The 1115418-nt window shown below is 50.0% G+C and overlaps 50 protein-coding genes, 4 long non-coding RNA genes and 5 pseudogenes across 145 annotated transcripts in view; 37 read left to right on the top strand and 22 right to left on the bottom strand.

The window, feature by feature from the left end:
* HEMK1 (HemK methyltransferase 1, mitochondrial release factors N(5)-glutamine) overlaps positions 1-28999 on the bottom strand; it is a 32945-nt gene extending 3946 nt beyond the window's left edge. The window contains exons 1-13 of one of the 10 annotated variants that reach the window (XM_072941336.1): positions 28795-28999; positions 27424-27791; positions 27044-27135; positions 26636-26729; positions 22330-22464; positions 21944-22008; positions 21633-21682; positions 20569-20677; positions 19686-19781; positions 19406-19519; positions 17268-17358; positions 7634-7737; positions 1558-1691 (exon numbers count right to left, since the gene is read on the bottom strand). In XM_072941336.1, the coding sequence (XP_072797437.1) occupies positions 7720-7737; positions 17268-17358; positions 19406-19519; positions 19686-19781; positions 20569-20677; positions 21633-21682; positions 21944-22008; positions 22330-22464; positions 26636-26729; positions 27044-27135; positions 27424-27633 (1074 nt within the window). In that variant the 5' untranslated portion in view covers positions 27634-27791; positions 28795-28999 and the 3' untranslated portion in view covers positions 1558-1691; positions 7634-7719. Of the gene's footprint in view, positions 1-1553; positions 1692-7631; positions 7738-17267; positions 17359-18835; positions 19252-19405; positions 19520-19685; positions 19782-20568; positions 20678-21632; positions 21683-21943; positions 22009-22329; positions 22465-26635; positions 26730-27043; positions 27136-27423; positions 27792-28794 lie in introns of those variants that run through there. The other 9 variants (XM_072941339.1, XM_072941335.1, XM_072941337.1 and 6 more) reach the window with 9 other exon arrangements.
* C17H3orf18 (chromosome 17 C3orf18 homolog) lies at positions 28936-38974 on the top strand. 10 transcript variants are annotated; one of them, XM_031686501.2, is made up of 5 exons: positions 28936-29174; positions 32321-32575; positions 35474-35499; positions 36024-36171; positions 37358-38974. In XM_031686501.2, exons 1-5 carry the CDS (start codon positions 29001-29003, stop codon positions 37436-37438), a joined length of 684 nt encoding a protein of 227 aa, XP_031542361.1. In that variant the 5' UTR covers positions 28936-29000; the 3' UTR covers positions 37439-38974. The 10 variants fall into 10 exon arrangements, with proteins under 10 accessions (XP_031542361.1, XP_015091029.1, XP_072797446.1 ...); XM_015235543.3 differs by having other exon boundaries at positions 28981-29174; positions 32325-32575; XM_072941345.1 differs by having other exon boundaries at positions 29043-29243.
* A 45244-nt stretch (positions 38975-84218) lies between these two features.
* On the top strand, positions 84219-221195 carry CACNA2D2 (calcium voltage-gated channel auxiliary subunit alpha2delta 2). Of its 4 annotated transcripts, none has more exons than XM_072941334.1 (38): positions 84219-84433; positions 110392-110473; positions 151640-151756; positions 188791-188850; positions 196525-196569; positions 200130-200271; positions 203428-203559; positions 203746-203803; positions 204497-204547; positions 204676-204775; positions 204890-205048; positions 205288-205395; positions 205493-205571; positions 206155-206204; positions 206390-206479; positions 206689-206760; positions 206974-207048; positions 208278-208352; positions 208434-208505; positions 208590-208661; positions 208768-208829; positions 209685-209761; positions 213701-213761; positions 215841-215938; positions 216165-216255; positions 216356-216418; positions 216565-216668; positions 216973-217071; positions 217164-217252; positions 217444-217491; positions 217718-217789; positions 217894-218046; positions 218187-218239; positions 218359-218414; positions 218554-218680; positions 218789-218898; positions 218986-219068; positions 219187-221195. In XM_072941334.1, the coding sequence occupies exons 1-38, from the start codon at positions 84219-84221 to the stop codon at positions 219325-219327; spliced, it is 3441 nt and encodes a 1146-aa protein (XP_072797435.1). In that variant the 3' UTR covers positions 219328-221195. The 4 variants fall into 4 exon arrangements, with proteins under 4 accessions (XP_072797435.1, XP_072797434.1, XP_072797433.1 ...); XM_072941333.1 differs by having other exon boundaries at positions 217441-217491; XM_072941332.1 differs by having other exon boundaries at positions 218789-219068.
* On the top strand, positions 126696-127539 carry LOC140686570 (uncharacterized). The gene is made up of 2 exons (XR_012060396.1): positions 126696-127059; positions 127238-127539. It is a non-coding gene; the product is annotated as an uncharacterized lncRNA (long non-coding RNA).
* A 2344-nt stretch (positions 221196-223539) lies between the features above and the next one.
* Positions 223540-228280, top strand: TMEM115 (transmembrane protein 115). Its single transcript, XM_006196349.4, has 2 exons — positions 223540-224846; positions 227485-228280. Exons 1-2 carry the CDS (start codon positions 223996-223998, stop codon positions 227687-227689), a joined length of 1056 nt encoding a protein of 351 aa, XP_006196411.1. The 5' UTR covers positions 223540-223995; the 3' UTR covers positions 227690-228280.
* A 655-nt stretch (positions 228281-228935) lies between these two features.
* On the bottom strand, positions 228936-231826 carry CYB561D2 (cytochrome b561 family member D2). 2 transcript variants are annotated; one of them, XM_015235506.3, is made up of 4 exons: positions 231527-231826; positions 230977-231128; positions 230469-230506; positions 228936-229768 (listed from the first exon to the last, which is right to left on the bottom strand). In XM_015235506.3, coding segments are annotated over exons 1-4 (696 nt in total). In that variant the 5' UTR covers positions 231529-231826; the 3' UTR covers positions 228936-229264. The 2 variants fall into 2 exon arrangements, with proteins under 2 accessions (XP_015090992.1, XP_015090997.1); XM_015235511.3 differs by having other exon boundaries at positions 231551-231826.
* NPRL2 (NPR2 like, GATOR1 complex subunit) lies at positions 231810-235045 on the top strand. Of its 2 annotated transcripts, none has more exons than XM_015235496.3 (11): positions 231810-231941; positions 232450-232541; positions 232645-232813; positions 232968-233076; positions 233445-233581; positions 233673-233770; positions 233892-233928; positions 234047-234140; positions 234216-234333; positions 234599-234741; positions 234828-235045. In XM_015235496.3, the coding sequence occupies exons 1-11, from the start codon at positions 231864-231866 to the stop codon at positions 234893-234895; spliced, it is 1143 nt and encodes a 380-aa protein (XP_015090982.1). In that variant the 5' UTR covers positions 231810-231863; the 3' UTR covers positions 234896-235045. The 2 variants fall into 2 exon arrangements, with proteins under 2 accessions (XP_015090982.1, XP_015090981.1); XM_015235495.3 differs by having other exon boundaries at positions 234020-234140.
* A 950-nt stretch (positions 235046-235995) lies between these two features.
* On the top strand, positions 235996-240212 carry ZMYND10 (zinc finger MYND-type containing 10). The gene is made up of 12 exons (XM_006196345.4): positions 235996-236248; positions 236451-236559; positions 237463-237579; positions 237706-237759; positions 237880-238017; positions 238124-238212; positions 238303-238403; positions 238737-238909; positions 239164-239289; positions 239372-239493; positions 239612-239737; positions 239826-240212. Exons 1-12 carry the CDS (start codon positions 236157-236159, stop codon positions 239899-239901), a joined length of 1323 nt encoding a protein of 440 aa, XP_006196407.1. The 5' UTR covers positions 235996-236156; the 3' UTR covers positions 239902-240212.
* A 211-nt stretch (positions 240213-240423) lies between these two features.
* Positions 240424-249004, top strand: RASSF1 (Ras association domain family member 1). 3 transcript variants are annotated; one of them, XM_072941330.1, is made up of 6 exons: positions 240424-240778; positions 242445-242551; positions 246568-246672; positions 246871-247168; positions 247292-247407; positions 248003-249004. In XM_072941330.1, exons 1-6 carry the CDS (start codon positions 240529-240531, stop codon positions 248084-248086), a joined length of 960 nt encoding a protein of 319 aa, XP_072797431.1. In that variant the 5' UTR covers positions 240424-240528; the 3' UTR covers positions 248087-249004. The 3 variants fall into 3 exon arrangements, with proteins under 3 accessions (XP_072797431.1, XP_072797430.1, XP_006196404.1); XM_072941329.1 differs by having other exon boundaries at positions 240435-240778; positions 248064-249004; XM_006196342.4 differs by lacking the exons at positions 240424-240778; positions 242445-242551 and adding an exon at positions 242994-243289 and having other exon boundaries at positions 248064-249004.
* Positions 249005-249821: 817 nt separating this feature from the next.
* TUSC2 (tumor suppressor 2, mitochondrial calcium regulator) lies at positions 249822-252695 on the top strand. Its single transcript, XM_072941328.1, has 3 exons — positions 249822-250092; positions 251182-251302; positions 251473-252695. The coding sequence occupies exons 1-3, from the start codon at positions 249947-249949 to the stop codon at positions 251536-251538; spliced, it is 333 nt and encodes a 110-aa protein (XP_072797429.1). The 5' UTR covers positions 249822-249946; the 3' UTR covers positions 251539-252695.
* Positions 251533-259768, top strand: HYAL2 (hyaluronidase 2). 4 transcript variants are annotated; one of them, XM_072941327.1, is made up of 4 exons: positions 251533-251671; positions 257214-258046; positions 258562-258645; positions 259042-259768. In XM_072941327.1, exons 2-4 carry the CDS (start codon positions 257294-257296, stop codon positions 259450-259452), a joined length of 1248 nt encoding a protein of 415 aa, XP_072797428.1. In that variant the 5' UTR covers positions 251533-251671; positions 257214-257293; the 3' UTR covers positions 259453-259768. The 4 variants fall into 4 exon arrangements, with proteins under 4 accessions (XP_072797428.1, XP_072797427.1, XP_006196399.1 ...); XM_072941326.1 differs by having other exon boundaries at positions 257064-258046; XM_006196337.4 differs by lacking the exon at positions 251533-251671 and adding an exon at positions 254881-255016 and having other exon boundaries at positions 257064-258046.
* A 3571-nt stretch (positions 259769-263339) lies between these two features.
* HYAL1 (hyaluronidase 1) lies at positions 263340-265899 on the top strand. Of its 6 annotated transcripts, XM_072941321.1 has the most exons (5): positions 263340-263493; positions 263992-264253; positions 264671-264915; positions 265278-265367; positions 265550-265899. In XM_072941321.1, exons 1-5 carry the CDS (start codon positions 263473-263475, stop codon positions 265865-265867), a joined length of 936 nt encoding a protein of 311 aa, XP_072797422.1. In that variant the 5' UTR covers positions 263340-263472; the 3' UTR covers positions 265868-265899. The 6 variants fall into 6 exon arrangements, with proteins under 6 accessions (XP_072797422.1, XP_015090894.1, XP_072797420.1 ...); XM_015235408.3 differs by having other exon boundaries at positions 263992-264915; XM_072941319.1 differs by having other exon boundaries at positions 263992-264915; positions 265462-265600.
* A 1235-nt stretch (positions 265900-267134) lies between these two features.
* On the top strand, positions 267135-269776 carry NAA80 (N-alpha-acetyltransferase 80, NatH catalytic subunit). Its single transcript, XM_031686524.2, has 2 exons — positions 267135-267437; positions 268797-269776. Exons 1-2 carry the CDS (start codon positions 267135-267137, stop codon positions 269568-269570), a joined length of 1077 nt encoding a protein of 358 aa, XP_031542384.2. The 3' UTR covers positions 269571-269776.
* HYAL3 (hyaluronidase 3) lies at positions 267308-272429 on the top strand. 2 transcript variants are annotated; one of them, XM_072941323.1, is made up of 4 exons: positions 267308-267437; positions 270500-271410; positions 271625-271714; positions 271831-272429. In XM_072941323.1, the coding sequence occupies exons 2-4, from the start codon at positions 270517-270519 to the stop codon at positions 272104-272106; spliced, it is 1260 nt and encodes a 419-aa protein (XP_072797424.1). In that variant the 5' UTR covers positions 267308-267437; positions 270500-270516; the 3' UTR covers positions 272107-272429. The 2 variants fall into 2 exon arrangements, with proteins under 2 accessions (XP_072797424.1, XP_072797425.1); XM_072941324.1 differs by lacking the exon at positions 271625-271714.
* A 335-nt stretch (positions 272430-272764) lies between these two features.
* IFRD2 (interferon related developmental regulator 2) lies at positions 272765-285340 on the top strand. The gene is made up of 12 exons (XM_006196334.4): positions 272765-273150; positions 282435-282554; positions 282641-282725; positions 282830-282954; positions 283039-283196; positions 283354-283404; positions 283489-283667; positions 283749-283854; positions 284193-284327; positions 284414-284542; positions 284629-284724; positions 284848-285340. Exons 1-12 carry the CDS (start codon positions 273096-273098, stop codon positions 284926-284928), a joined length of 1320 nt encoding a protein of 439 aa, XP_006196396.1. The 5' UTR covers positions 272765-273095; the 3' UTR covers positions 284929-285340.
* A 435-nt stretch (positions 285341-285775) lies between these two features.
* LSMEM2 (leucine rich single-pass membrane protein 2) lies at positions 285776-298735 on the bottom strand. The gene is made up of 5 exons (XM_072941318.1): positions 298604-298735; positions 288474-288609; positions 286386-286573; positions 286100-286285; positions 285776-285974 (listed from the first exon to the last, which is right to left on the bottom strand). The coding sequence occupies exons 1-5, from the start codon at positions 298650-298652 to the stop codon at positions 285841-285843; spliced, it is 693 nt and encodes a 230-aa protein (XP_072797419.1). The 5' UTR covers positions 298653-298735; the 3' UTR covers positions 285776-285840.
* On the top strand, positions 286129-290343 carry LOC140686756 (uncharacterized). Its single transcript, XR_012060645.1, has 3 exons — positions 286129-286268; positions 287555-287609; positions 288820-290343. It is a non-coding gene; the product is annotated as an uncharacterized lncRNA (long non-coding RNA).
* SEMA3B (semaphorin 3B) lies at positions 298190-309322 on the bottom strand. 2 transcript variants are annotated; one of them, XM_072941316.1, is made up of 19 exons: positions 309228-309322; positions 307373-307487; positions 304918-305110; positions 304166-304323; positions 303948-304010; positions 303442-303561; positions 303268-303361; positions 302951-303070; positions 301894-302039; positions 301687-301798; positions 301514-301583; positions 301290-301434; positions 300742-300961; positions 300407-300498; positions 300289-300330; positions 299892-300049; positions 299731-299786; positions 299500-299639; positions 298190-299001 (listed from the first exon to the last, which is right to left on the bottom strand). In XM_072941316.1, exons 3-19 carry the CDS (start codon positions 305024-305026, stop codon positions 298600-298602), a joined length of 2247 nt encoding a protein of 748 aa, XP_072797417.1. In that variant the 5' UTR covers positions 305027-305110; positions 307373-307487; positions 309228-309322; the 3' UTR covers positions 298190-298599. The 2 variants fall into 2 exon arrangements, with proteins under 2 accessions (XP_072797417.1, XP_072797418.1); XM_072941317.1 differs by having other exon boundaries at positions 301290-301431.
* LOC140686757 (uncharacterized) lies at positions 299024-302936 on the top strand. Its single transcript, XR_012060646.1, has 4 exons — positions 299024-299139; positions 300422-300516; positions 301197-301256; positions 301901-302936. It is a non-coding gene; the product is annotated as an uncharacterized lncRNA (long non-coding RNA).
* A 4278-nt stretch (positions 309323-313600) lies between the features above and the next one.
* On the bottom strand, positions 313601-333329 carry GNAI2 (G protein subunit alpha i2). The gene is made up of 9 exons (XM_006196331.3): positions 332937-333329; positions 319244-319286; positions 318840-318981; positions 318507-318667; positions 316567-316695; positions 316048-316177; positions 315812-315965; positions 315223-315437; positions 313601-314591 (listed from the first exon to the last, which is right to left on the bottom strand). Exons 1-8 carry the CDS (start codon positions 333052-333054, stop codon positions 315247-315249), a joined length of 1068 nt encoding a protein of 355 aa, XP_006196393.1. The 5' UTR covers positions 333055-333329; the 3' UTR covers positions 313601-314591; positions 315223-315246.
* Positions 333330-343912: 10583 nt separating this feature from the next.
* On the bottom strand, positions 343913-356791 carry SLC38A3 (solute carrier family 38 member 3). The gene is made up of 15 exons (XM_006196330.4): positions 350085-356791; positions 349907-349988; positions 349651-349766; positions 349008-349081; positions 348832-348924; positions 348671-348752; positions 347536-347618; positions 347395-347453; positions 347071-347235; positions 346909-346988; positions 346539-346639; positions 346179-346303; positions 345938-346082; positions 344893-344996; positions 343913-344804 (listed from the first exon to the last, which is right to left on the bottom strand). Exons 1-15 carry the CDS (start codon positions 350183-350185, stop codon positions 344700-344702), a joined length of 1515 nt encoding a protein of 504 aa, XP_006196392.1. The 5' UTR covers positions 350186-356791; the 3' UTR covers positions 343913-344699.
* A 5502-nt stretch (positions 356792-362293) lies between these two features.
* On the bottom strand, positions 362294-367287 carry GNAT1 (G protein subunit alpha transducin 1). The gene is made up of 9 exons (XM_006196329.3): positions 367051-367287; positions 365733-365775; positions 365472-365613; positions 365223-365380; positions 365006-365134; positions 364646-364775; positions 364230-364383; positions 363927-364118; positions 362294-363563 (listed from the first exon to the last, which is right to left on the bottom strand). Exons 1-8 carry the CDS (start codon positions 367154-367156, stop codon positions 363928-363930), a joined length of 1053 nt encoding a protein of 350 aa, XP_006196391.1. The 5' UTR covers positions 367157-367287; the 3' UTR covers positions 362294-363563; position 363927.
* Positions 367288-369099: 1812 nt separating this feature from the next.
* On the bottom strand, positions 369100-397813 carry SEMA3F (semaphorin 3F). 5 transcript variants are annotated; one of them, XM_072941301.1, is made up of 19 exons: positions 397272-397812; positions 393162-393319; positions 379948-380108; positions 379787-379849; positions 379556-379675; positions 378752-378844; positions 377094-377187; positions 375647-375766; positions 375296-375435; positions 375056-375170; positions 374844-374913; positions 374534-374678; positions 373449-373671; positions 372746-372834; positions 372573-372614; positions 372230-372387; positions 371977-372044; positions 371592-371725; positions 369110-370897 (listed from the first exon to the last, which is right to left on the bottom strand). In XM_072941301.1, the coding sequence occupies exons 2-19, from the start codon at positions 393271-393273 to the stop codon at positions 370487-370489; spliced, it is 2358 nt and encodes a 785-aa protein (XP_072797402.1). In that variant the 5' UTR covers positions 393274-393319; positions 397272-397812; the 3' UTR covers positions 369110-370486. The 5 variants fall into 5 exon arrangements, with proteins under 5 accessions (XP_072797405.1, XP_072797404.1, XP_072797402.1 ...); XM_072941305.1 differs by having other exon boundaries at positions 370556-370806; positions 397272-397813; XM_072941304.1 differs by lacking the exon at positions 397272-397812 and having other exon boundaries at positions 369100-370897; positions 379948-380167; positions 393162-393282.
* Positions 397814-424620: 26807 nt separating this feature from the next.
* On the bottom strand, positions 424621-448415 carry RBM5 (RNA binding motif protein 5). Its single transcript, XM_006196326.4, has 25 exons — positions 448303-448415; positions 446887-446955; positions 444901-445066; positions 443909-444064; positions 440156-440225; positions 439597-439670; positions 437079-437162; positions 436194-436254; positions 435673-435738; positions 435033-435193; positions 433681-433778; positions 432978-433065; positions 432740-432817; positions 432588-432660; positions 431807-431892; positions 431336-431420; positions 431035-431126; positions 429213-429374; positions 428651-428800; positions 428499-428570; positions 427709-427888; positions 427327-427401; positions 426170-426267; positions 425962-426091; positions 424621-425267 (listed from the first exon to the last, which is right to left on the bottom strand). Exons 2-25 carry the CDS (start codon positions 446901-446903, stop codon positions 425142-425144), a joined length of 2448 nt encoding a protein of 815 aa, XP_006196388.1. The 5' UTR covers positions 446904-446955; positions 448303-448415; the 3' UTR covers positions 424621-425141.
* A 5196-nt stretch (positions 448416-453611) lies between these two features.
* RBM6 (RNA binding motif protein 6) lies at positions 453612-541684 on the bottom strand. Of its 9 annotated transcripts, none has more exons than XM_072941308.1 (22): positions 541338-541684; positions 540923-541140; positions 527555-527665; positions 522860-524138; positions 521520-521609; positions 520191-520260; positions 501122-501195; positions 473511-473585; positions 468743-468803; positions 466686-466961; positions 466101-466261; positions 465167-465264; positions 464451-464493; positions 464229-464310; positions 463907-463992; positions 463222-463368; positions 461470-461565; positions 460060-460320; positions 458069-458143; positions 457272-457369; positions 454616-454745; positions 453612-453857 (listed from the first exon to the last, which is right to left on the bottom strand). In XM_072941308.1, exons 3-22 carry the CDS (start codon positions 527596-527598, stop codon positions 453732-453734), a joined length of 3372 nt encoding a protein of 1123 aa, XP_072797409.1. In that variant the 5' UTR covers positions 527599-527665; positions 540923-541140; positions 541338-541684; the 3' UTR covers positions 453612-453731. The 9 variants fall into 9 exon arrangements, with proteins under 9 accessions (XP_072797409.1, XP_072797412.1, XP_072797411.1 ...); XM_072941311.1 differs by having other exon boundaries at positions 540961-541140; XM_072941310.1 differs by having other exon boundaries at positions 540994-541140.
* Positions 541685-546620: 4936 nt separating this feature from the next.
* On the top strand, positions 546621-557878 carry MON1A (MON1 homolog A, secretory trafficking associated). The gene is made up of 6 exons (XM_006196321.4): positions 546621-546880; positions 553202-553341; positions 554773-555258; positions 555861-556626; positions 557349-557496; positions 557594-557878. The coding sequence occupies exons 2-6, from the start codon at positions 553215-553217 to the stop codon at positions 557732-557734; spliced, it is 1668 nt and encodes a 555-aa protein (XP_006196383.1). The 5' UTR covers positions 546621-546880; positions 553202-553214; the 3' UTR covers positions 557735-557878.
* A 3950-nt stretch (positions 557879-561828) lies between these two features.
* MST1R (macrophage stimulating 1 receptor) lies at positions 561829-574662 on the top strand. 6 transcript variants are annotated; one of them, XM_006196319.4, is made up of 20 exons: positions 561829-563307; positions 566163-566351; positions 566426-566554; positions 566733-566903; positions 567217-567377; positions 567714-567879; positions 567992-568128; positions 568559-568720; positions 568816-568909; positions 569066-569275; positions 569377-569523; positions 569604-569766; positions 569918-570019; positions 570095-570301; positions 570656-570736; positions 570881-571062; positions 571156-571265; positions 571523-571688; positions 572092-572228; positions 574128-574662. In XM_006196319.4, the coding sequence occupies exons 1-20, from the start codon at positions 562075-562077 to the stop codon at positions 574381-574383; spliced, it is 4203 nt and encodes a 1400-aa protein (XP_006196381.2). In that variant the 5' UTR covers positions 561829-562074; the 3' UTR covers positions 574384-574662. The 6 variants fall into 6 exon arrangements, with proteins under 6 accessions (XP_006196381.2, XP_072797397.1, XP_072797398.1 ...); XM_072941296.1 differs by having other exon boundaries at positions 569063-569275; positions 569996-570019; XM_072941297.1 differs by having other exon boundaries at positions 569063-569275; positions 570992-571062.
* Positions 574663-579485: 4823 nt separating this feature from the next.
* On the top strand, positions 579486-585969 carry LOC102545588 (uncharacterized). 4 transcript variants are annotated; one of them, XM_072941298.1, is made up of 3 exons: positions 579486-579698; positions 580195-580265; positions 582499-585969. In XM_072941298.1, the coding sequence occupies exons 1-3, from the start codon at positions 579633-579635 to the stop codon at positions 585941-585943; spliced, it is 3582 nt and encodes a 1193-aa protein (XP_072797399.1). In that variant the 5' UTR covers positions 579486-579632; the 3' UTR covers positions 585944-585969. The 4 variants fall into 4 exon arrangements, with proteins under 4 accessions (XP_072797399.1, XP_072797401.1, XP_072797400.1 ...); XM_072941300.1 differs by lacking the exon at positions 580195-580265 and having other exon boundaries at positions 579487-579698; XM_072941299.1 differs by lacking the exons at positions 579486-579698; positions 580195-580265 and adding an exon at positions 581507-581808.
* Positions 585970-589236: 3267 nt separating this feature from the next.
* CAMKV (CaM kinase like vesicle associated) lies at positions 589237-600889 on the top strand. 4 transcript variants are annotated; one of them, XM_072941295.1, is made up of 12 exons: positions 589266-589434; positions 596477-596585; positions 596684-596815; positions 597003-597077; positions 597293-597431; positions 597575-597695; positions 597850-597925; positions 598024-598160; positions 598281-598359; positions 598597-598684; positions 598980-599091; positions 599212-600889. In XM_072941295.1, exons 2-12 carry the CDS (start codon positions 596491-596493, stop codon positions 599541-599543), a joined length of 1386 nt encoding a protein of 461 aa, XP_072797396.1. In that variant the 5' UTR covers positions 589266-589434; positions 596477-596490; the 3' UTR covers positions 599544-600889. The 4 variants fall into 4 exon arrangements, with proteins under 4 accessions (XP_072797393.1, XP_072797396.1, XP_072797395.1 ...); XM_072941294.1 differs by having other exon boundaries at positions 599185-600889; XM_072941292.1 differs by having other exon boundaries at positions 589237-589434; positions 598980-600889.
* On the bottom strand, positions 595606-602190 carry LOC140686755 (uncharacterized). The gene is made up of 2 exons (XR_012060644.1): positions 602080-602190; positions 595606-596165 (listed from the first exon to the last, which is right to left on the bottom strand). It is a non-coding gene; the product is annotated as an uncharacterized lncRNA (long non-coding RNA).
* Positions 602191-602331: 141 nt separating this feature from the next.
* TRAIP (TRAF interacting protein) lies at positions 602332-626398 on the top strand. 2 transcript variants are annotated; one of them, XM_072941291.1, is made up of 15 exons: positions 602332-602538; positions 607381-607438; positions 607967-608050; positions 610056-610095; positions 610695-610822; positions 612066-612157; positions 612659-612772; positions 613634-613721; positions 614333-614422; positions 614829-614917; positions 622957-623112; positions 624894-624942; positions 625221-625370; positions 625483-625533; positions 625751-626398. In XM_072941291.1, exons 1-15 carry the CDS (start codon positions 602441-602443, stop codon positions 625877-625879), a joined length of 1416 nt encoding a protein of 471 aa, XP_072797392.1. In that variant the 5' UTR covers positions 602332-602440; the 3' UTR covers positions 625880-626398. The 2 variants fall into 2 exon arrangements, with proteins under 2 accessions (XP_072797392.1, XP_006196589.1); XM_006196527.4 differs by having other exon boundaries at positions 612063-612157.
* Positions 603384-605321, bottom strand: LOC116283879 (small nuclear ribonucleoprotein G pseudogene; annotated as a pseudogene).
* Positions 626399-635952: 9554 nt separating the features above from the next.
* Positions 635953-644737, top strand: UBA7 (ubiquitin like modifier activating enzyme 7). Its single transcript, XM_006196316.4, has 24 exons — positions 635953-636168; positions 636252-636420; positions 636517-636651; positions 636761-636867; positions 637211-637301; positions 637405-637540; positions 637720-637817; positions 637911-638057; positions 638478-638660; positions 638814-638921; positions 639078-639158; positions 639236-639391; positions 639481-639646; positions 639726-639931; positions 640031-640113; positions 640181-640364; positions 640437-640511; positions 640763-640946; positions 641463-641545; positions 641825-641917; positions 642008-642199; positions 643787-643879; positions 643955-644055; positions 644523-644737. Exons 1-24 carry the CDS (start codon positions 636113-636115, stop codon positions 644650-644652), a joined length of 3057 nt encoding a protein of 1018 aa, XP_006196378.1. The 5' UTR covers positions 635953-636112; the 3' UTR covers positions 644653-644737.
* A 165-nt stretch (positions 644738-644902) lies between these two features.
* Positions 644903-646932, bottom strand: INKA1 (inka box actin regulator 1). The gene is made up of 2 exons (XM_006196315.4): positions 646606-646932; positions 644903-645744 (listed from the first exon to the last, which is right to left on the bottom strand). Exons 1-2 carry the CDS (start codon positions 646816-646818, stop codon positions 644944-644946), a joined length of 1014 nt encoding a protein of 337 aa, XP_006196377.2. The 5' UTR covers positions 646819-646932; the 3' UTR covers positions 644903-644943.
* A 2525-nt stretch (positions 646933-649457) lies between these two features.
* On the top strand, positions 649458-656600 carry CDHR4 (cadherin related family member 4). The gene is made up of 19 exons (XM_006196313.4): positions 649458-649506; positions 649864-650048; positions 650162-650324; positions 650403-650494; positions 650982-651092; positions 651717-651820; positions 651999-652135; positions 652387-652570; positions 652668-652821; positions 653078-653171; positions 653482-653685; positions 653764-653903; positions 654131-654281; positions 654375-654595; positions 654810-654952; positions 655448-655504; positions 655606-655693; positions 655913-655943; positions 656454-656600. Exons 1-19 carry the CDS (start codon positions 649458-649460, stop codon positions 656507-656509), a joined length of 2364 nt encoding a protein of 787 aa, XP_006196375.3. The 3' UTR covers positions 656510-656600.
* A 1837-nt stretch (positions 656601-658437) lies between these two features.
* Positions 658438-719787, top strand: IP6K1 (inositol hexakisphosphate kinase 1). 6 transcript variants are annotated; one of them, XM_072941289.1, is made up of 7 exons: positions 658438-658705; positions 659066-659329; positions 701890-702007; positions 711388-711598; positions 713232-713413; positions 715677-715852; positions 716393-719787. In XM_072941289.1, the coding sequence occupies exons 2-7, from the start codon at positions 659327-659329 to the stop codon at positions 716924-716926; spliced, it is 1224 nt and encodes a 407-aa protein (XP_072797390.1). In that variant the 5' UTR covers positions 658438-658705; positions 659066-659326; the 3' UTR covers positions 716927-719787. The 6 variants fall into 6 exon arrangements, with proteins under 6 accessions (XP_072797390.1, XP_031542417.1, XP_031542416.1 ...); XM_031686557.2 differs by having other exon boundaries at positions 701784-702007; XM_072941287.1 differs by having other exon boundaries at positions 658439-658705; positions 701890-702134.
* On the bottom strand, positions 685064-685532 carry LOC102537162 (large ribosomal subunit protein eL32-like; annotated as a pseudogene).
* Positions 704629-705581, top strand: LOC116283981 (aminoacyl tRNA synthase complex-interacting multifunctional protein 2-like; annotated as a pseudogene).
* Positions 719788-719932: 145 nt separating the features above from the next.
* GMPPB (GDP-mannose pyrophosphorylase B) lies at positions 719933-722583 on the top strand. Of its 2 annotated transcripts, none has more exons than XM_015235228.3 (9): positions 719933-720238; positions 720358-720491; positions 720616-720696; positions 720787-720835; positions 720972-721114; positions 721327-721485; positions 721569-721647; positions 721722-721849; positions 721933-722583. In XM_015235228.3, the coding sequence occupies exons 2-9, from the start codon at positions 720363-720365 to the stop codon at positions 722329-722331; spliced, it is 1167 nt and encodes a 388-aa protein (XP_015090714.1). In that variant the 5' UTR covers positions 719933-720238; positions 720358-720362; the 3' UTR covers positions 722332-722583. The 2 variants fall into 2 exon arrangements, with proteins under 2 accessions (XP_015090714.1, XP_072797391.1); XM_072941290.1 differs by having other exon boundaries at positions 719933-720491; positions 721933-722115; positions 722200-722583.
* RNF123 (ring finger protein 123) lies at positions 722553-752388 on the bottom strand. 5 transcript variants are annotated; one of them, XM_015235194.3, is made up of 39 exons: positions 752216-752388; positions 748479-748596; positions 748118-748202; positions 745387-745466; positions 745147-745241; positions 744677-744731; positions 744479-744564; positions 744093-744179; positions 743798-743865; positions 743478-743603; positions 743006-743120; positions 742817-742921; positions 742279-742410; positions 742038-742130; positions 741893-741966; positions 740989-741106; positions 740693-740792; positions 740416-740477; positions 740163-740234; positions 739819-739939; positions 739090-739191; positions 737794-737900; positions 737187-737385; positions 736684-736829; positions 736320-736403; positions 735473-735580; positions 730890-731067; positions 729964-730038; positions 729726-729813; positions 729542-729629; positions 729357-729441; positions 727885-728024; positions 727589-727777; positions 727424-727499; positions 727107-727191; positions 723432-723574; positions 723188-723282; positions 722977-723062; positions 722553-722894 (listed from the first exon to the last, which is right to left on the bottom strand). In XM_015235194.3, exons 2-39 carry the CDS (start codon positions 748558-748560, stop codon positions 722774-722776), a joined length of 3951 nt encoding a protein of 1316 aa, XP_015090680.1. In that variant the 5' UTR covers positions 748561-748596; positions 752216-752388; the 3' UTR covers positions 722553-722773. The 5 variants fall into 5 exon arrangements, with proteins under 5 accessions (XP_015090680.1, XP_072797384.1, XP_015090671.1 ...); XM_072941283.1 differs by lacking the exon at positions 752216-752388 and adding an exon at positions 751919-752035; XM_015235185.3 differs by lacking the exon at positions 752216-752388 and adding an exon at positions 750265-750365.
* On the top strand, positions 723568-726748 carry AMIGO3 (adhesion molecule with Ig like domain 3). The gene has a single exon (XM_006196513.4). It carries the CDS (start codon positions 724342-724344, stop codon positions 725866-725868), a length of 1527 nt encoding a protein of 508 aa, XP_006196575.1. The 5' UTR covers positions 723568-724341; the 3' UTR covers positions 725869-726748.
* Positions 750419-755860, top strand: MST1 (macrophage stimulating 1). 2 transcript variants are annotated; one of them, XM_072941285.1, is made up of 17 exons: positions 750419-751250; positions 751926-752073; positions 752154-752266; positions 752350-752464; positions 752547-752683; positions 753025-753143; positions 753324-753531; positions 753670-753800; positions 753887-753993; positions 754104-754240; positions 754332-754367; positions 754453-754573; positions 754725-754802; positions 754952-755098; positions 755174-755280; positions 755379-755518; positions 755626-755860. In XM_072941285.1, exons 1-17 carry the CDS (start codon positions 751199-751201, stop codon positions 755785-755787), a joined length of 2058 nt encoding a protein of 685 aa, XP_072797386.1. In that variant the 5' UTR covers positions 750419-751198; the 3' UTR covers positions 755788-755860. The 2 variants fall into 2 exon arrangements, with proteins under 2 accessions (XP_072797386.1, XP_072797387.1); XM_072941286.1 differs by lacking the exons at positions 750419-751250; positions 751926-752073; positions 752154-752266 and adding an exon at positions 752761-752881 and having other exon boundaries at positions 752356-752464.
* Positions 755861-756279: 419 nt separating this feature from the next.
* Positions 756280-765336, bottom strand: APEH (acylaminoacyl-peptide hydrolase). Of its 3 annotated transcripts, XM_006196307.4 has the most exons (22): positions 765188-765336; positions 764980-765112; positions 764353-764479; positions 763879-763972; positions 763707-763782; positions 763454-763617; positions 763142-763279; positions 762954-763045; positions 762830-762870; positions 762624-762745; positions 762032-762092; positions 760633-760730; positions 759940-759991; positions 759075-759163; positions 758484-758622; positions 757944-758027; positions 757779-757859; positions 757339-757427; positions 757039-757229; positions 756829-756931; positions 756638-756744; positions 756280-756546 (listed from the first exon to the last, which is right to left on the bottom strand). In XM_006196307.4, exons 1-22 carry the CDS (start codon positions 765197-765199, stop codon positions 756441-756443), a joined length of 2199 nt encoding a protein of 732 aa, XP_006196369.1. In that variant the 5' UTR covers positions 765200-765336; the 3' UTR covers positions 756280-756440. The 3 variants fall into 3 exon arrangements, with proteins under 3 accessions (XP_006196369.1, XP_072797381.1, XP_072797382.1); XM_072941280.1 differs by lacking the exons at positions 763454-763617; positions 763707-763782; XM_072941281.1 differs by lacking the exons at positions 764353-764479; positions 765188-765336 and having other exon boundaries at positions 764980-765116.
* Positions 765337-767364: 2028 nt separating this feature from the next.
* Positions 767365-850702, bottom strand: BSN (bassoon presynaptic cytomatrix protein). 2 transcript variants are annotated; one of them, XM_072941279.1, is made up of 12 exons: positions 850401-850702; positions 808302-808710; positions 795481-796365; positions 787684-788130; positions 780579-787238; positions 776272-778348; positions 775161-775960; positions 774929-775028; positions 774274-774405; positions 773960-774014; positions 773498-773590; positions 767365-772324 (listed from the first exon to the last, which is right to left on the bottom strand). In XM_072941279.1, exons 1-10 carry the CDS (start codon positions 850592-850594, stop codon positions 773974-773976), a joined length of 11745 nt encoding a protein of 3914 aa, XP_072797380.1. In that variant the 5' UTR covers positions 850595-850702; the 3' UTR covers positions 767365-772324; positions 773498-773590; positions 773960-773973. The 2 variants fall into 2 exon arrangements, with proteins under 2 accessions (XP_072797380.1, XP_072797379.1); XM_072941278.1 differs by having other exon boundaries at positions 767365-771081.
* An 11541-nt stretch (positions 850703-862243) lies between these two features.
* On the bottom strand, positions 862244-912456 carry DAG1 (dystroglycan 1). 12 transcript variants are annotated; one of them, XM_072941268.1, is made up of 5 exons: positions 912134-912456; positions 907078-907134; positions 884285-884466; positions 875621-876021; positions 862244-864886 (listed from the first exon to the last, which is right to left on the bottom strand). In XM_072941268.1, the coding sequence occupies exons 4-5, from the start codon at positions 875897-875899 to the stop codon at positions 862487-862489; spliced, it is 2679 nt and encodes an 892-aa protein (XP_072797369.1). In that variant the 5' UTR covers positions 875900-876021; positions 884285-884466; positions 907078-907134; positions 912134-912456; the 3' UTR covers positions 862244-862486. The 12 variants fall into 12 exon arrangements, with proteins under 12 accessions (XP_072797369.1, XP_072797370.1, XP_072797376.1 ...); XM_072941269.1 differs by having other exon boundaries at positions 907083-907134; XM_072941275.1 differs by having other exon boundaries at positions 912293-912455.
* A 17173-nt stretch (positions 912457-929629) lies between these two features.
* LOC107035224 (ubiquitin-conjugating enzyme E2 E3 pseudogene) lies at positions 929630-930320 on the bottom strand (annotated as a pseudogene).
* Positions 930321-931084: 764 nt separating this feature from the next.
* NICN1 (nicolin 1, tubulin polyglutamylase complex subunit) lies at positions 931085-935362 on the top strand. The gene is made up of 6 exons (XM_006196304.3): positions 931085-931313; positions 932479-932655; positions 932908-933021; positions 933488-933559; positions 933879-933983; positions 934058-935362. The coding sequence occupies exons 1-6, from the start codon at positions 931182-931184 to the stop codon at positions 934097-934099; spliced, it is 642 nt and encodes a 213-aa protein (XP_006196366.1). The 5' UTR covers positions 931085-931181; the 3' UTR covers positions 934100-935362.
* A 143-nt stretch (positions 935363-935505) lies between these two features.
* Positions 935506-940653, top strand: AMT (aminomethyltransferase). Its single transcript, XM_006196299.4, has 9 exons — positions 935506-935951; positions 936042-936209; positions 936748-936828; positions 937820-937951; positions 938313-938391; positions 938696-938841; positions 938926-939106; positions 939511-939666; positions 939772-940653. The coding sequence occupies exons 1-9, from the start codon at positions 935859-935861 to the stop codon at positions 939948-939950; spliced, it is 1215 nt and encodes a 404-aa protein (XP_006196361.1). The 5' UTR covers positions 935506-935858; the 3' UTR covers positions 939951-940653.
* Positions 940654-940929: 276 nt separating this feature from the next.
* On the bottom strand, positions 940930-944131 carry TCTA (T cell leukemia translocation altered). Its single transcript, XM_006196303.4, has 3 exons — positions 943758-944131; positions 943357-943411; positions 940930-942333 (listed from the first exon to the last, which is right to left on the bottom strand). Exons 1-3 carry the CDS (start codon positions 943978-943980, stop codon positions 942291-942293), a joined length of 321 nt encoding a protein of 106 aa, XP_006196365.1. The 5' UTR covers positions 943981-944131; the 3' UTR covers positions 940930-942290.
* A 113-nt stretch (positions 944132-944244) lies between these two features.
* On the top strand, positions 944245-988976 carry RHOA (ras homolog family member A). The gene is made up of 6 exons (XM_072941264.1): positions 944245-944585; positions 948303-948381; positions 981792-981949; positions 983193-983313; positions 986680-986810; positions 987703-988976. Exons 3-6 carry the CDS (start codon positions 981794-981796, stop codon positions 987874-987876), a joined length of 582 nt encoding a protein of 193 aa, XP_072797365.1. The 5' UTR covers positions 944245-944585; positions 948303-948381; positions 981792-981793; the 3' UTR covers positions 987877-988976.
* Positions 988977-990046: 1070 nt separating this feature from the next.
* GPX1 (glutathione peroxidase 1) lies at positions 990047-991252 on the top strand. Its single transcript, XM_006220228.3, has 2 exons — positions 990047-990409; positions 990689-991252. Exons 1-2 carry the CDS (start codon positions 990149-990151, stop codon positions 991046-991048), a joined length of 621 nt encoding a protein of 206 aa, XP_006220290.2. The 5' UTR covers positions 990047-990148; the 3' UTR covers positions 991049-991252.
* A 7827-nt stretch (positions 991253-999079) lies between these two features.
* On the top strand, positions 999080-1032909 carry USP4 (ubiquitin specific peptidase 4). Of its 2 annotated transcripts, XM_006196295.3 has the most exons (22): positions 999080-999329; positions 1001122-1001249; positions 1004585-1004715; positions 1005800-1005926; positions 1006548-1006693; positions 1006792-1006853; positions 1013501-1013641; positions 1014458-1014575; positions 1016423-1016596; positions 1018211-1018369; positions 1019398-1019622; positions 1020425-1020508; positions 1021105-1021199; positions 1023455-1023646; positions 1024277-1024365; positions 1026065-1026292; positions 1027589-1027659; positions 1027898-1028016; positions 1028313-1028462; positions 1029503-1029606; positions 1031831-1031919; positions 1032320-1032909. In XM_006196295.3, exons 1-22 carry the CDS (start codon positions 999229-999231, stop codon positions 1032476-1032478), a joined length of 2892 nt encoding a protein of 963 aa, XP_006196357.1. In that variant the 5' UTR covers positions 999080-999228; the 3' UTR covers positions 1032479-1032909. The 2 variants fall into 2 exon arrangements, with proteins under 2 accessions (XP_006196357.1, XP_006196358.1); XM_006196296.4 differs by lacking the exon at positions 1013501-1013641 and having other exon boundaries at positions 999171-999329.
* A 750-nt stretch (positions 1032910-1033659) lies between these two features.
* Positions 1033660-1047618, top strand: C17H3orf62 (chromosome 17 C3orf62 homolog). Its single transcript, XM_006196294.4, has 5 exons — positions 1033660-1034329; positions 1035069-1035160; positions 1036236-1038820; positions 1040379-1040538; positions 1046008-1047618. Exons 1-3 carry the CDS (start codon positions 1033833-1033835, stop codon positions 1036499-1036501), a joined length of 855 nt encoding a protein of 284 aa, XP_006196356.2. The 5' UTR covers positions 1033660-1033832; the 3' UTR covers positions 1036502-1038820; positions 1040379-1040538; positions 1046008-1047618.
* Positions 1043639-1077653, bottom strand: IHO1 (interactor of HORMAD1 1). Of its 2 annotated transcripts, none has more exons than XM_006196293.3 (9): positions 1077543-1077653; positions 1073662-1073737; positions 1062394-1062464; positions 1059647-1059821; positions 1058145-1058308; positions 1052502-1052550; positions 1052229-1052316; positions 1045987-1046093; positions 1043639-1045645 (listed from the first exon to the last, which is right to left on the bottom strand). In XM_006196293.3, exons 3-9 carry the CDS (start codon positions 1062447-1062449, stop codon positions 1044500-1044502), a joined length of 1785 nt encoding a protein of 594 aa, XP_006196355.1. In that variant the 5' UTR covers positions 1062450-1062464; positions 1073662-1073737; positions 1077543-1077653; the 3' UTR covers positions 1043639-1044499. The 2 variants fall into 2 exon arrangements, with proteins under 2 accessions (XP_006196355.1, XP_072797416.1); XM_072941315.1 differs by having other exon boundaries at positions 1052229-1052310.
* On the top strand, positions 1064217-1065400 carry LOC102532954 (phosphatidylcholine transfer protein pseudogene; annotated as a pseudogene).
* Positions 1077654-1081255: 3602 nt separating the features above from the next.
* Positions 1081256-1096404, top strand: CIMIP7 (ciliary microtubule inner protein 7). 6 transcript variants are annotated; one of them, XM_072940803.1, is made up of 5 exons: positions 1081256-1081370; positions 1083230-1083343; positions 1088779-1088835; positions 1089255-1089828; positions 1096200-1096386. In XM_072940803.1, exons 1-4 carry the CDS (start codon positions 1081344-1081346, stop codon positions 1089669-1089671), a joined length of 615 nt encoding a protein of 204 aa, XP_072796904.1. In that variant the 5' UTR covers positions 1081256-1081343; the 3' UTR covers positions 1089672-1089828; positions 1096200-1096386. The 6 variants fall into 6 exon arrangements, with proteins under 6 accessions (XP_072796904.1, XP_072796903.1, XP_072796899.1 ...); XM_072940802.1 differs by having other exon boundaries at positions 1081260-1081370; positions 1089252-1089828; positions 1096200-1096388; XM_072940798.1 differs by lacking the exon at positions 1081256-1081370 and adding an exon at positions 1082277-1082763 and having other exon boundaries at positions 1089252-1089828; positions 1096200-1096404.
* On the bottom strand, positions 1090473-1095336 carry KLHDC8B (kelch domain containing 8B). The gene is made up of 6 exons (XM_072941263.1): positions 1095178-1095336; positions 1093749-1094258; positions 1092551-1092715; positions 1091987-1092211; positions 1091788-1091889; positions 1090473-1091343 (listed from the first exon to the last, which is right to left on the bottom strand). Exons 2-6 carry the CDS (start codon positions 1094122-1094124, stop codon positions 1091147-1091149), a joined length of 1065 nt encoding a protein of 354 aa, XP_072797364.1. The 5' UTR covers positions 1094125-1094258; positions 1095178-1095336; the 3' UTR covers positions 1090473-1091146.
* A 914-nt stretch (positions 1096405-1097318) lies between the features above and the next one.
* On the top strand, positions 1097319-1101276 carry CCDC71 (coiled-coil domain containing 71). Its single transcript, XM_015235134.3, has 2 exons — positions 1097319-1097438; positions 1099389-1101276. The coding sequence occupies exon 2, from the start codon at positions 1099441-1099443 to the stop codon at positions 1100902-1100904; it is 1464 nt and encodes a 487-aa protein (XP_015090620.2). The 5' UTR covers positions 1097319-1097438; positions 1099389-1099440; the 3' UTR covers positions 1100905-1101276.
* A 98-nt stretch (positions 1101277-1101374) lies between these two features.
* On the top strand, positions 1101375-1108897 carry LOC140686662 (laminin subunit beta-2-like). Its single transcript, XM_072940869.1, is given in 15 exon segments — positions 1101375-1101396; positions 1102528-1102911; positions 1102995-1103064; positions 1103170-1103216; positions 1103219-1103361; positions 1103433-1103496; positions 1104890-1104910; positions 1104913-1105036; positions 1105038-1105083; positions 1105173-1105293; positions 1105374-1105562; positions 1105662-1105975; positions 1106735-1106880; positions 1107179-1107255; positions 1108719-1108897. Coding segments are annotated over 15 exon segments (1947 nt in total).
* Positions 1108898-1115418: the final 6521 nt, after the last annotated feature.

Below are 1115418 nucleotides of genomic sequence, written 5' to 3'. Positions count from 1 at the left end.
GAATGTGTCCTCCCCACCTTTGACTGCAGGGTGTGGGGCCCCCTCCCCAGCTTAGGCAGGCCACACAGCCAGTTGCCCAAGGGGTCATTCCAATGGACAATCTGGGGCAGCAGGCTGGGGCTCCCACTTCTGAGACTCAAGGTAGAGGAGATTCCTGAAGGTCTAGTCCTGGTGAGCACATCCCCCACATCCTGCTTTTACCCCCACCTTCCCTCAAGTGATGCACACAAGTGCATCATGTTCTGTGTACTTGGTTTTGGGGGGTTTCCCGCAAACTCACTGAACCTCAGAAGATTCCTCAGCTATGAAACAGTGACAGCACATCTCTCAGAGGGGACAGGGGGGCCCCAGGAGGGTTTATTTGAGGTGATACGGAGGAAAGTCTGAGATAGTTCAACCTGGCAGCACGGCAGCTGTCACTGTAACTATTTCTTGTCCATTGTTTTAATCCCCTTTGAGAGGTGGGCCAGGCAGGTGGGCCCCTGAGGGCCTCATGGGGCCTGCAGGGCAGCTGGCTGGAACTCTCCATAGCTATAAGCAGCCCCTCACCCCACCAGCTCTGATGCTGCCCTCTCTTCCAGCCCAGCCCTTCACCCTAAGGCGTCATATGCCAACCAAGGCCTTGGGTTCTAGTCCTTGTGAATAGACCTATTGTCTGGTCTCTGCATGGGCTGGGGTGGAGGCTAAGCCAGTCGAACTGTCTAGCAACTTCTCTTGTAGCTCCAGTAGAGACTAGGCCATCTGCTACCCTTGCCCACACCTGGAAGATGGGATTCCCTCAGGCCTGTTACTCTCCCAGCCCTCAGTGGTCTGTGCCCTCAGAGGTAAGTTATAAGTGAGGGAGGTAAGCTGGGTAGGTGCCTCTGGGTCTGTCCTATTTCAAAGCTGCAAGCCTGAGACCCAGAGAGGCAGAGTCACCCAGACACACAGAAAGGAAGCAGGCATATGGGGTTGGAACCCAGGGCTTTGAATCCCAGGCCAGGACTTGTCCCCCTCCACCCTAGAACTCTTGAACTTGAGTCGGCTGCCTTCTGGCAACTTGAATGGCCTGGTTCAAGGTCCCCCAGACTCCCTTTGTCCAGACCTGGACTCTTCACTGCCCTCTAGACATGCCTCCACTCTCCTCCCATCTTGGAGATAACCCTCACATTCAACTCCCTAGCCTGTTGATTTCCAAGTCCCTCTCCTTTGCCCCTCATCCCTCTCAAGCTATCCTTTTGCTGCTCCTGCTGGCTGCTTTGCCCAGATCTAGCCTTACCATTGGTCACTCACCTGACTGGACCATCCTGATGGCCTCCTCATCGGCCCCTTCAGCCCTACCACCGTCTTCAGAGTGAGGGGCTTGCAAACCCAATCTTGTCCAGCCTTCCCCACTTAGTGATATTCACAGGCTCCCCTCATACCTCGCCCATGTCTCACCCTAGGCTCCAAGATATGGCTTCTCAAACTGCCAAGCCATTCCATTCTGGTTTCCTCCAAACAGCCCTCCAACTCTATCATTCATCCTGGAATATCCTTCTTCCTCACTTCTGCCAGGACAAACTCTTACTCACCCTTCAAAACCAAACTCAAATGCTCTTTTTCTGAGAAGTCTTCCTTAACTTCTCCAGTACTTATTCATGCCTGTGTTAGGCACCCACTGCATCCTAGGGAATCTCCCTGGAATTTGAGTTTTCTCAGGTCTCTCCAGCCTGGGGAGGAGAAAACATACTTTCTATAATAGGTTCAAAACAGCCATTCTTTGGCTAAATTTCTCTATTTCCCTTTTTCTCCCTTTCTCTTTGTCTGTCTGTCTGTCTGTCTCTCTCTCTCACACACACACACACACACACACACACACAGCTTCCCATGAAAGTTCCCTGGGGATGTCTTTGAAGAGGCAAATCAGCCAAGTGGAAAGAACTCAGGCAGAGTTCAAATTTCAGCCCCTTCAAAATCACCCTGGGATCACAGGCGGATAACCTCTTGGAGCCTCAGTTTCCCCATCTGTCAAACAGAAATAGTGGTAGTGCCCATGCCACAGAGTGGTTGGAGAGTAGCCATGCCTGGCTTTGGGGAAATACGGAATGAGTAGAAGCTGATGTTCATCTCTAAGCAGGAGATGCAGCAGACCCAAAGAAGGAGGCTTTTTGTGTGGCCAAAGCTTTATGCTCAATGGAAAGACAGTTGCTTCCATGACCCAGGCCTGGCTGAAGCAGGCAAGGCCCAGAGCACAAGAAGTGGACTCTGAGGGCTGAGGGAACTTGAGACTTCCACAACTCCTCCAGGCAGTCCTCTAGGATTGTTCATTTGCACAGCCCCCACTAGGGAGACCTACAATCCAATGGTGTGGCTGGAGAGGGAGTGACTCGCCCCACACCCAGCACCAAGGAGCCAGACTGTGCCATTCTTGTCACCAGAGCTGGGCTCCTCCTCCATCAGGAGTGAGGATTTCACTCATAGTCTGGATTGAGCCAAACCTTTGTTCTAAAAGTGCCCCTAACCTCTCAGCCCTCTCCAAAGAAGCCCCTCTCTGCTCCCTACCGCCACCAGTCCTACTTTTGAGCAACAACAGTGTGTGTGTGTGTGTGTGTGTATGTACACACGCGCGTGTTGACCTTTCCACTTGGCCAACATTCCTTTGTTTTTCTCAGCTCCTTCGGGTAGAGTAGGAGGAGCTGTTAGGAGAGCAGGTTCTCAGGAAATCTTTTCTCCAAAGCCCATGAGACAAAGAGCGCAAGGAGACACTGGAAAACGAAGGCTTATCCAGAAGAAGACAGGTTCCCAGGGCAGAGGATTGTGGGTAAGAGACAAAGAGAAGTGTCCTAATAGAGAGCTCTTAACCTCAGTGTGAGTGCCTAAGGGGGCTGGCTCCTCGGCATCCTGCCCAGGTCAGTGTTGTCACCCTGGCATCTAGTGGGCAGGCTGAGCTGAGGCAGGCAAAGCTGGGTGACCCTGGGCAGATTGCTTTATCTCTCCGGGCCATATATGTCTCAAAGTAGACCAAAGTCCTGAGTTTGCTGTCAGTGTGATCAGCTCACGCTCTCTCTATGCCAGAGGAGTCCAGGCTGGGTTTCTATAGCCCTTTTTCTCTACTCAGAGCCAGCAGATGCCTGATCCGGGGCTGTGAGCTTTGGGGCAGTAGCACCCTCTCAGCACTGTGGTAATCTCCCCCTCCCCCACCGTCTCCTCTGGGTCTCAGTGACTGAACTAGGGAGTGCTAGGCTCCACGAGGATCCCTGGGCCTGGTAGAAGGCAGAGAAGGCGTGGCATGGGCACCCCCGCCCCCACCCTGGATGAGGTGTTTTCGCTAGAATCGCAGCAGCTGCGGCTAGAGGCCTCTTCCCAGGAAGTAAGAGCAGAGGCCTCTTCCAAGAACTCAGAGGAGGCCTGCAGGCAGGGGAGGGGGGAGTGGGGGAGTTAATTTTAAACCAAACAGCCTTCAACGCTCCTCAGGAACTGGTTGCTCAATGTGATCTGGCAGGTCCCAGGCGGGTCTGCGGGCCTGGTGCCAGCTCAGGCTGAGCCGGGTGTGTGGAGGACACGCCCCAGAGGGGGAGGCCCAGTGACCTTGAGGGAAGTTGGGCCCTGTCCTTGCCCACGAATCAGGGCCTGTCACCCCCAACCCCACCTACCCAACCCAACTTGCTGAGGGTGTGGGGTGAGATGATTTCCTCTGTCATAATCAGGCAGGGTGAAATTATAACAAGATTAATAATATAGGTGTCATGTCCTTCCAAGAACTGACTATCCCACTCCCCTTCCCTGCTCAGAACTTGCCACTCCTGTCCCCTGGCTTGTACCGCTGGAGGTTATCTGATGAAGGCCTGCTCTGGGGCCAAAGTAAGGCTCGTGTCATTTGCCTGCTAGATGGGACTTCGGGGTGGTGGTGGAGGGATGGAGGGTGGAATGGAGCAAGTTGGGCCCAAGTTCTGAGCCTAAAGGGTGAGTCTCCTGTGTGTGCAGGGAGGCTCTGAGCTGAACACACTGGGCCTACCCCCACCCCCATTGTTGGCAGGGAGTCAGAATGCCTTCACACACATTGACCTCCGCCTCCACCCTAGTGTGGCCACCCCCTCCAGACTGACAGCCTAAGCCCACCTCTCAGTGTCTGGACCCCAGAGGCCCCGCCCAGGGCACCCCTTCCCTCCCTTCCTCCACCAGCTGCCCAATAAGACCCAGCAGCCGGGGCGGGGTGAGGCCTGTGTTCCAGGAAAGGATCCTGGGCAAGAGCTGCCAGGAGCCTCAGTTCTTGGAATTGGCTCTGCAGAGCGAGGGGACGCTTCCTGGAACCTCTTGGCCACTCCAGGGAGAGGCTCAGAGACAGGGCTGTGACCTAGGTAAGGGAATGTGGTGCTGAGGCCTCAGCCGGGGTCCTTGCCCCCAGTAAGCCCTCTCTGATTGCGGGTGTCCCCTTAGACTCCCCTATCTTGACACTGAGTCTGGAGGGCCCTTCTAAGGGATCTGCCAGGACAGGCCCAGATCTGGTGCAGCCTCTTCAGTACCTAGCGTCCAGCCCAGGGACAGGCACAGTGTTGACAACCAGAAAGAGTAGGGAAAAAAGGGGAGTGTGTGCCTGGGGAGAAGGGCATTGTGCAGGCGTGGGGACACAGGTGAAAGCGGGATGTTAGGTGTGAGTGAGCAGCCAGGGGTATGAAGGGCTAAGGGGGAGAAGGGAGAGCAAAATGCCAGGCCCTGCTTGCTGAGTCCCTTGTTGGTGGACAGACAACTTCTGGTCAGGACTTCTGTCTCTCCTTCAGGCCAGTCCTTTCCTACAGGGCCTCTCCCTCAGATCCCTGTCCCACAGCTGAGGTACGGGGCCTGCTCCAGTGTCAGGCCACTTGGTGTGATCCTACCACCGGTGCACAGCTGTGCATCCTGAGCACACATCTGGCCCATTGGAGCCATAGTTACCCTATTTAGAGAATAAAAAGAAGCTGCAGGGCCCCCAGGAAGGCCATGAGGGTTGTGACCCTATTCTGAGACTGGGTTGGGGCCTAGTCACACTTCCAGGGAGCTGCCATAAGTATTCGTATCACAGGGTCCCAGGGTCAGCAGTGGCCTTGAAGTCTGGCTGAGGGGACCGGGGAGCATGTCAGGGCTGGCACAGAGAAGTAAGGTTCTCCCTTTCTGGTTGGGTGACCTTGGGGCAGACTTTTAACCACTCAGAACCTGTTTGCCTTCAGAAGAATGGAGAACCCTAACTGGCCAAGACTCTCCTCTCCCTTGCCTCTCCCCTCATGTCCTCAGGTCACTCCTTGGATCTGACTGATCACAGCCCCAGGCCTGCTACCCACCCATCCCCAACAAGTCACAGAGAAGGGCACCCCCAGCGCATCCCCTAGAGGCCAGGCCTGGGGTTGAGAAGGGCTGAGATTCAGTGCCTGGGCGGGGGCTGTGAGGTGGGGCTGTGACTGAGAGGTCCTTTGAGCCCTGCAGGAGGATGGTGGGGCAGCCTAGGGACCTAGTTCATTATCATAATTCTCTGGCAGGACCTGCAGCAGCAGGCGGTGGGAGCACTGCATTCTCCACCACTCAGAGGCCATGACATCTGCACCAAGGCCAGGCTGGCCTTGACTGGGAGGCTGCCATGGGAGGACTGAACCTGGAATCACCTGACCTGAGCGGGAAGAGCTGCTAGGTGGCACCTACTGGGTTTGCAGGGGACACTGGTGTCCTGCTACATATAGGTGGTTCCAGAGCCAGGCACCCTGCATAACTTGAGCCAGTCATGAATTCTTATCTTACAGAATCCTGGTGAGGAGTTAAATGTATAGATTTGATGAATTTTCTCCTTGGGGGCTCCTCCCTAGTCCCATCCCCCTCCTCCAACTCCCCCTTGGCCATGAGCCCATGTAGACATGAGTCCCAGAAGCACTCTCTCTCTGGCCCTTACTGCAGCAGGAAGAACTCTGGACACACCCGCTCCTTCCACAGGAGCACAGGCCCTGATGTTCACAGTGCTCTAGGCGAAAGGCAAATGGAGGCCCTCACTACAGAATCTAAATATTTAAAATCATAAAACAAGCCACAAACTGCTAATAAAATATGATCTATCCTCCTACTCAACAAATAAACTTTCATAACAATAAAAAATCTGTAAATCTGCAGTTTTTATATGTCTGAAATTCATATAAAATATCAGAAAGTCAGATATCAAATATGCTTGAGTTTAAGAGTTGTTACTCATGTCCAGGCGTCCAGTGATGTGAGTCAGAAGGTAAAGATGTGCCTAATTCAAAAGGTATTACATACTTTTTCTGTAACATTTACTGTTCTTGCTTTTATTCCAGGAAAAATATTATGTTTTCTAATCAAGATTTTCATAATTTCTATCTACTGCCAGTAGTGATTTAACAGGTTAAAATAAAATATTAAATTTCAAGGTCACAAAAATATGAACTAAATTAAATTTAAAATATTTTAAAACTGAAAGTATTTATAATATAGTCCAAAAAGTTGTTTTTAAAATAATCAAAATTAGTGAAAATTAAGTCAAAATACAAACTATTGAGTTATAATGAACTAATGTAAAAATCTAAATCAAAAAGATTTAAAACTAAAATTTTATTCAACTTTTTGAAATTTCTATTAAGTTTTAAGTATTTTTATAGAAATAAACCTTCCCAATTCACGTTCAGATCCTCTGTGAACTCTGAGGCTGGTTCAAAACCCCCTGCATTTCCCTGGGGCCTGAATGGTGTCACTGTGAGTGTTGGGTTTGTCTCGCACTGTGCCAGTGGTGAGTGTCACCTCACCAGTGATGGTGATACCCACGTGTTCTTTAGTCCACTTACTGTGAACTGATCATCTGTGTGCTTGTGATACATTCTACATAATAGGCTCCAGGCAGATTAGAGAAGTGACAGACCAGGTACAATTTCCAATAAATGGTAGTGGAACAATTGGGAAAAAATGAAGTGCAATGTCTACTTCACACAGGCAACCATGATAAATTCTATATGGACTAAATATTTAAACATGAAAAATGAAACCCTAAGAGTCCTTCAGAGCACCTCCCTGGGAGTCACAACAGTATTGATTCTGGGTAGGGAAACACCTTCCTTCGTGTGGCTCCCCTGCATTATTTGCAGGACAGGTCTGGAGAAATGAGAACCACATCAGAAATCCATTAATGCCCTTTAGTGTCATCTTCCCACTCTTGGAGGGTTTTCCCCAGAGGCAGGCTCTGGGACAAGGATCCAAACATAAATAGCTTATTTCGGAGGTGATGTCAAGAAGCACCAGTAGGGTATTGGGAGACAATGTTTCCTGGTTGTCTTCCACTTCTGTACACTTGCTGGTAGAGGCACTGACTGCCCTTGTTCCAAGTAACACTTTTAAGGGTGATTATAGTGAACAGCCTTAGAAGGTAGAGATACTGTCTCCCTCCAGGGAAAAAGGCAGATTTGTTTTATCCACCATTAATAAAGATAATAGCTCCCTCTGGGGCAAAGGTTGGGCAAGTTTGCTTACAGCCTGTTATAAAAGATTTGGGTTCCCTGAACTCAGGGTTCCTCTCTTGTCAATCTACTGCATTTGCAGGCATCATCTGGCCCTTATTGGGTCACTCTGTGGGAACTGGGGTTCCAGGAAGTGGTACAAGAAAATGCTGATCCTCTGTCTACTCTGTTACTGTAGAAAATAAACTGACCTTTGTTCCTAAAGCAGGAGTCTTGTGTCTTCTGCCAGCATCCTCAGCAGTATGACAACTTGTTAGCTTGCAGGTTGGGTGAAATCTCAGCACCTTCCCAGTTCCTGACACGGAGGAGAGGGGAAGTGAGACAGGGAAAGAAAGGAAGCCAAAGAAGGTTTCTTAGTAAGCGGGTTCCCTCTGTGGGCAACTGAGGTCAGTCCTCGGTTGAGAGATGGTGCAGAACACACCTTAGAGTTGTCCTACCCAAGAGATAAGGAAGCTGGGGTGCGTATCCACCAACTGCCACCCCTCGCTGGCTTAGGGCTACTCCAGGGGGTGAGCTCCCTGGCAATTTTGGTCACCTATCAAGCTGGCCTCTGAGGCAGACAAACCTCAAGCCAAGCATTGCAACTGCTGTGTGGGAACATGAGTGTGAAGGGATATACTCCATGTGAGCAGGGCCTTATCTGAATACTGCCCCTGCCCAGTGCCTGGCACAGTGCTGAGCAGATAGTGACCGAATGTATGGTGCAGGGCCCAAGGATAAGGGCCTGTTTACTTGCCTCTGTCCTCCACTAGGCCATGAGCTCCTTGTGGGCAGTGTTAGTGTCAATTTTTCCTTCATACTCCAGCACCAAGGGGAGGCCTGACAATCTTAGGCTCCCATTCAGGGGTGGAGGGGAGCGAGGGGATAGCCAGGCAGTGATGGGGCTCAGTCTCATAGGGCAAAGGCAGCCTCTCACCTGCTTCCTGAGACCAAGTGAAAGGCAAGAGCTCTGGAAAGGAGCAGAAAACTCTGTCTGGGGCCATTTAATATAAGAGCAGCACCCAACAAATCTGAGGGGTCTCTACTCTTTGTTCAAACCCTACCCTCCATCCTACCAAACAGTTCTAGCTCCCAGTTGAGGTGTACTCAGGGTGCAGGGGAATAAGCAAAACCTGGAATGGCAAACTCTGAAGGATCAATCTTGCCTAGAGTACAGTGCTCCAGGCCTCTGGACAGTCAGGGAAGAAGCAGAGTTGCAGGCAAAGGGTGAGGCCTGGCAGAGGCCCTGTTTCCTCTCCTGGTTCCCGGGCCCACCCCAGTGACTGGCAAAGTCAGAAGGGCGGAGCTGGCCTGGGTGTGGCTCCCAGTCTCTCAGCCCCAAAGAACCCTGTACCCTCAGCCTAGGGCTCTGGGGGTCAATTTTATGATGAATAGGTGGGTGAACAGTGGGTGGGAGTGAGGGGGTACAGAGGCTGAGGGAGGCTGGAGGCAGGGGAAATTTCCAAGGGGACCAGAGAAAGTGGAAGAAGAATTTCAGCAGAATTTGCAAGTCTGGATTTTATCTGAGGAATCAGACACAGAGAGACAGAGATTACTTGAGAGAAAGGGCATTCCAGGCAGCTAGGACAGAACAAGCAAAGATTTAATGTGTGAGAAATCCCCGGGCATAGTCAGTGAGGCTTGGGAGGACACTGTGGTTGGTCCCCAGGTGGGTTTGCTGGGAGAATCAACCCAGAGTTTGATGCAGTGTGGCCATCAAGGGGTGCCAAGCCCCAAATACCAGGCCAAAAAGGTCAAGGTCATGGACAGGTGCCCGAGTCTGGCTCATTCCCCTCCGGATCTTCCCCAACTTGCTGTGTGACCCTGGGCAATTCATAGGCCCTCTCGGCTTCAGTTTTCCATAAAATGGGAGTTCCCATGAGCTCCCATGACTCAGAGATAGTGGTTGGGCCTCTAAAACAGGGTGACACCCCATAAGAACGTGTCACCCCTTTTCCAAGCTTGGAAAGTAGCCTCAACCCTCAGCAACACAGGGACCCTCACAGATGCCACACACATACAGTCCTGAACTGGTTCCCAGAGCCTGGAGTTCCCCCATCCAAGGGAGGCCCTGTGTGGACACCTGTGACCATGGACATGGACCGAAGTACTCAAGTCCCACACCTGTCACCATGCACGTACCTATGGTCACCTGTGTAGAGGTGTGCAGGTTCTGTGATGTGCACGTGTGATGTGGCCTGGCCCTCATGGCTCCCCACTGCTGACCAGAGCAAGCCTAAGGACCCAACCACTCATTGGAGGCCTGTCAGGAGGAGCTGATGTCCAAGTCCATGACAGGTTCCCACCTGAACCACCTCATCTGTCTTACAGTTGATGCTAAATGCCTGGGAATGGGAGGGGGGACACGACAAATAAGGACCTCAGTCACCCCTTCTCCAAGCTTGGGAGGTAGTTTCAGCCTTAGCAACCCAGGGCCCCTCACAGATGATACTGGCAGGAAAAAAGGACCTGTCCCGGATGCTGTGTCCTCACATGACTCTGAATTCCACCCCACCCAGATGGCCTCAGAGGAGGGTGAGGTGCTAGGCTCTTGGCTGTGACTCAGCGGAAGGAAGACAGGAGTGGGGGGTGTGCTGGGGCCCTAGGGTTTTGCTTCTCATTTCTCTCTTTCTAAAGCATAGCAAGTTCCCAGAAATGAAGGTACAGAAACCCCAGACTCTCAGGGGCACTGGCTTCCCCAGTCCTCCCACCCCTAGAGGCACCACACAGGGTGAAGGGAAGCCCCTAGTCCTTGTACCCTGCTTGGGGCCTTCTTCCCACCCCAGAACCAGGGACTGAGTATCTGGAAGGTCCATGCTGTAGGTCGTGAACTCCAGAGACTTTTCAGGAGCATGCAGTCCAGATTCACTTGCTGGGACAAATGCTGGGTGAGAGGAGACACTGGAACCTTTAGGACCCGTAGGGATGGAGCAGTCAGGGTGGGCTTCCCAGGAGAGCCAGAGGCTAACCTCACCAAGAATCTGAGAGAGGGCATCCTCAGATGCCCCACATGAGTTCCTTCTCTCTCCCTTGCCCGCCTTTCCCTCTCTCCTTCCCTTCTCTTCCTTTCCCCCTCTTTCTTTTGTATTTTTAACTATTGAAAAAGCCCAATTTTAAAAAAAACCACACACAGACTCAAATGGGCACAACACCAAATTATGACCATTTAGAATCTGTCCTGTGTGTCCAGAGAACCAGATTTGGACTGAGCTTGGCATAAAGCTTCTCCTGCTGTCCCTGCGAATGAAGGAGACTGCAAGGTGGTCGGAAACACTGCTACTTTTGTAACCATTTATCTGTGAGAATCAGGGGTCACTTGGTCCTGTGCCACCAAAATCAAATACCGAAAGAAACTGGACTCTGAGGCTAACATAAGGTTCACTTCCACCCTAGCCCCCCGTTCAAACGACAGTACTCATCACTCTTCACCTTGATGGACTTAACACTAACAAAGTGCTGAGAATCTGAATTTATAAAATATATTTATGTTTAAGATGCTGTCTTTATCTTTTAAAAAAATATATTATTTGAGTTCCATGTGAAATTTAGTTTAACAGAACAAACTCCACAGCTCTAGGGGTCTGGGCAAGAGGGCTGGGCAGAATGTGCAAGAGGCAGGGTTTCCATGCAGGCAGGCAGTGGGGAGCTCTGGTCAGTTCTTGAGCTGTGGAATGCCTTCAAGAAGGGTTTTAGGCACATCCACACACTCCTCCCGGAACCACCCAGACCTGAGGACCTGTGCTTCCCATGATACAGGAGGCTTTATACCCGCTTACGCAGAGACAGGACTCACTTTTCTCACCCACCTGTCAGCTGGGAACCAGAGTCTGGGAGTCTGCCAGTCCCACCCCACATCCGGAGTACATCGGAACCTCCTTCCAGTAGCAGCCACTTTCACTGCCCTCCCCTCCCCAATGGGCCCCTCTTCTGTGGGGTGTGAAAGTCTGGCACCCGGGCAGCTGGGAGGGGGGAAAGCTCACTCCACATCTGGTGCTTTTTGTTTGACTCATCACTTTCCTCTTTGCCCTGGAAGGCCACGTCAGCCCTGGGGCCACCCCAGCTTGGCACTGGGGCCCCCCGGGGAATTGGAGCCCTGAGCTGCAGTTGGCCTCAGTTGGCCTGCTCACTCTCCTTCCAGCTGGGATGTCAGAGGACTGGGCTCAAATACTACCACAGCCACTTCCTGCTTTTGTGATGTTGGGCAGGTTAAGCCTCAGTCTTTTCATCTGTCTAGTGGGCCTAGGAAGGCGCCCAAGATATGCAGACAGGATTGATGACAAAGTATGTGTGGCACGTGGCACCATTACACATGGAGATGCCTGGTCACTGTGGTTGACAGCCCTCAGGCCTGGAAGGGTGGTCTTCTCAACTCCATCTAAAGTGCTGCCTCCAGGCTACATCCCCAAATGTTAACATCTGGATCTTCAGATACCCTGAAACTTAAATTAGGCCCCTGGTATCCAGAAATGCATTCAGAACTCATCCAAGGGCATTCACCACCATCACTGCCTTGCCCCTATACATCCCTGTTCACATGATTTCAGGCCTCCAGGCTTCTGCCTAGACTGCCCTCTCTGCCTGCTCTATCCCTGTCCTGTGCCTCATCTTCTTCAAGCCTGGTGTGATGGCAAAGGTCCAGGTCCTGGGTCATTCTGCTTGTGCCAGAATCCCAGTTCAGCCAGCACATGAGCAAGCTCCTTAGCCTTTTTCAGTTCGTTTCCTTGCCTGTAAGATGAGATGGTTCACAGACTCTGCCTTATGGGATATCTTGAGGGCGAATGAGATAATCCCAGAAGCACTTGGTTCAGGGTGCACCATTCAATCTTCATATTTTATAGGCTCTTCTGATTGATGTCATCTCCCCAGAGCCTGGCACACAGTAGGGATTGGAAGACTGAGGTCTGGGCCTATGTTGCACACAGCTCAGGAGAAGAGCCCATAGGCGTAAACACTGGGCTTCCAGAAAGCCCTCTGGGATCAGCCCTGGCAAGCCTTGCTCCTGCTCCGAGGATCCATAAGCCCAGGTGGACCACTGCATTGAGCCCTGAAGGGAGCAGCCCAGGATCTAGCTATGCTGGCCTCAGTGTCTCTGACAGTCAAATGGGCAGCAAAAGCAGCCTCAGCCTCCCTTCCAGTCCAGCTGTGTGACCTGCACCCTGCTGAGCCTTGGTTTCCTCATCATGAAGATGATTAAAAACCCAGTGTGTGAGGTAGCATGATTAAAACTAATAAATGCAAAGCAGCTGCTTGGGGCCCATCGCCCAGCAGGAGCTCAAGAAATGACGGCAAGGAGATGGAGGAGGAGGAAGGCCCAGGGAGCACTGGTCGGATACTTCGCTCAGCTGCAAGGTCCAAGGGCAAGCAAGGCCCAGGCAGCTCTAGCTTGGGTTTACTCTGCTTGCCCACACAGCTTGGCTTCACACTGACTTCCAGGAATGGCAAAGGGCTTTGGCTGCCTCTCCTGGCAGGCAGGACCACTCTTGGAAAGCAAGGCAGGGTCGGGGTCTGCAGCTGATGTAAGGCTGGAGGCTGGGAGCCAAAGAAGAGACTTGGGTTCAAGCCCCAGCCCAGGCCTGCTGAGCCTTATTAATATTCTCATCTACACACAGGGATCTTTGTGGGTGCCTCAAGCCCCAACAATCCGCTCCCTGGGCTCAGCAAGGTAGGAGATCTGATCTTTCCACTCCCCCAAACTCATGTCCCAGGAGAGGGCGACAGATTCAGTACAAGGGGCAATATGGTGGCATCCCCAGCTCTGAGAGGCAGAGTCTCTGGGAGAGACCCCAGCCTCTGGAAAGAGGCCACCAGGCCAGGCCTGCCTTCCCTGGGGCAGAGCTGGTCTGAGCCACCTCACCTTGAATCCTCAGCCATGGCCGGGGCCAAGTGGAGGCCAGCTCAGTCTAGGGCTCCCAGTGAGGCTGAGGTAAGCTCCCTTTGCCTCTCCTACTCTGTGAACTGTCAAACTGGCCTATCTTGACCATTTTCCTATAGGATGGTTGAGGGGAGTGTGTCTCGGAAGTGGAGTGGTCCCAGAATTTGAAGCTCTTACACATCTGATTCCTGATTACAAGGCCAAAGATGCCTAAAGGTCCTTTCAGCAGTGCATTACCAGTTCCCTCAGAGCAGGACCCGTTTACTTGGGGGAAATCCCACTTTCCTCACAACTACTACCAAGGCTTCAGATGGGACCCAGATCTGTCCACACACCCATTGGTGCAGTTGGGCTAATGGAGCTGACATCAGCCGTTTGGCCCTGAGGACTTTATGAGCCACAATTTGTGCATCCCAGAGCTACGTGAAGAGCCATATAAAACAGCCACACAAGCCACCCAATTAAATGACCAAGAGCCCTTGGAAGCAATGGGGGCTGAGGGCACTGCATCAGGAGTCAGGAGACAAGTGCTATATGATCTTGAGTTAGCCCCTTTCTTCTCTGTTTAAGAGAGAGGGAATCAGGGATTGGACATGTGTCTTGCTACAATTTACCCCTGCCAATACAAACAGGCCTTCTTGGCTTCATCCAAAGCATATCAGGGGACTTAAGCTGACCCTTGAACTCAGGTGTCCAGACTGTCCATCGCCCAGATTCTCAGTTCTCAGACCCAGCATGAGGCACGTCAGCCCATGTCTGGCCCCCCAGTAGCTCTCCATGTGGCTCCTGAGTTGGGGCTGTGGCTTCAGGAGCCCCAGACCTTGGCCAGGTGGGATGGTGCCTCCAGAGCCACTGAGTGTCCCTCATTCATCTGGAGTGAGGTCCTGGTCCAGGCGTGGACAGGCAGAGTCGAGGGTTCCAATTAGCCACTTCAGCTTTGGGGACCATGAGGCTGAGAATCCCAGGAATGACTAAATTCTATTCCAGCCACACAGCCCAGCCCACACCTATAGCAGGAGCTGGGCACTGCCTGGTGACTGGAAGGAGCCAAATCTCCAAGGCTTACATGGAGGGGGGAGTGTTGGCCAGAGCTGCTTTTCTGCTCCTAGTCAGGGGCTACTGCACTCATTTCACAGACATGGTACCTACTCACCCTCTGCTCATCCTTACATACTCAAGGCATGCTGGGCCAACCACATGACTCCAAGGAAGCCAGGAACAGGCTCAGATCCAGTCTCTGAGAGCATACATAGGTGGTCCTCATGCCAATGGATATGGGCCACGGAGGCCAGCTTTGCTATCTCTTCCCCAATCTCAGTCCCATTCTCCTCCCACTCCCAGTGCCCGGGCCAGACTCTCTGGGGCCCACCCTGGGCAGGTGGACAGGGGGCCTGGGCAGCTCAGGTCCCCAGATTGTAGAGGGTTCGCAACCCCCACCCCTGGCCACCTCACTGCTCAGAGGAAAAGCATTCAAGGCAGTCTATCATGCACCTCAAAAATTTTCAGTCTTTTCCCATTTCTAAATTTCAATTGCAAAGCTACTTCCATTTCTAGGTACTTGTTAGAGCAGCACTTCATTTTGGGTACCAAAATCTGTATTAGTTTCTAATTGCTGCTATAACAACCACAAATTCAGTGTTTTAAAACAACACAAATATATCATCTTACAGTTCTGGAAGTCAGAAATCCAAAATCAGTTTTACCAGGTTAAAATCAAGGTCTTGGCAAGATGGCATTCTTTCTTGAGGCTCTTGGGGAGAATCCATTTCCTCGCCTTTTCCCCTGTGATTACACTGAGTCCACCTGAATATTCCAGGATAATCATTCCATCTCAAGATCCTTAACTTAATCAAATCTGCAAAGTTCCTTTTGCCATGTAAGGTAACACACTCATAGGTTTGGGGGATTAAGATGTGGGTATCTTTGGGGCTATCATCCTGCCGACCACAGGAGGGGGAGGGTTGCTTTGACAGTCTCAATCCCTGCCCAGACGGCCTGTCCCAGAACCGAGGGGTCATGAGGCGGGGATCAGACTGCTGTTCTGGCCAACACTCTGGCTGGGCCCCAGAGCTCCAGGAAACCTGGCGCCCGCCCCTGCTCCCGCCAAGGACAGCCTGTACTCCTGGCGTGGCCACTGTGCAGAGATCAGGTGCACTTGAGCCCTCCTAGTGGCTATGGCTCAACCCAAACAGCTGCCTGGCTCGGGTGGGAGGCTAGGCCCTCAGAGCTTCCTCTCTCTGCTGCCCAGAATATGTGAGAGCTGCTGTCAGGTCAGATGTGAGCCACATGGGAAATTCCAGCTCCATTCTAGAAAATGCACATACTATAGGCTTACTGGTGGACATTCACTGAGCTTGCAGTATGCTAGATCCATATGGGACCCCAGAGATGAGACAGACACAGAAAGGTTCCAAACGCATGGGGTAGAATGTCACTGGTACCGGTAGAAGGGAGAACACAGAGGTCAGAGTGGGTGTTCCAGAGGAGACAGCATTTCTGTTGGGACTTGAAGAAAAGAATAATCTTGGACTGGAAGTGGTAGGCAAAGGCATTCCTGATGAACGAACTGCTGGGGCAAGGGGAAGGAGGGGTGTGTGGGGAATGGAGAGCTCTATAGGGAGGCTGGAGTCCAGAGCAGTGGAAAAAAGAATCCCAAAGTGAATAGGGAGGGTCATGCTGGCCCGAATAGGTTAAAGCAATTCTCAAAGCCAATCAGCAGTGGAACACTTTGTTCTGATGGACGCTTGCTCAGAGCACTGACAGGGCTTTGGGAGGGCTCCCCAGGGCCCTTCTCATAGCCATCCCACCTCTTCAGACCTGGACTCTGCAGGACACAGAGATCACACTCAGGTCATGGGGAGCTACCCAAGGGCTTAAGCGGGGGACTGACAGAAGTTAATGGCCCAGGGTCCAGGTGGAATAGGGGAGAGAAGAAAAGGCACATTTCAATAAAGGAGCTAGACAGGACCCATGGAGAGAGCCATGGCAGCTGGGAAAAGCATCCAACTGTGAGGCAAAGTCTCAGTTTCCTCTACTATCAGAAGAGGGGAGGGAATTGCTCTTCCAGAGTACAGTCATCAGGGACTCCTACCCCTTTGCCTGTGCTCAAAGGAGGCTGGGCAAGTAGCAGGCACATCCCTCAAGACCTCAGGTGCCTGCAGAACCTAGATTCCACCATCAGCCCCACGTCCTCCTGCTGTTCTGTCTCTAGGGCTCCACAACACATGCTAAAGGAGGCAGCTCATCTCTGGCGCTGGCACCAGGAGAACGGAGGAGATAGGGTGAGTGAGACTGGTTTTCCCTATGCTAGAGGCACTGGTTACTCTGGCTTGGACCTCAGGGCACTCAGGTCCTGGTGAGGAGGGAGAGGAGGGACTAAGGGGAGATCTGGCTGCCAAGCTACCAGCCCCTTAGTGGCTCCATTTCCAGAGGGCAGAGAGAAGTCAAGAGCCCAAGACTCAAACCCCTGCCTTTCCTCCTTTCCAGACTGCTGTGTCTGTCTGCCTTGTGTTGGTGCCAAGCACAAGAAAAGCATGAGAGTACAGAGCCCTCCCTGTGTCTGCCCTCCAAGGCAGGCAATGGAGGTACTCATAGTGCCCCATGAAAGGTGCAACCCATGGACTCCTGGCAATCATATTAAGATAAAGCGCTTGATACCATTTCTCAGATTTGGAAGCCAAGGCTGAGGGAGGTGAAGTCATCCACCCAAGGTCACATCTAGCGAGGGGCAGATGTCAGGATCTGCATCCAGGCTGGTGTGGCTCCAACACTGGAGCTCAATGTCCAAGTCCCAGTCAACCCATGGCTGCAGGCTTGAAGACCCACCCTGCCGGTCCACTTGGCCTGAACCTCTTCCCCAGGGGAGTCAAGCCCTATAGAAGGAAGGTGTCCCAAGGGTGGCTCCTGTTTCAGTGTCCCCAGCTGCCCCTATACTGTCACTTCCCATCATCACTCTCTTGGGCTGTGATACTCACATGCTTGCCAAGGTTCTTCCTCAGTAATGAGCCTGAGGCCAGGAGGGTTAGACCATCAGGGAAGCCATCACTGGTTGAGGAGTGGCCCAGGCTGTGGGACAAGAAGGTAAGAGACTGCTAGGTCAAGGCAACTGCCCTGAGATGCCGCTGAAGACAGCATCAATAGTCAAAGGGCACAGGTAGGAGGAGAGAAAGGGCAACACTGGTGAGGCAGGCAAAGGTCTGAGAGTATATGGGGGCTCAGAAAGCCAGGCATCTCGCCCTGCTGTGTCCCATCCCGTCCTTCCAGGTCCTTCTGGAGCAGCCATGAGGATAAGTCCCTGGCTCCTCCTCAAAGGAAGCTAGAGGCAGTTTAGGGTCCATGCAGCTAGGGCTGGGCAAGAAGCAGGATACTGGGGCCCTTGGGCTGCAGTGTGGCCTCTGCTAAGGCAAACGCAACCCCTAACCACAGCGGAGGAGTCGCTCAGGCCAGGTATAACTCCAGCAATACAGACCCCCCCAGGGCAGGGACCTAACTTTCCATCTCCATTGGACTTCCTCCCACTATGTGACCTCAGGCAGGCCATGTCTCCTCTTGTGGAGTCCATGCCTCGGGAGTGGGCACTCAGATACCAGCTACACCCTTCAACTGACTGACTGAGAGTAAAATGAGGCTGCTACCTTGCACTGACCTTGGAGCCAACCTCTCACAGGGAAGGGAGCTGCCAAGGTCCCACTGTAAAACACAGCCCTGGAAACCAGCATCCTGGCTCCATCAGAGGATGCTGCCCACTGGACCACACTGCCTCTGGCCACTGCACCACCAGGTCAGGCCCTTGAAAGTGACAGGTTGGAGGAATGGGAGAGGGGAATACAAAAGAATGCACCAGCCTGGTCCACTGTGTTTCTCAGGACCCACTCTGATGCAGGCTAACATCAGCACCTGCCAACCTGGAGGTCTCCTGCCACTGTGGACAGAAGGGCTGGGCCTTCAGGCCTCCTGGCAGCCACAAGTCTGTCAACCAGAGCTGGGGTGGAGGTCAACCTTGTGCTCACCACCTCAGCTTCTCACTCTCCCCAGCCCCAACCAGGGATAGATGGGATATCAGAAACCCCAAGGCTGACTTAGAAGGAACATTTTAGCTAAAAACTATGGGAATAAAAAGTAAAACAAGCCCTGCTCACCCCCTCCTGTTAAATGAATGTGGACACGTGACCCCAGAACTGTGCAGCAAGACCCCTCAGCCCCCTCCCCACCAGAAAGTAGGCAGCCACCCCCAAGCTCAAGCTCAGATGCAATTACTGTGCTGAGTCTAGACCCAGTCAAGGGAGTGTGCTTTAGTGCACCTGGGGCACTGGAAGGCTAAGCCAACCCCTGGGAGACAGGAGCTCAGTGCCAAGTGCCCTGGCATCTGAGGCCAGGAGGAGCACAAGTGACCTTCTCCACACTGCACCCCACACCCCCACCAGGTGGGGCCTGACAGCCAGGCCCGCTGGGGCAGAAGGAAGCTCTTACCCCAGCACTGCCTAGGGGCAAAGGGTCAGGGGACCCACAAACCACAATAACAAAACATTAGGTCACCACTTGCTGGTCTCTTGCTACTTTATTGGCTGTATCTCTCAACATCCCCAGAGCAACTCCACCCACAGAGACACTGAGCAACCTGCCTTTGCCACACTGATGTGATAGAACCAGATTGGGAACCTGGGTCTGCTCAGCTCCTAAGCTGGACTGTGGGTACCCTTGCTTTTGGCTGCCCCAGGAAGGACATCCCTGCCCTTGCTTCTACCCTCAAATCTCCTAGAAATGTAGAACATGGGGAATCACAGAGCCACAGGAAGTGCTGCAAGCATCTGAGGTTCTGGAAGGCACCACCCACCTCCCTTAAAGTAGCATTCCAGGTAGAAGTGTCAGCCAGCCACTCTGGGAGGCTGGGGCACTGGCCAGGCATCTGCAGGGCAACCACGCTGTGGCCTAGACCTCTGGATATGCAGGAACCGGGGCCTAAGGAGACAGAGACAAGGGGGCAGTCACTGTCTGGGCCCTGGGGAATGAGCTGGGTGTGGGAACCGCACACTTGCCCCACAGCCAGAGCTGGAATAGTCAGAGCAGAAGGACCAGTGTGGCTGTGGGAGCTGGGGGTGGGGTAGAGCCTCACCTCCCACAGAAATCCCGGCGCACAGTCACGAGATCGAGGAACAGGTCTGGCCGGCTCTGAAGCCAGCTGCCAACGAGCTCTGGGTGTCTTGGGTCCACTTCTAAGAAGATGCTTCTATATGGGGGAGAAATGGGTCAGCTCAACTGGGCAGTGCTGGACCTGCACTTCTGGGTTGCCTGAGCTGGGAGGAGTAGAGGTAGAATGATGGCCAGGGCAGGCCCAGTACATACTGGGAGGGAGAGGCTGCTGAGGTTAGACCCAGGAGACACCCCATCCATACCCAGAGTCCTTCAGGAGTCGAGGTGCCAGGGCCAGGATGTGGGAAATGATGTCCATGCCCTCCTCGCCACCATCCAGGGCTACTGGGTCTTCATAGCTGAAGGGGAAAACGGTGGGAGGTGAGGGCCTGGGATGGCTGTGGAGAAGCTGAGCAGGGCTTCCACAAAGAGGGCTCTATGGAACTCACGCTCTAGGCTGAAAGGAGAGTCTGAGGACCCAGAGGGGGAGCCCCCAAATGATGGCAGCTCCAATTCCCCTACCTCTTATAGGCAGCCTCCCACCAGGCAGTGCTGGGAGTGCTCAGTGATCCGTAAAGAATGACAACGTCCAGGGCATGAGGGCCTCCCCACAACAAAGATGTTCCTATTCTTGGCCTGGGGAGGCCTAGAGCTGGCCCTGACTACTCCTGAGAGCCAGCAAAGGGGAAGCCAGCCCCTGATTCTCAGCCTCTGAGAGCAGGATGGCTCAGTGCAAAGCCTGGAGTAGAGTCTTAGTCCCAGCTTTCCTGCTAAGCCCCCACACGAGTTTGAACAAGACCCTCTTGGCCTCAGTCTTCTGGAAAATGATGCACCCATCCGAGCACCTTCTAAGTACTGTACACCACGTCTGATATTTTAGTCATCACTGAGTCCTCTCCATGGCCCTGCAAAGCTCTACCACTCCCTTTTCAGAGGCAGGAAACTGAGGTGCGAGGGGTTCAGTGGTCTTAAGTGGGAAGGTAGAAGCTGAACCCAAATAGGTCCGTGGGTTCCAGAGTGAGCCTCTCTTTCAACACCATTGCCCCTTTCAGCCCCCTAATCTCCCTATCCCCCTGGTGTGGTCCTCCAGGACAGATCCATCCCACTAGACCTTCTCAGGCCTGGCCTCCCTGGTCTACCACACACCTGAGGATCTCAGGGGCCAGCTGCTCCATGTCCCGGTGGAAGACATAGGGAGGGTTGCTGACGATCAGGTCCACGGGGCCCCAGGGTAGAAGATGTGCCCAGCTGTCCTCTGTGGTCAAGGGGAACAAACAGCAGAGAATGGGAGGTAAAGGGTGGTAGCTCCAGGCACCACCATGTCCCTTGGGTAATCCCTCTTTCCAAGCCTATCGCTGAACCCGATAAACTAGACTTACAGATTACTGCCCAGGGTCCCCAGTCAGCAGCCTGGCTGGGAATGTGTATGCTGTGACATGGCGGTTCTCCCCCTGGAGCGTCCCTGCCCTCTCTTCTTCCTGTTAAAAATCTCCTCAATAAGCAAGACTCAACTCAAGTGCCACCTTGCGGCAGCCATCTCTGATTGCCTGCGCAAAGCAAGAGCCTCTGTCCTCTGCAGCCCCAGTGGCCTTGCCACTCCACCTCATAGCCAACACGGACTAAGTGTATGGAGGGCAGGCCTGGCCTCAATTGATTCCTGGTGACTTTGTCTACCGGTCCCATCCTGAGCCAAGTGCTATACCAGCTGTACACTCCATGGAGGGGGCACACGAACTCAAGGATCCTGTGGACAAGTGATGGGACCAGAACTGGTGCCAGGGCCCCCAAGGACACTCTGTAAAGGCAGAGCCCAAGTTGTGTTGTGCTGGGGCCTGACAGGGGCAGGGGGACACTCAAGTATCCTGGTCCCAAAGGCTTTCTCTTGAGCTTCTGCTTATCTCTTGACAACAAGCCCTAGGTACGGGGATATGGAAGGTAAGGAAGACACTGAGGCTGATCTCTTCATGGGTCAGGTCAGCCTAGGAGGCAATAGGGACTTGCCTGTCCTCAGCAAGGACTAGTCTGAGATACCCCACGTGTGTGTGTGTGTGTGTGTGTGTGTGTGTGTGTGTGTGTGTGCACGTGCGCATGCGTGTGAGAGAGCGAGGAAGGCTGGGGAAGCCCTCCCTCTACCACTGCAGAGTGCCTCATCCATCCAGCAGCACCTGTACCCAGGATCCCCACCCAGGGAAGATGGGTGAGGAAGGTACCTAAGGTCACATCGAGGGGGATGATCCGAATCCTGTCCTGCAACTGAAGCCTGGAGAGATAGGAAAGTAAAAGTGAGTATGGTGGGGTCGACTCCTACTCTTGACTAGAAGAATAAACCCTTCGTGGATCAGCAATATACCTGGTTCCCACTGTTCATTTGTAACCCTGTGGGACCCATGCCAGGCCACCCCAATTGCCTCCTCCTTCTTGGGTGTGGACAGTGCTGGGTTTGATACTTGCATAGGGGTTCAGATCAGGCCCCTAAGTCTGACTTCCCCCAGCCTGACCCTCTATCTCCAAGACCACCTACCTGTGAGCATTCTCATTGGCCAGGCAGATGGCAGCTTCTCCCTTGTCCACAGCAATGACTTGGCTCTGCCCCAAGAACAAAGGGTACATGGGAGGCAGGGTGCTTGGAGAAGCCAGGCCTTGGGACCAGAGCCCTCCTCCAATTCCCTACTAGAAGAGGAAGGAAATTATCAATAGCTTTTTCCTCTCTGTGGCCAGGGTTAGGCCAGATAGAAGGGGATGGGAGCTGGAATCTGTGACCTCTAAGAGCTCTGTCTTCCTCCTACTTCCAGTCATTCCCCCTCAAGGGCTTCTAGCAGAGATGGGTTGGGGAGACATCAGCAGGAAGGACAGTAAGTGCCAGTCACAGTCTACCCAGGGTGGGGGAGGGATGCACAGGGGGCTCACCTGGGGGAGCTTGCTCAGCAGGCTGAGGGAGATGGCTCCTGATCCACAGCCCACCTCCAGGATGAGGGGGCCACCTTGGGCTCTCACCACACGGGATCTTTGGGTCACCTCTTCCAGCACCCATTCAACCAGTTCCTACAAGGTAGAGAGATCTGGATCAGAGCTGGTGCTGACCTAGCCCCTGCAGGTCTTGGCACAGAGCCGAAGCATGGTTAGCCCCTTTGTGAATATAGAAGGGAGGTGGCTAAAGCCAGACTGAACTTCATGTCAGCTGAGGCCATAGGTGGGTCACTGTCTCTCCGTGCCTCCACTTCCCCATCTGTAAACTTGAGCACAGTTGTGGATAACCCACCTCACAGGGGATGGGGGTAGTTTAAACAGAACCACATTCATGAAGCATTGATTTCAGGCTTGATACATGGTAAGTGGTCAGTAAGCCCTCGCTAATCCCTTCAGAGATATCTTCTCGTTTTGTGCTCAAAGCAGTGCTAAGATGGTCCCTGGCCACCTCCTCTCCTGGCCCTGCTTCCAGAGCTTCCCCTATACTAATCTGTTAGATCCTCACAACCAGTCCATAAGGAAAGTAAGGCCCAGAGGTTAAGGCCCCGCCTGGAGCCTGGCCTGCAGCTCATGGTGGCCAAGAATCAGGGGTCATTGTGTCCCTAGCTTCCTCATAGCCTCCCCAGAGAAGCTCCTAGGCTGAAAGGATGGAGAATTCCCTCCATGGAGGGATGGGGAATGACACAGTCCCACCTGAGTCCTATATCTGAAGTGGGCTATGGTATACATAGGGCAGCGGGTAAGTGGGCGCACATGGAGGGAGGTGCCTAACTGCACCGTACCTGCCTTGGTGGCAGAGGGATACTTTCAGACGCTGTTTACAAACAACAGAGTTTCAAGTCTCACCTATCCATCTGCCACCTGCAGACTGTGCATGGAAGCCATTATAGGGTGGAGGTGAGGGTGGAGAGATGCTGCCCAATGGCCAAAATGTTTCTAAACAGCAATACAGTAGGGGCCCAAGTAGCCAGGCATGGAGCAGGGAAAGGGCAGTGTGGTCCCTTCTCAAAGGTGCCCCTTTGGATAGAGCAGGAGAGGTTCTGGGGAGGCTGGGGACTCCTGGGATTCCAGGCAGGGCTGACTCAGGGAATGATGGGAGGGGTCAGCAAGTAAGCGTTTCCCTCATCTGAAATAGGTCTACATTCTTCAGAAAGGCTTCCTCAACCCCCACCAGGGTCTTTCTTCACTATGTGCCTAACATCTAGGATGGGGTCTGCCTCTCCCGCCAGACTGAAGGCTCCATGATGGGAAGACTAGGGACCTAACCCATCACGGTGTGTCCCACATGAGCAGGGCTTGGCCCACAGAGGGGCCTCTAGGTTTGGCTACTTCTCAAGTGCTGGGCCAACTCTCACTCAGTTCAGTGGCCACGGGAAGCTACCCTCTGAGTCTCAGACCTCCAGGTCCCCTCAAGCTCTCAATGTCAACAGTTAGGGCCCAACAGAGCAGAGGGCTCTAGATCACTCAAACCCATTTTCCACATAAGCTCCTCAGTGCTAAGTCCCCAGAAGTATTTCATCCTTCCAGGCACGCCAACCAGGAGTAAAGCTCACCTGTCCCCAAAGGTAGCAAGTCCAAGGCAGGTAGAACTTGATCAGTGGGTCTAACCCTTCCTATTCCAAGCCCCTTCTGCACCAAACAGTCTGTCTCCAGTCAGAGAGGGCTTTCCATCACTCACTCCCACTGGCCCTATACCAGGCACTATGGAGACTTAGGATGCCAGCAGCGAGCTGGGCCCACAGCACTGGGACCGGCACAGAGTGAGCAGTCGAGGGCTGTGGCCGAGTGTCTGTGGTCTCAGTGGTGAGGTCACATACTGAGTGGCCAAATGGACAGCTGAGACTTGTCAGGAGCATGAGCTTCCCTTGGTTTCCTGGCCACAGACAGATCTACCCTGGCTGGAGAATGACCCCTCAGCCAACCACACTGGCCAGCCACCTCACAGAGACACCTCGATCTGAGAGGCACACATCATATATGTGAATGACTACCTGGGTAGGGTGTGAAGCTGAGACTGGGCTCCCACTGTCATCAGTGCCCTCTTGTCTCTCTCTGACATTCCAGACCATGAGGGGATCATCTTGGCTATGGGATCACCTGGGGGTGGGTAGGGGTGGAGATCACTCCCAGCAAGTTCAGAAACTCTCTTGCTTGCCTAGTAAAGAACCTCCTCAGCCTAAAGTAGGTAGGTTCCTTGGGGAGGCTGAAAGCCAGGCTGGTCACAGGCCCAAGGCACCACATCCAGGTGAACAAGAGAAGAGCACAGTGGGGTGGGGGCAGAGGGGCAGGTGGGAAGAAGGCAGAGAGCAGGCCGCTGTTGGCTCTGCCTGGAGCCACTGCCTCAACAGGACTCCACAGCCCTCAAGAAGTCAGCCCAAGGCCTCAGCAGGACATGAGTGCCATGAGCGCCTTCATTAGGATCACACTCCTGACGGGCAGCCCCAGGAAACTGGCATTGCCTCTCTCAAGCTAATCACAGATAGGGCACAGAGCCTCACCTCACCAAGCTGGGTGACAATGGCTCACACTGCCAAGCCAGGGACTGAGGCACCTTCCCACCCTCAGGGAAAATCCAACTCGTCAGGCCACATGCCACCTACAACTTTGCATTTTAGAATTTTGCACTCATCATCAGAAACCACCCTACAATGGATGGAGAGAATGCAGGCAACTTGGTCCTTCCCCTGCACTCATTCTCCCCACTCCCTGCCACAGGCCACGTCCTCTCAAGTTCCTGGTAAAGCACCCCCCCAATGCGGCTTCACACTGGGGCAAATCTGGCAAGTTCTGAGAAATGTCTGTACAGTGAGGCAAGGATCTAGCCTCCAACCGCAGCCTCCCTCCTCCCCTCAACCCCCTGCAGCAGAGCTGTTCTCCTGGCCCAGACCCACCCAGGAAAGCGGGGCCCCCACATGGGAGCCGGAAGTCCACACCCAACATTCAGTACCCTGAAACACATGGTTGGTGCCAGGTCAGCTCTGAGGGGACACAAAGGTCATCAGGGTAGCTTCCCTCCCATGCCCTGACTCTTGGCAGCCTCAGGAGAGACTGAGTGACCTCCTGGCCAGAGGTCATATGCTTGGGGGAGCCACGGGCTGACCTCCCAAAAACCTGCAGGTTGCAGGCCATATCCTGCTCTGGGTCTCTGCACTCATCCCAGCTCATCCAATCTGAGATGGGGCAGCCCCATGTGAGGTATGGGGCCCTGATCCAGAAGTCAGGATGTCCAAGTGCTGCCCCCATGCTCCCTGCCTTGGCAGCCCTGTGACTTCAGCAAGGTCTCAGACTCCCTACCGTCTCTGCCCTGACACTGGCAGTACAGTGAGGACTTGGCCTCCCAAACACATGATGTACAGGAGCAGGTGGGGTCAGAGGGTTTCTTGGCTGAGGAAGAGAGGCTCGGAAAGTGAGGAGGGGCTCTGGGTCCCTGGCTGGGGCAGGTGGATGAGGCCTGATCTTTCCCAGGAATGTGTGTGCCTTTCTAGAAACATCCCTTCTCAGAAACTGGTGCCCTCTGGCTTGCCCACCAGCCCCACCCACATATCCCTCTACCTGCTCTGCTCTCACTGGCTCCCAGCTCTGCCACCTCCAAGGTCAGGAAGAAGCCCAGAAAGGGCCACAGAAAGCATCTCTCCCAGGATCAGGGTGCCTCACCTAGAGATAGCATGCTGGGACCACACACTTTCCAATCCTAGTAATTTGAGAGACACAGGAGATTACTTGACTAGATAGTGGGTGTAAAAGGTAAAAAGATCCCAACAATTCCCTGGTTTGGAGGCCCAACCCTCTCATCATCTGGGCCCAGAGGGGGCAGTGACTACTCGAGGTCACAAAGCTGTATCAGCTTTCCAGATGTCCAGCTGGAGCCCTCTTCACTTTGTCCATGCCTCCTGAGGAAGAGGTGGGCACTTATTTCCCGGGGCTGGGTAGGCCAGGGGCCCACTGGACAGCTCCTGGGGAAATGACAAGAACAGGCTGAGCACTTGGTGGGCAGCACTAACTGGGGCACCCTGAGCCACTGCCAGCCTAGGGACTGGGACAGTAGCTTGAGATATGAGGACAGTCAAGGAGGCCAGCAGGAGACGTCTTTCCTCTTGGCCCCACCTACCCAGCCAGCCAGGAAGGGCACTGCCTCTAAAAGATAGCAGCCATGGGGCCCCAGCGCCCCCTGGAGGAAGTCTGGGACAAGACAGGTGCCTTAAACCCCCTTCATTCCCATCCTGCCCTGTCCTGGAGGCACACTAACCTCTGTTTCCGGCCGAGGGATGAATACTGGGGGCACCATCTTCAGACTGAGCCCCTGAAAGTCCCACTCACCAAGGATGTACTGCACAGGCATCCTGCAGAGGGGGCAGAAGGGTATCATCAATGCCAGAGCCTGGACCAACAGGACTATGTCTGGGTTGAGGGATACTGTGGCCAAAGGTATTGGGTAGAGTCATGTCTCCTGTGCCCAAGAACTCCTAGCCAAGGCCTTCCCTCCCTCCCTTCTTCCTATTTACTACCATGACCCCTCTCTTGTCACTCCCTCATCCCATCACCTCCTTAGTCCTTGGACTCTTTCTTCCTCCCTGACCATGGACTTGGTGGGGCCGAAGGGAGCTGGACCCTGCTCCCTACACAGAGCCCTCAAGTTTGGCTCATGGGTGCTCACCTTTGCAATCGGTAGCTACTCAGCTCCTGGATATACTGTAGCTGCCAAGGTGTCAGGGGCTGGGTCCAAAGTTCTGGCCTCAGGCTCTGAAACTGCCCCACAGAGAATGTGAGTGGCTGGCTCCCCTGATCCAGGTTTCTTTTGTGGACAATGCCAGTGGGTCCAACACTAGCCACCTTGGTCATCCCTGAACCCCTAGTGCCTGGCACACACTGTAAGTTTCTTGGATGAATGAATAAGTATCTGCCCAAGACACTCCTTCAGAAAAACCCCATCATCCTCAGCTCAGCACTGTCATTGGAGTGAAAAAGCCTAGATGTCTCTTCCCCAGGGTCCTCCCTCCTCCTACTTCCTGTCCTCTTGACAACACTGCACTTAACTGTTTTGGCTCCAAGGACATGAGCCACGATGTACTCACTGGATTCCCGGGCCTCAGGGATACCCCTTTTCTCAAAGACTGCTGTCCAGTGGTTGACCAGCTCTGTGACATTCAACAACCTAGCCAGAGGCAGATGAGGCCGCCATGAGGTGAAGGTGCAGCCCCAAATGCCTCCCCTCCACCCTAGGCCAGACAGGAGGGCCCTCAGCATTCTGTCCCAAGGATCCCTTGAGCACTCCTCAAGGTCCCCAAGTCCTTCTTGTGATGTCAGCTGCTGAGGATGGTGACTGGCCCCAGCTGGGTGTAGATGGAGAAGTCACAGGCTCTGGCTCCTCAACATGGCTCTGGTCCTCAGATGTGGCTGTCACCCTGGAATAGGGAAGGAGAACCGGGAGAGTAGCTGAGCCTTGTATGACTCACCCTTCTCTGACCTGTTGCCTGAGAAAGGGCATGCTCTTGCTCTGTTACCTCCTTGACTCCATTTTAGCCCCTCACCCATCTATTTCATTCTTCTCATCTTGGCCAGTGATGTTTTCTTCACATCTTTGGCTGAAGTGATCTGAACCCATAGCTCAGTCCCTATTAATAAATGGGCCAGTGTGGATCAGGGCCCAGGCTTGGGGGTTAGACAGATCTACTTAACCCAGCAGGTGTGACTTTGGGAAAGTCATTATTTCTGAGTTTCAGTTTCCTCATCCTTGAAATGGGGAAAATAACATCAGCTCCATGGCAAGCAGTGCATCAGTCAATGAATGTCAAGGACCTAGAAGCCAGCTCAACACAGAGGGACTCAATGTTGCACGCTCTTAACAATACTACCAAGGGGAGGAGACTGCCTTTGCTTGGGAGCTTTGCTTCGGACATTTTGCACGTACTGTCATTGATTTATATGCTGGAAATCCCCTCCCCCACCATTTAACCCGTAATTCTAAACATTAGCCAAAAATGCCACCTAAAAACTGACAATTTTTGTTAATTTTATATTTATCACAAATTTAACTGAAGATTTTAAATCAGTGGTCTCCTTTCCTTTCACAGAGACCAAGCTTGGTTCAAACTAGCCTTTACTGAACACCTGCTAGGTGGTGCCACATCTTCAGGGACAAGCAGAGAAGAAAAGGAGACTCCGAGAGGAAAGTAACTTGCCCAAGGTCACCAACTAGGAACTGTCCCAGGCAAGACCCAAGTCCTTCGCACTCCAGAGACGGCTCTGTCCACCAGAGTGCTGCCTCGAGAGGCCCGAAGTCAGGGGTGCAGTTTCCCTCAGTGTCGCACAGTATCGTTGACACAGGCGAGGTCGCCTCTCCCCAGGCCTATTTTTCCAATTGCACACGGGGAAAGGGGGGGTCTCGAGTGTGTTCCTCATACTTGCCTGAAGCGTTACCTCACTCGACTAAAGAGATTGCCGCGGGCTCGTTTCCCGGACGTGCGTGGGCCGCGATGAGCTCCTTCCGACGCCCCGCTTCCGGGATCGGCGCAGCTGAGCAAGGGCTCGGGCAGATCCCGTCACCCAGCTCCAGGGTTCCTAGAGCCGCTGCGTTCCACCTCGGAAGCCCCAACGGGCGGGTGAGGGAGGACATGAACGCCACGCCCACTATGCCTGCAGGCCCACGGGTGGGAAAGTGTGTGTTGTGTCTAGGGTTGCTCCCCGAGGGCTCTGAACGGACAGTCTTCCTGAAAGTCACAGCATGGATAGGGCTCCAGCCTGCGGTGGCTTCTCCGAGACGGCGTTCTGGGTACCCGGATGGGGAGGTGTGTAGCCAGCTCAAATCCAGGCGTATCAACAGCCGCGAGACCCAGCGGCGTGGCCTAACGTAGTCTGTATGTCGAGAGGGCCGCACTGGGGCGGGTCCCACGGTGGGGGGTGGGTACCAATTTGGGGGGAGGGACCCAGCGTCCAGGACTTGAGGTCCAGGTGGTTGGTGACTGGACATCAGGGTCGCTCTTGACCCTTCAGCTCCCGTTTAGGTTTGGAGCAGGGAGATCGAAACTGGAAGTAGTAGACCATGGTTTGAAGTCTGATTCGTCGGGAGACTTTGTCCAGGTGCAACTCTGTGAGCCTCAGTTGCTCCTTTAAAAGTCATGATAGTGTCCCGCGAAGTGTGGCCTGCTAATGCTACCCCTTTGCCCTCGAATCTATTAACTAAATCACTGTTAACTAAACTACTATTAAACATACAGTTTCCCGGGATCCGTCCCAGACTGGAGGGTCTGTATTTGTTAACAAGCTATTCGGGTGATCCCCATAAGCGTCTTTGAAAACCTGAGGATTATTAGAAGGTATCTGAAGGCTCCTCCCCAGAGATGATTACGCTTTGTATAGAGGGGTGTATGTAGGCTTGCCTGGGTCCAGGTGACCAATATATCACTCCAGTCATTATACCATCCCGCCCCCAACTTCTCTTAAGATGCTCCATTTCTGTCCCGGAGTGGGTGTCGTTTATTAAGAGCCCTTATACCAGAGCTAATCTAAGCTGGAAGCTGAGATCCATGGGGACAGAAGCATCTTGCTCTAGGTCACAAAGCTAGTGGTGGGTCGAGCCAGAGTTCGACGCAGGCTCAAAGACTTCCAGTCTAGTGTTCTCCCCAAACCTGCGTCCACCTGCATTTGGGGAGCGGGAGTCTATCCTGGAGGAGGTGGAGCTAGGGCTAGCAGGAGGCCGGAGTTCTGGCGCTTACGAAGGGCCTGGCCCCACATCATCCCCGGCGGGACTCCGGCATATGCCGTGAGGAGTGGGGGGTGGTCTCCAAGAACAGCCACCGGGCTCCGGCTCCTGTTGGGGGCAGAGCCAGATCCGAGCGGCAGGCAAGCGGGCCAATGCAGGGCGGTCTCTGGGCCTGACAGCCAATCCGGGGCCGGGGGCGCGGAGCGGCCAGGGAGGAGAGGAGCAGGAGCTTGGAAGACCCGCGAGGCTGCTGGCCTCGACCCCACCCCCACGGTGAGTCCCAGCCCTGCCAGTCCCGGGCCAGGCTGGCAGAGCAGGCGCTCTCGGCTTGCGGGCGGTGCGACGTCGCGGGCCCAGCCCAGGGAGGTCCACCCAGGGAGGGCGGACCTTGTGTCGGATCTGTCGCCTCCCACCCTGGGCCTGGGGAGTTCCCCCCATCCCGCCCTGGCATCCTGCGGGTCGCCACCACTCCTAGCGTCTTCGGCTGAGCTCGGCGCCCCAGAGAGGATTAAGTAAGTGCTGAGGTCACCACTTCTGTGCAAGAATGGAGGAATCAGAGTCGCGGAGGTGGGGATGGGGATTGGGGCAGGGAGGACTGATGAACCTGGTGGAGAATGGTTTGCCAGTTCTTGGGTTCTTGGAGGTCGTGGTTCCCACCCCTTTCTCCCTGGTTTCCTTCACTTGTCCTTTGGACTGTGAGGCAGTCCCCAGCAGTGATGAGCCCTTTCTCTCGTTTGAAGGGAGGAGTAAACAGAGCCCCAGAGCAAATGCTAAGGGTCTAGCCCAAGGTCACATCTGGGGTCAGTGACAGAGCCAAGAAAGAACCTGGGTTTCTTGACGTGCCCAGTGTAGCTGGAGGAAAAGGACAGAGAGGGACAACGAGCCTCTGCCATCACGTATCCCTGTGCCAGCCTTGCTCCTTCCTAAGAGGCCATCGTGGTTGTGTGCACACCTCACACACCCATGCACCTATACAGGGAGGCACCCCACGTATACCCATGAGCTGGCGCACCGAGATGTTCATGCAGCCACGAGCTGTGCATCCCTCCTCTCCCTAGGCCTGCCCTTCTGCAGTTTGGCTGGGACCTCTTCCCCGTTGCTTGCCTAGGGCCCTTTGGCCTGGGAAGGCCTAAGTCACACCCTGGACTGGGTGCATCTCCCACCCTCTGCTCCCAAGGGAGGAGGGAAGGGGAAGAGAAGGCATTTCAGAGTGGAAGTTCCATCTTTCCCTCTGAAGATATGCTCCCCTTGATTTTCTCCTAGTCCTTGACAGCCCCTAGCTCTAGGGGGTTCAGTTACCCCAAGAGCCTACAGAGAAGCCCTGCCAGAGGACCTGACCTTAGCCTCTCTCTCCTTCCTGTCTTCTGGTCTCACCACACCTGTCCCTGCCCCAACTCCAAGTACAGGCTGGACCACACAGCAGGCTGGGTTCAAGGGCTTCTGTGGCTCCCCTTTTGCAACTGGGTTGCCCAGGGGTAGAAGATCTAACATTTATTGGCTGCTTACTGTGGTCGAAGTTTGTGCTGAGCCAAGTCTTTTCTAGGGGCTGGTTCATTCTGACATTTCAGTGACTCTCTTACCTTTTCTGTGTGGGAGATGCTCTTAATATCTCCACCTTAGACTCAGGAAAACTGAGACACTGAGGGGTGGGAGTGACTTCTCTAGGGTCAGTTAAGTGGCTGAACTGGAGTTCAAAGACAGGCGTGTCTGACTCTTGGGCAAGTGTTTCCCACTAGGAAAGGAAAAAGCTGCAGAATTTTTTTCTCCAGACAGGAGGTGAGGGATGTGGGGTGCAGAGAGTGAGAGATGGGAACATGGGGAGTGGGGAGTGACTTTTTCTTTCAAACCTCTCCACTACCTTTCACATCTTCCAAGTGTGATCACTATGATCCTCTTACCCACAAAGAGGGGGCAGGGCTTCATTTCAGGTTCCTAGATCCACAGGGGACCCATGGATATAGAAAACACATGTCCTGATGTCCCCTGAATTTGCCCTTGCCCTCAAACTTCTGTTTCTCCTGTGTCTTAAGAACTTAGGGGACTTCACCTCACCACGGAGTCCCATCCTCAGCCTCATGTTTTTTATTCTTTTCTTTCCAGCACCCAGGGAGGCAGGGAGCTCCCTTTATCCAATGACGTGACCACCTACATGGGTAGTGGGGGCCACAGGCTGGGACACTCCTGATGTCAGAAGTGAGTGGGCAGGTTGACCGACCATAGGCTGTCTCTCAGCCAGGCCCTCTCAGTGTCAGCATGGACTCCAGGATCCCGTCTGCTAGGGGCTGGTTCAGCAGCCGCCCACCCACCTCTGAGCCTGACCTGGAGCCTGCCACAGATGGGCCAGCTTCTGAGACCACCACCCTCAGCCCAGAAGCCACCAGCTTTAATGACACCAGAATCCCTGATGTGACTGGTGGCACAGCCGGCGTGGGCACAATGCTTCTATCTTTTGGGATCATCACAGTGATTGGCCTGGCTGTGGCCATGGTGAGAGCTGGGGCAGGCTGGTTCTGGCCCAGATGGCCTTCAGTTGGCAGAGGGTGGTCAGTGTTTAGATTTTAGAGAGTCTAATCAGAACATAGTTGTCTGTTAGTGATAGTCCAATCTTCCCCTTCTGTGGGGATTTGCTTATTGGAGTCCAGAGACCAGAGAGGCTGCCTCCAATTGGAAGAACTGGAGAAGGTTCTGAGGGATATATATGGTGTTCTGAGCTGGGTCATGAAGGAGGGTGTTCCAGGTGGAGGCAGGGTCCTGATGGGCAAAAGTTTGGATGTAGGCAGAAGGTTCTGTGAGCAGCAAGCCAGACAGTGAGGCAAGTGAGTGTGGGGGTGGAATAAAAGTAGAGGCCAGAGGGCGATTGGGATAGATTGTGGTCTGTGGAGTCCAGATGGGAAGCTCCAGGCATGGCAGGCTGCTGGCAGTGTTCATTCATTCATTTACTTGGCAATTATTTACTAAGCACTTGCCCTGGGTGAAACCTCCGGGACCCCAGGGACTAGGGGGGCAAGGTCCTGCTCTGTGGTTCTTACAAGGAGTGGGAGATAGATAAAACCAGGGATGCCAAGGAAAGCCCATAGGGACTGGGTTGGGGAATTGCGGGGGGGTGCTTCCTAGGCTGAGTGGTCTGGGACAGCTGAGGGGACAACATTAAAGCTAATTTTTCACAGTGGAGGCCTGGCCCCAGTGTCATGAGAAGGACAGAGTTGGGCAGACTAGGACAGAGGTGAGCTGGGGTGAGGTCTGTGGATGTCCCTGAGAGTGGATGTGATGCTCCCAGATCTGGAATCTGCCTCTGAAGATATGGGCTCTTCCCTTAAGATGATACCTGGACATTCAGAATGTCACTGAGGGACCAGTGGAGATTGTGTAGGCTGAGACCAGGGAGGGTGGAAGTGCACCTGCGGTGCACTTGCATTCTGCCCGCTGCCCCTCACAGGCTCTGACGGCTGGCCTTAGGCTCAGGGGCATGTTTCTCTGATAAACAGGGCAATGGATGGTCCATCCATGGCCTGGCTGGAGCTGCTGATAAACCAGGGTCACCATATGGTGATCCCTGCAGGCTCCGGATCGCTGCCAGGGAATAACTGCTGGCCAGCAGGCAGAGCCGGGATGCAACACACGGAGTGAAGTGGGGGACTGGGTAGTCTCCTGGGGCAGGGACAAGGCACAGCACCAGTGTTTGGCACCCATGTGGTGGTTAAGCAGGCAGAGATACCCTAACCTCAGAAGCAAAGAAGGGTCTCAAATCTGCCCTTGTCACTCTTGGCCAAAGATTTTGTCCCAGGAACTTGGGAAGACTTCCTTACTCTTCATCCTGGAGGAACATTCGGAGGGCCACAATGGATGGCCTTATCACCAAAATCAGAGCAGCAGGGAGATTATGGGGCAAAGGCAGTGGAGGGTAGGCAACAGCCTTTGGGCACTGTAGGACAGGTCCAGAGACGTTCCTTGAGTACTACTTCCTCTCCCCTCATGCCAATCCTGAGCCACGAGGAGGAGTCACTCAAGGAGCCAGGAGGAGGAGTAAATCAGTGCCAAGCTTTATGCCTCACACATAGGTGGAACAGTCAGGGAGGGCTTCCTGGAGGAGGTGGGGCTGCAGCTGGACAGTGAGGGGTGGGGAAGATTTGAAAAGGAAGGCATGTGGGGTGGATGTTAGTAGTTGGGGCAGAGGGAGCAGCAAAGCTAAGGTGTGTAGACTGGATAAATGTTCTGGCCTCTCTTGAAGGTCCTTCTGCATCACTGGGCTGCAAGGCAGGGAGGAAAGGTTGGGGCACGGCTGAGAAGGGAGGGAGTACAGGGTGCTGGGCCTGCAGCCGCTGGTTCAGGGCAGGCAGGGGCTGGGCCAGAAACCTGGAGCTCCTGTTGCATCCCACCCGCAGGAGAGCAAGAGGCACGCCCACATGTGATGTCCTGGAGCGGGTGGGGAAACAGGAGGCACCTCGGTTTCTTTTACCTTTGGGGTCCCTCAGGTGTGAGCGGCAGGAGGAGCTGTGGGCCAGCCAGGAAACAAACCAGATTCAAGCTGTGAATGGGCCACAGAGTGGGGGTTTGGGACAGAGTCTAGGGACATAGCTTTTCCCCAGGCAGAGGTGGTCATGCTACTGGTAGTCAAAAACCACCAGTTTAGGGATGAGCATGGTGGCAGAGGTCCCTGGAGTCCCTGCTCATGTGGTCACCGTGATTAACCCCCTGCCTCCCTCCCCTTAGTGCTTTGTACCAGGATTTCCTGCTCCAGCCTGGAGCTCTTGGATCTTGGATGTTTTCTCAGGCTGCCTAGGCCTTATCTTCAAGTCTATACAATGGGGGCTTAGGACTTAGGGGCCTTTCTAGGTTCCTCCAGCATCAGGATTCTGAAGTTTGGTCTGGGCTGGTGTCCTGCCTCCTCGGCCCCTGTCCACTGAGGGCCATCAGACTCCCATGAAAATCCCAGGAACTGGGCCCACAGCCTTGCCTTGCAGAGCCTGGCCACTGCCTGGCCCCTGTTCTTTTTGGCCATACATGAGAAAGAAATTTGGGCCTGGGGACAGTTGAGAAGAGGGGGTGTGCTGAAGTCTCCCCTTACCCCAACTTCATCCCCGAGGAGTCCGAGGCACGCAGTGAGTGGCTGGAGCTGCAGTCAGTATTAGTGAGCCAGGCCTAACTGTGTGCTCTTCCCAGGCTGGAACGCTGCCCACATCTGAGTCCAGGCACTGTTGGCATCTAATAAACATCAAATGGAAGTGTGGATGTGGGGTTTATGTGTCTCTGGGATGGGGTCCCTGAGGACATGGGGACCTAGAGATGTCCCATTCATCAGCCTTAGCATGTCCCCAGTCCCGAGGGACTGCTGGGTTAACCAGGGCCTCCTTTCCTGGCCATTTGATGCTGCCTCTTCTCTTGCAGGTTTTGTACATCAGGAAGAAGAAGAGGTAACTCCCCAGGTGCCATCCAAGACTCCAATCCATGGGCAATGCTGGGCTGGACTCCAGGGGACGCGGGTGGGAAAGGAGAGTCCTCCCATCATGAGGGCCCCTCTGTTGTCAGGGAGTCAGTGCCCCTTCTGCCCACTTGGGGTTGGGAGTGATCTCTTTCCCTCGGGGAGGGCTGAGCCACCCTTGACCTGCTGCCCTGACTCCCCTTTCCCCACCCAAGCCCCTCAGGAGCTGTGGACCCCACAAGGCCGTGGCCTAGGCATCCCCACGGCCCCTACAAATGATAACTCTGTGGCCCATGGCCCCACCTGGTTCCGGGAGTGGGTAAATATCCCTCCCAGGCCACCCATCTGAGGGGTAGAACCAGTTCGATAGGGGCAAAAATGTCTTTCATTCAATCCCAAGGGAAATCTTCGGGTCCTAAATGTAGTGGTGTCAGCTGGTCAGCAGGCAGGGGCTGGGGGGCTGGGGGGAGGGGAAGGGCCTGCCCTGCCCCCAGCAGCCTCTGCCCCCACCCCTAGGCTGGAGAAGCTACGACACCAGCTCATGCCCATGTACAATTTCGACCCCACGGAGGAGCAAGATGAACTGGAGCAAGAGCTGCTGGAGCACGGGCGGGACGCTGCCTCCGTGCAGGCCGCTGCAGCTGTGCAGGTCGTGCAGGGCAAGGTGGGCACTGAGCAGGCTCCCCAACCCAGCCCGCAGGCTGTTCATGGCTCTTCTGCCCCCACCCTCCCTCCTTTCTCATGCAGTTTTCTAGCACCTGCCATGTTGTCAGGTGGCAGCTGTTGGGTATAGGGATTTAGCCAGGCTTGTTTAGAAACTGGTAGAATTGCTTTATGGCCACGACAGGCTGACTGCATAAGGCCAGACTGGGGCAGTTCTGGGATCCAGCGTGGCTCTGCCACTGATAGCCTAGTGATCTTCGAAGCCCCATTGGCTTCTTTGAGCCTCATTTTCTCATTTACAAATGAAAATCCTGATTCTTGCCCCTGGTACGCCCCCTCAAACTAGGGGGAAAGCAGGAGAGGACTGATGGGAGAGACTGTTGGGGGGCTTAGACCCTGGGTTCCTCTGCTTCCTGAGATCCCAGTCCTGAGTGTGTTGTGATTGGGGTCAGACTCTGGGGCAGTGGCACCTCTGAGTAGACTGGTGGGTTCCTAGTAACTGGCAGACCCCCGTCAGGTGGAGCCCCCAGACAGATTCACCTCCCACGTCCAAAGGGTCAGGTACCTGTGCTGTTATCTTGCCAGAGTCACTGAGCTGCCTGGCCACTTGCCACCAGTCCCTGAAGTCCCCAGGGGCCAGAGCACCATGAGGAGGCTTGGTCTCCCCCGACCCATGATGCCCTTTGCATCCTTCCTTGCCTTGACCCCACAGAGGCAGAATTGGGCTGGGAGTCCGGAGATCCCTTGGTTTTTCTACCAGTCCTGTGTCATCCAGATTAGGATACATTCCCTGCTTGGGATGGTCAGGAAATTGGGCTGAGAACCTTGGTCCACCCAGAACGTGGGCCTACTGACCATTTGACAGCTGTCTCCTGTGCACTTCCCTTGTGCCAGCCCCTGTGCTGGGGCTTTGGGGCTTGAGGTACAGAGGTGAGCCCCTCCATGGCCCTGGGCCCACAGGGTAAGTGCTGCAGCAGGCTGAGGCTGCTGCACAGGCTGGGGATGGCTGTCGGGGAGGAGTTACCTGAGCCAGATCCAATTTCATAGCTGAGCTTGTGAGAGGATGTTCCAGGCAAAAGGCATAGATTTCCAAGCGCTGGTCCATCCACCAGAAGGTGGAGGTGCCTGGGCCAGAGAGTGCATGGCCTTGGTCAAGGTCCCTGATGTCCCTGACTATCTCTCTGCAGACCACTCTCCCTTCTCAGGGCCTGATGCAGAGGCCCAGCCGGCTGGTGTTCACCGACGTAGCCAACGCCATCCATGCGTGAGTGGCCTGGACCTCTGATGAAGACACCTGCCACAGTGCCCACAGAGCTGCCTACTCCGAGATCATTAAGGCCTACTCTCAGGACCTGCCCTGCCAAGGCCACAGCTGTTTTGAGGCCCCACCTGCTAACTTTCCATGCTCCAAGAGAGGCCCCTGGCCAGGCTGGGCCTATGGCCACTGATGTCCTCTGATCTGAGGGGCCTGGCATGGAGAGCATCCCTCATGTCAGGGAGGTGAAGAGCCATTGCTGGCTGCCTTGTTCCCTTTCCAGACCCCTCACATCAGAGTCTGTTCCTCTAATGTGGAGGAAATGGAGGAGACATGGGTTGGGAATGGAAGGGAAAGAGAGTCGGGGGTTTCCCTTCTGTCAAGGCAAGACCCATCTTTGCAATCTGGAGCCTCCTCTTGGGTGGGGAGAGGCAACCAGCCAGGTCTTGGGGACGGTGTGGTGGCACCCTGGGAGAGGCTTAGGGATAGAGCTGAATGCCCAGCGGGCAAGGATGCCAGGAGGAGGGCTGCTCCTATGCAGGGTCCATCCATGTTACAGAGGGGCCATGAGGTCTTCCAGACACCCTTCCCTGGCAGCCAGCTACTGGCTGGGCCCAAGCTAGGATGGGAGCTGAGGGGGAGGGAGGTTGGGGAGCAGGTGTGGAGGGATGCCATGCCAGACCTGCTGGGAGGCTTCATAGATGTGTGCAGATGTGCCCACATGTGGATTTGCACCTGTCCCAGCACAGGGGCCAGGATGGAGACCTCTGCATAGCTCCACACTCCAAGCTGACCCCCACACCATGGTGTATAGAAGAGCACTAAGTAGGCCACCTTGTCTGCCTTCAGTGTTCAGGGACAGAAGGGAGAGGAAAGCAAAGGCGAGGGTCCACTGCCCACTGCGTCTCCTCACTGGGCTCTAAATGCCAGGTAACCTGCTTCTGAAATGGTTCCCTGTCTTGGTTATGTTGGTGATCTGGGGTTGAGGGGAGAGGCTATTGGTCTAAGGGCAGTGGCCGCAGGCTGCGGGCTAGCAGGGGGAATTCTGACTGCCTGAAACCTGGTGGGGATACAGACCTAGGAGACCTAGTCTGTCTTTTGAGCGCACAGCCCACCTACCCATTGTCCGCCCACCCCAGGCCCCTCAGGAATTCTACCATTCTGAGGCATCTGGACAAGGTACTAGGCCAAGCCAGACCCCAGGCACTGAGCACTTTTTCTCCGCTGGGCACGCATGCGCATGTGAGCATGCACAGCCGCACGCCCTCCAGGCCCAGCCTCGCCGCCCTCACTGTCCTCTGCTGGTTGGAGGGGACACGAGGGTGGCATGTACAAAACTTCTGTTGGGCAAATACCACGTGTCAGGATGTGAGGTCCGAGGAGGCCTGCGTGGGGAAGGTTCTGGATTGATTCCTCCTCTAGATGCTATAAATACGTTAGCACTTGAGCCAACTGGAGGGCTGCGGGTAATTTAGGATGCACAGAAGCTGTAATTTAACTCACAGCATCTCCATGTAAGAGCATTAAAGATGTAATTAAGATGTTTACACAAAAAGAGTGTGAGCTTGTGACACTCCGGGTGTGAAACCCCAGGAGGGGCAGGATGGGTGAGGGGCTGTGGGGGACCTAGGTGTGGCCGCTTGGATTCCAGCTATGAGGTGGCAGCCGAGTTGGCTTTCTTGTTCATTTGGGTGAAACGCCTCTGGTCCAGAGTTCAAGGCTGCTCTGGGGCCTCGTGCCTCAACTGTGGAATGGAGTCACATGCCTGCCATCCGCTTGGGTGGAGAGGCCGAGTGGACAGGACCTGTGGGACCAGAGGTGGGAGGGGGCTGGAGCCCCAAGGTGCAGGGGAGGTATGGTGCCTCAGGACCCATATGAGCTGGGTCTGAAACAATAGGGGAAAAATGGTCTTTCCCAGAGTACAAGGGTGCAGGGGGTGGGTGGGGTGTGAAGCCACCTGCAGGGTTCAAAAGGGTCTGGGGGAGAATGACACCAGGGTGACCAACTGTCCTAGTTTTCTCAGGGCCACACAATTTTAGCATTGAAAATCCCACAAACCAGGACCCTAAGTGACATGCAGACCCTCCGCTAGAGAGCTGAGCCTTCAGGCTAGTGTAAGTGAAAACAAGGAAGAGGTGAGCTCCCAGGGCTGGGCTGGAGGTGGGGGCTTCAGAACAGGGCCTTGGGTAAAGGGCGAGGGCGCCAAGCACCCCATGGGCCTCCCACACTGGGGTCAGACAGCTGGGTCTTTCCGTGACCAACCCCAGCCTTGGGGAGGGGTCCCCTTTCCTCAGCGCACTGGCAGGACTCCTGAGGGCAAGAGGAGAAGGGATGTATAGGCTTTGCACCCGCATCCTGTTGGAGAGCCCCTCAGCCAAAGAACGTGGAGCTGCAGAAGACGTGATGTCTGGGAGACCCTAAAAACGGTCTACAGAGTAAGGCTGGCACTGAGAACAGGGCCTGGGGCGGGGGCTCCAGGAGGACCCCTGTCCCCATTCTCTCCCACTGCCTGCCCCAGACCCCTTTCCTTTTCCTTGGCTAGGTGATGGACAAATGGTGGCTTTCTGTGGGTGACGGGAGCTGCCACCTCATCCCTTGTCCCCTCGCAGTCACCTCTTCCCTTCCACCCGCCTTCTGTTTTCTAGCTCTTTCCCAGTCCTGGAGGAAACCCAGACTTCCCGAAGGTTCCCAATTCTTCCACAGAGTATGAGATCAATAAACATCGGGGTAAGAGTTTCCAGGCGACATGTCCTCCCTGTGACCATGGGCCTGGTGGGTTGACCAGAACTCTCCTCACTGCCCTCAGCCAGGCAGAAGGGGTGAGATGGTGTTGCCTGCCTGCAGTTGCTGCTCCTGACTGTTACAAGAGGGCCCTTGGGAGCTGCCCCCCAGCCCCACACATCAGTACATGAAACCCCACCTCATGAGTAGCGACCAGGGCTTCAGGCAGAAGCCGCAGCGGTTTGCAGGGTGGTATCAGGGTGGACGTGGATGGGTGCCTTTGGAGGAGGCCATCTTGTTTAATCAAGTGAGGTGTCACCTTCAAGCCAAAGTGAATACAATAATCCCATTGCCTGACTGCAGGCAGATGCCAGGGACGCCTTCAGAATGTAAAGGAAAGTTCTTGTGGAGGTGAGCCCAGAAACTCCTGTGGAGTAGTCTGACCTTGCAATGGATTCTTTCCAGAAACATCACCGAGCCTCACTGGGGGCCCAGCACCAGCCCGGTCTCTGCGTCGCCATTTGAGATGGGAAGAGACAGTTGTCAAATAGGAAGAAGGGATGAGTGTGTGTGTGTGTTATGTGTGTACACACAGTCTGTACGTCCATATATTTGTATCTACATCTCTATGAAAAAGAAGGCAGGGAGAGGATCTGAGTGTGCCTGGGGGTGTTCAGATGCTGAGAGCAGACATCTCCACCCTATCCTGTCCAGCTGTCCCTGTAGCAGGCCTTAGCATGAGGACAGCAATACTGCCTGCCCCTACCAGGGTGGCTCAAGGTGCTCTAAGCCCCCAACTCCCTTTAACCTGACAGGAGGTCGGGCATGTCCTGAGACCCCGTATGCATAGGCATCTCAGGGGAAAGGGCCACAGATTCAGTCCAGCCTTCCTAGGCCAGGACTAGGACCTGGTCACCTCTGAGGCTCCATGGCAGCCTGGATTTCAGCCCCATATCCTCCAGGTGTGCCTGTGTGGGATGGTGTGGGAGGCCATGGCCTTGTCTGCACTGCTCTGTTCTCCTGATACATGGCCACTGGATGCTGGCACCTCCCACCTGGATCTGCCAACACCCCACAGATCACTCTCAAGGGGCACCCAGTTTCCCCAGTTCTCACATCACTGGTCCAGCTCCTGCCTTCCTGGATGGCAGCATGGATGGATATGCCCACCTGCTGGGGGCTTCCCCAGTGTTTCCAGTGACAGCCAGGCTGAGGCCCATCCAGTGCCCTCAGCTCCTCCTACCTGGCTGCCTCTGGGGTCTAGCCTGGGAGAATGTAGAGAGGGGACAATAGTAGATGTCCCAGCCCTTGTGGCTGACAGGCCTCCTGTCCTCTGGTCAAACAGGAGAAGAGGGGGTGTTTATTCCTGCCATTCCCGCCTGCCCAGCCCTAGTGTACTTCTGTTGGAGGCGTGGAGGCCTGGGTTTGGGGGGGGGTAGTCAGGTATACTTCCTGCGGTGCAGCAAGAGATAAAGGGGCACGGGTAATAACAATGCCAATACTAATAACATAATAATAATAATTATGCATGGTTTATTGAGCTCCTGCCACGTGCCAGATACAGTGGACCATCTCATGGAGAGAGGGCCAGGTCAGTCGATTGACGTGAACCCGACACAATCTCACTTAATTGCCAGTGCCCTTCTTGCAGGGTATCCGGTCACCCATCGTACAGAGGAAGAGATCCAGCACCCAGGGACTGGCTCTTCCTCTACACCGTTCGAGAAGGAATCTCAGACAATCCTAGAAATAGAAAGGTGCTGGGGCCTGATGGGGTACCCAGCAGGCTCTGCCCACTTGACTTTCCAGTCAGCCTTCCAGCCTCGGATGCCCTCCTGTGCTGCCACCTGCTGGCTTGTATAGGCACTGCAGATGCCTTCCTGCCCCATCCTCAGCCCAGTCGCCTGTCTGGTGGCCCTGAATTCTCCTCTGGCCCCATCCTCGGATCCCCCCTGCACTCAACCTCTCCCCCATGTGGTGTGGAGAGCAGCCCTCACACTGCAGGTCCTGACTTGGGGACTTATCTGGCTGGGCCAGGACTAGGCTGAGGTGAATGGGAGCCTAGGGTTTAAAATGTCAGAAGCCCTCACTCAGGTGCTGGTACTACACTTGCACCAACCTGAACATGAATGCCTCCTCAAATCTGTGCCCTGGGCGCCTCACTCACCTCATCCTAGCCCCAGCCCTGCTACTTAGGTCCAGGAGGCAGATATAGAACCACTGCCCCACCCCTGCTCCCATGCCAGCAGGCTGGAAGCCCCAGAAAGCCAAGTAATGGGAGTGTGGGCCCCTCCCTGGCAGAGATCGCCAAGACGCTCTTCACCCCGAGGAGGCTGAGAACAGATTATGAGCGACTTAAGGGACTTAGCAGCAGCTCAATAACAGGTCAATAAGGTGACACTCTGAAGCCCCTAATGGAGGAGGACAGAATTCCTGCCATAAATCCCTGCAGGTGGGTCAGCCCCAGAGTCTGTGTGTGAACCTGCCAGGACACTGGCAGGCAGAAGCAAAGCCCGTTTAACTCCTCCCAGGAACCCCATAGCCTGGGTACCACTTGTGCCCTCATATTATACGTGGGGGAACTGGGCACAAAGCACTAGGGTTACTTAGCATGCAGCAGGGCCTGGATTTGACCCCAGCTGAGCTAACCCCAGAGCTCACATCCAAGACTCCCAAAGAAGGAATGTTCTCTGAAGACAGAGCTGTCCCTTCCCTCACCACTCACTCATTCTCTTCAGTCCTTCCGAACTCCTCCAAACCAGGCCCCAGCTGGACTCTGGGGCTGAGGGGCACCCACAGGGGGCTGGCCTCGGAAGAGTCCCACCCAGCACGAGAGTCAAACAACAATGCTGTCAGCAACAATTCACCCCTCACTAGGAGGTGACAAGAGGCACAGGCAAGGTGACAGGGGAATTCAGAGGAAGAAACACCCCTTCTGAGTAGGGATAAGGCAAGGCTTTCATGGTGCTGGGCCTTGTGCTGGGTTTGGACACAAGTTGAGGGGGGACGTTTCAGGCTGGGCAGGGACAAGGTTTAGGGGATGATGGACTTCCTCACAGCCATGACACAAGTAATGGAGATCTCACCAGATGACCCCTACAAACATGGGGCGCCTACATTGCGCTGGGCCAACCCTATGTGCCATAAGCATTGTCTCTTACTGAGTACCCTTGTCTTCCACACTGGTGCTGGTGGGGAAGTGGGTCTATCAGACAGCTCTGCGAGGATCACCAGGCCAAGGGTGCTGCTGAATGACTCCTCCAGAAAGACCACACCCTTCTCCACTATGCCAAAGGGACCCAGGAGGCCTGTTTCCATCCCCAAGGATAACCTCCCCAAGCCTCAGTGGTGAGTGGACCAATTTCCCTTGCCAAGAGTATTCTGGAGCTCTTCCCAATGTGACCACCAGGTGGCGGTGCAGGCCTAGATCATGAGCTCGGCATGTGGGGCCAATACTGGGGCGCTCTGAGTGAAATTTGGCCCTGAGGCTTTTTTCAGCAGTCTGGGTGGCTGGTGCACTGAAGCTGTTTGCTTCCTCCCTGTCAGAAGCAGGCTGGACTGGGGCTGGGTCAAGAAGACTTCACATGTCTGTGTCTTGAGACTCCAGAACGGAGCCGGATACATAACAGGTGCTCAGGGCTATTCATTGAATGGAGGATTGATAAGTGGTCCTTCCCTCATGAGAATTAAATAAGACTTAATATATGAAAGCACGTGGAGTCTTCAATAAACGTATGTGCTTACTTGAACTTTTATTATGGAGGATGGGTCTTCCCAGAACAATCCCCAAAGATCTCCCCTATGCATATTTTGGAAGGTCTAGGCTGCGGGCCCTGACTTGGTATCTAGTCACTTCTCCCAGCAGGGGATAAAGGCTGAACCCAAGGATTCACCAGTCAACAGAGCAGCCCTTGTGGGCATTTGAAGACAGGAGGGGTCTGTGCCAAACACCGAGGGTTGTTCAGGGACTGCCTCTCCCCTCAGCTTCACCAGGCAGCTTCCATAGGGAGGGAAGGATGCCAACCTTCCTGTCCCCAGGAGACAGGGCAGGCCTGCTGTCAGGTTCAGCTGGCTGGATGATGGGCATTCCCTCTGGTGGTCATGAGCTAAGCTCACAATATCTGCAGATCACTCCCTCCTGGAACTTTCCCACTGCCACTTGTGCCTGCCCTGGGACTTCCGCTGTCAATGCCATCTTTACCTCAGATCTTAGCTCCTTTCAGTGCCTACAAGGGCATTGCATAGAAAAATGATAAAGGAGACTTGTCTCCCCTCCCCCACTGTGAAGACTTCTTTCCAGATGAGATCAATTAACTGTCCCACCTGTAGCCAGTTTTGAAGCTAGCTCTGTGGAATCCACGGCTGCTCGCTCTGGGCTGGGGATGGCAGGAACTGAAAGCAAGGAACAGGCAGCTCCCACAAAGTGGTAAGTGTCCACATGCAGCCTGACTGAGAAGCCAGCAGTGTGACTGACCGCACACCACCATCAAAACCGGGTGTGACTCATGGACAGTCAGCCTCCCCCTGTGGGTGCACATGCCATACACCCCAGAGACCTCTGCACAAAGACTCTGGGACAACTAGACTCAGCCAAATGCTCTTTGCTCCATGAACCAGCTGGTCTGAATCTCAACTAATCCGCTAGTGACTAGAGGTAAGGCCCTAAATTTCTTGACTCAGTTTCCTCCTCTGTAAAGTGTAAGACAGGCCCTCCCTCTTAGAGTCAGAGAGAAATAATAAAAAGAAAAAAACAGACACAATGCAATGGCAGAGTCAGACCTATTTTTGGAAACCTGCAGAGAGAGCTCCGGTTGTACTGGAGCCCACACTGCATGTAAGCTTTGGGGAACACCCGCAAAAAGAGGTTCCCATTCAGATGGAGCCCACTTTCTAACGCTCAGACTTGGTTACTTATCCCCATGGGTAGGAGCTGATTGGTGGGTTCTTATGCAAATGAGGGGTACTGTGAGGTAAGTTTTGATTGGTGGATATACTGAAAGTGAAAGGGGCATGTCTGAAAAGAGGGCCAGGGATGAACTTTCCCGCCAGTAGTCCTCACTCAGGTCGGGGGAGGTGGAAGTTATTATGCCGATAAATTATGCTAAAGGATAAATGCTGATGGGTGGGTTTTGCAGAAGGTGGAAGTTGATACTTGCAATTGGCTCCGCTTGTCCCGGCAGATGGGCGAATCAGAGGCTAGTTGTGTCTGTCTCCCACTACTTGATAGGATTAAGAGTTCGTATTTGTAGAGGGCCTAGAACAGTGCCTGACACACAGGAAACACTAGGTAATTATTTGCTAATTTAACACGCTGAAGATTCAAAGTGTGGCCCAGGGGCTACAGGGCCTTCACAGGAGTGGGAGACTCTGAATCACAGTAGACTCAGCCTTCGGGCAGCCCTGGGGCCACAGGGGCTGCCGGTGCACCTGGTTCAGGTCATATGTTCTGGCTCAGCCTCTGGTCTAAACCCTCCCTTGCGGCCCAAGTTCTAAAGTTACCTCTGCCCAGGAGCACATGTGGTCCCACCAAGCCTCCCACTACCAGGCAGGGGCAGGGCCATGGGGCAGTCCCCTGCTCCAAACCCAGCCTGATCTGGGGCCTCCTGAAAACACAGCCCAGCCTCTGGGATCCAGCCTGGGAGGGATAAGTGGGAACAGCTGGGGCAGGAGAGAAAGGTCAGGGCTTGAGCTCCGGGGACAGAGAGCCCTCTGATCTGACTCCACTTAGCCACCTGAATGGTCTTCCACTGGGGAAGGATGGGATCCCTCAGGTTCCTGACAATTCCTGAAAACCAGCAGATGGTAGAGGCTACTAGTCCCATTCCCCCTTTACAAGAACCCCAGCCTGGCTTAGGGCCCTGGAGCCTGGGAGTCCACAGGCCACAGAGGAGGGGCTGGTCCCTTGCCCTGTCTCATGCTCTGTCCAGCTCAGAGATGCCAGCTGCCTTCCCCATCCCCAGGCAAGAAACAGGGTCCTTCCTGCAACCTATAGCCCCCAAAGTCAGTTACCTCCCTTCCTCCAAGTCCTACTAGTGTGCCCATGCAGCCCTCCTGGCTGGCCATCTTTTCCCTGGGCTCCCAGCTATGCCCAACTCACCACTGCCCCAACAGCACCTCCATCCTCCACTCACAGGCCTGCAAGGCTTCTCCTGAACTCTGGAACCCCCTAGTTTGGCTTCCAAGCCCCTCAGTCTGCTGCCTCCATTCTGCCCAAGCCATCTGCTCAGACTGCAGCCAGTCTCCTGCCTCTGCCCTCTCGCCCCAGGCCTGGGCCAGGGTTATAGCCCCCTGCCCCTGGCTGGGCCTTGCCCGGGTGGGCAGCAGCCTCCTTCCCTGCTTTCCACCCAGCTCTCTGGCAATTACCCGAGTGATTAATTTGGTAATTAATCATGCTCTGGCTGCCCAGGTCGCTTTTCTTCTGCAGGCCTGGTCTGGAATATAGATCTGCTCGGCTTTACTTTTCCTGGGAGGGTGGGCTGAGTGCTGGAGACCGGAGGGATGGAATTCACTCTGAGTCCCATTGCCCACCCCAGGTCCCGCCAGGCACATGAGGCTGCTTGTAAAAGCAGTCAGGATGAGATTTAGCTGCATGAGGGATGCTGAGACTGAGTGCTGGGCACTGGAGGAGAACTATGGTCACGATGCTCAGTGAGCTCTTGGCCTCTTGAAGCCTCCAGACAGCCCGAGTCCCCCTGTCTGGTTGGAGGAACAGGGTAGCCTCCTGACAGATGCACCGTTTCAGACGGGCTTTCAGCAGCAGTGGGATTTGGTGGCTCAGGAGAAACTGAGTCTTGGTGCCTGGTGACTTTGGGCGGGTCCAACCCCGGTGGCCCTGACCCTGCTGTGGGCTCCAGTGGGGCTAGCCACCAGAGGTGTGGCCCTGCAGGTACAGCTACCAGATGCACCTCCAGGACGGGGTCCCTCCGGAGCTGGCTCTGTGGCATTGATTGAAATGCCCCCCTGCCAATTAGGGTTTTTTAAAGAAAGGTATAATGATCCCTAATTGGCACCCTCATTAGGTGCCAATTAAACACTTAAGGATTTCTTACAAGTTTAACGCATTAATAAGGCAGCTCATTACATGGTAACGAGATTTATTTCTCATATTTATTATATTGTTTCATCACTGCTGACAGCCGAGTTATTTTTACAAACATGGCTTCTTACTGATTGCTTGCAGTTCTGTTCCTACCTGGCCTCAAACAACATCCTTTCCTACCAGGGCTTTTCCTTGAGCCTTGGTCTCCAGTCCCCCACCAGGTCCTCCCTGGCCTCTTTTGGTCCAGCCTCCCAGGGGTGAGTCAAGCTGGCCACCTTCTTTCCAAAGTCTGGAAGGACCAGAGCTGGGCCCTGCAGCAGAACACAGACTCCGAAGGGTTTCAGAGACCAAGAGCCTTGGGGTACCTCTGTCCATTGCACCAAACTGCATTCCAGGAGCACAGGTGGGATGCAGGGAAGAGTGCTCCCTGCTTTCAGGGCAGGGGCACAGCAGCCAGGGGAGGACGAGGGGGTCCTTTGAGGCTGTCCCCTGGAAAAGGAGGAGGGCTGCAGGCAGAGGGAACCTTGCTGAGACCAGGGGGCTTGGAGAGGTTTGGAATTACAGCGAATGGGCAGCCGGCAGAAGCAGACCCTTAAAAGTCATGGTGGGGCTTTGCGGTCCATGGTAGGGATCTGGCTTCCATCCAGAGGGTGACAGGGAGCCATGCAGCATTTTGAGCAAGGAGGGATGTACCAGATCTCTGTTTAGAAACATCAAAAGGAGGATGGACAGGAAGGGAACAGGGAATAAACATGATGTCCCCCTCGTGCCTGCTAGATTCCCGGTGAGCTCCCCTTGGCCAGACACATCACCAAGAGGGCAAAGTGGATGCCACCAAGCAGCTCAACTTCGTAGGATGTGTGGGAGATGGGGGCTGAGCATTCTGAAGGGCACCAGCAGGGTTCCAGAACACTTATCCTTCTTTTAAAGAACATAAAGTTAACAGCCTAAACATACACCACATCTTGTTCATACATCACCTCATGTGGCACTGCCTCACCCTCCTCCGTTTTAATAGCTGCATAGTACTTACGGTGAGGATGCTCAGTATTCACTCAGCCAGGCTCCTCAGGGTAGGCTGCTTCCAATCGATTACTCTTAGAAACATCACACAGCGAATACATTGGGGAGGGATTTCACAGGCTTGTGAGTTTATCTGTAGGATAAATTCCTAGAAGTGGGCAGTGCTAGCCCAAAAGATCTATGTGCATTTTTAATTTTGATAGATATTGCCACGTTGCTTTCATGGAGGTCACACCATTTATCCTCTAAAAAGCAACTCACTACAAGTTTCCCCTGTGCTGACCAGAAATGTGCATCGACCTTTCACAACTTCGTCTGTTTAATCTGCATTTCTCTCAGAGAAATGAAGTTGAGCATCATTTCAGCAGTCAAGTCTTTTGGATTCCCTTTTGTGTAACTCTGTGTGCCTCTCCTCTGCCCATTTTCGGTGGGATTGTGGGTGTTTCCCTTCTAGGTTTATAGGGGCCCTTTACCCTTTACCTATATGAAATTAGTAGTTTTCCCCTCAGCTTGTTGTTTGTCTTTAAACTTTGATTTTTTTCCCCATATGGAAATGTTTGATTTTCATGTAGTTGAGTGTATCCAATTTTTTCTCTCATGGCTTTTCTATTTTTTTGTTATACTTATAAAAGGTCATATCAGATTAAAGCTGTACAAAAGCCCCTTGTTTTCTTCTAGAAATTTGTTCTTTATTCTTTAGTCCATCTGGCTTTGATCCAAGTGGAATTGGTGTTTGTTTTAAGGTATGAGGTATGGAACCAAGTTCATTTTTTCCCTCCAGATTATCATGCAGTGATTTCAACATCATCTATTCTTGGAGGTTACTCTTGGCTGAATGATTATTGAGACTTTAGGAAATGTACCACTGGGGAAATAGCATGGTCTGTGGTGGGTGGGGAGGGGCAAACTGTGTCAGGAGACCAGCCCTAGTAGGACAGGATGGCAGGGTAGGATGTACCAGGAGGTTGAGAAAAAAGAAGAAAAAGTCCATTTGATGGGATGTATTTGATTTTTTTTCCCCCTTGGACTCCAAGAAGTTCATTTTTGGTACCAAGTTTTAACTTTGCTTGCCACATCATAATTCCTTCAGTGGATTTGGTGACCTTGAAATAACCTTGATGCCAGCAGAATTGTGGGGAATTGAGGAGTAGCAGGAAGGGAAATCTCTTCCTTCCTGAGGACCCTCTGTTGAGGCCAATTGGCCGAGGCCTTTGGGTCCTAAACAAGCCCTTTCCCCCTCACCCAGCTCTGGAGAAGGGAGGAGAGTTACTACAACACCGGTGGGCACTGAGGAGAGCCTTATGGGACTCACTTCAGGTCCTGCAAAGAGAACCAGCTGCATTTGTGAGTGAGGCAAGGACAGGACAGGCAGGGCTCAGCTGGGCTGCACCCACCTCTCTGCTCCCCCTTCTCCCCACTACCCTCCCAGCTCCCACTCCTTCCCCTCTTCTCTGCCATTAAGATCCATTAGGCGTGGCCCTGGATGTCCTTCAGGCCCTAGGTCCTCCCTTAATACAGTGGAGGCCAAACAGGACATCTCTGATGCCAGATCTGCTTTGAAGGCATTCTGGAATGTTCTGATGGGCATATGTCTGAGAGCATTTTGGGAGGCTCTGATCCAAGGCAAATGAAGGCCCATATTCCCGGCCAGGATACTAGTGGAGGACTGGCGGGGGCCGGGGGTGGGGGGGATGCATATCTGACTCACCTGTGCCTCTGCCCCCAAATGTAAGGCATGCCCTTCCCTCACCTCCTTCTGGGAATTGCAATAGCAGGTGCTTTGCCTCTTTCAACCACCAGGTGGCAGCAGTGGAAGTCATATTCAGCCCCATTCCATCCTTTCTCTTTGGAGCTGTGAACTTGATCTCCAGAGACCCTAAGGTTATCTAGTGGTCTTGGACCTCCAAGGAGCTGAGGAAAGATGGAGCCACACTTTTCCAAGACACAGGACCCCCCTTCCATACGAGAGGAAGAAGGGGTTTGTGGCTCCTATCCCAGCACCTCCCCAGGGGGCTGTTGGGATAGTAGCTGGATGGAAGGAACAGAGATTGGGAGCTACTAGGATGATTCTCAGGAACTTGACTACCCAAGGCACCCACAGCCATGCCCCAGCCAGGCCCACTGATTCCTAGACAGTATCCAAGAAGACCCTTCCTAGGGGCTGAGGACGCTAGGCAGGTAGAGGGAGATAAGGTGGAGTAGGTGAGGAGAGGAGCCACAACTGCTGACTGAGGTTCCACAGCCCCAAGCTGGTCCCCCACTCAGGATTTGGCACCAGGGTGGCATTAAATGCTCTGGCATTGCCCCTTCGTGGGCTGAGGCTGAACTAGGCCCTGAAGTCAACCCCATACCCACCCCCGACAACAACCTGTGGAGTCCATCTCTTCCTTGCTACAGAGGGCAATGTCCTGGAGGGATCAGAGGTTCTTCCAGCATCTCGTCCCCAAACTCTGCATCCCTCGGCTGCACCAGGCTCCTTGTCATCCACTACAGCTCCAGGCACTTCTCATTTATCTCCATCATCTTGGGGGTGGAGGCACCAGATTTGGTGTCAACCTTCACATGCATCCTCTCTGGGCTCCAGAACCAGGGCCTAGCCCAGGCAGGGCTTGGGGAACCTGCTTTCTGGGTGTGTAGGGTCCTTGGGTTCCTGGCCATCTAGACTCTGTCTGACAACCTGGATCCAAAGCGTTAAGCCTTTATGTGGGACCCTCAGAGATGGGCAGCCCATTGCCCTGGCAACAGTCTTGTTACTGGTCCATGAACAGGTCCTGCCTTACACTGTCCTGAGTGGCCCTGGGGACCTGAGCACTCATGGACCAGTAAAGAAAGCAGCTAAGACCTTGGGTCCCAGGCAGGGCTTGGTGAGGTGCCTCCTCCTTTGGGCTCCCAACGCCTAGGGGAGACAGATGACAAACAAATGAACCAACAAACAAGGTATATTTAGGCTCTAAAGGAAACAAACCTGGAAACAAACCAGGACTGTATGTATATACATTGGCAGGGACAGCTTCAGATGGGCAATCAAGGAGAGGAGGGCACCGAAGCATCTGAATGTCAGGGGTTGCTGGCCACATGCACTTGGGTCGGGGTGTTCCAGGTGGAAAAGGAACAACAACAGGAAAAGTAAAGTTCTATAGGCTTCTTGGAGAAACAGCCAGGCGGCCAGTGTGGCAGGAGGAGAGTGACAAGGTCAAGGAGATTCCAGGCCAGAAGAGAGGGCCTGGCCTCCCTGGGTAGAGACGAGTTTCTAGCAGCCCAGAAAGGACACCAGGGCAGACATGGGAATGAATGAATGAATGAACAAAGAACAAATGAGGCCTGGAGCCAGCCTCTAGCAGCCAGCCCTCACCCTGAGGTATTCATGAGGAGGTTTTGGTCTCCTTGACAAAAGCACCCAGGAAAACCCACTTCCTGCCCAGGTTGGGGCTTGGCCCAGGGCAGGTGAGGGCTCACCAGGGCTTCAGCTTCCACACCTGTGACAGGGTGGGGCCAGCCCCTCTGTCCCCCAAACCCTCAGCCCCATGGAGGTGGTAGGTAGCCTTGGTAGGCTGTGGACAGCTGGGCTCCTGCTACCCAGGCAGATCCACTGCAGGAGCCCTCCCTGACTTCCTGGCCCAGCCCTGAGTCATCCGTCAAGCCCAAGGCTGCCTCACCCAGCCCTGACCCCCACCCAGGACAGGGACCATTTATCTCCATCACCTGCTCCCAGCAGCCAGGCTATCAGCCAACAGGGCCTATCTTCATCCCACGGCATTGACACTGAGCACCTTTCCTGACTCTTAGTCTCATCAGCTGGACTCCCCCAGAGAGGAGGTTGCCTCAGGCAGGTCCCTGCACAGTTCTACCTGGGCCTAGAAGCGGCACCCCTTCCCACCAAGCCCCTGGGAGACCCAACTTCAAACAGCTCAGGACAAATGCACCCGAGACATCTGTGAGTGCCCACAGTGCGCCCACGTGGGTCGGGTACTGGGCACAGCACTGCAAGCAAGGCCAGGGCCCCACCCCCACCCACGCAGAGCTGTGTTCCCCTGGCCAGGAGGGACTTGGGTTCCAGGCCCGGGCCCACAACCAGTGCAAATTCAGGGAGCCTCAGGCCTGGTCTCCTCTAGCTTGGGGTCCAGGAACCCAGGGGCCTCCATAAGGGGCCTGCCTCATCCTGCCTCAGAGGCTGAGGACAGAGGTGTCCTCAGAATCTACTGCTGAGAATGACAGTGTGCGGCGCAGGGCTCTTCCCTCACTTGGCAATGGGCGCAGCCTGGATGGTACGGGCATGTCTTCACCTGCCCCAGGTGAGAGGCCACAGGCACCAGGCAGAATATGGGGATCTGAGAGACCTGCGTGGCTGTGAGTGTGTGAGGACATTGCTGTGGACACATATGTGAAGGGTCGCCAGGGTCCACCAGGGTAGGGACAGTCCCTGCTGCCGCCATGGGCTGGCATACGCCTGCCAGGGTGTGAGGATGTCAGGGTGGCATGCAGAGGACGGGCCACAGCCATGACTTGTCATCTTTGATTGGGGGTGGGCCCTGAGCTCAGGGGATCTTCCATGCTGCCCTGCCTGGGGCCAGGGGCCTGGGCCTTTTTCATCACTCACAAAGGGCACAGGGGTCCCATGAAGTGGGATCACTCTTCTCTCTCCTCCCTTCTCATTAGGGCAGCTTCTCTTCTTCCCGAGTTTCCACCCACAGGCCCAGGACAGGCCCTTGGAGCCCCTAATCCCTGCGCTCCCATCAGTGGAGCGTGTCTTTCTCCCCAACCTTATCTGTCTCCTGCAGCCATCGCTGCCTCCCCTGCGGCCAGCCTCCCCCTCCCTCCAGCCTCTCTGCAGGTCAGGTTGGTGCGTCCTCCTCTCCTCCTCTTCCCTCCCTCCTCCTCTCTCCCTACACCTTCCTCCTCCTTCCCTCTCTCCTCCCCCGTTCCCCGCCTCCTTTCCCTCCTCCCTATCTTCCCCCAATCTCTTCCTCTCCCTCCTCCCTTCTCTTTTCTCCCTCCCCTTCCTTCTTCCTCTCCCTGCCACGCCCACCCTTAGGGAGAAAAAGGAGTTGAGGGGGCTGTGGACAGTGGCCATTGTACTCACTCTTCCAAGGTCAGTTTTCAAGGCCACTGGACAAAGACCCCTTTGGCCACTTCCCTCCCAAGGGGAAGAACAGCTAATGACACCCCACAAAGAGAAGCCCCTGGAGGCCGTTTGACAGTGGAGATAGAAGGGCCTAGTAAGGAGCCCATTACCAGATGCAAATATGAGCTGTGGCCTGGAAGGGTTCGCATCCCAGCCCCAGCAGGCTACATGCTCCCTGCAATCTGGAGTCCGAGCCTCGGGAAATCCTCAGGGGGAGGCTTTGTCCTCCTGAAAGAACACCGTGCACTGAATACCGCAGTCTGCGAGCTTGGGGCCAGCATGCAGCTTTCTTGGCCTCGGGCTTTCAGCCTTCCCTTCTGTATCAGAGGTGTAGGGTGTCAGCCAGCCTTGTTGATGACCTGACCCAGGGTCAGTTCTCACCTCAGCCACTTCTGTTGTGAGCTTACTCGCAAGTGAGTTGCTTAAACTCTCAAAGTCTCACTTTCTGCATCTGCAAAATGGGATCATGAGGCACCTCTGCTTCAGGGCCTGTGAGGACCTGAGGAACTGCCTGGCTTGTGGACTTCTCCCATAAAGGGCAAGACCAGAGTATCACAGCTGAGTGTGGCAAGATGAGCCTGGGCTAGTGGTGAGCAAAAAGGACACTCTGCCCCCCGCCCCGACTCCTGTCTGGTCCAGAGAAGAGATGCAACTGAGATTTATCCCTGAGCCTGCAAAACAGCCGAGGAACACTGGAGGAGATTAGGCAAGCTGGGTGTGACTGGGGAAGGGCACTCCCTGAGGACCTCGTTCTTTGTCCATGAGAGGAGCGGGATGCAAGATGTGCAGGCAGGGACAGGGTGACTAGGACAGTGACAAGGACCAGATGCAACAGTGATGTGAAAGCCTTGCACAGAATAGGTGCTCAGTGAGGCCTCATTTTCCTCTGAGTTCTGCCTCCTCCAGTGCTGAGCATCAGCTCAGGGCAAGTCAGAGCCCAGGTGCTGCCCAGGACAGGTTGAGAGAGGGCGAGGGACAGTGCACCCCAGCTCAGGCTTAGAGAGAAGGCGCCTGTAGAGGGATCTCAGAGTGTCTGTCCTGGGGGCTCCCCTAGAGTGATGGGCACCTCTACAGACACATAGACAGACTAATGGATGGAGATGGAGAGCCTCTCCTCCTCTGTCCTTGTGTCCAGGGACCACTTGAGGAGATCTGGCTGGAGTGGTCTGTTGAGGCTTGATCATGGTGGCCTTGAGTGCCAGGCTCAGGAGAGATGGTTATAACCACTGTTGGCTGCAGCACAGTAAGCTAGTGGGTGTGTGTGTGGGGGAGGCCACACGGCCAACCATGTGGGATGTGGGGACATGGCTGCGTGTGTTTATGCATGAGGAGACTCAGCAAGGTGTGTGTGTGTGTGTGTGTGTGTGTGTGTGTGCGTGCAGTCCTCTCCTGTTGCCCTGGCCTCTCCAGGAAGCGTACCTACACTGCTGTGCCCCCAGGTGGGCAGGCAGGTGTCCACCCAGGCACTGAGACATCCCAGCTGTCCACCTGCACACCACCTCAGCCATCTCTGCTAATGGGCCATGTGGACCATGAGCACATCAGGTCATTAAACAGCTGATCAGTTCAACTTAACTTCTTGGAGGAAAGCAGCTGTACTCGGCTGAGGGACAGCAGGGCTGCAGGAGATGGAGGCAGGGTGGGGAGGGGCTGGGGAGTTGGCAGGGCAGGGTGGGAGGGGTTGGCTGCCAGAGACAGCTGTGGAATGCACCCTGGGGACAAGAGAGAAGCTGAGGGAAGGGGAAAGGAACTATGACCGAGGTCACAGACCAGAGGGGCCAGGACAGGACTGGGTGGTGGCATAGAGAATGGAAAGCATGGAAAGGAGGCCCAAGGAGGGCAGGAGGACACACTTGTGTCCTCTCAGCTTCCCAGGGGTCCTCCCCTGGCGGGGCAGGGCCAGCCATCAGGACATAGACATACCACCCAGCTTCCAGGATGCTCCACGACCTACTCCATGGGCAATGCTGGTCCTAGGCTCTGCCCCAGGTGCCCGGGGGGTCTTTTTGACCTACCACATCTTGCACACAGAAGAACTGGCCCCATGTGTGAAAGCCCCTATCACTAGAAAGTCATTCATTCATTCATTCATTCATTCATTCATTCATTCATTCAGTGATATGCCCTGAGCACCCACTAAGCACCAGATTCCGGGTTTGGCAAGACAGATACTGGGAGGAGGGGTTGGTGGAGGGAGCAACGGAGATGATGTGAGTAGCAGAGCATAGGGCAACTTAACATGAACATACATGTGTGATCTTGGCCAAGTCCCTGCCTCAGTTTCCCCAACTGTAACATGAGGGGCTCCCCATCACTTATGTGCACTAAGCGGGATGCCATAGTGAAAAAGACAGTCTAGTTCCTGCCTCTGGGTTTACAGCCTAGAGGGGGCCAGAAAATAAGAGGGTCAGCCCTCAAGGAATTAATCAAGGAAAGGGGAGTTAAGACCCTGTTTATGCTCAGTAGAGGTGGGGCTGGCTCAGCTGTGCACTCCCAGTTGTCCCTGGGGAATCCCTGACTCCATCATTCTCTCTCCATGGTCTGGGGATAAACATATGCCCCCCCCCCATCTCTGGTTTGACACAGGCCTGGCCATTTAGCTTCCTTCATCTCTAGGACTATAGTGAATTTCTGGGATGGGCATGTGATCTATTTGTTGCTAGGGCTTCTGCTAGGGGCAGGTATGAGGTATATAGAGAGGGAACGACATGGGAGGGCCTGACTGGACATGAAGTTTACACTCAAGGAAGTACAAGATAGAGAGGCTGTGTTCTGGTAATAATGTTTGAGTACCTGTATCCAGCCATACCTGAATCTCATAATCTGGACTCTTCAGTTACTTGTGCCAATAAATTGTTTTGAGACTGGAGGAGCATGAGTCATAGTTTCTGCCTCCTAATTCATGACCTGAAGGGTGAGAGTACCCTCTATGCTTGGTCGGGTCAAGTAAGAGGAAAAAATTTTTCTCAGCAGAGAGAATAGCATGAGCAAAGGCCCTGGGGTTAAGAAAAGCTTGCCACGTGATCTGCCTGATGGGGTCTTTGGTGGCCTTGGCCTGAGCCATTTCCAGAGTGTAGAAGGGCTGCAGCCAGAGCTGGGGCAGGGGAGAAAAATGGGGATGGGAAGCGTGGCTGAGACTGTAGACATCTGGACTCGGAGGAGGGTATTGGAGAGGCTCAGCCAGCACCTTCTGGGCATCAGATCCATAGACTGTCTGCATCCTTCTCCATCCCCCACCTCTGATGGAACCGACGAGTCAGTCAGTAAGGGTTTACTGAGCCCTCTTCTCCACCTCCACTGCCGTGCCATTCGGGACGAGGGACAGGAGACATAAGATCAGTCAGGAGGGGCCAGGAAATGACACAGAGAGCACGTGGAGTCTCAGGGGAGTGACGGGGCTCAGGGGAGGCTCCAGGTCCATCCTAGACTGTGTGGCAAGAGCTGTCAAGGTGAAGGGGGGCCATTCCAACACAGGGGACCAAGAAGAGAGGAGGTGAGTGGTCAGCCTGAAGGCAGGACCCAAGAGACACTAGGAGGCAAAGCGGGGTCTAGACTTTCCTTAGAGACCTTGGTATCCTTCTCTCTTCTGTGAGATGAGGGTGGCCCTGGGGCTCCTAGGAGTGGGGTGGGAGACCCAAGCCTCCTGAATCAGAGCTCTCCCAGGTCCCACCCCAATCCATGAAGTGGCTAAAAATAAAAGCAACGATAATTTCCCTAAATGAAACCTCCACTTAAACACTTAAAAAGCAATAAAAACTCAATTTTCTTTCTCTCAATTATTTTACTTATTCCATTTTCCAAAAGGTTCACCCTGTTATGAAGATGTATTTTTCCCCATCAGCAGCGGCGTTCTCCGCCATTACTCAAACTGACTCAGCCTCCCTCTGCCAGGAGGGTCGCCTGGTCTCCGCGGCAACGGGCTGCTGTGGAGGACTGTGACTTCACCACCGCTGCCTTGTTGGTGGGGACACTGAGGGGGCAATATCTGTCCCCCACACAAGGCTTGTGCCTCGGTTTCCTGGCCTCCTTCTCGGCACCCCCAGCACTTTTGCTTGGCCTCCCTGCCTCCAAGAGTCCCCACCAGCCCATACCCTCTCCCTCCCGGCCCCTCCATTCAGGCTCCTCTGCAGTGCATAGAGGAAGATTGAGTCCCACGGCCCCCAGACAACACGAGGCCTGGTTCAGGGGAGCAGGCCGAGTGCTTCATCACAAAGTCCTGACACTGTAAAAATTAGGTTTCCGATGTCATTAGTGCTTTGTGATCAGCTCCATTTGTATCGTGCCCGCCCTGTTGCCTCATCTCTGCTAATTGTTTTCACTCACTCCTTCCATTTTTAAACTGCTGTCTTGTTGGCTTTTAATTTTTAATTATTGCTGCCTCCCCTTCTTTCCTAATTGGTCCAGGCCCCTACGGAGGCTCCCTGTGCTGTGGCTGCAGCTGGCTTCCTCCGAGTGGCCGAGGCTTGCCCACCACCTGCCCCAGTCGGCCCTGGGTAGTCACAGCCTTGCTCCAGAGGCCGGCTGCACAGCTGGCTCTTGGTGCAGAGAAGGCATTGTGATCCAAGTCCATCTTCCAGATGCACACTGGGCACCAGCTAACTGTGCAGGGCTGTGGGTGCAGTGATCCCTGGGGGATGTGAATGACCGGATCCACCTGAGAACTGCCTTTGTCCTGTTGTGGGACAGCAGCCTGTGGTTGGTGGGGATGCAACTACCTACCTCCTCTCCCACTTCCCAAACACTCACTACCCAACCCTGCTTTCCTCAGGGGCCTGCACCTCTGAGATTTACTGTAATAGGATGTCAGTCTCCTCCCTGACTGCCCAAAGGCCAGAGGTCACTCTCAGCCTCACCTCTGATCCACTGTCCACACAAGTACTTCTGCCTGGGCTGCCCTTCCTCCTCTTGGCTCTGCTGAATCCTGTTCAGTGCTCTCTCTCTCTGTCAGTTCATTGGTCTGTCCATTTGTTTATCCATCTGTCCATTGTCTTCCCATCTATCTGTGCCTCTCTCTATCTACCCATCTGTCTCCCTGTCTGCCTATTTGCCAGCCTGTCAGTGTCTCCTAGTCTGATTTTTTTGCCCCTCTGTCTGCCCAAGCCCCTCTTTGCATCTGCCCTAATCTAAGTCCTTCCCTGGGTGTCTGCCCACAAGGCTTCTGGTTTTCCCTTCTCTGTAAGGCACAACTCTGTAGAGGCCCCTCCCACATTTTGCTCGGTCACAGACAAGCCAGAGCCAAGTTCCTGGGGAGTTTCAAAACTGAATCTGACCTCCATTTCCCCCAGCCTATGTCACGTATGTTTCTGCCTCCAGGCCTTTGCTCCCAGCAGGTGTGCCTGCCAGATGTGCCCTCTCTTCCTCTTGACCCACTCAATGACTGTAGGCACCCCCTCAACCTAGACTTGGTAGGCCTGGGCCCTATTCTAGGTCTCCTTCTCTCTTGCTATGTGACTTGGGCAAGATCCTTCCTTTCTCTAAGCTCCCACTTTCTCATCTGTAAAATGGGAGCAAACCATAGTTTCTGCATGACCCCTCACAGGGCTACTGTGAGGCTCACAGGGGTTCTGGGTGAATGTGTAACCGTATACCCAGTGGGCAGGGAGGCCAGGGGCCCAGTTTTTCCCCACCCTTTGGGACTTTTCACCCAAACCCACATTTCCCATCTCTGAGCCCTCTGAGTTCTCCACCAATGGAGTCCTTACTGGGTTTCAGGAGCTGAGCTTCCTCATGCCATTTGATCCCCAGCACAACCTTATGAAGTAGGGACCACCAGCAGCTCCAGAGAGGGAAGAGATGAGCCCAAGATCCCACAGCTACTAAGGGCAGTGTAATTTGATCTCAGGGATGTAGCAGCTTGTCTTGGGGTGGGTCATTGGATGCTGGCAAGCCTGGTACTCCTAAAGGTTGGGATGGGCAGCCCCAGCCTTGGTCAGTAATATTAGCTCACCTTGGTGCTGGACCCATGTTCCAGATGGAGACAGTGAGGCCCAGAAAAGGAAGAAACTGACAAGGTCACATGTGAATCCTGGTCTAGCAGGCGCTCCGTCTGCCAGGCTCCCCTGCTCCCTGGTGGCAGGGAGATGGCCCCCCTACTGCAGGGGGAGGGCTGGCCTGGGGAATGTGTGGATCAGGCTGTACTCACAGGTGACTGAGGTCTTCTCATGCCCAGTTATCCCTCCTCCCTGCCCTGGTCTGTTTGCTTCTTCAGTGGTGTGAAGGGGAGGGCAGGGCTAGGATGGAAAGGAACCACATCACTTGTCTTGCTCAGCGTCCCCCATGCCAAGCGCCCAGCATAGGGCCTGGTTCAGAGCAGGTGCTCTGACACCTTTGGTGGCTGAATGCATGAAAGGAAGAAGGAATAAACGTCCCAGCCCCACTTAGCCCCAACTGAATGCAGCCCCAGGCACCAATGGGAGCTTCATCCAGAAGCACCTGGACTTCAAAGGAGGATCTGGAGGTGAGGCACTGCTGATGGAATTGCGGACGGAAAAGACTTGGGAGGCGACTGGAACCAATTGGCGTCCTGGTACCCCTGCTACCAGTCCTCGCAGCAGTCTCAGACGACTCAGACTCCTGGGCGGCTCTGTTGGCCTGACATGTGCCCCGACCCCGTCCCCGTGTCCCAGACGTCGGTATCTTGCGGGCAGCGGGCAGTGGTGCGGGGGCAGCCGGGGTCGCCGCAGAGGAGGGCAGTGCCACCTAGCCGGATGCACATGCGCGGAGCAGCCGCCTGGCCCTGTCGCCGCCGCCCGCGCCCCAAACGCGCGAGAAAAGCAAACAAAGACGTATTGGTTTCTGCTCTATTAGAGGCGCAGGAGGGGGGAAATCAATGTTTAGTAAATGGGAAAAGAGAAAATCGTTCAGCAAAGACAGTCTATTTCCAAGCCGGAGAGGGGTTCGTAAACAGCACAGGCCATTGCGGAGGAAGCACCGCGGGCCGTAAAACTCCCCCGAGCGAGCGAGCGGAGGAATGTTCGCTCAGCAGCGAGCGCCGCAGCTAACGCGGCGGCGCGGGGCGCCGACAGCGACGCCGGGCTGCTCACTCAGGCTGAGGGGGGGGGGGAAGGCGCGGCAGCAGCCTTGCAAAGCCACAGCCAGGTAGCTCACGTTCGCCACGCTGCTCCCCTTAATCCCTTGCATGCCCCCCACCCCCGGCGTGGGTTGCATCTGAGCCCCGTCCTCGGCCTGCGGAGACCTGCGTGGTGGGCCCTCGCTCACTGAGTCGCGCCTCGTGGCTCCAGACACCCTCACTGTCTAGGGCTTAGGCTGTTCCCAGGAGAGTTAGGGCTGGCTTCCTGGAGGAAGGGCATTTGAGCTGGGCTTTGAATCATGTGGAGAACTCCAGATTAGGAAGGGAAGGAATGATGATCTGGGGTGGGGAACTGCTTACGCAAAGGTCAGGGGTTATTTGGGAGGTAGCCACAGGCTCTAAAGAGATGGATGCAGGCAGGGATGGGGAACTTTTGTTTCAGAGGGGGTGTCTGAGAGACGGGGAGAGGCTGAGGATGGGAGAGAGGAATTGAGGTGGGGGCTGGCGTCCAGGTAGTTGAAGGGGCCTCATCTCACCCTCAGGTCAGGCTGCACTGGCTCCAAAAGATCCAGAGAAAAAGTAGAGAATCAGAGAGGGACTGTCTGAATCCTGTCTGAACAGATGGGAGGCTGAAATCAGAGTAGTTCCTGTTCCAGTAGTTCTGGCCCCTCCTGGTGAGCCAGACTGTTTGAACCACCTCTCTAGATGGCCAGGCCGCTGCCCTGCCTCTGTATCCCGCGGGGCCCCTGGGGGCTGGCCTTCTGTTATTCCAGAGAGCAGGGCGCGTGGGATGGAGCCTTTTGTACTGTCCATTCATCAAGGCCCGGTGGACCGCTCTGGGAAGTATTGAATTTTGGCTTAAGATGGATGGCACAACTGGAGTCTCCTTTACAAATTATATATATTGAATATAATGAATTATATTTTGTTTACCATTTGTGTGTGCGTGTGTGTGTGAGCATGTGCGAGTACCAGCTGGGGGTGTGGATTTAAGGGGCACACTCCTGTGGGTGGGCATGCATGTTTAGGAGTGTATGCATGGAGAGGAAGTGGTGGCTGGGGTGCAGGCAACTCTTGGAAGGAGTTTGATAGAGAAGAAAAAATCCTCGAGGGTGGGGCCAGGGAGGGTGAGCAGGGAAGGCAGCAGCTTTATTGTTGCTGTTTAATATTATATTGGTACAGGATTCTGTTCCCTGCACTAAGTTCCTTCCAGGTAAGTCTTTCAGCTTCATAAGATCATGTGAGGGTATGAGGTCAGATGTGTTATCATCCCCATTTGCCGAGGAAATGGAGGATCAGAGAGGTGAAGTGACTTGCCTGAAGTCATACAGCAATATCCTGAAGCTGGTACTCCAGAGCATGGCTGGGGCCTGAGGTGATTTTCCTGGTGGGGAGGTGGCTCTAAGAGAAAGCTGGGATGGAGAGGAGAGAGTGGAGGGCAGGGGATGAGGGATGTAGGGGGTGCCTCAGGAGTGCCTCAGGGCAGAGCACTGGGGTCTTGATGTCTCTAGTCAGGAAAAAAGGCTGGAGAGAGAATGTCCCCAGCTGAATGGCCCAACAGAGAGGCCTTTCTTCAAAGCTGAGGGGAAACTACCTGGACCCCTAACCCCTCCCGGGACTTTGCAGCGGCACCTCCCACCCTCTCACCCAGGATGTCTGCTTCCATTCCACTCCGCTGGGCCTCTGCTTTCCCATCTGTACATCAGGGTATGTGGACTGGGTTAGGGGAGTGGAGGACTTCTGAGCTTGCCTGAGCTCTGACCTTCTGGAACTCTGTGTTAGGCATATGCACAACTAAGTGGGCACATGTTTATGTGGGGGAGTGTGTGCATGCCCAAAGGGGAGCACAAGTGCACAATGGAGGTCCAAAGGAATCTGGGCTTGTGCTTGTGTGGGTCCCAGCCCATGGGGTGGGGGAGCATGTTCGCACATGGGAGGAGGCATCCCAAGGGTCTGTTGGGTCAGCTCAGTCCAGGATTAGAAGGGTGAGTGAGTGTGGGCATGAGTGACAAATCAGGTTAGGCCAGGACTGTACCTGGGTTCCAGGGTTGGGGTGGGGCAGGGATGGGGTCCAGGTGCAGGAAGAGGAAGTACAGGAGGCCCTTGGATCTCAAAATTTAAATTTCCACCCACCATAGCCCATTCCCATCCCTGCACCCGCTCTGGCCCCACTGTTCAGGGCAGGCACAAAGAAAACAATTTTGCTCCAGCTAAGGCCAGCAGGAGATGGAGACTATGATAAGGGAGCTTCAAGGTGAAGTCAGCCAGCACGGCCCCTGTCTGGCCTGGGGAGGGGGTGAATGGGGGAGGGGGTTAAAAGGACAGGACTCAAAGAGGCTCAGGGTGAGGGAGCCTGAGGAAGGAAGGATGAGGAGGAAGGCTGCCCTAGGGGCCAGTCTACAGGGACAGGAGGACAAGTTCAAGGACACCAGAGGTGGAGGGACTGGCTGAGGATGTAGACACTGAGAAGGGGGCTTTTAGTCTCAATCCCATTGGGGCCCTCAAGGAGTCACCTACCCCAACACCTCCTGAGTCCTGGAGTTTTCATCCAGTGTGGTCATCTAGCATAGCTAGACATCTAACTAGCAGGGTTGGGGAGCCCGAGTGGCAGGAAGAAGCCTGGACCAAGCTTTGCCCTTGAGTGCCAATGGCAAGTCAAACATGGCCAGCCTCAGGGCTACTGGGCAGAAAGGTGGATAGGGGGGTCTTGGCAGCAGAGGCTGCTCCCCTCCCCACTTCAGGAAGACAGGCATCTTTCATCCCAGATGCCTGGTGTCAGGGGGACACCTTCACCAGAGGAAGTGCTCCCAGGCAGGGGCCCACTTGCTGATGGGGAGCAGGTGCTAGATGCAGGCCATGCTAGGGCCGGTCCAGCCAGCCTGCTGCAGTGCCCCATCCTGCCACCCTTTGAGGTCAAGAAGGACTGTGCAGTGAACTAGGAAAGTGGGAGCAGCTAGATGGATGGGGCCAGGGGCTGTAGGTGAGGGAAAGGGGAGACGTTCAGGCAGGTGACCCTGATGATGAGGTGTCTCACCTCTGGGAACCACCCCCAACCTCTGGCAGGAGCCATGTCAGGCTTCATCCAGCTGCCCAGCCCTTGTTGTGCCCAGTTCTGTTCCTCATGGCAAGCACCCTACAGATTCTCTTGCTTTGACTCCCTTCAGAAGAACAAAGGAAGCCTGGCAGGGCTAGCTTGGACTCTCCCTCCTCCCAAGGCTATGATGAGTGACTGAAGGGCCCAAAGGCTGTTACTGGGAGTAGGTTGTCCTTTTAGTGCATTTTGTTCATTGAAGAAACAATTGAGTCCCCCAATCTGAAGTCCAAGAGCCTCTAGAAAAATAGCCTGTAGCCTCAGAACTGTCCTGGTTTCTTCATAGCGGTGGTCCCTGGAGGTCCAGGAAAACTGTGATGAGGGGTGGGGGGCACTTTTGCCACTCCTGCTCTTTTTAGCCAATACTTCCAGGGACTCCTGTCTATCCCCTTGGGCCTGACATCTCCCATGTTCTGAGTGTCCTCCCTGCCTTGGCCTTAAGGTGCTACAGGTCTGGGATCTGTATCAGGCCCCAGTAGGATGTCCTGCCTGCTGCAGAAGTGTCATTGTGGACATGGTCCATCTGCCAGACAGCCAGGGCCTCTGTCCATCCTTCACCCTATCTTTCTGTTGTTTCGGCCCTTACTGAGGCAGCCTTGGGAAATCTCCCTGTCTTTCTCAGTGGGAGAGGGGAGAAAGAGGGTGAGGGGGGACCTTATGGGTAGGGCACGCTAGGCTCTAATATGGGCCTCCCTGCAGTCCCCTGACCCAGGCAGAGAGGGAGGGGCCTGGGATTTTTCCCTAGGCTGGGAGGGCAGGTGGGGGAGTGGCCCTCTCACTGAGTAGATGGGCCTCGTGACCACAGAGAGCTCCTACATCCCGACCAGACCCCAGCCTGAGCCCAGCTGCCCCACTCAGCCTGTGAGTGAGTCCCTGGAGGTCCCTCCTGGTGAGTCACATGGGTCTTTTGTCTTCCCAGTGAATGTTTCACATCTTTCTCCTGTCTCCTCATGTTGTCCTGGATAGGCCAGGATCTCAGGACCAGCATATTTGTTGATCATCTGAATTTTGGTCTCCCACGCAACCTCCACCACACCCCAGGCTGCTCTCCAGTCCTAGGGACCATCTTCCCACACTCTCCTTCCTCTCAAAGTTTTAATTTAACCAAGCTATCCTTTCTTCTCTCTGAAGAATCAATATTTTCTCTGTCTTTTGACACTTATTTTATTTTATTTTTACATGCGGCCTCCCAAAGCCTGTAATTTATGGCTAATACCATGCAATCAAAGACAATGGCTGGGCGCCTCTGAGCAGGAGCAGGCAGGCTCCCTGCCAGGTGCCCCCAGTCCCCTCCCTCACCCCCACCCACTCACAGGGGTGTCCATGGCTGTGAGCCCTCTGGGTGCAAGAGCCACAGGGAGCCTGGGAGAGACATGAGCCATGATCCCAGCCATTATCTGGAGGGCACCAAGGATGGGTCCCCAGCTGGGGTGGGCCCTAGAGTAGCCCAGGAGTGTGGGGGCTTCTGTGAGAGGCTGGTCTGAGTGGAGGGCCAGGCTCCCTGCTGCTGGGCCCACCTCAGCTGCAGAGTGCCCCCCAACTGAGGTACCAGGGCAATGCTTCTCTCAGCTCGTACCTCCTTACTCCCCTCCCACCCCTCCTCTGCCTCTGCTGTGCTGTGCCCGCGTGGCTCCCGCACTATAATCTACAGCGCTGTTACTCTGTGTCAGTGATTTAAATCCTCTGATGGAGCTGGTGACAGCTTAAATGGCTGCCATCCCCTCCCCGTACCCGCCGGGCCCTGACGAGGCCCCACAGGGGGAAGGGGGGTTTGCTGAGGTGGGATTTAGATAGTATTTTCCAAGCTCCAGGGTGGCCAGCTACCCTTCCTTGCCCCTCTGGCGGGGAGGGAGCCAAGTGCACCCTCTCCTTCCCCTCACTGGTGATCAAGGAGGGAAGATAAAATCCTCCATAAATTCCTGGGAAATAGAGTGTCTGGAACACGCTCAATTCCACCTGCCTGCAGGTGAGAGGTGCAGTGGGGGAAGGGTGCCCAGCACCCAGCATTCCTTCTCTGTGGCCTGTGGTGCCTGTGACAATAGGGAGCAGGTCAGGCCTGGAACCCAACCCTGTGCAGCAGAGCCAGCCCCAACCTCACCAGTCACCTCCAATCATGCTGACGCTCAAACTCCAGCCCTGCTCCCAGGTTCTTCTTCTTAGCCTGGAGTCTTCCCCTCCATTAGAATATTTGACCCCCAGTTCCATCTCTCTTCAGCTAATGGGTAGGTGGACGCTATACATATGGGGAAAGTTGAGGCACATAGAGACAGAGCTAGCCAAGGCAACCCAGAAGTCGGTAGCAACACAAGTCCCTGCCCCAGCCCCTGCCTCATCCTGGGTTTCTTGGTGGGTATGGGGCTTCAGAGAGTGGAGCTGGCTCCCCTGCCTGGCTCCCTCCCTGGCAACAGGTCCAGAGCAGGGCACTGGAGTAAGGTAGGGACAGAGCTGAGAGGTAGGGTCCCTCAGCACTGAATCAAGAGAGCCTATGAAGGACCAGCATTGTCTGGTCCTCTGGCTCTGGGGTCCCATGTCCTCCAACAGAAAGCCCCAGAAAGAACGGCCAGTCTGGTCCACCAAGGTCCAAGGCTGGCTCAGGGCGGCCTCACATGGAGGGAGGGCACAAGGTCTTGGCTCTGCTGATGAATGTCAGGGACAGGACTTGGCCCTTCTGGGGCCCATGCCTGATGGGGGCGGACAAGACCCTGGTCGGGCACTGTGTGATGAGAGGGAGCAGCCCAGGAGCCAGGGGATCACTCCAAGGCCCCATTCAGATTTGCGGAAGGTCATTAAAGCAGAGGCCTGAAGGTAGGGTGAGTGGAATTCTCCAGAATTCCATGGGAGGGGATAGGTATTACCATCAGAGGGAATAACATGTGTGAAGTAGCCCCTGACAGAAGAGCCAGGACTTTGACGGTGGAGGGGCAGAGGGTGGCATGACAGTTCTGGATGAAGAGGGACAGATGAGATCTTGTGACCTCCCTTGTCCCATGTGTGGACACAGGCAGCTCTCCCTTTCTCCTGGAGCAGACACTGAGGCGCAGAAGGGTTAACTGACTTGTCCAAGGTCGACAGTTTGCACTGTGGTTGAGCTGTGACTTGAGCCCAAGTAGCTGCTACCCCTCAGGTCCCACCCCAGCCAGGACTTGGGCTGAGCTGGGCTTGTAGCTCACCAGCGTCCTAAACCCCTGCAAATCCCTCCTGGGAGTAGGAAGTGTCAGAGGAGTAATTAAATGATTGAGTGAACAGGACCAGCAATTGGAACAAGGCACTCGGCCACACCAGGTGTCCTTCCAAATGGCCACATGTTCTCAGCTGGGGGCTCCGAGGGCCTGAGCTGGTGGGAGGGATCTGTCTCCTTGCCAGAGGTGGGAGTCAGGCAGACTCTCAGCTCTTGTCATGCGAGCACCAGAAAGTGGCTCAGGGCTCAGTAGCCAAATTGTTCCCAAGTCCGAGGGAGCTAATAGTCTGGAAGGCAGACTCTGGACGACTGGACAGGCAAAGGATAGGGTTGCTGGGGTGGAGGCAGGGGCTGACATCTTAGGATTCTCTTTCACCCAGAACAGGCCCCTTGGAGAGAGCCAGGCTTAGGAGTGAGACAGTCCTGGGGTCTCTTCCTGCTTGCAGAACCCCCTTTGCCTGTCACCACTCGCAGATCCACAGCCCTGACTCAGCGGCTTAGCGCAGCTCCCTGCACCTCCCACCCCAACCACCTTAATGACTTTTTAATAAATTGAAAAATTGTTTCAATACCAAATGTGATCCCGGGACATTGTTCGTGACTGTATTGAGCTTAAGTCAAACGCTTTGCATCCCCAAATCCGACTGATTAATAATTACAAGGAGCAAGTCTGTCTTTACTGTAATGTGTTTAGGAAAACTGATGGATTTAATTTTTTTATCGGCCAAAGTAAGAAAATGTAATCTTTCTGAAAGTATCTAATACAACAATGCACCGTAATTAGTTTCTCTGGAAACAGGCATAATGGAATAGAATAATAAATCACTTCTCCTTTCGTCCCTTCCCTCTGATGGAGAGAGATTTCCCTTCAGTGGGGCTGGGAATAGGACAGGGAACAGAACCGGAGGGTTTGAACTGTGCAGCCCCAGTTCCTATCTGTTGAGTCAGCCGGCCATGGGCCTGTTCCACCCTCCAAGGGATGTGGAGTGCAGGTCCTCCTTTCCAAAGCCAGAAGTCAAGCATCTTTCAGGAGCTGGAACTCAGGTTCCAGAGCTGCAGTTGCTCCCCCTCCCCCAACCCCCACAGTCAGACCCATACCCACTGCCTTGGACACACCCCTGCCTGTGTATACTGGTTGAGTGCTTAAGATCCCAAGATGCGGGAGGTCGGCTAGGCAGGCAGAAAAGGGTTCTTACTTTGTGGCTGGTTACTACCATTTGTGGTTCATGGTTACTACCTTCCGTGATGTTTCCCTTTCCCCAAGCTCAGGCTGCTCAGTGAGAGACCCCAGAAGGAGGGGAGTGGGTGAGAGGGTGGGGCCAGTCAGTTCATTCAGTGCTGCCCCCTCCTCCAGCCTTGTGGGGACTGGCCTGCCTCCCACCTCCTTCAGACAGAGCTCAGTGCCCCTGCTTTGCCTGTTCTGGGTCCTGTCCCTACTGCTGGGCAGCCTTGCCTGGTAGCCTTCACAATCCTCATCCCCTGTACCTGCAACCTGGGCCAAAACTCCAGATGTGGACTGTCCTCATCAGAAGCTCCCCTAGACCCCAAGTGCCCCCTCCCTCAGCTGCTGCTCCTGCCCCAGGCTCGCAATCAGTAATGACAGGATAATTGTTTGTTTTATTGATCATGAACAGCCTTCTGTAGCCCAGTGATGGATGATGTGGGAAGAGCCACATTTGCCCTGGCACTGGCACGCAGCACCAGGAGAATCAGATGTGACCTCGCCTGGGTGCAGACTCTCCCTATCCCATCACTTCACACCACCCCCACCCAGCCCTGGCCCATGGGAGTAGAGCAAAATAAACACTAAGCTGGGAATCTAGAGTCCTGGGGCTGAAATCTGGAATTTCAGACCCGATATCCAGAGCCTCTAAGCAGCCCCCTCCCCTCAATCTCCCCTCCTGCATCTCAGCCCCTGGAGACAAGGCTGCAAGGGTAGAGAACTGGAGATCCAGTCTGTGACTAGGCACCCCAAATGGTGACTTACAAATGCCCACACAGACCAGGAGGCTCACAGCCCAGAACCAGCCAGACAGCTGGTCACCCAGAGCCACTGGGGGCCTCTCTGGCCACCTCATTTATCATTCTCCTCTGTCTTGGCCTTTCTGTTGAGTCTCCTACCCTTTCTGAGTCCTCACAAGACTCTACAGGCCGCTCTATGACTTAGCCTTTCCCATTGCAACCATTACCACACCTGTGGCCAGAGACACTCCCTGAAGCCCAGCTCAGACTCTCCTTCCCTTTCCACAAGGCTCCACTGGGAAAGGACAGGCTCCTAGGTCCTCTAGGGTCACTCAGCCTCAACCCCCTGGGGCATCCTTTCCTGGAGCAGAAATCCCAGCAGGATTTCAGAGGGACTGAGAAGGCCTTATCTCAACCCTCAAAGTCCTGCTGAGCCAGGGGAGAATGTGGGTGCATGGGGCTGGGAGGTGGAGGCAGGGAGAGAAGGAAATACAACAGCGAAAGCCACTGGGAAGTTGACAAATGTCCTTGTTCTGCCTGCTTCCAGGCTGAAGGTAGAATTGCCCCTTCCTGCCCTCAGTGGTCAAATGGGACTGCCATCTGGTTCTGACCAATAAGTGATGAGCAGAAGCAATATTTCCAAGCCAGAGCAGTTAATTGCTGATGTGAGACCTTTCAAGGCCCTCTCTCCCTCTGCCAGGACAGTTTTCCAGACTTTGACTGTTTAGTCAGCCTGGTCTCAATGTGAGGATGACATGGAGCAGAGCCTTGACTGCCCTATGAAGGACATGTAGCAACCAAAAGAAATAAACCTTTGTTATCTTAAGCCACTAAGATTTTACATTGTTGTTACAGCAGCCTAACTTAACCTATTCTGATTGATGTGGGGAGGAAGCTGATGGCTCTGTGAGCAGGTGGTACTAGGTGAGGGGAGGAGGGGTTGGCAGTGATGGTAGGCTATGTGCCAGGAAGCCAGATTCTCACTCTGGTTTAACCACCCTGGCCTTTCCCTCCTCTATGCCTTAGTCTCCCCACCAGTGAGGCACCCAAGTATCTTTTGGGACTGGGGAGAATGGAATGAGGAGACAGTGTGAAAGCGTCTTGAATCGGAAACAGTAAGCACGGGTGAGCATGGATGGAGATGGTGACGGTGAGTCCCTGGCTGGGTGATGATGCTACTGTGGGGGTGACAGTGATGGCTGACTGTAATGGTGATGGCAACACTGAGCTGCTGAAGGCAATGTTGGTAGTGGTGTTTGCGCTGGCCACGGAGATGCTGACGGCAATCAAGACCACTCCTGTCAGCTTAGCCCAGGCCCTGACTTCCACCAGGGCACCGACGCGGCAGTGATCACAGCAGACCCAGATGGAAGGTCTCAGACGTTGATTAATTACCTCCGCTGGGGCTGGCTAATTGTCCACTGATCTCTGCTCATCCAAGGCCCTGCCTGCCTGACCCGGGTGAGCCTTCCAGAGCAGTGCTGCACAGTGTCAGAGCAGAGGTTTCCCAGATATGCCAGCCCCAAAGGCCTCTTCATTTGCCTTAGCTGAGCACTCCCCAACTGGGTGCAACACAAGCTCCTCCTGGGAAGCTGGGTGCCAGGCTGGGCAGCTGTACAAAGCATCAGATGGTGTTTTCCTGACTCTTGTTGAGCACAATATGGAGTTGCCATGTGTCAGTGATATGTGCGGGTTGCAGGGCTTGTAGGGGAACTTAGGATCTTGGCTAACGGAATCTACTCTTGGACACTCCTTGCAGATGTCAAGGAACTCATCCTGGCTCCATCAGCAAACATCTGTGCCCCTTCCATGCAAGGCCTTGTACTTGCCACTGGGGGCACCACGGACTCAGTGATGATGCTGCCCTGGCTTGCCCACTGGAAGTCCCAGTCTGATGGAAAAGGCAGCTCTGGACCCAGACACACCGAGCGTGATGAATTTGACCCAGATATCTGTGCAAGGGCCAGGGCAGAGCAGCTCTCTGACTGTAAGGACCTCCAGCCCATGTCCTTTCTGGTACCACGGGGCAAGCTGAGGTCAGGAATGGGTAAGTCCCAGGTCACACAGGGACTTGGGGGTGAGCTGGGCCAGAGTCACTCTCCTGCCTCCGGCCAGGTCTCCTCACACCACACCCCAACTCTTCATTCTGAGCTCTATTTTTGCTGGAAGGCACAGATGAAGATTTAAAAAAAAAACTATTCCATTTTGTTTTTGCTGAATTGGCACTTCTGTCATCCCAATCTGAGGGGCTTGGCTTGTCTGCTACGAGGGGGGAAAATGCCTCCATTTAAAAGCAGAACTAAAAGGAAAACATCCACAGGCCCCATTTCACTGCAGCAGACATGATGAGCAAACCACGGTCGTTAACATGATAAAAGTCACTTTGTCTGGGTGTAAAATTCATTTTTCCCCATTTAGCACATGGTGCATTTGCATCGCACTGCAGTTGTTGGGCTTTGGTCTCCTCTCAAGGATGCCCCCAAATTGTTCCTATTCCCCAGGCAGGGACCCCAAGACCTGGGCCTGGTGAGGCCAGGGTCATGGTGCTGGGAGGAGCTCACCGTGCAGGTGTTCCCTTGGCCACAGGCTGCTCCTCCCAGGGACCTTGAGGGGGACATTAAGGCTCTACACTCTCAGGTCAGGTCTGGAGGAGATTTGGCAGGGATGGATGAGTGGAGCATTAGGGGACCCCAAGGATTCCCCTCTGGCCCAGTCCTTACCCTGGCTCCGGCACAGAGTGCCCACAGAAGGCTGCCCTGCCCAGCAGCTTGCCCCAGTGTCCTCGTCACCCTCCTCCGTCCCAGGAGTCCTGCCTTCAAAGGCAGGGCCTTACTGAGTTCCAGACTCTCAGAGAGGAGAGGGAGTTGCTTGTGGTCCCCTGAGCAACCAAGGCTGAGCTCATTCCATCCCAACACAGCAGGGCCGAGGGTTCAAATTCCATCATCACGGGTGCCAGAGCCCACAAGGGTCAAATGCCAGGGCTGAGACCAACAGCCTGGGTCCTGCCTCCTAGCCTGTTTTAGGAGATAGCCTTGGAACGTCCCCTCTTTTGGACTCAGTGTCCCCAGTCATGCAGTGACAGGTTCCATGGGCCAAACTCTGAGCTCCCTCCCAAGCCTAACCTTCCCTGAAGGGTGTTCAGATCTGAGCTACTGTTCAGCCAAAACCTTGAGGGGGACTTAGGACTATGGGCTGAGCAGACAGAGAGGGCAGAAAGGCAGAACCCTCTGTCCTTCTGACCAAGAGGACCCAGGGCCTCCCCACAGTGGCTGGGCTGGCTCCAGGAAACAGGTGGCATTGAGCTACTGCCCAAAGTGGCCCAGGTGAGGCTGGCGGCCACTGTGGGGACTATGGAGAAGATACACCCCAGAGCTTTGGGGGGATGTCTGAGAATCCCTTACTACAGAGTTTTGCCAATAGACATGGGAAGAGGGAGAAAGGACAGGACCCCCGTGACCCTGCCTACAGCTATAGGGCTTGGACTCTTACTAATAAAGCTGCCAGCTCTGGTGGGCAAGGAAATAGAGAGAAGACTCCTTCTGGAGGGAAGGAATGCAGCAGGCTGTGGGTGAGAGTGGAGGAAGCTCCAAAGAGGGGATGGCAATTGGCCCTAAGAAGGAGCAGTGGGGAACCCTTAGGTGAAATGCTTCCCTGGCCCTGGGGCAGGCTTGGGCAGAGTGGACTCAGAAAATGCACAGTAACTGTAACCAGGGTTGCTGGGTCTCCCTGCCCTGCCTCCTTAGTTAGAGAGAGAGAGGCTGGAAAGGCCTGAGCAGTGGACAGTAGTCCAGTCATAGCGGGGGACATGTCTAGGTCATGGGGCAACAGTGGGGGACTGCATGCCCTTTAGAGATGATGTCCCACGTAAGCTTTTCTGGGAAAGGCGGGACTCCAGCAAGGCCATGGTCCAGCCATAGGGGGACACCTAAGCTACCCCTCTCCTCCAGCCTGGAACAGGCGGCGCTGTGTCCTGCACCCCACGGCTTACATCCTGCTGCCAGAAGAGGGGTCTGTGACTGCCGGCCAGAGACAAGTTCTCAGGGACTCTGGGGTGCCTGGGGAGGAGAGAGAGGCCCCCCGCCTGGTGAGAGGGTGCGGGAGGCGCAGTGCGCATGGCGGGCGGGGCCCAGCAACAGCTGTTCACTTACTGAAGCTATTTTATAATATTGCCAGAGCTTTTAAAATAATCCCATTTCTGCAGAATATTCCCAGCTAATTGGAGCTGTCTCTTTCTTATTAAACAGAAAGGTTATAAAAATGTGTGTTGAGGGTTTAAGAGCAATACCTCTCAGCTGCTCTGATTGTTATGACAAGGATAACGTAAGGAAGCTGGTGCCTGGCAGGCTGGGCGGAGCGGGCTCTGGTGCTGGGCAGGGGTGGAGCAGGGGCCGCCGCCCAGGCAGGGCCAGGCTGGCTCTCCCCATGGCCCATGGCTCAGAACAGGCTTGAGGAATGGCAGCCTTCCCCAGAACAATTGCTCTCTAAACACTTAGGCTGCTGTGACAGGGCTGTCCATCACCCAGGCCTCTGACTGGGGCAATTCGCATAATTTACTGAGAGGCAGAGGAGAAGGGGGAAAGCGATTCCAATTAGCTGAGCTAGGAGGCAGATGAGTTTGCCCAGACCTCAGCGCTTCAGGAGGATGAATAAATAGCCCGTCTCCATGATGGAGGCAGCCCAGGAGCCCCTGTTTGGCAACTGAGGGTGAGGTTACTAAGAGATACCCATTCTGCAGATGGGAGCCTGAGGAACGCCCACGGCTATGAAAGGCCTTTCCCGAGGTCCTCCAAGGAGGTTTGAAATGAGTCCGGACTCTGTTTGGAGCTGAGGCCTTGTGCCCAGCTCCTGCCCCTCCTTATTCCCACCTCTGACATGGGGTGTGCACTTTAACTCTGTTCTGGAAGCCTCTGGAGCCCCCCCCCCCCACTCCCTGCCATCCCTCCATCAGAGTGGCTCCTCTTCAATCTGTTTTATGTGGAGGATTTGATCAAGTTTAGTTTAAAATGAATTCTTGTGGATTAACAAGGTAGTTGGAAATCAAATGTCGTGGAAAAGGCCCACAAGACTTTGATGGACCACCCCCACCCCTAACTTAGCGACTGCCCCTATCTGAACAATTCAATGGGCAAATCTGTTTAGTCCCTGGGATCCTTCCTGGAACCTCTCTAACAGAAGAGAAACTTCTAAACTGACCTGGGCCACCCACCTCCTGTCCCTTTCTGTCACATTGCCCCACAGGCCACCCCATTCTCCCTGTGCACCTCAGTAGCTGCAGGAAGACCTCTGCCCCTTGCCCCAACCTCACCGACCCATCACTCTGAAATGTGCTCCGGTCCCAGTCCTGCCCCTGGCTTGGCGTGTGCTGGGCTTGGCTCATCACCTCCACTGGGTGAAATGTGTAGGGGCGAGGGTAGCACTATTGCCCCACCTCCTTCCATGGACCTGGAGGACACCACAGGAGCAGCCCTTTCATGCGTGCTTACGACTAGTATCAAAGGGTCAAGCCCCTATTGGCTTCCCAGCAGCTCTGAGAGGAAGATGAGGGGGCTTATTGAGCCCATTTTACCTTCAAGGAGACTGAGGTGCAGTGACATTAGGTAATGAGCTCAAGGTCACCTGGGACGAGTGGATGTCTGCTGCCTCCCCAGCCATGAATCAGGCCAAAACACAGGGATGACTGTCCTTTCCACCCTGTGCTCATGGGACATTTCTCCTATGATTTGCAGCCACTGCCTGTATCCAGCCCCGCCACCTGCTTCCCGGCCTCCTGGCCTTCCTGCTCCAGTGCAATGGGCTCTTTCATCATGGAGAAGCTTCACTTCTCGAAACAGAGCAGACCTTAAATGCTTCACTGGCTTTCCCTGGAGCAGATCCTACCTTCACTCCTTTTACTGCTTCTCCCATGTTCCCTTCACCTGGAAAGTCCTCTCCTTTACCTCTAGAGAGCCTTCCTGTATTTTCGCAGCAGAAAGCAGTTCCCCCTCCTCACGCATCCCAAAGTGCAGATGTTCATCTCTGCTGGGCCCAGGGATCCATGGAGGGAACGGGGAAGGGCAAGGCAAGGGGCAGAGGACACTTACCTTACCTGTGGGATCTGAGATCTGCTCCCTGGCTATGTGGGGACAGATCCCCAAATGCTTCCTGCAAAGCTCTGCCTGGAGGTACCTCAGGTGGGGCAGGCAGAGCAGAGAGGTTCAGTCCAAGCAAGACAGAGGAGGCCTTTTAGATGTTGGTCAAACCCAAAGGTGGGCAGGAAGTGCTGATTTGCATGCCATGTGCGTAGTTTTGCGTATTGAGATAAGATGGACTTATTAATTTTTTTTTAAAGACTACAGTATGCCTCAACCCTGCAGGAGCTGGATTGGGAGTCAGATCCCATCTCTACTGCTTCCCAGCCAGATGGAACAATTCACTTGGAACCACTGGAGTCTCAGTTTCCCCGTCTGCTCAATGGGGCTAATGCTGTCTACTTTGAAGGTTACTATGAGAATCAGGCATCCTTCCAGCCCCGTGCGTGTTATGTAGTGGGGAAGGAAAGGCTGGAGGAGAGGGGGCAATGATGATGGGGGTTATGATTCTTATTCACTTTCTGGAGGAAACATCAAGAATTCTCTTCTGAAAATCACAAGAAAGCCACAATGACCTGGGTAAGTCTTTTTCCTTTGTACAGTGAATATAAGGGGAGGTAGGGAGTATTGGCACTCCAGTGGGAGTGAAGCCCTTGCAGTCTCTGTTTTCCAGGAAGCTACAGTAAAACTCTCAGTGAGGTCAAAGCAAATCTAGAGAGGGGGAGGTCAGCAGAGCCTGGGATGAGGAGATTCCAGACCTGTCCAGATTTCTATAAGAGCAGCTAACCCAAGGGTGGGGAATAGCTCAGTGGTAGAGAGCGTGCTTAGTGTGGTTCAAGCCCCAGCACCTCCATTAAAAAAAAAAAAAAAAACGGCTTTAAAGAACAGCTCGGCCAGGGTTCTAAGACCAGCCAGAATAGGAATAAGTTGCCCTGGAGTGTTCAGCAGAATTTCTACAGTACGTGTATGGGGTTGTGGTGGGGCACTGAGTGACGGGGGGTTAGGGGGAGCCCTCAGTCCAATCAGAGACATGTGGTTGGCAGAGAACAGTACAGGGCCCTAGGAGGAGGTTATGTGGAGTTATGAGGGCAGGATCCATCTCACTCCCAGGGATCTGACTGCAGGACTGGCAGGGGTCACATGGCAGGCCTGACCCCAGACCCTAGCATGATAGAGGTGATATATTAATACATAGTCATTTAGTCATTCTCAGCACTTGACATGCCCTATCCTCTGAGGGGCCAGACCATGCCTGGCATACCTACTATCCCTGGGGTCAAGCACCACCCCCCACCCCTGCCCCATGCCTGACTCATCGCCAGTGTTTCCTGTCCATGGCCTGCTCCCAGCCACCCGATGGCAGCTGGCTTGGATTTTCAGGCAAGACCTGAGTGGTTTGTTGCAAACTGCTGAGTCCGCATCCTCATCCTCCCCGAGGTCTCTCTGTCTCTCTCAGTGAGTCTCTCCATCCGCCTCTGCCTCTCCAAAGCTCCTCCTCACTCATTTAGAAATTAAGACCTCAGCAAGATGGTGCTCTGGAGCTGCCAGACTGGGCTCGAGGAGGCTGTGGCAATTGGAGTGGGAGAGGCCTTCCAGCTGGTAGGAACATAAGTAGGCAGAAGCCGCTTCACTCTCCTCCAGACCCTTACTGGCCTACCTGGGTGCAGCTTGTCAAGCACCCTCTTCTGCTTGCCTGGAGCCCAGCAAGGCTCTAGGACAGCCTTACTCTGCAGTCAGAGGGCTTGGCTCTGCCTTGGGAATTCCAAGACCTCCAGGGTCTGTCTCTAGGCCACTGATGGGGCCCTCTGCTGCCTACATTTGTCCTGGTAACTGCCTTGCTCTGCTGACCACAGTACTGGCCTCTATTAAGGAAAGGATAAACAAATACCCAAGATGGGACATAGGCCATCTCTGACCACAGGAGAGTGCCATGGATGGCCCCAAGCAAGGACTCAAGGGGCCTGGGTTCTGGCCTCAGAGGTGCCACTGTTCACTAGGTGACTTTGGGTCCACCCCAAGGCATCTCTGAGGCCCAATTTGCCATTTATGGAATAGAGCGAGGAGTCCACAGAGGTCCTGTTGTCCTTTGAAAGTGGCTTGATCATCTCCAGAACATCCAGGCTGTTTCTTACCTGCCTAGACCCTGGGATCAGTTGGGAAGGGACCTAGAATCCCTGCAAGCCATAGTCACTTGGGGCCCTTGTGTCCTGAACAACTTCCCTTTCCCCACCTGGGGTACAATTGTCCCAAACCAGTCTCTGCCTTGCTTGTCCCTCCAACTTCCAGCCCTGCACATTTCCTGCTACACCTCACAGGCTTCCATTAAGACCAGGTGCTCCTTTCATTTGCCTAACCTGGTGCTACTTCATGCTGGCAGAGGAGAGATTGTTTCCATACAGGTCGGGGAGACGAACAGCCCTGTCTGCTTTGGCCCATTGTGTGGCCTGAGGAGCGGGAGCTTCCAGCCTGCTGCCCATCTGTCTTGAGTGTCCCCAGCCTCCCTTGTACCCTCAGGCTGCAAAGTAGCCTCCAATCCAGCATGACCTTCCTCAGCAGATCCTCGTGGCTCACACATTCCCCCTTGGGTCAATGTCATAGAAGATTTCATAGGGGATGGTGGGTTGGGGGTTGGAAAATACCCTCCTCCTCCCAGGGCCTGGGTAGTTGCTGAATTGTAAGTGCATTTAGATTGTGTTTGAGGCTAATGGCCTGGCTTCAGGGACAACATTTCCAGGCTGAGAGGGTATCCTCCAGGATCTACATCTCCAGACCACTCCAACCAGTAAAGAAGGAGTCCATGCCTCCTTCCTCCCTGCTCCTTGCCAAATGTCACCCCAGGCCCCAGAACAGGCAGAGATATCCAAGGCCATAACCCAGGGCTGCAGTGGCGCTGTGATTCAGGGAAAGCCCCATATTCAGTGCTAATGGGAAAAGCTAGACAGGTTTCTGGCAGGAGGCCTCCCTTTTCCTCCCTGTCTAGTGTCCAAGGAACTCAGGGAGGGTCCTGAGTGCTGGCACAACCCCCTAGAAGGCAGGGGCCTTGTGAAATGGGGCAGGGCAGCTTCTGGGCTGTCTAGCCTCTCACCGCAGACTGCTCCTACTGGCCCTGCTGCCACCTCCCACAGCATCAACTTCTTTCAGTAATCGAAGAACACCTAGCCTCATCTGTCTTCAAGGCTCGGCAAAAAAGTGCTAACTGCCCCTCATAGGAACAGCGGCCATCAGTTAAATTAAGTGATGGTGGAGCCAGGTCCTGTCCTCCCCTCAACCACCTAGCAGAGGCTAATCCTCTAATGGGCAAAAGCCAAGAGATGCTTTTAAAAGAAGCAGAAGGTTTGAGGACTCTTCCCAGGGTGTTTCCCCAGCCCATGGCTTGAATGGGTACTTCCTGGGGTCTCGCCTTGATCTCTCCTGCCATTTCATGTCCATGTACTTAAGGTGCCTCTGGCTGTTGCGGAGGGGAAGGTGGATGGCGGGATGTGTAGACCTGCCCCCTCTCAGGAAACATCTCATGCTCTGCTCTCACATTGAGCAGAGATAACTCCATCAGGAGACATATCCCTGGCTTGCTGGTTTCATTCACCAAGTTGCCAAAACCCTCTGTGCCTTAATTTCCTCATCTGCAAAATGAGCAAGTTAGGGACAGTTTGTTTCCAGAATTACAGACAAATGGATCCCAGCAATGGGCAGGGATGGGAACGGACTGGGAAGCTCTTTCCCAGTCTTGGTGGGGGAGGCCAGCGCCTGTTCCTCTCCACTCTCTGAGGGCCTGGAGGGGTGGCTATCAGAGGAGGCAATTTGCCGTGGCCATTCCGCCGAGGTGCTGATGGGGCGTTAGGTGGTGATGGAGGGCCGCCTCCGTCAGAGCCTGACTTAGCCCAGCGCTGACACTCTTTACTTCCACCTGGAGGCAGAAAAACACGTCTCGTGGAGAGTTAGAGCCCCTGTCAGTGCTGGCCAGGGGCTCCGAGGAGACTTTTATTTATTTGGAAGCTGTTCAGACACCTAATGCTCTTTGGAGGGGAGAATTTCTCTCTTTTATTTGTCCTCATTTTCTCTTGCCGTGGTGGGATGGATGCCTCGGGGGAGGGGGCTAACTCAGCGTCTGGGCTCATGTACTGCATGTGGGACACAGGGGTGGTGCTGAAGGGCCTCCCACTCCACTGGGGCAGATGTTCAGGTCAGGGTCCTCCCAAGGGGGTTTCTGAGGACTCTGAAGTCTCCAGTGCCTGGGAGGGGCACAGAAGACAGAGTCTCAACCTCAATCTGGAGCCTGGGTCTCTTTGCTCACATAACCCTGGGACAAGCCCTTGCCCCTCCCTAGGCCTCAGTTTCCTCATCTGTCAAATGAGCAGGTGGACCAGAGCTCTCCGAAGAAAACTCCAGACTGTCCAGGACAGCTACTGGTGGGAATGGGGACCACCAAGACAAGGGCTCCTGGTCGGAGCAGTCCCTCCGGCTGGTCACTCATGCCTGAGCTGAGAGGACTCGAGCTTTGTAAGGGTAGTGAAGGCAGGAAGGTGAAGCTGTGCTTCCCTGTGCTCACACAACCAGTGGTCCTTCTCAGAGGATGATGCTACCCGGAGTCCTGGAATCCTGGATGCAGGGGTGAACAGGCTCTTGACATCCTGGCTCATGGTCACCTCTGAGCTGAGGCTTGCCCTATGCTGCCTGTGAAGCCACACCATTGTCTCCCTGCCTCTGTAGGGGGGCTCCCCCAGGGGCTGCATTCCCCCCTCCTACTGGTGACGAGGTGCAGCAAGGAAGAACCTGGGGCCTGGGCAGACAGCCTCCTCACTGTTCCCAGCACAGATTCAGCCTAGTCCTGCCTCAGGCATTTGCCCAGACCCTCTGCCAGGGACGCTCTTTCCCCTGCCTCTAGCCATTCATCCATCCTGCCCTCCCTGCTCTGCCATGCCAGTTTCAAGGCCTCTTCCTCCAGCAAGTGTTCCCTGACCACCTGGGCTGTGCAGCGCTGAGTGACCACGTTCTCTGTTTTGCCCACTTGGCGCAATTATGCCTGGTTTGAGGTATTCACTGTGTTTTTCTTGTGTATCATATTCCCCTGCTAAGTGGAGAGCTCGCAGGGGCCAAAGATCGAGCCTCTTATACCTGCCAGAACCTACCTGATTAACCATTGTCCTCCCTCTGTCAAATAATCCGGGTTCGGTGACCCTCATGGTTACAGAGGTCTAACCATGGAGCATCCACCGCAGTGCAAGAACTGGTTTTCTCCAGGAGCCCCATGCTGGGTTCTTGGCTTCTCTCATGTTGGAGGTGGGGATGGGGACAATAAGGCCCAGGATCTGGGGGCTCTGACTAGCCTCACCCTTGGTCATGGGAGACAGATCTGGGATGACAACCCAGGTCTCCAAACTCAAAGCTCCATGTCCTGATCTACATTGACCCCTGGGTGGCCTCGGGCAAGTCTCCTCCCCTCTCTGGGCCTCAGTTTCCCCCTCTCTCTAATAAGGGGGTTCTACAGGCTCCAACAGTCTACAACCTGGGGCTTGGTTCTAACTTTGGTGTGCAGGTGGTGATGGCGTGACTGCCTGAAAATGTTAAACTCCATTTATTACAGTAAATGGCACTAAACTGATTGTGGGTCAATTATTGTGCAGAGGAGCCTTGATGGCTTCTTGATATATTCAGAGATGGGGGTCCCTGTCTGCTTGCATCTGGAGGCCACGCTGCATCTGCACCATGCTCAGGCAGGGGCATTTATGGGGCCATCGCATCCCTGGCTGTCCCCAGGGTACTAGTGGATGAGCCGTAGGAGCCTGCAGGTGCAGCACTGGCAGCCAGCCCATGCCTGAATGTGTCCTTGCTGGAGACCCTTGGGAATCACTGAGTCCAGCCCAAAGAGGGCAGAGAATAGGCATGTCAGAGGAGGCTTGTTGAGGTGGGAATGGCCTCCTGTTATAGAAGGACACTTGCCAAGGCCAGAGCCAGCTTGAGGGACCCAAGTGGAGACAGAGCTGGGTCAATGGGGCCCAGGAGGACAGGTCCTACCCTCCCTAATATGCAAGATCCTGTTCATCTTGCAAGGCCAAGTTGGAATCCTTCCTCCTTTTCCAGGAAGCCTTCCCTGCATGCCAGCATGTAGGACCTGTCCTTCTCAAGGATACCTGAGTCTCTCTGTGGTTTCTCTTCATTAAGCTCTTGCTAAGTACCAAGTCCTGCCCTTAGGGTGTTACATGCTTTGGGTCTTCAGACTATCCTTGCTAGGTGGGTATCATGTCTCCCATTATATCACTGAAGAAAGAGAGGCTCAGAGAGACAAAATGACTTGCCTATACAACCTGTGATACCTGATGCCCAAGCTGACAACCCTTATGCCCAGGCCCAACCAGTCTTCCTAGGCATACCCCCAGGCTCCTGGAGATGCCACCCAAAAGTCCTTACGTCAACAATTCCTCTGCCTTCCCAATGGCCAGGCTCTGTGTGGGGCCCTGAGTGGGTGACAGGGGCAAGTGACATGGTTCCCAGCTTGGCAAGAGTCCAGGTTGCCAATGTTTTTCTGAACCGAAGACAGAGGCTGCTACGTGTGTGTGTGGCTGGTGGGGGGACAGGAGAGTGGGGACAGGGAGGGGGAAGCCTGTCTAGTTGAGGGGAGGTCCAGGAAGTCTTCCTGGCATAAGTGGTATTTATGGGTTCATAAATATTCTGGATTCAAGTGGTAGAGATGAGGGAGAGTGTTCCAAGTGGAAGGAACCGCAGGGGTAAAACCCTGAGAAAGCCAGTCCAGCCTACTGGCTTATGGAGCAGCAAAAGGGTGATGAGAGGAAGGCTGAAGTAGGGATCCTGCTGCCTCAGGGTGTCCCGGACACTCTTGATGGGCTTTCTCGTCCCTTAGGACTTGCTTGGCACATAGTAGATTTTCCATGAAGACCTCTTAGTCTCTACTGGCCTTCCCAGATGACTTCCCCTCAGCTTACATGTAGAACTGGCACCCACCAGGCCCCCTGCCGCTATCCACTGGCTGCAGCTTTACCTGCCCCTGCTGCCCTCCGTCTTCCAGCACAGGCATCTCTGGCCAGGTGGGTAGCCCCAGGCTTTGGCTGCTAAACCTGTCAATGCTCCTGCCCTAGAAGTCCCCCTCTTCCCCAGGAAGGCTTGATTTTTCCTCCCATGATTTTAACCTGTGGCTAGAGCCAGCCACCAGGGGACGGAGGATGTTGTGAGCCTCAGAAGTTGCAGTGTGTAAACTCTTACTACCCATTTATTCTTTATTACCTCCCCTCCTTATTTGTCTTCCTTTAATGGCCTGTCAACCAAAATCTCCCGCTTTTCCCTTGGCGCCAGCGGTCTCAATTAGGTGTACATCTGTAGCAGCTAGAACTGAAATGCCCAACTACCAACGTGAACTTGCTGCACCCAGGCTGGGGGCAGGTGCCTGATGGCCTGGGCATTCTTTGGACAGTACTTCCACCCTGGTGTCAAAGGGCAGGGAGGCTGCGCCTGACATTTCTCACTCTGCCCCTACAGAGTTGGCCTTGGGAAAGTTCCCACCTAACCTCAGAGGGCACCCAGGAGGGGTGATGCCCTTTGTGCTGGTCCCCTGGGGCCATGAGCAGAGACATTTATTCAGCAGAGAGATGGGGGAGGATACCACAGGCCAGCCCTTCTCTGGGCAACAGTGAGATAGAGATACTAGAAACAGCAGGGGGCTGGGAGGGGGCTAGTTAGGTTAGCTCAAGCTTGTTGACTCTTCTGTGCAGCATCCCCTCCCCCTTCTGTCCAACTGGAAGCACTGCCCTGCCCAGAGGCCGGGGTGTGAGCATCTGGCACAACCAGGCATCTGACTCAGAGAGGGCCCTGCTTGTCCCCCATAGAGCTGGCCTGGCTTGGCCTCCCAGAGTCCACCAGGCCCCTCCTGTTCACCAGGCCCCAGGCCTATCAGGGGTTTGGGACCCAGGGCCTGCCTTTTATAACGTGCTTGGGGCCTATGGCAAGCCGTGGTCTGGCCCCTGAAGACCCACTCAGGTCAGGGGAGGATAACACTCCAAAGCTGTTCCCCTTTGCTTGTAGGGGTAGGGCAAGGGTGGGACAGCCCAGACAGGACCGAGGAGCAAGTCAAGGGTGTCCTGAGCTCTATTTCCAATCCTTGACCTCTACCTTCCTTGGTCCAGGGGTTCCCATTCTTGCCTCTAAACTGCAAATTCTTTTTCAGGCTGACTTGTGCACAGGTGATGGGAAACTCACCTGGATATCATAAGGTGGGGGCTTTTTCTCAGGTGGTTACTGCCCCTCACTCCTCATGTGAGGCACAGACTCTGTGAGCAGTTACTGCTAATGGTGTTTTGCCCTGTGCCAGGCTGGCAGGGAGCATATTCCCATCCTATCTGTACCAGGGGCAGAAGAGGGTCCCAGGGTGACTTCAGGGGGAGTCACAGGGATGTTCTCCCCCAAACATGAGTGTTTCAATTTACCAAGCAATTCACTCCTATTCTCACTTCATCCTCGAAATGGGGGTGGGCACCCACACAAGCATTCATAAGGAAGGAGACTGAGGCTCTGAGAGGCCCAAAACCTGCAGTTAGAAATGACACCAGCCCAGCCTTCTTCCAGCGGCAGGGAAGAGCCAGGAACCTCCAGGACAGAAATAATTGGATTGTGCAGGGGTGAGTTTCCTGGCACTGGAGGAGTCTAAATAGAGGCTGTGCCAGCCTTGGGGGCTGGGGCTTGGGGCTGGTCTGCTCACAGTGGCTGCTTAGCCCAAGGAAGTGAAATGAGCAGTTTCAGAGGGCTGTGTCCTGCCATTCCCAGCCCCTCACAACCGTGCAGCTGGACCTGGTTACTACTCAGGGAGCCGGGAGACCCCGGCCCTTTCTCTCTGTCGGGAGCTGGGGACCCAAGCCTCCCCATAAAGGACTCTTGAAGGTAGCTGGAGCCCCAGGGAATGTGAGTTCAGCACCGCTGCCTTCTACTGCGATCTCTGCTGAAGCCTGTCATTCCACCATTAAACCTATGACTCCAGGCCTTAAGCCTGGTGAAGGTCGAGCCCCCAGAAGGGTCACACATGTGATTGTCCTGGGCCTCGGGGCCAGGGACCCTTCCCGCGGTGCGGCGGAGAGGCGCGTCGCGGTCTGAGGCGTGGGGTAAGGCGCACATTGGGAACTCTGACCGCGGCTGAGGTGCAGGACGCGCGCACCCGGGCTCGGCTCGACCACGCGGGCCAGCAGGGCAGGCTACGGGCGGCGCGCGGACGACGGGCGCGCAGGCACGGTCGGGCGCGTAGCCGCGGCGGGGGCGCGCGGGGGCGGGCCGGCCGGGGAAAGGGGTGGGGGAGGGCGGCGCCGGCAGGTTGGCGGCGGCCGCTATTTGAGCGCTGGTCCGGGACCGGGCGCTCAGAGCGCTTCGAGCTAGCGCGGCGGAGAGATCTCGGCGCGCAGCCCGCAGAGGCGCTGCGGTTCGGGCAGCCCCGGAGGCCACGCGCGAAGAAGGCAGAGGAGGAGGAGAGGCCGACTGCCACCCGCCCGCGCCCCCCCACCCGCCGCCGCCTCCCCCTCCGCCGCCGCCCCCCCCCTCCCCGCGGCGCCGCATCTTGAATGGAAACATGGCGGTGCCGGCTCGGACCTGCGGCGCCTCTCGGCCCGGCCCGGCTCGGACCGCGTTCCCCTGGCACGGCCGCGGCCCTCGACCTGGTCCCGGCGCCGGGCGCCCGGTGGCCCGGCCCCCGCGCCCGCTGTCGCTGCTACTGCCGCCGCTGCTGCTGCTACCGCTGCTCGCCGCCCCCGGCGCCTCTGCCTACAGCTTCCCTCAGCAGCACACGTAAGTGGCCTCTGCCGGCCGCGGGACCCTGGCCGAGCTCAGCGCCCCCCTCCGCCCCCCGCCCGCGCCGGTCCCTCTCAGAGCCCCGCGTCGGAGCGGCGGCGCTGGGTCTCGCTGCCCTCTGCGCCCGGGGGCAGCGGCCCCAAGCCCAGAGGGCGGGCAGCCGGGGTCCCGCAGCTTCTGGCTGCGTCGCGAAACTTCCCCGAGGTGCCCCTTCTCCCCCCACCCCCCAAACTGGGCAGAGCAAGATCTCCAAGCCTCCTGTTGGAGTGGGGGTCCGAGCTTGCCGGCTGATTCCCTTGCCACTGTCCAGATGAGAGGGGAACTTGGGGTTGGGTGAAGGGGCGGCTCCGCGTCTGCCCTGTAGTTCCTCCTGGGTAACAAGCTGGCGTTTTAGAGCTAGAGGTGGGGGGCACCTCCACACCTGTCTTCACTGTCCTTTTCCTTTGAGGGGGAGGGCTGGTTGCAGAGGATGCGAGCACCTTCCTGTTTGGCCAGTGCCACAGAGGGGGTCAGTGTCCCCTGTTCTTGCCCCGCCCCCACCACACCTGGAGGAAGGGTCCCCTGGAAAGCACAATTGGGAGGTGAAGGTGCCGGAGTGGGGGTGAATGGCAGAGAGGACCCCTGCCTGCCCCTGTTGCTGCTGATGCCAACAAGGGCATCTCCCGGCCCTGCCAGCTTCTGCTGGTTCTCTGTGGTCCTTCTGAGCTTTCTCTCCCTCCCCAAGAGCCCCAAAACTCAGGAATCCTCCTCCAATTGAGCTTGGCCAGATGTGTCTGGGGCTGGGAATAGGTATTCAGTGCCTGTGGCCTTTAGGACAGCAGCTGTTTCTATGGGCACCATGACCCAGCCTTATGTCAGTGCCCAGACATCCTTTGGCTTTGGGGCACCGTGACCACCTTGCTGTCTGTTATCTGTCTCCGGGTCTGAGGAGCCACCTGTCTTTATACTCCTGCACCAGTGGCCGTACTGGGGTTTTGGGAAATGAGTAGTTTGGCTGCTAGTGGTCAAGGGGAAGGGTCTGGCTTTTGGAAAGGGGAAAGGCTGGCTCTGCGTCATTAGACCAGTTACGCCCAAGGGTAGGAGCCCCTGGTTCTGCCTTAAAACCTGCCAACTCCAGCTTGTAGGTTCTCCCAGATGAGGGAAAAACAAACTCTCACTGCCTGAGTCTCTCTCCGTCTCATCATCTCTCGCCTCAAACAGCCTGGCTGTGCTCAGGCGGGTGATCAGTAGGCAAATTACAGGTGCCACACGGACGTGTCCTCTGTCAACCGTCTGGATTTTTCATGTGTCTATGTGGGGTGTGTGCAGGGAGAATAGAATCATATGGAAGTTTAGGGCTTGTGGGTGCATTATTGTCTTTCATTTGCTGTGATGAAAGTGGACTGAAGTCATGATGTTTTAAAAAGAGCAAAAGCATTATTTTGTTGTTGTTGTTCTTTTTTCCTCAAAGCCAAGAAACAGTCTTTTTCCCCCTAGCCATTTGGTAGCTCCTTGAGTGAAGGTTTCAGTAGATGTTTCTTTTCACCTCTTCCCACCTCACTCCTTCTCCTTGCAACCTGCAGTGGATCAGATGGCTGCTGGGCCTGCATTGTGCATTTGTGAGACCCTGACCAGAGTGGACACCTGTCCCTCTGTCCCCAGCCAGAAGACCTGCTGAGGCAGGTGTGATGGTAGCAGCACATTTTCAGCTGGACGCTCTTCTCTTGTCAATATAGTTGGAGCTAATTTGAGGATTTGGGACATGTCGTGCAATTTGTAATTAGGGAATGAGAGTGGGGGTGAGGTGAGGGCTGTGCAGCTCTGAGGGTCCAGGGGGAGGTGACTAATGGTGCGACGGCACGCAGGGCTGGCGGTGACAGCCAGCGCCCTTCAGCTGCCCTGGTCCTGCAGATACCAATGCCCACTGATCCTTGGAGAGAGGAAGGGGAGGGAATTGAGTGAGGGTCCCCCCCCCCCCCCCGGCATGGCCATGCCTAGTTCGAGTTGAGACTTTTGTTGAGCTGACATGAAAGGCTCAGGCTGCTGCCCTGGGGCTGCTCAGAGGCTGGTGGCCTTCTTAAATTCTCCTGGGTTAGCGTGGCCGGGCTAGGATGGGACTTTGATACAGGTGGCTTTCTGAACTGAGAACTGGGACCCTCAGCTCACAGTACTAGGGTGATGACCCCTCAATGGAGAGGGCCCTTGACAGGAAAGTCATTTCCTCATTAGCGTCTGGCAGTGTGACAAGGCCCAGCTTTGCAAGCTGCTGCTTTTTAAGCGAGTGTGGGTTTGGGGTCCGGTGGCTGTTATTTCTGTAATCGCTCTGGCAGCGTGGCTTTCTGCCCACCAGGCAAAGCAGACCAAGGCTGCTGCTGGATGGGGGAGGGCAGGGGAGTTACCACTGAAAGGACAGGGCTTTGGTTTAGGGGCTGGATCTCTCACCCCACCTGGGCCCAGATCTGGTCTTCAAACAAGAAGGAGGCCATGTGTGCGTCAGCACATGTGTGTGCATGCGTGTGTCAGGTGAGATGGGGGAAATGGGAGTCGGAGCACACATTCTCCTTCTTACCTGCTTCCTCCTGTTTCCTGTTTGCTGCTGGCTGAGGGGCAGCCGTCGCTGTTTTGCCTCTCCTTGTGTCTTTTCCTTTCCCAATCCTGTCCATCTTCTCCCTTGTCCCCTGCCTCCTCCTTCAGTCTCTCATCTTTTCTCCCACCTCCCCCCACTTCCTTGCCTATCCCTCTCATCTCTCTGTGCCCACTGTGCCCTGCTCACCTCTTTTTTCATCTCTATTGGACCTCTGTCCCCTGTTCGCTGGCATCCCTGGGTTTCTCTGTCCCCTGCTCCCCAGGGTCCTGGCTGAGCCGCCCAGCTGGCTGCATTCTCTTAGCTCCACTCTGCCCCAGTAACGGTACTGGCCAGCACCTCCCTTCCTCTGGGAGTGGGTGGGTGAGTAGGGAGCAGAAAGGAGCCTGAGCGGTCTGGGCCCCCCAGCAGATTAATGACAGCCAGAGTACATGCTCCTTTTCCTGAGTGCCCACGACAGGGCATGCGTCAGTCTAGCTACGGTTAATGGTGGGTGACGTGTTGTCTGTCTGGGCCTCTGAGCCCGCATCTTCACTATTAGAGGGAGGCAACATCACACATCTGGGTCCCCCATCTACCCAACAACCTGCCAGCAGCTTTTGCAGGAGGGAGGAGGGGTCGAGGCTTCACAGCCCTCTGCCACTGGCTGACATCCCTCCTAGTGTTGACGTCTGAAGAGGGGGACCCTTGACTGCTGTCCCTGCCAGGACACACCTTTATTGGTCCAACTCTGTCAGGCTAGGCCTTGAGAAGGGAGTATGACATTTGAAGACGAGCCCCCTCATAGTGTGCAGGTGAATCTCCCTCTGGATTCTCAGTCACACTAGTGTCTCCAAGGAGAGTCTGACTCACAGATGGAGTGAGCACTTCTGCCCTCAGTGCCTCCTTTTCCCCTCTGCTTGTGTAGGGTGGACCCTGCCAACTCCCAGGAGGAGGTAATCTGTGGACATGATGGGTGTCGGGTGTAGACCCTGCAGGCTCAAGCTTTGGTCTCCAGAGCTGACCCTCTCCATTGGAATGACCTTGCCTCTGTTTCCCCAACTAAGATAGTAGAAGCTGCTTTGGAGGCTGTTGGTGAGAATTAATGGAAGAGGGTGTTAGCCTCTGGTGGGCATGGAGGGTTCTGTGGGTGGGAACCATAGCAACTATTGATAACATTAACATCAGACCCTGATGCTACAGCCTGATGAGCCCCCACCCACCAATCTTTTCATACTGCTCCCATGGGCAGAGTGCCTTCCTATCTCTCTGCTCCACTTATGCAGTCCCCTCATCACTGCATGCTTTTCTCAGGAGGTTAGATCCTTCCTTCAGGGTCTCTTATCCACACCTTCTGGACTTCTCTGGGTTGTGCCACTAGCTCAGGCCATATCCATCCACATGGAGTACCAACTCTGTGAGGACAGGCACTGAGCCACCTCCCTCCTTCATTCCCTGCAGCCCAACTTGACTGTGGTGGGGGTTGTCACCAGGCTAATGGCCTCCCCTCACTGAGCTCAGGACAGGCCCCTTAACCACATTACTGCCTTAACCTCAGGATCTGTGGTCATGCCCATCCCACAGATGGGGAGACTGAGACTCAGAAATATGAAGGGACCTTCCCAAAGCCCCACAACTGCTAGGGGAAGGGCAGGGAGAGGACTAATCTGTCAGACACTTAGCTGTCCTGACAGGGGCTGGGCACATTTGGGCAGTGGGCCCTGGAAGTTGGAGGTGGGGACCCAAAACCTGGGTCTCTGAAAGAAAATGAAGAGGCCTAAGACATGTGAGTTACACCTAGGCTTCCAGCTATAACCTTTCCTACTCTGTCCCTCTGTCTTTTTTTCTGGGTCTCCCTAAGGGGGCCTTCCTTGGTCCGCGGCTGCCCTGCCAGCCCGGTGCTCCATGCTCATGGCCCCTGTTCCCACCTCCACCCTCTCTCACATGTACACAGGAGATCATGGAGCACCCAGCCCAGGATTTTCTCTTCTCTGAGGCTTCAAGTCCTGGGCCAGGCCTGCCTGGCATGGAGGCATGGGCAAAGAGGGACTTCATCTCGAGATTCTGAGGTGCCATGCCCCCTGCAGATTCCAGTATGATTCCAGAGAGAAAGGTCGTGGGATGGGGCTGGTTAATGGAAACCTGAGGTTGAGTCCTCTAGTCCTGCAGCAGTTGTTTCAGGCCTGAGGGGACTTCAGAGGACTCGGACCTTATAGATGCTTGGGTTGTCATGCTTTGTGGACAGGTGGGGCCTGGGTTGCTAGGGAACCAGGGTTCTTCTTTCTAGGAAACCATTCAATGGGCAGCTGGAGGTTTGGGTGTCAAAGAAGGCAGGCATGTGGCATGCACCCTGGAGGGTAGTGCTGTCTGTGGGTGGGGGGTGGGCTCTTTCCTTCCAGTTCCATCCTCGTGGGCGTCCAGATTTGAGATCTGCCTTGGAAACTAGTGACCTGTGTCTTTAAGTGAGGGCTCAGGGTCTCAGGCCTGGGGAGGGAGACCAGGGCTGAGGATGCTCTAAAGGTGAGGGTGGTGGGTTTTCCCACTGCTGGCTTCATCCCTCCAGCCAACTGGGGCGCTTCTCTTCGTGTCAGGTTGGTTTTTTTTTTTTTTTTTTGTGCCTACTGTCTAAACAAGAAGCTACAGAATCAATATTCGTATTCCCAGAGGGAGGTGTATGTGTGTTTTTTGGGGTTTTTTTCCTTTCCCTTTCTCTCTTGTCCTGTGTAACCCAAAGAGCCTCTTGAGCTGCCTGTGGCTAAGAGGGGGGAGTTGGTGGTGCAGGTGACCATGGGGATTGAGATGTCCCTGGGGGGCTTGCAAGGGGCTCAAGGATGCTGTCATTTAGGTCCACATAGTCTAACCCTGACCTTCTGCAGGCAGGACCTGGGGCAGTGTTCAGTCAAGCCCTGCCCTGCCACCGTGGGACACAGGCCATTGGTTTGGTATCCCCAGCCCTGGTCCTGCTCATGGACCACCTCACCTGGGCCCCCTCCTTCTGGGGCTAGTCCAGCCTGCTGGGCCCCTGACCACCACTGATGCTGGTGATTGAGTCTGTGGGGGATCTGGCCTTACAGAGCAGGAAACACTGTCTAGTTGGTATTACATGGGGGGAAATCTTCACATGGGAACCTGAGCATCCTCACCTTGGGTTGTCCTGGCCCTAGGGTCCTCTGTCAAAGGCAGTCCCAACCCAGTCCTCTCATGGTGGTGACTTTGGACAAGCCTCTCTTCCCCCTGGGCCTCAGTTTCCTCTCTAGTGTGGCCCTTCTGACTCTGACATTATAGTCCCCTAAGAAGACAGAACCACGGTCTTCCTGCTCCTCTCCACACTCTGCTTTAGCCGCAGGGGGAGGCCTGACCCCAGCCCAGCTGGGCCCCATCTCCCCCAGTGTGAGGAGTCTGCACCTCCGGTACTGGCCTCTGGCCGCACCTTGGGTGTCTCGAAGCTGCTTCTCAGACTGACCCACTTTGAGCTCTGATCAGCCTAATTGTTTAGCAGAGAGGGAGGGGCACAGGAAGACTTTCCTGCTGATTATTAACCATTTCTCCCTGCCTTGGAAATGACTCATTAAACAAAGGGGAAAGGAGTAGGTGAGAACGGAGAGAAGTCGTCCCTTCTGCTTCTTTTCCCTGTCCCCCTGGTTCCTACCTTGATGACTTCCTTCCCTGCTAGCCGAATCTTTCGGAATGAGTCCCTTCTTGACACATACTGAGACTCTGCCACACCTCTCACCAGCTGTGTGGCCTTGGGAACTTCCTTCGCCTCTCTGGGTCTTGGGACCTCATCTGTAAAACAGGGTTCCCGTGATGGTGCTGCCTCATTGGATTAGGGTGTGAAACGTCTTGAGATATGGGCCTAGCCCCAGGGAATGCATGACAAGGACACGTGGATCTTGAATGGATCTATGAGGGTTTTCATTCCAGCTGGGCCTGTACACTGCATGCCAGGCACTTGTCCCATCACCCATACCACCTACTGCCCAGCCAGGCCCTACAGGTACCTGAAACTTGATTGTGGTTTCTGGGTCTTCCTTCCTGTGCTTCACCCTTGGCCTGTATGCACATGTCAGCTTGTGTGTGGAAGTGTCCATATGTTTGTGCTCTTTCATGTGTTTGTGTACATGTGTTGGGTATGTTCATGAGTGCGTGCTTGTGTGAGTGTTCATTTGTATACAAAGACGTGTGCTTGTGTGGGTGTGTGTGAGTATGTATGCCCATGTATGCTTGCATGTTGTTTGCTGGTATATATGCAGGTTGTGTGTGCATGCATGCTCAGTACGTATACACAGGTGTTGCTGTCTGTGCATATGAATGCAAAAGTGGGTGTGTGCATATGTGTGCATGGGAATATTCTTGGTTTATCTCTGCACCCAGAATGCGCTCCCTGTGCCCACCTTCTGCACCTGCCTTTGAGGTTAATGCCAGGGCTCGTCTGGGCAAATGCTGGCAGTGGGAAATAAAGCCGTCTGGTTGTTAGGACCAGTGTTTTGCAAACTTTTATGTTAGGAACAGCCTGAGTTAAGGCTGAGCTGGGAAGTTTGATCATCTACCAACTGGCTTGATGACAGTCTGCAAAGGAAACACACAAAGGCTTAGTCCTTGTAATTTAAATTTTTGCAAATCGAATGGTATTTAGATGCACTGGAGGACTTGGGACCCAGAAAAGCTTGGTAAGTCCTTTGTGAAATGAAGCATCTTTGCAAACAACCCTTCCCATGTGGATAATCCCGGAAGGTGGCGGAGAGGTCGGGGCTTAGGCAGAGTTGAAACCCTTGCTGTGTGACCTTGGCCTGGCATTTTTCCCTCTTGGAGTGTTGCTTCTCACTTGCACACTGAAGGAAGGAGACTGACAAAATTTGAAGCACCTGCTGTAGGTTTGGGGTTCTTGCTCCTAGCAAGACATTTGTGCAGTCAGCTGCAGGCATGATTTGGGTACAAAAGCTTCGGCACGATGATGCCTGCATGTTCCTCTGGGACACCTCCAGCAAAGCTTTTCCTTTCAAGGATGAATTTTTGCCTACTGGGTCCTCATGAACAAGGCTGTCTCGGTGCCCTGTGCTGGGTGCTGGCCCTTGGGCTGTATGGGCCCTGATCTTATGGGTTCTGATGTCCGAGAGAACTGTAAGTCTTGCTTTCCTGGCATTCTCAGGACCGATGTGTTGTCAGTGCTGGGATGGCCAAGCATCCATGGCTTCTTGGGAGGGGGCTTCTGCAAACAGCAGAAGTGTCTGTGAAGGGCTTGGGTGCATAGAGGGCCAGTGAAAGTCCCTGTAGGGTCAGGAAGCCTGGGTGCGACCATCCCCTTGGGCAATAATGGGCCGTGCCTGGGTCCTTGATTTGGAAAGGACATATCCCAGTCATACAAGCCTCTGGGGACCCAGATACGTCCATCGTACAGACAGGGAAATTGATGTCTGAGTGGCAGAAAGGAGCCTTGGGGCCCCACATTTATGCCGGCTACACGTACTCTGCAGTTAGGGCCCAGTCTCCCCCAAGTGCTCAATACAGGCTGCTTGAAGGGTGCTCCCCATTCAACAGTCCTTGCTCTGTGATGTATAGCTGCTTCTCTGAAATAAAAACATTATTGACATGAGATGTGGAGCAATTTGAGGCCTCCTTTGGCAAACCCCGCAGAACAAGGTACCTGTGGTGCAGCACCCCCGCTCCTGGTGTTTTCCTGCGGCAGACCTCGATGCCCTTGTGCCGTTTTAGAGTCAGCGAGGCTTTCAGGGTGCCACTGGAAAGGACAGCTTTGTCTCCAGGTGGGCATGAATGGGCCCGAGTGTTCCTGAGATGAGAAGAGGCCCCTGCTCTGCTATGAGTTTCCAGCCTGACGTGGCATTTTATCCCTGATCATTTCCCTCCGCAGTCCATGTTCTCCTCCTGCTGGTGCCGCCTGAAATGCTGCATTTGAAGCCTTAAAGGTCAGGCCTGGTGCTGCCACCAGTTCTAACAAACAACAAAACAACCCACCTCAGCCCTGCCCCCAACTTCATTTATTAGAAAGGAGAAATGAGCTGGTGGAACAGGCCTCTGTGTTGAGGGCTCTCACAGGCGGACGTTCCTCCTTTCTCCCTGTGAGCTGAGGCTGGGGTGGGCGTGGTGAGAACCCAGAGTTTTTCCTGCCTTTCCTGGACCTGCCAGGCCTGCTGCAGTGTCTCCCATTGAGGGTTAGCTATGACCTTGCACCCCAGAAGCCTGCCATGGGCAGAGCCCCACTTCTCACCTAGTATTCAAGGGCCTGCCTGAGCTGATTCTGGTCTCTGGCCACTATCTCTGTGTGACTAGACTCCAGTCAGGCCAAGCCACTTGTAGGTCCTAGTAGGACCTCTGGCCTCTCCACCTTCTGGCTGTGTCTCTCTACCAGGCTTGCCTACTGAGCCTGAGTACTGGGCTAAGGAGCCTTCCAGACCAGTGCTTTCCTCTGGCTCCCTACCCTGTGTGGGCCTCTCCTACCACCCTATGCCTCCTCCCAAGCTCTATGCCCAGTTTTTAGGGGCCTTCTAGAAGAAGGCATTGATCTGAATGCTAACTCTCAAAATCTGAGTCAAAGAGTATACCTGAGTACAAGGAAAAGAGGTTGCTTCTGTGTATACCTTGGCAACCCTGGCCTGATGATTTTTTCATCATGCTAGACCGTCCAACAGGGAGCCCAGAGGTGGATATGTATAGGCTGTCATTGAGGACTAAGTCCTCACTTGCACATTGTCTGGCTGGCCTTACTTTTGGTGTGGTTGTCTGTGTTTGGTTGTCTTCCCTCATGGCAACAAGATGGCTGCCACAGCTCCAGGCATCACATATACCAGACATTAGGAATAAAAGAGGAGCTGTTTCCTTTGGGTTCCTCTTAAAGCTAGGAAGCCTCACCCAGAAACACCTAGTCAACTTCCCCCTGACACTTCATTGGCCAGCACTGGGTCATGTGTCCACTCTAAACCAATCACCAGCAGTCAAGAGGATGCACTGTGATTGGCTTGGGCTAATCAGGATTTACCCTTGAGCTAAGGATGGGGTCACCTTGGGGTTTGAGGTGGGAGAGATTCTTGCAGGCTTGGGTTTTGTTAGCAAGAAGACGGGGAGTGATGAAAATGGGGAGGAAGGATCTGCTTCAGGGTCAGACAAGAGGCCTGACAAGAGGAAGAGGGTGGGAGGGAAAGGACAGAGAGGAAACATTTGTAAAGAAAGTAATTTTAACCACATCATCAATCACTGCGAGCTGGGCCGTGGGTGCTGTATTTCACGATGCTATCCTATGAGATCAGTCCGTTTTTATTCCCATTTCATAGGCAAGAAAAATTGAGGTTCAGCAGGGCTAAGTGATGTTAAAATCACACAGCTAGTGAGTGGTTGAGGCAGGATTCACACCCCAGTGCTCGGGTATGAACCCTCAGCCCCTGCCTCACATAGCCCTTCTTCAGCCCACCTCCTCCAGGCGGCCTCCTGACCACAGGACCCTCAGGGTGCCCCACACTCCTGCGCTTTTCCATCACACCTGTCCGTCTGCCCTTCTTGTTCCAATTTCCTCCTACCCACCCTAGCCCTGGCCCCTGCCCAATTTACGGTGGGAATCTGGGCAAACCACCTGCCCTCCTCCTCCCAGCCTCAGTGTCTTCATCATTCCCAGGACCCTACAGAGTGATGAGTCCTTCTGTAGCTGATGATGCTTCCCTGCCACCCATCTGCATAGCTGTCATCTCTGTCCTGCCCTGTAAGCTGGTGCTATGGAGACCACGGCCACAGGGGCTGCTTCTTATGGGCACGGTGGTGGGCATAGGAGGGGATCCCTGCCCTCAGGACTGAGTACCCACCCAGGCAGCAGCCAGCTCCTTCCAGGGGGGCTTAACAAGCACATAGTATGCACTAAGTGTGGAGTAAGCAGGGGAGAGGTTGGGTGGGTTGCAAGGGCCTTGCCAGCCCCAAACAGGCCCTACCTATGGTCTGGCTGACCTCTGCCCGTCCCTTTGTGCCTGACTGGGAGTCATTGTTCCATGAAACCTCCCCTGACTTCCCCGTGTGGGTCAGGGGCTTCCTAGGCTGCCTGAAGGCTCCCCCATTACTGTCCTGCAGTAGACCTGCTGCCTCCCCTTTCGAGCTGTATAGGCATGGCCACCTGTACTTGGCTGGAGCTCCAGGCTAGCATACACCAAGTGCTTAAAAATGTTTGCCGAACAGAAACTCAGCGCAGGTGTCTACAGGCCAAGCTGATTATGTCTCTGGAAGCTGGAGCAGCTTTTACATGGTCTGGGATGGTCCCACATGGGCCTGGCTTTACTCGTGCCACAGGGCAAAGGCCACCCCACACACCCCCCTGTGGCTCTCTTACAATGTTGCCCCAGCCCAGGGGCTGCCTCCAAGGGCTACCTGAGAGAGAGAGGTGAAGGTGGGGTCCAGGGCCCCAGGGCACTGTTATTTAATTGGGTGGGCAGGGCCTGGGCATCAGCATTTTCCAGAGCCACCAGGTGAGGTAGAAAGCCAAGGCCATAGGGGATAGGAAGGTAAAACACAGGACCCCTCCTCCCACCCTGCTCTCCAGCAAGGAGAACTGAGGCTGCCAGGGAAGGAGGGTGCAGGCCAGCATACTGGTTCTGGGGAGTCTCCTGGCTGTGGTACCTGTTGGGGGCCAACTGGTCGTAGATGCCTGTGCATGTGGCCAGGGGCCAGTCTGCAGCCTATTCCATGGAGATCACCAGGGCCCCTCAACTGGCTGCCCTGCTCCTTCCTGACTGCCCCTCTACGTTGACCCATGGCTCCAAGGCCTGCCTACATTTCAGGACCCACCTCCTGATGGCCCCTTCCCCACCTGAGCCCCCTCCCTACATGTTGACTATGTGCCAGGGTTGCTCTGGAGGAGCTCATCGTCTTTGAGGGAGATCATCAGTGAGGAAGAAATGGAAGTGAGGCCGAACAAATAATAACCACACATGGCTGGTGCTCCAGGCAGCATCCAGGGGGTGATGGGACGCAGCCCCTGGTGGACGGGGGGAGGTGGGATGGAGCTCATACTCCAGATGGAGTTCTAACAGACTCTCTCAGGGTCTCCAGCCATTCCTAAGGCCCTGGGCCTCCTTGTTCAGGGCTGTGGAGGCCCCGGGGAGAACACCAGGACCCACCTTCCTCTGAGGGTAAGCCACTAATGGGAAGACAAGGACAAGGGCAGCAGTGGGGAGAGGGAGAGGCTTACACACACCAATCCAGCCCCCGTTCCCGAAGCTCTAGACAGGCCCCATCCATCCCTCTCTTGCTGATATGCTCCCTGGGGCCACTGCTCCCCTCACAGTGCCTCCTAGCACCAGGATGCCTTGGGCTGCCCACAGCCCATGACTGGGGCCCTGCCTGCCTGGTGCCCTGCAGTGTCAAGTTCCCTGGCACAGAGAGGCTGGGGAGGGGTGGCAGGGAACAATCCCAGAGGCCATTAAGCCGGGTGATTTACATGGTCCCCAAGCCAGTGCTGGGTGAAATACATTTCACAGGTGATTTCCAGACTGGTGGCGTATGGAGGAGGCTATTATTCTAAAATGGAGAAGGATGGGGATATCACGGGGCCGTCTACAGGGACCTGGAGCCATGGACTTTGTTAGCCTCACCGTGTCTGCCTGCTGCCAGCTAGAAAGCCTGGTCCAGGGGAGGGGGGTTAAGGAGGGGAGGAACTAGGGTCATAAAGAGAGCCCTATATGTAACCATGAGTCATTTTGTGCCTCGGTTTTCTAATCTTTAAAATGGGGTCATATCTCTTTATTTTGTGGTTGTAAGTTTAGAGCATTATTTTTTGAGCTCCTGCTGTGTGCCAGACGCCATATGCAGGAGATGATATTTTATGTCTGTGTCAAAAAATACCGAGAAAATGGTGAGTGCTTTGCACCGTGGGGCAGCAGCAGGAGGGTCTTACTACTGGAGCCCCCACCTAGCTGGGGCGAATAATAATCCCATCCTCAACCTCTAATGTTTATTGAGTTGAGGCTCAGTGCTGTCTGCCTCCCCTGGCACAAGTTACAAAGTCCACGGCAGCATGGGGATGCCCGGACTAGGAGGCTCTGTACCATGGCTCAGATGTGATGGGCACCAGTTAGTGTCTGTGGAGTGAGTGGAATGAATGGATTCAGTTTCCAAGAGCTAAGCAGCTCCCTTGTCCCCTGCTCAGAGAGCCCACCTTCCCTGGGAATGCCCAGATTCACGTAGCCCCGGGGCCTCTTCTCCCGACATGGAGAGGGTAAAGGCCATGTGTTGGTTAAGTGCCTCTCCCAACAAGGCAAGAAGTCGGTAACCTTGTGTTACATAAAATTTACGAAGTGGGTGACAGCCACTCTGAGCCTTGTTTTTCTCACCTGAACAGTGGGGAGAGGCAGCTCATCCTCTTGCCTTTCTCACAGACTGGCCTTGGGGATGTGTGAGTTGGTCTCGTAAACAGGTCAAATGCCAGGGCAAGGGTGGCCCAAGAGTCGGTGTAAGGGGGATGCAAAGGCCTGGAGTGGGCTCTCCTTGGGTTTCAAGCATGGCTGTGGGTCAGCCCATGGGTTTAACCATACAGGCTGTGCCCCCAAAAATTCTGGTACAGCCTGAGGCTTCCACTCAGTTCATCATCTTCTAGTCAGTGCCTCCCCGGCTGTGGGCACATTTGTTCTTTCCACAGACACTCACCACAGCCTGCTGTTCGTTCATCCTCTCCATGCTTTGTGGCAGGCACTGACTGGGGACAGGCAGACCACGGTGCAGGGAGGTGATATACACAGGGGACATGCTATGTTGGAAGGTGACAAATGCCATGGAGAAGAGACAGGATGAATTTAGGGGAGGGTGTAATGAAGGGGGTAGGTCAGAGTGGGGCCTCACCAAAACATCTGAGCAAAATCTGGAAGGAGAAGTGGGTGGGAACCAAGGGGTATCTGAGAGAAGAGTGTCCCAAGCAGAGGCACAGCCAGCACAAAGGCCCTGAGATGGGTTGTGGTTAGAGCAGGAGAAGGGGAGAGTGGAAGGAGAGGTAAGAGGGCCGTGGAGGCCAGGGTAGGCAGGGCCATTAAATTAGCATGACTTTGAGGTGGACACCACCGGAGAGGTGTGAACAGAGGAGCACCGGGGTGGTGTCCATGGTAGTGGTGAAATCTGCCAATGGTCTGGATGTAAGAAAGGGAAAGGGGTCCTAGGTCACCTCAGGAAGTTTGGCCTGAGCAGCTGGAAGGACAGAGTTGTCGCCAGGTGAGCTGTAGGAGGCTGCAGAAGAGTCAGTCCAAGAGACCGTCAGGTATTGGACATATTGAGTTTGAGATGCAGACAAGGGCATCCAAGTGGAGGTGCCTCAGAGCAGGATGTGAGCCTCTGGAGCTGAACTGTGCCTGCCCAGGCTGGGTGCCAAGGACTGAACAGAGAACCCTGCTCTTTGAACCCCTAGTTTAGCATCCACTGCCTGCACCCGCTCTCCTCATCTCCCCATTGTCGGGAGCTCACCACCCTTCACCATCCATCACATGGAGGTGCTCACCGTGTCCTTGAGGATGGAATGCTGCAGGCCTCAGTGTGAGAGCAGCCTGCTTTGGTCCCCGTGGTTGGTCTCTGGGTATTCACAGGGCATCACCGTGTGCAGAGCTCACTGCTGAGCCTTGCACGTGCTGTACCCTCTGTCTGGACTGCCCTCCAATTCTGCAGTTCCACCTTTACCTGGCCAGACCCCTTTACCTTGCTGTGCATCCTGCTCCCCCAAGGCTCGCTGGACTCCTCCTCCCTCTACTTATTGAGTCCAGATCAGATCGGATGTCTGCTCTGGTTGAATTCCAAGCTCCCAACGGCAGGTCCGCATCTGCCCTGCTCACTGCTGTGTCCCTTCTCAGTCCTAGCCTGGAATGTGGCTCAGTAGCTGTATAAATGAATGAATAGATGGATGGATGGATGGATGGATGGATGGGGAGTGAGGGAGATAGTAGGGAGTTTGTGGAAGGTTGGAAACACCTCAGGTGTGGTCTGAGATAAGCCCTGCCAGGTTTGGCCAACCTGCCTCTCACTGAGTCAGCCCTGAGGACAGCAGAGGCTCTTGACCTAGCTACCAACCTGGGGCTCCTCAGAAGGAGATGAGCCCACTGGGGTGGCACCTGAAGGCCCCTCCTCGCTGCAGCTTGAAGAGGGGATTTGCACTGCTAAAGGATTCACTACAGAGCATGGAGAGTAACCAGCCCACTGCATGTCAAGGCAGGTTGAGCACTTACATTCAATTTACATGCAGCTTGGCTCCCACTGAAGCCTGGCACTCACTAGTGAGAAGCAAATCCCAGAGGAAGTGGGCATCTCCCCATCCCTGGTCTGGGCCCCTTCGTGGGAAAGATTTGAGGGAGCTTGGGCTCTGCACTGCTGAGACAACATTCCTACAGCAGGATAGCTCTGGTGGGGTGTAAGGAAGGAGTTTCTGATCGCACCCGGCTTTGGCTAACTTGGGGAGACAGTGAGGGCCCTGATTTGAAGTGGACCCCTTCTCAAAGGTGGAAAAGGTCATAAATGAGGGGCGGCCCTTACTGCACCCTATTTCCTAAGTCTTGGCCATTGACGTCCACTTTGTGATTAAGAAGGCCTAACTGCCTAGGGGCCAGGGCTCTGGAATCACCTCTGCTGGGTTCAAATTCTGGTTGAGCACAGACTGGCTGTGAGGCCTTGGGTGTATTGCTTCAGTCCCTAGGCCTCAGTCTTTATCCATATTCAGTAGGCCTGAATCAGTCAGCACACAGCTGAGGGTGCCATATGACTCCAGGGGCTCAACCCCAGAGCACCCAGGCCACAGCAGGTGCTCTGCATCACTGATTCCTTCCCTTGGTGCTCTGCTACTTGCTGAAGTTGGAGACCCTTTCCCTGTCCTGTGCTCCAGCCTCTTTCCCACAACAGAGGGAAGTGGGCAGAGCAGACACCAGTCTGGTGATAGGAGGATGCTCAGCAAAATGTGTCCCCAAACATTTCCAGAAGACTCTTTGCCATCCTGCAAGCTAAGCTCTGCAGGGAGCTTGGTGATGGAACCAAACTGCAGCCCTAACCTAAGGCAAGGGTCAGTAAAATAGAAAGAGGACTGTGGGTTTGAGAAGGGATGGAGAGAAACCCAGGAAGACTTTCTGGTAGAGGTGACTTGGCCAGGTAGATGGGGGCCAAGGCTAGAGAACAAAGCTGGCACTGATGGGTTGAGTTCTTTTCTGATCTTTGCTCCAGCTCTCCTCTGCACTTGAGTGTCCTCTGGGGCCCTGCCAGCTTCCACAGAGGGGTCTCTACCCTAAAGAGGAACAAAGGACCCTGAAGGGGGTTTCTGTCCTCCTCAAGACAAGAGGTCGTATCGAAGATGCACACAGAGGATGATTATTTGTGGCTTAGCAAGGATTTGACTCATCCTGGGGGTGGGGAGGATGTCTAGAAGGGGAGATGGGAGTGTGTGAATCACTGAATCTGACTGGAGTGGTTGGTGACACGTGGACAGGGCCTCTTACCACCTCCAATCAGGCTTCAGCTACTGGTACAGGGCAAGAACAGGTAGCTGGAGCTCCTGGGTTCTTCCCTGACTCTCCTGGTGACCTCCACAGGTGCCTCAACTCTACTGTGCACCTCCTGAGGCCAGGCTTGGGCACGGCTCCCCCATCACAGCACTTAGCTGGGCACTCAGGGACTGTGTCAATATATCTACCTCTACTTCCCAAGAGCCAGCCTCACTGAACCTGTTTACCTGTTTGTTAAATGGGCCTGGGCAGGGGTGATGTTCATGTTATGCCTGACTACATGGGGAACATGGGAAGAGAAGAAGGCACTGCAGAGCCCAAAATGCCCTCGATCTATGTTAGTGACTGGGGCAGGTGGCTCTGGGCCTGTGGAGCAGACAGTGGATCCTGGGCAGAGTGACTATCCATACTCTGTATCCCTGGCCTGGACCCTTTGCTCTGCTCTGGGGAGGTCTTAGCTAATCCATGAGCTCCTCTTGCTCGTTACTCAGTCCTAGCTCTAGATTGCTGGGAAATTCACAGACAGTGACACATGGGTGTTGGTATCTGGAAGACCCATGGACCTTGGCCCCCAAGGGAGTGGAGATAGATGACTCTTAGCTGCCACTGCAGTTTGAAAATCACCAACTCCATCAGTCCACAGATAGGAAACCGAGGCACACAGAGGGGAGTGGATGAGTCTACACAAAGCCTGTGGACTCTGGCCCAGGGAACCAGAATCCCAGTGTGCAGGAGATGGCACAATGGGGCAGGGTGGGTGGAGGTGCTGGGCTGTCCGAGATGGGGGCAGGGTGACAGGGTTAGGGTGGAGAATAGCCCAGGTCTAGGCCATTCCTTCCCCACACTTTCTTCTTGCTTCCTGGAAGAAGTGACTGCTCCAGCACTTGGCCCTTCTGGAAGAGCCATGAATTATGCAGGGAAGCCACAGGCCTGGGCAGGCCCATCATAAATGAGCTTTAATAATTCATACGGAGAGGAGCTGGAGAAAGGAAGGGCCTCCTGGGCTGTCCCTGGGGCAGCCACTGCAGTTTCAGCCTCTCCACAGGCTACCACTGCACACCTCACCGGCCTGCTTCCGTGACTAGTGCATGCGGGCTGGGGCAGGATGGAGGGGAGGTTGGCCCCCTCTGGTGAGGTGTGTTTGCTCACCCAAAGGCCTGTTCCTCCAGGGTGGAGAGCAAGAGACTTCTCCCTCAAGGCTCACAGCCCAGGGCAGAAACGGACAGTGAACAAGGGAGAGGAAGTCTGACAGAATTCTAGTGAAAAGAATAGTCCCAGGAGGAGATGTGAGATCAGTTGTTGCTGGGGTTGAGGGTGTGCAACTCAAAATGGGAGGCAAGGTGGACTTCACCAAAAGAAGGGAGGGGGGGCCCTAAGGATGTCTGAGGAGAGACTGATCCGGGCAGAGGGAACAGCGTGTGCAAAGACCTGTGCACGGAGTGCAGGAGTGTGTTCCAGCCATAGTGAGCAGGCCAGCATGGCCTGAGGAGCAAGGTCAAAGAGATCATTGAGAGCATGGCCTCTAGGTGGGCTTTGCCTTTCCTCTAGGGCCGTGGAGCTGCAGCCTGGTGTTGACAGAGGTGGGACGCTCTTCCAAGGGGATGCTCTGGCTGAGTGTGGAGGTGAACAGCCCTGGGGAGGTGGGTGCAAGGGCAGGAGCTGAAGACCTATGAACTGGCGACTGCACTTGTCCTGGAGAGAGACATGGCCACCCAAGTCAGGCTAGGGGCCTGAGAGGTGGGGGGCAGTGGGCAGATTGTGTAGGTGGAGCCAACAGGACTTGCTGAAAAATTGGAAGTGGATGTGAGAGAAAGCAGGTTCCAGGTCACCCTGAGGCTCTGGTCATGAACTGGGGAGCTGCTATCAGCTGAGCCAAGGGTGGCAGGGGTGGTGAGAGAAGGGAGGAGGGGATCCAGAAGGAGGTCAGGGTCTGGGTTTTGGACTCATTGAGTTGGAGAGGCCCGTTAGATATCCAAGTGGACATGCCATGCAGCAGCTGGGCATTTAAGACTTGCATCTGAGGAGATGTGTATATCATCCTGACTGGTGATCATTAGCTGTGTGACCTTGGGCACATGGCTCAATTGCTCTATGCCTCAGTTTTCCCCTCTGAGAACTGGGGATGATGATCTGACTGCCATGAAGATAATTAAGGCCGTGCAGTGAGGGCTCTGACCTCACTGATGCAGGCCCTAGGCAGGAAGGCCTCTATCAGACTCCTTGGGAAACAAATCTCCACCTGGCCTGTGGAGACCTCAGGCCACCCTTTCTTGGGCAGAGAGGGAAACTGAGATCTGGAGAGATCAAACCACAGAGCTGGGTGTGGACCACAGAGCAGGGCAGGGGCTGGAGGAGAGATGGCCCCGGCGCCCCTCCCCACACAGACCATCACCCTGGACAAGTCCTCCAACCTGGTTCTGGGCCTCAGTCCTCACCTCTCCCGCAGACCAACATTTTCCTTCCTGCCGCACACCTCCTTCATCTCCCAGGCTTCTGGTGCCTTCTAGCCCCTCTCCGAGTTCTGCAGGGGTGGCTGGGGCAGAATTTGTTCCTATGGAAGCTAGACCAGTCCCCCTAGGAGCTTCTCCCTACTGCTGGAAAACCCCAGACCAGGCCTGGTGAGGAGGGTCCTGCTGCGGGGCTGCTCAGGAGCCCTGTGGCTGTGGTGTGACAACACAGGTTTATATCCACCTTAGCTGCTTTAGTTCACTTTCTAGATGATTTACCTGAGGCCCAGACAGGTGAAAGGATGTTACCAAGGTCACACAGCCAACAATGGCAGACACAGAAGTCAGACTCAGGTGGGACCTCCATGCTCTCCTCCTAACCTCTGCTGGGAAACCTCCTTCCCCTTCTCAGCCTGCATGTCCCTGGCTTACCTCATCCATGCTGTCTTCCCTGACTGCTGGTGCCCTGTGGGCCCTCAATCTTGCACTGATGGCAGGGAGGGGGGCAGAGTGCTGTGACCATTTGCTGTGTGAGCCTGGGACACTCTCTATCCCTCTGTGGGCCAAGCGGACTGCCCGGCTCTCTCAGCCCTGGTGATGCAACTCCCTGGTTCCAGGCCTTCTCCTCCCATCAGCTCCTCCCCTCCCTGCATCAGGCTATTAGGAGTAAATACTGGGCTGGACCTGGTGCCCTAATTAAAGCAGATGACTGTTCACTGTTAGTCTGAGAGGGGAGGCACAGGCTTGCTGCCTCCCAGCCAAGAGCCGACTGGAAGGGAAAGCTTTTTCCCCAACAAAGGAAAGGAAGGGACAGCCCCATAATTAATAACCTCATTAAGGAGCAGTATTTGGGCAGGGTCCCAAGATACACATAGTCGAGGCCGATGGATTTGGACTAATTTTAGCTTTGGCAGCACCAGCCCCTCCTCAGCTCCAGGGGATCTCCAAGGATCCCTTGTGATAAGTGAGTTACCTTCATCCCTGTGTGCATGGAATGGGCAGGCAAGGGTGGGGATGGTACTCCTGGGAGCATCGTGTTGCTCACACTAGGAGTCCCTTTAGCTGAATCACAAACCTGCTGAAGATGAGCCTGTCCCTCTGAGTCCTATATCTCAGTTTACCTGCTTGTGAAGTGGTGGATGGTTAACTGAGGAGCCTTGTCCACCATGAATCAGCTGAGCTAGCATGCTCCCATCTCCCCCCCCCCGCCTCAGTTTCCCCTCTGTGGTTTGTGCAGTGCAGGGCCAGTACTGACTGCTCTCCACACCTTCAGGCACTCCGATCTCAGTGGTCTGAAGAGGCTTAGCCCAGTTGGCCTCTCAGGAATGAATGACCTTGGCTAGACTTGCCCTCTGTTCTTGGGAGGCTGTGATCAAATCAAGGTCAGGGGCTCTGCCCTAGACTTTGAGCCCCAAAAGATATTGAGGCCCAAGTGTCTTCTATTCTGAGCAGACAAGCAGGAAGGATGCTCTGAGCATGGATGGTCCTTTCCTTCCCAAGGAGTCTCCCCTGTGTCAGGGTCTCTGAGGCAGTTCAGGGGATGCTGCAACCCTCCTAGAGGCCCCAGTCTAAGGAGGAGGCACAGCCATCCTATGCTTAATGAACTGCAGATCTGAGGAAGGGAATTGGACTGAGAGGAGAGCAGCCCTGCTGTCCAGATGGGTCTGCGTTTGCATGAGTGTGTGGGGCAGGCATCATTGCTAACATCACTTCCGTGGGGTGGTGGTTTCTACTTGCCTGTATTTGGAGTCCTGGGAGGTGGACAACTGATGAGCTTTATCTCCATTTTCCAGATGGGATGACTGAGGCCTAAGAGGACACATCTAGTCCAAGGTCTCAGAAGAGCCAGGGCTGGATCTGGGCACTCATAGAAATAGAGAGGGTCATGCACTAAGTGGTCAGGGATGACTCCTCGAGGAAGATGGCTCTGGAGATGCCATGATCCTGGGGTACAGCCCTGAGCTTCCTGTTGTTTGCAGCTGGGCTGTGGCTGAGAGGAGGGGCTGGCCGTATCCCAAACCCTGCTTCAGCAGGGGCCACAACTGCTCTCTGAGCCTATCCAGGCTGGAAAGGGGAGTGTCCCCTTTCCCCACCCACCAGTAATCTTCCCCTGGGACAGGGTGAGCCTAACACAGGCCCTCTAGACCAACTCCCTTGGGCTCTTTTCGTGTCTGCATCTCTCCGTCTGTCTCTCCCGTACCACTGCCCCTTCCTGCCCTATTTTTCTTTCCCCTTCAGAGGACTGCGAAGGCGCCAAGGTGGGAAGAGGCAGGCCAGCTGAAATATAATCAGAATAATTAAGTAATACTTTATTTTAAATCATTGCTCCCCCCAGAGCTGAGAGAATAATCGGCCAGTCTCATGAGGGAAACAGGAGACCATGGGCCCCCACCATCGCCAAGTTTGGTTCACAGTGCCCTTGGCAGCAGGTGGCCTCCATTGTGCCTGCACCCCTGCACCCTCACCTGCCCAAGCCTGGTCCTGTCCTGCTGTCCATTCCTCCCACCTCACCTGTCATTCCACCCTCAGCATCCCCCTCCACGATGGCTGCCCTGCTTCAGCTGAGGAGAGGGCTATGGACTGCTCTTAGGCCCCCAGTTGAAAGGGATTTATCCTGGCAGACTGCCTGGCGGAGGCAGCCTGTAGCAGGGCTTTGATGACATAAAACAAAAACAAAAAAAACAAAAACAAAAACAAAAACAAAAACAAAAACTAAAACAAAACCCCGCCTCCTTGGAAATGGTGAAAAGGCCTGCAGAGGTAGCTAGGGGTCCAGAGACCCTTGCCCATACTAGGCCTTGGCCTCTCCTAGGCCTTCCCCTCTCTGCTCTTGAACAAAGCCCTCCCTCTTCCTTCTTGCCCCTCTACAGGGTCCAGCCGCCCACACCTACCCGTGCCCTCTGAGGGTGAACCTGCAGTGTCACCTGTCTCTGGTTTTTTGATTTGTTTAATTATAGATGAGTTTTCTGCATAATTTATTCCAAAAGCCTGGATTATACTGTACAATTAAATCACATTCTGATCAACAACTTCATGTATAAAATTAACAACTGGCAACAGCTTAAACTATGCTGCTGCATCTGCACACAGGCTCCCCCGCCCCCCTGCTTCCCACTCTGCCCTCCCTCCCCTCCTCCTTTCTTGTCTTCCCTACGTCCTCCTCCTGGCCCTGCCCCTCCCCATCTGGGGGAGCCTGTGCAGCTGGCCTCAGTGCTGTGTAGTTTGACCTGGGGCCTCCCCAGCTTTCTAGCTGGGGTCTTGATGGTTCTGTGTACTAAAAGGGGTCCTCAGCCCCAGCTCCTCACCCCACACATGGATGATTTTGTTCCTCTGCTTGATGATGACACCTCCTCTTCCCTACTTACTCCTCTTGGTTCTGAAATGTGCCCTGGAGACTAAGGCCCAGAGTCCCACAGTGTCATCTTCTTCCTGCTGGGCTACCCTCGGACCTCCAGTCCTGGGACCCACACGTCTTTGCCCTTGCTCCTGGCCTCTCTCAGCCTGGGAAGCAGGAGGTTAAGGGAGCCATTAGGGAAACCCTTTCCACAGCACCCTCCCTCCGTGCCCTTTGCTCCCAAGCAGTCATTCACGGAGGATTTCCTGAGCACTGGGGGTAGGAGGGGGTGGGATGGGGGGGTGCCTGGATTAGGTGAGCTTCTAGCCTTCAGAGGACTGCCCAGTAATAATACTGCCCTCAAGGTTACTGTATGAATTTGGCTGTGAAAGCTTTTCAGCCAGTCGTTATATCATCCCTGTTTACAGACCAGGAAGCTAAGTTTCTGAGGGCCTAGAACTATCTGAGTTCACAAAACTGGCAGAGGTAGCCTCTCCCTGAGGCTTCCTGGAGGCTGCATTGTCCTGGGAGGGTGGGATCATGGAGCTGTTGGAGCCAGGGGGGCAGGTCTGGCTTCTATCTATAGTATGTGGCCCTGCATCCATCCTTGCCACGGGCCTCAGTTGTCTTGTTTGTGAAATGGGGTCAGTGCTGCACCCTGCTAGGTTCAGGCACATGGGAGGACATGGTGGTGTGAGGCTGTCCCCAGTCTCGTGCCCACGCCAGTCATGCCGGCTGCAGTCCCTGACTGCACGTGCCTCCTCCCAGACGCTTTCTCTCCTCACTGTCTTGCTAATTTGGCACTTAGAGACACTTGGAGATGAGCAGTGTCATCTCAATGAAGAGCATGGAAAATCACAGGGATGTGGGGAGCCAGCAGGTGGATCTGCCCTGTTGGGAGGGTGACCCCTGGGCCACACTGTTTGGCCAGGGAGGCAGTGGCAGAGCCAGGCACTTGGACCCAGGTTGATGGGCGCCCAGGCAGGATTTGGTCAGTTTGTCTTTGACCCAGTGAGGCCATGGATCCTGATGCATCTCTCAAAATCCCAAAGCCCCCATGCCCTCCTGTCGGAGTGAGTAGGACTGTGCCTGGCCAGTTCTGGCTTGGTGGGTGGTTTCTCTGGCTTTTGGGTATTAACACTGCAGGTGCATAGTTGACTCCTGGATTCCTCAGGCCCTTGTGTCACCCCTTGGAGCCAGTGCTTGGACACCAGCTGAACCCCGGAACCCACAAAGTCACGTCTCTGTGTTGATGAAATGAATGTTCTTTGGAACTCTTGGACACCTGTTGCCTTCCTAGTTGAGTCTGGTTTAGGTGAATAATCAGAATAACTTGTTTTCCCTGGAGTTGTGATAATGGGTAGTGCAGCTAGGGCCCGGGGTCTACCCAGACCCATGGTGCAAGACCAAGGCATAGAGCCACCCTTAGGCCCCAGCAGGGTGTGTGTTCTGATGTGTCATGGGTGGGCCAGTCCCTGCGGCCCATAGCAGAGTCTAGAGCTGCTCAGCCTGGGGTTGGAGTGGGGAGACTCTTTGCGTGTGTGTGCGTGTGTGTGTGCGCGCGCACGTGTGTGTGTGTGTGTGTGTGTGTGTGAGTGAGAGAGAGAGAGAGAGAGAGAGGAAGAGAGAGGAACAAAGAGAGGAACAGGGAGAGGGAGGGAGAGAAAGATAGGGAGAATGAATGTGTGTGTGTCTTTAGAAGAACTGGACTTTATCCTGAGCTTTGGCTCTTAAAAATTTTTTTTAGTGTTGAAATAGCCTTTTTTTGATGAAATGATGGTGATTATAATAATGTGTTGTCTGAGCAAAGTAAAAACTTGGCATCCATGTCTGTTTTCCCAATTAATTTTCCTTTACTCATCTGTGAAATCCTAAGACGGAAGAACCATAGATACACTAGAAAAGAGTCAATAGCCTGGGATCAAATCAGTGCTGTGCTGGTAAATGTTTACAGTTCACTCTCCAAGGGGAAAAACTGAGATTGGTAGCATTTGCCAATTTCTATGGTATAAATATTCCCATTTATGACCAATTTCAAACTCCTAAGGTGACGACACTGAATGCACAGTTGGAAAGAGATGCATGTGATTGGCTCTTGCTGACTCCAGCACACCCCTGGGACAAGTTCTATGTCACCACTTCCTGGGTGGGTGACCTTGGGCAGGTCACTTAAAGTTCGTGAGTCTCAGTCTCCTCATCTGTAAAATGGGAATGATAAGTGGTGATTTGCTTCTTTGTGAGAATTGATGTGAGAGAGCAGGTGACATGCTGGCACCACACCATATATGTAGTGGGAGCCCTTGTACCTGTTAGTCCCAGGAAAGATTATGATTGGCATTCTGTCCCCTAGACCAGTGAATAGCTGAGGTCACTGTCAGGGCCAGGGCAGAACTAATGGTTCCCTTGGAAGTTAACTGTTTGACCTCAGCCATTCACATGCCACCTGCCTAGCTGGACACAGGACTCTGGGGCCAAGCAGGCTCTCCAGTCTCGGCTGGGCTTTGCTTTCCCCCAGCTGGCGGTTGAGGTCTGATCACCCTTCCTAGCCTGGCCTCCACTGGGCTCAGGGTTAGCTTTTCCCCTGCAGTGGGAAGCAGAGGTGGGCATCCGGCTGTGCCTCAGCCAGCAACAAGCTGAAGCTAATACCTCTTTCTTTTGATGTTGATTTTTTTTTTCCATCATGGTCCTGACATTCAGCTTGGCAAATTGCAATTAGTGATCTGCCCGCCTCCTGATCTGAGTTCCCATGCCAACAGACGTACAATGGCAAGAGCCCAGCCCCCCAGCCACAGAGGTATGGGACAGGGGGCTGGACAGAGACCCAAGATCTTCTGACCCAGGGAGATATAAGAGTCTTGGCCCCAGGTGGCAGTAGGGGAGGTAGGAGAGCCAGCAGGCCCAGGGCAGGTGTTGGGACCAGACATGATCTCCCGGATCCCATGGCTCCTTGGTTTCCCTCAGAGACTAGGGGGCTGGCTTCACTTCACCTTTACTTGGCCTCATGGGGTTTGCTTGACCGGTAGGATATTTCAATCTTTGTGATAATTCTCCCATGAACACTCCCTGGAAAGGCCTCTTTCTGTGTCTGGTGGGAAGGAGAGGTTGAGATGCCTTTCAGACCCGATAGAAGAGATGCCTTGGTCACAGCAGAAAGTGCCTTTGGCAGTGTGGAGAGTGTCCTTCTGGCTGGCAGCCCCTGGCAAGGGGCAAGAACTGGTGTGATTTTGCTCACCTGATCTGGCACTGCCTAACAGGGTAGCCACAGGTTAGAACCCAGCCCAGGCCTCTCCCCAGACACCATCCCTGTTCATCGGTATGGGCTGAGAATACAAGGCCTCGTGACCAGCTGTCCATTCTGTCCACTCACAAAGATCCTTGTGCTGGACCCTCAACCTGCCAGTCCTCATGTGTACTTCTCAGACCCTACGAGGTGGCCTCCAATTATCCCTACTTGCTGGAGGATAGTGAGACCCAGGTGGGTTAAAATGAGCTCAGAGTGGCACCAGTGTAGAGGAGACCTGTTCAGGCTGGTGGCTCAGGTGAAGGACTCGTGGTTGCCAGGCCCCCAGAAAGGGGCAGGATGCTCTGAACTGGACCCATGGGTGGGTGGTTCACGTGGGTCCTCTAGTGATGAGCCTCAGATAAACATCTGTTTACCAGCGTGTTCATGTCCACTGCTCAGATGAGGCTTAGAGGGACCTGCCCCAAAACCATGACTCAGTTGTGGCAGCAGCGACTCATGTTCCCTCCCCTTGCCCAGGTCCCACCCAGCCCTGGGGACAGGAGACTCTGAGATCCAGGAGACACCAGGCTCACTCAAGTCGTCTCCTCCCCGATATCCTGAGTTTCCATGTTCAGAGCAGAAGCATCAAGGGCTGGCTCTTCATGGTGAAAAATAGTCTCCCTGCAGGCTTCTTGGAGCTGCTGGACTCCCTCAGTGCATTTTAACTATAATCCACTCTCTGCCCTGGCTGTCCGACAGTATGTGAGGAGAGCCTGGGCCACCGGGTCCAGACTTCAAAAGGAATCAGAGGCGCACTCTGGTTCCCAGCCTCTGCTTCTCCTCCAGTGAAAATTGGGTTCTGAAGGGGCAGCTGCTGTGGGTCACCCTTAGGGGGCCAGGACGGGACTGTTCCACTCCAAGCAGGTCTTCCTGACACCTCTCTACTCTTTGCACACAGGATGCAGCACTGGGCCCGGCGCCTGGAGCAGGAGATCGACGGGGTGATGCGGATCTTTGGGGGCGTCCAGCAGCTCCGTGAGGTAAGCCTGGGGCTGCTGGCTTTCCCTTCAGGGAACTTCTTCCAAGTGGGAAGGGAGGAAGGGCTTCAGAAATAAGGAGTGAGGAAGGCTTGGTGTGGTTGGAGACGGAGTGATGGGACACTATGGACCCATGGGGGCAGGTGGGGAAACAGCTAGAGAAACAGCAACTCCTTCGGGTCTTAGACTGCTCTTCCCCAGGTCACCGTGTTGAAGTGGTACCTACTCAGCTCTGATGGGAAGGTGTCAGGCTTTTCTGATTTTCAGGTGGCTGAGGTCTGTGTTTGAGGCAGCACCTAGGGTGAGAGTGCTGGCCCTGGAGGGTCTAGTGGTTGTAGTTGTGCATGGAAGCCAGAGGGACTGTCTGCACAATGAGCAGGGTGGCCACGCCGAGCAGCCCAGGAGAGCAGTGCTGCCCGCTCAAGGCGCGGCAGCCCGAGACAAGTTGAAAGCCTGTGCTTGCTTGGCGAGATGAGGGATCAAGGGGCGGGAGGGGTGATTGATTAGGCACAAGCAACCACATTTATCCTGGGAGATTATGTTAATGTTTGAAATAGTGATGTGAAGAGCAGGCCATCCGTCACCCCCAGAAGGCTGCAAAATGTGTCGCTGTCAGACCATGGACTCCTGAGCTGTTGCTCTCTCTGCAGAGACACAAAGGCTCAGAGAGCTGAGCTCGTAAGGATTGGGGTGGGGCTCCCAGATACCTGCTGGATTTTGAGAAGCTCTTGCTGAGGGGTTGGGCCAGGAAGTACGACCAGAACTAAGCATGGGATTAACGGGGGTCTCCTGCTCTTGGTTAGCCCGGAAACAGCAGAGTAGGCGGAGTTACCATTGGAGGATCAGCTAAGGGTCCAGGTCCCGGGTTCGGCAGTTAGGTATGCTGCTATTCTTGTCACTCTTCTTGGTCAGGGCCAGGTCAGCAGGGGTAATGTCTGTGGGGCAGCTGCAATGGGATGTTGTCGCCAGTCCTTTCCCTATGCTTAGCTTATAACAGGTACCCAGGAAGTGGGGATGGCAGTGAGTGTGTTGACACTGGCTGTGGATATAGGACGTCTGAGAGGCACAGGATGGGGCCAATCAGGGGTGACTAATGAGGTGGTAACATAGTGGGGAGAGGGAGTCTGGGTATGGAGGCCTGAGCCATCAACTTGCTGGGTGTCCTCCCCCTGGTGGCCCCACCTCTCTAAACCTCCTTTCCCTGGTTGCTGGGCTTGAATTGCAGTCACCCCCATCCTACTCTCTTCCTGTGAACTCTCAATGACTCAGCCGCACTCGGAGGCCAGCAGTGCTTTCCAGAGAAAGCTCTGCAGGAAAAGCTGTTCCGGAACAGAAGTCAATTTATGCTCAGGAATAGCACCCAGCACTAACTAGGTTCGAAGTGGGCACTGCCATGTGCAGCGTGTGGGTTAATGAAGAAATGAGAATTCCCTGGAATGTGTGTCCTGTGCCTTTGCAAGTTTCATATTAGGACATAAGAGGTACCCCCAAATAAGGAGTTAACCATGCACCTCCAGTGAAGAATCTTTCATGCTTTGAATCCTCAGCCAAAGGACATTATTTATTTTATAGTTATAGGCAACTCAGACACTGAAAGTTTGCCAGTGGGAAAATAATGTACACACTTCATGCCTGAGACTCAAGTGTATCTGAACCATTGAGCTTCCTGGATGGTGAGGACCAGAGATGGAATCCTGGCTTAGTGTACCCACTGTGTGCCCCTGGACAAGTCTTCAACCCTCTCTGGTCCTCATTCTTGGTCCATGGTGTGGCTGGGAGGTCTGGTTGGAGCACAAGGTGGTGAGAATGTCAGGGAACAGGCTAATACAGATACACCCCTTAGCTAGAAATCAAATTTGAATTTCTCTCATTGATCATTTTCATTCCTAGGATGTGTTGTTCTTTTCCTTTCTGATGAGAGTTGAGCAATTCCAGACACTTTGATCAATGAGCACATCTTTCCCCACCCCCACCTACCCAATGGTAACGAGAGTCACGCAGCCGGCTATGACAGAGCTGGGGCTTGGACCCAGGGCTCCTGACTCCTGTTCCAGGCCACTGCTCCTTCTCTACCTAGGCCTCCCTTCTTGGAAGGGTGGGCAGGATGAGCCTGGGGAAGAGGGGAGCCAAGCCATGCTTGGTGTGGCTGTGGCCAGGCAGAGAAGTGCTGACCTGGTGTTCCCGGCTCCTTCTGGCATCCCTCTGCCTATCGATGGCTGCCAGTTCTCCAGTGGCTCTCTGTCCTGCTCCAGTTTTTTTCTCACCTGCTTCCTCAGCCTCTTATTTCCCACTGACAGCTCTGGGGCTACTTCTTGGCACAGGACACTCTGGTGAGGTGGGCAGCAGAGGAGCAGGTGAAGAGTTCTAGAAAAATAAAAGGACAATCCTCTGGGAGCAGGAGGGAGCCAACCGGCCCTACTACCCTATAACCTCCTCACAACCCTGACTGAGCCACTATGGCTCTCCTTCAAATGTGTATGAGAGCTGGTGTGCCCAGCCCATGCCCGGCTCTGAGGGTCAGGAGGATGCTTGCAGCAGAGCCCTGACCCAGCTGTGATGCTCTGTGGACCCTGGCACCACCTCTGCCAAGCTGATGGCCTCAGCTCCCATAGGGGCTGCCTGTCCTCACGACTCCCTGAGCTGATTCTGACCTGCCCCCAAACACCCTGCTGCTGAGGTGGTCCTGGCATCCAGGGTCCCTTGGCTTTCTTCCCCTATATGGCTGCTCTCTCCACCAGCCCCAGTCCTAGAGGCAGCCTCACCCCCAGAAGCTGGGAGCCGCAAGAGCTGGCAGCTGTAAGAGTTGAGAAACTGCAGACAGTGGCATTTGGGAGCATTTTCCTTGCCTTGGCACTTTCCTCCTCCCAACCTCACAACCCCATGGGGGCATGGATGGGTGCAGACCGTGGCCCATTTACAGGTTGGAAACCATGGCACACCTTGTTGGGTGTGGGGGCTATCTGCAAAGACCCCATCACGTGTCCTCACATAGGCCATCCCAGGGCCAGCACATAGTAGAAGCTCCTGCTGTAGCCTAGTGCTCCTGAGTGGTGCCCTACTGGGTACCCCAGCCCTGCCTCCCCACCAGCCCTGGCCTACACCTGCCATGAACAGGCCACAGAAGTGTGGCCCCTACTGTAGACTGCCCGCTCCAGGAACCCTAGAGGCTGAGCAAGGTCTCCTGAGCACCTTCTCTGCCCTCCCCCATCAGCACCATATTGTCATCCTGGGGGAGGATAGCAGAGAGCATATGCCTGGGCTCTGATCTCATTTACATAATGAAGCTGATCAGGATGAATAATTCATCAGGTGCCAGGGGGTGCACGGGGGATGATGTGGAGACAGACTGTCTCCCCACTCTGAAGCCCAGGTCACTGATGGGTACAACCAGGGACCTATCCCCTTCTGAGTTAATGCCCAGGGTAGAAAGGGACAACTCTGGGGACCCTGTGGGCAAGCAAAGCAGGAGAGATTATAGTCAGACATGAAGAAGAACCAGTGATTCATCAGGTGCACAAGCCCTGGGATGGGTTCCTGAACTGGGTGAGACCTTCCTTGGAGGGTCTCTGCAGACGGAAGTGAGAAGACCTTCTGTCTGGGGTAGGGGTCGGGGGTAAGAGAAGGCTGCTGACTGGAGCTGGTATGGGAGCAGAGACCTGGGATGGCCATGTCTGGGGACCACAGGCCACCCTCTGGGAAGGCTCAATCCAAGTCTGGACCTATGGAAGCCTTTCTCAGTCCATGTCAACCCCTACACGTCTGCTCAGGGCAGAAATGGCTTGGAGCCCTGCCCACATTCCTGGCTGCCCCAGCCTCCATGACGGCCTTAGCCCAGCTGTAGGCTGCTAGTCATTGTGGGGAAACCAACATGTGGCTGACTGTCTCCACCTGCCGATCCCATCCTGGAGCCCTGAAATGCTAGCCCTGAGTGGTGGTGATGGTGGGGGTTGGTGAGAAATATCAAGGGGGAGGTTCAGGCCTGGTACAGCACCCTCCCTGGGCTGCTGAGCTGCATCCATAGAGAGCAAGACCCCAGGACTCAGATCCCTGACCCCAAGTCTCCTGCTCCCCTCCCCACTGCTGTGCTTCTCTGGACAGTCATGGTGATTCAGACCAATAGCGTCTGAGTGTCCCCACTTCTACTGGTAGCCAGAAATGGGACTTCTGAACTAGTGACGGTGCTGTCCCCACCCGTCTTATCTGCCCCTGGCCATCCCCATACCCCTCTAATCAGTGCTCCCTGGGAATATGTAATCAATATTTGTTGAGTGCCATATCTGGAGCTGGCTCCTGGCAAAGACAAAGTCTGGACACGTTGAGGACCCCTTTCCTAAGGGGCTTAGGGAGGCAGGGATAGGGTCCTTCTGCAGGTGTCCTTGAAACAGGCTTCTTCCTGTCCCCCCATCCCCCGCCGGCTGTACCGCCAATTCCTGAAACACAGGCACCCTCACACACTGGCTCAGGGGGTACTGGCTGAGGCGGTGTTTGGCCCCCATTTCGGGGGAGTTCCTCTCTGGGCCTCTCAAGTGGGATCAGCTTTCCAGGAGTGCCAAGGAAGCTCAGAAACCTAGAGGGGCCTCAGCAGAAGAGAATGAAGGAAACTGGGGTGGGGGGAGATGCTAGGGGACAGAGCAGCCCTGGGAGGGCCAGGAAAGGGGAGCTCAAGCAGTATGCCCCCCAAACCCTACATTTGGTCCTTCTATCCAGAGCACTGTGGTTCAGATGTGTCCTGAGAGGCAGGCCTGCAGCTTCTTGACCAATTGGACCCTCACTCACGTAGCACATGCATGGCTGTCCCAGCTTATGTGCTCAGTCAGTTGAGGGGTGGTGAGGGATCCCCACCCAGGCCCATAACACCCCCTCCCCAGGGCTCCCAGAAGCCTCAGAACCACTGCGCTTGCTCCTCGTGCAGCCCCACCCCTCCTCCAGCCACCTCCCACTGAGGCCCAGCGGCACCCTCCTCTCTGCTGGTGTAGATGATTGGGATGTGGGGTGCGTTGGGGTGGGGGTGGGGGGCGCGGGTGTGAAATATGCCGCTGGGTAGGGATTGCTGCCGCTTGCCTCCCTAAAAACCCACATATATTATTCTTTAATGGAAAGTTAATTGTCTTATTATTCCCTCCATATGGTCCTCTTGCTCGGCACCCAGCGGGGATGCAAGAGGCTGAGGGGGGGGGCTCTTGAGAGGACGTCTGAAACATGGTGAGGCTGCCACTTGAGCATAATTGGATATAGAGAGGCAGCTATGTGGGAGCCTGGCTGAAGCCCTGCCCGGACCCCCTCTTCGTCCCCCTAGCCCAGCCTGCTTCACTTTTTTGCTTACCAGATCCTGCCCTGGGGGCGGCCTCTTTTAGCACCACCTCCCCACTGTAAGGTCTGGGGATGCTCCCTCCTGAGCACTGTGTGGGGAGACATAGGGTTGGAGAGGGAGTGGTTGCTGCCCTTCTGGTTGGCCCCTCCCCATACACACCCCATTGTTGCCTGAAGGAGAAAATTCCATTTTTGAGAAGCTTTTCAAAGCCACTTCATCTGTGGCAGGAGCTCCTGGCTGACGGCCATCTGACTGGCTTGGATGTCCTGCACCCCTTCTACATGCCCCCCACAAGAGAGGGGGTGCAGGAAGGTCAGTGTCGGGGCAGGGCACACGGCACCCCATGACACCTGGCCCAGGGGCCCTGGCTCACGTTGGCCGTGTCTTCCATGGGCACCAGCCACCTGGAGCCTCCTCCACCCTGCTGGCTCCTCTGGGGCTGCTAAGCTGGGCCAGCACCATGCCCTTCCCAGCCCGTGCCCCTCCCAGACCTCTCCTTCCCCTGTTCCCCAGAGTATGAGGGTGTTAGGTCAGAACAGCCTCGCAGCAGTGTCAGGAAGGTCCCCAGAGGGGCATGTGTGGGTGGTCACATCTCTGGCCACTTCAGAACCCCTTGCTCCTGGCATCTCGCAGGGGAAGACCGGGTCAGGGAGCCCTGCTCGGAGGCTTCAGGGTTTCTGGACGGCCTCAGCAAGGAGTTGCTGCCCAGGTTCCTATGGAGGTCGTGGGTGTGGTGGGGAGGGGTCTGTGAGAGGGCATCTCTGAGGGGGATCAGCAGACCCACGCCCAGCAAAACAGGCACAGAGAGGGGCCACCAGCTCCCTCCTTGTGCCGAGAGGTCACCATGGGGCCGGATCTGAGGTCAGCTCCCAGAGGATAGAGAATGGCTCAGGGAAGGAGGGAAGAGCTGTGTCTTCTGAAGGTGGGACCTGCTTGAGGTCCCACAGCTGGGAAGTGGCAGAACTGGAATTTGAACCTGGAGCCTGTGGCGTGGACAGCACTGAATGGTGGGTGGCGGAGGGGACGGTGAAGTGGGAAGGAATGGCAGGGCTGGGCTTTCCCACAAGGCAGGGCCTAGCACATGCTTTCCTGCCTCTATGAGCCTTGGTTCCCCCATTTATGAAATGGGGACCCAAGTACCCCTGTCCTCAAGGGAAACGTGAGGATCTCAAGGGAGCAGGGGCAAAGACAGGTTGTAGACAGAGCCCTGCAAATGTGGGGGTGCCTTTGTGCCCCCTCCACTGTCAGTTGCCTGCTCTCTTGGGAGTTAGTTACAGTTTTAGGAAGTTCAGGTGCCCAAAGTGTCACCTTTGCTTGTTGAAGCCCAAGAGTGTGGAAATTGGTTTCCTCTCCCTGGCCATCTTAGTCCGTTTGGGCTGCTATAACAGAATACCACACATTGAGTGGCTTGTAAACAACATAAATTTCTCATGGTTCTAGAGGCTGGGAAGTTCAAGATCCAGGCATCAATAGATTTGGTGTCTGGGGAAGGCCCACTTCCTGATCCTTTGATAGCTGCCTTCTTGCTGTGTCCTCACATGGTGAAAGGGGCCAAGGATCTCTCTGTATAATAGCATTAATCCCACCTTATGACCTGATCACCTCCCCAGGGACCCACATCTGAATACTATCACCATGGGGATTAGGCTTCAACATGTGAATTCTGGGGGGACACAAACATTCAGTCTGTAGCAACTTCTGACCATGGCATTTTGGAGGTTTCCTTGCTGGGATAGGCCTAAAGGCCACCAGAGCTTGAAGAAACAGGGCCTATGGGCCAGGGAAGGGAGCCAGCAGCAGAGGCACCTCAGGGAGAAAGCCGGTGGAGGTGAGGCAAAGGACCCCTACACCCACAAGAGGCCTGTGAGTCTGTTTATCAAATCCATTAACTTGCCTCCCAGGCGCTGTGGGTTCAGAGAAGGACATGGGGCTTGTCTGGCCTTGAAGTAGGAGTGGTAGGAAGTCACCAAGCCCAGGGTTCTTGAGGGTGGCAGCTCTCAGGCTGAGAACTGTTTAAGAAAGAGACAGTCTCCGAGGCACGATCAGAACCTCAGCAGGCCGACTGCGCTGCTCTCTGGGGAGTTTAGGTTGAGAACTCCTAGCTTTGTTGCAGGCCCCTTCTGTGAGGCGGATGCCCCTCAGTCCTTCCATCTTGGGAATCCGGGATGTTTGTCAACTTTCCTAAGGCAAGACCACCCTCCCCCTATGTGGCAAGAATGTTCTGATAAACACCCTGGGTCTCCTCTGGGGTCCCCAGGGAGGCTGGCCTTCCAGCAGGACAGCTCGGGGTCAGCTCTGATGAGGACCCAGTGCTTGCAGACTGTTGAGGAGAGGCCAGAGTCTGCTCCCCTCTCCCCTGGCCTCTGCATCCATCTCTGGAGAGCATGCCCAGAGCCAGAGGCTCATCTGGATGATCGAGAGTGGGAAATGGGGGATGAAGATATAGGGCTGAATGGGTTTCCATGCTGGGCCCCCGGGAATGGCTGACCTGATCTGCATTCCTACCCCCTCCTCCTCCCCCGTCCATTGCTAGATCGGTGGCAGCCACAGGGACACTTGCCTGAGATTCGTGGAGCCCCAAGCATTTGGCAGAGGCAGAGAAGTAATTGGTTCTGACAAACCACAGCCGGCCCCAGGGGCAACATGAGCAACATTTACCACGACCGGGCAGGAGACGGAGGCTCAGCCTGGCCTCGCTCCACCTTCTCTGAGCATGGCTCGCCTCTCTTTGTGAGCAGAGATCTGATGTTTGGATAAGGTTACAGAGCCCCAAACTCTCTGTCTTTCCTTTACCTCTCTCTCAGTCCTGGGACCTAGTGGCTCTGCAGGGGAGCTGGCTGGCTCCTTGCGGGTGGGGTTGGAGGGAACAAGACAGGGGATGGATCCTGGGCAGACTCCTCAGGCCCCCTCCCCGTCCATTGCTGGGTTCCCATGAATCAGGGAACCAAGTGGCTAACCCTAGGGCTTTAGTGCCCTGGCCTCAGGATGCAGAGTCGGGAGCTGGGCCCCCACCTGAGAGGATGCGCAGGCTGTGCACACACACAGGGTGCATCTATACACACATGCCTGCAGTGTACAAACATGCATATATATGGTCCACAAGGTTGGCATGGAGTAGGTACTCAGCTAGTAACTCTTCAGTGGATGGACTAGCAAAGGGGCAGGCACCTGAGGACCGAGAAGAGAGAGATTGGGGCTCTGATCTGTCCCATAGGACTGTGGGAATCATCCAGCCCACATATGGGACCTGAGGCCCAGTGCATCAGAAAGGTAGAGCTTTGGTGCCAGATGCACCAGGAGAGGTGATCTGCCATGCTTGGCCCCACATGGAGGGTCCCTGATTGCTCTTTGTGAGGGAATGGAGGATGTGGGGGCTGTGGCAAAAGGCCCAGGAGAGCTGGCTACACAGTGTGCTGGCACCCAGATGTCAGACTGGGCCAAGGGAGGCCGGGATATTCCCAGTGACTTAGAGGCCTGGCCAAGGTGTGTGGCCAGAGCAGGAGGAGCGTGGAGCCTTTAGGCTTTCAGCCACCCATGTGTCCTCCCTGCCCCCACTAGACTTCCCAGCTTCTTCCTCCTACTCCTCTCCTCACTCACCCCTATCCCCTCCAGGCCACTCCCCAGTTTTAAACCAAACCCACAGCTCCCTCCCTCAGGAAGCCTTCCAGATTGGCGCTGAGGCCAGTGGTGTGCCCTGCTCCCCTCTCCCTTCTGCTTTTGCATCCTTTGGGTATGCACAGGAGGCAGGAGCTGCCAGGGACCTCTGGTGGGCCCAGTCTAATCTTCCCATCATATTGGATAGGGAGACAATGACTAGAAGGGCAGGGTCATGCCCGGGCCTCCAGGAGTCCACCTGAACAAGGGGAGTCAGACCTAAAAGGCAACTAGCCCCTGGTGATTATTGGTCCCATGACTTACTGGGAGACACCATCTCTGACCTGCAGAGGCTTGTGTGAGGTGGGATGTGGCTGATCATGTGCAGAAGAGAGACTCGAGAACCATGATGCTACACGTGGGAGCGTCTGTGTACATGTGGACGAGAGTATGTGAACCTGTGTGTGTGGATGTGCTGCCAGTGGGGGCATGAGCAGGTGAGCATTTGTGTGTCTGTGGAAGGGAGCGGTTACAATTGCACAAAATGCTGCATGTAGGAGTGTGACCAGGCACGCACATCAGTGTGTGTGAGAGCGTGTGATCCCACGTGCATTTGTGCTTTGTGGGATGTGTGACCAGGCAAATGTGTACATGCGTGTGTATGTGACTGAGTGCACAGTTCTACGTGCTCCGTGTGCAGGTGTGAGCAGGCACGCTCACAGCCCAGGGTGGGACTTTGAGGAGGCAGGTGCTGCGAGCTCTGTGTCACCCAGGCAGGCGAGAACTATTAAATGGATTAATTAGTGAAGCTGAGAAATCTCAGTTATGGGTGAGGAGCTCTCACACACACACACACACCCTGTCCCCATTCACAGTGCACATCCCCCCAAGTCACTCTGACACTGTGCTCAGCAGCTCTTCAGGGGGCTGAGGTGCCAGTTGGTTGTGGATCTGTGTCCGTACACCCCTGTCTGTGCCCTAGGGTGCTGGACCAAGCGACCCCCCATAGAGATCACAGGCCTTGCGCAGGCGGTCCTCAGTGTCCCTAGTCCAGTGCTCCCAGAGTCTGGGTGGTGAGGCCACCCTGACTTTGTGCCCATTTCACAGATGAGAGAGGTAGGGCCGGTAAGGAGCACTGGGCAGGAGCCTCATTTCCAGGTTCTGGGCCTCCTGTTGAGGGGGAGCAGCCCCTCCTGCCCTGGGCTGGTATCCACCCAAGTGCTGTCCTCCCGAGGTGGGGGGAACAGTGTGGGTGCCTGTGGGCTTAGAGCAAAGCTGGAGTTCACTGGGAGCCTCCTACAGCTCAGGACAGGCCACTCCCACTTACAACCCCCAGGTGCCTTGTCACCAGCCAGCTTCTTCCACATGCCCTGCGGGAAGGCCCTGGGGCCTGATCCCCCCACCCCAAAGCCTGCTGACCGCCTCCTCTCTCCTGTCCCTAGAAAGGGAGACCCCCATGCTCCCCAGCTCCTGCAGCCCCGTGTGTCTCCCCATTAGCATGATTGTAGCTGCCTCTGTTCTGAATCCTCCATTTGAGCACAGCTCCTGAGGCACCAGTGGGGTTTGTCAGACTTGGCCCTGAGGCCCAGAGTCTTGCTGGGCAGGGAGGCCTGCCACCTGCTCCTGCTGCCCCTTGCGGACCCTGGAGCCCTGCTGCTGCTTGCCCCGTTGTGCAGGAGACCCGGAAGCTGGGTCAAGCGGCAGTCAAGCCTCTTGATCAGATATTGACAGTGGAGCCTTCATTATTCTCCATCTACAGGCGTGGAATAAATTGGAATTATACTGTGAATTTATTCGTTTTAAAGAGGGACTTTCACACTGGGGAAAACTTTTTAAAAGAACATTTATATAGAAAGCAATTATGTGCCAGTAATTTTTATGTATTCTCCCCCTTCCATCGCTGCCTTTGTGTTTGAACGTGACCGCCTCCTGGGCAGCTGCAGCCTGGCTCCTCGGCCTCCGGGCTACAGCTTACCACCTCCTGGAACTCCTCCTCCTCTGGAAAGGCTCCGGATGCAGGGTCTGGGCCCAGTAAGGGTGTGGGCTCCAGGAGCCCGGCTGGGTGGATTCATGTTCAGAACTCTGGTGCTTTGCAAATTTCCTCCCTCCTGCATTTCTGTCTTGAGGTTGCTCTCATTCCAAGGCTGCCATGGCCCTTCCGGGCCCCTCTTGGCAGCAGCCAAGCACTTAAAGGCACCTGCTTCCTGGCAGCCTCAGGGCCCTATTCTGTGAGGGAGGAGGTGGTGGTGTGGGAGCAGGTATTTTCCCTCCCTAGGAGCCACTAACGGGCACCCTGCTTCCCCAGCCATTATTGCTCTCACACTCGATGCATTATGTAAATTGTCTCCGTTGCTAAGTGGTGGAAGAGCTGCTGAGGGGGAACGGAGGTCTGGAGCCTTCTGGGGGAAGGCAGGAGACTGGCCCTGAAAACTCACTGCTCCACGTCAAGGAGGGTCTGGCAGCCTCCCAGCTCAGACTAGGGCCCCAGGGGCTTGCACTCTCTCCCCCTCAGACCATAGCTTGGTGAGGGCGGTAGCTGCACACCACAGTAGACTAGGGGCTCCAAGGAGGGCATGTGGGCTCCCTCATTGGACAGGGCCATCAGATTAGGCCTTTTCCTACTACCTGAGACTGGCCCCCAGGGAAGGACACGTGCCTTCTGCTGCCCAAGGTGTCCTGCTTCTCACAACTGCATGAGTTTCAGCAACAGCATATTCACTCACACAGCCTCCTTAAAAACCCTTTGAAGAACTGGAAAGGTCGTGTCCATCTTTGGGGCTGGGTGACCTGCCCCCTAGGAACCCTGGGGCTCCTTCTGCAGTGAACACCTAGTGAATTTGGGATATAGAAGGGTGAATTTTGGAGCAGCACCGCAATCTGGGGCGCCAGCAAGGTCTCGGGTCCCCAGGGGTCTGAGATCTTGTTGAGGCAAGTAGGGGCATGAAGGTTCCTGGGTATGGACAAGGCCTGGGTGGCGGAGGGGCTCTCCCAGGGTACTCACTTGACTTTCTGCCTTCCCTTTTGAGACACAAGACCTGCCAGAGGATCCAGCCCACCCAGAGAGCCGAGCACTCTAGGATTCTCCTCTCGTCTGAGCCTGTACTTTGTATGAGGCTGGTCTGTGCAGGTCTCACACTTGTTCTCCCTCCCTGGGACTCAGGAGCCCCTGGGGCAGGATGTTTGTCCAGTGCAAGGAGGCCACTGAAAGGAGTCAAAGATTTGTGTGCTTCCCAGAAAATCTGGGATTCCAGGGAGGGTGTGAGTTTGGCAAAGACATCTGTAGCCCACTCCACCCATTTCTTGGGCAGTCCCTTTTTCCCCACTCCTCCCCAGGGGCAGCTGCCTGGGGCTCTGGGTGAGACAGGCCACCTGACCCTGGCACAAGCTTCAGCAGAGGTTGGTGCAAAGGGAGTGAGAGTTTCTATGGCTGCACAGACACTGTGGAAGGCGGAGCTTCTCCCTCTCATCTGGCACTGTCCCCCACTGCCCCCAGGATGGCTGGCATTATCTCTCAGACCCCTGTCAGTTGTCCCTCAACTTGCTTTTTGATTACCCCCAACTTTGCGGAAATGTAGGAGTGGGGGCGAGGGGTCACCAATACGAAATTGGTGTTTTGGTCTCAGAAACCTGGTCTATGTACTCAGCTGATTAGGGAATTGAAACCTCGAACATCTTCGTTTGTGATAAGAGTAAACAGAGGTGATGACAGTGATGTTGACAGCGTGTAATGTCAGCTGCTACCCTTTGGGGGTCCCTGTCTCCAGGCCAGAGGCTGGAGACAAAGCCCTGTCCCTGACTCCTCTACCTCCATTATTCTCCCCTCCCCTTCCCTCCCTCCCATCCTTCTCTCCCTCCATACCTCTTTTCTTCCTTTGTTTCTCGTCTTCTTACATTTCTGGATGGATTTTTTAAGTTAGGGTTTTGAAATCAGCATCGCACATATACATGGTGTAAAGTCATAGTTTTACCAGGCATGTTGTGTTAGGAGCACAGCAGCCCCCTCCTCTCTCCTTCCAACTCCCCAGAGGCTGTCACTTTCTAATCTCAGCTCCATATCTCTAAATGACATACTTATGTCACTGCTTCGTGATTGTTCAGTTCTAGGCATTATCCATGGATGTCCACTGTGTGGGTGGAGGACTTAGCTCTCCCCCTCCGCCCTGGCACAATCCTACCCCCTCCCTCCTGGTGTCATACTGTAACATGGCAGGTTAGGACTCAGTGTTGACATTGTCCCGATGGGGCAAATGCTATTCAGATCTGTAACTTATAGTACACACTTTGGCGTACAGTTTTTACATTTTTTTCCTGCAGGTAACAACTGTCTGGTATTTGTTGCTTAGCTTTCTGTGAACCTTTACTAATTCTGCCCAAACTCCCTGCCTTTCTATCTGACCTCCCCTCATACATGCGGATACATCTGGGGTTCTGTGTCCCAGCCGGGGGAAGTCTTGCCTGGAGCCTCCCAGCTTGTGCCTGTGAACACAGCCTGCAGCTCGGACATGTGCCTGGGATTTCCCTCACCTCTCTTCTGATTTGGAGTCCCTCTCTTCTCAATACTGTGGGCTTCTCTTCCTTGGCTTCTGATTTTCTCCCTCGTTGGGTGGAGAACATTTTCAATTGGCATCCTGAGAAGAGGTACATGGGAGCCATGCTTTTGTGGCTTTCATGTCTCAGAAAGCCTACCCTCTCCCCCAAACCCGGCAGAGACTTGGGGTTGGGGTGGAAGCCCAGAGTGGAAACCATTTGCCTAAGAATTTCTCTTACTCCATTCTCTTACACTCCATTCCTTCCAGCTTCCTGAGTTGTTGTGGAGAGGTCCAAGTCCAAGGTCATTTAGATTTCCAATCCATTGTACATGACCTGATTTTTATCTCTAGAAACTTGTACATTTTCTCCCTGTGCCCAGTGTTCAGAAATTCCACCCTGATATACCTTGGTGGGGTTTATTTTCATTCCTTACCATTCAGTGGACACTTTCAAACTAGATTCTTATGTCCAGTTCTGGGAAGTTTTCTTGAATGATTTCTTTGAGTCTTTCCTCCCTTTCCTTTTCTCTGTTCTCTTTCTAGAAACTTAAATTTGGATTCTTTTTTTTCTCCCTAATTTCTTACAGGTTTCCATCTCTGCATCTTTCATTCAGATTTCCCAATTTTATCTTCTAATCTTTCTGTAAAGTTTTACATTTTGTTACCAGATTTTTAATTCCCAGGATCTCTTTTTGGTCCTTTTTAAAAATAACATCTTGCTCTTGTTTCATTGTTGCCACTGATGTCTCTTAGCTCTCTGAGGATGATGTATTATAGTTTTTTAAAAAAATTTTTATCTTGAAATAATTTTAGATTTACAGAGAGGTCACCAAAATAGTACAGAAATCCCCTAACCCTTTAAAGTTTCTTTTAAATTTCCTTTAAAGTTATCATCTTGCATGACCATAGTACAAATACCAAAGAAGAAACTGACATTGGTACCTTACTACTAACCAAAGTGAAAACCATATTTGGATTTCACCTGTTTTTGCACTAGTGTCCTTTATCTATACCAGGATCCAATTCAGGATCCCATGTTACATTTAGTTGTCATGTGTCCTTAGTCTCCTCCAACCTGTGATAGTTTCTATATCTTTCCTTGTCTTTCATGACCTTGACACTGTTTGAAAAGTCCTGGTCTTACACAGTCAGCGTGGGGAAGAGCTTTGCTGATAAAGTTCTAACTTGGTTGACTACATGCCAGCTATTCCTTGGATGGCCTCTGACCCAACACCTTCTTTGCACTCAAATGGAGTCACCCAGGTGGTAGGTACCAGCAAGGAGGGTTACCTAGGGCTGCCATGACCAGGGCAGGGCATTACCGTGAATCTGGCTGGTGGCCGAGGGCACATCGTTTTGGGGCAGCTCCTAAAGACATCGCCTGTTCTGAGTGAGTCAGGGTCCTCTCCTCAGCTCAGCCCCAGGTCTCTGAGCAGCCCCAGGGTGGTGCCCTTTCCCTAATGTTTCCATCTGCCTGGGGTGCCCTCCTCAGTCCCCACTTCGACCCATTGAAATTGAGCTCCCTCTCCTGAGGCTGGGGGAACGGGGCCCTTGAGAGCCATCAGACCAAAAGAAACCCCTCACAAATCAGGTGACCTGGGTCTCAGTTTCCTCATCTGTAAAAGAGGGAGAGTTGTCTCTGCCTTCAGGGTCATGTTGAGATGAGAAAGGATACGAAGTAGCTGCAAGTGACAGAACCAAACCCCTGTATGTTGAGGCAGCAACAGAGGGACATGGAGCTGCAGGGGCAAGAGCTGGACTAGGGACCCAAGGCTGAAGGAGATCGGAGGCAAAGGACTAGATAGGGGCCGGGAGGGCAAAGGCTGGAGCAGGAGACAAGGACTAGACCTGAGGGTGCATCTGGACCAGAGAACCAGGGGGCCAAAGGATGGACTGGGAAGCTACGACAGAGGACTCCAAGGGCTGAGTGGGGATGGAGCCACATTCCTCACCCCTACAGATAGGCTGGGCAGTGCAGCCCAGAAGTGGGCCCACAGGCTATTTCTGAAAAGTTCAGAGCAAGGTTATGGAGTCATTTTTTGCAGGCAGCCACTGGTTACCAAGAAGGATATTTAATAGGAAAGGAAGCCTCAGTTCCAACATCCCTGCTGGCATTTGGGGAGATTGGGTGAGCTGGACCACCTGCCAAAGCCCAATTTATTGTTTCATGTCCTGACTTCATTCTGTGAAGGATGGGGGAAGGGTGCAGATGGCACTTCACACCCTGGGGAGACTGCAGCATTCTTGGGGAGGCCACGAAGAGTATTGTGATGGGCATGGACTGGATCAGAGACCGAGTCCTGGTCTTGGCTATTCCTCCTCTGACCTCTGCAGGGTGGTCTTGGGCACATGACTTCCCCTGCCTGTTTTTGAGTTTTCTCAAACCAGGTGGGGGGACAGGACACTGTCCATGCTTCTGCTTTGTGGCAGGCAGGCACAGAGGAAGGGAAAGTGGACAAAGGCTGAGAGACAGGATTGAGTGAGGAGGGGCAGAGAGTGTGGGGGGCAGGCCTGGGAGGGCATCAGGCTTCCTGACAGGTCCTTAGTCGCTCAGATTATCTTGGCCAATTTCTGGGGAGAAACGAGGCCCAGACAGGGCAGTGACAGGCCCTCAGACACACAGCAAGGTGGTGGTGAGCTGAGGCCAGAGCACAAGTATTCACCCCACCCTAGGCCAGTGGGTGAAAATGGTGAAATCACAATGTTGTTCTGGCCACAGCAGGCAAGACACATCTGTGTGACAGACCCACTCACCTTTGCCAGGGTTGGTCCCATCCCCTGAATGTGTGAGCCTCTCCCATTCTCCACCCTACCAACTTTGCCCCTTCTTGTCCTGGGTGGCTTTTGTTTTTGGGAGCCAAACATGGAGACTCGGCTTAAGTGCTAATTAAAAGCCACCAGCCTCCTTTCTGCAGAGGCTGAGCCCCCTCCATTAGCACATAGTCCAGGCTGGTGACAAAACCTGGGTCTGAGTCCTCCATCATGTCTAGCCTTGGGCAAATGATTCCACGTCACTGTGCCTCAGTTTCCTCAACTGTAAGTAGGGATAACACTCCTTGTCCTGCCTCCCTCCTGTGCTGTCACAAGCTTTAAAGGATACGGACGATGCTTATAACTCGATCAGGGCCCCAGACATGAGGAGTCCTGGATGATGGGTGAGAGATGCCTTCCTGGGCGGGGTCACAGGATGCTGCCCAGGGGTCAGTCAGAAGTTGATGGTGCTTGGCGCTGGGGACAGGCACGGATGGATGGGGGCAGAGTGTGGTGAGGATCAGCGGGGGGAGCATGCAGGCCTGAGTGTCTGTTTTGCTGATTGCTCCTTTTGCTTTCAAGGAGATTAAACTATTTTTAGTCTGCGCCACTGCTGGTGAGACGCCGGAGGAAGCCTTTCCATCGCCGAGATTTTCTGGAAGCTGCCAAGTGTGGTCTTCAACTCCATTCTGGGAGCCTTCCCAATCGGGCGGGAGGGGACGTCACTGTCTGGGGGCTATGGGGACAGGCTGGTGTGCTGTTGCTCCCCGAGGTCCTTGCTGCGCTGGCCTTCAGAGCTGCGCGATCCTGGACTGCGGAGAGCAGTAATCTGATGCGCCCGATGTTTGTAATGCTGTGTTTAAAAAAAGTAATTTATTTTCTAATTATTCCTTGTCTTGCATAACTGTGCATCGCCAAAGTGTCGCTATTTAAAATATTTATCTCTCCACGCCGCAGGAGCAGCTCTGGAGCGTGGAGGGGAAAGAAATAAAAGTCCGCGTGCTGGTCACAGGCATATTAGTTTGACTCGTCCTGGCAGCTTTGACGTCTCCCTGTAAATACATTTATTTTTCATTAGGATGTTTCTGAGCTTGTGGCCCCCAGAGAGCCAGAGTGATTATGCTGTTCATCTGTGAGAGATGCCATAGAGAGGTGCTCGTGGAATGAGCTCCACCAAATGCATCCAGCCTGTCTGTGCCAGGGCAAGGGTCTGGGCAGGTGTGGCCTGGAGTGTATGTGTGTGCAGAGGGGGTGCAGTGCTGGGCTGCGTGGCTCTGGTTGGACCACAGGGACTTTGATCATTTGGTTCGATGGAAAAACTGAGGCCCGGAGAGTCTCCTTTGGAATGGAATCAGCCTCACTGGCAAAGTGGGAGGCGCGCCTGTGGCCTGGTCTATCTAAGGGGCTGAAGCTTTTCTCTACAGCTCAGTAAGCTTTGAGATTGGAATCAGGGAAATCCTGGGTGTCTTCAGGGGTATGCACATCCCAGAGGCTTGAGAAGGGGGCATGTGGGTTCCAAGCATGCTGGATGGGAAACTGATTCTTTCTCCTTCTCTGCCTCTCCCTAGGTTGTGAGTTCAAGCCATATTACAGGGGCTATAGGCATCTGGGGGCTGGAACAGCACCCCTCCTTCAGCCACCCAATGGAGCAGGTACCCGACCTGGCTCCTCCCTCACTAGCAGGCTCTTTTCCAATCAAAAAAAAAATTTTTTTTTAGCTCACTGAGTGTAAGAGAGAGTTTTATGCTGAATTTTAAAATACCTTATTTTTTCCAGTCTCTAAACTACTAATCTCTCGGGCTGAGGGATTCTGGGACAAAGGCGAGGCCTCTGAGTGGAAATCTGTAAAATTAGCTTCGGCGGTATTAGTGTTTGCAGTTGGAGATTGAAAAATTGCTTTCCCAGGGTCTGATTGGAGGCTTGGCTCTCCTCAGGGAAGAAGCAAGAAGTCAGCACAGAGATGTCTGGGAGCGCGGACGGGGGCAGCTGAGGGACAAATGCTGGGAGGCAGTTGTGGGGTTCAGAAAAGCTGCTCCTAAGGAGGTCCACTCCCAGGGCCTTGTGAGCTGGATGCTCTGCAGAGTGTGTGCTGGGGTGAGTGTGTCCTCTGCCTGGGTCTCCCCCATCGTGCACAGCTTCTCCAGAGTTCTGAGTACACAGCAGGTACCAAGTAAATGCTGTGGAGCCCAGCTAGGTCCCTTCGCCTTCTCTTCCTGAGGCCTCCTGGTTCCCTCGACCCCCACCCCAGTGTTCCCACCCACGGAGGAGAGCTTCCGGAACCTGAATGAGGGGCCAGCTCTGGTGCCTGTGAGGGCGCCCGCCTGTGTGGCCCATCAGGCCTCTTGTGTGCTTGATTGCCTCTGATTGGCTGCAGCTGAATTCAGCAAAAGCTATTATTTGCCCTTGATGAGCCAATCAGATGGCCTCATTGGCCATTCAGAGCAGGCACCGGAACCTGGGGGGAGATGGGACACAGCAAGGCGGGGGCAGGGCAGAACAGATGCAGGACCCGAGCCTGGTCTGTGTCCACCACGACCTTCACACAAATCACACCTCTCTTCCCTGACTCATTCCCCCAAACCAGGGCTCCTTACCCCCCATTAGGCCTGCCTCCCAGCCTTTGCCATTGCTGTCACCCCTTCCTACACCTTTCCTTGTACATCTGCCTGCCCGAACCCCTCAAGACCTCCTCCATGGAGTCCGTTTCCCCGTCTCCAAGCCAAGCTCCCAAAGCCTGTTTGCTGCCCCTCTCTCACTCTGCCAGCAATTACCGAAGACATGAGGATGGTGGTCAAGAGGATTCAAACAGATTGGGGTTCAAACTCTTTCCCAGCTCTAGGACCTTGGATGAGCTACTTCCCCTCTAGAGCATTGGTTTCTTCACCTTTAAAAGGCCCTAATTATTATACCTCCCTGAAGAGGGTGGGACCTGAATGTAGGTGGGTTGGGATGCATGAAGGCAGCCCTGGGGGCCCTGGAGGTCCAGCAACCACCACAGCAGGGCTTTCTAGAGCCTCTGTAGGGCTGGTCCAGGGTTTGGCACTGGTGGAGGCAGACAACCTGTCTTAGGCCATGTTTGTGGGAAACAGGCTCTGAGATGCTAAAATCTGCACACCATAGGTTTACTTGAGGGGAGGGGCTGCTCTGAGAAACAACACTTGTGAGGGGGATGTGTGGAGCAGGCCTCGGCAGGGAGAGAAGCTGACCACAGTGCAGTTGAGTGGAGGTCTCAGCTGGCCCCATGGAGAGTTCTGGGGCTGGGATGGCTCTTTAGAGATGTCCTAGATTGAGGCCAGGGGTCCTGGCTTTTCTACCCTGGACTGCCCTGTCACTGGATGTGGGCTGCTGCTGGGGAAGTAACATGACCATGCATGAAATGTCTTCCTTTAGTCAAGGGAGAGTCCCAGATAGGTTCAGCGGCCGGCAGCAGCCGGCAGTTGGAGATGAGCGCTGATCCTGAAGGGGGGACCTTCAGCCCTTCTTGAGCCACTTGGACCCCTAGCTTCGTGTAGTAATTTTGTCCATGTGGGAGCTCAGCTGCTCTAGAATTATGGTTGGTCCCTTTGCCTGGGAAACTGGCAAGAGGAAGGACAGTAGGATGAGATATGGCCTCCAACACGGAGGCTGCAACTGGCACGCATCCTCTCCTTCCTCTACCACCCATCCTAGAGTCCCCTCACACTGACCTGGACTCTCATCCCTGGTGGGTCTGAGCCCCTGCCCACAATGCCCTTTTCTGGCCATGGCTTATGCACTTGTTCACCTTCATTAAAACTAGATAAGGGATTACCAAGAGAGGACCCCAGTGGGTCACGTGGCTGTCTGACTTTTTTTTTTCCTACCCCAGCAACTCCTGATAATGAGAATCAATTATTTTTCCATGACTGCTGCTCTCTTGGCCTGAGGAACCTGAAGTGACAGCCCAGTGGCTGAAACTTAGAGTCCAGTGGGACTCTGTGTCCCTTGTGAAAGCATCCCTTCTTTGGGAACCAGGACTTGTAGATTGACAAACCCTAAAATTGAGGGGATTGGAAGCCAAATTTCCCCAAGTAGGAGACTGGGAGTAACAGGGAGTAAAACCACTCCACTCCTACTTCTACCTCTTGTCCCCTGGACCTGTGTGTTCTTGCCTGTTAGGGGCTCAGCACTTGTATTGATCATAGATTTAAGGTGCATACTGTGTCCTAGGGGATGGCTCCCCGTTCTTACTGGATATCCTCTCCAACCCGGTGACTTTGCTTTGCTTCAAAATGACATTCCACACGGAAACCTGTACACAAATGTTCATAGCAACATTGTTTGAAATATTTTTTTGAAAGTAGAACAACCCAAATGTCTATCAACTGATGAATGAATAAACAAAATGTGGTATATCCATATGGTAGAGTATTATTCAGCAATATGAAGAAATGGAGTTCTGATACATGCTACAATATGGATGAACCTTGAGAACATTATGTTAAGTGAAAGAAGCCAGTCACCAAAGGACGCATATTGTATGATTCAATTTATATGAAATGTCTAGAATAGACAAATCCTAGAAACAGAAGGCAGACTAGTGATTAACAGGGACTTAAGGGAGGAAGGAATAAGGTACAAGATTTCTTTTGGGGATGATGAAAATGGTCTAAAATTAGAGTATTGATAGTTACACAACTTTGTGAATAGATTAGAAAAATACTGAATTGTATACTCCAAAAAGTATGTAAATGTTGTAGTATGTGAATTTTATCTCAGTAAAGCTCTTATTAAGGAAAAAGTTATTTATTCCAATACTCTGTCAGGCTGGTGGCTAGGTAAGTTATTGGATCAGAGGATCCTATGCTTACATGCCCATTGAAGCACTTCTTTTACTGTAAAGCAGGTTCCTTGCAGCAAGGAACCCAAGGGATCCCATCAGTGAATCAAATACATGGTAAGCGCTTGGAAAGTCAACACTCTGAACGTAGGAAAGGAAAACTGACCTGATATGATAACAGCATATGGTCCAATCCCGGTCAGGATGACTCACTGCCCCTTCTGAGGTTGCAGAGGGCCAGCGTAATCAACTTGCCACCAAATGGGGTGGTTGATCTCCTCAAGAAATAGTGCCACATTCGGGGCTCAGGCTTGGTCTCTGTTCCTGGCAGGCTGGGTATTCAGCAGCAGCAGTAGCTAGATCAGCCTTGGTCTTGGGCCCATGCATAGTTTCCTTCCCTGTCGTCAGGGCTACTCTGTTCATATGCCCATTGTACCAGCCCTGGAGTGGCTGATGGCAGTCCTGGCTGACTGATGGCAATCGGCTGAGTCATTTTGTCTAGTTATTTCCTGGTGGTGCTGATAAGCATTAACGTACACAGATCTTCATATTTCGTGCCCATGCCCATAGGTACATCCACACGCCTCTCTCTACCAGGTTTCCTTGTCACTGATCTTCTAGACTTTATTCATCCTGACAACCAACCAAGCCATTTGTCACTTCCCATGAGTCTGTATATGTTCTTACCTCAGGCCCCTTCTTTTTCCAAGCATAGTAGATGACCAGGTGTGCTGCCCAAAGCTTTGCTCTTCAGGAGGATTTCTCCTTAGCACTATCTTTCAGGGCCATCCCTGAGTGGGGTGTAATGTAGCTGTGTGTGTCTATTTTCAGCTCACATCAGCATATCACACTGACCCATCTGAGAATAAGCCCAGTCTTTTTCCTCCTCTATCAGCTGGTCATGAGGGACTCCCCACACATGCACTCCGTGCAGTCTTAGTTGAGAGAGGAGCATTCATGCAACAGCAGTGAACTCATGGAGTCTGGACCACCTGTTCGTGCAGCTTTCTTGTGTCCTCTGACCGGCTTATACTTGATCAAGGATGCATCCCTTCCTTCTGACAGTGGATCACTCTTGGGCTCACAAGACCTCAGGACCTCATGGATATGACAGAAGCCGGGTCATTTAATATGCCTTGGTCATTTAATCACGTGCCATGTGGGCCCCATGGCAACCCAGGAGCTTCTTTTTGAACAGTGCATCATTTTCTGTCAGACCCTAGGATTCTATTAGAACCTGCCATAAACTCCACACAGCATCTTTTCCCAAAACAGATAACCTCTGGTTCCATCAGGCCTGCTGTGTCATGTGGCCTGAGCTGCAGGGCCACTTTCACCTCAGCTTGAACCGGCTGCAGAGCCCTTTTTAGCTCTCGGCCCCCTCAGAACTGAGGTCTTTCCGTGTCACCTGGAGTATGAGATGCAGCACTTACTCTCTGGCTGGCCTTCAGAGGACACCCCCCACTGAATTTCTCTCTGATGTGTGTGGCCTTCTCACCAACATATTCCTTCTCACTTTGGTAAACAGTGAACATGGTCATGATGGGTTTTCTGGCCTTTTGTGGTAGAACCACCCTGGTATGTCCACTTGCCTGAGCCTTTGATCCTTTTCTCAACTTTGCTTTGAGGGTTCTGGCCTTTCTACTGCTCTTAGTGTGGGCCATTGCTTTTTCCAGGCTTCCAACATCTCCTGGGGTCCTTGCTGGGATGTTATATCCTATAGCATGGGAAAGTGCTCCCATTTCAATAACCTCTCCCGCATCCAACCTTGTTTTCTACCATCCTTGATCCAGCCACTCAGGATCCAGCCCTAACTGTTGGCTCAAAACCACAGTACCTTCAGGATATCCTTTATGCTCCCTTAGCAGGCCCAGCACTTCCTGGGGTTGGTGAGTCAGTTTTGTTGTGACCTGACCCTGATGGTTGGTCTGATGGGTAGAAAGGATAGGTGCACATCCTGAGGGGAGAGTGTTGTGTTGTAACATGGAGGGCTCCTCATCATCTTTAAGCAAGGGGGTGGGAGGGGGGCGGTCCTAGCCTTTAACATGGAGGAGCAGCCACTTCTGTAGGCACAGAGAGTTTAGGGCAGTCTGGGGTTCCGAATGCAGTGACCCAGATGCCCCCATCCCACAGCTCAGGGACCCATTCCTTCCCAATCAGGGTCCTGACTGTGGGTACTGGCTACTGACTTGGGTATACAAACCTGCTGGGACTGAGACAGTAACTCTCTCTGGATCTCTGCTGCTCTTCTAATTAAGTCCTGTGTCTGACCCTCAGCTTTTTCTGCCTCTGGCTGCAAGAGATGAGAGTCTTTTTATATCCTGCCAAGGGGGCTTCTGACTTTCACACTTCACCTTAAATTCGTGATTAATCACACGCAGCCCTTCATTGTCTCTCTCCAAAGCATCGATAGCCCTCAGCAACAGCCATCCTGTTCCATAGTCCTTATAATTACACTTCCCTGAAATTCTCAAAACCTGAAATATTGCACCCATCCACAGGTATCCCATTTCAGTTCACGATGGGTGAACATTTACTCAATTGCACCTCTATCACATGCCAGGATGGTCAGCACTCCACTGACCACTGTGCTGAGGCCCTCAGTACCAGCAGGACATTTCCCATGTCAGAGTCGGCTTTCTGGGACCATTCCCAGGACCATCTGTGGCAGGGTGAGTTCCCTGGAATCAGACTCTGCAGTGGAGGTTTGTGTGCAGGTGTTTATCGGGGGAGTATTCTCAGGGACCACACCCATGAGGGACAAAGGAAGTAGGATTGGGCAGCAGGAGAAGTTTGGCTGTGATGCCGTCATGGCAGAAGCCTCAGCCAATTCCACCGAGGCTGGCCTCACCTCTCAGAGCTGTCCCTAATTGAGACAGACCTTTGTAGTCTTCCACTCGACCTGCATGTCAAGCAGTGTGTGGGTGAGGCAGCTCCTGCTCAGGCCATAGCCTGGGCAGAAACTCAGCTGAGAGCAATCAGCAGGCAGGATCTTGGCATCTGGGGGAGTATGGGCCTCATCCTGATGGGGGAGTCTGGGTGGCACACCACAGCAGCCACGTTGTGGTGTCACACAACATGGATCCAGGTTCTGGTTATGCCTCTTGCCAGCTGAGACCTTGGACAAGTCCCAAGAGGTCTCTAAGCCCCGTGCTCCTCCTGTAAACGAGACATTGTCAGGCTCCCACCTCCTGGGGTTTCAGGGGTGGGAGTTGAGTGTGGCTCGGATCTGGGAGAGCACGAAGGCTGCATACATGGAGGGCAGGGCCAGGGCCAGTCACCATCCAGGTGGGCCTCTAACCTCTGGAGCCACTAGGCTCCCCATCCTCTCCCTTGACAAGGAAACCAAGGCCTTGGGCAACCCAGGTTTGAAGAAATGGGAAACATGGGCTAAGTCTTCACTGTCGATAAAACGTCATCAAGTTTGACCAGCTGCTGGCGATGAGTGAGATCAACCCAGCACTTGATCAAGGGGTCAGGGGTGAAAATAGTGTTTCCTCTGAAAGGGGAAGCAGAGGCTGTCTGCTCGGCCTATTCAGTGAGTCACTAAGTTAGTGGCACATGGAGGCAGCCTGGGTTCTGGGGGCTGGACTCCAGGATGACTGGTATTATCTGTTCAACAAAGTGGCCAGAGAGTGGGGGCCATCGGGCATCATCTAGTGAAAGAGATAAAAGAGGTGATGGGGGCTAGCATAGGCAGCATGGATGTTCATGGTGGGGGCACTAAGGGCCATTGGCGATGGACAAGAAGCCCTTACAGAGGCCATGGACCGGTCACTTCTGTTGAGGCCTCTGTATGCCAGGTGGTTCTGGGACCACCACAGATGACCGCTCACTTGCAAGGGTGCCATGCAAGTTGGGAGATGGCTGAGAGACAGTTCCCCTGTCCAGGGTTGGCCCAGGGTCAGAGACTCTAGGTCATGTTGTCCAAGAACACCTGTGATGTCAGCCGTGGGGCTGATGAGGTGGGGCCTGACTGAGGGCAGCCGCCTTGGGGGGTGTGGCTGTGGGCGAGGAGGAGGTGGCAAGCTGAGAGGAAGGGACCGCTCTCAGATGGGCATGCGCGTGGTGGGCATGCCTTTTAAAACGATCATCAGCCTTAGTGTTCCAACAGCCTCTTTCACTTTGTAAAAGCCTTTTCTTTCGAAAAATAAAAGAAGATTGGAGGCAAGTACAATATTTGGCTGTGGCGGCTGCTAATTTGGCACTGAATGTCACCTCCGCCTTTCTCTTCCCCGATGCCAAGTGCTCCTTCCCTGGCTCTGGGTGGGCGGGCAGGGTGATGGGGGTGCAGGGCGGGCTCCCTGAGCCTCTTAAGATGCGAGATTCATTTCCTTAAACACACATTGTCTCACTCCAATTTCACGTCCGAGCAGTTCTGGCGAGGAATTAGCAGCCCCTGGGAGAAAGCGGGCAGGTTCTGTTTACACGAGGTGGGGCCAGGCGGGGTGGGGGGGCAGGGTAGGTGCAGGGGTGGGTGCTTGAGGCTGTTTGGACAGGGAGCCCACAAAGGACCTGGGTCAGGGGCTGCCTTTCCTGGCCAGACAGCTCTCAAAGGGAGCCAGGACTATCATCTGTCAAAAATGTGCAGAAATCCTGCCACACTGGTAATGTCCTGAGTACTTGGCGGGTGTGGGGAACCTTCTAATGATCTGGGGGCAAATTGAGGATATTGGGCTCTCAGGTCAGAAAGGACGCTTAAGACTGTTTGGTCCAACCCCTCACCAAAGAGGACTGGCTGAGGCCTAGGAGTCCACTTCTGCTGAGCCCTCTATGATGGGGGCTCACTCACTAACTGGGGGCTGCCCTTCACTTTGAGTCAGGCCCTGGGACCCCTTCTCAACATGGCTCCTCACCTCTGCCCATGAGTCTCCTCCATGGCCCTTGCGAGCTTAGGAAGCTACAGTCCTGCAGTTGTGTGGGAGAAGCAGCCCCGCTCTGTGGGTGGCCCCCTGGTACCCAGCCTCAGGTATCTCCCCATCCTGGTCAGTCCTTAGGGCACAGGTTCCTACGCCTCAGGCCTCCCCACAGACCAGCCACTTCTCTCTTTAAAGCATTCAGGCCGTTGTGTGTGTGGTGGTGATGGTCTTGAGGAAGAGTTTGAGTAGGGTGTTGCTTCAACTCCCTCTTCAATGGCACCTTTCAGACAGCATGACAGCAGCCCATAGGGAATCAGAGAATTCAAGCTTTCCTGATTGGGCTTGTTTTGGGGTGTCCTCTAAAACTGGGGTTGCCCTTTTATGCCCTTTCTACCCCTACTCTGCCCATACCCACAGTCACCTGCAGCCCCCACCCCCCACCCCTGGGGAACCTTGGGCTGGACTGGGCACCTGAGAGATGCCAAGTCAGGGCGGAGCCTGAGGAGTACTGTGGGGGAAGTAGCCATCCCCCAGCTCTCCTGTGCGTGCGGCTGCTCATTCATCACGTCTTAGAGGGGAGATTCTCTAATTTGTCAGCCCATTAGCTGGGCACAAGTAGCATATGGACCTGGCTCCTGCTGCTCTCTTCCTGCCTACCTCGGACAGCGTCATTTGGGCTCATAGCATAGCTGAGGTCCAGGCTTGGATCATGGTGAGGGGAGCACCTTCTTGCCCCAAGGCTGAGTCCCTAGGTGAGGCAGCTGAGGGTTTAGGGCTCTCCACTTATCCAACAAATCTACATTTGGAGATATCAACAAAGCCTCTCTAAGCTGTGGGCTGAGGAGGGCCCTGCTTTTAGGAAACTGGGCTTTATTTTTAGTGTTCAGAGAAAGATAATTTTTTCTCAGCCACTGTCAGTAAGGAGATCAATTGTTTCTGTGGTGTTTCTGGATTCTCTTGTCTGTGGGTAGGGATGGGCAGGAAGGACTGCTTTGTCTACTGGTTCCGTCCTCGCCCCACATGCACAAGTGGGAAGGTGTGTCCTGGGGCTTTCTCTGCTGCAGCCCAGAGACATTGAGAGGCGTCCCTGTGTCTGTGGGGTCAGTGGCTGGAAGAAGGCACCAGCCCAGTCTGGCTGGCCTGAATCTGGATGTGTGACCAGTGCTGAGCTTTAGTCCCTCTGAGACAATGAGCACAGGGGCAGGGGACTGGGTCTATGCAAGGATGTCCCAGGTCTGTCACATGCTCATAGATGGTCCCTGAGCAGAGAGACACAGGAGACTCGGGGATGCACTCAGGGAAGGATGCACCCCACGTCATCCACAGTGAGCTTTCCCCCAACATGCACACGTGTGCCTGGACACGTGTTTGTGCATGCACTGCACACTCACAGCAACACTATCATCCTTCGCATGTGCAGGCTGATGAACACTTGTGTACACACACCCTGCCATACACTCACGTGATGTTTTCCAGCATACATGGACAGACACACACTCAGGCACATACGCTGGCTCCTGCATCACCTGGATTTATGGCAGGAGATAAATCTGCAGTTTAGCAACCCTAACCTGCTAGCTCTGTAAATTCAGAGAGCCTGATAGCCAGATCTTCACAGCATGTCTGCAGCCCAGCAAAACATGGAACCATATAGAGGGGTTTCCCAGCCAGTTTTGCAGGCCAGTCCTCTAGGGCAGAGTCTACCCAGGCCCAGCTGGAAAAGGGGCCTATGCTGGGGCTGCCTGTTTCAGGGAGGGACCTAGAGGCAGGGCATGACCTTAAGGCCTTGGCCTGAGGCATCTCCAAGTGCTCCTCAGAAGCCCTAGCATGAAGGGAGGAGACAGCAACTCAGAGGGGTCCAGGCCCGGGGGTGAGGGTGGAGGCTAGACTGTGTCTGTAGCCACACTGAGGACATGGCTGGTCTGGCATCTTAGCCTGGTTCTGCGGCTAAGAGAGGGGGCTCCCTGCTTAGACCCTTTTGGGGCACCAGAAAGACCTGAGCCGTGTCCCAGTGGTGGGGTGGGGACCATAGTTGAACTCTAGAGGGGCTCAGAGTTCCCAGGGCTCCATGGTGGCTGGGACAGGGGAGAGGCCTGGGGTGTGGAGTTCTGAGGAAGCAGGCAGGGAGGCTGCCCACCCCAGTGCACAGGCAAGAAAACCAGAGGGGCCAGGGTACGCGCAGAGACCCTCTGGAAACAATGGCTGACCAGGGCCAATCTAGGCCTCTTGCCCTGATCCTTCCCTGCAGGCCCCTGGAAAGGGGCCAACCAGAGCCCATCCCCAAGATCCTCTGCCATTGCCCCTGGTGGCCTGGGCTTATAGACCCTGCTTGTGGGGACCTCTCAGTGGGCCCCCTGTGAAGGGTCTCCCAGCAGGCCCAGTGGTGTGGGTGTGAGTGGGGGAGGAGGAACATAGCTTCCCAGTTCTCTTCTCCCTGCTAAGGAGGACATAGGGCCTCCTTACATAATTGGGGCAATTTGTTCCGCTCTTGTCCTCCTGGCATCATTGCCCTCATTGCCTCTTTGCACAGGGAGCCCTTGATGGAGCTGGACGCTCAGGCATCCCTCCCTCCTGCTGGAGGTTGCTGAGCAGAGGACACGAGAGCATCATCACCACTAAGACCTGAGATGCCTAGGCCTGGGCAAAGTGGGGAGCAGAGGGGACAAGGTCACACTGTGTGCAGGGACCCAGGCCTGCCCCCAGCCTGCCAGATGACCCTCTGGGTTCTCAGAGAGTTCACACCAGCAGACCATCCCCCAAGGTCCCGGTGAGGGGTAGGGGACAGAGCTGCCTCTGCCCTGCCACTGGACCCCCGCTCCCCGGCAGCTTTGTTCACAGGCCCCTGTGCCTAACCAGTCACTCACCTCCACCTTTGCTATTGTTCCTCTGCCAGGTGGGCCCTCTCTCTGCCCATCCATTCACAGCCCTCTTCTGGAAAGTCTTCTCTGACCTCCCTAGCACAGAGGAAATGCCAGTGACTGGATCCTGAGTCTTCCTGGCCCTGCCCTGTTGCTCACCCCTCCCTCTTGGACCTCAGTTTACCTATCTGTATCCTGAGGTCCTGGGCTTCAAGCCTTGCAAAGCTAGGATGGTTTTCTGCAGGTAGAAGCATCTCCTCAGGGCATGCCCACCCGCTGGGTCCAGTCCAGACCTGTGCGTGCCCTTTCCACAGTCCCACTGGGCGGACAGGCCTGGTGAATGACGGGTAGGCCTCAGGGCCCGATGGGTTCTCTGGGACCACTGGGCAGAGGGAGGATTCAGTGGACACCATCAGTTGACCTGAGTGGATGGTCCTGGGCAGATGGATTAGGGGCTTGTTCTGAAGGGGCTGTGCTTCCTGGGAGAATTTGCCCAAGTGCCTTTGAGAGATGGGCTCTCCAGGGACATTCAAACAGACTGAAGTTTGCAAACACCAGACTCAGCTGACCCCTACTGACTTTCATAGCTCTGGGGCCGCACAGCCCCACAGACATGACTGATGGGGAGTCAGAGAGGCTTCCCAGAGAAGGGGGCCTGGGGCAGGGCTGGGGCTGAGGCGAGTCACAGGATCCCACGGATGTAGACCAGATGCTAGGAGCTGGAGGTGGCAGTCTGGAACAGGATCTGTGTTCAAGTATGTTATTAGTCTGTGTGAAACCCAGCTTCACCAATTACCCTCTGCCTCAGTTGTCTTGTCTGTGAAATGGGGACAACAACTGGGCTTGTGAGGGTTTCACATTGTGGATGGTTCAAGTGGAAGCTCGTTTGGGCCCCACTGGTGTTGGCAGCTATTCCTGTGCAGTCATCACCCTCTCAGGCAGCCTCCAAAGCTGGGCAGTGAGGAGGGGGCCCACCTGGAGTGGGAGCCCAGGCGCAGCGTCTTTCTCCCCTGAGCGTAGCACACTTACTTTGAAGTTCATGGTTGTTCAGGCCAAGGGCCCTCACAGTGTTCGCCAGTGTGGCTGGGCCGTGGGTCCTGTTTGCATAGTTCATTTGCATGGCAAACACTGTGCACGGACACAGTGAAGATAAATGTTGACCCCAGTGGCCACTGAGGTTCTTGCCTTCATAGAGGAAGAACCTGGAGCTGAGATGTCACAGACTGTCCCTCTTTCCCCACAGTGAGATGAGGGGAGACTGAGGTGCAGAGAGGGGCCAGGACCTGCTCAGGAGCCCCCAGCTAGGAGTTGATGTGGAGACCACTGTTCTCCCAGCTCTAGGAATCCCTGTGCGGTGACCGCTCTGGATTTTTCGAGCTTTTCCATGAGGGCTCAGGAGAGCCTGTGAATGACAGGAGAGAGTGGGTCCCCTCTGGGTGTGTGTCCCCAGCATGTTACCTCAGTGCATGCATGTCCCTAATGTGTACCTGTCCTCAGTGTATCATCAGCATGTGCAGGATCCTGGTCCTGTTTGTTTGCTTATTTATGCCTCTGACTTATTCTTCAGAAGATTTAAGGACTTTTACAAGGATACATAAAATTCAAGAAGAGCCTATAAATTGGAAGTAGGAGAAAAATAAAAGAAAAACTAGGGGAAGGACTAAGACGGAGCTGGGAGGTGCTGACAGAGGACGTGAACAAGGCAACCCGGGTGTGGGTGTGCTCCCTTGTCCACCTGCTTGCTCACTCACCGTGGCAGGCTCCTGCGTGACTCTGATACCCACTGCCTGATTAGCCCCTGACATTGGGCATTAGTGATCAGAGGAGGGAGCCCAGCCCTCCTGGGGACACTGATGTAGAGGCCACTGTTGGTCAGGTGGTGCCCTTGCCCCCAGCAAGCCCCAGAGCCCTCCGTGCTGTTAGCACCCTCTCCAGTGCCGTGTCCAGCAGAAGGATTTAGGGTCACGACCTTTGGTAGCTCCAACCACCTGTGGCCAGAAAAGTTTCACTGCTTAAAACATTTCAGATGGCTGCAGACCACCTTTTGACGTGTGGATGGAAACTCACAGAGCCTCACCCAGGCCTGGGGCTGCTGGGCATCCAGTGACAGTGGACAGGTCCATCCAGGCTATGGCACTTTTTCTGTAAGCCCAAGTGGAAGGTATGGGCAGGATCTGCAAGCAGCTCCCTGGCACTGGGTGTGAATGTGCTGAGGTTGGTGTGTGTAAGCTGGTGTGTGAGTCAGGCACGTGTACCTGGAAATACAGTGAGCGCACGACGTGGAGAAGGACCCTGGGATGACTCGGCCCCTAAAGTGGCCCTTGATACCGTGGGAGGTGGCAGGCACTCCCTGGCTTACCTCCACCTCTCTTTATCCCCTGTACCTGACATGCCAAGGTCCTGTGTTTTCACAAGAGCAGCCCACCTGAGGGCCTCTCATTGTGACTGGTGCTGTCATTTGGTGACATCTTCAGTAGCAAGTCTCAGCAGCAAAGGGAAGACTTCCAGCCTGTGAGGCCTGGAAAGTCAGGCCCTGCAGGGCAGCGTGGGGCAGGGAAAGCTCTCAGGGCCTTGGGAGCAGACTTGGAAGGAGGCCCCATGAGAAGCTGGCAGCACCTTGCATTTGCCCTTTTGGCTTTGAGGAATGCCGCAGAAAGCCTGGCCGAGGCACATCAGAGCTGTATGGACACAGGGTGAAGGCTCGTGCCATGCCACAAGCTGGTAAAGAGCAAGGTAGGGATTCAGACCCATGGCTTTTTAGCCAATTCTCAGCATCGAGTGCAGGGGACTTGGGGGTGGGAGGGTCTCTCCTTTGGACAGATTCCAACCTGCCTGGCACTTCAGTTTCCTCATCTGTGAGATAAGAAGCCAACCAGCTATGGAGCCCCTCCTGGTGCCTTTGTCACAGCTCAGGGAGAGGGATGGATGAAAAAAAATCTGACAAACTCCTGCCCCAGGAAGCCTGCTTGGGAACTCTCAGGGAGAGGTCCACTCTGGCCACTCTGGAGTCCCTGAGAGCCCTACCTGGGTCCCTGAGAGGGCTGCCCACCCCAGGCCATCAGTGCTGGGATGGATGGAATGGAGGTGATGTGAGCAAAGGAAGCCTTTGCTCCCTGGCCGTCAGAACTGTGCCTCAGGCCCAGCCTCAAATCCATCTCATGAGGGTATTTATGGGGTAAATTTCTGCTAACTCTGGGCTGAGGAACAGACATCTTAGATGAGGTCTTGATAATGGCTGGCTTGTGAAATGAGGAGTCCTCCCTGGTCTGCCAAGGGTCTGCTGGTACCTCTGCCCACCCTGGCTCCCAGAGCCCTCACCCCAGCCTGCTGGAACTCTCACTCATAAGAGCGGGGAGACTGGGTCTTCCAGAGCTGAAGACAGAGACTCAGAGGTGAAGGGGCTGAAGAGGCCAGATACAGGCCAGTGCCCAGGCCCTGGTCTCTCTTGGGGCTGTTTTGTGGAGGAGAGGGCAGGGTCCATGTCCAAGATCACAGTGGGCCAGGGCTGCTCAAGGTTGTGACCCGGGTAAAGGGCAGACTGGGCTTGTCGGGGGTGGGGTTACTGAGGGACCCCGGGGCCTGGAACTGATGACTGGAGTCTGAGAAGCCTACCATCAAGGGCTCCTTCGCTCACTGCGTGTGGTTTCCAGCCAGTTTCTTCACCCACCAGAGCCTTGGTTTCTTCAGCTGTAAAATGGGGACAATAACTGCACCTGCCTTGTAAGACTGTTTTGACGGGTGACTCAGTGGGTTACGCACTGAGCCCCAGCTGGCCACACAGAAGGGAAGGCCCTGTCATCACCATCATCATCCTTCTCAGGTTGAGAGGCTGAGGAGTCTTGGGGGAAGGAAGGCGGGGCCTCCTGGGTGGAAGGCAGTGGGAGAGAGCTGAGCCAGAGTGGGAGGCAAGGGGGCCCAGACACAGGCACAAACAATCTGTTTCCCATAAACATGGGCACCCACACCAGCCGGCCGCCACTCGGCGACTTCTGTGAGTTAGGAAAGTGTGGGTATGTTTACTCGCACTCCCCCATGCCAGCTGGCGTGCTGGGCACAGCTTCCCTCCCAGCTGCCTCGACAGCCGGCGGCTCCCAGCTCAGGGAGGGGGAGCAAGCAGGAGCCCCCAGATCTTGCGTGTAGTTTGATTCACCTCGGGCTCAAACCCCCCAATCCTGATGCCATCCTGGACCAAATCAAGAAAACGGGGCCCTGAGAGTCTCTATGCAGTTGTCCACTTGGCCAGGCCGTGACACAGTTACCCTGCTCTCCAACATCACCTGAGTAGACAAAGGCCTGGAGGCTGGAACTGTCCAGGGACCCATGCCATGAGTGTGGTAAACAGCTATCCCTCTAGTGGAGTACAGGCCCCCATCCTTCCCTGTGATCCAGCTGCCTTCTGAGTAAGTGCTTCCCCCTGGGGTGTACACAGCACCCAGACACCTCAGCGTGCCCAGAACTGATGGGTGTACACTGCAGGTGAGGCTGGTTTCAGGGGTCCTGATGCCCTGTGGGCCCTGGAATGCTGGGGGCTCCACATCTCAGGTTCTCTGCTCCGTGAAAGCCTTGGCTGAGCTCAGCATGGCAGCTGCAGGAGGTACATGCATAATCCCCATGAGATCAGGGCAGTTCTTGGCTGGGGATGAGTCTTTTCGGCACTGCACCACACACCACCAGGCCTGGGTCAAGCATCTTAGACTTAAGGAGTGGTGGAAACTTGGAGGAAGGGGCTCTCAAAGGGGGCTTCTTGGGAAGGCACTAAGTGGCCCATGCTAGAGCTTTCACTTATGGCCTGGGAACTGGGTGGTGGGTGATGGAGTCCTGGCCCTGAAGCATTTGCTTTTGAAGTAAGCATGAGTGTGCCCCCTCCCCAGCCCCCATGGACTTTGCCACTGGGCACTGTCACCTCTGTGGTAGGGAGACCCCCCCACCCGTCAGATTCCTTTCTCTCATCCCACCTGTCCCCAGATGTCCCCTTGACCACCCAGGGAGCCAGAACCTAGGAAAGATAGAGTCACAGACTGCAAGTTTTATGGAGGCACACAGCCCTGAGAATGCTGTTATCTAAAGATGGCAGCCTACAGTGCAGCTACTGTGCAGGGTGACCATGGGTGAATCCTTGCTCAGCATCCCTGACAGGTGGCTTGCATACTTCCTGTGATGGGGAGCTCACTATCTATCCAGACAGTGCTCTCAGGGTTTAGGAACGTTGAGCGTGAGAAGGTTCCCCCAGTTTCCCCTGAGCTGGTATATGCTCCTCTCCCCACAGGCACCATCAGGAACCTCAGAGTTCTGCCCTTGGGCAGAGAAAAGACCTGTCACACTTGGAGCTGGGTAGAGGCCATACTCCTCCAGGGTGCTCTCACCTAAACTATACAAGCCTTAATGCAAGAGGCCTCATTCCAAGTCAGGTCTGAAATAAAGGGTGGATAATCAGGATTGCCACGGTTTTAAAGTCAGTATAGGAATTCACATCTGTTTCAGAGGAGCAAGCACTGGCCACACCCAGCAGTGGGCCAGGCATCAGCGCTCCCTTGTGGCAGGCCGTGCCTTGCCCTGGGGCCAGCGTGGGGCAGGCCTTGCAGAGGAGGGGGTTTGCATTGGGGCAAGTGCAGGGAGGTTGACACAGACTGGCCCTAGCTCAGTGGGGAGGATTTGGTTTATTGTTTTGTTTTGGGCTTTGTGTCTTTTGAAAAACAAGAGATTGAGCCTTTTTATGACATGGATTTTACAGCGTAACGAGGCAGCGTAATTTCCCATTCTCAGCAGCAAGTGCACTTTTTACACTAATTGCATAATTAGACATAATGTACTAATTGCGGTAATGGATGACAGTCAACTAAACTTTAACTTTAAAAACAGGGAGGCGTTGCTGGGGGTGGTGGCGGGGGCTTTGTGCCCCTGTGAGTTTTTCAAAGGGAATCTGCTGGTAAAAGCTCCTAACAGCTGCCTTTTAGGGGCGAAGGGGCCACCAAGCCACCAAGACTGGCTCACCTTATGATCTAAGCCACACCCCCCTCCTCCCCTGACAACTTCCCTACCCCACCCCCTAGCACCAGGGTATCTACCTCCCTTCCCATCAGAATCTGCCCCCTTACTTCCCTTCTGCCCCCCACAAGTCCTTGTGTTCCTACCACTGAGCAGCCCTTTCCCTCCTCCCTGCCCAGTGACACCTGCCGTTACTCCTGCCTCGTGTCCCTTATCCCCCAGTCACCCCAACATGTAGCAGACTCCCACCAGCCTTTCAGACGCTGCTCAGATAATCTCTCTCCTGAAAACCAAACTCAGTCTTTTCCTTCACCACCCCCACTACCCAAGCAGACCAGTCTCATTCCCAGATGTCTCCTGTCCACCTTTCCCCCACTGCCACCCCCTGCCGTTAGCAGTCTGAACAGGTGTCTGTCCCCTCTGGTGGTGAGTCCCACGAGGGCAGGGACAAGGTCTGGTCTGTCCCTGCTGCCCCAGGCTCAAGAGGCCCCAGCAAGAGCCTGTGGCATAAACGAGAGTACCCCAGTGGGGATGTGAGGACATGGCGGTGGAGGTGGGAGGAGATGGGGCCGTGAATGGGCCACCAACCCAGAACAACCACATCCTCACCTGTTCTTAGAAGCTAGGCCACAAGCCCTCCTCCCTGTTCCCACACTACCTTTGTGTCCTCCATCATAGCCCAATGCTGGACCACATTGTAATGGCCCAAGTAGGCATACAGTTGTGACCTCCTCTAAACAGAGGGGTTTATTCTGGGAAATCCCTACTTGATATAAAGGTTAGTTATTAATAATATGACAACCAGCATCATAATGTCCAAAGCCTGCTTGTGACATGACACCATATACAGCTGACTAACTATGGAGCCAACCCACTACAGGATGGTGGCAGCGTGGCACAGCCACGTGGGAACCTAATGTGGCAGCTGGTGATTGTCAGCAGCTGATGAAGCATGCAGCCGAGTGGCCCAGAACCCACTGCCTGTGTGCCGACTGTGTGCTGGGGGTGCTCCAGGGGCCCCTGGCCCTTGCCTTACTACAAGCCCCACACCAAGGCGAGCCAAGGAGGAGCCACAACCCCTGCCCCAGGGAGCTTTCTGCCACACACACAGTCTAGGGTCTGGTGTGTCCCCAGAGCAGCTAGCTGGATCAGGGTTTTTGTGAACTTACCAAGAGGTGGCCCCAAAGGAACTGGGCTGTGGGGCCCAAGGCTGGTTGGGTGTGGAGAGAGCCCAGGAAGTGCAGCCTATCTTGGATCTGTCCTGAGTGCTCTCATTGGAAGGGCCCCTAGGTACCTGGCTACTCCATCCATCTTTTGGTCAGGGTGATTAGCAGCTATGTCAGTGCCTTTGATTTTCCCCATGAAGGCAGGATACAGGGGCAGCAGCCTGGAAGGGGTGAGGGCAGGGGCCAGCTTTTCCCTGACTGGCTGGGATCCCTGAGGTAATCACTACCAGTCCCCCAACCCCCCACCTCCCTCCTGGCCAGGCTGAGTCCCTCAGTGACCATGAGCCCTGTATCCTCCCACCTAAGGCTCCCCTGTCTCTGGCACGAGTGTACCCCATTCCAGCAGCTGGTCTTTGTCTCCCACCCCAGATCCTGTGGCCTCTCCAGTGTTTGCCCATGTAGGCCGGCCTAGGGAGACACATCCCACCACATCCTACCATCTCTAGGGACCTGTTGACATATGGGCTGGGCAGTTAAAACGCCCCCAGCTGTGCCTTTCAATTCAAGGACAAGACACTGAGATGTGGCTAGAGGAGGCTGGAGAACAGCAAATCCCCCAGGAGGGTCATATGGGGTTCACTCCCCCAACCCTGACTGTGCCCTGCTCAGTGCCCTGGGCAGGGGGAAGGGGCTGGGATGCTAGAGTCCCCAGCTGAACTCCCTGCTGAGCCCAGGCCTTTGAGGAGACAGGCGCAGCAGGGCCCAGCTTGCATCAAATCTTTCTCATTCCATTTTCTTTCTGATTTAATTTTCCAGAGATTAGGGCCTGTTCACCTTCGCTGCAGAGAGGAGCTTTGCACGCGTGCCTGCTTTTACTCCCAGAGTTGGATGGTTGGTTAGTCGATCAGGCTGGTTCTGCTGGTCCTCCGCCTCCTCCCCTCCAGAGTGGTCCTCTTGCCTTCCACAGGCCTCAGGCTTTCAGCATCACCCTGGGCCCCCCAGGCCCTTTTCAGGTCCCCCAAGCCTCCTGCTGATCCCTGTGCTACGTTTACCTTGTGCTTCACCTTCAAGTTTGGAGATAAATGCAGGGAACAGAACTGCAGAGTATGACCTAAAGCAAACGCTTTGGATAAGACAGACTGGGTTCAAATCTGAGCTCCTCTGTGTAACTTAACCCCTCAGTGTCCCATCTAAGTGGGCCTGATCAGAATGGTCCTTCCTCGGGGGTTGTACATCAGCAAGGTCAAGTGTGTGAAGCACCTGCCCCAGAGTGGCCAGAGCCACTCGGCAAATAGGGCCATTCCTGCAGCCTCCGTGGTCCCTCTTTCCCCTTTCTCCCTCCTCTCCTTTGCCTTCCTTTTCCTCTTCTTTCCCCCTACCTTCCTCTCTGTGGGTAGGTTGGGTGCTGACTTGAGTCCAAGCCCCATTGCTCCAGGCTTTCTGGGACTTAGCAAAATGCCTCAACAGTCTGATGGGGGCCTGTCCTGGTCACTGGTCCTGGCGCCTCTTATGTCCTATGGTGGCTGTCTCTGTTCCTGGCGCCTCAAAGCTTATCCCCCTTCCAGTCAGGACTGTTTGGAGCTGTGGGGGATGAGGCTGGCTCCCTCTGCCCTTGCAAGCATCCAAGCTCCATCACGGCTGGCATGTAGCTGCAACAACCCGTAGACCAGCCAGCCCCCGTCTCTCTCCTCTGTCCAGCTGCCTTTGCAGAGGTGGGGGCCATGCAGTCTAGCTGCTGTGGGAGCTGTTGGGTTTTTCCAGTTAGCTCACTGGGCCAAGGACACCAGCAGGAGGGCAGTCCTGCTGTGGTTGTTGAGGCCCTGCACCCAGTGCGCCGGGGGCTTTCTGTTGCTTCAGAGCTGGCCCTAGGGACCAGGGCTAGAGGCTGGGGTCAAGGAGAGCCAGCGCTGGGTGTCCTCTGGAGCTCCCCTGAGCTCTTCTGGGCTTCCTGCCAGGACTGCAGGTGGAGTGCACCTCCCCAGACCACATCAATGGAGAGATGACCTATCCCCCAGGATGGGACCATCTGCTGGACTGTATCACTTGGGTCTCCCCGGGATGTAGGGTTCAGCTGAGAGTCCCACCCCAGGGGACAGGGATAACTGGAGCAGGTCCAGGGGAATGTTGAGAGAGTTAAGGCACTTGGGACAGAAGGCTGTTGCATCTCAAGTGTTCATTTGGGATTGGGGCAGGCTTGGCCTTAGCTCAACCAGTCCCTGCACTTTGGAATTCTGCCCTCATCTGCCCCAGAAACTCCTTCTAGCCCATTTCCCCACCCTCACGCTAGGGAGGATTTAGATAGGCAGGGAAAGGAGGAGGGGAAGCAGGCACATCATGAGCAAAGATGTGGCGGTGGGAATCAGCATCGGCTGGGGACCCAGAGGCCTGCATGCTTGTGCCCTATCAGTGAGTGGAGAGCCATTGAATGCTGGCACCAGGGCTCAGCAGAAGGACGGTGGGTCATGGTGGGTCTTTGGGTAGACTCAGGAAGAAACACAGCAGATGCAGCCCCAGACTCCAAGGAGGGGGTAGCACAACTGCAGGCAAAAGTGGAGGAGTCAGACCCAGGTCAGGCTGGTTCTGCTCTTGAACATGGAATTGGGCATATACATTGGCCCAGGGTCCAGTGCACACAGGCCTGATGCCTGGAGAGAGATGGAAGGGAGCCGGCTGTGGCCATACCATATCAGTGACATCCCTGTGTCCAGGCTCCCCTGTTATCACCTCCAGGGCTGAGGCCAAGGTGTCGGAGACACAGACAGGATGCTTGATGGAGAGGGTGTTATCCAAGGAGGCCTGGGAAGAGGGGTGGGGTACGTGATGGGCAGACCCTAGGGAGACCAAGGCTACCTGCCTAGGAATGGCTTTGGATCCTAAGGGTGCTGATCTAGCAGGGAGAGTGTGGAGGCAAGGAGGGGACTGTGATTCCTTCTGCAGAATCCTAAACAGTAGCAGTAGTGACAATAGTATAGGCACCTCGTGACATGAATCTTCCGATCCTTGGACAACCTGTGAGGTGAGGGCTGCCATTCTCTCATTTAATAGATTGAAAGCTAAGGTTCAGACATGGAGTGACTCTTAGCAGGGTCTCTGCTTCCAAGCTCTTGTATCACTTGTCAGGGTCCTGGGGTGTGACCCTGCCATCTGGAAACCCACTCCCTCTGCAGCCCCTGAGCCCTAATTGAGTCACCATCCCCAGTTGCAAGGGACATCCCAGAGAGGAGGGACTCCCAGGTTCCCTGAAGAGAGTTGTCAGGGGGCCACATAGTCCAGCCTCCACTATCCAGGCTGCCGCTGCTATGGACAGCCTTGATTGAAGTACCTGGGAATGACCTTGACAGGGGAGTCAGGCAGGTATGGGAACTTCATCCCCTCCCCTGAGAAGCCGGGCAGCTGCGCCCCCTGCTGGCACAAGGGGGGCAGGGTGCGCTCAGCAGAGATTTCAGCCAGTGTGGCTGAGACTGTGGCCTCAGCACAACCAGGGGTGATGGTCCAAGACTGGAGAAAAATGTGTTTTTAATGTCCTAAAACCTGAGAAGATGTCAGGAAGGACGGGGGACCCGGCTTGTCCACTCACAGTCGTGTGGCCTTGACCTATCCTCTCCTATTTCTGAACCTCAGTTTCCCCAACAGTGAGCACTGGGTTCTAGGCTCCCCACATGTCTCAGTGGCCCCCAGGCTCTGACCCCTTCCTGGCCTGTCTCCATCGCTGACTTCCATCTGGGGGCCTCTGTCCTGAGACACGCCCTCGGAGGCCCAGGGAACAGCCTGACCTGGTTCCCACCTGGGGCCTCCATCCTCCCTGGCCTTGCAGCCAGGCCTGCCACTCGCCCTCTAATCGCCGCTGCTCTGTGGGAAGGAGCGACTTCACCACAAATTATTTTGTTCTAAGAGAAGGACAAAAAGAAAAGAGAAGCCAGGAGGGGTAGGGGGCAGTGGGAGGAGGAGATTGCCTGAGCCAGCGTTGAGACTTGCTTTAACCCTTGGACTGCCAGGCGCTGAGTGGACAGCAGGCAAGGGCTCCAGAGGCACCCGGTCCCCCACCTCCTCCCCATGTCAGATGCCATGGCCTTTATCTCCCCACGTCTCACTGTCACTCTACTGACGTTATCTCTCCTGCCTGTCTGTCTCTCATCAGCAGCCTCTCCCACCTCCTTATCTCCTCCTCATCACCCCTCTTTGTGTCTTTCCACATCCCTCCACTTCTGCACAGCCTGATGGCAGTCTGGTGGCGGCAGCTCGCGGCACTCAGTTGTGGTGATCAGCCCGTGACCTCTGGTGAAGGAGCCAGCTTGCGGCAAAGACTTCCTGGGGTCACCTGGATACACACATGGACCCATTCAGGCTCAGGGACTCATGCAGGGATGTGCAGTGCATATGGACACACTCACACACACACTTATACTCATGCATGTGCACACACCCAAGACCCCAGCCATGAACAAAGTTGCCCACAGAAATCTGTTTCTACAGTTCACACACAGCCCCCAGGCTTCATCAAGCATCCTAACCCCACCCCACCCCAACATTCAGGCACGGGCACACAGATGGATGTGTGTTGAGCCATAACACACACACTCACACATGCAGATGTGGACTGTCAGATTTACACCCCCAGAGACGTGTGTGCACAAGCCCACCCCCAACCCACCAAGAGGGAGGGAGATTCATTCTCCCCATATGCCTCTTCCTCCCTCGTCCCTGCCCCCATATTCTGTGCCTGAATGACAGAGGAGCCCCTCGGGGCACCTGGAGCTCCCACAGTAGTTTTTGAAAATGCCCTGGGGCAGCGTCAGCAAAGGGGATGTGGATTCCTGAGCCTGTGTGGAGGGGTGGCTGTGTGTGTGATGCATGTGTGGGCGTGTAGGTTTATGTACACACGTGGGTGTGAGGGCATCTTCATGTTCGTATGTGATGTATTTGTGCTTGTTGGCTCCCTCTCCCCCAGCACCCTACCTCCCATCCAGCCCACCCTCCCCATTCTGCTGCTCTCACCACTCCGACCTGGTCAGGAGGGTGCTGCTTGTGACCCCTGGAGGAGGAAGCCTGAGTCCTGGAGAGGCAGTGACAACCTTGTCCCACCAAACACACACAACCCCATGCAAGCTGTGGAGCCTATGGCCAGGCCCTTCTTCCAAGTCTGTCTGAGCACTGAGCCCGACTGCCAGACCTTCCTGCTCCCTCTCAGTGGCCAAAGCCAGGGTCAGGTTGGGTGTGAGGACTTTTCTATGGTGAGCTGTGCTGAAAGGGTATCTGGGCACCATGACATGGGGATGTGGGACCCTCTGCCCTCACCCCAGGCTTCTGCTTCTTTCCAGGTCTACAAAGACAACAGGAATCTGTTCGAGGTGCAGGAGAATGAGCCTCAGAAGTTGGTGGAGAAGGTTGCGGGGGACATTGAGAGCCTGCTGGACAGGAAGGTGCAGGCCCTGAAGGTAGGTGCGGTCGTTTGGCTTGAGGGAGGACCAGGCAGAGCAGCCCTGCACTGTAAGGGCAACATCTGGACCCGCCATGAACACAACCCTCCAGGCCATCTGCATTCAGGCCGGGCCACTGCTAGCAGGCTGGGCCACGTGGACTGTGGGTCACTGTGGCAGGTGCAGGATGGTTTTATCTAGGTCAGCTGCAGGAGGGGTGACCTGGGGTCTGGGGCCCTGTGTGGATATGATGACAGGCCCCACTCCTCCCTTCTTTTGGGCCTGGGAACTTCCTGTTCCTCAGCTCTACCTATGAGTGTGCCCCAGGCGAGCACCTGGCCAGGAGAGCAACCTACTGATGCCGGGGAGGGAGGGCCTGAACGCCCCACAGAGAAAGACATGGCCATGTGATGCTCAGGGTTGGAGCTCCTGTTCTGCCCGTGACTTCTCTGCCTCCCTCTGGGCTTCGGTCTGTACTCTGCACTCAGAGAGGTGGTGCCTGTCGGCTCCAAGGCACTGCGGTCCTGTGAGGTGACAGAACCTGCTGGTGTGCCCTGATCAGTCTACAAAGCCAGCGGACCCTGGTACTCAACCTCCCCAGGGAGGGCAGGTGGGAAGGGGCTTCTGGAGCTGCAGGATGCCCTGGGCAGGTTGTGCAGTAAAAAAGGGAAGGAGTCCAAGCTGCCCCCATGTCAGAGGCATAACTGCTGCTGGCCCAGCCTGTATCAAAGAGACGAGTCCAATAAAAAGGAAAGAAGTGCTAATACACGCGACAACATGGATGAACTCAAAAACATTATACTAAGTGAAAGGAGCTCTTCATAAAAGACCACCTATTGTGTGATCCCATTTCTGTGAAATGTCCACAATAGGCAAATCCATAGAAACGGAAAGTACATTAGTGGTTGCCTAGGGCTGGAAGGGAAGGGATAGGGAGTGTCTGCTAATGGGTACAGGGTTTCTTTTTGGGGTGATGAAAATAGTCTAAAATTAGATTGTGGTGATGGTTGCCCAACTGTGAATATGCTGAAAAACCGCTGAATTGTATACTTTTATGTGGATGATTTTTATGATATGTGAGTTATATCACTATAAAGCTATTTTTTAATGAGTCAGCCACACAGGTCATGCCCAGGCTCAGGCCAGGGGCTGGCAGGGTCAAGTCAGAGCAGCCAGACACCCCCCGCAACCAAGTCCAGGCCCCTGCAAAGAACCAGGAGTCCCCTGCCTGCTCCTGTGTGACCTGGGATCATGAAATAGGGAGAGGTGGGCATCCTGAGACTACAGGAGGAAAGCCAAGCCTTCAGCTAAGATGGTCACCCCCAGGTCCATCAGGGTTCCCCCTGGCTGCGGGAAACATCTACTTGCCTCACACAGCCAGCAACTCATGTCCCACCACCTTGCCTTTCCTAGAACCGAACACCACCTGCAGGCCCACCCCTCCTTTCTCTGGTTCTCTATCTCTGTCTCTTTCTCTCCCGTTCATCCCAGACCCGCTCCTTGCCTCTATTTCCCTGCTTTGCTGCTTCCACTGCCCAGTTCACAAAGTGCAGGCCACCAGCCCTGAACTTGTGCTGAAACCATCTGATAGATTTGGGAAGGAGCACCCTTCATACCTTTAGACCTCCCGCTACCCTGGCTTTAGGACCAACTGCCTCAGCAGGGGTGCTAAGTGGTGGCAGTGACAAATGTCTGACCTGCCCTCCACATGTGGAGCCCAAGGCCCAGCCCCTGCCCATCCAGGGCTGGATTTGCTCCCCAAGCTCCTTTCCTGCCTCTTGGAGGAACAGGCAACCCTGACAACTTGAGGGGCAGAGGAGCCCAAGGCCTGGGGTCCTGATTCCAACCATCTCCCAACATCCCACATGTCGGACTTTGGCCTATAAGGCAGGCAGATGTCTGCCTCCTTTCCACTGCATCTGTAGCCCAGGTACACACGGCCTGGTACACAGTTGGCACTAAATACAAATGATTCTTAAGGGAAGAATGATGAGAAAAGGCACTCACTGATTGGGTACTCGGCATGTGCTGAGTCTGTCACACATCATTCTCACCACAGCCCCCTGAGGAATGGGGGCACTGAGATTCAGACCTGCTATGCATCAGGCCAGGATGTGGCAGACCCAGGATTTGAATCCAGGTCACTCTGACCCTAAGGAAGGCCCCTCACTGCCCACATTAGTCCAGAGGTGTGTGCGTAGCCCCGCCCTCTCCTAGCCAGTGAACTCCCTCTGCTGCAGCACCCCTGGCTCCAGGCCCACAGGATGCTCCTGTGCATATCCCCAGAGGAAGGAGAGGTCCGACCTTGTCCTGCCTTGGTCCTAATTGTTCCAGATGAGCTTTGGTCTTAGTTTCGTTTTAAATTTGCTTTTAATCGAGGTCTGGCCCTTTTCTCCTTTCCCGCATTTGTTTGCAGCCTGAGTGCATATGGAGGGAGGAATGTTGGGTGTCCGGACCCCCTCCACTCCATTGTCCCTCTCTCCCTGGACCCCATCCAGTAATCCAATGTAAATCCCCTCACTCTGGTCTGGAATTTTAATGTGGGGCTTGCAAGGCAGCAACCGAGCAATGTTGGACGGAAGTTCATTGTCTCATCTAATCAGGGACAATCAGATGTTTGTAACGAGTTTCTCGAAGCTGCACAGAGTGGTTTACAAGGCCAAGAGTCAGGCAGAGCAGGCCAGGTCAGGGACTTTGCAACACAGGCAACTAGCATCCCCAAGTCCAGGAAACCTGCTGGGACCTCAGCTTTGGAGACATGGAGGGGACCTTCTAGGAACTTCTGCTATCCAGGTGGATGGGTCCTCTGAGCCAGGGCTTGCTCTGTTAGGGTCTTGAGTCCCAGGAGGGGTAAGGAGGGATAGGGAGGCGCCTAACTTCTTATGGCACATTGGAGGCAGAGCTGGACCCAAATCAGGAATCTCCTGTCCTCCCAGCTGGGGCCTCTCCCAGAGCCCCTTTCTCAGAAAGGTCATCTCTTCATGGTTCCATTCCTCCCTCCATCTATGCATCAGCATCACTAAAGGCCTTCTGTGTGCCAGGCCAGTGCTGGGGGTGTGGCAGGGAAAAGCCCCATTCCTGTCCTCATGGAGCTCTCAGTCTCACCCCATCCCAGGCCTTAGTTTCTCCATCTGTAAAATAGGGAGAGGAGACTGGCCCTGCCCAGGACTTCTCGTTTCACAGCTCCAGGAGCCATCATTTATAGAGGTTACAGTGCAAACAATGTCCCTGAAGCCTGTGCCACCTTCAGCACCATGCCCGGCACCCCTGCTGTGTGGCTTCCAGGAGAGGCCATGGGAGGAGGAGGTAAGGAGTGACCCCAGTGCAGACATTCCAGCCTCTTGGGGACAAAGTCGGGGTGGTGTGGCTCAATGTGCTTGGTTCCTAAGGAATGAGAAGCCCAGGGCCAGAGCAGCCAGACCAGAGCAGATTCTTAAGGGACATCAGTGTGGCAGCTAGAAGCCTGCCTCAGGGACGCCCTTCACCTCCAACCTCAGATAAACCAGAGGCAGTGGCGAGGCTTGGCTGGAGATCCAGGAATTAGAGACGTCAGCCACTGAGCTCTGCCCTCCCCACTACTCCCGTGTTCCCCATGCTCCACCTCAGGTCCTCCTCAGTCCTGGGGCCAAGACTCTTCCAGATGCCACGCCTTTGTACCTTTGCCTTCAGACGGTGTTTTAACCCTATTGGTGCACTGGAGTCACCTGAGGAACTTTTAAATCATGATGTCCAGACCCCACCCAGACCAAGTACAGCAGATTCTATAGGGGTGGGGCTGGGCTTCAGTATTTTTCAGTGTTCCACAGATGATTCAGGGTAGTTTCAGAGCTCAGGATGAATCCCCTAAAATAGAAATAATTCCTTCCGACAATGACTGGCCTCTTTCTGAGTGCCTGCCAAGTGCCCAGCCTAAGGTGAGCCAGAACACTCCAGACCCCTTCAAACCTTCCCTACAAGTCAAAGGTTATTCCTCTTATCCACATTTTACATATGAGGAAACTGAGCCCCAGAGAGGTCACATCACTGGCCCCAGGTCCCACAGCAAAAACCTGGGGTCCAGATCCCAGAAACTGCCCCCCAATACTGCCCTCTTCTGTGCTACCACATGGTATTTGCTGTCCACAGTGGGCATGGCCAAGGGAAGAGATGGATCTGCTGTGACTAGGGCTTGCTCTGGGATGACCTAGTGAACTTGGGTAAGTCTTTACCCTATAGCATCTTCCCAGGCAATGGAGACAAGACACTGAGCACCTCTCCCAGCCCACCCTCATGACATCCAGGAGGTTAGGACAGTGGGTGCAGCTGTGGTCCTGGTTCTGGGGGCTCTACTGGGCAGCATTCCCACCATCAACGGCCTCTCTGGGGAGCGAGCATCATTTAAAGAGTAAAATTAAAAACCCTTTTGCACACAACCGCCCTGCTTTTGCCACTAATGGCCACTTAACCCAATTAAACTGATGCATTGTTGGCAGTGTGGCAGGGTCTATTCAGGAACTGGGCTCTGGGCTGGGTGTTCAAAGGAGCAGGAGGAATGAGCCAGGGAGGGAGCCAAGGGGCCAGGGGCTGTGGTTCTGCCTAGTTCTCACCTACCCTCTGCTTGCTTTCTCAGGCTTTATCTAATGCAGAGTTTCTCTGTGTTAGCATTATTGACACTTTGAGCAAGATAATTCTTTGTCATGGAGGCTCTGCTTTGTAGGATATTAAGCAGCATCCTTTCCCTCTACCTACAAGACACCAGTAGTACACCACTCCCCCAATTATAAAAACCAACAAACGTTTCCAAATAGTGCCAGATGTCCCCTGGGGGCAACAATCCCTTTGTTTGAGAACCACTGGTCTCATGGGACACCGAGATACAGCCATGGTGAATAGAAGCCCCACAAGCAGGGGAACACTGGGGACCTCGGAGAGGTGCAGATGGAATGGAGCAGCCCCAACAGGAGGAAGATCCTTTCAGTTCTAGGTGGGGTGATAGCAATCTCCAGGCTGCCTGGAAGAGTCACCAAGAATTTGGGGGATAAGTTTGTCATTGGAGCAGCTGGAGGCCAGTTTAGAACTGGGTCCACAATGCATTCATTGATGGAGGTTGGACTGGCTCTGGGAAGACAAGGCCATCACCTGGGAAGACAAGGGCATCAACTACTGCCAAGGACTGGCCCAGGAAAGGAGCCTTATGAACATTTGTAGAACAGATGCCAGGGCTGTGGTTCCAGGTTCTGGCTGGAAGTCAGCCTCTGGGGTCTGACTCCAGACCAGGGAAGCTCTAAAATGCACAGTAATGCTGGACAGGCAGGCAGGGAATTCTGTAGCATTGGCTGCCTCCGCCCACCCTTCTCTGGGCAATTAAAAGGTGTTTATGTGGAGCTGGCGGTGGCTTCTGCCTCCCCTCCATTATGAACATTAAGAGATCTTGACCCTTCCACTTTCCCGCTCTTGAAAGCAGGCACAGACACGTGGAGCCAATTAGGCGCGCGCGTGGGCGCCAAGGGCCCGAGCAGCCTTTTCTCCCTGATTGCAGCGTTTACAGCTGATTCTTCTCCCCTCACCCAGACAGCGCTGCTGCTTCCTGGCAAGGTGCCACTGCCACCCAGAGGAGCCAACTGTGGCCCCCAGGAGTAGGGGGAGCATTGAATTAGTGAATGGGCATCTGCTGAGTGCTGATGGTGTAGGAGCCCTTGGGCACCTCCACCTGAGAGCGATGACTCAGGAATGGAGTTCAGAGGGGGAGGTGGCCTGCCTGGGTACAGGAGAGACAGCGAACTGATGTCCACTTACCAAACACCTAAGGGTCCTGAGGGTCAGCGTGAGCCTTGAGCAAAGACACTCTCAGCAATGTGCGTGTGGGAAGGCCTCCCCTCCCTGCATCCCCGCCGGGTGGCTGAGTACCCAGAGATCCCTCAAAGGCCCCCAGGCTGAACTGGCAGGGCAGGGATCTGGCCTCCTTGGGAATGAAGAGGGAGACAGTGAGGGTGGGCGTGGCTGGGGAGTGGCCGAGAAATCCTGGTTTAGGGGTTTGGAGGGGGAGACATGTCATTCCCTCCTCCTCACACACCTGCCCCAGCTAGTGGGGATCAGATGAGGGCCTGGCTCAGCCTGTCAGGCCTCAAGAGGGGCCGGGCTGTGGGTTTGGGGCTGGGCTTTCCTGGTCCCTGGGATTGCCTCTGTGGAGCAGGGCCCTCTCCTGGCGCCTCCTCCAAGGTGCAGGGGCCTCGGGAGTCAGAAGAGCTGTGGTCATTCCTCACATCCACTAGCCAAAGGAAGGTTCTAGGGGCCTGGGGTGTGATTTCCCTGAGGCCCACGGAGCCTAGTGAATCAGCCTTACACCCGCTACCCTACCACTCAGTTCTGCCCTATGGCTGAAGGTCAGAGGGGAGAGCTGGCTGCATTATGTGTCAGGCTAGGAAGTTCAGCATCCTGCTTACCCCCAACAGTGCCCACCTCCTTTGGGACCCTTGGCTGAAGCATCCCAGACCCAGCTCTTGCCCCAGGAGTGGGTGTCTGAACCTCTCCTGCACAATGGCCCTCCAATCATGATGCCAGGTGCATCCCTTGGGAGCATCTTTCAGTCTCCCTGTTGTTCACTTGTTCACTCAGTCATTCAGCAAACCTCCACTGCCCCAACCTGGCCCTAGGTGTGGTGTCATTCTCCGCTCACTCTGGAGCAGAATTCCCATTTTACAGTTGAGGAAACAAAGGCTCAGAGATGATACCAGCCCAGCCAGTAGCCGACTTGAGACAGGGTCACAATTCTCCCTGATCCCCTGGCTCCTGAGCCTGTGTGCCCACTCCTCCCAGAGCTCCCTGGGGTTTGGGAAGAAGCAGAGCCATGCTGGTTGAGGCACAGAGGCAGCTCAGGGTTGGGAAGGGAAAAGGTGAGGGTCTGCCAGGCAGAGGGCAGAGTATATGCATGGGCCTAGGGGCAGAACCTCAACTGGGGACCCTGGGGAACAGCTGGCAGGCGGCTGGGTTGGAGAGGGCAACATTTGCAGGCTGGGTGCCATTGTCATGAGTTCCCGCTTTAATACACCTGCACCCTGCCCACCACAGGAGGGGAATCTAGGGCATGGGGGGTGGGTTTGGCCAAACAGAGAAAATGAACCCTGGGACCAAGGACAATTCACTGGGCTCCACTCCCCAGAGAAGACCTGCACTGAGGGAGGATCCTCTCTTGCTTCTGCCCCTCTCCCTGGGGGCGGTCCTAGCTGGCAGTTGGGGGCAGATGCTAGGAGGCTGAGTAGAAGGGCCTGCAGGTGCCATAGGGACAGACCAGTCTAATTCAGAATCAGAGAAGTGAGAAATTTAATTGAGTTTTAATAGCGTCTGGCCCTTTGTTCTGAAATCCTCGTGTACAAGGGCTGGGGGAGGGGAGGGTGCATCTAAGACAGGGCAAGCTAGTGGCCCAGCTGCTCCCTGCCCTCCAGGATCCCAGATTTCAAGGAGACAGACAATAAGCTACTGGGTCCCACTGTGCAGAACAGCTGATATGGGAGGGCAGGTCTTAGAAGACAGCCTGGTGGAGGTGGCATTTGAGCTAAGCCTTGGAAGGCGGGGGAAATTTCCAAAGGTGGAGAAAGGGAAGAAGGAAGGCACCGAGCTTTGGCCTAGCAGTGAGAGTGAGCAGAAGTGACTCCAGCTGAGTCTGGGAGGGGAGCCTGTGCATAACTGCTTCCACTGGAGGAAGAGTGGATGGAGAGGTGACAAAGGCAGGGGCAGGGCCTCCGCCTAAGTTCTGGGGTGGTAGCTGCATATCTACAAGCATGGCCCCTTCGCAGGGCAGGCAGCGCTGGGAGCAGCCAGTCACCTCTCTCAGCCCATTTTCTGTGGCTTAAAATACACAGCAAGCAGTGCCTCTGCTGTGGCAGTGCACTCCTGAGGGGGAAGTGAGCCGTGGGGGTGCAGGTGGGGAGGGCACAGTACTGTGGACTCATTCCCAGGATGGGGGACGCTAGGGTGGTGAGAAGGCCCCCAGGCCCCTCATGGGTCCATCAGCTGTCTTCTCTAAGCCCACACCTGAAGACTGGACCAGCCCTGGGTGCCATGGTGACCCCAGGCATGATGACCCTGGCTCGTCATGTCATGGGGTTCCAGGGGCCTCAGGTGTCCTTTGCTTCCTTTAGCCTTTCTTTACTGAGCACTGAGCACCTGCTGTATACAATGCACCATACTAGGTTATCAGGTACAGGGACAGTGGTACCTGGTACCTGTGGAGCCCCTCCCAGAATACTGTCTGCTCAAGGTGACAGTGATGTGACCCATGCCACAAAGTGTGGAGCCAGGGTGTTAAGCTCGTGGATATTGACCAGGCCTAGGGGGCCTTGAGGGGAAGAGAGGGTTACTGGAGACCCAGCCAGGCAGAGGAGGGTAAGGGAGGAAGAGGGTCCAAGGCAGAAGGCACAGCAAAATACGAAGGCCAGAGGTAGACTGCATGTGTGTCTACGTGTTCAGGCATCGGCCTGCACGTGGTGGTGAAGGGCCTCCCCGCTGGCCTGGCTCTGCGGGGCATGTGCGTAGATGCACCATGAAGCAGGGGCTTGAGGCAGAGACAGGAATGGGCTGTGCCCAGTGCTGCCACCATTCCTTGAAGTCTAGCTGAGACCTCAACCTGCAGAGGCCTGACCTTGCACTACCCTCAAAAGAACCTCTGGCCAACCTGCAAAGTCTTGACCTTGCACTACCCTCAAAAGAACCTCTGGCCAAGGGGTCCCCTCAGAAAGATGCAAGATAGCACATAAGCCATGGGACCAGCTCCAGAGCAAGAAGGTGGCCAAGAATTAGGGGCCTCACCCACTGCTGTGCTGCAGCCCCCACTCTGCACTTGAGCCCTTGACAACTCTCACATTCTCTGGGCCTCAGTTTTCCTACCTGTACAGTGGGAACAGCAAGCATAGCCTCACAGACCTGTCATCAGAGTTTATGCCCAGGCCTTGATAACACCAGTTCAGCAAGGGATGCTCATGGGGTTATGTGGGATGGGCCCTACAGACAGGTCTGACCTGTGCTCCACATGTGGGCCAACCCTAGGGTATAGGACCTCATGCCATCCCTCCCCTTTCTGGATGCCTCATCAAGGGCCCGTCCCCAGCTCCTGGCTCTGTGGGTCATACTGTACGGCTGATTGATACTTCCTGCTTCCTGGCATAGGCCTTGGGCCCTTGTTTGAGAGGCTGGTCACGGTTGCCAGGCCCTTTGTTCCAGCCTTCCTGTGTTTGCCCACTCTGTGCCTCGGCGAATGGGAGTTGCAGCATGTTTGCTGTGTCAACACCAGCTGGAGCCTAGCTATCAAAATAGCCAAGGGTGTGAGACCCCATCCGCCAGCTGCCTGGGTGCCTGGGGTCCAGCCCCTCCCTGGGCAGTTGGGGTCGGTGGGTCAATGGGCAGTTCCCATGCCCCACCCATTAACCCACGGGACTGCCAGGCCTCTGCTAGGCAGGTGTCTGGAAACAACAAGGGCAGCCTCAGATAGGGAACAGGACTCAAGAAGGGTCTGCACAGTCTCCCCTTGTCTCAGGAGGACTTCCTGGCAGAGTTGGCCTTAAAGCCTTTGAAAGCTAAGTTTGAGGCTTCCCCACCCCTCTGTGCATAATCCCTTTGACCTCGCTGGCCCCAGCGCCAGCCATCTCCTCCCCTGTGTTCCCAGTCATCAGATCCAGCAGCATCAGAGAGGTGGCCAGAGCTGTCAGGTAGGCAGACAGATGGATAGACAGGCAGCAAGATAGGGTGCAGGCAGGAGATAGAACTCAGGAGAGAACTAGAGGGACCTGAACCAGGCAAGCTGACATCCATGTGTAAGCTGTGCAGATGTGGGCAGGTGGCAGAGCCACAGCCCTGGGGAGGGCAGAGATGGGCAGCCTTTGGCTGGTGGCTAGTACTGAGTGGTGGCTGTCAGAGACAGACAGGGGAACAAAGGTCTGGAGAAGGAGAGCGACTTGCCCTGAGCCTGGAGAGTTCCTGGATCCCTGCCCTTCAACCAAGGCTGTTCCACCATTTGGGGGCCCAGTCAGTACTGGACCTTTAAATTCTATTTACTTCTGAGTGAGACCCCCACCCACTTCATCAGTAGGTTTTCCAGAAATAAGCCTTTGAAGGTGACTCACCCAGGAGACAGAGGCCCCCAGGGCATGGACCAGGCAGCTGGATCAAGAGGCAGAAGTGCCAGGTGAAGTCTCAACTGAAGTGCTAATACATCCACCACACGGCCTTTGCTGGTGATTTCCCTTCTGAGTCTCAATTTCCTTATCTATAAAATGAGGTGATAAGAGTCGACCCCACGGGATTGCCGAAAGGGAGAGGATCATCTGAGCTGAGGCTTGGCCTGCTCATAGACATATGCATGCCGTGGGGTTATCACTGTTACAAGGGGAGAGTTTGGGCCACAGGGAACATCTGCATCACTGGATTGCATTTTGGGATTTCGTGGAAAAATGTCCCAGTTACCTGGAAGCACAGAGAAGTAGTACTGAGGAAATGGGAGGCAATCCATGAATGTGAGCGTGTGTGTCCTCATACACATGCAAGTGCCTACTCCTTACCTGGAGGTCACAACTCCCACATGGCCCGAGACCAAGTTGTGGGACTGTGGCCTGAGTGAGGGGGCTAGTGCCCCAACTCCCCATGGCCCAGGCAGAAGCGCTGGCTCCATAATCTCCCAGTGATGACACAGACCTTTCCCCACCACCTGTGTTCATACCTAGGCCTCATTTTATCAAATATTCTTCTACTAATCTCATCTCCCTGGGTGATTGCCGTGTAATTAGCTCATTTCGCAAAATATTACATCTGTCATATTTTTGCCTCGCTTTTTCCTTCTCCTGGGAAAGGGCAGAAGTGGACAGGGTAGGGGAAGATTTCTGGGCATGGAGCCACCTCACAGGTCAGCTCTGGCCCACCCACTGCACAAAGGGCCCCCCGTATGCACCATATATACACGAGTCCCCTCGACACACATCCCAGACCCAGGGTCTGGTGAACAGGTGGTGAGTGGGCAGGATCTGAGAGTGTCAGAGCCCTTCCAGTGTCGAGGAGAAGGGATGGTGCAGGCCTGACCAGGCCCTGCCCCAGGAGTACCTGTGCACACCTGCTCAGACCAAGGGACTATTCAGGCCCAAGCTGGACTCAGACTAATGAGGTCCTCGTGGCTTTGTCCGTGGTGGACATGTGTATGGCAGGCAGGCTGGGGGTGAGTAGGCAGGGACGAGGGGGCAGGATGCCAGCTGGCCTCTGCTTGGTACATGTGACAGAGCATGAATGGACTGAGCCCCAGGTATGCAGCAAACACTTGGTTAATAAAAATCCCAATGATATTTTATTACCTGTCTATCCACTCCCATCCATTGGACAAGGTCCCACAGAGGGTGGGTTGCCCCAAGCCCCTACACCCTCCCACCCACCCACCCCAACCAGATCTGATCCAGCTGTGAGGTGGGGGCTTTTGGAACAGTGGACTGTGGACCGGGCACCTATAGAGCCCCTCAGTGGATCACATGTGGCCCAGGCCTTGGCCCTGACCCAGCAGGACAGCTCCAGCCAGGGGGCACCAGGCCTCATGGTGCCTGGGAGCAGAATAGCCACCCTCCCTGCTCCCAGAAGTGGGGCCAGGCAGAGGGGCTGCTGAGCCCCCTGCCCTACCTCCCCTACCCATTTCCCCAGATGGAAAACCAGAGACCGCTGAGGCCTCATCTGCACAGAGAGCTGTCAGTGGCTCAGAACCTGCTGCCACAGTGGACCCTGGGCGGCTGGAAGGATTGGGCTTAGGCCCTCAGCTGGCGTGGCCTACTTTCCCGCGTCCTCCCGCCACTGCTCCCACTGTATCCCCGCCTTCTCTTGCTTCACCTCCCTCGGGATGTGAATTCTCTTAAACTTTTAATTAAAAACATTCTCCTTTCTTCTTCCAAGGTTTGCTTCCCTGTGATTTTCCTCTTAGAAGGAGAGATGGAGGAAAGGGGGGTCACAGGGAATGAGTGGAGGTCAAGGCTTCCTGGATCTCCATGGGGAACCCAGGGGAACCAAGGGCCTGGCTCGGAGAAGGCTACTGGCCACTCCCTACCCTGTGTCACCCTCCCTGGCTTCCTGCCTCTGCCAAGGGAGGCATTTTTGAGGGCTCCAACCCTGGTTGCCACGGCCAGATTTGAGGAATGGTGCCAGCTCCCAGGGGCCCTGCATGCACTCCCACCATGTCCCACATAACTACTCAAGATGACTGCAGTTCATGCCCATTTTCACTGAGCAAGAGGTGCCCCTGCTTTCCTGTGAGAGTGCTGTTAGCTCCAGCCGCCTTGGAGTTACTCCTGAGCCCATTGGTCATAGGTTGGGGAAGTGTCCCATTGGGTGGTTCATCAGGTAAGATGCAGCCCCAGCTTGTGTCGTGCACTTCACGGTCACCAACTGGGTCACAGATGCTTCACATGTCAAATTCCCAGTTCATCTCAGGGGCACAAGGTCAGGTACTGGTTCATGAGGTCTCGGCCCTGGGGATGCTGGGGACAAAGATCTTTGACGTCAGAGAATCAGAACACCTCCTCCAATTATGGGGTTGGAGACAGGCTGGCCTGTGTCCCCCTCCCCAAGGCAGTGGCCCATTAGCCTGTCCCTGATTCTTGAGGGAGATGCCACCGTGTCTTCAAGTTCCTGTTTCAGAGTTGGAGCCGGCTAAATGTCCAAAAGTTCTTCCTTGTGTCAGACCACAGCCTAACGCCTTTCCTTGGTTCCACCTCTAGAGAACTTCGGCTTAGACTTCCTTGTCCCTAAGTCTTCCCTGGCCCAGGAGACAGGGACTGAGTCACCACATCTCCATGTCCCTGTCACCTCCCTACTCCTTTGCAAGCTAAGGACCTCCATCCTAGGACCTCCGGGCCCAGCTCAGGAAGCCTCCTGCAAACTCACAGGCTCATCCAAGCACATCCTCATGTTCCATCCTGAGATGCCTCCACCACAGATTGTACGTCTCCCATCCCTAAAGGTCAGGACCCCTCCTACCCCCCCCAGAGACTAAGGGACTCAAGACTCCAGCCAGACCCAAGCCTAGGTGAGGAGCCAGGACACCACTAGCAGGGCCTGTGCCTCCACAAGGACTCACCCTGCACCCTCTCACCTCATTCTCCCACTCTAGCCTGCAGCAGTGGTGGGGGATGCCACTGGCCCTTGTGAAGACATCAGGATGCCCCAGAGAAGGGGCTGTGATGGAGGCATTGGCCCTAAGGGGCTAGGACACTTGCCTCCTAGGCTGCCCTTAGCTCCCCTCCTGACACCCCCCTTGTGTCCTGCTTCACAGACCTGGAGGCCACCCTGACTGGCCCCAGGAACACTCAGGGAGACATCCCACGAATGTCGGTGGGGCCATGCAGTATTTGGAGAATTGGCTGGGAGGAGGGGTAGATAGGCCAGATAGGGACACAGCATTAACAAAGGCGGGAAGGGTTTCTGGGCAGGGACTGGTTGGAAGTAGGGGCAACATAGGGCCAAGAATGTAGAAGTGGCCATGAGCGGCCTCAAACACCAGGCACGGGGACTTATTTATTTATTTATTTTAATTGAAGTACAGTTGATTTACAATTTTGTGTTAATTTCTGGTGTACAGCATAGTGATTCAGTTATAAATATATATATTCCTTTTCATATTCTTTTTCATTATAAGTTATTACAAGATACTGAGTTTAGTTCCCTGTGCTATACAGTAGGACTTTGTTTATCTATTCTGCGTATAGTAGTTTGTATCTGCTAATCCCAAACTCCTAATTTATCCCTACCTCCTCTTTCCCCTTTGGCACCCGTAAGTTTGTTTCCTATATCTGTGAGTCTGTTTTTGTTTTGTAAATCAGTTCATTTGTGTCATTTTTTTTTAGATTTCACATATAAGTGATACCATATGATATTTGTCTTTCTCTGACTTACTTCACTTAGTATGATAATGTCTAGATGCATCCATGTTGCTGCAGATGGCATACTTCACTCTTTTTATGGCTGAGTAATATTCCTGTGTGTTTGTGTGTGTGTGTGTGTGTGTCACAACTTCTCAATCCAATCATCTGTCAATGGATATTTCCATGACTTGGCTATTGTAAACAGTGCTGCCATGAACATTGGGGTGCATGTATCTTTTTGAATTAGAGTTTCCTCTGGATATTTTCCCCAGAATGGGATTGCTGGATCATATGGTAAGTCTATTTTTAGTTTTTAAGGAATCTCCATACTGTTTTCCATAGTGGCTGCACCAAAGTGTATTCCCACCAATAGTGTAGGAGGGTTCCCTTTTCCCCACACTCTCTCCAGCATTTATCATTTGTGAACTTTTTAATGATAGCCATTCTGACTGGTGTGAGGTGATACCTCATTGTAGTTTTGATTTACATTTCTCTGATAATTAACTATATTGAGCATCTTTTCGTATTCCTGTTGGCCATCTGTATCTCTTCATTGGAGAAATGTCTGTTTCAGTCTTCTGCTAGGCACAGGGATTTAGACCGCAGACATTGGAAACCCTGGCAGCCTCTTGAGTAAGGCAGGGTTATTATTCATTTACAGCATATGCTGAGCACCTACTGTGTGCTGGTACCTATGTCATGGCCTAGCCCAGTGCCCACACCCCCTACAGATGCTCTGTGGCTCTGGGGATGGTAAGAGTGGGGGTATCCCTCATGAGGGTGGGAGAGGGCGATACAGCCTCTTCTGGCTAATAAGAGCAAAAGCACTATCCTGCCTCTCACAGCACTATCTCCTGCCTTGCTCCTCCAACGAGGAAATTACTGGGACCCAAAGTGATGCAGATAGGGATGGAGGGGCACAGGGCACTTCCTCCCACGGCAGCACATCTTGGTGCTCCCTGAACCCTGTCATGCCAGGCTCCATTTATCCATTTATTCCCCAATTACACATGTGTGCTAGGCCTTGTGCTGGTTGCTGGGGACTCTGTAGTGACAAAGGCAACCCTGATCCTGCCCTCTGGGACCTGTGGCCCAGATGGGAGGCAGAGGGTAGAGACAAGTAATGTGAGGATATGTAATGGGGAGGCCAGGAGCATGTGTCAGCACCCCGACTCCCATCCTCAAGTTTAAACCTGGAGGCAAAAACCTGGAGGCCCACCTCTCCCTGTTTCATGATCCCAGGTCACACAGGAGCAGGCAGGGGACCCCAGGGGGGCACCAGGGCCCAGCTCCTAGGGTAGGGGTCCTGGTTCTCTCCAGGGGCTGAGCGGAGCCTCTGAGCAGGTGGTGAGATGCACAGGGTGGGCACAGCCAGCAGTTCTGGGTATTCCTGGGTTGCTCAGCCCTAGGCCACCCTGAGCAGCTGCTAATGTCTGCAAGACAGCTCCAAGTGCCCTTTAGAGGTAACAGCAATGATGGAGGGACCTGCTCGAGACCAAAAACAAGTGAAGTGTGTGTCTGCTCATAGGGGGTTGTGTCTGGAAGGAACTGCCCCATGTACATGCCAGAGATGGTGCTGGATGGATATGCGGGCCCATATGTGTGGTTAAGGGGCAGGCCAGGACCCTCCATGGCAGAGCCTGCACACGTTGAGGGGGTGGGGAGTGAGATGTCTGTGGTGGGTGCTGCCAGAGTCTGAAAAGCTGGGGGTAGGAAGGGAGGGGAGAGGTCTGCCACCTCAAAGTCCTGCTTCACCAACATGGCCCATCTCATAGGCACTCATGTGGCCATGCTTCAGGCACCCACAAACGTGTGTGTATAAAACCATTTGTTCGTGTCCCATCTCGCAGTCTACAACCACAAGAACACACCCAAGGCCCAGGCCCCCACATGACTGCCTGCAGATAGAGATGCACGCACACACGCAGGTAATTCATGAATAAGTGTGCATCTCAGTCCATGCCTGAATGTGTCTGTCTCTCTGTGGACTGGGTAGACACACACGCATTTACACATTCCTGCCTGGAAAGCCCTTGGCTGTCCTGGTGCACAGCCCTATCACAGCCGTCTCATCCACCTCTCCAGTCCCAGCACCCCTGCAGCTGGAGGCGGGCAGGCCCGGGGTGAATATCTCTATTTCACAGACTGGGGAATTGAGGCAGAGAAAGGAAAAGGGACTTGCCCAAGACCACCCACCAGCTCCAGCTTGAACCCAAGTCTCCCAAGATCCCATCTAAGTCTGACGTGGCCCCACTGCATGTGCGGAGGTCTCCTCTACACTCCCCTGCAGTGCCCGCAGGGTCCATGACAGAGGGTTAGGGTTTGCAGAGCACCCCCGTTCCTGTCTGCCCTGCCCTCCCTGCGCCCCACGGTGGGGAACACTGAATCAGCAGGTGCATCCAGGGCCTCCTCACAGTGGAGCCTCTGAGCTCACAGTCATAACAGTTTGGGAAGGAGAAACCTTTCCCTGGGCTTCATGCACAAAAGCGGCCGGCCTGCAGGAGAAATTAAGGTCTCAGCCAGGCCTCTATTTCCCGCCCCAGTACTCTGTCTCCCCATCCTGTGCCTTCCTGGGACTCTCTCCTCTCCCATCTGTCCCTCTGGCCCTGCCTCCTGTCTTCCCCCTCCACTCTCCCCTCTACCCTCCAGGAGCATTTCTGGGTTTGTTTTAGCAGCTCCCTGGCATTCCTATCTGGGAAGCTCTCAGAGGTAGGCCGTGCCCTCAGCACCCCCTCCCGGCCCCCCAGACCCAGCCCTGGCCTGAGAGGGTACACAGGAAGAGTCAGGCCCCACTGTGACCTCAAGAGAACCTGGTCTAGGATGGCCAGCCTTGTCAACCAGCGTGGTGCCTACCCCACGATGACAGGGGCTGTGAGAGGCTAAGCAGGAAGAGGCCCAGCACACAGTGCAACTGAGCTGGGCAGTAAGAGGCAGGAAACAATTGTCCAGGCAGAGGGAATGTCATGTGCAAAAGCATGGAGGTGAGAGAGCATCTTGATAACCAGACATTGTCGAGCCCCTGTCATGCCTTTGCATGTCGGTGCAGCTAGACATTCATTCATTCTTCTGTTTATTCATCAAGTAGTTACCAAGAGCTTGGCACTAGGGCCACTGGGATGGAAAAAAAAAAAACAGCACTATCCCGGCCTCAGAAAAAGCACGGTCTACTGGGAAATTATAGGACAGAGCAGTGAAGTCCTTGATGAGGGCACACAGGCACAGGGGGAGCCAAGAAGAGGGGACCTGGTAGGGATACACAGGCACTGAAGGAGTCCTGAGGAGGGGTATGATGGAAGATGTATGGGCATCGTGGGACCCCAGGGAGGGGTCTAGTCAGGACTGGGGCTTATTTGTCAGCATTTTTTTTTCATTTATCGGTATTTGATACCCAGTCTTCAGAGGCCCTCTTGGCTGGGAAGGCCTTTGGCAGTTCTCGTCTATATCCTTCATTTTATAGACAGTGAATCAGAGGCCCTAGGCCCAGAACTCAAGTCTCCAGGGTTTCTTTTCAAGAGTGTTGTTTTGTTGGATACAGCAGAGGTTGTCCATAGCCAGACCCAACCCTGGACTCACACAGAACTCAGTCCTCTCTGTGTGGCACCTCCTGCAGCCCTGAGGTGGAACTGCAGGCTCAGGAGGCTGCTTTGAGGGCAGAGCCAGTGGGGCCTGTGTCCTTCTCAGGCTGGTAGGAACAAATGGGGACCTTGGGCATTTCATTGAGCCTCAGTTAGCCACCACAGAATGGCATTGTGGTTCCTGACCTGCCTCCTACACTGCTGGTGGTGAAGATGGGGAGAGCTGGCTCCCGTGACTGAAGCTCTCTGGGTCCTTTCTGCCTGGGACAGGGGTGACATAGGGCTGCCTGTCGGCACTGCAGCAGGGCTAATGGCTGGCTTCCCCTCCACCTCAGCGTTCTCAAGTCATCCATCACTTACAAATTCTCTTCATTTCTAAATAAAATGATTTGTTAATTTGAGTGAGTGATCGCCACTCGTCCGAGCCTCTTTGCAGGCCCCGGAACAGCTTGTGGGCTCCCGGAGCCCCACGCCGCCAGCCTGGCGCAGACTTGGAGGGGTTGTTTTCAATTTAAATGTGAATTGGATGAGAAGAAAAATGTTTCTCTTGGCAATTCCATAGGATCTCACTCTTCTGACAGATGTGGGAGTTTATTATCCCATCGGGCCAGCGTTTTGTCGAGCAGAATTGCTAATTATTTCGGAGGCCGGGCCACAGCGAGGTGGAGAGGGAGGTGGCGAGGTGGGGAGGGAGGTGGCGGGTGAGGCTTTGGGTGGCATCTGGCAACACTGGAATGCTAGGCCCAGCCTACCCTCTCCCCACTCCCCACTCCCCACTCCCCTCCTGAGATCTGCAGACATTTGTGGGCAGGGCCTGCCTGCCCTGTCCCTTGGTTTCTGCTTCATCGAGTTCCCTGGAGGAGGCAGCAGGGGTCTGTTCTTGCCAGCACTGCTTTGGCCTCACAGTGAGGACTCTGTAAGGTCACTTTGGGGGTCTGGGATTGCTTGTGTGTACTGGGCCCTGGGTGGTCGTTGGGGAAAGATTCCAGAGAGGCCGGTGCTCTTCTCACTGTGTGAAGCCAAAGTCGTTGATTGTAAGGACCCTACCTGGGCAGAGGCCATGCATATGCGGGCATGTGGCTGGGTATCTTCACAACAGTGGGCTCTGTGGTCGATGGGCTCTGTGGTCGTGTTGGGGTTTGGCTGTGCTTGTGGGTCGTGAGCCGCCTGGCATGACTGCATCTATCTACGAATGAGATGTCTGTGGCTGAGTTGCTCAGGCCTTTGAGGTATGGCTCGAATTCATTTCTGTCCCTGGTCCCTGCACAGCAAGGTGAGAGAGGCCTTGGAAGACAGATGGCCAGAGGGGACTAGACCTCAGGAGGGGTGGGCTAAGGCTGGCCAGGGTGCCATTCAGCCATTGTAGGGGAGCCCCAGATTTCACCGGGCTCAGTGGTGAGTGGACTGTGGAGGTGGATTTCCTGGTCTCTGGAGATGTGACTCTGGCACCCAGATCCCTGGCCTCCCAGTCCATCCAGCCCAGGGATCTTAACCTCACACCTGGGGCAACATGGAGCAGAGGAGCAGGGCCAGTTCCCCCTGACAGCCAGCAGGGGACCCAAGATTCCTATAGGACTGGGTCTGAAGGCCTCCTGACTCCACACAGCCCGTGTCTGACTCCAGTTCATCTCTGACACTGGGAGAAACAACTCCTCCTTTGAGAACCACCCCCCCTACCTCTGCCCTCTTCCTTACCCGCCGCTCCTTCCAGAGCCCCAAGACAAGAGGCTAGATGCCCTGACTGCCCCCAGGACCCAACACATTATTCTCCCCATCCTTGGATGCCCCACCCCTTCTCCCTCTTGGCCTCTGCCCCCATTCTCCACCCTTCCAGTTCCAGGCTAACTGAAGCTGAGTTCCCCAGGTTTAACACAAAGGTGGCAGCAGCAGCTAGGCAGGATTTTATAACCCTAATTAACACCGGATTCCCTGGTGTCCCAGCTCTAGAGGCTCTAGAATTGTGATGCAAACCAAGACCAGCAGAGCACAGGGCAGGGAGGGTCCACCCTGGTGCTAGGTCAGGAGAAACGGCCACAGCATCTGGGCCCCAGAAGATGGAATAGAGCCCTGTGGCCTCAGTCTCTCCCCATCCCACGTCCTGGACCCTGGCAGCCACTTAATGGCGGGGAGGGTGCACAGCCACCTCTAGACTGAGATCCTATGAGGCATCTCTGACCATGTGTCCCTGGGAACCAGGCCCTCTCTCTTCTCTGGATAAAACACCATGACATCCTTCCATTAAATAGGGCATGTTCAGAAGAGTAAATTGCTACTATTTTCTCCTTTTACTTCACTGTCATCAAAAATTGATCCCATATTGCATCCTTATTTCAAAGAATGAGCTAAAAAAATAAAATAAAAATTCCTACTCCTCAGAGTGGCAGCTGCATCAAGCTTCCCATTCCCCCCACCTCACCCTACACACCCTTCCCCAAAAAAAAGAAAAGAAGAGAAGAAGAACACGGCCATAGAAGGACCGCGCAACTACCACCCCTTCCAGGGCAGCTGAGTGTGGCGGGGCCGTGGCTTTGGGAGTGATGAGGGGCGGGCCCAGTCTGCGGGCAGAAGGGGATTTCTATCTGGTGAAATGTGGTAGAAAATGGGGTAATTGGGGGAGGTTAATTTGGATCTAAATGGAGCGATTCGTTATCTCAATAAGAAGCATCTCGTTTTCCAGGGAGATGACTGTGCCTGCCAGATGCTGGCCTGCCCGTTGGCAGGGCAGTGGCTCAGAGCAGGGCCCTGCTGCCCACCCTCAGCCAGTCTGGCCTCACAGAGACACTGACTCCCCAGCTTGGGGGATGGGGAAGGCAAAGACAGGTCCAGGAAGGGGAAACTGAAGCTGGGGAGAGTGTGGCACCCCACAGAGCACTGAGGCCTCCTAATCCCAAATGGTTTTCCTTCACATGAGTCAAGCTGCTTCCTGGAAAAGAAGAGAATGGTTGGGGTGGAGAGCACAATTTAATTTCATTTATTTCCCAATTCATTCGGCAAAGTACTGAGCAGCTCTTCACAAAAGCACAGGGTATAAAACATAGAATATGAATAATAAGGATGAGATAAAAGAGCCAAGGCAAGCAACCTCAAGACCAGGTGCTTTATCTGGTAGAGCCTCCAGGTTGACCCTGAGCCTCCCGGTAGCCAAAGGAAAAGGGAAACCCAGTGCTTTGTGTTCTAACCACAGGAGATGAGACTTTAGATCACCCCCCCACAGAAGCCAAGTCTTGCTTCACATGGAATGGTGTTTAGGGGACACTTCATGATGTGCCCCTCAGCTCCTCCCCCCTTTACTGGGGCCAGGGGCTGGCACTTGGGCTCCAGTCCCGAGCATGTCTCTCCTTCCCAGGCTTCAGGTCCTCATCTGTTCTTTGCCAGGGACCACAGGCAGGAGCTGCTGACAGTGCTGGGACCACTGATCACACACGTGTGGCCAGTACAGGCTTCAGTGCTGGAGGCCTGGGCTCAGCAGCTGAACAGACCTAGGTTCGGGTCCTGGTCCCTCCTCTTGCCAGCTCTTTGGCTGTGGAGTGCTCAGACACATTGTTATGAGACTCCTTCTTCTGAAAAATGAACCAGTAGCACCAGCCTCACCCACCATGGTTGTGTTGGTCACAAGTGGACTGTAGACCGTAAGTGATAACTGTAATTACGAAGACACTTGGCAGGTTTGGGACCTGGTTTGGGACTGCACAGGATTTCCTTGCTCTGAGTATATGCCTAGCCTGGTATTGGCTGTACTGTGACTGCAGGGTTGGGGGTGAACATGGAGACACGTGGAAGCCCGTCCCTCCACTGTGAACTCCACAAGAACAAGGCTGAGTCTCATTCATCCTGTGTCTCCGGCACCACCACAGGCCGTGAGCATATTTGTTGAAAGAAGAAAGAAGAGGGGCTCTGGGGTTCTCCTTTTCATTTATTCCATACTGTGGTGTTGAGGTAAGATAACACAAGGCAAAGTGATCACAGGTGGAGTGAGGAGTGGGAGGAAGGTAAACCAATGGACAAAGTGAGGGCACATTTGAGGAGTGGGCCACTAGGCGTGAATGAGCAGGTGGTAGCCAGAAGGGCCCGTTTGGCCAGGCATGCGTGGCAGGCGGTAGGGCCTGTGGGGCCCAGTGAGCTACCTCACACCCAGCCATGGCAGGAAGCAGTCCTGCCCACCCTATGCCTTAGGAGGTGAGTTCAGGACATGAAGATGAGACCCCATCTACCATGTGCAAATGGACCTGAACACATGTTTATGTACACGCATGAGTATACACACGTGTTCCCACGCACATGTGCACAGGTATTCACATACATGGGATTTCTTGTCTGCACTTGTGTTTGAGGACTCTCATGCATGAACTCATGTGTTAACATTCAAGTGCAAATACACATCCTCCTTCACTATTTCCAAGCCCTCCACCCCCAGGATTGCAAAGCTGTTGATCACAAAGTCAGATGGAAGAGGCCTTCTCTCCCATCCCTTACTAAAGCTGGAGAGTCCTGTGGTCCTCCTGCTTGGCAGACCTCTCTTAGCGGAGACCCAAGAGTCCCCAGTCACAGGAGTCCCACTTGCCCCCTTCTCCTGTGGGGGACTTCTAGGGGGCTGTGGAGGCAGGGGAACTGCATCAGGCTCCAAAGTACTGGGGAGGGAAAGCCCCCATGGCCAAGACCCAACCCCAGGGACGGGCCAGAGGCCTGGGCCAGGCAGAGCAGGGGGCTGGGAGTCAGGTGGTCTGGAGGCCTTGAACACCTTGGTGAGTAGAGGCTGGGCTGGTACTAGGGCACAAAGACCCTCCCTACCCCAGAGAGTGCCTGGCTCTGGGGATTCAGAAAGGGAAGCAGACCCAAGGGTGGTAAGCAAGTTCTACACTCAGCCTCACTGTTCACCGCCACCCTAGGGGAGTCCCCCCTCTTGCTGAGCTTTGGTGTTGCCACCTATGAAGTGGGATGAGGATGGTGCACGGAGGTTCTGCCCTGATGGCCATGGAAAGATGGCCCTGGGGCCAATCCAGCTGGCCCAGGACTCAGAGTCTGCTCCTCCAGGCCCTCAGCTCAGGCAGCAGTCTCAGATCTAGACAGAGCCAAGTACAGTTGCTCCCAAAGGGTCACTAGGTTCAACACTGATGAACACAGACCCACAGCAGTGCCCTAGCCCTAATGCCATGAGGGTCACAGGCTGTGCCTGGCAGCCGTGCCAGAGGCTGACCACAGGTAGAAGAGGGCCCTTGGGGGCCAGAGCTCACTGGGTGACCTTGGGCAGGACACACAACTCCCCACCTCCTTTGGGCACCCCTCCTGTTTCCTCTGGCCTCAGCCTATGCTCTGGGAAAGGGGCAAGAACACCAAGGCTACCCAGGATGACAAGTGTAAGGTCATGCAGTAAAGCTGAGGCTGAGCTCAGGCCCACCGGGGTCTCCTCCTGCCCCCTGAGTCATCACCCTGCCCCACAGCGTTCCCCCATCCCATGCTCTCTGATCCACAGCCAGCCTAAGGCCTGCTTCCTCCTCAGAGGGAGCTTGTGATGTCTCATGAGTCAGTCAGTGAGTGGGGAAGGGAAGTTTAGTTACACAGCCCCAGGGACAACCCCGCACCCTGCCCTCAGAGAACTGTGACTGCAGACAAACTGAGTAACCAGCTATGAGCCTCAATTTCCTCATCTGAAAAATGGGTTAGGAATGGGACCTGCTTTGTAGGGGCTGCTCTAGGATTCATGAACAGTGCTGGGGTGCAGTGAGCATGCAGTGGTGTGGCCTGTGACAACCAGTTCGTGTGACAAAAAGTCCTACAAATGCATTTCTGGGTGCAGGAATCCCTCATCAACTGTATATATTTCAGAAACACTTTTTACTCAAAGCCCCACCTAATCACCTGGCCATGGGTTTCTCCTCCCCCAGAAAACTCCTGATCCTTCCCTGACATCTTACTCTCTTCCTGGCCTTTCCTATTAAGCCCAAGTGCCACCGGATTCCATGTGGCCAGCACCTCAGCGTTCTTCTATTTTCTCATTGATGCAGTGATGGCAGATTGTGCCATTTTCCCATTTCACAGGGAGGAAAACTGAGGCCAGAGTGCTGAAATCACCTAGTCAGAATTGATCTGAGTCCACTGTGGGTCCATCACTAGAGGGTCCCTCCCATACAAAGTCTAACCCAAAGGGCTGAGATGGAATTCCCAGGGGCTTAGCCAGCTGGGATTCAGGGGTCCCTCTCCTGGGAGGTAGCATGGTAGAGAACAGACTCCCAGACCCTTGTCCCAGGGGAGAGGGGCTACAGCCTGAATGGAGGTTGGGGTGGCAGAAATGCCCCAAATAGGCAGGCACGTGCTGCACAGCCGCTGCCCCACCCTCCCCAGCTGGTGCCATGGCTCTGTGGCCGTTGCTAGGCATCTGTAAGGCCCAGGTGGGCCCTACCTGTCGTGGAGCAGCCGCACAGCATGGGGTGGGCACTGGGCCCAGGCAGGAGCAAGGCCGCCTCCGCCTGCCTGCCCTCCTCTCACTTGGCAGCAGCGAGCAGAAGCCATTAGTGCCTGGCAGCCCGTGTCCCACAGCTCTGACAAACGCCTTAAATGTTGTCGCCAAGGCTCCAGCTGTCCCTTCGGCCGCCTTTACTCCTCGTAATAACCAAGTGTCGAGGCTGATTGGAGCAGCGGGATGCAGCCAGTATTCAGAGCAGCTTTTACCCTGGATGTTTCCACCTGGCAGCCAGGCTGTGCCCACCCCACCCTACGCCTCCAGGCCTTTGTCTGCCTGTCACCTCTGCCCAGGCCCCCAGCATTGCCCCCAGACCAACCAGTACCCAGGTTTGTGTCCCAGGTTGTGCCCATGCTGCTGCCACCAAAGCTGGTGGGCAGGGATGGGATGGAGTCTCAGGCATCCACACCCAGCAGAGTGGGACGATCTGGCTCCAATTTCCACTCTTTTGGGTGACCTCTGAGAGGGAGCCCCCACTTCCTCTTGGTTCGACTTCATCTCTCAGCCTTGGTGTCCTTGTCGGTGAAATGGGAATAATGATTGGGCTTCATGAGGCTTAGAGGGAACGTGTGTGAAGCAAGGTGCAAATCACGGTGTCCTGTGGAAGAGGCTTGGCCACACTACAACCACAGACACTCTTGGATGGAAGGAGGCTCAGGAGAGCAAAGGCCTGCATCAGCTGATTTGGCCATGACTGCCCTCCTCTCCCCACAGAGAAGCCCACTTGTTCCCACCTCCATAGCTTTGTACTGCTGAGGCTTCCACTTGGAATCCCCTTCCTTCTCTCTGTCTGGCCTTGTCCTTCAAGTTTGGCCTGCTGTTCCCTCTTCCAGGAAGCCCTCCCAGCTTGATCTACCCACACTTCTCTCCCACAGGTTTTATGTGACCTTTTGAGTGGGTCCTAGATGCTCAACATTCTCCTCTTATTGTCTGCCTTCATCCTCACACAGCCTCGTGAGGTCAGGACCATTATAAACCCCATTTTAGAGACAAGGTAATCAAGGTTCAGAGAGGGGTGAGCATCAGTCATCCATGTCACACATGGGGCTTCTGGCTCTTCCCCATGGGGCACTGTGGCCACTGATCAGGGAAGTAAACTAAGTCCCACCTTCTGGAGTGGGTGAGCACCCCACCCAGCCCCTGGGCCATGAGGGCTTCCTTCCTGAGACACCCAGTTATAAGCACCAGTGTCCAAGCCAGATTTGATTGGTTGATTTATGAGGTCTCTGATCACTGAATCATTTGTTTACAGGTTCCCTAGCCTTCAGATGGTACAGGAGGGTGATGGACAGAGAAAGGTAAAGAGTGAGTAGTCTCTGCCCATTCATCAGACTTTCCTCAGGGATACAGAGGCGATGGGGCAGGTCGTGGCGTGGGCAGTGATGGTGGTGGTGATCACAAGGAGAAGTGATATGCTAGCGGAGCTGCCAGAGTGGCATGATGGCCATAGTAGTGACGTAGTGGTGGTGGAGGTGATGTTGATAGTGGCATTGATGGTGGATGGTTATATAATAGTGTTGGTGCTTGTGATGATGAGGGTGAAGGTAGCGATGGTGGAGCTGCTGGTGATGGTGGAGATGGTGATAGGAGTACCACTGGGGATAACAGTGCTAATAGTTATGGGCATAACTTTGGCAGTGATGATGGGAGTGGTGCTGGGGTGATGGGGATTATGGTAGCCATAGTGACAGAGGTAGCAGTCGTGGTGAGATGGAATGATATTGGCAGTGGTGATAGGGAATGTTGGTGGTAGTCACGGGAATGTTGAGAGTGGTTAAGTGGAGTTTGCTGGTGGTGATGGAGGTAATGGTACTGGTGGTGATGGCGTTGATAGGGTTGACAAGGCTTCCTGTGGTGTGTACCTCATGGGACAGTCTACCAGGCAGCCCCGTACCACATGTGGGCTGTGCCCTAGCAGGAGGCAGGATGCAGTGGGGCTTGCTTGATTCTCTTTTTCTTTTAACCTCCAGTGAGCACAGCCTTCTGGGTAATGAGATGCAAATTGCAAGAAAAGACAATGAGCCAGCCTGCGGCCGGTGGGGCAGCTTTTAGAGTCAGGCTGATTGCCTCCATGCCAATTTGCATGGCATTAGCTGTGCATGTCTCCTCCAACAGGCTCATACATTTCATCTGAGGTCACTTGGATGATTGCATTCAACAAAGGGTGGTGACCTGTGATCCAGAGCAGGGACAGGGACAAGGCCACTCTGACCCTGACCTGACCAGGGCTCCAGAGTATGGCACCAAGGAGTCTGGGCCTGTGTAAAAGTCCAGTGGTTGGGCTAACTTCATGGTCAGCCAAGGCTGACCATGGGTCTGATTTGGCCCACACCATGGTTCTATCTGGGCATGTATTGCGAAGATGACAAACAGGCCTTAGGCAAAAGCGAGGCCTGGCCCTTCCCTGGGATGCCTCAGTACAGGTGCAGGCTCTGCCCCTAACTGGCACCATTGCCTAGGCAGTCCCTCCCCCACTGTGCAGTAGGGCCCCCAGCTTCATTGTCTCCACATTGAAGGTGATGATCATCAAGCCAGGCCCTGCCTATGGTGTGCTCAGCCAGTTCTCCACATCAAGGTCACATGTTGCAACTCTCTGAGCAGGCCCATTCTGTCACTGTCACCACCACTTAAGGTTATGCCTGTGATTATTCCTAGAGTGAGACCCAGGGAACCTAGGCAGGGCGAGACCCAGGTGGATTCCCAAACCCAATCCTGTAGTCCACCTGCCCAGTTCTCCCACTCTGTCCAAGGTGCTGAAAGTATGGGCCCCACCTGCCCTGGGGTCCCTGCTGCAAGGTGAGTCAGGGGCCCCTTCCCTGCTGTCCTTGCTCTCTGGCTCCTGCAACTTCTCTGACTCAGTGCATCCCCATGCCCTCCCCCAGACAGATGACAGTTGGACCAGGGGCTCTTTCCCTTGGCCCTCCACATCCAACCCAGCCAGTGCCCCCTCAGGCACATCCCTGTGCCCCTCTGGGCCCGCCTCCCTCCTCACTGTCCCACTGCCTCTCCCCCTGAGGTTGGGCCTAATCAGAGCTAATCAGAAAATTATGAGCTGCCTGATTACTGATTAGATTCCTAATGTTAATAGAGTCGAGAAGGGCCCGCTCAGGCTGTGTTTTAGGAAAAAGTATAAAAATAACATCAAGGAAAGGGAGCATGGCGGCTGGGCAAGGGCTTGGGTTCACTTTGCTCACAGGTTGGGGCTCAGGCTCTGCTGTGCTAGCTGGAGCGTGGGGGTGGGGAACGACACTCAGGCTCAGCTTTAGGGTGGAAATACATTTCATAGCAGAGAGGCCTCCTAGCACCCCTAAATTCTGCCAGTGAAGTTGCTACCCCAGGCAGCTTTTCCTACAGAGGCCTCTGTCATGTTCTATGCTCAGGACAGTGGGTCTGAATTGCAGTGGAAGAACTTACTGATGGTATACCACATGTAAGCACGGCCTGGTCTGTACTACTTATGGGCCTACTTATGCCTAGCAAAGGCCAGGCACACAGTAGGTGCTTAATAATCATTTGTTGACAGTAAAGAGGGAACGTCACTTCAACACCTTCTCACTGGAATCTCTAGCCTTCTGTCCCTGAGCTGTGGCGGGGTGTAGAGGCATCTGAGAAGGCTTCCTGGAGGAGGGTATTGGAGCACATCAGGAGAAGGCACTGGTCTGAGGCCCAGGCAAGGGGTGCTGAATTCCCCAGGGATCCAACTCCTGGCTGACCTGGCCAGATGAGGGGTGCACGTCCACCTTCCTTGGCAGCCTCTTACTCTAGCAGGATCCCCATGACTTTTGCTTCCAAACCATCTCATCACTGACAGCAGCAACTGGGTGGGGCTGGTGGATGACATCTTCATGAGGTCCAGAGTGGGGCTGGGGTCCCAGAGAGAAGACATGAGCAGCTCACACCCCTCAGGCAACCTCTTGGCCCCCCTACATGGGGTGTCCAGTGTGGCCCATACTTAGATTCAGCCTCTCCCTGCCCTCACCTTTACCTCTGCATCATCTTGGATCCCTGTGTTCTGTCAGTGCTGCTTCTGGCCTGGTCTCTGCTGTCTCTGTCCCAGGGAAACCCAGGGCCTCCAAGCCAGTAGGTTCCTAAGGACACCTCCTGATCCAGCCCCCACCCAACTGACCATGGTGGAAGCCTGTGCCTAGCTCTGGGGCCACATAGACCCATGAATCAAGTCCCTTCCTTCAAGAGACCACATCTGGGAGGGAGATAGACAGAACAGAGACACCATAGGGAATTTTGGAAACCCACCTGACAAGGGCACTAGGCTTCCTGGAGGAGGTAGATGGGCACTGACTCCTAAAGGGTGAGGCGAAGCTGCCAGGGGAGGAGGCAGGAAGGTCGGTACAGGCTCAGGGCACAGGAAAAACAAGGGTAGGGAACCTAAGCATGGCAGAAGGGCAGAGTTCAAGGTCAGCATGGTGGGAGACATGAGATTGGCAGTGCCAGGCCACACAGGGCCCTGTAAAGGATGGCGACAGAAAAGAGAGGAGTGGTCAGGGCATCTAGGAAGCACTGGATCACTAGATGGGAAGCACAGGGGCCTGTGTGTGAAACCTGAAGGTGTGAGGGCCTGGGACAGATGAGCCCGTGCCAAGCAGCTTGGGTGGGTGTCTGAAGTTGGGGCAGGGGAGGGAGTGTTCTGGGGAGGTCTGGTCTGGAAGGGAGAAGAGGGAGGTCACAGGAATACGGGGCTTTGGAGGGGAGCAGCTTCTAAAGGGTGACCTTGGGGAAGTGACAGCCCAGCTTGGATGGGGTTGGTTGAGTAGGATACCCCAATGAGCTCTCAGTCCCTGCCTAGGGCTGGGCTGGGCTGAAGGCCAGGCCAGAGTGCTGGGGGACAGTGGACAAGGGTGATGCTGAGGAGGACAGTCCATTGGCATGATCTTCAGAGGGGGAGAGATCATGCCATGGTGAGAAGGCCCAAGAGAGAAACTGAGTTTGAGGGAAACAGTCAGGAGGCCCCTGGGATGAAGCTGAGGGAAGGGGCAACCCAGGACCTGGGGCTGAGTCTCCAGTTTCCAGAGTGAGTCCACGTCCTGCTCTCTGTCCATACCTTGTTCACATCCCCACAACCCTGGGAGGACCCGACTGGGATTCTAGTCCCCATTATACAGGTGAGAAACCGAGGTCCAGGGAGCTAAAATCAGTGCTTCCCAAAGTACGTGCTGAGCCAGTCACTAAGCCTTAGGAGCTCGGGCCTCCTACATGGCAGGGGCATTGTCACGCACAAGCACACAGACACCCACACGTGTGTCTCTAGAACATGGCCTGATGAGGGGAAAGGAGGTGTTCCACGGTACACTTAGATAAATGATGTGTTTCCCTGCTCCTCTAATCAGAGAGTGGCCAACAGCCCTGGGCCTGATACCCTCACATGATGCTATCTGCAAGTTTTTAAAGGATGAAAGAAACATTGATGAATTACACTGAGTCATCATCCAGAGAGAGGAAAACCAACAAAACTGACAAATTTATGAGAAATTCTACATGGCTCACGAGGGGCTGGTTCACCTGTGGAGATGTGCAGGTTTCACGCTGGGAGCTGAGAGGGTGCCAGCTAAGTTGGCAGGTTCTTACCCATGTGAGCCCCTGAGGGACCATGCTGGGCAGGGCAGTGCCTTGGAAGGAGCCCCAGCAGCCTCAGAGTCCACGTGGCCCAGCCCTCCACTCAGGCTCCTCAGAGCCAAGGTGCTTGCATATGGCTGGGTTCAGGGGCCACAGCCCAATTTGGACCTGACTCAGTGTGTTAGACTTACTGGCTTTGTTCTCATTAGGGAACCTCTCACAGGTGCCTGACAGGGGACCTAGGAGTAGCAGCAGAGACCTGGCAGGGCAGGTCCCCAAGAGCTGGGCCTGTCCTGCTGCCCTCAGCACGAGGTTGTGCAGGGCCACACTCATCCCCTCCTGAAGCAGCCAGAGTTGAAATCTCTGAGTGTGGACTTCATCTGCAGTTCAGGACAACTGCTCTGTCAATTCAAGCTGGCCCCTGCAAATGTTCTTCCCAGCCACCAGAGACCCTTTCCCCACCCCCCCGCCCTGTTCTTTGTATTGACCATGGTTCTCGCTGAAAGCTAAAACACGGAAGCCAGTGAAATTTATGTTGCCACCTGAGTGCCACTTCACCTCCTTTCCTTCCTGAGAAGGAATGTCTCAGCTCATGGCCTTCCTATTCCCGATGTGAAAATGTCTGCTTTGGGGTTACATACTAGTAATAGGACAGAGTGGAGGTTTTAAGTGTCCTCTCATGGCAAAATACAAGCTAGCGACCATCCTTGGGTGCTCAGAATGATCTGGGAAATCTTATCTGGTCTGAAATTCAAGCTTCTGGACACCAGTTTCCCCAACCCCATCTCCGTCTTCATCACAAGCCACCCCTCACTTCTTCAAATTTTTCCTGGGAAATTAAAACACAGGCTGCCCCTTGAAGGCAGGGCCAAGAGGCCACAGGAATCAATAATCAAGGCCAAGATGCCCACAGGGAGTGAGCAAGCCCAGGCCTGAGGGTGGAGAGACAGGCGCCCCCTTCTAGAGGGGAACAGCAACTGGAATGAGTTTTTCCCCGTTACATATATTCTGACCTTTTTGTTTTTTAAGGAAAAAATCCATTTTACTAATTTTTTTTTTTATCAACTCGTGGAGGATGCTTGTGGCTGGTGAGAGAAAAGGTCAGGGAGCCTGTCACTGCCAACAAACAGTGCAGGCTCATGTGGCTGCTCCCTCTCCACCAGGCGCCCTTTGCAGCTCGGAGTGTTGGTTTTTTCCCTGCAGTTTTGGTTGCTGGAATTTTGGTCTGGGTGTTATGTGTTTGTTTGTTTGTTTCTCATTGTTCCAATGGTTGTTTTATCTTTAAGCTGAGGCACAGTTAATACAGAAAACATGGGTCAGATGTGTTGTGGGACAGGAGCCGGGTGTGGATGGATGCAGGAAGGAGTGAAAGAAGGGAGGCAGGAGGGAAGGGCTGAGTGCCAGTCCCGTCCAGGAGGCACCGGTGTCAGCAGCACATTTGACAGGAGGGCAAACCCACAGGCCTCTGCATCACCTGCCATGCCTAAGTCATGGGTCCCATGAGCCCACTCTGCCTATGCTGGTGCACTTGTCTTCCCTGCTCAGAACCCAGCAAAATGGGGATCAGGACAGGACCCATCTGCAGAAGGTTATGGTGAGTGAGGTTGTGCCCATAAAGCTCTGAACAGTCAGAGTCATCGAGACACCCATCACTCACATAGCAGGCACTGTCTGCCCACCTGCACCTCCTGCAGACCACAAGCTGTGCAAGAACAGGGCCAAGTTGAGATTCTCCTGGTCCCTGAGTGTGGATGTACCTGCTTGAAGAAGGTGGTAGATAGACAGACAAATGTCCACTCACGCTGAGGTGGCAGGAAGAAAGGACCCACAGGGCCAGGACTCCCCACCTGTCTGCACATCTACCCCATTGTCAGCCCAGCGCCCTCCTTGCTAAGCTGCATCTTCCTTCATTATTATGCAGATATTTTAATTATGCAGATATGTTCTTAGACAGTTTTAAATATGTATATTATTTACTCATTAGACCATAACAGCTCTGGAAATTGGAAATCTGTATTTAGTATCTATCAGTACACAATACAGAGCTAATACAGGGCCTGCAGGTGGGGAGGGAAGCAGTGAGCAATGGCAGCAGTGCTGTGCTGGGCAGGGGCTCCTGGGTACCCAGGTGCTTACTCCCTCCCACGGCCTGGGCCCAGTGCCACCAAGATTGAGGGGTGAGTTCAGAACAGTATCTGAGAGTCCAGTTACTGATCCTCTCTCCTGGGGTAAAAGCAAAGGAACCACTCTGGGAAGCAGGTGGGGAGCATCTGAGTCCAACCAGCCAGGCCCCACCTGGCCAGACCTGGTTCTTCCCTGCATTACCGAACCAAACTTGGGTCCACTTTCCCACGTGCAGAAAGGCCAATCTACTGACACTGGCTTGTGGTAAAGAAAAGTGCTGCGTTTATTTCAGGGCACTAAGTAAGGAATTGGGGACAGCTAGTGCTCAAAAAGCCCAAACTCCCCGATGGGTTTCAACAAAGTATTTTTGAAGGCCGGCTGAGGGAGGGGTGTAGCAGGGTATGTGATCAGCTCGTGCACGGTTCTCCAGTTGACAGTGAGGACTACCAGCTAATGGTTATCTAGTTAACATCTTCCATTTGGTGGGGGTTTTAGCATCTGTAAAACAACTCAGAAAATGTGCATCAAATACTGTAATCTAGGTACTTCAGAGAGGAGTTACAGCAGAGGATATAGGGGAGGGGTCTGTCCCCAGAAGGCCCCATAGGGTTCTGCTTGTTTACACCTGGGATGGTCACCATCCAACAGAGATGGCAGACCTGGGTTTCCACCACTTCCTCACCTGGGGCCCCAGGGCAGTGGTTCTAATTTTCAGTCCCCTTACAGGAGGAGGAACAAAAGAATTCACCTCTCAGGGGTCTTGCTAAGGGTGGGATGGCGAGGGTGAGGAAGAGGTATAGTCTCCCATCTGTCGTTGGATTAACTGTGCCAGTCAGTGAAGCCCTGGCCCAGAGTAGTTCCAGGGGCAGTGTCTGGTATCATCCTGTCATCATTGCCTTCCTTGCAACCCTCTGCAGTGTTCTCAGGGCATATCCTTGGGGCTGCTGCCCCCAGCCTCCACCTCAGAGCCTCCATCACAGCTTCTGCCAGACTCAGCCTCCAGTGGCACAGATCTCAATTTCCTGTGCCCTGCGGGTTCAGGGCCTTTTATCCTAAGCTTCTCATATTCTCTTGGAAGAGAGAGTAGCTATACCTAATTAAGACTAAAATACTTGTACGGTCTTTCCCTCTGGGCTGCACAAAACAAATCCTGTTTGATGGGCAGTTGCTCCCCAGATCCTTTTGGGCTAGACCCCTTACTGTGGGGTGGGGCTCCAGGTGAGAGGTGTGAGGGCAGGAGCGGGCCCTCAGAGAGGATGGAGAAGCCTGAGAACTCCAGCCCCTCACCTCACCCCTCTCGGCATGCACTGGGGCCTTATCCTCCAGATGTTGGCCTCTGAGGGGGACCCACCATGGCCCGAGGTCCCCTATCTCAGGTCATGCTCTGTCTCAGCTCCATGGCAATTGAGAGGCTTTGAACTTAGTGAAATTCGAAGGTGCCTGTGAAGGGGACTGCTCCCCAGGGGAGCTTTGTCCACAGCCCAGTCCTCCTCTTTCTTGCTTTTTCCTGTAAGAACAGTTTCTGAAACTGAGGGAAATTGATTGTTAAGTGAAACTCTCTGATAATTGCCTCTGAAATGCCCACTGTTATCGTGATTGACTTGGCCATGAACAGCCCTGCTCAGCAGTCCCACCACTGTTCCCTTGGCCATGATGGAGACATCGCAGGCCAGACAAGCCATCATCAGCAACTTCGTAGCAGCATCACCTTCATAGGCAGCCCTCACCCTCCAGGATGTAATGAAGAGGCTCAGAGAGGTTAGACCACACACCTCAGGTCACACAGCTAGCTGAGCAGAGCCAGACTTAAGCCTTTACCCAGGTTCAGAGACACTCTGACCTTGATTTTGTAGCTGTTCATTGTGTACTACTATGTGTCAGGGGCCAGGTTACTATAAACTTGACAGCTGCCAGATATAGCCCCCACTAAGCTCAGAGCTCCAGGGAAAAACAAACAAAGCATAGGGTTCTCTGAGTTCCTTGATGAGGACAAGTAGGAGCTTGGCAGGGGTCAGGGAGTGGTCAGAAGAACGGGGGCAAAGCTAACACCTCAAGAATGAGGGAGTGAAACAGGCTAGAGGAGTCTGGGCGAGAGTGCACCAGGAAGGGGCAGAATGTGTGGGGCCTGGTAGCAGGAGGGCCCCTCGTATGTATTCCCAGTCCTTGCCCCTCTCACCCTCAGTCCCGAGGGGCTGAGTGCAACCACAGCCTGCCCCGTCCACCTCCCACTCAGCTGCCTCAGCCTTCCTCCTGCACCACCAGCCCCGTGTGTTTAGCAGTTTCCACACGTCCAGTGCCCAGGGATGGACTGATTGATCTGTAACACTGAAAAAATAATAATGGCTTGATCGTTACTGAGGATTAAAAGTAATCCTTTCGCTGCGGCTATTGCAACTCCATTATTCACGAGTCAGCGGGCTGACCCGGGCCTTTGGGCCCGTGGGACTCCATGAGTTCAAGGAGGCTGGGGGGTGGGGCCCTCTGTCCCTCACCTTGGCCGCTAGGCCAGGGAGCCTGAGGGGCCATCAGCCCCCATGTTCCTGAGGCCTGTGAATCCCAGGGTCAGAACTAAGCCCTGAGAGGGTGAAGGAGCTGGCATCACCCGGCCAGTGGGGAAGGTAGGGTCTGGAGAGGACTGCTTCTCAAGGCCATGGCCCAGTTTGGAGACTTCAACTAGTGTCCGTTTAGTGTTTGCAATCCAATCAACCCTGTGGTTTTCTGTGGCCAGGGGCCTGCTCTGGTTGTTCCCACATGTGCCCCAGCCTCAACCCCAACAAAGAGCAGTGGCCTTGGCAGAGCCCCATGTGGGCTCCAGGCCCACTCTGAGAAAGGTCTGGAGTCCTTGGGAAGCTGGTGGGCCACCGGGGGTGGGCAGTTACTGCCCAAGGCTCATCCTCGAGGTGCAGCCCTGGGGGCTGCCCTCTGGGCTCACACTCTCTCATCCAGGCCAGGTGCCTCGTGCATGGTCAGTGCTCAGTTAACAGGACTGGCATGACTTGTTAACCATGTGTCCCACAGTAACATCCTCTGAGGAGGGGCACTGCAGGCTTGTGATTCAGGGGCCTCATCCATCCCAGCTGTTGGGGTTGGGGTAGGGGTGTTTGTGGTTGAGGCTGAGAGGAGGCCCCAGGCTGGAAAGGGAGGGACAGGAGTTGGGTGCATAGGAGCCCCTGGGACCTTAAGAAAGCTTTGCCTTTTAAATGCAGAGCCATAATGAGCTGCCAAAGGGTTTAGGGGTTTGGGGAGGAGTGGGTAGCCGTGTGCTCAGATCCACATGTTGAAGGTGCCAGGTGCTGTGTGGAGAAAGATGATGAGGGGCCAGAGAGGATACAGGAGGCTGAGGGAGGACGGTCTGGGCTGGGATGACCAGTGGGTGATCTGAGTAACATCAGTGGTGGAATGTAGGGGGATGTAACAAGGTGGATGGTCTCATTTCAAGAAGGGTGTCATGAGCTCCAGTGTGCCTGGGGATAACCCCAGGTGTCCAGGAACTCAGGAGGGGCCAGGATTGGAGGCAAGACCTGGGAGGTGTCTGGGAGTAGAAAGGCCTGTGGCCCTAAAGCCCACCTAAGCAGGCACTGCAGTAACAGGTGGGCAGAGGACAGAACCTACAAGAAAGACAGATAGGGTAAGAGGAGAGGGAAGTGGAGGCCAGGGGGGACTCAACGTTGTGAAACGAGGGGGTTTGACTCTGAGACGGACTTTCCCACCCTGCCCCCAGGTCCCTCAGCCTCATATCCTCCCCAGGATTCAGTGCTCTTAGCCTGAGGAGGAGAGGGTGCCAGGCCCAGTGGGAGTGGGGCTGGCTCTGGATGGCCCCTCTAACTGCCAGGGGTGGCATCCTGCCCAGAAAGTGGAGACTGCAGCTCTCCTGGGAATCCCCAGGTCCCCCCCACCACCACACTGTTTCATGCTGGAAGGGAGGAAAAGCTGGTTTCCCACTTCCCCTGAGGGGCAGCTTCCAGGCTTTATTAGAACCTCCCTTCTGGGGCCCACAAGCCTTTAGGCCTGGGCTGATGGAGGGGAGCACTTCTGTTGACTACTAAGGGGCCAGGGCCTTCTGAGTAGGGCTGGAGGCCAGAAGACAGGACCCTACTGCTCCACCCACGGGGTCGAGGGGGGCAGGGTGTTGGGGACCAGAGCCCATCCCCCACCAAGAGCCACTCTCTCTCTCCCAGGCCTGGTGGGCCCTGTGGAGAATGCCTTCAGACCTTAGTCATGGGCTAGGCAAGGCAAATTCGGTGGTGAGGGCCCACGCCCAACCTAGAGTCACTCCATGAACTTAGGCAGGCTACTCACCACCTGCATGCCTGGGTATCCTCATCTAAGGAGGATGTGTCAGGCACATTGTGAACGGGGACAGGTACACATGATGTGTCTCTGGCCCAGGGGAGGGCTTAGATGCAGTAGGTGACCCATTCAGGGTGACAGTCATCATTATGATTAACAGGACATCACTGCACTCAGCTCTGTGGTAGGCCCTAAAGGGCCAGACTCAAGAGCCCCAAGATTTAGTAGAGGGACAGGATCCATGGAGATACAAAATAAGAATCTCTGGGCATCCAGGATTTAGGCCCAGAAAGTAGTCTGATTCTGATGCCTCCTCCAGGAAGTCTTCCCTGATGTCCCAAGTTCCCACAACACTGAGCTTCCCAGAAGCACCTCAATTATTCCTACCCTGGTTGTTCTGTCCAGTTATGAGTCTGTTTCCCTCTGTGAACTGAGAGACGATAGGGCTAACTCTGCCATATCTCTGCACATCAGCACAACCTGGTGCCAGGTGTGCCAGGTAACAAGGTGTGAACAGATACAGCTGTGCTCATGGGCAGAGTAGTTGACGGAAGAGACTGCAGGAACCAGCACCAAAGGACAGGCCAGGCTTGTGTGAACAGAAGGCTTGGCAAGCCCTGCTGGAAGGAAACTCAGGAAGCCAGGACAGGGACAGTGGTGCTGGGCTTAGGTGGGCAGAGGTCAGCTATGGGCACCTTCTGCTGGACCCTGAACAAGCTGGGGGCAAAGGTGCGTCAGCAAGGCACTCTCACTTCTGACAGTTCACCCTTGGCTGGAGAGGGCCTTCCTCTCGGCACTGGGCTGACACTGGTTTGTAGTGGATAGAGAGTGACAGTGGACTTGGTTCCAGAGCCTAAGTCCCAGTGCATCCTGGGGATCCCCCTGCCATCCTGTGGGCAGGAGGTGTGGCTGAGCTGAAGTCCAGGACATCCCATGGAGACGCCCCTCAGATCACTCTCTGCAGGCTTCACCTTGTCTGTGGGAACCTGCTGTGGGTAGGGAAAGGGCCCACACAGTGAGCTGGAGAATTTTTGGTGCCATGGAATCTCTGGGAGTCTGGCAGGATGTCCAGGGAGTCCCTGAGCCAGCCTGGCCCCAGGGAGCACTGGGGAGGGAGAAGGCTTTGGGCTGGGCATGGCCTTTCCTCAGCCTCTGACCTCCCTGTGCTCTGTCCCTCAGAGACTGGCCGATGCTGCAGAGAACTTCCAGAAAGCCCACCGCTGGCAGGACAACATCAAGGTAAGAATTGCCGTGCCCTCCTCAGCCCCTAGGACCTGCCCACCCCCGGCAATTGTGGATGTGAATGCAGGGGAGGAGGGAGGGGAGGCTGCCCAGACCCACTGGAAGTGTTTCAAAAGCTCCTTGGGGTGAAGCCAGCAACCATTTGAGGCTCCCCTTGGTGCTGGGATACAGGGTGCAGATATGAACCTCTCATTTTACCCCAGAGGAGCTGTGGAGTCCCATGAGCAGATAGGCCGCTCTGAAGTGATGTTTCCCAAACTTGGTGTCCCCTTGGTGGTTAAGGAGATGTCTAGACTCCTGGAGGACCCCTGGGGCAAAGAGGCCTCTTGACTCCAGTACTTTCCAGACTTTAATACACTGACTTGGAAGAGACGCTGGGAGAAGGGACCCTATCCCCTTCCCAGACTTCCCTGAGCAAGCAGCCTGTCTCTAGAAGGCCCCCAAGCTGGAATCGAGGAACAGGCTGTCACAGCCACAAAAACCTCTCCTACGACCAGTAGAGCTCAGAGGGAGCTCAGGTGCTGAGCAAGTGGAGGCTTGAGAAGCTGGGAGCAGGACTCTTCTTGAGGACGAAGGGCCCAGAATGCGAGGGAGAGAAGGAAAGCCTCACTGGCCCCCCCAGCCTCAAGCCCAAGTGGCTCACAAATTCAGGCAGCTGTGTTTGATTTGGGCCAGGGCTGGATACACCTGCACCCTTTCTGTCAGGGTCCCAGTAAAGCAGAAGAGAGGCTGAGGCAGGGTTCCTCCCAGACTCAGGGAACCCTCAATGCCAAGGATGATGGAACCGTCAGGGACCAGACCAGCTGGCAGGCCCCTGTGTCCACAGCTGCTCAGGCATGTGGGCCACACCTCCCGGTGGACTCTGTACTAAACACCGGGAGAGGAACCAAGAGCTGTCCCCTGGGACCCAGAGGACCAGTAAGGGGTGGCAGGGAGCCCCTTGACTCATTCCAGCTCTGAGCCACCTCTAGGAGGCAGGAGGGATTGTTATCCCTACTTAACTGATGAGAACCCTGAGGCACAGAGTGGTTGGACCTACCTGGGGTTAGCTGCTAGGAACAGATTCACAGCAGGGCTGTCAGTTACAAGAGGTTCATGCCTATGAAGCAAGCCCCCTAAACCTGTTTCTCCTCCCTGGTCCCCATGCTCCCAGGGCTCCCTGAGCCCACACCCCTGCACTGTTCCTTTGCTGCCCCATGGGTGCTGAGTGCTACCCTCAGGGAGCTCATGTGGGGTGGAGGTTAACAGATGATTTTTTTTAAACTGTGAATACATTAATGAGCCAGTGACTCCCTGGACCTATCTCCCCTCCCTAGGAGCCCAGGGCTGGCCTTTTTCTCCCTCTCCATCCCAGCACCACCACCATCACTGGGCCGAGTGCTTCCCCAGCCTCTTAGCAGAAACACTCATGGCAGCAGGCACTTGCCCTCACTGTCTACTCGGACCTGCCCCCACCTGCAAATAACCCCACCCGAAGACTCCCTGCAAGGCCCAGCCTGAGCCTGCACTCAGGGCCGCAGGATCTGGCTGTCCCTACCTCTCTTATCAACCTCACTTCTCCCTCCCCTCCTCTTGTGCTCCAGCCACTCTGAACACCTCACTCCAGGCCCATTCCTGGTCTCTCCACCCTGAATGCCCTCTGTTCCTCCTGGAGGCCCAGCTTGTCTTGTCCCTTCCCAGTGCAGCTACTTCCGCTCCCCAGACCATTAGCTCCTCCACTTTCTGGGCATCCAGAACCCTCCGCTCCTGCTCTGGCCCTTCTTTTGTTTCTGATGTATCTGCTTCCTCCCCTCCCCACCCACGGCAGGTGTGCAGAGTAGACACAGGAGAGGGAGCGAAAGAATCAGGGAATAAGGGAATGAAGAGACCCATCCTCAGCCTGGCTTTCTTTCCCTCCCAGTCCAGGCCCCAAACAGGAAGACCAAGAGGCTCCCTTGGCCCCAAACCTGTTTTCTCTTCCTGACTGCAGAAAACCCAAGATTTCCAAGAGTCTTTTTACTGGACCCCTGGCCCCTGACTCCTGATTTTCAGCTGCTCCCTAAGACAGGAACAGCTTATCCCAGGTCATAGTGGACACCGTGGGGGCCTGCCAGGAAGCAAGGCCCAGGTCTCAGGGGTGTCCAGGGAATGCTGAGATAGGTGCTGCTTGAGGGCCCGCTCCCTGCACACTGGGTCACAGTGCCTGTGCGACCTAGCAAGGGCTCACCCCTCTCTGGGCTTCAGTTTCCCCAATAGGCAAAGGACCAGCTGGTGTTGAGGCTGCCTGTCAGCCCAGGTGTGATGTGTGAAAGGGTCGGCACACACATCAGGCCACGTGAATGCAAGTTGGTGATGGTATGGGTGCATTTCTGGCCACACCAGCCCCTGGGCCCTGGGTACTCCTGTCCTGAGATGAGGCAGGAGAGGCCTCTGCTGGCCCCATCCCCCTGGCTTGACCCAAGAAGCCTCCAGCTATGGGTGTGACCACAGAGCCAGCTGGGCCCACCTCTCCCAGTCCATCAGTCTGCTTGTCTGTGTGGGCCACCAGTATCTTGGGCAGGATGGAGCTGTAGTCACCCCCTCCTTCTCAGCTGCAGGGTCAGGGCCCTTCTCTTCCCCAGAAGTGCTGAGCTGCCCACCTGCTGGGCTGAAAGGCATCAGTACTAATGGTGGGCTGCCAGGGAGAGCTCCAGGCAGGGACTGTCTATGCAGCGGGGATACAGGGACTTGAGGCTGTGAAAGGCACACCAGCCACCCTTGAAACCATGTCCTTCCCAGTGACCTTCAGGAGGGAACAGATAAGGAAGCATGTTCCTCCCCAGCACTCAGGAACATAAGCACGCCCAACCCGTGTGCTACAACCCCAGTGTCAAACTCAGGCCCTCCACACAAGCCAGGCCTTCTCCCAGGAATGCCCTTACCCACTTCAGAAGGGCAGCGCTGCCCTCTCCACTGAACTCCCTAGGGTACTTCTTTCTGGCTCCAACCATAGCACTGGCACCCCCCTGCCCACAGCATCTGCTTTTGGTTCCTCCATCACAGGTAGTTCCCAGTACAGGCTCCCCTAGACCAGTGTCCCAGTGCGCTCACCTGTCTGCCCCACTCACAGCTCCTCTAGGTCAGAAGCAGTTAGGCCTGACTCAGTGCTGCTCACCACCTGTCCATGTGCCCAGCTGGGTGCCCTGTGGACAGAGGGACCAGAGCCTCAGTCTTCTTACCTCTGAAATGCAGAGGATGGCACTCTGCAGTTCTGGGTGCAGAGGATACCCTGGGCCCACGGGGCCAGACTGGAATCCACTACATGATCAGTAGGGTGTGGTCCTCCCTGTGTCAACAGCACACAGTAGGTCTGCAGGCAGACCTCTGAGAAATGAACAGTGGTGCACGTACACACATACACACACACACACACACACACACACACACAGTCGTACCATCAACACCAGCCCAGGACTCAGGAACTTGGGGGGATCATGGAGTCTGCAGGGTCAGAGCTGAGACAGGAGAGCACAGGGGAAATGTCTGGATGTGGAGGCTCCCCCACTCCCTTCCCTACTCCCAGGTCATGACTCCACACTCCTGTCATGGCAGGGGCAGGGAACACCTAGCCACAGCCCTGGCCACAGCCCTTGGACACCACGGCCCTTGTTAGCAGGTAGCACCTCCCAGACAGGCAGCAGGTGCTCTGGTGCCCATAACACTTAGGGTAGATGAAGATAGTCTGCCTGCCGGACACTGTATCTGGTGCCAGCACCTCACTGTGCCATCATTATCTGCCGTCTAAGCTGCCACTAGGGAGGAGCTGGGCCAGGGCATGGGTCGGGGAGGCAGGAGAGGCCATTGGTCCCAGGGCCTCAACGCCAGGGCCTCAACGCCAGGGCCTCAACCAGGGCCTATAGGAGACAAAGCCCTGCCCTGAGAGTCTAATGGAAGAAGCATCCCTGCCCTGGGAGGACTGATGGGAGAGGTAGCTGTGCCTGGAAAACTAAAGGGAAGGCTGTGAAGGCTGGGCCAGGCCAAAGAGCCAGCTGGACAGGACAGGTGGCTCCTGGGCCTGAGGTCTGCCCCAGCCATCGGGCCTGCTGCCTGCCTCTCTGCCAAGCCGGCAACAGACGGCGCTCTCAGAAAACAATCCTCTTGGCTGAGCTCAGCTGGCAGTAAGCCAGGGCAGGAAGGCCAAGTGTCCTCACTGGTGCAGCCGGGTAGCTGGCCTGGGCCCTGCACGGGGGCCTAGTGAGCAAGCAGCAGTCAGGTCTGAGCAGGCCACAGCAGCCGCCTGCCGTGGCACCATAGATGCCAACCGCTGTCCCCCATACTCACCCCATGTTCACCTGCTCCCCACCTGCTGACGCCCCTTGTGCCCGAGCTCAGCTCCGGCTAAGGAAAGCGTGTGTATCATCTGTACAAGGGCCTTGTGGGACCCCCAGCCCCAACCCTCACATGTCATGTATGTACAGAAATCCACACAGGGATTAGGCATGCATATGAGTTTATAGGGAGTGACTCTCCCCACTCTCTGCCCAGTTCAAGCAACATGGCCCTAAAAATACCAAGTAATGGAGGAGGCGTCAGAAGTGTAGACCCTGGACATCAAGGACACACGTTTCACCCCAGTCAGAGGGTTTCTTTCACATCAGGCCCCTCCCGGGACTGGGGAGTTGCAAGCATAAGGGGCCCACTCTTGGGTCAGGTTGGCCTTAACCCCTGGAGAAGCCTCCCTCTCTGTCCCTTTAGCATCCTCAGAAGAGGCATCAGCATTCTGATTTCATAAGTGGAAAATGAAAACCCTGAGATGAGGTAAGAGGGAGGGTATGGCTCAAGTGGTAGAGCACATGGGTAGCATGCATGAGGGCTGGGGTTCAATCCCCAGTACCTCCTCCAAAAATAAATAAATAAATCTAATTACCTCCCCCCTCTAAAAAGAAAATTTAAAAATAATAATAATAATAAATAAATAAAAGAAGAAGCTTGTGAGATGAGGTAAAGCCTCATTGAGGCTGCAGGATTTAACAGGCACCCTTGCCCCATTGCCAAGATGGAGGGGACCCCCAGGAGTCCTCATGGGGTCACAGGGACTTATGAGGCTTCAGTCTCAGTTTTCACTCATTGCTCAGGATCCCAGGAGCTCATGTGTTCAGGTCAGGATTTGAGGCCAAGTCCCTTAGCCAAGGCCTCTGTGCATAATCGCTAGGTGATACTGCCTCCTCGTTGTATCCTAGAGGCCAGACACTAGCAGTGGACATGGGGCACCATGCAGGCCAAAGCGGATATGGAGGCCTTTCTAGGGACCCTCCTATCCACCCCTGAGGCCCCATCCTGCCGCACCCCCAGCTCCACATCACATCAAGCATAGTGACCACAGCTGGGTTTACAATGTATTTTCACACATGTGACCTTGCCTGCCACTGTCCCATGCTAAGGACGGGGCATAGGCTGGCCCTCTCAAGACTGGGGAGGCAGGGAGGAGGCCTGCTCACATGTATCCAAGCCCTGGGGGACAATGACTGCATACAGATTCTTGAGCTCCACCTGCAGTCCACAGGGATTAGAATCCTCCTGTGTGACATCTTCCCCCTGTGTCACCGATGCCACCAACATCCAGTCCTCTACTGAGACCATGAAACAGCAGGACAGAGAGACAATGGGAGCCATTGAACCAGCTGGAGGGATGGCCCAAGTGAATGCCAGGTGTCTTGCAAGGGACAGCCCCGGTCAGGCAGGACCCAGCCACAGCCTGTGCGGGTCACTCTGGAGGCCTAGACTGAGCGACCCCCACCCATGCCCTTTTCTGTCCTTGCAGAAGGTTTGCCTAAAAATTTGGTGAGTGAAGCCCCATGTTCTAATCTGCAGTCCTCCCACTGTGCCTGCCTGTTTTCATTATGGAGGGAAAGAGCATCAGAGCCGTGTTTATAACCCCCTTTTAGATAACAAATCACATTTTCTTTTCGCCAGCGAGTGTGTTGAATTGATATTTCTTCCCCTCGGTTTAATGGGTTTGTGTGTTCAGGAATGATCTTCATCAACCGAAACTCCTTATTGTGTTTGATGTAATGTCAGCTTTCATTACGCGCTTCGGTCAGAGCTGGGCCCAGGGAAAGGCCCAGCACCCCGGAGCCTGGGCCCTGGCCCCAGCTCTCAACCCTGGGCCCACCTGAGTACCAGTCTGTCTGGACTGGTGAGTGGGCAGGTGTGGGAGGGGTGGGAGATGAGTCGGGGAGGCAGGTTGGAGCCAGGGTGTGATGCCTTTTTAATCGCTGCCAGTGTCCCCATCTGTATAACGGGGTCACAGGGCTGTTGCAAGGTGCTAGAACGGCAGATGCCTCAGAGGACTGGAACTGTCACCTTGCCTTTGGTCTTTCATTCAGCAGGAGGTTGTGGTCTTACCCAGGCATGATGCCGGGCATGTAGTCAATGTTCTAGAATGCTTGGACTCTGCCTGCAGGTCCAGCCAGTGGCCTATACCCCCAGACCTCGGGTGGGAGACAACCCACAACAAGCCCCAGTACCAACCACCTCAAACCATGGCCTCAGACCCAGCACCTGGACCGTCACCAAGGTTAAGCCCCTCCCTGAAGCATGAGGAGCCTGAGCTCAGAGAGGGAACAGTGCAGCCTTGAGGTCACACAGCAAATGGCACCCAGTCAGGCCCAGGTAAGGGGTGGCCAAGGTGACTTCTGCCCAGCAAGGAGTAAGTGCTGGCTCTGTGCTTGCTGTTTTACAGCCACACCCTTGGGGGCACACTTATCACCCCCATTTTTAGACCACAAAGAAACAGGTGAATGACGGGCTGCCAGGGCCACGCTGCAGGGTTTTGCTGCACAAAACAGGGCCGAGGAGCACCAGCAGAGGGTGACTTGGACAGTGGCCCTATCTCATGTCCTGGCCCTACGGCCTGTCGAGGCAGGGGTGGGGTGGCCCCTCCTGAGTGGATGGCACCTGATGGCACCAGACTTACCTTCTGGCGGCCTCTGTCAGCTGTGCTCAGTTCTGATTAAAGATCATTAAACATGAAATTAGCCCATTTGTGTTTCGGGTCCCCGGGGTGGCTGGTGATTATGACATGCAGATGGCCGAGAACCCAGGCGGCGGGCAGGCGCGCGAGGCCAGGACAGGCGGCGCTAGCATAGGCAGGCGAGGGCCGGGAGGCAGGCGCGGGGGCCGGGCTTTGTTTTCTCCCGCTCCTGTTGTGTAAACCCCCTTGCATTTCACAACAAATCACAGATAATTAATAAGTACATGCCCGTAATGAGCAGGCTTTTTAATAGAAGAAATTGGAAGATGCGGTGTCGAGTCATTATTTCACTCTTTCCGAGACTCGGCTCTATTTTTCCATCTTCTCACTTCCCCATTGGTACTGCTTCAGCTGTACCAGGCTGGCTCTGACCCTTCCTCCCAACAGGACTGCAGTGCAGAGACCCTGGTCCTGGCTTCAGGGAGCCCAGGGGATCACAACCCAACCAGGGTACTACATCCCCCTGGAGCCTGTGAGGATCCCTGAGGATGGTCTGGCTAGGGTGGGGGTGGGGCATCCCCAGCCTGATTCATCCAGCCCTTCCTGGATGGCAGCTCTGGAAAGGGAGGGCGGAGTCTCTGCCCCAGAGCAATCTTGGGGGGCTGTTCCAGGCCTTGGAGCTGGGGGTCCTGGCTGCACCTCAGGAGACCATGAATGTTGAGGCCTCTCTCCCCCACCAGGAGGAAGACATCATATACTATGATGCCAAGGCTGATGCTGAGCTGGTAAGTGTCCCCACCTGCACTGGGGGAGGGGGAGCTGCCAGAGCCACACCCCATCTCTGGGACCTAATGGCCTCCGCTGTAAAATGAGTGTTAGGACCCAGCCCTCTTCAGCATTCTGAGTTCGGCCCTGCAGTTGTTGGTGGCACAGGTCCCCACCCTACACCTCCCACAACTCCCTAGAGGCCCTGACCCCTCCAGGGCTGTCTCTGTGGCACCGAGGGGCACAGCTTCACTGCACGGTTTAGGGTTGGCCCAGCCCATTCCTGGGCAGGGTGGTGAGGTGCTTGGACCTCCTCCCCACATCAGTTCAGGTGCCCACACTGGGAGGACAGAGGGATGCTGAGTGCTGCAAGAGTAGTGGAGAGAGGGAGCGCATGGGGAGGGCTTCCTGGAGGTAGGCAGGCAGGGCTGGGATGCAGGTGTGTCTCAGGTCAGTGTAGCTACCCTTCCCTGTGGTGTGGGGAAAGTGGCTTCAGTGTGCTGACCATCCCACAGCCTGGGCCCACAATTAGTGTTGGCCCTGAGCTAAGTCAGTCTCACCCCCGCTGTAGAGGCAGCCCAGTCCCTGTGCCCTCAAATGGAGGAGAGGGCTCTGGCTCATCAGGGGTCACCACCCCAGAAGTGGTAGTGCTGGGACCGGAGAACCCAGAGCTAACCCTGCTCTTCTGCCTCTACATCATTGACTAGCTCATGTCTGCTTGGGTGGCCCTGTGACATAGAGAGGTCCCTATTACCAGAGGACTCACATGAAAAATGTGTGACCATTTGGGTGGGAGGAGGCCTACAGAGGAGACAAGAGTGTCTGAGGGCATGTGGAATGGACAGTGTTTGGCGAAGCTGTAAAGTTCCAAGTTCATCTGCCAACTTTGAAGCAAAAGTAGTTGAACATGACTATCTCCTTTGTAAACAGAGGTGTCACAACTCAGTCTCTGGGGTCCCACCTGTGCTGGTTGGTGCAGGAGACACCAAATCGAGACTTCTACTCCCCAGCCTATCGACCTGGGGATTTCCTGGGGTGAACAGGAGGTATCCAGTGGCACCAGGAGGTGAGCAGACAGGAAGGGACACCTGCAGAGGGTCTGTGGCATCAGGCTGGCCTGGGTGAGCCTTTAGGAGGGCAGCCAGGCAGGAGACCCGAGGAGGAGGAGTGGAGGGGCTAAAGCAGGTGTGCTTCCCCCTTGGCTGAGCCTCCGTGGCTCCCAGAGAAGTTGCTAAAATTAAAGCTGGAATCTGAAATTCAAATGAAGAGCGAACCTTTAATTAGACCCTGAATCTAATTCCTTACCCCCCTCAGCAGCGGGCTGTAATTTTAGCAATCAGTGCATTAAATATAAACCAGGAGACTGCGGTTGCCCACCGTGCAAAGCCCCTGGGCTTGAGGGTGGCACTGAGGGGCTCCTCAGCCAGTCTTTTGCTTGGCCCCCTACCAGGACACCAAAATCCCTGCTCCCAGCAGCCCCCAACCACTGGCTCTAAATCTCTGATTCCCTGCCTCCAGCTGCTGGGAGACTAGGGACTGCCCGGGGAGGGAGATTCACCCCAGGTAGGGCTGGGCTAGGGTCAGTTAGGTCGAAAGCCCGACCCTCCCAGCTCTGGTATAAATATCAGCATGCGCACATTCACCAACTCTCCTGCTTGTTGTGTTGTTTTGTTTTTTTAATCTTTGCCAGAGGTACAGTTAGAGATCTTTCTAGACCATTTACTTTTAAATTACCAGCCAGAAGGTGGGGGTGGGGGGGGAAAGAAGGAAGGAAAAAGTTCGCCAGCTGATAGCTTATCAGAACAGAATCCAAATGTCACATTAGTTGGGAAAGTTGGGAGATTAAATTTTCCAGTGCCCTTCATCTGCCACTGACATTTCGGGGGCTTTCTTCTCCCTCATCTCCCCCTCCTCACAACAGAACGTGAGTGCCTCATGCCTCAGAGGCGGCCAGCTCCCCGCTCTCGTCTCCATGCTGGGTAGCTGCCATCCCTGGCTTTACAGAGCATCCAGAAGCTTCTGAAGGTCCTCCTAGGGTGTGCTGAGGTGGGCAGAGGGTGGCACACTGGGTGAGGGACAACGGAAAGGCAGCGGATGGCTTGGATTTGGTGTTCAAAAACCTACCCTTGAAGAGATGAAGAGTGTTTGCGGCAGGCCCTTTAGAGCCATGCCAACCCCAACACAGGCCAGCGGCCTCACCGCCCCCAATCCAGCCGGGGTGGGGAAAGCACAGCTGGCTGAATGGGGAGGCACGATCACCCTTTCCCCAGACGAGACACAGCCTGGGCGAACGCCTGTAGGCAGGAACATGATGGGTGTGCCCAGGACCCAGTGAGCAGTTGGCTCGGCTGTCACGACATCCACGAAGGAGAGGAAATGAGCTGAGCCTTGTGCTGAAAGTGGTCATGGGGTCGTTGAGGGGCAGTGAGGGAGTGTGAAGATGCTTCAGCTGTTGACATTCCCTCCTCTCAGGACATGAAGCCCCCCAGCTTTGCCCCTGCCCTGCCTTGGTCTCCGTCTCTCCTTGCCTCCCCATCTGGCTTTTCCCTGTCTTCCCATTCACTCTCTACCTCCATCTTCCCTCCCCCCTTGCACACCTGCACTCGTGCCTGCCCACCCCCTCTTGGCTGAGCATCAACTCTGTAGTCGCAGACCTACTCCTGCCAGCCTGTGGTAGTGGGCGGGGGCGCACAGCGCATGCCCAGCCTGCCCGGCCCGAGAGATGCCATAATTGGCACCTGTCAGACGGCTGCAGCTCATTTTAGAAAGTCAACGGGGGCCTTTATAGTCCTGCTGCTAGCAGGCGCCACAGACCCTCCCTCTGGAGGTTGCCTGGTCTCAATGCTGGCCCCTACTGGAGCCAAGCTCTCCCCAGGACTCACCCCGCCCCAGCTCAGCCTCTAGAGCCACCCGGCAGCAGGAGGTGATGCCCCTCCCCCAGACGGGGCTAGGGTCCTCTCCCTGGTGCCAGAGGAACCCTGTGCAAGAGATGGGTGGGGCCAAGTTGGGGGCATAGGTCTGTAGGCTCCTGGGAAGGGGTGTCGAGGCTGCCCTGTGATTACACAGGCATGTCCCTGTAAGCAGGTGTTCTCAATGGCTCCAAGATTTGTCTCTTTCACTGAGAATTGGTTTTCAAGGATGTGGGGAAGGGGGGAGCCGGGCATAGTTCAGTGGTAGAGTGCATGCCTAGCATGCACAAGGGTCTGGGTTCAATCCCCAGCACCTCCAGCAAAAAACAAGTCAATAAATAAACCTAACTCCCCCAACAAGGACGTGGGGAAGGGGTTGGTTTGCTTGCTGTTTTGGAATTTGGGTTTAGCAAATGTGAGGGTGGTGGGTGGTGTGGATAGGGCAGGTGGGAGTCACAGGCCTCCTGGGCAAGAGGTCTATACCCTGTGTCCCTGTGTCCCTCTGTCCCTGTGTCTTTCCATCTTTCTCTTTGTCTCTGACTGCAGTAGTCTCTGATTCTGAGATGCCCCTATCTCCTAGACCCTGGTTCCCCTGCCTGCAGTTCTGTCCAACCCCTCTCCACCATTTCCCAGCCCTGACACTGGCATAGTTGGGGGATCCCTTTCTGCAGGACGATCCTGAGAGTGAGGATGTCGAAAAGGGGTCCAAGGCCAGCATCCTAAGGCTGGACTTCATTGAGGACTCAAACTTCAAGAACAAGGTCAACTATTCCTATACGGCTGTGCAGATCCCCACGGACATCTACAAAGGCTGTGAGTCTACAGCGTGATCGGGAGCAGCCCTCCCCCACCCCCGACCATGAGGACAAGGCCCACTACCCAGGCATTGTCGGGTCCCGGATGCCCAGCCAGTGCCATCCACCTTCAGCCCCTACACCCAAGGTCACACATGCCCACCTCTCAGACTCGCTCACTCGCAGGCATCAGACCACTCTCAGGCCCAGCAAGCTACAAAACGCCAAACTTCTCATCCCTACACATGCATGGTCTCCTGCCCATGTGTACACATGTGCCCACACGAATGCTTGCACACAACTGTCCCCCCACATGCTGGGCCAAGTCTCCACCTGTCCCCAAAGCAGCTCTTCCTCACTCTCCCCATTCCCTGGCACCATATGGGAATGGTTGAGGAGCTACCACACCAGATGGACACAAGGTCGGGGGGGCAGGAAGCAACTCTTCCCTCACAGACATCAACCCTGTAACACCTCTCTCCTTGTCCTTGGTGGGCAGAGGGAGGTGAAGATGGGGGACAGGGGGATTGAGTAGAGGGTGGTTGAGATTCCAAGCTCCAGGGACAGGGCAGCTTTGCACATAGGGGAAACCAGTTCACTACAGCTAGAAGGATTTAAGTCAGGCATGAAGATGAACTTCCTGAAGAACTTGGAAAGTGTAGGGAGAGGAGGCCAAGAGTCAAACACTGAATAGGGAACTTCAGGAGAAAAATTTAAGGCCCTGAGGTCTCTTGGTTCCGACATAATTCTGTGGGCACCTATAGGGTAACCTCAGAATCCAAGGGGCCCGCTGGGTGGGGGTTCTTGGAGCAAAGGTTCCAGAGCTTCTGGGTGGTCTTCAGGATGCAGGGAATCCTCCAGGGTCCTCAGGGAGGCCTCCTCCACCCTTAGGGTCGTCCAGGCCTTCTGGGCAGCCTCAGGCAGGGGTGAGGGTGGATGCCCCCCACCACCCCTTCCAAAGGCCGCCCACAGGCCACCTGCCTGAGCCAGTCGAGGGGCACTATCACAGGCAAGCACACTAATTAAAACAGGAGCCACACCGCCCTCCCCAGTCACCCCTCGCTACCCACACAAATTACATTTTATATGTTTTTTATTTACTGTGTCACTTTTAATTAAATCTGTAATCGCCTGCCTGAGGGGGCATAGTCCCCGTTTCCCAGCTCAGCGTGATCTGAGAGTTTGGGCACGTGGTGTGGGTATGTGCGCATGGGACTGAGTAGCAGCCCCTTTCCAGGGGTGGGGGGGTCACAAGTATGTTCTGCAGGGAATGCGTGTGTGTGTATGTGGTCATGGATACCTGCAGGGCCAGCCTAGCCAGCTCTTGGCCCTTGACCTAGGCTAGGAACACCCCTCTGCCAGCAGCTAGAGGGGCTTCCAGGATGGTCTGTCTGTTCCAAGCCTGTCATTGTGCAGATGGGGAAACTGAGGTCCAGTTAAGCGTAGGACCTGCCAGGTGGACTCTCCCAGGGCAGACAGTACTGCGTGAAACATTTGAGAGCCTGACTTTGCTTTTTCCTTAAAGAGAAAAATAGAAATTGTACAACTCACTAAGCTTCTAAATTAGGAACAGGACCGTAACATACTGTTCAATAGGCACAGCCAATGCTAGAAATGTGTTTTGTTTCCACATTATGGTCAGTTAAGGGAAGCTGCAGGGACAGAGAGAAGGCAGTGAGAGCAAAAGGGGGAGGATTAGGCAGCAGACAAGACACCACAGAGGCCCGACACTCTGGAGGAAAAGGATCGGGGGAAGAATGCCCAGGAATGTGTTGGCGCCCCCTAGGCTGTGGGCCAAACATGAAGCATTTGTATCTTAAATCACAGTTCTTCATCTGCTCTGAAGATTTCAGTGTTTGGAGGTGCAGAGCCTTTGGAAGACATTCTCTGGTTCCTCTGGTTCTCACTGGAGGAGTGGACCTTTGATAGGGATCATTGGGAGGGAAGTAATGCCACCAGGGCTCCACTCGGCAAGAAAGGAGGGGGAAGAAATTAGAGGAAGAAGGAGCCCCTGGGGAGGAAGTGAAGTACAGAGGCCTGGCAGTAGTAGGTGTCCAACTCCTGCTGTTTTTCCTGTGTCCCACATGAGGGACAGGTACACTGTACATTCCAAAACATGTGCCACATGCACACATTGGGGAGTGTGCGAGGTTTACTGCTTAAGCCATCCCGAGTCTCTGCCTGGGTTGAGGGATCTGCAGGATGGAGTCCATCCATCTGAGAAAAGCCTTGCTCTCTGAGTGTGCGTGAGGGTGGGGCTCCCAAGGCATCACATATGTGCAGCCACAGAGGTTGGGGGAGAATGAGTGTGGGGGTAACTGGTGAGGGTTATGAAAGCAGGACCATTGGTGTCCTCCTGTAGGGGCAGGGTGGCGTGTAGGTATGAATGCATGTGCCCCTGGACCCATGGCAGCAGTCAAACTGCTGCGCAGTAGGTTTAGGGGTGAGGGGAATGACACATCTGGCTGGAAACACGGAGGTCAGATGCAGGTATATACCTGTTGTATACCTGCATACAGTATAAAAGTGCAGGCTGTTTGTGTGTTTGTGTGTTTGTGTGTGTGTGTGTGTGTGCGCAAGTGCACATGCCAGTGTTGGAGCAAGATTATGGCACAGCCCCTGCCCCTCCAAGAGCCCCCGCCCCCACCCCTGCCTGCTCCTGGCCCCAGTTGATTAATCATGGAGCTGAGTGGCTTCCAGCTTATCAGGTACCTTAATAGCTGAATAATTCCAACCCCATCATCGGGCCCTTAATTGCTTTCTTGTGGCTGTGGCCCGGAGTGCATGCTGAGTGGGTGAGCTCCCAGGGGACCAGCCGCTAGCTTCAGGCAGCGTGCTGGATGGGCATCCCAGCTCATAGCTCCCTGCCACCTGGGTGGCCCTTCTCCAGGGGCCACAGGCCACAGCTGCCCTGCCTGATCCCATGGAGCCTGGCTGAAGGGTAGGCTGAGCTGTCTCTTCAATGACTTGGGAGGGAGTAAGGATCAGGATGTCTTCCTGGAGCAGCTGGTGCAGCCCCAGCTGAGCCCTGGGAAGTGAGGGAGAGTCTGGGAGGCAGAGAGCAGGTGAGGCTTTTCTAGTGGGAGGCACATGCCTGGGAGGCACATGCCTGGGTGTCATTGGGATGAGGTTCAGCAGGGAAGCAGCCTACCCCACCCCCTGCTTCCCCTGCTAGCCACCGTCATCCTCAATGAGCTCAACTGGACAGAGGCTCTGGAGAACGTGTTCATCGAGAATCGCAGACAGGACCCCACGCTGCTGTGGCAGGTCTTCGGCAGCGCCACGGGAGTCACTCGCTACTATCCAGGTGGGCACCGGCCCATCTCCAGAGTCCACTCAGCACCCCACCCTCCTCCATCTCCCAGCCCACTCATTCTGTGGCGCATGGGGCAGGATGGTCACCGTGTCGGTGGTGGGTGCCCTGGCCACTGCTGCAATGCCTGCTACCAGGGCCGGGCCCTTCCCTGCCCCCTCACCTCCTTTCCTCCCACAGCCACCCCGTGGCGAGCCCCCAAGAAAATCGACCTGTACGATGTCCGAAGGAGACCCTGGTGAGCGAGCAAGGAGGGGCTGGGCAGGGACACCCCCTCAGCTCTCCCACCTCTCCCGTCTGCTCCCCTCCCTCCCTATATCTAGGCCTCTGAGCAGGGCGCAGCCAGCTCTATCCAATTTTCATTTCACACATCGTTGCCACTGGAAAATGGATCCCATCACCCAGGCAGGCCTCCCAGCTGCCTCTGCCCCCCATCCACAGCCTGGCACTCCATCCCCTCGGGACCAAGGGATTGGGCCACGGGGGTTTCCCCAGGGTAGATGTATCCTCTGTGGGGTTGGCCAGCCCCTGCCATACACATCTGAGCCCGGACACCCCTTCCCTCTGCTCTGCCTCTCCTGCAGTACCCGGTGGCTGCCTCCTCTGCCACCTGTTCAGTCCCATACACAGCTGGGACTCTGCCCTTGGGGTCTCAACCCAGGACAGGGGAAATGACAAGCCACTGAGGCCATGGAACATGTCTTCTGCCTACTCTCTTTGAGTTACCTGCTTAACCCTTCCTTGGGGTTGTTAATGTATTGGACCAGGTCACTCATGTCATGGGCAAGGACTATTTTATTAAACGTGGACCCTGTCTGGCCCATGCAAGGTATGCTCAATAGAAACGCATTGAATCAGTATGTGGGTGAAGGCAGGAAGGACCCACAGGGTCCCAGTGAGGCTGGCCCTAACTGAGGCTTCTCCTGGGCAGGTATATCCAGGGGGCCTCGTCACCCAAGGACATGGTCATCATCGTGGATGTGTGAGTGAGCAATGCTGGCCAGTGGGGTGGGGCCGGGGCTAGGGACGGAATCTGCTGCCCAGGAACATCATGGGGGAGCAGCTGAACACCTGAGGCCTACCTGCACCTTTATGACACACCCTTCCCAGGAGTGGCAGCGTAAGCGGCTTGACCCTGAAGCTGATGAAGACGTCCGTCTGTGAGATGTTGGACACACTTTCCGACGATGACTACGTGAACGTGGCCTCCGTGAGTGCCAAGGGTGGCAGGCGGGCAAGGAATGGGTCACCCCCTCCCGCCCCAGGTAACAGCTGCCTGCCCAGGCCAGCCTGAGGCCACTCACCACCTTCACTGTCCCCACAGTTCAATGAAAAGGCACAGCCAGTGTCATGCTTCACACACTTGGTACAGGCCAACGTGCGTAACAAGAAGGTGTTCAAGGAAGCTGTGCAGGGCATGGTGGCCAAGGGCACCACAGGCTACAAAGCCGGCTTTGAGTATGCCTTCGACCAGCTGCAGAATGTGAGCCCCCTGGGTAGGCGAGTGGGTGGCTGGGAACAAGCGAGGGCCCAGGCTCCGTGACACCAGGGAAGTCAAGACAGATGGCCTTGATAGCGCACCAACAGGCAGGTTGGGCAGAGCACCGTCTGCTGGGGGTGGAGGGGAGGGCCAGAGGGCCAGGCCCACCCAAGAAAAAGAGACCCAGCCCTAGACTAGGGAGAGGCCAAGAGCTGCCTGACTCCACACCTACTCCTGCCCAGTCCAACATCACTCGTGCCAACTGCAATAAGATGATCATGATGTTCACGGATGGTGGCGAGGACCGCGTGCAGGACGTCTTTGAGAAGTACAATTGGCCCAACCGGACGGTGAGGCTCAGCTCAGGTGGGGGCTGCCCTGACTCGGCCTGGTACAGGGGAGGGCTGTCCTCTGGCAGCAGCAGCAGTAACCTCAAGCCCCAAACAGGTGCGCGTGTTCACTTTCTCTGTGGGGCAGCACAACTACGATGTCACACCCCTGCAGTGGATGGCCTGCGCCAACAAAGGTACCTTGTCTGGGCATCACTGCCACAGGGCCTCCCTGCCATGACCTGCTGTCCATTGGGTTGGTTGTCCACCTGTCCTCCCATATGTCCAGCTTCCCAGCTGCTTGTTCATCCACTACCTGTCTGTCTTTCCATATATGTGACTGTCCATCTTTTATCTGGCTAACTTGTCCATCTGAGCATCTTTCTGCCCATCTGTCCAACTGTCCATTGTTCATCTGTCTCCCAGCTTGTCTGCTCCTGTGTCTGCTTGCTGATCAGTCTGTCTCTCCGTGCATTTGAGCCTAGCCCCCAGGTGGACTATGAATGTCACTGCCATCCTAGAATGAGGGACTTCAGGCCTCAGGCTTCTCCTTGCACCTCAGCTCTGCTTCCTTCCATTCCCACATTCATGGCCCCTTCCATTGCATTGGTCCCATTGATAGGGTAATGGCAGGAAGCACTAAAGGGACATGAGTTCAGGGGAAATTACACCAAAAAGAGGGAGCCTGAGGGACAAGTCAGGGCTGCAGATACACTACAGGGTACAGGGCCCCCTGTGCCATGGATCACAGGCCCACCTCTGTCTCCCCTCCCTTCATAGGTTATTATTTTGAGATCCCTTCCATCGGCGCCATCCGTATCAACACGCAGGTGAGACTGTGGGGGGGCTCCCTCCTCCCAGTCCCTTTTCCTTTCTTCTCAGGTAACACTGGGAACAATGGGCTGCGGTGGGGTGAGAGCGCCCCCTGGTGGCATGCTGACACATGGAGAAATGGAACAGGGAAGGTACAGTGGGAGAGGCTGACTCCTGACTCCCACCCCCGTCCCCTCCCCAGGAATATCTAGACGTATTGGGCAGGCCCATGGTGCTGGCGGGCAAGGAGGCCAAGCAGGTGCAGTGGACCAACGTGTATGAGGATGCGCTGGTAAGGCCTCTGGGCAAGGAAGGGATGGGGCTGGCGACCTTCCCCCAGGATGTGCCCACAGGGTGAAGTCCCATGAAGGCCCCCTTATGGGGATAAACCAAACAGAAGAGAAAGAGAGGTGACCTGTCCCTGTGCCCCTGCTCTGAACACTCAGGGTGGGGGCATGGCTGGCCACAGGAGTCTGACCCATCCCCCTCCTCTCCCTTCAGGGGCTGGGGTTGGTGGTGACAGGGACACTCCCTGTTTTCAACCTGACACAGGATGGCCCTGGGGAAAAGAAGGTAGGTTCCCCCACTTGGGAAGGGCTAGGCATGCCCGGGAGGTTTGGGCATGCCCGTAACAGGTCTGGGGTGGAGGATGGATTGGCAGGCCTGCAAACTGGACAGGGGCAGCTACTCGTGAGAGCAGCTTGAGGCCCTGGGCGTCGGGGGCTGGGCAGGGCTTCACCCCCCTGGAACTGAGCCCACTGCAGACCCCCATGCCTCTGCTTCCAGAACCAGCTGATCTTGGGCGTGATGGGCATCGATGTGGCTCTGAATGACATCAAGAGGCTGACTCCCAACTACACGGTGAGTGTCTACCTGCCCATCTGCCCTGCACTGCCCTCCCATGTGGACCCAAGGCAGACTCAGCAGAGACTAATGGGGAGTGCCACACCTCCGCGGAGTCCTCGGAGCTCAGGCAGTCAGGGAAGGCTTCCAGAGGAAGTGACCTTGGGTCTAGAGCTGGGATTGGCAAACTTTCTATAAAGGGCCAGACTATGAATATTTTAGGCTCTAAGAGCCCAAATACTCATACTCATATTCAGCTCTGCCGCTGTATTGAGAAAACAGCTACAGAGTAAACATAAATAAATGGGTATAGCTATATGTTCCAATACAATTTTATTTGTGGATACTGAAGTTTGAATTTCAGATAATTTTTAAATGTCATGAAATTGAATGCCTCTTTGTCAACCATTTGAAAATGTAAAAGTCATTCTTTGCTCACAGCAGTAGAGTAACATGCAGCGGGCCGGATGTGGCCCATGGGCCCCAGTTTGCCAACCCCTGGACTCTCACATAGGCAGAAGTGTCCTGGGTAGAAAGGAGGGGAAGGTGTACCTTGGAAACAGAGGGAACTCTCTTGACAAAGGCCTGAAAGTGGAAATCAGAATCATAAGCCAGGAAAGAGGCAAAATCAGTGTGGCTCACCCAGGGCCTATGGCAAAGGGAGCTTGGGATTTGGTTATGAAAGGATTGGGGGATGCGGCACGTGTGTCCGCACACTCAAACCTGAGCCACATGAAGGCCTGGTGTCGTTGGCCTCCATGTGCAGTGAGAAAACTGCTTCGAAGAGTTAAGGGGTGAGTCCAGGTCCTGCTCTTCTTTCTTTTCCACCTGGAAGGGATGACTCAGGGATTCCAAGGGTACAGTCTTCCCCCTGCACTCTACCAAGATGGGGACCAGGAGGAGGCAGTAGTGGAGAGGGCAATAGCAGCCCTGTGGGGCCAGTGAAGTGGAGAGGTCCCGCTGATGGACAGTACCGGAAGAACCAGGAGATGGGGCTGAGAAGGCCAAATCAAATCATGGTCCCACCGAGCTGGGCAGCGGGGGGCCAGGGCTGGTGCATGAAAGGAAGCAGCCTGCTGGGCTGGACTTGAGAGGTAGGCTTGGGGCCTTGTGGCATGGGGGTCCCTGGCCCAGGCAGGCAAACAGCACCCGCCAGCAGCATGGGAGGCAGGATGAGGAAGAGCTCTGGAATCCAGGGAATCCCTGCCCAGTCCTCCAGGCCCTAAGCCCCCAATCTATGCCCCCAGCTTGGAGCCAACGGCTATGTGTTTGCCATTGACCTAAACGGCTACGTGTTGCTGCACCCCAACCTCAAGCCCCAGGTGAGCCAGGTGGGCGGCCTGGAGGAGGGGGGTAAACTTTGTGAGATATGGACTCCTAACTTCCTGCCCTGCCTCCCCTAGACCACCAACTTCCGGGAGCCTGTGACTCTGGACTTCCTTGATGCAGAGCTGGAGGATGAGAACAAGGAGGAGGTAAGGAGAAGAGGCGGAGGAATGGGGTGCACCCAGAGCAGAGGAGGGCAGGGCACCCACCCCTCATGTTTCTGGCCCTTCCAGATCCGTCGGAGCATGATTGATGGCAACAAGGGCCACAAGCAGATCAGAACACTGGTCAAGTCCCTGGATGAGGTGAGAAGGTGGCAAAGGGGGACAGAAGGTCATAGTGGGCACCTTCCTACCCCCGATACCACCCCTGCCTGCTACCGCAAGTACCTGACCCAGCCTCTTCTCCCAGAGGTACATAGACGAGGTGATGCGGAACTATACCTGGGTGCCTATAAGGAGCACCAACTACAGGTGAGTGGGGCCAGGCTGGGCTGGCAAGGATGGGTAGAGTGGCCCCAGAGCCCAGTCTGAGCCTAGCTGTCCCTCCCTTCCCCACCCCCATCTGCCGGTTCTCAGCGGCTGTGACCATGATCCCAGTGGAACCCCAGCAGCCAGGTGCCCAGTCCCCAGAGGCCGTTCCTTAGCTGTTCCTAAACAAGCATCATCTTCTGGGAGCGCAGGACAGAGACATGACAGTGCATCTGATGTCTCCCCAAGCCCCACCACCCTCTCTACATCCCACCTTGGACTGTATATCTGGGCATCTGAATTCAGGATGTCAGCCTGAGCACAGTCACAGGCCTGCTCTCAACAGGCATCACAGCCCCGGAGTGGGTCCCCTTGCGGGTCACTGCAGGCTGTCTTCCATGTGCCCGGAGAGCTGGTCTCCTCACTGGGTTAGTGCCAGCCTTGCTTTTAGCTGGCTATCCCATGACCTGAGTCTCTGAGGACTGTGGGCCCCACTCTCATGGCAGCACCCACAGTTCCCAAAGCGTAGCTCACCAATAGTGTCCTGTCCCTTTGTGAGTTTGCTGCTGGGCAGGTGATGTGTTGGGGGAGGGCTGCAGGGGATGAGGGGCAGGGTGGAGATTTGCTTTGGAGCTGGGAGTTCTGAGGCCTCCAGGAGAATTTGGGGAGTGAAGGGTCCATGCCCTTAGGCCATGAATCTCCCATAGCTAACCTGGGAGAGGTGTCCCTGGTGGTCAGGGGAGGGGAGGCCACCACCTGGGCCTCTCTACCCAGCTCCAAGGCTGTGGGGAGGGAGTGCCAGTGTGGCCGGGTTCTCCCCAGCAGTGACCTGTGCTCCTCTCCTCCCCTCCTCCCCAGCCTAGGGCTAGTGCTCCCCCCCTACAGCACCTTCTACCTCCAAGCCAACCTCAGTGACCAGATCCTGCAGGTCAAGTGTAAGTGGCCCGGCCCCTGCCTGCGCCCTGCACCCCCCTGCCTCTGCCCCACATCCTGGCCGGCCCCAGGCAGCATAGCCAGCCGCTTGGGGCCAGGCGGCCCCTCCTGCCCAGTCTGCCCACCCCCCAGGCACCCGCAGGCTGGGGCACCAGCCATCGGAAAGTCTGTGGAACTCTGCATGCTCGCCTTTTCTCAGATTTGGTTCCAGACCATTCTCTCATGGTTTCTGTTGAGGTTTTTGGTTTTGGTTTCTCCTACTCCGTGTCTTTCCTCCTTAGCCTGCCTCCCCCGCACACCCCTGGGGGCTGCATTCTTGGAAGACACCTCCTCCTCTCATATCTCCTCCCTCTGCTCCCTGCTCAGCTCTCTCCCCCTGTGGGGCCACCCCCAGGGTCTCTCTCCCCACTGCCCCCTCTTCTGTCCCCGCTCACTTATCCTCCCTCATTTCCCTCCTCACCCCCTCTCTCACCTCACCTTCTGCCTCCATCACCTTCTGCCCCCTTTACTCTCCTTCTCTCCCACTCCCTCTTTCCTCCACCCGCACCTGCCCCGCACCCCGCTTTTCTCCCTCTGTCTCCCTTCCCTTCTGCTCACTCCCTCCATTTCTCTCTCATACATTCCCTCCCTCCCACTCCCCAGTCAGTCTCTCCCTCTCATCTCATGCCCGCCTCTCCCCCTCCCCTGCTCTGCTCCTTTCTTCTGCCTCCATCCTGGCCTCCCCGCCCCTCCCTGTCTCTCCATCTCTTGCCCTCCCTCCTTCTCTCCTCCCTCTCCCACTCCTCTGCCTGTGGCTCATCCCTGCATGTCCTGCTCACCCTGGGCCTCTCCTGAGAGGCCTCTGGAGCCTGTGGCCCCGCCTGCCCACCGCCCAAGGTCACTGGGAGGGAGGCTGGGGCTCCGGCCCCACCGGGCGCCCCCCCACCTGCCTGGCTGACCGGGGCTCATCTCCTTTGAGTTTTCTCGCTCTCTCTTTCTCTCTCATGTCGTTTTTTGCAAGAAGTTTCCTTTCAGTATGATGATGAGACACAATATTTTCATTCAAACAGCCATTGAATAAAATATTGTTTGTGCCCCTCCCCTTCCCCTCCCCCTTTTCGTTTGTTTTTGTGTTTGTGTTGTTTTTGTTTTCCTCGCTTTCTCTCTTGGTGGACTGTCCCAGTGCCAATCAGCAAACTGAAGGGCAAGTATATTCAGAACCAGTGCACCCTCCTCTCCCCACCCCAACCCCGCCCTCACGCCCCTGCTTGCCCCCCTCCCTGCCCAGGACCAGCCAAACCCCTGCTCTCCAGGGCTCCCCTTCAGCCTCCCCTGGGCTCCTCTATTTCTTGCCTTTCCTCTGATCCCTAAACCCCTGTTAGAGCCAGCAGCCCTTTCCCCTGGCTCTGCCTGCAGGGTGGTCTCCGGCGTGTTCTGAGAGCTCAGACCCTCTCCTCATCCTCCTTGCTCCCTCTGGGCAGGCCTCTGCCCCCTCCCCACCTTCTCTGTCCCTCCAAGACAACTCAACAGTGAGGACAGGGCTAGATGCTTCTCTACCACCTCCCACCCAGCAGGGCAGGGGGCCTGAGATGCAGGGGGTAGATCAGTCCTCAGAGGGGCTTATGTGAAGCTTCCTCTGGGATAGTTCTCCCTCCTCTGATCTCTCCAGTTTCTCTTCAGAAGCTGGCAGCCCTCCCAAGGGGAGACAGCAGGCTTTGGAAGCCCCAAACCCTGACCCTGGGGCAGAGGGACAAGATAGAGCAGCAGCAGCCAGGCCACTAGGGGAGCAAGGCAGACTGGACCATTCTGGGTGCTGGCCTAGGTGCTGAAGCCCCTGTCCCCTGCCGCCCCTGCTGCTCCTATAGAATTTGCTAAGGCTCATTGTCCCAGCCCTCCCCTGGGGTGCTGGCTGCTCCTAGGGAGAGTGGTCAGGTATAGGGGAGGTGTTCCTCTGGGAAATAAAGGCAGATTCGGGGACCCTGGCTGGGTATGGAAGGGAATCTGTTTGGATCCCAAGGGCCAGCAAAGGAGCCTGGAGGGAATCAGGCTGGCAGTGAAGAAAAAGGTTCTCACATTCAGAGTTACCCAAGCCAGAGACTTCTGGGAAAGGTAGGCAGTGAACTGGCAGACCCTGGCAAAGAACGGGGAACTGAGAGAGGACAGCACACAGGGTCTCTGCCTCTGGTGCACAGAGAGATGCCCCTCCCACAGAATGCCTGGACAGATGGGGCATGGAGAGCCATGAGGAGATGTCCTGTCCCCAGTCCCCATGGCCTAGAAGGAGGGGCTCCTCAAGAAGGACTAGGGGCTGTGTCCAGCCTAGTCCAGCAAAGGGGATACAGCTGCCCCGACTGGCCTGGGTGGAGGTGGAGGACATGCCCTACCCCCACTGGCTTGAGTTGTCTTTTCTCCCCCTCCCACATCCCTCCCAGTGACCCCAGAAATGCAGGGCCCTGGTAACAAATGCAATCATAGCATAGTCTCCCATCCTGCTCCCCCTACCTCCTTTTTTTTTTCCTCCTCCTCCTCCTCCTCTCCCAGCCCCAACCCTTCCCTGTCGGCTTGTGTCCAAACCCTGCCCCACAGTCCTATCAGAAAACAACAGTCCAACCAGTGACTGCCCAGCCCCTCCAGGGACCCAAAGTCCCCCTTCCCCAGAATCTTGCAGTGCATTGTGAGAGTATTTGGGAATAGGGAGACCCCTCTTCTGCAAAAATAAAGCCCTGGGTGACAAAGAGGTCGGAATCTGGGTGAAAGGATGGGAAGATGTATTGCCCAGAATGCGACAGACTGAGAGCAGAGGGACGCCTCCCAGATGCAGACCAGCAAGGTGGCCAGTCCACCTGGTCAGGGAGAGGCCACAGAGGAGCCCCAGTAGCCATATCCCCAGATTCACTCACAGATCCACACAGAGACACTCACACATGTGCACACATACTCACACATACTCATGGAAACATATACACACAAACATGCTCTCACATGCAGATACACATACATACGTGCTCACACACATGCACAGGCCCAAATGGTGGATCCCTCAACAGTACCCCATGCCTTCTCTGGAGCCCCCCAGCATTCTTCCCTGGCTGCTCTGAGCCCAAACAGGTCCTAGGAAGGGTAGAGACTCAGCCCTTCTTCCCCAGCTGCCCTCATGCCCCTGGCCCAGGAGGGCAGGTGTATAGGTTCAAGCAGCACTCCTGTGCCCTCCCATCTCCCTGACTCTCCCCCACAGTGTGGGAACATTCCCAGGCACCTCGATAATCTCCCCTCACCCAGCCTCCCACCCCAGGAAGGACCCATGGACCCCCACAATGCACTGCAGCCCACCCCCAGCTGCCCACACCGTCTCTGGTTGGACTGTCTGTGCCCGTGAGAAATCCCCCTCGGTTTGGCCATGTTGATGCCTGACATAGAACAAAAGCAAGACGTACCAAAATGCAAACAGCTGCAGCAAAGAAAGAGAGATAAAAATCCGCAGCCAAAAGCCAATTCCCTTCCTCAAAGTCTCTTTGGAGGCGAAGGAAGCTCAGCATGCGGTTTTTTCCATTACGGATGTGATAAGAGCGAGACTGGCGCCTCCCCCAGACCATGCATATATATAGCAGTGTGTGTATATATATGTGTGTGTGTGTGTCCGTGTATATGTGCTATACAGCTGTATGGGAGCATATACAGCCACGCCAAGGGACTCACTGCCGACAGAGGACCAGGCCCGGGCAACATATTGGCTATAACTGCCCTCCTCCTGCGATGCTGTAGTCTCCACAGGCCCTCCACCCCTCCCCGCCCGCCCCTTCTCTCTGGCTCGAACTTGAACGTTGGAAGTGGCGGGTTTCCTCTTTGCTGGTGTCTCCCTCCCTCAAGCCACCCTCTCCCCGTCCCTCCAGTCCCGTCAGCTCTGAGCCCCTGGCCTCCCGCCTCCCCAGCCCCCGCCGGATAACCCCCCGTTTCTGTTGCAGATTTTGAGTTCCTGCTCCCCAGCAGCTTTGAGTCTGAAGGACATGTTTTCATTGCTCCCAGGTAGCTTGCGTGTGGCCTTGCTGAGGTGTCCTCCCCAAACCCGACCTCCCTGGCCCCGCCTCCCGCACTGCTGCCTGGAGCTGTGTGTGTCTGTGTCCTGTGCAGTGTCGCCTGCCGTGCATCGCCTCATATGTGTGGCCGTGTGCATACCCAGGCCATGTAGCCACACCAGGCAGCAGTGGCCAGCTGCCCACAACTCCAACTCCCACCAGGCCTCTGATGGGAGGGTTCTGGACGCTCTGCTGACCTTCCCTGCCCTCCCAGGCCACCAGAAAGGAGACCTTTCTGCCCTGAGCTGGCTGTCCACAGCCCACCCCTCCCTGGGCAGCTGCTGCTCTGGCTTGTGGTGCCCTCCCCACCCCGCACCTGTCCTTGTCCTGTGTCAGTCAGTGTTTGTGTGGGTGTAGGGATCGAGCCAGCCAGAGCCCCTGTCAGCAGTGCCCCATCCAGGTGTGGTGGCTCACTGAGGATTGGGGGAAGGTACAGGGAAGAGGGGACAGGGGCTGGGAAGAGCTGCTCTTGCGAGTAAGGGATCAGGACCCAGCATAGACCTGGGCCTGGACCATCTTTGGCGTGCACACTCAGTGTGTACACACCACATCCTCACGTGCACACCCTCTGTCTGTTGGCCCACATCTGAGGAGGCCAGCAGGCTCCCGGGTGGTGAAGCCCTCCCTTCTGGCCTGGGCCTTGGATGAGGGCAGGTGGGTACAACTGACAGGGACCCATGGGCACCTCAGGCACCACACGGGGCTCTGGATTCTCCACATGTGCACGTGTGTGCATGAACCCACAAAGTTCTCTGTGACTCTCTGTAGACGTGTGTTTGTATTTGTGAGTCATTGTGTCCGTTTGTAAGAGTCTGAGTGTAAACGTAAGGTGGCTGTGTGCATTGATGACTGTGGGACTGTGTGAGGCCTGTGTGGTCCCTGCGGACCCTGAGGGAGCTCTGAGGGCAGGGACTGTGTTTGTTTTTGTCATCTCTAACTTTGGCACAAGAGAACTCAATAAATATGTGTTGGGTGAGTGTAAACGTACACACTGTGTGAGGAGGGGGCGGCAGGTGACCTGTATTTCAAGTGCAGCTGTGGGTTTGTCACTCGGGGTGTGTCAGGTGTGGCCTCTATACACAGAAGTGCAGGCTGTGTACAAAAAGGCCCTGGGGCCCAGGGAACAGGTAGGGGCTGAGATCTAGTCCTAGATGCCCTCGCTAAGCTGTGGGCCTGAGCACAGCCCAGGGAAAGAAAGCGTTTAAAAAAATTCCCAAGTTGCTGCCATACAGGCCAGCAGAGAGGTCTCTGGTGGCAGGGGCGTGAATGAGGGACTCAGCAGGAAGGATAGCTCCATCTACCAGAGGAGAAGGACTGCTCGCCAAGATTTCCTGGGGGAACAGAGCCTCAGGCAGGCCACCCCGCTCCCCGCAAACCCCATGTTCTCTGGACCCAGAGTCTGAGCCCAGCGAGGGCCTTGAGGAGGTGAGGGGTTTGGCCTGCCCACCTCTGGGAGAAGAGCACTCCAAGCAGAGGGAACAGCCAATCCGATGACCCACACGTTCCCACTGACTTCTTGACACCCTCTGCGGTATGATGGAAAAAACTTGAGGCTCAGGGAGCTTGAGTGAGTTGCCCAAAGGTACACAACCAGGAAGCAGCAGGATGAGGTCTTAGACTCAGGCTGACTAAGCTGGTGCTGCTACTCCACCCACTGTGCCCACAGAACGCTACAGCACACAGGTGGATAAGCCGGCCACGAGGCATTTCCTGGGGCCTCCCAGGTCCTCCGTCTGGCTCCAGCTACATAGAGGGTGAGGGGTGAGGGAGGTTGGGAGGCTCTGCAGAGCCATGCCCAGAAGGGAGGAACTACTTGGGTGGAGGAAGCAGACCTTCATTCTCCTGTCAGCTCTGCCCCTATTCAGACCTGGCAGACCACATGGTTGCTGCCGCCTGGAGGAATACACATGCCCTGCTCCCTGAGGCCTGGGCTTCTCAGCAAATGGCCGGACAGGCCTGTTGGGAAGCCTCAAACCTATTGCCTTGTCCAGCCCCCAAGCCCATTCTTCTTGCCCCTCCCCACCCCCAGAGAGTATTGCAAGGACCTGAATGCCTCAGACAACAACACCGAGTTCCTGAAAAACTTCATTGAGCTCATGGAGAAAGTGACTCCAGACTCCAAGCAGTGTGAGTGCCTGGTGGGGCAGCTGGGTCTGGGCAGTGCCCAGGCAGCAAGGGGGCAGCGCAGAGGAACCCAGAGACTGGGCAAGTGTGGAAATATGCAGGCCCAAGCCAAGGGCAGGTCCTGGGCCAGGTCATGGGGAAGACCCCTGTTGGAGCCTTGGGGGTAGCAGGGAGAGTAAGCAGGGATCCACAAGAAGATACTCTCTCCACCTCTACCCTCCCGTTCCAGGCAACAACTTCCTTCTCCACAACCTAATCTTGGACACGGGCATAACACAGCAGCTAGTGGAACGTGTGTGGCGGGACCAGGATCTCAACACGTAGGCACTACCCAGCCTATGGGGGCAGGATGCTGGGTTGGGCTCAGAGGCCCTGCCCTGCAGAAAGCAGGTCTGTGACCTCATCTCCCTGCTGCCCCAGGTACAGCCTTCTGGCCGTGTTCGCCGCCACCGATGGCGGCATCACTCGCGTATTCCCCAACAAGTAAGTGACCTGCCCCACTACCTGACATCCTGCCTCTGCTTGGGACCCTGCCTGTCCTGCTGCCCAGAGGCCTCCTTTCACCTACTGAGACCACTGCTCCCACAAGCCACCCCTTCCACCAAATTCTGCCTGTCTCGGGTGACCAGGGCAGCTGAGGACTGGACAGAGAACCCTGAGCCCTTTAATGCCAGCTTCTACCGCCGCAGCCTGGACAACCACGGCTATGTCTTCAAGCCCCCACACCAGGATGGTGAGTGTCCCCCACAGCACAGCAGGACAGTGCACATTGCACAGCAGCGTGTGGGAAGCTGAGGCTTCCCTGTCTGCTCAGCCAGGGCTAGGCTCTGCTCTGAAGGCCCCTCTCAAACACGAGGCTGGCTGAGACTGGGTCAGAGGAGAGAGGGCTAGGCTGTGCCAAACCCTATGTTGAGTGCTGGGTGCTCAGGCTGAGGTCAGCCTTGACCTAGGCTTCTGGGCCCACAGGGCCCTGTATAGAGTGTTCAGTGTGGCTGCCAGCCCCTACTCCTGACCACCCACCCTACCCCCACCCCCAGCCCTGTTAAGGCCACTGGAGCTGGAGAATGACACAGTGGGCATCCTCGTCAGCACAGCTGTGGAGCTCAGCCTGGGTGGACGCACACTGAGGCCAGCAGGTGAATACCCAGCATGGAGGTGGGGAAAGAGACAGTGGGCAGTGTGCTGCCCAGGTAGGCAGATATTGATGGCCCCTTGCTCTCCCCGATAGTGGTGGGCGTTAAGCTGGACCTAGAGGCCTGGGCTGAGAAGTTCAAGGTGCTAGCCAGCAACCGTACACATCAGGACCAGCCTCAGAAGGTATTTTGTCAGGGATGAGGCAGTAAGCCCAGAGTCCCCAGGAACTTCTACCAGTCCTCCCACTCAGAGTGGCTCTGGTGCCTATGGGGAGGCAGGGGCTGTTGCAGATGACCTGGGGACCCAGATGTATAATGGGTGAGGGGAGGGGAAAAACTGATAGCACCTTATGGTCCTTGTTCTGTGCCCAGCAGTGCGGCCCCAGCAGCCACTGTGAGATGGACTGCGATGTTAACAACGAGGTACGTGTTCCCTTAACCCTAGCTTACTCAACTCCTGGACACCTCCTGGCAACTCCTAGCCCATCCCTTGGCCAGTGGGTCTTAACATTCCACCCTGACTTTACAGCTTTACCAGAACTGAGGGGGACAGTACCCCCTCCACTCAACCACTGGATTACCAGGGTCTGGGGAGGAAGGTCTGGGCCTGAGCCCCTCTCCATCTTCCTCCCCCTTCCCCATCTCTCAGGACCTGCTCTGTGTCCTCATTGATGATGGGGGATTCCTGGTGCTGTCAAACCAGAACCATCAGTGGGACCAGGTGAGGGTCAGGAAGAAGGTGGAAGGAGGCGGTCTGGGTTTCTGAACCTTTTCAGGGAGTGCACTGCCAGCCCTGTGACTACCACTCCCTCCCGGCATCCCCAGGTGGGCAGGTTCTTCAGCGAGGTGGATGCCAACCTGATGCTGGCACTCTACAATAACTCCTTCTACACCCGCAAGGAGTCCTACGACTATCAGGCGGCCTGTGCCCCACAGCCCCCAGGCAACCTGGGTGCTGCACCCCGGGGCATCTTTGTGGTGAGCCCGGGCAATGCCTGGCCTGGAGATGGGGGGCTGGGAGACTTGCCCACAGATGACCCCACCATCTAATAGAAAAGCTGGTGGTAACCTGGGCCCAGGGGCAACAGTGGGAGCCCATGCCACTCTCTCCACTGCAGCCCACCATTGCAGACTTCCTTAACCTAGCCTGGTGGACCTCTGCTGCAGCTTGGTGAGTCTGAGAGGGAAATGGGAGAGGGAGGGTGCTACCTGACCAGGAGTGTTCGAGAGAAATGGAGCACGATACCGGCCTCTGCTGACCACTCCCACTCGGTGACCCGTGCCCTGCAGGTCCCTGTTCCAGCAGCTGCTCTATGGCCTCATCTATCACAGCTGGTTCCAGGCAGGTAGGTGGGGCTTTGGAGGCTCCTCCTCAAAGCTCCTCCCCAATCTAAGCAGAGACCGACCCCAGGGGGAGGGGGGGGCTCACGGCTGAGCAAGGCTCAGGGTGCAGAGGTGCGGCTGAGGCGCTCTGGGCCCTCGCAGAGCCCGCGGAGGCCGAGGGGAACCCCGAAGTGCGCGAGAGCAGCTGCGTCATGAAACAGACCCAGTACTACTTCGGTTCGGTGAATGCCTCCTACAACGCCATCATCGACTGCGGAAACTGCTCCAGGTGCGCGCGGAGCTGAGCGGCGGAGCAGGGCCGGGGCTGCGGCGGGGAGGGGCTGGGCGGAGGGGATGGGGCGAGCCTCAGCGCTCCGCCTTCCTGTGCTGCCTCCAGGCTCTTCCACGCGCAGAGACTGACCAACACTAACCTTCTCTTCGTGGTGGCCGAGAAGCCACTGTGCAGCCAGTGTGAGGCTGGCCGGCTGCTGCAGAAAGAGACTCACTGTATCCTGCCCGCGCCGCCGCCCGCGCCCCCTCCCGCCCCGCGTCCCCTCCTTGCCGCCGCCTCCTTGACTCCCCACCCATGCCCAGCGGACGGCCCGGAGCAATGTGAACTGGTGCAGAGACCGCGATACCGGAGAGGCCCGCACATCTGCTTCGACTACAACGCCACGGTGAGGAGGTTGCGGTGGCCTTGATATGCCGCTCCCCTCCCCCAGGGCTAGCGCGGCCCTGCGGCCCCCCTACCCGCCCCGCCCAGGCCGACCGGCTGCTCCTTGTCTCTTCCCGCAGGAAGATACCTCAGACTGCGGCCGCGGAGCCTCCTTCCCGCCGTCATTGGGCGTCCTGGTGTCCCTGCAGCTGCTGCTCCTCCTGGGCCTGCCTCCCCGGCCGCAGCCTCAAGTCCACGCCCACGCCTCTCGCCGCCTCTGAGTGCTCCCTCCCTGCCAGTCCCCTGCTCCCCCGCCCCACACTCCCCGCCTTAGAGCCTCACCCCCTCCCTCACTGAAGGACCTGAGCACGCCGGGCCCCCAAGAGTCTGCACCTGGTGGGCAGGGAGGTGGATTCCCAAAGGAGAGCGTTTCAAGTCTTTGGCCCCAAGCCACATCTAGCGCCTGAACTGTCAAAAGTGTCCCAAGACCCCTCATTCCCACTTGACTTACTCGCCTCTCCCCCCAGGACTGGGCCAGGGAAGACACAGTACTGGTGCCAAACCAGGCCTGCACTGCCCACCCTGCCCTGAGGCTCCGTTTGTGTGGGAGGCCTAGGTCTTGCCCCAGCTGAACTCCTCTAACCTGGTTCTTCTGCCCTACCCAGGACCAAATTTGGATTCCCTGGGAATCATGGAGGAAGTTGAGATGGGCAGTTTGAGGCCTGTGCATCCCAGCTTAAGTCCTAGCAGAAGAGAGGTTCTTGGGCAGCCCTCCTGCCTCTCTCACGCCTACAGCCACCTCTCCCTCACCAAGCCCTGCAGGTTGCAGGACAGTGACTGGCTCAGACACACCCCATACACATCTGGAGCCCTGAGGGCAGAAACTGGACTCACATTAAACATATCCAGGAGGACACACACAAACACAGACGTGCACAGACACACACAAACACACACATACCGTGGGGTGGGGTGGGAGTCGGGGCTCACAAAGCCTTACACAGGATGAAGGGTTGGTGGGAGGGTTGGCACATGCACACTCCATCTCCTGCTCACCATCCGCCTCTAATCTGACCTGCAGCCCAGCTGGTCCTCCGTCTCTAAAGCTGAATGTCAAACAGTGCCAAATGCTGGGGCAAGGGGTGAAGACCCCTCTGTCCCACCCTAGCCACCAGTGTCCCCTAAATGCCCCTCACTCCACCAGGTGCTCATTGTAACCATTTCTCACTAGTGTCAGGCCTTCAGTGGGACCACATGCCACTGCCTGCATCCCTCGGCAGAGGAACTCTCACCGGACATTGCCCCTTGCCTTAGCGGGGTGACTTGATCACTGCTAGCTGGGTCATCCCACCCCCAGTCTGGCCCACACTCAGGCCTGTGCCCACTTCCACACACACTCCCTTGCCAAACTGCTCCTCCCTGCTGAACACTTGCACACACGTAAACATATATACACACTCTGCACACACACAGGCTGGGCCTGGGCTCATCTTCATTCTGGTCATTTCCCCCAAAGGCATCCCAGCCTGGGGGCCAGTGGGGGACTGAGGGCAGGGGGATGTGGCCGTGGGGCTCAGATGGAGTTGGAGGAGGGGGGAGGGTGATGCATTAATTAATGGCTCCGTTAATTAATGTCACGTTGCTTGTTGCTTTCTCAGTGTGTGTGTATGGTCCATGCCTGCTGCTGGTGCCAGGGTGGGTGCCCAAGCTGTACACCCAGCCTGGATGCCAGCCATGTCTTGCGGGGGCGTGTGTGTGTAACTGTAGTGTAGTCAGGTGCTCAATGGAGAATACAAAAATAAAAAAGAATCAAACATATACAGAAAATATATATTTTAAGTTTAAAAAACAGAAAAGCAGACAAAACAATCCCCATCAGGTAGTTGTCCAACCCCCGGCTGGGTCTGATCCTTCTCATCACCCACCTGACCTGGCTGCCCCTTGCCTCGGGCTTGGGGGATCTGTTGGGGGCTGGGGGTCCATTTTCTCTTATCTGCCCTTTTTTTTTGGTTCTATTTTGTACAGCAAGTTGGACAAACAGCGACAAAAAAGTCAAGAACTTTGTAAAATATTGTGTGTGATTCCTTGTAAAATATTTTCAAATGGTTTATTACAGAAAATCAGTTATTAAATAATGTTCATATTTTCACTTCAAATGATTCCCATCCACTGTGTCTGCCCTGGAGTGAGGATTGGGTGGCCTGAAGACACGTGGCCATGACCTCAGAGCCCCACTCACCACTCAACTGGGAGTGAAGGCCGTAGGAATCCTCGTTCCTGGAGGGTGTAGGGAATGACGCTTCCCAGGCCTCCTAAGTGCCAGAACTTTGGTATCCTTTGTCTCATACTGTTCTCAAAAACCTCCAGGAAAAGTTTTCTTTAAAAAAAAAAAGTCTCCAGAGGCTCAAGGCCAAGACTGTGGAGGAGAGAAGATGGAGATGAGATGCTGGTTTATGCAAGCTTCTGGCCATAGGGTCAGACCACCTGGGCCTAGTGGGCAGGTCCTCCACTTTGGAGCACAGAGTGGGTACCTGACCTGAGTCCGTGACCTGGTGCTTGAGGGCCCAGTGCTGTCTGGTGGAGGGCAGGGTCTGGCGCATCCCCAAGTATGATGGCTGCTCCATCCCAGCCCAGGGAAGGCCTGGTACCCTCAGTGGCCACTGCACCTCACACTGGAACCCAACTTTGAGTCTCTTTCTGCAGATCCTCTCAGACTTCCTTCTGGCCAACCCTACACCTTTGTTCACTTTAACCCCAACTTTCTCAATATCAGCCCTATTCTGTGTGACCTTCCCAGTTCTTTTCAAAGGGAAAGACCAGGGCAGAGGTTTGCCAGTGCTGCTGACAGCCGCTCTCTTACAATACATATTCCAACTCTGTACTCACCTGGTGGGCAGCCAGCTGAGTCCTCACCACCACCTTAGAGTTGGATACTAGTTTATCCGATACCACAGATGAGCAAACTAAGGCTTAAGAGAAATTCTTTCTCCCAGTGAGGCAAGAAACCAGCAAAGGTTTCAGAGGGGAGGTGGCCTGTGGCGGGGGGGCCTTGGATGCTAAATAAATGGAAGAGGGCATTCCAGGCCTTAGCGAGGACACCCTTCCTCACTCCTCTTGTGGCAAGTTCTGGCCACAGAGCAAAGCCTAGCTAGCAACCCCTGAGACAGCTCCCATGCCCCACAACAGCCCCAGAGGTCCTGGGGTATAGTTGCGCTAAAAAATACAGAACATCCAGTCACATTTGGAATTTCAGATAATCAACAAATATTTTCAGTATATTGCCAACACTGCATTGGACATAACTATACTGAAAATTGGGGACCTGCCTACACTGACGAAAATTATTCATTGTTTATCTGAAATTCCAATTTAGCTGAGGGTCCTGTATTTTGATTTGCTAAATCTGGCAACCCTACCCTGGGGTGGCATCCAATGGGAACCTAGACCCCAAAGATAAAGGATAGCAATACCCTTTTTAACCAGGAAGGTTATGCACACATTGGCAGTTGGGCTCAAGTCAGTGGAAGGAAAGGATTTGGTACTTTATAAATGATCTTTGTCATATAACTATTTCAATTATATGCACATTTTAAAAAAGTAACTCAGTACACACACACACACAAATCAGTTTGCACAAGACACAAGCTGCCTTAAGTCACGTTTCAGTGAGGTAGGGGCCCACGGCCAGTCTGACCGAAGTTTGTAGAGAGACCTCTTTTCATCCAGGTCAGTTATTGTGGGGAGGAGCGTCACTGAGAGAGGCCCAGCCTTGCCCCTTTTGGGTGCTGGAGACCTGAGTTCTAATACAGGCTCCACCTCACTTGTAATAAGGGCAGCTTGGGCAACACACTGAGCACCCGGGGTGGACTGGTATTTTATACCCCAGGTACCTTGGATCCTCACAGTAGGTCCTGTCATCACCTCCATTTTATGGTCCATGAAACTGAGTCTAAACAAAGTCCAGGAACTTGGCCAATGTCACACAGCCGCCAAAAGGCAGAGCAAGAATTCCAACCTGAGTCAGGTCCCTTACACCCCATACAACCTGGGCCTGGCATACAACAGGCCGCGGAAGTTTCGGGAGTTCACACCCACTGGACCATCCAACATTCTATCCGCACACCCGTCCACAGGACACACCCACTCAGACATACAGGCACACACAGAGCCACTCTCCCCGGAAATTCAGCAAATGCTTTGCCTGCAATAGCGCTGCCGCTGGTACCCGCCGCTCCCCCGAGATTAGCTATGCTCGTTCACCCTCTCCCACCTCCGAAGAACGACGGAAACGGCCCTGAGAACTACAACTCCCAAGCACACCTTCCTCACACCACCAACAGGAAGGGCCCGGGCGCATAGCCTCCTGGGACTTGTTGTTCTACCCAGAACCCTGATTTCCGCCGGCCCCGAGTTGGGCTGGGGACTCCATGTCCCAGCATGCCGCGGAGCCGCAAGGCCGACGCTCAGAGGGCATCCTGAGGCCGCCTGGGACGCGCAGGCGCAGCGCCCCTGTTTGTCGGCGCCTGAGAAGGGAGGAGGTACTGCCGAAGCCGAGGCCGAGGCCGAGGCCGAGGCGGAGCTGACCAGACTTGACTCCGGCCCAGAACTAGGCTCCAGTACCCCGCGGACCGTAGGGTCTCAGAGTGGATGGAGGAGACCGAACCCTGAGATCACCGCCAGCACGGTCGCCGTGCCGCAGGGCCCACAGGGCAGGCAGGCAGGCGCGCTGAAGCTGCCCGGGGCCTTCCCCCAGGTCCCCGGCCCCGCGACCAGGCCCGGCTCTGCCCTTTGGGACCAGAGCCGACCCAACCGGAAAAGGAGCCTTCACCGGGGCCATAGGCCAGTGATTAGGCCAAGGCAGGGCCTCCCGTCGGGGCCGACTGGGACGAGGCCCCGGGGAGGCCCCTAGCCCACTAAACCCTTCCCTCAGGCCGACTCCCGCCGGGAAGATGCAGCGCGCCCTACCGGGCGCCCGCCAACACTTGGGGGCCATCCTGGCCAGCGCCAGCGTGGTGGTGAAGGCTCTGTGCGCGGTGGTACTATTCCTCTACCTACTGTCCTTCGCCGTGGACACGGGCTGCCTGGCGGTCACCCCAGGCTACCTCTTTCCGCCCAACTTCTGGATCTGGACCCTGGCCACCCATGGGCTGATGGAACAACATGTGTGGGATGTGGCCATCAGCCTGGCCACAGTGGTGGTGGCTGGACGTTTGCTGGAGCCCCTCTGGGGAGCCTTGGAGCTGCTCATCTTCTTCTCAGTGGTGAACGTGTCGGTGGGGCTGCTGGGGGCCTTTGCCTACCTCCTCACCTACATGGCTTCCTTCAACTTGGTCTACCTTTTCACTATCCGCATCCATGGCGCCCTGGGCTTCCTAGGTGGTGTCCTGGTGGCACTCAAACAAACCATGGGGGACTGTGTGGTCCTGCGAGTGCCCCAGGTACGTGTCAGTGTGGTTCCCATGCTCCTGTTGGGGCTGCTGCTGCTGCTGAGGCTGGCCACACTGCTCCAGAGCCCAGCACTAGCCTCTTACGGCTTTGGGCTGCTCTCCAGCTGGGTGTATCTTCGCTTCTACCAGCGCCATAGCCGAGGCCGAGGGGACATGGCCGACCACTTTGCTTTCGCCACCTTCTTCCCGGAGATTCTGCAGCCTGTGGTGGGGCTGCTGGCGAACTTGGTGCATGGCCTCCTGGTGAAGATAAAGATATGCCAGAAGACAGTGAAGCGCTATGATGTGGGTGCCCCATCCTCCATCACCATCAGCCTCCCAGGCACAGACCCTCAAGACGCAGAGCGGAGAAGGTACTGTGGAATCTTCCAAAACCTTGTCAAGCTAGGAGAGTATTTATTGATCAAGTCACATCCCATCTGTTGAATTGCTTGCTCTGTGTAGGCTGCTGGCCTACAGTCAGATATTGGGGCAGATTCAGAAAGAGAAAATCCAGTTTGTGGCCTTGAGGGGCTCAGCATTTAGGTGTCTGGCTGCAGGAGGTACTTTGCAAAATTAAAGAGTAAAAGTTCCTTTTCTCACCACTCAGTCCACTTAAGTTTCAAGAAATGAAAAGCTCCTGCTTTTTGGAGCTGTGTAAGGGGCTGTTGGAGAGCTAGGTACACATAACCTTGGCCTTGTCTCAGAATCTCAGAATCCTAGACCCTAGTCCTGTGGGAGCCAGAGACAACCCGCTGGTCCTTGCTTCCCTGTGAGGGAGGAACAGAGAAAGAGACCTAGAGTCCTTAAGAGTTGGTCGGGGCCACCCCAAATGCTGAACCATGCCCTCTTCCTAGGGCTTAATTCAGATTCTGTTGTTTCTCTACCACTTATTGAGAGCGAAGCTTAGGGTATTACTAGACCTACCCCCATCCTGCCCCCGACTTTGGCAGGCATTTGTCACCAAACCTAGGAGACAGTCACCTGACCCATTGAGGGAGCCTGCTGACCATACCAGGGAGTGGAGATAACCTTTCCATTATCTGTAAACCAAGCCATGTGTACCATGAGGAGTCCCAGCTGAATTATTCACTTGGCCAAGGCAAGACAGATCTTTTTTAATCCAGCTCTTTCTCTCTCATATCTCTGGACTCACCACAGTGGTCACAGCTCAGTTTCCAACATTATTCTTAAGTTTTTCGATGCAGTTACTTGAGTAGTGAAATCTAGAGCAGGATCTGTTCCTACTTTCTGCATTTGTCAAAGGCTTCTGTTTTTTCTCACTGTGAAATGGGTTCTTAACAAGCAGCTTTATGGATTCAGCTGGAGTTTTCCCTGTGTTTTACTCTCCACTGGGGCTGTGAAGTTGAGTGTGGGACACAACCCTTTCCTGAAGGAGTTTCCAGATAGGGAAGGGCCACAGGTAACTGTGGTCCAAGGTGGAACGTGTTGAAAAGTACACACAGCATGTAGCAGAGCATAACTCTAGGCCCTACAGTTTGTGTCTCTATGGCTAATGAATCCTAAAGACTGAGGTCTGTCTTAACCTTACATGGTGGGGAAGATGGGGCCAGGAGGCTGGGCCTGGTAGAAACTGAGCTGTCCTCAGAGCTGTTCAGGTGGGCCCAGACCACAGTGGTGGCCCCTCCTCGAGTGAGACATCTTGGTTAGTTAGAGTTGGCTGGACATTTGAAAAACCTCTGCACAGGCTAAAGAAAATGGACAGGTTCAGGCAGGCTGGGCTGGGGAGGGAGGGATGTTGGGAAGCTGGTTCTTGGTTTAGTTTTGATGTTTTTAGCTTACTTGGGGATGGGGGTTATTCCTCCAACCAGTTTGACATCTGGCTGCATGCCACTCCCTGACCCAAAGGGCTACCCTATGATGGTGGGAGGCAGGGTTTCCTACCTTGGACCCTTGTGAGGGAGTGATTAGCGTGCCACAACCTCTCCCTTGGCAGGCTTTAGACAGAATTGGCAAGGGAGTCTCCAGATTGGGAGCCTGAGTAGCAGCAGGGAAGAACTATCCTGTCTGTCCCAACTTGCCACGTGTCAGGGTCAAAGTGTGCTGGGGCTTTCTGTGCCTGTGTTATTGCCTCTTCTGGTACAGTGGAGATTTTAGTTCTCTGCTGGAACTTGGAAGGCTACACAGGTCCCCCATGCTGGTGGCAGAGGTTGAGGCATCAGCGGCCCACAGTGACCACTATTACAAGTGTTACCCGGCAGTATGAGCATTCCACCTCTTGGTAGGGCAGGGTCCCGAGTGCACATATATATCTTCTCGTGAACTTTCCCACTTCCCCCCAGAGTTGGGTCTCCAGGGGCTGCCCAGTGGAACCAGGAGGCTCTGGCCTGTGTTCTACCCATGTGGCTATTTCTCCATCTCTGCAAGGACTCAGGGTGTCCCTGCTCTAAAACAAGTCCTGGTGGCTTTGGGGATTCTTCGGGAAGGAGAGTATTTGAGTCAGTTAGGAGGGATAGGTTGATCCAGGTTGGCCCTGTTTCCCAGGCTGAGAGCCAGGGCAGGTGCTTGAGTTCCAACCTTCCCTACAGACCCTTGTTGGGAGGCTCCTTAACAAGGAGAGGCGGAGAAGTAACAGCTTTCTCCTTAGATGTGATGCCAGTGCCCAGCAGAAACTCACATGTCCAGGGACTTGCCCTTCCACCTGTCTGCCCTGGGACACCAGCTCTGCCTAGTCTTAGGCACCATCCTCAGAACCATTCCTAGGGCTGGCCTGAGGGCAGCCTGGCATACACCCAGCTGGCCTTCTCAGCCTGGAGGTGACCCAGCTATGGAGGGAAGAAGGCTCTACAGCCTTTGGGTCCTCATTCTGATAGGAGAGTGGGTCCTAATCCAATCCCTGAGGAACCCTGGGCCCTGCATGGGGAAGGGGAACATGTAGGATTCTGAGAGGGGAGTCCGAGTAGTAAGGCAAATCAGTTTCACAGGGGAAGAGTGCAGGACATGAGGCAAGTCCAGACCCTGAGTGACCTGTCATCTTTTCCCTGGCCCCAGGCAACTGGCTCTGAAGGCCCTCAATGAGCGGTTGAAGAGAGTGGAGGACCAGTCCGTCTGGCCCAGCATGGACGACGATGAAGAGGAAGCTGGGGCCAAGGTGGACAGCCCTCTGCCCTCAGACAAGGCCCCCGCACTCCCAGGGAAGGGGTCTGTCCCAGAATCCAGCTTGATCACCTTTGAGGCAGCTCCCCCGAAGCTATAACTCCTGACCACCTTGACTGTAGCATCTCCTCTCCCAAGCCCCCACTTGACACCCTCTCAGCTATTCCAGGGCACTGACTGCTCTGAGGAGAGGGAAGAAGGCCTGCTGGGGGTTGCCACAGCCTTCTGCTATTTCTCGCCAACACTACCCAGGACTCTTGCTACCTGGTTCCAGTTCCAGACAACCACTATGCCAGGCATGGGGCCTCTGAAGCATCAGCCAGCCCAGGCCACCTGAGGTAAGACTGCACCTCAGCAGGCAGCCCCAAGCAAATGGCTACAGGGACACTGGTGCCATGGCTCCTGGGCCAACCCTCACGCCTGATACTGGTTGCCGAGAGCCCCGAGCCAAGGCAAGGATTTGCCAAAAACGTTCTGGGGGTCCAGCCAGTGCAGGAGCCAGCACAGGGCTGCACATCCCTGCCCACCCCCAGAAAGACTATGTTCATGTCAGGATTTCTGATTCCCTCTGCTGTGGCCATGGCTGCTTCTGGGCCAGAACAGTCACAGTTCCCAGATATTTTCTACAGGACCACTTGAGTGGGCAGCCAAGCCCAGCCTCGCAGTATCAATAAAGCAGTTCTTTGAGGTATGGCTCCTGGGCTCTGTCAGACTGCCTTGTGCAGCCCCCTCATCATATGCCACTGCAAAGTTAGGCAGGGACTTTTTACTCTAGGTTCAAGGGCTTGGTCCCCAAGGCTCCTCCAGCTGGATTGAAAAAATCATTGCCCTCACTCTCCTTCCCCCAGCACACTCCCCTCCCCGCCACCACATATCCACTGTCAAGCAGCCTTCCCAGAGCTGCACCCTTACTTATTTTCTCTCTCCCTGCAGTACCCAGTCAGGGAGGCCCGGCCTGGAGGATCTGATGATTAAGAGCCTCTCTATCACAGGGAGTTGTTCTCATCCATGGCTCACCGCCAAGACAGAGTGCTCGGTGCTTGACACCTATGGAGGCAGCCCATCCCCAGCTCCCATCCTGTCATTGTCCAGATCTGACCACCACAGTCTGGAAACCAGCACAGCTGGGAGGCTGAAAGGACACACAGCTGCACCATTCACAGCTACAGCTATAGGACCTGCTAGGGCCCTGGGTGACATGGGATGCCCGGCAGCCAGATTCTGGGGCTAGTGTGCCAGGAAAGCTTTAGCCCCTCAGTGAACAGTCCCCATCTTGCCCAGCTGTCCACTTTTTCATGCTGATAGCATTCGCAAGAACTATTCCCAGCTCTGGGTTACTCCTCCCATCCAGTCTTTTCAGTCTTTTTTTTTTATTATTTTACTTTTTATCTCTTCTGTAATTTCTGGACATACCAGCACAAGTTGAGTTGCTGAGGGGGCAGTCTTGCAAGCCCAACTTCATCTAGACACATGATCCATAAACTTCTCTGGGATGGTAGAGAAAGAAAGAAAGGGGAGCACTCCAGCAGGAGGAGCAAGCACAAATGTCACACACAGGACTCCAGCTACCCCTGAGGTGTCCCATGACCAAGTCAGCTGAGAGAGTCCAGGAGGTCCCAGCCCCAGCTCCTAGACTGAGGGGCAAATCCAGGCTTCCCCTAGGCTGGGAAGAGGCTCAAGGCTGGATCCTTTTGCGGTACAGGTAGGCGTTGCTCACCTGGTTCATGATGACCAAGCTGGTGATGACAGGGCATAGCACAGCCAGGTACCAGACCCCACCGGTGACTGTGGCAGTGAACCAGAGTGAGCACATGCCCAATAAGAGGCTGGCACTACCCAGAAGGTAGCCCACCAGCCCAGAAGTGGCATGGTACAGCTTGAGCTTGGCCAGGGGCCATCGGGGCAGCAGTTTGGGGTAGAGCAGCCCCACCCCACCTGAGCACTGCAGCCCTGCCCACAGCACAGCTAGCAGCCCTGCCCGCCCGTGCCACGTGGCCAAGTGGGCTTTGCCAAGCTGTTCCTTGTGGAGGATGACAAGGCCCAGGCCCAGCAGTGCACACAACAGGGCCAGCAGCTGCAGTACCCAGTGGCAGCGAGCTCGGCCCTTCCGCGAGAGGGAGCGCAGCAGCGAACTCTCAGGAGAGAACACCAGCAGTGCCTCGGTCATCAGGAAAGAGAACTGGGGAGACAGGGATGGAACACTAAGTAAGACTGCTGCCCAGCAGAATGGGGAAGAGAGCTTGAGATACAATCTAAGCTGCCAGCGAGTCTGGGCAGATTCCCCTTCATTCTCTCCCCACTGATAAGAGTGTCTATTTGGTGAGACAAGAGTGGAGAACTCTATCTGGGACAGAATATCTGCCCTGAGTAACAAGCAAGAGGTACCACTCCACACTTCTTCCTAGGTGCTATTCTGAAATGTCATCTCTGCTGTGTTACTCAGCAAACACAAGGTTCGAGATGTGGCAGTTATAAATGATTCACAAGCTTTCTTTTCCTGTCATAGAGCTGGATACAGTTTCTTGGCAAGCGCTGGCCATACAGGTGCACTGTTTCAGGGAAAATTAGATGTGTCACTATAAATTAAGGTGAAAAGGAACACAGGTACACCCAAATGCATATTCTAAGCGTCCTGCCTGGAGGTGGGTGAAGCTTCATTTTGTGCTTAGATAAACCCATTTGCCCTGCATCTTGAATACTCTGGTTCAAGTCTGGGACATATACCATGGGCAGGAGTTGGAGCATGCAGCTCCTCCAGCCCCACATCCCGTCCCTCCAAACAGATACTAAGTGTTCATAAAGATTTAGAAGTCACCAAGACCACCACCCATAGCTATACTCCGTCCCACCAATAAGAGCAGGCCAGGCCCATTACTTACAGCCAGAGACATAAGCACCGGGTGCCAGGAGAAGAGACCTGGAATGAGAAGAGAAGGCTTTGAGGCTGAAGCAAGAAGAACCCAGCCACACCAATCGCCACAGGCTGAGGAAAATGAGCAGCCGATCACCCAAGGAGGTGCTGCCAAAATTCAAGTCCCCTCTTGCTGCAACAAGCTGACCCCAAGCATACCCTCTCTTCCTGGTCCCTCCCTAGATCAGAGGCTATGCTTTCCCACTCCTCTGGCAGTCCTCCCTCCTTCCCCCTGCACTTTCCAGGAGGCAGCCAAGTGGAGCACAAGACAAGAGCAGCCAGGTACTCTGTGGGACCTGGCCAAGCTGGCCCAGCTTCCACACTTACCTACTCCACCCCACTTACCCCTCCAGCATAGCATGTCCCTCTGCCAGCCAGGCCTTTCCCAGGAGTCAGACCCAAGGCTTCCTATTGCCCCTGCTCCCCAGAAGAAGTAGCACTTTCCTTCCCATAAGTCAACTATGAATTCTACTTACTGGAGCCAGGCCTGGCAAGTACAGCCACAAAGATGGTGAAGCCTAGGGCCACAAGGTGGGCAGCAGCCCCAGAGGCAGTGCGCAGAGCTCGGTATATGTGCGATTCAGTCTCCACAGAAAGAGCCATGGTCAGCCAGGCCGGTGGCTGTAGCCTGAAAGCATAGTAGAGTGAGCAAGGGCCTCTGGTGCCCACTGTCCACTCCTCTCACTGGAGCAAGAGTTGCAGGGCAGGAATGCCACTCTCTTCCAAGAAGTTAAGATATGAAGGAACAGTACTAAGCTAGGCACCAGGAATAGTTGAGACTGGTGGCCTGTCAGAGTGTACACGCTTCTGAATTGACACTGGTCACTGGCCCACCTTCCAGGTAGGATGCGCAAGGCCGTGTAATAGACTACAAATCCCAGCATGCACCACGCCGTCGCCGGGCGGGAGCGCTTGCTGGAAGGGTACGAAGCACCACGGGAATTGTAGTTCCCAGTTGCGTCGAAATTACAGCCTGAATCCCTTCGCGCACAGCCACCCCAAGTGCCTCTGGCACGCTGCCCTTACATGCTAGGGATTCGCCTGCCTCACCCGCAGGGCCGACCCGACGCGGTGATTTCTTCCGAGAAAGTGGGATTTTCGGGGCTCTGCCGCGGGCGCTACCGCTCCGTCGCGGAGCAGCTTAACTTCCGGGTCCGAGCGCCTACCCACCCGGGACTTCCTGGAACAGTCCCCCACAGCCACACGGCTGAGTCGCGGTGCGCAGGCGCTGTTGAGCGGACGGTGTGTTGGCTCTGTCAGTGCGCAGGCGTGCTTGACCCGGTGTCCCAGGCTTCAGGGCTGCTTCTGACAGGTGCTCCCAGACATAGAGGTGCCAGCCACGGTCCCGGGCCCCATTAACGCCATGGGCAGTGGCTGCCGCATCGAATGCATATTCTTCAGCGAGTTCCACCCCACGCTGGGACCCAAGATCACCTATCAGGTGCCATCCGGGCTCGCGGACTGGGAGGTAGAGGGACGCTCAGGGGAGTTCAGCCGACTGCCTGAAAGCGGTGGAACCCTGTGCCCTGTACTGCACGCAGGCACGCCACTCCTTAATTCGCGGAGAATAGTGAACCAAGAGGACCAGGTCCCAGGCTCCTGGTGTGGCGAGGCAAACAAACATGACATAGGCAGTGATTGTGGGAAATCGGGTTATGGGGGCCCAGGGGAGTTGCCAGGTCCTAGGAAAGATGGGACAGGGTGGTCGGTCCAGTAGTACCCCTGGATGCACAGGAATTTAGGTGAGGTAGGAGTGTGCCAGGTAGAGGGAACAGCATATGCAAAAGCCAGGAGGCGCATGTGTTTGGAAACACAAAAGAGTAGTAGCCTTGGGTGGATGGAAGAAAGGAGAAACCCTGGAGAAGAGGGCTTAGGCCTTGGGGATCACCCTGTGTAATCCACCAAGTCACAAGGTCCACTAAGGGACTTCTTGTCATTCCCTTCCCTAGGTCCCCGAGGACTTCATCTCAAGGGAGCTATTTGACACCGTCCAGGTGTACATCATCACCAAGCCAGAGCTGCAGAACAAGCTCATCACTGTGTAAGGCCCTAGCTGGGGGGTGGGGGAACTCCCAGGAGTGGTCAGACTCTGGGGTGGAAGGAGGCTGACTCTATTCCCACCCGTTCCCCCACCCACCATCCAGCACAGCCATGGAGAAGAAACTGATTGGCTGCCCCGTGTGCATCGAGCACAAGAAGTACAGCCGCAATGCCCTGCTCTTTAACCTAGGCTTCGTGTGTGATGCCCAGGCCAAGACCTGTGCCCTTGAGCCCATCGTCAAAAAGCTGGCAGGCTACCTGACCACACTGGAGGTCTGCAGTACAATGGGCTTGGGTGGATGGGCAGGCAGAGTTGGGGAAGGTGTTTGCATGTCTCCAAAGCCCTCCAGGCCTAGGAACCTGCCAGTGCAGGATGTCAGCCAAAGGTTCTGGGATGTACCCACCATGCTGTCCATGCTCCATCCAGCTAGAGAGCAGCTTCGTGTCCACGGAGGAGAGCAAGCAGAAGTTGGTGCCCATCATGACCATCTTGCTGGAGGAGCTAAATGCCTCAGGCCGGTGCACTCTGCCTATCGGTATGGCCCAGCCTGTGCAAGGACAGCAGAGGGGTTGAGGAGGGATGGGAAAGTGGCAGAGGAAGGTGAGCCCAGCCAAGGACAAGACTCACAAACAAACTGGTGGCCAGAAAATAGCCATGAGCTGGGCTGATAATGTCCAGGGTCCAGTGCATGGTGGGGCTGGGGAGGGGGAGGCCAGTAGAGCTCTCCAGCTCTACTCCTTGGGCATGTTCCTTCTTCTCTCTGGACCTAAGTCTCTTGCTCCGTAAAAGATTGGCCCTACCCAGAGCCACTTGCCTGCCTCAAGGGTTGCTGGGAGGACTGGATGGTAATTGAGGGCCTCTTGGAAGAGATGGCACTGAGAATATAGGTGGGGTCCCCTGCAGATGAGTCCAACACCATCCACTTGAAGGTGATTGAGCAGCGGCCTGACCCTCCTGTGGCCCAGGAGTATGATGTACCTGTCTTTACCAAGGACAAGGAGGATTTCTTCAACTCACAGTGGGACCTCACCACACAACAGGTGTGCTAGCCCTCTCTGGCTGTCAACCCCTGGAGCTGGCCACAGCCCTGCCTTCATTCCACCCCTACTTACCCTACTCCACCCTGCCCAGATCCTGCCCTACATTGATGGTTTCCGCCACGTCCAGAAGATCTCAGCCGAGGCAGACGTGGAGCTCAACCTGGTGCGCATTGCCATCCAGAACCTGCTGTGAGTGGGGCAACAGTCATGCTCAGGATAGGGTCGTTGCCAGCCAGGAAGAGCCAAGGGGCCTAGTGTGGGAGCTGGGAAGGCATGGGTCTTGCAAGCTGAGCACAGCTATCTCCCCCAGGTACTATGGCGTTGTGACACTGGTGTCCATCCTCCAGGTAGGTGAGTCTGGGGTCTGACTAAGTGGAGAATGGATCACGTGGCTGAGCCTAACTGAGGCTGTGTCAGACTTCCAAACCCCTCACTCAGGCCCCTGTGCCTCCTGCTACCCTCCAGTACTCCAATGTATACTGCCCGACACCCAAGGTCCAGGACCTGGTAGATGACAAGTCCCTGCAGGAGGCGTGTCTATCCTACGTGACCAAGCAAGGTACTGGTAGGCTCTGGGGGAGGCCATGTCAGGGAGGGCAGGGCCATCTGGAGAGCTGACCCCTGATGCCTACAGGGCACAAGAGGGCCAGTCTCCGGGATGTGTTCCAGCTGTACTGCAGCCTGAGCCCTGGCACTACTGTGAGAGATCTCATTGGCCGCCACCCCCAACAGCTGCAGCACGTTGATGAACGGTCAGAGGGGGATCCCCTGGGGCATGAGGGATTTGCCTGAGGGCAGGCATACTCTCTGTGTCTCTCCGGAGCCCTGGGTAAGAGAGAAAGCAAGAGATTCGCAGTGAACAGAATCACATGGCACTGCTACTCCAGGAAGGCTTCCTGGAGGTGACAGATTTAGAAGCCAGTCTGGTCACTGAGACAAAACTGGAGGGGAGACTGACCTGGCTAGGAGGAGGCCTAGCCAGGGCATCACCCCTCTCTCCCTCAACCCTCACCCCAGGAAGCTGATCCAGTTTGGGCTTATGAAGAACCTCATCCGACGACTACAGAAGTATCCTGTGCGGGTGTCTCGGGAGGAGCGGAGCCACCCTGCCAGGCTTTACACAGGCTGCCACAGCTACGATGAGATCTGCTGCAAGACAGGTAGAGGCAGGCAGAACAGGTGAGGTGTGGTCAGGGCAGGGTGGCCAAGCCAAGGCTGCTGACCTTACCTCCACCGCATCACCCAGGCATGAGCTACCAGGAGCTGGATGAACGGCTGGAAAATGACCCCAATATCATCATCTGCTGGAAGTGAGGCTGGTGAGGGCTGGCCCAGGCACACAGCTGTGACTGCTGTCTCCTGCTAAGCCCTGCCTGGTGCGTGAGGGCTAGACCAGCAAACTAGCCCATACTGCCTTAAGGTTGATGCACACTTCTGTAAATAAAGTCATCCATTTCAACCTACCTTTATTGAGTACTGCCTCTGAGCCAGCCACCGGAGAGAACCTTCGGGAATGGAATAGCCATAGTCCTGGCGTCCTGGGGCGCCATCTGGTGGGCAGGACCGACAATGGACAAGTAAAAGTGCCAGCTAATTACAAACTGAAAGAAACAATCAGGAAGCTGTGATGAAGAGTGAGTTGGGATGGCTGCTCTGGATTAGATGGGCAAGGAAGGCCTAGCTGAGCTGACTTAAACTGAACCCTGAAGGAGAAGGAGTATTCCAGGCAAAAGTAACAAGCGAAAAAGCCCTGAAGCAAAAGGCTCCTTGGGATGTATGTGGAAGCCAAGGGAGGCCCATGGGGCTGGAACTTAGGAGTCAAGTGGGAGTGGGGCAAGAAACAAAGTCCTGAGGTAGGAGAAGGTGCAAGAGCCTGATACTGCAGAGTTGCCGGTAAGCTGCTTTGGACACAGTATTTTGATTTTGAGGGCCAGAGGCAGCCAGATTCACCCTCATGCGAGGGAGTAATGTCTCACATACACCTTTAAAGACTTCTGCTACTCAGCAAAGTCAAGGCCACGGTAGTTACCTCATGAGAGGTAATGGCAGCCTGGAATAGGATGAAGAGAAGTTGTGAGCCCTGATCAGTATTTCGCGAGTGGAGCCAACAAGGTGGAGCTGGGTGCGAGGAGACCACGGAGAGGCGCATCAGTGTGGGCTGAGAGGGAGCAGCTGCAGGGAGAGTTGGTGGGGGTCGGACCGACTTGACGTCCGTCGGAGGAGGGAGCCTAGGCCACAAGAGTCTAGAATTAAGGGAGACCCGTGAGCCACAGCCGGTTGTGAGGGCGAAAGCCCCAGAAGTTCAGGGAGGGTTGCTACCTGCCGTCTGGCGGTTCTGGGCGCTGCGCCGGCGGCCGCCAGGGGCTGCCCAGGCAGCACTGCGCAGGCGCCGAGCTAACCGTTTCCATGGCGGCGAGGACCCACGCGCCCCAACCGCTCCACAACGGTCCGGTCCCGGATTTCGGCCCCGCGGGAGACAGTGGTCCGCAAGCGTGTCAGCGCCTCAATCTCAGCTCCAGCTACTTCCCGCAGTCAGCGGGACCCCGCCTTCTTGCTCTCTGTTCTTGGCGCCGACATGTGCGACCTGGAGCTGCTGCTGCCCGGGGAGGCTGACGTGTTGGTGCGGGGACTGCGCAGCTTCCAGCTGCGCGAGATGGGCTCCCAAGGGTGAGGCAGCTGGATCCAGGTCAGGCGTCCTTGAGTCGGGGAGTATGGGCCTGACACTTGGGGGGAAGGGCCCCCAGGTGTAGAGGTAACCTGAGTCACCTCTGACCCTCAGGATCGGGTTAGGCTTCAATAGGACCTAGTCCCCACCCCCACTCTTACCACACATGTGCTCTCACATGTGCTCACACCCTGTCTGGGGCAGGTGGAACCAGCAGCATGAGAATCTGGAGAAGCTGAATATGCAGGCCATTCTTGATGCCACAGCCAGCCAGGGCGAGCCCATCCAGGAGCTGCTGGTCACTCATGGGAAGGTATGCTGGAGACACAAGCAGGGTTCCCTCCTTCTCACCACTCCCCACCCCACCACTCTACCCCTCAGGTGCACCCTGGGTGCCTGCACTTCCCTCTGGTTGGTACATCTGCCCTCCCCAAAGGAGAAGGAAAAGTGTGTTACACATTTGATTTTGCACCTCTATCGGACAAGACCCTGGCACTCCAGGTGGGGTGCATGGCACGGGGTGATTAGGGACATAGTCGTGTATCATAGAACTGCCTAGGCTGCAGAGGGAGGGCCCAAGTTCTAAAGGCCATCCTGAATAGACTGCCAGGCTGGAGAAGGCTCCCACTGAAGTAGGGGTGGGACTTTGGCATGGAAGGAGGCAACCTTCCCAACATGAGACAGACGGAGTTAGAAACCAGGGATTAATTTGGCTGGAACATGAGTTAGGAAGTGGCACCAGTAGATGATCTGAGATATCACTTGACAAAAAGGTTCCTCTGCAAGGAAAAGATGGAGCCCCCTACTGGGAGGTGGGGTAGGAAAAGGGCACTGTGAAGGGCCCCAAATAAGAGTAAGGCCAAGGCACATAAGAGCCTTGGAAAGCCAGAGGACAGAGCAGGGCATGAGCAGGAGGGCTAGCCTGAGAGGGACAACTGAATGCAGGAAGAGAGGACAAGGATGTAGGTACAGAGGGAGCATGGCAGCCTGGGGACAAGGCAGGAGGGGCCAGTCACAGGAAGCATGAGGGATGCCCCCACAGAGATGTTGGGGGCAGCTGGAAATGAAAGCCTAAGGTGCAGGAGAGAGGTCAGGAAGGAACATATGTGACATGGGAGAGGCTAGGGACCCAGAGGAGATTGGGGAGTCAGGGATGGGAGGGTTGCCAAGCCAAGATTGGCCCACCTCATCCCTGTACTTCGCCCTCCCCTCAAAGATCCCGACACTGGTAGAGGAGCTGATTGCGGTGGAGATGTGGAAGCAGAAAGTGTTCCCTGTGCTGTGCAGGCTGGAGGACTTTAAGCCCCAGAACACATTTCCCATATACATGGTGGTGAGTTGCTCCATTGGTTCATAGCCCCGCCCACCCCTTCAGAGGGCCCGGGACAAGAGAGGGTAGCTGGTAGCCCCTATCCCTCTCCCAGCAGCCCAGAGCCCTGTCCTCCTCTTTATCTGACAGATACATCATGAGGCCTCCATCATCAACCTCTTGGAGACAGTATTCTTCCACAAGGTGAGGCACCAGCACTGTCCAATGGCTACAGCTCCAGGCCAGGGCCTGGCAACAAGGGAGGTTGCGTGTGTGTGGGAAGGGCATAAGAGACAGAATGTTTCGCCTCCACCTATACCCCAGGAAGTGTGTGAGTCAGCAGAAGACACCGTCTTGGACTTGGTGGACTACTGCCATCGTAAACTGACTCTGTTGGTGGCCCAGAGTGGCCATGGTGGCCCTTCTGAGGAGGAGGAATCCCAATACAGCACCCCTATGCAGGTGGGCTGAGGTTCCCTGGGGTTGGCAAGGGCTCCCCAAAGCCTGAGTGTGTTGGGTAGGAGTCGGGGTTCCACTTGAATACCTTGTGCCCCATGCCCCACCCCAGGAGCTGCAGAAGCAGGCAGAGCTGATGGAATTTGAGATTGCACTGAAAGCCCTCTCAGTGCTGCGCTACATCACAGACTGCATGGACAGGTGGGCAGCCCTGCCAGGACTGGGGCCTGCAGTGGAGGGCTGGGAGCCTGGGCCTGTAGCCTGTAGTCACCTCTCCATCCCCATCTGTAGCCTTTCCCTGAGCACCTTGAGCCGCATGCTCAGCACCCACAACCTGCCGTGTCTCCTGGTGGAACTGCTGGAGCACAGTCCCTGGAGTCGGCGGGAAAGAGGTAAGGTCCTCCTCCCCTGCCTAAGTCCCAGCTCACTTCTTCCAGGACATCCTCCTGGATTGATGGGGTGGACAGCTGGCACACAAGTAGACAAACTCTGCCCCCTAGTCCACAGAGAATATCAAGGTGCCCTCACCCAAAGTGGGCCTAGATCTGAACTGTGCAGAGGGCAAGGCCTCTCTGTCCACTGCTGAGGACTCACCCTGACCTGGAGCCAGCAGCACCCCAGCCTGAGCAAGTCCTGTGCCCAGGCAGTGGTCAGTCTGCTGGTCCACGCAGCTGACTCAGAGAGCATGCAACGCCTGCACCCAGTATGCTGATTCCTCTCCCCAGGCAAGCTGCAGCAATTTGAGGGTGGCCGTTGGCAGACAGTGGTCCCTTCAGAACAGCAAAAGCTGAGCAAATTGGATGGGCAGGTGTGGATTGCCCTGTACAATCTGCTGCTAAGTCCTGAGGCCCGGGCTCGCTACTGCCTCACAAGCTTCGCCAAGGGACAGTTACTCAAGGTAGGGAACCCCTCCCACGCCAGTCCCCACAGCCCCAGCACTGCCCCACCTCACCCCTGATGTTTATTTTTGCCCATCCCCCTCAGCCCCAGCCCTCTTTCCAGACACTGGGCCTCAGGTGACACTGCAGCTAGTGGGACATGGGCCCACAGGCACCCTCAGCCCAGCCCAGCCCAGCCCAGCCCAGGCCTTCTCTGTTCCTTGACCCTCTGGTCAGCACTGCTTCACACTGGCCTCCCCGGACACCCTTGCAGCTTCGGGCCTTCCTCACAGACACACTGCTTGACCAGCTGCCCAACCTGGCAGACCTGCAGGGTTTCCTGGCCCACCTGGCTCTGGTGGAAGCCCAGTCTCCTAAAAAGGACCTGGTGTTGGAACAGGTAGGTACTAGGAAGGTAGTTGCTCGGGACCAATGCCCACTTTGTCAGCTCCTCCCTGCCATTCTCCTCTTCTCTTCCCCAGATGCCAGAAATCTGGGAGCGGCTAGAGCGAGAGAACAGAGGCAAGTGGCAGGCTATTGCCAAGCATCAGCTGCGGCATGTATTCAGCCCCTCAGAGCAGGAACTGCGGCTGCAGGCACGAAGGTGAGGCCTGCTGAGCTGGCTGAAGGGGTGGAAAGGATGCAGAGGGCATGGATGTGGGCAGGGGTGTTTCTCCCTCCACCCACCAGGCCCAGCCAGGTCCTCCTGACCCTTTTCCCAGGTGGGCTGAGACCTACAGACTGGATGTACTAGAGGCTGTGGCTCCAGAGCGGCCCCGCTGTGCCTACTGCAGTGCAGAGGCCTCCAAGCGCTGCTCACGATGCCAGAATGAGTGGTATTGCTGCAGGTGAGGGTATCCTAGGACCTTGGACCGCTAAGTCCCACTTCCATACTCCTCACAAGCACTGCATCCTCACCAGCCCACTTGCCTGCAGGGAGTGCCAAGTCAAGCACTGGGAGAAGCATGGAAAGGCTTGTGTCCTGGCAGCCCAGGGTGACAGAGCCAAGTGACGGCTGCAGCTGCTGAGGGCCAACCACCCATGCTATACAACCTACTAGAGTGTGCCCTGAACCTCTGGATCTCAGCCTGGCCTCTGCAAGCGCCCCAGTCTCCCAGGTGGTGAACACAGCAGGCGGGTAGAGCTGCTGACCCATCTTCCCCAGCAAAGCACTCCCCGCTTCCTGCCCCACCCGGCGGGTAGGCTTAGGACGCAGCCTCAGCAAGCTAGGGCAGGCGGCCTGGACAGGGGGCGAGGGCCGAGGGCCGGATGTGGGGACCCTCTTCCTCTAGTACAGTAAAGTAAAGCTGGCTTCCAGAAACACGACTGTTTCCGCGTGGCCCTTTGCGGTCGTCGTCGTTGTCTTCGTCGTCAGGGGGAGGGGAGTTGCTGGCGGGATGAAGGGAGGATAGGAAATGGAGGGCGGGGACTCCGCGAGAGCAGCGCCTCGCCGCCCCACTCCGCCTGCGGGCCGACACAGCCCAGGCGCCCAGGTTTCCATTGCGCCGCTCCCCTCGGCTCTCTCCAGCCGCTCTGCCTGAGTCCGGGGGCGGCGCCGCATCGGGGACCGCCCCGCAGCCCCGCCCGCCCCGCGCTCGCTCGCGCCCAGAGCCGGCCCGAGACCCGGCCCGACCGGGCCATGTCCGCTGAACCTGAGCTCATTGAGCTGCGGGAACTGGCACCCGCGCGGTGCGCCACCCCGGGCCGTACCCGGCTGGAGCGTGCCAACGCGCTGCGCATCGCACCGGGCACAGCGCGCAACCCCGCAAGGCAGCTGGTCCCGGGCCGCGGCCACCGCTTCCAGCCTGCGGGGCCCGCCACGCACACGTGGTGCGACCTCTGTGGAGACTTCATCTGGGGCGTCGTGCGCAAGGGCCTGCAGTGCGCACGTGAGTAGCGGTCCCTTGCGCTGGCGAGAGCGAAACGGGTGGCCAAGGGGCAGCACCTTCGCTGTGGGCCAAGTTGCGACGGAGGGGGTTTGACAGGGACGGTCCCTGTGGACCAGGACAGTTATCTTTGCCCCATAGCAGAAGAGAGTTCGAGCAGATGGTTTATAAGCTTGTCAAGACCCCCCTGCGTTTGAGACATAGTTAGGCAGAGGCAGTTACCTGTGAATAACAAGGTGCTTAATTTCAAGTTTAAAGAGTGTGTTGGCCCTTCTTGAGAAAGTCTTTGTGCCACCCAGTCCCTGAGTTCGTATTCCCACACCTGCCCCTTCCCAAAGATTCACTCCCCAAGTCCCCCTCCAGAAACCCTGAGATGAAGGGAATTTACCCACCTATGGGAGAAGGCATGGAAAAGTTAGAACCTTGGGTGGGCCTACTGCAAGCAGTTTTGTTGCGTCTTCATTTAGTAAATACCTACTGTAGGTTCAGTCAACCAGGTGCTAAAAGATGAACACAGCCACTACCCTCCCAGGAATCACCAGCAAGCAGTAGTTGATCTTCCACTGGCTATACACCAGCTAGAATTACTTGGGATGCTTTTACAGCCCTCCAACTCCCCCATGCTTATACCCTAACTCACACCTGTTGAATCAATCACTGGGAGTGTATGAGTAATTTTTATAAACAGATTATTCTGTGCAGCCTGTGTTGAGAATCAATGCTCTGGTTAATTTAGGAACTTTATGGAGAACAGTAGCGATTTTTGCTGAGATAAGGAACTCTGGCAAGGGTAGGGGTGAGGAAAACTAAGTTTAAAAGGGTAAGAAAGTGAGTTAAATTTTGGCCATGTTGAGTTGAAATGTCTACTAGACATCCAAACGAAGATACTAATACACAGGATTTGATCTGAGGGAAGAGGTCAGTGATGAAAGCCTTGGATCAGGGGTAGGTCAGTGTACACAGAGCAGGGAGGCAATCAGGACTGAGCCTCAGAGACACCACCATTAGACGTGGAAGTTGAAACAGAACTAAAGGAGCTGAGCAGGAGCTGCAGGGAGGTGGGAGGAAGACCAGGGTAGAAGGGGCCCCCCAGGAACCAAGAGGAACAAGCATCAGATGATGCTGAGGAAGTGAAGATGGAGAAAGACCGGATTTGGCAGTGGGCAGGTCGCTGAGGACCCTGACCAGGGCAGTCTCCTGGAGGGAGGGGCAGGCCTGATTGGAATGGGTAGAGGGTGAAGGCGAGGGACTGAGAGGTAAGTTTCTGGTGTGAGAGGAGTAGAGACAAATAACAACTAGAGCGGGGCATTGGGTTACAAGGTTTTTTTTTCCCCTTCAAGTAAATGGGCGGAGGGAGGGGCGCTGATAAAGAGGAAGGGGAAAGTTCTGCCCTCGACTCCAGAAATCCAACTGTTTAGCAGGCTTGGATCCCTAACCGCCTGAAGCCTTCTCTCCAGTTTGCAGACGCCGGTGGCGGGGCGTGGGGGGGTGTACCAACACTAAAATCTGTGTAGCGGTGGGCGGTAACGGGGCCTGAGATAAGACCGGTCATGCAGAGCACTACGGGCAATGGCCTTCACCCCTGGGCTATTCTGTCCCCGGGACGCTTTTCCGTTTCTTCCCCGCTGTCCCCGGGGTTCCTCCGCCTCACAGCCAGGCTTCTCCGCAGATTGCAAGTTCACCTGCCACTACCGTTGCCGCGCGCTCGTCTGCCTAGACTGCTGCGGGCCCCGGGACCTGGGATGGGAACCTGCGCTGGAGAGGGACACAAACGTGGTGAGCGCGGGACCTGGGAGCTTACGGGCAAGGCAGGGACGCGCAGACGAGCGGGCCACTTTGCAGGCGTTCCCTATGGCCGCTTGGCGTTACGCGCAATAAACGTTCTTATAGCCGACTTTCCCGCGACAGAGAATGGCTAATTCTGCGCGCGGGCTCGAAGGGGTGCTTGGGGTACTGACTGCGCGGACTGCCCAGAGCCACCCAGGCTCCGCGCAAGCGCAATTTTCGCACCTTATAACATCCTGTCTTGGGGCCACGGTGGTGCACATGCGCACACGTTGCGCCTTGTTCCCCGTGGGAGGTGGGGCCCGCGAGGCGGAGCCAAGCTGAGCTGCCTGAGCTATGAGATCATTCCTTGAGGCGAGACGTGCGTGTGGCCCCGCCCTTCGACATTCCTCCTCCAATGAGACAAGAGCTAGATCCTGGCTGTCTACATTTCAGTGTTAACGGTTGCGGCGCGGACACTGGTTCCGGCGTTCGCGCACACTTACACGCGCGCGCACGCGCATATGCGCCTGGGGCGGTGGTTGGAGGCTACGCGCGCGCGGGACTCGCGGAGCTGGCGGGCAGGCGGGCGCGGCGATGGGCGAGGCAGACGCGGGGACGCCTTCTTTCGAGATGACCTGGAGCAGCACAACAAGCAGTGGCTACTGCAGCCAGGAGGACTCCGACTCAGAGCTCGAGCAGTACTTCACCGCGCGTACCTCGCTGGCACGCAGGCCGCGCCGGGACCAGGTGGGGGCCGGGGATTGCGGGAGGCAGGCTAGGGGCGGTCGCTGGGACCCCGCCCCTCCCTGGTAAGTTTCGGCGTCGAGAGTTTGTAAGCAACCCCGCTCTCCCGTCAGCGTGGATCCTGGACCCAACCCGGGCCAGTCCTCGGAACCGTGTGTTGGGTTTTCAGCGCGTGGGTACTGGCTGCTGAGGCCTTTCAGTTTCTGTTACAGACCGGCTGAACTAGGGGAAGCAGCTCAGTGGCTTGGGGTAGACCAGGGCATTATTCACCTATTACTAAGGCTGACTGCGCAGTCTGGAGTAACACCTCGATTTTCGCGTGTGGGTGCTCCCAGCCCCCACTCTGGGGGACCAGGAGGAAGTGGAGCGGGAGGAGTTCTAGCCCGGAATACAGAAGTGTGTTTAGGAGAGAGGCAAAGGAAGGTCCGGGCCCCTCCGTATGCACTCCTGAATGGAGCCAGCTGAGTCCTCACCTCTTGCCGGTCCTGGCCTGTCACCAGCTGCTGGAATGGAGAAGATTCTGATCCCGATTCCCCTGACCCCCACCCTGAGGGAAACTGGAATGCTGGCTTGGGCAACACATATACTAAAATTAGAGCGGACCTGGAGAAAGGGGATTTGGGAATGGATGGGAAGGAAGCCTTGTTTTGGACTGTAAGCATCCAGGAGCACTTTGTCTACAAGAGGTGGGGAAGGCTAGATTGTAAAATGCCCTGAGAGAGGTCAAGAGAGGGGTTACTAATGCAATACCATAAGGTATGGCACTAGAGCAGCTGTAGGTCTCAGAGTCTCCCAGGTTTCCCCATTATCAAAGACTTCTGTGCTGTGTGCCATGACTGTGACCACCAGGCTCAAATAACTGTTCTGGAGCTGGTACACCTCAGAGGAGCACCCTGGCCAGGGCATCAGGAAAAGGATGGGGACCATGATGTGAAGTTCAATATATCTGGCAGCAGTGGGACAGAATTCCTTGCATAAGCCAAGAAAAGAGAGTTGTGGATAATTCTTCAGTGAAAGTTTTATACCTCAAGATCTCACTCCAGAGTTTGGGTGCAAGGTTTGAATGTTGATCCCTGGAACTGTCTCTGTCACTCAGGCCTGAGCCATTTTCCATTGTGGAAAAGTGAGAAAACCACAAGACACTGACCAATTGAAAACGAGGCTGGGGAGTTCCAAGCTGTACATAAAAACCACCAGTCACTGGACAGTGGCAGAGTAGAGGGGGGTGACTGTAGTACAAGAGAAGGGAAATTCCATGGTCCCGTTGTGTATCCCTCTGGGACCGCTGTTGGAATCCTCCTCTAGCAGTCAGCTTTAGAAACAGAAAAAAACTTACTCCTCTAGAATCCTGACAGGATAGTGCAGTGTCTCCAGTCCAAGTCCCTTGTTTTATGAGTAAAGATACTGAGGAAGGTTGACCTGGAGAAGGAAGGGGCTGGAACTGAGGTCACTTCATCCCAGTTCAGGGCTCCTGGATAACCTGAACAGGGAAGAGGAAGGACCCAGGTAGAGCTTAGAGTCATCCTAGGGAAGGAGAATAAGTTAGTGCCATGCCTTTGATCACCCTGTTCTGTAAATAGAATTCTCTTCCTTCTTGCTCCAGCTCTAGTCTGCTCAGCTTTCCTCCTAGCACCCCTCCCATCTTGGCATTTCTTCCCGCGGGGTCACTCCTTCCTGTCCCTCTCCTTGGGCCTGAACAAATACATTTATCCTTTATTCCCAGCCTGCAGCCTTCGTTTTACCCCCCAGATTCCTCACTTTCCAGAGCCCACACCATTGTTCTTACTAGTCCTGCAGGATTTCCCTCTGTCTCCAACAAACTTTCTGCTGGAGTTTTCACTTCTCAGTGCTCTTTTCCGTCTAGGAGACCTTTGGAAGCTTGGGGAAGCACATAGGCTTCAATTTCCACCCCTTCCCCAGCCTCAATCCTCAGCACCACGCACTTGCTGGCTGCTGAGTAGCAGCAGGTTCAAGGTGAAGAGCATACTGCTAAAACGCTGTGGACTCTACCTGACCCTTCATCTGTCCTTCTTATTTGTCCCCATCAGATGGTTTAAGCTTAGGGGGCTCCAAGGTAGTAGTCAGGGAAAAGCCTGGCTGCCCTGGGCTGAGCTGAGCACAAGTTTAAGGTTATACTGCAGGAGACATTCTGGTGGGAACTCCCCTGGAACAAGGCATTGGTCAGTGGTGATCTCAGCTGTATCTGTGACATTCATACCTACTAGGATCTATCTGACGTCAACAGGAAGTAAGGCTGATGCAACAGGACCAAGGGAGTTTGGCAGAAGGAAGTTAATTCAGAGCCCTGGCTGCCCTGGGCCATACTCCACCCTTCCGACAAGAATCCAGTCCCTGGAGGAAAAGGAGAAGGGGTGAATGGTGGAGCTAAAATCTTTGGGTTACACCTCTAGACCGGGGATTGAGAGGGAGGGTATAGTTCAGTGGTAGAGCACATGGTTAGCATGCATGAGGTCCTGGGTTCAGTCCCCTATACCTCCTTAATTAAAATAAATAAATAAGCCTAATTACCCCCCCCCCAAAACAAAAAACAAACTAACTCTAGACAGCAGGGAAGAGTTCCAAAAGTCTACTTATTTGGCACTTGTGGGACAGGCTCTACCAGAAGGCTCTACCATGCACCTCGGGCAGTTTGGAGCCTGGCCTGAAGCTGTTTTTTATGCAACTTGGGTCAAGATCAAATGGCATGTCACAGTGGTTTCCTCGCTATGTCTGAGGAACACAGGGCTGGCCCCAGGTCTCCCATCAGGAGTGTTAACATTGCAGAGATTGCCCTTCCCCTCCTGCCCGCTAGTAGCTGGGTTCCTGGTGTGCACCACTACCCATACTTCTCACCCTGCAGTGGGTTATGGCCAAGGCAGAGTGGCAAAGTGCACTGCCTTCTCCAGGACACACCTTGACCCCACCTGACTTGCATGCTGGGATCAAGCTGTCCCTCAGATTCCTAGATCTTTTCCTGGTCCCTGGCCTCAAGCTTTGAGTTTCCTTGGTTTCAAGGTATCCTTAGGGCCTTCCCCAATGTTGAGGAGGATTCAGGCAGGCGGCAGAGAGAAGCCGAATGATTCTGCCTTGGCTGTGTCCACCCATAGCATGCAGAACCAGGAGCAGTAATGGATTCTTCTCATCAGGACTTGAACTTTGTTAACAGTTTCCAAAGGCTGCTCATAGGTGGTCCACCCAGGGCTCCCCTCCTTGCCTGTGACACACATTGCAGAGGAATGAATTCCTTAAGGGTCCTGTGTCCATGCTGGTCCATCTTTCAGGATGAGCCTGTGGAGTGGGAGACTCCTGACCTTTCTCAGGCTGAGATTGAGCAGAAGATCAAAGAGTACAATGGCCAGATCAACAGCAACCTGTTCATGAGCCTGGTGAGTTGATAGCTTGTTTTGGAGAGAGGCAGGAACCCAGCTGTGTGCCTGGCGTGCAAAGGGTCACAGCTGAGGTGTTCCTGTGTGGGCCCAAACAGTGATTTATTCACACCCAGCCTAGCCCTAAGTGGACTGGTAGTACTCAGATCTGTTCCATCGCACCTGGAACCTAGTCATGTTTCGGTTTCTCCTCTTTAGAACAAGGATGGCTCCTACACAGGCTTCATCAAGGTTCAACTGAAGCTGGTGCGCCCTGTCTCGGTTCCCTCCAGCAAGAAACCACCCTCCTTGCAGGATGCCCGGCGGGGCCCAGGGAGGGGCACAGCTGTGAAACGGCGCACTTCCTTCTACTTGCCCAAGGATGCTGTCAAGCACCTGCATGTGTTGTCACGCACGCGGGCACGCGAGGTCATCGAGGCCCTGCTGCGCAAATTCTTGGTGGTGGATGACCCCCGCAAGTTTGCACTCTTTGAGCGGGCTGAGCGCCATGGCCAAGGTGGGCGCCCCCCTAGCCCCACCATCATGTGTGAGGGTATATATGCACGTGCCTGTGCGCTCAGGGGCCGAGGGACTGCGCCTGACTCTATCACACATTCCCTTCCCCCCTTCTGGCCCTCAGTGTACCTGCGGAAGCTGTCAGATGATGAGCAGCCCCTGCGGCTCCGGCTCCTTGCAGGACCCAGTGAGAAGGCCCTCAGCTTTGTTCTGAAGGAGAATGACTCTGGGGAGGTGAACGTGAGTACATGGCCCATCGTAGTTTCTTGGCAGGACTCGTGGGTGGCAGCTCTAGTAAGTTGTGAAGGAGGAATAGGGCTGAGGACAAGCCCCACAAAGCCTGTCCAAGAGTATGTGAGCCTTGTAGCTAAAGTGATGGCTTCCAGGACACTCATGCCAAGGTCTAGGGCTTGTCCCAAGAAGCCAGGAAGAATTGTCTTGGTGCTCTGCTCTTTCCTAATGTAGAAAGTCCTCAGGAGATGCAGGAGTCCTTCTGATGGTGGTGATCCCAGGGCAGATCAAAGCCTCACAGATGGGCACAGGAAGACATGGAGGTGCCCCCTTCAGGCATTAGGACTTTTTACCTGGAAGCTTTACAGCTCCAAGGTAGTGCGTCTGCAGAGTGGGGTTAACCTCAGAGAGAGTGGGCATGACCTGTCCACAGGTAACTAGTAAATGTTTGGTTTGGTTGCCTCTCCATAAGTTGACCACCCTACTTTGTGTGGCCCATCTTCTATAGAATCATTGTTGGGAGTCCTAACAGAGACCATTCAGGCAAGAACCTGACATTAGAAAGCCCCATCTAGCTGTGTGACCATGATGTGCTGGTCTCTAGGGAGGGCCTGCTGGCTTGGCGGTGCCTGCTGTAGACTGTGTCTCCCCACTACCCCCTGCAGTGGGATGCTTTCAGCATGCCTGAACTACACAACTTCCTGCGCATCCTGCAGCGGGAAGAAGAGGAACACCTCCGCCAGATCCTGCAGAAGTACTCCTATTGCCGCCAGAAGATCCAAGAGGCCCTGCATGCCTGCCCCCTGGGGTGACCTCTTGTACCCCTGGGTGGAAGGAGGAAAGTAGGCAGCACCGAGGGCGTGCCGTGTGAGTGTGAGAAGGCCCATGTGGCCTGAGGAATGAGTGTGCATGGAGGCCCTCTCTTGCTGGGGGAACAAGCCCAGAGAACAGCGAAGGAGATGGCCCCCTGTGTCCACCAGTGGGTGTAGCAGAGCATGGCTCTGCACCCATCTGCGCTTCATGTACTGGGTCATGGTGGGCTAGGGTTGCCCTGGGACACTGCTCCAGGCTTGCAGCAGGAGTAGAACAGACAGAAGTCTCCTTAATTTGTGTCTCAGATATGAGAATTTTGGAGACCCTACCAACAGAATAGGGTCATGTTTGCAGGGATGAGGGCTCTCATCTATGGCGAAAGGTTGTGTGTTTTGGGTCTTGGATGAGGTCTGAGGACGAGCCAAGGTTGGGTGTGCAACATAAGGCAGGTATCGAGGAAGAGTCTAGGGTTCCCTCTGCAGCACCCTCTGACTCCTCACACACCCTGTGATCAGGGAGTGCTGGCTCATGGCGCAGCAGCAGTGCCTCAGTGCCTCCTCCAAGGAGGATGTCCCTGGGCCAGGGTCTGTGTGAGTGTGGGTACTGGCCCAGGTCTGTGCCTTGTTTGCCAGTCAAAGCCAGGGTCTTGCCCTTGGGTATTTTTGATGATGTGTGCGGATGTATGTAATATTTTGTGGCCTCAGCTGAATGCCTCCTGTGGGGAAGGGGGTAGGGGTGACAGTCATCAGGGCCTGGGGCCTGAGAGAATTGGCTGAATAAAGATTTAAGAATTCTTCCGCTTTTGGATTCTTTATTATGGGCCCTTATCTGCAGTTGCCCCTCATGCCAGTGGCTGCCAAGATTAATGGACAGGCTCACAGATCACCTTTTCAAGTGGGCCCACGGGACCAATTTGTGAAGGATGTAGTGTACAGATATGTACTGAGTCATCACTCAACACCTGCGGGCTCAGGTCATGATGGGGGCAAGAACATGAGCCGCAGCCAGAGCTTAGGGAAACCACACACTCGAAGCTGTGGGAGACGCTTCACCAAATAGAGATACTACTGTGACTCAGACACTGCCAAAGGTACAGACGTTAATTCTTGCCTTCATGAAGAGTGGCTTCTGGTGGGTTTGGAAAGAACACTGAATTTGAAGTTCCTCAGTCCTGAACGTAGCTATACAACCATTGGCCGATTCCTTAATTCTCCTTACGTTCGGTTTCTTTTCCACTCGCAAAAACGGTGTTTGGGTAGAATGAAGCCAGACGGGCACTGAGCTGCCTGGCCTGAGGTCAGGCCCTAAAGTGCTGATTTGGTGGCTGGGCAGGCCATCTGGACCTGACCACTAAGGATTGGGGACGTCGGATCTGCAATACACGCGGAAGGAGCCAGGAGGAGGGTACAGCCACCGCCTTCCTGGGTGGGAGCCGCTCCAGCCGGACAGAGCGTGGCCTGCTGGGACCTGACGTCTCTCAGGGCATGCTGGGATGCCTAGCATCTGAGGGCGGCTATTGGTTCAGCCCCGCAGACCGACAAGAGGAGCAGCCAGTCAGAGGGGCAGCGTGCGGAGCGTTTGGAAGCGGAAGTGAGGTTTCCGTGGAGACAGCAGAGCCTGCGGAAGGCGGCGGCGGCGGCACCTCAGAGCTGAGGCCCAGGCAGGGCATGGCGGCGCCGACGGCCCTGTGAGAGCGAAGCGGCCGCGGGGCTCACCATGCGCCGGCGACCCTGACATGGGCGCCAGCGGCTCCAAAGCTCGGGGGCTGTGGCCCTTCGCCTCGGCGGCGGGAGGCGGTGGCCCAGAGGCGGTGGTCGCTGAGCAAGCTTTGGTGCGACCGCGAGGCCGAGTCGTGCCCCCCTTCGTATTCACGCGCCGCGGGTAAGGCGCGGGATTCCGCCCCGGGGAGGACAGACTGGGTGGCTGGGCGCCCCTCGTCATGGGGAACTCCCGCCCCTCTACCCCTACACCCGAGTCAGGACGACTCCCATATTTCAGGCCCTCTTAGGAACAAAGGACGGGGAAAGGCGGGCAGTCGGTTCCTGGCGGCCTGGCTGCTGTCAAGGTCTTCCTAGGATTAAGAATGGGCCTGAGGCTTGTCCCTGGGCAGGCCCTTCGCACTGTGAAGCTAAGATTGGGCCTCCCTGAGACTTAAGGACCTCCTCCTTTTATCCCTTCCACCCAGCCTGCAAGCTGAAGGCTCCTATTCTCCCTCACCCCCAATTCTTCCTAGAGGAGAATGACCCTCTGTTTTGGTTCCCCACAGTGGTGGGGTTGGACCCTCTCTGGGTAGTGGCCGGGAAAGCAGGACTAGGCCCTAGTTTGGAGATGGGACCTGGGGAAAAAGACCCTCACCCAGGTATGTTTCCTAGATCTGGAGCGCTGACCTCCCCGCTCCCCCAAGGGGCCCAGACCATAGCACTAGATTGGCCTGACTCTGATGGGCCCCTGAGGACTGGCACAGGTGATGCTGGAGATTTTGCTGTAGATACTAGGGAGACCCATCAGTGGCAGTTTGGCTGCACCATCCACCTTGGCCAGGGAGGATGCAGCCTTTTCCCCTGTAAGCTCCCTCCTAGCCTAGGCATCTGCTATCTCAGGCTTTGGCCGTGGGCCAACAGTGTCTTCTGGAGTGAGACCAACATGCCCAGGCCTCCATCCTGCCTACTCTAGAACTTCCAGGTGAAGTCCAGGGCCTGATGTCTTCTTGCTGAACAAACCAGTGATGTTTCGGTATGGCTGCTCTTCTTAGGGTCTGACAGAGTAGCACTGGCCACCACCCACTCCCCACTTCCTTCTAGTAGACCCCAGACCCTAAGCAAGGGATTCTCCAAGCATATTATCCTCCCTTCCTCACACCAAGGTTGTTTCTCCCCATTTGGGAAGGGCACACTTCCCTGTGTTCTGTGGCATTTGTCATGACCAGGTGTGGGGTTCCAGCGCAGCCTGTTCCCCTCTCCCTCTACACAGCTCCATGTTCTATGACGAGGATGGGGATCTGGCTCACGAGTTCTATGAGGAGACAATCGTCACCAAGAACGGGCAGAAGCGGGCCAAGCTGAGGCGGGTGCATAAGAACCTGATTCCTCAGGTGAGGGGCTGGGCAGTGGTCATAGAGCCTATGTTGAGTGTGTGGAGGTAGACCCAGATGGGGTCTGCTGTCATGGTGGGGGCTCTTGGGGGAGGAGCTGGGAGGAACAGGAAGGCTTCCTGGAGTAGGGCCCCTGAGCTGGCCCTCACTAGCCTCTGTTTCCATGGCAGGGCATCGTGAAGCTGGATCCCCCCCGCATCCACGTGGATTTCCCTGTGATCCTCTATGAGGTGTAAGCCTGGGGAGTGGCAGGCATAAACACCCCCTGCCTCAGCAAGAAACACCCAGGCTCAAGGTGTGGCTTCCATTGAGGAACCTAGGCTGGGGCCACAAACCTGAATAGACTCCACGGGCCTGGAACCTTCAGCTGTAAGCGGGGCAGTCCTACAATGTTGGTTGGGTGTTGGTTTGTATGTGGACAAGAGGTGGCTGGTGGCTGGCAAAGGCTGATGGCGGAGTTACCAGCCCACCTTCCCCAGCAATCCCTTCAAGGAGCGTGGCAGGGCATATACTGGTCAGGAATGCCTGGGTCCTGTGCCCTTGTCTGGCCTGCTTCCTTCCAAGCTTGCCTAGGGCCCAGCTCTGCTAGAGGCTACAGCACTTTACAAGCAAGGTCTGCCTTTTTCCAGCCCCAAGGCTGTGGGAGCTATACACGAGTTGAAACTCCCTTTCCCTCATTTCTTTTACCCTCTCGTTGGAGCATTTCAGCCGTTTGCTACCTCGATTCCTCCTGTGTTGGACAGAGGCTGGGGGCAGCGCAAGCCTTCTTCTTCTTGCCCATCTGTTCCCACCCCCAAATGGATGGACAGTTTGCTAGCTGGTAATAGGAGTAGGGGCTGGTGTGGGAGGCTTCTCCCTCTACCCAGGGCTGGGCTGATCCCTCCCCACTGTGACTAGTTGTTGCCCCACCCCACCGCCAAGTTGAGGGGACATAGGCCAGATATCAGGAAGGGACCTGGATGCCTGTGCTTATGGGGAGTCACCCCATTCTACCTACTCTGTCTAATCCCCCTTGCCCTTACACGTCTACTACCCTGTGGTAGAGGACAGCACCCCAGGGATGGTGCCAGTAGTTCTGAGGAGCCCACCACCCCTTCCCTACAGTATACCCATCCCTTCAGGATCAGTCAGGAGAAAGTATGGAAGCCCCTGGGTAGGGACAGAAAGGAGAGAACAACCATAAAAGGAATATTTAAAATGTGAAAGCTTGTAAATAATCTAGTCCGTGATGTTGGGGCAGTCTGATTTCTACGTAGAAATGATTTTTTTTTTAATTCTTTACTGTGCAAACTCTGTGCTTTAAGAGTGTTAAGAAATGGCTTGCGGAGGGTAGCCCTCAATATAAGAAGGCTGTTGTGTTATTTGTTCAATAAAATTATTTGTAGACCCTGCATACAAGAGTGACATCCTCTGAGGCTGTGACACCCAGTGTCTAGATCACTACCTGGGCTCAGTAGGTAGGCCTGGGCTCAGTAGGTAGGCCTGGGCCCAGGGCTCTGGCTGCCCCCATCTCCAGCAGGGCTCAGAGTGAGCCTGTGTGCAGCCTGCAGCCATCCCAGCCACGACCAGCAGGTGGCAGTGTACTTACACGGACTTCACCCCAGGCCTTCAGGATGGAGAGCCGCACACTTGTGTATTGTGTGCAATAAGTGGGGACCTCTGGTACTGGAAGGCCCTGGGATGCTTCACTAGGGATTGGCCCCACCTGCCTGACCTGAGTAGAGAGAGTGACCTCAGATAGGTCTGGAACAGTTGTCCTGCCCCCAGCAGTGCTAGCTGACACCACATGAAGTCACAGCCTGAGCCGCTTGGACCTCCAAGGGCCAGCTTGAGGTGGACAGCAATCAGATGGGTGCCACCATGCCCGTGACCTACTGCGAGGCTCTGCAGCCCAAACCCACTTGCCTCCTGCCTGTAGGTAGTACCAGGAGAGTAGGCTTGGGGCTTCAGTTCCCAGAGGCAAAGCGCAGCCACCCAGTACTTCCACTGGTCCCTTCTGCTTCTTCTCACCTGCTGCCTGCCCCTTGTGGACATTTGACCCACACTTCTCAGGTCCTGCTATGAGGCTGGTTCTTTGCTAGGTCAGGCCCTTGGCCATCAGCCCAACTCCCAGTCAGGGAGGAGGGAGTTCAGGGACACAGGTTGCTGTGTCTGGGAAGTTGGCCTGCCTGCCTTTTGGAGGTTTAAGCTTGTCAAGTCTGGAGCAGGATCACTCTGTGCAGCCTGGACTTGTCTTTCTTCTTGGAGTAACTTCCTATTTTCCCGACAAGATGCCAGGCTTTAAGGCCATGTCTTCCTCCACTGTCCCTCCTACTGACTGCCCCAGAGCCAGGGTTCTGCCATGCCAGATGGTATCCCATCACCACTGTCCCAGTGTAGGGGAACTCCCTGTGCTGGGCCTGTACTAGCTGACCCCAAAGTTGGAAACAATGGGGGTCAGGGCAGTGCTTCCCCACTCCCTCCCACTGGGCTGCGCTCACTTCCTTCCTGCTGGCTGCCTGAGGAAGTGTCCCTGCCCTGGGACAGTCTGGCCTGGCCTTTGTTTCCCCAGGGGTCCCCCACCCTTGGTGCTTCCAAGGCCTGTGTCCTTTTTGGAGCCAGCACTCTGGTCCAGGACACCACCCTCCCATGCCATGTCCTAGACTCCTTGGTCATCAGGGGTAGACTCCAGTGTATGTGCCCACTTCCCCCAGTCTCCCAGTCTTACACAGACTTCTGTTAGGAGAGAGGCCCTGGGCATCAAGGAGGTGGGCCAGTAGGGTAAAGGGGAATAGGCTCAGGGTGACTTGAGGGTGTACAGATTAGTCTGTACCTCTGGAGGGGCCTGCTGGGACCCTGCTGCAGCCCTCCCTGGAGCCAGCCACATTTTGGGTACCCCCTTCCCAAGGAAATACACTCCTTTCCTCACCAATGTTGTAAGGAGACCCCTACTCTAAAGCATGTTAGTGAAATCCACCCAGGAATGTCCTCTGGTAGGTGAGAACCCTGCAGAATCCACCCTGTCCCTGCCCCACCCCCACCCCCACCCCTCAGTCACCACATCAACACATTGTCCAATCTGTCACACACGGGATGCTTCCGCTCTCAGTGGAAAAAAATTGACTCAGCTCCTGTAAGTTCCCCCAACACCCCGACCCCCAGGGCTGGTTCCCTTCTTCACCACCTGCTTTGGGGAACAATCTGCCTAACATCCCTGTAGTTTGACTCCCCAAAGCACCACCACCAGGGCCCCTCCACTCACAAGCTGCTGGATTTGAGGAGGGGCCCTCAACCCCATGGGCAGGTTGGGGAGAACTTTCAGTGTTAAGGAAGCTGCCAGCATGGGGGAGGCTGGCACCTGAGCCAGGTTTCCTAGCCTTCCTGTCACCTGGCACATTTGGCAGAGCCAGGGCCTACTCAGGGGAAGGGTGGGAAGGGCAGCCAGCCAGCAGGACAAGCCGGAGGGAAACAGGGTCAAGGAGGTCCCCTTCCCCCGCGTTTGTTGCTGGCCCTTTCCTCTCTGAGGGGCAGCAGGAAGTGAGGAGAAAGGGCTGGGGTGGGAGGCGGGAGCGGGTGGGAGGGATAGGGTTTATCAAGTCGCCGGCGAGCTGCCCGGCGGGCAGCAGCTGGCGCGATTAGCTTGGCTGGAGAGGCTTACCCAGCAAGGAGGGAGGCCGCCCACCTACTGGGCCGGCAGACTCCCACACAGGTGGGCCCGGCGCAGTCTGCACCCCGGTGAGTACATGCGCTCACAGCTGCGCTCCCTCCCTCTCCTCAGGCGCCAGGGTGAGAAATGGGTTGGCAGACTCAGGACACTTGGGTAGCTGAGGATCTCAGGGGAACGGATCAAGAAGAGTCGAGGACTCCTCGCCGCATTCCAGCTCCAAGCCTGCTGCCCAACGAAAGGGGCTTTAAGGGCAAAAGGACTCAGGATATCGGGTGGAGGTCCGGCGGAACTCCCCTAGCCGGGCCGGCTTTCCTAGGTCTAGCCAGGAACTTAAACAAGGGTGGCAGCTTCCTCAGAGTTGAAAGGGAGCCTTGGGGGCTCCCACTGACCTCCCCCGCCAGACTGTACAGGAGGGGACGGGAGCCCAAGGACTGACTTATCTCACATGCAGATCGGAGGCAGGGGGACGCCCTACAACCAGGGCCCGCTGGGCTTACTGGCCCGCCACAGGGCGGGCCAAGCCGCGACCCACAGCTCGTGGAAGGGCTAACATGAGGGTGCTCGGCCCCCTCCCCGAGTCTGGAAGGGGGCGGGGCTTCCCTTCAGACCCGGGACAGAGGGAGGGAGCCCAGATACTGGGGGCAGGGCATTACTGTCCCGGAGGCAGGAGTTCGGCCTGGTCACCCTCCCGCTTTCCATAAAAAGGGGGCCCTGGCTGGAGGCTACACTCAGGGGTGCAGAGCCAGATTCGTACTGCCCTCAGCGAAGGCCTTGGAGTCCCACAGCACCTCCTTCTGGCCGGGCTGGGGAACGCCACCTCCTTTATTCCCTCCCCGACCCCGCGTCCTTTATGCTGTCCCTTTAAGTGGCTGGCCCCTCCGTGGAGTAGGGAGGACTATACCACCGGCCGCGGGCTGCGGGGGGTGGATTTTGGGCTGACAGGCGCTCATGAATGAGACTCCAGAAGAAAGCCCTATTCGGAGGGTGTCACGGTCCCACATGGGTGGCCGCATCCCTCGGCGGAGGACCTGAGGACCTTGGAGCCCAAAATGCGGCACCGGCGGCTCAAAAGTTGGGCACACCTTCCCGCCCTGGCCGCAAGTCCAGCGCCGGGTCCGCCTCTGCTCTGGGTTCTTAAAGAGCCCGCGGGCTAGGGGCGGAGCCAGCAGAGGCGCCGAGCCGGGGCCTTCCCTGGTCGAGTGGCCGGAGCGGGCCAGGCTGGGGCGAGGATGGCGGTGGCCATGGCGCAGGTCCCGGCGGCGTCCCGCGCGAGGTGAGGGAGGGCAGTGATAGCCTTGCGGCTCTCTCTCCGCAGGTTCGGTTCTGAGACCCCAGGGATGCGCCTAAGGAGGCGACCCAGGGGCCCCACCCCCACACAGCCGGGTTCAGGCCCCACGTGCGGGGCGGGGGCGGGGTCCCGCACAAAGACCAGGTGGAGTGGGCTTTACCCTGGACCCCTCTGGCGGGCGGGTGCGCGCGTGCCTGGTGGCTGTGGAGGGAAAGGCCGGTCTGCCGGCGCCACCGTGGGAGATCCGCCGCTCCTTTGTCCCGGCGGGGCGTCCACCAAGCTTGGGAGAATGCGCTGAGACAAAGTCCAGTAGCCTCACTCTTCTGCTGGGCGGGGTTAAAAAAGATACCAGCTCTGGGGCTGTGTTCCAGCTTCCCAACTGCTGCATGAGCTGTGCCCTGCCTTACCCAAATGCTGTGGTTTCTCAGGACCAAGAGTTCTTAACGGGTTACAGAGTGGGCCTTGGTTTGGGGCTCTCAGAAACCATGTCTGGGGTGGTATGCAGCCATGTGTGAGTCTCTGGGCAGTGAGTCCATAGCTTAATTCTTCCAGTTCTCAGAGGGCTCACAGACCTAACAGAAGTTCCTGCCCAGCCTTAGGCCACCTACTTCAGAAAGGAGCCCTGTGCTCCTGGCAGTGAGTTCCCAGGGTCTTGCCTTCCCTTCAGTGGCCTGTGGTCTCTCAGACCTGTTATAGCCAGTGACAGCGTTTGAACAACCTTGGGCACAGTGCCCTATACGGTATGGGCTTCGGGTGTGTGGATGGGTTTGGAGTGGTCACCTCCAGGATTCTCTAGCCTAACTTGATCTCTCCCACCCTTCCCACAGTTCCTGAGCTGGTGCCAGGCAGGTGACACTGTCTTCCTGCAGCCCCCAGTATGTGGGCAGGCCTTGGCCCTGCTGTCACACTGGCCCTGGTGGTGGTGGTGGTGGCATGGGCCACGGAGCTCAAGCCCACAGCACCGCCCATCTTTACAGGCCGGCCCTTTGTGGTAGCATGGGATGTGCCCACACAAGACTGTGGCCCACGCCACAAGGTGCCACTGGACCCAAAGGACATGAAGGCCTTTGATGTGCAAGCTTCACCTAACGAGGGTTTCGTGAACCAGAACATCACCATCTTTTACCATGACCGGCTGGGCATGTATCCACATTTCGATTCGATGGGGAGATCTGTGCATGGCGGTGTGCCACAGAACGGCAGCCTCTGGGTACACCTGAAGATGCTAAAGGGACATGTGGAACACTACATTCGTACGCAGGAGCCTGCAGGGCTGGCAGTCATCGACTGGGAGGACTGGCGGCCAGTGTGGGTGCGCAACTGGCGGGACAAGGATGTGTACCGCCAATTATCACGCCAGTTGGTAGCCAGTCGCCACCCTGACTGGCCACCAGACCGCGTAATCAAGCAGGCACAATATGAGTTTGAGTTCGCTGCACGGCAGTTCATGCTGGAAACACTGCGATTTGTCAAGGCATTTCGGCCTCGGCACCTATGGGGCTTCTACCTCTTCCCCGACTGTTACAACCACGATTATGTGAAGAACGAGAAAACCTATACAGGCCGTTGCCCTGATGTTGAGGTCTCTCGAAACGACCAGCTGGCCTGGCTGTGGGCCGAGAGCACGGCCCTCTTCCCCTCTGTCTACCTGGAAGAGAGACTCGCTTCCTCCACTCACGGCCGCAACTTTGTCAGCTTCCGTGTTCAGGAGGCCCTTCGCGTGGCTCACACCCACCACAGCAGCCATGCACTCCCAGTCTATGTCTTCACGCGGCCCACCTATAGCCACGGACTCACAGGGCTTAGCGAGGTATGTGCCTCCCAGGGCCTTGCCTTCTTCCTAGGGAAACGACTGCAGATTCAAGGTACCAGGGGGCCTCCCCCCTCCCTCTGGTCTACCGGCTACTCTGCATCCCCCCACCTCATTCTCTCTCTAATCTGGTGAAAGGGTGGCATTGTTATCTCCATTTTGCAGATAAGAAAATGAGGCCCAGAGATGCTGAGAAATTCACCCAGAGCTTCCCAGCAAATCCAGGGCAGAGAAGGGACTTGGGCCTAGCATTCTGACTTTGGATTGCATCCTGAGAGATACAGACTAGGCTCAAGCCACCCCTTGACGTGGGAATCGGAGGCCTAAAGTGGGGATGGGACTGGCTCAAACGTTTAAGGAGAAAGTGAAACTCCTTCTGCTTAGGGGTGATATGGGGAGGACAGGATTGGGGGTGGTCAGCAAGTCGAAACAGGCTAAGGCCTGCCCACCCTTCTGTCTGTTCTTCTCACCCTGTGGTTTCAGTCTCCCCCAGTGACCCTCTCCTTCTCACACAGATGGATCTCATCTCCACCATTGGCGAGAGTGCAGCCTTGGGTGCAGCTGGCGTCATCCTCTGGGGTGATGCGAGGTACACCATGGTAAGTAAGACCCACCCAGCCTACTGGAGCCGAGTGTGCAGGGACAGGCAGAGAGTTTGGGCTTTGGGCTGCAAATCTCAAAGTGGCCCCCTTGTCTGTGTCTCACCCGAGGCAGCCCCAGTCCCAACAGAGAAAAGCCACCTCCCCTGCTCCCTGGAAAGGGGACTTGCTGTCCCGAACAGCTGTGGAGTTCCACCTTGCCCCCCGCCCTGCTGGGTTCCAGCCCCGACCCCCACCCCCTGCTTAGAAGAAACAGGGACAGTGAGGGCTCAGGCTTGTGTGTGTACATGTGTGCACTGTTAAAAGAAGATAGAGTCACCGCAGTGTGGACGCAGAGTTTCTATCTGGGCCTGTGAGCTGAGGCAGCTGACCTTGATCCCTGGCCTCTGCCTCCAGGAAACCTGCCAGCACCTCAAGGATTACCTGACACAGCTGCTGGTTCCCTACGTCGTCAATGTGTCCTGGGCCGCCCAGTATTGCAGCTGGGCCCAGTGCCATGGCCACGGGCGCTGTGTGCGCCGCGACCCCAGCGCTAATACCTTCCTCCACCTCAGTGCCAGCAGCTTCCGCCTAGTGCCTAGCCACGACCCTGATGAGCCCCAGCTTCGACCAGAGGGGGAGCTCAGTCGGGCCGACCGCAACTACCTGCAGACGCACTTTCGCTGCCAGTGCTACTTAGGCTGGGGTGGCGAGCAATGCCAGTGGGACCGTAGGCGGGCAGCTGGGGGTGCCAGTGTGGCCTGGGCTGGGTCCCACCTCACTGGCCTGCTGGCTGTGTCAGCCCTGGCCCTCACCTGGACTTTGTAAGGATCTCTCACCCGGCTATCAGCCAAGCTGGCCTGTGCCACAGGGGCTGTGCCAGGCATGTAGAAGCCTGCAAGGGGTGGACAGACTGGAGTCTGGAGGGGCAGAGCCCCTGGGATGCCCAGTAGGGTGTCCATGCCAGCTCCTACCCCCTGTTCTAAGGGGGAGGGGCAGTCCCCTGGGAGGCCCCTTCCTCCTGGCCAGAGGGGAAGAGGGGCACAGCTGGGCTGGGGAGGACCTGACCCTTCTCCCCTGTCCCTGGGTAGTTTATTATTATTATTTTGGGGTCTCTTTTGTAAATTAAATATAAGACAACTTCTTCTGTGCTTGGATTGTCTGCACCTGGACCAGGGCATGTGGCGAGATTTCAGGCTCTTCCATATAAGGTTTGAAGTCAGTTTTGTTGCTGTGAGACTCCTCAGCTGGGGACTTCTCATCTGTAAAATGCGTTCACTGGGACCTGGGGGCCCAGAGCTCCCTGCTCTAGCTATCCCACTAGGACAGGGGCTACTGGGAGTAGAGGGACTCACGTTCCACCTCCAACACCGAGGACCTTGCTTTCTCCACATTAATTGGAAGGCAGTTAGGTCCAACCTTCTGTTGAACCTATGAACGGGGCTCATTGTGCTGCTCCTCCTTGCCCCTGTACCCTGAGCTGGGCCAGTGCCGTTCGCCTCGCCTTGCCCACCCAAGGAGAAAGTGGGAAGCGGATGTTTGATCTTCCCTGGCTGGGCAGGTAGCCAGACGACCCCTCCATGCTGTTTTCACAGGCAAGGGTGTCTCCACCCACCCTTACCCCCCCCCACCCCTGCTCCTAAGGGCCATGGATTCCAGCCACACGTACCTCTCCCTGTCTGGGTCAGAGAGGCAAGCAAGGCATTGGGATCTGAATCCTGAGGTCCAGTCCCTGTCCCACCATAGAGATGCATGATGGAGGGATGGGGAGGCATCCTCAATGATCAGTTCTGTCCTGGCCATGGGAGAGCACGGCTTGTCCCCAGCTGTCCCAAGGGAGAGAAGTTGGAGCTGGAGCAGTCAGACTAGCTCTGACCTGCTTCACTCCCTCTATTTCTTAAGCAAGTTACCCCTTCAGCCATCAAACCTATACCTGGGGTCCTGTTGTCCATACCAGTGATGACTCAGCCCCCACACTCGGGAAACACCTGCTCTGGGGAGACAGACTCAGGAGGCAGCCAGCAATGAGGAGGGCACCCCAGCCACAAGGACTTAAGGGAAGTGTCCTTGAGGAAATGCTTTCTACACTGAGTTTTAAAAGGTGAGGAGGAATCTCGATGCTAGGAACAAAGTATGGGTAAAGGCTGGGGAAGTTCAGAACACTGATGGGGACAGAGTTTGAGGCTGGGGTGTGACTGGGAGCCTGCTGCAGACAGAGGCAGGAGGGGCAGCCCTGGAACAGCCCCAAGCCTAATTGTGTCTGATGGCAGTGCCTGTCTCACCTGTTCAGTGAACACACTGAGCACACACACATGCCAAGGCTGGGCTGGGTCCCGGGGAGGCAGTCATGAACCACACCAACAAAGACCCCATCCTCAGGGGGATGACAGTGTAAAGGGAGATGCTGGATAGTGGAGAGCGCTTCCCAGAGAAGCATGCAGGTGAGGGAATGGTGTGATTAGAGCCTGGAGAAGCAATCCCCACCAAATGGATCTCAATTCAGGTTGTAAAGCAATACTCCATCCCCCTGTCTGCTGATGGCAGAGAATGGAGAGAGCAGGGCTGGGTGGAAGCCCTGGGAGGGTGATGGCAGAGCACATGGTGGAGGAGGATGCCGAGGTTGGAGGGTTCCCAGCTGCTTGTGGCTGAGTTGGGGAGAGGCCTGCTGGAGAGGAGGGAGATTCAGGGGTTGGTCAATAAGGCCGCAAGGTGATAGAGTCAGTAAAGGGAGGGCAAGGAAGGGGGAGCTGTGACCTATCTCCCCCACACCTGTGACTTCCCTACCTAACTGTGACCCCCACACACAGCTGTGACCTTGCCTACTTAGCTGTGACCCCCTACATACCTGTAACCCACTATATGCAAAGCTGATTCCCCTACTTGTGTGACCCTACACAGCTCTTACCTTTCCCAAATCTCTGTGACCTCTACACTGCTTGTGACCTATGCCTACCCTTCCATGACCCTCCATACAAACCTGTGACCACCTCACATCACTTCCCCAGGAGGACCTGGAAGACAGCCTTGGGGAAAGTACAACTTGGGAACAGATAGAGCAGCAGGAACAGCTGTCCTGTGGGTGGGGGTGATGGGGAGTGAGGTGACTCAGAGGCCTGAGGTAACACAACCTGAGAGAGCAGGCATTGCTGCACTGGGAAGCTGGACTGACCTCCCATCTCCACCACACACACACTCACACACACTCACACTCACTCACTCACTACTGTAACCAATCCGACCAGTCCAGCTCCGCAGGAGCAGCCCTGTGGCAGGGCCCTGGGTGGAGGATGGCTTCAAGCCCCAGAGCTGCTTCTGCTATTCCACCATAGTCGCTTCTCACTGGGGCTGAGTTGAGCTAGAGAATGCTGGTCTGCTGGTTGGCCCAGTTGTGCCAATTGCAGCCCTAGGTCTCTGGGAGTAACCTCAGAGTTACCCCAGTTTTGGGAGGTAGCATGGAGCCTTGGGGAGGGGGTCGGGACTACCTCATGTTCTCCTGTCCCCTTAGCTCCTGGAGTTCTGCCAGGCTCTGTAACATTAATGGACCCTGCTTTCTGAACAGGATCCGTAGCTACCACCTCTGTGGCTAGATCCCATGTTTGGGTCGTGGCTGATGTGCCCACAGCCCCCAGTGCCCTGGGCCCTCCTCCCCGTTAGCCCTGCCAGCTACATTCTAGCGAGCCTGGACGGACCAATCCAGATGATAGCCAACTGGGTCACTGCTCTAGTGACCACTGTGCCAGAGAGCCAAGACCTCAGATTCAGACTGAGCTGTAGATCCCAGCCGTGCTTTCACCTGGGCCTGGGACATGAGATTTCCTTTACCCCACCCTGGCAGGCAAGCCTGGGCCTGGGCACTTAGCAGGTCTGTTACTAGCTTCTGAATCAGCAAGCAAGCAAGTGAAATCACAAAGGGATGAACAGACATGCCATCACTGATATTCCTGTGCTCATACCGTGATCACACAAGCACAGGGTTTCATGCTCGTAAGACAACAGGGTTCCATTCTCACATACACAAACACTCTACTGGAGTTTGTGGGGAAGCCCCAATGTCCAGTAACTGGGGCTTCACCAAGACATGGTCCCTGATCCAGCACGTATACAAATGGGGAAATGCAGCCCTGACTTCAGGAACACAGTGCCTTTCAGACACAGGTCCCTGGAGCAGGGATGACTTACCCACTGGGCACAGTAGGCACAGGGCCACAGTACTTAGATGGGCCCCAAAATATTTTAATTTAATCTTTTTTGATTATAAGAGAAGTTTATAATAATGACTATATAATAATGAATTCAGTCTGGATTATACCTACCAATATAGTTGTAAAATATACTTTAAAATATTTTTTGGATGAAGGGGCCAACAAAGGCAAAAATGCCTGAGGCCCATAGATGTCCTAACGCAGCCATGCAGGGAAGTACACTCCCTGGCTGTACCATCCTGAGGCACCTAGACTCCAGTATCACAGACAGGCCTGCCTCGTTGAATCTGCCACCCAGACAGCCTCCCTGCGCTGCCTCCCCCCAACCATGCCAAATAAAGCCACAAAGTCCAGCTCCAGCTGACAGAGTGGGAGGGGCCACTTCCGGCCCAGCCCCACGTCCTATGGAGGGCACTTTGCTAGGAGTGCAGACATGGCTGTGCTGTCTGGCCCAGCCCTCCAACCCAGGGCCCACCCCCTCAGCCCGCCCCCAGACTGGGTGGGGTGACCCCTACAAAAGCTCAGAGTTTCCAGCAGCAGCTTCTTCCTCCAAGAGTCCTGGTGCAGCTGGAGCCAGAGTTAAGGAACAGAATCTTGCTGAGCCGGGCCTCGGCCCGCACCACCCTGGGGTCAGGAAGTTTGGAGAATGAGGCCCTTCAGCCCTGAGGTCAGCAGGGACAAGTGGGCAGACTGGCGGGCATACAGGAGGGCTGGGCTGACCTTTTCTTGGTCACTGAGCATCCCCTCCTCCAGTGGCTGGCCAGGATTCCTGGGAGAAGAGACAGGAAAGACTCCCTGGCCCCTGCCCCCACCAGTTGGTCAGCCTGGGGGCTGAGGGCCTGGCTCTCAGCTGCTCTTCTCAAAACAGATGCCATGGCTTCTGTGGCCCTCGGGAAAGAGGGGGTGGGTGAATTGAGGCCAAGGGGAGGCCTGTGGGAGACAAGGGGCAGAGGCCCAGCCCAAGAGGCAATGTGGATGTACCGTCTAGTGGCCATGTTCCCCTCAATGCCTCTCCTTTACCCTCTGACTTCCCTGAGCACTGCAGGTCAATATTTACCTGAAGTCAGAACAGAGGTGGATTAATGAGCAAGGGGCTTGGCCTGCCTGCCCTCAGTAGGGGTCAGAGAGTTCTAGGCCCGCTCTCAGCTCTACCTCCCTTGGCCAGGTTTCCCTAGACCTGCCCTGGGCCATGGCAGCCCACCTGCTTCCCATCTGCACCCTCTTCCTGAACTTGCTCAGCATGGCTCAAGGCTCCAGGGGCCCTGTGGTACCCAACCGGCCCTTCACCACCGTCTGGAACGCAAACACCCAATGGTGTCTGGAGAAACACGGCGTGGACGTGGATGTCAGTGTCTTTGATGTGGTGGCCAACCCGGGGCAGAACTTCCGCGGCCCTAACATGACCATTTTCTACAGCTCCCAGCTGGGTACCTACCCTTACTACACGTCTGCTGGGGAACCCGTGTTTGGTGGCCTGCCTCAGAATGCCAGCCTGGATGCCCACCTGGTCCGCACATTCCAGGACATCCTGGCCGCCATGCCCGCATCTGACTTCTCAGGGCTGGCGGTCATTGACTGGGAGGCATGGCGCCCACGCTGGGCCTTCAACTGGGACACCAAGGAAATTTATCGGCAGCGCTCACGGGCTCTGGTACAGAGGCAGCACCCCTACTGGCCAGCTCCTTGGGTGGAGGCAGCAGCTCAGGACCAGTTCCAGGGGGCTGCGCAGGCCTGGATGGCAGGCACCCTCAAGCTGGGGCAAGCACTGCGGCCTCGTGGCCTGTGGGGCTTCTATGGCTTCCCTGACTGCTATAACTATGACTTTTTAAACCCCAACTACACAGGCCAGTGCCCACCAAGTATCCGTGCCCAGAATGACCAGCTGGGGTGGCTGTGGAGCCAGAGCCGTGCCCTCTACCCCAGCATCTACATACCTGCGGCCATGGAGGGCACAAGGAAGGCACAGATGTATGTGCGGCACCGAGTGAGTGAGGCATTCCGTGTGGCTGTGGGTGCTGGGGACCCTAGTCTGCCAGTGCTACCCTACGTCCAGATCTTCTACGACATGACTAACCACTTTCTGCCCCTGGTAAGTCTCCTGTGACCCTGCCCACGTCATAGCCTACCTTGTCTGGCATTAGTCCAACAACTGAGGCCACACAGCCCTGGGGCACTTTAACCTTGGGGCACCTTCATCTATTCCCTCTCACAGTCTTTGAGCACCTGCTGTGTGCCAAGCTCTGCTTTGCACAGACTCAACATTCATCAGAAAGAGAGTCCCTGCCTGCAGGGCACTCACAGGCTAGAGTCAGGGCAAGCCTGCCTCTGGCCACTAGGGTTAGAGCAGCCCCAGGTGGGGGTTATGAATGATTTGTCCTATCCAATAGTGTCATGTCAGTCTGCTGTGGGGAGGGAGGGAGGCCCCACAGAGCTATGCTGTCCTTTCTCCAGGAGGAGCTGGAGCACAGTCTGGGGGAGAGCGCAGCCCAGGGGGCGGCAGGAGTGGTGCTCTGGGTGAGCTGGGAGAACACGAGAACCAAGGTGAGCTCAGGCCCAGGATGGGGGTGAGGGTGGGGGCAGGGGTGGGGCTGCCAGGCTGACTGGGGAGATGCTGGCCTACCCTTTACCCTTGCAGTCCTGGCTGATTCGCAGGTGAATGCCTCGATGCCCTAGCTGGGCCCGTGCCTGGCCGTGATGTCCCTGACACATCCCTTCCCACCTAGGAGTCATGCCAGGCCATCAAGGAGTATGTTGACACGACGCTGGGGCCTTTCATCCTGAATGTGACCAGCGGGGCGCTTCTGTGCAGTCAAGCCCTGTGCTCTGGCCATGGCCGCTGTGCCCGGCGCCTCAGCCACCCTGAGGCCCTCCTCAACTTCAGCCCCACCAGTTTCTCCATCAAGCCCATGCCTGGTGGTGGACAGCTGACCCTACGAGGTGCCCTCTTACTGGAGGATTGGGTGCAGATGGCTGAGAAGTTCAAATGTCGCTGCTACCGTGGGTGGAGAGGAACATGGTGTGAGCAGCAGGGCATGTGGTGATTGGCACATGCACACCTTGAGTACCTAGTGCACTCTGGGACTGGCTGTGGCTCTCTCAAGTACAGGCAGTCACACGTATCATGGTCACAGTCAGAAGTACACTCAGCCAGTCATGAGCCTATGCCAGCACATGCACACGTGCTTACAGACCAGGATAGTTGCATAAGGAGTTAGAGCCTTGGAAACCCACCCAGCATGGTCAAAAATATTTCTTCCAGAGACACTGAGCAAGTCTTTAAACTTAAGCCATCGTAAGAACTGACATTCATTGGACGTCTACTCTTTCCAAGTCCTGTGCTAAGCCTTTTAAGTAGGCTAACTTAATTGTGCAATCTTAACACGACGTTATGAGGAAACAGGCACATACAGGGAGGGTAAGCACTTTGCCCAAGGTTGCACAGCCAGAAAATGAAGGCGCTGAGATTCAAACCAGGCTGCCTGGCTATAGAGGTAGAACCCTTTGGCCCCTATTGTGTGTTGATGGTAAACAGCCCTGTGCAACCTGAATCCGCTCAGAGATATCAGCCTCGCAAATAAAGCAGACATGACTCTTGCTTCAAGAGCTGTTTATTGAGCGCGTAATACGTGCAGGCGCTGGGATCCAGAAGGCACAAGAAAAGTTCTCTCACTCAGAGCTGATGTCTGTCTGAGGGCGGCTGCTTCCCAGGGTGGGGCCCAAATTCCAGGAGGAAGCTCCACCTGACCAGTCGCACCCTGGACTGGGGCAGAAGCCCCACGTGAGCTAAGACAAAGCGGAGCAGAGGCGAGACCTATCTGAGCCTGGGGCGGGGCGAGGCGAGGCGAGACAAGACAGAAGCCCAGCCAACCCGAGACAGAGCCCGCGCTCAGTCGGAACTCAATGGGCCCGGACAAGCAAGGACAGGCGAGGCAGAGGTGGAGCCAGGGCAGAGGCCCGATCTGCGTTGGGGTAGTGTTATGACACTCACGGCCGGGGGCGGGGCCTAGGCGGGGGCGGGGCCTAGGCGGCGGTCGCGCAACTCGGGAGACGCCGGAAGTGGTGCGCGGCGGGCCGTGACGGCTGCAGTGCGACCGCCGCACCGCTAGGGGCCAGCGCGGGCTGCCGGAGGAGTCCGAGACAGAGAGAGCGAGATACCGATTCGTGCGGATCGTGGACGCGGAGCATCCCGGAGTACGGCGTCAGCATGTCAGTAGTGCCCCCTCCCCACGCTCGGCGTGTTCATCTTCATTGTCTCCCGCTCTTCGCGTCTGCCATACGTACTGTCCTCAAGTGACTCTGCCGCCCTGCATGCCCTCTTTGCGTCTATCTTTCCCTCCCAGAGCATGCCGAGCCACACCCACCCAAAGTCAAGCTCCCGAAGCTTCCACCCCCAAACTCCACGGTTTGTCACACACTGGGAAGAAGGGGGAAACCGAGGCAGGAGAGACTGCCCCCTCTGAGGACCCGGGAGCCCCGCCCGCAGTGGGTGGGGTCGGCACAGAATGGGTTAAGCTCGCGGGGGAAGTTTGGGGCTCCAGGCCCAGGGGCGGATCTTCGGGCTTCCTCCCTCCTGGTCCAGGGGTGCAACTGCTGTGGAGGTGGCTGATGCAGGTGAGGAACTTACAGCCCTCTGAGTGGGACTTGGTGTGAGGGGAGGGGGCTGCCTGTTACTGACCAGTGTGGGACTGGCCTCAAGCTCAGGAGGCCTTCCTGGGGAGGAGGTAAAGGGGAGCCAGGGCATCCCCTCTGGAGCAGGTGAGTAGAAGGGTAGGGCCCAGCGGCCACCTGCCATTAGAATTCCCCCAGCATAGACCCTCCTGCCAGCAGAGCCTGGGGTAGGATGGGCAGACATTGGACTTTGGGGGCAAGAGGTCTGAGCCCCCAGCCTGGTGGCCGTTGGACACCCCTGTGGATGTAGGAAGGAAGCTGTGGTTCTTATCTATGGTGGCTACGAAACTCAGGCCAGTGGGGAACCAGGTCTGTAGGAGCCACATTGCTATGTGCGCCTGGCCCCTTGCTACAGCTGCTGGGGCCCTTTCTGAGGGGACAGTGGGTCCTTGCCCAGTTAAAGTGCCCTGAACTGGGCAGTTTGGGGGAGGGGGCCATGAACTCTGTGTCCCAGGCAGGGAAGGCAATCCAGGCAGGGGAAAATTGAGCCTGATGGGTGGGTGAATGGTGTCCCAGGATCTGTTAGGTAGTAGGCACGACCCAGGTGGTCAAAAAGGCTGGGACCTGGAGTAGAGAGAGAAGGGTGGGACAGCAGAGTTTCTGGGGGTAGCTGTGTTTCCTCCAAAGGGAATGCAGGGGTTAAGCAGGGGGTTGTGGTGTCTAGTTTGCATCTTCTGTCCACTGGCCAGCCAGTTGCCATGGTATAGGGCTGGATCCACTGTCCTGGGGAGGACAAAGCTGAAGCCAGAGCAGGCTGAGGCCAGGACTCTTTTGAGTTCTGCCCCAGCCTTTAACCCTCAGTCTCTGTCCAGTGTAAGGCAGGGCATCCTGGGCCCATCCACTCTGCTCTCCACCTGAGTCAGCTCCCCCAGGTATAGGGGATGGGATCCTCCAGCTCACCGGTGCCATCAAATGAATATGGGGGCAGGGTGCAGCCCACCAGTATGAGGATGTGTGGCCCTCCCTAGCACTCTGTCAGCCACTCTTTGCCCCAACCCCATCCTCCCTTCTGGCACAGCCCAGCATGGCTGTTGTCCACAGGATGCTCTCTTGTGGTCTGAGGCGATAACACTGCTTGGAGACTGTGGCGTAACCCCTTGCCTGGGACTGAGCTACCTGCAACCCAGCAGGAGATAACCTTGGTTCCTAGCCTGACTCAGCTGAGCCTGGATCCTCCATGTAGGCAAGAGCTGACTCAGCCCTGGCCCAGCCAAGCTGACCCCTACCCTAGACCCTACATACCAGGTGGAGCTGATCCTGAGTACCAGCCCACCCCAACTAACTCTGGATCCTGCATGCCAGCCAGAGGTGACCCTGAGATCCAACCTGGCCAAGCTGACGCTGGATCCTGCACGCCAGCCAGAGGAGACCCCAGCCCCCAACCTGGCTGAGCTGACCCTGGAGCCTGTGCACTGCCGACCTGAGCTCCTGGATGCCTGTGCCGACCTCATCAATGAGCAGTGGCCCCGCAGCCGTGCCTCGCGCCTGCACTCCCTGGGCCAGTCCTCAGACGCCTTCCCCCTCTGCTTGATGCTGCTGAGCCCCTGTCCCACGCCCGAGGCAGCCCCCATTGTGGTGGGCCATGCCCGCCTGTCACGGGTGCTGGACCGGCCCCAGAGCCTCCTAGTGGAGACAGTGGTGGTGGCCCGGGCCCTGAGGGGCCGTGGCTTTGGCCGCCGCCTCATGGAGGGCCTGGAGGCCTTTGCTCACGCCCGGGGCTTCCGCCGGCTACACCTCACCACCCATGACCAGCTACACTTTTATGCCCACCTGGGCTACCAGCTGGGTGAGCCTGTGCAGGGCCTGGTCTTCACCAGCCGGCGGCTGCCCACCACCCTGCTCAATGCCTTCCCCAGGGTTCCCTTTCCCCGGCCACCTGTCAAGGCCACTAGCCTGAGTGCCCAAGCTGCCCCAAGAGCCCCAAAGGAGCCATCATTGCCACCACCCCCTCCCCTGCCTGAGCCCTTGACCACCTTACCCCGACCTCCAGCAGGGCCCCCTCCACAAAGCCTGCTGGAAACACAATACCACGACCTGAGAGGATGCCCTGTGTTCTGGATGGAAAAAGACATCTGAGGACTACCCAGTGCAAGACACTGTCTTTCCGGGTCAGTTGACTGCCCAGGACAGTACCAGCCTCAGCCCACTGGCCATCCTCAGCTTCTAGGTTCTGGGGGCAGCTTTGGCCTGGGCACATTTCCCAAGTGCCAGTGGGGCCAGGAGATGGCTCCATGGCTGTAGCTCAGAGCTCTCAGTGTGGCTGAATAAAGGCTTCTCTTGGGTGTGGCTGTGACAGTGTATTTGTTGACCCTCACCCCCACCTCCCAGCCTTGTCTTAGGTCCCCTATGCCTGCAGGAGCCCCCAGATCCACCTTGGCCTTAGGGCCATGGATGGAGGGACATCTTCCCTTTCCTCCCCTCACTCTACCAGGCCCAGGGGACAGGGTTTCTGTTTCCTTCCACATTCACTCACTCATCATTATTTACTGAGCACCTGCTGTGTGTCAGGCCCTGGATTGGGCACAGGCTATGGGGAACTGGACAGACAGGCTCTGGACCCAAGGGACAGGGCAGGCATACAGTGGCAGGATCCATGCTGAGTCAGTGGGAGCTCAAGTGCCCTCATTCCACTTGGAGATCAGACCTAGGTGATGGCACAGCAGAGATCTGAGTGCTGAGTAGGAATTAAGCCAGGCAGGGTCGGGGCTGAGTGTTCTTGGGGCAGGAAACAAGATGGGCAGAGGAAAGAGGGGACTTGTGAGAGCTGTGGATGGGGGAGATGTCAGAGGGCACAGTGTTGTCATGACAGAAATGGACAACATGGAAGGGTACCTACCCAGGTCATCTTGAGCTGTGAGAAGCCCATGTGACCCCCTTGGGAACCATGCTCTTCCCACCTTCCTTCCTTGTGGGGAGGAGCTGGAGAAATCTTCCCACTTTCTCTGCTGAGCAGAAGGTATGGCCATGGCCATGGACTCTAAACTCACACTCCCTTTCTCCTGCAGGTTTCCATCCCTGGGGCATGACCATGCAGCTAGGCCCGGCCCTGGTGCTAGGGGTGGCCCTGTGCTTGGGGTGTGGCCAGCCCCAGCTGCAGGCCCCTGAACACCCCTTCTTGGTGCTGTGGAATGTACCCTCAGCACGCTGTAAGGCCCGCTTTGGTGTGCACCTGCCACTGGAGGCCTTGGGCATCACAGCCAACCGTGGTCAGCATTTCCATGGCCAGAATATCACCATCTTCTACAAGAATCAACTCGGCCTCTATCCCTACCTTGGGCCCAGGGGCACAGCTCACAATGGGGGCATCCCCCAGGCTGTGCCCCTTGACCGCCACCTGGCACAGGCTGCCAACCAGATCCGCCACAGCCTACTACCCGGCTTCGCTGGCCTGGCAGTGCTGGACTGGGAGGAATGGTGTCCACTCTGGGCCGGGAACTGGGGCCGCCGCCACGCCTATCAGGCAGTCTCCTGGGCTTGGGCACAGCAGGTATTCCCCAACCTGGACCCCCAGGAGCAGCTCTACAAGGCCCGTACTGGCTTTGAACAGGCAGCCCGTGCACTGATGGAGGACACATTGCGGCTAGGCCGAGCACTGCAGCCTCACGGGCTCTGGGGCTTCTATCGCTACCCAGCCTGTGGCAATGGCTGGCGCGGTCAGGCTTCCAATTACACAGGCCACTGCCATGCAGCTGCCCTGGCCCGCAACACCCAACTCTATTGGCTCTGGGCTGCCTCCAGCGCCCTCTTCCCCAGCATCTACCTACCACCCCGGCTACCACCTGCCCATCACCAGGCATTTGTCCGATACCGCCTGGAGGAGGCTTTCCGTGTGGCCTTCACTGGACACCTACATCCCCTGCCTGTCCTGGCCTATGCCCGCCTCACACACCGGAGCTCTGGGAGGTTCCTGTCCCAGGTGAGTGAAAGCTGAAGTCTAGGGGTCTGAGTGGGGAGGCATGACATTCTCTGAGTGAAGGGCCTGGAAGCCACTTAGAGGCTCAAGGTCAAGGGGCCCTGCTCTAGAGGTGGAACCAGATCATGGTAGTGAGCCACAGAAGTTCTGGAAGGTGGAGGTAGGCCCAGGTGGATCTAGCCAGCCCAGCCCTGGCTTAGCAGCTCTCTGCCTCCAGGATGAACTCATGCAGACCATTGGTGTGAGCGCTGCACTGGGGGCAGCCGGCGTGGTGCTCTGGGGGGACCTGAGTTTCTCCAGCTCTGAGGTGATCATTGCCCCCTCCAGCCTACCACACATCCCATGCTGGGGTCCCATTATTGGGGAAAGCCCATGTCAGGGCCATGGAGCAGGAGCATTGATACATCCCTCCCCTCTCCTCAGGAGGAGTGCTGGCATCTCCATGACTACCTAGTGGGCACCCTGGGCCCCTATGTGATCAACGTGACCAGGGCAGCCATGGTCTGCAGTCACCAGCGGTGCCATGGCCATGGCCGTTGTGCCTGGCAAGACCCAGGACAGCTGGAAGCCTTTCTGCATCTGCAGCCAGATGGCAGCCCTGGAGCTTGGGAGTCCTTCAGCTGCCGCTGTTACTGGGGCTGGGCTGGCCCTACCTGCCAGGAGCCCAGGCCTGACCTTGGACCTGAAGAAGCAACATAAAGCCAGGGGTCACCTGCCCCTGACCTCCTTGTCCCTGCTGCTATTTTTCCAGTCCTGGGGTGGTGGCTCTGTCACACTCTTGTTCTATTTTGCTTACAGTCAGTTCTCCTGTGCACATATCCCACTTCCCATGGGATCCCTGGGAAGAGGAAGAGGCCAGAAGAAACGTACCAGTTTAAAACCAGAGGCCCTCTGAGATCACCTGATCCCTCCTGACAAGGAAGCAGCCCCAGGAAGTCAGTGTTCCTTAAGTTTAGGGCTGCCAGCCCAGGGATCTATTCTACATCTCACTGAGAACATGGAGAGATCACAGGAAACCCTCCATGGGCAGGGGGGTGGGGAGGCTAGAGGGGAGTGGAGTGGGGTGGGCCAGGGAGATCTTGGCTAAGATCTGTAGGTGCTAAGCTGTTGTCTGTACTGTTTTCATCATAAAGGTACTTCTTTCACTGCCTAAGGTTGAGCTGTTCCCCGATTCTACTGAAACCCACCCTCCCCTCGTCATCGCTAGCAGCCCGCTGCAAGAGCCCAGAGATGCCGGTCCTGCGTGGTGGGCAGCTCCAAGGGGACAGCTTCAGAGTTAACCACTACACGTGTTGGGGGCCGCAGGGCATTGTGGGTGCATAGTTCAGCTAAAGCGTCGTGGGCTTATAGGTCCCGGGAGTAGACTACAATTCCCGAGGTGCCCTGCGCCCAGCCGGCCGGCGGTAATCTCGGCGCGCAGCACTCTGGGAATGGTAGTTTCGGCAACGTGAAGTGGGGTCTGAGTCTAGCAGCCAGGAACTCGTCTTCCCGGCCACCCGTTCAGTAGGGCGGGGCGCTTCAACCTGTTTGGCAGGGCGGGGCGCCTCGCGAAGATGGTGGCGCGCGCGGCGTGTGGCTCCCGTCGTCTGCCGAAGTCTCAATTCAGCACACTGGCCGGCGACTCGCTGGTCTGGAGCCCCCGCCCGCCAGGTGCCTGACCCCGCGCCCCTCGACGCCGGATTCCCGACATGCCCCGCGCCCGAAAGGGCAGTGCACCCCGCAGAGGCCAGCGCCGCGGAGGAGGTAAGTGGGGGACGCGGCGCAAGTGAGGAACGGCGAGTAGGGGTCCTGATTGGGTTCCCGTCTGTGTCCCCGAGGGTCCTGGGGTGAGGACTCTTGCCTCATCCAGTCTGGTGCGGCGTCCCGCAACTCCCCCGTGGCCCGCACGTGCGCCAGGAATCAGCGGCCACGTGTGTGCTCAGCTTGAGCGCGTTGCCTGCCTGCCTGGAGCCCTATCTCCCGGCCCTAAACCGGTGTGCACCTCCCGGCCTTAGTTGCTTCATCGTTCCGCCACACCGCTCGTCTACTGTGGTGGACGTACCGGCCAGGCAGAGCAGGAAGCCAGCCCTTTCTCCAAGCCCTGATCTTTCCTGGACTAGACTAGGAAGTTGGCCGGAGGGTGGCTTTTCCCGGAGCACCAAGACAGGGAGTGATGGGGAAGCTGCAAAATTTGGGTCTTGGCTGCTTGGCTCTGGAAGGTAGATGAGTGCCCTGGAGCCTGAGGCAACCCTGGAGTCGCTTATCAGTTCAACCAGGAGGAGCATGTTGTGGTGCAGTAAAGATACATGTTTGCTTTGCAGGGATGGGGTGCCTATTAGACACACCTCAGACATGGTCACCACTTTAATGGGGCTTGTGAGGGTGTTACCGAACCAAATTTGGGTCTGTCCGCGTGCAGTAAAGCCAATCTACTGACACTGGGTTGTAGTATAGGAAAAAGCAGCGTTTATTGTAAGGTGCTACAGGGAGAACACGTGGCTCGTGTTCAGAAACCCAGAACTCCCCAAAAAGTTTCAGTGAAACATTTTTAAAGGCAAGATGAGGGAGAGGCATGCCAGGGTATGTAAAAAACTGCACAGTTATCTGATTGCTTGATGGTGAGGTAACAGGGCGGTTGTCATGGGGATTTCACTTTATCAATCCTCAGGTGCCAGTAGGTCTGGAGGCTACGGTGCTCATGATCATCAATTAGTTAACTTCGTCCATTTGGTGGTGGTTTTAGCATCTTAAAACAATTAAGGCAATGTTAATCAAATACCATTATCTAGGTACTTAAAAGAGAAGCTACAGCAGAGGATATGGGGGAGGGGTCTGTCCCAGGAAGGCCTCATAGGGTCCTGCTCCGTTACAAGGGGACATTGAAGAGGGTGGCAACGCTCCAGAAGGACTAGTGCTGGGGGACAAGTTCACTGAGTGGTGACAGCCCCAGACAGGAACCAAGGAAGAGGGGTTCTTGGGTGAGTCCTGAGAAGGTTAAGAGGAGAGCGCCATATAGAGGCCACAAGCTGGGCAAGGGCCTGACATCTGGAGGGGCCATGGCACAGTGGACCAGATGAGGGAAAGTTGGGCCTCTTTGGTTTGTAGGGTAGTGAGAGAGGAGGTGAGCAGAGGCCAGTGTGTGTGTGCGCTGGACTTTGTCTGGCAGGCACAGGGAGTATGTACATAGTTCCTGGAAGTAGGGCCAGCCTGGTGACCAGAACATGTCTGGAGCTCCACTACAGTAGCTGCCCTTGCCAAAGTCAGTCCCTGACCCTGGGCAGAGCCCACTCACATAAGTGGTCCAGCTCTGCTGACCCTGAAATTGCCCTGTGTTCACCTGTTTTCAGGGGCTCATGCAGTCAGGGGCCACTCAGCTCTCTGCACGTCCCAGGGTCAGAAGGAGCCTATGTGTCCATCCACCTGGGGCTGAAGGCCTGGGATGGACCAGGGGGCGCTCAGAAGCCAGTACGCTTGAAGCCTAGGGCACCCACCCGCATCTACTAGGATCTGGGCCTTTGCCGCCAGGGCTGGTGGGTGACCTGGTGAGCTTGTTGGTCCACAGAAGAGCCATTAGTAGTCACTTGTTTAGTCATTACCTTCACTTGCCCTGCCCCAAAGAGGTCTTTTTTGCAGATGGAGAAATTGAGGCTTTGAAGACTAGGAACCTGACCTGTTTACACTCCTGTTAGGGTGTGTAGCTGGGATTTGAACCCTGAGTCTGTTTGACTGTTTTAAGTCCCTGACTCTTGCCCTGGCCATCTTGGGGCATCCAAAGGCTCCTCCAGGATCTTCCTGGATACGCCCTCACCCTAGGCTGGGCTGCTGGCCTAGGTGGGGCCTATGCAGCCCCCTCTCCCTTGGCCCAGTATCCTAGGTATCCTCCTTAAAGCAGTCTGGTCAAGATGGCAGAGTAATAGGACAAAGGTCATATGGCAAGTATGCTACCTTAAAAAGTTGCATGTGAATTAATTTTAATTCACATGAAACTTTTCAAACCTTGAGGCTTCCTTATCTGATGATCTTCCATGTGTGGTATTTGACAACCAGGAGCAACCAGAGTCCTAGCTAAGTGATTTTAATTTCTGGGAGCAACAAGTACTGCTGTTGGTGGAATATTCATCCCTTAAATCCACCCTCCTGTTAAAAATCATTTCCACACTGTGTGTTCATAGTTCTGTATGGCATGTTCCATTTCATTTCATCGTTGACTTCTTGTGCCAGTGTTCAGTGACCGATTTCTTTGTAGCCGAGAACTTGATTATCAGCATCCTCTTTTATAGCTTCTTAAGTCTCTTAAAGAATAAAGTTGATTCATATGGACCTGCTAAAATGGTATTTTCTGGATGTAAGGTAAGGTGAGTATTTAAGATGAATGAAACTTTTGTGTCGGAGTTGGGTGAAGTGAGAAATTAACTCTTTAAATACTGCTTCTTTAAGAAGGCATTTTATGAAAAATTTTGTGTGTCTTTTGTTTTTAGCTTACTGTATTGTTTTCGAGTTTGTTGATAGAGAAAACCAGTATATAGTATTCCTCTTGCTGTCTTCCATTGGTAGTTTAAACACAGATTTATTCCCCCTCAGGTGATCGGTTTGCTGTGTTAGATTTTTGTTTTCTTTTAAAGTAACTCTTATTGAAGTATAAAATATATATAAAGTATACATAATGTGAACATTTTTACACATGTACACACCTAACCCCGATAAAACCACCACCTAGATAAAAAATTAGAACATTTATATAATTTCACTTTTAAAAAATAGACTTTATTTTTTAGAACAGTGTTAGGTTCGTAGCAAAATTGAATGGGAAGTACAGATTTCCCATATACCCGTTGCTCCCACCCATACATATCAGCATTCCACAGCAGAGGTACATTTGTTAACAGTTGGTGAACCTACATTGACACGTCATTACCACCCAAAGTCTGTAGTTTATGCTAGGGTTCACTCTTTGTGTTGTATGTTCTGAGTTTTGCCAAATGTATAATGGCTCCACCATTATAGTATCATACAGAATAGTTTCGCTGTCCTAAAAACCCTCTGTACTTCTATTCATCCCTTCCTCTTCCCCAGCCCCTAGCAATCACAAATCTTTTTACTGTTGCCATAGTTTTGCCTTTGCTAGATTGTCATGTAGTTAGAATCATACAGTATGTAGCCTTTTAGATTGGCTACTTTTACTAAGAAATACACATTTAAGGTCTTTTCCTGTCTTTACAGAGCTTGATAGCTCATTTCTTTTTACTGCTCAATAATATTACATTGTCTGCATATACCACAGTTTGTTTATCCATTCACTTATTGAAGGACATCTTGGTTACTTCAAAGTGTTGACAGTTATCAATAAAGCTACTATAAATCTCCATGTAATATGATTTTTAAAAATTAAAAAAAATTTTTGTACAATTTATGTTTATTTATTTTGGGGGGCATAATTAGGTTTATTTATTTATTTTTTAATGGAGGTACTGGAGATTGAACCCAGGACCTTCTGCATGCTGAGCAAGTGGTCTGCCACTGAGCTATACCCTCCCCCTCTTAATATAATTTGTTTTTTATACAAACTGTATCTTGATGCTAGTGTTTTTCTAGAATGAAAGCTCACTCTTTTTCAAGAAGAGTAATATGGCATTTCATATTTGTCATGAATTCAGACAGATGTTTAGATTCAGAAACTGTTATAAAGTGGGCCAGATAAAGCTTTTCCTTTTTCTGCTTTAGCTTTCATCTGATTAACTTCTCTGTGCTTTAGTTTCCTCATCTTTTAAATGTAGACAACTTTTCCTTTCCTCCAAGCTTTGCACCCTGGCATGATACCTGGGAAATTGGGCTTTAAGTAGGTAATTATTTTACATGGGAAAGTGTAGGCTGTGCTGTGAATAAGCCTCATTGCTGTATTGGGGTCCTTACTGAAATACTGGCCCTGTGGGCTGCTGAATGTCTACATCTTAGCGTTCTTTGTAAAACTTCTTGATGGTAAACATCCTTATCAAGAATCTGATGGTGGTGTGGGAAGGGATAACTTGGGAGTTTGAGATTTGGAGATACTAATATATATAAAAATATATAAACAAGTTCATACTATATAGCACAGGGAACTATATTCAGTATCTTGTAATTTATGATGGAAAAGAATATGAAAACTACATGTATGTTTGTGTATGACTGAAGCATTATGCTGTACACCAGAAATTGACAACACACTATAAACTCACTGTACTTCAATGGAAATATATACATATAAAAAAAGAATATGAAAAGGAATATATATATACACATATATGTATAACTGAATCATGCTGTATGCCACAATTAACACAGCATTGTAAACTGACTATACTTGAATCAAATAAAAAATATAAACAATGCAAAAAAAATCTGAGGGTGGATAAGAAAAGACTTATATCATGAGTTACTTTTGGGTAAATGCACTTAGAGGTAAAAAAAATCAAAAACACTTTCCTTTAAAATTTTATCTTTTCAAGTATAAGACTATATATAGTTAAGGTCATACCCATTGAACATAGCAGGTTACTTTTTATTTTAATGCCAGTGTGATCAATTGATTAACTGAAGTACAGTCAGTTACAATGTGTCAGTTTCTTGTGTACAGCACAATATCCAAGTCATGCGTATACATACGTACATTCACCTTCATATTCTATTTCATTAAATGTTATTATGACATACTGAATATAGTACACTGTGCTATAAACAAGAAACTTCCTTTTGTTTTTTTTAAATCTATTTTTATGTATAGTGCCTAACATTTGCAAATCTAAAACTCCCAAATTTATCCTTCCCATCCCCTTTGCCTGGTAACCATAAGATTGTTTACAGTGTCTGCGAGTCTGTTTCTGTTTTGTAGTTTAGTTCAATAGTGTCTTCTTTTATTCTTCTTTTAGATTCCACCTATGAGTGATGGCACATGGTGATTTCCTTCCCCTTTTCTGCCGTTTCACTTAGAATAACCATCCCTAGGTCCATTCACATTGCTGCAAATGGCATTATTTCACTCCTTTTTATGGCTGAGTGGTATTCCATGGTATAAATATACCATAGCTTGTTTATGGAGTCACTTGTCGAGGGACATTTCAGTTGCTGTCCTGTCTAGCCTATTGTATACAGTGCTGCTGTGAACATTGGGGTGCATGTATCTTTTGGAATTAGAGTTCCCTCTGGATGTACCGCTCAGATAAATGCCAATGCTTTGGACTACTGGATGATGTGTTAAGTCTGGTTTGTTTTTTGTTTTTTTTTTTTTTTTGAGGAGTCTTCATTCTCGTTTCCTTTACAGCTGCAGCAAACTACGTTCTCATCAACAGTGTAGGTGGGAGGGTTCCCTTTTCTGCACACCCTCTCCAGCATATGTCATTTGTAGACTTTCAAATGATGGCCATTCTGACTGGTGTGAGTTTTGATTTGCATTTATGGGGTTTTGATTTGCATTTATGGGGTTTTGATTTGCATTTCTCTAATAGTGATGTGAAACATCTTTTCATGTGCTTGTTGGCCATCTGTATGTCTTCTTTGGAGAGATGTCTATTTAGGTCTTTTGCACATTTTTTGATAGGGTTGCTTTTTTTTTTTAAGGTGTATGAGCTGTTTGTGTATTTCTGAAATTGGTTCCTTGTCAGTCACATCATTTGCAAAGATTTTCTCCCATTGTGTAGATTTTCTGTTCGTTTTGTTGATGGAATCCTTAGCTGTGGAAAAGCTTTGCAGTTTCATTAGATCCCATATGTTTATTTTTGCTTTTATTTCGATTACCGCGGGAGCTGGTCCCAAAAATATGTTGCTTGAGGGGGTTATCGCTCAAGTGGTAGGGGCATGCTTAGCATGCATGAGGTTCTGGGTTCAATCCCCAGTACCTCCATTAAAAATAAGTAAATAGGCAAATAAATAAATAAATAAATAAATAAATAAATAAATAATCAATCTTAATGATCTCTGCTGCCCCCCCAAAACAAAGAAACCAAATATATATATATTTCTGTGATTTATGTCCCAGAGTGCTCTGCCTGTGTTTTCCTTTCGATACTTTTTCAAGTATCTGGTCTTACATTCAAGTCTTTAGTCCATTTTGAGTTTCTTTTTTGTAGAATGTTCTGATTTCAGGCTGTCACAGGTAGCTGTCCAGTTTTCCCAGCACCGCTTAATCACCCTGCCCCTTTCCCTGGGAGGGGGGCTCGGGCTCTGGCCCCCCTCGTGGGCCCCTCTGTGTCGTGGGCTCCATGACTGGACCAGGTTCCTGGGCCCTTGGCGGGGCCCAGCCAGGCCCAGGTCCTCCTCGGCTCCTCGCCCTTCCGCCTCTCCAGGTACTTCACCCAGGCCTCTGGTCTCCCATCTGCTCCCCTGCGCACCTCCAGTGGCCTCGTCCGTGGTTCCTGCTCATTCTGTCCACTTTCGCTTCCTGTAGCTAAGGCCAGTCCTAAATATTTAGGAGTTTTTTATGTCTTTCTGTTTTGATGCTTTCCTCGTTATGAACATTTCCTTCTTATTTCTAGTAATACTTACTGCTATGTGAATACTTCTCAATGCCCACCGTGTAAATTCTCAGGTGGGAATTTCCTTTGAGGAGTCATCGAGGTGCAGGGAGAAGCTGGGCTTCTGCTTGAACGGGGGTGCGTGTGTCCTTGGATCAGGAAGTGACATTTTCTGCAGTTTCTTCTCTACCTTAGAAGTCACTGAAACCCAAGTAAACATACTGGTTTCCAGATAAACATATTGTACTACTTTTAAAATTAGTTTCTGAATATTTCATTTTCTCCTCCACGTTAAGTTTATGGCAATTAATTTGAGGAACATATTTTACAACCACCACAAGGGAAAGTATTATTAATCCTGAAAGTAACATTCTGGTAAGAAAGAGTATGACATAGATTTATTTGAATTAGTTGTTTATCTTCATTGTTTCTTTTAACTAAAAATACATTTTAACTAAAGATACATTTTAAGTGGACAAAGTTACGGATTGATCACTGAAATATTTTTAAAAATCATATCTTGGGCTTTTATTTTTATTGAAGTATAGCTGATTCACAGTGTATTAATTTCTGGTATATAGCATGGTGATTCATTCATCCATATATATACCCATATTTTTTCATTATAGGTTATTACAAGGTATTGAATACCCTGTACTATATCATAGAACCTTGTTGTTTATCTGTTTTATACATAATAGTTAGAAGTTTGGGAGCATCAAATACAAATTTACCCCTCCCCAGTTATCTTTTTTATATTTTTCTCATTATACACATCCATGAATATTCTCTTAAATAATTTTGATAGAAATGTAAATGCCATTCTAAAATCTATTTTATTTCATGTACTTTAAATAGTTTATATTTTCACAACTTTTATTATTCTTTAAAATCTTATTTCATTGTACTTTAAATAGTTTATATTTTCACAACTTTTACTATTCTTTAAAATCTTTTTTATTTCATCAAGTTGACTTGTAACTTATGGCTTCCACAGAATAGAATCACATCCTGAGTTGATATCCCAATGTTTTCATTCACACAACATGCACATCTGGAAAAGCTGGTGTCCCAGAATGTCATTTCTCCTCAGAGTAGGTTGTCAGAATAGTCTTTGTGGTCGGCTAACTCTCCCACGTTAAAAGACTCCACCCTGACCTGGTCAGGTCCAGCTTACGTGACACCACCATCCCATCCCATTGTGGGAGGAGGTCACCCTCCTGTCCTCTGTAGCCTGCCATCCCTCCCCACAGCGTTCTTAGCCGCAAGGAGAGCAGCCAGGTGAGTCCCTCACTTCACTTCTGGGGAAGCTTTTTTTCTCATTTTCTCCTTCAAAACCTTTTTTTTCCCCCTTTCCTTCTAGTTGCATATTCTCTGTCATCTTTCTCAGGCATTGTCTTCCTTGCTCTTTTTCTCAACATTTCCTAGTAACCCATGTCTGTTTTTATTCTCTCATATTTTTTTTGTCCTACTAAGTCTCTGTATTTTCCTCTTTTTTCAAAGGCCCTATACTCTCAAAACATTAGAAAGCATTCCACCTCTGTTATCTGACCTCTGTATTCTCACTGTCCTAGTCTTTCTGAGGGGCTATTCCATTGTGTACATATATACCACAGCTTCTTTATCCAGTCATCTGTCGATGGACATTAGGTCCTTTCCGTGTCTTGGCTATTTAAATAGTGCTGCTGTGAACGTTGGGGTGTGTCTTTTTGAATTATGTTTTTCTCTGGATATATGCCCAGGAGTGGGATTGCTGGATCATAAGGTAAGTCTATTCTGCCGATATTTTAAATGGGTTCTTTGTTTGCCTTTTAACTGAAGTAGAGTTGATTTAAAATGTTGTATTAGTTTGTGGTGTACAGCATGGATAGACTGGGAGGGCATGATGCTGAGGGAAATAAGTTAGACAGAGAAAGACAAATACTGTAAGATATTACTTACATGTGGAATCTAAAAAATATAACAAACTAGTGAATATATCAGAAAAGAAACAGACTCACAGATATAGAGAAGGAACTAGGGTTACCAGTGAGGAGGGGACACAGGGGCAAGATAGAGGTAGAGGATTTAGAAGTACAAACTATCAGGTATAAAATAAGCTACAAGGACGTATTATTGTAAAACATGGGGGAATATAGCCAATATTTGATACTAAGTATAAATGTAGTATAACCTTTTAAAATGGTGAATCACTAAATTGTGTATCTATTGTATAATGTATATCAACTATACTTCAATTTTAAAAATATGATATTATCAAGTAAACATATAAATAACCTCTTAAGAAAAAAAAAAGCAGGCTCTAGTCTCAGGGAGGCACTGCTCATCAAGCCTGCCAGGTCATCCTCATTTGGCCCTGATGCCTGACTCTCCCCAGAAGTAGACTTTGCTCCTTTTCTCCTGTTTCCTGGCTCAAGGTGCCCAGCATTAGCCTCTTTGCCTCCCACTTCAGCCTGGGGGGGGGCAGCATTCTGTCTTGTGGGGTCATGAGCCTGGGTGAGGTAACCCCAGCCATCACTCGTTAATGAAGGCAGGCCAAGTGTCCCGTTCCACCCTCCACAGGTGCCCGGAGCAATACTCAGGCTGAGTCAGGCTCCAGCGAGGATGAGGCAGCCAGTGAGGCCCGCAGCAACACCAGTGAATGCCCCAGCCTCGTTAGCACCACAGCAGAGGAAAGCCTTGGTGAGACTGGGTGGGCGTTTGGTCGGGACTCCGTGGGGGCTAAGCGGGCTAGGGCAGGAAGCAGGGATGACCAGCTGGCCTTGCAGGGGGGGATGCCGTGGATGAGCAGGGTCAGCAGGAAGACCTTGAGGAGAAGTTGAAGGAGTATGTGGACTGCCTCACAGACAAGAGGTACCCCCTGACTGCCAACCAGCCCTTTCCCCCATGTCCCTGCTCAGCCTATGCCAAATGTGACCTGGGTGGGGTTGGCCCACGAGACCTCCTTTATCCGTCAGTTTCAAGACCCGGCAGAGTGCTCTTGAGAGCCTGCGCCTGGCCCTGGCGGCCCACCTACTCCCCGACTTCGTGCTGGAGCGCCGCCTCACACTGGCCGATGCCTTGGAAAAGTGCCTCAAGAAAGGTTGGGCCTGGGGGTGCACAGGGGGCCTGAACTGGCTGGGTGCTGACCCCTGCTGCATGGACTGACTGGAAGGCATCCCTGCAGGGAAGGACGAGGAACAGGCCCTGGCTGCTGCCGTACTAGGCCTGCTGTGTGTGCAGCTGGGCCCTGGACCCAAGGGTGAGGAGTTATTCCACAGCCTGCAACCCCTGCTGGTCTCTGTGCTCAGTGATGGCACAGCTAGTCCTGCTGCCCGGCTCCACGTGAGTGTTCCATGCCCTGTGACACACTTCCTTTGCCTAATCCCTAAGCAGAGAGGTGGGTCCCACCGGCCTCCAGGTTCCCCTCCTCTGAAGGTGAGCCCCGTGGCTGGGAACTCAGGCTCACCCTCTGACCACGGCCTGGCTGTCTTCCCAACAGTGTGCTTCTGCTCTTGGCTTGGGCTGCTACGTGGCTGCTGGCGATATACAGGTAAGTAGCCTGCAGGTACAGGCAGTAGAGCACCAAGACCCGAGCTTGGCCCTGAGCCACTCCCCTGCCTCCCTGTGCCTCTAGGACTTGGTCTCTTGCCTCACCTGCTTGGAAGGTGTTTTCAGCCGTTTCTGTGGTGTGGGTGGCTCCACAGCCCCTGTGGTCCCTGTCAGCCTGCATGGCCTGCTCTGTGCTGCCCTGCAGGCCTGGGCATTGCTCCTCACCATCTGCCCCAGCACCCACATCCGCCACATCCTGGACAGGTAGGGGTGACTGCCCACTGGGAGTGGGAGGGGAAACGCAAAGAGACTTCCAACCCACACCTCAGCCTGTCCCTTCCCTAGGCAGCTGCCTCGGCTGCCCCAGCTATTGTCCAGTGAAAGCGTGAACCTGCGGATCGCTGCCGGCGAGACCATCGCACTGCTCTTTGAACTCACCCGGGACCTAGAGGTGCGAGAGATGCGAGGGGGTGTCAGGGTGGGGAGGGTGCCTGCTGTGACACCATCTGCCCATCTCAGGCTGGGTGCGGGGGATGCCACAGAAAACAAGGTCATTATGCAGGGCAAGTAGCCCTGACACAGGCTCAGATGCCAGGTGCTGAGATGGTGCCCCTGAGCAGGGGTGTCCAGCCCAGGCAGGGGCCAAGAAGGGATTCAGGGGGGCCAGGCAGACAAGAAAATGACTTCCTCAGTGAAAGGAGGCTCTGAACCATCCCCTTCCCCCCACCATGTGGAGAGCCGGTAGGGCTCAGGCTTCTGCTCACACAGCCTCCATTGCTCCCACTGCAGGGCTTTATTTACCAGGACATGGAAGCCCTCTGCGGTGCGCTGCGCACTCTGGCCACTGACAGCAACAAGTACCGAGCCAAGGCTGACCGCCGGCGTCAGCGCTCTACCTTCCGTGCGGTGCTGCGCTTTGTTGAGGTGCGTGTGAGGACCAGCGCGTCCTAGCGAGCATATCCCCGGGCCCAGCCGCCAAGGCCAGTCCCATGGGCTCCTCTATCCTGCAGGGCGGCGAGTGTGAGGAGGAGACAGTCCGTTTTGGGCTCGAGGTGCTCTATGTGGACAGCTGGGCTCGGCGCCGGATCTACGCCGCCTTCAAGGACGTGCTGGGTTCCGGCCTGCACCATCACCTCCAGGTGGGGAGGTGGACAGGGACAGGGCACCCAGCTCGGCTGCTTCAGACTGCACTGAGCTCACTGCCCTCACTGTTCTTTGCCCTCAGAACAATGAGCTACTCCGTGACATCTTTGGCCTGGGTCCTGTGCTGGTGCTGGATGCCACTGCCCTGAAGGCCTGCAAGATTTCACGTTTTGAGAAGGTCTGTACCCTTGGGCACCTTTGTCTTACCTCGGTTCCCGCCGCCTGGGGTTCTGCAGGGGGTGGAGAAGCCCTGGGCCGCCTCCTTCCTCTTCAACTCACTGGATCCTTGCCCCCACTCCAGCACCTGTACAATGCTGCTGCCTTCAAAGCTCGGACCAAGGCGCGCAGCCGTGTGCGGGACAAGCGGGCAGACATCCTGTGAGGTGGGACCAGCTCAAGAGGCGACTGTCCACATCCTTGCCCATATTTTTAACAGAAGACAGTGCAACCCCTGGATCTTGCCAGGAATTGTCGCTTCATTTTTTTAATGACAAAACCAAAAAACAGACATGGGGGTGGGTGGCTGGAGGCCAGGTTGCTTGGTATCCTGGCACTTTGCCCCTGCACTCTGCCCTGTGGCCTCTTCCTGCCCTGTCTCAGGGCTGTGGGGCAGGAAGAAAAGGGCTGTTTATTACTTTCTCAGGCCTTGCTGCCCTGGGATGAGCCACTTCCTGGGGGTGGGGGTGGTATTTGGACAGATGCCACTACAACAGGTGGGGAGGAATGGATTTATGTGCTAATTTTTAAAAGATTATTAGATATAATTAATTAAACAGAATGCTCAGCCTTCTGTGGCCCTGGCTTCTGGGTATTTCTACCTGTACGCCCTCCCTCTCCACCATCACAGGCTTGGGACCAGCTGGGCCTCCCCGTCTCACCTTTGCCCTCCAAGATAGTCTCTTCCCAGGTGGCCAGCCTGTCTTTTGAGAGCTGAGGCTGGACCCCCACTGGGAGGCCTGGCAAAGTTTAGGTGATGGGGGTAGGCAGCTATTTCTAGGCTTCTGAACCTGTTATCTGGGGGAGGCCAGAGGGTGCTGACAGGCCACAAGAGGAGCCAGGAGGCTGGTGTCGCTTCCTCTGACCTTGGGCCACCCAAAGTAGGGCCTTGGCACCAGAAGGCTTGACTAGGCCTAGCCTAGAAGCCAAGGCAGGCAGCTGTAGGGTCAGACCGGGCTCTTGTACAAAAACCTCACCAAGGAAGTAGCGTGAAGCAGCAGTGGGAGAGGAGAAACCTACGAACAGCCACTTTATTCCCCCCTGCCCGTGGCCCCAGGCCCCAGGCCCAAGTGGCATCTCAGCTGGGTGCTCGAGCCTCACTGGAGTTGAGCCTTCGCAGCTGGCTGAGGCTGGCTAGCCGGAGTTTGAGTAGCGTCTCCTCCTGTGTACGGAGTGTGTGCGCCAGCACACGTAGGGATTCACTCTGCAGCACTGTAGGACAGATAGGTGGGAATGGGGGTGATTATCAGACCACGTGCTAACCCACGACTCCCCGCCCACCCAGCCCTTCACTGCCTCAACCTCTTGGTCCCACTGGCTTCCTGCACCCTCCCTACCACTCAGGTAGACAGCCAGGACGGCGAGTGCCAGGCAGGTGAGCACCAGCAGCGCGAGCAGCAGCAGAAAGGCCCCTCGGCTGTGCACAGAGCTGCAGCTGGTCTGCGTGCACAGTGATGGCGGCAGGATGCCCAGCAGCTCATCCCATGGCTGCGCCTCCTCAGCCAGGTAGGGGCACAGTGAACCTGCAGGACAAATGGGGCATCAGGAGGAAGAGGGCGGTAGGCACATCTGCTTTCCTCCCTTCTCCCATTCACTGGTCCCACCCGCCCCAGCCCCCCTCACCTCCACTGTGTAGGTCACTGATAGAGTCCACCTGGTGCAGGCACACCTCCTGCACATGGTTGCTGGCCAGTGGTGCCCTGCTCCTTGGGCTGACTGTCGGTGCCACAGTGTCTACGGGGGCAGCGCAGGGCTGATTCAGCCAGCAGGTCATCTCCTCTCTTCTAGATGGCCTCCAGCAGCAGCAGGGGCTCAGAAAAGGTGGGGACAGGACAAAGGGGCATTTGGCTCCTAATCTCCTAAAACCAACTCAGGAAAGACCTTAGATTTGGAGCCAAGACGACCCCAGAGCCCCATAGGCCTGTTTCACCCACAGTAGCAGGAGGTGCAGCTGACTTGCTCAGGTTTGTTCCCTTCCAAACACCTTAAGGACTTTCAGGCATTCCTCTCTGCCTGTTCATTTCTAGAGAACAGTTTATCTGCCTTAGAGAACTAAACCCACAGCACATGAAACTCATTCCTGCCTCTTCTACTATCAGTTTTCCCTGCAGACCCTGTGCCTGGGGCCCTCTCATCCTCAGCAGAAGCAGCCCCACCTTTAATATACTCAGCATGATTTCTGCTGCCTGGGCATTTTGGTGGTTTCCAGTTCCCTTCTGAAATTAATAACCCCTATAAAAGGACATGCATCATTGAGTTTGACCGTTTTTCCCCCAATAGTTATTTAGGACAGGTTCCCAGAGTGGAATTACTAGATCAAAGAGCAGGGACTTTCAAGCTATCAAATTGTCCACCAGAATGGCTGTCCACAGCCCCCAAGAGAGTACAACATTGCCATCAGGCATCTCCACTCGGGGAAAAAAACGTATATACATAAGCGTACACAAGGATATTTGCTAAGTTTTAGGGAGATAAGGCCTTTTTGACCAATTTTTGTTAGATGCCTTTGCTTGGGGAGCCCGACAAGTATGTATGTGGCTTCCTAGGACAGCCTCTGCCCATTTAATCATTGCGGGTCTTTGTACTTCTCTTATTTTAATCACTTATTTCTTGGACCCACTGAAGTATTCTGTAGTTTCTAAACTTTTTTTCTTCTGATTTTTTTTTTAAATCCCAGCCCCTTATAATCTCCAGATACCTAGCTGGAAGCTAGATGACAAAGTAGGGGGCACTGAGGGGACACCTCCTGAGGGGGCAAGGGTGACTGGACTCTCTGGGTCTATCACTTTCAGAACAGTACCTCAACCTTCAGGATTTGCCTGACGCTGGCCCTTGACATGCTCAAAAGTAAGTAAAAACAGATGCTGTCATTCTGTTTGGGTGCTGGTGGGTTGAGGGTTGTATTAAATTCCCCATTTGCACGTGGCTGTGCTTTTCCCACGCTGTAAATTGAGCTTGGATTCTGTCTGTTACCGGGAAAAACATAGTAAGCAATTGTTAAGACATCCCTACCTCCGGGGCCAGGCCCCTCCCACCCAGTATCATGTGTTGAAAATGTAATGAGTGGGAATTGACTAGCTGAGCCAAGCTGAACCTTGGAACAGCTGGTCCTGCATCCTGGCCAGTATTGTACCTGAGGCTTCCTAGGTCCCTGCCCTGGCCCCTCTATGCCTCTGTACTTTTTGCATGCAGTGGGGGCAAATAGGAAAATGGCCACCAAAGACTTACCAGTCGGGCCAGACCTAGGGATCCCAACCTTTAGGGAGTTGGGGCCACTCAGGCCCAAGTTGGAGGCTAGAAGCCTATCCACTCCCAGTCCCTGGACAGTGTGCCCAAGTGCTTTCCAAAACCACTGCCTACCCACAATCCCAGTGTCCTCCCTGAAGGAGGAACTGAACTGGTCAGCCTGCCTGCCTGACACTCACTTGGGCACAGACTGTAGTTCACTCCCCTCCAACTGGGAAGCTCCCCCAGCCCCTCCTGCTGTCCCCAGCAATAGGAACAGGCCTGAGGTGAGGAGGTGTTCCAGGCATGGGGGGCCCTTCCTCCACACACAGGAAACAGGTCCATTTACTTGAGATGGGACACGGGAACTGGGACACGGGAACTAATGACTAGTCAGTCAAGGAAGTGAAGTCAGTGGGGCAGGGGCCAGGTTTCTCCGTGATCCACAGAATTGGGGCCTTACCCTCCCTCACAGGCATTACCTACCTTCTTGGGTCTCCTCGGGCATGGCGAATGGTGGGCAAGCAGGGGGCCGATGACAGAGCCCAGTTGCAGGACTGGATGGAGGCAGCAGTGGCTCCTCTGAGAGCCTGGGGAAGGCCTGGCCACCTCCCAGCCTGGGCTGAAAATAGGCCTGAGCTCAGCCCACTGTGCTATATTTAGAGGGGCCAACTCTCAGCCATGAGAAGGGGCAGAGTGACCCACATGGACCCACCTAGACCTGGTGATGGGGCCCAGGGTGTTTCCCAGGGAGCCCTGCCACTCATATATGCAGGGACTTGGTGTCTGCATCCAGACCAGCCTCAGGCTCACCTCCAGCAACATTCCACAGGGCAGCCAAGACAAAGGAGGCCTGTGCGTCTCCACTCCTCCACCCCCGGAGACCCCTACCCACACAGCTGGGTCATCTCTCCTCCAAGCAGATGTGGGACGGGCACCCACCACCGTGTGATCTGCTGCATCAGGTGTGACAGACAACTATAGAGTCCAGTGCCACGAAGGCTCTGAGAGCCCCAAAATGGGGAAAAAAGACACTCCCAATGCATGCAGGCACCCAGGCTGGTCGATGGAGGAACACAGGTTGAAGGCTGGTACTTCTGTTACTAAGCTTACAACTTTTGCCCCCTTTCAGACCTCAGTTTTCTCATCTGTAGAATAGGAAAAGCAGTGGTTCCTCCCGGCACACCGCATGAGACTGGAAATACAACCATGTACAGGTCACACGAGGATGCATGGCACCACTCACCCTTGAGAGGGGAGTGGTCCAGCTTCAGGCCCACTCTCTGCTGTTGGACCCCTTTGCCCCTTTCCCCCCAATAGAACAAAACAAGACAGTAGGCTCTACCTCTTAAACATCCTAAATCCACCCCTCCACTGTATCACACTGGCCTCCTTGATACTCCTCAAACTCGGCAAGCTTGTTCCTACCTGGAATGCTCTGCCCTAGAGGTTCCCATGGCTGCCTCCTTTGTCATTTAGCTCAAATGTCACCCCCTCAGTGAGGCCGCCCGCTCACATTCTTTTCCACGTTACCCAATTTTATGTTGTTCATTGCATTTAGCCCAGAAATTGTATTATCCAGCATACACAGTTGACACTTGAATAAACAGAGGTTAGGGACCCCTGACCCTCTGCAGCAGAAAAATCCAGATAAAACTTTACAGTTCACCCACCTGTTTTGGCCACAGTTCCTCATCTGTGAATTCAACAAACCCGGGATCCTGCAGTACTGTAGTACTAGTTACTGGAAAAAATCCACATGTAAGTGGGCCCCGTACAGTTCAAACTGGGGTTGTTCAGGGGTCAACTGTACTTTGCACGTCAGTAGCCCTAAAGGCCCTACAGAATCCACTCAGTCACATGGAAACCACCTTAACCCTCACCACAGTACAGCATCCTTAAAAAAATTAAAAACTGAGGCTCTAAGACTTCTAGGAAGGTGTCTCACTAGCAAGATCTAGTGAGACAGGCTGGGACCTGGGACCCTTTGCTGCAGTGCTTACACCTGGACAAATGTCTCCTGGAGCAACACAGTCAAAGAAATTATAAGGGACTAAAAATTACTGCACACATGGTTGGAGCAAATTAATTAGATACAAAAAGACCAAAAACTCAGCTGCTACTTCTGAAGTGTCTGGAACAAAAGCAGGGTGCTACCCATGATCCCTGTACACAGCACCACCAGCGGGGTGGGCAGACCCCCTACGACACCTCTCTGGCCCATGCATTCACCATTACCCTCATCCTACTGAAGGGACCAGCTCACCCCTCCTCAGGGAGCAAGTAAGGGCATCTTACTTGTTTCTGCTCCTTCCTGCTAGAGCATGAGTCCCAATAAAGCTTTACCTGAATTTATCGAGAGGCCTCATTTCAATTTCTATTGATTAAAAAGCCCAAGAACCCGGGTCAGCAACTTACCGTGTGGCAACTCCACTGGGACTCCTATGGGGCCTTTTGTCCCCTCCCCAGGAGCACCTCCAGGACCACTGAAGGCAGCTTCCCCCGGGGTGACAAGCAGCTGGCTGCCTGACCCTTTTGTTTCAGCATCACCACGTTTGCTTCCTGGCCCCTGAGGGCCTCAATACCGCCAATCAGGCAACACCTTTCCCCTCCCCACTCTCCCTTCCCTCTTTGTCCTCTTCCCTCTCCTGATACTACTCTACTTTCTCTGTTCTCTCCTCTGTCCTCCCGCGTTTCTCTGTCCTATCCTGAGAGAGTAGCCGTCGGGAACTACAGTATTACTCCTCTCAGTCTGCGAGACCAGGCTGCCTCTGGCCGGCAACAGCTCACCCTGGATGAGAGGGGGAAAAAAGCTTGCTTCATACCGTGCAGACCTCGGTCTCAAGATTTCTAAGAGTGATGGAGATTCAGCTCTTACATTGTATAGTGACTAAAAGATCATCACAATATTCTTACCTTCACTGTCCTGCCACTAAAGTCCTGTCAGAATGGGCTGAAGTGGCAGATTTCTTTATAAACCTGTCGGTTTAAGTCCCACAGATGGATGTATGAGTGGTGGGTACAAACCTCACCTGTGGGTTAGAATTCCACAGATATACAAATGGCTGGTTCCCAGCAAAAGTCACCCAGGCAAGCAGCAGGCAGGGTGCTCCATCACTGGCCCTTTCTGACAGCGTGCAGGCTGGTGCTTCAAGAGCCACCCACAGGGGTGAGGTGAAACAGCAATCTCTCTCCTTTTTTTTAGTCTTTTCTGTCCCTCCTCCCTTTACCTCTCCCTTGCATCTCAAACCTACACCCCTGTCCCTGTCCCTTTCATCCTGGAGACTCGTCGTCTGTGTCACTAACTCTGGGGAGGGAGCTCTGTGATCCCCTTTGTCATTACATTAAGTCTCAACTCCATTCAACCCCTGGGATCTCTAGTTGTCTGCCCCAAATTTATATGTGAACATGAAAAACAACCCTAAGGCCCCTCCTCTGGGTTGCATTCTGAACAACCAGGGATAATTTACATGGTTTAAAAAGGAATAAGCTGCTTTTCTTTTGCAATGCGGCCTGGCCCCAGTATACCATGGGTAACCAGGAGAAGTTGTGACATAATGAATACCTTCATTTTAACACTGTTTTAGAACTGGACCTATTTTGTAAACAGTCACCAAAATGGGGAGGACTCCCATATATAAGTACAGGCCTTTATAAAACTTTATGAAGACTCCAGTCTTAATAACTGAAAACTTCCCTAACTTGGGAAAGAAAACAGTCACTCAAGTCCAGGAAGTGCAGTTCCACACAGGATCAACCCAAAGAGGAAAACACCAAGGCACACAGTAATCAAACTGACAAACATTAAGAATGAGAAAATATTAAAATCAGCAAGAGAAAAACAACAAATAACGTACAAGGGAACTCCCATAAGGTTATCAGGTGATTTTTCAGCAGAAACTACAGGCCAGAAGGGAGTGGCACGATATATTTAGAGTGATGCAAGTGAAAAAACTTACAACCAGCAATACTCTATCCAGCAAGGCTCTCCTTCAGATTTGATGGAGAAAGCAAAAGCACAGATAAGCAAAAGCTAAAAGAATTTAGTACCACCAAACCAGCTTTATAACAAATGTTAAAGGAACTTCTCTAGTCATCAAACCACAAGAAAAAAATTTAAAAAAGAAGAGGAAAAAAAAGGCCTACAAAAGATTGCTTTGGCAATGCAGGGTCTTTTCAGGTTCCAAATAAATTTTGCAATAGTTTGTTCTAGTTCTATGACAAATGTCATATTACGACAGTGGTTGCGCTGGATCTGTAGATTGCTTTGGGTCATAATGGCCATACTGATACTGTTGATTCTTCCAATCCGAGAGCACAAAATATCTTTCCATTTCTTTCTATCATCTTCAGGTTCCTTCATCAATGTTTTACACTTTGCAGAATATAGGTAACACCTTTAGTTAACTTTACTTCTAGGTATTTTGTTGTTTTTGATGCAAGGAAAATGTTTACGCCAGTTATAAAATTCCGGTTTTTAAAGTGCAACAACAAAAAAAAATTGTGAATGAGCGACTGCAAATGGCAAAGTATCATTTTTATGTGAGTTGTATTCCACTGAGTGTATATGCTACATCTTTTTTACCCATTCATCTGCTGATGTGCACTTGGCATGCTTCCACGTCTTGGATATCATAAATAATATTGCTCTTATGACTGGGACATTGTGCTGTACACCAGAAATTGATGCATTCTAGTTGGCTGTACTTCAATTAAAAATTGATAATACTGCTATTCTTAATAGCAGGGTATAGGTATCCTTTTGAATTAATGTTTTTGTTTTTCTCCAGTGTTATGCCCAGGAAGAGATGTGCTGAACCATATCATGGTTCATTCTTCTTTGGTTTTTGAGAAGCCTCTATATTGCTTTCTATTGTGGCTGCACGGAATGTACATTCACACCAACAGTATACAAGTGTTCTCTTTTCTCCGCATCTTTGTGAACATCCCTAATTTGTGTTCTTTTTGATGCTAGCCGTTCTGAAAAGTGTGAGATACTGTATCATTGTGATTTTGATTTCCATTACCCTCATATTGGTGATGTTGAGCAGCTTTTCACGTTCCTGTGGGCCACGTATATTTCCTCTCTTGGAAAAATGTGTGTTCAGTTCTGCCCATATTTCAGATTGGTTGTTTGTTTTCTTTTCAAATGAAGCACAGTTAAAATGTTACGTTAGTTTCTACTGTAGAGCATGGATGGACGTAGAGGGCATTGTCTAAAGTGAAATAAGCCTGACAGAGAAAGACATACTGTCATATGTCACTTAAATATGGAATATACAGAAAATACAACAAACTAGTAAATATAACAAAAAATAAACACGCATAAATGTGGAGAAGGAACTGGTGGTTTCGGAGGGGGAGAGGCAAGACATGGAGGATGGAGAGGAACAAACTATCAGGTGTAAAATGAGCTACAAGGATGTACTGCACAACATGGGGAATATAGCCGCTATTTTCTACTACTGGTGAGTGAAGTATAACCTTTAAAAATGGTGAATCCCTATCGTGTATACCTGTAACAAACAATATTGTACACCAGCTATACTTGCATGTAAAAAATCAGGATATTCTAAAATGAATACATACATTAATGTTTGTAGAAGAGAAAAAAGTAGAAAACATTGTCCTTTGTGCATGGCTGTGGTCAGATGCTATAGAAAGCACTTTGGCAGTTCCTCCAAAAGTTAAACACTGAAAAAACATTGACTAAGGAAATTAAAGATGACCAAGAAATGGAAAGCTATCCCACGTTCTTGGATTGGAAGAGTTAACATTATTAAAATGACCATATGACCCCAAAGCTATCTACAGATTTCATGCGACCCCTCTCAAATTACCCAGGCCATTTTTCACAGAACTGGAACAACTAATCCTAAAATTTACATGGAATCACAAAAGACCCAGAATTGCCAAAGCAATACTGAAGAAAAAGAATGAAGCTGGGAGGAATAACCCTCCCAGGCTTCAGACAATACTACAGATCCCCACTAATCAAAACAGCATGGTACTAGTACAAGAACAGACACACGGATCAGTGGAACAGAACAGTGAGCCCAGAAACAAACCCATACACTTTTGGTCAATTAATCTTTGACACAGGAGGCAAGGACATACACTGGACTAAAGACAGTCCCTTCAGCAAATGGGTTTGAGGAAACTGGACAGCTGCATGTAAATGCATGAAGTTACAATACTCCCTCACACCATACCCAAAAATAAACTCAAAATGGCTTAAAGACTGACACCTAACACAAGACACTATAAACCTCTTAGAAGAAAATGTAAGCAAAACATTCTCTGACACAAATCTCAGCAATGTTCTCCTATGGCAGTCTACCCAGGCAGTAGAAAGAAAAGCAAAAATAAATGGGACCTAATTAGACTTACAAGCTTTCGCACAGCAAAGGAAACCGTAAGCAAAGCAAAAAGAAAACCTAAGGAATGAGAGAAAATATTTGCAAAAGATGAGACTGACAAGGGCTTAACATCCAGAATACAGAAACAGCTTGTACAATGTCATCCTAAAAAAAAGCAAACCAACAACCAATTCCAAGGCCGAGGACCCAGCAAGCAATTCGCCAAAGGAGACACACAAATGGCCAACAGGCACATGAAAAAAGCTCAATATCGCTGTCAGAGAAAGCCACATCAAAACCAGTCTGAATGGCCATCATTCAAAAGTCCACAAACGACAAATGGTGGAGAGGGTGTGGGGAGAAGGGAACCCTCCTACACTGCTCGGGGGAATGCAGCTTGGTGCAGCCCTTATGGAAAACAGTACAGAGATTCTTCAAAACACTACAAATAGCCTTACCGGATGATCCACCATTCGCACTCCTGGGCATATATCCAGAGGGAAGTCTAATTTGAAAAGATACATGCACCCCAACGCTCACAGCAGCACTATTTACAATAGCCAAGACGTGGAAACAACCGAAATGTCCAACAGATGACTAGATAAAGAAGTGGCGGCATATTTCTACAGTGGAATACAACTCAGCTGTAAAAAAGCACAAAATAATGCCGTTTGCAGCAGCATGGATGGACCTGGGGGCTGTCATTCTAAGCAAAGTAAGCCAGAAAGGGAAAGAAAAGTACCACATGATATCACTTATACGTGGAATCTAAAACAAAACACAAATGAACTTAACAAAGCAGAAACAGACTCACAAACACAGAAAACAAACTTATGGTTCCCAGGGGGGTAACAGGGTGGGAAGGGAAAAATTGGGAGTTTGAGATTTGCAGATACTAACTAATATGCATAAAGTAGATTAACAATAAGTGCATACTATAGAGCACAGGGAACTATACTCAATATCTTGTAGTAACTTACAGTGGAAAGGAATGTGAAAACGAGGGTATGTATGTTCATGTGTGACTGAAGCAGTATGCTGTATGCCAGAAATTGACACAGCATGGTCAACTGACTATACTTCAATACAAATATATGTAAATGCTAAAAAAAACACTGAATTAACCTATGACCCAGCAGTTCCACTCCTGGGTATATGTCCAAAAGAAGTAAACACAAGGATTCAAACAGATACCTGCACCCCCACAGTTCCACAGCAGCATTACTGACACTAGCCAAAAGGTGGAAGCAGTCCAGGTGTCCACCAACGGATGAGTGGACAAAATATGGTGTATGCGCACAATGGAATATGATTCGGCCATGAAAAAGAATGAACTTCTGACCCACGCTACAACATGCATGAACCTCCAAAACATTATGCCAGGTGAAATCGGGCAGATAAAAAAGGACAGATACCGTAAGATTCCACTTCCATGATGGCGGCATGGTTAACATCAGGTATCCAGGAAGAGGCACATTCATGCAGAAAGGAAGTAGAATCAAAGTTACCAGAGCCGGGGGGACGGGAGTAGATTACTGCTCAATGAGTACAGAGTTTCTCTTTTGCATGTTGGAAAACTTGTGGAAATAAATATTGGTGATAGCTGTACATCACTGTGAATGTACTTCATGCCGCTGAACCATACACTTCCAATGTTTAAAAGGTTAACTTCCATATTATGGATATTTTACCAAATAAAAAAATGCAAGTATGAAACTTTTTTTTAAATAAAGTAAGCCCCAAGTATGTACTGTACAACATGGGGAATATAGTCAACATTTTATAACTATAAATGGAGTATAACCTTTAATAATTGTGAATCACTATGTTGAATACCTCTAATATATATTACTGTACATTAACTATACTTCAATTTAAAAAATATTATAAAATACATATATAAATTTACAAAAAAGCAAAAAAAAAAAAAAGGGATTTTTATTCTAACAGGACCACTCCAGCTCACCACCGAACCTGGAAAGCACTAGGAATGATCTTATCTGGGCAGGGCTGGCCACAGGACTGGCAGCTCCAAGGGGGAGATTTACATACCATGAAGCAACACAGAAATCTCACCAGACAGCTTGGTTATAGGATGGAGCAGACAGGGCAAGCCTTAATGGAACTTAAGACCTCTCTTTTTTTCTTTGGCTAACATAGTTTTGGATGATTGTCTAGCTCTTGATTTGCTTCTGGCAGAAATATTGCATAATTTGTGAGATAACTAATTACTTCCTGCTACACCTGAAGCAATGCAACAGGACAGACAGAGTTAATATTAAAGAAATACACCCCCAAGAGGAATGGCTTCACAATTTTGGCAGGAGCAATATCGCCTCCACTGTCTGGTCAACAGGGAAGCCCTCCCAGAGTAGCCTGGTTCCTTCCCTTTCTGTGCCCTTTAGTTGCTATTACTGTTCTTCTCCTTTTTGGCCCTTATCTGTTTAAACGTTTGGTTAAGTTTGTGTCTTCCAGGCTCCAACAGCTGCAAGTAACTCTCACAATGGTGTTGCCAGAGCTGCTCCAGGTCCTTGCTCACAACCCTCCAACCCCATTTTTAGCAGCGGTGTCCCTGCTCAACACCTGCCAACACCCCCTTCCTTTAGCAGCAGTGAACATCATCTTTAAATTAAAGGATCCAGTGACAAGAAAGGAAGCTACACACACACCCCCGCCCCCAGATGGAACCAACTGGGACCAAGATGTCAATGAATCTGACCTCCAAAAGACTGAGTCTCATTACATGATTTCACTATATATTCGCATATTAAATGACACCCCTACTGGCGGCCAGGACTGGATGTTAAGGACCAAAAAAGGACAAAACGGGGTTGCACCCCACTTGCTGGAAAAAGCCCTGCCCCTTCCCCAGGAAACTTAATTCATACGCCTCCCCATCATTAGCCTCAGTCCTCCATTTGTCTTTACTCTTTAAATTAAATCACTCTGCCAGGTGGGCGAGAAGTTGATCTGTGAACTTAGTTTCCGCTTCTCCATTCTTTAGCCACTGAATAAAGCTTGTGATGTGCTGATCTCACCTTCGGTTTCAAACCCCAACAAAGAACCTTCCCCATCTGAGGCAGAGAGCCCTGGCCAGGCTAGGGCCCAAGCAGGGTTCATACGACTTAATTCAGTAACAATAGCTCAAGGACATCAACCCATTCCAGTGGAGGGTATAGCCCATGCCTCTACAGGTCCTTAAAACAGGGAGGGACTTCTACACCTCTAGGGTAGTCTAGGGTCTGCAACCCTTTGCCAGCAAGGAGAAGTTTCAGAAAAACAGACCTTCAGCTCCGAAACCCTTAAGAATAAGGGGTGTAGAATCCCTTGGGAGAATAGGACTAGCTGGGACCTGGGACCCTTTGCTCCAGTGCTTGCACCTGGATAAACATCTTGAGCAACAGAATGCAAAGAAACTATAAAGGACTAAAAATAACTGCACACACGCACCCAAGTGGGGCAGGGGCAAATAACGAACCAGATACAAAAAGACCAAAAACCGGACTGCCACTTCTGAGGTGTCTGGAGCAAAAGCAGGGTACTACCCATGATCCCTGCACACAGCACCACCAGGGGAGTGGGCAGAGCGCTTAAGCCACCCCTATGGCTCCACCCATGGACTGGCTCCTACCTTCACCCCATTTAAGGGAACAGCTGGCCCTCCCCTGAGCCAGGGAGCAAGGGCACCTGGTGCTTGTTTTCACTCCCTTCTGCTGCAGTAGAAATCCCAATAAAGCCTTGCTGAATTTCTCATCAGGCCTTTCAACTTATATTGATTAAAGAGTCCAAAAACCTGGGTGGGTAACACTAGGACCAGTGGTTTTCTGCTGAGGCCATTTCAGCTTCAGCTGATAATGTGTTTATTGCATTAGTACAATAGGGCTGCCCCACCCCCACCAACGCCTGTTCACAGCTTTCTGCTCATTGCCCCAAGAGGTGGTCCTTCCCCCAAGGTGGGCATTCCGGGCACCTTCCCCCACCCAGGTCGTTGCTCGCGAACCCTGTTTCTCTGCCTCCTTCCAACCAGCTGAACCCTGTGCCCACCTGGGCCGCCCCTAATGGGGTTACATTCAAAGATTATCCTCTGTTAATAAATAAGCGGGCACGGCTGCCCCTTGGCTAGGGCCTGTCGGTCGGTGCCTCCCTCCGCCAGGAACCGCAGTGCGCCGGGCCCCTAGGTGTCTCCCACGGCCTGGCCGCCCCCTCCCCCACCTGTCGCCTCCTCCCCAGTCCCCGGCGTGGGGACGAACAAGTCACCAGTGCACTGCGCTGCGCGGTCCCCGCTCAGCACGCAGTTCCGAGGCATGTGTCCGACGGTTGCGGCCTTTCCTCCGGGGCTCCGGAGGCGGTGAGCGCGGCGCAGGCTGCGGCCGACACATCCGCAGTGAGTTCGCACCACCACCACCTGGCTCCACCAGCTGCAGGAAGTCCCGGTACCAGAGCTTGGGGCCCGGCGGCACGACCGGCGCAGCCTCCTCCGTCCGGGCCAGCCTTTCGGCCTGCGAAGCACTCAGCACATGCAGGGCCAGGCGCCGCAGCGGCTGCGAAAAGCCCTGCTCCACGGCTGCGCACTGGTACACCCCCGAATCCCCACGCCGCAGCCCACGCAGCAGCAGGCCCCGCGTCGTGCGCTCAGCGTGCTCCTCCGCCGGCACCTGTGGGCGGGGCCAGCGCGAGGCGGGGCTTCAGGGTCGGGAACTGGACTTCCTGGACTCAGCGTGGGACGAGAGGCAAATAGCCAATGGTGGCAGAGCAGGAGTGGGACAGGGGTGCCCGCAGAGACACATTTGAAGGTTAGGTCATGGGGGCCAGTGAACTACAAGTGGAAACCCGAACGGGGCGGGGTTCACCTGAACGTGAGGGGCGGGTCAGGGACCTCAATGGGCTGGGCGAGGGCGGGGCTTCTCTTGGACTTGGTAAGGGTGTCGGGAGCCTAGTTAGAGGAGTAGGGTCTCACCGGGATGCGGAGCGCAGCCAAGGGACCAAACTGGTAGTAAGGGGTCTGGTTGGGTCGAGACTCACTGGGTGGGGCTGAACCTCATCCAGACGTGCGGAGCAGGCCACGGGCCTTACTAGTCAGGGCGGGGCACTTCCTGGATGTCGGGGGCGGGACAAGACCCTAGTTGGGAGTGGGGCGGTGGGAGGAGGCTCACCTGAGTGTGAGTTGACTCTCCTGCGCGCTGGAAGGTCCACTCCACACGCGCCTGCAGGGAACGGGGCTCACACTCCAGGAAGGCGCTACCTCCCTCCACGCCAAACACCTTCCGCTCCAGCAGCGCAGGATGGGACAAGTCTGGGGGCAAAGGACTGTCAATCACGCGAAGCAGGACAGGGTGGGGCAGAATCTTCAAGGGTTGAAGGGTGGGGGCAGCTGGGGCACTCACCTCCGGAGCACAGCATGCTGGGGTCACCATTCCTTACGTCTTGCCGACGAAACCGCCTAGGGGGTGGGGGTCGTGGGGACATTGGAGCCTCCGTGAGCCTTTCTTTTAGCCATGGGCTATGAAAGATCCCCTCCCGGTAGCCCACCTCCTTGCCTGCCCACCTTTTGACACTGGGCTGGAAGCGCGTGCATGCAGCCCCATCCCAGGCGCAGTAGGGGTCACGTGCCAGACAGCATTCGGCACAGGCGCGGCCGTGGGCAGCGCAGCGGTGCAACGGGATCTGGGCCACCCCGCTCCGAGATGCTACGTACAGCTGGTGCTAGGGGTACAAGGAGCTCTGGGGTGACCGAGGGTGGCCCTGTGCACACCTCCCGTCGGTCAGAGATCCCTTCCCCCGCTTGACAAATAGGAACACTAAGGTCTCAGGTCACAGTCTAGCGAACGCAGAGCCTGTAATGGAACTGAACCCGGGCTTGTAACTACTAAGGGAGGAATGAAGGTGGGGGCGCCTGGGAACACACTAGGTTCATTCCACCCCCAAGACTTCTGGTCACTTACCCTTTTGGAGGAGATTTGCATGCTAGTAACAGTGGCTGAGTCCTGAGAGGGAGAAGGGACACTGGGATCAGGGCTCAGTGGGGTGGGGGTACACCAGGCAATGGGGGCTAGGCCTCACCTCAAACACGTGCAGCTCCTCCAGGAGCAGCCCCTCGGCATTAGGACCGCTACCCTTGGGGACGGAGATCACCTTCAGCACTGTGCCAGCATCTGCGGGGATGAGAAGGGGTGAGTGACTACTTGTGTTCCCTGACAGCTAGGGCCAGAGATCTCATTTCAGAGGCCTCCACCCTCAGCATGGTTGGGACAATGAAGAATGCGGGCTGGAACCATTTAGCATCATCCAGAAGTTGGGGGCATAGCCCAGTGGAAATGGGACTGAACAGAGGGAGCTTCCACTAACAGGCCAAAGCCTCGGCTGGGTCTTGTAGGTGGTCATGGCAGGACTCTGACCTGTGCCAATGAAGAGGACGTCATAGTGTCCATCAGCAGCTGCTACACGGTCCACAGCAATCTGGGTGAATGTGTACCCAGCACCCACTTGTAGGAAGAGAGGGCGCCCCCCCATGGGCAGGACTGAATTGTACATGAGGGGGTGGTTCCGGGCAAACTGGATGACATCATCAGGAAAGTCCTTGGTGGAACTGAAGGTGCCAAAGGTCTTGCTGGGGCACTGGTGGGGTGAGGGAGGGAGGCACGATAAGGATATGGGTATGAGGGCCTGGTGGGCAACCCTCCGCAGGAGACCTCCTAGAACCTGGGTGCGGGGGTGGGGGGCAGTATTGGACAGAGCCCTGCCCTGGGAATCTGAGAGAGGAGCCCCAGCCTTGCCCTTGAGAGTCTGAGGGGGAAATGCAGCCTTCCCCTGAGGAGCCCTGCCTGATGAAGGTGATATTTTTCCCACCCAGAACAATGGGAAGAAACCACATTTACCAAGAAGACCCCCGGCTAAGCTCTCTACCCCTGAGGTGGGTTGTGGTGGGAATCCTTGGGCTACGCACCATACCAGGTCGGGGGTAGGGGACACGGCCCTGGTAGGAAACCCACTGGTGCATGGGACCCTCCTTGTGTGCAAAGGGTCCCAGGAAGGCCCGGCGCACATCATTCATGCTGTACACACACACTGCGGAGCCCTGGAAGATACTACTGCAGGTAAAGACAAAGGTGGAGTGAGGGGCTCTGGTCAAGCCCAGCCAGCCCTGTCCCACTACCTCCCACACCTCACCTGGATGTGGAGAAGACAGTATAGAGCAGTGGGGTCCAGCGATCCCGTGAGGACAACAGGAACACATCCTCTGTGGGAAGGCACCTAGTTGGGGGAGGGTGCACAGCCCGGAGCACTGACCAGGCTCCAGGGTCTGCACACCTGCATTCCCATCCTCCACTCCTGGCACTTACGGAGCTGGTCAAAGTTCGTATCACCCTCAGTGCCGGGCAATGAGCACACCAGCCGTGCCTTCAGGAATGTAGTCCACTTGTTGACCAGGCTGCGCTGGCCGCCCACATCGTTCTGCAGGGTCAATGGCAGGGGATAAGGGCAAGGCCCGGACAGACAGGCACAAGGGTGGTGGCAGGGTCACTGAATGTGGCCCGGGGACTCCTCACCCTGCAGATCTGGCCAACTCGGGACACAGACAGGCGTCCCAGTGCCGGCGTGGCCTCCACTGCTGACTCACGGAAGAAGAAGTAGATCTTGTCATCGTCCGGGTTCTCGCTCTCCGGGATCCAAAAGACCTTGATGAACTTGGGCTCTGGCCACCGCAGAAGGCATGGGGTAAGCGAGGTCCTGGCCTTGCCCCCCATTAGGAGACCCACGCCCTGCTTTCCCTTCCTTTCATCCTGCAGAATCCCTCTGGGGGCAGCATCTGACCACCCAGCCTCCAGGACAGAGTTCAGATGGTGCTCCCGGTGGACAAAATCCAAAGGATGAGGGCCTGCGAGTCAAGAAGCAGCCACAAGAGGGCAGCAGAGACCACAGCCACTTAGGCCCACTGGCAGGGGAGCCTGGTCAGTGGCAGGCCTGTCTTACCTCGCCCCTGGCAGTTCTCCATACCAGTGGGCCAATAAAGGAGGCATATGGGGTATCTGGTTTTACCTTCACTCATGAATCTGCCTCTTGAGCAGGAAGCAGATGCCCCCACTCTTGCTTTAAATACTCCACTGGGCCCCATCACTCTCCAAGTATCTACCCTGGCTCTAACCTATCCTGACAGTCCAGGCCCCTTATCATTGCTAACCTTATGAATCTGTTCCTTGGCTTGTTTCTGCCCCCAGGATCTTTGCACTAATTAATTATTCCCTCTGCCTGGAATGCTCTTAATGCCCTTCCTTCATATGTTTTGGGAATTAGCTCACATCTCTCCTCAGCGGAGTGTTCCTTTCCCCAACCCTCCCACCACCACTACCACTGCCTAGTTTCCTTCTCTGTTCTTTCTTCTTTCATTGTTATCTCGTGGCCACTGGAACTGATCTTATCATGTATTTGTTCTGAGGGCATGAGCCATCCTGATCTTGTCTGCCCTGTGACCCAGTGCCCAGTGCAGGGCCTGACCTAGGGTCAGTACCTGGTGAGCACGCATCGCTGATTCCCTTTATGGGCCTTACTCACACCTGCTCTGCTGGGGATGAGGACCCCCTCCCAACAGCCCCATCAGCCTTTCACCGTTGAGCCAGCGGGAGTCATGTGGCTCTGTTCGGAGACTTGGACGCTGGCCCAGGCTGCGGAAGATGGTAAAGTCACGGCCCATGAGGTCTGCGGCCACTCCAGAGTACAACTCTTCCCCTGCAGATGGGGTAGGGGCTGCTTAGCCAAGCTCTTGGGATGAGTTGGTGGGGCTATGGAGCTCTGGGGGCTCTTGGGGAGTCAGTGAGGCTGTGGGGGATCCCTGGGGCTCAAAGGAGGGTCTTGGGACTTGGTGAGGTGCTAGATTCTCTGAGGGCTTCCAAGAGCTCTGTCGGGGTCCCAGACTTTGGACTCACCCACCAGCACGGAGGCAGCCCGATGTCTGGGGTCATAAGGACTCTTGCCCTTGCCATCCTCTAGTCTTTGAGGGTCCAGGCGGAGCACGGGCTCCTGGGAAGCAGGGGGGAGTTGTTCCTGTCAGGCCCTTCTTGACCCTCCCAACCTCCCTCCCAGCCTAGATCTGGCCTTACCTCCAGCCGGTGGCCCACCTCCACAAATGCACAGGTTGGGTGGAAGGCCCCTGTGCCACAGGCCAGCAAGTGGGTGCGGTTGTAGGCATGCAGCAACTTCACGAAGTTCATGCACTCAGTCTAGTGGGCAGGAACAATGAGGCCTCCCCCAGGGAGGTGGCCTTAAAGGGTCCCAGCTCACTGGTGGCACTCCCACCCCTTCCTCTCTTCTGCATCAGTCCACACACGCGCTAACATGGGCTACAGGCACTCAGGTGCCCAGCCCAGCCCACCTTTCACCAGAATGGATGCAGAGGGGCGCTGAGGCCGGCATTGCACCCTGTGATTCAGAGGTCCCCGAGAAGAATCATGTGAGCCCCCACCCTGACTCACTACCTCCTGACTTTAGCCACTTCGACCCTACTGACCCCTCACAGCCAGAACAGGCAGGCCTCTGTTTCAGTACTGCCTGTCTCCAGAGTGAGGGGCTGCCCCTCCCCACTCCCACCCGGGCAGCCGGCACTCACACCAATGTCCTTCCCTGCCCAGTTGCACTCCTCACGCCATTCCACAGGGGCCGGCCAGGCCAGCTATGGGGAGGTTGGGGGAGGGAGAACACAGGTCAGGGACTAGACAGTGCTGAGGGTGTCCAGTGGGCCCGTCCTCCCGGGGCGCTCCAGGCAGCCTGGAGCGGGGTCCCAGGGCTCTTTCCTGGGGCAGTGCTGAGGCTGGGGGTCCCTGGCACCTTCTTGGCCCGCTTGCTAATGTTGTCCAGGCTGAGGGAGGCCACGAGGTTCTCGGCGCCCACAAACAAGCGTCCCCGCTCCTCATCCAGCAGCAAAGCTTCATAGCAGCAGGTCCTCTCCAGCCTAAAGGTCCGGAGACCATGCCGGGCCCGGAGCTCTGCAGGGTGGGGACACCACTGAGGATTCCCGGGCCATGCTAGAAGCTTCCCCCAGGCCCTGCTTGTTTTCTCTCTCACAGGCCAAGGTTGTATGTGTGACCTGGCCCCTGGGCGCGCTCAGACAGTATCTCCAGACTGGTGCACGGGGGGAGGAGGCAAGGGTTTGGGGTAGATGGGCAGGTAGGGACAGCGTGAACCCCAACCCCAAAGTCAAGCAGAGGGTTCTCTGCCACCAGCCTGGGTTCAATGTGATTCCACTGCCTAGTAACCCCCTGTGTAGGGGGTGTGGGAAGGGGGCTCTAATGGCCCCCACGCCTCAACTTCCCTGGGAGTAGAGGATGGGATGGAGACAGGATCTGTTGCCATGGGGACAGAAGGGGTCTTCCTAGGAAAGCATAAGAAAAATGTAGGCAGAGAGGTTGGGGACTGAGGCCAGGAAAGGGTTAACTGGCAATGGCCTGAGAGTGCCCCCAGTCCAACTCAAACCAGTGGCACACATGCAGGGGAACAGCAAACACAATGTCCCCTACCCACACAGGGCCCCTTTCCTGCCCACCTTGAGCTAGGGCCTCCCGCCTGCCAGGTGCACCTACCTTGGAAGGAGAGGCGAAGGCGTGGGGTGCTGGGGGCGGCACCCCCCAGCACTGCCGCCCAGAGCAGGGCCAGGCCCGGGATCATGGCGGCGGCTTCAGCCCGCCCCATCCCCGCAGCCCAGGCTTAGGGCGCTCAGGGTTCAGCGGGCGCGCGTGGAGGAGCCTTGAGCCTCCCTGGACTCTGCCCCGGGATCTGGAAGAGAAGGAGTTGCAGCAAGGGCGAGGGCGGGAGGCTGGGGGGGAGTCCCCAGGGATCAGATTACAGCCCCTAGGGGAAAGAGGCTGGGGGGTCGCATTCCACTTCCGAGCCCTCCTCTCCCTCAGAGGGTGCCCGGCCTGGCCACAATCACAGACACACCCACGCTGGGCACACCCTCGGGGTCAACCCCACACTGGCAGGCGCCCGCCCCACCACGTCACCCTCCCCAGCAACCCGCCCTCCTGTAAATCGCTCACAGGCATTAATTCACAAACTCCTTGCGCCTACTTCATGCCAGCCTGGGGCTGGGGGCACTGGGGCACACAGAAAAGGTCCCCCTGCAGGAGAGGGCAGAGTGCCAACAAGAACTCAGATTGGCACAATCACTTAAGAGGCACCAAGTGCAATGAGCAAAACAAGCCAGTTCTGGTTGTGAGAGTAACAGGAGGAGGGTCAGGCCTCTGGAGGAGGCTATGCCCCCACAGGACCACAGAGAAACAGAGGCACCTTTGGGGCTGGAGCCAATGGTGTGGGCACCTTTGAGTGTGAACATGTTTCGGAGGGTCCCTTTGTATATATGTATCATGCACCTCTGGTGTGTGTATGTGTACAGTGTGTATGTATATGTGCACATGTGAGACCATGTGCCATGTGTGTTGTATTACACATGTAGGTGTGGCATGCATTCACGTGCACACACATGGCATTGTATGCATGCTATGTAGTGTACACATGTCTGTATGGTGTGAATGCTTCGTAAGCGTTTATGTGTGCATTACACATATGTGTGTGCACAAGTGTATGCACGGCTCTCTGGACATGCAAGTGAGCACATATAACTGCAGCATCAATCACTGCCTTCAACTCTGGGGCACTCCCGAGAAGTGCTGCAGGGAGACCCAGGGCCTGGGCCCCTGGGGCTGGGCCCCTGGGGCTGGGCAGACGCCTCGGTTTCTGACTTGGGAGCTGCTCCCACTTGGATCCAGCAGCCTCAGCTTCGAGCTTGACCTCTCTGTCCCTCCCTACCCCAGAAGGCGGCGGGAAGGGCTGGTCACACATAGAAATTCTGTGAGCTCAGACATCAGACCCTAGAGAATCAAGTGGGGGAAAGCCAAGGGCCTGAGGCAGCCTCTCACCCCTAGCTCGGGTGAGCTGACTTCCCTCCACTTTCTCCCTGAGCCTCCTCTCCCTCCCTCCGGTCTTGGCCCTCCTTTGAGCCCCTCCACTTCTCCGAGCCAGAGCCCTTCCCTGGACCTCTCAGATAGGGCAGCTCTGGCTGCAGTGCCCACCCTCCTTCCCAGAAACTGGTTGGGCAGGTGCCGGGCACAGGAGCCCCAGCGTGGGGCAAGGTCCTGGGGTGAGATCAAGCAAGAGACACAGCTGCTGGAGCACCAGCTCACCTCAAACCCCTTACCTGTCCTCCCCCCACAGAGCCCCGCAGCTTTCAGACCCCTCCCACCCCAGGACTCCCACCTCCCTCCTTCCTTTCACTGACACTTGCCACGGCCTCTTCTAGGTCTGTGATGCCACAAAACGCCAGGTTGCCTTCCCACACTCCACCGAGAGCTCTGGCAGCAGCACCTCCTCACCCTAGCCCCTTCTCACCCTGGAGAAGGGGAGAAGCCCAGGGGCCCCAAGGCACCTTCTGACGGCTCCTTTAAGGAGCAGCCCCCGCCCCCACCAAGCCAGCCACCGCCCCACACGCTGCCGTCAAGTTTACGGGGCGGATCGGGTGACTGGGCAGGCAGCCGGGAACCGGCTGGAGTTGGTGGCTGGGCCAGAGTGGAGTGGGCACAAGGGAGAGGCAGGTAGGGCTGACCCCTCTCCTGTCGGGCTTCACAGCAATAGGATGCCCCAGGCAGTTGTCCTGCAAGGGGGATCAGCCAGCGAAGGCAAAGGAGGAAGAAGCAACAGGGACGCCCTAGGCAGCTCTGTGCAACAGGCAGAGGGAACAGCTCGACGGGTACCCCCAGGGACTCGCGTTTTTCACCTGTCCCTCCACAGCTGGGGAGCTGGAGGCAGGTAATGAGGGACTCAGCTGCCTCCTCAGTTCCAGGTGCCGGCTAGGAAGGGCTGGTCAGAGGTCAGGGGAGGAGGTTCTCAGCTAGAGATCTGATGGCCCCCAAGACCCAGCGCCAGTCCCTCCTCATTGCTTGGGCCACTTAGTACTTCTGCTACCTGACTGGCAGTGGCTGTGATGACAGCCAGTCTGGGGCGGAAGAGGAGGGCTGGAGAGGGGCAGGTGGGAAGACTTACTTATTCTGCACTGTGGAATGTGGGCCCATCCGGAGACCCAGCCTGGACAGGCAGTCCCACGTCTCTGCTGGGAGGTGGGGGGCATGCCCCTCCGTGGTGACTTCAGTCTTTCCTCCTAGGTTGCAGGGGGGAGGAACTGCTCAACCAGACACAGAGCGAGGTAGCCAAGGGAACTTCACGGACAGGACGGGGCTCCTACATCTCAGCTGGGAAGGGTCTAAGCTTTTGGCCTAAAGTTATCTGGTGGACACACACTATTTATATTGCCAGGGGTACTTTCTTGGAGGGGCTGAATGTTGATATTGGCTGAGAGGGCCCTCAGGTCCACCTGGGTGAACAGACCAGGGCTTAAGAGTGAGTGTCTGCTCCTCAATGCCCCCCAAATGCATCCTCTTCCCAACCTCCCCAAGGCTGATCAGCAGCTGCTCAGGGGTCTGCGAGGGAGGCGGTAAGAGCACCTCAAGCATGCGGAGTTCTGCTGCCCACCTCCTGCCAAGTCCCCTAGAGTAGAAGTGTCTGTGCTCAGCCAGGGTACGGCCATGCCCCTCTTTCTTGAGCCTCAGGACCTGGAGTTCCTGGCCTGGCCAGGCTGGCTGGTTGGCCAGGGAGGGTGGTGGTCAGTGGAAGGACCAGGGGCCTTCGGGAGAGGGAGTGGAGGGACGCAGCCCAGCCTGAGCTCCTGGGCTTCCAAGATGTGGCTTCTCCCTCCTCCCAGGCTCTTTTGCCTTGGACCTGGGCAGCCTCCCCTGGCGCCGTGCAAGCAAACAAAATTCTTCGGCTGTTTACAATTTTCCACCCAAGCAGCCAAGATCAGCAAGTGCCTTTGAGGTCCCCACCCACCCGCGCTGTGCCCCCTACCTGCCCCCACTCCTTTTAGTTCTTCAGGCCCAGGATCCCAGCCTCTGCTGCATCCCTGCCACCCTGTGTCCATAGTGGAAAATGGGACCAGGACTCCCAACTATCTTCCCAACACCTTGGAACTCAACCACCAGCCAAAAGGACTAGGCTGTCCTTGGCCCACCTGAGCCCTTGGCACTGCCTTCCAGCTTCTGTCCCTGGGGCAGGAAGGAAGATCCCCAGAGCGCAGAGCTCAAGTTGTCCCCAGCCCCACAAGGTTTCCTTTCTGCTCCTTAGCCCCAGGTCCCAGCAGAGCAGACCCTGAATAGGGACCTCATGGAGGCAGCCTTACAGGGGCAGGGTCACTGGCTGTGGGTCACAGTGGGCTCTGGAAGTCCCCAAGGATTCTGGAATCAAGGCAGCCTGGGCCTGGGTCTCAACAGAATAGAAGAAACTAAGGGAGGCAGCAGGGGTCCCTGGTGCCAACTGTCAGTGGCACAGCCTGCCAAGGCCTCGGTTTTTCCTTCTGGAAATAACTAGACTGTTGTGCCAAGTCCCAGTGTTGCCGACACCAGCACCTGCCTCCCCACCCCTCATCACCAGCTGGGCCTGCCCCTCGGCATCCTGCCCGGACTCTGGTGTTGTGGCCGGGCTGGGGTAGGACATCCATCTGAGGAAGGCTACAGCCAACCCTTCCAGTGCCCAGCCTGGGTTGGGTCAGGCCTTGGCTCCCACTCACACCTGCTTTAGCCATCAAGGCTGATGGCTCCAACATCTCGACCTTTCCCTCTTCCGGGCAGCCACGTGGGTACTAGGACGTGCAACCCGGAGGATTTAGGGGAATAGGGAAGCAGGGGTAGGGGGGTGGGAAGTGGGCCCTGGAGAGCCCAACTGAGGCCTGACTTCCCTGGCAATCTGCTGCCCACCCCAGGGGATCTCCCTGGAAGGGTCTGCCAGGCATCTGCCCCCACCCCACCTCTAGCCCGGTTTCCATGCTCTCAGAAGACCCCTGGCCCACCTTTTTGGAAAGATCAGCTCCTCCCCTCCTTGCCTGTTCCCTTCCTTTCTGAGAGCCATGTCAGAGCTGAGATGGAGGGGCTGAGGGAGGGGCCACTAGGAACCCTGGGTCTCTGGCTAGGGCCCTACCCCCACTCGCTCCACCCCTGCCCTCCGCCTCCTGCACATTCCTCCCTGGCTGAGGTCAGCCCCTCCGGGACGGGGGAGCCCCCCCACCACCAGCCACATCACAGCTCTTCACTCACTCCTGTTTTCTTCATTGCCCAGCACGGGGGGAGGGGCTGGGGAGAGAGAAGAGGGGGCTGGGAGTGGGGCCTCCCTCTCCTCTCCTCCATAGCCCGGGAGGGGGTGGGGAGGAGGTGCCAGGAATGCTGCAGAAGCAGGCTCCGGTGGCACTCTGTACTCATTAACATACATTAACATAAGTGCTACATTTCCTTCCTAGGCTGGGGAGAGCCTCCCAGGAGTACTGGGCAGGGGGTTCCAGATGCTCTGGAAGGGTGGATGGGAGCCTGCACCAGGGGTCAACCCCCTTAGTAGCTAGGGAGTGGCGGGGTTGAATCCTGACTCTGCTGCTCACCAGCTGTGTGTCCTTAGGGGGAGACTGAATCTCTCTGATCACTCTCCTTACTTGCCCCGAGATTGTAAACAGTGGGCCAGGCAAATCTGGCACACTGCAAGGTACCCAGGTGTGCACTCTGCCGTCTCAGCGCTGGGCATCCTGTGGCCTGCTGGCCTGCTGCCTCTTCCAGCCCAGCTTCATGGGGCCCTTGTTCAGGCTTGGTTCCTCTTCTGTCCCCTCCCCTCCCCCACCAGTCCCCTACCCACCCCCTACCCCCAGCACAATGCTCTACCTGAACCTCCATCCCTGTCCCTCCACATTCGCTGGGGACTCCTCAGTCTTCTCACTCCACAAGTCTCCAACCCCCACCAGCAGTGCCCACACCCTCCTGCAGCAAGCTCCCAACTCAAGGAGGCCTTTCTGTCTCCTTTAAGACAGGACAGGGCCCCACCTCCTCCCCCTGCCCTCCTCACAGGTCCTGGGCTGGGTCCCCGTGATCTTTCCTACCACTTCTCCTTCCAATGCAGCACCCTGCCCACCCCAGCTCCTCACTTGGAGAGCCTGCTGAAGCTTGGGGACATCCCAGGCTCTTAGCGGGCATTCACATTCTCCCCCCGCCCCCGCTGGCTCAGCCCTGGCTAACCCTGCCAGCGCTCCTGCTACGCCATTTTTGGGAGGTAGCAGCTCTTCCTTTGCCAGGACTTAGCTCGGGCTTTACCCTCTGCCCATCAGGCCCTCCCCCTTTGCCACCTGCTGGACTTTTCCTCACCACTCACCACCCATCTTCCTCTGTGAAGCCCCAGAGGCTTGTAACACCAGCCTCTTTGCAGGGCTCTGGATTCACCGGCAGCCACCATCTCTTGGGGGCCCCATAGCTGGCAGAGAACAGGCACAGGGAAGCAAGAGATACCGTGCCCGCAGGAAGCCCTTCCACCTTCCTGGGCCTGCTGACCTGGGCAAGGATGGCGGCTGAAGGATAAGGGAGACTTCAGGCCCCTCCTTGACCCTGCAGCAGCCACTCAGGCCTTGACTCCCTCCACCTGTTTTCTGAGGTCAGAAAACAGAGTCACTGCCCAGGAATGTCAAACTGATTTTTCTCCTAAATAAGATCACCTGTGAGGCTATGTCTCCTCCAAGGGGAGAAACCAAAGCAGTCCTGCCCCTGCCCTCTCCCTGATTCCCAGAGCAACTAGGACATGGCTGGCCATGCCACAGGCCAGGTGGCTGGAGTCTGGGCTTGTATTCCCCAACCTTAGTGGCTGGTTTAGCACTCTGGGTTTGGAGAGGATGACTCTGAAGGGCTCTCAGGGACGTAGGAGGACTTCCTGACATCAGGAGAAGCCATGGGGCTGCCCTGGAACATGATAAAGGTTCTCGCAGGCCTTGGCAGCCCCTGCAGCCTCTATAGCTCCAGTTCTAAGGGGCCCCCTTCCCATTCTGGGCCTGGCACCTGGGCCTCCACCCACCTGCTGGGGGTGAGGGGGGTCTGGCTAGGGGAGTTGGGAAGTGGCTGCCAGCCTGAACTGGCTCCTCCCCACAGGGTCTCCCTATACCCTCCCCTCTTTAGACCTCTCTGACTCAGAGCTTGTCTCTTTCTCTCTTCCCAGCTGTTTCCCTACCACCCCCAACCCAATGGATTAAAAATAGTGAGGCTGCTACCACATCAGTAGCCTGAGCAACTATTTGGAGTGGAGCACGCCCTCTGGGAGGTGGTCAACCTCCTGGAGGTCCCCACTGGGATTGCCATGGAGACAGCTCACCTCATACTGGGATCCATAGGCTTGGTTTGGGCGCAGGAGCCTGGGTTCTTTGCCTGGCTCTGCCTGTCTAAGGATTCTGAGCCTCACAGATGCAGCTGCCCATGGGTGGGGCCAGGAAGATGGGTCTTCTTAGGCTGGGAGAACTCTGGGGGGGACACAGCCAGGGAGCACTGACTCTCCCATGGCTGAGGTCCAGCCCTGAACAGCTCAAGAGAGTAGGGGATCCCCAGGAGTCAACTTCATGCAGTCCCTCCTGTTGGGGTGCAGGACACCTGGGATGCCCCCCTTGTCTACCGCCCCCCATGGCTGGGAATTTCCCAACCACCAAAGACAAGGATGAATTGAGAGGCCGCCCCCGCCAGTGCTGGGACAATGAAGCCTTATGCTCTCAAAATCAGAGCAGAGGTAGGAGGGCCAAGGGCAGGTGGGGGCCTTGCTGTCTGCACCCAGGGAAGCCTTGCTTGCCAGGACCCCACCCAGACCCACTGCCAAGCTGGGTACAAGGAGATCCTGGCCAGAAACCTGTGTGGCCCACCCAGGGAGGGAGGCATTGGGTTCGTCAGACAGACAATGCCAGGCCCTTAATGGTCCCTCTGTGCAGGGATCCCCCTCAGGACAGAAGGAAGGAACCATTGCTGGCGCCCGCTTCCTGTTAGGCGGGCATCGGGGCACCGGAGTTCCCGCCCCGCCCGCATATCTAGGGTTCAGCGGGGTCCAGGGCTGACCGCTGAAGGCAGAAAGGGATCCTGGCTTGAGCGTGGGATTTTCTCCCTGTCACTTGGCGCTCCTCCGCCCTCAGAGACAGGGGTAGCAGGAAAGGCCCGAGGGACTAGGGCGGGGACGGGGACTGGGGGGCCTTGATCTCCTTCCGATAGGGCTGGGGCGGCTGCAGCCTCTCATCTCCTGCCAGGACTCGCCCCCCGTCCCCGAGGCTTAGGGGAAAGGCAGGTGTGAGGAGGCGGGGTCCCAGGTCCCCGGCCCCTACCCTTCTCCAGCCCCTACCCGCCCCGCCTCCGCGGCGCCGACCCCAGCCCAGGCCGCTTTGTCCCACCGCGGGCGCGGAGCCGCCGCCGCCCTACAAAGCTGCCTTTGTGCCTCGCGGCCTCTGCAAGACCGGATGACGTCAGCCTCCGTGACCGGCCCGGCGCGGGCTTTGGCGCCCTCTGGCGGCCAAAGGCGGAAGCGCTCCCCTCCGAGCCCCACGCCAGCAGAGGCGGGCCTTTCACCCAGCGTTTCCCACAGGCTGAGCGGGCCGCAGTCCCCACTGTCCAAGGCAGAATCCAAGCGCTTTGCCTGGCGCTCAGGGCCCACCCCACAGGCACCCTGGCCCGGGTTATCTGCCGTTCCCTCCTCCAGCAACGCACGAGCACTTCCCATAGCTTCATGGAAGCCTCTGCATTCTGAGAGCCCTAATCCCAACACAGCCACAGCCTGCCCCTGCCCATGGCGACAGACACACTGAAGTGTAGCCACCGGCCTGTCCCTACCCACTTCAGCTTTGGAGAGGGACCTCTGGGGCAGAGATCTTTCTGGACATGCCTCAAGACCCCTACTGTCCTCAAGTTTCTGTTTAATCAAGCCCAAGGGGGTCTCAATTCTGGGCGGGGCGGGGGGGTGGAGGGTGTGCAAAGGGCTGCAGCCTACCTGGCTGTGTGACCTCAGTAGCGCACACCATTTCTGGGCCCTGGGCCTGGGAGGTGAGAAGTCACATTTTCCTCTGCACTAGATGCACTGGACACTCCACCTGCTCCCAATGTGTAAGAATACCCTAGAACAGCACCTTAAGAAATGGGCCCCACCATTCCAGCAACCAACCCCAGACTGCAGAGGTGCTGGAGGGAGAGGGGGAGACATACAGGGCCCAACGTGTAAGATGACTAGTCCAAGTGGGAAGGCTGAAGCGGTAAGACCTGGGCCTGAGTATGACCCGGAGACCTAAGCACCCAGGGCCCTGCCAGAAGTGAGGGTCCAGGTCCACATCCCCAACACCTTGGCCCATTTCAGACTGGGTCTCTGCCCCTGAGGGGGAGAAGAATGCGGAGCAGTTCTCGGTATTTTTTCTTTCTACATTTTATTATTTCAAACCAGGTGAACAATTCCATAAAACGTGAAAAAAGCAAGGAAGTGTTCAACGCTGAAGGTCCCGGGCCTGGGGCGAGGGCATGAGGGGCAGGGCCCCTCAGCAGGCAGCGGCGGTTCCTAGGTTAGCGCTAAGGAGCTACATTTAGGTTAATGGAGCCAGGGCCCAGGGCCGCAGGGGCAGGCCCTCAGTGACATTGGCAGTTATCTGGAACAGCCCTTGGAACCCAATTCTGTGGAGGGCAGGGCACCGCCCACACAGGGGGCAACCAGCAGAGGGATGGGTGTAAACACGCAGACACACTCAAGGCACAGAATCACTGGAAAGGGGTTGGGTGGGCGCTGGTCAGGATTGGACAGTTTTAAATAGTTTTTCTCTAAAAAGTTTTCTAGGTTTGCAGTTTTTTTTTTCTCTTGACTTTCATTTTTTTAAAAAGCTACGAGAATTAGCAGGTGGACTGTGGTCTCCAGGAATGGTGGCGTTTCACGCTTCTTGTGCTTTTTCCTTTGGGGCCTCCGAGTGGCTGGGGGGGGGTGGGCCTGGAGTAGGGGGTCGGGCGGGAGGCTCCCTGTAAACATCTGGACTGGGGCTGGGTCAGGGGCTGGTGTTGGGTGAAGCTAAGGGTCCCAGGCCGGAGAATTGGGTGCCCCTCCAAACACAGGCCTTGGGAAACTCAGTATGTGCTCCCCTCCCCATCACAGAACAAGATGATGGTTAAAACCAGAAGAGATGCCAGGAGAGGGTACCCATGGCCCTTCCCTGCACCTGGGACAAGGGCGGGCTTCAAACACAGAGGCCTGTGGCAACCCCTGCCCCCAGTCTCTGGACCTGAGGGAGGGGACAGGGGATCCAAGAACAGAGAGTGGAAAGAGGAGGAAAAGCGGCCAGGGGGACAGGCGGGGAGCGTGGTCCTCTTGCCCCCATCTTCCTCAGGGGCTGGGGGGAGCAGAGTCGGCGGTGGCCCTGGAGGTGGGGGACAGTCAGGGCATGGGTCAGGAGGTAGCCAGTGTGTGTCGCTCCTCCCACCTCCCTAGACAATGACCCTTCTCCTTTTTCCCCACCAGGGACACAGTAGCTGCCCAGGAGCCAGTGTGCATTGCTGGGCTACATGGGGGAGGGGAGTCTGTAGCACCACAGAGTCCCCTCCTTCCCCAGGGCCGGTGGGGCCCGCCCCAGCTTAGGACCCTCACATAGGTCCGAGGGAAACAGGGCAGGGCTGAGAGTGCAGAGCTGGTCATACTGAGTGGCGGGCAGCTGGGCCCCTCGATCATCAACAGACTTCAAGCTAGGCCAGTGGCCTGCTGGTGAGGAAGTTGAGTTTTCTCCAAGGAAGGTCGGGAGAGCCCTGTAGTTCTGCCCCAGGGCACCGCCAGGCGCTTCTGGGCCGCTGAACGGAATGAGCCTGGGGCCTACGTGTGCTGCCTCCTCAGTGCCCTGCACTGTGGCCCTCAGCACCCTGTGCTGCCCTTGCCCTTTGGTCTCCTACTGGCTGCCCAGGCCCCCCCCCCGCACTGGGACCTCCTCAGCCCCCACCCCACCCCTTCTCTGGGTGCTGAAGGCCCCCTTTGCTCCTCCCCAGCCCCCTCAGGCTCACCGTCCTGCCAGGCCCCGCTGCCCCTCAGAAGAGGCCGCAGTCCTTCAGGTTATTCTTGATGATGACGTCGGTGACAGCGTCGAACACGAACTGCACGTTCTTGGTGTCGGTGGCGCACGTAAAGTGCGTGTAGATCTCCTTGGTGTCCTTGCGCTTGTTCAGGTCCTCAAATTTACTCTGGATGTAGCTGGCTGCCTCGTCGTACTTGTTGGCCCCTGTGGGAGACACGATGGTGAGGACTCGTGCTGCGTGTGCAGCTGGTGGGCCCATCCCACACATACAGCAGGGTTCTGTGCATGTGAACGGACAAACGTGTCACGTGTGTGTGACAGTTATGGGAGTGCACATGCATGTCTGGGTGTATACACAGGGGCACCTGATTATGTGAAGGAGGATGCCCAGTGACATTAATGGGTACATGCCTGAGTGTGTTAGGAAGGGCCCCAGGGTGTGCAGGGACAAGTATATAAATAAGACTGTGAGGCGCCAGCCCCTGTGTGAATCCTACAGTTACCCTTCTGTTCAGCGGGGGGCACCTGTGGGCCACCTGGTCACCACCAGCTCCTCCCCAGAGGCCCAGACCCCACACCTGTATACTCAGGAAAGCAGATGGTCAGGGGGCTGTGTGTGATCTTCTCCTCGAACAGGTCCTTCTTGTTGAGGAAGAGGATGATGGACGTGTCCGTGAACCACTTGTTGTTGCAAATACTGTCGAACAGCTTCATGCTCTCGTGCATGCGGTTCTGGGGGCGGGACAAGACAGCACTGCAAGGTCAGCACCAGCCCCGCCCCCTCCCCCCACACAAGCAGCTCTGGGCCTCTCACCATCTCCTCGTCCTCAGCTAGCACCAGGTCATAGGCGCTCAAGGCTACGCAGAAGATGATGGCTGTGACGCCCTCAAAGCAGTGGATCCACTTCTTCCGCTCGGACCGCTGACCACCCACATCAAACATCCTGCGGACATGGCGCCTTAGCTCCAGAGAAGGGGTTCAGGGAGAAGGTCCCCGCCCCATTTCACAGGTTTTGCCGAGTGAGGACGGAGGCCTGCTCAGAGTGGGGGCAGCTGCCTTCATGGAATCACCCATGCTCGCCCACCTCATCCCTGGTTCTGGGCCGGGGCACATCTGGCCCAGCAGGGTCAGCCTGGTCAGCAGGGCAGGCTGCAGCCACATGGGGCAGGGTCAGCCGTGAGCTGCTGGCAACCACGCAGCCTTGAGAAACTTTAGCATGGGGCCGGGAATCCTGGACCAGCCCCTCCCTCCCAACACCGCCATCTGCAGGCCCTGAAGGATCCCTCCCCATTACTCCCAACGCTGGCAGCCCCTGCCCACATGCCCGCTCACTTGAAGTGTAGGTCTTTGAAGGTGAAGTGTGTCTCCACGATGCCCGTGGTCTTCACACGGGTCCGCAGCACATCCTGCTGCGTGGGGATGTAGTCACTTTGTGCAATGCGCTCCAGGTCATTCAGGTAGCTGGAGTGGGTGGGGGGGAGGTCAGTGGGGGTCAGCTGGCCGAGGAGGCCCCTTCCCCTCCATCCCCTCATTTTTCAAACAAAGCCCTGGCTTCTTTAACCCCTGCCTGCACTGCATTCACTGCTCAGGTGAAGAAACTTGCACTAGTGTCCCTGCCTCCTGCCTAAAGAACAGGCCTGGGAGGAGGGGCAGGCAGCTCTATAGCTGACCAGCCAAGCTCCAGTACCCAGGTCTGAGCCAGGCGTGCCTCAGTCAGGATCCAGGGTGGTGGAGCTGCAGGCAAGGGAGCTGGGAGGGGGCAGATTAGTCTTTCAGCGAGGGATTCAGGATGCTAATTGACGCAATTATGGTACCCGCGGCAGAGCAGCCTGCCATGTCCCTCCATGAAGGGCTGGACAGGTTGGGGCCTGCCAGGCCCAGTGGGCTCTTTGCCCAGTGCCCAGTAAAATCTGGGCTCCTTAGGGGGAGGGCATCAACACTTGTTTGGCAGAGGTCCCAGAGGTTCCTCATTACCAGCTCTCTTAATTAGTATCAATGCCGCCCCAGCCAAGCCCTGAGACCAGCTCTGCTGCCTGCCTCAGTATCCTTGCTGGGCCCTGGGGGTTGGGTATAGGCCTCCCAGCCGCTGCCCAATGCCGATGTAGCCCTTGGCTCCCACCAGCAGCCAGGCCAGAGGGAAATGACTTCAGAGACGCAGGGACAGAACAGAAAAACAGGAAGGGCTATGGGGGACCATGACGCATGTGCTGTGACCTGCATACTGTACCTCGCCCCTGAAAGCCTCCAGCCCAGAAGCCTCACAGTGGGTTCCATATCAGTTTCTCCCTTGTCCCCAGCAGATGCACTCACTCCAGGGACCCACTGCCCCACAGCTGCCTTGGAGGATTGCTGTGAAGAGGGGCTGGAGTATTCCTGTTCCCTGGGGTGCTCCAACCTACTGCTTCCCACCCCTGGGTGATCCTGTCACAGCATAAACCTGCCTGGGAGGGCCAGGCCCATGTTTACTGCTGAATCTCCACACCTAGAACAGTGCTGGCCACAGCTGGTACTTAACGTCTGGGGAATGAAGAACGGGGATGATGGAGGAGTGGGAAGTGGCCTGGAAGGTGGCTCTAACCTCTCTCCTTGAGGATCCAGGCCACTGAAAGGGCAATGGTTGATAGGACCCACCCCCCCCCCTGCTTCCAGGACCCACAAACTCTGTTGGCACTGAGCCTGTGACCTCTGGGAGGGGCAGCACGGAGGCCTGGAGGCTCCCACAGTATTGGCGGTAATTCCACAGCTCCTGTGGGGGCTGTGCACTCACAAGTGCATTAAGGCCACTGTAAGGAGCCGGGGAGGCTGTCCAGGTGACTGGGGCCGGACTTAGGAATCATGGCCAGGCAAGATCCACCTCCCACTCACCCCTGCTGAGGTTCAGCCTCTCTCTGGGTGGGCTCAGGATCGGATGGGAAGTGGAAGTGGGAAAGGTGTTCCAGACAGAGGGACTGGCTGAAGCGGAGGTAGGAGAGGGGAAGTCAGAGTGCAGGGCCAGCAGCCTATCTGGGTGGCACCATCTAGAGCCTATGGATGTCTCCTCACAGTCCTGCAGCTATCAGCACTGGCCACCAGCCTGTCTGCCCTATTCCCCGTGGGGTGCTCAGTGCCTCAAACCAGGCCAAACCCCAAATCACCAAGGCCTCGGTTGACAGTCAGCAGCTTCATGAATGGAGACGGTCAGTATCCTTCTGAGGGTGCTCAGCACCTCTGGCCCAGGCTGTGGGCAAGGTCTCCCCCACCCCACCCCCAGCCCGGCCCCTTGGACTACTCACTAGGCAGCAGAGTCATTGAGTTGGTACTCCCGCGAGCGGCCAAAGCAGGCCTGCACACCATGGTCAGCCCAGAGCCTCCGGATGACACCGGACAGGTCCTCAGGGAGCACGCCCTGCTCCTCAGCCGTGCAAGACAGTGCAAACAGCTGCCTGGCGTCATCCTAGGCACAGTGGTGAGCGGTCAGCCAGTCACAGGAGCGCACCCCCACCTCACCTGTCAGAGGCAGGGTGGCCTCCAGCATGGCACCCAGGCTGGAGTGTTCTCAGCTTCCCCAGGACAAGACTTGCCCTGAAGCTTTATGGAAGGCAGGCAGGGTAGGGGAGTCCACATACCGCTCGGGAGGAGTCAGCAAAGTCAATCTGTAGATTGCCCATGGCTTTGACGATGGCCATGATGGACTGGATGGTGTTGCTGTAGACAACTGCCCGGTACTGCCGGCATTCCTCCTCTGAATAGCCGTCTTCATGGATGATCCTGGCAGCCAGGGGGCAGGGGTTAGGATCTACAGGGCACGTGGACCTCATACGGCCGCTGGGACTGCTGGGGCCTACAGGGACCTACTTCAGAAGAAGGAAGCTGTCTCTGGACCACTGGGACCTGAGGATGGAAGACTGCCTCTGAGGAGGTCCTGGGCCCTGCTAACACTGGCTGGGCCTACACCTAGGGGCAGTACAGGCTCAGAGGAAGAGGAGAGGAAATCAAAGTTCGGAGGCTGCCTCCCACTCACAGCACTTACTTCATCTGCTTGACAATGGTGCTCTTCCCTGACTCCCCAGCACCTGGAACAAAGGGCACAGGCAGTTAGGGAGCAGGCCCAGTGGGGCCACACAGGCAAGCAACTAGTGGCCCAGTCGTGTGGCCCCGGAGGCAGAACTCACCCTCCCCATCAATGCACAGTGAGATGGAGACAGGTGGGTAGCAGAGTGCTCAGGGGTGCTGCTGGCAGGGCCACAGGGGTCAAGACAACCTAGACCACCTGCACCCCATGGTGGACCCACTCCAGGCCTGTGCTTCCTACAAAGTCCACTGCCCACTGTGACTCTCACTGCTCTGGCTGAGTCTGGCTGGAGACTAGAGGCCAGCCCCTTAGGAGTCACCCTGTCATTCTCACATATGCAGGCTCGCCACTCTGCGCCTGGTGCTCCCCAACATGGCGCCTGGGCACTGCTGGCAGAAAGAAGCCCTGCATAGGGGTGTGGCAGCATTCTTCTGCCTCCCAGAAATGGCCCAAGGCCCAGCCCCCTGCTCGCTGGGCCCAGGACCTGGGAGGCACGCAGTCTCTCTCTCACACACATGCACATGCACGCACGTCCTCATGTAGTGACTCAAGATGCTTCCCTGGCCTGGCAGAGCCCCACCCTGTATTTCCCTTTGGTCAGCACTGAGGCATTTGCTGGCCCTCTCTCTCGTGACTGTCATAGCAACCTCACACACAGGTACTATTTTTCCCATTTTACAGACAAGGACGCTGAGGCTCAGAAAAGTAAAGTCTTGGCCTCAGATCCCATAGCCAGGATTCAGAAGGGCAGGGAGACATGCAGGACGATGCCTGGCCTGCTCAGCCCTTCCCAAAGTGCAGCTCAGATACTGTGGGACGATGCTCAAGAAGGGTGATTTTTTTAAAAAGCAGATTCCCCGGCCCCATCCCAGACACACCATCAGATCTCGAGGAGGGCAACCTAGAAATCTGGGCAGGCCCTTACCCCTTCCCTTCACTGCTCCCTGTCCTGAGCTCCAGGTAGAGCACACCTTGGCTGGGCCCAGCTTTCCCTCCAGGCCTTCACCCGGGCTCTTCCCTCTGCTCTGCCCCAATCACTGCCAGTCACACCGGTACCTGCCAGGCACTGCCTCTCAGCAACTCTGGGTCTTTGCCCATGTAGTTCTGTGCTGGGTATATCTGTGCCTTGTCCCATTTACATGGGTCCCAACCCTCCTGATCACTGTGGCAGGTCTGTCCCTCTGAGTCGGGTGGGTGGTGGGGTCTGTGGAGAAGTCAGACTTGGGGACTCTGGCCCCCACATCCCTCAGGGCTGGTCAAGACAACCTCAGAGCTTGAAGGGTAAACACAGAAACTGCCATGAGCAGCAATGATGACCACGGCCAAGCCATGAATAGTGCCTTAACTGTCAGATGTTTTTCTAAGCCCATCATGTCCACTACGGAAGCCAGTCTCACAGCAAGTCCCCAGGAATCAGTCCTAGTCTCATCCCCATCTCACAAATGAGGAAACAGAGAGGCTGCTGTCACATGGTTCTAGTCCCTCTGTGGGAGACCTCTTCAGTTTCCCCAGCGCTGTCCCTGTGCTCTGTACTGCAGCTGGGCTACACAGCCCTTGCCACCAGGTTCACTCCCTGCTGTCCCAGGCAGATGCAGGTCTGAGTTTCTGCAGCAGCAGACGCTGCCGAGACCCCTGCCCTCCTGCATCCGCACTACCTCCTACCCTAGATCCAAGTTTACCAGGAGAAATGGGGCACAGCTGCGGCCTTCACGGCTCTGGCCCAGGATATGTCCACCACCCAGGGGCCTCCCTGAGAAGGGTCTGACCTTGCCTCACAAATGCCACCAGCTGCCTGGAATCACTGGGCTTCTGACTATCCCGAGCCTGCTTTCCAGGAGAGTGGAGCATTGTGGGTGGCACAGATGGGTGGCTGGCAAAGCGAGCCCCTCTATGGGCTCAGCCCCTGGGCACTAGAGGCCCCAGTCCCAGTTATTTCCCTGGGTTTGGGCTGTGGTCAAGTGGCAGCAGCCCCCCAAACCCCTTCACTGGGCTCTGCATGGCAGGGGAGCAGCTAGGAACCCTCCGCTGACAATCCCCACCTGCTGAGTGCGCACACAGGGAGAGGGCCTAGGAAAGCCTGAAGGTGCTGCCTGATCACTGCGGCCCATCCCCCAGGGCCCAAAATATCCACAGAGCAAGGAGAACAGCACTGGCCTGGCTAACCACAAGGGCCAGGTAACTGCCTGGCTGTCCTATGCACCTAGGCACTTGCTTCACAGAACAGGGGAAAGGGAACACATCCTGAAGCAGAGGAAGACCCAGGAGCCACAAGTCTCAGCCAGGCTTGGGGGCCCAGAGGGGAGAGGAGACCAAGGATGTGAAGTGATGGGTCAGCTCAATCATACCATCCTGAGTCAGGTGAACCGAGACAGAACAGGCCACTATCTAGGGCACAGGAGAACTGAGGTGATGGTAAGGGATGCCCCCTTTTGTGTGACTTTGGGACCACTGACCACTGACGCACCAGTCTCCCTGTCTGGCCCTCTTGGTCAGTGGTTGGGCCACCCCATGACCCTGCCCAGAGATGGGGACGACAGCACAAACTTGCTTTGCATCTGATTTTCCTTGCAGCGACAGGCCCAGCAGAGACTAAGGGAGATGGCACCTGGGCAAGCCGGGCTGGAGCTGGGACACTTGTCCCCTACCCAGCAGCTGAGGGTCCACTTCCCTGTCCCCTTCCAGCCTCAGTCTCCCTTCCTCTCCCTTTTAAGAGTCAAGAGAACATTTTCTGCCCCCTACAGAGGTCATTGCAGAGACCCCCCATTTCACAGGTGGACAGACCAAGGTCACACAAACCGTGGACTCAGGGTGGTCCCTTTGTCTTTCCAGCAGCCATGACTCAAGAGGGAAGGATAAGTGGTAGGTCAAGGGTGTGGTGCTGGCAGCCAAGCAGGAAGCTGGGGGTACACCAGGACAGAACAGAGGCCCGACCCAGGAGCAGCTATGGTAGATAGAGGACAGGGGGAGAGGTGGGTGGGACCATAGCATGACACTCAGGTGGACACCCTGGTTCTTGGGCAGCCCACGACATAGGTGCCCCAGGAGCTATGGAGCAGCTGGCTCCTTTTCCATCGGGACCTGATGGTGCTCCCCCAGCAGACAGGCCAGTATTTGGCTTGGGGTTTGCTCACACCTTGCCGATCCTAGGCACCCAGTTCTCCCCACCCAGCCCTGTGCCTTCCTCTCAGAGGCAGGGGCTTCACTAGCTGGCTCTGGATGGCCTCAAAGCTGCTGGTTGGGGGAACTCAGCCAGCAGAAGGTGGCAGGAGTCTCCTACCCACAGAGGGCCCATCAGGGAATCCTTCTCCAGCTAAGTGAGAGCAGAGGGACCCACAGAGGCTCCCTGGGTGGCCTCAGTGTTCCCACTGGGCCATACCTCTTCCCACCAAGGAAGAAACCTCTGCAGCCTTGCCCTAGGGCGCAGCTGCTGGGCCCCCTGCGGGAGGGCAGTAATTGCCGTGATGTTCTGGGCGACAACGGCTGCTCTGCGTTAGAACATCTGCTTCCACTCCCAGGAGCGCTGGGCCCCATCTGAGAAGGGAACAGATGGGGGAAGGGAGAAAGAACTCCACCTGCCTGAACAAGGCCAGCAGGGCCTCTACAGCAAAGATAGGCCACTGGTCCAATGGCTTGATGCTGATCCCAAGCCCCATTGTCAGGTCTGGCTGTTGCCTGTCTATCGTAGACCCTCTATCTCCCAGACAAAGCTCTGTCCTGCTGGGAGGCCCTCCACAGAGGCTATGAGGCCTTGAGTGGCCAGCCAGTCCACCTCTCACTTTCAGATCCTCTCTCAGAGGGCGCTCCAGACCTGCCGCAGCCCTGGTGCCCACCCTCATCCTTCCTGAGATCTCCAAGAGTTGCAGACCCTTCCTGCCCATCCTCTGGCACCTCATCTGTGAGACGAAGAGGACACCCCATTATCTCATCCCAGGAGAGGGGTGAGTGCCCGGCACATGGTGAGCATTTAGATCAAAGTTATCACTATTTTTCTACCCTTCGGAAGATGACAGATTTCCCCAAACCTCTCATTTCCTGCAACCCACTGTAACCATGCTGCATAGGTCACTGCAACCGCAGCCTGCAGAGGGGCCTGATGTGGCCATCTCATTTTGAAGGCGAGTTTCTGAGGCTTTCAGACAAAACACATCGGAGGGCAATGACCAGTGGCTAACAGGCTGACTCAGCAATGGTGGTTCCCTGGCGGGACTTGTGTAACCTGGGACAGGAGTCAGAGCCACTCACTCTCTTGCTGGCTTTTTGCTCGGAGTTCGTCACTTCCCTTCCACACAAGCAGGCACTCCTACAAAGCTGGGTACTCCCTCCCGCCCTGGCAGCCTCACCGCAGACACTGCTCACTGGCTCCCCGCACCCAGAAGCCTGGGCAGGCTGGGTAACAGGCCTCCCTGGAGAGGCTCTCGTGGTGGTGGGCTCCTCTGGAACACGTGGGGCTAGGGAGGGCAGCGGCTGACGTGGCAGGCCTGAGGGCAGAGATTCTCAGAAGCAGCAGTGGCTGAGACCACAGGGTAGACTTGGGCAGCAGCCCAGCTCAAACCCTCAGCACAGGCCCGCCCCCCACTGCCACCACCGCCCCCTATTCCCCGCCACCGGCCTACCCTGGTGGGGCGCACGGGCGAGGGTGAGAAGCCCACTCCAGAGGCAGCCCTGGCACTACCGCCCACTCTCATCCCAGGAAGGTGCCACGTCTCCAGCCCAGCCCGTGGTTCTGGGCCCCCACGGCTCCGGCCCCTCCCCTGCAGCCTCAGGGTCCCGCCCCGCCACCACCAGGGGGAGCCCGGCAGCCAGAGACCCAGAGGACGAGGTGGGGGTTGGGCCGCGCAGTAGAGCGTTTGTTTCTGAAAAGCCTCAGCTAGGGGCAGCTGGGGGAGGTGCCTCCCCCATGGCCCCTTCCAGAGCCTGGGAAGCCCTCCGCCGGCGGAGACGCCGCACACAAGGGAACAATGGGAACGGGAGGGAGGGGGAGAGGGCCCCGCCACACAAAGGCCCTCCAAGCCCCGCCCCTGGCGTCTCTTCCTTCCTCCAGGTGCTCTTTCTGGCCCCTCACTCCCCTCAAGGAGGCTCAGCCGGGGTCTGGCCCTGTGAGGGACAGGGACATGGGTCTCAGATGGTCCTTGCAACACCCCCACCCACATGTGTGGCCTTGCCTTCCCCCAGGTGCCCCAACAAACCCAGAACTTTCCTCCCTCCAGTCTCTGCCACTTGGGCAGCCTCTAGCAGCTCCCAGGGGTTCATGAACAACCAGGGCCTGGCCTGCTGCGGCCAAGTCAGAGCTCTCTGTGCAAAGGAAACAGGCCTCGGGTCCTGCCAGACATGGAGAGGGCTTTCCAGGGCAAGGCTGTATCTCCCTCAGTAGGGCCCTGCCCAGTGTACAGAGGAAAACTGAGGCACTGGGTAAGATAGGCCACCCTGAAGGAGAGGAAGCCCTGAGACCAGTTCACAGTTGGCCCCTCAGGCTACAGGTCTCACCCTCTACAGGAGCCAGGCGATGCTGGACAGGGCCCAGGTCACACCCCTCTCCCTGATGCTTCTTCATTTAAGGAATTGCTTTGTGTTTTCAAAGAATCTAAATCACCCCTCTCTCCCTGATTCATTGTGGTAGACCCTGGGTGAGATGCCCAGTGCCTGGGCATCAGTGTCTCCATCTATGACACGTACCCCTCAAAGGAGTGTGCCAAACCCCAGGCCTGCCCTGAGCAGCCTCTCTTGGGTCCTCACACCCACCCTAAACTGCTTCAAGATCCAGCCCAAACCAGTTTGTCTACGTGCCCACAAGCCATGGACCATGCTGAGAATCATGACATCATAGGTCCTAGCACTGAGCACAGTGAGAGGACAGTGGCAGCCTGAGATCACACAGTGAGGAAGGTAGGGGAGTGGGCCTTCTGGGACCCAAGGTCTTGACTGGCCATGAGGATGCATGGTCTTGGCTTTGTGTCCCCTGGGGCCTTGGTGCTTCTGCTGCTTCTGCTCGAACTCTCCTACGTCTCTTAGGCTCCTCAGCACCCTCGGGCCCAGCCTGACAACACAAAGCAGAACTCCTGGGAACCTCTGTGGAGGAGGGCAAGGCAACAAAACTTGGATTTGGAGGTTAAGAAGCATGAGGGCCAGCCTCACCACCTATGAGGCTGTGGCCAGCCCACACCATGGACACATCAGTCGCTACACGGTGCCACATACAAGCCCACCATAGCATTTGCTCTCAGGGTGGCCTTCTGCAGGAACACTCTTCCCTTCTCCTCCTCTGGACAACTCCCAGTCTTCAGACCAGGCTCAGCGGCTCCCACGCGGGACTCTGACAGCCTCTGAGCCTTGCTCAGGCCTGGCCTTAGCCTAGGGGCTGTGAGAAGCAAGAGCATAATTTCAGGGGGGGAAAGCGAAGTGCTAAGCTGCCTCACTGTGACCCAAGTATTACTGTGAAGGGCCAGGGCCAGAAGCGGGGACTTTGGGAAGCAAAAACGGGGGCAGCTGCATTAGGATGAGGTCCCCCATGGACATACAGCAGATTTCTGGCCTTGAGCAGGAAAGACTCATAGGGTCCTGAGTCCCATCCTCCAGGGTAGATGGCCCTCTTCCAATTCCCTAAAAGAACTGAGGCTCCCCGTCAGGGCCCCAGGCTTATACAGAACACATACGCGTACCCACAGCATCTGCCTATCATCCTGACTGACCAATTCTTGCCAGTTGGGAACAGACTCCTGGAGGGCTACAGGAGCTGGGGGCAAGTGCTCAGAGTCACTAAATGGGTTGTGTGCTTGGTTTTGTCTCCACTTTCTGGGTAAGTCATGTAATGTCCCTGACCCTCAGTTTCTGCATCAATGAAACAGATGTAATGTCAGTCCCAGCCTCACACAATCAGGGCTCAAACAGAGGTGGCTGCTGTCACCAACAGAGAGGAAACTGAGACCCAGTGAAGGCACCCCCAGGCCCAGTGGGTAGTCGCAGGGGGGAATCCTTACACTGGATCAAGGGCCCCCTCTCTACCCCAAGGCAGGGGAAACCCAGAGTGAGCTAATCCCGGGGCTGCTGCTCCATTTCCGGGCATTCATCTGGGCCTGCAGCCGGCCTTCCGGCTTTGGAGGGCAATGGCCGCTGGGGAACATAGGAGCAGCCCTCTGCTTTCCTGCTAGCCGCCCCCCCTCCACCCCATGCTGCCGTCCCTCTTCCAGCCACCACTTCCTGTGGTCAAAGGAGGAGCCTGGAATCCTTCTCAGAGGCACCACCTTCTCTGAGATCCTGGGCCCAGTGGTTGCTGGGGAAGGACAAGGGACAGAGCTGTCTGGACTGACTCCAACCCAGTGACTGCCAGTAGGGTGGCCCACAGGGAGATGCAGAAGAGCCTGGACAGGTGGGGCCCACCTTCTTAAACCTCTTGTTGACCTGGCTCACACCCCCCACCCCAGTGCAGAGTGTAAGCGGCCCTCTGGCCTCTTCCTCTTTTGGGCTCCTCCTCCTTCAGCTGCTTCCTCCTTTTCCTCCGGTGTGGACACCACTTCCCCGAGAGGCCCAGCCCTGCCATGCAGACTTCACGGCCCCTCCTCCCACCCGGCGCACAGTAGGTGTTGTCATCAACACCCCCTCTGGATACTTGAAGCTATAGCAGCTGTGGCACCCGGAATTCTCCAAGCCACGAGGACACCTTCTCAACAAGCCTTACATGATCCCACCTTTAGGTTTTGGCTCAAACAGGCTGGGTACTTAACTGCCAAGCCTTGGAAGTGTACTCAGAAGGCCAACACTGACGGCCCAGCCTACCCTAAAGAATGTGTGGTTTTTCCAGGGAGATTATTATTCTTCCCAAATCATCAAGATGACCAGAGCCCCAGAATCAGCATTGGAGTGAGGGTGGAGTGGGTTGGGGTTTAGTAAGAACAAGAGCTCCGGGCTAGGGAAGCTGGGTGGGGCTGAGTAGAGGGGGCCCCACCCTGCACCTGTGGCTGAGGGAGGGACTGCCTGAGAGTATCAGGTACTAGGGCCACCAACAAAGGGCCTAGTCCTCTGCCCTCCCAGGGGCATTCTTAGGCAGGGCTCATAAGCTATGGTTTGACCATACATAACCTGCTGACCCCTTCCCCTCACTGAACGCTTAGGTTGGGACTCCTGCCCTGAGATACTGGGAAGATGAGACAGAAGCTGGCCTGGGCCCTGCCCCGGGCCCTGCCCCCATCTGCCCCATCCTGCCAAAAGGTAGCACTCAGGTTCCGGGTCAGACTGTCTCATCCTCTGCTGGGGATGTAGGGGGTGGGCAAGGGCCTGGTCCCTCAGAGGCTAAGAGTTTATGTGGACAAAGCTTCCTCCATCCTGTTCCTGTCAAAAGAATGGGTGGCTTTTAGAGATAGAGACCGAGAGAGACACAGCCAGGGACTGAGACCAAGGACAGGGTGTATAGGACCAGTGTGCCTGCCTGCGCCCATGCTGCTCTAAGTGCTGCAGCCCAGGGACCTCACCGGGCTCCCATCAGGCTCCACCCCCAGAACTATCTGCTGTCACTTTTGGGGCAACATTTGCAAGCCTAGGGGAGCAAGGATACCACCCAGTGACCCTGCAACTCAGCCCAGCCCAGGGCCAACCCTGAATGGCTACTCAGGCCCGATCGTGCCAGTCCCCATCTGGCAGCCTAGGCTCCAACTCAAGCACAGTGGGTGGCTCAACGCTGCCTCAGGGCCTGGCATGGAAGCCTGAGCTCTTCAGCTGGCTTGACTTTCACCTCCAGTCACAGTGGCAGTGATTCCCTCTCCTTACCACCTGCTCTGCCCTCTGTCTGAGGTTCTCCACCCCCAATCCTCCTGGGATGCCCTCAGCTGAGCTCCAGTGTCAGTTCCTTTGCAAAACCGCCCTGATTCATGGGTATCCTTTGAAGGACCCAGTTTCACTACTATCCTAGAAGTGGGACTTATGCTGGCTGCACCGACATAAGTTATGGGCGGGGCTGAGTTCAGTGGGACTCCACAGGATGCTGGCAGAGGGGGGTCAGAAATGGCTTAGACCCCTACTCAATCCCTAGTGTGGGAGCTCCAGCCCTGTACTACTGGCTCTGGAAGACAAAGCCAGGCCTAGCCTGGGGGAGGGGTGGGAAGAAGAGACTCAGAGACTCAAGCTGCCCCGCCCCCTATTCAAGTGCTAATGAGCTCCAGCCAGGATGGCCGGATGGCGGGATGGGGAAGGCTGTGGGGAGAATAGGAAGACTGGAGGCCCGCCTGGGTACCAGCCCACTTGGTACCCAGGGCCCTGCCACAACCCCAACCCTAGACCCCCAGGAAGGTAGCTCAGCCCCCAGAGGTTGAGCCTAAGGTCCCCAGGACTGTGGCACTCCAGCTGGCACCAAATGTCTACAGAACTCAATCTCCCACTTTCTGTGAGCAGCTGCCTAAGGACAAGGGCAGGTGTTCCCCAGGGTCTCTATACTGCTGCCAGGCAGCCTCCAGGCCAGGAAGACCCCTCCCCACCAAACTCTCAGCTCTGCAGGAGTCAGCAGAGGGTCCCTTGCCACTTTGGTATACCATCCCCACAACACCTGTGGCTGTAGGCTGGTGCCACATCCCAGGTTATAAGTGGAGAGCAGATCGTTTACCAGGATTTCCCCTGTTGCGGGATTTCTCAGGCAGTATGCACTAGGGAAGCTGGGATTTGAGCCCAGGTCTTTGTGACCCCAAGAGCTGGTCTGAGAAAAGTGAGCCCTCCTCTCCCAGGCCAGCAAACACCCACCCAAAGTCTTGGGAACCTAGGTCAGGCCCTCCTACCTCAGTGCCCTTGCTGAGTTGGTCCCTCTGTCCCCAGTGCCAGACCCTGGCAAATGTTGCTCATTTTCCAAGGCCACTCAGAGGACCGCCTCTCCAGGAAGCCCCACACTCCATTCACAGGCATTATTAGACTCTACCCCATACCCAGCCAGCCAGGATCCCAGGCAAGCCCTTCCCACTAACTCCAGCTACACCAAGCCCCAAGCAGCAGCCCTAGAATTACTTCCCCCTGTTCATGGCTGTGCTCAATTCTCATTCTTTCCACACACACTTAGCAGGCACCTACAGTGTGCCAGGCCCTTTGCAAGAGACACAGTCAGGAAAAAGGGCACAAAACTCCCTTTTTCTTTAAACCTAGTTGAGCCCTTGTGTGCGCAATCTCCACACTGGCCAGGCCAAAAACTCCTGCAGCATTATTACTCTGTCTGAGCCCCAGGGCTGTGGGGCAGCTCCTGCCCTAATAGCTAGATAGGCTCTACTGGAGATAGCAGGCCTGCAGTAGTCCACAAACAGCCTGAGCTGAAAGGAAGAATGCAAAGCCACTCTCCCATATGAACAGCTGGAGTCCCTGCTGGGCGTCGTGGCGTGCCCTGTGACAGGCTGCAGACTTGTCAGCAAGAGATCTGAACCGAGTAGGAGAAGGGCCATCTCTGAGGTGCCATCATAGCCTGATGAGAGCAGGGGAAACAGCCTGAAGAAGTTTTCCCTCCACCAGTCCTGGTCATTGGCCCTTGCCACCTGCTTATGATACGGCAGGTGCTGGCTCAGTGGCCTCCATATTACTCCTCCATCTACCCATCCCCAAGACCAAGTTCATATTAGGAGCACTTCTTTCATTCAACAGAGAAGAATCACTCAGTAGGTACCAGACTCCATGCTTGGCATAGAAGGCTCAGAAATGAAGAGGACACAGCCCTACCCCGTCTCAAGGGAGAGCAGCTGTGACGCCAGCAAATACCAAGCTCTGATGGGGGAAGCTCAGAGGGAGCCAGAGGAGGTGCTTTACCAGCCTCAGGGAAGAGGATTGTCAAGGAAGGATCCTGGGAGGTGATTCCTGAGCAGATTCTTGAAGAAGAAAAGCAAGTAGGAGTGAAACAGAGGAAAAGTACATCAAGTGAAGGGAACAAATACGAAGTCCCAGGGGCAAGAGAACTGCTGTATTTATACCCTAAAGCCTTCCTGGAGCCAACGATGGACACTATCTCTCCTTACTCTGTAGGCTGCCCACCAAGCTCATCCCAATTCAGGGACACCCCCTAAACACACACTCTGGCTTACTTTCCCCTAAGTGCCCAGCCTGAGGCCCCAGATTCCACCTGGGGATAGCTGGTCAATCAAGTTGAACTGGGAAGGGGAGTATCCTTGAAGTAGGGCTGGTATCAGCAACTATGCTCCCCCTACCAAGCTGCCAGGAAAAACCCTCTTACCAGCATGTACCACATCTGCCTCTGCCCCGGTGACAGTGACTGTACCCGCCCACTGGCAGGGCTACCCAGGACAGGAAGGAGCCAGTATGCGGGTGGAGCAGCAGGCGTGGTTCTGGCTGGGAGGGAAGGCTGGCAATTGCCCAGCCTGAGTCCCGTTGCCTGGACAGAGTCTTTCCCGCTACGTGGGACGGGCACCCAGCACTCTGAAGCTGCCTCAGCTGGGCTCCCATCACCATCATCACCTGGATGGGGAAGGGATGGCCAGCCAGGATCCTTCCCCAGGCAGCCCTGGCAGACTGGGTCCTCAATTTCAGACAGAGTTTGGTCTCCTAGGCCCTCACAGTGTATCCTCTGCAGGGTCTTAGCCCCTACCCCATACTCCCAACAGGAACCTCCATGAGGCCCCTATTCTCTCCATCCTGGGCACAGCACTCCTCTGGCCCAAACCCAGGAAGTCCATTTCACAGAGGAAGCAAGGGCCAGAGGGGGAGGATGCTGAGATGGACTCCTCAGCCTAGAAAATGCTGAGCCGGACCCTACACCCCTGGCTGCTGCCAGCCCAGTGTGGGAGGGGTTGCCATGCCCAGAACCTGAGCAGGGCTCCAAGGACCAAGATTGGTGGGATGGGGTCAGGATACAGAACAGGCCAGGCAGGAGCCCTGTGCCCTACCGGCCAGCCCCACATCTCAGCAGCCACCATAACTGAGACCGGCCTGGGAAGGGGCTGGCTGGACCCGGGGAGGCAGTGGTACTGGAAGCACCCTCCCCGGGTCCAGCGGGCAGCAGCAATGGGCATTCCACCGTGTCGACACCCACTCACTGCCGCTGCCGCACTCGCAGCAGAGACAGGAAGAGGCAAGCGCCCAACGCAAAACAGCCCAGGAGGCTGGGCCGCCGCCCCTTCCCGCCCCTTCTCTTCCTCCCCGCAGCGGCGGCGGCAGCGGAGCGGATGCCATTTTGAAACCTCTGGGGCTGTGCCCCTGAGGCCAGGCCCCCAGGGACACTCAACAGATGGGCCCAGGATAGAAGACACGCTGCTCCTCAGCCACAAGCCCAACGTGAAAAGCCCCACTTTTCACAGCCTTGGGACCCCACAGCAGCTCTGGTGCTGAGGGGCCACACCCCCCCACATACATGGTCCAGCCTTCAATGCTGCCACAAGGGCCTGCTTCCCCCCCACCCCTGAACCTCCCCTAAATCAGGCTGCCGTTGGGCACCACACCTGCTCCTAGTGGGAGGCTGCACTGGGACAACTACCAGACCCAAAGCCTTTGTAAAAGTCCACTTCAGATGCTCACCCCAGCAGGCCGACTACTCATGCAGCTGGTCCACCACTCCCCCCTCACAGGGCTTCAAGACCCTACAGGCCCACCCACTCCCAGAGGCCACATCCCAGTCCTTTGGGCCCAGAGGGGTGCGGGAAGCCAGCAGATCTCCTTGGCCTGCCCGCCGGGGGCAGCAATATGTCGGCTGTCTCACCACTTCCACTTCCCCCCACCCCTCAAGCAGCCACCATCTTCCCTGGCCTTGGAGGCGACGCAACCCAAACTCCTCCACACTCCTTCCTACTCCCAGACACCCCCTCACTGGCCCAGACAGGACTTAGAAACTGGGAAACAGACAGCCAGCGGAATCTCCCTGGGAAGCTTCAGGCCTGGCCCCTCCCCCAGCATGACCAGTGGCACCTCAGTCCAGTCCCTTAGGGGGCTGGGGCCCGTCCTCCCAGCCTGGCCCACCTGGTGCAGGATGGGTGGGGGAATCTGGAGAAGGCCAGTGTGTGGGAGAGGACCTAAGAGCAGGGGAGCAGAGGGTCTGAGGAGAGATGCGTGCAGAGAGGGAGCCGCTGGGCCAGATGTGGGGAACAGGGGTCTCTAAAGGTTTGGTGGGTCCTGCTTAAGAGAGAGCTCATAAGCAATCATCCCACTTGAGAGGTCCCTTGGGGTCAAGGTGCACAGGTGGAGGGTATAGGGTCCAAAAGAGGGATGAGGCAAAGAGAGGAAAAGAGGGAGTGAGTGGGGGCCTGATAGGGGCCCCGGGATACTCATGCCCAATAGGAAGAGAGGGATCAGGTGAGGGAGCAGGTGGTGCCTGAGGGTGGGGGCTGAGTGGGATTCTGGGGGTTTGGGTAAAGTCTAGGGAAAGATGGAAGGACAAAGCAGGGGCTCTGAGGGTCTGTGAGGTTGGTCAGAAAGGGTAGATCGTCAAGCAGAGCTCTGGGCAGCAGTCGTTGGGGCACTGGTGGCTGCGTTTGAGGTTTGGGTTCTCGGATGAGTTGAGGATCTGACCTACAGTCTGGGCTATGGATCAGAGGTCTAGGCCAGTCGAGAGTTTTGATCCATTATTTCTATGTCCTTGTCTGGGGGCCTGTGGGTTCAAGGCCGAGTCTGGGAGTTCGAAGCCCTAGTCTGCTGGTCAAAGTCGGGGATTTGGGAGGGGAATGAGGGGTCCGAGCGCAGGGCGCGGCCTCACCCAACAGCAGCAACTTCACCTCCCGCGCCGCCTTCTCGCCGTCTTCCCGCAGGTTCTTGTCGATCATCTTGGAGCGCTCGGCCGCCGCCTTATCCTCGGCGCTCACGGTGCAGCCCATCCCGCCGTCCGCCGGCCCGGCCGCTGCCCGGCCCCGACACGGCCCCGGCCCGGCTCGGCCCCGCCCGACCCACTTCGCTCCCGCCGCCGGCCCTCTACGGGTAGCTCTCGGGTCGGCAGTTCCGAGCGTCTGCGGGCGGTGCCTTCCAGGCGGCCGCGCACCGACGGCAGGGCGGGCCGGGGGTGGGGCCGGAGCGAGTCAGGCCCGGGACTGGGCCGGGGCGGGCCCGGAGGCGGGGCCAAGGGAGATCTAGGGCCGGTGATTGGCTTGAGGGCGGAGCAAAGGCGAAGTTAGGCGCAGCCCAAGCTCGGCGGGGGCTGGAGGCGGAGCCACGCCAAAGGATAGCTCTAGGGGAAGAGCCTAGCCCAGGATTGCACGTAGGGCCGGCTGCAGGCGGGGCCAGGCTTGGATTGGGTAAGGAGCACCAAGCTCTGCTGCCCGACGGCGGGGGCGGGCGGATCTCGTAGCCCGAGGATGGGGATCCGCGGCACCTCGCGGGCCTAGCAGGAACCAGCCCTCCGAGCTCCTGCGAGTTGGGCGAACAGAGTGGGAAGAGGCGTGTCTTCGTCACTTGTTAAAGTTAATGAACCCAATAAACTTGTTTTGGGATCTGCAGAGCCCCAGGAGCTCTCTGGACTGGGCCTTTTTCCGTCTTAAAGCTGCCTTGGTCCCTTCTTTAGGTAACAGTAAGAAAAAAATCTATTGCCACCTCAACACCCTTGGCCAGGCTGTCTCCCTCAGCAGGGGTACCTTCTCTAATCATCCAAGACTTACCCATCTTTCTTTGATCATCTAGGAGGTATCCTCCTGCAGGTGGCCATCCTGGATTCCAACCTGGGACCCAGCAACCAGGACCTAAGGGAGAGAGAGAGAGAGATGCCACCTGACTTGTGGGAACATAAGTGGCTGTGATCTTATTATGGCCTATCACCACTGGACAGTGGCTGCAACCCCATGGCTGGGCAAAGGTGGGGTGGAGGCAGCAGCATTTCGGGCGGTACATTTCAGTCTTTTCCTGACCCTGTTCTCCAGGAGTACACAGCCCCCACCTCTGATGGACATTTGAAGGGTCTGCCTCGGGTTACCCAGGAAGGTGTCCTGTGTGGCCCCAGTGCCATGAGCTGGGAGGCCCCAGCCTAAAGACGAATAAAGGTCCACAAAGTCAGGAATGGAGCTGGCCACCAAAGGTTGGCCATCCACTGCCCCCTGTTCAGCACAGACTCTCTCCTTCCCAGCTTGGCACACAACTTGTTTCACCTCCCAGTCCTCAGGCTGTCTGCTTTCCCTGGAGTGTCTGTGTGTCCCTATCTGAATGGCTCCCCTGTTGAGGAGCCATTGGTCTGTAAGTCTTCCAATGATTCCCCCCAGGGCACCCTCCTGCCTGGAGCCAAAGCTCAGGTAGGCCCTGCTATAAGCACACAGCAAATCTGTCAGAAACACACAACGCCCACCCAGGGACACAAACATTGAAAGATATGCTCTATATATCCATACATAGGTCCAGCCTCCAAAGTGCTTCAGATCCACAAGAACACACTGTAAAAATGGGCGCACACAGCCAAGAATTCAGCCTGTCCACACACAGACTACAAACCCAGCTCCAAGGCGGGCCTCTTCCCCCGCCAGCCCCTCCCCTTACTGGAGAGCCGATCCTCCCTCATTGGGCCTCCACGGCCTGCTCCTAGCAACAGCCAACAGCTCTTGTAGTTGCCAGGCAACAGGGAGAACCTGTCAGCCCCTTGGAGGCCAGGCTCACCAGAGGTAGGCAGACACAGACCCCAATCAATGGAGGCGGGGCAGGACACTGTCACTGGGAGGAATGGCTTCCCCCAGGCCCAGGCCAGGTCCTGTGGTATTAGTGTGGTATTTGCACCCTTGTCACCACTTAGCCACTCCCTTCCAGTTACATGTTCTTTCTAGAGAGTCCAGCAACCCCTGCTGCCCTTGCTCTGGGCTGCTCCCTCTCCATTGGAGTCCCTAGGGCTACAGCTAGGCCTCTGTTTGCTCCTCCAGTCACATACCTCCCACTCCAGGGGCTCAGAACCCCACGAGGTCATCTCCAGCCCAATTTCTCCCCTGATCACCAGCCTCATATCCACCACTGCTGCTCTGAAGTCTCCCCCAGAGACTTTGGGCCCCTCTAATAGGCCCTGTTCCTGGGCTTTTCACTTTATGGCCTCTTGCCAGCCAGAGCCATGACCGCCCCCCTTCTCTACCCCTACACCCCGATAGTTTCTTCCCCTCCTCAACTCCCCCTCAAATCTATCTCCATTCTCTGTCCCCACTGTCCCTTATTCTCTGCCTCCAGCCTCCTCCTTGGCTCTCCCATTTCCTCTACAATCCATCCACTACATGGAAGCCAAGGGGAACCTGCTGGAAGAAATCACATCACTGTCTTGCACATCAACTTCCTGTGGCTCCCCAGTGCCTGAGGACAAAGCCAGCACACATGCTGTGGACTGTGAAGGAGGGAGGCAGAGGTGGTAGAGTGGCAGTTGACAGCAAGGACGCTGGGGAGCAGTCTGCAAACCTGCTGGCTGCATATTACCAGAAACTCCTGGTGTTTCAGTTTTCTTAACAGTAAAATGGACCTAACAGTAATAGCTGCTCACTGCACCGGCTGAGCTCAGGATCGAGGGAAGACATGTAGGCAAACGTTCGGAACGTCCCCCCATTCCCTTCCCCTACTCATCCCTCCTCCCGGTCTCTCATTCCCTGGCTGTGAGCTGGGTCTCTCTAACTCCCCTCGTCCTGGGGCTTCCCCTCCCCAGCCAGATCCCACTATCCTGGTGGTGGGTCTCTCCCACCAGAGTCTCTGATTCCAGATCTCTTGCAGCAGAGTCCTTGAGGGTGGTAGGTAAAAATTTGTCCAATGCAATGAATGAATCACACAAAGTCTAACCCCCCTACCTTCCTGGATCAAAGAGAGGTATAAACAACTAATTCTGCTGTCACTATAAAAATATTCACCATAGTTGTTTGTGCAGAGAGGGGAGAAACTAATGGTTCCTGGGAAGGTGAGGGAGCCTTCTTGGTGGAGGTGATGTGGAGAGAGAGGAGATCACTGAGGAATAATGTTCCAGGAAGACAGAACAGGGAGGTGGGACGGGGACGGTGGGTTCGGGGAAGGACTGGAGAAAATCAAGGGTCAGAGCTAGAGAAATGCTTGGCTTTGCAGCTGAGGTCACTGAGGCCCAGAAGGGGCCAGGACCCATCCAAGGTCAACAAGTGACGGACACACAGGCATGCTGCTTCCTTCACACTCGGGAACCCAGGAATCCTTTCATCCTTTTGGGAGATGTCATTCTGGGGGCAGAGGATGGTTGCCCAGGCAGGGCCTCATGGGCACCAGAGGAGGCATGACTTGTCCCTGTGCCCACTGGACCAGCACTACCTGAACTAGACCATAAAGAATAGTGAAATGACATTCAGCAGAACTGAGAGAGGCATCCCTGCTGGAATGGAGAAGTGGCAGCTACCGGCTGACCTGGACAGCTACACCAGCCTGGGGCTCACCACTGGCCACAGAGCAGGTCCAGCCTGTCCTGAGTTCCTGTCGTGCACCAGGCTGAACAGGGTGAGGAACAGAGACCCCCTCAGTAAGCTGTGACACCCCAGCTCACAGGCTCCAGGAAGGGGAAGCTGCCAGTACTTCCCCAAAGGCAGTTTCGGGGTGGGTGTATCTGCCCCAAAGCAGAGTTCGGGAACAGGCAGGACCCCACAGGGATACCGAGTCCAGCATCCCGACCACCCCACCTCCATGGCTCCCAGATGGCAGGGAGTCTCCAGCAAGACCCTATACCACCAAATCACAGCTTTGCAAACAGGATCTCAGCAATTTCTGCTTCTAGATCTCCGTGGCCAGAGCTGGCTCCTTCCCTACAGCCCTGAGCCAGGCTCCACCTCCTGGTATATCCCCTACACTTCCCCTTTCCTGCTTGAGCCCAGCAGCAGTTTTGAGATTGGAGCTGGCTCTGCTCCTTCCTTCCAAACCTCTATTCCCAGGCTTCTCTCCTCCCCAGAAAAAGTCTCAAGCCTGGAAGGCCCTGGGGCCCAGTGTCCCCCTTCCCGGTCACCTGCCTTCTTCAAAGGCAATTGGCTTTGGCCTAGAGAGCTCAGACCCCAGCATTCCATGCCAGAAATTTCTGGATGGGCTAGGAGATTCCACCTGATCGGGGCAGGAGGATCTGAGAGGAGTGAACCTATTGTGTGCCATTGTGCTGAGAACCGTCTGGTGAGGGAGGCAGCTGGGACCCTGCCCTTCAGGAACACACAGCAAACACAGAAACAGGGACATGCACTCCACGGTTTCCAAGGAAATCAACAGGGTAACACAGAGCCACTGGGTGGGGTATGCAGGAGGAAACAGTCTGAAGAGGGGACTTCTGAATGATGAGAAGGAACCGATCATGTGATGAGCCAAGAGAAGAGAGTGACAGATGGAGGCAATAGCGAGTGCAAAAACCCGGGGGTGGGAAGGGGCCAGGCATTCCTAGAAGAGAAAGGCCAGCCTGGCAAGGACAGTGAGAGCAAGAAGGACTATGAAGGACTGTGGTGTGAGAGAGGACAGCCATGAGGCATCAGTGAGGCATGGGGCAGGCAGGAGGTTCCCAATTGCTCAAGAGATGCTGAGGCAGGAGTGCATATGAGCCTGCAGCAGGCACCAGCATCTCCAAGCCAGTGACCCACGTCTAGCTCTGAAAATCCAACTGGTCCTGGCACTCGGGGTGATATGACTGGGAGAGAACTGCCCAATCAGTGGCAGCAGGGGACCCAGGAAGCCCTCAGGGCTTTGGGGCCACGTCTGAGCTGAGTCCCCCTCCTTGCCCTTGAAGAGCTCTTGGTCCAATTTGCCACTGTGTCTGCCACCTACACAGCCTCTAAAGGCCACCTCCCCTGGGAAACCAGGATCCTTCGAGGGCCTGGGAAACAATCAGCCCTCTCCCCAGGAGCCACTCCTCTGCTCACCTTGTTGCCTAGCCTTCCCTGTTATGCTCTCCAAAGGCTGGGGCTGGTAGCCTCTCCCGTGACTCGTTAGGGCCTTCATTAGCACGGCTTCCTGGATTTTAATTTAATGAAAGAACAAAAACAGTCCTAATAAAGGTGATGCAACAGCAAGCAGCCCATGAGGTGCCTCCAAGCCTCAGGCACCAGGGCTCAGGAGTTTCCTGTAGATGGTGACTAGGAGGAGAGGGGGAAGGGAAAGGGGACCTGTACCTGGGAGACAGGGCTAGTCACTGAGCCCTGAGGCATGGGACATTGCTCTGCAGTACCGCAGGGAGCAAATGCTGCCACCGAAGCCAGCTAAACAGAGGAATGAGTGTGGTTGGGGATTGCTTCAGGCTCCTGGAGAAAAGCTTCTGAGATGCTATCAGCCAGTGCAAAGGCCCTGGGCCAGCAGTTGGTCAGCACAGGCCAGGCTAGAGCCAGCGGGTAATCAGCAGGGGCTCAGCTCATCAGGGCCATAGGGCAGGGAAGAGTTTAAATTTTATTCCAGTGGGGGGAGGGTATAGCTCAAGTGGTAGAGCACTTCCTTAGTATGCACTAGGTCCCGGGTTCAATCCCCAGTACCGCCATTTAAATCAAGTAATCAATAAACCCAATTACCCCTCCCCTCAACAACAACAAAAAATTTATTCCATATGGGATGGAAACAACTGTAGGGTTTTTATAGGCAAGTGACATGATCTGCTATTTTAAAGTTCCCTCTGGCTGCTAAGAAGAGTGTGGCCTAGGGGTAAGGCAAGGGGGGAGGCAGGGAGTGACCACCATGTGGTGCAGGAGGTGAGAGTGAGAGACTAAAGCCTATGGAGAAAGATCTCTCCCACATCCTCTGCTGAGGGGCAGGGAAGGGCATATGTAACTGGACTGAGCTTGTTTCCTCCAGTAGGTTTGGGCTGACTAGTCCCCTTTTAGCCTTCTCCGCAGGCTTGGCCTCTTCTCCAAATGCACATTGTTCAGATACTTAAAGAAAATAGGTCTAAAAGGTTCCCCAGGAGCCTGTAGCTGCTTCCCCATCTCTGTGCACCTTTCCACTCCCCTGCTGGAGTTGCTTTCCCATTTCTCCATCGCAGGGAAGTCTTCGTTGCCCTGTCCGCAGGTCTTGGGCAGCGCCAAGCCTCCCACGAACTCCAGGACTGTATTTCACAAGGGAAAAGGCCAGAGGCTTAGGTGTGGGGCCGAGAGCTACAAAGGGTGCAGCCTCGCAGACGCTTTCGGCCTCCCGCCCCCCCTCCCCCCGTCCTAAGACTCCTGCCCTACGACGCGGCAACACAGCCTGCCCTCGGCCCCAGTCTACCGCAGCCCCCTCGCACCCTCTCAGTCCTTGACCTCCCTACCCATGTTCTGGCACCCACGCCTCCCCACCGCCCCTCTGAACCCACCCCCTCTGGCCTCCCAAGTCGAGCAGAAGCCGGAAGTGGCCTCTGAATGCACCGCCCCGCCTCTTCCGGTGCTTCTCTACGCGGGAGTGCGGGTTTCCGCGGCTCCAGAGGCTCGGCATCACAGGGCAGCGGCGCCCTCTAGTGGGACTTTGGCGCAGCGCGGGAGCCGAGGCGAGTCCCCCTCCTCGATCTCCCCGCAGCCATCTCCTCTTGTCCCGACTAATGCTTGCCCTTACCCCGACCAGGCCTGCCCTCCCGCCTCCCTGGCGACCTCACCCCTTTCTGCCCAGAGCCTTCCTGCCTGCCTTCCTTTCATGCCCCAGCGAGGAAGCCTTCCTGGATTGCCTTCCAGCCTCGAGGCCCCAAACCCCGTACAGCCATAGCTGACCATTCCCACCACACGGCCTTCAACGTGTCGGGTGATTCACTGCGCAGGCCAGATTCCAGCTGTTGACCACCAGAGGGCAGCAGAGACCGCACAGCACAGACTCCAGCCACTGACCACCAGAGGGCAGCAGGGACAGCCTTATACAGATCTCTGGGGCTAGCGCGGGGGCAGGGGGCGGGAGCAGGGGGCGGGGATGGAGAGAGGGATTAAGTTGCTATCTAATCCTGTCGAGGTCCCGCTGTGCGTGGCAGGGCAGGTTTGCAGGCTTGCAGGGTTTTTTTTCCCCTTTTGTTGTGGGGAGGTAATTAGGTTTGTTTGTTTGTTTGTTTATTTATTTATTTATGTATTTATTTATTTTAGAGGGGTACTGGGGATTGAATTCAGGACCTTGTGCATGGCTTATGCTCTGCCACTTGAGCTCTACCCTCCCCACTAGGCTTGTGTGGTTTTGAAAGCAGATTTGTTCTTCCTGATTTTTTTCCAGGGCTACTTTTTCTTTCTAGGTAACTTGCAGCCTATTACTGTTCCAAGTTGTTTGAAAGTCAGTTGCTGGGTGATTTTGAACTGAGGTCAAGGCAGAGACCTGGATGAGTCTTCTGGGACCCTCTATATGCTCCTTGATGTCCCTGGGTGCATCATGGACCCACAATGTTCCTAGCAACCAATGCCTAGCTTGGCCACCCCTGCTGCTATCTGACCTCCATCTATTGTCTTCCAGCTCAGTATTGCCAGATCTCTGGACCAGAAGTCCTTCACCTACCTCCAACCCACCGTCCCATCAGCTTCTTCCAATCTCTTACCCTCCAAAGCGTCGTCTTCCCATTCTTCCTTTAAAAGCCTCTGTAAGCCTTGCTTCTCTCACTTCACACAAATTGTCTACTCTTGTTCTTTCCAGTTCCTACCTGTCTCCTCTATCCACTCCAGGCAGACTTGCCCCTCCCTCCACACACACACACAAAAAATCCCTGGTCAGAGTCTTCAGTGTCCCAGACATTGCTGGACCCAGTGGTCTGTTCTCCACCCTCACCTTCTTGAGCAGCAGATGCCTGCCTGGCTCCCAGGAACCCGAATTCTCCTGGGTAGCCTCCCACCTCCTGGCTGCTCCAGCTTAGCTTCTTTACTAGTCCTACCTCATTCCTCCTACCTCCTAACAGAGGACTGTTCCAGGGCTCAGTCCCGAGTGCTGCCCTCCTTCCAAACCCACCTTCCCCCATCACATCCAGGCCCCGGCTCTGAGTACCAATCCACTCTCTTTGCTTCCCAAATCCAAAGCTCTGGCATAGGCCACTCTACTGAACTTGAGTCACACACCTAGCAGCAAACTTGGCATTTCCGCTTTGATGTCCCATCGTTGTTTTAAATGTTTCATAGGTAAAAGTGATCTCCCTCCCAAGCCTGCTCCTCCCCCAGCCTCCCTCTGTGGATACAGCAACTTAGAGTCACTTTGGATTTGCCTCTGCCCTTCTCCTCATACATACCCAGCCATCAGGATAACACGTTTACCTTCAGGACAGGCCCAGAGTCTCACCCACTCTGTGCCACCACCTGGGCTGAACCACCTGATGTGTCTGGAACAACTGTAACAGTCCTGTATTGGTGTCACCCTTGGCACCCCATCCCCTACCCTACAGTCTAGTCTCAATGTAGCAGCCAGAATAATCCATTTAAAACTTAGCATTGCTACTGAGTCAGATCCTGCCCCTTCCTCTGTTCAGGGCCTGGCATTGGTTCTCATCTCTTCCAGAGAAAAATCCAAAAGTCCTATGGTGGCTGACAAGGCCCCATGACATCCCCTTGTTGGCCCCCACTCTTCCCATCTACCCTCTCCAGCCTCACTCAGCATCAGCCGCAGTGGCTTCTTGGCCCCTCCTCTCCCATCTTGGGCACATTCTGCCTTACGGCTTTGCATTGGCTGATGCCTCTGGCTGGAATAGTCCCTGCAGACATCCGTCCAGCTTCCTCCCTCTCCAAATCTCTGATCAATCATCCCTTTCTCAGTGAGGCCCATCCTGACCCACCTCCTAACCCTCCTAGTCTTCACCGCCCTTACCTGGCCATTTTCACTCCCTGTACTACTGACCATCTTCTAACAAATGACGTTACTGCTGATTATGTTCCACGTTTCTGGTCTGAATCCAACCCCCCCACCAAGAATATAAGTTCTAGGAAGGCAGGGATCTTCTCTCTGGTCATCACTGTGTGTGCAGGTGCTGAAGAAGTGCCTGGCTCATAGGAAGACTTCATAAATACTTGGTGAATGAATAAATGAGTTCCTTTTCAGGAGCGAGGTGAATGTGTGCATGTGCGCACAGTGAGAAGGGTGCAAGGAGGGGCAGCTGCTGGTCAGGAAGACCAAGGCCCACGCTTGGGCCCCTTTACCTGAACTGTATTGTCTTACTTTTCTGTTACAAGCAGTCTTGAGAAAATGGTGAAAAGAAATGTAAGTGACATAAGTGCTCTAATTTTTACTATTTCAAGCAGATTAAAATTTTTTTTCTTCAGAGCAAATTTTAAAAAGCAAAAAAGAAGAAAAAAGAGCTTGGAAATTCTTCAAAACATAAAAATTCCTTAGCAATGACCAAGGACTTGCAGACCCATCCTCATGGAGGCTGAAATGGCTGGAACTTGACAGCCAGGGACATGGGAGGTTCATTTTCAAACAGTCTTGTGGGCACCTGCCTTTTGGCCACATTGCCTGCCCTCCTCCCGCACCCCCAGAGCCTGCTGTCCACCCGTCAGTCTGGTGGAGACCTTGCTGGGCAGGCAGAGATGGCCTCTGGGGTCAGGGTCCTTCCTCCACCCCAGCTGTGTGTATGTGGGAGAGTCGGGGGAGGGGAGAGCGACTCTCAGCACATCCCCCTGGTCTGAGAGGCCTGAAGCCAGGCCTGGGGTCTTGAAAGACTCCAGGCAGTCCTGCTGCTGCTCTGACCTGCAGCAGTCTTTGGATGGAGGGAGTATGAGAAAAGACCCCCAGGGACTGTTGGCAGGGTGGACCCTGCCCTTGATTACCTCCTACTCCCTGGGAGCCAAGCGGCTCAGGCAGAGCTGTGGCCTCGTCTGGTGAGGAAGGAGCCAGAGACCCCCAAACGGCAGCCCCTCATGCCAGGGGCACTCTGGGCTGCGGCCACCTCTAGGCCGGTGTCCAGCTCTTTTCTGGGGCTACGGGGCTTCTGTGTGAGTCCCCAGGCTGGAGTCAGGCGCCTGGGGCTGATGAGAACCAGACTCAGGAAGCCCCCCTCTGATCAGCTGGCACTCCCATGGGCCTCGCAGCCTCCAGTTTGAGGAGTTCTTTCTTCAGGGGTTTCTCAAGCTGGCAGCTGCCCTGCCAGTTCAAACTGGATTTTTCCTGCTGTCCTTTCCCCGGCGGCCTAGCCGGGTGCGGGGTCTCTCCTAATGAGGGTTTGATGCCAAGGCCTGGGCAGCTCTGTCCTGCTGGGTCCTGGCTGATTCAGGCTTGCCCCAGGCAGCGGGCAGCTTCCCAGTCCCACCCGGGCCAGGCACCTGGGCTGCCCTGCGTCCTTGCAGCTCTTGCCCTGCATTGGACTCCCCGACTCAAAACTCAGGCCCCACATACAGGCACTCAGTAACCCACCTTTATTCGCAGCAGTTTTACTATTAATAACAAGTTAGCCTGACAGGGCATAAGATCCCTGGACTTTTGTCCCCAGACTCGAAGCACTGACAGAGAGTTGACGTGGCAGCCAGGGAGGGCAGGGGGCCCTTCCACAGGGCTCAGCTGCCTCCTGCTCAGACCCTTCCTGAAGCTGCTGGGGATGCACCTCACGTTGCCTCCTTCCGGAGGCCTCTCTCTGTCCCATTTCCTGGGGCCTCATTAATTCCTCCCCACCTCACCCCGTGAGAAAGCAGGTCTGTGCTGAGCCTGGCCCGGGTCCAGAGCTGGGTCTGAGCACGCCCTGGTTGGTTTGGGAGGCAGGGGGCAGGGTGCAGCAGGGGACTCACCCTGTCCCCACCCTCAAGCCAGGAAAAGAGGCAGGACGGCCTTCCATCCCCATCCACGTCCTGACCCCCCACCCCACTTCCCAGGAACTCAGGGACCATGGAGCTCAAGAATGTAGAACACAGTTGGTCTCATGTATAATATTTATAAAAGGGGGCTGCCAGCATCTCCACCCCTGCCCTAGACTGGCACCTGGGGTCTTTAGCTCCCAGGGACAGAGATGCTCTGGGCCCCAGCCTCTTTCTTCTCCCAGCAGTGGAATGTGAGCTACGGCCCGGGCTTGGGGTGGGGGGAGTCCCAGCCTCCCCAGGACTGGGGAAGGGCCAGGGCAGGGGTCCCTTGGGGGCGCCCAAACCAGGCAAACCCTCAAAAGAACCTGCTGGCCCCAGGTCTAAGGTGATGAGGTCTGCTCCTGGTGGAGGAATGGGAGAAGGGGACTAGAGTATCCAAGGGCCTGAACCCAAATGCCTGAAAGGGGCCTCGGGGACAGAAGGAGGAAAGGCAAGAGGGCCGAGGGAGATGAGGCCCCAGCAACAAAGTAGGGGGGTGACCACAGACCTGGTTCAGCTCTATGTGCCCCTACAGGTGGTGTGACCTCAGTGTCTACACCTGTGCAAAGAGGCTAAGGGGCTTGGGTGGGATCTGAGGCAACAGGAAGGGAGCAGCGGTACAGCCCTGCCCTGCTCCCAGCTCAGGAAGCCCCTGTATCCCAGGAGTTCAGCAGGGCAGTGGCCCAAGGGCCTTGGTCCTGGCTCTAACAAAAACCTCGACAGAAAGGACGTGGGACAGGGCCAAATGCCATAGCATTCACCACATCTTTCTCCTCCACCTGACTGGCCACTGGATGGGAGCAGGCGCTGAAGAGTCTGGGCAAGGGGACTAGGGTGAGTAGACCGAATAGGATGGGGGGGTCATCCTAGTGGCTTCCTCCGTGCTGGCTGGTCCCCGAGACCCAGTCAATAATGATGAAGCTCAAACTCATGGTCATCAGCAAGAGGCCAAGTGCAGCAAAACAAAGGGCCTGTGGGGTCAGAAGTAAGGGTCAGGCCTGAGGTCAGGGTAATCCCCTTAGCCCCACACCAGCCCACCAACCTCCAGGCCCCTCGCACCAGGATTTTGGGCGTAGACCTTGTAGGTTCCTTCTCAGTGGGCATGATGCGAAAGTAGAAGATGGCAGGGAAGATGAAGATGAGGCATGGGGCAGATGTGGCACCTGTAAAGAAGAAGGAAAGGCCACTGCTGGCTCACATCCACCTATTGGCTAAGGTTCAGGGGTGGACCCTTCAAACATTCCTGGTTGAAGGAGGCTCATCTTGAGACTCTGCTTAAGAGCTCTGCCTGAGTCAGGAGAGCCCACCAGCCCCTCCCCTTGTTCTCTGTCTCCTAGGATGGAAGGCTAATGCTGTTGATGTCAGAAGAATCTGTCAGTGAATGAAGCTAGCAAAGAAGAAAAGGCAGGCTGAGAGATAGAGATGAAGCCTTGAGAATACTGGGCTCTTAGATACAGCTATTTCTGAAGGCTTCTCCATTAATTGAGCCAATATATTCCTTTCTGCTTAACTCATTTTGAGTCGGCTTTCAGGTATAGATCCAAGGGTACTGTCTATGATTTCCACGCTACTCAGTTTCCAGGTCTGTGTGTTGGTCCCTGCAGACTGTAGGTCCCTGTCCCTGTTGGGTTGGGGAGTCAGTCTCCTGACTTGGGTCACCGCCAGGTTGTCTCAGAATTGTCTGATCTTCCAGCTCAGAGGCCCAACTGAGATGGACAGTGGACAGAACCCCAAACCTATAGTCCCATGATCCTGGGGCTGAATCAACACTCACCACTTACCAGCTGTGTGGCTCTCCCTTAATCACTCTGAACCTCCTCATATGTGAAATGGGGACAAGACCCAATTAGATCCTTAGTGGGCCCCTGACCCCTGGGCTCACCCTGTCCCCCAGCAAAAATAACTGACTCAGTGCTTCTGAGCCTTCAAAATAGATTAGAATAGCCTTAAGGACAAAATGTCAGATTCAAGGCCAAGCTGTGCACACGGCCAGCAGCCATCACTTAAATGTAGGATACAGGCTCAGGAATCTGCCAGGGTTGACAGAAGGGAACTTTTCTGGGGCAATACCCTGCCTTCATACACAGCAGGGCCAGACCCTCACCAATGACCCCGAAGATGCCCAGGATGTTAGGGGCAAAGATGACCAGCAGGTTGATACACGTGAGCAGGCTAAGGGCAATGAGCACATGCCGCAGCCAGCTGAACTCCTGGTCCTGAAACATCATCTGCTGGATGGCGCGGCGCACCTGCAGGAGGAAGGGTAGGTGAGGAGAGTCATCAGTCTGTCAGCCCCATCAGTCCCACTCCTCCCCTTTGGTCTGGCCACCTGCCCATGGGCTCACCGGAAACAGAACGATTGGCACTGTGAGTGTGACCGCTGTCAGCACGGCCACGCGCACACACAGGATCAGCACATCAAAAGAGTCCACTTTGCTGTAGGTGTGCAGCAGCTCCGACTCCACCCCGTCTGTTGCAGGCAGGGAGGGTGGTCAGCAGGAAGCCCGGGGAGGGGGTTGGGCTCTGAGCCTGGGTTGACCCTGACACTGTGGGGAAGTGGCAAAAGACTCACCTCCACAGCTACAGGACACAGTTAGGCATCACACATCTAGTGAACGCCTATAGTGTGCAGGGTGCCATGGCCACTGGCCAGTCCCTTGCCCCCCAGCCTGGCCTCTGCCTCTGCCCCCACGGTCCAGCCATACCGTAGAAGGTGAGGTAGCCGAAGAGGGCGGCCAGGAAGTACATGACATACATGACGGCGATGGACAGGTTGGAGATGTGCTGCATCTTCCTCTTGGAGGGGCTATGGGGCAGCAGGGGAGGGGATTGGTGCCAAGCTGGGCCAACTGGGAAACCCTCATGTGCCCCGGGGTCTCTCTCTGGCACCACACCCTCATCATCTGGCAGCTGAAGCACCTCCTTCTTGCCCCTAATCTCCCCTCATGGCAGCCATGGAGATCTCTGATGAAATGACTTGGCTCCTGTCACTCCTCCCCCCTTTAGGATCACATCCATTCTCCCCAGACCAACTCAAGGTAGCCCTCACCCCCTCTCCCAGCCATAGATGCTTACTCCTTGAGCTCTGTGTAGATGGGCAGCACCTCAGGGTGGCAGACGAAGGCGAAGGCCATGATGGGGATGGTGTACGCCGTCTGGGGAAACATGGTTCTGTGTCAGGACAGCACCCTCTACGTGCTCATCAGGAACCCTGCCCCGACCCTAGCCTGTTGGAACCTGTGTGTTGAGCGTGAAGTAGCTCGGGGTGCAGAAGGCCGTGGTGTCTGTCTCCATCTGCAGCTGTCCCTCTTCCTTGATGACCTCCGAGAGGCTGAAGTTGCCCGTGATGTTGGCAAAATGGAGGGGCAGTGGGCAGGGCACGTGGAACTTTTTGTAGATGACCTAGGTGGGGGCAGGGAAGGATGAGGCTATCAGGGCCAGGCTAGGCTGCCTGGGAAGTCACTGAAGCCGCATCTAGATCAGGACTGGAGGAGGTGACTTCTGACCCACGCTTCCCTGAGAGACCTGCCCCTCCCTCGACCAGCATGGAGGGCAACTCACTGCAATTAGGAAGAACACCATACAGCTGAGAGAGAAGCCGCTGGAATAACCCAGGTAGCCTGCAAAGTGGGGGAGGGGAGTTATGAGACTGAAGGTCCCTGCCCAGGCGTCCCTCTGAGGCCCTGGTCCCACCACACTCACCAAGCTGCCGCATCAGTGCCAGGGGCAGAATGACAATGACAGAGACCAGGATCACCAGGTAGTTCCCATTCGTGTACCAGTCCCTGCATGGATGAGAGTGGGGAGCCCAGGTGAGAGCCCATTCAGCTGCAGATGGGGCTACCTGCCTCCACTCCCAGTCAGGGTCACCGGTGGTGCCACTGAGTGATGCCACTGAGTGGCCTCTGAAGAATCCTTGCCCACAGGTCCGAGTCTCCCTTTCCCCATCTCTCAGCACTCTCCTGGGAGAGGTGAGGACTAGTGAGCTCAGCTCCTGCTTGGTAACCATCACAATCACAGTCGCTGTTGTTTTTCCCAGGACGCACAGGTCTGGGTCCAGCCTCCCCAGGGAGTGGCCCCAAGGGGCCCAGATTCGGAGTGGCAGGGAAGAACCTGGCTCTGGGGGATGGGGCCTTTTTCAGGGGGTCTTAGGGACTTGCCAACCACCTGAGCTCCTTGTGCTCCCTCCTGGCGTCCGTATCCGGCATCATCCTGCCCCACGCCCCCAGTGGACAGTGGACGCAGGGAACTAAACGGATGAGGAATGAGAGCCTCCTTCAAGGGCAAACTCAAAGGCCAACTTTTTGGGAAAGGCCCCCAAGGCTGGGGGGCCTACTCTCAGCTGCACAGCCCCTCTGCTTGTCTGGGCTGTGCTGCCAAGGGCGGGTCCTGGCTGTTGTCTCTGCTCCTACCCACAAAGCATGGTTGATGCCATCAGTGCTGGCTAAACTGATGACAGGCAACTGGGACACTGTGGGCTTAATTTCTTGGTTGGGGCGGGGGGGCTAACACCCAAGCCATGGTCAGGAATAGCAGGAGCTTAGAGCTAAGCCCAAGGCTCTCAGGTCCTCTGCGCTCATAGGCTGGGTCCAGGGTTAGGCGGGGCCCAGTTTCCTCAGCCTCATGCCCAGCCCCACATGGCCCTCCTGGAGGTTTCCCTAGGTGCCTCATAAAGGAGCGTGCGCTGAATGTCAGCTCTGCCGGCAGCTCTCACACCCCACCTCCACCCTGTCTTCTCTCTCCCACTAGCCTAGCCTGGGCTCTGCAAGTGGGGGGCATGGAGGGATAGATTACGGCCTCCCACCCTCACCCAGCGCAACCCCACCCTGGGGCTCACGAGGTTTGCTCCTCCAGGTTCAGGAAGGTCTGTATGACAAGGGGCAGCTCGGACTTGATGATGTACAGGTAGCTGGACATGGCTGGGGGGAGAAGGGCGAGTCAGCCAAGCCAGCCAGCCTTCAGCCTGTCCACTGCCCACCGCCTGCCCATCAGCCTCACCTCCAATGTTCTGCAGTGTGATGGCCAGGGCTGCCGCCAGCTTTCCCGGGGTCCCAAAGGCACGGTAGCCCAGCTGCTCATAGGCACGGATGCCTGTGGGGACAGAGAATCAGGACAGTCAGGAGTGCTCTCCCCAGCCCACACCTCCCCTGCTACAGGCTGGGTTTGGGGCTCACCCACGATCCCTGAGGACTTGAGCAGCAGGTGGATGGAGTAGCTGGACAGCAGGGCAACAGCCGTCAATAGGAACCTGGGGAAGATGGACAAAAAGAGGCCACTGGGGCCCCGCTGGAAGCAGGAGATAGTGAACTCTGGGAGGCCTGAGTGTGCGGGGCCTGTGTCCGAGGTGTCTGGACCCCCCACGTGTGTGGATGCCAGCTCAGCAGGCCCCAGGAGTGGCAAACACTACTTGGATTGACCCAGGGTGGTCACGACCCAGAAGGAGCCCTCTGAGCACCACCCCTTGAGTTCTTGAAACAAACATGTTTTCCATTTAGGCTGCAGGGCAGAGCTCCCAGGTAAGGACACGTGTACCCACACAAGGCCTGGCCGTGGGGGTTTGGCCATCACGTGTGAGTGTGGTAGGACAGACTCCTGCCTGTTAGGCTGGCCCCGTGTCGTCATCTCAGTGGGTTTACTGGGAAATGAGGTATATTTGTCTGGCCCTGGATGGTTTCTTCGGCTGTGGTTTGGGTTGAGTGCAAGTGCCCACCCAGTGCAGCCTGGGTCTTGGGACAGGAAACTGGCAGGTCCTGGGAGGTCAGGGCTGGAGGCTGGTTTAGGGCTCCCATCTTTAGCAGGTTTGCTGACAGCACTCACAGGAAAAGGATGATGCCCGTGTTGGCCATGGCGTAGGCGAGCCCCAGGATGCCACTGCCCATGATGGCGTTGCTGAGGTTGAACACTGACATCCCAAATGAAGTCTTCCCCTCAAACTGCAGGCACCAGAGTGAGATGGGAGAGGGGAGGCAGGTCAGCAAATCAGATGGAGGGCAAATCAGCTTTCCCCCTCACTGTCCTTGACCCCCACTGCTCCCAGATGTGCCCCTGAGCCCCCCACTGCTGCCCCGCTCACGTCGGTGAATTGTGGCTCCTTGCTGGGGCTTTTCTGTAGGAAGCCCTCGCCCTCAACACAGCTCCGTCCGGGGCCCTCGACCCTGTAGGCACAGGCCAGGGCAGGCAGCTCAGCTCCAGCCCCCGGCCCTGCACTCTGCCCTGCCCTGCCCTAAGCCATGACTGCGTCCTTTGCTCACCTCTGGTTGCTGGCCGTCGGGGTGGCAACTGGGAGTAGCCCCTCCAAGTGTTTGCCGTTGGGCACCAGCTCCACCATCTCCATCTGCAGAGGTGCCTCCATGGCTCGGGGACCACCACCGGAACACTAGCTCTTACACTGACACAGTCAGAAGTCACAGAGCAGACAGTCCCTCTGGTTACCCTCATGCCTTGGGCCCATGGCCCAGACTCCCACAGGAAGTGTGCAGCTGTAACACACCTCCCAGAAGTCCACTCGGGACATACATGCGCATGCACCTCTGCCTGCTGCCCCCTGGAACCTGCCACTGGCGGATAGAGCTTGAATACATGAGTTCTCCAGGACATCCTGAGGGGACACCTCAGCCAGTAGCTTGTGCTGCCCCCACCACACTCACATACCAGCCCAGGCGAGGGACTTCAGTTTACCCATCTGTGAAGTAAGGGTCTGTTGGATGATCTGAGTTCAGAGCCCAGTGGCACCAGGATCCCAGGATGCTGAGTGTCAGGCCTCCAGACCCCACTCGGGATGGGCCCGGGACTGACTCCCTCTCCCTGACATGAGTGCTGGGAGACAGTTTCCTGTGCCGGCCCCGTGTGCCAGGGGCCTCCGAGCCAACCTAGAATGGCACTACCCGACGGCTGGAGGCCTCGGGAGAGGGTGAGGGCTGTGGGCCCTGTTCCCAGCCGCCCGGCGGGCTTTGCTGGCAGCCAGAACAAAGGGCCCTCTGTGGGCTGAGAGCTGGCGCTGGGAACGGCAGGCGCAGAGGCTACCCCCACCCCCGGAGCCAGGAGGCCTGAGGCGGTGCTGGGTGGCTGGACACCTGGGCCCTGCCCGCCTGGCTGAGAAGGGCCCTCAGGGGGCCTTCCAGGAAATGGGTGTCCTGAGGCCCGCTCCCTGGGCCACATAGGCCTCACCCTCCACACAGCTCTGGCCTCGGGGCCATGTTCTCTTTCAGCCTCTCCTCCCCTGCTGGGGAACCTCCACCCTTAGATGCCCACCCTTTGAGCAGATTCCCCACTTCCAGGGGACCCAGGTCAGGAACTCAGGGCCTTCCTTGGTCAGCTTTAGCCCTCCAGTCCTGTCCACTCAGGACCATAACAATTTGAGCATCTCTTCTCATGCCCTCTTTTCCTTGACCAGAATCCCTAAGGTCAGCCTGTTTTTTTCATGTCCCTGCCCTGAGCCTCACCTACAGTATCTCTCCAAGGATACCAGACCTAGTCTCCAGAGTCACTCCAGACTGCCCCCTGGCTCTCAGCTGGGGTTGCCCTTGCCGGGCCTCCTGCCCTGGGCAGGCTGGGACAGGCCCTGAGAGTGTGCTGAATTGGCAGCCTGGACAAAGCACTTTTCTCTCCCTTAATATTCTTCCCTAGCAGCCAAGCACTGTCTCCAGGGAGACCACAGCCCATGGCATGGTCATGGCCAAGGTACCTGAGGTCCTCGCTCCAGGTTCCCCATCCCCCCAGAGGGACCTGGGCCTAGACCTTCAGATCCTGTCTATAACTCATGACCAGTCACGGCTAGGCTGCAGGCTGGCCTGAGATTCCAGAGAGGACATGGAATATTCTTCCTCAAGTGGCTTCTAGTCTGAAAGGGACAAAATCCCAACACGCAACTCCCATCCTATGGCTCCTGTTGTAACTGTGTGTGAGCCACAGTGCTGGGACTCAAAAAAAAAAAAAAAAAAAAAAGAGAGTGAGAGAAGCAACAAGGAAGGTTTCCTGGAGGAGGAGGTGATGGAGCCAGTAATGAAATTCCAGTAGGAGCCCCCAAGGTATGGAAAAGGAAAGAGTACCTGAGGGCACAACATGGGCAAAGGCCCTGAGATGTGGTATGAGGCAGGCTGTGAGGAGAGAATGAAGATTCCATGGCCATAGATAAGCCTGATAGGGCCTTGAAGGCCAGGTCAAGGAGTCTGTACTTCAGTCTAAGGCAGGGCTAAGGACTAGGGGGCCAGGATAGAGATTGGTGTTGGCCTGGCATGCAGACCCTCAGCCATTCCCCGAGGCTTGCAGCCCAGTTTTGACAGTTCTCATCTCAGATTTGCCACTTCCCAGGCTCCTTTGCACCAGATATCAGGGCAGACTCAGGGGATAGTCCCTGTCTGAGGAAACTCACCAGCAGATCCTGACCCACTATGGGGAAAGCCCAGAGTCACCACTCTGGGTCTGAGGCCTGGCCTGGCTCTGCATCCCCACATGACTATGGGCAAAGTATTCCCCACTCGGGACCTCAGTGTCCTCCTGTCCTCTAGGAATTCTGTGAAGTTTGGCCAAAGGAGGGAACAGAGTAAGGAGCCTCCCTGAAGCCTTCGCCCCGAGAGAGGAGCCAAGCTCTGGAGTGGGGAGATCACAGCGACCTTGGGCAGATCATCAGAATAGCACCTATCCTGGGTGTAGCATGCATTTGGACAGTAAATCGATGACCCAGGCCACTGTCCTGGGGCCTGTTTGCTCTGCTGCTAGATAAAGGCCAGGAGGGGCCAGGCGCCACAGGGATCGTGCAATAGGTAACATCCACCCACGCAGACATCACAGGGTGAGAACTCGTCAGGCACACCTCCTCGGCAGGCGTTGAGTTTGGCTAATTAAAGATTTTGAGGCCCAGGAATCCAGGCCACCATGGGGCCACTGCTTGTGTCAGCTGCTATGGAAGCACACCTCTCTGTCTCTGCATCAAGGTCCTTGGATCCACCAGGGCTCTGAGCCCAGCTTTCCTTCCCAGTGCTGAGGGATGAAGTGGGTCTGCAGCAGCATGCTGGCTACAGGAAGCCATCCACACTGTCCTTCCCTCCATCCTGTGGCCACATGGGCTGATGGAGGCACAGACCCCACAGAGCTTGCTGCTATGGCCCCTGGCTTCCTGTGCCTGGGTAGCCCTTACCTCAGCCCAGATCTCAGGGGAGAGGCAGCTGGCCTGGTTTAAGGGTTCTTTGTGGTTATCCCTGGGGCTGGCCCCAGGTCTAGCTCACCCATCTTTACCAATCCCCTTGTTGGCTGAGAGAAGATGCCCTCCCCAGACCAGCATCCCTTTGCCCACCTGCTTCTCCAGGCTTCAGAAGGAAAACAACCCCCTTGGAGAAGCTATCAGTCAACAGGGGAACTGGATTCAATGGACATGGCTGGACTGTATGTTCTCAAGGCACAGCAACAGGGATTGGTACAGAGCTGATTGCTGAGGTCAGGGGTCTAGGGATAGGGCATGTGGGAGGGTGTGCAGAACAGGGGAGAGAACTAAAGCAAACCCCTTGCCCCTTCCCCTGAACCACAACTCCAGATCCAACCTCGGCAGATCCAGTCTTCCATCCACCATTCCCCCACTGTCAACAACACTGAGTAAGTGGCTCGTGTGTGGCTGACACCTGGCTAGTACTGAGGGGGTGCATGCAGGACGGGGCACGTCCAGGGAAAGGAAAATGGTGCAGAACGCTGATGTGTTGGCCACAACAATCCTCATCCCCTAGCTCCCTGGCCACGTGCTTCTGTGTTCTGGGCATCCGGAAGTGTCTAGGAAGATCTGAGGACCCCAGCTGGGACCGGAAGATGGACTTTCCTGTGACAGGGTACATTTTCTAAACACCTAACAGATGTGTAGCATTGGGCCTATCCCCAGACACCTAGGCCTTCCCTCCTGCCCAACTCTGGACCCTCCTTGCTCAGATCGCCCCCAGTGGAAGCGGCAGTCGGAACCTCTTGGCTCAAGACCTGGCCAGAGCCTGCAGCAGCCCTCTCCTTCCACTGCCAGCCTGCTGAGAAGGACGTGCAGCCCGAGGCCCAGCTGAGGCAAAGGACAGGACATCACGTGCCTGTGGCCCCCCAGGGGCAGGGGAGACCCCGAGCCAGCCAGCCAATCCTCCTTCCTACTGACCCGGAATCCCCTGGAGGCGGCCAAATATTTGGACAGCCGGACTTCTGGCCCCAAAGAAAGCTGGAGCAGGGGCCCAGGGCAGCTCAGGACTCATTGGAGACCCTGATGGGGATGCTAAAGGCAAGGTCAGCCTGGGGAGAGGCGCCATCCAATGTCAGGAAGAAACAGAGAGAGGCAGAGGGAGGGAAGAGAGAGACAGGGAGAGAAAACATACACACATGTGTCCATGCATACTGATGCAGACCAAGAGACAGACAGAGGCACGGGGAGAGAAAGAAATGCAGATGGATACAGAGAGACGCAAACAGAGAAAAATATTGGTGGGTAGACACTCAGACAAGGAGACAGAAAGAGACAATCAGATCGGTGAGAGACAGAGACAGAGATGGCCAACCAGTTAGAGATAGCCAGATGGAGAAAGAGACAATGAGACAGCAAGAGACGGCAAGAGAAAGCCAGTGAAAGACAGTGTCCCAGAGGGAACAAGACGCGGAGAGGGAGCCAGAGGTTCAGTTGAGGGGGGTGGCAGGCCCAGTGGGCACTGCAGGGTTGCCACAGCATTTCCATGTTCCTATAAGGGCAGGTTATGCCCCCATTAGCCAGACGCAAGACATCTAGAGGGTAGAACTGAGCCCACTAGGGCCACAAAGCCCAGAGCCCCAGAGTTCAGCACCCATCATTTTTCTGCTTGCACAATGGGAAACATACACTGAGATGACAGTCAGTCGAAGTGACCCTGTCCTCAGCGGCCACGCACGTGTGCAGACGTGCCGGCTGAGAGGCTGTGTACAGGACGTGGCCCGCAGAGCGGAAATTCAAAACCAAGCCACCCCAGGTCGCTGGCCGGAAAGCCCCTCCTGCCCCAGCAGCTGGTCCATCCCTTTGGCCCCCAGAAGCCCCGCCTGGTCCTCTAAAGCGCCCCCATCCTGCATCTGTCTTCTTATCCAAAGTCCAGCCCTCCACCCACCAGACTGAGAATGCACAGGGCACATAGTAGATACTCAGTAAAAATTAAGTGAATGGAATGAGTTCTAAGTTTTTGGCAAGCCACCAGCCCATTTCATCTACTCCAAGTGGCGCCTGGCTCCCTGGCCATGTCTGCACTAGAACATCTTCCAGCAGCGCCCCTATCCTGCTACAGTATAGGCTGCACATCCACCCCAGGTTGCAGTGCACACAGATGGCAACACTGTACCTCTCTTGCAGCCAGCCACTCCCCCAAAACATTTTTCCCCTCACACTGAGTCCCTGCAACCTACTCAGCCCAGACTTTCCGGGTGCACTCAGTTCAGCTCAAAAACCTTCCCCACCCCTACACAGAGACCATGAACCACCCAGCCTGTCCTGTTGTGTTTCAGTTTTTCCATTTGTCTGGGGATCCAAGGCTACTTGCTAGAGCAGCAGGCACCAGGACAAGAGCAAACAACTCTCATGGTCTGGCCACCTGGAGCCCTGGACTGTGAGTGTTTGTGACATGAGCCCAAAGAACTAGTACTGAACAAAGGGTGGCTTGAGAAGCCGGTGAGGACAGGGGTTCTATGGGCCCAGGCAGAACAAAGTTCTAAGACTTACACCCCTACTCTCCCCAGAAACAGTCCCTTGCCCCCAACTCCAGACCTCTTGGCAATGTGCCAGGCCTGGCCTCATCCAACCAGATTCCTCCCACCTTTGGTGCTTCCTGCAGGAAGCCTTCCATGGTTGTGCAGAACCTTCCCGTCTGGAAATGGGATTGTCCCCGGATTTCTCCAGCTTTCTATGCTCCACAGTGAGAATCTCAGAGGGATTTGCTTCCTTTCCAGAAGGAAGTGAGTCCCCATGCCAGACTGTACTTAAGAGGAAGGGCCTCTTTCAGGGACAGCACAGGGGCCCAAGGCAGTCATGTAAGGAAGGACAGGACTGGCAGGCTCAGGGAAGGATGGGCCTGGGTCACGGTGTCCCCCCACGGTGCAAGGACCTTTGACTTACTTCCTCTCAGACCTGTCCTAGAGCCTATACCTGGGCTCAGGGCTCAGGTTACTGTGGGGGAGAGGGTGGATTCCCACAGGCCCCGCCCCTGGCCTCCCCCTCCCCTGGTGTAAACAAACGCACGCACTGGCTGTGGCCAATGGAAGGGGCCAATCGGGCGGGGGCGGGCTCCCGCAAACCAAGGCAGGGTCTTTTCCCTCCGCCCCTGTGCGCATTGCCAGCTCTCACACCCGGTCGCAGAGCTCCGCCGAGAGGAGTGCAGACCGAGCCCTGCCCTCAGACCAGGGAGCCACACACACCCTGCGCTGGCCGTGCCCGCTGGCCCGGCTGCAAATGGCACGGGCTCTGGGACCAACATGTGCCCTGCGGCCCCTCAGGCAGCCTGGCCGTCTCTGCCCTCAAGCCCCTGCCTAACGCAGCGGGATAAATATACCCGGACTCCCGGCGTGCCAGCCGGGCCGATATGCTTGTCAGGCGCCCGTCGGGGCAGCGCTCCAGGGTCTGCTCCCGGGCCCTCTTAGGCCCCCGTCCGGGACCCTATCGAGCCCGTCCAAGTGGGCCCTGCCTCGGGAAGTCCATGTCGTGCCACCCAAGCCCCCAACAAGGCGTCCTGCCGCCTCGGCCCCGGTTGCCGCCGACCTCCTGCTGTCCTGCCCGGCACTGTGAGAGGCCCCGAGACGACGAGGTGCCCCGCCCGAGACACCAACTCAAGCTCGGAGCTGAGTCTCGACTGGCGAGTCCTCAGACCTGCCCCCAAAGCGCAAGGGGCCGTGACTCCCCGGAGGCCAGGGAAGCTGCCCAGAGCCCGGCTCCGGACGCAAGAGTGGACAGTAGGGCTCCGCCCCCCTGGTGCCCCTGGGCGGGGGGTCGGCGCCCCCAGCGGTACCTGGCCTCACAGTTGGGGACGCGCGGTGCTCCGCTCCGGCGGGTGCTATCCGCTCTGCTCCCGGCTGAGCGCAGCGGCGGGGGATGAAGGGCGCCCGGCCCCGCCCCCGGCCCGCCCCCGGCCCGCCAATCCCCGGCGGCCCGCGGGAGGAGGGGCTGGCCGGGGAGAGGCGGGGGGCCCCCGCGGGCCTGGAGCAAAGGGGCAGCTTGTGCGCTAAGGAGCCCCTAGGTAGGAGAGCAGCTGCTTCGGGAGGGGCTCAGTTGAGTCTTGTGGGGGAAATGCTTCAGTCCAAATCAGATTCTCTCTTGAGTCTCTGAGTGCCCCTTAACCCTTGAAATGCTCTGCCCTCACTTCCCTGAAGCCAGAAGAGGCTCTTCAGCCAAGAGGAGTGGGAAGAGGGCCACGTTTAACCTCAGTGACGGGTGCTCTGAATGGGGGAGTTTCAGATATCACTCAGGCACAAAATGTCTTTCTGCCTGCCTCACCCTTCCCAAGCAGAAATGGGATAGGGTGAGGACAGGGCCTCCCTCATCAATTCTTCTGTCTTCACCCCAGATATTCAGAAGAGATTGAGGGTAGACAAGGGTAGGGGCAATGAGGACGGGAGTAGAGTAAGGCCAGGCTCATGCTGAGCCCTGCCTGGAATCTCCCTGGCCATGCCCCCCCACCCCATTTTCTTATTTCTAAGGAGTAGGAGGCAGCTGTGTCTGCCCATGGGAAGTGGGGCCTGGGAATTGGTGCCTTGGGGAAAGGGGTTGTAGGGTGGCCCTGTTTTTGGCTGGGGGCTCCTATCCCACTCCTGCCTCCTTCCCACCCAAGGCCTTGGTGCTCAGAGGTGGGAGTGGGTGTTAAGCCCTCCCACCCCAGGCACAGCCAGCAGGGAGCTGGGGGAGGTCTTGACCTTGGGGGTGAGCTGGTGGGGGGGATTCCCAGAACAGCTGTGTCCCTTGCTTCTCAGCCACTGGCTCTGATCCGATTAATCCCATGGCCTCTGCTGTTCCCAGCCACTGGATGTCTCTGTGTCATGTCTGCCCCCCTCCCTGGTGCTGGGGAGAATACCCTGGGAGGACTGTCCTCGCCCCTCCCCTGCCCTGGGCTGGGAGTCAGGACTCCAGAGTTCTCTTCCTACTGACTCACAGCACCACCACAGTCAAACCCTAGCTTACCTCAGTTTCCCTCTGTGTCACAAGGAAATGTTTCTGTCTTTTCATCTGGCCTGAGGGAGTAGGGGTAGGGGGAAGCTCTGAGTGCCGAGCCGGCAGGGGACTCGGTTTCAGCTAGGAGTGCAGAGGAGGGGCTGGGAGGACTAAAGAGAAAGGCATTAGGATGGTGCAGATCCTTGAAAATCTCAAACCATCCAAGCTCCTGCCCTGCTGATGGCCGAAAAATAGGAAGGGACGGGTTCTCCCTCTCAGTTTGGAGCTGGTGTAATCCCCAGATCACAGCTTACCTTGGCCATGAGAGACTCCAAAGGGGCTTGAGGACTGCCTATGGGACAGAGACAATAGGAGAGGCGCTGACCGGGTCTGACTCAGGTCTGCCCCCCACCTACCACCTCCAGACATCCTGGATGCTCACAGAAGCCATTTGCAAAGGGCTAGGAGCGCCTACTGGTAATTTCTGAGGAGTCAGGCATGGCTTCAAGTTCACCTAGCATGTGGGTGTTGGGGTCCTCAGTCCAGACTGGAGGGATCAGGGGCCAGCTGGGCTGGGCTGCTGTGGGAGGCCCAGAGGCAGTATGATGTGGGGTCCTGGGCCAGGCCAGTTGTGGCCAGGCTGAGAGGAGGAGCTGCCTGTTTGTTGATGCTACGGCCTGGGCCCCAGCCAGGGCAAACACAGCTTGGAGGCCTTTTCCGCCACCTGCTGAGTCTCCCAGCCCAGCCTGAGGTGGCTGGATGGCTGGCATCCGTTATGGGGCTATGAGAGGTACCGAGCACCTTCTTCCAGGGGCCAGAGAGAATGTCCACCCCCGCAGCTGCCGTGTTGGGGTCAGCCACCTGCGTCAGCCTTCAGCCCAGCCCCCTACCTCCACTCCCCCATCTCCAGAAATGGATACACAGGCCCAAGATGCTATCAGACATGTGAGGCAGAACTTAGGGTCCCAGGATCACTTGGACCCTCCTTCCAGGATCCTGGCAGCCCTTTGCTTTGCTTCTCTCTCTTTAGTCACATCTTCTCAGCTTCCAGCTAGGCAGTCTCCTCTCACCATGCCAGCCCCTCCCCTGGCACATCACCTACACAGTGCCCCAAGACCCTCTCTGACAGTGAGGCCCCATCTTCACCTCCAACCCAGATCCTAGCATCTGTATCCACTGACTCCTCAGACCCCCTGCAGGCACCTGCCTCTCACCCAGCTGGCCTCCCTGACATCCTCCCGACCTGCTCCTCATCCCAGTTGGCATCTTCACCTCCTCTGCTGCCTGGCTGGCCGCATACATTCCTGCTGTTTGAAGAATGTGCCAGCCTTCAGCTCCCTGTGCTTCTGCCCTCCTGGTTCCCCATCGTGTCCCACCTCCTTGGCGAATTCTCACTTGTCCCTCAACACCCAAATAGAAGATCAGCTCTGAGAACCCAGCCTGACTCCCAGGAAAAGCTGGCTCTTCCTAGATGTACTGCGACTGCTCTGGCCCTCCCTGCACTCAGCCCCAGCCTCAGTGTCTCGGAGAGCTCTGTGTGGGACCTCTAGACAGGAAAGCTCCTGCCAGCTTAGAGCATGTGGATCAGGAAAAGCCTGATGGAGGAGCAGTCTGTGGGCTTGACTCTGCCAAGGCAAAGAAAGGCCCCTGCCAGCGTGGGGAAGAGAGGGCACTGTGGATGGAAGAAATGGCTTTGCCACAGGGAAACTTGAGTGTGAGTGTGGGATGAGCACCAATAGGTGGAGGGCTGTGTGCAGAGGCAGGACCCTTGGACTGGAGTCATGTGGAGGGCTTTCAAGGCCTCACAGGGGAGGGTGGTTCTCACCTCCACACCCACAGCTTCTGACTACACTCTGCCCAGTTTGGTATCTGGGAGGCTCCTCTCCGCATGAGCAGAGGTTTAGAGGTATGGAAGTAGAAAGGGGACCCACAGGCAAGCCCTCTTGTCTAGTTCTCCCCTGGCCTGTGTCCCCAGAACTGCTGGTGACCTCTTGGCTGAAGCCTGGCCCCCCGTCCCAGAGGGCCCTCCTTTTCTCTCCTGAGAGCTGGCCCCCAGCTTCTGTGGCCACTGAAGCAGCTTAATGAGCCCAGGGCACATGGGCCATGCCACTGCCTATGGGGAGGGCTCAAGCCCCCAGGGCCACCCGACCAGGTCCTGACATCAGCAGCATTAACCATCCGCCAGGCCTGTCTAATTTCTGGTCGGTGGCCAGGCCAGGTCAGTCCCACCAGAGCCAGAGTTGAAGGCCGAGAAGATCCCCACCTGGAGGCTGAGGTCAGGCAGGGAAGTTAGTGGCTGGAGGTGACCACAGTAAACACCCCTCACCTCCAAGACTAGGGTGTGGCTGCCGCTGGGCCAACTCTGGGCCAGTTCTCTCTGATCCTCCACCCTGGACTGTGAATCAGGCATTGGGCATCCATTGATCCTGCTCCTTATGCTGTAATTATACCAGTGTGGTGATTGGGGCTGGGGAGGCTTTGGGCCGGGAGACTCCGAGGCAACCCTATGATCCTTGCTGCCCATAGACAGGGCAGCTTGAGGCCAGGCAGCGTCCCTAGTACATGGGGTCCAAGAATGTTGGTCTTTAATCCCAGTCCCTGGGATCAGAACCACACTTGGAAAGGGACTCACTGGAGCGTGGAGTCCAGCCTCTGCCTAGTGTTTGACCTTCTCTCTGTCCCTTCCCCAGAGAAGGCTGGGGAGATCATTACTTTCCTTGCAAGACACAGTGGCTTCGCGGAAGACCCCAGTAGCCCACCTCTCCTGACAGCTTCCTACGTCTCAAGCCTGCCAGCTCCAGCTCCTCAAGGCCACCATCTTCTGCCTTGAGCCTCCCTCTAAAATCTCTCCATCACTCTCACCTGCGCCACCTCTCACCAGTAAACTGGGCAGAGGGTCCTGAGTAGGGATGAATAACCCTAACTCAGCCAGGCCCCAAACCATCCAGTGGAGGTCCTGAAATACTGGCCTGAGACCCATGCTCCCCTCAGGCCTCTGAACAGCACCACCTTGGCTGACCACGTGTCCTGGGCTCCCTAACCCATCCCGTGTCTCCCCCAGTCTGTGCACAGGCCTGAGTACCCTCACTCTCCCCTTCCAGCCCCCTTAGGCTCACAGCGCCACTCTCCACCTGGACATTGAGGATGCTGCCCATTTGCTACCTTCAGCCCAGCCGCAAGGATCTGTCTTACTTTTGGACATCTCCCCCAAGTGGCCACCGGCCCAGAAAACTCAGTCCCTTCAACAATCCTCTGTAATCCCAGCTCGGTGGAGGCATCACATGCACAGATCCAGACCCCTGTCACTGAGTCCCATTCCTTGCTGATACTGGCCCCATGGGGAATGAGGACATAAGTCTCTTCCTCAGGGATCCCATAGCCCCATCCTCTCTCCTCTCTTCCCCATGCCCCGCCCCCAGGAAAAATGTGTGCCCCTATACATGTGTTTTTATGAAAATTTTTAATGACTTTTTTTTCTAGAAGCAGATTTGGAAAATATCATTGAAGATTTTATTTCCATTCAAGCCAGGAAAATAATATTATAAATTTTGTTTTTGGTAGAAATAAAATAATTAAGCTTAAAGTCATGTTGTGAGTTTTCATATAACTACTTTCAATTTTTTTCAATGTTTTTTCCTCTAATGTTCTGTTAAAAAAAATTAACCTTTAAAACTGCATAAAAACATATATAGGGTTGGACATTTTTCCTTTTGCTTCAGGATCCAAGATGGCTCTCCAGGGCTCACTTGGATCTTTATTTAAAATTTGGATATTTTGTTCATCATGGATTTTTTTGGTAGTAATTTTGATTTTTAAAATACTTCAGTAATATCTATCTAAATTACTGAATCTTTCAACACCACCCTAAATTTTGCAGCTGAAGTGAGAGCCTCACTCCTGGCCCTGCAATTATGTCCTAGCTTCGAGGGCTTCCTGGACCCATCATCTTCTGCAGGAAGCACAGGCCCTCAGGCTGGCACTTGGCACCTGCCCACTGTCTCCCCACGCCACCTCCCCTTCCTCGCTCCCGCTCCATTGAACACTCATGGCCCACAAGCCCATGATCCTGGGCCTTCTACACCCTACTGCCTCTGCTGGAATGAGCTTCCACCTCGCAATCCCCTCTTGATACAAGACCGTCCCTGTGAATGTTTCCCACGACTCCTCAACCCCTCTCAAGAGGCACAAGTTGATCCCATGCCCCAAGAGTGCCCCTGCCAAGTCAGGTCAGGTGCCTCTCTCTGGAAGGGACCATCTTCCCACTTATGTCCAGCCGGCACTGTGCACTTAATAAATGCCCATGAGTCGTGATAATGAATGCTCTCCCCCTCCCCGTAAGAAAGGACAGCTGGGGCCTGATGCAAAGGTTTATTGCTGAGTCTGTGCATCTAGCTGAAGGGAGTGCGAATTATGCCCTGGCCTTGCTAGACAGGAACTCCTTGTCCTTGTGCAGCACAGGCCCTGGCCCGTGGGCATCAGCAAGGACTCAGTGCTTGATGGGGAAGTAAGGAGGAGGGCTGTGGGGACATGGGATTTGTCCCTGTTGGCTCAGGCATGGCCCTCAGTTTCTCCCACCGGGGAATGGGCCCTTAATGGGAAGGGTGAGAGAAACTGCTGGCAGGGACAGGAGGGCCACCTGAGTTTGCTTGTGACCCAACCTGAGGTAGACTCCTCTGGGCACAACCTGGGCCTCCTTCCTGTCTCAAATCCTCTGTCTCGGACTGATCGATGGGACCCGGACTCTGCTCCCAGCCACCCCTCAGGACAGTTTGACCATTGGCCACAGCGGTGTCAACAGTACCCTCCCTCAATAGATCATCCCCTTGGCTAGCCAGCCTGGAGTGCTGTGGGTGGGTGGATGAGGTAGGCTATGAATTCAGTGTCCGAGGATGAAAGGGGCAGAGCCTGTGGGGGAGGAGGTCAGGGTATGTGGGGAAGGGTCCAGCTTGAATATACGCCTGGCACCCAGGGGCTCCCAGGCCTGCCCCTACTCACTAATTCATCTATGTTCAATCTACACAGGCCACAGCTGGCTTGGACTTTGGACCCCTGAAGCTGCTGGGCGGGGCAGTCACTAGCCACTGGGTAGGCAGGTGTCAGACTTGTCACATGGAGGTGGTAAGGCTAGAATGGGCTGATGGTAAGCAGCAGGACTGCGTGGAGGAGGGTTTCCTGCCTGCCCTACTGCCCTTTATGAAACTCTGGGAGGGAGGGCTGTTTGCTGAACCCAGACCCACCAGGTGAATCATGGACCTCCTGGAGCAGGAGAGCCACAGGAGATTGGTCAGTTGGACACTGCTGAGTCACCATGAGCTCTAGCTGCCCCAAGTGCTGCTTGTTTCTAGCTGAGGCTGGCTATGGTGGGTTGTGGAGGCCAGTGCAGCCAGGCCGTGAAGGGCAGCACTAGGGGTGGGGGTGCCAGGCTCCGGGAGACCTGGCAGTCCTGGGAGCCATGGGGGAGGGTTAGGGCCTCAAGGCTAGCGGGGCTCAGGGCTTTGGGTCTGTGGCTGGTGGGGCCATAGCCTGGGGCCCAGGAGTCCTGGGGGCAGATTGGGTCCTGTGGACCAGGGCTACAAGGCGGCTAGGTCTACAGAATCTCAGGGGTACGCATGAGTTCTGGTACCTGTGAAGAGAAAAAGGAGCAGAGTCAACATTATTAAGCACTAAAATAATTGGGTTTAGGCTGAGAGCGGCAGGAAGGTGGGCTTGGAAGCAGTAGTACCTGGAGGGTTGTGGAGGGGTCAAAAGGGATTGATTGGGTGGGGCTTGTGAGCAGAGGGTAGGGGCCAGTGGCAGTGGGGTGGAGCCTGGTAGCAGTGGGGTCTGGGAGTTGGGGGCCAGACTACAGACAAGTAGAGTGGCTCTGGAAAGCTGGGTATGGGCCTGCTGTTGAGAGATGGGGTGGCAAGCTGGGAATGAGGCTTGGAGTATTGGGATTAAGGGGCACGACGACAGGGGAGCGTCCTGGCCCGCGAGGAAGAGCCACCTCAGAAGAGGCCACAGTCTTTGAGGTTCTCCTTGATGATGATGTCAGTGACGGCGTCGAAGACAAACTTGACGTTCTGTGTGTCGGTGGCGCATGTCATGTGAGAATAGATCTCCTTCACGTCGCGTCTCATGTTGAGCTCGAGGAACTGCACTTTGATGTAGTTGCCGGCGTCCTCATATGTGTTAGGCCCTGGCGGGAAAGATGGCTCTCACTCTGCCCCAGATCCTTCCTGCGGTGGGAGGAGAGCTGGCTGAGATAGTGGGGTGGGGGCACCGCCTAGCAGCAGATTGAGGGTCTCACCGTTATAGTCGGGGAAGCAGATGCTGAGATGAGCCTTTTTGATCTTCTCAAAGAAAACGTCCTTCTTGTTGAGGAAGAGCACGATGGACGTGGTAGCGAAGTAGCGGTGGTTGCAGATGCTGTTGAAAAGGTGCAGGCTCTCGTGCATGCGGTTCTGAGGAGGGCAGAGGCTGTCGGGCACCGGAGAGCAGCGGCCGCCACCCCTACCTGGCCGATCCCTGCTCTCTGGGCTCTGAGGCCTCCCCGCCCTCCAGGACAGCTCCAAGACTGCCTCCCATTTAGCCCCCCTGAGCGGAGCTGCAGGTTGCCTAGTTTCCTCCTTCAGACCGCTCTGGGACATTCGCGCCTACAAGGCCGTCTCCGCTTTCCGCTGTCCACTTCCTGGCTTTAACGCTCAGGCCCTACTGGACACTCACCACTTCATCATCCTCCACCAGCACCATGTCGTAAGCGCTCAGCGCCGCGATGAAAATGATGCAGGTCACACCTTCGAAGCAGTGGATCCACTTCTTGCGCTCCGAGCGCTGCCCGCCCACATCGAACATTCTGCAGAGCCATGGGGATCTTAACCTGCGCCATCGAGCCCACTGGACGCACCCACAGGCATCCCCTCCTAATGCTAGCTGGGAGGCACCCAGATGGGACTGGCATCCAGCAGGGCCGGGCCTTTCTGTAGGCGGGGTGTCTGAGAAGGGGCAGGGTCTCTAGCCACTGGGCCTCAGGCGGTGAACTTGTAGGCAGGCCCCCAGAGACAGAGCGAGGGCACGGGGTCATACCGGAAGTTGAGGTCCTTGAAGGAGAACTGTGTCTCAATGATACCCGTAGTCTTGACACGCGAGCGCAGCACGTCTTGTTCAGTGGGCACGTAGCCTGGGGTTACCAGGCGCTCCAGGTCCGAGAGGTAGCTGCGAAAGACCCCGGGTGTGGGTAGGGTTGCGTGGATGGGTGTGTCAGGGCCCCGCCCACACCCCTGCACCCGGCCTGCGCTCTCACTAGCCCGCAGAGTCGTTGAGCTGGTACTCCGAGGCACGCTCAAAACAGGCCTGGATACCCGAGTCCTTCCACAGCCGCTGGATGATGTCTGACATCTCCTTGGGCATCGTGCCCTCCTCGATGGTGTCCGCCATGTGCATCAGCTTCCGGGCATCGTCCTGGGGGAAGGGGGAGTGGTTGGTAGTGACTTGGGCCCAGCCTCGTGCCTCGAGTCCCCAGAGGCCCTGTTGAACCCGCCTCTTGGCACACCTGACGCGCAGAGTCTCCATACTGGATGTTCAGTGTGGTCATGGCACGCACTATGGCCAGGATAGACTGCAGCGTATTGCCATAGATGATGGCAATGAACTCGAGGCACTCTTCCAGCGAGTACCCATCCTGATGGATGATCCTACGGGCGGGAGGAGTTGGGTCAGCTTATCTTGGGTAGCTGGGGTAGGACAGACCCCGTGCTTGCGTATGCCCACCCCCAGGGGCCCCCAGGGGCCTCCATAGGGCAGAGGCACTCACTTCATCTGCTTGACAATGGTGCTCTTCCCGGACTCACCGGCACCTGAAATGGAAGCCCTGCCTCAGAGCCACGCTGACCGCACCACTCCTTTACCCCATCAAAAAAAAAAAAAAAAAAAGCCCACAAAAAACCAAGGTCTGCAAGATGGCTAGGGGACCCAGAGCACTAGCCCAACCCCCAAAACAGTTCCACCTGTCTTCCCCCCACCCTCCAAAATAAAGTACTGGCACCCAGGCAGAAAAACGTTTGTAAATGTCAAGGGTGACAGAAAGGGGCTGACGAGGGGAATCCAACTGTGCTGGGGAGCCTCCAAGACTGGTATACCGCAGTCGTTAGTAGCCTGAGACCAAAATAAAGAAAATCTGGAGCGCCACCTTGTGGAAAATTCTGGTACTGCATGCAGGGATTATTTGAGCCAGGTCAACCCCTGCTTTTCACCTCGGGTGGGAGGGTGTGTCTCCTAGAGGCTCAGAAGGAATTAGTGTCTTTGGGTTGGGGAGAGGACAGAGCTGACAGCCCCTCTGAGCCTACTCTCGTGTGGGCGTTGGGCACAGTTAATGAGATTTCCGGCTTAGCCTTTCTGTCTTTCCTGGGGTACTCTAGCTTGGCCCCTCTGCCCTCATCCAGCTTCTGACTGGACACCGGAGAGCCTGGGTAGAGCCTGCAATTCCCTCTCAAAGCAGCTCTTTCTTCCACTTGGAGGGAGGCAGTGGCCTTGAGGCACTGGATCTGCACCATCTCCCCTCACTACCCAGGGGACCATGGACATGGCTTTATCTGTTCCCCACTGGGTCTTACTATCCCTCTACCCTCTTTAGCTGCTCCGCAGATTTTCCAACAGTAAAGCCCTGGAAACTGAGGGCCATTGTCCTTGGATCTAGGTGGTCCTAGTTGCTGCTCATTCAGAACTGTGATTTTCTCCTTCCCAAGGGAGCCTCCCAAGGAGGCCCCTGGTTTCTAAGCTCTGCCCCGCAGATCCATCAAGCCAAAGGCTAGAGTTTGAGGGAGCCCAACCAGGGCAAAAGTGTGCCTCATACATACACCTCTACAAAAGCATGGTTGGCACACACTGCTTAGAAGGGGAGGTCGCCTGAGGCTGGGCTCTCCGGAGAGGGGTTCTGGGGGATCCCCAACCTTAGGAAGCCAAGGTATCACCTGTCAGACCTGACTCTGCTTGGCCAGGGCTCCCACTCTGTTCCCTGCCCGGTTACAGGCTCATTCTGTTTCCCAAATCACCCCTGCTTCAGAAAAGGGCCACCTGCCTACCCCTAGGCCTCTGACTGGTGGCAGTGGCCCCACCTGGGCCCACACCCCTACCCAGAAGCAGCAGTTTCACGGTTCGAGCATCCTTCTCCGCATCTTCTTTCAGCTTCTTTTCCAGCTCCCTTGAGTGCTTCTCCTCAGCGCTGGCCCCAGCCCCCATGATCCCAGCAGGAGGCGAAGGAACAAGGTGGTCAGTTGGCTCTTCTGGATGGAGGGGCTCCCCAGAGCCAGGCTCAGGCCAGCCTCTGGCCTCCCCGGACACCCTTCTGATCCCAGAACTGGCAATCAACTGGCTGTCCACAGACCTGGGCAAGCCCTGTTGGGGCTGCTTAGGGGGATTTGAGGGTTGTGGGTACCCAAGAGCCAATCAGAGACAAGGACAGGTGAATCCAGCTCAGCCCCCAGCCCTTCTAATCGGGCTGGCATGGCCCCAATCCCTCAACTGCTGACTCTGCACCCCCTCTACACTGCTCCCCAAACCCTCTGAGAGAGACCCTGAAGTCAGTCCAGCCCCTGCTCCAGAGCAGGGAGACCTGGGTCCAGGCTCAGAAAGGGGAGGATAGGGCCTCAAGTCCGGGGGTGGGAGAAGTGGGGGGTGGGCCTGGCAGCAGGGAGAAGGAGGAGAAGCCCAGCCCAGCACTGGGCTCAAAACTGCTCCTTACCGGCCATAGGGGATGGGTGCCCCCCATCTTTAACCCCATTTTACTGAAGAGGAAGTGAAGGCTCAGAGGGTCACACAGCAGGAGGTGGTTGAGAAGGGCTGAGTGATTCTGGACCAGGGCTCCATGCTTCACAGGGAGTCAAGAGGTAAAGGTGGACATCACGTATGCCCTGTACTGAAGGCTGGTCTCAGCTGGGCAAGGCTTCTACATGCCTCTATGATTCCAACGGACTTGGGTGGGCGTGCATGTCTGCTACCTGTACTGGGTGTGTACATCTGTCCTTTACTGGCACCGAGCAAGGCAGTGACATGACACGTTTGTGTATATTGTGTGTACACATGTGCCTGTGTGTTGTGTCTATGCTTACCTGCTTGTTTACCTGTGTGTGTGTGTGTGTGGATATACTTTTGTGTATTTCTCTTCATGTGCAAGTGTTTGTATGTGGACTTCGCTGTGCTTATCTGGGTTAACATATGCATGTGTGCATGAATGTATAAGTCCCTGAACATGCAATGCACATTAGTGTGCTCTTGCCTGCGTTTGCCTGTGCGTATGTCAGTGTGTCTGTATGCATGAACATCTATGCACGTATCTGCCTGTATGTGTGCATGCTTGCATGTGCCTGTGCCTCTGTGTACACTTGTACTTGAGTGTAACAGTCTCTGATCTGCAGAGGTGACCAGGCTCTTCCAGGGGATGTCCTGCAGGCCTGTTGTCAGATGGGGAACCTGAGTCCCAGAGCAGGTCTGGCGCTCCCAGGGGCATGGAGGAGTGGGGCTCATCTGCCCTGCTCTTCTGTCTCCTGGTGGGGCGCTGGGACCTGCCTACAAGTATCTCTAGGGCACACCTGACTCAGCTCTGGGATCTGAGGTCTGTGTGTGGGTTCAGATGGGGCCGGGTGTGCTGCTGTAAGGGGTTCAACTGAGCATGTAGTGTTGAGTTCCCACCTCTGGAGATTTGCTACCCACCTCCCTGAGCCACCTGGCTGGACTCCTCGGAAGTCTGGCTGCCTTAGTACTCAACTCTTTTGCCGACCTAAGAGACCACAAAGGGGTGCCAGGGCCCCAGATATTGAGCATTGAAGACTGTCCCTAAATGTGTGGGAAGTGGATACCAGCTCCATGAGCTGTGGCTTCAACATATACCCTGTTGGGTGTGGGGGTATCTGTCCAGGAGCAACAGACAATTTGTGCCACTTTGAGACTTCACGTTCCATTCATCCTCTGCCTGCCTTCCAACTATGTTGTAAGTGGGCCCGAGAGGTTTGGGAGGGGGTCTCTGAAGCCCCCTACACATTGCCCAAAGGTTTGGGGTGGTACAGGAGCTTAGGTTTGTTAAACCAACAAAAACCTGGTTTCTACATATTGGGTTTATTTAAAAGGGGACCATTCCACTGCCTCCCAGTCCCCACCTGGTTCCCCTTGCCTGCCAGGTATGGCCCTAAGCCCTGATGGATCCATGAGCCTTCCGGCTCTTAAATTCCCCTGCCAGGGCTTAAATTCCATTTGGCCCAGGGCCCATAGCCCCACCTCTTCCCCTCTAGCAGATTCCACCTCTCCTGGTCTTCCTGACCTCTGGACATTTGCTCCTGCTGGTCCCTCTGCTGAGAGCTGGCTAGAAGGAGGCAGGAAGCATGGGAATTCTGCTGATTCTCAGGGCAGAGACCACTGAACTGTGAAGGCTATGGCTTTGTCTTGCCAATTCTGAGTCCTTAGTGTCCTGTGGGACACAAAGCCAGGTGAGAAAGTGGTGTGAACAAATGATCAAACCACTGAATGAGCGAATAGAAGCTGGGCTTGCAGAAGATATCGTGGGGGGACTGGTAGCCAGGCCACATTGTCGGGGGAGGGAACAGAAGAGACAGAACTTGGGTGTGGGCTGAACCCCATCCTCCCTCCTCTGCCAAGGAGAAAGCCAAAGTCTAATCCCAGAGCCAGTGTTTATTAGCACGATGGAACCCCAGGAAAGGTGTGGCCTGGGCAGCAGAGGGCCACCAGGAGCCCCCACCCACCTACCCAACTGCCCTTCAGAGCTATTTACACCCATCATCTGAAGTGGTAGGCAGAAGGGAGCCCTGGGAGCCCCTACTGGCCCCAGGCCTCCATCATGGCTCCCTTCCCCCTCAGCCCTGCCCACACCTGGCCCCTCTGCTCTCCTCCCAGTCCCATCACGGTGGCACAGACAAAAAGAGGAGGTAGAGTAGCCAGACAGGGAGGGAGGGGGACTGGAGGTGCTGCCCCACCCAGGTAGGGCTCCTCTCCTCCTGTCCCCAATAAATAAATACCCAGGAAGGGGCTGGCCTTGACTGAGTGCCCCTCTCCCAGGCAGGGGCTGGCATCCTGTGACGGCCCCGTCTTCCCTTCTCTGAGTACATCTGAGCCCCCACCCCCCACCCCCAGTCTCCAAAACAGTCCTCGCATCCACGTCTATGCCGACGGCGCAGGCTGACAGCACACACTGGCAGAGGTGTCCAGTCCATGCCCCATCCAGGTAGAGCTCGCTCCCTCCCCGTGTCCGGCAGATCCTGGCAGTGGCTGTTGAGCAGGTAGACTCCCAGCTGAGCCTGGGGACTGTGGTCCTGGCCTGGCCCTGCCAACTGGCTGGGGCTGGTTAGGTGGGCTCCATTTTCTGTCATCTCTGACCAGCATGGGTCTAAGTTTTGGACGATGCTGCCGCTGAGGCAGACTATTTACAACCCACCAATAAATACTGTCTTTGCAGGGGCAGGGTGTGTATAGAATATAGATATTTTATATATATATATATATATCTTTTATATTAAAAGGGACAAGGGCTAGGCTGGCCCATTGCAGGGCTGACAGCAGGCCTCATGTGTCCGGCGGGTGGTGGCGGCGGTTCCGGGGCTTTTTCTGGTCCTGGGGTTCAGGAGGCCTGGGTGCCCCCGGGGCCTCCCTGGGGCTGGGAGGCACGTGGCGCCAGTAGCCCTGGCAGTACTGGTGGATGAGGCCCACTTCCGGCTGGGCCAGCAGCTGGGCCAGCTCCTGGTAAGGGGGTGTTGGGAGGCCGGCGCCTGGGGGCGGTGGGACGCTCACAACTGGCGGTGGGAAGAGGGCAGCATGGACGGCATCTCGGCCCAGGACATGCAGCTGTACCCGTGTGATGACATGCTTGAAATTGTTCTCGGTGGCTGTACAGGAGTAGAGCCCTCGATCACCAAGCTGCAGGGCACGAAGCAGCAAGCCCTGCTCTGTGCGCAGGAAGCGGTCCTCTGCACGAATCTGCAGCGGCAGGGAGTGGGGCTCAGGGGTGGCGTGACCACCCTGCTGCCCCAGCCAGCTCCCAGATCAGACCACCTTTTCGGCCACCCAATATAGGAGCACCCATGTGGAATTTCCATATACCAAGAAAAGCCCCCATGAATTTGCCACATAACATCTGAATAAGGCACATAACATCTGAGTAATACATGCACTTCCGTTTAGGGAGGAATGACCCTTAGGGGGTTCTGTACAATGAGAGAATTCTGGAGCATACACACAATTTCTATTTAATGAGAATAAATAGATATTGGGACACCCTTGCAGAACTTGGACACAAGAAGGGATTGCCTAGGAGGTATTTCTGTAATATGAGGGCTGCCCCACAGAATTTCCATGTGCTGGAGCTCACCCATGTGACGTTTCCCTACAATGTTACCACACTGATATACTTCCAATGGAATACACATCTGGAATTTTCAGATAAATGGGCATGCCTACAAATGGTTTCCATATAATATGGAAACCTCACAGAGTTTCCATATAACTGGATTCACCCAAATGATTTTCGTGTAGGAAAGGGAGCATGGAAGGCCTTTCTTAGGATGAGGGGTGCCCTAGATGGGTTCCTCTACCACCTTTCACCCACGTGGAATTTCTATTGTATAAGGGACTCCCGCAGCCATGGTAAGGACTACGGGGCACGGGAAATCACCTCACGGCGCCGGTCACTGGGATCTCGCTGGAACAGCCACTTAACAGTGGCCTGGGGTGAGCGGGGCTGGCACTCAAGGAAGGCTGCGCTCCCCGCCACGCCGTACTGCACAGACTCCACAGCGTTCTTGTTGGCTGTGGAGCAAGAGAGTTCTGCGTGAAAGCAGCCCAGCCTCTGGGCAGACTGCAGGCTGGCAAGGAGCATATACAGGGACACCCACCCAAACAGGCAGGGATGTGCCATGAGGGGGGTGGCTAGGGATATCGCTTCTCCAAAACCCCTCTCATCCCCTCACCCCCACGGACCACGGAAGAAGCCTTCTAGCAGGGGCCCGTGGGCAGCTCCACGCCAAGGAGTGCCCAGTGGTGAGACACAGCACACTCACCGTTGGAGTTGAATCCACGGCACTGCCTGATAGGGTTCCCATGCCGGACGTCCTGCCGGCGGCTCCGCCTGGATGAAGATAGCTCCTGAAGGAGTATTCCAAAGAAAGCTTGCCCCCTCCCCGTAGGTCCCTCTACCCTCAAAACACCAGGGTAGGATATCTCATCCATAGTCTCTCAGGGTTATATCACATCCACTTCCAAACCTCCAGGACAGGGCCATGGCCAAAATTCCAAGGGTCTGGGGGTCCACACCTCTTAGAGGATGCTGTGTAGCGGGAACAGGCCTGGCCATCCCAGGCGCAGTAGGGGTCCCGGGCGAGGCAGCAATCGGCGCAGGCAGCCCCATATGCCTGGCAGCGGTGCAGGCTCAGGTGTGTGACGCCCACAGCTGAGGCCACGTATAGCTGTTGCTGTGGGCAGGGGTAGGGGCTTGTCAGTTCCCTCCCCACAGCCAGCCCTCCTAGGGAGCCAGCTGGGCCAGGCTGCTCCCTTTCCTGTTCTGTGCCTCAGGGCGGACCCACCTCTGTGCCAACGGGATGACCCCAAGGGGAAGCAGGCTCCATCCCCATCCCCAGCCCACCTCGCTAAAACTCACCCTCTTGGAAGAGATGGTCATGGTCTTAACGGGTGCTGGGTCCTAGAAGAAGATAGGCATCAGCTCATGACCCTAGGGACCCCTCTCTGTCCTAACCAGGAGGTCTGAGGTCAGGAGCTGGTACCAAGGAAGGCCAGAGTGAGGAGGACAGGACTGGGTGGTGTCACACCCACCTTGAAGACCTCCACCTCCTCTAGCATGAGCTCTTCCATCTCCTGGTCATCTTTAGGCAGCACAATCACCTTCTGCACTGTCCCGCGGTCTGGAACGGGCCAGGCAAGGCCTCAGTAGGGCTGAGGATGCTGGGGAAGGGGCACCAGCCTCAGCCCCTTCCCCCACCAGGGCCCAAACCCCCAGGGGCAGTGGAGCAGGAGTTCTGTACCAAGGATGAAGAGTTGTCCCAGAAGAGGGGAAGGGGTCTGAGGGGCTGGCCCAGGATAAAGGGGAGTTTCAGCTAGAGTCCAGCCTTCCGACCCCAAGCCCTCATTCTGGGAAGCTGAGAATGGGATGTTGGAGGTTTTCTTCTGTGTTGAGGGCTACTGAACAGCAGCGGGGGCACTTGGTGTGTGCACACAAGAGCATGTGTGTCAGTATTTGGACCCATGTATCCTGGAGGCATCTGCCATCTTCCCCCTTTTCCTGCTCACATGAGTCCCCAGGCACCCAGTCCTGGCCACCAGGGATGGGGTGGGAATGGGGTTTCCCCACCCCTGCTCTCAGTTGTCCTGGTCATAGTGAAAGCTCCAGAGGATAAAGATGGCAGAGTTGACCTTGACAACCCCGACCAACCCCTGACCAGGGTAGTCCCAGCCCCTGGATCAGCACCCTCCACCCAGTGGGCCCAGCGTGGGAGGGGCCGGGAGCAGCAGTGGGTACCTGTGCCCAGGAAAAGCACCTCATAGCGCCCATCGGCTGCATCCACCTGGTCCACGGCGACAGTGGTGAGACGGTAGGGAGCGCCTGTGCGGACCACCAGGGGCCGCCGCTGCAGAGGGTACACGGCCTGGTACATGAGTGGGTGGCTGCGCATGAAGTTGATCACTTCATCAGGGTAGTCCTTGGTGGACTTCATGGATGGTGTGAAGGTTCCGCCAGGGCACTGCGGGCAGGTGATGAGCGTTAGGCCCAGGCCACCTGGGTGGGGCCTGCTGGACCCATTCACTTCAGAAGAGGTCTCTGATCTGTCTGTCTGTCTGTCTGTCTGTCCCCACCTGCCCCCATGCTCTGCTCCTCTGAAACCCCATCCAGACTCTTGCCCTATGTCCAACCTCTCTGCAGGTTCTGCTCCAGCCAAGGTCCAAGGTCCCACATGGCCAAGTCCCAAGGCCATGTCCCCGGCCTCATGTGCCATGACCTTGTGGCAGCATTTGGTAGAGCCTACCAAGGCCTTTCTAGATGCTCATCCCCACCCACTTGTCTCCTTCCTCTCTAGCTGTTCTTCCGGCCCCCTCCCCCCACCCCACCCCTACTCAGCAGGACTGCAGGCCCTGAGCTCCTTTAACACCCTGGGCACATGATCAGATCACGCTGCTCTCCTGTTTAGACTCCTGCACTGGCTCTTGTCACACCAAGATCAGGTGAATCGCCTCCCACAGCTGCAGGGGCTTCCACCCACCCCCACTTTCAGCCTGCCTCCCAGCTTTTGCCTTGAAGACTCTTCCCTACAACTTTCACCCCCAGAGCAGCCTGCCACACCCAGCCCACCACCTTTGTTTCAGGATCCCATCTGGGTTCTTTCACAGCCTGACACTGTGTGTAAACGATGGAGGATTTTTTGGTGAGCTTTATTCTAACTGCAGCTTTATTGAGGGTAACTGGTGAGTTTATACGTGTATATGGGCCACCTCTCCCACTTGGCTGTGAGTGTCATGATGATGGGGCCTGGGTCTGCAGAGGATCTGACCTACGGCAGGCCTCATAGTAAGAGCGGAAAGGGAAATGGGAGTAAGTGAGGTCCTCACCGTGCCGGGCCGTGGGTAGGGCATCTTCCCTGAGAAGGGCATCCACTGGTAGTTGGGGCCCTCCTTGTGGGCAAAGGGCCCATTGAAGACCATGCGAATGTCAGCCATGGAGTAGACACACACGGCAGAGCCTCGGAACACGGAGCTGTGGGCAGGGCAGGTGCTGCTGCGGGTAGGGCAGACCCTTGGCCCAGGGCCCCTCCCCAGCCTGCCCTGACCCATGGCTCACCACCAGGATGGGGTCCTGCACAAGTCATAGCCTCCCAACCCAGCCACACCTTACCACTGCCTGCCCCGACCCCAGCCTCACCCCGAGGACGTAAAGACAGCATAAATGACTGGGTTCCTCACATCCTGGGTCTGCTGGACAAACACATCCTCTGGAGACAGAGGGAGACGGTGCTGTGAGGGTACCTTGGCCAGGAGCCCCAAGGCCCTGCCCACTCCTGCCCAGGGGACCACCCATCCAGCCGCCATCCCCCCTCATAGCCACAGGACCCCTCCCGCCTGCCGGTTGCTCACGGAGCTCGTCGAAGTGAGTCTCGATGCCATCATCGCCAGGCACGGAGCAGACCAGCCGCGCCTTCAGGAATGTGCTCCACTTGTTGACCAAGCAGCAGTGACCTCCATCATCGTTCTAGGGGGTGGGGGCAGGGACAGGTCAGAATTGCTCGCTCACCCCACAGACTCAGCTGGCGCCGGGCTAACAGAGCCAGGACTGGGCCTGGAGAGAGGGTGGCAAGCGGCCCCGCCAGTGCGTACCAGGCAGATCCGCCCGATGCGGGCGTACACGGCGGGGCTCTGTGGCGCCTCCGCCGACCGCTCGCGGAAGAAGAAGTAGAGCTTGTCGTCGTTGCGCTCCGCGCTGTCCGGGATGAGCTCAGCGTGGATGAATGAAGGGTCTGCAGGTGGGCAGGGGTCAGCTGGGCGAGACTCCCCAGACAAGGCCTCTTTCCCCAGCCAGATACAGGAACACTCCCAACTCTTTCTCAGATAAGAAACTACTCCCGCCCCAGCCGTCAAGGGCCGAAAATCCCCTCACGAGTGTTTCTTGATGATCTCCCCGCCGCATCCCAGGCAGGCGGCCGCGGAGGTCTCCTGGGCTGCACTCACCATTGAGCCACCGGGAGTTGTACTGGTCGGTGCGCATGGCCGTCTGCTTTCCAAGTGTGCGGAAGATGGCTGCGTCAGTGCCCATGAAGTCGATGTACACACCCGCGTACAGCTCCTCGTCTGCGGGTGGCCCAGTGGGTCAGTCAGGGGACGCCCTTGGCTAAGGTCGCTGCACAGCACAGACGACCTCTGGGGCAGGGTCTCATCTTTCCCTCAGGTTCTCCAGGGCACCCTCTTTCACCAGTGGGGTGCTGGTAAACGTTGAACAACTGGCTCTGGGAGGACTGGGATTAGCATCAATTGGCTCTGATTAGTAGCCAGAGCCAATTTCTGTGGTGTAAATACTCCTGCCATGGCTGATTTCAAGATACTAATCTGAGGTCACCGAAAGTGAGGTTGGGAAGAGCTACGGAAAGAGGTTGGGAAGAGCTGCCAAAACCACCGTCTAGTATTTCTACCCTGTGGAGACCATAGATGCCAATAATCTCAAGAACACTGATAACAATAAAATGTAGTAAAATCATTAGGAAGTAATGAGTTTTGAGTATTTTTACCTTTGTTTTTCAAATAATTTATTAAATTGTACACTTATATAATTTACTTTTTAATAATAGCTGAGTTTAACAGTTGGCCCACAAAATATCTGAAAATTTAACAATTGCACTGGCTCCAGCAGGGCAGGCCCTGTCTTCCCCCTTCAGACTCCCTGGGCTCTGCCATCAGGCTAGGACCTCACTCACCAAGACGGGGAGGATAATGCCCACCCTCTGCCTTTCCTAGGCTGGGAGGTGGCACACTGCCCAGCAGCTGCTCTGAGAGGCAGACTGGGTTAGGAAATCAGAAACTAGGCAGAGTGCGGGGACCAGGGTCAGCAGTGGGGCTCATCCCACCTAGGGCAGGGGTAGCAGCTCCTCCTGAGACCCCAGGCAGGACTCCTCCTCAGAGAACATTCTCCCAACTCTCCCAGACACTTGGCCATACCAGAAACAAACTCCCCAAGTTGGCCACAGGGCCAGGACTCTCCATTGGTGCTTCCTTGTGGGCCTCTCCCAGCACCCCAGACAATCCAAGAACATGCAATGGGACCACCCCTTACATCACCCCCCCAGCGCAGACTCAGCCGTTCTTCTCTTCTAGGCGGTCTCCGGCCTGGACAGTTCTGGCCTTTGCATGGAGCACACTGTGGATTTCGGGGTAGAATCCAGGCCCTCAAGCCCTCCCCCATCTGAGGGTCTGGATGGAGGCTTATAGCACCTCGTCTCTGCCCCTTAGCTCACACTGGGGTCTGGTGTGTACCCCTCCCCTTGTCAGGTGGGGGCACATTGCAGAGGGTTCAGATGGTGATCTCATGGTCTCTGCACTGGGGTAAGTGGTGCCACACTCCCCACTGTAGAGGCAGCGGCCACACCTTTAGGCAGTAGAACCAGGGTAGGGTAGGGGCACTCACTGATGAGGGCCGAGGCTGTGTCCAGCTTGGGGTCGTACGGACACTTGCCCTTCCCTGACTCGAGTCTCTCAGGCTCCAGGTAGAAGATGTAATCCTGCAGGGTAGAGAGGGGCTCAGCATTGTCCAAACCATCCCACGGCCAGGAAGAGCTGGGTCACCAGGCTCCCAGGCGGAGAGTGAGCCCCCAGGGACACCCTGCTTCACTCCCCAGCTCTCCTTGGGTTTTAACTCTGTCTAGCCAGGTTTCCAGGGGAGGGTCGCACTGCAGGTTCCAAAGGAGGTACTTCCTGGTCCAGGTCTCAGAGGGCTCTGCTTTGGGGACCATGAGAGGGACATGGGGTGGGTTTATAGGGACTGAAGCCCCTCCACACCAACTTGCTCAGGAAGACTCTGGCCAGGGCCCCCTTGGGCCACAGAGGCACAATTCTTTGAGCACAAAGGAGTTGCCAACCTGAACAGGGTAGGGGGTACTGGAAAGGGCTGGGGGTCCTGTTCTTTGCCATTAGGCCCCACCAGGCCTGAGGGCTCTGAGTTATTGTGTTGTTGGGCTTTGTGCCCTACCTGTGGTCCTCAGGACAGATTAATAGGCCAGGGCCTTCTTTCCATCCCCCAGCAGAGCCCCCAGCTCCACATGTCTCCGCAGGGAGCCAGGAGTTGAGGGGTCCAGCCCAGACCACACAGAATTCACAAAGCTCCCTATCCTTCCAGCCCAGCCCTGAAGATGCTAGGAGGAAGGTGAAGATGCTTGGTGAAGGCACTGGGACCAGGATAAGCTCATGAGAAGGGAAAGGGAGGGAAAGAAGAGAGGCACAGAGGCAAGAGGGAGGTGGCAGCAGGTGACAGGGATGGTGATGGGAAGGTATACACAGGCCTGATTCCAGTTACACTCTGCACACATGACTTCCTGCACACATGGGGCTGCACACACAGCTCGGCACGCATCACTGCCAACACACGGGACCCACTGTTCACACCCTGGACGCACACATACAGAGTCTGAGTGGTCCCACCTTTCAGCACTCCCTGCGGCAGACACACAAGCTCAAGTGACCACTTGCTCTATCACTCATCGGCAGCCCCGGCCACCCTGCCCGCCCCGGCCCAGCCCCAGCCACCTCCCTCCCCAGCTCAGGCTCCCTCGGCCCTGTCCCAGGTCATATCTGGTAGACACGCAGCTCTGCCCTTCCCACCCTTGGGGAAGAGAGCTCCAAGCATGGGAGTGTGCAGGACCCTGTGTTAACTCGTGACCCAGGGGAGGCATGGGGTGTGGACACCTGACAGCCAGGTTCCCACTCTGGGTGCTAAGTAACATGTGGGTTGGAGAGCACTTGTGCCAAAGCGTGTGTTGGTGTGTGCTCACACATGTCTACACACAAGTGTCCTGAGGGCATGGCTGTCCCCAGGGCTCCTGTCTTCCCCACCTGGTGGCTTCGTGATTTCTTGCCTGCAGGGGTCACACTGAGGCTGACATGAATCCAACCGGGAATGCCTTCAGAGTCTGAGGGCACTGCAGGGGAAGGGGTGGAGGGATGCACAGAGACAGTCGGAAGACCCTGGGGAGGCTGGCCTGGGGTGCAGGTTCCTGGGAGGCCAGGCCTAGGGTGAGTTCAGTTCAGAGGCAGTGCTGCCTGGCAAGGGCCTGGAGGGATGAGGCCCACCTGGCGTGGGGCTGTGGGCGTCGGGTGGAGGGCACCATCCGTGGCTCTGCTGCCTCGGCCTCTGACCACCTGCATCTGAGTCCAGGGTGTGGCCTGAGAAGACGAGGAATAGGGGTTAGAGGCAGGGGTGGCAGGGGCTGGGGGAGCGGGCTCGGGCTGCCAGCCTCTCACACCACACATGCCAGGAACACACAGGAGCACATGGGCCCCCAGAGTACATAGACGCACCTGTGTGTGAACACATACCCACAGCTGGTGCACGCCTGCACACACCTGGGCCCCTGAGGTCCAATCGCTCTCACACATGCCCTACAAGGTCATACCAGCGCACACACATGCCCACATGGAAATGGAGAAGGGCAGAAGCGGGCAGGGCGGGGCAGAGCTGAGGAAAGGGCAGCTCTCCCTCCGGCCGTGTAGCAGAAGCTGACCCAGGCGTCCAGCCTCCTGACGCTGAGGCCCCCGCCAGGCCCTCTGGCTTGGCTGCAGGGGCACGGTCCACAGGCATAGCCAAGGGAACTGTTGCAACATATGGAGCGAGCGCTTACTACATGCCAGGCACAGGGCTAAGAGCTTTGAGAACGTTAGCTCACTGCCTCCTCCTCACACCGACCTGTGAGAAAGGTAGCTATTAGCCCCATTTTCATGTGAGGAAACTGAGGCTCTGAGAGGTGAAAGAAGTCACTCACCCAAGGTCACAGGGCTGAGAAGTGGCAGGGCTGGGGCTCAAGCCCATTCTCCCATCAGAACACTGGAAGGTAGCTACCAGTGGGGGCAGCACAGAACCGAGGGAGCAGGGCTTACCTGGGCCCGGCGGCCGCGGTTTACATAGGTGCACATGGGGTTGTAGGCGCCTGTCCCACACACGTACAGGTGTGTTCGGTTCCAGGGCTGGATGAGCCTGACGAAGTTCCCGCATTCACCCTGGGACCAGAGGGAAAGCCAAGGAAATGCCCAGATGCCTGCCTGGCCCTACTGCCTTCCTGGGGTCCCCGTCCCCCCACTCCCTCCATCTGTGGCTCCCACTGCACTCACATTGCCATCCTTGCCTGACAGTACGCACTCCTCGATGCGCTGTGGGGAGGCTGCCCAATGGATCTGCCAGATACAGGGGTCAGAGGGCACTGCTGGACAGAGCCCCAAGCCCTGGAGTCCGTGTCCCTCACCCCCTGCCCCACATCTGGGCTGCCTCTTACAATGAGGGGCTCCCGGTTGATGTCGTGCAGGTCCAGGGACAGCACGTAGTCCTTGCTGCCCACGTACATGCGGTCGTGGTCCTCGTCCTTGAGCAGGATTCGGTAGTCCGTCGTGTTGAGCAGAAAGTTAAAGAAGTGGGCTGTGCCTGTAGCCTTCAGCTCTGTGGGCGGAGGGCAGGGCAGCAGTGAGGGCACTTGGAGACCATCCGGCCATACCCTGCTTTGATGGAGAGGGGACCCTCACCACATGGTCCTCTTACACCCCCATCTTCTCCTCCAGGGCCTACTTGGTTCCCTCTCTAGTCCATGACATCCTGGGAGAAGAAAGTGGGACAGATGGGCAGGCCAGGGAAGGAACCACACCCAAAGCCAGGGCCCTGATTCATCAGCAGCCCAGTCAGTCTCCGGGTCCCAGTGAAAGGGCAGGGGGTGCAGGCCAGGGCACGTGATGGCATCAAAGACTCTTTGCTTGGCTAGGGGTTAATGCTCCCAAGCTCAGGGTGGGGCCAGCTTCCCACAAGGGCCTAAAAGGGTTAATGGGCAGAGGGGTGGGGCAGGTGCAGCCAGGACGCTGGCACAGAGCCAGAGTGCCACGTCCTCACCCCAGCTGCCCACCAGACAGAGGGCAAACCTGGCGCACAGCAAGGCCCCCACCTCGCCCGAAGCGGGTTCACCAGGACACTGAAAAGCCCTGCTGGAGCCAAACGGTCCAACAGACATTGGGCTTCCCCCAGACCCCACAGGGCTGCCAGTAGTGGGATCCTCAGGCCTCTTTGAACCAGCCAGGAAGTCTTTCCCAGGAAAGAGGCCCTCTCCCTAATGCTGCAGTGTTCCCGGGGCTGGGGACAGGGTTCAGCTGAGTCCTGATTCCCTTCTGCTTGAGTCCTTCCTGGGGATGAAGGACAGGAGGAAACCTGGCTAGTGAGAGGCCAATGACAGCACAGGACTCCAGAAAACTTGGGAAACTTCCTCTGGGAGGGGGAGTGCTGAGGGGTCCCCTTGGCAAGCCCCTCCTCCACCTACCCCTAGCTATTTTTAGCTCTTCAGGAGAGGATATTGTTAATGAGGGTGATGAATATTCACCGGCATAGAAGGCTTGAGATGGCAGCACACAAAAGAGTCCGTACATATGCACAGGGCCCAGGTATACACACATACACACACATGTCCTACAACAGATCATACATGCCCCACCTCCCTGCCCCAAAGCTGGTAACCCACTTCACAGGTAGGACAATCAAGGGGAGGCCTGGAGAAGGAGAACTGCTGGGATCTGAGGTCACTGAGAGCCCTAGATGCTGCCTGAAGGTGGAACCAGCAGGTGGCCCCATACCATCAGTCAAGGCCACCCTCTACTCAGGCAGCTGTCTTTGACTGGCCTGGCTGACCCTGAACCCTGCTGTGTGCTGCAACCCTGGAATGGAGCTGGGGAGGCTGCGCCTGAGAGCAGCTTTGACGGGAACTCCAGGATGTGTTGAGATGGGCGTGTGAGGTGGGCTGGGAGCCAGGGGACTCCCACAGTCGACCCAGAGCTCACGTCTGAGGGCGGGGCAGGGCACGCAAAGGCCTCGCCCTGCCCAGCCCTGACTATGGCAACAAGAGAATACAGGTGATGACCTTGGCCAACCGCTGGGACGCAGGGACGCCAAGGGATCAAAGGGCCGATCCCTGCCTGGCTAAGGCCTTGCCTGCCTGTCCGGCGGTGCCTCTGAAGTCCTGGGCAGGGTAGCCTGGGCACCTGTCTTGCACCTGTTGTTGGGCCACTCGGAGTCCCCCGCCTGGCCACCCAGTCATAGTGACAACAGGAAAGTAAACACTCCCCCACCCCCAGGGCCAGGAAGTGGCCAGAGAGGAAGTGGGGCTGCCAGCGGAGCCCCCCCAGGCGGGGACAGCCCGCCAGGCGTTATTTATACCCTGGCTGGGGGCATGGCCTTGGATGTGCCCTTACTCGTCCTGCTGAGCTAGGGGGCATTTGAGGGGTAATGGAGGGGAGGGAGGTGAAGTTCAAGTGGACACCTTTAGACACAGGCACCCGAGGTGGGGGCAAACTCTGAACATCTAGCCCCAGGGATGCAACTAGCCATAATCCCTACCCTCCATCTCTGCCCAGCCTTGGGCCCCTGTAAAGTGGACCCTTCCCCTCTGTAGTGCCATGACGCCCAGTGCCAGAGCCCCAAGTCCAAGCCCTCCTCCTGAGTTCAAAGCCCCAGCAGTCCAGCGCCGTGAGAAAGGCAGGAGAGAGATCACTCAGCAAATGAGCAAACAGACTTCCATGTGGAGCAGGAGACCAGCCTTGATCTGACATCCCACCTTTCAACCCTGCATGCTCCCTGCACCCTGGGCAGAAGTTGGAATCACTTGGTCATCAGGTACCTATTATGGGCAAAATCCTGTGCTCACAATATCCAATTTACAGATGAGGATGGAGAGGCACAGGGAAGGGAAGTGACATGTCAGAGTGCATGGAGAGTGGATTCCCACCCAGGTCTGTGGCCTTCTGGGCTGAAGGAGGGCAGGTCCCAGAAGAATCAGTCCTGGTGGTGGGGACTGCCTGCCAGGAGGGCCAAGGCCGGAAAGTGACTAGTCCTCCATTGATGGGGCACATGACTCAGGACCCTTGGGACCCCGCCCAGTGGCCACGGGATATGGCGTCAATGGCTCTGTTGTCACAGGATGTGATGTTTTGGTCACTGTGGAAACTGCGAGGGGGGTGGAACCCCCATAAGGCTGTGTGGGTGGGGAAGGGGTGGGACCAAGGGTCAGGAATTTTTGGCTCTGGTGTGGGCTTCTGGCAGTTGGGGTCAGGGAGTGCTCATCACCCTCATGTCAGATTGTAGGGAAGACAGCCTTGCACCCCCAGCTCCAGACAGGAAGACAGGCCCAGGGCCAAGTGGTGCTCACCTCAGGTCACAGGGTGAGGGGTGAAACAGTGTCCTGTCCTCTCTCTCCCCACCTTGCCACAGGGCAAAGGAACTGGGGGCCTTCATTCCTCAAAGAAGCCTGGGTCAGGGCAGGAGGTGGTCAAGTAGCCCTGGATATCCTGCTCTGACACCTGTAGCGCTGCCAGCCAGCAGGGCTAGAGCCTAGGGTCCCCAATCCCACTAAGGAGTAGCGACTTGGGCCAAGGGGACCTGGGGCCTGAGGGGGCATCAGTGTATGTGAGGGAGCTGACATGCACCCAGGCTGCTTGTGTCCTCAGGCCAGTCCCTACCTCTGCTCCACTTGTTCCAGGCCCAGGTCTGATAGTAGGAGTGTCATCCCTCTCCGAACCCAGGACAATACTGAGAGAGGAGTTGGGGCACAACCAAGGGCTCTGTGGGTATCAAGGATTCAAGTCTGGATAAGCTTTGACCTTGGGGAGGGAGGGCGGTGTGCCTTGATGATGCTCCAGGGAAGGGCTCCCCACCCCCATGCCTTCACCCAGGCTGGGCACAGGTTGGGTGGGGTGACATCCGGGAAGGCTTTTCCCGTCATCGGGAAGGAAGAGCCTTTTCTGGCATCAGACACCTCATTTCCACAGCCGTTCCCAGCCTCAAGCACTCTCCCATGGCCATTAGAAACTCGGGGTCCTGGCCCAGAAGGCCTGGCAAAGGTCCAGAGGCAGGGACTTTCTCAGTGCATAGGAGGCTTAATCCTGGGGGTCTCTGTTTCCTTCTCTCTGGGAAGCAGCTGATGATGCCTTACTTTAAAGGAGGCAGTGGGCGAGGATAGCACTGAGGAGGCGTGTCCGCAGCCCTCACCCGCAGACCCCAAGTGAGCGGCCCCTGACCCCTACTGCCCGTCTCTAGGACACCAGGTCTATTGCTAGTGAGGCAGGGGCTGCAGCAAACAGGGGGGTCTCAGAGCAGAGATGGGCACCCCGCCCCCTTGGTTATAGCCCCACAAAGCAGCAGGCTCTGACTGACAGTGTCACCTCCCCTGGCTGTGCTTGGGTTCTGGGGGGTGATAGACAGGTCCCTGCAGCCCAGCCCTGACCTCTGACCTTATGTGGGCTGGTGCAGCCCTAATCCCTAAGCTGAAGAGAAATGAGGTTGGGGTGAGGGGCAGGCGTGCTGGCCAGGGTCTTTGTCAGCAATTCATCCTCCTGCCCTTCTGAGGACGGAAACCAGGAGGACAGGAGATGGCAGCAGTGGCAGCAGCAGAAGTGGCAGGGGCCAGACAATCCCTCCCGGACACCATGTGGGCTCTCGAGAAGGGTGGCCCCCAGCCCCTTCATCACTCCCCCAAGCTGTGAGGGGCCCCAAAGGAAGGCCCGGGGGCTGGGCTGGCCCCCTGGCTCCTGGCCTAATCCTCTTTTAATGAGCGGCCAGCCGGAAGGCCTCAGCCCCTGGCCACAGCCTTGCAACCCTGGAGCCCCAGCCAAGCTGAGCTGGGGGCAGGGCAGCCCCAAAGCCTTTGCACGCACCTTTCTTTTTGCTCAGCACATCCACCTCACTCACATCCCAATAAAAGACCCCAATCCTGGCCAGGTCAACCCAGGGCCCCAGCATCTGCAGGGACATACTAGGGTGACATCTGCCTCGTGCTCCCATGGATCCTCTCCTGGGCATTTACCATTTGTTTCTGTCCAGGTCCCACATGGGCTGGGCAAGAGAAGCTGTCGCTGCGGATCCAGGTGCTGACTCTCCAATCCCTCCTCCCACTACCGGGGATGTTCTGGATGGGAACCCCTAGAAGCCAGACCCAGGGTTTTGCCTCGGGCTTAAGCTGCCTTCTCCCTATAGGGGAACCACCAAGTTCCTCTGGTCCCAAGCCCCTCAAAATTGTCCTCTCTAATCCCATCCCTGGGCCAAGCTCTCCACATTAGAGACCCAGAGGCCTCCCTAGAAGCCATCCACACTGCCCTCCTTCCCCCCAGGCAGGTGAGCCAGGTCGATGCCAACAAAACCAATTACAGCCGCTCTCACCCAATTAGCAACTAATTATGGCCTCGTAGTCCATTCAACATAATTAACATGTAAATGACTCTGCGTGTTTATACTCAATAACAGCTCTGATTGAATTTAATTTAAATGTCTGAACTGGGGATCCAGTTACCGTATTTCACCACTTAGAGCTGCCACTCCCTGGGAAGGTCGCTTCCCCCAGGGGAGAGGGACCCAAAGCCAGAGTGCAGGTTGGAGGGGCAGGCACCAGGACACTGGCCCAGGCCAGGAGAGGGTGGAGATAGTTGTAATTCCTGCCTCCTTGACATGCCTATCCCAGGGGTGCGGGGAGGTGGTGAGGTCAGAAGAGTCCCCAGTGGGACCCTCAAGATGGGAAATCCTCTGGAACAAGGGGCCCCTCTTAAGGGCTACTGTAAACATCCCAGCTGTTCAGTAAACACCAAGCTGGAGCCAAGCTGGAGCAGCCCAGCTGGGCCAAGCTCTGCTGCAGGCTTCCCTCCCATTTTGGGGGCTGGGGGCTGGGGCCTGGGGCCTGGGGCCAGTAGGCCCAGGCATGCTGTTCCCACGCCCGTTCCGCCCCAGCGCCCACCTGCTCCGCCCAGGAGGAGACAGGCTGAGGGTACAGGTCATCCTGACCTAGGAGAAGCTAGGAGGGAAAGGGCAGCAAGGTCACTCCCTGGCACACATGCCAGGAGGATACCAGCAGTTCTACACCTCTCCCCTCTAAGGATGTCAAGTGACTTTCGACCAGCAGGTAGGGGGCCCTCCGGCCTAGGTGCCTCCATTGATCCCTGCCCACCCACAGGGCCCCATGGCGCCTGATGGTTCTAGGTCTGGCCTGGTGGCTCAGGGTGCCAGGAGGTCCTACATGGACCCTAATGTGCATGGCTGCCTGTGAGGATAGCTTTGGGCATCCAGCAGCCAGGCAATGTTCAGAGCTCTAGCAGCCCAGCTTGGAGAAGGCACAGTGTGGTCAAGAAAGCTGGCTTGAAGGAGCAGGGTGGCCCCTGTGCAGGGGGTGGGGGGAGGCGGCCTGAGCCAGGCAAGCAGCTTACACTGGAATGTGCCCCAAGAAGTGGGAAGGGGTGGTAAGAGGGGTGGGTCCTGAGGGGAGGATGGTACTGATCCATTTCTCAGGTGGAGAGAGTTCCACAGGACTGGGGGCCTGCCCCTCCTCCCACATTCCAGACCTGGCCCGGAAACCCCTCACTCCTTCCTCCACCACCTCCTCCTCCCTGTGACTACAAAAGACAACAAACTCTCCATGGCTCATTTACTCTGATAAATCAACCAGACAGACAGGCCAGGATGGGACCCACAGTCTGGTGGGTGTCAAGACATTCCCCCTGCCCTGGGCCCAGCCCCCATCTCTCCTGCCCTCCTTAGACTCCTGGGCTCCCAGCAGCCCCTCCAATCACTCACCCCAAGATGTCCCAGACAGTGTTAGCCCCCTCCCCAAAATTCAGATGGGGAAACTGAGGCACTGCACAGACAGATATGTGCTCATGGTCAGCACTGGGGGACACAATGAGGCTGTGTCAGGAGTCCAGGCAGGACTCAGCTGGTTGCCAGTCCAGAAAGGCAGGGAGGACTCCACGCGGGCCTGGTGCTGGGACTAGAGGGGGCTGAGCAACATGACAGTGTGGGCGGCCCTGGGCAGAGCCCCACGGAGTGCCACCCACTCCACCTTGGGTGCTACAGGAGCCCATGAGGCCCCCACATTCTAGCTGTTGCTCTGCCCAGTGTAGCATATGACCCACAAGAGCCACCCATGCTGGCTGACCAGCAGGTATACAGGCAGTGGACTCTGCCCTTGGGACGAAATGAGAGGATCAGCACTGAGCCCTAAATGGGAAGAAACAAGGCTCTTGGCTGGTGCAGAGACCTTAGAGGAAAGAGCATGTCCGGGTAGGAAGCCAAGGAAGGGTCACGATGGTGATGGGAGGAGGTGGAGGCAAGGGGGTTTCAGGGGGAGGAAGGAAGGAAGAAGTGGGGGAAGGGGGGACTGGAGCTAAGGCCTTACATCCCAAAGGTTTCCGGGTCCCTGGAGGAGCCTGTTGCTTGGGGGCTGTCCCTGCCCTGCAGACATGTAGCAGAGAGGCAGCCCCAGTGAGAACATCACAAGTCAGCCCAGCCAAGACCTCGCTCTGCCACGGGCTGGCCTCCTGGATCCTAGGCCAGCAGCCACCGCCCAGACCCCATTCTTTGCTGGGTCAGGATCAGTGGTCAGGGTCTGGAGCCCAGGAGGCCTCTGCCCTCTCCCTGGGACTGCTCAGAGCCCAGGAAAGGGTTGGGGGGGGCCTGCAGGCCTGCCAAGCTCAGGCACCCACGTGAGCTGGGCTTTGGATTGAGACTGGAGCCTTCTGGCATCCAGGCCTCTGGCAAGAGCCCTCTTGCTATTTCTAAGAAAAATGCAGCAAAAATCTTCTCTGCTTCTCCAAAGCTCCAAGGGCTCCCTTGAGGCGGAGCTCAGATTCCCAGGACAGCGCCAGGCCAGGCCAGGAAAACATGCTCTCAACCTAGCCATGAAGAAGCCCAAGTGAACAACCCAGGCCTGGTTAGCCCTAGGACAAGCTGCAGGAGCCAGAACAGTGCTCAAGGGGCATGGGGGTGGTGGCAGTGGTCATTACAGCTGCTCATGGGCACCAGCCAGCCTGGGGTGTTCATCTAGTGGGGAGCTCCTTCCAAGGTATCCCCTCCCTGAGTGCATCTCTGTCATTGGATTTTGCCCAATATGTATTTGGTACCTCTGCCATGAAAAACAGAGCTTAAAAACCACAAGGAAAATGTGCAAACTCTATATCCTAGCACTGAGAGCAAGATTCTATCTAGTATCTTGCCCTTTCCCCAAATGTTGCACCACACACACCCCATCTCTGCTCTTGCTCTTCCCTCTCCTGCCATCTCCCTTCCCCTACTTGAGATGTAGCCTCCTCCATGAAGCCGGCCCAGATGCCTATGTAGGAATCCTCAGGGGCCCTCTTGCAGTCTTTTCCAAACACCATCTGCCTCTCCAAAGGTTAGAAATCTAGAGGGAGAGGTGAGGCACTGAAGACTCCTTGGGGACCCCAGAATCAGCGCTCACCTGTCTGCCACTCTCACCCTCTGAGACTTCCTTTGCTGGGGCCATAACTGTATTCAAAGTTAATCCTCCCCAAACCATAATGAGGTCAGCACCACTCTTATCCCTATTTTACAGGTGAGGCAGCAGGGACACAGAGGGACTTCACTCTGCAAGGTCTACCCACAGTCAGGATGCAAGCAAGGCAGCTTGGGCCCTCAGGATGCTGCTTCCAAGGGGCCACTGTCATCCCCACCTTACACAGGGAAGCCAGGGGTGGGAGAGCTTAAGCCACTTGTCCAAGGTCACACAGCTGACGAGGGTAGAATAGGGGTCTGTCTGCTTTCAGGATCAGCCTTCTCAATTACCACCAGCACCACCTCTGCATTCTATCAAATTTAAGCACCCCATTCCCTGCCCTGGGGGAGGAGTTAGAGGTCTCCCATGAGTCAGGAGCCAGGTAACCACAGCTCTGAAGACACCCTCTGGGCCCCTACCACCTCTGGAGGGGTCACAGGGTTGGAGGTGCACATACACAGGTGCAGACAGCCAAGAGTCCACTCTGAGGCCATTGCCTTGCAAGCCACAGGGTGAAAGATGCCTTTATGGGCCAGGATGAGATTTTTATCTTGGCGGTTTCTCTTTAAATTCTTTACGATTACGAAGCAGCGGGGGCTGCCAAGGAACATGATTTACTCCTTGAGCATGCACCAGCTCCTCACTCAGTGCCAAAGGAAGCTGGAGCCAGGGAGGGAAGGGTGGGCATCATGCCAGGGAACCCGAGACAAGGCCTGTGCTGCGGAGGCCCAGTCAGTGGCGGTCCCATCTGAAGCTTGGCTGGACCTGGAAGGACCACAGCAGAAGGCCTCTGGCCCTGATCTGGCTGACCCAGGTTCTCGGCAAGCATAAGGACCTGCCCTGCTCTCTCGAAGAGCTGATCCCTGGCCAGCTGAGGGGCAGCCAGCCAGCCCCGAGGACCTCCCAATTCTCGAAGTGGTCACTTCCAAGTCTCCTTTCAGAAGTGAAGCAGCTCTCATTTCCAGGAAAACTGAGATCCCAAACACAGGGATCTGGACTCAAGTTCATACTTTGCATCTTCCTTCCTCCCTCTTCAGGCTCATCCTGGAATACCCACCCTTCCCCAGTTGGCTAGCTCTAAGTCCACTGTAGCTGTCAAAGCCCTACCCAGATCCCTGGTGCCCTCTATGGCCTCCGAAGTTCCAAGCCTGTGTGGCTGGCCAGGGAGCCCCTGGAGGGCAAGGGCGGGTCCCCAAGCTCCCTAGCCCCACTCCCACAGTGCAGTCAAGCCTGCTAAGTTGAGGTTTGCTAATGACACTTACATTTCAACCCATATTCACCCAGTACTCACTCCCCCTTCAGTGAAGTAAACGGACTGTGACCCCTCCTAACCTCCAATCTCCTCATTTCCTAATAAGGAGACCTGGTGACTCTGGGTCTCTGATGCCACATGCAAATGATGTAGGAGGTGGCACTGTGCTGGGCCATTAGCCCCAGAGGCTCAAAGGCTGGGCTTAGGTGGGTTGGTGGAGAGTGACCCACCTCTTCACCCTCCACCTGCAGAACATTGTTCCCACAGAGCAAGCCAGATGTGCCCTGAGTCTGAGAAGGTTGACTCCCAGGGCTACTCTGGACATAGGGGCCCTCTTCTCTCCAGGACCTTGGTTTTCCTTCTCCGAAAAGAGAGAGCTTCCTAGGGGTCTCTGATGATTGAGGGGCTGGGGTGACGGAGGGCTGGATTTATAGGACATAAGCAAACCCAAAGGCTAATCTTCAGTGGCAGAGGGCACAAGACACCTGCCGGTTCTAACCCAGCCCTCTCCTTGGAAAATGAGGCTGGGCAGGCTAAAGGTGGCACTGCAGGGTCCTGGAACCCTAGCCCTAGCCCATGGGAGAAGGCTGTGCCTGCATCCCCCAACCTGCCCTCTACTCTCAGTCCTGGGACATACTGAGACATCAGGTAGAGCCTGAGTGACCCAGGAAGCCTCTGGGTCCCTTTCCTCACAGGAAACCCAGGGGGCACTCCTCCCACCCACCAGGCCTTGGAGGGACTACCACTTGGTTATCATCTTGGGTACCTACTGTTACTTCTATTATTTTCATCTTTCCTGACCTCCCCTGGTGAGGTGACCTTCCACTCCATCTCCCTACTCCTGCCTCAGTTTCCCCATAGACCAGCCACCTCATGTCAACACAAAACCCCTTTCCCCCACCAAACACCTCTTGGCCCCAAGTCCTGGCCAAAGCCAGCCCAGGCAGCAGCAATGTATTGTGGGGGTGGCTTCCTGGGAACAAGTAAACATTCCCCAAGCTAAACAAAGGAACTGGCAGGGCCGTCACACCTCCCTGCTGCATCAGAAGGTGGTACCCCAGGGCTTGAACCATCTCAGGAAGAGGGAAGGGAGTTTTTTTTCTCCCAGACTTGGCCAGTGATTCTGAGGTTAAGGGGACTCCAGGCACAGGCAAAGATGGTAGGAGGACAGAGGGTCCTGCTGGCCAGGCTTTCTAGTCCTAAGCATCCATGAGCTCTCAAAAAATACCTCTCCTGCTCCTGGAAATCGTTCCCACTTGACTACTCATGTCTGCCTGACCTTGGCTATGCTGCTGATGGAAGCTCAGGAGATGGGCCATAGGAGCCCCCCAACTCTGACTGAACCCTAGGCCCCTTCCTTACACCCTCTTGGGTTTAGGTCTCGCTGGGGTGCCCAGGGGGATAGGCAGGCAGCAAGCCCAAGCCTGGCCCAGTTCCTGCCTTTGTTCCCTTATCTGCCCTGAGCAGCATGGCCCCTCATACCAGCACCTCCGGCTTGGAGGGTCTGGCCTGACCAGGCTGGAACTAGCACCTCCCAGCTGTGGAGGGACCCAGGCAGGGGAGGGGATGTGCCTAGGCTGAGTCCCTGAGGTATGCCAGTGGCTATATCCATCTAAGGCACAGATGGAGAAACTGAGGCATGGAGTGGGAGTGACCACCCTTGCTCTTAAGAGTGCCCTCTCTGCGCCCCTCATATATACTGGGGAGAAGCTTCCCACAGCCCTGGCCACAGCCAGGCCAGGACTCAGGTTCTGTAGGTGTTGGTCTCCATTCTCAATGCCACCAACACTCTCTGGGGCCCTACTCCTCCCTGAGAGTCACGTTGTACGCATGACCTGGCTGAACATCCAGCCCGGGGGGTGCATGGGGCCTGGGGTACAGTAAATGCCGGGATCCCAGGTGGCATGGACCAACCGGGTGTCCACTGTCTTTTCAGCCAGTTTGACTGTGAGCACTCCTGCATCTTGTTCACTGCAGAGTCCCCAGTACTCAGCACAGGGCCTGGCACACAGTAGATGCTTGAGTATTTGCTAAACTAAGTGACATCTCAGCAGAAAATTAGGACAGGAGATCAAGTAGGAAACAGGAATGGTCATTCAGGGCAAGGAAACCTGTGTGTGCAAAGGCACAGAGGCCCAGGGATGGGGCAGCCCCAAGCAGCCTACAGCCCCACCCCAGGCAGCCACAACAGTCAGCACCACAGGCTGGCTGCCAGCGAGCTGGGCTTTTAGTCACTGCGGGTGTCGGGTTCAGAGCTAATTGAGAGGGAATCGACCTGACCGATGTGGGCGTCAGGCGTCAGCAAGGCCAGGACTCCAGGGTTCTATTTCTGGCCTTGCCTCTGCCTCGTGCCTGACCTTGGCCCTGCCCTTGCCTGAGCCTCGGTTTCTCCCTCTGGAAAACAGGAACAAAAGCCTTTGCCCCATTGCCCCTGGCAGGTCCAAGAAGGTTTGAAATGAGTGTACAGAGGACCTCCCTGTCTCATTCCTCCTGCTTCTTCTCATGGGTCTCCAGGGTGATGACAAAAATAATACCCAGAGTGGATGTTTGAGCTCCAGAGTCCCAGGGGTGTGGAGACCAAGCCACCTCTCCCTTCCGTGTAGGGAGGGGATGCCCTACTCCCCCTGCCAGCACCCTGGGCTGGGAAAGGGGTGAGAGGGGGATCAGGTCCCTTTCAGTATTTATTAATCTGCTCTGAGGCATTCCACCAGGGAAAGGTAGATGTATCAGCAGAATAAATATCTCACCTTCCCAGGCCTAGGAGAGGGGTTGGTTTCCTACAACCCAAACCGATCAATTCTGCCCATTTCTCAGGCCCTGTGCGGGACTCCTTTCAGGTACATCCTCAGAAATTCACTCCCCTCCACCATCAAGTGGCAGGGGTGGGATGAAGCCAGGAGAGGGGCTCTACTGGGAGACATGGGAACACAGTGAGGTGGCAGCTGGGCCTCAGCCAAGTGTGAGGAAGGAAAGGTCAGCCCACTCTTTCAACCCTAATAAGTGTGCCCAGAAATCTAGCCAGTTAGGGCTGTCAGCCCCACCCAGGGTAGGCAGCTAGACAAAGTGACCCTGGGCCAGAGGAGGGCCAAGGGTGAGAAGTCAGCAGCGACCCCAGGTCCCCCAGGCCCCAGCATGGCCTCTGCCCCTTATCCCAGGCGGAGGGTAGACTCTTTGGATCATGCACATCTTTGAGGAAGAGACTGGTGAGTGAGCCATCTGTACGCCTGGGTACATGTGCCATGCATGTTCACCTGCCTACTGGGTTAGCTGCAAAGGTGATGGAGCTGGGGGACCAGCCTCTCATTCTGCAGACCTCAACTCATCATTAAAACCTTCCAGTGACTTCAGGCAAAGTGGTCACTGGGGATTTCAGGCCTGTCACAACACCACGTGCACTCCTTGAACTCACCACGTGGCCTACCCTCCATTCACAGCCAGCAGCTCCCTCCCCAATTCCTGGGAACCCCTCCCACTGGAGACCCAAAGGAAGGTTCCTCAAGCACCCAGGAATCAAGAGTAGGTGCTGCTCCTCCAGGTTCCTGAGGCCTCAGTGTCTGCACAACTGTCTAACCCTCCATCCAAGGGACTGCCCAGGGCAAAACCAGCAGCAAGGAAGGGCTTCTGCAAACACAAGTTTGAAAGGTGTGACATCTCACACAGAGGGAGATGCTCTTCGGACCCTCGCCCAGAGACTTCACATTCTGACTCTAGAAGGGACCCAGACTCAGAACCCTTCTCTAAATGTCTATGTAGCCCAGTCTTCAGCCTTTCCCAGCAAGTCATCACCTCCCTGTCCCCTCCACACACACCCAGGGTGACTCATGTGGCTGTACAATTTGTCATGGTTTTGCTTTGACCTCTCCTCTCTCTCCTGTGCAACAGGGCCAAGTGCTCTGGACAGAGGAGGACACTAGGGGACAACAAGGCAGCCTCTTACCTTTGAAGGAAAGCCGGACCCGGGGCATGGCCAGGAGGTGGTCCTGGGTGGAGGTGGCTGGCCAGGCCCCAGTCAGTAGGGAAGCCCAGAGGAGGAGGCCAGCGACAGGCATTGTGGGAGGGGCCTAGGGCCCAGGAAGCAGGCGGCCGTCTAGACACCTGGGAGGGGGAACCAAGATTGGAATGTGTGAGGCAGATGGGGGTGTCCAGCCCTACCAACATTTCCCTTATGTAGTTCTGCCCAAGGTAGCTCAGTTTCCCTATCTGAACATATAGAGTGATGGATGTCTCCTTGCTCACATCTTCAGCCTGGGGCCATGAATGCCCCAGTTTGCAAACTTTATATACTTTCTTGTCCCTGCCAATAGGCCTGAAGACCAAGCAACTAGGTGCAGCCCGGGGTCACCAGGGCTATCAGAAGCCACTGGAGACTCAAACCCTCCCCCCACCACAGCACCCTGAATTCCATTCACAGCTCAAGCAGACTATCTTACAGCCCTCTCCAGCTCCCAACAGGCTCTCTCCCTTGCATCCTCCCCAAGTCAACATGGGCTGTTCCTTCCTTTTCCCACTTCAAGGAATAGGGGAAGAGATGGGTCCAGTCCTGCCAGCTCAAGCCAAACCTCTCCCCCTAGCATAGGGAAATCTGACCTTGATTATTGGGGTTGGGCATGAAAGAGTGGAGGATGAGTGAGACATATGCAGACAGCCTAGAGTAGAAGAGAGACAGTAGCCAGAAAAAGAGAGGCAAAGAACAGCTGAAATCTTTTACTGAAATCACAGCAGGAGGTATCCAGGTCAGACACACAGAAGGACTTCCTGCCATGAGAATTTCCAGTTCTGCCTATAGAGAACAAAGAAGGGGAGCTAGGATGGCCAGCAGGCCTGGGGCAGGGTCTGAGCTAGCCTCAGTGTCCCCTGCAGAACTCCCATACCCCCAGCAGGCCCAAGTCTCCAGACAATGTTTTTCAAATATTGTCTCCCCAGGCAGGCTGGCTGTTGGGTAAACGCAGCCCAGCACCAGTTGTCAGAACATATTGCTCCCTCCCGGCAAAAACCAGTGCCAACTTCCCAACCCCCCCACCCAGATGCACTGGGGATGGGGGCACTAAGAATGACAATGTGAGCCCCTCCCCCAGATCTGTCTGATTATTTCTTTCTCCCATGGGAGGCAGGACCCCAGACTCATTTCTAGGAGCTTGGGGTGGGGTGGGGTGGGGGTAAGAGGTATTATGGCCTGTTAATTTGAGGCAAGGCCCAGGCTTCACATCTGACCATCAGGCCCTACTGGACAGACCCCGATGCCCTCCTTAGACCCACCTCCCTGGATCCCTTGCCTCTCCTGCCAGGCAAAGCACTGATGGTTCGTCAGACAGGAAGTGCAGCTTCAGGCCTCCTCGCCCATTCCCCAGGTGGTGCCCTCTGTGGAACACCCTCTCCTGAGTGCCTGACACACCTCTCATGTTCCTTCAAGATCCCCCATCACAGATGCTCCCTCCTGGGGAGGTGGGCTGAGGAAGAGGGGAATCAGAAACACCCCCTCCCCCAGTCTGCTGGGGCCCAAAGCGGCAGCTGACTGAATGGCAAGCGCTGACGAGGGGGGCAGATGGGAGAAAGGGCTGTGCAGCTACCATTACCCTCGGGGTACACCTGGGAGGCCCCCACTAACAGTTGTGGATACACACACATCCACATTTACATGCCTGCACATGTTCTCACAAGCATGTAGTTGCTCAAGAACTTGACCTGCTAGTTGGGTGGGGCTCAAGGAAGCTGGGAGACACTGTCCTGGCTTGGGGAGGACAAGATGCAGCCTGGGTCCCTTGGAGAGCTTCGATCCTATATCACAGGGGATTCAGGGTGACTCACCTCCCCCCCTACCCTGTGACCTCATTTCTCCTACATCCATTTTCATGGTGACAAGGTCAGGATCACCACAGACAGTGTGGAGTCCCCCAAGGTGTCCAGGAAGGTGGAGGGTCTTGCTTCACTGGGCCGCTACAGGGACCTCCCACAATGCTTTGGCCCTTTAAAGGGGTGAATGGGGGATGTTCAAATCTGTTGGGGCCTCAGGCCCAAGTCCAGGTCCCCTCTTTGGCAGCCTGGGTGATGGAAGGAGAGTTGGAGAGGGAAGAAAGAAGAGAAAGAGAAGGACAGAAAGAGGAAAGGGAAGGGCATTTCCACAGTTGCTTCCCCTCTGCCAGCCCCTAGATGCATTCCACTCAACCTCAGCCCCAGAGAAGCCCCCAGTCTGGCCCAGCCCAGGTGGGTGGACAGAGAAGGAACAGCCACCGCCACCTGGGAGCCCACCAGGAGGAGAGCGGAGAAGGAAGGAAAGAAGGCTGGTGGGAGGGAGCAAGGGAGGGAGGCAGGCGGGAGGGAGGAGGAGAGAGGGAGGAGAGAGGGAGGGACGGAGGAGAGACGTTCGAACAAAGAACCGAAGAGCTGGGGCTGGCAAGGGGTGCAGGGAAGGGGCCGCCAGACAAGGGGGTCTGGAAGCACCTGGGGGCGGGGCGGGGGGCTAGGAGGTCGAATTGTCCAGCCTGATCCAGACTTCCCAGGCTTGGAGGGGAGGCCGGGAGTGGACAGCCTGTCTCAGAGAAGGTTGGTGCCTCTGAGCTGAGAACTGTCTGTATGGAAGGGAGGCAGGAGCAGGGGCTGCGGGGGAACACGGTGAAGAAATTATTAACAGCACCCACCCCCACCTAGCTCCACTGATACTCCCCTCATCAGGCCAGAGCTCCTTCCTGGCTCCTTGGCTTCCCCCTCCCCCAACACCCCATGGACTAAGAAACAGAGACACCCCAGTATAGCTGGGATTGAAACCCTTTCATGGTCAGGGTTTTCCAGTCAAGGTCACCTAGGCTTGGCTCCATCTTCCCCTCAAGATGTGCCTAGAGCAGCAGGGGGCTGAGGCTGGGCTCCTGGCCTTCTCTCCCCAACCCCCGCACTTCTGGGCCTCGCTTCTTCAGAACTGAGGGATAGCAGCAGAGGTAGGCGTGCCCAGTGCCCTTACCTTCCAGGACACCCTACCCCAAGGGTCTAGGCACACTCCCTCTGCAGCTTGGGGGAAAGTCCCAGCTCCATCCAACCCCCTGGGCTGGGATGAGCCTCCCAACCTCTGGGTGCAGTTTCCTATCCCTGCAACTAGGACAGGGGCTTCTGGGAGACAATCTGGATGAATTCAGGAAGACAGGAATCCCCAATCTGACCCAGCTCCAGGGTGGATACACCAGTGACTCCAGTTCAGTCCCTCTAACCCGGGTGTTCATGAGCTGATGTTCACAACACACTTATCTCAAGAATTAGAAGTTATTTATCCAGACAGGCCTCCAGCTCTAGCTCCAGCTGACCCCTCCTGCCAGCCCTGCTTCATTCCTTGGCCACCTTGACACTCTCTGGTCTCACCTGCTCTAGGCAAGCCCAACAAGCTCCTAGTGTCCCCTGCCCACTTCACCACTGGGGCCCCAGTCTGCTCAGATGGGGGGCTTGAGTGTAGGCTCTCCCAGCTCACCTACACCCCACATACATCAGGGCCCCCAATCCAAGCAAGTCTCTCTGCGGGAAAAGCAAACCCAAACTAGCAGCCAGGGGTCGGGGGCTGGCACAGAGCTGGGAGAAAAGCCTTGGGGCTGGCTGTCCTCTGGCCCTGCTGATCCTGGAGACCCTCCACGTGAGGGCTGCCAATATACCGCTTCCCTTCTACTAGACGATCCCAGATCCACTCACTGAGGCAGGGAAGGCATACCTACTAGGGAGAGCTGCCTGAGGCGTTAGTGGGAGAGCTGAGCCAGAAGGGACATCAGGCCTCCTGCTCCAGGAACAAGGCGTATACGGGAGCACCCACTGACCCAGAACGTTTCGCAAAAAAGTTGCTTTGCACACTGGTGACCCCGCAGGCCACATCATTCACACATCCCTACGTCGCCTCAATGTTGAGGGTCCGGGCAGCCCAGACAGGTACAGCGCCCACTCTGGTCCGCGGGAGGCCCCCTGGCTCTCCAAGCCCCGCGCCCCATACTTCCTCAGAGTTGCAGCGCCGCGGGTCCCAGAGGGACGGCGGGGTGGCCCGGCCGCCTTCCCGCTCCCTCCCGGTTCCCGCCGCACTCACCTCTTCCACGGCGGCGGGGCCTGGGCTCCCGAGCGGCGGCGGCGGCTGCGGCGGCAGCAGAGCGGCTCCCGGTTGGGCCAGTTCGCTCTAGCGGCCCCCCGGGGCCATGGCCCTGCCCGCGCCCTCTCGCCGCTGTGCCTGAGCCGGGGTCGGCGCCGCGGCCCCGGCTTAACGGGTTCCTTGGGCTTCGGGTGCGTCAGCAGCCGAGTCCCTGGGCCCCATCCTGGGCCATGGGAAGGCTCAGGGGCGCTCGGGGCCGCCTCCCCCGGGGTGGGCTGCGGGCGCCCCCTGGCCGGCGCGCCGAGGGCGCATTCCCCGGCGAGGGGCGCGGGCGACGGCGCGCGCTGGGCTTCGGGGCGCTGCGCTCGGCTCGGCCCAGTGGCGCTGTGCTCGCCTGGTCTCTGGAATGGGGCCGGGCGGCCGCGCTGGGCTGCGCTCGGGGTTCGCCGGACGGCGGGCGTTCGCTCGCTCGCTTGCTGGCTCTGGTCTCGCGGCCGCCGGCGGGACCCGGCGCTCGGAGCCGCGCGGGGAGCGCCGGCAATTGGCCGCCCGTGGGCGACATTTGCATAGCGCGGCCCCGCCCCGCCCGCCCCGCCCGGCCCCACCCCCGGGGCGGGACCCGCCCGGCCGCCGTCCCGCCCCCGCTCCACCTGTCCGCGGGCTGCGCTCGGGGGCTGCCAGGCGGTGGGGCAGCCCGCGCCCGGGGAAGCTAATCTGCGCTCCCCGCGCCCCCGCCCCGGCTTCGCGGGCGGCGCCCCCGCCCCGCCCGGGCTTTGTCTCTCGGTGGATAAGCGCACAGCGCGTCTGGTGTTTACCCGGGCACTCAACTCCCTGGCGGGAAGGACAGGCGCGCCGGGGAGCAACGAGCCTGCGCTCACCTGCGCATCCCCCTGCCATGTCCCTCCTTCCCGCTCGCTGCTGGCCGTGTCGGGCCCCGCTTGAGCCCCGCAGCTCAGGACCCAGGACTGCGCCTGCTGCTCAGCAGGTGGCGGTGCAGCCCCTGGGACGGCTGGCACCGCTGGACCTGCTGCCCGCCGCCTCCAGCCCAGGCCAGGTCAGCCTCACAGCTCCGTTCAGCCGCACTAGGGCTCCCTGCGATCCCCTCAGCAGCCAGCCCTATTTTAAGCCAATAGCCCCACGGACCCACCTTTTACAATTCCATCCCCAGAGAAGCCGAATACTCTGGGCCTCCTCTCCTAAAATGAATGTTTGCTTTCAAATGGCCTCCTGATGACCTGAGGGCCCAGCACCCGAGTCGTGCACCTACTTTGATCCCCAGAACTCAGCCCAATCAGCCCTCAGCCCTCAAGGCCATGGCCTCATCAGCCAGGACCACAGTCTCAACTCTGTCCCGTGCACTTTGCCGAGGTCCCAGTGGGCATGCGCTCTTTTTGTCCTTTCCCTCCTCCCTTTTCTCCTGTTCCCTGGGCTTCCTCCTCCTCTCCCTTCTCCTCCTTTTCCTCCCTCTCTTCCCCATACTTCTCTGCCCTCCCCTCCTGTTCCCCCTCCTTCTTCTCCTCCTATTTTTTCTTCTCTTCTTCCTTCTCTCCTTTCTTCTTCCTCTTCTCTTCCTCCTCTTTGTCCCCACTTCTTTTCTTCTTTCTTCCTCCTTTCATTCCTCCTCTCCCTCTTCTCCCCCTTCTCTTCCTGGTTAACAAGACACTCCTGAAGACAGGCCTTTCTCCCTCTGACCCACTGACTGACTGACTGCAAATGTAGGCTGGGGTGGGATGTTAGGATTCCTGCTGAAGGTCTCCTGACCCAGACTTGGAGTGCTGGCCCACATGCTCCAAGCAGAGGCTGGCCATTTGGAGTGAGGAAACACCAGCCTGGAGTTACGGTTGCTGCAGTGACAGTGCCTGCCCATCTCCTCTCTGTCATGCTTCATTTAAAACACTGTGACAGTCATTCTCTCATATCCCCTATCCTCTGTACCAGGTCACCCCTGATGTCACCACCACTGCACCATCACCAGTGCAGCCTATGTCATCATCACTGTGGTTTCCAAAGCCATCACTTCCACCACCACCATTCCCAGCCTCCCTGGTCTCCTCATAGCTTGGCCACCCCTGTCACCACCACCAGCATGATCATCATGGTCACTAAAGCAGAACTGTTAGGACTTGCCAAAGATGACTCCAGGGTACTGGGTTGGGAAGGAAAGAAACTCAATTTGATTTGTTCATAGAGCTCCTCTCAGACGCACACAACAATAGGCCCAGAGCAGAGAGGCCTTTGGTGGCAAGGGTGAGGGAGAAAGGGGACAGGGAGAGGGAAAAGAGCTAGGGATGAACTTGGCTACATGTAGTGGAATGATGCCAGTTCTCCTAATCGATGTGAGAAGGCTGAATAATCAATAGAAATCGAAACAATTATTGCAGCAGTGAATCCACTCTGCACCCTTGCCCTGTGATGTGCTGGGCTGAGTATTTTGTATCACTATATATGTTATTTTATATATAATATGTTATTATTGGGAAGAATATTGTAGAGCCTCCAATGATTTTGCCTTCAATTTCTGAAGTCCAAAGACCCCTTGAAACCAGCCCTGGATGCCCAACATTGTTTACAGTCACTTCCCCCTCCGTCTCCTCCCCACCCCTGCACTTCACCATCCCACTGAGAAGCAATCCTGCTGTCCCAATTATACAGATAAAAAAGAGACTGGGAGAAGTGGGGCTCGGCCTGGCTGTGGTGTGGGAAGAAAGTGGAATTTTCAGGAGCTAAGGGAAGGCTCCAGCAGGGAAGCGGCAGGCCATGGGGCCCTCATGGAACCAAGGGCCTGTAACCCACACCAGCGCTAGGGGGCTGGCAATGAGTGCTGGAGCCCCATGTGGTGCTTATGGAGTTTAATAAATCTTTATTGAATGAATAAAAGGGCAAATCCCTGCAGCATCAGATCCAAGAGGGAACAGGAGCCAAGAACCAAGAGGCCAGGAGCCAACTCTCTACCTACTACCCAGCTCCTCTGGACTGGCTGCCCCAGCTCGACACTCTCCCTACCACCGGGAGTCCTTCTGTCTTCCCCTCCAAAAGCCACTCACCTGCTCTAGCTCCACCTGAGAGCCACCTAGGATGTCCTGTGGGATTGCCTGAAGGGAAACAGCCAGGCCAGGCTTGGGTGATTTTCCCCCTGCCCCACCAGCCTTTCTCCCTCCTCTGCGGACACTCAGACCCCAGGCATCCTTCTTTCCAGCTACCCCCATGGCCCACCCTGGACAGCCCTACCAGTCTGGACACATAAGGCGATAGGGGGTTCAGAGATGATTAAGCCAGATCTACTTCCCCCACTGACACAGCCTCTGGGGTCCCCATCCTGGAGCAGCTCCCTCTCCCTTCCCAGATGAGGAAAAGCCCTTGGGGTGACATCCTGACTGTGGAGACTTGGGCTCATGGCTCAGCCTCCCACAGCTTCTGAGATGCCACAGAGTCCAATGGTGGGGGTTACCACTGGGAAGGAGTTGGCCCCCCTTCATCCCAATCCATCCCCCCAGGTGATGGTCCTGGCAGGAAGCAGGAGGGTTCTGAAGGTCTTTTCCCCCAGCCCTTCAACCTGGCCTGGCCTTTGTTTCTGGGAGTGCTCAGGCCTGTTTCTTTTCCTTTTGGCTCCTCTAGGCTCTGCTGTGGGGGACTGATGTGCAAACATGGGCCTCCTGTTATCTGTCCATCCTCTCTCTGTCTACACTGTTTGCCTCTTTCTGCCTCTACCTCCACCCCAGGTGGGGAGAGGGCAACCTGTTATACTGGGTAAACTTAAGAGATAACCTGCCCTCCCAGCCTCTGTACCTGGAAGGCCAGACATGGAAGGCCTGGGCCTCAGAGACTGGCCGTGCCCCCTCAATGAAGGTGGCAACTAAACCAGCACTCCCTCCTCAGGCCCAGTCTCTGGAGAACCTGTTTCCCGGGCCTAGCAGGCTGAGCAAGCCTTGGCCCGCCCAGCCCCAGCGTTGCTGGCTCAGGTTTCCCCACTTTCTGGTTTTCTCATCTCCTCTGCCCCAGGCGCTGCCTGCTCTCTGGCCCAGCCCCCACCAGCCCGGAACTGGATCCTAGAGAGGGGGAGTGTTGGAAAGGGGGCCCAGGAGGGGGTACAGGGCGGTGCTCAGCAGCACTGGGAGGGGGCAGGCAGTGAGGAGTCACCCACAGCCCAGGCTCAGGATGGGGTTCGGCTCAGGGCTCAGCCTCCTCCTGCCCAGCCTACCCCAGGGGCTGGCTCTGAGCCGATCAAAAGCTGGAACAACCCACTTCCCTGGCTTCTCCCCAAAGCTGCCTCTAGGCCTTTTCAGCAGTTGTCCCCTCTACCAGGAATGCTTTTCCCGACTTCAGCGCCAGTGTAAACCCTGTGTTTCCTCTAGCCCTGGGCCCTTGGCCACCCCAACACACTGTCCCTTTCTGCACAAGGGACTGGCCTCCCTTGTTGAGGCTGCCTCAGCCTCCCTTTCCATAGGGGAGCCCTGCAGGCATCTCACCCCTCTTCCAGGAGCTCTGCCCTCTCTCTCATCTCTCGGTTTTTGCATAGGCTGTTCCCTTGTGCCTGGAATGCCTTTCCCATTTCCTTCTAGATTCTACAGGCCTCTGGCTGTTACCTTCCAGGAAGCCAGTCCTAATGGCTGGGTTCGGAGCTTCCTTGGGCCTCTGCAAGTTCAGCATCCTGACACTAAGAGACTCAGGCCTCTCTGCCTCTGTGTTCTCCTGGGTGGGCCCCACATAGACCCGTCAGCAACCACTTCGCTTCTCATGTGAGTTCAGAGTGAACAAGAGAGGAAGACACAGGGCTCTGAGATCCTCCTGTGTTGCCCCACACCCCCTCATCCTATGTTTGAATTCATGTGCACGCGGGTGCACATATTGAGGGAGGTGGGGGCCGGGTGGGCTCAAGCTTGGCTGGCTGCCAAGTGACCCCTGACCGTCGGCTAGCCTGAGCATATCCTGTTTAGACAAAGGCCAGACAGCCATCCCTCGCCCACTTGGGCCTGCCCAGCCCTTGCTGGGGAGCCCAGGTCTTGGGCCTAGAGTTTAATCCTTATCTGCACCAGAGAGGCCTCATTATTAAGAACTGGAATTCGTCATTTCCTCTGCCCCCATGGCACAGGCCTTTTTTCTGGGTGCCTGGGCCCTGGGTCAGTAATGGTTGGGCAGCCCCAGCCACTGGGTAGAGGTAGGGGATGTGGAGCCTGGGTCTGTGTGGAAAAGACCTTGGATCTGGAGCCCACTTGGGAGTACCCACCAGCCACTCCTTGGCTTTGCTCAGCTCAGTTAGGACAACCCCATCCTTCCAGCTGCTCAAGCCAAAATGCCTTTGAATCAGCCTGGACTCTCTCTCACCTCCAAACCATCAGTAAATATTTTCAACTTTGCCTTCTAAATATGCAAAATATCAGGCGACCACTTCTCGCCTTCTCCCTGGCCACCAGCTCTGCAGCCATTGCCTCTGTAGCCATCCCCTCCATGGCCAACCTCGTCTCTCACCTGACAAGTACAGGGGCCTTTTTACCAGGCTCCCAGCTTCTGCTCCTGCCTCCTGCAATCTAGCCAGCCAGGATCCAGAGGGACCCTGTTAAAATGGAAGCCAGCGCACGTCTCTTGCCCAAAGTTTTCAATGGCTCCTACTTTGCTGAGAGTCAAAGCCAAGTCCTTGCAGTGGCTGTCCCCCCCCATCTCCCCTCCCCATCTCTGACTCATGTCCTCCTGCTCTTGGCTGCAGTCTCCTCCCTCCTCCTCCCACACCAGGCACACTCCAGCCTCAGGACACCTGCAATGACTGTTCCCTTTGCCTGAATGCCCTTCCCATAGACACCTCCTTGACTTCTCCCTCATCTCCTTCAGGTTTTAGCTCAGATATCACCTTCTCAGTAGTATCTACCCCCCCCAACCAGCGCTCTTGACGTTCCCTTTCCTTCCTCTCTTTTTTTCCTCCCAACATCCATCATCATTTACATCTTTTAATCCTTGCTGTTTATTGCCCATTTTCCCACCCCTGCATCAGCAACAAGAGGGCAGGAACTGTTTGTTTCATCTATTTTCTGCAAGAGGGGTCTTGCTTCCCTGGCACCCACAATGGAGACTGGTATATACTAGGTGCTGAATGACTCACTGAATGAGAGAGGGGCTTAGCCCAGGGCCTCTCTGTTTTCTGATCAGAGACTGGGAGCTGCTTTCTACCCTCGTCTTTGGGCCTCTCCTCACACTCCCTGGAGGAGGGCGCAGGGATGGGTGCCCATGTGCTGTTTCCTCCTCTATGGAAGAGGTGGGCTGAGGACAGTGTGTCAAGCTACAGCCCCTAAGACTCAAGATAGATTGTGCCTTGACTTAAAAGGCAGGGAAGCTCTAGCTGTGAGCCCTTCAGGGGCAGGCATAGTCCCTTAGGCAGAGGTGTGCCTCAGAGCTAGGGGAGACCCAGGCAGCCCCCCAACAAAGCTGACTGCACCAGGCTCTGATCCTGTGGGGTTTCTGGCTGCCTCCCAGGCCCACATCTGCTGCACACACTCCCTCCATGTGTCTATGTGGCCACAGTCCTGGGGGAGGGGGGCCTGAGGAGGGTCCTGCAGCCAGGCCTACAAGCTGGGATCTGGACTTACTTAGTTCCAAATGACTGGGGAATGTCCCTTCCGTGACAGCCGCAGCATGGCCTTCCCTGGTCCCTCACTCACAGCAGGGAAGTGGGGCCCAGATGAAGGCAGCCCCCTGGAAGGGGGAGGGGCTGGTGGGCAGACCCTGGGCATCCTGCCATCCTGGTCCTCTTCCCTAAGGCTGGATCTAGGTCTTCCTTGAGGAAAGGCTACAATATGAGGTCACTGTCCATACCCTCAGGCCAGAGCATCCCATCTGGGTCTCCAACCCCTGTGAGCCAGAAAATGGAGGCTCTTGATTGGCACTGTCACCTATTCTGGGCTGTGAGGCGTCTCGGGCACAGCAGCATTGGGACTGGCGAAGAAGGAGTGCTCCTTGCAGAGACTTTTGCCTTTAAAGCTCATGGCTTCATGCCTTAGAGGAGTGTTGGGTACTAGGGCTGATGCCAGGCAGTGGGGAGCTGGGCCTGCCCTGGCCAACCTGGTACCTGCTAAGCACTCCATCCAGGATGATGAGCCTCTTTTCTCTGTGTGTGTGGTTAGCAGGGCAGCGAAGCTGAGCCCATGCTCCCTACCCCAAGATAGGGTGCCCTCCTGTCCTGTGAAGATTTGATTTCCAAACATACCTAGGCAGAGTGGACACTGTGGCCATACAAGGCCTCTGGACCTGCATCCAGGAACTGGGGGCTCCACTTGTGCTATCTATGGAGTCTTAGGAAGGATGAGGGCCTCACACCTTGGCCAGAATATCACTGTGTACCCATTTCATAGAAGGGAATACTGAGACTTTGAGAAGCAGAGGCCTGTGCAACCTTGACTGAGGATTCCAGACTAGGGCTCCCCTGAATGTTGGGGCGCAGCCTCTGATTGAGGAAAGATTAGGGCTGGCCTGAGGGTAATGAAGCATGGCATAGTCTGATTTAAGATTTTAAAGGATTCCTCTGGCTCCTGGGGGGCCATAAAGGAAGCTATAGGCATCCGGGAGAAAGAGGAGGATGGGGACCTGGCTGGATGACTGGGAGAGCTGCTGGGTATCCTCGAACTCAGGGTCCTCTCACCTTTCCCTTGGAGCCTGTGTATCAGATCTGACCTGGGGTTTTGGAGTAGAGAGAGGTGTCCTCCTTGGCCTCATACACCCTCCACATGAGGCCTGGCTGGCCAGCCTCTCTGCCCTCCTCTCCTGAGACAGTAGTTAAAGCTTTAATATGAGGACAAGTTTCTGCAAAGCTCACGTTTGCTGCCTGAAGGAGCAGGGACCAGCCTAGATGGAGGGATAAGTTGGGGGTGGGGGGTGGGATATGGAGGAAGGGAGGGGGCAGGGCCTGCAGAGGGAGAGATCAGACATCCACTCTCCACCCTCTGCCCTGTCCCCAGCACCTCCAGACTCAGAGGGGTCTTGCTTTTTGCCACCCAGAAGGATGATTCATGTGTCCTCAAGCTGCCTGAGCACCTACTGTGTGCAACCTCTACCTCATTCACATCCACTCAGCTCACAGGGAAGGGTCTCTGGAGTTCAAACTGTATCCCTCAGCCGGCCCAGCCCTGGAGGGTCCTGACTCCCCAGGACACTGATGGGGCACAGAGGGGCACCATCTCCTCAAAAGGAGACGTTGCCCTCCCCCGCTAGTTGCTGGGCTCCTCACAATCCCTGAGAGGAAACAGGCCTACAGCATGCCCACGCCTTTGTGCTCTCCTGAAGCACCCCGCTCAGGTCCTGTAGCCCAAGTTGCCCTCACTTCTTTCCACCGCGTGCTTCTCTGCGGTCCTCCCACACCACCCTCAACCACGAGGCTGTCTCCTCCCTACACTTCTCTGTGCACCCAGCCCCTGCCTGAGGGAGAGGAGGCAAACGGAGAGCAGAGCGGGGTGGCTAGAACTAGGAGGAAACTCCAGCACTCACTCTGGGGGTGGAGCCAGGCATGTGGCGTGGGCTGGCTATAGCACCCTGGCCTACCAGACCCAACTGCATCTGATTCCCCTGAGGGACACGCCCCCCCCAGATCACCTGTCTCAGCTTCCCTCCCAGAGAAGGGGCTGTCTTAAGACCTCCCTGCCCTCTCTATGGCTACCCTACCAGCTGAGTACCCCCAACAATCAGCACCTCCCAGCCAAGGACACCTCTACCCCAGCCAAAGCCCTGAGTCAACACAGTGCCTCAAGAGCCCACATTTCCCAGCCAGAATCACCAAATCACCACTCCTATCTGCTGATTTTCCACCCTAGTTTGGCCTGAAATTTCAACAAAATTGTCTCCAAAGAGTGGTAGGCTAGGCTTATAGGCCTGGGGCTGCGGGGTGGGGGCCACCTCAGGAGACCTTAATGGCACAGGCTTGGGAAGTTCAAGTCCTTGCAGGGCCCAGGCCCACCTTGGACCCTACACCTCAGAGAGGCCCCATGAGGGCTGGGAGACGCACCCCAGACAGGAGAGGGCCTGGCATGCCACTGAAGTGTGGAGAGCAGTGACTTGGGCAGGGGCAGAAGCCCTGCAGCTCTGGTCTCGCTTTCCAAACAGCCACTAGATCTTCTGTGGACACAGGAACGTGAGTAGACACAGACAGGGCCACTGAGCTCTGTGACCTCACTGTGCCTCGTCTACCTACCCAGACATCAAGGCTGGGGCCACAGAAAACACATGCTTGAGAAGGTCCCCACTAGTCCCACCAGAGACCCCCAACTCCAAGCCTAGCTGCCTGAGGGTCTCACCCACCCATGGCCCATGTGCATTCATTTGCTTATTCTCTGGGGACTGGTTTCCTCATCTATAAAATGAGAGCAAGTCGCTCCCTCCCAGAGAGCTGGGAGGATGAAATGAGCCACCAAGAGCAGCATCGGGTATGGAGGGCACACTCTGCCCATGTCACCTTTGTTATGACTCATTGATTCTCCCCAGGGGATGACAGACATCCAGACACCATCCCCAGGGGCATGAGGGCTTACCTGAATTGCCCTGCCACAGGCTGGGGCCCCAGGAAAGAGTGGATCCTTCTCATCCAGCAGAAGGGTCCACTCAGGATGGGACAGCCTTGACTCTGTATTCTGCCCCTGCCTCTTCATGTCAGGGACTCAGGACCTGCAGGGCGGCACACAGGCTCACCGCCCACTGGAGCCTACACCAGCAAAGACAACTTCACTGTCCTCCCTGGGAGAGGCCTGCAGGTGGGTTGTCATGGGAACACGGAGCTAGCAAAGCAGGTCACCTGGGTCTCCCAGGACACACACCTACCTCCCTCCTTAAACAGACCAGCCCCGCTCTGGCCCTGACCCCACTGTCCAGCCCACAGTTCCTCCGAACATTTATGAACCAGGAGCTATGGAGTCCAGCAAGGTGAAGCAGCCCCACGTTAGCTCCCAGGTCAGCCAGGGGGTATCCTAGCTGGTGTGTACACAGAGGGGTAGGAGGGTGACACGGGGAAGACTGTACAGAGGAAGTGACACTATCACTCAGCCTTAGAGGACCAGAGATCTCCCAGCTTGAAGGATGAAGGAACAACCTGGGCAAGAGCTGGAGGTGTGACCTGTCAAGGTGTATCTTGGAGCCAGATCGTGGGACTGTCTTGAGTGGGACTCAGTACCAGAATCTACTAGAGATGCGTGTGGGGCAGCAGCAGGAGTTAGGGGTGGGGGCAGTGGCACAGGAACTCCATTTTGACTGATCCTTACAAGAGCTAGGAAGGCCAGGGCTGAGATCAGCAAAGAGGCAGTGTGAGGGCAGATGTGGGTCCCAGAACAGTCCTTGGGGAGGCGTCAGTCAGAGGAAGAGGCCAAGTGAGGGGGCAGCAGCTGGTCCAGACAGCTGATGAGCTAGTCAAAGGGGAAGCAGGGGTGCAAGGAACCAGGTCAACCCTACACAAGAAGCTGGGGTGGGGGGCTCTTATAGACTTCCAGCCTGCCAGCCTTTCTGCCCCTGAGCATAGCCTATTGGTAGATTGTGAGTTATCCTTCACAGATTGGATGCTTCCTCTGGAGAAGATGCTGCTTTCATTAGAGATGGGGAGCTGGGGGGCCTTGAGGCTTCCAGGAGGGCACAAGGCCACAGGCTGTGTCCAGGTCATACTTTACATTTGCTCCAGCTTCCTAGCGTCCATCTCTACACAGCTGACTGCCATTCAAGCACACGCCCGTATGACCCTTGGGCTGGGACAGGGCCCACCTGTTTCCAGGGAGGTCTGGGCTACTCCTCAGAAACCGTGTCCCAGTTCCCTTGTCGTGAGTGGTGAAACTGAGGCCCAGTGGAGCCCAATGAGCCAAGGGGCTGAGGGCTTCAGCCCTCCGTGGTATCCACTGGCCTTCCTCCCAGGTCCTCATAAATGAGAATTCCCAGCAGAGTGTGGGCTCAGATTGTAAGCTGAGGCCCAGTCCTGCCTTCCAGAGCCCTCAAACCCTCTCCACCCTCTTTGTTCTGTCCCCCACCCCGTACTGGGGGCCCCAGGCTTAGCCAAGCCTCCCTATCCAGGGCACTGCTACTGGAGGGCTCAGGGTGCCTGCTTTTCCCTGTGAAGACCCTTCAACCTGCCCCTTTGCCTGCTTCCTGTGGGCGCCAGTCCCTGACCACCCCTCCACCAGCTCTGCCTAGGGACTCTCTGTCGGGCTGTGGCTCCTCCAAGGGCTTCTCCAGGAAGTATATATACAGTACCCAGTCCCAGGAAAAATGGGGAGGTGCGGGAATGGGGAGCCAAGTGGGGTTGCAGGACAGGGGCGGCAGGAAGCCGCCCAGCCTCAGTCTCCCCCAGGGGTTGCCTGTGTTCTGGGTGTTCCGCAAAGCTCTTGGCCACCCTGCCCCCACCAGGTGTGGGGCTTCCGGCAGCTCAGAGGCCCCTTTGTCCCTTATCTTCTCTGCCTCCTAGGTGGCAGTATCCAGATAAGCATCCCATTTGGGGCTGAAATTCCAGCCCGGGCGGCTGCCCACTTCCCCACCTGGGGGTCTGGGACCTGCCAGCTGCATGGTCCCCAGGACCCACCCAGAGTGTACAATCCACCTAGGATCGCTCCACCTGCACATTTTCCCTGGGACCCCCTCCCCCAACTGTACACTTGGACCTGCACCCCCACCACTCAGCCATGCAGACGTGTGCTTCACACACACATACACACACACACACACACACACACACACACACACACACCCCGTAGGCCTCTTTGAGGCCCCTCCCCTTCCACTTCCACCCCACATAGCTGGGGTGGGGAATTTTGTGGAGGGGCCCCTGACCTATTAGTGGGAGCCTGAAGCTGAAGAGTTGACCCAAAGACCCCCCCCAGACAACCCCCAGGTACACACATCCCTGAGCTCTCTGGACCACCCCATTCAGGGACTGTCTCCATCTCCCAGCCCCGCTCAGCGTCTCTTCTTCCCCATCTCCCCCCTCCCTCCTCATTAAGCCTCCTAAACCCGCCAGCTCCCTGAAGCAGGAAATTGCATTCTGCCAAGATTAAATGGACTTGAACGCCCTGCCTCTGCCCGCGAGGGAGGGGAGCTGAAAGGAGCCAAGTTTGCTGGAGGTGGGGGCCCCAGGACACTGAATCCCAGGTTGGGGAGGGGGGATCCAGAAGAGTGGGGGATTTCAGGATGGGGTGGGGGCTTCCTGAAGGGCAGAAGGAAGAGGACAGGGTCTGCAGGGAGGCAGGGGGCCGGGTGTTGGCCTCTCCTCCCGGTGGGAATGAGACACAGGGAGAGGAAGCCACTCTTTGGGGGTGGGGGCACATTCTGATTAGGTAGGGGGAAGTGGTGGGTAATAGAAAAGGGGAGCAGGGGGAGGGGGAAGGGGCGGGAGGAACGGTGATTGGGAGGTGAGAGGGGATGCCTGTCAGGTTGAGATCCGACCTACAGGAAATGGAAAATGAACCTTGGGGGATGCACTTACTGCTTTTTGGAGTACCCAGAGGGAGGGGCTAAGCACACCTCACACTCGCCACTGGCCAGAGATCTTGTAGCAAGGTCTCATAGCGTAGTCAGGTCGGTCGGGGACCCCTGTGTACCCTTAGGGAGCCCCGTGCACAGTCTTACAGGCACCCAGGACCCCAGATCCCCCACCCCTGCTTTATCTGGAAGGCCTCCTCACTAGCAAGAGAGCACTGACAGCCCGTCTTGGGGAAAGATACATGAAGGTCGATAGGCCCCCTGCCCCCACTCCATACAGCAGGCAAAGTAGAGGCTGAAGCCTTCTGAGGGATGCCAGGCAGAGTGCTTAGATCCTGTGTCCACAGCAGCCCCACACCCCAGAGATGGGGCATGATCATCCCTGTTTCTCAGGTGAGAGCTCTGAGGCCCAGAGAACCTGCTCCTTCCAGGTCCTAGGGCTCCCCTGCAGGCCAATGACAGATGAGAGAGGACAGGAGAGGGGCCATGCCAGTCCCTTCTTTCCCCAGGTGGACAGGGGCAGGGACAGCTGGACTGCTTGTGGACCTCAGATGGGCAGCTCCCACTGAGGGGCCCAGCCCAGTTCTGAGTCTGGTCAGGCCTTCGGGGCACGATCAAGCCACATGGGCTGGAGGAACAGGAAGAACAGCTAGTCCAAACTGGTCAGGCATCATCCCTGGGAACACTCACCCCACAGCCATGACCACAAACAGCATCGCTCACTGAGCACCCACTGTGTGCGGGCCTGTTCCTGGCATTGGGGCAGTGGTGGACCCTGAGAAGGACAGCCCAGCTTAGCGTGATTGGTGTGGTGGCAGGGAATGGGGGGTCATGGGAGGAGTCTTCCTGGAGGGAAGCAGAGGCCATTCACCATTCATGTGCCAGGAAGAGAAGACAAGTTGTGGGGTGGGGGTGGGGGCCTGGGAGAGCTGCAGCCTGGCTGAATATGGGCAGGCAGCCGTCAGCCATGGGGCTGAGGGGTGGGAGGTCTGTCTGTGTGGTCATTCGGCAGGACTGGGACAATGGGCAGCTGTAGGAACTCGTAGGAGCTCCAGAGCCGGGCTGGGGTCACTGCTTCCCCGCCACCACCACCCCCAGCTCTGCCCCACTCAGGGCTGTTTGTTCAGATGTTGGTGCCCATTTCAGGCAACCTGAGCTGGGCAGATGGTTTCCCAGGGAGGAGGTTGGCTCCGTTCTGGCAGCTGGTGAAAAATAGGCTTCGCCTGTCTAGATGTGGGGGAACCGACACCGGTGTCCCTGGGAGGTGGGGCAGGTGTGTGCCTGGCTAGTGCACCAGGGTCACCCTGGCAGGGCTTGGGGAAGACAAACCAGCTCCTGGGAATAGGGTGCCCACTGGGAAGGAACACAGCTGACTCCAGATAAGGCCAGGGTGACAAGTACCCCCCACAGTCCGCTTCCCAGTCCTCCTGGCCTAATGTCCCTGATCACTTCCTGGTTGGGTTCTCCATCTCCAGTCAGATCAATGGAGCCAGCTGCCCTGGGAGATCTGAGTTAGCCTGTCCTTCAGGTCAGCGATAGACAGTGACTCGAGGTCCTGCTACTGCCCCATCCTGGCTCCATGTCCCCAGGCTATCCATTATGAAGAAGAGGTGCCTCCACACTCCCCTCAGACTTCTCCTCCCACCATCCTCCTCTGAGACAGGTCTCAGGGGAAGCCAGTCAAGATAGCTCCAGCTTAGAGTGTTCTTCCTGGGTCCTGATGTGCCTCCCACTCTGGGCTGCAGTTTGGAGACCTAGGACCTGGCCAACTCAGGTCAGGGACCTCTCCTCAAAGAAGACAGCCTTGTCCCTCCTCCTTGGGACCCCATGTCTCCTGCAGTCCTCATCACAGGTCAAGCCACTCTGGGTTGGCTTTGTCCTCCTTGCCCATCAGACTGTGAGCTCTGGGAGGGTGGAGACCACATCTGTATGTCACACTTGGTCCCCAGGTCCTGGTAGCACTGGATAGCTCAGTAATCAATTGACCACGAAGTACACATACATTTCCAGTGCTTTCAGACAAAATCATTCCTTGCCTCACACAGGGAACAGCCTGCGTGCCCCTCTCTTTCCTGAGCCCTGGGGTGGGCAGTGGGTGGGGAGGAGTATGGACAATAGCCAGGTATGGTTTCTGCCTGCCCAGAGCTCAGAGTCCTCCTGTAAGACAGGCCTGGGACTGAGGAAATAGGTGCCATGCGCCTGGGCCCCACAGAGCCCAGAGAGATGGACAGACTGTCAGAGCATCAGGAGACTAGGTGGGCTGGAAGTTTGGGGCTCAGGGGTGCTTCCTGTAGGGGCTCTACGGAGAGTGCTCTCATCAGGTGGGCAGGTTGGGAGGGTCCTAAGCTTCTAATCTCTAGCCTGCTCAGCCAGCAGCAGCCTTAGTGACACCAGGTGCCCTCCATACTCCCAGCTCTGATCTGCTTCCTGCCCCATGGCTGGGTCTCCTAAGCAGCTGGCAGGATAATTTATATGCCCCACTTCTTAGCAACCACCCCTGTGCCCAGCCGTACAGATAGTCAGACAACATTAGCTCCATGCAGGTGTATCTGGACTTCAGTCCCTGACAAGGAGGGCTATTCAACCACCCTTTGCCGTTGCCCAAGCCTGCCCACCATGGCCTGGACCAGCAGCCCTGCCCTGGCCATCTAAGTGAATGTTCCCATCCCAGTGCCCTTCCCCCACCAATCTGTGCCCTGGGTTAGGCATTGCCGCCCCCACCGCCCACCCCCCGCCCCTGGCCAGCAACCAGGGCTGTGCAGATCATGCGCTGTGGGATTGCAGATAGGTCTGCTCTCTGAACCTTTGGGGTCTCCCGCTCTAGTGCAGGGATGCTCACTCCATGGCTGGCAGGAGAATGAGGGCAAACATCCCAGGTTCGGGCTGGCACATCCCACAGGCTATAAATAGTTGCTGGCATTTCCTCAGCTTCTCTTTTAAATGCCCCCTGGGAAGTCAGGCTTCTAGGCCCTGATTCCCGGTTCTGAAGCTCCAGGGACCCCTCTCCATTGAGACAGGGCAATTTGGGGTCTCCTGGTGTTCAGGCATCTGGCTGGCCCAGGGATACCTCCTGTGGAGTGGGAGGCCTGCTCCCTGCAAGACGTGAGTACATGGGGTGTGGACAGGGTGCTGTCTGTGAGCCTAGAGGAGAGAACGTACCCAGAATCTAGGCCATCAGGTGTCCCAGGATGTCACCACATTTGTCTTGCCCTGCCCTGCTGGTCCCCCTCTCACCTGCACCCCTCCTCTAACTCAGGATGGGGATTCCAGTGCTGCATGAGCCTGCCAGGGCCAGCAGACCTTTCTGGAGGGTCTGCTCAGCTGGACAAAGCTCTAGCTGAGGCCAAGCCCCCATCAACAGCTCAAGCTGAGTGAGGCTCACCAGATGCCTGCTGCTCACAAGGGACACCTCAGGTAGACCTGCTCCTCAGTACTTGAGGAGGTGCTGGAGAAGCTGTAGTATAGTTCAGGATCAGTTGCCTGATACTAGGAAGCTCTTTTGGAGCCTAGGAGCCACAGATTGCTGGGGGAGAGGGGGTCTGACCCTCTCTGGGTCCCCTAACCCTGGGAGATGGTCACAGGCTGTAGAGAGGAAGTGACTAGGCGATAAGCAGAGAGACTCACAAGTGTCTACCAGCTGAGCATGGACCAGGGTGCCCCACCTAGGACATTCTCACTCTCTCAGGTACGGCTTGGTGGCTTGGGCTGGGCTCCCTCTTCCCCAGCCTAGCATGGGGCTTCCCTAATCTGGGAGCCTGGGAGGAGCAGGGGCTGAAAGAAAGTGGGCAGGAGGTGGTGGGGTGACCACAACCCTCCTCCATCCTGTTCCTTCCCAACCCTCGCCCCATCACCTCCTTCCAGAGGTCTCTGGTTTAACCCCTCCTCCCTCAGCTCTCCTGTCAGCTGTCAGGAGAACAGAAAAGAGTTAACCACGCTTGCCATGGAGAACCTGTGGCTTCGTCTGGACCAATGGAGCCTACAGGGCTGGTGGGAATAATAACTTACAAAAAGTGTCAAACACAGACTTTTTTATCCTGCACGTGGGGGGCCGCAGACCCAGTGCTCAGGCACTTGTGGACTCTGTAAGGGCCTTGTATGTCCTTGGTGGGAAGGGAGCCCCTCCCCCGGGTGGAGTGGACTCTGGGGCTGCTATTAACAGGGGAATTGTGGAGGGCAATGATAACCCAAACAGACCTTCCCTGCCTGGCCTGAGGGAGAAGCAGGAGGGAGCAGGACCTCAGGCAGCCTGGGCCTCAACCTCGGGGTTCTCTGTAGCCCCCCGCAAGGTTGGCCTGCCCGTCTATGCCCTCAGAAGGGCCACTGCTATAGGGTCTAGGCCCTTGAACTCAAGGAACAGGGAAGCTGGAAGTGACTTCCCTTTGGTCTTGTCACCCACCTGCCGGCCCTACAGTGCCTGGCCTTGGACGCTCCACATCCATCCCTGGGGAGAAGGAACCCCCTACCCAACGGACCGATGAGGTGGGACAACAGGCATAGGGAGAGAACAGGGGAGGAGGGGGGCCCTTGATGCAGATTCTCTGAATTTCTCCCTCCTCAAACCCTCTTCTGGGGGAGTGCCACCCTCACCCCTACTGTGGGAGCATCAGCCTGCTACAGAGACAAGCCAAAGTGTGAGAGAATTACATGTACACGAGTTGTGATGGGGCAGTGCATGGGGCTTGGGGCCCCATCATCCCTTAGTCAGTCTACTCTGCTCAGGGGGGTATCCACCTGTCTGTCCTGGGCTGTTAGCTCCTCTTCTCCCAGCTAGGAGGCAGGTAGGGGCAGGGAGGGGATGCTGGGCCTCATGAATTTACAATGACCAGACTCATGAAGCGAGTTCCTGGGGAAAGAGGACCCTAGTGGGGAGGGGAGGCGCAGGTACTGGACAGTGTCTGCATCCCTTCCCCTCCATCCTTATCAGATGCCCTCTGCCCAAATCTGTCCAGCTTGCGGTTCCACTAAGCTAAGCTCCTTAGCACCAGGACACAGTATAAACAACATCTGTCCCCTATTGTCCTGGGGTCTGGGCCCTCGTGCCTTGAGATCCTCACATGAGTCTTGGGGACACAGCAGGGAGGTCTGGGAGGGTCCCTGCTGAGTCTCCCTACTCCTGCATAGCCACACAGGCCACACTCTCAACCAGGCCTCCCAGGTGGGCTGGCCTCTGCCTGCCCAGCCATGCAAAGCCCTCATTTTCTCACCCTGGACCTGGGTCTGGACAGGGAATATGGAAAAGGCTGTCCTGTTCTCTGGGGTCTAGTCTGCATGGAGGAGTCAGGGAAGAATGGGGCCCAAGTCTTCCTACTAGACTCTCTGACCCTCTACCTCTGGCTGGTGCCTGTGGGCCACCCCCCACCTTCTAAGATTCAAAGAAAAGAGAAGAATGAGGTGTCTGAGGATGAGGATTGAGGGGTGGAAATTACCTCAACTGAATTTTAAAAACCCCTGGCTGGTTGCCATGGTAACAGAAAGGTGCATCCCATTGCTATGGCAACAGGCAAACACCGAGGTCTGCTGCTGGGATTGGGGATTTGGGAGGTGGCCGGAGGGGGTGGGTGGATGAGGCTGAGCCTGGGCTGGAGCAGTTTGAGGGGGGTGCTATCCAGCCTGGGATCACCAACTCCGCCAGTTCTAGACCAGGCTGGGTGCCTTCTCCTGGCAGTGGGGTCAGAGTAATCCCCCGGCCCCCACTACCCACTCTTATCTCTCATGTCTCTGGCCTTGGAGCCCTGAGTGGGATCCTGAGCCTGCTTAACTGAGCTCCTAGATGGGCACAGCCTGGAGCTTGGAGACCATCCAATTCAGCTCCTGACCTCAGGGAGTGGCAGTCTGGACAGTCACAGGTCCCCAAGAAAGAAAAGTGTATGGCCAGGAGTTAGCTCCTTGAGGCCTAGAGAACAACTATGTAATACACCAAGGACAACTCCACACATCTGGAGGGTTGCTACAAACACCAGGAGGATGACTAAACATACCTGGTGAATGGCTTCTCAAGGTCTTCTCCTCCAAGAGCCTGTAGCCTCCAGGGCTCCAGACTTACCATCACCAGAACTTGGTTTAGTGTCAGGGTCCAGGGAGGGAAAAAGTCTCCTGTTCTGTCACCACCAAGAATACTGTCAGGAACCCCAGGACATCCTGGCAGCTAGAAGCACAGGACACATTCGGTAGGTCCTGGTGCAGGCTCAGGGCTGACTTGTGTGGCCACTGGGTCCCAACTGACCCTCTCATGCCCATGCAAGCCTCCATGCAAGGGGCTGGACATGCAGGCTCACTGGCCCCATGGCCTGCTATCTTACCATCAGAGTAGGTCCCTAGGGTTCCCAGTGACGCCAGAAGCTTCTTATTAGACACACCTGGGAGCATCTCGGCTCCTGGAGTCTCAGGCTTTTCCATTAATGCATTAGTGTAGCCAAGTTCAGAGATTATATGGGCTGCCTGTGGCCTTGGAGACCTGGCTTGCGTGTATGTGTGCGCGTGTGCACACAGGACAGTCAGCAAAGGAGGTGGGGGTCTACCTTCCCAGTCTTCTTACGTTCTAGATTCCCAGACTCACCCCCAGAATTCCCTTCTGCCAAGAGTATGGCACAAGAGTTTTGAAAAGACACTGGAGCTCAGGGAAGTGGTGTAAACCCAGGTGACTACGTGGGGTGGCTGGAGAGAGGAGCGAGTTTGGGATGACAGGGGGAAGCAGCCCTCAGGCAGGAAAGAAATAAGTAATGTCTCCTGCCTTCCCTCATGGCTGCCTTGGCCTCCTCTTCCAGGAGGCTGGGTGCTAGGGACTGAAAGAGAGGCATTCCTCCCCTGGCTCCCGCAGCCCGACTGCCTCTCTCACAGGTGGGAAAGCTGAGCTGAGAAGGGGCCTACATCTGCAGAAGCTTCTCCATTCAGCCTTTAGAGGGGAGTCCCAGCCCAGGGCTGCCCCTTCAGGATCCTGCCTCCTCACTAGCCCAGTTGGACCAGGTTAAGGAATTCAGAGGTCTGGCCAGCTGAGGCTAAACACAAAACCATCCTGGCAAAGGCTCCAGGCGCCCCCCGCTGCCCACATCCGCCTCATTAGGCCAGGCTGTGGGAAGGAAGCGCCTGATTGGGGTCAGATGGGGCGATTATTTCAAAGGGCTCTCAGAAGGTGGCTCCCAACGCTGTGAAGGTGTGATGACTGGTGGGGAGGGGGCAGCGACCCTGACCCCCAAGGGCTGCAGCCCCAGGCCAGTATCTGATGCCCCAGGAGCACCTGGGGCCACATGCAAGAGGCCAACCCCTGAGCTGCTGACCCCAGCCTGGGCTGCTGCACCTGTGCCTCTACCTTCACCAGAAGGGGCCTGGCTTTTCTCTCAGAGGGCTGGGCTAGGCAGTGCCCAGCTCCCAGAAGGACAAAGGTCTGGGGCCCGCTAGGCAGGAGCCATAGAGTAAGGGAGGTGGGGGCTCCTTCCCCAGGCCTCGTAGGCTGCCCCCACTCCCTCATCACCAGCCCCGAGCCCAGCTTGGCAGAGCTGGGCTGGCTGCCCTGTGGGGATTACACCCTATAGGCAGGTTTGGAATCCATAGGTGACCCCTTGGATTACCTGAGCCCCACTCCTTTGGCCAGAAACGTTCAGTTTTACTGGATTCACTGTTAATGATGTTCCCTCTTCAATTTCAGGGCTTCTTTGAATACCTGAGCTTGGGACTGCCCCAAGTGTGGCTTTAACCCTACCCTCGGTGGCACAGCAGTTGTCTGCACCGCAGCAGAAATTAAATGGGTCCCAGGTACAATTTGTACCCATGCCCCTGATGTAAGACCTGCCAGGGTCAGGGAGAGTGACCTTGACCAGTGTGGCACCTTGAGGAAACTCCCTCACCCCCTGCTCCTGACCACCAGCCCAGCCCCCTCACTAGTATGGAGCCCAGGAGGCCCACCCAATTGGGCCTGCCTCTACCCAGAACCAGAGACCAGCTCTGCCCCCAGATACTGAAGTCCTGAGGTTTTGACCCTGCTTCTCCCTCCAGCTCCCAGGACAAAGGTTTGAGCTGGGACCTGGCAGATCCTACTTCTCTTGTCATAAATATTTATCAGGCTCTAGGGGCCAGAGCCTGCAGCTGGCTTGGAGGTGGGGGGTGGGGGCAGATGCTTCAGAAGGATCTCAAAGCCCTTTCCTAATGAGGGTGCTGTCAGGGGAGAGTGCCACCTGGGCCTTGGGCTTCTTGGGGAGGGGGCGGACAGATGGACAGCGGGACAGAGTCAGAGGGAGCCTGGGGGGACTTGGGCATGCTCCAGCAACCAGACCTCCCCCTGCACCCCAGGAATGTGGGGGAGGAGGAGGCAGAAGCAGCCAAGGCTACCAGAGACATGGCAGCCTCCTCCCTGGACTGTCCTCTGACAAAATATCCTTGAGAGTTATGCTCCCCACACACATCAGCCCCCTGACTGCTCTCACTCTCATGATGCTCCCTGCATTATCCTCCCAGTTCACGCCCCACCTCCATCATCCTTCCAGAGCTGTGCTTCCTCCTCCCATATACTGTCTGCAAGGAACTATGCCCCATATAAACCTCTCTCTGAACCCCACACCTTCCTCCTGGAACTGTGCCCTACAAATGCTACTCTCTACTCTCCCTCCTCTAGAGCTGTGTGCTCTGCACATATTCAGGAGCCCCCCTTCACCCACCACGAGCCCCCCTCTCCTGGTCAAGTGACCACAGATGCTGGAAAGCCCCCTGGTGAGCAGAGTGGACTGGCCATCTCAGGGGTCCTGCCAGTGCCCCAATTCCAGCCCTCAACAGTGCCATGAGGCTGCCCCCTGCCTCCCTCATTGGCATGCTAGTGGGGCCTACAGGTGGAATCAAAGCCCTTTGCTCGGTGTCAAGCTGCACAGCAGGAAGTGAGAGCCTTTGTCTCCCCAGCCCTGGGGGAGTAGTGGGGGTAGGGGAGCTGGGACAGAGAGGGACCTGGAGCCTCTTCCTCATGGCCACAGGCAGGCACCACTGCAGATAAGGGGGACAGCGTGAGCCAATGAGCACCCCCACGAGATAATGAGGGGCTGTGGGGGAAGGAACAGCCTCAGGCACAGCCTGGGGAGTAGGGGGGAAGGCTGCCTCCCAAAGCCCAGAGCGCTCATTAGTGGAAGGCTGGAAAGGGAGGGAGCTAAGTGGGTCATCGCCTTCCCCCAGCCTGCTTGACAGGTGTGGGTGGGAGCGAGGATTGTCAGCCTATTGTCCCCCATTGATGTCATTCCCACTCTGAGTCCCCTTTCCCTTCAACCCCCTCCTTGAGTCCCCTGCCCCTCCAACCCACTCCCTTGAAGCCCCCTTTCCCTTTCTGAGACCCCCTCTGTGGCCTCCTCCCCTTCCTAAGCCCCTCTGCCTCGCTGCACTGCCCTCCCCCCCAGGTGCCGGCCCCTCAGCCAGCCTCCCCAAGGCATCTTCCAGACTGAGCCACACCTGGGAGAAATTGAAATCTTAGACTCTTCCCCTACCCCCGCCAGTGAAGCAGACATCCCTGTTCTGGCCACAAACGGCAGTAAAACTCAGCTCTACTGGGGCCTGTGGAGGGCTGTGCCAGAACAAGCATCCAGATCTGGGGGGAGGGAGCCGGGCAGGGCGCAGTGTGGGCTCCAGGCCAGGGTTTCTTTGCCCCCTACCCTACAGCCAACTGTGCTTGGCACCCACCCTGGGGTCTCTAGCTCCCCTCTTTTCCCCCACAGTTATGAAGGTGACTGTCTTGGCAGATCCATCACAGGAATAAGGTGGGCAGAGAAGGGATGGTGGACATCACAGAGGTGGGGTCTTCTCCCTGCAGAGCAGGAGGTTCAAAGAGACAGGGTCTGTCGCCTGGGTCCCCCTTTCAAGCCAGGATAGAGCCAGATGAGGGCAGGAAGAGCAGTCTGACTGCCATTTGTCACCTCCTTCAGCCCCCTGGCCCCTCCAGTCTTTGGCTGGGCCCCTCCCTGATCACAGACCTTCTAGGGCTCCCCATTTCCTGTCAAGGCCACCTTCTTCAGGCTCTGAGAAACCTCTGGACCATCCAGCTGCTCTCAGGGCAGAGGGTAGAATATGTATGGGGCTCTGCCACCCTAAATGTTGTGGGGACACCATTCTGAGAGGGGTTGATTGACTGTCCTGGTTCCACCAAGCCCCAAACCGGCCTGAGGTCCGAGGGTCACTATAGCCTGAGAAGTCTTGGTCTGGCTGCACAAGAGTTAATCTCAGGGTGCTCCCCACCACCACGTGTGCACAAATTCCAGGAACGCTTTCCATTAAGGACTCCGAGCAGATTTCATTTACATTAATAAGAACCAGAAAAATCTGAGTGGGGGGAAGACAGTGGTGTGTGGTTGCTGCTCATGTCTTGCATCTGAGTCTGGTAGAGCCTGAGGGGCTCAGGCTGGGGCTCCCAGTCTTAGAGGAGAGGCCCAGCCAAGCCAGTACTGGGGTGCCCTGTCCTAGGGGAGAAGGCATCCAATCCTAGGAGATCCCAGTCTGAGGGAGGAGACAGCCCAGAGGATTCTGGGGACTCCTCACCTGAGGGGGATGGCCCTAGGGTCTCCCAGGCTGAAGGGAGGGCAGAGCCCAGTCTTGGGTGGAACAGAACACCAACTCACGGAAATGACTAGGGGCAGGAACAGGAGCCCTGGGCTTCCGTGAGCTGTGGGTGAACCCTACCAGCCAGGGTTTGCTGCGTCCCATCTCTGAGCCTCAGTTTTCCAGTCTGAGAAGGCTGCTCAGTTCCCTCCCCACTTAGTATGTCTGTAGGTAACAGAAGGGAAGGTTTTGAGCTTTGAGCTAGTCTATTTCAGGAGCACGGTGACCCCTTCCTCAGCCTCTCTTCTCCCTAGCTCTGCCTTTCAACCCTAGAGCTGAGCCCAGGGACTCAGTTCAGTAATCTCAGGAGTCTGTTTAGGGTGGAAATCCCCAAGGTCTACCAACCTGGGAAGGGGGAGCTATGGGGTGACTGCATGCACAGGGTGTGCCTACTTTCTGCCAGCTTGAGCCCTGCCTCACTATGGTGGGGGGCTACCTCCTCCTTCCCAGCTCCCAGAGGGCTGCCAGGCCAGGCTTTCCTCCTTTAAGGGTGGCAAGAGTCTGCTTCCTGCCCCTTTGGGCCAGAGTAGGCTGTAAGTGTGCACAGAGGTGAGTTTGCACGACTGGACCTGGCCTGCCTCTGTACAGGTGGTCGGGAAGAGGTTATGTGTGAGCTTGCATACTTCACACATGGGCGGGGTGCAGGGGAGGTTGGGGTCTGCAGGCATCTGCATGTCCTACCCCCATGTACATCGAGGGTGCTAGAGAGGCATGCGTGCTGCCACTGGATGATGATACAGGCCTGTGCATGCAAGTGCATGTGTACTTGCTGCATGCTTGTCAGTGCAGAGGGCCAGCCCTCAGCCCAGCCTAGGATCTGGGGTAAAGAAGCAGCCCCCACCGAGGTGCCCCTCAGGATTTGGGCCCAGCCTTGCCTTGTTCCAAGCTGTAGATCTGGGTGGGTGTCCTGGAGCACTCAGTGTGCTTAACCCCACCCTTGCAAGGCATGGAGGCCACAGCTCCCACATCTGCACCCTTCCTCCTACACCCCTAACTCCGCTGGAGTAAAGGGATAGTGAGGGGACACTTAATTATATCCATGAATCATTCTCAAATAGCTCCTGTCCAGCAGCTAGACTGGGGGTGGGTGGTGGTGCCTGCCCTGGTGCCTGCCTGGAGCTGGGAGCCCAACCTGGGTGCACCAGGTTCTAGGGGTGCTGCTCAGTCTGGAAGGAAAGCCGGCAGGGGTCCTGGCCAGGCCTCCTGGCCCCTCCTCTCTCTCCTGTCTGCTGAGTCTCGCCTCCCCCCTTCAGCGTGCAGAATTCACCCGCTGCTGCTCTGCTAGGCTGTCTTATCTCCAGCCGGCCAGGGGGCAGGCGGAGCGGAAATGACTCCCCCAGACCCTGCCACCCCCACCAAGCACTATCTTGCCCCGAAACCTCCTCCCGCCCCTTGGAGCTGCTGCAGACCTTTCCTGCTCCTCTTCCCAGCATCCTCTAGGCTTTGCTTTGTCTGCAGTTGTCTTTTTTTCCTGCCTCTCCCTGTCTGTCTTCCCTCTCCCCAGGGCAGTGTGTGTGTGTGGGGGCGTCCCAAAGCCCAGATTGCTCCACCCCCAACACATCAGCTGGAGCACGTCCTGCCAGAGGAATCAGAGCCTGACTCTGCTTGCAGCTAAGGACCCATTTTCACTGAGTCCCTTCGGCCCAGGTACTAGTTGAGCAGGGGTTCAGAACCTAGACCTAGCACTTGCCAGCCTGGTAACCTCCAGCAACTGCTCTGCTTTGAGCCTTTTTCCTCTTTAATCTGGATGAAAATGGTTCAGGGACTAAAAGTGGTTCAGGGACTAAGAGGATGAAAGGGCCCTGCCCCTGGCTATGCTTCCTGCTGGAAAGCTCCCCCTTCCTCCCACCTTTAGGGAAGCTTGGGTGAGGGCACATGGGCATCCCCTGCCTCCATCTGAGAGCCCTGGGCAGGTTAGGCCCCAAATCCCCGTGGCTGGAGATGCAGAGGCTGTGGATCCAATGAGGTCTCTGCCAAGGGAGTATTTCTGTGAGTCAATAATCAGGCAGATGGGTGAAGGGAGTGTGAGGCAGAAATGCACTTTATCGATCGCAGAAATTATTTACCTGGGTTGAAAAAAAATTGCTAATAGACCGAAGCACTTATTGTGTGGAGGGCCAGCCTGACCCTTGCCTCACAGCTGGGCAACAACTTCCCCTTCTAGCCTGTATGGATCCCTGGGGGATGGGAGACCTCCTAAGAACCTGCTGGGCCCATGAACTTATTATCTATTCCGCTCCACATGGACCTTGGAGGTGTGAGTTCTAGCCAGATCTCTCTGAATCTCAGAGACCAGGAAGAGGCCCTAGGATCCTCCAGGACCCCAGGACTTGGTGAGGCACCCTCCCACCACCAGCACCTAAACCAATCCAGCCCATAAATGATAGAGTGCTGCCACCTGGTGGCCACTAGCAGCACTGCCCTCCTCCAGGGTCCAGTCTCCAGGGCAATCTCCTCCCAACACCATATCCCACCTGTCCCTGAGGGCATTCATCCTTTGGCAGTCAGGGTGGCCAATGGCTGTACTCCAGGTGCCCTTGAGACCTCCAGCCAGACTGTGCATGCCTGGGGAGCTTAGCTCAGGCCTGGCCGCTCATCTGGGCTTTGAAACTCTTTTGATGCATGGCCATGACAGCTGCTCCTGGATGGCCCTCAAAGCCCTGCACATTGCAGCAGCTGTCCCAACCAAGGGCAGGCTAGACTTGGGATCCCTGGAGACTCCCCCGAGGTCAGCAAGAGACCCTTCCAAATTCAGAATTTGGTTTCCCTGATTGGGACCTTAGGGTTGGAGCAGAACCTGATGGGCCAGTGGGGGATGCCTGGGCGCTTGGGCTTCAGCCTCAGGTCCTCAGGTGGTGAGAGCCATTCAGCACCAGCAGGATCTCCCACATACAATCTTGCATGAGATCCAAGCCAAAGGTACAACCTGTCTAACCTGAAGAAACTGGGCAATGGTTTCAGATGCAAGGTGAGGACTGCTGTCACCTGGCTATGTATGCTGGTGACAGGTATAGCTGTCAAACAGGCTAAAAGTGGGAGAGGGGGACTCCAGCTTCTCTAAGGGGCTGATCAGACCATTAAGGATGGACACTAACTTCATGTTCATAGGAAAGCCCATGCCAGTGCAGACAACAGATGCTGTGGTCCAGAGCTGTCTTCGTGGGAACCTTGAGCAGCTGGGATAGATGACTTGTCAGCACCAAGCAGGCCAGACTGATTCAACTGTCCTTCCTTGTGTGCGGGTCAGTTTGGGGCTCAAGGTGGCTGACAGAGGACTTAGCGCTCCTGCCCATGCTCAGCTGTTGCTCCTGGAGGGGAGAGGCTTACATTCACAGCCTTTGACGAGCTGAGATAAAGAGCTGCCCAGACCGTATGATGTGTGGCCTCACCTGGAAGAGCCTTCTAGGCTGGCTGTCACATGTGTCTATTGGGCTGCTTGGAACTGCTGCTCAGGTGTTAAAAGAGTACCAGCATCTGCAGGCTCTGGAGGTGGAGCTGGTCTCTTCCCATGGCTGACCCTGGAAGATGGGTATGTCAGTTGGGACCTCATTTGTGAGGTTCCCAAACCTTAGTCTACAGAAGCCCAGGTTCAGGTCTGCTGCATTTACCTCCACATGTCCCTAGCAAAGCTAGGCTCAACCCCTCCAAGGTAATCCCTGGGAGGCTGGGGTGAAGGCCTGTGCCCTAAAAACCCCTCCTGAGCATTTTCATGCTGGTTTTCTAAGGGTCAGGCCTGTCTGAGAATAGAAAAACATGACCATCTACAGAAGCTATTGAGTTCTAGCTTTAAGAACAAGTTCCCCCTTCCTGATTCTATGCCAAACATGGAGCCCAAGCACTCAGCTCAGCCAGACTAGTAGCATGGGTACCTCATTACCACATCTGGTCCCAGGAGCAGCCTCCGGCACATTTCCCACCCTTGTCAAGCATGGTCTTGTTGGCCAAAATGATGACAAGGATGGGATGCCACCACTTAAGATGGAAAGTTCTCCAATGTCCCTGACCATCTCCTCAGCAGCTGAGGTGGCAGCACAGAAGAGCACTTCAGGGTAACGACGGCTTCACAGTTCCTTTGCCTCAGCCGAGGGTGGACCCAGCATCACCCATATCATGGCCAGAAGCAGGGAGGTTCTTACCCACAGAGCAGTAACATCCCTACCCCTGCATGTCTGGAATACAATCTTGTGAAAAGTGGAGAAGTACAAGTGTTCGCACTCAATCTGGTCTTAGAAACTGGAAGGAAGTGGAAAAGCCAATTCAGTTACGACTGAGTTTCCATGAAGAGTTTTCACACACTGATTTTATCACCAGGCTAGACTGGCTCAGACATGCTCTACCCACCTCGTCATCCAAGAATAGAGACAGACACTCATTTTTCAAGGTATTTCTTTTGTAAAGGAGCCAGATTTGGCAACTAGACTGAAAATCTTCCAAAATTCTGTACAAATGTGTAATATACAAATATACACAAGGCTTTTGCCAAGAAAAGACAGCGCAACAAATGATGGAGGCGGCTTTGGTGTCACATACCACCTAGGGCATCTCAACACCCCCTAGGGATGCAAGGGGCTGATGGACCACAACATAGGCTACACATGTAAAACACACTACATTACACTATGTACACTGAAGTATAAAAGACCCACTGTCCCCTTGGCCAGCTCACAAGCCCTCTGGCAGGAAGGCAGGTCGTTCACCAGATAACCCAAACAAGGGGAACTCCTTTAAGTGGGAGAACCTTGCAGAATGAAGTGGCTCACCCTAAAATCTATTAACAGCAGAAGGCATGCCCTTAAGAGAAAGGTAGTCAGAGTGAATTCAGGAGATGGAGCACTTCTTGCGCTCTTTGGAGCTCCTTGTCATCTCTCTCTCTCATCCACTTGCTGAATCTCACTCCATCTCAGTGAACCGGGCAAACATGGCCTTTCGGACAGCATCTTTGTAGGAATCTGCACCTGACAGTCCATATGCACTGCCTTTGGCTCCAAGGCCAGCTCCTTTTAGCCGGACCTGAGCCTGGGGGAACAAAACTGTTGTCAGCAGCTGGCAAGCAGTGTGTGGACTACTCCCTACACCGTCTCATCCAGTCTACTCCTTCCTGAGCAGGACTACCCACTAGGAGATGAGAGGAAGTTTTCTATTATGAAGACATGGATTTCTACACTGGAGACCAGGAGCAGGTTAAGGACTGAAGGTATCAAATGGGTAAGGGAGACAGGCAGATGGAACCACACCCTCCCCCAACCCTATGCCTGCTTAGCAAGTATCGTGCCTAGGAAGGGCCCCAAAGCACTGCACTGAAGCCCAGGGAGGGCCTGGTAATTCTGGGCATGGATCATAGCACGACACCCCGAAGTCTGCAAAACTTGCTTGAACAAATCAATTGTAAGAGTCTGACCTAAGCTATGTTGCCAGGTTAGAAAGGGAGCAATCACAGGTGGAGCTCCTGTCTAAAAGGCCAGTGGCTGGGGACCTCTGATCCTGGGATTATATTTCAATTTGAGCTCTGAGTAAAGGACTTCTCATTATGGATGGAATTCTTACTAAATTATAATTTGTTTTTTACCTAACCAGAATCACTTTGAAAGATATTAAATCCAAGCTAAGCTACATGGGTCTGAGTCAGTGTTAAGGGTTTGTTTATGACAAAGGACTCATCTCATCTCTGGAACAAGCCTGCAAGTCACTGAAGCCCAATCCTACTGCTTACCTCAATGGGGGCTGTGATGCCTTGACACTTTCTTCCCAAACCCGAGCCTTCCCGCCAGCCCATGGCCTGCAGCATCTTGTTGCCAATGTTACTATGGTCAATGCCATCTTTGGTGGGCTGCTCGTAATTCCTGCCAGTGGCAAACACACAGTTACTTATAACAGCCAGAGCCCCAGCTCACAAAGTGGAAAATGTGCAGAACACATACACAGTGCCAGCATCAAACTGCTTCTTGCGTTTGGGTTCCGGAGGTTCTGGAATGCCATACTTCTCCCGTCTTTCTGCGGCTCGATCCCGGTATTTCATCTATGTGGGGAGAACAAATAGATAAAGATATCTGGACTTCAATGCACCTACACTTAAGATTATCACCTCAAGTGCTTTCTTCATCTGGTGCTTGGCCTTCTAGAGTGGTCTGAAATACCAAATGCCCCGTCTCCCTCACTGTACTTAGTCACATCCAAAATAGCAGGTCTGTAGAGATGAACTCTGTGTGGAACCTGGGGCAGAACTATGTGTCTAATGAGCAGCTTTATTAGTCACCTCTTGTCAAGCTCTTCAGAATGCTGGGTGTGGGCACAGCCTGCCAAGGTCCTCTAGGGAGAGGAGGACAGAGCTGCTGTTCCCCCTCAGCATTTGGAGGGCCCAACTCCAGGGACAGACAGACCCAAGGAGGCTTCCAGAGACCTGTTCTGCAGTCTCTGCAGAGCTGGCACCATAAACAGAGGATTAAAAAAAAAAAAAAAAAAAAACAGGAAAGCAAAAGCCCTAACTACAGCCCTCAAAAGCCTTATGAATTATCTTGGGGTGAGAAATTTTAAGTAATTTGCCCACAGGTTCATTTCTAACCCACAGGCCAGTATTTGTATTTAAAACCCCATCCAGCTGGCTCTCAGTCAGCCTCATTAATTACCAGTGACTCCCATTACTGGCCTCACAGGCTTCTCCTGCCTTCACCCCGAGCCCTGGTCTGCCTTGTCCACTGCTTCCTTCCGTATCACCTGCAATCATCATATCATGTGTCCTGCTTGCTGCTCCCTAGGCCTAATTTGAAGCTCCCCTTCATTGCCCTCAAAGGCTTCCCTGGCCAGGCCAAATGAGATCACACTCAACTTCCTAAAACCCACAGTATTTTACCAGCAAGGATGTAGCATTCGGAACCTGTGCACAGTCTCGAGGAACAGTGAGGGGATCACAAAGCACATATTGCCTGGGTCGAGTTTACCTGAGCCACAATGGCCAGGTGACAAGTGCGTATGACAAATCCTACCCTGCCCCTGGGACCTGGAACAAGTGCTACAAAAAAAACCCCAAAGGCAGTTACCCCAAGATACTCTTTCTAGTGGCACATTGACCCCCATTCACCTCTCTCTCCCTCAGCTCCAAGGCTTCCAGCTCCTGCTCGCTCAGCCTGGATCGTCGGTAGATGTCCATGTTTTGCTATACAAGAGATTTTACAGATGGTAAGAATTCAGACTGCCCCAATTTGAAATGTCACATTACCCACATCAATTGTCTTCTAAGAGTCAATGCCCAATTCAATACACTACAGCATGAAAGCCAGAGCCCAGTGTATATGGAGTTGCCATGCTCCTTTCCACTCTATATAATCTGGAACAGACTATGATCAGGAATAGCCTTCTAAAAGGCAATCATTCAACGCAGAATCTTCACTATTGTCAGGGCACTCGCATCGTCTTGCTGCTTCCCCTCCCTGCCTCAGCTCAGCTCAGAGAAGCATGGCTACCTTGTGTAGGTCTGAGAGCTGCTGGTGCCTGACCAGGGCATCTCTGTTTGGGAACTGGCGCCGGCAGAGCAGGCAGGCCATCTTCTTCCAGTCGGCCAGCTTTTCTTCTTCACTCTCAAGTCTCTCCACCAGCTCCTCTTCATTGTCACTGTCACCACTGTAAGCAGCGACCAGACCCCTCTAGGAACAAGAGGAGGGTGGGTCACTGGAAATGTACAACAGGAAGACAGCGATGGCTAAAAGTATGCCTAATCCAAGCTGTGAGAGTGCACCCATTACTCATGTCACATGTCAGTAGTGTATCCCATTTCATCCTCCTGTGTGCGGCAGTCAGGTCCTCCAGTGCTGGACCCAACAGCCTCCTGGCATCAAACCTCTTGGGACCCAAGAAGAGTTCCTGGATGGCTGTTTTCAGACTACTGACCATGTATGAAAACTCCAAAATAGATCAGAGTAATAGCCAACCCAAACCAGTATCTACCAAGTAGAATAGGTTTTTTCTTATCTTAAATTTTCTCTTTCCAGACTGTTAAAAAATTCTATGTACAACTGCAATAAAACTCAATTAACTGGAATTTGGGCTTCATCCTCTGCTCCATCTCACCTGCTTTCACACAGGGAAAACAAAGCCCTCAATGTGGAGTCAATGTGTAGAAGCTGCTCCAAATACCTACTGACAGTGACCACATCCCATTTTAAGTAGGAATCACATTAGCCAATATGCAGCTGAGATTCAAAGTGAGACACAAAACACAGATATGGCCATTAAACACTGGAAGTACTTCCTTACTTTGAGAGGATTCTCCTCGTCTCCATTTCGTACCAGTTCTGGGATGAGCTGTTGCCTTTCTGCTAAGGCTCCCTGGGAAACAGAACAAGTCATAAGCCTCAAATTTTACCTAAGTTCCCCTTATGAAGTATGGTCATTCCCACTACTGTTACCTTCTTCTCAAAGAGAGCAAAGCCAGCATCTGCTGCAGCAGATTCTCTCCTTTCTTCTTCCCTCAAAGAATTGACAGGTTGAAAGCTGTTTTTAAAATTTTCTTTCTGCTTGTTTAAACTCTTAGCCCAGCGTTCCATGTCTTTGGCAATCTAACGTCAAACAATCATGAAAAAAATACTTAAGTCTCCTGTGCCAGACAATAAGCCATTAAGGATCTTACCTCAACCATGGTCTGTAACAAAACCCCTTCAGCCCTTATCTTTATGAGACGCTACCGCATAACAACCAAAAATATTATTAAAGAATACTGCTCAAAAGTCTGAGTCTTTCAGTATTTTTTCCCTAAGTATATCGGCAACTGACAGACAACACATAGTAATCCTAAAAAATTGCTAAATACTCTTCAAACTTAATGTAAATAAGATGTGTGGCCCAGATTATTAAGAATGCAAATAAAGTGCATATAAATGCCACAAATCTCCCCTGACCTCTAAATAGCTAAAAATTAAGCTCAATACCCCAGAGAGAAATATGGGTCTGCTGGCCAGGTCATGTTCTCACCTGCTGGGCTGTTTTGCTCTTGGGTTTCTCCTTCTTTTCCTTCCCCTCTTTTGCAGGTGGTAAGCCTGTCTGCTGGTGGGAGTTGGACTCTGCAGCCGGCACATAGGTCTCCTTCTCTCCATCCCAGTAAAGGTATTGCTGGGTTAAGGAATTGTAGTAGTACTAGGAGGAAAAAAAACCGCGTAACAATGCAGACTTTCTGCTGTGTCAAACCATTAACTTAAAGGAGTATTTTGTCAAAAAAGGCATGTCAAAGTTGTTCAGTCAAAAAAACTAAACATAAAAACATAAAACACATTGCAGAGCAGTAGTATTTCCTGCCCAGAGAGGAGCCGCTGGACACTTGCTGTAGGTGAGGACGATGAACCAGCCAGTGAAGAGATGTGAAATTTCCTGGGCAAAAGTGGAATGTGGTTTCAAGAGTCTAGTTCCCACTGATTTAATCCCTGGGCCTGGAGGGTACCCAGAGAGCAAGGTGCCTGACCCCTTTCCAAAGATAGATCACTTATACAAATCAGGTGGCCAGAACAGGTGGTTCAGGAGGATCTTTTACTCACATGTGTTGTTCCATGACAATCAGTTAACATCTCATCATTGGGTTCAACTGTACAGAACCCTGCTTCAGGATACCCAGGCAACCAAACAAAGGGTTGTAAAATGCTAGCTTGGGAGCCTGGAAGGAGGTGACAGGGTGAAGGAACCTGATCTGAAATGTGTGGAGAGAACTGCAACAAAGGATGGGGAGCAGCTCTCTCTCCTCTTCTTTATTCTCCACTCACTCTACCTGCTCAACAGGCACCCAGTAGAGACTGCCCGTTACATCTCATCCAGAGAAGGTGATGTGGGTCAGAGACACAGGACTCACAACTGCTATGGCAACCCAGGAGAACCGGGAAATAGTCAGTCTTCACAAACGAGAGCAGTAGAACCATGCAGAGGTGCGGCCTGCTCAGGCAGGTCCCACACAGCTTCACACCTTACTCTCTCAGAAGCCACAAGCTCTCAATGCCAAGTTCCTGTTAAAAGCACTTATTTTCACTCTTCTACACATACAGCTCCTGGTCACAAATAGCTGTTTATTTATGGAGTGTTAATGTTGTTTTTCCTCTTTAAAAGTTATATACATAACCAAAAATGAAATATCACTCCAGAGATCTCCTAATTTCCACCTTCAAGAATACACAGGGTTGCTAAGAAAAAGAAGCTGGACATAAAAGAGCACATAATATCTGATTCCATTTATATAAAATGTCTAGAACAGGCAAATCCAGAGACAGAAAGCAGACAGTGCTAGCTGGGGTGAAGAGAGACTAGGAAGTGACTGCTCAGTGTATAGGATATAGGGTTTCCTTTTGGGGAGATAGAAATGTTCTAGAATTAGGCAGTGGTGGTGATGGCGGCACAACACTGTAAATATACTAAAAACTCCTGAACTGTATACTCTTAAATGGTTAAAATGGCCAATTTTATGTTACATGAATTTTACCTCAATTAAAAAAAAGACTATATAGGAAGAAAAAAAAATCACAATTTGAAACTTCTGTCTAGGTCTTTCCACAAAGGTTAACAGCCACCTATAAAATTTAACTTGACAAGATAACCCATGGTAATAGGAGTAAGAATAGTGGTTACTGAAGGGGGAGGTACTGACTGGCAAGAGGCATGAGGGACATTCAGCATGTTAGGAATGTTCTCGCTCTGATCTCCGTGCTGGTATATGTAAGAACGCATATACATGTAAACCAAAGAACTGCATGTCAGTTCTGTGCTTTTCCATATGTACATTATCCCCCAAAATACTTTTTTTAAACCCTTAAATTACCTGCGAGTTGGGGTCATAGTACAGCCCTGTTGTCGGATCATAGTAATATCCTGAAGATTCATCATACTGGTAAGTGGATGTGTCAGGCACTGCTGCAAAAACAAAATCCAGCACAGTCATTTCAGGTAAGAAAGTGGCTTTACTTCAAATTCTAAGTCACTGAGATGCAGCAGGCCTTAATGGTCTTCTCTCACATCCCCAAGTGTCCCTCTGACACCCACATAGGGAGAGGAACTCTTAGTAAACAAAGACAACAACTAGGACCTTCCAACTGTCAACAGCCCCGTGAGGTTTGGCTTACCATATTTGGTACCAGGAACTACACCAGTGGGGGAAGCGGCTGGGGCCTGTGTACTTGTGCTAGTGCTAGGCTGTGCTTCCTCAGTCTGGAAAGAACAGCAGCTTCAATATAATTTCAACTGTAAAGCCTCTTAAGAGAACTAAATCACTGCAATCATCCAGCAGGAAGGGCTCCCTGACAGACATACGATCTAAGGCAATCCTTGAATAAAATACATGTTTACAACTTTCTTCCTAAAGGTCAAGACTAAGCATGCATAGTATAGTATAAATATACCCTGTTTGGAACCTTATAGTTAAAGTATATACACAGAATTATTATATTATTTAATACTACTAGACAGAGAGAAGTAAGATTGGAATGTGTGTGTATTATTCAATCCTGGCTCATACAGCAGGAAAAGAACACTTGTACAGCAGAACAAAATTTCCCCAACAGTCACCAGTTCTGTATTTAGGACGACAAGATTACCGGAGAGCTGGGCGGATTGGAGGTTTGATTATACAGCTGGGGACTCTGAGACACTACAGCCGCTGAGGTGGTGGTCACTGCTGTGCCTGATGATAAACACAGGAGTTAGGAAGAGCCAAGCACTGAACTCTAAGCCAAACATCCTTATCTGTAATGCCCAAGCTAGCATCTGTCTTTGCATATGTCAGTTCTTAACAATCTAGTTTCCATTAAGTATCCATGAACCTATATTTTCATTTTTATAATCCTACTAGCACATGACACACAAAGTCAAACTTCCTATATGATGGCTAAGAAGGAAAGGAAGAAAGTCTCTATATATCTGCTCTGGGGTTGAGAAAAGATTTCACTGCAACACCTTTGTAATTCTGGAACAAAAACTAAAGCAAAGACTTCTTACAGTGACCCTTCTGATTGATGTGTGGACACCAGACTCTAGGGCCACACCATCTATGCTCACCTGAACCCATGTGGGCACCAATGAATCCTAACAACAAAGAGAGGGAGAATACCAACTTGAATTTCAAGAATGTACACTGTTTACAACATGGTCTCTAAGATGTTCTTATTAGTTCCTGATGTACGCAAGCAATCCTAATCTCCGCCTAGAACCTTAGATACATGGTGACAACTCTGAATGTTGTCTGAATGACAACTTTCCCCCAAAGTCTTGCAGGGAAATGGATTCTCATGTTTATTTGGGTCTAGTTAGAACATCTAGTTGTATCTCTTCAAATGTATCTGCTTAAACAAAAGATAAAAGGGAGATGAAGTTTATTACCTGATGCAGATGATGCATCAGATTCCAATCCTCCAGCTTGTTGCTGATAAAACTGCTGGTAATCCTGTGAGTACTGAAGAAAAGCCCACTATTAAAGCTGCTATTCTCAGACACAGGAGATCAGAAGTTGGATGCTGGTCTAATCTACCTACCTGAGCATACTGGGCATAGCCATCTTGGCCTGGCTGCAGGTAACTGTAGTCAACACTGCCTCCTTCACCACTCTGAGACTACAAAATGTCAAGAGGAAACAAAGACAAACTTGGTGGATACCAAGTTTTTAAAAACATCCTTGGAGAGCTTCTAAGGCAAGCACTACAGGAGAGGGTACTTCTGTAATTCTGAACAATACCACCATGCTACTTTGAGCAAAAAGATCCTCCATCTTACCTGGGTAGATGACCACTGAGCTGCAGCAATGGCTGTACTAGCCACAGAGAAGGCGCTGACCCGGTTACCATCTGGGAGGACCAAATCTCTGAAACCACAAAGATCCGATCACGTGATTCCATCTCAGTATGCTTCCAATCACTAACCTCCCACTAGCCAGAACACAGCAATTCACTCTAGTCTTTGCTGGAAGGTCTCTAATGCCAGCAAGGCCAATTTTTAGAGCAAGGAAAGGTTTCGATGGGCAAACCCCTCAGTAGGAAAGTGTCCCTATAGTATCACTGTTCTACTTTGTACCCTGCCATCTAATAAGGTGTCTGCTGGATAAGCAATGATACTAGAAATGGGAAACTGACATCGCTAGAATGAAACTCTATATACATGAAGCTGTTTATTAGCATGCTGTTCTAGAAGGAAAGGATTATTTCCAGATGGGTTTGCACTATCCCAAAGCAGCTTGCATAGCACATGTTCTCAACCCATCTGACATGTCTGTCCTTCTCTGAAGTTTTCTGGCAATTGGTTATTGGAGACAGGCAGAAATAAGCTCTAAGAGGAGATAACTGTTTCCCTTCTAGCCTTGGCAACCAGGGAGGATAGCGTCTCAGTGTACAAAATGTGGGCTTAGGGTACAGTTAGCAAAGCATCTAGGGTCAAGTGTGCAGATGCAGCAGTCTGAAATAAGGATTATGAAGCCACTCACTTCCTGGCACTTTTAGCAAAATCAACCCCAATAGTTTTGCCATCAATTTTCAAAGGAGGATGGAGACTCTGTAGTATCTGAAGCAGCTGAGAAGCATCCTGAAGGAGAATGTGAAGAAAAATAATTTTATCATGTAATTAAAACACTCTCCCTACCACTTATCCCATTCCAAGAAATAGTGCTTTCTATTAAACGAGAGTAATTCATTATTGTTCGTGCATATGAAATACTGAGGAAAAAAATACTCCTTCCTTCAGGACATGAAGGTATCCAGTACTATTAAAGGAATAAATGCTAAATTAATCTAAAACAAAGCATGAAGGACAAAACTGGCTCCAATTTCAGTTCGGCCAGTTACCTACAAGTACACACTTTTTTTTTTTTTACCACTTATTAATCAGTCTGTAATTTAGCACTGCAACAATTCTCATCATGTTGGGCTCCAGGAGCCTTACACATAGAATCATAATTTGATGAACCACATTTGCCTCTCAGAGCTCAGTTATTTTTTTAATTTTATTTTTTTTATTGTAATGTAGTTGATTTACAATGTTAGTTTTAGGTGTATAGCAAAATGATTCAGTTGTATCTATACATATGTTTTCTTTCCAGATTCTGTTCCATTATGTTATTACAAGAAACTGAGTATAATTTCCTGTGCTATACAGTAGGTCCTTGTTGTTTATTTACCTTACATATAGTAATGTGTATCTGTTAATCCCAAACTCCTATTTTATCCGTCTCCTGCCCTTTCTCACTTATTTTTTGTCTTTTTTATGTTTGTAAATAGAATTTGTATCATTTTTTTTACCTTCCATATATAATTAATATGATATTTGTCTGACTTACTTAATATGATAATCTCTAGGTTCACCCATGTTGCTGCAGATGGCATTACTTCATTCTTTTTTATGGCTGAGTAATATTCTGCCCCTCCCCCAACCTCACATCTTTACCCATTCATCTGTCGATAACCATTTAGGTTGTTTGCATGTCTTGGCTATTATAAATAGTACTGCTATGAACACTGGGGTGCATGTGTCTTTTCAGATTACAGTTTTCTTTAGATATATGCACAGCAGTGGAATTGCTAGATCATAGGGTAACTCTATTTTCAGTTTTTAAAGGAATCTCCATACTGTTTTCCATAGTGGCTGCACCAATTTACATTCCCACCAACAGTGTAGGAGGGTTCATTTTCCTCTACACTCTCTCCAGCATTTAGTTTCAGACTTTTCAATGATGGCCATTCTAACTGGTGTGAAGTGATAACTCGTAGTTTTTATGTGCATTCCTCTAATAATTAAAAGCTCAGATTTTTTTAATAAAGGAAGATTCAATGAACACCTCACCATTGCAGAAGACAGTTGCACAAACGCGAAGCCTCTGTTCTGCTGGGTCTGTTTGTCTTTTATGAGGCGAATGTTATTGACAGCTAAGGATGCGTAGGGAGACAGCGCTGTCATGATGGAATCCACAACAGTGTGTGGAGCTATGTTTCGAAGGATGATTGCTGGGGGGTGAATGAGACAGATGATATATATATGCATTCCCACCATCAATGCCTTTCAAGGCAGGTTCAAGTACAAACAAATCCATTTTGGGAAGTTTCTAGTACATATGACCCTTGAACAATGCAGGGGGTTTAAGGATGCTGATCCCTCTGCCACCCCCAACTCCACCGAAAATCTGCGTGTAACTTTACAGTCAGCCCTCTGTACTGGTAGTTCTATATCCACAGATTCAATTAATGGTGAATGGTGTAGTATTACAGCATTTACTAAAGAAACTCAGCATGTAAGTAGGCCCACACAATTCAAATCCATGTTGTTCAAGGGTAAACGGTATATCTTTCACTTTGACTTGGAGAAGATTCTAAAGACCAATCATTTATGAAATAACCTGAAGTTGCTACTTATTAAAAAAGAATAAAAACATCCAACAAAGGTCAACTTCCAACATAAAAGCCAAAAGATTGTTATCTGAACTTACTATCACAGTAATAATCCACAGACTGAACTGATTCTGTGGTTCCAGGGGGCACTTCCTGTTCAGAGTCTGTAAAAAGGTAAAGAGAGAGAGAGCCTCATAATTGAAGACAAACAACAAACCAATGTAAAGAAATACATTCAAACACCAAAGTTTTAATTTTAAGTAAATGTAGCAGTCATTATTTTTCTTTTTTGAACCACTCGTCGCTATAGTAAAATCTCATTAATTTTGACATGAATTTTCAATGTGGAATGTAAAAATTGGGCCAGTGGAGGGCTGACATTACTTCTGTACTAAAGAAAAGCAGGTACAGAATACAAACTAGGTGATCAGACTTAATTTTAGAAAATAAAATAACTATCTGTACTCTCACAATCATCAGCAGCATCTACCTAACCTAAGGTAAAAAGTTTAAGGAAAATTCATAGGTTATTTGTTTTAATGCCCTACAATCTAGGTTCACAGACAACCCAATTAGTCACGTTTTAATACATATCCCAAACAGCTGAATCTGGGCTTACCAAACTTGTCTGCTCCACATCGGAAGCATTTTAGTCTTTTCCTGAAATTGTTAAGGCAGCACTGGAAAAAAAAAAAGTTTTACCTGTAATTATTTCTCACAGTAGGCCAGGCTTACTAAAAATATGGGTTAGAGCAATAGGACATTGGGCAAGTCCTAGTGAGAAACAAAAAAAAAAGCAGAAAGTGATACCCACGTATCCAAGACAAAGGGGCACTAAACCTAAAAATTTAGAACGCTTCACTACATGAATTTTTCCAAGAAAAACAAATCTTGACGTATTTTGAAGCAGAATTCTATTTTTATTAAGTTGGAGAAAAGTTTCAGTTCACCCTAAAACCCTGCAGCAAACCACTAGAAAACTTCTCCCTTATATGAGAAGAGCACTTTTATGGACCACTCTTACACACACAATGTAAATGGAATACTGTCTAGACGCCTACTGGACATGGGACACATGCAGAACAAAGAGTCTGAGCACTCTCAAAGTGTCAATGGCAACACCTAAGTTCAAAATGGTGCACTGGTGACTAGATCATAACAGACTCGATACAACTCGAGCAGGGACACAAGGCGTTGTTAATGTAATTAAGAGACTGCTAAAGTTGAGAGCTTTAGAATTCAAGAACCATAAAGTGAAACAAACTTAAAATCTTCATTGAAACACTGGGCTTAGAACCTAGATCTTAAACAAAATCTCTTGTGTTCAAGGGATTCTGTCCTGTAATACCTAATCAGGACGACCCAAAGAAAGTCACGAAGTACGAAAATCACCTTAGGATAAAAGCTAGTGATTGGGTACTTACTAGTTTCTTTATTTAAACAATCAAACAGGCAACAACAAAACCCCAAAAGTTTTGTTCTACTTCAGAAGAACACAGCTTACCTTGTTACAAAGCCAATCTTCAAACTTAGGTCTGGGATTGCTATAATGCATTGCAATATGCTTTCCTTGAATCACCAACTTTTTCTGTAAAAAAAGAAGTAATCAGTTATTCCCATTGTGGGAAACATGTGTCCATTTTCCCAGGGCAGAGCACACTTCGGAAAAATCAGTGCTCTGGAATTAAATGGACAACATACGGGGAGGACCAACCACCGCCACCTATACTCTGCCCATCCAATCCTTCAGATAGGCAGTAAGAGAATGGGATGCGGAGTAAAGGTAAACGGAGTCAGGGAGTGCTGAGAAAGCTGCCACACACTAAACGCTGACATGCACCAGGCCGTGTCTCCAGCAGAGACAGAAGTCCTAACAATCAGCATTGACAGGCTGCCTGAGAGTGACAGTCTATTTCAAAAAGCAGAAGACACAACTCTCCCAGTTCTGAGGTTGTCTCCTACTTTAGCCCTTAGCATGGTGTCCTTGGGCTTTGCTTCACTTTTCTCCCAGTCCCCAATTCTTATGTAAAGTGAAAGTCTTTGAATTTCCCCTTCCCTCAAACTCCTGCTTCAGGATGTGTCCTCTGGGGGACAATGGTATGGGAACTCATTTTTAAAGGGAATCTGGTTACAATTTTCTCAGGAGGGACTATTCTGAATGCCATCGACTGTAAAATAGCTAAATGAGTTTTCTTCCTGCCAACTGCAACCACGTGATGTCCTGGGTACAGATGTGTTTTTCACTGAAATAGATGGTACTCTCTTCAAGATGAGTAACCAGGAGGCCAATGAAGTTTCTTCAGGGGGTTAGAAAAAGTTTATAAATGTTCGTATACCACCTCATCCTTCAAGTCAACCATGTGACTAAAAGGGACTTAATTTTCAAAGGTCAAAACTCCGAGCGGAATCAGTCTAGCCAATACACCCAGCACCTGCCCCCAAAGAGCCTTCATTTAACAAGAACACCTTTTCTTTTTTTCTCCTGAGGGGTGGGAAAGGGAGTGGGATGTTCTGACAGTGTCAGAACAGATTTAAGAGGTTAGATATCCAAATTTTTTAAAGGAGTCTAACCCCTCTAAACATACATACTGTTGAACAATTTGGTTCTTGCAAATCCTGGAAGAGTTAAGACATGCTGTGAATGTTGTTTCTGCAATATCTAGAGGCAAGACTACATGTCTGGCCAAGAGGGAAAGAGCTGAAGGGCCATCCACTCTCTGTGTTGTATAGAAGCAAAAATAAAGAAGCTGGGAGATATGTCAACATATCATCCCACTAGGAGGGATGTGTGCTGGGAGAAATTCCAAACTACCACTGAGTCCCTAATCCTACTGGCCTTTTATCTCCGGAGTGAACTTGAACTGTAATGAAATATTACACATTAACATAGCTTTGTATACATTAAAATTGTGGAGATTTTTAAATGCCTTAAAGGTTTTAACTTCCTAGGAGTTTTAAACTCCCAGGTAAGTCATTCCGATACATCCACTGCATCAAAAGATGGTGTCAGGTCAAGAAAGAGGACTCACATGAAGACTGTCTATGTTCTGAATTTACTAGGATGGTGTCCATGGTATGAAATGAATTAAGATCTACTTTTGTAAGACCAGGCTGTCACCTCTGGGTTAAGAAAATGAGGCTTAAAAATCACTCAATCAAAATGATACCCTCATTAGTGAGTCTTGTTATAAATGACAATAAATTACCAAAGAATATAACTCTTACTTTGAGTGACAAATCATAAAATGCTGCAGAAAAGCAACATAATGAGTTAAATAAGCAAACTTCCCAGAATGCACTTGGTTAAGGCATTCAATACTGTGCTTTGGAGTTCTGGCAAAAGTTATTTAAGTGCCAAGCACTGAACATTATCTTGACAAACTAGAAAACTTCAGTTAATGTTATATCCAAGAATCATCAATCATTTGTTCTGAACAGACTATAAAAGGCATTCTCAGGGAGATTAGAATGTTAATGCCACTCTAACTAGATTAGACAGCAGGACACCAGCTCCCAGGCTAATCTCATCAGACATTGTTCATATATTCCACTAGGTCCTTAAATAGTCTGTGAAGACCCATATGAAAAGTTATGCCTCCAGGAAGCTTGTGGTCTCCAAGCAGAAATAAAGGATTATTCATAAAATGCCTGTAGCAGACTTCTATTACATTCTCTTCACTGTCAAATCGAGAGTTGGATATTCTAAGATTACTCTCAATAAACATAATAGGAATAGGAATATAAATTAGGTAGGGAAAAGGGGAATACTCAAAAGATATTTTGGTAACTATGTATTTAGTGGTTAACAAAGCCCTGCCAGGTAGCCATATTTAAAGGCAGAGCAAATTCTGCAATGTAGTGCTTTGTACTGTTTCAATCTAGTAATATCAATTTTAATATATACAAAGCTTTTTTCTTTAAAGTCACTCCTTTGGAACAAACCACTCCTTCAACCTTTTTTTTTTTAATTGTACAGACTTGTTCCATTTTCATGAATATCTAGACTTGGTGAGTGAAGCAACCTGATTGGCTTCCATCCAGCTGGTAGCATCTTGCAAGTGATAAAACTCCACGAAGGCGAAACCACGGCTTACACCTAGAGACAGCATTCAGATATAGACGGGATACTCGTGTTAGTCAGTTCCTTTATAACAGGTGAATCTCTCTCCCACTGCTTCAACACTGCGTGACAAAGCCAATTGGGAAGCAGCTTTACAAATGTGACTTGACTTGGGGATCTTCTTGATACTTTGCCATGGCAAGGAACCAAGCCGCCTGAACTAAATGCCACTCGATTTGATTCCACGTTTAAAAAGTAACCATGCAACCGTCTACAGTCAAACAAGGAGTTCATAAATCACTACTTACCGAAAGAAAAAAAGCCCTTAAAACCAAAGTTTATAAAAAGGTCCTCAGATGCTTTCTAAAACATCATTTTCAAAGAGTCACATTCCTTAGCCATGGCAAACCTCTCATTCTGAATTCATGTGCTTGAAGATTGGGGGTATCAGGATGTTCTTTAGGGACTGAGGTGGGAATGGGGAAGAGAACCAGAACAGCAGGAACTAAGCAAGCTCTCACCTGTTTTCCTCTTCATCAGCCTCACGTCTGCAGGCTGAGGACCTTCAAAGGATTCCATCATTTCTCGAATCTGCACAGGGTTTTACAAATTTATTTATAATTAAAGTTTCAGCCACAAACTATTCCACACTAAAGAAAGTCCAAGGACTAGGGTTTACATCAACTGCTTAATTAGCAAGATTTTAAACTTCTATCATCAAAATGTAATTATTCTAAAAGAGAATAAAAGAAGGAACTCTTCTCAGAGAAACTGATGTACTGTAACAGCTTTGAAGGCATTATTTATATGCTGACAGGGAATTTGCCTCAGGCACAAAAAGAAAAATAATTATTATTTCTTTATTTTTATAGCTTTTTTTAGTTTGGTTTTTCTTTTGGGGGGGTGGTATTAGGTTTATTTGTTTACTTATTTTTAGAGGAGGTACTGGGGATTGAACCCAGGACTTCATGCTAAGCATGCACTCTACCACCTGAGCTTGCCTTCAGGAACAATTATTTACGCTGTGATACAGTCTTGCTCATGGTATGCTGTACCTCAAGCCTCCTTCCTTCAGTCTAATCATACTGTCCTCTATTCTAAAGGACCAGAGAGAAAAAATGAGAGTTAAGATGTCACTGTCCTCAGAAGTACATGACCAAGAATCAATATCCAACAAATGAGGAACTCCCTTAAGATAAACATTTTCTGCACAATGTCTTAAAAGAAACAGTTTTCTTACATTTACATTAATGGTGAAAATCAACAAAGCTCGTAACATTCTCAGGCTCCTAGTAAATTAAAATAAACAGTAATTGGGCCCAAATAAAGAATCCTGGCTCGTCGGCTTGTTACTGATGTCAGACCCTTATTGCTGAACTCCAAATACATTAAAAAATACATTAGTTCCTTTAGCTATTGTATCAGGCAGCAATATTCCCAGGAAAAAAAACCAGGGCCAAATTTGCAAAACGGAGATTCTTAGTGATCCCAACTTTCCATAATTACGTGTAAAGGCTGCAGAATTACAGATAGTTAATCCTCATTATTTGTGGATTCTGTACTTGTGGATTTGCCTACTCACTAAAATTCGTAACTCCAAATCAATATTTGCACTGCTTTCACAGTCATTTGCAGACATGTACAGAGTATTTAAAAAAAAAAAAGTGAGTTGCCTGATGCACCTGTTCCTGCAGAGGTGATTTTTGCCTTGTTTCAACTTTCATACTGTAAACAAGTGTCCTTCTTATAGTCTATTTAGTGCCAAGTTTTTCACACTTTTGTATTTTTTGCTGGTGATTTCACTGTTTAAAATGGCTCTCCAAGTGAAGTGCTGCAGTGCTGTCTAGTGTTCCTAAGTGCAAGAAGGAAGGTCCTTATAGAGAAAATGTTAGAAAAGCTTCAGACATGAGTTACAGTGCTATTGGCTGTGAGTTCAGTGCTAATGAACCCACAATATATACTAAATAAGGCATCTCTAAACAGAAATACACATAAAACCAGGTTATATATTGATCTGTTGATGAAAATGTCGTGACCAGAGGCTCACATGAATCTAACTCTGTATTTTCCCTAAGAGCATGGTACAGTATTCCCAGTGGCTTTACACACTGTAAATACAGAATAAGGAAAATTGGCTGTATCTGTTTTTTCAGTCTGAGAAGAGCTACACTGAGCCAGACCCAATCACCTGACTCAAGTTCACACTTCATAACATAGTAACTAAAAAGTTAGTCACCAGAGTAACTGAAGACAGTTTCTATAAAAGTAGTGATACAGTAACATGTATAGTAACACAGTTAACTAAAGATAGTTACTCTAAGAATTCTCATGTCTGTGGGGGGACTAAAATAAAAAGACAAACAATACGGAAGTGATGGGGAGGGTATAGCTCAGTGGCAGAGCCCATGCTTAGCATGCCTGAGGTCCTAGGTTCAATCCCCAGTACCTCCTTTAAAATAAGTATGTAAGTCTAATTACCCCCTCAAAACAAATGAACAAAAACGATAAAGATTTAAAAAACGGTTTGTTAAAAGAAAAAGTTAAAGAAATTAATGAAAGCGATAAACTGAAGTTCAGGAGATGATTAAATACTACAATTTTAAAATGTTTTAAAGACTCCAACAAGCAAATTTTCTACAAATATTGCCTGATATTTGGGAATCTCAGAAATTCTACTTTGAAACCTGCCTTCTTACAGTAGGCACCTCTGTTTCTCTGAGAAGCCTGAAATACACAAGCTCCGAGGGACACATCTCTAACAGACACCTCAAGGGGATGACATGATCAAAAAGTAAACTTTCCTTAATTGACTCCTGCAGGATTTCTTGCATCACCTATTCCATATGCCCATGGCTGCTGCTACCTGAGCTCAGCTCTGCCTTCTATCTACCCCTATCATTCTCTCCCTCCTCCCATCTAACCTGAAGAGCTTTTGTTGCCAGGCAAAAACCTCAGTAACTTTCTTTTATACTTAGCTGGGCTTTCAAAGACTCCACCACTGCACCCCAAATCACCTTCCCACCCACCTCTCTCTTGGCCAAAGTCTTTGTTTTCAATAAAATCAAGCTGGCTAGGGCCAGTCCACACCTTTTCCTCAGTTCTCAACCAGATCAAAACACTTCCATCCCTCAACAATCAGCTCAACTAGTATTTCCCTGAAGCTCTTCTTTACCCGCCACTAGTAACCACCTCCCTTAAAGAAGTCTCCAGAGCTATTCCACAGAAGACTTTCAACAGGACCTCTTTCAACTCCTATACTTTTCTACTCTGCATTGTTTTCATCATCTCCTGATCTTAACTATTCATTCTTAAACTTTTATGAGGCAGGATCCATGCTTCTGCATCACTATAGCATCTAACAATACACAGTGTAGCAGCTGTGCAATGGATCACAAACACCTACTATTAACTCTAACATCCCATTTCATGTTTGTCACTTCCAGTGTTTAGAGGACCAAAGCTGTGTGAAGTCAGTACTTACCTTCAGCTCTGTCTAAAATCCACTAAACATTAGTTAGATTATTACTTTGAATACTCCAAGACAATAGATACTGGCACAACACCATGCATTTACATCTTTTAAAAACATATTTCAAAACATCACATTCATTTCAAAAACAATATTGGCTGAGCAGCCTCCTGCAGTCAGGAGTTGGTGATTCACACAAATTCTGCCTCACAGGTCAGGATAGGCTTCAAGCAGAAAAAGGAACATTGGGAAAATGATGGACAAAGTGGCCTGCTGGGGAAGTAAGTGATGGATGTGGCTAGAAGGAACAGGCAAGGGCCACAGATACCACTGGAAATCAGGCAGTGCCCAGTACACCAAGGCTCTAGTTGGCTTGTATGAGAAGTGGGGAGTCAGGCTTTTCAGAGGTTTCAAATGGATAATATCATTTCTTTTTTTTTTTTTTTGGATAATATCATTTCTATCAAATAAAAGGGTGGCCAAGTCAAAAATATTCTTACTGATACATCCTCACTGAATAAGTAACCAATTCAATAAAAATGTACTGTATACCTCCTAAGGGCTATTGCAGGAGTAAGAACTGCTCCTTGTAGCTAAGGAACTTCTGAAAACTACACTAAGCTTCAAAGCCTAAATATAAATGGTAATTTATCTATGAACCAAGTTGAGAGAACTCCACCCAAAATATAGAAATGTATTTCACTAGGTATTAGTTTGAGATAAAATAACAAAAGAAAATAATGGTAGAAGCTCAAAGTTCTTTGTGCCTATTGAATGGCTCATTAGAACTGCTGGTTCCCCTTACATCGCTCTCTGTGATGGTGATGGGAAGGCCACGAAGCATGATGGTCTTGCTCTCCCTCTCATCACTGATGTCATGCCTGTAGTCGTGCTCACCATAGTCACCATCTGAATGATAGCCATCTTCAGATCGGTCACTGTTCCTTCTTTCACGTTCTCTCTGATTATTACAATTAAAAAAAAAATTAAATCACACTGAGCTTATTTATACCCTTTGATCCAGTCCCTCCACTCCTAGGAATTTATCTTTAGGAACAGAGATAATATAAGAACTCCACGATGATATTCACTGCAACGTTTTCTAAAACAGCAAAAACAAAAACCAAACCAAACCAAAACAAAAAACCCCACAAAACCAAACCCCCTCCCCAAAACAAACAGAAAATAAAACCAAAAAACCCTAAACCTGCAACAATCATTTAATTCAGGAAGAATGGTTTAACAACTCACCATACAATACACCAACACAATGAAACACTACTGCCTGTTACAATAAAATGATTATATGCATAGGAAAAGAAAAAAAAGTGCAAAATTACATGGGCAGCACAGTTACTTCTAAATGTCTGCATATGGAAGGGAATGTAGAAAGAGACTTGCTACGATAATGTCAAAATTACAACTTCTAGAAACACTATCTGAGGCACAGGGATGATATAAACTATGCCCCAACTGCTTCATCTTTAAAATGCGAATAACACTTACCTTATAAAGTTGTAGTGAGATCTGAATGAGTTCACGTAAGTGTTCAAAAGTGTGCCTGATGAATGGTGAGCCCTATCTATGTAAATCCTGGCCAGTATTTCTATTACTATAGGGCTGTCTGTCTTTTGAGAGTTATAGTCAACTCAAATAGATTTCAGAATAATAGAGTTTGAATATAATATTACTCTTGAGAGACTTCCACACTTGGTATACTTATTTCAAGAATCTTGATGATTTTGTGCATACAATTTATAATTCTAACAATTCCATAAACAGTTGCTGGTCGCTCACCTCTGGGCTGTCATAGTCTCGGTAGTCGTCGTATCTATCACCCCTCCGATCATCACTAGATCTTTTATAATCCGAGTCCCTCCGCCTGCTTCTGGATTCACGCTCATCACGGTCATCCCTGTCTATGATGGAACCGTACCTTCCACTGCGCTCTGTTCTACTCACTCTGCCAGGAAAAATAACTTTCTTTTACTCTAAAGTAAATCACATTTTCTCTCTTCAGAAAACATGGTTGAAAAAAACACACACCCCACAGCTCAGTTTATAAGATACCCAAATAGTTTAATAAAGCCCTTAAAATTCATCACCAAATTCCAATTTACAAGGACAACCACTGGGAAAACACCTACATCCCTAAATGCAAAGGCAGTTTTCATAATAAATCAAAAAATACAGCTATTAAATGTTTGGGTTTAATATTTTTGAGAAAGAGTCAGGTTGTCTAAGTTCATCTTGCATTTTCCCAAGCCTGTGGTCTATACATCATTCCTTTCACCCCTGATTTTGGATCTTAGTGAAAGGTAGGAAAAATGCAATTACAGCTGTCCCTCAGTATCTGAGGGGGATTGGTTCCAGGACCCACTGCAGATACCATGGATGTTTAAGTCCCATAGTCAGCCCTCTGTACACATGGTTCTGCACCCACAGATTTAACCAAACATGGATCATGCAGTACTGTATCTGTTGAAGAAAATCCACATGGGAGTGGACCCACACAATTCAAATCCAGGTTGTTCAAGGTTCAACTGTATTAGCATTTCACTCAGTTTCAAAGGAGAACACATCCTGACTCACCCACTCTGAAGGGTAACTCACTGCTGAGAAATGGACCAACAACCTGAATGATTAAGTCTTTTTTTCCCATTAGGCAGTTAACGAAGTTCATTTGTTAGACATAACTAGCACCATCAGAGTACATTATTTCCTATAACAGCTAATTTACTTTTAGTTACTGGGAAGCACCGGGCTTCACAGGAAAATCTAATAACAAGAGGCTTAAATCCATTTGACCACAGATATAAATAGTTCTTTCATAAACTGTTTACCAGGTTCATAAAACTCTGTAAGGAAAAGTCAAAGGAAAGGCTTACAAGGGACTCATTTAGGGTATACAAATAATAAAAAGAAACAAATGAAATAAGAAGTCTAGGACTATCTCAGGATGTGAAGTGTTGGGATAAGAGACCTTAAAATTGTAAATGTTAATTTAATAAGTTATTTGGAAACAGAGACTACTGACACAGCATTAAAACAATGACATCATGTAACATGAATTATTTCCTGAGTCCCACTGGGTCATCAATCTGATCTATCACTGGGACTGGACTCAAAATTAAGGAGGCAACTGGCTGAAAAAGTCAAGGTTTTGTATTTAAATCAAATGGTGTAAGTGGGAGAATCCACAGATGACACAGCAGTAGAATGCTCTCAACCTAATTATCCACTAATTCTTAAGCAGTTTTTCTTTCTTTTTTCTAATGTAACCCATGGTCCAAAAGCTTCTCAGCTCTATAAATCTGGATCATTTTGTCATGGAGGGGACAATAATGAGAACTAGCATTCACTGATTGCTTTCTACAGCCAGGAATTGTGCAAAGTGCCAGACTGGATGATCTCCTAGCTTTGCCAATAGGGAACTCTAAGTGACCTACTCCACTCTGCTCTCCTTTGCCTAATTCTTTCTTACCCTTCAGGCTTCATCTTAGAGAATACTTTCTTCAGGAAGCTTTGCTGGCTGTTACCAAGAAAACACATGTTCCTAAGTGTTCTGGCAGCACTCTCAACTTCTTTCATCACAGCACAGTTCACACAGTATTTTAATTCTCTCACTAAACTACATGCTTGTGAGAACAAGTATCATGAAGGTGCTCAAAGCAATGCCTGACAATAAAGACACTCAAGTATTTGTTTGCTAGACAATTTTTAACAAATAGTTCAGTCCCCATTAAAATGCTGAGATCAAAGGTGTGTACAGTAATAACTTACCGTTTGTCTGAACCCATTGTCCTACTGAAGATCTAGCACACAGCTCCAAAGGTTCAAATTTTGTTTTTTCTAGGAGACAAAAGAGATTGGTTGCTGCAAATCTGAGAGATCAAGTATAAGTCAACTGTTTTATAAGCTGGGACACTACTGAGGTTGAAATTTCATTAAATCATTAACAATGATTATCTATGGTTGGGGGGAGGAGGTGGGGACCAACTGTCAATATTAAAATCATGCTAAGGTTTTGTTAACAACTAGCATAGCACAAAGATGAATAGTTTAAAATATCAGATTCCATATTCAATAACGAACCCATAAAAGGATGCAAGCAGAAGATTCCTTCCTTGCTCCTACTGTAGGATTACAAAGCAAAAAGGTCACAGCTGCAATCAGCTCCCTGTCTTCTGAATCAAAGCAACTCCAGTAGGGTAGTTGATCGTTAAAACATTAATCAAAGTGTCTTTACTAATACAAGGAGCGAAATGAAATTCAAAAATTACTTATGAAAAATGTAAAATCTTTTAGAAGCCGGGTGCTGAGCTGACTGAAATCTACTCCATTTATAAAACGCAACGGCTGATCCAAAGCTATTTCAATGAGACAAGAGCAAACCTCGATACGACTTAATTTCTAGGTAACAACGATAACCACCACAGGCCCTTGAGACCGCCAGCCTGGCTCCGCAGCGCACCGACAGCGATAAAACATCACACAACTAGACGGCGTTCGATGCGTCTGAGGTCCGAAAAACTAGTCACGGCCGTTCCTGCCGCCTGTTCTAAAGCAGGCGCTCAACGAACATTTGCTGAATTAATAAACGGAAGAGAACCATCTGGGAGAAACAAGGCCCTGGGCAGAATCTCTGATGCCGCCCCTCATCTCCTGGGCAGTGCCCAGACCCACCTCCGTGGGGAGTCGCGGCCGAGATGGCGACGCCACGGCCTGCGTGACCGAATCAAGCGTACGGCTTTCTCTTCCTGCCTGCAGGCGCCTCTCATCCCCCAAGAAGTTCCCAGTCCGCGCATCAGCCTTCACCGAACAGCTTTCCGGTGAGGGCATATTCAAGTGAACCTGAGGGACGATGGCGGCTAGAGACTGCCAAGGCGCCCCTGAGAAGTACCCGAGGGACAGACCACCGCTCCATGCTCAGTTAGGCTTGGGGGTCGAAGACGTGTACCTGCAGGGGCACACTCAGAGCCCGAAAGAAGCGGGCCTCAACCTGGGGGGGAGAGGACGCCATCTGAAAGCTGACAGCACTGAAGACGAGGAGGGGCGCGGCCCTCCAATGCTTCGGGTAGCCCTTCGAGAGATCCGGCTGGGGCTGATCGGCCGTCGCCCGCGGCTGACAGGGAGGCTCTACAAGACCTACCCCAACACCAAGAACCGCCGGTCATTACGGGCGGCCGCCTCACTTACCCTCAGGGAGGACGGAAGCAACAACAGTAGCGGTTTTGTGCCCCAGAATTCCAACAGGGTACGGCCGCTTCACAAAATGGCGCCTCCGTCGACGGCCGTCTCCTACCCACAGTACCTCGCGCCTATTCCCCTCCCCCCGCCACCCGCCTCCTAAGGAGGTGTCCAATCCGCAAAGGCGTCTGGCCGCGCGGGGGCTGCTGGGAAGTGTGGTCTCTAGGGCAGTCTGTCACTTAACTACGCCCTGTGTTAATTTTCTGCGTATTTCCCTTTCTTCAAAACCACTACTGAGTACCCAGTCTGCCTTTTGCAGACCCGGGTTAGAGCTCCTTCCTTAATTAGGCATAGTAATTATTTCCCTTTGCTACAAGGACCTTAGTACAGTTTGCTTTCAGTGACAACGATGTAACCCATCTCGTTTAATCTGGCTTTAAGAGAAGGAACGTGGGTTGATCGCCTATTGCATTATTGGACGCTAGATTAGACTATTAGGCTACATGCTTTATAAATATGTTTTCATTTCCATAACTTATGAGATGGTTATCAAACCCATGCTGCAAGTGAGGAAATTGAGATTTATGAAAATTAAGAGAATTCTTGAAGGCAGTCTTCAGAATATCGTTGATATTCTTTAGTCTAAGACAAGGGCTCGGGAAAGTTACTTTAGAGGGTTAATTTAACAGTTGGCCGTCTAGTAGCATCTCAAAGTTAACACAGCCAAAAACCAACCTTGTCTCCTTCACAGCTTTCCCCAGCCCACAAATAGCAACTCCCTGCTTCCAGTTACTCAGGACAAAACTCCTGGAGTTATCCATGACTCGTTTCTCCTCGCACCCAATCTGTCAGCAAATCCCATTAATTCTACCTTTAAAATATATGTATACCTCTAGCTGCCTCAGCTGCTGTTCACCTAGTCGAAGCCATTATCACTGGCCTTGTTTTAGAAAGATAGGTCACACCAAAACGTCACACTGTTAAGTTTCACACTGGGATTTGAGTCCATGCCCTCATCCATTAAAATGTAAACTCCAGAAGGGCAGGGACTTTTGTCTAATTAGTTCACGACTATATCCCCAGTGCCTCTACTCGTGCCAGGCACACGGTATGCATTCAATAAATATTTGTTGAATGAACAAATGAATCCATTACCAAGCTAAAAGTGCAACATTTGTGGCAGAAAGAAGCAGGGATCCTTCCACAATTCAGAGAGTTATTTTGGACACTGACTCATCAGTGAATTGGCATTATTTCTATACGTCCAGTTAGCATAACTTGCCCACTGGCACTGTTAATATAGTTTTAGCAGAACTGATTTTTTCAGGTCACACATACAGACTGAAAAATTAGACCATGACAAGCAAAGGAAGATACCAGTTATGGAAAACCACATCCATACTCTTATCTTTCTGGATAAGAAGAGACCTTTCAAGAACAAGGGGAAAGATATCAAAGAGATTTCAAACCAGAAGCTTCAAATATACTGGAAAGTATTTTTCCTGGAAAAGCATCCTTAAACGTGTTCTATGGTTTACCCTTCTACACTAAGGGCACTAAGTTATTGACATTGGAAACTCATTGGATAACTAAAGTCATGACAATTGATGGAAAGGTAGAAATCTCTGGGTTTTGGAGTAATGGGTTAACTTTTTTCTTTCCCCTCTCCCCATCTCTATGTCTATCTATGCCTGTTTGGGCTGCTATATAACAAAACACCACAGACTGGGTAATTTGTAAACAAGAGAAAAATTTTTCTCACAGTTCTGGGGGCTGGGAAGTCCAAAATCAAGGTGCTAGCATGGTTTGGTGAGAGCCCTCTTCCGACTTGCAGACTTCCTGTTGTATCTCCACATGGTGAAAGGGTCTACAGAATTCTGTGGGATCTGTTTTGTAAGAGCACTAATCCTATTTATGACAGCTCTATCCTCATGACCTAATCACTCCCCAAAGGCCTCAACTACTACTATCACCACCTTTGGGGGTAAGATTTCAACATATGAATTTGGCAGGGGGAGGGGGAACACAAGCATCCAGACGAGCAAAGCACTATCTACACACTATATATTTCTACATTTCTATATGCATGCATCTGTGTGTGTATCTATGTATAATATCCAACTTATAGGGGGAGTGTGCACATATATGTAAAACTTTTATCATCAGAATAAAGTAAATGTATGTGACCTCCAGGAGGAACTCAAATACTAGTTTAATAATATTTAAAAGTTAAACATAAATGGGTCATTGCAAAGCCTGCAATGGATGATGCAGATGCCAAGAATCCAGAACCAGCTAGATTTAATTAATGGCCACTAGCAGTCTGCCTTATTTCCAAAGCAGTTCAGTAAGCACTTCTGAGCATCCCTGAGGTTCTTGCTGGGCTAGGCTCATTACTAGCTATAAAAACTATATGGCTGTTCATAAATGGTATATAGTCATTCTCAAATATTTGAAGAAGATGTCTAGAAAAAAAGATGGATTCCATCCAGAGGGAAATGCTATCTTCAAAATTCTCTGGTAGTTGACCTTCTTTGTGGACACTGCCCTGTTGAGCTCCAAGGCTGTGCCCCTAAAGGCCTGTCTGGCTGCTGATGTTGGTCTGGAGAAGTTTAACAAGTTCTCAGCTAAGTACAAAAAACAAAGACAATGGAATAGGTTGGGTTTTTGTTTTAATTTTAAATAAAGCCACATATGTTCAACATAGAATAAAGGGAAGTCCTTTAAGTCTACTTTTCCTACTTTTTTGATGTAAAAAAAGTTCTCTAATGAAATGATGATTTTAGTCTTCTTTTTTTTCCCTTAATTTCCCACCATTTGGCAAAAGAAAAAAAAAAAGTTCACATGTTTTGGTCCCAGGCTGGGAACTACTGCTTTTAGAATTAGTAAAAAGACTTACGTAAGAACCCCTGCCTATACCAAGAAACTAATTTCTTTTGTCAGAGACAGGCTTTGATGAACTGAGAAAGATATGCAATCAAAATTTAATTCAACAAGTATTTACCATAGACCTATGAACTCAGCATTATTCACTCACTTATTGAGTGCCTACTGTGTTAGGCCCCGAACCAGGCCCCAGGGATATAGTACTGAAGATTACTCAAGATCTCTGCCCTTATGTAGCTGGCATTCTGATCAAAGGCCTCAGGGAACCTCCCAAGGTGACACACTTTCACACCCATTTCTACTTTCATCAATAAGCAAAATACTGCTTTAAAAATGTAATACTTTAGATCTTATTTCCAAATGCAAAATTTCCACTAAAGTGGCAAAATAAAACTAGAAAGCAAAATAGAACAAAACTAGGCAATGGCCCAAACCAGTCTTTGAGTGTCAGAATTTAAATACTTCAGGGAATATGCTGCTGCCACCAAATAAGAATCAAGTCCACGTCACACCATCCCTGTAGCTCACTGTACTTTTCCCTTGCATTTCTCATCACATCCGAAATTGTTCAAAGTTCATCTTGCCCAGTAGACTGAGTCCCATGGGCACAAAGATCAACACTGGTCATGCTATATGCCCTAGTAACAAAATAGGCTCTCAAAACATTCAGAGAGTGACCACTTAATAACCTGATAGTGCTTTTGTTGGGTAACCAATAACCTGGGGCAACCAAGTAACTTCTAAGGAGTCTTCAATAGCAAAGAGCTGGATGTGTTCCATAGCTCAGGCTTAACCCAATAGGATGACACAAAGTTAGAAGGAAAACCTAGTCTGGCCAGTGCAGGACAAATTTGGACCAGATTCCAAAAAGTGTCTTGACCTACTCAGTGAAGGCCAGGCAGAGAGTAATGAGATACATCACAGGTGCACCTGCAGACCATCAGTTAGACCAGAAAGGCTCTTGGAGTACTCCTGTCTGGGGCTGAAAGATTCAAATGGCCCATCTTCTGAAATGCACTAGTGGTAGCAAGGCCCAGAACTAGGGTCTCCTCAGCCCTAAGGAATGTACTCCTGTTTTCTCTTTTGGAAGAATAAAAAGACATTAAAGATTAAGAGAAAGAGGGGTGGCATGCGGGGATTAAAAGAAACAAGTTTAAGAGAAAGGGATTATATTCGGACATAGCATGGCAAACAATTTAAATTCACATTTACTATTCCTATTGCTAGAAATGTTTTCTCCTTGGTATACTCCCATCTCTCCTCAGTGCTCATCCTCTCCAAAATGCCAGTCCCCCTCAACTCAATTTTTATAGACGCCTTCTTGGTCCTGCCTTATGCATCCAGACTATGTCCTTAGACCAAGGGTTGGCAAATCACAACCCTTAGGCCAATTCTGGCCTATAATCTGTTTTTGTAAATAAAGCTTTACCTGGACCAAATCACTTTACAGCCAAAATCACTTGTTTATGTATTGCCTATGGCTGCCTTCTGACTACAAACAGAGCTACATAGTTGCAACAGAGATCACAGGACCTATAAAGTCTAAAATATTGACTCTCTACCTCTTTACAGAAAAGTTTACAAACCCCTACCTCATACAATCAAGATGTTCTTCTAAACATGCAGTTCTCTTCCTAAGAAATATTCTTTCCCTGAGATATCTGAGAAGTGCATTCTTAGTATATGCTACCTTGAGAAATTATTTTTTCTCAGATTTTATAATTTATAATTTCTCAGAAATTACAGGCTTATAGGATACAGTAGTCCTTTTAACTACAAAGAATTTTTTAAAAAAACCAAAAACAAATTTCACTTTTGAAGTGAATTCTGTGAAATGGTATGAGTGATACAGTGGGAAATAAAGCAAGATTTGAAAGAGGGCAGACATCTCTTTGGAGAGTTCTAGCCATGGAGGAAAGGAAAAGCTGGGGCAGCGGCTGGAGAGGAGTGGTAATTTTCATTATGCCAACTTGCTGAGGTGATCACAATGTGTGAAGCACTGAACAGCTAGCAGACACTTAGAAAAAGAGTTGTCACAACACTGCTTCCCCTGCCCCCAAAATAAAGTTGGAAAAGAGGACTTTTGAAGGTCTAAGAAGTAGTAAACCAACATATGGAAATATGTGCAGCCTCCACAGTTATCAAAGAAATCAAAACAAACAATGAGTGAGATGCTATTTTCACTAATGAGATTAGGAAAATAATGTAAAAAAAATCTGACAATATTCATACAAGCCAGAGTTCAAAGGTCACATACTAGGCAATGTTCCAGGGCACACTACTACAGCCCTCCCTTGTTGCCATTTCAGCATCACCTCAAATGGGCCCACATCAAAGGACTCTCTCCCTGCTACCATTAGCCCCACCTCCCACCCATCTATGGGAGAAAAATTAAGCCACCAAAAAAAAAAAAAAAAAAAAAAAAAAAAAACCACATTGAAAAAAAGTTTATTTAAAAAAGTTCTAGCAGCAAGAACAGTAACAAAACAAAAGGAGAGACGGACAAACAAAACAAGAAGGAGGCTCTGTCCTATGGGACTTGTCTCCACTCTTTAATCGAGTTCTTTATACCGAGCAAACATTACTCTTCGCACAGCATCTCGGTAAGTCTCATTGGACTGTCTCTTGCTGGTTCTTCCTGGAGCCCCCACACTGGGTCCCCTCATCCGGCCTTCAGTCTGTAAAACAAAGATGAACAATGAAGTGGGTGCTATGTACTAATTAGCCTCATAGCTGGTCTTTGACTATAAGCATTTCTGGACTAGTGAGGAACACAAAATAGAGGAATTTTAAAAGAATGTTTAGTTAATAAACAAACACTCAAGATGAATAAGGAGGGTGGTGATGCCATGATTTCAGGACACAAGATTCAACACCAGAAATATCAGAAGCCAATCTCCTATACTCAGCATTTTCAGAGGGGGACTAAGCCAACACAAAGTGTGCAGTGCTCCTTCTTATCACCTTTTCTATCTTCTCTTCTTTTCCTGAACCATGAGGGGCGAGGCCCTTTACGGGAACCAAGATTAACTTCATGCTCCTCAAATTTCAACCATCAAAGATCTCTGATGACAATTCCTCTCTGAGACGCCTTTGTGCCTTTTATTGCTGGTTCCCTTGTTCTTTTCATCAAATGATTCTTCAGCCTCAAACTGATTCCCACACTGCTCCTAGGTCTTACTCTAAGGACGAGTAAGATGAGTCTTATTCCAACTTATTACTCCCCTTCCCAGCACCAACCAAATAGCAAAAGGCCTACTATGCCTAGCTACAAGCCAGTAATCAAGACTGATGGGTTCCCCAGCTCTGATATTCTCTGCCAGCAGTGGAGAAAGCCCATCCAAAAGACAAGGACACAGCTCTGGGCCACAGAATGAGAGAAAATTAAGTATATTTCAGGTTCATGCCATCCCCAACAAGATGAAAACCATTTCACCTCCTCCGCTGAAGCCAACCCAGGATGACCATATCCATGGCCTGCCCCCTTCCTCCAGCCAGTGGCCTGCTGGACACAGCCTCCTTTGCTGCTGTTGTCGATGCCTTCTTTACCAAGAGGTTTACGATCACTGCAAAAGAAGCAGACATACTTAGACATCAGCACTCTCAAAGTGACCTGTTTGTGAGCCCAATAAAAACCTGTCTTCTTGATTCAGATTTGCCTCCTCTTAAGTCTATTAAATGATATCTCTGAGTGCCTGCTATCTATGCAACAGGCTTTGTCCTGGAGATACAGAGACGACTAAGACCTGACCCTATTCATGGGGAAGGATGTGAGAAGGATATGTCAACAGATGCTTAGAGCACATTGAAGAGCTCAGCCATGGATGTGGCATCAGCAGATATCTACTATGGAAATACAACAGAGGAAACACAAACTCCAAAGGGGCATCACCAAAAATGAGAGGAATTCTAACAAGAGGGTATATCTAAACTGGGTCTTAAACGAGGAGATTGTGAGCTAGAAAAAGCAAGGGAGGAGAGGAGGACTCAGCAAAGAAAAGTGAAAGAATATAATTTGTCTAGGAGAGAAGTAGTAGGAATTGACAACAGGATGTTTGGGCCATACTGTGAAAAGCCTTTAACATCATGCTAAATCATGACTCTGGACTTCATCCTCCAAGCAAAGAATCCTTGGAGCCCAGGCCTCCCTCTAGTCAGGTGTATGTTCACAAAAAGTCAAGTTTTAGGGGATTTCTGGTTACAAAGGTAATTTTGGTGGTATGGTAGATAATGGACAGAAGACTGAAGAGCAAAGATTGAGAGTAAGCAGTCTGATTTGAAGATGAGTTACGAAGGAGGCAAGACTTAATTAGGGAAGTGGCCAATAATGACATACAGGATAAAGGAGGAAGACTGGGTCAGACCAGGCAGACCATGATGCGATGATGTTACTACTCTGAAATAGGAATACAGTAGGTTTAGCAGGACTGGACTGGAGTATAATGTGGAATATAATATTTAGTAATTGTTTAGTGTGAAGAGCCTGAGAGGTGTCCAAGAGGTCATACCCAGGAGGTAAATAGAAATAGTGATTTTGAGCTCAGAAAACAGAACTGACTTGGGACAGAGTCACAGGACTTGTTAGCCTGTTAGTGGTAGCTAAGGCCTGAGGTACCATAGATAGTCCAGGTCAAGAGAGTGGAGCAGCAAGAATAAAGAACACTGAGGGCAGAGTCCTGGAGAATATCTGGAATTACCCAGAAAAGGAAGAGGAGCAGGAGAGAAGACTAAGAAGGAGAAGAGCTAGTAGAATGTGGTGTGAAAGGTACCGAGACTAGAGAATGGTCTCTTTCTACAGCCAGCCCAATGACTCAGGGCTAAGGTGCCCTTCCTCCTCTTGGCTGACTCCTTCACTTTTGTCCTAGTCCAGTGTATTTCAAACTGCAGTGAATGACCCAATAGGATGCTACATTGATTAAGTGGTCCCACCTTAGCACTTCTTAAAAATGCAAATAAAATAGACTAGAGTAAAAATATCAGTTTATTGCACACAGTAAGGAAGTATTTTTCAGGAAGATTTTCAGTTACTTACATACACACATGCACAATTACTGGGCCACGATTCAAAAATAATCTCTTATTGTGAGCTATGAACAAATAAGTTGGAATGCCAGAGCCCCAGACCCCATCTAGCCTTCTTAGGGTCCTTTCTCCATCAATCATCTTCCTCTTTCTCCGTAGACAAAATCTATCCTGGCTACTAGTTTGTTTGCTTACCAACACACAGACTTGCTCAAGTTTTGCTAAATCAATTCCTTGCTTAAAATCATTTCATAACCCTCCCACTGCCCTAAGACAAAGTCTTAGCATGGTACTCAAGAAGTATGAACTTCATGAACTGGACTGAGTCTGTTGTGCCAGCCTCATCTTCTTGTCGCTCAGTCACATATCTCCAATGTTCAATCCATCAAGCTACTTACAACTTCTCAAATGCATCGTGACCTCTCTCTCTTTCCTCCATGAAGCATGCAGTTTCCTCCAATTGAAATGCCCTCCCCTTCTCCATCAGATTTCTGAGTCTGCCCTATGAGACAATGTACCACCTAAGCCTTCCTTATTCTGTGTTCAGATAGTCAAGGATAATATATGTCTTGTCTACCCAAATATTCCTTGCACTTAGTGCACTACCTGTACACCATGGACTATCAACAAATCCTATACAACTCCGGACTCATTATTTTGGAGCTATATGATCAGAAACAAGCACAGGAAAGTCATGTATCTCCATCAGCAGCCAACCATATATTCAGTACCTATGTGTGAGAACGGATGTTCCCTAGAGAAAAAGTCCAAGAATGTGACATTCTTATCAGGCTGATAAGGAGGTACAGCATTACTGATGAAGAGAGAAAGGGTTCACAACCAGGGCTACTACAGCTAAGCAGCCAAAGACTCTTTCATGCCAATGTACGTATTCCCTGTGTGTTAAGACAGGTAGTCAAAATGCTGGGGTGAACCTCATGCTCAAGAGTTCAGAAAGAACCTACTCCCGATAACCTACTCCCTGAAAGAAAAAAAGCAGCACAGCTGGAGAAGGAGATGGTTTCACCACTAGGCCTTGAGGCCTAGGCTGAGTGAAGAGTATATCTTACCTGTCAGTCTCCCTGGAGTATTTAATTCTTTTCCTTTCTGGAGAATCAAAAGACTGGAGCTTTTCCCTGCGATCGTTTCCTCTTTCTTTAAACCTTCCCTGTTGGTAAGCAGAAGAACAGATCTGATATTTATATTTCTGTCTGAGGGGGTTGGGTAGTGGGAAAGCTTAACTTTATTCCTGATAATTCTTCTAATGCAAAGGGAATTGAACTGGTAACTCCTAGAATCTCTTGCTCCTTTATACACTATTCTTGAGAAAGTAGTGACTTCTCTGACTGGTAAATCTGGGAAGATAGGCTATATTTGCCTTTTCTGAGGAAGAGGCACTCTCCAGTAGGCATCCATTGGTAGCTCTCTAACCATCACATATACCTGCCTTGGGCTGGTGAGGTGAAGCCTGTAGCTGGACAGGTGAGTCTGCTTAACAGTGTGGTCTAGAGAGCAAGTCCATTGGCTCTCACACTAAGCAACTTCTTCCAACTTGGCCTTTAACAGTAAAAGATGCTATTTCAGCAGCCCTCTCCAACACTCCTTCACTGATTTTAAAAGGTGGGCAGGAAAGAGGAGTATTATTTGACTTATGCAGAGACTCTAACACTACCTTTAAAAAAATATCAGCTTTATTAAGGTATAATTTATAGTATGCACCCATTTTAATGTAGTTTGATGAGTTTTGAGAAATTTATACACTATCTTTTGGGGTCTCTTCGTTCTTTATCCTCAGCACAGCCTACAAATGTTACACCAGAAAGCAAAAAGAGTTGAGGTCAAGGGAGTAACAGGTCACCACACTTACCTCCCGTTCTCGCCTCTCCAGATAGGCTAGCTCCTGCTCAGACTGTTTTATCTTCCGATGGATTTCCAGGTTTTGCTAAGAAGAGAGGGAGTTCTGTGAGTATAAGTCCAAAAAAAAGCAGTTCTAGAAATGCCTCTAGGCCTTTCCTGATAGCTGCTTTAAGACCGAAACTCCTTTCACTGTCCAACTCTCCTAAGTGATCACTGTACCCTGCAAGCAACAATCCCTAACTGGTTTTGCTTTTAGCCTCAGCAATGGGAACCCAGGTTCTAACACTGGCTTGTCACATAGATTAGTCATGTGCTGTGGCACAAGACAAATATTATCCTACTTCTCTCTAAAATCTGGAAGACATCAATCTATTTTACATCTCTCTGTCTAAGGTAAAACTTATGGGAGAGAGAAATCTGAATAAACCAGTGAAGAAAACCAAATGCCGACATGCTCTGCCTACTGCCACCACCTGCCATCCTCAGACACTATTCACTCTTTAAAGCCCACAGAAAAAAGGAACCCCAAGGTCACGAAAGAACAAATAGATTGCTCTGAGAGTCCTATACTCCTTGAGGGTCCCACATTCTTCAACTATGGCTCCACTACACGATGCCCTCTGGCATATATAAGAAACTTAAGGTGTTCAGAAAAGCTCTTGCACAGAAAAGGGATTCTTTGCACCAGATCACTGCAAGGAAAGGAAAAGTGCTACAGTCTGCGTTCCACGTTCCAGGATGAATTCAGTTTCTGGATTCATCAGAACTCTGGCTCCTCTTTCCTGATAACTACTTTTTATTTTATTTTATTTTATTTTATTTTATTTTATTTTATTTTATTTTATTTTATTGAGTTATAGTCAGTTTACAATGTTGTGTCAATTTCCAGTATAGAGCACAAATTTTCAGTTATACATGAACATATACACATTCATTGCTACATTCTTTTTCACCATGAGCTACCACAAGATCTTGTATATATTTCCATGTGCTATACAGTATAATCTTGTTTATCTATTCTATGTATACCTCTGACAACTACTTTTTATCTTTTTAGCCATTTATTAGCATTTTCATCAGAGAGCTGAAATTTAAATATGTTGGTCTGATGACTCAGAATTCCAAAAGGTCAAAGGGACTTGGGAGGTAGTCTATTGCAGGGATTGTTAGAAGGAACTTCCAAGAATCCTAGAAACTTTGCAGAGCCTCAGCAGAGGCAGCTGGGAGAAGAGGTATGCTTATCACCAAATGCAGAGCCTCTCAGCCTTTAGCCACATAAGACTTTGGGTTTTACGTTGAGAGAAAACCTAAATCTAATCCCCTCACCTGCTCTAGCAACATCTGCTAGAGAAAAAGTATGAGAGAAATTACTCTCTACTGAGAACATGAGTTCATCTAGGGGATTTACTTGTCCAGAATTTGGCTCCTTGGTCAGTACATGTAAGTGGGAAGACTGCAAGGGAGGATCAATTTACATCAGTTTAACATCCCAAGAATAACTGTTGTGCCATGGCTTATAGCAATAACTCACTTCATGAAGAGATGACAGAATGTGACCCACCTTTGGGGAAAATGGCACATTGTCAGAGTCAGACAGAACCAGGTGAAGCCATCAAGTATCAAAGAAGAAACAGGCCTTATCTGAGGTCCAATTGTCAGGTTAATGGTAGAACTAAGAGAAACCCAGCAATGAGTTTCCTTTTCCAAGACTCCTTCTCCTGTCTTTAGCACAGCTTCTGTTTTTGGTGCTCTAGCCCCAGCCATGCTCCTTGTCTTGGGTCTACACTGTGAAGTTTTTTGAAGGTGGACACAGTTTTAAAGTAGAGCAACCAATGAACAAAAAGGGAGGAAAAATTTATTTTTTAATTGAACTGATTTAATTATAGGAGCTGGGGATAATAAGGTTGAGGAAGGACAGCACAGGCTTCTGTATTCTCTGCTCGATGCTCATTGATGGTAAAGAGTCAAAAATTCAAAAGGTCAGGGCCCTTCCCCTAATACCTTATGCAGGTCTGAGAGTTGCTGGTGTTTGATCAGAACTTCTTTATTGGAAAACTGCCTTCTGCAGAGCAGACAAGCCAGTTTATTCCAGTCAGTGAGTTTGTCTTCTTCATTTTCCTTCTTGGTCAGCTCCTCCCGCTGCTGGGGCTGGGCTGTGCGGGGCTGTGGAGGAGGGGTCTGCTCCTCCTCCTCTTCCTCCTCATAGTCACTGTCTCCTCCATATTCACCCAGGAGGCCAATCAGTGGGTTTACCACCTTAGGCTGGAAGGAGAAAGCCAGGAGTTAACATAAACTCAACCTATATCCACGGCCTGTTTTCTGGATATTCTAATTTGGGCATTTCATTTCTTCTCTTTTAGTCTGAATAATGAACTGGGTTCAAAATAGGCCCACTGACCACATTGCTTATTTCCCAAATGGAAGCAACATGGCTCGAGCTTGATTGTTCTTCTTGCCCATTGAGATAAGCCAGAAAGATTCCCTTAGAAGTGACTCTAGCAAAAGAATAGTGGAGAGAAGGAAGAGAAAGGGAAACTGACAGAGAACACAGGAAAAGAGCTTAAAAGTTACAGATTACAAAGAGGGAGAGACAGCAATCATCTCCCAAGTCACTTTTACTCATGGAGAAAAGGAAAGATAAATTCCACCAAGGCTACAGTAACCCCTATAGCAAAAGAGATAGACTAAAAGGAAATGAATGATAAATATCCAGGTACACAGATCCAGCTCCTGAGTAAGGTAGAGGAAACTACATGGTTGGACAGATGTTACATTGAACTAAAAAATGTGGAGCAGGCAAAAAGTATCAGTCACTTATAGGAAATATTAAATAATGATGCAAGGTCATTGGCCTATAATCAATCAAAATAAGAACATATAAACAGTCTCTATTGTTATCCATTTATATTTAATCAAAATAACTGATTGGATTGAGCCAATCACTTTATGGCATCTAAAAAAATGGGTACCAATGTTAGCGTTGTTCACTCTGGCCAAGTAGGCACACAATAAAAATGACCATGACCATGCGTGCACTCCACACTTAGATTCTCATGCAGCACCAAAAGGTAGGAAACAGTGGGGCTAGGCAAATGGGTTTCCTTGGTCATTTAGTAGAGAAAAATTAACAAGACCAAGATTCTAACTTTAAAAAGGCCATGCATGCCCTGCTCTGGTGGGAATGGCAGAAGGAAGAGGGGAGAAGGACAGATTCTGATTCTGCCTCTGATTCTCCAGTAATACCGCATTAGGAGACAGGAAAATTTACCTCATGCTTATATTCAAGGAATCCTTATTTGTAAAACACAGAGAGCTAAAGGACCGACATCAAAGAGAGGCATCAACCTTTGACCTTTCTTTCCCATGTGGAACTAGCCCCAGCCCTATCCCAGGACATCAGCTTAGCCTTACTGGTGGGGGACTCTCTTCCTTCTTCACAGTGGGAGGCAGAGGCTTCTTAAAGACATCTTCTGGGGGGGCTGTCCCCTCACTGGCACTTTCCTGAAACTAAACAAAATCCCAGGTAATTTTTATACGAGTTAACCCTGTTGAAATTAGTCTGATTTTCCAAACCTCCTAATTTGTGAAATATCTATAATGTTGCTATAATTATTCCAAAAGAAAAAACCTTTAAAAACATCACATTTAGTATAGATTGAATGATTACTATATGTCAGGCACCAGATGGGGCATTTACATACGTTATCTCTTTCAGCCTTTACTACAAATCTTCCTAGAGAGGCATTAATATCCTCATTTTACAAATGATTGAGAATATGGTTAGAAAGAATAAGTGGCAAAAGCAGAATCCAAATATTAAGCTAGTATGACTCTAAAGTTTAAGTTCTCAGTTGTGATCATTTTGTAATGTAAAAAAATGTTGAATCACTATGCTGTCCACCAGTGACTAACATTGTGCTGTAGAAAAGAAAAAAGGGGGAGGGGTAGAAAAACAAAAAACAACCAACCAACCAAACTCAAAGAAAAAGAGATCAGATTTGTGGTTACCAGAGGTTGGGGGTGAGGATCAGGGGGAGGAGAGGATGAATTGGATGAAGGTGGTCAAAAGGTACGAACTGCCAATTATAAGATACGTAAGGACTAGGGGTGTAATACATAACATGATTAATATAATGAACATTTCTGTATGTTATATATGAAAGTTGTTAAGAGAGTAAATCCTGAGTTCTCATCACAAGGAAAAAAAATTTTTTTCCCTTTTTATTTTGTATCTATATGAGATGATGGATGTTCACTAAACTTACTGTGGTGATCATTTCATGATGTGTGTAACTCAAATCATTATGCTGTACACCTTACACTTATACAATGCTGTATGTCAATAGTATCAATAAAACTGGAAGAAAAAACAAAGTATAAGTTCCCAGACAGATTCTCTCTCTCTGTATATCTAGATAGCAATATTAGAAGGGAAAAAAAGACAAGTTATGAACTGAGCCACAAGCAAATTCATCATTTTGCATTAATGTATAACTGGTGTCAGAGTAAATCAATATACTTCTTTGGCAAATAATTTGATTTTATGTCAGGAGATAGAAAAATGTTCATCATCTTTGCTCTTGAAAATTTATCCTAAGGAAGTAATTTAAAAGAGAAATAAAATACTAAATGCTGCATATTATAACTGCATAAAATTAGAAAGGAAAGACAAACAATGTAGGCATGATGAAGAAAACAAGGGTACAGTTTTACTATGACTTTTGACCATACAGGCATTAAGGTAATAAAGAGTATTATAGAAACATGGAAAAATACTTGTGATCAAATGTAAAATGAATAAAGAATACAAAATGGCACCTCATGATACAATTATACCTATAGAAATGTGTATATGGAGTCAAGCACTGAAAAGGGATGTAAGAAAGTAAAAGTACAACTAAAACTAAAAATAAAAATACATTTAAAAAAAAAGAAAGTAAAACTGTGTGGAGCTGAGGTGTCGGGGTTTGAGCTGAGCCACTTTGTTCCACCACCCACAGTTTCTGCATTTGTAAAAGAGAGTGACCACAGGCTGTAAGAGGCAAGGAGACTGCCTGCTTTTTTCGTAACTTTACACCTCAAACCCAGATCTTGTCTGTCTCTGATGCCTTTATTTTAATCTGTAAGTATGTGAAAAGGGAGCAGATTCACAAGTCATCTTACCCTTGTAACTCCTCGGTCTTTTTTCTCCTTGCCATCTCTTTTAGATGTTTCCTTCTTGCTACTTGACTTTCCTTGATTGGTGGGTTTCTTTTCTTTGATCTCTTCTTCCTCAGGTGACCCAGGGTCCTGAGGCACATAGACTTCTTGCTGCGATATAGTTGGAAACAGTTAAGCCTACAGAATGCTTCATTTTTCCAGTAATTCTAGGTCTAAGGAGCACAGTTCCCCTCTGAGGGCAAGAGGAGCTCTCTCCCTCAAGCCTAAGAAGAGACTACATCAAAAAACCTAAAGGGGCCAAGGGGGCTACTCCAGGGGCCAAGACTTAGCCAGGCCACTCACTGTCCATTTTTCCAAGAGCTGCACTGTTCTTGCCTATAATGTCACAAGGCAATGATTTTTCCATATATGTAATAGTTAACATGAAGATGATCATCTTTAAAATCCACCTGAATAAATACAATTTGATATAAGACCTGGACTTTTTAAAACACCAGACTAGACATGAGATTCGGACAGCATAACAGTCAGAGCAGCTGCCTGGAATGGAGAAATATTCAGTTTCCATAGATTAAAACTTTTAGACTTTTCGTGTAATGAGCAACCAGAGATCAAACCTTCAAAGTAACAAATCATAGGTTCTTTTCTCAAAAGAATCATTGACAAAATAACAAAGCCAAAAACTCACCTGGGTATTGGGGTCATAGTAAGTTCCTGCCAACGGGTCATAATAGTAGCCAGTAGCAGAATCATATATATAACAGTCAGACGATGCTACAGGGAATACAACCAGAGCCAATGTTAGTCCCTGTAATGAAGCCCTTGCTGGGGACCCATCAAGAACAATCCAAGAGCGAGGTTGGCCAACCCAAATGGTTACAGAACCTGTAGATGGTGCTCTCTCTGAATGAGAACCCCTAGTCAACAGCAACTCCTGCCAACTTTGTGACCATAAAGATTTCAATTAATGACTAGTCAAGCCAAAAAGAACAAAAGAAAAGGTCACTCACACTGTTGTCCTTGTCGATTTGTATCTGAAGACCAGTCTGAATTTCTGCCACCTCCCCGCCTATCTCGGAAATATTTTTTACCCTATCACAGAAAGGCAAGTTAAAATTATGGAACTTCTGATAGCCATTTACCTTAACAGTCACCCACTAGAGAGAATTCACTATCATTCTTTCAGTTACTTGAGGATTTTAACAGAGCACTCCCCAACTGCTGAAGCCTACCTGATAGTAGTGCATGTGGTCAGAATGGTCCCCAGAATCGTTTCTGCAACAAACAATATAACATGTCTTGAGCCTGCTACCAAAAGCCACTTGAGGAGTGCCCGGCCCTACAGATTTGGTGAGAAACTCTTTTCCCCTTTTTGCACAGAAAGGAACCAACCCAGACAGAAAGCAGGTCTGGTGATACTGATGATGCTACCTGCTGAAGCAAAAGAGCAACTGAGTTGAAGGTGCTAGAGCAAGCTCTGCCCCATTCCTGTAAGCCTGCCTCTCTGATGCAGCTACTTCCCAGTTACCACTCCTGGGTCAAGATGATTGAAGGAGTAAAGGAGAATTAGATTTTCCAATGCTATGGGGTATGAACAAGTTCAGGGGAGTGGCAAGTCAAGAAAACACTTTCTTAGGATTCCAAGGGGCAAGGATATATTGCAATTTTTCTGCACACCAAAGACTGTACCATCATCTGGGACCCAAAGATACCAGAGAGTCAAAAGAGAAAAAACTAAAGTACTTAGTAATACTATTTAAGGGGGAAAAAAATCTAGAGTCAGAAGAAGGCAAGCTTCAGAAAAAGAAAATATACATAAATATCTGAAGTAACTCACAGTAGGATAGCATCACATCCTACTATCTCTGTCTCTCCTTCCAGGAATAGACGTTTCCTCCCAAAGACTTGAGTGGGGGCAGCACAAAGGAGCCCCAGACCTCTGCCTTACCTTCGTTTTCCAGTGGCCAGGTTTACAGCTACCATCTTCCCATCAATGCTAAACGGTGGATCAAGGTTCTGCAAGATCTTCACTACCCGAAGAGCTTCCTGGTGAACCAAAGACTCATTTGAACCCAGAGAGAAAAGCCCATGTCCCTTGAAAGAGAATTGAATGTGGATTCTCCTTCTCAAAGGAAAAATTTACGAAATATTATGTTCTGGTCATAACCGTAATGGTAAGAGAACACTGGCAAAAACAGGCAACCCTTAATGAAGGATCAGAATAATGGTCAAAGTAGACAGCAGTTTTTGACATAATTTCAGAAATTCAAATCCTCTTCTTTTAGTCTGCAACTGTCACGACATCAGATCCAGTTTACAAAGCCCATTGTGATTTTTGAGCATGAAATCTAAGAAATATCAATGATTTTTATTGCTATCCTCATGTTACTTCTATAGAAAAGAGCCCCACAACTAAAAATTCAAGCCACAAGAATCTATTAAAGCAACACTTTGAGGAAAAAGAGGAAATGTTCCATTACCATCAAATATATATAACTGTCTGTGGCCAGGCAAAACAATTTTAAGAAATTAGAAAATTCACTAAAATCTTGACAAAAAAGGTTTACTACTCAGATTTTTCACAACTGACTAAACTGTCATTTTATTTTAACTGGAAACTATAAGTGCCACAAGACAAAAATGGATCTGGAAAACCACTCAGAATTCTAACTTTCCAGGGCAGTTACTTCACTTGAATGAACCCAAAGGAAAGAACAAGAGGGGTTATGGTACCAGGTAGCATACAAGAATTCCAAGAATAAATAAGTCCTTCAAATCTTCTTGAGGTTTCTATAGCCAGCTGTCCCTAGGCCATTCTAAGGCTCAAGGAAGGGATGGGGCATGGGAGGTAGAGGTGGTGGTGACAGACAACTACGACTCACCGCATGGGAGTCAAGGTCAATAAAGCCATAGGTGTGGCCCATGGGGCCTGTTCTGTTCTTGATGATACGGACGTTGGCAGTAGTCAGGCGGACGTAGGGCTCTAGCACTTCCACTATCACCTCAGGTGGAGTGGAACGATAGATGCGTTTTAGCATGATTGCTGAATGAACCAAACACAAAGGACAGAGGGGAAAGGGAAGAGAGAGAAAGGTTTACATTTTTGAAGTCCTCATAGCCTGAGTGTATCTTTTTTTTGTTTAAACTCCAGATGACTGCAGATGTTACCCTCCTCTGCCAAGGCTGGTTCTATAATAAAATGCTAGTCAAATACTTTATACTTTTCTTCACCAAAATTTAGAAATCTAAAACTACATCTTGTTGCATTTGAAAAGCAACTTGCTATTTGGGCGATGTAAATTCCTCCAACTAGTACAGGAGGCCTGCAAAAAAACAACAGCCTCTACAATCACGCTGAGTAGTTTTACTAGGATGTAAGAAGCAGCTGGTCCAGGACCACAGCCCAGGCCATCTATGCTACAACTGTGGTGGTCACAGTCTGGTACGTGCCCCAACAAACCACTTACTTTTGCTCTCTGCATCCTGGCGTGTCTCCCCAGACCATGGCTCCTTCTCTCGGTCTCTTCGGAAGGTGATCCCTTCCCTTCGAGAAGAAGGCAGATACCTTTCTGCATCTCTCTTTTGATGTCCCAAGCGTGGTTCTTGTCCTTCTTCCCGCTTCTTGGGTTCAGGTTCCTTATCAGCTGACCTTGTGAGCTGGCTAGGTTGTTTTTCTGATGGTGCTGGTATGGATGTTTTCTGAGGCTGAGGGTAGGTTATTAATTCTTGCTTGGCCTCTGTCACTAGAGGAGCAGAAACAGAGAATCTCCAACAGGTTTCATCCCCTAAAACACTACTCCTGGGATTCCTCCTTACCTACCACCAAATACTCATACTGGAATGCTTTTAAAAGTCTCAGAAATATCTACAAAGAGTCTTCTGACAGACTTTAAGCAAGATTCATAGGACAGCACATAAAATAGTTCACAGAAGAAACTATCCAAGTATTTAAAATATTTAATCTTACGAGTTTTCTATCACTTCCCAAATATTTAAATCCTTCATGAGATCCCAGACTTGACTATTATAACCAATGATAATAACAGATCCGGGGTAAACAAGGTCATACCAAACTAAACAAAACAAAAACAGATCTGGGGACAAAATTACCAAAGATACATATATTTCAAACATGTGTGTCTAGGAGCCTTGTTTCTTCCTGCATTACAGTACTAAGATAGCTGTCTAAATTCTGCTAAGACCACAGACACAGCAAAGCTAAAGACCTACCTGCACACAGTTCATTTATATGCAAATAATTTCAAAATATGATCATTTCAAATCTCTATATAGCAGGATAATTTGTCCAGTTAATTAGGGCATTTTTTTTGCAATTAATTCATTCTTGCAGGAAGTCATGTGGCTCAAAAAGAGACATTCTATGGGAGCAATATAGAGATTACTTAACAGCAGTGACAGGCGACTGACTAGTGAATGTTTCCACATTTAAATTGTTTCAGCCGTCTTAGTGGTATGGTGCTCAAGGGTTTTTATAAACCATCTATTCATTTGTTGGAACAGACTGAGAAAGAAGTCTTTCTTGAGAAAAAAAATCCCAATTTTTCCTAATCTAAAGTAATACAACAAGCTAAAAAAGTCTCCAACCTCCCTACTGGAAAGTTACTTACTTACCTTCTCACATGTTGGTTTGGTCTCTAAGGGATGTAGAGTCTTCCCCAAAGATTTTCGTAACATCTGCTTCACAGCCCTCAGTAGAGAGTAGAATCTCGACTATAGGCCAAAAGCCCAGCTAAGAAATACTTTGTAGGCATACTAAGTTCTAACCTTGGAATAAACAGGTCTTTCTGGAGGCTACCTGGATCCCAGCACTGAGCTGTATTTTATGGTCCTGTCCTATCTTTCCTTACAGGATAATATCAGAAACAGGCACGTAACAGTCACTGTTACCAGAGTATTGTTGGAGGCCTTTGATAGACTCTTCAAGGCTATTTACCTAAAGATTCTCTGGAGAGATTTACTTTAAAGTCAAGGCACTGAGAAGCTGGTAGGTTTATTACTCTATAAATATTATATATACACTCAATCCTGATTATTTTCTTGTTTATATTTTTACTGTTACTTTAACAAATGTTTTTGGGTTGAAGATCCTCAAACGTTTAGAACATAAGATGAGAACAGTAACAACAGCAAATTATTCCCAATAATTTCAAAGAATTAGGGGGTGGGGCAGGGTCACATGGGCTAATGCCTTGTAGACTCTTTCTCAGCCTAATACCCTTAAAATGTATTCTAAATAACAATACTGCTGACCTCTGATCAGCTGCCTACTTAGCCACCTCAAGCTGAGGAGCCCATAACCCATCTTATTCCCCTGGTGGAACCCTGAGATCCAAACTATTCACTAACGGTCACGTGCAATTAGATATCATGTTGCACTTTTAAGAGATTTATCTATCAACTTGTATTTGGGGATGACCTCTCTTTAAAGCCAAGGAAAGCAAGAAACTTGCTGTGCTCCGCGCACAAAATAAAAACCACCACCTCTACCTCTACCACCACTCACCTTCCCTTGGGCACTTGCAGAATGAACACGAAGATCGTTGTCCACCAGTGTTGGCCTTACACTGCAAGGGAAAGGGGAAGAATTCAATTTGATCAAAAAGACTTAAAAAAATAATGTACATCCAACACAGTAACAACTACCAAAAATGAAAGAAATAAGCCATATCCCAGATCACCTTAAAGCCTAATGAGTCTGATATGCTCCACTCATCAGAGCTGGCATGAAGACTTTGGTGAGATACTGTTTGAGAGTTGCCTTTAACAGAGTATCTGGACCTTGGAGCAGCCCCAAATGCCTTTGCTCTGGACACAGATTTCTACAGCAAATAAACTTACTATGGACTATTATATGGTTTATAAGATATACTGCACCAAAGCTGTTATTAGTCTGCATCTAAAATTTGATCCTGAATTGGTTATGAAAGCCCTATTTAGGCTTAGCTGGAACTGAGAAGAATTCAATTATCAACTGCATTCTCAAACACTGATTTAAAAAGGGCAAAGAAGGAGGAGGAAGAGCTATAGGTAGTGTCTCTCTGTTCTGAGGGTGTTAAAAGGAAAAGACATATTCACTAGCCTAGCACAAGGGAAGAGACACTTTTCAATGCGAATGTAGCTCTTATCTGAACCTATGGACAAAAAGGCAAGTACATTGCCCAATCCCAAGGCCCCAGATCTTAACTTCTGCCACCAAGCTTCCAACTGCTATAAGGGCAGAGCTGACCGGTAGGAAACCAAAGAGCAGGAACCATGAAAAGGAAGCTATCTGAGTAGGGCCTTGTAGGGCAAGTTAGAGAATGCCAGATGGAGGAACGGACAGAACAATAAAACAGCAACAGCAGCTAATGATCAGACAGCACACACCATGTACCAGGCCTACTTTATATGCTGTCACTTATTAATCCAGACAACTATTATCTTCCCAATTTGTAGATAACAAAACTGAGGCCTGGAGAAGTTAAGTAACTTGAGTAAGGTCATTATTGTCGATTACTTCATTATTTCCTTCTTTGTAAGCAGATCTGACACAGCCCTGACCATTGTCAAGTGATTGTGGTGCCTCCCGGTAGGGTGAGTGATTTCTACTCTTCACTGTCAGCCCTGGCCATGTGTCCTGCTTTGGTCAATGGAATGTGAGTGAACGTGATTTACACAGGTCTGGCAGAGGCTTTAAGAGCCATTGCTTGTGTGAATGAGCCTCTTGTTCTTTCTCTTAGCCAGGAGGACAACAGTCCCATATTGGGACTGCTCCTTCCACTTGGGTCCCAGACTGAGAGACCATGGAGCAGAACTGTAGCAATGACCTGTAGGTCCTGGACATGTAATGTGAGTGAAGGATATGTTTGTTGATTTATGTCACTAGGATTTGAGGGCTATCTGTTATTACAATTGGCCCTCCCTATCCACAGGTTCCACATCTGAAGATTCAACCAACTGCAGATAAAATGTATTTTGGGGGAAAAAATTCCAGAAAGTTCCAAAAAGCAGAACTTTAATTTGCTACATGCCAGTAACTATTTATAAAGCACTACACAGGTTCCATGCAAATACTACACCATTTTATATACAGGACTTGAGCATCTGCAGATTTTGGTATCCACAGGGGGTCTTGAAATCAATCCCCCATGGAGACTGTGGGACTGTCCAATTCGATGATTTAGAGTATATGTATAGTGCAACCATCACCACAATCCAACTTTAGAACATTTTTTTCATCCTATAAAGAAACCTAGTAGAGTTATTTCTCAGTCTCACCCCCGGTCCCATAGAATTGATCTTTTGTGTCTGGCAGTTTTCTCAAGGTTTATACATGTTGTAGCATCTATCAGTACTTCATTCCCTTTTATTGCCAAATTGATAGCATTTCATTGCATGGTTATATCACATTTTGTTTACCCATTCATCAGTTGACGGACATTTGGATTGTTTCCACTTTTTGGCTGTTATGAATAATACTGCTATAAATTAAAATAAAAAAAATCAGTGCATTTCACATCAGGCCAAAGATCACATATGCAGGGCTGGCACCTCAACTCTTCCAAAAACACACGGAAATTACAAAGTACCCCTGAGATAGCTAAATAAATGGCCTATAATTTTACAGACAATGTAACCAAGTCATTCTGTTCTTTCAAGCAACAGCCCTGGCAATAGCTGTGTAATTCTGACATCAGATATCAGTATTTTTTTTTTTTTGCTGGTTAACAGAAAATAAAGTTCAAAATTTTCCTTTAATGCTAGCTCTCTGTATCTCTGATGATATAATGAATGATACATGTGCATTATAGCAGATAATGGGAAGTATAAGAGGGGGAGGAAATTACCCATAACCTCAAGATGAAGAGGCAATCACTATTAAAATGTTAAATGTACTCAAAATTCTAATGGCCTTTTCTTTTTTGCAGAAATGGAAAAGCTGATCCTCAAATTTACATGAAATTGCAAGAGACCCTGAGTAGCTAAAACAATTTTGAAAAAGAAGAGCAAAACTGAAGGACTCACACTTCCCAACTGAAATACTTACTACAAGAGCTACAATAATCAACAGTTTGGTACTGCCATAAGGATAAAAATACAGATCAACAGAATAAAATTGAATCTATAGAAATAAACCTATATATCTATGGTTAAATGGCTTCCAACAAGGGTACCAACACCACTCAATGGGGAAAGAATAGTTAATTCAACAAATGGTGCGAGAACAACTAAATATTCACATTCCAAAGAATGAAGTTGGACCTTTACCTCACACCTTGAACAAAAATTAACTCAAAATAGACCAAAGATCTAAATATAAAAGTCCAAACTATAAAATTCTTAGAAAAAAATATAAGGGTAAACCTTTAAGACCTTGGCTTTGGCAATAGTTTTGTGACACTAAAGGACAAGAAACGAAAGAAAAAAAATTGATGAACTGGACTTTAACAAAATCAAAACTGTGCATCAAAGGGCCATATCAAGAAAGTGAAAGACAACACATAGATTGGGGGGAAATATTTGCAAATCACATATCTGATAAGGGAATAACATCCAGAATATATAAATAACTCTTACAACTTAACAACAAAAATATAAACAACCCAATTAAAAGTGGGCAAAGAACTTTAATAAACACTTTTCCAAAGAAGATACACAAGTGGCAACAAACACAAGAAAAGATGTTCAATGTCATTAGTCACTAGGGAAATACAAATCAAAATCATGATGAGATACTATTTCACATCCACTAGGATGGCTATTATCCAAAAAATGGAAAATAACAAATGTTGGCAAGGATGTGGAGAAACTCAGACATTGCAGAGCACCTTCAGACATTGTTGGTGGGAATGTAAAATGGTGCAGCTGGTGTCTGTGGAGAACAGTTTAGTGCTTTCTCAGAGTTAAAACATGAAAGTGCCACATGACTCAACAATTCTACTCCTGAGCATATACCCCAAAGAACTGAAAACAGGTGGTCAAATTAAAACTTATGCATGAATATTCATAGCAGTCTTATTCTCAATAGCTAAGAAGTGGAAACAACTCAAAAGGCTATCAATTGATGAATGGATAAGCAAAATGTGATATATCCATATAATATTATTCAGCCAAAATATGAATTAAGTACTGATATACACTATAACATGGATGAACCTTGAAAACATGCTAAATGAAAGAAGGCAGACACAAAAGGGCACATAATATATGGTTCCACTTACATGAAATATTCAGAATAGGCACATCCATAGAGACAGAAAACAGACTGGTGGTTTCCAGAAACTGAGGGAAGAGCAATGCTTAACAGATACGAGGTTTCTTTTTAGGGTGATTAAAAAGTTCTAAAACTAAAAATGATTATAAATCAATAAAAAATGTTAAAAAAAAAGTTCTAAAACCTGAACAGCGTTGATGATTGCACTACATTGTGAATGTACTTAGTGCTACTTGTACTTTAAAATGGTTAAAATGGTAAATTTAATGTTATGTGTAATTTTATCACCATTTTAAAAATAGTTAAATGTTTTCCTAAATTGACAGCTTAAGGTAGTATATCCATGAAATATCAATGCTTTGGTTACCGACAACCACAACTATCCAAATTGTATTTCATTGAGATTAATGAAATTTCAAGCTAAAGCTTTTATTTAATTTTATCAAGTTTGATGATACTTTTAATGAATTACAATTAAGAAACTTTACATAAAATTTTCAAACTTATTTTTGAAACTACATAGCAGCAATGAAGAATGACAAAATACATCTTCATGCTCATTTGCAATCAAACTGGATTTCTAATAAGAATATAGCTTAAAATCTTTAAATATGCCATTCTATAAGAAAATAGAGTTAAACAGAGGAAAAATATCACAGTACCTGAAGTTCTATATCCTCAGAAACCTTTGAATATCCAAAAAATGTATACCTCCACAGAACTAGCCTCTCTACACCTTTCCAAACATTCTTTACCCATGCCCAAGAAAGGTAACTGAGAAGAGGTTTTAAGTCAAGGGACTGTTACTCTTTCTGTTCATAATCAACAGAAAGCATGGCATATGTCCTTGGGAAAGCATCGCCAACTACAGGCCCAGAACCCTGTATGGCCACAGGCAGCAGCTGGGAAGCAGAAATTATAGATGACCTTGCCCTGACCTCCAATTTATCTTAAGTAAACCAAGAAAGAAGAGCTTTGCCCTTGGCCACACATATTACACCAGGCAGCACTCCTGGAGACATGGAGAAGTTGTGATGCTGGATCCTTACTTCTAAGGAAGGGAATTCTTGGCACTTACCCGTTTGCAGTACCAAAAATCCGGGCTTGGTACATACTCAAGGGTGACCTCTTTGTCATGGATCATTAGAGTTCCCTGTGGAGACAAAGATAGAAGCCATCAACATGAACCCTTGAAGAAATGAAGAGACAGGAAGGCACAGAGAGCCTTTCCAGTCCCCAAGCTGAAATATCTTACAAAGAGTGAGCTTATTCATCAACAGAAGGAAATGACTGTTATAAGCCACAGACTTGGGGCAGTGTGGCAGAGCGAGCTTAAGCTTAGGGAAAGGGAGTGGGAGAAGGTGAAGTCAGTCCTCGGCCTTGGTTCTGTGTGTTGGGGCGCTGTCCTTGGGCAGGTTAGGCCCAGTTTACTCCTCCAGAGGTCAGGTAGTCCCAGCAACTCCCCCTACTTGGCTAGGGAGCTAGCACACCCTCAAGAAGCAAACTCTTCCTTCTGAAGCACAGAGGAACAGGAGCCCTCTCAGTTATCTTCTTTTCCATGGCTAACTCAAATCTCCTTGGTGAGGTAGTAAGGGATCTCAACTCTGGTGCCTGAAAACTTTGCAACACCGCTGCATGGCAAAAGCACCAAAAGAAAGAGGTACAACACCGAAGACAGGAAGAAGAGAGGACTGTGAAAGCTTCACGGTAGGTCACATTCTTATAGCAGGAAATTGAATGACTGGTGGTGTCAGCAGTGGTGGTGGTGGCAGCAGCACCACTGTGGCTTGGAGCCTACCAAGTAAGCTGGCTATGAGATCTGAGGAGCAATCATTGGCAAATAAGCACTTTGGGGAAGTTTGGTACAGGATCGGGTGGGGAAAGGGGCTCAACAAGACTGCAGTTACAGAGCTCCTTTGCCTCTGCATTCTGGGCAAGACACTAATTCTTTCACATCAAGAAAAAATTAATTTTGTTAAATAAACAGTAGACAGCAGATATCTTTTAGAGTAGAGGGAAAAAAAAAATCTCTGCCTACTGACAAGGGACCCTCACCCACACTTGTAAGTGAACTAACCGAGGATGCGACTCTGGAACTAGCCCCTGCGCTGTGTTCATTCTCCGCCCTCTAGGGTCCTCTGTGTCTCCTCAGACAGGGCTCTGAGTTATACAAGGCATTTCTTTGCAATTGGACCTCAGTTTCTTGCTTGAATCCATACATCTGTCAAATAATGCTTTACCTCTCTGCTTTTCACACCAAAAGAGTCAAGAGAAATACATAGAATAAAATTATTGTCTTGTCAAAACCGAAAAAAAAAAAACCCAACAAAACTACCCACCTACCTAGGTCCTAGAATCTGGTCTCTGAGAAATTATTTCCCGGCTTCTTCTCAAGGCTAGAGGACGATGATAATAAAAAATTGCTAACATTTTTAAGTGCTTACTCAGAGCCAGAAACTGTTAATTAAGTGTGTTATTTTATTTAATCCCTAAATGATCCCATGATCACTAGCTCTACTTTACAAATGAGGAAACATGCTCAGAGAGGCAAGGTCACCCAGCTGGTGAAAGGTGGAGCCAGATTCACATCTGGGGCTGTAGATAAGGGACTGCCTGCTGCATTTGCCTATTCCTGCTCACTCTTAGGGATAGGCAATTTGCCCTCAGGAGCCAACCCAGGAAAGAGAAAAAGCTCTGCAGGTAGGGAGGGCCAGGGGATTATCACTCTGCTAAGTTCTACCCATACAGAAAGTTGGTGAAGATGGTACTCTTCCACCCAGAGGCACCTGTATTTAAGAATACGGACTCTGGATCAGGTTCCTTAAATTTGCATCCTGCCTCCACTCCATGACCTTCAGCGAGATCCTTAACTTCTCTGAGCTTCAGTTTCCTCATCTATAAAGTAGGAATAACAGTACCTACTTCATAAGCTGGTTATGAAGATTAGGTAAATTAATACATGCGAAGTGCTTAGCATGGGATGTAGTAAGTGCTCAATAAGTGTATTTTGAGCCCTACATGCTCGAAAAGGACTAGCAACAGCAGGTGAGACTAGACAGGATCAAGCTGTCACTCACTTCATCTCACGTGCTTGTCAGGTGATATTTCACACCCCACTTCAAGGCTAAGCTTTCACACGGGAATGGTCACTGCATGTCAGAACCCTTATCTTTATGATAGTACTTAGCATTAATTTTCAATTGCTGGGCCAAATCTTAGCACCTAAGCTAAATCTTGCTGGTCTTTTATTACCAGTACCAAGCACAGTACTTGGTGTAGAAAAGGAACTTAATAAGCGCTTGTGAAATGGAAAAAAGACTGAATGGATCCAACTATCCCTGGAAGACTGGAGTGCTTAGCACACAGTGGCTCTGGAGGGAGGTACTGCTGTCACAGTGCACATCTGTACACCCAGTCCATAAAACGTGTGGGTTGCCATGTGAACAGTGAACAGTGCCATTGGAACAAGGCACTACTGTGAATTGCAGTCAACTGCAAATTCTGATTTCACCACTTGGAGGCATCAGTAGAGTCAGGAATTCCTGAGGCAAGGAGCACTCTGTATTTCTCAGATAACAAATATGATGTTCCAGGAGCCGCTGTGACTTTCTCTTGAAGGTAGGGAACTCCTCCTGCCAGGGGTACCCACAGAGTGTCAATCTGAGAAGATTACGTTCAACTCGTGTTACAAAGGCACATTTCTTATTCCTCAGAGTCCCCTACAACCTCCTATAAAAGTGGCCCTTTCTTTTCAACTTGCACATGGTTAGACATAAGGCTACCAGAGACCACTGCTAAAGAATATAAAATGGTTGTTAGAACTATCACTGTTAAAACACCACCACCACCACTAACAACTAAAAAACCCAACAAAGACTATCACTGTTCAAGAACAGCCAATTGTTTTAATTGGAATAAACAGACACAGGAAAAACTTGAATGAGAACAATCAAGTTTATCTATGATTTGATTCCCAGCTGCTATCATGTATCAGCTGCCCAGATATACCAAGCACAGGCATGACATGTACTGCCCACCTCCCTATTCCTACCAGGTGCTTTCTTCAGATTTCGTACAATAAAGATCTGCCAGTGTCTCCTAGGGAAGGAACCTGTGAGGAGTTGGATTAATAAGCAGGCAGGATGATTTTATCACTTTTGGTTGTCCACTTTTAATTGTCTATTACCTACCATCTTCACACATTATAATTTTTATTCATCATTTGAATTATTTACCAAGCTACTAAAGCACAGGTAACATGAAGATCATGAGTATCATTAACCACGTCTAATTCCTAATGATGCACCATATATTTGAAAGTAAAACTAAAGACACCCCCTTTCTCAGTAGTGTTACATTAGGCTTAAATTAGATTAAAACCTGCTAGAATCCTCCCAAGCCCAAAGCCCACACTTGACAAAGCAATATATATGTGTTCTAAGTATATCTCAAAGGGTCTTAAAGTGAAGCTGCTAACAGCTAGAGATAAATGCACTCCTGAACAGCAAAGCAAATCTTTACTCTCTGCCTTAGGGACACTAGAGAGGAGCACAAGCTGGGTCTGAGGGCTGCTGAATCCAATATTCACATTTCCATTTCCCTTTTCATCTGCTACTCTTGGAGGCTTCATAACTCCATTTTGTGACTGTTAACCTGTGAAAAGGACTGCGTTAGAGAACTGAGACTCTACTATATATTCCAGCTGGTTGATAACCAAGCCCAAGGGTTTTAAGGTACTGTGGAGGTACAAGAGAAAATGGAAAGGAAGGAACATTTCTGGCCAGTAGCTTTGCATCTTTGTTGACAATCTCCCACAAGCACAGTCACAGTTATACTTTTACTGAGATACGGTTGCTGTGTAACCTCATAAATCATCCCATTAAAGTAAGGAGAGAGACACACAAAGGATCAAAGGTGGGGGAAAGTATGTGAGCCTTGTGAATACAACTCATACTGAAAAATCAGCAAACCCTCTTTATAGATTTGTGCTTCTTCCAAACACAGGATAGGAGAATCAGGTTACTGGTGGCTGAAAAGTGACATTGCTTATCAGAGGTAGTAATCCTTATTCACAAATCAATCACAGTTTATAAAGGCATTCTTCACAAATGTCACCTGGATCAATCCTCACAAATAGGGCACATATAAAACCTGTTTCCACATGGAAAAAGTATGAGTTACGTGGAGCAGCCTGCTCAAGACTTCAGAGCTAGTTAGCAACACAAATGGGACTAGTCAGGTTTTCTTTTCACTATATTGCTTTTCTTTGCTTTTTAACTTTTAGGGTATCAGCCAACTCATAATACTTGTCACAACAAAATTCACAGGCAATGGCCCCATAGGAAGTTTTTAGAGAGATTGCCATAAAGACTCTGCTTCTTGATAGCATTGCCAATCCTCCAAACTGGCCTGCTCAAGGTGGTCTTTATGTTCTTGAAGCACCTACAACTACTTTAGGCACTCTGTCTAAGACAAAGAGGGCTGCTAGTAAGTAGGAATGTCAACAACAATGGCAATCAAATGGATCTGCAGAGAGACAAAAGCAAGAGGAGAAAAATAACAGGTTTAAAACAGATGTATAGTCAGCTCTTGGTATCCATGGGAGACTAGTTCCAGGACCCCTGTGGATACCAAAATCCGAGAATGCTCAAGTCTCATATAAAACGGTGCAGTAGAGTCATCCCTCTATATATGTGGATACAGAACCCATGGACACAGAGGGATGACTGTATGTATATCATTCTCCTTAGTGTAAAGGGTAGTTTTTATAGAAATCTTTTACAAAGCAGCCAGACTCACTCTTTTTGGTGCAAGCATATTTTACAGTTCAAACATTTTGTAGAACTAAGTATTCCCAAAGGCCAAAACCAAAATGAGACAAAAAGAGGAAAAGAGAGGAAGGAAGGAGGGAAACGGAGGCCAAATATCCTGAGGAAAGCACACAAAATGCTCTGTGACAACTCTAGCTTGGTCCAGTGACCCCTGAGTGCCCTCTGCTTAGAACGGCCTTTCACCCAACAGGATCTGAACTGTCCTCTGAGCAGCCAGGAGATGAGGCCCTAATGGGCTTGCCACTGAAAACAGAATCCCATTTCAGGGACCAATTAAGGTTGACGAGCAAAGAGACACTGCCCTCTGGGTTGCTACTTATCTTGAGATATCTTTTCTTGTCCAGATGAAAGCACAACAAAAATGTTTCTAAAATGTTTCTCAGTAATATTTTCCACTACCTAACCAGTTTATGTCATTTCCTAAGAGGACACAACCAGCATCTTGCTAAAACCTTATTTGTTCTGTGAAGTAATATGACTGGTCTGTGTTTCACTGAGCCCCATTCATCACACTGAGAGTTGGTAGAAAGATGTAGGGTCTCAGGATGAACTCTGCTCTAGGGACACAACATGGGCCCTGACATACAGCATCTTAATTATTTTAAAGGCATCTGGTGCTGAAAATATATTCCACCCACTCCACCACCATTCTCTGTCAGTCTTTCGTGTATTTTAAAGTAAGATCCCAGTTCTTCTAGAAAATTCCTCCATCATTATGGAGGAAAATCAGTGATCCATAATCTTGGAGATAATTCACAAGCTTAGGCCCAGGAAGACTTAGGAAGAATATACTCGCCTACCAAGGGATCTACAAGACTCTCCCATTATAAGTGTCATTTGAGTCAAATACAAAGAGATGAAATATAAACAGACAAACAAACAAATAAGATAGCAAATAAATAATCAAAACAGCCAAAAGTCTTTTCTCTTCTTGTGAAAAGATGAGGCATATCATAAGAGACTGAGACAGCCAGGCAGACGGGGCACTCAGCAAATTCCATCACTGCAAAATATTTTACCCTGAAGAAATGATTTACAAGCTCCAGCTATCAGTACTTAGAATAATCAAACAACTGTGAACTGCTAAAATGCAAATATTTTTGAAACTTTCAGTTTGTTATACTTTTGTGTGTTTTTGTTCTAAGGACCTCAGCTTAAATAAAGTTAAGATCCCTTAAATAAATCAATTATTTAATTACTAAATCAATTTTTAATCAATTATTTATTTCCAAACAAAGATATGACCCAGTTCTTAGTGGAAGTAGAAAACTACCTCTAAAGATATTTTACCGATATCCTCAGAATCTCCTTCAGAATTCAGGTTTCTATAACCTCCATTTTATTCCTTTATTCTGAGATGACTGTTGTTCTACTTCCCCTGGCTCCTTTCTCATGGGAAAAGTGGACCTTAAATTCAACATATATGCATGGTTCACTGCCTAGGTCTCTAAACCAAGTTACCTTAGGGGGAAAAAAGGAAGTTTCTAAAATCAATGCAGAAAATATAGAACTTCTTATTTTGTTCTGTTTACTGAATAACATTCAAACAATTTACCTCTCATTTCTTTTTCTTACAAAGTTGATGACTGGAGGTCTTCCCTGTTTCTGCCAAGATGCGGCCCACAAGTCCTAAGATGCTACGCGGGCCTCACTGCTGAGCCCACCATAAAGGCTGCACAATGTTCCTCAAGCATCCCCCAAAGAACCAGCAGCTATTCTTCTGGCCTCACCATTGAAAAGAGATGATTTCTCCTGGCTCTTAATCTGCTACCTCCCAACCCAAGAGCCTAGCTCTCTTGAAGGCTGTCTCAATTAGCCTCTCTGGCTTCAAAGTCCTTGGTGCAGACATTTCAGAGAATCCTGCTGACATACTTTCTAAAGAAACAGGGCCTTGAAAAGATGAATAAAACACAGAGCTGCCAGACTTCTAAATACACACTGCTCAATCACCATTTTAGGGAAGTAACCACTCACCATTATTTCTTAGTCAAAAAGCTACAGACCCAATGCCATTCTGACAGAAGCTATGAGACTAAGAATGGAAGCTCCAAATTAGAAGAGATCCACCGGGACAGGCTAGGTCCCTAATTCTTTTAGATCTACTCATTCTCATCTGCAAGTGACACAAAATTATCAAACTTCAGCCCCTAATGAAAACAAGGGATAGCTTTTCACACGGAAGATATGCCCAAGTTAAATTAGTCCATACTGAGGAAGCAACATCTGCTGAGCCATAATATCATGGCTGCCACTGCAGAAAACGAGAGAATGATCTCTGCATGGGGCAAGAATCTGGTAATCCAGGAGTTTGGGAGAAGACAAAGCCAAGGGGTCTCTAATGTTGCCCCACCCAGATGTACTGTCAAGTGCTACAAAGGCACAGCCTCCAGCTATCAAGAAACCCTCCAGGTCAAACCCGTTTGCCCTGGAAATCTAACACAGACTTAACCCTTGGATGCCTTTAAAGACCTAAGATACACCATCTAGTGTATTAAAAGGTATCCCTTATATATATTTAGAGACCATCAGAATAACCAAGATCATATAATTGAAAATTTCTCCTCTTTATAAGAAAAACTGGGAAAAAACACATTAAAAGGGTGGGGGAACCTTGAGGAGCATTAGGAAGCATCTTGAGGTTGCTATCACATGGAATAGCCTGCATGTCTAGATTTTTTAGGAGAATTCCAACTTTATGTTTTGTCCTGTTGAAAGGCTGTGTGTCAGTCAATGCAGACCAATTTGAGGTTCGGGAAGATGGCCAACATAACAACACACAGCTGGCTCCTCTCCAAAAGATTTCAGTTCAATGTACTGAGATTATTTCTTCTTGTGGGAAGACTTCTAGAGGTTTATACATTAAAAAATGTCCTGACCCTTTCCCTAAAGCCTCTTCATCCCCCCAAAACAAAAGCCGGAACAGGCTATGTATTCATTATTCAAGAACAAATGTTTTCTCACAGCTGCCTAGGCATGAGGGGTTCAGCAATGAACAAAACCTAGCAATGCTCTCATGGAGATTATCTTTTAAAGCACAAAGATGACAAACAAGCACAGTTTTAAACAAACAGCAGATACTTCCACCTGAAATTCTTATCAAGAGAAGTGCAGATTGGAAAGAGTTCTTTAATATTGCTGGAAGTGAAGAGAGACAAAAGGAGAATAAGAAAGTGTATGCTGACAGGTCAACTGTGTGACAGCTCACCATGTACAAAGTGCACTCTGAGCTGCATGTACAATGGACAAAGCTAGATGTGACCCAGAGAGGAGAAAATGATCACTCACACTTAAGAAAAGCGAGAGAGCCTAGAAATAAGTAAGATCAAGATAGATCCTTATTTTTGCTAAGGTAGGCCTGGTAGAAATGTTAGTGATTTCAGGTAGAGGGCATTATATGTCTGCCGTCTATAAATCTTATAGTTTGTATATAGTAAGTTGTAGAACACGTCATACAGAAAAACATGGGTAAAACATGGTCTTCATCATATTATAACTTCTCCGACTTCTGAATCTATTGATCTTATATTCAAAATTTAGACACTGACATCAGTTTTGGTCTATTCCAAAGCATATGCATTAGCTATTAGTCATAAGTTAATGTGACATTTAAAAAAATACAAAAGCAGAAATGTACATTTAAATTATATTTTATTTATATATATTACTACTATTTAGTATATTTTTATTATTATAAGGATTACTAAAGGTTGAAGAAGCAAGTTCTATAACTGAAAAAATTTGGAATCTGGTTTAGTCTGGAAAATTAAGAGACTCAAAGTAGCCTTCCAATACCTATTTGCTTCCCCTTCCTTGGAAGCAAACCCTTGCTTTTTTTTTTTTCTGAGGTACAGTCAATTTACAATGTTGTGTCAATCTTTGGTGTAGAACACAATTCTTCAGTCATACGTGAATACACATATATTCATTTTCATATTCTTTTTCACCATGAGCTACTACAAGATATTGAATATATTTCCCTGTGCTATACAGTATAAACTTGTTTATCTATAAACCCTTGATTTTTAACTGGGTACACAGCTGCCTGGAATAAACAAGTTTCCCAGCCATCCTTGTAGTTAAGTGAGGCCATAACTAAATTTTAATCAACTGGACATAAGGAGAAATAGTGCCTGCAAAGTCTAGGAAGTATTCTTAAAGGGAGGGTCATGCCCATTTTCATCCCCTTTTCTTTCCCACTGGTTGGCAAGTCCAAGTGATGGCTGATACTCAAGTAGCCACCCTCGACAATAAGGTAGGAGTCACATGTTGAGGATAGCAGGGTTTCACAACTGAAAGAGCCTGGGTCCTTGATATACCACCATAAGAACACCTGGATAGTTAGAGTTCATATACATTAAAGAGAAATAAATCACTTCATTCTAAGTCATTGTTATTTCTAGTGTTTTGTCATTCATGGCGAAATCGAATCCTAACCGATATAGATGCTTTTGGAAATTATTGGTGCAGAGGTAGGTAATTTGCTCAAAAGACATATAGATTATATTTGCAGATACTAACTACTATAGAGTTGCAGATATTAACTACTATATAAAAAATAGATAAACAACAAGTTTCTTCTGTATAGCACAGGGAATTATGTTCAATCTCATAGTAACCTATAATGAAAGAGTATGAATATATATATGTATATATATGATTCAAACATCATGCTGTACACCAGAAACTGACACACTGTAAACTGGCTATACTTCAATTAAAAAATGAAAAGAAAAAAAAAAAGACACAGACTATGAAATTTAAAGAAAGCTGTAGAATAAACTAGTTAAGTAGTGGAAAGAAAGGTATAAAAATTAACAATGAAAAAACCTCATGTTTCTTCTGCCAAGCTCCAGTCCTATATCCCAGCAGTTACCTAAATGTCCTGCTGTCACCTCTCACTCAACAATCATCTTCGTCTCTCCCTGCCAAATGCCTTCCTTTTCTAGATGTTTTATTTCTTTTCAAGGCCTTACCATTCTTCTAAACTCTGAGCGGCCTTTGAGCCCACCCTCTCTCTTGCCCCTCTGTCCAATATCCAGTGCTACCAAACCTTAGAGATTGTTCTTTCAAACCTGATGTATTCTTTACATACCTGCTCCCAGCCCCTAGTGTAAGCCATCAACTCCTCACATCTCGATTTCTGCTCCAGATTCTAAGGGATCTTTTCCTTTGCAGTTTCTCCCCTCTAGTCAAGTCTATATACTACCCTAAGAAACATTTCCCTGTAGTGTCATTTTGATATTGTTACATTCTTGTGGCTCCCCCATGTTTTCAAATTAAAGACCAAATGCAAGGCCTTTGACAAACTACCTTGCACTTTCCAAGCTATTCCTTTCACTACTTCCCAGAGTATAACAAGAACCAAGCAGAAATTTGGAAGTTAGAACAAACAAGATGTGGCTACCTCTGTTAGAACAGAAATAGTAAAATTACTATTTGCTATCAGTGATAACAGGGTAGAAACCTGATGGAAGTACCACAATCTGCAAGTCAAGAGGCTACTCAGATTGGTAAGAGAAGAGCCTTCTACATTATGCCGAAACTAAAAAGATTGCTAAGGGCTTATAAAGAAGGAATACAGAGTCAGAAACCACTTTCAACATATATTACCCAGAAACAAATATTTATTTAGCACATCATGTTTTGCCAATAATAGCTCTAAACCATTCAGGCAATGAAGGAAAAAAAAGGTGAAAAAGAGAAATAGTCCCTGTTTCAATCTAAAGACATCTGTTTTTGGTGACATTTGCTTTACTGTACATAGATCCTGGCTTGTCATTACCTGGGCATTTTGTCTGGTTTAGTTATTTACTTACTCCTTTATTTCATATTTCTCAGGTCTCCAGTACCATCTTGAAACTACCTAAGCAAATGCCTGACAACAGAGAGCCCCCTTTGTTCCAAGCACTCAAAAGAGCCAGAAGAAGCATTTTCCTAGGCTAGGTGCCCAAACCAATATTCTCTGACCTTAAAGACGTCCAGCTGAGCTTAGGAACCTGACAGAAACAAAGGCAAACATTCCTCTGAGCTGGCACTCCTCCAGTTTGCAAGGAACCTAACATATTTTGCATTGCCCTGGATTCACAGTGCACAGGAATCAGGTCAAAACAAGAAAGAAAGAAAAAAAAGACCTTTACTCTGTATCTCTAAACTGAAACACCTCAAGAATCAGACAACCTGAGAATTATCAGATGCACAGACAGAAAAAAATAAATGTGCCATTTAACAGGTGACTCTGAGCAGAAGATTCTGTAAGGAATGGAAAGAAGAAACTTAGCTGTTCAACTGTCAATTACAAATCCTGGATATGCTCGAAACCCAAGAAACAAAAACCGATCCATGTCCAGGGCAGCAAGTGCCCTAGGCATCTTGTCAGGAAGAAGAAAATAGCCAGAACAAAACAAAAACCCCACAGTCCAAGGGAGAATTCAAAATGGCAACATGAGGGGAGGGTATAGCTCAAGTGTTAGAGCACATGCTTAGCATGCATGAGGTCCTGGGTTCAATCCCCAGTGCCTGCTGTAAAAATAAATAAATAGGCCTAATTACCTACTCCCATCAAAAAAAAAAAATTACCTTCAAAATGGCAACATGAATGCCCAAGGCATCCAAAACAGAATTGAAACCTGGCCATTGGAACTCTAAGTATTCCATGTTTTCAATACACACCACTCTGATAATAGGGCCTAACATGCTATCCATTTGGAGAAAGCTCCTGAGAAAAACCCAGAAAGCTGTAGCACTTCTACTTCAAGATATGTACCCAAGAGAACTGAAAACATATGTCTATACAAAAATTTGTACACGAATTTTCATAGTAGCGTTACTCATAACAGCCAAAAGTGGAAACAACCCAAATGTCCAAATAATTAATGGATAAAGAAAATGCATTACATCCATACAATGGTATCTACAACTATAAAAAGGAATCAGGCTCTAATTGATACTACAACATGAATGAACTTTGAAAACATTACATTAAGTGAAAGAAGCCAAAAAAAAAAGTGTATGCTCCCATTTATATGAAATGTCTCAAATAGGCAAATCCATAGAAACAGAAAGTAGACTAGCGAACATTTAGAGCATGGGATGGGAGAGAGTGGAGGGAAATGGTGGAGCAACTACTAATGGGTGCAGGGTTTCTTTCTGAGGTGATGAAAATATTCAGGAATTAGTGGTGATGGTTGCATAACCTTGTGAGTATACTAAAAGCCACTAAACCGTACACTTTAAAAGGGTGAATTTTAAAGTATGTGGACTATATCTCAATTAAAACAAACAAAGCAAAACAAAAAAATTTTCAGGGCTGCAAGACTATTGCCAGAACGGGGGGGGGGGGGGTAGAGGGTGGGAAGGGATAGACTGGGATTTCAAAATTGTAGAATAGATAAACAAGATTACACTGTATAGCACAGGGAAATATACACAAAATGTTATGATAAATCACAGAGAAAAAAATGTGACAATGAGTGTGTATATGTCCATGAATGACTGAAAAATTGTGCTGAACACTGGAATTTGACACAACACTGTAAAATGATTATGAATCAATAAAAAATGTAAAAAAAAAAAAAGACTATTGCCAGAACAAAGACATACAGTTATTTCATTCCTCTCTCTTTGCCATACCCTGGTCCACTTAACCTATCCCCCACCCCCATAGCCTCTCAGTGATACTCTGCCTCCAGCCTTTTCTTCTTTAACTGTGCACACCACTGTCACACTCATCCTCCTTAGCACGCCCTAATTCTTGCCCAAAGCTCTGGTTCCCAATGACTAAATGTAACTGAAAATTAGATAACTCTAACTAGAAGGGAATATTCATTTTCCCAACCTTGAATGAATAAACTTTTAGGGATATGAAGTAACCTGGTCTGAATTATGACTATACCTCAATACCTACACACTGGCAGGCATATAAACATAGTAAGGGGATCAACAGCTACTGAATAATTGCATCTAGGCAGCAATCAATGAAGTTTAAACTACTAGGTGACAGAGAATGAGGATATACACAAAATTCAACAAGTCCACCCATGGGTATGTATTAACAGAAATGAGTCCACCTATTCACCAAGAGAAGTAACAACTTTGAAACAGCTTCAAAAGGTGGGGGAGGGGAGTGGTGGAGGGGAACCCTGCATGTTCTTTAGCAGTAGAACCAATGAATAAACTATGATATATTCTTACACTGGAAGACTGTACAACAATGAAAATGAACACATCCCAGTTATACACAAAATAAATTTTAAAAACAGTACAAAGTATAAAAGTCAGGTAGATAAATACATCCTGTGTGATTCCACATACATAAGGATTAAAAGCAGGTCAAAAGACTCTATAGCATGAGAACTTGGGATCCTGAGTGACTACTTCTGGAAAGGGTGGAAAATTTAACGACCAGGAGAGGTAGGAGGGGCTCCTGCATATGGAGCAGCATTCTGTTTATGAGCCTACGCTGCGGCTACACAAGGGCTATGGTCAGAATGTTTGTGGCCATCGCCCTACCCTCAACTCATAGGTTGAAGCCCCAATCCCCAATGTGATGGTATTTCAAAGTGGGACCTTTAGGGAGGTAATTAGGTCATGAGGGTACAGCCTTCATGAATGAGATTAGTACCCTAAGAGGCAAGAGAGAGAGAATCTTTCTCTCCACCATGTGAGGATACAGCAAGAAGGCAGTCATCTGCAAACCAGGAAGAGGGCCCCCACAGAGAAACGAATTGATTGGCACCCTTGATCATGGACTTTCCATCCTCCAAAACTGTGAAAAATATATTTCCACTGTTTAAGCACCCAGTGTATGATACTTTGTTATACACTCAAACTAAGACAAGAGGCATATTCAATTTGTGGTAATTCACTGAATGGTATGCTTATCATTTGTAAGTGTGTAACACTTCAAAAAGAGAGAAGAAATAATGATTTAGAGACATTACCCTTTCCATTTGTACACTTCTATTTTATTCAAGCTCTTTACATGCTGCATTTCTATCACCAGCAGAGCCATTATAGGTCATCTAGCAATTTAAAAAAAAAAGATTCTCTTTTTTCAAGGATAAATTCTTGGGAAACCCCACGTCATATTAAGGTAATACATTTTCAACATTTCAAAAGTCTAATAAATAACCCATATGTATCTACTTTAAGACTAGTTAAGGTAATAACTAAGATGTCCTGCTTTTTCACTTTTAGCTGAATACATATTAAGAACCAACAGTTTATAAAAGAAACACAAATAACTAGTAATCAAATGTAAAAACATTTGGGGAATGGGTATAGCTCAGTGGTAGAGCACATGCTTAGCATGCATGAGGTCCTGGGTTCAATTCCCAGTTTCTCCATTAAAAATACAAAACAAAACAAAAAAAGACAAATAAACAAACAAAAAAAAGTAAAAACATTTTATCTCACTAATAACATAAGACAAAATTAAATCATTCCCTTCCCTGCTACACTGGCAACATTTTAAAAAATTATGAATTATTTCAAACACACAGAAAATTAGAGAATATCAAACATCTATGTATCATTACCCAGTACAAACATTTTGTTAATGACACTAGGTATCAGCTGGGATGCAGGGAAGACAGGTACTCTCAAAGACTGCTGGTAAAAGAATAAATCAGGAAATTTCTGGTAGGCAATGTGACTATATTTATTAAGTCATAAAATATGCTTTTCTCTTAATCTGGTAAGTCTATTTGGAGGAACTGACTTAAAGAAGTAATTAAGGATGTGTGACTAATTGGCTACAAAGATATTAATCATAGCATTCTTTAATAAAATAGAGAAATAAGCTCAAAATTTCAAATGAAGAACTAGTTAAATGATGGTAATCTATACTGTGCAGTATTACAGAGCCATCAGAAGTGATATGATAAAAATGTATTTAATGACAAGGACATATGTCCACAATACTTGAAGTGAAAAGGTTATAAAATCATGTGTACAAAATTATTCTACTTTGTAAATACAAAGGTTATAGATGACATATGCCAGAAAAATCTGGATGGGCACACATCAAAATAACAGCAATAATCTATAATCAATGTCTATAGAGTATTTTATCCAAAAACAGAAGAATACACACTCTTCTCAAGCTCAAATGGAACATTCACTAATTAGACAACATTCTGGGCCATAAAACACACCTTAACACATTTAAAATAGAAATCATGCAATGTGTATTTTCAGACCACAACAGAATTAAACTAGAAATCACAAAAAGATAGCTGTAAAATCCCCAAATACTTGGAGATCAAACAACACATTTCTAAATAACACATAGGTCAAAGAAGAAATCTCTGAAGAGGAAAAAGTTTTTTAAATTTGAAACTGAATAAAGCTGAAAACACAATTTGTTGAAATTTGTGGGATGCAGGGAAAGCAATGCTTAGAGGGAAATTTACAGCACTGAATGCAGGTAATAGAAAAAAATGATCTAAAATCAATAATCTAAACTTCTACTTTAGGAAACTAGAAAAAGAAGAGCAAGTTAAACCCAAAGAAAGGAAAAGAAACAATAAAAATAAGTCCAGAAGTTAATAAAATTGAATACAGGAAATTCATAGAGAAGTATCAATGAAACTGAAAGTTGGGTTTTAAAAAATATCAAAATTGATAAACATCTAACCAGGTTAACTAAAGAAGAGAGAGAGAAAATATAAATTACTAACAATAAAAATGAAATAGGAGCCATCACTACTGATTTTACAGACACTAGAAGAGTAACAAAGGAATATTACGAACAATTCCATGCCCACAAATTTGACAACCTAGATGAAAAGGGCCAACTCTTAGAAAATTAATCTGTCAAAACTTACACAAGAATAAAAGGACAATCTGGATAGTCCTGTATCTATTAAAGGAAATGGATCAATAATAATCTTCCAAAACTGAAAGCATGAGGCCCTGATGAGTTCACTGATGAAGCCTACTAAACATTTAAGGATGAAATTACACTAATTTTCTACAATCTCTTCCAGAAGATAGAAGAGGAAACAATTTCTAACTCAGCAGACATCATCCTAATACCAAAATCAGACAAAGACTTTACAAGAAAAAGAACTACAGATCAATATCTTCTATGCACTTAGATATAAAAATCCTCAACAAAATATTAGCAAATCAAATCCAACAATGTATAAAGAGAACTATATGTCATAACCAACTGGGATTTTCTTCCAGGTATTCAAGGCTGGTTCATCTTTCAAAAATCAATTAATATAATCAATTATATCAACAGATTTTAAAAAAAGAGGTGACATGGTCATATCAACAGATGTAGAAAAAGCATTTACAAAATCCAACAGCCATTCGTAACAAAAATTCTCAGCAAACTAAGAATAGATGGGAACTTCCTCTACCTGCTAAAGAACAAAGGGGACAGAGTAAGGGGTGGAGGAGAACCCTACAGCTGGCAAATAAGCATATGAAAAGATGCTCATGTCATATGTCATCAGGGAAGTGCAAATCAAAAATGAGATACCATTACACACCTATTAGAATGGCTAAAACCCCAAACACTGACAACAACAAATGCTGGAGAGGATACGGAGAACAGGAATTCTCATTCATTGCTGGTGGGAATGCAAAATGCTATAGTCACTTCGGAAAACAGTCTGGTAATTCCTTACAAAACTAAACATACTCTTACCATGCGATCCAGGAACTGTGCTCCTTTGGTATTAATCAAATAAGTTGACAATTCATGCTCATCTAAAAACCTACATATTAAAAAACAAACAAACAAAACCTACACATGGATGCTATTTTATAGCAACTTTATTTATAATTGCCAAAAATTAGAAGCAACTAAGTTGCCCTTCACTAGGTGAATGAATAAAACTGTGGTACATTCAGACAACAAAGTATTATTCAGAGCTTAAGAAAAAAAAAAGCTATCAAACCATGAAAAGACATGGAGGAATTGTAAATCCACATTACTAAGTGAAAGAAATCAATCTGGAAAGGTTACATACTGTATGATGCCAATCATATAACATTCTGGGGAAAACTATGGAGACAGTAAAAAGATCAATGTTTGTTAGGAGTTTGCAGGGAGGAAAGGATGAACAGGTAGAGTACAGAGGGTTTTTAAAGCAGTAAAACTACTCTATAGTGGACACATGTCATTATAAATTTGTGCAAGCTCTTAGAATGTACAACACCAAGAGTGAATCCTCATGTGAACTACTGGCTTTGAGTTAATAATGATGTACCAATGTTGTTTCACTGACTGTAATAAATGTAGCAGAATGGATGGTGAGGGAGTTCCGTGAGTGTGGTGGTAAAGGTGGGGTAGGTATATTGGAACTCTCTAATTTCTGCTCAATTTTTTTGTGTGACTCTTAAACTGCTCTAAAAAAGTCTATTTAAAAGGAAAAAAGAAAAAGTCCACTAATTTTTTTAAAATAGCAGTAGAGATTACTGGAGATGTTGACTCTTTTAACCTGTGCTTTCTACTTTTTCTATAGTAAGATAAATAACCACAGAGAAGAGTGGGTGAGAGGGTGAAGAACTAACTTAACTAACTTTGGAAAACAATATTTTCACTATATACTCTCAGGATAAATATTGTATTCTAGTTTTTCACAGGGGTACAAATGAACAGTATTGAAACTACTTTATAAATACTCTTGGATTGAGAAAGTGAGTAGTTATCATGGATAATGAGTGCCACAATTTTCACTGTGAGCAAAAGGAATTACAAATAAGGAGTAAGGTAAAGCTAGAATGAACTCTGTGATATTGAACTAGAATTAGAGTTATCATCATGAAATCATGATTTTTAATATATGTATATAGATAGATATAAAATGTATAGGTGTGTATATACCATATTTTTCAGTTCTATTCACTAAGTAAAATAAGGGAGATGGGGTGGCTCATTCTTACAGCAGAATTCTAACAAATGTGTAAGGAATGGTGGAAATAGAAAACTACCTGGTGTTGGGGGGAGTACATAGCTTAGTGGTAGAGTGCCTGCTTAGCATGCACAAGGTCCTGGGTTCAATCCCCAGCACTTCCATTAAAATACATACATACAAACATACATACATACACGTAATTACCACCCCCAACACACCAAAAACAAAAAAACAAGAACAAAAAGAAAATTACCCTTAGATAAAATCCACAGTAATAACTATTACATGCAAGAGTTATCAACGGTTGCTAAAATTAAGTGAAAAAAGTATTCTGAGAAATAGAATATTCATATAATCTCAAAGTATGTCCCCACAAGACATTTAATAATTATAATTAATTAGTAAGTTAATTATACCTTAAATAGTTAACTTTACAGTGGCAAAACCTGACAAAAAGTACCTTATCTAAGAGGGCTAAATTAATGTCACTAATCACAGAACAAAACCCAAATTTAATGATTTAATCACAAGAAAACCGATAACTCCAAATTGAGAAATGTCGTACAAAATAACTGCCAGTAGTCTTCTGAAGTGTCAAGGCAATAAAAGACAAAGAAAGGCCAAGCAGATGTTATAGAGAATAAAAGGAGATATAATAACTAAATACAACATATGATCCTGGATTGCATTGTAAACCAGAAAAAAGACATTAGTAGACGACTTGCAAAATTTGAAAAAGTTCTGTAGGTTAGATAATATTATATCTATGTTAACTTCCTGATTTTGATATCTATACTATGAAATGTAGAAGTGAAGAGTATTGATATTCTTTCTAATATTTTTGTACCCACTTTAAAAGTCTGAACTTACTCCAAAATAAAAAGTTTAAAAAATTTAAAACTTTAAAACAGTCTCATCCCACTAGACAGTAAGGAGACATGTGCAGTTTACTCATTAATAAATGAGCACCTAGTCCAGGGTCTTGCACGTAGGAAATGCTCAGTATTTACCATGTTAACAAAAGTTAAAATGAGTTGCTTCTGATATATCCAATGATTCCAGACAGAACAACCAGTTTTACACAGCAGGATAAGGTCCCATTTACAGAAAAAATGCTATTATATTAAGATAAAATATATGTATCTTTTACTTTGAGTTTAGTCTCTATAACTAGTTCAACATGCTGGTCCCAGTTATATGGCTCTGTGAAACCTGCTTTCAAAATAAAGTCAAATGAAAAGATGATCCAAAGAGACTTTGATATCTGATACACTATAACCAACAGCTATGAAAATCGGCACCCACATTCTAAATACGTCCTGGAAAACTGACATTTGAAGTACAATCTATTTAGGGAATTCTCAACTTTTGGTTTTTTCAGTAACTACTACCAAATGTGTGTAATCTGCTGACCCTCAAGCCCCATATCCAGCAGAATACCTTAGTCATTTCTCAGACTGACTCTAAAAATCACCTTTGGTTATTTAAAGAACTTATTGTATCAAACAGGTCTCATTCTAAAGCTTCTACCCAAGGGCACAGGCTAGGCTTGTAAGTGTAGTCTGGAAGGCGAGCAGGAGCCATGTCTACACTCTCACTATACTCCTAACCTCACCCACCACTCCCTATTCTGTTAGGACCAGGAAGAAGGTAAAGAGAAAGATGATTCATTAAGTCTACCCATGGCAAGCTGGGTCATCCTCTCTTTGGCTAACCACAAACCTTATTTCCTTGTACCAAGGTTTCTCAGCCTTGGCACTGTTAACATTTTGGGCCAGACAATTCTTCATTATGGGGGCTGTCCTGCGTGTTGTAGGACGTTTAGCAGCAACCCTGGCCTCTATCCGCTAGTGCCTATAGTGACAACCAAAAATGTCTCCAGATATTGTCAAATGCCCAGTGGCTGGGGAAGGGAGAAGAGGATGTCCAAATTCCCTCTCCCACTGTTAAGAACCACTGTATTACAAAACAACATCAGGCCAGTGGAGGTAAGTTTGCTTCCTCTTTCTCCTGACTGCTGTTGCTTCTTGGTCTAATGCTAATTAGCACATAGTCCTTTGTGTATCAGGCATCCAAATGCCAGCTCTCTCATGGGGGAAAACATTTGATGGTTTTTTTTTTTTTAAGCCCCACAAAAACCTCACAGTATGCAGGAGTGGGAGATTTGAATTTGGCCCTATTTCTCATCCTCCAGCCTCAACCTCCAACATCAGCCCTGTCCAGCCGGGGACCCTCTTGGGAGCAATGACTGACAAGATAGCTTAAGCCCCAGTCACCTTCCAAAGCATCCACTCAACTCATCAGAAATTTACATACCTTCCTCAACCAAAGAGCACTCCCAACCAACAAGGGAGAGTGTGATGGGAAGACAAGTTAGATGATGCCTCTTTTCAAGAGAAGGAATCATTCAAAAATCTCTGCATTCAAATGTGGTTAAATGCTAACATTTGGGGAATCTGGGTGCAAAGTACAAAGGAATTCTTTGTACTATTTTTAAAACTTTTCTTTAAGTCTGAAATCATTTTATTTTTAACTTAAATGTATCCCTGAACAGGAATCTTACTGGAGTAACAAAGTAAATTATGATTATGATAGCACAACTTGGTAAATTTACCAAAAATCATTGATCTGTACACTTAAAATAGGTGAATTTTATGATACTAGAGTTATGACAGTAATTTTTTAAATTAAAAAAAAAGAACCCCTGTATTCATCTCATAGTAGAGGATAAAGATGACAGCTACAGTGTCAATACTGCTGGAAAAAAGTCTCTAAGAAAGATATACAGGGAGGCGACCACCCCCATCAGAGATTTGGTCTTCTCCACCCCACACCCCAGCTTTAAGCTTTGGTTAACAATTGCAGGAAACCAGGAAAGATCCATGCTGGTACCTAAAAAGTATCCAGTTATAGGAATATTGTCTCTAAAAAGAGCCCAAAGATTTCCTAAATGGCATTTTCATTTTAAATCTACTTGAAAATAGTCCTTTCCTTTATTTCTGTGTGGATATTAAAACAGAAAATCCACCCAATTCTACTGAGCAACTACTGTGCACAGGCCTCGTGGACACTTCAAATGTGGCTTGTTACCAATTCCATCCATCATCTTTCAGACTTTTAACTTAAATGTACTTCTGTGTTATGTAGACACCATTAACAAAGAAATTCTTCATACATTTTTAAGATCAAAGTTTTAAATCTCTAGCTTCTGGACAAAGTGACTGACCACTTTTTAAAGACTTTTTTTTCAAACTTTTTTTTGTTCACATACCACAAAATTCACTCTTTCGTAGTACTTTGTATAATTTAGTGGGTCTTAGTATATTCACAAGGTTGGGAACCATCACCACCATTTAATTCCAGAACATTTTTATCACCCCAGAAAGAGAAGTTACTACCCATTAACAGTCACTCACTATTCCCTGTTGCTTTCCCCATCTCCCTCAGATACCATCAGGACAGGTGCTATGCAGTCTCTTTCAAAACTCTTACTCCAGACATCCCAAGTTTCATGGGAGAGACACTGGGCAACAGCACCATGTGAACTGGCTGCCAATGACCTAGCTGCCACCCAAAGCAGTGTCACCACTTTCCAGGCATCTCTGAGTCCCAAGAGATGGATAAGCAGCCAAGAAAAAGGAAAGCAACCAAGCAGAGTCCAGTGTTACAGAATCACACTGTACTACTGAGCATGTACTACATGCGAGCCACTGTACCAGGCACTTCACATACATTACATATTTTAATCTGACCATTGCTTTGAGGTAGGTACTATGATTATCCTTCCATTTAATAGATGAGGAGACAGATTCAGAAGCTACAAAAGAGCTAGAAAGTGATGAAGCTGGAATCGTAAACCTGTCTGTGCTCCTAATCCTACACTTTGTATACAAAGTCATAAACCAAAAGTTTTAATGAGACCACAAACTGAATGGTGCCTTTGTATAACCCCTGAGGTAATTAGAATTATACATATTCTTCTTGTTTTTTTCAATAACTGTCTGTGATCAAGTTCTAAAAGGCCTTAAGGCTGAAAATTAGCACTTATTCATATAATCTCACTTTTATAGAATATCAAACATTAACTAAAAATACAGCTAAAAGAAATCTGAGAACATCAAAGCACAAGATTAAAATATACAGGCACATTTCCAATTTAGAACAAATTAAGAACTAAACTACTTCACCCTGCCTTTTTTTTTTTTTTTGGTGGAGGGAGGTAATAAGGTTTATTTATTTATTCTTGGAGGAGGTACTGGGGATTGAACCCAGGACCTCATGCATGCTAAGCATGCGCTCTACCACTTGAGCTATACCCTCCCCCCTAGAACTAAACTACTTTAATCCAGAAATAAACCATGAAATATGTATGACAAAATAATTACAGACCTTATCACAGGAGACACATTGGAAGTTCCCCAAAACTGACAAATGATAATAAATGTTTACTTTTCAAATTCAAGAAAATTAAACTCCTAGAGAGACCTGAAAGCAGTCCCCTGATACTCAGCCCCAGTCAACAGGCTAAATGAGAAGTATTGTTGACATAAAAATAATCCTCTGGGCATTGCCATCAAATCTTTTTTTAACCCATACACTCCACGAAGCCAAGATTGGAGCTGCTCTAACTTAGGACTTTGTTGTTCCAGTCAGATAAGTTGTTATGTTAATAAAAAATATACATTCAATGCTCATTGCGTGCTAGGCCCAGTTCTCATCACTTCACTTGCATTAACTCATTTAATCCCTAGAAGTATGAGAGGACACTGAGACACAGAGATGTTATGTTAGGCCACTTGACCAAGTTACATAGTAGAAGGTGACAGAACTGGGATGCAACCCCAGGCAGTCTGCTTCCAGAGTCCATGTATTCAACACCTGCGATATACTGCCTAGCGCACAGCCAAGACTCAATCACTGGATAGGTAACCAGACTGCATAATCAAATCATCGATTCTTTTTTTTTTTTTTTTGCTTTTTGTTTGTTTGTTTTTGTTTTGGGGTGGGAAGGCAATTAGGTTTATTACTTATTTTTAGAGGAGGTGCTGGGGATTGAATCCAGGACCTCGTGCATGCCAAGCATGCACTCTACCACTTGAGCTATACCCACTCCACCAAATTACCAATTCTTGAAATCATTTAAAATTCTCTTTAATACCCTCAACTCTCCAGAGTGTGAGAATCTTCAATAATTGTTGATTTACACACATTTTAGAATGCATTTTCCTTTCTGTTTCCCACCAATACCTCTACTGAGGGCAATCAGGAGAAGGTACTGAAATTGAAATTTCCAGAAAGAATGGCATGAGTGAAGCCACAGGTTATACAGCTGAGCTCTGGTCAGGATGCCACATTCTCTTCGCTGAAGCAGTTTTAGGGGAAGGGTTTAATAAATACCACAGCCTTGCAGGAATTTATAAAAATTATTGGTTTTTTGTTACCTGGAAAGCACAGAATTTAAGTACTGAAGTGCTTCATACAGTATTGCTAACAACTTGAATAAGATTCCAACAAACTGGGTCTTAGCTCATTTTTTTCCATCGTGGTTTCACAAATAGTCTTCAAAGCCCTCAAAATACAAGCTTTCCTTATTCATCTCATTTTAATCACAAGGACAGACCCCATTTAAGATTTGGCTTGCTTCATACACCTTCAGAAACACCCTGGCCATCCTGGTATCTTCAAAAACCCAAACTCTCTTAAAACAAAAACACTATTTCATAAAACTTCATATATTCTACAGCCTTAATCCCGTGCACACACACACTAGAAAAGGCCAGTGTCTGAAGGAATTTTCATGTTAGGTGATAACAGCATCATTTTCGGTGCACTTCATAAAGTCAGGCTGATTCTGTCATATAGCCAAGTCATCTTTGGTTAAAGAAGGCCACTCTGATGCTAAGAAAGTTTAGCAAAAACTCCAGAAAAATGAATTCTCCCAGAGGCCTTTTATAAAAGCATTTTATTGAATATTTGGTCGAACAGAAACAGGAAATAAACATCACACCAGCAAATCTGAGAAAATAAAAAGCTGCAGATCAAATGACAACAGTTTGAGAGAGCTCGTACTCACAACTGGGCAACCACTGAAAGAGACAGATACTCTAACATGATGCTTCATACTCCTGTTCCCAAGTTCCAGTACAATGGCACACACAGCAAAAAGAGATAATATTCACACCTCAATCCCCAGGGACTTGGACAATAAAGAAAGCCAAAGGTACATGACACTGCTAGAAATACCTTTTTCAGGAGGGAATGGAATAAAAGGCTCTGTGCCTCACAGTGTTTGTTGAGTTTCCACTTTTGCTAGACAGACGGTGAAGGTATGAGCTGACAGGCCTCTGTTGAAATTAACTCCCCAGACAGATAGCTATTGGCTAAGTGATGCCCTGATGAATCCCCCTAGCCACCATGCTCAGTACTGCTGCAGAGCATCCGACTAGTTTGATGTCTCCATTAAAGCACTGGGAAAGGGCTAGATCGGCCTTGGTTATCATCCTGAGCCACCTCATTATGGCACACATACACCATAATATCTGACAAAGCAAGCTGGCAGAAGGTTCCTTTATCCCCTTCCCCTAGATCTGTAAGTATGTGTCAGTGATAAATAAAAGACATTTCACATCAAGAGTCAGGATAGCAAAGAGTTATAAAAAAAAACTCACCCCAAGGCATTTCATATAAACCTCCTCAGAAGCATACACACTGACTACTCAGAGGTGCCCAGCAGATAGTGACTCAGAATCTGTATCAATTTGATCTATAGGTAAAACCTTGGAAGGAACAAGAATGGATGAATAGACATCTTCCACAAACATCTGTACCTTATTCTTTAAAGGAGTGAGGACTTCTTACCTCACATTCTTATATGCCTCTCATAAGATTCTCAACTACTGTGTTATTGGGAGCTTGATTCATATCCATCGCCTTAAAGAATATCCAGATATAAAAATATTTTTCCCAGAATTATGATTGGAAATTACTTGACATGAAGAAGAGGAAAAAGAGGGGGAGGAGATGACTGTCTAATTTCAAATGCTTACTAGGTACCAGATGCTATGCTGAGTGTTCTGTATACATTATTCACCAAGAGTCACTACTCAAATGCAATGTTATTCCTCAGGAAGGCTCCCCAACCACTTCATCTAGAACTGCCCTCATATGCATTCTGTCAATACCTTGCTTCATTATCTTCATAGTGCTTAGCACTATCATACATTAAATTTGTCTACTGTTCATGCTCTGACTTCTATCACTAAAACAGAAGTTATATAATCTGTCTTGTTTACTGCAGCATCTCCAGCATCCAGAAAGGTGTCTGGCACATAGCAGGCACTCATCAATGTGTGATCTCACTTAATCCACACCAGAGTCCCATGATGCACTGGTAACAGAGGGAACTGAGGCTGAGGTAGGTTAAGAAATTTGCCAGAGACGACCTAGCTAGGAAGTAACATCACCGCAGAACCTACATTCCTCTTTCCTATGCTATACTACCTAGTTACAAAAAGTCCCCTGGATAGTCCCCTCTCAAAAATTTTCCCATCAAAATGATTTGTACACGTCTGAGTTGTGGTAAAGGTTATTAAAATAATATTGATTGAATCATGAAGTATGTGCAGTTCCGCAGAAGAGGATTCTACTGCATGGCAGTGACCTCTGTCCCATAACTAGGGGAAGAATAAAAAACTAGGAAATGGGTAACCAACAAGGATGTACTCTATAGCACAGGGAACTATACTCAGTATCTTCTAATAACCCATAACAGAAAAGAATCTAAAAATATATATATATGCTGAATCACTTTGTGTAACCTGAAACCAACACAACATTGTAAATCAACTACACTTCAATTAAAAAAAAAACTGGGAAATGGGGTTGAATGAATTAGGATATGGTGATGTCTTATTAAAAAATAACTCTAATGAATATTGGAAATGAGATCAGACAGAAATCTGGAGTTTATCTGAGAGAACTCTTTATGGGATCCATGAGTACCACATAATCTCTTGTCACCTTTCTTAGTCTGAGATTATAAAGTACCAGAAGACAGAGTCTGTCTCTTACTTGCACTCTTGCAGAGTGCCATATGATACCCTATACATGAGGATGGATACCCATCAAAACATTCTGTTTCACATCTAGAAAAATCCTCACCCTGCTCCTGCTTTATTCTGGTGTCCTATTCACTGGGAAAGGGTCATTCATGAGGCATCCAGGAACTCTAAGAGTGTTCACAGAATGGGTGGGAAGTTTGGGGAAAAGATATCTACAAGGCCACATCCCCTTGACACTGCTTGTGTAAATGAACATTTTTTCCAGGTGTGGCTCTAGAAGAAACCTGGCATAAATCTTATCTTTAAAGAAGGCTGCCCTAGTTCTACTTGATACTACTCTTTAGGAGGTTAGATACCATAGACAGGACTTTCTGCTGGCATAGGGGCAAGAGTGAGTTAAGACACAACACTATTCTTCTGAAGATTGAACAGCTCTGATAAAAAGCAACATCCCTCTAGGAGTTGGGAGGATGGTACAAAAGAGATGGCATCTGCCATGGCTCCCCCATTTATGTTTCCACCACTCACAGTATTCTTTAGCACAATGGCAAAGGATTTAAAGATTATTCACTGATAAAAACAAGATGCTTATGAATTAAATGAGTGTTGTCAAATTAGGACACACTGTCAGAACGGAATCAACCATAAGTATATATATTGGGACCTTTATTCTTCTCTCTAAATATTTGCAGGTAGCAGTTTCTGACACATAATTAGTATCTGTTAAATGACTGACTCGATGGATACTGAATAAATCAGTCAACAACAACTCTGCCAAGGGGATATGGTCCTAATCCAGCCATTCTCTGAGGATCTAGCAGTATTTCTACTACTAACAATAGGTATAGATACATCGAGATTCCTCTAATTAGTGCTTACTCCCAAAGGATTTAAAGCATATCATCTCCATAGCTGCAAGGGGACAACATGGCCAAAGAAGGGAAAAGGTTAAGTGTAATAAGCCATGCTGAATGGAACAAAGCTGATTAAAGGGCACTGGCCTATGAAAGAGGAAGAGTTTCCATGCACTACTACTATTTTCTGGCAGAGCCTTCTTTTATGATTCTGGGTACATCACATTCATACTGTTAAGTACAAGCACTGGGTACCTAAAAGTCAAACTATATCACTAAGCTTCTTTCTCTCCCTTTACAGATGGAGGAACTAAGACATCACAAAGAAAACAACTTTCCCTAAGGGAACATGACAAGAAGGATTCTATCCATTCCATAACTTCTCCCAAAACTCCCAAGCAGGGTTCAATTCAAGACCCAGATGACAGTTCTAGGTGGCAAGCAATATACCTAGGTGTTTAAAACATAAGGTAAATACAGATTCAGATTCACCAACTCTGACTGTACGCGGCTAAGAACTTGAGTACAAAACTCCAATTTGCAAAGAACAATGATGAATGCAATACACACAATCAACAACTCTCTCCTCCCAGTGGCCCTCTTACAAAAGTAGCACATGCAGGCAGGACCTGAGTGCCACAGCAGTTGCCATCAGTTGTCTTCACCCTCAGTCTGGGTGTTAAGTACTGACCTAGAATTCCTGTGCCAGGAAGTTACCTTGAGACCACAGTCAAGGATCATCCTTTGCGTCTGGATCCCCATCTCAGTCACACTCCAAAGGGAAGCACTCTGGATCTGTCCTTTTTTTCCCATCTACTATCTTTGAAATATGGTCCAACTGTAATTGGGCACTAGTTTTTAACATACATTCTTGTACCCATTAACTCTTCTAGAGGAACTTTTTCCCAGCCTCTTTTCAAGTTTCTCCTCACAACCACTCTTTGGATGGAATGTGGTACGCTCCAAATATAGATTTCTGGTACCTTTCCAAAGTTGAGTCACTTGAAACCCTCCCTCCCCATATGTAAAAAATATATCCTTCCAGCATCATTTGACCGAAGTATAAAGCAACCTGGTTGGCCTCCATGCATCCGATGGCATCTTCCAAGAGTGAAAACTCCACGCAGACATAGCCATAGTCGTAACCTGGGGACAGCATTTAAATACAGACGGGAGTGGTGTTAGTGCTTTGAAAACACAAAAGACACACTTAAATCCCCTGTTTCTGAACCCCTTAAACACAAGCCCTCCCATCTAGGCCCTCCCTCCCCTATACTAGGCAAGCTGCTACCCCAAACAGAAAAAAGTACTGAAGGAAAGTCTAGATGTTTCTGGACTTAGAGAGTCATTCCAAAATGGCTTTTTCTATTAACCAAGAAGATCCTTTGCCCTCTTTAGCACTGATGATCTGGTGCGGGTACCCCCAGAATTGGGTAATTTCACAGAAAATTCAAATGGGGACCCAAAACATTTTAACCACAGGCTGAATCCTATAGAAAAACAAGATCAACAAGAACAGAAAAGTATCTGGAAAAAAATGTATCCTGAGAGAGGAAGGAGAAGCAATTATCCAAAAGCTACGCTAATAGTCACCACTTTTCAAGAAGAAACCACCTTCAAAGAGAGAAGTGCTGACAGACTGAGGCAACTATTCTGTTTGGATACCACAGGAGGCTTCTGGTTGCCAAGGGATAGACCATTTCAGGTCTCCTCTTTTTTTCCTTGTTTCAACTCAAGTCATAAACCAGCTAAAATCTTTATGAAAGGAAGAAGGTGTAAAAGCATAAATAAGTACAAATAGCTGGGTCCAAAATTGTGCTTATGCACAAAGTTGGCGGTAGGTTAGGCTGGAGGAGAGATAGCAATTGTTAGCAAATCAATACCTGTTCAGGAATTGTACATACCATTAGAGTATAAAGCACCGTCCACCTTACTCCTGAGCAAGTGTTATTTGTGGCTCTCATGACCCATGAGATTGGGAAGTCATGGGATTTACAAGCCAATAAACTCTAATACTAAGCCATCCTATAATTTCCCTGATACTGCCACTATATAACTACAAAAAAACACTTATTAATGTAATACTCCACAAGTGACTTCCATGCTTCCTCCAATGCCTCACAGGATAAAGAAGCTCATCTTTAAGAGCAACACTGTTCAAATGGAATACCAAGAAAAAGATGTGATTTGTTCAGATAAGAAATAAAACTCAGAGAAGGAGAAACCACGTGAAACCTAAGTCAATTTTGAGTACCAAGTATATATAACGATAGGAAACCGGTATCATCGAATGAAGGTAACAAAGCCCCCCCAAAGAAAGTAAAAACAAAAACAAACAAACAAAAACTAGGGCAATAGAAAATATAACTTAAAAATAGACTAAACTTAGTGAAATAAGTTGGACTCCTTGTTACATGGAATGAATGGCCTGAAATGTTTTTTAATGATAGTAGTAAAGCTGTGACTTTAGATTTGTTAAATGTTCCAAGGTCATTATATAATGTTACAATGGGATAATTTGATTCTTGCCTTGAATTTTAAGAAATGACCAGGAAGAAGAGAAGAAAGCTACCAGAAATCTCAGCACCATCTTAGTAAGACAGAGACTTTCCACCTGATTTCACAGCTTTGACCAACACAGATTAGAACTAACTATGCTCGTTTCGGCAGCACATATACTAAAATTGGAAGGATGCAGAGAACACTGCAGTGTCCCCTGCTGCAAGGATGACATGCAATTACTTCCATTAAAACATTTAAAAATTTTTTAAAAGCTTAAAAAAAAAAGAACTAACCCACAAAATCACTATTTAAACTTACCACAAAAATCAGTCTTCTCTGATTTGTAACTACTTGAAGAAATGAAACTACTTTAGAGAAACAGTGTATGTATTTGTGCATGTCCTGTTAACAGTGGGAATTGTTTTGTTACTAAATTCCTTTCAAGTGGATTTTCTTGATTAAACTCAGTGAACATCTCATACATAAAACATTCTGCATTTTGTAAAGGGCTCTGAATGTTCTTGGGAAACACTGTAGAATAGCAGAAACAACTAAGGTGATTTTTATCACCAAATATCTACTACAAACACTCAAATGCATGTCCATCAGGAATGGGCAGCCATGGAACAAGAAGATGCACTGATGATTATCTCTACAGAATGTATCAAAGGAACGTCCAGGTATGTGTAAAGATAATCCTCTTCACAGCTGCCAAAATGAAAAGCATAGGGAACTAACATCAAATTGGCAAAGCTGAGTTTCCTTTCTGTGCTTAAAGAAGTAACTACTATGGCCCAGAGGAGCGCAAAGTATCTGTGTATAGAGAGAAAGGATTTCATGACAACATTCACACTTTGATAAAGGGCAAACAGACTATGTCACTGGGAAGGAAAAGATACAGCTTAGGGGAGAAATAATGAGCACTTATAGCATCTCTATACATCAATCCTGAGATACTGTATGTCAACAATGTACTTCAAACATAATATTAAATTCACAAACTCAACACTCAATTTCTTCTGCCTGAAACTTTAGCTATCAAACAAAAATAGAAATTTAAGGTCTAATTATAATACCTAAAACTTTAAAAACAAATAAGTAAAAATTAAAAAATACCCAATCTTGATCCCAGGCACTTTGTGTGTCCAAGACTTATAGTTGTACTATAAGGATTTTCATAAATTGCCAAAACGGGTGACGATACCAAGTAATATTTACATAGCACTTACTGGTACAAGAGTATATTCTAAACTTTACATATAACAATTTAATCCTCACAAGACTATACTACAAGGTAAATATTATTAACCTCATTTTACCTGTCATAGGAAAGCAATCAAAGAATAAGAAGTTTGCTCAAAATCACCTCAATGGTAAGTAGCAATACCGGGCTTCAAACCCAGGCAGTCCAGATTCAAACTGATGCTATTAACCACTATACTGTATAGCCTTTCACCCTTTACTAAGATCCTGTACTGAAAAAAAAAAAAAAAGATTCTATCTAATATAAATCTGAATTCAAACTCTACAGAGCTCAATTACAGAAAGAATCCCACATGCCTTAGCATAGATAAGACTATGTCTATAGTTAAGAACTATTGAAATTTGAGCACAACGGTTACTCTAGTTCTAAAATATCTGTGGCAAAACCATTGTGAGTTGGCCCAAGTGTCCAAGTTAGAAAGCAGTTAAAGGACTCTTGTGGACTAAATATAAAGGCTATCAAAATTCTTTTAAAAGGACAAACAGACTATGCCACAGTTTAAAAGACATAAGCCCAAAATTCTTGTTGTAAATGACAGTTATAAAAATTATAATATGGTATGATACCAATATAGTATATTTAATATAGTACATTTTAAAAGCTTTAAAAATGAGAACAATTATCTAAAATGTACATAGGGAAAAGGACTGGAATTAAATACAATGAAGTCACATCTAAATCAGAGGTTAGAGGTGAAAGTCAGCGTATGAGATGAAAACCATGCATTGTCAAAATCATACTTGAACACCCCAGGGTGAAGAACAACATACCATCTCTCAATATAGGTTAAGTCCAACACTGCCAGTCTTTCTTCCAGCGTCGCAACAGATCACTCACTTTTCTTTTGGCTGACACCAGATGAAGAGGTTGGCTTGCATTTAAGGGCCATAACGTATGAAAAATATATCACTTTAAATAACAGACTCACAGCCAGCACAGTGAATGCTCACACTCAGAGAAAACTAGAAACAGAGACCACCTGAAGCCATAGCTGAGTCACACCTCAACCTCTCATACTTATTCCACGAGAGGGAAAATGGAGTGTGAAACAGGGCAGAGGGGTTGAGCAAGCACAGGCAGAATACACAGAAATCTGAAAATGATGTAATGTGACACAACTGTAAACAAAAATGATTACAGTGGTTGTATTGTTACAGTGAGATAACTGGTGATTTTTAATAATTTCTCAAATGTTAAAAATTCATTAAAAAGGGGAGGTGGGTATACTCAAGTGGTGGAGTGCATGCTTAACATGCAAGAGGTCCTGAGTTCAATCCCCAGTACTTCCTCAATAAATGAGTAGATAAACCTAATTACCTCCCTAAAAACCTAAAAAAACCCCTGAAAAAACAAAAACAAAAACAAAATTCACAGAAAACGTTCCGTTCTAGTTGACATAGAAGATATTCCACTCAGAGACCTAAACATTCTGAAAACTACCAACCAACCTTGCATTCAGAATTGCTAAGAACCATTTGGAATCATCAAGATGGTAAACTCAATGTTAAAAGCCCCTTAGACAGATTCTTACCTAAAAAGAGCAATTTAAAAAGTCTCTTTTATTACCTTTCTTTTCCACCGTCACACGCTGGGAAGAAGTCTGGTGGGCTGATGGGTCTTTGTGCTTGTTTATGTGACTATTAAAAAGCATATCTTACTCCATTTTCTAATCTAAACATATAGATTTCTCATAGAAATGTTAATGCTTCTTATCTCTTTTTTTTTGGCAGCAGAGAGGGATGAGAACAGGGCAAGGGAAGGAAATCTATAAAGGTAATGTTAAGTTTTCAACTCTTCTCCATCTTCATTTACCATGTGGTTGGTTGCCTGTTCCCCCAAAAAGTATCTGTGATAAAAGCTAACCAGGTGCTTAAGGGAAAACAAGGCACAGAAAACAAAATGCTGATAAATAATCAATCCCAGAACTAATAATTCTTTAGCCTCTGCCCCTAGAAAAGCTGCCTCAGTGATGCTGACAAACATGGCCCCTGACTATCCAGGTCAAGTGTTAGTCTATACCAACCCAGTTTTCATAACAATTATACAAGATTTATTTAAGCAAATGAGATGAGCAGCCCTATACTCAAACTGATCTAGAAAAATCCATTAACATAAACAAGTCCAGTTGAAGCTCCCATTAGAAGCAGACTGATTGACTTTGAAAAAGCCCAGAATATATACACCAACTATGAAATGGAAAAAAAAAAATCAGGAATTTTAAAAGACATAGAGAGAGGGGAAAAGAGATTTTTAAAAAATTTTACTGGGTATCTTTGAGGAAAAAGAAAACCACAGGGGTTTTCCTCTCTAAACAAGGAGTATAATATCTGTGGGAACAAAGCATTATGAATAAAAAAAGCACCATGAAAAAATCTTAATAGAGATTTAAGAGGGCTTAGTTCTATCAGTCCTGTTTTCCTAATTCCATTTCACTGGGGATACAGGTGTTTAGAAGGAAAGTAAAATATTAGCATGTTGGAGATTTTAACAAAAACCAAACAGAATAGATCCAGGTATCTGAATTACTATCAGAGGAAATAACATGACAAAGGAGGCCTGTGTGAAAGATTTTCAACAGGTACTTTGTTTTGTTAAAATCTCAGCTTTCATTATGAAAATTAGGAAAATATCTGATTTACACATCAAACTACCATCTGGGAAGAATGAAATTGGCCCACATGAAATCTATCACTTTGACTTCTTATAAGCACTTTCAATTCTCTCCCTTTCAACTATGCATATAAGGACTGCTGGTTTATAATAAAACAGATGAAACAAGGAAGATATACACTGATGATTATTTGCTAAATTTTGAAAACTGTATATGGTTCTATTTTATTTAGCTCTCCATCTGCACCAACTGGTTATTTATTTATTTATTTATTTAAGTTTGTATTTGCAAGTAGTTTTCAAAGTCCAACATTAACCTTAGGGTCACTTCATCCTGATGAAGGTTCTCTGGGCCCAGACTAACATTTGTTAGGAAATTCTCACCCTTATTCAATTCATTTCAATTTCATTGACATTTACAGTGCTGTGTGAGCACAGTGGTGGGGAGTGTCCTAGCCTCAGAGAGCTTAGTCTAATGGAACAGTTATGACAAGTAGATAGACATGGACCATCTCAAGATACTTCATAAGTCAAAATAAGTCATTTATTTATTTTTATTGAGCTATAATTGACAAATAACATTGCATTACTTTTACATATACCACATGATTTGATATATGTATATACTGCAAAATGATTACCACAATAAGTTTAGTTAACTTCCATCCATTACCACACACAGTTACAATTTTTTGCTCTTGTGATGGGGACTTTTAACATCTACTCTTATTGCAACCTTCAAATATACAATACAGTATTGCTAACTATAGTCATTATGCTGTATATTAGATCCCCAGGACTTTTTTTTATCTGGGAACAATTATTCTTTACAGAGCCAATGATATAGTTCAACTTTTGTTCACTTAAAAATAAACAAACAAAAAAACCTACAGAGCAACCATCAGGAGTAAGATCTGTAGTTTTTTCCCCAGCTAAGAACATTCCAGCCTGGTAGGAAAGATGGTACAGGCAAAGGAAAAGGATCACCCAAGAGAGGAGCATCATCAATGCTGAACCAAACTGCCCATGCAGAGATGACCCCAGAACAAGAGAGGTCCCAAATCAGGGGGTGAGGTCTTTTCATTTCTGTATCCCAAACGCCAGCATAATGTCTGGCACATGATGGCACTCAGTCAATGCCACAGCCTTGTAGTGGGTATCTTCACTGGAGCAAAACACAAGAAAAGTAACTTCTATAGTTCTGTATATAGGCAAGAAGCTACAGCTAATTAACTGCAGGCTCTCAGTCAAGCCACTTCTCTGTGGGACTGGGTTATCCCATACGTCAAGTAGCAATGATGGTAACTCTTTTGGAGGATCATTTCAGGGGTGCCTGAGATAATGTATTTCAGTACCCCTGTGCTTCTATTATAAAGCACTATTAGGGACTAAATTTGCCTCTAAGTTTCTGCTAAAATTTTAGCACTGATGGAAATTTCCTCACTGATTTCTAGTGTATACTAAAACTTTATCTGCTTTTTCTCTAGATCACGAAGCAATTTTCATTATGACCAGGAAGGAAAATATGGCCCATAGACATTTCTTTCGCACTGCCTTGGTCCTAGTGTAAAAAGGAAAATTCATTAATTAAGGGACTCTGGGAAGGTTCTGAGCTAGAAGCTATTCAAGATGACAGAGATCAAGCACACTAGCACAGCCACTTACTTACCTATTCGAGAAGTGAACTAGCATCTCAAGAAGAGTTATTAGACAACTGGCATTCTGTGAGACTCATGCTGACCAGACTAAGAGCCTAGGTTATCGTGCCCTGTAATAGAGAACTGATGCCTGACTAAAGGAAGTAGGCAGTAGCCAGATGCAGCCTTAGGATCCCCATCTGTGGTATCATAGAAAGATATTTGGTCTTTGTTCCAGTTTCCTGGCAAGAGCTCCTAAAACTCTTGGAATTTCCTGAGTGATAAGGGCAGCGAGAGTCTTTTGTTTTAATGAGATGACTCTTGGTGGGCTCCTAGATAGCTCCAAGATGGGGCCTGGTCATCAAAAGACCAAGATTTGATGATGAGAAGCTTGGAAATTTCAGCCTCATTCCCTAACTCCCAGAGTGGAGAAAGGGACTGGAGATTGAGTCAATCACCAGTGGCAGATGAGTTAATCAACAATGCCTACGTAATGGAACCACCATACAAACTTCTAAATGATGGGATTTGGAAAGCTTCCAGGGTGGTGAATGTATCCTTATTCTGGGAGGGTGCACCCTAACTCCTCGGGGCAGAGGTTCTTACACTCAGGATGCTTCTAGACCTATGTACCTATCTACCTCTTCATCTGGTCCTTTATGATAAACTGGCTATGTGTTTCCCTGAGTCTTGTGAGCCATTCTAGCAAATTATCAAACCTGAAGAGGGTGGGAGGTTGTAAGAATCTCCAACAGAAGTACAGGTAACCTGGGGATCTGATGCTTGTGAATGATGCCTGAAGTATGGGCAGTCTTGTGTGACTGAGGCCTTAAAACTGTGGAGTCTGATGCTAACTCTGGGTGGTTAGTGTCAGAACTGAACTAAATTATAGGACACCCACTTAGTGCCAGAATTGGCTGGTGTCAGAACGAAAAAAAAATCTATCATCTCTCTTCCTATATGACATGGAGGCAAACACTGCTTTCCACTGATGTCTTTCCAGAACATGTTCAGACCTCCATCTCTCACTACAGGAGATCTGTCGCCCCCACTTATGTCAAGTTCAACTGCAAAAACCACTGTAATCAGCTAAGTTTGCTGACAGCACTTGTCCTGCACACTGTCATTTTAAAATATAGAACTATTCTTGGTTAAGGTTTCCCAAAACTTTTCATTAGATATGCTTGTACACTGTCAAACATATTCATTGGCTGATAAACAAGGTGAATACTTTCTAGGGCTTGATATTAATCCAAAACCAAAACTAAAAATTTTTAATTTTCTTTTAACAAATATATAGAACTTTAAATTCCTTATAATTATACAAACAACAGAACAGAAAACTCTTACTCCCTCACCACTACACAGTTTCAGAAATTCAAATTAAGTCTGTTGGTATTTTTGACAAAAATTTCTTGAGAGGATCTACTCATCCAATGTTTTATTTCCAGAGTTAGCAAATACAGGTTAACTAATACTTTCAGACTGAAGAAACACATCCTAATACTTACACAAATATTATTTAACCACCAATTCACATATAACCTCACACACTGCTGTCAGGAATTTTTGTAGCTTGGAGTATGAGATAAACAACAGGATTAATATTTTCTTCTTTGACTGGAGACAAGCAAAGGCAGGAAATCAGTTTAGTTTGTGAAACAAATTCAATGGATAGGGGTTACTAGAAAAAGACCTAACAAAGCTTAAGCTATGTGATCAATTTCCTACCTTGTCACCATCATTCAGGGATATTTGATTCATTTTTTAAAATGACATTATTTTGTCACTTTCCTTCACCAGGGCTATGAAGTACTATTTTATGGCCCCGACCCTACCTCCTGTACCATGGGATTTTTTAATAAGCATTTGACAATTACGACAACCAACATTCACTTCTGACAAATGCAAAAGCACCTGTGGGTGTTCAAATTAAACATAAAACAGACGGAATATTTTTTGTTTGGTTTTACTTTGTTTCTCCCATTCCCCCTGCCCCTAAAGCAACTGAACAACCATAAAAGGTATAAATCAAGCCAAGAAATATCTTTTTTTTCTTTTTCCAGGCCAAATTCAGAATTTAAAATAGTGATTAAAAACAAAAATAGTAGGCCCCATACAACCAAAAGAAAGAATACCACGACAAAACTAACATTCTTTCAACAGAGCCAGGACTAAGTTCTACAGATGAAATATTACCATTTCCCCTATACTGGTTCTTAAGGTACATTTTGAGGTGGTTTGAAAGTTAGGTTTCAGATAACTCTAAACATCTCAAAGTGCTCCTGATCATTTAAAAACTCCCGTAAAGGGAAAGCAGCCCTCTTTTAGTAAGGAGAAATGATGGGGAAACTTCCCAACACTGAGAATGACACAACCAAGAACTTTCAAGTTCTCCAAAGGTTTCCTGTGTAGAAACAGCTCCTCTCTGGAAATTTACAAATTCTCACAACCCAGCTACATTTTTAGAGGCTGAAAATATTCTTTTTAAAAATATGCATTGGAATAGAAGAACAATGAGCCTTCCAGAGAGCACACAAAAAAGCAAGGTCCATCTGTATGCATTTTTCTCTACTTCTTTTCTGATCATTTCTTGTAACACCCAAATGGAAGTTCTGATTTCTTTTTCTTCTCTGAAACTCAGGGAACATCACTTTATTTGCTGATCTCTCTGACCAATAATTACCTTCAAGGGGTTATTCTCTTTTAATCTTGCTGCCTCTAAAAGTCCTCTTTTTGTCATCATCTAGTAACCTTAGGATTAGAAATGACCAAATACTTTCCATCAAGTTACCAGAGTAGTAAATTCTTTAAACTTTCAGCCAAAAAGACCTGTGATACATGAGAACCCCCAGATCCCTTTATAAAAACTGAATTATAAGATACTGTGGCATATTCAGAAGAAGAACAGATACCTATTTCCTACAAAAACTGAAGCTCCTTAAAGTCAACGATTACATTGCTTGTGTTCACCAGTATAAACTCTGAATCTCAACATTCATGTATATTGGTTGGATGAATGAATCAATAAACAATAATACTGTCCAATAGCTTCTAAGATAAAGCCATACACTAGTCAGAATGGCACATATTTGGTGGTAACACCAAAGAATGAATCACAAGTTTTTCTAGGTTAGAATGCTGTTTTACTTAAAAAGATGAAAATTTAGCATTTCCTATGCATTGCATAATGAACTGAACTGAGACTAGAGACAACTAATTATGAGCTCCACTAGGAAGGTATAAGTACCAGTCAGTAGGCCATTTATATCTGTGTTGAAATTCTGTAAATATTCTTTATACTCATGAAAATGTTTTTAAGAAATTAATTTTATATGACTTGTCAACCAATTTTCAAAAAGGCTTACTTTAAAAAATTGATATAATTCACATACCATAAAATGCACCCTTTTAAAGTGTACAATTCAGCGGTATATTAATAAACTAGTGTAACCATTACCACTATCTAGTTCCTAAAAGGCTTATATTTAAGTTAGATAGAAGACCTAAGTGAAAACCATGTAAGAACGATGGAAGCAGGTAAAAACTGCTTTAGTTTACATTCTGAGGGTAGAGAATGTAAGCTAGAAAAGGTGAGCACAAATCAGATGTTTTACAAGGGGAAAGTTAAAGGAAGAAGCCAATGTATTTCAAATCTTGTAAACAGTTTTTATGGATGGCTTCTATCTGCTTCCTATTGAAGATAATTGTATAAATGACTCTTCTTCTCTGGACTGAAGCTGCGAGTCAAGTGGCCCCCCGCATTATGCAGGCTGATTAATGACCTTTTTCTTCTTGCTACTCTATCAGAAAAAACTCTTCAGTAAATTCTCCTAACCACCAAAAGGCACAGGAAGCCCCAGATAGCCTTATACAACCTAGAAGACTCAGTCAAAGCCACCTGAGCATTTGGCCAAAAAGACAAATCAGAAACCAGGGGCAATCCTACCTAAAGAGAAAGGAACTCAGAAAGGCAGAGAACTGATAGAGGGATATACACAGAGTTCAAACACCTTCCACATCGCAGAGAGGCAAAGTCCATCTCAGCCAAATAGTTCTGGAGAAGAGAATATAACCTGCCAATTAAGTCATCTGCTCATCATTGTCATGCTATAGTCTCAAAACAGCTATCAGTTCTACCTCCAGATATTATGTATGGCTTAGGTAGAGACCTCCAATGCTACATAGTCTACCAAGGAAAAAGTGTCAAGCTGGTGGTCCTTGTTCCTGAATAAAGTGATGCCTTGGGTAGTGAAGTTGTGAAGGATGTTCCATTCTCAGATCCTATACCCAAAACTCTATACCCAAAAGCCCCAAGGAAAGGTAGGATGCAGGGAGCCCAATAAAAGTCAACAATAATATTACAACTTTCCACTAGAGCTGCATATTACCACTAACCATCCTTGCTAACTTAAGGGATTTCAACAAGGAAGCTTTAATTGAAGAATGAGTCAAATTCCAGAGAAAAAATGAGTTTCATCTTAAGTGTCAGGAAAGTTAACAATTCCAAAGAAAAAGATTAAATAAAACCAGTCATTCTGAAGTCTTGCTTTCCAAAACAGTCAGCAACAGTCTACTTTAAAGTCAGTAACAAACCCTCAAAAGTGCCCATCCCCGACCAAGCCTGAAAACATGACTGATCCTCTTAGGCAACTGCTCCCCTCACTAGCTAACAGAACTAAACTCAAATTTCCCTGAGACACTAAAACTTAGTGCCTCACTGCTCCCATAAAGTCTACAGGGACCTCAAGCTAGCATTTCCCCAATAGTCCAGTGGGCACCTGTTCTGCACCACACCATTTAACAAGGCTCAGAACACATTATTATCAGCGACAACTCGCTGATGTCTCTGTTCATGGTACCAAGTTGTCCACTCCCAGGGTCTACACCAAGGTAATCTCTCAAAGTGAGGGTAAGGATAACAAAACACCCATACTCTCTAATAGGACCTTCTATTCAAAGTCTTTGGGGTGGGAAACTTTAAAAATGAAATAAGGCAAATCCCTAGATAATTCCAAAGATGACTAAGATTAACCCAATTCCAGCACCTCTCCCAAGATTCACCTGATCCCTCCAGTACCGCATCATGGGATTCTTCTCCAGGTGTATAGTTCTCCACTCAGTCACAGAGTCCTTCCACTGCCTCCACAAGACTCAACCAGCCCTATAAAGTGCCTCTTGCCTTCCCAGACATTCTTATTTTTAAAGCTCAGCCACTTTTCCTTAAGGCTCATCTGTAAACACCCTCCCCAAATGTGGTACCAAACCCAGTAAGACTGCTGAAAACATCTTCTGCAGTTTTAGAGATGTGACAAGTAAATGTGATATTTTCTGATTAGCCTATGATCAGTTTTTCCCTAACAACTAAAGTTTTTACCTGTCTATTCTGTAAATGCAAAAATAAAGCAAGAATGTATATTTGCATTTTCCAACTAATTACTTTTTTTCTAAGTGATACTACTCCATTTGGGATACCATAAACCATGCATGTTTTGAATCATCAGTGTCAATCCATTTCACAATGCATTTCTGCCCCTAAACTGAAAGATCCTCTCAGGGTTTTTCCTTCTTTTCTTAAGGATGGTACTTCTGTTTTATCAACATAGAGGTAAAAACTCAAACCATTTCAGTTGTGAAAAATGAAAGATATGAGCTTGTTACCCTAAATAAATGTGGAGGGCCTCTGATACAATGTCACTTTCAATATACCCAAAATGCTAGGATACAAGACTAAGTGACTTGGTCATTGCAAATGCTCCCTCCCTAAGAAGAAATTTCCTTCCCAGGGCCACAGAAACTGGGTCCATTCATTATACGAACACTGACAGAATCAAAGCAAGACACTGCTCCTTCCTGCTAACACCACACATTAACCTTCTAACTTTCTGACACTAGTTAACAAAGTAGTACTAAAATAATTCTGTAGCACTTCAGTTTACTCTGGAGAGCTACTTTCTATGTAGGAGACTTATGAGGAAACATAATTTTTTGACTAAAGGATACAAATTCTCTTGGAAAAAAAAATCACAGCAAGCTTTATATTGTACAATATTCAAGTCCATCTAAAAACCAAGAGCAATTCAGTCTGCATTCTTATGTTAGAGAAACACTGTGAGAATGAGAACATCTACAACCATCCCAAGATCTCTGGAGGAAGTATGCTACATAAATAGAAAGAACAATTAGGAACACAAAATAACATCAACACTACTCCAGCTTCTGCCTCAGATTTGTATAGCAGCACTGGTATCAGGTAGGCAAGGCCTTGCCATGGGCTCCTATAGTACATAAGTATTAGCCTCTTCTATTTACAGAAGGTCCACTTGCTTACCAAGTCTATTTTAAACTCTGCAAAAAAATTCTAGAATTAAGAATATAAACAGTCAATCTAATGCAGTGGTTCTCACAATTCAGGGTGTATCAAAAATCACATGGAGGGCTTGTTAACGCAGAGGCTGGTAGGCCCCACAGCCAGAGTTTCTGATTCAGAAGGTCTAAAAGAGGGTCTGAGAATTTGTATTTCTAACAAGTTCTGAGGCAGTGCTGACACTGCTGGTCCAAGACCCACTTTGAGAACCTCTGCTCTACAATTTGTTGACAGAAGATGTTCATTGTAGTCTTTATCTTGCAAGATTTCTGCTGATTGTTTAAAAATAAAATAGATCAGCTTTATGTCAGTTTTTCAAATTTTTATTGGAAATAATTTCCAAGTTACAAAAAGAAGTACAAGAATAATACAAAGAACACACTCATATGCCTGTTACCAGAATCATCTCTTGATACATTTTGTTGTATCTATTGTATTATTACTAATCTCTTCCTCCCTTCTCCATATACACCCAATATTTTTTTAAAGCACATGAGAGAAAACTGCATACATCATAGTCCTTTACTCCTAAAAACTTCAGTGTGTATTTCCCAAGAATAAGGATATCCTCTTACATAACCAAATAGTTACCAACTTCAGTGAATTTAACATTGATACGCACTACCACAATCAATATATAAAAGTTCCATTATGTCCCCAAATTCCCTCATGTTTCCACGTTACAGTCAACTCTTCCTCTAATACCTTGGTAACCACTATTTTCTATTTCTATAATTCTGCCTTATCCAGAATGTCATATAAATAGAATCATACAGTATGTAATCTTTTAAAAAAAGTTATGGTCAAATACACAGAACATAAAAAGTATACAATTCAGTGACATTAAGTATATTCAGTGCTTTGCAACCATCACCACTATCTAGTTCCAGAAGAACATTTTTATCACCCCAAAGGGGAACTCTACACCCATTAAGCAGTCACTCCTTATTTCCCTCTTCTCCAGCCCCTGTCAACTACCAAACTGCTCAACGTGCTTTTTGTCTCTATGGATATGCCTATTCTGGATATTTCATATAAACGGAATCAGACAGTATGTGGTCTCTGTGTCTGGCTTCTTTCACCGAGAATAATGCTTTCAAAGCTCATCCAAGTTGTAGCATGTGTTAGAACTTTGCTTCTTTCTATGGCAGTGTGCAGCCTTTGAGTCTAGTTTCTTTCACTTGGCATAATGCCTTTGACATTCAGCCATGATGTTACCTCCATGAATAGTTTCATCATTTTTATTGCTGAGTAGTATTCCACTGTATGTAAATACCCTCAGTTTGTTTGCCCAGACCACAGCTGCTCACCATACATATCACTCCATATACACCACATTATTCATTCCATGCATACTAGGAACAGATCAGGGCCAGACAGAGTGTCAAGAACCAGGAAAACAGGAAGGGAAAACACAGATAAGGCTGCTGCTGTCACGGAGCTAACTCTAGTGGAAGGAATAAGATACACAAAACCACTGAGAAAATTATCAAAGCGACAGATTCTATGATGATGGACCAAGGTATGACAAAAAATGACTGAGTGATTTTAGACTGGATGATGAAGCAAGGCCTCTGAGAAGTGAAGCTGAAGCGAAGAATTAAACCCCAAAAGACAAGTGAGGATCAGAAGCAAGAGCAGTGCAAAGGCTCTAACAGAGAAAGAAGTCTAGCTGTGTGGCTAGAGCATAATAAGAAAGGCAGAGAGAAGTGTGGGATGAGGTCAGACCAACAGCCAAGGGCAAGCTCACGCAGGACTTTATAAGTCAGAACAAGAAGTTGGGAATTTCTTCAAAGTGAGGTGGAAGGGCACTGGAGGGTTTTACACATGGGAGTAACATGATCAGATAATTTCAAAAGTTCATTCTACTTGCCACACAGTGCTGTTATATGGATTAACACAGGACTGGTAACCCAATCTTTTCAATCTAGAAAAGTATATATACATACATGTATATATATTTTTTTCTTAGACTATCACTTTATATAATAAAGTGTCAAGAAAAGGCTGCATTTTGAAAGCTGATTATTTTTTTAACCACCATCCTGAATGATTTCATATGTCTATCAATACCTTTAGTCTGCCAACTATGATTTTATTTTATTTTTTTCAATTATGATTTTAATAGCTACCATAGCCAGCAAATTTAAGAAATTCCTCTGTGGACCTCATACATTAATGTGAGTTTTACTTTGCTAATAAATCTGACAATACAAACAAAGTTAATAAAAACTAAAGAAATGAAGATTTTAAATTGCTATTTAAACATCAAGACATATCTCATTTCCTAAAAATATCAATACTTAATGAAAGCAGTTTGTGAAACAAGATCAAAGCTGAAATTATTGCCCTATGGCTTAAAAAGCAATTGCAGCTTATAAATTCTACTTTTAATTCCCAAAGTTAACAGTAAATTAAGAAAGTGTGTATGACAGAAATCTGTGCATTTCTATAAACTAACAACAAAATATCAGAAAAAGAAATTAGGAAAACAATCCCATTTACCATTGCATCAAAAAGAATACCTAGAGCACAGGGAAATAAACACAAAATGTTATGATAACTCACAGAGAAAAAAATGTGACAATGAGTGTGTATATGTCCATGAATGACTGAAAAATTGTGCTGAACACTGGAATTTGACACAACATTGTAAAATGATTATAAATCAATAAAAAATGTTAAAAAAAAAATACCTAGGAATAAACCTACCAAAGGAGGCAAAAGACATGTACTCTGAAATCTGTAAGACACTGATGAAAGAAACTGAAGACGACATAAACAGATGAAAAGACATACCATGTTCTTGAATTGGAAGAATCATTATTGTTAAAATGGCCATACCCAAGACAATATACAGAGTCAATGCAATCTCTATCAAATTACCAATGGCATTTTTCACAGAACTGGAACAAAAAATTGTTTAATTTGTATGGAAACAAAAAGACTCCAAATAACCAAAACAATCTTGAGAAAAAAGAACAGAGCTGAAGGAATCATGCTCCCTGACTTCAGACTACGCTATAAAGCTACAGTAATCAAAACAGTATGGTTCTGACATAAAAACAGGCCCACGGATCAATGGAACAGGATAGAGAGCCCAGAAACAATCCCGTGCACTTATGATCAATTAATCTAAGACAAAGCAGGCAAGAATATACAATGGAGAAAATATAGTCTCTTCTATAAGTTGTGCTGGAAAAACTGGACAGTTACATGTAAAAGATTGAAATTAGAACATTCTCTAACACAATATACAAAAGTAAATTCAAAATGGATTAAAGACCTAAATATAAGCCCAGATAGTCTAAAACTCCTAGAGGAAAACATAGGCAGAATACTCTGACATAAATCACAACAATATTTTTTTGGATCTGTCTCCAATGCAATAACGCAATAAAAGCAAAAATAAACAAATGGGATCTAATTAAACTTAAAAGCTTTTGCACAGCAAAGGAAACCATAAACAAAACAAAAAGACAATCTACAGAATGGGAGAAAGTATTTGCAAATGATGTGACTGATAAGGGATTAATTTCCAAAATATTCAAACAGCTCATACAGCTTAATGGCAAAAAAACTAACAATCTAATCAAAAACTGGGCAAAGACCTAAACAGACACATTCCCAAAGACATACAGATGGCCAGTAAGCACATGAAAAGATGCTCAACATCGCTAATTACTAGAGAAATGCAAATCAAAGCTACAATGACATATCACCTCACACCAGTCAGAACAGCCATTATTAAAAAGTATACAAATAACAAGTACTGGAGAGGGTGTGGAGAAAATGGAACCCTCCTACATTGTCGGTGGGAATGTAAATTGGTGCAGCCACTATGGAGAACAGTATGGAGGTTCCTTAAAAAACTAAAAACTCTGTTTTTAGTTTTTTAAGGATCCAGCAATCCTTAAAATTGATTGATCCAGCAATCCCACTCCTGGGCATATATCTTAAGAAAACTCTAATTCAAAAAGATAAATGCACCTCAATGTTCACAGCAGCAGTATTTATAATAGCCAAGGCATGGAAGCAACCGAAATATCCATTAACAGATGAATGGACAAAGAAGATGTGGTGTGTACAAACACACACACACACACACACACACACACACACACACACAGGAATATTACTCAGCCATAAAAAAGAATGAAATAATGCCATCTGTAGTAACATGGATGGACCTAGAGATTATCATATTAAGTGAAGTAAGTAGGACAGAGAAAAAACAAACAACACGTGATAACACTTATATGTGGAATTAAAAAAAAAAGATACAAATGAACTTATTTAAAAACTGGAAATAGATTCACAGATACAGAAAACAAACTGTGGTTACCAAAGGGGAAAGGGGTGGCAGGGAGGGATAAATTAGGAGTTTGGGATTAATACAAACATGTTACTATATATAAATAAGATCCTACTGTATAGCACAGGGAACTATTTTCAATATCCATCAACCTATAATGGAAAAGAATCTGAAAAAGAATATATATATGTATATGTGTGTGTATATATATATATATATATATAACTGAATCACTTTGCTGTACATCTGAAACTAATACATTATAAATCAACTACACTTCAAGTTTTTAAAAAAAGAGACACATGCTCCCCTCCCAAAAATGGTGTGCAAGAACAACAGCATAACTACTCTTAGTCATGTTTCCACAAATTCAGAGTTGACACATTTAAAACAAAGATATAATCAGCTTTCTGAGAAATAATGCCTCTGAGTTTGCTGTCAAATTACAGAAAAAAATTTCTGTACTTAACACAAGCACCAGACTATTTCAAGCACACTTACTTTTGTGGATAGTTTGCCTCTGCAAAACCAATCAGAAGAAGCTATCTAGTTAATGCAAAAATGTTTATTCCATGGTAAACTGTTTAAAAGTAAACTATATCCTCAAAAATATGACTCTTAACAAAAAGTTCTTTAACTGGAGTTACTGAAATTTAAAGTTTTGTAAAAAGATTAATACTCTGCTTTCCTCAATTTAAAATTCTGCAAAATAGATCACTTAAAAATTACCTTTGTTTTTAAACCATTTCATGTTGTGTAGTCCTAAAAATATTATTCCAATACCTTGAGGGCTTGGCATTTCACTTTTGACTACTTTTTCTGTAATAAGATTTGAAGGAGCTGACCAAACTTGGTACTGAAAAATACTAGGAGGATATTCCGAAAAGTTTAATCTTCAGTTCAGATCACAGTACAGAGGTCAAAAAGAAAGCCCTCCTGGATCAATTCATGGATTTCAACAAAATAGCTGTTACAGGACTCTGTTCTAAGAACAAGGCTGAAAATTCAAGAAACAACTAATTTGCCCAATTTCTCTAGAAAGTTCAAAATTCCATGCTGAAACAATGAAATGTAAAATTTTACCTATAGTAAGATGAAAATCCTACCAGGCTCAAATGTAAATATTCCACCAGCATGAAGAACAAAAGTAGAAAGTTTAACAATTTAATTATATAAAATATATTTGGGGACAAATGCTGCAACACTCACTTTATATCTCATAGGCACTTAGAAGAACTGGAACATGAATCCTCATCACCCATGTGTGGACAAATATCCACAAAGAACCATGCTAAGACTAAAGCTGGCTGTTATTTGAAGGCATCAACAGGAGCTTCTGGAAATCTTAATTGTGGTTTCTTAAAAAGAATTTTGAATAGCACAAGATGCAGATATTTGATATAGGCCCTTCCTCACCCAAGGCCACATGCAAGTCGTGAAACTCACCTGTGTTATACTCCTTCAACTGCAAGTCCTTTACAGGCATGCCATCAGGAGTCCGAAAGGCATTAAGAATCTGCAAGAACATGGTATGTACATTAATGATACACATCATAATCAAATACTGATCATTTTATTTCCTTAGTGGTTTTTATCCTACATAATTTAAAGCTATGATTACTCTGCAAAGGCAAAATTAAGCTATTTACACTTCAGGCACTCAAAACCTGTTGAATGAATAGAATATAATTATTCAAATATTCCCAAGTACATAAAAAAAGACAGAAAAGCATAACCTTAAGAGCTAAGCTCTGAAATCAGACTGCCTATATTCTAAGCCTCTTCCGCTCACTTGCTGTGTAACTTTCCAGTGCCCAGTTTCTCATCTGTTAAACATAAGATAATGAACTGAGCTCTTTCCAGTCCAGGGCTGTGGCACTTGAACTCCTTCAGCCTAGTCAGTTCTTTCACCCATTTTCAAATGGACTGTTCTCTCACTTGCATTCAGGCCTGGGTTCAAATGTCACTTCCTCAGTGATGTTTTCCACAACTACCCAGTCTAAAAAAGCCCCTACCCCAGTGATGCTGTAATCCCTAAACTTTAGAGTTTTTTTTTCAGAGCATTTATCATTGCTTGAATTTTTTTTTTTTGCTTACTTTTTTTATTATCCATGGAAGCAGTGACTTTATAATGTTCACTGATATATCACTTGATGCCTAGAACACTGTTTGGCATACAGTAGTGCTTAATATTTGGAGTGAATGAATAAAGAGTACCTATTTCATAGGATGTCATGATAACTAAATGAACTAATGCTTGTAAGCATCACAGTGCCTAACAGAGTAAGTACTATTTGCTCTTGTTGTTGTAATATTCTAAGTTCTCCCTTAAGGTCATCCATAATCTAGTCAGCCAGTCCTTTAACACTGAGGAGTTAGACAGCTCCCAGTTTTTACTCTTATAAATAAACTGCATCTTTACGTATGCACTCCAACCCTCCCTCCTGGATTATTCTCTAAAGGATGATTATCAAGTCCGAGGACAGCAAACATTTGTCATAATTTTTTTTACAAACCACACTTCAGTGAGTACGTGTATAACTGGTAAAATACAAATAAGCTCTATGGATTGTACCAAAGCCAATTTCCTGGTTTAGCTACTGTACTGTAATAATACAGGATGTTAACACTGGTGGGGGCCTGGATGAAGGCTACCCAAGATTTCTCTGAACATTTCTTCACACTTTCCTGTGAATCTACAATTTTTCAAAATAAAAAGTTAAAAAAAGTTTTAACAAAAAAAAGGAGTAAGAAAAAGAAAACAAAGACCCTTACCTCTTCTTTTGTGGCATTTTCAGGCACCCCACTTAATCGAATGAGCTTGCTTTGTTTCTCCTCACTTGCGCCAGTCCTATAATCTTGATCCTTGAATCCAGAATAAAAATTATTTCATATATACGTTAGTATACAAAATGTAACTGAACATGAAGTATAGATACTCAGGATTAAAAGTCAGAATGACTTGCATCATATGAAGATATGAAAAATTGTAATTTTTTCTATTTTTCTGAGTTACAAAATTTGATTTAAATCATTAGATGACAAGTGTGCTAAGACCCATGCTCACTGAGGGAATCTTGAAACAGTAAAGCAGAGTGTTAGGAGAAACAACACTTGAATAGGACTTTTATAAACAGAAAAAAACCCAACTAGATTCTCAAAACTAGAATTTTCTTTTCCTGAATGAGAAAATAGCAACAAACAAATCCAGATGTCAGTTATCAAAGATGTCATCTATAAACAAATTCCAGAACAAGGTCAAAAGGTGTCATCTTACCATACAACTTAACAGTACAATTTAAAGAAATATGCATTTTCCATATTCACAAGTTTCAGCTCTGATTCTCCTTCATTTCAACAGCATAAAAAGAATTTAACTTTTAAGAAGAAGTCTCCTATAACTAAGTGACCACAGCTTTCAGTTATGCCTATTACACTGGCATAATTATCAATAGCATACTCTTTTACTCTTGAAAGTGTCCTGACTTGAAAAATAAATTATATGACTCTTTCTCAAAACCCATTATTTGGTTAGCATGTTTTAGAATTACTGTCCAAAATAACAGAAACTTCAATAGAGAGAGGTAAAACCTGTTTTTAAAAATAATATTTTCATTGTGCAAGTGAAAACACAATTCTCCTTGCTTAGATTATATATACAATAGATTATATATTATACATACAGAAATTCAACATTTAAGTAAGTTAAATTAGCTGCAAGAGAAAACTTGCAACATTAACATCACCTCCTCATGACAAGGGGAAGACTTCTAGGTATTCTCTAAACGAATTTAAATAAGAAAATGAACCTAAGCAGCCACAAGGCCTGACTACGCAAGAGTTGAGAGAACCAACTCCCAAAGACAAATACTTTCAAACTGAATTATTCCAAGGCATTTAAATCAGCACCATCAAGCAAAATAATGAAGAGACATACATCAAAAACATGATCTGAACTGAGGGCCCTTTCTCTAGAGATGTACATTACATTCTTGAATATAAATTTGGCTTTTTAAAGATTATACAAGGTGAGACCCAGGACTCCACATTTCATCCTTCAGAAAAGCCTTATGAAAAAGCAAAAATCAAAAAAGCAATCCACTCTATTAACCTACCTGAAGGTCCCGCTGGGCATCTTGGGAAGTTTTGCCCTCTGGAAAAGACTTGCTCTGGCCATAGCCAAATATCTGGCTTCCTGGAAGCCTGTGATCCACATCACGGTACTCCATGCTTCTGTAATCAGTGTCTTGCCGGCCAAGAAAATCCAGACCACCTTCTTCTTTAAACAGACCAGCATCCGAACTCTGTTGTTCACCTCCAGAAAGCTGTGACTTGTCTTGGTCTTGAAGTGGACTTTGGCTGTTCTGAAAGTCTGATGAAGACTCACGTTCAAAGGCTACACCTTGTGTTTCTCCTTCTCCTGTTTCTGAATGCTCAAATTCTCCTTTCTGAATGCCAAAAGCAGGCCTTTCTGTTGTATGGTCATGTATGGATTCTTCTCTCTTGCTCACATTCATACCAGAATGTTCTCTATCTTGTGTAGAGGGCTGAATGTAATCCAAAATATTTGGATCCATAGAGGGCATTTCCCTATCTTTAAATTCCATACAAGGTCCCACTTCTCTGCCCCTGAAATCTTGATCAGTCCTGGACCGGTGTCTACCTCTGAAATCTGAATGTGGTGTATCTCTGTCCCTAAAGTCTAGATCACTAGTAGCTGAACCTCGACCTCTAAAGTCCACCTGTGTTCCGTCTTTGTCCCTGAAGTCCAAATCAGACACATCTCTATTCCTAAAATCAGAACGGGACTGGTCTCTGGCCCTGAAATCCAAATCAGATAAATCTCTTCCCCTAAAATCTGCATGGGATCCATCCCGGCCTCTAAAATCTAAATCATAAGTGCCCCGGCCCCTGAAGTCAGACGGAGGAGCATCCCTACCTCTGAAGTCAACAGTGGGAGCATCCCTGTCTCTGTAGTTCATGTGAGATGTCTCCCTACCTCTATAATCCATAGAAGTACTGTCACCACCCCTATAGTCCATAGGTGGTCCTTCTCGATCCCGAAAATCCCCAGAATGTATGTCCCTACCCCTGAAGTCCAACTGTGATGAATCTCTGCTCTGGAAATCAGAAGATGAAAAATCTCCCGCCCTGAAATCATGTCCAGGTCCCTCCCCTCCTCGATAGTCACCATGCGGTCCATCTCTAGCTCCATAGCTGAAAGAATGCTCCTCTACATTTGCAAAGGGAGGCCCTGAATGCCCCTGGAAATCAAAGGGAAGTGAATCTCTGCCAGGAAAGTTGCCAGAGTGTCTCTCTTGAGCATGACTCTTAAAGGGAGGAGGAGGATAATCCCTGTTCCACCCGGGAGCAAACCTTTCTTCTTGGCTCCCACTGTAGAAACAAAGACAGTGTTATTCATATTGTCCAGAGAGTTTGAAATCTACACACCAGCATATTCTTCTCTAATCAAGGCACATTCTTCTGTAAACACTTTTTTTTTTTTGGCAGAGTTCTGTAACAAGGTCCTAGATCTGAAGAAAACAGCAATGTTTTGCTATTTTAAAGACGAAGTGGCGGAGTAAACTTTTATGCTCCCATTTCAGAACACGAGGAAAGTCAACACAAGGTTTTCAACATGACTGCTGCAGAAAAAGCTTTCACTCAGTCCTGCAACAGGGAAAATCCGCAACACCAGATAAGCTAGCAACGGTGACAAGCTACAAAAATTTCCATTTCCTACAGCCAGGGAACTTAGAAATCCAAGATCAACATGATGATTCCTATACATCAGAAAAATCAATGCACTTTAAATTTTGTACAGTAAGCTTTAGGAGGTGTCTTTCTCATTGCTGCATATAGGACTAACATTCTAAAATATTTTATTACAGATACAGTATGGACACCACCCAATCACAATGGATGCAGGCCCGAAATTAAGAAACACTGGCTGTAAATCACCAGTAGGAGCATACCAGTGTTTACCAGATGAGCATCAGCCCTGGCTGCATCTAAATCCCAGTTCTACAGGGGCACCACCTAGAAGCGCTCTCACCCATTATTATAACTACTCTCAGAAGGCAGCATGAACCATGCCACAAACCATGTGCAAGTCAACTAAACCAAGCAACAGCATCCAGGAGCTTAATGCTGAAAGGGACCTAGAAAGAGCATTAGGCCTTCAAGCATTCAAGCGTCTCCAGGTCCCAAATGAAGAAGCTGATTTTCCAAATTCTAATGCCTCATCTAATTTTGCATGGTAATAAAATATTTTTTAAAATAAGCATAGTATTAAATTGACAGTCTCAGTTCACAGAACTCAGGAGATAAAGGAGAACTGGCCCAATCTTTTATACTACCCAGCTTCCTCCCTTTGCCTAACCTCCAGGCCATTTTATACCTTTGACTTTTGTAAAAGACTAGGGAATTTAAATAGGCAATTAGGTACCTAGGATCCTGAGCTTGAAGGGGAGGGGAGGGGAAGGAAGGATATGAAAAAGGAAAACAAGAAATGATCTGAAGTTTACTTGTTATTTACAAGTAAAACAAAAGTATTAGGAGATCAAGTCCAACTCAGTTCTTTCCTCCCAGAATATATAGATTCTTTTACATGACCCTTCTGAGCTCAGACTACACCATTATAGAGAGATTCAATAGACAACTGATTTTGAGTCACTCAGTTCAAGACAAAGTTACAATGCCAAACCCTTTCTTAAATAAGAATTTAACAATAGTAACCCAAACAGTAGAATGATGCATATTTAATGGATTTTCAGAACATGATGACTTTCATTAGCTTCCATTAACATTAGTTATGTCTATCGGGTTCATCATAAGAGAATAACATTTAGAAGTTCTTCATAAGTAATACAATTTAACACTACAATTAAGACATTATTACTAATTCTAGTGTCTCCTATATTTTAAATCATTCAAATCCCAATGGTTCGCTTGCAGGAAAACTTATGCCTCAGCAGACACTCATGGGATGAGTGATGAGGTAATCTAAATCTCCATGTTCTCTGAAGAGAACACATCCAACACTGTCTTTGAATACTACCTTAAGATTATCTTACCCCCTTATGTTGAGATGATCAAACAGATCTAGAGTAACTTATTGTACTAGAGTCTTAGAACTGTATTTTATGTAGACTATTCAAAAAACAGTTCTATTTGTATAAAATAGCAGTGTCTATAAAAATCATTCCCAAACAAATAAAAAAAATTTAAGAAGGTAAGTTGTTAAAATGAAATACAAAATCATTTTTCTGTAAGATACTCCTTTTTTCACCCAAATTAGCCCACAAAAAAAAGTTTTGCATAGGAAACTATGCAAAGACATAGGAACTATGCAAGACATAGGAACTATGTCTCCCTCCGGTCAAAGATCTTAAAAAATAGCATGTAATGACATATCTAAACTAAAATTAAGATGGCGAAATAGAATTTTAAACAATAAATTGGTCAAAGAAAAAATTTTCTGAAAAAAATCTTTAAGTAACGCAATAGAGCTAAAGTTATCTAACATTTCTAAAGGCTTACTGGAAACAGTCTTACTTACAAAATAATTACCCATAAATGTAAGTAAAAAGGATAGCTTTTAAAATGTTCAAATATAAACCCACTAATCTAGAGTAGGGGTCTGCAAACTTTTTCCATAGTAAGTCAGAAAGCAATTACATTAGGCTTTGCAATCTCTGTCACAACTATTCTACTCTGCCATTGTAACATAAAAGCAACCATAGATAACTTGTAAACAAATGATCATGGCTATGTCCCAATAAAACAAAGCAAGTTGCAGGCTGTAGTTTGTTGACCACTGATCCAGACCTTAGTATTTTGAAAGGAAAAATATACCCAGCATCATCACCATTGCTTTTATTTAAAGATTGCTAAGCAGAAAGTAAATACCCCTTTATTTATGAAACTAGCTTTACTAAATATTATATGGAATTTTCTAAACTTAGTTCTCTTCCTAAATTTTTCATTGGAATCCCCAGCTTCAGAATAATAAATGAAACATCTGTTGAATTTACACAATAAAATCCTGAAGACTGTCAATCCAAAAGAAAATTTACTAGTAACATAAATTTCAATTGGAGCATAAATTTTTTATGTATAACTTTAAAGGTCAAATTTCTTTGCCATACACTAACTAAAACCATTAAAATCACATTCCTATAGCATTTCATTAATTGCAAACCCAATGCAAAAGTTTCTAAAATACCATCACCAGTGTTTATTATATTGGCTATTAAAAAATAACTCCCTACAAGTTCATTTACAATTGAATGGTACTACCTTCTCCACTTTGTACTGAGTAACCCCAAAAATTGAAATGTAGCTTTAAAAACTGCACTAAGTAATTTTTCTGTCTCAGAACTTTTTATGGTAGCTGAAACACAATGTGTCACAGGAAAGACACAGCTCTGGATTTTAGACATAAATTAGTGAACTTAATGAAACATTTTGTGTACATTTATAAACATTCATGTACATTTTTGCTAACTTTCCTTATTAGATAAGTATGTACGACTTTGCTAAAAGAGATAATAATGTAAATTAAAAATTTAGGGATCCTTTTAACGTTTAAAAAATGCTAAAACACAAAACACTTGACGTGCTGGGTATTCAGTTTCATAATCACTTTAGAAATGACTAGACATTTTTTAAATAGTTTCTATTTTTAAAAAAATCAGAGCTATTTCTACACACACAAAAATATCCCCCTTTATGGTAGGTCAAAAATGTTATACTATAAATATATCATTAAAATATTGACATTTCAATATTCTAACTTTAAGACTTACCGAAAAGGTCCTGTTCTGTTAGCAGATCGAGAATCCCCCCACATCTCTTTCTATGTCAAGAGGCCCAATAAGTAGATCCTTTCTGCTACCAAACTCTGGTTATGGCAGTATCTGTACAAAACAAGTCACAAAAAATAAGTTCGTTGGAACATGAAGTAAAGACTAAACCAATTTCCTCCTGCTTGGCTTCAGAGACCTCATCAGCAGGGATATGTTTTGGAAGTCACTTTTACATATTAATTTATAGCAAGAAAAATATAGTTTAAATTTAAAATGTGCATTCTAGGGCACCATTAACTGAGTCTCAGTGTACTAAGAATGCTTCATAAAGCATTTATTAGTTTTTCCAGCACCCATTCTACATTCCTTTTTGGAAACGGCACCTTAGCATAAACACCACTCTCAGTCCGTGTGACTGATCCTACATTATCCAGTCTGGTCAATCAGAATAGTCTATTACCCTCACCACAGTCATTGCTTTGAATATGGGCATGTAACCTAAGTCAGGCTGAGAAGTCATTCGCAGGAACTATGCTTCAGCTACTAAAAAAGAGGCAAACTTTTCTTGACGTTGGATTTGGCAATGGTTTCTTAATATGACACCAAAAGCAAAAGGAACCAAAAAAAAAAAAAAAGATAAAATAGACTTCATCAAAATGAAAAACTTTTGTGCATCAAAGTACGCTATCAAAAGAGTGAAAACACAGCCCACACATCAGCAAAACAGCAGACTAGGAAGCTCCAAATCCTTATGACTCCACAGAAACAACAAAAAACAAGTAGTCTGAACCAACTTTGTCGGAGTTTTAGAAAACAGTCAAAGGTTTATAACAATCAAATTTAAGTTCAAATCAAGAAAAAGCCATTCTCAAAATAATAGGAAAGTTTTGTGGTGTTTTCACTTACCCCTGCCCCATCCCCTCTCTAGCATGGCAGTGATTTTCATCTAGCAGTGGCAGCCCAGATCCCAGCCCCCTCCCTCAAACCAAAGGGAAACGTGAATTTGTAAATTATTGTGTACATTGTTCTAATCTGTATGGAGGATATATGAAGGACTGATGCAAGGTACTATCTCTGTTTTACCTAACCAAGAATTCTTGCGGCGGGGTGGGGGGAACGGCAGGCACTGCAAAGCAGACTACAGACTCAGTTATGGAGAAGCTGGGGTGAAAATACTTTGTGAAATTAGGACATTCCAAAACAACTCGTATGTGGGAAAATTAAGAAAGCCACAAGCATACCCAGACAAGACACATAATCAGAGAAAACCTGAGGGACTTTAAGCTTTCACCTCAGGCTGATCTCTAGGCCCAGAGCAAGCCTAGCCAAGTGCTGAAGGAGTGCCCCAGCACAGAACCAATCTGCAAAAACAGAGAGGTGGTTATTTTTCTGTTTTTCTCCTATTTTTGTTGGTGTGTTTTTTGTTTGTTTTTATCTGTTTGAGCTCCTGGCATTCAAGGAAATCTTGGTTAACACATTAGATGAACAAAGGCTAAAAGAAAAGTGATCATACATGACAAGGAATAGTCTTACAGAAATGGTTTAGGAAAAGAATTCTATATTTAGCAAAACTCTCCCTCAAAAATGAGAAAGTAAGACATTTCCTGATAAGCAAAAAGCTGAAGGAATTGTTACCACTAGATGCACCCTGCAAGAAATGCTAAAAGGAATTCTTCAGGTTGAGATGAAAGGAAGTCAAACAGTAACCTGAAGCCATATGAAGACATAAAGATCTCCAGTAAAGATAAAAACAAGGGCAACTATAAAAGCTAGTACTACTATAACTCCACTTTTTATTTTCTACATGATTTTAAAAACAAATGCATAAAAAAACAATTATTAATGTAGGTCAGTAGGGACACAAATTACAAAGATGTTATCAGTAATATCAATAACAGAGAGAAGGAAATAGAAGCAGTTTTGTATGCTACTGCACTTAAGTTGGTATATATTCAAATTAAATTATTATAGGATGTTAAATGTAATTCCCATGGTAACCACAAACTAACCCTTAGAATGTACACATAAGAAAATGAGAAATAAATCAAAACATTTCAGTACAAAAAAATCAACTAAACACTAAAGGCAATAGTGGAAGAAATGAAGGACAAAAAAGCTATAAGGCATATAGATAACAGCAAAATGGCAGAAGTCTCTCCTTATCAGTAATCACTCTAAATGAAAATGGTATAAACTCTTCTAATGAAAAGAAAAGACTGGCAGAATAGATAAAAAGCATTATCTAACTATATGCTATATACAAGAAACTCACTTTAGATTCAAAGACACAAACAGGTTAAAAGTGAAAAGACAGAAAAAAATATTCCATGCAAATAGTAACCAAATGTGAGCTTGGGGGGAGGGGCTGGTCTCTGATATCAGACAAAACAGACTTCAAATCAAAAAAGGTACAAAAGACAAAAAAGGACATTATATATTCATTTAAAGGTTAAAAAATACAGCAAGAAGATAAAACAATCATAACATTATGCATCTAATAACAGAGCCTCAAAATATGTGAAGCAGTAAGTGAAAGAACTGAAGGAAGGAAATAAATAGTTCTGTAACATCTGGAAACTTCAAACCTCACTTTCAATAATGAATACAACGACCAGACATAATATAAGAAAATAGAGAACTTAACACAATAAACCAACTACATCTAATTGACACATACAGAACACTCCATCCAATGACAAGAGAATCACATCTTCTCAAGTGTATGTGGCGTATTTTCCATGATGGACCATTTGTTAGGCCACAATGGTTATAAGACAACCATACAAAGTATCTTCTCTGATCAAAACAGGTTGAAGTTAGAAATCAATAACATAAGGAAAATTGTAGAATTCACAAAATTTTAAATGTATACTACCACTGACTTTCCATTTCTTCTAGGAACTTACAATGTAAGGTGACATGTTTATAAAGGTACATAGTGAAGCAATGTTTGTAACAGCAAAAGATTATACAATCTAAATGTACCTCAAGAGAGTATATTTGTACTACTGAAATACTATGCAACTCAAAAAATGGGGTAGCTATGTTAATTAAATATATGCAAATAGGACTCACATTTCCTGATTCTAAAACTTACTACAAAGCTACGGTAATCAAGACAGTGGGGCACTGGCACAAGGATAAACACAGATCAATGTAACAGAATTGAGAGTTGAGAAATAAACCCTCACATTTAGGCTCAAGTATATTAAACAAGAGTGGTAAGGCAATTCAATGAAGAAAGGACAGTCTTTTCAACAAATGGTACTGGGACAAATGGGTGTCCCCATATCAAAGAATAAAGCTGGACCCTTACCTCAGTTCATGTATAAAAATTAACTCAAATGGATCAAACGACTTAAATGTTTTAAGATGTAAAATTATAAAATTCTTAGAACAGGCATAAATCTTCATGACTTTGGACTAGGAAATGATTTCTTGGATAAGATGGATACCAAAAGCACAAGTAACAAAAGGAAAAATAAATTGAATATCATCAAGATTTTTAATTTTGTGTTTTAAAGAACACAATCAAGGAAGTGAAAAGATAACCCACAGAATGGGAAAAAACTTGTGCAAATCATATATTTGATTAGGAAACTGTATCAAGAATATATAAAGAACTATTTTATAACTCAGTAACAAAAAAGACAGTCGAATATAAGAAATGGGCAAAGGCTATGAATAGACATTTCTCCAGAGATGATATACTTTAAAATGGCCAATAAGCACAGGAAAGATGTCCAACATTACCTGCAAGGGAAATGCACATCAAAACCACAAGGTACCACTCACATCCACTAGGGTATCTATAATAAAAAGGGTAAGTTGGCAAGGATATGGCAGAATTAGAACTCTCATACACTGCTGGTGGGAATGGGACCAAAGATATGAAAAAACATCCAGTAGTGGTTCCCTCCAAAATTTTCCTCAAGAGAGCTGGAATTCTTACAGACATGCAGTTTAATCCAGCAAAGCAGATGATTATGGGTATTGGGGCTGAAATGATGTCAAACTATTCTCAAACTTTAAGGAGCCAGGGCCACTTTCAGAAAGCAGGACTGGCACTGTGGGACGAACTGAATGCTAGGTTAAGGCTTTAAATGCTGAAGCTCATCAGAACCCTGCCAAGATATTGGTTGATATACACAGCAAGGCAGGAGCCAAGAAAATCAGAATCCACTAAGGAATATAAACAAATCACCTGCCATATCACCTAACTCTGAAAATATATGGTACTAAAATATTAATTCCATACACAACTGTGGCTGGTAGTGAACATGCAGTGGGTAGAAAGGCCCCTGTGGGGTCAGTTCTGAAGACTAGGATGTAAGTCTAGGTGAAGTTGCTGCAGGTGCGGATCTTGGTGGTAGTAGTAAATAGTCAAATGAGAGTTTTGAAGGCTGAAGTGAAAAATAATTCCACAGGAATAGCTGCTGAATAGGGGCGAGCTGGTCCTGAGAGATGGTAAGCATCACATTAAGCTACAGGCTGCACTTCTAGTGATGCCCTTCTCATTAATTCCTTTAAGTTTTAGGTTTACAATCACACTCCCTCAGACATAAGGACTTTGGTTTCCTGGAATCCAACCAGTGAGTTTTGGAATTAAGCCTCCCCATTGTAGGTCGGCAGCCTTTATGGTTGGAACTATGATTGTAGTTGATTATTTTTGAGCCGCCTCTGCCTTTAACTCTTGATTAATAAAAACATTCTTGGCAAATGCTTTCTCTCTGGTCCATCTTGCAGAGGTCCAAGAAATTCACCTCCAGCAGCATAATACCAATACCCAGGGCCATCCTTCTTAATCATGACTTCAGTTCCAAAAGCAAACAAAGTAAAAACAGGGGTCCCATTCCATTAGTTTAAGCTGTGGTATACAGCAGCCTGATCCTGCTTTAAAAACTCTTTTTCTCCCAAAATAAATGCTTTGGGCCCTATAGGACACTCAGTTAAGAGCATCAAGAGGGCACCAAAAGGCAAGGATTGATGTAAGCACCTACCCAACTAAAATTCAACTATGAGTTTTTAAAAAGTAGTGGCTTTATACTACTGAGCTGGAATTAGTGGCTGCTGAAAGCACACTTGCCCCATCCCAAATTCCCACTTTAAAAAATTTAAGTCTATTCATTCCAATTATAGGACCTCAAAAAGAGACTTGCTCAGATCTGGAGTGGGGAATTTGCATGCCTGCTACCTTCCCTGGATGTGGTAGCAGTTTCTCAGGCTCCCTCTCCAGAATCATATCCTAATTTCCCAATGATGGCATTTGCTTTGCTTACTATCATACCACACTGAAAAGTTAATTAAATGGATCTGCATTAACGTAGAAGCTAAAACTATAAAGCTTCTAAAAGAAAACATAGGAGAAATCTTTTTGAGCCTGGTGTCAGCAAAGCCTTCTCTAAAGGATCCATAAAGTATTAACCATAAAGAAAAACATCAAAATTAAAACCTGTTCTTCGAAAGACTCTGTTAAAAAGTGAATAAGCAAACAGAATATGGAGTAAATATTTGTGACACATACCTGACAAGTGTTCACTTGTATTAATCATAAAGAAAACAGATTAAAACCACAATGAAATACCAATACACACTCACTAGAACTGCTAAAGTTAAAAAGACTCAAAATTCAAATATACAAGGATTTCCAGCAATCAGAACTCTCACATATGACTCAAAAGAATGCAAAATGGTACAACCACTTCAGAATTTGGTCTGAGAAATACTACCCTATGACCTGCAACTCCACTTCTAAGTCTTTATCTAAATAAATGAAAACAAAAGACCTGTACAAAAATGTTCACAACAACTTTATTCATAATAGCTTAAAAAAAAGGAAAACAACCCAAATATCCTTCAACGGGGGACGAGATAAACATTGTTTGGTGTCCTAAAAGGTTTCCTCCCTGGAGTAGTGTACTTCGGTACTTCAAATGGAAAGGTGAATTTTTGGTAAAGTGGGAAAGGGTTAGTAAGAAAAGAAAGGTGGAAAAGGAGAATCAACAAGACCCATTTTTAAAAATTACTTTTAAAAACTGTAAAATACACATATAAATTGACCACTTCAGAGGGGTGTGTATAGCTCAGTGGTAGTGTGCACTTAGCACACACAAGGTCCTGGGTTGAATTCCCAGTACAGAAAGAAAGAAAGAAAGAAAGAAAGAAAGAAAGAAAATAATTTGTGGAAAACCACAAGAAAAAAAATTAAAATAAATTTACCACTTCAACCAGTTTTAAATGTACAGTTCAGCAACATTAAGTACATTCACACTGCTGTGCAACCATCATTTCCATCCATCCACAGAACGTTTTTCATCTTGCCAAACTGAAAGTCTGTATCCATTAAACTCCCCACTCCCATCTTAATCCAGTCCTTGGCAACCACCATTCTACTCTGTCTTTATGATTATGACTACTCTAAGTACCTCTTAATACTAATGGAATCATACAATATTTGTTCATGACTGGCTTATTTCACTTAGCATAATGTTTTCATCTGCAGCATCTATTAGAATTTCATTCCTTTTTAAGGCTGGATAATATTCTATTGTATGTGTATACCACATTTTGTTTATCCATTCATCCATTGATGGGCAGTTGGGTTACTTCCATCTTTTGGCTAATGTGAATAATGAACATGTGTGTACAAATCTCTTTGAGACCTTGCATCAGTTATTTTGGGTGTATAACCCAGATGCAGAATTGCTGGATCACATGGTAATTTTGCTTTTTGATAATAGCCATCCTAATGGGTGTGAAGGGGTTTTGATTTGCATTTCCCTAATCATTAATGATGTTGAGCATCTTTTCATGTGCTTATTGGCCATCCGTATAGCCTTTTTTGGAAATATCTACTCAAGTCCTTTGGCTACTTTTTTATTCAGGTTGTTTTTTTGTTGTTGAGTTTAGGGGGTTTCTATATATTCTGGATATTAATCTTTAATCAGACATGTGATTTGCAAATATTTTCTCCCATTCTGTGGGCTGCCTTTTTACTCTGTTGACAGTATTCTTTGAGCACAAAAGTTTTTGATTTTAATGAAGCCCAATTTGTCTATTTTTCCTTTTGTTGACTGTGCCCTTGGTATCATATCCTCTAAGATAATTGCCAAATCTAATGCAAGGAGCTTTCCCTCTGTGTTTCCTTCTAAGAGTTTCACAGCTTTAGCTCTTACATCCAGGAATAAGATCCATTCTTAAGAAAGGTATTTATGGAAAGTGAAGTTCTGCATATTGATTCCTTTAAAACTATGCATGCCCACCTTCTCCCTGGAATGTTTTTGTGTACCCCTACACTGAAGACTGTAGTTTGAAGAATCTATTCTTGCTCAATCACTTAAGTCCTTTTTTGGCCTGTGTTACCACTCTGCTGACTAATTTCTTTTTGTTTGTAAACATACTAGAGTCTCTCTCATGCAAAACACGCACTCCAATACAAAACCTTGAAATATGAGTTGAATAAATAAATGAATATCCACCAAATATAGCTAATCTCCTAGGCTCTATACTGTTCCCTTGCACTGTTCTTGATCCATGTGCCGTCCCTGGGTGCTATGGGCTGACATTTGTTGTGTTGCCCCAAAATTCCTATGTTGAAGTCCCAATCCCCAGTGTGATGGTATTTGGAGAGGGGAGCCTTTAGGAGGTAATTAGATCATGAGGGTAGAGCCTTTATGAATTGGATTAATGCTCTTATAAGAGACAAAAGAGATGGTCTCTCTGTACCATGTGAGGATACAGCAAGAAGGAAGCTATCTGATAGAAAACAAACTTTTGGTTACCAAAGGGGAAAGAAGGGGAGGGACAAATTAGGCATTTGAGATTAGCATATACAAACTACTATATACAAAATAGAAAAACAACAAGGTCCTACAGTATATAGCACAGGGAACCATATTCAATAGCTTGTAATAACTTATAATGGAAAATAACATGAAAAAATATATGTGTATAACTGAATCACTATGCTGTACACCAGAAACTAACACAACACTGTAAATCAACTATATTTCAGTTATAATTAATTAATTAATTAATAAAAAGAAGGTAGTTGTTAGCCAACCAAGACGATCTTCTAGGAATCAAATCAGCTGGCACCTTAAGCTTGAACTTACCTGCCTCCAAAACTGTGAGAAATAAATTTCTATTGTTTAAGTCCAGGGTATTTTGTTACGGCAGTACAAGCTGAATAAGACATTGGACAATCTTATCCATTCTCAATCTAACCACCATAACTACCATTTCTATGATTATACTTTCTACATCTCCACCTCCAGCTTAGACTTCCTCTATAAAGTCCAAATGCCTGCCAGAAACTGCCACCTGGCTATCCCATAGGAATCTCAAGCTCATGTACAAATTAAACTATTACTGTAGGGAGACATTTATATAATTCATTCGAACCACTTTTTCTGACAAATAGAAATTTACCAGGTTTTAAATATTCTTATAAACTGGTCCTTTACACCAGCAAATTATAGTTAGGTTCCTAGTTTAAAAGTGAGTTTTGTAACACAGGCACAGTGTGGCAGCGAAGGCTTAGAGTGCAGTGTCTGGACATACTCTGCCTGGGTTCAGAGACAGACCACCTGGAAGCAAGTCTTGGCTCTGCGACACTACAGGACCTTAAGCAAGTTATTTAACTAAATGCCTCAGTTTACTTATCTGTAAAAATCAAAATAAAGATAATGTCTATGTCATAGTTATCAGGATAAAATGACAATGTAAATTCATTAGAAGAGTGTATGATAAATCAAATGCTTAGTAAATGCTAGTTATTACTATTTTTAAGGGTTTATTTAAAAAATTATTGGGATTTGGATTGCATTCCCATTGATGCGTTCTGGTTTAGCTACATGACTGATTTTAAAGTTTGATTTGCCAGCTAGATTACATGGTAGACATTTTCCACAAATTAAGCTCCAAGGTTCTGACAAATATATATTTAAAGCACATGTGCAATATACATTATGCCAGAAAATACATCCTTTGCAGCCATTTATGATAGAAATATTAAGATGCTAACTTAAAAATGTGCCAAGTAGTAAACAAAATTTTTTAAATTTTAGGGGGGAAAATTTTTAAATTCTTTTAAGTCATTCAAGGGGTTTCAAGACCATTGGCTTAGTGAACATATTTTAGAGTCAGATTGCCTGGGTTTGAATCAAAACTCCAGCTTTCCATGTACCCTTGATAAGTTATATTTAACTTCTATATGCCTCAAAGCTCTCCTCCTACACAATGGGAGTAATAGTGGTACCTACCTCATATGATTACTATAAGGAGAAAACAGGAGCATGCATAGGAAGTAATTATATTGACAGTAACATTATTCATAATAGCTAAAAACTGAAAAGAATCCAAATGTCCATTAACCAGTGGATAGGTAAATAAATATGATACACTCATAAAAAGGAATGCAATAATATGAATGAACCCAAAAAACACTAAAGAAGCCAGACATAAGACTATGAATTATATCATTTCAATCATATGAAAATTCTGGAAAGCATAAAACTACAGAGGCAGAAAGCAGATCAGTGAATGCTAGGACTTGCAGTCAGAGTGGCAAGTGGAGATTAAGAATAAACTGGTGTTGGAAATATTCTAAATCTGAATAGTGTTCATGATTGTATCAAACGGAACACTTACAATAAGTGAATTTTATGATACATAAATTATGCCTAAAAAAGTTTTGAAAAATTTTAAAGCAACAATGTGTTCACAACACTGTAAAATGATTATGAATCAATAAAAAATGTAAAAAAAATAAAAAATTAAAAAAAATAAAGCAACAATGTGTTAAATATTATTACTCCTGCTCTATGCTCAGGTGTTTAAAATCATAACATTATGCTGGAAAGGACCTTCCTGAGTCTGTCTGTTTCTACTCTCGGAAACAAGAGTAATAAACAGAAGCATAGCTGAGTGCTGACTCTGCCACAGTTACACATTTTACATGGGTTCTCTCATTGAATCATCACAATCCTCTATGGGGGTAAGTTCTGCTACTATCCCCATTTTACAGACTATGAAACAGGCTCAAACAGGTTGAGAGACCTGCCCCAGAACAATATAACTCATATGAGGAAAAGCCAGTATACAAACTGAAGACCATCTGATTCCAAAGCCCATCCTAAAATTCATATGGAATTTTATAAGACTCTGAATAGCCAAAAGAACCTTGAAAAAGAACGCAGTTGGAAGATTCACAAGTCCCAATTTCAAAACTTAACTATAAAGCTTCAGTAACCAAAACAGTATGGTACTGTTCCAGATTTGCAGATACTAACTACTATGTATAAAATAGATAAACAACAAGTTCCTTTTGTATAGCACACAGAATTATACTCAATATCTTGTAGTAACCTATAACGAAAAAGAACATAAAACGAATGTACGTATGTATATATATGACTGCAACATTATGCTGTATACCAGAAACTGACACATTGTAAACTGACTATACTATAATAAAATAATAATAATAATAATAATAATAATTTTTTTAAAGTGTGGTATCGGTATAAGGACACAGATACTGAACAATGGAATAGAGAACCCAGAAACAAACCCTTACATACATGGTCAAGAGATTTTCAACAAGGGTGCCAAGACCATTCAACGGGAAAAAGACAGTCTTTTTAACAAATGGTCATAGGAAAATTGGATATGAACAGTCAAATAAATGAAGTGGGACTCTCACTCAATACCATATATAAAAGTTATCTCAAAAAAGGATTAAAGACCTAAACTTAAGATCTAAACTTCTTAGAAGAAAATGGGGGAAGCTTCATGCATTGGATTTGGCAATGACCTCTTGGATATGATGCCAAAAACAGTCACTCAAAACCAAACAAATTGGACTTCATCAAAATTAAAAACTTTTGTCCTTCAAAGAACGATATTAACAGAGTAAAAAGGCAACTCACGAATAGTAGAAAATATTTTCAAACCATATATCTGATATGGGATTCATAACTAGAATATATAAAAAACTTCTAAAACTCAACAACAAAAGACAACCTGATTCAAAAATGGGCAAAGGTTCAAGATTCGCAGGCAATAACTACTATACACAAATCAGATAAACAACAAGTTTCTACCTTATAGCACAGGGAACTATTTTCAATATCCTGTAGTAACCTATAATGAAAAAGGATATGAAAAGGAATATATGTATGACTAAAACATTACACTGTAACACCAGAAATTGATACAACATTGTAAACTGACTACACTTCAATTTAAAAAAATGGGCAAAGGACTTGAACAGACATTTCTCCAAAAGAGATATACAAGTGGACAATAAGCACATGAAAATATGCTCAATATCATTAACAATTAGGGAAATACAGATCAAAACCACAAGACACCATGCCACACCCATTAACATGGCTATTGAACAAAACACAACAAAAAAAATCTAACAGCGGCTATGAAGATGTGGAGAAATGTGAATCTTATGTATTGCTGGTGGGCATGTAAAATGGTGCAGTCACTGTGAAAACACATGGCACTTTCAGAAAAAATTAAAAATAGAATTATCACATGACCTAGGAATTCCACTTCTGGGTATAAACCCAAAAGAAACGAAAGTAGGGACTGTACCCCCCACCCAGGTTCACCACAGCATTACAATAGCCAAAAGATGGAAACAACCCAATGCCCATTAACAGACAGATATATATATATAATTTTTTAAATGTATATTTAAATTTTTTTAAAAAGGAATGAAGTTTGCATGCATGCTATGACATGAACGAACCTTGAAAACACTATGTTAATTGAAATGTCAGGCACAAAATGACAAATATTGTATGATTTGTCATTATATATATATATATATTTGTCAATATATGGGGTCTGAGGAAAGGCAAATTCACAGAGACAGAATATAGATTAGAGGTTACCAGGGGCTAGAGGGAGGGGGCAATGGGAATTATTTGCTTAAGGGTTCGTTTGTATCTGGAGCAATGAAAAAGTTTTAGAAACAGTGTTGATGGTTTCATTACACTGTGAACGTAATTAATGCACATTGTTACACATAAAAATGGTTTAAATGGCAAATTTTGTTACAACATATGTAATATATTTATCACATCTTTGTAAAAAAAATCAGTAATGTAATATAGGGAAAACCATTGAATTAGACACCTTAAAGGCGTGATCTGTATGGTGTGTGAATTCTATCTCAAAGCTGTTTTTTAAAAAGGTAACAGTGGTGGCTAATATTTAGTGAAAACTTTCTGCACACCAGTCACTGTTCTAAGAGCATTACATACACCTCTCAACAACCTACAAGATGCCTATATTTCTTAACCTCATTTCACATATGAGGAAATTCAAGTTAGGTAATTTGTCCAACGTCACTAAGTTACTGGAGGAGTTAGGGATTCAAAGCCTATCAGAAGCTAGAGCTCCTATAGTTACCAACTCTGCTCTATTGAGTCCCACAGTGTGATAGGAAGGTTATAAAAGGCACCTGATAGATGCCCTGTTAACTAAGTGAATGACATGAACAACTACTGTGGGAGTATAGCAGAAAAATTAATTCTAAGCACTTGGTATACAGCTAGAAGAGTTCATGATTTATGATCCCTAAAATTGCAGAACTTTCCAATAGCTTTAATCTTAATACAACTCTGAATCAGACTATTAACACCAGTTTATACATTTAAACATTGGCAGATGAATATAACCTTGCCTATGTATCTTCAATAAGACTGGAGAGTTCACTTAGTAACCTCTCCATTGACAGTTCTCTGAAAGGCTACAAAGTCCTAGGCTCCTAAAGGTAACAAAAATAAACCCAATTCTGGTAACACAATTCTAAAAAGAAGGGTGCTACAGATGTCCAAAAACAGAGACCCAGTAGCTATCCTGTAGGTTAGGTACCTAGTTAGATGCTAGTTAACCAGACAAGGTTCAGGTCCAACAAATGGTAACATACTTCAGATATTGCCAGTCCTACCCTCACTCATCAGTTCTTGATCCTCTCCCTATAGTCCTCACAAGTGTGCTGATGTTGACATTATTAAACCATTCACACTGGTAGCATTACTCAACAGGAAGTTGAAAACTAACAAACTAGGGCACAATCCAGAGTTCAGAAAATGAACCAGGTGATCAGGCGCATCAGTCTACTGAACTCCTTCACCTAGATCCCGCAACTCTGACCTTCACAAGCAAACCTGGAATATGCAAAAAATACAATTACCCTTACAGCATGTACAGTACAAAGTCCTTTCGGTTAAAAAATGCACGCCCAGAGTCGAGTCCAGTCGCACAACATCAATTCTAAAGTTAAAAGAAAAACAGATTTTCAACGCCAAAAGAAATCTAAAAAGTGAATAAAAGGAAACATGCCTCTCCTCCCACATTCGCCCAACGGGCACAGGACCCACCAGACCACTCTCCCGCCTCCAGCTTCTACCGACCCGCGCCGCGTGTCGGGTTCCGAGCTCTCGCGCCCTGTGGTCCTGCTGAGCCCACTCGGGTCTGTCCAGATCTGAGGGCGAGGCTACGGTGCTAGGCACAAGAAAGACTCCCTCTTCAGCGATGCCTCAGAGAACTGGATCAGATTCCTGCAAAAGCAGGAATAAAGGGGGAAGAAAGGGCCGCCTGCAGCTCCGCGGACCCGAAGACCGAACTGCGACCACACGCCAGCCCCAGACCCCGCAGCCGGCCGCCCCGAGACCTGACCGGTAATTCTGCAGCCGCGCCAGGCCCCGCCCCGGGCCCGCGACCGTTCCGGGGCGTTCCTCCCGTGGGCGGCACCTACCTCACCACCCCGCCACTTGACTCTTCTTGAGCGAGGCCGCGGCTGCCCCGCGACACCGAAGCCGCAGCTTCCAGGTCGCGAGGGTCTGCCACGTCCAGAGCAGCCTGGCAGGCCAGCTCCTTCCCCACAGGCTCCGGCACGCCCTCTTTACCACCCCAAACCCTTACCGAGGCAGCGCGGCCTCCGCGGCCCGCTCCTCCTAATCCTCAGCCACAGCCACCGACCCAGCGCCGCGGAGACCGGAACTTCCTCCGCTTTCGGCCGCTGCCTCCACAAAGGCGCCGCCGCCTTCAGCGCTCGGCCCGCCGGGAGATGGAGTACAGCTGCGGGTCCCGCCGACTCCACTCCCGCCGTGCCCCGCGCGTGGGGCGGGGGGCGGGACGGGGGTGTGTGCTTCCCTGCGGGGGCGGGGCGTGGGGGCACGCTCTCGCCGGCGTCCAATGGGAGGGCGCTTCCCCGCCCTGGTCCGCTGGGGCTGCTGGGGGCTGTGGTTTGGCCTCTGGCCCGCGGCCCCTTGTCTTCCTTGGCTCTTTGGAGTTGAGCAAGGCGTGCATTTTCTTGGTGGCTTGGCCTTGCTCCCCGCCAGAGCGGATATGGCCCTGACCTGCCTAGCTTGAAAACGCCTTATTTTCTCTTAGTGTAAAGGAAATGGAAGGGAACCTTCTCCGTCCTAAGCCTTCTGGGTCAGGGACTTCTGGCCCACTCCAGCGCCTGACTCCCGACCTTCCCAATACAGGAGTATAGACCTTTTGCCCAAGACCTGAGGATAGGTGCGAGAGATCATAGAGAAAAGCAGTAGTCACAGAGGCTCCTCCCCTTTTCCTTCTGCTGGGTTTCCAAGTTAGGCATCCTCAGCTCAAGAATACGAGGTGAGTACCATCAGTAGTCCTACCTGTGAAGGAAAGTCTGCTCAGTTTCAACAGGGAAACTAGCTCTCGGGCAATAAGTCTGGCCAAGAGTGACTTGTGCGAGGTCACAGAGGTGTCTGCAAATCAGCAATCTAGTGGAAAACGGAGCAGCAAGCTTTAAGTTTGCAGCTGATTTCCAGGATCTACTTACAGCTAATGTTCTTCAAATGGCCAGCTCCAAGTCTCCAAGTGGAGTGTCTACATTGTTGAAATGCTTGGTGGTTCCAGCTACCTGGTATCCCTGTCAGTGGATCCTCAGGGAAGGTAACCTGACTTTATGGCCTAAATTCAACATCATGGGATCAAAGAAGTCTCCACAAGAAAAGCTTATAAATCATTATAAAATAAAGCAAGACTTTTCTGTAGAGAAAAGAGATTGTGGGGTTAAGTAGTCTTTAAAGTTACCTTCCTCCTTTTCAAGCATCTTTTCTGAAGTCATTCTTTCATTCAAGAACTGTGTGAAGCACCTGCTGTAAGCCAGTCACTGCATCAGATGCTGGGGATACAGGAAGGTGAACAGACTTTGCTGCTCTAGTGGAGACATGAGTGGGGCCAGTTACTGAAGACAGACAACAAACTAAACAAGATATATAATCTCTGCTGAAATGAATTTGATTTATGTAAGGAGGGAGATGGAAAGTTGTTGGAGGGCTCTAAACAGAATAATATCATGGCTTCTATGTTAACAGGATCTCTCTGGCTGCTGAGTGGAGAATAGGCTGAAGGTGGAAATGGCAGAAGCAGGGCAGCTGGTTGGGAGATTGTTGCAATAATTTAAACATAGAAGGATGATACTTGTACCTGTGTGGTCACAGTGGAAACAGGAGACATGGACTGGGATGAAGGGAAAGAGGGAAGAATATGGAAGGAGCAATTTGGGTAGGAAGAGCAGGAGCTCAGTTTGGGGTAGGTTGTTTTTGATGCCAGTAGACAAGATGTGGAGTTGGCAGTTGGGTACATTAGTCTAGAATTCCAGGTAAAGGTCAAGGTTAGAGATGCAAATCTAGGAGGTATCAACATATCTGGTATCTAAAGCCATGGGCCTGGATGAGAAGACCTAGGGAGTGAGAGAGTGAGTATAGTCAGGATAGCAGATTTCCAGCCCTGAGCCCTGGGACACACCAGCAGTAAGATATTCCAGGTGAGAGGAGGAACACTTACACAGAACTCTAGGTACTTTGACTTTGCCTCCCAAACTGGACCATTATTGGTGGATGTCTCCCTTATCAGAAAGTACCTTATCTTCTAAAGAGGTAAACCATATTAAGGAACTAGTTATTTTGTCTCATTCCCAATCTCCTTGGGCAATAATAATTGCTACTCTTTATCACAACTCTGTGCCTGGCATTGTCCTGATACTTCATTACTCATTTAATCTTCACAATAACTGTCTGATATCCCCTTTTATAGTTATGGAAACCAGAGCCCAGCCACAGCTGGAAAGTAGAGGGTGGGGAGATTCCAACCCAGATCAGTCCTACTCCAAGGTTCATGCTCCTGTTTTCCCCTTTTCATTCCTTAGGGTGATTATTGAGGGTTTTCACAGGAAGCATCTAAAAAAATTTTTTTTAACTTACAGGAGTACTATGGACTGTAAGGTTATTTATACTGGCTTAGGCGAGGAAGTATGAGCTATGTAAAAAAGAGCTGACCCAGAACAGCGCCCTCACCTGGAATGGAGAATACAGCGTCCAGTTGCAGAGATGGGTTGGCTCACCTTCAGCCCCTAAATCCTCACACGGAAGAATCCAGCAAAGAGAAAGATGTGGTCCTGCCTGTTGTTGGTTGTTGCCTTGGTCTCATTTGGGGTCATGGCTCTTCAGCCTTGAAAGTAGGGGCCTGATCAAATGTTAAAATGAGAGACAGGAGCCATGAAAATTTCCAGCAGAGCAGGAAAACCAGCTGCCTTACCAGGGGCTGCAAAGTAATAAAGTCAGGGAGGAAAACCTCTTCAAAATTTCCAGGGAAGGACTGACTATTCTTATTTTAGCTCGGAATACTTCATATTGTATATGTTGTATTTGTATGAGGGGGAAATTGCTGAAAATGTTGAAAGAGTCATTAAAGGATTTGTCCTGAGTCACACAAGCAAGATAGGAACAGGGCTGGGAACGGATCCCAGTCTCAGGATACAGTCACTTTAGCTACCTCTTCACAGCACCTCAGGTTCTGAAATATCCACTCAAGCCATGAAAGAAAAGAAATCTGGGGAGGAACAAATGTCTTATTTGTTCTTTGCTCCAGTCCCAGCTAGCCCTCACCACTGCTGTTGTGAAGATGACATGCTATGCTGGGTTCATGAAAATCATAGGCCTAGACAAAACAGAAAACTGGTTTTGAGGAGCCCCTGACCTGGAGGTGCAGGGTAGCCTGTGGTTTGTGGCAAAGCCTGAGGCTTGAAGGATCATCATATAGGGCAGTAGAGCCATCACAGGATTGACATTTATTATTATTCCAAAAGACCAAGTTATATTTCTTGGTAGTTCTGTCAGCAAAAAATGACCTTTCAGAAGGGTTGTCTTGGGGGGAAGGTATAGCTCAGTGGTAGAGCCATGCTTAGCATGCATGAGGTCCTGGGTTCAATCCCCAGTACCTCCACTTAATAAATAAATAAACCTAATTACCCCCAAACAAAAAAAAAATCCAAACAAACAAAAAGTTAAAAAAAAAGGGTTATCCCAATATTCAAATATATAAATATAGGTCAACAGGTGGATTAAAACAGAGTTTTAAACAACAACTGTAAAATGTTTTAGTAAGTATCCACAGTGGTTTGCTCTGTGAGAATGTCCTAGGCTCAAGTCTTAGCCCAAAGCACCTGGGGTGTATGGCCACTCTTTTGGCTAAAGAGAGGCAATACTTCCAAATGAATGTGGTGCTATTTGGTGAAGCTCATGTGCTTAAAAGCAAAAGTGAGACTCAAAGAAGCCCTGAGGTCACATGAAGACTATGGAGATTGGTTAGGTATGTTAGAAAAGTTTAAATGTCTTTTATGGGAATCAATTCTGTGGGGTGCAACTTCTGGTTAATGGAATATAGCCAGGTTATTTCTGTACCAGCCAGGGAATATGAGAGCTTCTTGGCTTAAACTCTTATAATGTAATATGGCAGGATTAATGAGAGCAAAACCGTGTAAATGATATTTATTCTAAGGGAGGGAGCCTGTCCTTCTGATCTAGTGAGGAGAGAAAATGAGTGACCTGGGAAGACCTGGAGACTCCTCTCCCCCTCTCTCCTCTCCAGGAGAACAGACGGGTAAGGAATTGGGCATTTTCTCACAGGTTCTTACCTAAAAGGGAGGAGAAAACTGCCCTTAAATTATGTGCAAGGGTCTAATAGCCTGTGCAAAGCCATCTCTGGTAAAAGGCCACAGCTTTGTCAGCATGTCAGTCACAAGCCAGTGTTGTGGAGGTAAGCTCCAAGTGACAGCTGTCTGAGACTATAAGAAAAGCTGAGGGGCAGAGCTCTCTCCCAATTCCAGTGTAGGACTGAGATGGAAACAGGACACTGCATTGGGGTGCTTGGAACAGCAGGGAGAATCAAAGGAGTGATTTCAGACTTTTTCCTTCATCCCTGAACTGTTGGGTGAATTAACTGTGAGGCTATAAAGTGATCTGATTGCTTCAGAGATGGCATGAGCAGTATTGTTGTTAATCCCTAATTTTACTTCTTTAAACTGTTCTCCAAAAATAAAATTGTTTCGGAAAGCTTTATGTTTTCCTGTTGTTTTTATCACTTTGCATCTAGGAAATTACAAATTACCATAGGAGAGGTATCCTTGCCCTGGCAAATCACCTGGGAAGTTTTTAAAAAGATATTGGGGCCTGAATCCCATCCCAATCCAATTAAATCAAAATCTCTAGGAGTCATATCCAGGCAATTGTGTGTGTGTGTGTATTTTTTTTTTTTTAAAGTTCCCAGGGCAGTCAGAGTCGAGAACTACCGTTCTAGTGCCTCATACTGATATATTAAAACGTAATGGCTAAAAGGAATTTTTTTTTAAGCAATAATAGGAGTGTCTACACCCTTTTAGCCAATGTGGCCAAGCCCACTGGTGACATTTATCCAGCCCACAAACTTGCAATGTCCTTCCACAGTCAGTGGAGGAAACAACGTTAACGTCTCTTTCTTTCCATTGAAATAAACCTCTTGTTGGGTCGGGCGGAGGGGCCGGGGTTTCTGGGCCTCCGGTCCACCCCGGGCTTTGGGTTTGGGGAGGTGCCTGGGCTTGGCCGGGACGCTGGAGAAGGAAGTGCCGGTCGAGGCCATCCCGACCCGGGTCAGGCCCCGCCCAGGGCTCTGCCAGGACCGGGCGCCCGGCCCCGCCTCGCGGCGGCCGTGCACTGCGAACTACATCTCCCATAATGCACCCTGGGGGCGGGCAGGGCCAGGCCCAGAGACTGTAGCCGGGCCTCTGCCGCGAGAGGCCGGCGAGGGCTGTCTTCCTGAGCCGGCAGCCGGACGAGGGGCGGTGGTCAGCGCTGTGGCCATGTCTGCGTCCGCAGGGGATCGTGGTCCCGCGAACCTGAGCCCTCACTCCAGGCCCGGCCGGACACCCGTGCCCTCCCGGGGGTCCGGCAGAAGGCAGTGACCGGCAATCTCTGTGCGTCCTGCCCCCTCCTCCCAGAGAAACAGGTGAGTCCGACTACCAACTCACGTGGCCTGGGGGCACCTAGAGACTGGAGAGCTGTCATCTTTGGAGGGAGGGGCTTGAAGACTGGGAGCCTCTGCCGTCTATGCTGCCATTTGCGGTAAGAGGACTAGGTCTCTCTGGGGTCACTTAGCCGGTTGGTCCCCAGCTGGGGAATACAAAAGGCGAGGCCTGGAACTCTTCCTTTGGCTGAGAGGGCAAAGTCCTATAGGGGCAGTGGCCAGGTAGTACTGCCCCACCCCCCAACGCACACTTTCTGCAAGCAGAGTGCTCTCAAACATTTGCAGTGGTTGACTGTGGGGTGAGCAAGGCAGCTCCTGAAAGTGTCTTGGGGCTTGGAACTTTGCTGTCAAGGGTGTCCTGGCTCAGATAACCAAGCTGCCGCTTATACCAGGTGAGCCACTCTGAGCTGGAGTTTGCTGGAGGAGGGTAAGCAGCCTTTGTCAGAGAGGGGAGTGGCCACCAGCAGTGACAAGTACCAGGCCATACTCTCAGCAGGGTAGGCATCCTGCTGAAGTAGCTACAGCGCAGCCTCACGTGGACCCTGTCTGCCACAGCTCCATGCATCCTGGCACTATCCTCCCAGGTGGACCACTCTTCAAAGGATCAAGGCAGGATGGAGCACTGTGTAAGCAGGAAGAGGGAGCAGGGATAGTAGAGAGCCAGTTGGGAGGGGCTCTTGCAAGGCCCTCCCTTCCTTCAGCCAGGCACCTGGAGGAGGGAGGCACACTAGAAGAGCTGATTGAGCTAACTTGTTTGGTAACATTGCTCAAAGGCACAGCAGAGCGCTTCTAGGGAAAGTAGCAAGCCCTGTGGTCTTCTAGAGAGGCTGCCTGAGAGGGCCCAAAGGGAGTATCTGGTTCTAAGAGACGTCTCTTGCTTGACTGCTTCAGATTCAGCCCCCCCAAAGCTTCAGCCACACAAGTTAAGTCTTCAGTGGCTACTAGGTGGGTTTTACGGTGAGTCTTTCACCCTCCCTGCCTAGTTTCCAGTGTAAGTGTCCAGAGAACTGTTTGTTTCATCAGAGCTTTTGGCTGGATCCCCAGATTGGCCTTGGAGTTACTGAGGTGCTGCATGATCTCAGGTGGCAGGGAAACTGTTAAGAAGGAAGGGTCCACCAGCCTCAGCCAGCTGAGCCTGCCCTCACTCCTTGCAGGCACCATGCTGGGTACTACTCAGACATGCTGGCTTAGTCACCTGAGCCCACAGGGATCAGTGAGTAATGGGCCCTCAGAGCATCCCGTAAGCTGCTATAGACCTTGTTTGAGTCTTTGAGCCAGAGGTGCAAGGACACAGAGCAGGTGCATGTGATAGACTAAGGAGTTCAACTTGGCAGAGACTTCTAGGAGCAGCAGAGAACTAATGGTCTGTTCTTGCAACTTCAGGATGAATAGCCAGTTAGCCTGGGGGAACTCCTAGCCCTAGGCCTATAGACATCTTTTGGGCCCAATGTCACAGAAGGGTCATTTCAGGACACAACCCACCTTGCTTCATGAGGTCAGAAACACGTTTCCCCAAGCCAGTTCACTCTGGGCCTGTCTCAGGGGGAGCAAACTCTCAAAAGAATGATTTACATGGCAGAGACCACTGGATCTGTGTGTAAATGCAGATACACATGATCTGAATGCTGAGTAAGAATAATCACGATATGCTAAAGACAGCTGAGTGTACAAATGCCTATTCTGTGCCAGGGTAACCAAATTACATGGATTCTCTCATTTAATCCTCCGACAACCCAATGAATGGTACTATCATTATCTTCATTTTATAGGTAAGAAAGCTGAGACTCATAAAACCAAGCCAGGTTAATCCAGGTCCCTCTGACTCCAGAGCCATTGTTACTGAGCACTTGACTACAACCAAGGACAAATCTTCCCCACAAGCAGGAGTCTCCCCAGGCTACACTGGAGCTGGGTGTTCTTTGAGGATTTTTCACCTTCTCCCTTACAAAATTATGTACCTGGCGGATGTTAAACTCCTGCTGACATTTTGAAATTTGTGGCAGGTCACAGGGTGACCCTCAGTGTAGAAAAATAAAGTAGAGCAAGGAGGATAAGAATCCAGGATATTTCTAAGGTCACACTTGAGCAGCAACCTGAAGGAAGTGACAGAGTGGGTCATATAGATATTTGCTCAAGCAATGGAATAGGTGAGGTGGGGGGCAGGGGAAAAAGCAGGGAGATGTGGTCCAGACAGAAAGTTCAGTAAGAACAAGGTTCTGAAGTGAAGGAGTACTCAGGATTCACATTTACAATGCACTTAAGGAAAGCCATGAGGTCAGTGCAGCTGGGCTGACACAAAGCAAGTCGGGTAAAGCGCAGGAGATGAGGTCAAAGAATTAATGGGAGGGGGTGTAGACAGAGTGGTTCTTGTGCATCACTGTGAGGAAATTGGCTTTCTCTCTGGGTGAGGTGGGACCATTACAGAGTTGTGAGCAGAGGAATTACATGACCTGGCTTCTGTTTCAAGCGGATCACTTTGAGTGCTGTGAGAAGGGGATAGACTGCACAGGGACAAGGGCAGAGGTCGGGAAACTGGTTAGCAGACTGTTGTAGCAGTCTGCTAGAGAGGTAATATTGGCCTGGACCAATGTGGTAGTGGTGGAGGTGATGAGAAGTGGTCAGTCTCTGGATATGGGCATTTCCCACACAGCATCAGTAAACTGTTACATGAAAGTTGGACATTTGTCTGGAATCACTTAGTGTCTGTTCCCATTATTTTAAATGAAAAAAAGTATTAAGACTCCCTTCATCAACCCCAAATCCCCATTTTTCTAAAATGGCACTGAAACACAAGGAAAATACATACTTAATATATGCCCGATAAATTATAGTGTTAAAATATAAAATGCCTAAAACATTTCCTCCTTACATCAAACAGTGTTTGATGTAAGCCTCTTTTGTTGGCACTTAATGATCTTCTGTCAGTTCTATTTGGAATGTCATTTGAGGCTTTAAATGCACATTACATTATTAAAAATGTACATCAAGAATTGATGACATAAATATGCAGTTTTTTCTGTATAAACATAAGCTCAGTCAATATAAGTTTGTTGTATTAGTTATCTATTGCTGTGTAACAAATTATCCCAAAACTTACCAGCTTAAACAACCAATAAATATTTATTATTTCATATAATTTCTCAGGGTCAGGAATTTAGGAACCTTTTAGATGGATGGTTCACATCCAGTGTCTCTCATGAGGTTTTAGTCATCCAAATGCTTAACTGGGGTTAGATGTTTTGCTTCCAAGATTGCTCACTCACATGACTAGCACCTTGCTGCTGGCTGTTTGCAGGTGTCAGTTTCTTGCCATGAGGTCCTCTCTATAGGGCTGCTTGAGTGTCCTCACAATATGGCTGCTGGCTCCACTTAGAGTGATCTAAGAAGGCAAGGCAGAAACCACAATGTCTTTTATGACTCAGCCTCAGATGTCACGCATTGTCATTTTGACATTATCCTGTTGGTTACGTAGATCAGCGCTGCTCAGTGTGGGAGGGAAGTATATACAAAAGCCTGAATGCCTGGAGTTGAGGATCACTGGGGACCACTTTGAAGTCTGGCTACTGCAGTTAGGTATTAAAAACCAGAGGCATTCTATGGGGCAAGTGTTAATGAGAGATATTTTGCTGGGTGTGCCTGGGTGTATTCTGAATTACAACCGACAGAATTTGCTGATGGTTTGGTATATGAGGTATGGGAAAAAGAGAGGCATAAGGGATGACTCCAAGATCATTTGCTAAATAACTAACAGTATGAAATTGTCTTTCACTGAGATAGAGAAGACTCTGGGAGGAACAACTTTTTAAGGGGATGCTCAGGATCTCAGTTTGGGACATACAACTTTGAGATACTGTAAGATATCCAAGGGAAGACATCAAGTAGACAGTTAAATGTGTGTGCTTCTAGAAGTAAGAAAAGAGATCGAGGCTGCAGATAAAATTTGGAATCGTTAATGTATCAGTAAAATTTAAAACCACAAGATTGGGTATAATTACCAAGGGATTGAATGGAGACAAAAAAGAGATCCGGGGCGAGGGTATAGCTCAAGTGGTAGAGCGCATGCTTAGCACGATGGGGTCCTGAGTTCAATCCCCAGTACCTCCATTTAAAATAAATAAACAATTAATTAATTAATCTTAATTACCTCCCCCCACCAAAAAAAAAAGAGATCCAAGAACTGAAATCTGGACCCCTCAACAGTAAGAAGAACTGCAAAGAGGACTGAGGAGGGGTGGTCCATAAGGTAGGAGGAGAACCAAGAAAGGAAAGTGGAATACCAGAAGCCCAGAGAAGAAAGTGTTTTGAGAGAGGGAAAATAATCAGGTGCATCTGTTGCTGCTGCTGAGTGAAGTGAGATGATCCTGGAGGTCACTGGTGACCTTGAGGCAGCAGTACTGCTGGAGTAATAGAGGCAAAAGTCTAGTTGGAATGGGTCCCACTCTCAGAGGAGACCTCTGTGGATGCCTTCTCGGGTTCCTGCTGAGGGCATGCAGAACCTTAATTACTCTGGCCCTTTGTCAGATAAGGTGGTCCACACCTTGGTCTTCTGGGCTCTGACCCTTGCTGCGAACCATCACTCTTGATTGTCCTGATTGACAGGATTGGTGGCCTAGAAAATCCCAAAATGTAAATGTTCTCCTGAATAATGTTCCTTTGAAGATTATTCAAAGCACACTCTGTGTGGGGTAATGCTGCTGGCCAGTGGTACCCAACCCCCAATTACTCTGGTGCTCCAGGATCAGTGCAGGAGTGGCCACTATGCTAGTCTCTGGTCCTGCCTCCCTGTCTGTTTTGCACATTGAACTCTGTAAAAGATTAATTTGAAGAAAGGATTCAATAGCTTACCACAAAGATGACACAAAGAAGAGCTTGAAAATCAGTTCTTTGGGTGTACATGCAGAAGCTGCCTGATAGGAACTGGGGGAGGGGTTGTCAGAGAGAGTGTTCTTGGACACAGACAAGCTGGGGCCACACAAATGCTAGTGATGGTGACGCTGTTTCTTTGAGATCACTCTTCTCATGAACGTTTTTGAGCAACTACTTCATGCCAGGCTCAGGGTGGGGTCATTTGCCCAAGGTTGTAGAGCTAGTAAGGGACAGGCCTCAGTTATTCCCTGTGAACTCTGCTCCGGGAGGGCAGGGACAGGGTCTGCTTTGCTCACACTAAAACCAGTCCCTCCCAGGCCCCTGCCCTGCCTGCAGTGACCTCCTCATGAGTCTGACTAGTCTTTGCTGCCCTTCTAGTCCAGCCAGCCAGCTCTCTCTCCCCTAAGGGGTCAGTGCCTCAGATGGAACCCCTCTCCTGTAGATTGTATGCTGCCTGCCAAATGAAGACCCTGCAGCCTGTCATTCAGGGGCCTTAGAGGCTGACCCCAAGTGAGCCACCCAACTTTGTTATCCCTGACATCCCCTCATGGATACCTCCACCTGGTCCTCAGTGGGTGTAAGGGCTGGGAGATCAGGCTGAGTCTGTCCTCAGTGTCCATCAAATGGGCACTAAGAAGTGACATGTCTATAGCTAGTTTTTATTGAAAAGGCAAGCCCCAGTGCCAAATTCCAAAGGTACAAAATGCAAGGAGAAAAGCAAGGCTCTAGCCTGAAGACAAGCCTGTTTGCTCCAACTCACTTCTTTCCTAGGAAGGGCCTAAATAGCAAAAAGAACTGATTAGTCAACTCGGTTTTAAGTGGAGAAATGTTCATGGCAGGATGTACAGTGGAAGAGATAAGGATACAGAAGGATTTCAATTCCCAGCTCCACCACTTCTTTCTGTCATGCCCTTGAGCAGGGTACTCTCTCAGCCTCAGTTCCTTCATCTGTATAGTTAGCCTGACAAGAATGCCTGCCTCAGAGAGGAGTGATCAGAAGTAGATAAAAGTCCACATAAACTTACGATGCTACCTTGGCATTGAGTAAGTGTTAGCTGCTATTATAAGTTTGTAAAAAATACATACATATATTTTTATATACATTTTTAGAGAAAGACTAGAAGGACATATACTAAAATGTGAATAGTGAGAAATACTGGGAATGATTTATTCCTTTCTTTGTACTATTTTTGGTATTTTTTTTTAAGTTTTCTACAATGACTAGATACCATGCATTCTTTCTTTTATAATCAGAAAAAGAACAGCACAATTCATTTTTTAGAAAGGAGTACTCAGAATCCATTCCCCAGAGGTTTGAATAGCTGGGTCCTGGTGAGGGATACTTTCCTGTACTTAACAACTGTTAACTCTGCCAGTTACACCCCGCAAATAGCACCTTCCTCCTTACCCTCAACAATGTCTTTGTTTGCCCCACAGGAGAGCCCAAGGGATGGCTGCTGACATACAGAGGAAGAGAAGTGGAGAATGCCCTGATGGCATGTTGGCTCCTTCTGATGGGCAGAGTGTGGAGAGAGCTGAGAGCCCCACACCAGGACTGGCCCAGGGAAGGGAGCCAGGTACGGGCAGGGAGCGCAGCCCAGCCAGCTGACGGCTGGAGCAGCCTCCAGGGCGATCGGGATTCCCAGCCACGCTTTCACTCCCACTCATTCACACATGTGTTCACTCACTCACTGAATATTCGTCCTGTGCTGGGGATACTGCTGGGATCCAGGTTCATTCTATATCCGGAATTCCTCTCCACTTCAGCCACTCGCCCTGTGCTGTCTGGCTGCTAATGTGGGCTCTCCTCCTATTCCCTGTGTCTACAGCGTACCTCCCTGGCTCCTTCTCCCCACCTCAGCTCTCAACTTAAATGTCACCTCCTCACAAGGGAGGGCTGCTTTGACCATGCTCTGTACAGAATGCTAGTTATTTTGTAATTTTATTTGTCTATATATGTATTGTCCATCTCGCTCATCCACGGTTGTGAGCTCTTTAAGCACAAAGCGGTTGTATCCCCTGTGCCTGGTGCAGTGCTGAACTCATAATAGAAACTCAAAATATATCTGTTGAACTCTTGTGTGAAAAAAAAAATCGGTAAAGGAAGACTGACATGGTCCCTGCCTTGGGGGAGCCGGAGGTTAGTGAGACCATTATAGTGGAGCCATGGGTCTCTGAGCAGAATCGGGAAGCCTCCTCCCAGTGAGAGAGATTCGCTGAGCACAGGAGGTATTCCAAGCACAGGACAAGTGCTGGGCACACAGCAGTGAACAACCAGGTTCCTGCCATCGAGGGGGAACCCTGTGCAGTTGAGTAGAGGACAGTAACTGACTCTGGGAGGTAACTGACAAGTGCCACAAGAGAAATCAAGGATCAGGATATGATGGGGAGGTGAGGGTATAGCTCAAGTGGCAGAGCACATCCTTACAGTACAGGAGGTCCTGGGTTCAATCCCCAGTACCTCCTTGAAAAACAAATAAGTAAACCTAATTACCTCCCCCTCCAGAAAAAAAAAAAACGGGTTAGGATATGATAGAGTGCTGAGGGTTGGTGGTCAGGGGATGGGGGCAACTAACATCTTTGCTGAGAGCTGAAGTGTGACAGGGAGCCGGCCTGCAAGGGGGTGGGAGCATCTTCCAGGGTGAGGGAACAGGAGATGCAGAGGTTCTGAGATAGGTGGGGGTGTGTTGAGGGCATCCAAAGAGCAGGTGGGCGAAGGCCAGTGTGACTGAGATGGGCAAGGCCTGTGAGATGAGAGTGAGAGAGGCAGGCAGATACCAGCCGCCGCTGCAGCCTGGAGGGGTCCGGATCTTATTCCCATTGTGATGGGAGAAGACTGGCGCTGTAAGTCTCAGAGAGACATGACTTGCAGCAGACAGTAGCAGGAGGGAATGGTGGCTTGCCTTATCAGGGCAGGCAGTCAAGCTTAAGAGCTGTATTGGGCACCTTGCTGGTGAGGTGGTCTGCTAGCAGCTACCGCTATGAACACCAGTGCTTTTGGCTGGCAGGTGCTGGGCAGGAGGGTGCCATGTTCGTCCATGCCCGTTCCTACGAGGACCTGACTGAATCAGAGGATGGGGCGGCTTCTGGGGACAGCCCCAAGGAGGGTGCTGGGGGTCCCCCACCACTGCCTGCAGACATGCGCCAGATCAGCCAGGACTTCAGTGAGCTGAGCACCCAGCTGACAGGTGTCGCCCGAGACCTGCAGGAGGAGATGCTTCCAGGAAGTTCTGAAGACTGGCCGGAGTCCCCAGGGGCAGCCGGGAGACCAGCCACAGAGCCCCCAAGGGAGGGCATTGGTGAAGGGGATGAGGAGGAGGCTGCCGAGGCATGGCGACTGCACCAGAAGCACGTCTTCGTGCTGAGTGAGGCGGGGAAGCCTGTATACTCTCGTTATGGGTCAGAGGAGGCTCTTTCCAGCACCATGGGTGTCATGGTGGCCCTGGTGTCCTTTCTGGAGGCTGACAAGAATGCCATCCGTTCCATCCATGCAGGTGAGCCACCTGGAGTGGGGTTCTGTTCTGGGAGGTGTCCCTGGCGAGGTTAATTCGTAGCAGGTTTTGGACTCCCAGGAACTAAAGGGCTCGGATGAGCTATGTGACCGAGGGCAGTCCCTCCACCTCTCTGAGCCCCAGGTCCTCATCTGAACATGAGGTACAACACTGACTGCCTCATAGGGCTGTTGTGAGGGCCAAAGGTGGCTGGCACATGGGCTTTGCCCTTGGAGAGGGTGAGAAGCCTGGGGAAGTGACCAAAACATCCCAGATTGTGAGCCCCACCCAGCTCTTGCCACAGCCCAAGAATGTTTGTTTTTCTGAAGTGCTTCCTGAGTTTTTTTGAAACTGGCCCCAGTCTGTGAAGCAAGTGGCAGGAACAGGCCTGGGGCCCTCGGGGAAAGGGGGCCCTTGGGCTTCTGTTTTTCTTTTCATCATCCTGAAGCCCCCACTGTGTGCAAGCTCTGAGGGAGGGTGGAGAGAATGTGGAAGGCGACATGCTGCATAGGAAGGCAGGGCTCTGAGGTTGCCTGGCCAGGCCAATCCCAGAGGGCTTCCCAGAGAGGGGCTGAAGCTGACACCACCCCCAATCCCCCCATCAGATGGCTACAAGGTAGTGTTCGTGCGCCGGAGCCCACTCGTGCTGGTGGCAGTGGCCCGCACGCGGCAGTCAGCGCAGGAACTGGCACAAGAGCTGCTCTACATCTACTACCAGATCCTGAGCCTCCTTACTGGCGCGCAGCTGAGCCACATCTTCCAGCAGAAGCAGAACTACGACCTGCGGCGTCTGCTCTCGGGCTCGGAGCGCATCACCGACAACCTGCTGCAGCTCATGGCGCGAGACCCCAGTTTCCTGATGGGGGCTGCGCGCTGCCTGCCCCTGGCGGCGGCCGTGCGCGATGTCGTGAGTGCCAGCCTGCAGCAGGCGCGTGCGCGCAGCCTCGTCTTCTCCATCCTGCTGGCGCGCAACCAACTCGTGGCGCTCGTGCGCCGCAAGGACCAGTTCCTGCACCCCATCGACCTGCACCTGCTCTTCAACCTCATAAGTTCCTCCTCATCCTTCCGCGAGGGCGAGGCTTGGACTCCAGTTTGCCTGCCCAAATTCAACGCAGCCGGCTTCTTCCACGCACACATCTCTTACCTGGAGCCTGACACGGATCTCTGCCTGCTTCTAGTCTCCACCGACCGCGAGGACTTCTTTGCAGTCTCTGACTGCCGCCGCCGTTTTCAGGAGCGCCTGCGGAAGCGCGGTGCCCACCTGGCACTGCGGGAGGCACTACGCACGCCATATTACAGTGTTGCCCAAGTGGGCATCCCCGACCTGCGCCACTTCCTCTACAAATCAAAGAGCTCCGGACTCTTCACCAGGTGAGGGAAGGCCTTGGTGCCTTGCTTGAGGTGGACAAGAGTGTGGGGAGGGGGAGCTGGTTGGGCCTGAGTCCTGAAGCTGACGACCCCTCTGGGAATAGACCAACATGCTGTTTGTTTGACTCTGACATCTGGGAACCAGACTCCCTGTCACTCTACCCTACTTCCTACTAGCATATCCTCTATTTCATTCATTGCCCACAAGGCCTCAAAATACCGAGTATACCCAGGGAAGGAAGCTGGAACAGAGGTCTCCTGGGTTTTTTGGCCTGGAGCTGCCCTTTCTTAAGATAAGGTCATTTTGGTCTAGCCCAGGATGTAGAACTCTTCCTCTACTTCTTTCAACAGAGGGGCTGGAGCCAGATGTGGCAACTTCTATCCTCCCTTTACCCCTTTTGGTCCAGGGGATTCCCAGCTTACTATTCCTCTACTTTAGACCTGTCACTCTGTCTTGGACACCTAAATTCAGACTGGCCTCTCCAGGAGAGTATCACCAAAGATGTCATGAACTTGAGGGAGATGGGAGAACAGGGTTCCAGTCTGAGTGTGCCCAGCCCTATCCTGGGGAGACTTCAGAGGTGGGGAAACAATACCTTGTGCTGGGGGAGCATTTGGAGGGTAGGACACATGGCAGAGTCTCCCTGGCTAGGAATAGGTGTTTCTGGATCTCTAGAGAAGCCAGTGGAAGTCACTCCTTTGCGAACCCACTCCCCCATCTCCAGCCCTGAGATTGAGGCCCCATACACCAGTGAAGAGGAGCAGGAGCGGCTGCTGGGCCTCTACCAGTACCTGCATAGCCGTGCCCACAATGCCTCCCGCCCACTCAAGACCATCTACTACACGGGCCCCAACGAGAACCTCCTGGCCTGGGTAAGGTGGCCCTGGGATGGGATGGGCTACATCAGGGTCCTGGGCAAGAGCCACAAATGGTGTCTAATAGGATGACCACCCTGTGCCCCTCTTCCAGGTGACAGGTGCCTTTGAGCTCTACATGTGCTACAGCCCCCTGGGGACCAAGGCGTCGGCTGTCAGTGCCATCCATAAACTGATGCGCTGGATCCGCAAAGAAGAAGACCGCCTCTTCATCCTCACACCCCTCACCTACTGATGAGAATGTGTGGGGCTCAGCCCTCCTAAGCACACTGGGCTGTGGAAGCGATGGGAGCCTCCTGGTGGGGCTGGCCTCTCTTGCCCAGGCAGCAGGCAGGGACTGTGGGGTTGGTGTGTGCATTAAAGTGCTTTGGGAAAGATACTTCTTGGACCTTGTCACTGGTTCCTGCACTCACCCACTCTCCCTCACATACAGACACTGCATCCTCCTCCCTAGGCCCCGCCCAGGCTTCCCCATGCACAGGGCACATGCACAATTGAGCCTCTCTTCTCCCTCCCTTGCACAGCATGTGCTCAGGCTGCATGTGCTCAGAGATGACCCCTGGGCTGGGGCTGTTTTCATTTAGCTGAAGTCTCCCACATGCAAAGTGTTTGCCAGTACCCCACTGGCAGTGCTGCCCCCCACCCGTGTGAAGCCCCATCTCCATACTCGGTCTGAACCCCTAGTGCCTCCTCCTTACTCCTAGGTGGGACCCCCCAGCTGCATGCCCTGAAGGACCACCCAACTATTTGAGAACCCTAGCTGTGGCTCTGCTCTTGGGCTGCTGCAGTTCAGCAGAGGCTGAGCTGAGTAAGATGGGGACACTCAGGTGGGGAGAGTCTGAGCCCGGGCATAGGTAGGAGCCCTTGGTGAGGCGGCCTAGTGTTCAGCACAGACAAATTCTGAGTCCAGCCTCTGGGGAAATTGTCCCAGCTTAGGCTTCCTCATGAAGGGCTGTCCACCTCAGTTCCCCTACCTCCAGCCAGCACCTTCCTCAGAGTGGCCCCCAGGAGTGAGCTGGAGGGCCTGAAGGAAGACCCAGCTGACCTCTAAGGTAGGAGTGAACCCTGCTTTAAGAAGGGGTGTTGTCACTAGGTAGACTGGGATCTCTTCAGTCACTCTGTTCCCTGGCATGGCCCAGCCTACGTGGGTCACCATGGACATCCCAGGAGGCTCGGCAGTGAAGGCCCAGCCCCATTAACCCTACCATGAGATGTTCTTTGAACAGAGCCCAAGGCACAGTGCAGAAAGCCTCTACCTTACTGCTGGGGGGCTCTCACAATTCTGCCACAACTTAACCATCCCACTGGCCAGGGGAGCAAAAGGCCTAGGGAGTATTTATGGGAGAAGAGTGTCCATTGAATATGGTCCTCAGACTAGAGTGAATCACCCTCATGCAGTCTCTGAGTGCTGGGCCAAGATACTCTGCCACTAAAACCAACCCTTGTTGGGCAATACTTGTGGGTGGCATGAGCCAAGTGTGGACTGGAATGGCTGTCCCAGGAAATGGGTATGGTAGCAGGCCATCTGCCGGACCCCTAAAGCTCCTGTCGAGCAGCCACAGGCTTGGTGGGTGCTGCTTCTGCTGCACACGTGCCCTGTGTCACTTTTCTGTCTTCTTCCTGCTTCTATTCCTTCCCTTGCTCCTGGCCAGGACACCAAACCACTGGCTCTGGGGCCAGGGTGATTCTGGGCCAGCTGTCTCTGACTGCTACTGGTGTTCTGGTCAGCGGTCAGCCCTTAGGTGTCCCTGTTAGCTGCCCAGATTCCTGTAGGGCTCTCAGCTTTTCTGCATTCAGCTCCTATTCTGGGGGTGGGGGTGGGAAGGGGCAGTCTCAATTAGATGAGTGTGTATACCTAGAACAGTGGGCACCCAGGAGTGTGGGGTTTACTTGCTTGGGGAGCAAGGAAGGGATAACAGGCAAACAGAGAAGGTGTTCCTAGTGGAGGAAACAGCATGCGGAAACAGATGAACCTGGTATGAAACCTGATGGGGTAAAAAACCTAGCATGACTAGTTTACAGTGAAGCTGGAGGAGTCTTTAAGGCCTAGGGTTTTTAGACTCCAGGTAAAAATCTGGCAGTGGGGAGCCATTGAATGTTTTAAAGCTGTAGAGTGATGTGGTTACATTGTGGTTAGAGAGATTCCCCCTGCAGCCACAAAGATGATCTCTCTGGTTTGGAGAAAGAGGCTGGGACTACTTCTATGGAATAGTGTTTAGAGGGGGGTGAGAGCCCGAAGAGGGCAAGAGGGCTAACACTCCTTCAAGGTGACAAATGAAAGGGCAATTGAAAAGGTCCTAAGCTAAACATGGGCCGAGCCTTGGAAGTTCACCTTGGGGGAGCCCTTGTACTCGGCACCGGCACCGCAAGGCAGCTGACCTCCCCCATGTGGCTTGCCTGCCTCCCTCCTGCAGACAAAGCGGCTAAGGTAGGAGGAAGGGCACTCTTGGGACGCCCTCTGTCAAGGACTGAGGCTGCCTGAGATGCCCACCTGGGGCAGTCTGCAGCTTGACCACACGGTGGCAGCAGAGAACCAACTTTGACTGCTGCACCCTCCCACCTCCAATGGCTGGGGTGATCAAGGAGGACCCTTGAAGTTTCTTCCCAAGCCCCAGAAGTCTCTGTCCCAGTAACCTGAGGCGGGATGGTTGTCACAAGAACCTATGTCATGGCACTAGGCAGGGAATAGTTCATTTCAGTTTTGTCCTGCATGACTGTCTTTAGACGTGTTGACTGTGGAACAGGAATGGTGCCATAATTTCTGATGGATGTTTATTCATTTCCGGGCCAATTCTGGTTAGAGAAGGGAGTGCCTTTTATGTTGCCCGAGGCACGGTATCTCCCAGCACTAGGTGTGGCCACCCGGTGCTGTTTCCCTTCTGTCACCAGGTGCTCATTGAGCTCCAGCCTAGAGAGGTAGGGGAGTCTAGCATTAGGAATGGGGGAAGGGGGAGTCAGGTGTCCAGAGTGAACTGTGCTGGGGTAGGTGTAGCACAGGGTCTCTGGGATCCACAAAATGGACCTGGCACTGCCTGGACCAGGTAGGCTTCCTGGAGGAGATGCCACCTAAGCTACAAGAGAAGAAAGGGAAAAGGGTGCTCCTGGAAGGAGGAACAAGGAATATGGGCTGGGCGGCAAGTAGAAGAAAAACACTTAGGGTCAGGCTGAATCTTGTGGGGCTGAGGGCAACTCTCCCTACCAGCCACCTCACCCTCCAAAGCTCTGGGACTCACAGTTCACAGATCCCTCAGACCTCAGCCCAGGACCACCCTGTGAAGCTTTCCCTTCCTCCAGGCCCACCTGGCTGAAGGGACTGTCAGGTTGAGGATGTCCCCCAGGATCCCCTCCAGTGTTAGGGGGGCCCTGGTGAGAGATGGCAAGAGCAGACCTAGGTTGCCTCCCCTACCCCTGCCCCACACATATCACAGCCTGGAGAGAGGACTCTGGGCAACCACCCAGTTAGAACTATGTCCTCATTCCAGAGACTGAGAGGCTGAGGCCCAGCATGGCTAACAGTGAAGGTTAGAGTTGCCCTCAGAGCCAAAAGCCCATGTTTCTCCCATATCAGGGGGGCACTGGAGCAGAGCCAGGAAGGAAGGCCAGCATTGTGATGTTTTGTTGTCCCCAACTTACAGCTGTCACCTACTGAAGCAGCAGTGGACAAAGTGAGCTAGGGTTGGGCCTAATAAGCAGCTTCTCTTTTGAGTCTAACGTCCAGTCAGCAGGGCTAGCCCCAACTTATAACTCCTACTGCCATGGGTGGGCAGGCTGCAATGGTCCATCCTCTGACACCATCCTGTCGCTAACAGCCCGGGGCAGGCCCACAGAAGGATAGTCCCTGCCCACAGAGGGTAGTGTCACTCCTGGGATCTCTCCACACCTCCCCTCTGGTCCTCCACACATTCCTGGTCTCTGTTCCCCACATGGTGGGTCTCTCAGGCCCTGCCCGGAAACCAGCGTCTGAGGATGTTGCTGTATCCCGGCTCCAAGAGAATAAAGAAGCCGAGTGGTCCTCAAACGCGCTGGGGCAGCCCTGGTCCTTCCTCATCTCTGCCCAGTCTTTGGCGGCGGGTCGGGACGGCTCAGATCTGTGTAACCTCTCTCCAGACCACTCCACGCACACCCACCCACAGGCCACTGAGGGGAAAAAAAAGGCGCCCAAGAGTAGGTGTAGGACCCAGGCTTTCGAGGACCAGGAGAGTCGGACGGGCAGAGGGGCGGGGATAGGCCAGGCCTACAGCGGGCCCAGCCCACAGCCCCGCCCCCATACCCCGGCCCGGCAAGCCCCGCCCGGGGCGCTCCGACAGACTTTGCTCCAAGCGCCAGCTGGGAGCGGCAGCTGGAGCAGCAGGTGAGGCAGCTTTTCTGTTCCCTGTCGGTGAGTGTGTCTGCCCGCGTCAGGTGCTCAGACCCAAGGGCGGGGGCGAGCGGTGGGCATCTCAGAAGCCCTGGCGGGGTCAGCTGCCGGAGGGCTCTCAGGACCGGCACTCCCCACTGGTCCCAACACAGGATTCTAGTCGGCTCCCAGCCGGGCCCGGGCCTGCAGGAACCTCGCGGGGCTCCTTCTGGGCCTCGATGGAGCTCCACCCGCCACCTTTGCAGCCCTTCCTGTTACTACTGCTGTTGCTGCCGGCGGTGCCCGAGATGGTTGGGTCCTGGCAGTGCCCGCGCGTCCCCTACGCTGCTTCCCGCGACTTTGAAGTGGAGTACTTGGTGCCCAGTTTCTCCGCCGGCGGTCCGGTACAGGCCGTGGCGACCTATGAGGGCGGCGGGGAAGAGAGTGCCGTGTTTGTGGCCATACGCAATCGCCTGAACGTGCTTGGGCCTGACTTCCAACCAATTGAGAGCCTGGCCACGGGCCCTGTCGGGGACCCAGACTGCCGGACGTGTGCGGCCTGTGGCCCGGGCCCCCACGGCCCGCGGGAGGATACAGATGCGCAGGTGCTAGTGCTGGAGCCGGCGCTGCCCGCATTGATCAGTTGTGGCTCCAGCCTTCATGGTCGCTGCTTCCTGCATGAGCTAGAGCCCCAAGGGGCAGCCCTGCACCTGGCACCACCAGCCTGCCTTTTCTCTGCACACCACAATCGGCCCGAGGACTGTCCCGACTGTGTGGCCAGCCCTCTGGGCACCCTTGTGACCGTGGTTGAGCAGGGCCATGCCTCCTACTTCTACGTGGCATCCTCGCTGAACTCAACAGTGGCCGCCAGCTTTAGCCCCGGCTCAGTGTCCATCCGGCGCCTCAAGGCTGACGTCTCAGGATTTGCACCAGGCTTTGCAGCACTATCAGTGCTGCCCGAGCACCTCGCTTCCTACCGCATCGAATATGTGTACAGTTTCCGCGCGGGAGCCTTTGTCTACTTTCTGATGGTGCAGCCAGCCAACGTGGCAGCCGCTCCTGGTGCCTTACACACACGTGTGGCACGGCTCAGTGCTGTAGAGACCGACCTGGGCAACTACCGCGAGATGGTCCTTGACTGCAGTTTTGAGCCTAAACGCCGGCGTCGCGCGGCCCATGAGGGAGGGCATCCCTACCCGGTGCTGAGGGCAGCCCATGCCGCTCCTGTGGGCAGCAGATTGGCTGCTGAACTGAGCATCGCCGAGGGCCAGGAAGTGCTATTTGGGGTCTTCTCGGCTAGCAGGGACAGCAAGTCAGTTGTGGATCCCAGCTCTGTCGTCTGTGCCTTCCCAGTTGATCTGCTGAACACTCTCATTGATCAGGGAGTAGAGCGCTGCTGTGAGCCTCCAGTCCACCCTGGCCTCCGCCGAGACCTTGACTTCTTTCAATTGCCCAGTTTCTGCCCTCACCCGGTGAGCAGAAAGAAGGGGCCCTCACTTGTGAGCATTGTGTGCATGCTTCCCTTCCAGCTGCCTCTCTTCCGGTACCGAGGGGATCTGGAAGGGGGAGGGCAGTTGGGGGCAAGTTTTCTCTTCCACCCTATTCTTTAGGGTAGTGAGGGAATCAGCCAAAGGCCACACTGGAGGCTCATCTCCTGGCCAGGCTGGACCCTGTTGCTATGCCATTTTGCTCTTTAACCCTCTCACCCTGGCCTCTTGATTTTTTAGGTAGTTTCCCTGGCCATGTGAAAACCAGACTGCATAACTGTCTCTCTGCCAGGCACACTTCCAAATGCTGGGTAGAATGATGGGTGTCCCTTCCCATCTGCTCACGACATATAACCTTAGGGACATGCACAGAAAAGCAGCGCCCTCCACACAGGCAGATGCTCACAGATTCATCCAGACTCATAGCTGCTCACCAACACTGTTTTGCTTTCCCTGTAGGAACAGTTGTTTTGCTCTGCTTTCCAAGGAGGGTGGGTCAGGGATTGTCAGAGAATGCCTCCCCCTCTAGAGAGCCTCCTGGGCCTTGGAAGTTGGGGGCTTGTCAGGGAGCCTGCATGCCTTGGGCTTTACTGATCCACTCATTCCTGATTGTTCTCCGTTGGGTGATTGGGAGAGGATTCAGGATGTAGTGGGAAGGAGGCTTGGCTCTGGTAGATTCCAGAAGGCTCACTCCAGTCTTGTGCAATCAACTATAAACATCTGGGGATGAGTAAAGGCCTAGGAGAGGCTGATTAGAATTGGTTCACCATGCAGGAATCCCATACTTTCTTTCACCATAGTTGGGGCCCTGCCTCAGTCCCCCTTCTCACCCCAGGAAGGAGGTCTCCCAGCCCATGCTTAACTGGGGATGCCTTCCAGCAGATCCTACCCAGGTTCTCTCCAGCATAAGTGTCAGGGATCTGGAGAAGAGACAAAAAGGAAATTCCTTAAAATACTTCCCTGAGGACAAAACCAAAACTGATCCCTTGAAGCCATTGAAACAGTTCCACCATACAAGAGACTAACCCAGGGCAATGGAATGAATGAACAAATGGCATTGGACAAGTGGCCTTTTAGCAAGCTGACCCACAGTCACTGCTCTCTGAGTCTTTGGCTGCCCTGTGGCCCTAGCCCTGCTATGACATTCTCCACTAACTCCTTTTGCTCTGACTGATGCCGCAGTGCTGGGAGGAGAATTTATACACAATGAAGGGTAGGGAGTCTTCAGCTTCTACCCTCTGCTGACTCCATATGGGTTGAGGAGGCCTTAGGGGTTGGGATCCCTAGTCTGAGCTGGGTGGCCCTGCCTGGCCTCCTCTCCTTCAGGGAGTCGGAACCTCTCCCTGACTTGGCTAGTGGTCAGGGGATCAGAAGAAACCCAGCACAACTTGGTAGTGCCAGGCTCAAGCCCTGCCTATAGGCTAGCCAGGCCTTGTGTGGACCAGCCTGCACAGTGTCCTGTGACTGGGCCTGCAGCCTCCAGGAAGACACCCACTGTGTGCTCATTGTGGCTGCCCTCATGAAGCCTGAGGGGCTCAGAGCTGGGACCTGCCCACCATGAGTTCAGACAGGGTTTGAGTCTGGGGGGGTCACCTTCCACTATGGGGCATTGGATGTTTAAGTGTTTTCCGGAACCAGAGGCCTCTAGACAGGCCTGGGAACCCAGAGCTAAGGCCCTGGAGCCCAGGGGCCAACAGGCACGGGTGTGGCTCTGACTGGGATAGGGCCTCTTTTCCACCCCACAGCCCCACCTGTCGCTGAGTCATACTGAAATCACCTGGCTGGCTTCCTGCTAGGTTCAAGTCTCTTACCCACCTCCAGTGAGGACAGAGTCCTAGTCCCCACCGACCCAGGCTACAGATCCAGTGTGTGGAGTTTCAGGGCCCAGCTCGAGACCTACTCTTGCTCCCAAGACTTTCAATCAGGACTGGGTTAAGCATACTTAGTCTAATAGGGGCCTTCTGTCAGCCTTGGGGACCACCCTTAGGGCTGGTAAGGGAGGGTTCCGAGCAGCTAAGGCTACAGATCCCTGGCTACACCTTGAGCCCAGCTCGATACCCTACACTCGCACTCTCACTTCCTGGTGTCCCAGAGGCTTCCACAGCCTTGCCCTGGGCACTCAACCCCAAACACCCTCCTGCTAAGAGCAGGGGAGAAATTACTGTTTCCCAGCCCCAGGGCCTAGTCTGGTATACAGACCCTCAGGCTTTGGTTTATCCCTTTTGTACCCTGAAGGAGGTACAGGTAGCAGCTGGAGATTCAGGAAGACCTGTGGTGTCTCAGGGAGAAGGACCATGTTACTAACCCTGTGCTGGCCAATTAACCTCAGCGTTCAGGCCCTTACGCAGGTGTAGAAACCGAAGCCTTAAGAGGGAACAGGGTTTGTGAAGTGCAGGGAGGAACCAGCAGGGGGCAGGAGAGGACTCTGATCAAGAACTCAGACTTCCAACCTGGCTCCTCTCCTGAGGAGAGGAGTAGCTATAAGGCCTTGACAGGTGAGCAAACCTCTGTGAGCCAGTTTCCTTCTCTGTAATATGGGGGTGGTGAGAGTACCCACTCTACAGCAAGGCTGTGAGGACAGAATGGGGTTAACTCTGTAAGACTCATTATCAGAATGGACGTGCAGGGGGAGCTGAGCCAGACTTCCAGCCTTGGCCTTCTTCCCTGGCCTTGCTACTTCTGAGAGCCCCATGGAGGGGGTGGGGAAACTGGCAGGCCTGGGACCTTCTGCAGCCAGGGCAGGTGAGGGGTGGGAGTTTGGGCTGTGGTGGTCACTGGCAGAGTTCCCAAGGGGTCAGTGCATGGAGATGAGCCCTGACTCCTTCCCTGACCCTCCCCAGCCTGGCCTGGAGGCTCTCAGCCCCAACACCAGTTGCCGCCACTTCCCTCTGCTGGTCAGCAGCAGCTTCTCACGTGTGGACCTCTTCAATGGGCTGTTAGGGCCAGTGCAGGTCACTGCATTGCACGTGACACGCCTCAACAATGTCACATTGGCCCACATGGGCACAGCTGATGGGCGCATCCTGCAGGTAGGTTCCTCATCTCCACAGCCCCTTGTCCCCAAACCCTCATCCCCATTTTGCTCACAGCTGACCTGTCCCAGGTGGAACTGGCCAGGTCTCTCAACTACTTGCTGTACGTGTCCAACTTCTCACTGGGCAGCAATGGGCAGCCTGTGCATCGGGATATCAGTCGCCTTGGGGACCACCTTCTCTTTGCCTCTGGGGACAAGGTAAGGTGGGGCAGGGCAGGGCCTGGGACTGTGCTGTGGGAGCACAGCCACCCCATTTGATCCAGGGAGGCACTGACACACAGGTCTCACCTCCCTGGTTTACACTGGGACCAGGGGGTCTAAGGGACCTGGTGCCCCCACCACCTTTAGCCACCCCTGAGCCACCTGTCTGTCCAAGGTCTTCCAGGTACCTGTCCGGGGCCCTGGCTGCCGCCACTTCCTCACCTGTTGGCGTTGCCTGCGGGCACAGCGTTTCATGGGCTGTGGATGGTGTGGGGGCATGTGTGGCCGGCAGAAGGAGTGTCCTGGCTCCTGGCAACAGGACCATTGCCCACCAGAGCTTACTGAGGTATGGCTTGCCTGGCAGGACACAGGTAAGGGCGGGGCAAGCTGGGCCTGAGGTGGGGGTCAGCAGCTCTTGACCATGATCTTCCTCAGGCCTGAGCTGACCTCAGTATCTACAAGGAGGGCATTCTTGGCAGAGAGGATGGCACATGCAAAGACTTAGAGGCAGAAAAGTTTTGAGTGAGGACTAGTAAGAGACCTAGAATGATGAAGTGTGAGACAGGCAAGGAGTATGGCAGAAAACTTCGGGGAAAGCAGACGAGGCTGGGAGTCCTGACCCAGCAGGGGACTCAGGCCATCTCCTCCTCTCCCCTCAGTTCCACCCCCAGAGTGGACCCCTGAGGGGCAGCACAAGGCTAACCCTGTGTGGCTCCAACTTCAACCTACACCCTACTGGCCTGGTGCCTAAAGACACCCATCAGGTTACCGTGGGTCAAAGTCCCTGCCGACTGCTGCATAAGGACAGCTCAAACCTCAGGTACAACCTGGTCTCTACCCTTTTGATCCCTGATGGGAGTAACCAAGCAGCCCCGTCCCTGTGAGACCCTGTCTTCTGCTTGTGTGGGGCATAGTGGTATGGGGTAAGTTGCAATGGCTTTGTGGCTTTGTGTCTGGGGAGACATCTCTGTCCCTTCTTGAGCCTGCATGTGCCCTACCTGTCTGTTGAGTCCTGGCCTGGCAAGGTTAGTCTCTGCTCTGCCAGATCCTGCCCTACCTGGGGGAAGAAAAGCTCAGAGGAGACCTGTGATTTGTAGTGGGCAGGCAACCAGCCAAGGTGGCCCCTGGCTGACTTTGAGTTCCCCTGGTGTCCCAGCCAAGTGCCCCGGAAGTACTTTGTAGAGGAGCTTGAGTGTGAGCTGGAGCCCTTGGTCACGCAGGTAGCTGGGCCTGCCAACGTCAGCCTCACTGTGTCCAACGTGCCACTGGGCAGGCATTTCCGGGTGGATGGCACCTCCATGCTTCAAGGCTTCTCTTTTGTGGTGAGGCCACCTTGCCTTGTCTATTCTCTTGGCCTGCTGGGCAATTCGGGCAGGGAAGGGTTTGGGTAGAGGGCCTCCTACTGCAAGCTAAGCCACCTCCATGCCCTCTCAGGAGCCGGTGCTGAGAACAGTACAACCCCTCTTTGGCCCACGGGCAGGGGGAACCTCCCTCACCCTTGAAGGCCAAGACCTGTCTGTAGGTACCAGCCGGGCTGTGTTCATCAATGGGACTGAGTGCCCGCTGAAACGGTAAGTTCCATCAGGAAAGGGGATGGGAATCCACAGGGTCCCACACAGGGGAGCCCTCACCACGTGGGGCTTGGATCCCTGTCAGGGCAGAAGGAGGAGGGCTCAGTCACATGGTCAGTGTAAGGAACAGGTCCAGGAAGAAGGGTCTGTTGCTTTCTCCAGCTCAGAGGTGGTTTGGGGATGTCAGGAGAGTCCACTGCCTCTAGACCTAGAGTCCAATGGCTCCAGCCAATGTTGTGGGGAACCTGTTCCCTCCTTGTCTTCTTGGAGGACTTACTGGGACCACCCTACCTTCAGACAGAGCCACGGAGTAGGGCAGGTTGAGGGGATGACCAGCAGAGGAACTGGGAGGGATCGGCAGGCCCCTGGAGGAGTTGGGCCTGACCATCACGTGGAGGGTGCCTCTGAGCCCAATCCACCTGTTCTGCAGGGTCAACGAGGGGCAGCTTTTATGTACCACACCCCCAGGGGCCGCTACTGCCAGCGTTCCCATTCGCCTGCAGGTAGGGGGTGCCAAGGTGCCTGGCTCCTGGAACTTCCACTACAAGGAAGACCCCATCATGCTGGGCATCAGCCCCAACTGTGGCTACACGTAAGTGCCACCTCCTTGCCCACTCTGGTCTCCTAAGAACGAAGGATCCAGTCTTGGAGAGCACCCCAAGCTCGCCACCCCACTCTCCTCCACAGTGGCTCCTATGTGACCATCCGTGGCCAGCACCTGACTTCAGTGCAGCACCTCGTGGTGTCATTCCATGATGGGTTTAAGGCAGTGGAGAACAGGGTGAGCGGGTGCTGGCAGCTGCAAAGTGGGCACTGGCCAGGAGGGAGGAAGGCCACACCAGTCCCCTGAGTTCCAGCCCTACCCTGTGCTGAGCTGGGGGACTGGGGTGGCCGTAGGTAGGATACCTGGCTAACCACTCTCGCATGGGTCCAGCAGTGTGAAGGGCAGCTCCCGGAGCAGCACTGGTGCCGCCTGCCTGAATACGTGGTCCGAGGCCCTCAGGGGTGGGTGATGGGGAACCTGAGTGTCCAGGGGGATGGGGCTCCTGGCTTCACACTGCCTGGCTTTCGCTTCCTGCCCCCACCCTACCCACCCAGCACAGACCTGGCCCCACTGAAGCCTGAGGAGCATGCCATTAAGTTTGAGGTAAGTGTGGGGGATGAGGGGCTGGGACAGTGGAGGGTTGGGGCTGAAGCCTGCCCAAAGGAGATGGGGGCACTGGCCAGTCCTCATGACTGTCTCTGCAGTATATTGGGCTGGGTGCTGTGGCTGACTGTGTGGATGTGAACGTGACCGTGGGAGGTGAGAGCTGCCGGCATGAGCTCCGAGGGGATGTGGTCGTCTGCCCCCTGCCCCTCTCCCTGCAACTTGGCAAGGATGGTGCTCCACTGCAGGTAGGCAGCTCAGCAGGCCTTCTGCAGGAGACATGGGTTGAGGGCCTGCAGGCTGGGCCTGAGCTGCCACCTGCCCCCAGGTCTGCGTGGATGGTGGGTGTCACATCCTGGGCAGGGTAGTGCGGCCAGGTCTGGAAGGGGTCCCCCAGAGCATGCTCCTCGGTGTCCTGCTGGCCCTGCTCCTGCTTGTGGGTGTACTGGCCGCCGTACTGGTCTTCAGTTACTACCGGAGGAAACAGCTAGGTGAGCTCTCCACTCCCATCCTGACTCAGCCCCTACCCCAAAACAGTGACACCTCCAAGCCCCTATATCCTCGGTCTGCCCATGCCTCCTGGGTAGGGGTCAGCCTCTAGGAGCTTGGAATGGCTGGCCACTAGGGGCCATTTTTCCACAGTCCTTTCTCCAAATCTGGATGATTTGGCATCCCTGGACAGGACCACTGGAGACTTACCTCTGCCTATTCTCCGCTCAGGCTCTGACTACAGAAATGGCCTCGGTGAGATGGTGGCAGTACTAGAAGCTGGGGCCATGCCCTCTGTGCCACAAGTCCCTCACTCCCTGTCCTCCACAGCATCCCCTGCCATCAGTGACCTGGGTTCTACCACTCGGATCCGCAGAGCATCCTTCTCAGACAGTGGGGTCGGATCCCATGTCCCACTGCTGAGGAAAGAGTCCATTCAACTTGGGGACCTGAACCCCACGCTCCTGGCCGAGGTTAAGGATGTGCTGATTCCCCATGAACGGGTGCTCACCCACACTGACCGAGTCATTGGCAAAGGTATGGGGGCCAGGCCAGCTGGGACTGGGACAGAGATGGAGTCCTGAGATGACATGGGCTCAAGGAACAGTTAGGCAGGCCTCTGCTCTGGCCTCACCAACCTGTGTGACCTGAGGCATACTGTGTAACCTCTCTGAGCCTCCATTTGCTCATCTGGGAAACAGAAATTCTGTCCTCACTGGGTTCTGGTGCAGATTAAGTGGGCCTAGGAAGGCTGCAGGCTCTGCCATCCGGAAGCTGCCGCTCGTCTTTAATGTCAGATTGGCCAGTTGGTGCTCTGAGGTCTAGGTGCCAATGAGAGGGTGTGGTGGAGCCCTGGGCACTGGGGCTCCTCTCACCATCTCTCCCTCATAGGCCATTTTGGAGTCGTCTACCATGGAGAATACATAGACGAGGCCCAGAATCGAGTCCACTGTGCCATCAAGTCGCTGAGTCGTAAGTGGGACAGAGGCTGGGAGGGTCTCCGTCCCTGCTGTGCAACCACCTCACTGAGCGACCCTGAGCAGGAGAACTTTCTTCTCCATTTCCCTGTCTGACCCTTGGCTCCCTGCCCTGGGCCTGACTCAAGCCGCTCTGCAGGCATCACAGAAGTGCAGGAGGTGGAGGCCTTCCTGCGCGAGGGGCTGCTCATGCGGGGTCTGCACCACCCAAACGTGCTGGCTCTCATTGGGATCATGCTTCCGCCTGAAGGGCTGCCTCGTGTGCTGCTGCCCTACATGCGCCACGGAGACCTGCTCCAGTTCATCCGCTCACCCCAGCGGGTCAGTGCTCAGTGGGCCCTGGGTCAGGGGCTTGGGCAGCAGCTGAGGATGGAGCTGCTCTGCCCTCACCTACTGACCCACCTGTGCCCCTAGAACCCCACGGTGAAGGACCTCATCAGCTTCGGCCTGCAGGTGGCCCGCGGCATGGAGTACCTGGCAGAGCAGAAGTTTGTGCACAGGGACCTGGCTGCTCGGAACTGCATGTGAGCTGCCAGAGCAGCTGGGGAGAAGCAAGGGGGCAGAGCATCAGGGCCTGCAGCTAAGCTGCACCTCAGGAAGGGGCCCACGCTCCAGCCCTTGCTGTGCAGCCCTGGACATGTCCTCCTGTCTCTGGGTCTGTTTTCCTGTCTACCCTGTGCAGGCTTGGATTGGACATTGTGGCTCAGAAACCCTGTTCGGGCCGGGACAGGTGGGTTCAGGGCCTGGTAGGGGCCAGTCCTGAGAGTGATTCCCTTTCCAGGCTGGATGAGTCATTCACGGTCAAAGTGGCTGATTTTGGTCTGGCCCGCGACGTCTTGGACAAGGAATACTACAGTGTCCAACAGCACCGCCACGCTCGTCTACCTGTCAAATGGATGGCTCTCGAGAGCCTACAGACTTACAGATTCACCACCAAGTCTGATGTGGTAAGGCCCCACCTGCCCCAGGGCCCACATTGCTTCAGCGTCCTGGGAGGACACTCAGCCTGGACTTGCCCATTAGCTCCGGACGATGATCTGAGTCCAGGGAATTCCCTAGCTGGGCAGCACCCCCAGCCCATTTGCCCACCTCTGGGCAGATGTCAGGGCAAGAGAAGGCTATGAACTCCAGACAATCTGGGCCCTGCCCAACACCAACTCTGGGCAGGCTCGAGTGGTGGGTGGGGACAGAGGGAAGACGCTGGTGAGGTTTTGAGGAATGGGCTCTGATTGGGGGGTCAAGCCCCTCCATTCCAGCTAGAGGGCTCTGAGAGGTAGAGGAGCTGGGGGGACCCACCTGTCTCCAAATTTGGGGTAAGAGTTCAGTCCCTTCACCTCTCTCCTCCCACAGTGGTCATTTGGTGTGCTGTTATGGGAGCTGCTGACACGGGGTGCCCCACCATACTCCCACATTGACCCTTTTGACCTCGCTCACTTCCTGGCCCAGGGTCGCCGCCTGCCCCAGCCTGAGTATTGCCCCGATTCTCTGTGAGTATGTGGAAGTGGTGATGGGGAGTGAGCTAGGCCCCAGAGACAAGAAAGGGGCTGGAGACAGAGTCCTTGCCTGATTCTTTGACTGATTCTCTGGCTGACCTGGAAAGGGACCCTCTCTGGGCCTCAGTTTCCTCATCTGCGGATTGGTTCCACCCCTATTCCGGGCTGGGTGCTGGAAGAATATCACAGTTGCCATGGTAACAGCATTTCCTAACTCAGTCTGGATTGAGGCCAGTGATTTGATTTCCCAGCACTCCTCTCCACCCACCCCCACCAAGGGGGGCTGTTTTCCATCTTTTCCTCTTTCTTAACCTCAAGGAAATGTTCCATTAGCTCCCACACTAGCCCCTCCCCCCCATCAGCAGATCAGATTTTTTTTTCCACTGGGTATAGTTTTAGATTGCCTGTTCCCAGAGGTATGACGGCCGCTGTGTTTCATCAGTGCCTGATGGGTGGTTTTGGTGCCCAGGTTCAGCTTCATAAGCAGCACACATGGCTCAGCTGTGCTGAAGTCTCTGGTCAGAACAGGAAGAACACAGGTAAAGGTGGTTGATGAGTCCTATCCAATCTGTGTTCCAGAAGGGTATGAGTAATCCTTCCTCACTGCCCTGCCTGCCTTGGGTTTGCTCTTTATTATTTACATCACTAATGCGTCTGATTCAAAGTAAGGGAAATTAGGGGGAGGGTATATCTCAGTGGTAGAGTGTGTGTTTAGCATGCACGAGGTCCTGGGTTCAATTTCTAGTACGTCCACTTAAAATAAATAAATAAACCTAATTCCCTCCCCCTGCAAAACAAAACCAAACAAAAAACAAAGTAAAGGAAATTAACTTCACTGTCTATTTGCCTATATTGCAGTCTCCCTAAACAGACTCTGAGATGGAGATTTACGTGCAGAGGGTTTATTGGTAGACTGGGGGTGAGAGAAGCAGGACTAGGCAGGGGAAGAAGTTGGCCTGTGATGCAGATGCAACAGAAGCTACAGCCTATGCCCTGGAAACCTCTGACACTGGAAAGGCCCTTCGGAGTTTTCTGAAATTGAGATCAAGGGGCCCAGCTGTTTGCACCAGACATTAGTCAGTCACTGGTCACAGCTGTCCCTGAGGAAGGAGTGTGAACTTGTAGGAGGCATTTCTTTTCTGCCTAGGGCAATTCCTAGTCAGGGCCTCAGCCAAGAGCCATCAGCAGCCACAGGCAGAATAAAGGGGGGTATCTGGGTGGCACACCACAGCATCCTCTATTTCAGGGCAAGTCCCTTCTCTCTGGGCCTCAGTTTTTCTCATCTGGAAAGTTGGAATGATAACAGTCCCACCTTCAGAGGGTCTAAAAAGTATATGAGATTATTGTGTGTAGGGCAATTTTAGTATCATTTAAGGCAGGGATAATATTTCCAAGATAAAGGCGGATGTATTAGAACTCACCCGACAAACCCAGAGACACTTGCTTGGGAACCATTGTGCCATGTGCTGCCCCACACATCTCAGGCCTTTTAATCCCCAGATCTGGGCTTCCTTCCTGGAAGATATGTGATGATAACCATGATAGCTTGTGAGTTGGGCCCTAAGCTAAGAACTGCACAGGCATCCTCTCACCTTATGCCCCAATACCTCTGTGATCAGAGAAGGATCCAGAGGCACAGAGTTAAGGAACTTGCTCAAGATCACATAGCCCAGGTCACAGGGCACAGGAGCCCAACCTCTTAGCTCCCTGATGCAATTCAACCTTGCCAAGTTGGGAAGGAGAAGAGCTGCCCCTAATTGGGCGATGTGAGGCACCAGGTCCTGTCACCTGCCCTCACCCCTGTGTGGCCTGCCGGGTGGTAACAGCAGGCAGATGGCCCGGAGTCTCTGGGTGCAGTGCACCATGCCTCTGACGTTTTCCTCCACTTGGTAGGTATGCAGTGATGCAGCACTGCTGGGCTGCAGATCCTGCAGCAAGACCCACCTTTGGAGTGCTGGCAGGGGAAGTGGAGCGCATGGTGGCCACACTGCGAGGAGACCACTACGTGCAGCTGCCCGTGGCCTATGTGAACGTGGGCCCTGGCACCTCTGACAAGGCAAACCTGTCATCGGAACAGTCGCCGTCCCCACCAGTGCACAGGAGCACAGGGCGGCCCCGGCCCCTCTCAGAGCCACCAAGGCCCACGTGACCTCAGCCCCAGGCAGGACCCGAGGGATCGGACCTGTGTAATGGTGGGAGTTAACCCAAGCTGCCTCTGGGCTGGCCTCTGCCGGTCCCTGCCTCTCAGCCTTCAGGGGCATAGGAAGGTGCAAGGCACAATGGCCTCTCACTCCACAGAGGGAACCAGTGAGGGGATCCTTGATGCAGTATTTATGGAATGTCTGCTGTGTGCCTGGCTGCTGGGCACAGGGGACTCGATGGTGACCACTGGCCCTTGAATCAGTAAATGAATAAATGAGTATTCAAGTTCAAATTGTGATAAATGCTGTGAAAGAAACAGACAGGCTGTTTTGAGGGAATGGAGGGCAGCTTTAGATATCGAGATGAATAGAAAGGTGTGGGAAGCCACCCCAGGAGGTGACATTTTTTTCTGAGACTTTGTCAGTGGGAACTGTGCCAGAAGCAGTTGAGGGAAGAGAGTTTTGGGCAGAGTGAACAGCGCATGAAAAGACCCTGAGGCTGGAAAGGGTTTGAGTCAGCAAGAAGGCTCCAGAGAACAGGAAGGGTAGGCAAGGCCCAGATCTAGGGCCCTGGGGACTTTTGGATGGAACCAGGAGGGGTAGGTTGAGTACCCAGACATGTAGCAGTCAGGGTGGCTTCTCCCACTGCCCAGTCTGCCTGTCCCATTTTCCAGGCCCCAGTTCCTCTCCAGGGCTCCCTGCTCTACCTGCTATCTTCCCCCAACACCCCCTCCTACCACACACACACACACACACACGTGCACACACACTCACACGTGCACACATGCACGCACACACGCGCACACACACACTCACGCGCACACTGTCAAGGTGTGGAGACTTGCTTCCCTCCACCCCATCCCTGACCACATTGCTCTTGCAACCTTGAGAGAGATGAGCCAGTAGCAAGGCTGGCTCACCAGCGTCGAGGTGCAGACTGCTCAGGCTGTTTATACGCATCAAGGCCACTGTACAACACCCACTGGAGGGGCAGACTCCACTGGAGAAGGAGAACAACTTCCTTCTGGTCCCACCCCTCCCCCACGCCCCCAATGCTGAGGGGGCATCTGGGCCCTGCTGGTGTAGATAGCTGGGGTATCAGGGTGACTGGGCCCAACACATGCACCCTGGTGGTTCCTCTCTCTTGCTCCAGATCCCCATGGCCTCTATCCCACCAGCTGGGAGACCCCACCACACCCAAAGGGGAGTAGACTGCCTCTCCTTTGGGTCCGCAGCTCTTTGCCCTGTCATCTGTGGAACCCTGGGTCTCCTTGGGGCTGGAGCTGGCCAGCTGTTTTCTACCCATACTCTCACCTCAGGCCACAGGGAGGCCCAGCTATGGGGAGCCTAAGGACCCTGAGGACAGGTAGGTAAAAGACTTCTCCGCTCAAGCGCAGGGGTCTGAAGGTCAGGGCCCTATGAGCTGGTGAAGGGTAGAGGCTGACTCAGTCTCTACCTGTTTGACTGCACCTCTAATGCCCATGAGTGCAGGCACAGAGGAGATGGTAGCCCTACATGCTCTTCCAGAGACCCCTGGGCTCCCACCTATCATGTCACCCCTGAGGCTGGGAGAGAGGAGACTGGACTGTACTCCCACAGTGCTGGAGTATTCCAGAGCTGTGGTCCCCATACTTGTTGGAAAGGACCGTCTCCAGCCTTCCAAGGTGCAGTCCTCGTGCCCTAACCTCATCCTGGGCATCTAAGGGTCATCCAAGCCCCAAGCCCTGGGTGGGGAGTGAGGAGAAGGTTCAGAGGCTTCTCTGAAGCTGGTCTGAGGTTCCTTCTCCACTGAGCCTCTGCAGCTTATGGACCTCTAGCTTACCTGTTCGTAAGAGAGGGGCTCAGAGAAGAAGGGGGTCTCTGGATGGGAGGGAAGCTTAGAAAGGAGAGGAGTCTGGGAGAAGGAAGATGGAAGACGCTCAAGGGGTATCAGGTTTCCTGTGCAGCCAGAATGTGGGACTTTGGGCCTGTTTCTGGGCCAAGGGTCTCCAGGCCCAGGAGAGGACACAGTTAAGCAGGGGCTTGGCACAGCTGCATCTCCTCCCCATAATGCTGCAGCCCCCAAGCACCTAACTGTTCTCAAAGCCACTTGATAGTCCTGAGTCCATCTGGAGTGTTAGGAGCTGGAACTGCTTCAGGGCTTCAGATTCCTGACCGGGCCACCAGGGAGGAGAGGAAGGGAGGGTTATATCTAGGCCCCCAGATGGGCTGGGGGGACCAGGAGTTTTCTGAATGGCTTCCAGGGCTAGTGAAGGCTGGGCTGCCTTTCTCCTGGGGGGGGTACTGAGTAGTGGCTGGAGCAAGAGGAAAGTTGTTGGTGGACATGGTGGGCCTAGGCCTGCCATGAGGGTGGGATGGGGTGAGGACGGGTTTTTCTCTAGGGCTCTGGGAGTCCAGTCTTCCCATCATGAGTTGTAGACAGCAAGTATCAGCTCCTCTGCCTCAATTTCAGAGAGGCTGGGGGGCAAGCAGTTGCCAGTAAAGGCTGGAGGAAGGCCAGGATGGGAGCCGGGGCTGAGGTGGCAGCAGATGACTCACACCCTCCTGACTGCCCATTGGTGTCATGTTGTCTGGCACCTGGAGGGCATGCACAGGGTAGACCCACCTGCTTTGACGGGGGCCCATGAGTCTGGTCTGAGATTCCCCTTATGCCAAAGCCTTAGCCTTTCAGAGAGTTTCCTCAGAGACCCCAAGGCGCTCTGGGAGTCACACCTGAGGGCTCCAGGCATAGCCTCATTTCAACTCTGAGACCTTCCTGAAATAGCAGCTTCATCAGTCACTCCCTTGGTGCAGCCCATGAGGTCCCGGGTCCACCTCTGCTGCCATTTCAGGAACTGACTCCCCTCACTTCTAGGAGAGAGCAGGACCCCTCAGTGCCAGGCAGGGTCAGGGGACATGGGGGCAGCTGCAAGTTTCTGAGGCTTTGGAAGGCCCAGGACACATCTCTTGCACTTACTGCCTCAGCCTGGAGAGAAGCAGCCCTGGGAATCAGAAGCTGAGCCCTGGTCTGGGATCTGCCAGGCTCCTTTTACTCATGCTGGGCTGGAAAATTTCTCCTTGAAGACCTCAGGAACTGAGCATCTCTTCACCCCAAGCCTATGCTTTGCCCATGTGAGAGTCCAACCAGCCAGGAGGTGGGATGACTTGCTGAACCACCCCCAACATTTCCCATCTGGCACAGAGGGGCCAGCTGAGCCTCAGTCTCTCCCTTCATTCTTTTGAGGCTTATTCAAGTCGAGATTTTTAACCCAACAAGCCTAGAGGCCAAGAGAGCCTGGACAGCTACCACATTCATCTCTGGCTATGGTGGCCTCCTGGGTGGCCTGGGTTCTTCAGGTCTAAAGATGATGACCTGGCATCGGTCCTGCTGACATGTTTCTGGGGAGCCCCCTCTCCAAAGGAAAAGGAATTCCTTGGGTGGCCCCAGTCACTCTGCCCTCGTGAGTGCCCACCCTGGTCTCTCTAACCCAGCCAGCAGTTCTTAGTCACCCCCATCCTCCACTGAGCCTGGGTTCCTCAGGGACCCTGAGGGAGGGCAGCTCTCCTCACACCCCCTTTGCAGGTGTGCTCGGAGGTCTCTTCTTGGCAGTCATGAATTCCTGCATGTTCTGACAGCAATTCCTTCCCCTCATCCTTTGCTGGTTCCTACTCCCAGGGAGGGTAAGGCGCTCGCTCCAGTCCCTAAGCCAGCTGTGGACAGCTGTCAGGGTGGCTGTGCTGTGGTCCTCCCTCCTGGCTGGTGCGGCTGGCCATCTTTCACTCAGAGTTACGTAAGCTTGAGTCAATTGGAGCTCAGAGCGGTTCATTGTGGGCTATTTTTAAGCTGTAACACATCACAGCAGAGGGGTCACTGCACCATGGCTTGCAGGGAAGGTTGTTTAAACAGTTGTTATTTGAATTTCTCCGTGCCTTAGAGCTCAAGAGCCACGTCCTCCTGCACTCTTGGGTTTTGCCTTTCACATCCCAGACGAGGAGTGGATTATCACCCCTCATCTTGCCATAGCTTCCTCTAGGACTGGGGTTCCCTGCACCGTGACTGCGTTCCTTTGGGGCCAGGTGGGTGGGCAGAGAGAAGGTGTGCCAGCTCCTTCAAACATGGTGTTGCCTCCAAGGAATGGGTACACTGACCAGGAGAGACTGCCAGGGAAGCAGGAAGTTAGGGTTCACAGGGAGGAGAGGAAAACGCAGAGTGCTGTGTATAGAGCTGAGAGACCAAGAGTGCAGCCTTTGTCCTCGGGGGCTTTGGTTTCCCATCAGTACCTAGAGAGGGTTGATCACAATGTCCTTCTGGGTCTCTTCAAAAGCCTGCCTTTGCCTGGGCTGTTCCCCTATCTGGGGTGCCCTCCCTCCACAGATCTAAATGCTACCCATGTACAGCCTCTGGGATAGAAGGGCTGGTGTGTGAGCCCCTGGACAGTGGGCAGGGATGAATGTCTGGGGAAACAGGCATTGATTTTCACTCCATTATCAAGTGGTTGGCTGCACTGGGAGCCCTCTCAGCCTCCTTTTGATCCTAGGTTTTTGGAGATGTTTAGAGTCTTCCCAGAGTCCCAGGAGGGGAAGGCAGGTAGACTGGAAGAGTGCAGGGCCAGGGACTTGACAGAGCTGACTCCTGAGAACACAACAGAGCCAAAAATACGTCTGTGTGGGAGAAGCAGGTCTGGAAGACTCGGCTGGTCACGGAGCTCTGGGTAGAATGGAGCTCCTATGCCTCTCCTCTTGATGCCCTTCCTACCCACCATCCTCCAGGCCTCCTTGGTGGGAGGATTCCAGCCTGATCCACAGGGAAGGAGGGTTTCTCAGAGTGAGGTGACTCACCCCATCTCCTGAAGTCTGACCCTCTCCACAGGGGCCTTCCCCCTCTCTCTAGGCCTGCCTGGAAGGGGTCAGGTGAAGTGTGAAGGGAGGCAATGCTGGAATCTGCCCTCACAGAGGAGCCTCTGCCTGGCCTTGCCCTCAGACTGAACTCCTTCCTGTTGCTTCTGGGCCCCTTCATCCCAGACAGCTCTCAGCCTGGGGAATGGGCTCAGCCTGGGGGAGGGGCTCTCCAGGTTTCCATGGTAACATGTTGGCCCTCCTCACTTTCCAGAATCAGAAATAGAATTGGATGCCCTTCTTCCTGGTGAGAGACTATTTAAAAACATGTTGGGGGGAGGGGTACAGGGGCAATGTCCCTGCCTGATCCCAGGGGGCTGGGCAGAAGAGGCCCAGCTTGGGAGCCTCTCTAAACTGCCCTGCTGCCCCTCCCCTCGGCTGGATGAAACGGAAGGGGCTTCAGCCAGCCAAGAATTCTGACTACAAAGGACTCAGCTTGGTCCCCCAGGTATGTAACTAGCCCCTACTCAGCACCGCCAGGTTCCTGGGAGGGCACTGATTTAGTGGCACGAAAAGGAAAAAATGCTCCCCTCCTAAAAATGCCCACCTGCTAAGCTGTTGGGAAGAGGAGCAGGTCCATGTGGGTTGGAGTTTGGGGAGGCAGCACTCAGAAGCAAGGCATGTTGGCTCCCCTCCAGGAGGGTCCGTGCCTACATGGCCCTGGGCAGGCACCCAGTGGTGGCACCATAGGTTCCTGAAGTGTGGTATCTAGAGCCTGGTGGCCTGGCTTTGGATTCTGGCTCGACAACTCATTAGCTGCGACCCCTGTGAGTTCTCTCCCCTCTGTACCTTGATTTCCTCGTTTGTAAAATAAGGATGATTGTCTCCGGCTCACTGAACTGCTGTGAAGCTGGGTTACAATGCTCAGCGCTGCCTGGCCCAGGGAAGGACCCAGTCAGTAGTTGTCACTCTTCTTGTTGCTCTCAAGGGTGTTTGCTTTCCAGGTAGGAAGAGCCTTCTCCTCTCTCCAGACTGCCTTCTTTGGTCCCTCCTTCACAGGCCACACCCTTCTCAGGTCAGTAGTTCACAAGGACTCCAGCCCTGGAAAGGATGATTACGCCTCATTTCCGCAGGATGTTGGGGATGGCTCAGTGGTCAGACAGGCAGGAGCTTTCAGGTCCTCCCTCCATGCCTCCCCAGCCCTCCCAGGTGCAGCCCAGCTGAAGGGCTGCAAGAGCATCAGAGGCTGCTACTAGTATCTCTCTTGTGGGGAAAAACAAAACAAAATATAAAAAAACAGTTTGCTCCAGGCAAGAGATTAACGAAGTTAACAGTGCTCAGCAAGTATGTGTGCGTATGCACACACGTGCAAGCCACAGACCCTGGGGTTCTGCCACCTTCCTGGGTGTGTGGTAAGCAGAGGCATCTGTCCTCATTTGGAACTGAAGGCAGCATCTGGGGAAGGGAGAGGGGTCCCGGGGGGCCTGAGACATGACTGAGTCAGGCTGTGCCCAATCCCGAGTCAGGAATGTGCAGATAGAGCTCAGTGCTAGCCTTGGTCCCTGGTCACATCGCTTCACACCCCACAGCCCAACTGTAAGCACTATTTTTAACTCCTGTGAAAACACACTGCTTCAGAAGACAAGCCTACAGCTGCATTCTCCACAGACCTGTTTCCTAGGTGGAAAGACTGAGGCCTGAGAGGCCAGCCCTGGACAACAGAGGGAGGAGACCCAGAGCTCATAGCTGAGGGAGGGTGGAGGGTCTGACCCTGCCCCAGGCAGAACTCCAGAGCCAGGCCTGTGGAAATAGGTGGTACCCCAAACTAGGCCTGTCCTCTGTGGCTGCAGGGCACATCTGGGCCTGGGATGGTGGGCCAGGCAGGTCCTACTCCTCCCTGACCCACAGTTTGCCCATCTAAGAAATGGAGGGTGGAACTGCCCACCTGGTCTGACAGCTTCCTTTCCTGTATGCCTCTCCAAGTTTATTCCTTTGTCCAGCTTGTCCTCCCTATGTATGCAGCTGTGCCCACTGTGTGTCCAGTCCCACACCCACCATACCCCCATTGTGTAGCGAGCCCTCTGCCCACTGTGAGAATGGCCCTGTAACCACTGTATCCCCACTATGCCCCATCCTGTAATTGTGACTTGACTGGCCCAGTGTCCACTGTGGCCTAGGCCTATGCCCAGTGTTCTAGCCTCCTTCTGGCCAAGGTGAAATTGACACAATGTGACAAAGGCTAGAACATTCTGACTTGAGGATTCTGAGCAGAGGCCCCACCCCCGTCCAAGTTGTGCCCATCCCCACCCCTGTGAGATACTGGTCCTGGGCCTCAAGGACATGTGGCTCTGGGGAGGGGGCTCTGGGAGGCACAGGCAGAGGAGAACCATCTGGAGCAGAAAGACTGCCAAGGAGCTGCTGTCCCTGGAGTGGGAGCCGGGGAACATGGGGGAGGGGAGTTTGGGCCTGAGCCTGGGCCCCTCACCCACTTCTGCCTCTTAGGACTGAGTGGTGAAGGAGCTTTGGACCCCCAAAGGGCCTCATGTCACACACTTGGAACTGCATCCCTGGGTCAGGGTTTAAGTCTCAAGTTGCCACTTGGGAACTGGGCAGAAAGAGTAAGTCTGGCATCTGAGGTAGACTGGGAATGCAGGGGCTTCCTCAGCATCTCCTCTGCCTACCTTTCTCCCTTGGCCTTATACACACTCCCACCTCCAGGAGCACTGCCCTCACGCAAGGGCTGGCCTGGGCCGAGTGGTCACCTGGCTGGCAAGGAGAGAGGAGGCCAGTCCAGAGTTGGCCAGTCCAGTGGATGGCCACTGGCATCCCTTGGCCTTTCTGTCCCCCAGGGTTCCATGGGCAGGCCCCCACTCCTCAGGGGGGTGGGGCCCCTGGTTTCCCACACTCTATCACCCTCCCCCAGGTCACTGGGGGCTGTGATGTGTGGAGTTGCCATGGCAATGAAGTGGGGGCAGGGCACCTAGGGCATGGAGCAGGACTATGGAAGTCAACAAGAAAGTGGGGGACCCTGATCCATCAGGCCCCCAGGGCCACCCCTTGGCTGGTAGCCAGCAGCTGGGGGGTGGCCTTAGAGGGTCCCAGGGACCCTGGATAAACTCAGGATCTGTATACTTGAGGCAGGGCTTGTCACTGTCCACCAAGGCCATCACTGATGGGGCCTATGGCCCAGGCTCCCAGACCCACACCCTCAAGCCCACTCACCAGCAACTCCAGGACCCTGCTCAGGTTAGCTCCCAATGTGGCTGTGAGCAGGCCTCCCAGGATGCCCTGACCCTCTCCTCCACTAGCCCGTTTCCAAGCCCCGTCGTGGGAGCCCAAACACATCTCAACATGGAGAACAGGACCCTGGCCTTACCTGTGTGCACGCGCAGTGACGGTACCAGTGACATGGCCCAGCACGGACTCTGCTGCTCCCGGCTTCAGGTGCAGATTTCGGGGGAGGGCAAGGCTCCAGCTAAAGTTCTAGTAGGCTGGGGCAGAGGCCCCTGCAGCCCTGATCAGATAGCCCCAATGGGCATTAGAAAGAGCCGGTGGCTACCCTGTTTTCTTCCAGGGGAGGATGGCTCAGCTGCAGCCCAAGTTCCTCTTCTGGCCCCAGTGCAAGATCAGGACCAGGACAAGTGTCCATGTCCAACTCAGGCTCCTCCAGCTTCAACTCAGGCAAATATTCCAGCTCTGGATACAACCCCAATATCAGTAGCAGTTGAAACTTACACCTGCAACCTCGACCCCCTGACTAATACTAATGCCATCACCAAGGGCCTGTCCCAAGACCTCTTTCCCAGGAATCATGGCAATCAATGGTCAATCTACTCGGAGTCTTCCAAAGGGGTCACATCCTGCCAGGACAAAGTGAATTTCCATTCTCAGGATGAGCCTCCCACCCCAGCACCCACTCCAAATCAGTCCCCAGACCAGGCCCAGGAGCTCGAGGTTGCCAGAAGGCTTGTGTTACCCAAGAAGCCTGAAAACCAACTGGAGAAGCCCCTGGTCTGTACCTCCAGGCCAAGCAGCCCAAAACCAGGCTCAGGGCCCCCAGGGACCCCCAAGTCCCAGAGGGGTAGCCAGGAGATCTGCAGCTCTCAGCCAGATCAGCAGCCCTTCAATGTTTGCGACAACACCTGCTCCAATGTGCCCCTGTCTGCCCACCAAGTAAACTACCACAAGCAGTCCCCGGCAGAGACTCCCAGGGAAGCCATGCAGATACCCCTCTCCAGTGCCCCTACCTGTCAGCTCCAGGATGCTGTAGAAGACCGTGTGCTGGTGTTTGATATGGCCACAGGCAATACCAGGATGGGGCTACTGTGCCACGACCCCATGGGCTCACGCGCAGTGCTGGTGGGCCTCATGCCCAGCCACTCATCCATCCGTGCCTCTGAAAATACGCTGTCTACCCGGCCATTAGCCATGCCCATTCTCTCCCCTGACAGCAATCGCTCCAGCCTCTGGTCTACCACGCCCATGGTGTCCAGCCCTGTGCCCTCTAGCCTTTCATCTGGAAGCTACCGAGAGGTGGCCCTGGTTCCCAAGGAGGCCAGGGTCAACCTGGAGTCAGTGGACTCCCCTGGTACTGAGACACCCATCAGGATGGGGATGCTCACTGGGCCCATTCCACTGGGGATGCCCCTCCAATTTGGAGAGAGGACACTTAGCCATGCCCATGGTCCTGGCTGGTCCAAACCTGATGCTGAAAAAAATGAAGCTAGTCGCACCATCTGGATGCTGGATGCCTCCAGGATGCAGAATACCTCTATGGTCCAGGCCAAGAAATTGCAGTGGATGAACTCAGAGCAGAGCCCAGAGCATGTACCACCAGCCAAAACCCAGGATGTGCCCAGACCCCAGCTCCAGAAGGATGTAGGCAGCAACGGTCAGAAAGAGGTCATTACTCCTCATCCTGACCACCCTCAGGTCCAAGATGCTGGGCAGGGTCCCCTCGGTGGTCAGCCCCCACTAGCCGAGAAGTGTACCCTCGCCAGACAGCCCCCTTCAACCAGTCAGCCTCCTTCTGCAGAGCACTGTCCCCACACCAGGCAGACCTACCTTTCGGGACAGCCACCCGTAGCTGAGCAGGCCCCCTCCACCAAGCAGACTTGCCTTCTTGGTCAGCCCCCTCTTCCTGGGACACCTAATGGCAGGCAGCTTTCTCTCACTTTGCAGCCTCCCTTTTCCCAAGTGCCTCCCATCTCCACTGTGCCTACCCTCTCACGAGGGCCCCCTGCCACTAGGGAACCTGGTCAGGCCTCCACCTTGTGCCAGGAACATGAGCCCTTGGGCCAACGTACCCACGTGGGGGTGGTTCGGGTGCCCCTGCCCCCTGAGGAGACCTGTGTCTCTGTGAACAGAGAAAAAGTTGGTGCCAGTGCTACTCAAAGCTCCAGCACACATCAGCTCTCATCCTGGCAACCTGGCTGCTCTCCCAGGGCCCAAGAGGCGCAGCTGTCCCTGATCCCATTCACCACATCTGGCACTGGTTGCAAGGTCTTGCCCATGGCCATGGTGGGCCCTGAGCTCCAAGGTCCCCGGTTCAAGCTGACAGCTGAGGACATTACACACTCACCAGTGGTCGCACACCTTGGTCTGCTCCGAGGGGCCTGCTATGAGCTGGTGCCCACCATGAACACCCTGCCAGTGCAGTCCCCAGTGCTCTGCCGCCACACTCTGGGCCCCTACCAGGACATGGCAGCTGTGGTGATCGACACAGGCACAGGCTTCACCAAGTGTGGACTGGCTGGAGAAGACCATGTCCTGAGTGTAGTGCCCTCACGCGTACAGCTGCTCCAGCACCCGGTTCAGGGCCAGCCCAGGTATGCAGTGCCTGAGAAACGAGAGGGCTCTTACTCAGTGCTGAATCGAGGAGTGGTCTCCGACTGGGATGCGCTGGAGGTGCTGTGGCAGCACCTGTTCTACTGCAGGCTGGGTGTGCGGCCCGAGGAGCTGGCGGTGCTGGTAGCTGACTCACCCATCTCACCGCGCACCAACCGAGAAAAGGTAGCTGAAATACTCTTTGAGCGTTTCCATGTGCCAGCTATGCAGACGGTGCATCAGGCCCTGCTGGCGCTCTATGCTTATGGGCGCACCACTGGGCTGGTGCTGGGCAGTGGCCATGGCACTTCCTATGTGGCGCCCATCATCACCGGGGATCTGGCCCCACTGGACACCTACCGGCTGGATGTGGCTGGTGCTGACCTCACTGAATACCTGGCTCAGCTGTTGTTGGCAAGTGGCCACTCACCGCCCAAGGCAGAGCTGGTCAACCAGATTAAAGAGGCTTGCTGCTATGTGGCCATGGACATGACAGCCGAGATGGCCCGTGCCCAGGCCCAGGCCCGGGTGGACTTTGTGCTTCCAGACAAGCAGGTCATCACGCTGGGCTCTGAGCGCTTCTGCTGCCCCGAGGCCCTCTTCCAGCCCAATCTGCTAGGCTTCAATCAGCCAGGCCTCCCACAACTAGCCCTCCTAAGTATCAGCCGTCTGGAGGCCAAGCAGCAGGAGCAGCTGCTGGCTAATGTGGTGCTGGATGGTGGTAGCACCCTGTTGAATGGCTTTCCTGAACGCCTGAGACAGGAACTGGGCCCTTGTGCCACTGTACTGGGCTCTCCGCACCGTGCTGTTGCTGCTTGGCTCGGAGGCTCCATCATGGTGTCCCGAGACTCCTTCCAGAGCCTGTGGCTCAGCCGCCATGAGTACGAGGAGGAGGGCCCTTGGGCCATCTACAAGTACCATCTGTGAGCACATAAAAGTTCTGGTTCTGCTTACTTTGACCACTGTGGCACATTTTAGGCAGAGGGTGGTGGAGGGAAGGGCAGGAGTCCAGGCATGGGGTCAGAGATGGAGGGCTTGGCACTCTCAAGGCACCCCCTGCTTCCACACACTGGAATTCCAGGGGCCTTGGCAAGCCTATCCCTTCCAGAGCCCCAGAGCCCCTTGCCTGGCACTGGCCCTGGTCTAACCTGACCTTTACTGCACCCCAAGGGCAACTACAGAGAGTGGCTGCTGTGGGTTTTGCCCTGTTGCCCTGGTGACAAGCTCAATTACCCTTGATTGCCAGCTGGTTGCCATGGCAATTTCAAACATAATGTAATAACCCACACAGCCTGGAGTGAGTCATGAAGTGGGGGGAACAGCCCCCTCCCCTAGCTCCAGAAGAAAAGACTGCTTGCCTTCCCCCACCTTGGGCCCTCTATAAGGGGCTGAGGCCAGGAAACTTGACAACAGCCAAAGGGTTCCACAGATGGCTGGGAGCATTTGTTGCCCCCAAGGGAGGATACCTGTCTGAGTCTGGACTTCTTGGGGAGCTGGCCTGGTAATGCAGTTACCACCTAAATTCTGAAGCTTGGTTGGAGCTCCATGCTGGGTTGGCAGGGGCTCTAGCAGCCAGTCAGAATTTGAAGGTATAGGAGTGCTGGCTTCTGGTGTCCTGGGACAGGAAATCCAGGTAGTGGTGCAGGTAAATCCTGGAACTTGGGTGGGAGGTACAACCTGAGCTGGGGGAGGAGGCTCTGGCCTGCTTTGTAGTCTCTAGGTATGGAGGCTCACACCTAATCTTGTCTCTATCTAGCTCCATTGGGAGCTGGAACTGTTCACTTTGGGCTCCCTTCTCCTCTTCAGCCTCCCAACCCATGCAGCCCCTGCCCACAAGGAGGCTGGGGTGCAGGCCTCCTCAGGAGACCCTCATAGAGACTATGGGGCAATGCCAGTGCCAATGCCAACTGCCCCTGCTCCTGTCCTCAACTCCACCCTGTGCTGAAGGACCTCCCGCCCTCCTTCTGGCCATGCAGGTGGCTAGAAATCATGGCCCCTGAACTTGTCTGGCTCTAAAGAGTACAGTGAGTAATAAAGCTCTGTGTCAGCCCAGTCCCTGGCCTGGAAGAGCTGAGAGAAGGCATTCAGCTGGTGTTGCTACTTCCTGCCTGGAGGGCAGCTGCAGGTTGAAGCCAAAACACTGAAACCCTACCTGGCCTGTGCCCCTCTGGCTGGGAGCTGAGGGACAAGCCATACCCCTGTCCCAACCCTGGGTTCTTGTTTTTAGGTTGCCCTTGCCACAAAGGGCAAAGACCCGGCTACACCCACACACATCTGAGAGTGAGGGGCTGCCCTAGAAATAGCCAATGATATAGGGTCACCCCAGCGCCTGTCCACCCTTGGGCATGGTCCACCCTCTTCCTATGTCCTGCTGTCACACCCTGAGTCAGCCTCCACAATCCTGAGGCCTGTGTCAGGCAGGAAGGGGACCCATGGCTCTAGGGACTAGCTACAGCGTCTATGTGCCTACGCGAGCAGGCATGCCTGGGTGCACACAGAATGCAAACACACGTGCCCCTAGGCACCACCACACACACTGTGCTCTTGCCATCTCCCATGGCATAAGAGCACACACACACACACAGATGTACTCACACGTGTGCACATACACCCTGCCACGTGCTTTCACCCACAGGCACATGGAGTGTGCACGGGACCAAGAAGAGGTGGAGCACTGCCAGCAGTAGGCAGGGCTCTCGCAAGCTACCTCTTCCTTGCCTCTAAATCCCCCACATTTTAGCTTCTCTTTGGCCCAGCTTCTCTGTGCCTGGATGGTCGTGACCTTCAGGAAAAGCAGAAAATGTGTGTGACGTGTGTGGGGTCAGCAAGCCATGGTTCAGCTGTACCAGAGAACTCAGAGAATCACTGTTTCAATGACAGTGGGCAGACAGCAGGTAGGACTGAGAGCCAGGCCATTTATTCATTCTGCAGACACGAACTGAGCATACTGAGATGCCACACAGGCTCTTGTGCCTTTAGCTCTGGGCACAAGGTGTCCAGCTTGCCAGGAGATTCCTACCCACGGGTGGAGTTGGTGCCATGATTCAGACCACCCAGAGCCCAGGGAGCCTGGCCTGGAAGAGGTGACCCAAAGCCAGGGAAGGATGTGAAGGACTCCTCCTCAACACCCACTTTGTAGATAGATATTGAAGGGATCCTGTTTGGGCAGTCATCTCCCAGACTAGACTTCTAGCCACAGCCCCAGCCCTAACTTCCTCACTTGGGTAGTTGCTCCTATCAGCAGCTATGGGGAACTATGCAGGGGAGACTTATTCAACATGGCCAAGGGCTTGGAGACGATCCCACCCAGGATGAGGTCAGGAGGCTCACTGAGCGGGTTCGTGCCGGCTGGCACCCGACTCCAGGCATAGAGAAGCCTAAGTCTGACCTTCAAAAAGTGGCCTCAAGGTTTGTGAAGGTGGCAGGGCAAGCATTAGATCCCTATGCCTCCCTGACAAGGGACAGAAAAATGGCCTAGGACTTCCTGGCAATTCTCAGCCTCCTCCCATCAGGGGCCAGGTTGGTGGGGCTCCTTGGTGCTATTGTTTTCCTGTATCCCCATATGCCAGCCCAGACCACCAATAGGGATGCCACTAATGCAACGTTCAAGGGGGATTAAACCGGAAAGAAAGCAGAGTCTACACCATGTCATAGGTAACATTTATAGCTTGGGAAATTCAGTGCCACACAGGAGGGGGCAGACTCAGTCAGCCACCCTGGCTGGGACATGGGGAAGGGAAAGGCTTTGACCTTTCAGGAGTGGAGGGTAGTGTAGGGAAGGACACTGCCAACCAAGGTGTGGAGCCCTCACTTGTACTCCCCTCCCCGTGTGTTTATTAGCTGGGCGGGGGCAGTCTGCAGTGCAGCTTGCCCTAGCGACTGCCCACTTGGTTCTTCTAAGTGGGTTCTGCTCTTTGAGTCAGGTTTTGGGAGCTGTGAGCTCCGCTTGCTTAGGGACTGCTACCTGCCAAGACACTCCTATGCAGCTCCAGGACTCAGGCTTTCCCCACACCTTCTACAATGGGCATATGAAGGCCCCTCAGGTCCCCGTTTCCCCGTCAGTCCGAGGGCCTAGGAGAGCCTTTGAGAGCCTAGCCCCGGTCCGGCAGGCTAGTATTCACCGACTTCTGCTACCCCTCATCAGCTGGCTTTCGAGTGGGATTCCAGCCTCAAGCTCCTCCAGGGTCGGGGCGGAGCATGCTGAGGGAGGCCCCGCCCCCAGCCCGCCCCCGGCCCGGGGTGCGAATCCGATGCAGGCGAGCGGCGGGAGATGCTGGAGGTTCGCAAGCCGAAGTGGCTGCAGCTGGCGCCGCGTCTGCCCCGCGTGCCCGGAGCGGATTCTGCCCGCCGCCCCCGGAGCCCTCGGAGCCCCTCTGAACCCGCGATCGCTTCCTCTCTGTGACAGACCAGCGCTGCAGGTGAGGGGTGAGCCAGGAAGAGGGGGCGCCCCCCGAACGCATATTGTGGGGTCTTAGGGGATTGGGTCTTTGGCTCGAGGTTCGGGTAGCCAAGTGCGCGGGGGTGCTGCGAGGGCTTGGGGTCCCGGCGGGGGCAGAGCACGCGGGCTCTGCAGATCCGGGGTTCGGCTTGCGGGGTTGGGCTAAAGTTCCCCGTCACCTCGGACGGCTCAGGGGTCCCAGGGGAAACCTCTAAGACTCAAGTCTAGGCCAGTCTCCCCTGCTTGTTCCCCATCCTACCCCCCGTCTCGCTGGGCTCCTAATTGTGAAAACATTAACCCTCCAACATTCGTGGTGCCCCTTGGCGGTAGGGGCCGAGGGCTCAGCTGCCCCTCCTGACTCCCAGAGCCGCCTCCTGCCCCTCCCAACTGCCCCCTGCCCCCTCCCTCCCGCGAAGCAGTCACTAATTTCCATGACAACGGAGAGTTCTTTATGGGCGACAACCTGAAGGGGGCTGGGCGGGGCTGCTGCGGGGTGGGGGAGCAGGCTCAAGCCCCTGAGGACCAGCAGCCCCCAAGCCAAGATCCAGCTTCCGAGCCTTAACACGGGGGCCCGCCGGGTGTCCAGGGCACCCACCCAGAGCTGCGCAGTGGGGGTGGGGGGCGCACATGTTTCTGCTGGGAGGTGCGGGCTTGGTGCTCACACGTGTGCCTTCCGCATGTGTGTTGCTGTGCCAGCGGGGGCGAGTCAGCAGCACTGGGGAAGGGGGTCAGGGTGGCAGCACGATGGGGAGCAGGGCCCCTGGCTGGCTGGGTGAACAATGAGCCACTGAGTTTCTGCCTTCCCCAGCCTGTGGTGTCTGGCAGAGACCCTAGGCTCTCCCAGTCCCCCATAGCTCTACCAAACTGCTTTTGTCCGCACCCCCTAGGCAGAGCTTGCTCCACCAGGTTCCCTCGTAGGGAGCTGGGCTCTCTGTCCCTCACCAAAACCTCAGTCTGCAGCAGTCCAGCCCCTGTTCTGACCCTCCTCCAAGGCCCAGGCTTTGAGCCCCCAAAGGACCGCCTGTGGTGACCTGGTGCCCTCACCCACAACTGAGTCCTATCAGCTTTGGGCACCTGCTGGGCCCCAGTTTCCTCAAGTGGGGAATTGATGTCTCCACTCCCCTCAGTGTCAGGCTGGCCCTGGGGTGGAGTAGAGGCTCCTTTCCCTTTTACAGCATTTGGTGTGGGCCCTCAGGTGCCATAGGCTGCCTTTCCTGTATCAGCTACTGGCCCTTCTCGGCAGCCCTTGTGCTGGCCACCACTCACTAGCAGGTGGGCAGTCCTTGCCCTGGGAGAAGGCCACAGAGTCAGTGATCTCCATCCAGGGAAACTGAGGCCGAGTGGGAGGGGGAATGCTGTGTAGTTGTTATCCTATTTCTAGGTTGCTCAGGGTGCTGTTTCTGGCCCTCAGACAGAATCCATTGTCGGGGAGGGGGATGGCAGTGACAGGGAATTAGGCTGAGCTGCAAGAGAGGCCCTGGGGACCCAAGGCCTCTAGAGGACAGCGGGATCGGGTTGGGGGTGGCTAGGGAGTCTAGGCATAGCTGGGTCAGCTGAGAGGAGGGGCTGTAAAGTGAAACAGCTAGGTCTCCAAGCTTCATTTCCATCCCCCATGCCTGTGCCTTCGACATGGTGGACCTGCCTTACTTAAGCTGCCGTGATGACAGGGAGAGGGGCTGAGGAACTGTTCCAACTGAGGGGACTGCAACAGCTGGCCTCTTCCCCAGGGCTACTGCTGTCCCACACCACGTTCAGTGCATGTCTAGGGGGATACAGGAGGGTTCCTTCTCAAAGGTCCAGGCACCAGGGGCAGCTCCTGGCCCAGGTGTTCAGAGCACATGGTCATGGAGGCCTTAGGGCCCTGCTGGGCACCCATGGGCCCCTTCAACCCCCCTGCCCCCCTTCCCTCCTGTGTCCTTGTGCCTGTGTCCTTTTTACTCTGTCGCCTCTTTGCTCCCCTTCCATTGCAGGTTCTGCCTTTGTCTCTCTGTGTCCCTGCCCCCTCTCTCTTTTCTAAAGTCTCGCAGCTCCCCACTGCCCCTTTCTTCATAGGGACCAGGGTCACAGAACCCATGGGGAAGGAATCAGGCCAAAGTCTCAGGGAATTCTTGGAGAAAGGGTTTAAACAACGTCTCTCCCCTCCCCTCCCCTTTTTAAAAACTTCCATCACCATAGCAACCCTTTACTCTGGGGCCTTCCCTGCATTTCCCCTCCTCCACCCACAGGGAAGCAGGGCCCCTAGTGGATTTTCCTTCAGGGGCTCAAAGATTGGAACTCCAGGTGCCTGGAAGGGGCCAGTTGGCTCTTGGCTCTGCCTGCGTATTGAAGGCTGAACTTTCTGGAGGCAGCACTGGATTGTGTGCCACCCCTGAGACTAGAGAGCACCCAACCCCCACATCCTCCCTCATTAGACAGGAGAGAGTCAGTAGGAACTATGGACCATGGTTTAGCTAGAGCCTGAGGCCCAGCCAGGGCAACACCCTGCCCAGTTACCCAAAGCAATTGGATAGTGGGCAGGAAGCTGGACTCTGTCTCGTGACACTAAACACTAAGAGTGAAGTCTCTGATTCTGCCTGTCTTCTTGCTGAAGACTTGGCTGTCGCCTGCGCAGGGCTTGGGCCTAGGCATGTCTATTACAGCAGGAAGCCGAGGCCCGGTCCCTGAGAGGAGAGCAGGGAAGGGGAGCGGGTGCTTGCAGACTGGTGTTCACAGCTACCACTAAATCAGGAGGTGTTGCCCACAGTTAGTTGTTGGGAGGCAACCGGAGGCCTCCTGGGCCCCTCCAGGCCTCTCTAGATTTGCTGCAAGGCCTGGAGCCCCACATGGAGAGGACCAGGGTGGCAGGAAACTCCTGATTATGGCTACGAAAGCTACAGCCTGAACCAGGCTGAACCCAGTGCAGGAGGGGCTAGGACTCTAATGTGGGACCCTTTGGCCTCTGGAGCTGGCCTCTGTCCCATTCCAGCTCCCCCTGGGCCCTGCTTGCCTTAGGCTGCAGTAGGGCCCCTAGGGGACAATTTATTACCAAGGCACCAGCAGGCAGAGACTCCCTCAGCATTGTCTGAGGGGTCAGACCTGAGAATCAGGCAGTGGCTAGGGAATGCTTGGCCCTCAGACTCCCTTAGAGGCTCCCCCAGGCCCTGCACTTCCCCCAAGCTCCCTTTGGACAGCCCCCTGTGCACAACATTCAATTTCTCAGTTTCTCTGCAGAGGATGGAAGGAACCATGTTTCTAGGGAAACAGTGCTATGGGGCTTCTGTGCCCTCCCATGTCCCATTGTGGGACTGAGGCCTAGCCCAGGTCCTGTGTCATGGGAGGAGAGCACTCTACTGTTGGATGTGGAATCTGTGCTGTTCAGGCCATGGGGGTGAGAAATGCAAACCCCCTTTCTGTCTGGCCTTCTACTGTTCTTAAAGCTGTCCCTCAGCTGTTACTCCCAACTTTGGGGCCAGGGACCCCCTTGTTGCAAGCAGGTGTCAGGGGCTTGGTACGTACACCACACTGGAAGCCTCCCAGGCAGCAGCGGTGGGTAGCAGATGGTAAAGTGGGTGGGGGTGGAGGAGACCAAGATGCTAATTGGAAGCAGCCCTCCTTTCTCCTCTCTTTGCCCTGGGGCCAGGTTGGAGGTGGAGGCAAAAGTGAGTGCAGTGATGCTGGTGAGGAGAAGCAGTCACTGGCTGAGATCAGTGCAACCGTGGTAGGGGGAAGGCAGATCCACCCCACCCCCTGCCATAAGGTTTTAGGGTCTAGCTCCAGACTGATGTGAATGAGCAGAGGCCCAGATTTCTGTCGGGGAGACAAACCCCCAAGACCAGCCCTGGGTCCCTGTGGGCATGAGTGCATATGCACGGCCGAAAGCTGGGCCAGGATCAGGGACAGGCATATACAAAACCTCCCACGCCACGCGGCTGAGCAGGGAGCTGTTGGCGTGGGGTAGGGGGAGGTGGAGGTTGTGGAAGTTATCTCAGGGAAGGGCCATTTTGATTCAAGAGCTTCAGGATTGTTGTAGACAATCTGTGGCACAAACAACCTTATTATGTCAGATAGCACAACGAAAGAAGAGATTTAGCCCTGGTCTCAGCACCTAGCCTGTGTGGAGGTTGCTTCACAGGGAGGCCCAAGTGGGCAGTGCCTTGCCAGTGCCCATACTTCCTGCCGTTGAGTGGACACAGTTGAGCTGGCGAGTTACCTGTTGTTGATTGTTTAGGTAGTTGCTGATTTTTTTATGTTATAAATAACTGTACCATGACAAATAGGATACTGATGGGAGGCTTTGGGGGAAGGGCATTCCTGCCAGAGGCAGTGGTGTAATCAGAGTAACAGAGCTGGGACACAGGCCCCTCCCGGTCCTCCTGGAGGATCTGTGGGCTAAGGTACCACTCTCTTGCCCAGTATACGGCCCTTGGATCGCAGCCTGGGAAGAGAAACGCTGCACATAAGAGCCATTGAGGAGACTGATGCCAGCCCCCTCCCCTGGATTGTTAGGGCCATAGAGATGGGTGGCCGGCAGTGGTGGGTGGCCGTGCCTCTGTTCTCAGCTGTGAGAGTGGGATTCTAACCACATGCTACTCCCTGGCAGATGCAGGAGCAGGGCTGTGACCATGGCGGCAAAGATACGCAGCCGGGGATGATCTTCAAAGCTTCTCTTGTTTGCCTCCGCAGTGCCTCACAAGATGGCTTAAGCCCTGGCTTGAATCACGCTGATGAAATGCATTTGTGTTCCCTGAGCCCAAAGAACCTGGATCAGGGAATGATGGAATTTATTCCCTAATGCGGAGGGCAAATTTGAGGGAGAACTTTCAGGACTGTGACCCCTGGGAAGTGGTCACTTCCCACTGGGAGGAAGCAAGCAGCAGCCAGGGCTGGCCAGGGGGTTGTGTGGGTCCTGGCCTTTGATCATGGCTGGCAGAGACCCTCTGAGCAAGCTGCTTCCTCTGGTGGTGGCTTCCTCTCTCCCCAACTACCTTGTGGCTGTGAGTCACTCCAGAGTCACTCAGGTAGGGGGACATCTAGGTAGCCAAAGCCCTAGCCCAAGCCCTTTGCATAGCAGGTGCTAATCAGGATGGATGGAGCCTGCACAGTCAGCAGAGGCAGAGCAGTTTGAATGCAGCCTCAGTGTGAAGCTTGTTGCCACCCCACTGTCACACTGACCAGCTATTATGGAGGCAGACTCTAGGTCAGGTCTGCAAAGGTCCAGACACTGTCACCAACTCCCCTTATGAAGTTTACTTCTGAGCAAGGGCTGTGAGTGCCTTTTCCTTTGGGTGCTGGAGCCAGTCCATTCAGCACCGCAGGTGAGGATTGGGCTGGCAGGGTTGTAGACCCGTGGGGCGCCATGCTCCGGGTGCCAGAGTGCCCGGAACCTACTGCAGTCAGCTGTGTGTGATCACTTTTCTACCTGGGACACCCACCCCTGGCCTGGGCCTTTCCCCTGGACCTCACTGCTCAGGTTTCCTATGGACCCTCGCAGTCAGGCACTAGGCAGGCTTGTCTTGCTTTTCCGGACCATTACCCCTGCACACCTGCTGGCAAATCCTTTCCCTCTAAGGCCCAGCCCTAATGCTGCTTCTTCCCTAAAGCCTTTCCTCACTTCTCTCCCCAGATAGGGGTTCTCCCTCTGAGAGATCCCCCAAGCACTGTGCCTGAATGTGATATTTATCAGATCAAAGTAATCACAGTGAAAATCCAACAAAATTAAAAAGTGATAGATATAAACCTGCTTCTCTGACATCCAATTCTTCACCCCAAAGAGAACTCTTATTTTCTTAGGTGTCTTTCCAGAAAAGAGTTGGTGAGTAAACACCAGTATATAAATTAAAAAAAATTTACCCAAATGCAGCACCCTTTACCCACCATTCTGTTCCCTGGTTTTTCATTTATTACATATCACAGAGACTGTCCTACAGAAGCACATTTAGATCTATTTAATTCTTTTTAGTAGCTACCAAGTATTCTTCAGTATGGATGGCCATAATTTTACAAATATTTTTAAATTATGAAATATGACCAAAATCTAGGAATGTGCCTAAAACTTGTAAGCAGGTTTTAACAAATTGTAAAGGGAACCCCTGTGAACCCACCACTCAAGTTCAGAAACAGGTCCTGCAGAATTCCCACATGTGACCTGACTCAATCACAACCTCTCTCTTGCTCTTGGACTCATGGTATTTATTTCCTAGTGTTTCTTTATATATAGTTTTACCAGTATGTCTGCAACATTAGACAGTATAGGTTAGTTGTGCCTGTTTTGAACTCTGTATCTGTAGAGTCACGCTCTTTGTATTTTTTTTTCACTCCACAGCGTTGTTGAGATTGACCATGTGGTTGGCTACAGCTATAGCTCCTCATTTCCATTGTTGTATAATATTTCATTGTGTGACTCTACCACAGTACATCCTGCTGTTGATAGATATTTGGGCTGTTTCCAGTTTGGGGTAATTGCTGCCATGAACATCCTTGTATGAAATGCCCTGCTGCACAAATGGACATGTTTCTGTAGGGCATCTATATAGCAGTGTGATTGCTGGTTCATAGGGTATGTTTGACTTCAGACTTCAGTAGTTTTACCAAATTGTTTTGCAGAGGGGAGACTTGTCCTCCACCAGCAGTGCTCATGTTCTCCACATCTTTGCCAACATTTGGCATCATCAGACTTTCAGAGATGACTCTCTGATGGGTCAGTAGTTAGAGTCCCTTTCATCTGGGAAACAACTGAAATTTAAACAGATCATTTGATAAATCTTCTTTTGATTACATATAATGCAAAATGATTCCCTGATATGTCAGTTTAATACATTTTTCATAAGCGGGGGCTGTCACAGTTGAGCAGCCAAACTGAGTGGCTGGAGGTGTGGCCAGAAAAGCAGGGCTAGGATCCGAGCCTGACCACCCTCCAGCCCTTCCTGGTGTAGACTCTGCCCCTGGCCTGGTCTGAATCAGGTTGGGGTCTCCCAAAGGCAACCTCTGTGTGCGAAGAGAAGTGGGGAGTAGTACAGCTGAGCCAGACCCCAACCTGCCCCCAGCTCAGAGCCTGGCAATGCCGTTTGGGTGTGTGACTCTCGGCGACAAGAAGAACTATAACCAGCCGTCGGAGGTGACCGACAGATATGACTTGGGACAGGTCATCAAGACGTGAGTGCTGGGTCTGTTGGGCAAGGGTGGGCAGGCAAGGGCTGCGGAAAGCGGCACAGAATATAGCCCATGCTGAGTGGAGTGCCTGCTGGCTGCAGTGAGGAGTTCTGTGAGATCTTCCGGGCCAAGGACAAGACGACAGGCAAGCTACACACCTGCAAGAAATTCCAGAAGCGGGACGGCCGCAAGGTGCGGAAGGCAGCCAAGAACGAGATAGGCATCCTCAAGATGTGAGTGTGAGGCCTGGGGGTGGGGTGAGGTAGGGTAGGGGAGGCAGCAGGTAAGGGCTTCAAGGGCTGGTGGCTTCAAGCAGTTCCAGCCTCTGGCTAGTTAGTCTGCTGTGGTCCACAGTAGCAACCAGAGCCTCTCTTAGGAGTTTACCCAGCCCTAACTATTGGCTCTCCTCTCTGCTGCTAGGGTGAAGCATCCCAACATCTTGCAACTGGTGGATGTGTTTGTGACCCGCAAGGAGTACTTTATCTTCTTGGAGCTGTGAGTGTGGGTCTGGGTTTCCGGGATTACTCAGTCCCCAGGGTCTTTACCTGCTCTGCCTTCTGCAGCCAGGGAAAGCCCATCCTTCTGGATCCTTGGGGTCTCAGGTCTCTGTGCCTTGCCCAGCCAGCTGCCTGGTGTAGGCAGCCTACCCACATGCTCCTGCCCCACCCCCGATTCTGCCCACGCCGGGCTCAGGGGCTGGTGTCCCTCAGGGCCACGGGGAGGGAGGTGTTTGACTGGATCCTGGACCAGGGCTACTACTCGGAGCGAGACACAAGCAACGTGGTGCGGCAGGTCCTGGAGGCAGTGGCCTACCTGCACTCGCTCAAGATCGTGCACAGGAACCTCAAGGTGAGGACAGTAGCCAGGTCAAAGGGTCAGGAGGCAGCCGGCCTGGGGCTGGGGTGGGCTGTACCTTGGGGCCTTGGTCCAGCCTCTGAGATTTCCATGGTGTCTTCCTCTGCCCACCCATATGCCATTCCTGGCCTGAGCAGCTGGAGAACCTGGTTTACTACAATCGGCTGAAGAACTCAAAGATCGTCATCAGCGACTTTCACCTGGCTAAGCTAGAGAATGGCCTGATCAAGGAGCCCTGTGGGACCCCCGAGTACCTGGGCAAGCAGGGGGTGGGGCAGGGCAGGGTGGGAGACAGCCTTTAAGGAGTGGCTCTGGGCAGGGGGGAAGGAAGTCCCCATCCCAGGAAATGGATGTGAGTAGTACAAGGCCTGGCCAGGCCTGATATTGACCAGCAGGTGGACACTGTTTGCAGCCCCGGAGGTGGTAGGCCGGCAGCGATATGGACGCCCTGTGGACTGCTGGGCCATTGGAGTCATCATGTACATCCTGTAAGTGGATGAGCCGGCAAACAAGCTTGCAGCCAGATGGGGTGGGGGGGTCTGGGTCCATGGCCTTCCAGTGACCCTGCCCTTGGCCCTCCATGAAGGCTTTCAGGGAACCCACCTTTCTACGAGGAGGTGGAGGAAGATGACTATGAGAACCATGATAAGAATCTCTTCCGCAAGATCCTGGCTGGCGACTATGAGTTTGACTCTCCATACTGGGATGACATTTCTCAGGCTGGTGAGGAGACCTGCTCTCAGCCTTCTCAGATGGACTCTGATCCTAACCCCCAGCCCAATCATCCCCTCTAGACAGTGAGATGGGGTGCCCATGTCTAGCTCTCTCTGGTTTTGTCCCCAGCCAAAGACCTGGTCACAAGGCTGATGGAGGTGGAGCAAGACCAGCGGATCACTGCAGAAGAAGCCATCTCCCATGAGTGGTGAGCAGGGCCCGGGAAGGATGGGAGGAGAGGCCAGGGTTCCTTTGGCCTCTGTCCTCCTCACACTTAGCAGCCTCCATACTTGAGGCCTCGAGTTGGGGTTGGAAGGGCACCCAGAGCTCAGGCCAGCCCAGAGGGTCTGCCTGGTAATCCCTTGATCTTACAAGGGAAGGGCTGGGTACAGTCTCCACGAAGGCCATACTCCTTCAGATCCAGACGCACTTGCACTCTTTCCAGGATTTCTGGCAATGCTGCTTCTGATAAAAACATCAAGGACGGTGTCTGTGCCCAGATTGAAAAGAACTTTGCCAGGGCTAAGTGGAAGGTAAGGCTTGGATGCCTCCCTTTTCTGGCTTGATCTCAAGAGCTCCTTCTGGCGCCATAGTTTTCTTGCCTGCATCACATCCCTGTAGCCACACACAGGCTTTTCTTCAACCATCAGGTGTAGCTGGAGCCACTGTTACTACCTGAAGCAGGTGTGCTGAGCAGCTGGGTTCCTGGCCTTGGGGTGGTCAGAGGCAGCCAGGGCACTATGGAATGGTCTGGGTTTGGCCTTTGGGGAAGGAATGGATCCAGCTTCCATAAGCTTCACTCTGAGCCTCTATCCACTGTCCTTTCAGAAGGCTGTCCGAGTGACCACCCTCATGAAACGGCTCAGGGCACCGGAGCAGTCCAGCACGGCTGCAGCCCAGTCTGCCCCAGCCACAGACACTGCCACTCCTGGGGCTACAGGTGGGGCCACTGCTGCAAGTGGAGCTGCCCCAGCTCTTGGGGGCAGTGCCACCCCAGCCACAGTGGGTGATGCTGCAAAGAGTGATAATATAGCCCCCGCAGACCGTAGTGCCACCCCAGCCACAGATGGCAGTACCACCCCAGCCACTGATGGGAGCGTCACCCCAGCCACTGATGGGAGCATCACTCCAGCCACTGATGGGAGTGTCACCCCAGCCACTGACAGAAGTGTTACTCCAGCTACTGATGGGAGAGCCACACCAGCCATGGAAGAGAGCACCACCCAAAGCAGTGCCACACCGGCCACCAAAGCTGCTGCCACCCCTGGGCCGGCTTTAGCCCAGCCGGACAGCACAGCCCCAGGGGGCGCAACAGGCCAGGCTCCACCCTCTAGTAAAGGGGAAGAGGCTGCTGGCTCTGCCCAGGAGTCTCGGAGGGAGGAGACCAGCTGAGTGGGCAGGCTGGTGGGGGGGCGGGGGATGGGCAAGAGGGTGGGAGAGTGGATGAGGGGCTTCTCACTGTACATAGAGTCACTGGCATGATGCCCTCACTCCCCCCGCCCCTGCCTCCTAGCATGGGGCATGTCTGGGGGCCACAGGAGAGCAGTCTCATCTCCTGTGGGTATGCGCATTGAGTGGTGGGCAGGCCAGAAGCAGGACCAGCCCCAGCCCCTGCATGGATTCCTTGTGGCTTTTCTGTCTTTTGCTAGCTTTATCAGTTTCTGTTCCTTGTGGGATGCTGCTCTAGGGATACTCAGGAGGTCCCTGCTCCCCTCCCTCTTCCCTTTTTGCCTCACAATTCCCCCAGGCCGGCCCTGCAGGTCTCATCCTCTCCCAGGCCCTAAACTTGGGTGGCCTTGCCCTGAGAGCTGGTCCTCCAGCGAGGCCCTGTCAGCGGTCTTAGGCTCTTGCACATGAAGGTATGTGCCTGTGGTATGTGTGCTGCTCTAGGAGTGGAAACAGGCTGGTACAGAGAATGCAATCATCTAGGGCAGTAGGCTTTTAGACAAGACTAGTCGCATGACTGGGGGCACTGCTTGGTAGCCGTGGGGGTCTTCAGAAATGAAAGAGAGTTAGAGGGTAGAAGCTTCCATTTTTGTCTCTGGGAAGTCTCTCCCAAGACCCTAGTGCTATTTCCTGCCCTCCTGGGTCCTGTAGTGGGTTGCCCTGTGCCCTGAGCTTCATGAGCCTGTAAGAGGGAGGAGGAGCAATTAGGATGTGGCAGTGAGACCTGGGAGGGCAGAGTGTAGGCCCAGCACCTAGTATACCAGTCTAGCTGGGTCCTTACCATGGGCCAAAGAAGGAAAGTTAACATCTCCTGGCTCTTCCCAGATGGCCCCCCTCAGGCTCAGTCCACCATTCTCTCCATCCTGGGGGGCCTGCTGCATGGCAGTGTCCTGCAGTCTTATTTAGGGGTCTGCCCTTCACAGGGGCAGATTTTCTGCTCTCCCAATTCAACAACAAAATAGAGAGGAACACTCTATGTCTATGACCCACTTCCCCTTCTATCAAGGCTTGGAGAGAGGCCCAGGTGCCTCTGAACCATGCTGAGTTGCTTTTGCTGGGATGAGGGAGTAGAATAAAGCTCCCCAGTTTCATGATGGAGGTTCCTGGCAGGTGCCCTTTGTCAGACCCCACTACAGCCTGGACGGGCAGCCATACTGGTCCCAGCCCTTGCTTGGCACTCGGGGGTAGTCCTGCCCTTCTCCCTGCATGCCTGTGGGTCTGCTCTGGTGTATGAAGGTTGGTGGGCTGTGTGCCTGCTGAACCTGGCAAATAAATGTCACTCTGCCAAAGCCTCTGGCCACCCTCTTGCCTTTGCTTCCTATATATTACTGGGGAAGGGCCCCTGGAAGGCAGTGGGGAGGGGAGAAGCCAGGAGTAGGTCCACAGGTAGTGGTCTGTGCTCAATGCCATGTGGACTGCTTGGGCTGAGAGAACAGATCATCCTCACCACAGTATATTCCTTGATGGTGGAGGGGTGATCCTCTGGACTCTAGAAATCCATGTGGGTGGTGGGTCCTGTGCTGGGCTTACGCCAAGGAATAACCTCTGGGCTGCTGTTCCGACAAGTCCTATTGAACAAGGAGCCCTTGTCTTGACTTAGGCATAGACCTAGAACCCACCAAGGGCCATAGGGAGAAACGTTGCCCGTGGCCAAAGTGGGCTTCCCTGGATTGCCGAGTGGGTGCAGGATGGGCATCACACAAAGATTCTATTCTGCCCTTTGTGTTGATTCCTCCTTTCTATGAACAAAACCTTTGCTTTCTGCATAGGCCCCAAGGACTTCATGCTGGGTCTACTTCAGGTGCAATAGATCAGCCTTATATTATGGGGCTTTACCTAATGTTTCTTCTGAGGAGAGGGGAGTAACACTGTTAAAATTAGTTAAGCACGAAAACTCCTAGGAAGGCTTATTCCAGCCCTGATCAGCCCAGGTGAACTCTCCAGGGATGCTGCTCTTTGTCAGAGAAGACCCCCACAAAGGTAACATCTCTGATGTGGGAATAAAAAAGGTTTGTTAGTCACTTGTCTGTGAAGCATCTGGGCCTCCAAAATTCCAACCCTACTGCAGTCCTGAGGCAAAACTGTTCTTCCTGAGAGCTAGAAGCTAAAGTCAGGATACTGACCCTGCCACCTCAAACTTAGGGATCATAAAGCCTTGCTTGTACAGCGCCAGGGTGAGATTGGGGTGTCCTGAGGATTAGAACCTGTGTCCATCATTCTAGGACCACTTAGAGCCGAGGTCTGAGAGGGTGGAGCATTCTTTTGGCCTGGAAGCTATGGACTTCCACCATATGGTCGAACACTGCCCAAAGCCCAGGGGACTCACTCTCCATCGGGAACATCGTCCCATTCCCTTACGGTCCCAGTCTTCTCGACTCTCCCGAAGTGCAGAGAAGGCGGCACTGAGAGAACAGGGCTGAAGAGCCGGTGCCTAGTATGCCGCGCACCAGCTCTGACTCGGGACCATAACGCCCCGTCTTACCCCAGAAAGGGGCCTGGCCGGCGGAGTAGCTACTCCCGGTGCTCCGCCAACGCTGCACTCTTGCGGTACTGGCCGTGTTTCCGAGAGCCTCGGGAGAGATATCGCCGACAGTTTCGGGCCTGCGCTCCGCCCCAGGATTCTCCACGGGCCGCGGGGCCGTTAAGCCCCGCCCCTGAGGGTTCGTCCAATCCGGATCCAACCTTCAGTCGGCGCCTTCAAGTTCCGTGTGGCCACTTCCGATCCGTTCCGGAAGTCGCTCAGTGGAGCCAAATTTGAAGCAAACGGAGACGCCTAGGCGCAGCCACGAAGCTGGACCGGTCGCGGCTTCCTTGGATACCTGCTCCTGTTGAGATCAGTCATCATGCCCATTCGTGCGCTATGCACCATCTGCTCCGACTTCTTCGACCACTCCCGTGACGTGGCCGCCATCCACTGCGGCCATACCTTCCACTTGCAGTGGTGAGTGACCGCTGTTTGGGGGCTGGGCACTCGCTCTGGTACCTCTACAGGACTGTGGGGTGTCCGGGCGACCGGTCCGCTGAGCCCAGACTGGTGATGAGGACGTCCTTAGACGGTACCCCACGAGAGGTTCCCAACCTGGGCAGAAGCCGGTCATGGCAGGCTTCCCGGAGGAGGTGATACCTGAGCTGAGGCCGGCAAGGGTCGGGGTTGGTTTAATGAAGACAGAGTAGTGGTTTCCTTGATAGACTTGCAAAGAAACGTGATTTCAAAATCAGTAACCCGGGGGGAGATGAACTTTTGCCACATTAGCGAGCCCGTTTGTTTCTTTGAGACCTGTTACACTTATGGCTACCCGATTTGTTGTGGTTTGCTTGACGTTTTGGAATGATTCTGTCCAGAGTCATTTCGTTGTTTAAACACCCCAGTATATTCACAGACCCTAGGTGACTCAAGTTAATATTGGAGGGCAAGGAGGTCCTCGCTAATCAAGCGTTTCTGTAGACCCGTAGGACCATACTGTCGAGTGTACAGCTGGTGGGAAGGTTCCCCTAGCAGCTGTGGACAGGCTGATTCGGAGCTCCTTTTTCAATTGTGATGAAATATGCGTAACAAAATTTACCATTTTAACCATTTCTTTTTTTTCTTTTTACTATACATCATTTTATTGTAGTAAAAATATATAATATTTACCATTTTAACTTTTCACTTTTACAAAACTTTACTTAACAAAAAAGTTCATTATGAAAATGTACAGGACCTGATTTTTATATCATAGTAAAACAAGCCCTTTGAAAAGGGGACATGTGGAACCAGTTGATTTCTCTGGTGAACACAGCCATTTTTTATACTTCTTCCAAGGCTTCTAACATGATGATATTATTTCCTCATATTACCACCCTTTTAGTATTGTTCTGTTGCCCACTAGTTGCTGTCTCCACACATTCATCTATCACAGGATACATAAAGAGATCAAATTCTTACTATATTCCTTGGTCATGTCTGCCTCCATTTAATTTCAATGAAAACATCTTCGTACAGTTTTTTAGTTCAGGATGGTGTTTGCTCAGTGAGCTCAAAGATGCCTTCCATTTTAGCTGTTTTTAAGTGTACAGTTCAGTGGCATTAAGTACATTCACAATGTTGTATAACCATCACCACTATCTATTTACAAAACTTTTCCATCATTCCAAACAGCACTGTACCCTTTAAACAGTAACTTTCCATTCTTCCCTCCCCTGGAAACCTCTATTTTACTTTCTGTCTCTCCTTGAATTTTCCTATGCTAGGTAACTCACGTAAGTGGAATTGCACAATATTTGCTCTTCTGGGTCTGGCTTATTTCACTAAGCATAATGTTTTTATTCATGCTGTAGCACGTTTCAGAATTTTCTGCCTTTTTATGACTAAGTAATGTTCATTGTATGGAAATACCATATTTTGTTTATCCCTTCATCTGTTAATGGACCTTGGGTTGTTTCCATGTTTTGGCTGCTGTAATGTTACTATGAGCATTGGTGTATAAGTATCTGTTCCTGTTTTCCTTTCTTTTGGGTTATACCCAGAGGTGGAATAGCTGGATCATACGGTAATTCTATGTTTAATTTTTAAGAAGCTGTCTTTCTGTTTTCCACATCAGCTGCACTATTTTACATTCCCATCTGCGATGCACAAGGGTTCCAATTTTTCCACATCCTTGCCAACACTTGTTATTTTCTTTTTTTTTTTTTAATAACAGCCATCCTAATGGGTATCTTCTCTTTTACTGCATGTGTTTAAAGCTATCAGGTTCCCTCTCAGTACTGGTTTTGCTGTATTCCACAGTTTGTTGTTTGGTATGATGTTTTCATTTTCATTCATCTCATGGTATTTTCTAATTTCCCTTGTGATTTCTTCTTTGATCCACTGGTTGTTTAAGACTAATTTAATTTCTATATATTTGTGAATTTTCCATTTTTCTTCTCATTGATTTTTAGTTTCATTCCATTTTAGTCAGAAAAGATACTTTGTATGATTTCCAGTCTTTTAAAGTGTATTAAGACTTGTTTTATGGCCCAACATATGAGACAATGTTCCACAAGCACTTGAGAAAAATGTGTGTTCTGCTGTTGTTGGAGGGAGCATATGTCTGTTAAGTCTAGTTGGTTTAAAGTATTGTTCGAGTCCTCTATTTCCTTATTGATCATCTGTCTGATTATTCTATCCATTGTTAAAATTGTAGGGTATTGACATCTCCATCCTTTATTGTAGAGCTGTTTCTCCCTTCAGTTCTGTACAGTTTTCTTTCATATATATTTTGTTAGGTGCATATATGTTTGCAATTGTTACTTCTTGTTAGAGTGGAAATTTATCAATATGTAAAGTCCTTCTTTGTCTTTTGTAACCTTTTTTGACTCAAAGTCTATTTTGTCTGACAACAATATAGTTACCTCAATTCTCTTTTTGTTATTATGTTTATTTATTCTGCTTGGGATTCATTAGGTTTAACTTGCAGAACAATTTCTTTAATCAGTTCTGAAAAATTATCAGCCATTAACTCTTCATGTATTGCCTCTATTCCACTATCTCTTTTCTTTCTATGCTAGTTTCTCATTTCTGCTGTAACAAATTACTACTAACTTAGTGGCTTAAAACAATGCAGATTTATTATTTTATAATTCTGGATGTCAGAAGTCCAAAATGGGTCTTACTTGGTAAAAATCAGGGTGGAAGTGGGGCTGTGCTTTCTTTGGCTCCTGGCCCCTTTCTCCATCTTCAAAGTTAGCAGTTTTACAACTTCTCATCTCTCTGTATGACTCTGACACTCCTGCCTCACTTATGAGGACCCTTGTGACCCATGGGACACACCTGGATAATCTCCCCCTATCTCCTTAACTCAATCACATCTGCACGATTGCTCTTGTCATATAAGGTAACATATTCGCAGGTTTTAGAAATTAGGACATAGACTTCTGGAGGGGAGGGCGTTATTCAACCTAACGCTTTCTTTTTGTAACTCCTAATTATATGTGTGCTAGACCTTCTCACAGTATCTTCTGTATCTCTTATCATCTCTTGTACATTTTCCGTCTTTCTAATTCTTAGTATTTCCTCTGACCTATCTTTCAGTGTACTAATTCTTCAATCCTGTGTCTAAACTGCTATTAAACTCATCCATTGAATTCTTAATTTTGGCCTTTTTTTCAGTTTTAGAATTTCTGTTGGGTTCTTACTAAACTCTGTTATGTCACCTTTTATTATCTAATTCTCTACTGATATTTTCAATCTTAATTTTTATTTATTCAGTATAATGTGTTTATTATGCTCTGTGTCTGACCATTCCAATGTCTGAATCCTTTGTGGATATGTTCTGGTTTGCACTTGTAGTGCTTTTCTCCCTGTGTAACTGTTTGCTTTTTTAAAAAACCAAAACGTTTTATTGGAATATGATATATTACATAATAGTACACAAAGAATAAGTGTATGGCTTGCAGAATTTTCACAAACTGAACATACTCGTGCAACCAGAATTCAGATCAAGAAACTAGATATTAGCACTTCAGAAACCTCTTAGTGAGAGACTGGGACCTGGGACACTACCAGAGTGTTTACACTTGCACCTGGATAAACATCTTCCTGGAGCAACAGAATACAAAGACGTTATAAGGGACTAAAAATAACTGCACACATGTGCAGTTGGGGCAAATTATGAACAATAAAATATAAAATGGCTCAACTGCCACTTCTGAGATGTTGGGAGCAAAATCAAGGTACTAGGCATGATCCCTGCACCCAGTACCACCAAAGGAGTGGGCAGACCCCCTAAGCCACCCCTCCAGTCCAGTGCACCCATCCACCTTTACCCTCACCCCATTTAAGTGCTCCTGTTGCTTGTTTTTGCTTCCTGTGCTGCAGCTCGAGTCCCAATAAGGTCTTGCCTGAATTTCTCATCCAGCCTCTTACCAATTTCTATTGATTAAAGAGTTCAGGAACCCAGGTCAGTAACACTCATGCCCTCTTCCAGTTACACCCACCCCTCAGCCCACCTTTCCCCCACACATAAGAATAACTACTGTTTTGACTTCCAGCAGCATAGATGAGTCTTGCCTACTTTACTTTATGTAAGTGGAGTTATGCACAATATAGCTTTTTTTGTATCTGGCTTCTCCTCCTCTATGTTATATTTATGTAATTCATCCATAATTTTGTTCTTAGTTGTAGACTCGTTTGTCTCATTGCTGTGTGATATTCCATTATTCATGGTTAACTCTGATTATATGTTGTATATAGTATTCGAAAAATTGTTTATTAAAAAAAATTGAGACCTAAGATGATGGTATCATCTTCCTGAAAGGACTGTTCCTCCTTGGTCCTAGGGGTAGGAGAATCTCTTAGTGGGAGACTAATTAAAGTTTAAGGCACATAGATGGTGCATAGCTGAGCTGTGTTTTGCTTTTACTGCTACTTGCTTTTACCTCTAGTTTACCCTTACTTTGAAAGTATAGCCCTTTGGAGTCCCAGCTTAAATGAGGATATTATTATAATCCCCATCTCTAAGTGACCCTGGCTTTGAGTGTTGTCCCCCCACCCCCCAGTCAAAGCCTAGAAGGTTGACAGAATTTCAGCTCAGAGGTAGGGAAGGCCAAGCCAACAGGGCCAAAAGAAGGGCCAGCTGGTTGGAGTGTTTCTACCAGCCAGGCTTGTGGGATGTACTATCACTGCCTGTGGCGCTGCCCTCCTTGTGGGCAGGCATTGGGTGGAGGAGAAACAGGACAGATGCCATTATGGTGAGGGTGGCTACCTGGTCTTTGTGTCTCCCCCCAAGCCAGGGCTCACCAGTCTGTTTTTCTGCTTCTCTTCCAGCCTAATTCAGTGGTTTGAGACAGCACCAAGTCGGACCTGCCCACAGTGCCGAATCCAGGTGAGGGTGGTGGGGTGAAAAAAACCTCAGCTAACGACATCTCCTTGCCAGGGAGCAGGAAAGAGGAAAGATCTCTCAAGCTAAGGAGTATCTTTGACCTATTTGGACCCTCATGGTTTGAGGCTGATTGAGCCTTACTTGTGCTTTCGACTGGCTTGGGAGGTCTGCCTATGCCCAGGGGTAGCTGACAGATGGACTTGTTGCCTGGGCCAGTCCTCATCCGAGTAGATTTGGCTTCCTTCCCTGCCTTTCCCCATTTTCTCAATGCCTAACACCTAGAGTTGGGGTATCTTTTGAGCAGTTACCACATGGGTGGTCTGCAGTGACATGACTTCAGTAACCACCAAGCTAGTGGCACCAGCTTGGGATATCTACAGCGTTGCAGAGATTGTCTGACTCCACGGGATGTGCTATGAAAGGTTAGGCCTGAGAACAGGCTTAGGTGCATGTTAGGCTACTTGTGTATCCCTGTCCTCCTTGCCCATGACCCAGCTGTGCAGTCATGCTATATCTTGTTCTCCCATCCAGGTCGGCAAAAGAACCATTATCAATAAGCTCTTCTTTGACCTTGCCCAAGAGGAGGAGAGTGTCTTAGATGCAGAATTCTTAAAGGTATCCAGAATTTATCTCATTCTACTGAGCCCCAAGCCCTCTGAGAGTTCAGTTTCTGCTCCTACCAAGGGAGGGTAGCTGGAGTATGGAGATGGAGATCTAGAGGGGAGACTTGGTAGAGATTTAAAGGCAGAGGCAATGAGAGCAGAGGGCAACTGATGGTGATACAGTCATTGGAGAAATAGGCTGTAGGAAGGAAGGGAGCTACTTGGTTGTGAGCACTTCCCTGGGGATTTCAGAGCAACTCTGACCACAGGTCAGATCTACAGCTATCCTTCTCAGCCCACTTTGCTGCTTGGACAGTTAGAGACAGATCAGAAAACGCTTCCAGTCCTCAGCCAGAGAAGATGTGTAGACCCACTTCACAAACCTGCCTGTGCCTCAAAACTGCCTGGGGAGCTTGGTATATACCCAGGGTCCTGAGTCTTTCCAGACCAAGAATGGAGGGCAGAGCCCCTGGAATCAAGATGTGCAGCCAGGATAGAAACCCACACTGCAGGGGAGGATGGGTGGATTCCCTCCTACACTTCTGCTGCTTCCCCTCCAAGTCTAAGATTTAGCTTTCTTTGTGCACAAAGGGGTTGTATTGGCAGAAACCTCTCAAGGAAGTGGGATTGAGGTTTGCAAGTGAACCTGGACTCTGAGGGTTAATTTGCTGGGAATTTGCTGGGCATCTGTCAGATCAGGATTCATTTGGCCCCACCCCCAGGGTGCCGTGATGTCCTTGGAACCTCACAGCTTCAAGAATGTGGAGCTTTTGTGCTTAAAGCCAACATGTTCATCGTCATGGTAACTGCTCCCAGTTTTAAGCTGTGTCCTCCCTGTGATAAAGGCAACAAAAGCAGCTTCATTTCTTTCCGGCTTTCAAAGCCAATTCTAGGAGACAGGGAGGCAAAATCTTAAGTAGTTTGGAGCAAGAGCTTGGAAGGCACCCTGCTTAGATGTGGAAGGAGCCAGAGAGCTAGCAGTAGCTTTGGACTGACAGCCACTCTCAGGCAGCCCATGCATGCCCTTCTCTATCCACCACTTCCACCCCAGATGTCCAGCCTACGCTGACCAGCTCAGCCACCAACAGCTCCTGCCCCAGAGTCCTGGGTGGAGAGTTTGACAGCAGGGGCTTATCTGCCCACTGGGGCTGGGCCTTATTATTGGTCACATGTGATATTCTGTATCTTGTGTTGACCTAGGAAGGGTGATCTGGAGGAGGATTTGTCTGGATTGCATCCAGCTACCACCCTGGACCCTTGGCCAAACCTTTCGGGTCTGCCAAGTCTGGTTTTCCTGCTTATGGAGTAGACACCTCTCTTGCCCATAGGGATGTTGAGTGCGTGGAACTCCTGGATGGGAGCTCAGCTCAGTTCTGCTCCAGCCTCTCAGTGGTTCTGCAGCAGTGGATTTGGAACATGCATGAACTTTGAGAGGTTCATTTAACCCTCACAGTCTAGCACATGTGACATTTCACTCAGTGGGGCAGAGTTGTCCTGGCTCACCTACCGTAATGGGCCTGGAAGATTCATGGTACACAGAACCAGCTTAGAGCTTGGAAATGGTTAGAACATGAAGCAGGCAGAACCCAGGGTGGAGACAAGGAGTGGTTGGCCATCCCAGCTCTGTGTCCCCAGTGAGAGCAGCTAATGCCAGAGAGGGTGAGGGCCAGCACAGGCCCAGGGAACCAATGGAAGCCTCTGCCATGAGACTGACCACACAGGTCCAGATCCACTTACTTTGCCCTGTTGTGCCTCTTTTCCTGCCCTGGGGTCTTATACCTGAGATTATTTCCATTCATCTTTTCTACTTTTTAAAAAGGCACAAAGAGATAAAGCAAGGCTTCTCTCTCCATTGTTGACTTAGCTTGTCCTTGAGATGCAGCAGGGTCCTTGAGATGCTTCTCTGGATCTATAGGCCCCATTGTCACCTCCCGGGTCTCCCCACAAGCCTTATGGGAGGCCGAGTGGAAGCCAGCTCTGTTGCTTTTTTGCTGCTTATTGTGGATCTTGCTTTTCAGAATGAACTGGATAATACTAGAGCCCTGCTTTCCCAGAAAGGTGAGTTCCCAAGGGGCCCTGGGAAGCCCCTGACTTGGGTGCTGGAGGGAGAGACCCTGGGAGGAAGTCCTCCCTCCTGGCAGAGCCAGGGGTTCTCCCTGCTTTGTCTGTCCAAGAGTCTTATCAGCTCTTGTGATTGGCAGAAAAGGAGAGGAAAGGGAGGTGACTAAAGCTGTCCACCTGGACCAGATGAGCCTCTTCTCTTTGTCTGAGACTTCTTGCCTAGGACCCAGGGTAGGAGGGGGCTACCTGATAGGACAGAGTATTTGTAAAAGAGGGTTCAGCTGCCAAGTTTGGCAGGAATCTCCTTGAGTTCTGGGATGAGGAATTAACTAAAGCCACAGGAACAGGGATTAGTGAAGTCTTTACTCAGGTAGTTTCAAGCAGCACAAAGAGGGTCTCATCCTGGAAATGAAGAAACTCTGGCTGGGATTCCCTGGTTTGGTGCCTGCCAGCAAGAGAAGTGGGCCATCCAACCCTTTGCTCTGAGACTTGTTCCTCATGGGCTCTGGGGTGGGTGCTGGAGCCCAAGGGTCCAGGTTCTCATATGGATGGGTGAAGGGGCCTCTCCTCTCCCTCCATCTTCACCCCTGCTCCAGAGAAGGAAAAACGAGACAGCCAGGTCATCATTGACACTCTGCGGGACACGCTGGAAGAGCGCAACGCCACTGTGGAGTCCCTGCAGAAGGCCTTAGACAAGGCCGAGATGCTGTGCTCCACCCTCAAGGTGGGTCCCCGGGTCTTGGGGGCGAAGATTGGTGGGGAGGTATAGTCTGAAGTCCTGGGCTCATTACTCTACTGGACGTATCATTTGGTTCTTGGCTAATACCTTGGTGTGTTCAGTTGTAAAATGGAGGCAAATCCCATCTTCCCAGGCCTCCCATACTGTGCCCATCCAGCCCATAAGAAAAGCGTCATATTGGCTACGCTTATGGATTTTGTACTTGGTAGTCTGGGGAGGCAAGCCCTTCCCAGTCCTTGGAGGGGCTGCTCAGCCAAGACCTCAGTGAGACTGAACCGTGTTTCCAAAAGTGGTTTGTACTCCACTGACAAAGCCAGCCTGAAGAACCTTCCATTAGCACACTAGTCTGGCTGGGCTGCTCTCTGGAGCCAGATGAAACAGCATCCCAGGGAGGAGCAGGGGGCCTTTGAAGTCGGCTGTGCTGAGCTGACTGGACAGATCAAAGCCTGCAGAGCAAGCGGCTCTAGACCCAGATGAATTTTGTATCAGCCTGGGTTGGTGAGCCTCTTGCTCTCCAAGGGGCATGAGGTGATTGATCTGAATTCATGATTGATATTCTGGCCTCGTAGGAAGGAGCAGTCTTGCTGGATGCCATTCGAAAGGGAAAGGGAGCCATCCGTGTGATCAGACAGGGCCCCAGGGTGCTCATTGTTTCTATTCCTGCTTGGTGGCTGGGCTGGATCACGTGTCCTGGCCGGTGGGAGGGAAGGAGTGAACTAGCTCCTGGCTGCAGAGCAGGAGTCTGATGGCATTCCCGGGTCAGAGATGGAGTGGCCAGGTGCTGAGGGCAGCCTAGCCAGCTGCCTCAGGCTCAGCTTTCCTATCTTGGCAACCATCCATGACCCTAGATGGATAGTGCAGCCCGGATTTGTGCTTCAGGCTTCTTCAGCTTCCTGCATAGCATGTACCATGAGGCATGGGCCACATGATCCTGGCAACCCCCAGCAGGCTTGTCGATGCTGGCAGTGGGCTATGCCTATGGCAAGACCTGTCTCAGGAGGAAGCAAGCAGAGAGGTGAGGAAGCAGTTGGCTTGGGGCCTCTTAGAAGAAAAAGCACAATCCAGAGTCGGGCCCAGGAGCCTTACTTCTGGGGTGTTGAAACACATGCTTATCAGCACTTTCAAAAGCAGACAGTTCTTGGTAGGTTCTCGCAGTGACTTTAGCCTTGGCCCCTGGGAGCCTCCAAGCAACAGGTATGTAGAGGTGCCTTCATCTGCCCTTCAGAAGCAGATGAAGTACTTGGAGCAACAGCAGGATGAGACCAAACAAGCACGGGAGGAGGCCCGCCGACTCCGGAGCAAGATGAAGACTATGGAGCGGTGAGCTTGGAGCTGGGGCCCACCTATACCTTTGTGCTTCCAGCCCGCAGGGGCACAGCTCTCAGGAGCAGCAGGGGTTGGCCTATCTCTGTGGCTCAAATCTCCATAGGCCGTGGGAAGCGCAGGCCGGCTGGGTATGGGCACAGGTCTCCTTGCTCAGCCTCTGTGGGCTTCTCTACTTTCTGTGGGGCCTCTTGCCACACTCCTCCCTATGCCTGTTGCCTGTGGCCAGACAACCTGACAGGGCTTCTGTTCCATGAACCTCTCTCTGGGGATCCCTGACCTTGAGGTCCTCTGTCAGCACCCCTTCTTCTCCAGCAGCATCTCTGCAGCTGTGCCTAGCTCTGCTGTGGGGCTTTTCTTTGGGCAGACCTGCCTGCTAACGCATCCTAGCAGCTCAGGCTGTCACCATAGCAACGGCAGCAAAGGGAGGCAGAGCTGCACTAGGTATCTACCCATCAGCCTCCAGATTTTAAATGCCGTGGGCTGGGTGTTTTTCAGGATTGAGCTCCTACTCCAGAGCCAGCGGCCCGAGGTGGAGGAGATGATCCGAGACATGGGTGTGGGACAGTCAGCAGTGGAGCAACTGGCTGTGTACTGCGTATCCCTCAAGAAGTGTGTATTCTGGTCCCTCTGTCCAAATCCAGGAGCTAAGTCATGGCAACCCAGCCATGCCTCTCCATCTGTTGCCCATCGCTTGTAAAGCAGAGCAGGTGGAGTTAAGGGGCAGACTCTAGAGCCAATCTGTCTCAGTTTGAACTCTCACCCCACCTCTTACCATGTGACCAGGAGCAAGTTTCTTAACCTCTCTGATCCTCAGCTTCCCGAATAGAGATAATAATAACTTGCCTCACAGGATTATTGAAAGAATTAAGTGTGAATTATAAGTGTTACTTCTAAGGAGGTTGGCACAGCTCTCTGAGCTATAAGCCCCATTGTGATATCCAGAGCCTGTTTCCCATCAGGACTGTTACTGACCCTGCCTGGTTTATATCAGAAACTTAGCTCAGATGCTCCATTACCATGAGTGTGAAGTTGGGGAAGAGGGGTCACTTGCCTGACAGGCATGGAGGATCCCAGATGCCTCCTGTAGGGGCAGGTGGTGTAGAAGGCCTCCTAGTGAGGCTGGGGCTTCCTGTACACTCCCTTTTTTAATAACGGTACTGGGGATTGCACTGAGGACCTCATGCATGCTAAGCATGCGCTCTACCATTGAGCTTTTATCCTCCTCCACCCTGTACACCCTTTTAAATCACCAGTGCCTACGAGACAGGCAGGGTGCAGAGACTCATCAACTTTCTTTGCATTGGGTACAGGACCCTCCACAGCACCACTTGGTCCCTGTTGGGCTCAGGTGTCAGAGTAGGAATGAGAAATGCTGAGGGTCGGATCTAGCTTTGTGTTTGGGTGGTGCTATGGCTCAGTCTGAGCAGCAGGTATCTGGTGCTGATATCTCTTTCCATGGCCCCTTTATAGAGAGTATGAGAATCTAAAAGAGGCAAGGAAGGCTTCAGGAGAGCTAACTGACAAGCTGAAGAAGGACTTGTTTTCTTCCAGAAACAAGGTAACTTAGTGGGGAGCAGAAGGTGAGGGGTGAGGTGGCTGTCCTTTTGTCTTGCTCATTCATGTCTCCTAAGCAAGGTCATGGGGCCTGATGGTGCAGCTGGCTTCATGTGACTGGCTGTTGGATGACTCACAGAGACTGGTTTCTGGTCCTTACTGGGCATCAACTCTGGCCACGTGGCTTGTCCTCTTAGGGTGGCAGATCATGCAAGTATCCCCCCACCACCTGCACACTTATGCTCTTCCTGGCCCCTGGGTACCTCTCAGCTGACTGGAGCACACAGGTCCCACAAGTGACAGCTGCAGGAGTCTGTTTTTGTACCAGGCCCAGAGTAGGAGGCCTCTTGGAACTTGGTTCAGTCAGCACAGCTGCTTTTATTTCTGGGCATGGTGCATCCACAAGCTGCAGGGTATGGGAAGCAGCCCTTGCTCCTGGGCAGCTCCAGATGGACATTGCCGGACTATGGTCCAGCCCCATAGAGCTCAGGTCTCCCACCATGTGCCCAAACTCTTCTGGGCTCCAGGCTTCCATGAGTTTGTGTAGCGGCAGGTTGGGGCAGGGCACATGGCCACCCCTTGGTTTGTCCTTTACTCCTTATACTTCTCGTGTAGTTGCAGACAGTCTGCTCTGAACTGGACCAGGCCAAGTTGGAGCTAAAGTCGGCCCAGAAGGACTTACAGAGCGCTGACAAGGAAATTGTGGTGAGGGACATCCCTGGCCAGGTGGGAATGAGGGGTGACTTGTGTGCTCTCTAAGAGCAGGTCTGGGGTAGCTCTGCCCGGGGACCTCGCACTAGTCAGCACTGGTGCCTCTGGGCTCCCTGAATCCTCCTGGGTCAGGACATGTACCTTGGCCCTTGGTCTGGAGCCTGGGTCTTCCTCACAGTTTGTCTTATGCCTACATCCTTGAGGTTACCAGAGGAGGGGCTCAGAGAGGGGTTCTGAGATCCAGTAGTCCTGGCCTCCTGAGCCTGATATTTGGGTTTCAGGCCTTGTTCTGTTACCAGTGGGCTTGCCCCTTGTGCATATGTTGCTATATGTCCTTAGGAGTTGTTCTGGACTTGATGTCTCAGCCTCTCTTTCACACTTTTCTCTTTCCTTCCCCAAGAGCCTGAAAAAAAAGCTAACGGTGCTGCAGGAAACCCTGAACCTGCCGCCAGTAGACAGTGAGACTGTCAACCGCCTGGTTTTTGAGAGGTTTGTTGAATATCTGGGGTATGCAGGGGCCATAAGCTGGAGGAGCTCCCCGGTAAGGGTCTTCACTCATCTTGGCTTTGTGGAGTGGGGGTGGCCCATATGGGCCTGGAGGCTATGGACCTCTTATAGTGGGAGACAACCAAGATTTAGCTGGAAAGCAGCTTTGAGGTAAAGTCTGGACTCTGACAAGGGGAGGCCAGGGTAGGCCAGAAAGGAACTAAGAATGGTCAGAGAAAGGGCAGGAGCATTCTCTGTGCCAGGGCATTTGTTTATGGAATGGCTCACCTAATACATCTGTCTGCCCCAGATTCTCAAACATGAAACCAGCAGAATAACTTGCTTCTGGTCCCAGTAATGTGCGCATTAAAGCTGCCAGCAGAGGGAGCCAAGAGGCTGAGGGACGGGTGTCCCTGCCTGGTGTAGCCACCCATTCCTTTTCCTGAGTGTTTCACAGAAACAGGCTGAGAGCATCCTCAGGGCAATCTCCTGCTTAGCTGCCCAGCTGATGGTCTAGACAGAAAACACACAGCTCAGTGGTCCAGCCATTTTCATTTGAGCCATTTTTCAAGGTTGGAAAATCATTATGCTCCTTCTTCCCCACATCCAGTCAGTTGTTAGAGCCTGCCCACCTAACTTCGGTGGTTCCTTCCTGACCCTTTCCCTTGCTAGTGCCTCCACATGAGGCTTGTGATCCATGCTTCCACCCCTCCTATCTGTTCAGCCCTGAGCTGATCCATGCTTCCACCCCTCCTATCTGTTCAGCCCTGGGCATCGTGCCGCTCCCTTGCCAGAACACTTCTGGGGACCCTTTGCACTGTACCTGAGGCACTTGTGGAGCCTCCTTGTGGGCTGCGGTGGATCTTCAGCCTTTAGCCACATCACACTGTCAGACACAGCAGAGCACCCCTTCCTTGCCTTCCTGCTCCTATGCCTTTCTGTGCCTGTGCTCTTCTCCATACTGAAGAGTTAGCTGCCCTGCCGAGCCTTCCCTAGTCTCCTCAGCAGAAATAAGCTCACTGTCCTCTGCATAGGTAGCTTCTTATTCAGATGCTGTGTCAGGAGCCAGGGGCCACAGAGGTGCTCTAGAGTCTGGCTGGAGCATGGTCCACCCACTGCATACACGCCCAGCCACCCGTAGACTGGAAGCCACATCCTAGTCTGCGTCCCTCACCACTGACTTCCTTACACACATAGTGCTTTCCCTGCATGTAGTACTTGGTCAACGTCACAGGGGGAGTGAATGCATATAGGCCAGTTTCCTTTCATTCTTGTACCTGTAATTCCTCATTTTTTCTTTTTTTTTAGCATATATTTATTTTAATTTTTCTCCTTAATGGAGGCACTGGTAGTTGAATCCAGAATCTTGTGCATGCCAGACGCACTCCACCACTGAGCTATACCCCCCACCCCACTAATTCCTCAGTCTTACTCTTCCCTGTCTTTCTTTGGGTCCTCCAGTCTCTTTATGGAGTTAGAGTTGTCTGGCTGCCCCAGTGTAGGTTGGACTGAGGAAGGGCTGTGGGAGTGTGAGGGGTACAGGACTCTGTGAGGTTCAGCCTGTGGTTGATTTTGACAAACTAAGCTCTTTGCTGGTCCCTCCTGCCAACTCTACTCTCAGAGCCCATCGGCTTGGCCACCTTAGAAGCCTCAGTAACATGAGGGCTCTGCCAGGAGATTGGCAGGTATAGTACCCACCCTCAGGGAGCTAATAGTCTCAGTGACCATCTCATGTGGACAAACCTTTAGAACCCAAGCTGCTCAAGGCAAAAAGTAAAAATCCTTTTTCTAGGATATCACTCAAGGGTGCCATCTGCAAGCTCCTCATGGTGCTCCCTTCCACTTTCCATTCCATGGGCCTCCATGTTTCCGTGCACTTGTCCTCTGTGTCCAGCATCCACAGTAAAGGACCCACAAGCACACAGGCTGCCTCTAGATGCCCAGGGACTTTGCATACCTGCTTTTGCTTACTTTCTTTACCACTCGAGGCTTCTCTAAGGTCTAGACTTCTACAACAGGTCTTTATTGAGTGCTTGCTGCATACCAGGCCCTCCCTGTCCTCTTGCAACTTGTGTTTCAATAGGATAGACAAGCTAGGGGGTTCAATAACCAAGCCCTGAGCCCACTGGCCACACACCACATCATGGGATTTGGTCTATAGCTCCCAGTTGGGATTGAGCCCACTTCATTCTGAGTAAGCCTTGGGTCAGGGCCTGCAGCCCACCTTGGTACAGAGGGAACTTCTCTGGTCTCCCCTGTCTTTCAAGCCAGCAGAATACCACATCTGATAAGCCTACATCTGTACAAAACTGAGCTGGGCTTCCCATCAAGCTGTTTGCAAGCTGACGTCATTCCTTTTTCTCCAGTATTTCTCTGGGCATGAAAATTAGGGTGGCAGGTCTGTGCTTTTTGTATTAGCCCTTCTTTGAACTAGACACAATATGTTCTAAATTCAGGGTCTTTTTTAGGGACCCAAGCTCTCAAAAATAGTTGTTGAATCTTCAGTAGCAGCTTTGCCCCATCTTTGTGCTCTGATGACGACCCTCAAAACTGAAAGTCCCCTCAAAAACCCTGTCTCTACCTTTCCTATGGCAGCTGACAGGTTGCTATGTGGGTCTGAAAGGAGTCTTAGGCATTCCTGACATATTGCAATGTAAAGGCATATTCCTGTAACCAACATTCAAATCCAAAGGAAGAGCAGTCCAGGCAGAGAGAATGGCAAGTGCAAAGGCCCTGAGGCAGGACTGAGTTGGATATGCTTGGAGGAGTCGGGCCAGCGGCAGACAAGCCAAATCTGCAGAGTTTCACAGGCCAGCCATGGAGTGCAGATTTTTATCCTAAGAACAATGGAAACTATCGGGATACTTGAGAAAGATCGCTCTGGTGGGACTGGTGCACACCTCTGATTTTCATCTGGTTACCTGTGAGATGGTTCCTCGAGCCTGCACTCCAGCCCAGGGGTACCAGGTCACCAGCTTAATGGGCACCCTCTGAGACCTCTGCTTCACTACAGATGAAGATCCTATAGACATTCAAAGTATTGTGGGAGGCAGTTGGGTATTTGATTTTAGGTGTTTTCTGGATGCTTTGCTGTCACTCTATAACTTTAAAATAAGACTCCCTGGAATGCCTTGGAGATATATCCATGTTGGTTCCCAGAGATCTATGTTATTCCTCCTGCCACCCAGTGTGTGTGAAGCACACAGGCAATGTTGACTCAGGCATCCCCTTCTCAGTGGATAGCCCAGGCATTTCCAGTTTTCCAAGTTGATAGCACCATAGGGAACACCCAAGGTTCCAGGGGAGAGGTGAGATGGCAAGACAGTCACCCTGGGACTTCTGTCTCTTGTATCTTACGTCTCAGTCTTTCTTGATATACTTCCTTGCTTTGCTAAAGTTCACCTTGAAATAGGTCCTAAGGAAGGGAACTGGGCTCTGTGTCAAAATGCCTCTATGCTGCTTCTGGCTTAGTTTGCCAGTTTGCATTCCAGATGAAAGTTAGTTTCCCTTAGACCCCGAAGAGCCTGCTTTCTAGTTGTCTAAAATCCATTGTTGCCGCTGAGAAATTGATGCCCATCTGATTCTCAGCTCTTTTGTAGGTGAAACTCTTGTTTCTCTTGGGACAGTTTTAGGCTGCTTCCTTTGCTCTGGGGCTCCTGTTACTTCCCCTGACGTGTCTGGATGAGAGTTTTTTCCATTTGTCTTGCTGGACCCTTATTGGGTCCTTTCAGGGTAAACATGTGAGTCCCCCTTCAGCTCTAGGAACTTTTTTTTTTCTCTCTCTCTCTTTGATCAAGTCTTTATTTAAAATTAGCTGTCCAAAACGGGAACTTTCTTGTGTTATCCTTTTGAGAGTCTGCTGCACTCCAGTGTCTCCGGCCGCTCTGGACCACCCGCAGATCTGATGTCTGACTTGGTTTGGTCCTGTGTATTTTTGGTTTTTTGTACTCTATATTTTGGGAGATTTTCCTTAAATTTTAATTAGAATTTAATTTTTATGATATTTTACTTCATCAATCATGTTTTTATTGTGGTAAAATATATATGACATAAAATTCACTGTTTTAACCGTTTTTAAGTGAATAATTCTGTGGCATCAAGTATATTCATATTGTTGTGCAACCATCACCGCTGTTCACCTAGAGAACTTTTTCATCTTCCCCACCTGAAACTCTACCCATTAAACGCCAACTCCATGCCCCACTCCTACCCCTGGCAGCCACCATTCTACTTTATGTCTCTATCAATTTGACTACTCTAGGACCTTCCTATAGGTGAAATCAAATAATATTTGTCCTTTTGTGGCTGGTTTATTTCACTTAGCATACTGTCTTCAAGGTACATCCATGCTGTAGATATGTGAGAATTTCCTTCCTTTTTAAGGCTGAATCAGTAATCGCATTTTAAATTTCCAAGCCTTCTTTCTTGCTCTCGGAGTGCATCCACTGCAAAATATACTGTCCTTTGTCTTATGGTCTGGCAGTTTTGTTTCTGTTAGGGTCAGTGTGTATTTATCACAGCCTTTCTCTTGGACTTCCCTCCCATGCCTGGGGGACCTTGGCTACCTGTGGCCCTCTCAGGAGGAGAAACAGAAAAGCTACCTGGGAGCCTAACTTATATGGGCAGGATTTGGGGGAGTGTGCGGTCAGCTGGCATCATACCGAGTCTTTGCTGAACCTAGGATGCAGAGGGATTTACTGTCAGGTCCAATACTGGCTGCCCTAAAATCCCATGGATGGTTTGCCGGTGTCTTTAGGAAAGGCCCTTCTCTTTCTTGGCCCCAGGTAGCAGGCTTGCTACCTGGTGCTCTGCCAATGCAGAAATAGGAAGGGATGGAGCCAAGCTCACACATTCCATCAGTACTCCCATTTTCAGGCTTGTTTAATGTGTCTGTAGATCTAGATCTTTCCTAGTCCTCCCTTGCATTTGTAACCCTCTCCTGGTGGGTTCTGGCTTGATGGGTCTGGTGGTAAGTCTCCTATCCCCTGGCCATGCTCCCTCCCAGACTGTTTTGGAAATCTACAGATACTGATGATGGCTGCCCATTCCATTTGTTACAGTAGGATTATCCTACATTCCTGTCATTTTTGGGAGACCTCAGGAGGTAGCTATCACCCCTAGTACTACAGAGAGGGTGTTTGGAAGACTCCTTTTATCAACCTCAAGAGCCCCTGAGCTTCAAGCTCAAGGGAGTTGGGGAAGCTTTGCTTAGGACACGTTGTGTAGGACACATTGACTAGCTCCCATGTCACACAGGTGATAGGTCTGCCCAGGGCCTTGATTCAGTTTTGGAAAGGGGGCTTTGAGTGTCTTGCCTCAATTCCTGAGGACTCTGGCATGAAGCCCTGGGTGAGTATCCCAAAGGTGATGGTATCACCCAGGAGGACCTCAAGCCAGGCCCTCAACCAGTGAGGGGCGGCACTGGGCCCTAGGCTCTTCCACCTCATCAGACAGACAGAAGGTAGGAAGGAAAATAGTGTTTGAGCTCATGAAAGAAGAGGGATTCACCAGGAGCTGTCTGAGGGAAAAAGAAGTGTGTTCATACGAGCCAGATGGTGTGGGGGAGTGAGGAAGGCACTGTGAGAACCTCTTGAGTCTTGAGCTTAATGTTGTGGATGGCCAGGAGGTGCGAGTGAAAAATGCTGGCTTGGCTTGAGTCAAGGCTGGGCACGTGCCATGAGCACCACTGGGCAGGGTCCGAGGGGATGGCAGCAGGAAACTCTGCTGAGAGCCACCTGGAGGGCAAATGGCTTCCCCCAGCCAGACCCTGCCTGCCTCTTGAGTGCGCCTCTACTGACCTGGGCCTGGACTTGCTGGGGTTGGTAAATAGCAGTAGAATAACAGATATTACAGAAGATTGGCATGAGTGGTCCTGGCTGCTGCTTTATACTGTGATTCCCAGAGAGGGAAGCAAAGCAGCCTTTGCTTCCACTTGGAGGCACGAAGAGGGTAGAATTTCCAGGGATTTGGCGAGGGAAAGGAAGAGGTATTCCAGGCCTTCCAGACTGCTTACCCACCCAAGTCAGTGCAGGCACTTCCCTTTCCCCTGATCTGCACACCCCAGAGGGCTCCTGACCAAGACTAATATCCCCACGGCTCCTCCCTTGGTCCCTGAGTAGTGAGAGTAGGGCTGTGGGCAGCCCTGAGGGAAGGAAAGAGAGAGAGTGTTCTTGGGGCTGCCCCTGCCACCCTCTGAGTTCTCTGATCACAGGAGCTAAGGAACCCCACCAGGCCTGGATGAGCTAGAGAAATCTTGCTGGCTGCAGTCATCTGATAGAATTACACCCCTTCACTATTAAAAAGTAAAAACACATTCATTGTTGAGAATTTGAAAATGTAGACTTATCCCAGCAGTAGTCACCGTTGACCAATAGTAAATTTCCTTCAAGTCCTCTTTCTGTATGTGGTGAGGTAGACGATATGTATGCACAAATCATGTGATTTGTAGAGGGTTTTTTTCTCTATATGTGGAGGTTTTTTTTCTTCCAATTTTATTGTGGTACAATATATATATAAAATATAAAATTTACCAACATTTTTAAGTGTACAGTTCAGTGGTATTAAATACCTTCATAAAGTTGTACAACTATCACCACCATCTGTCCCCAGAATTTTTGTCTTATAAAAAACTTAAACTCTATATCCATTAAATAATAACTCCCCATTTTTCCCCCTTCCCCCAGCCCCTGTCACTATGATCTTGAGTACTCCAAATACCTCATATAAGTAGAATCATATAGTCTTTTTGTGACTGGCCTATTTTGCTTAGCATAATGTCCTCAAGGTTCATGCATGTTGTAGCATGTTGCAGAATTTCCTTCCTTTTTAAAGCTGAATAATACTCCATTGTATGTATATACCACATTTTGCTCATGCATTCTTTTGTGGATGGACACTTGGGTTGCTTCCACCTTTGGCTATTATGGATAATGCTACTCTGAACACAGGTATACAAATCTCTCTTTAAGATCGTGCTCCCAGTGCTTTTGCATATATACCCAGATGTTGAATGGCTAGATCATTTAGTAATTCTATTTTTAGTTGCTTGAGAAACAGCCTTTCTGTTGTCCACAGTGGTTGTACCCCTTTACGTTCCCACCAGCAGCACATAGGGGTTCCGATTCCACCGCATTCTTTCCAGCAGTTGTTATTTTCTGTTTTTTTGTTAGTAGCCATCCTAATGAGGGTGAGGTGGTGTCTCATTATAGTTTGATTTGCATTTCCCTAATATTAGTGATTCGGGGCCTCTTTTCTGGTATTAATTGGCCGTTTGTAAATCATCTTGGGAGAAATGTCTATTCAAGTCCTTTGCCCATTTTTGATTGGATTGTTTGTTTTTTGTTGTGCTTTGGAAGTTCTCTATATAGTCTGGATTTTAATCCCTCATTAGATACGGCCTGCAAATATATTCTCCCATTCTGTGCACTGCCTTTTTACTCTGTTGATAGTATCTTTTCATGCACAAAATTTTAAATTTTTGTGAAGTCTAATTTGCCTGTCTTTTCTTTTGTGGACTATTATACAGAGTTTAATGTTGCTTTTTAAATTTAACATATGAACATTTCCCCATATTATTAAGTTTACTCTCTAGTAACAGTACTTTAATGTCTATATCATAGTCAAGCTATGAAAGTGCCAGTTCCCTGGGGGAGTCGTTTTGACGGTTTCTAATATTGTGCCATTTGCCATGATGAGTGACGCTGGAAGGGACATCCCTCTACTTCAGTGTGTGGTCAACTCTCTCACTGGATCCTTACACTGCATTCTAAGAAATGAGTCTGTTTGGACAAAAGGCTTTTTATTTGTTCATCTGAGTTTGTGTGGCTTTTGCTTGCTTCCTTCCATATCTACCAGACTTTCGCTGTGTGAAGGACTAAGTCAAGTGTTTTTTTTCGGTAGAGATTAGGGCTTCCTTTCAGGGTAGCGTAAAACCAGGTGTGGACCCCAGGCCCCCGAAGCTGATCCATCTCTGAGTTTGAAGGGCTGTTGTCCTTCTGGGCTGCCACTATGGTCTTAAGTCACCAGGCTGTCTCTGCCTGTAGTCCAGCTCCTGTGGAGATGCTGAACCTGAAGCTTCGCCGGCCAGCCTTCGGTGATGATATTGACCTCAACGCCACCTTTAATGTGGACACCCCCCCAGCCCAGCCTTCCAGCACCCAGCATGGCCATGCCAAGAGGCTTTTCCCAGAGAAGTCACAGTAAGTGGTTGTCCCTGGCCTTTCCACAGCCTGGGGGAGAATGGCTAAGGGATCTCTGCAGGTTCTGCCCTAATAACTCTGAGTGGCTGACGGGGCAGTGAGGGTCACCTGGCTTGGCCATGGCTTTGGTTCCAGTCACCTCTTCTTCCTGCTCTGGGTTCTCTCTGCAAAGCCCTTCTGTCGCTTGTCTCACTAATATTCACGATCACCCTTTAAGCAAAGATTGAGATGTGAGTTGGAGAGAATACAGGAGTCCCAGTAGGGGCAGATCTGGGCTGATGCTGTTGGGGTGGTGGGGTGTGCTCCCAGTATGTTGAATGCCTGTCCACTGGAATCCTGAGGCAGGGACTCTGAACTTCCTCTTCAACTGTGAGCCCCACAGACTCATGCTTGAGGCAGGACCATCTCAGACCCAGGAGCCCAGGGCCCTACCACTTAAGGAGGTAGCCCACAGGGGCAGGCATGAGAAGCTGTACAGAGCTGCTATGGAGTGGGTGGGAGCTGCACAAGTGGTGCAGTGGGACTGTGAATGCAGAGACTGTCCCCTTGGCCAGGCAGGCCAAGTATAGTTCATCATGGAGACAAGAGCTTCTCCCTTACATCCATGTAGATATACACTGCTCAAGACTTCAGACATGAGAGAAAGAAATTGAGATGTTAGGCAGTGGAGATGGAGGAGGCCCAGGGAGAGGAAAACCAGGTGGCTATCCACACCTCCCCACCTCAGGGGCAGACACCTGTGTGGTATAAGGCCAGACCTGGTAGCAATGAGAAACCTAGGGCATGTGGGCTGCAGTCAGGGGGCCTATCAGTGCCTGCTCGATACTCTGCCTTCCTCTTGTTGCCTCTTCTGTAGCTGTAAAGGTTGAAGGTGGGCACCTGGGGCCCACAGGCTGCCCGTTTTTTAGAGACATTTCTACCATCTTCAGTGACTGCGAGGGATGTGAGGGAGCCCAGGATGCCCCTAACTTGGATCAGCCTCCCCAGAACCAGACTTTCAGCAAGTAGAGTTTCCTCCCTTGGTCATCATGTGGCATGACCACAGGCTGTAGGGACAGGAGCAGAGGAGTTCAGTGTCGGTAGACCCTGACCCTGCCCTTGCCCTTGTGACTTTGAGAACCCACAGGCTCAGCCTGTCACCATTCTCCCACTCAGATCTGGGAAAATAAGAGGAGAGGGTATCCAGCTGCTAGGGTCCCTAGGAGTTGGATGGAAACACTGTGTCCAGCTCTGGAGCTAGGAGTGGGAGGCCAGGGCCTGGGGCCATGATCTGTTCTGCCCCCAACCCTACCTACACAGATCATCTAGGGAGATGTCTAGCCCTGTGTTCTGAGAGCACTTTATGCGCTATCTAACTTACTGAGGGTCTTGTGGAGGTGGTGGCAGATAGAGCTAGGCCTGACTTCTTATCAAGGCATGACTGTCTTTCCTCCTGTGGGTGGTGGATCAGTTGGGCTTCCAGCCCCACACAGAGCCCAGGACGTGGTAAGGTGCCTGAGAGCACACCATTCCAATGGTGAACATTCCAATGGAATTGGCTTGGCTCTGAGTGGAAGCCACAAGTTTGGAATGTGGTCCAACCTCTCCTGCCTCCACCACTCTGGTGGCTGTGGCTGTCCAGCTGTTCACATATCTGCCCTTGGGGTGGGGATTACTGAGGTGCCTTGCCCAGCACGCAACCATACCACACAGTTGCTCCCAAAGGGGCATATGCTGACCTGGTCCACCTGCCTCTTGTGTCTCACTCACGTGCCTCTTGCTTTCATGTCTCGCTCTTGCAGTTCTCCTGTTCATCATGTTTTCAAGAAGATCCCCAAAGGCTCTAAGAAGGTAAGGCTTCTTAGAAGAAGCTCAGGCAGTCACCCTGCAACCCTTGCCAGGACTGAGTGTAAAGCTAGACTCCTGAGAGATCAGGGTCTTGCCAGAGCCCTTTCTCTCCTGGCTGAGGACTGAAGCACTTTGGAGCCACCCTGGGAACCCTACTCACTGTCCTTCCTGCCTCCTGGTGAGGCATCAGAGATCCTGATCCTGTTCCATCCACCATCACTACCCGCCCCCCTCCTTGCTGCTGTCCAGTTCATGAAGCTTGGCTCTGGGATCTCCTGCAGGAGTCCCAGCTCTCGCTGGGTGGCCAGCGCTGTCTGGGAGAGCCTGATGAGGAGCTGGCTGGTGCCTTTCCTGTCTTCATCCGGAATGCTGTCCTGGGCCAGAAACAGCCCAAGAGGGCCAGGGCGGAGCCCTGTCGCAGCACAGATGCAGTGAGTGTGGCTTCCTACAATTTGGCAAGTGCCAACCTTCTCAGGGGTTGGACTGGGTGGCCAGCCCCCTAGCCCATTACCCTGGCCCACTCACCTCTTCCTTCTGCTTTAGGTAAGGACAGGCTTTGATGGGCTTGGAGGCCGGACAAAATTCATCCAGCCTGTATCCTTGTTCTGTGGCACTGGGCCGGGCTGAGCTTTGGTGCCCACACCATCCCTCACCTGTACCCCCAGATCCCAGCCTGCCAGCGGCTGCAGCGCCAGATATGCAGAGCCAGTCCTTGCTCAGTGTAGCAGGGTTGCCCACCCCCCAAGTCTGAACCTTTCCTGCCCTGCATTCCAATCCTGTCTTTAAGCCTCTTCCTTGACATTTTCTTCAGACTGACACTACTCTGATCCGCCCATTGCCCATTAAGCCCAAGCCCAAGGCCAGGGCTAAGCAGAGGGTGGGCACCAAGACAGTACTCTCTCCCTCCCAGGCCAAGTTGGACACCTTCCTGTGGCAGTGAGAACAGTGAGTCTGATCAGTGTCCAGATATATGTCTCTGACTTGTAGGCTGAGGACTGGTAACTAGCTCAGCACAGGGTTTGCGGGGCGCAGCCCCTCTTCCAGGACCAGCCCTGAGGACAAGGATAAACAAGAAGATGGGAGTGAAGTTGAGGCCCAGAAACTGCTTTTCCTGCACACGCCCTGCCCCACTCCCTATCACACTGGGCCTACCTATGGGAGAGGATGTGATCACCTCACTGTTCCTGCCAGCAGGGCTTGCTCCGTGTTCCAGACTCCCATTTATAGCCATGATCAGAGGTGGCTGGGCTGCTTCTGGTCCTCCAGACCAGGGTCTTTTGTTGACTCTAGGGACCAAAGTGCTTGAGGCTTCTCAGGCAGCTTCAGCCTGCCCAAGTTTCTGCCTGCCTCTGACTTGCTGCTCGGCATGGCCTGGGCCAAGCAGGGCAGGGAATAGGGGATGGTGGTGGGGAGAGGATGGGGAAAGATTTCTATGTAAAATAAAAAAGATAGAATCTTTTATTCCTGGCTCTGGAAGTATAAATTTGCACTCACTTTGGAGAACTGTCTGGCATGATTTTCTAAAGTGAGACCTTCACCTAGACTCAGACCCAGCAGTTCCCCCCTCAGGGATTGCCTCCCATGGGGCACAGAGAGACTGTAGCAAGAATGAGGTTACTGCAGTACTTTGTCCACAGTCTCTAACCCGGGCACAGCTCAAGGGCCATAAGCAAGAAAGCAAATGGTCTAGACCCAGTGAACTCACAGCAAGCACAACAAATGACCAGTGACACCCCTCCTCTTCTCCACCTCCCAACTCTGCCACCCAGATTGCTAGCTTTTGTGTCTCAGCTTCAAGAGCACTCTCCTAGAAGACTTCCCTTTTGACTCCTAGCTTGCGTGAGGCCCCCTAACTTCCCTCTCTCACTACTACATGGGAGTTCACCTGTTTCTGCAGGGCCCAACATAGACCTGGCACAGGGAGAGAGGGCATATTTCAGGCTGAGAGTACCCAGCTGCTGTCCGCATGTTTGGAGGAGCTTGGGGCTTCTTGGAGAGGGAGTGACACTCTTGTTGATAGGAGTTGGACCCCTCTGGTGCTGCCTTGAGCCAAGAATGGTTAGTGAGGAGAAGTGCAGCATGAAGTTAAAGGTGCAGTGGCTGGCTAAAGTACCCTCCGTACTGGCTGAATGATCTTAGGCAAATTACCTAGACTTTCTGTGTTTCAGCTTCTTTTTCTGTATAGTGGGGACAATAGCACCAACCTCTCATTTGTGGGGACCTAATGAGTCAGTATTATGGGTTAAGAATTTGGGAAAAAAACGGAATTTGGGACAGCCAGGCAAAGGGTATTTTTCAGTGATAGATAGTGACCTAGCATGCACAAGGTCATGGGTTTGATCCCTAGTACGTCAGTTAAATAAAAAATAACAATAATAAATAAATAAACCTAATTATCTCCTCCCCCCACCCCAAATTTAAAAAGATTAAAAATTTAAAAAAAAGAATTTGGGATAGCTAAGTGAAATAAGTCAGACACAAAGTACTGTATGATTCCACCCAGAGGAGGTATCTAGAATGGGCAAATTCATAAATACAGAAGTAGAATAGAGGTTATCAGGGTCTAGAGTAGGGCAAAATGAGAAGTTATTGCTTAATGGTTACAGAGTTTCTGTTTGGGGTGATTTAGGAATATCTTTCTATTTAAAAAAAATTATTTTTTAATGGCGGTCCTAGGGATTGAACCCAGGACCTCGTGCGTGCTAAGTATGCACCCCACCACTTGAGCTTTACCCTCCCCCTTGTTTGGGATGATTTAAAAGTTTTGGAAATACACAGTGATAATGGTTACCAAAAAAAATTTAGGGCAGACCTAGATATATTGAACTTGGAAAGAGCAATTGTAATCAACTATTTCACAGAATCAGGGAACCTGATCAGACAAAAAGGAAAGTATTGGATGAAGGGAGAACCTGTACTTGAACCAGCCACCATCCCCCATTCCCCAGCCCCATCATGGTTATGGGGATAGCAGTCATGGGGATAGTGGCTCCGGTTTCTAAGTTGACTGGTGCCAGGGTGGACAGTAGGGACCTTGCCCTCCAAAAAATTGAGGTTGTGTGGTTTGGTGGGTCTGGTGGTAATCTGAAATGCTTATCTTGGTTTCAGCCCTCTGGGCTGCAATGGCTTGCCTGGTGGCAGCATCCATCAGAAAATTTAAAGGTCGAGTGCAGAGCCCAGTGACTTTTAAAATTTTTTTAAACTTTTTTTTTTTATATAAAGTCTTTGTCAGGTCATTAGCTGTCTGCAGAGATAATGGAACAGAAACTTAAGTGACCGTACACAAGGAACACACACTTGACAAAAATAGTTTGGAAAAGTCACAAATTGGCAGCTTTAGCCCTCAAGAAGCAAAATTTAGCAATCCCTGAGGAGTGGGAGAACTAATTCCCAGAGTTACCACAACATAATACTTAAAATATCCAGTTCTCAACAGAAAATTACAAACAAATTACAGCAAAAAATTATAAAGTATGGACCTTTCACAGAAAACAAATTGACTGAAAATATTACAGATTGTAGAACTGGAAAGTGTAATAACTGAAAGATTCACCAGAGTCACAAAAGGCAATTGCTTTCTTATAGATCAGCAAAAATAATTAAAATTAAAAATACAATACCATTTATATTAGCACCAAAAAGAAGGAAAAAAAAGAAAACAAATATTTAAGTATAAATCTAATGAAATATGTACCAAGATCTCTGTGAGGAAAACTATACAACTCTGATGAAAGAAATCAAAGATCTAAATGGAGAGATATTCCACATACATAGTAGGAAGACACAATATTGTCAAGACGGCAGTTCTTCCCAACTTGATCTGTAGATTCAACAAAGTCCCAGTAAAAACCCCAGCAAGTTATTTTGTTGATATTGAAAAGTTTGTTGATTTGAAAGTTTATACGGAAAAGCAAAAGACCAATAACTAACACAATATTGAAAGAACAGTCAGAAGATTGACACTACCAAACTTCAAGATTTACTAGAAAACTATAATAAAATAAGACAGTATGGTATTGGCAAAAGAATAGACACACAGATCAATGGAACAGAATTAGAGCCCAGAAGTAGACCCACACAAATATAGTCAACTGATCTTTGACAAAGGAGCAAAGGCAATTTAATGGAGAAAGGGTAGTCTTCAACAGATGGTGCTGGAACAACTGGACAAGCAATAAATAAATCTAGGCACAGTTCTTAAGCCTTCACAAAAGTAATTAACTCAAAATGGATCACGGAGCAAAATGTGAAATACGAAACTGTAAAATTCCTAGAAGATAACATAGGAGAAAATCTAGGTGACCTTGTGTTTGGTGATGAGACAATGTTGAAAGCATGCTCCATGAAAGAAAAATATATAATTTGGAGTTCATTAAAATTTAAAACTTCTGCTCTTGAAAGACTTTAAGAGAATGAAAAGACAAGCCACAGATTGGGAGAAAATCTTTGCAAAAACATTTGATAAAGGGCTGGTATCCAAACTATACAAAAAATTCTTGCAACTTAATAAGAAAACCACCAAATTTAAAAAATGGACAGAAGGTCTGAACACACACCTCCCTAAAGAAGATATAGAGATGGCAAATAAGCATCTGAAAAGACTTTCATCCCCATTTGTCATCAGAGAATTGCAAATTAAAATAACAATGACGTTAGTACTATATACCTATTAGAATGGCTAAAATCCAAAACACTTAGCAACACCAAATGCTAGCAAGGATGTGCAACAACAGCAACTCTGATTCATTGCTGGTAGGATTGTGAAATTGTACACTATGTCAGTTTCTTACAAAGCTGAACATAGTTTTATCATGGCTGAGTAATTGTGCTCCTATATATTAACCCAAATGAGTTTAAAACTTGCGTCCACACAAAGATCTGCACATGGATGTCTATAACTTTATTCATAATTGCTAAAAAATTAGGAGCAACCATGATATGTCCCTCATTAGGGAAAACTATGTGTGTGAGGTGTGAGGGAACATATAGAAACTATTCATATGGCTCTGACATGGGATTGGGAGCAGTAGTGGTTTATGAGAAAAGTAAAAATTCAGTGAGACTGAAATTTACCAGCCTCTTCATCAAGCTCTCCCCTGGATGCTGAAAGTGTTGTACCATACTCCAAATTCCCAAAATAGTTGCTTCAGACGGTTTCAGCTAGTTTTGGAGGAGCAGATTCCTGGAGCTTTCTATTTTGCCATCTTCTCATGACTCAAATAGCACTCCCTTAAACAATCAATGGGTCAAAGAAGAAATCACAAGGGACATTAGAAAATACCTTGAGATGATTGAAAATGAAACACCATATATTAAAACTTATGGGATACAGCAAAAGTGTACTGATGAAAATTTATAGCTATAAACACCTATGTTAAAAAAGAAGAAAGCTCTAAAATCAATAACCCCACTGTATACCTTAAGGAACTGGAAAAAAAAAAAAGCAAACTAAAGCAAAAGCTAGCAGAAGGAAGGCTATAAGAAAGATAAGAATAAATATAAATAAAATAGAGATAGAAAAATGTCATATTGTGATTTATATTAAGAAATATATATTTGGCCTTCATTCTGGCACAGAGCTCCTAAAACCCTTGTCTTTTGTTATGTTAATGAGATGACTTGGAAAGCATCTAAGGATGGGGGCTGGTTGACTGTGGAGTCAACCTGTGATTAGAGGATTGGGATTTTCAGTCCCACTGAAAGTCTCCTTCCATCCTGGGAGAACAGAGAGACTGGAGATTGAGTTCAATCATCAATGGCCAATTATTTAATCAACTGTGCCTATGTAGTGAAGCCTTCTAGAAGAACCCAAGAGGATGGGGTTCAGAGAGCTTCCAGGTTGGTGAACACATGGAGATTCAGGGAAACTGGCATGTCCAGAGACAACATGCAAGCTCCGTGCCCCTTCTTACATACCTTGCCCTATGCATCTCTTCTATCTGGTTGTTCCTAAGTTATATCCTTTTATAATAAACCAGTAATCTAGTAAGTGAAATATTTTCCTGAGTTCTGTAAGCTGTTCTAGCAAATGAAATAAACCCAAAGAGAAGGTTGTGGGAAACCCCAGTCTATAGACAGCCAGAAGCACAGGTGACAACCTGGACTTGCAATTGGCATCTGAAATGGTGGGGAGGAGGGCAGTCTTATAGGACTGATCCCTTAACCTATGGGATCTGATGCTATCTCCAGGTAGATAGTGTCAGAATTCAGCTGAATTGTAGGACACCCAGCTGGTATTGGAGAATTGCTTGGTGGTGTGTAATAAATACACCCATTAAAATTGGTGTCAGAATCGTAAACAAAAAATACAGAAAGTCAACAAAATCAAAAGCTGATTCTTTATATATATGTATATTCATGACTGGGACATTGTGCTATAGACCAGAAATTGATAGATTGTAATTGGCTGTACTTCAATTTAAAAAAAAAAAAGCTGATTCTTTGAAAATATCAACAAAATTGACTAACTTTTAGATAAATTGACTAAGAAAAAAAGAAGACTCAAATTATCAAAATCAGAAATGAAAGTGGGAACATTTCTACCAATTTTACAGAAATAAAAAGGATTATAAGAATATTATGAGCAATTTTACACCATCAAATTGGATAATAGACAAATTTCTAGAAACCCATAAATTAATAAAACTGACTCAAGAAGAAATACAAAATCTAAATAGGTGTATAACTAGTAAGGGGACGGAATCAATATTCAAAAAACTCCCAAGAAAGAAAAGCCCAGGATCAGATCGCTTCACTGGTGATTCTACCAAATATTTGAAAAAGAACCAACACCAAAAACATAGTATCCACATCGTGAAAAGACAACCCACAGAACGGGAGAAAATATTTGCAAATCATATATCTGATAAGGGGTAATATCCAGGATATAAAACTCATCAACAAAAAACCAAATAACCCAATCCAAAATAGACAAGGGATTTGAATAGACATTTCTCCCAAGAAGACTTAAAATGGACAATAAGCACATAAAAAGATGCTCAGTATCACTAATCATTAGGGAAATGCAAATCAAAACTACAATGAGATACCACCTCATACCCATTAGGTTGACTACTATCAAAACAAAACAAAACAAATGTCAGCGAGGATTCAGAAAAATTGAAACTCTTGTGCACTGTTGGTGGGAATGTAAAATAGTGCAGCCACTGTGGAAAAGAGTATGGTACGGTATTTCCTCAAAATATAAAAAATTACCATATGCCCCAGCAATTCCACTCTGGGTATATGCCCAGAAGAATTGGAAGCAGGATCTCAAAGAGGTATTTGTACATCAATGTCCACACTACTATTCATAGCACTATTCATAGTTCATAGCACTGTTATTCACAATAGCTAAAACATGGAAACAAACCAAGTATGGTACCATGGGATATTACACAGCCTGAATGAATAAATAAATAAATTTTTTTATTTGTATGAAATGGATAAGCAAAATGTAGTAATACATACCATGGAATATTACTTGATCTTAAAAAGGAAGGAAATTCTGCAGTATGCTAAAACATTGATGAAACTTGAAGACATTATACTAAGTGAAATAAGCCAGTCACAAAAAGACAAATACTGTATGATTCAACTTACTTGAGGGACTTAGAGTAGTCAAAATCATAGAGACAAAGTCTCTAAAAAGAAATAAATCCTCATCTATATAGTCAGTTGATTTTTGACAAATATGACAAAACAGTTCAATGGGGAAAGAGTCTTTTCAACTGAATAACTATAAGCAAAAGAATGAAGTCAGACCCTTACCTTATGCCATATATAAAAACTAACTCAGTGGATCAAAGACCTAAACTTATAAGCTAAAACTATAAAACTCTTAAAAGAAGACAGGAGAACCTCTTCATGACCTTGGATTTGAAAATGATTTCTTGGATATGAAAATAAAAGCACAGATAACAAGAAAAAATGGGCAAATCGGATTTGATCAAAATTAAAATTTTTTCTGGATCAAAAGGACTATCAAAAGAGTGAAAAGACAGCCCACAGGATGGAAGAAACTATTTGCAAATCATATATCTAATAAGGGTTTAATATCTAGAATATATAAAGAATCCCTACAACTCAAAACAAGAAAACAACACAATTCAAAACTAGTTAAAGAACTTTGATAGACATTTCTCCAGAGAAACTGTTCAACTGGCCAATGAGCACATGAAAAATGTTCAACATCATTAGTCATTAGAGAAATGCAAATAGAAATTACAATGAGATACCACTTCATACCCACTAGGATGGCAGTTATCGAAAAGATGTAAAACAAGAAATGTGGCAAGGATGTGAAAAAATTGGAACCCTGTGTATTTTTGGTGGGAATGTAAAATGGTGCAGCCACTGTGGAAAACATTTTGGTGGTTTCTCAAAAAGCTTAACATAAAAATATCATATGGTCCAGCAATTCCACTCCTAGATACGTATGTAAAAGAATTGAAATCAGTGACTCTAACAGATATTTATACACCGATGTTCATATCAGCATTATTCGCAATAGTCAAAAGGTGGAAGGAACCCAAGTGTCCATCAACAGATGCATGTATAAACAAAATGTGGTCTATACATACAATGGAGTATTATTCAGCCTTTAAAAAATTTCAGAAATATACTGCAACATAGATTGAAGACATTAAGGTAAGTAAAATAATCCAGGCACAAAAGGACAAATAGTGTGTGATTTCACTTATATGAGATACCTAGAGTAGTCAAATTCATAGAGACAGAAAGTTTGGTTGTTACGAAGGGTGGGTAAGGAGAAAACAGGATGTTATTGTTTAATGGGTTGAGAGTTTCAGTTTGAAGAGACGAAGTTCTGGAGATGAGTGGTGGTGATGGTTGCACAACAATGTGAATATCTTTAATGCTACTGAACTGTACATTTTTTAATGTTCAAATGGTAAATTTCATCTAATGTATATTTTAACACTATATAAAAAAGAACCAAAATTCTGATACACGCTACAACGTATGATGAATGTTGTAAAGGTATACTAAGTGAAAAAGAAACAGATACCAAGGGACAAATATTTTGTGATTCCACCTATATTAGGTATCTAGAATAGGAAAAGTCATAGCAGCAGAAACTATAATAGAATCTCCCAGGAAACGGGATCAAAGATTAGAGAGTTACTCTTTAATGGGTACAGAGTTTCTCTCTGCGGTAAAGAAAAAGTTCTGGAATTAAATAGTGGTGATGGGTACATAACATTGTGAATGTACTTAATGCCACTGAATTGTACATTTTAAAATGGTTAAAACCACAATTTTAAAAAATACATCTCTATTTTAATGAAAGCTTAAAAAAAATTAGGAATGGATGTTGAATTTCATCATATATCTTTTGGTGTCTATGAAAGATACCACTTACTTCAGAATCTGGCCCTGGTTTCTGTACTTAGTACATGTGACACATCCAAAAAATATTTATTGAATGGAAAAAAAACCCCACAATAACCTATCATTTCACACCCACTAGAATGGATATAATTTGGAAAAAAACAAACAAACAAACAGCTTGGCCATGGTGTGGAGAAATAGGAACTTCCGTACTTTGCTGGTGGAAAACAGTTTGTTAGTCCTTCAAAAAATTAAACATAGAATTGCCATATGACTCAACAATTCTACTTCTAGGTATATACCCTAAAGAACTGAAAACAGGTACTCAAATACTTGTTCTGGGATGATCATATTCATAATATCCAAAAGGTAAGAACAACCCAAATGTTCATCAACAGATGACTGGACAAACTGTGATATATGCGTGTAATGGAATATTATTCAGCCATAAAAAGGAATGATGTACTGATACATACTACAATTTGAGTGAACCTCAAAAAAATTAAGTGAAAATAAAAAACAGATACCAAAGGTCATATTTTGTATAATTCCTTTTATATGAAATATCCAGAATAGGCAAATCCCTAGAGACAGAACTGTATCTAAGTGTTTGTCAGGGGGATGGGGTTGGGAATGAGTAGTGATTATTTAATGTGGTCATGGTGTTCTTCAGTGGGTGATGAAGAAGTTTTGAAGCTGGAGAGAGATGATGGTTGCACAATATTGTGAGTACAGTAAACGCCACTGAATTGTACACTTAAAATGGTTATTAATGTATGAATTTTGTTTCAATTTTTTAAAAAAGAATTTAGGATAGCACCTGGTTTGGCTATTGTGGAGTTTTGTGGGGAGCTGGCACCAAGTTCCCAAGAAAGCAGAAGGAAACATCTGTAGGCGAAGGGTACACAGGACCTCTCTGTACTATTTTTGAACTTCGAGTCTATATTTCAAAAGAAAAGTTTAAATTTAAAATAAGGTCACATGTGATCATGGCTGCCCCATGCCTCACACTCTCAGATCTGGCACCCAGATACTGACCACCCTCTTGGAATCCTGGGACTCATCGGTGAGAGACTCTGATTGGCACCTAGGGCTGTCAGCTGTCCTGATCTTGCAGCTGTGAGCAGAGGGGACTCCCTGGGAGTTCCTGAGGAGATGGCTCAGGGTTAGGCAAGCACTCCCAAAGGTGTTAGGCTCCACCCCAGGTCTGTAGTTTAGGTCCTGGAAGTGGGACAACTTAACCCCATAAGTTCTCACAGCCTCTGGGATGGGACTGGCTCTGTCTTCTAGGGTCTCTAAGTCTCTGAGTGTGGGCAGGCAGCCAAGCAAGTCACCAGGACAAGGGAGTTCCCACCAGCACTCTGTGGGTGAGAAGCCCATTCAGGCAGGAGCTCCCGAGGGCGATCGGGGGCCGAGGTTTGGGATGTCTAGGGAGCTACAGGAGACTACAGGGATCCCTCCCACGGCTCTGCCCCCTTCCTCAAGAGAAATACCTGCTCTCACACGGGCAGAACAGAACCAGGAACTCTGTCCCACCTTGCCAGTGCCCTAGGGCTGCCAGAACTCATTTTTGCCAGGCTGTCTGTACAGGACAGGCTGGAGGCGGGACCAAGAACCAGCTCAGTCTAGTTTCACTTTTACTTTCATTTTTCCCCAAACTGACAGAGGAAACAGAAAGCTGTGACCAGCAGCGTCCTTTACTCCTTGGCCTTAGTGCCTGTTTACATTACCAAGGCTGGGCACTGACTCCTGCTGCACTGCCTCCCATACAGAGATCCTATCTATAATTGCTGCAGCCTGTCGTCCAGCCCCAGGCCTCAGGATGAATGTCCTGGAGACTTCCAAGTTGCTGGATGAAGAGCTCTACTCTCGGCAACTGTGAGGCCTGAGGTGGGGAGGAGAGCGGGGTGGACTTCTGACTTCTGGTCTCCAATTACCTGCCCTCTTACCTCTACCTACAGGTATGTGCTGGGCTTGCCGGCCATGCAGAGGATTCAGGGAGCCAAGGTCCTGCTGTCAGGTCTTCAGGGCCTGGGGGCTGAGATAGCCAAAAACCTGGTCCTGATGGGTGTGGGTATCCTCACTCTTCATGATCCTCACCCTACCTGCTGGTCTGACCTGGCTACCCAGGTGAGGTTCCTTGGGAGACTGTGGGTTTCCAGACCAGGTTGAGGGTAGGGCTCAAGAGAAAATTCCTTGCTTAAGCCAGACTGGGTCTGTCTTTAGTTTTTCCTCTCAGAACAGGACTTGGGAAGGAGTAGGGCTGAGGCATCTCAAGAACTTCTGGCTAAGCTCAGTGGAGCTGTTCAGGTGTGCATCCACACAGGTGACATCACTGAGGACCTGCTGCTGGACTTCCAGGTGCCCTCCCAGCCCTACTCTCCAGGCTAGCCCTGTAGCCACCTCCAGGCTGTAACAGTAGGGTGGGCCCAAAGTGGTTCTGGCCCTGCTGATCTTGAGGTCCGCCCAGGTGGTGGTGCTGACTGCATCGAAGCTGGAGGAGCAGTTGAAGGTGGGCACCTTCTGCCACAAGCACGGAGTCTGCTTTCTAGTGGCGGACACTCGAGGCCTCGTGGGGTGAGTGAGACGGCTTGCCTCGCCTGCCACATCCATACAGCAACTGGTCCCAGTGCTGTCCCCAGCTCCAGGCTAGCTCCAGAGCCCCTCCACCCAATCCCAGGCCTGTCCCAGCATCCCCTCTCAATTCTGGTGCCCAGTCCCACTCGTCTGCCTCCTCTACCCAGCCTGCAGACTTGCTCCAGTAAATCCTTCCGACTCCAGCTTCCAAGCCTCTCCCAGCATTCTTTTCCTAATTCTTTTCCCAGTTCCTCTGGGCTTGCCCTAGTGTCCCCCACCCTTCATCATAACCGTGGTGGTTAACCACTGAGCCATCTCAGTGACCCCTACTACCCCACCACAGGCAGTTATTCTGTGACTTTGGTGAGGACTTCACTGTCGAGGACCCTACAGAGGCAGAACCCCTGAGAGCTACCATCCAGCACATCTCCCAGGTGGGTGCTAAGGTGTGGGCACTCACCTACTGACTAAGGAGGGGCTGCTGGAGCCTGTGGAAGGCAGATACAGGTAGCCCTGAGCAAGCCACCTCTTATCCAGGGATCCCCTGGCATTCTCACTCTGAGAGAAGAGGCTGATGCCCACCACTTCCACGATGGGGATTTGGTGACTTTCTCAGGCATTGAGGGCATGGTGGAGCTCAATGGCTGTGCTCCTCGGCCTCTCCACGTGCGGGGTGAGTCATCCCCACTCCAGGCCCCCGTTGGGGTGGACACAGCCTGGTCCATGGGGAGAGGTTCTCCTTCCACCTTCCTCAGGGTGGAACAATGTCAAAGACATAGATGTAAGACAGGATGGGGTGTGGGGAACTCCTGGAGTTCAGGGGTCACACTGACTAGGCTGGATCTCCTCCAGAGGATGGGACCTTGGAGATTGGGAACACAGCAACTTTCTCTCGTTACTCCCGTGGTGGGGCTGTCACTGAGGTCAAGAGACCCAGGACTGTGAAACACGTGAGTTCAAGTGCATCTGAGGTGAGGGGTTTGGGTGCCTAGGGGGGGCCCACGGGGTTCTGGACCTGACCCTGAGCTGAGTGCCCCCTTCAGGAGCCCCTGGATGCAGCCCTACTCCAGCCCCGTGTGGTGGCCCAGAGTCCCCAGGAAGTGCACCGTGCCCACTGCCTGCATCGGGCCTTCCGTGCACTGCACGCATTCCAGCAGCTCCATGGCCGCCCTCCTCGGCAGTGGGATCCTGTGAGTGGCCCCAATGCCCCTTTCCCAGCCCGTGTCTTAATGGGGTCTCACCTTCCAGGAGGCAATGACTATCTCACAGATCCAAGTCTGAATCCAGAGGCAGTTTCCCACTCATCTAAAGGAGATGATAAACACTATCTCCAGACCAGAGGCTGGGTCAGTGAAAAGGCCAAGCAAAAAGCCTGGGGACCCATGCTACTCCTAACCTCTCATATCTGGTCTGGAAGCTGCCCCAAGGTTGAAGAAGCCTCCAGGGTTGTTGTCTGGCACTGGGTATCCTCTGGTGGGGCTTCCCAGTCTGGCAGCTGGGCTTCCATCCCACCTAGGCTTCTGCTTCCTCTTCTGTGGAACAGGGTGGATGGCTGCCTGAAGTATTGGAGCTTCAGGGGGATCCTATACCCATGGAGTTCTACCCCATAGGTTGATGCAGAGATGGTGGTGGGACTGGCCCAGGCCCTAGAACCACTGAAGGGGACAGAGGGAGAGTCATCGGAAGAGCAGCTGGATGAGGCTCTAGTGCGGACAGTTGCCCTGAGCAGTGCTGGTAGCTTGAGCCCCATTGCAACCATGCTCGGTGCGGTGGCTGCCCAGGAAGTGCTGAAGGTGGGCACAGGAAGAGGCAGGGCGGGGCTGGGTTGGGTGCTTAACACCAGAGAGCAGCCCTGGGGGATTCGCCAACCTGGGTGCAGCCCTCAGTCAAGATCTGAGGGCATTAGGAGGTGGAAGGAGTCCGCAGACTAAAGTGCTGACTTCTAGGCGGTCTCCAAGAAGTTCATGCCCTTGGACCAGTGGCTGTACTTTGATGCCCTCGATTGCCTTCCAGAAGATGAGGAGCCCTTTCTCAACCCTGAAGACTATGCACCGGTGAGAACCTGGGGTAGGGGTGCAAGCCTTATCCAAACTCAGGACAATGGGGAAACTGGAAGACTGGTCCCAAGATCCTGGCCTGGAAAACTTGGTATAAGAGGGAGATGCAGCAGAAGCCAGTGGCCATCACTGACCGCTATCTGTGTCCCCTAGAGAGACTGCCGCTATGACGGGCAAATTGCCGTGTTTGGGGCTGGTTTTCAGGAGAAACTGAGCCACCAGCACTACCTCCTGGTGAGCCTTGTGGTGAGGTGGGGAGTGAGCAGGGTGGGGCCAGGCCAGGCCCTGGCTAAGATTGTTCCTGTTGGCAGGTGGGTGCTGGTGCTATTGGCTGTGAGCTACTCAAAGGCTTTGCCCTAGTGGGCCTAGGGGCCGGGGGCAGTGGGGGCGTGACTGTTGCCGACATGGACCACGTGGAGCGCTCCAACCTCAGCCGGCAGTTCCTCTTCAGGCCCCAGGACATTGGTGTGAGTGTCCACCCCTCCCCACATCTGTGTCCTGAAATGTCCTCCTGTAATACATACCCCACACCCAAGTCTTCACACTTTCTTCTCAGAGGCCAAAGGCAGAGGTGGCTGCTGAGGCTGCTCATCACCTGAACCCAAACTTGAAGGTGACCCCGCTCACCTACCCACTGGATCCCACTACAGAGCACATCTATGGGGACAACTTCTTCTCCAATGTGGACGGCGTGGCTGCCGCCCTGGACAGTTTCCAGGCTCGTGAGTGCTTGACCTGGGAATTCAACCCCTTGTCTGAGACTGTGCCCACCCCACTTCTGACCCTCTGCCCCTTTGCCAGGACACTATGTGGCTGCTCGCTGCACTCACTATCTGAAGCCACTACTGGAAGCGGGCACAAATGGCACCCGGGGCAGTGCTTCTGTGTTCATGCCGGGTGTGACTGATGTCTACAGAGGCCCTGCCTCGGATGCAGATTCTGAGGATGCCTCCTACCCTGTTTGCACTGTGCGGTACTTCCCCAGCACAGCCAAGCATACCTTGCAGGTGGGAAGCACCCTCAGGGACTCCTACCCAACCTGGCTCCATTCTCAGCTGCAGAACTGTTCCCTAACTGGCACCTCCTGGTTCCTCCCTTCCCCTTAGTGGGCCCGGGATGAGTTTGAGGGACTTTTCCATCTGTCTGCTGAGACCATCAAACGCTACCAACAGGAAGGCCACCCACAAGAGTGAGTAAGAATTCAGGGCCCCTGTCAACCAAGAGGCTTAGCCTCAGACTTGCTCCTCTGTCCGCAGGGCACTCATTTCTCTGGCTGACATGGATGGGCCACAGGTACTGACCCTGCTGCAGGTGGTGCTGGGTGTCCTGAGAGAGCGTCCACAGACCTGGCGAGACTGCGTGCTGTGGGCCCTTGGCCACTGGCAACTGTGCTTCCATTATGGCATCATACAGCTGCTGAGGCTCTTCCCACCTGATAAAGTGGGTACTAGGAGTCAGGAGGATGAGTGCTCAGGGTGGCCAGACAGAGTCCAGCAGCCTCCATTTCCCTAGGTGCTTGAGGATGGAACACCCTTCTGGTCAAGTCCCAGACAGTGTCCCCAGCCCTTGGAGTTTGACGCCAGCCAAGTGAGTGGAGTCTTTTGGGAGCCCTGAGAGGGGAATGTGGTCCCTAGAATGGAGGTGAGCACCTCTGTATTTTGCAGGAGAGGGAGATGCTGAGAGGGAGAGAGCCCTATCTGTGCACATGGGGGTGTTCACATGTGAGGCAGATGCAGGTGCTCAAACAGATCCACAAATGGGCAGTGACCCCCACCCCACGTGCCCATCCAAGCTCACTCAAACCCATGCATCTGCCCCTGCTCTTGGTCTCACTGCAGGACATGCACCTCCTCTATGTGTTGGCAGCTGCCAATCTGTACGCCCAGATGCATAGGCTGCCTGGCTCTCGGGACCAGATTGAGCTCAGAGGACTGCTGAAGTTGTTGCCACTTCCTGACCTCCAGGACTTGGCCCCCATCTTTGCTAGTGACCTGGAGCTGACTTGGGCTTCTGCTAAGCTGGGTGAGATCCCTGGCCCTGGCCCTGGCCCTAGCCCCCATCCTGCCACCCAAAGGCCTGACCCTGTCCTCAGCCTGTGCTCCAGAAAGAAGATGGGGTCAGGGGAAGGCAGCCAACTTACTACCTTTCAGGCCCTCTGACCTTGCTTCTGTCTAGCCTTGGCCCCTCAGAAGGCCGTCTCTTTTCTGCCTACCCCACCCCACCTTGCTCCCTTGGCCGACTCACCAAATAAACAAACAAACAAACGAAAATAATAAAAAACACAAACCACTGGGCCTTGGGGAGCAACTAGCTGTGGTTGCTAGATAAGGACAGAACTACATACATGTGTGTGCATGCACATACATGCACACACAGGTGTGGGCTGGGGCTCCTAGGGAGATTTCAGCATCAATCAAGGGGTCTCGCTGTAAGTGGGAAGTGCTAGGCTTGGCAGGGACCAGGGATAGGCACTGGGCTCCTGGAAGAGTGCAGGACTTGGGGTCTAAGGATTGTCCCAACACACCTTTCCCCCGACAGGCCCTGAGCACTTGAAGAAACTTCACGAAGCCCTGGAAATCTGGAGTACAGGCCCTCCCCTGGAACCCTTGATGTTTGAGAAGGTGGGAGCCCAAGTGAGGCTGAAGAGACAGGCTAGAGAGGTTGTTGGGGAAGGTTAAGAGCTAAATCTCTTGGTCTGAGACCCTTGGTCTGAGTTCTACGCCCAGCAGGACCCCAGGAGCACCTCACCTCCCCTGAGTCTCAGCCTCCTTATCTGTTAAGTGGGTAGATGTGAGCATCTAGCCCACAGAATTGTGTGAAGACCTGTGCAGTGGCACAGAGTTGGCCAAGGTGAGGGGCACTGGGGCAATGTTAACACTACCATGCCTTGGCCCTCACAGGACAATGACAACAACTTCCATGTGGATTTTGTGACAGCAGCAGCTAGCCTGCGAGCTCAGAACTATGGGATCCTACCGGCCAGCCGCACTAAGGTAACTTGCCCCTTGGGGCTCAGGCCTGGAGGTGGGGTCAAACCCTAGCCTTACACCTCGGGCCCAGACCAAATCTTCTGTCTTTGGCAGAGCAAGCGAATTGTGGGCCGGATTATCCCAGCCGTTGTCACCACTACAGCGGCTGTGGCTGGCCTGGTGGGCCTGGAGCTATATAAGGTGGTGGGCGGGCCACGGCCCCTCAGTGCCTTTCGCCACAACTATCTGCACCTGGCTGAAAACTACTTTAGCCGCTGGGTACCTTTTGCCCCAGCCATCCAAAAGGTGAGCCCTTGACAACACTCCCCCCACACCAGGCCTGAGTTTTCCCTGTACTCACCCTACTCGGGCTTCAGGCTGTCACCAGGACCCAGACTCTGGGGGAGTCCTCAAGACTCCCTCCAGCCCCCTCCCTGCTGCAAAGCCAGGCTGGGACCTGTCAGACACAGGAAGCAGCCGTCAGCCACCCCCACCCTCCAACCCTCCGGGTCTGGGGGAGCTGCAGCTTTAACTCATTAGTGGAGCCAGACATCCCCCACATCCCCCTCCTTCCCACGAGTGCCCCTGAGGGGGAAGGGGGACTATGGCCCTAGCCCCAAACAGAGCTGAACATCAACATTGCCTGCATGGCATGGCATCCAACCTCCTCTGGCCTGGCCCTTCCCCTCAAGCTGAGTTAAAAGACACTGAGCTCTCCACCATGGGGCCCTGTGTGGGGTGTGCAGCCCTGTGGGGATGTGCATGCTCATGTCACATGTGTGAGTTCACTGGGGTCTGGGCATCCCTGGCCCTGTGGTGTGTGGGCATGGAGGGAGCATGCTTGCACATCTGTGTGCCAGGTGGGACTACAGGGCTTTTTCACTATGTGGGCTTGCATGGGTGTGCATGTGAGTACACATGTGGGTGTTCCTGGGCTTGTGTGCATGTGTGTTCCTTCAAGTGCAGGGCTATGAGTGCCCCTGGCTGTGTGCCCAGGCTCTGCAATAGTTGGCATTTCCTTGGGGCACAAGGAAGGGTGTAGAGAGAATTTCCTCACCAGGAGAGAGGCAAGAGGTCATGGGCCAGTGCCGGGCTCTTGCTGAGCAGCTCTGGGGTCCTTCAGGGCACAGCACACAGAGCCCCTTTGTGAGGGGCCCAGCCTCTGGCTAGAACACAAGCTGCCTTTGTCCATGGAGGAGGGGGAGAGGGAGGGGAAGGATCCCCCATCTCACCTCTGGCCTCGTCTCAGCTTGACCCCACTGTTTTCTGGGGAGCTGGCAGAGCCCCTCTGTCTTGGCCCCTGGCTGTCTGCCACCTTATGCCCTCAGCTCTGGGTCCCAGAACCTCAAGACTCTTGAAATAAGGAAAAAGGGGACAGAAAGAGGAGGCCTCTGTGGGCTGTGTCCCTGCTTGGGTCACTGTGCCCCTTGCCTGTGTGCCCATGAGTAGTCCAAGGCCCTGGTAGTAAAGGATTAGAGGACAGAATGTACCGCCTACCCCCCACCCCAGCTTCCAGCCTTGCATTTGAGGAACAAGCAGCTTTATCAGAGACTGCAGTGGCCCTGTTCCCGCTTCCTCAGGAAGCATGTCCCTCCGACACACACACACACACACACACACACACACACACACATGCACAGCCTGTGTGATGGATCGCCTGTTTCCCTGTGCGGAGGCCCCATATCCCCATTTCCTGTGCTGGCCTCAGCATGGGTGGGGAGAGTGTTGAGACTCTGGGCCCAGATCCCACCTTCCACCCCCACCCCCTGGCTTCTGCTTCCTGCCTCTAGTCCAGCTCCTCCCCTAGGAAGGGGCCATAAGCTGCTAGGGACAGGGGGAGGGGGAGGGGTGTGTGTAAGAAGCTTCTCACTCCTCCCCACTACCACCCCCCAGTTCCAACACCTGGAGTGGACCTGTTGGAAACGCCTGGAAGTGCCTGCTGGGGAGCCGGAGAGGACCCTGGAGTCGTTGCTGGCCCATCTCCAGGTGTGCCCCATTCCTGCTCTGTCCCCAGGCCTGGCCCAGCCTGGCCCAGCTGGCACCTGACCTCTCTCTGTCTAGGAACTGCTGGAGGTGAGGGTGACGATGCTGCTGCGTGGCCCGGCTGTGCTCTACTCTGCAGGATGGTCGCTTGAAAAGCAGGCCCGGCACCTGCCCCTCAGGTGAGCCCACACCTGGCTCTAGCCAGGTCTCATTCTGTCCCTGGAAGTTGGAGGTGGGGAAAAAGTAGCCTTCCCTCTTTCCAACCTCATCTGGGCCCCTCACACCTTCCTGAAGTTTTCTTTTGCCAAATGGAGCCAGCAAATGGGCTGGGGGTGGGCGGAGGGCCAAGAGCCTGAGGAGGGGCCTCTAGGAGCTGCCTGCTCAGCCAGCCCCACCAGCTCCTCCACACCCTGCTCAGCTCCCCTTTCCCAGCCCACTCCCAGGGGACTCGCAGCTTCCTGCCTCCTGCCCGCCCCGCCAGCCGCTCCTAAAATAGTTTCAGATGTTTCCTGTCTTGGGCCATTCTTGCTCCTGGCTTGGACTCCTTATGGCCCACCAGCACCTTGTAGTCCATGCCAGGACACTCTCTGCCTGCCACTGCCCACCTCCCCAATCTCCCCCAATCCTCTCCCCACCATGCCACCAGGGTGACGGAAGTAATGCGGCAGGTGACCGGCCAGGCACCTGAGCCTGGACAGCGGGTGCTGGTACTGGAGCTCAGCTGTGAGGGTGATGAGGAGGACACTACCTTCCCACCCGTGCACTATAAGCTGTGACAAGGCAGCAGCCTCACCACCCAGCTCTGTCAAGCTCTGTATCCCAATCCCTCAGGAGGTACTCAATAAATGCTTGTTGAAGGAAGGGCAGGATGGATGATGGAACACGAGACAGGCACACGGGGTGTGACATGGGTATGACAGGGACCCCTGCAGGGAGGAAAAAGGGTCTATAAATTCCCCTGCCTGATTTGTGCCTTGCAGGGCTGAGGCTGCCTCCTGGAGCCTCAGGGGTATGGAACCAGGACAGTCCAGAGAAAGGCTTTTATTGTCCCAGGCTGGAGGGCAGGGTCAGAGGTAGCTGACAACATCATTGCAGATGATGGGCTGGCGACTGCGGCAACTCATGAGGGCTGCAAAGTGTGAGACATCTGCAGGCAGTTCAGGTTCCGGACGAGGTGGGCATGACAATCGCTTTCCTGCCATGGCTGCCCGGCGTGCCCTGGCCAGCTGGCGCCGCAGCTGCTCAGAGAGGCCAAGCAGGAACTGGGGGGGCCGGGCACGGGCACGGGATCCACCCCTGTCATCCCCCTCACCCGCTGCCTCAGGTAGCTCCATCCAGTTGTGCACCAAGTCAGCAAAGCAGTTGTCCCCCAGAACTAGGGGCTGGCGACTGCGACCTCTGCTCAGCAGGGCTGCTGTCCAGTCCTCAGCTTCAAGCCCCTGCCAGTGCTCCAGGCAGGCATCTGGGGTGGACTTGGGCCGTGGTCGGTGGGCAGGTGGTGCACGGGCCACAGGAGCCCCACTGGGCAGGGAGATGCCACTGGCCGAGAGACGCTGTCTGCGGGAGGGCCGTGTGGGGGGTGCTGGGTGCTGGAGTACGGGTAGCTCTTCCTCTCTCCATGTGCTGCCTGACACCTCTGAGAAGCCAGAGTCCCAGTCCAGGGCATGCTCCTTAGGGGTCCCCAAGACTATACCCCTGTTTCCTGTCACCACAGCTTCTTCCTCCTCTTCCTCCACACCACAGACTGAGTCCTCTTCCAAGGCATCTGAGGCCCTGAGCCGGTGCCTGAGCCGCACACCTGAGCCGGGTTTGGTGGGTGGCGGAAGAGGGCCAGGCATCTGGGGTGAACCTGTGTCCCGGCCACACAGCTGCAGAGGAACAGAGGGCAGAAGTCGGAGGGGCAGTGCTTGTCACCCCTTCCTGCCTGGCCAGGCCAATTCCAAAACAGAAGGCCCAGGAGGGCTGGATAGGCCTGCAGGCCTAGGCAGCAAGGCCTCTAGTGGGCACAGGGCCGGCATGGGGCGCTGGCACACGAAGCTCGTGTGGCTCCCATCGGCCGACCTGGTGGCAGTCCGGCAGGCTGCAGCGCCTAGGCAGCAAGGCCTCTAGTGGGCACAGGGCCGGCATGGGGCGCTGGCACACGAAGCTCGTGTGGCTCCCATCGGCCGACCTGGTGGCAGTCCGGCAGGCTGCAGCACGCAGAGCCAGGCAAGTCGGTACCCGCCACCAGGGCGGGAGGCAGGGTTGCGGGCCTGCATCGGGAAGTAGGTCCTGCTCAGGGCTGGGGGCTGGGGGTGGTTGGCATCCCATGCCTCTTGAGGGATTCAGCTCCCTAAAGCCCGCAGCGTCTTCCAGAGAATGATAAAGTACTTGTACGTGGGGTGTAGAGGACGGAGGTACAGGTTAGTCTGGAGTAGGGGGCATTCATAGCAGCACCAGTACTTTAGTCCCTCGCAGTCCCCTGTTCCGCCCCTAAAGAAGTTTCTCCCCCCAATTCATCAGCCGCGCCGGCAGCGCGGCCAGCTGGGCGGCTGTTACTTGATGCCCAGCGCAGCTCCCAACCGTCCGAAACCCGACGCGGGCCATCTGGGCCATCTGCGCCGCCCCGCCCCCATTCTGCCTTGGATGGGCACTCGGGACAACCCCCCAACCTGTGTGTGGTTCGGGCTGGATCGCAGCCAAGCACCCCACACAAGTCCTCACGAATCACACCCGTTCCCAAGCCTCACCAATTCCCAGCGCAGCTGGCCCAGGAAGCTGTCAAGCCGAGCGCTGTGCATCCCGGTGCCAGAGCCCCCGCCAGGCCTGCCAGTTCCTCTTAGAACTCTAGCGGGAGCGGCGCGGAAAGGGCCCGGCGGGCCGTCCAGCGGCGCCCTTGCCCTCCGCCTTGTTCGGCGGCTCCTCCCTCTCCGTAGCTCCCGCAGCGGCCGCCGCCCCAACATCTGGCAGCCGGGCCCCGCCCCTGGCGCCCCAGCCAATGGCGCTGGGGTGTGGCTGATGTGGCCCCGCCCCCTGGGCCCGGCTGGGTGGGCGAGCTGGACGCTCACTCCCCATTCCGCCAGCTCTGGAGGGAGGGGCGGGACTGTATCTGGAAACCCTGTGGGCTCCGGGCCGGGACTCCTCGACGTCCTGGGCAGCTGAGCTGACTCCAGGTTCGCTGTAGGACCCAGGACAAGTCGCTTCTCTGTGGTAGCCCCAGCGTTCCCATTTTTCCTGGGACAGAACTGTGGTCTCTCCTGCCGGGGCCCTGGGAGCGCGCGGGTTTCCCGGCTGCGCCCCTATGCGGGCGGACCACCCCCAGTCGTCGAACCCCGCAGTGCCGTGGCCCACTCGGGGCCGACCCAGCAAATCCGCTTCTGGAGCCAGCCTTGAGAGTCCCTAGGAGTCGATGGGATGGGTTCCGCGGCCCCTCCGAGGACGACGGGAGCGCGGAACCTCGCGGCAGCACCGGGGAGGAGCCTCAGTCAAGGCCCAGTCCCCGCCCTCTCTGCCCGCGTCTGCGGCGAGCTAGGCGGGGCCGCCCTCTAGTGGGCAGCGCGCGATTAGCTGCGATTCCTGCCGCGACATCCGCATCCCGTCTGACGGTACCACATGCAAACTGGGAGCGCAGGGATTTAGCGCGGCGCTCTCTCACCGAAATGGTCAGAGCCTGTTCCCTGAGGCCATTCCATAATCGGAGGCTAGGTTCAAGGACACAGACTAACTGGAGACAGAACTAGACAAGTCAGTAGACAGAAAAATACCGGGGTATGAGGGCGAAGGGCTCGCTTGAGAGAAGGGATTCTCAGAGATTGCTTTCTGTATGGGCTCTGGATAAGCCATCAAGGAGAGATCCAGAAGAGGGGTATTTTAGGTAGAGGGACCATCCAGTTAAAAGCCCTGAGAGGACAGGAGCTGGACAGGGCTTAACAGAAAGAAGGCCCAGATGTCTATGATGGTGGTAGTTAGGGTAGTGAAGAGGTCAGCAAAACCAGGTTCCTGGCATTCTTGGAAAGAAATAAGGGGTTTTGTTCTTGGTCTGGTGGGAAGTACTGAAGGCTTTTGAGCAGGGAATGACCTGGGCTGGCTCCTGTTTAGATAATTGCTGCTCTGAGAGAATTACTCTGTAATAGAAGTGGAGGCTCCTGCCCTCATCCAGCAAGGGAGGGGAGGGCCTGGGTCCAGGTAGGTCTGGTGCAAAGAAGGGGGTCACCCCTTCTGGGATGTGTTTTGGAGTTAAAGTCGTCTTGCTGATGCATGAATATGGGAAGGGAAAGAGGAGTATCTAGCATGACTCCTAGATTTCTGGTCTGAACAACTGATTGGCTGAAATTGCCATGATTTGATCCAAGAAAGACTGGAGAAGGGTGGGTTTGGAAAGCAAAATCAAATGATCATTTGTGGACACATGACCCTTAAGATACTTGTTAGATATTAAAGAGGAGGTGCACAGTCAGCCATTGGGTGTGTGCCTCTGTTGTCTGGGAGAGAGATCAGCACTGAAGCCTTGGATCTAGGAAGCAAAGGGAATGGATGGTATTTAAGGCCAGGGACCTGGATGTGAGTGGGAAGGTGCACAGAGGAGGGCAGCAGTCAGACTGAGCCCTGGAACACTCCACTGGGGGAAGATAGAGAAGATGAAGCAGAACCAGCAAAGAAGCTGAACAGGAGCAGCCAGGAAGTGGGAGGAAACTGAGAGAGTATGGGTACTTAGGAGCCAAGGGGAACAAGCATCAAATGCTGCTGAGGAGGTGAGACTGGAGAACAAACTACTGGATTCAGTAGTATGCAGGTTTCTGAGGACTCTGACAAGGGCAGTTTTATGCAGAGAGGAACAAGCTCAACTATGATAGGTAGAAGAGAGAGTAGAGGTGAAGAACTGGAGAGAGCAAGTGTAGACAACCTTTTAGAAATTGACTTCTAACATAAATAAAATGATTAGACAACTCTCAAAGGTACAGCTCCATAAATGTTAAAATCTGTAGACGCCTGTGCAACTGTCACCCAGATTAAGATATAGAATATCACCAGCCACTCCAGGAGGCCACTTTGTGCCCCTTCCAGTTGATATCCCCAAAGATGACCACTGTTTTTATTTCTGTCACCAAGGATACTTTTATTTGTCAAATGTAGACAGCTTTTGAGAGATTCTGTTGATGGCTGGGCTCAGATTTTATAGGCAGATAATGTTCTAATGGTGAGTGGACAGCTGGGGTTCAGATTCTGTGGGGTAGCAGGTCCTGTGTACACTTTTCTTGTGTGCTGTGCTTGCTCTATCTCCAAGACTGCATGACCAAGACTTCAGTCTTGAGCCTCAGTTTCCCCATGTGAAGCTTGATCCTTCTCCCCTCACATCTCCTTCAGATTGTAGTCATGAATAGGGGAATTCATGGGGAGCAGTGAAAATTGGGGGTGTTCCAGGCCTTTTGATGCCTGTCTAGAGTCTAGAGCTTAGTCACCAGGGATGGGTGGGGCTAGGATCTTGGAGGCCCAGGAGTCCTGCCTGTTTGAGCAACTAACCTGGCAACTAGCCTGGCAACAGGGTAGGCCTGACAAACACGTCTGGCTTTCTGGAGTCTCTGCAGTCTATCTTCAGGCCACTATGGTGCTGCTCAGGCCCCTGGTGCTTCTTGTTGCTTTGGTTGTCTCTGGTGAGGAGCTGGTGGGTGGAGGAGCTTCAGTTCTTACCCCATGACTCCACAGAAGAGTAGAATCCTGATCCTTCTCTGATAAGTTATCATGGAGGACAGGGGCTGGGGGGAGACAAGAAAGGGCAAAGATCTGAACCCCTGACCCTCATTCCTTATCTTGGCTGCTTTCTCCACCAAATTCTCACTCCCAATCTGTGAAATGAGCTGACACGTGTTTGGATGTGGGGATAAGGAAGGATTTTAGCTGCCTGTCCCCCAGATGTGGCCAGGCCCTAAGGCAGAAGGGAAGGACTCTGCTTGTGGGTATGTTTCCATGATCATGGGGGTCCTCCAGCTTGAATCATCTCTTCCTCACAGACCTCCATTGCCTGCCCTGGTTCATAAATGTCTCTGAGAGCCAGGGACCTGGTACCATCCTTCAGTCTTTCTTCTTCAACTGCTCTTCATACATACCCACCCTGAAGTTGCTCCATGTGCAGCCACCCACCAACTTCTTCAACCCACCCAGCCTGACCAGGTGGCAGGGGATCTATATGGGCAAGGTAAGGTAATGGGACCATGGGAGGACAAGGGGAGACCCTAAGTTCACAAAGCCAGAAATGATGTCAGGGGATGAAGAGCCTAGGCCCCACAAGGCACTGCACACCTACCACAGATAACCTTGAGCAGCTCGGCCCGGCTGGATGCCCTGGCAGTGAACCACTATGAGCTGCAGCTGCGGTTCACATGTGGCAACCATACGATGGAGGGACCACTCTCTGTGGATGTGCAGCGGGACCCTGATCACATCCAGTGTGCTGGGAGATTTGCCAGCCCAGGTGAGGCCAGGGGCAGCAGGTGGGGGGTGTGGGCAGGCATTGCCTGAACAGAGCCTCCCTGACCTCCCCTGTGGCCAGCTGGGGAAATCATTCAGGTGCCAGAAATGGTCACACCTGGGGCCCAGCTGTACACTCTGCTGCTCCCAGGCATGGAACTCCAGGGAGCCCAGGTAAGCCCTGCACATGGGCAATGGAGGGAGGGAGCCAGGATAGGAGGACTGGGGTGACCAAGTCCAGTCCCTGCAAGGCCAAGCATAGCCTGCAGAGGGACTCTTTAGTCTATAGCCAAGCCTCTGCATGATGCATGTTCTTGGAGAGAGCCACTGAGGGCTGCCCACCCCACTATGACTGGTCCTATAGGAACATCTCAGGGGCTGAGTTTTTTAAAGTTCTTCTGTATATACTGCGTTCTCCATGAAAATTCTCTATCATTTTTGTAATCCAAAAAAGAAATGTGGTTAAAAGACAGAATAATTGATTTAAAAACAGAGAGGATTGAGGATCAAGGCCAGGAGGAACCCAGGCTGGAGTGTCAGTGGTGGGTGTGGGAGCGTTGAGAGTGGACAGGTACCTGCTGGGTTGTTGGGGGATTTTGACAGGGATGCTTGGGGGCACTGGGTGCTAGGGATGGGGCCTCCAGCATCTCTGTCCTGTCAGATGAGCATCACCAGTGCCCAGGACCCTCCATACTTCCCTGGACATTTCTCCATCAATGGGCAGGGCTGGCTGCAGGCACCGTCCCAGGGCCTCAAAGGACAAGCTCAAAAGGTAAGCATGACTTGGGACCAGGAGATATCCATTAATTGGGCACTAAATTGGCAGAGCCATCACCTCCTGGAGGTTTGTTTGTTCTTGGCCTCCTCAGTCATGCTGCCCTTCCCAGACATAGTCCCTACCTGCACCTGCTGCCCCATGCCGTCTGTCCTCCCACCTTGGCCTGGTTCTGTGCTGAGCTCTGAAGTTCTAGAAAGAAAAGGGATCCCTGGCTTCAGGAGCCCAGGATGATTCTAATAGAAAGGAGAAAGTTCTATGTCATCACACAGGAAGAGAAAGTTCTGGGTACAGTGGCTAGTGTAGTCTGGAGGAGGTTAGAGAAGTTCCTTCTTTAAAACTTCCACATCTTAGTGACTGGCTCTTAGCCAAGTCTAAGATGATAATTTACATTGTGAATGACTCAGATATTACTCTTTTAGGGATTTTTTGAACCCTAATAGAAGGACTTATGACCCAAAAGAGTGAGACTCAAAGAAATATCTGTCAGCAGAGTGACAGGTCATGGGGAGGAGTGAGTGTGGTACCTTGTGGGGAGCTGCATATTTGAAGGGAAGACTGGGCACAGACATACAGGTAGACACACACCGTGGTTCCCTTCCTGTTCTGTGTGCACCGCAGGTCTTCCAGCTTCAGATTCTGGTGAACTTTGGACAAGGCCAAAGCTGCCATGGGATGCTGATTGTGAAAGTTTTGCCCGCTCCCTCCAGCCAGGTCTCCTTCCTGTAAGGCTCCCCTACCCTGGAAACAGTCGGGAAGGTAGGACCTAGCCCCAGGGAATTAGGAGTAGGATTAAGGTGTGGGGTTGCTGGTGCAGCCCCAGCTAGCTCCGGTAAGAAGGAAGACCCAAGGGAGGGGCCTGTAGACAGGCAGGTAGGAGCCAGTACCCTCATTTTGGTCCAGGGAGCAAACTCAGAATATCACCATCCCTGAGAACCTCGTCCCCGGGAGTAAGGTGGTTCAGGTCCAGGCCCGGGGCTTCGATGTGCGCTACGAAATCCTCTCCCCGATGCCCTGCCCGCTCTTCTCCATTGGACGCGGTGAGTGGCGTAGAGGGTGGGTACCCAGATGCCTCTGCGGCTGTCCTAGAGGTGACCCGTACCTCCTCGCTCTCGTAAGAAACAAGCTTGGAACTGAGCAGAAAGTTGGGGACCGGAAGTTAGAAACGAGACTTGGAGGAGTGGCCAGTCTCTACGCTTTCCCCCGCGGATGGATCGGTGGGAGGGTGGGAATTGGCCGGAGCTGGGGGCGAGGCCGAGCTGTGCGTCCCCCGCCCTCCCACCCCGCCCAGTCGACGGCCTGGTCCGGACCACCGCGCCACTTGAGCTGGCGCAAGCCCCAGGCGCTGCGGTCACTAGGCTTCAGGTGAAGGCCTTCGAGCGGCTCTGGCCATGGGCTAGCGCCAAGCTTGAGCTCACGGTGGACGTGCAGTCGATCAACCGCTGGCCCCCCCACTGCCTCCCAGCGATGTTGGTGTGAGTACAGGCGAGCCTTACTTAGGCTGTGGGGGCGAGAGCCACTGTTCGCGGCCCAGCCCCACCTCTCGCCCTGCCGCCCGCTCTCTGCTCCCAGGACTCAAATCCCCGAGACCACTCCTGTGGGCACCGTGCTGAATACCATCACTTGCACTGACCCAGACTCTCCGGGCTCCACCCTCGACTACCAGCTGATGTTCCACAGACCTCCTGGTGCGGCCAGCCTCTGCCTTCGAGACACAGTCCTGCAGGTACCCATCCCCAGCCACCAGACCCACGTGCTGGGTGCTTGGGATAGGAAGAGGGGGACGAAAGGGGGGGGGAGGCTAACGGTCTGTGGAACCCGAGACCATGAGGGCGAAGGAGACCGTGGTGGAACCAACCTGCTTTGCAGTCTGGAAAACAGAGGATCAGGGTAGGCTATCTGCGGATACCCTGGCCCAAGGCAGAACAGCATGGCTCAAGGCTCTCCCAGGCTGGAGCCTCACTCTCTGGCCCTCTGGCTAGGTGAATGCCACACTGGATTGTGACACTCCTGGGGCCTGCTTTCAGCATGCAGCTTCCATCCTGGTGCTGGATAATGGTCAGCCCCTCATGACCAGTGAGTGATCATACCCAGACCTTGACATTCAGGACACGGCTCTTCCGTATGCGTTTTCCCACTCTCAGGATGAGATCATCTCTCCTCCCTCAGAAACCGAAAGAGCAAGGTTGTCTCCACTAAAGACCCCTGAGTGAGGAACATCTCTCCTCTCTTAGATGCCCCCAGCAGAGGAGGTCTATTGCCCTCCCTTCCTGTAGACCCTCTCCCTCCCTAAACCCCCAGGACAGGGCCACATCTCCCTCCTCAGAACCCCAGGGCAGGGCTGGGCAACCCCAGGCCAACTCCCTGACCTCTGAATGGCTTCCAGCTGAGGTGCCAATACTCGTGATGGTGACACCTGTCAACGAATTTGCCCCATCCTGTGAGCCACGCACATTTCGGGTTCGTGAGGATGCAAGACTGCACACTCTGCTGGGCTCTGTGCTGGGCAGGGACATGGATTACCCACATGACAGCATTGAGTTCTACATCTCTGGCGGATCTGCCCCCTTTGCTGTGGACCGTCTCAGTGGTACTCCCACCCCAGGGCTGGGATGGAGAGGTGGAGCCAGAGTTGACTGCAGGCTAACGCTGTGGCTATCTCTTCTAGGAGAGGTTCGCCTCCTGGGGCCTTTGGACTATGAGCTGCAAAAATTGTACAGGCTTACTGTCCTGCTGACTGACCACAGCCAAGACCAGGACCCCACCTACCACCACTCAGGCTCCTGCACCATTACCATTGAGGTTGAGGTAACTGAGCCCTGAGACCTTGGAAAGAATTCAGATCTCCCTCTGGCATTCTGCTTTTCCACTCTGTACCTCAGTTTCCTCCACTGGTTAGCTGGAGACGGGTGGGATGTCACTGTGGAAAGCTTTGGAGCCCGATGGCTGACACCTAGGTTCTGGCTGTAGTGGGTGGAGGCTCAGGGGCTAGTCTGAGGATTTGGGGAGTGGGTGACCTGTCTTCCTTCCTGCAGGATGTGAATGATCATGCTCCTGAGTGTGAGCCCCCATTTCAGGAACTCACCATCCACAGTCACCTGGGCCATAGCGTGGAGGTGACCAAGGTGTCATGTAGGATTCCCGAAGAGCCACACCGCCTGGTCTTCTCCTACAGCATTGTGGGAGGTGAGGGCCATGGTAGGGGTGGGCTACCAGGCTGTGGGGGAGGGGCAGGCCAAGGCCAGCAATGGTCCCCTTCTTCTGCCACTCTGTTTTCAGGGAATAGTCAGAGCCGATTCAGCCTGCAAGGAGCTGTCCTGGTGTACAGCGACCTCATGTTGGGGCTCTCCTGGCCAGAGCAGCCCCATACTTATGAGCTCTTGATCCATGTGGCTGATGCAGGTCCCTCCACCCCCCACCTCAGCACCACAACCACTGTCATTGTTCATCTAGTTCCTTGGACGGCCAGCAAAGTGGCCACCAGCACCCGCAGAGCTACAGTGAGAGGGGTCCACAGGCTGTTGGTGGGTGGGGAGAAAGGATCTTGGAGGGTGTGGGGACCTAGTTTTCCAGGTGGAACAGTGGGGAACCAATGAGGGCTAAGAGCCTGACAATTCAGAAGATCAAATCTGGGGTTTGAGATGGTCCAGCCCTTGGAGTTGGATGATCAGGGCATTTTGGCAGGGCAGTGGTAAAACTATGGCCCTATTTCAGGTGTCTTCAATGATGACACCCCTGCTTGTGACAGACATGGAGGCTTTCTGGCAGCCAGAGTCCTGGTTTGTGGTGGTGCTGACAGTGACAAGTGCCCTTCTCCTCCTGGCTCTGGGCTGGCTCCTCAGCAAGCTCCTTCAGGGGTAGGGTTCCTATCCCTGTGCTGTCTGCCTCCCCCTAGCCCACCAATGGACCCCATCTGTGATAGGTACTTTCAACCAAGATTTGCCCAAGCTGATGAGCAGCCAAACTGGTATTAAGTAGGACTGCCCTCTCTCCAGTGTTTGTCAGGTTACAGGCAGAGAGACACTGAGAGGAAGTTGTCTCAATCATTGGCAGAACCCAGTCTTGGAATGGGATGGGTATGGATGAAGCCCAGGGCTTTGGACTCTGAGTCTGTCATGCATTGGACATTTACCCCTATTCCTGACCCCTGCCCTCCACTTGAAACCTGACCTTCCCCTAACACTCTTCTTATGGGCACAGGATTGGACCCAGAGGAAGGTGAGAGTAACAATGTGGTCATTGCATACAGACACAGGCTATCCCCAGTAAAGGGGGCAGATTGAATGGTATTGGTTCCTGGAGCCAGCAGGTCTGCTGCCCTCACTGCTTGATCCCTCCTTCTGGCATTTTAGGTTGACCCAGGTGCTCCAGGCACCAAACAAACAAGCCCAGGCTCTGCTCCTAAACAGGTAAGCCTCATTTGCATACCTTTATGCCTAGAAGTCCAGCTGTTAAACTCAGACTGGGGCCTGGAGGCTTATGCTATACTCCTGCTCCTACTCTATCCCAGTAGCCAAGGAACTGAGGGGCCCATTGAGGGGTTCATGGAGGCACAGAAGATGGAGAAAACACAAGCACCCAGCAGTGTCATGAGCCTGGTATGGTCAACCCACCATCTTGTGTAGTGGGCACCCTGGCTGCTCCAGAGTATTCCCCTGCCAACCCTGCCCCCTTCCTTTTGGATGGCTATCCCTCTGGGAGGGCCCATACCAGCACCATCGGGATGGAGGAGGCAGGTGACCTCTTTGGGGACAGGCTTCCACCTGCTCCCCATGGGCAGAATTCAACTCATTGCACCCTTTCATTTTTCACTTCAGCGGCATTTTGATGGCAGAGCACAGGACTCCCGTGAGTCCCCCTCTTTCCAAACCATTCTCCACTTGGGCCCACTTTCTCTCCGTACCCCATCTCAGTATCTCCTCCTACCACCAGGCATCCACTATCTACTCTTTCCCTGAATGGGGTGTCTCCCCCCTAACACCCCCATTGACCTTTCAGCCAGTGTTTGCCAAACACCTGTAGGACCTGGTCTGGTTCCTGCCCACAGTGGAAGAGGGGGAAGGTGGTGAGGAGGGAAGCAGCCCTCCAAATACTCCACTGTCACCATGAATTCTGACAGAGTAATCTGACACTGGGCTTAGGGGGGCTGGTGTCCAGTTTAGGGAAATCAAGGATGTTTCCTGTGCATTTGAGCCAGACCTCAAAGGACTGATAAAGGAGATAGGGTCAAGGTGGATCAAGCAGAAGTAGGGGGGTCACACCAAGGGTCCTGGAATATCTTCCCTTAACCTTACGGGAGGGAGGCAGTTGTGCTAAAGCCAGCAGTGATGTCTCTCTCTCCTGACCTTCTGAGCTCAGGTACAGGCAGAAATTACCTGTTCAACACACACACGGGAGCCCGGAGCTGGGTCTGAGGCCAAGAAGCTGCTTCATATTTGTGGAATTTCTTCTTCACATGATCATGGGCTATGTTTCAAGTTGATTCGATAATAAACAAAATTACAAACAGAAGAGTCCTAGCCTTGTAACCTACATGTGGGAGAAGCTCTGAAATCTATGGTCACTTGTTCTCACTTGGAGAACGCCCTGCCTTGTAGGAACACTCTAGGGAGGAGTAAGGTTATTTTTCTTTTGAGAAGGCATTGTACAATGCTCTGACAGTGATTAATGTTCTGCAGAGGTAAGAAGCTGTTATCCTTGTTAGTGACTGTGGGGTCCTCCAGTTGGCCTATCCCCTCAGAGGACACCTGCTCCAGCAGATAGGGAGGGCCCAGGACCTTCCTTTTCCTACTGAAAGGAGGCCATTGTTTGAGAGCCACACCAGTCTCCAGGGCAATCTGCTGACTGTATGTGGAGGTTTTCTTGAAAAGGATCTGGAGCTTTTGCATTGCGGTGAAGGTTGGTGCAGACTTGGGCACCCCCGTGGCGTGACTGGCCATGGAGGAATTGAGCAGGTGTCCCCATTTCTACCTAATCTGTTTCTTTCTGATTCCTTGGCCCTTGGTCCTCCCTGTGCTGAGCTGAGCTTCTGGACGTGGCCAGGTGGCCTACAGTAACCTGCAAGAGGGCGGGTTCTGTCGGGTGCAGTGCAAGCCCACTCCACTCTGTCCGGCCTGGCATCAGGTCTCAGGTTACTGCCAGCTCTCCCCCAAGGACCTGTTGTCTGGGTGGAGGTTACCTTTACTGTAGTGTCCTCCAAGTTCTCTCAATTTCCTCTGCTCTGTCAAGTCTGTGGACCTGAACCCTCTCAGGGTACCAGAGGACCTCCCTTCCTGAGCCAGTTGTGGTGACCCAGGTGGAAGAAGCAGCTGAGTGCCTTCTGGGGAGGGGGGCGGGAAGCATGCTTTGTGGTGCTTCCAAGTAAAGTGAGGGTGTTAGAGCAGGCCTCAGAGACAGCAACTTGACAGCAGGTGGTTAATGGAAGTGGTTGCAGGCAGACTTTTCCTGAGCACTTACCCTGCTCTAAGGGCTCATTAAATGTTCATCTCTGAAGAGCTTGATTTTTATCCTCATTTTACAGATGGGGCAATCAAGGCTCAAAAGTCACAAAGCTAGCTAGTCCAGGCACTTGCTGTGGGTCAGGCTGGGTGACTGCATCTGAAACCAAGCCCAGGGTTAGGTGCTCTGTATGGGGGATAACTGTACTCCCAAGACTCTTCGTTGGCCTTGGTGGCACATCAGGCAATTAAAGGGAAAAAAGATGTCATAAGAACTCAAGACTAGATGCTCTAGGGCAGGAAGAGAGAGTGCATGCTGTGTGCCAGGGCTTGTGCTGGAGCCTGAACATCAAGCAGAAGGAAAAATGTAGGCAACGCGCCAGGGGCTGCTGGGGCAGCACAGAAGGCTGCACCTTGGTACTGATGACGGGCAAAGCTGGGACAGCTTCTGGGAAGAGGGCACTATAGACGGGAGCCAGTAAGTGGAGGCACGAAACCCGGGGTTTCCATTTCCAGAGGTGGCATAACCTTGGTCTGGGTTCCCATTCTGAGCCTCAGTTTCCTCACCAGTGAACCAGGGACAAGTCTTGCCTCCCAAGCTGGATGACAAGAAAAGCATATAGCACACAGCACAAATTCGCTAAGTGTGCATAAGTGTAAGAAGACGATGCCGTCCCCTCACGGAGCCCACATACGCGAGGATACCAAGGGCGCTAACAGCCTCGAAGAAGCCAGCAGAAGCTCTACCGCCAGCAACGCTGGGAATGGCGCGCATGCGCCAATTCGTGTCGTCACAGTCACGTGCTGAGGTGTTCGGCACGGGCCGCCAGAGTTAGGCTCTGACTGACAGACCAGCCGGCCTGTCAGCGGGAGGCACTCCTCCGAGTGTCGGGCAAAGAGGCTGTTGATTGGGGATATTCTCAGCTGGGGGCGGGTTCTTTGCCGTCCTGGTTACTATGACTCCCGGCCCCCGCCCCCTCGGCTGGCCGCCATCTTGTTGTTGATCCGTACCTAGTGGGCAGCGCCGGGAGCAGGACCGAGTGCCCGGTGAGGGGCCGCTGCTGCGGGGCTCAGCCACCTGCGCTGCCTGCCAGGGGGCGGGCCGAAACCTGGAGGCCCGGGGGGCCCAGCTCCCGTGGGGAGCCGTGGGCGCCCGCTGCCCGGGCCGGGCCGGTAAGTGACAGGAGCCGGCCCGAAAGACCAGGCTGACGCTGTGGGGTGGGCGGCCGCGGGCGCGGGGTTGGAGCTGGCGCGTGCAGGGTAGGGGCAGCGGCTGAGCATTGCTCGAGCGTCCTGACTAGCCGCCCGTGGAGCCTCCTAGATGTTATCGCTGAGGCCGTAGGACGGCTTCGGGGTGGAGGTCTGAGAGCCCCGCTCCCAAAGGCCATCCGGCGGGTAGCGGGAAACTAGTTTCTCTGACCGAAATCCTGGGCTTCTCTGACCCTCAGCGCTAATCCGTGTCCACTGCCAGCTTGATGTTTTCCGGGGTCTTGTGTTGCTCCCGAGTGAGCAGTAACGTACCGTTTTTCTTAGGTGTCGCTCCTGCGACTGACTTTCAGACCGCTTGAGACTAAGACTAGACAAAACAAGCGAAAGCCCCCGCGAAACGGGCAGGCCAGTGTGACGGCCCTGTGATTCTGGCTGAGCGAAGGCCCTCTGCCCGGCGCCTGCTACCTCTGCTCCTCGGAGCGCACCGTTGTCTTTTACCTGAAGGGCCTGGTTTAACGTCCATGATGCCCGAGTTTTATTTTGGGACATAATTTCTGTGATTCTAGACCATCACTTTTTGGAGTTATGGTAAGATCTTCCTCTTTTTGCTCTAGGAGAGAGTGAATATCGTGGTGATGACTTGATTGATTTTATCTCGTAAACGCATGTTTTGCCAGTGTAATCAGGAGACAGAGGAAATGTGGGAGTGTTTTAGAATCAGAAAAAGAAATGAAACTTCTTTTTGCCTTGCGAATGGTGCGAAACTGGCACAATAACTTTTAACAGTGTTAATGTATCTTGCCCAATGAAAACAGATCGCCAGGCCCCCTTCCTGTGAGCGTAAGACGGTAGAGACCCCGGGCAAGGTGTGCAGGTCTAGGAAGAGTTCAGAGTGCTTCAAAACACATTTCTTTTTCCCTATGAGCCCTTGGTTCTTCAACACAGGCTCCTGTATTTAGTCATACAAAAAGCCTGCCTGAGACGACTAAGAAGTTAAGCAACAATACTTCATACACTTGTGTCAGAATCTTGTCACCACAGAATGTTTAATTTTAAAAGAAACCAGCTCCTTGTTAAGGAGATTTTCTTGGAGAAGATGCTGAAACCAGAGACAGCTGGTGGCCTGTTGCTGTTGCCCTTAACATGTGAGAAGAGAGAAGTTGAGGGATTAGTCTTTAGGTATTTCTTTACCCTCGGGCCATTTTTTGAATCTTGAGTGAGTTTTACTCTTGGTAAGACCAGTATCTTGGACAGTTCTTGACAAGAAAGGAGGGAGATACTAAAATATTTGGAGCTTCCCACAGTACCTCAAGCTCCCAACCCTGCTTTGAATAACACTTCTTAAATTCCTGCTGTTTTCTGTTTAAAATAACCCTAAGTTAGGTTCCTAGCCTATTTTGGATATCTGTCCTCTTGGAGATGTATAAAGAGACAGACCCTCTCCTTAGTCAAGTTCATGACACTAACCTGCATACAATTTTATGGGGTTCAGGGGTCCATTAAAGTCCATTCATGGTCTAATCCTATTTTAGAACTGTTGCCCTAAGGAAATAATAGAATATCCAAGAACTTTTATTGCCTTTGTTTAATGCTTTTATTATCTCATGGATATTGATGAGTATTACATGATGCTTGCTTGATTCAGCATATGTTACTACCTAAAGATAGCTAATAGCACTACTTCTGTGCTGGGCATTTTTAAGTGCAAATGAGTAGGAATGTTATAACCTTCCATTTACTTTAACTTCATATTTAAATAATTCACCTGTAAATGTTAGTACTTTTAACTATTATGAGCAACAGACATAATTTACAACTATAGAGATCCTACATCAAAGTCAAACTGCTACAGACTTACAGGATGAGATCTGATGTTCTAACGTGGCAGTCAAGGTGCTCCTACCCAGTTGGCCTCAGCCCGCATCTCTAGGGTTTGTCCTAAACCCCACTAACCAAATGGTTTGATAAACATTCCATACAAAATCATTTCCTTACACAAATCCTTTTGCCAGGTTATCCATTGGCTCTTGCTCCTCTTTGGGATATCCTGTGCCATTAGTTTCACTTCTCTTTTCTCCAGAGTTCAACTCACATCCTTCATACCTTCTTTATGAAACACTCCCAAAACATTCCAGTCCTTGGGGATACTCCACTCCCTCTGAACTGCAGTAACATTATTGCTCTTACTCAAAAAACAATAGTATGTATCTTTTAAGAATAATTGTTTATTTCCTCTCATTAGATCTAATTCCCTTCCAACAGAGACTGTATTTTTGTGTCTTCTTGTACCTCCAAGCAGTAGATGAGGACTAAATGTTTATGAAAATGTGCTAAATTTGTCTGAGTTGGAAACACTCTCTGTAATTAAACAAGGAAATGGAGGGAATGGGCAAGTACAAATGAGGATTTGTTAGCCGTGGATCTCCACCTCCTATCCTGCCTGAAGTGCTTGCACCTGTTAACACTAGCATATTATGGGGGCCCGTTCTCATTCTGTAAGAGGCAGAACTTGTTCACAGTGCAGAACTGAAGCCTGAAAACAAAGTAATCCTGCATCTCAGAAGGGGTTTGGTGGCTTACCCCCTTCCTGGCTAAGATGCTCGTTTTGACTCTTGGAAAATAATGTATTGGGTGAACATCGCACTGGGTGCTGAGATTGTTAGACTCTCTTCTGGTTGGATCTTCTCACTGCCGCCTTGGGCTGCTGTAAACTGCTGCCAGTAGTATTGCTGCTTGCCCTCCTCCCTTTGCTGCCCTGAGACTGTAAGGAGCAGTGTTGGGAAAGGCTGCACAGTGCACTCTATCTCTGGCTTGGGGCAAAGGAGCAGTCAGGCATTTTATATGTTTGTGCCAATGGATCTGTGTTTTCGCCCTGATTTAAAATCAGTTCATTTCACTTATATACTACAGCAGGATTTGAGCAGTTGATTCTGAGTGGGAAAAACTCAGACATCTTGATTCTTTTACAAAACATGATAAATCAAGATTCTCATGTTTGCTGCTATTATGGTTTGAAGTTGCATTTATGTAAGAGGCATTACAAATGAGTTTTGATGGGAACATATGTTCACTTCAGTGCTGGATCCCTGTTAGAGACTTTATTTTGTTGAGTGCTTAGAAAATCTGCTGCTGATATCTTCTGTAAAAATTTTATTTGTGGGTGCCGATTTAGCTCAGTTATTCATGTCCCCTCATTTTGCAGAAGGTGGACAGGCTAGGGAAGCAGGTCTAGGACTGGACTTCTTTCAAGTCCAAAATGTGATGTCAGGGAATAAGAGCACCTTGAAATCCATAAAAATCTGGGCTTGTTATGATTGAATGAACACTTACAGTTAAACAACTATTCTGTAATCAAAAAGTTAATGACAAGTGTTGGTGAGGATTTGGAGAAATAAACAGTCCTTATACCCAGCTGGTGAGAATGTGAGAATGTAAAATGATGCAGCCACTTTGGAAAATAGTCTGGCAGTTCTTTAAATGATTAAATGTAGAGTTACCATATGACCCAGCAGTTCCATTCCTAGTTATCTACCTGAGAAAAATGAAAACATATATCCATACAGAGACCTGTATTTGAATGTGTATGGCAGCATTATTCATACTAGTCAAAGGAGGAAACAACCCAAATGTTTATCAACTGATAATGGATAAATAAAATGTGGTGAATACATATGATGGAGTATTATTTAGCAATAAAAAGGAATGAAGTACTGATACATACTGTGTCATGGATGAACCTGGAAAAACATGCTAAGTGAAAGAAGTGAGACACAAAAGATCACTTATTATATGATCCCATTTATAGGAAATGTCCAGAAGAGGCAAATCTATAGAGACAGGAAGTAGGTTAGTGGCTTAGTGGTTGCTTAAGGCTTGAGGATGAATGAGAGGATAGGGGAATGATAGCTAAAGGGTGTGTGATTTCTTTTTGAGGTGATGAATGTGTTCTAAAGTTGTAGTGATGGTTGCACATATCTTTTATATACTACAAACCATTGAAAGGTACACTTTCAGTGGATGACTTAACAATATGTGTGAATTATCTCAAAGCTGTTATAAAGATAGCATAATTTATAAGAAATGTATATTCACTAGTTTAAAAAGATAATATATGAATAACATGAAATAAAAATAAAGGATCATTCATAACTTTACTGTTAGTGTTTTATTTTATAGCCATATTTTTTTTCCCTGTGTTTTGTAGCTTACAAAAATGAGGTTATGCAATACAATCTGATTTGAACCTTTTTGCAGTCAGCAATATATTATGAACATCTGGGTTGGTAAATGATGTATTTACATCAGGGCTAGCTGGCAGTAGAATGGGGAGGCATGATGTAAGGGCAGAAGTAAGTGGTGGGGACTAGGGTGAACTAGCAAGCACAGGCCTTATTGAAAGGGTCCCTGTTTCTTAGTTCTAGCCAGTTGTTGTGTTACTAGATTGTGTGATTTTTTTTTTTAAGAAAACCAGAAATCTAGATTTTTATGTGAAATTTCCTGATTTTGAAATTTGGCAATGAATTAAGAAAATTTGAGGGGGAAGAGGGAGGGTATAGCTCAAGTGGTAGAGCACATGCTTAGCATGCACGAGGTTCTCCGTTCAATCCACAGTACCTCCACTGAAAAAAAATAAACAAACATAATTATCTCCCCCCTGCAAAAAGAAAGAAAGAAAGAGAATTTGAGCCACTTCATTGGTCACAGAAAACCCTTTATGAACCAGAAATGGTGAAAAATTTGTATTGCCTGGGGTACGTTGCCAGGTGAGGTGGAACAAGGGGACACTCTACTTTCTTGTTTCAACTCTAATACTGGGTTTCCCCCACTTTGGGTTGGAAATACTTTCAGATGAAACTACTTTCTGATGAAAGTAGGGTGCTATGAAACCTTTCGTGAGCCGAAATGGCATGAAGTGGAGAAGCAATTACTTTGGGACACATCTTGCTAACAGATGCACAAAGTAGATCAAGATAAAGCACAGATAGCACAGACAACAGTTCAGAGCTGTGACAGCTTGATGCTGAGATGCTGATTGTAATTCCCAAGGAAGGAGCTTGGCAGTGCCACTCTCTCTGTTCTGGAAGCATGCTACTTCTATAATGGCTCTCTGCAAAACAGATGCTGAATGCTGTTTTCACTTTCTGCCTTTTCATAAAAGGGAAAATGCTCTTTGGATTTCTTTTGGTTAGTGAAAACAGGTAGGTCTTTCATAAAAGCAAAGTGGTGTAAAGCCAACTTTTTGAAGAGTTGGGGATACCTGTACTGTAAACAGATATCCTTTTTGTGGTCTATTTAATGCCATGTTTTTTCATATTTTTATGCTTTTTATTGGTAATTTCGCTGATAAAAATGGCTCCCAAGTATAGTGTTAGAGTGCTGTCTATCTTCCTAAGTACAAGAAGGCTGTGAAGCACCTTATGAAGAAAATACATGTGTTAGGTAAGTTTTGTTCATGCATGAGTTATAGTGCTATTGGCTGTGAGTTCAGTATTAATGAATCAACAATATATATTATATAAAATATCTTTAAACAGAAACATACCTACAAGGTTATATATTGTGTGTATGTGGCTCTGGAAGGTTATGTATTGATTAGTTGGTGAAAATGTTGTGTCCATGGGCTCAAAGAAACTTTGTATTTCCCCTAGGTGCAGTGGCTCATTATTTGCTAACTTGGTGTTTGCAGTGACTTTATAGAACATAACTACTATGAATAATGAAATTTGACTATATAGTATTTTGTATCGAGCTCAGTATGATGTTTTTGAGGTTCATCCATTTTGTTGTGTTCCTTTTTATTGCTGAGTAGTATTCCATTTTATGGCTGTATCATTTGCTACTGTCATTTGGGTTGTTTCTGATTTTTGACTTATGAATAAAGATGCAGTTAGTATTCTTGTACAAGTCTTTGTACAATTTTTTATTTCTCTTTGATAAATACCTGTGAGTAGAATTGCTCTGACTCCCAGGCTACATTGAGGGACACTATTTCAGGAAAAGTTGGAGAACAGTTCTATGGGTTCTAGGCCCAGTTTTGTTGTTACTCCTCCCTCATAGTTCTCAGCTCCAAGCTTCATTTTCTGTTTTTTTTTTTTTCCCCAGATTTCTGGGTCTACCCATATGGAGCCAAAAACTAACGGATATTCCATTGAGGTGGGAAGTTGGAATAATTAGGAACCATTTGAAGTAGAGACAAGCTTCTACACTGAGGGAGTCTGTTTGCTTTATAACTTAGTTCAGTTACTTGTCTTGTTTCTGAATTTCTGTCTTCTAATGGTAGTTTAAGAAGATTCCTCCCCCAAATAATCAGTTTGCCATGCTAAATTTTTGTTTTCTTTTAAAGTAACTCTTACTGAATATAAAATATGTATAAAAGATGCAATGTGAAGATTTTTTACACATGTACACACCTAACCCAGATAAAACAACCACCTAGATAAAAAATTAGAACATTCATGTAATTTCACTTTTAAAAAATAGACTTTATTTTTTAGAACAGTATTAGGTTCATAGCATAATTGAATGGAAAGTACAAATTTCCCATGTACCCCTTGCTCCCACCCATACATGTCAGCATTCCATAGCAGAGGTACATTTGTTAACAGTTGGTGAACCTACATTGACACGTCATTACCACCCAAAGTCTGTAGTTTATGCTAGGGTTCACTCTTTGTGTTGTATGTTCTGAGTTTTGACAAATGTATAATGGCTCCACCATTATAGTATCATACAGAATAGTTTCGCTGTCCTAAAAACCCTCTGTGCTTCTATTCATCCCTTCCTCTTCCCCAACCCCTAGCAATCACGAATCTTCTTACTGTTGCCATAGTTTTGCCTTTTCTAGATTGTCATGTAGTTGGAATAATACAGTATGTAGCCTTTTAGATTGGCTACTTTTATTTAGTAATACACATTTAAGGTCTTCTCCTGTCTTTACAGGGCTTGACAGCTGATTTCTTTTTAGTGCTGAATAGTATTCCATTATCTGGATATATCACAGTTTGTTTATCCATCCACCTGTTGAAGGATGTCTTGGTTGCTTCCAAGTTTTGGTAGTTATCAATAAAGCTACTATAAACCTCCATGTAATATAATTTTTAAAAACATTTAACATTTTTGTGTTACAATTCGGTTTTATTTATTTTGGGGGGAGGTAATTAGATTTGCTTATTAATGGAGGTACTAGGAATTGAACCCAAGACCTACTGCATGCAGAGCATGCGGTCTACCACTGAGCTATACCCTCCCCCCCCTTAATATAATTTGTTTTTTATACAAAATGGATCTTGATGCTTGTGTTTTTCTAGAATGAAAAGCTTACTCTTTTTAGAGAAGAGTAATATGGTATTTCATATTTGTCATGAATTCAGTCAGATGTTTAGATTCAGAAACTGTTATAAAGTGGGCCAGATAAAGCTTTTCCTTTTTCTACTTTAGCTTTCATCTGATTATATTCTGTGTGCTTTAGTTTACTCATCTTTTAAATGTAGACAACTTTTCCTTTACTCCTCAAAGCTTTGCACCCTGGCATGATACCTGGGAAACTGGGCTTTAAGTAGCTAATCATTTTACATGGAAAAATGTAATCTGTGCTGTGAGCAAGGCTTATTTGCTGTATTGGGGTCCTTATTGAAATACTGGCCCTGTGGGCTGCTGAATGTCTACATCTTGGAGCTCTTTGTAGAACTTCTTGATAGTAAAAATTCTTATCAAGAATCTGAGGGTAGGGTGGAAAGGGATAAATTGGGAATTTGAGATTTGCAGATACTAAATAATATATATAAAATAGATAATTAAGTTCACACTGTATAGCACAGGAAACTATTTTCAATATCTTATAGTAACTTACGGTGAAAAAGAATATGAAAACGAATATATGTATGTTCACCTATGACGGAAGCATTATGCTGTACAGCAGAAATTGACAGATTATAAACTGACTATACTTAAATAAAAATATATATACAAAAAAGAATATGAAGAGGAATATATATGTATAGCTGAATCACTATGCTGTATACCACAAATTAACCTTGTAAACCAACTATATTTCAATTAAAAGATAAAAATGCAAAAAGAAAACTGAGGTTTAATGAGAAAACACTTGTAAAGTATCATGAGTTACTTTTAGGTAAATGCACTTAGAGGTGATAAAAACAAATCAAACTGATTTCCTTTAAAGAGTTTATCTTTTCAAGTATAAGACTTTAGTTAGGGTCATACCATTGAACATAGCAGTTTTTCTTTTTTTAATCCCAGTGTGATTGATTTGATTGATTAACTGAAGTATAGTCAGTTACAGTGTGTCAATTTCTGGTGTACAGCACAATGTACTAGTCATGCATTTACATACATATATTTTTTTCATTAAGATTATTACAAAATATTGAATATAGTACCCTGTGCTATACAGGCAGTGTAATACCACAGTGACTTTCTCTGCCATCCACTTAGGGATGGCCACCCTTTCCTCTAACAAGATATCGGTCTTGGTCCTAGAAGGGCATCTTCCTTAAGCACTCTGTCAGCCCTAGAGGTAGTGACTATTCCTATATATGCTATTCCTGTGTTAGAGTTCACTCAACTTCTTACTAGTCAATCCATCCTTACTCTAATCTGTTAACCTGTTCAAATTACTGTGTGATTTCTGTCTGCTGAATGGATCCTGACAGTTGTTTCAATGAGTTGAAAAGGCTAAGTGGCACAGACCCAAAATGAGAAATTGTATTACCTACATAAAATCCATATAGCTCTGCTTATTCACAATTTGACAAATGAAAAGTAATACAACACCATAAACAGCCAAGTTAACATCCTTAAGGGTCCAAGAAACCCTGCTTTAGGAAGACAGATGACTGGATAAAGAAATGGCAGTGTATTTACACAATGGAATACTACTCAGTCATAAAAAATAATAAAATAATGTAGTAAAATGCACACAACATAAAATGTACCATTTGAACTATTTTTAAATGTACAATGCAGTGGTATTAAGTATATTCATAATGTTGTGTAACCATTATCACTGTTTCAGGAACTTTTTTCGTCATCTCAAGTAGAAGTTCTGTACCCATTATACAGTAACACCCCATTCTCTGCTCCCTCTACCCCCTTGCAACCTCTAATCCACTTTCCATCTCTATGAATTTGCCTCTTCTAGATGTTTCATCTAAACAGAATCATAAATTTTTCTTCCTTAGGTGCCTGGCTTGTTTTACTTAGCATAGTGTTTTCAGGGTTAATTCATGTTATAGCATGTATCAGAATTCCATTCCTTTTAATGACTAAATAATGTTCCATTGTGTGTGTATATATACACCACATTTTATCTATGCATTCATCTGTTGATGGATATGGATTGTATTCACTTTTTGGCTATTGTGAATAATGCTGCATGAACATTGGTATATAAACATTGGTTTCAGTTTTTTTGGGTAGGAGTGGAATACCTAGGAGTGGAATTGCTGGATCATACAGAAATTCTCTGTTTAATTTTTTGAGGAACCACCAGAGTCTCTTTAACAGTAACTGTACCATTTTACTTTCCTACCAGCGGTGCACAGTGTTCCAGGTTCTCCACATTCTCACCAACTTTTGTTATTTCCTGGTTTTTGATAATAGCCTTTCTAGTGGGTGTGAAGTGGTATCTCATTGGGCCTTTGATTTGCATTTGTCTAATGACTATTGATGTTGAGCATCTTTTCATGTGCTTATTAGCATTTGTGTATTTTCTTTGGAGAAATGTCTAGTTAAGTCCTTTGATCATTTTTTAATTGGGTGGTTTATTTTATTTAATTTTTTTTTTGTTAAGTTGTAGGAGTTCTTTGTGTATTCTGGATATTAATCCCTTATCGGATGTGTGATTGCAGGTATTTTTTCCCATTCTGGGAGTTATCTTTTCATTCTCTTGGTTGTGTCTTTGATAAATATAAGTTTTAAATTATGATTAAGTCCAGTTTATTTTTTGTTTTCTTGCCTGTGCTTTTGTAATATCCGAGAAATCATTGAAGTCCAAGGTCATGAAGTTTTTTTTTTCCCCTGTGTTTTGTGCTAAGAGTTTTATAGTTTTAGTTCATAAGTTAAGGTCTTTGATACATTTCGTTAATTTTTCTATATGATGTGTATATAATGGTCCAACTTCATTCTTTTTCATGCAGCTGTTCAGTTTTCCCAGCACTATTTATTGAAAAGACTGCCCTTTCCCCTTTGAATGTTATTGGCACCTTCACCGAAAATCATTTGACCGTATATCTGAGGGTTTATTTCTGGGCTTTTCATTCTGTTCCATGGGTCTCTGTGTCTGTCTGTATGCTAGTACCATACTGTTTGGATTATTGTAGCTTTTCAGTAAGTTTTAAAATTAGGAAATGTAATGTTTCCAACTTATTCTTCAAGAATTTTGGTAATTCATGGCCCCCCTTGAGATTTGATATGAATTTCTGGATGGGTTTTTCTATTTCTGCAAAAACTGCCATGGGAATTTTGATAGTGATTACAAACTTTGTTAGTAGATCTCTTTGGGTAGTATTTGTCATTTAACAATATTAAAAATCTTCCAATTTACCAAAATAGGATGTCTTTCCATTTATTTAATTCTTTTATTTCTTTTAGCAGTGTTTTGATCAATATGGGATATCTATCCATTTACTTAGTTCTTTAATTTATTTCAGCAATGTTTTGTGTTTTCACAATAGAAGTTTTCACCTCCCTGGTTAAATTCATTCCTCAGTATTTTTATTCTTTTTGATACTATTGTAAATGTTACTGTTTTCTTAAATTCCTTTTCAGATTGTTCATTGCCAGTGTATAGAAATGCAACTCTTCTGTGTATTGATTTCGTATCCTACGGATTTGCTGAATTCATTTATTAGCTGTAATAGTGGTTTTGTTTGAATGTGTGTAATTTTAGGGGTTTTTAACATAAAAGATCATGTCATCTACGAATATTACTTTTTTCTTTCCAATTTGAATGCCTTATTCCTTTTTCTTTCTTAATTGTTTTGGCAAGGACTTCCTTTGTAATTTCTTCGACCTATTGATGGTTTAAGGTATATGTTAATTCCTACATATTTGTGAATTTTCCAGTTTTAAAAAATTGATTTCTAATTCTGTTGTGATTTAAAAAGATACTTTGTATTATTTCAGACTTTTAAAATTTATCAAGACTTGTTTTCTGGCCTAATGTAAGTTGTATCCTGGAGAATGTTCTGTGTGCACTTGAGAAGAATATGTATTCTACTATTATTGTGTTGAATATTCATATATGTCTGTTAGGTCTAATTGGTTTATAGTGTTCAAATCTTCTGTTTCCTTGTTGATACTCCATCTGGTTTTGATATTGTTCTGTCCATTTCTGAATGTGGGATTTTGAAATCTCCAACTATTCTGGAAAAATTGTGTTTTTCCCCTTTCTATGCTATCAATTTTTACTTCACGCATTTTTTTGGCTCTGTTATGTGCAGATATGTTACGACTGTTATTTCTTCTTGCGTATTTAACTTTTTGTTGATATTGAATATCCTTTCTTTCTTGTAACCTTTTATAATTTAAAGTCTGTTTTATCTGCTGTTAGCGTAGCCATCTCGGCTCTCCTTTGATTAATATTTGCATGGAATATCTTTTTTTATCCTTTTACTTTTAACCTCTTTATGTCTGTATTTCTCACGTAAGTATGTTGTAGGCAACATACAGATGAATCTTTTTTTCGAAGTCCATTCTGCCAATCTCTGCCTTTCAATAGGAGAGTTTAGCCCATTTATATTTAATGTGATTATTCATAAAGGAGTTACTTCTCCCATTTATCTGTTCTCTTTCTGTATGTCTTATGTGTTTGTTCCTTGATTCCTCCATTACTGACCTTTCAAAAAATTTAGTTGATTTTTTTTTTGTAGTGTATCATTTTGATTCTTTCTTTTCTGTATACTTAAATTATTTTTATTAGTAGTTATCTTGGAGATCAAAATTAACATCTTAATGTTAGTTTATACAAACACTTTGCTCTATAAATCTCTGTTGCTCCCTCTATTTATTTATATGTATGTATATATTTGAGATTACATTTTTATACACTGTATGCTTGTTAACATAGATTTGTAAGTAGTTTTATGCATTTGTCTGTTAAATCATGTAGGAAAAAGAGAGAAGTTATAAACCATAAAAAATGTACAGTAATACTGGCTTTTGTATTTATCTATGTAGTTATGTTTATCAACATTGTGTATTTTTTCTTACGGCTTTGAGTTGTCCTTTCATTTTAGCCAGAAGGACTCCCTTTAGCATTTCTTATAGGACAAGTCTACTGGTAATTAGTAATGTACTTCTTTAGCTTTTGTTATTTGGATATATCTTAATTTCCCCTCCGTTCTTGAGGGATAGTGTTGCTAGATATGGAATTCTTGGTTGACAGTTTTTTTTTCTTCAGGATTTTAAATGTATCATCCCACTGCCTTCTAGAGGATTCTGAGAAGTCAGCTGTTAATCTTATTGAAGATCTTTTATATATTGCTAGTTACTTCTTTCTTGCTGCTTTAAGTATTCTCTCTTTGTCTTTGGATTTCAACAGCTTTATACTGTGTTTTTGTTTTATAATATGTCTTGGTGTGAGTCTCTTTGAGTTGATTCCACTTGCCCTTTTGTTAGGCTTCTTGGATAAGTATATTCATGTCTTTCCTTAGATTTTGAAAGCTTTTGGCCATTATTTCTTCAAATATTTTTTCTGCTCTTTTATCTCTCGTTTTGAAATCCCTGTAATGCATATATTGTTACATTTGGTGTTGTCCTCAGGTCCCTAAGACTCTACCTTTCCTTACTTTTGTTTCTTTTTGCCTCTCAGATGGAATAATTTCAATTGTCTTACCTTCTGGTTCACTGGTCCTTGTTATGTGTGCTCAGATCTACTGTTAAACACCTCTAGTGAGTTTTTCATCTCAGTTATTGTACTTTTCAGCTGCAGAATTTCTGTTTAGTTCCTTTTTATAATTTTGTTCATACATCATTTTCCTGAATTCCTTTGACCATGGTTTCCTTTAGCTCATTAAATGTATTTCAGACAGTTGAGTTAATATCTTTAACTAATAGTAATTTAGTGTCTTTGCTTCCTCATGGTGTTTTGTTTTTGGTTTTGGTCAAAGTTTCCTTTTCTTGTGAATGGGCATTGATTTTCTATTTCTTTAATTTTTTGTTTATAAATTTTTAGGTTTTTAAGTATTTTGTTAAAATGACATTTGAGTATTTTGTTGTGGTAACTTTAGAAATCCTAATTCTCCCACTCCTCAAGGATTGCTAATTTTTGCTCACTGAATGCTAGAGTCTTCCATTTGTCTTTTCCAGACAAGTTTTGGAAATGTGTATTCCTTCTTGTATGTGGTAATTGAAGTTTCTCTTCAGTTATATCTGCAGTTAGACAGTGACCTGATAAAGATTTCCTTTAAATGTCTGGCTCCCAAAAGGAGGAAAAATAAAAACAAGTACTGTTCTCTTAAATTCCCTGGAAGCTGCTTTGGCCTGTGGGTATTGAAACAACGGTCACTAGCCTCTGCCTGCTCCTCAGTGATCAAAAGCAGCCATCATCAATTAGGACTTACAACCTCGATGTTTGGAGGACAAGGTCTTTCTTGTGTTCACCCTAGTCTCCAGCAAGCTACACCAGGAATGAAGCCATCGCACTGTTGCTTGCTGGGAGTTGGATAGCTGCTTCACAAAAGGCTAAAATTTACCAATATTCACCGGCTTCTTCATCAAGCTCTACCTTGGAGGCTTCATGTTTTCCAGCTAAACTCCAGAGTTCTAAAATTTACTTCAGACAATTTCTGCCAGCTCAATAGTTCTTTGAGTGGAGGAACGTATTCCTGGAACTTCTTTCTTTGTCATCTTGTATGAAGTCAATCCAATGAATTATTTTTTACATTTTGTTTTCTAATTGTTTGCTTGCTAGCATATAAAAATATAATTGGCTTTTGTATGTTGACCTTGTATCCTATGACCGTGCTAAATTCACGTTAGCTTTAGAAGTTGCTTTGTAGATTTGTATTTTCTATGTATGTTATGTATGTATAAAGTATTTCTATTGTGTTATCTATGGATAGAGGAAGTCTTATTTTTTCCTTTCTGGTGTCTATGCTTTTTATTTATTTTTCTTGCCTTACTATACTAACTGATAAAATGTTGGATAGAAATGGTGAGAATGAACATCTTTGCCTTATTTTGATTATATGAGGGAAATGTTCAGAATTTCACATTGATTGTGATGTCAGCTACAGTTTTTTTTTTTTTTTTTGGCTTTTCTGTAGATACTCTTTATCAGATGAGGATTTTTCCTTCTATTTCTATTTGTGAGTTTTTAAAAATTTTTTTACAACATTGCTTTTTTTAAGAACACCTTTATTGTGATATGGTTTCTGTATAGTAAACTACATTATTTCAGATATACAATTTGATGATTTCTGATAGATGTATACACCCAGGTAACCACCACCACAATCAAGATAACTAACATTTCCATCACTCCCCAAGAGGTGCAATTTTCAAATTCCCAATTTATCCCTTCCCACGTCCTTTAACCTTTGATAACCGTAAGTTTGTTCTCTGTGACTGAGTCTGTTTCTTTTTTGTAGATAAGTTCATTTGTGTCCCTTTTTTTTTAGATACCACATATAAGCAATGTTATATGACATTTTTCTTTCTTTTTCTGTCTATTTGTGAAAGTTTTTAATCATGAATGGGAGCTGAATTTTGTTGAGCATTTCCTGTGTATATTGAGATGATCGTATAATTTTTCTCCTTTCTTCTGTTAATATGGTGGACTACTTTGATTGGTTCTTCATGTATTTAATCAGCCTTGCATCCCACACTTCGTCATATTATTCCTTCTATATATCACTGGATTCGTTTTGCTAAAATTTTTCTTTCCTTTATTTTCCCCAGTTTTATTATGTAGAATTATTACAGTTTGACTGCACATACACATTATATTACATGTAAATACATATATACAGTATACTGCACTTTTTTAAATTTTCATATATGTACTAGTGATTGTTTCTCAGAACAAATTAGATCTTTAGCTTTTTAAACTTACATAGTTGTCAAAGGAATAAAGCCAACTACAAGATAAGAATCAACAGAATACAGCAATCCAATCATAAAGGACAGTCAGATGTGCTTACACATATTCAAGAAATCAAAATAATAATTAGTTCATTTGTGTCATTATTACTGTTACTGTTTTTTAGATTCTTCATATAAATGATGTCATATGGCATTTTTCTTTTTCTTTCTGGCCCACTTCACTTTGAATGACGGTCTTCAGGTCCATCCATATTGCTGCAAGTGGCATTATTTTATTTTTTATGGTTGAGTAGTGTTCTATTGTATATATGTACCACATCTTTATCCAGTCATCTGTTGATGGACATTTGGGTTGTTTCCATGTCTTGGCTATAGTAAGTAGTGCTGCTATGAACATTGGGGTGCATGTGTCTTTTTGAATTTTATTTTTCTCTGGATATATGCCCAAGAGTGGGATTGCTGGATCAGGTCGTAAGTCTATTTTTAGTTTTTTGAGGAATCTCCATACTGTCCTCCATAGTGGCTGCACCAGTCTACATTCCCACCAACTGTGTAGAGGGGTTCCCTTTTCTCCACACCCTCTCCAGTATCTATGTTTTGCTAAAATTTTTAAAAAGAATATTTGTGTCTGTGTTCATGAAGGATATTGGTCTTAAATTTTTTTTTCTTTCTGTCTTTTCTTTTACTTGATCTTTCTTTCATCCTTTCTTGCTATAAGGTTCCTTTTTAGATTTTATCAGGGTTATCTGACCTCATAAAACAAGTTGGAGAGTGTTCCTTCTCTCCTTGTTTTCTGAAAAAATTGATGCAAGGTTGATGTTATTTCTCCCATAAATGTTTGATAGAATTCACTAATAAAATCAGCTGTGTCTGAAGTTTTCCTTGTGGAAAGATCTATGATAAATTCAGTCTTCTTTATATAGGGCTATTTAGATTTTTTAAAATTTATTTTTATTATTTACTGTATTTATTTGAGGAGGGGAGGAAATTAGGTTTATTTATTTATTCTTAGAGGAGGTACTGGGGATTGAACCCAGAATCTCATACATGCTAAGTATGTGTTCTACCACTTGAGCTGTACCCTCCCCTCTACATTTTATATTTATCTGTGTCAGTTTTGGTAAGTTATATTTTTTCAAGGAATTTGTCCATTTTGTCTGAGTTGTCGAATTTATTGGTATGCAGGTATTTGTAGTATTACGTAACTGTTGTTTTAATGCCTATAGGGTCTGTTGTGATAGCCCCCTTTTTCATCCCTGATAGTGGTAATCTGTGTATTCTCTTTTTATTGATCAGTTTCTCTAGAGGTTTTTATCAATTTCATTTTTTTTAATCAAAAGACCTGCTTTTGGCTTAATACTCATTCTCTCTTTTTATTTTACTGAGTTCTGCTTATATCTTTATTATTTCCTTCCTTCTACTTACTTTGGTCTTTTTCTAGCTTATTAAGGAGAACCTTAAGTCACTAATTTTATGTTTCTACTTTTAAAACTAAAAAATTTCAGCATTGCTCTAGTTGCATCAGTATAGCATGTCGTTTTACATTGTTCTCTCAAATATTACCTCTCCCTGAGAAGTAGAACATACAGTCTCAAATCTAATTTGTTGACAGGGAAAATAGATGAAGTTGGTGCATTAAAAAGTACACATTTTATTAATCATTGGATTGATGGCTTGCTTCTAGTTTGAGTTCCACTCTTTTGTTTTTTTTTAAACGTAGTTTTTGACCCCTAGAATCATGAGAGCTCTCTACATGTTCAAGCTGTTGAGTTCCTATATCACATGAAGGTCAGAAAAGGAGAGTGGAGATATTTGGAATCCTCTTTTAAGGAATGATGTTTCTTTGGAGACATCTGTACACTTTTCTAAGTTGGAAAGTTGTTGGGTATGTTTATGTGCGTGGAAGTTAGTTCCCGCTCTGTCTAGAACTATGGGTTGTCTTTGAGGTAGCTAGAAGTACTTTTCTAATGTTTAAAGGTGCTTAAAAGTACCTTTCAAAATTCTGGTGTTTTGCTGGAGGGTAGAAGACAGAGTCTTTATGGCAGGAGCATTCAAACACTATTGCATTTAATGAGGCATTAAACAGGTCGTTTGCCTCTTGTTTACAGGTTTTCCCCACACTCATACTATCACTTTGCATGTTGCTCATCTGCTGCTGGGTACTCACTCGCTAATAAAAATCTTTGTCTACAGGATAGATGTTCAGATATGTCATTATGTGGCCCCTGGTGGTGTGTGGTTCCAAATGGAGGGACTGCCTGTTGAATTTGTATCCTGAAATCTCACATTGTTTTCTGAATGTCTGACTATATAAAGAATTATGCCATGTGGGCTTTGAGGGGGGAGGTCCCACAGGGGGTCAGGAACATAGGATACTAAGAACATGGCCCTTGGAGGAGAGAACCTAAGGTGGTCTCAGCCTCCTCAGAAGCGGTTATCCCAAAAGAGCAAAACGCAGCAGAGCTATATTTTATGGTGGACACTTCATTGTATCCCCCAACTACAGCTGAATATAATTCAGTGCCCATGTCTGAGGAATTTAAGTTTTGATCCTATTTTCGGATAATTTGCAGAGTAGTATAGTATCAAAACCTTTAAGTGTGTGATTTCACCACCAAAGGAATAGTCCTCTGGATTGAAGCCATATTTGAATTTTAGGTGTATGTTGCTTCTTGGTGTGCCTCTTTTAAAATAGTACGGTGGGAAGGGTATAGCTCAAGTGGTAGGGCACATGGTTAGCATGCACAGGGTCCTGGGTTCAATTCCCAGTACTGCCTCTAAAAATAAATAAATAAACAAACCTAAACCCCCTCCCCACCAAAACCCTTAAATAAATAAAGTCACCTAGAAAATGGAAGAAAAAAATTTTTTAAACTTTAGAAAACCATAAAATAGTACAGAGTTCAGTTCTTTCAGTTATGCAGAAGCTTCTTCGGAGTTCTCTAACAGTTTTGTGGTTATCATTGAAACGTCACAGGGAAGTCAGGAGCTATTCTGTGGTTGCATAATTCCTTACTCTGGATATTTTTCTCATTTTAAGCTAGTATTCATCATTCAAGGATGTGGGTAATCTAAATGAGGCTCCAGGTATTCTAAAACACTCAGTGCTGTGACCAGAGCTTAGACGTCACCTCTTGTAGGTATAAGATACTTTATTTGCATGTTTTACCTCTTTAATAGCAAAACACTTATGAATATCACTAGTATAAAGTAGTAGATTTGTACCTGGAGTGACTCCACTTATAAACTTAGAGTAACAGCTAATTGAAATTTGATTGAGTGACAGAATTATTGTTCTTTTGTTTCTGTTCTGAAATTGAGCAGATTTTATTCGAAAGATGTTATGGTGAGGGAAAATCCTGAGTATAGAGGTGTCTGCATCATTTTCCTAGTCACCTTAGGATGTGTTCATCTCTGCCTCAGTCCTGTCAGCTTGCCCCCACTGTGCTCAGCTTCTCTTTTAGTTGAGCTGAAATAGGATGAAGATGAAGAAAAGGAACTAGAGTTACCAGTCATGTCAGAAACCCAGATTTCCAGAACAAGCCGATACTGTCCCTTTGCATCTTTCTTTTTAATTGACATATAGTGGATTTACAATGTTGTGTTAATTTCTGCTGTACAGCATCATCATTGAGATGTGTGTGTGTGTGTATATTTATATTTATATTTCTTTTTGTATTCTTTTTTATTATAGGCTATTACAAGGTATTGAATATAGTTCTTTCAGTTATGCAGAATCTTCTGTCTTCAGCTTTGAGCCTTCATTGAGATTGGTAATATGAGGTACTAAGTCCAGGAAGCTCCCCATTCCATATTTTAGGACTTTAGACAGTCTCATTTTAAATTTTCTGTGGTTTTGTGTTCTCTGTAGAACGATTTCTCCTGTCCTTCTACATAATGTACTTTCTAGGTATGACCATGTTTAGATTCAGTTGTAGATGTGTTGTGCAGAGACTAACCTGATTCAGGTATGACTCACCTAAACAGACTAGTCCCAGCACAGGTATTCCTGTGGCTTCTTGTTAAAGAATAATCCCATACAAATTATGAATATACAATGTTTCAGGTGAGAAGGACGGGGTACCTTTGTTTCTCCTTTCTTTTGGTGTTTTCTAATTTTGATTTCCCCTGTATTACTTTGGACCTGTGTTCTTAAAATTCTGTCCTCAACCCCCCTTCTCGCATTTAAAAAATTTTTTGATTCTTTCAAAAATTAAAAAAAAAAAATCCCTCTTAACAGAGGCACTGGGGATTGAACCCAGGACCTTGTGTATGCCAAGCCCACACTCTACCACTGAGCTGTAGCCCCCACCCCCACTTTTTTTTTTTTAAGCGCAGTTGAGATAGACATTTGCAAAAGGATCTTTATTTAATTAAAAAAAAAAATCTGGGGGAAACACAGGGTTTCTAATCTTTCTTTAGAAATCTGATAAAAACAGGAAAGAGGTTCACTAGATTTTAGCTTCTCTCTTTGTTCTAAATTAATTGTGTTCTGGCTATTTCTTGATGGGCTGGCACATTTCAGGCCACCTGCCAAGTTTCTTTTCTTTCTTGCTCTCAGCCTGGTGTCCTCAGGACTGTGTCCCTTGCTGCAGGATAGGACCCAGAAGTCTAAACAACCTTCTTCTTCTCTGAGGACAAGCAAAATAGATACCTTTAAATTAAGCCTTTTTTCCCTCTTCCTTATTTTGAACCTCCCAAATTGCCCTAGGCCTGTGCACATATTTCTAGTTTCTAGGTGAGGGGTGTCCCAGTCCCTGGTAGATTGGAAGGGCAGGCTCAGGTTGGTAGCCCTACTTACTTTGAGAATATTCCTTATATTTCCCTCTTCCTCAAAGGAGAGATTTGTGAGCATCTGCTTGAAATACTCCTTGGGATGGGGAAAGGAAGATTATTCTGTCACCCTCATAAGTATACCTGATATGTGTCAGCACCTTTAGTCTCAATGTAAAAGCAAGAATCGACTTGAATTTCAGAAAACATTAGGTTCCCTTGGCTATATGCTTTAAAGAACAAATGTACTTTCATGTTAGTTTTCAGCTAGAGTTTTTTTGTCCGTGAATTTGAGAGTACTTCAGTATCTTATCCTGTCAGAGTCCATATTAGCTTATTATTTGTGAAATAAGTTAGAAATTAGTTTTCATAAGGTCCAGAGCTGCTTTATGTGTTCTTTTCTGTTAGAGTGATTTACTAGTCTATTGTGTTCTTTTCAGTTTAGAATGATTTTTTTTTTTTTTTTTTAGTTTCTGATATAATCCAAGTGATTTCCCTTAGATTGTATCGGAGAGTAAAAAACCAAAGATACATTATTGCCAGATTTTTATTTAGCATTCCTGCCTTACCAAGTTTAAATTTAACTTTTAAAAAAGTAAATAAATTTCATATGATTTTTAAGTGCATGATACTTTGTCATTATGCTTTTAGTGCTTAAGTGGATATATTTAATTTTAATTTTTTATTTTTGTATATATTTTTATTGAAGTATAGTCCATTTACAATTTTGTGTCAATTGCTGGTGTACAGCATAATACTTCAGTCATACATGAACATGCATGTATTTGTTTTCATATTCTTTTTCACCATAGGCTACTACAAGATATTGAATATAGTTCCCTGTGCTATACAGTATAAGCTTGTTGTTTATCTCTTTTATATATATTAGTATCTGCAGATCTCGAGCTCCCAATTTATCCCTTCCCAACTCCTTCGGTGACCCTGGTAACCGTAAGTCTGTTTTCTAGGTCTGTGAGTCTGCTGCTGTTTTGTAAATAAGTTCCTTTGTCTTATTTTTAGATGCCACATATGTAATATCATACGGTATTTTTCTTTCTCTTTTGGGCTTACTTTGCTTAGAATGACAATCTCCAGGTCCATCCATGTTGCTGCAAATGACATTATTTTATTATGACTGAGTAGTATTCCATTGTATAAATATACCACAGCTGCTTTATGCAGTCAATGGACAGACATTTCAGTTGTTTCCATGTCTTGGATATCGTAAATAGTGCTGCTGTGAACATTGAGGTGCATGTATCTTTTTGAATTAAGGTTCTCTCTGGATAAATGCCCAGGAGTGGGATTGCTAGATCATATGGTAAGTCTATTTCTCATCTCTTGAGGAATCTCCATACTGTTTTCCATAACGGCTGCACCAAACTACATTCCCACCAACAGTGTAGAAGGGTTCCCTTTTCTCCACAGCTTTTCCAGCATTTATTGTTTGTGGACTTTTCTTTTTAATCTTTTTTTTTTTTTAAGTATAGTTACAGTGTGTCAATTTCTGGTGTATAGCACCATGTCCCAGTCCTGCATGTACATACATATATTTGTTTTCATATTCTTTTTCATTAAAGGTTATTGTAAGATATTGAACATAGTTCCCTGTGCTATACAGAAGAAACTTTTAAAAAATCTATTTTTATATATAGTGTCTAACATTTGTAAATTTCAAATTCCTAATTTTATCCCTTCCCACCTCCTTTCCCCAGTAACCATAAGGATTGTTTACGTCTGTGAATCTGTTTCTGTTTTGTAGATGAGTTCATAGTGTCCCTTTTTTCCTTCTGTCCATGCTGACCTCCCAGCTGGAGAGGGGGCGTCCCAGCGTGTGGGCAACTTTCTTCCTTTGCTGCTCCCTCCCTGCAGGACCAGTACCACACCAATTTCCTTTTTCTTTTTTTTTTCTTTTTTGTCTTAACTGGATTTTATGAGGAATCCTCCTGTATTTCCAAGCGAGAAACACTCTGCCAGAGTTCAGTAGGGGTTCTGTGCAATTCAGTGGGTCTGTAGATGTAATTCTTGGTATATTTGTGAGAGAGGGTGAGCTGTGAGTCTCTCTACTCCATCTTGGCACCTCCCCCCTGTTACTACTATCTGATATATTTAATTTTAAAATCGGTAGTAGAAATACTGGATTCCTAAACTAGTTTTTATGAAAACTTGAGGAAATTTGTAGATACACCTGTGCAGTGTGACAATAACAAGGATGATTCTCTTTACAAAAAAACTGCATATCAAACCCATGTGATTAATCCGAGGCTATAAAAATACATTGGCCACAGATTTTGGAATTCTATTCAAGCTCCTTGGAGTACATGTCTGATGATCTACATTTTGAGTGTGTGTCTGTGCCCACGCGATTAATGAACTTAGTGACCGGTATTGTCTTTCTCTTGCTACAAGAACAGTGCCTTTGTAGTTCTTAAAATAGTTTGGACTTTGTTCACCACCATATCTGATTGCAGATTTTCTTTCTTTGCTAGGGGTTTTATTCATTGCCACTTTCTAGGCTTGCTGTGTTGTTGAATTAAAACAAACAAAACTACTTATATAGACAAATATATACATATGTATAGCTCCTTTAAATTTATGTATCTTCTTTAAGTTCATTATCTCCTGTAAATTTATATATCTCCTAAATTTGGTCCCAGTTCTTTGATGTGATTTATCCTTTATAATTGAGATTATTTATACGTTTGCCTGTTTTCTCCCTTTATTTCTTTTTTGTATCATCAATAAAAACGGTCTAATCCTCCTAATAGGCTATCCTCTTTTTTTCTTCCGTATCTTGTTTAGTTTCTGTTGTTGTCATTCTTATTCAGGTATATTTAAACCTGTTTTTCTTTCATATATCAATTTTTTTTAGAGTCAAACCACAGAATTTTGCATTCCATTTATTCCTTGATTTGGAATTCTGTGGTCAACATACTTTCTTCTCTGTAAAGCCAAGTTAACTCTTTGTTCTGGTTTTGGTAGCCCTAGATTAGAAGTTTGTAAACTTCTTTGATTTAGAACCCTAATAGTAATTAAAAAAAAAAGACCTTGTTCCACCGTAAGTATTTTTTCATATGTATATACTTATCCTACTGTACATTTCTGTGGATACATCATATACATACATCTATTTATTCAGCTGTTTTTATTATATAGCTACCACATGCCAGGTACTACTCCAGGCAATTAAGATAATATATAGTAAAAAAAACAGACAAAGAGTCTTTCTTTCATGGAGCTGACATCATAATAAAAATAATGAACAGTAGGCATTATCAGTAAATAAAATATATAACATTGTCAGAATGAGATAAGTGCCATGAAAAAAAAAAGTAGAACAGATAAGGGAGATGGATCGTCCAGGTGGGTTTGCAGTTTAAATTTAGGGAGGTTAGGGTAGACCTCACTGAGAGATTTTTTTTTTTAGTAGACTTTATTCTTTTAGAGCAGTTTCAGGTTCACAGCAGAACTGAGCAGAAAATAGAGTTCACACATAGCCTGTGGCACCCACACATATATACTCTACTACCCTCAACATCCCTCATCAGTGTGGCATATTTAGTACAACTGATGAACCAACATGAGCACGTTATTATCAAGCAAAGTCCATAGTTTACATTAGGGCTCACTCTTGATATTGTACATTCTGTGGGCTTTGATAAATGCATAATGACATGTAGCCATCACTATAGTATCATACAGAATAATTTCATTGCCCTAAAAAATCCCTTGTGCTCCATCTATTCATTCCTCCCTCCCTCTCCTCAACCCCCTGGAAACCATGATCTTTTTATTGTTTCTGTAGCTTTGCCTTTTACAGAATGTCATTTGGTTGGAATCATACAGTTTGTAGCCTTTTCAGACTAGCTTCTTTCATTTAGTAATATATCTTTTAAGTTTCTTCTATGTCTTTCATGGCTTGATACATCATCTTTTTTTTACTGCACATATTTTTTTTTAAATTTACATATATGTACTGTTCATTGTTTCTAAGAATGCTTAGAGCTTTAGCTTTTTAAACTTACATAGTTATAATTTAAACTTACATAGTTATAAAAGGAATAAAGCCAACCACAAAATAAGAATTAACTCAAACAGATACATACTCCCTGCTATTAACAGCAATATTATTTATAATTGCCAAGATATGGAAGCATCCCATGTGCGCATTAATAATTGAATAGATAATGGAGATGCAGCATATGTAATGGAATACAGCTCACCCATATAAAAAAGAAGGATATTTTGCCATTTAAAACAACAAAATACCTAGAAATAAACTTAACCAAGGTTACCTATACTCTCAAAACCAAAATGACACAAAGAAATGGAAAGATTTCTTGCGCTCTTGGATTGGAAGAATCAACATTATCAAAATGGCCGCACTACTCAAAGCAATCCACAGATCCAATGCAACCCTCATCAAAATACTCGTGACATTCCTCACAGAACTAGGACAAACCATTTCAAAATTTATAAGGAATCACAAAAGACCCCCGAACAGCCAAAACAATCTTGTAGGTTTCTCTCTCTTTTTTTTTTTCTCTCTTTCTTTTTGTTCTTTTTTCTTAAGGTTTGATGACTAGAGAAAGTCCTTTAACATTTGTTGTAAAGCTGGTTTGGTGATGCTGAAATCTTTCAGCTTTTGTTTATCTATGAAACTTTTTATTTCTCCATCAAGTCTGAATGAGAGCCTTGCCGGATAGAGTATTCTTGGTTGTAAGTTTCTCCCTTGCATCACTTTAAATATATCGTGCCACTCCCTTCTGGCCTGTAGAGTTTCTGCTGAAAAATCAGCTGATAGCCTTATGTGAGTTTCCTTGTATGTTATTTGTTGCTTTTCTCTTGCTAATTTTAATATTTTCTCCTTATCCTTAATTGTCAATTTGATGACTATGTGCCTTGGTGTGTTCCTCTTTAGGTTGATTCTGTGTGGTACTCTCTGCGCTTCCAGGACTTGCGTGACTATTTCTTCCTTTCCCAAGTTGGGGACGTTTTTGGTTATTATCTCTACAGAAACTTTCTCAGGTCCTTTCTCTCTCTCTTCTCTTTCTGGGGCCCCTATAATGCAAATATTAGAGCGCTTCATGTTGTCCCAGAGTTCTCTTAAACTATCCTCATTCCTTTTTATTCTTTTTTCTTTTTTCTGTTCTGAAGTAGTGATTTCTACTAATCTGTCTTCTAGCTCACTGATTCATTCTTCTGCCTCATTTAGTCTTTTCTTGATTCCTTCTAGTGTATTGTTCATTTCAGTGATTTTATTATTCAACTGTGGATATTCTTTATATTTTCCAACTCTTTGCTAAAAACTTCACTCTGTGCATCTTTACTCCTCTTGAGTTCTCTGAAAATCTTGGCCATCATTACTTTAAACTCTTAGATAAATTACCTATCTTCTCATCACTTATTTCTTCTTCTGGGATTTTATCTTGTACCTTGGCTTGGGAGATACTCCTTTGCTGCCTTATATCGTCTGTCTTTCTATGTGTTTGTGGATTCCTTCCACAGGCTTTGGGATTATTTCCTTATTTCTGGTATCTGCCCCTGGTAGATGAGGCTGGACTAGAGGCTTATGCAAGTTTCCTGGCAAGAGGAGCCAGTGCTTGCCTACTCCTAGGTGAAGCTTGGTCCTTGACCTCTGGTGGATAGGGCTCTGTCTAGAAGCCTTTGTGGCTTAGGAAGTCTGATGATGGGTGTGGCTGTGTTCCCACCCTGTGTGTTGTTTGGCCTGAGGCTTCCCTACAGGCTGTTGGGTGGGGCTAGGTCTTGGTGCTAATGATCCAATCAAGATGTTAGCCTCCAGGAAAGCTCATGTAGATGAACAGTCCCGGAATGTCTGCCACCAGCTTTTATGTCCCCTGAGTGAGCCGCAGCCGTCCCCTACGTCCCCAGGAGACCCTCCAAATCCAGCAGGCAGGTCTGGCTCAGGTTCCTGTAAAATCACTGCCTCTGCCCTGGGACCTGCAGCACAGGAGTTTCCGCGTACGCTTCTCAAGTGAATATAGTCTCTGTTTCCTCCAGTCCTTTAAGGCTCCCAGAGCCAAGCCCCTCTAACATTCAAAACCGGATGTCCTGGGGTCTCCTTCTCTTCCCAATGCCAGGACCCGATCTGGGGAGCCTGACATGGGGCTTAGAGCTCTCACTCCTGTGGGAGGGCCTCTGTGACTTAACAAATCTTTAGCTTGTGGGTCGCCCCCCTAGGGGGTTTGGGGCCCAGTTTATATCATGAGCACGCCCCTCCTACTGTCCTGCTATGCTTCCCCTTTATGTTTTCAGTTGCAGAAGATCTTTTTTGCTAGATTCCAGTCTTTCTTCAATGGTTGTTTAGCATTCAGTTGTTTCGTTGTAGTTGCAAGGAGAGGCAAGCTCGTGCTCCTGCCACTGTACCATCTTGACCGGAACTCCAAGAGATTTGAAGAAAGACTTTTTTTTTTTTTTGAGTTTCATGGTTTTATTAACACAAATACAGTGTGCACGAGCTGTCTATTTGTTTTCTTCGCTGTGCAGCCAGGCGTTGGGATTGGTGACTCTAATGGCCAGCTGGGCTGCTCTTTCCACAATGGCTTTGCGGTTCTTGGAGGAAGCATTGTGAACAATCTCAGCACTGTAAGATTTGTTGCACATCAGCAGCACTTTGAGCTCCTTGACATTGTGGACCAGGAACTTTGGAAGCCGCTGGGCAACATGTGCTTTGTTTTATTGTTGCTCCCATAGCCGATGCTGGGCATCAGGATCTGGCCCTTGAACCTCCTGTGCACCCTGTTGTCAGTGCCTCTGGGTTTCCGCCAGTTCCGCTTAATTTTGACATATCGGTCTGACTGGTGCCGGATGAACTTCTTGGTCCTCTTTTTGACAATCTTGGGCTTCACGAGGGGTCTGAGGGCAGCCATGATGCCAACTAGGAGATGGCTGCCACCTCCGTAGGTAGCGCTGAGGAAGAGAGGGGGAGAGTGAAGAAAGACTTTTGAAGGAGGTGAGGGAGTTAGCCACTTGGATATCTGGGTGAAGAATGGCCCAGACAGAGGTAATAGCTGATGTGAAGACCCTAAAGTAGGAATATGCCTGTGTGTCTAGCCCATATGACTTAGAGTGAGATTAATAAGCAATGGAGAGAGGGGTAGGAAATCAGATCAAAGAGAAAATGGAGGTGGGGAGGGGTGCAGATCTTGTGGGATCTTGTATGCCACAGCAAGGAGTTGGGTGAGATGGGAGCCATTGCAGAATTTTGAAAGAGAAGTCACATGCTCTGACTCTCCATTTAACAGAGTCACTGGATGCTGTGTTAAAAACAGGCTGCCAGAAGGCCATAATGGAAACTGGGATACCAGTTAGGAGGTGAGAGATATTGATCACACCAGGGTGGTAGCAGTGGAGGTGATAAGAAGTAGTTGGATCTGGATATGTTCTGATGATAGAGTCAATAGGATTACATGATAATGGGGTTTGAGAGAAAGAGGAATCAAGAATGACTGTCAGGATTTTTGATGTGAGCAGCTATAAAAATGGAACAGGGAATGGGTAAGACTGTAGGTAGAGAGAAGTTTCTTGAGCAGTGGGAGGAAATGAGTTCTGTTTTGGCAATGCTAAATTTAGACTTCCTAGATCCAGTAGGCAGTTGGTTGTATGAATTTGGTGTTCAAGAAGGATGACTGAACTGAAAGTATAGTTGGGCAGAAGAGGACCAAGGACTGAGCCCTGAGGCCTCCAGCGTTAAAAGGTTGTGAAGAAGAGGAATAACCAGTAAACTGAGTGTCAGGAAGATAAGAGTGGTGCTTGAAGGCCAAGTGAAGAACACAGATCGAGGAGTTCTAATATTTTCTCTCCATTTCTAGGGGCTGTGATGGTGTTCATACCCTACTTTGGAACCATCGCTAGTGTATCCTCCATTTACTTTGCATTGACACATCAGGCTTTTAGCACTATATGAAGGCTTTTTTTCTCTTTTTAATGTAAGTTCAGAGAATAAACTGGGCATATATATTTTAAAATGTTAACATTTTACCATATTTGTTTCAGACTTTTTTTTCTGTCTCCTTTTTTCTTAATTTTGTTTTATCTCAATTTAACTAGATGTGGAAAGCCAGAAGTGTGTGGTGGGGAGGGTGTGGTGAAGAGAGAGTGAGGAAGGGGAGGATGGATTGTTTAGCCTCGTATTAAACAGTGCATTTTAGGTTTATAAAATTGCACTGAAATTGGAGGTCATTGTTATTTCCCTTTTCACAAGGGTGCGGGTTAACCCCAGGCACATTTGTGCCATGCTTTTGCTCACTTCAGGAGACCATATGCTGACAGTGTGGAGCTTTATAGGATTGGCATCCCTAAAGATAGTATTTGAATTTTAAAAGAATGTTTCAGTGGAGCACTTAACATTCTCCTCTATTTTGAGTCCCTTTTTTAGGTAGTTTCTTTGTTTTAATTATTGTTCCTTCTTTCAGTCTTATGAACCCATCCAGATGTGTACAAGCTCATGCAAATTTTCTCATGTACATTTTCTCGCAGCCACTGTCTCCTGTGGCGGCCTGCTGGTGGGTAATTGACTGTTCTTTCCTCATCCAGCAACACACATTTACAGCATTCTGTAGTCCACTGCCTTTTTCTCTAGTTGAAGACTGCTGGAACAGTTTACAAATTTCAAATTCGGAACCTCATTTCTTTCCTCTGGAGCCTGGTCCTGTGTTGAGTTGGTTCTCTTTTAGATTGAGACAAACCTCCATCTTTTTCCAACTGGCAGCCTTCAGCCTTTCCCTTGAATATTTGGGTTTTATTTGTTCTTCTGTCTCTAGCTGCTTTAGGTATATGATTAGGTTATTTTCTTGAGATTTTTGTTTTTTCATGAGGTAGGCTTGTATCGCTGTAAACTTCCCTCTTAGAACTGCTTTTTCTGTGTCCTAGAGGTTTTGGATCATTGTGTTTTCATCTGTCTGAAAGTATTTTTTGGTTTCCTCTTTGATTTCCTCAGTGACCCATTGGTTATTTAGTAGCATATGTTGACTGAAATAAAATCACACAACGTGAGAGTTGTAGGTTAAGTTTTATTTGAGGCAAAATGAGGACTGTAGCCTGGGAGCTTCATCTCAGACAGCTCTGAGAAACTGTTCCAAAGGGGCAGGGGGAGAACTCAGTATTATATATGATTTCAGTGAAGGAGGTATGTGCAGTCAGACACACAAGGCTAGGTAGAGGCTTGCTGCTAGTCACCAGGAGCAGATGCCACCGTTGATGATTTTAGCGCTTTTCTAGGTATGAGTAGACACAAGAATTGGAGTCATGAAATCTTCTGAAAATAACTAACTATCTGAAGCCAGTTTTCCCAGAGCACAGAGTACCTCATTCCTGACCTCCATCCTGAATTCCTTTCAGGGTGTGTTGGAAGTCAATGGCTGCAGCGGCTCGTGATTTAATCCTAGCAGAGTTAGATAGCAAGTGCCAGCGTGATCCAGTTCTTGTAGAGGCAGATGGCAAGTGCCAGTTTTTAGTTAGCACATATTGTTTAGCCTCCATGTGTATGCAGTTTTTGCAGGTTTTTCCTTGTAGTTGATTTCTAGCCTTATAGTGTTGTGGTCAGAAAAGATTCTTGGTACGATTCAGTTTTCTCAAATTTACTGAGGCTTGCTTTGTCAGCCAGCATGTGGTCGATTCTGGAGAATATTTGAGGCACTTGAGAAAAATGTGTATTCTGTTGCTTTTGGATGGAATGCTCTATAGATACCAATTAAGTCTTTCTGATCTAATGTGTCATTTAGGGCCTGTATCTCCTTACTGATTTTCTGTCTGGATGATCTGTCCATTGATATAAGTAGGGTGTTACGGTCCCCCACTATTATTGTGTTATTTTCGATTTCTCCTTTTATGTCTAATAACAACTGCCTTATATATTGAGGTGCTCCTATGTTGAGTGTATATATATTTACAATTGTTGTATCCTCTTCTTGGGTTGATCCCTTGAGGGTTATGTAGTGTCCTTCTTTGTCTCTTCTAATAGTCTTTATTTTAAAATATATTTTGCCTGATATAAATATTACTGCTTCAGCTTTCTTCTGGTTTCTCTTTGCATGGAATATCTTTTTCCATCCCCTTACTTTCAGCCTGCATGTGTCTCTAGCTCTCAAGTGGGTCTCCTGTAGACAGCATGTATATGGGTCTTATTTTCATATCCATTCAGCCACTCTGTGTCTTTTGGTTGGAGCATTTAATCCATTTAAATTGAAGGTGATTATTGATGCATATGTTCTAATTGCCATTTTGTTAATTGTTTTGTTTTTGTAGGTCATTTTTTTGTTGTTGTTGTTCTCTTCTTGTGGTTTGATGACTAGAGAAGTTCCTTCATCATTTGTTGGAAACCTGATTTGGTGGTGCTCAGTTCTTTTAGCTTTCGTTCATCTGTGAAGCTTTTGATTTCTCCATCAAATCTGAATGAGAGCCTCGCTGGACAGAGTATTCTTGGTTGCAAGTTTTTACCTTTCATCACTTTAAATAGACTGTGCCACTCCCTTTTCGCCTGTAGAGTTTCTGCTGAAAAATCAGCTAATAACCTTATGGGGGTTCCCTTGTATCTTATTTGTCGCTTTTCTCTTGCTGATTTTATTATTTTCTCCTTATCCTTAATTTTTGTCAGCTTGATTGCTATGTGCCTTGGTGTGTTCCTCTTTGAGTCGATCCTGTGTGGAACTCTCTGAGCTTCCAGGACTTGGGTGACTATTTCATTTCCCAAGTTAGGGAAGTTGTAAGTTATTATGTTTCAGATTTTTAAAAAACTAAAAATTAGAAAAAAGAGCTGAAGTTCCCTTTTCTTCTTAGATACCAGTCCCATCCTTTCCTTTCCTTCTCCAAAATTGATGCGCACCCTTCCATTCTATGAGGGGGAGGTAATAAGGTTTCTTCATTGATTTCTGCTTGGAGGAGGTACTGGGGATTGAACCCCTGACCTCTTGGGTGCTGAGCATGCGCTCTACAACTTGAGCTATACCCTTTCCCCCACCTTCCATTCTATATCATTGTTCTACATGATACATATATGTTCAGAAATTCATGTATAGTGTTGTTTTATGTATTAAAAATTTACAGCAGTGGCATCATATAGAAATATTTCCAAACTTCCTTTCTCCAGTTTGTTTGGAAATGTATTCAGGTTTACATATGTAGATTCTTAATTCAGTACTGTACAGTTTATGCATTTACCCATTCATTTATCCATTCCCCCACTGATGGACATTTAGATCGTTTTCCGTTTTTCTGTTACAACAATCCAGCAGTAAACATCTTTGAACCTGCCATTTTGGGCATATGCTGGATTGTGGAGGGTACACATCTTTGGTTTTGTGTTGTCATCAACAGAATATGAGAGGAGCCATTTCTCCCTGGTTGGCCAGTGCTTGGTGTACTCACACTTTTTATTTTTTGCTAGTCTTACAGAAGTGAAGTGGTTTCCTATTTTAGATTGCATTTTCCTGGTACTTGTGAATAGGAATATCTTATCACATGTTTATTAGCCCTCTGAGCCTCTTTTTTCCATTTTCTGTTTTTTTTCCCCACTTTTATTTATAGGAGTTCTTCATACATTATTTACTAATATTCTTGCTAATCATACATATTGCAAATATTATTTTCTAGTCTGTTTGACTTTTAACTTCACTTATGGTTCTCTTACACAAAAATTTTAATGTGGCTAATGGTGGGAATGGGGTGATTGCAAGTGGGTATGAAGGATCTTTGGGGGAGCGATAGAAATATTTTTAAATTGAATTTGGGGGATTGTTTTACAACTTGATAAATTTACTAAAAATCATTGCATTGTACACTTATGTGAATTTTATATTATGTAAATTATACTTCAATATAAGCTGTTAAAATTTAAAAATATTTTAATGTGGTCTTATTCATCAGTGTATCCTATTTTGGTTTGTGTGTTTTATGTCTTATTTATGGAATTTTAATCTGTTGTCAAAGGAATTTAAATTTTCTCCTAATTACCTTAAAATTGTATTTTGCATAGTTACATGTTGGGAATTTATTTGGGGGTATTGTTGGAGATAGAGATATAATGTTATCTGTATATAGATGGTTATTCTAGCCCATTTATGATATAGCTTATCTTTCTCAATTGATGAAATGGGTATTTAAGTATTGCTTCAGTGACACACACTCACTCCTGTATCTGTTCCTAAGATCTTTGTTCTGTTGATCTCTTTGCAAAATATCATACTCTATCTTAATTGCTTTAATTTCATAAAGAACTTTGGAGAGGACAAGTCACCTTTAATTATTACCCTTTAACATTGCTGTCTAACTACATCATTTGGCCTTTACTCGCCATATGAATAAGATCAACTTGTCGTTTGTTAGAAAACTCTCTTGGGATTTTTATTGAAATTGTGCTTCATTTCAATATCGAGCTCTCCCTTACATGAACATGGTATATTTATGTCTTCTTTTAGGCCCTTCAGTAAAGTTTTATTATTGGTTTGTCATAATTTTAAAAGATTTGTATGTACTTTATATAGTTTTGGTTGTGAATGGGATGTATTTAAAATTATTTTCTAATTGTTATTTTTCTGGTATAGGGGAATCCTGTTGATTTTCTTCCTTGTTATTAAGTTCTCACTTACAGTAAAGTTCACAAAGTGCACAGCTCAGTGGATATGTTCACCTTCACTTTTGTGCCCCTTCTCAATTAGTATTTTCCCAGAGAAACTACTGTTGTGGCCTCCATTATAATTTTGAATTTCATATTAATAGAATCACACAGCATGACCTCTTTTGTGTCTAGGTTCTTTCCTGCTCCCTTATACCTATGAGATTCATCTGTGTTATATGTGGCAGTAATTTGTTCTTTTTCATTTCTCTGTAGTATTCCACTGTAAGAATATATCACAATTCATCGATTTTAATCTTTTTTTATAGAAGTAAATATTCCATTTATTAATTTACAAACCATAATAACACCTGATAGTCATTTTATCTCACCAACAGCTTTTGCTTTGAAAAAAGAAAACAGATTAATATATAAATTTCAGTAATATCAGAAACTTTATTTTACCTGAAGAGGCATAATTAATTTTGGAGTTCAGTTATGTGTTCAAGGAGTTAGTTGCTATAACCAGAAAGTCTTTCTAACTATTGTAACTAATGTCTTTGCAGTGCAAGTTTATTTCCGTTTGTTGCTATTCATCAATGAAAAAAATTCAACTTAATCTCAGCAGGTTCTTTTTAAAAATAGCCTTCCTTCTCGTTTTATGTAGTAAAATTTGGAACCAAAGTGTTTTAAAGAAAATGAAGGACAAACAAATAGAGACTCTTGTAGCTGGTGTTGTACAAACTTTATACGCAGAGCAGTGGAACCCCATGACCTCAGGGGGAGCAGTCCATTCATAAGCTGACAAAATTTTAACCATTTTAATATACATCCAATGATCCAGAATAACTAATTCAAACAAACTGCACTATTTCCTCTTTGAAAATCAGTCACCAGGATATATAGAAGGAATTGCTGCTACTTTAGCTCTCTTACTGTAGCATCCACATTTGTGAAGAACATCTGCTACTGCTTCTCCTCCAGTGTTGTACCTCTTCTCTGCTTGTGAAGATGGTGACAGTGTTGGAGAGAATGCAGCTACTACTGAACACCCCACAAGCCAAGCCAGTGGTTCTTTAATTAGGGCACAGTCCTTTTATAAGACAAAAAAGGACTAAAACCAGGTCCTATATTTAGGATGTAGGAGTTAATCTACTGGGTCATATAATTTTAATCACAACATGATTTTGCTAAAACCCAAAACTTAATGTTTTCCAGAGTAACTGTTTTGGCCTAGCTTCATTGTATACTTTTCCTGCCTCTTCTAGGACCTGATTCAGACCCTAATGCAAACAACTCAGTAAAAAACAGACATGGTAATCAAAACACAGTGGTCTTGTCTACTCCAATGCATAATATTAGATAATATTCTTGATTCATTTCCGTTATTCAAGATTGTGCTCATTAGAGAGGAGCTTTACTACTAAATTCTGAAATGTATTATACTTCCATAGTGGGAATTTTCTTATTTTTAAAAATAAACATCTAAAAGTAAAATAATTTTCAGTCCAGTACACACAATGCTACAAACTATTCCAAAGAAAAGGATAAGCTCCTTCTCACAAAAGATAAGACTTCCTCACCAAATATCCTACCAAGTCATGACAGGAATGGTGAAGTCTCATCAGAGAAAGAGCTAAAAGTACTGTGGAGGCAGAGCTTTGAAACATTGATCATGATTTCTACTATAGACTGAATATTTGTGTCCCTCCCAAATTCACATGTTAAAACCTAATTTCCAAAGTAATGGTATTTGGAGAGGGGGCCTTTGGAAGGTGATTAGGTCATGAGGGTGGGGCCCTCATAAATGGGATTAGTTGCCCTTATAAAAGAGGCCCAAGAGAGCCCTTTCATCTTTTCTGCCATGTGAGGACACAGTGACTCACTAAACACCAAATCTGCCATCGCCTTGATGTTGAATTTCTTAGCCTCCAAAACCATGAGAAACAAATTCCTGTTGGTTTTAAGCCACCTAGTCTGTGGTATTGTTACAGCAGCCCAAACAGGTTAAGACAATTTCTTAAAGATCCTTCTCAAAACCCTAAGGATGTTCCTCCTTGTAGTTACTTCTTTTTAAATACTCCTGAATGTCCCCAAAAGGAGAAATGCCCTACTTCTGGCAAGAATAGAAAGGTATAAAGAGGAAAGAGAATAGCTTATTTCTCTTCAACTCTGAGTCTGGGCAAATGCCACTTCAGATTTATGTGTCACAGAATTAGGCGGTAGGAATTAAATACTAATTGCAATTGCCTTTCGCTTTTGCATGTTTATTAGTCATAGCAGAGGGCTGTGACTGGGGAAAGTAGTAGCCTTTTTGTTCCTGGAGATGCTTCGGATAAAGCCAGCTTTCTGTTAGTTTTAGAAACTGGGGTGGCAGCTCACAAGTTCCTCCAACCTATGGTTCCTGGGTCTGTCCTAGACACATCTGAGTAGCATAATTAAAGTGGCTATTTTGTAGTACTCAGGAATCACCCTTCATTCCTTTCTTTGACACCTAGGGAGCCAGCTCTTACCAGATTAGAGATCTGTGTCTATTGGGATAGAGAACAGACAAGACAGGTACTTTGGGAACACATTTACATGGGAACAAATCTACACGGAAAAGTGAAACTTGGCCATTTCTCTAGTGACATAACTCTCAGATGCCACACAGGGGAAAGGATAACCACTTAAAAAGTTTTCCCCAGGGGAAACCTTTTGAGTTTTATTTACAAAACAAGAAACAAAACATACACTGGTGGGGGATTTTTTTTTTTTAATTTAACCTGTGGCAGTGAAACCAGAGCCCCTCATGATTTCAGTTTTCTGATGTTATTTTTGAAGACTTCACAAGTTTTTCTTTATGCTGGTAGTTCCTTAAGTCTAGAAAAGAATGCAGAAGCTGTTGAAGTCTTGAATGGCATAAACACTTGAAACCAGGTCAGTGTATTTGTAGAGGATAGTCTGTAAAATCTTTGAGGATTGTTTACATTCCAGAATATAGGATTTATTGACTCCACCGTATTTAGATGCATTTGTAAAAAATAACGACCAGTAAGGTCCTAAAGTTCAAGAGTGTAAGTTTCTTTGATGGTCTGCCTCTTGTTGAAGCATAGTAGATTCAGTTCTAAGCAAATTATTTGATATTTGGACAGTTCATTTCTACTTACAAGAGAATGAATTTTCTGTTTGTCAGACTCTTTTTTATTACCTTGGTACCAGTCCTGTGGACCAGACATAATTCAGATTGTCTGACTTCAGGGACACTTTATAGAGCTACATTTTTCATTTTGGGGCTTAAGGAGTCATCAGTGAAAAGACTTGTTCTTTAGTTGTTGGAAGTTTTCTTGTTGTCATCAGAAAACCCTTAGTGACTTCTTGATGTGCAAAGTGCATTAACTGAAGATCTGGGGATTTTGATGCAGCTATTTCTATCTTTTCATTTACAGTGGTTTTGGCTACAAGTAACAGAATACCCTAATGCGACTGGCTTAAAGCATGAAGGAAAATTTATTTTTGTTAGATAGCAGGATATCCAGTACTTAAGTGATAGCATCTTAGACCCTAATTTTTTCTGTCTTTCGATTCTGCGTGCTCCGCATGTTAGCCTTGTCTTAGGTGAGTATCTTTTACGGTCACAAGGTGGCTGTAGTAGTCTCAGATACCACATCCAGCCAGAATAGTATCCTGATGAAGAGGAGGTACGCCTCTCTCATGTTTTTTGAGAACAAGGTAACTTCCCAGAGAATCCCTGGCCAACTTCCCCTCATATCTCATTGGGAAGAAGAGAGTCGCATGCTTTTTTCTAAATTAGCCATTCATAAGAATAGGGTTGCTGTTCAAGGTTCTCCTTGAGCTAGAATGGAGTTTCACATTCCCTTGAATTTTGGCTCCCTGAATAATATTGGGACTAATTAGGGAGGAAATAGTGGAGAAGGACATCATCGACAGCCTTCTCAGTCCACAATTTTCATAGTGGGCCTAGATGGACATCAGAGTTCAGGAACAACCTCTGGCTCTTTATCAGAAAGAGTCAGAGCTTTTGCTATTTGGAGAACTTACAAGGCTGGGCAGTAAGTGAGGCAAGCCCTGGCCCTTTAACTGCATCAGCATACTCCACAGGGTTGGCAGTGGGCATATCTTCATTTTATAGGCAGGGAAACTTGAAGTTAAGTGACTTGGCCAGGACTTCATAGAGGTTGAGAGAGTTCTGGGCACTTCTACTTTTATAGGTTCCAGATTTATTTAAAAAGAAATACCAAAGCATAGTTACAGGAATATGGTGCGTGTTACTTGTTTATCTCTAAGAAAATATTGCAAATGTAAAAACAGTACCATTACTTTATGTAGATTTCTTTTTTTTAAATTTTTTATTGATTTATAATCATTTTACAATGTTGTGTCAAATTCCAGTGTTCAGCACAATTTTTCAGTCATTCATGGACATATACACACTCATTGTCACATTTTTTTTTCTGTGAGTTATCATAACATTTTATGTATATTTCCCTGTGCTATACAGTGTAATCTTGTTTATCTATTCTACAATTTTGAAATCCCAGTCTATCCCTTCCCACCCTCCACCCCCCTGGTAACCACAAGTCTGTATTCTCTGTCTGTGAGTCTATTTCTGTCCTGTATTTATGCTTTGTTTTTGTTTGTTTGTTTGTTTTTGTTTTTTAGATTCCACATATGAGCGATCTCATATGTTATTTTTCTTTCTCTTTCTGGCTTACTTCACTTAGAATGACATTCTCCAGGAGCATCCATGTTGCTGCAAATGGCATTATGTTGTTGGTTTTTATGGCTGAATAGTATTCCATTGTATAAATATACCACTTCTTCTTTATCCAGTCACCTGTTGATGGACATTTAGGCTGTTTCCATGTTTTGGCTATTGTAAATAGTGCTGCTATGAACATTGGGGTGCAGGTGTCATCCTGAAGTAGATTTCCTTCTGGATACAAGCCCAGGAGTGGGATTCCTGGGTCATATGGTAAGTCTATTCCTAGTCTTTTGAGGAATCTCCACACTGTTTTCCATAGTGGCTGCACCAAACTGCATTCCCACCAGCAGTGTAGGAGGGTTCCCCTTTCTCCACAGGCTCTCCAGCATTTGTCATTTGTGGATTTTTGAATGACGGCCATTCTCACTGGTGTGAGGTGATACCTCATTGTAGTTCTGATTTGCATTTCTCTGATAATTAGTGATATTGAGCATTTTTTCATGTGCTTTTTGATCATTTGTATGTCTTCCTTGGAGAACTGCTTGTTTAGGTCTTCTGCCCATTTTTGGATTGGGTTATTTATTTTTTTCTTACTGAGTCGTATGAGCTGCTTATATATTCTGGAGATCAAGCCTTTGTCGGTTTCACTTGCAAAAATTTTCTCCCATTCCATAGGTTTTCTTCTTTTACTTCTGGTTTCCTTTGCTGTGCAGAAGCTTGTAAGTTTCATTAGGTCCCATTTGTTTATTCTTGCTTTTATTTCTTCTAGGAGAAAATTTTTGAAATGTATGTCAGATAATGTTTTGCTTATGTTTTCCTCTAGGAGGTTTATTGTATCTTGTCTTATGTTTAAGTCTTTAATCCATTTTGAGTTGATTTTTGTATACGGTGTAAGGGTGTGTTCTAGCTTCATTGTTTTACATGCTGCTGTCCAGTTTTCCCAACACCATTTGCTGAAGAGACTGTCTTTATTCCATTGTATATTCTTGCCTCCTTTGTCAAAGATGAGTTGACCAAAAGTTTGTGGGTTCATTTCTGGGCTCTCTATTCTGTTCCATTGGTCTATATGTCTGTTTTGGTACCAATACCATGCTGTCTTGATGACTGTAGCTCTATAGTATTGTCTGAAGTCTGGGAGAGTTATTCCTCCAGCCTCTTTCTTTCTCTTCAGTAATGCTTTGGCAATTCTAGGTCTTTGATGGTTCCAAATAAATTTTGTTATGATTTGTTGTAGTTCTGTGAAATATGTCCTGGGTAATTGGATAGGGATTGCATTAAATCTGTAGATTGCCTTGGGCAGTGTGACCATTTTAACAATATTGATTCTTCCAATCCAAGAGCATGGAATATCTTTCCATTTTTTAAAGTCTTCTTTAATTTCCTTCATCAATGGTTTATAGTTTTCTGTGTATAATTCTTTCACCTCCTTGGTTAGATTTATTCCCAGATATTTTATTACTTTGGGTGCTATTTTAAAGGGGATTGTTTCTTTACTTTCTTTTTCTGTTGATTTATCGTTAGTGTAAAGAAATGCAACTGATTTTTGAACGTTAATTTTGTAACCTGCTACGTTGCTGAATTCTTCAATCAGCTCTAGTAGCTTTTGTGTGGACCTTTTAGGGTTTTCTATATATAGTAACATGTCATCAGCATGTAATGACACTTTTACCTCTTCTTTTCCAATTTGGATCCCTTTTATTTCTTTCTCTTGCCTGACTGCTGTGGCTAGGACTTCCAGGACTATGTTGAATAGGAGTGGTGATAGTGGGCATCCTTGTCTTGTCCCAGATTTTAGTGGGAAGCTTTTGAGTTTTTCACTGTTGAGTACTATGCTGGCTGTAGGTTTGTCATATATAGCTTTTATTATGTTGAGATATGTTCCCTCTATACCCACTTTGGCGAGAGTTTTTATCATAAATGGATGTTGAATTTTATCAAATGCTTTTTCTGCATCGATTGAGATGATCATGTGGTTTTTGTCCTTCCTCTTGTTGATGTGATGTATTACATTGATTGATTTGCATATGTTGAACCAGCCTTGTGTCCCTGGGGTGAATCCCACTTGGTCATGATGTATAATCTTTTTTATGTGTTGTTGGATTCTATTTGCTAAAATTTTGGTGAGGATTTTGGCGTCTATGTTCATCAGTGATATTGGCCTATAATTCTCTTTTTTTGTAGTGTCTTTGCCTGGTTTTGGTATCAGGGTGATGGTGGCTTCATAGAATGAGTTTGGGAGTATTCCCTCCTTTTCAATTGTCTGGAAGAGTTTGAGAAGCACTGGTATGAGTTCTTCTTTGTATGTTTGGTAGAATTCCCCGGTGAAGCCATCGGTCCTGGACTTTTATTTGTAGGGAGGTTTTTAATTGCTATTTCTATTTCCTTTCTAGTGACTGGATTGTTCAAGTGTATATTTCTTCTTGATTCAGTTTTGGTGGACAGTATGTTTCCAGAAACTTGTCCATCTCCTCTAGGTTATCCAGTTTGGTTCCATATAGTTTTTCATAATATTCTCGTATGGTATTTTGTATTTCTATTTTGTTTGTTGTAATTTCTCCAATTTCCTTTCTTATTTTGCTAATTTGTGCTCTCTCTTTTTTCTTCTTTGTGAGTTTGGCCAGAGGTTTGTCGATTTTATTTACTTTTTCAGAAAACCAGCTTTTGGTTTGGTTGATTTTTTCCTATGGTCTTGTTAATCTCTATTGTATTTAATTCCTCTCTGATCTTTATTATTTCCTTCCTTCTGCTGCTTTTTGGGGATTTTTGTTCTTCTTTTTCTAATTCATTCAGGTGGTGGGTTAATTTGTTTATTTGAGATTGTTCTTCTTTTTTGAGGAAGGCCTGTATCGCTATAAACTTCCCTCTTAGCACTTCCTTTGCTGTGTCCCATAGGTTTTGAGTGGTTGTGCTTTCATTATCATTTGTCTCAAGGTATTTTTTAATTTCAGTTTTGATTTCCTCATTGATCCATTGTTTTTTCAATAACATATTGTTTAATCTCCATGCTTTCCTTTTTTTCTCCTTTGTTTCTCTGTTGTTGATTTCCAGTTTCATGGCATTGTGGTCAGTAAAGATGCTTGAGATAATTTCTCTTCTTAAAATTGTTGAGGTTTCTTTTGTGCCCAAGTACATGATCGATCGTGGAAAATGTTCCATGTGCACTTGAAAAGAATGTATATCCTATTTTTTGGGGGTGTAATGCTCTGAAAATATCCACCAAATCTAGTTTTTCTATTGTAGTATTTAATTTCTCTGTTGCCTTGTTTATTTTCTGTCTGGAAGATCTGTCTAGTGATGTTAATGCAGTGTTAAAATCTCCAACTATGATTGTATTCCCATCAATCCCCCTTTATCTCTGTTAGTAATTGTTGTATGTACTTAGGTGCTCCTATATTGGGTGCATATATATTAACGAGTGTAATATCTTCATTTTGTATCACTCCTTTAATCATTATAAAATGTCCTTCTTTATCTTTCTTTATGGCCTTTGTTTTAAAGTCTATTTTGTCTGAAATCAGTACTGCAACACCTGCTTTTTTGGCTTTTCCGTTTGCATGGGATATCCTTTTCCATCCTTTCACTCTCAATCTATATGTGTCCTTCTCCCTCAAGTGGGTCTCTTGTATGCAGCATATTGAAGGTTCTTGCTTTATTATCCAGTCTGCCACTCTATGTCTTTTGACTGGAGCATTTAGTCCATTAACATTTACAGTAATTAATGATAGATGTGTGTTTATTGCCATTTTGAACTTATCTTTGCAGTTGAATTGGTATATCCTCTTTGTTCCTTTCTTCTTCCTTTTGTGTTTTGGTAATTTTCCTTTGTATTATCTATGTAGATTTCTTACAGAAACAAAAGATCAAAAGTTTGGATCTGACTGGAGATTGGACTTCTGCCTTTTAGTCCTGTGGAGGCTACAGAGAATGCCATGGGTGTCTCAGAGGTCAGGGAATGGCCCTAATGCTCAATTCTTCTGGGACACTTGGTGCTGGTGACCCCTCTCCTATACCAGATACCCACTGACCCAGGCTAAAAAGTCTAGCATTTTCCTAGCCTCCCATCGACAGTCAGAGACAGTCCTAAGGTGAGGCGGAGCTGGGGCAGGAGCTGATGGACAGTCCTAAGAGTCCAGTGTCAGTGGGCACTTTCAGGAACCCTGAAAAAAACATTCAGCAGTTTCTTCCTGCCCCAACTTTCTGCCCTAAGCATTACGACTGTGCTTTCACATTTTATTTTCATACTGTGCTTTTGCTCACTGTGGTCCTCCTTCTGAAATTACTTAGTTCATTCCAGTAAACTTTTTTTGAACATGGCTGTGTGCCAGGAACTGTCTTGGACCTTAGGTGAAGATAAGAGGGAATGGTTTGGTGGTGTGACAGATGAGTAAATAGGTAACAGTACGGTGATATAGTGCTACTATTGAGTCGGCACAGGGTGCCTTAGGAGCCATAGAGGTGTGCATCGAACTCTTGTTTGAGGAGAATGGAGTCTGGGAAAACTCCCTGGGGCAGAGAGTTGTCTTATCGTGAAGGATGACTGAAAATGAATAGCCAAGCAAAAAAGTGTGCGTTAAAATGGTGCAAATTTGTTTGTGGGAGTGGAGAATAATTTGTTTTTATTGATAGCAGTGAAATAGAATATACTTTCCTGGACAGCTTTGGATTAAGAACATTTTGCATTTTTGTAACAGTGTTCTTGTATAGCTCATTTTGTCCATAATTATGAGGTTCAGAAAAAAAAACAATTTGGGGGGGTGGGTATAACTCAGTGGTAGAGTGTGTGCTTAGTATGCATGGGGTCCTGGGTTCAATCCCAAGTACTCCCATTTTAAAAAAATAATTTTAAAAAATGAGAAAAAAATAATGGTTTATCTCTTACAGGAAAACCATATTTCTGTGCTACAAATACTTTATTTTTCTTTTTTAGTCTTGATCTTTTAGATGTTGTCTTGCCTACTACATTCTTAATTTTAAAAAATGTGTTCAGTATTAAGTTGCCCATTACAGTAACTTTCTTAAGAGAAAACTGACATTAAAAGGAGGGTACTTAAGGGGAGGGCATAGCTCAGTGGTAGAGCATGTACTTAACATGCATGAGGTCCTGGGTTCAATTCCCAGTACCTCCATTAAAAATAAATAAAATTAAAATAAATAAACCTAACCCCCCCAATACAAAAACAAGATTAAAAAAAAAAGAAAAGGAAGATATTTAAGTACAGGTATTAAGTACAGCTGTCCCACTGTTTGATATAGTCAGAAAGGGAAGCTCTGTAGTGCTAGACATGGTCATAAATTTCTGGCTGTAGATTTAAAGTAGAAGAAATATGAAACCTGAATCCCTTTGGGAAAAACAAAACCTTTTTATGCTTCTACAGCTCCGCAAGGAATGACTTACTCTGCCTGGTACTTGGCCCCTTCAGCAGAAAAGTTGGGGATCTGGTGTGACCTGATTTCTCAGGCAAAACCTCTTCTTTTGAGTCAGGGAGAGACCCTTGCTAGGACTGGATATCGAGAAAAGTCTGAACAGAGTGAATAGGTGTTGCCTTCTGTTCTTTCCTGAACTCAACTTTGAATGTGAAGTAAACAGGAATAGTTGCCTCCCTCGTGGCTGTAACGTCTTGTAGCTCTGAAGTCAGATCCTTTAGAGAACTTAGAAGGGATCTGAGAGCTGGGAAGGGAAGAGAATATGGGCTTCTGTGTATAAAAAGATGGATGGAAGAGACTAAGTTGCATCATTGAACAGGAATTGGCCCCACTACCTCTGTACCTCTCATGCATCAGACAGTGTTGTACATGCTGAGGGAACACACAGCAGGGAACAAGACAGAATCCGTGTTCTTCATGGAGTGGTTATTCTGTGAACTCCAGGGAAATTGTAGCTTGCCAAATGTTTTGATTCCCTCCTTTCCTTTCTTCCCTTCTGTTAGGAAAGAAGAATAAGCTGAACAGACTCTGACCATTGGTTTTCAGCTCACCAGAACCTTCTGCCTAGCTCTCCTTTTGTGGCTCATGTGCTGCATCCTCTGCCCCCAGTGTGCAACCGGCCCCCAACGCAATGTGTGTTTGTCAAACCATGGAAGTGGGGCAGTATGGCAAGAACGCAGGTCGGGCTGGAGACCGAGGAGTCCTCCTGGAGCCCTTCATCCACCAGGTGGGCGGACACAGCAGCATGATGCGCTACGACGACCACACTGTGTGCAAGCCCCTCATCTCCCGGGAGCAGCGCTTCTATGAGTCCCTCCCTCCTGAAATGAAGGAGTTCACCCCTGAGTACAAAGGTCAGTCACTGGCCAGTTTGGGGAGAGCAGCAGCCTTGGGCTTACAAGTCCTTAGCTCCATTTTCCTTGTTTTGTGGCCATGTGAGGTGATTATAGGTCTCTGTTATCTCAAAACAGCAAAGTCACTTTCTTAAGTGGAATTTGAGGCTGAAGGTATCTGCAAGGTCTTTAGATCTTGAAAATTGAATTCATTGATAGATAAACTCAGGAATTCACAGCATTAGGTCCCATGCTGTTGTCAAGGTTTCCCCTGTTTGCTGGGATGATCTAAGAGAGAAGGGGCTGTACTACTCTGGTCCCAGAGGAGAAAGAGTTGGGTACTTTCCAGACAAGGCAGTGAGACAGCTGGCAAGGAGACTCTGGAGCTTGTGTCTGTATGTGCTGGAGAAATGAATTAATGGTAAGAAATTTACAGAAGGACTGGGGCCTGGAGGTCCTAACTTTTGAAGGAAAAATAACCTGTTTTAAAATGTAAATTAACTTTACAGACTAGAACCCCATGAATATATACCAGAATTTAAGTCACTTTATTTTAAAATCTGTTTTTGTCACTATGTTTATATATTTTTATGATTGTCCCTTGGGTGTAAGTTGTATTTTTTTGTTTTCCGCTTTTAACTTTTCCAAAGCTGTATGAATTCAGTCATGTTTGCATCATCCTTTATTTGGGGGATCCTTGATTTAGAAAAATCAACCAGTATCAGTATTGACTTTTGTTTCCTTAACTTTTTTTTTTAATTGTGGTAAAATATACATAACATAAAATTTACCATTTTTTTAAAAAGTATATAATTTAGAGGCATTAAATACATTCACAAGTTCTGTACCATTACCATTATCTATTTCCAGAACTTTTACATCACCTCAAATGAAAACTCTATACCCATTAAATTGTAACTCCCCGATTCCCCCTCAGCTGAACCCCAGTAATCTCTGATCTACTTTTATTTATTTGTTTGTTTGTTTGCTTTTACTGAAATACAGTCAATTACAATGTGTCTATCTCTGTACAGCACAATATCCCCATCATGTATACACATACATATATCAATTTTCATATTTCTAATCTATTTTCTGTCTACACATTTGCCTATTGTAGATATTTCATATAAGTGGAATCATGTAATTTTTGTCCTTTTGTGTCTGGCTTATTTTACTTAACATAATGTTTTCAGGGTTCATCCATGTTGTAGCACGTGTCAGAATTTCATTTGTTCTCATGTCTGAATACTATTCCATTGCAAATATATACCATATTTTGTTTATCCATTCATCTATTGATAGACACTTGGGTTGTTTCCACCTTTTGGCTATTATGAATGATGCTTCTGTGAGTATTACCTTACAAGAATCTGTTTGAGTCCCTGTTTTCACTTCTTTTGGGTATATACCTAGGAGTGAAATTGCTGGATTATGTGGTAATTCTGTGTTTAACTTTTTGAGGAGCTGACAAACTGTTTTCCACAGTTATTGTACCATTTGACATTCTTACCAGCAATGTTCTATTTCTCCACATCTTTACCAATACTTATTTTCCATTAAAAAGTATTATAGGCACCCTAGTGGGTGTGAAGTAGTATCTCGTTGTTTTGATATGCATTTTCTTAATGACTAATGAATGATGTTGATGTGCCATTGGCCATTTGTATACCTTCTCTGGAGAAATGTCTAGTCAAGTCCTTTGTTCAGTTTTGAATTAGATGGTTTATTTGCTATTGTTATCAAAACAGAATCAGAATATTGAATTTGGAGGAATAAATATTCTAAGGCTGCAAAACAGGGTGGAAGCCAGAATCAAACACACTGCCTTCTCTAAGTGGCTAAGAAACAACAGTTATGAATGCTTTATAAATGTAGCGTCAACTGCCTGCTTGTCCACACTCAACACATCCGTGACAAAGTCTGCTGCTATAAATATGCCAGAACCAGAAAGAGAACTATAGGCCCTGTTAGCTCGTGGAGTTCTTCTAATGCTAAGGGGGAAAAAAATCCCCTAAAATGGAGTTGAACCCTGGCCTCCAGAAAAATGTTTTCTAAATCACAACCACCAGAATGGGAAAAGTTAGATTTTCAAGGTGCCTCCCAGGGAAGGATTGTCAGTCATACATTAATTCAGTTTTCCCCCAAATCTTCTCTCAGAAGGGGATCAGAAGTCTCTAATTAGGCATAGCAAATCCTTAGTATCTACTTGATTTTCTTTCTTTGGGCTGCATTTTCACTGGAGAAGAATAAACACACTTTCTCAAATACAATTAAAATCGATCCCTTCTTTTTAGGTCAAATGAAGTCCAATTTATTCAAAGAAAATGGAAGATATTATTGATCCAATTTATGTATTTCAAAGACTGATAGCATAGGGTTTTTACTTTTTATTTTGAAATTAATATAAAATTACAGAAAAGTTACAAAAATAACAGTTTCTCTAATGCTGCTATGATACCAGTGTACCAGGTAAAGCCATATCACTAAGCAGGTCATGTCTCCATGTAGATTCATGTACTGGCTCTCCAACGTGCATGGCAGGACCATCAGCCCCACACCGGATGCAGGGCACATGTTGGAAGAGTCTGACCCATCTCTTCAACCTCTTGAGTCCTGCCAAAATGATGTTTTATTTTTATTTTATTTTTTCCCACCAAGATGATATTTTAAAATATCTGTATGAATTGAAAGCTGCAGCTGATGGTCTCTCCAAGATGATCAGATGCCAGATGTGGATTTGGATGTAACCAACAGAATCCAACCTGATGAGCCCACTATTTTATCAACCAGTGCATTGGAGTTAAAGTCAGTGTTTGAAAAGGATTACAGGACACTGAGAGACATCTTGATTAGTGCAAACCCTGCCTCCCCTCCCCTCCCATTCCCACCCCTCTTTTCTCCTCCTCTCTCCTCTCCTATTCCTTGTTTGAGGTGCACTGGCTACTCTGTGACCACTACAGGGTCTTGTCCACTGTTCACACACATTCAGCCATCAAGAGTGTGTCAGAAAACCTTCTCAAGTGCCTTGGCGAACAGACTAAAAAACAGCTTTGTTGTGAATATCAGCTGGGTTTTACTCTAGTTTAGAGGAATACTGAAGACTAAAATGAAGTTTGTTGTCCAGTTTGTCCCATTGGAGGAGAAGGGAACATTGCACGTTTTTTGTTCTGTTTGACAGGAAGCACAATGCTGTAAATGTAACCCTCGTAGATAGTTGGGTAGATATGGCTATTTTTCAGCTAAAAGAGGGAACCAGTAAAGAGGTCACTGTTCTCCGTGAATTCAGCTCTTAGGAAGGGCCCCTGGCTTGTTGGGAATTAACTCACTGTGGCAGAGGTTGTGCTGTGATCTGTGTTCCAGCCGACTGGATGCTGCAGTGTGATGGTGCCAGCCAATGCGCAGAAGTGGATGAAGGCCTGCGAAAACCTGGTTCTTTCTAACACTGTCCTCAGGTTCCTTAAGTGAATTCCAGTACCTGATTTTAAAGTGTTTAGATTTTAAGAATGGTGCATTTTCATGCCTATTGTTAGTACAGGGACTTATACTAAAATCAGAGTCTTTATTTAGGCCAGTTGTTGAGTGTCAATGAATAAAAGCATCATATTAAAAAAATAGCATAATTTATAATTATCAAAGCCAGGAAATGAACAATGATAAAATATTATTAGTTAATCTGTATACTTTATTCAAATTTTGGCAGTTTTCTCACTTATGTCCCTTTTCTGATCTAGGATTTCACATTGCATTTAGTCCTCCTTGGTCTCCTCTAGTCTGGGACAGTTTCTCAGTCTCATGGCCTTGACACTTTTGAAGAGTACTAGTAGTTATTTTGTAGAATGTCCCTAGATTTGGAATTGTGAATTGTCTTATATTTGTCATGGTTAGATTGAGATTAGTATTTTGAGCAATAGAAATTATTTATGTCCTCTTCAGTTTATCATGTCAGGAGATACATATTTTATTATTGGTGATTTAACTTTGATCACTTTGTTAAGATGGTGTCTGCCAGGCTTCTCCACCATAAAATTATTATTTTTCCCGTTGTAATTAATGAGTACCTAATGGGGAGTTACTTTGAGGCTTTTTAAATATCCTGTTTCTTATCTTACATTAGCCCATTAATTTTGAATTCATCGGTGTTTCTTGCCTGCAACAATTATTAATATGTTGCATGCCAGTGGTGACTTCTCTTTTCATCATTCCTTTTATATTTACTAATTAAAAAAAATTACAGTTCCATAAGGAAGACTTGTCCCTTCTCACCCATTTATCTATCAGTTTGGACTTACAAATATTTTATTCCTCAAATTGTTCTAGATTTGGCCACTGGAACTCCTTAACATTGGCTCTAGTGTGCTTTTGACATATACTTCCATCATTTTTGACTACTTCTTTACCTCTAGTTACCACAAGATGTTCCAGACTCATCTTGTGTTGTTTTTTTTTCAGGAACCAACCACTTCGGCAAGGAGCTCTTCTTTTTATTGTAGGGATGGTATTTAGAAAAACCAAGATCTTGGTGCTAAATGTTCTGGTTGCCACTGGAGTATCATTGCTTTTAAATCCTTCCAGCAGAAAGAAAATACATGTATAATACTAACCAACATGTACACACATATTTCTTTATTGCCAGAAGCACAGGTGTTTTAAAACTCAGCTAAGAAAAAATGCCAGTAGTAGTATTTATTTTGGCAATAGGTTAGAAGAGAGATTTTCATTTATTTAGTATGACCAGCTGTAGTCATCAGGTGTTACTGCTTGTAATACTAAGTGTGAAGTTCTAGGCTTCTTTGTCCTTATTCACAACTTTGCCTCACTTATCAAGTATTTTTTGAACATCTACTAGATGCCAGGCTCTGTGCTCGTTAGTGTAAAAGAAAAAAGGCCCATACCTTTATGGAACTCACATGCTTAAGTGAGAAACAAAGAATAAACAAATTATAGACAAAACAAGTATAGATTGTGATACGTACTATGAAGAAACTAATGTTCTGTAATTGAAAATAATGAAGCTTCCGGAACAGAACGTTTGATATAGGATGATCAGGGAAGGAGTGTCTGAGGAGACTTAAAGGATTGAGGAAGAGGAGCAGCTGTGGGCAAAGGGCAGTGGAAAGGATATTCCAAGCTTCCAAGCATAAGCTAAAGCCCTGAGGAGAAACAACAACTGCAAACAGAACTTGGATGTTCTAAGAACAGGTTCACCTCTTTCTGCCAACTAAGAGTTAAGAAAATGATCAAAAGGACTTGAATAAACATTTCGCCAGAGAAGATACACAAATGGTCAGTAAGCACATGAAAAGATACTCAACATCATTTGTCATTAGGGAAATGCAAATCAAAACCAAAATAGACACTACTCATACCCAGTGGATGGCTATTAAAAAGAAAGAAGAAAAGAACAAGTGTGCCAGTGATGTGGAGAAATAGGAACATTGCTGGTAAGAATGTCAAATGGTACAGCAACTGTGGAAAACAGTTTGTCAGCTCCTCAGAAGTTAAACACAGAATTACTACATAATCCAGCAATTCCACTCCTAGGTATATACCCAAAAGAAGTAAAAACAGGGACTCAAACAGATTCTTGTAAGTACTCACAGAAGCATCATTCATAATAGCCAAAAGATGGAAACAACCCAATTGTCCATCAACAGATGAATGGATAAACAAAATATGGTATATATTTGCAATGGAATAGTATTCAGTCATGAGAACAAATGAAGTTCTGACACGTGCTGCAACATGGATAAACCTTGAAAACATTATACTGAGTGAAATGAGCCAGACACAAAAGGACAAAAATTACATGATTCCACTTACATGAAATGTCTACAGTAGGCAAATGTGTAGAGACAGAAAGGAAACTACAGGTTACCAGGAGTTCTGGTGAGGGCGGAATAGGGAGTTATAACTTAATGGGTATAGAGTTTTCATTTCAGGTGATGCAAAAGTTCTGGAAATAGATAATGAAAATGGTGACACAACATTGTAAATGTATTTAAATAATGCCTCTGAATTGTACATTTAAAAGTGGTTAAAATGACAAATTTACGTTAGATATGTTTTTTACCATCATTTTAAAAAGTAAAACGTATATTTAAAAAAACCCAAAGCTCTACCCAAATGTAATTTATTTAAGCCAGTCTTACAAATGCCAAGAAAATTAGGGCTCTTATCAGATGAATTAAAAGACCATTGAGCAGGGGAGGCTATTATAGCTCAGTGATAGAGTGCATGTGTAGCACAAGGTCCTGGGTTCAATCCCCAGTACCTCCATTAAAAGATAAATAAAATAAAAAAACTAATTACTTCCCCCCTAAAAAAAGAAATTTAAAAAATAATGATAAAAGATCATTGATTTTCAAGTTCCTACCTGAATTCTGTCTATGTGTGAGTACGAGATAAGAAAATGTCAGAATCAAAAATATTTTTTTCTTAAACTAGTGTTGGATTGCATGATTCATTTAATTACCAGATCTAACCTACTCTTGGAGAGAGCTTCTTCCTGCCCTACCCACAGCTTAGCCATTTCTCCCCTGATCAGGCATGATGCTATCTGCCATTGGTAAGCTGGGGTACTCGGTGGTATGTGCCTGCAGAGAATTAAAGGTTTCCAGTGTAGGTTTAGATGCCCTTGCAAGACAAACAAATTGTAAAAGGAGAAAATGATGCATTTAGCTATATAAAATTTAAAACTTTTCAAAATACACCTTTAAAAAAAAGATATTTACAGAACATGAAACTGACCAAGGATTTTTTTCCAGAATGTATGTGTGTGTGTTTGTGTATATGCAGTTCAATAAGAATTCATGCAAATCAATAAGAGAAAAAACAAATCAGTAGGAAAATGAGCACAAATAAAGAAAATCAATGAAAAACCAAAGACCAAAGGGTGATTCTTTGGAAAGAACAATAAAGTAGATAAATCTCTAGCCAGATGAGGAAAAATAGAAGACATAAGGTTCTAATTTCAGAAATGACAGATGTGTCATCACTACAGTTTCTACCAGTATTTAAAAAGTAAAAGACTATTACTAACAATTTTATGCCAGTAAATTCTACAACTTGGATTAAATAGACAATTTCTTGCAAGACACAACTATGAAAACTGACTCAAGAAGAAATGAATAATTTGAATAGTTCTATCAAACAAATTGAAGTTGGAGTTTAAAGCATTCTATCAAAGAATACTTCAGGCTCACACGGCTTCCCTGGTAAATTCTACCAAATACCTGGAAGAAGGAAATACAAAAACTCTTCCAAAATATTGAAGTGAGAATATATCTTACTCCTCCAGAAAATTGAAGCGAGAATATACCTTACCTTGTGTAAGGCCATTAAAAGAAAATCCCTCATGAACCTAGACATAAAAAATTTGAACAAAATTTTAGATTAAATCCAAGACTATATTAAAAGGACATATGTCATGACCAAGTAGGTAGGGTTTACTTGAGTAATGCAAGATAGGTTCAATATTCAAAAGTTAATGTAATCCACCATGTTGATAAACTGAAAAAAATAAAATGATCTCAGTAGGTGCAGAAAAAGTGTATGACAGTATCCAACATCCATTCTTGATAAAACAAAATTAACAAAATTTTCAGCAAACTAAGAATAGAAGGAAAGTTCCTTAAACCTGATAGAAGGCATCTATGAAAAACTTAGTTAGCATAACACTTGATGATGAAACAGTTACTTTCACCCCTAAGATCAGGAACAAGACAAGGATGTCCATACTCTCTACTTCTAGTTGACATTTAACTTGGAGGTTCTGGCCAGTGTGGTTAGGCAAGAAAATGAAATAATTAAAGGTATCCAGATTGGAAAGAATGAACTAAAATTCTTTATTTGTAAACAACATAGAATTCTGTGTTCAGCCAAACCAGTCAAGAGTTGGAGTAGAATAAAGACCTGTAAAAGACTCAGAAAAGTGACCTCCTGAACACCCTTTCTTAGGAAGTTACTTGAAGATGTATTCCAGTCAAATAAGAAGTAAACCAAGAAGGGAAAAGGAGAGGATTATAGAAGGAATGACTCACTGGTCATCTGCAGCAAGGAGGGGCCCAGCATGGGAGCGGTGTGGCCGGCCTGGACACTCTAAATCATACACGGGAGGAGCCCAGGAAAGAAGGAATATTATAGACCATAGGGCATTCAAGCTGGAACAGAACTGAGGCTGTAGTAAAGACAGAGAGGGAGTTACAAAGGCAAAAACCTGTAGGCACGGTGGTCATCTGTGTAAGGAAGCTGGGGTACAGATGTGAAGCCCACTAAGGTGAAGTATACATTTAAGCAATGTAATGGGAAATACAAGAAAAAAGCGTCCATTTCACCTTGATGTTTTAAGAATTTTTTTCCTGAAAGGGCCCTGGGATTAGGACAGTGCCCTCCTGGAGAAGGAAATGGGCCAGAGAGAAGATATTCTTGGCCTGACATACTGACATATTCCTAAATGCTTCTCACTAATTCTCAGATTATAATGCCAGTTTTGCACACCGAAAGTGTAAAAGGAGAAGTGACAGAAAGCTGGATGGAAGTTAATTGAAGGTCAGCCTGGACCATTGGGGGGGAAAAAAAACCTTGAGGTAAATTTCTAGGTATTGTGTTTAACTCCTTTGGTAATGATCCAGAAGAAACTCTGAACAACCTGCTTGATAAAAATGGACACAACAAACTGTTTTGCATGAATACAACACGGAAAAGAGAAGGATGTTTCAACTTAGAAATGCTGGTGGTTCGGTGAGGCAGAAGTTCTGTTTGGTGAGCTTAGAATAGCCTGATGCTCAGTGGGCAGAAGATATATTTTGGGGACTGTCTTGGAGGCTGAAGTCTTGATGTCTGTCTAGGTGACACTGTCAGGCAGAAGGAAACCAGATCTGGAGGAGGACATAGGAAATGACAGTATCACAGAGGAGTTAAAAAGTCGAGGGTTAAATTATGTCAAGTGTGGATGTCACCTAGAGAATACAGTTTTTTTAATGGTACAGAAGGCAGTAGTTGAAAGTGAGAGGGCTAGATGATAAGAGAATGGGAAATAAATATAGGTTATCCAAAATCAAAGGTAAATAGTGGATTTGGGGGGAGGGGTGAGTGGTCAACTGTCTTCTGGAAAGCTGTGTACTAGTGATTGTTCCTACACTGGTCTACAGTTGAGTCATGGCAGCTGGAGTCATTGTGCTGTGGGACAGCAAGGGCCAGCAGTCTTTGCTGCGTGGACCCAACCTGTGTAGACATTTGTTGACTGGCTGCCTTTTTTTTTTTTCTTAAACAGGTGTGGTGTCTGTCTGTTTTGAGGGAGACAGTGATGGTTACATTAACTTGGTGGCCTACCCTTATGTGGAAAGTGAGACGGTGGAGCAGGATGACACTCCAGAACGGGAGCAACCTCGGCGCAAACACTCCCGCCGGAGCCTGCACCGGTCAGGCAGTGGCAGTGACCACAAGGAGGAGAAAGCCAGCCTGTCCCTCGAAACCTCAGAGAGGTAAGAGGGTGGTGAGTGGGGCTGGAGGTGCCTATCTAGTCCTGTCAGCACAAATACTCAGAATATCTCCAGTCCTGCTACATCATGGGGAAGTAGGGCTCAAAGTTGCGGAAGGATGGTGGATGTTCTTGGGCCACCCACATAGGTGCAGCCTGCTGCCTGTGTTTCACCCCAGTGATGCCTGCTTCTGAGTATGGCTGTGGTTGGTTGAGAGAGAATGAAGCTCTGTTAGTCCTTTAGAAGCAAGAATGCCCTGTTTTCTCCAACTTGGTTATATCTCGCATCCCCAAGACAGAAGATCAAAGTGCATTGGTCCACAAAGGTTCCAACTGCTTTCTCAGCTGCAGGATGTCAGAGCGCAGTGGCAATGAGCAGCCGTCTAGACCAATGTTCTTTAAGGGTTTTGGGTGTCAGAGCTCTCTGAGACTCTGATATCAGCCTTTCATTGTACCTAAAATTTAGTTTATTGCATTGGAAATTGATTTTTCTCGTAGATTAGGAAAATAATCTGCAAAGAATTATGTTTCTTGATGTATCATATGAAAAAATGGTAAAACTCCTACTAGGGTGGCAATAATCAAAAGGACAGACAATAAAAGTTTGAATGAGGATGTAGAGAAAATGGAACCATCCTACATTGGTGATGGGAATGTAAAATAGTGCAGCTCTTCTGGGAAACAATTAGGAAGTTCTTCAAAAAGTTAAAGCCAGCAACCCTCTCCTAGGTATATACCCAAGAGAACTGAAAGAATATATTCACACACAAAACTTGTAACCTGATGTTTATAGCATCGTTATTCTTAACAGCCCAAAAGTGGAAACAACCCAAGTGTCCGTCAATTGATGAATGATAAATTAAATGTAGTGTATCTTACAATAGAATATTACTTAGCAGCAAAGAGGAATGGAGTACTGACACATGCTGCAACAATGGGTAAACCTTGAAAACATGCTGAGTGAAAAGCCAGTCACAGAAAATCACATATCCTATGATTCCATTTATATAAATTGTTCAGAATAAGGCAAGTCCATCTTTTCTGTCCAAGAGACAGAAAGCAGATCAGTGGATGCCAGGGACTGAGGGGGAGGGCAAGATGGGAAGTAGACCGGTTTGGTGACAGGGTTTTTGGGGAGTGATGAAAATGTCCCCAAAACTAGGTAGTGATGATGCTTTATGACTTCAAGAATATACTAAAAACACACACACTGAATTGTTAAATAAAAATATAACTAATGTAAATGAAAAATAATACGAGCTTCCTGAAACAAAGCAGAATCAAAATTGTCTGGTTAATTTACTTTATACATATTTAATCTCACTCAGAAATAAGTTTCAGTGAATAGGATTCTCTGTGACTTGACTCAGAAGTTGAAATTGGGACTTTTTTATCTCTGACATCAGATCACTTCAGCAACACAGGCTGCACATCCTGCCTGCTCATTACTACTTACTTATGCTAATACCATTTACTCACTTCAGTGGGCTTATGCATCTGGGCCTCCATTTCACCCCTCAGGAAGGTCTGTGGGTGGCAAATTAGACTTGATCCAGGCTCCCCCACACTGTGCAGTGAGACCCCAGAGGGTGACTTGTCTGAGCCCCTTAGCAATGTGTTGTGTTCTTCCTTCTTAGCTCCCAGGAGGCAAAGAGTCCAAAGGTGGAGCTCCACAGCCATTCAGATGTCCCTTTCCAGATGTTAGATGGCAACAGTGGTCTGAGTTCTGAGAAGATCAGCCACAACCCCTGGAGCCTGCGCTGTCACAAGCAGCAGCTGAGCCGCATGCGCTCTGAGTCCAAGGACCGAAAGCTCTACAGTATCCTTGTTTCTAGTCCAGCAGCACCTGCTACTGGGACCAGGGGTCCTGTTTCAGGGCACCTTCCAGTACCATGGCCGAGGCCCTCTCTGTTGAGGGGCCTGTCTGTTCTTATCTCCTTTTTTCCATACGTCCTTCCTCTTTGTCCTTATTTTCATCAACATGTTGTTTTTTTTTGCCTTTTGGGGCTGTTAAGACTGAAGCTTAAACCTGGCAGTTAGAAGAGTGTTGTCCAGTAGAACTGTCTGTGACAATGGAAGTATTCTGCATCTGTGCTAAAAAGTGTGGTAGCCACTACCCACACTGAGTAACTGAAATGTGGTTGCTGTGACTGAGTTACTGAATTTTAAATTTAATCAACTAAAATCTAAATTAAAGTTACCAGGCGTGGATAGTGGCTACCATATTTATCAGTGCATGTCCAGAGTCAGGGATCTTTGTGTGCGTGCATATATACACGTGTGTATTTCTCCCCTCCCAAAAGATAATTGAAAAGTAGTATGTTTGATTTTGGTGGTTTTTTTTTCTCTCTAAGGTTAACACTGTATCTCTACCATGTAAAATAGTTTTAAGATACTAAAGGTAAAAAAATGTTATGAAATAGAAAGTCTTAAGGTCGTTTAGTGTTTTGAAGCAGTAGACAATAAATAACAAGTACTTACCAAGAAAGTGAGGGCATGTGTGCTGAGTATGTACTTACTCAGTTTTCCTAAGTCTTTTGAGGGAGGAACTGCTACAGTTCCCATTTGTAGGTGAGTAAATAGAAGCGCAGGGGCGGTTAAGTGTTGTGCCAGAGCCAGTGAGTGGCCAAAGCAGGATTTGAGAGCACATGCTCTCAGGTATTATGAGATATTTTTGCAGCTTTCTTTGTTTTATTGTCACTTGTTTATAGGTTATAGCAAGTGACAAGACTAAAAGGCTACAGATTTAATGGTCTTCTATAAATTATTCTTTAAAGAATTAGGGGATGTCAAAATGTTCATCATCAGAGTGATGCTTAGTGTCTTATCCTCCAAGACGATCTGATTGTTTCATAGTCCCAGTTGTGGAATTGAGGTCCATGCCATGACCCCGGGTGACTTTTAGCAGACACATGACAAGCCTGTACTTTTATCTGAGATTGTTGCAGACAGTAGATTTAGATGAGGACATGGATATAAATGCCAGGCGGTCAGGACCACAGAGCTGTTTTGAGCAGAAGGTCCTAGAAGTACTAAGGAATAAGTGGAAATAAATGGTCTGCTAGTTTGAAATTGAGTTAGAAAATGGTAAGATAGAAATTTAAATCCAGCTTTTTCTAAAGATTCCTGCTTGGGAATGTTAAATCTGGTTTCTCATTTTTGTAGTAGTGCTACAAAGAAGTCATCTTCCTTATTTCTTAGGCCTGGGTGAAGTACTGGATTAAGTAGGGCCTTGGTTTGCACATGGTGCCAGGGATGTATGTGAAACTGCCAGATCTTCTTTGGCTTATTTATGTATGCTTGTAAGACAGATCTAAAAGTAAAATAAAAATGATGACATCAACAAATGTGGTATATACATACAGTGGAAAATTACTTAGCCATAAAAAGGAATGAAATTTTGTCATATGCTACGATATGGATGAACCTTGAAAACAGTTTGCTAAGTGAAATAGCCAAGACATAAAAGGACAAATATTATATGACTCTACTTGTATGAAGTACCTAGAACAGGCAAATTCATAGAGACAGAAAGTGAAGTAGTGGTTACCAGGGGATGAGGGTGGGGGAAGAATGGGAATTATTATTTAATGGGTACAGTTTCTAGTTTCTATTTGGGAAGATAAAGTTTTGGAGATTGGATGGTGGTGATGGTTGCACAGTAATGTAAATGTATTTAATGCCACTGAACTGTACACTTAAAAATGGTTAAATTAGGGGTGGGGTATAGCTCAGTGGCAGAGCGCATGTTTAGCATGCATGAGCTCTTGAGTTTAATCCCCAGGACCTCCATTAGAAAGAAAGAGAGAGACTGTTCTAACATACTTTAAAAAGTTCTATTAAAGAGAAAATTGAAAAAATGGTTAAATTGGTAAATTTTATATATATTTTACCACAGTTAAGTTTTTCTTTTTTTTTTTAAATAGTAAGTCAGTGGTGTGAAATCCACATTTGAGAGTTTGTGAGGTGAATACAGATTACATCAGAAGAGAATGCCATTCCCTTTCTATAGAAAAACTTCATTGTGCTTTCCTGCCTGGGGTTGGTGAGTATGGTTGTTACTCCCCTTGACTGTGGTCCAGAGTTCCTCCTGCTTGAGAACGTGGTGCACCACTTCAAGTACCCCTGTGTGCTGGACCTGAAGATGGGCACCCGGCAGCACGGTGACGACGCATCAGCGGAGAAGGCAGCCCGGCAGATGCGGAAGTGCGAGCAGAGTACGTCGGCTACGCTGGGTGTCAGGGTCTGTGGCATGCAGGTGAGTGAGAGTAGGTGCTTTCACTTGGTGAAAGCCTAGGTGCTGCTGCCTGCGTGTGTGCCTGCCTGCTGTCCACACCGGCTATCCTCCTGGCCCGTGATGGTCTAGAGTCTCCTCTGAGAGGGTGCATCCCCCACAGGTGCTGAGTGCATCTTTATAGATATGTTGCCTGAGCCCTCTTGTCCTTACCTGGGGACCTTGGTCTGGGCTCCAGTGCAGAAGCACTGTGAGAACCTGTTGCCTTGTTGCTGGGGCAAGTAAGACTCTTGTCTGTCAAGATGTTCCTAGTTCGAGTCCAGCTGGCCTCCCAGGGCAGCTTGGAGGAGGCCTCCAAAGGTGATGGCAGAAAATCTGAAGGTTGGGTCTCTGCACTCTCCTGGCTTTACCACAGGAAAACTTAGGGTCAGCTTGTACTGACCACTCCAGTTGAGCAGAAAAGCTCAGATTTGTGGGAAGTACTTTCCAGACAGTGCTTGCCCAGGGCACTGTGAAGTCATCAGTCCTCCCTGGTACTCACCTGTCTGTCTCCTGGGGTTTCAGGTGTACCAGCTGGACACAGGGCATTACCTCTGCAGGAACAAGTACTATGGCCGTGGGTTGTCCATTGAAGGCTTCCGCAACGCCCTCTATCAGTACCTGCACAACGGCCTGGACCTGCGGCGTGACCTTTTTGAGCCCATCCTGAGCAAACTGAGGGGCCTGAAAGCTGTGCTGGAGCGGCAGGCCTCCTACCGCTTCTACTCCAGTTCCCTGCTTGTCATCTATGATGGCAAGGAGTGCCGGGCTGAGTCCTACCTGGACCGCCGGTCTGAAATGCGTCTCAAGCACCTGGACACAGGGCTCCCTGAGGTGGCTTCACCCTGTGGCCCTAGCACCAGCCCCAGCAGCACCAGCCCCGAGGCGGGCCCCTCCTCTCCACCCAAGGTGGATGTCCGCATGATCGACTTTGCACACAGCACGTTCAAGGGCTTCCGGGATGACCCTACTGTGCATGATGGGCCTGACCGAGGCTATGTGTTTGGCCTGGAGAACCTCATCAGCATCATGGAACAGATGCGGGACGAGAACCAGTAGGCCCAACTCTGGGTCCCCAGAACCCCTTCCTCTCCACCCGCAGGCAGGGACCATTGCTCTGAACTCGCCGTGAGGACACACAGACTTGCTTTTAAAGGGTTATATTTCTCTTTGGTGTAAACTAAAAGAAATGTTTTTAGCTGTAGCCTGGAATCCATATATATAAAGTGAAGGAGGGCAGAACACATCCCTTCAGCCAGGCTTCTTAGTTCTACGGCTCTGCTGTGTCCAGGCTGACTTAGGAAGGAAGAGGGGCCCCTGGTGGGCTTGCCAACAGGGATAGATTACCCTTGGACATTGGTTTCTCTTGCCTAGGTCTTTGGGGTCTGTCGCTGCAGAGTCCTGCTGGTTGTGATGTGAAGCCTTGTGTTGGCGCAGGGCCCATCCATGCTCACTCATCCCTTATTCCTCGGATGTAGAGGGATTGGGTGCCCATCTCTTGGGGGACTTTGTAACTTGTGGGTATCAGCCAGCTCTTATAACAGATGTCCCCAGGGCACCATAGGGCCAAGTGGACACAGCTGGACCCATCCTTCTTGGTTCTGATTTTGGCTTGAGTCTAGATTCATGAAGCTGTGCTGAAGCCAGCTTATGACAGAGGGCAGGCCCTGGGGTCCCCAGGCACTCTTTGGCACTTGAACCTGCTCCTCCTCCTGCCTGCACACCCTAGCCTGCCTTTCTCACCAATATCCCTTGCCTATGGAGGCTGGCTACCCACTCATGCCCTACTGGAGGGGGCCTTGCTCTGTTTGCTGAGTGTTCCAGCAGGCCGTGGCGCCTCTGGTGGCTCTTGCCCAGACAGTATTTCCAATTCTTGTGCTGTGGGTAGGAGTCGTCTTCCTCTATTTGGGCAGCTGTGGGATGGGCTGCTCCTCCCAGGGCTCAAAGGCTGTGGTCTGCTCAGGGTCTCACCTCTCCCCAGGCCAAGCTCCAGGAGGAGCTCCAGGCTTGTGAGGGAGAACTTTAAGCTTGTTGGCTTATAGGGATATTGTCTGGGCCCTGGGTGCAGGTACCCAGGTTCTGCTACTGAGAGTTTTGTCTTATCAGTACTGGGGTCCATCTGTCTGTTTGTCCATCTGCCAGCTCCTGTTTCTTGGGGTCTTTCCCTGGGGTGTAGCTTTGTTCGTTAGTAAATACTGATTTCCTTCATTCCTCCCTCAGAGGAATATTCTCTTTACCATTTCTGAGGTTAGCTTTTGCCCCTCTGCCCTTCTTCAGCAGGTGCTACCTTTTTACAAAGAACTGGTAGCAAGATAAACTGGAGGAGGTGTTTCCCTGCTGGCCTAGCACCCTCTCTGTGAGCCTGGAGTGTGGCCTCCTCAACACTCAGCACTGACAGTGGCACAGTGAAGGCCCAAGGGGTGACCCCTGCCTTTCGCATGGTTTTAGTTTTTGCTGCCAGCCCTTAATGGAATAGAGACCTGTCCCTTCTGACATATGTGACCAGGATGTGACACTGCACTCATCCTTTGTCGAGGTTAGTGCCCTCACTACCGAGCCTAGGGCCACTGTCATTGTCACTTTTGGCATGTCCCTGTTTGGGCATTAAAAGTAAGCCTGCTAGCCTGTGTCTGTGAGAGGACTAACTTCCTGGCCCTTAGAGTTGCAGCCCCACATCTTAATTAGGGCTCCTTGATGGGATCCCATCTCTCTCGGCCCTCTCTCTCACCTTGGTGCCAGTGGTGGGCAGGTTCCCATTCCTTGGGGCTAGGAGGGACAACTTGTTTGTTTGTGGTCAGTAATGACCATCTTCTCTCCTGTGATAATTCTGTGGCTACAGCCATAGGGGCAGTAGCTCTTCATTAATGTGGATAGTCATTTCCTGGTAGGGCAGAGGGTAAGACAAAGGGTCTGGGGCCACTTGGGACCCCCTTGATGTAACCTGTCCAGCCTGGGGGCGTGCTCTGCCTCCCGAGTTCCTGTGTTTTGGGAGCAATGCTGCCCCATTCCATTCTTCATAGAGAGAGAGGCTGTATGCACTTACAGTCACTGTTTTCCTGGCACCAAAAAAAGCAGGGCTGGGATTTGCTGCTTCTCCCTCAGGGCAGGGCCCCTCTTTTCAGCACTTTTGAACACTTAGGAGACTCAGAACTGTTACCTGGTGGGTGGTGGGCATGTGTCTGCACACGCTATTGCTCCCTGCTTCATGCCAGGGAGCCCTGTTTCTGCTGGGCCGTGCCTTCCCAGCCCCAACTTGGGACCAAAGTGCAAGATGGGATCACGGGTTGGGGCGCTCAAGTGGCCCCTCTCTATTATAGTGCTTCCCTGGGCCAAGTCGAACCAGCCCCCTAGCGGGGAGGAATGGGCGGTGCTTAAAGAGGAAGGGGACCAGTGTAGCAACTTGCCGGGGACCCCACCCCTCCCTCACATCGGGCCTGTGCAGTGGGCGTGGGGATTCCCCCTAAGGGGCCAAAGGCCTGGGCTATTTATTTCAGGCAGGAGCTGCTGCTGACTCACTCACATCTGGCCATGGGCACCACCCCTAGATGCAGATTGCTTTGAACTTTAAAGCTGTTTAATTTGTTTTTGTTTGTGCCGGTTTAAAAAATGTTTTAATTGGGAGAACCCTGGGGAGAGCCTGGTTCCTTTGCTTCTTGGGGAACTGTAAGGCCTCGCCTCGAGGACCTCTCTGCTCCACTCTTCTGGAAGCTGCCTAAGCTTGTCCAACACCGCCCGAGCCCTGCGCCCTGATACGACACATGGCTCCGCTTCTGGGCAGGTTGCCTTTTCTCGGGACCTTGCGTGCGGGGGAGGGGGTGCTCCAGCCTTGGGCCGAGCCCGTCCCTTTCTGTACACCTAGCGCTGCCCGCCCCGCTTGTGTCTGAGGTCGTGTCTGTCAAAATAAAGCCGCTAGAAACTGAGGCATGTCCCTGTTTTTGAGAAAACCCCGTGGCCTCCAGAAGACAGGCGTAGTCCAAGCCTTTCTCCTAGCGGGGCGGGGCCGGAAGCGGCTGGGGCACAGCAGACCCTGGCAAGGGAGGGAAGGAAGCCTCGCCCTTGGCGCCGGCTCCGCCTTTGGTTCCGCCAATGACCGGCTGACCCGCGGGTCCGGGTCTCGGTCCCCATGGCAGCCCGGCGCGCTCAGCTCTAATTGGCTGCGTCTGCCTGAGCGCCGCGCCCCGGCGTTCCGACGCCGACGGCCGTGCCACGTACGCGGCGGCTGATTGGCTCGCCCTGGCCCACGTCACTGCCCGCACGGGTTAGGCCCCAGTTCCGGGCCCGCCACTCTGGCGTCGCGTCCTGTTTCGCCGTGGCCCTGGCTCCAGCTCCGTCGTCAGCGCGGAGTGAGCGGACAGGGTAGAGCCCGAGTCGGTCAGTTTGGCGGGTGAAGGGCACAGGGCTGGGCACGGCGGCGGGAGTGTGCGGCAGGGGTCAGCCAGGCGGGCCGCGGACACCTCGGAGCCCGGGACTTACTCTCCGGCCGCCTGCAGGCGCAATGAAGGCACTGATCTTGGTGGGCGGCTATGGGACGCGCCTGCGGCCGCTGACGCTAAGCATCCCGAAGCCGCTGGTGGATTTCTGCAATAAGCCCATCTTACTGCACCAAGTGGAGGCGCTGGCCGCGGTAAGGCCCGGGGCTGGGGTCTTGGTAGGACCTGGGGGATGAGGGACGGCCAGAGACTGGGGGTCCGGGATGCCTGTGCCTTCGGCTGAGCCTGCCTTGTGGCCGGCGCTTTTCTGTCCCACAGGCAGGCGTGGACCACGTGATTTTGGCTGTGAGTTATATGTCTCAGGTGCTGGAGAAGGAAATGAAGGCTCAGGAGCAAAGGGTGAGTCACACTTTAGGTTCTCTCCCTTGGTCCCCACTCAACTTCCCACCTTGGTGGGAGGAAACCTGACTGGGGCCTTCTCCCTTCCAGCTAGGAATCCGAATCTCTATGTCCCATGAAGAGGAGCCTTTGGGAACAGGTCAGTAGGATAGGAAGGTCCCTTGGGGAGGGCTTAAGAGTCAGGAAAGGAGCAAGACTCAACCTGGATGAGGCCTGCCAAGCCTGATTCAGGACCTTAGATCCCAAAATGATGGTGACCCGCCCCCCTCCCCCAGCTGGGCCCCTGGCACTGGCCCGTGACCTGCTCTCTGAGACTGCAGACCCTTTCTTCGTCCTCAACAGTGACGTGATCTGCGACTTTCCCTTCCAAGCCATGATGCAGTTCCACCGGCACCATGGCCAGGAGGGCTCTATTGTGGTAAGGGAGCGAGTCTTTCCTCTCCGATACTCCTGCCCTCCATGCCCAGCCTCTCACTCCTAGCCCTGAACTGCTCCCCTGATGTTGTGGGTGCAGAGATGAGCAGTATGTGTGTCTGTAAGCTCTTGGGGGCACAGCCCCTGAGATTAAAGACAGCATGTATATCAAGAGTCAGGAACACTGGGCTAGGCTTGAGGTCCCCCCGCACTCAGGTGACCAAAGTGGAAGAACCCTCTAAGTACGGTGTGGTGGTGTGTGAGGCTGACACAGGCCGAATTCACCGGTTCGTGGAGAAGCCGCAGGTGTTTGTGTCCAACAAGATCAATGCAGGCATGTACATCCTGAGCCCTGCAGTGCTGCGCCGCATCCAGGTGTGTAGAAGCCAGCTGAGTGGGCTCGGGCAGGGCAGGCCACCACTGCCACAACCTTGCTCATGAGCTGCCCACTCCCACAGCTGCAGCCTACGTCCATTGAGAAGGAGATCTTCCCCGTCATGGCCAAGGAGGGGCAGCTCTATGCCATGGAGTTGCAGGGTGAGGCAGGGAGGCCACAGGGTGGGGGTGGTCTGTGGCTGGCCTGAGCCCCCTGATGCATTCTCTCCCTACAGGCTTCTGGATGGACATTGGGCAGCCCAAGGATTTCCTCACTGGCATGTGCCTCTACCTACAGTCACTGCGACAGAAGCAGCCTGAGCAACTGTGCTCAGGCCCAGGCATAGTGGGCAACGTGCTGGTGGTGAGGCCCATGCTCAGCCCATCATCAACCCCCTCAGTCTTGGGGAACAAATGGCCCACTTTTGTTTTCCCCACTGTTCTCAGGACCCCAGTGCCCGCATTGGCAAGAACTGCAGCATCGGCCCCAACGTGAGCCTGGGCCCTGGTGTGGTGGTGGAGGATGGCGTGTGTATCCGGCGGTGCACAGTGCTGCGAGATGCCCACATCCGTTCCCACTCCTGGCTAGAGTCCTGCATCGTAGGCTGGCGCTGCCGTGTGGGCCAGTGGGTAAGCCTCTGGGCTGGGCCAGGTGGGGAGAGTGGCAGGGAATGCCCCTGCGTCACTGACAAGGCCTGCCCCCTCCCCTCCGAGGTGCGTATGGAGAACGTGACCGTGCTGGGCGAGGACGTCATAGTTAACGACGAGCTCTACCTCAACGGGGCCAGTGTGCTGCCCCACAAGTCTATTGGCGAGTCGGTGCCGGAGCCTCGCATCATCATGTGAGAGGATGCCTTGGGGCTAGCTGAGCTCCCATTTCCTTCCTGGCAAGGGGAGCACCGGCTCAACCCATCAGAAGGCCCTGGACTCATTGCCATTTGGCTGGGGAGGACTGGATGAGGATGAAGCTGTTGTACACCTGCCTTCTGCAGTGGACATACTCTGGCAGGATCCTTGTTGGGCACACCCCACAAAGCCCACTCCCTCAAGGAGGGCCAAGGCAGGACTGTATGTAATAATAATTTAATGCTCACTGTGGCCCTGACTGAAAGTCGAGCTCAGGCACAATTAGGGCATGGCTGGGCTCCCGCCAACGAAGTTACACACAGGCAAGGAGGTTGGATGTGGGGCTGGTGGGTGGAGGATAGGGCAAGGGGAGCTCATAAATAGGGCCCAGCCTGGGTTTGGGTTCAAGGGTGGGGACTCCTGCTGTGTGGGCCAGGCAGGCCTAGGCAGCCGAGGAAGTGGCACTTGTGTTGGCTGCTTTCTCCCAGTCCTCTACGGACACGATGGTGGTTTTGCAGAAAAAGCAATCCTTGTTGTTCATCAGGTGCTGGTTGATGCAGGCTCTACAACAGGGGATGGCATGTGGGGGCCTGTGTGTCCCTGCTGTTCCCTGCCCAACCTCCTGTGCCTGTGGGGCCCACTTACTTGCAAGACTTGTGGCCACAAGGCTGGAACACAGCAGAAATGGGGTGAGCATAGCAGATGGGGCAGAGGTCTTCCTCACTGGTGGGCTGCAGGGAGCAGAGTACAGGGTGGGCTGGAGTTGGATGCCCAGACAAATCGACATATACTATGCACACAATTGTGCTGATAAGTATTTGGGTGCTGTGGACCCACATGCTGTGGCTTCACTCACCAGGGAGGCAGCTGCTGCCTGGGCAGATGCAGAGGTCAGGTGTGCCAGCATCTGTTCCACTTGGGCCAGCTCCTCCACACTAATGTAATCTGTGTCTGGGGAGTGGTAGGAGGTATCAGGCCAAATGTGGCCTGAGAACCCAGTGCCTCTTGAATACTCCCAGCTTGGGAATTTGTTCTTAAGACTGCCGACCTGGCCCAACCCCAAATCCCTCTCTCCCCTGACCCACCCCCAGCCCACTCACAGCTCTGTAGGGAGAAGCGCTTCCGGTCAGGGGCAGGCAGGGCAGTGCCAGGGGCCGGAGGCTCTGGCTGCCCCAGGAGATAGCATATAGAGCGGAGCTGGAAGCAGGGATCAGCCAGGAGCACTGATGTGGCTCGCTCTCTCCTAGGTGGGAGAAGGTGCAAGGGTAGTCAGAAGGCTGTGCCTGTCTTGAAATCAATGTCTATTGAAGAGGTGGGGTGGTGTGACAATCCAACCCATTTGCATTATTGCCCCCTTCACTTCACCCCATCCCTTGGCTTCTCAGCAGTCCCCCTCAACTAAGTCCAAAATCCCCGTAAGACCCACATAGCCAGGGTACCAGTTTTAAGAAGGCTCAGGGTAAATTGTGATACTCCACCTACCCCTCTAATACATAACTCCTCAAAGAAAACACATTAGCAGCTTAAAACTATACTTCCCAGGTTTCCCCTTCTCTTCCGGGAGATGAGTGCTCTGGAAAGCTGCAGGCCAAGTGCAGGCTGAGGCGCTGGAGGGACAGACTCGTGCCCCCTCTGGCGGCCACGCGGGGTCAGTGATCGCCAGGGGGCGTGGCTGCCCCGCCCCCTCAGTGGGAGCCATTGGGAGCCTGAGGCCCCGCCTCCTGAGCAAGCACCTCCCAGAAAGTATTTAGAAGCTGAGCCTTCAGGAAGGCGCTCGGAGAGAGCTGGGAAAAGCGGAGGAGGAAGTACTGAGCAGAGCGTGGCCTTAGCTCGTAACTACAAACCTGGAACCAGGGAGCGGGAGCAGCCGGCCTCGTGGGGCGGAGCCCGTACCCTGCCTCTCCAGCCATCAGTCATTTAGCGCCCAGCACGTCGAGCCAGAGAAGTGGGTGAGTCTCAGATCTGCGTCCTAAGCGGAGCTGCCTCGCCCCACCCCTGGAAGTGGCAGCCATGGCCCGGCTAGTGCTGCAGGGCACACTGCTGTGCATGCTGCGCGTCGGGTTAGGCACCCCGGACTCCGAGGGCTTTCTGCCCCCTGGGCCCCATAATTGCCCCTACAAATGTGTCTGCGCTGCCGACCTGCTGAGCTGCGCCGGCTTGGGGCTGCGGGATGTGCCGGTTGCATTACCAGTCACGGCTGCAGACCTCGACCTAAGCCACAATGCGCTCCAGCACCTGCGCCCCGGCTGGTTGGCGCCCCTCTCCCGGCTGCGTGCCCTGCATTTAAATCACAATGAGCTGAATGTGCTCGGTCGTGGAGTCTTCAACAATGCCAGCGGCCTACGGCTGCTTGATTTATCATCTAATGCCCTGCGGGCGCTTGGCCGCCACGACCTCGATGGGCTAGGGGCACTGGAGATGCTGCTGCTGTTCAATAACCACCTGGCACACTTGGACGAGCATGCCTTCCACGGCCTGCGTGCGCTCAGTCGTCTCTACCTGGGCTGCAACCAACTCGCATCCTTCTCTTTCCACCATCTGCACGGGCTGGGTGCTACCCACCTACTTACCCTGGATCTCTCCTCCAACCGCCTGGGACGCATCTCCATACCTGACCTGGCCGCACTGCCAGCCTTTCTCAAGAATGGCCTTTACTTGCACAACAACCCATTACCCTGTGACTGCCACCTCTACCACCTGCTTCAGCGCTGGCACCAGCGGGGACTAAATGCTGTGAGTGACTTCACACGCGAGTACACGTGCCTGGCCTTCAAAGTGCCCACATCCCGCGTGCGCTTTTTTGACCACAGCCGTGTCTTTGAGAACTGCTCAGCTGCCATGGCTCTGGGTCTAGAGCGGCCTGAAGAGCAGCTGCATGTGCAGGTGGGACGGTCCCTGAGGCTACACTGTAACACCAGTGCCCCAGCCATGCGCATTGCCTGGGTCTCGCCGCAGCATGAGCTGCTCGTGGCACCAGGATCTCGCGACGGCAGCATTGCAGTGCTGGCTGATGGCACCTTGGCCATTGGCAACGTGCAGACAAGGCACCAGGGTGTCTTTGTGTGCCTGGCCACCGGGCCCCGCCTGCATCACAACCAGACACACGAGTACAACGTGAGCGTGCACTTCCCACACCCTGAGCCTGAGGCTTTCAACACAGGCTTCACCACACTGCTGGGCTGTGCCGTGGGCCTGGTGCTCGTGCTGCTCTACCTATTCGCACCGCCCTGCCCTGGCTGCCGCCGCTGCTACCATCACACCTGCCGCTGCCGCCGCTGGCCCCGAACACCCAGCCCACTCCAGGAGCTGAGCGCACAGTCCTCAGTGCTCAGCACCACGCCACCCGACGCACCCAGCCGCAAGGCCAGTGTCCACAAGCATGTGGTCTTTCTGGAGCCTGGCAGGAGGGGCCTCAATGGTCGTGTGCAGCTGGCAGTAGCTGAGGACTTTGACCTCTACAATCCCGTGGGCCTGCGACTCCAGGCTGGCTCTGAGTCTGCTAGCTCCACAGGCTCCGAGGGTCTGGTGATGACCTAGGCTGCCAAGGGCCCCCATCCAGGCCACTGCCTGCCCGCTGCTTGCCCTGTTCCTTGCTGCTGCCTAGAAAACTGCCAGATGTTGGTAGAAGCACTGGGCTTGGTCCTCCAGCCCCGATGTGGGCCTCAACATCAACCACAGTGACCCCACTCACTGGTACAGGGGTTGGGTTCCCCAGCCTCTCTCCTGCTCCACCCCAGCACAGGACCTAAAGGCCCCAGGCCATACCAGGGCCTGCTTGTGCCCACATTCCTTGGGACCTCCTGGCCAAATGTCCCATGAAGATTGGAACTGAGGCCCATCTGGAGGAACCCTTGCATTAGAGCCCCAGGTCCATTCTCAGGGGCTGAGGCAGCCCTCAAGGAGTGGTGGTAAAGGACTGAAGCATAACCGCTTTCCCTTTTCCAAGCAGATGGGAAGGGAATGGCCCATGGGGGACAAGGAGGAGGACCTCAAAGGAAGACGTAGCCCCCACCCTCAGAGTGGAAGGAGGAATTATAAGCCCTCCTTCTGGTGAAATACAACTCCCCACAGGCCACTCTGAGGGCAGAGCCTCTCCCATCAGCTCACAGCACAGTAGTAAGGGGCACCAGGGCCTGTGCCCTAGCTTTTCAGCAGTAAAAAGCCTGCTGAGCACAGCCAAGATGGGAGGGCCGAGCCGGAACTCACTGTCTCTCGAGAGTAGAATCCTCTTAAGGGCTGGCACTGGTCTCGGCCTAATGGCTGAAGCAGTGCCCTGGCTTCATATGCATCTCACCACTCCCACTGCAGGGAGGCAGGGAAGGGGGGGTCTGGGAACTCCTCCTGAGTGGGGGGCCCCTACAAGTGTCCTGGATCCAGTTACTGTGGAGTTTCTTAATAAAGGTAGTATATGCTCGTCGCTGGAGCTGTCACAGACTCAGGTTAACGGTGTGTGTGCTCATAATCCCAGCAGTGCCATCCTAGACATCGCAGGATGGCACCCCGTCCCTACCACAGAGCCTTAGGTTCCCCTGCCCCTGCCTGAGGCATAGCCACAGCCAGCAGCTCTGACCATGACCAGGGCACCCTGCTCTGCTGAAGTCTTGGCTTCTACTTAGAGCTGCTGCTGCTCTTACACTGCCTTTCCTCCACCCCCAGACCTGATACTAAGGTCCCTGTGAGAGACAAGGAAACTGAGCTGTGGGGAGGCACTGCCCAGCCCCCTCCCCATCAGACAAGCCCAGCTCCCACAGGGGCCCCCAGTCCCCAACACTCACCCTGAGGCTGGGCCGTGCACCAGAAGCCGCACCAGGATGCCTGTCACCGCCACCAGAATAGGGTAGTGGTCCACGCTCTCTAGGCCTAAGACGGGAAGGAAGGGGATGAGCTACGCATGCGCTCCTGCTGTAGGGGCTCCACCCCTGCCTGGCTGACGTCATCCACGCCTCCCACTGTCTTCCCCACAGAAGGGTGAGCTAGGCTGGCAGTGCCAAGCCTGACTGTCCCCGTACAGACTGTAGAATCAGGCAGCACTGCTCCTGGCAGAGAAACCAAGGCCTGTGGTGTGCTGGGTGCCGGGCATCTAGGTCCTCACCAGGCAGCCGCAGGGTGACCACACGATCAAATAGGTTCCTCTCAGCTGTCACCCGGTTCAGCACCTGATTCAGCAGCTGTGAGGGCAGGAACCCACTGGTGGATAGGTGGGCTTACAATTGGGGTGTCCCCAGGGTGCCAACCCTCCTTGCCCAGATGGACATACCTGTGCAAGACGCCGCAGTAGCATCTCAGAGGTGGGCCGGGCCCAGTCGAGGAATATCTCAGGCACCAGCGTGATGGTCATCTCTAAGACCCGCAGCAGGCTGACTGAGAGGTCAAAGCAGGTGGCACATACCTTGAGCTGCCGGCTGTCCACAAAGTTCCGCTCCAGGCGTTCAGCAGCCTGCTGGATCTGAGCCGCCAACAGAGAGATGGGCGGCAGTCAGTGGCCTGGCCATACCACAGGTCATGCCTCATCCTCTGCAGCTCCCTCACCCATGAGGTCACCCCGTGACCCACCTCCTGGATCATGCCAATGAACTCAGAGAAGGCCCAGTTGAGCTGGTTGAGGACACTGTTGAGGAAGCTGGGTGCCACGTCGGGACCCTCCCGCAGCAGGTCTGCCATGTGCTGCTGTAGCAGGGTGGAGGGGCAGGGCTCTGGGAGACGTGGGAAAGAGGAGCATCAGGGACTCCAGTCAGTGGCCCCTGCTTTTCTGCCTGTGCCCTCACTCACTGGGCTGTTGGTGTAAGGGCAGAGGCTCCCTGGGAATGCTCAAGTCATGATGGCAGGGGGACAGGGTGCAGTACCACCTGGGGGTTAGGGCTAAATCTGTCCCCTCCCTCTGCTGAGCAAACCGCAGGCTGCAGTTGTTCCCAGCACCACCCCGACCCAGTTCTAGAACAGCCTCTTAGCCCCAACCTGATCCCCAGCAAGTTCTCAGTAACATGCCCTTCAGGAGAGGGCTAGACTTAGACGGAGTAACCTAGACTCCTCCACTCCTATCAAGGCCATTTCTCCCAAGAGCCTAATCGGAGCCCTGCCATCCTCCACTGTCCTCTGCTGCCCTTGGCCTGGCCTTGGCACATGGCCAAAGTGGTGGGTGCCAAGTCTGAGCTGACAGGCGGCAGTAACCAGAGGCCTCAGCTGCACCCAGGCTGGGTATACCTCCCCCGCGCTAATCAATAGTTCCTGCAGCATCAGGATGTGAATCTAGCCCCACTGCTGCTCTCCATGTGCAGCACAGGCCCACCCTGGAGGCAGGACCCTGACAACCAGCAAGGACTTGCTTTGTGACTTTGCACAAGGCACTCAGGCTCTGGGGACCCCTTTGGTCCAAAACACTGCCCACAAGGGCAGAACCATCCATGTGAGAACCATTGTAGGGTGAGTACAACATGAGGCAGGCAGACTCTGGAAGCAGGACAGCCTGAGACTTGGGGCTGGGCCTAGTGAAGGTCCTCAGGCTCACAGGGCTTTGCAGCGCCACAGGCGCAGGACAGAATGCAGCCTTTGCTCCCAACCAAAGGCCCCTTCCTCCAGGAAGCTCCATGGACACCCTGTGGGGCCCTGGCCAACCCCTAGCTTATGCCTCTGCCTTGACTCAGGTATCCAGGGCCTGGCACCAGCAGATAGAAATGAAGGGGCAGAACATGGTGTTGGGACAAGGCTGGAGATCAGGGAGCTGGCTCAGAGGGCAAAGGACAGCGTCCTCACTTTGCATAAGCTGCCAGCAGCCTGGGAAGATGCTGCCCCTTTTCACTGTGACCCATGCAGAGTGTTCAGGATCAAAGGGCACATGTGGAACTGGAGAGTAAGGGAACTTGAGTGTCCTTGCACTGGGAAGAAGCAGGGAAACAGAAACCTCATGGGACAGACAGGGAGTTTGGACCAACATCAGTCCAGGACTAGGGCTGGAGGAAGTGGGGAAAGTCTGAGAGAACCTTAGAGCAGTGGGCAAGGGCCCCCAGCCTGTAAAACTGGATACTCACTCTGGAGGCTGGGTAAATTGGCATCCTCAGGTTTGGTCTTCAGCAGGTGTGGCAACCGAGTATAACGGTACCCGAACCCACAGCCCTAGGGGTGGGGTCAGTGGGAGGTCAGTGGGGCAGGGCAGGGCACCCCTCCCTCATCCCCACCAGCCAGCCACAGCCACCCCGCCTCCAGCCAGGCTTACCCTCCAGAGCCGCACCAGGATCCAGTTGGTCTGGGCCCAGGGCCGCTGCTCATAGGGAGCCAGGAGGCTCCTCACCATGGCGATGCGCCTGCAAGGGCAAGGGGTGGTCGGGCACGTGGTAAGGCTGGGCATGGTGCTGTGCAGGCCAGAGTGCATGCCCCCCTGCCCCTGGGCCCCAACTCACTGCTCCTCAGGGATCCGCTCCACAGCCCGCAGGGAGTTTGGGTAGCACACATAGCTGGCCAGGGCCTGCATCAGTGAATCACGGATGTCTGCCGGAACAGGCCATGCCTCAGCAGGTATCTGGCATGAGCCCTGGTCCCCATGCATCACTCCTACCTGGCTGGCATTCTACACAGAAAATAGCCAGCCAGAGGTGCCACCCCGTCCCCATCCCCCGAGCCCTCTGTAGGGCACCTCACCAGTACCCACGATGCGTGTGTCGGCAAAGTGTTTGGCAAGGATGGCAGCCAGGCGGGTCAGGGTCTCTTCGTAGCCTGCAGAGTGGGGTAGTAGGAGCAGCTGACTAGGAGTACAGATTCCAGGGACAGGCACATCCCTTGTTGGGTTGGCTTGGGTAGCAGGCAGGTCCAGAGCTGGCTCCAAGGGCCAGTATGAGCCCAAGCCAGCATCTGAGGACCTCAGGCAGGGCATTCACTAACAGTTGGCGAGAGGCTAAGCCACAGACTCACTACAGGGGTTGGGCGGGTCCCAGCGGGAAGACAGGTTCTGGAAAGAGTTCTGCCCGTGCTCAAACCCACCTCAGCACACATATCTTGAGCAGTCAAAGCCCCTGGGGCACCCAGAGCTCCACTTCTTGAGAACAAAGCCTGCACCTAGGCCTAGGGCAGGGCAGGGGGCCTGACAGCTCCCAGCCTGATCCCAACATCAACTGCCAAGCCTGGCCTGGAATCAGTGGTCTGCAAGAAGCCCAGACTCCTACGTGGCCACCAACAGGGCCCCCCACCCCTTGCTGTGATCTGCCTGGGATGCCACACCCCATGGCCAGTGCCAGGGCGGCAGGATGAGAGGCCAGCTGGCTCCTGGGCCCCAGCAGCACCAAGAAGGAAATGAAAGCCAGGGCAGGGCGGGTACTCCATTTTGTCTGTTTCCCTCCCAACACCAGGGAGGAGCTGTTGGTTGTGGCTGCCGGTCCTAGAGCAGGGCTCTCCACCCCTTGGGACTTTTGCAAATTCTTACTTGATGCTGGGCAGGGCAGAGTAGGACCTGCCTCACCTCCTTCTCACAGGGATGTGTGCAGCTGGACCATGAAGGCTCAGCAAGGCTGTAAGGGCTCACTCCAAAGACCCCCTTTTCTGCCCCCTCCCAGCCTGCGTGGCCCCATCACCTGGGAGCTCCTCCACGCTGTGCACGGGGCCAAAGTAATTCTTGAGGGCGCTGTAGCTGTTGATGGCCACACTCAGGTAGAACTCAGGCATGAAGGCAAAGAGAGAACCCGTGCGGTCGCCATGCTCGATGGTCCGCAGGCAGACGCGCAGCAGCCAGTAGATGTCCTGCATCTTCTCCTGCAGGAGGCACATGCACGCTGCTGGGCTGTTCACAGGAAGAGGCACGGGGCACGGTCCCGTCTGGGGATTAGGAAGGGCCTCCCAGGACTACGACATGAAAACTGAGAAATGGATTTCCAGAAGTGGGAGCAGTGGCTCAGGCAGGGACGATCAAATACTGGTCTGGGCAGGCAAGAATGGCCACCTAGTCTGGAGAGGGTAGCACTACAACCCAGACCAGAACTCTGATTTGCATTTTTTTAAGGTACAGAAGGTTTTAAGTGAGAGAGTGCCGTGTGATCAGAAGTCTGTGTCAGAACACTGCCCAGAGCAGAAGGGGCTGCAGGGGCAAGTGGGGACAAGGAGTGAGGAAGCAACAGCCTCATCCAGGCCCAAGACAGCAAGGGGACTGGATGGTCAGGAACGGGGATGCACCAGTGGGCTGTGGGGACAAGGGAAGGGGCTCACATTTCTGGGGAGTGATGGGCCCTCCATGCAGGTCACAAGTACCAGAGGGGAAGCAGGCCTGGTGCAGGGCAGAGAGCATGTGGCTTAGGATGTGTGGAGCACGAGGTACCTAGTGATGTCCCCAAAGAGGTAGTGTTGAGGAGGCAGGTAGAAACTTGGTCTGGTGCTCAGACAAGGTCGTGGGAAGGCCAAAGGCAGCGTGACTGCTAGTGGACCAGAGGCCACAGAAAGCAGACAAAATCTGCCAAGGGCCCTGTTCCTCACAATATAGGTTCCAGACAGTCTACTGGGCTCCCACAGAAGGGCCCAGAAGGGGTCACCAACCAGAACAGGGCCCTAGGCCCCAGCCCAGACTCACAACACCCACATCTCTTGGAGTGGAGCCAGAGCACTGGGACCTTCCACCAGCTCTCTGCTGTGCTCTCAAACCTGAGAACCCATGGAGATGTAATCAAGAAGTGAGAGGGTGGGCCTGGGAGTACACATGGGAAGTGAGCCAGAAGGCCTGCGGGGAGCCGGCGCCAGAGAAGACCAAGTCTAGGGACGACAATGGCACTGACGCAGCCAAGGGACCACTGAAATGGGAGAGGAGACATGTCTGCAAAGGGAGAGGGGTGAGCGTGATAGAGACCTCGTAAGACTATTTCAGAGCAGAGGAGCCTGAGCTGGGCCAAGAGTGAAGGGAAGATAAAGAAGCTAAAACACAGAGAAGGAAGGAGAGAGTGGCAGCTGTTAAGCAGATGTGACATCAGGGAAAGGCGCCGTGGGTTTTTCTTTCACTAATGGGAGAAACTGAATGAACAGGAGGCAAGCACTGAAACACTGAAGATGCAGAAGAAACAAAGGCAGTTCAGGGTAATTAAGGCTGTTACTACCGAAAGTGCACAATCAACATACTCAACGGTGAAAGACCTTCCCCTCAGAGCGAGAACAAGACAAGGACGTCTGCTTTCACCACTTCTATTCAACTTGGTATTGGAAGTTCTAACCAGAATTAGGCAAGAAAAAGTAGTAAAAGGGAGGGAGGGAGTAAAATTATCTGTTTGCAGATGACAAGATCATGTAGAAAACTGTAAAGACTCCACCAAAAAACTGTTAGAATAAAGGAATTCAGAAAATTTGCAGGATACAAAACCAGCAAATCAACTGTGTTTCTACATACAAGCAATGAACAATCCAAAAAAGAAATTGAGAAAACGATTCTATTTACATTAGTATCAAAAAGAATTAAACAGATGTGAATTTAACCAAGGAGGCGAAACACTTGTACACTGAAAATTACAAAATGTTGTTCAAAGAAATGCAAAAAGGCACAAACAAGTGGAAAGACATCTCATGTTCACGGACTAGACGACTTAATATTGTTTGATGTTAATACTACCCAAAGTAATTTGCAGTTTTAATGCAATTGCTATGAAAATCCCAATGGCTTTTTTTTTTTTTTTTGCAAAAAGAAAAATTCTATTCTATTCTGTTCTAAAATTCATATCCAATTTATATCTCAAGGGACTCCAAACAGACAAAACAATCTTGAAATAGAATAAAATTGCAGATCTTATACTTCCTGATTTCAAAACTTACTGCAAAGCTACAATAAATCAAAACAGTGTGGTACTGGCATAAACACAGACATATAGACCAATGGAGTAGACAGGCCCCCCAAACAACCCTCACACACATGGTCAAATGATTTTTGACAATGGTGCCAAGGTCGTTCAATGGAGAAAGGACAGTCTATTCAATAAAGGGTGCTAGGAAAACTGGATAGCCACAAGCAAAAGAATGGCATTGTACCATACCTCACGTCATATACAAAAATTAACTTGAAATAGATCAAAGACAAACTTAAAAACTATAGAACTCTTAGAAGAAAACACAAGGGAAAAGCTTCAGGACCTTGATTTCTTGGATACCACAACAAAAACAAAGGCAAGGAAAGAAAACAGATAAATGGACTTCATCAAAATTTAAAAATATGCATCAAAATTTTAAAAGTGCATCAAGTGACATAATTAACAGGGTGAAAAGGTGACCCCAAAAATGGGAGAAAAATATTTGTAAATCATAATCTGATAAGGCATTAATATCCAGAATATATAAATAAAAAAAACCAACCCAATAAAAAAACGGCAAATGGACTTGAATACGTATTTCTCTAAAGAAAGATATACAAATGGCCAATAAGCACATAAAAAGATCCTCAGTATCACTAATCATTAGGGAAATGCAGATTGAAACCACAATGAGACACCACTTCACACAAATTAGGATGACTATTATAAAAAATAAAAATTATAGTACCAGGTGTTGGCAAGGATGGGAAGAAATTAGAAACGTGTGCCCTACTGTAGGGAATGGTGCAGCCCTATGGAAAATAATGTGGCAGTTCCTCAAAAAACTAAAAATAGAATTACCATATGATCCAGCAATTCTGCTTCTGGATATAAACCCAAAAGAATTGAAAACAAGATGTTGAATAGGTATTTGCACGCCCATGTTCATAGCAGCATTATTCACAATAGCTCAAAGGTGGAAGCAACCCAAGTATCCACAAATGGACAAACAAAATGGGGTCCATACATACAATGGAATAGTAGCCTTAAAAAGGAATGAAATCCTGACACAGGCTACAATGCAGATGAATCATGAGAACATTATGCTAGATGAAATAAGCCAGTGAAAAAGATTCCACTTATAGATGAGGTACCTAGAGTAGTTAGATTCATAGAGACAGAAAGCAGAATGGTGGTTCTCTTCAGGGACTGAGGTGGGCGGTGGAGGGATGGGGAGGTAGTGGGGAGAAGTTTCAGTCCTGGGAGATGAAGGTTGCATGGCCATGTGAATATACTTAACACTACTGAACTGTACATTTGAAACAATTTAGACAGTAAATTACATATTGTATTCCACCACAGTTTGAAAAAACAGTTAAAGTGGTAAATTTTATGTTATGTACATTTTACCACAATTTAAAAGGAAGAAGATCTAGAGATGGGAGGATGAGGTTCCTAAGAAGACGGTGTGGGAGGAGGCAGCAAGACTGCCTTGGGAGGTGGACAGGCAGGAAGTCCCGGCAGTGGGGAGGAGAGGAAGTTCCCTGACAGTGACCATCTTGGTGAGGCTGGAGCAAGGTGGTCTGTGGCAAGAGGGAACAGAGGGGTCAAAGGTGGAGGAGGTCTGTGTTGGGGAGGTGCCACCAGGGGAAAGAGCAAGTAGAGATGGTGAGGGAGAGATGAGGAGACCAAAGGCCTTGATCAACCAGTTATGGGGGAGGGGCATGCCCAAGAAGGTGGACAGATGCCCTGATGAGGGCACATGGGGTGTCCCAGGGTGCTCACTAGTTGAGGCAGGTGGGGACATGAAACAAGTCTGGTGGGTTAGGGCCTAGGGGCGTCAAAATGTGGTCACAGAGGGAGCACACCACTTATCCGTCTGCCACTCAAGGCTGACTGCCCTGGGAGAGCAGACTCCACTTTCTGATTTGCTACTGAGTATCCCTAGTGTCAAGATGGCACCTGGCATCGTCCGGGCTCTGGGCACGTTATTAAATGAACAAGTGAGTGAATGAGTGAGGAGGGACAGGCCAATGGCCTCAGGAGTGGGAGATGAGCCAGAGAAAAGCAGATGCAGAGAGTGACGGTGAGGCTGGGGAGAGGCCACAGAACTCCTGATGCACTGGGAGAGGAGGAGCAGTGCAGGAGGGGAGGCAGGAAGACAGACTGTTCCTCGTAGGGAACCGCATGGGGAACTGGGGTTTAAAAATGGCATCTGCTTAAGTTTATGGGACATGAAAAGTTCAGGGGATGTGGCAATGGGAGAGGCAAGGAGAGGCGTGCACGTGCCAGAGGCCTGAGAGGGCCGGGAACATCGAGGGGCCGCACAACCCGCACAATCTGTGACTAGTCCGTGGGCTTGGGGAGGGCAGCCGCTGCTGGTCAAGGCCACACCCACTCACCTGGGAGTAGACGGTGGCGTGGACCCAGGCAAGACGGCGACTCAGGTGATCCAGCTTTTCTGAGAAGACTTTCTGGCTCTTGGTCAGCTCCGCCAGGATGTCTTTCCTCTGCCACCAAAGAAGGGAGGACAATCAGGACATGGCCCCATGCCCAGACGCAAGGCAGCCTTGCAGGGGCCCCGCTGGTACCCGGGGCAGGCCCGGCTCCACTCTTCAAAACCTCCTCGGCCTCTGACCTGCAGGTGAGCCCGAGCCAGACAGGGCGCGGGTGCCTCTCAGAACGTGGAAGTGAGATGCGGCTGCGGGGTGTGAACCGAGCCACTGAGTGGGACACTCCAGGGCTGCCCTGCTAGAACTGCGGCTCCGGCCAAGCCAGGGCTCTGTGGACAGGTAGGGGCCAGGGGCTGCTAGGGAAGTCCAGAATGGGCACGTTTGGCTCTGCCTGCCAGGTGGAAGAGCTACAGCCAAGGGGCTCCAGGGGAGTTGGGGAGGCAAGCCCTGCTTCCTGCTGACTCCGCAAGTGGCCGAGGAAGCACTCAGGGTCGAATCCATAATTGATGAGGAGAGTGACTGTGCATCAGCACTTAGTAGCCTGGGGTGGGGACACTTGGCACAGACCAAGGCTGGCTAATGGGGCTCTGGTCGTGCCCAGCCCTGGTGCCAACCCCACTCTCACTGACACGGTCTGGCCAGGTTGTGGGTGGGGACGAGGAGAGTGGCTGGGAAACCCTCGAGGCAGGGGCTTGGCAGCAGATTTCCCTCACAGACTGCCCTGGGACCCCAAGCCAGCAAGCTGCCCTCTTCAACATCCCCCCGTCCCAAAGACCCACTTGCCCGTCTACCTTACCCCCTTGGGGCACCGGCGGAGCTTGTCCTCCGTGTCCCTCAGAGCCATCGCGTACTCATTGACATCATCGGACACACCCACCATCTAAAGCACCAGACACCACATGTCTAGGGTGACCCTTGGGCAGCTCATGCAGGTTTCTCCAGCCTGGACCCCTGCCCCACCAAACCCTCAACCTAAGGCCCAGGACAGCCCCCTCCCACAGAAGTCAACCAGGTCAGGCCCAAATGGCACTGGCAGAAACCAGTCATGCTGTGGCATATGCTTGTGTGTAGTCATGCACAGGCACCCCTGACACGTGTGCACGTGTGCGTCACACAAACACACAGAACCATGACATGCGCAGGGACCAGTGGTGTGAGACCTTGCCCAGCTGCTGGTGAACGCTGAGGTTATACATCATGACAGCACCGTCCAGGACTTCCAGCAGGGAGTTCTCGGTGAGAGGCTGCTCAGGCTCCTCGGGGGGCCGCCCCAGCAGCAGGCCCTCGTTCCAGTGGCTGCCCTCGACTAGGGAGCAGGGGAAGGGCAGGGTCGGGGCTGGGTCAGGGTCACTCCAGTTCCCTAAGCCTATGGAGCTGGGATGGGCCTCAAAGCAGGAGAAGGAAGCCCTCTCCCCCAGCCTGAGCCCTAGGAGGGACCTGCAGGAAAAATGTGGAGGGAGGGGCAGGGAAGGTGCTGCATGCCAGGACCTATTTCTAGAGCATCGATTTCCTGCCTTCAGAGTGTACTTCCCACGACCTTGAGACACTGCCAGGCCACAGGACCAGGAGGGAATGGGGGTGGATTCTGGGTTTGTTCAGGGTGGGGAGCTGCACAGGGCAGAAGCATCCTTCAGTGCCATGCCTGGCCCTGCCTGGCACCTACTGTCCTCACGGGTCCTCTGCTCTGCGCTCAGCGTGCGGACCTTCACTTTCTCCGAGGTGCTCAGAGGCCGTCGGGGAGTCATCAGGCTCACAGCTGCTGTGCTGAGGAAGCGGTTGGCTCGGCCCAGGGTTGGAGAACTGAGCCAGCCGGGCCGAGGCAGGGGCAGCGAGCCCCCTATGGCCAGGGCCTGCATGGGGCGCTGTGGTGGAGAGAGGAGGCCAGACGCCACTCAGCTCCCCGGGACCCGGGGCCCCTTAGGGCTCCCTGGATTCATGGAGCTGGGGAATGGGACAGTGAGAGAGCACCGGCTGGCTGGGCAGGAGGCCTCACAGGGCCCCATTTACCACTGAACCTACGCCTCACCCTCCACCTACTCCAACCCAGCTTTCACTTAGCATCCCAAGGCCCTGTGTCTCCCAGGGACTCCGTGGCAGGAGGCATTCCCCACTGCATCCCCAGCAATTCATGCCTCCACCTACAGCAGGGGAACCTGCCTGGTGAGAAGCTCCTAGCCTGCACGGAAGGGGAGATGGCCCCGTGTGACACCCCTGCCCTTGATAGTGGGACAGCCCAACACGAAGCCCCCTGCCCGCCCCTACCGCGGCACCTGGGCCGCAGCCGGGGCTGGCTCCTCATCCTCGTCCAGGTCATCCATGGTGGCCGCCTGGAGCTCCAGTGGGTCGATCAGGATGTTGGCCTTGGTGGCAAGGTCATCTGGGAGGAATGGCAGGAGGGCTCTCAGGCCAGTGGAGGGGTGAGGGGTCACAGGTGGAACTGCTCAGGACAGCGAGAGGGCACTGGCTGGCTGGGTAGGAGGCTCCGCAGGGTCCCATTTACAACTGTGCCTGGGCCTCTACCCCTCTACTCCAACCCATCCTTCATCTTCCATCTCAAGGCCCTGCGTCTTGCAGGGTAAGTCCTGCTGAGTGTAGCAGGAGGCACTCCCCGTCACACCCCATCATTCCCTCTGTCTTTATTTCCATATCCTCATACTCTCCAGCGGCCCCCTACTTCTCTGACTGTTCCACTGTTGCCTGCCTTGTCCTGCCCCCAACACAGAAGGAGGTCCAGAGCTGCCCAGGCCTCTCCGCGCCTCACTCCAGGCTTTACCCCACCTTTACACTGACAGCCAAACCCACCATCTCTGCCTCCAGCCCAGGCTGTGGTCCTGGCTGCGTCACTGGAACCTCAAACACATCAAATTTGTCATCTCCTGCAGTTCCTCTCCCTGATGGTGCCCCATCCCCACAGCTTCCCTCCCCTTCACCCGTGCCCTCCCCACTTCCTGCTACCTGGACAACTGGCCTGTCCCCGTGTTCAGCCCTTGCACTCCACCCTCCACACCGCAGCAGCCAGAGGGAGCGTCCTCCCACACAGACCCCTGACCTCACTCCTTTACCCTTAAGACCTTCCAAAGCTACCCCTGCCCTGAAAGGAGCCTACAGTCTCTTTGCAGCTCGCAAGGCCCTCAGACTCTGCCCTTGAGACCCCTTGCCTCTCACTTCCTCTCCAGCACAGCAGCTGCTTCTCTCTCCAGGCCAGGCTGGGCCATTTCTGGCACTGCTGCCATTGCTCACACTGTGCTCTCCGCGGCCACTTGAGCTCAGGCAGCAAATGCACACAACCCCACCGCACCCCTCCCCAAGATCCCATGGTTCCCTCCTCCACCCGCATAGCTGCCCCCTATTTCATTACAGGGCTCCTAGACGTCCTCTGGGGCGGATGCACAAGGGAAGGAATGGATGGACACAAGACCTGAGGCAGAGCGGCCCATCAGTCTCCTGTGGAGCAGGGTGAGACTCGGGCGCCCTCTGGTGGACACAGCGAAACTCAGCGCTTACAGCGGAGATGGCTCAAGGCCTCCCTACCCTGCCGGGCTCACTGCCCACGGGCCTGCACGTACCTTTGAGGGTCTTCCGAAGATGCGAGAGGAGGCCTCCGAGACGCTGTAGGTCGAAGTAGTCTACCTTGCCATTATAGAAGACTTGGGGAGGGATGTAGGCCTCTGCAATGAGTTGGGAGGCCCAGCCAGCAGTCAGAGCCCAATAGGAAGACTCTCCGAGAGGCCACCCCTCTACTCTGGCTCAGTACAGAGGGGACCCAGGCCTTGGCCTCCTGCCTGACTAAGCTTCCCCTACCACCCCCACCCTCTACCATTTCACCACAGTGCCAGCAACTGTACAGCTTAGGAGGAAGAGGGCATTCTTGTCTGAAGGTCACTCAGGGGAGAGCCAGAGAGGGCCCTGATCCAGCCCCATGGGAGACCCCCCCCAACCCAGGCTCCCACTGACCCTTGAGGACTCTCTCCCACACAAACACAGGGCCCCCAGCACCTCAGAGCCCACCTAAGGCATCCCTGACAAGGGACTGCTGAGGGCTGGGCAGGCAAGAACTAAGAAAATGGGCCAGTACAGGACAGGAACCTGCAGGGACCATCAGAGCAAACACGGGCTCAGCAGTTGTAGAGTACAGGGTACAGGGCTCCTGAGCCCCGGTAGGGAGGACTCAATAAGGCAGGAGGCCGGGGCAGCTCCCGCCAACCCCGCCCTCAGCCAGCACTCCACAGCAACACCAGGGACTGCCCTGTGCCTGCCTCCACTCAGCCTCTGACTCAAGGCCCGGCCGCACTCACCCTCACTGAAGGACGCGCGGGGGTTTGAAGCCTTGTATTCATCCCAGTAGTGGCGCAGGGCTGAGATCAAGCGATGCAAAAAGCAGACCATGTACTCGGGCGGGCAGAGCATGGGCATGTTCTGCAGGTACAAGGTAGAATACACTCATTAGTGCAGACCAGAGGCCAGCCCACTCCTCGTCCAAGCCCTGCCCCAGGACCCTGGGCTGAGTGGGTAGGGCAGCGGGACAGGGGTGGAATAGGACTAGGCAGGGATGAAGCAGGCGGAGAGGGGCCAGAAGCCCAGGTGCAAATGCTGTGACACAGCCAGGGGGCCGCGGTGGACTGGCCTGGTGGATACCTACCCCCCGGCCATTGGCATTCTCTTGCAGAAACTTTCGGAACTTGGTTAGGAAAATGTACCTAGAAGCTTCACCCTTCAGCGGAAGGAAAAAGGAGGCTGGGATGAGCTGAGGATACTGACCCCAGACTGGACTAGCTCAGTGTCCTGCCCTGCCCCAGGCAGCCGAGCTAGCCCAGCCTGCTGGGTCTCCAGGAACAGCCTGGCACTCCTTCCCACCAGGGACCCAGGCAGGGGTCTGGGAGTCAGTCACTCACCCCATTTTCATCCTTATTGTTCAACAGTAGCTTTAGGATCTGGACCTGTAGTTCTTCCACCACTGAGGGTTGAGTAGGGTAGGGAACAGTACAGCCACCTTAGGCAGGGCCTGGCCTTCAGGCTCCCAGGGATGGGAAGGGGTAGCAGGTTTAGACCAGGGCTCTACCACCAGGGTTCCCTGAGCCCAACCTAAGCACAGGGACTACCAGGTGCCCCCAAGTACATGTGCACACAAATCCTCCACCCTCTACCCAGTGCCCGAGGCAGGCGGCTGACCTTCAATGCGCTTCTTGAGCCTTTGGCAGCCCCGTTCATAAGCGCGCCGCCGGAGCCGCTCCTCCGCTGTCTCATCCTTCACCTCCTTACTCTCTCTGCCCTGGGCAGGGGCAGAGGTAGTGGGATGGAAGCCGGCAAGACTCAGCCAGGGCTTACCCAGGTCTATGTCAGACAAAACACCCCCTACTCCCTCCCCCAGAACAGGAAGGGGCCTCACGGACTGAGTGCCAGGCAGCTCAGATACCCTGGGCTGGCCCTCGCTGTGACCGTGGCCCACCCCACTCAGGTCTGCCCACCTCCCTGCTGGAGCGGTGGGGCCACCAGGTGGTGGGGATGAGCTCCTGCAGGCCAGCCTCCTCCACACGCAGGGGGCTCTTGATATAAAAGAAGACAACGGACCGGAGCACATCGAAGCTGGTGGTCGTCAAGGAAGAGCTCTGCTCACTACAGATGCCCCACGCCCCCTCGTGAGTCTTCCCTGGGAAGCCCTCCCAAAACCTGCCCACCTCTGGGTGTGCCCACCATGGCTCTCCCACTCCCCAGGGTGCCACTGCTGCTCTGTGCCCGTATCCCTGACGGTGAACCTGGAGAAAGAGCTGTGGCCGTCAAACCCCCAAGCCCAATTCCCAGCAGGGACACAAGAAAAGCTTGTCACAGGAACAGATGACTGTGGTACAGGCTGGAGAGGGCGCAGCAGCCTCTCCATTGGTTTCTGCTTTTTGGAGGCTGAGGACCCCAAGAGAAAAGACAGCAGCTAGCACAGGCTTTCCAGCCAGGGGCCTGAAGCTCTGCCCTCCCTCCTACTCCTGCAGTTCTCCACACTTTTGGGAAACAGGAGCTGACTCCTTAAAGATCTCGTAGGAACCCTCACCGTGGAACCAGATAAAAGCGCAGCGCTTTGGCTGAAGAGGGTAGGTCCTGGCGGCACCCCCATACCTCCGTGCAGCTCAAGAGCCTGCAGCCATCTGGAAATCCCTGCTCAGGCTGGCCAGCCAGCTGGGTCCTTTGCTCTACCCTTCCTGCTCTGGAGAGAAAGTGCTGGGAAGGCTCAGTCTTGGAACAAGGACTCACATCTTGGGTGGCTCTGTCCTCCTGAGCCTCCACAGGGACCCGTGGCCAGAGGCACACCACCCTCCCTGGCCTCTGCTGACCCCAGAGGGCACCACACATTTGGCCTGCCTGGCAGCAAGGGGAGGATACAGGACGTTGTTAAGCAGAAACTTGCGGGACTTCTGATGACTCAGGATGGCGATAGTGAGCCGCAGGTAGCGGATCTGTGGGGAGAGGGTGCTCAGAATGGGCTGGGGAGGGCCAGGGAGCTCAGGGCAGAGGCCGGAGCTCCTACCTGCAGGCCCAGGTCTGGGACGATGGGTGAGAATCGGTACAGCCGCAACAGGGACATCATCAACTGCTTGAGGCAATCCTGTACCTCATAGTCCTAGAAGGGGGAGGCCGGGCTGCACACCTATGCTGAGGGCCGGCTCCGGGAAAGCCATCGGTGGAGCCTTCTCCAGCACCCTCCCTGTACCTCCCCCTCTCAGTGGAGCCTGACATCCCAGCCTGGGGCCTGAGGTCTGACGCCTCACCTCCATGAAGAGCCACAGAAGGTCCAGGACCTGGTGCACCACGGAATGCGTCTGCGCCTGTGCAGGGGTGCCTGCCTCCACGATGCCCAACATGAAGCTCACAAGCACAGCCTCCACCAGGTACACCTGGCGCTGCACCAAGGGTGGGCACTGGTGAGGCGGTGGCCTTCTGCCCCACTCAGGGTCCCCCTGCCCTGGCTGGTGGCCAAGGACTCTTGGGCCCCTTCAAGCAGCCTCAAGACATAGATGAGCCCTTCCAGGGTCTGACTGAGACACAAGAAAGGCCACTGTCCCACAGCCCTCCTGGGGCTTTTTCACATGCAGTTCCCATGGCCTGTGATCTCATCACCCCTTGATCTTCTTTCCAGGATGTCCCCTGACACCCTCAGCTGGAAGCGTCTCCTCATTCCCTTGGTGACATCTTTGAAGCCTGAGGGGCCCCCGACAGGGGATGGTTCTGTCACACGCCTCAGCATCCCAGCCTCCAGCACAGGCATTTCTACCGCGGCCTGCCCCCCACCACACCGTGGCCCCTCACCAGGAGAGGTGCGAAGTGATGGAAGATGTGGGCCAGTGTGAGGAGGATGGTGGGCTGTCCCTGCAATTGCCACTCAGAGATTTCCTTTTCCACCAGCTGCCCTTCCTGTGTATGAAGGAGGAGGGAGGATTGTGAGGGGCAGAGGGCAGTAGTAAGCCCCCAGCTCAGCTGGCCCAGACTCTGGCTCACCACGGGGTCCAGCTCCACGCTGAGCACTGCCCGGAAGCAGCCCAGCAACTTCTGCGCCCGCGTCAGGTCAGTGCACGGTGGGTCCTGCAGGGGCCGGTAGCCCGCCACCGGGTAGGTGCCACAGAGTTAAGCCAGCAATGCCTGATCTGTGGCTCAGAACACCCACCCCTCCCTCCAAGACCCCTGGGGTGGGGCCTGGACTCTAGGGCAGGGCCTGGTTCACACCACAACTCTCCCACTTCTCTGCGGAATGAAACTTCTCCTGCCGCTTCACATTCACCTGTCCAATGGAAACAGTAATGGTACCCGCCTAACAAGGTTGCTGCAAGAATCGCCCCTGGCACCTGCCTAAGCTGTACCCTACTCACTCCTCATGGCAGCAGGGCCCACCACCTGCTCACAGAGATCCTGGAGCAGGGAGCCCCCAGTCCCAGCTTCCCAGCAGCCCACAGTCTTCTTCACAAAAGGATATCGCAGGGGACGGCTGCCAAAGTTGAAGGCCACGGACTCTTTGAAGGAGAGGCTGATGGCTGGGAAGTAGGCCATGCCCAGACCCCTGGATAAGTTCTCAAAGGCGGTGCCCAGTGACACACCATTCCTGGAGCAGAAGGGAGGGCCTGTGAACCATTTCTAAGAAGAATGTGGCCGAAATGGACCTGTGAGCCGGCTTGTTGGGGCTGCCCACCCTCAGGTGACCAAAACCAGCCTAGCCCCCTTCCAGGGTCCAGGAAACTGAGGGCAGCTTGGGGAGGCCCCAGAGGCCAGGCCTGTGGATAGAGGCAGGAGACTTACAGGCAAAAGGACAGAGTGCCATCATCCAGGTCGATCAGGCAGCTCACGATGTCCCCCGCTGCCCACGCCTGCCAGGGGAGGAGGCCTTATAGATGTGCAGAAGCCCAGCAGCCTGCCCACTCTGCCCCCAGAGCTGTGTCTCCACTACCACTCAGGGAAGACCGGCCATAAGTGCAGAGGACCTGAGTCCCATCCCCTCCCTGATGCCCTACACTCCCTCACAGCTGCCCAGGGGTTCCTGCCAAGCTGTGGGGATGGACACAGGGCACGTGGGCTGCAGGGGCTCCGCCCTCACCTTGCCATAATTCGTCGTGGTCACATTCCACTTGCGCACCCTGTTGCCATCGTAGGCATAGGAGTTGTGTGTATCTCCAACCCCCTCCTAGGGAGAAGTGTCCGTGAGGTCTGGGCGAGGTGGAGGGGGCAGAGCCAGAGCCTGCCAGCCACCAACCTTGAACCCCCATGGCTCTACAGAATGGGGCTGATGCTCTGAGGGGAAAAATGGAGCTGTTTTGGGCTGGGTTGCCCTGGGATGGGGTGGGACACATCCCTCCTCCAGAAAGTAGTACAGGTTAGGGTGCTGAGCAGACCCTATGTGGGCTGGGGTTGAGGGGTTGCCTAAGCCCCGAGGAGGCTGGGTGCAGGGGAAGGTCTCCCTGGGGGGGCCCCTCCCACACGCACCTCCTGATTGAAGCGGCAGTTGATTGTGCACCAGCCAATCTGCATGAGCCCCTGGGAGGAGATGAGCACCTCGTAGACCCATTTCCCTGGAAAAAGGCACGTCAGACCCAGCAGGGAGACAAAGACTGCCTCCTGCCTCGGGTCTGGGCCCTCAAACTTCCTTCCCATTCCCCAGGCCACAGCAGGGCACGGTCTCACCTTTGTACACGCACGTGGTGGAGCGGATAGTACCAAAGTTGCTGTGTCCAATGACCTGGGTGAAGAGCAGGGGTGGTGAGCGTCCTCCCAGGCACACAGGGTGCCTCCCCAAGGGAGAATAGCCCCATCCCAAGTCAGCTCGCCTTGGTGGTGGTGCCCATTGTAGCCCACGCTGCACTGTGCCTGAACATGGCAGGAGGGCCTAGGCCTGTGTCAGGAAGGATTCTGGGCCAGGAGCATGAGAGGAGGGGCTCATAGTTGTTTTGGGAAGACCCTGGGGATGGGGTCACACCAAGAGGGTTTCAGGGCTATGTTACGAAGGTTTGGGGGCCAGGGATGCAATCGGCCACATCAGGAGGGGTTTGCGGCTACAGCCCCATCGAGAAAGATAGAGAGACCAGGGCCACATTAGGAGGATCTAGGGGCTGTGTCAGGAGGAACTTGGATCCGGACGCTTTGCTCTCGCTCACCCCTAGGAGGTCATCATCCACCAGAAGAAGCCCCTCGAAGCCACCTGTGTGGTCCAGGACCACAGTAGATGGACCAAGCCGCCCTTCAACCTGTCCTGAAAAGGAGAGAGGTGGGTGTGGGTTGCACACAGCACAGAGTCTGACAGATGCAGAGTGCACTGAGCCCCCCAGGGCGGCAGCCCCAGGTCCCCTAGGGCCCAGCCCTGGCTCCCCAACCACATTCCAGAAGCTATTACATACCCTGGCTCTCTTCATCCTCATTGTCCACATGCAACAGCTGCTCCAGATGCTCTGGCAGGTTCTGGAAGTTCAGGAGTTTCCTGGGGAGAGTAAGAGGCTGCGAGGGGCCCAAAAGTCCTTGAAACCAGCCAGATGACACAAACCCCTCTCCCATTCCCTTTCCCCTGAGCCTCAGAGAGTGGCTACCCAGACCCCAGAAAAAGGGTTGTGCCAGTCCCAGATTCTGGCATGCTGGGGGTCAGAAGACTGGAATATCTGCTAAATTAAAAATTATGACCAACCCAATTTGGTGCACTTCAGGACTATTAAAAAAAGGGGGGCGGGGTGCCTTTCTAAGGCTTAATCCCTTAATCTATAAAAATGGAAAAACAGCTGTCTGTCAGAGGTGCTATGAAGATTCCAAGGAATAATGCTCCCTGCGTAGCCCATAACCTGCCCACTCTTGAAGGTGGGCGAGGAAGGCTGGGAGAAGTGCTGATGCCCAAGATGGTCAGTACCAAGATCAACCAGTCCAGTCCTTGACCCCTGGTGTGTGGTCCCAGCCAGGGAAGCCTGTGTGTTGACCCAGACACGTCCTGGGAGGATGAAGAGCTCAGCCCTCTTAGCTGCTGGCTGGCTCGGTCCTGTACTCATCTCTATAGGAGAGGAGAGCACACGGCCTGCCACCTGCCCCAGCCAAAGGGGCTGGGAAAATCTGTCTGAGTGACTCCCTTATCCTCCCAGCACACATGCCCGGAGGAAAAAAGGCTCTGTCTAATGTCGGCCAGCTCAGTCCTGAGTTCAGCTGCTAAGAATAGCAGGGAATTGGGTGTCAGTAACTAGCAGGGATCAAAGAGCAGAGGCCCGATGTCCATCTGGATCCAGTCCACAGACTGCTGGCACCCATTCTTCCATCTCTAATCCTGGCTCCAACCCCAGTGATCCTCCTACAGAGTAGGCTCTGGAAGGGGGCATAGGTGGGCCAAAGCCCCAACTTTCTAGCAAGCTAGCTTCAAACCGGCACAGGGGCCAAATGTTCCCCTGCCGTGAGCTACTAATGACCTGGAGCTGCAAGAAGTGGACATACATGAAGCCTCCCACCGACTCCTGCTGAGCCCCAGGACAAGGCCAGGGGGCACGCTTGCAAATGGGTGCCAGGCCAGCAGCATGGAAAGCTGTAGCCAACCTCATCTCTGAATACCCTACTGGGTCCATAGATAAAGGAGGCTTCCTCAGCAGTATTTCTTATAGGCCCACACTTGGAAGGGCTACTCTAGTCTTGCGTCTGCTCTCAAGAGCAGTTATGGGTGGCCAGCCTGAGACTCAGCCTCACTAGGTGCCGGCAGCATTGCCCATTCGGCCAACCCCAGCACTCGCCTGCCCTTTCTGGACTGCCTAGATTCCAGCCCAGGACTCTGCATCCACACAACCCTGACTAATGGCTCTGCCACCTGCTCTCCCTCCTGGCAGCCACGGCCCCAGCGGCAGCAGGATGGCTTCTGGTATCACATGAGGTAGGGATCAGATGGCCCTGGGAACAGGCCAGGACTAGGGTTGTGGCGGAGGTGGGTAGCAGCCCTGAACAAGCAGAAACCCTTGGCCGTCACAGCTGCTTAAATGGAACAGGCAACAATGCAGCCCTTTGTTGCGACACCCAGCGGGCAGAGGTTGTGACAGACCAGCCCTGGCTGGCAAGGGGGCTGAACTATAGAGACCCCCATGCCTCACTGCAGGGAGGAAGAATGTACAGGTCCCACTGGAGAAGTAATTCAGCAACAGTCTAAAGAGTGATTGCAGTTCAGATACTCCAGCCACATGATTCCAACCCTGGGCATCCAAACAGCATTGTTCATAAAAACAAAAGCTCCTCCAAACCAGGACAGTGCTCAGGGATACGGCAGACTCCAGGCCCTAAAAGATGCCCACCTGCCCCAGCCACTGTAATACAGAAAATCTATAATTTTCTGAACACCACCTGATAACAAAGATAAGACTTTCCTAAATATTTTTGGAGGGACACGTTCATGGGACACATTTGTGGCAGTGATGATTTCACACGTTATCCATATTAAAACTTACTGGATAGTATACTTTAAATACATGTAGTTTACTGTATAAATATTCCTCAATAAAAGTTTGTTTTAAGGAGCTGAAATTGACAAAAAGTTTTAACAAACTTTCCATACAGCACAATCCAAACGACATACATCTTGATATAAAGGAAACAGAAAGGAATCACGCTCAAATGGTCATGTTAGCATAAGATGACAGATGCTTCTTCTTTGTCTGTTTCTAAGTTTCTGCTAAAGTGCACCTGTAACTTTGACATAGGCTAAACTTAAATATATTACATAAGCAAGGAAAAAAGCTGGTGGGGTCTGTGCTTCACAGATCCAAGCAGAGGCTACAGAGGGCCAGGGTGGGGCAGAGGTGAGGGCAGGTGCACACTGGACCAGAAGCTGAGTGGGGAGTACTCAGGTGTGAAGTGCTATGATGAGTGCTGAGTGCACACCACTACGCCCCTACCCTCTGCTCCATCCTCAGAAGGAAGGTACTAGCACTGCCAGGGGAAAAGAAGAAGTGGGGTCCAGAAGGCAGACTCTCTGGCCGCAGATGTCACCGCCAGGAGTAGCAGAGTGAGAACGGAGCTCAAGTCAGCCTCCCCAGAGCCCAGGCCCCCTTCCCTACAATGCCACTCCCAGCCTCTGGTCTGGTCCCGCAGGGAGAGGAGGGGCAATCCCCCCGGCCATACCTGCTGGTGGCTGCCGTGGGTGCCCGATCAGGACAGGAAAAGATGCGCTGCAGGTAGTCATTCAGTAGCTTCTCATGCACGATGCCTGGGCCACAGATCAGAAGAGAGGGAAGGGACACATGGTCAGTGTGGCTCTCAGCTTCTCGTTGCCCCAGAGGCTCCTGGTCCCAGGTCCAGGGGTCAGAGAAGCAGTCACATTGGGTACCCTGCTCCACGGCTGCTGTCAGGGAAGAGCTGGCTCACAGTACGAGGGGTGCAGCAAAGCCTGAGACTCACTGGACCTGGGACCCTTGCCACCTCTGTCTCTTCCTCCTTCTTCCCTCAACACAAGGAGCCTCCTCCCAGTCCTGCAACCCCTCACCTGCGACCCTGGATTTCTCCGCATCTGAGGTCAGCCTGTAGCTCTTGCGGGAAAAAGACATGCTAGCCCCTTTGGATGCCATCTTTCATCTCTTGTGGGAAGCCAGTGGTCCTGGGGGCTGAAGCAGAGGCAAAACCTGTCTATTCAAAGCTGGTCAAGGGCCCTCACACTGACCTTAGTCTTGGGGTGTCAGGAGGCTTGGGAGCAGGTGAAGCCAGCGCATGCGCGCGCACACACACACACTAACCCAGGGCACAGGAAAGCAGTGGCCTCCAGCTTCCTACACAGGGAGGGTGAGTGGGGTTCTGGGCCCATGTTACAGGGCCCCAGCACATCCCAGGGCTCACACAGGGCCTGACACAGAGCAGGTGGCAGATATATGTTTGTTAAACTAAATGAAATGCCTCAACCCAGTGGGAAATCAGATCAAAGTGTCTAAAGTGAGGTGGCCTAGGGGAAGAGCCCATGTATCCTTCTCAGTTGTAAGCCACACTGGGTCCATATCTGGAAGAGAGAACCCAAACCAAGCCAAGTCCACTGTCCAAGGCCTTGTCCATCTCCATCCACAAGTCCTGCTGACACCCAAGGCCAGGACCCCCTTCCTCAGTTCCAGGATCACCCCTTCTCTATTCCAAAGGCCTGCTAGCTTTCCTGTTTGCACTTACAGTCTCCCACCCCATCACAGCAACACCCTTGCCCATTCAAAGACTCCACTGGTCTTCCCACTGCTGTCCATTCCTTATATATCATGGTGTTGCTACAGCTGCTTCAGAAGCTGCACTAAATTGCTAGTACCAGCCTCAAAGATCTAGAGCTGTGCTGTACAACACAGTAGTTACTAGCCACATGTGGCTACTTAAATTTGAATTAAATTTCTAAAAATTTAAAAATCAATTTCTCAGGCACTCTCCCATCTGAGTGAAACAGATCCCACTCTGTCTATGGAGTGTGTAACTACTTTTACTTTAAACTAATCACCTAACCCCCAAACCTCGTGGCTTTTCTCTTCCCTTCTGAAAAAGCCTGCACTCTATGGAGTATGTATCTCTCTAAATAAGCCTACCTTTACTCAAAAAAAAAATCAATTTCTCAATTATATTAACCACATTTCACGGATTTTGTGGCCAGTGATTATGAGACAAGACACCGAACATAAAGAACATTTCCATCATCACAGAAAGTTCTATCAGCTGGTTTAGAGCCTAGCCCTCGAGCAATACCTTAGACAGCACTCTTTTCTCTTATCTCACCCCAAACAGGTCCAGTGCTCCCGCCACACACCCTTGCTCACTCACGGTCCGCACCACGCCTGCCCCTCGGGAAAGTGACTTCCCACCCTACCGCCCACCGCAGGCAACCATGATCGCTGTCCCTCTCACTCCAGAACAGGTCCAGGACAGATTAGACGTGGTCGCTCATCTGAGGAGTAAACCTTCCATCCACCCCGGGTGTCAGGTGCTGAAGACCCAGATGAGAGGTAGATTTTGACTTTGCTCGGGGGCTCCCTGTCACGTCGATCCTATTCAGCCGCGCCGAGGGATCCGGGCTCAGAACAGAACCGACCCCATCTCGGAACCCAAGGACGTGAGGGCAGCGCTGGTTTCTGCCAAGTCGCCCCCGCCCGGCCCCAAGCTCTAGAGGCTCCTCCAGGACAACTCCAGCCCGGAGTCTCGCACTTTAGACTGCGACTCCCTGAGCGACGAGCACCCTCGCACTAGACAGGCCGAGGCCGCAAGGCGAGCCGCGGGGACCCACCTCTCCCGGAGCCCAGCCGCCCCTCACTCACCCCGTGTCGGCCGCGGCGTCCCGGCTCACAACATCCGCCCAGCCTCTCGGCTACGGTGTCCGTCCAGGGCCAAACCGCGCGCCCGCCGCGCAAGCGCATTAGCCTGCGCACAGCCTGCGCACGGCCTGCGCCGGGGCGGGGGGGGGGGTGTGCTCCGCGGCCTCCGGGATGTTCCCGGGGCCGCCTCGCTCCACTGCCCAACCACCTCCGACCCCCGCCTGCGCCAGAGGAGCTCCTAGCACAGCCGTGTCACAACTGTGTCCTGACTGGGAGACTTTGCTGCCTATTTCAACTCCTACCAGCTACTTGCAGGCCCCACCCAGAGGTCCCCTAGGATGTCGGAAAGGCGGCTCCTCGCGGGGTCCCTGCTCCCAGTCACCCTCACCTCCATTCAGGCCTGACGGGTGGCCTCGCTCACCTTCCCTGGGATGGCACCTCTGGCGGGGCGAGGGGGGCCCTCTATCTGGGGCGTGGACAGACCTGCCTCCAGCAAAAGGGGCAGGCTGTTTTGGGGCTGGAGCAGGGAACGTTCTCCACTTTACAGGGGAAAGCTGAGGCTCGGGCAACTTTAATATCACTGCCTCTGGCAGCAACCATGTCCACGCTGTCCTTCCCTTCAGAGAAGCCTAGGCTGCAGGGGGGCTCCACTCCCACTCCAGGGCACCTCATGTGCCCCCACTGAACCTTTCCAACACTGTCCACTACACAGAGAGGCCTCATAGGGGCTAACTGTGCCAAAGTGAAGACCCTTGCCACCTCACCTAGGGGCTCTGACGTTGGCCCCACCCCCATTCCTGCCACTGGGTCTCAGGTCAGGCCCCAGCAGGCCTAGAGTAGAGGTGTGGAGCCAGAGCCACCCAATCCCCTAGGGACAGGTTTCACAACTTCCCGGATGGGGCTGTAGTGGGTCACAGTGCAGCCTCCAGCCAGGAGGATGGAGCGGCTCCCACTCCTGCTGCTTCTGATGCAGTGCTCAGGGGCCCCTGGTGAGTGCCCTTACTGCCCCCTACCCTGCCCTAATCCCCCAGCTGCTTTCAGGAAGAGGTCGGCCCCAGGCCCATCCTGCTGTTTGAGCCAGGAGCTTACCTTCCTACTAGGCACAGAGCAGTGGGTGACCTTGGCTTCTTGCATAGAGCTGGGCAGCCTGAGGAATAAACACACAGCCTATACAGGCTTGCGTTAGAACACCTGCTACAAGCCTACCGTAGCACTGAGGCAGTGATTCGGACCTCACGGACACATGCACACATGCAGGCAGTTATCCTTCATGAGCCTGATTTAACTCTCTAACTTAGCATACATCCTCACGCTAGTGAGAGTCCAGACTTGGAGTCAGAATACCTGGGTTGGGCCTCTGCCTAATTAATACCATAGCTCTGAGCCTTCACATTCTCATCTGAGAAATGAGATGAGAAAAGCTCCACAGGTAAAGCACCATCATCCACTGCTCTCAGAGTCAATGTTTTACACCTGAGCCTAGTGCCTTGCCCACTAAACAAATGCACTAGTGATAACTACCACCTATCCAGGCCTGCTTCTCCCACCCAAATACAGGGGTCTGACCCTTGAATGTGCCCACAGGGTCTATTCCAGAAGCCTTGTAGTTTGATCCCCTGAATTAGTAAAATGTGGAGGTACTGATATGCATGCCCACCCTGCAGGGCAGCGCTCGCCCTTGAATGACTTCCAGGTTCTGCGAGGTACAGAGCTGCAACACCTGCCACATGCAGTGGGGTCCAGGCCTTGGCAAGAGGATGTAGCAGACGCTGAGGAGTGTGCAGGGCGTTGTGGGCCCCTACTCGACTGCAGGTGAGTGGCCACAGGAACCTAGGTAAGACTGTACTTAGGGGAATCTGGACACCGGGTGACCCTGTGCCTCCTCCTCCCAGGGCTTTCCACTACAACGTAAGCAGCCACGGTTGTCAGCTGCTGCCATGGACCCAGCACTCACCTCATACACGGCTGCAGCGCTCCAGGCGCTGCGATCTCTTCCAAAAGAAAAGTGAGTGGCTGCGGAGAAGGGCAGGCTGAAGAGAGAGGTGCTGGGGCCCCAGGCCTTGTTGATCCTGGGTCTTTTGCTCCTAGGCTATGTTCGGACCTGCATCATGGACAATGGGGTCGAGTACCGCGGCACCGTGGCCATCACCGTGGGTGGCCTACCCTGCCAGCGCTGGAGCCTCAGGTTCCCCAATGACCACAAGTGAGACAGACAGCTCCCCTCTGTCCCTGCCGGCCTGGCGCTTGCTCCCGGCACGCACTGTATTGCTGCTCTCTAAACCCAGGTACACGCCCACGCTCCGGAATGGCTTGGAGGAGAACTTCTGCCGCAACCCGGACAGGGACCCCGGAGGTCCCTGGTGCTATACAACAGACCCTGCCGTGCGCTTCCAGAGTTGCGGCATCAAGTCCTGTCGGGAGGGTAAGTGGTTCCGGGTCAAGCTAGGGGCGGGAGTATGCCCACGCCGGTCCACGAACCCACCCGCCTCGTGTCTCCAGCCGCTTGCCTTCTGTGCAATGGCGAGGATTACCGTGGCTCGGTGGACCGCACCGAATCAGGGCGCGAGTGTCAGCGATGGGACCTGCAGCACCCGCACCCGCACCCTTTTGAGCCGAGCAAGTACGCGTGGGCGGGCTCCGCACGCGGGGGGCCGGACAAGGGGAGGGCCCAGGACCGCAGGGGCGGGGCGACGTGAGGCAGCGGTTGGGGCCAGATAGGGCCTGAGTCTCAGAGTCTTGTTCATGCCCCGCTGCCGCCCCCAGGTTCCTTGAAAAAAATCTGGACGACAACTATTGCCGGAATCCAGACGGCTCGGAGCGGCCCTGGTGCTATACCACCGACCCACAGATGGAGCGGGAGTTCTGCAACCTCCCCCACTGCGGTAGAGCGCGAGGGCGGGGCCTGGGAGGGCACATGGGACACGTGGGGGCGTGGTCTTGCTGGGAAGAGAGGAGGGGCTGGGCGTGGCCCTGTGGTGGCCCAAAGAGCCTGGGGCTCCGCCTCAGCCCCACGCCGGGTCTCAGCTCCCTCTCGGACTCCGACCGGCATCGGTCCATCCAAGGGTCCGAGGCACAGCCGCGCCACGAGGCCACGACACTCAACTGCTTCCGCGGGAAAGGGGAGGGCTACCGGGGCACGGTCAACACCACCGCCGCGGGCGTGCCTTGCCAGCGTTGGGACGCGCAGCACCCGCATCAGCATCGCTTTGCGCCGGAGAAATACGCGTGCAAGTGAGGTGGTGGGCCGCCGCTGGGGGCGTACTCCTGCAGGTGGGACCTGAGGGGGTCCCGGGCGGAGCCTGAAGGAAGGCGGGGTCTGTGGCGGGGCTGGAGGCTGGGCTCCCGGCCGAGGCTGGCTGACCAGTCCTTGGGCTGGGACCCACCGGGCTGAGCCGAGCACCTGCTCAGGGACCTTCGGGAGAACTTCTGCCGGAACCCCGACGGATCGGAGGCGCCCTGGTGCTTCACATCGCGGCCTGGCATGCGCGTGGCCTTCTGCTACCAGATCCGGCGGTGCGCGGACGACGTGCGGCCCGAGGGTAAGACCAGAGCTGGGGCTGGAGGCACGGAGCCGGAGGGCTATGGAGAGAACCAGCTGACGGCCGCCTCCCTCTGCTTCCTGCAGACTGCTATCACGGCGCGGGGGAACTATACCGGGGTTCGGTCAGCAAGACCCGCAAGGGCGTCCGGTGCCAGCGCTGGTCTGCCGAGACGCCGCACAAGCCTCAGTGAGTAGGTCCGCGCGCCCCGCCCCTCTTAGACTAACCCGGGGCGTTCTCAAACTGGAGCCCTACGTTGGTTTGGCATTACCCAGCTATGATTTTGTCCCCTCTCCCACCTAGGTTCACACCCACCTCCGCCCCACAAGCGCAACTGGAGGAGAACTTCTGCCGGAACCCGGACCGGGATAGTCACGGGCCCTGGTGCTACACCACGGACCCAGGGACCCCGTTTGACTACTGTGCACTGCGGCGCTGCGGTAAGCAACCGCGACACTCCCCGGGGCCCCGCCCCCAGCCTCCACCGCCAAAGGCTGGCTCCCTTAATGCGGCTGAACTTGGGTGTTTCAGATAATGACCAACCGCCGTCCATCCTGGAGCCCCCAGGTACGGGGCCAGGCGTGGGTTGCGGCCCCTTTAACCCCCATCTCCATCCAGTCGGGGGTTTCAGTGAGCCCGTTCTATCCCCCAGACCAAGTGCTGTTTGCAGAGTGTGGCAAAAGGGTGACTCGCCTGGACCCACGGCGCTCCAGGCTGCGTGTGGTGGGGGGTCAGCCTGGGAACTCACCCTGGACAGTCAGCTTGCGCAACCGGTGAGACACAACTGCCTGATCCCCCAGGAGGGGCTGAAGCTGTATCTTCTGTGCTTATGTCAGTGGAGGGTGGGAAACTGTCCCCGGCCTCAGAGGCCTTAGCCAAGAGATGGCAGGCTCCAGGACTGTTTCCTAACCTGCACTCCTCCAGGCAGGGCCAGCACTTCTGCGGAGGCTCCCTAGTGAAGGAGCAGTGGGTACTGACTGCCCAGCAGTGTTTCTCCTCCTGGTGAGCCTCCCTTGGGTTTGGGGACCCAAGGGATCCAGTCCCAACCCCTTGCCTTCATCTCCCCCTAGCCACCTTCCCTAGACAAGCCAACGGGGGAGTGTTGGGCAGCAGACTGAATCACGAATGATCTAGCAGACCTTCTCTCCCAGCAACATGCCTCTCATGGGCTATGAGGTGTGGTTGGGCACACTGTTCCAGAACCCGCAGCCTGGGGAGCCAGGCCTGCAGCGCATCCCAGTGGCCAAGATGGTCTGCGGGCCCTCAGGCTCCCAGCTTGTTCTGCTCAAGCTGGAGAGGTATGTGACAAAGGGGTGTGAGGTGGGACAGGGCCTTGTGGCCTCAGACCCTGAATGCCCTCATTCCTGCTGAAGATCTGTGACCCTGAACCAGCGTGTGGCCCTCATCTGCCTGCCCCCTGAGCGGTATGTGGTGCCTCCAGGCACCAATTGTGAGATTGCAGGCTGGGGCGAGACCAAAGGTAAGAGCACAGGGTAGGGGCAGGGACTGCTTCAGGCCAAGAGGCCCAGCTTTGGATCCCACCCACAGATCCTCTTCTTCCCATTCCCTTCACTGTAGGTACAGGGGACAACACGGTCCTGAACATGGCCCTTCTGAACGTCATCTCCAACCAGGAATGTAATGGCAAGCACCGAGGCCGCGTACGTGAAAGTGAAATGTGCACTGAGGGACTGTTGGCCCCTGTGGGTGCCTGTGAGGTCAGTGGCAGGGCCATTTGGCAAGCTGAAAATGTACTACTTTGCCCTCATGGGGGCTGGTCTCTGCCATGGCCCCAGCCCCCCTCACCAGTTCTTATACCTATCAGGGTGACTACGGGGGCCCACTTGCCTGCTTTACCCATGACTGCTGGGTTCTACAGGGAATTATAATCCCCAACCGAGTGTGCGCACGGCCCCGCTGGCCAGCTATCTTCACACGTGTCTCTGTGTTTGTGGACTGGATTCACAAGGTCATGCGGCTGGGCTAGGCCCAGCCTCAATCCTGTGTGCCTTGGGGAGGATGAAGCTATCTGTCAGACATAAAGCCACCTTTCTTCCTTATGCCTCTGAAGGGTGCTTCTTAGCCTCTGCTTCTAGGGCATGAATTGGCAACACCTCATTAGGGCCTGGGTGGCTCGAGTCCAGCACACCCTGGGCTGGGCGATCTGACCCGAGGGCTACCTTAGCCTTTAGGTGCTGTGGAAAGCAGGGCCTCACTGGTCCCCCAGATAAACTTGGGAGGGGAAGGATGGTGTAGGGCAGTTTCTAACAGAAGGGGCTGCAGCAGAGGGAGCTAGCCTGGTGGAGTCCCACGTGTCCAGGACAGGCAGCGGTTCAGTCTCTCACTATCCCCTGCCCCCTCACATTGGCAGTAGATGCCGTCCTTATGGCTGCCACACCCAGGGCCTACGGCCTCTGAACCCCAAGGGTGGGGCTGGGGTTACGGGTGGCTTGGTACAAAGTACCAGCAGGAACCAGACTCTGTGTCCTCATTTATTATGAGTATATAGTCCACATTCCTCGGCTCACCCATCCATGGAGTCCAGAGCCCAGGATGCCTTTCACCTCTCTGCTAGACCCTGGGGCTCTCCAAGAGCCAAGTGCGGCTTATGCCAGCCGGCTCATGCAGAGAGGTAGGGTTTCAGTTGCCCAAGTGTGTGCACAGCCAGAGCACAGCATTCATGAAGCTGTCTGATTCCACTTCCACCTCTGACAGTGTATGGGTGCTTTTGGGATAGAGCAGGAGCCTGCAAGGATCGGGCAGCGATGTTTGAGGTTGGAGGATCCTCCCCTGCTCACCAGCTCCCAGGGCTGTCGCCAGATGTGTGCCACACTCACCGAACTGGCACGTTCCGGGCCTTGAGGGCACGGTAATACTCCATGCCCTGTTTGAAGGGCACACGCCTGTCCTCCTGGCCCAGCATCAGTAACAGTGGAGTCTTCACCTGGATGTGTGGGGAGTCGTTGTAAGCAGGGTCTGGGGCCCTGGACACACTGGCAGCACAGCGGGCAGGGGGAGGGCTGTGTACCTGAGAGGTGTACTTGATGGGCGACCTGTCCAGCATGTCAGCCCACAGGCTGAGGTCTGGCAGACAGTCGCTACTGTAGGGGAAGCCAGACTCCACCACGCACCTGCAAGAGACTGAGCTGAAGCAGCTCCTGGAGTTCTGGGGCCTATGGGAGCTCCATGAGGGTATGGGGTAGAGGGGAGAAGGGCAGGGACCTGTGGGCACACCCACCAGTCAGGGATGTCAGTAGAGCCCATCATGGAGGCAATGTTGATCACAGGGTTCCGCACCACACAGGCGCCGTAGGTCTCTGGGTACTGACCAATCAGGTGGCAGGAGAGGAAGCCACCATGGGAACCACCCATAAGGGCCACACGGCCTGCGTCAAAGTGTTCCTCCCGGAGCACCTGCTCTACTGCAAACTACAGGGTGGGGCAGATCATGCTGCAGCCGGCTGCCTGCTCAGCAGGATGAAGGCACACCCCCAAGAACCTACCCTCCAACCTGTCCAGAAGCCCCAGCCCCTGCTACCTGGACGTCCTTCACATCCTGGTGGCCCACATTGCCGGGGAGGGAGAAGATGCTGTCCTGGCCAAAGCCCGTGGAGCCACGATAGTTCACTGGAGGCCAGGGAGGGACCAGACAGAGTAGTCAAGTGGCATTCCTAGCTCCCCGGATACCCTTTCACCCATATGTGAAGTAGGCCTTAAGGCCAGCTGCCACCACAGACTCAAGGGGAAGGGGCTAAGAAATCTGAGAAAGCCCAGTGACTACAGCACCCTTCCCATGGAAGTCTTGATTTAGCCCATGTTATCACCATGCCATGGAGCCAGAGGCTGGGCGAGGGCAGTTTCGGATAGTGGTTACCAGGTCCAGACTACAGAGAGGCCTGGAGACTAGGGTGGTACAAACCAGATCCACTCCATTGATACCCGACATCCCTACCAGAGCCGTGGGCCCTGCTCACTCACCCAGCAGTACTGCAAAGCCCATCTTGCAAAGCATGGCTGGGAACAGCATCCAGGCAGTGACAAAGGATGAATGGGGTCCCCCTGCAGATAGGGAGCAGAGAGAGGGTGAAAGAGCCAGATAGGAGGGGTGGTGGGAAGGCAGGGACTCTCAAGCCAGTTGCCTACCGTGGGGCATGACCACCATGGGCACCTGGGTCTTATCTGGAGGATCGCTGGGCTGCAGAAGGATCGCTTCAAAGTCAAGGCCAGCTGCAGGGAGAAAGGCAATCAGCAGGGCCGGTGCTAATCCCCAGGGGCTTCCCGAGCCAAGGCCTCAGCTGTAGATCCAGGTCTGGGGCTGACCTCTGAAACAAGAGGCCTGGCCAAGGTAGCCCACACTGTGACACATGGACCCCAAGAGGCTCATGCTCCTTCTGCCCTAGTCAGGGAGTCTCACTGTCTGCAGGGACAACATCCTGGTAGCGTGTGGTCACAGAGACCTTGTATAGGACTGTTATTTGGGCTTCATTATCCCACCACAGATGATTTGGTCTGATGATGCCCAGACACTGCTCCCCATGACTGACCACAAGAGGAACAGAAAGCCTCTTGGAGATAATCTCAAGAGACCCCAAAATGTGAGACAGGAGGTGAGAAAGGTGACCACAGACCCTATATGCTGGGGAACTCAAGAGAAGGTGTCCCTCAGCCCTTGGCCCAGCTCACCATACTGCACATGCTCTTGCTCTGGGGGTGGCTGTAGTACCCGGATGCTCCAGGAGATGTCAGGAATGGGCTCGGCCTCCTCCAGGGACACCCAGGATACTGTCTGCTCCTTCCCCGCAGGAGGCAGAAACCCAACTTTCTGCCAAGGGAAAAGAGTGTGTCACAGGCCTGGCTGCCTCCCTGCCTTTCCACCTCTGAGAAAGGGCAACTCTCATTATGGTGGGCCGTCTGCCCACCTCCAGAGGGTACAGCATGGACTCTTGTCGTAAGCTGATATGTACAAAGGTACTCACGTAACCACACATACGTACCCCTCCCTCCTCAGCTTCTAGGCTCTGCCGTCTCCCTATACTGTTATACCCAAGGACTGGGCACTTTCCCAGACACCCTGTTCTGTATAGAGCAGACCTTAGCCCAGTAGTTCCTCCGCATGGTGCCAGACCCTCATGGACTAGCTACCCTGGGCCCACACCTTGGCTTCTCACATGCTGACCAGCCAGTCAGACTCTGAGGCCACTTCCCTGACCTGGGGAGCTCTGCCTGCATGGAACCCCTGCATTCTGGCCTGGGCGAACGCCCACCATCACTCACCAGGCTTGGGGGCAGGCTGGGCGTGGAGAACTGTGCCACCATGAGGTCCCGGTCAATTGTGAGCAGCTTCCAGCTTCCACCTGACCCCCCTGGAGAAGGCAGATACCACCACCATTCCCACCCCTCCCTGCAGAGCCAGAGTCCCAGCCTGAAGGCTCTACAGCGAGGTGCCCCTTCCACCCTGAGAAGCAAAGGGACACCCACAAAGGGACACACAGCTCTGGGTGAGCTTCCTGCTCAGTCCATTCATCCAGCAGGTGCTGGCTGTGACCCGGGACTGCCAGACCTGAGGACACACCAGACCACAAGGCACATCCACCCACCACCTGATGGACTGCAGTCTGCAGGGGCAGCGGCTGCTAGGCCGAGGCGTGGGGGTGGGCTCTGATTCTAGGCAGCGGGGTCCAAGGAGATCGGGATTCCTAAGCAGCGACTGTGCAGAGATGTTTGTGGAGGAGTGAGTACAGCCAGGGCAGGTGGAGGACTCAAACATGTTTTAGGGACAGAATCATCAGGCCTGGGTAAGAGGAAGATGAGGGAGCCAATCCAGGGCTTCTCTTGGGCCCTGGGGTGACAGAGGTGCCTCTGCCTGAGGTTTGCGGAGGAGGAAGGATGACTGACAGATCCTGACAAGAGAGAATTTTCTGGGTTCAAGGAGCAGGGTGGGAGCCGTACAGAGGCAGAGCCAGGACACAGGGAGCAGAGAAGGCTGTCCGTTGGTGGGATAAGGGTCCCCATGAAACTGTCAGTAAAGGCTGTGGAGCAGTCAGTGGTGCAGAGTGGCCAAGAGTGCGACCGCTGCCCCATGTGCTCAAGCTTTAGTCCCACCCCTGGCCTGGCTGGTCCACTTGCCAGCCCTGCTCACCTGCCGTCAGAGAGGTCACAGTGCCCATCTGAGTGTCCACAGCAAACAGGTCCTGAAGCAGAAGGGAGGCCACGTGTGGTACCACATCCCAGAACCCAGTGGGTCCTGCCCCCATCTCTGCTCTACCCTTTTGGGGACCTTGGGCCAGGCCAGGCCAGAGCTGTGAAGGACTATGGTGACAGCTACTCAGTGCAGCAGGGAGTGGCCTGAGGGCCTGGGTTCACATCCCAGCTCTGTTACAACTTGCTGAATGACCCTGTGTAAGGTAAGGAATGACTCTGAGCCCCTTTGAACTACACTGTGGATCAAATGAAATCACATCCCAAAGGAGCCTGGCATATTGTGCTGTCCCCACCCAATCGCTGGGAGAAAGCCACTGTCCCATCTCTATGAGCTCCCTGTATGGTGTTCAGGGGCCCATCCCAGTGGCGGCCCCCTTGTCCTCCAGCTGGAAATGCTGAGGAAGGGCGATGTTTTGCATCTCTGCCTCAGGAGAAAGGGCCAAGGGCTCTGTTGTGAGGTACCCAGGCAGCCAGCCCCCTCAAGGAAAAGCAAGTCCAGGACAGGGGCAGGCAGGGCCTTAAAGAGCCAGTGAGACCTTGTGGCTGGGCAATGTGCATGTGCTATGTCCCAGGCCCACAGCTCCTGGGGGTTGGTCAAGGGCCGCCTCTCAACACAGTCAGGGCCCCTTACCTGCTGGCTGCGATGAACAGAGTCAAAAACCACTCTCTGGCTGTCAGCTGACCAGCATCCCAGAGGCAGAAGGCTGCAGTAGATCCCAGAGAAGTTCTCTGTAAAGGCAGAGGGCTGGGGGCCACGTCCAGGAATGGAGGTGTAGAGGGCTTAAGACTATGAGGCAGGCTGGGTTGCTGGGGAATTCACCTGGGACACCCAAATGTGACAGAATGGCAGCCCCACATATGGGGGCATCCTAGGTGATGAGGCATGGCCTGAAGAGGGGGCTGAGGGGCAGAGGCCTCTGAGGTCCCAAGAGAGGGGGAACGTGAGAGCTTCTGAGAGAAACCACGGGTGCTCAGAAGAAATGCACTGGCATTCCTCTGAGCTGCTCTTATTTGGTCCCTGGTGGGCACTGGATGCTGTAACCAAGACAACACCTGTCTGTCCATTACCGTACTTAGCAGAGTGCTGTGCAAAGGAGGCTGAATAAATCCTACCCGCTAATATCATCCCTCATGTAGCCCTTGCTACCATCCTACAAAGAAGGCAGGGATAACTGCCTCCTTCTCACATAAAGAAATGGAAGCTTGGGGAGGTCAGGACACTGTTCAAGGACACACAGCTATTAAGGGGCAGAGCTGAGATTCAGACCAGGTCCCCACTGCTACATCCCTGCAACCCCAAGAGAAGAAAAGGAGACCATCCCTTGTCCTTGATTCCTGGAACTGACCAGGCAGCCTGAGGAAAAGAGACTCACCCCTCACATCCTTGTTCAGGATCCCAAGCAGGGTTGTGAGCACTCAAGACTGACTGGAGCTTGTCGGCCAAGGACCACCCTCCCAGAGACCCCGCTGCCTCAAGGGCTTGGACTGAACAAATGCTAGGATGTGGGCTGGGAGTGGGAGAATGAGCACCCTTGGACTAGGACCTGCCAACCTAGTGCACTTTCTGAGACCCTTTGAAGGAGCAGTGACTTTAACCAGCCATTGGAAAAATAAGAAATATCTGAAGAAAACATATATATATGTATAATTGAATCACTTTGCTGTACATCTGAAATATTGCGTACCAACTGTACCACAATAAAAAATGATAAAATTTTTAAAAGTTAAAAAAAAAAAAAGAAATATCTATGGGCTGCAGCATGGGAATGAAACAATCTAAATCCTCAGCCAGTTTGGGCTGCTCTGATCTCAGCTTCAGTCTAGCTGACTTCCTTCTATCAGAACCATTCCCTACAGCGATGGCCCCAACCCCTGAGGAGGCAGAACCTGGGGCTGGCCCAGCAGGAGGGAGACTTCAGAAGGAACCCAGGAAGGAAGAGCTGAGGAGGCTGCCCCTGAGCCAGGATAACAGCTGGCAGGAAAACAGAGCTGCAGGCTCCACTGCACTCAACCAGCCACACACCCCTTACCTCTCAGCTGCCGAGGCACGACGTCCACCACCACCGAGGTGACCCTGGTGTACCAGTCATACTGCAAGAGGACATAGTGGTCAGGCCCACCAAGGGACCGGCAGTACCCTCAGGGCATGGAGCTCTGTACACCTGTCCTCTTCCATGATAGCCTAGCATAGCCTCAGGGAAGGGAGGGGAGGACCTGAGAGGAGCCTGGTGTATCTCCTTTCTGGTGACCTGGACCAGCTGTCCGAGGGGCCTCTGACTTTCACTAGGAGCCCAGAGCTCTTCGTGGGCAAAGACTCTGTAACTGCCCGCTACATCCCAGGCCCTTGCAGAGCCTGGCCATGTGCAGGTGAGAAGCAATGGGAGGAGCATTCGTGTAGACAGAGGATGCTCTCTAGGTGGTGAGTCTGGGTTGTGCAGAGGCCACCATGCCAGCACTCTCAGCCTCTGGGCCCTGCCTTGAAAGGATAAGCAGAACTCACACCATCACTGCACCCACGAAAGGAAGTCCACTGAGCGGCCCGTGGGGAGACGAAGCTGACCCTTCAGCTCTCACCCACCATCCCCTCTTCTTGCTGACCTCCCCCCATCCCCCCCAGCTCACCAGGCACAACTGGCTACACTGCTGATGGGGGACCAGAGATGGGAACTGCAGGTAGACGATGCGACATTGGTCTGGGCTCAGCCGAGGAGAAGAGACAGCCAGACAGTCATCTGAGAGGAGCTCTGGACGAGACAAAAACGTGAGCATCACGCAGGCTGTCAGGGCCATTGTGTGTCAGCAAAGCACAGGTAGATGCCAGCACTTACCACACTTCCCCTTGATGAGGTCCACATAGTACAGAGCTGACCTGGAACCATCAGAGAGACACTCAGCTTCAAGGCCAGTCTGAGCTACAAGGCACCCTTGCTCTGCCCCTTCGATTGTTCTCACCTTCGATTGGTGCAGAAACGGATGCCCAGCCGGAAGGGCTCATGCCACCAGCCCACGAACACCACACCTGTGTCTCCAGGGGCCCAGAATGCCTGTAAACAAGACCACAGGGCAGATGTGGATAAGGGGCAGTAGCTCAGGCAGGGCCCTCAGACTCCAGGAGTGATGTGGGCAGAGTCAGCACTAACCTGTCCGGGAGACACACTCTCAGGGACCCCCTCAAGCACAGAGATGTTGCCACTCTCGACATCCAGCACGCAGAGCACAGGAGTGCTTTTAGAAACCATGTTTTCTCCCCAGTCTTCGTAAAACAAGAACTGATCCCCCTGAGAATACAAGACATTCAATGCCCAGCTTGTCTTGCAGGACCCTGCCCTGCCCTGCCCTGCCCTCTAGAAGCCAGTGCCTCCCTGGTTCTGATAGACGCAGTGTGCGTAGAAAGCAGACTGAGCCCCAGGCTGCCCTGAAGGGCCTTTGTGGACTCGCCACGGCCACAGCACCTTAATGGCCTGGTCTGGCTTCTTCAGCCTAGCCATCTCGTCATCGCTGCCACTGATGTCCAAGGCTTTGGTATGAAAGAAGGACTCAGCCTTGGGACGCTTCTTCTCTGCCACGTATAGTAAGTGTGTCTCCGAATGCGACCAGGACAAGCAGCCAAAGCAGTCTGGGTGCAAGGAGGGCTGATCAGGGGGAGCCCTGGGTTATGGCTGCCCCTCCTGTCCACCCTGCCTGCTCACCAGCCGGCTGCCTCACCATCTTCATAAACTGGCCCATGTTTCTCCAGCGCCGACAGGTTGAAGCTCTTGAGCTTCTGGTTCTTCTCCCAGACCTGAGGACATCTGGGAGTGAGGTTGCTGTCCTTTAACAGAGCCTCATCTGTGGGACTGAGCCTGTTTGCCCACCACCTGGTCCCACGCAGACTTACTTCCAAAAACTGCTTCTCCTCCCCTGTGCCTGGGCCTCCAGCCTTGCGCAGCACAGCTTTCATGCTGCCTGAAGGAGATTCTCTGCTCAGCAGCCTAAGGAGGATATGGGGTAGCAGGTTAGAATTACCTCCCACCCAGTAATAGCCCATCCTGTCCCCTTACTGGCCACAACCTCTTTGACAAGATTCTTGAGGCTCTGGCCTACATCCATCCCTGCACCCCTTCTAGCGCCACCATGGCAGCTGCCTTGCATCCCCTCCCTCGAGCAAGGCCTCTAGACCTGGCCCAAGTTTGGAGCAAGCCTTCAGTGTTTATGACCATGTCACTAGAGACCACCTGAGCTCCCAAGGGGCAGGAACCTGGCTCCCAGCCTCCCTTCTAGGCCCTACTGACACCAAGGCACATGGTGGGCATTTGTAAAAGGCTTGCAGATGGCTGTGGCCTTGCCCACAAGCTTCCTCCCTCAAACTTACTCCCCCCGGGTCTCCACACTGTTGCCCGCAGGCCCTGCAAACACCACTGAGTCCCCGTCATGGAACACCAGGTACTGGCGGCAGAATCGGATGTTCTCCATGCGTTCCAGGTCCCTCTGGATCCACTCTGCGAGGAGAGGCACGAGGCTGCTCAACTTGACTAGTCCCAGCACAGGCTGCTCTACCCAACCCCAAGCAGGCCCAGCCCACCTCCCTCAATCTGTCTTCAGATATTCTGGGGGCAGGATGGGCAGAACTTGGCCACAACTCAAGACTAGGCCTGCAGAGCCTGAGCTGACAATATCTTGGAGTGTAACCATTACTGCCCCAAGCATCCACTCTAGAACCTTGAGGGTGGATATGGGATAGGATGATGAGGGTGACTCTTACTCCCACACTCTGCACCCATTGGCACCATCCCGTAACACCCCAAAGAGCCCCATATACACCTGTGTGCAAGGACCTCTGGGGGATTCACCCTTCCACTCCTACACTCTACAAGCCCAGTTTCCTCCACACATCCGTGTGCACTGTCAGGCAGCGAGCCTGCCTTCACACCCTCCTCCTCTCCACTCGAGTGCATGGCCCCGTAAAGAGCCCGCCACCGATTCCTCTCCATATACACACCAGTGTGCACCGTCCGGTAGTGGCCCCCGTACTGCGTGGTGACCTCCGGGCCCAGGCAGGCGGCGCTCAGCGCGGAATGGCGGCTAAGGCCCCGGTACAGCGCCGCCGCCTCTTCGGGCTCGCTCAGCAGCACCTGCGCAGGGGACACACGAGGGTCAGGCCCAGCCCGGGCTGCAACGACCACGGGAACCGCGAGCCGATCCCTCACCTGCCGCTCCATGTTAGCCCTGGGCGGTCCGGGTGGTATTACGGGCTGGCGCCCGGAAGTGAGACTCCAGGGGCGGAGCCGAGAGCGGCCCCGCCTGTCTCCGTCGCGGCCTCGCCGCTTAGTGAGCGGGGCGGGACCTTCGACGAATGAGCGAGGACCCTTAGCAGGGGGCGGGGCTTCTACGGGAAGGGGGTGGGGCCTGGGAGGAAGAAGGAGCTGCGGCCCAGAGTCCTGAAGGGAAGGAGCGAGTCCTTTTGGGGCGAACTAGGTCGGTGGGAGGAGGGCTCTTTGGGCCAATTCCCATGTCTGTTACTGGGAGCGGCGGGAATGGGATTTCCGAGGAGAAGGGGTTGCGCTGTGGAAACAGAATAAAGAGTGGGTCTTTAGGGAGGGGGGAGGCCCGTGAGGAACAACAGGGCCCACGGGAAAGGGGGTGAGGCGCGACGGGGGTGGGTCTTAAGCAATCGGGGGGCGGGGCCTGAGAGCTCTGCGGACCAAGGGCTCTTCGAGGACTTGAGGCGGGGCGGGGCAGGACTGAGTCCAGCGAGGGTAGTAAAGTCGAGAGATGAGGGGCGGGGCCTGAGGAGCGGGGTGCGAGCCGATGCCATCCCCAGCAGAGATCTCCCGCAGCCCGGAGGCTGACTGTCGGTCCTTCTGGTCCATTACAAGGCAAACATTCACCAGATGGTTCCAGGCCCTGCTCTGGAGGGGCTCTCAGGCCAACGAGAAAAGAAGGGCGGAGGTGCGCTCCCGGCCGAGCGCGCGGAACTCTGGGGTGTGGGGCAAAGGACGGTGCCAAGTTCACAGGGGTGTTGCCTGGTTTTATCGGCCACCAGGCCTACTCCAGAAGCTATCTGTTCCAGCAGCCATCACCCGCCCCGCTCAGTGGCACCTTGCTGGGATCGTGAGCAAAAGGGCCTCTGCCTCCCCAGGCCTCAGCCCAAGCTCTTGGGGCAGAGGGCTTGGTGGGGTCAGGCTCCACCCAGAACCAGGGAGCTTCCTGTGGAAAGAAAAACCTGGGCAGGCAGGCTCCCTGGGCACTGTGGCACTGGACTGGGTGGGTTATGTTGCCAGAAGAGGGCAGGAGAGACTGGGCAGCTATCAGGACAGCATTGATGTCCCATCCTCCGTATACCCTGAGACTGGCTGGTCTTCCATACCTCAGGGTTCTGACTCCATATGCCCTGCCTAGCCTTTGAGTGAGATCCTACTTGACTGGCCTGAGGCTTCCCCTTCCCCATGAACCACATCGGACTAGTTAAGTAAAAACAGTTTCCACTTTCTGAGGCCACTTGTATTTGTGAGTGTCTGGTGTGTGCAGGACTGTTAAGGCCAGAACTGGGAGCAGAAAGAGTGGCCCGAGCCACCAATCTGGGTGGAAAGTGGGAAACTAGGATATTCCTCAGCGTTCTTTATAACAGGAAAACTGGGAACATGGTGCCTGTCCTTCAGGGCACGTGCAGTAGACTGGCTGTAAACTCATAATGCAGCTCTCTGGAGGCTGAGCATTGGAGTATGAACATCTAAGTACTGCATGAACATGTAGAAACAAACAGGAGGCTAGAAAGCAGAAGATACTGTACCTTCTGGCTTCTGTTTAAAATGAAAAAGAAAAGCACAAATAGGAAGGACATGCATCAAGATATTAATTCGGGGAAAGGCCAGAGATGAGGCTGATCCTCTTTTCATTTACCTGTGTCTTTCAAGTTTTCTAGCAACTCTGGGTTACTTTGGTAAGGAGGCTCTCCGGTCTTGGGGAAGAGCTAAGACCTAGTAGCTCCCCAGAGTTTGGGGGTTGGAGGGCACACAGCAAGGCAGGTAGGTGTAGGGCTTGTTGGCAACACCAGGGGGCAGCACCCACTCACCTCCTTCCCGGGACCAGGCCCCAGAAAGCTGTGCAGCCCGGACACCCACAGGCGGAGGAGACACCGTATCTCAACAGTTCCAGCAGCGAGCTAACTGCTCCCTCCTGGTCCAAATGTTGGACCTGTCCTGGGGCACTTTGTGGAGGGGCCCATTGTCTTTGGACAGATTGGTGTAAACTCAGCCAGGGCCTTGCCAGTACTTCTGCCCCTTTGCCTTTTCCCTAACTGTGAAGAGACAGGATTGTCACAGCCTGGGGATTTGTTCCTCTGGCTAAGCCTTCCCGTTTCAGAAACCATCCCAGAGACAGTCTGTAGGTTGTTTATATCAAGTCCTTTTATTCTGATATCACAGAATTACCTTGTCACAATACAGGGGGAGAGACACAAGTACCACGAGTTCTCACAGAGCACAGGAGGACGGCACACAATTCACAAGGTCATGTGGAGGACTCGGGTCATTGCACTTACAACTGTAAACTTGTTTGTTTGACTTTGTACAGCACTCTTCCCCCCTCAAATAAAGAAGGAGAGAAGGAAAGAAAGAGAGGAAGGAAGGGAGTCAAGGAAGGAGTGAGGGGAAAGCAAAAACAAGACATGGAAGCTAGCAGAGGAAAGGCGTTGGGCAGCCACCACTCTCCAGGGCACTGCACTTAGAGAGAAGGAGCTGATTTGATCCCAGAGGCCAAATGAGGCAGACGTGCGCACACGTGCGCACACACACGCGCGCGCACACACACTCACACACTTGTTCACATGCATACACACACAATAGCTCACAATTTCCATGGCTCTCCAGTGCCACCCCAGTGCACATGGCAGCAGGGCTGCTGCTACCCAGGGAGACAGAAATGATATCTCTGAGGAGTTTCAGTTCATCAGGCCTGTCCCCCTGACCCTGTTGGAGTCCATGATGATGCGTATTTACAGAATGGGGGTTGGGAGCATGATGGCAGGGGAGGGGCAGACAGGCCAGGACCCTGCTGCCATGGCAAAGGATCTGCCTGGAAAACTCCCCACAGGCTCCAGAAGACAGGCCATAGTTGCTGCCACTGCTGCCCTCTCATCATAGGCCCTGAGACCACACTCTCTTCCCAAGGACTAAGTGGATGGTGGGGAAGGGAGGTGTCACTGTGAAGTGGATACACTGGGCCCTGAAGTGGACAGGGGAGGCAGTGCCCTTGCTCATGACACTGGGGGTGGGGAGCTGTGGAGAAGGTCTATAGTGCATCCCAGAGACCGCCTTGCCCACGTAGAGATGTGCTCAATGCTCCCCACTGCCCAAGGCACCAAATCCTAGTCCTTCAGCCTCTGGCCACAGCAGTATCTACACAAGGGCCAGGACACCTGTGGCCCAGAGGCCTGCTCCAGCCACCTTCACAAGGGGTGATGGGTACAGATGTGTCCTGTGGGTACACTGCAGGGTAGGGAGTGGCAGATGTCAGAAATTTCAAAATCAGAGAGGTTGGCCAGAAAGGAGATTTGCTGGAAAGTCAACATTTGAGGCTGACCTGCTGTCATCTCCCTGCCTGTTTCCTGCTCCTGGCCTCATCCCTTGGCCTTTTGTGGGAAGGATCACTGCCTTGGTCCCCAACGTATCCAGCCACTAGGCACATCTCCATACAGACTGAGCCCTGGGTGGTCCGAGGTGCTGGATGGTGGACTCCCTCAGCCCTTACACAGATGGCCTCATCCAGCCCAAGCCTGATCTCTGGGATGAGGCAGGTGTCCCATGGGATGGGTGAAGCCCAAATCCCAAAGGACAGGGTCTTGGGCCCAACACGGGGGTTGACAGCCTCCTATCTTATCCACGACTACCAGAGGTGGGCCAGAATCCCTCTGAAGGGTGTGTAGATCTTACAGGAAAGCATGAGAAACGTGGACCCCTGAGAACTGCATGGTACAGACCAGAGCACTCTGGAGGAAGGCCGGGCCTGGAGAGGTCAGGCAGCTGCCACCTGCTGCCCTCTTGGCTCAGTTGTAGAGAAGCTAATGAGCAATGGGATACTTAGGCTTCAGAGACGGGGGCTGGAAGGGAGTTTGGGTCTTGGGGACAGATGCAGAGTGTCACAACAGAATCTTCTGTATGTTTTGTTATTGAGAAGCTTCCCAAGAAACTCAGCTTGAGCCACGGTCTATGTGAACACTCACTCCAGTCCAAGATGATACTGTCAGCTGTCCTCACCACAAATGCCAAAGGTCCAACTCTTCCTGAACACTCCCTGACCCTCTGGCCCCAGCCTAGATCTCCTGGATCACAGACCTTTGAGCCTCCCAGCCAGAGAGGAGAGGCAGGGAGCAGGTGCAGTCAGGAGCTGGGGTCCCAGGACACAGCCAGGCTCTGCCCGTGGCCTGTCTTTCTGACTACAGATGCAGCCCAGCTCTGCCCTTGAGCAGTGCCTCGCTAGGAAGGGGTGGCCAGATGTCTCTGGCTCAGGGCTTGTGTAAGAGGGGGAAAGACTTACAGATGGAAATCCTACAGCAAACCTTCTGAATGTTCATGCACACACATCCTGTGCAGGCTCCCACCAGCACGTCTACTCCAGAGACATCTTGGTCAGAGAAACCGGCAAGGTGTGTGGTGCCTTGCACTGCCTGGCCTATGGCCTGGCATGCTCGGGCAGCAATTTCAGTGGGTCCTCACTAGCTCGTGCAAAAGTCAGCTAGAAGAACTCCTGAAGGAGAGGTTCTGAGACAAAAAGAACTCCAAGCAAAGGGGTCGAGCATTTAAAACGGATGAAATCGTGCAAAGAGGCTGCGAGCTGTGCATGCTCCACTGCAGGACAGGCGGTGACTCGCCTGGCAGCAGCGAGTCCTGCCACAGGTCAAACATGCCACAGACTGAGAATTTCACACACATGGTGGGGGCAGGGGCAGGGTGGGTGGGGAGGTGAGGGGTTTGATATGAGCATATCTATCCAGTTTCTCAATTGCAGATTTGCAATTAACTCCTTATACATAACATGGAATTTATTAAATATTAACAGTTGTCTTTGAGGGTTTATATTTCATTGCATAGAACGTTAGAGATGAGACTTGCGGCTGTGCCCAAGATGAAGGGAGGTCCCCAAGGGAAGGGCCTTGGGAGGGACCACCGCCCAGTCCACCGGGTGGATGGATGGTGCCACACTCCCCAACGCAGGGCTCTGGGCCCTTCCGTCGGCTGGCAGAAGCCCTAGCCCCTCTGCTCTGAGCACGTCCACTGGTGATGGCTTAAGAAGGACTGGAGTTGCACGGTAAACAGAGGCGGGCTGAGGGGCCTCCCTAGACCCCGCCCTGGGGTTGTGCTCTTGGTGGCCTGCTGCCCACTATTGCTTCTAAGTCAACATTCTCCCTGTGCTGAGCAGGGACAGAGCAGAGAGGAAACCAAACCTTCAGTCACAAGGTGGTGGTGGAGGGGAGAGGCAAGGAGCTGAGCCGAGAGAGAGAAGAGAGTAAAGGGGAGGGGCAACGAAAGAAAAATGTTTATGAGGTATACACTTAAATCAAACTGAAATGATTAAGGCTGTTCTTGAAATCAAAAGAAATCCCCAGGTGTATGAACGAGGAGCCGGCTGGTTGAGACAATGGCAGCGCCGCTGGGATGCTCATGATGACTGGGGGGATGGCTTTGAAGATGGTGGCGGGTGTGCTAGCACGCGGCCACCCATGGGCTGGGAGAAGCCGCAGCCGGCGTCCACGCTGCTTTTCGGTGCTATGGCCTCTTATTTCAGCGATGAGACAGTGTTAGGTCCTAATGTTTTAAAGTTCTCCCAAAACCACGCTAGCCACACAGAAGTCTGCTCCGGTGTCACCCAGAGGGCAGGGTGAGGGGAGCAGGGCCCTGTGGCCACAGAGGGATCCGGGCCAGCTGGAATGTGAAGGAAACGGAGCCCGGGGCCCCCAGCCCTCAGTCAAAGCCCCTCTCCAAGGCTGTGGAAAAACTTCTGGCGTTGTGGAGGGAGGGCGACGTCCATCAGAAACAGGCAGCGTGCGCCCAAACTCTGCGTATAACGCATTAGAAGCCTGGCTGGCCAGGCTGCAGAGAGGCGGCTGTGGAAAGAACAGCAGGACCACCAAATGGCAGGGTTTCCCGAGACGGTTCCTCCCTCCCAGCGATGGCTATGCCTTGAAGGCGGCCCCCTGAGGAGAGCAGGGTCTCTGAAAAGACACTCCCAGGTGGCCCCAGGCCAGTGGTCCCACTTCTCCAGCAGATGCTTCACCCCGGCAGCTGCTGTTAGAAAACATCCTGTCCTCAACTGAGGCCCACCTGCCACGTCCCACCTGGTGTGAGTCTTTGGGCCAAGGGTTTGTCAGATTGTAGATGCTTGGAGGAGGGCAGGAGGGAGGGGGAAGGAAAGAAGGAAAGACAGAAGGATTTTGTCAAGAACTGTGGAAGCTGCTTCCCACTCATGCTCCTCCCAGCTGTTTGCCCCGTGCTGACGGCCTAGCGCCTCCGCACCTACAGGATCCCACCAGACTGAGGCATGGGGAGATGGGTGCTTAGGCAGGTTTGAGGTCACAAAGAGAAAGTCAGGAAGAAAGAAGAATCAGGCTGGCCAGGAAGGGCCATTTCTTTAATACATGATGCTTTTTGTTTCCCTTAAAAATGAGGGAGATAGAATTTTGTTTAAAATGGCAAGCCCCTCCCAACCCACTTCTGAAATTTCCACAAAAGACACCAGGAGATGGACACTCACAGAAGCAATGACCGCTTGGCCCAATCATCAGCCAAATGCCAGAACTCGAGGGAGATTCTTTTAACTACAAAGTTAGTGGTCTCCATGGCCCACACACATCATGTGGCAGGACATGGAACAAAGCCACACCAGGGGTTCCTTTCCCTCCCCAGTGACACAGCCCTGGCCCTAAACCCAAGGTGGGTCCTGCCATGGATCTGGCCCATGGGCTGCCCCTCCTTCCCCTCCCTTCAACACTCTTTCTAATTTCACATCTGTTCCAGGGCGGCTCAGAGGAAACATCTGGCTAAGTGGGAAAGCGGTAGGGAGCCCACTGTCGTGGGGTGAGAGAAGGAAGAATGCTGGGGTGCTGCACTGTGGTTACTGTAATTAGAATAAATTCTGGGCTCTTTTACCTTTGCCTACAAAGCCCAACCCAGCTGGCTCACGCCCCCTCTGACTTCACCCCTGACCGTACCTCCCCTCCTCTGTGGCTCTGGCTCTGCTGGCCTTTTGTCTGTCCCTGAGGCCTACCTGTGTCATCAGAGCCTCCGTTGGTGCTGTTCCCTTCCGTGGGCACCTCCCACAGCAGCCTCTTCTCCTCCCTTGAGCTTTACCTGGTATTGACCACTTTCTTTAGAGTAGACCCTTCCACCATAATCCTGCTTCCCTGCCTTCAGAACACTTATTATCTTCAGAAATTACCTTGTAAAGTAATTCTTTTTAACTTATTTGCTCTCTGCCTCTCTTAATGGACTGTCAGCTTCAGAGGGCAGGGACTTGGTCTTGTTCTCTGCTATATCCCCAGCACTTGGAACAGGGCTCAGCACCCACCTAGAGCCTGACAAACATTTGCTGAATAAATGGATAGAAAACTGGGCCTTTCCAGCACCCTCACTGGTCCTGCAGAGACAGGTGGCCCTCTTGACACTATACCCAACTCCTTCCCACAAGCAGGCCTGGCCTGAGCAAGGACCTCTGCTGGCCCCAGCGCTCCCTGGTGATTTGCCTGCTGAATGCTGGGGCCTACCACACACATGCCTGTCCACCATGAGAAACACCCAAACCTCCATACTCTTAGTCCTAGAAATGGCAAAGAAGGGGCAGGAGGAGGGCCCCAAGGCTATGGAACGGGAAGATGTGGTACCTGGCTGTCTGCAGAGCAGTGCCAGTAACCAGGCTCTCCTCCCTGCCATCCTTGATGATGCACCACTTCCTCCTTCACCCACAGAGGCAGGGCCAGGGCCAGAGAAGGCTCTAGGCAGAGGCTTCTGATCCTGCCTTGGCCACTGCAGCCCAGACAGAGCCATCCTGAGGCTCTTCCACTCTCTCCCTGGGCTGACCTGGTCTGGATCCTCCTGTCCAAGTGCCTCCCTGTCCTCTTTGTCCCTTTCCTGTCTGCCTCTCCAATCATTCTGCTTTTCTTTCTTGCTGGTCTTGAGTCAATAGTATCTTGACTTCACACCAAGGGCTGCTAAGCTCGGCAGGGTTTGGGGGTTCTGGCTTCATTTGAATGTCTGGAGCAAAGCTACTGTACCAGACCTCAGGGATGAGGCTTTGAATCAGTTCTTGGCATACAGACCCCTAGTTGGGTGTGGTTGGCTTTTTTGGGCCCTTCCCCAAGGTTACTACTGGAGTCACCTCAGCCAGCTGAGTTGTCTCTGCCTTCCAAGTGGCTGCTGGGCCCATCCCAGCTGCAGGAAGCCCAACAGGCCCCTCCTCGTTGTAGGAACTGGGTGGGTTTGGTCAGCCAGGCCAGGTCCCACCCCCACCCTGGTCCTGATACTTACTGTTATACGCAGAGTCCAGAGCTGCGCCCAGGCCTCTGACTCCAGAGATTTTTCCACAGCAATAATATCATCTCCTTTCATTTCTTCAAGAGCCTGTGGAGTATTTACAGTGGAGGGCTGGAAGGAGCTGCATCATAGGGGGCCCCACCTATAACCCAATGTCAACTCATAGCTATGAGAGCTCTGTGGGGGCTCAGGGTGGTGGAGAAGGACAAGGGATCATTGGCCCTGGCTTCCCTTTGCTAGGGATCTCTATTGAGTTGGCCCCATAATGGGGCCTCTGTGCACAGTGTCTCTCCTTTTCCTCCTCCTCCTACCACACTCATAGGAAGGACACTGCAGCTCTGGCCACATCATCCGCTATTGAAGACTACAGTCCTCCCAGAAGACCCTGCAGGGCCCCCACAGGAGCGCCTCATGCCTTTCCCAGGGGGAAACTGGGTATAGGCAGTTCATACTCACCCTGCAGGGCATGGTCACCAGAAGGAGGAGAATTTTTTGCCAAAAGCAGACACAGCTGTGAAATAGAAAAGAGAGAGAAGCAACAGAAAATTGGGCTAGACTCCTTCCTAATCATGGCCATTTGGCACAGTGAAGCCAAGCTCAGCTGGAGGGGCAGGGACCACCCAGAGAACGACTAGGCAGCAGCAGGTGGGCCCTTGGGCTGGCCCGTGCCTGGGTGACGGGGCCCGGAACCATTCCCCAGACCTGACCCCTGCCAGAGTAGGGCCCTGGAGCAGCCATGCACCATGGCCCCAGCTGTAGGCAGTGCATACCTTCCGTCAGCTTGCCGGCCTGCTCTGCTGCCCCACCAGGGAGGATTTTGGAGAGCACGCTCTCCCCGTCGGCTCCTGGCGGGCCGGTAGGAGCTCCTGGGGTCCCTCCAGGCTTGGCTCCAGCCTTCAGACCTAAGGAGAAAGAAATCATCATGAGGCTGCTTGGCCTGGCTCTTCAGGGTCTGAGCGGGAGAGCAGTCACGAGGGAATCTGAACACGGGGACCCTGTGAGATGGAGGTTGAGGAGGAGGATAGAGGAATGAAGAAAGAAAGATTAAAAACAAGCAGAACAGGGGTGGGAGGAAGCAGAACAAAGGAAGTTGAGGAAGACAAAGGAGAAAGGGAGGAAAGGGCAGAGGAAGATGAGAAGGCAGAGGAGAAGAGGGAAAGGAAGGAGAGAGTTAAGAGCTCCCCGGTCCCTTCCAGCTTCCCTGCCCAGAGCTGCCTGGGCCCTAAGGCCCCAGTGCTGGTGACTCCACCGGCTCATTCTAACCCCAGGCTCATCTCTACTGGCGAGGCCTGCAGCCTACTAGGCATGTTCTCAGGGAGCAGTGAGGGCACGCAGTGCAGGGGGGCTCAGGGTGCCAGTGAGTGTAGGGAGATGGCAGCCCAGCTACTCTGGGTCATAGGCAAGGGCGCCCAAGGGTAGGCTCACCTGCAGGTCCAGGTCCTGGTAGTGGCTGGGCCTGAGGAGGCCTCCCCTGCTGCGGTGCTTTGGCAGTCCCTTTAGAGCCGTTTGCCTGCTCTGCCCGTGGCTGCAACACAGAACCAATAGCTGAGCTACCCCCCGTCAACTCTGCTCATGCCCAGCCTGGAACCAAGGAGCTGTCCAGCTGCAGTCCCAGCATTCACCCTGGGGAGGGTCCATGTACTGGAGCCCTACTTACCGGTCCTGCTGGCTGGGGGCCTGTGGCTGTTGAGGGGCCCGGCTGAGGCTTCCCTGTTGGCTGGCTGGCAGCAGGGGCCGGGCCCCGAGCAGCTGGCTGGCCCTGCTGCTGCAGCCGAGCCTGTGACGGGGCCTGCTGCGGGGGTTGTAGCCCAAGGCCTTGCTGTTGCTGCTGCTGCTGCTGCTGTGTCTGTGGCTGGCGAGATGCTGCCGCTGAAGGCGTCTGCCTGGATGGAAGCGGCTGTGACTGCTGTGGCCCTGGAGCTGCCTGCCGACCTTGCGGCTGCGGCTGGGATTCTGGCTTTGGCTGCAGTGCAGCGGGCCCTGAGTGGGCCTGCCGGGAGCCCTTCTTGCTCTCAGAGGCATGATGGTACGCTGACGGGACTCGGGATGGCTGGGAGTATTCAGCGGAGCTAGGGTACCCAGGCTGACCCTTCTTCTGCATGGCCGGGGTGGAGCTGGGCTGAGGGTGAGGCCGGGCCTCGTGGCGACCCAGGTCCCGAACGTGTGGTTTGGCAGCACGCCGGCCTGGCTCCTCACCAGCGTGGCGGCCTGAGTGCCGCCCGTGGTCACTGTGGTGCCGGTGTTCCTTGGTTGAGGCATGGCGGCCCGGGCCACCCTCATCATGTGGCCAAAGGCCCTCCTCGGGGGGCTCATCGTAGTCGTGGTAGCTGTGCCTGGCAGGGCCTCGCTTCTGGGAGGAGGAGGAGACTGCATGGCCCCCGTGGTGCCTGAACCGGTCAGAGCGGGCATCCCGGGGCTTATCAAACCAGTCTGTCTCCTCCTGGCCCAGGTGATACGCTTCAGAGACCAAAAACAGAACACCATCAACCCCTGGGCTGGCCGCAGGGGGAGGCCCAGCTGAAGCCATGCAAGGAAAACAGAGAGTGGGTGCCACAGCCACAAGCTTAACACTAGGCCCCCAGCCCCCACCCCCCACAACTGGGGCCAGGGGGCAGGTGGAGCAGGCAGGAAGGGCACCCTGCAGCAGGGCCCACTGGATGAGGCACCAGGCCAGGCCCCACTGGGACATCTCAGGGCCCAGGGCCCCTTGGGCAGGCAGGCACCCCACGTACTGAGCATCTGCCAAAATCACCCCCAGCTGCCATTACCTTCGCTGTCGGAAACTACGCAGTGGGAATCATCCAGGATGTAGCCCTCCTCACGCTTATATGCGTGGGCCCGCGGTCCATCCTTGACATGCTCCTGGACATCAGGCATGGAGTGGCTGGAGCAGAACTGCGGGCAGGTGTCCCCAGGGGGAAGGGTGCCCCCAGCAGGGCGGGGCCGCCCCAAGGGGCTGACAGGGCTCTCCTCTTCGGAGGCCTGGCTCCGCATAGGGGGCCGGGCCCGGCCATGGGCCATGCTCAGAGATGAGGGCTTGGGGCCTGCTTTTTGAAGTCGCTCCACAGCCTCCCGCTCCCGCTCATATCCCTTGGCCCGGCCACTGAAGTCATGGCTGGACAGCTTCTCCCCACTGTATGCAGAGGCCCCTCGGGACCGGCTGCTCCCACCACACATGCGGTCATCCTCCTCCACCAGGTCCCGGCTGGACACCCCGTAGTACCTCTGCTGCTCGTACACGTTCTTCTTGAGCCCATAGGTGATTTCGTCCTGGAACTTCCTGCCCCGAGAGGCCAGGCTGCTGCTGACTGCAGGGGAGGGGTAGGAGGCCAGGTCTGACTCCACATCCTTGGCCTCTTCGATAGGCGAGAACTTGGAGATCTTTTGCTCCATGCCCTGCTTCCGGTGCTTGCTGCGCTTTGAGGAGATGGCAGCCGGGGCCAGGCTCTTGGAGGGATGCTTGGGCCCCACAGGGCCTGGACTATACTTCTCTGCTCGAGCCCCATGTCGGTAGTCACTGTCACTGTAATAGTGGGTGCTGGCTGGTCGGCCATTGCTCTCCACGCTCCGGTGATGGCCGCTCTTCCCACGTGGGTCGTAAGAGTCCTCCTCAGATTCTTCCTCCCCTCTGGCATAGCAGCAGGGCAGTACGGGCCCCTCAAGGACACCTGGTTCTCCTGGCTCTTTTCCTGGACGCCCAGTGCTGCTCGGCCCCAGGGGCTCCAGTCGCTGGCTGTCGGAGGCAGTGGAGGTGCTGTCCTTGGTTAGCTCACTGATGTCGTCGATCATCACATAGTTCCGGGGGACGTTCTGCTCCAGGCTGGCGTAGTGTGAGTCGGAAGGGTAGGTAGGGGCTGGGCTCAGGTTCACACTGCTACGGTCACTGGCCCGTGGCAGCTCAGGGGCCTTGCCTTGTTCATAGCTGCTGGTTACTGCTGGGCCACTGTAGCTGGTTTCAGATGGGGCTGAAGACATGGCCACAACGGGGCTGGCAATCACCTCATAGTTGGTTGGCACCTTCTGCTCCAAGTCGGCTAGTGATGTCTGGCGTGGCTTCTGGTGGGGGGCACGGCTGTCAGCAGGGACTGGGAAAAGGGTGCTCTGTGTGGTTGGCATGGGTGTTGGGGCTGCATAATGGCCTGTGGGATGGAAAGCCGGCTGGCTTGGCAGGCCAGGCTCAGTGGGGTAACTGGCACCAGGAGGAAAGGCAGGTGCTGGGTATGTGCTGGGGCCAGGGTAGGTGGGTGCTTGGTGGGCTGGGAATTCGTTCTGAGTTGGTCCACTGCTACCTGCAGCGTACTGCGGAGCTGGAGGTGGGAACCGGGGCTGCTGGAAAGCAGTGGGACCAGAAGGGGTGGCAGGAGCAGCGGCAGTGACAGGGAAGTCTGTATACTGGCCAGCTGGGGTGGCACAGCCCTGGAGCCGCAGCTGGTTGAGCTCACTGTCTGACAGGTAGTCACGATGCTCCCCGAGACCACGCAAGGGTGGGTAGTCCCGGCTGCCTCGGTCTTTGGCCAAAGACTCTTTGCGCTGGGTGATGCCCAGCTCCAGGTACTTGAGCTTGGCGTCGATCTCCTTCTCCTCCTCATCCAGCTCTGCCTGCTTCTTGCGCAGCTTGGTGGACTCATGCTCCACCAGCCGCAGGTCCCGGTCCAGCTCCCGGAGCAGACTGGCCTTGGTGGCAGGGACAGCCGTGGGCCCCACCAGCCCACGCTGCAGCAGGCTGGCCGCATACAGCTGTGGGGGAGCCTGGCCAGCCAGGGGCAGGTGAGCCTCCTCTGGAGGGGGGCTGGGCAGTGTCCGCTTCACCTTGCGGACCAGGCCGTTGGGTGGCAGCGCCGACACCTGAGACAGAGGGAAGGGCGGGCAGCACTGAGACCCAAGGTGTGGGTGGCTTGGCGGGGCACAGGGTGGAAGAGAAATGCTCTGGGCTAGGGTAGGGGTGAGCTCCACAGCTGTTTGTCATCGCCCTGATTTATCAGGCCGCCGCAAGGCCTGACCTGCCCACCCACTGGCCTCAGAGGGAGGGCCTCTGATCATCTTACAGGCTTTCTTCCCATAGCTCTGGAAGGTGGGAGGGGAAAGAAGGAGCAGATGCCCCTCTGTGCTGGTGTCTAGTACTGGCGTAGCACACAGCGGCTCTGGGAACCCGTGCAGGTCTCTGAGGGTCAGTCACCCTCCACCTCCTACTGAGTGTACCAAGGTGAGGACAGTACAGGTCTGGCTCTGGGTTGGAGTCCTAGCAGCTGGCAGGAGCCAAGGGCAGTGAAGGGCCGTGGATAGGAGGGGAGTGGGTCCTGGGCCCCCCAGTTCCCTAGAGGATCATAGAAAGGGCCACATGCTGCCTGGGTGTCAGTTGCTGTAGGCTCTGAGTCTTTTTCAGCCTCCTGCCCTCCTCCTCTCTAAAGTGATCTGCAACTCAGACACCTGCCCACTCTCCTCCTGAGGCCCTGCATCACCCTCTGCCAAATTGTGCTCTCGGCCTGGCCCCTGGCTTGCTCCACATCCCTGTCAGCCCACCACTCTCTGTGGCTCCCAGAGCCCCTTGAGGGCCTCTCCAGCCCTATCTCTGGCTACCTGGCTCCTGGTCAGTGCTCCCTAACATGTCCTCTGTGGGGCCCTCCTCACCTGCCTCCACATTGCCTCAAAGTCCGCATTGTGGAAGTTTTGCCCTTGGTCCTCCCTTTGTCTCTAGCTCCTAGCCTTGGTAGAAAGCCCAAGGTTTCTGGGTTTTACAGACCACCCAAATCCCCAAGATACACCGAGGGCTGACATCAGGCTTCTTACTTTTTACCTTGCCAAGAAATTACCTAAAAGCCTTCCACCTACTCTCGCCGTATGTCATAAAGGAAATGATAGTGTGCCCCCAAACCCCAGGATGAAGGCTGGGTCTTTGGTGACATGGAATAAATTTCCTTCTGTCCATTGTCTGTCTTTTGTTATTTTGGTTGCACACCACGAGCACCCATTGTGGCATGGCTTCACACAGCCAGCCCATGGGACCACTGTGCCAACCCTAGTGTGAAGCCAAGACAGCTGCCTCTCTAACCTGCCTTCTCTGTCAGCCCAGACGCCTGATCTCACCCCCCCCACCCCTCTGGCCTGCACATCCCAGGGCTCTCCACTACCCAAACTAACCCCTACAATCCCATCCCCTAAGGCCCCACCTCACACCCAGAAAACGGAAATATATGTCACAACGCCTCTGGTTCCTATCCACTCTCCTTAAGGTCACTGTGCAATCACTTCCTGCAGCCCATCTGTCCACATGCTGCCCAGGAAGCTTTCTAAGATACCCATCTTAATCTGTCTCATCTGCCTGAAACATCCAGAAGCTCCAAGGGCCGTTAAGAAGAGCCCACCCGTCTCTGACTGGCACTCAAAGTCCTTGGCGTCAGATCCTAGCGACCCCATCTTCCCTCCACAGTGGGCTACCTCTCATAGCCCCAGGGCATCATTGGCAACTAAAAGCCACAGACAAGGGTAAGTTTATGCTCCAGAAGCCCCTAACTAGGAGAGCAGACAGGTGTGTAAAAAGATTTGCTGAGGGCCAGATAGAGGTGGGGACAAGACGAGGCAGAGAGCACACTGCAGCCCATTGGGATGGGCTTGGGCTTCCTTTGGGGCTTTGGAAGCCAGGCCAGGGCTGGGGAGTGGGGAGCAGCCCAGCCAGGTCCATGTTACTGATTTTGTCAGGAAATATCCACAGAAGAGGTATGGAGTAGGAGGGGTCAAGACTCGGGGGCAGAACTGAGGAGGCCTGAAGAGGGGAGGTGGCAGGGATTGGACTAGATAGGGGCCGTGAAGCGGCATTGCCCAGGAGAGGCTGAAGTTTCTAGCAGGGTCTGAATGGCTGTGGGGGCCATGTGTGAGTGTGTTTTGCCCAGGGTGTCCTTGCCGAGCTGCAGGCTCCACCAGATGTACATTGAGAAAGGTCCATTCCTTATCTCCTAGCTCTGGGCCTCTAGAGCTGGAGGAGACTCCATCCCCACCCCAGAAGGAACCACTCCCTGTGGGGTCCCCAAGGCTAGATAGAGACCCCTGTCCCACCCTGGACCAGCCCCTGTGCCCATACCTGGCTACCCAGTCCCCCCTGGTGCTGGTAGAGGGAGAACCTCTCTTTGGCAGACTCCTCGGCGGTGGGGCTGAGGGGCTTAGGGTCAGACAGGGACCGCTGCAGGGTCTTCATGGGGCGAGGCAGCGTCTGCTGGCGGAGAGCACTGTCGGCCGTGAAGTGCTTCTGGGGACTCACGTGAGCCTTGTTCAGCCTCTCACTGGAAGCAAAGGAGGTGTCCAGGAGCCGATGTGGGGACAGGGGTGAGACTGGTGAGTAGAGGACCTGGGGGGACTTGGGAGGCTGGCGGCTCACAAGCTGTGAGAGGGACTCCGGGGGCAGGTGGGCCTGGTATCCAATCTCCAAGGGATCTGGCTTCTTTTTTTCGAATCTGCCCAGGGGCCCTGGGGTGACGATCTGGATGCCAGGCAGGTAGGGGCTGATGGCAGTTGGCCCGACAAGCTGTGGCCCAGCAACACCCTGGGCCTGCCCGTCTGGCTCCGTCTGGCAGGCCAGGCTCTCCCCACGCCCAGTCTTCTCTGGTGCTGATATGTACCTGACGATCTCCACTTTGGGGTCAGTGGCAGCGGTGATGTGGATGGCTGGAGAGACTCTGGGCGGCTGGTCAGGCTCCGTCTGCACGGAGCAGTCACTGATGGTCTGGATGCCCACGCTGCTTGTGGCCCTCACGGCAGGGGCGGCAGTGGATGATGAGGCAGTAGCATCATGCTTGCTGTCGGAGCCTGAGTCTGAGTGGCGGGAAAGACGAGACTTGCGGCGGCGCACCGGCTGCTCCCATTCGGCGCTGTCCTCATCATCCGTCTGCACGCTGCAGTCAGCACTCCGCCGTGCCCGGCGTCGCCGCGTCAGGAGGTAGCGGCCCTCCCCATCCTCGTCGTCCGTCTGCACGCTGCTGTCTGCAATCCTCCTGACCGCAGAGGGTTCAGGCCCCGACTCTGGCTCGCAGGCGTCCCGCAGGCGCGGCATGGAATGCCGCTTCTTCATGCTGCTGCGGCCTGCCTCCCATTGCTCCTCGGTCTGCAGTGACATGTCCGAGGCAGAGCTGGGGAGACCTCGGTGCAGCATGGGCTCACGAGGCTGCCCAGGCCCCTCAGGCCCGGCCACGGCAATGAAGGCTGCGTGGGTCAGGGGTGGCCAGTACTGGCCATTCTGAGCCATCTCGGTGGCAGCTGGGGGAGGCCCTCGGCCAGGTGCCTCACAGGCCACAGGGAAGGGGGCCTTCTGCCGCTGCTTCTGTTCCTCTAGCTGCTGCTGTAGCTGCTGCTGCAGCTGCTGGATCTGCTCTAGCTGCAGGCGCTGCTGGGCAAGCTGCTCCCGCTGCAGAGCAAACTGAGCCTGACGTTCCTCCTGCTGCTGCTGCAGCACATGGTGCTTGATGGTCTGCAGCTCCTGCAACTCCCGCTGCACCAGCAGCTGCTCTTCCTCGCGGTGCCTCTGCAGCTCCACACGCTCCCGCTCCAGCTCCTCCTGCAGCCGCAGCTGCCTCAGCTTTTCCAACTCCACCCGCTCCCGCTCCAGCTGTAGCAGTTGTTCCTGCTGCTTCCGCTGTCTCTCCTCCTGTGACACTTCCTCCTTCTCAAGCCCTGGCCGGCTGAGGGCCCCACTGCCGCCCCCAAGAGCAGCATCTACTGACGGCTTCTGGCCAGCCAGTGGGGCTGGGGCTGGGGCTGCTACAGCCTCCTTGACAGCAGCAGGGGGAGCTGTGGAAAGAGGCTCTTCCCGAGCAGCCCCTGCTGGCAGCTCTGGCCTTGGTGTGCCCCCGGCCCCTGGGGCCTTGACAGCAGCAGGCTTCCCCAGGTAGACAGGACCTTCAGCAGGTGGAATGCTGGAAGCAGTGGGGAATCTACTTGGTACAGGATATCGGTACAGCCCTGTGGGCCCGAGAGGTACCCGGGGGGCAATCATGGGCAAGCGTGTCAGGCTGGCGAGTGGCACGGCTGTGACCCCACCAGCTGCATAAGGCCTATACATGCCGCCACGCACCATGGGCCGCAGTACTGAGGCAGGCTGGGTGGTGATGGGCAGTGTTGCAGCAATCGGAGTGTTGATAGTCGAATAGATCATGCCATCGGCTGCACGCACAGTGGCTGTGGATGGTAGTAGCTGTCTGACTGCTGTTCCCTGGCCTGCTGTAGGCCTGTACTGGGCCAGGTTTCCAGGACTGGGGTGGCTCTCTGGGAAGGTGGGGTTCCCAAGGAGACCAGGTCTGAGGGGAGCCAGACCTTGTGGGGCACTGAGCCCAGGCCTGGGCTGGGGCTGATACTGCATGAGGTCGGGGCCACCACCACCACTGCCATGCCGCCCTCCATACTGGTCCATAGAGTTGAGGGCAGCGCACATGCGGCTGATCTCACGGGCTGTGGTGGCACTGTACTGGGCCAGGCTGGCCTCCTGAAAGCCAGCTGCATCTCCCCGCGAGCCATACCTATGGTCCGAGTAAATGTTTGACACTGAGCTATAGCGCCGCATGGGAAGTGGGTGAGTCAAGAGGTCTGTGGGATGACGCAGGTCTGTGAATGAGCCATACTGCAAGCCCTGCCCAAGGTAGCGTCCATCTGCAAAGCCCAGGCTGTAAGAATGCTTCAGAGAGCTGAGGTCCACAGCCGAGTCTCGTCCAGGGCCCTGGAAGAGCTGCCCGATCCTGTGGGCATGGTAGTTGAGGCCAGCCTCAGCCAAATTGGTGTCAGACATGGAGGAGTACAGCCTGCCAGGAAGGCCCGGTGGGTAAGGCCTCAGTTCCTCATGGGGCGCGGGCCCCCCTACCACCTGTGCCTGGTAGGTGGGGGGCTCTGGAGGCTCAGGGTCCCGGGGACTGTAGAAGGGCCCACCGCTTTGGCCAGGTGGGGCCACATCTGCTACGCTCTTCTCAGGTGCACTGGGGGCGGGGTGGAAGGCGCCTGTGCAGCTACTGCCAAAAGGGAACTTGTAGACCATGTCACAACACGCCAGCTGTCTCTCAGGCCTCATCCCAGTGAGGTCCAGGGCACCTGCCGGCTCCTCTGGGAGCAGTGTGGTCACAGTGCCGGCTGCGCCCTCTCCCATCTGCACCACCACTGTATGTGGCTTCCTGGCACTTGGCAGGGCATGTGAACGCAGCTCTGCAGGGGTGGCCCGGTGGAGTTCAGCACCCGGCTCTGGCACGGGGCCTGACTTGAGGCCAACACTCTGGGCAGTGCCCACCTGAGTGATCAAAACGTCCCTTCTGGCCAGAGGTGCCACCTGGTTGGGCAGGTTATACCTGGCAAACTTGGCCTCCCTGGGTCTTCCCCGGGGCCCACCGCGATATGGGGCTGTCTGGACAGCCTGCTCCACCTGCTTGACCTGGGCCAGGCACACGGGGCTACCAGCACCCTGGCCAAAGTCAAGCCGGCTCTGGAAGGGGTCTCCATAGACCACAGGCTGCTTTTGCTGAGCCATGAGCACAGATGAGGCCATGGTGATGCTCACGGTGGTGGCAGTGCTGAGGAAGGCATGGGTCTGCTCCTGGGCGTTGAGGTTGATAACCAAAGGCTGCACAGCGGTCGACTGCCGACCTGGGATTGGATCCAGGGCAAGGCCGTACTTCCTCGCTTCCACAGCAAGAGAGGTCAGGTCCATGCCCTGGTCAGTGAGGATGATGGGCGTGGGCTTGACAGCCGTGCGAAGGTCCACCACGGCAGTGCCAGGCAGCCTGGGGCCTGGCTCGACCCTAGACGTTCCAGGGACAGAAGAGATCCGGCACAGGGAGATGTTCTCGGCAGGGAGGGCACCCCAGCCATATAGTGCCAGGGGCCCATCCGCACCAGCACTGGCTGCCCGCGGGAAGCCAGATGGCCCAGGTGGCTCTGGGGGCAGCTGAGACACACTTGGAGGCGTTGTCTGGCTATAGCTGTGGGTGGTGGGCGGGGTGTCAATGGGCGAGCACACTGGGGAGGTGGAGGCGCTGGCATGTACCATCTTGGTCTGGCTGGAGGCATCTGACGCTAGTGTGATGACCATGAAGGGGGCCTCCTGAGAGGACTGCTGCCACACGAGGCGAGGCGTGCTGGGTCGGTGTGGTGTTTGTGTGCCCTGAGCCACCGTGGGTGTCGGGGTGGGGGCCCCAGGGCTCCGTGGCATGTCCAAGGCAGGGGTCGGGCTTGGTGTCTGTGTAGAGAACTCAGCTGTAGCCCTTGGGCCCAGCTTGCCAGGGGAAAATGTGGGACTCTCTGAAGGAGAAGATGGGGAGAGAGGGGGGCTGGAGCCCACAAAGTAGGAATATCCCCGGGAGGCCTGGGGGGTGCCACTCTCACCATCACTCACACTTGGGGCCTTCTCTCTGGCAGCCCGTCCACTGACAGCAGGGCCACTGGGGGCCTGGGGTAGCTCCTCAGTTTGGGATCCATAGTTTGCAGTGGTTGGGACCTGTCCATAGCTGTGGCCTGTGGAAGAAGGCGAAGGGCTGCGCTCAGAGCCTGCTGGGGAGGTTGGAGTCATGTACCCTCGTGGCAGGCCAGCTGAACAAGGGGCTGCAGCTGTGGAGGCTGGGGTCCCAGGGCCCTGGGGAAAAGATAGGCCTACTTCCTTGGAGGCAGAGCTGGGGGAGGCAGGAGAGCTGTGCAGCTTGAGGGGGTCCTGAGGTTCCTTTGCAAAGTGCTGAGTAACGCGAACATCGGGAATGATTCGGCCCCCACTGCTATCTGAGGAGGCGGAGGTGGAGAAGGACACAGGGGCAGCGAGCTGGGTGGGACTGGTACCAGGGGTGAGTGGGCCACCGTTTTGCTTCATGGGGTCCATGTACGCACTCTCGGCATTCAGGAACTGCTTCTCCTTCTTCTTGTCCTCAGCAAAGGCCAGGTCCCGTGAGGAGGCCTGATGCATGCGGGCAATGCTCTGGGACGTCTGAAGGATCTCCTCGTACACGGCTGTTCCTAGACTGGCCGGGGTGCCCTCCGAGGCAGGCTGAGCAGCCCTGCCATAGTCATGGTCAACAGGGTCCTGGTATTCAAAGGAACCCTGGCCCTGGGAGCCTATGGGCTGCGAAGGGCCACCATGGGGCCCGCGGCCCCCTGCTGCCTGGCCTTGTTGCCGCTGGAGCAGCTCGGCCTTCCGCATCATCTCCTCGTAGGCCTCCTCGGCACTCTTGAGGGGCCGGCCGGAGCTGGGAGTAGGGGCACTGCCCAGGGGTGTCTCGGTTGGAGAGTAGAGGGACATGAAGGTGGGCAGGTTGTACTCACTGCCCGACTTGTAGAGCCGGGTGGGGCCGCCATCCAGGGCTTCAGCCTCCGAGTCAAGGGAGGGTGAGGGCGAGTACTCAGAGCAGGAGGAGCGATGCAACTCCTCCATCTCAGCCGCCTGCCTCAGCTCCTCCGTTGGGGAGGCATCTTCAATGGGTGACAGGTTGCTGGGGGGTGTCTTGGAGCGCTCGCGCCGCCGCTGGGCCCGCAGTTCCTCCTTGTCACGCCGGGTCTTGCGGGCAGTGCTGCGGATGCGCTGCTGCTCCACCTCCCGCATCTTCTCCTGCTCACGCAGCAGCTCCTCCTCCTCCCGCAGCTCCTCCTCCTCCGAGGAGTCCTCGATGGTGGGCAGCAGGGGCCCGTGCGAGCGGTGCCGGGCTTTGCGCTGCTGCTTGGCCTCTTCCAGCCGCTGCCGGCGGCTGGGGCTGCTGTCACTGTCCTCCTCTAAGGAGGAAAGAGAGGTGGGTGAGGTGCCAGATGTGTAGCTGGGCGTGGAGGCCGGCAGTGTGGAGGAGTGCTCCCCGCGGGAGCGGTCCTCAGGCGAGCCTGTCAGGCTCTCCATCTCCAGCTCGGGCTCCCGGTCCAGGCCAGGGTCAGGGCCTTGGCCCAGGTCCAGCTCATGGCCATAGCTGCCTGTGCTATTGAGCTCGATGGTCTTGAAGCGGCGGAGCCCGCCCTGCAGGGCCCCAGTGCCGTCCGTGGCCTCTGCTGGGCCTTCCTCAGAAAGCAGCTCCTCATAGCCTGTGGTAGCATTGTGGGGCAGGCGCCTCTTGGGCAGCGCCCCTGGTTCTTGGCTTGGCTCAGACCTGGGCCTGGGGCCACCCTTCTGGGAACCATGTTTGGCCAGGCCGTGCCCAGGGGTGGCAGCATCATCCTCCTCCAGGTTGTCCTCCTCAGCGCTCATCTCCAGTATCTGCCGCCGCATGAATTCCTCATCACTCAGTTCTGCTGCCCGGGCTGGGGGCTGGGGTGGAAGAGGGGACAGGCCACCCTCACTGCTGTCCTCCACGTAGTCATGCCTCAGCTGGCTGCCAAAGTCATCTGAGGACTCAGCCGTGTCCCGCTGTTCCCTCTGGCGTCCCCACTCCAGAGAGTCTTCTTCTTCCTCCAGGATATCCTCCAGCTCCTCATCGGAGTTGAAGGCCTCAGGCATGATGGACAAGGAGTGGGGCCGCCGCTTCTGCTCCTCACCACTGCTGCCAGGTGGCTTGCCCCGCTCACCACTGGGGGCCGGGCCCCGGGCCTCCAACAAAGGCCGCATGCCGCTCCCCACCTTGTGGAGCTCGGAGGGGCTGGGCGGGCGTGGCCCTGTCACCCCTGCACTGTCTAACTGCTCCACCTCCTGCTGTACAACGCCTGTGATCTCGCTCTGGGAGCTGGAGACACCATCAGAGGAATAGCCTGTGTCGCTGAGGCTCTGTGGGCTCCGAGACAGGTCCTGAGAGTAAGTCTTGCCCGGCAGCTCCTGCAGCAGGGTGAGAAGCAGACACTGATTCCCCATGGCAGACAGTGCGTGAGGGAGCCTGGCCCTCTCTGTCAATCCCAGGGCCCTGGGAAAGGATGCCTCCACCTCCCCAGGGATTAGGGCGCACCACCCACTCCATTGTTCTGGCCTTGGATAATTTGCAGATTCCATGTCAAACCCCAAGCTGCCCTCGGTTTTCAGAGAAACTTAACTCCATCTAATAGTAGCAAAACCCAGCAAAGCAACCAACAAGGTGTCAGACACAGGATCAGCCTAGAACTCACAAGCTCCAGGCCCACCAGGGCCTCATCTAGGCGTCCAAGCTGTCCTTTGTGGTCCCAAGGAGCCTGCCTCAGGCCTACATCCCAGTCCCCCAGGGAGCTAAGCCCTTCCCTAGACTGCCCTGCCTGAAAGATAGGATCTCTGGGAATTGAATGGGACTGACCTCTGTCTCCCCACCCTTGGGGGCTTCTGGAACAGCCTTCACGACAGGGGTGGCAGGTTCAGCCCTCCGCGCCCCCATCTTTGCTTTAGGAGTCCCAGGGGGCAGGGTAGTCTCTGGAGGTGGCTTCAGCACAGGCTCAGCTTTAGCTGGGACTCCTATCTTCTTTTCCTGGGCACTGCTCGGGGTCTTGCTGGGTTCAGAAGCCCTGAGGGGCTTGGCCTGGGGACTGGCCTTGGTGGGCAGGGGACTGGCCTTGGCAGGCGAGGGACCTAATGGCTGGCCCAGCCCCTGTGCCCCTTTCTGCTTTGGAGGGGCTGTTCCAGATGCACGGTGAGGGGCTCCTACAGGGGGCTGCGGTGAGGTGGGCAGCGGCAGAGGGGTTGGCTCTCCCAGGTTGCCCTCCAGCAGCCGCTTAGTTTGGCAGTTCAGACAGAGCCACTCAGTTTTCTGTAAGGCAACAAGAGAGGAGGGAGTTTGATGAAAATCACAAAGACACTGAAGTACTCAGATTCTGTCCATGACTATTTCTATAACCTGAAGGAGGAGAAAGTCTTCCCAAGCATGACACTAAAGGCACAAGGAGAAAAAGACTGATAGATCTGTTGCCCCCAAATGACAGACTTCCCCATCCTTTGGATGCATATATACAGAGTTAAAATGACAAACCCAAAAGAAGGGTCCCTTCCTTACCCCATAGAGAGCTTTTCCCTTGGCCAGAAAAGGAGGAGAACCCATAGGGGAGGGGAGGCTACAGAAGTATCACAAGGATCTGGGAAGAGGGGGAGCTGGAGATCACCCCCAGGGAGGGAACAGCTCCTGGGAGAGGTGTAGGGCCCCCCAGGTGAGAGCCCCTGCAGACCAGGAATGGCATCAGACAGGGAGCACCTCCTGGATGCACTGCCCCACCCCAGCCTCCTAGCTCTCAGACATCAGACACCATCCCTCCCCCTGAAGTAAGGGCTGTGCCTGGAGGCTGCAGGCTCCAGGGGAGGCTGTCTGGGAGAAGCCCTGATTGGAGGTTGGGGATGGGGCTGAGCCATCCCCTCTGGCACCCCCCCAGCCCAAGTCACCTTGTCTAAGGCCAGCAAAGACTCCCAAGTAGAAGCCTCCTCCTGCTCCCAGGGCTTGGGGCTGTTCTTCTGATGGGGATTGTGTCTGCCAGCCCTTAGGCCAGGGGCCCTGGTTCCTCCAGAGCTTGGCTGGGATCAAATTCTTGACCATCAACACTTTCAGGATCACCCTGTCTGTGTCAGGCTCAGTGCTGGGGGCTGGAGACACAACCATGACTAAGATGGACACAGGTCTTAATGTGTCCAACCAAGTCTAAGTCCCCCACCTCCAGATGTCTGCACAGGGGTGAGGTCTGAGCATCCCAGGCTCTGAGCAAGTGATTTCTGTAGCACGTCAGAGGCTGGCAGGAGCCTGTCTCCCAGGAGCCTCCTCCAGAGACAGTGCTCCTCTCTGGCAAGACTTGAGTCCCTGCCCTGGCCCACAAGGGGTTGGGTAGGGAGTGAAAGTGACAGTGCACACCTGTGCCTGCTCTTGCCCCAGCGTGCAGAGCCTTGGCGGTCCCACCTTCCTGCTGATGCACATCTGGGTGCTCAGACACTCAGGTTCCCACCAGCAGCTTGGCCACTCGGATGGGACATTAGGAGAACCAGAGGACACAGAACCATACGGTCAAAGAGCCAAGGACAGGGCAAAGAGGTGGCTCTTGGCCCTCACCAGCCCAAAGTGGGCCACATTCTCAGCACCCTTACCTCACATGCTGCCCCTGGGCCCCAGTCAGACCCTAGCCTACCTGGAAGAGCATTGGAAGCATGGTACCTCCAGGATGCCTATCCTCAGCCTGGCATCCTCAGGACACCATGGTATCAATGATTTTGCCCTCGTTTTCTACCCACAGAGCTACATACCTTCTCTGCCCTGGGCCCCAGCAGAGGCCACGTGGGGTGGGTGGCAGGGCCTTGGTGTTTATTGAGAGATAGGTCTGCTCCACAGGCTTGTTACACAGGGCCTTGAGACTGCTTCCCTGAGACTGGAGCTCCAACTCTGCCCAGACCAGCACATACAAATCCATACACAGGGCAGAGGGGCTCAGCTATGGAGGAGGAGCCTTCAGAGGTCCTGCACATACTCATCTTATCCCTTGCAGGGCCTGGCCCTAGCACACGTGCTGACGCCTTTAGACCTTATCTCATGCTCTATGTATCCCTCTACAAACTCCTATGAGGCAATGGGTGCTGGCCACTTGCTGCACCTTGGACTCACTTGGTGCCTGACAGGGTCTGTCCTAAAGGAGCTGGGGGAGAGTGCTGGATGGGCTGAATCAGGAATCCCCTCCACATGTGCCCCAGCATCACCTGGGGTCACAACGGAAATCCCTCCATGACAGAGAGGACTGTGAGATGGAGAAAAGATCCTAGAGAGGTGGGATGGGTAGACAGAGGCTCAGAGAGAGTTCTGGAAATGGGCAAACAGTCACTTCCCCAGTCCCAGGATCAGCATGATGTGGTTAGGATCCAGGCCTAGACAGGGGGCTGGCCCAAGGCAACAGTGCCCTGACTCCATCTTGGGTCCATGTACACAGCCATCCCAGGTTAGGCCTCTCAAGGTGAGGTCATCTGCTTTGGCTCACCTTGGTGGCTTGGCAAACCTCTGACCTCCACCTCTAGCCTGCAGACCCCACCCCAAAAGCCACAGTCCAAACAAAGTAAGAGCACCTTGGAAGGGTGGACTGGATGGAGGCAGCAGAGCTGATGCCAAGAGCTAAGACCCAACCCCTGCAGTGGCCTTCCTACCTGAGCCCAGAGGCCCAGCCCTCAGCAGAGCATGTCACATGCTCCCCAGGGCTTTGTTCCTTCCCACGCTTACTCACAGAGGCAGCCAGGCTGCAGAAAGGGCTGCCAAATTGTCGGCCCTCTTGTTCCCGGCTCTGCTATAGCAGGGAGCAAGGGAGGGAGGGAGGGCAGGAGGAGGCATGTGAGGTAAGAGCTAAAAATAAACACCTGACCTGGCTGCTGGAGGCCCTTCCCCAGCCCTCTGGGGGTTGGGGGAGAAGGGTCCAGGGCACTGAGGCCGTTAGAGGTAGAGCGGAGAGACCAGGCTGAGTCCCAAGTCTTCTGGAGGATGGGGATGGCATGGGTGGCAGGCCTGCAGACTCTCTAAGGCTGGATGCTGGAATGCAGCTGCAGCCTGAGACCTTGACTCCTTTTTTCACGCTGTTCTGCCCCCCACTTCATACCCCCACCCCACCCCTGCTCATTCATTCCGTGTTCATTATTCCTTCTCCCCTTTTAGTATTGACTCCCTCATTCATTCATTCACTTGCACATTCTCTCTCATAGTCTTCCTCACCCAGCCCCAGCCCCTGGGGAGCTGCTGCTAGTGTGCCCCTCTTCCTATCCCCTTTGGCAAGTGGGCAGGGAATGAGCTGGGACCTGGGGATGGACCATGGGAGGCTCTGATGACCACTTCTGTCTCGCTTTTCTCTGTCCAGTTCCTTTCTGAGGGCAGGAAGGTAGGAATCCCCCAAGGGCAATCACTGCCTAATCACGGTAAGAGGTGCAGGTACGCAGACCATCAGATGGAGGTAGGTGGGTTCAGGATGAGATAGGGGAATGGAGTTGTCTGAGAGAGTTGGTGGGGCGCCCCACTGGCAGGTCTCACCTGGGACCCCACTGGCTGCCGTGCCTTGTGAGCCAAGAGAACCCAGAGAGGCTCCACTGGAAGCTGGGCATCCTCCCTGCACTGTCTGCCATTCGCTGCCCCAATGACCCTGCAGAACATAGGCATTCTGCATGTGGAGGTGGCCGAGGTGTCAGTCTGGTTACGGTGACACCAGGCTGGCTGCCTAGCCCAACATCTCCCTAGCCACACTGCTGAGGGTGAAAAGGATGCTCAGATGTAAAAAGCCTAAGCCTGGCACCCTGGACCACAGGGATGGCCATCACAGGTACTGCTGTTCCTCTTCTGACTCTGTGACCCTACCCTTCCTGTCCCGGGTCAGGCTTAGGCTCCTCCCTTCTGGGTCTCTGCCTCCAACAAGAGGAATCCTCTCTGATATGCCCAACATATACTTTTATGTTTGGGCTGCGCTCTCTTCATGCTCCAGTACCAAATGTGTTCATACCCTGTGGGCCGGCCCTCATGAGACCAGGATCTTGCACTGGCCACAAGGTCAATTCATACCCAGATAGTCGGGGCTGGTGGGGACTCTTTCTTCCCTGTACAGAGACTCTCTTTTAGGGCACTCTGGTGCCAATTGCCTGACTCGAGGGCTGACTATGTGTTAGACTTTGCACAAGGATCTGAGGTACAGCATCTCACCTGGTTCTCACAGAAAGCTAAGCAGGAGTACTAGGGCCCGCAGTCCACATGGGAGGAAACCAGGCCCCCTGAGATCACTACCCCCAGAGGCAGACTGAGGCAGGTCTAGAGCGAAGCCGCAGCTGGCCTCTCTCCTGATGCCTTGGCTACTGCCCTCGCCCCAAATAAGCCCAGCCCGACCCACATATCACAGGGGCCAGGCCCTTTGCCCAAGGCGGCCTGTCTTCTCAAGACCATGGCTGGAATTTTGGCAATTATAATAAGATAAGAAACTGGCAATGTTACTGTAACAATTCTAATTCCACTAATTTCTTCACAAACTCTATTTTGAACCAAAAGCCAATTAAAAATTAAGCCAAAGGGTACTATTATCCTTCAAAAAGATAAATAGGTAAGAAATTTGGAATCAACAACTCTTAATTATGAAATGACTCACTAAACAGCACTTTGGTTATTTTTTCAGAGGAAATTTCAAAGGGAAAAGGGATCTAGTTTTCCTGCTTCCTCCACTGTATGCTCTGGCCTCCCTGGCCACAAAAAAGGTAAAAATATTTTTATAGCTCAGAGATATTAAGGGTAATTCCCACCCTGGCAGCTCAGACAGGAGGCTCTGGCCTCAAGTGGAGCCACAGCAGGCCCAACAGGCCTGTGGGGAGCAAACAGTGGGGCTCCCTGGTCCATCCTGCCCTAGGGCCCCCAGCCTGCATGCAGACACAGGTCCCTCTGCCTCACATGGTGCACAGAGACAGCACAATCATGCCCAATCTGACAGGCCAGCCTTGGTCAAGGAAGGTGTGGGAGAGACAACCAGGGCAGACCTACCCCTCAGTCCTGCAGAAGAACCTGCTCGAACTGCCACCTCACTTCCAAGGCAGGATGTGTCTGGGGCACCTACTGAGAATCAGGAGCCTTTTATCAAGAACACAAAGGGAAGAGCAAAATTGCTCCAAAGCCAAGTGGCCATTTACTGAGATGAGATTGGAGGTGGCCCGTGGCCTGGTTAAGAGTCTCAGGGAAGGAAAGCAACAGTGCTGGTGGGGAGGGTGAGGGAAGGAGACAGACCAAGCACCAGCCCCTCCCCATCAGCCCCTTGCAAGACCCAAAGCAGGCAAAGCCACGAGAAGGTTTCGGTCATTGGATGAGGGAGGACAAGGGCTTAGAGTAGGGCCATGGCTACAGGGATGGAGAGCAGAGGCCAGTGGGGAGGCAATGCCAGCAGGGCGTGGTCCATGGAGTGGATGCTGAGGTGAGAGAGAGGGAATTGAGGATGACCCCAGGCTGCCAGCCTGCATCTCAGCGTTGATGGTGGCACGGTCTCCATGGGAACCACAGGAGGGGGCATCATGGCTGCCCATCCACACCTTCCCCAGAAGCAGCCACAGGCCCTCCGAGGATGGCAGCATTAACAAGCAGAGCCATGAGGAGAAAGGAGTCAGAGAAGCTGGGCCACCTTCTGGCTGCTGTTAGGAGCAAGCAGCAGGGAAACAGGGGCCGCGGGTGGGGAGGAGCTAGGAGGAGCAGGGTGCCCAGCAGCATGGCCATCAGGCCCATGGAACCCATCAGATCCTGTGGAGGCAAGGGTCGTCCTGGCCCAGGAGGTGGCAGTGGGGCAGGATATGGAGACAGGAGGACATGGAGGGGTTGGGGCAGGGGGCAATGCTGGCCATCAAGGGGCAGAAGCTCCGGGATTCAGGGAGGCGACAACCAAGTAGCAGTGAGAGGCTTGGATCAGAATCCAGCCTGCTCCCCCAGAGTCAGCATGTGACTGAGACACTTCTGTTTGGGTAGAATCAGCACTTCCCCTGGCCTGGCCCAGAGGCTGCTGAAGGGAACTGTCAGGAACATTTATACTCCCGGACAGAGAGAGTTTTCCCTTCCTTTCTGCACATTCTGCTTAATGAGGAAATGTAGGCCAAGAGGTCTCTCAGGGACCTCCAGGCTGGGCCAGCTCAGCAGTCCAACTGGGCTCAGCCCCTCAGCGTCGGGCCACCCCACCCAGCAGTAAGTGCATGCCTGGCTCTGACGGGAGTGCCTCTGGTGCCGTGGTAACCCTGTTGGTGTCCCCTTGCCTCTCTGTTCACCTGGCTCTCTGGCCAGTTGTCCTCCAGTAAACCACTGGACCAAGGGCTTGGGAGGTAGTAATGTGGGTCTGGAGGGCCACATGGGCATCACATGAGGTTGCTTGTCCCCTTAGCCTGCCCCTCCCTGCATGTTGGAAAAGATGGCCTGTGGCAGCCAAAGTTATCTTCCTTTTCGCAACGGGCTGCTCCCATGGAGGTTGGCCCAAGGCAAGTCAGAACAAGGTGCTGCAGAGACCACAACAACACCACGCGCTTCTCTGTTGCTTTCTGGGCCAGCGGTGGTCCGCGCTCCACACTCCCACGCTCCTGCCGTCCCAGGAGCCCCAAGGACTCAGGTGACTCCCTGTGTGCAGGAGGAGGGGGCTGGCTTGACCATCTCCTGATACGACACAGCTGGGGGCACATCCACCTGCCAAGAGGAGTCAGTCATAGACCCCAAGGGCACGCCATGAAAGGGGACACATCCAGCTACGCCCAAGGCAGCCAAGGGTTCACATGGATGGCCCTGGGCAGGGCGGAGCGGGTAAGGGAGTGGGTAAGCAGAAGCAGCCTCCAGGCCCAGGCTCGTCCAGCTCTGCCACGGTACCTTCACACCTTCGGAGCCTCCCAGGCTGGACCCCGGGCTGGGCCCCAGGCTTTGAGAGAACACTAGGCCTCCTACTCCCTTCCACTCAGGTTTGCACAGTGACCAGAACTCTCTCTTGGGAGAGAGACCGCAAAGACAGGCCTCAACCTGTCTTGAACACTTTCTCAAACTTCCCTGTGGGTAAGAAGAGCATCTCTGCGCATCCCCACAAATAGTCCCGGGGAGACTAGGCCCAGCCAGGGGAAAACATGTGGACCAAAGGCTGTGATTTTGACAAGTAGACATCAAAACCCATGACCTCAGAGGAAGGGATGATGGGAGGATACTGCCTGGCTGGGCTAGAGCCTGTGTGGGGGGCACAGGCCTCTGCCTAACAGCCCTTTAATCTCTGTGAGGGTCAGACTGAGGGCAGGGTGGGACCTCAGGGTTGTCCTACATGAGCAGGGGTGGTTGGCATCTTCCATCAGGGCCATCCCCGTGAAAGCTGGGAATGGGGAGGCCAGTTCAGAGCCTCCAGAGCCTGGCTACCTCTGGGACCAGTCTTAGGGCACTGGTCAGTCAGTCAGAGGCAGCGGGCATGATTATTCTACCTGCTGTGCCAGTTTATTCTCTGAGTGGAAGGACCGGCCCAGGGCAGGGACAGATAAGGGAGCATAGCCCCTCTGCAGCTGTGTAGGGGCAGCCCTGTGACTGTTACAGACCCAGCTTTCCGCAGCCCTTTCTGGCTCCCATGCCCCCATGACCCCAGGCCTCGGCCCCTCATCAAGGCCCAAAGGAACATGCTTGGTCCAGCTCTCTTACCTCCACCAGGTGGGGCGTCGGGTTGAAGCCACACAGGTTGCACACCTGGAGTTTGCAGGTGGTGCAGGTGTTATAGTTGGCAGGGCCCTTGCTGCCCACGTTGAGCTCGGCTTGGCACAGTGGGCAGGTGGCCCTTTCCTTCGGTATGGTCTTTGGCTTGGCAGGAGCCTTGGACACTGCCTGGTGTTCTGCTCTGCCATGCTTTGGACTGGCTGTTCCCCCAGTTCTCGCCAGGGCTCCAGGCCCTGATCCAGGACCTGTTCCAGCTCCAGGCTCAGTTTTGGCTCCAGGTGCTGGCCCAGTCCCAGGCCCTGAGCCTGGGGGTCTCGGGCCAGCCTCCTTGCTGGCATCGCTGAAGACGATCTTGGGCGGCCCCTTGCTGGGGGCAGGCTGGCCCTGGGGGTCGGCCTCAGGCTGCACAGACATGAGGGTGCTTGCCTGGGTCAGCAGCGATGCACCAAGGCCAAAGAGCTTCCCAGTGAGGCCCTCCTGGGTCTGCTCAGCAGCACCAGGCCCAGAGGGCACTGTGGTGGCACTTTTGGCCAGGGCCTCCCCTGCAGGTGGCCTGGGCTCAGCTGTGGAAGGCTTGATGGGGAGAGGGGGCTGTGGAGACACCCTCCCCACCTCTGGAGGGGCAGCTGCTTGGGCAGGCCCCGGCACTGAGGTGGCCCTGGCTGTCTCAGCCTGGCGGGGGCCAGGCTGTGGTCCCGCTGGGCCCCGTGATCTCTCTTGCTCTGGCTTCCCCAGGGGCTGTTTGGCTGGGGACTGGGCTGGAGACAGGGCTGGGGAGTGCAGCTGCTGCTGGCTCTTGGAGCGAGGCGCAGTGGTCATGTCCATCCCTAGAGCCCTCTGCATCTGGCAGTTCAGACAGAGCCACTCCTTCACCTGAGGAGGAAGCATCATGGTTATCAGGGTGGTCAGGACTGGGGGCGCCCGTGGCCCACGTCACTGCAGCCAGCAGCCAGGCCCAACTCCTTGCATAGGCAGGAGCGCCCAGCCTGGCTCAGGTGTTTCTGGGCTGCCAGGAGGTGGGGCTGAAGGGGCAGATGGCACCACCCTACCCTCTAGGAGCTGCCAGGTGTGTGGAGCAGAGCAGAGGCAGTTACACATTCCCCATCCCCAACTACCAACCCACTGCCTGCCAGGGTCCTCCCCACATCCAGTGGCTCTGCCTCTGCTCTGTGTGTATCATCCATCTCCATCCACATCCTGCCTCATCAATCCTTGCTACCATCCTCCTGGCTGGATGACCCCTTAGCCTCCAACTGGTCACTTTCTTTCCCCTGCTGCCCCCTTCAGGCCATTTCCACAAAGCAGCCACAGTGATCTCAAACGTAAATCAGGAGGGATAGCATGGCCCTAGAGCAGTGCCTGGTATGCAGTAGATATTCAGTAAAAAACTTGCAGAATGAATAAAGAGAAACAGGTGGGAGAAGGAGGCATAGCGAATAAAAAGAAACCATAATTTCTGTCCTGGAGGAGCTTGGAGTCGAGCTGAGGAGACAAGACATATATGAACAATCTTGAGAGCAAAAGAAGTGAAGGCAAAGTTAAGCAATGTAAGTGACGTAAGTAGAATGAAAAAGGCTTTTGTTTTCTTAAGGAAGACAATTTTTTTAAAGAAAATGGGATAACTTGTGCCTCCAGAATAAACAAGGCCTGTGTTGCTGTTCACGTGTCATTAACTCCTCCCTGAGGAAAGCAGGCTCATGACTCAGGGTGGGCCAATCACTGCTTTCAGCTGGGGAGGGGGCAGTGCAGGGATGGGCAGGTGACCTTGTCAACAGGGCCAACCAGAGCCCTTCCATGTTACTTGGTGGATGACTGTTAGGCGATAGGATCACTCGTCAGAAGGATGTAGCCTTCTAGTGGTCAGTAGCCATCTTGCCCAGTAGGCAGACAGGTACTAAGGATGAAGTCAGCAGACAGTCAGAAGTGGAGCCAAAACAAGGAGGAGCAGGCAGATCTCATGACTTCACTTAATTCCCTGGGTTCACCTATGCCTTTAGTCTACCCTCAGACCTCCAGTTACATGAGCCAATATTATTTCCCTCCAAAAAATCCACATATAAATCAGAGCACGTCACTTCCAGGTGTGTGGAGCAGAGCAGAGGCAGTCACACATTCCTCGAACCCCTCTAGTGGATTCCATCATGCTTACCATGGGAATTCTTTCCCATGGCCCATGAGGCCCCTGATCTACCCCAGCCTATCCCCCTCTCCCCTGAGCTGCTTCACCCAAGATGCACTGGGCCTCCTGTTCTGCCAAGCGGTCCTGTGAGCTCTCCTCTATAACCGGGGCCCTTGCACTCACTATTCCCTCTGCCCTCAGGCCCAGCTAGCTGTGCAGGTCTCAACCAAGTACCAGTTCCCCATCAGGGCCCTCCCTCGCCACATGATCTAAAACACCTCCGAAGTACTTATCTAATCACCTGTTTATTTTCTTCACAGTAATTATTCTTTCTCCAAGTTTCCGCTACTTCGTTTCTTTGGGTGTCTCCTGTCTCCCTACTGGTCCCTGAGCTCCTGTTGAGGTGATGTGTGCACGAAGCAGGGCTCACTCCAGACAGGCTCCCTGTGGGATTAGTCCCGATAACCCGTTACTAGGGGCACGGCTCTCCCAAGGCCTTGGCCATGAGATTGGAGATTCGGACAACAAGGAGGAGGCTGGCTCCTCCTTCTCAACCAGATCCAAGGACAGAGGCTAAGTCTGCTCATCTATGGTTGCAGCCAGAGTCTTTGAAAGCCCCGTGGTGGCCCCGTTGCCAGGGAAAGGTCCAGTCTGGTCCCTGGGGCAGAAGGCCTGTTCTGTTCACCCTCGGGGTCCCTCAGGCCTGCTCCATGCCTGGAGGCCGTAGGGCTGTGCTGCTGCCGCCGGGGCTGACTTGCCAGTTTGGGAGCCTGGGCTTGGCTGTCTTTCCCAGAAGCACAAGAGCAGCATCCGAGGAGTGGGGAGGAGACTGCACTTTGGTGCATCCACCCCGTCATCCAGCACTACACAGAGCATGTTCACAAGCATTCTTTCATTTTGTCTTCACAGTAGAGAAAACCAAGATCTAATATGATTTAGATCGGCTCATAACCAGCTTGTGCAATTACCCAGCCAGGAAGCAGTGCTGCTGGCGAGACTGGCCTTGCCAGCCCTGTCCTGCTCCTGAGCTGCAGCCTGGAGCCTGGTGCCTTTTGCATGTCTGCCTCTTCTGGAGGCCACTTAGTCTCATATAGGTCAGGTCATGGATCTAGAAGCTGCCCCTGCAAAACTCAAAGACCAAGCCCAGCTCTAGAAACCCTAACAACAGTGATGCCCAAGCACCACAGTGTGAAGCCATCGCCGCAGCTAGATGCTTTTGAAGACCCAAGGCAGCTTCATCTACTTTTGGACAGAGAAAGCCACAGACGAAACGATTTGCGTCCCTGGAACTCAGTCCAAAGACTCCTTTAGAAGAGTCATTCTTGGCAGGGGTGAGGGGGGTTCACTCCCACCAAAAGTGAGCTTCCAGGGGCAAGCTGATTACTCACTCTCAGAGGGACCCTGAGAGGATCACCCTCCCAAGGAGAGGCTAGGCCCTGACCCAGGGCAGCAGCCACAAAGTCAGTTCCTGCGGTGGGTGCCCAGCCTACACCCAAGGTCCTGTGTCTGTCATGCACCCACCAGCTGTGGCCTGCCCTGAGGTGGGAATTTCCAAGAAGAGGAACCTAGGAGGTAAGGCTCTTTATCCTGGGACTTCAGGGTGACCCTCCTTTGGGTTCTGGACAGGGTTGAACCAGGGCATGTGCTAAAACTCCTGCACTCACCACCAGAACCTTCCCTTACACAGCCCCCGTCACCCAGGCTGTCACAGGCGTTTCACCTAAAATAGAACCTCTCCAAGAAACGGCTAAAACGCCCCTCAGTGACTCATCTCCCAGATGGGCGCAGCTATTTCTATCCAGCCTCTTCCAGACAGTGAGAAGCCTTGACCGTGCCCTCCCCCAGCCCCTCCCAGGCTCGGGCCCAGCAGAGAGGCCCAGCACACGAGGCTCCCAAGGAGGACACTGGCTGGGGGATCTCTCTGAACATAGTAAGACTTCTGTTTCTGCCTCCCCCACAGACCCCCAGGAGCCTGCTGGGAGGAGCTCACCCTCACCCTCTCCAAGGTCCTCACCCCGTGTTAGGGGGATGAAGGCTGTCCCACTGGGTAGGGAGAGAGACGGCTATGCACCACCAGCCACCTGCCCACCTAGGCTGGGTATACATGACCAGGCCTGTGGCAGCTCCCCCAAACCCCGGGACCAGCAGCAGTGAGAGGCTTCCTCGGCTGAACAGTGTCTGTGGCTTCTGGGCACCCTCCTAGCCGGCTAGACACCAGAATCAGAGGGCATGGCCTTCTACCAGTGCAACAGGGAACCTTGCCTCAAGTCCTCTTGTCTCTTGGCCAGGAGAAGGGTGGGTCATAGACCTCATGCCCCAAGACCCAGATGCGGAGCTAAGGGGGCTTCCCGGGGCTTACTCAGAGATGGAGATGGATGGCTTTGCCAGACACTAGCTTTTGTCAAGCTGACCCTTCCTGCCAGTAAGGAGGCCCATCCTGCCATCTCAGCCCAGTGGGGGCCTGAGCAGTTGTAGGGAATGGCAGGCTCAGGCCAAGAGCTGGTTTGGAGGTGGGGGAAGCAGAAGCTACAGGAAAGCGGGAGCCACTGCCTGCTCTGCCAGGAGCCTGCTAGGGATTCAGTAAAGCAGGCCTTGTGGGCTCTGTGGCTCTGAAGGGACTGTCTCCTCAAGAAGAGCCCTTCTTAGCTGCTCCCTTACTGTTCAATGTGTAGAAGGGCAGCTAAGGTGGCACCAGAGAATCCAGAGGCCTGGGGACCAGCTGGGAGCTCTGTGAACCATGTGTTGAATGAGCAGTCAGCCATGATTTGTCTGCGTAGTTACTCCCCGTGGTTCCCTCTCTAATGGGCTCGGGGGTAGGAAGGGGGTGGTGGCAGTTCTTAAGGGGGGCTTCTACATTTTTCCCACAGGGACACAGGTGGCACTGCCACCCTGTGCCTCAGCCCCAAATGGTGGGATCTAGCCTTGCATGTCATATTTGGCCCCAAAGAATGCTGCCCGGGGAATCTGCTTCTCCTCCCGGGTGGAGCCTGCAGTGCTGTCACCTCCACTGCTGCCAAGAAGCGCTGAGGACCCCCAGCCGTAACAGATTCTCTTTCCACCGTCCCCTCCCACCTCCCCACCAGCAAGGAAGAAGACGTCACTTAGCCTGTCTTCCTGCAGAGAGCAGCGGCTTGTGCCTCTAAGGCCCAGCCCTCCCTGGGAGAGCAGGGACTCAGTGTGTCGGATCACCGCACTGACATCATGCCTGATGCTGCATTCATGCTTTTTTCCATTTTTGTACAAGTTGAAACATCACAGAACCAGCTTATAAATCAGCCTTCCCTGCTGGTGCCAAATCCAGAGGTTCTTGGGAGGGTCCCCCACTGGCCGATGTGCTCCGTGCTCTTCCGGGCTATGAATCACTGGCCACGCCTCGACAGGAGGCACATAACCCACTGTGAGCCGAGGACAAGGGCTGGCCTGCACCCTCGCACTGCCCATGGCATTGGGCACATCATGTGCTCCACCAGGCATCCAGCTGCCCGAAGTCTGCTACTGACCTGCTTTGCCCATCAGCTGGCTGACCTCAGGCTTAGGGGTAGGCACCACAGGGTCCCTTAGGGCAGGGCACATTGATCCAGAGCTGGGTCAGCCAGGCCTGGCCCACAGGGGAGGACTGTGACAATCTCAGCAGGTTGGGACCCTGAGGGAGGCCCTGGGAATCTGCCCAGCATCTGAGGCCAAGATTTCGGTAGTAGAGGCTAAACCTAATTGCTGCTTAGGGCTGGAAGGCCTCATTAGCCTGGAGCTTCGTGAAAGGGAGAGAATCCATCCCCTTGCTGATCCTTCTCCACCTTCTGACATCCCTCAACTCTCCTGACCCTGCTCCAGAGGGCCTTCCCTCCCTCCCTGGCCTGTTCACTGTGCCCTATAAAATCTTCTGTCCAGGACCAAGTCAACTCCCCACACCCCAAGTCCACACTCCTCTTGGTCCCCTCGCCAGGAGAAGCTGTGCTCCCCTGACCCCAGAACGTGGTTCACCCTGTCTTCAAAATCCCCGGGACCCTCGGGGCTCGGCCTTTGGCTTCCCCACCCTGCTCCTCTCCTGGCTGCTGTTGCCTTCCCGGCCCCTTCATCACGGCCTCCGGTTCTCAAAAGTCCTTGGCCCTTGCCTCTCAGGCCTCCACTGAACTGACTCCCACAGTCACCACAGATGGCAGCCATGTGGCTGACCCACCTGACACCTCTATCCCTCAGCCTCACCCTCGAACTGACCATTGTCCAAAATGGTCTCTCCTCCAAAATCGCCCCCGCGCCTGTCCTCTTCCAGCCTTGAGGTCATTTCCCAGGCCTCCCGACTACAGCAGCCCTAGAGCCTTGTGGAGACTCTCTTGCCGAGCCTCTGCTTTGCTCGGCCGTGGGCCCTCTGCTTTCATATCCCTTCTCACCCGGCTGAATCCGTGGTCTGTCGTTCTGGTCACACTCTGCTAAATGCCCTGCGCTCTCTTGACCTGTGTCTGCTTCAGAACCAGATCCAGCTGCACACCTTTTCTCCCTGCCTGCACCCTAACAGCTGAATGGGCACTAGGCAAATGGGCTTCACTATAAATTAACTTATGTCCTAGCTTCTCCTGGGCCCGTACAGCTGCCCGGTTAACTCACTCCATCTCTCTAGGAAGCTTTCCTCCATATCGGCTGGTTCAATTTCTCCTCCCTGTCCTGGCCTGTCACCTTCCCCTGCCTTCTGGCTCAAATGATGGCCCTGCTTCCAGTGTGCCACACAACAGAATGCCTCCTCCACACTCAGGATCCAGACCTGCCTCTTCCAGGGGCCCCACTCCTTCAATTACGCCCGATCTTCCACATCCCTAGGCATCTCTTCCCTCTCAGGACTCAGACAACACCACTGTCCTTTGCGTTTCAGAAACCCTCTCCTGCCTGCACACCTTGCCTCATTACCGCCCATGCTCCTTCCTCCCCTTCTCAGCCAAGCTTCTCAAGAGTTGGCCATGTGGATGCAGCTCAGAAACCACTGTGCTGAGTGAGAGGAGCCTTACACGAAAGAGTGCATTCTGCCATTTGCCTGCAACAGGCAAAACTCAGTGATGGTGGATAAAAATTAGAGCAGCAGTTGTGTCTGGCAGAGGGTGAGGATGGACAGGGATGGGGCCTGAAGGGACTTTCTGTGGTGACAGCGATATTGTCTCTCTTGACAGGTGGGTTTTGGTTGACACAGGTGCACACTTTTATCAAAGCTCACTGAATGGGACTTTTAAGTTTTGTATATTTCATTCTGTGTAAATTTTATGTTAAAAACCTTAAACAAATACTGATCTCTAACTAATGATATGCTTGCTGAAGTATTTAGTTGCAAGTATACTAATGTCAATACATGGCTGTGACTCTCCAAGGTCTCCGGCCCCCGCCTGGTCTTAGCTTTGTCACCCTGTTGCTGTTCACGGGCACCTCCAACTTGACATGGCCCAAAGAGAAGAAATCTCCATCTCCTAACCCCCATGTCCACTACATTCCCAAAACCTGTGGGTTTAGCCTCCAAAATACACCAGGCATCTGTCATGATCCCGTGTGTGTGTGTGTGTGTGTGTGTGTGTACATATATGAAGGGAGTAAAATAAAACATAAAATGTGCCACTTGAATCATTTTTAAGTGTTGATTCAGTGGCATTAATTACATTCATAATGTGTAACACTCACCATTATCTATTCCCAAAGAGGTGTTTTTCAACACCCACCTGACCTTCCTATTGCTGCCTTCCAAAACCTGGAAATCACATCTGGAGAGCCCAGCAGGATCTGCCTGCCGTCTGGTCCTGACTTATGGTACCCCAACCACTTTGGACCCCACCTGCTCCCAGGCCCTCACGTGGACTTCACTCTTCCCCTCAGGTCTCCCTGCCTCCACCTGCCTCCAGTCCAGCTTCAGTCTAACATCTGCAGCCTAACTTCTCCTCCTAGGAGAAGTTCCCAAGAGTCTTGTGGCAGAGTAACATCAAGCGCCAATCCCCACCTCAACTCCTGGTCCTCCACAGCCCTGCCCTCCAGGTATGGCTGTGTGTTTGCTGGTGTGGTTGTTGATGGAAGGGTTGCCTCTCCCCCTGGCCTACAGGCTCCCCACGGCTGAACAACCCACCTGCTTCAGCTCTGCCTGCCTCTCCAGTGTCGAGGACTGTTCCTGGCTTATCATAAGCACTCAGAAAGCAATTGGGGAGGAACAAAGGATGAGAAGAAGGGAGAAGCCCACCCTCTGACTGGGTAGAAACAAGCCAGGCTGCTCAGGCCAAAGGCTGAGCTAACAGATTCGTAGAAACAGCAGAATCAACAGGTTACCAGCCAGCAACTGGCTACTTTACTGAGCTTTCCGCCTCTGCCTCTTCCTGCCTCCGGGTCACTTGCCCCTCCATCACTTCCCTTCCCCGCCTCTCCCCTCCTGTCCCTTCTCTCCCTGCTTCCACTTTACTTCTCTCTTTCTGCCAGTTTTTTTTACTCCATTCTTTCTTCTTTCTGTTTCTTTGACCCTCATCTATAAAAGCCAGTGTTTTAGGAATAAAATTTCATATTTTGTGTTCTGATTTAATTTTACATTCAATCTTAGATAACTTTATAGCCCCCTTTCATAGCTAAAAGTTAAGAATTCCATGCCTGATGGCCGCAGCTGTGAATAGCTTACTTTTCCGAATGCCCCAGTGCCTCTGGCCTCCTCCCCACAGGGGCCCAAAAGAGGAGGCTGAGAGGCCTATCTCCTGGAAACAGGGACTGACAACAAGGTTAGCTGCCCAGGGCTGACTGAAGTTTGGGGAGCATTTCCCTACTGACTCAGAAATTGTTTGGGTCAAAGTGGCTACTGCCAGGCAAACCACCCCAAGTCTAGATGTTCAGTGGGAAAAAGGCCTCCTAAAGGGCCTGCCACCTGGAGATGAAAAGGGGAAGCCTGGGCCCAGGAAGGAGGAGGACATCTTTGACTCTCCTCAGCCCGCTACCGTCCAAGTCCTTCTAACACCTGCTCCTCTTTCCTCACTGGCCCAGGCGGCAGTATGGCCAGGAGGGAGCAGAGGGAAGGGGGCAAGGCTGGTGGCTGCAGCAGAGGGATCCGGGCTGCATTCACAGCACCACCCCCGGACCATCTGTTGGCCCGGCCCTTGCCGGAAAAGAGTAGGATGCAGGCAGGAGAGGAAGACGCTTGTGGCCACTGCATCTCTCCCTCCCTTCTCCACACCACCCACCCTGGGTAAGTGCCTGAGCCCAAGGCTTGCCAGGGGGTGGGGATGGGGGTGAGCACAGTAGCTTGGTTTTGGTTTGGTCTCAGCAGAGCCTAGACCTTGGAACAGGCGAAGAAAGACTACGCTCACCGTTCTGTAGTTTCCTTAGAGGGGCTTATAAGCGATTCTGACTAGAGCAAGGGAGGTGGATGGCAGACGGGCTGCCTGGACTCGGAAGGGTGGGGATGAGGGGAAGCAGGTGGGCCTCCCAGATGCGGGCAGTGGCCTCACTGGAGGTGGTGCTCTGAGAGGATTCTGCTGATCTGACCAGGAAGCACAGGCATCCAGTCAACCCTGCCTCTGCCTCGAGAGCTGGCCAACCTGGGCACAGCAGGACAGCAAGCGCCGTGTCTGTGTGAGCGCGGCACCCATTGGTCAGCCCCTGGGTCCACCGGCCAGAAGAGCAGACACTGTTCTGGCCAACTGGGGCTGACTTGTATGTGATTCTCATCTCCAGCCCTGGCATGCTGTTTCTGAGGACCCAGCTAAAGTAATAAGACCCTGACAGATGCCATGAGACAGAAAAACCAAAACACTGAGTTCTGGTGCCCATCGGCCCAGCAGCACCAGTCTTTCCCCTTCTTTCTGCTCCTTTGTCCTCATGCAGCCATTCAGCACAACAGTTCTATCACGCTCCCAACCTGTGCTGCTACTCTAGTTACAAACTAGCCACTGACACACGTGAAAAAAGGCCCATTTTCCATGGTCACATTTCCAAAGATCCAAGAACAGCTTCATTAGTGATCTGAGTGGCCGTGAACCCCTCCATGTCACTTGTGTGGCCACGTCACTTGTGTGGCCTTGTCCCTCTCCAGGAATGCTCTACCTCTCTCTGGGCCAGTGAGAAGCTGAGGAGAAATGCATCCTGCTGCCCTGCCCTTCCCTGCCCTAGTGAGGCTTCTGTGACCCTTGAGGCAGGATGCGGGACCCAGGCTACCCCACGTTACCACACCAGCAGTTTCAGGCACAACCTTGCCCCCACAGACAGGGCCCCCATGAAGCTCCCCAGTGCCCAGTGTCTGCAGTGCAGCTGGGCTGGGAACCGCAGTCCTCTGGCTCTTTCCCACTCCAGCTGGGCCCCACCTAGGAAGTGAGAAATCAAAGAAGGAAGTGAGTGCTGGAGTTGAATTTCCTGGAAAAGATCACTCTGCCTGAGCCCCTGCCACCTACACTTACACACGCCTGACTTCAGAACCCGCCCTTGTGCTGCCCAGAACCACAGGCCGGGCAGGACCCCAGCCCAGGACACCAGGGCAATCCCACAAACAGCCTTCCTGGCTGACATAACATCATGACAGAGGGGCCAGACCAGATGTGGTCCCACCGGGGTGCATCTATCAGCAGGTGTGTGAGCAGAACCTGCAAACTTGCTTCCTCATTATGCGCAAGCCTGACCAGGGAGGTGCGCTGGCTCTTAGCAAAGCAACATAGGGCAACTGCTCTGACTCAAATACTGGGCTCTGCCGGCCCCTCAGGAAAATGGGCTGATGGGTCTCTTTCCTTGGCAGCCATTGAAAGCCAACCCTAGAGAAGAAATGGTTCTGCTTGGAAACCCTTGCAGAAAAAGGCATTCCACCAGGTGAGAACGTGAAGCATGGACCAGGTCAGCATTTCTCAAACTGGGTGCCATGGAACAGCAGCCCCTAATGTTCTGTGAAAGCAAGTCTGGGAAAGGCCGCCAGCGGCAGCCCTGTCTTGAGGCTCCTGCATGTGTCTTGAAGTACCTGGCCAGGAGGCCTACTCTTCAGCAAACGCTGTGAATCTGCAGTAAGGTGGAGGCCATTTTCCTCCTGGCCCTGAGCCTCGGCTTCCTCCCAGCACAATGAGGCAGATGGAACGGGTGTCGCCAAGGTCCTCCCACTCTGCTGTTTTTCCAGGCACAGCCAAAGGCTGGCTCCCCTCCCACTGCACCGAAGGTTGGGGGAGCCTGTTGTGTGGGAAGGACCGGGATGCCCACCAGGAAACTGGTGCCACCACGTGTGGATCACCCTTGATCTCTGCCCACCCCATCCAGAGTCGTTCAGGTCCTGCTGTTCTAGTAAGTGTCTCAGGGAGGCTGGAACCCGGGGGACAAGGCAAGCCCAAGGGGGTGATCCCCGTGGCAGCCTCTCATCCCTGCCTGCCAAGCCTCCCTGCTCCTGTGAGGCCGGGTGCTTCTGGCATCTTGCTGGCAGAAACACACAGATGAACTTCCCTGGCCTTAATCACAAGGTTCTAAATATTGAAGAGCAACACTTACCTAACTGATCAGTGCAGGGATGGGCCTGTTTCTAATCACAGATGTAATAATCACGAGTGTGCACGCCTCCTCAGGAAGCCCCCGCACTCCAGGAGCGACTCCAAATGCACTGAGTCATCTCCCCACACCGGCAGCTCCTTCCTCGGAATCTCACACTTACCTCTCGCAAACCACACGTCCCACACCCACAGCACCTCTTGTCACAAATAGACCCCCGACCTGTGAACAGTTATTCTCACTCATTCTCACTCATCCCCCACTCATGTGGTCCAAACGGCTCCTGCTGCTGATAATCCCAGAGGCAGCCAGGCAGTCAGTCACTCCCCATCCTGCCCATGGGCAGAGCCCTGAGGGGAAAACCAGAGGCTTCTCTGGGTTACCCAGGAGGAGACGGGGGAAGCCAGCAAACCCACTCATTTCAAAGGCATGGCCCCAGCTCAGCTAATATACTGAAGCACCCAGGCTCCAGAGCACCAAAGAGAGCCTCAGGGGCTTGGCTGAGCATCCCACAGCAACTCAAAGCATCTTGACACAGCTGGGGTGGGGCTGGGGCCCCAGGGTCCCCTGGGGCAGAAAGGAGGCCAGTCTCACAGAAATGGCCTTGTCGTGGCCTCTTTGTGAGTGTAGGACACTGTCATCACTGTGTGCTTGGCCCCCAGCCTGGGTCTCTACTTTACCCCAAGGCCGCTTCTCAGGATTGGTAGCTGTTCCACCCCCTCAGGCCCCTGCTAACTAGAACAGAAGCCCAGGTGGAAGGCAGTTTCCTAACCCCCTTAACACCTTGCTCCCCTCACCGGCATCCACCTCCAGAACTCACTGTCAGGAAGAGAGGCTGGCCTAGGGCGAGACAGATATGCCTCCCTTTGGGCCCTGCTGCTGCTCGTGGCCCTCTCCAAATGAGCAACCACTGGGAGAAGTTGTCCCTAAGACTGTCTCTGGCCCTCTCTAAGGCGATTTCTCCAGGTCAAACTTGGACCAGGTAAGAAAGCATCTTTTCTTCAGAGCCTCTGATCCAGCTTTCAGGAGGTACAGGAATCCCTCAGGAGATCGGGGGCCGGGACTTGTTCTCTGTTACTACATCTTGGAGCCAGAATACAAGCCCTAGGAAGATACATCTGCTGATGGCCAAGGGAAATGGCCAGCAAAAGAGAACTGGTGAAAAGGGGAAGGGAATTAGGAGAGGCGTGTGAAGACAGGTGGGTGGGGTGAGGGGAGCCGGCGCAGAGGTGATTACCTGGGTGAGGTGAGGGTTGGGGTTGAACCCACACTGGTTGCAGACCTTGTTGTGACACTGGGTGCAGGTATTGAAGTTTGGCTGGCTGGGGGTCGACGTGAGGTCCGAGGTCTTACATATGGGACACAGCGTGCTGCTGGGAAGGGGGGCGATCTGGGGGACGGAGTAGGGTGATGTGGGGGTGCTGCCTCTGTCCGGTGACACAGAGGGGGACCGCCCTGATCTCTGCGTCCTGCTGTCTACCTGCAGCGTCCTGCGGGGGCCATCGGCCTCCTGGCCTGCTGGGCCCTGTGCCCTTGTCTCCCGTGGGCTCTCGCGGCCAGAAGCAGTAGCAGAAGGCTGCTTCGGGGTTGGGGAAGCTGCTCTCTGGCTACCCAGGGGCTCCTTGGGGTCCAGTCTCCTGGAAGTGCTGAAATGACATTGAAAATAACAATGTTAGAAACACATCTTAGAAAAGTCGCCTGCAGAGGTCTCTACCAACTGACGTAACCCTGCCAAGCCCCATCACCACCTCCTCTTTCTGTCTGGTGGCATCATCACAACCAACACTGGCTGAGTGCAGACTGCGTCCCGTGTTGAGCCCTGACAAGCATTTTCCACTTGAACCCTCAGCACAAGGTGATGTGGTAGGACCACGAGTGTCCCCTCTTACATCCCAATGAAGTATAGATTCTGATTGAGTAGGCCTGGGGTGCAGTCAGTGTTTTTAAAAATCTCTAAGGTTGGGAGGAGGGTATAGCTCAGTGGTAGAGCGCATGATTAGCATGCACGAGGTCCTGGGTTCAATCCCCAGTGCCTCCATTAAAAATAAATAAATATAACTCAATAAAAAAAAAGTTTAAAAAAATTAAATAAAATAAGAATAAATAAATAAATAAATAAATAAATAAGCCTAATTACCTCCTCCCCACCCCCACCAAAAAATTAAAATAAAATAAAACAGTTGCTTAGTAAACATTTTTTTAAAACTCTCTTAAGGTGATGCTTCTACTATGGTCTGCACACCACACTTTGAGTACCAAGACTCTCAACCTACACATTAGTAACATCTAGGCTGATTTTTAAATTTCTGACTCTCTGACTGCACCCCAGACAAATTACATCAAAATCTGTGGGGGCAGAATGCTGGCATTAGTATTTTTTTTTCCTCCCCAGGTGATTTCAACATGCAGCTCAAGTTTAGAGCTACTGTGCCAGCAGGTCTCTTCCATTCTGGCTTGTCTCCTTCAGAGGCTGACTCCAGACAGTTGGAAGTGAGTGGGGGAGGCACTCCAATGCCTAGTTATTCCATCTCTGGCAGGGACAAAGGAGTCTTCCTTCTGCCAGTCTTCCAGCAGGCCTGCTGCCAATCCAATCCATCGCGATGGGTGAAGTGTTACTCTTCTGCTAGTGCAAGGCTGGGTGGGGCCATAGTTCTAGGATCCAGGCCTTGAGGAACCACTGAGGGAGGTCCAGTGTGCCTGACCCCCACCTCCCTCCTGACCTGGCCCTGCTGCTGCCGAGCCGGCAGAGCTGTGAGAGTCCAATGAGGTAGCAGGCAAATCATCAGGCTAAACTCGATGCCTTTACATTCCTTTTTGTTTCACGCAACCGAAGTTCATTTCTGCCAGGTTTCCCTTTCCAATTTGAAAGAGGCTGAGCACGAAAAACCAAAGGCAATGCTTCATACTGTTTTCCTGAAATTCTATACTCATTTCAGTCTGTATTCATTTGGGCAGATATGGGCACCAAGTGACAGGGCAGCCTGGCTGAGAGCCACTGTGGAGCCCGGGCCACAGCCACCTGTGAAGCGGCCTGGCCTGGCCTCTTCGGCCCAGTGCTCCCGGCCCTTGTAGGGTCTAACAGGAAGGGATTCTACGTCTGCCTCCCTTATATGAAGGCCACCTGATTAACAAAAAGATTCAGGAGCCAACTGGTACAACTGGTAAGATGTCTCAGGACAAGCCATTTCAGAGCGGAGACGAGGAGCTCACCGGGAGAGGCCCACTCAAAACACTTGGCAGTTCTTCCTCCCTTCCGAGGAACTGCTGGTGAAGAGACACGCCCTCAGTCTAATAGACTCTTCCAGAAAAAAGAAACACTATTAAATGTCTGTCAAAAGTCTCTTTCATCAACCAACAGCATATACCCATCCATCCAGTCTCACAGACCAGCCACTTTCTTCTTCAATAGGATAACCAGTCTGAGTCTAGTCCCTCTGGGCCACCTTTGCCACCAGCTGTGAGGCCCAGGGTGATGGTGGCAGCAGCCATCTCAGGCCCACACTTGGAATCCAGGCTCTAGGACCTCTCATAGACTGATTTCTAAGTATTATAAAGAAATTATCCTACTTGGTTAAATTCATAGTTTCATTGTTTTACTTAAATTATTCAAAGTAGCTCTTGAAAGTTAATCAGAAACTACAGAGAGCCTTTGGCATCATGTGAAGGGACTGCAGTCCCCTTCCCAGGCTGTGCAAGGTCCGTGGTTTCTTCTGAGAAGTGTAGTAATTTCCACTGTGTTTGTTTTGGGTGATGTATAACAGGCAGACTTCTGTGTACATGGTGAGTTGAATTCAGTGTTGCATCACAATGTAGTCTTTCTCATGTGACAATTAGGGATCCAAATTCAAGTTAACTTTCAACTCAGCTGTGGTGACAGTGAATAAACAAACAATGTCCTCTGCCCTCAGCAAGGTCTGCCCTGCAAGGGCAATGCTCCTTGCACACAGGCCTGATGCGTGTCCACATACCACATGGCGGCTGTCATTGTTACCTCGCACTTGCAACACAGGTCCGTGAACCCTTCACTCTCCCGTCCCCTAGATGATCCCTCACACCTTCTCCTTGACCTTCAGGCCTCCAACATGAACTCCCCTCTTTTCACTGTCACTGACAACTGGCTCGCCATTGGAAAGCGGGAGCCTTTGGATGGGAATCTGTACATCGAAGGCCTCTTGACATTTGTCCCCCCATGTTGCCTGTCTCCTGCTCCCAAGGCCCACTTCTCACCTTCACAAATTCTCCCCTTTCCTTCACTGTCCGTTTTTACCTCTCTACTTGGATTATTTCAATTGCCACACAAACATCCTGAAAAAGAAAGAAGAACTTTGGCCCATTTTCCCTTCAGCTACTGCCCTGTTTCTCTGCTGCTCTTTAAAGCAAAACTCCTTGAGAGGATTGTCTCCACTCATAGCCTCCAGCTCCTCTCTTCCCTTCCTCTCAACCAGTACAGCCTGGCTTTTGCCCATCACTCTACAGAAACTGCTCAGGCCACAGTCAACAACAGCCTCCACGTGATCAAATCCCACAGCCACCTCTCAGCTCCTCCTCTCACCTGCTCAGCAGTGGGACTTGATAGTGCCGAGCCCTCCCTCTTTCCTGAAGTAAGTCCTCTACTTGCCTCCCAGAATATCACCTTCTCCTGGGTGACCTCCTCCCTCCTGGCCACACCTTCCCAAACTCTCTTACAGGTTCTTCCTCATCTCCCTATCCAGAACCCTGCTTCTAACACGGAAGGGACCCAGCCTTTGTGTACGGGAGCTTCTCTGAGTACACACACAACCCCTGAGTCTCAAGGGCCCCCCCAACAATGAAGGCTTTAAATCCCACTCCCAGGGGAGGGTATAGCTCAATGGTAGAGCAAATGCTTAGCATGCACGAGGTCCTGGGTTCAATCCCCAGCTCCTCCATTAAAATAAATAATCTAATTACCTCCCCCCAAAACAAAAACAACACCCAAAATAAATAAATAAATAAATATTTTTAAAAATAAATAAATTTCACTTCCTCCTGATAACTACAAACATACATCTCTGGCCCAGACCCCTCCCCTGAACTCCTCGCTTGGCTCACTGTCAACTCTAAGATGTCCTACAGGCATCTCGAGCTTGATGAGCCCAAGCTGAGCCCTGATCTTGCTGCAAATATGCTCCTCCCTGTCTCCCCTTTGTAGTCATCTCTGCCTCCCTTCCTCTCTCATCCCATGTCAATTATCAGTGATCTTGTTAGCTTCAGAGTCTCGCTGCTCCCACTGCCTCCTCGCTCCACCTGGTTCAAGCCCCTGCACCCTCTTTTTTCGTTTCTGCACAAGCCTGGCTGCTCCCACTCGCCCCTCTTCAGTCTTCTCTATACAGCAGCCAGGATTATCCTTTACATACATAAATCAAGCCACTTCCCTCCTCTGCTTAAGCCCCCCTTTCTCTCCTACAGGAAAAGCCAGAGGTTTTACAATGGTCCACGAGGCCCGACAAGATTTGGCCCCTTTCCTTCGGGCCTCATCTGCTACTCTCTCTCTCTCCTTCTGCAAATGGCATTATTTTATTCTTTTTTTTATGGTTTAGTAATACACATATACCACAACTTCTTTAGTCATCTGTTGATGGGCATTTCAGTTGTTTCCAAGTCTTGGCTATTGTAAATGGTGCTGCTGTGAACATTCGGGTGCAGGTATCTTTTTGAATTAGACTTCCCTCTGGATATACTACCAGGAGTGGGATTCCTGGATCATGTGGTAAGTCTGTTTTCAGTTTTTTGAGGAATATCCATACTGTTTTCCACAGTGGCTACACCAAACTACATTCCCACCAACAGTGTAGAAAGGTTCCCCTTTCCCCACACCCTCTCCAAGTTTACAGACCATTCTACTTAAAACGCAGCTTCTGTCCCTCTTGCCTCTTTGTTCTCCAAGGCGCTGAGCACCCTCCGACTCACTGTATACTCTAGTACTGCTTTTGTGCACCCTCTGTGATCCCTGCACTAGGCTGCCAGCACTGTGTGGGCAGGGCCTCTGGGCTTTCTCCACAGCTGTGCCCCGAGCCTATCAGAATGCCCAGCACACACTGGATGCTCAGTATGTGTTTCCCGGATGGATGGCTGTGGGCACATCATGACTCAGAACAGTAAAATGTAGCCCCAAAATGTGTTTGAGCTGACGAAATATGGCATGTGACTGGCATGGCACTTGGCCCTTCCCTGGGTCTGACCTCACGTAGGACAGAATGACAGGAATGACTCCTGGAGTCCTCTCTAACTGCTGGCAGCATCCCCAGTTCCACCACACAGAATATGCCGCTGACCACAGCGGTGGGCACACCAGCCGAGCCCCTGCCATGGGCACCGCCGTGTGCTGGGCACCCACCACATATTAATTCCTTTAAGCCTCCTAGCAAATCCATGGGGTAGGATTCACTTTGCCCATTTTACAGACAAGGAAACTGCCACATATAGAAGTTAAGGAACCTGTAAAGCCATTGTGACCTGCAAGTGATGGAGCTGGGATTCCAAAATCAAGTTTCCCCAGCAATGCAGAGAGACTAATAGAGAAAACCACATTCGTTTATTCATTCATTTGAGCACTCAGTCATTCACAAACATTTACTGACCCTTGGAATAATAGTTCCAGCCCCTGTAATAGGTGCTGATGGTATGAACAGATTGTCTCTTAAGGGAAGGTGGGTCCACAGGTGTTCACTGTATTGTTAGCCCTTACATCTTATACATATTTTATGAGTATTCTTATAGTCTTTATAAATGCTTATTCATTATTTAAATAAAAATTTAAAAAAGTGAATCAGACAGGGATCCAGTCCTCTGGGAGCCTCCAGTCTAGACAGCAGACAGATGTGTAAACAAATCACTGCAAGACACCTCCAGATGGTCTTGGGGAGGGGCAGAAGTCTGAGAAGGCTTTGAGGACTAGATGTCTAAACCAGGTCTTAGATGGGCTGTTCTCCCCAAAGGAAAAGGGCAATCGAGGCAGAGGGGAAAGGACATGCAAAGGCCCAGAGGCGTGACAGGGTGTAAGTAAGGCAGTGCTATTCCCAGCACCCGGAAGAGCTCCGGACAATTGTGTGCACTGAACTGCCTAAACTACGTGGGAAGCTCAGAGCTAAAATGAGAAGGGCCAGGAGAGAAGGCCTCTAAGCCTTTCAGGCAAGGGAGTGCTCTGGCTGTGGCTTGACAGGAGATGGTGGAGGTAGGGAGACAGTGAGAATAAGACAGTAGCCCAAGAGATAGTCCAGGAGCTGGGACGGAGGGAAGGTTCAGCAGGGGTATTCTGGCTTGGGGTCCAGGGAGGAGTGGTCCTTTTGATTGAGATGGAAGATCCAGGGAGAGAAGCCACCAAGTGGTTGAAGACTGGGGAGTGAAATGGCAAAATCATGAGGTTGAGTTTGGCTTTGCTGAGTTGGTAGTTAGGGGTAGGGTGTCCAAAAGACATCAGGAGATGGGTCAGAGCTTGGGTTCAATCCAGGAAAGTCTAGATATTTTTATCTGGAGAGTTAAGGGTTCCGTTCACAGGCAAGTCTCAGGGATAGATATCCCACGGAGAGCAGTGGGCCAGACAAGATTTGTGGGGAGCACCAACATTAATGGGAGAAGGGATGCCAGAAACAGAGAAGTCAGAGAGAGGAGAACAAGAGACACAACCCCCAGGGTTAGAGACGTTCCCACAAGGAGGAGTCCTAAACAATGTCTCTGTCCCTGACGGCTGAGATGCCTCAGAAGCCTTGGGGGAAGGCTACACCCATGAGGGTCACGAGCCCTCTCCACCCAGTCCAGCTCAGGGGGGGCCAGGTCCCTATCCTGCTGGGCCCCAGGGCCTGTCTGAGGCCGGAGATCAGGATATGCCTGTGAAACACTCCGGGACACAATTGCAAGGGGGTTCAGGTGGTTGGAGGAGCCCAGAGGTATGCCCTCAAGAAGGCCCTCCTTAACAAAGGTCTATAGGGGGTGAAGAAGGAGGGAGGGAGGTGTCCACAGGCAGGACCCAGCCCAGCCCCAGGGAAGACCTGGTTTCCTGGATATGGCTGGTCAGCAGCGAAAGCCCTGGAGGTCAGTGCTCCTCTCAGCAGCCTCCAGGAGCACCATTCCTTGGGGAGGGCTGGGATGAGGACATGTGAGCAGGAGGGGAGAAGGACATGGCCATAAAGCAGAAAAGACACAGGAGGACAGGTGGGTGAAGGAGGGAGAGGGCAGAGATATGAAGGAGTGGTTGAAAGATAAGCAGGGGAAGACTAAAAATGCCTTATCCAGGGATGGAGATTTCTAAAAGATGGCCAAGAAAGGTGGAGCAGGTAAAAACAGCCGTATTTCTACCAGCTTTCCTCCCTTTCAGTATTTAAGGCTGGTCCATTAGAGATAAGTCTTAAAGCTGGTGAGCAGGGCAGGAAGGAGCTGCCAGCCACAGGGCTGCTAGGGTGGGGCACAGAGCCAACCCTGTCAGCTTCCCCTGACCCCAGCTCTCCCCAGAACCTCTGCAGCCTTCTGCCCCAGACCATGACCATTACTGGGAGGAATGATCTGCACTGGTCAGAAGCTGGGCTCCCCTTGGTTAGAAGCCCCCAAGAAAGGCATGAGGCCAACAAGCTCCAGGGACAAAAGGTGCTCAGACACTGGGTATGTCCCTAAGGCTGGGGCCACCAGGGAGAGACATGGCTGCCCTGGCCCACGGGGGAAGGAGCCTGGAGGACACTGGCAGCCGCACACAGGGAGAGCCTGCTCAGGCTGAGGCTGACCGGCAAGGAAAGCGGGGAAGCGTGGGGACGGTGCAGGCCCCAGACGGGAAACTAGGCCAGGTTCCACATGGTGGCCTTCTAGAGCATGCCCTCACCGCCCCCACTAGAATATTTGAAAGAGAAATATTTCCCACAAATAAATGGCTGGCTGTGCTCACCAGGAGGGGAGTGAACTTAAGGAACTAGTTTTTCTAAGTCAGAGCAGCCGGAAGAGTCCCACGGCTTCAAACAAGGTTTCGATAAATTCATGGCTGACCTTTCTGTAACAAGCAATTACGGCCGGGAAGATGCTGTGGGAGGACCTTCTCCTTTAAGATTCAGACCAGGAAGGACCATGAGGCCAGCCCAGGGGTTCCCCACCATGGATTCAGGGAGAGAAGCAGGGGCTGCAGAATGGTGGACCTCAGGCTGTAGGTCCTGGGTTCTGGAGCAACTCTCTCAGCAATAGATGGGAGAATTCAGAAAGTTTGGGTTTTTAAAAAAAATCAGTTTTCATGTAAGAAAACATTTATCGACCTGCCAAGCCTTCAAGCCAGTGGATTTCTGCCTTTTTGATCAATAAAACATGTTGGCATATCCCCTACAAAAGAATATTTATCTACCAATTATGTGCATATGTATTACTTATAAAACACACCTCCCCAAATGGCAAAGTTTGAAAGGATGAAATAGGAAATAAATATAAATAGGAGGGGAGAGGAGTATAGCTCAGCAGCAGAGCATGTGCTTAGCATGCACAAGGTCCTGGGTTCAATTCCCAGGACCTCCATTATGAAGAAACAAAATTTTTAAAAATGTAAATAAGAGTTTTCAAGTTTTCTTCCCTGGTTCTCTCTGTAACACTTAGCCACAGCAATTGGGAGCCTGTGATTGGCCAGGAAGCCAGCACCACGGGCTCAGAGCCTCTGAGATGCTCTTTTAGAGTCAAGAGATGCCCTGCTGGCTGGGAAGGGAAGGTGCCACACGCAGGGTTCCTAGGTGGGGGGCAGCAGTGGTCATGCTATAAGCAGAGCTCCCCATGAGGCTGACACTCCCTTCCTAACTTCCCCACCCCTTAAAGCTGCTGCTCCACTATGAGGGTAATGTTCCAAGACCCAAAAGACCCCAGAGAATTCTTAGCTCCTGTTCAGGTGAGGACAAAGCACCATGCCAGCCTGGTGACAGCCCCTACAGGAGGTAGGTACTGATGCACCTGTGCATACATGTCCTCACACCCTTGAACAGACAAACCCACGTGAAGAAACCGTAAGTGTTACCCAGATACCCACCACCTCCATGCATCCTTTCCCCTTGGAAACATCTAGCAGTTGGGACCCTTCCTGTGACCAAATGACAAGCTTTAATTGGTCCCAGGCCAGTCCATCTGGGCCAGCAGAGAGCACATTTAAGGCAGTGAGCTCTTCCTGCTTTGCTGTTGCTGAGGGCAAGTGTGCGATGAGGCTGCAGGTGGGACAGGAAGGCAGAGAACGCAGCAACAGAGACTGGGAGGAATAAGAGGAGCTGCCATCAAACATGGGCCCCGGGAAGTTGCCAGCATAAGAGGAGAGACCAGTGGGAAGCTGAGAACAGGATGGAAGTCAGGCCATAAATGCAAGCCCTGGTGACCTCACTCCCCAGCCCTGAGGCCTATGTGGATCCATGAGCTTGAGCACATCTCTCAGGACAATCTGATTTGGCCTTGGTTCCCTTCAAGCCCAGCCAGGCTCCAGAATCCAGCACAAGGCTGAGAAATAAGGGTAACTTTCCTCTAACCCTATTGTTCATAGTGACTGCCTGGAGGGCTGGTTTTGAGAAAGATCAGTGGGAAAGACTACTGCCATCAATCAATAAGATCTGTCAGGAACCCAAGGGTAGGGCACATAAGTGCAAATGCCATGGACTTGATATCCATGATGCAGAACCAAACCAGACCCTCAGACCTGCCTCAAGTGATACCCAGCTTCCTGGAGTGTCTCACGCAGAACTGGGCCAGACCCTCCTCAAGCCAAATTCATCCTCCAGAGGATGTATGTCGTGTTTACCTCTGACCTTTCCCTTGGTCCCATTTCCACCTCCAATCTGTGGCTTTCCCAGAGTCCTAAGAGCTGTGTGGGCATCAGTCGGCTGAAGCATCAAATGCCACTACCTCAGTGTAACTTCAAAGGCTGTCTCCAGCACCATGGTGCAACCAGCATCCCTTGAACAATGGCTCACCTGAGGGCAGGTGAATGGTAGCTGGCATCCTCTTAGGACTCTGTTGAGGGGTTACTAGTCCCCTAATCATAGCTTCTCCATTCATGTCTTATGAAGTATATCTCTAGAAGTGTTCATTCATTCATTTTAATAGCTCATGGGACCCACGTTCCCTAGTTCTTAAATGTCTGAACATATCTTTGTGGTCATTAAATCTGAACAACAACTTGGCTGGACGTAAAATTCTAGGTTCACGCTTCCTTTCCCTGAGGGCTTTGCAGATACAGCGCCTGTGTTTTCCAGCACTGACTACTGCCGTGGAGAGCTCTGGGGCAGCCTGATGAGTGCCCCTTATAGGTATACCATCGTTTTCCTCCGGATGCAGTAGAACTCTTTTGTCCTCTTTGAAGTTCACTAACTTCACCAAGAGATGTTTTATGGGTGAATACTCCACATCTATTTTTCCTGAAATTCAGTATGTCCTGGTAAACTGAAGATTTATGCATTTCTTTATTTCAGGGGGAAAAGTTTTCTATTAATTATATCTTTGAATACTTCTCTGTTCCCTTTGTTTTATTCTCTTCTCCAGAGATACCAATTAAACCTATTTTATTTTTTTAAACTGAATTGTTTTTTTCTTTAATTTTATTATTTTAGGGGGGTAATTAGGCTTATTTATTTATTCATTTTTAGAGGTGGTACTGGGGATTGAACCCAGGACCTCATGTATGCTAAGCATGTGCTCTACCACTTGAACTATACCCTCTCCCTTATACCTACTTTAAATTTCCTTTGTCTTTCCATTGTCCAGGCTTCTGGCAACCCATCTGGTCAACTCCTTGAGCAATTCCACCTCCCAAGTAACTTCTTGGTGTAACACAGGGTTCAGGGACATTTCTCAACGTCCCCATATACGGTGGCTTTGCTAACCAGTCCAAGAAGGCAGCTCTTGGGTTTGGCCCCCCAAACTCTGACCTTCCTGCCCTAGTTCCACGGAGGCAAATTTCCCCTCCTGGAACCCTCTCTCATCCCAGACTAATTTTCCCCATTTTTGGAAACTATTCTTTGTTCACTGCATTTCAGCATATGGGTGTTTCTTAATTTTATTAAAGGTAAGAGTATTCTGTTTCTTGTCCTTCTTGCAGTTTTTGATTAGTTCAGTAAGGAGATTGAGCACAGATGCTTTTAATTCATCATATTTAATCAGAAAGACATTTTACAACACAAAATAAATGCCATTTTTCTCTGGCTTTCCCTTTGTGCAAGTTCTAAGTTTCCTAAAGCATGGCCCCTTTATAAATCTGATTTAACACCTTAGATCTTATCCCTAAGAAGAAGAAAAGCACACATTCATAAACATTTTTGTTTGCTTTCGGAAGGTACCAAACTGCCTGAAGTCCACAGAGGCCAAACTCCTCAATGGCTGATCTGGCCCACAACCAGCGGGCCCTTGCCTACCACACCAGCCTGAGCATCACCCACACTGTTCCCTAATGCAAGCCCTGCCTGAGGCCTGGGAGCTCCCCAACAAGCCAGGGACTTTCCTACATCCATGCCCCCAGGCTCTCCAGAGGGCTGGCTAAACGCTTCCACAGCACTATTCAAACCTGACTTCTGGTGTGGAGCCTCTTGGGGCCTCCCTCCCTATGTGTCCCCCACCAGCCCCGCCCCATCGCTGCCCCTGTGAAAGGCACCATCGTTTATTGTCTGTCTCTTAGGTCAGACCAAGCTCCCCATGAGGGCAGGAGTTCCCAGAATCTAATGTGGGTACAATCCCTTCGAAGCAAAAGTCCCACAGGCCGTTTTAATCAACTGACAAAAAATAATTTGTAATTAGGCAAGATCTGTAGGAAATGACACTGGTAGAGCTAGAATGCAACTTCTTATTTTAGGTGGATTAAACAGTCACATTTACATCATTTACATTTCACAAAGGTCTGGTTCAGCCAATTATCACAAATTCCAAGGGGAAGAGATCCAAAGATTGGGCTTTACTACCGCGCATAAAAGAGCTGGCCTGTTTTGCTAGAACGCAGTAGGAGGGGAGTATTATTGCTTTCAGTGCCCTAATGCCTTTTTTCCCACTTATTCATCAGGCTTAGGTAACGGCTCATCAGTAGAAGATTCCTGAGGGAGCCAGGGGAGGTGGGGGCCCACGCTGGGAGCCAAGAGGGCCAGCAGAAGGAAGAGGAGAGACAGGCAGGTGGTCAGACCAGAGTCACCACCCAGAGATGAGACCCAAGTCAGCAGCTCCTCAAAGGCTCTCCCCATCACCAGGCTTTCTAAGGGACCAGAACTGGGACACCAGAGGGAACAAGGGCCCCAACCTCAGGGACTCTTCCCTTTGGGTTCCATAAGGACTGAACCCAGGATACTGACACTCGTCTGGGCAAATCACAGTGCATCCCTGTACTAAGACCTACAGTGTGTACAGCATTTGAGTTTTAAGAAACTTCCTGGCCTTTCCAGCCTGTGGTGTCTGGGGTACCCTTTAAGAGCGCCTCCAGGCCAGCCAGATACCCCATAGACTCCCCTAGCAGCATCAGCTTTCTGAGGGCACACATGGCCGGACAGGCAAATGCATAGACCCCTCTCCACAGCCTACTCAGGAGCTTTGGCCCCTCGCCAGCCTTTGGTTCTCATCTACCAGCCCCGTCTTCCAGGACAGCCATGGCTCCCAGGTGGAGCCCAGGAGTTCTGATCCAGCCCAAGCCACCAAGGCTCCTGCCCCCACCCAGCCCCAGGCTTGCAAACATCTGCATTGGGACCCCATCCAGGGACAACTTTGAGCTGTGAAGCGTCCTAGTTTTCTGGCTCAGGGGGAGGACTCCTAAAGCTCGGAAGCTCTAATCAGGAGTCAGGAGTCATTACATAAAGCTGAGCCAGCTCTTCTCTGCTTCTCGCTCCAGAAAATTCTACGACTACAGCCTTTTACCAGGCGGACAGTGCTGTGCTTCTCAGCTCTCTTCCAAATTCTGCTGAAACCAGGAAGTCGAGATAAGTTAAGACAAAACTGGAAGTCTTTGTGGCAATGGAGGCGACAGGCTCTACTCTCCCCATTCCAACCCCAACAGGGCAGAAGCCAGGACTCTGGCTCAGAAAGCTCGATGAGCTTCTGTCCAGTCTCCAGACCCGCGCGGAGGACCCAGCCCGCAGCCTGCCTTTGGGGACCGCTACGATATATCCTTAGCCCGCAACGATGGCTGAGGGCCCGACTCACATTCAGCCCTGATCCAAGCACAGGAAGGAAGACATAAGCCGACAATGCAGTTAGTAAAATAAGCCAGTGCCTGCTTCAGTAATACGTGAATTGGCTGAACACCTGCTGCGCACAGAGTACTGGGCTGAACCTGCAAACGCCTCAAATGTATAGGGCTTTCCAGAGCCTGCTCTTCTAGCCTTCCAGGAAACCCCACCTCGCCTGAGGACCCCTTAACTCCTTTCTCACGGGAAGCCAATGAGATCCAAAAACTATGTTCATTGTGTATTTTGGGGGGCAAAAGAAACACCAAAATAATGCCTGCCCAGTCCATGTTAAAAACCCCTCTGTCCGGAAAGCAGGCCTGCTCTTCCTTTTTAATTTAAAAAATTTTTTTTAAGTTTTTAAACTAGCAATAGTTTGCTGGCTTTTTGTGTTTCTATACAAGAATAAGGAAAAACTCATCTGTGACCCCAAAATGGTCAAAGAAAATTGTGACTGAGGATCATCAATGGCCCTCAGTTGCAGCTCTGAGTAAATCCCTAGAAGAGTCCCCACTCCTACCTGGCTCCCAGAGCCACCCTGTTGGCACCTGCCCTTCCATCACTTGTCCCCAGGCCCAGGGCACAGTCCAACTAGCACTATGGGCAGGGCTATTCCAGCTTGGGCAGGGCAACTTGGGCAGGGCTATTCCAGCTGCTAAAGAATCTTGCTTTTGCACAAAGGGCCTGCGGCACTGGAAATAACAGGGAATGAAATGAGAAGGGAAGCCTCTCAACAATACCTTTGCCTTGCAGTTTCAAGTTTATTGCTATGGAAAGAATTCAAAGCAAGTGTCCTCTCACACAAAACGCTATCGTCCACAAAATAGCTAGAACTTAAATGCACACCCACGTTTACATGGTGAGGTGGGAGGGATTCAGGGGCTCCCAGAAGGAGAAATGAACATGGGCTGGCAGTCAGAGAAATCTCAGGAAGAAGACAGGCAGAAGGGGAGAGGGTTCCAGAGAAAAATGGACAGTCTGCCTTTCTTCCACACATGTCATACTCTCTCCCGGTCCTCAGAGCCTGGCACAGAGCAGGGCTCAGTGACTTCTGTGGACTGAATGGCCGATGGACTGGGGTGAATGATTAGGCAATTGGTGGTCCTCTGTGGTAGTGGTGGTGCACACACTGGGCTTGGAAGGGAGAGGCTGTGCTGCAATAATCCTGGTGCCTGTTAGGACTTCCTAGGCTGGTGATAGACAGTCCCGGGGGAGAAAGGACTAGACTCTGAGGTCCAGGGCAGAGACATCAGGGTAGGCCCTGTTCAGGAGTTCACTCAGAAAGCCCATTTGAAAGAGGTCTGGCTTTTCTGCGGCGGCTGCCACAATCACGGCCCTAATGAGCCTTGTGAGCAGGCCACCCTGTGCTAAGTGCTCACTCTTCCCACCTGCAAAAGAGGCACGAGGGAAATACCACAAGCCCCACCCAAGGTAGGTGGGGCTACCCACAGCAGCACTGCAGGGTTGCCACCCCAACCTGTATACAGTCTATCTTCAAAGTACTCTACAATGGGGTCCCCCCACGTGCACCCTCCTCTTCTTGCACAGCCTTTGGGTACAGAGTCCTGCAGCTCCTCAGTTGACTTTCACCCCTCCCAGCTTATGCTCTCCTCTCCTTCTAGAAGGCCTTTTTCTTAAAACCCAGTCCAACCTTCAAAAGCCAGCTAAGGCACCCTGCCATCTATGGGACCTTTCCCAGAGTCCCTGGTCCCCAGAAATCTCCTGTGGACTCCCACGGCCTCGTGCAGGGCAGCTCCTAGTGGTGCCTGTGGGCGGCTCTTTGGCCTCATTCCCTCCGCTCACCTGCATGCAGCACCCACTGAACACTAAACACCACACCCAAATGGGGCCAGTGCTAAGGAAGCATTGATCTAGTGAATGCTAGATCTTCACGGGGCTTGTGAAAGAAAATCAGAATGACAAAACATGACATCTCAAGACAGTAAGTGAGACTCAAGATTCCAGCAGGAAGACATGCCTTCGTTATTAAAGGACATTTAAAAAGGGAAGCCATCCACTGCCTTTCCAGCCTTCAACATCACCATGCCTATTGTTCTGCCCGCCCTGTCCACCTAGGTGCAGAAAACTATACATGGATAGTGGCTCACCTTCCTTTTTTGCCAACTCTTCAGTCTTTCCCCTGGTTTTCTTGCCTTTCATTTCCAAGAGATCTAACTCGGAAGGAGAGATCTACTACCCACATCTGGCACTTTGGTTCTGCCACTCTCTCCCTTGGACCGTGAGGGCCAGTAAGGTGCTGGGGGTTCCTTTCTAGATCCCTTGTGTGGTAGATTCACTTATCAGCCCCCCAGGGAGCTTGCCTCCCACTGGTAGAGGTTTTCCAATAACATGAAAGGCCGTGAAGGCTTCCTGTAGGAAGTGCCCTCCACCCCCACCAGCCCTCCTCACCGCACCTGCCCATTCTTCCCTCCTGCCTCAAGGAGCTGATCCTCATTCCCGGCTGCTCAGCCTGCTGTGGGGTAGCTAAGTCTCCCACAAGGACCCCTGGGCCTGGCTAAGGCCAGAACCTCCCACCCAAGGAGCAAAAGTCTCTTCTAAATGGGACCCTTGACCAGGAGTCCTTCATCAGGCTGACCCCCAGGAGCTCTCTTCCCTACTCTCTTCCCCTTCCCTGGGCCCACCGTTTGATAGCAGAGGCTCAGGATTGCCTGTGTTCCTACTTGACACGTTTTCACACATTGAGAGCATTAAACTCAGCTACTTGGGCTTGAAATCCATTAAGATAGATGTACTCGTAAGGAAAAGATGGGCCTGTGGGTCTGAGCATGGTGATTAAGACCTGAGAAAAGAGTGATGAGATGCTGCATGAGTACATGTGTGCACGCCTGAGGGTGGGGGCCGGGCGTGTGCTCACAAGTGTGTGCAAGATCGTATGCTAGCCCGTGCTCCCATGTGTGCACGTGACTGCCTGCGTGAGCACACACTTCATGGCATGTGGGCAGCCCCGGGTAATGAGTCAGACCCTGTACAGGAGGCCTTGCTTCCAGGGGAAAGATGAATGCTCTGAGGGACTAGCCCAGCTCGTCACCACGCCCAGAGGGCCCAGGCCAGCCTGAGCCAATAGAGCGGCCAGGGCCACCCCAGCCTGAGGAAGAGCAATGCCAACTGCACAGGAGGCACCGAGGAAAACATTAGTTCTTTCCTTCCTCCCTTCCTTCCTTCCCTGGCTTAAAGCAAGGGGAGTGGGCAGGAGGCCTGGGGTTCTGATGCCAAAGTCTTTAGGGAAGTGGGAAGTAATGAGAGGTCCAGCCAGCAATGCTGAGGGAGAGAAAGTGGTAGAACCATATGGTCTATGGCTGGCAGGAGAGGAAGGACCAGGGTCTGAGGGCCCCTGGCAGGAGGAACAAGTGAGAGAGCATGGTTCTGGACAGTCCTGCCGAGGCGGTGAGGGAACTGCCGCGGACTTAGGCACAGCCAGACTCTGCCCTGGCAGAAGGTAGAGGGAATGTCTGGGGAAGGTGCTGAGGACCTGGGGCAGTCTGGGGTTCCAGATAACAGGGTGTGATGCCTTGGATAGAGGATGTGGTAAATGCAGATCCAAACTCAAGACGAGGAGACAGAAAGGTTAGGGCTCCAATGGCAGCCATGGCAGCACAGAGTGAGGCTTCCCTGAACGTCAGATTCTTTTTATCAAGAGCTGCAGGGCCCCTGGCACTGGGCTGCACTGCTGACATTGGTTCCCCAGCAGTGAGCAAGGCAAACAAGGCCACTGGTCTCGTGGAACTTGCCTTATGATGCAGAGACAGGCAAAAACCCAGAAGACAAATAGGTAAGCCTGATTCAGAAGAACAATCCAAATGAGGAAGGAGGGGGACGACCCTAGTGAGTCAGGGGGGCACCTCCAAAGAGGGGACACGTGAGCAAAGCCATGCAAACATCCTGGGAGGAGCTGAGCCAAGGCCTGAGGGGAAGGGCATCCTAGGGGAAGAAATGTTGGGGGCGTGGCCTTTGAGGTAGGAGTGCCTTGGCAGACAGAGCAGCCAGCAGTGTGGCTGGAGGGACGTGGGAAGGGGAAAAGGGGGAGTGGATCCGGGAGGCCTGGGACAGGGGAGCAGACCCCTCTTCTGGACTCCTTCTCAAGCCTCGGCATCTCATCTCAGTGCTCGTCTACATGTCTTTGCTCCAACTGCCCATCAGGCTGCTGAGACTCGAGGATCCCTGCATTATTCACAATAGCCAAGAGGTGGAAACAACCTAAATGCCCATCGATGAATAAACGGATACACAAAATGTGGTATATACATACAATGGAATGTTATCCAGCCTTAAAAAGGAATGAAATTCTGATACATGCTACATGGATGTTCGTATTGAAGACATTATGTTAAGTGAATTGAGTTGGATACCAAAGGAGAAATATTACATGATTGCACTTATATGAGGCACCCAGAATAGTCAAATTCATAGAGACAGAAAGTAGAACAGTGGTTACTGGGGACTAGGGAGGGGGAATGGGGAGTTATTGTTTAATGGGCACAGAGTTTCAATATGGGATGATGAAAAAGTTCTGGAGATGGAAGGGGTGATGGTTACACAACAATGGAATGTATTTAATGCAGACGCAGTGTACATTTAAAAATGATTTAAATGGTCAATTTTATGTGATGTATAGTGTACACAATAAAGAAAACAAAAGGAATGAAGTACTGATACATGCCACAGTGCAGACGAACCTTGAAAATATTACACTAAGTGAAAAAAGCCAGACACAAGAGGCTACATATTTTATGATTCCATTTATATGAAATACCTAGAATAGGGAAATCAACGGAGACAGAAAGCAGACTAGTGGTTGCCAGGAGCTGAGGGTAGGAGGAAACAGGGGGCAACTGCTTCATATGTAAGGGGTGAAAAAATGTTTTAGAACTAGATGGAGGTGATGGTTATACAATATTGTGAATGTACTAAATGCCACTGGGTGATACACATTTAAATGGTTGATTTTATGTTATGTTAATTTCACTTCAATTTTAAAAAAGAGAGAGAGACAGAGGGAAAAAATAAAGGAATCCCTGAGTAAAATCAGAAAATGCCTCAACTGAGCTGCAGAGGTCGTCCCCTGCCCACCTGTCCCCGCCATGAGGCAGGCCCCACCCAGCCCACCAGCAAACCTGTGGACATCCGTTCAGTCTCCCTGACTCAACGCTGGGCACTGCTGTACCTTCCCAGCTCTGTTCTCCTCCAGCCTCTACCCGGTCCTCTAGTTACCATGCCAACATTTTTACTTCAGCCAATGAGTATTTACCTAGTCTTTTCTCTTCAAGTTGAATCACTTCAAATTTGCTTCCCTTCTAAGTGAACATCATTCATCGGTCTTTTAATTAGCTATAGTGCAGTGGCCAGAAGATGTTAAATGGACAAAAAAAAGACCGTGCTTCCTCTCTGGAAGTTGTAACACAAACTGGGCACGGACCCAGAGCTTCTAAATGCCCAGGTACAGAAATACAAAAGATACACACACTTGGATATTCACGACAGAACTATTAATAACAGTAAAGCTCAGGAAACAACCCCAAAGTCCTCAGTAGGGGAGGGGTGAATAACACTGCGGTCCAGCCACATAATGGAATTCTCCACAGCTGTGAAAAGAAGTGAGGGAGGTGTCTGAGGACTACCAAGGATGAGCCCCAGGGTCACTGTCAGGGGAACAAAGTCAGGGGAAGAACTGTTAAGACTAGGATGTCTTTCTGTGCTAAAATTATAGGAGCTGGAGCAAACCAGGGAGGTCAGCATAGCCTGATCAGAGGCTAGTGGTCTGAACGCCAGCTCCCAGGGTCAAAGCAAACCGGTGCTGGTTGCTGGGAGGGAGAAGCTGTCTCCTAGATGTACCAGGAGAGGGAAACACCTAATCCCAAATGGAGGGGTTGTCTGGCCTTGGGGGTTCTGCCCCTGCTGGAAGCTGGCAGGGCCCGCTGACCACTTCCTTGAGCTGAGTCAGGTCTTGAGCTTCAGCACAGAGGGACCGCATGGCTCACCAAAAACCTGCTAAAAGTACAGCCAACAAGAAATCTACCTCTCTGGGCCTTCAGGGCTAGTGGCATCACTGCAGGGAATAGCTTCTGGGCTGTCTCCAACAATGGAGCCAGGGCCACTCAGCCCTCTTCACACATGGGGGCCAGGCTCACTCTTGGAAAAGGCTCTGGTCACTTGCTGGTTCAGTAATCGGGATATACCCTGACAGGCCTGTGTTGCCCAGGGTGCCAGCCGAGGCAGGCAACTCCCATGATACTCCCTGTGTAGCTGGGAAGCTGAAGAAGGAACCAGGCCAAGTTGGTGGCATCTGCTTTCAGGGCCACCCAGCCATTTCACCAGGCCCCACAGGAGGAAGAGTCTACTGAAGTCACACACTGGCCAGACAGCACACCACCCACAGGCGGAGAAAAGAGTGAGTCAGGGAGGCAAGGGCACTTCCTGTGACAGCTCAGAACGATGTCTCCAGGACTGACCAGAACAGGAGAGCAGCGGAGTAGCACTTACTCCCCTCAAGAGTTCTGCTGCTTGTCCTGGAGGGGCCAGCAGAGGCGGAGCAGGACTCTAGGGGCCCAGCCCCTCCCAAGGCTGAGAAAGGCCAGGCCCAGCTGCCCAGGGAGAGGCAGGCATGTGAGCAGCCCAGTGGCTCAGGCCAATCTGCTGACTGAGCACAAGGCCCCAGAAGTGACTTGCTCCACCCACACAGCAGCCACCCCTCTGCGGGAGCTGCGGGGGTGTGAGCATCTTCTGCGCTGTGCCCCTGATTCTCAGCTCACCTTTTCTTTTACTCTGCACAGAAGAACAATCTGTCATTGATGAAAGGGCTGGCAGAGGTCAGCAGACAAAGAGCCCTTGGCTCCTGCCCCCACCCTCTCTCATCCAAACACAGGGGGGCTAATTGCAGGGATCTCAATTTAAAAAGATCTCAGTAAACAGGGTCCACTTCCCCATATCTCTACTCAGTGAGGCTTGTGTCTAACAGGCAGGGCCAGTCATGGTGAGCCACGGAACACCAAGTTCTCCTGCCTCCCTTATAGCTTAGTCACAGAGAACAGAACCGGAGACCACGCAAAGGCGACAGATGGAGTCCTCTCTGTTTCAGCCAAATGCTGTGACTCATTTAAACAAATCCCACATTTTCCAGAAATCTAATCATTACCTCCTATTGAAAAATAAAAGAATAAATTCTTCAGAAGAAAACCATGCTAGTGACATATACCAAAAAATGGAAAACTGTCTGGTGTCTCTCTGAGACTGGATATAAACCAGGGTAGACTGAGACTCAGCCTTAGCTCTGAAAGGGACAACAAGGAGCGGCTTCAGTGATGAAAATGACATTGAGGGAACTCTGTCCCAGGTAACTACCACCAGAGCCTTGGGCTCTGTTTGCTAATTCTGGCTTTAGTTTCAAGAACTTATTCTCCTCTGTTCCCCCAGAGGGATTTCTCTAACACAGAGTTGGTATCTGCCATTGGTTGATTTGTTTGTTTGTTTATTATTTTTAATGGAGGTATGGGGATTGAACCCAGGACCTCGTGCATGCTAAGCATGCACTCTACCACTGAGCTATACCCTCTCCCCAGTATCTGACACTGGTCAGTGACTATATCACAGGGGCCAGGAAAATGAACTAGGGCTTCTTGTCCTGCCTTGACCTAGTCTTGAATGTGGCTTCTCATCTAGGTCCTCCTCATTCCCTGTGGGCCATTTTTCTGTCTCAGACCCATGTTCAACAATCTCTGTTACTGGCTCCAACATGGGGCTCTGACTATAGCCTCCACTCATTCCCAGGGCTCCAAGCTCCCTTGCTCCATGAATGTCACATACAGTGGCCAGAAGAATACTCCTAACAAACTCAAGCCCAAATCCTGCCTGCCACTCCAAGCCCTCTGGCCTCTGGTCTCACCACCTCAACCTGATGTCTCGAGATACCTCAGCCCAGCCTGCTCTTCTAGCCACTTGCTCACCACTCTTAGTCAACATAGTACTGCAAGTTCTACCTGCTGTAATAAGGCAAGTAAAAGGAATAAAAGGCATAAGATTGGGAAGGAAGAAATAAAATTGTATATATCTGTAGATGACATGATTACCTACATTAAAAACCCCAAAGACTCTACAAAACAAATCACAGAACTATTAAAAAAGTTCAGCAAGGTTTCAGGATACAAAATAAGTATATAAAAGTCAATTCCATTTCTATATACTAACAATGAACATGAAGAAATCAAAAGTAAAAACACAATACCACTTACAATTATTCCAAAGAAAATAAAACACTTAGGTATAAAGTTTAAAAACATTGAATCTGTACCTGAAAATTACAAAACACTGATGAAAGAAATCAAAGACCTAAATAAATGGAAAGGCATACTATGTTCGTGAACTACAAGACTCAACATAAAATAGATGTCAGTTCTCCCCAAACTGATCTACAGGTTTAAAGCAATTCCTATCAAAATCCCAGTAAAGCTTTTATAGACATAGACAAATTTATTCTAAAATTTATATGGAAAAGCATGGACCCTACAACATTAAAATAATCTTGTCAAAGAAGGGTAAAGTAGAAGGAATTACTATACCTAATATTAAGGCTTACTATATAACCCATTATTCAAGACAGTATGGTATTGGCAGAAGGACAGACATAAATCAATGGAGCAGAATAAAGGATTCAGAAACAGATCCACACAAATATGCTTAACTGACTTTTTACTAAGGTGCAAAACCAACCAATGGAAGAAGAATAGCCTTTTCAACAAATGGTATTAAAGCAACTGGACATCCATAGACCAAACAAACAACAACAAAAAACCCGAAACACACACACATACACACACAAAACCTTAGCCTAAGCGTCATACCTTATACAAAAATTAATTCACAATGTTTGATAGACTTAAATGTCAGGAAACCATTCAGGATCTACTCTAGGCAGAGTTCTTAAACTTGACACTCTAAGTATGATCCATTACAGAAAAAATTGATAAACTGGACTTCACCAAATGTTAAGTTTTGCTTTGTTGAAGCCTATGTGAAGAAAATGAAAAGAAAAGCTACACAGTAATAGGAAGTATATGAAATCACATATCTAATAAAGGACTAGTATCCAGAATATATGAGGAACTTTCAAAACTCAACAAAAAAATTTTGATTAGAAAATGGGCAAAAGACATGAACAGACCAAAGAGGATATACAAATGGCAAAGAAGCATATGAAAAGATGTTCAACATTATTAAACATTAGAGAAATGCAAATTGAAACCACAATGAATGTCAAAATAACGACAATACCATAGTCTGGAAAGGGCGCAAAGAAACCGGATTGCTCATATACTGTTGGTGAAAATGTAAACGGTACAGCCACTCTGGAAAACAGTTTGACAGTTTCCTTAAAAACTGAGCACGCTACTGTCAAACGCCTAGCTATTGCGCTCCGGGCATTTATCCCAGAGAAATGAAAACTTATGTTCACATAAAAACCTGTGCATGGATGTTTATAAAAGCTTTATTTGTAATAGACCAACACTGGAGTCAGCCCAGATGGCCTTCAACAGTGAATGGTTGCACAAACTGTGGTACATACATACCATGAAATACTATTCAGCAATAAAAAGGAATAAATTACTGATAGATACAACTTGGATGAATCCCTACAGAATTATACTGAGGGAAAAAAGCCAACCTTAAAAGGTTATATACCGTATGATTCTATTTGTGCAACATTTTTGAAATGATAAAATTTTTTAAATAGAGGACAGATTGGTGTTGCCAGGGATTAGAGATGAAGCAGAGGGAAAGGGCAGGAGGGAGGTTGGGTATAGTTATAAAAGGACAACATGAGAGATCCTTGTGGTTGGAACTGTTCCGAATCTTGACTGTGGTAGTGGATACACAAATCTATACAGGTGATAAAAGTGTAACTTTGATAATTAATAAGCACACATACAAATGAGTACAAGTAAAACCAGGAAACTCTAAATTAGGTAGCTGGATAGTATAAATGCCAATATCTTGGTTGTAATATTCTCCCAGTGGTAGGAGAAACTGGGCAAAATGTAATATAGAAATGTCTCTGTATTACGTCTTAAAACCACATGTGAATCTACAATAACTTCAATTTAAAAAAAAATCAAATATGTCTCAAGATATTCTACTCAATTGGCTTTCCATTTTTAGAAACTGTGAATAAGAAATGTGCTGATGCTTCATCATTTCATATTACCCTGTGTCTTTGGTTCTTAGCCTTAGCAAAGCCAACAATCTTTTTAATAACAAATACAAAGTGAGCTTAAAAATCTCTGAAAAAATAGATAATTTTTAAATGAAGACAAAATAAAGCAATTTTCAGATAAACAAAAGCAGAAAAAATGTTGATAGTAAATTACCTTACAAGAAATAGCAAAGGCCAATGATACCTCAATAAAGCGAGAGGGATAAAAAAAGATATGATAAAGGAAAATCCTCAGGCAGATAGCAAGTGATGCCACACAATAATTCAAATCTACACACAAAAAACAAGGAGTGTTGGTAAAGGTAGCTATGTAAGTAAGTATAAAAGAAAGTATAATTGCATATTTCTTAACTGATAAGAGACAATTGCATAAAACTATATGTGTGTGTTGTTGAGCTTATAACATATAGAAATGTAATACGTTTGACAAGAAGAGCACAAAAGAGGTGGGTGGGAACAAAGCTGTAATGAAGTGTGGAAATGACATCAGACAGTAAGTCAAACCCACACGAAAAAATGAGGAGAATCAGAAATAGTAAATAAGAAAGTTAATATAGCAGACTCCACAAATACATACTTTCTCCCCTTTTTCCTCTCAGCTTCTTTAAAACCTCTATGAAAGATTATATATGATGTTATATAAAGTAATGATTATAACAACGTATTGCTGGGTTTGTAATATATATAGATAAAGTATGTGCAACAATAATAGCACAAAAAAGGGGAAGAAGTAACAGCTGTAGGGGTAACATTTCTGTATTTCAGTGCGATTAAACTGGCATGTATCTGAAGTAGATTCTGACAAACTGAGATATCTCTTGTAAGCCTTAAGGCAACTACTGGGCAAATAATCTAAATATATACAATTAAAAAATCATCAGAGGAACTAAAATGTTACACCAGAAAGTGTCCACTTAATACAAAAGAAGGCAGTAAAGAAGGAAAAGAAGAATTAAAAAGCATGAGAAGAAGCATGAGACATATACAAAACAAAAAGCAAACTGGCAGATGTACATCCAATTATATTATTTAAATGAAAATAAATTAATTTAATCAAAAGGCAGAGATTATCAGACTTGATTTAAAAAGTTCAACTATATGCTATCTATAAGAGACACGTTACAGAGTCAAAGATATAAATAGTTTGAAATTTTTTTAATGGAAAAAAAATTACACAAACAGCAATCATAAGAGAGCTGGAATGGCTATCATACCAGACAAAATAGACTGTAGAACAAAAGTGTTGCTAAAGATAAAGATTGATTTTTTTAAAAAGTCAATCCATTAGATTTAAATTATACACAATTACTATAATTATATATTATTAATATACAATATATAATTATGTACAACTAGAAGCATATATACATAAGCATGTATGCACCTAAAAGTGCCAAAATACATAAAGCAAAAGTTGACAGAATTAAAGGGAGAAATAGTAAATTCAACAACAATCATTGAAGACATCAATACTTTATTTAACAATGGCTAGAACAACTAGGCAGAAGATCAACAAGAAAACAGAACACTTGAACAACACTATAAACCAGCTAGAACTAACAGGTATCTATAAAACACTCCACACAACAATGAAGAACGCACATTCTTCTCAAGTGCAAATGGAGCATTCTCCAGGTCAGACCATAGGCTAGGCCGTAAAACAAATCTCAATAAATTGAAAAGAACTGAAATCACACAAAGTATGCTCTCTGAACACAACATAATTAAATTAGAAATAAGTAACAGAAAGAAATTTGGGGAATTCACAAATAAGAGCAGACTGAACAACACATTCCTAAATAACCAATGGATCAAAGAAGAAATCACAAGAGAAATTAGAAAATACTTTGAAAGAAATGAAAATGAAAACTCAGTATGCCAAAATATATAAAATGCAGCAGAAGCAGCAGCCAGAAGGAAATTTATAGCTGTAAACACCTACGTTCAAAAGAAGATCTCAAATCAATAACCTAAACTTCCACCTTAATAACAGAAAAAGACGAGCAAAGTAAACACAAGATAAGCACAATAAAGAAATAATGAAAATTAAAACACAAGTAAATGAACAGAAAATAGAAAAACAACAGAGAAAATCAATGAAATAAAAATAAGGTTCTTTGAAAAGATCAACAAACCAACATTCGTTTAATGTAGAAAAAAGAGAAAAGGTCAGATGACTAAAATTAGAAATAAAAGGCAGACACCACTACTGATCATAAATAAACAGTACAAGAGAATACTATGAACACCTTATGCCCTCAGGTAGTTTATATGGAATGGACAAATTCCAAGAAAGATGCAAACTACCAAAACAGACTCAAGAAGGAATTAAATGAAACAAAAAAACAAACACAAACAAACAAAGAAAAGAAACCAAAACTTCAACTTTCAAACACCAAAACCCTTAGTGGGAAGGGGTTAGAGAGTTGGGGTCCACCCTTCTTCAGATTCGGAGATTTGGGGTTAGGTCTGTGAAGGGGCATAGGCCGTGTGTACTAATGCAGGCCACCATCGGGACCAGGAAAAAAGGCACGATGCCGGCTGCAGAAGATCCCTCATGCTGCAAGTGCCCTGCCCTAAGAGCAGTCTTCTGCTCAAAGGATTGTGAATCCGAGCAATGCAACCTGCAGAAGGTATAAATAGAGAAAAGTGAATTCACACCACATGTCAGGAAAGAAAAAGGAATTTTGCAGGGACCCCTGCATCCAGGAGACAGCTCTAGCCAGAAAAACAGTCTAGAACCTGTAAACTCTCTGAAGTTCAGAGGCAGAGCCTCAGGGGCAAGGCCACTGTCCTACCCTTGCAGGGCACCGCTCTAGCTCGTGTTACCCTCAAAGGTTGAGAAAGTAGGTGTCCAGCTAGATAGAGGGTCTGGTAGCTTGCCTGGAGATATGCCTGGGACACAGGAGTGGCCCGCAGCCTCCAAAAGGCACATGGATTGCTCCAATTTAGAAGGGATAAGGTGACAAAATGTTATCTAGGACCCGAACTGCTGATTCCTTGAGCGGTGGGAGGGTAGGGAGAAATGTCTCCCCATACTGTTCTGTGAAAAAAAAGCTGGCTGCAAAGCCATATATTCAGTGTGATCTCATCTCTTTAAAAAAGCATGTGTGTTGATCCTTTAGTGGCCAGGGGAGAGGGTGGGTGGATTCAAGATGGCAGCCAGTGAAGGAGCCAGGAGTACAGCCCAGGAAGAGGCAGGAGTCGTGGCCAGTGTGGTGGGTGCTACAGGTAGTGCTGACAGCCAGGGCAGGCCAGGAGGTTCTGGGGACCCTTGGCGATCCTAAGGCCCTGACATCACAGGAGAGGAAGATGCCACAGCTGGTAGCACTCCGCTTTCCTGTCACCATGGAGGTGGAGATCGCCTACCAGTTCCTGACCATGAATGCTGCACTCTGAGGGACAGTTCAGAAGGAGCTCAATGTGAATGGCTGAACACCCCAGCCAGCTCTGAATTTCCATCCCCTCTGGTCTTCACCAGCTTTCCTTGGTGGTGCAGACCCTGCAGAGTTTTGGGCCCCCTCTGTCATTAAGCCTAGCAGGGAAAAGGGGCCTAAGTCTAAATCTGTGCCCCTCCTATGTGACTTCTCTCCCTAAAGCACTGATTTCTGGGGTAGCTTCAGGTAGTTTATTCCTGCAGCCTAACATTTTGCAGCAGCAGGGAGGTGAGGGAGAGAAGTGGGTCAGTGCGGAGAAGGTCTCCCTGGTTCTTATCCCTGTCTGAGGTCTGACTGTAAACTGCTCTTGGGTTCTGAAAGACAGAGTTCTGATCTTATAATACGGCCCCCTCTTGTTGACCTCAGGCTATCCAAACTGGATTATGATATATCCCACCGGAAATATCTTTGACCATCCACACTCTGCTCAGCAGCTTCCACTGACCTGGGGAGCCCAGGCCTGGGTCTGGGAAGAGATTCCATTCCAAACAAGAGACTTTTTAAGATCTCTTACAGACACCAAACAAAATCATCAGCATTCCTCCATTCAAAAAGTCTCTGTGTCAGATTAAGTGCACCATGGCACAGGCTCACGTTTTCCTAAGAAAAAGGGTCCCTACAAACCCAACATTAAGTCCTATATCAGCCAAAGGGGAGAGAAGGCGAGGGGGCAAGTGATGGCAGTCTGCACAGGGGTGGCTGGGGGTGCCCAGATGGAGATGTCCACTGGGAGCCAGAGGACCTGGGCTGGAGAGTTGGGGGTGCTGCCAGCACACAGCACCTCCCACGCAGAAGCCATGGGCGGGGCCTGGTGAGAAGGAGAAAAGATTTGGCTCTGGGCTGAGTCCTGAGGACCTCGGAGAGGCAGGGCAAGCAGTGCCACAAAGAAGCCTGACAGGTAAACAGGGAAGTGTTACAAAAGCAAGAAGGAAGTTTCCAGAAGGAGAGTGTGGTCAGAAGGGTCTGAGCCCATAGGGAGGTCTGGGGAGCTAAGGACAGGAACCTGGACATTAGGTTGTCCCTGGAGCCCCAGGAGATAACAGGGTCAGAGTGTGTGTGTTTGTGTGCGCACACGCACGTGAATGTATATGTTTTAGTTGATGAGCAGCCATCATCTGAGGCTCAGGTCTGTCCAGCTACAAAAGGAATCCTGCCCAAGGCTGTAGGATACCAGCACTCTGAGACCCCCACAGGGGCATCAGAGTTTTGCTGCTCCTGTCTCTGAACTGTGTGGCTTTGGCTGAGCCCTTCACATTCACCCAGACTGTGGGATCCAAGTAGGCTGACTATTGCATTTCTGTGAACTCAGAGCCTGCACAGACCCAGATACACAGCAAGATTGACACACGCTTGCTGAATGAATAAACACTGAACAAAAATAAACACTGAACAAAAATACTGAACAAAGAAATAGCATTCTCAGAAAGAGAATCTTTGGGGAGCAAAGACTTCCCTGGGGATAAAGCAGGGTCTCCGGAGAAATTAATTTGTTGGAGGAAGGTGCTGTCGGTGCTGCCTAGACCCTATGTGTCTAAACCCACCTCCTAGGCATGTCATGGACTAATAACCAGCTCACTTTATCAGAATCGCTTATCTGGCTGTGGGTCTTATTCCCGAAGGCTGTGTGCTCCACAAGGGCCTGGAGTTTGTTGGCTTGTTCACAAGGTACCCCTTGCATCCACACCAGCACTGAACAATCTCTGTCCTCGTTCCCAAGTGCACCCTGAGGCCTCTGGATCCTGGCGTAGGGTGAGCGCACTACAAGAGAGAGTCGTTCGGAGGAGTCTCGCTGCAGCAGAGGTCCTGCCCCACAATTCAAGCAGTAGGGGCTGGGCTCTTCTCTTCTGGTCCTGGAGCCTTATACCCTAAGGCCACCCTGAGACTGTCACCTGCTCCGCACCCCCAGCCCCCTCTACCCAGGGCCAGAGAGGGTGCCAAGCAGTCCAGTGCTGCACACTGGATGCCCAGTCCCTTCACTGGACACACAGAAGTTTCTTCACCTCAAAGCGGCCAAGGAGATACACTGAGCAGAGGCCAGGGCGGTCCTCCTCCCAGTCCTGCCCCACCTTGCTGTGGGGTTCTTGGAAACGCCCATTACCTCTCTGGCCTGTCTTTCCTTCCCTCCCCAGTGATCATGACCCACTACTGGCCAGAGCTACACAGAGAAAAAATACTGTATAAGCAAAATCACTCAATTATTACTAAGTATCATTACTACCTTTTCAAAAGCCATGCATATCTTTATCTGAATGTTTTTTTTCTCCTGAGCCACCGGTAGGGACTAAAGAAAAGGAAGCCGAGGGAGCCTGACCAAGGCCCGTTTCCCTGAAAACCTTGCTAGGACGCTTAGTCTTCATTACTCCTGGGGTCACGGCCCCTCCATCGCAAAAGCCTGAGAGTCCCAGGATCAGGGCTGGTATGGGAATACATGGAACACAGGATGGTTTCCAAAAAGGCAAAGCTTTCGGCTTCCTCTTTCTTCATTCTTCTGAAAATAAGTTCTCAGCACCACCAAGCCAACTCAAAGCAGGAGCCAAGGTCTTGGCAACTGAAAGGGGCAGTGTCACCCCAAGGGTCCCTACCAGGCTCTATGAATTGAGGACAGGGAGGACAGTTCGGCTTTCTCATGCCACATTCAGGGGTGTGGGAGGTTTTCACCATTTAGAAAAGGGGCTGATCATGTGGCATCTGTCCCTGGAGCCCTGGACGTGGTTCCCAGGGCTCCTCACACCTGACTGGGGACCTGGGTAGGGACAGCACAGAAGCTATGTGCCTGCTGCCCCTCAATCTCTGCGTCCACAACTCAGGCAAGCCAAGGTATACACCCTGCTGGTCAGGGAGGCACCAAGCGCCAAGGAAAGCAGGGACCCTTGAGGGCTCTATCATATACCTGACAAAGCTGGTGAGCAAGGGGTGGGGGAGGCAGTACGGCAGACCTGGTCTGTTAGAAGCATCTAGAACAAGCTGCCTGTTCTGTCTGCTCCCTTCCTCCTTTCTTCCACACGCTTGGCCTGCATCAGCTCCCTGACAGCAGGCAGCCTCTCTCACCCTGGCAGTTAGAGATAAGCACTAATGTTCACAAAAGTGCTTCAGTACAGAGGGTGAGCAGAGATGGATGTTTGACCATTGGGAAAAACCTACTCCAGGCCACTGGCTTTAAGCCAGCTCCATGTGCCATAACTGTGCCCAGAGCCCTGAGCCCAGAGAAATTTCTATCACAGAGGCAAATTATGTTATCTCTACCCCAGTAGCCCCTGAGCAGATCACCACCCAAGAGCGGCAACCCCAGACCTGGAGCTCCCTCCCTCCTGCCCTCTTCCCAATCTCCAGAGTCTGCCAAGGGGACCTTGTCCCGCACCACAGTCCAGCCTTCCCAGAGTTTCATGAACACCAGTGAGAGTTAAGGGGCAACATGATACTCTTCCTACAGTGAGCAGGTGTTCTTTGTGACTCTGGTGGCCTGGGCTTCAGCCTTGACTAGCGACGGATCCTGAGAGCTGGGATGGGCCAGGACAAGCAACCTCTCTGGTCCAAGGCTCAAATTCTGTATCTGTTTTAGCAACTGTATGTGAGGATGAGAAGGATGGACCACAGTGGGCTCTCTGAGCCCCAAAGCTTCGCTCAGTGAGTCACAGCTCCCAGAGGGCAGGGACCATACCCTCAACCAAGTTTAATTCAAACATCCTCTGCAGTAGGAACATCCTCACCCTTACATCCTCAGCCCTGGGAGGGAACCAGGAACCAGTTGGCATTTAACGCCAGGCCTCTTGTGAATGTTTTCATTTCTAGTATTTCATTTGATAAGATAAATGTTTGTGGAGTTGAATGTACTTGACTTGCCCTCTTGGAACCCCAGTATTGCCTCAATTTATTCCTCTTCCTTATCTCTTTCTCAGGGTACTTGTAGGAACCGGGTGGACTTAATATTAAAGCATTTGCAGGTGAAGTGCTACTTTATTGCTTTTAGCCCAGACTTGAACACCCAGCTGCCTACCTAACATCTCACACTTGAGTGCCTCTAGAACACACTTTGTCCAGGAACAAACTTCTGATCTTAGAGCCCATCCCTGTTGCCCCCAGGGTGCACCAGATGCTCAGGCCAAAACTCAGAGGTCCTCCTGACACTTCTCCCTAACTCTTCACAGACAACCCTTCAGCCATCCTGCTGGCTCTACGTGCAGAATATATTCAGAAGTCAAGCACATTTTAGCACACTCACCTTCTCCCTGCTGCCCATCACCCCCTCCTCATCCTTGTCCAGTAACCATCCTGACACACTTGAATACTGTCCAAGCCGCTCACTAGCTCAGCTTTTGCCCTTGCCCCTCAGGCTTGGCAACACATAGCAAAATGTACATTTACCATTTGGTCTTAGCATCCCCCAGGAAACTACCCTATAGATATACTGGAAAAAACATAAAATATCCCACAGGTACACTGGGAAACTATCCCATAGATACACTACCCCATAGATATACTGCGAAAGTATCCCATAGATACACTGGTAAAAATACAAAATGACATATACACCAGGTTCCTCACTGTGGTGCTATTTATAAGAGCAAAAGACTGGACACAGGCCAATGTCCACGGATAAGACATGGCATGTCCATGTGAGAGAGCAGGGTGTGAATGCAACAAGGAGTCAGAAGGATTTCTATATTCTGCAGTGAGGTGATTTTCAGGATATATTAAGTGGTGGAGTAGAGGCAAAGTATAGGACAGTGTTTAGAGTCTGCTACATTTATATAAAAAAGAGAGGTAAATAAACCTATATTTTCCCTTATATTTTCAAAAAGAAACAATGGGGAAATCTGATAAAAATGGTTTCTTATCAGGGAAGGCAGAGAATAAGGTGGAAGGGAACAAGATGGAGCCAGACTTTTCTCAATATCCCTAGTTTTATTTGGAATCACATGCAAGTTTTACATAATTTTAAGAAAATTAAATGAAAAAGTAACAAATATGGTAGACAGCCCTGTTGTTCTCCATTCTTCACCTTCCGGAGATTTCTGCCCTCTTCCATGTGACTTTGCAATTTCTCCTCTGAGAGGTGCAGTATATTTTTCCAGGTGCCGCAGACTCTATTTTCCGAAAATAGTCTCAGCAAGATTTCCAGTCCCATATGCTCTTACAAAACCTGGACACTCCCAATCAAGAGATGGAGTCTGTCTCCTCCTCTCAAACACAGGCAGGGCTTTGTGACTGCCTCAATGAATGAAATGTGGCAGAAGTAACAACTCATGTCTTTTGAGACTAAGTAACGGAAGCAGTGAGCCTCCATCTGGCAGCTTCTCTCACTCTCTCTTCCCCCGCCCCCTTGTCTCAGGGCACCCTTGGAGCCCAGCAACCACGCTGTGAGGAAGCTCAATCTAGCCCACATGAAGAAGCACTGTGGCCCCCAGTTAACAGCCAGCATCAACTCTAAGACACGTAAATGATGAAAACGTGTCAGATGATTCCAGTCTCCAGCCTTCAAGTCTTCCAGCCAAAGTCCCAGACATTGCGGAGCAGAAATAAGCCGTCCCACTGTGCCCTGTCTGAATTCCTGACACAGAATCTGGGAACAAAATAATGGATGTTTTATACCACTAAGTACTGGGGCAGTTTGTTACGCAGCCATAGCAACTACAACACCACACCTTGACTTTGGGCTTAATTATGATTTGCTTTGACTAAAGGAATGTTAGCAGATATGTCATTTCAAGCAGAGGCTTGAAGTGTGTGTGTGTGTGGGGGGGGGTGTGGTTAGGCATGCCCTCTTGTGCATCTGTTGTCACCATGGGAAGAACATGCCCTGGCTAGCCTGCTGTCTGAGGAGGAGAAGAGACACATGGAGCAGACCTGGACTCACCTGCAGCCTGGAGCCCAGCCTAGGTCAGTGAATTCCAGCCAGCATGCAGATGCATGAGTGAAAATAAAAAATTGCTATCTGAAGCCACTGAGTTTTGGTTGATTTACTGTGCAGTATGATGGTGGCAAGAGATAAGTGATCAAGAAGCAATCCTTACAAACTGGAGGGGAAAAAAAGCTTAATTGTATATCTTCTTAATAACATAACCACACAGAGAAGAATCATTTCTAATAACTCTAAAACGCAGAATTTTGGCTACATATCCCTGAAAAGATATAAACTAAGGACCAAAGAAACCACAAGAGAATCTTAAACTATATTTATTAGTACTATTGTTAGTAAAAAAAAATCTGTTATTATTTTGAAACAAAGACATATATACATTACATATATACAAAATACACTGTATATATGCAAGGTTTGTTTGGTTTCTGATTTGAACAAACCAACTAGAAAAAGTCATTTTTGAAATAATCAAGCAAAATTGAACATGGACTAAGTGCTAGGTTATATTAAGAAATTACAGGGGGAGGGTATAGCTCAGTGGTAGAGCACATGCTTAGCATGCACAGGTCCTGGGTTCAATCCCCAGTATCTCCATTAAAAAAATCAACAAATAAACCTAACTATTCCCCCCCCCAAAAAACCCTAAAAAGTAATAAAGTAAAAAGAAAATTACAGTTAGTATTTTTGGCTGTGATCATGTATTTGGATTAAAATAAAAGTATTTTTAAATATTAGAGATATATCCTAAAATATTTATGAGTGAAATGGTATGTTTGGATTTTTATTGAAAATATTTTAGCCAAAAGAAAAGAAGTCGGAGGAATACAGATGAAACAAGTTTGCAAGCCGCAGACCGTTGATGAAGCTGGATGATGGGTTCACAGGAGCGAGTTCATCATGCCATCTTTTTTCCTTTTACTTGTGTTTGAAACTTTCATCTGCAGAGCATCTGCTGCTCCTGGGGACATGTAACCTACAGAGCCAAAGGCCAATGCACCCCAAAGAGAGGCCAGCATGACCTGGCCCACCAGGGAAGGACAAGCCTGCACAGGATTTCCTGTGCCGTGCACAGGGGCTGCCATGGCTAGGGTACAAGTGGCAGCTGCCTCTCCAATCACGCACGCCCTGTCTGCCACTGTCCTCAGTTGGCACCACTCAAACCCGAGCTAGTAAGGCCATGACCTCTAGAGCACAACACTGGCCACTCGAGATCAGATACAGGGGTTTGGAAAGTGGGCTCACAGGGCCATAGGAAGGGGAGAAGTTCTCATAGCATGATTCCCAAAACAATCACGCTGCTTTAGTTATAACCTCAGTTCAGAGGACAGAGTCTGGATCCAAAAGGGTCTCACTAGGTTGGAAGGGATCTCTAAGTACAACCAGAGAAGACATGGCTGGGACCCATGCAGAACCCCCAAAGATTCACAGATTGCTCAAGCTGAGGATGCAGGGAAGCCAGCCTTCATGCTGAGATGGCAGGGAAGCCAGCCTTCATGCTGAGATGCCAGCATGAGGCTGGACAGGGCGGGATGCAGTGCCAGAGAATGCTCAGAAAGGTGTAGGATGATGTTCTCAGGCTGCATGAGCCAAGGCCCCTGATCCTTCAGACTGGCACTCATAGTCCATGTGATGTGCTGAGCCCTGAGCTGTGTTCTCTGAGCCTCCCTGTCCTCAGGATACTGACAGCCTTGAGCAGGACAGCCCAGGTTAGCAAGGGTCCCAGAGTCACATCCCAGCCGCAGGAGCTGGAGAAATCAAGTCTAGAGAGAAGGCCGGGGTTGAGGAGGTGAGAGCACAGTGAGCTCCTGTCAGGATGAGTCAGCTGTGCCAGAGGGCAGAGCCAGGACCAAGGGATAGGAGGTAGCAGGAGGACACACAAAAGAAAAGAACTTTCCAACAGAGGAGTCATCTGCCTGGGAGGGACAAAGGCCACTGACCACCAGGGTATTCACACTAAGGCAGAGCTCCTGCCTTCAGGGAATATGGAAGCAGACATTCTGGCATCCATTAGGGGTTGGATTAGATGCTCAAAATAAAAGGACAGAGTAAACATATCACCTGCTGAAGCTAAACCATGCTCCTGAAGGAAACCACAGCTTGACATTGGCAGAGACCTGGCCTGAGCCCACAAAACCCACGGAGCTGCAGGAGAAATTGCAGAGAATACCACACCATCTACAAGGGAAGGAAGCAACACTTGCCCAGCTGGAAGGGGCAGAACTAAAATCTCTTTCGGGCCAGCCCTTTCCACACCCGTGAAGTGTTCGTCAACCCCGGCTCCCCTGGAAACATGGGCACATGGGCTGTTGCCAGAGCATCGGTGGGATATGGATGGGATGACACTCAGGAGGTAAGCGGTCGAGCACAGCTGGGGACAGGGAGCTGCGGCAGGTTCTGCAGACCCAGGTGGGAGCCTTGCTGGCTGGCCAGCCCAGCCTGTAGGAGACCAACAGCTTTTCAAGAGCCCCTGCTTATCTGGTGCAACTGAGAGGCAAGCTGGCTCTTGAAAAGCCAGTCCCTCTCCTGGTTCCACATTTGACAGTGAGGTCATCTTGTCCACTCTGGAAGATCTCTGGGGCACAACAGGAGAGCAATCCTCTTCATTTAAAGCTCTTCTAATTAACCTAACGGCTGCATGTTGTACTTGTTTTCTCTCCTCTTTGAGGCTGAACAGTGGGAGGCATCCCCCTTCCTTCTTATTTATCTCACAGAAATAAGCTGTCAGAGGTGGAGGGGACTTTGGAGATGATCGACTTAAATTTCTCATTTTCATAGATGGAAAAACACTGAGGACCCACCCCCCACCAACAGCCATTTCAAGCAATGTCAGTATAGATTAAAACCTGAGTTTCTGACCCCCACCCAGGATGCTTCCACTCTTCTTCACTCCCACCCCACCCTACCCTGTCTTCCGCTCAAATGTCCTACTTCCAGATCCTTTTCCTGTCCTCAAAGCCCTGCCCATCCTCTTGCTAAATTTTCCATCTTCTGAGAGCAGGAGGCAGGGAAGTGACGTGATCCTCCAGCTGTGCTCAGTGTATGGCATTCAGGTTTGCTAAAGTCAGCAAGCTGGCTGTTTTTCTAAATCTCTTATGTTAGGCCTTTGGAGCTCCCAGCAGAGTAAGTCAGTTCTGTGAATGTGTTCTGTAAGCTGGAAAGCACCATACAAATATGTGCTCTACTATTTTAGAAGATAAAGTAACACAACCCCTTTTTAATCATGTGCTTATTTATCTTACCTCTGTGACACAGAGAGAAGGCAGGAACAAACTCTAATTTAAGGATGTTGAGGATAAAGACCTGAACTGAAGTGTCTCTTTCCCACCAGACTGCAAGCCCCTTGAGGACAGAGCCCATTTCCTGCTCCTTCCTCTGTTCCTTGAATTTCATCCCAGAACAGGCACCCTGGAGGTGCTCAGCAAAGGGTTTCCTGAGTACATAGATAAAATTTCACTTTAAAGTTCTCCTACTTCTAAGTGGGATTTAATTGTGGAAATCCTTCAGACCAGCTCCCATATACAAAAAGTATAGGTGATCCTTATTACGTACCTGCATACACGAATGTATCCAATGTATGGGGGTGACTACTGGGAAATATCCTTACATCCCCTTTCTTCCAAAGCTCACAAATGCCTTACTGGTTCTTTCAGCATCCTTGGAGGAGACAGCTCCCTCTCTGAGCCTGTGACACCCAAGAGTTTGGGCTCCTCTGGGTACAGGGGGCAGTCCCAGCTGGGACCAGATCAGGTGATCCTTCTGTGAGCTGGTGGAGAAGCCTCTGAGGCTCTTTGATCTCCTCAGCTGTTGGGACTAAGTCCTCCTTCCCCTTAGCAAAAATCACTTCCTCACCTTTGGCCCTGACAGCAGTCCCACCACTTCAGAGGCAGCCAGGATTTGATCTCAGGGGTGACCTAGAGTTCCCTGGAGGCTCCCAACGTGCCTCCATGTGACCCTTTTGTTAGAAAGAAGTGGGGATGCCAGCTAAGAGGTCTCTGCTAGAACAAGGCTCTCTTCAGAACCCTAGACGCCCCTAAGAACAAATTACAGGAAGGAGAGATCAGAGCAGCCCTGTGACCAGCCTAGGGACCCAAAGGACAGCACAGATGAATCAGGGAGCATACTCATCTGCTCCATCCCACAGGCACAGCTGACCAGAACCTCAAGTATAAGACACTGGCTGAGAGGATGGCAGAGGGTGACAGACATCCACCAGAGACCCAATCCATACAGGGTAGGACACCAGAATTCCATCTCCCTTACTACAGGCAGGCTCCCAGAGGCCAGGGTCCCAATTCATTTCCCAACTACGATCAGCTTCCACCACTGTGCTGGTGAATGGAGATGGCAGAAGGCCCTGCAGGAAAGGAGCCTGAGCAAGTCCTACGAATACAGTACCAATGCCAGCATGACATGACCCTGACACCAACTGAGACCCTGACACCAGCTTACCAGGAGGGCCTCAAGTCCTAAAGTGACACTCAGCTCTTGCCGCAGACATGCAGGTCTCAGCCAACACACCACCATTTTACAAAGTGAGTCCCTGGGCAGGAAGGTCGAGTAAAACAAGGACACATGGGGCCTGCAGGAGCTGTGTGGCCAGGCAGGTGGAAAGAGGAATAAGTGTGCAAGACACCTAGCAGGATGACTCTGATGGAGCAGGCATCCACCAAAGGTAGTTTCAATTGTTGTGACAGTTTTGCCAATCTACCTCCACAGTCAGCTCCGGTTGATCACATACGGGCTTCAGGCTCCAGGAACAGATTCTCCTCAAGTAGCCCACACATAGCAAGGTCTGTCCCTCCCTGCCTCCATCACAGACAAGAGGAAAGGACCCTATTCAAATGTGCAGGACCTGTGAGATGGGAGAGGATTTACTGAAGCCCCAAATCCTGTCTCCTAGCAGCTGGCCACTTACACGTACAGGGAAGACACTCCTGTGAAGCTGGGGTGAAAAGGCATGACCCAGGCACTCTGAAAGCTTTGACTTCTTACACCCAGAACCGAACTTACTCTGCGGAAGGAGAACGTTAGAAAAAGAACAGAAAAGTGACCCATTGCATTGTTCTTTGATTTCCAGACTAGTCCGAAGTCTGGATCTACTTTCAGTGAACTCCCAGCCCCTTCATGTCTGAAGTCCTCAACGAACTCTTTCTTAAAATGCTAGAATTTCTTGGGAAAGGAAGGAAGGAAGGAAGGAAGGAAGGAAGGAAGGAAGGAAGGAAGGAAGGAAGAAAAGAAGGAAGGAAAAAAGAATTCCCAGTTTTCAGGGAAAATATGGGGCAGCGGAACATCTTAAATGACACCACAAGGATACAGTCAGCACAATCCAGATATGAGAAACCATAGGACAAACAACACAGCCAATCACATACTGCAAGAGGAAAAAAGGAAAAGGAACTTATAAATTTAAAGAAACTGAAGAGACGTATCAAACCCAATGTATAGACTCTGTTTCTTTCACAATTCAAACAAACCAACTGTACAAATAAATTCATAAGATAATCAAAAAAATTGAACCCTGAGGGAGAGGGTATAGTTAAAGTGGTAGAGCACATGCTTAGCATGCACAAGGTCCTAGGTTCAATCCCCAGGGTACCTCCCCTAAAAATAAGTAAATAAGTAGACTTAATTACCTCCCTCCCTCTTTCCCCCAAAATTTCTTTCTTAGAAGTCTACACTGAAATACTGATGATGAAATGTTGGGATGTCTGGTAGTTGCTTCCGTCGGGGTGGGAAGTAAGAGAGATGGATAAACTTGATCAGCCATGAGGTGATGACAGCTGTGGCTAGGCCCTGGGGACATGGGAGTTCATAAGCTTATTCTCTGTACTTTTATATATGTATGTGTGAAAATTTCCATAATAAAAACTTTTTTTAAAATAAAATAGACTTTCTCTTCCTAACGTTTCCATAACTTTTTTTTTTTTGGACCCACAGCATCTTATCAGTCTTACTAATGCTAGGAACAGCTATATTATCAAAAACTGCCCCTCTCTCCCTGGCAAGAAATGCAAAAATGGTTGCCCCTTTTGAGCGAACTTTTGACATCATCACTATTCAGATGTTAGGTCACTTTAGCACAAACTCCATGACATGCCCTCCATGAGAATCTAGTGGCCAAACATAATCTCTAAATGATAAAGGACCATTATTTCCAAACCTGACAAGTATATCCTTTCATTTTAGCCTTACAAATTAATCCCAGATTTTTCTAGAGCTTGACTGTTAGCTGATAGAACAAGTCTGGCTAATCCCAGACCAAAAATACTATGCCTGACAACCCATTCATTCATTTTTGAGCTGCAATTATGACAAATCTATTTTGAGAAAGGAACTCTGGGTGTGGTTCTCAGAACAGCCTTGCCCATCTTCCAGCAAATGACCAGGCTCTTTGCACCCAGCTGCCCTTGGCTCAAGATGTCTCCCTGGCATATGGACTGGAAGTGAGTCAGAGGCGACCCCAGTGCTGATCAAGAATTTTGATGGGATAATGAGGGCGAGGAACCTCACCTGGTTTGCCCCAGCTCTCCTCCACACCCCTGCACTCAGCCCCATTGTCTGCTCACAGTCCCTGCCTGTGTAGGCCACCTCCTCATGCCATTTCTTCCTCTCTCCACCTCTCATAACTGCACCATTTTCCCAAGGGACCTTGGGATTCTTCTTTTGAAGACTGGCTCTGCCTCTCCATGTTCTCACTTGACAACCCTTGTATAAGCACTACCTATTTGACACTTCTCAGACACTGAGCTGCCTACAGTCACTCCTAGGATCCTTCCAATTTTTGGCTCTTGAGAGCTTGTCAAGAGCTATCTGACCAACCAGACTGTGAGCATCGTATACACTTCCAGACCCTCCACAAAGCCCAGCAAAGTGCTTGCTCTTAATACAGGTAAATATACCTTGGCTGATTGATTAAAGATCAATTTTCAAATGTCAAAGCATATGCAAGTCCACAGAGCTGATGTAGATTAAACAGGCTGCCACTGGTCTACATGGCTTCTAAATTTCTTTAAAATGTGCTTTCTGAGGTCCTGATAAAATTTGTCTTGAACTGGTGATGTGTGTACAGGTAAAATTCCATCAACTTGGGCACTTCACTGCACATTGGGCATATCTCCATAAAATTAAAGGAATGAATGAATGAATGAATAAAAGGTGCCCCTTCCTGTGGGAGAATGCAGCCCACACTTGGAGAGTGAAGCCTGAGCTAGAGTTCAGCCTTCCCTGACCTGGCACTCCTTGGGAAAAGCACAATGTATATAACTGTACGTGTGACCCTGAGACCAGAAGCAGAGAGCCCTGCCTTGAGGGACTCTCCGATGCCCACAGTGCCACATCATCCAAACAGGTCAAGGGGCGGCACTATGGGTGTGGTGGCACTGCTACTCATGGGATTCAAAGTCAGGTTCTTCAGCCACAAATGCTGGAGTTGCCCCCATACAAAGCCCAAGTCAGCTCAGTATGAAGATGAAAAGACTAATTCAGCCTGGGGTGATAAGGTGTAATATAGCAACAGGAAAGACTTAGGAAGCAACTCTCCCATAACCGCAGTTTCATGCCCCTCTGAGGTTAGTAAAATGAACTCCCTTTTATCTGACCCTCCACCTACCTCTACTCACAATATAATTCCCCCAAATTCACAAACTTGCTTGAAAGTCAATGATCTTTCCTGAATGCCCAGAAGCACATGCCACAGGGCTTTTTCTCCATCAATGGGCCAATCTGTTCAGCAGTATCTCAGAACAGAACATGCTAAATTTGGCATCAGGTACCTGAGATGCTCTGGTGAGAGGAAGTAGAAGCCATTCTAACGCTGAAGGAGAGACATACTATGGAGGTGCGGCTCAGCTTAGATGCTGTGACAAGCCAAATGTCAGCTGGAAGAGTAAATCCCATTCCTAAGGGCCCCCAATCCTGAGCTTTGGTGACTAATAGCCAATTCACCCCCTGAGCCTGACAACTCTAGACCTTAGCACCACAGGCCCGTGTGTCAGCCTTGCCCACAGCCAGAAGAAAGATTATGTGACTACTATATCCAGCAGAAGCCCATGGTTCCCTAACCCACAGTAGTTCATGGGTCTGCCCCGTAGCAAGGCACATGGAACACAGAGACAACATAGAAATGAAATAGAAAAGGAGTATTAACAGTAGACACTAGCCTTCTTCCTGTCCCTTTGAGTGGCCCAAGTCTTTCCAAAATTTCAAATGCCTTGCTCTGTAACATCAGATAAACTACAAGCAGAGCAGCCTGTTTGGTCACCAGAAGAGAAATGTCAAATTCCCCATATAGAGAACTCCCAATAACAAGGTGTTTTTCCACCCAGCTGTAGACGTTTTCCCTTAGAGGAAGAGCTCTAAAGCCTGAGTGAGCCTCCCTGAAGCTAAAACTCAAAGAGCAGCTTAACATGCCGCAAAATGGACAGTATTTGCAGTGCTAAGAACCGTGTGCTCTCCAACTGCATTATCGTAATAGCTAATGTAAAATGGGCAAATCCCCCCTCTAAAAGGGATGCTCACAGGCTGGCCTGTCTGTGGCAGGTTTCAGACTACTAACAGCCCTTCATCACTGTAAGTTGTCTAAGAAATGACTTCTGACTTCTGAGGAGATAAGCACATGAGATGCACAGTTGGACAGCTGGAGAATCAAAAAAAAAGCTCCCTCACAGTTTATGTGCTCCCCCACAGACAAGCCAAGGCAACATTATCAGCTAACTCACATGGATCCCGAAGCACCCCCCAGTTTTGCAACTCCCTAGGCCTATTTGGTGTAAAGATAATGCCTTCCATTTTATCTTGTTGTCTCTTGGTAGCTTTACTGAGTTTTCAGTCTACTGATTTATCATACACTGGCATATCCTTCCACTGCATTTACTGCCATTTGATTGTTGACAAGACCTCAGTTGTCATACGTTTTAAATAAGCTGGTTTCACAGTATTTGATCAGATATGTTCTGTTTAAAGTATTCCACTGATTTGAAGCGGTAATCTAAATCATAAGGCAACAGGAACATATTTGGTGCTAGATGATTCAACAGCATTTTTGCTTTACCTTAAAGCGTTTCCCTAAACCATGGTGAAAGCATATGACCCTGTTAGTATTGTTGAGCCTAAATAAGTACCTTTTGGTGTCCAGCAGCATTTTCCCTTCCTCCGAAGATGATTATAGCCACTAAATGCCTGAGGAAAGCGCATGACCAAGTTCGTGGTTCAACTATTTCCATCTTTCTGTTCCTCGCAGTGACACTTATCTTCCCTGACAGCCACTCCCATTGTGCTCTTTCCTCTGCCCAACACAATGGACACATGCAGACACCACCAGACAAGGAGAACGTTTTCCATCCCACTGCTCCCCAGTGCGGAGGGACCAGGCTGAGGTTACATAAGCCCCTCCTGAGCCCAGCGTTGGGGGTAAGCGAATTTGGGGTTCGTGACGGAGTCACGGTCTGCAGGCCTAGACCGACCCTGCGCTAACCAACCTGCTTTACCAAGCGGGGTGGCTGGAAAGGGAGAGCCCCTTCCCACGACCACCTGGGTCACACCAATCCAGCTGGGTTCAAAGTGTGGCCCAACGTCCGACCTCACTGTTCAGACAAGACTGCAGGGTCGTGAGCCCCTGCCCCTACCTCAGGCTGCAGGTCCCCGCCCCCGAGGCGCCGCGCCGCGCGCTTACCCGCCCGGGCCGGGGCCGGGGCCTGGACCGGGTGGTCCCGCGGTAGCCCGTCCCGCGACGGTCGCCGGGAGCTGTCCGCCGCCGGTAGGTGCTGAAGGAGGCTTCCCTGCGCCGGGGCCCGGGCCGGGGCCGGAGCCTCCGGGCGGCAGCGGCCCGTCACCAGCACCCCCCTCCAAGCTGGCCTCGTTGCCCATGGCGGGTGGGCGGGCAGGGTCGGGGTCGCACTGAGCCCGGGCCGGCGACTCCCGGGCGGCTGCTCACACGCTCCGCGCCGCCGCCGCCGCCGCTGCCGCCGCCGCCATCTCCCCGCTCGACTCGCGCCGCCGCCTGCCGCTGCGCATGCGCGGCCCGTGCGCCCCTCTACCCCGCACACGCCTCCCCCCGCCCCCAACGCGCGCGCGCTCCCGCCAGCCCGTGAGGACGCGTGTCCATGAGCCAGCGGCGGGGTCGCCGGGAAACAGCCGCCAGCGCTAGCGCATGCGCCCTCCGAGACCGACGCGGCCCGCCTGTTCTACCTTGAGCCCAGTAGGGGCTGGCGGGAGCGTCCCACCTAACCAGGATTGGAGGGACAGGGATCATGAGAAGGGGCCATGGTGGCGTCGCGCCGTGCCCTGCCCTAGAGTCAGTGGCGCTTTCTGACCCAGGGAACTCGGGAATGGGAGCTCTCATTTGGGTAACTTCAGTGTCCCGGCTGGCAGACTTCGTGGGGACAGACCTCAGAGAGGAGGACCAAATGTGGCATCAGAGGATATTTAGGAGTTGGAAAGACAAATTAACCAGAGTGTTCAGAGGCGCAAGGTCATGGAAGGACAGAGATAAAGGATGCTGTGAGATGGGGCTGGTTAGGAGGGTTTCAAAGGTCAGCTGAGGGGTGAAAAATTTGTCCAGATGGTGCAATGGGAGCCATCTGGGATTCACGCTGAAATCAGGTCTCACAGGACAGGAGTCTCAGGAAGTGTCCCTGAGAAAGGTGGAGGGTGTGTCAGGGCTGGCCTGAAGCCAGATGGAAGGCTGCCTCAGCAGGCCCTGGGACAGTGACCTTGGGGATGGGGAAAAGAAGATATTTCTTAGAGGCCTTGAGCTGTGATTCCCAGGGACTGTCTAGATGAAGGGCTGCAGGCTGGCTCTGCATTAACTCGAGAGCTCACCAAATTACTTTTCTACTACCTCACTCTTGCAGATTTCACTGTTTGTACACTACTCAGGGTAGTCTACCTCCTGACTTCTCACACAAACCTGTGCTTTCTTGAGGGAGAATATTTCTTAGAAGATCCAGGCTATATTCCAAACTATTCCTAGCTTCATAAATCATGGCTGTGTAGAAGAACTTGAGTAAACTTCAACTCATTTTACAAACCCATTTAATTCTCCTAATGATGAATGTATCAAATGGGATGTCAGCCGTTCTAACCTGACCTGGAATAATCCAGAGACCTCAAGGAACACTGATAACCAGACAGATGGACAGACTTTGGCTGGGCCTTCCCATGCACTCTGAGCTGCTCAACCTCTGGGAGGAAGCTTCTGTGAAGCCTCAATGGCTGACTACCTGACTGACCACCTGGGATGATGAGAGCCTCTCTGCCTATGTAATGTTGGTCTTCACTGTTTCCCTCTGTGTTTGAATCATCTTTGTGAGTGTCTGGTGACTACATGTGCATATCTAGGCTCCAGAAGGATCCAGATCTCAGCCCTGCCACTTCCCAAATGGGACCATGACAACCGACTTAGACTCACCAAGCCTCCATTTCCTAGCCTGCAAAGTGGTCTCTCTGGTGGATGGTCTGGGATTTGAGGGTTTTGTGCCATACCTTTTCTCTTGGGGAAAAACATATACACAGACACTAAGGACAGACCAATGACCTGAGCTTGGCCCAACACAGGCCCCTCTGGCTTCACAGACACCAGTCAGTGGGTGTGGGCTGGGCCACTTGGAAGCAGGGGAGAGAAGGATGTATGTTTCCTGGTTTTGTAGAAGCCACAGGAGCTATGGCTTTCCACAGATTTAAATCAACATGCCCCTGCTTCCAATGGGGATAATTAGCCCTACCCAGCCAGTGGGCCTGGGGAGTTGCCCTCCTCAGAGTGGATTCCTGGCTGTTAGCAGACCTCCAGGGTCTCTGCTGCCTTGGTGACAAAGGACACAGTACAGTAGACCCAGGAGGACCTTCAAGTATGGGTTAGTGGTGGCCCTACCTTCCTTTCAAACTCTTAGTTCTGCTTCTTCTGAGAAACACCCCCAGGAACATGCCTGCCCTGTCCACATCCACCCTAGCATTCAGTAAAGGGACTCCTGCTGACCATGGGATGGTGCTGGCCTCTGGCTGTCTGGAGCTCTGATTTGGTCTCTCATTTTTATTTGCTGTTCCAGGGGTTGTTTCTTTCCTCTTGACCTAGAATGGGGGCTCTGCAACAGCAGGACATTGTCTGGTTTGTCCTATCCCTTGGACTGGCCTTCAGCAGGGCCTCAAGGGCTAATGGTTGGGCTGAGTTCTCCATGCAGCTCTGAGCACTTCCCTCACTGAAAAGCACCCCAGAAGGACCTTTGGCTATAGCTCCTGTACCACCACATTTAGGTCGTTGATTTAATGAATAATAAAAAGGATGCTGAGGTTGTATCCAGAGTTTCTCCTGATGGAGGGGTCATAGATGAACTGTCTGTACTGACCTAGGAGAATTCCTTGGCTTGATTTCATGACAAGTGAATGAATAAATCTCTCAGTTTGTGCAAACCAGCTGTGTGGCATATCCGGTACCATTCCCTCCTGGGTCCAACTGCTGCCTGGCCAGGGACAGGTTGGATCTGGAGACCTTGCAGAAGTTTCCCAGATCCCTAAACTTCACTTGCCAAAGGTACCTTCTTCCCACCTCAGTGTAACTTGTGACACATGGCAGTCATTTGGGAGAAAGGCCAGATGGGAGGAGAATCAGTCCACTAGCCAAAACAGAACTGATGGATGGGCATATGTCCGCTTACTTCTCCAGTCTGTGCTTTCAAACACTTAAAGAAGACCAGCAAGAAATGAAATCAAGACAAAAATTCACCCAGGTAGGAAAAGGCCCAGACAGAGCCAGTCAACTGCTGGGATCTGTGGAAATGATTAGTCATTGGAAGGCAAATCTTGGAAGAATGAAGAGATGCAGGGCCTCAGGACCTACACCCGGATGCCAGCTGGGCCGCGGGCAAGGCAACATGCAGGTAAGCCCAAGTTGAGGAGGGGCAAAGTGCAGACTCGGAGGCTTTCCTGCTTCCCCACACAGTCCAGTTCACCCTGGGTTGCTACTTTCAGCATGGGCACCTCCACAGGGAGGCTCAGGATCCCAAGATGAAGATGCCAGTGGTGGTAAAGAATGACAAAATCTACAGGCAAGGAGGGGAGTAGAGAGCATGGAGATTGAAAGAGAATGAAGAAGGATGACTGAGGACAGTTCTGGATGATGTGCTGCCATGAGCTTTGGACTGTTCCAGAAAGGCTGGGAGAGCCGGCTCCTGTCTCTGGGCTCCGGTGAGCTCTGCGCTCTTCTTGTTGTTCTAGTGCTGCTGAGGCCTATCTCATCTCCTAATGAGAAACAACTCAGGAAGTTGGCTCCCTGTCCCCACTCCTCCTCTGGGGTGGAGAAATAGAACTGAAGAGGAAGGAAAGAAGCCCCCAAAACAGGTTTCCCTCCTGGCTGAAGTTTGTCAGCACCACCCATTAACATGGGGAATAAGGCAGCTCCCCAAATAAGCCTCAGGCTGATGTGAAGCTACAAACAAGAAACCTGATCTTTGTCCAGCTCAGCAGCCCACCTGGCCTGGCCAGGACAATTTTGCTTGTGCACTAGGATCTTCAGATGACCCACATCCCTTGAAAAAGTAGGAAAAGGGAACAAAATGGAAGGTGTAGAATTTGCTTGGTGCCTTGTCTGCGTAATTCCTTTCCTGTTGCAATGTGCAAATCTTTACTTGCATTATGTGAAGAAAGCCAGTAAAAAAAAAGAAACATCTGAAATGTTTATCACCAGCCTAGCCCCACCGCCCCTGCATTGCTCCCAAGAAAGCTAATTAAGTCCCATTGCTATTAGAGTTATGTGCTTCCAAAGGCTTGTTGTGACAAGAAAAAATAATGAAGACATAGTTTCTCCAAGTTGTAAGTGTCCAAGTCAAAACATGCTGCTTTCCTTGCCCCTCTGTCTTCCTCCAAACAGCCTCCAGGCTGGCTTTGCCGATCTCATTCAGACATACGTGCACACTCACCCTCCTTCAGCCAGTGCTTATCCAATGCCTACTCAGTACCAGGCCCAGTAAAGACTGTGGGACCTGCCCTCAAAAAGTTCAGTTAGCACAAGAGGAGAGACAAGCACACAAATGGTTTCCCATAAACTACAGAAGATGCTGCCACAATCTCTGTAACAGTCCTTCCCACTTGGATTCCAGTTCCCATGGACTTCCCTCCACCTACATCTATTCCATGGATGGGGAGATAGGTGGGGGAAGGGGTGGGGGTGGGGAACAGGCCCAGGTGGAAACTCATGTCTGTATCTCCTCTCCTAACCAGCCCATGAGTCCTACTCTAAGCAGCAGAGGTTCAGACGTGACCCGGACAGTTCCTGGGAAGGGGCAGCTAGCTCAACGCATCCATCAGGCTCAGTTCCACATGTCTTAAGGAAAGTCCTAAGGTGACCCCCCCTCCTGACCCCCTCTGTAATTCTACTACTACAAATCCAAGCCCATTACTGAGAATCACCCTTTACCACTAGGGATTTCAGGCCATGGACATAGCTACTGTCTCCACTGAATTTCACATTTGTCCTGACCAGAGTGAATTATGATAGGGTTTGTTTTCCCAGGAAGTTTCCAGGAGCCATTGGAACAGTTCCTGACTTCCAGGAAAGATGGACAGAATAGCGCAGTTCAGTGAAACAAAACTTTTATGGCAAATAGAAAGGTCCAGAGTCCCTTAGGCCTCTGCTAGGATGGATGATTTCAATTCAGTTAAATTTAATTTAGTTAGATTTAAATTTCAGTTAAATGTGGCACTTTTGAGCCTGAGAGCAAGGATAGCATCATGCTTGATCCCAAGGATGCAGCAGAAACCAAGACTGTTGAACCTACTCTGCCCTCACTGGGCTTGCAATCTCCAAGTCTGGCCTCTGTCTGTCTGCTGCTCAAACAGGCCCTGGACCTGGAGGACTCGACTACTGGCCCTCCGTGCAGGACTACTATCACCCCTTGTAGCAGTGGGTGTGGCCAAAGAATCACCAGGCCAGGATGTCAGGGCAGAAGTTGCATTCAGGTTTCTACAGGTTCTGGCCTGGGTAGCAGCAGGTATCAGATGGGCAGCAACATCTGGGGTACCACTGCTAGTTATGTATTAATAACTCCTCCAGCTGGGAGGCCTGACACAGGCATCAGCTTTCTGGGAAGGCAGTCTTTCTGACAATAAGCTGACAGTGCAGACTGAAGAATTCCTAGTAAAGCTGGACAAAGGACATCCTCCACTTGCCACCAAGAGCAGAAAGGCCATTGTTCCACTGAGCCCCCCCACCCCCAATCTTTGCTCGTTCCAACCAAGCCCACCCCCATCCCTGCATTTGCTCCAGGGAGCTTCTTGGGGCTCACAGGGTGGCTGTATCCCTCTCCTAGCACTGCCCTGGCTCAGGGCCTCTCTGAGGAGGCTGGATGTCCAGGAGTAAGCTGATGTGCTTCCTGGGACCCAGGGCATAACTTGGGAGGCACAGTGGCTGCTGAGTCAGAGCCACTGGGGACACAGTAGATGAATCCTCAGCCTCTGGTTTGCACTCTAATCACTGGCCCCCCTTCGACCCCCTGCATAAATATACGCTGTGTGCTCCTCAGACAAAAGCAGGACTCCATCCCCTTTGTGTCTCCCAAGCCCAGCTCCTTGCCCAGCCCAACCAGGTACATATTCCCTGAGAGTGAGTTCATCCAAGACAGAGCTGGTCCTCTCCTCTAGGCACACCCAGGGACAGGCTGCTGCCACCTCCCGGCAGGACCTCCCCACCCCTGCCATCATGGGCTGGAGCCAGTCACTTTCTTCACCTTTCTCTCCCAAGACCTTTTACAACAGGGGTGCTGAGGGAAGTGGGGAGTGATCCCTGGAAAAGGAGCTGGCCTGACCTGAGCTCTCAGCCATTTTGGCAAGTCCCAAACCTGGGCTCTGCCCTCTACAGCCTGATGTTGCAACACCATGAGGACACAAGGCAACAGTGCCTTCAGCCTTGGCCTGGGGAACTCCAGCCAGCTGCCAACTAGATGTTCCCTGCTGTCCTAGTGCATGCCCAGGACTGTGGAGACAGCTTTGGGTTTTGGGCAAGGTATTCCCTGAGGCTTCAGGGTGCCCCCACTCCAGGGTCAACCCAGAAAAAGGGTCATCTGCTACCCTATCCTTGTCTGCTTTTAATGCCAAGTGTCTTCCCCCAGGGGCATAGGAGCCGCCTGGCTTCTATCCAGAACCCTCCCATATCCCACAGCCATGCCCTCAGGAGCGCTCAGGCTGGAGGAAAGGGAGACACAGGGGGCATCCAACAAGGGCTGTGTGTGGGCCCCGCGCTGGCCTGGAGTCATACAAAAGCTAAGGCGGGAGTGGGCAAAGTCCTTATTCGTTCATTTCTACAAACATCTGAATTCAGGATTTGAGGCTGGGCCCCAGGAATAGAAGCCATCTAAAAGCCTGGGCCCCAGACTCTTCCCTTCTCTTCTCTGCTAGCTTCCCTTTCCGAAGGAGGATGGGCTCAGCGAAGGACAGGCTCCAAACCCAGCTCCACGCGCCCCAATGCCCTCAAGGTCTGTGCGGCAGTGGCTGAGTGAGAAAAGACCGGCCCTTTAAACCTCGGGTCAGCGGCCTAGCTTACAGCGGCTCTAGGCAGCTAGCATTACAGCCTTACAGCCTTACAGCCTTAGCCCTGCCCACAGATCCGCCCTCCTCCAAGCCTCAGTTCAGTCCCCAGCCGTCTCAGCTCTTCCCTACGCCAGGTTCCACTCGCCCACAGCCGGCCTCTCCCAGCTCCCAAGACTCTCCCCTAACCCGCTGTGACTTAACTCCGCCCACAGCCCGGCTAACCCATTGTCGTCAGGTTTAGTCTAGCCTCTGGCGCCACCTCCTGGGAACTCGCGGGCACTGTCTTCCATCTTCGGCCCAGAGCGCCTGGCGATTGACCCTCGACCAGGCTCACATGGGGGGCACCTGGAACCACTACCATGGTTGAGAGCTGCCCCCATCACCGCCCCAAACCCACTCAGAGGCACCTCCTGGCACACGGAACCTTCCATAGGGACACAAACAGATCAACTTTGCTCCACCCCAGCTAGGACTCCGGGGTCACCACCACCAAAGGTGAAGGCAGTGGGGCTAGTGAGGGTCCCAGTGACCAGGTCTCTCTCTATGCTGTGCTTGCTCTAGGCTGCCCTCATGTGCAGGAGCACCCCACTCCCAGCAGAACAGGACTCTCACTTTGAATCTCTTGCCCTATCTTCTCTGGGTCTGCTAGGGTCCCCATAAGGGAAATGGTACCCTCATCTCCCAGTGGGAGCTTCAAATAATTCTTTGCTGCTCTACAATATGAACAAAATTTGTCACTACAAAAAAACCTAAAGTGTTTGGGTTACACTCAGAATTGAACCTGCTTTGCACAGGACCTGGACCCTTGCCCTCTCTGGGCATTAGTCACCTTGCCTCAAGAGGGTTATCAAGAAAGTAAGCAAAGCAGGAAAAGAGTAAGTCATTAGCTGATCTGTATTTTTAAGATTCAGTAATATCTTACAAAGGGCTTGAGTGTGGTGGTCCCGGCTTTAGAAGAGCTAGGGAAGGGCCTCTTCTAGGAGCTTTTTCTACCTGTTGAGAAAAAGTGGAGGCGGATGAGTCATGTGGAGCCTCCAGTCTAAAGTGCTAAGCTGGTCGGGAGCACCTAGACACCCCAGTATTCTCCAGCCAATACCTTGGCCCAAGCCTGGCCCAAGGATCTTGGCCCAAGGGCAGTGGCTTTATACCAGGAGAATGAGGATTCTTTTAGCCTCGCTTGAATTCTCTGCCCCTTTTACAGGAAGATGTGTTAGGGGTGACTTGTTATTCCACTTCCACGCCCTGCTTTCCAGTTCCCAGGGTTTCTCATAATCCCCTGGAGACTAGCACTGTCCCTACCTCACAGATGAAGAAGCCAGGCCAAAGGGATCCTGGGAACTTGACCTGGGTCAAAGGCGGGTGGGGGAAGGCAGATTTTTGTGGGTCAGACAGCCCCCTCTCCCCTCCCCTACTGTGATCTTTCTTTTCTGCCCCTTCCCTCCACCACCCTCTCTCCAGCTTAAAAGACCTGAGTAGACAGTCCCTATCTCCACCAAGGAGAGGTCACAGAGACCTGGCAGGAGTGCTGCAGGGAAAGGGTCTGCCAAGTCAAATATCAGACATTCCAAAGAAGAGTAGGACAGGGCAGGGGCCAGAGGCCCTTGTGGCTCCTCGTCTTCCTACCCTGCTGACCTTACTGTTCTCTGCTGAAACCAGAGATCCCTTTACTAGAGTTCAGGACAGTGAGTCCACTCATAACCCAGTGGCTTCAGCTCAGACATTATGCAGAACTTCCTGAGGCCAAGAGAGCAAGGGCAGGGTCATTTCCTGGGCCCCTGCTGCTAGGTCTAGGGGGTGAGATATGTGTCCCTGAACTGTGAACTGGCAGCCTTCCCGGGCATTTATGTGTGGTATTCGTTGTGTGATCTCCCCACTCTGGGACTCAGCTCTATCTGCAATATGAGACCAGTCTTAGCTTTGGGTCTTGAAGGTTGTGAGCAGAGAAGCAGCCTGGGGACTGTAGGTAGAGATGGTTAAGACCCTGTGGGGGTGGGAGTGAGTCCAAAAGAGGCTCCAGTTGTTCTGTGACCAATGACCCCTGATCCTGCCTCTAAAGACACAGCTGCTGCATCCCCTGCTTCCCACACCCTGGGCAATATCCCAGGACAACCTGCTCCTTCCTGGACACTAAGTCACACTAAGCCTTCCCAGCTGTCCTGTCCATCCCAGGCAGGGCACTTAGAGGCAGGCCCCCAGAATCTATAGGCCGAATCGGGGTAGAACAGCCTGGCCAGAATCCACTCTCCTCTTCTCCCCACTCCAAGGCCAAGGCCAAACCTGCCTTGAGACTACCTGGGAGACTTGCCAGCCCCAGCCACACAATGGTGGACACAGGAGCTGGAGCCAGGGGAACCTCTGAGTTCCCATCTTTGCAAGGGCCCAGCCTGAGGGATCCCTGCCTGGGAGCTGCAGGAGTTGATCCACTCTGGGGCAGACAGCCTTTTGTAAGACCTTTGCCAACACCCTCCCCTCCCACTCAGTCTCATTGGGTTTTTTGCCCACTCCCCTCCACAAACTCCCACCAAAGATGAGGAAATTATGGCTCAGCTGGTTCAGGCAGAAGAGGTGCTAAGGAGGGTTCACTGATTGGCAGAGCTCTGGCACACAGCCCCACCAATCCCAGAGGCACAGAAATGGTAAGGCTATGAAGGCTATCTGGTCAGCTGCTCAAAGGCCACCTCCAAGTGGGCCTAGCCAGGTCCCCTCTTCCCTCTGCCACACGGACTCCAGTCCAACCCTACACTCATGTTGTGCAGAGGCCAGGAAATAGATGTTTGGAGGCAATGGCACTGTAATAAAGACACTGCTTTTATTTAGTTCGATATGTTTCTATACAGAATGCAGAAAACACATCTTAAAATCATATAGAAGGAAATAAAAACACGTCAGTGGTTGGTGAACACTTGAATATGAGATTGGCTCTCTGTCTTAGAGTCCAACGACCATTGCCAGCCAGGCGCTCAGGGGAGAAGGCTGCCTGCAAGGGCATTGTTGCTGTTGTTATTCTGTTCACTGCCCCATTGCCTCCTGTCGCTATGGTAACAGGCCGTTCTGGGCCAGCCACGTCTCTGCATGGCAGTGCCCAATGGTGGGGTTGCTAGGGGCAACGGAGCTATTTGGAAGGCTTTTCAAAGCCCTCACCTGGAACATTGGGAATTATTTTTTGACGAGGTCATCAAAAATAATCTCACCAGGTCAGATCCTGCTTGTGCTCCTGAATCTGGGGGCACTGGGGAAACTCCAGCTTGGATCAGGGCTTGGAGGTATAAGACCCAGTCCCTGGAGGTCCATGAATCCCTCATCTACAGGCTCCCCCTACAGGGGCACTGCTCCCCCAACCAGGGGGCAGGGCAGGAGATAGAGGCTGGGCCCTGTGGGAAAAGGTGCAAGGGTGAACACCCTCCAGAGAAGTGCAGGGTGGAGACCCCTCCCCTTTGACTGTCACTCCCCCCCCTCGGAGGCAGCACACACACGAATCCTCTGCAAAACGGTCAATATGGCTTAGAAGTGGCTGCTTAGTGGTGTGCAAAGGGAGCCTGGGTCCACCCACCCGCCCTCGATCACAGAAGGGATACATTATTGCAAAAGGCATTCCTCCCTAAAAAGTACCTAAAATAACTCTCAGACACCAAGAAAAGTCATGCTCAAAATGGTTTCTTCCAAAGGAGGAGAATCAAAGCAGAGTGGGTGCCCCTGAGTCATGGGACAGAGATGCAGATGGATGGACGGAAGTTCTGCCAAAAAAGGCAAAAGAAGCCCCAGTGTAATTCCAGAATTTAAACCATTAGGAAAAGAAGGGGGGAAAAAAAATCAAAATGAGCAAAGCCATCAGTTCCATGGAATCAACACTAAGAGCTTGTACAAACTGCTGTAAGCATCACCGTTTTTAATCTTTTTTTTAATAAAACAATTTGAGGCTGTATAAAAACTTTAGTAAAAAATTAGCTTTGAGAGCCCACAGATTTTTACTATGAACTATTGCTGGCACTCCTCCCCAGCCACCAGACCTTTCCCAGCCATTCAGGCCCAAGGCCTGGGATTGGAGTGCCAGAGAAGAGGGGTGGGTTGGGTCAGGGTGGGGCTGTGGACTATTGGGACAAAGCGGCCAAGGTCAAGTGAGGAAAGAGCATCACATGACATAAAAATATTGCATCTTCACCAAAATGTCCCCCACTGAGTGTTTCAAAAACCATGATATTCCTTTTAGGAGGGGAAAAAAACACACAGAAAAAAGGTAAAAGAAAACAGGCTGATGTTATGGTCGAGTCCCTCGACCTCCCCAGGCACCCCCACGAGCAGCTGGCCCACCCTGGAGCACCTAGGTTGGGGGCCACAGCCACCACTGCCTCTTGGAGTCCCCTTTCCATGGAAATGAAGACCCCTTGGTGGTGGGCTGCTAGCGTGCATGGGGCGGGGGTGTGGATGTCCATGGCCCAAGAGGCCCCTCCAGCTTCCAGCCCCTGGCAACAGTGGGACAGCAAGCCCAGCACCAGGGCCCTGGCCCCTGAGCCAGGGCCAGGAGGCCCCCAGTCAAGCCCTGGGGTATCAGAGCAACCAAGTTTACGTAGTGTGAAAAAATAGGATTCCTTTGATAAAAAATACTGTCCCTTGGTCTTCTCTAAGTTTGAAACACCCTGGGAGCTTATTTTTAGCAAAGCAATTTCCCATACCCACCCAAAAATTATACATACAAGTTTAGGTAAACAGCAGATTAAATGTAAAAACTTAACCTTAACTTCTGAAAGTCCTCTGAATTTAATCTTTAGCTACTGTTTTCCATGTTACATCCTGCAGCTAGACACGTGAATAGAAAAAACAGTACAGTTAGTGTTAAAGGCAAAACGCAGAGAGCTGGGAAGCGGCCCAGCACTGCCTGCGAGTTCATTCCCAGTTTCTCGCTCCCTTCATCTACCTCTACTCCAAACGGTGCTTTCAGAGCCAGCCATCAAAAACGCAGCGAAGAATTTTCTATGAACAAACAAAAAGCTGTTAGGCAAAAAAAAAAAAAAAAAAAAAAAAAAAAAAAAAAAAAAGTAGAACTGTCCCCAAAGTCTCTCCAGCTGCTTTGGGGTTTAGGAGGACCAGAGAGGGCGGGCTTGTCCAGGCCCCGTGTGTGTCGGTGTATGCTAGGTCAGGTGTCGGCTCCCAGTGGGCGATGGTCTGCAGGCCACCGGTCTCCACAGACAACTCCACGTTGTCTCCAGGGCCCTGCCCTACCCCTGCCTCCACCCAGGCGCTTGTGGGTTAAGGGGGGACATAGGGAGGGGGCGACCGGTATGGGGTCATGTTCTTGGGACGGGAGCCCTTGCCCTCCATGGGGGCTGTGAAGGGTGGCGGGGGCTGGTAGGGAGGCGCATTGGGATCCTCATCCCGCAGGGGCGTGTACTCTCCCACAGTGTCCTGGTTCAGAGGAGTGGTCTCGGGCACACTCTGGTTGGGGTACTCAGGAGGGGGGAGGGGAGCTTTTTCCTCCTGCAGGATAAGTGGCATGCTGGAGGAGGGTGGGGGCTTTGAGTCATCCAGCTCATCTGCAAAGATGATAGGCACCCCCTTCTTGATGAAGGTGGCCTGGTCCTCGAGGGTGAGCTTGCCCTTCCGCTTCTTGCGATAGCAGATCATGGCAATGATGCCGGCGATGAGCAGGATGGCTGCAACCACCACGGCCGGAATAACCGTGTGCAGGTAGACATCGTCCTCACTGCTCTTCTCAGGGTCCCTGTCTGGCACTTCAGTGGGTGGAGCCTCTGAGGGCACCCTCCTGGGTGGCGCTACAGGGACAAACTGTAGATGACGGCAGCTGCCAGAGCCTGTCACAGCAATGCTCATGGCCTTGAAGTCGGGCTCCAAAGCATTGGAGAAGGCAGCCCGAGGTCTGCCATCATCCTCAGCAATTCTCCGGCTCAGGCCTGTGATCTGCTCTTTGGGGCAGGGCTCCAGGGGCAGGGTGTTGTTGGTCCATTCTACCACGATGGAGCCGCGGGTGATATTCTGCAGAGTGATGGTGCTGCAGTTGCGGTCCCCAAAGGCGAAGGCCAGTTTCTTCACCAGGGCAATCTTCTTGTGGATGTCATTCGCCACTGCTGCTGGGTCACCCACAAACTTGGCCTTGAACCGTGCAGGAGCCCTGTCCCCTTGAGGACGCTTATGGACATGGATCTCGAAGGCATCCACAGCTGATAGACCCCCTTTGTCTGTGGCGTGCATGAAATATTCGTGCTTGCCCACGTGACTGCTGTCGGGCAGGCCATACATGAGCTGGCTGTTGCTGTTGAACTGTACCCAAGATTTCTCGCCTACCAACTGCTGCTCCCGAAGCTTCAGGGTCAGCTTCAGCTTATCAGTGGTGGTGTCCTCATTGTCATAGAAGGTGTCTGATGGGATCTTCACCTCAAAGTAGGTGCCAACCCAGGCATCTACCCTGTCGATGTGGTTCTTGAGCTCTGGGCGCTGGTTGGGTTCTCCTCCACGGGGCATCCCACTGGTGGTGGTGCGGATGCGAGTAGGTGGGGAGGCGGTTTCCAATCTGGTGATGGGAGCTTTGGTGGTGACCCGGGGCACCGGTCGGGGTGTCCGTGGCTTCTTAGTTGGCCTTCGAGTTGTGGTTGAGGAGTCAGTAGAAGGCGTGGCTGGTTTTGGTGTGGATACTCGTGGCTTCTTGGTGGTAGTCGTGGGAGGGGTAGCAACAGCCGTGGGCTCCACATAGCCCGGAATGGTCACAGTTGGGCGGATCTGGCCAGGAACTGTGGTGCCGGCTTCTAACACCCGAGTGGGCTGGATGGGGCCTAGGGTTGGGGTCTGAATAATGGCACCACGAGTCCGAATGGTGACTGTGGGCTTCCCAGGAATAGGATCCCTGACTGGAGGAGCCATGGTCTCTGTTGGAGGAGCAATGGCTGGAGATGTGGGGGTAGGAACAATCCTGGATGGTGGCTCCTGGATGGCTGTGGTTGGGGGCCCAATAGCAGTGACAGGTGTAGGTGTCGCATGAATTTGCCTCCGGATACGTTTGGGGAGAGGTGGCTTCTTGTTCGCAATGTGCCAACCCACCACAGGGTAGCCAAGCTGGGCAGACATAGCACCCTCCCTGGCAGGGGCCTCCACACCACGAATGTCAGGCACACTGTTTTGGTTCAGGGAGCAACCCAGCTTCCAGGAGAGCAGGGCCCCATTTTCTACCACCTTTTTTGCATTTCCCGGGCCAGCCATGAAGGCCGACATATCAAACAGTCTGTTATTCACCACTGGCACCAACTTCATATTGTGAAGCTCCACTTCTGAGAAGCTCTGCATCCTGTGCAGAAGGTCAGTCCTTTGCTTTGGGGTCATCTTGGTAAGGTCAGCATCCAGAATTACTGTCAGGACAGTCACAGGCTCATCAGCAGCACAGACAGATGACACCGCCTCACCAGGGTCTGATGATGCCACTCGCATGGACTGTAGCTCACTGTGGTCTTCAGGGTAGACCTCGATAGAGAACACACTGGAAGTCTGGGGGACGTGGCTTCCGTTGGCTCCCAGGCGTGCAGCGATCACTGAAATATAATGCACACCCTTATCGGTGTCAAGGGGAAGGCCCTCCAGGGTGTGGCTCTGTGGGTCCCAGTGCAGCCAGGATGGCAAGGCCTCCTTCCCTGCTGCTGATACCTAGAAGAGACATCAGCATGAGTTAAGTGCTACTGTCACTGCATAACCTGAAAATGATCACAACAGTTAACCACTTGCCTAGCCTGAACTGTATGACAGGCCTGAGGTACAATTCAGAATTCCTGCTGGAGGAACCAACTCTTCTCTCCTAGAGCTCATGTACCTGTCACAAAATAACTGGGGCTGCCAGATGGGCTAACATAGAATGCAAATGATTCAACCAAGCCCACACAGTGGGGAGACAACAATGCTGGCACTCAAACACATCTCAACCCAGAGAATGCATGCCATGGAGCTCAAGAATGTTGCAGGTTTTTATGCCAGTGACATGCCCTGCCACTATTTGCCCACCTGTCTGCACAATCAAACCTGACTGCCTCATCCCTCAGCTCTCCTTTCCAACCTCACCTCAGGCCTCTCCCCTGCCCTCTGCAGACACCACAACTTTGAAGTCATATGCCTGGCCTAGAGTACTTTTCCTGCCCAGAAGTGGAAATGCACAGGTCTGGGTGCAGGGACAACTCAATGCCCCCAAATGACTCACTTTACAACTATCACGTTACATTCAAGTGTACTGGGGCACATTTGGTTAGCTGTATCTAATGTCTTAATTAACCCTGCTTTTCAAACCTCAAGAAAAACTGCAATGCCCATGGTGAGGGAATGGCAAATTATTCTAGAAGAGTGTTTATCAAAGGTATTCCAAGGAGCTCCAGTCTCTCTAAAAGAGAGTTCTGTAGCCAACTAAGTTTGGTAAAAAGACAGATCTCACTTCTGCCCTTGGAAAGCTGAGGCACAAATGCAGGCCTCAGCTTATTCCTTTATTCCACCCAACAGCACCTCCAAGACTAGTTCAGGGTGGAAGTCCTTCTCCCCAGCAACATACTGGTAATACGTAAAGCACCTGAGGGAATGCCGCCATAGCAGCTGACGAGAGGAAAACAAGACCTGCCTCTTGCCCAGACTCCTCTCACCTTCAAGAAACACCTACTCCTGACCTGAATGCAAGAAAGGTGGCACCCACTCTCTGATCTGCCTGAGGCACTCTCAGCTACACTATCCTGTCCATCAAGTCCTGAGACATTCTGGCCAATAGACAGCATGTCTTACTGCCAGCCTCAGCCCAGAAACTGCCCTTCATGGTCATTGCTTGTCAGCAGAGGGACACTAAAATGCTTCCTTCCCTGTGGCAGGAAGGCCAGAACTATGCCTGCTGGGTTCCCCAAGGGCTCTGGTTCCTCAGGCTTCCTCCTGCCAAGAGCCAGGTGCCTAAGTGACTGGGGAGAAGACCCTAAACAGTGTTTCTTTTGTGACACCACATTACATCAACTCCAGGGTGCAGTCATCTAATTAATGCAGCACTAAGAATCCCCATCCTGCCACTCACCATATACTGCAAACACAGCCAACATCAGAAATGGTAAGATAACTGTAAACATGGTGTCTTCAAATCCATGAAAAATACTAAATATATTCTTCCTTTACAATCTTTTTTAGCTACAAAATTTTCAACTGCTTTGACTGAGAAATCTATGCTTTAAATTTTTTCAGTTCAATTATGTTAAATATGAAAACTGCCACATCCACATATAACCATAAAAAGTAAAGGCTTTATGCTCTTGTTCTGCAGAAAATGTGAAGCAAAAATTTGAACCCAAATGGAATAGTGCAGTCAAGGGAACCATGAGATGTTTTACAGACATGGTGTAGAAACTGCGGTCCTGAGAGGCAGAGAATAGGTGAGGCAGGGTGTGGGCCCAGGTCTCCAGCCACCCAAGGGTATTTCTCCTAACCCTACCCTACCCTTGCTACCACTGGGATGAGAGCACACCTGCAAGACCGAGGGTAGAGAAATAAGGAAGGGATGGCCTGGAATGGAGCTCTGAATGAAGTCAGCCGAGGAGAAGCCACCTGTAGAGAAGACCGAACAGGGTCAGAAGAGACCAGGAGAGGCTCCAGACGTGGCTGCCAAGTGGCTGGCCAGGCCCATAGGATATGCCTAAATGGCCAGGCAGTTAGGCCTGGGCCCAGCCCTGTGTGTTCCATCAGCACAGATGAGTAAGCAGACCCAGTGCTTTTTCAAGTCTGTCCCAGCTACGTAAGGGCACTTTATAACAGAAAAAACAGAGAAGGGCCCCCACCTCCTCAAGCTTCCCTGGCTGGCTCACTTGCTGTCCTGCTGACCCCCATAGCCACAGTTCTACTGTCAGACATTTCCCAAGAAATAAACCCAGGCCACTCTTTGGCTAAGACTCCTACACAGCCAGTCTTAGAAAATATACACTTATTTAAACTATGCCAAGTAACATTATAATACATTAATAAAGTGTAACATAAATAACAAACATCAAAGAAAACCTCGGGTTTCACCAAAGCAAGTTATAATGCTCAATCTCAAATTGAGAGATGGAAGGGCAGAATTGGTAGCTTTATTCTGGTTACGGAAACCAATTCTTTCACTATGGTCTACCCACAGCTTTACAGACATTTGGGATAAGCTATGTCAGAAAAACAGAGCCAAGCCTCTCCAACGTGCATCTGCCTTCGCCTCTGCGAATTCTGGCTCCTCAGGGTCCTGGAGCTCTGACCACAGGACAGGTGTCCAGCCTGGATCTACAGCCCTAAAGCAAACAGTCCCCAGGGCCTTGGATATTCCTCAGACAGGAAGGAAAGTTATGAAACTAAACTAAAATCCATGCATCTCCAAGCATCTTGGTTCTGGAAACACCAGGCCCAGGAATCACTCTGGTTGGCAACGATTCATTTTAATAGAAGGGCCACAGGAAGCAGAACAAATCTGAGTTCCACAAGGAACCTAGCCAAGTCACAGGTGAGCTGGCATCTCTGTGATTTCAAGGCCATTTGGGGAAAGCCCTTGAACTGGGAAGTCTGAACATGCCTGAAGAGCTGGCAGTGTCCACAGTCCCCAAAGTATTCCACTAGCGGCCCCTCCCTCTCCAGGGCACTCAGTTGAGGGAACACTATGGAATGCAACACCTACTCAACCCTGACAAAGCAGGAGCCCCTCAGCCCATGGGAACTCTGGACATCCTCCCCAGCTTTCAAAACTTCCAGGCTCCAGAACTCAATGCCTAAGGGTGAAATAGGATATGAATGTTCCTTCTGGGAGACACAGCCTTCATGACAAGCCAGGACTCGTCTCTATAACAACAGCTTACTCCAGGGGAAGCCCCATCTCCACAAGCTCTTGGCTGAATTCCAGCTCCAGGCAGTTTGAGGCTTGACTCAACCTCAGCCCATTTTCTCATTTTCCTCCCCTAAAAAGGGGGAAACGATGTCAACCTTGTATGATCATAGGACCAGGCACACACTGGACTCTGTCAGTGCGGGTTCCCCACCCGCCCCTTTGGGCTCAGAGACACAGTACACATTGTGAGGCTGCTGCAGGCAGGAATGGGTCTGGGCGTGCCCATGCTCCACTCCCCAGTTCTCCTTCCCAACAGGCCTTGGGCCCAGCACACACTGAGGCCTTGTCTCCCTGCTCACACCCCAAAGCAGAAACTCAAAGCATCAAAGGGAAATGGAGAGGCTACAGAAAGAGGAAGCTAGGGTCCTACAGGGGAACAAGGCTAAGGTTGGGGACCCTCAAGGATTTGCTTACCTGTTAGGACCTGTTTGCCAAGAGTGGATGAAAATGTCGAGAGGTGCTGGGCGGAGTGGGGCAAGAAGAACTTGCTGTAGATGACAGCCCAATGCCAGCATTCACCTCCTCAGAGTCTGAAATAGGTGTGCTCAATCCTGGCATATCTGCACATGAGATTATGACTATCCTTGGACTCCTTGGTTTACTCATACAGAAATTTCTGTACTAGTTGTCCTGTAACAACCCACAACTAACCCTGCCAAGAGCTGCAGGCTAGAATGGCAGGCAAGAAGTAGGAATCAGAGCTCTGCATGAGCGCTCAGAGGTACCAGCTCATGTGTTTGGGATGACAGGCTGTCCTGGCCATGGAACCCTCCCAGGGTTTCAAGTCACCCAGCCCTCTGTCTGTAAACACCAACACTGCCTTTGAGTTGTGGGAGACAAGGCCTGTTGACCGTATAAAGCAGCCATCTTGGAAAGGTGTCTTTAGGTAGTTAGTGGGAACACCTGCAGGAGGCAGAAACTGCAGAAAGAAACCTGATTCGAGAAGATCATGGGCTTTAGATCACAGGACACCCAGAAAGAGCCAGAAATCTTTCCAGTTTCAGCCACTCTCAGAGAGAACATGCTTCTGAGATGGAAGGGAAGGCAAGCCCAGCACTGAGGAAAACAAGATCTCGGACAGCCACACACCCAGTTTTAGAAAATCTTGATCCATAAACTACCTCAAAAAAAAAAATTAAGAATCAAAACCACAAAACCTGGGCAGACCCATAAGGAGTTCTGAAGACTACTGGCCTAGCAATGCCTACAATTAATCACCATGACCAATGACTGGGGAACTGCCAAATGTGAAGGTTTGGGTCACTCCTCAGTCTATAATACTAGCAGATAACCAGTAACTGACTCCCTAATTCAGTTCTAGCACATTCTCTCCAATTGCATCACTCATGCCCTCTCTTGCACAGTTGACCATCAAATACCAGGCTTGATAAAGATACAGCACCTGTGCTAAACACCATGCAACACGAGTAGTCTCTCACCTCAAGTCAGTAAACTTCCACACCTGGAGAAAGAGCAGAAGAGGAGCTTCTATTACTTAGTCCCTCATCAAAGAGCAGATTTCCACCCACAATCTGGACCAGCCAGCTAGTTTTAGCTGAAAGACTAAACTAAAGCGCTAAACTCTCACTAGGGCCTAATTAATTATATGATCATTGGCTTCTGAAGCCAAGAAAACCTAAGCTTTATCATTTAGAACCCACAAGGTGATATCTTACCCATGCAGGAGTTAAGGAATGGCAAGCAAAGAGTCCAGAAAGATGGGTGAGCACTTTCATACCCATGTCACTTGGGTGAGCTGATGATGGCCAGCAAAGAGAGATCTTTGGAATAAAGTATGATCAAGTAACTGCATTTGGTGAGAATTCCCTCACACTACAAACCTTTCTGAGGCTCCTTTGGGCCTCAGTGGTCATACCTTCCAACCAACACCTCTAGCCAGGACAGCCCAAGGGATTCAGGCTGGGCTTTCCTGAATGCCCCCAACAGATGTTTCTGAAGGTCTTCTCAGTGGTCCATTTCACACTGGCACAAACTGCTGCTCTGTGACACACCACTGCTTGGGCCTCTAGGAGCCTGCCCTGGCAAAGTCCCTGCCCTCCCTGACGTGGTCACTGGCTCTTGACCCTTCAGCCCCCTGACCCCTCAGCCAAGCTGCAGAGCTGGCCCAACCTGCAGCCATCTATGGCTGGGTATCATAGGCAACACCCCGGAGGCACTTGAATATGAGGTGATCAAGGCCTTCTTAAGGCAGGCCGACTGTGTGGTGGGCTCCCTTGCTCAGGGAGGCAGGAAATGGCCACTGTGATGGAGTCAGCCTCCAGTCACATTTCAGAGGCCCCCAAGCTGCTGACTCACATTCAGGGTGATCCTGTGTCTGTGCCATGAACTATGACAATGAGACAAATTTGCTCTGTGGCCAAGCTCAGCTTCTGCAAATGATGCACATGAGCAGTCACATGGCTGCACTGTGGGGAGATGGCACAGGTCAACAGGAAGAGCCTCCAGCTTGAAGTCAAAGGTCCAAGACTTTGCCCCCACATAAGATGAGGAACCAGGATGGAAGTGCATGTGAGGGGCCTCTGCTTTGCTGAGTAAAGCAGAGCCACATTCATGAGAGACAATCATTGGTCCTGTGGCTAGACATTCAAACCTCAAACCAGCACAGAGCTCTTGCCATGAAGGCCAAGGCCACAGGATCACAAGCTGAACACAGCTTGTCCAGCCCAGTCAGTGCCCTTCTGGTCTGAATTATGAGGCATTTTACTTGATGTTCTCATCTAAAAACAAAAATCAGTCATCTTCTAGGTAAAGAAGGTCCTATGGTAAAGCACACAGAACTATATTTAATACCTTATAAGAGTCTATAATGAAAAGAGTATGAGAAGGAATACACACACACACACACACACACACACACAGTTAAATCACTATGCTATCCACCAGAAATTAACACAACATTCCAAATTGACTGTATCTCAATTTTTAAAAAATTAATCATTTTCCCTCCACTGTAAGGGACAGCTTAGCACAGTTAGAGTTATTAATAATCATTATATTACAATTGTATTATAAAATAGTAAGTATTATAATTATCATACTTATTATAATAATTATTATTCTAATTCTAATTCTGTCAGTTAATTTTTTTCCTAAAACATAGAAGCATATATATTCAATAAGTATTTGAACAAATGTGTCTGGGCAAATGTCATTCTGACAACCCACCCCCAAGGATGCCTTCCTTCGCCAACCCGCATTTCCCGGTGTGCTCTCTTCACAAGGGGTCCATTCAGAGCCAGGGAACACCCACTTGAGGCAGGAAGAAACTGTAGTTCATCTCATGCAGGCGGGGTTACCACAAAGCTCTCAAGCATCCAAAGAAATGCCCCTTTCATGAGCTCCCCTTCCTGGCCAAAAAGAGTGCCCATTGTTCTTAGGGGAACAATTGGGGTCCCACGCCAGCAGCTGAGAGCACAGTCCCAAGAAGAGCTGCTCCCAGTCTGCCGACATCTTGGGCTGAGGGAAGGCCCACATTGTTTCTAGACAAGGAGGCTAAAGGGAAGAAGCAGGGATGAAAAGCCTCATGGGCTCAACCAAAATGAGATATCCAAGGGGCTCTGCAGGGGCAGCCCAACCATTTCAAGAGATGCAAAGATGTCTCTCCTGACTACCCCAGAGCGGAGGGCTTAGGACGTCTCCGCTACATAATCACTTTCCTCAGCCAGTCCCATACTCCAAGTCCCTTCAGTAGACTTAGTCTGTTACAAACACTGAATTACTCTATCACCAACCCCCATGCACATCTCCTAACCAGTCAGCAAGTACAACAACCACATCATCTAATCTCCTCAGGTCTCAGAACAGACCACGCTCTGCCTATGAGCCCTCATTTGGCAATTCAGCCACGTCCAAACTGGCTGGAAGACCAACCCTCACCCAGGAACTGCACATGAGGCTTGGGCAAGCTTAGTCTCTAACTGCACTGACACAGGCTGGCATTTCTTCCTGCAAACAGCCAGCTAGCTCTGACAATCCAATACAGGTTTGCAGGCACTGAGGGTGTCCTCTTTCCCTCTGCCAGCCCATAAACATTTTGAGGGCTTTCTATGTGACAGGAACCAAACATGCAGACTAAAAAAAATCCAAGAATTTTAAGTACAAAAATTTGTTAAGAAGACAACACAAGGTTTTGTGAGAAAGCTGCTTTCATCAGAGTGAAGGGAACAGGCTCCAATTTCAGATTGAACCTGAGAGGCATGGCTATACCCATGCTGACAGAAGGAAGAGCTAGAGGCCTGGGGTGGGCCCAGAGCTTGGCATACCCGTGGGACAGAAGGGGCTGATGTGGCTGGAACATGGTACACAAAGGGAAAGGGGAGAGAGAGGAGACCAGAGGCCCAATCAAATGGAGCTTAATTCTCAATGTGGTTCAGTAATGGGGATCAGGGGAAGCCTGTTTTTAGCAGATTTAAGCTTTACAAGGATAAAGATGTCTCCTGCCTCAGTGTGGAGAATATATGGAGGGGTCAAGAACAGAGGCAGCGGACTTGGGAAGAGGTGAGCGAGTAGTAGCTTAGACGACGGTAATGTGATGGATATGATTTGGAGATCACCCCAGCCAGGCTCCTGGGTACCAAGACCTAAAATGTTCCTCACATACATACACACATGCCCAATGGGCAGCCATTAAAAGTTACATTGGCAAAGAACACTTAATAACCAAGGAGAAAAACTCAAACTACAGTGAATGAAGAAAGGTTAAAAAATACGTCCAGTATGATTCCAGGTCTGTCTAAAATGCCTGTGTATGTGACAAAGACACCTCTTGATGAACACAGAAAATGAAGGAGGAATAAAATAATGGTAGGAACCACAAGAGTTTCTCTCTCCCTTTTCTACAATATATATTTATAATATCATTCTTATAATGGGGTGGGGGAATACTAACTCCTTTTAATATAAAGACTTTTTAATCGTCTTATACACAGGGAAACCAAAGCTCCAGGAATAAAGTCAGGCTTTCTGATCTGATTTCTACCCCACACAGCCCTGATGTTAAGACTGGGATGAAGAATTACACATCTTCATCTGTTTTTCCACAGGTTAATCAGCTACTAAATGATTTGCTTTCTGCAGATAAATATGCTCAGATAAAATCCTGTTTCCCTAGTAAAATCTCTTTACTCCCATGGTGAATAAGCCTGTTAGATGTCTCTCTGCCAGATACAGTAAACATCCGGCTCACTTTATTGATTCAAGGCACCTCTGGTCAAGATTAATCTATGCACAACATTCCAGTGGGCACTGGAACAAGGGGAACCACTGCAGGGTTTGGATATTCAGAAGATGAAAAATTTGAAGTTGGGTAAGAAATGTACCTCCATAACTTTCATTCTTCACCTAATGGTCAAACTAGAATCTAGCTTACTGGGGTATTATGAAAATTACATGGAACTCTTTTACACTCTACAAACTAGAAAGAGCTCTATGAAAGTGAGCTAGGATCTTCAGATGTATGACTACCTCTGAGATCATAAGGCCACCTTGAGAACAAGTCATGACCTAAAGAGAAAGGGCCAAAAGGGAAAAAGAAGAGAACACAAGGATGGTCAGGTAAGGAATGGGTCTGCCCAGATTCAAGGGAAAGGGGCACAGACACCTCTCAAAGGGATGAGTGGCATGGAATTTGTGACCATTTCTAATCTAGATGCCAAGGCTTGAGGGTCAGAGAATGGCAAGTTGGTAAAGACTCACCAGAGACTGTCTGTGCTTTGACCAATGGAGTACAAAGAAGTGTCACTGTGCAAGTTTCCAAACCCAGGCCTTAAGAGACTGACAGCTTCCACTTCCTGAATCTTGGGATACCCAGTCTTGGAACCCAGCTGTTGTGCTGTGAGGAAATCCAACCAGCCCATGGAAAGGTCTATATGGAGAGGAACCAAGGATCCTGAGCAACAGCCCCATCTAGGTTCCCTGTCAGCAGGCAGCACCAACTTGCCAGCCATGAATGAGTCATTTTGGAAGTGGATCTTCCCGGCCCAGATGAGCCACTCTAGGTAATGCCATGTGCAACAGAGATTCCCAGATGAGTTTTGAATCCGAGTTCTTGTCCACAAAATTGTGAGCAAAACAAATTGGCTGTTTTAAATCACTACATTTTGGTGCTTTAAACATACCAATAAATAACCAGAACACTGCGTATGTAGAAGTCTAAATGCAAAACAGATACAAAAACTACCATAACAAAGTACAGATCTTGGAATATTTTTAGTTCATTTTTAAGCCACACCTCTGGGGAAAGAACGCTGTAGGGCAAGGGTCAGCAAACTATGGCCATGAGTCAAACGTGGGATGCCATGTGGTTTTTGTATAGCCCATGAGCTAAACATGTTTTTGCAATTTCTAAATGATTGAGGGGGGAAAAAAAGCAAAAGAAGATATAGTATTTCTTGACATGTAAAAATTATATGAAATTCAAATTTTAGTTTCAGTACAGTTTTATTGGAACAGAGCCATGCTCATTCATTTGCATACCATCTATGGCTACTTTCATACTACGCTGACAAAGCTGAAGAGTTGCAACAGAAACCGTAGGCCACCAATGCCAGAAAAATTATTTACTACGTGGCCCTTTCTAAGAAAAAGTGAGCTGATCTGTGCTGTAGGAGACATGCATAGCTTGAGGGGTTCACCCCACCCACCCACGTGGCCACCATGCGAACTCACTCAGGAGAGAGGGGAAATTCCAAGGTCCCACAACCCCAGGCAAAGGGATTTCTTCACCTAAAATCTTCCTGTTTCACCTGATCTCCAACCTGAATTGGCCAAGACACTCTTCTGTCACATGGATCTCAGATCCCCTTGTTCTCTGGGTTGCTTCCCCAAAAGGAAATGAGGCAAGGCTAAAATCTAGGTTCTAATTTTGGTTCTTACGTGACCAAATACATTAGTAAACAGAGCAAAACTCTGATATTTACCTTATACCTTATTTTTCAAAAATAGGTCCAAAGCATTTAAAAGTTCTGTATTTCTTGGTTTAATTCCAAGAAATGGTTAATGAAAGGAGACCTTTTCCTATACACAGGCTCTTCCATCAAATCCCTAATTTGATGACCAAGACCTTCCAGAGTACAGATGTAAAGGCTTTTTAATGGTGACACACTCAAAATGGGAGCAAGAATAAAGGTTTAGGATGCTATTCTGAGATTTAAGGGAACTCTCTTAGGAACATCAGTGGCTGTCCTTCTCCCAAGGAACACTTAGCAGGTCCTGGAAGAACTGAACTCAGAATTGTTGGAAAACTGAAAAGCTAAACCTAAACTAAAAAACAAGCAAACAAAAAAACTAAACTAAAATCAAAACTAAAATGGGAGATGAGAATTCTTCCTCATTTACACTTTATATTCAGCCTTACCCTGTTTGTTTGTTTGGGTTTTTCTGGGGGAGGATTAGGTTTTTACTTATTCATTTATTTTTAATGGAGCTGCTGGGGATTGAACCCAGGACTTCATGCATGCCAGGCATCCACTCTACCACTGAGTTATATCCACCCCTCTCAGTCTCACCTTGATGACTTCTCCATTGGAGGCAATTGAATCTGTTGGAATGGTCATTCGAAATGAGCGTCCAACAACAGCCGTGCCATCAGGAATGCCAACCACCGTGGGAACAGCCTCGTGGAGGTCTGAGAGCACTGAGTGCATGGACGCCTCAAGCTGGTTCTCCCAGTCCTTGATGGCTTCCGAAGGTTCACTGGGCCAGTGGGACTGAGTCACAGCCACGGAGAGCAGAAGGAGAAAGGTCCTCCCCCAGAGGGGGAGCAGCAGCGAGAGGCCCACAGACATCCTTATCCTGGGCCCGAGTCTGCTCAAGCTGATAGTCTCTCTAAGAGAGGAAGCAAGTGACGTGGTCCCAGAACTGGGTCCTCACCCTCTGCACACCTGCTCCATCCCAGAGCACCCAGAGCCTGAAAAAGAAGAAGAGCAGACTCAGACTTGAGCAATCCTCATGGTTTCAAAGTTGAACACTGGCAGTTACTACCCCCTCAGTGTTCCTCCCAAAAACATCTACCCTAAGTTGGATCAAGTCTCACCCTGTGCTGTCCAGTACAGAGCCACCAGCTACATGTGGCTTCTAAGCACTGGAAATGTGGCTGGCCCATTAAGTGTAAAATACACAGTGGATTTTGAAAACTTAGTATAAAAAAAGGAATGTAAAATATCTCATCAATACTTTAAAAATATTGATTACATATTGAAATAATATTTTGCATGTAAAAATATTAAATATGGTTAAGTAAATATTAATAAATGGTAACTAATTTAAAATTAAATAATATATAATTAAAACTAATTCCACCTGCTTATCTTTTTTTCATGTGGCTACCAGAAAATATTTAATGACATACATGGCTCATTATACTTCTGTTGGGCAGTGCTGCTCCAGACCTAACTTCCAGTTTATAGGAAACATTCAGGCCATAAAGACACAATCAGACAAATATAGAATGTGGGACCTTCTACAAGATAACCAGTCTAGTCTTTCTAAATGCTGACACCTCTAAACACAAGGGAACTGTTCTAGATTTAAAGACTAACCAAATGCAACCTGTGTATTTTGGTTGGATCCTGGACTTACTTCAAAACAAAACAAAACAAAACAAAACAAAACACACAAGCCCAGCTCCCAAAGGGTTAACAGGGAATTCTGTACATGGGCTGGAGATTAGATTTATTGTTAATTTTCTTAGATGAGATGATGTTGGTGTAGCTTGATAGGAGACTACTAAGTTTTGAAGTATTTAGGTATGAAGTATCAAAAGTCTCTGCAACTCATTTTGAAATGGTCCAAGGGGGAAAAATGTGTGCATGTATATACACCGATAAAACAATGTGGCAAATGTCACAATTATTAAGTCTTTAAAAAATACTTCAAAAAAGACTAAAAAGCCAAGTATTTGCACAGAGAAATATAGCAATTGCCCACTTCTTACACCCCATATGTTACGTATAGTTGCAAACTCGATGCCAGTGAACAAACTTACTGAACTCTTTTGCCCCCCACCCCCTAAAAGAGTGACTAGAACCCTGCACATTGTCCCCTCTCCCCCACACCAGTTTCAGGCAGTTCATGACACTGCTCATAGGCTGGCAGCCACACAGATGCATTGTGTAACTTTCTGGGTGCCCATAGGTGACCACAGCCATCACAAGCAATTTCCCATTCTGGAAAAGGATGAAGCCCTGCCCTGAGCCAAGCTGTTGAGGGACCACGTGATATTTTCTGACCTGGAAAGTAAATAAAATTGCTGAAGAAAATAAGGTCACTGAAATGGGCAGCCTCTTCTAAAGTCAACGCAAATCCAAGCCAACTCCAAGAGGGTTGTTTTTTTTTTTTGCTATTGATTTTGCTATTCCTGTTTTTAAACTAAAATTCATGAGACAGAAACAAAATCCAAGAATCTTAGTAAAACAATTTTGAGGGCTGAGAGTCCTATTCTACCAAACAAAGACTTATCATAAAGCTACTGTATTTAATGCAGTATCACATGGGACAGAGTAGACAGTGGACTGTGGAACTAGAGGGAGAGCTCAAAACCAGCTTGCAAAGAAGCTGTTCAAATGTGCCAGGACAAGTGATCATCTATGTAGAAAAACAAACACAATTAGGTTCTTCTGTCACTTTATCAAAAAACAAGATAAATCCCAGGTGGATTAGATACACAAATGTAAAAGGCAGAACTTTAAAAATTTTAGAATATAGTAGAATGTCAGAATAAGGAAGGATTTCATTTTAAAAGACAAAACAAAAGGAAAAATGATCATAGAACTTTCACTTCTATGAAGATGGAGTAGATGTATTTTTCTTTAGTTTCCCACTAAATACAATGAAGTCTTAGATATATGTGTATATACATTAAACAAGAGACTCTAAAAAGTCAAGAGAAGAAAACAAAACCAGCTAGGGACCCCAGGACTCAAGGAAAGACATAGTTATGAGTTTCCTTTTTGCCTCATATATCCTAGAATTAGAGCTGAGGAAGCTGACAACCCAGAAGTGCCAACAGATGAGACAAAAAAATTCCTAACAAAAGTCTGCTCTCTTTAGCCAAAGGAGCAGGAAGGGTAGCCTAGCAAGACAGAAAATATTTAGACAATAACAGCTCTATTCTAGCCAAACACCACAGAAAAAAACTGTGGCCCCAGTCCCACCCACACCACCAAAGGCCAAGGAGGGAGCCTATACTTCCACCCTCATGAGGCTACAACAAGGCGCCCTAATATGTCTACTGGGGAGGGAGTCAGGACTTTCATCCCCACTGGCCAGTAACAATGCACCACCTCTTTTCCTCTAGCCCCCTGATGTCAGTGGAAACCACATGGGGAACTTGGATTTCTATATTCCCATCCAAGCAGTAAGAAGGAGCCTCTTCCTCTCCCTGCTGGGATGGTGTCAGAGAGGACTACTGGCAAGTCAGAATTTTTACCAATGATCAGTGGGAGTGAAGTCTAGGGAACCAGAACTCCCACACCAACCCAGCAGTAACAAGGACTTCACCTGCCTTCAGGTGTCAACAAAGGCTGAGTACTAAACCTCAACTTCTATCTAAACTTCCCAGTAATCAGACAGTGCTGCCTCTACCATTCCCCTTCCAGAGAAGTGTGAGACAAAGGCCAGTTAAAACAGAATCTAGTTTCAGAACAAAAAATAAAACTGTTCAGATTTCAATCAAAAATCACTTGTCGTATCAAGAACCAGGAAGATCCCAAACTGAATCAAAAAAAGACAGTCAACAGATGACATCACCAAGATGACAAAAACAGGTAGACAGTAAAAGGATGGAAAAAGATATATCATGCAAACAATAATTAAAGGGAAGCAGGAGCAGCTGAATTAATAGACTTCAGAGCAAAGAAGATTATCAGAACAAAAAAGGACATTATGCTAAAAGCGTCAATCTATCAAGAAGAATAGCAACTTTAAATGTGTATGCACCAAACAACGGAATTGCAGAACATGCGAAGCAAAAACTGATAGAACTGAACGGAAGAATAAAGAAATCCACAATTCAAGTTGGAAATTTCAACATCACTCTCTCAACAACTGCTAGAGCAACTAGAAAGAAAACCAGCAAGGATACAAAAAAACCAAAAAATATTATCAGCATGATTTAATTACCACTTATAGAATACTCTGCCTGACAACAGAGCACATATTCTTTTCAAATGTCCACAGAACATACATCCTGATAGACCACATCTAGGGCCATGAAACAAACCTCAACAAATTCAAAGGAACTAAAATAATTCCAACCACAATGGAATCAAATTAGAAATCTGTAACACAAAGACAACAGGAACATCTCCAAACACTTGAAAACATACTTTTAAATAATTCCTACATCAGAGAGAAAGTCTCAAGGCAAATAAAAAGAGTACATTGAACAGAATGAAAATAAAAATACATCTGTAGGGCTGTACTGAAATTTGAAGAACACAGCTAAAGCAGCACTTGGAGTGAATTTATAGCATTGAATCCACTAGAAAAAAAAGAAAATCTCAAACCAATAATCCATGCTCCCACCTCAAGATCTTAAAAAAAAGAGAGAGAGAGAGAGAGAGAGAGAGAGAGAGCAAAATAAACCAAAAGCAAGCAGAAGGAAGGAAAAAATAAAGTACAGACAGAAATCAAAAAAATTGAAAACAAAAATAGAAAAATAAATAAAATAAAAACTGGTTCTTTGAAAAGATTAACAGAATTGACAAGTCTCTAATAAAACTGACAAAGCAGAGAAGACACAAATTACCAGTATCAGGAATGAAACATGGGATATCACTACAGATCCTGCGGACATCAAAAGGATAATAAGGAAATTCCACAAATAACTCACAGATAAATTAGGTAATTCAAATGAAACAGGCCAATTCCTTAAAAACTACAAACTACTACAATTCACCCACTATGATACAGATAATTTCTATTAAAGAAACTATTAAGGAAACTGAATTTGCAATTTAAAAACTCCCACAAAGTACACCAGAAATTAACACAACATTGTAAACCAACTGTATTTCAATTTAAAAAATAAATAAAAATAAAAATGAAGAATACACACTTCCACAAAAAGCAATCTCCAGGTCCAGATGGCTTCACCAATAAAGTCTACCAAACCTTTAAAGAAGAATTAACACCAATTCTATAATCTTTTCCAGAAAGAAGAAAGACTTGCCTATTCATTTTATGAAGCTAGCAGTACTCTGATACCTAAATCAAATACCAAAAAAACCTCTCATGAACATAGACACAAAATTTTTAACAAAACATTAACAAATAGAATTAGTAATATATAAAAAGAATTATACACCACGACCAAATGGCACTTATTCCAGGATGCAAGGCCAGTTCAATATTTGAAAAATGTAATCTACCATATTAACAGACTAAAGAACAAAAATCACATGATCTTATCAATTGATACAGAAAAAGTACCTAACAAAATTCAACACCCATTCATGATAAATACTCTCAGAAAAACAGGAACAGACGGGAGCTTTCTCAACTTCATAAAGAGCATCTACAAAAAACATATAGCTAACGTTACACTTAATGGTGACAGACTGAATGCTTTCTCCTTATGGTCAGAAACAAGACAAGGATGTCTGTTCTCACTACTTTTATCTGACACAGTGCTAGAAGTTCTAGCCAGGGTAATAAGGCAAGAAAAGGAAACAAAAAGGCATACAGATGGTAAGAGGAAAAATAAAACTGTCCCTACTTGCAGATGACTTAATTGTCTATGTAGAAAATCCCAAGGAATCTATAGAACAAACTCCTAGAACAAATAAGCAAGTTTAGCAAGGCCACAGGATACAAAACAAACACACAAAAATCAACTGTATTTCTAAATGCTAGAAATAAACATGGGAACACCAAATTTAAAAGATGATGCCATTTAAATCGTTTAAAAAAGGAAATATGTAGGTGTAAATCCAACAATACATGTACAGGATTTGTATGCTGAAAATTAGACAACACTAGTGAAAGAAATCAAAGATCTAAACAAATGGAGAGACATGCTGTGTTAATGGAATGGAAAGCTCAATATCGTAACAGTTCTCCCCAGGTTGATATATAAGTTTGTGATAGGCTAAATAATGGCTACCCAAAAATATCAGGTCCCAATCCCTATAATCTATAAATGTACTTTATGAAGAAAGCTTTTGCAGATGTGATTAAATTAAGAATCTTGACATTAGATTATCCAGGTTGGCCTTGAATCCAATCACAGTTGTAATTATAAGAGGCAGAGGGAGATTATACACACAGGCAGATGGAGAAGAAAATGTGAAGGCTGAGGCAGAGATTGGAGTGATATGGTCACAAGCCAAGGAATGCCAAATAGTCGCAGCCACCAGAAGCTAGAAGAGACAAGGAAGAGATTCTTCCCCCAGAACCCACAAAGGGAGCAACAGCCTTTGCCAATACCTTGATTTTACACTTCTGGTCTCCAGAACTAGGAAAGAATAAATGTGTGTGTTACTCAAAGCCACTAAGATTGCAGTAAGTTTTTATAGCAGCCCTAGAAAACTAAGTCAAGGTTTAATGCAGTTCCTATTAAAAATCCCAGCAAGAATTTTTGTAGATATATACAAGATTACTCTAAAATTTACATGGAAAGGAACTAGAATAGCTGTGATGAGAAAAACAATTATTTTGAGTTGCTGCCTAGGCATTTCACAGTATGATAACCCTGCTCATACCCAAAGTCTGAACATTCAGCTAGGATCTGAGCTTAGGATTCCCGCTGTAAGTTCCCACTTCTGCTTTTCCTGAGGCTCCTTTTAAAATAACCACTTAAGAGTTGAATCCTCCACCCCAAACACTATGTAAATCATAGGTACTCTATATCTCCTGCTGGCTTGTGACCTGGTATAGAGGACTGCCCTTTCCCTGGCTCACTGCCCACCCATTCCCACTCCTACCCTCTATTTCTGGGATCTGTAAGTAATAGATCTTTACTTCCTTTGTGTGCGTGGATTGAAACTGCATCTTCAATCAAAAGGAACCTATGGTTTTCGCTTCCCCAAAGTGGGAGCTCAGATGCTGAGGGAGCTACCTTGCTGACCTCATGTGGATGACCTGTGCCCTCTCATCAGCAGGTCATAATCTGCATATTCTTAAATTTACTACACCAGCTGCAGCCTCTCAATACAGTAACAAAAACAATTTTGAAAAGGAAAAAAAAAAAGAGGAATTATTCCACCTATAGTAACAACTAAACTAGTGAAGTAATCAAGACTGTATTGGTAGAGGGACAAACAATGGAACAGAATAGAGAATCCAGAAACAGACCTAAACAAGAATGCTCAACTGATTTTTGACAAAAGTGGAAAGCAATCAAATGGGGGAGAAATAGCTTTCTCAACAAATGGTACAACCCAAATGTCCCTTCAAAGGATGAATGGTTAAACTGTGGTATGTCCATACCATGGAATACTAATGAGCAATAAAAAGGAATGAACTACTGATGCTCGACAATTTGGATGAATCTCAAGGGAGTTATGGGGGGTGAAAAATGTTAATCCCAAAAGATTACATACTATACAATTTCATTTATATAACACTCTTGGAGTGACAAAATTATAGAAAGGGAAGACAGATTAGTGGTGGCTATGAAAGGGCAACATGAGCGATCCCTGTGGTGATGAAAATGTTCTATGTTTTGACTGTATCAATGTCATATCCTGGTTGTGATATTGTACTATGATTTAAGCTGTTACCATGGGGGGAAATTGTGTAAAGGGTGCATAGGATCTCTCTGTATTATTTTTAACAACTGCATGTGAATCCACACTCAAAAAAGGTTTTTAAACCTAAAAAAAAGGTAAATTTCAATTAGAATTTTTAATTTCTGTACAATACAGGATACCATAAGGAAAGTAAAAAGGATCAACCAAAGTATAGGAGACAGCTTTTTCAATGCATAGGATAGCTAAAGGATCCTTATCAAAATAAAATACATCAAGTGCTCTGAAACAATAAAAATGGGCTGAAGACAGAAGAGATAACAAATAGGTAATTCACAGAAAAGAAAACCTGAATAGCAATAAACATACAAAAAGATACTCAACCTCATTAGCAATCAGGGGGAAGGAAATTAAAGCAACATGAGAAAACCTTTCCATAACAATCAGAATAGGCAAAAATGTTGAAATGTGACATCACTAAGAGGAAGGAACTGCATGACTAGTCCAGCACTGCCTGGTCCAATCACTTGGAGAGGACTCACCAGCCCAGCTGGGCCCTTCCATTCCTAGGTGCACACCCAGAGAAATGCACACACATACATGGAGTTAGAGCAAGCACACTCACTACAACACTGGAAAGCTGGAAACAACTCCAATTGGAGAAAGGACCAACAGGCTGTAGTTATTACATTCACGTCATAGAACTCTGTAGACAATTAAAATCAACTAAAATTATAAGAACTAAAATTGATAAATCTCAAAAAATGTTTAGCAAAAAGAGTGCACTGCATAAAGATATTAATGCCGCTTATGTAAAATGTTTATATACCACTTATAGATTCATACAAATGTAAAATCATGTATGAGATCATGAACACCAAATTCAGGATCATGGTCAGTCTAGGAAGAGAGGGCAAAGGAAAAAGAAGGGGTTCATAAGAGTCTCCAAATTTATAACTGCTTTACTTTCTAAAACAGGATCTTACAAAAATACAGAAGAACATTCAGATATGACAAAGCTGGGTGGCAGATACTTGGGTTACATGTAATGCTGTTAGTCTATGTTCTCTGCTGAGTACTGAAACAAGTGAAGAGCTTATCTGAGTCCTGTGATCTCAATAAAAACCCTAAAACAGCCAGCACTTCCTGCCCTATTTCAACTATCTGGGTCTTGTTCACCACCTTCTCAGAACTGGAAAGCCCCGTCCTCAAACATGTGTCTGGCATATTCTGAATGGCATCTACAATCCAGATCCCAGCCTCTGGAGCTCCTGCACTGCCCCAACCCTACCCCACCCACCACCCTCATCTCTGTCCACCTCTCCCTCTTGGTGCCCAAGTCACACAGGTTTACACAGCCCCGCTGAGAACAGAGTCTGCATGCAGCCCTACTTCCTAGGACAGCACTTTCTCCCTAAGGGTTCAGAAAAACACATGGTGCTGTTCTATAAAGGTATGAGGAAGGATCTGAAATTCACCTACCTTAGAAAGCTAATGAAGATGTCTTATCATTTGGCACAATCCTCTCATCAATGTGAGATAAGTGAGAGATACAATACTGTCTTCCTTCCTGTTTCCACTACCTTGTTCCACTCCAAGGCCACATGTGATCAGGCAGCTCTCACAGGACTTCAGACACATTCCTCAAAAGGGACCTTTCTTCCCTGCCAACAGGACAAGACTACGTCACTTATGCCCACCAGATCTGCCAGCAATGTTAAGTACACTTCTCAAGGGGGACACCAAATGACCATGGACTTAGAAGCTGGGGTCCTGTGGGCATCAGTTCCAAGAGCCACTTAACTCCCAGCGGGGTCCTCTTCCAGGAAAGACAAGGAAGGAAACACTTGATTCCTCAACAGCTGATGTTCACTGTACCCTGGGTGGAGGTCTTCTCCTCAGACCTCTATAAAGTGCCCTAAATTTAAGGCTTTTCTTTTAAATTCTTTTCTGTTTCTTTTTTATATCTCCCAGTTTCTTAATTGTCTGTGATTCTGTACTCCTTATTTTATCACTTAATTTTTTTAAATGTTCTATGTCTTTTGTTTTATACTACCTTAAATTTTAACTTTAGTGTTTTCTTTCCTGTTGCATAGTGCTTCCTTTAATGGCTTTTTCCTTTCTTATACAGATTAACTCTTATTTAGTAAATGGCTCAGCTCAACCAACACTCCACAAGACTGTTAAGTTGTGGAAGGGCAGGGACCCAACTGTTGCAATCACTGACGTATGCCAAGCACAGACCTAAGAAATGAATGGGGCGGATACAGGCCTTTTGCTTTTTTAAAGCCTCTTCCTACGTCTTTACTCTTTTGGGTACTTACTTTTCTACTTATTAGATCCTGTTGATCTTTTACTTTTCTAATCTGATTCTCCATTTTAAAATTCTCAGCTTATTTGAAAACAGCAACAGTATGAGACACACCCTGTCCTACCAGGAACATAAGCTCAGTCAGCTATCTGCGGACATATGACAACACAGGGTATCTGTTTCATGAGCATGACTAAGTGCTCTGCATTTAGCAAGCGGGCAATGTCCAGGGCACAACTCCAACTGCTGTGTGTTGGTTTTCCATGTTCTGGTGAGAAAAGGTCTTTTTGTAAACTGGCAAAAAGCAGCCTTGTATCTTTCTGATACTGGCTTCCTATAAGCAAGGGTCACATCTCCCTGTTGTAGGGACTTGTCAGGCTGCACCCAAACACCAGTATTAGGACCTCCCTCTGGAAGGCTCTTCTACACAGTCTCATACTCACACACTTGGTCATTCAGACATGGAGGCACTACAGAGATCCTCCTTCTCATTTTTCAGAACCAAGGCCTAAAGAGAGATAATCCTCAACGATGGTCACACTGAATCTGTGGCCAGAGCATGGTGGGAGGAGAAGGTGCTCAGGAACCAGAGAAACCAACCAGAGTCACCCAATCTTCCTGACACAGCCACTCACTTTAACACTGCACATGCACTCACAGTATACCCTCTGGAACGCCAGAAGCGCTCAGGGTAATCCAAAAGTATGTCTCAGCTGAACCCATTACTGTTTGGCTGACAGAAGCTGCCAAGGCTCTCCTACAGAGAAAGGGTAACTCATTCCTCTGTGCCAGCCCTCAATGCAATGCCCGCTGCTAAGTCTGAGCTCAGCACTACTCCAGGCCCCAGCAAAATACAGTTCTGTGAAGAGGAGCTTTCCCAGAGCTTTGGTGAAGCACTTGGCATGCCAAACACATGCTCAACAGCCATGGTATAAGGGGTGAAAAACGGGCATACTTCCTTTCTCCAACTGTGACATTGAGGACTCTTCAGTGATGAGCAGAAATAAAAAGTCAAGTTTTCATTAGTGCCTAAAAGGTCTTCCCTGGAGGCAGGTGTATTTAAAGTTTATCAGATTAGTCAGCAAGGACACAACTAGGGAATCAAAAGCATTATTCAGTGACAGGTGAGGACCCCAGACATCCGAGGCAGAGTTCAGCAAAAAAGAAGCCTCCTTCCTGTCACTGATATTAATCCCTATTTATATGCAAACTGGAGCATGAAGAGAGAATGTGTGTGTGTGTGTGTGTGTGTGTGTGTGTGTGTGTGTGTGTGTGCGTGCAAACTGGAGCATGAAGAGAGAATGTGTGTGTGTGTGTGTGTGTGTGTGTGTGTGTGTGTGTGTGTACACAAGCCATGAGGCACAAGGCCCTGTGACCCTACCCTGTCCAGAGAGCCTTCAGTCTCTGGGAACTAGGGGATTCCTCTGGAATTAGAGAAGCAGCTCTGTTCTGCTGAGGCTATCTCCCAGAGCTAATGAGTACCCCCATGCACACAGGAGGTTCAGCCAATAAATACTTTCCAGTCAAAAAAAAATGCAAGGAACAAACGCATAAATGGCATTAACTCAATTCATAGAAAATTTAATGTTTCCTCGTATGCAGAGAAACCCACAGAGAATGAAACTTTGAAATATCTTAACTAAAAACTCTGAAAGAATAGCTCCCTACTAGTTTTTACTTTCTAAGAATGAAGGAAAACTTGTGATATTCATCTCATTATTAACCACACAAAATGAGGCAGAAGCAGCCCACCCCACCACTGGCAGGAACCCCTACTCTCCAATAGCTATGTTACCTAAAAATAGTACTTAAACTGTCAAATTGCAACCATTCACCTTGGTAATTAAGGAAAATGGGATTTCCTTTTTAAAACCAAACAATAATAATAAAACCCATGTCCCTATTTTAAACTGTTTTGGGAAAAGCAAAAGCAATCATCTTAACTGGAGCAACCACTTTAGGTTCCATCTAGCAAAAAGGTTTTTGTCCAGACACTCAGAAGTTAAATGTGAGTCTAACATTAATACAAAAAAGTTAGCGGGTTAATGAGTTTAAAACTGCTCAATCTGATGGCCAACAGGATGTACTCAACACAATGGAAAACAATAGTGTGAAGTCACTGTTTATTTGGACTTTAAATACTAAAAGATTTCTCTGCTTTGAGCTTAAAACAGAACTTTTTCATCCCTTAGCGTCAGATGAAGAAGGTGTTGAGCCAAGTCACTGGTGAAGATGCAAGGTATCATCCTAAAATCCTTCACAGCTCAGGACGCAGAAGAGATTTCCCTGACATGAAGCAAGTTCCTGCCTGGCCTGTGCACCACGGGAAGCATACCAGAGGTGCGGGGGCAGCCTAGCGAAGACACCATCAGGGCACTGGGAACTCGTCAATAGTCCAGGGTCACAAACACAGTAAGTCTTACACAACAGTTTATCAAACAGAAAAGCTATCCGAACGCTTTTCTCACTTAGAAAACTCTTGCAAACTCTCAGTTATCATCAAAAGCAAAGGTCCAGGAAGGGCAGAGGTTTCTGCTGATGGTGATGGGATTTTTTTCAACAAAGACAGGAAGGAAGTAAAAGTTTCATACCTGGGTACAAACTCAGGTACAAACACACCCTAGAGGAAGGATAGAAAGACAAGGTTCCAAAGCCAGGGCTAAATGGCCATTCTCCACTGGACTGTGGTTTTTAATCTGGGTAGATTTTTAACATCTTATGTGATCAAGCTCGCTGAAAAACAGTTCTTCCTTCTACACTCCACTGAACTCCATATGCTGCTGTTAAACATTACTCATTACTGAACTGTACACTTAAAGTGGTTAAGATGGTAAGTTTTACGTGTATTTTATAACAATTTTTTAAAAGATTTAATGGTTAAGATGACAAATTTAATACTATGTATGTTTTATTACAATTATAAGTATTTTTTTAAATCCTCATTACCCAAAAGTCACACCAACCAGACTTCAGAAAAAAGACTTAATGAGGTTTAGGTCCAGTCTTTTCATTATTGATGCCCAGGTAGGGCACTGAGGATGGAAAAGGATACTCTGAGCCCAAAGACAAGGCCCAGGCTTAACTGTCCATTTGGCTGCAGCAGCTGAACTGGGAGGTGGGGTGGAAGTGGGGGAGTAAGTGTGAGAGGTGGGTGGCCAGACTTAGCAGAATATAAGTGGGGACGAATTACCACATCCGCGTACCCTTGTGGCAAACAAGAACGCAACTGAAGTAAACTATAACCATCTCAAGACAGCCCAACAATAATTAACACTTCAGTGCTTATTTACGGACTATCTACCCTGTGCTGGGTGTGAAGCTTTATCTGCTATGCATGTAGTCTTCCCATGCACAAGATTTGCCAATTAAGATTTATATACATTACTAAATCATAAAACACAAGACGTAATAAACTAAGTACTTATAAATTATAGGTGTTTTCCAAGGGGGCGCTTACTAGAAAGTAAAAGTTGCCTTCTGATTCCCCAAACCTCCCCTGGCTATCTAATCCCTTCCTCATCTTAGTACAAAGGTAGAGTTGGGACAACACTGTCAGGGCAGGATGGTCAATGTCTGTCTGGGTCAAGGCTGGACGCTGAGGGCTGCCTGGAGAGGAAAGGAGGGGGAAGAGGTCCACTGCATGGATCTCGTGTTGCATATGCTTGGCTGCCCTCTCCCCCAGTAGATGCCGAGCACCAAGCAGGTACTCACCAGACATTGGGGTATAGGGATGGGGTTTCCACTAAATCCCCAAAATGATTCACCAAGCACAAAACAAGTAATCACTTGATTTCGCACTTTGAAGTTAAAAGCTAAGCTTCCTGATATTTCTTCCATTGTACTACAAAAGATTAAAAATAAATACCATAGCCTAAAACTAATATGCTAATCTGACTTCAATGAATTAAATTTAGAAAAAGTGTGCTGACTGCTGGCTTTCCTAACCTAATTGGCTAATCAAACTCCAGAACACAGAAGTGAGATGAAATTATCAGAGTGGCCCCCGTCACTCCCAACTCCCTACCCAAGTCCCCCCTTACTGCAGCCCTTGACCCTGCCTGCAGCCTCACAATATAGGGTCAGGAGCCAGACGGGGTGTCCTGGGCCCTGCTGACTGGGAGTTCTTGCACTGTAAGGTGCCATTGAGTGTGTATCTAGACAAATACCCATCTTCTGTGTTTAAGTTGTGACCTGCTTTCGCCACATTCTTATTTGGGGCCACATTCTTAGGGCTCAACCATCAAGAACATTTCAGCCACGCCAGAAATTGCCAGATCAACAAAACTTGCTTATAAGAGGACTAGACACAACTAGTACCCACTCCCTTTGCTCAGACTTTCTTGCTAGCAGAATTCCTTCCCTCCCACATATGGCTCTGTCTAACTGGCCCTTCTACCTACCTCAGCCTTGCCACAGCTACAAAATCTAAATAATCACAAACTTCTCTGATAGGTTTTAGGGGTGTGTTTCCAAAGGCTGAAGCAAAACAGCCAAAAGATGGCCTTGCAGACTTCTGGAACCCCTGCTCTGCAAAGCCATGGCCACTCTAAGACCAGGCAGCAAAGCAGTGGACAAGGCCAACGCTGACGCCTGCCATGCATGACCTCAGAATCAGACTTAGAGTGACACCTGGGAATGCCAGTTCCCAGTGAACTGCTGAAGGCAAAGCTCCTGGGCTAAATCCCATCATCAACTGCACTGCTGGCCTTCCCCAGCAGAGGATGCCCGGCTGCTCCTCAAGGACCACAGCACCGATGCAGAGAAATGTATCCAGTTCAGGCACCTCTACACCAAGTAAGACAGAGAAAACCCATTACTTCCAAGTGCTTTCCTCCTCCTCAAAGCTCCAGATTCCCAGTCATTGTCTGCCACAACAGATTTACACCCAGGTTTAACATGACTGAAGAAATCCTTGAAGACACTCTTGTCCTTACCTCCCACTGCTTCTACCTCCTTGTTCTGCAGGCTTTGATCACTCCCTTGGCACAAAGGACAAAGTGAGTTTTTACGCAGTAGTAATTATTTGGAAATTAATTCCTGAATTTTAGAATCCAAGGATTAAAAATTAAAAGCATAAAAAAGGTAAGAGAAGGACACATGTAACAGCTCACCTGTCTTATCAAAAGGGTGCAGCCATAATCTACATATTCCCAAGTAATGAAGATCAAATAGCAGCTACCAAGCACTTCTCAGTGGTGGCCAGAATCTCCTAATGCATGAAGGTGTTGTTTCCTTCTTCCAAACAGAGCCAAGATCTCCTAAATTTTCAACCTGAGCCACTGTCAGGCACAAATGGACTCCCACAGCACGGACGGACAAAGGTCCCACAAGCCCACAGCTTAATTCTTCAGATAGTTTATCTACTTTTCCCAAGAATCTTCAACTGGCTTCTGATGTGAGCACAGAGGCGCCCTGCCCTTCCCTGTCTCTGTGTAAATCATTTGCACTGAGAGCTAACAACTTAAAGGACCTCTTTTGTAAATGACAAGTTTCTTCTATGCCTTCTCGTATACCAATCCAATGAAACTTACAAGTTCTGTGTCTTAAGAACAGACCTAATTAAGAGTCAGGAACCTCCTCTTTGCATTTATCTCATGCAGGGATCAAGATGACACTGTGAGTGATTTCATGGCAACACAGTCCTCCTAGCAGGCCGGCCCCTCACAGAGCCACGGGGATAGCCACTGCCTGCCTCTCAGAAACTCCTTGGTCAGTAAGAGGAAAAGGACAGGAAGGCAGAGAGGTCACAGGCAAAAGACAAAGTATGAGTAAACTAGACAGAGCTCTGATTCTATCTTCTCAAACTAAGCTGCCCTGCAGAATCTGACTGATAAAAGGGCTGATGAAGGGCTAAGAAGCAGGAAGTCACCCAGCACGCTCCTGACACCAGAGTTTCCACCTCTCGTACCCCAGAGATTAGTGCAACTGCAAAAACTTGAGCAGCAGCTTCTGGGAGCATCTTCCCTGTAAATAACTGCAGCTAATTCAAAGAAGACTAATTTAAAGCTTGCACATCTGTTTTCTGGATTATCTGCAATGCATCCAGGAACCTCATCTATCTTTTGCTTTTATAGACTAAGTACTTGAATTTGACGCTGACCACAGGGTCAAGGAAGTGACAAGGCTTCAACCTCAACAGGCATCTAAGACTCGGTGAGTACCTCGAACAGGGCTGGTGTGCGCTTGTCTGGTTCTGGTTACTTCTTTGTGGCTCATGTCCTGCTTGATGACTCACAGCAACAAGTGCAGTGCCTGGGCACCAAGGCCTGTAAATGGTTGGTGCACAGCATGTATTATGGGCCTGGACACAACAGGCTTTAAAGCAGTCATGTCCAAAACGTTCTGAAGGAGAATGAACATGTTCTAACTTCACCTACCCCTCAACAGGAAAGCAGTGGTCCTGCCCATCAGAACCTCAGGTGTGGCTGTCCTCTGGGGACGGGACAGGAAAGAGGTCAGTGACTATCAGAGGTCACAGTACTCCAGAGAGCATAGCACCAGTGGGTGCAATGGAGCAACAGCAATTTTTTGGCTGACAGGATTTTTTAAAAATTATTTTATAAATCAAAGTTTGTTCTCAGAATCCTTGTTTTCTAGGCAATACAGAATGAAATAATACCAACTACAGTAATAATCAACAGCGTGAACAGAGATAACTTAAGCAAATGGCAAATTAAACAATGATACTTTGGCAGTAATTATTTTTCTTTTTCCATAAGCACCTTGCTCTAACAAGGAGACACACAATAGGAATTATATTTCCTTGATGGTTTTTATTCAACAAATTTTGACCATCTACTAAATTTCAGATGCCCTCCTATCCCCCGTCTGCTCTTTAATTTCAACTCCATTCCGTTTGTTTTAGTCTCTTCACAAATGAAGAACACCATAAAAATGAAAATGCCTGCTCTTATTTAGAGGATTAGTCTCAAGAAAAATCATGAGTTTCTCTTATTTCTCAGTAAAAACTTTCCCCGCCAGACTAGGTGTCCCCTGAAGGCTGGAACAGGGTCTAATTCACTAGGTCCTGGGCTCAGGCTGATCAATAGGGGCTAGACAGCAGAGCTGGACAGGGTGGATAAGAGTGCAGATCAGCACCAATCAGAAAAGGTGAGGCCTCAGAGTGTGACCTCCACTTCCTAGACCAGTCTGTCCAAACAAGAACACTGGGATGGGAAGGGGTAGAAGGGTCTAGGCAGTCAGCTGCTTTCCCTTGGCCTTACCAGGGAGACAGGCCCACTAACACCACCCAATGATATGGGTCAAGACCCAGCATTCCAGTCAAGTTCAAGAAAGGTCAAAGACCTGAGAGAGCATGCACTGAGTCCTTCCCCTGCCCACCCCCCGGCCCCAGACTGGCTTTGGTCAGTGACTTGTCCAAGGTTCCTGGCTCATGCCCAACCTCGGGTCACTCTGCTCTGGGCTCTGCTCCTTCACAAGCTACAATAATGCCTCACTGCCCAGCACAGAGACGTCTACTGAACCCTCAGCTTCTCTGCTTATCTTCAGGACTAGGCTCCAAGTCCTCCTCTCCTGAGAGACTGCCCTTCCTTCACCACTCCAGAGTGCTTCCCCTTCTATCAAGCACACCCAAACTCTGCCACGCCTAGAACAAGTATGCTCCACAGCATGTTCTCCTGAACACAGAGCTACTGGTGTTCCTATAGCACCACCATGCTCCACTTAACCTGGAATGCTTACTCCCACATCTGATCAACCCCTCAGTGGAACAGGTGCTCAACAAACATTTGGTTGGGGAATTAACATAAATCAATGCTTTTCCTCAAATGTGGCACTATACCAAAGTTCACTCCTTCCCTTTGCTTTACCACTTCAAAAACAGCTGGACATTTCCAGTGACAGGCATGAAGAGTTCTCAGGAAAAGGGAAACAGAAGGCACCCCTTTCTGATGCAATGGCCACCAAGGTCACCTAAAGCTTGTTATCTCAGTGACCATCTTCCTCAAATGAGCTTTGGTCCATCTAATGGGCAAGTTCATGAGCACCTTCTGAATGCCCAATTCTGCCTTTGTGAGAATGCTAAGTTTCTTACTTCAACCAAGGATACAAGCTCTCCTAAGCTCTGGAGCAGCGGCTCCAGATCCTGGCTGCATGTTAGAATCACCTGAGCAGAGGACTTAGTATGCTGGGTTCTGATCATTTCTGTAACAATTAAGCAGAAATAAATTCTTTTTGAGCAGGCAGGACCTTCTTTTATTTTGTTGCTAAAGTCCATCTTACTCTGCTAATATCATGTGTTCATTTCTTTCACTTATAATGAAAATCAAGAACTGGAACTCCTTTAGTCAACTCATGAAATTCCTTTATTCAACTGCAACATGATTAACTGAATACAAAATCAGATTTATTTTAAAAGACTTTCAGTAAATGAAAATATGTACCATGCATCCATATGTTGGTTTCTAAACACGACTTCAACTAAAAGAAACCAAGGGCTGATGCCAGGCTGGGACAAGAAACTTGGAATATCCTGTTGCAACAGGAAGTCAGGAAGTGCTCAAAGATGAGGACATGTCAAAAGAACACAGAAGCCAGCCTAAAGGGGCTCCCACTGGCCTCCTGGGACTATCTGGGCATCAATATGAATAACGACAAGAATGAGCTATATCCCACTGAATAAGATCGATATGAACTAATATAAATGAACCAATGAATAAACAAGGAGGCAAGAAAGCTCTCCTTTGAGCAAAGTGACAACTAATACTGAAGGAATGATGGTCTTAGACCCATCACTGTATGCTGAAAGTAGAGGCTCAAAGTTTGATAAGGAACAGGATATTTACATAGCATCCTCCCATAAATTACTTATTAATTGCAAAAGGAAAAAAGTCAACTTTACAGAGGAAAAAACTGTCGGCTACCTCTTCAACCAGTACTGGTTATGATGACAAGCCAGCATGTTGTGCCTGCTCACATGGGGCTATCAAAGATGCGATTGGGATAACTGAGGAAATGTGAATGAGGAATGTAGATATTATACCAGTGTTAAGTTTCCTCATGTTGACAGATGTACTGTGGTTGTGTAAAAGAATGTTCTTTTTCTTAGGAAATACACAATTAGGTATTTAGGAGTAAAGAGGCATGATGTTTGCCAATTACTCAGATGGTTCGGGGGAAAAAAATATATAAAGAGAAAAGAGAGAATGACAAAGCAAACAAGGCAAAATGTAAATAAATGGTGACTCAGTAGTATTGAGGAGTACTATTCTTGCAATTTTTCTCTAATTCTGAAGGTATATCAGATTTTTAAGTTACAAAAATATATGCTATGTGAAATGGAAAGAAAACAAGTGTTAATAAAAAGGAGTGTGGGCCATGGTCTGTTTCCCCTCTCAGGACTTCAGTTCTTCTTTGGAAAAGCAGAGATAATTCACCCACAGTCGCGACGTAAAGTCAGCTGAAGAGCTCAGTAAACTGTGACAGCCTAAGTAACCCCAACCCTACCACTTACCTCACACCCTAGCACTTTTTGTCCACTAGCATTCCAGATTCTAGGCACCAAGGCCCCTGACTGCATGATTCAAAACAAAGCCCACCAGGCCCCCAAGCCCTCCAAGTTTATATGGGGAAAAGAAGGTATCTTAAAAGCATCTCCCTCTAGAAACACTACAAACATAAAATATACACAAAAAAGAACTTGTTTATTTGTTTCAAAAGTGACTTGGATTATAATGGAAGAAAATGTCACACTGGGGCCTGAAATTACTACACTGGGCTATGTTTGCTCAAGCCTAAAAATAGTTTCATCTTTCCTTCCCAGGAGCCTTCCCTTCTGGAGGAAAAAAACCCTGACCAAACCATCACCAAGTTCAGAGGTCCCAGAGCTAAACACAAGATCTGGACAGGCTGAAATCAGCGTTTCCCAGTATCAGATTCCCACTAATAATTCCCAGGCACAATTCAGAAGATACACAAGAAGCCTCAAAATGATGCCGTCAACTGTCTGGTCCTTTGGACCTAATGTAATAAAAGTAATTTACATGGAGGTAAAATAAATTCCAACAATACACTGTGTGGGGGAGGCGTAAGTGAAAAGAAGGTTTTCTTCCCAGGCCCTCAGGTAGGCAAGCTGGTGTCTTCAGTAGCTCTCCACAAATGACACATTTAGTATACCTCTAAACACATAAACAAGTACATCTTTTATTCTATTCTTAAAACTCAAATGGAATCATATGCTTCATAATTGTTACTTTTTAAAATTTACTAGAACCAAAAAATGTCAGCCCCAGTGGGTGGCTCCACCTTCTCATTCCCCCTGCTGCTGATGGCACATCCATGTGTAAGCATCCTGCATGGTGTCCTCCCAAGGGTGCTCTCTCCCTCTCAGACTTGCACTCTTCTGGTAGGAAATTTGAGGATAAAATCCTAGATGTGGAATTGCTGGGTCAAAGGTTATAAAGGTTATAGAGGTAGAATTGATAGATACTGGCAAAATGCCTTTCAGTTTACATTCCCACCTAAAGATATGAGTGATATTCCCCTTAACTTTCACTAAAATTTAGTTACTGTCAAACTCCTTCATTAATAACAAGATGGAAGAGGAAGGAGGGTGGGACAGGTTGAAACAGTATGAGACAGCTGTATGTCCCTCTCATATTGTTGGATTAATGGACAGAGTGGGCAGTAAGTATCATAAATTCAAGCTGGGAGTAGTGGTACTTCATAGTTAGCCAGCATGAAAATATGGGAGGGTGAGCATCCAGATGACTAATGAATCAAAACATGGCACTATGTTTTTCTACTCAAACTTGACTACCTCAGAGGAAAATTGCTATGGAAAATTTATGGGCTAGTTACTCCAAATAATAAGGTATCTGTGGTGCTCTTTGCTCCTATTGTGGACCAGCCCTCTGGACCCGGGCACCTCCTGGGCCTACCCTAGAAGAGCTCTGGTTCAGGGCAGTGGGAACACGAGTACAAATGTTGAGCACTAGGAGGACGGGAGAGGGAAGTTAGAGAGTATTTAGGGGCTCTCAAGTCTAATCTGCATACTGTAGTTTCAGTGTTCTGAAAAACATTAACCTTTTCTAAACCATACTGTCAAGTCTGAGTTTGAGGCCTATTTTTCTTCAACTGAGGGGCAAGGCCTGGGAGGAATGCTGGAGCCCAGCCATCCTGGAGGTCATACCCTCCAGACTCTTAGGACACTGGGGAAAGAATCATATGACGCAGGCCAGCGCAGCCATCTGGGACAGGCAGTTGTGTGCCTGAGCACCCCCAGTCCACTTTCATCTTTCTCTTTGATCAGCCTAACTTGTTCATGAACAAGTAGCCCAATAGGAAGTCGTGCCCACGACAGTAACTGTCATTCCGTAGTCCTAAGATGACACTCCCAAATTTGTACCATACTGGTTCCTGGTTCAAAGGAAAAACAGGTGACATATGCAACTCCACCTAGATAAGGAGGAACAGGAACAGGGAACCACTTACCACCATGAGGCTCATGATACAAACCCCCAGAGAGAAACACCAGGACCAGAGAGAAAGGGCATGAAGCCATTCAGCAGCTGTTGTGGTTACGTTAATATTCTAAAGACATACACTAAAGGATGGATGGATGAAATGACAGGATGTCTGAGATTTGCTTCAAGATAATGGGGGGGAGGGGACAATAGCTGGGCGTGTGATTGGGGCAAGACTGGCCAGTTACTGATGGATGTTGGGACTGCTGATAGGTACATGAGATTCATTGTATTATTCTGTCTTTGAGTGTATTTGAAATTCTCTATGATAAAAAGTTCAAAAATAAACTACAACAGAGGCATATAAACAAAATTCCTTGTAATTAAGATATCAAGTATATCCAGTATTTCACTCTTAGGTGTATACCCAGAAGCCATGGACAAGAATGGTTTATAACAGTATCATTCATGATAGTCAAAAGTTAGAAACAACCCAAATGTCCACCAACAAAAGCAGTAAATTATGGTATATTCATATGTGAAATACTAAACAACAACAAAAGAACAAACTGTTGTATAGAACCAGGAAGATGTCAGAGGCTTAACATTCAGCAAGAAAAGACAGGCACATGAGAGTACACACGTACTCTACCACTCCACTTACATGAAGGTCAAGAGCAGTAAAACTAAGCTCAAGGACAGAGATCAGAAGAGTGGTTACCTTTGGGGAGATAATGATTAGATAAAGGCAAATAGGACCTTCTGGAAATTTTCTATACCTTGATCTGTGTGATGTATACATCTGTAAAACTGTTGAGTTGTACATTTATGATTTATGCATTTTGCTACATGTAAATTATACTTCAGTTTTTTAAACAGTAACATCAAAAAATCAAACACTACTGGTTAGCAGGAGATTTAGTGAAACAACTTCATCTATAAAAGAATAGATTTTTCAAAGCCTAAAGGATGAAGTAACTCAGCTCTGGCCTGGGATCATTTTGGTGGGGTCTGCTATCTGACTGCCCTGAGGTGAAACTAGGACTCCCTCTAAGGACGTTCACTCCTAGCTGATCACAAACACCAAAGAACACCAGAGCAGCCAACACCAGAAAACACAGCTTTACCTTCTGCTTTGCCACCTAAGCAACTAACTGTGGCTGTGGTTTTGACCTCACCAAATTCTGAGTAATTCAACTTTTAAGTGTAGTGGTACAGATCTCTCATACAGGAGATTCAGCACTTTCCTCACCGCCGTGCCTGCTGCTGACACCCACTCCTTCTTCGGGCAGCTCCTGAGCAATGCCCAGCAGCCCCTCCAGCCCTTCCACCAGCACAGCCCACGCCTCCCTGACTCTGGAATTCCTTACATTCTACTCCCTAAAGAACAACACTCAGAAAACTTAGATTCCAAACAAGACAACAAAACTGGTCTATCTCCTTAGGCCTAAGCAACCTTGATAGACAAACAGGATGCAAAAAATCTGAATTTACATGGCTTAAAAATCATTTAAGTATAAAAGAATCTGAAAAAGTATATATATATAAAACTGAATCTCTTTGCTATACACCTGAAACTAACACATTGTAAATTAACTATACTTCAATAAAAATTTTAAAGAATTATTTAAGTATAAAAATGAATGAAATTTTAAATGTGTGAAATAACAGCACAACAAAAACTCCACAGGCACATGGTAAGTGTCACAGCAGTGGGGAAAGGCCAGATAAATCCTGGTACATCACACAACACCTCTTCTCAGGGGCATTCTCACTTGAACGGCAGTGGGCTTGGTATATACAAAGATATAGGCCAATCATGAGCACAGCCCTTTTCTTCCAGGCAGTGGTTCTGTCTATGAGGTGAGCACTTAGTTGCCCTCACACCAGGCACAGACTTGCACTGCCCATCAAATTCTGGGGTAAGCTGGAGTGGGGCCTCCAGACAGGAAAGCCAGGACTAGCTGACAAGTTCCTGGGCCTCAAGCCTGAGCCTACTTTCACACAACAGTTACTCTTGGCCCTCCACATGCCCACATCTTCAGCCACCAACCAGCAGGGCAGCAGCTGGCAGCTGGCAGCTGACATACCTCCCCATTCAGAAAGGGAAGTTTCTGTACCTAGAACTTGAGACCGGCAGGTGAGGTCATGACCACAGCCCACAAAGCTTTCTACTATCCTCCACCCAACCCACCCGGGCCTGATGGCGCAGGTATAGGGACAAACTAGATTCTGGCTGCTGTCCAAGCTCTACCCATTTCTCCATTTTCTTACCACTGGGGCCGAGTGCCCTACCTAGAGAAGCAGGAAAATCCTCTAAAATAACTTTCAAACACAGAGAAAATTTGTAAAACACAATACTCATAAGACACAGTTTGAACCGACCATTTAAGTCATCAGGAGCAACACCTACACTTTACAGGTGGGTAAACCAAGGCTTCCACAGTCCCCAGACAGTGAGCAATTAAGCAGGATGAGAATTCCTCTCGTAAATCTCTAACAATATTTTCCCCATCAGAACACTCTATCAACAAAGGAGAAAGGAAGAGAGGAAAACTGAAGAGGGGGCAAGATAAAGAACAGACAATGAAAGGCAGAGCAGCTGAGTATTGGCGGGAGAAGGGAAATTTGAAGGAAGAAGGGAGGGCCTGAGAGGCAGACAGCACTTTAAACTCATCTAAGTGAATCAGGCCAAAGGACACATCCAGGCTTTTCCTCTTGCAACATCTGTCACATCCGTGCTGGGGAAACTGGTTTGACAAGGATCAAGGATCACAGAGCCACTGAGAGCCTGAGCTGAGCCTGGCCTCTCCTCAGACCCCATCATCCTGCCACAGAAGTGGTGCTCTGGGTACTCGCTTTAAGCAAAGTATGGAACATGAGGAAAGCAGCACTCCGGAGGAAAGACCCAAACCATCCTAGCCTTGCCAAAAGGACCAAACTTGAGGCTGATCAAGCCATTGGATAAGGCTGCCAATTCACAGGAAACACAGAGAAGAGAATGCTGAATTGCACCCTGCGACACAATCTGCTAAATCTGGACTGTGGGAGATTCTACAGGTCTAAGGACCCAGGTTCTTCAGCAGATAATTGCAAGAAAAGAGGACAAAGGGGAGAAAATGTAGATTAAAAGATATGCCAATTATCAAAAATGGACAAAATTAAACTCAGTGTTTAAGGATACATATTTTGGAGATAAAACTATAAAGAAACATAAGGAAGGGGAGGGTATAGCTCAGGGGTAGAGCATGTGCTTAGCATGCATGAGGTCCTGGGTTCAATTCCCAGCACTTTCATTAGAAAACAAACCAACCAACCAACCTAATTACCAGCTCCCCCACAAAAAAAATTTTTTTAAATAATAATAAATGTAAGGAAATGGATACAAAAAGACAGAAAGCGGTCACCTTGGGAAGGAAGGAACAAAAAGGGCTGGGGCAGGGTTGGGGCCCATGGAAAGGCCTCTGGGGGCCAACAAATCTCTATTTGTTGACCTTATAATTCACTAAGCTACACTTTTTTGGGAGGGGTCTTGTTTCCTCTATTTTTGTTTTATTTTACACTAATAAAGTTTTTTTAAAGTTAAGTAAGATGAAATAAACATAAAATAAGCCCTGAAAGAGCTTAAGGACTTTGCAAAGCAGTGTATGCAGAAAAAAAACCTCACCAGGAAGGGCAAACAGAGAGGGTGGCCCCACAGGCAACTAGGTGGGGACCTCTCTCTAATTCAGGGGTTCAGCACTAGGAAGAACCACTGGCTGCTCACCCAGAGCCCACAGCTGCATGGCTCCTTCATCCCTCTCACCTGGTTCCCATGGATGAAGGTTTTTTGTTTCTTTTTAAACCGGGTACCCTCAAATTCTGACACGCTCAGTCATTACTCCCTACCCTGCAGATTTTCCTTACTCCTGTAGCCCTAAATGGTTTTAACCTGCTCCCTGGCAAAGCACACCAGCACTAATCTTTCAGACTCCAAACATTCCTCAACTCTGGGCTAGTCCAACCTCACAGCCTCCATTTCTGTTCAGAAGCTGACTCTGTCTAGGTCACCGTAAGTCCCATCATCTCAGGTTTGGGTGAAGTCTATATCCACCTCCCAACCCCATCTCCTCCAGCTGCCTTGGTGATTAACAGAGCAAATACAGCAAAGTTCCTCCACACATTGAGTTATCTTCTTCCTCCCTACCCTTTCAAGGCTAACATTCCCTAATAACCCTTCTATCTCCTGCAGATTCCTTAGTTATTCCCCAAAGCCCCCTGACACACACACACCCTCATCCAAATCATCACCAAACCCAAAGGCCTCCCCGAAGTTCACTTTGACCACTTCCTGAAACTCCAACTCAAAGGCCTCGCCTGAACTGTCTAAGGAACAACATCAGGGTCAGGAAATAGCTCAACAGGTCACAGACACATCAGTGTGTACCCAAATGTCAGCTTGGCTTCGAAAATAATCTAGAACTGCGTACCAAGCTCTCTAAGGTCTTGTCCCTGATCTCTCACATCACCTTCTGAATGGGCCTAGCCCCCCATCCCCCCTTATGATGAATCAGAGGCACACTGACTGAAGTCACCCGCAGCTTCTCCAAACCACAATTTTTTCTAAAAAACACCAACTGAGAGGAAATAATCATCACAACTCCTCCCTCTTTTTTCTGGTCAGGGCAGGAGTAGGGCCCATAACTCTCTCATCCATCACCAGATCCCCTCCCCAGGCCCAGCACAGTGCCCAGGACATGACAGTGACTCAAAAACCACCTGTTGAATGAATGAACAAATAACTGAAAACCCTGCCAACAGGGCCTGCCTAAGGGATGCCACATGACAGTTCCCTCCATAGTTCATGGGCTAGCCAGTCTTGTAAAGCTGCTTAACAGTCAATATTTAATCTTAAACACGTCCTAGATCAAACTCCTTTTTTCTTTAACTTTTTCCAATTATAAACATAAATTCATTAGGTAAGCTAAAACAGGTGAAGAAACGGACCTGACAAAGTACACACTTTAAAATATATATACAAAATACAAACAATCTTAATCCAGTCACCCATAACCTCTTACGAACGTAATATTTCTGTGCTTCAGACAACCAACATGGGTAGACTAGCTAAGGAACATGGACATCACTACGTACACCACTAGGCACCCTGCTTTCTCCACCCCAGATCCAAATCTGAAATAAAACTACCCAGGCCAGTAATCCCCCGACAATGACAAGAAGTCTGTAGTGCCTACAGTAGAAATGGACTTACTTCCACACTGGTGTTTCTTCTGTTGTACTGAGAATCAGCTCTGGCACAGCGGCCTCCTCTGGACTGTTCTGCTGCATCGCCCCAGGACTACTCCCTGATCTGTCGGCTCTGCTTCCCCTCTACCTTATTAGAGGATTTAGAGTGAGCATTTAGAGATTTTCAGCTCCCCTCTGGTGGTATTATGTCATTTTCTTATCTGATAGCAGCCAATAGCTCTATCCTCACTTGCCTCTAACATAAAGGTCAGAGACCAAATCCTCTACTATCTTGAAATCACGTGGAGCCTTCTCCACTGGGAACCCACAGGCAGCTTTCCCTCAACACAGAATCATGAAACATGGTGCCTTCATCACCTGGAGGTGGGAGCCCCACTTTTGTCTTTAGGATAATTATCCTCTGCTCAGAAATTGGACACTGGTACCTGTACCCTTATTCTCCTCACATCCTATAGTTTTATATTGTAAGTTACCCAGTAAGGAAATCATATAGTCACATAGAGAAAAAGTAAGTATATGTGTAGTTCTTTAAAAACCAGGGGATTTCTACACTAGGCATGCATTGCTGCTGGTAACTCAAACAGAAATAAACATTATACAAAAAAAGGAAATGAAGCACTTCCAGTCACTCAACTCACATGGCAACCTTGCCGGTCCATCCTCCTTCCACTGCACCGTGAGGTTCTAGAAAACAAACCTGGGCACAACAAAGACTCTCCAAAGAAACTCCTTAAAAATCTAAACAATGTTGTCTAGTTAACAGAGTCCTTGGTCTACAAACTATTTTTGTCCTTTACTCACATCGACGGGGCCAGTGCCCCCAAGGACCACCTGTCCCAGTGAGACATCACAGCACTCAATGCTCCACAGGTGAGCAAGGAGTTAAGCTAGAGATACTTTCTGGGAAGTACCAGTGGGCTCATGCCTAGATTTTTTTTTATAAGATACTACTTGATATATACAAAATAATTTATTATGCATTTAATTATAAAACACAATAAAGAAAAACCCTAAACTCACCACTTAACCTAAGAAATATGTCCAGCCTTTATTAAATATCAGATTCTCAGTTTACATCAGAAAAAGGACAAGTATAACAATACAAGTAGCAATTATGATAATATGTGTAACTGAATCACTATGCTGTACACCAGAAATTAACACTGTAAATCAACTATACTTCAATTTTTAAAAATTAAAAAATAAAATAAAATAAAAAACAACAAAAAACAGGTAGCAGTCATGGAGAGGTGTAGGGCACCTTACTAGGAAGCTTTTATTTTCTCATCAGCTTATGGAGAGGATATTCTATCCCAATTTTACTGAGACAGAGAGGTTAAAGGCCTTACTTAAGGTCACATTAGGATGGCAGGGTTCCAGGGGACTCAGTCTGGCAGGTTCCTTCCTCAGGCCCAAGTTTCTACTGCTGAGGGTACTCAGTGTTTTCATTGTCCAGTCTCATCACACTTGTGCCAAAAATCTTGCCTGTCCTGCCAAAAAGCAAGAACCTACAGTGGGTAGACCTCACCTCTTGTGACCAGGCACTACTTGAAAGAATAGTTTCTCTTTAGAAAACTCAATATCATTTTCTAATAAGTGCTGGCATTTGCAGTGTGATCTCAGCATGGCAAGTATGCTTTATTTCTTTATTTGATAAAAACAAAATGCCACTCCCAAGCCTAAAACAGAGAAAGAAAAGTATCACTCTGCTCAGGCAGAAGGATAAAATAGGCTAGAATTTTTTTTCCCCCTGTAATAAAGAAGGCAAAGGGAGGAAGGCAAACATCCAGGGCAGTGCCAGCGCCAAGACAGTTTCACTGAAGACAAGGAAATTGTACATACTAAAGCATCATGGAAAGAATGAAATTTCTTTTCACTAAGATCAAGAACAATTTCCAGGATCATTCCAAAGTCAACCAGCCTGGGTTTTTGGAAGGAGCAGGTTGCTCAGCAGCCCTCCATGCAATCATGCAGACCTTGTGTAGAAAAGCCCTTCGCCAGCTCCAGGAAGGCCTGACCAGGCCTTCTCCATCCCCCTACGACCAGAAGCTTGCTCACCTACCCTTCACAGAACCTGCTAAACAACAGATGATCACACATCTGGCTCCCTGTCTGAAGCCAACACCCTCGAAGGAGCAGCAGCCACTGGCCTCTATCCCCATCTCACTGAAACCATAACTACCTCATGCATTTTTTTCCAGGAACACATAGGCCTGGGGTCAGGAGAAGAACTGCCTGATGGGTAAGGCAGTTTGATACCAGGGGAGCGCTCCCATATCCAGAACAAACCTGTTTTTTTTTTAAAACCTGAGTCTCTCTGGCTTCCCCTACCTCATATTTTGGCATTTCACATCTTCAATGAGTTGATTAAAGCAAAAATATGTTCTTCCTCAGCTTTACTGAGATATAATTGAAGGCCAAAACAAATCTGAAATCCAGTTTCACTTACAAATAGATTAATCCCATGCTTCCCAGTGGATTCAGAACACGAGAAAGGCCTGGAGGTACTGCCCAGCCTTCTGTGACCAGGCACTCAGTCACCCTTGGGAGCAGCAGGCCTGCATCTCCAAATATGGCCTGAGATCTGCCGCAAGAGTGAGCTCAGGCCTGCAAAGGGGTCTAAAAGAATGTTTACCAAGACGTGACAAAATCAGAGGGCAGACCCAGGGGCAAACAAAGCACAAGCACCATCCCTCAGAACTCTCCTGAACAGCAGAGCAGCATGTGAGGAAATGACTGCACGCTAGGCTCCCGGCTCCTCAGCGCCCTGTAACCACAGTAGACTGAACAGAAAGGCCACAGCAGGCCTGCCACTGAAGCGGAGAGCTGTGCCTGTGGGCACAGCCACAAAGGGCCCCATTCTCCCTGGAAGCTCATGGCAGGAGGGGAAAAGGGAGGCCAGGACATTCCTTCACCCCCTCACATAAAGGGAAAGGGCACAGGCAGCTCAGGGCATCAGAGGCCTGCATAAGAAGAAAGCCTGAGCAACCATTTTCCTTTCCAGCTGCATAAATCAAAAAAGGACTCCTCCTAAAAAAAACAAAAAACCAGAAGGGAGACCTGAGATGCCACCTGATGAAGTCAGATGGATTAGATGGCCCGCATAGACATCCTCCCTGGTCAGCAGTGCTCAACCAAAAGAAGAAAAACCCTCAGGGCTTTGAGGGGACAGAGGCCCCCACAGGCCCCGTCAGCCCAGGGTCAGCTCTACAAGCAGAAGAATCAAGTTTTCCTGCTAAGGATTTCTTCCCAGTGCCAAGGAATCCAGTCACTTTTTAAATTACTTTTAAAACTGGAAAAAGCACATGTTCAGATTGGCAAAACAGTATTATAAGTCCATACTGTTGACCCTTCTGACAAAATATCATGATCTTTCCCAGGTAAGCAGAAGCAACAGCTGATAGCACAATCCAGAGAAGGAAAGAACAAGAAAGGAATTCTACTCTTATCTGTTTGTAACTTTAATGAATTCTATTTTTAGATCTTTAATAAAGAGCTTCTCTTCTAGTCTCCTCCTACCAAATTTCTCTATTCAGGCAATTCAATCTTTCCAACATTGCTCAAATGTCTAAAAATATGACACTATTCAGGCATGTTTAACCTAACAGGTAGAGCAAAGTTCTCTACATTTCTTCACTTTCTGTAAGACCCAGAATCCACCTCTGCTCAAGGGCTACTCATCAGGCTGGTCTCCGTTATTTTCAAAAAGTTTTAAATCCAGTAAGCGAGGCTCCCAGGGGTCAGGGCAGATCTGATGCAAAGACAACCTACCAGCCAAAGCAGGAGTATACACAGGACATTTACAACGAGATGTACCTTTTATGAAAGTATTTCATAGTACAGTAAGGCCCAGAAAAATGGATGGTGTCCCAGGTTCTGATTAATTTCCAAATAAAAAGAAAACACTGTTTTCAATTCCATCATTGACTTTATCATTTTTCTCGGCAAAAACTGTCTAGAGAATCAGCCCGGCCCCTGAAGAACAACTAAGCTAAATAAGAGAGGCATTTATGAAAACCAAGGCAGAACTGGCTCACTTCTGCCATACAAAGCCTTGGGAATCTTCTTAAGTAATCCCATATCAACCCCTGGAATGCCTAGGAGAAAGGTTCCCAGCATAGCGAGAGGTAAAACAAAGACAACCATAACATTTGTCAAACAAAGCATCTTCCAGTTCCACTAATCTGTTTCAATACACATATACCAACAATTAGAAAGAACTCTGTAAGAGGTGCTTCCCGTTTGTTGATTCCCATACTCCATAAACAAAAACTCAACATCTACAGAAATGAAGAGCAAATGCCAATTCAGAGGACCATGCTGGGCACTGGCCACTCTTTCCCTGAGATAACACATCCTTCCATGTGCTTCATTCGTTCCTGAGTTCCCCTCAACTGGCACGCTCCCCTATACTTAGGGTATCCAACGGCTGTGACTGCCTCGGGATGAATCTGTGGCTGCACACACCTGCAATGGGAGGAAATACCGAGTATGGGCCTCCATGTGACTATAAAAATTGCATACCCATGCAAGTCATACAAAAGGGACTAGGGAAAACATACACAGTGTTTAAAAATAAAAATCAATACAAAGAATGTCTATTTTTAAATGTTAAAGAAAAAACACAATCAATACAAATCTGCCTTACTTGATGTTACAGGTGTGCTCCTGCAAAACTGTAAGTCACATCTCACTTTCATCAAAAGTTTTATATTTTTATATTTTATATGGTGATAAGAAAAAGATTTTTTAAAAACTTTATGCAGAAAGATGTTAACTGCAACATAACCTATTATAACCAAAGTAAGATTAACAACCATCTAAGAACTGGGGATAGGTTAACCATCAGAAATGTTATACATATAGAACAATGATCATGCTATAATGCTAGGAGGGTAAAAACAGGACAATAAATTTATTCTCTAACCTAAACTCAGTAAAAGTGCTGCCCAAGGTCCAACTCTGGAGGACACCCAGGAATCAGGAAATAATGACTGCTCCTAGGGAGGGGAAGCAGGGACTTGGGCAACATTTCTTTCCCCTGTACAATCCTTTAGAACTTTATGAGTTTGTACCACGTGTTGGCATTTTCTAGTTAAAGAAAGAATAAAGTTGGGGAGACAAGGGATTTTTTCCTTTCTACTTTTATCTTCCACATTTCTTATTTTAAATATATGTATTATTTAATATAGCTCTTCCCCCACCATAGTGTTTTAAAATTCCGTTTTCATTTTGCCAAGTATGTGATTATCCATCATTTTGTTTTGCAGAAATCTCCCTTTCAAGTACCTTACCTCACCTTCTAGTGCAAGGCTGCTTTAAAAGTTTTATCTTCCTGGAGAGCAGAGGCCCTGCAGGAAAAGAAGGAACCAATGTTGGTGAATGCTCACAACTGAAATAGAATTACATACACCACAATGACCAACTCCAAAGGAAGTGGGAAATGCCACTCAGTCTCCTGCCAACCAGTCACACTTTATGTCAAAGGGTGGTAAAGAAAACAAAATGTTTTCTGTAGAGTCCATCCAGGACTGAAAATAATAAACACTTTCAAAGATATAAAATTAATTCCAGTGTCTAAAATTTAGACAGTAGTATTTTCAAAAACAATTAGCTCAAGAAGGTATAACTGAGAAACAAAACCTCAACGCTATTAAATGCACTCCATGATGTGTAGGATAAAGACACTCAGTCATAAAACTGATTTTTTATATTTATCTGATTATTCCCACTAGAATCCTGCTTTTAAAATATAAATATAAACTTAGTCAACATACTGCAAAAGTTTCATTCAGATTTACTTCGCTCCAACAGAACACAGAACAGCTTCACCAACTGAGACACCCTCAGTTTATGACCCTGTACCACTGCATCCCATCCATCTTTCCACCCAGGCCCCAGAGCAAGGCTAAGAAAATGCTTAGCTATCAAACCTAAGAAATAGGAAAATAGGAAACCCTATTCATTAAGGCTAAATTAAGCCCTCTGGCTGGTGTAATTTTGTAAACTACTCTAGAATCCTATTTATAGAAATTGCTATCTGAGCAGTTATTACTAATGATCAGAGTGAAAAGGGACGGTCAAAAGGCAAAGCAGGTTATGCAACTCATAGGAAGACTGCTTTAAATTAATACCCAAAGGCATGAGCACACAAACACCCACTGGGAAATGACAAGATTAATCACTCATATATTCAAAACCACCATCACCTTACTCCAGGACTGGAGAGTCAACACAGGTAGAGCAGAGAAAGATGGGGGCTTAACAAGCAACAGCACAATAAGCAAAGGCACAGAAACACTCTTTAACATGGAAGGAGAAAAATTACTCCAGAAAAGGAGAGAGAAATCCTTGACCGATACACAGGACACATTGAAGACCACATTATCTGAATTTATTCTCACTTTTAGTGCCTTTAAGATTCAATATTCTAGCCCCCATTTGGGTCCCTTCTGATATTCACACCAGCATGTCTTACTTCTTTGATACTCTGAAAGCCCCCAGCCTCCAAGCAGTCACACTCTACAGCGGCTCAAATCTAAACAACACACCCTGGAACCTGGATATTGAATCAAACCTCTCATTACTGACTTCTTACTACTGGCTAGAAAAAAACTCATGAGACCCCACTCTTACTCTTGCCCATCCACAAAATGGGTCTATCACCACTTGCCATTCCACTAGGCTAGTTATGTGCCTCTTATTAAGGCTATGACCAAAACCACTCAACTCAAAAAGGCAGGTACAGGTAAAGGGGCTCCAACTTCACACCATCACGGGCCACCTTTAGCTTGCCTTGCACATGTCAAATCTGTGAGACAATGGCAATTCTTTCAATGAATCCAGTCTAAAGCTGTATGACCCCTGCCATGATTCTGAGTCTCCAAAACATCAAGAATTTTAAAATTCACTGTTCCATTACCTACCAAGTGAATCAACAAGTCACGCTCTCTCTTTCATAAGTTTATCTTTGCCTATCTGCCACAGAGACTGAATGAAGCCTTCCCCACTTCCTGCAGTCTAGGGGCCCCTTTATTCCAAGTCCCTCAAGTCCCCACCAGTCCTCGGCTGACACTGCCTTACATCCTCATCTTTTCACTGTGACCTCCTGCCCCTTCCCTTCAAAGGCTGACCCCACTGGTATCAGCACCATTTAGGTCCCTAACATCTGCTGAACTGACTCATCTTGAACCTTCTTTCTCTCTCTCCACTCCTCTCCTGACCACTGTTCTTATTCAGGTCCACTGTCTCCCCACTGGACCACAGCAGGAACCAACCTGCCTCCAGTCCAGCCCAGCCTCCACATTCACACTGCAGGCTCACTTCTTAAAACCCAGAGCTGATCCCACCACAGCTGTGCTCAAAGACCTTCAAGGTTCCCTGTTCCTACATAACACCAAACTCATGCATGTGGCATTCTGACTCCAAATCAACCTTCCAGAACATACAGAAGAGGTGCCCAGTCTTTTCCTTCACACTCCTTTCCTCTGCTCACCTCTTTCTTCCACAGAATTGTGACCGTCTTGCCACACTCCTTCACCGACCAAACCACTAACCCTTCTTGAAAGTCTAGCTCGAATGCAGTTCTCCCCTAAAGTCTGCTCTCTCTAGCCTAGGACCCAAGTTCCTTGGCTTACTTCAGCATGATGCCCAGAGCAATAGTACAGGCTTCAAGAAGGTTGTGACAAACCCTAGGTTTCTGAAAATGGTCCTTCACAGCATGTTCCTGGAATTCCATGTGGGATCGCTGATCACCTCCCCATACTGTCCTGGCATTCTGCCCGCCACCAGATACCTGGGTTTGGTCTTTGCCAGAGAAGGACCCAACTAAGGCCACCAATATTGGTTTGATGCAACACAAACGCAAGTGGCTATGGGCAAATGTTCAATCTGGGTTCAAATCCTGATTCTGCCACATGGCAGTTGTGTGACCTTGAGAACATTCCTTCATCTGTGACTCAGCTTGCTAAGTCACTATAAAGGGTTCTCATAAGCATTAGCAATGGTGCATGTAGAGCAGAAAACACAGAAGGCCCTTGACTGTGGCTTATGTAGGCCCACTGCATCACTGACCCCCCAGCACAGGAAAGGCTGGAACAACTGTGAGGTAAAGGACTGAACATGCTCTCATCTGCCTCAACAAAGATGAACACACATCTACTCTCAGGGTTTAAAATACTAGTCCCGCCCAAGAAGAAACACAATGCCCCCAGTTCAAGTGAAAAGTAAAGTTGTTTAAGGTTTTTAACAATCAAATGCCATGCTTATCCTTTTATAAACAACAATTCCAGCCTAAGTGGTCCCAGGGTCCCTCCAAAACCCACCATTTTCAGTGTCTGAGCCATCAGCAAACTTGCAGGAAAGGTGGTTTAAATCCTTGGTCATGCTAAATCTTCTGGCCCACATATTCCTGAATGCAGTCTCCTCCCCCACCACAGCTTAGTAGCCCCTTCGCTCAAACTTTTTCAACCAGTCTCTGAGCTGGCTCCTCCTCCCTCATCTTTCATTCCGTTGGCTGACCTCACAGTCATCAGTCCGTTGGCTGACCTCACAGTCAACAGTCCGTATCCCATCCCCTCCCTGCCATTATCTGTGTGGCCACCAATAAGATCTCTTAAACATAGGTCTGGATGGTGCCACTCCACTAATGCAAAGCCTTCCCAGACTCCTACACCTTGAGTATGAAGTTTGAACTCCTAAGTAGAAGGAAGGCGTGGGGCTTCCACCTGTCAAGCTGGAGGACTCACAGGTGCTATTTTAGGCACTCATATACATGTGGTTCCCTGTGTCCAGAGCTTGCTGTCCCCCAGCTAACTTCTGCTGGCCCTGCAAAACTCAGCTCAGGAATTCCCTTTCTCCTCAGGCTCTCAAAGCACCATGTGAGCATACTTAGAGGGCAGACACTATTAATCATGGGCTCGCATCCCCTACTGTCCACCAAACTGAGTTCCTTAAAGGCAGAGCCAGCCTCTTTCGTGAGTCCCCTGGACCTACCACAGAATTTGGTAAGTAGTGAAGCCAAATATTTGTTAAATAAATAAATGCATTTTGCCGTATCAACTTTTAAGAACAGTGAAGACTTGCCCTCTGCCTCTTTCAACACAGGTACACAAGGTTTCATGTTCCAACCAAACGTTTCTTTCCTATACAGTACTGCTCGCTCAGACTTTCCATACAGTATCCCACAGGCCTTTAACAGGCTCACACTATGCATCCAACTCCCTCCTCAAATCTGATTTCTCCAAGAAATGGCTCCTTAGCCTCCTTTAAGCATGCAGGCCAGGAGCTCTTATTTCTTGGCTCAAAGGCAAACAAAGTTCAATTTCATATTCAAACTACGCCGCCAATGTCGAATTCTTTTTTTTAAAAAAGGACATTCTAAAATTAGGTCTCTGAACCCTAAGCACAGAACAACCTGATAAAGTTACTACATCCCATCTACACCAAACTCCAAAACACCTGGTAGCACATCCAACTCTTTATCTGGACTTCTGTCCTATAAACACCACCCTCCCTGCAGAGCCTGGCTTCCATGCCAGGAATCATGTCTACTCACTTATTTAGGGAAACAGCAGGCCAGGCTCTTAAGTTAGAACTCTAGGCTAAAACCGTGCTGTCCTAGACTGTAGCGCTCACCAAGACAAAACTTCATACTCACTATTAATACTAATTCCAAACTAATCTAAAAGTTTCTCAAGTCACAGAGATTTAAATATGCATTTTAAATTAGTAGTTGAGTTTGTATGAAATTAATTTGGAATTTACGGCATAAAGATTCTAAACCAAGAGAGCATTTTAGAGACGTTTTCTAAATAAAACCGTGGGTGAATATGGTTTTCTAAACACCAGGTGAAAAGGTAGTAGCCGGCTTCCAAAGAAGCCCAAGTGTGTATGTATGTGGAGAGGTGACCCCAAGGCTCTGAGCGGCTGAGGACCCAAAGGCTGCGGCGCCCTTCCTCGCCTCCTGCGGGGGCTCAATGCCCCATCCTCAGGCCGGCCAAAATGGGCCGCGCGACCCTCTTCGGAAGCCCGGGAGGCGGCCCGCAGGCCGCACATGCCCGCGGCAGACGCGCAGGCCCCGCGTTCCCGGGCTGAGGCCTGGCCCATCGCCGCGGCGCGCAGCCCCGGCCCGGACGCCAGATGCCCCCAGCCTTCGCCTAAACGGCCGAGAGCAAGGGGGCGGCTCTGCCCGGGCCGCGCCGCGCCTCACCCGCAAGGACGTCCGCGACCGTGTCCCCACCCGAGCCAAATAGCGAGCAGCAGCAGGTGTTCCCAGGGAGGCTCGGGCGGCGACGGTCATGGGGCCCTGGGCTGCCAGGCTCGGCGGCAGGGGACAGGCGGCGCACTCACCGAGCGCCTGCGGGCGGGCCGCGGCAGGTGCTCGCTCTTCCCGGCCGCTAGACGCCGCCGCTGCTCCCCGGGGACTCGGCGCGAAGCCGCCGCCGCTGCTGCTGCCGCCGAGCCCGAGGAGCGCGAGCGCCGCACCGCAGCCTCCGCGCGAGCACGTACCGGGCGATGAGCGGGCGCCGAGCGCGAGGGCGGGGCGCGCGGCCGGAGCCTAGCAACCCCCTGACACGCGAGTGCCGCAGCCAATCCCTCAGCCAGCTCCGCGCGGCGCCGACCGGCAGTCCTCGCGACGCCCGCTTCTGCCTGCGTCGGCCGCCCCGCAGCGCGCCGCACCCGCGCATAGGTCCCGCCCCCACCCGCGCCGCTTTGCTCATTGGTCCGCCACGCCCCCGCCCGAAAGGACACGCCCCATCCTGGAAATCCCGCCCCGCGGCCCGCCAGGTTCGTCCCCGGGACACGCCCCGGCCCATCCCGGTCGCTCTGAGCGCTTGGGACTGGAAGTGGGGGAGGGGCGCCCCGCCCAACCTCAGGCATTTGGGTCTTTGACAGGCATCCAACCAACCCGGGTGGTCAGGCTCGAGAACTCGCCCGGCCACAACTGGCCACCCATCGATTGCCTTCAGCCGTCCCGATTTCCCTCGAACACAAATCAGGAGGTATTTCTAAGCCAAAAAAAGATCAGGAAGCGTCCTCTAAATTGCGAAGGATCGTGGCCCTGTTGCCTGATTCTTATACTGATGAGGAAACTGAGGCAAAGACTGGACGGGCAGGCGGGCCTGTCGCCCAGCAGGCGGGGGCGTCCGGGAAGCGCCTCTGGCCTGACCCTCGTCCCCTCCTCCTGCCCTGAACACCCGGAATCTGAAGCCTCCTCAGGCGCCAGAAATAGCTCTGACCCGCTGGCGCTGGTCACTCACCCGAGGCCCGCATTCTTAAAGAGGGTGGGGGGAATAAAGAAGTAGGGGGTTACTGCGAAGGTCTGTCTCCCTTCAGAAAGGCTCTTGTCTTCCTAAAAGTGCTCTCATCACCCCAGGGCTTACCTAGACCCCCCCCCCAATCTCAAAGGCCCCAGATCTGACAGTTACTGGACCTGAACAGTTACTGGATGGGTCTGGGGATGGGACCCATGGTGGGCTCTGTTCCCCAAACCCTGTGCAGGATTTGTCCACTCTCTTCTGGGCCTGTGGCCAGGCTGGAATTCTAGGCCCGCGCTCTTGTCAGCGAGTACATTCTGAACACAGAACTGGCTGCCGCCAGGGGTTCCTCCCACAATCAAGACAGCTCTGGGTCTCCCCTGCTTTTTCCCCCTCTTCAGGAAGGACTGGGAGAAGAAAATTTCAGAGAGAGCAGAAAGGAATGCCCCAGCTCCCAAACGTTCACACCTGTTTGTGATTCTTTATATTTAAAAGCATAACGGGGGATGATATAGCTTAAGTGGTAGCGTACATGCTTAGCATGCGCGAGGTCCTGGGTTCAATCCCAGTACCTCCTCCATAAAGTGAATAAATACTTCACCCCTAAAATAAATACCCCCCTAAAAATTTTTTTTTTATTTTTTTAAAAACTTGGGTTCCAGATTTCGTTCACATAGACCAGAAAAAGAACTAAAAACCAGGAAAAGGGCCCAAATCATCCATTAATGTTAAAAGTAAAAAAAAAAAAAATTACAGGCCTCTCAAATCCAGCTCTAAAATTCTGCTGCTTTGAAAAGGCTAAGAATGCAGAAAATTATTTAGGTTTCTAAACAAAATATATTCTTTCATATACTCTTTCAGTTTATGGAGTCTACCACTACCCCCAAATAAACACCAGGCACTGCTTTGTAGCCCCAGGTTCTGCTGGGTAGTTTAATGTCTGACTATATAGTTATAAACATAAAATATATATATATTTTTTTTTTTCCAAAACAAAAGACAGCAGTGAGTACAGGCCTCATGAGGCACTTCCCTCCTACCATCTACACAGAAGCTGCTAGCTGTTCTTTAATCCTCACTGACCATCCATGGATGCTAGAGTAACTCCTCTTCTTCCTTTTTTAGCACTGGTCTTGTTACACAAGGCACCAAGCCTCAATCTGGCCTCCAAAGTCCCAGCACCCCATGCCCAAGCTCCCCAAGAACTCTGGCCATGGGAAGGTCCCTACCTCAACTAGCTGGTGCCAAAAGGTGAGACAGACCCTTCCTAGTCCTAGGAGAAGAGGAGCAGTGTTTGCCTGAAGCCCTTATAGCCAAATCCTTCCAGTCCCTGCCTCTCCCAGTTTGGGACTCAGTTGGAGATGCTGTGGTCCCAGACTGGCTGCAGTGCTCTCCCCCTGTCCCAGCCCTCCAGCCTTGGCATATCCACTCCCAGGTCCCCCAACCCCCTGTACCTTCAGGCTCTAGAAGGCAGGAGGCCTGGTTGGCCAGAATTGGACCAGCCCCCACTGGAGCCCAACCAACCCCCATGGAACCCACAGCAGAGTAAAGAGGGAGGTAGACAGTCTTCATGGGCCCCTAGGATGTGTAGGGGCTAAATCAAGGCTCTGCTACTCCCTGTAGTCCTGAGAGTTGAAGACTTTCCACTCTCATGAAACTCTACAGCCCACCCTTGGGCTAAGCACAAGGTCCCCAGTGACTCACCCTTGGGAGTTATTCTGGAACCCCTGTGGTGCCTAGGCCACCCTAGGTCAGGAGTGGTGCTCACAGCCAGTTGGAGAGCACAGCCAAGAGTGAGACCCAGAGCACACCCAAGAACAGCTGCCCGAAGGGCCCACATGGTATGAGCCCTGGGAGGACTGACTATTAGGAGACTGAGAATGAGGTTCTTCAGACATGACAGTCAGACCTCAATTCTCTTGGCCCTTTAGCCTCCAGTGCTTCCTTCATTTAGACCCCCAGCCAGAGGCTTCAGGAAGATTATCAGATTAAGTTTTTTCTTCCCCACAGAAGTATGAGTCCTTGAGGCCAGATGTGCACCTGCTTGTTCCCACCATTGCAACAGTCACCTGACAGCATGCACATAGTAGAGGCTCAATTTTTGTTTGGGAAGGAAGGAATCAGGGGACACTGCCTGCCTCACTTGTTGGTTGGCAATTATCCCCAAGGGCCCAAGCCCTGTGTAAGGCCCAAGACAGATGTCCCAATGCTTACTTGGGGCTGATATGATTTAAGCTATGGCCTTGGTTCTAGCTCAAATAAAATCCAGCAGACACCTACATAGACCAAACTTTCCTCTGGTCCTAGGGCCTTTTTATTCTGGCATGTTCCCCAAGGAACCAAGGGCCTAGGGCCAGTGCCCAGCCTGAGGGAGGGAGGCTCCTGCTGCTGACCCTTCCCAAGTCCCGATGGAGAGCAGCAGGGGTCAGTGCTGGCTGAGAGTAGAGGCTCCTGACCCAAATGCCAGGCCAGCAGTGGGCTGGCAAGCAGGGCCAGCCAAATCAGGGCAAGGGAGGAGTCCCTTTTGTCTGGATTTAACAGAAGGCAGATTGTCCAGCAGCTCTGGCAGAAAGAAAGGGCTGATAAGTTCATCCGGGAGAAACTGCCAGTAGGCGTGTTTGCTGGTCACGACCAGCCTTCCGACAAGTTAGTTCCCTCCCTTGCAGGGTATTCCACTCCAGCACTTCCAGCAGACCCCTTCAGACGTGTATGGCACAGGGCCTTCCTCTAGTTAGCCAGGCAGCAGCTTCTACACCTAGTTCTCCAGAACGTGCAGTCCTTTGGGAACAGGAACTCCACAGCAAGGGTGAGGGCTAGTTGAATAAATAAAAGTCCCTCTCCCCAGGTGGACACATATTTCTACTGCCCCCTCCCTCAGCCACATTCCACTCTCTTCTGGCTCTGGGATAAGACAGTCCCCCAAGGCCAACTTTGGGTGATTGTTCTCAAAACACTGAGCTTCTGGCCTTTAGCACTGGACTAAACACCAGATTAGGTCTGGTCTGACCAGGTAGCCAGTGGAAGCAAGCAAAATAAACAGTCTGTTTGTTAATTCTTTTCAGTCACTGACCAACTAGCCCCTAAACTTCTTGGAGAAACTACCCACACTCTTCTGGTTCAGCCAGATTAAAAGTCCCTTCTCTCACTCAGTCGTATGTCCATGTATGGCTCAGAGGTTGGCCAGAGGCTCCTTCAGGGGCAGAAAGACCTCTTCTCAGAGATGGCCTGAGATCTGGGCCCATCCCTCTCATCAGCCTGGGATCCTCTCAGTGGCCCCTTAGTCAGGTGACATTAACGAGCTACCCAGCAGCACTGCTGTCATGGCTGATGGGTAACCCATTGGAACACTGGAAAGTGTTGGACCTGAGTGGACTGACAGCCTTTGCTCTAGGCTGAGTGACAGAGACAGTCAGGGCCTCTGGGAGCTCCACCTGTGGTCTGGGAAATCCCCAGTAATTCTGGGAGGAATAAGAGGGATCCCTCCAGCCATCTTGTGAGGAGCTAATAAAGGATAAAGCGTGAAGGGAGGGTGGGTTAGCTCAGTGGTAGACTGAGTGCTTTGCAGGCATGAGGTCTTGAGTTCAATGCCCAGTACCTCCATTAAAAAAAAAAAAAGTGAATGTTAGTTTATCAGCCCCAAACCTCCCAGTAGATCCATGTCCACGTGAGGAATAAACCCCTGTGGGGACCCAGAGCTAAATTCACTGTGTGACCTTACATAAGCTAATTGCCCTCTCTGAGTCTCTCAGCCTTCCTCATCATCAAGGGACCTCATGTGATGTGTGGGCCTGCTCACTGTGGGACCTGCCTGCTCACTGAGAATGACAGATCACTGTATGTGACTGGGCCAGTTTGAAACATCCATCAATGGATTGTTAATCCACAGATATTTACTGAGTCTATTATACGCTGGAAACACAGCAAGGGATAAAAGGAATAAGCTCTGCTCTTGTGGAGCCCTAATTCTAGTGTAGCAAGATATATGGTAAATAAACAAATAAATAAAAATATAATAATTGGGCATGAGAGGGCTGGGAGGCACCAGGATCTGCTGTGCTGTACAGCTCTTCAGGGAAGTCCTCTCTCTAAAGACAGAGCCCACAGGAGATAAAGTAGGAAGTCCTGGAGGTTTCTGGGGAATGAGGGGAACCAGCCTAGGGAATGGCCACCACAGTCGGGGCAGAGGAGGGCGTGGCCAGGTCTGAGGAATCTTGGAGGTCACCATGGCCTGAGCAGTGAATGCAACAGTGAACAAGGGAAGATGAGTGACTGGTAGGTGGCAGGCACTGGAGCTGGATTTAAGCTGGCTCAGTTTTGCCAGAAGGACAGGATCCCAGGAACAAGGGATAGGGAAGCTGAAGGGTGGGAGCAAGGAGGAGGGGAGTGGGGATGGTGCCCTCAGGCCTCATGGAAGGAATGCAGTGGGGTGAGGAATGAGGGGGCAGCAGCTTGGCCTCAGCCCTGGAGCCCCTCCTTTCCCTGGGAGATGGGGAGAAAGGTGGGAGAGCAGGCAGGGGAGGGGGCAGACATAGGGGGCCTGCAGGGGAAGGGCACCAGGCACCATAGATGTCAAGTCAGAACAAGCATTTAGAGAGAAAATGTCTCACTTTCCCTGCCTCCACCTTCCACCGGAATGCAGAGGCGGCACCCCCCTCCCCACCACCAGCCCCAAAGGAGGAAGGACGAGGGGGGCAGGGAACATGCCTGTGGTGAGAGGAATGGCTGGGGCAGCTCCTGGTCTGTGCTGCAGGTAAGGGCTTTAGGAGAGACCCTGCAGAGCCCACCAGAGCGGGCCTGGCACCAGCTCCCTGAGGAAAGGAAGCCCTTGGGATGGGCCAAGGTGAAGTGGGGAGAGAGAGTAGAGAAGGAGGGGGAATATCCTGGTCCAAGACAGGTTCTAGGGTGCTCCTCCCACCTGACTCCCCTGGGCTGCTGTTAGACACAGGCTTGCTGGAAGCCCTTAGGAGAGATTGAGTGTCACCTGCAGGCACACGAGACCTCAGCCAGCTGTCCCATCCATCCCCCTCCTGCTCACTGCTCAGGGCTGGTAACCTTCAAAGGTCTCTCCCTGCAGCTGTCAGTTAGCCAGAGTGGATCAAAGTCCTGGCTGGAGTCACCCGTGAATGGGCAGAAGAGCTCTGTATTCATCAGATGAGTTCAGTAGGCTGAACCTGACAAGGGATGTCAGGGACCCCAGGGACCAGGAAGGCCTGGAACAGGAAGGACTGAGGTCCTAAGGACTCAGGACCAGCCCTGGCCCTGGAGGTAAGAGAGACCCCAGCTTGAAGCCAAGGTTCTGGATCTCTGTGTGTGGGCACGACTGGCTGCAAACATGGTCATGGCTGTTTGCAGAGGCACTGACATGTCCTAAGGGCCATACAAAGACCCATTCATGATTCGTGGAGAATTTTTACAGGAAAGTTGAAAAAAAACATTTTGTCTTTTCCTCCCCCATCCCATCTCTGTGCCCGCAAGCACATGTGGGAATGTGGCAGCTGGCATGACACCAAGGTGGGGACATCAGGGTAGAGGGAAGGCTGCTCCAGAAGAGGATAGCCTGAGCCTCAAAGCCAGGGCCCAGGAGCTGCTCCCCCAAGTTGGGGGCCTCAGGAAGGAAGCTGGCTTCGGCTGATCCCCTGCCCTCCCTCTGCCTGAAACCTCCCAGTGCTCACCCTGCTGGCTGGGACCCTTGGAAGCTGGTTCAGTGGCAGCGGTGCTGAGTTGGGCAAAGAAGTGGGAGCCCACAGGCCTCCTTACTGCACCTACAACCACTGGGACCAGCCTCACTCCCAGTAGGTTCCCTCAATTCCCCAGTTCACAGGAGGCAGGTCCTGGGGGTGTCCCAGGCCTACTTGCTCTTATAGTGGGCAGCCCAGGTTTGAGGCCCCAAGGGCTGGGTGCACACAGGCAGGGGCCCTGGCGCCTGCCTCTAACTGACTGGGACCTTGGGCAAACCCTTTTCCCTGTCTGACCCTATGGGCCAGAGCTTTCCAAAAGGCGCCGGGTTATTTACTTTCCTTCCCAGAAGGGCCAGGACACAGGTGCAGATAAGGAGCTGAGGAGTTGGGGAGAGGGAAAAAAAAACAAACCCAGGGAATAGTGTGGGGGGAGGGCTCTAGAAGGATCCTGAGAGAGGCAGTGCAGCCCAGGGGCATGGTCTTTGGGGGAACCACCGGAAGGGGGAGGACAGCACTTGCTCCCTGTCTAGCCCCCCATTCCTCATCCCAGCTTTTCCTTCCCAGAGGAATTCCGGTTGCCTGTGAAAGCACTGAAGCCAGGCTGGCCCCTTGGCAGCAGATGCTGCCCCTCCCCCGCTGCCCTCCCACCCCCACTGGCTCTCGACCTCCATTCCCACGGCCCAGCAGCCAGGGGGCTTCTTCACCTGCTGCTGTCCTGGTTCCCTCCCTCTTCCGGGCCAGCAGCTGTTCCCAGACAGCTGGATCAGAGGGGACACTGCCTCCTGCTGAACTGCCATGACCTCCTCCTCCCCTGCCCGATGGCCCTGCTGGCCCACCCACAGCCCTGCCTTTCAGATGTCCTTGACTTCAAATCTTGGAAACCCACCACAGCTGTGGGTTGTCTGCACTCTCACAAGGGGTAACAGCTGCTGCTGCTCCCAGCCTCCTCCAGGGCCAAGATCCCCTTCCCTCCTGTTAGCTGAGGGTGAAGTGCCAGCCCTTACCCTGTACATCCTCCTTGTTTTATTGGGCTTTGGTCTTCTGAGCCCCTAAAACCGCTGCAGCCTGCAGGGAGGAGAGGCCATGCAGCCCTGTCCTCTGCTGACCCAGTATTGGTGCAGCAGCAGCCAAAGCTAACTTTCAAACCCAAATCTACCTGTGACCCCGCCCTGCTCAGTGTTCTGCTTGACCTCCCACTGCCACTGTCTGGGAACAAGGACTCCTCATTCACCCTGACCTGCCCAGCTTAGTTACCTGCCCTCTACTCTACCCCCTGCCCCCCAACATTCCATCCTTCACTCCTCTCAATACCTACCCACACATCTTGACCCTAGTTTTGTTTGTTTGTTTGTTTGTTTGTTTGTTTTGCATAAACCCTCAGCTACGTGGAACCTCTTTAAGTTCCTACACAGGCACCTGCCAGCTCACCTCAAGCTTTTCAAGCCTTCCCACATGGGACACTTCTGCCCACAGCATTCTTTTCCCACTTGGCCGACTTCATTCCTGCTCATTCCTTGTTCAATTTCTGGCCTGGCACTGTGTCCCTGCTCTGGATCTTTGTTTAGTATTATGTCTTATTTAGAGTTTATGCCTAGGACAGATTGGAGGATCTGTGTCTGGCTATTCCTCCATCCTGGGAACCTCTAGCACCTGAGACAGAGCCTGGCACTTAGGTACCCAATAAAATGGAAGGAATGAATGAACATTTGAAAATGAGGCTTCTTGGAGTCTGAAGTCTGTGTAGGAGAACTGTACCCTTCTGGAGAGACCTCCCAGAGAGTCCAATTTGCATTTTGGAGCCCAGTCCTCATAAACCAACATAACTTCAGGGACTGCCAGCCTCCTGCAGAATAAATTTAAGCACCACCCTATATCCCCCTGGGCAATAGGAACCTGTCCTGGACTGATCAAGGCTCATTAGTCTCATCCCCTCCCCTCAACTCACCTGTGCGGGCCCCTTCTCCTCCACCTACCCAAGTCCTGCCTATTCCACTCAAGAACAATATCCAGAATTCTTCTCAGCATCTGACTCCGTACTGTTTCTAGGAGACCTCAGGCTCTTGGAGGGCAAAGGTTGCCCTCGATTATAACAGCTACCATCACTGAGCTCTGTCCTGCACCCTGGATACACAAATTTCACTTTGCTTCCCAACAACCCTCTGAAGCAGTTATTATTGGCTCCATGTTACAGATGAGGAAACTGAGGCACGAGGGTAAAGTCACTTAGCAGAGGTCACATAGCCAGGAAATGACCAAGCTGAAGATCTGGGTTCATCTTCATAGCCTTCACTGTGGCTGGCCCAGAGTAAGGGAGTCCATTGATGCTTGTTGAATAAGTGAATAAATGGACATGGTTGCATCAAAATTTCAACTACCAGGACTCATCCACGCCTGAGTCCCGGATACAGAGACGTTGGGCTTGTAAGAGGGGCTTCCAGATTTGAGAGAAACAGGGCCAGGTCTCTGTCTCCTTCTCTTTTTGTTCACATGGCTGGTGGCCACCCTGGCCTCACCTTGGTGGGGTCTTGACACTTGCTGATTGTGGGAATAGTCAGGGACCAGTGAGGGAGGGAAGAGGCTGCAGGAACCTCAGTGAGGAAGAAAAGGCAGGCGGCTCCAGGTCAGCCAGCCCCTTTCAAAGAGCAAAGAGGCCTGGGGCTAGTGTTTGGACAGAGGTGTCCTCAGGGTGGCATTCTTCAGATCCTGGTTGTTAAAGGGTATGGAACTGGGTGAAGGACAGGGAAACAATCAAATCAAATCCAAAAGGCCTTTTCTGAGCACCTACTCTGTTCCCAGACATGCAAAAAGGCCAGTTCGGAGAACTAGAAGTCAGAGTCAGGAAAACAGAGAAGCCTGTGTTTCAGCTCCTCCCGGGGAGAGCTGTATCAGGAAACAAGGAGGTGTGTGGGGAGGACTCAGGCAGCCTGGCCTGGTCTGAGGAAGCCAACTGGAGGAGGGGGGTCACTAAAGCTGGGTCTTTGGGGAGAGGAGCAGCTAAGGTTCCTGCTGGCTTGAGGAACTCCCTGGAAGGGCTCAGCAGTAGCAGAGCCTGTGCAGGCCTGACCAGACAGACAAGAATGGGGCAAAGGTGATTGCCTGAGTGGGCTCTGACCAGGCATCCCAGACTTTGCTGGAACTTGCCTGATGACTCTGAGCAGAATGGTCTGGAGTGGGGGCCAAGCAGGGGGAACTCAGGGAAGGAGGTTGGGAACTGACAAGATAAGCCAGCTGAGCAGCCTCCTGCTGGTCCTGCATTGCCCAACACTACAGTCATCTCGTTCCAGATTCCTTTCATAATGGGATAAAATGTACCAACAGTAAGGCCCAGAATGGGGCCTGGTGGGGCCCAGTGACCTCAGTGGCAGGACAGTGGGTCCTGGGAAAGCCAATGAAACACAAACATTCCTGGCTCCCTGTCCCCAGCAGCTGCAGGAAGCTGCTTCAAGTCCCCAGCTGTACCCAGCAGCCCCCAAGGACCAGAGAAAGTCTTATTCCCTGCTACCTCCTTGATTGGACACACACGCTCCTGGATGGGAGCTGCTGAGTACTCCATGGCAGAGATGGTGGGGCTGCCAGCTGACGTTTGGGAAGACAGCGCAGAGCCTGTCTGGAAACCGACTCTAAAAAGGAGGTACCATGGATTTCATGCCCTGTGGCAGGGTCCCCAGCCTTCCTTACCTCCATCATCTGAAAAAGCTATTGGCACCTTTCCCAGACAAACACTCCCTACACACACAACCTTGGCTATAATTTACAAGGGTCCCAAACATCCTGCAGTACTTGCAGGGACTCCAAGCTAGAAGCCCCTGCAGTGTGCTAAAGGTCCAAGAATTTCAGTCTGGTTTTGCCCCAATTGGCTAAGCCTTGGGGCCAGCTCCTGGCCATCATGACTTGCATTGCCTTCTTGAGCCTGAGAGTTTGGGCTAGGGGAGCCTCCAGGGGCCCATTTGCCCTACTGCCTCCTTGGAGCTACTTCACATCATCCTATTGGAGACGGTGTAAAAGATAGATCGGCTTCAAACCCTGCTGAGAATCTAGACCTGTACTCGCCAGAGCTGGGCTGTTATACTTACACTAGGCACCCCCTGTTTCCCAGCAGCATCTGCTGCCCCCCTGCCTCCTGCCCATCCAGATGGGACTGGCTGCCAACCTGTGGGCTCAGGGAGCTTTTGAATCTCTGGACTCTCATTCACACATGCCCTTCAACACACCTTTTGGGTTTTTGTTTGGTTTGGTTTGGTTTTTTTCGTTTATCAGCTGTATCAGTTATTCACCACATTTATTGAGCACATTTATGTACCAGGCCTTAAGCTAAGCATAGCCCAAGTCCAAATTATGCCCAGGCTTCTGGGTCCTGCCCAAATCTCACACCCTCCCAAACTTCACTGCCCACCCAAGACGGCCCTCCCAAATGGTTCATCTTGAAACCGAATTCCTCTTATGCTCATTTTGCCTAGTATGGCCACCTCTAGGCAGAGCCTGGCCTGTTAGTCACTTTCTTGCCACCTCTTGCTGCCAACCAGCAACTCTGAACCTACAGTTAAGAAATGAGGAAAGAAATATTGCCTACCCTAGGAGCCAGGAGGCTTTTAACAAAGGGCCTGGCTGAATCCTGGCAAGAGTATGTTGGTCTATTTATTTTAGACAGTAACTTTTGTATTTTGGGTTTTGCTCAGAGTGCTTATCACTACTGGACATTGTATGTAAACTGATTTGTCTTGTCTCCTCCACTAGAATGAAAACTCTGTAGGACCAGAGACTTTTGTTTACTGCAGTATGTCCATGTGAAAAAAGTACTCAGTAAATATTTATAAAATGAAAAAAATTCATGGAGTTGAGACCAGATTTCATATACAACATGATTTCCTTCTGCCAGGATCGAACACCTATATGGCCACTCTTCAGCAGTATGGCCTTGGGCCATTTATTTAATTTTTCCACTAATTTCTTACCTGTGATATTAGAATAATTGTGATTTGTATCTTGAAGGGGAGTGGGATGAGGGAAGAACACAAGCATAAAGAGAACAATGCCTGGTATAGAGTGAACGCTAAGTAAATGTTAGTGGTTATTATTATTGCTGCTATTATTATTCTGCTTTGTTCATTCAACATAGCTAGGAGATTTCCCCACCTGGATCAGAAACTTGATTGTTCTTGGAGACGCATTATGACAAAGGTGCCATTCATTTCGTACAAGTTTATATATTGACTCTTTCTGGATCCCCAAACATTATGAGTAAGAGCAGCTTGTGTGTGTGAGTGTGTATGTGAATGTATGTGAGTGTGTGTGTGTGTATGTGTGTGTGCAGTGCATATGTGTGTACAGTGCACTCTTGGGGGAGACTGGCTTTCATCATGTTCTCAAAAGGTCTAGGCCCAACAGAAGTTAAGAAGGACTGGGCAGAGGGCCTGCCTGTAGAAGACTTTCAGGCAGCCATTCCCAGAGTCCAGGTGTAGACCATGCCAAAGGGAGCCTGGCACGGTCTCCTTGTTTTTGATTACTGATGGAATTCTTGATATGATCATTGCTTTGGTAATGCTAGGAAATGAGGTCTGGGAAAGATTTCTGGAAGGTTGAGGGTCCAAGACTCAGGTAAGGAATATCATTCCAGGGACCCAGAGCCCACCTCCCACCTACGCTGGCTCCACCAGCCTGAATCCTAGAACCTGATTCTCATGGGCGGGAGACTCTCCATTTCCCAGCAGGTGGCGCTGCTGTCTTGACTATGCCGAGGGTTGCCAGCCAGGAGACGTGTTCCCAGAGGGCTGCGACCTGCTCTAGGGGAGGATGCCGGTAGGAGTGGAAAGCCTTTCCATTCATTACCAAATTCAGCAAACACTAATTGAATATCTACTATGTGCCATGCACTGTTCTAGGTGCTGGGGATTTAGCCGGGAACAAGACAAACCAAGTCCTGCTTTTATAGTGTTTACATTTTAGAGCTGTGCTGTCAAATATGGTAGCCACTAGCCAAATGCTATTATTGGGCACTGGAAATGTGACTAGTATGAATTGAGAAGTGCTGTAAGTGTGAAATCCATACTTCATGTCATGTCAAAAATTTAGTAAAGAATAATGTAAACTATCTAATGTTTTAAATATTGATTTTATATCAATATTTGATGGAAATGATATTTTTTGTACTTCGGGTCAAATAAAATATCTTGTTAAAATAATTTAACCTGTTTCTTTGACTTTTTTAATGTAAGTACTAGGAATTTAAAAATTACACATGGGGCTCACATTTGTGGCTTGCATTATATTTCTGTTCTACAGGATGATCAGACAGCATGTAAACAAATGTGCAATACGATGTCAGGTGAGGAGATATTAGGGCTAAGTGACATAAATCTGAACCTGGGACAACGTGGAGGCCAGTGTGGCCAGAGCTGGGGAGTGAGGAGTGTCAGAGATGAGTCAGGAGAAGAGGGCCAGAGAAACAGCTTAAAAGGATTATTGCTTATTGCTGTATGACCATTTTAGGAAGAAGTTTGATGTTGCTGATTAAATTTAAGGATGTGCATTCTCTCATAGTCATGATCTGGCAAATTAACTCCCAGAAATAAATCCTAGAATAGCAGGATTTTTTTTTAATTGAAGTATGATTTTTTTCCCAAAGTTTTTACTCTAAGAACCATGTATCCTTTTTTTTTTTAAATTGAAGTATGATCAGTTTACAATGTGTCAATTTCTGGTGTACAGCACAATGTTCCAGTCATATATATATATATTCTTTTTCATATTCTTTTCCATTTTAAGTTACTAAAAGATACTGAATATAGTTCCCTATGCTGTACAGTAGGACCTTGTTGTTTATCTATTTTATATATAGTAGTTAGTATCTGCAAATCTCAAACTCCCAATTTATTCCTTCCCACCCTCTTTGCCCCGGTAACAATGTTTGTTTTCTATGTCTGTAAGTCTGTTTCTGTTTTGTAAATAAGTTCACTTGTGTCTTTTTAGAACTACATACACTATTAAAATGACTAAGGACTCGAGTGATTTTATGTGCGTTATATCTATAGATGTTTATAATATTAGAAATTAAAACCAAAGAAAATTTAAACTATTTGCTTATTTAAAATAAACAACAATATAGCAAAAAATGCTAAACAGAGTTTTTTAAGTTAAAACGAAAGGACACTAGATAGTAACTTTTTTTAAATTCCCTTTTTTGGGGTGGGGGGAAGGAGGTAATTAGGTCTATTTATTTTAGACAGTAACTTGAAGCCATAACTTAAAATAAAGAACACTAATAAAGGCAACTTAATAGGTAAATATAAAAGCCAAGACCATGATACTCTTGGTTTGGTATGTAGTTTCTCTTTTTTCTACATGATTTAAAAGGCAAATGCATATTTTTCATAGAACCGGAAAAAATAATTTTAGAATTTGTATGGAAACACAAAAGACCCTGAATAACCAAAACAATCCTGAGAAAGAACAGAGCTGGAGGAATCACACTCCCTGACTTCAGCCTATACTACAAAGCTACTGTAATCAAAACAGTATGGTACTGGCACAAAAACAGCTGCATAGTACATTGGAACAGAATAGAGAACCCAGAAATAAATTTACACACTTATGGTCAATTAATCTATGACAAAGGAGCCAAAAAAATACAGTGGAGAAAAGACACTCTCTTCAACAAGTGGTGCTTGGAAAACTGGACAGCTATGTGTAAAAGAATGAACTTGGAACATATTTCAATATCATATACAAAAATAAACTCAAAATGGATTAAAGATCTAAATGTAAGACTGGGTACCATAAAACTAGAGGAAAACACAACACTCTGACATAAATTGTAGTAGTATTTTTTTTGGATCCGTCTCCTAAAGCAAAGGAAATAAAAGCAAAAATAAACAAATGGAACCTAATTAAACTTCAAAACTTTTGCACAGCAAAGGAAACCACTGACAAAGTGAAAAGATAACCTACTGAATGGGAGAAAATAATTGCAAATGGTATGATCAATAATGGGGTTAATATCCAACGCATATAAACAACTTATACAACTCAAAATCAGAAAAACCCCCAAACAACTGGATTGAAAAATGGGGAGAAGAACTGAATGGATATTTTTCCAAAGAGGAAATGCGGTTGGCCAACAGGCAAATGAGAAAATGTTCAACATCGCTAATCATCAGGAAATGCAAATCAAAACCACAATGAGACATAACTCACACATGTCAGAATGCCTATCATCAAAAACTATACAAACAACAAATGTTGGTGAGGATATGAAGAAAAGGGAACATTTGTATACTGTTGGCGGGAATGTAAATTGGTACAGCCACTGTGGAAAATAGTATGGAAATTTCTCAAGAAAACTAAAAATAGAAATGTCATATGACCCAGCCATTCCGCACCTGAGTATATGTCCAAAAAAACCTCAAAACACTAATTTGAAAAGATACCTGCACCCCAATGTTCATAGCAGCATTATTTACAATTGCCAAGATATGGAAGCAACCTAAGTGTCCATAAATAGATGAGTGTGGTATATTTATACAATGGAATAATTAAAAAAATAATAAAACCTTGCCATTTGCAGCAACACGGATGGACTTGGAGGGAATTATGTTAAGTGAAATAAATCAGAGAAAGACAGATATCATATGATACCACTTATATGGGAAATCTAAAAACTACAACAAACTGGTGGATATAACAGAAAAGAAGAACTCAAAGATATAGAGAACAAACTAGTGGTTACTAGTGGGGAGAGGGAAGAGGAGAGGGGTAATATAGGAGAAGGGGATTAAGAGGTACAAACTACTATGTATAAAATAAACTACACGGATATGTTGTACAACACGGGGAATATAGTCAATATTTTATAATGACTATAAATGGAGTATAATCTTTAAAAATTGTGAATCACTATATTGTACATCTGTAACTTAAATAATATTGTACATCTGTAACTTAAATAATATTGTACATCAACTACACTCCAATTAAAAAAGCTTTAGGAGGGAGGGTATAGGTCATTGGTAGAGTGCATGCCTAACATACATGAAGTCCTGGGTTCAAACCCCAGTACCTCTATTAAATAAATAGATGAATAAACCTAATTAACAACCCCCAAAAAGATTAATTTAAAAAATAAACAAAGAAAAAATTTTAAATTTTAAAAATCTTTTAAAAAGGCAAATGCATAAAACAATGATTATAAGCCTATGTTAGTAGACATAAAATGTATGAAAATATAATTACAATATGAAGGGGGAGGAACAGAGATGTATAGAAGCAGAGTGCTTGTAAACTATTGAAACTAGGTTGGTACCATTCAAAGTAGCTTGTTAAAAATTAAAGATGTCAATTGTAATCCCCAAGTAAGCCGCCACTAAGGAAATAGTTCAAAAATACACAAAAAAGGAAAGAAAGGAATTAAAGTGATATTGTATAACAGATCAACTAAAATTTTTTTAAGGCAGAAATGGAGTAAATAAGGGTTCCCTGAACCCAGTTCCATTGTGCGTGTGGAGGCTTCCCCACGGGGTATCTGAGAATTCAACTCAGGTCTATGCAGAGATGGAGTCAGATCCCAAATGGCAAGGGCTCAGTCCCACAAGACTGCTCTCTACTTCAGACACAGGTCAGACGCAGGTCCAGGTTGTTACCTGTACTTCTAACCAATTGGTTACAAATGAGATTCCAATAAGCCCCTCTGATTTAGGATGCCAATCACAAGTCCAGGTTGTCACCTGTACTTCTGACCCACTGGCTATATATCAGAGGTTGTCATGACCACTTCTCAGTTTAGGACAGCTCACGGAACTCCAGAGAAACATTTTACTCACTAGGTCACTGGTTTATTATAAAAGGATTATTAAAGGATACCAGTCAACAGCCAGATGAAGAAATACACAGGGCAAGGCATGGGGAAGGGGCACTGGAGCTTCCATGCTCTCTCTAAGCATTCCACTCTCCCCAAATCTCCACGTGTTCACCAATTCAGAAGTTCTCTGAACTCTGTGCTTTGGGGGGGTTATGGAGGCTTAATTACATAAGCATGATTAATTAAAGCACTGGCCATTGGCGATTGACTCAACCTCCAGCCCATAGTTCCTCCCTGGAGGTCTGGGGAGTGGGACTAAAACTTCTCCTGACAACCAGCTCCCACCCTTGGGTGGGATCCAAAAGTCACTTTCCTGGAAGCGATTCAGGAATTGAGGACAGGAGACCAAATATTATCCCATTGTTATTATCCCTCAGGAAATCCCAAGAGTTTGGGGAGTTGTGAACCAGAAACTGTGAATGAAGACAAAATACATATGAGAAAAGTGTATTGTGGTGATTCAGATTATCTATCTATCTATCTACCTATATATATCTTAGAATTATAACATCATATGGAGGAATTTAGGAATAACAACAACAAAAACCCCATAAAATATACAGAAAACAAATAACTAAAGGTCACAAGTAAATCCTTCTTTATCAGTAATCACATCAAATATAAATGACTAAACCTTCCTATTAAAGACAGATTGGAAGATTGGATTAAAAAAGATCAATATGCTATCTAAAAGAGACTCACTTTATTTTTCAATGCCTTCATGAGCATGTTTATTGTGTTTGAGATGGTAACATCAGGTGCTCTCTGAGCTACAAAGGGTAAAAGGAAACCCTCTCATTATGAACTGACAAAGGTAAAAGGTAAAACATTTTTCACAACAGCATGAACGACATACTCAGAAATAGATCTGGGTTTAATACAAATGACATAATTTCTAGTCATCTATAGCTACTTTTATAACTTCATACAGATAATGAAATAGGCTAAAATGCACTATAGTGTTTGGCAGACTTCAAGACCAGTATCCTTAGTACATCACAAAATACATTTTGATATCCCAAAGAAGCAAGGCTTGCAAGTAGGAATTTTAAACATAACTAATCTACAGCTACAAAATTCTACTCTTGATAGCATTTACCTTTTGGGGGAGTCTCCCAGTCTCCAAAGGATAAAAGCAGAGAGTAGAAACAGTATAACATATACATAGAAGTCCATATTGTAAAGGCTATAAAGATTTGCAGCACAGTGAGAAGATGCCTCTGCTCCGTCACACTGTGTACAAATTATGTTAATTATGTTGTGTATCTCTTGGTCCACTGTCTGGCTATCCTGTCATGTTCTGCTCTGTTGGTCAAATACTGAGTGGCTATGCTTCCAACCACAGGATCCGCAGGATTGCAGTTTGTCGAAAGAGAACAAATCGACAGCAAAACCTTTGAAATAGTCAAAGCAGGGCTCCAGTTGCCTTTAATGATGTCCAGGCAGATGACTCCCTGATTGTTGATGTTGCAGTAATAGACTCTGGTACAGAAAGTAACCTTTGGTGGCTTAAATGGATAATTGGATGAAAATGTGATATTCAGAAAAAACACCACTTTCATATACAGAAACTGGTGGACCAAGTATAGTCGATCTCCATTCATAAATGTTATCTCCTTTAGGCCCAGCACTGCAATTAGGGAAGACTCACTTTAGATATAAGAACACAACGAGGTTGAAAGTAGGGGTGGAAAAATACATCCCATTCAAATAGTAACCAAAAGAGAGTCGGGTTTTGTTTACCCATTCATCTGTTGATACACTCCTGGTATTTGTTCACTTCTTTTTATTGTTGAGTAGTATTCCTGTGGATATACTATAGTTAGCTCATCTGTTCATCTGTTGGACATGCGGATTATTTCCAGTTTTTGGCTATTATGACATATGCTTTCATTTCTCTTGGGTAAATACTTAGGAGTGCAATGACTGGATCATACTGTAGTTATAATTTTAGTTCTTAAATAATGGACACACACACACACACACACACACAAAAAGGCCAAAATGCTTTTCAAAGTGGCAAGAAATTATCAATAGATTAGGGATCCACACTTTTGTTAGTCTTTAATTTTAGCCTGTTCAGTGGCTGTGTAGGGGTCCTAATATGTATTTCTCTGATGAATAATCATATTCAGCATCTTTTCATGGGCACATTGGCTATTTATCTACTCTTGCAAATTCTCTTTAAATCTTTTGCCCGTTAAAAAAAAAAAGGGTTAACATTTATTTTTGCAATTAATGTCGTCCAGGCACTCTGCTCATTTGTGCTCACGGTTTTACGTGCTTTAACTGACGTCCGCCCTGCACAGAAACAGTAACTAAGCGTGATTCGTAAAACGAACATGGCTCGGCAAGCCTTGTGTGCAGAATGCCCGGCCGTTTCTGGGCACGGCCGGCCGTAGCTCTAAAGCTCGCGTGGTGATTGGCTGAAGGGGCACTTCCGCAGGCACTTCCGAGTCCCCGCCCGACCCGAGAATCGGTGATTGGCTGGGCTGGCCTAGCGCGAGTCTTCTCGGGAGTTGTAGTTCTTAGGGCTCGGCTGGGGATGCCGGGAAGGATCATTGGTCTCAGGCCAGGAGCGGCGGTTGTGCTTGGTCGCCGCCGCGAACACTATGTCCCGCGTGTCAGTGCCTTGCCATGTGAAAGGCACTGTGGCCCTGCAGGTGGGCGACGTGCGGACCTCCCAAGGCCGGCCTGGCGTGCTGGTCATCGATGTCACCTTCCCCAGCGTCGCGCCCTTCGAGGTGAGCAAGCCGCGTGGGCGCGACCGGTCCTCCTGGGTGGGGCTTATCTGGGAACTCGGGCGTGTCCCAAGCATTAAATATTTTTACAGAAAGCCTCTGCAGTGTCCACGCCCTTGCGAGTCAGTTAGCCATTTATTTTTTACTTCAGTTAACACATACTTACTAGAATGCAGCTTCCTTTTCTGTTCTCTTTCACATCTCTTTCCCATGTCCAGAACAGCGCTGGCACGGAAGTGCCAGGATAGTAGGCTAGGTGCTGGAAATACAGTTGTGAACCAAATAGAGATGAGAGGTCATTTTGTCCCTGGCCACTGGCTAGGTATCATTAGACAATGATTTACCCCCAAACCTGCCTCCTACCCATTCCTACAGTCTCTGCTGGAGGTCAGGTTCAACTCATCCCTCATCAGGATCTTCCCAGGGGCTCCAGTTTCCAGTCTTTGGTTGCCCTTCCCCATCTGCTGGCTGAGTGACTGGACACACTACGGGACCTCAATACAGCAGATAAAGTCCACTTTCTAATAGCCTAGCGTTCAGGGCTACTGTCTGTCGCACTTGCCTTTTGGCCCCATGCACTTTGTCCTGTAGTGTGTGTTTCTCCACTGAGCTGTTCTTTAAGACTTCACTGAAGGAGCCAACCCTGGAAATCCTGATTTAGTAGGTCTGGGGTGGAGCCTGTACACCTATATTAAAAAAACAAACAAAAACAAAAACAAAACCTCCTTGGGTAATTCTGATGAGTATCCAGTGATGACAACTGCTGTAGCTAGGCTGAACTATGCTCTGTTCCAGGGGTGTGCTGGGTTTTGTCACCCCTTGGTGCTCCTTTGGATATGCTACTTTTTACATTCTCCGCCCTTCTTGGTCTATGTGGTGGATTCCTCCTCTGTCAGGCCTCATCTGTACATTTTCTGCCTCCTCTAGAGTTAGGGCTCTGATCTCTGGCTGCATCTTGGACATGAGGCCAGATCTGAGGTCATTTTTTTTTGTATGACATGCTCACTTAGACTGTGCATTCTTCTAAGAAAGCAAAATTTCTCTGGGTTCCAGTGGATTCTTGTTGAAATTGTTAGATTGGTAGGAATACATTCCTAAGTGGAGGAGGAAATGGTTCCTTTGTAACCTTCAGGCCCTGGGCCTGGGTCTGATGTTGTGTGTGTTTTAGTTGCAGGAGATCACGTTTAAGAATTACTACACAGCCTTTCTGACCATCCGTGTTCGCCAGCACACCTCAACACACACTCCGGCCAAATGGGTGACCTGCCTACGAGACTACTGCCTGATGCCTGACCCACACAGTGAGGAGGGAGCCCAGGAGTATGTATCGCTGTTCAAGCACCAGGTCAGCTGGGACTCAGCATGGCCAGGGCAGCCCAGATGAGGGCTCACAAGGGGTCTGGGGATTGAGCCAGGATCCTAGGAGGGAAGGGGTAGGGGCCAGTTCTTTGGCAAGTGCTTTGGAAGAACTACTGTTCTTTCCTTCTCAAAGGCCTGAGGAGGAAACACCTTGGCTCATTGCTGGTTGGCTCCTGGGCAGTGAGCTGGGGCCTCGCTGGTCCTTGTGTGTGTGTGTGTGTGTGTGTATGTGTATCAGATGCTGTGTGACATGGCCAGAGTACTGGAGCTGCGCCTGATTCTGCGACAGCCATCGCCACTTTGGCTGTCTTTCACGGTGGAGGAGCTGCAGATCTACCAGCAGGGACCAAAGGTAAGTGACTAGCTCAAAGCTGGTGGCTGGCCCTTTCTCCAGGAGTCTCCTAGCTATGGCTGGGAGGCCTCAGGGTGCAGATGGGGGTGGGAGTGGATGGGTAAGGATGGGGAGACTCAGAAGGAGGCCTTCATGGAAGTTAGTGAAGTGGGAATGCTGGAAGCTCATGATGAGAGGCGAGGCCACGTCCCCATATCCCCTGACCTATGGGGCTGCCTGCCTCTTTCAGAGCTGGAACCTTCAGGTGCCGGGAGACACTTCTGTTCCTTGTCTTATGGGACTTCCTTCTTCATAGCAGAAGAGCTTAAGTAGTCTGTCTGCCCCTTAGAGTCTCTGTGGACCCCTGAACAGGATTTTCCCAGTGTCTGAGGCTCAGGGGCCCTCTCTCTGCTCTTAGGACCTTGAAATCTGGTTCCAGGGCTCTCCCACTCTGCCTGCCTCAGGGCAGTATGCCTTTGCTTTGCAGAGTCCTTCCATGACCTTCCCCAAGTGGCTCTCCCACCCAGTGCCTTGTGAGCAGTCTGCTCCCCTTCTTGAGGTAAGCCCTCACCCTGGGTGAGAACCATGTGTGAATAGCTCTGGGGTCCAGCAGAGGCCCTGGAGAACCCCCTTCAGCAAGAATCTGGGGCTGGACCCAGGGCCCTTGGTTCACTCTGTGCCACCTTCCTTCTGGGATTTGAGGAATCTCTGTCTGGGACTGGCTACTCCACAGCAGGCCCCATCCTCATGTTTCACAAGTCATCTGGGGATGTTACTGGTCTCATCTGGAGAACCCCATAGCCCAGCTTGGCCTCTGGAGTTCTAAGGGCACTGCTGGGGAGAGACCCATGGCCACTGACCTCCTCCTTCTGGAGCAGGGTCTCCCAGAACCCAGCAGGGTATCCTCCGAGGTACAGCAGATGTGGGCGCTGACAGAGATGATCCGGGCCAGTCACGCCTCCACGAGGATCGGCCGCTTTGATGTGAGTGATCGCTTCCCTTTGCTTGACTCCCATTGGCCTGAGCAGGTCAGATCTGATGGTCTTTTGTGTTGCAGGTGGATGGCTGTTATGACCTGAACTTGCTCTCCTACACTTGAGCCGTGACTCTTAGTCAAGACGATGGCCTTCTGTGCCCACCCAGGCCCGGTCTGGGCCATCAGAGGCCGGAGTGCTTTCCCTGTACATTCCGAGTGTTGCCTGCATGCCCATTCCGTCTGGGCCGTGTTCACAGATTCAAGATACTCGGGGGCTCAGTATGTTGCTTCAGCATGAGCTCCTGGAGGGGGCGCACTCTGTCCTTACCTGACTGCAACCTGAAACTCCTCTTCCTTCCCTAAAAACACTCCAATTCTATTGCTAAGAATCCCCCTGCAGCCTTTGTCCCTCCTGCCAACATGCACATTCCTATCTTCTGCTTGCTTCCTCACCCTGAGTGCAGTGGGCTGAGGTAACCTACTAGGACCTGCTCTGTCTAGCCCTGGAAGACTGCTGTAGCTTGGCACTCTGGTAGTTTGGAAGCCTGAGGGAGAAACAGGAGTCCCGTTTCTTCCTTCTGCACTCCCTACTGGCCTTCTTTCCCTTTGTGTTACACTCACAAAAAGAAATTTCCTGTCTAAACTCTGCTGCTTGCCTAGGGAGCCACACAAAACTGGGAAGATGGGCAGCCCAAGTCCCTTGGTCCCTCAGTTGGCTTCCGGCTGTGTGTTCAAATGGGTCTGCCCATCGAGTCTGGGTGGGTGCCACTGGCAAGGCTGGGGCCTGAAAATAAGTCCTGCCACCTGTCTGCCACTGACACAGCCCAAAGCACATCCTTGTCCCTCTCCCAGTTGCCCCTTCTAAGAGCCATGCTCATAGTGATCAAGCTCGGTAGTGGGTGGGTCCAAGTGAGGGTTCTCACTGGTGTCTTTAAGAGGCTGAAGTTTTCTACAATCCCAGGCCAGCAGCTGAATAAGACAGGCTACTCTTTCTTATGAGAAAATCCTGCTTCTCTCTGGTTTTTCCCCTGGGGGCTGTTATGAGGCAGTACTGCAACATGGGTTGGACCTGGAAAACTGAATGTCTGTGTGGCTCAACAGCTTTCTGGGGGGAGGTAAGCCACCTTTTGATGGCCACCTTCTGCTCTCACCCATCAGAGTTTATGCAGGTGGTATCTGCCCTCAGGGTCACTTGCTTAGCCCTGGTCAGCTTTGGATAAGAGGGTAACGATCACAGTCCTATGCTCAGGGAGTAGCAGCCCTCAGTGTGTATGTGTGTGACAGGGGAGGTCCCTGGGAGGGACCGTGCTTCCTGCACAGCTGTGTCCCCAGCACCCAGCACAGGACCTAGTGCGCAGCAAGATCAATAAATACTTGTGGAATCCATCACTGTGCTGGCTGCCTATGTTTGCCCAGCAAGACAGCTGGAGACCCTCACATGAGGCTAGGTTACTTTGGTGCTCATGTGGCTGGCTCCACCCTCCTGTGCCCTCTCCACCCCTTCCCCTCCCCCGTGTGACCTTACACTCCTGTTGTCCTAAACTGGTGATTCAGGCCTTTCAGCCCTTTGCAGAACTTTGGCCCTTTGGAGGCAGGGCAGTCAGCCAGGGAGGTCTAGCCCCCAGCTCTATTCCTGAGCGGTTAATTGGCTCCAACCGTCCAGTCTGGGCTGATCAGAGGGGAGCGCCTGGGGCTATTTCCCCGCCTATGGAAGTTCATGCATTCTGTTCTCTAAAGCCCCGCCTGCCCTTGGGGCTGCCCACTCCCTCTTCTGATCCCCCCTGGCGGGGGAGAGACCTCTTCAAGCAGGGCCCGGACTACATCTCCCAGCGTGCCTGGCAGAGTGGTGGCCTCTGTGTGCCGGCTGCACCAGTTGCGGGCAATGATGCAGCGGACTGTGAGCATGGTGTCCCGTTTGGGCTTGCGTCTGCAGGCGCCCCCCTTGGCCCTGGGCCGTCCGCTCAGTTGTGCACAGGTGGGATAGAGGGTGATGGTGTGTGGAGGGTGGGGGAGGGAGAGGGCTGGGGTCTGGGGCCTTGGTGGCACTGAGCCCGGCCGCCCGCAGGACGTGCTCCGCAGGACACCACTCTATGACTTCCACCTGGCACATGGCGGGAAGATGGTGGCATTCGCGGGCTGGAGCCTGCCAGTGCAGTACCGGGACAGCCACATTGACTCACACCTGCACACACGCCGGCACTGCTCACTCTTTGACGTGTCCCACATGATGCAGGTGAGCCAGGGAGTGTGCTGACTGTGAGACCAGGGCTTCCTCCTCATCCACAGTGGTGCAGCCCTCGACTTTCTTTGCTGGGAGCTGGAGTCCAAGGGCAGCCCTCTCAGAAGCGATGGAGGTCTTAGGGGGTTAGTGGACTGTGGCCCCCAGTAAATTAACTCAGATGGTCTTCTGATCACCTCCTGTTTAATCTCTCCAACCTGCCCCACTGAGTGATGTACCTCAATGTCTTGGGCTTTCCAGGGCTGCCACTCATTCTCATCCACTGTCCTGGGTATTGGTTTGGAAAGGGGGGTATTTCAGGAAGGTGCTGGGCCTTTTCAAGTTCCCTAAAACCACAAGTATACCCCTCTGTATTGGCTGATGTAAGGGAGTCAAAGTGGCGTTTCTGCCACCTGCAGAACCAAAGGACCAGTAGTCAGGCACTTTGGCTGCATTGAACTGTGCTGTGGGTGGCAGGAAGGATGCCTCCTTGCTCCATGGCTGTCTAGATTTAGCTATTGCAGTGGCCTGAGGCTTTTGATCTCTTTCCCAGACCAAGATATTTGGCCGTGACCGGGTGAAGCTGATGGAGAGTCTAGTGGTTGGCGATATTGCTGAGCTAAGGCCAGATCAGGTGGGCCCTTCTTTTATTTCTGGTCAGTGAGTGAGCAGTCATGAGCCAGCAAACCAGTCTGAGTCCCTGCTTCGGGCTTGGGGGCACAGTGTCTCAGGGGTTGCATTCTTGAGGGACGGAGTCCCTGAGTCATGTCCAGACACCCAGCTGTCTGCAGGGAAAGTCCTATCCCATCCCCATCACATCAAGCTGGGAGACCAGAAACCCAGGTTCATGTCCTATTCTGTGACCTTCCATGGTGCCAACCCCTTATGATTCAAAGTATAGTCCCTAAACCAGCAGTCTTATCACCACTTGAAACTCGTTAGGAATACACTTTCAGGCCCCACTCCAGACCTGTTGAATGAGAACCTACATTTTAACAAGATCTCAGGTGATTCATATGACCTCTTAACCTCTGAGGCCAGCCTCACAGTATTCTGGGACATTGCCGTGGAACACATGGGATCCTTAAGATAAACTTCAAAGCTTCTGTCCTGAGGTCTGGGGCCGGGGTCCTGGGGGAACCTGAGTGAAGAGGTCTTGATGCTGGACGGATGCCCTAGGTCTGGGTGGGAAAAATTATAGATTAAGTGTGAGATGAGGTGCTCAGTACTGAGTAGGGAGGGGTGCAGAGGCACCACCAGATCAAGTAGGTCCCCCAAGGTGAGGAAGAGATAAAAATTTTTCACTATATGAGGATCAAAAACCTGGACTTGGATGGGTTGGTGTATAGCTCAATTGGTGGAGTGCATGCTAAGCATGCATGAGGTACTTGGTTAAATTCTCAGTACCTCCATTTGAAAAAGAAAACAAAACAAAATGAAGAAAAACCTGGAGTTCGGCAGGGGTCTGGGATGACCCAGCCTTACTCCTTGCAACCTACACCCCCAGCCCTGTGCATGCGGGTTCATGAGTTTGTGGTGGCTGAGTAGGCCCAGAGACATGTCTGACTCACACTCAATCTTGACCTCTTGGATCTGGAGGCAAAGGTGCTCTGCTTTGATGCTAGGGGACACTGTCGCTGTTTACCAATGAGGCTGGAGGCATCTTAGATGACTTGATTGTGACCAACACTTCTGAAGGACACCTATATGTGGTGTCTAATGCTGGCTGCTGGGAGAAGGACCTGGCCCTCATGCAGGTACAGCCCCTCTGTGTGCTAGGTACCTTGTCTTCCTTGTTCACCACAGCATCCTTGTTGTCCAGGACAGACCTGGAATGGCCAAGGGGCTCAGAAAATGGCTCTTTGAAAGAACAGCAGGCCTGAGCAGGCCCTCCCTGGAGCGTGCTAGGTGAGGGAGGTGGGGAGGTGAAGTTGACCCTGGCCCCTAAGTGAGCATCTCCTGGTGAAGGTGGAGGGCTGGACCCTGATGTTAGAGCTGGCAGACCCGGGCGTAATATAGGAACCAGTCTACTCGGCCCAGCTCTGCAGCACCCGGACTGCGGTAGGTGCTCAGTAAGTGGTCCTAGAGCTAATGTGCTATTTCTATCTTTCCTTTCAGGACAGGGTTAGAGAGCTTCATAACATGGGCAGTGATGTAGGCCTGGAGGTGATAGATAATGCTCTGCTAGCCCTGCAAGGTAAGCAGGACAGGCTGGGTTTGGAGTTGACTTTTGCCTTCCAGGTTTCCTCTATTGCTTAGCACAGAGGCCATGCCAGGAGGAAGGTAAGGATGGTGTGCTATTTGTGCACAATAATTCTAAGTTTGGTACCATGCCTTCCCTCTACCTGCGTCTACAAGGCTCCACGGGCTGTGGACAAGAGCATCTTCACTCACCTACAGAATAGGGCTTGCTGAGGGCTTGTTCTAGTTCCTAAGGGCTGTGATCCAGCTTTGCAGGGCACTGGGACCCAGACACTTGGTTTCTGACTCCCTGGGTCCAGGCCCCACTGCGGCACAGGTGCTCCAGGCTGGTGTGGCAGATGACCTGAGGAAACTGCCCTTCATGACCAGTGCTGTGATGGAGGTGTTTGGCGTGTCTGGCTGCCGTGTGACCCGCTGTGGCTACACAGGAGAGGATGGTGTGGAGGTATGTCAAGAAGTGGGCACAAGGTAGTGCAGGGCACAGGGCTCTGGGGCTCGCTGCCCACCTGCTCTCTGGTGTCTCTTGTAGATCTCTGTGCCGGCAGTGGAGGCAGTCCGCCTGGCAACAGCTCTGTTGGAAAACCCAGAGGTGAAGCTGGCTGGGCTGGCAGCCCGGGACAGCCTGCGCCTGGAGGCAGGCCTCTGCCTGTATGGGAATGACATTGATGAACACACCACGCCTGTGGAAGGCAGCCTCAGTTGGACACTGGGTGAGCTGGGCTAGCACTCAGGCAGGGGATCCTGAAGGCTGGAGTGGCCCTTCATGGGACCAGCCAGCTCATGACTTCTTCCAAGGTTGTATAGCCTGGAGGAAGTGACACAGCCTCCCTGAACCTTCATCCTCTGAAGGCATCACAGTGGCTTTGCCCACTGAATGCTGAGGACCCTCAGGCTGAGGTGGGCAGCATGGCCTCTGAGACTAGCGGGCAGGAGGTGTGCAGCTGAATGACTCATTTCAGAGGAGGAATGGGGCCTGGGGGAAGGGGGCCTGGACCTTGGTCCCCAACTGAAGGGGCCTTGATGCTGGATAGATGTCACTTGGGGTCCTTGTTGCTAGGACCTCCTGTGGTCAGGAGTCCTGTGACTGTGGCTTAAGTCTTGTGTCATGTTCCAGGGAAGCGCCGCCGAGCTGCCATGGACTTCCCAGGAGCCTCAGTCATTGTTCCCCAGCTGAAGGGCAAGGTGCAGCGGAGGCGTGTGGGGTTAACGTGTGAGGGGGCTCCTGTGCGGATGCACAACGCCATCCTGAGCACGGAGGGCACCGTGATTGGTAGGTGGACCAGGGAAGTTGGAGAGTCCTTGTCTCTTCCCCAGGAGGGTGGGGGTACTGGACTGTCAAGGTGGTGGCATTGACAGATGGCCTCTGCCCGGACAGGTACTGTGACCAGTGGCTGCCCCTCGCCCTGCCTGAAGAAGAATGTGGCAATGGGTTATGTGCCCTATGAATATAGTCGGCCAGGTACCCCACTGCTGGTAGAGGTGCGGCGGAAGCAGCAGGTGGCTGTGGTCAGCAAGATGCCCTTTGTGCCCACAAACTACTACACCCTTAAGTAAGGATGATGGGGCAGGGCCCTCCCCTCTAGGAGCCTTGCTCTGGAGGGCACTGTACAAGGGGTTAGTCAGGAAGCTGAGGGAGAACACACTATGGGTAGGTGGCGGCTGATTCTGGTTGAGGTGGGATACACCACCTGTCCCATCTCATCCAGTGCCGCTGCAACTTCAAGACCCCATTTCTCAGTAATGGAGCCCACATTCCCATTGACCCCACTCTTGCCTGCTGGGAAGCATCAGTTCTGGCACCTCTCCCTCCCACTCTGCTAGGTGCTGGCTGTGAAGGAGAGGCTCACCTTTAGCCGGAGGATAAAGCCTGCCCAACCTACCTCACCACAGTTCTTCATACCACAAAGGGTTATTACCTTGGGCAGTGCTGGCTACCTCCTCTAGTTCACTTTCCCTGGGCAGGAATAACTTTTGACTCACAGAGGGTTGGCCCAGTAGGGCTGCCGTGCCCGTGTGTAAACTTGGGGATGGCTGAGGGGGCATGGACTCACTCTTCCACGTTCTTTAGTTGGCCCAACCTGCTGCCCAGTAGCCAACGCTGCCAGGCTCACCTCCTGTTCTGAGCCCCAGGGCTGTTGTAGGGCAGGCTGGGCCTCCTCCTTGACTTGCCTTATACTGGGCTGACTTTGGCCCCTGGGGGTCATTACTGGACTCCACTGACTCCTAAAAACAATATTAAAAGAGCTTTCTTCTTGCTTGCCAGTCTCTAGCTTCACTGTTCTCTGACCATAGGGTTCCTGGGGTGCCAAGCCAATGCCTTCCTTCCTGGACTCTGAGACAGGCTCAGAGTGGGTTCCCCTTGAGAAGGGCAGGTCTATAAAAACTCATGGGGATAGTGCCTCTGTTGGGCACCCATCACCTCTGCCAGACGTTGCATTTTGGGTGCTCCAAGAGCAACAGCCCCCAGGGTATTCCCTCTCCAGTTTCCCCCATGCGTGCATACTCTGTCTTGTCTGAATAACCACACAGCTGGTGCACTTCCATGTTTAATAAGCTATATCCTCAATTGAGCCTAGGGTGAAATGTGAGACCCTGACACCAGTTGTGGTGTTTGTAGGCCTAGGGCTGCAAAACCATCATCCCACCAGCCAGAGGATACTCCAGAGGATATGTGCATGAGCTCAGCGTAGTCCTACTCCAGTGCACTCTTCAGACTGTCTAGGCAAAGGCTGCCAGATGGAAATGTGACATTTAACAGAGGAAGCAGGCAGCGGGACACTGAAGTACCTGGTGGCCCAGCAGAAGCAGGCAGAATAGTATGGCCATCAGGGAAGGAGGCAGGTCTAGGGTCACATGGCTTTCAGGGACTGGCGTTTGCCACTTACACTTTTGAAAGCTCCCTTGGCCCACTGTGGAAGTGGCAGGCCTGCCTAGCTTGTGGCTCTTCCCTGTTGAGGGTTTTTGGGGGTCAACTAGTGGGGAGGAGCTAAGCCTGTACCCCAGGCTTTTGGGATGAAGCTCTTGTGGTTCCAGGTCAAGACAGGAAGTGGTGAGGCCGCAGGGCTTGGTGGGGCTGCTCTGCACTAACTGCTTAGTACCTTCCTGTGGGGCAGGATATAAACCCACAATCCTGTGGGCACTTAAGCAGTGGGGATAGGAAGTCACCCCTGGGACTCAGCCTCTTTCAGGCACCCACCTTCCTTCTGTGAAGGACTGAGAGGAATATGAGTACAGTGCTTGGGAAAAGATAATTTCCATAGCCTGACTCATGCCTGCAGAACTCAGGATGGGCCAAGGGAGGTGGGTGTTCAGTGTCTCCATGTCCAGGGGGTGCCAGCTGCCCCCTGCTTTGTACTTGTATGGCTAGCTAAGTAACCAGATATTATAAGGCTGTGTCCAGGCTAGGATTCCCTGGCTCGCTGCCAACAAAGCCAAACCAAAGAAATTCCAGAAACTCAGGGCTTAGGGGAAAACAGACTTGCCTTACAAATTTCAGAGCTGGTCACTCAGGCTTACTCTCAGAAGGAAAAAATCTCTACAGGGTCATATCCAAGAGGGATGAGAAGAGGAACAGGATAAAGCCAAGACAGAAAATGGACTGTTCGCCTCCCCAACCCAGAGGCTTCTGAGCTGACCCCTGAAGAAGGAGGAGCATGCCTTCTCTCCTTAAGGCACCCAGATCAGGGTAGAGGCAAACTCTTTACTGGCCCGTGCCTGGGGCTGCTGGAGGCAAGGCCAAGGGCAGTGAAGGCCCATCCCTGCAAGTGCTGGGGTGCTCCCTGCCCCAACCCCCTACCCCACTGCAGTCGTCCCTGGTGTCTGGGCAGCAGCAGAACCCAGTGTGGGAGCCAGCAGACCCGGTGATGTCCCTGGAGACCCCTCTGCTGCCTTCCCTTATTCTCTGTGGGTTTTGAGAGGCTCATTTGCTGCTGTTTCCCTGAAAGTGATGGAAAAGAGAAGAGAGGGGTTATTCCACAGGCAGCACAACAGTCCCCTTTTTGGGGGCTGACCTGGGCTCAGTAAGGTCACACTATAATGTAGATCTCTCTGCTGAGTTTCTGGCCCACACTAGGCCTGCAGGCTCGTTCTCCCTCTGGCTTCCCCACCTTGTGATGATGCTCCCATTCTTCCCCAGTTGCCCAGGACAGAAACCTGGGCAGTGGCAGACGTCCTAACTGGCCTCTTGCCTTCTCTATTGGACCCCTTTATCTATTTGCCATGAAGGAGGCAGTTATAAAGGCAAATGAGATCAGGCCATGGTCTTGCTGAATCAGTCCTTCAATAGCTTCCTGAGTCTTGGGACAGGGTGTTACAGGTCCTTTCAGGCCTTTATGTTTGAGCTCCAGTGTCACAGCCTTGCCTATCCTCCAATAGTTACCCTTGTTCTTGCCTCTGGGCCTTGTTTTATTCATTCTCTTTACTTGGTACACTTTACCACCCCCTAGCCTTTGCCCTTAGCTTAGGTGTCTTTGGGATACACCTGCTCTGACAGCGCTCCCCTTTTAAAACTCTGGCTCCTCTTGAAAGCAGGACCTGCGTTGTTCTTGTTCTCTAAGCCTAGTGTGGCTGCTGCCATGTGGAGCTCAGAGATCAGCTGAATGAGTTTACGTTGTACAGATAAAGAGGCTGATCCTGATGAGGCCAGGCAGTGCACTAAGGACAGAGGCTCCTGCCTTTCCAACTGAGGGGCTGACAAGTGGAACCCAACAGACTTGCCACTTCATCTCAGAAACTGTAACAATAATGCTTCCCACCCCACAGATTACTGAAAAGCATACTGATGAAATGTTTAGACATCAGTGTCACCCAAAGCCTGGGCTCTACTTGCAGACCTTAGAGTTTGCTGCAAAGGCCACTAAGCTGGTGGACTCCTACCCTGAGAATGCCTCTTCCCTGTTCTTAGTATAGGAGTGGCCTCTGCCTGCCAAGATGGGGTTGAGATGGGAACAGATTTACTCACCAGGAAGGGAAATGCGTGGAGCCATCAGGTGTGGATCCGTTCTGGCCGCCCAGACCTGGGGGCAGGAACACATCCAGAGCTGCAGCAGACTTGGGGTGGGTATCTGAGCAGTCATCAGCCCAGGTCAGGTTAGAGGCCAGAGATATTGTTTGATAGAGTGTGGTGGAGACCCTAAGGGATTATTGGTATTGTCTGGTGGAGATTCAAAGGAAGTTATAATGTGATGGGTGGGCTGGTGGGGTTTCTTTCATGAAATGATATGTTGGCATGGGTCAGGGTACAGCGTTAAGTCGTGATGAAGTTCTCAGGGGACCAGGGGCAGTCTAGGGAGGTTCTGGGGAGCCCAAAGGTACAGTCGGTGGGAGAGGGGACGGCCAGCGGGAGTTGGTGGGGAGCCTCACCTGGGCGGTGATACAACCCGGTCACCGTACTCCCGTAGAACCCCCACGCCAGCTGGATGCCCAGAAGACTTAACACCAACCAAAGCAGCAGCAGCTTGAAGAGAGTCACGCGCATGTCCTGCGCCTCCCACTCCCGCAGGAACTCGCTGCCAAGGGCGCCCAGGGCGCCCAGCACCGTGGCCGACAGAGTCTGCAGAGACTGTCCAGACCAAGGCTCCGCCATGACTGGCTGGCGCCCCACCCGGACAACTGTCACCGTAGTCCCCACTGCGCAGGCGTCTGAGCTTCCGGGGCCAGGCTCACTAATGCGCACGCGTAAACCCAGGCAAAGAGCGCCTACCTCGCTTGCGCGAAGAGTTGGCAGTTTGGGGAGGAGTATTAACACCGCGCACGCGCACCTAGCCCCACCCAGCTTACTTAAAGGATGAGTGACTCGGGGAGTATAAAATAGCAACCAGGTCTTTTATAGTCCCAGAGTTCCCGTGATGCCCCACGAGGCTGCAATGATTGGTTAAGAGCCTTGCTCTTAGGGCGTTGACGCGCTTCTGAGCAATCGTGGCTAGGCAACGAGTGCGCGCGTGTGCGCGGGACCGCGACTGGGGCCGGCTTGAGCCCGCTGGGCACACGGGGGCGCGCACGTCGTTCCCCGCCCTCCCGCCGCCGTCGCCGCCCGCTCTTGCTCGCTCGCGCTCCCGGCCCGCCGCCCTCCGTCGGTTCTCTCGTTAGTCCGTCGCCGCCTCCTAAGCCACCCGCCGTAGTCTTCGAGCTTGCGACTCGCGGACAGGCGTCCTCGGCGCGGAGAGGCCGGACTCGGAGTCGTCGCCTGAGGTGAGTGAGAGGTTTCCCTCCTGGCGCCGCGGTGCCCCGGGCCCGCCCGCCCGGCACTCTTCCGGCCGCCGCCCCGCCGCGGCCGCGCCCCACCTGCTGCTCTCGGCCCGCCGCCCCAGGACCCTAGCCCCTGACCCTGACTCCGGGCCTGGGACCCATGCCCAGCTCCCCGAAGCCGCAGCCCCGCCCGTACAGTCCCCGGAAGCGCGCCCCGCGGCCTCCCGCGCCCCTTCCCCCGCCCCGCCAGGCCTGGTGGAGCCCTAGCCATCCGCCTGCGGTCCCCGGCGCTTCCTCTCTTAGGGCCCGGCAGGGCGGGCACTCCGAGTCTGGCCCCGCGACCCGCTGGGCTGCCAGCCCCTAAGGAGCGCGCGTGGCTATCGGAGTTGAAATGGGAAAGAAACTTCACAACTCCATTTTGGCTTTTACATTTAATATGAAACATGAATCACCGTTTTGTACTGGTTGAAGTCCAGTTATATTTTGAATATTTTCTTCTTTAATGCAGTATTCTTTGAGATTGTGTAAGTAAAACATAGTGTTGAAATCTTAGTAGGATTCTTCGGTATTGAAAAGAAGGGAATTTTCTAATTGCAAAGAACATTTTTCATGATTTAAACTAGCATCAAAATAGAGTATTAACTTACAGTTTTGCTTAGTCTGTTACTACCTTAGGAGTCACCTAAACATCTGTCTTTTGTTACCGATTGGTTTTAGTTACAAGTTCATTAAGTAGCACTATTTGTACTCAAATTGATTTGGTCAAAACCATTTTTAGTAGTTTATGATAGAAAAGTGGCATTCTTTTTACCTTAGAGTCGCTTTCACTTGTGTTTCTTAATAGTTCTGATTTAAAATTTTTAACTCTGTTGGTAACTTGTTTGGTTCTTTTTATGTTTAAGACAGTCTTGAAGTAAGTGTTCCTTGCAGGTGTGTAATCAGATTACATTCCTGGTGGATCTGAAGGGGGGAAAATACTTAAAAAAATTCTTTTAAACGTTGTATGTGGTGAGAATTTTTCAGGCACTTTGTGTCGTACACCCAGATAGTAGGATACTGTGTATGTACCAATACATGATTGTCACTTTAGACATGGCTAAATTGGAAGAGTTTTTTTTTTGAGTATTTGGCACAAGTGATATCATTTAGACTGAAAATACAAGATTAGTTTTTAATTGTAAAGGATAACTTATTGAAGGATCTCTTTTGATAAATTGTCTGCTTTTGTAGAGCACTGGTGGCTCTTGGGGACACAAAGTATATAAGATGGAACTTGGTTTTGATCAGTCTAGTACCAGACTTACCTGTTCTAAAAACCTGTACTAGGGGGAAGAAGAGAATAGGAATCCACTGACTTTTTCATTGATCAAAAATTTTAGACCTGAAGGGAATCCTCAGGATTTGTAGTCTAACCCCAGTTGCAGGTGAGAAACTGAGTCCCAGAGACTTCGGTAAATTTCTGAAGGTCATGTCTAGTCAGGTGCCAGCCAGAACTATTTTCACTATAAGATATTCTCCATGTACTCCCAAACATCTTGCTTTGAGTCAGCTAAAATTCTGGACTTATTCCAGTGTTTCTCCTTATATATATATTGTTGATTTTGTATATAGTGAGAGAATCTGAAAAAACCCAAACAAATTTCAGTTCTTTAGCTTTTAGTCTTCTTTCTGTAATTAGATGATCCTACAGCAGTTGATTGAAATAGGTAAATGAATATACAAAGTCTGTGTCTGGCCTAGTCCCAGCTTTAGATGTTTTGGTTTTCTTGAGGACCAGCTTCTTCAAGAGGGAGGCCCAGACTCCCCTGCTCCAAATCCAACATAATTAGGCCCCAATAAGATGTTATCAGGTGACTACTGACTCTTGTGACTATTGAGGTGGGATGGAGAGAAACAGTGTATATCAAGTATACAGATTACTGAGTGTGTGTATGTGGTAGTGATTGCTGGAGTATTTTCAGTCCTGAGTCCTATTTTGTCTGTCAGTTAACTCCTTTAAAAGTTTATCCTGGTTGTGTGGGGGTGTAAGTTATTAGGAGAGTAAAAACAGGTAGGTCTTCAAGTGTTTCCTGTTGATAGGGTGGAGTCCAAGCAGTGACTGGAGGAGGTGGGTTGCTACTTTGGGCCTTCTTAATTGTACTGTAGCTGAGAGAATTATGTTAACTTTGCCGGAAGAAAGACTGATAATTTCCGTTTTTAAAATTACTAATTTGGGTTTGCTGAGCTAATATAGACAGCACTTTGGGTTTAATTGCATTATGCTACTAGTGATAATGGTAAATACTAAATAATCACTGGATTTTAATCATGTATATTTGTAGTTTTAGAAGGTCCCTAAAGGTATTTTGTCTTCCCTTATTCCTTTATGCACCTGATCGGAGAACTGTTTTCTCTGCACCTTCACACTAATGTAACCAAATTTTAAATTTGTGTTAATATGTCTTGCTGTACCCTGCTCTTTGGGGACATGCTCACTGTTAAGTACTCGTGAGATTAATAAATTAAAATTTTCAAGATAGTTTGAAATTAGTAATTAGTGTAAAATTTCTTTTTCAAGTGTTTGTATTTCAAGTGACTCATTTTTAATCTGTGGTGCTGTAGTATTAAGTAAAGGCCTGGTGTACTCATAATTATGATAGTCATGTGACTGAAAATCAGATAGGCATGAAGCTGCTCATTCTGGGTGTTGGTCTGAGTTTATTAGTGCTTCCTCCAGATGATCCTGAATACATTTTTTATAGCTAATAATTATCAAAATATGGGATACACTGTTAAATTGGAGCCAGTTTGCAGTTAGTACCAAATTGAGCTTGATTTTTTTTTTGAGGGTGGCTAAAGTAAATGTGCTTAAGCATATTTATGACAGTATCTTAATTTTCAAGTGAAGGGAAAGAGAACATAAGCAGCCAGTGAAGTAAGTTTGGAATGGAGTGGAGTCAAGGGAAAAGTGGGAGATAAAATGAAATTAGAGAGGTGGGTAGAGACCACATCATTTAGAACCTTTTAGGACATGGGAAGTTCTTTGGATTTGTTTTGAGATGAGAAATCATCAGATATTTTTTAGCAGGTGAATGATGGAATCATTCATCAAGAGTAGGGGGTAGATTAAGTCCATTCTGACTTTAAACAGTAAACTGCTGCTGATGATTTCTGACAGAGGTATCAGATCTTGTAATATTAATTTCCTTAACCTAATGACTTCAACGGTTTTTTTTTGAAGCCATTGACTTTCTGAAAGTTGTCTTTTAGCCTGTATTTCTCTGTGATGCCTGTATTAAAAAGGAAACATAATTTGATAAAGCAGGTCATTCAGATGTTCTTGGTAGGCTGGGTGGTAGGGATACTGGTTTGCTGTAAAAATTTTTTTAACTTTGCTTTGTGTTTGTAAATTTTTATAATGTTGGAAAATTAATTTACATAGATTTAATCGACTTTGGGGTTTTGCTTTTAAAGGGGCAACTTTTTAAAAAAGGGCAAATATTTGTAATATTCAGAAAATAAGGTTGATGGTGTGCATTTGTTAAGTGAAGGAAGCCAAGATTTGTGTAAAAGTGGTGAATTTTATGGTATGTCAGTTAAAATTAAATTCTGCACCCCCCCCCCGGGGGGGCGGATTCTAAATTCATGGAGCTTTGGACAAGCCCATTTTACATCCTGCGCTTTGGTTTTTTTCCTTCTAAATGAATAGACGTAATTCCTAATTTTTTTTTGTTTTTGTAGTGCCTTACGTCTGAGAAGTTCAAGGCACTTTGTAGAACTTCTGCCATACAGACTGTGGGTCTTGCAGCACATTTGTAAGGTATGTAAATAGAAGACTCTTCTTTCATTCCCCTTCCCCCATGGAAAAGAAATTATTATTTATTTTATATTATATATTAATGTAAGTTCTAGGGAAATGTGGGTGCAACACTATTAATGATTCTCTTCCCTACCAATCTTGAGATGTTTATCTTACTCTGTAACTTTTCTCTCTGATCTTATTTTCCTGTCTCTGTAAGATACTTCTCTAACTTCCTTTTTCTCTTCTATTCTAAGCAATATTTCTTCCTCAGATGAAGATACATTTCCAAACCTCTTAATCTTTAAGGAGGTGGATTTACCATGTTATACATATACTTGTCTCACTTCTGGATCATTCCCATCTTGTTTCTTGTTCTTCATCTTAAAGTTTCATTTTTTCGGTAGAGTAGTTTGGTCATCTTACAGTTTTCCCACAGCCTGTGCTGTGGGTATGTCTAATTATCAGTAGAAAATCAGCCAACCAGAGAATAAGGACCAGAGGACAGTCCTCCCTCTTACCAGAGGGGTCAGCAGTCATAATGGCTTGGGTGGGAGCTATGTTAATAATAGTAGGTGTAACAGCCCATTCAGGGGCTATTTAGATACTTAAACTGATTACAAATAAAGGAAATAATAACATCTTAATTTATTTGCTACCACGTAAGTATCCTGGTCTGTTACCATTTTGATTACCTTTTCTTGTTCTCTTTGGGTCTGAAGGAACTGTATATAAAGAAATGAGCTGTTAAGGGGATGAATATTCTCATTTGGAGATGAACTACCTGGAAGGCATATGATGGTAGTTGTTTTAGTTGGCTTTGAAATTCTCCTTGGCATGGTAAGAGGAATGGTCAAGCTAGCTTGTGGTTCTGTCATTATTCATTCATTGAATAAGTAGATACTGAATAGCAGCTATATGTTCCTGGTGCTGTTCTGGGACACATTTGAGGAAAACAAAGGTTCCTGCCCTCAGGTAGTTTTTACAGTGTCTTTATTCTTAAAAACACAAACATTTTTGAATCATTTCTTCTGCTTTTTTCAGTGTCACTGATGAGAAAGGGGAAAGCACATCAGGTATTAATAATCACAAAAACATTAATATCCCTGCTCATTTTTGTTCTAGTAGGGACTACTGGTGATAGACAAGGAAGGAATAGGCTTGCTTTTTTTAGGGAATAGCATAAAAAGGTTTGAATAGCTGGAGGCTGTAAAACAAGCAGGAGGAGTAGAAGAAATAAAGTCTTACAGGTAGGCAGGGCCCAGATCTTGTAGAGACTGAATTTAGAATTTATTCAGAGTACATTGAGAAGCCATTGAAGGGTTTTTTTAATAAAGGAAGTGATGTGATATTTCTTACTTATATTTTTGGCTGCTCTTTGGAGAATATAGGGAGGCAAAAATGGGAGCAGGGCAATCTTTCAGAGGTTCTTTCAGTCCAGTGACAGATAATAGTGGCTTAGACAGAAATGGTAACAGTGGTAGTGGTAGAGTTCGTGATATATTGTAAGGGAGTGCTGATAGGCTTTGCAGATAGATTGGAAGATGTGGCTTCAAGAAGCCCTGATCCATGGCAAAAGATTAGCCCAGTGCAACTGCTGGACACAGCACCACTGGGCATGATACTCTGTTGCTGTTCCATGAGGCTTGAAATTTCTCCTTTCAGCATATTCAAGTGATGCATTAGGGTGGTTTGATTGGATGACCTCCCTTCACAGATTGCAGACTGTGTTTCAAAGTTGTTTTCTCAGTTCTTTTTTTTTTTTCCCCACATTACTGAGTTAAAAACAAAAAAGTAAGGTTATGGTTTTGCTCTGTAGATTTGCTTAAATCAGATTTTTTACCAGAAATGCCTATGGCCCTGTAATTACAAAGGATTTCTGCTGTAGACATGTGTGTGTCTGTTTATTTTTAAGCAGATTATTTTATTTCTCTGAGCCTCAGAACCTAAAATTTGTGAAATGAACATTCCATTTCATAGAAATCTTAGATTAAGTAACATGTGAAGAGCATAGTGCTCAATACATATTAGTTTTCTCCCTTGGGGGAAATAATTATTCTAACTTTGTAGATTCTTCAAGTGTATTTTTCTTTCAGGATATCAGTGCATTGTATTTATATAGTGACTGCTTTCAGAATGATGAGAATTTTGATAGGAAACTTAAAATTATATAAATTTCTTTACTGCCACCTGACAGAATAGGTCAGGTTTGGTGTTTTCATTTTGTTTGTTTCAATATGTTTGGTGTTTTCATTTTCTTGTCTTGTTTAACAGTAGGAGTTAGTATGTTGGGGCTTATGTCCTAGGGTTTTATCATTTTTATAAATGTTAACTGACATCACGAATAATAGTTTGGTAACATGAGACCATGTAAATCACAAATTGTCTAGATTCGTTCTTGGGTCGTAGTAGTGATTCTGCCTTTATCTGACTCTGAGATCATTTAGTTCTACTCTTAAGCATCAGTAAATAGTAACAGCAGAGATGGTACTCTGACAAGTGGACAGAAGAGTAGATACATGAGGTGGAGATTTTTTTTTCTACTGTTACTTGCTGCCACTACTTTTTATAACTGACGGGGTTTTGAACAATATCTAATCCATGCCAACTCTCGTGTCCACTTTTGTGTCTAACTGTGGCTGAAGAATCTTTAATCATGAAGTTAGAAGCATTTGTTTATCATGTATTGGCTATATGCAAACTTCATTTATCTTTCAGGCTTATTCTTTAGAAATTGTATTTTCCATTAATTAAGTTTTCCAATTTTATTAACCTTGCATCCTTACCATAGTCCCTAGGACAAAAGTCCCTAAAACTTCTGGGAAAATGTTTTGAACCACTTTGTCAATTTAACAGTGTGCCCCAAAAAGCAGTTCCCCACAAAAAAAAAAAATGATGTTTTTTTGCAAGAAAGAGGGACAAAAGAAAATAGAGTTTTATTTTACGAAGTTCCCAACTGCTCTAAATAGAGAGATTCAATTCCATCACTTTAAACAATTGTTTGTTTTTACTTTGTTGTTGAAACTTCTACATTTGTTATATGTATGCTGTTATTTTTTACCTTACTCTCATGGTGGTTGTGTCTAAGTCAGTGTGGTGCAGATGTGTTTGTCCTCTGGTGCCTCTTCCATGGACCCAGAGAGCAGATGTTAAATGCCGTTGTTCTAGTGTACTTTTACATAACTTTACTATTTGTTATTTAAATTTTGAGATTTAAAGAAGTATGTTTAAGGTGGATATTTAATGTAACAGTACAGTTTTTGACCATGAGATAATTTTTATTACGTGATTTGACAGTTTTATCGGAAAAACTGCATTTAGAGTTTTTTGTGGAAAAGTTCTTTTCTGGATAGTCTTTTGTTTAACTTTTAAAATTATTCAGAAGGAAGCTCTGTTTATCTTTTAAAGGCCTTAAGTTCAGAAAAGGAAGGCAGTAGAATATCTGAGGTAAGAACATGGGCTCTCTGGAGAGACTGACAGTTAAGAACCAGCTCTTACACTTGACAGTTTATGACTCTGAATAGTAAGATGACCCCTTTACAGCTCAGTTCCTCTTCTGTAGAATGAGGATAACAGAGTGCTGTGAAGGTTCAGTGAGAATATTTTATATCCCTTAACTGTACACTTAAAAATGGTTAAGTTGCTAAATTTTGTTATGCATATTTTACCACAATTATTTTTTAAAAAGGGAAAATGCACTAGGCAAAAATAAAATAATACAGTAAGGTTATTATAAAAACTATGTTCTTCCTATCCCAGAGTGTAGTCCTTCTCTCATAGTATTGCTTCCTTTGGATCTCTAAAGATATTTTGGAGCAACACACAGCAGCCTCCTTAAACCTGCTCTCTGCACTCCACTCTGAGGTGAGCTCAGTAGACGGCTCTTAGCCCTGTCCTGCAGCTTTGTCATCGAGGGAGTGACCTGGGACCTTCTCTTCCTGCTGGCAAGCCTGCCTGCCTTGGAACCCAGTGACCTGGTTGTTAAAGACAGTTGCTTCTGCTATGACTGGCAAGGCCTGCAGCCAGGCTGGATGATCTGTGCAGTACTCCTGTGCATCACTGGAATCTTGTTCGCCTGAGTGGCAGATGCAAATGTTAGCACAATCAGACACACAGCTCCTTACCTGAAGAAGTAGTATCTTTCATCACTCTAGGCTCTGCCAGTACCTGCTGAACGCAGAACCAGCTTCATGCTGCCCCTCCCCCATGAGGGCCTTATATTTTATGATGGCCTTTCTCTCTAAGGGTGGGGCCTTAGGCTCCCTTCTGAATGGGAGGCTGTTCTAAGCTTATTTCTAAATTAAACTCATCCCTTACCCTGGGGGAAAAAAAGAAATTTTAGAGCAAGGAGGTTGATAAAACATGTATATTAAATGCAGTGTAAGAGGGGTAGAGCATGAAAACAAGCCTTTCTCACATCTTAGCCTCCCAGGGTTTTTGCTTCAGAGAGAACTGCATACCAGTTTCCTGTGTATAAACCAAGTAACTGTTTCATACGTATCCTTCTAGAGATATTGTGTCCTTTTTGATAAATAGACTGTTGCACATCCCACTGTTATGCATCTTATTCTTTCCCCTTAACAATAGGTCTTGGTGGTTATCTGGCAAGATAGTTAAAAGTATATACTGTGGAAAATAGTTTGGCAGTTCCTTAAATAGCTAAATATAGAATTACCATATGACCCAGCAATTCCATTCCTAGATATATACCCAGAAGTATTGAAAACAGGTACTCAAACAAATACTTGTACATAAATGTTCATAGTAGTACTGTTCAGATAGCCAAAAGATGGAAACATTCCAAATGTCCATCAACAGATAAATGGATAAACAAACATACAATGGAATATTACTCAGCTGTTTTTGAAAACGAAGCACTGATACATGCTGCAATACGGATGAACCTTGAAAGTGTTACGCTAAGTAAAAAGCCAGGCACAAAGGCCACATATTGTATAATTTCACTTAAATGAACTATGTAGAATAGGTAAATCCATAGACATACAGCAAATTGGTGGTTGTCAGGTGTTGAGGGTGAGGGGAAACTGGGGACTGATTGCTTAAAGAGTATGAAGTTTTCTTTTGTGGTGGTGAAAATGAATATGTTTTGGAACTTGACAGAGTTGATGGTTGCGCAACATTGTGAATGTACTAAATATCACTGAATTAAACACTTTAAAAGATTAACTTTAGGGGCAAGGGTATAGCTCAGTGGTAGAGAGTGCACTGGGTTCAGTCCCCCAGTGTACCTTTGTAAATAAACAAACAAACAAATACATACACACACACGAACACCTAATTACTCCCTTCCAAAAAAAAATTAAAAAGGTTAACTTTGTGAATTTCACCTTAATTTAAAAAATTTTTTTAATATATTTTCAGGCCCCACCCTGAAGAGTTTTCAAATCTCTTGTGGAACCTGGAGAGGAATAGCAGTTTTTGTGCTAAAATGCAGGGTGCCTAGCATTGCTGAGACATCTCAGCAGGGCATAAGACAGTTCATTGGGGCTCTTGGTCCATTCTTCTCTGTGTGTCAGTTCTCCAGACAAGCATTGTCTTAGGGACAGTGTAAGTGGAGAATTGGGCTACACAAAGTCTGTGCATCTATTTGAGGTTCACCTTGGAATATTTACATTTTGAGGTCAGTGACATTATGCGATCTTTTAGGAAGCCAGAAGGAATGTTTCTTGCAGCCCAGCCCCACGAAGAATTTAAGTCTGGGATGATTTCCACTTGGCAGTATATTGGAAGCTTTGTCTTTGTCCTCTGCTTGCCTTTATGTACCTTAGGCCTGCTGCTCTCTATCTCCAAGGCACTTGAACTGACATTGACCTGTGGCAACTGCTTGATCAAGATGGCCAAATAATAATAGTACCAGGTTCAAGTTCATTATGAACAAATGGGCAGATGCTAGTTTGGGTCTTCTTGCCAGAGGTTTCCTATGTAGCCTGTAACAAATTACATGGCTTTATGTTTTCAATTTAATTTCCCAAGTGTTTAATGGTGTTTCCAGTGTGCCAGGCACAGTCCTAGGTATGGGTGAACCTGGAGTTGATAGGACAGGTTTCTGCGCATTGCACTGACACAGTTTCTTTCTCTGACTTAAAGTACACATGTAAATGAATAGAATACATGTTACTTTCTTAACAAAGGACCAAACCAGTGGAATGGAGGAGGGTATTGGAGAAGACAGTGCTTATAAAAAGTAGCCAAGTTTATTGTTTGAACAAAAATCTGATTCCAGTTTGGTTGTTACTTTTAGGAATCTGGAGAAAAGACTGTAGTTTGACTTTTATTTTCAATTTTATAGTCCTCATAGCTTTGCTTCAAGAGGGTGCTTTGTGAGGCATCCTGTAAGCTTTTATTCATGTGTGTTTAGGTACAGGAAGTGTGGCTCTTGCACAAAAACTGAGATCTTAAATCACTGAAATAGTATCATTATGTTCTGGATAATTGAAGTAGGCTTCTTTAAGCTTTAAAACTTGTTTTATTCCTGTAGTGAATGTCTTCTTTTTCTCTCTTATAGTATCTAGGCCTTTAGCTTCCCTGTGTAATGATTGAGGTATTTCCTCCTGAAGGGTTTTTGAGGTCTGTACTTGGAGTATATTGCCCTGCCTTAGGACTCTGGCCTGGCCTGAATGACCACCCTCCTGTTTTAACATTTCTGAGCCTGCTTTACAGGGTTTTCTCCTGCTTGTCACAGGCTACACCTCTTTCTCACCCAAGCATGCATTTTTCTAAACTGCTATGAATTGAGCTACTGGCCAATTAGACTTACAAAGTTGTCTAAAATAAGAGCAAATGAGTTCATAAGGGGGATCTGAGTTTTAACACTCCTTGTTACAGATAATTGAAGTTTCTGACTATATGAGGAGTTTCTATAATTCTCTAAGGTGAATTCTTAAACTGCTGAAACAGTGTCCTAGGAGGTAGTTCACCACTGGTGTACATAGCTGGTCTTGTTGTAACTATTTTCTTTTTAAAATTTGCATGGAGCAAATAGGTTATATAAAGTTTCTTTGCTCCGGGAAACTTATTGTTTTCAAATTTGTTATTCAAACACTTAACTATTAGGTGCCTGTGCAACAATGGTGAATAAGAGAGATGATTCTTACACTAATACTCATTGGATTTTGGCAGGAAGGAACTTTGGAGGGGTATGATGAGTGAGGTAGAGAGAGATGTTACATGCTGGAGAAGTACCTAAAGGGGACTGATGTAAGTTGGGGGCTCAGGGATGGCCTTGAGAGAGAATGACTTAGTCTTAAGTATGAGATTATGTAAAGTGGAGGAAGAGTAGGTGGCATATATTCAGGGTAGAAGAAAGAGGAAGGAAGAAAGCATGGCTTAATATCCTGAGGTATAGGATATTTTATTGTTTTGGCCAAGGGTGGTTGTATGTGTTAGGCTTTATGATTTCATAAATTTATATGAAATTAAATTTGGAATTTATAATTATTTCCTTATCTTCAGTATAAAATTTTGTACACACATTTCATCCAGAATTTTTTTGCACCACTTGCATTGCCACTCTTCCCTTCTACAGAAACTAACAATGGCAAAACCTAGGGTTGGGAGAAAGTTTTTATGTACTCTAGGATAATCAGTCTTCATAATGAAATTTGCAAGATTTTAAAAAAGGTTTTTATTTATTTTTTGCAGGGGGAGGTAATTAGGTTTACTTATTTATTTTTGGAGGAGGTACTGGATATTGAACCCAGGACTTTGTGCACACTAAGCATGCATGTGCTCTACCACTTGAACTAGTCTTAAAATTTCATTTTAAGTTTTCAAGTTTAGTTTACAAAAGACTAGACAATTTTTGCTTTTATAATAGTCCTATGTACAATATTGGTTTGTAACAATATATTTGGAGAGAAAAACAATATAACAATATAGAAGTTTAGCTGGGCATATGGATGTCAACAAGGTAAGTCTTGATGAATTAAGCTTCTAATCTGTTGTGTCTACTGTGTTTAATGAATGCACTAATAGGTAAAAATTAAGTAATGTCCAAAGCTATACTGTATTAAATGCTTTTATTGCTTGGGTGGTTGAGAAATGGTAGAAAGCTTGCCATAACCACGATTTCTTTTGTGTAATTAGTCTCTTTGAAGAGTCATGAAGTAAAATGATAATTATCTCAAGTATGCTGAATTAGTAATTTTTAAAGCTATGATTATTTTATCTGCATGGAAATTTATTCATTATCTTTCCAAAATATTGTAAAGGTCTTGATCCAGCAGAAGCAGCATAGTTATTCAGTTGAATTATTTCTACTTCTGTTTCTTGGCTGAAGAATTGTTTTGTGCCTGCTTATAATGAATGTTTGGCTAATAAGTTTATGTATATATAATGCATTGTAGCCTGGTAGCACCATCTCAGATGTCTTTGGTGGCTCCTTCTCTGCCAAAAATGAGCTTGAAATTGTGCAGAGAGGCAGATTTACTGTGAATCTAAGGAAATAAGTATTGTAAAATGTATAGTCCCTGAACAAGTTATCACATTATTTAGCTAATTTAGTTTGTAGAATTCAGATTACCGTCTGCCTTGCAGTTTAGCTTGGAGGCATAACACACCGAACCCCCAACTCACCTAATTTAAAGCTTATTTTAATTTTCCAAGAGAAATATCAGGAGAGGCTTAATCCACTTCTCTGAGATAACAGCATGATAATCAGTCAAGGAAGAATCAGACTTGAGGGCATTAGAAAAGGTGCTTAAAAAGTATTGAGAGAAATATGATTGTGTGTTTAAAACAAATTGGCATTGGGTTAAGGATTTCATAATTGCCATTCAGAAAGTTCTAAAAAGCAGACATACTTGATGGCAAAACCTGAACTAAACTGATGAAAGTTTGCGTAGTCTTTATCCTATTTAATGTGAGTATCTGTTTATTTTACTGAAGAACTATCAACTCATTGGGTTTGTTACAAAATGTTTGGCATTTGCACCATATTGCCTTTCTAAATCTGAAGAATTCTGAATTTAGAAATGTCTGACCCCAACCAAGGCTTTTGGATGAAGAATTGTGGGCATATAGTTCTGGACAGTGAGAGATGAGCTGAGTCTTTTTAATGGGAAAGAGGAGGGTGGGGTCAGGTATGGATGGGATGTGCACTTTGGGAAAATAAGTATTTGCTGAGCTGGTAAAAGTTTAATTTTAGGAAAAACATCTTTTTCAGATCAGGCCATATTATAAACTAGCAGTTGGAATTTGAATGAGTTGCCATTTTTATAAAATAAGACCTAAATAATAGTGACACGTTTATTGAACATGAACCTATTTTCAGTATAGGTAAGCTCTTTTTATGTAATATCTAATTTAATCTTCATACTGGCTCTATTTAGAAGGTTCTGTTCTCCACTTGACACATAAGGAAACTGTAAAGGGGCACAAAGCCTGTAAGATAGAGCCTGGATTAACTTTCGGGTAATGGAGCACCTTTGCTACTACTATAAACTGCCTTCTTTTTAGTCCTTTAATACCTATAACTGAGATTAATTTATAAAAGAACCTTTTACTTTGGTTGGTCTATATGAGACCTATCAAGGTAATGAGTATTTCTGATTTTATTGAGTAGTCTATATAGTAGATGCTGTATGCTCATGAGACACACCTGGGATGGAACTCAGATGTTGAAACCAAAAAAAAATCTTTGGTCGAGTAAGACTGGTGGTAGTCTTTTGGGTGGGAAAGGGATGTGGGTAAGAATCACCTGGAACTCAGAGCTTTTGTCACCTGGCCCATTCGAGAATCTGTGGATCTGATAGGGATTAGAGTGCATGTGATTACACTTTCCTCCAATTACAGTTAATAATCATTATTCACAAGGTAAGGCAACAGTAGTGGTGATGCACGGTTTCCAGGCCTTTTCTCTTTTGCTTGGGAACACTTAATAGAATACAAGAAAGGAATGCTTATACACCTTAATAACTCTTGGCCTCAAAACATAGTTATTTACTAGATTGGGGAATGTTTCATTTTAGAAAAAAACACCACTATAGTCAGGTAACGTTGAGTCTGCTCTAATTTATGGATAAAATAAATTGCTTGCAATCTTCAGTACTTGAGCTATTATTAATAAATTACTTTTGATCCCCTATCATGAATCTCTTCATCATGGTTGAAAACTGCTGCCCTCTAAAATATTCCAAGAGTTCTGGTCTCTTCATCATGGCTTTTTGCCATATCTAAGGTGAAAAGATGGATGTTTGGTCTTTTTTTCTCCTCTTTATGGTGGTGGTTCATACATAAATGTAGGGACTAGGGAGTTTTATATACAGTGGTGTGTTACTTGTAAGTCTTGTTTGAAAAGAAGTGACTTCCTACTTGAGGAATGAAACTTAAGGCCAATTTGGGAAAAAGGGGAAGTAACTAAGAGGAAGTAATTTTGAAGGCTAATACCTAATTTTAGTAACTTAAGCTTTTGAAAGTTTCCTTTTAAAAAGTTAGAAAATTAACTCTTTCTTATACCAACAGGTTTTTAATCTATTAATTTAGGAAAGCTGGGTTTCTTACCTTTAATTCAGTTGGTGAACACATACGTCTGTTCAGTGCTTTTTTTGACCCTGTTAGGCACTGTAGGGAGTATATGGAAATGAAGATAGTTATCCCTTGGAGGATTGGCTCCAGGACCCTGGCAGATGCTTCTATCCCTTATATAAAATGGTGCAGTATCTGTATATATCCTATGCATATCCTTCCATATACTTTCAATCATTTCCAGATTATGTATAATACCTAATACAGTGTAAATACTATGTAAATACTGTAGTCCGTTAGTATCCACAGGGAAGTGGTTTCGCAACTTGCCCTGGATATCGAAATCTGGATGCTGAAGTCCCATAGTCAGTTGGATTCAGCCAACCATGAATCATGTATTCCTATTTATTGAAGAACAGTATATAAGTGGGCTTGTGGAGTTCAAACTTGTGTTGTTCAAGGGTCAACTGTAGTTGTAAATTCAATGTAAATGATATGTAAACCTTTGTAGGCATGTGACAGATTCAAATTTTGCCTTTTGAAACTGTCTGGAATTTTTTTCTCCTGAATATTTTTGATCCATAGATATGCAACCTGTAAGATACAGGGTGCTTACTGTGTAGTCTTTTTTTACTGGTGCTTTCGGATAATAGTACCCAACAGTAAAACATTAGCTATTATGTGCTAGGTATTGTTTATTCTAAATGCTTTCCTGTATTAATTCATTTCATAATTACCACTGTCCTGTGAGGGTAGGAAACATTTTCCCCATTGGTACAGATTAGGAAGTAAAGGCACAGAGAGAGGAGTTAAAGTAACTTACCTAAAGAGCCACAGCTGCTTTGAACCCTAGCATCTGATTCCAGAGCCTTCTGTCTACCAGTGCAAACAGTATTAAGTGATGCAAGCTTACACAATCATTTGGGAAACAGCACTGAGTAGAGCAAGTGCTATAAGAGTTCAGGGATGAAAAAGGAATTATACTGGAGTAGCCAGCGAGTCATCTCTGGGAAGGGTGTAACTCTTGGCCTAAAAGGAGATAAAGGGGAGTGTTATGAGTGGTGCATATCTGCCCTTGGCAGTGTTAAACTGCTTGAACACAGATAATCTTGTCACCTCCTTATATAAGAGAGAGAGGGCAGTGTGCTCCTGTCAGATTCAGTATATAGGAGGTCAGATTCCAAGATGGATATCTGCATATGTACTACTTGCTTCCCCCCTCCTTTTTTTGCTAATATACTATATAGACCTTTCCAAGTCAGTAAATATTAAAATTTATTTTATTAATCATTTTTTAAAACATAATACATATATTTTGTAGATTCAGAAGATGTAAAAGGACATGTTTCTAGAGGCAACCATTGCCAAGAGTCTCGTGTATTTTTTGAGAGTGTATATTTACCAGTGTTCATTGTTCTTGAATGAATGTTTTTTTCATATTATTTTTCATTAAAGGTTTTTACAAGATACTGAATATAGTTTCCTGTGCTATACAGAAGAAATTTGTTTTTTTATAATCTATTTTTATATATAGTGGTTAACACTTGTAAATCTCAAACTGCCAAGTTTATCCCTTCCCACCCCCTTTCCCCCAGTAACCATCAGATTGTTTACTATGTATGCGAGTCTTTCTGTTTTTTAGATGAGTTCATTAGTGTCCTCTTTTTTTCGTTTTTTTAGATTCCACGCATGAGTGATATCATATGGTATTTTTCTTTCTTTTTCTGGGTTACTTCACTTAGAATGATGATCTGCAGGTTCATTCCTGTTGCTGTAAATAGCATTTTATTCTTTTTGTGGCTGAGTAGTATTCCATTGTATAAATATACCACAACTTTTTTATTTAGTCATCTGTCATTGGTCATTTATGTTGCCTCCATGACTTGACTATTGTATATAAGTGCTGCTGTGAACATTGGAGTGCATGTATCTTTTTGAATTAGAGTTCTCTCTGGATATATGCCTAGGAGTGGGATTGCTGGATCATATGGTAAGTCTATTTTTAGTTTTTTAAGGAACCTCCATACTGTTTTCCATAACGGCTGCACCAAACTACATTCCCACCAACAGTGTAGGAGGGTTCCCTTTTCTTCATACCCTCTCCAGCATTTATCATTTGTGGACTTTTGAATGATGGCTGTCCTGACTGGTGTGAGGTGATAGTTCATTACAGTTTTGATTTGCATGTCTCTGATAATTAGCGATATTGAGCATTTTTCATGTGCCTATTGGCCATTTGTATGTCTTCGTTGGAGAATTTCTTGTTTAGGTCTTCTGCCTGTTTTTGGATTGGGTTCTTTGTTTGTTTGTTATTAAGTTGTATGAGCTGTTTATGTATTCTGGAAATTAAGCCTTTGCCAGTTGCATCATTTGCAAATATTTTCTGCCATTGCATAGGTTTTGTTTTGCTTATGGTTTCCTTTGCTGTGCAAAAGCTTATAAGTTTAATTAGGTCCCATTTATTTATTTTTGCTTTTTGTTCTTCAGTAAATGTTAATTGTGCCCCTCTGCTAGACCCTGTTCTGTGTATTTGTGCATTCCACCATTACGCAGTGGTATTACAGTGTAAATACTCAGCACCTTATTTTTTAATTTAATAATCTATCTTGGATACTTAACCAGTCCTCGAAAGGGACACCTAGGTTTCTTTCTAATCTTTTGTTGTTACAATAATATAAATATTGCTGAAATGACTGTTCTTTTTTGTTTGTATTTTGTTAAGTGACCATTCTTGAACATAAATATTTGCATCCATGTATATGTTTGTAAGGTAAATTCTTGTAAGTGGACTTGCTGGTTCAAACGATATATGCAGTTTAAATCCCTACATTGCCAATATTCCTACAAAGAAGTTGCTCCCTTCATTAATAACAGTGTGCTCTTTTTATGGCTCAAACCTTTTAATACTCTGAAATTCTTCAGTCTCACTGGGGCTTACAATCCATTGATCTTACTACCTTTTTGAGGGGAGGTAATTAGATTGATTGATTGATTGATTGATTGAGGTACTGGGGATTGAACCCAGGACCTGAGCATGCAGTCTACCACTGTACCCTCCCCCACTTACTGCTTTTTCAAAGCCACTCAGCCTTCTACAGTTCTCACTTTTCTCCCCATTCAATTCAGAATTCATGGTTCATCACTGTAATCACCCCCAGTATATATTCTTAACTCTTTCTCCTTTTCGTCTTATCTATCAAAACCTTGGCCCTAGATTAAATCCAGCTAATCACTTACTCTACCCTATCCATAACTGATTGTAGCTGGAGAAGGAAAAAAATACGCTGACTGGTATCACTTTGAACTTATGACCCCTAACCTCATAGGTGACCCTTTACTAAGTTAAGCATTGCCCAGCAGTCCCACTAAGATTCTTTAGTCCATTTATTCTGTTCTTAGGACAATATGGCACCACCTTCTATAGCTGAAGCTTTCCATTGACTCCGTTGTTTACAGAATAAAATACAGGTTGCTGTGCATGGTATTTTAGAACCTCCAGTCTAACCATCAGTCATCTTTCCAGCTTCATTGTCTCCTCTCTGAATTCTTAATTTAAGGTAATTTGCTCAGGCTGTTCCCTCACATTAGAAAGTATTCCTGAGCTACCACCACTCTTCTCAACTCCTTCCGGGAGGGGACTAGTCCTTATTCTTTAAGGTCGAGGTCAGATGTTACTTTCTTGTGAAGCCCTCTAGCAGAATTGCTTACTTTTCTCTCCATTCAAACCAGAGAGTGTAAACTTCTCTTATAGCATTTAATTACATTGTGTTGTTTTCTCTAAGAATGTGTTTCATATAAGGCTGCTCCCTAGTACCTAGAATAGGAAATGGCCCATAAACTATTGGTTTGGATTAGATTTATCAAGGGTAAGGGACATAAGAATTGAGACAAGGCCACTGGACCTGGCAAGGAGGTGATCACCACTGTACTGAAGTAGCAGGTGGTTGGAAGAGTGACTGACTAGGGAGGAAGCATGAGGGATGGATGGGAGTACCTCCCAGAATTGACCTTAAAATGACCTGATATTTGCTGCAAATATTTTCCAGAAAAATCTGTAACATGAAATTATGGGTATGTCTTCTTTGGCAGATCCTTGTAGCGTGCAAAAAACCAGAACATCATATAAGAATCCTGTGTCTGCCAAATAGCCTTGGGAGAATTGTTTAGAATAGTCCTGTCTTGTAGACTCTCTGTGATGATGGACATATTATATATCTGCCTGTCAATATAGTAGTCATATGTGGCTGATGAGCATTTGGAAAGTGGCCAGTGTGACCAAAGAAGTGAATTTTTATATTTGAATTAATTAAACTACTAAAAAAATTAAAGTGGTCACATGTGACTAGTGACTGCCATGTTGGACATTGAGACTGTAACAGTACCACCTTTGGAAGTAAATGCAACCCAAACATTTCTGTCTCTTGTGTCCATTCTTCAGGCAATGCTCTGCTTCCCTGAATACATTTTTTCATTATTTTTATTTTCCAGTTAATGACTTATTGAAGTCTTCGGCTTCCTTCTTGCTTGTGAATAATTTGTTGTTTTATTTTATTTTTTATTTTTAAATTTTTTTTTAATGGAGGTACTGGAGATTGAACTCAGGACCTCATGCATGCCTAGCATGCATGCTACCACTGAGCTATACCCACCCCCAACCCTCCCACCCCCCACCTTATGAATAATTTAGATATGAAAGAAGTTCTGCTAAGTGTGTTGACGAGAACCTTCACAAGTGCTTCCTTTGAAAGGTGGATTGAAGTCAAAATTTTATTTCTCTATGTAACAGCCTACAGTGTAAATTACATTGTAGGTTTTGTTCATTCAGTCAGCAAACACATGTGGAGAGCCTACTGGTGTGTGGCACTACATGCTTGGCATTAGTGACATAAAGATGAATAAAACCATCCCTGCCCTAAATTAGCTGTCAGTTGGTAGGAGTCTCCCCCTCTACTTAGCAGAGGCTCTGGGGAGTGAACCCAGGACCTCGTGCATGCCAAGCATGCCCTCTACCATTGAGCTGTAACCCCCACTGGAGGAAGTCTTGTTTAAAGTAGGTATGAGGATTTTTATAAAGGAGATTGTGTGGGGAGGGAAAATGAAATGCAAGAAGAGATTAGGAAAGAAGTAACTTTGCCATCTTGAAAGGTAAATATTTGCTAGATATACAAGAGGTGGGAAGGCTTCCTGAGCAGAAGAAAAGTGTGATATGCTTTTATCTTTTTTACTAAATTGTATTGTGCAGATGTTAATGGAACAAATCTAGAGTGAATTGGACCCTTTACCTGGGCACTTGGAGATGACCTTTAATTTCAGAGAAGATTGTTGGGAAACATTGCTTTTGCACTGCAGTCCTTAAAATCCAGAAGGTGTCTGCCTATGGGTAGCCTTGTGATCCAGGCTTAAATTTCTGAACTTTGATCCTTGAGCTGATTTTTCTGTCCTAACATCTTTTTTATCTAATTCTAGGTAAAGTTCTTGTTTGTTACATTAGCTTAATTACTTGGTAAAGCCAACTTTGTAGGCAGCTAGGTAGTTATTAATGGTTGGTATATAAACATATAGTAGGTGCTTGATATATTGTCATTGAAATGTCTCATGAATCCTGCGGTGCCTTACTTTAAGCAACTTTCTACTTGACTTTGTTTCAGATAAACTATAATTAAAGTCCCAGATCATGATGGTGTTTGCAACAACTTGCTAGCTACACTTGTCACTTTAGACTCTTTGAAGAACTGTTCGGTTACTTTTTCACCACTCTTCATTAAGCAGATTTTTTACTTTGATTCTGCATTTTCCCTTTGATTATCCCTTCTTTCATATTGATAACTGTGACTCCTTTTATTTATTCCTGGAAGAGTTTTATTTGGTTAAAATTTGTAATTTTTCCACCATTAAAATTTGTAATTTTTCCTTAGAATCCTGGACCTAGGATTACACCGTATGTTTTTCCAGTCTAACTTATGTTCTATCCATGTTTCTTTGTTACATGCTTACTATTTCAGACCAACTATTATTTCAGATAAGGTATGAACTAAATCCTGACATGAGCTATCAGGCTGATTGCCTCTGGCAGCCAGCCTGTGGCCACTATAGATAGAATACAGGCACCAGCCAGCAAAGGAAAGCCTCCTTTTCTCTTGTAAAACTTATTTGCTTCTGTCTTCTAAATCATTGTGAAGACTTGGGCCTACTAATAACTTTTTTTTTAATTAAAATGCACATAAAATTTACCATCTTAGCCATTTTTAAGTGTACAGGTTAGGTGTATTAAATGCACTCACACTGTTGTGCAGCCATCACCACCATCTATTCCCATAGCTCTTTTCATCTTGTAAATCTGAAACTCTATACTCATTGAATATTATTCCCCTGTCTCACACCTGCAGATGCTCAAGTCCCTTATATAAAATGGCATAGTACAGTTGGCCCTGCGTATGCACAATTTTCATGTCTGCAGATAAGGAGAGCCAACTGTATTTACATCTTTCATAAGACCTGGGACGTTTTTGGTTATTAGTCTTCAAATATTTTTTTCTTTTTCTTTTCCTTTCTTTCTTTCCTTCTTTCTTTCTTTCTTCCTTCCTTCCTTCACTCCTTCCTTCTCTCCCTCCCTCCCTTCCTTTTTTTTTTTTTTTTTTTTTTGGTGGAGGGTAATTAGGTTTCCTTATTTATTTTAGAGGAAGTATTGGGGATTGTGTATGCCCAGGACCTTGTGTATGCTGAACATGCGCTCTACCACTTGAGCTATATCCTCCTCCCTCTTCAAATATTTTTTTCTATTCCTTTCTCTGTCTTTCCCTTCTAAGAGTCCTATGATGCCGATGTTGGTATGCATGAGTGTCTCACAGATTCCTCAGGCTTTATTCATTTTTTTTTTCCTTCATGCTCTTTGGATAATTTCAGTTATCTTGTCTTCAAGTTCACTGAGCCTGTTCATATAAGCTGTTGAACACTTTTGGTGAGGTTTTCATTTTAGTTATTGTACTTTTCAGCACCAGGACCTCTGACTCCTTTTTAAAATAATTTCTCCATCTTTACAGATACCATCATTTTTATTCAGACATAATTTTCCTGATTTTCTTTAGTTCTTTGTTCATGCTTTCCTTTAGCTCGTTAAACATTTAAGGTGATTTAGTGGGTATGTTTTGTAATTTTTTAATTGAGAACTGGATATTCTGAGTATTATGTTGTGGTAATTATAGAAATCAGATTCTTTACCACCTCAGGGATTGCTGGGTTTTGCTTGTTGAGGGCTGGAGCTGTCTATTACTTTAACAAAACTATTTTTGCAAAGTGTGTTCCTTGTTGTGTGTGATCATTCAAGTTTATGTTCTGTTGGCTTGCTGACCTGACAGATTTCCTTGAATGTCTGCCCAAAAGGGCATGGAAAAAGTAAAAAACAAGTACAGTTGACCCTTGAAAATGCAGGGGGTTAAGAGGCGCCAACACCCCTTCCCTAATACGGTTGAAAAATCTGTGTATCACTTTACAGTTGGCCCCCCATGTCTGTGGTTCTGCATCCATAGATTTAACCAACTGCAGATTGTGTTGTACTGTAGTATATATTGAAAAAAATTCACGTGTAAATGGACCCACACAGCTCAAATTCATGTTGTTCAAGAGTCAACTGTATTGTCTCTTTAAATCCCCTTCTACTGGGAAGCCACTTTGGCTTGTGTCAGTTGGAAACATTGGCCTCTATGCTGGCACCAGTGATCAGTTATCAAAACATACAACCCTACCTTTTTGAGGATGTGGTCCTTATTACCCATTCTGGCTCCAACAAGCCCCACCGGGAGCCTGGCCATGGCCCCTACTGCTACCCTCCTCCCACCTAGGGGATGGCATTGATGGCTGCTACCACAAAGCTGAAATTCACTGAAATTTACTGGACTTGTCATCAAGCTCCCAAGCTCCCCCCAGGCACTGCAAGGGTTCTGTTAGACTCTAAGAGTTCCAAAATTGTTGCTTCAGATAGTTTCTGCCAGCTCATTTGTTATTTCAGCAAAGGGATAGATTCCTAGAGCTTACTACACCTCAGATTAGAATTTGTTGAAGACTATTCTTTCCCCCATTGAATAGTCTTGGTAATATTGTTGAAAACCAATTGATCCTAAATGTGAGGGCTTACATCTGGATTCTCAATTTTATTCCATTAATCTGTAGGTTACCTTTATGCCAATACCTTAGTGTCTTGATTATCGTTCGTTCGTAGTTAAGTTTTGAAATCAGGAGGTTCAGTCCTCCAGCTGTGTTGTTTCAAGATTGTTTTGGCTATTCTGAGTGCCTTGGATTTCCATATGAATTTTAGGAGCACCTTGGCAATTTCTGGCAAAAGTGCAAGCTAGGATTTTGATAAGGAATGCATTGAATCTGTAGATTAATTTGAGAAGTATTGCCACCTTTACAATATTAAGTCTTCCAGTCCATGAACACAGATGTCTTTCCATTTATTTAGATCATCTTTTTGCAGCCCTTTCTCCCCAGCTTCCTTTTTCTCCTTATTTATGTGCCTAGAATCACAAGCATTTAGTTAAAGGTGTAGAAGCCTTGACTCCTACCACTTTGTAGAAAATAAAAGAGAAATTGCCAGAAACAGCAAACAAATAATGCCAGTATAAACTTTTTATTTTGTATGAACACATTTAATTCTCACAACTGCGCTATGGGATAGAGCCTAATATTCTCATTTTACAGATAAAGAGATTGAAGCACAAAAATGCTGACTTGTCCAAGGTCACATAGCTAACCAGTAAGGGACAGAACAAGGCACTGAACTAACAACAATCTGATCCAGAGTACATATCCCTAAACACTCCACTCTCACTCTCCTCTCTCTACCCCAAACGTCAGAAAGCAATCCTGCAGCTTTTATTAGTGTCCTTTTCTCTCTTGCCTACCCAGGCAAATCTTCATGACATCGTGAAAGATTCAGTTAATATGTAACTTAAGGTGATTGATTACTCTGAATCATTTCTCCTTAACTGAGTTTTTGGTATATTTGATCAAAAGTCCTGTGGTTGTAAAAATCATGTTTCACATCTTCCCCTGTTTTCTAGCCTTTTATGACTTTTTGCACACATTCTTTGATTGTCATTTACACGCCAGAGGAATAGAGCTGCTAAATGGCAAATATACTTGAGTTGCTGTGAAGTCATTAGTTTGATTCTAGTGTGTCTTAAGTCTGTTTACTCTTATTGAGGGACGGATGATGTCAAGCAGGAGTTGTGGCTTTCTGAGTTTCAGGAAGCTCTGCTCCAGTAAGACTGATCAGTGGTGGCCAGCTCTTTTTACAAGTCTAATGATTCCCTGTGGTGACTACAGCCTGTTTGCACTCCTGCTAGCCTTGCACAGTGTAGGAGTGGTCTGTCCTTCAGACATCTCTCAGCTGTTAAGAGTGGCTACTTCCTGCACTTGGGTAGGTAAACCACAACAATGCATTAACATTCAGTTCTCTCCATTTCACCCAGCAGTCTTGGTGATTTCCTCATGTTTGTGTAAGCATGATGTTGACTCACATTTGTCTGAATAGCTTCCTGAAGGAAGGCTCTCTGGAGCTGTTTGGTGCCTAGAATTTAGTGTATAACATTCTAGAGTCTTCCTAAGTTAAATTGGATTGGGAATTAAAAATAACTGCTAACTGAACCAAAGCAAATATTGTAATGCACTAATGATTGGCTGACTTTCTTATATTTTTAATCCTTTAGTCATTAGTTTTCAATTAATGAAAATATCCTTTTGAGGTGAATATCTTGGATACCTCAGTGGTTCTCAAAGTGGTCCTCAGACTAGTGGTATTAGCATCACTGGAGAATTTGATAGAAATGGAGATTCTCAGCCCCTTCCACAGAACTACTGAATCAGAACCTCTGGTGGTGTGTCCCATTAATCTGAATTTAAGCAAGCCCTCCCTCCAAGTGATTCTGATGGCATGCTAAGCTTTGAGAACCTCTGATTTAGTGTATGTGTAGCTTTATTGTAGGAGTAAAATGAAGCACCCACCTACAGGTACCCCAGAATAATTTTTAGTGAGTCTTACAGTTTCTCTGAAATCATTTTATCTACTTCTTAGTGATTGATAGTCTGACCTACAACTGTTAACTCTTTTGGCTTCTTTCTTCTATAAAATCACAATCTGCATCTTCATATGTTTCATAAGTATCTTATTTCCCCACTTGGATTGAATGTCTTGGTCCGAAGTAATCCTTTTTCATAAAAGCAGCTTTCTAAAATGGCCAATAAATACAGGGAAAAGTGTTCAACTCTATTAGTCATCAGAGACATGCAGATTAAAGCCACAATGAGATATCACTACACATCCAACAACTTGACTAAATTTTAAGAAGTACTGTTGAATGGAAAGCAACTGGAACTCGCATTTACCACTGGTGGGAGTGTACAACTACTTTGCAAAACCGTTTAATATGTACTAAAGCAAAACATTCTCTTAAGTATAAAACCACAGAAATGTTTAGTAAATAAGTATACCAAACACATGTGCCTGATTTGTCATAGCAATATTTCTAAAGGCAGAAATAATCAGTCAAGAGCAGAGTACTGCACAGCAATGAAAGTAAACAAAATGCTATTTGAAGCAACCTGGATGAATCTCTGAAAGATTGTTAAAATAAAGTAACCCCAAACAAAATTTAAAATCCAGCAAAGAAGTTTAAACCCAGGCAAAACAATCCACAGTGAAAGAAATCAGACTAGTCTAGGAATGACTTAGAAGGAAGGGGACACAAATGGACCTTCTGGGATACTGGTTGTGTTGTGTTGTTTCTTTCTTTCTTTCTTTCTTTCTTTCTTTCTTTCTTTCTTTCTTTCTTTCTTTCTGGTTGTGTTGTTTCTTGATCTTGGTGGTGGTTTCATAAATGTGCTCACTTTGTGAAATTCATTATACACAAATTTTTTGTATACCCCAAAAATTATCTCCTGGTGTATTAATTAGTCCTCTTAACACTTCTTTCCTTGTGCTTTATATCATGGTTTTCTTTATTGCTTCCTTCTGACATCCCAAGACCTTTTGAGAATTCAGCCTTTGTGTGTGTCCCTACCCCCACCCCCCTTTTTTTTTTTTTGCATGTACACAGTTTAAGTTGAGATTGATTGAGCAATAATCCAGGAAGGTTCATCTTTCATGATATAATCATCTACTAGGTGTTTATTTGGGTTTTGTAGGCTCTTATAAAATGCAGATGCAGCTGAAAGAGTTGAGCCTATCATTTATACTTTGTATGTTATTACTACAGTCTATTGGTTTTCCTCACACCTAGCTGAGAGCATGACTCAAGGAATTGAAATTTGTTCTATAAGAATTGATTTGGGGTAGAAAGGAGCACTAAATAAAGAAAGGCCAGAAAAGGTGCTGGCTGGTTGTTTGCTTTCATCTAGGAAAGCAACTTTTCCCTTCTGCAGATGGGTTCTTGCTTCATGTTCTAAAACTTTCAGGATTAGGAATAAGGTAGTGGTTTATACTTAGGGTTCAGCATTACTCCATTTGTGTCATCATAAGGAAATGATCTTAGATAGACAATTTGGTAAAGCAGAAGAACTCTGGAATAGCCTAAATTGTTGGGATAAACCTAGGTTAAATAAAGTTTTAGCAGAGTAATATAAGAATTGGGGGCAGCACTCAAAAGCTTACAAATCATCTCATAATGGCTGGAAGTAATCATTTTGGAACATGACCTCCACCATTAATAATATTGGGACAGACAAGAGTTGGGAGACCATAACTTTGAGACTAGCTATGGAACTTGTGCCACAAACTAAAGCTCTTCATTTCCAGACTGTTTTGAGATCACAGTTCTTTGGCTTACAGCTTGAGCTTGAGTAGAATGCATTTGCCAGAGGTAGTACTGGTCTTCACTTTCGATCAGCTGCTACTGTATCTGGGCTCTCACCAGAAGCTTGAAAAATTCTAGCTTGTGGTTTGAGTAAGCTGATTATTTTGCTGGTACTTTTGTGACTGCCTATGGAATTTTTCCCCAAAAAAGTTGGTATCTTGGATCCAGGGCTAGATGTCCTTTATAAGTAAGACCTTAAGCTAGTTTATTTTAGGAAAATTCATATAGATTGTGTCCTAAAATGAATTTTAAGCAGAAAGCCATTTTTCTGCTTAAAGGCTACTAATAGTAAACAGTTGTTGCCAAATTAGTCTCCTAGTACTCTTGAGTAGTTCTTGGCCTGTGTAGATGGAAGTGGTTTGAGTTGCAGTTTTTTCTCTTTACAGGTAGATTCTTCAGATAACTTAACCTGGGCAAAGTATAGGTCTCACCTGTTTAGAGCATTGTAGATAAACTCTATAAGACACATGGAGGTGAAGCTGGTTAGTTAGACTTGGGTCTCTAATGTTTTGAGGTTAAAGATATATTAACAGTATTTTGTTAGGTGAATAATTTTGTTTGAAAGAAATTTGGCCTGGTTATCAAAGCAAGCAGAGTTTGGGTTAAATAAGGTTTCATATTTTATATCTGAATCAAGTCAATTTTTAATTTTGAATCTAAGATCCAAAAGAGCTCTGCTTTTATTGCTTTATAAATCCCAGGTTCCCACAGCCATCTCCTGAAGTTCGATTAACTTGCTAGAGTGACTCACAGAACTCAGGAAAATATTTTACTTACTAGATTACTCTTTCCTATAAAAGGAACAGTCAGATGCATCGGGCAAGGTGTTTGGGAAGGGATGAAGAGCTTCCATTGCCCTCTTTGGGTGTGTCACTCTTATAGCACTTCCATGTGTCCACCAACCTGGAAGCTCTCTGAACCCTGCCCTTTTGGGCTATGGTTGGGGGGAGGAGGGTCTCATGCAGATATGCTTGATTGCCTCACTGGCCAGTGGTAATTAATCCAACCTCCAGCTCCTCTTTCCTATTTGGGGGTGAGAGGTGGACTGAATGTTCTAACCTCCTAATCACATGGTTGGTTCCACTAGCAACCAGTCTCCATCCTTAGTGATTCTCCAAAAGTCACCTTATTAACTTAAACTCAGGTATGGTTGAAAAGAGCTTATTATGAATAACTGGATATTCTTCACCTAGATCACTCTGGAGCTATTTGAGGACAAAAGACCAAATATTAAAACAAGTAACTCTCCCATTGCTCATATCACTTAGGAAATTAGTTTTAGGAGGGAGCTGTGTGCCAGGAACTGGGATGAAGACTAAATATATATATATATATTTCTTACTATAAACATACTATCACAATTATACACTTAAAATTGGTTAAAATGGAAAATTCTCTTACCTATTATTATTGCGTCTAAAAATAATATAATATACCAAAAGCCATTGAATTGTATACCTTTTCCCCCAGCTTTATTGAGATATAATTGATATGAAGCATTGTCTAAGTTTAAGGTGTTCAAAGTGTTGCGTTGATACACTTAATATTGCAAAACAGTTACCACCAAAGCATTAGCTAACACCTACATCATGTCGCATAATTACGGTTTCTTTTTTGTGGTGAGAACATTTAAGATTTACACCTTTAGCAACTTTCAAATATATAATGTAGTATCGTTAAACTAATAGTCATTATATGCTATGCATTAGATCCTCAGAATTGTATACTTTAAATGGGTAAAAGGCAAAAGATTTAGTTGATCTGAAGAGAAGCCAGAGTGTTTAAATGGGTAAATTACATGATATGTGAATTGATTTCAATAAAAGTATTTTTTAAGAAAGCTTTTATATGTGTGTATACACACTTTATAGAATACTTATATATTCACACTATATAACACACACTAGAGTAGCTTCTTTTCACATGTGCCATGTCCCCTTCCCCGCCCCTCTCGCCCCCTGACCAGTTGGGTGTCACATGCCTTTCATTGAGTGTTAGTGGGCACAGGGGTTCCCATGGCATGTTTGCTTTGTAGACCTGGCCTAGTTTATCTGTTTACTGACAGAAATCGAGGCTAATGGAGTTTGATTTGTAGGCCTCTTTGGCAATGAGTAAATCCTTTGTTGTCTCTCCCAATTGCACACATTACATTTCAGCCACGTCTTTAAAAACAGAAGTTTTTAAAACTATGTACCTTTTGCTAGAACACTTTTTCAGTTTGAAAATAAGTATATTTTAATAACATACTGCCCTTATATTCAGTAAAATCTAGTAATTGTAAGCTTCTTTCCTCATTGGTAAATTGAATAAGTATACCTGCCTCTGCAAGTTCAGGATCAAATCAGTTCCTATCAAATGTACATCAGGAAGTGCATTGTGATAAACCAGTGTAGGTAAGGTATCATGGTGGCTCATGAAGGTCCACAGAGTTTGTTAAGATCTGTTGTAGTATAGCATATTTTGAAACTCCTGATACCATTTGTATCATTAAAGAGAGAACCAGAAGAATGACTAGCATAGTGTGTTTTTTGAAAAAGTTGTATGTCACGTTGTAGGGTGAGGCAGAAATGGAGTCAGGAGCTACAATTAGCCTGTATTAGTGGTAGGCATCACTCTTAGACGTGACAGTGGTTGTCCTCCAAGCACCCAGCCCTCTGATGGGGCCACATGCCTTGGAGAGTGCTTCATCATCAGTGCCAGCAGAAGAGTTCCCCTGAAAAGGGGCATTGCTCTGAGTATAACCATGTCACCTAGGATTTGAACGTCACAAAAAAAATGTTCGTGTTCTCTGTTCTCAGTGCTTTCAGGAGAGGATGTTTATGTCCAGACAGCCCTTATTTCCTCTTATGGAAGGAAGGTGGTGGTTTCCTGGAGGGTGACCTCTTGCCATTCATTCCCAGCACTACTCAGCAGGGCCAATACTGTCCTGAGTCCCAATCTTTGATAAGTTTTCAGTCTTTGAACAAATAAAATAAAAGTTCCTGCTTTCTAATAGAAACTTTTAAATAACACTTAGTAATTTTTTATTGTATTTTATGCTTTAACCACTAGATCATTGAATGCCAGCCACAGACAGCCACCCACGTGTCCTGTTGGGTTTAGTCTATTGCTGTGCATCAAGTATAGCTTAAAGTATCAAGTATCAAGCATTCTAGATAGAGTTGGAAGGTCCTTCCTGACTTTTTTGGTGTGGTCTTCAGTAACTTTGTCAATGAGACTGTACCAGGAGGACAGTGGGGCTTCCAAGTTGCCTATAGAATAGTAATTGTGACAACAGAGCAAGACAAAAGAGGCAATGCAGGCTCCAAGTCCAGGCCACCTTAATTTGTCATTGTTGTGGTTGGTTTGGAGATGTTGCACCAGTCACTGATACTGCATATGTTCCCATCCTGGGAATGTTCTTGGTCTTGAAAATTGGGGCAAGGCTGGGCCCAATATATTTGATACACTGTCACCCTGTGAAGAGTAAAAATTAAGAGCAGGCATCTTTGTTGTGGTGCTGCCTGGCTTTCTGACGGCATTTTCCAGGGATGTTTTTAGACATGAAGGATCCAACTGCAACACAGTGATGCTAGGAAGCATGTACTTAAAACTGAAGGCTTTTGAAAGGCAGATAGCAAACATTATATATGGTATATCAGGCCTAAATGGGAAGCTGCAATATTGAGACTCCAGAAACATCCCCAGTAAGTCAGACAGAAGTAGCTTCAGGTTGATTTACTCTGGTAGTCTAGCTTTTCAAAGGAATGCCATTGAAATTCTCTGCTGAGTATAGGGCATGTCTGGGGCCAGTTAGTATTCTACACTGAAGTCTTTTTCAATGTTTTAATGCTTGGCTTGTGGAAGTTTGATTGGAATTTCAGTTTTCTGAGTCTTTATAGGGTTTAAAAATCAGTATTTTGGGGAACCAGTCCCCTTCTTTAGGCTTTTATTCCTCTGTGTGTGGATCCCACTCAACATGTCCTTGCCACATTAAGGCAGCTGGGAATACAGCTCTAAGTGGGATAGGCCAAGCCAGAAGTGCAGTCTCTGACCTAAAGGAACTTAAACCCAGGAATGGGTATGAGTCAAGCACAGAGAAATAAACTGCCACATCTCACCTAGATTAGGATGCTTGGTATAAGAACCAAGACTGGTCCGAAGCCCCACTTGGAGGTAACGTCTGATTTCTGGAAGTGGAAGATATAGGACCAGAAAGTAGACTTTGGAACAGAAGGTGATAGTTGAGATGACAGGTGAGTTACTCTTTTCTGGGGAAAAGAAAACATTTATCAAAGAAAGCATTGCTTTATAAACAAACTTATACTATATAGCACAGGGAACTATATTCAGTATCTTGTAGTAATTTATAGTGAAAAAGAATATGAAAATGAATATATGTATGTTCCTGTATGACTGAAGCATTGTGCTATAAACCAGAAATTGGTACATTGTGTATACTTCAATAAAAATATTTTTTTTTGAAAAAAGCATTGCTTTCAACACAGATGGAGAAATTTTACAAGGCCAGTTAATGGACCTAGATATGTGATAAAGAATGAAGAGAAGGTAGGGAGAAAAAATAGGTTACTCTTAGAATTTTAGAGGACCATAGAGATAAAACTGATGTGTCTTGACCTGATTTTGGCATTAAGGATCTTCTAAAGGCCTTTGAGCAAAGGCATGATGGACTGAAGCCCAGCCATAGGAATGGAGGATTTGATTGCAGCAGGCAGGATAGAAGGAAAGTGAGGAAGCCAACCAGTTAGTTGGATTCTTTCTTTTTTCCAGGTAGGGAATACTGAGGACTTGAACTGAAATATTGACTATGAAACAATGAGCGTGTTAGGAGTATAATTTTGTTTTCATCACCAAGATTGATGAAACTAGGGAGAGAAGATTTGGCAGAAGCTTGGATGATGTCTTGGAGATGTTGAATTTGATGTGCAAGCAGAGTACAGAGTTCAGGTGTGCCAGGAGTTTGAGAACAGGGACTGGGTCAGAGATAGAGACTTGAGAATCATGTGCATAAAAATGATATTTGAAGAACCGGAATCCCCAGAGATAGAGTATTAGGAGAGTGAGGTAAAAAACAGTCTTGAAGGGAATGGTTAGGTGTGGAAGCTGAAGCTAAGGAAACAGAAGACTTAAGAGAGCAGTACATCTGCATATCATGTGAGGAAGGGCCAAGGATTGGGAGGAAAGGTAAAAAAATGTCAAGGAGAATGAGGACTGGATTTTGTGAAGGTAGGTCATTGGTGACTTTTGAGAAAGCTTCAGTAGAAGTTTGGGCAGAATGCAGATTTAAGCAAGTGAATGGATATGAAGCAAGCAGAAGTGTATACCTTTTCTTTGAAACAGACCAGAGAGAGGAATGTAAGTAGAGGAAAACATGGATATGGAAAGATTTCTTGTTTTAAAATAGGGCACCCTGCACTTTATTGTAGACTGAAAGAAGGGAGCTAGTAGAGAGGGAGAGATAGGGGGTGGGTGTGGAATACCACAGATACGGCAATACTGTATGCACTGAAAGGGCCTAGAGGACCTAAGGTTAGGCCTGGGCAGGAGAGAAGAGACCCTAGGAAGGAGTAACTGCTGTTCATTGAGTGTGTCTTGTAATGCCAGACCCAGTAAGCGATGCCTACATAGATCCCTACATCTCCTCTGAAAGGGGTGCTGCACTGGAGGGCTGTGGTTATGGGCTCCTGAGAGTCACTGAACTCTCTATCTCTACTCTTGTGTCCTTTGAATACAAAGTATGGGATTACATGGGACACTGCATGTAACCTATCAGTTGCTTTTCTTGGGCACCCATTTCTGTTTGCGTATGGATGCAAAATATATTGCAGTATTGGTTGTCTTTGTTTAGTTAGCAGTAATCACTTAATAGAATTTGCTGATGTTTGGTCCACAGCCAGAACACATTTTTGCGTGTGTGATTTGGGAAAGGCTGGTCTTGTGATGGCAGAGAACATAACTTGGACTGGATATTTTCTGTGCCCTTTTACCACCATGAGAGAGCTCCTTTTGACTTGATTGAGCGTGACACAGTAACTTACGTTAAAGATTTTGAACTGAGGAAAGAAAATAAGAACTTTTAAAAGAAATATACAGTCCTTGCATAGTATTACAGGTTACTTAAATATGGAAAAATAAACCACTACTCAAAGCTCTTGAGAATTATCTGAGGCTGAATTGAGCCTAGAAAATGCTACCTCTGGCAGAAAGACTGCAGAGAGTACTCAGCTTGGTTTCCTTCCTCAAGCTGGCAAGCCATGTACTTGAAAATATACTGGATTATAACAAAGTGTAAAGAAACGATACTAGAGTAAAATTTCCTGGGTCATTTCAGAAAAAAATAGCAAGTTTCATTTTCTGATGTTTGTACTTTGTACTTGTCAGCCACACAGGTTGTATTGCCAGACTCCTAGCATCCCACAAATCAGCTTGTAATTGTAGGCTTTCATTTTCACTTGGTCCCATAACCACTTGTAATTTCTGTCTTTGTCATCAATAGAGACAGAGTGGTTTTCCACTTTTCCTGGGCAAAATGTTCCCCAAGAAAAATTTTCTAGAGCCTTTTTGGTTGCTCCCTGGCATTTTCATTTTGTATGTTCTTAGCAACATTAGATTTAGAGTGATTATTTCTTTTTTCTTTTTTTTTTTATAATGAGAAAGGATTGGGGGGGTAATTAGGTTTAGTTATTTATTTATTTTTAATGGAGGTACTAGAGATTGAATCCAAGACCTCGTGCATGCTAACACAGACTCTACCACTGAGCTATACCCTCTCCCAAGGAATTATTTCTTAAGAATTGAGTGCCTTCTAGGAAGGATGCTATTCAAAGATGGCAGCCTTTTTTTGAACCAGGGACTCCCTGATGCATTTTGTTTGTATCCTGTAAGGTCCTGGTTGCTTGACTTGGGATATAAGCCAATACGAAGTTAGGCCTGAGGAGATGTGTAAAGTACATAAAACCTTGAGATGAATTTGAGAGCATGATAAAAAGTAGAAAATGGTTTATGAATTCTATCAAGATGTTAATGGTCAGACTGAACATAGGGGAAGGACTTCTATTAAAGAAATTCATAGTGTCTATGCCCTGGATTATTTCCTAGGAGACTGAAGATGAGGCAATGTATCTCTCCTTTCACATTAAAATTTGTTTTGTTTTGTTTTTGGATTTACTAAATACCAACTGCTTGTCCAATAAAGTATTGAACTGTATAAGGCTGTGAAGAATTTAAGATATGTCCTTTGTTTTGAGGTAATTTACTGTCTGGGAAGACAAAACACAAGTGAAATAAGTACAGGGCCTTGAAGTAGGTCCCACATTTATTAGGAATCCAAAGCAAAAATGGTGGGAGGGATAGAGGAGTGGAATGGGTGGCCAAAGTGCTTGAGCTATATAGTTTAAATGGCTTTTCTCAATATAGTACTGTTTTGATTGCATGGTCTTATTGTTTAAAGAATTGGATTGAACACATATCCCCTTTATATGTATATGCTTATTGTTGTGCTTCCAATTATTAGTATTATCCTCAATCCTCAATTTGCTTTTTTTGCAAAAAATAAAAAACTTTTTAAATTACTAGATCATATTGTGGATTTGGTTAAAACTTTTGTGTATATTCTTAGTACATAATTCATTGCATTATATCACAGATGTTCTGAAAACTCCCAAGTAAGTGATGGCAGTGTCAGCCATTCCCATTATAGGACCCTATGCTTATGAGTTTATGTGTATTAAAATTTAAAGATAACTTACATTTTCTAGACTAAAAAAAAAAAGTTTCTAATGTTTCCTTCATGTACCCCAATGGACTTTCTCACTACTCCAGTTTGAGAAATGTTCCATTTAGATAATATGATTTTGTCAGTATGTATCGTTAAGGATTAGTTTGCTGTAGGTAACAGAGATCTGAAAAATACTACCTTAACCAAGACAGTTATTTTTCATTCGCATAAAAGAAGTGTGGAAGTAGGGAGTCTGGGGCCGAGGTGGTGGGTGGTTCATCAAGATCATCTGGGATTTAGGCTCCTTGCACCTTTTATTCCTCCAACTTCAGACAGTGACACTCATCCTGACATTCTAGGATTACTATTTAGAAAACAGCCCTGACTCCAAGTTTAAGCAGCAGGAACAAGGAAGAGGATGAAGGGCATGTGGGTTCAACGTTAAGGAAGACTTCCTGAAAATCCCACAAAATACACTGACTACATCTCGGGGTCTAAAATTTTGTGCATGGCCATACCTAATGTAAGGGAAACTAAGAAATGTAATCTTGTAGCTGGGCAACAAAGTGCACAAGTTAAAATTGGAGAGCTGTTCTAAGAGGTAATGGTAGGAAATGGAGTTGACCACTTGTCTATATGCCAAATGGAGAGAGTTTGTTTTTTTGTAATAGCTTTACTAAATATCCACATACTTCACAATTCACCCATTTAAAGTGTACAATTCAGTGGTGTATAGAATATTCATAGACTTGTGCAACCATCATTTTGTAAAAATTTCATCACCCAATAAAGAAACCCCACTGTTCTATTAGTAGTCATTCCGTGTTCCTCCCTCCCCCCAACTCCCTTCCCCCAGCAATCACCAGTATACTTTATGTCTCTGCATTTGCCTTATCTAGACATTTCATGTAAATGGAATCACAATATGTGGGTTTTTGTGGCTAGCTTCTTCCCCAAATTGTAATGTTTTCAAGGTTCATGTTGTAGCATGTATTGGAACTACTCCCCACGCTTTATTGCTGAATAATATTCCATTGTGTAGCTAAACCATATCTTATCCATTTATCAGTTGTTAGACATTTGGTTTGTTTCTTTTTGACAATGATGAATAATGCTGCTGTGAACATTCATGTACAAGATTTTGTGTGGACATATGTTTCCATTTCTCTTGGATGTATATGAGTAGAATTGCTGGATCAGATTTAGTCATATCCTTTGCCCATTTTTAAATCGGATTATTTGTCTTGTTATTATTGAGTTGTAGGAATTTTTAATATATTTGTAGTCCAAATTTACATCGATTGCAACCTCACAAGAGAGCCTGAGCCAAACTACCTATCTAGGCTGCTTTTTTTTGTTCAGTTGTAAGAGTTCCTTATATATTCTCGATACAAGTCCCTTATCAGATAGGTTATTTGCAAACATTTGCTCCTATTCTGTGGGTTGTCTTTTCATTTCCTTGAAGCTCTCTCTCTTTTTTTTAATTAAAAAAATTTTAGTGGTGGGGGTAATTAGGTTTATTTATTTGTTTAACAGGGAAATACTGGGGATTGAACCTAGGACCCTGTGCATGCATAGCGAGCACTCTACCACTGCGCTATACCTTCCCCTCCTTGATGCTATCTCTTGAACCACAAACGTTTTTAGAATTTTTATGAAGTTTAATTTATCTTTTTTCTTTTCTGGTGATAGATGTATTTGTGAATGTACTATTCACAGTATATTGTGATAAATATATTATTCACAACAGCCAAAAGGTGGAAGTAACCCAGCTGTCTATCCAATGAATGAATAAACAAGATGCAGTATGTACATTACAGTGGAATATTATTCAGTCTTAAAAGGAAACACATGCTACTAAGTGAAGAAACCTTGAAGGCTTTATGCTGAGTGAAATAAGCCAGTCACAAAATTACAAATACTGTATGATTCGACGTACATGAGGTAGTTGGAGTAGTAAAATTCAGAGGCAGAAAGTAGAATGGTAGTTGACGGGGGTGGGTAAAGGGTGTTAATGTTAATGAATATAGAATTTCATTTTTGGCAGGCAAAAATTCTACCACTGAACCACCCATGCTAGAATTTCATTTTTGAAAAGTGAAAATAAGTTCTGGAAATGGATGGTGGTGATGGTTATACAAGAATCTTGAATATATGTAATGCTACTAAACTGTTCATTTAAATTGTTAAAATGGTAAATATTGTGTATATTTTACTGCATTTTTTAAAAACTAAAAACTATCTTAAGGTAAGAAGCTCTTAGATTGGGTCTATAATCTGTTTTGAGTTAATTTTTCTAAATGATGTGAGGTATGGTTCTTACTCCTTTAGAATGTAACTATTCAGTTGTTTCAGCTCCATTTGTTGTTGAAAAGACTGTTTTTCTTCTGTTGGATTGTCTTGGCATCCTTGTTGAAATTTGCTTGACCCTAAATGTGAGGGCTTACTTCTGGACTCTCAGTTCTACTCCATTAGTCTATATGTCTGTCTTTATGGCAGCGCAACACTGTCCTAATTACTGTAGCTTTGTAGTAAGTTTTGAAATCAGGAAGTATGAGTCCTGCAGGTTTGCTCTTCTTTTTCAAGATTGTTTTGGCCATTTTTGGTCCATTGAATTTCCACATGCATTTTCTGATCCATTCATTGTCAGTTTCTGAAAAGAAACTAGCCAGGGTCTTGATAGGGATTGTGTTGAATCTGTAGGTTAATTTGGAGGATATTGCCATTTTACAGTGTTGTCTTTAAACCCATAAACATGAACATCTTTCCATTTATTTAGGTCTTTAATTTCTCTCAACAGTGGTTTTTTTGTTTTGTTTTCAGAGTATGTTTTGACTTCATTTTAAAAATGTATTCCTATTATTTTTGATGCTGTTGTAATAAATTGTTTTCTTAATTTTATTTTCAATTTGTTCATTGCTGGGGTATAGAAATACAATTGATTTTTGTATGTTCATCTTGTATCCTGCAACCTGGTTGGATTTATTAGTTCTAATTTTTTTTAGTGAGTTCTTTAGGATTTCCCATACATAAGATCATGTCATCTGCACATTAAGATAATTTTACTTCTTCTTTCCTAATCTGGATGCTTTTATTTCATCTTCTTTCCTAATTGCTAGAACCTCCTGTATTATGTTAGATAGAAATGGCAAGAGTGGACATCCTTGACTTTTTTCTGATCCTGAGGGAAAGTTTTCAATCTTTTCACCATTAAGTATAATGTTAGTTATAGGGTTTTGGTATGACTTTTTGGTGCTAAGTGGAAAGGTGTACTAGCATTTTGTATTTTGGTGTCCCCCATGATCAGAAAAGTGGGTCATAGCCTGAAGCTATTATGGCTTCTTGTACATTCTAGACAACACTTTTGTCTTATGTTTCAGCAATGGCTGCTATCCGGAAGAAATTGGTGATAGTTGGTGATGGAGCCTGTGGCAAGACTTGCTTGCTCATTGTCTTTAGCAAGGACCAGTTCCCGGAGGTGTATGTACCTACGGTATTTGAGAACTATGTGGCAGATATTGAAGTGGATGGAAAGCAGGTGAGTATACTTTCTGTAACAACTGGTACTATTTTGCATGTTAGACTACTCATAGAGCCTAGAGAAAATTAGGCCTTTTTGTCTTTTCAGTACATAATATAACAAAAATGTTAGAGTGAGAAATCCATTCTCCTCCTGCCTTTTAGCTCAGTTTTGTTCATTTTTAACTGTTACCATCTAGACTTTGTCCACATTCATTTCACATTTCATGTAGGGAAGCTTTAGAATATGTGTTCTTTCCATCTTTATATTTGAAATTTAGTTTGTTGCCAAATGGATAATAACTAAAATGAACCTCTTCATATGCATGGACTTTTTTTCCTGTCATAGTATTTCATTAAGTGCTGAAGTATGAGATACTAGGTCAACAGATCCTTATCGATCTATGTTTCTCAGAGGGTCATACTGATCTACACCACCAGCAGTGTGACATTTAAACAGCATCCTCACTTTTTTTTTTTTTTTTTACTTTAACAGAAACAGGCTGCTACAGTTGCTTCAATTACCTGTCACTGGTGTTGAGAACAGTGGTCCCCATGTCTGCCCTGAAAGCCCATTGGAAAAAGTGGGGCAATGCTTTTCTGGAATTAGAATATATATTTTTTCCCTATTCTGCTCCGTTTTGTTATCAAAATAATATTTTACCCAGATTCCTGTACATCTTTTGAAGAGGAATGAAATTCTCACTGCAAATGGGTCAGCTGAAAAGAAAACTAGAACAAGGAGCTCTTCTCCAACACACTCAGTCCTCTTGGGCATTCAGTCACATGTCTCATAGTGCTAATTTATTGGCTTCCATAATACCATCTCCTTTCTTCCTTTTCATGTTCCTTCTTTACCTACTACCCTTTTCTGTCCCAGTATTACTTAGCTTCATTTTGTAGGACTGTGTGTGGAAAGCACATTAGGCCAGCTGCTTAGAATTCTAGGGTCCCTCATTATAGGTTGTCTTAATAGTTCTCTGAGCATAAGTAAGCTGCCTAATCTTTGAGCCACTTTCATTTGTGAAGTGGTTTAAACCATTTTATGGTTCACATCAGGGGTCTATAAAGTAACCAACGGCAATCTAAAACAATTTAAATACCCTTTCTACCTTCAGGCTTGATTCTAACAAAATTGAACACTCCTTTATTTTACTATTTTGGACAGTTTTTCATTTGAAGGCACTACGGTAGGTGTTACTTATTCTGAAAGTAAGTAATAGGATTAACTTGCACTCTCGTGTTTATTTTTCCTATCACAGGTAGAGTTGGCTTTGTGGGACACAGCTGGGCAGGAAGATTATGATCGCTTGAGGCCCCTCTCCTACCCGGATACCGATGTTATACTGATGTGTTTCTCCATTGACAGCCCTGATAGTTTAGGTGAGTAGTGCTGCAGCCTGATGTTTGCTCTGTTTTTACAGGGCAGCAGGTGGGCCAAGGGTATTGTCATTATTAACACAAACAGTCATTAAGGGACTGCTGGTGGCCTGGGCTGTTGCTAGGGAGATAGGGTTAGAGCAACCCTTTCTATTCCATGCTTGTACTCAATTCAGGGACAGTACTAGGGGGTGCTCTGAGACTTTGAACCACTTGCTCAAGGTCATGTAGCCCAAGAGCCAAGTTGAGATTGAACCCCCTGTGTGGTGTCTCCCAGAACTGAGACAAAGTGGGTGCTCTCTGCTATTGCTTTACTTTGGTTTGTTTTTAACAGTTGTGTTTTAGTTTGGGTTTTCAAATTAGTCTGGCTTCCTTTAGGGGCCTGTTGGAAGGCCTTGTAGTCGGGGGCAGAGCTTTAGGCCACAGGGAAAACAGTGTCATGTGACACCTTCCCCTCAGACACACACACACACATCATGGACTTTACCTAAATCCTATAGAAATGAGCAGGACTGTGTGCCCTTTGTTTGTCTGATCATCCAAGGTATAATCCTATAGGGACAAAAATACCTTTAGGGCAAAAAAACTATTCTTTATCAGTCTCACTTTTCTTTTAAAAATGTGTCTCCTGGAGGACGGGAGAGGGGAAATGTGTCTCCTAATCTTGAAGGAAGTCTTCAGCTTTTAACCTCTGTCTGTTTATTATGACTTGTTTCTTGCTCTCTCCTCCCCCAGAGGGCAGGTCCTAGGGAGGAGAGCAGAGGTAGAAAGTAAAGAGGCAAAGAGAGATTAATCTCCCTCTCTGAAGTACAAACACAACTGGAGATAATAGGGTCTGATGTTGGAGAATGCTGTGCCTTCACTGATGGTCATTACAAGACTGTGATAGGTAGGTGGGGCCCCTTTCCGAAGCTGACTAAACTAGCTTGGTTTTGCCAAAGGCCTTTAAAAATTCTCTTATCTTGGCTAGGAAAGGGGAAGAATTCCACCAGTAGTTTGCCACAGTAAAATGTGTTCATGGGAGCTCAGAAGTCTGTATCAAGAAAATGAAAAGTTAATGTCAACCTAATGCCAGATTGTTTTACCTGGTTGAGTGTTATACCACGGCTCTGAGTCTAGGTGTAGCATAACAAGTTTCATCAGCAATCAGAATGTTGGTGTGCAAGTTTCAGCCCTGTTGCTGGCCAACCCTGTGACGATAGTTTACTTTTTGGAACCTCTGCTGTCGCACTGGCAGTTGGTCTAGAGTCTAGATTCTAGTTGCGACCTGGGGTCAGCACACTTCTATAAAAGGCTAAATATTAAATATTTTAGGCTTTGTTGGTCATGTGTTCTCTGCTGCATCTACTGAACTTTGCCACAACTACTCAACTCTGCTACTGTAGCACTAAAGTAGTCATAGAAAATATATAAATGAATGAGCTTGGCTCTCTTCTAATGAAACTTTACTTATAGACTCTAGGCAAGATTCATTTGCTGATCCCTGATCTAGATAAGGATTCCTTTTCTCTAGCCTTATGGAATTCCCAAAGGCTGTTAAAATACCCCATTGTAAATCCATGTGAAGTAATGTGCCTGATGTGATCAGATTACTTTGAGGGTGGAAGGGATTATAGGTGATTGCCATCACTGAATTAAAAAGTAAAAAATTAAGTTTTAAAATTATTCATGAAAGGTGAAGACAAGTCAGAGGGAATTCATTTTCATTTTACGTATTCTCAATTCCAGGGGGTGGAGGAACTACTGGAGTATTAATTTCATACATTCAAGCAAATAATTATTGAGGGCCTACTTATGGACTTTATATTGTAGATACAGGGAGGCAGAAGAACAAAAACAACTTTAAATCCAGTTGCAAGAAATGGTATAAATAACATTCGTAGGGCTAGGTATGGAAAGGGCTAAGACAGTATGCTCTTTTAGAGCACAGGATGGTCAGCAACCTCACTGAAAAGGTGACTTCTGAGCAGAGACCTAAAGTAGGTGAGGGAGGCCAATACAGATACCCAACAAAAGAACTGCCCAGGCAGGGGGAACAGCAGGTACAAAGTCAGAGGCAGGAAGAGGAAGGAAGGAGTCCAGTGTAGCTGTAGCAGAGGGAGCAGGAGTGAAGGTTGCAGAGCTGTGTGGTTAACGATGTGTACCTCTCCTTTCATCATGAGTGAGATAGGGAAGGTTTAAACAAAGGACCGATGTGATCTCACCTACCCTTTAAAGTGATTGCTGTTGCAGCTGAACTGAAAACTGACCACAGGGTGCAGAGATAAGAGCAAGATTTAGTGCTGAGGGTATTTAGCTTCACTGTTAGCTATGCTGACCCCTTTTCTCTTTATGGCTCTGAAGACTGAGACACTGCACTTCTTTGGGAACCCCTTTGTTCTGGAATAAGGCTTTGAGTTTCAAGTTGTCACATTAGTGATTGACCCTGTAGCTGCTGTATAGCAAAGGAAAAAAGGAAGCAGACAACTGTCTGCCTTGTGTGCTGAAGAGCAGAACACTGAATTACAAGCATTTCCTGACCTCATTCATGTAGCTTCTCTACGTGTGTTCTTTTAGCCAGAAGGCAGAGCATCTTTCTATGTTCTCAGTAACTCCTACCTTTTGGTAATGTGTCTTGAAGTCAGAGAATGAACAGTTTACTCCTAAAATACAGTCTCAAATTACAGCCAGTACTGTTTAAATGATCATCATACTGAGTACTCTGTATGCATTGACTGCAAATAATGTTCTGTGTAAGGTATTACTGTATTCCTCATTTTATAGTATCATCCTGACACTGAGATGCTAAAGGTGGTGGGTGTGGGAGGTTGAACCCGGGTCACTCTTCCACCATGATGTGCTTACAACCTTTTAAATTACTGCAGTATTGGTAAGAAGCTACAACTGGTTGTCACTCATTTTCAAAAGCCACTCAAGCCACTCAAAATACCAGTAATCCACAGGGTGAGTCATGCTGAGGGTCCATGAATAAGGTGTAGAGAAGGCAGGTGGACCGTGGGCCAGCTGTAGCTGCAGAATGAGGACTCCTGTAAGATGTGGTCAGAATCATCTGCCAACAGTGACATGCATGGCTGGTAGGGAGGCTTCTTCCTTGTGGCAGGTGGCACCATTGTGGAGCTATCCTATGTTCTGGATCCTTTTCTCCTCCAGAGCCTTGACGTGGGACATATCTCCAGAAGAGCTGAACTCCTTGGTGGGAGAGAAGGGAGGTTAGATTTTACCTTTTTTGTAGTTTTGAAACTGGTGGATTCCATTAAATGCCCAGCATACTTCTCAAGAAGATTTTTTGTAATTTAACTAGGGGTCTTGGAGATTCTTCAAGATAGAATTGTATGTATCCCTAAAGTATGTGCAATTTGCCTCTTTCAGAAAACATCCCAGAAAAATGGACTCCGGAAGTCAAGCATTTCTGTCCGAACGTGCCCATCATCCTGGTTGGGAACAAGAAGGATCTTCGAAATGATGAGCACACAAGGCGGGAGCTAGCCAAGATGAAGCAGGTATGGTCTGGGGCAGGGCTCTGTCTTCCTTTAGCATTCTTGAACCCAGGCCCCAAGGTTGGAGGTTCAGGGAGAAACCAGCAGAAGCCCTCACAGGCCTAGCTGTTTCAGAGAGTCTCAGAAGCCTCTCTCTGTCCATCTGGCCCTTATTGACTTGGGCCTATACAGAGGGTCCCTAACACTCCCTAGTTATTAGAGATGGAACCTCTCCTGTGAGGTAGTGCTGTGCCCTTAAAGATTGCCTGCCTAAGATGGGACCATCAAAGCAGTAGTCAGCACTCCAGATTCAGGAACTTTATCAGGCTTTTGATTTCTCTCTCTAGTTACTATCTCTATATATGTGAGGCCAAAGATAACTTGGTGGCAACTGAAGGATTAGGAAATCCCTAATGCCTTTATAAAAGTGATTTTGAAGGTGACATCTTGGCTTCTGAGAAGACAGGTGGCCCAGTGGTAGAGGACTTCCCCATTAAAGGAGAAATGCCTTGAAGTCTTAGTCCAGGTTCTCCCACTGAAGTTTCTCTGTCTATATGTCAAAGTCATGATCTGTTTCCTTCCCTGCGCATTCAGTCCTCTGTGAAGCTAACTAAGAAGACCCAAAGGCTTACCTTGGGTCAACAGCTTGAATAATTTTGCCCTTGATTCCCGCAGCCCTCCAGGGCTTCTCTGGCCTCTCCCTCTTTCACTCTACTTCACAGAGAAGAGCTCGTTTGATAGGGATTTTATAGTGGGGGTGGGGGTCAGTCCCCACATACGAGTATCATGAGACGGAACTCAAGTCTGGGAGTTTGGCAGCTTTTTAAAAGAAGTCTTTTAGCTGAATTTGAATACTCTACACTTACTTACTATATGTATGTAACACTGTTAACTAAAAATGCTCTCTTTTTGCTAGGAGCCAGTAAAGCCAGAAGAAGGCAGAGATATGGCAAACAGGATTGGTGCTTTTGGGTACATGGAGTGCTCAGCAAAGACCAAAGATGGAGTGAGGGAGGTTTTTGAAATGGCCACAAGAGCTGCTCTGCAAGCCAGACGTGGAAAGAAAAAATCTGGGTGCCTTGTCTTGTGAAACCCTGCTGCAAGCACAGCCCTCATGCGGTTAATTTTGAAGTGCTGTTTATTAATCTTAGTGTATGATTACTGGCCTTTTTCATTTATCTATAATTTACCTAAGATTACAAATCAGAAGTCATCTTGCTACCAGTATTTAGAAGCCAACCATTGATTAATGATGTCCGACCCACCTGACCCACCAGGGTCCTTATGACACTGCTCTAACAGCCCTCCTCTGCACTCCCACCTGACACACCAGGCGCTAATTCAAGGAATTTCTTAACTTCTTGCTTCTTTCTAGAAAGAGAAACGGTAACTTTTGTGAATTAGGCTGTAACTACTTTATAACTAACATGTCCTGCCTTTTATCTGTCAGCTGCAAGGTACTCTGGTGAGTCACCACTTCAGAGCTTATTCCTTTTAACAGATGTCATTGGCATAGCTCTGGGGTGCGTATCCAGTTTTTTGAAAATGTGCTCAGCCAGAAAGGCCCAAGTCCAGGCAGCTGTGGCAAAGTTACAGTTCTGTGGTTTCATGTTAGTTACCTTATAGTTACTGTGTAATTAGTGCCGCTTAATGTATGTTACCAAAAATAAATATATCTACCCCAGACTAGATGTAGTATTTTTTGTATAATTGGATTTCCTAATACTGATATTTGTCATTCCCACAGAAAGTGTATTGGTTTTTAAAAAACAAAAAAACAAAAAGAAAGTGTATTTGAAAATAAAGTCAGATGGAAAATCCATTTTTTAAATTCCCGTTTTGTCAGTTTCTCTGATAAAAGATGACCATATCACCTCTTTTCAGTCCCACATATCCCAGTACCCGCTTCCCCAGAGCTGGGCTAAGTAAGTAGGAATTTGGTTTTATGCCTGAGGCACTTAAGACACTTCAGAAGGTGGCACAACCTGTCTCACTTGGACTGCAGGGTCTGGCTCTAGTTCACAGTGCTCGCTCTTCTCACCGTATCCAGGTTCCCTCCCAGAGGAGCCACCCGTTCTCTTGGGTGGCACTCAGTTTCTCTCTTCTCTCCAGCTGACTGAACTTTTTTTCTGTACCAGTTAATTTTTCCAACTACTAATAGAATAAAGGCAGTTTTCTAAACTTCCTGTATCCTGGTGTTTGTGTTGCTCTCTCCAGTGCTGGGAATGGGAGAATGGGAGAACTCACCTTGGAAGATTCCTTCAGGGTGCAAAGTACCGGCTTGCCTACCCCCACCCCAAATCTGGCACTAACCGGTCTCCTCCCAAAAAGGTCAAAATGATTGCCTTGCGTTACATTCAAGTTCGGAGTGGGATGAGGTGGGGAATGCCGCCTACTGAGGGGCACTCATTCTTCTGGGAGGATCTTAGGAGTATGTTATTTTCCTCTACTCCATGTTCACTTTCAGTGCCTTTTATTTCCAACCCTGAGCTCTAGATGAAGTTGAGTAGGCATTTATGAGGATGGCCTGAAATCAGCTAGGTCCCCTTGGCCTGCATGCTGTTGAGGTCCCCTCCACGAGTCTGGGTCAAGGCCTGAGCAGTGACCCCAGAAAACCTTTGTAAGGGCAGTGCCGCACTGCGGCGCATAAGTCGGAGGGAGACGAGAGGCCTGCACGTGAACACTGTCTAGGGCAGCCCGAGAGTGCAGGAAAATGAGTGAAAGAGCTGGCTTTTGGAGTCCAGCCCTGGCTGCCCGCCCCAGCTCCCCAGCACTGCCCACCCTCCTCCAACTTAGCCTTCCTAGAACCACGGAGCCTCAACGCAGAGAGAACTTGCCTTGGTGGCTGCTGCGAACTACACCGTCACCACAAGTCATAACTCGCTCTGTGCACCTCATGACAGTAGGGCATGTCCTGCAGGAGTAGTAACATGGCATAGGCTGGGAGGGCTGTGTGGCCACAGGCAGTGCACGCTGCTGTTGGCCAGTCTTCTTGGGCCAGGCCCCAATCTCTGAAGAACCACTGAGAAAGAATCCAGAGCCCTTTCGGGCCTGGGCCCTGGGGTGGGTAAATAGCGCGGCTGCCAAGTGCCGACGCTAGCTGCCTCGGAGGGACCAGACGCGCCCGCGGCTCCGCCCGGTGGTCTGGGCGGTTCCCGCATCCGGCCTGCCGCACCCTCCCGCCTCGCCGGTCACCAGCCGTAGGAGGGCGGAGGCCGGATGAGGCGGGGCCGAGGGGGCGGAGCGGGCGGAAAAGTGCGCCATGTGACCCCCGTTGTCCGCCCGCCTGTTAAAAGGAGGCGCCTCCAGGCCTCTGTGCTTTTCTAGTCCGTGGCTCTCCTTTATTTCTCCAAACCCACGCCATGTGCGCGGCTCAGCGTTCCACGGCTGCGCTAGCGGCGGCGGCCCCGCGCACGGTATACGCCTTCTCTGCGCGCCCGCTGGCCGGCGGGGAGCCGGTGAGCCTGGGCTCCCTGCGGGGCAAGGTGCTGCTCATTGAGAATGTGGCGTCGCTCTGAGGCACAACGGTCCGGGACTACACCCAGCTGAATGAGCTGCAGCGGCGCCTCGGGCCCCGGGGCCTGGTCGTGCTGGGCTTCCCGTGCAACCAGTTTGGGTATCAGGTGCGCGGGGCCGGGCGGGGCGTGGGTGGGCTTGCGACCAGGGTTGGGAGCGCAGGCGGACGCCCGTCTGGGCCCGGTGATCGTGCGCCCTGGGCGCGGAGAGACGGGCCACCGACTTGCCTTCCTCCAGACTTCGTCCTGGCTGGGGTTCAGGCCCACCCTGGGGTTGCGCAGGAAAGGTAACAGCCCAGTAACTAATGGAAAAACTCCCATGTTTATGGTCAGAAGGCTTACCCTCCCCTCGCAGCCCCGGGTCCCAGCTGCTCTTCCCTCCCATAGGAGAACGCGAAGAACGAGGAGATCCTGAACTGCCTCAAGTATGTCCGACCAGGAGGCGGGTTCGAGCCCAACTTCATGCTCTTTGAGAAATGTGACGTGAACGGCTCAAAGGCGCACCCGCTCTTCGCCTTTCTTCGTGAGGCCCTGCCCACTCCCAGTGACGACACCACTGCCCTCATGACCGACCCCAAGTTCATCACCTGGTCTCCAGTATGCCGCAACGATGTCTCCTGGAACTTCGAGAAGTTCCTGGTGGGCCCAGATGGTGTGCCTGTGCGCAGGTACAGCCGCCGCTTTCTGACCATCGACATTGAGCCTGACATCGAAGCCCTGCTGTCCCAGGGGCCCAGCTCTACCTAAGATGCCCCTCCTATCCCTGCTACTTGGCAATCACAGCGCTGCCCTCTGGGGATTTTACCCATGAAGGTGTTTCCTCTAAACCTGCATGGAGGGAACGCCTGATGTCCAGGAAAGTCCCCTGAGATGGGTGGTGTCCTGTCTATCCCGGCTTCCCCTTTCACAGACCACAGCATCTCACTAATAAAGTGCTAGTTGTCAGCAGAACTGTGTGTGTATGTCTCGTGTCACTGTCAGCTGGGGGCACCTGATTGTCATAGGGCTAGGAGCTTAAACACCCTCCCTTCACCCTTGGCCAGCCCTTATCCTAGCCCAAACCTGAACATCCCATCCTTTTGTCCGCAGTGGAATACACTTTTTCCCATGTGGGAATCCTGGCTCCTGTCCCAGCGTTTCTCCCTTTGCCAGGACATGCAGTAGGGCCATCTTGATGCCCTGTTAAAAGAGAAAGTATTTCAAAAAGAGGAAGACAAGTCAAGGGCTGACTGCCTAACTGCTAGTAGTTAGGCCTCTTCTTTCTGAGTACTGGCTCAGCTCGAAATGACCTTCATAAAAAATAACAGACAGCACGGGCTCCCACTCACATTTAGAGTCTGTGGCCTTGTAATGGCAGAACCAGCCCAAACTGGCCCTACTCTGTGGATAGCAAGATAAGAGTTGTTTTTCAGAGAACAGAACAAAACCTCAATTCACGCAGCTGAAGGAAGCATACACAGAGGAGAAAAGTGACCTCTAATAACACCAGAAACCAGAGTTTCTCCTCTCCCCCACCCCATCATGGGACCAAAGAACCTGGACACAACTGGAATCTGAATGCTGGGCCCTTTCAGAAGTGAAGAGTCCATTGTCCAGAAGATCTGGTACTAAAGCCCACTTTACCATACCTTACCATAAATGGCCAAGTTCTAAAACCCTCCAGTACAAACCTGCGCCATCAACACTTCCACATACCAACCCGTGCTCCCTAACTCAAAAAAGTTTCACCAAATCCCAGGTCAGGGAAACAGATTGGAGAGCCTTGCCTCCTGTATCCTGAAATAAAGCTCATTTTCCAAAAGCTGGTGCCATAGTTTTGGTCTCTATGCAAGTCGGGCAGTGAGCCCTTGCTCAGTAAGCCTCTTCAAGTGTTAGGACCATACAAGCCCATTTTACACAATTGGCAGTTCATGCAATATGACATTTTTCCCATTACTTTGCTAGATCTTTGCATAGGGCTACTCAGGGCTTCTGTTGTGATGCTGTCCTTACTGGTTGCTGCTTCTCATGTACTCAGAAGAGTATACAACTGGCTATTCTGACCAAGCCCTGTGTGCACTTTGCAGTTAGAATTGCATGGTTAGGCTCAGGGTAGCGGCATATCTTGGGGGCCAGCTGCTGCTTCTCAGGTGTGGCTCAGGTCCAGCCACTCCATCTGTTGTCCCTCTGGCAATAATCTTTCGAGACAGACCTGGAGTTACTTCCTATTAGTACAAGGGACTCTGCATGGCTTGTATGCAGTTTCTATTTGGACCGATGAGGATCCAGATCTGAGTTATCAGTGTCACTTAGCCCAGAATGTGGTCCAGAGGTTCTGGGGTCCCAACATTCATGCTTAAATTGGTGACTCAGGTCCCTTCTGTGTCTGAACCAACTCTAAGAACTCTGCCCTAACCAGGAATCTTTTGCTGCCACCCTCCCACTCTGTCTGCTCTTAGGTCATTAAGCACGTGTTGTGTTGTGGCTTCCTCTCCATCATCAGAACTCCTGTACCAGCCCACCTCCCTTTGGCTACAAGGCCTACAAAATCCCCTCTGCATGACCAAAGCAGAGCTCTGTCCTCCCTTTAGGTCCCACCCTACCATGCTCCTCTGAGAACCAGGAGTCTTGACGATACCTGTGAGTGACTGGCTTGCTTCCCTAGAGGACCAGAGTCCTGGAAGTGGAATGGGACTGAGCCTCTCCTCGGGGTCCAGAGAGCTTGCTGTATGACATGAATCAGCAAATGCCTGGCAATTAATATAAAGAGAAAAACTTTCCATTCACCCAGGGCCAGGGCATTTTGAGAATCATTGGTAGACTCCAAATTTGGCTCCTGGAATGGAGGCTAGCAACCTATACCTAGGCCATCTGTGATCTCCTTCAAACCATAGCTTTTCCCTAGAAGCCCTTGGCTCCTTTATTGCAACACTCATCATTCAGTCCTGTGCCGTGTGCTCTGCCGGGTGCCAGATCCAGTCCTCAGGAAAACAGAAAGACTCTATCACTACTATATGCATGTTTAATTCTATGGGGGTAGGATGGGGTATCCTGAGAATAAATTAAAGGGCCTGGCTCAATAGGGACTATCATGCTTGCCTCTTGGAGGGAGTGACATTTCATAAAGAAGTGTCGGCTGGGAATAGTGGTTGTGGACTGAATGTCCCTCAGCACTTTGTGCAGTGGCAGGGGGGCAGCTAGAGCTGAAACCAGCCAGCCAGTGCCCGACAGGTACCAGGTCCTGTTCTAGGAACTAAGAATAGTGCCCCAGAATCACCTGGGTGCTTTTTAAAACCTACCTGCACGGCCCACCTCCAGAGATACTGATGGGGAAAGTCTGGGGATTTAGGGTCCTACTCAGTGATCCACAGCTGAACCCTTAAAGGGAGACATCCTGCTCCAACTCTCCCCTTTCCTGCAAGGGGCTAGTGTGGCCTAGGCCACACTCTCTAGTTAGGCTCTGGGATGGGAACCCAGGGATTTCTAAAATGAAATGACTGCAACCTCTTTCCCCCAGGCTGCCTGCTGACTCACCCCTCGTAGCCCACTTTTTTCCCCCTCAATTTATGCCTTGGTCTGCCAGGGAAAGGAACTCCTGAGATCCCAATGTGGCTGACCCTGGCTGGTGAATATTCCTCTTGAGACTTCAAGCTGCCTGCCTCCCTTAACTGTCTTTACCAACTCCCTCTTTTTCAGGAAGGCTCAGAATAAAGCCAGTGAACACTTCATCTTCCTGCCCAAGAAACTGGACACCCTTTCCCAACACACACACATTCTTTCTCATTCAACCATGTAACCGCTACTGGCTCAGACCTACACCTATCCCACACCCCATTGTGAATCAGCAGGTCAAATTAACAAGTAAAAGTGAAGGAATCCCAGTGAGCCTGCTTGACGTCCTAGCCTTTGGTGTAGTGCCTGCAGGACATTTCTTGATCTGGGAGCAGCAGCCGCATTTAGGCCACAGGTCTTCTAAGAAGGGGAAGGGCTCTGCTGTTACTCAATTAGGTTCAGGAGCCTTCATCTTAGTCGTTCTTCCAGAAATGCTTGTTTTAGATTTTTCTTTTTTTTTAATACAGTGAATCTGATAAAATATGTATAGGTACATTACATCACCACGATGTACACGCTAAACATTCTATACAATTTTATTTGTCAATTATACCCCAATACAGCTGGAAAAAAATCTGATAAAATTCACTTGGGCAGGCACGTCTTGCACAATTGGCCCTTTATCAGATGACTTCCTTGTTCTGTTTCAATGTAGTTCCACAAACAACATTTAAAGCAAGCTTATTTTCAGAGAAGCATTCCTGGTCAGATGAGCCTTTTCTCGTTAAGTTTTAACCTCTGGGTAATACTGAGTAAAAAATGCTGGCTAAAGATTTCCCTAAGGCAACACAGCTTGGATTTATAAAGAATGGGCAGGGATCCCTGCCAGAGTACTCTGAATTTGGCAGATTTTTGTTATTGCAATCACCAAGTAGGCTGGAAGAGCATGCCTTCACAGGTGTGACATACCTAGGCTGGCAGATAAAGCCCAGCTGGAGCTGGTCAACAAGTTAATGGACACGTACCTCGCATCAGGCATTGCTGGACTGAGAACTGGGACCTCAAAAGAGAGATGTGCCCAAAGAGTGAGGTTTCATGGGCCCTGTGGGTAACAGAGAAGCAAGCTTGAGATTTCAGCTTTGCTCTATCCAAGAACTCAAATCCAGACTTGTCCTGTGAGAAAAGAAAAACAAAATCAACTAGGTAGGCCACTTGCTGGTGGGTATGCTGTTAGTTGCATGTAGAAGCACTGAGATTGACGGGATATGACAGTGATGTGTTAGACAGAGGCTTCACCCTGCAGACTGAAACCCCATACCCAGCACCCTTCCCAGGTCCAGTGTAGCCAGAGCCAGCAAGGCCAAGGTAGGAGACCACAGAACAGGCCTACTTTATCCAAATGGCTAGAGTCTGAGCACTATCCAGGGGAATGTGCAGCCCACCTTGGGTGGTGTCCTACAGCCCTGAAGGCTGCCTGGCTCCCAAAGAGGCAAGTGGAGGGGATCTGAGCCTCCCTGCAGAGGAAGTAACTGCTGCCCCAACCTCCTCTGCCCCAGCATGTGACTATGACTGTGTACCGTGTGTGAATCTAGAGAAGCACTGGTCAGGGTGCGGGGTATAGCTCAGTGGTAGAGTGCGTGTTTAGCACGCACGAGGTCCTGTGTTCAATCCCCACCACCTCCACTAAAACAAAAACAAAAACCTAATCACCTCCCCTTATAAAATAATTAATTAATTAATTTAAAAAATAAAGAAGCGTTGGTCCCCTGAGCATTCCTTGGGACACTCATTGATCTTCAAAGGCCAGGGGGAATGTATGCATGCCTTTGCTTCCTACAGCAGTTGCTTAAATTTCCTTCCTAGCAAAGTGCCGACAGAATCACCCTCCATGCTCCTCCAGCACTGTTAGCACACGACACACTTAAGGACATGTAAGAACATCTTCCCCAACCACATTGGCTGTGAACCCCTGGAGGGGAGGGACTGTGAATACATACCAGATTATTAGCCAAATGAAAAAATGACTACTGTCTAGATAATTCTTTCATTCATTTACCCACAAAATGCATACTGAGAATTTACTCGGTGCAAAGGGCAAAGGACACACACAATTAACATCTAAATACATGTTTCTGGGGAAGACATCAATGGTAATAGAATTAGAACGGGAAGAGAAGACGCTGGCCGCACCCACGCCTGGGGTGCAATACTGTCCCCGCCCAGCCAGGGCTGGCTACAGACAGTGGCATAACCGGAATGGAGACTGTCCAACAGAATGAGTCTCCAAAGTAGGAAAAAATGATCCCGCTTCCTCTCTGTGAGATTTGTTCAGGTTTTTGCCTCTGTCACCTTCCCCAGTAACCCAACCCTTATATAAGAGGTGAGAATGTCACTGATAAGACATTTAATTCTCCCATTTAATTCTAGAGCCTTTTACTTTTTTGCAGTCCCCTGGGCAGGGTTAGGAAGCACAGGCAAGAAGCAAACAAAAAATATTTCTCTCTTGATGCTACCTCTAATCAAAAGGTGCCCAATATTTGTGAAGACTGCCACATGTGCCCTGTGATTGCTTGCCAAGTGTGGACCAACGGTGACTGGAGACAGCTAACTCCAGGTAGGTGAAGAGCAAACCATAATACCAACCAAGGCAAGAACTTTATGATTCGGAACCAAATATAGCTTAGTTTACACACCCAGACGTTACAAACCCTCAATTAGATCATCACAGTCTGAGATCAAGCAGTACGTGACCAATCAGCCAGGCCTGTTCCCTCTAGCTCCTTTCCTGCTTTCCTTCCTGTTCTTGTGACCCAAGCTTCCCTGGCAATGAGTGGGTTGTTCAGTTCTGGGGTTTGATTATGGGGCTACGTGAGGGCTCTACCAAGCTTACACCTCTCCCTAGGGTAAATGGCCCAACAGAGGGCACAGTCTGGGGGCCAGGGCGTCTCCTAAGTTGAATCACTCAACATGTTTCCTCACAAATCTGCAGGTCACGCCCACAATAGTAGGAATACACAGGCAGACGCTCATTGTTCAAGACGCCAGAAAGCCACCATGCAGCGCAGGTTCTCAACAGAGGCACTGGGGATCTAACTCAGGACCGCAAGGCATGCCAAGCACGGGCTCTACACTGAGCTGTACCCCCTACCCACTGTGAGTTCTCAGTTTTTTAACATATAATCAAACTCACAAAGAAAGTTTTAAAACTTTGAAAATAATGCTGATCTTCTGATTATGAAGTTTCACTTTATTCCCTGCATTTTAACTACTGGCAGTTAGTAATTTAAATATAAATTTTGAGGAACTACCCATAATAGATGTACTATTTTTACAGCTCTTTAATAGCGCTGAAGAGATCCAGGTTTAAAAAGATTTTCCAAAGTTTTCATTTTCATAAATTAGGTTTTGTCCCCCTTTCTGGTGGTGCTGACGACTTGTCCTACTTCCTTAAGACTCTGACCCATGCCATAAATGGTAGAGGAGAAACTGCTAAAAAAAGAAGAGGGAAGCAGACACTCTAATGTAGGTTCTGAAGTAATGTCGGTAACCCAACTTTCGTTTTCCATAAATAGGATGAAAGGCCCTGTTTCTCCTTGGAGAACATTTTTAACAATTTCAAAGAACTTTCACAGAAGGGCACTTGGGGTGTCAGTGTTGGTTCCCCAGATGTAGAATTATCACATGATGGTAACTTATCTGCAGGGGATTAATTGCTATGTGGTTATTCAAGGTTATTCTACCCAACTGCCAAGAGGCCTCCGTTACCAGATGGTGGGTGATGGATGTCCCAGAGAAAGCAAATTAATTTCAATTAGCCAAAACCCAACATAAAAACAGTCAATCTGAAAAAAAAAAAAAGTAAATCTGTTCAGATGACCTATTACACCTTTACCAGGCCAGATTGCTCTCTTCCACCCCCAACACTAAACACGGCTCATCTGTTTCTCCTCTCCCCCCTCATGGCCACCTCTCCAAAGGTTTCTAGTAGGTCTCTGGGCTGCACCACTAGGGGTATAAAGCACCCTCAATCACTTCTCTTCGCTCTAATACCTCCTACAATACTTGCGGGCCATTAAAGGCAGGTCATGTGGCCCCTCCCTCCTCCCTTCTAGCTTTAGCTCTTGGGCCCTTTCAGTAGTCTGCACCCAGCTCAACTGGCCTAATCCTCACTCTTTGATCCTGCCCTGCTTATTCCAGAAATTCTCTCTGATCCCTCGTCTGCCCATGCACCATCATTTCTATGCTTTCTTCAGGATCACACTTAAATGCTACTCAAGTCAAAGGTTCCCTTTCACAGCTCAGGGTCTACAGTCTTCAGTCTGTACCCTTTAATGACATACGCACTGCTTGGTGCTGGGGTTATTTGTGGAAGATCTCTTTTCCTCTATTAGATCATACAAGGAAGGGCAGGTACTGGGTCTTATTTATCTTATTTTTCTCTGAGGACAGGAACTGCCAGACAAGTGAATGCAGACTCACGTAAGCCAGATGTCTGGCCTCCTCCTTACTTTGGGCTTACTGCCCCCTCTAGGAGGAAGGCCGTGTTTTTTGTATGCAGGGTCCAGTGGGAAACATATGCTGTTCAGGACACTGTATTTTATGGCAGCAACAGATTAAGAAGCAGCCTGACATTCAATGTGTAGAACACACCTGGACTTCTCCTTCCTCTGCTGCTATCGCCCCTGTACGGGTACGGTGCGGCTGCTTGCCTTCCTGACAAGGTAAGCAGCTAGCTCAGTGGAGGGCCTGTGGAATAATGCCTTGGCCAGGTGATTCTGGCGTCCAGACTGATACTGCTAATGACTAGCCCACACCGTCCAGACCTGGTCCACGGCACTGTGCACCTGCCATTTTCCAAAATCCCTGTAGGGCCTCCCAGACAGGGACCCGATCCCACGTTTGGGCAGCTAAGGACTCGCCTAAGGTCTCTGCTGAAGGCGGAATAGTTGGTGTTAAAACAAGAAAATCTAGTTTCAGGGCTCCTCGCACCTGGGGCTGCGTTTATTTAAAACCAGGATAACCCGCAGGCCAGGAAATGGTGAGAGAAGGGTCGTAGGGGGCTGCAGTCTGACTCCTTGAAATCGCTGGGCTGGAGAGAGAAAAGGTGCCGTAAGGCCACCGCGCAGCGCAGCCAGCAGGGCGGAGGAAGCCGCATCTCCCTCCCTCCGCGCCCGCCTCCTCTTCCGGGCCCCTCCCGGCTCCACCGCGAACGGGAGGGAGAGGGGCGGCGCGTGGGGGCGGGGGAAAGGCTGAGGCGCGCAGGCTCTCCCAGCCGCGGCGTGAGGAGGGGCTTGGGCGCGCGCACGTGCGTGCGTGCTTGCGTGTGTGGGCGCGGCCCACAGCACGCCGTGCGTGAGGCGGATGTCCGGGCCGGCTGGGCCGGGGCCGCGGACGAGATGGCGGAAGGCGGAGGCTACCGTGAGCGACCGGATGCGGAGACTCAGAAATCCGAGCTCGGGGCCTTGATGAGGACTACGCTCCAGCGAGGGGCGCAGTGGTGAGCGCCGGGTCCTCCTTTCCGCCGCGCAGAGCCAGGGGCTGGGGTCGGGCGGTCAGGCCGGGCCCTTCTTTCTCGGCTTAGGTAGGGGCCGGGAGGGGGCGATGTTAGTGACTCTGAGAGTGGCCCGACCCCTACCCCTTAAGAGAGGGAGCCTGAATCACCTCCGGAAAAGCGTGAATGGAGCTGAGGGTCGTCATGGCCCATTTGGCGCGCTAGGAGGAGGACCCGGCGGGGGCTAGCGCTGCAGGATGGAAGGGCGTGCTCACGGGAACTTTCAGGATGAGGAGAGTCCTTTACCTTGAGGATTCGCTGTCAGACTTCGGGCAAAGGTGTCCACACCTCACAGACCCTGGTTCCCTACTGTTAAAACCAGGGTAGCGATATTTGGCCCCTCCTTCCCCAGCCCTCAGTAAGTTGAGGCGTAGATTAGAAGTAGACACTTTGTAATTCGTAAACTGCCGAACAGATGCCAAGGTCAGAAGCTCAACAAATGTCTAATGAACGCCAGGTTATTTTGGTAGCAAATGTCAAAAATAATTGTGGCAGCAACATTTCGGAGTGAGAGAAGGGGGTAGCTTAGAGCCTTGCTAAAAAGAAAATTGAAAGTCCGAGATTTAGAAGAGCAAGTCTGACTCAAGGGGTTTCTTAATAAGTTGTCTAATAGAAGCGACGGTACTTCCACTAGTGAAGAGATTCCTGGGTGGTATTATTGTATGGGAGCAGAAAACTTGGTCTTGATTTTGCAGTGAATATGATTGAACATTCCTCTTTAAGAAACCATGGTGGTGATGATAATGGCACTTAAAGTGACAGAGGAATTGAGCAGGGAAAAGAAACATTGGGATGAGGAGAAATTCAGGTACATCTTTACAGTGTTCTTGAGCTAGCCAAGCTGTGGAAAGCAGGCAGGCAGAAGTACTTTTAGATGTTATCCTCAGTAGGTGTGTTATATGAAGAATGCTCAGCAGAAGCAGAGGAAGTTTCAGATGGACTAAAATCACACACTTAAAGTGTTTGGAGGGAAAGAGCATTTTAGAGATTTAGATATATTTATGGATCCTTGTGGCCTCTGGAAAGCTACCTGATCTCTGAGGTTTGTTGGTTACAGAATTTGAAGGACTCACCAATATAATTGTTATGCTTTGTTCCTCCACGGAGGTTTCCTTTTGTCTTAATTGTAAAACAGAATAGTGACACTTTAAATACATAATCAAATCAACTTAATGCTTTTTGACAAGATAAACATATCAAGACACTATTTTACATACATATCTATACATGTGTTTATGTATATATGTACACACACATATGTATATACACACGTTTTTTGATGTTTGGTTCTCAGAGGAAAACTGAAGTAGATGTTATCTCATTTTTAGAAAGAAAGTTGGCTTAATACTGTTTACATCCAGCAAAGCAGTGTAACCAAACTGTCTACCTGGGCACGGACCTCTATAAAGATCATTATGAAATTAATGACATGTTCGTTAGCAAACAAGATTTTCCCCATAGAAAAAATTTATTTAAACAAGCATGTTGAAGTCAGTCAACTTTCTTCCTTTCATTTATTCATTATTCTTTCAACAATCATTTCATTTAATGGATCCCAGCCCTGGACCAGGATCTATGCCATGTGGGAGCCTGGGGGCTGCTCCTGCTCTTGAGAAAGTTTTTTAGTGGGGATTGCTTGTTCCTTGAATGGAAACACCATTAAAAAAAATTAAGAGAACAGCTGCAGAAACTTACTACCACAGCTTCTCTGGTACAGTAAATTTTTGTCTGTCTCTAGGTATCTTATTGACAGCCGGTGGTTCAAACAGTGGAAGAAGTATGTGGGCTTCGACAGCTGGGATATGTACAATGTGGGTGAACACAACCTGTTTCCTGGCCCAATAGATAACTCTGGACTCTTTTCAGGTGCAGTATCCTGTTGCTTTTCTAACTGAAATGTCCACCTGGGTAGTGGTGTGAGGTCATGTGTATCTGTAACCTGGACATTCCCACTGTGAGGGGATAGAAACAAGTGTCCTTGACTTGTGTCTATAGCAGAAGTCTTTACAGACCCTCAGGGATAAGTTAAGCTGCTTTTTTCCTAAATTAACTGTTCTTAATGAGAGCATGCTTCTAGCATTTTAAATTTCTCTCTCTCTTTTTTTCACACTAGTTCTGCTAGAGATTTCACTTTTAAATTAGTATATTGAATGAAAAGAAGTACAAAATCATTTTGAAATTTGACCTGGAATCTGAAATTTGGGAACCAGAATTTTCTGTGTTACCTTTACAGTGGAACAAATAGTAGACCTGTCGCCATTCATCAAGCATTCCTGTGATGGCTGTGTTTGTCATAGAAGTAGTGTAAGGAGAGGTGGCAAGTCAGTAGAATTATGACCACAGTCAGCTCCCAATGGAATAAATGGCTGAAAAAGTGATGTATGACACACCTGAGCTTGGCTTGCACCTATAGATTTACAGAGATGACAGTTGGCCTTTTCTAGGCTTTGTTCTGCCTGGTTTTAAACTCCCTTGCAAACAGGACAGAGGTGATCTGTTGCCTGGACCACCAAATCAGGGCAGCATGAAGGCAGACAATGCATGAGGCTTGATTCAGGTTCCTGGGTGTTTTTAAAAATGAGCAATGCTTCAGCATAGACCTTGTTTTAGGGGAAGTCTGAATGACGTAATAATGTCATATGCTTTCTTTCCTGATATGGGTCAGAGGGTAGCAGAATACCATGAAGTTGCCCCAAAGGATCATTGCATTATGTTCGCACCTTGTCCTTTCCTCTCTTGTTTTTTGGAAAGGAAAATTCTTAAGGCTTTTAGTAGTAATGGTGATGAGAACACTGGAGCTGGAGGGTCCCTCTAAAGTCATTTTGTGTGACCTTCGGTTAAGGGCAAGCATTCCTTCTGTGGTCTTCCAATTTGATGTCACCTGACTTAGGCTGGAAACATTTGTTGTGTGCCTGGGAAGTGAGAAGTACATTCTGTTCAGACCCTGGAACATCAACAGTGCAGGAATGGCCTATCTCTGGCCAGTGAGAGCTACCCTCTTAGTTCTTGGGCTCTTAGTCACCTGCCAGTCCCAGTCTGGCTGCCTTCCCTTAGAGTCATGGGGGTGGCCTGCAAGGGGCTCTTGAACGTGTGGAAAAGAGTGGGTAGAACATCTCCTTGCTGATGTCTGCCAAGCACTCCTTTCTCATTTCCACCTGTGCCCCTGCTGTATGTCTGGTGGAATCCCTGTGCTTAGACCAAGCTGTGCTCTCATTTTCCCCCTTTATTTGCTTCTCTATTGAAGAAATTTGCAAAGACTAAATTGTCATTTCAAAACCCCTGTGGATTTTTAGCATGATGCCCTTGGACTGAGCCAGTGTTAAGTGAAAACAGTGAATTGCATTGAAAATTCCAGTTATGTTTCCTGCCTTTGCACTATAGTGTCATACGAATGATTTGTTTGAGAAAATTGTCACTTAAGCTTCAGAGGAGAAAGCCCTGTGGAACTGGTGTACTTGGGGTTGATGATGCTGAGCGCTCTTGGTTCCTTTCCCACATTTAAAGATTTCTGGCTGTTTGGTCCAGTAGAGGTGACCAGACTTGCATAGGGCTTCATGTTAGAAATGAAGAAAGTGTGTGTCTCTAAGTAAGACAGATGAGTAACTTACGAGTTTTAATTTGTAAATCAGAGAAAAGTTTGGAGTTTAGGTGTCAGTTTTTTCTGGAAGCTCTTGATTCAAGTAGACTAGTAAGTACAACTCCTGGACCATCCTTCTGTTGCTAAGTAGAAAAGATGTGGTCTGTCAGTGTTAATAATCATGTCAGAGCTGCTGTGGAAAGTGGTTGGCTCATCAATGAGGAGGATCCACCATTTTAAAAAAAATTATGGCAAAATACACATAACAAAATTTACCATCTTAAATATTTTTAAGTTTACGGTTTAGTAGTAAAAGTATATTCACATTGTTGTGCAACACAGCCAATCTCTAGGACTTTTTTGTCTTGCAAAGCTGAAACTCCATACCCATTAAGCAGTGATTCCCAGTCTCCTTCCCAACTCCAGCCCCTGGCAACCACCATTTTACTTTTTGTCTCTGAGTCTCACTATAGATACCTAATATAAGTAGAATCATACGGTATTTGTCTTTCTGTGACCAGCTTATTTCATTTAGCATGATGTCCTCAAGGTTCATCTGTATTATGGCATGTCAGAATATCCTTCTTTTTAAAGGCTGAATAATATCCCACTGTGTGTGTATACCACATTTTGTTTATCCATTTACCTGTCTCACCTTGGTATTCCTGTTCTCCAAGGCTGCTTCATTCCTTTCCTTTTTCCTTGGAAATGAAAAAGGCAAAGGTGGATCAGATCTGAAACTCCTTGAGGAGGGACAGTAGACCTGATGGGATGAGGGGGTCAACTGGTTTGAAGGGTGATGGGAAGCCCTGGTCACCTTGTGAGTGCTGCTTTTGGTTTTTATTTTTAACATTGTCTGCCTTGAGTTACAGATAAGTTGCACCGTTGTGAGTACTTTTGGTTTTCCCAGCTTCTTGGCGTCCACTGCTGTGGGAAGTATGTGTTGATGGGCAGAGGCTTAGCAGAGAGGCTCCCCTGGTGGGAAGTGATCAGTCTCCCCTTGATCCAGTGCACTGGTCCTCCACTGAGAGTGTGTTTCAGACCGTGGATGTTCTTTTCTGACTCCCAGTCATGTGGCCTCTGGGGGTGGGGGTGTAAGATGGATGGTTAGCATGTTAAAGATGTTCTCCCTCCATAGGGAGGTGTCCAGTTGGGTTTTGACTGGGAGTGTTGAAAACTGAGAATGCTAAATGACTCTTGGTAAAATACATTTAACTTCAGTGACTCATTTGTTTGCTTCCTTAGTAAATCTTTCAGGGGAGGATGATACCTGACCTTAATGCAGTTTCACTAAACAGAATATTGTATTAAATATTTATAATAAACAATTTTATTTGTGGAACCTTGTAACACTTTAAAAATGTAAATTAGCGTTTTTCTTTCTTCTCTTTCCTTCTTCCTCCAATTATGGAAGAAATACAAGTTCCTGTAAAATGTTCAGAAAGCATGGCTAAAGACAGAGTCATCCAGGTCCACCCTGTGTTATGACCAGTGACAGAGTTTTGGAATTTTGTACCTGTTCCTATAAATACTTCTCTTATTTCTGAAAAGTACAAAAGAATCATGTAAAACAAACATTTCTGGGGAGAAGGGCAATGAGTTATGTGCTGTTTTCCTTTTTCAGATCCTGAGAGTCAGACCTTGAAAGAACATTTAATTGATGAATTGGACTATGTATTGGTCCCAACTGAGGCCTGGAACAAGTTACTAAACTGGTATGGCTGTGTAGAGGGCCAGCAGCCCATCGTCAGAAAAGTGAGTACATGAATTGTCACACCTACTGGTCAGTGTCTGGAGGTGCTCCTCGGGGGACACTGACTGGTGTTGGTTTCCTGGGGTACTGAATGTACCTAAGAGGTTGAATGGAGCCCTCCAAACATCAGCTCTACCCAGTGACTTGGGCTGTGTACAGTGGTGCCGTGAGAGCACTTTCTGGAAGGTTCTATGAGAGAAAGTTCATTTGGGCTCATATGGATGTACAGGAGCATATTACTGTGTTTACCTTAACCTTTCTCTTACTGCTTTTTCCCCTTTGCTTGAGAATCTCTGGCTGGACTGTTGAGTACCTCAGAAAACAGGTGTTTATAGCCCAGAGAACAGCCTTTTGAGGGAAGGCAGGCCCTGGAAGAGAGGCCCAGGTTGTTAACCCCACAGGACTTGGGAGAAGACCACCACCCTGATTCCCATAGTTGTTTGCTTCTCCTGCCAGAGGTGGGGCATCACAGGAGTCCACAGGCCTGCTGATGTGTAGGCATTGGGTAAATTTCTTTCTGTGCTTGGTGTGTAGTTCCCCTTCTTAGCAGAGTAGGAAAGGGTTGCAGTCCTGAGGCCAACTTCTAAGAGTCACTCTTCAGGGCCAGAACTACCTTCTTCTTTCTCCAGCTTGAAACCTGGGACCCTGAGAGGGGTTAGGAATCAAATAGTTAGGAGCATGCCAGTCTTCTGCAGATGTCCCCTTTTGCCCACAGTCCTGCCATGAGGTGAGCATTCTGCCAAGGGATTTAACTGTATTCTCTAGGCCTCTAATTCCACAGACCCTGCAGAGGAGGCATCATGATCCCCACTTAAAAATGAATAGTGACTTTCCTTTTGTGCAGTGTGGTTGCTAGCTCTGGTTCCATCAGGGTGCTCTTGGTTGGCCCTAATCAGTGGAAATAAGATTTTTAAACTCCTAAGGCAGATGCCAGTGGCTTTAGAAGTCTGTACTTCTGATCCCCTGATCACTTAAGGAAACTGATTATCATGTGGATTCTGCCTTTTGCCACTGATGAGGAATGTAGCTTCCAAGATGACCCCAGCGTGGAACCATTGCTCCTTCACCCATGCCTCTTGTTCACAGGTTGTGGAGCATGGCCTGTTTGTCAAGCACTGCAAGGTGGAGGTGTATTTGCTGGAGTTGAAGCTTTGTGAGAATAGTGATCCCACCAATGTGCTGAGTTGCCATTTCAGCAAGGCAGACACCATTGGTGAGTAGCTGGGCCGGGGTTCCAGGTGTCCATGAGAGTGCAGAGCATTGCGGCTAATGGGAGGGAAGTTAGGGCACCCTCTTCAGACTTGTTACCCAGACAATTTCAGGTTGTGGTTACCAGTCCTGAGCTGGGAGTCTGCTGCCCAGGGCATTCTTGTGGAGAGCTCAGCCTGGGAATCTTGTATGATATACTGGGTGTGGTGTCTGCCCATTTAACATATGGTAATAGAGGTGTAGAAATGCAGATTCCGAGAGGTTAAAGCTCCTTATTCAGAAATCTCAGTGACATAGGGGCAGAGCTAGTCTTTGAAATCAGATCTCTCTTAATCCAAAGGTAAGTTTTCTGACTTTTCCATGTTGCTTCTATACTATAAGAAGGGACCCACATCACCAAAAAATGAGAAATGTAGGGACAGTTTTTGGGTGTATGAGTGCAAGAGAATGCCCATGGAAGACATTTGGCCTTAGGAGTCACAAAGGGCTGAGATCAGTCAGAACTTCTGATCCAAAGCATCCTGGGACCATCTGAAAAGGACGGAGGACAAGCATTAGCTTGCTGTGGTTGTTGTTAGCCTTGCATCTGGAGAAAGCCCTGAGTGATGTTTCTGCCTCTCCCCAGCAACCATCGAGAAGGAGATGCGAAAGCTGTTCAACATCCCTGCAGAGCGTGAGACCCGGCTGTGGAACAAGTACATGAGCAACACCTACGAGCAGTTGAGCAAGCTAGACAACACTGTGCAGGATGCTGGGTTGTACCAGGGTCAGGTAGGAACTCTGCCCAGGGTGTGTGGACAGGTATCTTGGTTCTGAGCATGTCAGAAGTGAGATGGTTTGCACATTCCTCAGATGGTTTCCCCTTTCAGGTGCTAGTAATTGAGCCTCAAAATGAAGATGGCACATGGCCAAGGCAGACCCTGCAGTCAAAGTAAGTGAACTTTTTCTCCCTTGTGGCTGGGCACACATGTGTAAGAGCGACACCACCTCCTAAGTCAGTTACTTGTGCTAAGAAAAATTTTTCTGGATCAGATGAAAAACATACTTGATTTTATATCCCGAGTCTATCATGCTGGCCTTTGGTAAGCAGCATGCTGGGCAGCCATCTCAGGGAAAGCTGTCAGGTGTGGAAACAAGGCGGTGCCTCCCTGCTTGCTGAGAATGAGGGAAGGGAGAGAAGGGGCCAGGATCTGGGAATGCCAAGGGGATGCTCTGTTTCTGTCAAGGGTCGATCTTCTCCACCTGTCCTTAGAGGCTTTTATGGAAAAGAAGAGGGCTTAGACATGGGTTCTTCTATGACTTAAAGGTAGTAGTTTGATCACACCCCACTCTTTACCCAGGGACCTGTTCCTTATTGTTGCCCTTGTCGCTTGCTGGGGGAATCACTCAGCTGCTAAACTGGGACTTCAGGCACCTGTCTCAGGATATGTTCATGTGTGCTCTGGAGTTAATGCATGTTCTGAGAAGGAGACAGAACTTTCTCATGGTGTAAGATGGGGAAACTGTCAGTGTTCCAGTAGTTATGCGGACAGTGTTGGTCTTTGCTCTCTTCCCTCAGTTGGGCTTGGCCAGAGCCCATTTTGCAGCTCCTTTGAAATCATGAAAGCTCTGAGTTCTCTCTTGAGAAACATGCAAGACTACGCAACATTTTGCCAACAATATCGGGTTTTATACAGAGCCGAGCCATGGACTTCAGTTTAGGAAGCCCTGCTCACCAGTTCCTGACAAGATGACAGAATAGCTCCAGTAGGCAGAGTAACGATTCCCCTCTGCCCTCCGTCCCCAGAGGCCACATCTTCATCCCTAGAACCTGTGAATATGTTAGGTCACATGGCAAAACGGACTCTGCAGATGTGATTAAGGATCTTGAGATGGGGAGATTATCCTGGATTATCTGGGTAGGCCCAGTGTAATCACAGGGGTCCTTATAAATGGAAGAGGGAGACAGGTGAGTCAGATGCAAGGACAGAAGCAGAGTCAGGGTGATGAAATGTGAGAAAGACTCAGCTGGCCATGAGCCAGGGAAGGTGAGCAGCCTCTAGAAGTCCCTAGAGCCGCCACCAAGGAACACAGCTTGGCCCACGCCTTGATTTAGCTCAATGAGAGTCATTTTGGACTTCTGACCTCCATAAGTGTAAGATAATAAGTTTGTGTTGTTTAAGCCAGTAAGTTTGTGGTCATTTTGTGTCTGCAGCCATAGGAAGCAAATACGGTAGCTAACTCCCTTCTTGGGACCAGAAATGCCACAGAACTGAGAAAAAACATAAAAACTGTGACAACCCTCTGGGGAGACAGAAGGTGATTGGCTTCTAGTCTGTGAGGTAGGGTTGACAGCTTGGAGCAGAAGAGCCTGGGCGTACTGGCCACGGAGGACTGTTGGGAAAGTTGTACCTTTTTCTCTTCCTACTGTTGCTTTTCCCCATCCCTTCCACACCCTGAGGCCTAAGAGATTCCAGTAAGGGAAACAGCTTTTGTTAAAGAGCAGTGCCTCACTGGGATTCGTTAAAAGTTGGAGTCTCCTGGTAAAGGGTATCCAATGGTGAATGAGCTCAGAGCAGAATTCCTAAGGCGCTTTCCCCTCCCCACTCCCCCAATAGTGCCAGACACTCGTCTAGATGTCGAGGATACAGCAATAAACAAAGCAAAGTCCCTGTCCTCAAGGAGTAGAAAACACATAAATAAGAAAAACACACATGTTCAGTAGTTTACAAGTACCTTGGGAAAAAAATCAGAAGAAAATCAGCAAGGGTTAAGGCTTTGGGCATATTTAAACAGGATGATAGGGAGGCCCCACTGAGGTGCCATTTGCACATGGTCAGGAAGGAGGTGAGGGAATCAGCAGTGAGGGTGGTGCTTGATGAGGAGAACGGCTTTGTGAGGCAGAGGTGACAGCAGCCAGAGAGATCCTGAGGCAGAAGCAGGCCTGGTTGAAGACCAGCAGGAGTTTGTTGTGGCCGGTGCTGGGAGGGATGACAGGAGGGTTGAGGGGATGAGGCCAAGAGGTGATGAGGTGGTAGGCCCCGTGGTCTTTGTGAGACACTGGATTCTAGCTTTGCCTTCCCGTGAGGGAGGGAGCTCTTTGAAGGTGGTGTGGTGAGGGGAGTAGTGTGATCTCACCTGGCGAACAGCTCACCAGGAGCCATAATGAGAAGCTGACAAGTAGAGTTGGAGTAAAAGGAAAATGACACGTTGACAGCCTCTACTACTTGGAACAGAATTCTTATTCCAAGTTGCTGAAGAGGATGGAATAAGTGTGATGAATATCCTCAAGCAAAGAGGAAAAGAGGTACGTGAAACAGGAATAAGGAGACATACTTGAGAACAGAGAATTCAGGGGTGGGTTGTGTAGCAGAATGGATGTAGCTGAAGACTGAATGAACAAATTGGAAGATCAGTTTGGAGGCTTCTAGGAAGTATTATGAGGGGATAAGGAGGTGGAAGATAATAGAAGCAGAGTGCTTTGGAGGATGGGAGTAGAAATGTCAGTATCCAGATAATAGGAATCTCAGGAAAGAGAAGAAATCATGGGTAAGGGGAAGAAAATGTTAGAAGAAATAGTGACCAAGAGTTTCTCAGAAATTATCAAAGAGGAAACATCTTAAATGTAAAGAATGCTAAACCCAACAGAAAAAGAAAGCCCACGCCGAGATACGTTAGACTGAAATTTAACAACAGAGATGTAGAGAAAACCTCAGATCTTTTTGAAAGAGAAAGCCATGAATAAAAAGCAGATGAACATCACACTTCCCAATATCCACGATGGACCTAAGGGATAACTTTTTCAGTATCAAAGTAAGGTAACTTTAAAAATAAAACTGGAATTTTGAAAGCTACTAAATGTACTTACCTAAATATAAGATAAACCTTTTCTCTGGCATACATGACCATAGGGGGTTTTTCACACAGTGCTCCTCTTTGAAAGCCTCTTGGGGGAAGTCCAAAAGCTCCCAGTGAAATCCAGAAGATGTGAGGGAGAGTATACAACTAGTAAAGTGTCCTGTTGACCAGAAAAGCAAGGACTTGGTGACTTTGGAGTAAGCAGAGATTTCTTGCACATGACACGGCACCACAAACCATAGAGGAGGAAGTGGATAGAGTAGATGACTTTTAAACCAAAACTAAAAAGGTGGTCACCTCAGGGTCCAGGATGACCACTGGAGCTGACCCAGTCATACCTACATTCAGGAAGCTAGGAGGAAATTTCCCAGAAATCACATATAAGAGCTCCCTTTACATCTCTTTGGCCAATTATGTGACCACACCTGGCTTCAGAGGAGGCTGGGAAATGCCTTTTAGCAGGTTGCAAGGTGTCTAGCTAAAATTTGGGCTTTGTGAACTAAGGAAGGGGAGAAGAGCTGTTGGGAGGTGAAAGGAAAAAAAAACCCTTTTTCTTTATTCTGCCAGTACTTCTGGCACCAAATGTGTGGGAGTTTTTCCTCATACCAGGCAATTCTCTGATACCAGCTGGGTGTCCTACAGTTTAACTCAATTCTGACTCTGTTTATCTGGAGATAGCCCACAGGTTAAGGGCTCAGTCCCTCCCCACCCCATCCTATGGGACTTTCCAAAAGTCATATACATGAACTGAGGTGTGGTTGAAAGGTGCTTGTTATGAATAACAAAAGACACTGCTTTTATCTTTATCACTTTGGAGCTATTTCAGCAACCAAAGACAAAAGACCAAAATATTTCTTATTATAAATCACAGTACCGCAGGAGGTAACCAGGGATCTGCCATACCTAAAAAGGGAAATTCAAATGGAAAGGCTAGAAAGAAGGGGGGAAAAGATGACTTTTGGGGGAAGTATACTTAAAGGGAAAAGTACAGTAATTAGAAAACATGAGGAAGCTGAGTTAGAGTAACTGTAGATGGATTAAACTCACTAGTCAAAAGACATGAACTCTAATCAGATTTTTTAAATCAGCCATGTTCAGTAACATGTTGTCTGTCAGAGAAGACAGAGAGGTTAAAATTGAGGGAATGGGAAAGTACATCAAGTGAATATGTCATCCAGAGAAAGTCATTGATTGGCTTATTTCTTTTTTTTTGTTTTGTTTTTTAAACCCACCTGCAGAATCAGTTTTATATATATCTTGGCAGGAAGACAGCATAGTGAAATTGTTTCCACTCCTTTAGTCACTAGTGAGGGCCACCTTTGTAAATTCTGAGCATTTTCAGATAGTTTTTTCCTTTCTTGTGGATTATTTTAACCTTTGTGTTAGTGCTTTCAAGGTTTTCTATAGAGCTGGCCTCATTTTTCTGTCTCTGACTCTCTATACTGTCTATAACTTTACTTACCTGATGTCTATAAGGCGTGGTGAGTTCTGTACCATGGTTCCCTTTGAGACTTTCTGTCCAGAGCTGGAAGAGGCCAGTGTTCCCAAAGCGAAGATGTGAACTGCACGCAGATGAACGTTAACAGTGTTGGTGTAGGGAGATCACAGCTTAGGATGTTGTGAAGACGATGAGGATTCTGGCTAAGAGTTTATTGTTATTATAAAGGTAAAGCCAGATGCCCTGGATACCTGAGGTCAGTCTTAGAGGGTGGATTCATTCTCAGAGCAGCGCTCAGCCTGGAGAACATCTGAGAGGCAAGCAGAGAGCAGTGGAGCAAGGAGGGCAGGCATGTTATAGAGCCTTAGCTGTGGGTCAGGGCTTGTTTAGCTGTGATGATAACCTGACATGCCAAGGAGCAGGAAATACCTCAGTAGAAAGGTGCCAAGAGACCAGAGGCTTGACGAGAATATCTCTTAGGAGCAGAGGGATCCTTATTTGGAGGTGTAGCCACTGTCTTCAGAATATCTGTAGCATGACACCCAGTCATAATTGAGTGAGGTCTTGCCTCACTCAGTGTTACCTAATAAGTCAGGTTTCCCCACCAGTGCCTCCTTCCCAGTTTACGGTGCCCTAGGATGTGCTGTGAAGCTGCCTGATGACAAGTGACAAGTGCCCAAGCATTTCCCAGATACAGATCACTTTGCACAGAGGTCTTGCTTTTAGTTTGTCTGTCAGGGGTAGAGTTAAAGAAAAAAAATAAAATAAAACTTTGTACTATGTAAATTTTCAAGCATTTGTAAAATATTCTTGTGTACTCATCATGGGTTTCTTTTTGACTGAATTTACACTGAAAACTACTGGCAGTATTTCCTAGAGCATTTTAAACAAATGCCAAGTAAAATTTAGTTTGTTTTCTTTCATTTCAACCGGATATGCTGTCTGTATAAGAAATTGACAGGTCTTGGATACATGCAGTGGCTTCTATGGATTTTTGCCGTTTTAAGTTTAGGGAGTAGAATAAGTTAACAGTGAACAGTTACTAAAAAAGGGGAGTGTTAAGCTATATGCCTTGAGGTTCTATGTCAGGAGTTGAATTTCACTGTCTTGTAGTACCTGTCTCCAGACCTGAGATCACTGAGTCTGCCACATCAGACCAGCCTTGGGTGGTGACTCTCCTGCCTGCCTAGGAGGCTGGGAATACTGGCATCACGGACAGGCCTCAGATGTGTGCTTCAGTCACCTGTGTGGCGGAAGCTCTGGCGGGTCTCACTTAAGGAGCTGCCTGAGTTCTTGGGATCCTTTGCAGCATGAAGATGAGGCTCAGTGAAGCAAATGCTCCTCAGGATTAGAGAAGGTGCATTTCCCTATGGGAAGGTGAGAGGCTGGGGAGCCTTCTTTCCCCCTCCCTTGCTATGACCTCAGAGTGTGAAGCAGAACTTGGTTCCTGACACCCATTTAGGCCCCGGATAGTCCTGACATCTGCCTAGAAGTGTGGGCTCAGGATCACTTCTTACCTTTGCTGCTGCGTTCCGCTTGTAGACCCAAATCTAGAAGGGAGAAATCACTGTTGTATGTATTTGAAACAGTGTAGCATGATTCACTTCTACATGTTTTTGTAGATTTATGGATTTTAGGAGAAAATTTGATAAAATTGTTATCAATATAAGATTTGGGGCAATTAGCCCTTGAATTAATTAATGTGAAACCTAGGAATAAATCTCAAATAAGATGCTGTGAAAAAATGTTGAAACATGAGTTTTAAAGAGAGAGGTTACTCACATCTGGTAAACTGGAGGACACAAGCAACTCCCGTTGAGTAGCGCAGTGCAACCCAATTGCCATTTTCCTGTTCTAGTGTGCTTATAGCCAGCTGTTTAATTTGGGTCACGTATTTTTGAAGAAATTCATCCCTTATTACCATTTTTCTGTCTTTCACTGGTAACTCTTAAAATTCAGGGAAGCTTATGATTTATAAATCAAACCCAGATACCCTGAAGATCAACCTTGTGGTTCATCCTGAAAGAGTCAGTATATGACCATGTGGACAAATGAGACTGGAAGACCAGTTAATTTCTTGACTCTCACTTAAATGAAATTTATCTTCAAGTAGCATGAAAATAGTCTTTTTGCATTTAATTTTAAATAACTGAATATAGAGGACATTTATTTCTTGAGAAGAGACCTAAGGCGTTAGATAGGGATGGCTTTTTGCAGAAAGTCAGTAGCATTGTTTCTGCTTCTCTCTCCCAGATCAAGCACTGCGCCTAGCAGAAATTTTACTACCTCTCTCTCTCTCCCAGATCAAGCACTGCGCCTAGCAGAAATTTTACTACCTCTCCAAAATCATCAGCAAGTCCCTATTCCTCAGTGTCTGCCTCTCCCATTGCAAATGGTGATAGCACTAACACCTCTGGGATGCACAGTTCCGGTGTCAGCAGGGGGTAAGAGCAGGTCCTTTCACTTTGCTTCCCTTCCCTCCCAGTCTTTTCCCAGGCTGGACAGCTCCTCTGCTGCTGCACTGAGCACAGTAGGATTAGGGTTCCCCATGGGAACCTGCTGCATGTGGTTTCTTGCTCCATTTCATACCCACAGTAAAATGTGTCTCCTAGTTCTGACTTACATGGCTTGGCTTCCTATGAGCTGGTATTTTCCCCATAGCCTGAGTCACTTGGTGGTCATGGGGTCACTGCGTTTGTCTGTGAAGGGGTGGTTTGGCTGTGTGGCAGAATAGCTAGGAAGGGATGATTCCCAGCTGTGGGCGAGCCCTGCCTGTTTCCCCCCTGCATGGCTGTAATCCTTTCTTCAAGCATTTCTGGAGCACCTGCCACACAGTACAGACGGGGGGAAGAGGAAGGTGAGGTCAGAGAGTGCATGCATGCTCAGGCACAGTCAGGACGGAGTTGGCCTGGTGGGTGGTGGCAGGTGCAAGCTTTGATCTTGGTAACCACAGTGTTCTTCCCTGAAGTCACCTGGCAGGTAGCCTTCCGGAGGGATACAAAATTAGCATTGTTAAAGCCTGAGAGCAGAGAATTCAAATAGCATTTCTCCCCTTACGAATGTGCTTACTATCTATTATGTCAAATCAAGACTGAGTGGTGATGGGGAGCTGGAGGGCTGGAGAGGGAAGTAGAGAGAACTTGTATCATGGAGTTACTACCAGGCAAGGATTCTAGAGGTCCTGGAGGAGCCCCAGGAGGCATCCTGAAGGCATGTGTGCAGCACTTGCTTTTATTGCTGATGTGGGTTGTGTTTTCCAGTGGATCTGGCTTCTCTGCTTCGTATAATTGTCAGGAGTCCCCATCGTCTCACGTGCAACCTGGGCTCTGCGGACTTGGAAACCTGGGGAACACCTGCTTCATGAACTCTGCTTTGCAGGTAGTGGGGAGAGCTGCCGTCTCAGTAACATTGTGTCTTCCCAGTACTTGAGGCTTGGGTGGGTGTGGCCTGCTCAGGTCACAGCTTCTCCCAGGGGTCCCTTCCAACCTTTTATTAGTACTTCAGGGATCCCTGCCAAATCATCTCCCACTAGGTAGTACAGAATGGCCTCATCAGTGTTTGTGGCTCCAAAATGTCTTCTTCATCAGTTCTAGGTTTGGTTTTGCAATAAAAATATTTTGAATTTTGTTGACTATTAGGGAATGATCTCCTCAGAAATTACTGAGTACTTGCCTGCTTGCTCTCTCTTGGGATGAGAACTCACAGCAACTGGTACCAAGCAAAATTATTCCTTGCTTAGTTTGATGATCTTTTCACCAGTGAGCTCTCTCTCACTTCATGTACCTGACTGTAGAAACTCATAAAATCCTCCCTTGGACACTTCATTTATTCATTCATCTCATATGTATTGGGCTCCTACTCTCACAGGACTATCCTGGGCATGAGCTAGAGTTAGTGTCCAACTACAAAGTTAGGAGGGCACAGTCCCTAAGACTGCCTTCCTTTATTTCTGACACCAACTGCACGTTTTGGGGTCCCAGGACCACCCTCAGTTTTGTTAATTTGCCGGAAGGACTCATGGACTCACTTAAAACTGTTATAGTCACAGTAATGGTTTGTTGTAGGGAAAGGATTCAGATTAAAATTGGCCAAGGTAAGAAGAGAATAGGGCAGAGTCCAGGAGGGCTCCCAGTGCAGAGCTGCTATTGTCCTCTCCCTGTGGAGTCTGGATGCTTTACTTTGAGTGTTGCCAACCATGAAAATTCATCTAAGCTTTGGTGTTCAGAATTTTTATTGGGGCCTTATTACACAGCATGATTGATTGCTCAGTGGTTAAAGATGGCTGGCTTTATTCTGGATGGCTTTATTGCTGAATATATTCAAAGACTTAAGGCAGAAGTTATACCAATCATAGCAGCCTTTCTTTCAGTCCCCAAAATCATTTTATAAGACAAGATACTCTGATACCAAAATCTGACAAGGAATTTTTAAAAAGAAAAATTTTAGACTATCGTATCTCATAACTATAGACACAAGTAATGTAGATAAAATTTTAGCAAATCAAAATCAATGAGATGTAAATAAAAGTGGTAACACATAACCAGTTGGAGTTTGTGCTAGGAGAACCAGATTGGTTTAATGCCTGGAAGATGAATCGGTGTACATTTAACAGTAACAAGATAAAGGAGAAAACCATGTGAACATCTCAATAATTGTTGAAAGGACATTGGATGAAATTCAGTACCCACCTTCATTTTTTAATTTAAAAAGTTAAAGTTAATATACATATGTACAATGTAATTTATTGTTTTCTCTAATGTCTAAATTTTCCTGATTTTCCCCACATGGTTTTTGGCTCTAGTAAAACATTTTGCCTTCAGCCTACTTATGTTTTGTCTTCTCATGAAACAGTGGAATGGCACTTTCAGTAAAAGAATTATCATCTTAAAATGATATCTTAAAAACTATTAACTTCTGTTAAATAGAAAATTGCTGTGTGTCAGGCACTTGGTGTACACAGCTTTTGCCTCAGGGAGCTTGTTTCAGAAGATAGTTCTTAGGCAGTGAGTGTGAGCTAGAAGACAGCATCCCTGGGGTGTTAACCACAGTGTGGCCACCAGCGTGGGTCTCTGGGAGGCTGTGCCTTACTGTCGTGAGCCCTTCAGAGAATCTGCTGAGCACTTTGTGTTGGAGCTGACCCTCCCTGGTCCTTTAGAACTGGGTTTATCTTGTGTCTCTGCATACTTGCCCCAAAGAATGTGAGCTGTGATCGTGTTCTCTTTCAGTGCTTGAGCAACACTGCACCACTGACTGACTACTTTCTCAAAGATGAGTATGAGGCCGAAATCAACAGGGACAATCCTCTGGGAATGAAAGGGGAAATCGCAGAGGCCTACGCAGAGCTCATTAAACAGATGTGGTCTGGAAGGGATGCTCACGTGGCACCTCGTATGTTCAAAGTAAGTTAATATATGTGCCTCCTTTTTTCCCATTTCGGCGAGAATGCTTTAGTATTGTAATGAAGCATTCCTTTTACTTGCATTTTGGGATTAAGATGGGCTCTGGGACTAAAAGCATGCGTGATCAGATGCTTCTTTTCTGTTGTTCATACACTTATCTTAGGTGACTTAGCTGTCACCTCTGGCCTAAGGATACTTCAGAAATCGTTTGTGAGCTGGTTGCTCAGAATGTTGTATTCCGGGTAGCAGTCTTTAAATGATCAATATCCTAAGCCAAACCATTTCCTGGAAATTAGACCATCAGGATCATCTGGAGGGTATTCCCATTTTCTCTGAGCCTAGAACCTGTCTATACACTGTGTTTTGAGTTGAGCCCCCTAAGTCAGGAATTGGGTTGACATTTTTGGAAGGTGTTGTGAGAGGCAGTTCTCACCTTGGGTCCGTCAGTTGGGAACACGGAGAGATGGGTGAACTGCAGCGGGCACTTTGAAGCAGCTTGAGTTTTCCAGTGCCCTGAATGTTTTTCCCTGCTGAAGGGGATGCACCTTGCCTCCATACATTGAAATCTGAAAATATTGTGTGGTTCAAGGAACCTTCATGAAGCAACTGATTGAAAGAAGGAAAAGAAATAGCACCTCAGCTCAGTGAAAAAATTAAGATCTTTGATTGTTTATTGAAATTGGAAAAGAATTCTTTTCATTCCCATGGTCACATTAATCCTTGGGAAATATGTGTAAGTCACTACTCACATATCAAGTCATAAAGGGACTAGAACTGGGTGACAACACATTGGACTCAAGCTACTGTAAATACACAGTTGGCAGACAGTATTCAGAGACTTTAGGGTTAGTTCTCTCTCTGCACTGTGTGGTATAGTAGCTACTAGCCACTTGAAATGTGGTTGTTGTGAACAAGGAACTGAGTTTTTAATTGTATTTAATTTTAATTAATTTAAATCTAATTAGCCACATGGGGTTAGTGGCTACAGTATGGGGCAACATGGGTGGAGGGCCAGGGTTCTCCAACTTTCGGATGCATCAGAATCTCTGGAAGGTCTTGTTAAAACACAGACTGCTGGACCCATCCCCAGAGTTTCTGGTTCCTTAGGTCTGGGGTGGAGCCTGAGAATGTGCATTTCTAACAAGTTCTCAGATGATGCTCATGCCGCTAGTTGGGCACTGTGCTCTGAGGATCTTTATTGTAGAGCAAGGTAAGGGAGGCAGTTACTTAGGGCTAGGAGGGCTGTTACGTAGAGGAGGACACTCTGTGTGATGCAGGTACCATAAGTTCTTAGAGAGACTCTGAACAAAGAAAGTAGTTGGCGAGGGATTCATGCTAGTACTTAGGTGGAGTGGCTACTGAGGATGCCACCCTTCACTCTTCTCTTAAGGTAGTGGCCCAGGTTCCAGGTTCCAGGTTTGTAGTTTTTCAGGATTTTAGATCCCAGCCCTCGCTCTGGTGAGAATTACTGGCCTTTAGGCCCTTGAGGAGTTAATCAGTTTACTCGACCCGGTGGCATTTTTCTCCTTTATTGTCTCTTTGATGACAGTTTCCCATCTGACTTCACTGATTGTTTATATCTTATGTCTTCTGATGTGGTTGCTTTTGTTGTAGACCCAAGTGGGACGTTTTGCCCCTCAGTTTTCTGGCTACCAGCAACAAGACTCTCAGGAGCTATTAGCCTTTCTTCTGGACGGACTGCACGAAGATCTGAACCGAGTGAAGAAAAAGCCATACCTAGAGCTGAAGGATGCCAATGGGCGGCCAGATGCGGTATGATACTGAAGGTTTTGAACAGTAGTATTCCAAAGAAGCTGCCTCCTGTTGAGGGTTGCAGGGACATTCTTCTGGTCTTGGAGTATTGGTGCCAGGGCCCTTGTTGCCCCTCACTGTTGTTGGTGACGTGGACGTGCAGTCTGGTAGAGAAATGCATTGCAGGTCAGGGAATAGGCTAACTCTAGTTACCCGTAGTGCTCCTGCCTGGACTCCTTCAAGTTAGAATCAGTTTGTTTAGTATAATTTCATTGGTGAACAGACCAGAGACTAGGGCACTCTGAAAACTGTAAAATGCCTGTAATGTGGGCCTTTGGGATTATTACCGCTGTCATTAAAATTCATGTATGATTATTAAAATAACTGTTAACATTATTAGGGCACTTAGACTTTTTGCCTTGATTTTCAGATCTATGCAAAGGGAATTTAGTATTTAAGTTACCCTATTACATTGGGATGGTCGATATGAATACTTGTAAGTGACATTCACATCATAAAGGAAAAACCATGAGTTAGCTAAACTGTAATATAAATTAAAACCTCACTTTTGAATCATCAGAAACCCTATAATGAAAAATACGAAAATGAATATATGTATGTATACGTATGACAGAACTATTATGTTGTGCGCCAGAAATGTACACAGCATTGTAAACTGGCTATACTTCAACTGAAAAAAAAAAAAAAAAAAGAAAAAGGAAACCTTGTAGGAGACAGTCTTTGCCCTTGTTAGGTCTATGTGCCACAGTACTCTCAGTGCATTTGTCTCCCCAAGGACCCACAGACTCCATGCTTCCCATAGATCCTATGTCAGCACTTTGTTAAGTGTGGGGTTGGGCATGGTGCTGGCCTGTGGTGTGAGTATGGTCTGCTAAGAGCCCTAGCCCTCGCTGGCCTGGACCAAGTTCTTGGCTGTGCAGACTGCCTCACAGTCTTTTCTAGATTTTGCTGTGAATTGTTCTGGATACAGGGGTTAAGGACTGATAGGTGTTGAGAATGTCTTATTTATCCCTTCTCCTTTCTTCCAGGTGGTGGCAAAGGAAGCCTGGGAGAATCATAGGTTGAGGAATGACTCTGTGATTGTGGACACGTTCCATGGCCTCTTCAAATCTACTTTGGTTTGCCCAGAATGTGCTAAGGTTTCTGTGACCTTTGACCCATTTTGCTATCTGACTCTCCCACTGCCCTTGAAGAAAGATCGAGTTATGGAGGTCTTCCTGGTTCCTGCTGACCCTCACTGCAGACCTACCCAGGTAAAGAGAATCAGCACCCTCATGGTGCCCTTTGTTGTGAGTAGTCTCCAGCCCAGAGTCAGGCTGCATCTGTCTGTTGCATTGGGAGCTCCGTCAGCTGCCTCTTAAACCCCTTGGCGCTTGCCTTGAGTGTGTGTGCCCTTCGCCTCCATCAGACCTTTGAGTAATCCCATGTCATTTAAGCAAATTGTGAAGGTCCTTTGGACTTCTCTATTACTTTTATCCCCATACTGCATTCCTTTGACTAAAGGAACCTGGCTGATCTGCTAAGAGGTCCTTGAATCTGAATTTTAGGGAACCAGAATCAGGGTACTTTGCTCGGTCAGATTCACCCCTAAGTCATCTGGGAGAGCCTGGCTAGACCAAAAGGCCAGGTGAGAGGAGTGACCTGCTGGTCTTGGTGTCCAGCCCTGCTGATGGCTCCCTGCATGGCTGTACTGCTTAGTCTTCTGGCTTTATTTTCTTCATCTCTAAAGAAAGATGACAAGGACTGGTTGGCAGTTTGTGTAATTTTAACATTTCTTTAGTGGAAGTAGTGAGCAGCTCCAAAACGTTAAGAATAATATACAGCAATGTTTAGGAGGAAGAGAGACGGCCCAACTCCTATGGTGCTACCAGAACAGAGAGGCAGGTGCTGATGCTGAAGACTTGCCTGTTTGTTTTGCTGGCCACTCTTCTGGTCCCTGAACTCATCACACACTGTTTCTGGAGGAACACCTTTGCCTTCCAAGATGTCTCCTCCTGGTTCATCTCCCACCCTTTGCAGAGCACCCTTGTCACCCCTCCCGTCTCTCCTTTGCAGTACCGCGTGACTGTGCCGCTGATGGGGGCCGTGTCCGACCTGTGCGAGGCTCTCTCCAGGCTGTCTGGCATTGCTGCAGAAAACGTAAGGCAGGGTGGTCTCTTAGCCTATGGGGGGTACTTCGTAGTCCTTTGGAGTTAATTTTCAATCTTGTAGCCACTTTTGGGGGATAATTCTTATCAGCGAGCACAAATATGATTATATCTGGATGTTTCAGACCCTTGCTCACGGTGTACACTGTGGCTGAGACCATCCCTTCCATCCCTGGGAACACTATCTTTCCTCCATTGAGGTCACACTAGCCTTGGTCAGAGGGCCAGGGGTGGGGCTCTGCTCTCACTCTGCCATCCCTTCCTACCTGACCTCTTCTGTGATAAGCTGGAAGTTCTTTCCTATCCCAAACTCTGTAGGTGTGTGGAGTGACTTGATAGAAATCTTTATTTAAAAACATTTGCTCATGCTTTTCTTTGCTCATCCTTTCTGCTGAGCCTAGCCCTGTGTGGAGGTGGGGAGAGTGAAGACCTCTCCTTTCATGAGGACCCATCCTCCTGGGTGCTTCCATCGGGACTGGTTGCACAATGATCACAATGCTCCAGCAGCACAATTTTTCATTTCTGTTTGGGTTTTAAGTAGGGGTACTCTTACCATCTTGTAATCTTTCTGTTACTGTTGATTCTTAGATGGTGGTCACAGATGTGTATAATCACCGGTTTCACAAAATTTTCCAAATGGATGAGGGTTTAAACCACATCATGCCTCGGGATGACATTTTCGTGTGAGTACTCTGGTTTCTGCTGCAGGGCCGAAGGACACTTTCTAGAGGCTTTGCCTTGTTGGTGTCTCCAGAGCAGAAGATCTGACGTTTGATGCTCACGTGGATTTGCCCCAACCCCTGGTTGCAAGAGATGGGTGTGTTCAGAGAATTGTGAGCAGCCATCAGTGATGAGTACCTACTGGCACTTCAGCTAGACATTCCAGATAAGTCTCCTCAGCTTGGACAGGGCTTTTGTCAACAGTTGCTGCCTTTTAAGAAGGCCTGGCAGTGGTCCTGCTGTCAGAAATGCTTTTCTTAAGAAGAGCACAGCTGTCTCAGGGCCCACGGGAAAGCAGGAGAAGGGACACAGTACAGGGATGGTCTTGGTCCTTTCTCCAAGCCACAGGTTCTTCAGGCAGGTGCCATCTCAGAATGCCAAGAGAAGGTTGATTTAAACAGCCTTATCCAGCTGTAACATCTGCCAGCTCTGAGTCTCGGTTTTCTCATCTCGGTGGGGACAGAACACTCCAGCTCCAGCTGTCCCCTCGGCCCCTCCCAAGTCCTCTTGCTTCAAGGCTGCTTGGTGTCAGTGTCTGTGTGTCCCTCTCCCAGGTGGGGCCAGGTGGAATGTGGCCTTGCTGAGCTCCCACCTAGACAGCCAACGTGTCTCCCCCATTCCCTTTCACTCAGAAACTTGCCTTTGCTGAGAAAGGCTTTCAGGATTTTGTTTTGGTTTTTGTTGTGGGGTGAGGAATGCAGTACACATAAGAGGCATTTCCTTCCCCTTACTTTGTTGGGCCTGTGACTTCTAGGTCACTCTGAAAGGAGTAGTTCATGACTGCACACAAGATGTTCATGCTTGCATAGACTGCCTCCCCACTCCCCGGCATCTTCCCCCGGTTTACAAGTGGAGGGTGCAAGGCTCACACTGGGCTGCAGGGCTGGGGCTGTCCACTTCTGACCCCAAGTCCTTAACATCACCCCCCTCAGTTCTGGAAATTAATGTTCACACACATCTGAGCTGAGAAGAACTGGGGCATCACCTTGTGGGGAGCTTGGCAAACCACCATCAAAGGATTTCTAAGGGCTTGTGGGCTGACCAACAGGAAAGCAGACTGTTTTTTGAATTAATAGTTGTCTTATGAAACTTTCGGCGTCTAATACTTTTTAAGCATGTGATACGCTGTGCTACTAAGTTACTTAATTCTTACCACTACACTGTAAGGTGGGTGATCCCGTTATCCACTGGGTAAACAGGCTTCGAAGTTAAGGTGTTTGGCCTGGTCACAGCAGCCAGAAAGTGGCACTGATGGACCTGGAACGTGCACCGGCCTGACCCAAAGGCTTGATTCTTGATCTTTATGCTCGACCACAGGCTCCTCGCCCTAGAGCACACTTTGAACATTTTTGTGAGTGCTTCTCTGAACTCCTCCTGGATATATTACAGGCAGGACTGTACCAGGCATCTGGGGAGGGTTGTGTGTGTGTTTGTGTTTATAGTTTCCAAAAATTGAATCAGTAAGTTTGTGTCTCCCCCTATAGGAAGAGGGAAAGACTACAATCGGTTGCCAGCAATTTTGGTAACATCTGTTCCAGGATAAAACATCTATAAATCTCCTCAGTCCCATGTATTCACTAAGTAAGACACATTTTTTTCAAAATCATTGATTTGTATTTAGCAGTTTCTTTGGTTACCTCTGGTTTTTAAAAAATTAAATATGATTGTTTTTTACTTCAGTGTTTTTGAACAAAGATGGCAAACAATTAGTTACAAATTTGTTTCCTCATTTGAATTAAAGAGCTTTTGCCTTATATTCTAGGTATATATCCTTGTACAATATTTGGTTTTCTTAGAGGGCAGGGCACTGAGAATGCCTTTCTAAAAGTTAAGCTCCTTGCTAGGTGACAAAAGATGATCCTGGTGGCCAGGCTCCCCTGTGTGCCTTTGTGTCTGAAGTGATGGTCCGGATGACAGCTGCCATCTGTGCTGAGTCCCAGTTGAAGGACGACGGAGTTTGAGGCCATGGTTGGGGGAAGGGGGATCACATTAGCCCCAGGCCCCAGGTTGTGTAGGGTCACATTGTGCTGACAGTGACCCTTCTGGGGATTCCTGACCCAGGCTCGAGAATTGTCTTGGAAATGGTTTATCCACCTTTTGTGCTGAAGTCTGCTCTGTCCTAGTGACCATAGTCCTGGCCACCATGTAGCTGCAGCTCAGATCTTCTTTGCTCACAGAGACCTTTTGCTAAAGGTGCCCTCTTATGTGATTAACACAGGTATGAGGTCTGCAGCAGCTCCCCGGATGGCTCTGAATGTGTCACGCTTCCGGTGTACTTCAGGGAGAGGAAGTCCAGGCCGTCGAGCACTTCCACCGGGGCGGTGCTGTATGGGCAGCCACTGCTGGTTTCTGTCCCCAAGCACAGGCTCACCCGCGAGTCATTGTACCAGGCTGTTTGTGAGCGTATCAGGTTGGTGGTAGCAGTATGATTTGCTTGCTATCTGAAATAAGCCAGGCCCAGTATTCGTAGTGACTGCCCCCTGCAGAGTGCCTGTGTGGACCCTGTGTATTCGCTTCTGTTAGAAATGCAGTTGTGCCCACCCCCGGGAGGGCCAGGGCAGGTGCTGTTGGAACAGGACACCTGGCACATCTGAAGCACCATGACACTGGGCACTTAAGCTTCCTCTGGTCACTGGAATCGTGTCTTTACCCCCATCAGTCACCTGCATGAGGGAGTCTAGTGCTTTGATGGCATTTTGTATTTGAGTGTAATTTCTAAAGTACCCTACTGTCATTCTGAAGCTGTAATTAATGTTACTGGGAGGTAATTTTTTAAATGATGGTGCTTTGTGACACTTACCGATGATTTGAAACAGACTTTCTCAGAGTCTTCAGTGACCTGGTAGTTGGACATCTTGTCTCTTGGGTTCTTCTCAATTTCTTGAAGTGTTGAGCCATCACATAATTTTTAAGGCCCTTTTATTTACATAAATTACCTTGTGAATAGCTGAATATAAAAACTAGGAACTACTTCTGGCTGAGTAGTAGAGAAAAATAGGTAAATGTTACAACTAACAAACAATTCTATCTTTCTTTCAAGCCGCTATATAAAACAGCCTTTGCCTAATGAGTCTGGCAGCTCGTCCTTGGAGCCGGGAGCCTGCAATGGCTCCAGGGGCAACTGTGAAGGTGAGCGCTTGCCACACTGTGGGGCTGTGACCGACCAAACCCCTCCTGACCTCCCCCTTCTTCCAAAGGTGTGGTACACACGGGATAGGGAGGCTCTGAGGCTGGGCTGGGGGCTCTGCCTAGAGAGCAGACCTGTCTGCACAGCTCTGCCCTGCCAGAGCCCACTGTCCAACTTTGGCACATAGTGGAATCTTTGTAGGCTAGGTTTTACCTCAGGGAGCCTGAGCCTTGCGGGACTGAGGGACTTGCCTGAGGTCATGAAGCAAAGTCAGGATTTGATTGTGGAGTGCACTTGACTGCCTCCACAGCCTGGCTTCTGTCTGCAGAGCTGTTATCTTGGCTCTGACCCACCGCCTTGGTGCGGCAGCCACCCCGGGGAAGACAAATGGTCTGTGCAGCCAATCAGGAGGCAGAGACAGGTTCTCTTGGGCGTTTCTTTATTTCTACCCAGGAAGCCACAGCTGGAAAAGCAGTAGCATAGGCTTGTTGCAGGAAACCCAGAGCCCTCACCATCCTCCTGTGGCCTAGTGCTCACAAGCTCGTCTGTGACCAGGGAGCTCTGCCTGACCTGCATGTGGCTGTCACACTTCTTTTTGAGGCATAGGTGACTGGCAGGGTGGCTTTATTCCTAGAAAACTTAGTGTTCTCCGAGTTAGTGTTTCCGTTCCCGTGGCCTGACGGGAAACTGCACTGCGTTGTCCTGGGCCCAGCCTGTCCTTCCTTGTGAGTACTCCAAGACACAGTCTTTGAAGGAGAGGATTTTCATGTAGAATGTACACCCTCCTTTCCTCAGTTTCCACTTCTATTGCTGTTTCCCTGAGTATATAAACTTTTTAAAATCTTCTCTTCCCTGTTACTTCTACATAACCTTTTGGAGTTGTCCCCATCTTTGTTGAAATTACTTATCTGTTACCTTAACTTTCCCCTTTGGCTGCCCAACAACAAAAAAATATGAGGCATATGATCATGTATCTTTTCATAGTAGCCACATACACTAACCAGTTCTCTGGAAACACCTGGAAAATTTACTTATCAGCATATGTCTCTAGAATGCCTCTTAAAAACTCTTGAAACTCCGCAATCTTGTATGAATAAAGAGAAAAAAGGAAGGAGAGGGTCTTGCATGCTGTGTTCCCCGGGCCCCAGCAAGGCACCTGGACTTGAGAGACCTCAGCACGTGCTCGTTGAAGAGACAGCACGTTTCTTGTGGAGGAACTGAAGACCTTTACTTCATATTTGTGTTCATTATAATATATAAAATTGTGCTTTTAAATTGTTTCTTACCAGACTGTCTTCTTGAGTGTTGAGTATGTATTTAATTTTGGTCCTTTTCTCTCTGTGGGCCTCATGATCAAGTTGAGAGTCACGCTGTGCGGGGTGAAGTCCAGTAAAGTACCAGGCAATGAGGGGCCCAAATTTAAGACTGGCGGGACTGCTGACTCACTCTGTACCCTTAGCTAATTCCTTGAACCTCTCTGGGCATGTGCTCTCTCACCGGGGAGCAGCAGTGCCCACTTGCCTGCTTACCAGGTTTGGGGGAGGGTCACATATGAAGTCAAGCGTCTGGTAAAGGGTGGATATAGTTTCACGTACCCAGGACAGAATTTGGAAAGAAGCGCCACAGTTAGATATGAAATAAAAATTTCATCATTGAAATGGTAGCAAATTACGTATACGTTCTTTTTCATTTGTGTGCTAGGAGAGAATGAAGAAGAAATGGAGCATCAGGAAGAGGGCAGAGAGCAGCTCTCAGAAGCAGAGGGCAGTGGGGAGGATGAGCTGGGAAGTGACCATGGTGAGACCACTCAGAAGAAGATCAAAGGCCGACCCTGCCCCAAAAGGCTTTTTACCTTCAGCCTTGTGAACTCCTATGGCACAGCTGACATAAATTCCCTTGCAACTGATGGGAAACTGCTTAAACTCAACCGTAAGCACTTTTTCTGACCTTTCAAACTGGGTTTTTGGGGACTCAGGATCTCTTGGAAAATCCTTGCACTCAGCACTCAAATGCATTGGGGTTTCATATTCTCATAGTGTGGCTCCAGGAACAGACACTTTTGTGTTCCTTGGCTTGAAGTTCCCTAGACTGTTTCAGAGCCACGACACCCCACTGCCCCTCACCCTGGCCTCCTCATCAGGCTTTTCTCTTCAGTCCTGGATGACTTCAGAGGGAAGCGAGCCCTCCCTCCATTCCCACCACCCTTCAGGACCTTTGCTCCAGGTTGATAACACTTGTGGCCCCCGTGGTGGCAGCATTCCCTCAGACTTACGAGCACAGAGGCACATTTCTTTTGTTCCATAAGAATACTCATGAAGTGTGACCCATCTAGAGGATGGCCATGGATTTCACAGGTTGTTACTTGGAGCCTATAATGGGAACTGCTATACAGACGGGAAGAGGCACCCACATGGATGGGTGTTGTGTGTGAAAAGCACACGTGAATGAAGACGCCTACATGGAGTGGAGAGGGGAGCTGTAAAATCATCTCATGTCTTCAGCTTCCTTCACTGGAGAAGAAATTGGCTAGATGTCCTCTAGCTAGCTAGTTTTCGTCTCTTTTTTTGAATGCCTTAGGGAAAAAAAATTTTAACGGCTTTATTGAGATAGTTTTAGATTTTTATATCTGTCTTTCTGCAGCTCCCTCCTCTCTGTGGGGCTTCCTCCTCTTTAGTACAGTGTCTTGCAGATTCTAGCTAACTTCTTGAGCTCTGGTCGTTGACTCCTCAACTCAGTCTTCCTGTCTCCCTCCCCGAATCCTGTGTTGTGGCCTGGACGATGACTCCAGGCAGTAAGTGGGGGCAACGTAGGCATCACCTTGGTTTTTTCCTTCTCTCAGGGATCTCACTCTTGCTCTGCCTAATATCCAGTGTCTGAAAACAGTTGTTTCATCTATGCTGTCAGGTTTTCTTGTGGTTTAAGGTGGGAGGATAAATCTGGTCACTGTTACTCCATCTTGACCTGTGCCCTTTCAGAATTCTGTATAGTTAGTGCCTTTGGAGTGTATCTGAAGCATTGAGGAAATCTTTGCCAAAGGATTTGGGGACCCAGAGGTTCAGAGTTGGCTGCCTCAAGGCAGAGCATCGCTCTTGGCAGTGGTGGGTGATGGGTGAGCAGATGTTGATGGCGCAGCCTGAGGGTGGTCCTTCTCATTGCTGTCACCTGGGGAGCCCCTCCTGTTGCTGGCCATTCAGTAATGAGTGACACTTTGGTCCTGCTCCACAGCTGGATCCACACTAGCCATCGACTGGGACAGTGAGACCCGGAGCCGTTATTATAATGAGCAAGAATCTGAGGTAGGTCGCTTAGGATTCTTGGTCTGGGGTGTGTATTAGGGTCACTTTCACAAGTTCCACAGCAACTTAACGACTTACATTTTAGGCTGAGAATAAAAAGCACGTAAAGATTTTGTCATTATGTGTTCAGAGGCTCCAGAAAGTACATTATATTCCAGGTGTAAGAGCTCATGAGGTTGTGGCTCAGCCTGCTGAGATCTTGTTTCCTCAGCGGAACTCAGCGCTTTGTTCCTCACAGGTCTACGAGAAGCACGTTAGCATGTTGCAGCCTCAGAAGAAGAAGAAGACGGCAGTGGCCCTGAGAGACTGCATCGAGCTCTTCACCACCATGGAGACCCTTGGGGAGCATGACCCCTGGTATGCAGCTCCCTGCTCTGGGCAGGGGCACCCATGCACCCCGGGACTCTGAGATCTGCTGGGACCGTCTGTGGACACAAAAACCCTTTGCATTTTGACATGTCACTTTTTTACGTGGCTGACCCTGCAACACAAGTCTTCCTCTGTGAACTGTGTTTTCCAGACAAAGAAAGCCATCACTCTGTTTTGGAAGGTGGCGTAGGGACCTCCCTGCCCTGAAGTCTCTGTGTCTGAGTGCCCAGGCGGCACCGGCTCCCTGCCTCCCCACTAAGCTGAGGTTTCTCTTATCTCTTCAGGTACTGTCCGAACTGCAAGAAGCATCAACAGGCCACAAAGAAGTTTGACCTATGGTCCTTGCCAAAGATCCTGGTGGTCCACCTCAAACGTTTCTCCTACAATAGATACTGGAGGGATAAGCTTGATACAGTCGTGGAATTCCCAGTCAGGTGGGTCCCTGGGCCTCAGTGTTATTAGGAAAATTAAAAAACAGGCAGGCAATCTAGGCACTGATTGGCTGAGGGTTTTGCTACCAAAGACTTTACATTAAGATGTGTGGTGCTGGGCTCCGGGAGGTTAGACTGTGGCTCATTCCCACCCCACCCCCACTCCCACCGCATCCTCCCACGTTCTCCAGTAGAAGCACTTCCCTCTCGAGTCCCTCATGCCCCCTAACTGCACTGGTTTTCCCACCCATCATGGGGCCCAGGGAGCCAGGGCTCAGCAGGTCAGCACAAGGACATGCTGCATCTCATTAATGCAGGGGGACAAGGAACCAGAGAGTAATCTGCTGGGGAGAATTGGATTATTGGGGGCCACATATGGGGGTACAGATCCACCACAGTCATACCCCCAGGGTAGAGACTGGAACTGGCTGCCGGTGTCCTCTCAGGTGCCAGGCCACAGGGTGTAAGTGACACAGGAAAGTAAGTCAACAAGGTAGGCATTCCTCCACAAAATGCAGATTTAAAAATGTTTTGGGGCTGGGAAGAGTAGGTAGATAGATACAGGAAGTATAGACATGTCAGTGGGAGAACTTAGGTGGTGGGTATATAGGTATTTGTTGTAAAATTCTTCTATGTGTTTGAAATTTTCTTTTTTCTTTTTCTGTGTGTTTGAAATTTTCAAAATAAAATAGTAGGAAAAAAGTTTTCTGGGGCCTGTTTTGGTATTTAGCTTAAATTTTGATAGTTACAGCCATTTCTGTATCGTTGCTGCAGCCGTCGGGTCTGCGCCCAGAGCCCTTCCTTGCCGTTAGGTCTGGCGCTGGAGTTACCAGGGGGCTTCTTACTTCTATTGGAATGTATCAGTGGTCAGAACAAAACCCCAGGGCCCCTTCTGCCTGGTCTGTTCATTCATTCCTTCTGCAGTTCGTTCCTGAGTGCCTCCCTGTATTGTAGCCTGTTGCATGAGAGGGGTTGCTGGGTTGCTCCGACTTCTTTCTCTGAGTTTAATGTACTGAAGGGCTGTTTTTGGTTTCTGTGCCCAGAGCTCTGAACATGTCGGAGTTTGTCTGTGACCTGTCAGCAAGGCCTTATGTGTACGACCTCATTGCCGTGTCCAATCATTATGGAGCCATGGGGGTTGGCCACTGTAAGTACAGACATCTGCTTCCTTCTGAGATGTTGAAGTGCCCTCGGCCAGTCATCTTTCACCAGCCTCTCCCTGTGTGCCAGGCATTGCCCTAAGCACTTGACTTACACAGCTCCCCGGGGCCTCGGGTTTCAGGGTTTTCCATACTGCTGCCCCTCCATTTTTTGGTGGGATAGTGGTTCATATTCTTTAATCCAGTAACCCACCTCTGGGAATCTATCCTAAGGAAATGACTTAGGGAAAAAGCTTTATATGCAGAGATACTCACCTATGTATAATAGTGGAAAATTAGGGACAGTGTTGGTGATCAGCAGTTGGCACTACTGTCCGTCTGCTTGGTGGAAGAGATCACAGCCATTGCAAGATAAAATTAATAATAACATGGGGAAATGCCTGCGATATGGTAAGTGAAAACCGTTACACAAAATTACATCATTATAGAAGGTAGTGTCACAACTACATTAAATCAAAAGACAAACTATGATAGGAGGGAGGAAAGCCTAGAAGGAGAGATACCAAAATGCTGATTTTGCTTTTTTCTTTTTATTCATTTTTTTTCCAAGATTTCTATAATGTGTAGGATTACTTTTATTATAAAAAGACCTAGTATATTTTGTTACTTGTTTACAGAAAGGTGTTAGTGGTATCGGAGTGAGAAGCTGGGTTTCCTCATGTCTCCTCTGTTGCATCTGCACCATGATAAATGCCACTACACCCACTGTCAGGACCACAGGAGATGACACCATGAGGTGTTAGTTCTGTGCAGTGTCACAGTGGATTATGGAACTTCCCTAAACCCCCGTCTTCTCCCCTATGCTGATAAGCTTCTGTTGGCCCAACAGTCTCTTCTCCTGCCTCTCCATTCGTACCATATCACCTCCTGGCTCTAATGGCTGCTCAGTCTCCAACCCTCAGGTTTACATTCCAGGCCATCAGAACAACAGGGAAAAAAGAGCACGACCTTCCCTTTTAAGCAGAAGTCCCTCTCAACTCCGCTATATACATCTCATCGGCTATAACTTGCTCACATGGCTACCATCTAGCTGTAGGAGAGGACTGTGCCTGTTTGAATTTGGGGCTCTGCTGGAGTGGCTGTTAGCAGTCTGATCACGTCACATCCTGCAGCATTTAGTTCTCTGCAACTTTTTCTCCCAAAGTTAATTTTGATCTCTGTGTTCGTATAATACTGGACAGATGTATTCACTTTAAATTGCTACTTCAACACATAAACATTCTACTTGGGCAAGTTTCTTAGCCTCTGTATGTTTCAGTTTTCTCATCCAGGAGATTAGGCTGGTTGTGTAAGGGCCGACATTAGGTATGTAGTTGTCTAACACCAAGATTGCCAATGTTAATACCAAGCACAGACAGTGGGGACAGGCTCTTGGCACCTCCTCTGTCACCTGTACTTTCACCTTCACTTGGTACAGTAGATGTTACAGTGAGGAATGGTTAAACAGTTTACCAAAGCCACACAGCAGGTTGAGACTAGAAACCAGATCTTCATTTGATTCTGTCTTTAGAGTCTGGGTGGAGCAGGAATTGGACATTGCTGCTGGGATTGCTGTTGTAAACACATCCTGCTTGGAAATACTATAAAATCAAAACCGGAAGTGTTGGCTGTGTGGAACGCTTGGACCAATGTGAGGAATTGTTACCCAGCCACAGACTCTTGACTCATCGTTTTCGAGGAAGATAAATTTAAGTTTTCTTGTCCACATCCCAGCTCTGCAAACCCAGACACCCAGTGTATCCCTCACTGGGATTACCCCACAGGCTCCAGAGGGAGTGAGAGGCAGTAGTAGCCAGCCATCTGCCCGGATGAAGTGGGGGAGTTTGACTTGGCGTGTTTTTGAGAACTGTTGTTTTGCTTAAATCTTACAGTGGCAGCTCCTTTTGTGGATCTCCGGCTCAAGTATTCTTAGCCACCATGAAGATTGACAGTGGATTCCTCTGTTTTTTGGATTAGTTTTCCAAAATTGCTGTTTAAAACCTTGATCCCTGGCAGCTCCATTTTTACCCTTTAAGTGTCTTTTTGAGAAGGAAGAGATTTTTTTTTTAAAGTATGAGTTATCTTTGGGTTGTTAGGACATAAGATGTAAATTACTTTAAATTTCAGACTCTGTTTCATTTTTTGGAGTTTTGTTGCTGTTGAGTGCCAGCCTAATGAACTAGCCAGGTTAGCTCTCCGGTGACTATTGGGTATTCTCTGTTGATTTGGCAGACACTGCATACGCGAAGAACAAACTGAACGGGAAGTGGTATTACTTTGATGATAGCAATGTGTCCCTGGCCTCTGAGGATCAGATAGTGGTGAGTAGGCCCTAATACCTAGTTCCTGTTCTTACCTTTAGGGATTAGAACTGGGAAGAGTCTCCTGGGCTAGCTGGTCATTTTGTCATTCTGCTGGGGCAGTGGGAGCTGGGTGTGGCAGAGAGAGTCGGCTGCCATTCCTTCCCAACCCTTCCTAAATGAGACACTCAGCTCTCCTCAGGGTCTGTCACAGGGCCCCTGCTTGTCCCCACTCCCTGGGCAGGGTCAGCATGAGCCAGCCTCAGGTGGAAGGGTCCTTGCTGTCACCCCTGTATGTGGGTGCACAGGGCAAGATGGCGGATCCCCAAGAGTGGTGTGATCTGAACAGTACGAGAAGAACTAGGAGGGGAGTGAGTGATTTTTCCAACCAGTGAATGGACTTTCCCTTCTTGTGTTTTAGACAAAAGCAGCTTACGTGCTGTTTTATCAGCGTCGAGATGATGAATTTTATAAGACACCTTCACTCAGTTTTCCTGGATCCTCTGATGGTGGGACAAGACCAGGAAGCTCACAGCAGGGCCGGGGGGATGATGAGGCTTGCAGCATGGACACCAACTGATCTGCCTCGGTGACCCTGCACCACAGCACCAGTGTAATCCCCCCCGGAGAACATCTTTGACATTGAAGACTGCTAGTGTTCCATCTAAAAACCAGATGAGGAAATTTCCTTCTTTTATGAGCAGAAGAAAAAAAAAAGACCCTGTTTGCTCAGAAGGGTTATGTCAAGAGGCTGAATTATTATTTTTTTTATACAGGTGGTGAGAAGTTTCTGTAAAAGCTGTGGAGCTGGAAAGTGGGGATCAGGGGTGGGGGCACACAGTGGAGGATGTCTGATGGATTCCAAAGAATGAAGAGGGACACGCTGTAATTGAGCTCAGCGTGGCTGTGAAGACCTGGGGCAGGCTGCCCTGAGTCCCTGGATTTCTGATTCTGGTGCTGATTGCTGGTCCCCCTGGTAGTCTGCCCACAGTAAACCAAGCCTCGAGTAAATTTGATGTCGTCTCCTCCCTTGCTGTGCACTGAGATGGGATTATATTTCCCTAAAAATTAGCCACTGAAGCCCATTTCTGTTTCCCTTTGAGTCATCTTTCCAGCCTTCTTCCCCCTAATGAAATGAAGGTACTTGGTGTTGGGGTTTCCTGGCCCTCGGTCTCAGGGGAGCCTAGCAGTTGTCATGCCCCCACTATCCTTGATGAATTGAGACAGTGGGATACCAAGTGGAACTTTGATTAGATCTCACCTAAAAGAAGTCCGTACAGGAAACCGCTAGGTACTGTGTCCCATGCAGTGGTTTCTCTCCATGTTGGCTTGAGAACGGAACCTTCCTGGGCTTGAAAAGGGCTCCCGCTCTGGCTGCTGACTTGGTTACAAGTGAGGTCCCCGCCCCTCCAGCCGGTTCTCGGCGGCCTGGCCTCCCCACACTTGTCCCTGTCGCACCCCCACCCACGCGAGGCCGCGCTGCCTTCGCGCTGCGTGGGTTCAAAGAGCCGGGTCGTTCGGGCTTTTTTGGTCTGACCTTTAACCCGAGCCGTGGGGGTTGGGCCCGGGGGGGGGGGCACTGGCGATCGCTCGGGTCGCGCGGCGACCGTTGGCGGGGTCGGCGGTGTGGTCGCGCTGCTCGGTGAGGACGCGCGGTCATCGAGGGCCGGCCGGGCGCAGGGTGGGGCCGGGTCAGCGGCTTGAGAGCCGAGCGGGTTGCGAGTGGGTTGCGGGCAGGGCTGAGGGGCGGGCGGGCGTGGGAGCCGAGGGAAGAGGGCCGGTGGCCCGGGCGCTCGGGCGGGATCCTGGTTCCTCCCTCCGGAAAACTGCGGGTCTCACCCAACACCCCACCGCCGGGGAGGAAAGCGGCTGGAGTGTGGGTCCCCCTGCTCCCTGGCCCGTGGTGTGGCTCAAGCGCAAGGAAATCGTGGCAAATGCCCCAATCGGGAGTGGTTTGCAACCTCATCTGTCACATTATTCTCGCGTTGCTCTCCATTTCCAGTGTATTACATAATAAAGACATGTCTGAAAAACTGAGAAGATGCAGAAAGGAGCTGACTGCAGCCATTGACCGAGCCTTTGAAGGAGTCAGTCATTCCCAGGAGTGCTCAGGCCGGCAGGGGCTGGAGCTGGACACAGCGCCGCTTTCCACCCCGCTCCCTGCGCACCGGCTCCTCTGCAGGAGGCACCCGCTGGCAGCCTGCTCCTCTGCGGCTCCCTCCTCTCCTTTTCACTGTACTCCCGAGAACGGGAGCCCTACCTTTGCGCCAAACCATGGTCCCGTGAATGCCAAGCCACACACTTTCTGCCCCCAAAGAAAACCTCTGACCAGCAAGGAAAACATCCTGATGCATTCCTCCATTTTGGCACCTGAAAGGCAGTTTTGGAGAGCTGCAGGAGATGGGGAGAACTGGAAAAAAGACAGTCTAAGGTGACTCCAATCTGATAGGTTAATAGCTACATCAGGGGGTCTCATATCTGAAAAAAAACTATCGAAGATCCTAAATCTGGCTTAGGAACGTGTGTGTGTGTCTGAGTGTGTGTGTGTATTAAGGGCTAGGATGTCTCACCAGTCATGGAAACCACTGCAGTACTGACAGGGGTAGTGAGTGTTAACCTGATTTTAGAAGTCACTTTACTCCAGTGTTTTTTGTCCCCTCTGGGGAGAGGCTGTTGAATAGCTGGGCCCTGCTTCATGACTTCATCCTTGCTTCTGCTCCCCTTCCCCACCCAGGAGCTTTTAAGATTTTCCCTGGGATAAGGTCTCCGTTAGACCTTTTTTTCTCCCAGGTAGCTGTAAACTGCCTGGTTCTAGACATCTTGATTTGGGGCAAGGAGGACCATGTGGGCTGAAACTTCAAGGTCCTGCCGTCACAGCTGTCCTGTAGACAGAGACTGAAGAAGCCATTTAATTGTTTCAATTCTACAAATATTTATGCTGGTGTTCACAGACACTAATGGGCAATCCGATGCTCATGAGTCGTTCTGATGAGGCTATTAGTCAACCTCCCTGATTTAGCGGTTCCCAGTTGTCCTCTAATCACAGCATAAACGACAGTTTAAAGTTACCCGTTTTGTCTTTAAGATTATCTAACACTGAGTTCCCCTCCAGTATTTTCTTGAAAGAGGATCTAATGCCCCACCTTTTTCTTTTCACTTGGGGGCTGCAGGAAAGATACGGAGAAAGATTTGAAGGTTGATTCAAACCTGCCACTCAGCAGTTCTAGCCATGAGGTCACAAAGGATCTGCTTGATATGATCGGTGAGTACAGAGGGCCAGTCCATCCTCTCCCTGGGAGGACAGGTCCTGCACACAGGCTCCGAGTCAGGAAGTGTGTTATAAAAAGACCAGACTTATTTCTCATCCATTGATTTGGTAGATTTGTTTTGCTCACGGCAGGCTCTGTGCTTAGAGCCCTCACGAGCTGAGGGCTCACACATCAACCGGGTCATTTCATAAATGTACGCTTAGAGCGAATCCCTGGAGGCCAGGGACAGCAGCCCCCTGGGTTGAGCTTAGTTCTGAAGGAAACAGAACATAGGCGAAGATGGGGTGGGGGAGTGGTCCAGCTGGGGTGGGTAATACAAGGTTAGACACAAGGTTAGAAGGCAGAAGCTCCCCTGTAATTCCACCACAGAGACAGCCACTATTAACACAGTGATGTGCATCCTGTCACATTTTTTCTACACATACACCTGTATATTCTGTGTGTGAACTATGTGAGCCCTATTTTAAAGTGACACACTACACAGTGGACAGAAGGCTCCTAATTAAGGGATATGCACATCGCCGTGGGGGCTGTCTGAAGCTGTTGGCTCTGAAGGGTCTCCAGGTTTTGAGGATGGAAGGAGGCCTGGTGAGGGGAGGTACTTGCCCAAGGCCATAAAGCAGGACCCCTTCCAGTCCACCGCTTTGGTGAACTAGGTCTCCTCCAGTAGCTCCAGGAGGTGAATGGAAGTGATCACCACCTTCGCTCACCTTGCAGGGGCCTTGCCGATGGCAGGCAGTGTTTTGCTTACCCAAAAGATCCTACTTTTCTTACACTGTCTGGTCATTCCTGCAGGTCAGGGAGTTCCCTGAGAGCCAGGACAGGTGCAGGCATCTCTATTACACCTTCCTTGGAGGCTGGCAGGTGGTTGGGGTCAATAAATGCCTGGGCTTAGAAGGAGGGCACGAGGCCCATCTTAAAATCTGGCAGCCCGCCGGCTCTGGGGCACGAACGGTGGCCTTGCCCAGTCTCAGGAGGTGGCTGCCCATTTGTGGTTTATAACTTGTGCCTGGAATGTCTTTAGAATCCCTCACTGGATTTGTAATGCTGAATGTTTTTATTTTTAAGACCATACAAGCATTCGAACTATTGAGGAATTGGCTGGAAAACTAGAATTTGAAAACGAGTTGAACCGCGTGTGTGGTCACTGCGATGATTCACCCTTCAAGGAGGAAGCCTGGGCCCTACTGGTGGACGAGAGCCCTCAGGAGGCCTCGGATGCCGACCCTGGCAGCTTCAAGCAGGCTTTCGATGACCGCAATATCGTGGAGACTGTTCTGGACTTGGAAGAGGACTACAATTTGATGACCTCTTTTAAATACCAAATTGAGTAAGGATGGTTGACTTCAGCTTTGATTCTTTTTACAGCAGGAGACTGAGGATGGGGCACCTGTGCAGAGCAGTCAGTCGTCATTGGGGGCCACATTCTTCAAAGAATTGGCAGAATCTGAATTACCCCAATGTTTTTAACTTCTAGTTGTGTCTCTTTTTGAGCTGAGAGCCCAGGTTTTTTGTTGTTTTCTTTTTTAATTCTTTTGCTTTGAAAATGTTTCTTATTGTTGTTGGGTTGTTTTTTTTCTCTCACTTTTCTTGCCATCTTGAATGTTTCTTTTCTTCCTTCCTTCCTCCCTTCCTCCCTCCCTCCCTCTCTTCCTTCCTTCCTTTCTTTCTTTCTTCCTTTCTTTCCTTCCTTTCTTTTCTTTCCTTTCTTTCCTTCCTTTCCTTTCTTTCCTTCTTTCCTTTCTATCCTTTCTTTCTTTCCTTTCTCTTTTTTTTTTTTTTGATTGATGTTCAATATACCCAGTACCCAAGGCAGGTACGGGTCATGGGCCTCCGTTGGTCTCTTGGTGTTCTTTTCCATGGGCCCCTTAAAAATTACATTGGCTACAACCAGGGTGGGCTTTCCATACCCCCAGGACCAGCCCATTCTAGGTCAGCTCAGCCTGTATGGTGTTGAGACGGACCTTGGCCCCAGGCCGTCTGCCACTTTTGCACGCTCTGTACATAGAGCTGCCTGTCTCCTGCATGTGCCCCATGCCCTCATGTCCAGACCAGCCTTCCCTCAGTCCCTCCATCCCTGCCACTGCCCAGCTCAAAGGCCTCTGCAAAGACCTCCCACCCTCCTACTTGTGTCAAAGGGGCTGACAGTATCCCTGGTCCCCTCCTAACAGGACATTCCCATGAGGCCTCCCTACCACACCCCCCCCATCAACACCTGGGCCCTCAGCTGAGGGAGGAGGGGAGGGATAAGCCCAGATCCTGAGCCTCATCCATCCCACTCCAGGCCTGGACACCTTGGAGGCTACAGGTGGTTTCCATGACAGTGACCCTGCTGGGGCCAAATGGACAAGGGAATGAAGGAAGGATCAGGCGACTGCCCTCTTAGGTCAGCATAGCAGCAAAAACTTAGCAGGGCTGTCTCTAGCCCCACCCCTAGAGAGAAAGGACATCATTAGAAATTATTTGGACAAATCTCTCAAAGCCATGATGTTCTTCCAGGAAACCTAATAAGCTGTTGGGCAAGGCGTGGTGCCTCCCAGAAACTGAGTCTCAGGGACTGCCCACCTCCCACGCTGATGTGGGAGGAGGTGGGTGAGAGGGCTGGTGAGGGGGGCTGTAAGACCCAAAGCCCAAAACAAAGAGCTGGGGAGGAAGGCCCAGAGGCCTCAGACACCCTACCAGGCCATATTTTAGTCCAGAGACCCAGCACAGGGCAGGCCGCAGAGCTGGCAACACTCCTCCACCGCAGGTCTGGAGACCTGCGTGCACTTACTCCTTAGTGTTGCGAGACCAGGCACCTGTGCACCCTGAGAACTAGCCTCTGGCCACTTTGCTAGACGGGCCTCCCCTGCAGGCACAGCCACCGCCACTGCCCTGTCTGGGGTAGAGGGCAGGACAAGCTAACCAGAGGCTCTTCCCAGGCCACCTGACACTCATTCCTTGCAGGTGGTGGCATCCTCAGTAAGTACTCAGACTAGAGCTGGGGACGAGGGTTTTCTTCCTGAGCAGGAAGGACAGGAACAAATGAGAGGAAATGCTCACAGCCTCCTCTGCTACCCCGCTGTGGGGAGAAGGGGCCATCTGGATGGAGAGATGTCTGGCTACTTGATACTCAAAAAATCCAGGTCTCCCAGCAGTGCTCTCTAAATAACACGTGCTGATGTGGACACTCTCCTATGGAGGAGATGGAGCTTAATCCCCAGCCCCCAGCCCCTGCCTCACCACCCCTTGAGGGTGAGCTGGACTTTGTGCCTGGCTTCCCAGGACTAGAGCAGGGAAGAGAAAGCTAGTAGATGACATGGAGGAGCCTGCAGACACCGTGTAACCAACGACGAAGGTGGGCCAGCAGTGATGTCCTGTGCACTCGCCCACCTTTGTGCAGGTGCAATGAGAAAGGCACTTTGTTTCCGTGCTGTTCCTACCAAACCCTCATCCCTGAGCTAATCAGGAGACGACCATCAGACAAACCCAGACTGGGGGGCATTCTGCAGGATACCAGGCCAGTACTCCTGACTGTCAAGGGCATGAGAAACTGCCTCAGAGCAGTGGACAAACACTGAGGTAAATGCAATGTGGTATCCTGGACTGTATCCTGGAACAGAAAGAGGACATTAATGGAAAAAAACCAGATGAGATCTAAATAAAGTCTCAAGGTTAGTTAATATTTCTTAGTTTTGACAAATATGCCACAGTTATGCAAGATGTTAACATTAAGAGAAGCTGGGTGAAAATTTTTTTAAAAATTTAAAAAGACAAAAAGAAGCTGGGTGAAAGGTGTATATGAACTCATTATCTTTACAACTTTTCTGTAAATCTGTTATTCTAAAATTAAAAAAATTTTTTATGTAGTTGATCCCAAGTTTGAGAGATGTGTGTGAGCACATGGGCAGAAAATTGTTAGAGAAGGGACAAGGAGGATTTAAGTAATTTTTTTGTCTGTATTTTTTTGTTTGTTTTTTGTTTTTGGGGTGGGAGGTAATTAGGTTTGTTTATTCATTTATTATTATTATTTTTAATGGAGGTACCAGGGATTGAACCCAGAACCTCGTGCATGCTAAGCACTGCGCTCTGCCACTAAGCTATACCCGCCCCTCTTTTTGTCTGTATTTTTTAATGTATCTGCAGTGGACACATTAAATGGTAAATTCTTCCCTAGACCCTCCTCATAGTGGCTCCTACTGACCACAGAGGGTCATGACCCTCCAGATGCTCTGCCAACACAAAGCCATTGGCAGCTCTGCGAGGGGCGCAGGCACTGAGGGCAGGAGAAATGGCGGCTGCATGCCAAGCCCTACTCTCCTTACGACCTTGTTCCCCTGTGCGCAGGGATAGAGTTGTTTTGAAAACCCTCATCTCCACCAAGCAGCTGTCACCTGCCCAGAGGTGACCATCACAGTTTCTGGGGTCTGGGGCAGGTCCCAGGCCTGCTGCGGGGGGGTGGGGGGGGCTCAGCAGGGCGCTGACGAGGGGCCCACCCTTCCCTGTGGGTGCTGGACTCTCAGGGCTGGAAGCTCTAGGTGTCCCCGAGCTGTTTCTCAGAGCTCATTTCTCATTCCCCAGGAGAGGTTTTGCAGAGGGAGTGGCTGCTAGGAATGGGGATCCAGCCCTAGCCCTACAGGACTGGAATGAGAAAGTTTTTATTGCCTGCAGCAGAGACTGCCTGCAGCCCGTGAGGTCGGAGTGTGGTGGGAGAAGGGTTCAGGATATCCCTGGCTGGAGAGACCAATATACCTCTGTTTTAGCAAAGCTGTTATGTGAAAATTCAGATTTTCCAAAGGGCTAATTCATCCTGGAATCCTTAAATGAGGAGCTTTTCCTCACTGTAGAAACACAGCTGTTCAGTCAAGCAGGTGAGCCCTGAGCCTCTGGCATGCCAGTCCCAGAGTAGCAGGGGTGGCCACATGGTTACTTCCCTGGGGACATCTGCCTCCTGTCTCTGTATCCCTTGCTCCCCAAGGTGCCCAAAGGAGACCTTCCTGCCTTTGTCATCTACTTCAGGGCAGCAGACAGATGTGTGCTCATCTGCACAGAGCAGGAGTCTGGAAAGTGGATCTCCAGGGATTTATCTGGAGGAAGAACAGGAACGTAGAACATTTATTTTAATAAAACTTCCTCAGGTTTGCACAGAGCTGGGACCAAAGACTTCTTGGGGAGACATTGATATTTGAGAAACTAAAAATGTTTTACGTCATTTGGTTTTCTCCCCCGCAGTTCATCTTGGCAAACCAAACAATCACTGAATTGTTTCCGTGGAAACACCAAACTGCAGTTTGGATTAGCAGAATCAAAATAGAAACAAGGCAGCTTCAAGAATAAATAGGAGCTTTGGAACCTGCTAGTCGCCAGCTGCAAGTTCAAGCAACAGCACAAGGCATGTGAGAAGCTGGGCCCATTTAGTCCAATAAGGAGGAGTTTCCAGGTCCCCTGGATGCATCCCACTGGGTTGGTGCCAAAGTCACTAGAAACCATCTCTGTATGCAGACTGATAACCTCTGTAGCAATACTTATGGCAGGAGCTGGTCTGTAGAAGCTAGGAGAGGCTGGGGGACAGAGGGAGTGGGAAAGCCAAGGAAGAAGGGACAGGAAAAAGGAGAGATGAGTGAATGCTGAGTGACGGTCCAGCGAGGAGGGGAGGTCACAGTTGAGCCCTGGGAGCAGAGCAACAGTTCTTTTAAGAGGATAATTCAAGGATGTCCAAGGGCTGGAACGGTGACCCTGCACTCAGCCCCATCCGGATTGCGATGTTCCTCACATTCCTGGGTGTGGCTGTCTAGCCACACGGGTCAAGACTGGAGTCTGTATTCTTGCCAGGTGGGCTCTGGGGGGCCCCTGTGGTTAGTAAGCCTCTGTCTCTGTGTGGCTCCAGCCAGCACAATCAGGCACACAAGCCAACCTTCTCAGGGTTTCTTCCCCATGCCTCCTGCTCCCCTTACTAGGAAAATGGGAGAGCCACCCCCCGCCCTCTGCCCTGGCTCCTTGGCATTCTCCTGGACCCCCCAGTCCCAGGGAAGACTCCAAGGGGTCAGGAGACCTGGAGGAAGGAGACAGACAACCTTGGGGTCAAGGGGATTGTTCCTGCCTTTGCACCCAGGAATGTGCTGCTAGGGCAGCAACACCATCCTGCAACTGGAGGAGTTGTGAGCTGTTAAGGATCAAAGAAATTGATGAAAAGGATTTGCAAAAAAAGCCAATCTCCCTCCTCTTGAATGGCCAGCCAGGGACTCACCCAGTACCCCGTGGTACCTCACCTAACTGAGGCACAAGACATTTAATGTGGCAGTGAAGACCGGTGAATGAGGAAAGCAAACCGGGGAGGCTGCTGCACCTGATTATGGTCGTTACTAAAAAGATTGTCATCCCAGGACATTCTGAGGTTCTGGCAATTTGCTTTCTCCCTGGAGTACGTGGGAGAACATTAGTATTTTAGGTTCCAGCTAAATATTTATAGAGGGAACAAAGTTTTATTCAGGAAGTCTACTTGACAGTGGATTCCAATCCTAGTGGGGAAGGACTTTCTGTGATAGGCCTGTTCGAAAATGCCTGATTTGTTGAAGAGTTTTGGCCTAAAGCCTGGCATGAAGAAAAATTTCAGAACTGCTCTAACCTTGTAGGAAGCAACTATCTTTTTTGAGGGCAAAAGGCTGTTGTTTTATGGGCACTTTAGGTGGGAGCTGGCCTGGGAGAGAGGAATGGGCATCTTACAGAACCCTCATCAGGAGCCCTTTGCAACTTCTGAAACAAAAGACAAAAAAGGGAAGTTGTAGAAAGATGCTCAAGAGACCCAGCTTTCAGGACAGGCTGCCAGGAGCAGTTTGAATGATAAGCAAGCAATCCCTGCCCTCTGCAAGTATTTATCAAGTGTCAGACACTCTCCAGGATGCTGAGGATACAGTAGGGATGAGGCAGATGCTGCTGTTGCTTCTGGAGTTTATATTCCACTGTGTAAGGTGGGCAAAGCACAAAAATAGTGATTTCATACATCATTTCAGATGGAGCTGTGTGAAGAAAATTAAAACAGGGTAAGGGTGTGGGCAGTGAGTATGGCGAGCTCCTTCAGAAGAGGGCAGGAAAAGGCCTCTCTATAGGTGACATTTAAGTTGATACTCGAATGTCAAGACAATTAGGGGCTGCAGCTGGCTTCATTTCCATCCTCAGGCTGTAGCTGGAGTTGTATCAGAGGGAGGAACCCCTAGGTGGGCCCGAGGCCAACAGACCTCCCACCACATCCGCCCCTGTGTAGCCACATACGTCTCTATTAGCATCCAAAGAGCCAAAAACGTTGTGTGCTCCAGGGACGTGCCTGGGCTGTGTCATGCTCACCAAATTTGGCAGGAACACAGTAGTTAAAAAAAAAAAAAACCTTAGGAATAAAATAAGAAATAGAATATCCTTTCCTGATGACTGCCAGAGACAGGCAGTATAATTTTAATTAACCCAGCCTTGTTAGGAGTTAAATTTACTGCTCATTCTACAAAAACACCCAGCTCATGGAACACTGAGTCACCCTGACCTTTGACTTTAAACAAAATGAAATACTTCTGAAGAAATACAGGATTTCATAACACACAGCAGAATCAAAGAACAGAGGGTCCTGCTTTGGCATTTCAAAGTTGAACAGACCCTTCAGTGAGAAGGCCACAGTCATAAATACTGGTGGAGTTCCCTCAACAGAGTTTCAACTTTGAATTAAAATGATTAAACATTTCAACCTAGAGCAATAAAACATTTCCAGATTCAGATCTCTAGTCTACAAGCATGCTGAACTGCTGGGCAGCCACCTGTAGTCAGTCTGGGAACGGCTGGAAGGAATCCTCTGTGTGGCTGGGCTCCTTCCTCCCTGCCTTCCTTGCACAAGCAGAGAAAACCGGCAGGTGAGGCAGTGGAGGCTGGTGGGGGATAGGGGGGGACCAGATATCCAGTGAGACCCACAGGGAGAGGAGAGGCTAGGACAGCCTGAGGCAGAGTCTGCACTTCCCTGGCCTTGGTGGGGGTCGTGGGGGTGGCTGCTGCCATTGCCTGTGGCTACAGACCACGGAAGGCCCTTGGTCTGGAAGTGAGAGTGAAAACCACTTATGCTGGTGCCTGGTACCCCTGCCAAAGTTCTTGCAGGCAAATTAAACTCTCCCAGATTTTTGTGGGATACATACCCCTGAAAATAAAGAATATAAAAATAAGAAATCAAGAACCACTACTTTTTATAATGGTCCACTCAGAGGCCCCAGTGTCATTTACTGTAGAGGCTTGTAAAAGGGCAAATTCTGGAAGCTGTCTATCCATGAGGATTTTTACTTTCATAAGAAAAAGAAGAAAACAAAAAAATCAGTTTGAGTAGGGTGTGGTTTATTCAAAATCATCTTGTTAGAAGTGTAGGGAAAAAAAGTGTAGGGAATAAAAAGATAGTAAGCATCTTATCTATTTGATCTCCTTGAGTAAATGGATGGGAGATCAATCAACTTAAAAGAAAAAGCATATATGATTTTAAACATTTTATCTTTATTTTTTGATTTATTTTATATTACAAAAGAAATATATATTGCAAAAATTCAAAAACTTTAGCAAGCTATAAATGGAAAGCCCAAGTCTCATATAAGCCCACTGCTCTCCAGAAATGATACAGGGCCCACAGCTGCCCTCATTAGGTTTGAAAGAGTGGTTGAAAACAGGACAGGGGAAAACAGCCAGGAAGAGAAATCGAACTGTGTGGCTGTAAAGAGTGCTGCTCTGGGCATTGTTTGATTCAGGTCACCTCTCTTATACTGGCAGCTTTAACACTATTTCTCTATTCACAAGAATTCTGACTTAATATGTCCTATAATATGTCCATTGACCAAAAAATGCACATGCTGTGGCAGCAAAAATAACAATTTTTATATAATATATTTTTTTTAAGTCCTGAGGCCCGGAAAGATATTGGTCATGTGAAGGAAATGTTTTGAAGTCCAAAAATGTTGTGTTTGGGAGTCAAGCTGCCACAGCAACAGCTTTGTGAGAGCCCTTCTGCTGCTGGATATTCGATAGGGAAGGCAGTCCTCCTACCAAAGGCGGCACCCTCTCCCGATGCCCCACACCCGGGCTGTTGCCCCAGCTCTCACCACCACCATCTTCCATGTTTTATTCCCATTAATAAAGATGCATTTATCCCATATGCGCTGTCATGGGCAGCACCTGGCACCCAGAATGCCAGATCTGCTCCCCATCTCTGCATTGCCCACCCACAAGCACAGCCTCTGACCCTGAGAGTCCCAGGCAGGCTTCAGGGACTTTCCAAAGTGTTCTGGGGTATTTTTCTAGCTGAGACCAATAAGTCATCAGCTGAAGTCACTACGGGCTGGTCAGAAGCCATCATCGCTGCTATCAAAACCCAGGTCATAGAGCATGTTCTTCCCTGGCTCCTTCCAGAGAGGGGGCTCTTTTCTGAGGCTGAGGTCGCTGAACCAGCTTATCTGGTGGTCCCCCTGGGAACTGTGAGAAAGCAAACTGTTGTCTTGGGAAGAGTGCCCGCTGAGCTGCAAGAGGTTCCCTGGCACAGCCCTTGCTGTCTTACTGGGCATGACTCTTCCTCCCAGAGCAGGACAGACTGGCTTTGTGGGGCTCCGGAGGCCCTGAAGATGCAGAGGCTGAGTAAGGGGTTCCTGCTGCCCAGGGAGGGGCCTCTGTGGGTCAGAAACTGGAGGCTGAGAATATTTAGAATTGGAAGCACAGGTTTTGCTGGGGGTTTGTTCTTGCTTCCTGGCTAGGCGCCTGCCTCTGGGGGCTTTCCTGGGCTGCTGCTTCTTGCCTCTCCTCCCTCTTTCTACAGTTCTGCCTTTCTGTTCAGTCACCATTATTTGTTCACAAGGGTCACAAGAAAACATGCCTTTGGCTTGACATTTCTGGCAGGTGTTCTTAATGTTGGCTGCAAAATTGTTCAAGTCCAGGAATATAAGCTGCGAGGCTCCTTGGGAAACCAGGTCCCTGTCACCAGGAACTGTGTGGCTCAGGATGCCAGAGCCTTGGTTCTCGGAGCCTGTTTTAGCAATAGCCCAATTCTGGCAGTTAGTCTGCACTGCCTTGTCCTTTATTTGCCTGTTTTGTTTGCCAGTTCCAAGTGCCGGCCGTGCAGCCTCTTCTTGGAGAGCATCACTCTGTGTTCCCTCACCCCAGACACCAAATTCCCCCGGCCTCGGGGAGCCCACACTAAGGTTGCTTGCAGCAGGGAGGGCCTGGGCCTGCCATGTAACTGGTTCCTTAGAGGCATATTTGTCCTGCCTGGTGAAACTGAGGCTCTGAGCCAGAGGTGGGGAGGTCTGGGAAGTGCTGTCTTTCACATGCCGGGGTCTCTGAGGGACGGAGATCAGCCTCTTTAGCTCTGCTAGGACACTGGGCATATTCAGCTGGCTTAGCTGCTCACACAGCTGCTGGAAGTCCTTACTCTGCTGGGCAACTAAAGCTTCAAGGCGCTGCAGGTTGGACTTCATTTCTATAAACTCTGCTTGTTTCTAAAGAGAGGCAGTGAGAAAGCAGAGAGTTATGGACAGTGCAACTCAGAATGTACAATAAAATGTGTGAACAAAACCAAGGATGGGCCAGCAGAACCAAACCTTGTCCCTTGTTGGGTACTGTACAGGGGAAGCACGGTACCTGTAGCAGGACCCCTAGGGTCCACATCCTGCCGGAGGACCTTGGGGGAGGAATCTGGCCTCTATGCTGGCCTGTTACCAAGGGACCTGTGGTGGCCTATGTTTTTGGCTGAAAATTTGCAATTTTCAAGGTATCTTTCAAGGTCTTAGTAACAAAGCCAGAAACATACTTGGGGAAAGAGGTCAGGGTTTACACTTACAGCTTCAAACCTCTTTTGCAGCTCAAGAATGGCCTGCTGCTCCATGTTGCCCTTGTCCTGCACTGTTTGCAACACCAGGTCACTCTGGGCCTGCGTGGTCTCCTGCACTAAATACAGAACAAAGACAATTCACCACGTGAAGACTATGGTATGTCCCATCCTGCCCAGACCACAGTGTTGGAGAGGGAGGAGCTGGAACCTGGCAGGGGCTACCTGAGCCTGCTCTGCTAGCACCCGGGATTCTAATCTTCCAGATCAGCCCTGGTGAGGAGAAGAAGCCAGAACAGGGTGGTTCCTCCACTGTCTCTTCTTCCCTCCCTCCCTGACAACATCCTGGCCAAAGGAGACTCAACTCTAGCACCTGCTAGGGGCCCTGAAACGTGCTGCCTTCTCCATAGCCTACCTTCTTGGCCCTGTCATTAGCGTGATCTTTCTAGAACATAGATATGATCGTGCCCTCTCTGAAACCTTCACTGAAACTGTCGGTGGCACCCCCCCCGCCCCAGCCACTGGATGAAGTCCAAATCTTTCAATTGGCTAACAAGACCCAGGCTCACTTCCCTTTATCCACTATCCTCTGCGTCTCTGAGCCCTGTTGCTACGCCATCTCTCCCTCACCATGGGCTGTTGTCCATGCTGTTCCCTCAGCTTAGAGTACTCCTGCTTCCATCTGTCACTCTACCATCCCCTCAACCACCACCTCAGTCCAACTAATTCCTATTCTTCCTTCTGCTCTCAGCAGTCACCTCCTTGGAAAATATCATTTCCTGTCTGGCTTGGATGCTGCTTCTCTCTGCTGGTGGCACCATGTGTGCTCTACCATCACTTACGGTCCTTCACTAATTTCTCTCCTCTTTACATTTTGGGCTCTAATGGATATGGTGACCTGAGTGCCAAGCACTCAGGACTGGTACCGATTCCCCTCTTTTGCATGAGGAGATTTTACACACACACACACACACAATTTATTTAAAAACACATTGTGTTGCAATTAATTATTGCCATCCTCTTGCTAAACAACAGGTCATGTGAAGATGCTCTTACATTTATTCAACAAATACTTAATGAGTATCTACTATACTAGGGCACTGAGCCATGTTCTCTGGTTATAACAGTGATCAAAATAGATAAAGCTCTCTTGAAATTACTGTTTAATAGGGAAAACAGGTAGTAAATGAGTAACTATACAAAGGACTATTTATAGAAACTCAAGGAGCTATATATCAAACTGGAGACCGTATAACAGGCAGATCTAGTCCATTCTTGAGGATGAGTTAAGACTTCCCTAAGAAAGTGATATTTAGCTGAATTATTGTTAACCTATGGGGAAAAGAATATTACCAACAGAAAAAAAGAGCAGGTTCTCCAAAGAGGAACCATGAAATCACCATGGCTGAAGCATGATGGGAGAGGGGAAGGTGGCCTGAGTGGAGGACACAGCCAGACAGAGGATCTGTAGCCTGATTCTAAGACTTCATTCATTGACACAGGTAAGCAGAGGGTTGACATGATTACATTTTCCCTTTAAAAGGAGAACTCTTCCTGCAATGTGAACTAGTGGGGGAAAGACTGGACACAAAACCAGAACAGAGATCAGAATTGACCCAAATAAAAACAGTGATTTGAAATCAATGGGGAAAGGATGGATTTTTAAGTCATGGCATTGGGACAAATCAGTTAGCTATTTACAAGTTAATTAACCTGGCTCTCTACCAAAATCCTGTTAAGAATATCAAAGCTCCACAATATGTTTTAGTTTAGAAACTATCAGAAGTTCTTTTACTTATTTAGGCTTATTTCAAATGCCTGTAGAAAAGGACAAAGAATTTTAATGGCCATTTAAAAACTCTTTTCCTGGCTTTTTCTACTTTAGAAAATAAAGCCTGAGCTCTAAGAGGGAAAGCACAGGGACATTTTTATAAAGTCACATACATATTAAATGCATAACAAGTACAATTTGCAAATAATCAGGAATAATACACCAGATATTCTATTTATTTTCTCATAACTATATGGAGTGTGTTTGAAGATTCTTGACAATTTTTTTTCATTTTAGATGAGTAAAAGACAATTTGGCAACAAGAGAGTGCTTAACCCTTCACAATAAATGGAAGCAAAACCAGAGTAACATCTGGTGCTTAAAGGACAGGATAAAAGACTCAAATTTAGTCTTCCTTGAAAACTCACCTCTCTACGACAGGTGCTTTGGTTAGTTCCCTATGTTCTAACCATTCTGTCTCTATTGTCTTAACTCAGGGCAGGGGTTTACACTTGGTACCTAATACAGGCTCTTTTAAGTTCAAATGATTTACTTCAGAGCTTCTCTTTAGAATAGAACATAATTCCCTTCCTGAAAGGAAGCTTGTATTTCAGTTTTCTTATATTAACGTAAATTCTAGATAGTTTAACAATTTTAATATAATTAAATAAACCATAGAGTACAAGAAGGAAACATGGTGGGAATTGTAAACTTGTAGTGGAGAAGAGCTTTCTAAGCAAAACATAAAGCCCAGAAGCCACTCAAAAAAATGGGTGTGTTGTGTGTTAAGTTTATTCCTAAGCAGTTTATCTTGTATTGGAATTATAAATGGCATCTTTTTTCCCATTACATCTTTTGTTAATTTCTGATACCTTACTAAATTATTTTATGGTTTGTGGCACGTTTCTGCTTGAATCTCAGAATATCAGGAAAAAAGATGAGACTTGAAAAATGTCTCAGTGGGCAGAGGGTTCCAGGTAATGTAATCAAGCAGGACCCTACTGGGCCTTCCTGGGGTAGACCCCTCCCCCATGTCCTCTACTGTATCTCCTCTCTGAAGTACCCAGATAATTGTTTCTCATGCATATTTCCTGAGTTTTTTAAATGCTAAAAGTCACCACCAAATGGAAGAAATTAAGTACTGGATGATCATGAGCATGTAGCCCCCAGACCTGGCGCCTAAGGATTGATCATCATCAACCAGAGAATTGTGCACAGCTGATCACAGACCCTAGGATGCCTCTCCCTCAGCAGGCCTTAAAAATGCTCAGCTGAAACCCTTTGAGGAGTTCAGGATTTTCTGGGGCATAAGCAACTTGTTCTCCCTCCTCGGCCCAGTAATAAAACTTCCTCTGCTCCGAATTCTGTTTGGAGCAGTTCAATATTTTTTGGCCGCACTGTGCGTCTAGTACGTGAACTTGTGTTCAATAACAATTTTGGCTAAGCCAGCCAGGAGTCTGTGCCCAAGGCCAGCCCTTCCCTGGGTCCCCAGCAGCTGCTGGAACTCATTTCACTCCAGGGAACTCAGAGGGACTCTCCCTGACAAGCACTGGCCATCGAGCAAGCTGTATGGAGCTAAGAAACGTCTGGTTCAGTGTAGCTTGTGGGTGAGTAGCTCCAGCTTGCGCAGGCTGGAAATTCTCTCTGTTCCATCTGGGCTTGTTGCAAGCGACTCTGTGTCCATTCTCTTTCGAGATCAGAGCCAATTTGGAGGCCTCCGTCTGCGAGTGGAAATGGAATTTTTAGATTACACCTCCTCTGATTGTCTGTGAGACTGGAGTCTATTTGTTGTTTGTGTTTTTGTGTGTATCATTCTAAGGTTGAGTGTCCCGGGCTTGTGCAGGATGGGAAAATTCTACCCTCTCCATCTGGGCTCATTCCCTTCCAGGAAGTGAGCCATTCTGGGCCCACTGGGAGCCACTCTTGGTCCATTCTCTTTCGGGAGCCAGGCCACTATGGAAGCCTCCATCTGGGAGTGAAAGTGGAATTTCTGGACTATACTTCTTCTGATCTTTTGATTGTGGGACTGTGTTTGTTGTTCGTATGTGTGTGTATCAATACTCCCATTGGCTGGTTGAGATGTCTTTAGTGATTACTGAAGCTTGCTTCACTTGTGATGACACCGGAGTATCCTCTATTGCATTGGCTTCACCGGTGGCGGAACATTGGTTGGGATTTTCCCTTTTGGGACTAGCCTTGGGCATTCATTCAACTTCATCTCTGATGGGGTGCTGTTTGGGGGTTCTCCCCTTTTGTATTGACGAGACATTGGTTGGGAATCTCCCTTTTGGGGCCAGGGAACTGTGACTCTGAGAGACCACTCTGAATTGCTGTTTACTTGATATTTGATAACATCGGCCGTCGGTAATTTTAGTATGGATGATCACACACCCTGAACACTGTGCCTGTTTTCTATGGTACGTATGTAGAGCAGCTTTCCTTATGGTATTGGTCACAGTTATTCTAAAGTCTATCTACATCTGTATTATTCTAACAATATTCTATAATTAAAAATATAATTTTTAAATAAAAATAAAATTATAAAAATGTTGCTCATGTTTTCCTAAAGCTCTATTTATGATTTAATCACCACGCTTGATATTGACTCATATGGAATTAATTTTGACATATAGAGTTGTCTATTTTCCAAAAATAGATTTTGATAGTGGCCCCTCTTATTTATTTTCCTAATGATCACTTTTTTAATAGAACTGATATCTATTAGGCAAAAGTACTGCTTTCTACTAACTACTCCACCCAAACTCAAGATGAAGTGGAATGTGGATGGCACTGATAATAAATTCTACTACTTTGGTCCTTGGTGTCCTCAGCTGAAGAAGAGGAGTTAGGTTAGGTTAGGTGACTGAATAATTTTGGTTGTAGAGGCAGACTGAGACTGGGGAAAGATTTCATGACCTCCTTCTCTGAAGGCATCAATTATACAATAACCCAAGAGAGTGCTTTCCCATAGTACCTTCCCCCTTCCCTTATGAGCAAGCTGCAAGCCTATAGGATGCACTGACTGGCAAGTTCAATTCTCTAGGCTAGTCGGACTGGGCACAGCCATACGACAGAGGATTTGTCTGGCTCCTCTCTCAGTGACTAACTTCCAGGTTCTGATCACTACCTACTAAGAAAGGGAATGATTCTGGACACGCCACTTGTGCCTACTTTAAAGAATGACCTGGCTTTCTAACTAATATAATGTCACAGTGTTTGTTACTGTTTGCCTTATCAATGTGGCTCTCCTGAATCTTACACTCTGAAAGTTAAGGAACCATCAGGGGTGAAGGATCAGTATTCCTACGCCTACTATAAGCCAGACTCTGTTATATTCCTCTCTCTGCCTTGATCCTGTGTTGGGCCCTTGGGCACTTCCATTCCCTATTCTGGGAATGCCACACCTTTGCTGCAACCTTCCTTTTTGTGCTTCACCCAGTTTCAAATATAGCAAAAAGAGTGCTTTCCTTGGGCACTTACTGATGAGTTATTTTATCATGTTAAGCAAAAGAAGCATCCTTTTTGCTTCTGCTCTTTGACTTGCTACTTGTAAGGGTAACAGTCCTACGCTTCCAAAACTGGATTTCAAACAGATGGACAGTTGCCCTGTGTGTGGGATACTCAGGTTGGAAGCCAGCAGACAGTAGAGTGCTTCTTTGCAGACAGATGGGGATCAATTTCTAAGCTACACGAAGGCTTAATTTTTGTAAATCATGAGCAATCCATTCCATGGCATTTGAATAAATTGACTTCAATTCGTTTAAAATAAAAAATAAACAACACAGACAAATGCAAACAAGTGCAGATGCAGTTATCATCTTGCTGTTTAGCTGAGAAGCTGTTGGTTCTAGGGAAGCATTTGTCTAAGGAGAGCTGTGTAATGGTTCTCTTCTGTTAAATAAAAGCCTGGACCATGGTTTCACCTAAACATAAATCACTAACTGGCAGAGCAGAGGACTTTGCAAACCACAAACTGTAACTGAAATTGAGAAAGATGCTATGATTCATTACAAAACGGCTCTCATTGAAATGAAGGAAGCAAGAAGAACAGTAGGTGACTGAAGTATTTCTAACTCCTAAAGGAGCAGTGTCTTAATTTCAAAGTCCTAAAGGAACAAGGGAGTCTTCATAGACAACACAACTAGCAATTCAATTGGGACTCAGGGGTGCTGTTGATTCACTTCAGGCAGTAGGATGAGAAATCTGGCAGAACTATCTGTCCTGAGGCTGCAGGGTTACTTAGGTGCAGGATTAGTCCTTCAAAAAAGGCATCGAGGGACCAGGGCATTCCCATATAGAGATGGGGCCCACTACCCAGTTTAGCGAGCTCCACATCTCTTCAGGGCGAATCTTATGTACCCATCCTCTTATCTGAAACGCTGTTGGAACCTCACCACTGGCAGAAACCTGGCTAGGGTCAGAAAGTTCAGGGTCACTGCTCGCCAGTGCCCCCTGCTGATAACCTCAAACATGAGACACTCACTTGTCTTGGCCACAGTCTCCAAAGAATCCAAAATAGATTGGCTTCTTGAACTGAGATGTTCCTCAGATTTTTCCACAGATGTCTGTAACTAAGAAACCCAAAATTAAGAAATAATTCACAGACTGTTGCCTTATTTTACTAACTTGGCAAATTGTCATTTAATTATAAAGAGTAATTAAAATATTGCCATTCTACATGAACAAAGGTCAATATAATTATTCAACTTCTTAAAATGTAAGATGTTCTAACTCCTTGAAATGTGGCTGTACTTACCCTGTGAATGCCTTCTCTGATATGGGAAATGAAGTTGTATAGAGTCTCACTGAAATAGGGGAGAAGAAAGAAAATATTTGTGAAATATTGAAACAGTGTGTAACAGAATTGATTCCATGAATATGGCAGGAGTCTACCTAGTGTAGCATTAAAGACTCAACCCTGAGAAACCTTAATGTCCATCTGGAAAAAACAAGAACACTGATTTTTTTATGAGTATTTCCAAACCACTTGTTTTTTAAAATTTATTCTATGTAGATCTTAAATGAGGATAAACTTTAGCAAGTCAAGTGGTTACTACAGTAGAACAGACTAGCTTTCCTTTTTATGGCAACATGGCTTCAAGATAGTGACTTCTTTCTGGTAGTCCAAAATTCCCAGACACATCTTAGTCTAATGAATATTATTTTGACTGTAAGAAAGAGGTAGTATAGAGACTATTCTGGGAATAATATTAATTTCTAATGAAAAAGAAATTATTATAATTATTCCTCAAATATCCCACTTTTGAAAAAAGTCTTGTCTATTTTTGCTTTTGTTGACTGTGCTGCTGGTGTCATATCCAAGACATCACTGCCAAGGCCACTGTCAAGAAGCTTTTCCCCTATGTTTTCTTCTAGGTGTTCTACGGTTTCATGTCTCGTGTTAGTCTTTAATCCATTTTCAGTTGATTTTTGTGTATGGTGTAAGTTAAGGGTCCTTTTCCATTCTGTTGCATAAGTATCTAGTTTTCCCAACACTATTTGTTGAAAAGATTATCATTACCTCATTGTGTATTCTTGGCAGTTCTAATGCTGTATTAAATATTTAAAACATACTCCCATAAATGATCCATATGATAAAGTACAATGCATTAGAAATGATTTTGTAGACAAAATAGAAATACAATCATTAAATATTAAATTTAAAAAGCAGATTGAAAATAGTCCATAGGAAATAATCCCATTTTTATTTTTGAAAATACGTGAAAATAGAGCAGAGTTATATAAAACAGTGTTAATGGTGGTTTACAGAGTAAGCTGATTCAGAGGCAGACTTGAGAGCCTGACAGACTCAAGATCTCTGCCCAAAACTCCCACTCAGTTTAGATGTGCTCCCTTGGATGGAGTCTCTCCTGACGCCCCCAGTCAGAGCTAGAAGTCTGTCCTCAGGGTTCCCAAAGCATTAGCTGAAACCTCTACTACAGCATTTACAACTTTGTACTTAGAATGAAAGTCTGGATTCTTTTTAGGGGGGCTGTTCTGTATCTGACCCTCTTTTCTGTTTGAGGAGTTTAGGGATTTGAGATGAAGCAGAGTTTCTTTCCTCTAGAGGCTGAGAGTGTCAGTGGCTTGCTTTCTGAGCTTTTCCTGAACCCTGGGCTCTCCCCTCACACATGCCTTGCCAGACTGGGAGTCAGGACAAAAAGACTGTGAGCTCTTCCTCTGGTGTCTGTGGCTATAGTGGTAGAAAGATGGAGCTCCATGAGACTGGTAAAAGTATCCAGGACTACACTGACTACAATGCAGGGAAGGGTCCAGTGCATTCCGTGCAGGGGGTAGTGGGTAGCAGAATCTGCACGGGACTAATTTTGAGACTTGGTTTGGGAAGTTGTCCATGGCAGGTAGTTGTTGGCAATTGTATGATTGTGGCAGAAACTTAAACTGGCCTAATTTTCTTCCTTGGAAATTGTAATCCTGTTTTACCTATCCCATCCCTACCCAGTGCACTCTCAGCCAGATAGATTACATTCCTAGACTCCCATGCAGCTAGGTGTGGCCATGAGAGTAAAGTTTAGGCAGTGGGAGATATAAGTGTTGCATGCAACTTCCAAGGAGAATCCTTTAGGGAAGATACCTTCCTTCCTTCCTTCCTTCATCATCCATCAGCTGTCTGGAACTCTGATGTAACAACTCCAGCAGCCACCAAGCACTGTGAGGATGTGTGTGTGTGAGGGGGTGTAGATCATATTTTAGTGATGGCAGATCACACTGATGGAAGGACCCAGATCCTTGAGGACCATGGAGCCACCATTTTAGCCCTGGACCACACATTTCAGGATGATTTTTACATTAAAGAAAAATAACTTTTTAAGCTTCTGTTATTATAAGAATGAGTGTATACATGTCAATGCAGTTGAACGTAATTCTAATAAAATGAACCATTCAATATCTTTTAATAATTTTTAACACTTTAAAAATTTAAATTGACATAGGAAATTAACATGTCTGTGTACACAGTTCTGTGAGTTTTAACACAAATTTAAGATTCATGTAACCACCACCACACTCAGAATATAGGACAGTATCCCAGAAAATCCTTCATGCTGTGTCTCTGTGGTAAAGTCCAGCCCTCGGCCCCCTAACTCCTGGTAATCACTTATCTATTCCCCATCTCTATAGTTTTGCCTTTCTCAGAATATCATATAAATGGAATCATACAGTATGTAATCTTTGACTGATTTCTTTCACTCAGCACAGTGCCTCTGAGATTCATCCATGTTGTTGTGTAGCAACAGTTTTTCTTTTCCATTGCTGAGTAGTGTTCCACCACACCATAGTTTGTTTACCCATTCACACATTGAAGGACATTTGGGTTGTACCCAGTTTTTGGTGGTTATGAACAAGGCTGCTATAAAATTTACTGGATAGACTTTTGTGTAAACATAAGTTTTCATTTATCTAGGATACATGCCTAGGATTAGAATTGCAGAGGCATATAGTAACTTATGTTTATTTTATAAGAAACTGTCAAACTTTTCCACAGTGGCTGCATTATTTTGCATTTCCACCAGCAAGATTTCCATGTGGTCTATATCCTTGTCCAGCACTTGGTATTGTCAGTTTTTGTTTGTTTTAATTTTAGCCACACTAATAGATAAGGAGTAACATCTCATGATTTTAATTTGTATTAACTAATGGTGTTGAGCAACTTCTCACATACTTATTTGTTATCCTTATGTTTTCCTTAATGTTTTCTTTAATGGAGTATCTGCCAAAATCTTCTCCCATTTTTCATTCAGTTGCTTGTTTCTTATTGTTGAGTTTTGAGAGTTCTTTTTATTCTGGATACAAGTCCTTTGTTGCAAATGTGGTTTACAAATATTTTTTCCCAGTCTGTAGCTTGTCTTTTAGTTTTCTTAACAGTGTCTGTTGCAGAGCAAACATTTTACATTTTGGTTAAAAACGAACAAAATCCCAGAAAACTCAAGGCTAGACTTTGATACTTCAGGTTTCCTTCTCCAATCCATCTGCTACCATTTATTTTTCAGGGTCCTCATATGCTACATGCACACCATCCAGGGCTTAGTTGCATTCAGTGGGAGAGATAGGATAAAGTATGCATACTCCATCTTACTCAGAACCAAAACCCATTCCAGTAACCTTTTAATAAATTTCTTTTTCATTTAAATGAACATTTCTGTTGCTTACAACTAATATCTCTGGCCCACTTGTATAATTTATCCATCACATATCTGTTTCCCTGACCACATTGAGAACTCCAAAGACAAGTACTATTATTCTTTCCCTTGGGATCCCCAGTTTGCAGTATTGGGCCTAGCATAGTGTTTGTTGAGTGAGTGAATGAACAAATTTCACTATGGTGATTAACAATCACTGAAAAAACATGGTTCATTTTATAATCTATTTGTGGGCCTTAGGTTATACATTGGTTATGAGACTAATCTGTTTTCTCAAACATGACTGATTAAAAAATAATAATCTTGGTAATGACCATCTATTGTCTGGTGTGCCCAGCGTCGTCCTCTAATGGGGAACTGTTTCTTTCTGCACCCAGAAAGTGATTCTAGTGAGGACTTCCAGTGACACTGCCCTCCAGTCACCCTCATGACCTAATAAGCAAGCCTATCAGAAGTTTTCACTAGGATTTTCAAATTGTAACTAAGGGAAGTGAGTCTCTTTCTCTTTGTTAGTGGGAAGCTGGTCTCTAGTAGGAGAGAATGAAGTATAGATGGAGAGAGGAGCACAGAAGAGAGACAGATTCTAATTTGATTTCACTCCCTGTCCTTTCCAGACTGGTTAAGAGAGCTAATATATCCTCCTTTTTGTCTAGGCTAGATTGGGGTGTGTTTTTATTTGCTACAAAAAGTCATAACAAATGCAGTCTGAATGATTAAGATTTCTTTTAAGATTTCTTAACCTTACACGCTCTTTCCATACATTTGGGAAAATATGAACTTTCAAAACACAATCCATGTATTCTGGATTTGTAGCATCTCTTATGTTTGAACTCTGTAAAATGCCTTATCACTTTCCTGCTTCCAAATTTACAGTGGTATGTTCTCTCTCTCTCTCATTTAAAAATTTCCTACTCCTCACCACATTTCTGGTAAGCACTTATTGACAGAAAACAAGAAATCTAAAATCTTGGGGTTTGTTTTTGCCAGGATTTATTAAAATCAGTATCTTCTGCCTAGCATTTAAATCACTATCATAAGCTTGAATTTTTTTAATGGAGAAGAGATTCTTCAGTGTCCTCATCATTGGTTCTCTCTATAGAAATACTTTTTTTTTGCCATCTTGTAAATAATTGTTAACAGAAACTCATCTCACTACAAAAAAGAGAAGGAAATGAAATGTAAAGAGAAAGGAGGGAAGGAAAGAAGGAAGGAAATATCAAGAGAGACTTAATTTTTCACAAAATTTTTTTTAGCTACAGAAATCTTGATCAAACAAAATATAATCCAAAAGCCCAGAGAACAAAAAAATTAAGACTACTCTATCTGAAGCAGTGAAGAAGATGAGGGCTTGCTCATGTGCAGTACCCTACCATAGTTAAGAGTCCTAGAGCCTGGATTCCTAGGGGAAAGAAGTCTGTCAATATCCGGCAAATGTTTATTTATCAACAGAATCAAATACTTCAAATAGAGCATTCTGTCTTTCTCACTAAAGGAAAACAGGTATACAGTGGGAAGGATACCTAATCTTTTAAAGACTTTTAAATATTCCTAGTCTAGAATTCTTTAAGAAATTCTGGTTCTTTCAAGATGAATGTACTGGTGGTAACACTAAGCAATATAGCTCCACTATCACAGAAATAATAAAGTATATTTCTGCTTGGGTTTTATGATTTCTGTGATACCTAAAGATGTCCTGATAACGTTACCACAAAGTGAACTAGTTAATTTCCTCAGTGACTGTAACTTATTTATTTACAAATTAATATGACAGCCCTAATATTTCTCATATACATACGAACATATGTAATAAGAATGTGTATGAAATTTAGGGTTTATCTTTAAAAATGCCAACATTTCAAAGTGAGAAATTCAGCCTGAACTGTGACTTAAGAATTCATGTGCTATATTCTTGACCCTGAAACAAATGTTAACTAATTTCCTAATTCTGATGATCTGAAAAGAAAACAAAGGGCAGAATTTTAGGCAGAATAGACATAACATTACTTGAATATTGCATTTCTCTGAGAAATCCTTTAGCTTAATATCCAGATGGGCCAAAACTATGGCAGCCATGTTCAAATCTGCCATAAGTCACACTGACAAGGAAGTAAATTAATAATTATTAGATGAGCTGCAAAGGCAAGAGTGCTATTATGCTGAAATTGAATTATTTGACTATTGACATTCCATTTTCTGTTTCCCTCAGAAAAGAGTTGCCCCATCCAGTTGAAAGATTTATGTACCTGTCACATTTGTCTTTTGCACTTTTCTTTTTCTCCTCAAACTGTTCCAGGAGGCCTTTTGATTTTCCAACTGACAAAGGAAGAGGAAATAAGTCTCCATCTTTTGAATCTCCTCCAAACAGCTGGGGTTTTGTTTGGTACTTTGTGAAAATACTAGGTTCACTCTGTTCAATGAAAAAAAAAGTCATAGCATTTCCCACATGAAAATATTTATAGCATTCACTATTTTCTGTACAATGCAGAGTCACACTTAAGTGCAAACTATAATACTAAAATATAACACCATATGTAGTATTTCCTTTTTATTTCAAATGCATCAGAAAATCATATTAAAATAAAGCAACTTTTTTACTAACATAGTTTCTGCCTTACCAGCCCAGAGATATTTAAAATGTCAGCTAAAATGGCTTAAAATCAACTGCATAAATTTAAAGGCAACAACAGAAAATTATGCCATCTCTGAGATGATGTGTTAAAGTTTTTATACTAGTAAGTTTAACTCAGATTGCTGTTGCTCAGCTGCTGGTGAACTAGACCTGTTGATAAGTTTGACATGGAATGCTGGCACATGGTGAGCCATTTCCTGCATTCTGAGGCAAAACTTAAACATTCAGGGGGTACATTTACTCCTTCATATCACTGGGTACCAAGTTATGAAATGAAATACTTATTTCAGAGTACACCTTACTACCTTAAAGCACTGACCTAATCGTATTCAGCAAGTCTCTATTTAATGCAGTTAGGTCTGTGTATAAAGTTAAATCTGGTTCTAGACCAAAACAAATAAATAAAAATATTTCTGACGCACAAAAGACAGGCTGGTCTCAAAAAAATCAAGGAACTGGAGGGGAGAATATAGCTCAGTGGTAGAGTGCCTGCCTATCATGCACAAGGTCCTGGGTTCAATCTCCAGCACCTCCATTTAAACAAACAAACAAACAAACAAATCTAACTACCTCCCCCCCAAAAAGGTTTTAAAAAAATCAAGGACTTGAGGCTGTCTTCCTCATTCTGGCCCTTATTCATCATCTTAGGTCTCAGAATCCTCATCTTCTTCAAGGAGCTAATATGGCAGAGTAAACTAAAATCCACAAAGCACCTAAAGTTTCTTAGGAGAAAAATGTCCATATAAAATACAATTTGTTAATTTATTCCTAAAGTTCTTTTTTCTTTTTGAGTATTCACAAACAGTAGTACAACTAGTCTTAGGAAATGTCACGTACTGAGAAAATAGAACGACTAGTCTTTGACACTCCCTAGGAGTGGTCAACGTACTGGCACTATTCTATATTGTTTTAGTAATGGAAGAAACTGCAAACATAAATATGTTTTCCATTTCAGACTACCCAGTCAAATGAGTCACCAATCAAGTACAAATCTATTTTAGGAGAGTAATCCTTAGACATGTACAATTCTGAAATACAATCCAGCAGAATAAGTCTTTATAGCTTATCTCCATAATGGTTGTGAAAGGTGTGCAGAGATATGGCAATCAGACTCACATCCAGAGAATTTTGTTGTGACTGTTTCGGATGTCTCAAGTTGACACCACAGTCCAAGGGTGTTGACAGGGTCTCTGAACTTTCTGGACAGAACTGGGATCCAAAAAGGAACTGGGAATCACTGAGACTGGAGTAATCAGTCTGATTATTATTCCAGTTAGATGACTTAGTGGTCCTGAAATTAAGTAAAAAAATAAAAGCATATCAAGTGGACAAACATTCTGAACAAATGAAACCATAATTCAAAACTATTTCAGAATATTCTGGGCAGAATGCTAGTTTGTTTTGACCTCCTAGTCCCCTGCACACTGACAATACTACCTATAAAGAAACGCAAGGAAATTTTGAATGCCAGACACTCATTACAACACCCTGGGAACAATCTGATGGAAATTCAAACATTGAGGACTAACACCGTTATTCCTTGTGCAACAATACTGTGGCTATAACACCATTTTGGAGATTAAAGGTTATAAAATTTTTAGGGATTAAGAGAACATTATCTTTTAAAAGGTTGAATTTGTTCATCACTAAGGGAATAGATACAAAGTATAGCGTAAGCATGTAACTGATGCAGTAGTCAGAAGTAACAAGCCAGGTTTACACACAACCACATGGATAGGTCTCAAAAATATAATTTTGCGTGCAGAAAAGTGTAAAAATTCAATTAATATTCTCATTTATACTGTAAATGTATAAGCCTACATCATATACACCAGGTATGTAAATGTGTAGAAGATGAATTGGAAGGACACACATTAACTCTCCTACAATGTGTGGCTATAGGGAAAAAAAGGAGCAGGATTGGAGGGAGAGAAGGAGCTATAACACAACACAAGATAGATCTAGATATGGACTGAATATTTGTGTCCTCCCAAATTCACATGTTAAAGCTCTAATCTCTATTGTGATGGTATTTGGAAATGGGGCCTTTGGGAGGTAATTAGTGTTAGAGGAAGTGAGGAAGGTGGGACTCTTACGATGTTGATTAGTGTCCTTATAAGAAGAGACACCAAAGAGCTTGCCCTCTCTTTCTCTCTCCACCATGTGAGGACACAGAAAAATGCAGTTGTCTGCAAGCCAGGATGGGAGACCTCACCAAATGACAATCATGTTGGCATAGGGTTCTAGGGCTTTCAATCTCCAAGTGAGAAGATAAATTTCTGTTGTTTAAGCCATCCAATTTATTGCACTTTGTTACAGCAGCCCAAGCAGACTAATACAGGCCTCATCCAGACTGAAGAATATGATCAACTCAGATTTGCACACAGGAAGATCCATTAAACATTGTTTTCAAGACAAGGGGGAACCCTTTCCCACATTTAGTGTCTTTTCCTTGCTTTAAATATTTCCAGCTGTTGACTTCCAGCTTGCTTCCCATCAATACCTATGTCAGTCTTTAAATCTCACATATGAAGGGGATAATGATATTGAAAATGATACAAACACACTTGAATACAGTGTACTAAGCCTATTACAGAGACAGCACATAAGTAGGCATATAAGTAAAACATATAGTCTTAAAGTTTTTACTTAAGACATCTCAATAATAATTTGTTACTTAATGCTGTTGTATAACCCAAGAAAACATGCTTTTCATTAAAACACACACATGCAAATCATTCCTTTTCCAAATGTTAAATTTAAAATAGATAGCATATAAGTATATATTCTAAGCCAAAGGAATCATCATATATTAATACAAGACAAAAACAAACCCTACTGGTTCAGAACAGAGAAGAGAAATTATTTTGACTCATTGAATAATTTGCTAAGATTAGCTAATGTAATGGGCTGCACACATGTATTATAATATGGGTTGCATAATCATTGCTCAAAATAGCTAAATAGCTCTCTGTGACTCTCTTCTTAGGTCACAGAGAATAATTAGCTGGGCTGGAAAAGAAACAGCTCTGTGAGCCTACAGAAGTCATGCAGGATTTACATCTTAAAGCTATGATGTGGAATTAAACATAGATTTTTTCCTACTCCCCTACTCTGTATCAACTATAAGCACTTTTTTTCTTTTCAAGAAATAAAAGGACAATGTCCTAGGTTTTTGCTGTCTTTAGGAAGGGGTTAGGAAGAAAAACTATCCAGTGATAAAAGCATACCAAAACCAGTTGGAAATTCCTTAATAAATACTACTACTGGGGTACACCCACCAAGTTAGCAATGGCAGGCTTACTATATGGCTGATAGACACCAATATAAGTACCTCAGTGGATAGTAGTGGGGGCAATATCTCAATGAGTCTTGTTACCACTTGGAGTGGTTTTAAATTCCACAGTACCTGCAAATTGTACTATACAACTGAACACATCTGAACATTGTCTTGAGTTTGCTCCTTGCTGTTTCAATAGCAATCACTGTAACTGAGGTGAGAGTTTCGAGATTTTTGACCATGTCTAACTCTCACAGACCTCATAGTCCCTAGGTTCAGTGCTGGACAGAATTAACATACGCAGATGAATTGACATTGATTTTATAATCAGAAAACAGACAAAAGGAAAAAGACAAGTATGGGAGGGTGCAGTAGTAACAAGCAAGGGGAAGAGAAGGGGAAGAAGCTATATGGGGTAACTCTATTACAATAAACTAATAGGAAGGGGAGCCTATTTCTATGAAATCAATACTATAAGATCCTCTATATACCAAAAACTAACACAACATTGTAAATCAATTATACTTCAGTTTAAAAAAAAAAGATCCTCCTAAGTATCAGAGTATATAACCAGAAGACTTACCCAGTGCCTGAGGGAATACTGAGCATCTCTTTGATATTCCAGACATTAAAATTCATGTCTTAAAATTTTTCCTTTTAAAAAGAAGAGAACATTAACTTAAAAGGTTAATATAGCATAATTTTTTCCCAAAGATTACTGGTGACTATTATATGTAGATGCAGACATTTCAGCAGTTATATTCTCATCAAATTGGTGAAAATTCCAATTATCTATGCGCCAGAAACAGGTTGGATTTTTTTGTTTGTTTTTTGCAGTTGAATTGTATAAAAATTCCCTCCCTGATATCTACACTTGTACTCTGTTAAAAACTCTAAAGAAAATGAGAAGATAAGCCACAGACTGGGAGGAAATTTTTGCAAAAGACATCTGAAAAATGACTGATATCCAAAATACACCAAATAACCCTTAAAACTCAACAGTAAAAAAAATTTTTTTAAACAATTAAGAAGTGGGGCAAAGATTGGAACAGACACTTCACCAAAGAAGATATACAAGTGGGAAATAAGTATATGAAAAGTTGCTCAGAATTATGTGTCACTAGGGAAATGCAAATTAAAACAGTAAGATACCACTAAATACATATAAGACTGGCCAAAATCCAGAACACTGATGTTACAAAATGCTGGTGAAGATGTGGAGCAACAGGAATTCTCATTCATTGCTGATGAATATTAAATGGTACAGCCACTTTGGAAGGTGGCGTGGCAGTTTCTTACAAAAGTAAATATACTCTTATCATATGATCTAACAATCACACTCTTTGGTATTTACCCAAAGGAGTTGAAAACTTATGTCCACACAAATCCCTGAACATGGATATTTATAGCAGCTTTATTCATAATTGCCAAAACTTGGGAGCAACCAAGATGTCATTTTCAGCAGGCAAATAAATAAACTGTGGTACACCCAGACAATGGAATATCAATAACTCCATTGATAGAAATGAGCTATCAAGCTATAAAAAGGCATGGAGGAAACTTAAACTCATTTTACTAAATGAAAGGAGCAATCTAAAAGGTTACACACTGTGTGATTTCAACTATAACACTGTGGAAAAGGCAAAACTATGGAGATACTAAAAAGATCAGTGGTTGCTAGTAGTTATGGGGGAGAGAGGGATGAATAGGTGGAGCAGAGAGGATTTTTAGGGCAATGTAACTATTACCATAATGGTGAATACATGTCATTATACACTTGTCAAAATCTATAGAATGTACAAAATCAAGAGTGAATCCTAATGTAAACTATGGACTTTGGGTGATAATGATGTTAAGTGAAGGTTCATCGATTGTAACAAATGTACCATTCTGTGAGGGATCTTTATGGTGTGGGAGATGGTGCACCGAGGAGGGAGTATGTGGGAAATCTATGTATTTAACTAAAACTGCTCTAAAAAATAAAATGTAATTTAAAAAAAAGACCTGGTAGTATATAAACAATCTTTAAAGTCAGAGGAACAGTGCAGACCTAAATGCTAAGAAGAGACTTTTAAAAGCTGAACGTTATCCATTGTTATCTCAATCTTAGAGATGCTCAGACTTCTTCCATAATCTCAGACCCCTCTTTGAAAACAAGTTTGTAATTTGTTTTTGCAAATCCATATAAAATGCAAATACCCTATACTCATATAATTACTAATATAAGCATTTAGTAGGCCCTAATAGTTCCAGGCATGTGACCGTGTGTGCTAACACAAAAGGAATGGGGTTTGAGGTCTTGGATGACTAGAAGGTGGTAAGGGTAGTGTCCCCTCTCAGACTAGATGATCAAAGTCCTCCTTGACTATTGAAAATGAAAGCAGATGGTGCCACGGCTGTGGAAGGATGGCCACTGGGCCTGGTGTCTTCTCCCAGGAGCAGTTCTTGCAGGCCTGCACAGAGCTCCAGAAGCCCGCAGTTGCCGGGGCCAACTGGCAGCTGCTGTTGGAGTCCTTGCACATCAGGATCTACCAGCTAGTGAACCAGACTGGACTTTATAAGGTCTTTGTTGTTCTGGAGGATTGCCCACTGGCTGTACTGGCAGACGTCTGTATGGACTTAGACTATAGAAAACAGTGGGACCAACATGTTAAAGAACTCTATGAAAAGAAAGAAATGCAATGGACAGGCAGTGGCCTACTGGTAAGTGGATTTCCCTAGCCCTCTTTCTAACAGAGGGTATGTCTACGGGCGGCAGCAACAAGACCTGGACTTTGAAGGGCAGCAGGTCCATGTCATCCTGGCCCAGAGCACCTCCATGCCACAGTTTCTGGAAAAATCGGGAGTGATCCAGGTGAAGCATTACAAGCAGAAGATAGCGATCCACAGTGATGGCAAAAGGGGGAGCAAAGTTTTCATTTGTTGTTCGCATAACCCAGGTAGCCAAATTCCATCCCGGATCATTAATTGGGCTGCCAAGAATGGAGTTCCTAACTTCTTAAAAGATGTGGTGAAAGCTTGTCAGAACTATCCCAAGAAAACCTAAGAGATGGAATTGGGAGACTTGTGTCCATGGAATGATGTCTCCGAAAATACCACAACTACTGATGCTCAGCAGGCCTGACACTATTCCATCCTCAGAGGCCTGCACACTCTCCAGCACATTGTCCCCAAGCGTGTCTGCCTGACGCCTGGTTTCCATTCCCACTATCCCCCACTCTTTCCACCCCAGGACTGGCTGTTGAATTTGCGTCAGATTAGGGAAAACTTTGCTTGTTTATTTTTAAAAAGGGAAGCGCTCACTAGGAAACACAGTCATTCCATTGTGCCACTCTAGGCGGGTACGGTGGGTGGAGGACTGACACCACCACCTAAGATTGACTGATCCCAGCATATGATCGTTTCTGTATGTGATTTCTTGCAACCCAGAAGGGGCTGCCAGAAGTTGCATTTCCTTCAGAGATGACTCTCAGTGCACCAAGACTGGATGTCACGTGCAGGTGTCCATTTGCCTTATGCTTTGCTGACTTGATCTGGCTGGAGGTGATAATCCACTAAGTCTCTTCCCATTCCCACTTGTGGAGGATCATGAGCTGTTTTGATTTCAGACCATTGTGAAAAGCACAGCAGGCCTGACCAAGCACATAGTGTGATAAGTTTTTTCCCATTATCCATGTCTGAGTTTTTCTCTTTTCCACATGCCACTGGGGAAAGGCTGTACATTCCTCACTAGCCCTGCATTTTACTGGAAACTGAGGCACCAAGACAGCTCTGGCAGTTAGCAGAAGCCAACCTGCTTTGCACACAGCATTGAGATCAAGTGTCTTTATATGCAATAAACGAATTCCCTTCTAGAATATTTGGAGCTGTTGAAGGGATAAGAGTTCACAGCCAGGGAAATATTAATAAGTGGCATGATGTCTCTATACTTTTTTCTCAGGAATTCTACCTAAGTTATCTGCCTCTTCCACCACCAGAAGTCTTCTAGATTCTTCCTTTTCTCCTAAATTTTGGAGGAAAAATTATTCTGTGACCTAAGGCACAGCTTTATGATCTCAGGGAAAATTTTTACCCACTATGTGTGACAATACTGAAGCTTGATTAATGGGCATAGAAATTCAGGAGGTACAGCTGGAAGCAGGGGATTTATTAAATGGGATATCTCAAACTGTATGTCTTCTCTCTGGAAAGGAAAGTGTATTGAACATCAAATAAATACAGAGTGTCTTACAAAAAAAAAGAAAAGAAAATGAAAGCATCAACCACAGTTAACTAGATTAAACAGAAGAGATTCAATATATGCATGGTAGAAATTGAAATGATATTTTTGGTCAGTTGTTCTACCTTTACTTGGGCACCATGCTTGAGTTCACCATATGGTTTACCCAAGCCTGAATGTGTCCATCTTCCCAGCATTCAGCCAGAGGAATGGTGTCCTACATAAGCCAGGAATTTGACCATCAGTTATAATCATGACCCATCTAATCCCATTCACTCCCCACCCCCACATTGAAGAGGTCTTTGGATCATCTAATTTTATAGTTTCTATTAAGTATGGAGTTTTCCAGTGGCTCATAGGAAAAATCTACTGCTCCTTGCTCCTGACTGGATAACTCAAGCCCCATGATGCCCTCTCTGCTGGTGGTGGACTTGAGATGATGATGTTTGCATTTACAAAGGCTACAACTTTGGGAAGTGGCAGAATGAGAGAAAAAGGAAAGGAGAAAAGTAACAAAGTTCTTTGTTAGTTAGCCGGCTAAAGGTAGAGAATGTGGAGGTGGTTATGGGTCAAACACTCAGCCAGAACATGGACAAGTGGTGGATGTCAGGCAGTGGGTCTCCAACTTTGAGTCCTAGGGAACTAAGTTCCTTTGTCATAGAAGTCTGCTTATTTTATAGGGGCAGCAATTAATAACTGTGCACAAGATGAGAATACAGAGAAAGGTGAGCTTTTCTTGAGAGATACAAGTTATTGCTGACCCCAAACTGATCTAGAAATATTACATGTTAACAACTAAAAGAATCATGAAAAACATTTAAATTTAAGAGGCTACAAAATTTAGATTAGCTGGTGCCTGCAGACTACATGGATTTAAAAACAGACATTTCTTTAGAAACAGTCACAATTTTAAACAGCAGCAAACTAAGCTATGCTATTTATTGCACTGCAGCATACACGGTTAATATTCCAGTATTAAATCGATAGCATCTATGATATGCAGCCTGAATTACAAGGACTAAAACTTGCCTGAAACAATCCCCTGAGGACACATGGTTGATGCATGCTCTAGCTGCAAAATTAAACAAGGTAGCAGCATAACCAGTCATCAAATAAAGGACAAAAACAAATGAGCTTTGCTTTCCCTGCCCTCTTTTACCTGTTTATGTCCATTCCATACATTCATTCACTAGTGAATTTTACTAAACATTTAAAGAAGAATTAATACTAATCCTTCTCAAATATTCTATTTCTATTTCAGAAAATAGAAGAGGAGATAACATTTCCAATCTCATTTTATAATACCAGCATCATACTTATCAAAACCAGACAAGGACACAGTAAGAAAAGAAAATTAAGCCAATATCAAAATTATCAGGCCAATATCCTGAATGAACATAGAGGCAAAAAACCTCAACAAAAAATTAGCAAACCAAATTCAACAGTACATTAAAAGGATCATAGACCATGTTCAAGTGAAACTTATTCCAGAGATACAAGGATGATTCAACATTTGCAAATCAATAAAAGTGATACACAGCATTAACAAAATGAATAAAAATCATATGATTGTCTCTATAGATGCAGAAAATGCATTTGACAATATTCAACATCCATTCATGATAAAAACTCTCAACAAACTTGGTATGGAGGGAGCATCCCTCAAAATAATAAAGACCACATATTACAAGCCCATGGTGAATGTCATAGGTAATGGTAAAAAGCTGAAAGTTTCATTTCTATGATCAGGAACAAGAAAAGGATGGCCACTCTTACCATTTTTATTCAACATAGTAATGGAAGTCCTAGCCATAGCAAGAAAATAAAGGTCAACCTAATCAGAAAGGAAGAAAAACTGACTCTATTTGCAAATGACATGATGTTATATATAGAAAACCCTAAAGATTCCATCAGAAAACTGTTGGAACTAGTAAGTGAACTCAGTAAAGTTGCATAATACAAAATCAATAAACAAAAATCAGGTGCATTTCTATAAACTAACAATGAAATAAAGAAATAAAACAATCTCATTTACACTTCCCTCAAAAAGAATACCTAGGAATAAATTTAACCAAGGAAGTGAAAGATCTATACACTGAAAACTATAAGACATTGATGAAACAAACTGAAGACACAAATAAATTGAAAGACGTTCCATGCTCATGGATTCGAAGAATTAATATTGTTAAAATCATACTACCCCAAACAACTTACAAGTTCAATGCAATCTCTATCAAAATTCCAACAGCATTTTTCACAGAAACAGAAAAAACTATGCTAAAATTTGTATGGAACCACAAAAGACTCCAAATAGGAATCTTGAGAAAGAACAACAAATTTGGAGTCATCCCACTTCCTGGTTTCAAACCATATTACAAAGCTATAGTAATCAAAACAGTATGGCCTTGGCATAAAAAACAGACACATAGACGAATGGAATAGAAAAGAGAGCCCAAATATCTGTCATTTTGTGTATAAGAATCATGCCATAATAAAGGTTTTTTTTTAAAAAAGGGAAAACATAAAAAATAAAATAATAAAAAAGGGGGCAAGGGCATAGCTCAGTGGTAGAGTGCATGCTTAGCATGGCTGAGGTCCTGGGTTCATTCCCCAGGACCTTCACTAAAAAAGTGAATAAACCCAATTACCCCCCCAAAAAATGAAAAAAAAATTAAATAAAAATAAAATAAAATAGATGTAAAAAAAAAAAAAGAGAGAGTGAGAAAGAAAAGAGAGCCCAAAATATGATCACAAAATTTATCATAAAGGAGCCAAGAATATACAATGCGAAAAGGTAGTCTCTTCAATAAATGATGCTGGGAAAACTGGACATTCCATTCACATACAAAAGAATGAAACTGGACCCCTTACATCTTACATCATATTAAAAAATCAATTGAAAATGGGTTAAAAACTTAAATTTAAGACCTGAAACAGTTAAATTCCTGGAAGAAAACATAGGGGGTAAGCTCCTTGACATGAGTCTTAGCAATGATTTTTTTGGACTTGATACCAATAGAAAAGGCAACAAAAGCAAAAATAAACAAGTGGGTCTACATCAAATAGAAAAGTTTTTGCACAGCAAAGGAAACCATCAACAAAGTGAAAAGACAACCTACTAAATGGGAGAAAATATTTGCAAAATTTATGTTAAAATAAGGGGTTAATATCCAGAATATATCAAGAACTCATACAACTCAATAGCAAACAAATAAACTGATTTAAAAATGGGCAGAGGAACTGAAAAGACATTTTTCCAAAGGAGACACAAAAATGGCCAATAGTACATGAAAAAGTGCTCAACATCACTAATCATCAGGGAAATGCAAATCAAAATCACACTGAATGGGTAAAGGGGGTCAACTGTATGGTGAGGGGTAGAAACTAAACTTTTGGTGGTGAGCACACTGTAGCATATACAGAACTCAAAATATAATGCTGTACACATGAAAACTTATAAATCAATGTTACCTCAATTTTTAAAAACCACTAAGATATCATCTCACACTTTTCAGGATGGCTATTATCAAAATGACAAGAGATAAGTATTACCAGTGATGGGAGAAAAGGAAATCCTTGTGCATTGTTGATGGTAATGTAAATTGGAACAACCAGTATGAAAAACAGTGTAGACAATTAAACAATTAAAAATGAAACTCCCATGATACAGCAATCCCACCTCTGGGTATATATCCAAAGGAAATGAAAACAGGATATCAAAGAGATAACTGTGCAACAGCCAAGAAACTGAAACAATGTAAATGTCTCTCAATGATGAATGGACAAAGATGGTATTATTCATATATACATATATTTCAACCATCAGAAAGAAGGAAATCCTGTCATTTTTGATGTGGGTGGACCTTGAGGGCATTATGCTAAGTGAAATAGGCCAGACAGAAAGACAAATACAACAAGATATCACTTACATAAGGAATCTTAAAAAAAAGGTCAAACTCAGAAAGGGAGAGTAGAGGGTGGAGGGTAGGGGAAATAGAGAGAGGTTGGTAAAAATGTACAAACTTTCAGCTATAAGATAAGGTCTGAGGATCTAATGTACAACATGGTGAGTATAGTTGATAATACTGTATTGTATAATTACAATTTGCTAAGAGAGTGAACTTAAATGGTATCAATCAACAGATAAATAGAGGTGATGGATATGATAACTAGAGAGGAATCCTTTCACAATGAATATCAGATCATCTAGATGTACACTTTAAGTATCTTTTTTTGTCAGTTATACCTCAATAAAGCTAAAAAACAAACAATCTAGACAAAAACAAGAAATGTTCAAAAGCTATATGAGGAAAACTATAAACCATTCTTGAATAATGAGAAAGACATATCATGTTCTTTGACAGAATGATTCAACATCACACATCACAAAGATGTTAAATATCTCTAGGTTAATTTATATCTTTGAAATGATCCCAATAAAAATACTATTAGGTCTATTTTTGCGGGCAGAAAACTGATTAAGACAAGATACAATAAACCTCCTAGAAGAAAATATAGGCAAAATATTATCTGACATACATCTCAAAAATGTTCTCCTAGGACAGTCTACCCAAGCAATAGAAATAAAAGCAAGAATAAACAAATGGGACCTAATGAAACTTACAAGCTTCTACAGAGCAAAGGAAACCAGAAATAAAACAAGAAGAAAACCTACGGAATGGGAGAAAATTTTTGCAAATGAAACCAACAAAGGCTTGTTCTCCAGAATATATAAGCAGCTTATATGACTTAATAAGAAAAAAACAAACAACTGAATCCAAACATGGGCAGAAGACCTAAACAAGCAATTCTCCAAGGAAGACATACAAATGATCAATAGGCACATGAAAAAATGTTCAATATCACTAATTAGCAGAAAATGCAAATCAAAACTACAATGAGGTGTCACCTCACACCAGTCAGAATGGCCGTCATTCAAAAGTCCACAAATGACATATGCTGGAGAGGCTGTGTAAAAAGGGAACCCTCCTACACTGCTGGTGGGAATGCAGTTTGGTACAGCCACTGTAGAAAACAGTAAGGAGACTCCTCAAAAGACTAGGAATAGACTTACCACATGACCCAGGAATCCCGCACCTGGGCATATATCCAGAAGGAACCCTACTTCAGAAAGACACCTGCACCCCAATGTTCATAGCAGCACTGTTTACAATAGCCAAGACATGGAAACAGCCTAAATGTCCATCAACAGGTGACTGGATAAAGAAGATGTGGTATATTTATACAATGGAATACTATTCAGCCATAAAAACCGACAACATAACGCCATTTGCAGCAAACATGGATGTTCCTGGAGAATGTCATTCTAAGTGAAGTAAGCCAGAAAGAGAAAGAAAAATACCATATGAGATCGCTTATATGTGGAATCTAAAAAAAGAACATAAACACAAAACAGAAACAGACTCATAGACATAGAATACAAACTTGTGGTTGCCAAGGGGGAGGGGGTTGGGAAGGGATAGACTGGGAGTTCAAAATTTGTAGATACTGACAGGCATATGCAGAATAGATAAACAAGATTATACTGTATAGCACAGGGAAATATATACAAGATCTTGTGGTAGCTCACAGCGAAAAAAAATGTGACAATGAGTATGTTCATGTATAACTGAAAAATTGTGCTCTACACTGCAATTTGACACAACATTGTAAAATGACTATAACTCAATAAAAAAATGTTAAAAAAAGGAAAACTGATTATGCAGTTTATTTGGAAAAACAAACAAGACTAGCCAGGGCAATCCTGAAATAGAAAAAGAGGAAAGAGAAGAAAAAAAGAGAGAGCAGCTAGCCCTACAGGTATTAAAACATATTATAAAATTCTATAATTTTACAGTTTTATATTGGCACATGATTAGATAGACAAACCAGTAGAATAGAATATAGCAATAGACCTAACTGAAAATGGAAATGAAGTATGTATATGATAAAAGGAGCATCTCAAATATCTTGGGGAGAGAGAAACATTTAGAAAGTATAATTGGGATAAATCCAAGTATAATGATATATTCTGATACTGAGGCTGTAAGGAAAGAAGCACTGTCATGAACTTCTGATGGGAAGGCCAAGTGGTATTTCTCTGTGGAGGAAAATTTGGCATTATCTAGGAAATATATATGTATTTACCATTAAATCCAGCAATCCTACTTCTAAGGATCTATCCCAATAACACTTTGGCAAAAATACAAAATTATATATACACATGCCTCATCAGTGTAACACCATCTATAACAGCAAGCCCAGAAACAATTCAACGTCCATCAACTGAGGGATAGCTGAACAAACTATGATACATTCATAAAACGGAGTTCCACAGAATTCTTAAAAGGAGTAAGGAAGATTTCTTCTGTATACTCTGGGAATGACCTCCAGGATATACTGCTAAGTAAAAAAAGGCAAGGTGAAGAACAGTGTGTATGGTATGCAGTATTTCATCTAAGAAAAAGTAGGGGAATATGAATATAGATACACACACATACAAATATGCTTATTTTTTTTTAAGGAAGGAAAGAAGGGAGGGAGTGTGGGAGGGAGAGATAGAGAAGATAAACTGAAAACCAATAAAAATGTTTACCTTTAAGGGGAGGGTGGCAAAAGGGTGGAGAGGTTAGGCTTCTCCAAATGTAGCAGTTTCCACAGTTCTAACTTTAGAAGTATCTAAATATTGTTTACATGCAATAACACGATTACAAAACAAAATTAAATCAAAATGGAAAAAACAAAGCAAACCCATCAAAGAAGCAAAATGAAACAAACAAGGTGGTGACAGCCCCAAAGAGAGAGTTTATTTCTTATGCCTCTATACGTGGTGATTTGACTCCACATCCCTAGTGGAGCATATCAAAAAAAAAAAAAAAAAGAGCAACAAAGGAATCTGTGTATCTGTTTTCAGTAACCATAGTTAGTAGGGGAAAAAAAGTATATGTGTATATATATCAGTATGAAACAAATAAATATATTAATGTCATTAGGAATCAAAATTTTCTTATTTTTTTTTTTTAGAGTGAAGGTATATTTATTCAGAGAGATAACATACTCCATAGACGGAGTGCAGGCTATCACAGAAGGCTAGAGAGGCCATGAGGCATGGGGGTGGTTAAAGTAGATACACACTCCGTAGAGTGTGGGCTATCTCTGAAGGTTAGGGAGCAAGAGACCCAAAATTTTCAGTGTGTAAGAAAAGAGATACAAATATAAAATCAGTGACAAAGTTAAACAAAAACCCTATAATCTTATGTTTGAAATAAATTGAAATATCATCATAAAACTTGATGTATTTTTATCTTTAAAAATATGTTTCATAGCTCTGTCCACTAAAAATGCCAGGAAACAGTGACCAACCTTAGGTCTTGAAATACCATTCCTCACTAAAGGGAACCAGTTTGGGGGCAGGAAATGTGCAAGATGAATCTGAGACATCCTGTTATACTAGAGAACAAGGAAGTTATCAAAGGCTACTAGGGCCAAAAACTACTGGAGCGCTAACTAAAGGGGCTTTCTCTGTTAAATTTATAATTTTTTTAAAAAAACCTTCATCAGCCACTTTGGAGGATAGGCAACCAACTCATTTTTCTAAAAACTGGTAGGAAAAGAATCAATCATTTGTCTTACCTTTATAGAGCAAACCGTACCTCAGGGTAACCAACATATAGATGTGAAAGAGTTCTTCTTTATAAAAGTATTCCAGCTAATAAACACAGAATAAATAGTAGAATTAGATTTTGACCATTTTGGAGCCCTAATAAAAATGATGGATGTAGGAAATAATCATTAACGGCTGCTAAAACCATGACATGAAGGGCTGATAGGGTACTTGATAATGCATAGATCAGGCTGGGAACACCTAACCTCTGGACTGATCTTTTCATCACAAAGAGAGATCCAGACTTAGTATGTACTTCCTGATGAGGTTGAATAGGAAGTTCCCAGCATTACCAAAGAAGTAAGTATACTTGCCCAAAATATTTAGCCTTAATTTGATTAAGCTTCTAGATGTAAAGACCACATTACAGAAAATACAGAACCAGAAGAATACAATCAGCAAAATCCAGAGAGTGGGGAATTCTATAGTTTAAATGACCCTATTCTTTCAAACCATAAAATGCAAGAAGGAAGGAGAGGTGGAAGACCATGGATTAAAAGAGATATATGAGGTGGGAAAGAGTAAAGTGTGTGCTTAGCATGTCAAGGTCCTGAGTTCAATCCCCAATACCTACCTTAAAAATAAGTAAATAAATAAACCTAATTACCTCCTCAAAAATTTTTTTGAAAAAGAGAATTCTAATTTAAAAAAATTTTAAACACACACACAAAAAAGATGAGGCACATCAACCAAACACAGCTGACCCTTGAACAACATAGGGATTAAGGGGAACGACTCTCGGTGCAGCCAAAAATCCAGGTATAACTTTTAACTGGCCCTCCATATACATGGTTCCTCCATATCTGCAGTTCCACATCCCAGGACTGAACTAGCTGCTCGTGTAGTACTATAGTATTGACTATTTTAAAAAATCCATGTATAAGTGAACTCCTAGTTCAAATCTGTGTTGTTCAAGGGTCAACTGTACTGGTCCACTTATTTTGGATCCTGAATTCTAAGAAAATAATCAAGGAAATTTAAACATTAACTAGCTACTTAATGATATTAAGAAATTGTCATTTTAAGAATGATAGTGATATTATGGTTATGATAAAAACAGTATATTTATACACACATAAGCTTTAAACGGATAAAATAATGTTTTGTGCTTTGTTTTAAAACAGTGGAGATGGGTTCAGGGAGCTGGGGAGGGGTACAGATTGGCCTTGGGTTGATCATTGTTGAAGCTAGGTGACGGGTACATTGGAGTTCATTCATTTATGACCTCTACTTTTGTATGTTTCAACTTTCCCACAATAAAAAGCTAATAAATGAATAGGTAAATACCTTGTATTAGCAGACAATTCCCAAAATTATTACCTCCAGCCCAGACCCCTCTCCTGAACTTCAATCTGCTGACCTGACATCTCTACTTGGGTGACTAATATGCACCTCAAACTTAACATGCCAAAACCAAGATCATCATCTTTCCCCCTAAACATCATACACGTAATCTTCCCATTCCAGGTAATGGCAACATCATCTTTCCAGCTGCAAATGCCCAAACCTGAGAGTCCTCCTTGACTCCCCTTTCTCATATTCAGTACATTAGCAAATACAAAGGCAATTCTTTCAAAACATATCCAGAAATTTAACTGGGTATCCTGTATTTCTATTTGCTAAATCTGACAGCCTTATTCCACTGCAACAAACCTTGATTATTGCAGTGGCCTCCAAACTGATCTCCCTGATTTCACCCTTATCCCACTTTATAGTCTCTTCCCCATGATGCAGTCAGAGTTACCCTAACCTTAAGTCGGATCATATTACCCCTTTGCTCAAATTCTCCACTGCTCCTAACCTACTCAAAATGCAAAGCAGAGTTCTCATGTCTTTCTTCTGGGTCTTCTGCAATGTTCCCTTAGCCTTACCTCTCTCCCATCTACACTCCATTCCACACCTTTATGGGGATCCTCACTGTTCCCCTCCCTTGCTTGGTACACACCAGCTTCAGATCCTTTTCCCATTCTGTTCCTTCTTCTTGGTTTATTACTCCCTCAGATATGAGCATAATAGGCCATCCCACCTCCTTCAGGTATTCTCTTAAATTATTCAAAATTGTAATATCACAACAGTCACTATGTTTCTCCTCTGCTTTTTCTCCACATCACATTATCATTCTAATATATATTTTATTAATTTATCTTATTTTGTCTGTCACAGCATGTGCACCCATGCCTACCAGAATGTAATTTTAAGCTCTTTAAGGATAGGAATTTTTGTCTGTTTTATTCACTGCTATATCCTCAGAATCTAAAAATTGTGCCTGGTACATAATAGGTGCTCAGAAAATATTTACTGTTAAATGAGTAACGAAATGGGAACTAAACTAGGACAACAGAGCAAAACTTTCCAAGTATCCCCAAACTTAAAAAACATGATTTATTCTTAGTTTTTACATTTCAAGTCTAGAGCAGCACAGACTTTATTCTATATTAAAGGAGATGAAGTAAATATGGGATTCCTGATTCTTATGTTTGCTTATTTCTTTGATAGCCCAAGTTTTTTTTTCATCCACACTAGCAGAATTTCCTTTTTCTAAAGTATAAATTTAGAATCTTATACATATCACTTATACATATCACTACAAGGCCATAATTTAAGGCCATTATTACTTCATCTAGACGATAAATCCTACTGTCTTTCACTTCTGTTTATGCTGATAGAAGAAGAGTAATTTCTATAGCATGTGGCTTGGGGTTTAGAATAACTACTCCTGAGGTTCCAGACCTAACTTACTCTTAAGAGGTTTTTAAAATGTGTTTAAAGAAATTCCATGGTTATACCCGACTATATCTAATGACCACCTGGTGGTTGATGTGCTCAGCCTCAGGTTTATCTGTTCTGTGCATTGACTTGCCACCATGCTACCTGTTATAGGCTTTTATATTCCCAAAGGGCAGAAATCCCATCTGCAGAAACCCTTCTCCTTGCAGATACTAGTACAAAACTAGTAATAAAGAGGTAGTCATTCTTAAGTAGGACCCCAGACATCCTAAGGTAAATTAAAACTGAAATGCACAAATTAAAATCTTTCAAGGGCAGTCGGCTGGGAAAAAAAATAACAGGAAACAAAAAACCAGAAACAAAAACTTTCAAGCGTAGAGCTCCCTTTCCCTCTTATCCCCCAAACCTATTAAAGGAAGCATAAAAGGGAGAGAAAGCGACTATTTCCACAAGAAAGGCCTTAGCATGGCGGTAGGCAGGGAGGAATATGAGGGCTCAAGAGGGTGTCCTAAGGGGCACAGAGCCCTGCCATCTGACCCCGTCTTCAACTCTGAGAATCCTGAGGCCGGGGTGTGAGGCCCTCCAAGTACCCCTCTGTCTCCTCCACTTGGAAGAACTAGTCTCTCCCTCAGACTCTGTGGCCCCTCTGGCCTCGACCTGGCCCGCCTCAACCTCGTACAGTCGCTCTCTCAGAGAACGACTCTTCAGTTTCTTCTACCAGGAGACAAGGTCTAGGCTCCTAGATTAAATCATCATGCTGTCCTTTCCAGAGGCTACCATAATGATGACCAATCCCAGGGGGCTTCCCTGGGCTCCGGTTCACCCCGACTTCCGGGGCCCACCCTGTTCCCGGAGTCTCTGAGGCAGGCCGGGAGGCCGTGGCTCCCCCACCCCTGACCCGGTGCAGTGCATCTGAGGAAAACCGCTCTTGGAGGTTAAGCACAGAAGCCTCCTGGAAGAGCCAGGGCTGTCTTCCGTCACAGAGAAAGAAAGGGCGTCTAGGAACTCCAAGGTAAAGCTCAAGAGGAGAAGCCAGCGCCCTGGCAAACTCCTCGAGATCCCCGGGAATGCCGAACCCATCCGCGAGGCCCTGGCAGTTCCTCAACCTTCCCCCCATCCTCACCTCACTTCCCTTCCGCTCGCTCAACCCTAACCCCTCCCGCCTCCACCTCTGCGGGTCCGCACGAGCCGGACCCGGGGCTGCGCGGATCGGTCTGGAAGCCACAGAGTTCCGCCGAGGCCGCCTAAGTATGCGCGAGGCCGCCTAAGTATGCGCGACCCCGCCCCCAGGGTGCCCTCTGACCAATGAGAGCCATGCCCCGTCCCCTGAGCCCGCCCCCGCTGCTGCACGCAAGTAACGGTTTTAACGGTCCTAACGGTTTTAGCGGTTAATCCTGTAATCTTTGGCAGGGCCTGCCGGCCTACATTTCGCCATGCACCACTTCGCGCCACACCCAGCCCACACGCACCTCACGAGATGGACTCTCACACCTCCACACTCACACCCTGCAGCCCATCCACACCTCGCCGGGAATCCCTTCGCTAATGCAGACCTCTCCAGAGTCACCTTACACACAATGGTTATTGATGGCTTTCCAAGCCACGAAATGGGATGAAATCACCAATGAAGGAGTATGGATGGAAAAGAGATTGTACTGTGTCCCAGGACATACAACTTTAGAGGCCCAGATGCGAAAAAAACAGCAAAAGGACCTGAGTGGGCGTGGTCAGGCACAGAGGAGGGACACCAAGAGAGTGAGGTGTTGTGGAAGCTGCCTGGACTGTCTTTCAAAGAGGGGATCAGCTGTGTCAAATGTTGTTGCTGAGTCAAGGAAAATGAGGAATGAGAATTAATTATTGGTGACCTTGACAGGAACAGTTTGTGATGTAGTGGGGACAAAAGCCTGACTGGTGTGTGGATTCAAAAGAGGTAGCTGATAAAGGACTGGTATCCAAAATATATTTTTTTAAAAACTCTTAAAATTCACAGAAAAAAATTAAACAGTGGGCCAAAGATCTGAACAACCTCACCAAAGAAGATACATAGATGGCAAATAAGCATGTGAAAAGATGCTCAATATTATATGTTATTAGGGAAATGCAAATTAAAACAAGATACCACTACACAACTATAAAAATGGCAAAAATCCGGGATGCTGGCAGCACAAAATGATGGTAAGGATGTGGAGCAAAAGGAACTCTCATTGCTGATGGGAACGTTAAATGGTATAGCCACTTTGGAAGATGGTTTGGCAGTTTCTTACAAAACTAAGCGTACTCTTATCATATGATTCAGTAATCACACTCTGGTATTTACCAAGAGGAGCTGAAAACTTATGTCCCACAAAGACCTGTACCTGGATATTTACAGCAGCTTTGTTCATAATTGCCAAAACTTGGAAACAACCAAGATGTCATCTACAATAGGTGAATGAATAAACTGTGGCACATGCAGACAACGGAATCTTATTCAGCAGTAAAAAGGAATATCAAGCTATGAAAAAGCATGGAGGAAGCTTAAACTCATTTTACTAAGTGAAAGAGTCAATCTTGAAAAGGCTACATACAGTGTGATTCCAACCATATGACATTCTGGAAAAGGCAAAACTCTAGAGATAGTAAAAAGATCAGTGGTTGCCAGGGGCTAGAGGGGGAGGGAGGGATGAATAGGTGGAGTACAGAGGATTTTTAGGGCAGTGAAACTATTCTGTGTGATACTAGAACGGTGCATACCCATCCTTTTACATTTGTTCAAACCCACAGAATATACAACACCACGAGTCCACTCTAAGGTAATCTATGGTCTTTGGGTGATTATGTTGTGTCATTTTAAGTTTAGCAATTATAGCAAACATACTATTCTGGTGGGGGATGTTGATAATAGAGGTTATGCATGTGTGGGGGCAGGAGGTAAATGAGAAATGTTTGTACCTTCCACTCAGTTTTGCTGTGAACCTCAAACTACTCTAAAAAATAGTCTATTTTAAAAATGAACTTAAAAAAAAAGAGCAAGAGGAGAGATTTGGCATATTCATGCAGTGGAAAGTTACTAAGCAATAAAAAGGAATGAATGATTGATAGGCCCAACAACATGGAAATTCTCAAAATAATTATGCTGAGTGAAAGAAGACAAAGACACACAGAAGAATACATATGGAATGATTCCGTTTGTAAGCCAACCAGCAGTTGCCTGAGGCCAATGAGTGCCATAGAGAAGGATTAACAATGGGCAGAAATAGATAAGCAAGATTATACTGTATAGCACAGGGAAATATACACACGATCTTATGGTAGCTCATAGAGAAAAAAAGTGACAATGAATATATATATGTTCATGTATAACTGAAAAATTGTGCTTTATGCTGGAATTAGACACATTGTAAAATGATCATAAATCAATAAAAAATGTTAAAAAAAAACCCCAATGGGCAGAAAGAAACTTGGAGGTGATGGATATGTTTACTATCTTAATTGTTGTTATTTCATAGATATATACATAGATCAAAATGTGTCAAATTGTACACTTCTAATGCATGCACTTTATTGTGTTAATTATACCTAAAGAAAGCTCTGAAAAAAAGTAAGCACATTACAGATAGAGTTGGAGATCCACGCTGCCCTCCCTGATGCCAGTCCCCAAGTGACTTCTATCCCATTTGATGCTTATCATTTCTATGCATGCTTAATACTTTCAGTTCATGTGTATGTATCCAGAAACAATATGGATAGCCTTGTTTTGCATGTTTGTATCATTTTACAAATGGTATACTTTGTGTACCTTTCCACAACTTTTTGAATTACCTTTTTTTAAATTGAAGTATAGTCAATTTACAATGTTGTATTAATTTCTGGTGGACAGCATAGTGACTCACATATACTTATATATTCTTTTCCATTACAAGGTATTGAATATAGTTCCCTTAGCATTTTTAAGATTTATCTCTGTGGATTCAAGTATCTGTAGCCAATTTATTGTAACTGCAGCATTTCATTGTGTGACTAGAAGCCAATTTCCTCATTATCCTCTTGATAAACATTCAGGCTGCTTACAGTTTTCCCCCTATACACATGCTGCAGTGAACATTTTATAGTTGTGAATACGTGTGAGAGAGGATCTCCAGGGTAACTATACTAATAGGGTGGACTTTCTGGCTGGTAGGGCTTGTGTGCCAGTGACATCAGCAGGTTTGAGTGTTTCCTATTGTTGAACTTTTCATTGGCATATTTTTGGAAGCTGATCACCAGCTTCTTTGGGTTAGTAAAAGGAGTGAACTGTTCACATCCCTGTCTTACAACTCTGTGCAAGGCTAGCTTGGAATGGAACCACGATGTCAAATACTTTCATGCTGCTGCTTTTGCCGCTCTGTTTTGCTCTCCTCCTTCACTTGGGCCCTTTTAACATTCACTTGCCATGATTAGTGTTGCCAGTTACCACAAACTCCTGAGAAGTTGACAGAGCCTAATTCTGAAGCAGCACTTTTATCCTACCAGCTCCTTTAGCATTTATTCTGACTCCACGGAATGTGCTCTAAATTTACATCCCTGGTACTATGGTTGCATAGTTTTAAAAATGCAGGATTTGCCTCTAAAATGTTCTTTGATATTTCATTGTCTGTGTGTTCATCAGACTCCACTGTGGAGCCTTATATGTTTCTTTATATAAAAACTCTCCCACCAACACAAAAAACTTCTCCCAAGCTTTTAGCTGAGGGGCAGCTTTCTCTCAGAGAGAATTAAGAACAGAGCAGGAAGCACAGAGGGTTAGCAGGCTGGGCACTGCCTCAACAATTAGGAGCATTGTGTAGTCACAACCTCCCTTTGTCACTAAGCAACAAGAAGTTGACCTGCTGAGATGCTCTTTCTCTAGATGTAGCCTGAAAAAAACAAGAGGAAAGTTTGCCTTTTCTGCTCCTTTCCTGGAAAGATGCAAAGTGCTTTAGTAGGCTCCTGGGTAAGAGTACACTTTACAATTAATCCTGGCCCCTGGCCCTGGGGTAGTACCTGTAATGTGAATGAATCCTAAGAGTAAAGCAAGAAAGGTTTCATCTGGCATCCAGGTTCAAGGGGTACCGCCAAACTACGCACTCCCCCTCAGCCATCCTGAGCTTACCTCGTCTTCCTGACACCATGTCTCCTTCCATGTATCCTGGTCTCATGCTAACTAGCTGATCCTCTTAGTTCTCCAGCTGCTCCATTTATTTCCAGTCCTTTGGTTGATCCCCACCAAACTTGTGTAGTTTGACTGCTGTCTAGACTGAGAACATCTTTAGGATTTATTTAAACACTGTTTTCTTCTATATGTATGTTCCACATCTTGTCCCATGCCTGGAATACAGTAAAGGCCCAATAAATACTGTTGAACTAAACTGAATAGAAAGGGGTGCTTGACAGGTAGTAGAAGGATGGACAGATAAGTTGGAAGACCCAAGCCCTCAGTGGAATGAAAAGATAAGGGGCTTCCCAATCATACTTAGGAACCCACTTTGATGGCCAGAGGCCAGCTTGGGACAAATTCTTTCTCCTCAGGGCTATGATCATGGAGTGGACTAGATGCACTATCCTATCCAGGGAGCATTCAGGACAATGAGGTTGGGCCATTAGGAGTTCATTGACCAGACTTGGTCATCCATGTTGTCAGCCTAATGATATCAGCGCAGTACAGCTCCTTATACCCTTGATAGGGGCTCATTTCTGTCTTCTGTCGGTCCTTACCTCTGAAATTGTCTCTAGAAGGTATCCACTGTTGGTGAAATACTTCTTTTGGCAAGTTGATCCCTTGCTTAGGTGCTCCAGTTTCAGAGGGTGCCCTACTCGCTCCAGAATAGCAAAATGTGTGGCGAACAGATGTTCATAACTTTGTCAATAGATGCAAAATATGGATCCATTTAATCCTTGCTCTTCTGGGACCTTTGACCTATTAGGACAATGAAAGGGACTTCCTTTCAGATCCCCTGGGGAAAAACTGCATCACTAGACGGTGGCACTGTTCTCAAAAGTCTGCTCAGTGCTTCATAAGTCACACCAATTCAGAACCTATCTGATCCCCTCCCCTGCTGAAATCTTCCCTTGCTTTTAGAAGAGAATTCATATTTCTAACCCAGTCTAGGCCCTGTCTCTCCTTGACCTCACCTGGCTTCTCCCCAGCTTGGTCACAATCCTTAAGTCATAAGGCCTCTTTTTGTTGTTCTTTTGTTCTTCCAACACTACTCTCTCTCTGGCCTCTATATCTTTGCACCTGCATTTCCCACCACATAGAATGCTCTTCCACTGCTCTCATGGTCAAGTATCACCCCCATTGTCATGAGGTGCTGTCCCTGTTCCCTGTCACTCGATCTAGTCATCAGGTTATTTTTTTCCTGACCCTTTTCACTTGTCTCTCTCCCCCAACAGAAGGAAAGTTCATAGGGGCCAGGATCTTTCTGTCTTCTCACTGCTGTCACCCTAGCCCATGTTAGGACCCTATGAAGAAAGAAGGAAAGAAAGAGAAGGAGAGAAAGGAGGAGGGAGGGAGAAAGCAATGAGGGAGGGAGAGGGGAGGGAGGGAGGAAAGAAGGAAATTACCCCTTCCTTACACACACACATAACCCTCCCAGGTGGACCAGCACAGCTGAGGCCAACTGCTCTAATGGTAAAGGGAGATGTCTCCCCCTGGGCTCTCAGCTGGCCCCTCGCCCAGGGTGTCCCCTGTTCTCTGATTCTTTCTATTCTGTGAGGAGCTCCCAGGAGAGGCTTCTAGCCTGGGGGACCCAAGGTCTGGGACTCAGAGTGGGGGTTTGGCTGGGATTCACCTTTAAGCCTGCCTTGTTACAGCACAACAATGGCTTCTATGGGCACTACAGAGGCCAATTCAAGGGTGAAAGTTCTCGAGAATACCGTCTTGCAGCCAAGCCCCAGCCTCCAGCAGTGTTCCTGCAGCGATGTCAGGTAAAAGGTGGCCCTGGAGGCAACTAGGGCGGTTGGGCCAGATTCTGCTTCTCTGGCCCCAAGAGCATTATCCTCAGCACCACCACAGCTGGACTGTCACGAGGCCAGCCTAGCCCTGGGACTTGCATGAGGCCTGGGCCCTCTTCCCTGAAATATCAGGTCTTCCCCCTGCAGATAGCATGGAGTACAGCCAGTACCAGGCAGTCTTGCCCAGTGCTCCTTCTGCATGGAGGGAAGGTCAGGGCCTAGGTGGGATGAATGGCCAGAGGGAAAGAGCCTCTAGAACCCAAGAAGTAAGCCCTGAACTGTGCCAACAGCTGCCCTTCAGCACAGATTCCTTCATGCGGTGAAAGTCCACTCTAGCTCACAGTCAGCTTTATAGTCCAGGGGCTCAGGAGTGAGTAGGAGGCCTCCTCTGGTCAGGGAGACAGCATTAAAAGTAGCAGGTACCTACTCCCATGCCTAGCTAAGGAGGATTGGAAAGGATTGATGGCAAAAGTGGCCTAGGGTGGCTGGAAAAGGCTTCCAGAAAACAGGAGAGGGATGGAGGGATCCAGGCCCTCCACTACTTCCAGGCCTGGAGACAAGGAGGCACTAGTATTAGTCAGAGTCACAACAGTAAAAAGCCCACTCAGAACAGGGGAACTCAGGAGGGTATACATTCAGAAGAGTAGGTGTGGGGGCTTCAGGAAAAAGCAGTCTCACAGGGTGGTAAAACTGAGTTATCAGTACTGCTGGGCCTGAAGGGACAAGGGGAAGGGGGTGCTCCTAGAACCCAGAAGGAGAGAGTCGTGTGGAGGGGGCGGGCCTGAGTTGGAGCCAGGAGAAGAAACACCTCCTCCCATCTTCCCTCCATCTTCTTCCAGGGCATCCCAGTGGTCAGAAGGAAGGCAATCTGGGGAAAAGTGTGCTCAGATAAGACTCCTGGGCTAGATTAGGATGGAAGAGGGCTAAGGGGGACCTGGAGGTATGCCTGGAACAGGCTCTGCCCACTGCAGCTTCTTGCTTCCCAGCCTCTAGCCAGGTCCTATTTGGCCACCTGGATTCTCTACAAATTGCTTTCCCAGGCCAAGAACAGGGTCTTGGAGTCTGCTGTGCTGCAGAGCCTGAATTTCCTTAGCATGCCAGTTGGAAGGACTGCCTGGCACAGCCTACTGAGCCAGGCCGAAATGCAGCTCCAGACTGCTCATCCGGGGCTACCCTCCCTGAGAGAGTGATGAGGTCTGGGTAGTGCAGGGACAGAAGCAACCTGGGGACTTCCTGCTAGGTGTTTGTAGTAGTCCTCAGTGGCAGCTCTCATCCCAAAGAACCGAATGTGCTCTCAATCTGTCCTCCAGGAACAGAGTGGGGGACATATTTGGGCACATGTTTTGATTGAAGACTTGCTACATAAAGCATTTATCAGCATTATCAGTAACCCCAAACAGTATGATCTGTGTATTGGGTTCCGGTTGTACAAATGCCAAGTCTCCTGGCTCCTTCTAGATCGAAAGCTGTTTTAGTTAGCTGGGCTGCTCAAGGAAGGTGTGCATTCTTTTCTCTTATTAGCTGAGAGATACCAGGTGTCAGCTGGCTGATTGTAGCTATTCTTGTTGAAGACCTTTCCAAGATACAGCATCCACTTTACTTCAGTTTGGAGCAGGTAGAAATTTTGTCATTCAGATGTAAGAAAACTCTTTTTTATTTTTATTCATTTTCTTTTTCATTTCTTTCTAGCCTTCACCTGCCTGACACTTGGGAAATATAATCCCGGTATTGTTTGTTCTTAAGGTCAGACAAGAGTCCCAGGGGCTTGGTTGGAGTCAGGTCCCTCATTGGTGGTGCCATGATTGCTGTGTCCCTTCCTCTGCCTCACCCTCCACCACTCCTCAGTCTGCCACAGGGGCTCCTCACTCAGTATCCGGCTGACTGCACACTGCCCAGCCTCCACAGGGACACTTAGCCCTCCCACATGCAAACACTGACCCATCCCAGGAAACCTACCTCTCCTCCAAGTCTTCTTCAGCTGGAACCCCAGCCCAAGCCCCACCTGCTCAGAGACCATGGGTTTTACCACCTCAGTGGAAAAGTAGCCCTTTGTTTTAGAAACAAAGATGCAGGTGAAATTCTCCTCAGGGACAAGGATACTCAGAACTGCCTGGATAGAGAGGAAATGACTGCACTTTTTACCAGGCTCCCACAGTTGTGAGAATAAAACTCAAGTCAGTGGGAGTCGATAGATTATCCTGTCACTATAAGAAGAATGAGTTGCCTGAGTCAGAGCTGCCTCCACATTGTAGGACTGTGTACAATTTTATAGCTGAGGATTGAAATGGGGAAGAAATTGGAGGGGTTAATTGGAAGATGTCCCAGACTCCCAGGTTTTTTTAATTGAAATTTTTATTGAGATGATTGTAGATTTATAAATAGTTGTAAGAAATAGTACGCTTTGCCCAGTTTCCTCCAATGGTAACATTTTGCGAATGTATAGTATCATATCATAACCCTTGACATTGACATTGATGCAATCCACCTATCTCATTCAGATTTCCCCAGTTTAACTTGTACTCACTTGTGTGTGTACATCAAGATCTATAAAGTCTTATCACCTGTGTAGGTTTTTGTAGCCACCACTACAGTCCAGATACTGACCAACATCCCAAGGATCCCTGGTCTTGCCCTTTAGTGACTGCACCCACCAGCTTCTCATTCCTCCACTCTTCCCTTGACTCTGACACCTGGCAACCACCAGTCTCTCCTCCATTTCTAAAATTTTGTCACTTCAAAAATGTTATGTAAATGGAACGATACAGCATGCAACCTTTGGGGATTGATTTTTCTTGATCAGTGTAATTTCCTGAAGATTCATCCAAATTGTTGTGTGTATCAGCAGTTCATTCCTTTTCATTACTGAGTAGTATTCTGTAGTATGTATATAGCAGTTTACTTAACCATTCACCTATTGAAAGATATCTGGGCTGATTCCCATTTTTATTTCTTACAAATAAAGCTGCTATGAACATTTATATACAGGTTTTTTGGGTGAACATAAAATTTCATTTCTTTGGGCTAGATGATCAGGAGTACAATTGCTGGATCATAATGTAGTTGCATGTTAAGTTGTTTTTTGGTTTTTTTTTTTAACTGCCAAACTGTTTTCCAGAGTGGCTGTTTTAGATTCTACATTCTCACCTGCAATGTATGAATGATCTGATTTCGCTGAATTTCTGATTTCTCTGAATTCTCACCAACATTTTGTGCATTGTGGTTTTAATTTGCATTTCCATTATGTTCAGTGATGGTGAACATCTTCTCATGTGTTATTTATCATCTGTATATGCCCTTTGAAGAAATGTCTTTATGTCATTTGCCCATTTTCCAGTTGAATTGTTTGTTATTTTACTGTTGAGTTGTGAGAGTTCTTTATTCATATAGATACTAGTCCTTTATTCGATCTGTGGTTTGCAAATATTTTCTCCCAGTTAGTAACTTGTCTTTTTATCCTCTTCATATGGACTTTCACAGAGCAAATTTTTTTAAACTTCAAATGAATTCCAATTTATCAATTTTTTCTTTTATGGCTCTTGCTTTTGGTGCCATGCCTAAAAACTCTGCATGTCTCTGGATTCTGAAGATTTTTTCCTATATTTTTTTCTAAAAGGGCCCTGGGTTTTTAATTTCTGTTGCATCACCTTGGTTTTATGAGGAATGAAAGGTAAGGCAAGCTGTCTTCCTACCTTCATGGAGCTTTCATTCTATTTGGAGACCACAACCAGCTGTCTAAGGCAGGAGGTCCCAATAGGGGAGCTTATTAAAGGCTCCACTCTAAAGATTATGGTTCAGGAATCTGGGATGGAGCTAGCCCCTGACTTTTACCTAGGAACCTGCTGTCAGCCGTTGCTCATATCCTAACCTAGCCAATACTGAACTTACCAGGTCAGGTACTACATTCAGGCCTGCAGCAGGAGAAGCTGAGTGGCTGGGGAGTGGGGTCCTGGGGGCAAAGACTTGACTGCCTTGGGAGAGATTCCTGCTGAGGTCTAGGGGCCTGAGAAGTGGTCTTGCTCTGCCTGGGGATGGGGCATGGCTCTCTGGCCCCAACTGGGCCAAAGCAAATGCCCTGGGGACCCTCTGTCCCTGTTCACTGATTTAACAGCAAACGCGAATTGAGCGCAGTGCGAGGCTCTGTGCTGGAGATATAGATGCAAGATAGACAGTAACCTTTGCCCTTGAGGAGCTTATGCTCTAGTCAGGGGCATCATATGATAAGCAACATCATAATATGTAGTCATATAGTTCATTAGAAAATTAAAAATGTGGGGTTGGGTGATGGGACTGCTGATGTAGTGGTTAAGGAAGGCCTCCCAAGGGGCAGGTGAGAGGGAGTCATGGCCAGCTGGGAGAAGAGTTCCAGGCAAAAGGAACAGGTAGTACTAAGGTCCAAGGTGAGTAGCTAGTGTATTTGGGGAGCAGTGAAGATGCCAGTGTGGCTGGAGGAAGTAGAGAAATCAAAATCATGTGGGTCCCAGGGACCTCTGTGATGACTTTGGCTTTTACAAATACATGGAACTATTGTGGATTTTGGCAAACAAGGAATGTGATCTGATCTACATATTAAAATAATTACTCTGTCTGCTAAGAGGACAATAGACTGAAGGGCAAGCTTGGAAGCAGGGATAAGGGGCAAGTAGGAAGCTCTTGCAGTAATTCAGGATGAGAAGAAGGTGACTTGGACCAGGGAAAGCAGTGGCCATGCTGAGGAGTGGTCTGATCCTGGGTATATATTGAAGGAGGTATCAACAGGATTTCCTGGCACATTGGATGTAGGTTGTGAAGGAAAAGAATTAAGGGGACTCCAAGGTGTTTGGCAGGATCTAGCTGCCATGACCTGATCTGTGGGAGGCTGAAGATGGGGTGGGTTTGAGGAATGATACAGAGCTCAGTCATGTGTTTGGAGATGCCCATTTGACATTTACCTGCAATGTGGAACAGGCTGTTAGCTAGTGAGCCTGGAGTTTAGGAGAGAGATTGAACTATAGAGAGAAATTTCAGTTTCAAGGTGGTCCTTAGGGCCAAGAGCCCGGATTACTGATGAGGGAGTAAAAGAGGGAAACAAGAGAGCTGGAGCCTGGTCCTGGCAGATATAGAGCTAATGGGCCTGATGGAAACAAGCCATTGCCTCACTGATGGCAGGATGTCCTGGAAGATGCCTCAGGCCCTTCCTCAATCAGTGTCCCCAAAGACTTCTGCTTTGGGAGTAACTGCCAGGATGAGATGGCCCAGGAGTGACGTAGTTGCTTTAATTTGTATTTGCCCTTTCAGGGTGTTGGCAGGTTAGCAGTTTAAGGGTGGTGGCTCCTGGCAGCTTCCCTCCATTATGGGACCCTGAGGTAATGTCTTGGGGACAGGTAGGCATCATTCTTTCTCATTCACCTTCTTTCTCACTGTCTTTCAAGGAGCCAGCGCAGCAACATTTCTTCTCCAAGCATGACAACCGTACTTCTTTCGACAGAGTGAGTGCTAGAGAAAGAAGGCAGAATGGGTAGGCCCCCAGCCCAGGTTGAAGCTGAGGTAGGGAGGAGGGGATAAGACACTGAGGGGAAGGAGGGCTCCTTTATACAAAGGGGTGTCTGTCTGCCTGACAACCTCTCTCCTCTGGGAAATAGATCATTCCCCAAACGGATGTACCTCCACTTTGGTTTCCTCCACCAGCTTGCCTAATGTGCAAATATCCTGGGGCCACTGACTTTCCGGGGGATTCATTCACTCTGAAATGGAAAGTATGGTTGGGAAGGCAGGCCAGAAAGTCTGAGGTACAGGCCAGAAAGCTTAGGCACAGGTCAGGCATCACTAGGCAGGCCTCGGTTTAGGAGAGGCCCAAGGAATTGCCTGGTACCAGGACTGTGGGCCAAGGGCCCGTACCATTGAGGAGGGCCCTTATTGCCTGCTCCAGGGAATTGGAAGGCGGAAAGACCTGGAGCGCCTGTGGCAACAGCACACCTTCCTGCGCTGGGCACCCTGTGAGTTGGAGTTGCATCAACAGCGGCCCCTCGAATCCTCCTACCAGGCTGATTTCCGGTCAGGGCCAGGACTCAGTGAACTCCCCCAGCGCCTTGTCCACTTTGCACAGATCCAGCCTCCCCGTATCTGCACCACTTACCAGCAGAATTTCTGCCAGCCATCCCGGGGTGGCCACTGTGGCAATGACAACATGGGGCCACAGGCCCGGGTCACGGACACATTGCCTAACCTCCCAGGGACCCCAAGACCCAAGCTGCTGCAGCATTACCTTCATGCTGGGGTCTCCGAGTGTCTAAACTGGTCCAGAACATTAAACAAGGACAGCTGACACAGTGGCCTGTCTGTGCTTGCAGCCCAAGGGATCTCAGAGGCTAGAGAAAGACACTGCCAGGCCCTAGGCCTTGCTCCTATGGTGCCTGTGCCACACACCTTGTGCTGGGCAGGGGAGATGCTGCCTTGGGAGCCCTGCCACTGAGTGAGAGGAGGTAAGGCCTGCAGGAGGCTAAGGATCCCGGAGGGATACTTTGGCCACAGCGGGTGGGTTCCAGGACCCCAAATCCATTCTTGCTGCAAACCCAGCTGTGAACCCCTTGCAATCAGTGTGGTGGCAGAGAAAGCACAGTCAATGGCCCCTACTAGTGGGCAGCAAAGACCAGAGGAGAAGGCAAGGGCTGGCAGTTTTGCATTCTCTGGGAGGCCACTGCCTCTAGGGGTCTAGTGAGTGGCCACACAGTCCTGCCTAAGAGACAGCTTCCCCACAGCTGGGACAGAGGGAGCAGCCCCTGCTGGACTTCCACTGGACCACCTCTCCCTATGGAGATGAACAGAGGCTTTGAGGAAATGCTGTGTAACATGGCTCTGGAGGTCATCCTGATCGTGTGGCATTTTGTTATAGTTTTCTGAGCTCTGGTCTTCCTGTGAGTGTGCTCTAACACCCAGGGCAGTGGGGGATGGTGGTCATCCTATGTCACCAAGAGAGAAACTGAGGCTTAGGTGGGGCTGAGACACCAGAACACTCTGGGAGAGGCCAGGTCCTAAAGGCTCCTCTAGACCCTCATCCTTGGGAGAGTTAAGGTGCCCAAAGGAGGGCCAAGGGTGCAGGGTCAACACAGGAGTCCACACCAAGGGCTATATACCAGATTTTAGCAGCACTTTTACTTCCACATCTGAACTCCCTAGGTCCTCACAACAGCCCTGTGAGGTAGGTAGGGCAGGAAGGTTTCAGAGATCCTCATTTATAGATGAGGATGCTGAGGCACAGAGAGGTGAAATGACTCGCCCAAAGTCACACAGCCAGCAGTGTAAAGAGCCCAAAACCAACATTCTTCTGGCCCTCTGGAGGTTCCTACATCCACCCCTCCACCCCTCTGTGTTCCTACCCTCTCTGAACTCTCCTGGATCCAAAGGGGCCTTCAAGGCCGGCTGACAGGATTTTTCAGGAACAGCCATTGGGGTGGGCCTGATCAACTCAACTCCAGGTAGGCACTGACCCTGTGGTACGAGACCAGCTCTCCCTTCCCCTACTTCCCAGTTGGACAGAGGGCCTAGTAGGTTCCAGAACAAGGGTGGAGCTGGGCATGGTCCATGAATGAATGGGGGGGGTAAATGTGGGTATAAGCGTATGTATGTCCTGCGCTGAAGATGAGAAAGCCACCCCCAAATCCCTGAGGCAGTGACTCAAGTGCCCCGCCCTGTGCCTCCCTCATCCCACAGAGCCACAGTGAGCTTCCTTGGCAGCAAAAGGAACCACAGGCATCTGCTTTTGGCACTGAGCTGCTCCAGGGGACAGGTCCCATCAGGCATTCAGACTCCATCACGCAGACACAATGCCTCCACAGCTTGACTGGGACCCTGGGCCACACCCCCGATGGCAAACAGCCGGGGCCCAGCCTGCAGACTAGAACAGGAGCAGCGGGCCGTAGGCATGGCAGGCAGTGCCTCCCAGCGCCGCCGTGTTAGGCTGAAGCCCTCCACAGAGCCTAGAGGGCACGGCTGGTTTCCTGCAGGAAGGAGACAGAAGTTGTAAAGGGCACAGGCTGCAGGGCCTACAGCTCTTTTGCTCCCTGAACCAAGAGCATGACCCAGCATGCATCGCCCCAGGATGGGCTATCTGTGGCCTGTTATTCATTGCCCCCATTCATCTCTTGTTCATTTATTCATTCACATTTCTATTTCTCCAGTATTCAGTGGTCATTTGTCCTGTTCCTGTTTCCTAGGACCCTGCTGGTACAGAACCCAGTTAGGCACTGAGGGACACCCTAAGAGCTGAGTCAGGTAGACCATCTGCTGCCTGCTTCACAGATTGGGAAAGGGAATTTCACAAAGCCCTGACCCCTGGAGTGCCTATAGAAGGGCAGGAGGTGGTGCCCATGTGGGGCAGGGAGGAGAGGCTTTCCTTCCTGTCTTGGGATCCCCCTCACATATCTAGTCCATCAGAGACTCACCTAGGCCCCCAATGGCCACGATATGGTCCCCAAGGGAGCCAACCACAAAGTCGGCCCTCTTATCCCTCATGCGCAGGCTTCGGGGCAGCTTGGTCCAGGACCCTACAGGACAGGGAAGGTCAGATCAACCCCCTGACACACACACTGTACCCTTCCATCCCCAAAAGTGGAAAGATTGCCCAGACCAGCCACTGCTTACCATGCTCCAGGTCAAACATCTCCACAGTGTTGACAAAGTGTGGGCGGGAGTAGAAATTGTGGGGCCCAGGCTGCTGCAGGCCACCCATGCTAAAGACGCTGCCTTCGGCCATGGCGCAACCAGCAAAGGCCCGGCGGCTAGGCAGGCTTGGGTGTCGGGTCCAGGTACGGGCCTCCAGATCAAAGGCCTCAAAAGCAGTCACTGGGAGCTTGCCCTGGCGGCCCCCTGCCAATGGAATTGGGGGACCTAGGAAGCAGCCCAGGGGCTCTAGCAGGCTCTTTCTTTACCAGGTTGCTGAGCCTTTACCACTGCCAACCCCAGCCACCCATACCCAGCTGTGTGCACACCAGAGCACGGATCACCCACCCCAAAGGTCCTCAGGTAGTGGGGTTTGGCTTTCCAGCCCCAGCAGACCACCAGAGGTCAGAGCCTCAGAGCAACCCTGGCTCAACCCAACAAAGCTTCTCTTGTTCCACCATCCCAAACCAAGCTTAATCCCAACCACTCCACAGGGATAGGTGCTTCTGGACTTCATTTCCTTTCCCAAATCCCCCAGGTCCTTACCCAAGACATAGATCTTGTTCCCATGCAGAAATGTGGAGGCCCCATAGCAGGGTGTTGGCATTGAGGGTAGTGAAAGCCAGCAGTCCCGTCTGGGTTCATACACCCGAACCTGGGCCTGGGGAGCCGTATCAGGGCCCATTCCCCCCAGAGCATACACCATACCATCTGCATAGAAAAGAGTAATTCACACTCTATCCAAGCCTGGCCAGGACACCCCATCCTGACAATTGCCCTGATCAGGTGGGGGGTGGTTTGGGACACATGTTTATAGTACTCTTCTCCAGCAGCAGAAACCCTCCTGGGAGGCTGGGAGAGCTAGGATTCCCACTCTGGCCAGGGCCCCTCAAAGTGAAGAGCAGGAGGCAGCAGATCTAATTATAATCCGTCTCCGTCTCCCTGGAGACGCTATGGCAACCAAATCTGGCATTCAAGCAGGGCCGGGTGGTCAGACCTGGAGACCACAAGGTGGGGACTCTCATGGGGGAAGGAGGGTGGAGAATGGTTTAAGCCAGGAGTAAGGGCCATATGGAGATCCGTTCAGCATGGAGCTGCGACTGGGGAGGGGGCTCTGAGGGTCAGCTGCAGGGTTGGGAGAGGGGCTTGGGCCTGTGGGATGGGGGTACTGTCCACAGGCCTTCTGCCCTGGAGTCCTGTCAGCACCTCTGTGCCCTGCTCTTTCACTAGAGTAGGTTCTTATTCTGTTATGCCCTCAGAGTCAGCTGGGGGCCTTAGGGAGATGGGCTTCCATGGCAACTGTCCCCGGGCCAGCTTGGCCTTTGTCCTTCTCAGGCTCACTGATTTGTGTGTGTGGTATGAGGAATCTAAGCATTTGCCAGGCTCTGAGCCAGGGCCCTGCTCCCCTCCCCCTCTCCCAGACTATTTATAACTGTGGGAGTCATTGGGCCACCCCTCCTTGACTCTTGGAGAGAAGGAATAGGGGAGGGAGGTGGGTGGGGCCTCCCATCATGCTGGGGACTAGCCTGGGCTCTGCCTCCCACCTCACAGCTGGAAAAGGCAGTTAAGGCTGCTGCCAGCCCAGCTCAAAGCTAGGTAGGGAAGAATACAGGGGGAAAGCCATGTCCAGGGCACCTAGGTAAAATTTACAGCACTTGCTGAATCTTGGAAGGTAAGGGACCAAATCAGGAAAGAATGGAGAGTGTTGGAGCACCTGAAGGACCTTCCTGGGGAGGTCACTCACCTCTCTCCACAGTCGCAACCCCCATGGCTGCCTGAGGGAGGGTGGCCCGGCGCTCCCAGCGGCCCTCGTCAGCCAGAAAGGCCTCCACAGCAGCTACTGGGCTCTGGCCTTCATCCACACCGCCCACTACTAGCACCTGCTTGCCCAGTACCACAGCAGCTGCACCAGCCCGGGCAGTGGGCAGGGGCGCCAGTGCCAGCCATGTATGCGAGACCATGTCCAGTGTCTCAGCAGTGTTCAGGGGCAGTCCAGCCCGGCCACAGCCCCCCAACACTAGCAGGTGCCCATCCTGGTATGCCACTGTGCCATATACCCGGCAGGTGGGCATGGGGGGGAACACCTGCCAAGCAAAGGCTCGGCCACCTCCAGTAGCCATGGTGTTCACCTCCAGTGGCAGGCCATGCTATCTGCTCAGGCTGCAGGCCTCACTGAGGGGCATGATGGGACCTCATCTTGACTCTACCAGGGCTACAAGGGGACGTCTGGCCAGTCCAGGGGCTTTGCCTTCACCTAAAGGAGAGAGGGAAAGCAAAGGGTCAGCCACTGACCTCAGGATACAGATGAGCAGCCTGTAGCTGAGGGCAGAGCTGGCCCAAAATCGCTGGTGGGAAAAGCAGGTGGAGGACCCCCCCCCTCCCCCCGCCTAGCACACTGCTATGGAGGCCCTCCTAGAGTGGGAAGGAGGGCAGTCTCCCAGTCACCCAGGCAACTTCACCCCTTCCTATGGGCCATGAGGAGTTCTCCTCCCATGCCCTGCCCTCACTGCTCCCAGGTCGAATCTAGGTCTAGGTGGGAGGTAAGGTGACTAGGATAGGACTTTTCACCCTAGACCTCTTTCTTTCCCCTCAACAGTCCTCATGCTGGTGCCCTGCATAAGTGGAGTTTTACTGTACCTTCCGCTTTACTGGCTTCCAGTGTGCTCTGGGCAGCCATCAGAGTCTCTCACCTGCTGCCATGGATCAGACTCCAGGGTATCCTTACAACCCCTTTGGGAGCCATTCCATAGAGTTCGTCCATTCCCACCAGCGAAAGGCCAAGATTAGGGTGTTTGGGACTGAGAAGGGAGGGGCTGGAGGCCTGAGTCCCACATTTCCCCTCAAGGTCTACCCTCCCAGGTTTGCCATGCCAGGTCCCCAGAGGCCAACCTTGGTGTCCGAAAGTGGGGTAGGGGATGGTTTGGGGATCCCATGAACACTGGACTCTACGTTCTCAGAGTCCAGGGCGTTTCCAGCAGGGGTGGGCAGCTGACTTCTGGGTTCCCTAACAGCAGATCCCCAAGTTTCCCAGCTTCTTGGGGCCCCTGGCGCGAGGGCCTCCGGAGGCCCCAAACTTCCAGCTCGTGGAGGGGGGGCGGGTCCCGGTGAGCGCGCTTGGGGCTCTACACCCCGCGCCCCAAACTTCCCCTGAGCGCGGCTCCCGCGGGACTCACCGGCCCGGGCTCCGGCGCCACCGGTGCGCGGGGTCTGCCGTTCCGGCTCGGCTGGTGCCGGCTCTGGCTGGGGCTGAGGCCGGGCTCCGGCGGGGCTCCGGCTCGGCTCCGGCGCGGGGCGGGGCTGGACGGGGTCCGCCCCTCGTCCCCCCTCCCGCCTCAGGAAAACCTCCCCCCGGCTTTAACCCTGCACCTGCCGTGGACAGAGCAGGGCGCGCCGACCTGTGGTCACACGCAAAAGGATGAACTGACAGACCAACACGTGGACACTGGGCCTGCCCAGGATTTGGGGTCAGACCTCAAGTTGGGGAAGAAAGGAGGCAGCGGTGGGCTGCACAACACGCGTACGGTGGGAGGAGTTCCGAATGGGACTCAGCCTGGGAAGCACCGGCGAGGGGGCGGGCCAGCAGAACCTGGGGGCTTGAGGGGCGGGCGCCTGCCCACCGCCGCTGCGCTCAGGAGTCCAAGGACACTCTTCGCAGCGGCGCCCCCTGGAGGCCACTTGGGGTGTGGCCTGGGCCTGTAATAGGGGCTATGGCTGGGTCGCCCTTCCCTAGGCACAGAATAGGCCTTGTGGTGTACACTGAGGCTAGCAGGGAGGGAGAAACAAACAGTGCCAGACTCACTACTTGACAGGCCTCTCCACAAGCTTGGGTGGGAAGGTATCTCTGAGCAGAGGGTGAAGAGTCAGAGGCCAAGGGACCTCCCAGGCAGGTCATTCTGGACTTAACTCTGTAGGGCCTGAGGCCTGGGCTACTCTGGTGCCCAAGACACTTTGTGACTGTCCAACTTCAAGGTTCTGGGCCTGCCTCTAGCCAACTCTGAAGTCAGGGGAGAGCAAGTTGGTATGACAGAGGCTGACACCTCAGACCCAGACTCTGGCCCAGCCTATCTTCTGAGCATTCAGAGTATTGGCTAAGTCTGGGTTGGGGGTCCATTTATAAAAGTCAGTGGTCACCTATGAAAAGAGGGCCTCCTGGTTGTCTGTGTTTGCTACAATCTTGTTTCTCTTTCATTGACAGTGTCTGCCTCACTTTCCCCAGAAGCACACCTGGAGACTGAGATTCAAGTGCATATAGTTAATGTGAGATGAGGGCAAGCAGCACCAGCAGACGAATGGCAAGGAGACAGGGAAAGCAGTCAATAAAGGGTGTCATCAAGCAAGTTCCCACTGTGGGCAAAAAAGGGACCAAATCCTTCTGGAGACTCTGGGAACCAGTGTAGAACTTGGGCATCACATTTTTGTTCCCCTCAGAGCAAGGGTTACTAAGCTACTCATTCTCAAATCTTTATCAGTCCTGGGTTGAGAGGAAAGGTGCCTTTGGTCATAGCAATAGAGACCAGTCTGACCGTTCAGACTCCTAGGGTTTATTTTTACTGGTGTCCTCTCATCTGGTGCTGCTTGGGCGGTGGGCCCTGTAAGCACCACCCTCTGCTGGCTCCAGGGTACAAGTGGAAAGATTGAGATCCCACTCTCTTAGGCCAAAGGTCAAGGATTTGGAGCAGAGTTAAGACTTGAGGGAGGGCTTCCTATCATTGAGGGAGCTGAGGCTGGACCAGGATCCTTCCATCACACCTGTGGGCATGTTTGTAAGCGAGTACACTCAGGCCCACACTGGTATAGTGGGACTCTCAGATTGGACATGCCCAGCTTTGGGCTTATGTGCAATAACATGTGTGCACACCAGCCTTTCAAGCCACATGCAGTGGGCTGCATTCTCAGAAAGAGAAGGGAGGGTCTGCTGTCCTTAGAGATACACCTGCTGCAAAATAAAGGAACTCCAGTGGGACACTCTCAGGCAGGGGGTACTCCTCTTTCACCTTCTGGTCAAGTACCTGGGACAGAGGCAGGCCTTGTCAGTGGCTGCAGGAGGACTTGCGAATGAAAGATGGCTTGGACCTTGCCAGCAATCCCTCCCAGATGTCGCTGCACCACCAGGTCCCTGAGAAAGGGTGTCCGGCTCAGGCACAGTCCTGCCTCGGGCAGCGTCCGAAAGCGCCTCTGTCCCTCACACTCCTGCACAGGCCCGCAAGAGTTTGGAGCGGTCCCCGCAGCCACCTCCTCCAGGAAGTCTTCCCTGGTTCCCACTTGTCCAGCCCCCAGACTTTGGGGGAAACGGGGTCTTGAGGGGTCAAGGGTCACTAGGGCGGGCCAGGTCCCGGAAGCGGAAGCGCAGCGCACTTCCGGTGCGCAGCGGGCGGCCATGTTGGAGCGGCGGAGGCGGCGCAGAGGCGCGTCCAGTGTCCCCGCGGCGGCGCCGGTAGGTTCGGGCCGTGGGCCTAGCCACGCCGTGGAGGGGCCGTCCGCGAGGCGGCCGGGCGGATGGGCCGGGCGGCCGGTTCCTTCGGAACCCACGCCCTCCGCCGGCCCGGCCGAGACTCCCAACCCCCACCCCGTACCCAACGACCCCACCCTGGGGCTGCGCGACCCAGTCGGGCTCCCACCGCCCACCCCGTGCATTTCGCTCCCTCCAGGACCCCCGCTCCTACCCGCATCTCGGGCCCCAGGAACGCCGACTCCTAGCCCGAGGGCCCTGATCTGTCCCCACCCCAGTTCGGCTCGGATGGGTCCTCTCCCTTACTGCATCTTTCATCAGTCTCCCCTGTCGGCCCCGGGGGCACATGTGAAGGGAAGTTAGGGGTCGGGCTGCAGTATCTGTTTTCCGGAGCCTCTTGGAAAGCCCGCAAGACCCCTCCCAAGGGCCCAGACCGACTTGGGCAGAAGAGCCCCCGGTTAACTGTTCCGGAAAGTAACAGGCTCCTCATTCCACAGTTCAAAGCCCTGGGAACTACCCGCCCTGGGGGAAAAAAAGTACTAAAGTCAAGTGCAAGGGCTGTACTTGGAGAATGGCCTCTGGAGAGGAGAAGAGCCCGAGACAGCTGAGGATCTAAGAATGTTTCCAAACAAAGAGCTCCAGGGCACTTCCTCCAGGGAAAACTTCCTCTGCTCCATTAGGGCAGAGGAAGTAGCTGCACAGACGCACCTCTTGGCCCCAGGGACTTGCTTGATCCCAGCTGATCTTTTAATGCTTTGGTGCAGCTGCGGAGCTGCCTCTGGGGCCCCTCATTGCTGGGCTGGGCTGGAAATTAGTCATGATTGACTGCCTACAGCTTCTTTAGAGAAGCCTGGGGCAACTTGGGTCTTCCCAGACAGCTTCAAATGGCTGTACCGAGGTCTGCAGCCTCTAAGCCCTAGGTAGGACAATTCAAATGTCCAGTATCTACTTTATTAACCATGTTACTTAGAGTCATTAGCTCCCACTGTCAGACCTTGGGCTCATGGTCTGGCTGCTTGGCCCCAGGCTGCTTGGTTGCCTAGAGATATGTTTCTAGTACCTGCTACTCCTCATCTTTTTAGTTTCTGTTGAAAGAAAGTCTGGCTCTTTCCCTGGGGTTTGTCTCCATGACTCTGGTACTAGGAGTTGAACCTCCCAGTGGTCTGTCTGGGAACTCTGAAAGCAGAACTTCTGCTTGGGAGGAAGATTCGCCCCTGGGCACCTGAACAGCAGCAACTGGAGGAGCAGAGATGATCATGGACCTTGGGTGTAAGTCTGGGCCCTTTGGCCAGCATCCAAGGAGCATTCAAAGCTTGTATTGTCCTACTTTCACCTGCTTTTCCAGCTGGACCTCCCAGCCCTGACCACAGATTTTAGTCACACTCAAGTTTGCCTTACTCTTTCTCACTTCAGAGCCAATGCATTGGCTGTTCCCCTTTTTGCTCTGTTTCCACCTGGTCCTTTCCTGTTCATCACTCGTGTCCCACCTGGGTGTTCTTATCCCAGGAATCCTTCCCTGACCCATTGGCAAGCTGAGCTGGGTGCCAGTGTGTACTCCCAAGAACTTTGAGGGTATCTCTATCTTGCGTCTTGTGCAGGTCTCTTGAAGGACAGAGATATTTGCCTGTGTTCACAGTGTTGAGAATAATACTAGGGAGTTGGCCAAACCCAAATCATTCCAGGGGCTGGACAACAGGTTGGATGGCTCTGATGAGCTTATGAGCATATATCCTGAAAAAACTGCCTCTGACTGTCCCCCACCCTCCACCATGTTAGATGAGGAGACCAGGGTTTTGCCCCAAGGAGTGACTCACTCTCACCAGGCCTCTCTATGTCATTAGGTGTTGTGAAAAATGCTGGCCCTGATTGACTTACCTACCTGTCCTGTCCCCTGTCTTGGTGCCATTCTTACTGACTCTTCCTCTTGCCTTGGAGGTGCCAAGAACTTATTTGCGGATACCCAAGCAGATCTGCAGTGCCTAATGCCATGAGCGTGGTGGTGCAGCATGTGGAGGAGAAAGCTGTGCACTCCTGGTCGCGGATCTCCACAGCAGGGAAGAAGGCGCTGGAGGAGGCGCTGCTTGTCTTTAACCCCATGAGCCAGGATCTCAGTGCCACAGAGGCCCAGCTTGTGGCCTTCCTGCAAGGCCTGCGAGATGATGGCTTCCAACCTACCATCCTGCGCAGCGGTGATGTCTATGGCTATAGTTCATGCACAGCTAGTCCTCCAAGCCAGACAAAGCTGCAGGCTCGTGCCCCTACTGCAGCTGCCACATCACCTCCAGCCAGTGCTCCCCAAACTGCCATGCAACTGCCTGCAGGCCAGGCCACACTGCTCCCCATGCCACTGTCTGGCAGGCTGGCCAAAGCGTCCACACCAGCCCTTGCCAAGCATGCTACTGCCAACCTGCTACTGAGCTCCCTGAAACAGTCAAGTGCCAGCCGTGCCCGGGGTGCGGCAGTGGGCTTTCCCACCCACCTCTATCCAGGTGTCTACCCTGCCATGCGGCTCTCCGTTGTCCTTGAGGCCCTGGTTCCACTCAAGACTCCTGTGCCCTGCTTGAGTGCCAAGCACAAGGCACAGTCACTGCAGCTCTCACTTGCAGACTCTCCCCTGAAGCTGAGGAAAGGTCCAGGGAAGAGGCTGGGGAATTCCCAGCCCAAAGCTCCCAGAAAAGTCACAAACAAGGGCCTCAAGTGTCTGACTCAAAGAGGCCCCAGGGCTGGATCCAGACAAGGCACTGGGCCCCAAAGCAAGACCTACAAAGCCAACGCGTCCCTCAGTGGCCAGCAAGTGAAAGGTGGCTCTGCCCTGGGCATCAAAACAGCCCAGGCCAAAGCTGCCCGTGCCCAGTCCAAGGTGGCTCGAACACAGGCCAAAGCTGCCAAGGCCCAGGAAAAGGCCAAGGCAGCACGGATCAAGGCCAAGGCCAAAGCCAAGGCAGCACGGATCAAGGCCAAGGCCAAAGCCAAGGCAGCACGGATCAAAGCCAAAGCCAAGGCAGTGCGGGCCAAGGCCAAAGCCAAGGCAGTGCGGGCCAGGGCCAAAGCCAAGGCAGTGCGGGCCAGGGCCAAAGCCAAGGCAGTGCGGGCCAGGGCCAAGGTGGCTCGGACCCAGCCCAGGGGCAGAGGCAGGCCAAAAGGATCTGTTCAGGCCAGGACTGCAGGGAGGGGCCGGAAGAGCTGCCCTGAGTCTGTGGGGCAGAAGAGGAAAAGGGCTGAGGAGGCAAAGGATTTTCCTCCCCGAAAGAGAACACGGCTTGGGCCCCGATCCCCTAAGGTGTGGCGAGGACCTGGAACAGCAAAGCTACTGAAATTCCAGGCCATCAAGGTAGACAGGCATTCTTCAGATGATGAGGTGCGGCAGCAGGCTCAACGGATCCTCTGTGTGAACCTTTCCCCTGTAATACGGCTCCAACCATTGCTGCCATACTCAGCATCCTTCATATAGCTTGTTTGTGGAAACTGAGCCCAACTATCTGTGTGGCCAGTGGCACAGTGTGCAATGCCCATGGATTCCACAACTCCAAGGACTCCAGGTGCCTCTCCAGGACCCTTTCAGAGACTGGAGGATGTGGGGTGGGGTGGGCGGGTGGGAGGGGTGGTCTCATGGCGCAATGCACTGTGACTTGTTAGTCTTCAAGTTGTATGTCCACTGTTCCATCTATCACGTTTTATACCTTTCCACTTCCAGTCTCCCTGCCCACCCTCCATGGTCTTTTTTGCGCGTGGCTGCCAGTAGGCCGGCTTGAGAGCATATGGGAAAATGTCCCCAGGAACAGGGATGCCAGAGCCTGTCTTGGTAGCCCAGGCAGTTCATTGATGTGAGTGAAATGGCAACTTTTTGGCCCCTGAGGGCAGGGGCAGAGCCGCTCTGAGGTGGGACACCTCCCCTTGGGGCTGCCCTGGTTTTTTATCCAGATGGGTCCCGTGGAGGAGGCTAGTAGGTGGCTCTGTGGGGAATCTTGCAGGCAGCAGGTTTTTGGGCCAGTGAAGGGGTGGTATAGACTGCTTGGCCTTGTCTCCCAGCCTGCTCTGGCTGAAACCTTGGGGCTTTGCCTGGGCTTGTCAGGGACAGACTAAATTGGCTAAAGTACCCCTGCTCATTCTCCCTTTTTCTTCCAAGAGAGGGACTAGCCTTGACTTACCAGTTGATGGCAAGGGGTTGTGAGTTGAGTCAGGGCAGGGTGGCTCTGGGTTGTAGGGGCGGAGTCCTTTCACTGAGTAGTTTTCTTGGATGGGTGGGGTAATGTGGTAGATGAGCCTGAAGAGTGTCCACTGACTCTCAGTGCTTTCTGCCTGGGTTCCAAGTGCTCTGTATTCCCAGGTCCAGCCTCAGCATGCTTTCCAACAGGGGCCTCTGTTTCAGACATTATCGGTTCTTCTTGGTTTGGAGAGGGGGCAGGGCCCTGAGCCCAGAACAAAACCAGATCCCTGCCCATCTGCCAGTCCTTTGCTGGCTGCCCAGCATGAAAGGCAGTGGCTGGGGCTGGCGGGGAGGCGGACACATTCCCCAGAGGCTCCTGGAGACGAACAGCCTTTCAGGGCTAGGGATAGAAGCCTCATTTGAATGAGAATCAGATCTTTTCTGTCTCTGTGGGTTAGTCTGAACCCTGGCCCCACTAGCACCAGCTGCCTTGGATAACGGATCTCTAGAGAAGTTCTGTGTGTTTCCTGGTGCCCCCCCTCCCCACCTTTCTTCTGCATCTGGTGGCTGTTATTAATATCCTTCCCCTGGGCACGGTCACCCTTCGTTGCCGAGGCTCTGGAGACCCCCTTGCTCCTAGCTACACTGTTGCCCAACAACCGTGCACACTCCTTGCCTCTGGCAGCCCTACTTTCATCTACCATGTGAGTATGGGGAGGAACCTGAGGGCCGCACTCAGATCCTCAAGGGCAGTCCAGCTGGGGGCCCACTCTACACCCTCTCTCTCAGGCCTGATTCCAGCTCCCACCGCTCAGGACCCCCAGCCGGGCTAAGTGCCCTTCTTTCAGCTCTGCTCTGCTATCGGCAGTGGGTAAGAGGTTGTCTCTTTCCCTGAGAGCCATCAGTAGTGGGAGAAGAAATTACCAGGCCTCCTGGGATGGGGTGAGGTGGGGGATACCCCTAGGATCTCTACTCAGACCCTGCCCCTCCCAGTCCAGGCTTCCAGAACAGTTGCTGAGGAGGTGCCAGACACACTTCCTCCTCCTGGCTGCTTCAGCGGCAGCTGCTTCCCACCTACCGGCAACCTGATTATTGGCCATGGCCAGAGCCTTCGAACTTCATCCACCTGTGGGCTCCATGGCCCTGAACCCTACTGCATTGTCAGTCACCGACAGGTGAGGAGGAGGGTATGGGCTCTGCAGATGGTATCTGGGTTTTCCTGGGCAGGTGACCCAGAAAGCCATGGGATTGAGAATGTGATCTCCCAGAGTGGTCCTGGTGGCAGAAAGACCTGGTGGCAAGCAGAGAGTGGTAAGGGTGCTTGTGTGCCCATGTGTGCAGGTCTAGGATCTGGGGTCAGGGCCTGGTCACTGACCAACCCTTGTGATTAACAGGTGTTGAGAATGTCACCATCCAGCTGGACCTAGAGGGTGCCTTTTACTTTACTCACCTCATCATGACTTTAAAGGAGACCCAATGCCCCAGCCTAAAGACTTGTTCTCTCCCTCCTGACTTGATGGCTACCAGTGATGGTTGTCCCTGGTGACCCAAGGACCTCCCCTCTGGTCCCCAGACATTCTGCCCAGCAGCTCTGCTCCTTGAACGCTCAGTGGACCATGCCACTCCTGGCATGTGTACCACTACTTTGCCCACAACTGCTCAGGCCTCTTTCCTAGGATCCCTCCTGTCCCTGGCCACAGAGTTGGTGACCTCGTCTGTGACCAGCATTACTCAGATATCAAGCCTTCCACTGAAGGAGAGGTCAGGCCCAGAGGAAGAGGGGTTGGGCCCTGGATTGAAGCCACAAGCTCAGGCTTGCTGACTCTTCAAAGGTAATTTTTGCAGTTCTGGATCCGGCCATTCTGGTGGAGAACCCAAACAGCTCCAAGATTCAGGGTAATTATCCACAGGCAGTCCTGTACTTGTGTGTCAAGAAAACCAGATCTCACTGGGGGAGGTAGAGTCCTGTATGGGTATGTGCACCAGTAGGGCAGGGTGGCAGGCAAGCCAGCTCAGTCCCCCAAGCATTTTTCCCCAGCTCTGCCCCATCGTGGTCCTCTATTGTGGTCCCTGTTATGGCTCTCCATTTCTGTCCCTTTACTGTTCCCCATACCTGTGCCCAATGCATACAGGGTGGCATGGATAGCAGTTTCTCTGTCCCTTATCTCAGCCCTGTTGCTTAATTCCTTTGTGAGGCCCCATTGTATTGTCTGTCATTTCTCTCCATTCCAGCCCAATCTCTGTCCCCCAGCTCTGCTCCTATCACTGTACCTCATAGCTCTCCCCTTTGTGAGCCACTGTCACCATCTCCTATTACTGCCCCATCACAGTACCCTGTCATTGCCTTCCTCCCTCCTTGATTCACTACCCTGGCGGTGATTTCATAAGGGATTCAGTTGCCCAATCCCTGAGGCTACCTCCAGGTGGCGCCAGGGCATCTCCGGGTGTGACCTGTTGTAAAGCAGAAGTCATGTTAAAAGGACAGGAGAGGCAGGACAACCCAGCATGGCAGCCCAGAGCCAGGCCAAGAGAGTACCAGAGCAGGAGGACAAACCCTGAACTAGCTTTTTCTCTACACTCTCCACCCACTTTGACTTCAGTTGTTACCAGCTACTCATCCTGAACTTCCACTCTAGCGCCTAGAGCAGCTGTTTCCTGTTCCCCTGGTCAGGAGAAAGGGGAGCTCTGTTAAAAGAGGGATCCAGGAGGTGGCCTTGGCTTGGTAGTTGACGTAAGCTGTGTAGAGAAAGAGGAGCATGGACCCATCTCTCTCCATATGTGCATTTAACAAGTGCCCATTGAGCCCCAGTGTGTGCCAGGTATCTTCTGAGCAGTGCTCAGTGAGGAGCAGACAGACAAGGTATCGGTCTTGGAGCTGACATAAAAATGAGAAAGGCAGTTGATAAATAAGCAAACAAACATAACTTATGTGGTTTGGCTGGATAATAAGCTGACTTCTAATTTGAACGATGAGCTGGGGAATGGAATCCTTTTCTACATTGAGGAAGAGGTTTCAGATATCTAGAGGTGCTAGAAAGGGATGTCTGGGAAGTGGTGAGATGTGCATGTCTCAGCTCAGGAGCGATATCAGGTCTGGAGCAGTGCACAAGTGGAATTATCACCGTTAGGCTGTTCATCCTAGAATGGTATGCTCAGGGGAGCATGGGTGCTGGAGGAGGTGGCTGCAATGATGTAGAGAGGAGTGATGCACCCCAAATTCCTCCCCTCCATCCCAGACATAGAGGGATAACCACCAATGCACCTGAGGTCTCTTGATCTGTGTCTCCAGAGCTCCTGCGTGTGACTAACCTCCTGTGAACTTCAAATTGCACACACTGGGTGACAGGCCCCTGGGGGGCCTCAAGGGACACCCCTTCTACTACTATGCCCTCTATGAGCTTGTGGCCCAAGGCAGCTGCCTGTGCAACGGCCATGCATCAGTGCAGGCCCGCACCTGGGGCTCCAACCAACGTGGAAGGGATGGTGAGCACCCTGGGAGGGGCATCCTGTGGCTGGCGGGGTGGGCAAGCTGGGGCACTGGGGCAGATTCATCTTGCCCTCCTCCCTCCCAGGTGCATGGCCTTTGTGTCTGCCGCCACCACACAGGTGGGCCCCACTGTGAGCACTGCCAAGACCTGCACCAGGACCACCCAAGGCAGGCAGCAGAGCCTGAGCACCCCAACACCTGCTGGGGTAGGTGCCATGCCCTACTCTGCCTGGCCATACTTGCCATGGTCAGCCCACGCCATATCAACCTTCCTTGTTTGCCCCAGAATGTGAGTGCCATGGGCATGCCCGCAGTTGTCACTTTGACATGGCCCTGTATCTTGCATCTGGCAATGTGAGTGGAGGTGTGTGTGATGCATGTCAGCACAACACAGCTGGGTGCCACTGTGAGCTCTGTCAGCCCTTCTTCCACCGAGATCCTGGGGAGAATCCCTGCTCCCTTCGCTCCTGCAAACGTGAGCCCTCCAACCCCCAGTCCCAGTCCTGACCCTGATCCTTCAGCTTCATGGTGAACTCTGACCTGACTCTGCTCTCATTTCTGACCCCTGATCCAGCCTATTACTGTGACCATATGGGTGCTCTGGAAGGGGGTTTGTGTGATTCCCACACAGATGAAACCCGGGGCCTCCTTTCTGGGCAGTGTCGTTGCAAAGTTCACATCAGCCCTGTGACTCCTGCCAGCCTGGTCACTATGGCCTGGGCCCCACCCAGTCAGGGGGCCGCCAGCATGAGTGACCCTCCGAGTGGACCCCTACTCCCATGTCCTCCTCGGTTCTCCCCCCCGATTATTGCCCTAGTAACATGGGCACCCACCTACCCCTGCAGCAGTCCCATTAGCATCCTGATAGCCCTGTGCCTTAGTCTGCAGGTACGATCCCTGGGGGCCAAGTCCCTGGCGTGTATGCCTGTGATCGCCCCAGTGGTGCCTGTCGTTGCATACAGTTTATCTCTGGATGGTACTGCAGCCATTGTCTGGTGAGGCTTGACCCACCTTCTGATCTTTGGTTTTGGGTGCTGAGTTTCTAAAAGCTGTCAAGCACAAGACCGTAATCTGGGTGACTATAGACTGAGCCTTGCAGGTGGGTTGGTGTCACTTACCGACCTGGTCACCAGACTCGGCACCACCTTGGCTAGCTGTTTGAAGGAACACTGAGTGCATCTCCTTCTTGCCTTTCCTTGAATATTACAAATCTTTTGCTTAACTTATATTTTGACCCTGGCTGTATCCTTATCGTCTTTCCTCTTACATCTTCTCCACAAAGCCATGCAGGAGTACACCAGGGTCTCCTCTCCCCCTCTCAGCCAGAGGCAGAAGAGCATTCAAGCCCTGCACTCACCCTCCTTCCTCCTGCAACAAGCAGTCCCAGCATACGAGACCTCCCAACCCCTGACCCTTCTCTCCTTGCTCAGATCTTCCTTTACTTCCTCCATCCACCTGCTCTCTCTTGTAGCCCGAGTTCTGGGATCTAAGCACTGACTCTCTAGGCTGTTTGCCCTTTGACTGTGACTTTGCGGGTGCCTACAGCAACAGATACAAGGCAGGGCCTGGGGGTTTGGATCAAGTGGAAAGAATGGGGAGTTGACTCTGTCCCCTCCCTATCCCCACACTGGTCCAGGTTTTCCGTAGGGGAGGGCCTCTGCCTGTGCCACCCCCACTTCCATGGCCGCCGCTGCCATGAACTCCAATCTGGGTATTTCTGTGCTGCCCTGGACCAAGCCACTGCTGAAGCCGAGCTGGGTCAGGGCCTCCAACCTGATGACCCCCGGCTACCTGTGAGTGTCTAGGAAGGGCAGAGGCAGGGAGGGGTAAGAGGAAGTCAAGGCTCACACCTTGGGGCTCAGGAGAGGGAGTGAGTGTCCAGAGAGTGCTAGTTGGAGGAAGAGGCTGGACAGGGTTAGGAAAGTGAGGAAGTCCAGGTGGAGCAGCGTCAGCATGGTCAGAAGTTTGATGTCTTGGACAGAGCTGATATTCCCAGGACAGTGTGTGAGAAGACAGGGCTAGAGTTTTGGAGGTACTGAGACACAGCTTGCCCCCAGGGAGGCCCCTGGACTGCTCCCCACTGTACACAAGCCCCAGGGACCTCCCCTACTTGGCTCTGGCCCTGACCGGAGACAGCATGACCCTCGATGTGTCCTCCACCCTGCCAGGTGAGCCCATTACAGCCACCATCTACCCAAGGTGAGAAGTATGAGGAACGGGTTGGGTCACAGGTCACTAGCTCTTAGTAGGGACGAGGCCTAAGAACTAGGGATATGAGTCCCTGGGGTCTTAGAGGAATGGGAACCTAAATCCTGAGGGTCCTAGGTCCTGGAGTAAGTGGTCTGGGCCTGGGAATCTGTGTCTCACATCCAGGCCCTAAAGGAGCCCTGCCTATGCATCAGGGAACTGGCTCTGCATTGTGGCCTGGCTTGGACTTCGCACGCGTGGTTGATGAGGCTGGCCTCTCTCTGCTGGCACCCGCAGTACCTCGGGTCCTAGAATATAACATTATCCTGTGCTATGAGACCCTGGTCAGTGGCGTGTGTGCCAGGCAGGTGGAAGGGTGGTACTGGGTGGTATGTGGGGGCAGCTCTATGACTGCTGACCCCTAACCCTAGGCACCTGAAAACCGGCAGGCATTAGTCAGTGTCTGTGCCCAATCCCAGCCTAGCAGTACCCGCTGCGCCCATCTGCTGCCCTCAGAACAGCTGTTCCAGGTGACCTTGACCCATGCATACAGCTAGGCAGGACCCTGTGGCCCCCAATACAAGACCCTATTATGTTACCAATACATTTGAAATAACACCCAAATGAAGTGGAAACCCCCCAGTATGGTAAATCATGTCACAGAATAATCAAAATATGGACCTAATTTAAAACAGAGGGATTTAAGAAGTTGTTTTTTTTCCACTGATCGTATGGACCCCATATCTGCACAATGGAAATGGGGCATTATTAGGACTACACGATAGTGGCCTTCTTACCCACCCTTACTCCTCTGCCCTCTCCCTGCAGAGCTGTGGTTCTATCCAGATCTTTCTGCTTTGAACCCAGAACCCACTACTTTGTGACCCTGTGGCTGTGGCAGACCAAAGGGGTGCAGAGGCCTGAGGGGGCACCATGCTTCTGATTCAGTAAGATCTTAGGGGCTCCACCCCATATCTAGGGGAGACACAAATTATAGCAGGACATTATTGGATGCAGTGGGCCCGGGGGATGGGGTAGTGGAGGCCTAGAATTGCACCAAGAGGACTGAGACAGGTGGAGAGTGTAGGGAAGGGGATCCTGGCAGGAAGAGCACATGGCAAGGATAGAAGGTGAGGTACCAGACTTCGCAGGGCCTTGTGGGCCAGGAGAGGGCTTATCCTCGGTCAGTGTGGAGCCATGGAAGAAATATGAGCAGGGAAGAGACATGGGGAGAGTGGATTTTTAGGGGAAGGCTGCTGCAGTGATTGAGTGAGAGGTGGCATTGCCTGGACTAGATTGGAGCCATTGAAGAGGAAGAAGAAACAGACTTAAAAGAGAAACAGGAAAGGAGCGAGAAGAGTCTATGAAGGCCAACATAAGGAAGTTACAGCAGTATAGGTGTTAGTGCGTGGGGCAGGGCTCACTTCCCCTGCCACACCCTCAGCTTCCTACCAGACTGCGCTCCTGCCACAGGTGAAAGAGTTGCCTGGGCTGAGATCCGTGGACCCTGAGGCCACAGGGAGCTTACAGGAGCTCCACAAGGTGGGCTGCATGGAGGCAGTGAGGATGGGCCCCTCTAGCACCAGGCCTGAGGCCTGTGCCCACCTTGCTTGCAGCATCTAGGCCCTGCTCCATGGGGGCGGCCGCGGTGAGTGTGTGGCCCTGGCTTGAGGGATCTGAAGCATAGTGATTGCAGGAGGCACCATGAGGTTCATCTCATCTTGCTTTTTCCTGGCAGCATGTGAGTGCTATCCTCAGGGTTCACTGAGCACCAAGTCTGCCCTGCTGGGTGGGCAGTGCCCCTACCATCCTAATATCATTGATTGTAGCTGTGATCACTATGTGCCTGTAATGTATGGCTTCAACCCCACTGGCTGCAGTGTTGAGCCTTCAGGGCCAGTGGGTGTTGGTGTGGGGTCTGGGACCAGCCATCTCCTTTCTCTACATGGCTTGATTGCCCTGTCATTTCCCAGAGTGCCACTGCCACACTGAGGGTGCCACCAGTGCCATCTGTAACCCTATGAGTGGGCAGTGCCCATGCCGGGCTGGCTTTGCTGGTCTCCGCTGTGACCACTGCCTCTCTGGCTGGTGGGGCTTCCCTCACTGCCAGCCCTGTGCCTGCAATGGTCATGCTGAGTTGTGCCACCCACTCACAGTCGTCTACTAGGACTGCCATGAAGCCACCATGGACTGGCACTGTGACAGGTCAGGCTGACATTGGAAGGATTGGGGAGGAATTATGGTGAGTGGGCTAGTCCCCATTCTGTGTGCTCGTGCCCCCAGGTGCTTGGATGGCTACTACGGAGACCATACCCTGGGCTCAGGCCAGCAGTGCCAGCCTTGCCTCTGTCCTGGGCAACCTGGCTCAGGCCTCTACCATGGGACTTCCTGCCGTGTGGAAAGTGCAAGTGGGAGAAGAGGCAAGATGGCGGAGTAGAAGGACGCTTGTAAGTCACCCTCTCCCACAAATACACCAAGATCCACATCTACAGACTCACTCAGCCAACCAGAGCACCTGCGGAACTCCGACAGAACATCGCCCTCTTCAAAAGATAAAGATGCCAAAAATCTGGTAGGAGAAAAGGAAAAAAGAAAGAACAAAAGGCAAAACAGCACGGGATGGGTCTCGCGGGGAGGGAGCGGCAAAGGAGGACTGGCACTCGCTCGCTGGGTCTCCCCTCTCCAACTGAGAGGCCAGTGGGACGGAGGGGGAGCCTCCGAGGCTCGGATCTGTACAGAGCAGCCCTTGTCTGACAGACTAAGTTAAACGGGCACAGAGCGTCCCCCCGACACCCAGCCTGAGATGCGGGGCGGCGGGCAGGGCCAGGCTGCACAAGCCAGGCGGAGGACGGGGGCGGCTGCACGGAGGCAGCTCCAGGGGACTGCAAGGGGCTGGGCGCCGTGGCTGTGGGTGTACAGGACAGAACAACCTGGGCCCTCCAGAAAACAGCAAGGTTGATGTGCTCTCGGGGGAAGGGTGCATACCCCCATCTCTGAAAACCCGCGGAAACTTTTCAGGGGAAGAGAGGCGGGGCCCAGGCACAGCCGCCATATTCTCCGGCGCTGAGCACCCAGGCGGGGGCAGGGGCGAAACCTGCATCCACACCGAAGGGCTCAGCAGCCTCAAGGACCAGACTGAGACGGGCCTACAGCCTGGGGCAGGTGGGATCCTTCCATCCTGGTCCCTCAGAGAACTTGCTCCAGAAAGACAAACAAGGAGCTGGGTCTTGGCTGGGAGCAGTGACAAGGCTGCCCCTCCGTCTTCCCCGAGCCCACCCGCGGAGCGCGGCCAGGGCGGAGCGCAGGGCGGAGCTCCCTGCGGCGCAGGCAGAGGGAGAGCGGGCGCCCCCGCCTGTCGGGCAGGAACACAGCCCCTGACCGAGGTGCTGGGAGGGGGCACGACCCGCCCTCCTGCCTGGCCAGTCTGCAACATCTGACTGCGGCATCTGGAGGGGCAGTGACCCGCCAGCCCACAGCAGAGGAGAGCTGCATCTGACCCCGTGTTAGGAGGAGGCGCGATCTGCTTGCCGACAGGTACTGGGAGCAGCACAGAAGAGGGCGCCAACGGAGGGCCTAAGAAAACAAGCTGAGCTTCCAAAACAGGACGAAGACAGAAGGACTTCACATTAAAAGCACATAGACTCCAGGAGAACACCGACAACCCCTTTTTTTTGTTTTGTTTTTTGTTTTGTTCTTAAATCTGTTTTTACCTGTTCTATTTTCAATTACTCTCTTAATTTTTACTTCTTAATTCATTTCTATTTCTCTTGGGTTTTGAGGTCCTGTTATTGATTAGACATAGGCTTCAAATACATCTATTCATCTCCCCACCCCTTTTTTTCTTTTTCTTTTTTTTTAAAGGTTTTAAAAGGACGTCTCAACCCGATTAATACTCTGCTTCAACTCGCTCTTCTATTATTCATTATACCCTGTTTTCAAACCCTCTTTCTCCCTTCTTTTAAAAATCTTTCTCTCTCTTTCTTATTATTTTTCTTTTTTTTCCTAAGTTCTATTCATAAATAGGCATTAGATAGATAAAGTCCTTAAGATCCAAAATAGACAACTGATACTCCATAAACCACAGTGCCAGAGAGGTATGAGCAAGATGAAGAAGCAGAGAAACCTTTCCCAATTAAAAGAACAAGAGGAATCCCCTGAAAGAAAGATCAATGAAATAGACATCGATAGCCTACTAGATCAAGATTTCAAAAAAGGAGTGATCAAATTGCTGAAGGAATTAAAAGAGATAGTGCTTAGAGAGATAAAATATGTCAAAAATGAAATTGAAGCTATAAAGAAGAGCCAAGTAGAATGAGTAAACTCATTGACAGAGATGAGGAATGATCTAATAGCTGTGCAAAGCCGACTAGTTAATGCAGAGGAACGAATTAGTGATCTAGAAGACAGGGCAATAGAAAGCACCCATTCAGAAGAACTACAAGATAAGCAAATAAAAAATAATGATAATAGCATAAGGGACCTATGGGATAATATAAAGCGTCCCAACCTTCGCATAATAGGGGTCCCAGAAGGGGAAGAAGGATCAAAGGGGATTGAAAACGTTTTTGAAGAAATCATGACTGAAAACTTCCCAAACTTAAAGAAGGAATCAGATATCCAAGTACAGGAAGCTCAGAGGGTCCCAAACAGGAAGAATCCAAATAGACCCACACCAAGACATATCATAATCAAGATGACCAGAGTCAAGGATAAAGAAATGATTCTAAAGGCAGCAAGAGAAAAGCAAAGAGTGAATTACAAGGGAACCCCCATAAGGCTCTCAGCTGATTTCTCTACACAAACACTGCAGGCCAGAAGGGAGTGGCAAGATATATTCTTGAATGAATATGTCTGATGAATATATACCTGAATGAAAAAAAGATGCAGCCTAGGATACTTTATCCAGCAAGGCTATCCTTTAGGATAGAAGGAGAAATAAAGAGTTTCACAGACAAAAAAAAGCTGTAGGAGTTTGGCAACACTAAACCCATGCTAAAAGAAATATTGAAAGGGCTATTCTAAATAGAAAAGCAGCAGGATGCTACAGAAATGAGAAACTCATAACTGGAAAGGTGATAACTCATGAATTACAAATAAAGAAAACACAAAATTATAAAAGAAGACATACAAATCACTGAGAGTGGGAGAGGGAGGCAGGGAAATATAGAATTTTTTTTCTTTTTTAAATTTTTTTAACAGTAGGATGGGTTTGAGATCATGTTATTATCGGTTTAATAAAAACAGGTATAGGTTAATAGATTTACAAAAAAGGGTAACCACAAGTCAAAAATTTACAAGGGAGTCACAAAAATTAAATAAAATCCATGATAATACAAAGGAAAATTACCAAACCACAAAAGGAAGAAGAAAGGGACAAAGAGGATATACCAATTCAACTGCAAAGATAAGTTCAAAATGGCAATAAACACACATCTATCATTAATTACTGTAAATGTTAACGGACTAAATGCTCCAGTCAAAAGACATAGGGTGGCAGACTGGATAATAAAGCAAGAACCTTCAATATGCTGCATACAAGAGACCCACTTGAGGGAGAAGGACACATATAGATTGAGAGTGAAAGAATGGAAAAGGATATTCCATGCAAATGGAAAAGCCAAAAAAGCAGGTGTTGCAGTACTGATTTCAGACAAAATAGACTTTAAAACAAAGGCCATAAAGAAAGATAAAGAGGGACATTTTATAATGATTAAAGGAATGATACAAGATGAAGACATTACACTCGTTAATATATATGCACCCAATATAGGAGCACCTAAGTACATACAAGAATTAGTAACAGAGATAAAGGGCGATATTGATGGGAATACAATCATAGTTGGAGATTTTAACACTGCATTAACATCACTAGACAGATCTTCCAGACAGAAAGTAAACAAGGCAACAGAGAAATTAAATACTACAATAGAAAAACTAGATTTGGTGGATATTTTCAGAGCATTACACCCCCCAAAAATAGAATATACATTCTTTTCAAGTGCACATGGAACATTTTCCAGGATCAATCATGTACTTGGACACAAAAGAAACCTCAACAAATTTAAGAAGATAGAAATTATCTCAAGCATCTTTACTGACCACAATGCCATGAAACTGGAAATCAACAACAGAGAAACAAAGGAGAAAAAAAGAAAAGCATGGAGATTAAACAATTTGTTATTGAAAAAACAATGGATCAATGAGGAAATCAAAGCTGAAATTAAAAAATACCTTGAGACAAATGATAATGAAAGCACAACCACTCAAAACCTATGGGACACAGCAAAGGCAGTGCTAAGAGGGAAGTTTATAGCGATATAGGCCTTCCTCAAAAAAGAAGAACAATCTCAAATAAACAAGTTAACCCACCATCTGAATCAATTAGAAAAAGAAAAACAAAAAGCCCCAAAAAGCAGCAGAAGGAAGGAAATAATAAAGATCAGAGAGGAATTAAATACAATAGAGATTAACAAGACCATAGAAAAAATAAACCAAACCAAAAGCTGGTGTTTTGAAAAAGTAAATAAAATCGACAAACCTCTGGCCAAACTCACAAAGAAGAAAAAAGAGAGAGCACAAATTAGCAAAACAAGAAAGGAAAATGGAGAAATTACAACAAACAAAATAGAAATACAGAATATCATACGAGACTATTATGAAAAACTATATGGAACCAAACTGGATAACCTAGAGGAGATGGACAAGTTTCTGGAAACATACTGTCCACCAAAACTGAATCAAGAAGAAACTGAACACTTGAACAATCCGATCACTAGAAAGGAAATAGAAATAGCAATTAAAAACCTCCCTACAAATAAAAGTCCAGGAACGGACGGCTTCACCGGGGAATTCTACCAAACATACAAAGAAGAACTCATACCAGTCCTTCTCAAACTCTTCCAGATGATTGAAAAGGAGGGAATACTCCCAAACTCATTCTATGAAGCCACCATCACCCTGATACCAAAACCAGGCAAAGACACTACAAAAAAAGAGAATTATAGGCCAATATCACTGATGAACATAGACGCCAAAATCCTCACCAAAATTTTAGCAAATAGAATCCAACAGCACATAAAAAAGATTATACATCATAACCAAGTGGGATTCACCCCAGGGACACAAGGCTGGTTCAACATACGCAAATCAATCAATGTAATACATCACATCAACAAGAGAAAGGACAAAAACCACATGATCATCTCAATTGATGCAGAAAAAGCATTTAATAAAACTCAACACCCATTTATAATAAAAACTCTCGCCAAAGTGGGTATAGAGGGAACATATCTCAACATAATAAAAGCTATATATGACAAACCTACAGCCAGCATAGTTCTCAACGGTGAAAAACTCAAAAGCTTCCCACTAAAATCTGGGACAAGACAAGGATGCCCACTATCACCACTCCTATTCAACATAGTCCTGGAAGTCCTAGCCACAGCAATCAGGCAAGAGAAAGAAATAAAAGGGATCCAAATTGGAAAAGAAGAGGTAAAAGTGTCATTATATGCTGATGACATGTTACTATATATAGAAAACCCTAAAAGGTCCACACAAAAGCTACTAGAGCTGATTGAAGAATTCAGCAACGTAACAGGTTACAAAATTAACGTTCAAAAATCAGTTGCATTTCTTTACACTAACGATAAATCAACAAAAAAAGAAAGTAAAGAAACAATCCCCTTTAAAATAGCACCCAAAGTAATAAAATATCTGGGAATAAATCTAACCAAGGAGGTGAAAGAATTATACACAGAAAACTATAAACCATTGATGAAGGAAATTAAAGAAGACTTTAAAAAATGGAAAGATATTCCATGCTCTTGGATTGGAAGAATCAATATTGTTAAAATGGTCACACTGCCCAAGGCAATCTACAGATTTAATGCAATCCCTATCCAATTACCCAGGACATATTTCACAGAACTAGAATAAATCATAATAAAATTTATATGGAACCATCAAAGACCTAGAATTGCTAAAGCATTACTGAAGAGAAAGAAAGAGGCTGGAGGAATAACTCTCCCAGACTTCAGACAATACTATAGAGCTACAGTCATCAAGACAGCATGGTATTGGTACCAAAACAGACATATGGACCAATGGAACAGAATAGAGAGCCCAGAAATGAACCCACAAAC

Source organism: Vicugna pacos, chromosome 17, assembly GCF_048564905.1.
Source record: "Vicugna pacos chromosome 17, VicPac4, whole genome shotgun sequence".
Lineage (NCBI taxonomy): Eukaryota > Metazoa > Chordata > Mammalia > Artiodactyla > Camelidae > Vicugna > Vicugna pacos.
This window is presented reverse-complemented; position numbering and strand designations above follow the sequence as displayed.

Bases quoted from the DNA above. Each gene is read 5' to 3' on its own strand.
- C17H3orf18 (XM_031686501.2), top strand. From the start codon at position 29,001: ATGAACGCCACGCCCACTATGCCTGCAGGCCCACGGGTGGGAAAGTGT. The intron at 29,175-32,320 runs GTGTGTAGCCAG...GCTGTCTCTCAG, and splicing joins CTGGGTACCCGGATGGGGAG to CCAGGCCCTCTCAGTGTCAG. The intron at 32,576-35,473 runs GTGAGAGCTGGG...CTTCTCTTGCAG, and splicing joins TTGGCCTGGCTGTGGCCATG to GTTTTGTACATCAGGAAGAA.
- CACNA2D2 (XM_072941331.1), top strand. From the start codon at position 84,219: ATGGCGGTGCCGGCTCGGACCTGCGGCGCCTCTCGGCCCGGCCCGGCT. The intron at 216,669-216,972 runs GTGAGTGTCCCC...CCCCACCCCCAG, and splicing joins CAAGCCCCCACACCAGGATG to CCCTGTTAAGGCCACTGGAG. The intron at 217,790-217,893 runs GTGAGGGTCAGG...CGGCATCCCCAG, and splicing joins AGAACCATCAGTGGGACCAG to GTGGGCAGGTTCTTCAGCGA.
- TMEM115 (XM_006196349.4), top strand. From the start codon at position 223,996: ATGCAGCGCGCCCTACCGGGCGCCCGCCAACACTTGGGGGCCATCCTG. The intron at 224,847-227,484 runs GTACTGTGGAAT...CCCTGGCCCCAG, and splicing joins CAAGACGCAGAGCGGAGAAG to GCAACTGGCTCTGAAGGCCC.
- CYB561D2 (XM_015235506.3), bottom strand. The intron at 230,507-230,976 runs GTAAGTAGAATT...TTCTCATTCCAG, and splicing joins ACTTGCCAGGCCTGGCTCCA to GTCTCTTCTCCTGGCACCCG. The intron at 229,769-230,468 runs GTAAGTAATGGG...CTGTCTCCCCAG, and splicing joins CGGTGCTTATGTCTCTGGCT to TTCTCTTTCCTGATGACCGA.
- NPRL2 (XM_015235495.3), top strand. From the start codon at position 231,864: ATGGGCAGTGGCTGCCGCATCGAATGCATATTCTTCAGCGAGTTCCAC. The intron at 232,542-232,644 runs GTAAGGCCCTAG...CCCACCATCCAG, and splicing joins CAGAACAAGCTCATCACTGT to CACAGCCATGGAGAAGAAAC. The intron at 234,742-234,827 runs GTAGAGGCAGGC...CGCATCACCCAG, and splicing joins TGAGATCTGCTGCAAGACAG to GCATGAGCTACCAGGAGCTG.
- ZMYND10 (XM_006196345.4), top strand. From the start codon at position 236,157: ATGTGCGACCTGGAGCTGCTGCTGCCCGGGGAGGCTGACGTGTTGGTG. The intron at 238,018-238,123 runs GTGGGCTGAGGT...GCCCCACCCCAG, and splicing joins AATACAGCACCCCTATGCAG to GAGCTGCAGAAGCAGGCAGA. The intron at 238,910-239,163 runs GTAGGGAACCCC...ACACCCTTGCAG, and splicing joins CCAAGGGACAGTTACTCAAG to CTTCGGGCCTTCCTCACAGA.
- RASSF1 (XM_072941329.1), top strand. From the start codon at position 240,529: ATGTCCGCTGAACCTGAGCTCATTGAGCTGCGGGAACTGGCACCCGCG. The intron at 240,779-242,444 runs GTGAGTAGCGGT...GCTTCTCCGCAG, and splicing joins CAAGGGCCTGCAGTGCGCAC to ATTGCAAGTTCACCTGCCAC. The intron at 247,169-247,291 runs GTGGGCGCCCCC...TCTGGCCCTCAG, and splicing joins GGCTGAGCGCCATGGCCAAG to TGTACCTGCGGAAGCTGTCA.
- TUSC2 (XM_072941328.1), top strand. From the start codon at position 249,947: ATGGGCGCCAGCGGCTCCAAAGCTCGGGGGCTGTGGCCCTTCGCCTCG. The intron at 250,093-251,181 runs GTAAGGCGCGGG...CCCTCTACACAG, and splicing joins TTCGTATTCACGCGCCGCGG to CTCCATGTTCTATGACGAGG. The intron at 251,303-251,472 runs GTGAGGGGCTGG...TTTCCATGGCAG, and splicing joins ATAAGAACCTGATTCCTCAG to GGCATCGTGAAGCTGGATCC.
- HYAL2 (XM_072941326.1), top strand. From the start codon at position 257,114: ATGTGGGCAGGCCTTGGCCCTGCTGTCACACTGGCCCTGGTGGTGGTG. The intron at 258,047-258,561 runs GTATGTGCCTCC...CTTCTCACACAG, and splicing joins GACTCACAGGGCTTAGCGAG to ATGGATCTCATCTCCACCAT. The intron at 258,646-259,041 runs GTAAGTAAGACC...CTCTGCCTCCAG, and splicing joins GTGATGCGAGGTACACCATG to GAAACCTGCCAGCACCTCAA.
- HYAL1 (XM_015235408.3), top strand. From the start codon at position 263,473: ATGAGGCCCTTCAGCCCTGAG. The intron at 263,494-263,991 runs GTCAGCAGGGAC...TCCCTTGGCCAG, and splicing joins TGAGGCCCTTCAGCCCTGAG to GTTTCCCTAGACCTGCCCTG. The intron at 264,916-265,277 runs GTAAGTCTCCTG...TCCTTTCTCCAG, and splicing joins CTAACCACTTTCTGCCCCTG to GAGGAGCTGGAGCACAGTCT.
- NAA80 (XM_031686524.2), top strand. From the start codon at position 267,135: ATGCCCTCTTTGCGTCTATCTTTCCCTCCCAGAGCATGCCGAGCCACA. The intron at 267,438-268,796 runs GTGAGGAACTTA...CCTGCATGCCAG, and splicing joins TGTGGAGGTGGCTGATGCAG to CCAGAGGTGACCCTGAGATC.
- HYAL3 (XM_072941323.1), top strand. From the start codon at position 270,517: ATGACCATGCAGCTAGGCCCGGCCCTGGTGCTAGGGGTGGCCCTGTGC. The intron at 271,411-271,624 runs GTGAGTGAAAGC...CTCTGCCTCCAG, and splicing joins CTGGGAGGTTCCTGTCCCAG to GATGAACTCATGCAGACCAT. The intron at 271,715-271,830 runs GTGATCATTGCC...CCCTCTCCTCAG, and splicing joins TGAGTTTCTCCAGCTCTGAG to GAGGAGTGCTGGCATCTCCA.
- IFRD2 (XM_006196334.4), top strand. From the start codon at position 273,096: ATGCCCCGCGCCCGAAAGGGCAGTGCACCCCGCAGAGGCCAGCGCCGC. The intron at 283,197-283,353 runs GTGAGTGTTCCA...TCTTCCCAACAG, and splicing joins GTCCTGCTGCCCGGCTCCAC to TGTGCTTCTGCTCTTGGCTT. The intron at 284,725-284,847 runs GTCTGTACCCTT...CCCCCACTCCAG, and splicing joins AGATTTCACGTTTTGAGAAG to CACCTGTACAATGCTGCTGC.
- LSMEM2 (XM_072941318.1), bottom strand. From the start codon at position 298,652: ATGCCTCGGAACTGCGTGCTGAGCGGGGACCGCGCAGCGCAGTGCACT. The intron at 288,610-298,603 runs GTGACTTGTTCG...GCCTATTTTCAG, and splicing joins CCGCGCAGCGCAGTGCACTG to CCCAGGCTGGGAGGTGGCCA. The intron at 286,286-286,385 runs GTGAGGGGGGCT...TTTGTCCTGCAG, and splicing joins CAGTGACCTACACAGTGGAG to GTTCACTGTGCCCCTACCTG.
- SEMA3B (XM_072941316.1), bottom strand. From the start codon at position 305,026: ATGGGGCGGGCTGAAGCCGCCGCCATGATCCCGGGCCTGGCCCTGCTC. The intron at 300,962-301,289 runs GTGCGTAGCCCA...TCACCCCACCAG, and splicing joins CCTACCCCCGACCTGGTATG to TGCCCCAGCAAGACCTTTGG. The intron at 300,331-300,406 runs GTGAGGCCTAGC...TCTCCCTCTCAG, and splicing joins AGGAGCTGCACGTGTTTGAG to GACTCAGCCACTGTTACTAG.
- GNAI2 (XM_006196331.3), bottom strand. From the start codon at position 333,054: ATGGGCTGCACCGTGAGCGCCGAGGATAAGGCGGCGGCCGAGCGCTCC. The intron at 319,287-332,936 runs GTGAGGCCGCGC...CCTTTGTTCCAG, and splicing joins GGTGAAGTTGCTGCTGTTGG to GTGCTGGGGAGTCAGGGAAG. The intron at 315,438-315,811 runs GTGTGGGGTCTG...TGTCTCCCACAG, and splicing joins CTGCTTTCCTGAGTATACAG to GGGCCAACAAGTACGACGAG.
- SLC38A3 (XM_006196330.4), bottom strand. From the start codon at position 350,185: ATGGAGGCACCTCTGCAGATGGAGATGGTGGAGCTGGTGCCCAACGGC. The intron at 349,082-349,650 runs GTGAGTGCTGTC...CATCTTCCCCAG, and splicing joins ACGGGCATCATCCTTTTCCT to GTTCCTATTGACGGCTGTTG. The intron at 346,083-346,178 runs GTGAGCCCATGG...TTCCTCCTGCAG, and splicing joins TGCCAATCGTTCTGTTTCCG to GTGCGCCGCGCCATCCAGCA.
- GNAT1 (XM_006196329.3), bottom strand. From the start codon at position 367,156: ATGGGGGCTGGGGCCAGCGCTGAGGAGAAGCACTCAAGGGAGCTGGAA. The intron at 365,776-367,050 runs GTAGGGGTGTGG...CTTCCATTTCAG, and splicing joins CGTGAAACTGCTGCTTCTGG to GTGCCGGTGAGTCCGGGAAG. The intron at 364,384-364,645 runs GTGAGTGTCCAG...TGCCCTCCTCAG, and splicing joins TGGTGGAGGATGATGAAGTG to AACCGCATGCACGAGAGCCT.
- SEMA3F (XM_072941301.1), bottom strand. From the start codon at position 393,273: ATGCCTGTCGCTGGCCTCCTCCTCTGGGCTTCCCTACTGACTGGGGCC. The intron at 374,914-375,055 runs GTGAGCAACCGG...CTCTGTCTCCAG, and splicing joins GACTCACTTCGACGAGCTCC to AGGATGTGTTTGTCCAGCAG. The intron at 372,388-372,572 runs GTGAGTTTTAGC...CCCTGCCCACAG, and splicing joins TGACCATCTCTTCCAAGAGG to CAACAGCTATACGTGGCCTC.
- RBM5 (XM_006196326.4), bottom strand. The intron at 428,801-429,212 runs GTGAGAACATGA...GTTTGACGTTAG, and splicing joins AGAGCAAAACAGCCCAGCAG to ATTGCCAAAGACATGGAACG. The intron at 425,268-425,961 runs GTAAGCAGTAGG...TTGTTCCCCCAG, and splicing joins GCATCACAGCCCCCATTGAG to GCTCAGGTCCGGCTAAAAGG.
- RBM6 (XM_072941308.1), bottom strand. From the start codon at position 527,598: ATGTGGGGGGATTCTCGATCTGCTAACAGAACAGGACCTTTTCG. The intron at 473,586-501,121 runs GTTGCTTTATAC...TTGTCTCCACAG, and splicing joins GATGCATGGAGGCCAACCAG to GGAACTCTAATGATCCATGA. The intron at 458,144-460,059 runs GTATTAGGGGAA...CTCTCTTCTTAG, and splicing joins AACTCTCAGACCTGCATAAG to CAAAACCTGGAAATCCATCG.
- MON1A (XM_006196321.4), top strand. From the start codon at position 553,215: ATGGCTGCTGACATACAGAGGAAGAGAAGTGGAGAATGCCCTGATGGC. The intron at 553,342-554,772 runs GTACGGGCAGGG...TTTGGCTGGCAG, and splicing joins GGCCCAGGGAAGGGAGCCAG to GTGCTGGGCAGGAGGGTGCC. The intron at 556,627-557,348 runs GTGAGGGAAGGC...CCCCATCTCCAG, and splicing joins AGCTCCGGACTCTTCACCAG to CCCTGAGATTGAGGCCCCAT.
- MST1R (XM_031686543.2), top strand. From the start codon at position 562,075: ATGGAGCTCCACCCGCCACCTTTGCAGCCCTTCCTGTTACTACTGCTG. The intron at 563,308-566,162 runs GTGAGCAGAAAG...GACCCTCCCCAG, and splicing joins CCAGTTTCTGCCCTCACCCG to CCTGGCCTGGAGGCTCTCAG. The intron at 570,737-570,880 runs GTAAGTGGGACA...GCCGCTCTGCAG, and splicing joins TGCCATCAAGTCGCTGAGTC to GCATCACAGAAGTGCAGGAG.
- LOC102545588 (XM_006196528.2), top strand. From the start codon at position 582,191: ATGGAAGTCAACAAGAAAGTGGGGGACCCTGATCCATCAGGCCCCCAG.
- CAMKV (XM_072941292.1), top strand. From the start codon at position 596,491: ATGCCGTTTGGGTGTGTGACTCTCGGCGACAAGAAGAACTATAACCAG. The intron at 596,586-596,683 runs GTGAGTGCTGGG...TGCTGGCTGCAG, and splicing joins TTGGGACAGGTCATCAAGAC to TGAGGAGTTCTGTGAGATCT. The intron at 598,360-598,596 runs GTGAGCAGGGCC...CACTCTTTCCAG, and splicing joins GAAGCCATCTCCCATGAGTG to GATTTCTGGCAATGCTGCTT.
- TRAIP (XM_006196527.4), top strand. From the start codon at position 602,441: ATGCCCATTCGTGCGCTATGCACCATCTGCTCCGACTTCTTCGACCAC. The intron at 612,773-613,633 runs GTGTGTATTCTG...GCCCCTTTATAG, and splicing joins TACTGCGTATCCCTCAAGAA to AGAGTATGAGAATCTAAAAG. The intron at 614,423-614,828 runs GTGAGGGACATC...TCCTTCCCCAAG, and splicing joins GCGCTGACAAGGAAATTGTG to AGCCTGAAAAAAAAGCTAAC.
- UBA7 (XM_006196316.4), top strand. From the start codon at position 636,113: ATGAATGTCCTGGAGACTTCCAAGTTGCTGGATGAAGAGCTCTACTCT. The intron at 636,868-637,210 runs GTGAGTGAGACG...ACCCCACCACAG, and splicing joins GACACTCGAGGCCTCGTGGG to GCAGTTATTCTGTGACTTTG. The intron at 639,392-639,480 runs GTGAGTGTCCAC...CTTTCTTCTCAG, and splicing joins TCAGGCCCCAGGACATTGGT to AGGCCAAAGGCAGAGGTGGC.
- INKA1 (XM_006196315.4), bottom strand. From the start codon at position 646,818: ATGTTGGGGCGGCGGCCGCTGCGGGAGCTACGGAGAGGGAGGAGCCGC. The intron at 645,745-646,605 runs GTGAGGCTTGGG...GTTCCTCTGCAG, and splicing joins GCCAGCTGCGCTGGGAATTG to CTGTGTGGCCGGGACACAGG.
- CDHR4 (XM_006196313.4), top strand. From the start codon at position 649,458: ATGGTGCTGCTCAGGCCCCTGGTGCTTCTTGTTGCTTTGGTTGTCTCT. The intron at 654,282-654,374 runs GTGAGGGCCATG...CTCTGTTTTCAG, and splicing joins CTCCTACAGCATTGTGGGAG to GGAATAGTCAGAGCCGATTC. The intron at 654,596-654,809 runs GTGAGAGGGGTC...GCCCTATTTCAG, and splicing joins CCAGCACCCGCAGAGCTACA to GTGTCTTCAATGATGACACC.
- IP6K1 (XM_072941288.1), top strand. From the start codon at position 701,912: ATGTGTGTTTGTCAAACCATGGAAGTGGGGCAGTATGGCAAGAACGCA. The intron at 702,135-711,387 runs GTCAGTCACTGG...TTTCTTAAACAG, and splicing joins GTTCACCCCTGAGTACAAAG to GTGTGGTGTCTGTCTGTTTT. The intron at 715,853-716,392 runs GTGAGTGAGAGT...CTGGGGTTTCAG, and splicing joins TCAGGGTCTGTGGCATGCAG to GTGTACCAGCTGGACACAGG.
- GMPPB (XM_015235228.3), top strand. From the start codon at position 720,363: ATGAAGGCACTGATCTTGGTGGGCGGCTATGGGACGCGCCTGCGGCCG. The intron at 721,115-721,326 runs GTAAGGGAGCGA...CCCCGCACTCAG, and splicing joins GCCAGGAGGGCTCTATTGTG to GTGACCAAAGTGGAAGAACC. The intron at 721,648-721,721 runs GTGAGGCAGGGA...CTCTCCCTACAG, and splicing joins CTATGCCATGGAGTTGCAGG to GCTTCTGGATGGACATTGGG.
- AMIGO3 (XM_006196513.4), top strand. From the start codon at position 724,342: ATGGCCCGGCTAGTGCTGCAGGGCACACTGCTGTGCATGCTGCGCGTC.
- RNF123 (XM_015235194.3), bottom strand. From the start codon at position 748,560: ATGGCATCCAAAGGGGCTAGCATGTCTTTTTCCCGCAAGAGCTACAGG. The intron at 744,732-745,146 runs GTGAGCGAGAGC...CTCTTCACCCAG, and splicing joins TGGATGATGACCTCCTAGGG to GTCATTGGACACAGCAACTT. The intron at 739,192-739,818 runs GTGAGTGCGGCC...AACTCATTGCAG, and splicing joins CCGCGCGTCCTTCAGTGAGG to AGGCCTACATCCCTCCCCAA.
- MST1 (XM_072941285.1), top strand. From the start codon at position 751,199: ATGGAGCGGCTCCCACTCCTGCTGCTTCTGATGCAGTGCTCAGGGGCC. The intron at 751,251-751,925 runs GTGAGTGCCCTT...CCCACCCTGCAG, and splicing joins GCAGTGCTCAGGGGCCCCTG to GGCAGCGCTCGCCCTTGAAT. The intron at 754,368-754,452 runs GTACGGGGCCAG...TCTATCCCCCAG, and splicing joins GTCCATCCTGGAGCCCCCAG to ACCAAGTGCTGTTTGCAGAG.
- APEH (XM_006196307.4), bottom strand. The intron at 763,783-763,878 runs GTAAGTCTGCGT...AGATGTCCTCAG, and splicing joins AGGAGAAGCAGTTTTTGGAA to GTCTGGGAGAAGAACCAGAA. The intron at 762,871-762,953 runs GTGAGAACAATC...TGATGGTTCCAG, and splicing joins CGTTTCTGCACCAATCGAAG to GTCAGCTCTGTACTATGTGG.
- BSN (XM_072941279.1), bottom strand. From the start codon at position 850,594: ATGGGCAACGAGGCCAGCTTGGAGGGGGGTGCTGGTGACGGGCCGCTG. The intron at 788,131-795,480 runs GTAAGAGAGCTG...GTTGCCTTACAG, and splicing joins CGACGCCCCACCTGGTGGAG to AAAACTGAGTGGCTCTGTCT. The intron at 778,349-780,578 runs GTATGGGCACAG...CCTCTGTCTCAG, and splicing joins AGGGGGGACTGGGTAGCCAG to GTGTCGGCGCTGCCACCCAA.
- DAG1 (XM_072941268.1), bottom strand. From the start codon at position 875,899: ATGTCTGTGGGCCTCTCGCTGCTGCTCCCCCTCTGGGGGAGGACCTTT. The intron at 864,887-875,620 runs GTGAGACTGAGA...TGTCTCTTCTAG, and splicing joins CCAATGGAGAAGTCATCAAG to GTATCAGCAGCAGGGAAGGA.
- NICN1 (XM_006196304.3), top strand. From the start codon at position 931,182: ATGTCCCGCGTGTCAGTGCCTTGCCATGTGAAAGGCACTGTGGCCCTG. The intron at 931,314-932,478 runs GTGAGCAAGCCG...TGTGTGTTTTAG, and splicing joins CCAGCGTCGCGCCCTTCGAG to TTGCAGGAGATCACGTTTAA. The intron at 933,984-934,057 runs GTGAGTGATCGC...TTTGTGTTGCAG, and splicing joins CGAGGATCGGCCGCTTTGAT to GTGGATGGCTGTTATGACCT.
- AMT (XM_006196299.4), top strand. From the start codon at position 935,859: ATGATGCAGCGGACTGTGAGCATGGTGTCCCGTTTGGGCTTGCGTCTG. The intron at 938,392-938,695 runs GTAAGCAGGACA...CCCTGGGTCCAG, and splicing joins TGCTCTGCTAGCCCTGCAAG to GCCCCACTGCGGCACAGGTG. The intron at 938,842-938,925 runs GTATGTCAAGAA...TGTCTCTTGTAG, and splicing joins CAGGAGAGGATGGTGTGGAG to ATCTCTGTGCCGGCAGTGGA.
- TCTA (XM_006196303.4), bottom strand. From the start codon at position 943,980: ATGGCGGAGCCTTGGTCTGGACAGTCTCTGCAGACTCTGTCGGCCACG. The intron at 943,412-943,757 runs GTGAGGCTCCCC...TCCTGCCCCCAG, and splicing joins CGGGTTGTATCACCGCCCAG to GTCTGGGCGGCCAGAACGGA. The intron at 942,334-943,356 runs GTGAGTAAATCT...CATCACTTTCAG, and splicing joins TCCACGCATTTCCCTTCCTG to GGAAACAGCAGCAAATGAGC.
- RHOA (XM_072941264.1), top strand. From the start codon at position 981,794: ATGGCTGCTATCCGGAAGAAATTGGTGATAGTTGGTGATGGAGCCTGT. The intron at 981,950-983,192 runs GTGAGTATACTT...TTCCTATCACAG, and splicing joins TTGAAGTGGATGGAAAGCAG to GTAGAGTTGGCTTTGTGGGA. The intron at 986,811-987,702 runs GTATGGTCTGGG...TCTTTTTGCTAG, and splicing joins AGCTAGCCAAGATGAAGCAG to GAGCCAGTAAAGCCAGAAGA.
- USP4 (XM_006196295.3), top strand. From the start codon at position 999,229: ATGGCGGAAGGCGGAGGCTACCGTGAGCGACCGGATGCGGAGACTCAG. The intron at 999,330-1,001,121 runs GTGAGCGCCGGG...GTCTGTCTCTAG, and splicing joins CTCCAGCGAGGGGCGCAGTG to GTATCTTATTGACAGCCGGT. The intron at 1,024,366-1,026,064 runs GTGAGCGCTTGC...TTTGTGTGCTAG, and splicing joins CTCCAGGGGCAACTGTGAAG to GAGAGAATGAAGAAGAAATG.
- C17H3orf62 (XM_006196294.4), top strand. From the start codon at position 1,033,833: ATGCCCCAATCGGGAGTGGTTTGCAACCTCATCTGTCACATTATTCTC. The intron at 1,034,330-1,035,068 runs GTGACTCCAATC...TGGGGGCTGCAG, and splicing joins TGGAAAAAAGACAGTCTAAG to GAAAGATACGGAGAAAGATT. The intron at 1,035,161-1,036,235 runs GTGAGTACAGAG...TTTATTTTTAAG, and splicing joins GGATCTGCTTGATATGATCG to ACCATACAAGCATTCGAACT.
- IHO1 (XM_006196293.3), bottom strand. From the start codon at position 1,062,449: ATGAATTTTAATGTCTGGAATATCAAAGAGATGCTCAGTATTCCCTCA. The intron at 1,058,309-1,059,646 runs GTGAGTCTGATT...TTCATTGAACAG, and splicing joins CACAACAAAATTCTCTGGAT to AGTGAACCTAGTATTTTCAC. The intron at 1,052,551-1,058,144 runs GTACATAAATCT...CCCCTATTTCAG, and splicing joins GCAAAAGACAAATGTGACAG to TGAGACTCTATACAACTTCA.
- CIMIP7 (XM_072940798.1), top strand. From the start codon at position 1,082,695: ATGGTCAAGTATCACCCCCATTGTCATGAGGTGCTGTCCCTGTTCCCT. The intron at 1,082,764-1,083,229 runs GTTATTTTTTTC...GCCTTGTTACAG, and splicing joins TCACTCGATCTAGTCATCAG to CACAACAATGGCTTCTATGG. The intron at 1,088,836-1,089,251 runs GTGAGTGCTAGA...CGTACCATTGAG, and splicing joins ACCGTACTTCTTTCGACAGA to GAGGGCCCTTATTGCCTGCT.
- KLHDC8B (XM_072941263.1), bottom strand. From the start codon at position 1,094,124: ATGGCTACTGGAGGTGGCCGAGCCTTTGCTTGGCAGGTGTTCCCCCCC. The intron at 1,092,212-1,092,550 runs GTAAGGACCTGG...TTCCATTGGCAG, and splicing joins GAACAAGATCTATGTCTTGG to GGGGCCGCCAGGGCAAGCTC. The intron at 1,091,344-1,091,787 runs GTGAGTCTCTGA...TCCTTCCTGCAG, and splicing joins CGTGGCCATTGGGGGCCTAG to GAAACCAGCCGTGCCCTCTA.
- CCDC71 (XM_015235134.3), top strand. From the start codon at position 1,099,441: ATGAGCGTGGTGGTGCAGCATGTGGAGGAGAAAGCTGTGCACTCCTGG.